We start from the raw sequence: 1,118,376 nt of genomic DNA, 5'->3' as shown, positions 1-1,118,376 counted from the left end.
GTTTGGGCCATTGGAGTAAATGAATGGTTTAAGGAGCAGTTCGTGCAGAAAAAAAAGGATTTTGGAGACAGATAGATTACAATTAAATATTAGCTCTGCCGCTTACTATATGTGTTATTTTAAACAAATTTTGAAATTCTTTTTCTAACACTTATTAGAATGGCAAACAAACAAACAGACCATACCAAAAACAGAGCAACTAGTACTAGGCATGCAAAATGGTATGGATACTTTGGGAAACAGATTAGCAGTTTCTTATAAAATGAAACATGCACTTATTATATGTCCCATCAATCCCACTGTTTACCCAAGAGAAATGCAAACTTATGTTTACACAAAAGCCTGTATGTGAATGACTATAAAGGCTTTCTTTGTAACTGCCCCAAACTGGAAATGCCCCAAGTATCCTTCAACTGGTGAGTGGATAAGCAACCCCAGGTGCAGCCATACAGTGGAATACTATGGTACTTGACAATGAAAAAGGAGCTGCTGATGAAGGCAACAATGAAGATGAATCTCCAATGCACCATTCTAAGTGAAAGAAGTCAGACTTGAAAGTCTACATATTATTTGATTCCGCTTATAGGTCACTTTGGAAAAGGCAAAGGTATAGGAAGACAGATTAGGGTGGGTGAGGGACAAGTGACTACAAAGCAGTAGCACGAGGTAACAGGAACTGTTTGATATCTTGATTGTGATGGTGGTTACAGGACTCTGTACATTGTCAAAACTCAAAACTGTATATCGAAGTGCATTTTACTGTATGTCAATAAATTTGTCTTTCAGGGGAGAGCGTGAACACAGTCCCTCCCAACCACAAATTATGCAGTCAGGTTTCCCACATTGAGGACATGGTGGGAGTCAGCACATCTGGAGTGCAATAGACAAGCCTCGCCTTGGGAAAACCACCTTCATGATCATGGTATCTCCCCTGCCAGGTAAGTACGTAAACACAAATTTTAAAGTAAATTAAAAGCCAGACATGAAAGGCCACATATTGTATCATCTCATTTATAAGAAAAGCCCAGAATAGGCAAATATATAGAGACAGAAAGTGGATTAGTGGCTGCCAGGAGCTGGAGGGAGGGAAGAATGGGAGTGACTGCTAACGGGTGTGGGGTTTCTTTGTAGGGCGATGAAAACGTCTTGGAATTAGTGGTGATGGTTGTATAACCTTGTGATTATTACAAATCATTGAACTGTGCCCTAGCTGGTTTGGCTCAGTGGATAGAGCATTGGCCTGTAGACTGAAGGTTCCCAGGTTCGATTCCGGCTAAGAGCACATGCCCAGATTGTGCGCTCCATCCCCAGTGTGGGGTGTGCAGGAGGCAGCCAGTCAATGATTCTCTCTCATCATTGATGTTTCTATCTCTCTCTCCCTCTCCCTTTCTCTCTAAAATCAATAAAAATATATGTTAAGAAATCATTGAACTGTACACTTTTAAATGGCAAATTTTGTGATATGTGAATTATATCTCAATTTTTTGAAGTAATTTTAAGATAACCTTTCTCAGCCAATTTTCCCACGAGATGCCTGGGGTCATCAGGCCCACCTCTGTACCTTGGAGCGGGTAGAACTGTTGCCTCCCTGCCTCACCCCAAGGTTGCTCTTTCTGGTACTTTGGTGCTTAGTCCTCCCAGTGGCTCCGGGCCAAGCTGCAGACGCACCTAAGGGAGAGGAAAGCGGTGCTGTGGATACAGCGCCAACCTGCCGGTAACCAGGTGGGGCTGGAGGCCTGCGCAGGGCCCTGGGGACCAGCCGAGAGGAGCAGGGTGGGGAGGGCATGCTCCCAGAAGTGCCCTGGGATGGATTGGGCAAGGGGGAGGCAATGCCTGGAGGCAGAGGGAGGCTTGGGGGAGTGAGTGGGCCTGGAACTACCACTCCTGTGACTGCCTCCCCGCCAACGTCCAGGCTTTCTCCTCAAGGTGGAGGCCCTGTTCACCTCTCTCCTTCCTGCCCTTGGTCCTGCTTGCCCGTTCGAGCCTGAGGCGGGAGAAGACAGGGGCTTAGGCGGGCAGGGAGGGAGGGTGGGGCTCTTTCAAACTGGAGAACCCACATGGCACCCTGGGGACTGAAAAGTACCCACAGCAGCCACTCCCCAGGCCAGGCAATGCAGTGACCAGGGTGGGGGTCTGGCCTGGTGGTCTGGGCCCACACTGGCAGCACCAGCACCCTGCATCCCCCTGCTTTCAGTTCCTGGGCAAGAGGCAAGGGTGGCTTGGGGTGAAGGCCAGGGCTTGCTGTGGCCATGACAATGTCAGGGCCTCCCAGGCCAGAGAAAAGTGAGGTTTGCACTTCGCTTACATTTTTCTTATGAGGCCAGGCTGGGAAGTAGTTGGAAATAAAAGTGATGGTGGGCAGCAGACTACCCTCAAAGACAGGCTCTTGTGCCACCTGTGCCCCTCGGGGTGAGCGGAAGGGCATCTCAGTGCAGAGGATGCTGTGGTCATGGGTGCAAGGAGGTGCAATAGTCTTGGCGTAGGTCTTTCCTGGATGGGTGACCCCCACCTGTGGTTCCACTCCACCTGCACCAACTCTCCATGACCCAGCCTCACCCTCACTGGAGATGCAAAAGCCCTGGAGGCCAGGGCTGGGACAAGGAGGGGAGAGGGGGAAGAGGCCTGGGGCTGGTCCTCAGGTATTGCTTCCTCCCATTGACCCCCATGGCTTGGACATGGCTGGCTGGCAGGGTGGGAGTGAGACCAGGGTTGGGGCTCCTCCTCCTGCAGGACCTCTGATCTCTCATCTTCGGGCTGTTCTTTCTCACCTGACCCCACCCACTCCCCAAGGGCACAGGTGGAGGAGCCCTTGCCTCCGAGGAGCCTTTGGGCAGCACCTGGCGATCCTTTTGGAGCTTTTCACGCCTTCTTTCTCCTGCCCTTCATGCTCCTTTCCAACCTTCTCTGACCCAGCTCCTGGCTGCTGCTCCAGGGCCCTTCTTCCCTAAATGTAGATTGCAGAGAGACTCCAGCCAGGAAGTGAGCTTGTGTGCTAGTCCCTGGGGCCTGGCTCCTCCCTCCTCAGATGCACACCAGCCTTTGCCCTCCTGGTACCTTAGCCCTGTTCCTCAGAGTGTCTGAGGGGGGAACTCCTGGTTGTCCCCTTTGCTCCCCCAGGTGACATTTTCTCCACATGTCACCTGCTCTGGCACCACTATCCCACCTGTCCCCCACTCCCCTGTGCCGTGGCTTCTTTGCTCGCGCCGCCAGAGCTGTTTATATTGTCCAGGGGCTTCTCTTCCCCAGCTAGTCTGTTGACTGATCCTCCATATCTACTGTGTGTTTGTGCTCTTGAGAACATGATTCCTTTTTCTACCAGTTTCTCTCTCCATTTCTTGCTTGAGAAGTATGTGTGTGCATGTTTAGGCCTCTGCAGGGTGTCTTTTCAAAGAGACAGAGCAGGCCCGCTGGATTCAGGGCAGAAGGAAGCTTTTGTGTTGGTGATGCCCTGAGGTTCCATTTGGCTCCTGGTGGCAGATAACAGGGCAAGGTGAGGCCCTGGCTCAGGTGAGGTTCACTATGGTGGGGAAAGCCCAGGGCCCAGGCAAGAGGAGGACAGGCTCCCAGCCCCGTCTCAGGGACCCCCTGAAGCTCCTCTCTCAAGCTTTCTGAGCTTTGGCTTCCTCACGTGTCACACGGAGATACCACACATGCTTTCCTGACCCAACCTGCAGGCTGTGGAGTGGAGATAATGCTCTACCTAGGATGGTCTGTTCACTGCCCCGGAAACGTCCTGGCTCACTCACTGGACCTCAGCACTGCTGCTCATGCTACATTCCCTCCTTGGAATGTCCCCTCCAGCCCCTCCCTTCCTAAATCCCAACTCCTTCAAAGACCCCGCCTATTCTTTCTCCTCTGTGAAACCTTCCCTGATTATCCCTGCTGACAGCTGTCGGTCTCTTCTCGCAGCTTCTGTAACTCTGAGTTAGCCTTACCCAGTCCCATGTGATTGCTTTATCTCAGGGGTTCTTCACCTCAGCACTATTGACCTTTTGAGCTGGATAAGTCTTTTTTTCTTTTTAATATATATTTTATTGATTTTTTACAGAGAGGAAGGGAGAAGGATATAGAGTTAAAAACATCAATGAGAGAGAAACATCAATCAGCTGCCTCCTGCACGCCCCCTACCAGGGATGTGCCCACAAACCAAGGTACATGCCATTGACCGGAATTGAACCCAGGACCCCTCAGTCCCCAGGCCGACACTCTATCCACCGAGCCAAACCGGTTAGAGCGAGCTGGATAAGTCTTTTTGTGAGTGGTTATCCTGTGAATTTTTGGAGTCAGCAGCATTCCTGGCATCTACCCACTAGATGTCAGCAGTACCCCCCAGTTATAATGACCAAAAATGCCTTCAGGTGTTGCTACAAAATCTTCCCAGTTGAGAACCATTACCTTCTTTACTACTTAGCTTCTTATTTTTAGGATATGTTTTTATTGATTTTAGAGAGAGAGAGAAAGGGAGAGGGAGAGAGAAAGATCAATTGGCTATCTCTCCCAAGCACCCTGACCAGGGATCGAGCCAGAAACCTGGGCATATGCCCTGACCGGGAAGCAAACTGGTAACCTTTACGTGCACGGGACAACATTCAGCCAACTGAGCGACATCAGCCAGGGCTAGCTTTTATTTTTTAAAAATATATTTTATTGATTTTTTACAGAGAGGAAGGGAGAGGGATAGAGAATTAGAAACATCGATGAGAGAGAAGCATCGATCAGCTGCCTCCTGCACACCCCGCACTGGGGATGTGTCCGCAACCAAGGCACATGCCCTAGACCAGAATCGAACCCGGGACCCCTGAGTCCGCAGGCCAACGCTCTAGCTCAGGGGTGGGCAAACTTTTTGACTCGAGGGCCACAGTGGGTTCTTAAACTGGACCGGAGGGCCGTAACAAAAGCATGGATGGAGTGTTTGTGTGAACTAATATAAATTCAAAGTAAACATCATTACATAAAAGGGCGTACGGTATTTTTTTTTTTTTTTTAGTTTTATTCATTTCAAACGGGCCGGATCCGGCCCGCGGGCCGTAGTTTGCCCACGGCTGCTCTAGCCACTGAGCCAAACCGGTCAGGGCAGGGCTAACTTTTAATATTTCATTTTCTGCCTGAGCAGTGTGGCTCAGTGGTTGAGCATCTACCTATGATGGTTCAGATTATTTTGTAATTCAGATTTTGATCTGAATAAGTGCCGGAAGCTGGTCCATCCTTGCTGCTTGACACAGTCGCTGCTGCAGGGAAGAAACATCTGCACAGCATCTGTTTCAAGGGACCTGACGTATATGGCATACTGTTCTTAATATGTTTGCTCCTCTTGGTGCTACGTGTTTTAACCAAGGTCACCTCTCTGAGAAAGGTTGTTTCCCCAGGTAGGGATTTTTCCCTGAAGTTAGGGAGGGAATAAAACCCCTTAACTAAATGCCAGGCGGGTAGTTAGTCACTTTAACTATGAACAATCACCCTTAAGCTACATAATCTTTACTCCCTGGAATGGAGATAAGAAACGCCCTAACCTTTGGAATAGAAATTGACAGGATTAAAATCAACTGGTATAAATACAGATGTAACAAGACAATAAAAGACAGAACTTGGCTGGAGATCCTGGCTAGAGATCCTGGCTAGGCTGCTGATCAACTGAACGCTGTCTCCGTGTCATTCCTTCTTCACCGACTCCATCCACACCTTTGGGGATCCCTGGACCTGCTGGAGTTGGACCCCAACATCTGGGGCCCGAACAGGGACCTGTAGGTAAGCCCCCCGCACTCGGGACGGATAGGACTGCACCATAGGGTGCTTCAGACCCCCCTATAGAGAATAAGTAGGGTAAGAGGGTGGATAGTACAGAACTTAGATTGACAAGATGGGTCATACTGAGTCTAAAGAAAAAAGACTCTGTATTGATCTTTTAACACATATGCTTGCTAGCAGAGGAGTTACGGTTACTCCCAGTCAGACAGAATGTTTTATACAAAAAGTATGTCCATGGCTTCCTGAGGAAGGAACTGTTAATTTAGAAACTTGGACTAAAGTAGGAGAGCAATTTAAGAATTATTACAGCTACCATGGATCTGAGAAGGTCCCGGCAGATACCCTTTCCCTCTGGAATTCAATTCGTGACACCTTGGCACCAGAGGCAGAAACGGTTGAACTTTCTCAAACTTTAAATAGTTCCTCGGCTCCACCTAGAGAGGACACATCATTATTGTCTCCAGCTCAATCTAAGAGCAATTTAGCTATGCCTATTGATCGGAAGGAGAATAAATATCATAAACATGACCCTTGGTCCTTTCCAGTCAGTAGAGAGGAGAGAGGCCCTCCCATTCAAAACAGGCTCCCTAAATTAGAAAGGAAGCCTAAACCAGGTCCTCTGGCTCCTATGAGCTCCATGTCTAAGTTTCAAAGGGCGATAAGAGAAGCTGAAGCTAATGGAGATCTTGAATTCTCACTCTGCTTCTGAGTTGCATATGAGAATGAGTTTGTTGAGGATGAAAACCCCACCTGGGAGTCTATACCTTACAAAATACTTAAAGAATTAAAATTGGCCTGCTCTGAATATGGACCTCTAGCTCCTTACGCACAAACCTTGGTAGAAGCCCTAGCCAGTAAATGGATGACTCCTTATGATTGGTCACAGGTTTGTAAAGCCTGTCTGTCAGGAGGCGATTACTTATTATGGAAAACTGAATATGATGATCTTGCTAAGAGAACTGTAGCCACTAGCAAAAATTCCAGAGGAGGAATAACCCTAGATATGATATTAGGAGAAGGTGATTTTTATCACAGCTCAGGAGCAAATGTATATGCCCAAAGAGGCACTTATTAAAGTAAACAGTTGTGCAGTAAATGCCTGGAAATCCCTACCTTGTACAGTAGGAAAAACAACCATCCTTACAGAGGTTAAACAGAAGGTTGAGGAACCGTATCAGGATTTCCTTTCTTGCCTCATGCAGGCAGTCAAGAGAGTAATCAATAACGAAGAGGCAGCCGATATCCTAATTAAACAACTGGCTTTTGAAAATGCTAGTAATACCTGTCAGGCTTTATTAAGGCCGATTCGCAGAACGGGAACTATAAATGATTTTATAAAACAGTGTGCTGATGTAAGTCCATCATTTATACAGGGTGTAGCTATAGCTGCAGCTCTCAAAGGGGAGACTTGCCCTCAATATGTACAGGGCATAGGACAAGCCAGCAATAATACAGGTAATAAAAGAAATATGTACTGCTACTCTTGTGGCTTATCTGGGCACTTTAGCAGAGAATGCCCAAATAAAAATAATAATACTCAGGCCAGATGGCAAGCTCATCGACAGCCTGGAAATACAACAGGAAATAATATTAACCCTCCAAAAACTGTTTGTCCCCGATGTCAGAAAGGATTCCATTGGGCAAAGGAATGTAGATCAAAATACCACAAAAATGGTCGGCCTTTAAATTCTACAAACTGCTCCCAAGGAGGCTCTATCCCATCACCTCAATGGGGAAACTTGAGAGGGGGCCAGCCCCAGGCCCCTGCAATAATAGGGGCATCTATACCTTACAAAATACTTAAAGAATTAAAATTGGCCTGCTCTGAATATGGACCTCTAGCTCCTTACACACAAACCTTGGTAGAAGCCCTAGCCAGTAAATGGATGACTCCTTATGATTGGTCACAGGTTTGTAAAGCCTGTCTGTCAGGAGGCGATTACTTATTATGGAAAACTGAATATGATACAAATTTCAATCAGTCAAATTTGCAAATTTCAATCAGTCAATGACCTCTTCAGTGCAACCCCAGGCAGTGCAGGATTGGACCTCCATTCAACCACCTACGCAATACTAACCCCAGACTCGCCAGTAGCAGCCATTCCTACAGGAGTGTCTGGGCCGCTGCCTGAGGGAACTGTAGGTTTAATATTAGGACGGAGCTCCACCTCGTTACAGGGGATCTTAGTCATCCCAGGAGTTGTTGATGCAGACTACACAGGAGAAATACAGATCTACTTTCCGCACCCACCACAACTATACAGATTCAGCCCAACCAGAGAATTGCCCAATTACTCCTGTTACCAATACATAAAATAGGGACAGCTGTTACCCAGGAAGCCAGAGGGGCCGGAGGCTTTGGATCTAGTGATGCAGCATTTTGGATACAAGAAATCCATGCTGCTAGACTTACAAAAATTTTACGAATTCAGGGAAAACCAATTGAAGGTCTATTGGATACAGGAGCAGATGTTTCCTACATAGCAGGGAAAGATTGGCCCTCTTCATGGCCCATGAACACCACCTCCACTTCCCTAGTAGGACTGGGCAAGGCATATAATGTAAAAAGGAGTTCTCAGATTTTAACTTGGGCTGATGAAGATCAACATTCAGGAACATTCTGTCCCTATGTAATTACAACTATCCCCTTTACATTATGGGGAAGAGATATCTTGTCTCAAATGGGAGTTCTATTATATAGCCCCAGCAGTGTTTGATTTACTCCTGTTACAAAATATTACAAGAAAATGAGTTTAAATATTCCTCTCCTCATCATGTTCTATATTTGTAATATACTAAATGTTCTATATTTGTAATATACTAAATAGACTCTATTTGTAATATACTAAATGTAGATTCTGAGGGAAATTCCCCGACGTACAGACATTGGAACCCTGATCTAACTAAGCCTAAAGTCCTCATCAAATGGAGAGACTTGCTTACAGGAGCCTGGAAGGGACCTGATGTACTTTTAACCTGGGAGAGAGGATATGCTTGTATATTTCCACAGGACGCAGACTCACCTGTGTGGATTCCACACCATCTAGTCCGACCTTATGTCTCACCGCCCTCCGTCTCCGCCTCACCCTAGCACACCTGACCAGTGCCCGTCTGCAGCAGATGTGCAGCCCTGAGCTGGAACAACCTGTCCATTGGGAGGATCACATGTGCCTCCTTTTTGTCTGTCCATATGTCCCAGCTTTGCCCCACATCTCCTTTCCTTTTTTTTTTTTTTTAATCTGACTACTTGTTTGCTGGTTCTTTGGCCTTTCTCCTTCTCTCCTGAACACAGCCTTTTCTAAAATCTCTCTACCCTACTGTTCCAGGAAGGGCACCTCCCTTTTCTGGGGGTGTCTGGTATATGCCCCATACGTAGAGTTGTCTTGTGCCAAGAGCCTGACATCCTGGGCTGAGAAAGCCCTGTCTTGGGACTCTCCTTTGTCCTGTATTGGCCCCTCTTGCCCTTGTGTCATGAGGGACCCCCTTCTCACAGTCCATTTGCCCACAGCTGTTGTCTGAGCTCTCTGTTCATGCTGAGGTCATGGTGGCTGGTACCATGGATCTGTCTCTCGCCCAATGGCATGAGCTGGGACCTCCCTGGAGAAGAAACCTGGGTTCTCCAAGATATGTGATCAAAGCCGGGGCCCTGCCAGCAGGCAAGGGGAGCCCAAGGCAGTTGCTGGGCGTGGAGGCCACAGGGGCATAGGCTACCAAGGAGACAGAACTGAACCTCACATCACCCTGCTTGGCCCCGGAGGATGGCTGGTTAGCCAGAGACGGGTAAGATTCCTCAGGGAAGGAACAACCTAAGACAGGCACAGTCGCAGAGGGGCCATCAGGAGACAACTTGGGGGTCAACAGAGGTGGGGCACACACCCTCACCCCCCCAACTTTGCAGAGGCCTGAACCCTCACCCCTTCTGAGGGAGGTCTCCTGCCCCCAAGGCTGCTTCGCTTCCCACGCCCAGCTCAGATCAGGACCCAGGTAAAGACAGAGACTGGCTGACAGCAGCTACCCTCTCACTGCAACAGGACTTGTTTCCCATTTCTACCTTGGACCACAGGGAAAGGGGCAGCTGAAGGAAAGGGCTGTGTCAGGATGCTGCCTTCTTCCCTTTCTTCTCCCTCTTTTTTCTAAACATTTCCATGCTTTATAGTTCTTTTGCTTTCTCTTCTTTTTCTCTCTACTACCCTCCATTTCTGCCTCATCTCCCTCTCCAGTATCATCCATATCGGCTGACCCAGAGGGCACAGCTAACTCCTCCCCGGACACGAACACCACCATCAAGCACGGCCCTAATGGACCCTTTGATGCAGCCCTTCAACTCGCTGACGCTTCAGGAAGCCCGTAGCCAATGACGCTGCCCGCTAGCCAGATCAACAAGGACAACCAAACCCCCAACTTGAGGACAGCTGAAATCTCTTGACTGAAGAGGCCAGCAACCTTCTACAGGAACAAGGCTCCTTGTGCACTCCATCCACTATGTTTATAGCTGTGCTCGCTATCATTGCTTGTCAGTCTTCTTCCGAGTCTTAAACAAACCAATCCCAGAGGTGGCTGCTGTTTTACATGCGCTATCATTTAAAAAATAAAAAAGGGCGAATTTGCTGGAAGCCGGTCCATCCTTGCTGCTTGACACAGTCGCTGCTGCAGGGAAGAAACATCTGCACAGCATCTGTTTCAAGGGACCTGGCGTATATGGCATACTGTTCTTAATATGTTTGCTCCTCTTGGTGCTACGTGTTTTAACCAAGGTCACCTCTCTGAGAAAGGTTGTTTCCCCAGGTAGGGATTTTTCCCTGAAGTTAGGGAGGGAATAAAACCCCTTAACTAAATGCCAGGCGGGTAGTTAGTCACTTTAACTATGAATAATCACCCTTAAGCTACATAATCTTTACTCCCTGGAATGGAGATAAGAAACGCCCTAACCTTTGGAATAGAAATTGACAGGATTAAAATCAACTGGTATAAATACAGATGTAACAAGACAATAAAAGACAGAACTTGGCTGGAGATCCTGGCTAGAGATCCTGGCTAGGCTGCTGATCAACTGAACGCTAGGCTGCTGATCAACTGAACGCTGTCTCCGTGTCATTCCTTCTTCACCGACTCTGTCCACACCTTTGGGAACCTCTGGACCTGCTGGAGCTGGACCCCAACAAATAAGTATCACTGGAAATATGTGGAGGTTAGCTTGGAAAATTTTTTGTTGCAGGTTCCATTTATTGTAACAAAATGTCTGCAGTAGATATAGCAAAGTTTCTTGCTAACAATCAATTGTTTCTAAGGTTTGATTTGTGGAGAGAGTGGACTGACCATTTAGGAGTAAATATGAATATCTCTACCCCATAAAAGTGTAACATAGGCCTAAAGTTAGCTATAATAATAACTTCGACTGGTATTTTTGTAACATTTGAAAAGCATGTATTGATGTATTCATCAGATATTTATGGAGCACATGACATTAATAACAGTGTGCCAGGCACATTAGGGCATACAAAAGAATCTAACCATAAAAAGGAAATATATTTTATTGATTTCAGAGAGGAAGGGAGAGGGAGAGAAACATCAATGATGAGAGAGAATTATTAATCAGCTGCCTTCTGCAAGCCCCCCACTAGGGATCGAGCCTGCAACCTGGGCATGTGCCCTGACCAGGAATTGAACCATGACCTCCTGGTTCATGGCCAGGTGGTTTCCATACATATTTGCACCTGAATTCCCAAAGTCTAGACTAACTTCCACCCCTCAATTTTATTTTTAAGAAATGTTTTATTTATTGATTTTTTTTTTTTGAGAGAGAGAAACATCAATTTGTTGTTTCACTTGTTTATGCATTCATTGGTTGCTTCTTGTATGTGCCCTGACCGGAGATCGAACCCACAACCTTGGCATATGGAGATAAAGTCCTAATCACTTGAGCTATCCGGCCAGCGCTACCACTCAATTTTATAGCCCCCATATTTATTGCATCCTAATCCTATACATGTATTGATTCACATACTTTGTTTCAAGCTGGAAAGGACGTTCCACAAGATCTAATCCAATACTCTTATTTCTCAGACCATGAAATAGGCCCAGTGAGGATACCTAGGTCTTTTATGTACAAAAACTGAAACAGTCCATTGTCCTGCCTGCTTTAGGAAGATTAGTTTTGCTTTAGTTCTGGCTTCTTCAAATCGTTCCTTTAGACCCGTTTCTCAGTCTCAGCACCATTGACATTTGGGACTGGATAACTCTTTATTGTGAAGGGCTGTCCTATGCACTGTAGGATATTTAGTGGCGTTTCTGGAGTCTACCCACTACATACCAGTAATATGCCCCCCTCCCCTTAGTCATGACCATAAGAAATGTCCCCAGACACTGCCAAATGTCCCCGTGAGAACCACTGCTCTAGACATTACTACAGGTAAGATCCCTTCATATGAAATGAAGCCCTTGGGTTATCCCATCAAAATGTGATTGTTTTAATGAATAGTTTGCTAGCAAATCTCATTTGTAGTCAACAAGCTCCAGAGAAAAGGCAGAGCCACTCTATCGTGAGCACCAGGTCCAATCAGGACTCAGGCCCACTCATTATGTGCCATTTATTTATCATATTCTGTCTACTTCCAGGGGCCTGACTCACTTCTTCCTCAGAACAGCTGCCCCACTTTGTGTGTTTCCCATGAGTCTGGGCTGTATGGAGGGTGCCCATCAGAGCCCTCCCCACATCGTCTTCTTTTTTTTAAAAAAAACATTTTTATTGATTTCAGAGAGGAAGGGAGAGGGAAAGAGAGAGAAACATCAATGATGAGAGAATTATTGATCGGCTGCCTCCTGTACACCTCCTACTGGGGACCAAGCCCACACCAGGCATGTGCCCTTGACTGGAATCGAATCCAGTACCAACCCTTCAGTTCGAAGGCCAATGCTCTATCCACTGAGCCAAACCAGCTAGGGCCCTGCATTGTCTTCTGAGTGCGTTTTTCTTTCTGCCCCAGTGGACTTTAAGGCCCATGACAGCAAAACAATAACCATCTTGTTCACCATTAAACTCCCAGCATCTAGGTGGCGCGTGGGAGGTATCCAACAAACATTTGTTGAATGAATATGCAATAGAAATTATAATACACTAGGGGCCCGGTGCACGAAATTCGTGCACTGGGTGGGGGGGGGGGGAAGTGTCCCTCAGCCCAGCCTGCCCCCTCTCACATACTGGGAGCCCTCAGGCATTGACCCCCATCACCCTCCGATCGCCTGATCGGCCCCTTGCCCAGGCCTGACGCCTCCGCCAGAGGTGTCAGGCTTGGACAGGGGACCCCCATCTCCCCCCGATCACTGGCTCTGGCCCCCGCCCAGGCCTGAGGCCTCTGGCCCAGGAATCATGCCTGGGCAGGGGACCCCCATCTCCCTCTGATCGCTTGCTCCACCCCCCGCCCAAGCCTGACGCCTCTGACCCAGGCTTCAGGCCTGGGCAAGGGGACCATCATATCCCCCCAATCCCTGGCTCCACCCCCCGCCCAGGCCTGATGCCTCGGCCAGAGGAGTTGACCCTCATCACCCTCCGATCACCAATCACCGGATCAGCCCCTTGACCAGGCCTGAGGCCTCCGGCAGAGGTGTCAGGCCTGGGCAGGGGACCCCCAGCTCCCCGCGGTTGCAGGCTCCGCCCCTGCCCAGGCCTGACGCCTCTGGCCTAGGCGTCCGGCCCAGGCAGCGGGGACCTGCAGTGGCAGCGGGGGGCGCCGCGATCGTGGGCTTCGCTTTAGGCCCAGGCAAGGGACCCCTAGCTCCCGGGACTGCCAGCTTCGACTGTGCCCAGCTCCCATTGCTGGCTCCACCCCTACTTCCTGCTATCACTGGCCAGGGCGGCAAAGGCGCCTGATTCTCCGATCATGGCTGCCCCCCAGCTCTTAGCTCCCCCCTGGGTTTCCGATCACTGTCAGTGGCAGGGAGCTTCTTCCTGCTTTCCCTTTCGCCTCCCTGCATTGTGCCTACATATGCAAATTAGCCGCCATCTTGTTGGCAGTTAACTGCCAATCTTAGTTGGCAGTTAACTGCCAATCTTAGTTGGCAGTTACTTTGCATATAGCCCTGATTAGCCAATGAAAACGGTATCGCCGTACGCCAATTACCATTTTTCTCTTTTATTAGTGTAGATTAGCTGTGGGTCAAAGGTGCAGAATTTAGCTACAGCTCACATAGTTTACAATAATCATTATCTGTTTATTAGGAGCCTACCACGAGGCAGGAACTTTGTGTTATCTTGCTAATAGCAAAGCAACCTTATGAGATAGCTATTATTAATCCCATTTGAAAGATGAGGAAACTGAAGCTCAGAGAGAGTTCATGACCCAGATTTGGATCTAGGCTCACGTAATTGCCAGTCCTAGTCCTCTCTGATAGGTTCTAGACCTCCCTTATTTAGTCTGAAACCTGTGTGTTGGTTCTTTCTGTGTCTAGAATGAGTGGTTCATGAATAGGGACCAGAAAAATGACTACCATTGTGTACAATTTAGATCTGTCCACCTCTACCTCTTTGAGATAACTGCAGGGATGTGGAAATAATCTTTTAAAAAATATATATATTTTATTGAATTTTTACAGAGAGGAAGGGAGAGGGATAGAGAGTTAGAAACATTGATCAGCTGCCTCCTGCATGCCCCCTACTGGGGGTGTGCCCACAACCCAGGTAGATGCCCTTGACTGGAATCGAATCTGGGGCCCTTCAGTCCGCAGGCTGAAGCTCTATCCACTGAGACAAACCGGTTAGGGCGGAAGTAATCTTGTTACACAAAATCGTCTTAGTCCATTCGGGCTGCTATCACAAAAATACCAACATTAAACAGCATTTACTTCTCACACTTCTGGAGGCTAGGATGTCCAGATCAAGGCACTGGCTGACTCAGTGTCTGGTTTTAGCTCAGTCTTGGTTCATAGATGCTGTCCTTGCAAGGGAGCTCTCTGAGGTCTCTTTTATAAGGGTACTCATCCCATTCACGAGGGCTCCATTCTTATGACCTAAGCACTTTCCAAAGGTCCCACCTCCAAATACCAGCACACTGGGAATTAGGTTTAACATAGAAATTGTGAAGGAACACAAACATTCCCTTTAATAGCAACTATCTTGTCTAGAGTGACAAGATTTCACATGAGGCCCATGCTCAGAGGAACTGTTTTAACCCTGAATCTGGAGAGTGGGTGCATACACATATAGGAAAAGGTACCAGGCAGGATAAAAGTTAAGATCTTGCCATTGGCCCTGGCCAGGTAGCTCAGTTGGATAGAGTGAGCGTCATCTCGATATGCCAAGATGTGCCCATACATCAGGGCACATACAAGAATCAAACTATGAATGCATAAAGAAGTGGAACAACAAATCTCTCTTCCTTCCCCTCTCTAAAAATCAATTTTAAAAACTTATCATTATATAAATTAATTTCCTTTGTTTTTTGAATATTAAAGTTTTTTATTTCCTCTCATCAATTTCCTTTGTGAAATAGTTGCTGACCCATAACTCTGCTTTTTAAAAGAATATTAAATCTTTATTGTTGACAGTATTGCATAAGCTCCCCCATTGATCCCTTCTATGCCCCTGTCCCCTGCCCCAGGCCTTCACCATCCTATTGTCTGTGCCCATGGGTTATGCACATATGCATACAAGTTCTTTGGCTGATCTCTTCTCACACACCACTGCCTTCCCTCTGAGATTCCACAGTCTGTTCCAGGCTTCCATGTCTCTGGATCTATTTTGTTCTGCTTGCTTTAAAAACAAACAAACATATATATATTTAAATTGATTTCAGAGAGGAAAGGAGAGGGAGAGAGATAGGAACATCAATGATGAGAGAAAATCATTGATCGGCTGCCTCCCGCATGCCCCACACTGGGGATCAAGCCCACAACCGGGGCATGTGCCCTGACAGGGAATAGAACCGTAACCTCCTGGTTCATAGGTCAGTGTTCAACCACTGAACCACGCTGGCCCAGCTGCTTTGTTTTTAAATCCTCACCTGAGGGTATTCCCCCCTTTTCCATTGATTTTCAGACAGAGTGGAAGGGAGGAAGGAGGGGGAGAGAGAGAGAAAAAAAACATCCACATGGGAGAGACACATTGATTGGTTTGCCTCCCACACATGCCCTGACTGGTGTTGGCTATCAAACCTGGTACGTGCCCCTGACCAGGAATCACCAGGAATCGAACCCTCGACCTTCAGTTGGAGGGCCAAAGCTCTAATGCTCTAATCACTGAGCAAAACTGGCCAGGACAACTCTACTTCTTTGAAATGCACCCAATGTCAGTATTTTTCTTTTATATCCTCACCTGAGGATATTTTTCCATTGATTTTTAGAGAAAGTGGAAGAGAGAGGGAAAGACAGAAATAGCAATGTGAGAGAAACAACATGAATTGGTTGCCTCCTGCATGTGCCCTGACCAGGGCCTGGGCCAGGGAGGACCCTGCAACCAAAGTTCCCGCCCTTGACCGGAATCGAACCTGGGACCCTTGGGTCCACAGGCCAATGCTCTATCCATTGGCCCACTGTCACTATGTTTGTTTGTTTTGTTGTGTTTTTGTTAATCCTCTCCTGAGGATATTTTTCCATTGACTTTTTTTATAGAGTGGAAGGGAGGGATCTAGGAAGGGAGTGGGGGAGAGAGAGATATCAATGTGAGAGAGACATTCATTGGCTGCCTCCCGAACTCGTGGATCCAGCCTGCAACCCAGATATCTGCCCTTGTAGGAATCAAACCTGGGACCCTTCAGTGTGCGGGCCAATGCTCTAGTCCAGGCGTGGGCAAACTACAGCCCGCGGGCCGGATCCGGCCCGTTTGAAATGAATAAAACTAAAAAAAAAAAAGACCGTACCCTTTTATCTAATGATGTTTACTTTGAATTTATATTAGTTCACACAAACACTCCATCCATGCTTTTGTTCTGGCCCTCTGGTCCAGTTTAAGAACCCATTGTGGCCCTCGAGTCAAAAAGTTTGCCCAGCCCTGCTCTAGTCACTGAGCCACACTGGCCAGGGCAGATTGTCAGTTTTTAAAAAGTATATGGTATAAATGTTACCAGAAAGGGGACCTGGCCCTGAACGGGTCTGCCTAGGGCTAGCTGGTAGTGTGTGGGTTCTTGACTTCATGCAGGAAAATTCTCGAAACATGAGTCCAGATTCATTCTAGAGGCATTTATTAAAGCTGGGGACAGAGAGACAAGAAAGGGCTGGGGAAATGAACATGGTCTGCTTTGGCTCACTAAGAACTCCAAGAAAAAGGGCTCTGGGGACAGTTCCAGGGGGTTGCCTGTTACTGGTAGGGGATGAACTACCATTGTCCGTTGCTGTCCTGATTGCAAGCCACGTGGGGACCCTTAGAGTTTAAGAGATTCGTGCCTGTCGGGAAGAAGAGGGAGGAGGCGCGGGCATGCACCCGGGAGGGAGAGCAGGAGCTGGACCTTTGATTTTTTTGTTTTTTCTTTCTGGACCTTTGTTTTGAGGGGTTATAAAGGCTGGGCCTTTAAGGAAGGTCTTGGCGGCAGGGGGGATCTCAATGGAATATTCATCAGTTTTATGCTGATGTGCCAAAATGAAATTTCTTCCCTTTACTTCGTCTGTCCAGCGGCTGGCCAATGGCACTAATTGGATTTCTAGTCTCCCTGAGTAGGGTGATTTAAGCATTTACCCTCTGGTTGGGGAGACGTGCAAACCATTTACTTGTAAGTGTCTCTGGTTTAGGGAAGATAGGATTTACTAGATGCCTGCAAACTGCTTGGCATCTAGATTTTCCATTGAACACTACTGCCTCAGTTTCCCTGTGGTCCTGGCTTATGGGCCTGTCTCCTAAGAATTGTTTATCTACTGTCTTCTCAAAGATATGGCCTGAGGGCAAGGACTCTTACCTCTCCTTGCCACCTTTGCTAGGTGCTCCACCAACCGTCAACAATGATAACAAAGATGACTTAGGAAAAGGTGTGCTTTCCAGCCAGCAGGTGAACAAGTTTGAGGCCCTGTGCGCTGAGCCCCCATCCCTGGTTGTGGGGTAACTCCAGGGAAGGCAGGCAAGGACTGTTCCTTAAGGCGCCTGCAGCCTTCTCTCTTCCTTCCTCAGGCAGGGGCAGGTAAGAACCGAGGAAAATCTACTTTCCTTCCGTCGGAGGAAGTCTGTTGAATAGGCAAAGAGGGCAGAGCGCAGGGAGGTGGGTGGTCCCCGCCTATTCTGTCCTGGCGAGGGAGGTCTGACCTAGTCCTAGCGCTCCAAAGTAGCGTGCTAACGTCGGTAACAGGCATTGGGACCGGCACAAGCCACGAAGAAAACCCCGGCCTCTAAAGACACTGCTCTCCTTTCCTCTTCTGGGTCCTCAGAAGGGACCAGGAGAACCTGGAAGGTCCGTAAGGCAGGCAAGGGGCAAGGGTCGCTTGCTGAATCCGGACGGTAGAGACTAGGGAGTCTGGGCGGCAGCGCGGAGGGCCTGGGAGGAGCGCTGCGCCAGGGCGGAGTCCAGAGGACTCCGGACCTTCCCTGCGTCCCGCCCCCCCGCCCAGCCCCGCCGCCCGAGATGCCCCGCCCCCGGCACACAAGCCCCGCCCCGGAGGTCCGGCTCCGTCCCAGGGATGCGGCTGGCTGCGCTCGCTCCCCAGCTGGGGCCCGGGGAGCCTCCGGACGGAGAGGCTCCCGCCCGCCCCGAACCGTAGGCTGCATGGAGGGGCCGCTCACTGTGCCACCCGGGTTGGGGCCACCGCAGGAAGGCGGAGCCGCCGCTGTTCCGGAGCTGGGACCCCGGCAGCACCCGGGACACGAGACGGCGGCGCAGCGGTACAGCGCCCGCCTGCTGCAGGCCGGCTGCGAGCCCGAGAGGTGACGCCCAGGGCAGAGCGCGCGGGGCGCATCCGGGGCGGGCGCGGCGGCGGCTCGGGGTACCTGGCGGCCCTGTGCGGGAGGGCAGGGGCAGACCCCACCCTCCTGACCCTCTTACCGCCTCCACCTCTAACTTCCTGAAAACGGGGGGCTCAGACGCCGAGCACCCAGCTTCGGTTGAGGCATGCAGGCAGGCACTGTGAAAAGGGTTCGGTGTTGCCGTGCACCGGGGAGTAAATCGGGAAGAAAAAAAAACGCTCCCTAAAATCTTAGCCCTGGATCAGACCTCCGAATACACACCCGACGACACCTGGCCCAAGTGGCTTCGACTACAGGGGTTCAAACAGTGCTTGTTGGAGAACCTACCCAACTGTGCTTCCTCCTCCTTAGCTTGTTTCCTCTTAGAGTCTTCTTACTGGCAGGTGTAGGTGTGCCGATGGGTGGCCTCAGAGCTGGTGAGGACGCTGTCCCCTCCTCGCTGCTCACTGAGGTCTGATGAGGCTGCCAGTGCAGCTCACATCAGGATCGCTCCTAAGATGCAGGACCCGCTCCTGCCCTTAGTCTGCTGGGGTCTGTAAGGGTCATTGGCGGAAGAGTGGGAGCGTTGAGCCGGGCCCCAGGGGACTGGCTGAAAAGGAGACAGTAGCTAATCTCTGGATTGTATCACAGCCTGAAATGCAGGCCCACTGTCCTTCCGGTCCAGAGGATTTGGACTTCTTTCTCTGCCCCATCTGTTGGTGCTCAGCAGCTTGGGGAGGTGACCGGGAAGCTGGGTTGGGGGGAGAGGGGGCGAGTCTGGGGGGAATTAGCCCTGCAGCTCTACCCAGGGCCTGGCTGATTACGTAAGAACTTCTAATCTAACCGCTTAAGGGGTGCTGGGTAAAGCCTGGCCTCTCCTGCCCCATAGGCTGCCTCTCTAGAATTGAGTCCGGTTTGGGCAACCCCATCCTTCCTCCTATCCTAGAAATCTTAACTACTGCGGCTCAGGGTCTGGGGTGATACAGAGAGGCCACAGGATGTGAGGGAGTGGGCTGGAACACCCCCGGCTTGATAGAGGCAATGACCTGACTAGAGCAGGTATTGAAAAGTCTATCAGAGCTCAGACCAGGCCCACCTAGGAGCACCCCTTCTTTGCACCAAGGGCCATCCCCACCCCACCCTAGGTTCCAAAGAGCCTGTGTAAAACCTGAGCCCCAGGCAGGTGGTGTAATGAGATTCAAAACCTGCTGGTTAGACCTCCACCTGCTGCTGCTGGCTGAGAGCTGTGGGAAGAGGACAGGGTTCTACGAGAAGCCCTGGGTTTTTTTTTTTTTTTAATTCTTTATTAGTTAAGGTATTACAAATGTGTCCTCATCCCCCTCCATTAAATTCCCATCCTCCCCCCCCACCCCCTCATGCTCTCATCTCCCTGTTGTCCATGTCCATTGGTTTGGCTTATATGCATGCATACAAATCCTTTGGTTGATCTCTTCCCCTTGCCCCCTCCCTCCCCTACTTTCCCTCTGGGGATTAATAGTCTGATCGCTGTTTCTCTGTCTTTGGATCTGTCCCTGTTCATCAGTCTATGTCAGGGGTGAGCAAACTTTTTGACTCAAGGGCCACAATGGGTTCTTAAACTGGACTGGAGCGCCGGAACAAAAGCATGGATGGAGTGTTTGTGTGAACTAATATAAATTCAAAGTAAACATCATAACATAAAAGGGTATGGTCTTTTTTTTTTTAGTTTTATTCATTTCAAACGGGCTGGATGCGGCCCGCGGGCCGTAGTTTGCACACGGCTGGTCTATGTTGTTCTCTATATTCCACAAATGAGTGAGATCATGAGGTATTTATCTTCCTTTGACTGGCTTATTTCACTTAGCATAATGCTCTCCAGTTCCATCCATGCTGTTGCAAAAGGCAAGAGTTCCTTCTTTTTTCCCCCCGCAGCGTAGAATTCCATTGTGTAAATGTACCACAGTTTTTTTAATCCACTCATCTGTTGATGGGCACTTAGGCTGTTTGCAAATCTTAGCTATGGTGAATCGTGCTGCTATGAACATAGGGGTGCATATAAGAGAAGCCCTGGGTTTGAGGTCAGGGTTATTGCTCTCTGGCTTGTTTTGGGGTAGCCATGTCTCCTGTCCCAGCTTAGCAATGCCAGTGTTGTTATTGCCCCCACCCCCCACAACTCACCCTAAAAATGTTTTGAAATCTTGCCCATTCAAACAGCCCAGGCCAGATAAAGACCTCAGGGCTGCCTGCATGGATCTTGATGCCCAGCTAGGACACCAGTCCCTCCCTCCACCCCGAGGAAAGGACTGGAAGGGACTTAGGCCCGCTATCCGGCCCTGCTGCCTTCACAGCTGCTAGGTGGGGAGCCTCAGGGGACCAACAGCCCTTCCTTGGCTGAGGAGGCCCACTGGTTGCCTGGTGTCTCCTCCCCATGGAGGAAGCAGCTAGGGGAGATCAGGAAGAGGGAGGAGAGAGGAGGGAGGGGGGAGGTGGATTAACAGTCTCTGGAAAAGGGCAGCCTAACCCAGGGCTGAGCCCAGCAGCTTAGAGTAATGAGGAGCCCTGACACAGGTCAAAGCAGGAGGAGGTGTGGGGCGACAGGAGAAGGGGAGTAGGGCTGTGCGGTCTGTTGTCACCAGGAAAGGGACCCTCTTCACAACTCAGTCTAGCAGCCTGCTCCCCTGGGTCTGAGCTGTAGATTGGGGCACATGTCACTAGAGATGGCAGAGCCCAGCTGCTATCCTGGACTTCCAGCCTGGTGGAACCCTAAATAGTACCCTAGCCACTTCTGACCCGTGCTTAGGGGATAGTGACCCAGGGCAGGTTCCTTAGAAACCCAGAGCGATCACATGGACAGCCTGTGCCCTCTGCCTGCAATGCCATTACCCAGGCTGCCATTACTCTGAATGGCCAGGGTGCTGTCTTTGCCTGGTCTCACTACTCTGCTTCCAGGTGACCACTAACAGGTCCTAGTGCTGGTCCCCTCAGGGTAACCCCCTTCCCCATAAGGCACATGTCCTCTAGATGAGTTTATAAGAGCTGAGAAATCGGAAGTGCTCCCAGGGCGTCCATGGCAAGCCTCAGCAGAGAACCCCAGCAGGCGGGCTTTCTTCCTGCCAATGCCAGAGGGCCTTCAGAGGCCCCCAACAGGAACTCTCCTTGGGGCTCCACTGGCAGGGAGGGTCTGTGATATTCCAGTCCTTCACAGGAAGAGGAAAGAGGACACTGCGGAAATCTGTGAGCTCCTCCAGCACTCCCAGCCTCATCGCCCTAGCTCTGTGAGAGGCCTCCCCTCCCCTCTGCACACAGATGGAACAGTCTGTGTTTTCCTGGTAGGTTCCCCGGGGGCGGGGGGGGGGGGGGCGGGAGGGGTGTCACTGGGGGGAGGCTGGGCATCTCAGGGAGACTCCCCTGGGCCTGGCTGTCACCACACTGCTGAGAGGTAAACAAACCCAGACTCCCAGAGTTGGGGAGGAATGGGGAGAGCACTACAGACAGCCACCTTGCCAGGGAGAGGACTGTGTCCCTGCCCAGCCTTTCTCTCACCTCACCACGAAGTGAGCTGTGGGGACCACCGGAAGAGAAGGGGGGGACCAGGCGGTTTGGGTGGGGGAATCCACTCTCTAGCTTTGCTCAGGAAGTAGCATTAACCGTGCTGATCACCCAATAGGAAAGGGTCTTCCCCCTGCCACACCATCCCCCTCCCGCCCTCCCCCCCCTCCCCGTGAACCAATTTGCTGCCGAATCTTTCTGCCCCCAAGTAGGAATCTTGATCTTGCCGGACCCATAGGACCTCCAGACTTCTGCTTTGGCTAATTCTCAGAACTTCTCTAGCCTTTGTCCCAATTTGCATGCATCCCTACCTGCCTAAGGCAGGCCTGTGATCCTCTCTTTTCTTCCCACCACACTACCCTCCCAAATGAAAACAAACTTCTCCCTCTGGTATCCCTACCACGTTCGGAGCTGGGGACAGGAGTCAGAGGCAGTACCCCCCACCCTTTTGCTTTCTGAACTGTGGGTTTTGCATCTGTAAAGTGGGGACACCTAATACTTGGCAATTTAATAGATTGTAGAGTGAATATGCTCATTGATGAAAAATGCCTTGTAAACTGCAGAGGGCTTGAAGGCCCCCCAAAGATCAGGGAGTGTCATTGGTAAGAATGCCCTCCCTCTAGGAATGAGGTCGGGATTGGGGAAGGTGGGATTTGAGGGAAGGTGCATCCTCAAACTCCTATGTGTTGGGGAGCTGTTGGCCCCGACGGGACTCCGGACTCCTGGTCACAGTTTGGGCCTTCGCCTTGGAAAGCCAAACCGTGTTAGAGGTCCCTGGGGGTGTGGAGGAGGCCAGGGGAGACCCATGCCGGTGGAGGCCAGGTGGACTGGGATGGGCCAGGCAGCGAGCGGGCCTGGGGGCGCGCTGCAGGGGGCCTAGGAGGCGGGACCGGGCGCGGCGGAGGGGGCGTGTCCCGGTTTGGCTCGCGGGGCGGGGGTGCACCCCCTGCCCCTTCCCGGTTCGCACCCGCTACCCCAGCCCAGGTCGTGCGTGTGTGCGCGCGCGCGCTGGGCTGGCTCCGCGGGGCCCTTTGTGCGGTGGCGCGGGGCGGAGGCGGTGGACTCCCGCGGGAGGGGCGGGAGGAGAGGGCGGCGCCCAGGGCCAGCCCGGCTGCCGCAGCCCCCGCCCCCGGCCGGCCCGGCCCGCGGTAGCGGCGTGGCCTGGGCGTCAGCAGCTGCGGGAGCAGCGGCGGGGCGGCCCGCGCGGGTGTTTATGTCGGGTCGCGGTGTGCCCCAGCAGCATGGCGGATTACCTGATCAGCGGCGGCACCGGCTACGTGCCCGACGATGGGCTCACAGCGCAGCAGCTCTTCGCCAACGCCGACGGGCTCACCTACAAGTAAGCGCGGGGGCCCCGGCCCCACCGGAGTGCGGGGACGAACGCGCCGCGGTCCCCCGGCTCGGGCCCTGCACGTGCGCCGCGTCTGCGGTGGCAGCCGCGATCCCGGCGGCTGGGAGCGATCGGGCGGGGAGGAGGAGGACGGGGGGCGGGGGGCTGAGCAAGGGAAGGAAGGCGGCCACTGCCGAGTGCAGATGGACGTGGCATAGCGACCTCGCGGCCCTAGGTGCCATGCCCCGTTTCTGGGTAGATCCGGGCCCGGCCTTGCCCCTCCCCCTCGCATGGGCATATTGGCTGCTTGAAGGGGCCTTGGGGTGTGTGGGAACCTGAGATGTAGGAGTTATGGAGACTTTGCCCAGACCTTGGTGCAGGACCTCCTCTCACTCACTCGTAGCGTCACTGGGAAGGCAGAGCGGGCCTGCAGCCCAACTGTGACAGCTGCTCGGGTGTTGCCCCCAGGAGAGGCCCAGCTGGACCGTGGGGGTGTCTGTCTCCCTGTTCCCATCGTCCAGTCCTCTTTACACTGCGCCTCTGTCGGCCCACAGGTTAGCACTAGTGCCCCCCTGGGAATGAGCATTGTGTGACTGCCACCCCCAAGGCCACCCCACATGGGATTTTGGAGGAGATCAAGACCTTTTTCTCTCTGCCTCTGGCTTTAGTTTGCTTTTCTGTGGGCCCTGGGCCAGTTGTCCTGCGGGCTGCAGGCCTGGCACTAGCTCTCCTTCTGGCTGCAGGACTGTGTCCATGCCAGGAAGGAGCATCAGAAGCTTGGGGCTGAGGCGGAGTGGGGCTGCTGGCCAGCCAAGAGCACCCCTGCCCAGTCTCCTGCCAGTCCCTGCCAGTCCCTGCCCTTGCCTGTAAGCGCTTCTGCTGGGCAGGCAGTTTCCCTAGACACCAGGTGTCTCCTGCCTGCCCATAGCTGGGATGTGGGCCAGGTGAGGGGTGCATAGATACCTAGGACACGTCAAGGGGCCCCGACTCTTGCATTTCTTCTCCAGCCTGAACGTGAGCCACAGAGCCTCTTTGCTATTCAGCAAGAAGGGCTGCCATGCGTCAGAGGCAGTTAAGATTCTCTTTCTTTGGCAGTCTTTTTCATTTTTTTATAATTTTTAAAATTTTTATTGATTTCAGAGAGGAAGGGAAAGGGAGAGCGATAGAAACATCGATGATGAGAGAAACTCATTGAAGGGCTGCCTCCTGCACGCCCCCTACTGGGGATAGAGCCCGCAACCCAGGCATGTGCCCTTGACCGGAATTGAACCCAGGACTCTTCAGACCTCAGGCCAACGCTCTATCCACTGAGCCAAACCGGCTAGGGCTCTTTGGCAGTCTTTGATGAGGGGGGAGAGAGTATCCCTTTGATATATTTTTCACTAGAGTCTGCCAAGGGAACTCCCTAGGGATATTGCTCTGAGTTGCTCTTGGCCTTGGGAGGTTAAAGACCCCACCCCTCCCATTCACCCTGTTGCTTTTCCTTCCTGTGCTCAGGTGCCAGCAGCTTTTCTTAGTCAAGTTGGGAGTGTTCCTGAAGTGTGGGGGCACTGAGCCATCGGGGCCCTGGGCCGTGTACTGTGCTTTGCCATACTTGTGCAGGCCTGTACCCCCTTCTGGGGTTTGCTGTGACCACGGCCCAGTCTAGTGTGTTACAGCTGCCATGCTTTGGCTGGGGCCCCAGGGTTCTGGTCCTAACCGGAAGGCCCCTTCCTCCCCTTTCCCATCGCAGGCCAGGCCTGTCGGTTGCTTCAGCCCAGCTGGGCAGGCAGCAGGGCCTGCTTTGTCAGAACATGCCCGGCCCCTGCTCAGCCCCCTGGGGTCCCTCGAGCTGTTCTGAAACCTGTGTGACTGAGCAGCCCTGACCCTTGGCTGTGTGCAGCTTGTCCTGTGCTGTGTGGTGCTCATATGCTGCACTTATAAATTGTTCTCAGGCCCCGCCGGCGCAGCTCAGTGGTTAAGCGTCGACCTATGAACCAGGAGGTCACGGTTCAATTCCCGGACAGGGCACATGCAGGCTTGATCCCCAGTGTGGGGCATACAGGAGGCAGCCGATCAATGATTCTCTCTCATCGTTGATATTTCTATCTCTCTCTCCCTCTCCCTTCCTCTCTGAAATAAATAAAAATATATTTAAAATTAATAAATAAGTTGTTCTCGGGTTCATTCCCTGTCATCTCCCTCTGTTAAGATAGAGACGCTTTCGAGGGCAGGCCATGTATCTGCCTTGTGTGGCACTGTGGGAACTTTTATGTTCCTTGGTGAACTCTGAGCCCTGGAGGCAACAGACATTTGAGCAACTGCCTTGGTGGCACCCCAGGTCCATAGACCTTCCACTGCCTTTGTGTGTAGCTCTCTGAGCTGAAATCAGCAAGATCCTAGTCCGGGGAACAAGACGGGTTCAGCCTGAAGGGACAGCAGGGACCAGAGGGCTCCAGGCGCTGCCCCTCTCCCTACCCCATGCTGCTTCCCCTGGCATGGCAGGCCCTGCCCCTTTTAAGTACCCCTTCTCATCCAGTAACACTCACTTTTCTCTCTTCCTAGCGACTTCCTGATTCTCCCAGGATTCATAGACTTCATAGCTGATGAGGTGGTGAGTACCTCTTCTGCTAACTCCAGGGAGAGAGGCTGTGCATATGGTGGAAGAGGCTGATTTCTTGCTCAAGGGCAGGAAGAGAAGAGGCTTTTCTTGGGAATGTGGTGGATGTAGCCTTTATTGCTGCCAGAGAAGCTGACACAGTGCAATGGGCTGTGCTTAATGTGGCAGAGGCAGCTGCAGGGACTCGCGGTATCCTGAGTGGTGGGCCTGGCCCAGGGCCAGAGGGCTCTCTGTCACTGACAGAGCCTGCCACGAGGTTCACAGGGAAGGGGGTGGGCGTGCATGTGGCTGTCTTTTTTTTTTTTTTTTTTTTTTTTTGTGGCTGTCTTTTTACTGTAAACTGGAAGGATCGGGTTTTTGTGTGAAATGCTGAGCAGGGACATGATAGAAGCCAATAAAATGATGCAGACTTTGAATGACATGGACAGACTTGTTCACAGATCCAGATATACAAGAATTGGCAAGAGGGTTTAAAGAAGTTAGATTTGCCTTGCTTGCCTGAAGGGTTCAGCTATAAGCCAAGTGAATGAGCAATATCTTTTACCTAATTAACATATGATGAACTCACAGAATCTAGGGGTGTAGTGCTGATAGAAGTAAGTTATTTCACAGAAAAGTTTGATTATTTGCTTGGCCGGCGTGGCTCAGTGATTGAGCGTCGACCTATGAACCAAGAGGTCATGGTTCAATTCCCAGTCAAGGCACATGCCCAGGTTGCAGGCTCAATCTCCAGTGTGGGGCGCGCCGGAGGCAGCCTGTCAATGATTCTCTCTCATCATTGATATTTCTATCTCTCCTTTCCTCTCTGATATCAATTAAAAAAATATTTTTTAAAAGTTAGATTATTTTTAAAAATATATATTTTTATTAATTTCAGAGAAGAAGGGAGAGGGAGAGAGAGATAGAAACATCAACGATGAGAGAGAGAATCATCGATTGGCTGCCTCCTGCATGCCCCCCACTGGGGACCGAGCCCACAACCCGGGCATGCGCCCTTGACCGGAATTGAACCTGGGACCCCTCCAGTCTGCAGGCCAATGCTCTATCCACTGAGCCAAACCAGCTAGGGCAAAAGTTAGATTATTTTAAGGTGAATTCATACATACTAAAAAACATTCCTCTTGTCGCTGTTATCAGTGATATTTACTGAGGTCTGATTCTCTTGAAAGGCCAGAGGGCCTAAGGGTGCCTGGCTCGCTTGACCCGGGGGAAGTGTTGGCCCAGCCCGTGTAGCCAGTGCTGACCCAGACAGATTTTTAGGGGGAAATTGGAGCTATTCTGGATATTTGCCTTACGACAGCAATAAGGAAGCCTTCATGGCTCAGCTGTTCAGTTGAACCAAGTTTACCCAGCACCTGGCTTTGTGCCAGACCCTGGGTAGGATTCTAGGAAGAGGGGGACAGAACAGATCCCTCCCGGCCATCGAGGGTCTCTGTCCTGTGGCCTCTGTCGCGAAGGCTGTGGCTCTTCGGTGGTGTGATGGGAGAGGAGAAGGAGGAGTTCTCTAGTCTATGGGTCCAGGGCTCTTAACCAGGGTCTATGAATGGACTTCAGGTGAATCTCCAGAAACTATATACCAAAGTCTGTGTCTGAGCATTTGGGGTCTAGGATCCATAGCTGTTGGCCCACACCTCATGATCTGGCCCTGCCTACCGTTCATAGGCAGATACCTCCCAGATCCGTACCCGCAGCCCTGACCTTTCCTTGAGCTGCAGTCCCTCAGTCATCTACTTCCCTGGATGCCGAAAGACGCCTTCCCATGCCTTCCCCGTCCCCGTCTGTACATCCTCTGCCCGGACCTGTCAGCGGTCTCTTTGCCGGTCCCTTTGCCCCAGGATTTGTCACCTAGAATCCATTCTCCATTCTCCACATTGGAGGCCGAGTGACCTCTTTAAAATAAGTCAAATGGTGCCTCTCTTCTGCTTGTGACCCCGGCAGTGGCTTTTCATCTCCGAATCTAAGCTGTCCCTGGCTTTCAAGGCTACACTTCCTTGCCCCTGCCAGCTACCTACCTCTCTCACTTCCCTCTACTCCACTGCCTTTTTCTTTCATAAATGCATCTCAGGAAGACTGGGAATCAGAGGCTGGAACCACAGTCCCTCAGACTTGGACTGGCTGCTACTTGTCGTCTCCTGAGAAAGAGGCTTTCCTGACCACCACACCCCTCTTCCCGTGGCCACTTTTCCTCTTGCTTTTCTTTGGAGCCTTCATCCTGGCTGAAATGATTTCGTGCATGTGTTGCATGCTTGTCTTCTACTTCCCAGTGGAGTTTAAACCATGGGAGCGATAGCAGGGGCCTCATCTGCCTTGTTCACTGCTGTATCCCCAGGCCCTTCCCGGTGCCGGGTACGTGCAGGAGCTCTGTGAATGTTTGCGGAGTGAATGATCACACTCTTCACCTGCACTGTGCCTTCATCCTCAGGACCTGACTTCAGCTCTGACTCGGAAGATCACGCTGAAGACGCCCCTGATCTCCTCCCCCATGGACACTGTGACCGAGGCTGACATGGCCATCGCTATGGCTGTGAGTTGGGCACCTGGGTTGGGAGTCCAGGGTTGAGGGGACGGAATAGGGTGGGCTGGCAGCAGGAGGAATTGGAGTCAGGGGTGGGGTTTTCAGAGTGAGGAGGGGTGGGCCCCTGGCTCTGACTGTGCTTCCCTCCCACCCCAGCTGATGGGCGGTATTGGTTTCATTCACCACAACTGCACTCCAGAGTTCCAGGCCAATGAGGTGCGGAAGGTGAAGGCAAGTACCAGGCCTACCCCCGGGAAGAAAATGCCACCTGGCGGCCCCCAACTCCCTGGCCAGCCCTGCAGGCTGGTGCATTCCCTAGTCGATTGCTGTGGGGTCTTGTCTGCCCTTCTCCACAGTGGGGGGCACAGGGCCCAGCCCTCATTTCCCACTGGCCCCTCACCCCACTCAGGGCCCTGGCCAGGGCACCTTCTCCCCCTTTGACCAGGCTGGACACCACCTCAGGCTTTCTTCCAGCCTTTCCTTTCCCCTGTCTCTGCCCACAGAAATTTGAGCAGGGCTTCATCACGGACCCTGTGGTGCTGAACCCCTCGCACACCGTGGGCGACGTGCTGGAGGCCAAGATTCGGCATGGCTTCTCTGGCATCCCCATCACGGAGACCGGCACCATGGGCAGCAAGCTAGTGGGCATTGTCACCTCCCGAGACATTGACTTTCTCGCAGAGAAGGACCACACCGTCTTCCTCAGCGAGGTACCTGTAGGGCAGGGAACGCGTGGCCGGGGCAGAGAGAGGACCTCAAGCTGTCTGTGACAGGGACCAGAGGGAGGTCTGGCTCCCTTCTCTCTCACCTGCCAACCTGCAGGCAAATGTTCCTGGCCCCACAGGTGATGACACCGCGGAATGAGCTGGTGGTGGCTCCAGCAGGTGTGACACTGAAAGAGGCAAATGAGATCCTGCAGCGCAGCAAGAAAGGTACCAGGGAGCAGGCAGAAAGCTCAAGACCCGCCCCAGCCGGGCTTCCTGTACCCTGGCTCCCCCTGCTCCTTCACAGCCGTGCAGGTTGTCCCAGTGAGCAGACGGGGCCTTGGGGAAGGCTTGAATGACCCCAGGCTGGAGCATGATTCCTGAGGTCCTTTTCTTGGCTTAGGAAAGCGTGCCCCTTGTTCAGCATCTTCACGGTATTGCTTTCCCCAAAAAAGTAGCCCTGAGAAATGTTCATCATGAAAAAAGGGCTCTGTGGGCTTATAAGTCGGAAAAATGCTCTTTTCTATATTCCCTATCAGTGCATAACAAATTGTACATTAGCTTATTAAAGGCTCCGAGAAGCCCTGGAATTAAATCTATTTGACATGGGATTGTTGACATAATATTCATTAGGTCCCTGGGAGACACTGGGACGTGCTTCCCTGGCCCACACTGGATTGTTCTCTGGGGGTGGAATTGTACAGGGCACATGTTTCTCCTGCAGGACAGCCTCACGTATGTGCCCTGGTTAGGAGTTTTTGACCACTGTGGCCCGTGGCCCAGCAGGTGAGAGGCTGCCAGTGCTCAGGGGCTGCCCACCCCAGCCTGGCCAGGCCCCAGGGCAGGAAGTGCTCCAGGAGCCCACTTGGCTTCAAGGTTTCTTTGCTTCCTGTTCCTGGGGAAGAGGTCCAGGTCCCTAGGAGGGCTTCCTGGGTGGTGCTGTCACCTAGCGGCTGGTTTGGGTATTTCAGTGGACTCTCTGGCGTGGTCCACCCCACTCCCAAGAGGACTCCAGAGGCGGCTCCTTCATCTCACTGCTGCATTCCTCCTCAGGGAAGCTGCCCATTGTCAATGATCGCGACGAGCTGGTGGCCATCATTGCCCGCACCGACCTGAAGAAGAACCGGGACTACCCTCTAGCCTCCAAGGATTCCCACAAGCAGCTGCTGTGCGGGGCAGCTGTGGGCACCCGCGAGGACGACAAATATCGCTTGGACCTGCTCACCCAGGCGGGCGCCGATGTCATAGTGCTGGTACGGGCACCCCCCTGGGAGCAGCGGGGCTCCGTACAGTAGAGGCTTAGGGAGATCCAGGTTCGCCTCTGGTTGAGCCTGGAGCCACAATCGGGAGGGTCAGTGGTACTGACAGCTAAGACCAACTGTGGGCCCCTCTGAGGGCCTCTGGGTGACTCAACGTTGACCTGATGGTTATAGCTCACATTCATGGGGAGCCTCCCACTTGTCAGGCCCTGCTCTAAGACCTCTGAGTCTCATTCAGCCTTCCCAACAGCCCCCCAGGTACAGTTTCCACACCCCTTGTCAGATGAAGAGAGGGAGGCTGAGGAGGTTGAGTTCTTCACTTGGTGAGTGAGTTGTAGGAACAGGACAGGCCCCAGGTGGCCTTGCTGTGAGGACCAGTCCATCAGTGGGTGTGAAACTATACATGAATGGTCTTAGCTTTTGGAGGAAAGCAGGCTCTTTTGAGAATCAGCTGTCAAGTATCTTCCCAGAAAAACTAAAAAAAAAAAAAAAAATTCTCAGAGCATTTTTGTACAATTTTAGGAGTTTGTCCACTCAGACCCCCCTCTCCCAGGGAGGATCCTCAGCCATCATAGCCTAAGCTGCCCTCTTCCCCTCCTCTCAGGACTCATCCCAAGGGAACTCTGACTATCAGATTGCCATGGTGCACTATATCAAGAAGAAGTACCCCCACCTCCAGCTGATTGGGGGGAATGGTGAGTGTAGAGCCCCCATCACCCCTGGTCCTTGCCCCCTCACCATGTAATTTCCTGTCCTTCCGCATCCTAAGGTGATGGCATATCTACATGGGAGCCTGGGGGCTGAATGAATGGGCTTTGGTCACTGTAGGTGGGGGTGGGGCTGGACTGGGGTCCCAGGGCAGGGCGAGGGCATCCCATCCTCATACTGTTCCTCTTTCCCTGGCACTCCCCACCTTCCCCCAGTGGTGACAGCAGCTCAGGCCAAGAATCTGATTGATGCTGGTGTGGACGGGCTACGTGTGGGCATGGGCTGTGGCTCCATCTGCATCACCCAAGAAGGTGGGTGTCGTAGGAGAAGAGTGACTGCCACTGAGAACACCCCACTGGCCCTCCAAGGGCCTGGGGCCTCACTCTTGTCCCATGGATACATGCCGAGTGGCTTGCTCTGCCAGGCTCCTTCCTGGGATGGGGGGTTCGGGAGGGACCCAGGCTCAGACTCTGCCCGTCTGGCTCAATGACTTGGGGGGAGGCAGGTGTGAGATGAGGTTACTGAGAGCTTTAGGTGTGTGCCAGCCTGCTTCTCAGCTTCTGGTCAAGGAGACCCAAGCTAGAGGCCCAAGGCTGTTGTGACTACTTCTCTGGCTGGTGCTTATGGGAGGCTTGCTCACAGTTTGGATTAGCTTCGTGACGAGGCAGATACCTAAGTCAGCGAGACGCCATGTCCTTAAATGTCTAAGGATGTATACTTTATCACCGTGTGCTGCTAGCGGGGGAGGGGTTCCACTCAGTCACAAAGCCCTTTTGCAGGGTAGATACCCAAACACGAAGAGGAGGGGAGTGGGACCCTGACCATGTGTCCCGCTGTGGTTGAGGGGTGTTCCCTGGAGGCTGGAGGCTGACGGGTGGGTCCTTGCTTGGCCTGAGGGGATGGACTGGCCCCTCTAGGGAGGGTCATTTCCCTAGAACACTGAGTGATCAATTTGGGGTTTTCTGCTCAAAACATCTCCCTTTCTGGCCTTCAGAGCCTCTGCTTTAAGTTTCTGCCCTGCACTTTAGCTGGCCACTGCGGTGAAACGTGGGCCTTCCACTCAGTCAGTCGACAAATATTGAGTACCTGTGTGTCAGGCATTGTCCTAAAAGTTGGGATTCAATAGGGATAAAACAAAAGACGCCCTGGAGAAGGCCTCTTCCCGGCTTTGTCGGGCCTTGCATCCATCCCTTCATACATGCTGGTTCCTTATTCCCACTTGGAACCTCACGCTTAAGGACCTTGGACAGTTAAACTTAAACAAATGCAAGGCAATAATATCCCGAAGGAGGTCATGATTACCCTAGTAGCAGGCTTTGCACACGGAGCCTCGAAGGGGAACTTGCATATGGAGACAGGTGAGGCTGGGGGCCACCAGGCCTGAGTGCGCCAGTGTAGGGGGTGCAGTACTCCGAAGGCCAGTACCAACCCCTCTCCTATCAGAATGCCCCATAGCGCTGTCGTGGATGGGGTGGTCCGGGTCTTTGGAGTGACAACCACCCTAGTGTTATTTGCTGCCACCCGTCTGTCCCTCAGAAGAAACATCGAGGCCGGCCTGTCCCTTTTCCTGAGTGGAGGTAGGGCACAGGGAGAAGGGGCCTGTCTCTGGCCCCTCTGTTGCTGTTGACATCTCTGTCTTGCGTCCCCTCCCACAGTGATGGCCTGTGGTCGGCCTCAGGGCACCGCCGTGTACAAGGTGGCGGAGTACGCCCGGCGCTTTGGGGTGCCAGTCATAGCTGACGGTGGCATCCAGACTGTGGGGCAGGTGGTCAAGGCCCTGGCTCTGGGAGCATCCACAGGTGAGGGGGTCTGCTGGGGATTGGGCAGGCCTGTGAGGGGCTGGGAGCTGGGCTAGAGGTACTGACCCTGCCCCCCCTCCCCCTGCAGTGATGATGGGCTCCCTGCTGGCCGCCACCACGGAGGCCCCTGGCGAGTACTTCTTCTCCGATGGGGTGAGGCTCAAGAAGTACCGGGGCATGGGCTCCTTGGATGCCATGGAGAAGAGCAGCAGCAGCCAGAAACGATACTTCAGGTGCCCTGCCCTGAGCCCTGGTCCCAGGCCGATCAGCCCGCAACCCTTCAAGGGTCCCCACATGCCTTTGACGTCCCGAATAGCACCGAGTCTCCATATTATATTTCTGGGATCTGAGTCACAGGGCACAAGGAGCGGACCTCCTGACTCGGAATCCATGCTTGCTTATGCTTTAGCCCGGGGTGTGGCTGCTTTGGGGGTTCTTCCGTTGGTGCCCTGGAGAGATGGGGTGAGGTCCCCTGAGCCATGGGCTGTCTGGCTCAGTCTCCCTGCCCTCCATACAGTGAGGGGGATAAGGTGAAGATCCCACAGGGCGTATCAGGTTCCATCCAGGACAAAGGCTCCATTCAGAAGTTCGTGCCCTACCTCATAGCAGGGATCCAGCATGGCTGCCAGGATATTGGTGCCCGGAGCCTCTCCGTCCTGCGGTGAGTGCTGTGACTGGGGGCAAGGGCGTGGCAGGTGGGTGGCACCTGGGAGGCTCTTGGCTCCCCCACCCCTGCTTCCTTCCTTTCCCTCCCTCTCCCTCCTCCCTCCCCTCTTCCCTTGGTGCCCTGACCTGCCCCAACAACCTGCCTGCAGGTCCATGATGTACTCGGGAGAGCTCAAGTTTGAGAAGCGGACCATGTCGGCTCAGATCGAGGGTGGTGTCCACGGCCTGCACTCGTAAGTCCAGTGGCCTCCTTGCCCCAGCTGCTGGCACTGGGTCGGGCAGGTGGGACCGTGGTTCAGAGGCTGAGCTGAGGTTTCAGGGCCCCCACGGACCATCTCCACCAGGGATGGTTATTGCTGCAGGGTGTCTCCATCACCCTCTCCTCCAGGGCCCAACCCACCCTGGAGCCCTGTCCTGGAGCCCTTAGGCAGACAGGCCCCTCCCCTCTCCTTGGGCCGCTCCTCCTAGGCTCCCATCCCTTGCTTCCTTACAAGCTTGGTGGCTGGTGGCTGGTGGCAGGAGCTGGCAGTGTTGGGCTTTTGCTGGTGGCAGCCCCAGGCCGGCAGGTATAGGCTAGGGACGAGTCCTCTGGCGGGAGAAGCAGAGAGACAGCTGCCAGGGCCAGCGCTGGGGCGACCATGGGGGGGGCAGTGCTGGTCAGCAGCAGTAGTAGCAGGCATGTGGCCCCGCCTGGTCGAGAGGGCCTGTCCCCCCAGGCATAGGCGGGCATCTAACCTCTGTCTCTTTCTGCCCCATCCTCCCGTAGCTATACCTTTCTGCCGTGTAAGTAACTGCGCTGCCCGGGCAAGCGTAGAGTAGAGCAGGGGCACTTTGGGTGGGACCTGGGCTCGGGGTGGGAGGGGGGCACTGCATTGGGGGCGGCCCTGGGGTGTAATCATGGGACATGGACCCTAGGACTAACACCGTGGGGAGGGCAGCCAGCAGTGGCCCCTCCTCCAGCAGAATCTGTAGTAGAGTGCGATGTCCCTGACCACAGGCCCGAGGCTGCCTGCCTTGGACTGGACCCAGTGACCACCAGGGGCCTGGGCCACCTGATGGGAAGGGCTGGGATGGAGACGTGGGCAGCAGAGGTTCAGTGTGGTCAGGGCCATGCCTTCCTGACGCTCCACCCCAGCACTGAGGACAGTCTGCTCCGCTCTGACGGTGGCCTGAAGGAGCATGGCCGTCTCTGGGCCTGAGGGCACAGAGGCACGGGCCGGCTCTCCCCCCGCCCCCATGGCCGAGAGGCGGGAGCTTCTGCAGTTCACTGCCTCTCTTTCATCTGGGGGGCTGCCTGGCACCCCCGGGCCTAGGCAGGGGCGTCTGGGAAGGGAGCAGGGTCCACAGGCCCACTTTCAGTGCCCCTCCTGCCTTGTCCCCACAGTTACGAGAAGCGGCTGTACTGAGGACGGTGGTGGAAGCTGTGGTGGAGGCCGAGGTGGCAGAGAGGGCACGCCCCAGGGTCCCCCGTTAGGCACAGCCTCCCTCCATAGCTGAGTGGTCCACAGATTTGCACTATGGGGCCCAGTTCCTTTCAAGGGAGAGACCAGGGGAGGCTCGGAGGGTCTGCGGGCCCTTGCTGGGCATCCCCTGCAGAGTCAGGATGCTCCTGGGGCCTGGCTGCCCTAGGAGCGCCCCCACCGGGTTCCCCTTCTTCAGCCCTCCCTCCCCCCGAGCCCACCAACCTGGGCTCTCAGGCCTTGCGCCTGCCTCAGGTTTTCTCACTGCAGTCTGCTCCGGCCTGGCTCCCTCCCCTGGGGCAGGTGGCCCCTCCTGGCTTCTCCTATAGGGTTCCTTCCTCCCCACCCCTCACCCCAGAAATGGTGCTCTCCTGGCCCTGCCTCTGGCTCCTTCCTGGGCTACTGCCCTCTCAGCCATGGGGTACTTCTGGGCTCCTAACCTAGGCCAGAGGGAGGTCTCTGCCCCCTTCCCCTGGCCCTAGGCCTCCTGCTCCTCAGGCCACTCTCTCTTCCCCTGCCCTGGGGAGGAGGCAGCCCATCATTTTTGACTCACCACCATCCCCAGGTGGACCAAGCCTGCCCTCTCCTCTCAGCTGCAGTTGAAGGCTTTAACTTTGCACACTTTGCGTCACAGTTATGTTGTATATTAAATAATCTGAATAAATCAAGAGGTTACAATGTCTCTGCTGTCCTGTCTTTGTCCCTTGTCCACTGAGCAGTTGACCCCCATCCTGCTGGTGAGCTGGAGCCCAGAGTCCCATCAGAGCCAGGCTCGGGGGGCCAGGCCCAGCCTCCCCAGGAAGGTGCTGAGGGTGCTGAGGTACTCCAGGGGGTGCGGTATAGGTGGGCCATAGTGGGAGGCCTCCCAGACCCGCTGCCAGCAGCTTGTGCAGGCAGGCAGTATTGCAGAGGGGAACCTCATCCGAGGCTGCCGGAAAGCACCCATCACAGCCTCGTAACGCCAAATGGTTCAGCCTGGCACAGGTGGGATTAGAACATGGCTGTGGCCCTGACCCCCAGGCCTAGGGCCTAGGTCTCATCAGCTGAGACACACCTGTGGGGACCAGGTGGAGGGGGTTAGCTCCCACTGTTCGTGTGCAGCTCATGACCCACCTCCCAGCCTCAAACCCCTTCTGGTGCGACAGCCCGACACATGGACTGCTGAGTATCCCTGGCTGTCCCGGGACAGTCACATGGTCTCCCTCTGACTCTGTTGTTACAGTTGGGCAATGGTCACACAGCTGCCCTCCCAAGGTACAGACACCATTCAGGACAGAAGCAAGGAAGGTGGCCTGGGGTACTCTTGTGTTGGGAATGAGCAGAGGGTGCAGAAGGCCCTTGTTCCTAGTGAGGACCCAGAAGCATTCCCATGCCTGTGTTGTAGGCAGCAGGAATGGCAGGGACGGCACCAGGTGTTAGACCCGTAGGATCAGACCAGACCTGGCTCAGCAACCTCGGTACTTGAGTTCTGGCTAGGAAAGAATTCAGAGCCAAGACCCAAACTCTAAGAGACCATTCATTTATAAAATATAGAAGTAGAAGAAGTAATTTGTAGAAGAAATGGGCTTAGGGAACAAGTTATAGAGCAAAGGAAGGGCCCGTGGAGCTTGGGAGTGAGGAAGGTGATGGTAATGCGCCTGGGAGGAGGGGAGAGGGAAGGAAAATGCGCTGGCGTGCTCCCACTGCGTCCTGGGGTCATCCATCAATGCGGCAGTCCTGACGTCAGCCATGGCACTGCTTGTCTGGTTTTGCTGCTTTTCTGGGCCTGGAGCTGAAATACCACTGAGGCCTCTATGGAGGGAAGGTCAGGGGGTCCAAACCGCAAGGCCAGCGATATGCTAGGGGAGGAAAGGTCGCCCTGGGGATGAGGTCCCACCCTACAAGTGTCCATTGCGAGGCACCCAGGTCTTTCTGCCCTGTGACCTTCTCTACCTGGCCCGTCATCCTTGCTCTGCTCGTGTCTGACTGCCTACCTCAGCTGCCTCCCGGCCACACTTGGCATGCCATGCCAGTACCTGCCCTCCCTCAGGCCCTTCCTGAAAGAGCCACTTGGTCTGGGGCCAGCCTTTCACTGTGGCACTTTCCAGCTTTGTGGCATCATCAGGGATGAGAAGGAAAAGGCTAGATGGCAGGACTGCTGGGTGGGGTCAGAGCTGGTTCAACCACTGTTCCAGGAGTTGTTGCAGAGTGACTGGCTCATTGAGTCCTCAGAGGCCTTGTGCCCTGGAGTCTGTGGCCTCCGTGAGCTTCTAGAGCCCAACATGACCCAGCCGGGTGGGAGAAGGATGCCTGGAGACCAGGGGATGGGAAAGGATAAGAGGGGGTGGACCAAAATGATACCATGTTTCATGGCTTGCCTTGCACGTTGGTTACCAAAACCATGCAGGAAGCAGCTTGACCAACAGCTGAGATGGAAGAGATCGAAGGGTTTTTAGAGAAATGCCATGTCACTCAGCATCAGGGATGCGAGTGATTCAAAGAGAGAATTCTCCTTTTGAACTAGACCTAATTGGCCAATTAGAGCCGGCCAATAGAATGGCTTGCCTTGCATTAATAGCCATCCAGTAACTTGAGGTATGTTAGCATTCATTCGGCCTTTCCAGAGGAAGTTTAAACATAGTGATCCTCAGACTTCGGTGTGTCCGATTCCCTTGGAGAGCCCAAACACACCCAGGGGCCCAGGCCCCCTGGAGCAGGGTGGGGTCTGGGCCTCGCAATTGTCCCTCGGCCTCAGGTGACTCTGATACATACCAAAGTTTGAGTATCACTCTTTTAGAGGACATTTGAACGTCCCGCTACATGAGACTCTTTCCAAAGCGTGTGCCCTAAGAAATGAATTTCAGATAACATAGCCCTCCCTCGTGGTGCATTGAGGGGATGATGGGAGAGAATGTATGGAAGGTCAGGGGCTCAGTCTCATCGTGTCCTGTTTGGCCTCCCCTTCCCCAGAGAACAGCTGCTGGAGATGAATACATGCCAGGCTGGACCCAGACAACACGCTTGTTCTGGGCTGTAAATTCAGCTGGAGTGGGGGAGGCCCAGGTGGAACAAAGGGTAAGGAGGGCACATCAGGTGGACATTCAGAGGCAGTCCAGAGCCACATTTGGGACAGATGCAGATCGCAGACCCCATGGTGAGCAGAATGTGTCCGCCTGGACTTCAGCCTGGCTTGTGTGGCCCAGGTGCCCGCTCACTCTCACCCCTGTCACTCTCACCCAGCACTGAGCCATCCAGATTGCCCATCACCAGGATGTTGAAGATGTGGCTCTGCAGGTGCCAGGCCACGCCCAGCTCCTGGCTCGTGAGCAGTGACATCTACGCAAAAGTGTAGCCACCCAGGGGGAGGGCGTGCAGCACCAGCAGGCAGCTAGCCAGTGCCCTCGGCTACAGCAACTCCAGCACCCGGCAGCCTGCCCCAGCAGTGGCTCAGCTCGTTCTCCACGCCAGCTCTCCATGCCAGCATGTCAGAGCCACCGGCCAGGTAAGCTACAGGTACTTGGCTTGCAGGAGCAGAAGGAGCAGCTTGGGATCCTGGGAGGCCGGGCTTGCAGTACCGGTGGGTGGGATGGGACAGGGCCAGGCTGTTGCACGCTGGAGGACAGACATAGGAGGAGCATCACTTCACTCCGGCCCCTTCTCCTTTCACATCCTTAGGCTGAGAACAGGGCCCTAGAGCGTACAACCGGGGAGATCAGGATGAGCCAGACTAGCCCATGAGGGCCCTTCCAGTTTCTTCCACCTTTACCCTGAGCTTTTTGTCCCTTCAGGATCTCTCCTGGCTTGTAAGGGCCAGAACCCCAACCCCAGACTCTCTGGGTGCCCTCCTACTTTACACACAGGCTTCCCTTATTAGGGGTTTGAGGGGCAATCCTATCCACCCCAATTTAACCCTAGCAGCCCTTCTGCCTTCAGCTGAGGAGACTGGAGGCAGGCCACCTGGTCAGAGGGTAATGCCAGCGTAGCCCGCTGTGACCTCTCAGGCCCTAGCCCCACAACCCTGCTCCCTACACCCACTGTCCTTGGGACAAGGCCCCTACCTGCAGGGTGTGGGAGTCACCACCAGGATCCTCCTTAGCTTCCTGTCAGCTCGGGAGGGAGGATAGGTGGGGTCAGGTACCCAGCAGACTTTGTTCCCCAGCTTCCTGCTCTACGACCTTTTAAACCAGTAGGTGGTGCCATTGGCTACAACAGCCACTGGGTACCCGGCCCCCAAGTCAGCTATGCCCCCACCCCCCGCCGCCCCCCTCCTCCCCCAGCCCAGCTGGAGTCGGGGAGGTAGCCCCCCAGCCCAGTTAGAACACGCAAAAAGTTGTAGTGCAGTAATAGCCTGGGGCAGACGGCCTTCCCTCTCCATGTGCCTCCGTTCTCCACCTGTGATCCTAACAGAGGGAAGAGGACAGCCCCCCACAGCACTGCCCCAACAGCTTCCTGTCTTTTTTTTAACCCTCACCCGAGGGTATGTTTCCATTGATTTTTAGAGAGAGTGGAAGGGAGGGGGAGAGACACACAGAGAGAAACATCAATAGGAGAGAGACATTGATCGGTTACCTCCTGCATGTACCAACCTGGGGCTGGGGATCGAGCCTGCAACTGAGGTATGTACCCTTGACTGGAATTGAACCCAGGACCCTTCAGTTGGCAGGCTGATGCTCTATCCACGGAGCCAAACTGTCTAGAGCAGCTTCCTTTCTATTTCAAAAATTGATTTTGAGAGAGTGAGGGCTAGAGAGATTGTTCCACTCATCCATTCATTCACTGGTTGCTTCCCATATGTGCCCTGACCTGGGATCAAACCCCACCACCTTGGTGTATCAGGGCAGACACTCTAAGCAACTGAGCTGCCCTGCCAGGGCCAGCTTCCTGGCTTTTGATCCCACACATCAGCTGCCCTGCTTCACCCTTCACCTGTCAGGGCTGGCTGAGCTCAGGGTGCCTCCGCAGCAATCCCACAGGAGACCTGTCCTCTCCCTACGCCGCCCCCCCCCACCCCCAAGAGCAGCTTTCTGCTTCTCCCCAGCATTCCCTTTGAGGCAGGCTGACCTGACAGGCTGTCAAGGTGTGTGGGAAGGTTCTCCCCCCAGAGAAGGAAAGGTGGGTCAGGACTAGGACACTGCCAGGGCAGAGCAGCTGGGAGGGGGGAGAGAGCTCAGAGGGGATGTTGTGTTAGGACCTTGCTGTGACCCCACATGACACCCCCACCCCCAACTTTAACCTTTGCCTCCCCACTGCTCCCTCCCTGTGGAAGGCGAGCTGGTGGGGAACGGAATGTGTGTCTGCACTGCGGACTCCGAGCTTCGGGAAATCAATGAAGGGGAAGGGATTTCTTCTGACCCCACACTCCCCGGAGTCCTGCTCCTCTGTCCTTGGTCCTTCCCTGGGGAAGGACGTGGCTCCCACCCTCCCTGTGGTCCGTGGTGCTTCCAATTCCTTTCTATGCTTCTGGTCTCTGGGAAAATCTCGGGACAAAGAATAGGAAGGATCTTTGATGATGGAGATGTTGGGGGGAGGACCGGCAGGGGCCCTGTAGGGTGTTGTTCCCTGCTCCAGGACATGGGACTTCCAGGTCTGGGTGCTTTAGGAGCAGTGTGACCCCGAATCCAGTAGGTGGTGCCAGGACCCAAGGACCCGTGGGGCCCCAGGGAACGGGTGTGGGGCAGTTTCCTAGGCAACAGACAGCCTTTCTGGAAGCCTGCCCTTGGCAACTATTCCCTGGTTGCTGGCGTCCGTAGTAAAATATGGCTTCTGAAGACAGGGGAGGCTTGGAGGTAAACTAGTCTAATCTCAGAGCGGAGGGAGGCGGGCTGGGGTGGGGAGAGGAGTCTGGAAGACCTGCTTCCTGCTGCCATGGATTACTGAGCACCAGTCGCTGGCAGGTGCATGCGGGCAGCCTCAGCGGCCCTGCAGCAGCACGTATTCCTATATTGTGGGGGGACGGGAGGCACAGAGAGGCACAGCTGCTAAGAGGCGGGCCCTGCGAGGACGCTGGGCCTGTCTACACGTCCTCCAAGCCGCCCAGGGGCAGAGGGCAAGGCCTATTGGGAGCCTCGGAGCTGCAGCCACGGATCAAGAGAGAGAAAAACTGAACCTCCCTTTTCCAGTCCGGCTCTCCTGCCTCCTCCACACACACCATCTCCGACCCACCGTGGGGCTTCTCTCTGTCGGAGGACCACTGAGTTGAGGGGAGTAAACTTAGGAATTCTGGAGGTTCTGTGAGCCCTAGAGAAACCCAGGACAGGAGAGCCCTCCAGGAAGGACGCGACTGCAGCACTGGTCGGGGAGCAGCAGGAAAGGATTCCATTTCAGCAGTTGTGAGGAGAAAGCCGGCTCAACTGGGTCAAGGGACAGAGCTTTGGAGGATTCAAATTCAGTTCAAAGATCTAATCTGCTCGCACTCCCTGCGATCACATCGCCTGGCTTCCTCCACATCCCCGCCAGGACCTCATGCTGGGCACAACCAACTCGGAACTCCTGCCTGCCTCTCCTAGTATGGGTTCTCCAGAGGAACCAAACCCACAGGAGACGCGTTATAAACATGTGAGCTCATGTGTATTATAGGAATATGTGGGGACCATCATCACCCTCATTTCGAGAGGAGAAGACAGCCTCGGAGATGCAAAGTGATTTGCCCAAGGCCGCCCGGCCACGCAGTCATGGAGAGGAGATAGTGACCCCATCACTCACTCTGTGGCCCCAAAATACCTCCTCTTCCCACTCTCCCCGGCAGCGCCTAGGGTTGGAGAGGGAAAAGGAAGAGAGGAAGGAAATGCTTCCCGCCCACCAGGATAGAGGTGGTGCAGGACTGAGCTGGCACCTTGCCAGCCCCCGCTGGCCTCCTCCCTCCATTCCTGTACCTCTGCAGCCCTGGGGTAACTGGGCTCCCGCCCCTGACACCAGCCTTCTTTGCCACACACCCACCCTTGCCTGGGGCCTGTCTGCGCAGGGATCCCTTTCTGGTCCAGTGAGGCATGTCACCCCGGGCTGACAGGCGACCGGATGCCAGGACAGCTGTCGCTGGCCAAGGGTGAGGTCACAGGCTGAACACCCCACACTGGCCTCTGTTCACAGGCTTACTCCTCGCCTGGCCTAGTTGCAAAAATTCCCCTCTCACCTCCCTCCTGCACCACAGCTTCACCCCAGTAGGCGCTGGCCTCCTCTGGCAAGGCCTAGCGTATTAGTTTCCTGTTGCTGCTGTAACAAATTACCACAAACGTAGAAGCTGGAAACAACACAGATTCACCATCTCGCAGTTCTGGAGGCCCTCCAAGCGCTGCCCCTTCTGGAGGCTCCAGAGGAGAATCCTTTATCGTGCTTTTCCCAGCTCCTAGAGGCGCCTGTGTTCTTTGGCTCGTGGCCCCTTCCTCCATCTTCAGATCTCCTGTCTTTCTGACCTCGGCTCCCATTTTCCCATCTGTTGTGATTCTGACCCTCCTGCCTCCCTCTAACAAGGACTCTTGTGATTCCATTGGGTCCACCCGGGGAATCCACAGTCATCTCCCCACCTCAACATCCTAACGTAGTCACATCTGCAAAGTCCCTTTTGCCGGATGAGGTCACATGCACAGGGTCTGGAGAGCGGGACGTGGACTTTTCTGGAGGGTATTATTCACCCTCTCGCACCTCGCTAGGATGCTCCCCTCCGTAGCTAGAGGGAGTATCTGAGGCGTGTTTATACCCATGGACATCGCACACCATCCCTAGGAGGTGGGCCAGAATCCCCACGGTAAGGATGAAGAGCCTGGCTGGCTCCAGAGCCCATGGACTCGCCGTGAACCCAAGGCTGACTCAGCCTGGAAATGAACCGCTCCCTCCTGGAAACCACACAGCCACCTCGGCTTTGGCTGTGAGTCCTTTGGGTTTACCTCTTGGTCTGGCCTGTAAGCTCCCCGAGGCCTGGGGCACAGAGGATAGGTACTTGAGCAGTGTCGGGCCCGAAGGAGAGAGAACTTCGTGCCTGGGGCTCAGGGATGGCCTCTGGAGGCTCGATGACTGCCTGCCATGTGGATGCAAGATTGTGTGTCCGTCCCCTTGTCTGGGCAGAGGGAGCCGAATTTCCACCAGATTCTCAGAAGGGGGATCCACCTCCAAGGATCAAGAAGCCCTGCTCTAGGGTCTGCCCTCACCCCCTTTCTGAGGCTCCCTTCTCTGAACTAGCCTTTTACCAGGTTCATTCAGCCCTGGGGACAAGGCCAGGGGGGCGCTGTGAGGAGGTGCTGGTCCATGAGGCTCCCTGTGAACTGTGTGGATCTAGAGATCCACCTCCGTCCCCTTCTCCCTTGTTCATTCAACGAGTGGGTATTTTTTGAGCTCTCGCCATATGTCACCCAAGCCCCCCAGACACTGGCTGCGAGGGCTGGGGCAGGAGCTGCACCCACTTTCCTTCTGTTGGCAGAGCCTGGTCCCCCAGGGAAGTGCACAGCCTTGCCCAGGGTGCCCCGATGAAGCAGTCTCCTCACCTCCGCTTCTCAATGTCGCCTCTGGGTCCCGGTAGTGCCGCCCAAGCTCCCCCTGAAGCTCCGGAGGTCCCCACCCCGCAGGCCCTTCCTGCCCTGCCCGCAGACATGACTTCACCTTCCTATCAGCAGCGGCCCAGCCCTGAGAGAAGGGGCAGGGCCTTCTGCACAGCCCTCCCAGGACAGGACCAGAACACAGTCCTCCCAAGTCACACGTCACACGAACTCAGACTCAGTGTTAGGATTTTGGAATTAGGGATGAGTTCGCTGAACGGCTTATTTCACCTTGTGAAACAAGAGGTGTTTTAAGTAATCTGCTCCAGTAGCAGAGTCTCTAGTATTTCCAGTTAGCCCCCTTCACCCCGGCCCTTCTTCCCGGAAAGGTTTTACAAAGGGGTTCCTCCAGCCCCGCTCCCACAGGCAACCCGATCAGGGGCTACACCTGTGGTGGGAGTAGGACGCCTGTCAACATAAGCTGCTTGTACCCACAACCGGCACGCGAGATATCACACTTCCCACTCAAGCCCAGGAGAGGAGGTGGGTGAGGGGGAGAGAAAGGACCGGAAGGCATCCAGAAGGGTTCCTGTCTTCTCACCAGCAGCCCCAGGCACGGAGCAGTCCCCTCCCTCATTTCCTGTGCAGCCCAGGCCCTCTGGTAGGTGAGGTGGTTGCGTGTCCCCAGCATCAACTTTACCATTTAGTAATTCTGACATTTACATAACGGAGGCCTCAGGTATCAGGCCGCGGGAGGAGGGCTGAGATGAGGACTAGAGATTGCTGCGAGATTCCTCCCAGCCCTTGCCACGGGGAGGCGGGAGGCCTGCACAGGTGAGCTGGGGAGCCCTCCCTGTGTTGGGCTGTTGGCTTAGAAGGAGAGGGGCGTGCCTTCCACCACCCACCACCGCCAGCCTGACCAGGCCTCCCGTGGATGATGCCCTGGCAACTCTGTTGTCGTCCTCCCCCAGCCCTGCAGGCCTCTCAGCTGCTCCTCTCTGTCCCCCAGGCACCTGAAGGATGGGGGCATTACCACGGGGTGGGGGGTGGGGGTGGGGGGTCAGAGCCAGAAGCATCTCGGGGCAGCAGGTCTCCATTCCCCTGCTGTGGAAACAGCCGACTTCCTCAGGCACTGTGGGAAGGCTTCAGGCTGTCCAAAGGCAAACCCCAGCTGAGGTTTGCTCCTACTCCAGTTTGTGTGGGAGGAGGGGCTTGGAGCAGAGCCCCCAGCGCAGCCACTGACCTATCACCCATCCCACCCCCAATCCCGTGCCTGGGTGGTCCTGGGCGGCAGCAGGATGGGAGGGGCAGATGAGGGGACCTCCGCTCTAGGAAGGGACTGTGCTTTTTCACCGGGATGTGAGAACCAGGACACGTTCCCCTGGGGCCTACTCTGCCCTATAAAACTTAAACAGATCAACTTTGCAGATGGCATCACAGCTCCTGCCAGCCACAATCTCGGTCCCTTTACCTGCTGGCTAGAGCGCACCTTGTAGGCCATTCCTGGTAGGAATCCTCTCCCAGCCACTTTCATCTCTTCCTTGTCCCCACCCTCTCCTGGTACCCCCATCCCCACCAACCTCTTCTACTCACTGTCCTCAAACTTCTCCTCCATTCCCCCCAGGGGGTTTATTTGTCACTCCTGGAACCATGGCACCATCTATAATAATAAAAGGGTAATATGCAAATCGGCCAAATGCCGAACAGCAGAAGACTGTCTGGAAGACCAAGCTATGACACGCACTGGCGCCAGGCCAGCCAAGACGGGTGCAATGCAATTGGTTGGGGGGCCTCCACCATTGCCCCATGATTGCCCCGCAGAGGGAGGCCCAGGCCACTGGCAAGCAGGGTGATCAAGGGGGGGAGGGCGGGGCTCCACAATCACCCCAAAGAGGGAGGCCCCAAAGAGGGCAGCACTGTGGTGGGTGGGCAGGGCCTACCTCTTTGGGGCCATCGATCGCAGGGCTCCTGGACTGTGAGAGGGCGCAGGCTGGGCTGAGGGACTCCCCCCAAGTGCATGAATTTTGTGCACCGGGCCCCTAGTAGTAATATAATAGCGAACATGTCCATAGTATTTTTATGTGCATTTCTATGTGTTCAAAACACTTCGTATACACTAATTCATTCAGTGCTCCTGGTGACTCTGTGAAGGAAGCACTATTACCGCCCCCACTTTGCAAATGAGGAGTCTGACACACTGGAAAACAGTAAGGGTGAGTTAAGTCTAAAGGCTGCAGAAACGAGGAGATGGAGGTCCATGAAATACACATTTGGAACAGCTGTCCTTGTCAAATGATTAAAGCATTGCTTTGTTTTTTTTAAATTACAGAGTAAAGCGTGCAGCAGACCTCCCTGACCCTTGCTCTATCCACCCCTAATCCCCAAGAACTAAAGACACAAAGAGATGAAACGCAAGGGACTCACTGGGAGGGAGGGACCCTCTGCCAGCTCCACATCCACCTCCCCCCAACCAAGGAGCCAGCCACAGGAGGGGAGGAGGGAGACCAGAGCAGGTAGGGCTCCTGGGCTCCCATCTCTGTTCCTCAAGCCTCCTTCCCCTCACCGCTCTGCTTCTCACTCGCCCCACTTTTCTTTACCTCTCTTGGAGAGAGCAGGCAGTCACCTGTAGGCACTGGCCTTCTGGGTGCTGGGAAGGTGTTCTGACCTCCTGGGAGGGGATAGCCCCACAGAGCTGGGCCCAGGAGCCCGCCCTGTGTCTTTTTTGCTGATTTTGCTGTGGCCCTTCTCCCTGTCATCCCCCTCCCTCTGCCTCTCAGGACCAAACCAAACGCCACTCTCAAATGGCGAATGCAAGCCTCATGCTGTTCCTGGTCCACTGTCCCCTCCTAGGAGTACCCTGGAATGTGCACCCCCTGTCCCGGGAGAAGGGGCAGAAAGCCTCTTAGCATGAATGGAGGGGATGTGAGAACCAGGATCCCCTGGAAGTGAGAGAACACTTGAGCCCTGGAAGACTAGACAGGGAAGTGACTGCAGGGACTATGTTAGCCAGGACACTGGGAGGAGGTGAGGGGGATCCTAGCATGGGATCCAGGAAGAGAACAGGATTCTTGGATGGTGGATGGGTTCAATGTGTTGATACACCCACCTGGGTGATGTGTGTTGTATTGATTAAGAAGTAATTCATAGCCCTGGTGGGGTAACTCAGTTGGTTAGGGCATCGTCCTGATATACCAAGGTTGCAAGTTCAATCCTGGTCAGGGCACATACAAGAAGCAACCAATGAATGCATAAATAAGTAGAAAAACAAAATAAAAAAAATTAAAAAAACAAAAATTTGCCCTAGCCTGTTTGGCTCAGTGGATAGAGCATCGGCTCGTGGACTGAAGGATCCTGAGTTTAATTCTGGTCAAGAGCAAGTACCTTGGTTGCAGGCTTGATCCACAGTGTGCAGGAGGCAGATAACCCATGTGTCCCTTTCACATCGAGGTTTCTCTCTCTCTGTCTCTACCCTCCCTTGCACTCTCTCTAAAAATCAATGAAAAAATATCCTCGGGTGAGGATTAACAAAAATATAAATTTATATAAATTAAAAAATTAAAATTTTAGCTCAGCCAGTGTGGATCATAGTTGAGTGTTGACCTATGAACCAGGAGGTCACGGTTCGATTCCTGGTCAGGACACATGCCCAGGTTGTGGGCTCGATCTCCAGTGTAGGGCGTGCAGGAGGGAGCCGATCAATGATTTCTCTCTCTCTCTCTCTCTCTCTCTCTCTCTCTCTCTCTCTGTCTTTTAAGATTTCCAGATTTTTATTCCTGGAACTGTACAGGTATTAAAGTACAATAAATACAAAATAATGCTAAAAAAGTCAGTGTTTATGTACAAATATTAAAATCAATGCAACAACAGCAATTTCCTCTTGAACATCTGTTAGATCTTAAGCAAAAGAAGCCAATTTGAAGAGGTACATAGTGTATGATTCCAATCAAATGGCATTCTGGAAAAGGCAAATCTATGGAGACAGTAAAAGGATCAGTAGTTGCCGGAGGCTGGGGAGAGGAAGCAGTAATCTAGGTGAGATGTTGTTGGTGATGGAGAGGTGAGGGGCATTGATGTGAGAAGGGTTTTGGATTTGCTGATGAATTAGATGTAACGGTGAGAGCAAGAGAGGAATGAGGCACAGCAGCTCTATTTTCTTCCAGTCAACAGAGTGGAGAAACGTAAAACTATTAAATAAAGTAGGAAAGAATGGGAGGCTGAGGAAAAAGATCTTTTGGTAATGGTGTGTGTGTGTGTGTGTGTGTGTGTGTGTGTGTGTGTGTGGAGAATGGTTGGGAAAAGAATTCTATTTTGGACGTGAAAAGTTGGCAGCACCTCTTAGCTAAGTAGAGGCGTCAGGGAGGTGGTTGAACAATATCAGTCTGGAACTTAGAGGTCAGAGTAGGTAGTTGAAGCCGTATTAGCAAGTGAGGTCACCTAGGCAAGAAGACTGGATGTGGAGGAGGCATAGGGGCAAAGGAGGAGAGCTGGGTAGGTGCAGTGTCTCCAGAATCAAGAAGAATGAGTGTGCAAGGAGAAGTGACCGATGGGTCTACTGTTTCAGGAAGGTCAAGGAAGATGATGATTATGGTCCATTGGACTTGGCCATCTAAAGGCCATGGTGACTTGACAAGAGCTGTTTCGGAAGCTGGACAGGAGGTAAGAAAGCAGAGATGATGGTGCAGACGACTCTGGAGAATTTCTGCTGTGAAGAGCAAAGAAACGGGGCAACAATTTGGTTAGTGCTTCTTCCCACTGCTTTGACCTTCCTATTGATTCTTGTGCCAGAATCACAGTTTTGTAAAAAACTATTGTAGCTCTGTAACATAGTTTAATATTTATGTAAATGATGTTTAAATCATTGCAACTTTGTAATTAGCTTAATATTTATGTAAATGAGTACATATTACCCAGGGGAGCAAGTTTTTGCCATACATCCTATTGGCCACTCTTCTTTTCCCAAAGGTTCTCCAGTTAGTCTATAGGTGAGCATTAGAATAATTATTTCAAATTTTAAAAATCTCATTGATATTTTATTTTAATTGGAATAGTACTCAGCATATAAATCAAGAATTGAATGACCTTATAAAATGTTGAGAGGTTGATCCAAAAACATTTATCAAGGTCTTTTCCTTTTCTTAAGCTTTATTGATGTATAGTTGACAAAATTATAATATAGTTAAACTGTATAATGTGATGATTTGATGTACATACACATTATGAAAGGATTTATTGAGGCCTCTTTTATATCTCTCAGTTAAGTTTTGTAGTTTCCTTCACATAGGTTCTTTTCATTTTGTAGAAAGTTTCTCTCTTTAAAGTATTTTGCCTATATAAAATGTGATTTTTCTTCCAATCCTTATGTAGAAAAGCTATTGATGGGAATATTTTGCTTTAATTTAATTATATTTTTTCTAATGTTTTCCAAATGTTTCACAATGTAATGATAGTTTGGCTTCTCCTTACTCTTTTCCAATATTTTACATTTATTTTTACTTCTCTCTTCTCCTTTCTCTATTTCTCTTCATCTTCCTCCTCCTTTTTCTTCTCACCTTTTTGCAATGGTAGCAATTTGCAAGTCAAAGTTAAATGTCAGCATTAATAGCAAGATTTCCATTTTTAATTTTAAGAAATTTTAAAATTTTCACTGTTAAGTATAGGGTTAGCTATTCTTTTGAAATAGAATTTTTATCAATTTAAGAAATATCCTTCCATTATGATTATAGTTTTCTTTTAAATATTTTTATTGATTTCAGAGAGGAAGGAAGAGGGATAGAGAGATAGAAACATCAATGATGAGAGAGAATCATTGATCAGCTGCCTCCCGCACACCCCCTACTGGGGATGTGCTCACAACCAAGGTACATGCCCTTGACAGGAATCAAACCTGGGACCCTTCAGTCCGCAGGCCAACGCTCTATCCACTGAGCCAAACCAGTTCAGCCTCTAAGGTTCTTATCTTTTCTGTCCTATATGTTCTATCCCTTAGTATGTATGCTTTACTTTCTAGGGAGATTTAATCAGCCTTATCCTCCTATCTTTCTGCAGGTGCTATTGCCTCTGCTGTTGTGATTTTATTTTTCAAGACATAATTGTTGCTGTTGCTATTCTCTGGATGTTCCTTTGTACAGCAAATTGTTCTTATTTCATGGATAGTATATCTTCTCTTGTCTCTCTAAGGCTACTAACAGTGGTCTTTTGGACACTTTCTTTTTCTGTATAACTTGTTTCCTCCAAGTTACTTTTCTGGTTGTTTGTTTTGTCGCTCTCTTCTGCATTAGAAAATCTCCTGGACATCTGGTGATCTTTGGCCATGAATAAGGTTCTGGGGGTGGGAGGGAAGCTAGTCAAGGATGGAGCTCACAGGCTGGGGTGGCCCTGCTGGGCAATTGAGCTGGACAAACGCCTATGTCAGTATCTTTCGGCCTTTCCTTTGGACTAGTGACATACCCCAGAGTAGAGTCTTCCAGCCTCCTGCCTAGATGCCAAAGGTCCTGCTCCCAGTGCTTTGGGGATTGAACCTACAGCCAATGGTGGGAGAAGAATCGGGCTCTCTGCACTCAGCATCTCACCTGACATGTGATCCTCTAGCTTTCACAATGTTCAGCATACTATCTCCATTCATAACCGTACTTGAAGCTTCTCCAACCCAATACCCTCCATTTTACCTTCTTCAGAGTAAATCCTCCAGCCTCGATGGGATAGAGGAGGGGCTGTTCCCCAGTGACTTGGAGTTCTAACTCCTTCACTTGTTGGTCCTTATATTAGCCACCTCTCCCACAGTTCCAGAGGTACCTTGGATTGCAAAGTTCTGTGCCTTCTGAGAACCTTGGACTGTAAGTCAGGTTGGCTCTGGATTCCCTCCACTACCAGCTGACACGTCTGTTTCTTCAGGGCTGATAAGTCAGTAACCACATGGGTGCCTGCCAACCTCCTGCAAAACTTTCGTGGCTGTTGTCTTTTTTTCCTGTTTGCCCCATCCTTGTAGGTTTATCTCTTGATTTAAAATTCTCTTTATTGACATTTTAGTGGGGGTTGGGGAGGGAGTGAAATTAGAAGTATTCATTCAACTGCCATCTTAACCCAGAGCCCTCATTCTCCTTTTCAATATATTTTTAAAAATATAATTCCTGGGAATAACCCTACTTGGTCATGGAGGATTGCTATTTTAATGTAGTGGGGTTTGTTTATGTCTGCCTTTCCATTTAGAAGTCATTAAGTGAACATGACTAGCAGGAAATGAGCCTTTCTGTGAGGAGGATTCAAGGAAAATGTCTCTAGCGAGATCATTTTTATTCAGTATATGAGAGAAAGCCAGCGGCTGGCTCCCAGTATGCAGCCTCCAGGCAGCCCCTAAAGGACCAGATGCGATGGTGAACTGTGAGGGGATGCCCTTTGCAATGTTTTGCCTAAGGACCCACCGTAAGTCTCAGGCTTCACTTGACATTCCCTGGAGAGGGGCTCAGTGGTGGTCTGATTTTATCTTATATCAGTTGGGAGGATTCTGTGATAAGAAACTGAGTCCTGGATTCCATTTTTATTTAAAACAATTTTTATTAAATGTATTGGGATGACACTGGTTAATAAAACTATGTAGATTTCAAGTGTATACTTCTATAATACATATTCTGTATTTTGCACCCAAAGTCAAATTGAATGCCTTTCTAACATGAAACCCAGTGCTCATTTGGTCCCCAGAATCATTCATTTGTTTGTTATGTAGGCATCTAATATTCACTGAGCAGGTACCACGGGCAAAGCGCTATGCCAGCTCTCTATACTCGAGACAGAACCTGTCCTAGGTAGCTCCCTAAGCACCCCCTGGAGAGCCTTGGAGAGCAGCCAGGGCGGGGTCAGGATCACATATAAAAGTGTAACATGGTGACAGTAACTTTTCTCTCTGTGTGGCTTGTGATGAGGAATAAGTGAGGGGACTCCTAAAGCATCCAGCATGGTTCCTGGCACACAGTAGGATGTCTGGATTTGAGGGACAGCTTTATGTGGTGCCCTCCCATGTTTTGTGTGTGTGTGTGTGTGTGTCTCACACACACACACACCCTTACACTTTTAAACACTAGCATTTTTGGAGGAACACCTGAAGGGATTTAGAGACTCAAGACAACATAAATGAGTCAGTCCTACTTAAATCACTCACGGTGACAGCATAACAAGGTCCATGAAGTATTCACAGTGACCACCCTGCTCTTGAGTCATCTTCACCCCCAGGCAGCCTTTGCCTGGGCTCTCGGATTCCTGAGGCTGCACACTTTCTTAGACTTCCCTGTTTTCCTCCTGCCCGGATTGGAAACACGTTGTAAGCTTAGCTAACCATTCTCTCTGGCCAACATTTCTGAAATTCTAAGTACTTTTGAGAAATCAGTTTTAACAACAACAACAACAACAACAACAACAACAAAAGAAATAATACACACATGAACTGACACTCGCCAGTCCACCTGTGCCTACGAGAGGCTCTCCGTGTAGCAGTACAACTGTTGAAAGCCCGCAGGTGGTGGAGAGGGCAGCCGAGAGACTGGGTTCAAGTCTCTGCCAACTGTGAAACTTGGACAAATGTGTTCATTTTCTGAGCCTTCATTTACCTATCTGTGAAATGGGATCACACACAGTCTTGTGGTGAGGACTCATGAGACAAAAGGTGTAGAAGTGAGTGCCTATTACACTTCTACTCACAGCGTAATGAACGCGGTGGGTCTTCTTCCATGGGGGTGACATTCTGGGGCCAGGTGTGTGTGTGTGTGTGTGTGTGTGTGTGTGTGTGTGTGTACACGAGTGCGCGCGTGCGCGCGGGGCTCAGGCCCGCGGGGGTGCTGCCCGGGGAAGGGGAAGGGAAGGCGTGCGTGAGGGTGGCTGTGTGTGATGGGCCGCCCCGGGAGTGCGTGGCTGCCCGCGCCGGGCTGAGAACGAGGCGCCCGCGCCCGCCGCGGCTGATCGGCAGCTCTGGGTGAATGAGCGCGCGTGGGGGAGACGGGCACGGACGTGCGCGCCCGCCGGCTGGCCAGGGTGGGGGGCGGACCCCGGGCCGCAGGAGGCTGGGAGGAGGCGGGGAGCGGGAGGGGGGCCGGGGCGAGGGAAAGGGGGTGGGAGGCGGTCCGACCGCGGTGCCGCGGAGCCGGGCGCGGGCGGGCGGGCGGGCGGGCGGCTGAGCCGGGAGCGGGGCTCGCAGCCAGGAGGCGGTGCCGCGGGGAGGCAGCGCGGAGCGGAGCGGGCCGGGCCGCCCGCCAGGGGGTAGCGCTGCGGGCCGCCGGCCGGGCCGGGCCAGACCCGGGGCAGCGCGCTGGCCAAGCCGCGGAGGCTGGGACCAGCCGAGGGGCGTCGGGCACGACCGAGAGAGAACCAGCGAGACTCCGCGGAGCATCGCCCAGCTGGGTGCCGGGGCCGCGACCTCCCTTCTCCGGGACTTGGCAGAGGAGACGCCTCCGGGAGGGAGCGCGAGGAGCAGGTCGGCCAGTCCGTGCAGGGGGAGTGTGTGTGTGCGTGCGCGTGTGTGTGTGTGAGTGTGTGTGTGTGTGTGCGTGTGCGTGTGAGTGTGTGTGTGTGCGTGTGTGTGTGTACGCGCCTGCAGGGTGCGTGTGGCGGGGATGATGTGTGCTGTGTGTCTGTAGGGAGTATGTGAATGTGTGTAGGGGTGTGTATCTCTCAGTGTGACTGTCTATTCTGTGTGTGTCTGTGAGGTAGGGGTGTGTGTGTGTTGGGGGGGGGGGGCTGAGAGCTCACATGAACCCATGTAGGAGGGAGGGTGCTCGGCAGGACTGAGGGTGTGTGTGTGTGAGCGCACTTGTGTGCAAGGCTGTGTGAAGGGTGAGTGGGTGAGTGTGTCATGGGTGCTAGGTGTGGCTGTGTGTGAAGTAAGGGTGCCGGGTGCACATGTGTCCCTGGCTCAGCCTCCCCTTCCCCATCAGATGTGCGTGCAGGGAGCGGTGCCTGGGGAGGGGGTAGGAGCCTCCTGCAGCAGCGCCTTGCCCAGCTTGCCTGCCTGGCCATCTTCCCCAGGAAACCAGAGATGGCCAAGCTGCCCCTCCCCCAAATACTCCGAGGGTTAAGGGGAAGGGAGCAGGCCAAGGGAGCAGGCCAAGCCCCAGAAAGAGGGGAAAGGCTGAAGGGACAGAGCTTCTGCCGGGCTGGGAGCTTGGCTGCCTTCTCCATCTCTGCCAGATCACTCAGCCGGCCTTGCCCCTCCCAGGGCCCTGTACTCCCGAGTCTGAGTTGGTGCAGGGCCAACCTAAGATGTTGTGGGGGTGGGCCTAGGTTGAGACTCATCTGTGAGGGTTCGCTTGCTCACAGTTGTATTACCAGAAGGGTGCTGGGCACACAGTAGCCTCAATTAATATTTGAGGTTGGAAGGGAGGATAGAAGAGAGGATGGGAAGGGATCTGAGTCTGGGAGTCAAGTCCATCCCATCTACTATCAGTCGGGGATGAGAGCAGCTGGTTGTGGTCTCACCCCAAACTGAGCAGGTGGGGGAGGCAGGGGTTTAGGGAGAGGAAGCCTCAGGGAAACTGAGGGGGAGAGATTTATGCTGGGCCCTGAGAGGAGGAAGGAGCTGGCACTCTGCTGGGCAGAACCCTTTGCATCCTGCCCCCTCTACCTGCTTCTCTGTGATCAAAAGCCTCTCTCTGGGGCCATTCACCCCAGGCAGCCAGGGCTCATGGTGCCTCTCCTTTCTCCAGGACCTTCGTGCTCAAAAGGTGCTGAAGAACAGAGGCCCTCACCCACTGAGGCTACCTGAGACCAAGTGGGGCCATGGCAGGGCATGGCTGTCTGGGGCTGGGGCTGTTCTGCTGGGTCCTCCTCGCTCTTCCTGTGGGCCCCCAGCCTGCTTCCTCCATCCCAGGCGCCTCTCTCACTACTCTGACCCCACCCCCTCAGAGTGAGGCCTCTATGCTGTCTCTCAATCTGGGACTTAACTTCAAATTCCACCTTCGGGGACCTGCTGCGGCCTGGGGGAGCCCTGTCACCGAGACCCACCCACTGTCTCCTGGACCGAGCCAGGAGCTGGAGGAAGAGGTGGCCAGTGGACTGAGGACTGACCCCCTTTGGGAACTGCTGGTGGGCTCCCTTGGGAACTACTCCCCAGAGTGGGGTTCTGCTGAAGGCAGTGCTGCGCCCTGGGCCTCCTCCCTGCCTCTAGAATCCACATCCCCCCTCTCTGGGCCCACCCACCGGCCGACGGCTCCCTATCAGCCCAGGATGGGGACGGTGACCTGGGACACGGCTCTGATGGCTACAGCCCCTCCCTCCAGTGCCCCCAAGCCCCACCAGACTGAGCTGGAACTGAAGTTTGACATGGCACTGAGAGCAGGCGCAGCCCCCACGCTCGGGCATCGAACTCTGCCCCTGCTGCCCAGCCTGCGGGCCAGCCTGGCAGAGATTGCTGGGCGCCTGGGACCGTTTGGTGAGTACCCACTCCACCCTGAAGAGAGAGCCCCTGCCGGCTGCCTGGCAGGCAGGAGGAAGCTTCAGCCGGGCTCCTTTTGCAGGGTTCTTTGGCACTACCCTGTCCCCACTCCGGAACTTCTCCGGCGTGAGCCCCCCAGGCCCAACGGCATCCCCAAGCTCTGCCTCCAGAGTCTCGGATTCGCCGGGTGAGTGATAGTCCAGCGGTTCTCAACCTGTGGGTCGCGACCCCTTTGGGGGTCGAACGACCCTTTCACAGGGGTCGCCTAAGACCATCGGAAAACACATATATAATTACGTATTGTTTTTGTGATTCATCACTATGCTTTAATGATGTTCAGTTTGTAACAATGAAATTGGGGGTCACCACAACATGAGGACCTGTATTAAAGGGTCGCGGCATTAGGAAGGTTGAGAACCACTGGTTTACTTCATTGCAACGAGCATTGACAGACGACCTCTGCATGCCAGGCCCTGTCCCAGAGGCCTATGCCGCACGCCCTGCCCTTTCTTCCTTGACTCAAGGGGAGGTCTGCATTGCTTCCTCCTGGCCCTGGGACGTGGGCCGCTGCTCCCAGGAGGAGATTCCTTCTTTGCCCTATTACGGTGGCTCTCTGAGGGCAAGTTCTGGGGAAAGACCGGCTTTTCACCAAAAGTCCAGAGGCCAAGGCTGGTAAGATGGCACTCAAACCCCGCGTGCTCCCTTTTGCAGGGTTCTTTGGCACCACTCTGTCCCCACCCCCATCCTCCCTGGAGAGAAAGCTCCCAGGCCCAGGCCCACTAGACCCAACTGCTTCCCTGAGCTCTGCCTCCATTGCAACAACATCACTAGGTAAGTGTCCTATTCATTTGAACTTGACAGTTATTTATTGAGCACTTACTACAGGCTAGCTGCTAATTGGTGTCCCGGGACCCTTTTGTTTCATTGTCATTATAATCATAATCACCATTCTCTTCATCATCACCATGGAGATACATATTAATGGTTTGAGAACAAGTGTTGCCGGGACCAGACCCACACAGAGTTAAGTAATGGTCCTATGGGAGTTTTGCAATCACAGGCAGAGCAGGATGTAGACAAATTATCAGGGGCAAACAGACACAGGAACTCCCTCATGAATTCCACAGCCTCAGTGCCAACCCCACCCTCCACTCCAGGCTGTCTGGCCTGACTCCCCATCCCAATCCTAAACTTGGGGCTCTCTCCTTTGCTGCCTGATCTGACGTGACATGCTGTCAGATAAGGGCAGGGCTGGGCCCCTCATCAGGAAGATCTTGAGCAGACAGGTGCCATCCTTGTTCAAGAAAACATGCAGACAAGCCGCTGGTGCGGAGGAAAGACCAGGGGCTCTGGAATCTTGAGCCTTGGCTTTGCATCCCAGTTACTAACTGGCTGGGTGACCATAAGGCAAGTTATTTCATGTCCCTGAGCCTAAATGTTCTCAAATATCTAGAGTTTAATAATAGTACCTATTCTGTTATTGTGAGTTTCTAGATAATGTAAGCTCCTGGCATGAGGATGGGCACAAAGTAAAAGCTCATTACATCGTAGCTGTTAACCTTGCTTCTCCCCCGGCTCATTGCAAAGACACTTCCCGACCCTTCCTCTGAGAGACTGCAGACCCTGGCCCCAAGATGTGATAGGAAAGCATATAACCCACAGGGCAGAAGGCACACTGGCTGGGGAGAGGTTCTGGTAGGTGAGGCCGAGGGAGCCATGGAGAGGGACTTCCAGGCCCAGCTTTGCTCTGCGAAGGGTTTCCTGCCGCTGTGAACCCTCTCAGCCACCCCACACTAGGAACCAGCTCAGCTTCTGGAAACCACTGGTCACCCGGCTTCTTGCAGCTCCAGACTCAACACACCCAACTCTGGCTCACTCCTGCTGCTCACTGCCCTCCGGGGCATGAGGGTCGGGAGGCTGCCCAGGATCTGCTATGAGGTTGGGGGCAGGCTCCGTGGCCTCAGGGGAAGGATGCTGCCTGGCAGCCTCTCAGCATTGGTGACAGCAGCGCTGCCAGGCAGGTTTAATGCGTCTGGACAGTATCAGGGGCAGCCCAGCTCGCCGGCCCCACCCTCCGTCCCCCTCCTCACTGATGGCTGCAGGAACCCCGCCTCTTCCTGAGTATTCCTCTTGGACAAACCCAAGAGAGCTACAGTCCCCTGGAGAGAAGGCCAAGGGGCCTAGCGGTGTGTGGGGGGAGTGGTGTCCATCAGGGGACAAAGGGAGTCTCTTTGTCTCCTCTAGGACCTCTACCTTAGGTGCAGTTACCCTGTGACACAGGGCTTCTGTGCCTCGCATTAGGCCCCTTCACCTAGGCCAGAGCTTGTATGCAGCCAGTACACACAGAAACAGTTGCTTTAGTTGTGAAAGGCTTTTATTTCATTTGATAAGTACCCACTGACCTTAGCCCCCTCCACTCCCCTCCACTCCCTGACCACCCTAGCTGGCACCTGTGCCATTTCCAGTTGTTAAATATTTCAAATGTCACTCTCACAAAAAGTATCAATCCTCCATAGCCTGGAGGTGGGGGTGGGGAGAGGGATGGGGCCAGGACACTGAACAGGCTGCCGATTCCAGCATCCACAGTGGAGCCTGCCCTTTGATCTGGGCAGCTGGTGGATAATCAGGCCTGACTTCTCCATAAATCCAGCGGTCTCCTCTCTGGGCTCCTCCCCAGCTAGCTCAGCCTCACCAATTACTCACATTGACATCCCATCTCCTCCCTCGTCCCCGAGGTCAAGAGGGGCCGCAGGGCCAGAGTGGGACCGTCTCGTAAGGGAGGCCTGCTCAGGAGAGGGATCCTAGGAAGTCACTCTCTTCTGGGGGAAACTGAGGGCTCCTCTGGGGAAGCCGCGAAAGGTGAGACGTGGGCTGAGGTCAAGTAGACCCTTTAGGCAGAAGCTGGGTCTTCTTCACCTGCCCCCACCCACGTGGCCCAGTGCTGGGTACACCGGGCATGCCGTGCCCCCTGGGAGCAGTGCATCTATTAGAACTCCCTCCTTTGACACCTGAGCTGTGCCTGTACTTTGCCTATTTTCTGGTTTTTATTCCTTTTCCGGCTTCTTAGGAATGTTGAAACTTGCTCTAGTTGCCATAGTGCTTTGGGACAGAGATGAGAGATGGGGTTTCCCATGGCCCTCGGGTGCGCAGACCTCTGAGAGCTGCCCTTGTCTGTACAGTGAGCAAGGAGGAGGCGTGCGGGTGGCAGGCTGGTGGGGCTCTGGGCACGGTCTTCCTGCCTTGCTGCAGAGCCCACCACGGCCAAGGAAAGACCAGGCAAACTCATCCACTTTGCAGAAGAAGTGGGTTGGGCAAGGGCATCTGAGGGGCCCAAGGAATGAGGGTGAGGGAGGGAGCATGTGGTGCCCACCCCTCATCACCAAGCTGTCCTTTCCAGCTATGTCTTTAACTCCTCATAGCTATGTCTTCATTAGGTGTCCAGGGACGGTCAGTCCCTCCAAACAGTGTTCTTCAAACAGGGTTTACAAAGTGCGAATGTCTTGATGTTCACTCATTTGAATAATCGTTGATTTTCTAAGCAAGTTTAGGATGTGCGGAGGGACAACAGTCTTTTGTTAGTTAAATTGAGAACTAGTTTGAGGCCAGAAATGGTCACACTCACACAATCACAAGCGGATGATTGGTGATCGACATTAGCCAATAACGATGACACCAACAACAGTCACATATTGAATGCTTATTATGTTCCAGGCGCTCCAAACAGCTTCGCACACATCAGCCATTTACCCTCGTAACAGCCTATGCAGTGGGTACTCTTCCCCGTTTCATGTTGCCATTTGCAGTCGGCAGTGAGCTGTGGAGATTTAATATTTTGGCTGCTCCCTCTTTGCCCTCCACAGTTGTTTGATTCTATCCTCCCGTCCTCTCTTTCCAAAGATGATTTCTGCCTCCTCACTCCTTTTCCTTGTTCTCAGGACTGCTCTGTTTCGCAAGTCCCCAGCAGGAGCTGGCACAGCCTGGGGCGGGGGTGCTCCTGGGGTCTTCCTGATTGTGCAGCTGAGGCGTGGGTGCTGGGCATGGCTGGGCAAGGCCAGGCAATTGGGGCAGGAGTCTGTTTGTCAGGAGACCCACCCCCATCATTTTACAGCTGCCTCCTGTGCACCTCCCCATCCGCATCAGGCTGTCCCCACCCTTCACCACCACCTTTCTCCCTCCACCCTAGCCTTCGGCTGCAGCTCTGCTGAGCCTGGTAGGTGGAGAAGGGAGAAGTTCCGCTTCCAGCGCCCTCCCTTGCTGCCCGACCATGGGGAGAATCCTTGGATCTAACTCTAAGTCATCTATTGCTCCAGGAGAGTAGAAATACAGATCTTACTCCTCACCTCTTATTTGACTTCCCTTTCTCTCAAGATGTGGGGAGGGTGTTGGAGCACAAGATGAGGTTGGGAGCCCGAGTTATCGAACCCCAGAGCATCCCTGAGGGGCTCACTCACTCGGCATTTTATCCCACTATGATCTCCCCAGGTGTTTCTTCCTGGAGTTCAAGGGTAGCCTCAAGCCCCAGTGAGTCCATTCTCAATGCCACCTTCTAGAAAATGGAGCTAGAACTAAAGAGGCATCTATATTAAGAGCCTTAGACCAATGACTTTGTGATTGAGTCAGGATGGGGATCACAGGCAAGGGGAGGCTGAGGGTGGGGGTGTAGCAAGCAGGGAGGCAAGTGGATAGGAAAGGTATTCTCCTCAGGGTGCTGGGTGGGGACAGGAATGTCTCACTTTTCCTCCTGCTGCATATGTGTGTAGGCGCCCCATGCACAAGAGTGTGTCTGTGTGCCTGCCTGTCTGCCTGTCTGTGTAGAGGCTTTTCCTGAAGAGATAGGGAAGCCGTTGAAAAAGGGCAGGGGAGCCTCTCCCAGCTCCAGGATGGGAGCGGGGAGTCAGAGGTGCAGAACAAGAGATAAGCAACTGGGACGAGGAAGAGGCTCTGGAATTCTGGAAAGGGGCTCCGCTGAGGCTCAGATATGGATCCCAGTGGCAGCTCTGTCATTGGTGACCTGGACAAGTCATTTTGCCTCTCAGCAGACCCTTAGTATCGTCACCTGGCAAGTAAGAGGATCCATTTATTCCGTGTATATCCTGTATTGTCCGGGATATCATTTACTCAACGCTAACTCTGTGCCAGGCACCATGTTAGGCTCAGGGATTCAGATGTGAGCAAAGCAAACAAAACTTCTTGTTCTTCTGAAGCTTCCCTTCAGGTGGGAGCATTGAACTAGAGGGGGCTTCCACCGTCCCTCTTCCAGTTGTAAAATTCTGGGACATTTTTTTTTTAAAATATATTTTATTGATTTTTTTACAGAGAGGAAGGGAGAGGGATAGAGAGTTAGAAACATCGATGAGAGAGAAGCATCGATCAGCTGCCTCCTGCACACCCCCTACTGAGGATGTGCCTGCAACCAAGGTACATGCCCTTGACCGGAATCGAACCTGGGACCCTTCGGCTCCCAGCCCGACGCTCTACCCACTGAGCCAAACCGGCTTGGGCAAATTCTGGGACTTCTTAAGAAAAACCCTTTGCAGTAGAATCACCACGTGAGGAAGGGAAAAGCACCGAGCAGGTGGCTGGGGGTGGATGGGGTGGGGTCTATGAGAGCTGGAATGACTGCAGGAGGACTTTGATGGGGGAGGGGAAGGTGAGAGGTCCAGTCTCATATTTAAGACGGGTGTCCTGGGTGCCATGAGGACTCTGACTGGCACACAGGCTACTGGCTGCGGGGAGAACAGGAGTGGCAGGGGAGGGCTGCACAACTGCTTCAGACAGATGTTCTTTGCCCACAGGCGCCACCATCCCGACCTCCGGGCCAGATGACCCCTCTCCTACCAGCCTCGGAAACCCTTCTGTGCAGCCAGAGTGCGGGCCAGAGTCCTGCAGCGCCGGAGAATTGCCTGAAGGCGAGGGGCAGCCTCCTGCAGCCCCGCTGTCCCTCTTTTTCCTGACCCTGGAGGCCGACTGGGCAGAGGCCAGGGCTCGCTGGGGGTTGGCCTGGGAGGCCCATGTGTACGGGGTAGGCACCCTCTTCGGCCTGGTAGCCCTGCTGGCGCTGCTGGCTCTGGCCCTCCTGCCCTGGCGCTGCCCGCCTGGCGCCCCCTGCCTGGCGCTGCTGGACGTGCTCCTGCTCTCGGCTGGGACCACGAGGGCCTTCCCGCTCTTCTACGACGCCTATGGGCATCGCGACCGGCTGCCCGCGCTCGCCTGGCTGCTGCTGCAGGACCTCCCGCTGCCTTGCCTGGCCGCCGGCCTGGGCCTGGCCTGCCTGCTGCTGGCCCGGCCGCGCCCGCCGCGGTGTCCCGCCGGCCTGGCCGCGCTGCTGCTGCTGGGCCTGGCGCTGGCGGCCGCCGCCGCGCTCGGGAGCGCCGCCCATCGCCCGCTCAGGCCCCTGCGGCTCGCCTCCCGCGGGCTGCACGCCTTCCTGGCCGCCCTCCTGTCCGGGCTGCTGCTGGCGCTGTCCTGCTGGGGGGGCCGGCGGCGGCGGGCAGGAGCGCCCCTGGGAGGGTCGGGCCTCAAGGGCGCCACGCCTCTCCCGCCGGCGCGCAGCCCCTTCGCCCCGCGCGATTCCTGGCGGCGCGCGGCGCGCACGGCCCCGGTGGCCGGCACCTTCGGGCTGCTGAGCGGAGCTCTGCAGGGCTACGAGGTGCTGCACGCCCTGGGCTACGGCGGCCAGCCGGGCCTGGCGGGGCCCTGGCCCTGGTGGGCCTTCCAGCTGGGCCTGCGCCTGGGCGAGGTGGGCGTCGCGCTGCCGTTGGCGCTGCTGGGCCTCTACCCCGCGCTCTGCAGCCCCCGCGTGCCGCCGCGCTGCTGGGCCAAACTCTTCCGCTTGTCCCCGGGCCACGCGGCGCCGCTGCTGCCCGCGCGCTGGGTGCCCGGGTCCCCGGACAAGGAGCCCCTGGGTAGCGCCATCGCGCGTGGCGACGCGGAGCTGCTGCAGCTGTGCGCCTTGGCAGGGCCGGGCCCCGACCTCCTGTTCCAGGGGGGCGCCTGTCGGGGCTTCGAGGGGTCAGCGGCCAACCCAGCCCCCTCCCTGGCCTCCTCCCCCTGCAGCGATTGCACCGTGGACTTCCGCCCGCCGTCCCCCATCAACCTGCGGCGCAGCATCGAGGAGGCCCTCTGCAGCGAGGCCCTGCTCGCGCCCGGTCTCTTCCAGGGCCCTGCCTTTGGGGAAGCCCTGCCTGGGCTCGGCCTCTACAGCACCGCCTCGCTGGGGGCAGTGGCCGGGGCTGGGCCCAGTGAGGGGTCCGAGGAGACCCCGGGCATCTCCGCGCCCCCAGGCCTTTCCTCTCCCGGGGCCTGGCCTGCGGGCAGTAGCGCATCTTCGGGCTCGCTGTGCGGACTCTCCCGGGACAGCTCGTCCATGCTGCTCTGCGCCAGCCCCGACCGGCCCCCGCGCTGCCCGCTGGTCTGCGTCCTCAGCCCCCCGCGGCCCTCGGGAAGCAGCCCCAACCTCCCAGCCTCAGGATCCTACCAGGCCCTGTCCCCGTCCTCCCGCGACTCCCCGGAGCCTGCTTGTGAGCTGCAGGCCGAAGAGGCCTTGCTGCAGGAGCAATTCCTGGACGCCTGCCGACAGATCGACGAGCTGAGCATGGGCAGCGACACCATCGACCTGTGAAGAGGAAGCCCCCTCGGTGCCGGCCACACGCCCCCTCCTGGCGGCAGCTCTGCCCGAGACCGGCACACTGTAACCCTCCCCCAGTCCGGCCTGGCTCAGATACCTCGCCCTGCTTCCTCCCCCATCCAGGGGCTCCTGGGTGGGCGGGTCAGCAGCCAGGCTCTGTTGATTGGGAATTAGTGCCACCTCCTCTGGAGCCCTGGGCGCTGATGCCCTCAGCTGCCATTCTAGGCTGGCAGGGGTCCCTCTTTCCTTGGCATTCACCAGCAATAAAGCTCCAAGGTGCTCCACCCCTGACCGCCGAGGCCCACTCTGGTATTGAGTGAGAGGGGCTATCCTCAGAAGACCTCGGGATGGTCCTCGGCCCCCATACCCACCTCTGCCATGCCCAGGAATCCCACCCCCGCGTGAGTGACACTCCCAGTTCTCCACATGACCCTTCCCTACAGAAGGGGTCCATGGCCCACCTAGGAGACTCGGCAGCTGTTGTGTGGGGTGAGCGCTATCAGAGTTAATTTATCAATAAAATATTTTCAGAGGAGAAAGATCTGACCTTCTTGGACAAGCTTAGATGAGACAACAGCATTAGTGGTTCTGCCAGAACTGGAAGAGAAGCAGCTTTGGGGTGGGGTGGGTCCATCTCAGACCCCAGGGACCTTTACTCCCAACTGCAAGGAGTTTTGTCCTGTGGCTGGAATGAGTGAGGGTCCTGGGAGCAGCCCCTTGAAGACCATTTGACTCTCCAGGAAATGGCTCCCCCCCCCCCCTTCGCCCCCAGGGATGGAACATGGCCCTTAGAGGTGAGGCAGAAACTACAGTCTTTGGTGGGACTGTCTGCATTCCTAGGAGCTTGGTCAGGTCCTGGTGTTCAGGGGGCTCGGGACTAATTCTTGGTAAAATCTTTGTGGAAATGTTGATACACATATCAAAGGCTTGGTCACCTTGAGCTGGGAGCCCAGCCATCTTCCTGTCACATTCTCAGCAGAATTCACACAGGCTCCACCTACCAACAGGCCCCTTCCAGGTTGGACTCCCAACCCTCTTCCCCTGTAGAGCACTTACCTCTGGAGGTGCAGATCCTTCCTGGAGAAAGCCTGTCTTCCCCAAACCCCCACCGTACCCTACCCACCAAAGCAGAACCCACAGTGCAGAGACATGGGGATACATCCAAACCACCAGCACCCTGTAATCCGTCCCTTGCCCAGAGCACTTGGCTGAGCTCTGTGGCGTGCATTTATCATTTGACTAAGATGCAGGAAGTTCAGTGGCACTAAAACAGAGTCATAAATTAGGTTTGAAAACGAAAACCTGGCAGTGTTTTGGCAGATGTCCTGCACATTACATGGGCCCACATCCTAGTCTTGAAGTGCAAAAACAGAACTAGGAGTGGTTTTTCCTTCCAACTCTGTCCATCAGCTGGTGGGGATTTGCGGAGGGAAGGGAGGGAGCCAAGAAGGAAGCAGGAGATCAGGTCCAGTGCCCTAGGGGGAGAATTAGAGCACTGCTCTCCTTGCCCATGGCCTGGGACCTCAGAAGCCAGAAGGAGTCCGTGATGTTTGTGGGAGGAGTGAGGGGTCATATTAGGGAAGAAAATGAGAGGAGGGTGGGGCAGGCATGGTTGAGGGATGGGGCTGGATTGGTTCTGACTGTGTCTCCTCCGTCACCTGGCTCAGCTGGGCTCAGAAATTCTTGCTGCATTGTCACTCTGGGCTGAGGCCCAGAGAACTGTCAGCCTCCTAATTGCAGGCATTTCTCACTGGTGTCCTGGTGGCTGTAGGGCCCCAGCATCAGAGCTGCTTTGTGACATGGAAGGAGCGCTTGCTGTTTGCCTCTGCCCACATTCAACTTCTCTCTGCCATCTCTTTCTCACCCTAATCCTCTTGCCATGCCAGCTGCTCATTCACTCTTCCCATCAAGGTTCTTCAGTTCATGCACACATCTCCCAACAAAGCAGTCCATGCCTTATATACCCCAGTCAGCAGCCTCTCTCTCTCCTTCTCCCTTTCTTTTTCTCCTCCTTCCCCCCCCCTGCCCCCCCCCCCCCCCCCCACACACAGCTTTTCTGTCTGGAAGCTCTGAATGGGGCTGATGAGATGGGGGTGGGGCGGGGCAAGGGACTACAGCTCCAATACTTTTTCCAAAGACTTACCTTTGACATTACAAAGAGGCTGAGATTTTGGCGAGACAACCCTTCCCTTTTGCCTCATAACTCAGCCCGTACCCAAAGCAGGTTTTCCAGAGGAGCCCAGGTAATCCTAATGCATGCACCCTTCTGTTCCAATTCTTAGTACTATAGGAGACTGAGACAAACTTACCTTCATTCATTCAATTTCTTTAAAACATGTTATTGAATGCTTACTATATGTACTAGGTGCTGGGGCCAGAGAAGTGAACAAGGTGATGCTAGCCCTGAACTTAAAAAGTTGAAGGTCTTTTGGTGAAGGCAGACATTAAAAAGTTACTCTTAGACTCTGGCTTGGCTCAGTGGATAGAGTGTCAGCCTGTGGTCTGAAGGGTTCCAGGTTTGATTCCGGTCAAGGGCACATGGCTGGGTTGCAGGCTTGATCCCCAGTGTGGGATGTGCAGGAGGCAGCCTATCAATGATTCTCTCTCGTCATTGATGTTTCCATCTCTCTCTCCCTCTCTCTTCTCCTATGAAATCAATAAAAACAAACAAACACCAATGACCATTGGGTGTCTGTTAACATTTTTTTTTTTAAAGTTACTCTTGCCAGTTTTCTCAGTGGTTAGAGTGTTGGCCCATGGAATGAAGGGTTGTGGGTTCCACTCCTGGTCAAAGGCACGTTGCAGGTTCGATCCTTGTCCAGTTACGCGCACATGTGAGGCAAGCAATCAATGTGTCTCTTTCATATTGATCTCTCTTTCTCTCTCTCCCTCCCGTCTCCCTCTCTCCCACTCTCTAAAAAAATCAATGGAAAAAATATCCTCGGATGAAGATTTTTTACAAAGTTGCTCTTATAAATAATTGCAATAGAACAAGTAACTAATAACAGTTGTGAGAAGTGCTAAGGACAAGAAGCACGCAGTGATGTGGGAGTGCAGCCAGAGGGAGGAGGCTTTGGGGGAGGCTGGCTGAGAACAGCCCAGGCCTCTGTACTCCCTTTCGTGACTCGTGCACAGTGATGGATGACAGAGAGGCCAGCGGTTTATTTCCCCTGGAAGCGGCGTTGCTGGTGTGGTGCAGGGTATCACGATGCCTGCTATTTAATAAAGAACGCTGCATGTGTCCTGGGTAGATGGATGAGCAAATATTCCTGATCAAAGAACCATGTGGTGTCCCTGATGTGAATGGGTAGGAGGGGCTGGGGCTGAGGCCGAGGCTGGGAGCCTGAGATGGGGAGCCAGGTCTGAAATGTAAGAAACGTAAAAAGCATCAGCTGCACTGCTATCCTCCACCAGAGCACAGAACTCCTTCACACTGTGGGCGGCTGCTGCCCCCTGATGGGCACAGGGACACAGTTTCATTTTGTCCTTTAAGGAGGGCTTGGGTCCTAGGTACTGAGAACTTAGCATTGTAGGGGGTGTCCCAAAGGAATGCTAGAAGAGCCTTCTTCTTCTGGTTCTTTCCCCTGTGCACACTGCAGCCAGGGCTGGGAAGGCCTCCCCATAGCTGTGGCCCTGAAACTTGCAATTGAATCTTTGGGGATGGAATTTTGATTCCTAGAGTGGTGAGGGGGCAAGAGAGGAGGAGAAAAAAAGGAAGGAATGTGGAATCTCAAATCAACTTTATTTGAATGACCCATCCCATTTCCTTTGTCGATTTGTCTCACTTTATCTTGGGTAGGATAAACCCCATAGCCTTAAAAATGTGTTCTCAAATAACTGTGGCATTTTCTTTTACGTATTTATTTATTACTTACTTGGAGCTAGGCCGGGCTTCATAAATCTGATGTTGTGTTTTCCCTTTTCCCCCATTACTATCAACCAGTTATCAATCCATCCAGAATTTATTGAAAGTAAATGGGGCTTGAGGAGAGAAGGAAACTTACTTTTCACTGTACTGTTTGTACTTTTGGAATTTTTACTACCATGTGTTCAGGTTATACCATCTGAAAGTAATTATTAAAAATGAGTCGGGTACTTTTTCAGCTGGATGTTGTGCAAGGTGCTGCAGTCTGGCACACAGGTCAGTTCCTGAGCCCAATGGGATGGCAAACATTCTTTGTGTTTCAGGATCCAGGGGCACCCAGATCCCCTGACCCGTGCTTGAGGTCCCCTTAGCTTGCATCTGTCTGATAAGCTGATCCGAGGGAAGATTTCCCTCCGTATCTGGGAGGGCCTAGGTCAGTGATGGTGAACCTTTTGAGCTCGGCGTGTCAGCATTTTGAAAAACCCTAACTTAACTCTGGTGCCGTGCCACATATAGAAATTTTTTGATATTTGCAACCATAGTAAAACAAAGATTTATATTTTTGATATTTATTTTATATATTTAAATGCCATTTAACAAAGAAAAACCAACCAAAAAAATGAGTTTGCGTGTCACCTCTGACACGCGTGTCATAGGTTCGCCATCACTGGTCTAGTTTATAGGTCTGTGTGTATAAGCTGGATGTTATGTCTGTTTTGGATGTGTTCTCATGTGATCGTGCAGTGTGCACATTGTGATTCATTTGTAAAACATTTTCTAATTAATGTCTGTCTACTTGCACTAATTGTATTCTCCATGAGGGCAGGGACCCTGTCTTTTCTCTCCCTCCCTCCCCCACCTCCTCTTTTTCTTTTTTTGGCCTAGCACACATAGTAGGAACCCAATAAATATTTATTTTGAAAGAATGATTGCACACATCTGTTTCTATGTGTGCTTTAGCAGCTATAATTTGTGAATCATCAGAGGCACAGTACACGGTTATCCGTTACAGTGCGACAGATGTCTCCCATCCTCTGAGAACAGGAAAATTGTTTGAATGATGTTTGTCATGTGCTGTCTCTCTGTGCACTCTGGCTGCATTTTATACACGCAATTTGGGAGTCTGTGGTGGCACTTCAGAAACTATTTATTGAACATCCATTGTATGGCAGACCTGGGTGAGGTCGCGAGCAAAACGACTTCTGCCTGCCCTGGCAAACTGGGATCCATCTCTTGGGAGTGAGCTTTCTTTGCAGGTGAGGAAGCCTCGGGTACGCATGTGGGGGTGGGTGGAGCCCGGTCCAGGAAGCTCCGCCCCCAGAGTCACCTTTTTTTTTTTCATTCCGGAACCTTTGTGCCCGTCCCACCGCGTTTCCTTCGGACTCTTTTCAGTACAGAGCACTTCCTGAGTCGCCCGGCTGCTTGGCGTGGTCTGCGTGCTGAAGCTTTGACTCGCGTGCGCCGGGCTCTTCCGCGGCCTCGCGCGCCGGTCCCCGGGCCTCATGGCAGGGCTGACCCTGTTTGTGGGCCGCCTCCCGCCCTCGGCCCGCAGCGAGCAGCTGGAGGAGCTGTTCAGTCAGGTGGGGCCGGTGAAGCAGTGCTTCGTGGTGACGGAGAAAGGTGAGGGGGCGGGGCGTCCGGGCGGGGGCCCGGGTTCCTGGGAGCGGGGAGCGGGGGAGGACCCTTCCCAAACTCCAGCGCGCCTGCGCTCTCCACCCGCCCCGAGGGAAGGGTCTGGGATTGAGTTTCTTTTTCAAACGGACTGAGTCCCTAGGGGTCTGTTTCTGACAGTCAAAGCATTCCCCGAAGTTCAAGTAGCGCTTTCCGGTTAGGATGCCCGCTCATGTACCATATCTCATTGGGTGATGGTGACGATAGCGACCTACCAAGAAAGCATCGCTAAGGCTTATTGAGAGTCAGCCATCGCCAGGTACGGTGCTGAGTTGCACACCGGTTACCTCATTTAATCTTCTCAGCATTCTTATTCGGTGGAGACTCTTTTTTAAAAAAAATATATTTTATTGATTTTTTACAGAGAGGAAGAGAGAGATAGAGAGTTAGAAACATCGATGAGAGAGAAACATCGATCAGCTGCCTCCTGCACATCTCCTACTGGGGATGTGCCCGCAACCCAGCTACATGCCCTTGACCGGAATCGAACCTGGGACCTTTCAGTCCGCAGGCCGACGCTCTATCCACTGAGCCAAACCGGTTTCGGCACTCATTTCATATTTATTGGATGTCTACTAAGGGCCAGGCGTGTTGTAGGTCCTGGGGATATGTCAGTGCACACAGCCTTCAAGATGGGAAGACAACCAACAAACAAATAAGCAAAATATACAGTGATAATGGTGGCAAATATTAAGGAGAAAAATAACTCCGGGAAGTAGGATAGGGAGTGTGTGGGTGTGTGTGTGGGTGTGTAAGGGCGTAGAGGGGTGCCGGTTACGGTTCGAGTAGCCAGGGAAGCCTGGAGGGGAGAGTGGACGTGTCTGTAGAGAGAGGAGCAGTCTAGGCAGAGGAAACGTCAAGCTCAAGGACCCTGAGGAGGGCTGTGCCTGGTGTATTGGAGGAATAGCAGGGAGCCCTGGGTGACTGGAGTGGAGTGAAAGGAAGGAATTAGGAGAGGAAATCGGGTTCCCAGATTATGTAGAAGCTCATAGGCCATGGCAAGGACTTTGGCTTCTCCCTGAGATGGGAAACTACTGGTTTTGAGCAGGGAGCAGTCAGTATGATCTGGCTTACATTTTGAAAGATTCTGTCAGGCTGTTGTGTTGAGAGTAGCTGTTGGAGAATAGAACAGAAGTAGGGAGACCTCTTGCAACAATCCAGGCGAGAGACCATGGTGTTGGACGAGGATGATAGCTATGGGTGGTAAAAAGTGATTGGAATATGGAGAAAAAAATATATATATATACATATATATGTGTGTGTGTGTGTATATATATATATATATACACACACACACACATACATACACACACTAATAAAAGAGAAACATGCAAATTGGTGTCACTCTGCTAAGCCCACCAGCCAATCGATGAGTATGCAAATTAACCCAACAAAGATGGCAGTTAATTTGCATATGCAGGTGTAGATTGAAGACTGAAGGTTCCAGCCGCCTGGACTGAAGACTGAAGAGGCTTGGCTTCTCCACCGCGGCTGGACCAAAGGCCTGGGCCCCGGGTGCAGGAGGAAAACCAGAGCCGGCAGCCAGGGGAAGGAAGGCCTATTGCGCGCATCTTCGTGCAACAGGCTTCTAGTGTATATATTAATGTATTGTAATTGATTTCAGAGAGGAAGGGAGAGGGAGAGAGAGATAGAAACATCAATGATAAAAGAGAATCACTGATCGGCTGCCTCCTGCACCCCCCCCCCCCGCCCCCCTCCCCCCCCCCTGGGATGGAGCCCATAACCCAGCATGTGACTTTGACTGGAATCAAACCTGGGACCCTTCAGTTCGCAGGCTGATGCTCTGTCTGCTGAGCCAAACTGGCTAAGGCAGAATATGGATATTTTCTAAGGTAAAGCTGAGAGGATTTACTGATGGATCAGATGTGGGGTATGAGAAAAAGAGGGGTCAAAGAGTCAAGTCTGAGTCCAAGGGTTTTGGCTTGAGCCACTGGACACATTTACTGACTTGTGGAGTACAGCCGTATGCTTCACATTCTGTCTGATGCTCATCACATCACTGTGAGGGAGGGGTGGCATGTATTAGCATGAGGGTGAATTGTAAGTGTTTTAATTGTGGAAGCATTCCTTCCTCTTACCTAGACTTTAGGGATACTCTAGACAGGCACCTGATGTTACCCAGACATACATTTGGTTTAGTTCCCTTCTAAGTCATCATTCTGTTACTCTAGTGGCTGGTTTAGGGCTCTTGACTGATGATGATCTCTCCTCCTTACTGTTCAGGGAGTAAGGCATGTCGAGGCTTCGGCTATGTCACTTTTTCTATGCGGGAAGATGTTCAGAGGGCCCTCAAGGAGATTACTACTTTTGAAGGCTGCAAGATCAACGTGAGTGTTGCCAAGAAAAAACTGAAGAACAAGTCCAAGGAAAAGGGGGGAAATGGTGAGTTTCTAGTAACTGAAGGGAGTTTCTTCCAGGGTGAAGAGGAAGTGGAATGGCAGGATGAGGGTGTGGGAATCTCCTAAATTTAGAGCTTCCTGAATTTCGTTTTTATATCCCAAATTATCCAATGTATTTTGTTAACTTCCAAGTCTGGGAAATCTGTGGTCCTGGGTGTTGTCATACCAGCCCCCGTGGTAAATGCCATCTGTTGCTAGTAGTTTTTTTCCTGTGCTGTCCTGGGCCTCAAGATGGATGGTTTTGCAGCACACTCATTGCATTCTCTGTTATTGTTTTTAGAAAATTCAGAGTCCCCAAAGAAGGAGCAGAAGCCTAAAAAGGCCAAAGTGGCAGATAAGAAAGCCCGATTAATTATCCGGAATCTGAGCTTTAAGGTGAGTGACAGAGAACACTAACACTGCCTATTCTGAAAGCTGTTGGTCACGGGTGGAACTCCTCACCCGATGGTAAATTGGGAATGAACCTTAGCCTTGCTGAATTCAGAAAATGGGCCTGTATAAACAAGGATTTAAGACAATAAGGGAAGATGCTTCCTGAGAAAGGGTGGGGAGGAAAAGCTCTCTGATATTTGTCCTTTTTGCTTCTTAGATATAGAGCAAGATGTCTTCTATTTAGAAATGTTTGTCCTAGTTTCAAAAGTAAAAAAGGAGTAAAAATATTCAAGTTCTTCCTAATGAACTAATCTAGTAATTAATGTTTCATGTTTACTTGCTGAGATAATCTCTCTTTTTCTTTCTTTACTTTTGTCTTCAGTGTTCAGAAGATGACTTGAAGACCATATTTGCTCAATATGGAGCCGTCTTAGAAGTTAACATCCCTAGGAAGCCAGGTAGTAGCAAACCTTCATTGGTATGGATTAGATTAATATTATTTAACATATGGTCTTTTTCTATATTACCCTTGAATTAAGCACCATTAGAACTAGAAATGCAAGGTTCATGTCATATTCTTTGTGAGCCCTAGATAATGTGATATGTATAAAGTATTAGGCACAGTAATAAAAACCCATGTATAGTGCTTTACATGAGTATTTAAGTTAGGTATTTTTAGTTTAGGTATCCCCTGAACTAGTTAGATTTTTAGTAGATCAGAACTAGTTTTAGAAGACAAGTTACAGTTTGAGAAAATGCATTGCTCCAAGCCCAAGTCAGGGTATACTCAATAGGAGGACATAAGTTTTGGGCAAGGGCCTGGCAGGTTGGCAGGATTTGGGCTATATATTCTAGCTATATATTCTTGGGTTTGTTGGCTTTCCACCTGCTGCTTCTAACATTTTTGTACATTTGCACACAGATGGAAAGATGCGTGGTTTTGCTTTTGTTCAGTTCAAAAACCTCCTAGAAGCAGGAAAAGCTCTTAAAAGCATGAACATGAAAGAGATAAAGGGTAAGTTTTCTCTATCCATACCATTGACCTAGATATTTCTGGTGTTTGGGTGAATTAGCATAGTAACGCACTTGCTACATCTTCAAAAGGTATTTGCATTGTTGAGAGTCTCACTGCTAATAAGAAGCTATTTTGGTGAAATATTCCTAACATTTGACCTTAGGTTAAACTCAAAAGAACCTATGTCATTATTCTCTTTTTTATTTGGTAATGAGTGTTCTTTTAAATCCCTAATAAAAAGATATCCCTGAAATAATCACTGATAGATGCAGGTCGTTGTCTAGGGGTTATGAGATTTGTAGGTTTTTCCCTCTTGGTTATAAGCATTATTCAGCATCTGTGGGCTAGTAAATTGACCATGAGGCTACTCTGGGTATTGATTTACCAGGTAGTAAAGAAGGATTGGCTTAGAGATTTCCTACCTTTTGATGCAAATGATTCTAAATATGGTGCAAATTATTCTAAAATGCCAGTTTTTCTTTTTTTTTTTTTTTTTTTTAATATATTTTATTGATTTTTTACAGAGAGGAAGGGAGAGAGATAGAGAGTTAGAAACATCGATGAGAGAGAAACATCGATCAGCTGCCTCCTGCACATCCCCCACTGGGGAAGTGCCTGCAACGCAGGTACATGCCCTTGACCGGAATCGAACCTGGGACCTTTCAGTCTGCAGGCCGACGCTCTATCCGCTGAGCCAAACTGGCTTTGGCAAGTTTTTCTTTTTAAAAAAAAATATATATTTTAATTGATTTCAGAGAGGAAGGGAGAGGGAGAGATAGAAACATCAGTGATGAGAGATGATCATTGATTGGTTACCTCCTGCACACCCCCTTCTGGGGATCGAGCCCGCAACCTGAGCATGTGCCCTTGACCGGAATCAAACCTGGGACCCTTCAGTCAGCAGACCGATGCTCTATCCACTGAGCCAAACTTGACAGGGCTGTTTTGCTTCTTGCTAACTGGAAACTTGTTGGTTTAACTGGAAGCAATGTTCTAATTATTTTTTTAAATTATATCTTATCCCAGGTGTGGTGGCTGTGTAGGAAGGCAGAATTTATGTTCATTGATTAAAAAAAAGGTTAAGGTTTAGAAAGAATAAACAGTTGTTAGGAGTTTTATTTTAGGACCACTATTCTTTGATGAATAAGAAGCCATTTATAGGAGATAGAAGTGTTAAAAAGATGTTACTTTTCTGTCTGACAGGTCGGACAGTAGCTGTGGATTGGGCTGTGGCAAAGGATAAATATAAAAATACACAGTCTGCCTCTGCCCCAGGTAAGATGTGGTGATGCTGCTTAGGAGGGGTTGTATGTTTTGGGGTGAGTGTGGAAGCAACTGTATAATAGAAGTATGTATAAGGGAACCTGCTTGTCAGGGAGAATATTGGGCTGGAGATACCAAAAGCACAGGATTGCCCCCAAAATGAGACTGAGTAGTAAGAAAAACTGAATACCTTCTGGCTCAGAAACCCAGAGCTGTTTGTCAATTCATATTGTCCCGTCTGGTGACCTGGTCACAAAACATAGGATCTTTTTTTGTTTGTTTGTTTGTTAATCTTTACCCGAGGATATTTTTCCATTGATTTTTAGAGAGAGGGAGGGGGAGAAACACACAGAGAGAGAAACATTGAAGTGTCTCTCACATCGGTTGCCTCCCACAGGGACCAGTGCGGGGATCGAGCCCACAACCAAGGTACATGTCTTTACTGGAATCGAACCCTCAACCCTTCAGCCTGCAGGCCAGCGCTCTATCCACTGAGCCAAACCAGCTGGGGTCCAAAACATTGGATCTTTTGAGTCTAAGCCCACTCCTGGGTGTGGAGTGAGTGGTGGGTTCCCTCTACTTGCTGTCCTTTTTCAGCCTTCATAGTAAGAAATGATGGAACATTGCCGTAAATAAAAATAGGGGAAGTTAAAACTTGCATTTTACTTAGAAAACAATTGGCTTTCAGGCTATCCAGAGCTCGCCGAGATTAAAGTTCATGGTTGGACTGAACCATGCTTTGTGCTGGCTGTGGTGCAGGATGGTGGGCTGTTTGTGAAGGCTCAGTTGCTGCTTCTCTCATTCTGAGCCAGGTAACCTTCAGGCTTTTGATGAATGAATGTGACAGCCTCCAAGGGAATCTCAGTGATGAGCTTTTTCTTTCTTTCTTCATACTTCATACAATAAGAAAAATACATGAGATTCTGTAAAACTAAAGGAACTAGGAACTTGATGGTATTATTTACTCTTAAAATAACCTTATTTTAGATACTGAATTAATTTCTAACTTTCTTTACTTCCTTGTTTAGGTGAGGAGAAGCAACCTGAACCTAAACATCAGAAATTAGATAAAGTGAATGGCAGGAAAGAAGAGGTTATGAGAGAGGAAGAGGATGATGATGGTGATATGGAAGAGGATGATGATGAAGATGGTGATGATGGTGATGATGAAGAGGAGGAGAAGAATAAAGAATCAAAGGTGACCAAGCGTGTGCACATTCACAAGAGGTAAGCCGCTTAGCTTGTTCTGAGACAACAGTGGAAAATTCAGGATGGTCTCTGTGGGGGAAAAACGGGTTTTCCTGTCCCCGTCATTGCGGAATTGACGTGTGTAATAGAGTTGGATAGTCCCCTCTGTCCGCCCAGGTCCTTAGATCTAAACTGTGCCATTGCAGAGCAGTCAAGAGACCAGTGCCCTCAGAAGGCAGTGAAGAGGACCATTCCGATGAGGACAGCGGCCAGGAGGACGGTGATAGTGTTGGTAGTGAAGAGGACCTGGCTCAGAGTGACACCCACACTGAAGAGCAGGAGGATGAAGGTTTGCTTGGAATTTTCAAATTTAAATTACTACTGAGAAATGTGCATCAGTGCAGTGCAGGCCTCTTTAAATAGGACCCTAAGGTGTTTTGTCAAATTTATGTTAAAACGCTGAAGATGAAAACTTTGTATTATTTTGGTTTTGTTTTTTAAATGAGTTTGGAGTGGTGTTTGAGGGTTAAGATTCCTAGGGAATTTAAAACGTAGCTTAATTCTGAGGCACTACCTCTCTCTCTTGATGATCTCTCTAATTATCCAGCCCCGAATAAAAATTGGATAAACAGGATATTGCATCTAAGACCACGGTGGATTTTAAACAACTCTTTTGAGTTGAGAGGAGGATAAAGGATTTCTTGGGGCATTTTGTAAAACTGTAACCAAATGCTGTTGCTATGTTTATCAGGAATGTTGGGTAAACTCAAAGCATTTATTGAGGGAAGTAGGTCCTTTAATTTGTCTGGATGGAGGTTTTTGTTTACGTATCAGGTCGTTCCCTTCTGCTTCCTTTTCTGTAAGGCTGGCATGCCGGTTGGACCATATAAGAAATCTGAAGGAAAAAGCTTTTTTCATGAGGAGAGAATAGTAGATACCTTAGAATCAAAGAAACTTTTATACTAAAGGGACTATGAGACCTTGCATTCTACAACCAGATTCAACTGTCTATTACCGTTCTTTCACTTGAAAAAATTATGGGACTAATACATAATAATGAGAGAACATTAATAAAAAATATACTGCAGAAGAGTATGGCATAGAAAGTAAAAGTTCCTCACCAATCCCTCAAGGTCCAAAGTAATCACTGTTGTTTCTTTTGTATCTTTCCAGAAATTTTGTGTTCCTATATAAGCATGTATATATATTCTTAGAAACAAACAGTGAGTCTCCCTTATTTCCAGATTCTCAGCCACGTAGGACCCTTCCCCAGAGACAACCAATGTTATATGTTTCTGGTATATCTAAAGGTAATTAATACCTTTATGGGTAAAAACATACACATATACAATATAGTGTACATTATATGTGTGAATATGTGTTATTTTTTTAAGTGTTCTATGTTTTATATTTCTAAAAAGTTTACATTTTCACAGTAGCTTATGGGACTCTATTTTTTCCCCATATCCTTACTACATTGGATTTTATCTGTCTTTTCGGTTTTTGCCCATCTGTTGGTAAAGAATTGTATCTAATTTCTTGTGCTGTTTTTCTTTAATTATGAGTGAGCCTGACAAATTTTTCATGTATATATTTGCATATCCTTTGTTCATTTTAAATTGATTTTTTTCCTTATTGATTTATGCAATATCTTTATATATTTAAGAAGTTAGCCCTTTGTTGTATGGCTTACACTAGTGTTTTTCAGATTGTTTTGTTTGTTTGTTTGTTTGTTTACTTTAGATGTACAAGTCTCAAAGAAAAAGAAGAGGAAATTACCCTCTGATGTGAATGAAGGGAAAACTGTTTTCATAAGGTATGCCTTTTTACTTTTAAGAACTGCTCTATTTGTGTTGCCATCATAGGTTTCTCTTACCTCCCTCTCTCCCTCCCTTTCTTTTCTCTTCTTCTTTTTTTCCTCTTTACTTTTTTGTACTAGTTCTATTAAATAGACCAGAAGTTTGATGCCTCTAAGACCATTAGCACATCTGGCTCTAGGAGCATAGCAAACAATGAGGAACATAGAATCAGAACCATATACAGAAGTATTTATGCAGAGGTTATCATATGTTGTCCTTTGTTATTTTTTTATTTTTAGAAATTTTTTTCCCATTGATTTCAGAAAGGGAGGGAGAGAGAGAGAGAAAACACCAATGATGAGAGAGAATCATTGATTGGCTGCCTCCTGCATGCCCCCCACTAGGGATCGAGCCAGCAACCCAGGCATATACCCTTGACCAGACTCGAACCTGGGACCCTCCAGTCTGCAGGTTGACACTCTACCACCGAGCCAAACCAGCTAGGGCCTTATTTAGATTTCATTCTTTGTAATTGGGGCGGCATCATTTGGAACAAATCAATTCTTCAACTATGAGAGATATCCTACTTGCTGGCCTTTGTTTTTGTTTTTTTGGTTGTTTTTTTTTTAATACATTTTTATTGATTTCACAGAGGAAGGGAGAGGGAGAGAGAAATAGAAACATCAATGATGAGAGAGAATCATTGATTGGCTGCCTTCTGCACACCCCCTACTGGGAATTGAGCCCAAAACCTGGGCATGTACCCAAACTGGGAACCAAACTATGACCTCCTTGTTCATAGGTCAATGCTCAACCAGTGAGCCACACCAGCTGGGCACTGGTGGCCTTTCTTTTAAGGGGAGTGTTAGAGAGGGGTGACACCACTTAACTCAAACAATTTCTTTCTTCATGCCTAACTTCTAAAGTAGTGTCCGTAATAAAGTAAGGCATCCCATCTGTTTCTAGGGAAACTGAGGGAGAGAGTTGGGTGGAGATGGGGTTTATTTCATGTTCCCATTGCTATTTTAATCCTGACTGCAATAGATTGGCATTTTCAGAAGGTTGGGATATCTTTACCACACCTCTAATATGCTTTCATGTTCTTTCTTAAGCACCAATGTGCAGGGCTATTTGAATCTTATTTGAGAGACTAGGGGCCCAGTGCATGAATTTGTGCACCTTGAAAGGAACTGTGGGCCACGAGGCTCTGGTGGGCACAGGGGCGGGTCTCAGCCCATCCTCCGCACTCCCCCCTTCCCCGGCCCCTCCTGCCGTGACCCCGCTCCCACCACCACTGCTCCCACAAGCTGACGGTGCTGGTCCCACCCGCACCCACTGATGGAGTGATTGGGACCGGTGCCAGCAGCAGGTGCAAGCGGGGCAGTGCTGTCAACAGGTGTGAGTGGCAGCTGCTGCCCCAATCGCCCTTTAGGAGCAGGGGGCAGTGGAGAAAGTCCTGAAGGGCAATTGGGGCCAGCAGCCGCTGCTCGTACCCACTGACGGCGTTGAGTGATCGGGGCCATCTCTGGGCGCCAGCAGCAGGTGCGAGCGGCGGCTCAGGCGGTAACAGCGGGTGCAAGCAGGGCTGGTGCTGGCAGCGGGTGTAAGCGCTGGGTGGGACTGTGGCATGCAGGAGCAAAGAATTTTCAGAAACCACCAGAGGCTCGCCCCGATGACAGTGACCAGCATCCTGCCTTGGTCTGGTAGCCCCCCTCACCTGCTCCACCATCCCACTGCTGCCAACGCCCGCCATGTTCTGTGCGCGCCCCCTGGTGGTCAGCGCACAGTTGTTCGGTGGTTCTGCAGTTCGGTCTATTTGCAGTTTAGGGTTTTATATATATACTAGAGGCCCGGTGCGCAAAAATTTGTGCACTCGAGGGGAAGGGGGAGTCCCTCAGCCCAGCCTGTGCCCTCTCGCAGTCTGGGACCCCTCAGAAGATAACGACCTGCTGGCTTAGGCCTGCTCCCGGGTGGCAGAGGGCAGGCCCAATCCCTAGGTGCATCCCCTGGTCAGGCTCAGAGCAGGGCCGATTGGGGAGTTGGGGCGCCGCCCCTGTCATGCACAGAGCAGGGTGGATTGGGAGGTTGCGATGCCACCCTCAGTCACGCTCAGGGTAGGGCCGATTGGGGGGTTGGGGCACCGCTCCCTGTCACACTCAAGGCAGGGTCGATGGGGAGGTTGCGGCACCACCCCCTGTCACGCACAGAGCAGGGCCCATCAGGGGGTTGGGGTGCTGCCCCCTGTCACTCACAGAGCAGGGCCCATCGGGGGTTGGGGCTCCGTACCCTGTCACACACAGAGCAGGGTCGATCAGGGGGTTGGGGAGCTCCCCCCTGTCACGCACAGAGCAGGGTCAATCAGGGGGTTGGGGAGCTCCCCCCTGTCATGCACAGAGCAGGGCCCATCAAGGAGTTGGGGCACTGCCCCCTGTCACACACAGAGCAGGGCGGATCAGGGGGTTGGGGTGCCGCACCTTGTCACACTCAGGGCAGGGCCAATGGGGAGGTTATGGCTTTACCCCGTCACACACAGAGGAGGGCCCGTGGTGGGTGGTTGGGGCGTCACCCTCTATCACCCCACAGAGCAGGGCCGATCAGGGGGTTGGGGCGCCGCCACTGTCACACTCAGGGCAGGGCCGATGGGGAGGTTATGGCTCTACCCCGTCACACAGAGCAGGGCCCATGGGGGTGGGGGGTTTGGGGCGCCGCATCCTGTCACACACAGCAGGGCTGATCAGGGGGTTGGGGCACCGCACCCTGTCACACACAGAACTGCAGGGCGATCAGGGGATTGGGGAGCTCCCCCCATCAGGCACAGAGCAGGGCTGATCAGGGGGTTTGGGCGCCTTCCCCTGTCATGAACAGAGCAGGGCCGATAGGGAGGTTGTGGCCCCGCCCCCTGTCACACACAGAGCCGCAGGGCGATCGGGGTTTGGGCGCTGCCCCTTGTCATGCTGATCCCGGTGCCGGGAGGCCTCGCGGCTCTGCTGATCCTGGTGCTGGGAGGCATATTACCCTTTTACTATATAGGGTAGAGGCCTGGTGCACGGGTGGTGGCCGGCTAGTTTGCCCTGAAGGGTGTCCTGGATCAGGGTGGGGGTCCCCACTGGGGTTCCTGGCCAGCCTGGGTGAGGGGATGATGGCTGTTTGCAGCTGGTCACACACCCTTCAGGGTGGGGATCCCCACTGGGGTGCCTGGCCAGTCTGGGTGAGGGGCTGAGGGCTGTTTTCAGGCTGGCGGGTGACGGAAGCTCCCAACCGCTCCTTTTTTTATTTTTTTTTTTATTCTGGGCCAGCTTTAGCTCTGAGGCTCCAGCTCTTAGGCCTCGGCTGCTGAAAGCAGGTATCTGGTTTGTTTGGGTTCTATAATCGAAATAATGTATAACTCCAGCTCTGAGATCCCCGCTCGCTGAAAGCAGGTTTCTGGGGTTTTGTTTAGCTTCTAAATTTGTTACAATGTTTCAAACTGCCGGCTCAGAGGCCGGCAAGGCAGGCGGGGAACGTTGGTTTCCTCTGACACTGAAGCAAGCAAGCCTCATGTTAGTTTCAAGCTGCCTGGCTGCCGGCCGTCATTTTAGCTGGCATTTAATTTGCATATCACCCTGATTAGCCAATGGGAAGGGTAGCGGTCATATGCTAATTACCATGTTTCTCTTTTATTAGATAGGATACCAGGTAGATGTGTATTTTATCCTCTTGCACAATCTTTTGAGATTGTTTTTATTATATAAGTAATTTATATTTAGGAAATGTGCAAAAAGACACAAAAACATTAACCTTAATCACTACTCAGAGAACACCCACACACATGCCCACATCATCGTAAATATTTACAAAGGTGTGTTTAGCCTATGCATGCTGCGCTATAACCCATTTTTTCTTTACAGCATGTCTCTCCATAACTTCTTTTTACTGTGTTATATGGAATTGCCATATAAATAATTTTGTACTCTCAGAGGATTTTAACAGGAAGGAAGAAACATCACACTTAGAAGCCTGTGATCTCAATACCAAGTATACTGTTTATACATCATTTAAATTAACAAAGAACTTAGGAAGGTAAAGGGATGAAAGAAAGAAAACTATGTACACGATGAGGCATATTAGAAGAAGTAATGTAGCTAGGATGTGTCTTATTAGAGAACTTTCTTTTGTTTTTTTTTATACATTTATTTATTTTAATTGATTTCAGAGAGAGGAAGGGAGAGGGATAGAAACATCAGTGATGAGAGAGAATCATTGACTGACTGCCTCCTGCATGCCCTCTACTGGGGATTGAGCCCGCAACCTGGGCATGTGCCCTTGACCGGAATTGAACCTGGGACCCTTCAGTCTGCAGGCCGACGCTCCATCCACTGAGCCAAACTGGGCTTACAATATTATTGATGATTATCCCTATGCTGTACTTTACATCCCCATGACTGTTTTGTAACTACCAATTTGTACTCTCTAATCTCTTCACTTGAAGGATTTTCTGACTTCTATAAAATTTTAACTGAAACCAAGATTTCACAGCAACACTGAGAAGAAAATGGCTAATAAGAGAGAGAGAGACACATTTGAGTGTTTTGTTTGTAATCAGGGAAAGTAATTTGGCCAATTTATTGAAAAAGCAGGTTTGTTGGATAAATGTTAGGTTGGCTCACAGAATGGTAGTTGTCAAAGAGCAAACCTTAAGAATGGGATGAGCCGAAACCGGTTTGGCTCAGTGGATAGAGCATCGGCCTGCGGACTGAGGGGTCCCGGGTTGGCTCAGTGGATAGAGCGTCAGCCTGCGGACTGAGGGGTCCCGGGTTCGATTCTGGTCAAGGGCATGTACCTGGGTTGCGGGCACATCCCCAGTGGGAGATGTGCAGGAGGCAGCTGATCGATGTTTCTCTCTCATCGATGTTTTTAACTCTCTATCTCTATCCCTTTCTCTCTGTAAAAAATCAATAAAATATATAAAAAAAATTATTAAAAAAAAAAAAGAATGGGATGAAACTCTGGACAGTTCTGGAACCTCTGCTGCAGGTGGCAATGGGTCTTTTCTCTGAGGATGCCCCACTATTTTTTAACTTATTTTTTTTAAATATATTTTTACTGATTTCAGAGAGGAAGGGAGAGGGAGAGAAAGAGAGAGAAACATCAGTGATGAGAGAGAGTCATTGATTAGCTGCCTCCTGCACAATTCCTATTGGGGATTGAGCTCGCAACCCAGGCATGTGCCCTGACCAGGAATCGAACCCAGGATCTTTCAGTCCACAGGCCGACACTCTATCCACTGAGCCAAACTGGCTAGGGCTATTTTTCTAACTTCTTAACACATTTTGTACCGCTCAGGAGTTTTCTCGTGTTTCGCGTGCCATCTGTTAAGGACCACTCACGAGTGTTCTCGTTTTTCACACCCATGGAAAAAGGAGTGAATCTAGACACTTATGTAAATTTTGTTTGGTCCCTCTTCATAGAGGAAAATGTTTTACGCAGTACCATATGTTAAAAAAGTACTAGGAACTTTAATTGCTTGTTTTTGTAAATAAAAATGTTATAATTATTGAAAAATAACACCTAAAGTGCATTATGATGGTTTAAATAACGTGCAGTTTGCCCAAAAACGTGTGGTCCCTGGCGTATGTCTTAGAGATTTCTATGCGGTACGCAGTGTGTTAAGGTGTAACAAATTCTGTAGGATGTATTAATGTAAATGTACAACTCAGTGAAATTTCTCATATTTATATACAAGGTTTGGCAAAACATGTATATGCTCATATACATTTACATATGTATATTTATATATATGAATGTATACATGTATCCGTGTAACCACCACCCAGATCAAGACATAAGTTTCCTTTGGGTGGGACACTGCTGTTTTGAAGTGAATCTGCATCTACAACTTCTGGTCTTTGTATAACTCTGTTCAAGTTTTAAATTCCTGGAGAGAGAATCTGATTGACAGAGGAAGGTCAAGGGGCACGGTCACATATCAGAAACCTGGCCATTGGAGGTCTCCCCTATTGGTGCTATTCCTCAACAAGGCAGAGTGGTCTTGAGCAAGGGAACCACTCCAGTTGGTGTCTAACTCGCTCATTTTGTAACCAGAACATGGGATCTTTTGTAATTGACCTTTCTTGTGATCTAATTGTCTTCCATAGAAACCTGTCCTTTGACTCAGAGGAAGAAGAACTTGGGGAGCTCCTCCAGCAATTTGGAGATCTTAAATATGTCTGCATTGTCTTACATCCAGACACAGAGCATTCTAAAGGTATTTGTTGTCAGCTGGTCAGGCCCTAGAAGAGTGAAACTACTGCCATGGGCACTGAGGGGTTCACATTTAGCCCAAGTTTCTATGGTCCATAGAAGCACCAAAGACATTTCTGAGGTTGTCCTCTATGAGGTCAAATTCATGCAGCATATTTCATGCACCTGCCAGCCATAATTTTGCCTAAGCTTTTTAAGCCCTTATTTACTTTAGGGTAATGAATTCCATTTGTTGTTCTTTGAATTTCAAATGTGATAACATCTCATGGGTATTAATTATTCCACATTGCTTGACATTACTGGGATCTTTTTAGTTGTGTTTCTTAGAGATGGAAGATGATAGAAACTTTGTCGCAGTGGTAACAGAAAGAAAGAAAACCTATGTAAGAAGGGTTCTGCTGTAGATTTTTTTTCTTAAAGCTATTTATTTGAGTTTCCAGGGTTGACCATTCCTCATTTCAGTATATTACTTTTCATAATCTTTGATTTCATCAATTACAGTCATTCTTCTAAAGCAATTCTTTTTTTAATGTGGTTTTTTTGTTGTTACTTCTCACCCAAGGATATTTTTGCATTGATTTTTTAAAATATATTTTTATTGATTTCATAGAGAAAGGGAGAGGGAGAGAGAGAAACATCAGTGATGAGAGAGAATCATTGATTGGCTGCCTTCTGCTGCCCCACACTGGGGATTGAGCCCGCAACCCGGGCATGTGCCCTTGGCCAGAATCGAACCTGGGACCCTTCAGTCCACAGGCCAACACTCTGTCCACTGAGTCAAACCGGCTAGGGCTCCATTGATTCTTAAAGAGAGGGGGAGAGACAGAGAGAGAGAGAAACATCGATATGAGAGATACATGGATTGGTTGCCTCCTGCACATGCCCCAACCAGGGCCTGAAACCAAGGTACATGTCATTGACTAGATTGGAACCCTGGACTCTTCATTCCATGGGCCAATGCTCTATCTGGCTAGGGCTCTCTCTCTTTTTTTCTTTTTAATCCTCACCTGAGGATTTTTTTCATTGATTTTTAGACAGAGTAGAAGGGAAGGGAGAGGGAGGGAAGAGAAAAGAAAGAGAGTGAGAAAGATTGGTTGGTTGCCTCCTGCACACATCCAGAACAGGGCTGAGTATTGAACCCACAAATGAGGGACATGTCCTTGATTGGAATCGAACCCATGACCCTTTGGTCCAAGGGCTGGTGCTCTAACCACTGAGAAAAACTGGCTAGGGCATTTAAAAAAAAATCCTATCTAATAATAGACAAACATGGTAATTAACCACACCTCCATTACGCTTCCCATTGGCTAATGAGGGTGATATGCAAATTAACTGCCAACCAAGATGGCGGCCAGCAGCCAGGCAGCTTGAAGCGAACATGAGGCTTGCTTGCTCTAGTGACAGAGGAAGCCAAGGTTCCCCGCCTGCCGCAGCCCAGCTCTGAGCTCCAGATGCAACAATGTTGCAATTATAGAAGCTAAACAAACCCAGAAACCTTCTTTCAGCTGCCAGCATGCCCAGAGCTTAGAGCGCCAGTGATGACAACAGAGTTTCAATTATAGAAGCTAAACAAACCCAGATACCGGCTTTCAGCCAGCCACGGCCTCAGAGCTGCAGCTGGCTCTCAGCTCCAGTGACAGCTATAGAAGGTAAATAAATCCCAGAATTAAAAAAAAAAAGAGGCTGGGAGCTTCAGTCACCCACCAGCCTGAAAACGGCCCTCAGCCCCTCACCCAGACTGGCCAGGCCCCCCCAGTGGGGACCCCCACCCTGAAGGGAGTGTGACTAGCTGCAGACAGCCATTGGACCGTCATCCAGGCTGGCCAGGCACCCAAGCGGGACCCTCACCCTCATGTGGATCACCCTTCAGGGCAAACCAGCTGGCCCCCACCCATGCACCAGGCCTCTATCCTATATAGTGAAAGGGTAATATGCAAACTGACCCTAACAGCAGAAAGACTGGGAATGACTAGTCACTATGACACACACTGACAACCAGGGGGCAGATGCTCAATGCAGGAGTTGCCCTCTGGTGGTCAGTAGCTCTCACAGCGGGGAGCTCTGCTCAGCCACAAGCCAGGCTGATGGCTGCCAGTACAGCGGTGATGGTGGGAGCCTCTCCTGCCTCCTCAGCAGCGCTAAGGATGTCCGACTGCAGTTTAGGCCTGCTCCCTGCTGGCAAGTGGGCATCCCCCGCAGGCTGCCGGACTGCCAGAGGGATGTCTGATTGCCAGCTTAGGCCCAATTACCCGGGGAGCAGGCCAAAGCCAGCAAGTGGTCACCCCCGAGGGGTCCCAGACTGTGAGAGGGCACAGGCCGGGCTGAGGGACCCCCTACCCTGAGTGCACAAATTTTTGTGCACCGGGCCTCTAGTATAGATAGATAGATAGATAGATAGATAGATAGATAGATAGATAGATATTATTGATTTCAGAAAAAAAGGGAGAGGGAGAGAGAGATAGAAACATCAATGATGAGAGAGAATCATCAATCAGCTTCCTCCTGCACGCCCCCTACTGGGGATTGAGCCTGCAACCAGGCATGTGAACTGTGACCTCCTGGTTCATAGGTCAATGATCAATAACAGCCACACTGGATGGGCAGTGAATTCTTAATTCATTCTGATTCTTGATTCCTTTGCATTCTACCAAAAGCTATGAACCATCTCCTCAGAAAAAGGCCACTTCTGAGAGTTTGTGGGCTCCCTGGAGCCTATCCATGGATTGTTAACCTACTTTTTAAATCATCTTATTTTCCAAACTGATGAGATCTGAGCATTTTTGGGTTTTACTTGGTTAAAAAAGACGTACACGAGGCCTTATGATGGAAAGAAAATGGAACTGCTTCCTGGAGATTCGGGATCTAATCCCAGCTAGATCATAGCCCAGCTGGGTGATTTTTGGCAAATCATTTAACCACTGTGGGCTTTTGTTTCTTATCTGTAAAATCAGTGTGTTCAGCTAGGGTAATCACTTAAGGTGCCTTAAGCTCTGATATTCAATTATACTTCTCCATTTCCAGTATGTTTTTGTAAAAATGAGCAACTGGAATTGCATAGAATGTTTCAAGTATGGTAAGATATTGCTTTAGTGTGATGTCTTTTGTCCCTTTTTGAGTGTGTGCTGTATTGGGTTGATATTTTCAGAATGTAGTCTACAATTGACTTGCCTCACTTTCTACCTTGGTCTGTTAATTTTAGTTGAGAGTTAATGATCTTAAGTATATTTTTCATTATTTTTTGTTAATGCATGTCTTTCCCTAGCTCATAATTAAATTTTTCTGTCGCTTTTTCTGCCTACTCACTCATACAGCCTTGGCCTCGTCCTCCAGTTTATCCCATCAGCAAGCCATTTCACTGCCCGGAAGAGCTGAATATTATCTGCAGACTTTTAGGGAAGTGTTAAGACTGAATTTAATACTGACCCTGGAAATTCCAATGATAAAATTCCTACCCATTCAGAGAGAAATACCCATTTTTTTCATATTGGACAAATAGGATAATCTGCCTATTAGAAACATTTCCTCCCCAAATTTCTTTTTTTTTTTAATGTATTTTATTGATTTTTTACAGAGAGGAGGGGAGAGGAATAGAGAGTCAGAAACATCGATGAGAGAGAAACATCGATGAGCTGCCTCCTGCACACCCCCTACTGGGGATGTGCCTGCAACCAAGGTACATGCCCTTGATGGGAATTGAACCTGGGACCCTTGAGTCCGCAGGCCGACCCTCTATCCACTGAGCCAAACCGGCCAGGGTTCCTCCCCATATTTCTGTATTTGTTTCTTTATATGGAGTATTTATTAATGCCGGGCATTATAGTAGTGCTAGGGATATGGGAACAGTCAAGAAACATGGCCCTTATTCCTCAAGCACCTAGTCTTTTTGTGAAGATGCCATCTGAATGGGGCTATAAATAGAGATGTGAGTGAAGGACCGGCAGGGTGGGACACTTGGCTCTGCCTGGAGGAGGCAGGAAAGATCTCACTAGATGGTGACACTTGGGTTGACCTGCCCATGTGTTCTCTCAGTGAGTCTGCTGCCATTAATTTTTTTTAAAAAAATTTATTTATTAAATTGATTGGGGAGACATGGTCAACACGAACACATAGGTTTCAGGTGTGGGTTTTTGTGTTACAAGATCTGTATATTGTACCATGTGCCCACCACCCAAAGTAAAATCTTGTCCTGTCACCTACATTAGGACACCCTTCTCCCATCAATGAGTGAAATCATCTAGCTTTTTCTGACTGACTTATTTCATTTAGCATAATATTCTCAAGGTCCATCCATGTTGTTGCAACTGGCGCTATTTCACCCTTTCTTATGCCATTTATTCTTATTGGGGACAAAACATCACTCCCCCAGTGGGGAATACTAACACAATATTATGAAACTTATATTTAAAATAAGGTTGTGGTTTTTTAAATGTCAATAACAGAAATTAGGATGGGCTAATTGGCCCTGTGTCTAACCAGTGAGAAATTCTGGACTGTGAGTTGAGAATTGAGCTCATGGGTTTCTGGTTCACTGCTGCATTCATTCGATAGAGGCCTGAGCCTTTTACTCCACGAGGCAGGTGTCCCCATATCTAATGCCTCCCAAGTAACAATGATGACAGTGAGATCTGTAATTAATTTCAGGGTTAAGTGGTCGCTGCCTCATTTTTTAAATCTTGTAATAGGCATGCAGTAAGTGATGCTGGATAAAATGTTAGGCTGGAATTTCTCCAGCATGTCTTGTGGATATTTGTTACTAAGGAGAGAGATGGTAAGACTAAAGTTCAAGGAGTATTGGAAAAGATGAAGGAAATAATAAAATTTCGTTGCGAACAGTTGTGCTATTTTTTCAGTACCTGACAGCGCCTGTCTCAACGGTATTTAACAAAAGGATGCTACCACCCCTTCCACTTGTGTCAGCCGCCCACCATTTGTGTGTTGTCTTTGGCCTCTTGGTGGTCCATGGGAGTTTAACATTCTCACTTGAATTTTGTCTCTCTGTACAGGTTGTGCATTTGCTCAGTTCATGACTCAAGAAGCAGCTCAGAAATGCCTTGCAGCTGCTTCTCCAGAGACCGAGGTAAGGAAGACATTTCCTTTACCCTGTAACCCAGGCAATAGTGGCTCCTAGAGGCAACACCTGCTGTTTATGCAAAGCATCATCATTATTATTATGTTGTCAATAATGCAGTAATAGTCAAGCTTACATTTATTGGGCACTTAGTGTCTCATAGGCACGCTCATTAGATAGGCACATGCATTTTCTTATTTAGTCCTTACATCAGCCCTATAGGGTTATATAAGGCTAGTATAATTGTATTGCCATTGTCTGTTAAATTTTCTTGAGTAGAGATAACACTACCATTTCATTAGCTTTCTTTAGATTACTAAAAATTTGCTTATTTACAGATCAGTTCCCTCAGTTTGAGCCTACTTTGGGCCTAATCATCTCCCATAAAATAAATTATTTAGTCCTGGCTGCCCTAAACACACACATGGCCTTTTGCACAGCTATAGTAAATACTGTTATCTGGGCCAAAATATATTGGGGTTGGGTTCCATAGCTTAATTGGTGACTGCTGTTTCCCTTTCTTTGCTGTTTCTTGTCAGTTCCTTAGTTTTTACTTGTTATGTGTTTTAAGAGACAGGGTTGCAATCTGTTACAGGGTGGCGGGCTGAAATTGGATGGCCGGCAACTCAAGGTTGACTTGGCAGTGACCCGTGATGAGGCTGCAAAGCTCCGGACAAAGAAGGTGAAGAAGCCGACCGGAACCCGGAACCTCTACCTGGCCCGAGAAGGCTGTGAGTAGTGGATGGGAGACGTAAACCAGGCCTCTGAGAAGCTGGCCCTGTGCTGTGACAGTGACCCAGCAATATTTATGTTTGAGGGCATGTTTCACATTAAAACCCCAAATGTCCTCATTAGCAGTGTTTTTTATTATTATTATTTTAATGTTTTTTGTTTCTGTTTTTAAATTTTTTTTTTTTTTTTTTTTTAATTTTAGAGAGGGAGGAGGGGAGAAAGAAAAAGAGAGAAACCAATGTAAGAGAGATACATTGATAGGTTGCCTCCTGTACGTACCCTGACTGGGGATTAAACCTACAACCTAGGTATGTGCCCTAACCAGGAATTGAACTGGTGACCTTCCGGTGCATGGGATGATGCTCCAACCAACTGAGCCACACTGGCCAGGGCATAAGTGTTATATTATTATTTCACTTTAGTAGATGTGGCTTTCTGTTTGGAAACCTTCACCCAGTTTGTAGATGAGCCAGTCTCGTCTTTTCTGCCTGCTGGCCTTTAGATCTTTTCATCGGAGATTGGCAGGGCAAAGAGGGAGGAAAAACTCAAATTACCTTTGCTTCTTGTCATCATTTCTTTTTTTAAACATGTATTTTTATTTATTTCAGAGAGGAAGGAAGAAGGAGAGAGAGAGAGAAGCATCAGTGATGAGAGAGAATCATTGATTAGTTGCCTTCTGCACACCCCACACTGGGGATCGAGCCCACAACCTGGGCATGTACCCTGACTGGGAATAGAACCGTGACCTCCTGGTTTATAGGTAGATGCTTAACCACTGAGGCACGCTGGCTGGGCGATTTATGTAATAAGAGGTTTTCTGAAAGAGTGAAAATTACAACTAAAATTATTCTTTGGATTTAAAATGTGTAGAGTGCCTTTCTCTTAGTGTCAAAAAGATAATCAGAAATTAACTTTAGTTAAAAAAAAAAAAGAGAATCCCTCCCTCTAGGTCATACAGTATTTGTCAGCCCACCTGCTGCACAACTGCCCAGCGAGGACTGGTAATGTTAGGTCATTAGCCTTCGATACGAGGCCTCTATATGGTGATTTGGCTGTTTTCTGGGCTGGCTTATTTCACCACTTAGTAATGATCCCCTAGTACATGAGCAGTGAAATTCCAAGGGCCAGGGTAATGGTGGAGCAGTTTTGCATCCAAATGCTTAAAATGTACTTATTTTCAGAACTTCCTTTATGCCTTTCCAGCTGGTGCTGGGCATGTAGGGGAGGGAAGGAGAAGAGGAACGAAATTACAAACTATTCAGAGCAGCAGTTGCCAACCGGTGGTCCGCGGACCACTGGTGGTCCGTGAGGTCTGAAAGGTTGGCAACCGCTGATTCAAAGTATTAGTCCTTGAGAGCAGCTCTGAGCTAAAAAGTTAGCCCTGTAGCCTATTTCTGGCCCTACCCAAATGCCTCTGTGTCCTGGCCAGCAGAGTCCTCTGGGCCCTGTACAAAGAGCTTGCATCATTCAAATCACATTCCTCTTGTTGCTCAGTGAACATTCCCTTGCTGATGTCTTGGCCTTTTTCCCTCTTTCTGCAGTGATTCGTGCTGGGACGAAGGCTGCAGAGGGTGTGAGCGCGGCTGATATGGCCAAAAGAGAACGGGTGAGTAGGTTAGGTACCACCCTTCGATTCGACATGATTTATTATAAATCAATAAGTAATAGTTATTGTATGGTAGAGGAGTTTATTCAAGAGCCAAGTTTTGGTAACAGGCCATACTTACACTGTTGTTAGAAAAAAGCACACAGGTGAAACAGCAAATAACCCAAAGTTATCATAACATTAGCTCACCATTATATGCATTAGAAGAACTGGATCTTATTCTTATTTTCCTAATGCTCAGCAGTAATGTCTGCTGAATAGTATGCTTAGAGATCATGGAGTAGACACTTAGAGGCCAGGGCTGTGTATAATTAGGTGTCAGTGTAAATGCAGGATAACGTAAGAAAGGCAGTTCCGAGTAGGCTGGAATCGGTAGGGAAGAAGGTAGATGTGGGTCTTGAGATAGTTAAGATGTCCGTTTTGGGGAGGAGGAGGAGGAGGCCTCCAGATTATACAGTCATTTTTGGAAAGCTCCATGTTATGAGAGTTTCTACTGCTGACTGATGCCCTTAAATCCCTCTGCTGCTTGGTAATGTTAGTTCCCAGGATCTTTTACCTTTGCCCACATAGCTTACTTTCAGAGAGCTAAGCCAACCTAGAATTAGCTGTGGAACCTGAAAGTGCAGCAGGTGATGGACAGAGATGAGAATATAACGACAGGAAGAGGTAGTGTGTCTTTTGTGTAGTTTCCTTTCTAGACTAGTGTTCTCAACCTTTTTTGTTAGTGAGCATCCGGAAATGATGGTATTTGATTGGCATTGTATACCCTTTTCTGATCACATTGCAGTAGTGACACATTTAATTTTCTCTTAGATGAATTTTTCTAGCAAAAAGCTCATAGAGTATATGCATTATAATTCACAGCAGGCACAGCTTTTCCTGGAAGAAAAATCAGACTTTTGAACTTGGGCCTCTTCAAATATCCCTTTACCGTTCATTTCCAGAGCATCCATTTATTTTGTGATTTGTTAGAACCTTTGCCAGATAAGGAGCAGCAGGAATGAGAAGACTTGAAAGAAAAAATGTAATTTGAACCTTTTTTCTGCTAATTTTTCTAATTTAAAAAAAAAATCAGGAGGAGAATGTCATCTTTCATCTTTGAGACAGGCTGCCCTGGGCCAGTGTTTTGTGCAGCATAGTAGAGGCTGATGCTCTAGAAGCAGAATTCATTTCTGTGGTCAGGGATATTCCTTTGCCTAAAGGTGGCAGAGTAGAGACAAGACAGCATTCTCTCAAGTATTCTTTAAAGAAATTCTATTATTTTTGGAAAGACTAATAGTTTGAGTTGGTGGGTAGATCAGGACTGGGCATAAATGTTAACTACAGCATTATTTATTATTTACTCTGGGCCAAGTTTTGAGGTCAAGATTTTATGTATATCTCCCCATTTTGGCCTTGCATCACTGCTGAGAAATTGACATTATACTAGTATTTTGATCTACAGTTCCACTTTGTAGGTGAAAATATTGTGGCTTAAAAAATTTCATGTAACTTCTCCAGTTAGGGCTGGATTTCGAATTCAGTCTGAGGCCATCCATGACTGTCCCATGTGCCCACCATCTTGTCTCCCGATCCTTTCTTTCCCTGTGCTGGGACCGTACAGCTGCAGGGCGGGTGATTTCCCTCCTTTTCTCTATGTGCATAGTTATTGGATGGGGTCGTGGTTCTTTCCTCTTGTAGAACTGTGAGCCTGCATTTTTAAAGGGTGGATTAGATTGTTAACAGTTTTTTGTTCTTTCAGTTTGAGCTACTGAAGCATCAGAAACTGAAGGACCAGAATATCTTTGTCTCCCGCACCAGGCTCTGCCTGCACAATCTCCCCAAGGCCGTGGATGACAAACAGCTCAGAAAGTTGCTGCTGAATGCCACTAGAGGGGAGAAGGGAGTGCGCATCAAGGAGGTGAGAGTTGGCCCTGCCCACTCAGAACTTTGGTCCTGGGTCAGATGGAGCATTTATTTTCTGGCTGTGGTGCTAGCAGATTGACACATTTTCTTCTGGACACATTGTCAGTAGACAGGGCGGACTTTGGCAGTTTTCGTGCCTTTTTTTTTTTTTTTTTTTGCCTTTTTTCTAAGAACTGCCTTTCACATCTGACCAGATTGCAGTAGAATGTGAGGAAGTCTCTGCCCTAGTGAAGTACTTTAGCAAGCACTTACTAAATGCCCGCTGTGTGCTCAGCATTATGCCAGGTGCTGTAATGTTAATTTTCTTGCAGAGAAAATCACCTGTGTGCTTTGCTCTTTAGAAGAGCATTTTGCTGTCCTTTAGGCTCCCAGCCCATGGTGAGAGTCCTCAGTGCCCTGTGATGAGCACAGGGAGCTGCACAGGTCTTCAGCAGCTGTGCTAGACAAACACTGTTCACACCGACACGGTTAGACACGGAGAACAGAAGCCTTTCTGCTTCCCGTTTCCCCCATGGCGGCCTGCATCCCTGTGTCATAGTGCTTACTATTACGCTGTCCTGCAATTGTTTATCAGTCATTTCTCCAACCAAACTGAGCTCTTTTAGGGCAGGTGTCATCTCATTGTTTCTAATGCTTGGCATAGCACCTGGCACATAGTAATCTGTCGATCAGTATTTCCTGAAAAAGTAACATAGCCAGTGTTATGAATCTTCTGTGCTGTTTCATCCCCATAACTTTTCCTAATCCCTGAGAGCTTCACCAAAATGTATGGTATTGGTATTTGGGGAATTACGTGAGAGAATGTGAACATGCCACTCTTGGTAAAACTGTTCAAAGTGTTACTGGTATAGGGGTCAGTTGTGTAATTCCTCATATCAACATCCACAACACTTAAGTGTCTGCACTTTTAAAACCTGTCATTTAGAGAAACTTATGTGTTTTACAATATCTGCATTGTATTGAGTTTTTTTCTTTAATTCTTTCATATGTGTGAGTATAGTGTCTCAGCAAGAGAGTAAGCTTCTTGAGGACAGGAACCTCATTCTATGCTTTTCTTGATTTCCCTATAGTGCACGGCACAGAGTAGATACTGGACATACACCAAACGAGCATCCAGGTGGTCCTAATGCCTAGACCTAATGCCCAGCTTCTACGAGTAATAGAATGTGAATGATCAGTTTTCCCAAGATTCCTTGCTGTATCTCAGTACCCCAGGATGCCTATTACATTCAGCTTAAGGATTTAGGGAAAGGCCACATCAGGGAGGATCTGAGTGCCCAGCAAAGACTGCTGAAGCTTCTTTTTGTATTTCTGAGACTGCATGTGGTGCAGGCTTCTCCCCATGCCTGAAATGCCTTATCTAAAGCCATCAGGCTTTCTTCCTTCCCTTCTTTAGTAATTTCTTTTCTTTTTTTAAAATATATTTTTATTGATTTCAGAGAGGAAGGGAGGGAGGGAGGGAGGGAGGGAGAGAGAGAGAGAGAGAGAGAGAGAGAGAGAGAGAGAGAGAGATTGATCGGCTGCCTCCTGCACACCTCCCACAGGGGATCGAATCCGCAACCCCGGCATGTGCCCTTGACCGGAATCGAACCCTGGACCCTTCAGTCCGCAGGCTGACGCTCTATCCACTGAGCCAAACCGGCCAGGGCAGTAATTTCTGAGTGGTTTCTACAATGATGAGCTCTAGCACTACATTTTATCCTCAGTGATAACTTAATATACAACTTCAGGTACCATGGACCTCTCAACTTGCATGTATTGTTAGTAGTTAGTTATTATAATTTCTTCTTGGAGAGTCGATTTTATATGCATGCTTATTTGTAGGTCAGTATCGATGTCTGTAAACCCCTAGAAAGCATGAAAATACCTATTTAATTTGCTTTGTGCTCTCAGTAGCTGTATTCTAATAAAACAGACAGTCACAGTGTTATTTTAGTACAACTCTTGTGGTGATCTAGCTGAAGAATCTGTCCCAAGAATTGAATCTGTTAAGGCCCTCCTCCTGTAATTACCGATTCTTTTTCTTGTTCTACTCATAGTGTAAGGTGATGCGAGACCTCAAAGGAGTTTATGGGAAAATTAAGGGTCAGTCCCTGGGCTACGCCTTTGCAGAGTTCCAGGAGCACGAGCATGCCCTGACTGCCCTACGCCACATCAACAACAACCCAGAAATCTATGGGCCTCAGAAGGTGAGCCTCATCCTGTGGGGAGAGCGGTTCCCCTGAGGACCTTTTACAGAAAACCACTCCTCTCCTTTGTGTCCAGTGCTCTCTCAGACATTTGAGTGATGGGAAAGAGTAGCAAGTCGATGGAGGCGATGAGCAGTGATTCAGGTAATAAGATGATTGGCAGGAACTCTAAATTGTGTAGACTACTTACACTACGGCCGCTTACCTGTAAGTAGAGTTAAGTGAGCAGCCACCTCTGCCTTGCAGAAAAGAGGGCAATGGTGGGAGACAACTCAGCTCATTGCACTCAGAGATTAAGAAATCGAATGAATGACATTCTGTCCTCTGACACAGAGACCAATAGTGGAGTTCTCTTTGGAAGATCGAAGGAAGCTTAAAATAAAGGAACTGAGGATCCAGCGCAGCCAGGTACAGAACTAAAATGTTTTTTCTGTTTTTGTTATTTTTTAATTGTTGTTCATAACACATAACATACAACCTGCTGTTTTTAAGTGTACACTTCAGTTAAAACAGTTTTTAAAGGCTATATCCAAACTTCTGTTTTGTTCGGTTTGTGATCTGCCCCCTTGAAATGGGACTCTACCTCAGTAGGTCCTGTGTTACTCTTTACTCACCGTCCCCCAGCACTCTAGGCTACCTCCTCTGCTGGCCTGTCTGTGAGAGCCCCACAGAAGGAGAGGAAGGAGAGAAGACTGTGTGCTGACCACGCACATGCGAGACAGCTTACATGTGTGAACTCATTTAATCCTCATCAGCCACGTCCGGTGGACATTATCAACCCCATCTTACAAACTAGGAAATGAAGCCGACAGAGGTAATAACCTGCCAAGGAACTCGGCAAGCAGCAGAGGCTGAGTATGGACATAAGTATTCATATGAAGCAGCCTGGTACACGCCCAGGCAGCGACTCGTGCAGTGCTTGGTGATGGTCCATGTCAGAATTAATGGCCACAATTAAAGTTGTGCACACCTGTAGATTTCAGCGGTCTCTTTCATAATTGATTTTTCTTCTTAGATAGCTCCAGAAATGTGATGCCTGATAGTTTTAGTACTGCTTTTAATCTAGTGTGGCATAGAGGAAAGAACAGGGACTTGGGGAACGGGAATACTTATTACGTTCATACTCAGCCTCTGCTGCTTGCCGAGTTCCTTGGCAGGTTATTACCTCTGTCGGCTTCATTTTCTAGTTTGTAAAATGGGGTTGATAATATCCACCGCACATGGCTGATGAGGATTAAATGAGTTAATAAATGTAAGTTGTCTCGCATGTGCGTGGTCAGCACACAGTCAGTACTCTCGTACCCATCCCCCCCAACATAGGATCAGACTATTCTTGATGCCAAAGCTCTTACAGTTGACCTCGCTGTTATACCCTAGCTGGCATATGTATCAGACATTTGCAGTTTTTGTGGTGGGTAGTGTGAGCATGACCAGTAGAGGAGTAGGTTCAGTGCTTGACACAATGCCCTGGGTTGAAAACCTGTGATCTGGTTCTTGTTCAAGGCAACTTTTTACTTCTAGGTTTATTTACTGCCTTAAGCCATTGTTTCAGGAGGTGATTCTGCAGCTACTTTAGTTGTGTCTCTTATCTCCATTAGGCTGTGAGTCCTGAAAGGTAGACACTATTCTTCCCATCTTTGTGTACCCTTACCTCTTAGAAGCAGAGATGGCATATAACATTATATAATAGATCTTTGTGTATCAATGTGCCTATCTCAACTTTTAAAGTGAAAGGACAAAACAATACAACATTGATTTCATGTGAAACTTCATTTTCTTTTTCCACTTTAGTGCAACATAAATATGTACCATATTTGATGCCTTACTTCTCATAGCATCTTTTTTTTAAGCATCTTTTTTAAATCTTGGTTTATTCCTTCTCTAATGTTTTTCCCTTTTTTTAAAAAAAAAATATTTTTATTGATTTCAGAGAGGAAGGCAGAGGGAGAGAGAGATAGAAACATAAATGATGAGAGAGACTCATTGATCGGCTGCCTCCTGCACACCCTACATAGGGGGGGGATCAAGTCCACAACCTAGGCATGTGCCTTGACCTGGAATTGAACTGTGACCTCCTGGTTCATAGGTTGATGTTCAACTACTGAGCCATACCGGCTGGGCTTTATTGATTTTTTAGAGGGAGAGAAACATTCATTAGTTGCCTCCCATATATACCCCGACCAGGTATTGAACTCACAACCTAGGTTATGTACCCTGACTGGGAATCGATCCCACAACCTTTTTGGTGTATGGGAAGATGCTCTAACCAACTGAGCCATCCAGCCAGGGCTGTCTAAGAAATTTCTTTATTTCTCCTTCTCTTTTGAGGGATAATTACACTGGATACAGAAGGTTAGTGCCTTCTCCCCCCCCCCCCCCCCCCCAAAAAAAAAGCCCCTTTAAATATTTTATGCTATTCTCTTCTTGTTTACATGGTTTCTGAAAAGAAATCCAATGTAATACTATCTTTGTTTCTCTGTAGGTAAGGGATCCCTCCTCCTTGGCTTCTTTTAAGAGTTTCCCTTTATCTTTGATTTTCTGCAGTTTGATATAATATGCCCAGGTGTAAATTTTGATATTTATCTTGTGTTATTTGTTGAGCTCCCTGGATCTGCGGTTTAGTGTCTGTCATTCATTTCAGAAAATTCTCGGCCCTTATTACTTCAAATATTTCTTCTGTTCCTTTCTTTCTTCTTCTGGTATTCCCATTATTTCACCTTTAGTAATTCTCTCATGTTACTAGCCTCCCTCCCACCCCCTCCCTCCACCCCACTGACTTTCGAGTCTTGTGCATGCATGTACTTTCCCTCTGTTTCTGCATATGGAAAGGAAAGTATTTATTTTGTGCCTCTACTCAGTAACCATTTGTTACTATATTAGGGCCTGTGAACCACTTGTATTCACTTTCCTGTAGTCTCTACCTTTTGGTTGGAAGAATTCCTCTCTCTTCACCAAGCTCACCTAAAATCTTCTTGTGCGGAGCGTTTCCAGCACATAACCTCATCCAGAAACCAGATGGTGGTCTCTTGTTTTGTGCAGCAAAAAATGAAATCCAAGTCCACAACTGGTGAGGCCCAACAGGAGCAACCAGAGCTTAGAGAAGGCCAGCAACAGAAAGCAGCTCAAAACCACACACGGGAGCAAAGCAAGGCCCCTCCGGGGCAGAAGGGGAAGGCGGGCTCTGTCTCCTGGGCAGGGTTCCAGACCAAGGCCGAAGTGGAGCAGGTGGAGCTGCCTGATGGGAAGAAGAGAAGAAAGGTCCTGGCGTTGCCCTCACACCGAGGACCCAAAGTGAGGTGAGATGCAGGGTGACGGCAGAGACCGTGGTGGCTTCTGAGCGGGTTTGTTTTTGCTTAGCTCTTTTCCTCTTCGCGGCTTTGGTTCGGATGCCAGGGATGCTTAGTGCTGTGCCCGTCCCAAAGCACAAGCAGAGGTGTCAGTCCTGGACCACATGGAAGCCGAACAGGACCTGCAGAGGGGGCCTCAGAGGAGCCTCGCAGGGCGGGCTTTCACGCCGTTTTCCTCCTTTCCTGCAGAGCTTCCTCCTGTCCAGCTGAGGCCCCCTGACTTGAGGTTCCCCTGCAGTTTCTGTTTGGGGCCACAGACTAGTGCTATGAACAGAAGTTAATTTTCAAAAAATATTTGTTAAATAAATGAAGTTTTTTTGGGATTCTCTTGAGGTTTTAAACCAAAACAAAAACCAAATGTACAAATGTTGAGCCTTAGGACATTCTGTTGCAATATCCCTTTTTAGAATGACTTGTCATGGGTTAGAAAAAGCCAGTGTAAGAAAGGCATTTTATCTTCCTGGCTGAGGGAACCTCAGGAGTGCCAATTAGAGGAAGAACTGGGGGTGACCCGTGACTGTATTGTTTCAGGCTGCGGGACAAAGGCAAAGTGAAGTCTCTCCCTCCCAAAAAGCCAAAGCCCCAGATAAACCAGTGGAAGCAAGAGAAGCAGAAATCACCTCCCAAGCAGGTGAGTGGGGCACGAGGCTTCGGCATGACATGCTCTGCTGGGCTGGCAGTTGCTTTGTACCTTGATTAGTTGGGCAAAAAACGGGCTTCTAAATTGCAGCTACATTCAGGACTGCAGCTTTTTAGTGGATATTGAGGCACACAGTCCTAAAAGTGGGGAGAATAGGAAAATAAACCCCCACATATCAGTTACTGTGCTTCAACAGTTATCCTTTCTTACCTGTCCTCCATACACGCTCCCTGCCCCAGTTCATGAAAGCAAACTCTACTTTACTTGTAAATGTGCCTCATGGGGAAATGTATATTGCTCAAAAAAATACTTCAGAATGCATCTCCAACTGATCAGGGGCCACACACACACACACACACACACACACACACACACACAGCTATGATCACATCCAATGAGTAACAAGAAGCGCTCAATGTCATCTAATACACAGCCCATATTAAAATGTCCCCAATTGCCTCAAAAATATCTTTTTATAGTTGGTTGGTATGAGTCAGCATTCAAAGTCTACATATTACATTTGGTTTTATATCTCTAGATTCTCCCCCTCCTCCCCCAATAATATCCCGTCTTCCTTGTCAGCCCTTTTTTCCATGCTCTCAGTTTGTTGGAGAAACCAGGTCATTTGCCTTTTAGAATGTGTTACATTTTAAGTTTAGCTGTTTTGCTTCCTTATGATGTCATTTAAATTGTTTCTATAAAACCCCATATTGTCGGTACACTAGGAGCCATATCTAGAGGTTTGATTAAATTCAAGTCAGTTTTCTTGGCAGAAGTATTTCTTAGGTAATGCAGTGTGCTTTCTGTTGCATCACATCATAAGGCATCTGATGTCTACTTGCCTCATTTTTGGTGATGCTCAAACTCATCAGTAGGTTTGGGGATTGTCTACCTTATCCCTCCATTTGCAGAGTCCCCCACCAACCTCTCACCTAATGGTTTTAGCACCATTGAGGATTGCTGTATAAATCCATTATTTCAATTTGGGTTCAGAATGGTGATTTTCTAGTTTTATCAATCCTTTGCTTTTTTTTTTTTTTTTTTTTTTTTTTTTTAGTATTCTAGAAAAAAAGAAACTTTTCTGAGGAGATGCAAGTGAGCATTGGGAGCGGCCTACGGAACACCTGAGCAGGGTGTTCTCTTTGCCAGTGGTTCCCAACCTCATTCTGGAGGATGAGGCCCAGAAATCAGGATTTTAAAAAGATTCCGAGGTGATTCTGATGTGCAGCCAAGGTTGAGAACCACTGGCTTATGCATTCCTGGCCTGATTGCTTACCAATGGGTGTTCTTTGAGGCTTTTTCTCTGCAAGGGTCACTCTGGAAGTCCCCTTCTTTTGGTGGACAAGATCTCTACACTTATTTTTTCTCGTAGGTGGCCTTCGGGTAAGCTGATATTTACTGCTTGAAATTGACTATCTTTTGTTTTCTTACCTTTCATTCCTAGGTGCCTAAGAAAAAAGCTAAGGGAAATAAGACAGAAATTCGCTTCAACCAGCTGGTCGAACAATATAAGCAGAAATTACTGGGATCTTCTAAAGGAGTGCCTCTCGCAAAGAGAAGCAAGTGGTTTGACAGTTGATGCCAGCGGGCTGGATAGAGGCTGGATTGTGCGTTTCTTGGTGAAGCTCCCAGGCTCTTCCCCACCCCAGTGTTGTTTCCTAAGGGGAAGAACCCCCCACACACTGCCACTTTGTTGGGGGGGCTTCCTGGGCTGTGCTCATCTGGACTTTGTTGGTTATTAACCATAAAGAGAAATATCAGAGAACATTGTGATGCTTCTTGCACATTAATTATCCAGATTATTATGTGAAGTTGTGTTTATAATTATTATCCATTTTAACTCTGTTTCTCAAATGGAAACAATTGTAAAATGCATTCTTAAGTGCTGAATTTTTAAGATGTATATTTTAAGTGTCTTCTCTAGATAAGATATTTTGTGGCTTTTTGAATAACAGACTCTTATTTCTGATATATGTGAATCCTTTATTATTTATGAACATTTTTAAAATCCCTCACTCTAATTCACTTAGAGTCCTACATACTGCAGGAATTGATTACAACAGAGCAGAGAAAAATGATTTCCAACCTAATCTCTGAGGATGGGAGAAACTTGGAAAGTAATTGAGGGCAATGGGTCTGGCAGAGAGCAAACATGTGATAATTATTTGCCAGATGAGTGGGTTATTGCTGGTAGTCGACAAAAAATCAGTTTGCAGTGGTCCACAGACACTGGCCTGGCTGGTGATAACCTGCATCTTCTATCATCACACGCCTCCGCCTGAGGACTTGAGAGGTAAGGGGTGGCAGACAGAGCAGTGAGCTCGAGGCCTAGCCTCTAGCCTGACCGGCCTTTACCTAATGGATGGCCTTAAGCCAGACAGACTCTGAGTCTTAGTTTCCTCATCTATCGAATGAGGAGTTCAACTAAAGGTTTTGTGTGATCCTTCCCAGCTCTAAACTCTTTTTCTAATTCATTCTTATGCATGTTCATATTCTTTCTCAATTTAACCTCAGTAAAGATAGAGATGACTTCCAATACTTTTCAGAATTTATGGTGTCACAAAAGCTGGGAGGGATAGTGAATATTAGAGGGTTGAGGTCCAAAAGGATCATAATAACCTGAAGAGATGAACTGAATCTGATAGGATGGAAATCACAGGCAACATCATAAATTCTCTCCCTTGGGTCCAAAAACCTTACTGCACAAGTTCTGGTGGGAGAGTGTGAGGCATTTGATTTTGCACTGGAGAAACAATGTGGCTACCACCATGTAACAGGACTGTTAGGCTGTATTAGTGGGAATGGGATGTCTCCGGTGAGTTGCTAGTTCTCAGACCAGACCACACCTGTAAGACATGTAATGAAGTTAGCCACGGAATTAAACATGTCAGATGGAAACTAAAGTGATCATGAGTTGGTTGTTATTGAAGTTGGTCATGGGTAAATAAAGATTTGTTATTCTATTCTCTCTGCTTTTGTGAACATTTGAAGTTTTCTGTAATAAAAAGTTAAAAGTCAGATTTGTAACTGGTACTGACCTGTTTGAGAATTCTTGCAGTGTATTAGCTGTTGGTAGAGCCTGGGAGGGTGTAAGTGGCAGATGAGTAAAAGTCACAAGGAATCAGATTTGGACTCAGTATCAGGAAGAACTGTAATGCAGGTGGGGCCTGCAATGGGGCATGAGTCCCCGCTCTGGAACAGCTAAGTGTGGGCGTAGAAAGTCTATGATGTTGTCCAGGGGATTTCAGTACCAGGCGACTGGGCTAAAGGAGGTGATAAGTATCAGTCAGCTCATTATTGTTTGGCCCCAAGATATGTCTCACCCCAATCCCCGAGGCCCCTTTCAAGAGAAAACCTGATCATTCTCTATGTCAGCGGTCGCCAACCTCTCAGACCTCATGGACCACCAGTGGGTGACTGCTGCTCTATGTAGTTTCCTTCATATAATTGGTCCTCATTAAGTCTGTGCCATGGTTGAGACGGCTTAGCTTCTGTTTAAACCCTCCAGTGGTTTTCATCTCACTTTTTAAAAAATTGAGGTGTAATTGACATACATTATTACATCCCCACTACTAATTTCTTTTATAACTGGAAGTTTGTATCTTTTTATTCACTTCACACATTTCATGCATCACCCTCCCCCCACAATTACTAATCTGTTCTCTATACCTATGAACTTGGGTTTTCTTGTTTATTTAAGATTCTACATATAAGTAAGATCATATTGTATTTGTTTTTCTCTGACTTATTTGACTTAGCAAGGTCCATCCTGTTGTCACAGATAGCAACATTTCATTCTTTTTCATGGATGAATATATACTAGAGGCCTGATGCATGAAATTCATGCAAGAGTAGGCCTTCCTTCCCTTGGCTGCTGGCACTGGCTTCCCTCTGGCACCCGGGACCCGGGCTTCATCTGGAAGGTCGTCCAGAAGGACGTCTGGTCTAATTAGCATATTACCTTTTATTATTATAGTTACACATCATATTTTCTTTATCCATTCATTTATTCTTGTGATTGAAATTTCAATTTTCCCCCAAAGCATGCAATGCCCTAGGTTCTCTAGCCTCTGTCCCCTCCCCTACCTCATTTTTATCCGCTCTTGACCTTATATTCATTTTTGGCCACACAGGCCTGCCTTCAGTTCATGTGACCTTTTCCCACCTCAGAGCCTTTATTTTCTTGGCCTGGGGAAATTTTCCTTTTTCATTTTTTTTTAAATTTTATTTTATTGTTTAAAGTATTACAAATAGTAATACATATATCTCCTCCCCCTCCCCCCCCCCCCCCATTGACCTTCCCCCAGCCTCCCCCACCGGCCTGGGGGAATTTTCATTCAGATCTTTTGCTTAATGGCTCAAATCTCCACTGAGCAGTCTCCGCCTCCTAGAGCTCTTCCCTGACTGGAGCTTTTCTCCCCTCCTCTCTGTGCTACCTGCACGGAACCCTATTATCCTGGTTATTACTATTTTTCTCGCACTCATCTCTACCTGAGAATACTTGTTTCCCCTGCTTGCTTACCTTAGAGCAGTGGTTCTCAACCTTCCTCATGCCGCGACCCTTTAATACAGTTCCTCATGTTGTGGTGACCCCCAACCATAAAATCATTTTCGTTGCTACTTCATAACTGTCATTTTGCTACTGTTATGAATCGTCATGTAAATATCTGATAGGCAGGATGTATTTTCATTGTTACAAATTGACCATAATTAAAGCACAGTGATTAATCACACAAACAATATGTAATTATATATGTGTTTTCCGCTGGTCTTAGGCGACCCCTGTGAAAGGGTCATTCGACCCCCAAAGGGGTCGCGACCCACAGGTTGAGAACCGCTGCTTTAGAGCCTGAAGTTTCATAAAATTGTGAGAGGAACTTGATCTCTCTTGTTCAGTCATGTAGACAGCACCTAGAATTGAGCCTGGCACATGGAAGGTATTGAGTAAACATTTTTTTTGAATGAAAAAATAAGGGGGGCAAAGGCAGAAACAGTACTCAGTAGGCCAGAGAAAGGGTTAAATATAGCCCAAGGTTCTTCATTCCTTGGTCCAGCCTGTGCTGTAATAAATGCTGCTTTCTTCAGAACTATTGCTGACCCAGGGATATGGCTCTTTCACTGCACTGCCTTGGGAAATGAATGAATGCTCCACAATGCCCTTAATTGGTTTAAAGATGGATACAACAGAGAACTAGACAGGGGCTTTATCTCCAGCCACCTTGAGACAGTGTGACCTGGGAGTTTGGACTGTTCCTGCAATAACTTGACAATACATCTTCCCAAGTCTGTCCACTGTGGAGAGAGTACGCTGCTTTGTTAAGGTTACACACGGAATTTTCACAACCTGCCTGCCAGCTGACCTGCTTTCCCTTGGCCAACTCTGCCTGCTCACCAGACACTTGCCCCCCAATATACAGATATCTATGAATCAACATTCAAAAACACATCTTAACATGTAGGATAGGTGAAAATCAGTGTTCGTGCAGATAACTTCACCAGGTTTTCTTAGATTTAGATATTTCTTCTGTCAGCTTTAGCAACCCAGGATGCTTGACACATTCAACTGCCTGGAAAGGGATTGCATAGTTCTTCTAAAATAATGACAGGAGGAATATACTGGGGAGAATATACTGGAGGAATATACTGGTTGATTGCTGGTCGTTCTGTATACCAAGAGGTTGCGGGTTCAACTCCTGGTCAGAGCACGTACGATACAGGAGGAACCGATGGATGTTTTTCTCTCTTTTCTCCCCCTTCCTCTCTAAAATCAATAAAAACATGCTCAGGTGAGGATTTTAAAAAAAGTGATAGGACAAATCATCCACCTGATCCTCAACAAACCAGGTTCCTTGTGTGGTATCCTCCTTTGGCACCCCTGGCTTTGTGTTATCTGGGCAGCTCCATTTACCTTGCCGGGAACACTAATGCAATGAGAGTTATGCTTGCTTACTTGCTTTAGAGCCATAAGTTTCATAAAATGGAGTTTTCTGAATTAAACATGAAGGTGGAGGTTCAGACTGGTTAAAAAACAACACCAGTAACAAACATTTTTGTTAGCATCCGAGACTGAAGGCCTTCAGAAAAAACTGTCAAGTTTCAGTAGTATTTTCCTGTTTGGTTACGCAGTAGCCTGGCTCAGGCATATTTTCTTTAAATAAAGAATCTTAAGGTTTGTGTGCTGGTTGTTGCTTTGCGGGGTGTTTTGTTTTTGTGTTTTTTGGCTACTAGGTCGTTTTGAAGAACTCCCTGCTCTCATTCAGGATGTACAGTTCCTTCCTTAGAGTTAGCCTGCAGCTATTCTTCAACTGTCTTCAAAGGCCTGCAGCTTCTTTGGTATTTTTTTGTTGCCTTGAAAAGAGGTTTTCCAACTAAAAATTCAGAGCGCAGAACCTCAAGGCTCCAGTGACCCCCTTCTCACCATGTATTTGGCCTTCAGTCATCTGAGGAAGTAAGGGTCAAGTACGCCACATTGAGAGCCGACCGCCCAGGATCTTATCCCTCCGGCCGACCCAAGTCCCAGTTCTCTGCTTAGCACCCCTGCGACTCACTTTTTGTGAAGCAACTGACAGGCATCGGCCGATTTTATCATGTAAATAGAAACTCTGCCCATGTACCTTGGAAGGTTCCTGAATGTCTCCGCAGGCTGCTCATGGCAGTAGCCACATCATTCGACATTCGGTAAGTTTGTATTTCAGTTCGTCCCAGGCTCCTGCTTTCTCCCCCTCGGCTCTAACTGGCGCTTTAAGGACCAGGATTAGGTTGCTTTGTTACCCTCAGGCCAAGCAAAGACTTCCTTTTGCCCTAGGACCTAGGGCCTAGGTTGACCAACTGAGAAGTCACCCACCCGTGTTGCTTTGTTTTGCTGCTTTTGTCCCGTCCACTTCCTTTCCAGAATTAATTGCAGAGTTAATTACGTCAGTGGCCCAGCCTCAGGTGATAGGTACATCTGCAATTACTTTGGCTTCTGATTCTGAACGTGTGTTTGGCCGCGGACAAGCCTCTGTGCTGGTGGAGGAATATACTGGGGAGAATGTGAAAGACGGGACTGACAGCCTGGAAACCAATTCTGAGAAGAAAACTGCAGAGTCACTGAAACGTCTTGGACCACCTCCAAGTGGAGCATCTTGATAGATGGTGAATCCAGATTTCTTGGACTGGTCCATGCTGCCCAGAGCCGCTGCCTTTTGTCAGACTGAAGAGTCACCTGGAATCTCCCTCACTGGCCACTGGACAGAGGAAACTCCGCTCTGTCCTTGAGGGCAGCGACTATATTTTATATTTTTCAACACACCTTGCAATACTTTGCAATGATTTACACATAGTAGGAGATCATTTAATTCCATTGAACTCACTGAAGGCCACCTGTCCCAGGACGGAGCTGGGCTTGGCAAAGACAACAGTCACTTCCTGAGGTAATGTATGTGGAAAGGGCCGCAAAATACAAAGTGATAGGAAAAAACCTGCTGGTCATGGTCCCTTGAACACACCACCTGTGCTCTTTCTGCACTGCCTGTCTGTATGGATGTGTCTGTCTCCACTCAAGTGCCATCCAGCATTCGAGTTCAGGCTCAAGGCCATTTCTCCATCGGGACCCTAATCATCCCAGGGCCATGAGATCCCTCTCTCGGTCCCTGACACACATTCTGGTTGGTATCCACTCAATTGATAGATAATGTGACTTTTCATCTCTTTAGTAGAGTTTGTCTCCCCAAGTAGACTGTGAGCCCCCTGATGGCATTATTCCCCGTAATGCCAGTCCCAGGCCTGGCACAGGGCCGTCCTAGTCATTGTTTACTGAGGAGGAGGAAGAGGAGAAGGAGGAGGAGGAGGAGAAGGAGGAGGAGGAGGAGGAGGAGGAGGAGGAGGAGGAGGAGGAGGAGACTAGACCATCGTCTGCTGCAGCGATCTCTCCCAACCTGTCATTTGATGTATTTTCACTTGCTCTTCTTTCTTACTCAGCCTCATTCCTCATAGTAGGAGCTCAATGTCGGTTCCCTCACTCTCCTTTTCATCTTCCCTGCACTGTCTGGGCCTCAGTCCACCAGCAACTTCCCTCCGATGTTGCTTAATCCTTCTTGTGGCCAGAGTCCATCCCGTCCTGGCCCAGCCCTGCTGCCCGAGGGACTCTGGGTGAGACCCAGCTGCACCTGAAGGCTGTGTGTGCAAAAAGCCTTCTTGTCAGAGGCTGATCCTCGAGTATCCCCTTCTCACGCTCAGCCTCTCTCCATTTGTCCTTCCCTTTCCTCTCTCCTGGGTTTGGCCTCTCTCCATTTGTCCTTCCCGTTCCTCTTCCTGGGTTTGGCCTCTCTCCATTTGTCCTTCCCGTTCCTCTCTCCTGGGTTTGGCGCTGCACTGCTCGCACTTTTCAACCGAATGGTGCTTAAGCATTGTGCTTGTGATGAGGTTTCCCTCCGGATGCTCCTGCCGGGAAAGTTGCTGGCTTTGCATTCTTCCAGCCCACGGTGGGGAAGGCTGGCACCTCAGATGGGGGTGAAGTCCAGAACATAGCTCCTGGACTATGTATAATGAGAGGGCGGGATTCAGGCACACCCTTCTAATAAGATAGTATATGATTTATAATAATAAACATACAGTATATTTGGTCTTTGCCAGGAGAACCAACCATGGAATTAGGAGATTGGAACTTTCAGTCCCACCCTCTGATGGGAGGAGAGAAGGTCTGGAGGTTGAACCAATCACCAATGGCCAAGGAGTGAACCAATCAGGCCTATGTAATAAGACCTCCATAAAACCCCAAAGGACTGGTTCGGAGAGCTTCCGGTTGATGAACAGGGGGAGACTGGGGGAGAGGATGGTGCCCCTGGAGAAGATGCGCCTTGCCCTATGCATCGCTTCCATCTGGCTGTTCCTGAGCTATAGCCTTTTACAAAAAGCCAGTGATCTAGTAAATAAAATGTTTGAGCTCTGTGAGCTGCGCTAGCAAATTAATCCAGCACAAGGAGCACAGGTGACAACCTGGATTTGCAATTGGCACTGAGGTGGGGCGGGGACAGTCTTGTAGGACTGAGCCCTTAACCTTTGGGTCCTGACCGTATCCCAGGTAGATAGCGCCAGAATTGAGTTGAATTGTAGGACACCCCGCTGGTGTGGGAGAATTGCTTAGTGTGTGGGGGAAAACCTACACATCGGAATTGGATGCAGAATTGTGGCTGATGTCAGAATGATAGATAATTTACTTTTAAAAGCATGCCAGCCCTGGCCGGTTTGACTCAGTGGATAGAGTGTCGGCCCAAGGACTGAAGGGTCCTGGGTTTGATTCTGGTCAAGGGAATGTGCCTTGGTTGTGGAGGCAACCAATGGATCTGTCTCTCTCACATTGGTGTTTCTCTCTGTGTCTCCCCCTCCCTCCCACTCTCTCTCTAAAAAATACACACCAAAAACAATGGAAAAATATCCTTGGGTGAGGACTAACAAAAATAAATAAACAAAAGCCCATCAAGAAACACCCCCTCCAGTAGCACAGTGACTGTCAGTTGCCAGCCCTCAACACCACCAGCTCCGCGACAGGGTTCTGGGAAGCAAAGCAGACTGGTGTTGCCTCGGAGGTGAGTAACGCCACCAATAAGATGATGGACAACTTAGAGGCAGAGCACTTGGGCCCCTTCCTGGTCACCTGAATTCTGAAAGCATCCTCTCTTCAAATCAGACCCTAGACCAGCGATGGCGATCCTTTTGAGCTTGGCGTGTCAGCATTTTGAAAAACAAAGACTTATATTTTTGATATTTATTTTCTATATTTAAATGCCATTTAACAAAGAAAAATCAACCAAAAAAATGAGTTCCCGTGTCACCTCTGACACGCGTGTCATAGGTTCGCCATCACTGCCCTAGACCCTCCTCAGGTGGTAGGCAGATCGATGACTACAATCTCCTGGTGAAATTGAGACCCAGGCAGGGAAGGAGCAGGGGTGGACCCACGTCTCCTAACTCCCAGGCCAGTGCTCTGTCCGCTTCTGATCTCAGCTGCCCCATGACCTTACGCCTCTGGGGCCTGCGTTTCTCCATTGGTACAAAGAGTTTCCTAAAGAAGCGTGGGCTTCCCTTGCCCTGCTTCTCACCAGCTCCTGGATGCTGTGGCCCAGAGGAGTCCATGGCTACTAGGAGCGGGCAGGGTCACAGCCACAGACTCTGGATCAAGAGTCAAGTCTGGATAAATTTAGGGCTTGGAGGCTGCCAATCAAGTTCAGCCTGGGACCCGGGCCTTTCTGAGGCAGTCCTGGCGCCCGGAGCCTCTCCATGCCTTGGGAGAGACTAAGGGAGTGGGTGGGGCAGGGGTGGCGGGCCCCTCCATGTCCCTCCTGGCTTTAAACTTTGTTCCAGGTGGGAGAGAGAGCCCAAAGAGAACCCTCTCCTTCCTCCGCATCCCCTTCCTGACCCTGCCCGGGCAGAGCGGGGCAGCCTGGCTGTGGAGAAGTGGACGCAGCTTGCCTGAGGAAAGCTGGTCTGGCTGTGACGGCTCAATCCACTTTTGCAGAGCGGTGATCATGCCGCCCATAACGGGTTGGAGCACTGCTCATTTCAGATGAAGACTGGCTGAGCAGGGCTTGTTCAAAGCCCTCTCCTACCCCTTCTCTCAGGTGATCTTGGCGACAATTCTGGCAATGGTGCCCACCCCCGTCTCACAGCTGATGGAAACAGAACATCACCCTCCTAAGAAGCCTCGGCTGCTTGGGTGAGGACCAGAGCAGGGCTCCAAGCTGGCCCAGAGCTCTGTCTCTGGGGCCTATTTAGGAACTATCTTGTATTTGAAAATACTTTTTCCAGCTACACCAAATGTTTTCAGGGTAAAAAATTGTTTCTTTCTCTTTTCACATTATGTGGTAAGAAAAGGAGGACATTTTTCTTCTCACACATTCTTTGGATGACAGTGAAGCCTTTTTTTTTTTTTAAAAAAATATGCTTTTATTGATGTCATAGAGGAAGGGAGAGGGAGAGATAGGAACATCAATGATGAGAGAGAATCATTGCTGACTGCCTCCTGCACACCCCCCACTGGCTGCAACCCAGGCATGTGCCCTGACGGGAATTGAGCTGTGACCTCCTGGTTCATAGGTCAACACTTAACCATTGAGCCACGCTGGCCAGGCGGCAGTGAAACCTTTCAAAACTTCCTGCATGTAATAGATGATGCAGAGTTTTTATAACGAATTATTAATGTAAAAATTAATTCCTTTCCTTCACCAGTTCTTTCCCTCCAACTCAAGGGCAAAGGAAACCGGTGATCACATATTTTTGTGCTGTTTTTTTTTCTCTCTGTCTCCCCTGTGCCATCAGTGCCCAGTTGTACCATATACATAACAATAGGTGAAAAGAGAGTTGAGCTGTGAATGCATTTATCTTGTGGCGTCCTTGGCAGTAGCCAGAGCTCCATACCTTGGCTTTGCGCTGGGATTGCCAATGCCCAGAGGCTGCTGGCTCTGGTTTCCTGGAATTTGCAGACATCCTCATTCCCTGGAGGTCAGATAATGGCTATTTATTTTCCATAGTTATGAAAACCTCCGGGGAGAGCTATGGCCATTTAACAAGGGCTGTTAAAGGGACATTAGGATTGAAGTGGCTGCTCAGGAAATCACATACCCTTGCTTCCCTGCCTGCGGGGACAGTGCCAGCTGGTGCCCACCCCCGTCTCACAGCTGCCCCCGCAGCCATCTGTATGTGGGTGCAGCTGGCCACCGAGGAGAACCCTTTGCCTCTGCTCTCCTAACTCCCGGGAGGATGGAGGCTGGGTGCTCTGCACGCAAATAGGAGTTCCTACAGCGGCTAACACGGCTGAGCACGCAGCATGTCGGGTGTGTGCTAAGGATCATCTCGTTAAGTAACATGTGTGCAACCCCTACCCCCACACCCGGGGGCCCAGATGAGGACGATGGAGGGAAAGCTGTATGGGAAGGCAAGAGGTCCCTTTCTCTCTGCTGGCAGACCTTCTGGGACAGGAAACTTACACCTACCAAAGCACCCCACCCATCTCACCAAGCTCACAACACACCGTTCATCAGGGATTTGGGCTAATTAACTGAGCTATCCCCTCTGCGCACCCAGAGCGCTATGGACCCCTCAGCAGCGCCGCTGAAAGTCTATTTCTGGTTTTTGCCCTTCCTCCTGGGGTACAAGCTGCAGGAGGTGGGTGGGGTGGGTTGTCGTTCTGTCTGCCCAGGGCATACTTGGGAAGGAAGCAGGCACTTAAATAAATACGAGAGTGGTCTTCATGCGGCCCCCCAGCAGCAGTGGAGGTACAGGGTGGGGTGGGGGTGAGGCTGCCTATACTTCCAGGAAGTGTAAACATCCCCGGGGGTTGAGGGCTGCACACCTGGGCCAGGGCAGGGCCTCTATGGCTCCCAGGGACTTACACAGGGCCACTGGGCTTGGGGCATCTCCATGAGATTTAGACAATTTAGAGCAGCGGTTCTCAACCTGTGGGTCGCGACCCCTTTGGGGGTCAAACGACCCTTTCACAGGGGTCGCCTAAGACCAGCGGAAAACACATATATAATTACATATTGTTTTTGTGATTAATCACTATGCTTTAATTATGGTCAATTTGTAACAATGAAAATACATCCTGCATATCAGATATTTACATTACGATTCATAACAGTAACAAAATTACAGTTATGAAGTAGCAACAAAAATGATTTTATGGTTGGGGGTCACCACAACATGAGGAACTGTATTAAAGGGTCGTGGCATTAGGAAGGTTGAGAACCACTGATTTAGAGTCTTAGCAAGGGCTTGGGGTCCCTTTCCCAAGGAGGCAGTGAACCATTTGAATCCTTTCACGTGGGTGAGGGACCCAAGGAGGAAAGCAAGAGAAAGGCCAGGTCTCCTCCCAAGAGATGTCAAGTTCTGGAGGGCAAGAAGCACCCAGATATATGCTACAACATGATGGATCTTGAAAACACTGTGCTAACCGTCTTAGTCCGTTCAAGCTGCTATACCAGAATAGCATTGACCGGGTGGCTTATAAACAATAGAAATGTATTTCTCACAGTTCTGGAGGCTGGGAAATCCACATCATGCCTCCAGCAGATTCGGTGTCTGGTGAGGACCAGCTTCCTCATCCGTAGCCATCATTTCCCTGTAACCTCCCCTGGCTGAGGAGCAAGGATCCACTGGGGTTTCTTTCACAAGGGCACTAATTTCATTCAGGAGGGCTCCACCCTCATGACCTAATCACCGCCCAAAGGACTCACCTTCTAACATCCTCACCTTGAGGTTAGGATTTCAACAAAGTAATTTGGGTGGGTGACATAAACATTCAGTCTATTGCACTAAGAGAAATAAGCCACAAAAGGAAAATGTATGATTCCACTGATAAAAGGTACCTAGAATAGGCAAATTCATAGAGACAAAAAGCAGAATACACGTTACCAGAGGCTGGAGGGAGGGGAAATGGGGAGTTATTGTTTAATAGGAATAGAGTTCCAGTTTGGGATGATGGACAAGTTCTTGAAATAGATAATAGTGATGCTTACGCAACATTGCGAATGTACTTAATGCCAGTGTATTATACATTTAAAAATGGTATATTTTATGTCACATATAGTTCCCCACAATACAAAAGAATTAAAGCCATCCATAAAATCATACTGCCCAGAAAAGATAAATGTTTTGGCTAATTTCAATCCTTTTCCTTCCCTGTAGGTATGTTTTATAAAATTTGGTTTAGAGCAACCATATAACAGCAAGCTTTTTAGTTTTACATTTTTACTGTGAATATTTTCCATGTCTTTAAATAGATTGAAATCACCACCTTTAATGGTTGCATAATTTAACATCACATGGTTGTGCAGCGATTCCTCTATTGTTGGACCCTGCAGTTGTTTCTAATTTGTCATTATTATAAATAATGCAGTGATGAACATCTTTGTACATAAATATTTGCCAATATTTTAATTGTTTCTCTAAGATATATTTTTAAGAGGTATGGCTTTTTTAAAGTCTCTTTATACCTAGCACCAGATTGCATTCTAAAAAATGTAGAAATTTGTATTTTGACAGTATTATGGAGGGGAAACAATTTTTACCGCACCCTTATGGGTATTAAGCACTATCAGATAAAATATCGTTAATCTGAAAAGCAAAAGTTATAGTTTATGAGGACTTGATTACTAATGAGATTAAACATTTTTTATGTTTACAGTCACATGCATTCTGTGAGTTGTCTGTTCCTGGTCTCCACCCATTTTTTTTCAGAGTTTTCCTTATATATTAAAAATAATGGTCACTTGTCATTTTGTAGCAATTACATCTCCCAGGTTGCTGTTTACTTTTAGTTTTGGGGAAGTGCCGGGAGCCGGTCCATCCTTGCTGTTTCAAGGGACCTGGCATATAATGGCATACTGTTCTTAAAATGTTTGCTCACCTTCTTGGCACTATGTGTTTTAACCAAGGTCTCTGAGAAAGGTTGCTTCCCCAGGTAGGGATTTTCCCCTGAAGTTAGGGAGGGAATAAAACCTCTTAACTAAGTGCCAGGAGGGTAATTAATCACTTTAACTACGAACAATCATGCTTAAGCTACATAATCTTTACTCCCTGGAATGGAGATAAGAAACGCCCGAACCTTTGAAATAGAGATTGATAGGATTGGAATCAACTGGTATAAATACAGATGTAAGAAGACAGAGAGAGAGACAGAAATTGGCACAGAACCTACACAGAACATTCTCTAGAGACAGAAGAACTTCGCTGGAGAGAACATGGCAAAAGATCCTGGACAGAAACTGGCCTCAGAACCTAGAGACAGAACCTAGCGAGAGAACATGGCAAAAGATCCTGGACTGAACCTGACTACAGAAATTGGCAAGAGAACCTGACTAGAACCTGGTGACTGAACCTGGCTGGAGAACCTAGCGAGGGAACATGGCTACAGAACCTGGCTGGAGAACCTGGAGAACCTGGCTGGAGAACCTAGCAAGAGACCATGGACACAGAACCTGGCTGGAGATCCTAAACAGAACTTCGCTGGAGATCCAGACCAGAACTTGGCTGGAGATCCTGGCTAGGCTGCTGATCAACTGAACGCTGTCTCCGTGTCATTCCTTCTTCGCCGACTCTGTCCACACCTTTGGGGACCCCTGGACCCGCTGGGGTTGGACCCCAGCAGGGAAGCAATTTTTAATGTAAGTTTAAGGTTTAAAAAACAAACAACAAACAAACCTGGAGGCTGGAAGTCTGGTGATAACTGGGCTGAAATCTGTAGGGGAGGAAGGACCCTTTCTTGCCTCTTCAAGCTTCTGGTGGCAGAAGGTCCTTGTCTAAAGCTCCCATCTGTCTTCACGTGCAGTCTTCTCCTCCTCCTCCTCCTCCTCCTCCTCCTCCTCCTCCTCCTCCTTCTTCTTCTTCTTCTTCTTCTTCTTCTTCTTCTTCTTCTTCTTAAAAAATATATATTTTTACTGATTTCAGAGAGGAAGGGAGAGGGAGAGATAAAAACATCAATGATGAGAGAGAACCATTGATGGGCTGCCTTCTGTATGCCCCCCACTGGGGATTGAGCCTGCAACCTGGGCATGTGCCCTTGACTGGAATCGAACCCAGGACCCTTCAGTCCTCAGGCTGACGCTCTATCCACTGAGCCAAACCAGCCAGGGCCATGTGCAGTCTTCTCATGAGGACACCAGTCACAGTGAGTTAGGGGCCTGCCCTACTCTAGTATGACCTTACCTTAATTCGTTATATCCACAAGAACCCTATTCCAAACAAGGTCACATTCTGAGGTGCTGGGGGCTAGGACATCAACATATCCCTCCCCTCAAAGGGTGTAACTCAACCCATAAAAACTCTTTCATCACCTGGAATCTATTTATTTGGATGGGTGTTGTGAGAGAAGGCATCATTCTTCTCTCCACTCCCCCATATGGTCAACAAATTGTCTCTATACCATTTCTTACATAATGTAGACTCTGACCGGAATTTGATGCCACCTTCTTTGGACACTGGATTCTTGCACAGTAACTTTCGCTTGTAAGTGTGACCCAGTAATGTGTCCGCCAGCTCTTGCACTAGGGCTGTACTGGTTTTGTTATTTTAGCTTTATTGTATATGCAACATCTGGTAGGGCAAAATTCCTCCTTATTTACCTTCAAATATTTTTCTTAGCTATTCTTATCGATGGATCTCTTCTGCTAAACTTCAGAATAACTGTAACAGGAAAATCAATGGGTCCGTGCTGCCTATGCGCCAATTAAGCAGAGACAGGGTTGAATCATACATGAGCGTTTGTTCCAATACTGTAAAGCCGTATGGGAGAGCAGCAGGTCATCCACAAAAATCTGCTCTGCCTCTCCCCATAAGCCAGCTGCTTATATTGGGTAGAAGGACAAAGATTACAAGGGGAAGTAGGCAAAGGGTAGGCCAAATGGGCAGTTTATAGTAACACAGGCCGGAGATTTGCAAAGGCTTATGGGTATGCAAAGGCTGGGGGTCTTCAAATGGCTTGTGATATGCAAAGGGCTGAGAGTCTTCAAAGGGCTCAGGTTTCTGCAATAAGGTTGTTAATCTTTCCGTGATAATAGGCAGCTCCCTGATGGGGAGGATGGGCTGCATTTCCAGGTGAGCTCCCAGGTCCCATGGGCAACTCCCAGCCAGGTTAGAATGTGCCTTCTTTAAATCAGAACAAAATGGTCACTGTTAACAGAGCATGAATAATATTTCTTACAATTATAGCTGGTCCCCAACATTCTATTTCTGTTCCTATCATAACTGGCATGCTTAACAACAACTTTGAACTTTTAATTGGACTGTGTTAAATCTACAGCTTAGCTTTGCAGCATGTTCAGTCTTTCTGTGGAGGAACATGGCATGCCTTTCCATCTAATTAATTATCCCATGTGTTCTGGAGAAGTTAACAAGTTCTTAAGATAGAGTTTGTCCATTTTCCACATTTGTTGGTAAAGCCAATTCTAGGTATTTTTGTTATTGTTGTTGCTATTGTGACTAAGTTCTGTGCTCCCCCATCCCACTCACCCTCATTATATTTCCTAATTGGTTATTTCTGGTTGATGAGGAAGCTATTGAATTTTGCATATAGCTGCTTTATTAAATTTGCCTGTTAGTTCTAATAGCTTTTCAATTTATTCTTATAGGTTCTCAGGAGCCTTTTGCTGAAACCAATTCAAATGAATAATTAACTCTCCAGCTGAATCAATGACCTTCCCAAAATCATGTCTCTTATAAATGTAGGAGTTTGGCTGAAGGAGACTGTGTGAATAGGGACCTTGGAAAGTTCTGGCAGCCTTCAAAAAGCTTATGTTCTTTAACTCATAGTTTCATTGCTCAAAATCTGTCCTAGAAAAAAGTGACCAGACTATGGACCAAAGAATTTAGGTGTCAAGATATATTGCAATGTTTTTTAATTTATAAAAATATTTAAAATAATAAGACTAAATTTTAAGAAAAAACAAAAAATAAAGAAAAATAAAACATCATCATCACCATCATCATCATCACTATAGCAGATAACTCTCTCTGAGTGTTTACTCTGGGCCAAGTGGCTCTAATTCCTTTTACATGTACTCGCTCATTGCCTCTTCACACTGGGAGCTGAGTTATGCCATTATCTCCTATGTTTGGTTTACAAAGGAGCAACTGGGAGCGCAGAGAGGCTCAGTCAACGGCCCAAGGCCTGTCAGTGGGCAAGCATCAGAGCCGAGATTCGGCCCCAGAGCCTGCTGCAGAGCCAGGGTACCTCGCATGATGCCACAGGCACTCAGTACGGTATTCTGAATAAACACATGGCTAGACATATAATAACACCTTAAAAAATTATATATTTTTAATTGATTTCAGAGAGGAAGGGAGAGGGAGACAGAGATAGAAACATGAATGATGCGAATCATTGGCTGCCTCCTGCACGCCGCCTGCTGGAGCTCAAGCCTGCAACCGAGGCATGTGCCCTGACAGGGAATCTAACTGTGACCTCCTGGCTCATAGGTTGATGCTCAACCACTGAGCATCACCGGCCAGGCATATGATACCACTTTTGTAGTAGCCACCATTCTCCAGAGGAGATTATTAATCTATTTATCAATCAGTTGATCAATTGAGATTTATTGTGAACAATTGGCTCATGTGAATGCGGAGGCTGAAAGCCCCATAGGCTGCCATGCGTCGGCTGGAGCCCAGGGAAGCCAGTTGTGTCATTCGGTTCAAGTCTAAAGGCCTGAGAACCTGGAACCAAAGGAGTGGATCTGGGCTGAGGGCGGAAGATGAGAGGTGTCCCAGCTCCTGCCTTTTGTTCGGCTCAGGCCCTCCGTGGCCTGGATGATGCCCACCCACACTGGGGAGCGCAGATTACTGAGTCCATGATTCACCTGGAAACACCCTCACAGACACCCATAGTCATGAGTGCAAGCAGGATACTCATGGCCGGTCAAGTTGACGTAGAAAATCAAATGAACCATCATCTACAGTCTTTGAAACCACGTTTGTAGGGAAAGGTTTATCCTCTACCATCCAGGAAAACACGCACTACACAGCGATAAAAAGTACAGTCTTATCTCAGCTATGTAAAGGAGAGGACTGGAGACAATATGGCCAGTTTCACTATTGGTTGCCTCTGGGTAATGGACCATTAGTAATTGTTTTCCAACTTCTTTATATTTTTCTGCACGTTTCCTATTTTCTACAACGAGTCTATATTTAAGCGAATAAACCCTGAGGGCTCGGGCAGTGCTGGAATCCTTGCTGCCAGAGGAGTCTGTGCAGGGAGTGCCTCTGGCCACCACCACCTGGATGGCCTCTTCCGGGAGACCCTCAGCTGGGACAGCGACCACATGCCCCTCCTCAGTGTGGACTAGCTCCCTCAAATGGGAGAATCCAGCTGCTGCAGGGCCAGAAGTCTTCCTGAGACTGAGGTACGAAGGGGTCCTATCGCGTTCCCCCAGCTATGACCCATCCCAGGAGTACTGGGCAAGATGAAAAGGAGGGTATGTTGGGAAGGGCAGGCCGTGAGAACGGGATCTTGGTGTCCTCTGCACCACCTCCCCTCTGCCCTTTTTCTCCGCCCACAGCTCCAGGTGCGTGCCAGGAGCTGGGAGGTCCCCCCTGTGACAGCCCCTGGGGAAACAGGGAGGAGGCACAACCCAGCCTCCTTCTCTTGGAGGCTGGGGGGGGGGGGGGCGGAGCAGGGGGGGGAGCGGGTGAGGGGTGGGGGGGAGCGGGTGGGGAGAGCAGAGGGAGGCTGATCAGCAGGGGAGGCCCTGCCACGCCCCTTCTGCTAGCAGGCTTAGCTCATGGTGAATTCTTGTGGCCCCCACAGTAGGGTCTGGGTTTCTTCGGCCTCCTGGACTGTCTCTGGATAGCCAGGGTGCGTTGCCAGGAAAAACCACTGGCGGCAGAACTCCCTGGCTCCCAGAAGCAAGGCCAACAGATAGAATCTAAATAAATACAACCCATACCCTCTTTCCCAAACCCCCAAACAGGGTTAAAAACCAAATACCTCTTGGCCACAAACATCTACCTTGACTAGAGAGAAGAAAAAGGTATGGGCAGTTTTCGAGTTTCCTGGTCCCCACTCTTATTTCACTGAGTAAGAGCAGAGGTGGTTTTGTGTGTGAAAGGGACAGCCAAATTGGAGAGAGATTTCACTCCCCCCTCGCCCCCCAAACTAGATTGTGGTGGCGTCAGTGCTGTGTGAGGTGAGGGTGAGGTCTTCTCTTGGCCCATTTCCAGCCCTGGGGCTGGGGCAGGTGAGCTGGTTTCCAGGCCTGGAGAGAGGGCTTGCACCCAAAGAGAGCACTGCAAGGCCTGTCCTGGGCCCAGAGGAGAGGGAGGCTTCAGGCCTCACTTAGACGTGATGAGTACCTTTCTCCCTTCCCCTCCCTATGGTCCCAGTCCGCCACCAGGCTATGGCCACCAGGATATGGCCACCAGGCTATGGCCACCAGGATATGGCCACCAGGCTATGGCATTGTCATTCCACCCTGGCTACCCAGACATCGGGGGCTATGGGTGAATTTAGGTCCAAGACTTTTTTTTTTTTAAACAAATATTAGTGGTCTTCCTAAGGCCCAGTTACTGAAGTCATAATACTAAGATGTCTGTCTGAGGGTAGGGTTTAGTCACTGCAGTATTAGTGCATGTAGTGTTAGTGCATGTAGTATGGAGTGCCTGTAGTATGTAGTGCCTGAGTGTTTAGTGCTTGTAGAGTTTGGTGTCTGGAGTATTGGTGCTATAGCGTTTAGTGCCTGTAAGTATTAGTGCTTGTGTTTAATATCTGTAGTATTTAGTGTCTGTAGCATTTAGTATCTGCAGAATTTAGTGCATGTAAGTGTTTAGTGCGTGTGTTTAATATCTGTAGTATTTAGTATCTGTAGCATTTAGTGCCTGTATTTAGCATTGGGAGTATTTAGTGTCTGTAATATTTATTTATATATCTATTTATTTACTTTAATTCTTTTTCAGCCTGAATTTATTTCTACTTAAAAATGCTCAAGAGACTTTAACAAGGCCCAAAGGTGTCCATGTTTAATTTAAGATCATGCTGAGATGTCCTCCGGTTTCTTCTTTTCTGAGGCATCAATTTAATCCTTGTTAATGAAACACCCGGAGCATTCTAGTTGGTTCTTGGCGATTTCCTGTGACTCGCAGTACCTGTCATAAATGGCCACCGGGTTAGGAGCAATGAGAAACGTAACACCAGAAACAATCGCGAAATGCCTGCAGATGCTACTGGAAGATCCTTTCTGCATTATTCTTCGCAACCAGGCCCAGTGATGATCCATTTTAGCAGCAGAAATCAAGGTGTGTGTCAGCTGCAAAGACTGGCATCACATGCAGCTCTTTCAGAACAGAAACCGGCAGACACCCTTCAAGGCACAACACCCGGAGTCCATAGTATTTAATATCTGTGATATTTAATGTCTAAGTATTTAGAGTCTTTAAGTATTTAGCGTCTGTAGTATTTAGTATCTGTAGCATTTGGTGTCTGTAGTATTTCGTATCTATAGTCTTCAGTGCCTGTATTTAGTGTCTGCAGTATTGGTGCCTATATTTAATATCTGTAGTATTTAGTGTCCATAATACTTAGCCTCTGTAGTATTTAGTGTCTGTAAGTATTTAGAGTCTTGAAGTATTTCGTGTCTATAGCATTTAGTGCCGGAGGACGTAGTGGCCACAGGACTTAGTGGCAGTTGTTTGGCATCCATCACTTTTAGAGGGCGTACTACTCAATGGCCCAGGGCTTCGGTGATCTTCCGGAATTCGGTGATTAAGACTGTGCTCTGAGCTTCCTTTGCTGCCTCTGAACAAACTGCCCTCCCAGCAGTTCTGCTGCTGCCCTGCCAGTTCAACCGCTCCCTGGGCCCACGTCCTCTGCTCACAAGCAGTTTTTCAGTCCCTTGGCACAGCTTCATTTAAAAATGCACGTCTCTGCAGCGCCCGAAAGGTTTCTCTGCCGTTTTTCAGAGTTCAGCTCTTTCTGAATCATTTCTTATATGTCTCTCCGCCTCCCCCGCCCTTGCCCCCACAGTGAAGTTCTTTTCCAAGTGGAATCTGTGGATTTTTCCATGCTCCGCCTCTACCTACAGAACAAGAATGTGATTTGGCACAAGCTTGGGGACCGGACAGAGCAGGTGTTTGTCCAAAGGGATCACTGGGGGGGGAGCTCTGGACGGTGAGAAGAGGGGGCTACTGGCTGTGACTTCAGTCCCAGGGGCTGGGGGGCTGGTGCAGAGTGAGGGCCTCAGGCTCCGAGGCCAGAAGGAAGGTTCGTGGCCCCCCCCCCCCCGCCCCCCCCCCCGGCCAGTGGGCTCCCCCAGGGACCTCTCTGAACACCAAGGGGGGAACAGTCCCTCCCTGCAGGGGCTGTGAGGAGGTGGAAGCGGGGTCGGCACAGTGCACGGCACTCTCTAGCTGCTGAGCTAGCCGAGAGCACTGACAGGCATGGCAGGAACTGACCGGTGGAGCTGCCTGTGCCCCTGGGGTAACCCAAGAAGCAAAGGGAAGGCTCTTCCCAACTTCTCTCCACCAACAAGAAAAGCTTCACTGAGACCTGGATGTCCACTATCAAGCCAGCTAATTGTGCCAATTTCTCCTTCTCTCTCCCATCTTACATTAAAATCTGGCCCGAAGGAGAACAGGTATAGGTCCCAACCCACTGGTTGCAACTCTCCTTTCCTTCCTTCCTTCCTTCCTTCCTTCCTTCCTTCCTTCCTTCCTTCCTTCCTTCCTTCCTTTCTCTCTCTCTCTCTCTCTCTCTCTCTCTCTCTCTCTCTCTTCTTTCTTTCTTTCTTTCTTTCTTTCTTTCTTCTTTCTTTTTTTGGCTTTCTTCCTGTCTTTCTTTCACTGATTTTGAGAGAGAGAGAGAGAGAGAAGCATCGATGTGGGAGAGAAACATCTATCAGTTGCCTCCTTCACACGCCCCGACAAGGGATTGAGCCCGAAACCCGGGTCTGTGCCCTGACCAGAACCAAACCTGCCGGGCTTCAGTGCACTAGGTGATGCTGTGACCAACTGAGCCTCACTGACCAGGGGTCTCTGTCTCTCTTTTAAAACAAATTCATCTAATTTTACAAACATTTTCAGAGCACCTACTGCCCTACTATATGCAAGACAATGCGCTCATATTTGAACAAGAAAGAGTTTTTGCAGCTTGAGAGAACTTCCACCATCCATTCACTCCCAGGGTTTGAGCAGGGGTTTCGGGGGTCCCTATTTGGGTCCTTCCAGGGAACATACTTGTCTAGTTGACATCTGTCCTGCTCCCCTGCCATCTGGTTGGCACCCCTTTTGCTTCTAGTTTTTTAAAATACATTTTTATTGATTTCGGAGAGGAAGGGAAAGGGAGAGAGAGATAGATATACCAATGATGAAAGAGGATTGTTGATTGGTTGCCTGCTGCACGGCTCCTATTGAGGATTGAGCCTGCAACCTGAACATGTGCCCTTGACCAGAATCGAACCCAGGACCCTTCAGTCCATAGGCAGACTCTCCACTGAGCCAAACCGGCTAGGGCCCCATTTTGCTTTTAAAGCTTCCTCCCTCAAACTAGCCCCGTAAGCAGCCACGCATGCCTGGTGCTGGGGTTGCTGCTGGCAGGGCTGGTCCCAGTGAACTGAAAAGACAGTCCGGCCCCTCGTCATTTTCTTGGGTTCCCTTTGTCCTATAATTTGGGATACACTCTGAAGTGTCTGAAAATTTCAGACGTTCATGACAATGTAAGAATTGCAAAGGCAGGAATTTAGCCTGGTCCCTGGGGTAATGTAGATTCTTAACCAAGCCCTTTAGCCTTTTGATTAAAATAGAGACATTTAGTATCATGAAATGAGGGCCCCAAACACTCTCCAGCTTTACACAGTCGTCTGTCTCCCTCAGTGCCATTTGCCTCAGTCACCGTGGCGCCGCCCTTCACACCCAGCAATCCCGGAGCTCGGCCCCTCCTGCCTCCTGTCTCTCGCTGGAATCCTGCTTTTCTCCTTTGCAGTCCCTGGCTCAGGTCCCCACGATCCCTCATCTGGATGATGGCAGCAGCCCCCTCACTGGTCTTTCTGTCCCTCATTCGCTGTATCCTTTTTGCTGCAGCCAGAGTGATCTTCTTAAAGTGCCAGCTGACCGCGTGACTCCTGGCTCCCGACCTTCCTCTGGCGTCAGATCCAGTCGATCTGAAGGTGGTCCTGCAGGACCTGGCCTGGCCCAACTCTAACTCTCCCTTTTGTCCTAAGTGAGCTTCATTCAGTTGTTTAGAGAGAGTGGAAGGGAGACGGAGAGGGGGAAAGGAAGAGAGGGGGAGAGGGAGGGGTGAGGAAGAGAGAGAGAGACATCTATGTGAAACACATGGATTGGTTGCCTCTCCACATGGGCCACACCTGGGGCTGGGGATCGAACCTGCAACCAGGTACATGTCCCTGACTTGGAATAGAACTGGTGACCCTTCAGTGCACGGGCTGATGCTCTAACTGTTGAGAAACACTGGCCAGGGCTCTGTAAATGTATCAGTTCTGAACACTTTATATAAATGGAATCACACAATGTGTGGCCTTTTGTGTCCGACAATTCCCCCCCCCCCCCTTACATAATGTTTTCACTGTTTCAGAACCTTTCTCTTGTCCTGGAAATTCCAAAAACAGTTATTCTACACCCCCCACCCCATGACCCTACACCTGGAGAATCCCTGCTCAGCCCTCAGATGTCAGCTCTTCTTTGGGGAGCCTTTTCTGACCCAGACCCGTGACTCCTGAGTTTGGCTGGGACCCCTGCTTCATGCCACTGCACTTAAAAAATATATGTATCTATTTAAAAATCCTCACCCAAGGACATGCTTACCGAGAGGGAGAGAGGGAGAGGGAGAGGGAGAGGGAGGGAGAGAGAGAGAGAAAGAGAGAGAGAGAGAGAGAGACATTGATTTGTACGTGCCCCCAAACCTACAACCCAGGTGTGTGCCATGACCAGGAATCAAACCAGCAACGCTTTGGTGCACAAGATGATGTCCAGCCAGCTGAGCCACTCTAGCGGGCAGGCTACGGCAACTTACCTCTCCCAGTACAACCATCACCACATTGTTTTACTAATCTAATGGTTAGTATGTGTGTCGCTTATTATCTCCCTTGCCATCGGGTTGCTATTACTTATCTACTTTGTTCTCCTGCTAGACTGTGAGCTCCATCAGGTCGAGGACCCACTGTCCTGTTTGCTCCTGTGTCCCTGGGGCCTGGCACATGAAAGCCCTCAGTGGACATGCGCTGTGTGGGAAAAAGTGGAGCAGACCATTTGGGTCTTTGGCAGCGTCCACTGGTAATTCAGCACAGACACCCCGAAGCTCGCCATGAAGCCTCTGGTTCTTTCCCTTTCTCCTCTCTGACGTCAGATGGAATTAGGGGTGTGGAGGGAAGGGCTTTGGACAAGACCCCATATCTCAGAGAACCTGGGACAGTGGAGGGGAACTGCCAGCCCAGAGACGTGGTGGGTTTTGTGCAGAGGCGTTCAGGAGAGGCGATGTGCGAAGGACCAGCTCTAAGCCCCGAAGGCCAGCCTGGCTGCCTTGGTCCTGTGTCCCGGCGCAGAGCTGGGAATAGTGCCCGGTGGGGGTCTGGTGAATGAAGGAATGGAGACATGCCTCAGCTTTGGGATTTTCAGCTAAAAGCACCTGGTCCTTCTGTGGGGCTGCAGTGCCAGGGTGAGGCTCTTCCCGGGGCCTGGCACACTGCACAGTCTGTCCTTCCTGTCCAGGTGGCAGCATGGGGCCTCATGGCTGTGACCCAGGAGGGGGCTCTGCCCCACGGGAGCTGTGCTGGAGCCCACGGAGGAGAGGACTGAATCCTAGAGATGGGGCTGGGCCTCCTGGAGTCCCCTGTCCAAAAGGCAGTCATCACCTTGGGGGTGTTTGTGGGATGCTGTCAACCCCAAGGGCTCCTGCCCTCTGAGTCAGCAAGTACAGCCAGGAGTGAGGGGGTGGTGGAGGAGGGACCTTGTTTCCAGAAGGTTCAGTTCTGCCGCCCACTTGCACCTTGATCATTGGCATTTAAAGCTCTATCAAATGTTCCCTGGGGGATATTTGTAACAGAGGTGTACATGCTGCCCAAGCAGCCCCCCAATTGGAGGGGGGCAGGCCGGAATGTGGAAGATCAGCGTGCATTACCCATTATTCATTGTGGAGGCATTTACCTTCTCTCTAACTCCCATGGCAGCGGGGTGCTCCGAGTGTTCATATCCCTGTTTTGCAGATGAGGAAATGGAGGCTCCGAATGTCTGGCGTTGTCTGAGCACAGGGGAGGGAGAGTATTCACCTGGGGGCCACATCCTCTCTAATCTCCTTTCACTGCTCTCCAGCCCCACTCCCTGCCCCCACCCCATGTTGGCTAGGAGGCCGACCCCCGTATCTCCCTGGGGCAAGCAAGAGGGTCTTGGGAAGAAGCTCAAGTTCCATGAAAGCCAGCTGGAGGGCTGGGCTCACCAGGCTTCCCCACAAGGGGTCTCCCTTGCAGCATCCTAGGGGACCATCTCTGGGGTAAGCTGCTCACCTGGGCGGAGGTGGGGTGGAGGCTGTGAACTTGGGAACTGGCCTCTGCACTGGGGGAGGAGGAAGAGATGCTGAGTGAGTGCACTGAGCAGAATGGAGCAGAAGCAGGGGCCGCCTGGGGCTCCCACAGTGAGCTCTGTGGCTGTGCCTGGACAGGGCATTGCTAGGCAGGCGAGGCCCCTCCACAGCCTCCGTGTAGCAAATAAAAACGCAGGGCGCCCAGCTGAGTTTGCATTTCAGACATACAATGGATCGTGTTTTAGTATACGTATGTGCCAGAGAAGCAACAGATGACTCTTTAGGGTCAGTATATCCCAAATATTGCTGGGAACGTAGTTGTCCTAAACACTCAAACTGGTAGATTGTTAGACCTGAATGTAGAATAGTCATTTTGTGGGCAGAGACCTTCCAAATACCCCTTCCAATCTTAATGCTCAGATGAAAAATGACTGGGTTGCTACGCTCTGATTATTATTTTATTACCATCGCTCGGTTTGGCAGCTGTCAGTAACCTTGTGGGATGAGGACAGGACCTGCTCACGGAACCGCAGGGAAGATGAAACGGGTTAGATGTTCAGCACTTATTAAAGGGCCCAAATGCTGGGGGTGGAGGGGCGTCTGTGCGATGGAGAGAAAGGAGCCTTTGTGGCGGAGGGAGCGCGGGCAGGGCGCCCACAGGACCACAGGTGACTGTCGCCCTTGGGATGCAGCGCCCAGCCCTCTCCAGCCGGTGTCCCTCGAGGGCTGGTATTCAGTTTCCCGGCCAGAAGCGCGGGTTCCCGCAGCGCGCAGCGCGGGGCTGGCCCGGGACGAGGCCACGGGACCTGGGGGCGCCCGGGGCACGTCTCTTCCCTTTCGCCCCCTCTGCTCCGCTGGGCTTGGCATTGCTGACTCCAGGCGGGGAGGAAAGGCAAAGTGGGGTGGGGAGGCTGGTGGTGGAAAGCCAACAGACAACCCTACAACACCGGGAAGTTTGCCGAGCGGGTGGGATTCTCTCCGCGCACCAGCAGGTCAGCGCGCGGCGCGGCGGGTGGGTCCGGGGCGCGCGGTAAACACCGAAGCAGGGGACCCCCCCCCCCGCCCCGCCCCGGCTCTTGCCTTGGACCTTCCTGATAAAAGGGCACAGGGTGGGCTCCACGAGGAGCAGGGCGGCCATCGCATAGGCACAGCCGAAAAGACAGCTCCTCCCAGAACTAAAGGAAAAGAAACCGCGGTTTTACGAGCCTTTGGGGGAGACCTGTCCTCTCCAGTGCGATTCGATCCCGTGAGATTCCTAGTTCCCTTTGGGCTTAACCCCAAACCAGTCTGTCTCCGGAGGGACCCAGGCGCGGCTTCCGATCCCTGCTCAGCGCCGCAGCCGCCGCCCCCACCTGAGCGGGCGCACGAAGTGACACCCGTTTCCTGTGCGAGGGGGGCGCGTGGGCGCGTGGGCGCGGAGGCGCGTGCCTGTGGCTGCCGGATGGTCTGACTGGTGCCCTGCCCGACCTGAGCGGTGATTCACGGAGTCACAGGACCGTGAATCCAGACCAGCCCGACGCCAGGGAGCCCAGCACCAGGGCTTTCCAGATGCGGAAACGGAGGCTCCAAGAAATGAACGCGTTTGTCCAGGGCCACCCGGCATCAGGGTTAGAATCCGGGGTCTGACGGCCCGGTGCCGGGGCCCCTTGTTCATCCGCCCACGTGGCTGCTGCCCCCGAGCCCAGCAGCTGGAACCCAGGGCCTCGGCCCCGCGACGCCGCTGCTCCTGGGTGGGACAGAGGCGGACACCCGAGGTGAAGTTGGGGTTCCCCAGCTCGCGAGGCTTGGAGGTGGAGGCTGGGCCTCCGAGGCCAAGCGCCGCCTGGCGGTGAGAATCGGGTGATGGCGTGAGGGATGGTGTCAGGGCGCAGCACCGTGGCCTTATTTGGAGGGGCGAGGATGGGCGGCCAGCCGTCAGCCTCTGGGACACATCCGCGGCCAAATCAGCTTAAAGGATTGGCAGCCAGGCATGGTCTGCGCCCCCCCACCCCCACGTACAGGTCCCAGGGCTACCTGGTTCCCGACTAAGCTGTTTAGAAGGCCTTGAAGCCGCCTTTTCAGACACGTGGCTCTTCTGGCTCAAGGTCATGTAGTGTGGCCGTCACAAAAGACCTCCTTACACACACACACACACACACACACACACACACACACACACACTTCAGGATAAGGGCCCTTTCTCTGCTGTTTACCCTCATTGAATATTGTATTATATCGACAGTGATTTATATATAAAGAAATGTGGCCCTAGCCGGCTTGGCTCAGTGGATAGAGCGTCAGCCTGCAGACTGTAGGGTCCCAGGTTCGATTCCAGCCAAGGGCACATGCCTGGGCTGCGGGCTCAATCCCCAGTAGGGGGCGTGCAGGAGGCAGCCGATCAATGATTCTCTCTCATCATTGATGTTTCTCTCTCCCCCCTCTCCCTTCCTCTCTGAAATCAATAAAGAAGTATATTAAAAAAAAAAAAAAAGAAATGTGAACAGTGATCCACTTGTCAGCAGCAAGCTCACAGCCAGGGATGTGGGAGGGGGGCACATCTGCACTGTGGGTGAGGACAGAGAGGCCCCCAGAAGTGGGACCTGCCAGTGGTGCCCCGTTCTGCACTGCCCCTTTCCTGTCCCACGCGTCCTTCATCTGAACAGCACAGAAACGCTGAGAGTAGACTGGAGAGCTCTGTGGCGTGCCCAGCCCCCACGGCCAGCGTGACAGGGCATGGGCCACACCCCAAACACCTGACCCTGGCCAGCTGTGATTTACTGAGAACCGCACCCCAAGTTCCTCCCCTCCCCGATCTGTTAGAATTCCTAAAACTGTGCCATTATAATCCCAGCCCCCTTTAGTATGGTAGGGTTTGTGGGGGCTTCAAAAATTTCCTCTTTAAAGAAATCATGCTAGAAGGAGCCTTTCATTAGTCACTATGACTGTACAAGGATTCTGGCACCTGCATGGGTGAGGGAGTGGGGGGGGGTATGGTAGGGGCACCAGGACCCCAAAGGTCACCTTTGTGTGTTTCCCACAGCTCTGAGGGCCTCCTCTCCCTTCTGTGCAGTAGTTTGCCTGCTGGTCTATGAGCTCCTCTATTTCTCCTAATGGCTTTTGTTTCTCCTGGGCCTAGCACAGTGCCTGGCAGAGTAGGCACTCAGGAAACATTTGCCAAACAGCTATCTTGACCACAACTCCTCATATGCCCGGATTTAATTGACCTGCCCCAGAACCTGCTGGGACGGGGCAAAGGGCTGCCCTCCCCTCATCCCCCCAGCCTCTGGTAGCCAAAGGTTGAGGATATTGATCAAGAAGGCCAGAGATTCCTCTAGAAATGTTTTTCAAAATCTAGGCTCCGGCAAGGGACTTGGGGATTCCTTAAACAGCCCATGTGCATTTGGGTGTAAACACTCGGCCAGCCACTCCCCAACATGCCTATTAAATGCATCCATCAGCCAGCCCTCCTGGCTGGCAGCTCTGGGCAGGGCGGCTCCTGACCTCCAAGATGCTGCACTGAGCTCCTTGGGGCTGCCTGGGGCTGCCTGTGCTGGGCCAGGGCCGCCTTCCCCTCCCCCAGGCCCCTTGCGGCCGCTTGTCTTCCCTCCTGGGCTGGGCCTGGGCTGGGCCTGGGCTGGGGACGCATCTGCATTTGGCGGCGGCCAGATTAATCTCTGTTACCTTCCCTGCTGACGGTGCAGGAGCTGGACATGTCTCTTCCCCCCCATTCCTCCCACCCCCTGGGAAAACAAAGCTGAATGTTCCCGAAGCCAATGTCCTCGCTAACCAAGGAGATTCTGGCTGGGTCGGGTTCTAGGAAGAGCAGGGCCAGAGTGTGTTCTTAGGAGGGCAGAGAGGCGCCGAGGGATCTCTTAGCTCCCCAAACAGGGCAAGTGGGGCAGGGCCGGGAGACCAAGTGATGCAATACCAACAAGCGGAGACGGGGAGAAGCCCAGAGAGAACGGGGTGAGGGAGGAGGAGGAAAGGCTCTTTTGCAGGAGATTTTATTTCCATTTATTAGCTTTGAAGTTAGAGCTGAAGTGGAATCCAGAGCAGAAAGGCAATAAAGAAGCAGGGGAGGGAAAACACGGAGCTGTCAGGCAGTTGGTGTGCGCTTCGGTGACCCGCAGGGGAACTTGCCCCAGGCTCAACCCCACGCCAAAGGCGGGATGCCAGGAGTCACCACCACTCCCCACTCCCCCCCCTCCGCCCCCTCAGAGGGACATACGAGAGGGGCTTCCCTGGCAGCATTTTTCTCAGAGACAATATCATTCTGGAGAGCAACCACCATGGCGTTCTGGCTCATTTCTGTATTATTATGCCTAGTCCAGAGCCTGGCATATTGTAATTATTCAATAAATAATGGCTGTGTGCTAGGAGCCACTCAAAACCCCCTGTTAACCCTTTCACGAGGAATTCAGATCGATTCTAGTACCTCCAGTTTACAGAAGTGCAAATGGAGGCGCAGAAAGGGTAGGCTACTTGCTTCAAGTCACAGTTAGAAAGCAGCTGATTGGGACTCAAGCCCATGCAGACTGATAGTTGAGAAAACTCGAGAACAAAAAGGAAAACAGATCTTAGGGAATCCAAAGAGACCCTGGATGTCATTTGAATCCAACTCTTTGTTTTATCAACCGAGGACTAGAGATGGGGAAGAGACTTCTCCAAGGCCCTTGGTACTAGCCAGCTCCAGGCAGAGTTAGGATTAGAATGCTGATCTCCTGCATTCCAGTTCCTGGAGCTTTCCGTTCCGGCAGCTCTTGGAGGTAACCCCCAGGGTTTGTAAACTGGCTTTTAAATAGCCTCAGTGTCTCCCAGGCTTGGGAAACCAGTGGAAACTGGACCCCTTTGTCTCTCTCCCCAGTCCTCTCCCGCCACCTTGCCTGGCCAGGTGGCTCTGAGGCAGGTCTGAGTTCCTCAGGCCTGGCCATGCAGCCCAGCAGGAAGACGAGGACGTTGCAGGTCCTGGGAGGCAGGCAGGAGGTGTTGCCGCCGAGGGAAGCTGCCCAGCTGGCCCTCAGCAACCAGGGCTCTGAGTCACCCAGTCCCCCGGGGCCCAGTCTGGGACATGTGAGTGGACTTTCTATGCTCCGATTACAGCATACATTCCCAGTTCTTTGGCAACCTGAATACTTAAAATTTTCAGGGTAATTTTTTTTATCCAAGGCATTTTTTTCTGGATCACTAATGTCTGGTCCATAAGATATTTTTGATTCAACAGATTTAAACCCACTCCCCTCTAGACAAGACAAACGGAATTTGTATCTTCCTTCAGGGGGCTTTCCAGAGAGCGTGGCGCTGGGCTGCGCTGGGTTCCCAGTGTGAGGTCATTTGGTCACTCCTGGCATTCTTTTTCCATTTGGGAGAAGCGGCTGGCTGCAGATAGTCCAGCTGGGAGAAGGAGTGATTGGAATAGGAGTCCTTTTGGATGGAAGTTTCTGGTATCTGCTGTTTTTCTCTGCCACCTGGCAGCACCTTGGAGAAGAGAAGCCGCCAGCAGCACCCACCTGATCACGCAGGGCAGCCTTCTCCCAGGCTGGGGAGGGCCGAGTGAGGTGATGGGTCCCTTTTCTGCTGGCCCATGCGGGCTTTGCCCAGCCCTGTCCCCTACACCTCACACATTGCTGGGAAGGCGCTCTCATCTCCCCAAACCCCAGCGAGAGGTCTGGGCCCAACACAGAGCAGGTTTCCCAGAGTGCTCTGGGGCTGGGTCACCTCCCCTTTGGCCAGTCTGTCCTGCTGAGCTCTCAGGGCTTCCACAGTGAGTGCCCGGGACAGGGTTGGAAGGGGGGTTCAGGGTGCCATTGGTAGAGGGTGCCCTTTACCTTGTCACCTTGCCTTTTGCTCAGGTCACAGGCAGAGTGTCTACATGAGGGAGGGTGGGGGGTAGGTTTCTAGGGGCAGGACCAGGACTGGGAGTTTGCCCCGTTCCCAGAGGCTCTTCCTCCCAGCGCAGCAGACACTGTCTCCTCTGGCCACCGAGCTCCCTCCTTCCCTTTGGTAACGAGCAGAAGTGGTGAGTGGCACAGAAACCAAGGAGGAGGCCGTGCTTCTCTGCCCAGGCTCTTTAGGTGGAAGACAGGCACAGAGGGAAAGGCGGGGCAGCGGGGGGGCGGGACAGCGGGGGGACAGGTGGAGGAGAAGAACATCCTTGGAAGGGAACCCCCAGTATATGAGGCTGGAGTGTCCACTCAGGCTTGAGATCTCCCCAAACTTGTTCCATTTCTCTCTGAGCAAAGCCCCAGTCCCATCCACGATCCAGTTACCAGCCCCTTTGAGGGGAGAAGGGGCAGGGTAGGGGTGGAAGAGCTCCAGAGCAGGGCTGAACCACCGAAATGGGGTGCTTGTCCGGAGCCACCAACTGCTCTGCAGGGGGCGGGCTGGGCTGTACCTCTTGGACCTGCTTGCGGGTGAGACCAAGTGCCCGCATGCTGGGCTGGGCTCCGCTCACGGCTGCCGGTGGCTCTGTGACCCCGTGTTTGTGTGTTGGTCCCTTGGAGCTACTGTGGTTTGTATCCCACAGACTAACTCCTGGGGCATGGGCCCTGATTAGTTTTGCAGCAATAAAGGCTCATCCTCTTCAGTAAAGCCTTGAATAAATACCCACCTATGACTTGCCAATGTGTTCCCACCACCCATGGCAGCATAGCTGTGTGACTTTCGGCCAGCCCCTAACCTCTGTGAGTCTACTTCCATATCGAAAAGGCATGAGTGTAATACTGCACTCTTCCACCCAGTTATCGTGGGGACCGGATACAAGCATGTGTGGGAACGCCCTTTCTGGAGGGCCCAGTGCTCCTCCACTGGGAAGGATCATGCTGGTCATCATGCTTACTCTAAAGCGCCCGGAACATCTCTGCCCTGCAATATGCAGTGTCAGCAGCATGTGCCTCCCTTACAAGGAGGGAAAAAGGAACCGGTTTTCCCAAAGGAAAGGAGGCGAAGCAGAGAGACCAATAACATAGTCCCAACAAGGGCAATGGCCATTTGGATGATTTCATATCAAGGCTCAATACACAATAATCCATAACAAAAACGTTTTCCATTCTTATCAGAAGAAGTTCTCAGAGCCAAGGACAATCACCTCACTTTCTTCTCAGCCTGAGGTCAAATGTCCTTTTTTTTTTAACCTAATGCTATGAGATTGAGGTTAAGAGCTAGTAGAAGCTGGTGCTGGTTCTTTGTACAAATAAGTGAAAGGGCAAAATGAGCTTCCTCTCGTTCTTCTCCTAGAAAGAAACCCAGACTGGAATGGTGCTGTAGAAACCAGAGAGGACAGGACAGAGAAGCTCAAAGCATTTCTGGCGGGGTCATCTGTTGTTGTTGTCTCCTCAGAATCCATTCCTTTCTCTTTTTTTAAAAAAAAATATTTTTATTGATTTCAGAGAGGAAGGGAGAGGGAGAGGGAGATAGAAACACCAATGATGAGAGAGAATCATTGATTGGCTGCCTCCAGCACGCCCACTACTGGGGATCGAGCCCGCAACAGGTGCATCCTCCCTCTTTTTGTAATAGAACCTTCTTTCCGTAGGGAAACTACCCTTCATACTCTCATTCTAAGTGGGATTGACCCCCTTCCCCAGTTTCTGGGATGACTCCTATCTGACCAGAGTACTGTATCCTTCTGGCCACAGTGATTGGTTCAGCAAGAGGCATGTGATCCAAGCCAGGCCAATGAGAGCTAGCCCTGGGACTTGTGCTGGAATAATTAGCAAGAGAAGTTGCCTTTTCTGGGGAGTTGCCCAGTGGAAGGCAGAAGCTGGGCATTTTTGGTGGTCACTCTTACTACCACCTGAGAATGAAGCCAGGTTGAAGGCAGCAGAGCTGAGGAATGGAGATGATTCCCTCTAATGGGGAGATATGGGGACGGGATGGCAAAGAAAAGATAGTTGGAAATCTGTATGTACACCTTTGGGGCAGGAATGGGGTGGATAGAAATATCTCTATCTATCTATTGCTATCTCTATCTCTGTCATTCTATCTATCTATCAATCATCTATCAATCATCTATCTATCTGGCACCTATCTATCTCCAGCCTGGGTACTGCAAGTTCAAAGGCTCAGGTTCTAATCCTCAGATGTGAGTCTTTGGGCACTGAGACCTCTAAGCCTTGTTTCCATCATCCAATACATGGGTTAAATAGTAAACACCCTCCATTGCTCCCCCAAATGTGGGGAGGTCATAGGTCCCTCCATCCTGAGTATGAAGAGGGTGGTTTTCTGGACTGTTGTCATGATCTCCAAATAATTACTGGGCTGTGAAGACCACTTTTAGATTTTGAGTCAGACACAAGGTCAAGCCCAAGTGAGGAAGGGATTGGTGGTTTCCACTTTCACGACCGTCTCAGGACTGGGGACCTGTGTGTGTGTGTGTGTGTGTGTGGGGGGGTGCTCCACTTCCTATGGTTCATGTGGCACCTGCTAGTTCTCACACAGGTAAATTCATTTTATCAACAGAAAAGGTGAAGCGGTGAGGACTGGCATTTCCTCAGGAAATACGGCCCTAAAAGGGTCGGACAGGTGAATATTGTATATTGTATTATTCAATACACAGCCTGCGGGTTGGTTTTCTGATCTGTGATGTATCTCAGGGACACCTGCCCAAGATGAAACACTCGCCTTGGACAGCAAGGCCATCTGAGGTTCAGCCGCATTCAGTACCGAGGGCCTGGCCCAGGCCCCAAGGAGAAGCCTAACACGCATCTGAACAGGCCCTTCAGCCTGCCCCGTTCTGTACCCTCTGAAATCCCTGGAGCTTAGGTAGAGGGTGCATGGGTTGGGGGCGGGGGGGGGGGCTTGGCTAGTGGTCTGCGCCTGCATTGGGAGGGGAATGGAGTAAGCCAGTGAGAAATGGGATGAGCCTGCGTGGCTGGCCCCAGGGACAACGTTTTTATTTTTTATTTTTTTATTGATTTTAGAAGGGAAGGGAGAGGGAGGGAGAGAGAGAGAGAGAAACATCAATGATGAGAGAGAACCATTGTCGGCTGCCTCCTGCATGACCCACACTGGGGATCGAGCCCATAACCCAGGCATGTGCCCCGACCAGGAATCGAACCATGACCTCTTGGTTCATAGATCGGTGCTCAACCACTGAGCCATGCCAGCCGGGCTGGGGAGAAGGTCTTGAAGATAGGGAAAGAGTATTTTAAAATATATTTTTTTTCTTACGATAACTAAGTGGGAAAAAGAGACAAAAATCCCGTTTTCCTTCCCAAATGGTCTGAGACTTCTCTTCCTGTGCAGGGTATTTAACATGGAGGGATAGCCGCTGTGGGGACACCATGGTTTCCCTTGGGGATGGAGAAGGGGCATGCAACGGCTTCCAGGGGCCCCCGGAGACCCAGCAGGGAAAGGACCGAGCTCAAGGCCCTTATTCTGCTTCTTGGGTCTTTTTTTTTTTTTAATGAGCATCAGGACTTGCCTTTCCGACGTCTTGCAGCTGGCTCTTGCCACTCTCTCCTTGTTTGATTTACTGAGTCTCTGTGTTAGTCGCTGTTTCACACCCACACTGACAGTCTGCCCTCCTCCCAAGCCCTGGGACAGCTGCCAGGCAGTGAAATCAAATGTGAAGTTAAATATAATTCAGCCATCGTCATGCTCCCAGTCTCCCTCCACCCCCCCGCCCCCCTTCCCCAGAGAGCAGGGCTCCCCGGCGGTGGTGCCGGGCGAGTGAGCCTTTCCAAAAAATGTTTACTCCAGAAACTTCACCCAGAAGTAGAGGAGAAGGCCTGGTATAATGAACTCCTATGTGCCTACCATCCAGCTTTAACACTTACCAACATTTTGGTTGATTTTGTTTATTTAATTTCATATATATATTCAATAAAATGCATATACATGTGTTTTCCTGAAGTATTTGAAGACAAGTTCCAGGTATCATCTCATTTCGCCCTAAACTGCTTCAGCCTGAATGTCTGATAAATAGGGAAGCATTTCAAAACAATTAGTCACTATGCCATCACCACAGCTAATAATCTGAAACAGAATCCCTATTCAAAGTTCTGGTGTAGTCTCAAAACTGTTTTATTTTTACAGTTGGTTTGGACGTATATCTTTGATCTCAAAAAGAAGTTTCCTGAGAAAATTAAGAGTGAGCAGAATTCTAATAAGAAGTTTCACCTTCAGGATTGTTTACAGACTTTTTGCAGAACTTGCTTACACGTGAATAATGGGCTTGTTGTACAAGTGTCTCCATTCCTTTGTCCAAATGAGAACAGGCCTGTGCTGTGCCAGACCCTCCAGCCAGGCACTGGGGGAGAGACCCTCCCGCAGAGCTCGCCGCCCTCCCGGGGCAGGAGGGCGAGGGGGTGAAAGCCTGCAGGATGGCTTCCTGGGAGTTCGTGCACAGGCAGGATGGGGCCATAGGAGCTCAGTGGAAGGAAGAGCTGCAACTTCAGGCCCTGTTGCTGTAAAAAAAAAAGACATTTCATGAGGAAAATATTGAGACTCCTTTAATTTAGCCTGTGTTTTTTTTCCAATCAGTTATCGTAAGATGATGCCGTAAATTGAATGTTTGTGTTCCCCGCAAATTCATATGTTAAATCCTAACGCCCAATGTGATAGAATTTGGGGGTGGGGCCTTCAGGCGGTAAATTGGTCATGGGTGTAGGGCAGCGGTTCTCAACCTGTGAGTCGCTACCCCTTTGGGTATTGAACGACCCTTTCACAGGGGTCGCCTAAGACCATCGGAAAACACATATATAATTACATATTGTTTACAGTAGCAAAATTACAGTTATGAAGTAGCAACGAAAATAATTTTATGGTTGGGGGTCCCACAACATGAGGAGCTGTATTAAAGGGTCGCAGCATTAGGAAGGTTGAGAACCACTGGTGTAGGGCCTCCATGAATGGGATGAGGGCCCTTATAAAAGGACCCCAGAGAGCTCCCTTGTCCCCTCCACCTTATGAGGACCCAGGGAAAGATGTGGTCTACGAAACAGGAAGTGAGTCCTCGTCAGACATGGAATCTGCTGGCGTCTTATCTTGGACATTCAGGCTCTGGAACCGAGAGAAATAAAGGTCTGTTGTTTATAAACTACCCAGGCTATGGTATTCCGTATAGCAGCCCAAACGCACTAAGACAGGTAATGTTCATTTTAACTTATATATACTAGTATTTCTTCTCTTTCATTTCCTCCCCTCCCTTCCTTCCTTCCTTCCTTCCTTCCTTCCTTCCTTCCTTCCTTCCTTCCCTCCTTCCTTCCTTCCTTCCTTCCTAATCTTGTAATTCTTCCATGTTAGTAGTTTCTCCTCCTGCTCTCTCCCATGCCTAGCTTTCCTGAAGTGGACTCCCTGTCTTCTTCACTCCCGTCGGCCACATTCCTTGGGATGACCCAGGGGTTCTCTGGGTTTTGGTGTGTGGCCCCTGCACCTCTCGGGACCTATTTCAGAGAGAGAGAGAGAGAGAGAGAGAGAGAGAGAGAGAGAGAGAGGGAGAAACATTGATTCATTGTTCCATTTATTTATGCAATTCACTGGTTAATTCTTTTTTTTCTTTATTGATTAAGGTATTACATATGTGTCCTTATCCCCCAGTTGCCCCCCCCCCCCCCCGCTCATGCCCTCACCCCCCTGGTGTCTGTGTCCATTGGTTAGGCTTATATGCATGCATACAAGTCCTTTGGTTGATCTGTTCCCCTCCCCACACCCTCCCCTATCTTCCCTCTGAGGTTTGAGCATCTGATCGATGTTTCTCTGTCTCTGGACCTGTTTTTGTTCATCAGTTTGTGTTGTTCATTATAATCCACAAATGAGTGAGAGCATGTGATATTTATCTTTCTCTGACTGACTTATTTCACTTAGCATAATGCTCTCCAGGTCCATCTGCGCTGTTGCAAATGGCAGGAGTTCCTTACTTTTTATAGCAGCATAGTATTCCATTGTGTAGATGTACCACAGTTTTCTAATCCATTCGTCTGAGGATGGGCACTTAGGCTGTTTCCAAATCTTAGCTATGGTGAATTGTGCTGCTATGAACATATGGGTGCATATATCCTTTCTGATTGGTGTTTCTAGTTTCTTGGGATATATTCCTAGAAGGGGGATCACTGGGTCAAATGGGAGTTCCATTTTTAGTTTTTTGAGGAAACTCCACAGTGGCTGCCCGAGTCTGCATTCCCACCTCCCTGATTGATTCTTGTATGTGCCCTGACCAGGGATCCAACCCACAATCTTGGCGTATGGGGACGATGCTCAAACCAACTGAGCTACTGGACGAGGGCTGCAACCTTGCTCCACAGTTCTCTCAGCGTCCAAATCCATCTCTTTTTGCTCTGCGGTTATCTTATTTTGGGTTCCCCCAAGAGCAGCACCTGAGACAAGGGTTCTGGTGCAGAAGGTGTTTGGGAGGTGACCCTAGGAAGCGGAAGTGAGGGTGGGGAGAGTGAGACAGGGAAGGAGGAGCCAATTAAGAGTGCTTCATTCATGTGGTGACTGGTGTGGGCACTGGGCTCAATCTGGGTACGATGCACCTCAGAATTGCCCCTGGGGAGGGCGGGAGGCTGGCGCATTTATCCACAGAGCCTCATCCCTACTGGTTGAGAGCCTCCTCCAGGGCCATCACTCTCCCTCTTAGGCTGGCCGTGTGGGCTGACAGGCCTTCCTTAGATGTCAAGGTGGCAAGATCCGAGGAGAGCTGTGCCAGGGAACTGCATGTCACAGCTGCAGCTGGCCTCAGGGGTGGCCAGGGCACCAGAGCCTGCTGAGCATCCCCATTCCTGCTGCTTCCCTGACTCATTGATACTAATAACAACATGATTTAGTAAGTGCTTTTTGTATATCAGTCACTGGGCTTCTATCTTCCCAAACATATTGTCACTGAATCTTTTGAAGGTCTATGAGGGAGGTTGTATTATTCTTCCCATGTACAGGTGACAAGTTGAGGGTAAGAGGTTACAGAGCTTGTCTAAGGGCTAGGCACCCTCTGGGCTGGGAGCTGGGGTTGAAGTGAGAGCTGGGCATGGGGGCTCTGTTACCTTCTTTACAGCCTTGTGCTCCCATCCTCAGGACAGAGACCATAAGTTCCCAGGGCCAGGACCCCTTGGGCTGAGGATGACAGTGTACCCGTGAACTTAACCCAGGTGGATTTGTGTAGTCGGGCATCCCTAGACTTAGATCCTGAGGTTGAAGCCTGGAATAAATTGCTCTGTCCTTTTGGAAAAAAGAAGTGTCATTTCTTTAAAATACGTTTTTATTGATTTCAGAGAGGAAGGGAGAGGGAGAGAGAGACAGAAACATCAACGATGAGAGAGAATCATTGATCGGCTGCCTCCTACACGCCCACACTGGGGATGGAGCCGGCATCGGAATCGATCCCCTTGTGCCCTTGACCGACTCGAACCCAGGACCCTTCCATCTGCAGGCTGACACGCTATCCCCTGAGCCAACCAGCTAAGGCTGTAATTCTTGGTTGTATGATGCTGTGAAGCAAGCATCTGGGGTCTTCTGAAAGGTCCTTCTGGCTTGATTTGATGCTTTTCTCACTAGACTCTGCAAAAATCCTGACTTTGGAGGTTGAACATGGCCAGGTGCTGTCCCCAGACTCTGCCAGCTGTGAGCTGCTGCCTCAGGGGAGTGCAAGAGAATGCCTGAGGGTGGAAAAGGATCTGGAAGGACAATCTAAGAAACACCCCCTTCCCTGTTGACCCCGGAAGTCACCTCACAGAGAAGGGAATGACTCTCCAGGCTTCTGCTCAGACACCCGCTGCTCTGGGCTGGCCTCCTGAGCCCCTGGGGCTGGGAGGAGCACAGGAGCTGCTCAGAAACAAGGCAGCTCAGACAGTCCCTGGAGGCCACCAAAGGGGCAAACACATCACCCCAAGTCTCTGTTACCCACCTCAGGCCTGCGGGGACTGGGCGGATCATGGCACTAGCACCTTCTAGCCCCTGGGGGTAAGTGCAAAGAGAGTGTTGTAAGACATGGGTCATGGCCTAGACTCCTCAGCAACACAGGCCAAAACATTCTCTCTTTCTTCCCCTCTCTTTTTTATTTCATTTAGTTTGCCTTGAGTTTCTCCCAAACACCTTCTGCTGGCAGCTAATGGAGTCTTGACTGATACAGCAGTCAGCCACTCCCCTCAGCTGCCACGTGACCCACTCAGGCTCTCCAGCCACACCTGACTGCCCTTCCGCCCCCACCTGAGCTAGTGCACAGGAAAGACTCGGCCTCCGTCATCTACACGGAGGTGAGTTTGTGTCCACGTGCTCCTGGTCCCAGATCCCTGGCGTTTAAAGCCTGTTGCTGATTGAGACGTGAAGGGAAGCAGATTCACTTACATCTACCTTGAACTAGACACTGTGCTTGGTCATTCTCTCATTAAATCTCCAGAGTAATCAGCCAGATGTTTTGGGGCATGGGGACCCTTGAACTCATCCATGGAAGTGACTCCCTTGGATGGGCCAGCCCTCGAGTCCACCCCGGGACTCGGGTTGAAACTCTCAAGTCCTCATGTTCTGCAGGGATGACTGCTCTGTGCCGGCAACCAGAACGGTCTTGTCTTTGCGAGCCTGCGTATCTGGTGGAGCCTGCTATGGAGCTGCATGTCTTTGTTTGCTGGGGTTTTATTCATTTATTCAAAAACTTGGTGCTTCTCAAGGCTGATGTGCAGACCCTCCCTGGCTCTGGGGCAGCATGTGCTCATGCTGTCAGTCCTGTGCTTCGGGGGTCCTTCAGCCCAAACAACTGGCGGCTGGCTGTGGCCAAGCCCCGGCAGAACTGACCTTCGGGAAGGTGGCTTGGAGGAGTGAGAAAGGGACTGGAGGCCTGGATCAACATGTCCACTCAGGCTCTCTCCAAGCCTTCAAGGCTTCAGCACCCAGGGCTGAAGTCCAGCTGCTGTAGCATGTCCTGCAGAGACCCCTGCAGCCTGCTGAGGACCACCACCTCTGTGGAGTAGAGGGAAGCTTCCAGGGCATCGTCCAGGCCCTCCAAGGTCTTCAGACTCCTGGTCCGGGGGAAGGGGCAGCTGTTGGAGGAGGCCAGCAGGTGGAGAAGGTCCCGGAGGTTCTCCAGGTCGTTAGATATTTGGAGCACGTTTCCGGAAGGCAGGCTGGTGAGGATCTGTTGGTAAACTGCCAGTGTCTGGTCCATCCTGGACAAACTCAGGATAGGGTGGAGCCCAGGAATGAAGTCCAAACCAGTGACCCTCTGTTTGGAGGAGACGGACCGCTGTGCAGGAGGAAGAGGGAGAAGGACAGCTCAGCAACGCAGGAGACAAGTCCCTTCTCTAAAGCCCTTGGCCTTTCATTGAGTATGGACGTTCATTTCCTAGGTTACTTCCTTTCCCTCTTCTGCACCATCCCGGCCTGGGCCCTGACTTCTTGTGCCCAGGTGGCTGCCAAACCTCTCAGCTGGCCTCCTGGACTTTTTGTCCTCCTGCCCTTCCCAAACCACCCTGCCCTCCACTTTCAGACCAACCTTCCCAGGTCGGTCGTGCCTTCTCTGAATGGCCTCTGCTTTAGAGCCAGTTGTGACTCCCATTCCGTACTGAGTTAAGTCTCTTCCCCAGGCACCGAGATCTTCCATAAGCGCTCCCTCCCAGCCGTCTTCACTCCCTTCCTTTCCCAGTAAATTCCTCCCTTCCTGTCAGATTCTCCATGGACCTCACCCCTGTAGGCTGCCCCCAGCGAGTGTCCCGCCTCTTGCCTCTGCTCCAATAACTCTGGTTACCAGGAGGGCTTCCCCTTCCCAACTGCCCACAGCTCCCCCTGCACCCACAACAGGGACACTCTGGACATTTCCCGTGCAGCCTTGTCAAATGACTATTTTGAAAGCAATGAAACTTAAGGGTTTCTCTCTGTAAAATGTCCAAGACTTTGTCTTGTTCCGAGCTGTCCCTGCTTCTGGCCACCTAACTTCTCCCTTCCCAAGGCCACTGTCAGATGCCCACAGTGACCAGGAGATGTGGAAGCCCATGCAGGGCAAAAAGCAGGCGTTTAAGGCTGGGGACTACAAAAACTACAACTGCAAACCTTTAATGAGGGCACACTCGGTTCTGGTCCTGCGGGGGTGGGGAGGGGTCACTTGCTTTCTTGAATTTAATCTCATAATGGCCTTATAAAGACTATATGACATGATACAGTCCCTTAGACATGAGTGCCATATCTAGATGATGAAACCAAGGCTTAAAGACATTGAGGAACTAGCTTAAGATTTTGCAGATAGAGAGCAGAGGTGTACAGAGAAGTGGGAAATGGCTGAAGGTCTAGGCCTGTGGATCCCAAAGCAAAGACCCAAGGGGCATTGGTAACTGTTTACAAATGCCCAGAAGTTGTATATGGAAGGGGGTAGACTTGCTCTTTAGCGTGGCCTTGGCCACAGGACTCGCATTAATGGGGAGACCTTCTAAGGGCCAGAGCTCAGCTGCAACTAGGAAAAACACCTACTGACCAGCACATTCTAGAGATACATGGAGATCCCAGAGGGGGGTCTGGTCACATGCCAATGGGGCCGAGGACCTTTATGGCTCCCTCTGGCCCTAGGCACTAGGATTCCAGTCAGGGAGGAAGAGAAGTAAGAAAGCAGGGACTGATGAGAGAAGGAGAGAAGAGGCAGCTGCTCGTACAGTAGGAGGAGTCAAGGCCACCAAAGCCCCTGCATGTTACTGCACAGGCCTTGGTTAACCTCTGAGGACTCAGTTTCCCCACGGGCTGGCCACATGTCTATTTTGTCTCCCCAGACCCTCCCTACCGTGTGTGAAATGTCATTGATCCTGGTGACAATCGTCTTGATGAGGGTTTTGGTGTCATCCTGGACTTTCTGGATGGGCGCAGCTTCTGCGTAGAACAAATAGGGCCAAAGCCACAGGAATCGGCACAGGAATCCACAGCGCATTTTCCCTCCTGGATGTGTGTCTTGGGCCTGGAAGCAAAGGGAACCACAAATTACATGTTACTGCTGTCTCTGAAAATACCATATGCCCTGTTACCAACCACCTTACCAGATGTGGATCAAAATGAGGTTAGCTTTCTGCCCTGGCTATCATCTCCTTAGGGTCAAAGACAATTCATTATCTAGAAATGCATTAATAAAAAGCATCTCCTCAGGGAGAGGCGAGGCCTGGTCAATAAAACCACGAGGAGGTGGGCTGTAGACCGCAGAGCAGGAAGCCACCACGAGCAAATGGACGCAGTGGTGATGATGTGACTTCATTGTGTGCTTCAAGGGAGAGAGTGGGCTCTTAAGGTCTGGTTTAAATCTAGCCATTTACCAGCTGTAAGACTTTAAGCAAATCACATAACTGCTAAAAACTCTACCTTTTATCCCCTGAAGTATTCCTATCTCCAAGCTTTCATACGAATCAAATTAGATAATGCATGTGAATGAGCTATAAAGGTATTGTGAAATGTACACAATTACTACCCCGTTGTTACAGATTATGTCACTTGTCCTCCCATTACTCTCATAGCAGCCACTGATGTGGCCATATGGCATTTATCATTGGCTTTATCGCTTTCCCGCTCTCCCACTGGGAACCTGAATCCAACCAGCACTTATGGAAGGACTGATAATATGTCACAGGCAGTTCTTGGCGCCAAGGATACAATAGTGAACCACAGGTGGTCTCTACCTTCAAGTTGCTTACAGTTTGGTAAGAGAGACAAATAGGTAAACAGACCATTCCAACTCAGGAAAAAAGAGCTTTGCAAGAAAGACAAGTACAAGATACCGCAGGGATCAGAGGGGGCTTCCTGGAAGAGGTGTCACCTGAGCTGGGTATTAAAGACTGAGCAGGGGTTAGGAAGAGTAGAAAGTGGTTGCCATAGTCACAAAGAAAGCAGCAGATACAGAGGCACAGAGGCAGGAGGGAAGATATAGTATGTCCCCCCAGAACGTTTGAAACTTTCAGCATCCTGGAACCATGAATTCTAAATTTAACAATATGCTGATCCTCGATGAAGCCACAAAGTTTTAATGAGATACATGAGGCAATGAAGCAAAAGGTAATAAAGTTAAATGTTTGTGAGTCTGTGGCCGATGACCCATGCTAAGTATATGTGGATGAGCCTGAAATAATAATTAAATGTAAATAAATTTTAGCGTGAAAGGTCTGAAGGTAGCAAAAATGTTAACCTCTGCTTTTGGGGTTCTGCCTCATCTGGATCCTGATAAAAACAGATAAAACACTTTCTGTCCATAGGTGACATTATTAACATAATTCCCATCCTGCCAATGTCATAGAAATCAACAGTCTGTTTATATACTATTTATAATGCCTGATCAAAGGCATGTTTCTTAAAATCTGTTTTATAGAAGGGGATAATGAGGCTCAAGGGGATGCATTCACTCACCCAAAGTCAAACAGGTAAGTGGCAGAGCCAGAATTCGCACTCAGAACTGCCTTCCCCAGAAAGCCTGGGCTCCCTTTACCCCATGCCCAGTTTCTCCCGTCCTCACGGGAAAGTCCAAACCATTAACCACTCCAATGCCAGCCAAGGGCGGCTGGCACTCGGGACCATGGCACTTGGGAAAGAATTCCCCACTCCAGGATGAAGCTATGAGATTGTACCCTCACAGCAACTTCAAATATGAAAAATACTCCGTCATTTGGCAGGGGGCACTTCAGATGTGTTTGTGATTGTTTGTTCTTTTAAAAAAGTTAAAACTCCTCCTGTTAGATTCTCGTTACCTGAAGAAACGTCTCCACCAAACCTTTGTGGGACAGAGTCAAATAACGCTAACCCCACAGTGTGATTCCACCAAACCTCAGCGACGGGAGCAGCGCCAAGCTGTCCCGGGCTTTAGCTGCGGTCTGCCCTTGCTAGCTGTGTCTCTGGGAAAGATACTTAAGTTCCCCAGAGCAGTGGTTCTCAACCTTGGCTGCACCTGGGAATCTTTTTAAAATCCTGATTTCTGGGCCTCATCCTCTGGAAATTCTGTTTCTTTGTTATGGGGTGGGGTCGGCAAACTCATTAGTCAACAGAGCCAAATATCAACAGTAGAACGATTGAAATTTCTTTTGAGAGCCAAATTTTTTAAACTTAAACTATATTGGTAGGTACATTGTTATTAACTTAATTAGGGGACTCCTAAGGCTTAGGAAGAGCCACACTCAAGGGGCCAAAGAGCCGAGTGTGGCTCGGGAGCCGGCCCTAGAGCATCTGCTCCCATCTATAAAATGGATCTGATAACTGATAACACCACCTGGCTCAAAGGGCAAATGACACGAACCTGTAAAGCCCTTGTTGGGGTGTGTGTGTGTGTGTGTGTGTGTGTGTGTGTGTGTGTGTGAGAGAGAGAGAGAGAGAGAGAGAGAGAGAGAGAGAGAGAGAGAGATGAAGGGTGGGGAGAATAAATGCCAGCTGTTTTGAATGGAGTAATTGCTGGGCAGGGCTTGAAATGCGTGGGCAACACTACCTGTAGCCAACCCTGAATCAAGCACGTGGCTGCTTGCCTCCCCTGGGCCATCTCAACAGGGTCCCTGGTGTTTCTGGGTCTTCCCCTTGTGCACAAGATTGAGTCCTATCCTTCCCCAGGATTTATGTGCTAATGACGCCCTCCTTCCCAAGAGAATTTATTACCAGATTAACTCTGGTTGTAGTTGCTCTCACATAATGGCCACCCTGTACTACCTTAACAGAGAAACAGTTTACAAGCCCTCTCTATCACCACTGCTCGTGCTCCAGTGGGCCAGGCATAGAGATGAAAGAGACAGGGAACCACAGGAAAGTGGGAGTCAGGAGTGGGGAGGGAGGAGGTGTCCTGGAGGGCTCCCAGGAAGCCCAGGGAGTATTTCATAGTGTTGTATGTTGTCAACTACTTACATGTATCATTTGAAGAACAGTTAATCAGATAACATGCCTTGGGTAACTCGGGAGGGAGTCATCCTGTTTACCATGCTGAGCCCTCGGGTTGGGCAGCACTGTGTTTGAGTTGGGAGTACAGGACCTTGGAAAACTTCATTAACCTCTCTGAGACTCAGTTTTCTTAGCTATAAAATGGGGATGTTATGAACCATAATTCCCACCTATGACCGTGATGTGGATGAAATGAGATAATACACATGGCCAACCAACCCCAATTCCCGTTAGTCATTATCACCATTATTTCCAGCTAAGAAATCAAGGAGGTGTCTTGGAGGAGGTGGCATTTGATTAGGGCCCTGAGAGGGAAGAAATTGGGTTGTGAAGGTGGAGGAGAGGGGCAGCCCCAGGAGTGGGCTCTGGAGATGGTGGCTGGCAGCTGGCATGGAGGTGTGATGAATGAGGAGGCAGGGAGGCGGGTGGGCATGAGTGGCATGGGGAGAAGCTCTTTTCTGTGGGAGTGGGGAGCTCTGATCACTCCCCAGCTAGTGTTGTTAGCCAGGTGACAAGGATGGGAGTTGGAAAAAGCATGCGGACAGGTCTAGAAGTGAGGGTGCGGGGCATGCTGACTTGCTGGGCCTGGCGGGACCGCAGGTGGGTCCGTCCCCCTGATGGTGGGACAGGGAGTCTCAGTTCAGAAACGAGGACTGTGGCAGTCGACCTAGGAGTGCGGGTTGGATGGTCACAGGAGGGAGTGGAGAGAGCTGAGGAGAGGAGGGGAGGAAGAAAAGCCTGGGCTGCAAAGCCTTTTTTCTCTAGAAGTTTCCAGGGCATTTTTGAACATTTAAGAGCTGTCATTTTTCTAAGATGAACTGCTGAAGTGTTGATACAACATCCTGTCTCTTTCATTTTCCTCTGATGGTTGTATAAGGAGAGCCTGGAGATAGAGGGGGCACCGCTGGGGGAGGGCAAGGCGGCCAAAGGGACCATTGCCTCTGAGCTCTCCTTCCACCCGGAGGCCCCCCACCCCCGCCTGTCTCTCCTCTGCTGTCCTTTAATTAAGACCCTGCCACTCCCCAGCCTCTCCACCATCATCCCCTGCCAGGAGAGCACTGAAGGAGAAAAGAGAAAAACCAGAAAATGGAGCCTTCAGGGCAGCGCGAGGTAATGAAATGTAATCACAGAAAATGGGCTCCAAGCCGGCGGGGAGAGGCTCAGGTAACCAGCCATGGACCCGACACAATTTCCCGCCCTCTGGCTTCACCTGGGTCCTGGGCACCGGCCCCACTTCTATCATCCTCAGCTGACACCCCCACCTCCGCTCCAGTCCCCACTTGGCAGGTCCACTGGGGCACCTCCCCACCTCTGCCCTCACTCTCCATAGACAAGCTGCCTCCTACTCACCTCCCCGCCCCGCCTGCCCCCGCAAATAACCCTCCAAACGTGAGCTCCCTCCCCTCCCCTCTGTGCTAGGGGGCCAGGCAGACCAAGTCGGGGCCTCTATGTCAGGGGAGAGGGTGCTGAGCCAAGACCTGCCCACAGCCTCTGATGACAGCAGTGAGGGGAAGATGGGGGTGGGGGGCTTGGGCTATCCAACGCTTCCCCTGTCTCCTGGTTAAAAGCTCTGGAGGTTAACACAGGACCCAGCACGCTCTTCCCTCCCCTTCTCCACCATCAGGCCGTCCCTCCGGTAACCCAGAGCATGCTGGGGGAATTCAGGTCAGGTAGTGTGGTGCTGGCTGTTAATCGAGAGGAAAAAGCTTTGGACGGTCTAAGGCCTCTCCCAGAGAAATTCTTCCTGTGGACCCCTCCACTCTTCCATCTCACCCTTCCCTCCTTCCTTCCTTCCTCCATAGCTCCCCCCATTTGGAAGTGATTTGGGGACGGGGAACAGACAAAGGAGGAATAGAAACTGGAAGATTGGATCCTGGTCCTTCAAGTTACTCAGAATCCAGCGGAACAGGCAGAATCTTACTAGTAAACAACGCATTTTAACACAACCTGGTGAAGGCTCTGAGGGAAGGGGCAGAGGAGTCGGGGAGTGAAGGAGAGGATGGGAGGCTCTGGGGAGGCGAGGACAGCTGTGCACAGAGGGCAGAATCTGAACTGAGACCTGAAGGACAGGAGTTCCCAGGGGAAAGAGGGCAGGAGGGCGTTCCAGGCCAAGGGACAGTGTGGAGCTGAGGAAAACTACGGTGCATTTGGGAGAATTCAGCACTATGGTGGAAGTGTGTGAGGCTGGAGTATAGGATGTAGGGGCTAGAATGTCCTGGGCCTGACTCCATGCATAGTGGGGACTTTGTAGGCCGGATATGCCATACTCAGGACACACACACACACACACACACACACACACACACACACACACACGAGTCCTGGTGACCACATGTGCATGACCAATGGTAGGCAAGAGACCCAGAATGCTCTTCTCTGCTCCATTTCCTTGTCTGTCCTCCTCCAGCTCCTGTGTCTGTGCCCTGATTGGATCAATTAGAGCCTCTCCCAGGAATGGACAGTCGGGCTTCGGAGAGTTTGTCTCTGCTGTGGGCTCAGAAGCGCGGGGGTAGCCGTGGCTGACCTCGCATGCATGGGGCAGACTAGGGAGACCAGTGTCCGTCCGCCAGTGACAGGCAGGCTGCAGGCACTGTCTGCACTCCTTCTCGGCCTTCTTTCTGGTGCCTGACCTTGCTGGTTCTGGGCCTTCATGAGGCTCGGCAGCCCTCCCTGTCCTCACTCCAGTATGCGATGCTCTTTCTACTCACTTGAGTAGCTTTCAACTTTCTTTTCTTTTTTTAAAATATATTTTATTGATTTTTTTACAGAGAGGAAGGGAGAGGGATAGAGAGTTGGAAACACCGATGAGAGAGAAACATCGATCAGCTGCCTCCTGCACACCCCCTACTGGGGATGTGGCCGCAACCAAGGTACATGCCCTTGACCGGAATCGAACCTGAGACCCTTCAGTCCGCAGGCCGATGCTCTATCCACTGAGCCAAACCGGTTAGGGCAGCTTTCAACTTTCTGAATGTATTTTTCAATAAGGAGACATAGAGATACCCAAGTAAGAGGAACAAAAGTCAAGAAATAAAATTCACCCTTATGATGGGCAATGCACTCTTGAAAATCTCCATTCTGGAGGTTTCTCCCCCTTAATCCTCACCCAAGGATATGTTTATTGATTCTAGTGAAAGAGGGAGAGAGAGAGAGAGAGAGAGAGAGAGAGAGAGAGAGAGAGAAAGGGAGAGAGAGAGAGAGAGAGAGAGAGAGAGAGAGAAAGGGAGAGAGAGAGAGAGAGAGAGAGAGAGAGAGAGAGAGAGAGAGAGAGATCTGAGAAACATTTATGGTTGCCTCCCATATCGTATCCATCAGGGATCGAGACCACAACTCAGGCATGTGCCCCAACCATGAATTGAACCCGCAACTTTTTTGATGTCCAGGATGATGCTCCAACCAACGGAGCCACCTGGCTGTGGCTATTCTGTTTTTTTATATGTTGGTGACAATAAATACAGGAGTTTGGAAAACAAGAAGTGACATGAGTGGTTTTCTCTTTTTTGCAATCAAGAGCTTCATTTGAGAAATCATGTTCACATACTTAACCAGCAGCCAGGGTTGGGGGTTGGGGGGGGGGTGTTATATAATTCCTGTTCATCAAAAATTACCCTTAGATCAGGGATCAGAAATAAGGTTCAATTTCTATGTCAACTCCAATCAATTGTTAGCGGGCTCCCTGGGGCGCTGTGTGAAGGAGGATCTGAAGCTCCACCCAGACTCGGGCGGAGAGGGGCCCATGATCAATTAGCAGCACCTGCCAGGCGCAGGAGTGGTGTGGGTGTCGCTCGTTCCAGCATCACCCAAGGGCCTGGCACAGAGCAGGTGATCATTAAATATTTATTAAGTAAGTAAATGAAACATTCCCTATCCCTGATCTTTGTTGTCTGACCAAGTTAAGCTACCTCTATGAGGGTTCATCTTTTTTTTAAAGCCTACGTGGAAGCTATTGGTCTTTATCGTATCTTTCAAAAATACGTTTTTATTCATTTTTAGAGAGAGAGGAAGGGAGAGGGAGAGAGAGAGAAACATCAATAAGAGAGAAATTTTGACCAGCTGCCTCCTGCACGCCCCCTACTGGGCATTGAGCCCACAACCTGGGCATGTGCCCTGACTAGAAATCCAACTGGCTGGGCACCTGCCCCCATCTTTTTTTTTTTTTTTTTTAATCCTCACCTGGGGATATTTTTTGATTTTTAGGGAGAATGGAAGAGAGAGGGAAAGACAAAGAAATATTGATGTGAGAGAAACACCTTGATTGGTTGCGTCCTGGAAACCAGACCAGGACCTGGGCCGGAGAGGAACCTGCAACTGAGGTATGTGCCCTTGACCAGAATCAAACCCGGGACCCTTTGGTCCACAGGCCGAGGCTCTATCCACTGAACCAAACCGGCTAGGGCACCTGCCCCCATTTTAATGTCACACCCCAGAATTCACTTTTGCCCAGCAGGAATTCCTAAAAGCTCTCCTTTTTAAAAAATATATTTTTATGGATTTCAGAAAGGAAAGGAGAGGGAGAGAGATAGAAACATCAATGAGGAGAGAGAATGATCTATTGAATACCTCCTGCACGCCCCCTACTGGGGATTGAGCCCAAAACCCGGTCATGTGCCCTGATGGGGAAATCAAACCGTGATCTCCTGGTTCATAGGTCGATGCCCAACCACTGAGCCACACCAGCCGGGCCTAACAGCTTGCTTAATGAAGGCAGGAAACGCTTCAGCATCCAGGTCTCCCTTTCACTGGGACCTTGGTCAGCTTCCTACCCCTCGTGTGTGTCCTCTAGAACCACGCTGACCCCAATTTCCTTCGGCTTCCTGGGTTGCGCTCCACCTTGACTTCCTCTCAGCACCCCTGCCTTGGTTCCATTCATCGGCCTGGCTCCTGCGCTCTGTGCCTCCTGCCCTTCTCAGAGACCTCTGCTTTGCCCCTCCTGTCTTCCCTGTGGCTTTCCCCCTCTCTCTTGGCACCCTCAGCCTGGGGCACCCCAGAGTACAAACGCAATGTGTGCACAGAAGGGGATGGCATAGTCTATGGGATGAGATGTTGGCATTGGCACCCATCACAGATTCACTTCCTAAGAGCTGGCAAACTGAGCAGGAAAGACTGTAAAATGCAGTTTGCTGAGAAGCAAGACATTTCTGTTGTCACACATGAAGTAAGTGCAAAGGATTCCATGGGCCCAGGCCTCAGGTGTGTTGTTTTTAAGCAGAAACAACCTCTCTTTCTATTTCTCTGAGACAACTGTGTAGACAAAGAAGAATTTCAAGGCTCTTGGCTGGCAGGCCAGAACAGAGCTGCTGCCACGGGAATCCTACCGGGGGTGGGGAGAGGGCCTACTGATCCAGTGATTGCAGGAGAATTTGGCTCGATTTTCCTTGAAATCACATGCGTGCTATTCAAGGATGCACACAACATGAGGACACTACCTCCCTGGACCCCTTCTCTCTCCTTGGCCACCACGTCCCCCGGGGCGGCATCGGGGCTGGAGTGGGGACAATGACTCGGGCTCTATGAGGAAAGCTCTCCCAAGTGGCCACCTCCGTACCCTGCATGGGCCACTCAGACACGACAGGCATCTGCCTGGGGCTGATGGGCCGAATTAATTGCAATTTCCCTGGCTCTGTCCTTGGTGCTTGGAGCCATTTCCTGGAACAGAGGGGGAGGAAAATATTTCCCCCAAATACCAAGAAGAGTTATTTTGAGCATAAGATGTACAAAATATGAGGACTCCTTTGGCCAACCTGGAAACGTTCCCCTCAGCCCAGTGTCCTCAGTTGCTTGAAAAGGAAAAAAAACCTAAAAACATCCACCATATTTCTCTTGCCTTCTCCTCCTACCAAATGAGAGAAACGGTCGGCATGGCTTTTCTGCTCATGAGGCCATTCGAATGGGAGCGACAAGGCTCTGAGGCCACCGAGGCTGAACCCCCTCTTTCCCACCAGTCCCAGCTGACCGCTGCCCACCCCAGAACTCTGCAGAACACACACAAGGGAGCGGACAGAGGTCACTCCTGCGAAGGGGCCTCATCGCACTCCTGCTCCCACCGCCGTGCCTTCACTTCCTGCCCTCTGGCCCACCTCCCCTGAAGACCATCCTTCCAGCAAAAAATAATCATCTTGTCTCTCCAGAGTGCCATTCTCTAATGACAACCAGGCCACTTGCCACCCTTGGGTCGAACTGTATTTAAGGAGTCACTTTTTGGAAGCGCTCCATCTTTCAGGGATAGACACTGGAGTGTGGAGGCGACCACACCCGGAGAAGAGGTAACAGTGAGCAGCAGGCCTCTCCCCGACCCTGGGTCCCGCTGCCCCGGAGAAAACCTCTCTTCTCGGCTCCGAAGAAGGCCACGAACACAGCTCCGAGGCCAGAGGCGGCGAGACCGCACGACTGCTCTGGGAGATCTGGTTTCTTCCTGACTCCTTTCCTCCCCCACCTCTGCTCCCTCCTGGTCCTGCTCCTAGGCCTCCACCTTACACCGCCCCTCATAGTCAGGGCTGGGGACCCCCCCCCCCCACTGGGAACTAATGCCTGAATCTTTTCCTCCCCACATAACAGTAGATGTTTTAATTGATTTGAAAGAGAGAGGAAGGGAGAGGGAGAGAGAGATAGAAACATCGAGAGGGAAACATCAATCAGCGGCCTCACGCAAGCCCCTGCCTGGGGATCAAGCCCGAACCCCGCCTGTGCCCTGACCAGGAATCCAAAGGTGACCTCTTGGTGCAGGGGTCGACGCTCAACCTCCGAGCCACACGCCGGGCATTGCCTTAATTCTTATCCACAGAACACGGCTATATCGAGTCCTCAGAAACTGAATACTCCAATTCATGTCCCTTAAACCCTCAACTTCATCCCTGACCCCCAGGTGGGAGCGAGGTGCCCTGATCTTGGAGGATGAATGCGCTCAAGGCAATTTCCAAAGCATTTCAGCGGCTGGGCTGGCGGCGGCGACCATTTCCCGGGACCCTGGCTGGTTCCCTGAGCTTAGATTCCTGCCCCGTGGGCCCAGCCCAGCCCCAAATCCAACGCTCCCCGGCTCCCAGCAGCCTTTCCTCTGGTTAGAACTGCGCAAATCTACCATGGTCCAGAACCAAGCCCCCCGCCCTGCCCTTGGCCCGCCTCAGTTTCCCCGGGCCGAGGCGGGGAGGGGAGATGCGGCCTGCCAAGAATTACCGGCGGAGAAGGAGAAAGGAGCGCCCAGGGCCTTACCTCGCAGCTGCTCCGCGATTCCTCCGGGCTCCATGCCTGCCCGCCCCTCTTATAGCCACCCAGGCACACCTTGCGCAACTGTCCGCAGCTGCCCGGAGCGCCGAGTGCCAGCTCCCGCCCCACCCCGTGGGCAGCGCTGGGCCCCGCGGCTCGGCCCGAGCCTCGAGGGAGGGACTCTGCGGCACTGGAAGCCACGCGCACACCCTCGGGTACCCCCGAAAGTTGGGGACTGCTGGCAGGAGCGGAAAATCCTCCAGGTCCCGGCTGGCAGCAGCAGGGGACTCCTCTGAGCCGGCTGAGGCACCCTTCCAGCCACCCCTCCCTCCCTCCAGCTGACCTGTTCCCCCTCCGAGCCTCGGCTGTGAGGGGAGAGTAGGGGCTGGTCCCCTTCGGTGCCAGGCACACGTGGGTGCCCAAGGGAAGTTTGCTGAACTGGACCCCAGGGGCACCGTGCACCACAGAGCTGGCTTTTAGAGGAAGGGGTGGGGGTGGGGGTGGGGGGAGAGAAACATCAATGATGAGAGAGAAACATCAATGATGAGAGAGAATCATTGATTGGCTGCCTCCTGCACGCCCCCTACTGGGGATCGGGCCTGCAACCTGGGCTTGTGGTGACCCGAATGGAACCTAGGACCCTTCAGTCCACAGGCCGACGGAGCTCTAGCCACTGAGCCAAACCAGCTAGGGCCACAGAGCTGGGTTTTTGACGTGAGGTATTAGTGAATCCTCCAGGCTCAAGGCCACCGAGAGGGTAGATTTTTAAAACCTGGGAAAACACACAGGCAGTGCTGATGGTGTGGAGGGGACCAGGGAGGCAGGGTCACACGGGACCTCACCAGTCGCCTTGCATCGGAGACTCCCTGGTGGGAGCGTGCCCCCTCGGCTGTGTGCTCCCCCAGGCGGCAGGGCCGGTCTGTTCACTGCTACACCCTCAGTTCACAGCCTGGTGCTTTGCACGAAGTGTTTCATTCTTACGACCTTTTTAAATGAAAATTTCAAGCATACAGATAAGTAGGCAATATATCCATTTAACAATGGATATAACAGTGAGTATTTTTCCATATTTAACAATGAGTATTTTTCCATATTTGCCTCATTTGTTTGTTGGCTAAAATATTTGAAAGCAAATTACAAACATCATGACACTTTATTCTTTTTTTTTTTTTTGACACTTTATTCTTAAATGTGTTCAGCACGTATCTCTAAAAGATAAGGAGGCATTTCTACAGAACTGCAAGACCATTCTCACACAACAGTAATTTCTTAACATCATGAAAGGTCTAATTTATACTTTCAAATTTCCCCAAATATCTTAAAAAAAAAAAAGTCTTTTAGAGTTGCTTTTTTTTTGAGCCTGGTTGATTTGCTCTTAATAAGTACTTATAGAAGAAAGGAAGGAAATTATGAAAGTCAGAAATTCTTAGCATTGACTATGATTTATAATTACACTTGACCCAAAAGGTGGGAAGCCAACTAAATGTCTGACTTGGTAAGATTATTGAAAACACACATGAGAGCAATATGCACACATTAAAAATTGTGTTGTAAGATAATATTTAGTGATGTAGGAAACACAGTTTTGAGGCCTGGAAAGAATCAAATTACAAAATGGTGTGTGTTTTTTAATCACACATGTGTCAACACACACATTCACACTGAAGATGTTGTCACTACATGGAGTGGGATTAGGAAAGGTTTTTAATGTCTTCTTTTGCCTGTCTGTTTTTAAAAAGTGTCTACGATGGAATTACATTTTAAGAGAAATTTTATAGTTTACACAGAAATGGTTTTTTTAAATATATGTTTTATTGATTTCAGAGAGAGGGAGAGAAATGAAAACATCAATCATGAAAGAGAATCATTGATCGGCTGCCTCCCGCACACCCCCTACTGGGGATTGAGCCTGAAACCCGGGCATGTGCCCTTGACTGGAATTAAACCGTGACCTCCTGGTTTATAGGTCTCACTCAACCGCTGAGCCACACCGGCTGGGCAGAAATGGTGTTTGTATTGTTTCTCATATACAGGCTGTAACACTTACTACAATGAAATTTTCTTTATCCCCAACGTCTTTGTAAATTGGTTCTAAATAGGGACTTCACTTATTTGCAGGGACCTTGGCAGCCTTAGGTGACGTGTCTCAGAATTGCCTTCTTTAGGGTCATGGGGTGGATTGGGACCAGCGTTCCGGTGTGAACATCAAGCAGCACTTGAGAACACATTGTGAGGACATGGCAATGTGGTCTGTCTGTCTACCTATTTTTTTGCATTTGCTTGATTAATAAATTATTATATAAATTATTTTTAAATAAAATATTATATAACAAAATATTTTATTTTTTAAAAAATTCAAAAGAGGTATGAAAACTCAGTTCCCATCTTCTCAACTTCTCTCTCTAGATGTAATGGTTGCTACCCATTTCTAGTGTGTCCTTTCATGGATATTCTTTTTCTACCCTTTATATATCTATAGGACATCCCTGAAAATGTATACATAACTTTAATAATTATTAATTCCAATGTGTTAAATCTGAAAAGAAAGAACTATCAATTGAGCTATCAGAAAAAAGTGTGTATACATTTTGGGGGGCATCCTGTATTTTCTTTAAAACACATAAATACACACACACACACACACACACACACAAATGATGTCATACTATTCACACTATTGTTCCTGCCCCTTGCTTTAAAATTTTTTATTTTGGAAAATTTCAAATTTCTGTAGTGCATTTACGAGAAAAAATGGCATAACAAATCTTTGTGTATGCATCAGCCAGCTTCAGCCGTTATTATTCTCTCACTTCTTTCACTTAATCCTATATAATAAAAGGCTAATATGCCAATTGTCCCCACAGGCGGGAGATCAACCAACTGGGAGTTAGATGTGCGCTGACCACCAGGGGGCAACATGGAACATGGCAAGCATCAGCAGCGTGGCGCTGGCAGCAGGCAGCAGTGGAGGTGCTGCTGGCCCTGATGGGCCCCAACGAGAGTGGGACGGTGGCAGGATGGTGGAGCAGGTGAACGGGCAGTGCCAGGCCCAGACAGATGTGAGTGGGGGCCCTGATTGCCCTCCAAGTCACCCCACAGTTCAGCCCTGATTGCTGGACAGGCCTAGGAACCCTACCCATGCACGAATTTCGTGTACCAGGCCTCTAGCATATCTATAATACAATTTCTTATTGACATGCAGAGAGTTGTGCCAAACTTTTAAAAGTCACCATATATTTCATTTTATGGATGCACTAGAATCAATGTAATGATATTGTTGCATGCAAATGTTGTAATTTATTTATTTAAATACACTTATTTTAGCACTGTGTGAGTATATCTGTGGTGAACAATTCTGATAAGTAGAATTGTTGAGTCAGAGGGTATTCACATTCAAAATGGAAATATATTGCCAAATTACATTCCTTAGAGATTGCACCAATTTGTAATTGGCTACAAGTAACAGTGACTTAAGCATTAACAGCATTTGGTTATCCAGAAGCCTGGAAGAAGGCAAGGGCAGTACTTGGTGACATAATTGAGAATCCTGCTCTTTCTGTTCTTTTGGTTTTCCCCCCATTGTGTCCTGTGCTTATTGCTTCACAGTTGCAAGGTGATGCTACCCCTTCAGGCATCATGTCCTCTCTTCTTGAAATTCTGCTTCAAGTTGGGGAAGTTAGATTTTCCCTTATTTTCATTGGCCAGAACTGGACATATGCTCATTCCTAGACCAATCACCGAGAAAAAGGGCATGTGATTCCATGACTGATTTAGACCAATCAGAATTCTTCCTCTGGGGCTGGGGTAGAGCAAGGTAGATGAAGCGAAGCTCTGTCTTTACCTGAAAGAATTGAGGTTCTGTGAGCTTGAAAGGAGAGAAAAGATGGCCATTGGATACACAACCAATAGTGCTTGCTGTAGTACTCAGCTCTGCTGTATTATCAAGCTTCTAACCAACTTGACTTCATATTAAATAGTCATACTTAAAAATCTTTTTTTTTTGTCTAAATACTGACAACTTTCACAATTTTTTAAAAAAGGTAATTCTAACACTTTGGCTTTTTCTTTCTCAAAGCCCTTTCATGATCTCATTTGACTTAACCCACAGAAAGAGGTGGAGTAGGTCTTAGTTCCATGTTACACAGGGAAGCCTAAGAATCAGAGCAGACAAGGGACTTGCCCAGCAAGTGACATCATTAGATGCTACAGTTCTCAGTTGAGGCGGCCCCTGTGGCTCTGCACTATGTCAGTGGAGAGTTTGACAACAGCCATGAGCTGTGGGCTCATGTGGGTTTGCTGGGTACAGAAGGTGGCCTCACAGAGCGTTGTGCTTTGAGGAGCAACTGGTGGTGTCCTGTTGAGGGAAAAGGAAGTCAGACAAAGGTTAAATCTCCATTTTGATTTTAGGTCATCCCACCCAAGCAGCTACTTTTGTGGGAAATATGCCTTTCAACTCACTTTGAGGAGAGGTCTACACAGACCTATAGATTGGACTAAAAAGCAACTGGATAATTCAGTTAAATAATGAGTCTATCATTTCCCCAAATGAAGTGTGTGTGTGTGTGTGTGTGTGTGTGTGTGTGTGTGTGTGTGTGTGTATTGGATTGGTTCTTTTGGTGTGTACATGGTCTCTAGCAGGTGTTCCATAAATGCCTGTCAGATTCATGAATGGTCTGAGTTCTTTCTGCTAATGACTGATGTTCTTTCTATTATTATCTGTCAGAGCACCCTGGGCATTTCTACATAGCATCAATAAAAAACTATAATCAATCAATTAGTTGATTTCAAACGTGTCTGCTCTTTGGTCTCCATCATGAGAACACAAGTTCCGTGAGGGTCAAAACTGGGTCTGCCAGCCTTGGGGCTGACACATAGTAAGGGCTCTGTAAACTGTTAAATGAAGCTTTGAACAAATGTTTATATTCTTAGTTTTTAGCAGTGCCTGGCACATGGTGGGCCCTCAATAACCGCCCATGGAATAAACACCTGACTAAATACAACAATGAATTCACGTGAGCTCACCTTTGACAGGCTGGGGTGAAGACTGCAGCTTGACAAAGTGGAGTCAGGACACCCAGGTGGACAGAGAGCCCACATGATGTCTGCTGGCTTCCATGAGACCACACTCACCAGGCAATTTCTCATCACTCTTGGGTCTCACCTATTCTCACTTCCTCTAGTTCTGCCTGATGAATTTGTTCATTAATAAATGATCCATTGGCCCTAGCTGGTTTGGCTCAGTGGATAGAGTGTCAGTCTGCGGATTGAAGGGTCCCAGGTTCGATTCTGGTCAAGGACACATGCCTGGGTTGTGGGCTTGATCCCCAGTAGGGGGCATGCAGGCGGCAGCCAATCAACGATTCTCATCATTGATGTTTCTATCTTTCTCTCCCTCTCCCTTCCTCTCTGAAATCAATAAAAATATGTTAAAAAATAAAAATAAATGATCCACTGTAATAATTCAACTCCTCAACTTTCACTATTTTGCTTCACGTTGGTGGTTCTGGCTCAGGCTGTGAGCTTCTGACAGGCCCTCTTATGAAGGGGGTTAGAGGTGGACCGACACAGCCACAACTAAACACTGACTCACTCATCCCTATTCCTTCTTAGCGGCGGCCTGCTTCTTGTATGGAGGACTCCAGGTAGCCTCACTTTCTAAAGGTGCAGCTAATAAAAACATAAGGTTACCAAACATGTTAGAGTTTGCTCCCCAGGGCCCAGGCAGTGTCTGCTTACCTGGTGAATAGAGCACCAGGCTAGCTAAGGAGGCCAGGGTCTGGTTGGGCCTCTGGATGGGTCAGTCAGCTATGCTGTGCATCCACAGACAATGACTGAATGCTGGGGTTGGTGGGCATTAGAAAAATGAAAAAGCCAGGGGCCTTTTCTTTAGGGTGTAGACAGCTACAGGCCATGCCCTGGCCAGTCTTACAAGAGGGACGTGTGCACATGTATTGGAGGAGACTTACTTGGACAAATGCTTCCAGCATCCTCCAGCCAGGCCACGCTTTTGGCTGGGTCCTGGGAAGACACTCCCCAGGAAGGATCCATGCTGGTTCTGTAGCATTGTTTTTCTTTTTCTCCTTTCCTCTCTGGTCTTTTCCTTGTCTTCTTTTCTCCTCCACTATGAACCTTCTTGAAAAAAAAAATAGACCAAAGATTTTAGAGTTTTTTCAACACGGCACCCCCCCCACCATCAGAATGTCTGCAGTTCTACCGAGGAAGTGTCAAAAGGTGGTCTGCATAGCACCCTTCCTCCAGTCAGCAGCCACAGTCTTACAGACTCAGCGAGCCACATGACACACTTAGTGACTTAAAGCAAACACCATTTATTTAGCTCATAATTCTGTGGGTGAACTGTTTGGGCTGGGTTCAGTCACTCTGAGGAAGCCACATGAAACAGGGCAGCTCGGAGCTTAGCAAGCTACAGAAGGTTGGGAAAGAGCCCTGCAAAGACTAGAGCAAGAACAGGGACTTCGCCTCTGTTGAATGATCTCATTGTCCAAATAATCATGTTCATTGCCGGGAACTAGAAAATGCAAAGAAGCAAAGCCATGACGAGTCATCCCCGACCCTACTACATGGAGACAACCCCTGTCGGCCTTTACATCTTGGGTTGGAATCCAGCCTGAAGACTCTGAAGAAAGAAATGATGGCCAAGAGGTCCACTCCCAGAGGCTCATCCTCCGGGCCGCATGCTCTTCCTCTCACCTCATCTCCCTGCTCTGTCGGAGGGGAAGGACTCAGGCCGTGATCCCAGGTCCATGGGGGCTGAACAGGTCTTTGGGAAGATGCTGTGGAGAAGCAGCAAGAAGCTTTCAATCCCACAGAAGGCTAAGCTCTAACACATCCTGGGGCTTCCAGAGTCTCCAGCCGCCCAGTGTTTTCCCCTAACAGGTGTTTTACCACAATCACCTACTGCCTGGAGTGGCTAGACTCTAGCTCAGCAGGACACACCCACTTCTCCTGCAGTTAGAGTGGTAAGGAGGGTGAGCCTCGGGTCCCTAGGCCTCCGGCCCCTGAGAAGGTGCTGTGTACCAGTACCGAGCTGGAGACCGTGTGGCGCTCTGCAAATGAAAGGCACAGCTCATACCCTCGAGGAATTCATAGTCTTCCAGGAAAATTCTGGGAACAACAAAATCACCATGGAAACATGACCGGAACATCAACTGCCTGCCAGACAGACTGTATGGCATGGCTCACAGAGCGCTGGCCCTGGGACCAAACCACCTGGGTTTGAATCCCAGCTCTGCCATATATTAGCATGTGATCTTGGATAAGTTGCTTCTGCTCTCTCTGGCTCAGTCTCCTCATTTGTAATGAGAGCATTACCAAACCACATCCCAGGGTTATTGTGAGGATAATCCGGGTTGTTACAAGTAAAGCGCTCAGTAGCCACCCGACCAATGTGAGTTATTGCTTAGGGCAAGGGCACTCAGGGCTCACAGCCTGGCGGCAGGGGGTGGTCTGGAGGACTCCCTGGAGAAGGCGCCTGGCTTGTGTCGGTGAGCACTTAGGGAGGGAAGCATTTCAAATGTGGCTGCTCAGCTTGGTGGGACACAGTGATCAGAAAATCCACTCATCCTGTTTTTATGCAACCCCAGGGCCTGAGTCTTGGCTCATCCATCATGGCCTGTGATGGGGCCGAGGAGTGGGAAGATCTGTATACCCAGGGTGGAAGCATGGGGCCGCCGAGGGCATTTCTCTGGCAGGCAGCACGTTGCATAAGTGGGGTTGCTGCGGGGCATCCTGAGTGGCGGAGCAGCGTGCCCCAGCCCCGGCCTGAGCTGGCTCACCTTCCAACAGTGTGGCTCCCAGCACCCAGCTCCGGCCTGGGCACGTCTCAGATGTCACTTAAAAAAAATTTTTTTTATTCTGATGATACAAATAATGAGCATTTCTTGTAGGAAACATCTGGAGAAGATCATTTAAATTTCTTGTAATTCCACTACCATGAAATTACTAGTTTTATTTTTGTACTTAACGTTTCTCTCTTTCTGTGTCTCTAGATATGTGTATATGTACTTTTTTTCTCTCACAAATAGGACCATACAGTACAAACTGTTTTTGCAATGTGATATTTTCAACTGCTGTCAAGCTTCTTTTCATGTCATTAAATATTCTTCCATGATGTAATTTATAAGACTGGCATTGGGTGATTATGCCATAAATTCCTTAACCAGTCCCTATGGCTGGAAATTCAGATAATTTTCAGTGATTTTTCTTTTTCTCATAAACAATGTTCTCATGCACAATCTTATAGATAAGTCTGCAAATTTCATGCTTCCTTCCTTAGGATCATGTTTTTCCTGCTTTCTTGTGTTTTGTATTATATTTCGTAGTTTTAAATTTTTTTATTGAATTTATTAGGGTGATATTGGTTAATAAAATGATTAGTAAGATGACTGGATGTACAGTTTTATAATCCATCACCTGCACATTATATTGTGTGTTCACCATCCCAAGTGAGGTCTCCTCCCATCACCATTTACCCTCCTTTACTCTTTCTACTTCCCCAGCCCCCTTTCCCTCTGGTAACCACCATTCTGTTGTCTGTGTCTGTGAGTTTTTGTTTTTTTTCTCTGCTTAATCCCTTCAGCTTTTCAACCAGCCACCACAGCTCCTCCCCTCTGACAGCTGTCCGTCTGTTTTGTATCTATGAGTCTGTTTCTGTTTTGTTTGTTAGTTTATTTTGTTTATTAGATTCCACATATATATGAAACCATATGGACTTACCTTTCTGTGACTGGCTTAATTCACTTAGCATAATAGTCTCCAGGTCCATCCATGTGTCACAAAAGGTAAAATGTCCTTTTTTTTTTTTTTTTAATACCCCGGTTGTATTCCATTGTGTAAATAGCACCACAGCTAATACACCACAGCTTTTTTAATTCACTCACCTACTGATGGGCACATGGGTTGCTCCAAATCTTGGCTACTTAGGACCACTTCTAAAAGCTGGGTCGCAGGTGTGTGTATCTTAAGGCCCTGGATGCCTCCTGCCAGGGCTTCCTGGATAAGCGCGCCCCCCCCCCCCCAAGTGCCAGCTTTCCTGCCTGCAGACCTGAGGAAGCTCTACTATACCATCTGCGGGGAGCTGGGCCGATGCCACCGCACACCTTGGAAATTCCCCCAGTGCGGAAGGACGGTGGCTGGGACAGGGACTTCAGCAGAAAGTGAACTGATGTGCAGCCAGGAAGCCCAGCTGTTACTTGGAGAACCTGGGAACTGAAGAGACCTGGGGCTGCCATGGAAATACCTTCGCAGAGGTGAGCCAGGTGCCTCAAAGCGGAAGAAACCAGAAAGGACAGACTCAGAAGCCTGCTCGCCTCCTTCAGAGAACCCAGGCCCGCCCCATCGCCGGGTGGACTGTCTCTCCCACCAGCCTGAGCATCTGTCCCAGGGCAGGAATGTGTCTGTTCGTCTCTGCACCCCCACACCCAGCCCGGTGACTAGGAAATATTAATTGCACGGACATGACAACAACCTCCACACCCACTCATAGCCCTTGCCCTTCTTCATCCCGCAACCTCAGGTCAAGGCTGCAGCCTGTGAAGTGTGTGTTGAAACATCCTTTAGGGAGGCCACTGAGCCATGTGTACCAAAGGCCTTCAAATATACACCCCTTTCCACTGGTGATCTCACCTCTAGGAATGCCCGAAAGTAATCCAGGCTGCCTGCCTGCCCTTCCCATCCATTTCCCACAGTCTCTCTCTTCCCCCGACGCAAACCACTTTTCTATTTGCATCCTGGGCTCCTTGGCATCCTCGCCACTGGGGCAGAGGCATTTCCTGCCTTGTTTCCTGAACTCTGCTTCTCCTCAAGGCACAGTCAAAGCACCATGTCCTCTAGAAAGCCTGCCTGGACCACTCGGGGCCTCGTTTCCTTGTGTGGTCAGTTAATGACATGCCTGACTTACCTGAACTTCCAGGCCACAGTCTGTGGAGGGCAGGCAGGCAGCATCCACTGCTGTTTTATCTTCATCCTCCCCCCCACCCCCCCACCTCCCCGGCAGAGTGCAGTGCCAACAGGATGAGAAGCGTTGGCGGCCGGGCACACTGGGGAAAAGGAGGCTCTTTCCATGCCTCTCAACCACACCCGGGGACACCGTGAAACCCCATCCTTCTGCCCCAGTTCCCGCGTCAGGCGCAGGTTAGGGAGTCACACGCCTTTCCCAGGAGCAGCAGCAGCGTGCTCAACACCATTTTTCAGAGCCTCAGTCTAAAATTCATGCGAGCAAATGGAGGCCAGCAGAGGTGAAGGGCGCTGGCCGAAGGCACACAAATAGGCCAGGACCCACGGGATCGGATTGTAGCTTGAGGCTCATTTCCTCAGCCAGCTAGTTGCTCAGGAAATGAGCCTCAAATGATCACATGCTGTGATACAAATGTGATCATTTCTAACGGGAAAGAATTCATTTCTTTACCATGGGATCTAGTATGCAGGACTTTAAATATATGCAAAGAGTTTCCCTGAGTTATAAATTACATCAGGGAGGGTTTAATTAAGTGAAATTTGAATCGAAAGTGCCAGTGCCCTGAACTGGGGTTTTATGAGATAAGAAACTGCTATCATGACCTTCCCCAGATGCTGGGAGGACAGGCAGGCCCTGGCATCTCCTTTTCCTCAGCCCCCAAAGCAGCACCTCTTTATTGATAAAAACGGAGTTTTTGTTGGTAGCACAGTTAATTATTGATAGTAAATTTTTGCACAGGGGAGTGATTGAGATATTTAACCCACCCATGTTGTCAACCCCACAGGGTGGGCAACACCCTTCCAGTGTTAGGAATGAGAAAGTTGAGGCTCAGAGAGGTTAATTAACCTGCTCAAAGTCACCCAGCAGAGCCCCAATTCTGGTCCTGGTCAATCTAAGAAGCGAGGGCTTTCTCCTGTCTGGTTGGTTATCACTCTGTGTAGACACCAGGGGTGCACACGTCTCAACCCAGCTTAATAAAATGAGAATCGCTGGACTTGGAGTTAGGCATCAGTCTTTTAAAAAATATATATTTTTATTGATTTCAGAGAGAAAGGGAGAAGGAGAGAGAGAAACATCAATGATGAGAGAGAATCATTGATCGGCTGCCTCCTGCACGCCCCCTACTGGGGATCAAGCCCACAACCCAGGCATGTGCCCTGACCGGGAATCAAACCGTGACCTCCTGGTTCATAGGTCGACACTCCACCACTGAGCCACGCTACCAGGTAGGCATCAGTCTTTGTAAAAAGCACCCCATGTGCTCTAATGAGTAATCTGGGCAGAGCATGCCTGACCTTTGCTGCGCTGCCTTCAGCCCTCACCCTGAGTGAGATTTCCTGGCTCCCAGGGAAGCCAGACAGAGGGCCAGAGGCTGCCACCCACTCACCTTAGAATCACCAGGAGCCTGTAAGCTGGGCACAGCCGCAGATAAATTAAGGCAGAAACTCCGGGGTGAAATGTGCACATTAGCACAAATACTTTTAAAGCTTCCAGGTGGTAAAAGTGCAGCCAGTGCTTAAATCAGACTCCAGAGGTTTGAACCAAATGGCCTCTTCAGGCCATGCCCTGGGCAGCTGATGCCCCAGCCTGACTAGGGCAGAGACCAGGTGACCGGGGCCTGTCTTCTGCTGGATTCTCAGCCAGCTGAGGGGAGTGGGGACAGAGGAGAAAGAGAACTACCACCCAACAATCCAGGTGCAAAGACATCGTTAAATGCTCAAAAAGAATGCCTGCTCTCAAGTCAATTATATGCTTCCCAGCAAATTCGTTGACGAATTTGCCATAATCTTTCTTCACCGAAAAAGCAAAGCGCTTTAGTCTTTGCCTAGAAAAGTGATGAAAACATTGTCATCAGTGGGGTCCAGATGAATGAGGAACGAAGGGGACTGGCCACAGAGGCGGGACCTGCACACGTCTGCTGTGCATCTGTTCTATGCGGGCTTTGCATGCAGAATGGAAAAGAACTGCTGAATAGGATGACTGTTCTAAAAGGAAAATAAAAGCAGTTTAACAACCAACGCCTGAGAGCAAGGTGAACCGAGGGCAAAGAGCCTGGTGAGGAGGGCGGGCTGGGGCTGGGGGGCACGGGCCAGCTGCCAGGTTACCCCCAGGTCCAGGGCGAAGTAGAGCGGTTTCTTCCAGGCGACAGCTGGCTCCGTTATCCCTGCAGGACCCGACCTGGCACATGGAATGCTCCACATCCCGCACCCCTCCCCACAGAGGAGCTGAGTAGGGCATTGCCCTGAACTCTTTTTAGGAGAGTGTGGACATTGCTAGGGAAATAGAATGTAAAACAAACTTCCTATTGAATGAGCGTGGCACCAGAATATGAAGCCCATTACAGGCAACCTGCTAAGAGGTTGCCAGGACTGAAAGGGACCGCCCCCTTGCCTGTAGACGGGCAGCTCTCACCCCTCAGGTGACAGAACTTGCCCATGTGTCATGCCAATCACCTTTATCAAAGAAAAACAAACTTCTCAACTCTTTATAACAAGAGCTAGTTCTGCAACTGGAGCCGCAGTTAGGGTCTTCCCCTCTTGCGGAAGCCGGGCGAAGGGCGAAGGGCGAAGGGCGAAGGGCACTGTCTGCCTGGATGATTACACTTCGAAGACATGGCTCTGGGTCCTGCCTGGGTCATAAAGCTGGCAAGAGGCTTGTTCCGCTTTGGAAAAGATTTACATACATTTCAAACTGACAGAGAAACACTTCCAATGGCAAGTTTTCTGAAGTAAGTGCTCTAAGACAAGGGAGTGGGGGCGGGGAGGTCTCTCCAGAATTAAGCCTCTTGTAAAAAAAATATATTTATTGCCGAAACCGGTTTGGCTCAGTGGATAGAGCGTCGGCCTGCGGACTGGAAGGTTCCAGGTTCAATTCCGGTCAAGGGCATGTACCTTGGTTGCGGGCACATTCCCGGTGGGAGATGTGCAGGAGGCAGCTGATTGATGTTTCTCTCTCATCGATGTTTCTAACTCTCTATCTCTCTCCCTTCCTCTCTGTAAAAAAATCAATAAAAAAATATAAAAAAATATATATATATATTTATTGATTTTAGAGAGAGATGAAGGGGTGGGGAGAGAAACATTGGTTTGTTGTTCCACTTAGTTATGCATTCATTGGTTGATTCTTGTGTGTGTCCTGACCAGGGATCGAACCCGCAACCTTGGTGTATGGGGACGACACTAACTGACGTGCCCAGGTGGGCCCTTGTCCTGAGAAAATCTCAGGAGTGGAGTAGACATAGGCTGCATTTGATCTTGTGACCTTGGAAAGAACAGGGTAGACGGTGCTCCTTTAAGAGCCTCCAGGGTTTGAGGAGCTGGTGGATTTGCTAGGATGTTAGCAATGATGGTGGTCACTGGAACCACAGAGCCTGACCTCTCTGCCTTCCTGGGCTCATCGGTGCCCAGTGTTACACCCCCACCACACACACACACACACACACACACACACACACACACACACACACACGCTCTGGGTGTTTCTCCGCTCCCTGCTGGAGAGGACGGGCTTGGGGACCCTGGCCCAGCGTGGCTTCTGCCCTCCCTCCCCCTCCCCAGCACAGCTCCTGGCTTCTGCTCCACTCCAATTAGACTCTAACCCACTGGAAGCAGCAGCCAATTCTGCGGAAAGTTCAAATCTTCAGGGACTTCATAAATTAGCCTTTCCTGCTAAGTGCTCTCCAGAAAAAGAAGAATTGGGGGAGTCGGGGGAGGTTTGCAAAGCACAGCACAGCGCTGCTTGCTCTTCCCAAATGACAGGCAGAGCCCTCCCGGATGGGGCTGTGGGGCTGGTGCCGGGGGGCTGACGGCTGAGGGGCCACTCTGGGGGGTGACGGGGTGCAGATGTGGAGGGAGGGGCAGTTCTGAGACAGGTGCTAGGACAGCACTAGTTTTGTGTTTAGCAAATTCTGAGCAGGGCCTTGCATTTTCAGGGCAGGACCCTCCATTTCTGCACGTGTGTGTGTGTGTGTGTGTCTGAGCATGTTTGCCTGTGTATATGTGACTGAGTGTCGCACGTGTGTGCATGTTTTTGCAGGTGGTACAGAGGGGAGAAGTGTTCATGGCTGTGGCTGGGGACAAGTCTTGCAATTTCTTGGTCCTGGGCAGTGTCAGCAGAGACGGGGGGACACTGCTAATGGGATAAGGTGTTGGCAGGGTCTGGTCCTCACAGAACCAGGGAGCAGGCTACACCTGCTCCCCTGATCCTCTGGGCCAGGGGTCGCCAACAGGTGGCCCGCGGGCCACTGCTGGTCCGTGAGGTCAGAAAGGTTGGCGACGGCTGCTGGGCTGTACCCATGTCCACTATTCCTCATTATCCTGGCCCCAAACTTGCCTGCTGGTGGTTGTGAGCCACAGCTCAAGCCGTGTAGACTCTCTCATGCCCTTGTGCCTCTGCACCTGTGGGTCCCTTTGCCTGGAACACCTTCCGCCTCTTTCTGTATCTGGCTACATTCTGCTCATCCTTCAGGGATGTCACCTCCTGCAGGGAGCTCTCCTCCACCCTCTGGGATGAGGAAGGCGTCCCTCTCCCGGTCTCATGCCTCTGTTATAGCACTCACCACGCCCTATTAGAATCCTGGCTTCGGTATCTGTCTCCCCCACCAGAAAGAGAAACCGAGAACAGATTTGTTTTCCATCCCCTCTCCACACTCGGGCCCAGGGATCCCCTCTCTTGGAGAATTCTCTCCTGTTTCTCTATTTATGCTTTCAGCTGATCAGACGAGGCCCACCCACGTTATGGAGGGCAATCTATTTTTCTCAGAGCCCACTGGTTTCATTGTTAACATCCTCCAAAACACCTTCACAGAAACACCCAGAATAGGATTTAATCAACTCTCTGGGCACCGTGGCCCCGCCCAGGGGACACCTCAAATCAACCATCACAGCAAAGGACAGCTGGGCTCCTTTCGGGCCTTTCAGGATGCAGGGAGGAAGAGGCAAACTGCTGAATCCCAGCAGTATTCTAGCAGTCTCAGCTCCCTTTCCAGTGAAACAGGAGCCATTGGGAGGGTGAGTGGCTCAGTGGGTAGATAGGTGAGTAGAGGGAGAAGCAGATAGGTACATAGATAGGGAGAGACGGACCCGTGTAGTGGTAACTGGTAACCTCTGAGTCAGTTTTAGGCTGAAATTTGAAAAAATACAAAACTAGGGAACGACAGAGCAAAATTGTCAACTTATCTAACTTTGCGTTTCCAGATGAGGAAAATGATACCCAGGGAAGATCAGTGACATCCTCAGGGCCCACAGGAGTAACTGGAAGGGGTTCTATGGCCTCTAGTCTGGGCATGTCGGGGCCAGCTCTTTCATGCTTTAGCCCAGAAGCAACACCCGTCGCTTCGGCTGGCAGCCACATGGCCCCTGATTGATCATGTGAGAGGCAGTTAGACAGACACAAGCAGAGCAAGGACCATGGGCCAGGTACGGAAGGTCACCAGGGCCCGGTGGTTGAGCGTCAACCCATGCATGGAGAGGTCACCGGTTTGATTCCCAGGCAGGGAACATGCCTGGGTTTCGGGCTCTATTCCCAGTGGGGGGTGCAGGAGGCAGCCTGCCAACCAATGCTGATGTTTCTCTCTCATAGATGTTTCTATTCCTCTCTCCCTCTCCCTTCCTCTCTCCCTGAAATCACTAATACATATAAAAGGTCACCAGGGGGGAAAGCCACGGGCCACACTAGGAAAACAAGGGCCTTGCCCTCGGGTAACCTTCCCTTCCTAGCATATGGCTGGTCAATCGCTTTAGACCCCCTGACTTTTCCCCCCTAAAGATAACGTCTAGGCCTTGGTGTATTTCAGCTCCAGGGCCAGAAGAGCAGCCCATGAGTTCCTCAGGACCAGCTGCAGTGGCTGAGGACACCCTGCCTGATGCCGGCCAGTCCGTGGAGACCACAACCCTGAAAGACCACACCTGGAAAACGGATGCATGTTCTGCTGAAACCGTCCCCTGAACCCTCCCCTAAGATTGCGGCCTGAAAGAAAGAAATAAAAACCCTCAGGACAAAGAACACAGCGTGTGCTCTCTCTCTGGGGAGCACGCCTGAGCCTTTCCCTTTCCCCCTCTTCTTCCCACACAGGCATGCGTCTCCTAAGCTCTCAGGCTCCTCAGGAGACTTGTAGCCAAGGGAGTTCTGGGCTACCCTGAACATGTCTCCAGGACCCCTCCCCCCCCTTTAAATTTATTTTTAGAAAGAGGAAGGGAGAAGGAGAGAGAGAAACATCAATGTGAGAGAGAAACATCCATCAGTTGCTTCTCATACACTCCCCCTGGGGATCGAACCCACAACCTTTTGGTGCACTGGATGATGCTCCAACCAACTGAGCCACACCAGCCAGGGCGAAGGCCCTGCCCCACCTCCCCCTCTGACTTCTCAGTGAGCCAGACCAGCCAGCCTAGGCGCTCCTGTTGCTTCTTCTCTGCTGAGCCCTTCCTTGTTCCACGGTCCCCCGCTTTACTAAATGTCCCAGCTGAGTGTGCTTTTGCTGCGGACAATAACTTCTTGCTTTGCTGTGCTTTGTCTCTTGCCCGAAACCCTTCCCTCAAGAAGATAACAACTGAGATCTCCCTGGTAGCAATAAGAGGCCTGGACGTGTGGGTACGTGCAGGGGTATTTGGTGAGAAGCAGGTGTTTCTGCCACAAGGCACTTGGCCACCTCTCTGTTGGGATCCCAATGTTTCCCTTTCTACCTCTCTGAGCAAGGAGTGGCCCCAGCACATCGCAGAACCCCAAGAACCTCCCTTGGGCTCTTGGAACCCCCAAGGGCTCTGACTTCACATAAACCCAGAATGCCTCTGCCTGTGCGATTGCAGAATTTGAAGTGCTTTGTGTGAGGATATTGGGAACATTCCTTTCATCCCTTCCATCGAAACAAATGCAGCCAGGGAGCAGGGTGGGGCAGACGTGCTGGGCCTCCCCCTGGCACTGCCTCAACCTTTTACTTACATTTTTGTCGAAAGCACAGCAGCACCTCCCCCAGGGAAACGTCGAGCCGATCCCCCTCTCAGTTTTTCACTCGTCGTCAGGATATTGGCTCTTGATACTTTCCGGGCTTTTAAACCTTGTCCTTCCAGGGTAGGCTTTATGACTAAGTATTGATCAAGCATTATGACAGTTACAAGAACTGTATAGGTTCCCATCGCTAACACCCCACACACATGGTTCCTCTGAGGCTCCTTGCCTGTGCTCAGAACAAACTGCCACCAGATGCTTAGCTGGGCTTGAATCGCTTGGTTCCCCAATGGCATTCATCACTGACGCGTGCTTTTCCGGTGGCATTGGTGTTCTTTTAAATACATAAATCAAAATAGAGCTCTTCATTCAAATAACCAAGAACAAAGGATTAAAAATATTAATTTAAAGTAGGATATGTAGTTGGCGTTAGATCCAAAGAAATGCAAGAACTTGGGCATAAACCTGTGTCTCCATTACTAGTGCCATTGTCCTTATTTGTCTCATCCTCCTTGGGCTCGGGGAGAATTAATTGACGCTGAAGCTTTCGAGCTTCTCAGGCGCGCTCCACGTCTGGCCGGATGTGTCAGGGTCCGGCTCTCCGGCCCCATCACTGATGTTTAATTAGGACCCCCCTCCTGATTCCTTCCAGCTTCTCAGAGGAAGTCTCTTTGTCTTAGTTTGTCTTTGGATTCTTTGCCTTAGCCCTGCTTCCTCGTAGTCTGTAGAGAGAAAGAGAAAATAATTATAGGGAGATGTAATGTTTCCAGGATGTTCCAAACTTGTGACTGCCCTTTTTTGAATCAGCAAGAGAATTTTCCTCACCTGAGTCCTTTTCTCGGGCTCAGCTCTTTGCTGAGTTTGTTATCATTAATTTCCATCGAAAGGTCCCTTGGGAACCAGCTCCTTGATAAGGTTAGATTGTAAACTCACCCCTAATGTCGCCTGACTGCAAAGCCTGCTCTCTTGTAGGTACAAAGCAGGGCATCCCAGAACATGACTTTAACCGCAGGTGACACGGGGAGACAAAGTGACTTCTACCTGAGCATCCTTGTGTGCTCAGCATGATCCCAGGGGAAGGGAGAATAGAAAAGTGCTGAAGGAGTTTGTAGTCACTTGAAGGGTGGGGCTGGAGAGTAGGATCCAAAGCACTACGCCGACTGTCCGGAGCTCATTGAGTTGGCCTCAGCCTGGCCAACGGCCCTGGCTCCAGACCACCTGTAAGTGGAGCTGGTCCTGCTGCTCAAGTCCCGGCTGCCAGTCTCTCTCTCTCCCGTCAGGGGCCAGGGCAGGTGCTGGCTTCTGTTCCTCCCAGGCCACAAGAGCTCTAGCTCATGGTGAAGGCCAGGAGAGCTGGAGGTGAGTGCTGCAGTTCAGTAAGGCCACAGAGCTGAGCCGATGGCCGCCCCCAGACGTGGCAAGGAGGACGGGACATCAGGAAGGTCCACTGCTGGGCTCTGCTTCGCCCTGGCGGGGGTCATTCTTGGCAGAGTTCAGCCTGTTCACTCTCCGATGTTTGGGAAGGAATTGGAGAAGCTCTCGGCATGAAGGGAGATTTTCCCCTTAGTAACACCGAACCAGGTTGGTTAATACCATTACTCAATACCATTCCCATTGGAAGGGTCTAAATCAGTGGTTCTCAACCTTCCTAATGCCGCGACCCTTTAATACAGTTCTTTATGTTGTGGTGACCCCCAACCATAAAATTATTTTCGTTGCTACTTCATAACTGTAATGTTGCTACTGTTATGAATCGTCATGTAAATATCTGATATGCAGGATGTATTTAGGCGACCCCTATGAAAGGGTCGTTCGACTCCCAAAGGGGGTCGCGACCCACAGGTTGAGAACCGCTGGCTCTAAATGATGCCTCAAAAGCCCTGGCCGCAGGTGCAGTGAGGGATGATGTGAACGTTGCTGTGTAGATAGAAACAGTGACTGTTTACCGGTGCTTGCTGAGCGCCGGGCTCGCTATGAAACCTTTCCTTCATTATCTTGTTTGTTCACATGGGGAGGAAGAGGGGCTCATCCAGTCTGGGGACAATCAGGAGAGAGATGAATTCAACTGAGGGCAGGCCTTGGTGCCAGGAGGAGCTGTCTTAGGAAGATGACGTAGTCCTCCACAGAGAAGGTCACGTGGAGAGGAAAGAACCTGCCTCTAGGCACCCTCTCCATCCGCTTGGCATCCTCCACCCACCCAGTGCTGGGCAGACAGCTTTGTCCCCACCCAGGCTGTGCGCAGACGGCCTTTGCTTGAGGGGGGAGCTCGCTGTGCGCTGTGCTATGTGCGTATCCTTACAGCATCTCATTTTCTCCTCACCAGACTCCGCTGAGGAAGGATGATATTTTTGCTCCCATTATACAGATGAGGACACTGAGGCACAGAGGGAATGAGGGCTTGGCTACAATCCCACAGCTAGGGGCTGACAGAGCCAAGTTCGCCCATGTTCGGTCTTAGTCTCCCCACTATGATGACCTGCCGAGGTTCTGATTCAGTCTCCGTGGGTTCTATCCATTGGCTTCCCTGTTGGGTGACTGGGACCACTGAGAATCTCAGGCAGGGTTAGGAGGGCCTGAAGGATTGTGGAAAGGAGTCTTATCCTGCAAAATTGATCAATAAACAGACAGAAAGAGAAAACAAGCCATCTGCATGGTAGATTGTATTAGTTGCGTGGCTAATTCATATTAGAATATGATTGGGTTTTTAAAAATATATTTTTATTTATTTCAGAGAGGAAGGGAGAGAGAGAGAGAGAGAGAGAGCGAGAGAGAGAGAGAGAGAGAGAGAGAGAGAGAGAGAAACATTAATGATGAAAGAGAATCATTGATTGGCTGCCTCCTGCATGCCCCCTACTGGGGATCGAGCCTGCAACCCTGCATGTGCCCTTGACTGGAATCAAACCCAGGACCCTTCAGTCCGCAGGCCAATGCTCTATCCACTGAGCCCAACCGAATAGGGCTATGGTTGTTCTTTTTTAAAACACTAATTTACTAGTATAACAGAATACCACAGACTGGGAGGCTTAAATAACAGAAATTGATATTCTCACAATTCTGGAGGCTGGAAGTTTGAGATCAAGGTGCCAGCAGGTTAGATTTCTGGTGAGAATTGCAGACGCTGCCTTCTCGCTGTGTCTCACATGCCCTTTTCTCCGTATGCACACCTCCTTGGTGTCCCTTCCTCTTATTATGAAGGCACCAGTCCTATTGAACTAGGGCCCCGCCTCTATGACCTTATATAACTTCAATTATTTCCTTCAAGGCCCTCCAAATATAGTCCTATTGGGGGTTGGGATTTCAACATGAATTGTGAGGGGACATATTTCAGTCTCAACATAGGTTATTCCAAGCTTTGTGTCCCTCCTACAGCAGCCCCACAGCATGGGGCACAGTCTGCTGAGTCCCAGGCGCCTCCCCCCTGCAGACTTGAGGGGCAGAGACTGCTACCTGGGAGCTGTATCGGTGAGAGACCCCTGCTCCACTGAGAATCCAGTAAAGGCTTTTTATGGAACATGGCTGCGCACTCCTACAGTGCTAACCCCCAGCATTTACATGTCATTTTCACCTCAGCTAAAGCTTTTACTATCTCAGCATAAGGATGAAAGCCACCGCCCCCTGTCTGGTAAAAGTTTCTATCAATATTGCACTTTTTAAAGCATACTTATGACTGTCTAAGGTTCCGGGGGGCTATGTTCTCCCCGTATACAAAACTGATTCCTTAGATTCTATCCCTGGAATAGTTTTTCCAATGAAAGAAATGGCTTTTCAAGAAGCCATGGGAAGCTAGGTAAAGTAGCTCTAAACACACACACACACACACACACACACACACACACACACGCCCTGATGTGTAGAGTTTGCCAAGTTCCATGGTGTAAATATCTCACTATAATAAAGTTCAAGCCACCCATTGTTTTACAGCTGGCTCACAGAGTTCCCGAATATTTTGACTCTCATGAGCCAGGATGCTTATCCCAATCATGGTCAAAGAAGCCATTTTGTAGATTTTAATCTGGATCAGGAGTACAATCTGAGCTCTTGATCAAAATGAGGTTGCTTGGCCCCTCCTGGACTCAACCCTACAGTCTTATTCCCATTCTTAGCAGACTGTAAACCCTTGAGCACCAATCCATGTACATCTAATACATACTTTTGTTAAACCTTCCTAACTTAGAAGAATCACTCTTTGCTGGAGATCAGCCATCCCACTGGTCATGGGAATTCTCCTGGGGCCATGGGCTATGGGAAAAGTTAAAAGTTAGTCAAGAGCAAGTCAGGGGCAGAAGAAACGGCTGCCCCGAGCATGTAGTGCTTTGTCTGGAACTGGACATATCCTGATTTTTCATTCAGCACAGGCTGTGGAGGTCGCAAGCAGCATTTCCTTCCTGATCTACCACGAATGACACTGGGTAGTCAAGTTCTCCTTGGGCCCCGAGTGGCTGTCTGCACTCCATGCATGTGAATATGATCAGGAAGTTTTCATCCCAGAGGCAGAATTGAGAAGCTCCATGGGGTGGCCCATTGAATGTTCATAATTCCAAGTTCATGGCCAAGATGTGGCATTTCAGAAAGAAACAGAGATCTGAGAGCAGACCTTGGAGAAAACTGGGCTTGGAGGTAACATGCTTCAGCAAATTAAATATAAGAGGGAATTGCAGCCAGCTTTGGCCCTGGAACGTGATGGTTTTCAGAGTTATCAGTGTGGGGAGAGAGGGATGGGACCCCCACTATCTTCCCTGTCCTCACCCCTGCTGCTCTAACAGGCCTGAATTGGTAGAGAGGGGAAGATGCAGTGGGGAGTGGGAGGAGGTAAAGGGTCCCCTCTATCATGCACCTCTCCCTTCTGTAGTTGCTCTCCAGATTGCTCCTGGTCCCAGCGAGCCAGCTGAAGTGGGTCTGAGTATACTAATAAGCTGATTTAAGAGGGGAGTTTAGCTCATTGGACCTTTGGGAAGACCTTGGCCAGCACTTTCCTTGGTAGGATAACAAGCTTCAGTGAAACTGCCCACTTCATTGCCATATTCCTATTTTATAAGCTGAAGGTATTGATGATCACTCCAATAAGTGGAATCTGCCTTTCCTGTAGCAACAGAAACACTAAATTGTAAATGCTCTCCTCAGGACTTCCTCTCTTTCTACAGCTTCTCTGAACTCAGGGAGGGTGGGCACATATGGCTTCACAGATGGACCCACTTAACCTTGGGACCCTGGCCAGGGTTCTCCTTAATGTATGATGTCATTTGAAACATCAATAATGAATTATTTGTTCTCTTCTGATCCCATGATCTCTATTTATTAATAGGCCTAGTTTAAGGACTAAATGGAATTAAAATAAGTACAATGGAACATCTACTATGTGCCAAATCTTATACTAGATATTTTGTAAATACTGTTTCCAAACCTAATAACAATATAATGAGATAAGAACCATAATTACCATTTTATAGATGAAGAAGCTGAGACCAGAAAAGTTATGAATTTGTTCAAGGTCAGTATGCATTAAGATTCCAGCCTAGGTCTTTTTGATCAAAAGCTCACATTTCCCCACCATACAAAACTTTGCACCAGTCAGCACAAAACTAAGTTGTGCTGCAGTAATGTGTGACCCCAAAATCTTAGTGGCTTATAACAACCAAGTTTTCTTTCATCCTCACATGGGATGTTATTTACAGGCATCACAGTTGGCTGGGGACTCTGCTTCATTGTCCCCCCCAAACTCAGACTGATGATGGAACAGCCAGTAGACTATTGCCAGTCCCCTAGTAGAGGGAGAGGGAATTCTGGGGGGCAGGGGGGGTCTAAAACTGGTAATTAAATGCCCTGACATTGGATTGGCACATGTTGCTATTACATGAATATTCTAAACCATGATGAGGAGAAAGTGGAACCTTACAGGACCTGACAAGTAGCATTCAAAGATGCCATGAGTGTCTGGACAGGACTAGACACCGGAGTGCTCAAAAAACACGATCTCATGCCCCCTCCTCTTCTCAACTATGAACCAATCAATGGTGAAATAATGCTTTTGGAATCAAGAGACGTTTACGATAAACAGACCCTTCATTTTGTACCCTGTTCAATACTTTCTTCATCAGCTTGTGGCTGGATCATAGGAGATTGGCAGCATTTCACATCTGGATCAGATGGTCCCTGGGCCGGAGTCTCCAGTGACTTGATGGCTGACCATGCGACCAGGGTCTCTGTCAGTCATCCTCAAATGACACATTGCAGGTAGTGGTTGATATTCACATACACAACTCCTGGCGGTCCGGGTTGGCTCGGGGTTACAGGCAATCCTGGCTGATGGCTGTAACTCCACGCTTCTTCTTCAGTACAGGGAAGCATATCGGAACACAGGGAGTGACGGGGCATACAACAGGGGTACACTGAGCCTGTTCTAACTGATAAAAAGTTTGTCAATCATTTGAAAACCTCCATAGTTTGTTATTATGAGCAAATTGCCTCTGACACACCTTATAAGTGTCCAGACATGCTGCCTGTCAGGACACCACCATGGCGGAGCTGCTGCTCAAGACGATGCCAGAGCATCCAGTTGTGAAATGAAAAATTGTGCCAATTAGCTGGCTGTTTTATTGATTGGAGGGAACATTTTGTCCACACCAACTGAATTGGCCAGTGGTCTTGGCATTGTGTAGACCCTCCCTGGGTATTAAGAATGTGAGCATAACATCAAATCACAGAATGTTAGACTGGAAGGAATTCCCAGAGACATTTTTCACACATTCCTGTCATGTTACCGATGAGGAAACTAAGGCACAGCCGGATCAACATATTTGCTCAGGGACACTTAACACAATTGTTAACTATTGTTTTAGAAAAAAGGCAAATGCGGGGACATCCTCATCCACAGCATTTTTGACATTTTCTGTAACTATTTCAGGATCAGGACGCTCAGCTGAATGGCATTGCATACTTTCTAAAAGTAGACAAGAATTTGAGAAACGCCCCGTGGTGCAATCGCTCGTTGCTTAAACTTGTTGCTGACTCATTTGCTTTCCACCGCTTCTGTACCAATATGGTCGTGGCATCCGGTCACTCACATTGGCTCTTTTCCCTAACTGGTCCCCAGTCCCAGCTGGGCTGGGAAAGTGCTGACGTCACCTCCTCGAATCCTCCTTGGCTGCTGGGTGGGGCTCAGAGGTGAGGCCTCTGTTGGGACAACCTTGGCACGTGTGTAGGCCTTTTGTCCTCTAGACAGAGGCAAGCTACCTGTTGTCCACGAGGGCAGACCATTCATTGTCAAAAAGAGGCTGTGGCTGGTGGGAATGCAGACCGGTGCAGCCACTATGGAAGACAGTATGGAGTTTCCTCAAAAAACTGAAAATGGAACTCCCATTTGACCCTGTGATCCCACTTCTAGGAATATATCCCAAGAAACCAGAAACACCAGTCAGAAAGGATATATGCACCCCTATGTTCATAGCAGCACAATTCACCATAGCTAAGATCTGGAAACAGCCTAAACGCCCATCAGTAGATGAATGGATTAGAAAACTGTGGTACATCTACACGATGGAATACTATGCTGCTCTAAAAAGGAAGGAACTCTTACCATTTGCAACGTCATGGATGGAACTGGAGAGCATTATGCTAAGTGAAATAAGCCAGTCAATGAAGGAAAAATACCACATGATCTCACTCATTCATGGATAATAGAGACCATTATAAACTTTTGAACAATAATAGATTCAGAGGCAGAGTTGCCTCAAACAGATTGTCAAACTGCAGCGGGAAGGCCGGGGAGGGTTGGGGGGCAGGAGGTAGGGGCGTAAGAGATCAACTAAAGGACTTGTATGCATGCATATAAGCATAACCAATGGACATAAGACACTGGGAGATAGGGGAGGCTAGGGGACTGTCTAGGGCTGGGGGATAAAATGGACACATATGTAATACCCTTTGTAATACTTTAAGCAATTAAAAAAAATTGTTTAAAAAAAAAAAAAGAGGCTGTGGAATAAGGAAGCCAAGGGTATTAGGTATCATGTTTTTGAGAAAGGACAAATACCCCCTACAAACAAACAACTCCTGTTAGCCATACTTCAGGTGTTGGAGGAAAAAAAGTCCCATCTAAAAATAGTCCAGGGAGCCCAGCCGGCGTGGCTCAGTGCTCGAGCATCGACCTATGAACCAGGAGGTCATGGTTCAATTCCCGGTCAGGGCACATGCCCAGGTTGCGGGCTTGATCCCCAGTGTGGGGCGTGCAGGAGGCTGCCAATCAATGATTCCTCTCATCATTGATGTTTCTATCTCTCTCTTCCTCCCCTTCCTCTCTAAAGTCAATTAAAAATATATTTAAAAAAACAAACAAACAAAAACCAAAAATAGTCCTGGGATCAGGGCCTTGCATGTTCCCATTTAACTGTGAACTGTACTTTTTCATTCACTGTGAGTTCCTGCCTCTTGAAATGATTTTAGTTGGAGGCTGTGATTTTATGGTGGTCCCTTTAATGTACCCCCCGATCTCAAGTCCACTTCAGAAGCCTGGAAGGCTTTCTGTGATAGGCCTCGGAAGGAAGGAACTCCAGGGCAGTTCTGTGTACCTCAGGGACAGTGGCCAGGATCTAGACTGTCCCCTGCACTGCCAGTCTAGGCTTTGGCACCTCTCCCAACCCCAAAGGCCCAGATGCAGGAGGCAGCCTTTGGCATGGACAGAGAGCTCTTAGACTCAAGGCCAAAAAGGCAGCCCTTTCCCCCACATGGAGCACATGAAACTGCCCCTCACCCCCAGGACACCTCTTTCCATCTCCCCTGGTTCGCGTGGCTTAGAGAAGTGTTTGGAGTTTGGTAGCGTAGGGAGACAGGAAGATAGGACAATAAGGTGACATTCTGGGACAATTCTCCCCGTAACCCACACCAAAGAAGAGAGGGGGAGGAAAGGGACTACAGCATGAGAGAAATTCTGGGTTGTGCTGGCTACCTGCCTCTCTCCTGGTTTTGCTGCATTGTTAAACAGACATTGCGGAAAGTCTTGCCTGTCCCAGTCCTTCTTGTTGGCTTCAGTACAAAGCTACAGACACAGAGTCACACACACACACACACACACACACACACACACACACACACCTCCATCTTATATCACACATACTGATCGTCCTTCCCTGACCACTAGGTTCAGATTTTGGAAAACCTGACTGGTGGAAGAATTCATGGCTGAAGAATTTAAGACTTTAGGGAAAAGTAGTTAGGAGACGAAAGGTCAGGAATGAACTAGAGAAAATCCTCATAACTGGTTTATATTCAGGAAAGAACACAGTCTAAAAGCATACTGAATAAAGGATACTTTAGGACTTATCATATCCACATGGTGGAAGTGTGACCTGGTTCAACCAAGCTAATGAGCAAGTTAGCAACATGGACCACATGAAGCTGCTCCATGTATGAAACTAGGAATGCAGTCTCCCAAGGATGAGCAGCCCTACTTCTGGCGTATGCTCTAGAGGAACAAGTTAAAAGATGTTCCCTGCAGAGTCATTTGTGACAGTGAAAAATTGGAAGCAGCATATATGTCATCATCAGTAGATGGATGGATAAATTGTGATCTATTTGTACAGTTTAATGTCATTCATCAGTTAAAATGAATGGACTAGATCTCTATCAGTCAACATGGGTATATCTTGGAAAGATAATGTCAGGAGAAAAGCAAGTTCCTGAATGATACTATTTATGTAAATTAAGAAGCACTTAAAACATTGCTGGTATATTTATGAGTAACTCATATGTGATGAAGTATGAACACATGCATGGGAAATAATATCCATCCATTTCAGTATAGCTGCTGAATTTTGTGGGGAGGAGAGGGGTACAAAGGGTGTCTGTAAGGTTTTGTTTAAAAATAAAAGTCTAAGGAGATCCAAGAGGCAGAGTAGGTGGATGTTATACTCACCTCCTTCCAGGGCCAAACTGGAATTACAATTAAAATATAGAGCAATCAAAGAATAACAAGAAAAGCCCAGAGTAAGTAGAAGGAAGGAAATAATAAAGATCAGAGAGGAAATAAATGACATAGAGACTAAAAACAAATATATAAAAGATCAACGAAACCAAGAGCTGGTTCTTTGAAAGAATAAACACAATTGATGAACCGTTAGCCAGACTCATCAAGAAACAAAAAGAGGACCCAAATAAGCAAAACAAAAAACGAAAGAGGTGAAGTAACAACTGACCCCACAGAAATACAAAGGATTAAAAAAATACTATGAACAGCTATGTTCCAACAAGCTGGACAACCTGGATGAAATGAACATGTTCCTAAAAAAATACAATCTTCCAAAACTCAATCAGGAAGAATCAGAAAACTTGAATAGGCCCATAACTATGGATGAACTTGAAGCAGTAATAAAAAATATTCCCAGCAAACAAAAGCCCTGGTCCAGATGGCTTCACAGGGGAGTTTTACCAAACATCCAAAGAAGAACACACACCTGTATTCCTCAAAATATTCCAAAAAAATTCAAGAGGAAGGAACACTTCCAAGCTTTTTTTTATGAGGCCAGTATTATCCTAATTCCAAAACTAGTAAAGACACTACAAAGGAAGAGAATTACAGGCCAATATCCCTGATGAATATAGATGCTAATATCCTCAACAAAATATTAGCATGTTGGATCCAGCAACATATTAAAAAGATCATACACCATGACCAAGTAGGACTTATTCCAGGGATGCAAGGCTGGTACAACATTCGCAAATCAGTAAACGTGATATGTCACATAAACCCAAATCAAAAGACAAAAATCATATGATCATATCAATAGATGCAGAAAAAGCATTGGACAAAATCCAACACCCATTTTTGATAAAAAAACAACAACACATACACAAAAAAAAACAAAAAAACAACTCTCAGCAAAGTGGGAATAGAGGGAGTATATCTCAACATGATAAAAGCCATATATGAAAAACCTACAGTGAACATCATACTCAATGGGCAAAAACTAAAACCATTTCCCCTAAGAACAGGAACAAGACAGGGATGTCTGCTTTCACCACTCCTATTCAACATAATACTGGAAGTCCTAGCCACAGTGACCAGATAAGAAGAAGAAATAAAAGGAACCAAAATTGGAAAGAAAGAAGTAAAACTGTCATTATTTGCAGATAACATGATACTGTATATGGAGAATCTTAAGATTCCACCAAAAAACTACTAGAACTGATACATGAATTCAGTAAAGTAGCAGGACACAAAAGAAATATCCAGAAATCAGATGTGTTTTTATACTAGTACACCAATAATGAACTATTAGAAAAGGAAACTAAGAAAAATAATCCCGTTCATAATTACTTCAAAAAGAATAAAATATATTGGAATAAATTTAAACAAGGATGCAAAAGACCTGTACTCAGAAAATTATAAGATACTGAAGAAAGAAACTGAAGAAGATACAAATAAGTGGAAGCCTATACAGTGTTCATGGATAGGAAGAATTAACATCATTAAGATGTCCATACTACTCAAAGCAATCTACAGATTTAACAATTCCTATCGAGATACCAATGGCATATTTCACAAAACTAGAACAAAGCTTCCAAAAATTTACATGGAACCACAAAAGACCTTGAGTAGCTACAGCAATCTTGAGAAAGAAGAACAAAGTTGGAAGACTAATGCTACCTGATATCAAACTATACTACAAGGTCATAAAACAGAATGGTACTGCCATAAAAACAGCGATATAGATCAATGGAACAGAATAGAGAGCCCAGAAGTAAACCCATGCCTTTATGGTCAATTAATACTTGACAATGGAGGCAAAAACAGACAATGGGGTAAAGACAGTCTATTCAATAAATGGTGTTGGGAAAATTGGACAGATACATGCAAAATAAATGAAACTAGATCACCTTCTAACACCATACACAAGAATAAACTCAAAATGGATTCAAGACTTAATGTTAGACTCAAAACCATAAAAATCCTAGCGGAAAACACAGGCAGTAAGATCTCAGACATTTCTTGTAGCAATATTTTTTCTGATATATCACCTCAGGCAAGGAAAACAAAAGAAAAAATGAACAAATGGGACCACATCAAACTAAAAAGGTTTTGCACAGCAAAAGAAACCATCAACAAAATGAAAAGACAACCAACTGAATGGGAAATGTACTTGCCAATGATACATCTGATAAGGGGTTAATATTAAAAAATTATAAAGAACTTATACAACTCAACACCAAATAACCAAGCAACCCAATTTAAAAATGAGCAAAGGACCTGAATAGACACTTCTCCAAAGAGGACATACAGATGGCCAGTAGGCATGTGAAAAGATCCCAACCTCACTAATCATCAGAGAAATGCAAATTAAAACCACAATGAGATACCACCTCACACCTGTCAGAATGGCTATCATCAATAAATCAACAAACATCAAGTGTTGATGAGGATGTGGAGAAAAGAGGACCCCTGTGCACTGTTGGTGGGACTGCAGACTGGTGCAGCCACTGTGGAAACAGTATGGAGTTTCCTTACAAAATTAAAAATGACCCAGTGATTCCACTTCTGGAAATATATCTAAAGAAACCCAAACACCAATTTGAAAGAATATATGCACCCTTATGCTAATTGCAGCATGATTTCACAATAGCCAAGATTTGGAAGCTGCCCAAATGCCCATCAGGAAATGAATGGATAAAAAACTGGGGTACATTTACATAATGGAATACTACGTGGGTGTAAAAAGAAGGAAATCTTACCTTTTGTGACAGCATGGATGGACCTGGAGAGTATTATGCTAAGTGAAATAAGCCAGTCAGAGAAAGACAAGTACCATATGATTTCACTTATATGTGGAATCTAATGAACAAGATAAACTAAAAGGCAAAAATAGAAACAGACTCCTAGATACAGAGAACAGATTGACAGCTGTCAGAGGGGAGAGGGTTGGGGGATTGGATGAAAAAGGTGAAGAGATTAAGCAGAGGAAAAAAAAACCTTATAGACACAGGTAATAGTATGGTGATTACCAGAGGGAAAGGGGGTTTAGGGAGGCAGAAAAGGTACAGGGAGGTAAATGGTGACGGAAGGAGACTTGACTTGGGATGGTGAACACACAATACAATATACCAGTGGTTCTCAACCTTCCTAATGCCGCGACCCTTTAATACAGTTCCTCATGTTGTGGTGACCCCCAACCATAAAATTATTTTTGTTGCTCCTTCATAATTGTCATTTTGCTACTGTTATGAATCGTAATGTAAATATCTGATATGCAGGATGTATTTTCATTGTTACAAATTGAACATAATTAAAGCATAGTGATTAATCACAAAAACAATATGTAATTATATATGTGTTTTCTGATGGTCTTAGGCGACCCCTGTGAAAGAATCGTTCGACCCCCAAAGGGGTCGCGATCCACAGGTTGAGAACCACTGCAATATACTGATGATATATTATAGAACTGTACACCTGCAACTTATATAATTTTATTAACCAACTAGAAGCTCGGTGCACAAAATTTGTGCAGGGGGGTCCCCTCAGCCCAGCAGTCTTCACCCTCTCCAATCCAGGACCCCTTGGGGGATGTCTGATTGCCAGTCGGACATTCCTCTCACAATCCTGGACCGCTGGCTCCTAATCACTTACCTGCCTGCCTGCCTGATCGCCCCCAACTGCCCCGTCCCTGCTGGACTGGTCATTCCTAACTGCCTCCCACCCCGCCATCCTGGTCACCCCTTACTGCCCCGCCCCTGCCAGCCTGGTCACCTCTTACTGCCCCCCCTGCCAGCATGGTCACCTCTTACTGCCCCCCCACCAGCCTAGTTGCCCCTCACTACCCACCCCTGCTGGCCTGGTCACCCTTCACAGCCCTCCCACCGGCCTGGTTGCCTCATGCAGCCTGCTGTTCAGTCGTTTGGTCATCTCTCACTAACCCCCCTGCCAGCCTGGTTGCCCCACACAGCTTGCTTGTTCAGTCGTTTGGTTGTCCCTCACTAACCCCCTTGCCAGCCTGGTTGTAGGCAGCCATCTTGTGAGGGCGTGAGGGTTAATTTGCATATTACTGCTTTATTATATTGGATGTCACCCCAATGAATTCAATAATAATGATAATGATAATATGACAAAAATGTTATCACTTGCTATTTCTGGTGGTGGATACAAAGCTTTTGTTATAGTTCCCCCTGTATTCTTCTGTATTTTTGAAATATTTCAAAATTGGACAAAGGAAAGAAAATTGCCATGGCATTTTGCACACATTTATGTGAATAGCAATAGGTATGAAACTGTGATTTTCCATTTTCACCTCATTCCTGAAAGAAACTTCTCAGGATTTTTTTTTCTTGTACCTCTAATAAAACTTGCTTTTTTTGTTACTGCAGAAACGTCATTGAAAAGGGTGTTTTTCTAACCAATTTTTCCATGCTCCCCGCCCCCGCACCCTCCTCTGCCCCATCTCATGACTCAGACTAATTGATTTCGTCTCTCTCCTCTAGATACCTGGAAGACCTAGAACCCTCCACGCAGGCTGCACCCCACCCCAGGCACCTCTTCCCAGCCCCTGGGCTGGAGTCTCACCTCCTAGTAGGAGGGCTTCCTGTCACAGCCTGGCTGCCTGGCTGCCCAGAGGGAAGGCCCAGGGTCTGGTTTACTTTCTCCTTTCTTTACCTTTCCCGAAGCTTTCTTGCAAAACCCTACTTCTTGGCCACCCTAACCTTTCCCTTTCTATCCAGAACTCTACAGGCCTTTCTCATGATGCCACGGGCGCTGACCCACCAGAACAGCGGCCCTTAAAGCTGAGTGTGTGTCAGCATCACGGACTGTTGGGCTCCACCCTCCCGCTCTGGAGGGGGCCTAGGGCTGTGCTGGAAAGTGTTCTCCAGAAGAAACATAAGCACTGATTTGTAGTGTTTGCCATTTCCATGGTGTAACTATTCCCTCCAGGGCTGACTTCAGGCCCCCAACCTGACTGTCACTACCTGCGGAGTTGGGGGGAGGGTGCAAACCATCTCAGCGCCCCCCTGGCACTGAAACCTGAGAATGTGCGTTTCTAATGAGACCCTCCTGACGCTGCAGGGGCTGGCCCAGTGACCACACTTCCAGCTCCAGTGTCCTAGGGAGCTGGGCACAGGGGTGTAGAGTTTGGGAAGGGATTCCTGGACTGTGTGAATGACCCTGCACCCTTGACCTTCAACCTCCCACCTCCTTCAAAGGACCCCCAGAAGGAGATTTCCTGCCCTAACAGCAAAGGCAGCTAGATAGCCCTAACCAGTTTGATTCCGTGGATGGAGCGTCAGCCTGCGGACTGAAGGGTCCCACGTTCGATTCCGGCCAAGGGCATGTACCTTGGTTGCGGGCACATCCCCAGTGGGAGGTGTGCAGGAGGCAGCTGATCGATGTTCCTTTCTCATCAATGTTTCTAACTCTCTATCTCTCTCCCCTCCTCTCTGTGAAAAATCAATAAAAAATATATTTTTTTAAAAAAGGCAGCTTTATGTCCTAAGGGCTGGCCCAGGGTCTACCCTAGGGTGCTGTGCTGGCCTGGGTGTCCTGCCTCCTCTCCTGAAAGCCCCCTGGCCACAGACCCCCCACTGTGCTGCCACCACCTCCTCTTCCTCCCGCCCCCTCCGCAGCCCCTCAGCTAAGGAACGTGGCCAGACAAGATGGGCGCACACTAGCAGCCGGGGCTCTTGAAGGAAAGAGCCGTGTCTGAAGTGTCCCTGGCAGAACAAGGCACAGACCCTGGGAAAGGGAGAAGGGAAGGAGGTGGGAAAGGAGAACTGAGAGCAGGACAGGAAGGGGGAGGACCCGGACCAGAGTGGCTCAGCAGTTCCAGGGACTTAGGTTGCACCCAGATTAGGCACTAATGGAAGTACCCAATGGCGCCTGCCCGTTCCCCTACTGGGGATCCGATAGCTTCCTTCTGGGGTGCTCTGGGCCTCCCACTGTTACTTCCTCAGGCTCTGCCCGGCCAGACCGCCTCTGGGAAGGACAGGGAAGGCTCCATAGGCTCTGCTGGGGAGGGAATGACACCCCGGGAGAAAGGCAGGATTCACTCACCGCAGTGTAGCCATACACACTCGTGAAATCACCAAGTTGGTATATAGGATTATGTGTCGTTAGCATCACAGGATGTAATAACTCCAGGTGCGCTTGACATTTCTATTCCGATTGTACTTTGGGGAAACCTATAGGTTCCCATTGCTGGTAATTTCTCTAATTCCTTCCTCCCAGAGCCTGGTATTCCCGCCTCAGCCTGCCTCCCCCGTGGCTGCTCTCAGCTCACATCCTCAAAGAGGCTGCCGAGGGCAGGGGAGGAAATGGAGCTGAGAGGAGGAATCCAACACATTCCTCTTATTTTACAGATGCAGAAGCCAGGGCCCAGGGAAGGTGCAAGGACATGCCATCAGCTCGGACCCCCGTGGGTCAGGAGGGACGCCTTGCCCAGGTGCTGCTGGGCACCTTGAACAGTCAGAGGGCAACATGAGCCCCCGGAGAGCTCCCCCCTTTGCCGTTCGCCCTCCCCCTCTTGCCTTTCTTTCTGGACGTCCCTTTGCTTCTGTGCCACCCTCCTTTCCCCTTCCTCCCCTGCCACTCGGGCTGTGCCCCTCCCAGCCTCCCCTCTTGCTCCAGGGCCTTCTCTGTTTGGGGGGCCGGTAGGGGGTATGGCTGAGTTCAGTCACACAACTCTGCCAAATGGGCACATGCACAAGTGCAGAAAGACACGGCCACACACAGGCAGCCAAGCAGATACCACCCAGAGCTGATGCCCCTGGACTTGGAGTCGGGGGCCTTCCTTTCTATGGTAGTGACCACTCCCTGAACTGACAGTGGCCACGCTCCACACCCCTGCAGGGGGACATCATCACCCCATTTTACAGGTGAGGACGCTGAGAACTTTCCCGAGGTCACACAGATGACGCAGGGAGGACCTGAGATCAGAATCCGACCTGATTGATTCTGATTGATTTTGAAGGTCAGGGCCTTTCTATTAACATGGGAAACGGGAGCCCTTCCTGAGTGATGCCCTCTCCCTCGTTCCCGTCTTTTCCTGGGAATGAGTCCCCTAGGGTGGCAGGGAGTTCAGGTGCTGCTTCAGGGGCTCAAGTGAAGGGCGAGGGACAGTCCAATGCCTGGGACTCCTAGAGCCTCACTTGGAAAGGAGTGGCCTGGGCTGCAGACACCCTCACTGAGTGGCAATCTCCCTCCAGCAGCTCTCCCTCCCCTCCCTCTCGCCCTGGAGCTCCCTCTCTCCTCTCCCTGTCCCGGGCTCTGTGCCCCTTAGACCCTGCTCTCCTAAAACAGAGTCCTGCTCAGAGTGGGGCTCAGCACTCCTGGCGCGACCTATGGATGGAGTTCTCTGGGTGCACTACCCCATTATGACCACACGATGCCACCCTGGAGTAGAGTATACTTTCCCCGACCGGCCTGAGGGTGCCCAGGTGGCCCCAAACCTGGGAAGCTGGGTGGGATTGGGAGGTCAGGGTAGCTGCAGGGGCAGGAGCTTCCATGGTCATGGGCACTCGTCAGCCCCTCAGACTTTGTCTATCAGCGTCTGGCCTCTCTGGCTGCTTCTGTCCGGCTGCGTTCAGGTGGGGGCTCAGTCATTGCTTCCACCCTCCTTCCTGAACCCCCACAGATGCTTCGGCACCTGTGAATTCCGCGTGGACCACACACCAGCGTCTTCTGCATGGGGCTGGGGCCCTCCCGCTGCCCGTGTGCTGCAGGCTGTGACCTGGCAGGGCCTGTAACAGGGAACCCGGTGCCCCCATCCAGGTCCAGTGGCGCGGGGTGGGGGTGGGGGTGGGGGTGGGGGTGGGGGGGAGGGTGGGGCTGGAGCCTGGCCTTCCCCAGACTGAGAGTCAGGGCGCTTGGGCCCTCTCCCTGTGGAAAAGAGGCAGACCTGTGTGCCACCCCTGACCTGCTGTGGCCTCGCTGCAGCGCCATCTCCAGGATCTCGGCATCTGGCACAAGGGGCAGTCACCCCACCACCACCCGCAGTTGTCAGGACCCACCCTCTTCCCCCTTCAGACAATGAGGGCCCTGTTACCTCAGATTTCTTTATATTACGTAGGTCCTTCTCTATCCTTCGCCCCAACGTTGTTCTCACCAATGGGAGCATTTCCTTGGGCCCTAACACAAGCCTTGTATGTGACCTCTGATCTCTGCTCTGTCCCCTGACACTGTGTGGGCCTCCCCCAAGGACGGTGCCTCAGAGCTTCCCCCAGGCCACACCCCCTTCCCAGGTGGAGCAAGTCCATCCCCTCTCGCCAGGGGGCTCTGTACGCGAGGCAAGGGCAGCAAAGGGTCTGCATCACTCAAGCCAGAAAGGGTTTTATTAGAAGGACTGGGTGGTTCACAAGGTGAAGAAGGCAGTTGGAGGTCCAGGCAATTCAGGGGATGCAGGTGGCACAGCTCACTGTCTTCTCGTGGGCACAGCTGCTAGGCTCAATCAGCACCCATCTTCCCCCCCCCCCCCCCCCATCTTCATCCCTCTGCACAGGACTCCAATTGTAGGAGTCCAAGGGCAGGGAAAGCCAGAAGTGCCTGCCGGGGAGGGGGCGGGGGGGGGAGGTAATTCCCCAAAAGCAGCCCGGAGGGAGGTTGTCTGCAGATCGGGGACAGAAGCCTGGAAGCCACCCACCAACGCAGGGCCCAGCACACCTTTAATGGAGCCACTCCTGTTTTTTCCTCAAACCCTTGTGGGATCTCCCACTAGTCATTGCTCACCAGGTCCTGATGAAAAGGCACGGACAGGTGCAGCGCTTGCCCTAAGGCAGCCAGCAGCTGGAAGGGAAGGCCGGGCTGATGGCTCCACTCCTCCTCCCTGGGTGTGGGGTGTGACTCACCCGGAGCCCTGGAGGCATCGCCCCTGTAGACCAGGCCTCCCGCAGATGCTTTTTGGGGTAAGGGCTTCCTGACTGCGGTTGAGAGGAACAGCAAGCCCAGACCGCAAAAAGATCCAAAGGAGACAGCAGCTTTGTGGGCAGGAGGGAAGCTGTGCCCCTCGGGGGCTGCCTTGCGGGGAGCAGGACCTAGAGAGGAGAGAGGGGAGGAGGGAGCCCCAGGAAACAGGTGGGCAGCAGGAAGCCAGTGTAACCCCTCCCTCCAGCCACCCCTCGTCCCAGAGTACTTCTTACCTGGTCCATTCCCTAAGGGAGGCCGGTGGAGCTGTGGGAAATGGTCGTGCACTCCCAGGCAAGGGGCTGATGGAACCTGCACGGCTCCCCTTCAGGGTCCATGGCTCCTGCATTCTCTCTGACCTGGGAGAATCTTAGTCTCCTGCTCCGCTTGGGACCCAGTCAGATCGTCTGGCCTGGTGTGTGTGTTGGGGGTGGGGGAGAGGAGAGGGGTGGTTCTTCATGAAGCTTCTGTGTTTGCTGGGGCAGGGCAGGCCCACAGGGACCTAAGCACCATCCCTGGTCCCACTGGAGGCTCTCCCACAGTCACAAAACACCAAGAGCCCCAAGAAGGTGTCACTGTTGGATGAGACCTCTGGAGACACACACCTTTGAACTTGCAGGTGAGGGCCTCTTGTCTGTCCTGACAATGCCTTCTGCCTTCAGCAGATGCAATTGTTACGGTGAAGGCTGGTGTCAAGTGCAAGGCTGGGCTTAGCCTGATGAAACCTCCCTGTGTCAAACGGGCCACTTCACAAAGGTGGCAGCTAAGCCCCCACGTCTCAGTGACTTGCTTCCACACCGAGGAAGGTTGGCAAAGCTTCCCAGATGTCCCTGACTAGCCTGGCCCAGGTCTTACCTGCCTTACCTGGAGGGCCCTCCAGGGGCCACGGCCCTGGGGAGTGAAGTCGCAGAGCGGTCAGCGCTGTAGGTGTGCGAAATGGGTGGCTCCGCCTGCCGTCCGGTGTGAGCTCAGGATGGGATGGTTTGTTCAGTGCTTTTCCTGAATGAGCAATGAGGTATCCGGGTCCTGCTGGAGAGAGATGGTCCTCCCCCTCCCCACTTCCTGCTCCCAACAAGGGCTTGTCAGCAGGTGCTGTCTGGAGACACTGGCTCTACTCTCTGGTCCAGGGAAGAGACCAGAATGAAGGGTTTGTGGCCACAGATGAGAGTGTGGCTACGGGGCAGGCTCCACGGGAGTTCATGGGGCGGCGAGGCTCTGAGGATGCCCGTGCTGGGCAGGCATCCACGCTGCCTCCTCATGGGGGGGCCTGGGCCTCACAGCAGCCAGGGGACTGAGCTTGCTCTCAGGAGGAAGAGGAGGAAGCCATTTTCTGCCCCGGGAGCAGGCCTCCCCTCTCTAGATGCTCAGCCCCTGGCCCGGGGAATCGGTACCTGGTGGTGACTCCAGGCGGCAGGCAGCTGCATCATGAGGACGGGACCTGCTGTGGTCAGAGTCTTCACAGGAGTGGAGAACCGCCTGTGGCCACCTTTGAGCTCTGCTGCTGCCGGGTCCCCCACCGGCCTGGTTCCCTCAGGATCTTCTGGGTCTCTAGTCCCACTGCCCCTCCTGCCCCCGTGCCCTGGCCGTGGCCTAGGCCAGAACCAGCCCCGACCACACTGATGGGGCTGGGGAGCTGCACTTGATGAGTCTGAGCTGAGCCACGCAGGCCTTGGTGCCTGGCCCCGGAGGCAGGGCTGGTGAGTGCCACCAGGGTCCTTCCTGCTTCACAGGCCCCACACCCACGCCCCAACCCCTGCTCTCTCGGTGGCATCACCGTGGCCTCCTTTGCCAAGGCTCCTCCCACTGCCTTCTGCATTCATCCAGTGCCCACTACAAGCCAGCTGCCTACTGGGTCCTCACAGACGCCACGGAGTTAGTAATAATAACATCTTTATCCAGGGGAGGAAGCCCCGGCAACCTAGACGATTGCTGAGGGCCCCTCTGCCCCTCCCGGGCTCTTGCCTTCTCCCACTCTCTGTCTGAGGGAGTTTCTGTTGCCTTCCAATCTCAGGCCAAGTTCTAGCGCCATTACCCAACCGTGGGTGCTAGGCCTCTCTATACCTCAGCTTCTTCATCTCTAACACGGGCATCTACCCTGTGTCTGGGTCAAATGGAAACATCATGTGTTCCTGCTGCCAAGTCTACCCACCTGCACCCACATGTACCCCTGATCGTCTCCCCTTCTGGGCCACAGTGAACTGTCCTGCTCTGATCTGAGGCCCACCCCTCCTCTGGGTCTAGATCCCAACCCCTCTGGCCACCTCATGGACATGAGCCAGCAAGCACCCATTCTCTCCTGAGTGGTCAGCCCTCCCCTCCCAGGTTACCCCACCCTAACAAAAGCCCTCCCCTGGCCACAAAGCTGGACAGGGCTCTAGTTGGTGCCTGTTTTACAGGCAAAACTGAGTGTGTTTGTTATTCCACTTACCTCTGTCCCACTCTCTCCTGAATCTCCCACAGTCACTTTGGTCCTGAAGACCATTCTGGTCAAGGTCACATGATGTCCATGCTGCTAAGTCCAATGGTTGATTTTAAAAAGTTTTTTAAAATTGATTTTTAGTGAGAGGAAGGGAGAGGGAGAGGAACATCACATCAATATGAGAGAGAAACATTGATCCACCAGGGGGATCGAGCCTGCAACCTGGGCACGTGCCCTGACTGGTAATTGAACCGGTGACCCTTTGGTACATAGGATGGACGATGCTCAATCAACTGAGCCACGCCGGCCAGGACCCAGGGTTGATTTTTAAAGCTCATTTCACTGGACCTGTCAGCAGCCTTGGATACAGTTGGCCACCTTGTGCTCCTGGAAATGCCTTCTTCCCTCAGCCCCAGAAACACAGGCTCCCCTCTGGCCCCTCCTCCCCACTGGCTGCTACTTCACTCTTTTGAGGGTCACATCTCCCAACCTCCAGTACCAGCCCGACCAGGTGCAGCCCTTGTGCCTCCTCCCTCTGAGCTCAGCCCTTTCTGATCTCATCCAAGTCAACTGTGACTCCCATTCCCCAACCCCATCCCCAGTCTGTCCCAGGTTCTGCCTCTAAAGGCCTCTCTGATTCCAATTTCCTGCCCCCGCGCCCCAGGATCGGCCCAGCTGTTGTGCCCTGGGTCCCTACCCCTCTGTCATTAAGCTGGGTATTTTGCTGAGATGCTCACCTTCAAGCATAAAAATATGAGATGGCGCATAAGAGGTCCTCTGCTGCCTCTTCCTTCTCCTGCTCAGTGGGCCGGTTCTTCAGGTCCCTCCCCTGCTGACGGGAAGGATGAGGGACCCAGCTAGCATCTCTGAGCTGGGGTGGGTACGGGGTGGGGAGGCTGGGGATCTCTCTGCTCCTGCCCCCTCCCCAGCTCATTTGCCTGGTACACTGTCTGCCCAGACAGGACCAACCCCACCAGACCCCAACACTGTCACTCATCCAAGCCCAACCCCAGACCCTCTGCTGGGCCCAAGGAGGCTGTCCCCTCCCCCCACCCCAGGATTCTCTCCTCTCCCAGCCCATCTTCATCGCCATCCTCCTCCCTTGCCCTGTCGGAACCCCTCCCTGCTCAATATCCATCCGTGGAATTCCTTAATTCCTGCAGCATGTCCCTCTGGACCATTCATTTGCCCTCAGTTGTTCACTTGGCAGATATCAACTGAGTGCCCACCACATGCCAAGCCCTGTGCGGGGTGCTGGGGGTGCAGAGATGAGCCCACATCGACACTTTCCTCCAGGAGCTTTCGGTGTAGAAGGGAGTATAGACATGGCCCCCTGGACACTTGGAGCCCCTCAGACCAGACCCCACCTTGCACTGAACTCATCAGCGTCCCCAGGGAGCCTGAGCTCCCTCCTGGGCCGCCTCTGCCAATGGCAGCAGCACAAACAAGGATGGGCAAGGTAAGCCACAGTGGGTGCTTGAGGGGTGCTGTGGGGGTGCCAGGATGGGGAGACTCTTCCAGACTGGGTGGGGTGAAGACGAGGAGGCCTGTGGGAGGGTTTGAACTTCTGGGCCTGGGCCTGGGCCTGGGCCTGGGGGTGGGGGGGGGGGGGAGAGAGAGAGAGAGAGAGAGAGAGAGAGAGAGAGAGAATAGCAGAACAAGTTTCAGTGGAAACCTGCTGGGGCAGAATGGGCGCTGGTGTGAGGAGCAGGATGGGGGGAGCTGAGAAAAGCTGAGTCCACAGCCAAAGCTTGGCCTCCGGGGCCAGGCTGGAGAGCCGGCGTTGCCTCCAGCAAGCAGTGGGCAGCCTCTGAAGATTTCTGAGCTGGAAACATTTGTGAAATTGACTGGAGGAGGAAGAGGCTGCCTGTTGGAGGGAAGTCAGAGGTTCTGCAACAATTCTGATGAGAGGTAATGAAGGACTTGACCCAGAAAGATGGGAGGAGGGGACTGATGCAGCCAATTTACACGAATAGAATAGACAGGAGGGGCAGCTTGCAGGTGGACAGGGAGGCCGGGAGAAGGGTCTGAGCGGCGACGACAGAGGGGCAAGTCCAGGGGGAAAGTGGAACGGTGGGGCCACACCACATGCAGTCCAATTTAGGAGCCAGCGGTGGAAGGCCCGCCGTGAGCAGGGGCGCGCTCCACTCTCCGGGTGTAGGATTTGACAGTGACCATGATATGTGACGGAAGAAGGGAAAGAGGGAGGCAGAAATAGGAGCTGGAGGCTGCCCAGGGAGGAGAAACAGAGCAGGAGGAAAGGGGGTGTGCCCGTGGACACTTCCACGGGCCCCAGGCTGGTGTGTGGAGGCCTCCCTGGCACCGTCCCGGCAGCCTTGGCTGGACAGCGAGGGGTCTGACGCAGGAGTGCGACCCTGCTGGCTGGGCTGGGGCTGGGCTGGGGCCGCCCTGTCCAGGAGGGAGGCACAGCCTGTGCAGGTGGGTGTCCTGAGACCTCAGGATCGTGACCCCAGGGCTAGAGGGAAGCAGCAGAGATTCCCTGACCAGCACCGCCCAGCGGTGACACCTGGTGCAGGTCGAGCCCCTGGGTTGCAGTCCCAGCTTTGCCAACTGGCTGAGTGGCCTTGGGAGCCTCGCTGCCTGCCCCTCTCTCGAAGGCCAGCGCTAACTCCCCTTCATGGTAGAACAGGAGGGTTTCAGACACACAAAGGAGAGGGAGCCCCACCTCAGAGAGGAGAGCCGCCATCCTCCTGGCTCCTCTGCCCAAAACCTAGAGGCCGCCTGGCGCACCTCCACTTCCTCACCCAGCATTGCCTCTAGATCTCAAGTTCAAAGTTCCAAAAGTGTTTGAACCCACCCACTTGCTCCTCCTACCCCACGGCCCCTGCCCTACAGGTCCCCCACCCCCACCCCCACCCCCACCCCTGCAGGGCAACCTTGTACCACAGGAGCCTCCTACCTGGTCACACCACATCCACTGGCCCCTCAGCAGCCACAATAATTTTTTAAAAATGCAAATCTGTTCATGTCCCTCCCCTGCTTGAAAAAAAAAAAATCCTCAAGTGACTTCTTAGCGCTTAAATTCAATCCATGCGCGCGGTCGCCTGCCCCTGCCGCGCTCCCTGGGCTCCTCCTGCATCAGTCATTCCTGGCCTGCCCAGGCTCCCGCCACACCGGCCTCCTTCCAGCTCTTCCATGTGCCAGGCTCGCCTCAGGGCCTTTGCCCTGCTGTCCCCTCTGCCAGGGCCACCTGGCTCCACCTGGATATGCCACCCTCAGCCTGCGGCCCAGCTTCAGTATCCCTGTCCCCGAGCCCCCAACTGAAACCCACTCGGGTAGTCTGTTGCATAGCGCCCCGGATGTCTTCCCAGCACTTAATCTCCTTTTGCAAACATAAATGTATTAGTATGTGTTTTTTTTTGTTTGCTTGTTCAATGTCTGCCTGTCTACTAGACGGCAAATCCATGTTAGCTGCTGTATGCCCAGCAGCCATAGTTAGTGTTGATGGGAGGAAGGATGGAAAGAAGGAAGGAAGGAAGGAAGGGAGGGAAGGAGGGAGGGAGGGAGGGAGGGAGGGAGGGAGGAAGGAAGGGAGGGAAGAAAGGGGGCATGTTTTCACAGTATAACTGTGATTACCCAAATGACCCTCCCTTCCCGGAGAGCTGGGGGGGTGGGGGGGCATGGCCCCTTCAGTGTGCCTGTGGAATAGAACCCCTGCAAATGCTGGGCATTGTACAACGTGACTTCGTCACTTGCTGAATCATCTTTTCTATCTTTCTTCATTTTAGCTTTATATTTCTTGATTTGTCATTATCTCTTGTGATTTTTTCTCCACCTAGTATTTATAACTTTCTTTTTCCTGTTAAAATAGAAATATTTCTTATTCAAGTTTTACTTTAATTTATAGACCATTCTTTTTTATCAGCCCAGTAATAATATTTTCCAGATGTATTGTACGCTCTTATTGTCCTCATAGTTTCTTTAACCATAAATGAAACTAAATAGAGTAACAGTTGTTTAACATCTGAATCTTATTCTTGTTCTGGAAATAATTTAGATAAAAATAACCATTGTATACCTTGAATGGTGTAGACTTTGGGATACTGCAGTTTATAGAATTTTATTCTATTAATAACCTTAGAGTTTCCAGACTGGTTTCTTCCTGATGCTAACAGGAATCCAGCCGCCCGCTCCCACTCCACCCGTCTGGACTCCCTGAACTCGCTGTCGGGCACTCGGGCTCTGAGGAGGGGCCTTGGCATCTGAAAGCTGCCCTGAGTCACCCGGCTCTCCTCTACGGGGTCTGACCTGGAGGAGAAAGAGCCTTTCCCAAAGGCCAGAGAGATCATGTGCAGGAGAACTCTCCTCCCATTTAAGGGGACTCAGGCCTCGAAGCATCACCCTTTGAACTTAGGGGGATCAAGAAGCAACACGAATGGCACGGTGGGCAGCATGTTGCATCCCAGGAGGGGCTCAGGACTGTGGGCAAAGGCCCATCCGAGTGTCTGGGAGCTGGCGCTCAGCAAGTGCAGGCAGAGGAGCTGATCTGAGGGAGTCTGAGGACAGACTTTGGGCTGGCTTTCCAGCGCTGTCAGGAGGCAGCCGGGGTCTTGAGGAAGGAGGGCAGGTGGCTACACTCACCTCCACCCCTGCCCCCCACTCCGTGACCTCACCCCAGGCTGCGGAGAAGTCCTCTGGTGACCAGCGCAGTGTCCTGGGCTGTGGTTCCTGACCCGGCCATGGGCAGCTGCTGGACAAAGTGTGTCAGACCCCGGAAAGTTAGCCCTGACCCTCTTCTTCCCACAGTCAAGAACTAAACCTGACTTCTCGACTACAAGTGAGTCCAGCCTCCAGGCCCTGGCACCACCCTGACAATGGATGGGAAGTCGTGGTCCTGCTGTGCAAAGTCATATCCAGGCGAGTGGCCCAAAGCACAGGCCCTGGGAAGCCCTGAAGAAAAGCCAGCCACTGTCCCCCGCCCCTTCCCTGCTAGCCGCTGCCCCTCCCTCGGGAGATCCCTTCCGTCACCACCTCTCTCTGTCCCTGTCTGTTTCCCCATCCAACCCACTTCCTGTGCAATTTGGTTTCCTTCTTCCTAGGGCGCCAAGGGAGAAAAAGTGAGAAGAGGAAGGGAAGGTGTTTGTCACCTCTCCCCGTTGGAAGCCTACCGCTCAGCGACCAGGGATACTCGGTTAGGCCAGGCGAGCGCACACCAGCCATTTGTTGAGAACCACAGTGTGACTAACACGCCAAGGTTGCGGGTTCAATCCCAGCCAGGGCACATACAAGAATCAACCAATGATCGCGCAAATAAGTGGAACAAATCCATGTTTCTCTGTGTCTCTCTCTCTAAAATCCGTCATTGGTTCCACCTCAGGAGCGGAATGGGAAGGAAAGCACAATAACGAGAAGATTGGACCGCAGGAAATTAGTGGCGGGATGCATCACGTGCACGTGGATCTATGAAAAAGTAGAGTAAAAATTCCATCATCCGTCTGGACGGGCATTAGCTGCGAGGACAAACAAAATCAGTTCAATGAGGAAATCTCTCTGTGCCTTTTTGTTTTCATTACTGTGTTTAATTATCTTTATCACAAACATTTCACATGCAACTATTTCAAAGCGTTAGTTTAATTAGGATCATCCCTTTGGAGTACATAAATGTGTTTATGAAAGTAAAAGAGGAACCTTGGAGTCACCTTGATTGTGTACTTCCAGGCTCTATAAGTCTGAGAAAGAAATTTCTGCTGTTTACGCCACTCAACCTGGGGTGCTTTGTTACAGCAGCCCCAGCAACCTAATACAAAAGCAAAGGGTTGGGCTGGAAGGAGGCTGTGGCCTCTACCAGGCTGCCAGGGCTGCTTGGATGAGGGCTGGGTTGGTAGGCACAGGGCAAGCCCGCGGTGTGGCTGCGTACAGCGAGCGCCACCACAGCTCCGTGGGTCTCAGTGACATAGTTCCAGTCCAGCCAACAGCAAGGAGGCGCCCGCTAGTACTTCAAGCACTCAGGAGCGGTCCCAGAAAACAGCACCTTACGAGTAACAACCATGCCTCTGAGTAAGTGCCAAACTCAAGGGAAAAAGACCCGGGGGGAAAAAACCACACAAAACAAAGAAAAAAATTAGTTTGCTAGGATCAAAATGATCCTTCTGTAATGTAATGTCTACCAGAACAAGACTCAACAGAGTAAGAAAGCAGAGGATGCATTCTGAGTGGTAAAAAATATAAATAAATAAATAAGTAAATAAATAAATAAAGTAAGTAAGAAAACACAAACTTGACTCCCTCTAATGTCGCTTCCGTGATGTGTGACACACAATAAAATTTTTTTAGATGTGAGAAGAAACAGGAAAGCGTGACCCATAATCCAGAAAAATAGACCCATGATTGTTTACTGTCAGCCAATAGATCCCACTAGGTCCCAATGTTAGAATTAGTAGACAGAAGCTTTTAAAACATTTTAATCCTCACCGGACGACGCGCTTAGGGTGAGGAAGAGAGGGGGAGGGAGGGAGGACCCAAGGGATGGAGGGAGAGAGAAATTCCCATGTGACAGGGAAACATCAATCAGTTACTTTCCATACCTGCTCCAACCGGGGCTTGAACCTGCCACCTAAGTATGTGCCCTCACCAGGAATCGAACCACGCAACCTTTTGGTGCACAAGACAATGCTCTAACTAACTGAGCCACAGCAGCCAGACAGTAGACAGAAGCTTTTAGACATCTGTCACAAATCTGCTCAGGGATTTGAAAGGAAAAGATATACATAATCAGTGCACAGATATGAAGAAATTTCAGCAAAAAAATGGGAACTATAAAAAAGATCCAGATGGGAAATTTGAAACTGAAAGCTACAAGATTTAAAGCAAAAAGTTCACTAGATACACTTAACATTAGATTGGAGTCTGCAAGAAAAATGGGCCATTGAACTTGAGAATTGATCAATAGAAATTATCCAACAGAGAAACATGATTAAAAAAAATAGAGACTCACTGACCCATGGGACAATATCAGGTAATTTAACACAAGAGGAATCAGAAGGAAAGGAGGCAGAGAATTTTCAGGAATAAAGGCTGAAAATTCCCCCAATTTGGTGAAATACGGTCTAAGAAGCTACAGATCTAAGAGCAGTGCCCTAACTGGGGGCTGGGGAGGATGAGGGGACTGGTAATCTGGGCATCCGAGTGGGAGCGTGCAATGGATGCCAGGCTGAGTTATGTGAGGGGAGAAAGGAGGAGGAGGGTAGGGGTGGAAGGAGTGGGAGAAAAGAGGAGGGGAGGGGGAAGGAGAGGAGAAGAGGGAGGGAGAGGATCAGCAGTGCCAGTCTGGGCTCAGAGCTCAGGATGGAGTTCTCTGAGGAAGGAAGAAGCAGCCATGCGGACCACAGAGAGCAGCTCAGGGAAATGAACCCTGCAGAGCTCCTCGTCCCCTTGAGGAATGGGTGGGGAAGGGGAGAGCAGGCAGGCAATGAGCCAGAGGTATTTTATTTTATTTTATTTTATTTTATTTTTTAGAAGTGTACTGGCCAGAGGAAGGGATGAAGAAAGACTGCAGCAGCTGAGGAGGGTGGTGGGTGAGGGGACCTGTTGCTGGTTATGGGTTGTGGGCAGCAGGCAGCGTAGGGGGAGGGGATTAAAGGGGGGGATGGGCCCAAGGACTCAGGTGAAGCCCTTTGAAAACACCAGCACATTTGGAGGAGGGACAGAGAACACAGTGAGTGATGTTTCAACTTGGTGAGAAAGGAGGCTGGTGTAGCTCAAATCTGAGAAGGTGTGGTGCAAGCCATGATTCATTCATGCAGTAGCTCACACTTGTACACTAGCAGACACAGTTCTAGACACATACACTTGTCCTGGCAGCTGCCTGTGACAGAGGGACTATTGTCTCCTCCCATTGTACAGTTGGTGAAACTGAGGCACAAGGGAGTGAAGTAAATCGCCCACGTTCCCCAGCTAGCCAGGGGCAGAGCCAGGATTTGAACCCAGGCAGTGAACCTGGCTTCAAAGCCTCTCCCTTAGCCATTACCCTGGCACCCAGGCAGGAATCGAGCTTGACCACGCCCAATTCTGTGACCTTGGGAAGCTGGATTTGCCTGGAGGAATGCAGTTCCCTACTCTGCCCACCACTCAGCATTGCTGTGAGGGCAGGATGGGCACGCCGTGAATGCTCGCATCTTCATCACATGGAACTTGGGGTTCTTACTGGTCAGGAGTTCCCTCAGGAGGCAGAGACCTGCTGAGGGCTCCAGCCTGCATGTGGGGGACCATGAATGGGAAGAACAGAGGGAGAGATCTGGCTGTGAGGCCCAGGGAGGGGAGCTCATGGATGGGCCTGGGTTTGACGCATCACCCACTGAGGCTCAGAAGTGCTAGGAAAGGCATACAAGAAAGGGAACACCTGATTGGATCTAAGGAAGAAAGTGGGTTTTGTTATGAATTACCTACTCTGTTCCACGCTCTGTGCAGGGCATTTCCCTAAACCAGTGGTCGGCAAACTGCGGCCCGCAAGCCATATGCGGCTCTTTGGCCCCTTGAGTGTGGCTCTTCCACAAAATACCACGTGCGGGCGCGCACGTACAGTGTGATTGAAACTCTGTGGCCCATGCACAGAAGTCGATATTTTGTGGAAGAGCCACACTCAAGGGGCCAAAGAGCCGCATATGGCTTGCGGGCCGCAGTTTGCCGACCACTGCCCTAAACCATCCCATTTAATCCATCTTCACAATGTAGCTATTGCGTAGGTATAATTATTTCCATTTCACAGGTGAGGAAGCTAAGGCTCTCAGAGGTCAGAAGACTTGCTCAAGGCCACGTAGATGGTGCGTGGCAATGGTCGGATTTAAATCCAGATGTTTAACCCCAAAGCCCACGCCCTTTCCAGGCTCCTGTGCAGGTAGCATGATTACAGGATTGGAGGAGGGGCTTCAGGGAAAGGATTCTACAGAGGCTTCCCAGACGGGACTCGCTGGGGAGAGGCAGACTGTGAAGTGGGAAGTAAAATCCCCTTTTCCACTTGGAATGTGACCCGAAAGTGATGGTTCCAAAACCTGGGGTCACAGGCCTTTTGGGGAAGCTGACAAAAACTAGACTCTCACCTCAGAAATGATGTCCAAAATTTTTCATGACATCAGGGGTTCACCCAAATCCCCGGACCCAGGCTGGGGCTGAGCCTGGCTCTGCTGGCCCACACTCTGGCCAGTCCACTCGGAGCCAAGCTTCTGCTCATCTGCTTGAAGTTGTGATGACAACAAGCCTAGTTTGATGAACGCGTTAGCGCACGTTGTAATGTGCAGACCAGACTTCCCTTTACAACTGAAGGACTTATTCTCCCCGCTGCCGGCAGTGCTGCCGGCCCCCATCCCTCTTCCGGAGCTGTCCTTGACTTGGAGGGGGGCACCTTGCCCAGTATGTCTCCTTGCCAAGGCAAACCGCATCAGGGAGTGACGGGACAGCTCTGAAGGGCTCCTCCCTCCCCAGGTGCTGATCTTGAGTACATTCCCTCAGAAACTTGCATATGCTCTCCCTTGGAGTCAGCTTCTCAGAGAACCCAACCAGTGAGACCTGGACTTGCTCCTTTAACCATAACAGCAACTGGCAAGGACCATATAGATTATAGATTATAGATTGTTATCCCCTTTTTATAGGTGAGAAATCTAAAATTCAGAGAGATGACCACTTGCCCAAGGTCACAGAGCTAGCATATTACAGTCATCTCACGGGTCTGAACCGAGTTCATCAGAAGCCAAACCCCATACTCACGATACCCCTCTTTCATCAGCGAGGGGCAGCCCAAAAAGAACAGGCCAGGAGGGGAAGACGGGGCTTGGGCCACTGAGAAATGGAGGCAGAATGCTTTGGTCCCAGAAGGGTGTTCCCTCCCCCTGCGCCCTGGCTTCAGGGGCACATTCAGGTTGGACTCTTTGCCAAGCCCCCCACAGGCTGCCTTCAGCAGGGAGGGCAGATGGAGGCCCCTGGGCTCTGACCACCCCCAGGATGGGGAAGCGGTGCCTACAGCTCCCATCCTCATCCGAAAGGCCCCCTGCTGTCCCTCAGGGAGCAGCAGACCTGGGTTGATATCCCGACTCTGCTGCTCATTGGCTGGGGCCTCTCCCAGGTCATTCCCCCCTCTGGGCCTCAGGAGGGCGTCCCAGGCTCAGTTCCCAGGCCCAGGGTGAGTCAGCATTCTCTCTCACTCTCATTGCAACTTTGAAAACACGCCTGTTCCTCCTCTGCAGGACCTACTTTCCAGCCACCATCTCCGCTCCCAGCGCTGTCTCCTCCCTGGACACTCCTCCACACCCACTGAGACTTGCTTCCCAGCTCACTGTCTCCCTATCCACTCCATGGTTTCATGAGGGGTGACCTCCAGATCCATATAGAAGGCTCATTCAACAGGCCAGCCTCCTGGCCTGGGGCCTCCTCATCTCCAGGCCGTCCACCTCCAGCTCCTTCGGGTGCCCATACCCCTGGCCCACTCCCAGCTGCCGCGTCCCGCAGTCCCCTTTCTCCTGGTCTATAAGGCCAGTGGCTTCCCTCCCCGGCCCAGCCTGGCCTGCGTGCCTGACCACCCGAACCACTCCCATGGATGCCCTAACAGCCCGTGTGGAGAGCAGGGGCTCAGGTGCCCCTTCCCCTCAAAACAGCCTCTCCCCCCACATCAGAACACGCTTCCGATGGTCCCACATAATGTCCAAACAGCACAGACTTTTGGTAACTGTTAAGAACATGGCAGAGCATGAAATCAGTTACATGCTATCTGGCTTAAGCCATGGCACATTCCATTTGTTTTGTGACAGGGCAACATGGAACATTTTGCCTCGAGGTGGAAATTATAACACAGACAAACTTGATAGCCGTCTCAGGGAGAGGCCTGCTGGGCCCCGTGTGTCTTCCCAGCTCCTCGCCCTCACCACTGCCTACAGGTAGGACCTGCTCAGCCTCTGGCTCCACCTCTGCCTTCCACACCCACCAGCAAAACCCAACCCAGCATCGCCCCACAGTCCTGCCCACTCCCACAATGCTCGAGCAGAAAGAATTACATAACCTTGCGAACTGATGCCTCGAAAAATCAAGGTCTTCCGCCTTAGCAGGACCTCAGCCTCCCATTTTTTGATTTGTCCCCATTTCTCTCAGCAACTGTTCCTAACTTCTACCACTTGCCTCAAGCCCCCACCCACCAAGCATGGAAGACAGCCTCTCTGCCTTGACTTCATGGCAACTGGGGCCTCCCGCGGTCACCTGCCCCAAGTGACGGCCCCCTCTTAGTGGCCTGTACTCTCCCGCCAGCCTCAGGGGTAATAAATTCGCCCTGAAGGTACCCTGTTTCAATGATTCTAGGGGTAATTTAACCATGTATAGTAGGGGCCTTTTTTATACTTACACTTTGACTCAACAATTCAATTTTTAAAGAATTTTTTTACATAGTCAAATAAGTTCACAAAGATATTATACATGTGTATTTATCGCATTATTATTTATAACAGTGAAACATTGGAAATGCCCCAAATTGATAGCTTAAATCTTCCATAAATCTGACCCTCTCCCTGCTCATGGCCGCCTGTGTGCAGATCCCACTGTCTGCTCTGTCACTGCACCTGTCCCATCAGTTTCACCCCCTTTCTCTTATATCCTCAAGTGCTTCCTGGCTCCGTCCCCAAAGCCTATTAGTGTTCTTAAATAATACTTCCTTAATTCCGAGTCTTTGAAAAGCTTTGGTTCTTTCTTTCCTCCCCTTCCCAGCTAAGCTTTTTGAAAATGTAATCTGAACTCAAATATATATATTTTAATGGGAAAAATAAAATATTACCAATAGAATCCAGCAGGATAATAATAAAAATAATAGTATAAATGACAAGGAAGTTTATTCTAGAAATTTGAACCATGTCAACATTAAGAACTCTATCAATGCAATTTATCTCATGAATAGATTAAAGGAGAACATCAAAGGATTCTTTGATAAATGCTCCAAAGGCATTTGATAAAATCTGACATACATTTTTTTTAAAAAAAAAACCCTCTTAGTAAACTAGGAATAGAGGGATAATTTTAAAATGGAATAAAGAATAAATCTAAGCCAGGAGCTAATGTCACGCTTAAAGATGAAACACTACCCTGAGACAGCACAAGGATGTCCTTGATTAGAGCTATCATAAAATATTCTGTGGAAGTAAGTCCTAGTTGATGCAATCATAAAATAAAACAAGTGATAGAATTATTGGAAAGGAAGAGTCAAAAATCTGACGCACTCCGTAAGAAAACCAAGAACCAAGTGAGAATTATTGTAATGAATAAGAGAGGTTAATAAGGTGGGTAGTTAGCCCAGCCTGTGTGGTACAGTGGTTGAGCGTTGACCCATGAACCAGGAGGTCACAGTTTGATTCCAGATCAGGGCACATGCCTGGATTGCAGGCTCAAACCCCAGTAGGGGGCGTGGAGGAGGCAGCCGATGAATGATTCTCATCATTGATGCTTCTCTTTCTCCCTCTCCCTGCCTCTCTCTGAAATCAATAAAAATATATTTTAAGAAATATGGCAGGTAGTTACAAAAGAAATATAGAAGAATTTATTAGCCTTCCTGTATAGTGGTAACAATCAGTTAGAAAGTATAATGGGAAAAGGGATTTCATTCACAATAGCAACCAAAATAGAGAAAATCAGGGGAGACTCTTAGCAAGAAGAATACAGATCTCATAAAGAAGAGCTCTCATGCTTTACTGAACAATTCGAGTAACCAGAGGGCCATACTTGCTCTCAAGATAAGAAGGCTTGATAATGGAAAAAAGTCCATTTCCCCAAATTTATCTCCACATCTTCCCATAATTTCAATCAAAATCTCAATTTAGTTTTTGAGTACAAGTTGGTAAAATAAATCTAACATTAATATGGATGAAAAAAATGTGAGGAAATATATAAGAGAATTTGGAGAAAAAAAGACTGAGTTAGAGCATCCCCTGACGCTTGTCATATCAAATATGAACAAATATATTTTACATCTATAGTAATTGCAGCAGTGGGAATCAGTGTCTGAGTAAAGAGACAGATCAAAGGAACAGAATAGAAAAAATCCAATAAGCATTTCTAGTCTGTGGGAGAAGGAACGTGCTACTCAAGAAACGGTGCTGGGATTTCATGAAGACTCTTCTGATTGGATGGGATTTCCCGAAACATTAAAAATGTCGACATGTCAAAGACATTATATAACAGATATTTCCAGATAAAATGATATGATGTCTGGGGTTTGCTTCAGAATACAAGGGAGAAGGTGGGAGGGATATAGATGAAACAAAATTGCTTTATGTCGATAATGGTTGAAGCTGAGAGATGGATGCCCAGAGGTTTATTCTACTCTTCTGCTTTTTAAAGAATAAATGTCTGAAATCTTCCATAATAAAAAGTTATAAACATTCCACAAATTAAAAATTCAAGCTAGGGAAATACTTGCAATATGACACACAAAGATAAATATCCTTAATATACAAATTGTTCTTAGAAAGCAATACAAATTCTGACTATCCCAATAGGAAAATAAGCAAAGTTTGTGAATTGATGATTATGTATAACTAGAAGCCCAATGCACAAAAATTCGTGCAAGAGTAGGCTTTCCTTCCCCCAGCTGCCAGCACCGGCTTCCCTCTGACACCCGGGACCTCTGATGGCCAGTCTAATTAGCATATTATCCTTTTATTATTTTAGATGATTTATAATTATGTAAATGATTAGTTACATAATCATTAAAGCTATGATTATGTAAAAAGATATTCAGTTTCACTAGTAGTCAAAGAAATTAAATTCTTTTTTTAGAAACAAGGTTTATTTTTCAGCCTATAAGAATAGCAAAAAATTTTACAAAGTGGTAATGCTTAGAGCAAGTGAAGGTGTGGGGAAATGGGCCCTCTCATATATGGGGTTGAGGGTAACCTGTTTCAATGATTCTAGGGGTAATTTAACCATGTATAGTAGGGGCCTTTCAAATATACTTACACTATGACTCAGCAATTCAATTTTTAAAGAATTTTTTTTTTTACATAGTCAAATAAGTTCACAAAGATATTATACATGTGTACTTATCACATTATTATTTATAACAGTGAAACATTGGAAATGCCCCAAATTGATAGCTTAAATGAATTATGATGCATTTACACATTTAAAATGATGGTGTAGCCCTAACCGGTTTGGCTCAGTGGATAGAGCGTCGGCCTGCGGACTCAAGGGTCCCAGGTTCGATTCCAGTCAAGGGCACGTACCTTCGTTGCGGGCACATACCCAGTAGGGAGTGTGCAGGAGGCAGCTGAATCAATGTTTCTCTCTATCCCTCTCCCTTCCTCTCTGTAAAAAAAATCAATAAAATATATATTTTTGAAAATAAATAAAAATAAAATAAAATGATGGTGTAGCCCTGCCCAGTGTGGCTCACTTGGTTGGGCATTCTCCCATGAACCAAAAGGTTGCCGGTTTGATTCCCAGTCAGGGCACATACCCAGGTTGTGGGTTCGATCCTGGTCAGGGTGTATGCAGGAGGCACTTGATCAATGTTTCTCTCTTGAATTGATGTTTCTCCCTCTCCCTTCCTTTCTCTATAAAATACATTTTAAAAAACCGAAACATATCCTCACATGAGGATTAAAAAAAAAGGTGGTGTAGATCTATATTTAATTATTGGAAAAAGATGCTGTTGAGTGAGAAAAATCAGATTTTATTGATTTCAGAGGCAGGATACTATTTCAAGAAAATGTATCAGGAAAAATATCCGGAAGAAGGCACACTAAAATATTAACAGTGTTTTTATTGATGAATGAAAATGACATCTCATTGTAATTTTAATTTGCTTTTCCCTCATTATTAGTGAGGTTGAACATCTTTTCATACATGTAAGAGCAAAGCATTTTTCTGTGAACTCTATTCACATCCTTCGCCTATTTTCAATTATTTCATTTTTTAAAATTGATTTTAGTGGCTTTCTACATAGAAAAAAGTAGGCATTTGTGTGCAATATATATTTGCAAATATCTTTTCACACTTTATCATTTGTTGTTTGATCTTGTTTACGTGTTTTTTCCAATGCAGATGTATGTTATTTTCATATAGTTGAAAATATATTTTCTTGTTATATGGGTTTATGAACAGGGTGCTCCCTTACTCTAAGATTTTATATATACAAATATAATTTATATCTGTAAATATTTTTATATAATTCTACATATAATTTATATAAAGTGTAATATATATATATATATATATATATATATATATATATATATATATATTAATGCTCCATGTTTTCTCCTAGTACTTTTATGGCTTCAGTTTAACTTTTGTGCACTTGCTCCATTAGTTTTATGTAAAGAATGAAGTAGAAATCAACTTTTCCCCCAGAATTGTCCTATTTATTGAACAATTTGTCTTTTCCCTTCTGATAGGAAAAGAAATCCATTTTCTGATACATTAAATTTCCTTTTATGACATACTAAACTTGGGCCTTTTTCTGAGCTCTCTATTCTGTTTATTGATCTGACTGAATACTCTTCAGTGCCTCTCTGTTTTAATCATTTTTTCACACAGGATAGAGCCGATCTCTTCTCATGACTTCTCTTTATAAGAAATATCTGCCTATTCCTGCATGTTTATTGTTTCATATGAACTTGAGAATAAGCTGGTCTGGTTTCAAAAAAATTTTTATCTAGTTTTTATGTAGATATTTAAGTGTAAAACATAACTTAAGAAGAATTAATATCTTTCTAATACTTAGGGTGAACATTTTCCAATCAAAGAAGGAGGTTTTTTGTCTCTGGTGCATTCTATTGTGTTCCTAAACAATGTTTCTATCTATTTTTTTTTTTATTGATTTCAGAGAGGAAGGGAGAGGGAGAGGGGGATAGAAACATCAATGATGAGGGAGAATCATTGATCGGCTGCCTCCTGCATGCCCCCTACAGGGGATCAAGTCCACAACCCTGGCATGTGTCCTGACCAGGAATCAAACCATGACTTCCTGGTTTATAGGTCAACATTCAACCACTGAGCCACGCTAGCCAGGCCTAAACAATGCTTTTAAATTCTTCATCTGGACCTTGCCCTTTATGGCTATTACAATTGCTTTTCCCTTCCATTGCATTTTAAACTTCTGGTTGTTTTATCTAAGTATGCTATTAATTGCCATATTCATTTGGCATCAGCAATTCTACAGCATTCTTACTATTTGCAATTTTCCCCATTGATTCTCTTACATTTTCAAGTTATACAATCACATTGTTTTACATTAATGACAATTTTATTTCCTATTGTCTGATTTGGTGCTTCATTTCTTCCTCATATTTAATTGCTTCAGATAATATTTCCTTTAACTGCTCCTTAGTCTGCTGGGAATCCTTCTATAGTTTTATTATTACACTAGGTGATGGATTTATTTTTAAATAGAAATAGAAAAATAATCTAAACACAAATAGGTATTCACAGAAGAAGAAATAAAAACAGCTCATCTATAATAATAAAAGATGATACGCTAATTAGGCCAGACGTCCTTCCGACCGGAGGGAAGCCTGGGTCCCAGGTGCCGGAGGAAAGCCAGTGCCAGCAGCTGGGGGAAGGAAGGCCTACTCTTGCACGAATTTCATGCATCGGGCCTCTAGTAAATACATAAAAAGATGCTCAAGAGCATTATTGGCCTGCCCTAAAATCCAGATTTTTGTTCTTTTGCCCTTGGTCCACAGCTTTCTCACTGGATGCTTCCTTTGGCCCATCACCCTACCGGCCAGCACAGGCTGATGTCTCCCAAGTCTACACTCCAGCACCCAGTGTGTATATTCACCAGCTTCCTAGACACCCCACTTGGGTTTCCTACAAGCCTCTCAACTCAACACGTTCAAAACTCGACCAATCATCTCGACCACCAAACCTCTGCCCCATCTTACGGAGAGGAGCCATCCTCTGCCCATTTTTCCCCAGTTAAGCCTTCTTCCTCTTCCTCAGCCACCCTTCAATCACATTAACCTTCAGAATATTTGTTTTGATTTGCTTTCCCCCAACCAAACCCATTGTCCTGGTTCAGGTTCTCATATCTTCCTCTCCTGCGTTATTGAAATGGCCTCCTAAATGGATTTTTCTTCTCCATTTCTGACTCTTTTAGATCCAGCTTCCAGAATTATTGCTGCCAAGGTTTATTTCCAAAGCACAAATTCTGTCTGCCTTTCTCAGCTTACCCTTCCATACTGCTGGATAGCATTGTTAGTAACTTTCTTAAATGGAGTGCTGCATCCTTACCTATCTGAAAAATGTCTTTGTTATATCCTAGAGCTTGATGATAATTTGTCTGGATGTTAAAATTCTGGGTTGAAATTACGTTTCCTCTGAACTTGAAGGTCTGCATTCGAGGGTCTTGTGTTGCCATTCAGAATTCTCATGCCACTGGGTTTTACATTTTCTCTTTGAATGTTTTTGTCCCACATATACTAGAATTTTAGGTTGACTTACACTGCTATGGGTCTATTTTTATTATTTATCCTGATGGACTCAGTGAACCCCATAAGGACGTCTGTACTTCAGGGTTGAGAATTTTCTGGTATTAATTGATTTGATTGTTTCCTCCCCTCCATGTTGCCTGTTCTCTCTTTCTGGAACGCTTAGTAGTCCAATGCGAACCTACCAAATAGAGTCTTTTAAAATTTCAATCATCTTTTCCATTGGTCTTGCTATTCTGCTTTCTGGGGAATTTCCTTACCTTCATCTTCTGGTTCTACTGAATGTTTATCTCCAGCCCTTTTTAAAAATGTTTTAATTTCCAAACAGCACTTTCTTGTCCTCTGGGTTTCCCTTTCGGTCCTGTCTCTGTGGACACTAATTAGAGATTGTGTTTGTTTTGTCTCAGTTCTCTTCCTTTTGTCATCCCCATGTCCCCAGGGGTCTTCTACTCTGTGTTTCCCCCAGTCTCACTATGTTGGAGACTCTCCTGGGGGTGGATTACCTTTGGCTATATCCATTCAGAATAAGACAGGGAAACGTCATGTGGGACCTCTGTGTCTGTGGATGGGGGTTTTCTCAGTGGCTGAGTTTGGCTTAGGGTTCTCAGTGGGAGCCGGTTGTTATGTCTGTTTCCTGGGACCACTCAGCTTTCCTGAGAAGAAACCATCAATTTCCAGGTCTCAGGGTAGAGCCCTGACTGTAAATTTTTTGTTTGGTGGTAGGGGTTGACTTTTATGTAAGTGAACTTTCAAATAATCTCTTCTTCTGGTACCAGATCTCATTCTCGCCTCTGCCACACGTGGCCCTTAGGGGACCAGTTCTCAGGGCTTCTCCAGGGGCAAATGAGCTCCTTCCCTCCCACCTCCCCTTCTCAGAGCACTAAGCTGATGCTTTCTCCACTCTCCACCTGACCATTTCATACCTCCACCTGCTCTTGGTTTCCTAGACTTTTGTGGAAACCTCTCATCTGCTGATGGCCTCTCCTCATCATTGTGTGTTAATGTTTTCTGTTTGTTTGTTTGCTTTAGATATAATCCCCTTCCTATAAACCTAGGAGAGTCTTGGGAGAGAAGGGAGATAGGAATATGCTATGTTCACCCTGCCATTTCAGGAGACTGTTTCACCACTGGCTGATCTCTCAGGGACAATGGTTTCTCAGTCATCTCTGTAACCCCAGAGCTGGCGTAGGCCAGCAGTCTGAAGACTATCAGTAAACAAATGGAACCTACTGCTCTCTCTCTGAATCCTTCATGCTTAACACAGTGCCTGCTAGGACAGGAAAGCAAAGGAGAACAAAAATCACACCACATACAGAATGGTGAGGACTCTTCAGACTTTCTGTCTAGAGAAGAGAAGAGTGTGTGTGTGTGTGTGTGTGTGTGTGTGTGTGTAAGGGGGGGTAGTGGGGGGGATGAAGGATATACATGGGGTTTCTGGCCACCTACAAATATCAGAGAGATCTCATGTCAAAGGACCCACACTTTTGATGTGGCCTCAGAGGATATGAATAGGACTATGAGAGGGTGAAAGATACTCAATGACAGTTTAGCTCCTTACATGCAATCACTTTCAGCCAGCTCCCTGATGATCAAACAGACTACCTGGAGAGGTAATGAGCTCCCTGCCCTGGAAATGTTCAAGCAGATCCAGACACCAGCTATTAGAGTTACTACAGAGAGAATTCAACTCACTGGTTGAAAGATTAGAGCAACTTCTCTTTTAACTTGACTATAGCTAATGTTCAATAATATCCTCTTTATTATCCTGAAATAAAATAAGAGAGTAATGCTTATAACACTTTTAAAAAAATACAATTCCCTAATCCTATCTAATAAAGAGGGAATATGCTAATTGACCCTTGAGACATCGCAAAGATGGTGGCACCCACAGCCAATAAGGAGGGAATATGCTAATTGACTGCCACGCCCTCAAAGATAGCAGCACCCACAACTACAAGATGGCAGTGCCTAGTCCCCTCAGCCCCCCAGCCACCCAGGGCCAGCCCAAGGCACAGGCAAGCCTCGGATGGTGGCTGCCCAGCCGCCCAGGGCCGCCCGAGGCTCAGGTAACCAGGGCCGGCTGAGGCTTGCGCTGCCAGCAGTGGCAGCAGCAGAGGTGTGATGGGGGTGTCGCCTTCCCCTGATTGCCAGGTCACCTCCTGCCCCTGAAGGCTCACAGATTGTAAGAGGGGGCAGGCTGGGATGAGGGACCCCCACCTCCAGAGCATGAATATTCATGCACCAGGCCTCTAGTGGATATATAAAAATAAAGATGACACGATTATACTATAGGAATATATGTTTCAACATATGAATGTTTGGGCATAATAATGCATAATGGAATGAAACGGTGAGATGGTTGAATCAGTGCGTAGAATCCACATGCATGCAGTGGTCTGATGCAGATACAGGTATGTTGTTTTAATTCTGTGGGGAGTTCTGCCTTCAGAGATGTGATTTTCCAAACTAACACACAACTCTTAGTGAAGTTCCGAAGTACAAGTTCCCCTTGATTTATATACAGAAACATTCCTAACAAATTCAATCCTGTCTCTATGTAAACCAGAGTTCAAAGACAATTATGAACAGGTTTCTAGTGCTTGGCAAGTATTTGAAAGCCAAGGGAGATATGGGACAAATTTTTCTGTGCAGGACTGTCCTGCATTGCAGGACAGGCATACATGGCCTCTACCTACTAAAGGTCAGTAGTGTTCCTCTAATCATTGTGACAATCAAAGTGCCCCCACGGGTCGCTGCTGCTGAACCACTGGACTAACTGGTCACTAAGGTTCTTTCCAACCCTAGGATCCTCCCAGGATCCCCAAGTGCTGGAGAGTCAGCAAGAGGATAGGCATCTGGCATTCCCCAATCTCTCGAGCCACTGGGCTGGTGGACACAGAGCAGCCACTGCTTCTGGCATCTGTGGTGGCTTCCTCTTTCCAAATAAATCCAGCTCAGCCGGGGCACCAGCAGCCCCATTTCCCCCGCCCGCATGAAGGCGGTTCATCAAATGGGTGTGATTGTCCCTGCACTTGAGCTTCCTGACAAGGGCAGAAAAGCTTGACCCTTAAAATGATGGCATCAGTGGTGTTCTCCACAGCACCCTGGGTGCCCTTCCTTCCTTGTCCTTCAGGCTAACCAACCCCCAAATCAGAAGGAAACAACCACCTTTGTTCTCCTCACTTCCTGAGCCACTGTGGCTGGAAAAAATAGGGGCCGCTGGGGCCACTGCAGATGTGGGTCTCCCCCCTGGCTGGCTGGCTCTCTTCTCTGAGGCTGCCCAGCCACTAGTTCCTTTGGGCTGTCAGCAGATGGCTTGCCCCTGGTCAGAGCACCACAGAGGACATTGGTGGGGACTCGTTTAGCATCCCTCTTCTCTCCAGGATGAATTCCTCTCTCTCTGTTCTGAATTGCATCTCCTCCCAGGGCCTCTGAGATCCACTCTGTAGCTATTTTCTCTCCCTCTACATCTTTAACCACTTTTAACTCTTTCCTCTCAACTCAGAAATAGGCTTATCTTCTCTAACCTAAAAAGAAAACAGAAACCTCTGTGTCCTACCTCCCCTTCAAACTACTGCGCCATCTCCCCTTCTCTCCTCCCGCCAATGTTGGAGAGTGATCTACACTTTCTGTGTCCTCTTTCGCAATAGCCCTGACCCGTTACAAGATGGTTCCTCTTCCCATCATGCCACTGCAACTACTGGGCCATGGATGACATAATTATCAAATCCTCTCCTCCGTTTTCATCTCCTAAATCCTCTGCAGGATTTTATTCCATGAACTATGCTTTTTCCTGAATGTTCTTTTTGCTTTTTCTGGGCTATTTTTTCCAGCCTGTCTTTGTTGGATCCTTCCCACTTCTTCACCCTCCCTCCCACTTCTTCACCCTCCCTCCCACTTCTTCACCCTCCCTCCCCACTTCTTCACCCTCCCTCCCCTACTTCCTTTCTCTTCCTCCCACTTCTTCACCCTCCCTCCCCACTTCTTCACCCTCCCTCCCCACTTCTTCACCCTCCCTCCCCTACTTCCTTTCTCTTCCTCCCACTTCTTCACCCTCCCTCCCCACTTCTTCACCCTCCCTCCCCACTTCTTCACCCTCCCTCCCACTTCTTCACCCTCCCTCCCCACTTCTTCACCCTCCCTCCCACTTCTTCACCCTCCCTCCCACTTCTTCACCCTCCCTCCCACTTCTTCACCCTCCCTCCCCACTTCTTCACCCTCCCTCCCCTACTTCCTTTCTCTTCCTCCCACTTCTTCACCCTCCCTCCCCACTTCTTCACCCTCCCTCCCCACTTCTTCACCCTCCCTCCCCTACTTCCTTTCTCTTCCTCCCACTTCTTCACCCTCCCTCCCCACTTCTTCACCCTCCCTCCCCACTTCTTCACCCTCCCTCCCACTTCTTCACCCTCCCTCCCACTTCTTCACCCTCCCTCCCACTTCTTCACCCTCCCTCCCCTACTTCCTTTCTCTTCCTCCCACTTCTTCACCCTCCCTCCCCACTTCTTCACCCTCCCTCCCCACTTCTTCACCCTCCCTCCCACTTCTTCACCCTCCCTCCCACTTCTTCACCCTCCCTCCCCACTTCTTCACCCTCCCTCCCCACTTCTTCACCTTCCCTCCCACTTCTTCACCCTCCCTCCCACTTCTTCACCCTCCCTTCCCACTTCTTCACCCTCCCTCCCACTTCTTCACCCTCCCTCCCACTTCTTCACCCTCCCTCCCACTTCTTCACCCTCCCTCCCACTTCTTCACCCTCCCTCCCCACTTCTTCACCCTCCCTCCCACTTCTTCACCCTCCCTCCCCTTCTTCCTTTCTCTTCCTCCAACCTCCCTTTAAGTAGTCAGGCCCCAGTGTTCTGTCTATCCCACACCTTTTCGTCTTTAAATGATGTCACCTACTCCTAGGGTATCAACAAGTCTTGGAGGTTGACTCCCAGACAAACAATCAGCTTCAAATCCCCTCCTTAGCCCTGGTCCCAAACACACATCACCTCTGAGTCTGTTCAGACTTCTCTGCCTCCTGGGTTCTTCATCCCATTGAATGGTGCCACCTCCACCTAAAAATCATGCTAAGCTTCTCTCCCTCCCACCCCATATGCATTCTGCCCCTGCACCCTGTGGATCTTCTCTCAGAACCTTCTCCTGAAGCTGGCCCTCCTGTCCGTCCCCTCTGCCATGCCCCTCATCATTAGGACTCTTTCTAAGAGTCCCAGTTGGTCTCCATGGCCACCAGGCTCTCTCTATCCCAATTCTTGCACTTCTGCAGTTCTCTTTGAAAGACCAACCTAAGTCATGACAGTCTTCCCCGCCTTACCTAAAGCCCCCACCGGCACCTCATTCCACAGCTACAGCCGAGGCTCCTTGGAAGGGCACACAACACCCTTCCCCATCCTCCCTTCCCATCTCTACAGCAGCCATCCTGAGCCTCTGTAACCCCTGAACACACCGGCAAGATGAGTCCTTTGCTCCCCAGACAGTGCAAGGCACCATTCCCTGCACCCTAGCACTTCTATAGGTGCCGGTCCTGCCCTTGGGTTCTGGCAGCTATGTTCCCACCTCACCTTTAGCCTGATCATCTCTGGGTAAGCAGTGCCGGGCGTAACGCTCGCGCACAGCAGTGCTTTGTGATGATCAGTACAATGACTAAATAAGTGAACGGATGAGCAGATGGAGTGACGGAAAAATTATGCCCTCATCTGCCTCTTCGTCACATCCTCCCCTAGGCCAAATGTGAATGTGCAAACGAATTACCTGGAAATCTCGTCAAAATGCAGATTCTGATTCAATAGGTCCAGGGTGGGGCCTGAGACTCTGCATTTCCAACAGGCTCCCAAGTGATCCTGAAGTCACTGGTCTGCAGACCACACGAGAAGAGCCAACGGTTTCCAAACTTTGCTGAGTATCAGAACCACCTGGGGAGCTTTACAACGTCCTGATTCCCAGGTGTGCTCCATACTACGTCAGAATGTCTGAGGGGAAGGAGCCAGGAGGCAGGCTTTTGAAAGATCCCCAGATGATTCCAGTGTGCAGTAAAGTTGGGGAACCCCTACCCTATGCCCTCTCTTCATCAGCAATGATACTCGGCCCTGGGTGCTCATTAGAACCACCTGGGGAGCTTTTAACACCTACTGATGCCTGGGCCCCACCCAGATCAATTAAATCAGAACCTCTGGGGTTTGGACCCACGGGTTTTAAAGCTCATGGGTGATCCTAATATGCAGCAAAGGCTGAGAGCTGTTATTTTCAGGCTCTACCTACAAGAAGTGGCCACAGATCTGAGAAATCATGAGTCTAGGATACAGAGCAGGTGTAGAGCCAGACTCCAGGCCTGGCTCTCCAGTTATGCACAGTACAATCTTAGAGAAGTGAATTTAGCCTCATTTCTAAAATGAGATTAAGAATACACGCCCTCATGATTCCAATTTTAGTGGAGTCTTCTGGAATAGAATTAGGAAAAGTGCCCGCCCAGGAGCCTGTTCTCACCTCTCTAATGTTGGTCCCCATTTGGGTTCCCACACACCAGCTTGGCTTCAGCTTCCCGTCACCGGGAGAAGTCTCCTTCATGCAGGAGCCCCCTGCTGCAGGCCCAGCTAGGGAGCAGCAGATGGTTCAGCAGCAGCCCCGGCCACCGGCGGGGAAGTCACCAGGACGTGCATTTGTAGGCAGACTGAACGGTGGAATCAAACACGGCCCCTGCCAAGCAGTCTGGCCTGCAGCCTGGATGCTGCATGGTGGGCTGGTCGGCCCTGAGCAGCGACAGGGCACACCCGCTGTTTTCTGCACACACCGCAGAGCTGCCACCTGACCCACAGCAAGGAGCCTGCAGGTTTGCACCAGACTTCTCTCTTATGAGCTGTCTCTGCAAATCTAGGCTGTGGGAAAGTCACAAAATGAATACAAAAACATAGATTCAAGCCTGGCCTGCCAACGCTGGCTGCATGAGCTGGGATTTGGTTTCTGTGGCTGCTGTTGTTATCCTTTTCTATTGTATTAGCATCATGTATACGTATAAAAAGTCCCTGGACCAGACTGGTCCACTCCTGTCCCCGGAGGCAGCAGAAACCCAGGGCCTCAGGCTGGGTCAGGTTCTGGGTCCTCAGTGCCAGGGAAATCTTGAGACATTTGTATTTAAAATTCTTCTTTACTTACCTGAAATTAAAATTTAACTGGGCACCCTGCAAAATTACTTGCTAGCTCAGCAGCCCTGCAGGAGGGGAAGGAGGGAGTGAAAAGGAGTGGCAAGTGCTCCTGTGGAAGCTGGGCCTGAGCTGTGGGCTTCAGGGATCCAAGATGAGAAAATCTTACAAACTTTTGTGTCTCATGAGCATCTTCTAGAACAGCCGTGGGCAAACTACGGCCTGCGGGCCGAATCTGGCCCATTTGAAATGAATAAAACTAAAAAAAAAAAAAAGACCGTACCCTTTTATGTAATGATGTTTACTTTGAATTTATATTAGTTCACACGAGCACTCCATCCATGCTTTTGTTCCGGCCCTCCGGTCCAGTTTAAGAACCCATTGTGGCCCTCTGGTCAAAAAGTTTGCCCACCCCTGTTCTAGAAACTTAGCAAGCAAAGCCCAGCCAATTCCTGAGGCAGACAAATAGACATGACTCTCCCCGACTCAACAGGAAAAAAATGACCTCCCTCCGCCTGCCCGCTAATGTCTCTACCTGCATGGATGAAGTTTTGTGCTCCAGTTAGAGTCCTCAGGGTTCACAGCATCACAGAGCAGAAAGAGCCTTACAGGCCGGCCAGCCCCTCCGGCCACTGCTGGGCAGTCCGAGCCCAGGGAAGGACAAGTGTGCCCAAAGCCACACAGGAGTAAGGAGCTGGGCTGAGATCCAGGTCTCCCACCAGCCTGGTCAGCTCAGCCCCATGACTTGTGCCACCCTCACCATCGGAATAGAAGTGCCCATGACTTCATATGCAAATCCACTCACCGGCTCCACAATCTAGGATCAAGAGGAGCCAAAGAGGTTCTCTCTGGTTGCAACCCAACTAGAAGCAAAGCGGCAGAGAATCTGCCCTGAGAAGGGAAATGGCCTTCCTGGGACGTCTGGGGATGGCCAGGTCGCCTGGGGGCAGCCTACTCACTGTGCCTGCGTCAAGAGGTAGCTGTGGCCTCTCAGTGTTCTCACTGACGCACAGCACAGAGGAAGCATGAGCTATGGAGTCAGGAGACCCCGGTGCAAAGCCTGACCTGATTGGTCTGGGCTAATTACCCAGCTCAGTCCCTCATGTGTGAAATGTGACTATTTCACAGGGGGTCATGAAGATGGAATGAGATCAGGCCCAGGACCCGAGGCATTGTATTATAAGGCCTAAATTTTCAAGTGCTGCCCTGACATCTTTGAATCCCAAAGGCCTAGCTGTTGAGTTGCCCTGCTCTCTCTAGATATGCCCCCACCCAACTGGACAGGCTCCCCACCTGGCTAGTTCCCCTAACTGCTCCCTAATGGGGTGCACCACCCTGCCAGCCCAATAACTTATTCAAAGAGCCAATCACAACCTCCCACAAGAATTGGGAGGAGGGCACCCCACCCTCTTGTCACTACGAAGCCTGCACTCCACAGCCCCTGCTGACTCACTCTGCTCCCAGGGCAGCCCCGGGAGCACAGCCCTCATGGGGCCCTGCATGGCAGCTGGTGTCCTCTCCCAGCCTGTGAGTGTACGTGGCCTATAAACTGCTACCAGTCTCATCTGTCCATTCTCAGGACTTGTATGTTTGACCACCTTGTACTATTTAGGACAAAGGAGCTCTCCTTCACCAACAGGGTGGCCAGAATAGAGGCCAGAATAGGGGTGTAATAAGATTGTGAACTCTGGTGCCCAAACACTCCCCTTCCACTGCTCCACGCCGCTGGGCAGGAGGGCCCACCTTGTATTCCTAAGTGGTGGTGCTGGGCTCCCACGCACAGGGAGAGGCTGAGACCTTGACAACAGAACTCAGCCAAACAGCATGTGGGGAGAGAGCATTCTGGGGTCTTCTCAGGCTCTTAGGGCCAATAGCCCCTCACCTCCTGACACACTTGTCTTCACTGTATCTTGTCAGACTACTGCCTGTGAGGGGTCATGACAGATGTTTTATATCTGTTTTCATGCTGTGCAGAGAAATGACTAGCCCAAGGTCACACAGATAGGAGAGATAGAGCTGGCTCAATCCCTGCCCCCAGCCCGCTGTCAGCACCCTGTGACCTTCTGGGAAGCAGAAGCACTGCTTATGAGGTGTTCCCCTATGCTGAGGTGACACTTTCCCAGAATCACCCATGTGAGGGCTGCAGACTGCAAATACTGGCCCTGGGACACGAGAGTGATGCCCCCTGGGAAGCTCTGCATGGGAAAGCGATCACAGTGACCTTGTCCCAGATCACTTGGATCTGTCTCAGTTCCTACTGGGCACAGGGCTCCCACTGATAGACAGCAAGGTGACCTGGAGGCCTCTACATGATTCCTTGCAGGCAGGAATACCCTGAACTTCTTGGTTCTAAAAGTAAATTTTATGACTATTTCCATTTAGCTCTCCTGTCCTTTGTTTGAGGGAATGGGAACTGACAGCAAAAGCCCTTAGCTGGGGGTTATAGCTGTGTTCCTTTGGCCAGCCCAAAGCTGTTCCTCACACACACTTCCCTTGGGTACCTCTTTAATAACAGCGAGTTCCTATTTCTTAGTGAGGCAACCTGGGCTTCCGTCTATAGGAAAAGTTGAGACCCTGGCCAGGAGGCAGTAAAGTTACCATGGATCTGGGGTCAGTCTTTCCCATGCCCCAAACTACCCCGAGTCTCTCAGAAACCCAGAGATGTTTTAGGAGCCAGCTCGCCTGGCCATCTCTGAGTTTCAGATGCTAATGCAAAGGTTAGGCGCCCTCAGAACAAGTTGACTCTCCAGCTATGGAAACAATCTCTGCTTCGGCCAATCCCCACTAAGAGGATGGAGAAAATGAGGATCATCTAGGGACTTGCTTAAGCAATCAGCATAGGGCCCAAGGGAGAATTTTCCCCCTTGTGCTGGGAATGGGTGCGGAGTCAGCCCAGCTCCCTGACCCAGCGGGGTGGAACCGGAAGCTTCTCTGGCCTATGATGCCTGTGGTCAGCCAAGCACAGCCTCAGATATCTGACCGGGGCCTCCCCCACGACCAGTGCAATGTCACGTGCAGGCTTCCTGCACGGCGGGGCCCCACATCTTTCCTGGTTCTCTTCCCCAGGTCCCAGCTCCTACCAACCAGGGAAGTCGGGCTCTACAGGGAAAACATCCCTCTGTCTGCCTGACCTTGGCCAACCTCCCCTTGAGGCCACAGACAGATGTTACCCAGATGAGCACAGAAGGAGGCCAGGGAACCAGGAAAGCTTGGAAAGTAGCCAGGAGTGGGACTAGGCAGATGGTGGCGGCTTTGCTGCTCCCAAAGGACCAGGTTCGGGCTGCAAAGACCCTGGGGGCCACTGTCCTCTGGTGGAAGGTACATCCCCTCGCTGCTTGCGTGTTTTGCCCACACTGTCACCTCTTTACCCAAGGAGTCACACACAGCTCTGTCGTGAAAATGAATTCCTTTGGGAGAAAAGCCATTTCCTAACTCCCCTTGAGACTCATGGGAACTCTGAGGCTGTCACAGGGTGAGAAGGAAGTGTCACCAGACTGTGGTGACTGTGTCTTTCCCTGGGAGCTTTTTCTCTCCTTTCTCTACTAGCTCAGCAGCAAGAAGAACAAAAAGCCATTTCCTGTTAACTTTTTGCATGCTTCACTCCAGGTCCTGGATCCCACTAGTGCCTTCTGAAGGCTGGCTTGCCTTTGGGGGAAGGGATATGGCTTTATTTACAATTATTTTAATAAACTGAGGTGGGAAAGGGGAGCTTATAGCAGGACTTAGCACCCTCTCTTTAGAGTCACCCCTTGAGGGAAGCCAGGCCCAAGGAGGCGATGCCTGCTGTTCCTATTCAGCTTCAGAGATTTCATAGGTTTTTTTGTTTGTTTGTTTTTTGCCACTTCAGTCTCCAGGCCACCCGACAGAAATTCTGGATGGGAAGGCAAGGACCACACTGTGTGTGTGTGTGTGTGTGTGTTGGGGGTGGGGGTGGGAAGGGTCTGGGTCTAGGGTCAAGTTCAGGAGTAAGAAGCCAGAAGCCAGGCCAGGAGGCCCAGGGCTGGCACGGAGCTGTCCAGACCCTAGTGCTGAAGAGGAAGGACAGGAAGGAGGACAGCGGAGCAGGCAGAGAGCAATCAGTGGAGCCCGAGCCTTTGCCCGGGGTGAGAGCGGGTGGATGGAAAGGGATTCCCTTCCCTTGAAGTTCCAGGGAGGGAAGGGCGCAGGTGAGTTGGGGCGAGAAGGCAGGTTGAGGTTTTGAAATGTGTGCAGCCGCCCGAAGCTGCGGCGAGTGTGGTGAAAGCGGGCCACCACCCAGCTGGGGGGAGGTTGCAATCTGGGCCAGCAGTGGGAGAGGAACAGGGAAAAGACCCCGGACCTGGGCTAGGATCCCGGCTACAGGTCAAGGAGGGGTATGGTGCGCGAGGTGTTCTCACCCCCACAGCAGACTTCTGTGAGTCCACACATGCACACCCCACGGACACACACACGGGGTACGCTCCCAGAACAGGCACACACCAAGCACATGCAAATAGTCCCATACACGCACTCCCCACACAGGCGCTGGTTCCCCCTCCAGGGTGCTGAGGCTCCCACTCCAGGCTTGCACGGCCAGTCAGGCCTGGCGTCCCTCCCATTTAGCTTCCCGGCCTCAGATGGCACCTCCAAAGGAGGCACAGACAGTGGGAAGCCCCAGCTCAAGGCTGCGACCCCGCCGCGAAGGTTCTGGAGAGGAGCAGACAGGCAGTTTCTACTCTCAGAAAAGATGGGGGGTGGGGGGGGGGCGAGGCAGAGGGGACAGATCTCAGACACAATATCTCCTTCACCCAAACTCCCAGTGATGGTGCCAGAATACGAAAGGAGAGTGGACAGGAGTGAGTGTGTCTCCTTCCCCCATGCTGGGGACACCCTGCGGACCTAAGCGTACCTGTGGGTGGGAGGCCCCGCGTGGAGCCCTCCTCAGCGCGTCCGGACCTGTTGGCTCCTGTGGCTTCCCCTGGATAAAGGTGGGAGTGGGGGTCACCCCGCTTGTCCTCCACTCCTCCTCATGGCCGTGGGCTACAGAGAAACTCCGTCCCGGGAGGCGGCAAGTTACCTGGGTTCGGGCTCTGGGAGGGGTGTCCTCTGGTCCCCGGGCCTTGCCGGGGTTCCAGCGCCCCTGTGCCCGCCGCCCCCGGCACCTCGCCCGCCCTCCCGCCAGCAGACTGCGCCGAGCCTGAAAGCCCGAGCCCGCCCGCCCTCCCGGAGAGTCTGCTGCTGACCTGCATTGACGTCATTGCGTCATTAGGTTTCCCCTGGAAACACTGGCGCGCCCGAAATAGTAACACATTAATTCAGGCCGGGGGAGCAGGGAGAGACGGTTTGTAACCCTGCAGCTAACTCGGCGCGCACGCCCGGGCGCAGCGGCCCCCGCCCCTTCCGAGGGCAGAGTGGATTTCGCTCGCCTACTATTTTGAGAACAAAGGAAGGCAAAATATAGAACCCGGGGAGAGAGTGCGGGGGACGCCGAGACCCTCTCGCCTCACACACACACACACACACACACACGCACGCTATGCACACCCTCGGGCAGACGTTCCCTGTATTTGGGCTCTTTCAGATCCCCAGGGCACACGGGCAGGTCCAGGTCAGGCCCTCCTGCTCTGCTGGAGTTGAAGGACGAACTCCCCCACACCCTACCCCGCCCCTCCGACCCCTCCCAGCAGACGGGCTGGGCGCCTTCCCTCCAAGCGCCTACCACCCCCCCCCCCCTTACCCCGACCCCTGCAGCCCTAGCGGGAAGGGCTCTTGTCCCAGGCGGCAGGCGCCAGCTCCCCGGGCCATCTCGTGTTGGGGGGGAGCCCTGCAGGGATGCACCCAGGCGGCGGCTGTCCCGAGCTGAGGGTGGGGGTGGGGTGGGGGTGAGGGCGGGGCAGGTCACACTTCGCCGCCGACTCTCTGATGCAGCCACAGACTCCAGAGCGGTTTGGGCTGGGGAGTGGCCGCCTTTTCGGAGCGCCACCTCGCTCCCGCTCTCCCTGGACACTGCACGCAGAAAGGAGACGTTGCTGGGGCGAGGGCACCGGCTTCGGAGCCTCTGTACTAACTCGCCCTCGCTAGACTGAGCCCTTCACTCAGCCTGTCGGAAGGTGAGGGCAATGCTCTCCGCTGGGCCGAAAGAGCAAGCGCTTCGCCTTGGGCTGTCCGAGGAGGCGGGGAGGTGGCCCGTGGAGCTCCGAGGGCGGAGAGGGATGCTGTGCAGGCTGGGCGAGCTGGCTCCACAGGGTCCTGCGCGCACGTGCGTGTAAGTGCGGGGAGCTGGGAGGGTCATTTGAGGGGGATCAGCCTTCCCCTTCCTTCCAGAGGCCGCTCAGAAGCCCAGCGAAGTCTCTCCTGCTTCATTCCACCCTGGGCTGGTCTCCCCTTTGCTCTCTCTGGCCAGGGAGGGGGCGTGCCTGGGATGTGGGAACCTGCCTCCTTGTGCTGTGCGCTGAGCTCTCACCCTGCATCCACTCCCGCAGCAAGGGGGAAGGACGGCCCGCACACAGCGCTCGCATCACAAGTATCCTCTTGGCTCTTGTTCCTGTTGACCACAGAGGTGAAGAACAGCAACCACGCCATACCCATGACGCAGGACCCGGGTCAAGGAGCCCTTTTGGAGAGAACGGGCTTGGCCTTGCCCCTTGCGAGCTGCGTGTTCTCCCTCGGCCGTGCTTTTCCCTCCCTGGACCGAGCCCCTGTGGACTCATCTGCGAAACCAGGTCATGGAGCCCGCTCCACCCGCTGTTGTGAAAATGACAAGAACTGGTACCTAGAACACGCTGGAGAAATGACATGCCCGAGGCCTGCTCCTGCCCCCCGTGGGTAGTTCTCTCAGCAGTGAATGAACACACATTTTGCAATATATACACACTCCCTAGTGACATCGTTGGGGAAAGCTGGTCAGGGATGCTGAAACAGTGATATAGAATGCCCCAGCCCCAAAGGGGTGGCATCTGTGCTCTGTCCTCCACATCATCAGCCTCTGATCTAATGCTTTCAAATTCAAGTTCAAGTGGTGGGTGGCAAGGGCCTGGGTCTGCCTCCTCTGTGGGCTTATTTCCCAGCACCAAGGCTTTATGACCTGGGCTCCCCTCACCCACAGCTCCTGTCCTACTGAGCTGCAGCCACCATCTACCTGTCTGTCTCCTCTCTGGACCATGGCAGGGACCAGGTGGCACTCTGTTCCACCAGCAACTTGGCACAGTGCCTGGCCTAACAGCTGACATTAATTGTTGGTAAACCAAAGACTGATAGCCCCTCTTATGGTAACCTCAGCCCCAGCTCCACTATTTCCACTTATCTCTCCATGCCACTGTGCGAGCAGGCCCCCGGTCCTGGGCCAGATGCTGACTCATCCACACAGGCCTCTCTGATTCCCAGGAGTATGAGCTCTCCCATCCTTAGTCCCAGGGAAAAGGGGTTCTTGGACTGGAACATGCAGTGCTCTCCTGGGCAGGATGGTTTCCGGGCTCTTTGTCCGGTGGAGCCGAAGAATGAATCCACGGACAGAAGATGGTATAGCAAAGGTGGAAATGTATTGAAAAACAAGTACAGATTCCCACGTGGGACAGACTCCCACATGGGGAGGGGGAAAGGGTCCCACAAAACTAACTCCCATGTGGGGAGGGGAAGAGTCCCACTGAGTTCCTTTCCCCTACTGTTTATAAAGGCTGTAGATCTTTGTGCCTTGATATCCCCTCTGATTGGTCACTATTCCCTTGGACTGGTTACTATAGTAACTCCTGAGCTCAAAGGTCTTCCGCCTCCTCCCTTATTGTTTTCCTATTCCCTTTGGGCTTTCTTCTTCTCCTTCTGGATGAAGGGCTTCCTTCCCTTTATTTTGTAAATATAGACCTTCTGTTTCCAGCTCCCTCATTCTATGGAAATATACCTTCTGCTGCTCTGCAGCCCTGTGTTTCTTCCATGGTCCCCTTCATTTCTAAAAGTTCCTAAACCTGTCTTTTTCACTCCCCAAAATTCCTGTTTCACCAGGATCACCTGGAAGAGCTTTCACGGAGTCGATCACATTCTGTCCTGAATTGCTGCTCTCTGTGTAAGGTGTGCATCTCCCTGCTGAGTTGTGACTTCTCAGAGCTGGAACTGGGTCTTGCCCATCTCCATGTGCCCCACATAGCTCAGCTGTGCCCAGCCCGGCACATAACAGATGTCAGGAGATGTTTCCTGAACGGAACTCTGCAGGTCTGCTCACCATTTCTCAGCTGAGGGCCTGGCGTGGATGCACCGTGATGCTGATGGTGCTATCTCTGCAGACCTGGGCTAAGAGAGAGACCTCAGCAATGTCAGTCGAGAGATCCCCACGCCACCCAGCCCCCAGGAGGGAAGCCCTAGGAAAGCACCCTTCCTATTTTTTTCTACTCTGCAGGAAAGTGCAGAGTGTGCCTGGCAGTCTGGGAGGATAAGGGGGATGTAAAGGAAGGAAGAGACCCATTAGGGTCAAAGCCAGAATCTGCCCAATCAGCTGTTTGGCAGGAAAGTCAGCATCTTACAGTTACAGAACAGGCCCTAGTCTCATCCTGGCCCACAGCAGCGTCTGTCGCTCAGTGAACCATGATAAACTGGAGCCTCAGAGCGAGGCAGGACTCTGCCCAGCCAGTGAAAATGTCAGCCACTGAGCCCCTCCACACACATGAAGACCTGTGACTCCTTGGCTCAGCCCATCCTGGTGGCATTGCTTCCCCAGACAGACCATCTCAGCTATGCATCCCAGACAGGTTAGCACATCTGTGTCAGCCTGGGAGTCCCCAGGGGCCTGCCGGATCCCCTGTCCTCAAAGTGGGGAGTTCTCTGTTCAGGAAGGGATGGAAGCACCCCACTTTGCTCTCCATGAGTGTGTCTTTGCTGCCGTTACAGGTACCATCACCTGCGTCATCAGCTTGCCAACCTCCAGATCTGCACAGCCTCAGGAAACCAGCTGTGCTGTGAGGAGATGCATGGGAACAAGGTAGGAAAGATATTCTGGGCATGTTCATATGGACATAGGATGAAGGGGGCCTGGAAGGCTTTTAGGGGCCCAGGGGCTCTGTGGACTGCCCGAGCTGTCTTGCAGCCATGAAACAGCAGGAGCTAAAAGGTCCCAGGTTGGGGGGTGCTGCCTCGAAGGCTGCTCAGTAACTCACTTGTCACTGCTTCTTTTTGGCTTTCCCCCCACAGCTCCAGTTCAAATGACTAAGAAGGGCAGAATCTGATGACCCAGCTAAGTACGAGGGTTCTTGGTTAGTCAGAGCCTCTGACCCAGGCCACCTGTTAATCCAGAGATATACAACCCTTGCTCAGACTTCCCCCACTGGCCCAGTCAGCTGGGCTGGAGTAGGACCCAGTTGGGGTGGGAAGTTGCCTGAAGGGAAGTGGTCCTGGCTCCCCTCAGCAGAGCTGTAAGAAGGGCAGGTTCCTTGGGAAGATTCCTTTCATGTGTTGAGTACCTGGACTGGCTCATCCAATGCAATCACACTCTGGAATAGACTTCGACCGCTCCCTTCACCCCCAGCCTGGGAAGATCAGGAGGCTGTTGATCATGTGGGCATCAGGTTTCATTACTGAGCTGATCTTCACCCCAGGCTTCCGATGGGGCCTAGAAGGCAGTGGCTGACCTCAGTGTGTGATGCTGAAGGTGATGGCACCAGAAAGGCAGTGAAGGAAGGAGGAGCCTGCCAGACTGTCTCCCTCATGGCTTCCCTGTGTCCCACTTAGTCCCACTTAGTTTGCAAGACCTGGGACCTCCTGCTAAACACAGATAGGCCAGGAGGAGAGCCCCCCTGACACACCCACTGGAGGTAGTGTTCTGACCCCTGCAAAGGAAAAGTGACTAACCTGGCAAGAGAGTCAAGAAGAAAGAGCCCTGGGCTGGGAATGAGCGACAACTGGCTCCTAATCCCAGCACTACCATTACGTCACCACCAACTCAAAACAACTGGCACCTTCCATTTTTACCATCTGCTTCATATAACAATGGGATGGCACAATAAAACAGGTGTGTCAGCCCAGACATGGAGACATGGCACCACCGTGACTTCAGTGGAAACTGGCTCACCCAATCGGAGTCTCATTACGCTTGACACCGGGGCTATAGGTGGGCAGGTGGCAGAGCGGACCGCTTTCTTGAGATTTGACCTCCGTCTGTCTGGGCCTCTGGTGGCTATAGGCCTTTTCCTCCCCAACAGGCCCTTCATCCTACACCTTCTCAGCCTCTCCTGTACCAAGCAGCCTTCTGTACCACGCAAGGGTGCCACAGCCCACTAAGTCCTTCCCAACTACACAGGTAAAGGTCCATTCATTTAGTCATTCAACAGACTCAATCGGTCCAGAGACGCTTTTGCTCAAATTGTCTTTTTGTTTTGTTTTGTTTTTTTAATATATTTTATTGATTTTTTACAGAGAGGAAAGGAGAGAGAGATAGTTAGAAACATCGATGGGAGAGAAACATCGATCAGCCGCCTCCTGCACATTTCCTACTGGGGATGTGCCCGCAACCCAGGTACATGCCCTTGACCGGAATCGAACCTGGGACCTTTCAGTCCGCAGGCCGACGCTCTATCCACTGAGCTAAACCGGTTTCGGCATGCTCAAATTGTTGACCACAAAATTTTATCCCAGCCTTCGCCCTGTCTTTGCTCTCAACATTTCCCAGGCAATGAGTCCAACCTGTCTTCTGCAGGTACCATCACCTCCATCGCCAGCTTGCCAACCTGCAGATCTGCATCTGAGAGTCCTCGTCCCCATTCCTCCTCTCCACTGCAGTGGTGGCTCACACCCTCCTGGCTCCCAATCCCTGGAGCACTGAGCCAAGGTTATGGCTTCGCAGGACCCCAAGTTCACATCTTTTTTCTGATCAAGGCACAATTGTGCTTTTTGCTCTTTTGGACAGAGGTGGAGGTAGCTGAGCAGCAAATGATTAAATTTGGAAAACCTGCCAAGGATCCAGTGGCATAAAGCCAAGAGAGAGAGTCCAACTAAGAGGTATGAGTGCGCCAACTCAGCTGGACAAGTTTTGCAAAAACATTCAGAAAAGGGAGCACTCAGACTGGAAAGACTGGCCAGCTCCACGAAAGGAGGTGACACTTGAACAGAACCCCAGAAGAGAGTAGCACCTAAAGTGGGGAGGGGGAATGAGAGGAAGACAGGTTGGTGGGAGCAGCTGTAATAAAGCAGTGAGTCTCAACCCCGGCTGTGGCTTAGAATCACTTTGGGATAAACCTGGGTTTAACCTAACGATGATATAAAGATAATCAGGCTCCACTTCCGAGAAACTGAGATTCCACTGGTCTAGGGCAGTGGTTCCCAACGTGAGGCCCATCCCCCACAGGGGGGGCAATTTGATTTTTAAGGGGGGCAATTCGAGAATGAGTTATTAACAGTGAATAGTTTGCATTTCTTATGGTTTAGGGGCCTCATATACAGTGTAGAAATATCTATTGTGACATATTTTGCATTTCAGTTCTCTATTATGTTCTGAAACTTTATTTGCTATTTTTTTCATATCACTTCATATTATTGTTATTTTTTTAAAACAATTTCTCAGTTCTTCCTCAGGACTCCAACTGTCCTTTTGTTCTTTTCTTTTTCTCTTTCATGGATGCCATGTTTGTAGGAAGCTTGTTTAGACCAAGTTAATGGCCTTTTAGGCTTCCCCCACACAACTAGGGGTTCACTTTTTGAATAATAAGAATTATATGTCGGGGGGGAGGGGGCATCAGGATTTTAGAGATGCTTAGGTGGGGCATGGGCAAAAGAAGGTTGGGAGCCACTGGTCTAGGGTGAGGACCGGGCACTTTATATTTTTAAAATTTTCATCTGTACTTGGTGATTTATTGACAATTAGTTGTGTGCCATGCCATCAGAAGTAATTTTTCATTTGTAATAATCTGTAATATTGTTCAAACTACTACATATCAGTAGTTTAGAAGGAAGCCCTCTGTGTTGGAACCTGGCTCACCATTCACTGGCCATTTGACTGAAAATGATGCCCTGAACTTCCATGTTTCTTGGTGACAATGACGGTACTTACATCACACAAAGTTGCTTTGTGGCTCACAGGAGATAATGCCTTTGTGTATTGAGCACCAACAGGCTCGGCACTGGTCATGTTCAATGGCTCCCGATGATTCTAACGTACAGGCAGGGCTGAGGATCTCTGGCATAAAGAGGACTCTCCTGGAAGCTGGAAAAGATCCACAGAGGGAGATGCTGGAAAGGTTCGGACTTCCTTATGGAACGGTTCAATGATGGTGAAATGTTGGGGCTTGATCCTATTAGGTAGAACAGGATCCCAGGTTTGGAGTTTGACATGATGAATGTGATACCTGGGGATCCGGGGGTTGGGCATTCTTGATTGGAGGGTGAGAGATGGAGTCAAGAGACTAGTCTGGGATCAGAACAGGCAGTGGAAATTGAAAAGAGGGGATGAGTGTGAAGTGAAGTGCAAAGGAAGAATCAACATGATTTAGGACCTTGGTGGATGTAAAAGCTTAGAGGGATTAAGGGAAGAAAAATAAATTTAAGCTTTCAAGTCTAGTGGGACCAAGGAACTAACCCCTGTTTGGGTTAGGATTATATTTAACTCTGAGTACCAGGCAGCACAAATCAATAATGGCTTAAACAAAATAGAAGTTTATTTTCTACCAGTCGCCAGTCCAGAGGTATGAAGTTCAAAGCTGGGATGGCAGCTCTGCTCCGTGGAGTCCTTGGGGAACCAGGCTCCTGGTAGCTCACTCATCTCCCATCCTGGGACGCGGTCTTTAATCTCAGCTGGTGACCCTTGCGTTCCAACATCCATCCGGAGAAAAGGAATGAAGAACTGGAAAAAGACAAGAGCCGCGATCTCCTGAAGGAGGTTCCTTGGGGCTGCCACTCATCACGCTCACTCAGACTCCATTGTCCAGAGATTAGTCTCATTGCCACGCCTATTTGCAAGGAAACTAAGAAGTGTGGCCTTTATTGCCTAAGAGGCCTTGTACTCAGCTAAAATTTCTACCATACTCCTTATGGTAGAAGTGGGTGGTGTTTGCAGGAAGCCGCCTGTTGTCTTCACTATCAGAGAAGTGCAAAAAAGGATCCCGGAATGCTGGTGAACCTTGAACCCGTGGCAAGGGCCGGAGTTATGCACCGATTGTCTAGTCCAGACAATGGGGGCTCAAGTTATTTCCTGATCAAATAGTCTCAGAGTAAATCCGTCTAATATTTACTGACCTTTAAGATAGTCGGTCTGTTACCGCAATTACCTGCCTGACAAGAGCTAGATGTGTATCCAGATTAAATAAAAGGCTGGCGAGGCCTGGGCACCAGTGGAAGTCCTTTCTCTTGCATTGGGCTTGCCCGCCTGGCCCCCAATGTTTCCAAATTATTATTTCTTGTCTCGTCTCTTTCATTTGCGTGCGGCCCCTCCTCCAGATCCTGAACCCTGAACCACGCAGGACGTGGGGAGCCTTCACAGGTATTTCTGTAAAAGAAGAGGAATTTGGATACTTGGGGAAGCGAACAGTCTCTGCCGTTGCTCCATTTCCTGAAAGGGTGACGTTGAAACATGGAGCCAGTTTGGGAAAACATTTGTTTTGGGGTATGTTGAGTTTGAAATAGGACAATAGGGTACAGACTTACAGGCTGTGGGAGGCAGACTTCTAAGGTGCCCAAGATTTCTGACCCTCTGGTGTACTCACCATGGAAGGGACTTGTGAATATGACAGAAGTTTTCAAGAGAAAGTTTCGAGTGGCATGAAGTCAAACGCTGGGAACTAAAGAAGGAAATGGCTGATGAGAAAGGGGAGGCGTTGTCAACTCTGAAAGGCCTTGGTTAGTACATCACACAAAATCCTTCCTGAACGGGCCACGGTCTCCCTCTCCAGAATCTTCTACCAACCTCTTCCTTTCAAGCCATTTCAGAGGATGACTGGCTCTCAGGCTTCTGACTGGAGAAACTAGGTGGACACGATAGAAAACACGGGCAAAAACAATGATTTGAGGAGAAAAACAAGAGGTTAGTTTGAGGTGTTCCTGAGAATACCAAATGGAGAGATCCCAGAAACAGCTGGAACATTCAGAGAGATGGGAAGAGACAAATGCTGATGGCCTTAAAGGACCATTTCCCTCTTCTTTTCTTTCTCTTTTGTTCTTTCTTTCTTTCTTTTATTTATTTTTTTGTAAATTAGCAGTTTGTTGCTCAGTAGGTCTGAATCAGCTCATGGGAAGACTGGCCCAGCCAGCGCTGAGCTTGAGGCGCCCTTCCTTGCCCGGGAAGCTGCCACGCTGCAGGCTGCACGGATCTGCCTGTCCTCCCCGTCTCTAAAAATAGGTAGTTAAGAGAACAGGGTCCCTCTGACCAAATGGTTCCAGGCTCATTTTTAGTTGTCGCCATCAATATCTGTGAAGCAGATTCTAGGAAAAAGACTAAAAAAGCGATCTTTATTTAGCTTGGGGAAGAGAAGGAGGGAAAGCGGTGATGTTGCTAGGAATAAACTGCTGCTTTTATATTTCTGTCTTCAAGGAGGCCAGAGGAGGTGGACTTGGGACACAGTTACAGAACTGATTCTTAAGGGGTTAGGGAATGGGGATTTTTCTCCCCCCCCAAAAAAAGACATTTGGTTATCATAATTGGGGGAGGGGGGGGGAGAACAGTGCTCCTGGCATCTAGTGGGTAAAGCCACAGATGGTGCTCACCATCCCCCAGTACACAGGGCAGCCCCTACCCCCCAAAAGGAAGTGTCTGGCCTCAAGTGCCAGGTTGAGAAATTCTGAATTAGAGGAATTTTAGCTACTTGTTCCTTTTGAAGCACAAAACAAATAGTCACTCAGTCCACCCTAAGGAAAAGAGTACTTTATTTGCTTGTTGCTTAAAGATATATATGCTTGGGAACTGCGATTAGAACAGGACAACTGTCAGGGACCACATAATGTCTCCGTTTCGTCTGTTTGCCTGCTCTCACCTCCTCTCACTGCTGATTGCTCAACACTTTAAAAATTCCAAGAGAGGCCACCTGGTAGACTTAGCCAACCATCACTGCTCCTTCAGAGACTCCACACAAGGCCACCTTCCTGGGCTCTGGGCAGCCTATGGATGGAGAATACCTTTGGCCAGTGGTTCACCCCCCGCCCCCCAATCAATTAGAGGCCACTCGTACACAAGGAACAATCTCGACAATTTCCCTGAATAGGAGATGTGAGCAGGCCAGTATGCATCAGAAGATACTGAAATTGAACACACCATGACTAACGTTTCTATGGGTTTTTCTGGCCCACTGCTATTTTTTTCTTGGTGTAGCAAAAATAGGGGATGGATACAGAGCTATGGTTTTCATTTTTACTCCAAAGCTGTGCTGTCCAAAATGGTAGCCACTAGCCACATGTGGCTGTTCAAATTTAAAGGATTTAAAATTAAAATAAAAAATCCAGAGCTTCGGTTGCATTAACCACGTTTCAAGTGTTCGGGAGCCACATGTGGCTGACGGCTACCCTATTGGGCAGCACAAATACAGAGCATGTCCGCCCCTGCAGGAAGTTCTGGTGGACAGCGCCGCCCCAAAGGAAGACTCTGACTGAAGTGGAAAGGTTGGCTATAAATGGAAAACACATCTTAGGGTCAGGCCCTAAAAGGAAATCTGAGTCGTTTTTTATGGATTCACTGTTCTGACTGCTAGGTATGCGTGAAGTACTGCGTGAATCACTGCGTGAATTACTGTGGTGCCGCTGTGCCCGCTGTGGAGTTCATGCCTCGGTTTGGTATGCCCCCCAGGGTTATATGCTTCTGCTCACTGAAGCAAGAGCATGGAGAATAAGTTCACCTGAGGAGGATTGCTGAAACTCACCCAATTGGAAAGGTGCTGTAAATGTTTAAGAAGAAGGGTTGAAGCGCTCTGAATGGTGCATAATCAGCTTTTCAAACACCGTGACAATAGATGGCAGAAGTTTACAGCCCAGGTGACAAGGGAGACCAGAGTTGTTCGGCTCACTGACACGCCTTGAGGAGGCTCTGATGTCTTGTTTTTTCAGCTCTGATTTTTCTTGTCCTTTCCTCTCCTGCCCTGGTCTTATTTAGCCTCTAAAGAGAACAAATTGCCTTCACCCCCATGTGGCTGCCATGGCTGCTGTTCATCGAATACTCCACCCCCTGTCTTCCAGCCGCAGGATAGGCTTGCACTTCCTGCGCATGGTGACTGGGGACTGAGCCCATGCGATGGTTCTGGCTGGTGAGGGGAAGTGCTCTGTGTCCTTTCCATCAGAGCACGGGAGCTCTCTTTCTGGCACAGCAACCAGCACCCTTCAAGTGGGCAGCTGCTCCCCCATCCTGGATCCCTGAGTTCCATGGTTCCTGTCAACCCACAATGGGGTGTAAGGTGAGCAGGACAGAACCCTGTGCTATTTTCAGACACTTGGATTGGGGGATTTTGTTATTGATAACCTAGTCAACCCGGCCTGGTCACTGTGCCTTCCATGTAGTCAGACCTCCAGCCTGTGTATGACATCTCAGTGTGCTGTGGTCATTGGCTGAGGTTGTCTCCTGTTACTTAGAAAAAGAAGTGATCTCAGGGGGAGGACAGAGGAGGAGGAGGAGGGTGGGTGGGCTGGGAAGTAATCAGCCAAAAACCTTGTATGCATATACTCATGGCCCTAGGCCACAGACACTGGGGCGGTAAGGGCCTGGGGGCGGGGGGAGGGTCAATGGGGGGGGGGGGAAGGGGGACATATGTAATAAAAATAAATAAATAAATAAACACTGTAAAGAGACATGCCTTTCTCCTCCGGACTGTGACTGATACAACAAAAAAATAATAAATTGCCCCCATAGTTAATGGAAAAAAAAAAAAGAAGTGAGTTGAAAATGTTTATATGTGTACTAATCACCAAACTGGTGTTTACAAGACTCTTCTTTTTACAGATTAGGGCTCTTTCGAGTGGCAGAGGGAACTTCTCCCACACCTGCTGAAAAAGGAAGACATTTCTTGCTTAAACTGGTTAAATGCCAGCAGTCTCCTTGCAGAATGACCTTAGGTTAACAACTTCTTTGGAAAAGAAACTCACCGCAGTTAATAACAGCAATGGGCCCAAGAGGAGAATACACTGAGGGGAGTTCATGGGAATGATCTCAACTCAGGAGATGGAAGTCCCCTTACAAGGGAGTTGGACACACAGCTCCTGGAACAAGAAAGGCCTCACGTTCATTCATTCACTCATTAGGGAATAATCATTGAGCTTCTAATATGTGCCTGCCCAGGTGAAGCTTATTCCCTGGTGGGGGTGATAGGAAATAAACAAGTAGACGACAGCGCAATGAAGGAAATAAACAGGAATGAGATGGAGTGGACAGGTGATCCTTGAGCTGAGACCTGGAGGAAAAGGAGTCAGTCATGGAAAGAGCAGAAGAGCATCCAGAGAAAGGGCAGTTCAGGGACCAAAGGAGGAAAGGGCTTCACGTACACGATAGCCTGCAGGAGAGGGGGACCCAAGGCAGTGTCGCTGGTGTGTGATGACCGTGAGAGATGAGTCAGAGAGGTGGGCAGGGGCCTTCGGGCCAGAGTAAGGACTTGGGATTCATTCTGAAAGGACAAGAAAGGCATGAGGAGACTGGAAAGGGGATGGTGTTGGCAAACTTTTTCTGTGAAGCCTGAAAGTCAATATTTTCTACTTTGTGGGCCATGTAATCTCTGTTGCAACTATTCAGCTCTGTAAAAGCAGCCACAGACAATACCTAGATGAATGAGCGTGGCTGCATTCCAATAAAACTACTTACGGGCAATAAAAGCTGAATTTCATGTGTCACAAAGTATTATCATTCAGATTTTTTACCATTTAATAATGTAAAAATCATCTTTAGCTTATGGACCGTACAAAGTCGGCAGCCTCCCAGAGTTGGTCTGCGGGCCAGTAGTTGGCCAACCCCTGGTGTTCATCACTCAGGCCGGACAACAGCTGAAGCAAGAAACCGTTTCAGAAGCTTTTGCAAAATAATCCATCAGGAGGTGATGAAGGCTTGACCTGGGAGGTCATGGTGGAGGTGATAAGAAGGATTCGAGAACTTATCAGGGGGATGGGGCTCAGGATGTGCTAATGTCCAAGATGTGAGGGTGAGAGAAAGACTGGTCAAGGATGATTCGGTGTTGCTTCCATTCACTCCGGGGCCCCCTGGGGAAGAGCAGGTCTGGACGCTGGAGTTTCGATTTGATTTCATTTCATATCTTGACGAACTCAGCCAGATTTGATTTGGGGCCTAGGGAGCAGAGTGTCTCCACAGCGGGATTTTTCCAGAGCTTTCTGCTTACAAGCCATGTGACCTTGGGCAAGTCACTTCCGTTCCATCTTTTTTCTTTTTTCTCAAGTATGAAGATAATATCTCCTGCCAGACCCTGTCTAGATAGTGGTGAGGATCAGCTGAGATTTCACTTGAACCGGATAAGGAATTCCTCCCCAATTCAGCACCTCAGCTGAACCCAACCCTATCCAACTCTACACAAATTGATAGGTAATCCTTTTTGTTTGTCCAAGGATATTTTCCCCATTGATTTCTAGATAGAGGGGAACATCGACGTGAGAGAGACACATCAATTGGTTGCCTCCTGCATGCACCCCAACCCTGCCTGGGATTGAGCCTGTAACCAAGGTACGTGCCCTTGACCAGGATTGAACCTGCGACCCTTCAGTCTCTGGGCCAATGCTCTAACCACTGCTCAACCAGCAGCTAGGGCGATGGGTGGCTCTTAGATTTTGTGGGGAAATGGAGCAGAGCGGTGGGATCACTCACTGCAATGAGAACTTTCTGAAAGTCTCTCTGACCTTTTCTGTTCTTCCCATGAAATCCCTCTTCCTCCCACTGCAGCTTCCAGGATGAAGAGGAAACACTCACTGTTTCCTCATTATTTCTGACACCAAATGTGAATTCCCCCCCCCCCACACACACACACACAATGACCAATCAATTCTCCAACTCTCTGGGTACCCACTGGGTGTTCTACAATTCAGTCTGACTCTGGCTACCTGGAGATAATGAAGACAATGCAAGCTAAGGGTTTGGTCCCGCGAGATGCTCCCACTTCAGAAGCCAGTCAAGTATCGGGTCCCCAGGTTACCCACACTTCTGTCCAACGTGGCTACAGATGGGAGGTTCCCACAACCCTTCCCTCCGGTTGGATACTTCATTGTAATGGTTCATAGGACTCATAGAAATACTGATTTGTGTTTACTGGCTTACATTACAAAGGATATTACAGAGGATATAGATGAAGTGTACATAGGGGAGGGGCCGAGGTGACCCAAGTGCAGGAGCTTCCTGGAATTGGGGTGCACCACCCTCCCAGCATGTGGATGTGCTCACCAACCTGGACACTCTCTGCACCTCGTACTTTAGGGGTTTTTATGGAGGCTGCATCAAATAGGTACGGCCATTATCTCAGTCTCCAGCTCCTCTCCCCTCCCCAGAAGGTGGAAGGTGCAGTTGAAAGTTCTAAGCTTCTAATCATGGTTTGGTTTTCTTATGAACAGTCCTCATCCAAGACCCCACCAAGAGTTGCCTCTTTAGAACAACAAAAAAAATGCTCCTATCACCCAGAAAATTCCAAGGAGTTTAGGAGCTCTGTGTTAGGAAATGGGGAAGAGATCAAATACATATTTCTTATTGTGTCACACGGGGTCTGGTTTCTTTTTCTTTTTTTCTCTCCTGAATTTGCCTTCCTTAATCTTTCATTCTATACATGCAAAAATCCCACCTGGAGTCATGGGAGAAGGGGATCCTCCCAGGGATGAAGCTGTCTGTCATGTAGCCTGACTGCGGTGATGGGCATCCAAACCTACCCATGTGATAAAGTCGTGTAGACCCCAACACACACACACACATGCACACACACACATGCACACACACATACAACTGAGGAAATCAGAATAAGATTGGTAGATTGCAACAGTGTCACTTCTGTGATGGTAATTTTGTACCATAGGGTAAGGGGCACACAGGTCTCTCTGTATCTTTTCATACAAGTGTATATCCGATATAATAAAAAGCTAATACGCAAATCGACCTAACAGCAGAACGATGGGTCGCTATGATGCGCACTGACCACCAGGGGGCAGACGCTCACAGGCACTGCCCCCTGGTGGTCAGTGTGGATCGCCGCTCAGCCAGAAGTCAGGCTTACTGCTGGTGAGCACAGTGATGGCAAGAGCCTCTCCTGCCTCCGCAGCAGTCAGACATCCCCCCCAAGGGCTCCCGGATGGTGAGAGAGTGCAGGCCAGGCTGAGGGACGACCCCACCCGCACCCCCAGTGCACACATTTCATGCACCGGGTATCTAGTAAATCTATAATTATCTCAAAATAAACTTTCATTGAAAAAGAAAACTTGCTTGCAACAAGAAAACCAAACTTACTCAACAAGTAAGAGGCTAACCCAGCCATGGGCAAACTACGGCCCACGGGCCAGATCCAGCCCATTTGAAATTAATAAAACTAAAAAAAAAAAAAAGACTGTACCCTTTTATGTAATGATGTTTACTTTGAGTTTATATTAGTTCACACAAACACTCCATCCATGCTTTTGTTCCAGCTCTCCGGTCCAGTTTAAGAACCCATTGTGGCCCTCGAGTCAAAAAGTTTGCCCACCCCTGGACCCAACCTTTCGAGCAAAATCCCCTCACTGGGTTCATGAAACAATTTTCTCCACCTTTTATCTATGTCTGAAAATTTTCATTTAATAAAAATTAACCAATATATTCCCTTACTGCTAAACACAATTACTCATGTTTCAAACCAGAGCAACTTTAATCTGTCTCACCCTAGAAATAAAAAAATGTTTTAAAAATATGCTTTTAAAAATAAAGCATTAAATTATGTTTAAAACAACATGTACTGAGCACCTGTGTTGCATGAGGCCCTGCATTTAAAAGCTAGATTCAGGGGGAGAATGCAAGGAGAACCCAGACCCTGGGTCGGGGGCACTCACATGGGTGGAGGGAGAGAGGCATGGGCTGAAGTTCTCCAGGTGATTAAAATATGGGACCACTGCCCTGTTCCCCACCCCCCTCCACAATTAGGAATTACTCATCTATCCCAAGAAGATGAAATTGGCTGCTTGGGCTTGGCGATGCGCCCACCCTCGGCCAGGGTCTTAAAGCCCAAGGCTTCATGAGACAAAGAATGATAAAAATTGCTGTCATCCCATTAAGTGCTCTAGTTCCAAAAGACACGTACACATGTTCCTTGAACAAGAGCCCCACAGTGCAGGAAGTTTAAGGAACTCTGTGCAGTCCTCCTCGTACATTTCTCTTTGGGAGCTCACAAGGTACCGTCCCATGTAAAGACTCAGACAAATCTCACAACAAACCTGTTGAACTTTGTTGAAATCAGCAATTCCCCAACTTAGTAGGTACCTATTAATATCACTGCTTCCCAGAGCTGGAGGGAAGCACTTTTGCTCTAACCCAGCGGGCACCTGCTTGCTGGGTGCCAGGCGTTGCTCGGCTCCTTTTGCTGCAGGCGTGAGAGTTCAGACTGGCTTCTCTTTGCCGTCCCTTTCTTTGCTGGTCTGGAAGGGTAGGAGGCTTCAGCTCTCCCAGAGAGAAAAGCAGTTTTAGCTTGACTCATGCTCTGGGTTAAGGAGCCATCCAGTGTTCTTATGAAATAAACTAGAGGCCCCGATGTACGAAATTTGTGCGGGGCGGGTGGGGTGGGGGGGGTCCCTCATCCCAGCCTGTACCCTCTCCAATCTGGGACCCTTCGGGAGATGTCTGACTGAGGCTAAACAGAAAGTCAGACATCCCTCTCACAATCTGGGACCACTGGCTCCAAACTGCTCACCTGCCTACCTGCCTGATCGCCCCTAACTGCCCCCCCCTGCTGGCCTGGTCACCCTCAACAGCCCTCCTGCTGGCCTGGTCGCCCCACACAGCCTGTTTAGTCATCCGTTTGATTGTTTTGGTTTTGACAGTCGCTTAGGCTTTTATATATATGTAGATGAGGAGGGGGAAGGGTTTATGATTGGACAGTCTCCTAAGAAGAGGAGGGTGTTTGCCTGAAAAGCTCTCAAGTGGTAGATGTGGCCACACTGCAAGGAGGGTTATTTGAAACCCCCGGCACCCAATGGAAGCCAAGTCACTGCCTAGGAGTGCCTGCCTCCATCCTAGCAGTCACCACCACCACTTCCACCCAGCCATCTTGTCACTGACCTTCCTGCCAGCGTCCAGCCGGGCCTGCTGACCGCAGCAGGGGCGATGCTTTGCGCAATCCACCTTTTGGCTTTCCATGGGAAACACAGCCCAACCTTTCCATACCCTTCAAGCCCCAGAAAGGAGGGGTGAGACCCCGAGCTCTCAATGAGGTAGGGGCTGGGGGCGTGGGGGTAGTTGGAGGACCGAACTAAACCAGTTCAAAGTCTGCAGAGCTGGATCAGTGATTACAAGCACCTTTGCAATTATCCCATTTCACAGGTGAGGAAACGGAGGCTCAGGCGGTTTAAGAGAGATAGATGCCTGACAGATTTCTATATATAGCTACTTGGAGGTAGAGTAAGGAATTGAACCCAAGTGGGTCTTCCTCAAGAGTTCAGGTTCTTGATTGCAGTCGACCCCACCCCCACCCCACTGAGGTGTCAGCACCCACCCTCACCCACACACCCAGGCCCACCTCCACAGCGCCACGGGGGACCACGTCTGCTCCACTGGACAGCAAACCTCTCCAAAGTTGTCACCGCTTCTCTGCCTCCAAAGCAACAAATACGTACTGAGCCTCTCTTATTATAGTGCTCTATTTAGTCCACGGGACAGTGTAAATGTAATACTTTCCTTGCTCTTCATAACCTTCCTGAATGGCACACAGGTAAAGTTTTAAAATAATATTAAAAAAATACAAGGATAAAGATGCCATTCTATGCTCTTGTCCCCAAGAAATAACCTCTGTATAACATTTTGGCATTTTTGCTTTTCTGCCTTGCATTTTATGTTTAGACGTTTTGAATGTATGTAAGTAATATATGTCCCTTACCAACAAAATTAGGCATAATGAATAATGCTAATGTCTCCCCTGACCTCCACCACCACCCCTCCCACCATCAGGGGAAACATTATAAATGCGGTGAGTGCCCTCCGATTGCTTAAAATGCAGTTTACGTACATAATCATGTCCACAGAAAATATAGACCTTTGTTTTGCAGTTTTTATTTACAGAAGCCCGTGTCATGCTGCACATATAATTCGGTGCCTTGCTTTTTTCACTCTGTTATTGTTTGAGATCCACCCATGTTGGTACATATTACGCTAACTCATTGCCGCTCTTATTTTTTTAGCCATGGAAGAAGTTTTTATAATCTCAAAGTGAAGAAGACCTTTGAAAGTACAAAACAAAATCTAGATGCCATTAAAAATTGATAAATTCGGCTATGTAGAAATAAAAAAGAAATGTCTGCGAAGCGAGAGCCACCATAAGCGGAGTCAGATGACAAATGAGTGTGCGCGTGTATTTGCATTTCTTATCATAGGAAAATGGGCAAGTTTCCTTTTTTAGCTTTATTGAGGTATCCTTGACCACACTGTAAGCTATTTAAATTGTAGATGGTGATGACTAGATACGCGTATTCATTGTGAAAGGATTCCTCCCTAGTTAATCCACACATCCATCACCTCACATACTTGTCCTTTGTATGTGTGAGAGAACATTTAAGTTCTACTCTCGCAGCAAATTGCAATTATACAATACAGTGCTATCAACCGTGGTCCTCAGAACTTACCTTAAAACTGAAAGTTTGTACCCTTTAACCAACATCTGGAGAAAGATGTCCTCTGCAGCATGAGGGAATGACTCAGCACAGGAAACCGGGGTGGCTGCTGTCCCAGCTCCAACCCCAGAGCCCCCAGTCCTGGCTCCTGCTCACACAGCTCCAGTCCACTCTGCCCTCCCTCTGCCAGAGCCAAGGTGAGTGGCTGCCCACAAAATTTTGTGTGTTGGCCCTTTAAGAAGGTGTCTGCATTTTCAGCTGTTTCTGGCTGGCAGACAGCAAGGCGGCTGTTTTTCAGAGCCAGATGTGACGTGGGCGCCTTTCTCAGTTCTGGTGCTTGGGCTGGGGAGCCCAGCTTGGGGTTTAGACCCCAGAGTTCTCAGTGGGGACCCTCCTCCCCGACAGCTGAGATATCCCAGAACTTGAGCTGGTGTCTGTGGGAGCCCAGCCAGCCCTTTCGCGCCTCCCCACTTCCCACCAGCTCTATGCGGTCTCCCTTTCCATCCTTGGTTATCAGGGGGCTCTCCAGCTAGTCTTAGCTGATTTTTCAGGGTGGGTTTTCTGTATTTTCGTTGCATTTCCAGTTCGGTCCTGGGAGAGTGTCAGTGTAGCTTCCACTTACTCTGCTGGCATTCCGGAATCTCTCTTGTCTTTTTGATGACAGCCATTCCAACGGGCCCGAGGCTACATGCTACTGTGGTTTTGATTTACACTCCCCGATGGTGCTGAGCACCTTTCCATGTACCTGTTGGCCGTTTGTACGTCTTCTTTGGGAAAATGTCTACTCAGTTCTTCTGCTCATTTTTAATTGGATTTTCTTTTCTTCTTCTTTTTTTTTTTGCTATTGAGTTTTATGAGTTCTTTACATATTTTGGATATTAACCCCTTGTCAGATATATGATTTGCAAATATTTTCTCCCATTCTGTAGATTGCCATGTTGGGTTGTTGTTTTTTTAATGGTTTCCTTTGCTGCTCTTTTTTTAAAAAAGCTTCTCAAGATTTCACGGCATCAATCTGGCAAAGCCCTAAGGCAGGCGTCATGGGAACCAGGCCAATGCTTTTCCTCGTCTACTTCTCCATCCTTCTTGGGGCGACACTGGGGTTGCTGCCACATGAGTGCTCTTGCACTGGTCTGCACAGGGATTGGACCCGCCGTGGAGCCACCACCAGACGGTCAACAAAGCCCTTGAACTGATTCACACCCAGGCCAGCACTGAGCAAGGGTGCCATTTCCCCACTTCAGTGACAACCCTTGACATTGTCAGACTTTTAAATCTTTACTTAGTCTCCGCTCCCCCCCCCACCCGCATTCATATAATTGTTCAAGACGAAACAAAACAAAGCAGCAACAAAACCACATTAACCAGGACAAATACCCACCGCCCCCCGCCCCGCCCATGCAGCCACCACCACCTCCCTCCCAGCACTGCAGAAGCCACCAGTGCATTCTGTGCCTTTCTAACCCACCCGCCGCACAGCTGTGGAGTGCTTTTAAAAAAAAGAAAAAAATGAAATATTTCAGAAGTTGAGACAAGAGGATAATATAATAAAGACCTATGTGCCCACTTTATCAAATACTTCGCTTTATCAATTTTTAACATTTTGTGGAATTTATTTCCCATCCATGTTTTTATGCGTTTCCTACAAATTTATCTGCAGTAACCATAACCATAAACAATCTATAGAATTGTTTTTCATATTTTGAAACTTTTTTTTTTTAAATGGCATCAGATAGCTGGCATCTTTCAGCAACTTTCTTGATTTAGACGCTGTGGCTTTTAGAGGCATCACTTTGATATATGCAGCTCCTGTTCATTTACACCAACTGCTGCGCTGCCTCCTGATACAGGAATACATTCCGAGTCATCCTTTGTCCTGTGATTCTGGGTTTCATTATTACAGACAGTGCTGGGTGAGCATTTCTGTTTATAGTCTCCTTAGGCGTAGGCATAATAATGCCCCTCAGGAATTTGCCTGTGAGTAGAATTGCTGGGTACAAGGATATGCCCCTCAGCTCCGCTAGATTTTTCCAAAGTGCTCTTACAGTGATTAGACCAGTTTACACGCCTAAAAGTGTAAACATGTGCTAATAGTAAATGCTTAATATCTGATAATGCCTTCATAAGTACCTCATGTGCAACTTCCTGATTCCTTTGGACAGCAAGCAGTTTTTCAGATTGGCTTACTGACCATTCGGTCCTCCACTTTGGTAAAATGCCTGTTTGCAACATTTGCCATTTTAAAAAATTGTGTCTTTCTAAAACAATGATTTGTAGGACCTTTTAATAGGTTCCAGATGCTAACTCATGGCTGGTTATTTGCATTGCAAACAGTTCCTTCAATCCGTGTCTTGCCTTTAACCATGTCCAATGTATTTATTGTTGTACGAAAGTTCTAAATTTTAATGAGGTCAAATTTATTAATTATTTTCTGTAATTGGAAGCTTTTGTGCCTCGTTTAAGAAATCCTTTCCCTCCCAACTCTACTCTATTGTATGTTCTTCTCAGTATTGTGAAGTTTTGCTTTTCATATTTGTCTTTAATCCACAGGGACTTGCTGTGGTATCTATAAAGATTAATTATACCGTAAAGATAATAATTTGTTCCAGCATCACTTATTAAATAGTTCTGCTTTCCCCCATTAATGTAATGCAACCTCTCTCTTATATCAAATTTCCAAATATGAGTGGGTTTATTTTTTGGACTGTAGCCTATTAATCCATGGGGCTACTTTTCTGTCTTTGTACAAATACCACACTGTCTTAGAGTAACTTTACAATAAATCTTCATATCTAGTATGGAAAGTCCCCTCTAACCCTTGTTATGCCTCTTCACCACTTTCTTAGCTCTTTTTTTCCTTCAACATTAATATTAGAATAAGCTTATCAAGTACCACAAAAAATTTTATAGGAATTTTCATTTGTATTATATTAGATTTATAGATTAAATTCAGAAGAGTTGATACTGTTATGATAGTATCTTCCAACCCATGAATATTACCCATGAACATTTAAAGTCCCCATTTATTCAGATTATTTTTATGTCCTTCAATAATATTTTGTGATTTTTCTCCATAAATATCTTTTGTAAGATTTATTCCAGTATCTTAAAATTTATTGCAATTGTGAATGGCATTTGTATATTATATTTTCTAATTGGTTATTATTTGTGTATGAAAATAGTATGGATTTTTTTATGTTGGCCTCTTTCAGCAATTTTGCTGAGTTCTCTTATTAGTTCTATTTGTTTTGCTGGATATTTTCATGGTAGAGAATTCTTGGCACGGCCACTTCTGGGAGTAGCAGCCTAGATGCTACGACAAGTCTTGTTCCTACAGTCGTGTCTCTCCTGCTCAAAACATGCCTCTTGGTGCACAGCTGAGATTGCAAGAAGTAAGCGAGATCTCCTGGGGACCAAGTGAGCTGGGACCGAGTGTGATACGATAAGCATACAGGAAAGATTGGGTTGTCCTGAGTGCAAAGGTCCATGAATACAGGTGCAGCAAGATAAATGTTGTCAGACCTTTGGGCTAGTAGCATGGAGGAGCTGAACTCCAAACCCCTGCAGTAGGTGGGACCCGGAAAGATGGCTGAAGTGGCCACAGCCCCAGGTGGATACATACCTTGGCATCCAAAAAAAAGCAAATGCAAATCTTCTCTGGAGAAAGTCATCTTCATTTAAGGCCCAAAGGTTAATATCTATTGATGTGAACTCACAATAAAAGAAGATCTCCAGCCCTAACAGGTTTGGCTCAGTGGATAGAGCGTCGGCCTGCAGACTGAAGGGTTCCAGGTTCGATTCTGGTCAAGGGCATGTGCCTTGGTTGCGGGCACATCCCCAGTGGCGGGTGTGCAGGCGGCGGCTGATCAATGTTTCTCTCTCATCGATGTTTCTAGCTCTCTATCCTTCTCCTTCCTCTCTGTAAAAAATCAATAAAATATATTTTTTAAAAAAGAAGAAGATCTCCAACGGAACAGGAAACAAACTCCCATGAGTGAGACTCAGGAGGAGCTACCAGGGACAGGGTTAGAACCTTGCCATGTTAGATACTGGAATTGATAGATAGAGAATAGAAAGGAGCTATGTCGGGAGTGAGAGACTGAACCACAAACGTGGGCTAGCAATGAAAGACTGTCAACATTGGGAGGAACTACAAAAACCGATAAGCATGTAGTATTTATAGATATGAAAAATACAATTTAAAAACAAAAAAGTCAGGTTTGATGTGAATAGCAGATTAGATCTAACTGAAGACTTTGGTGAAGAGAGAATTGGTGAACTGGAATATAAATATGAAGCTATTACTGGTAACTTAGTACTAATTAGAACACAGAAATTATGAAAAGGGTTAAAAGATATGAAATAACCTGGTATATGTCTGATAAGAGTCCAAGAGGAGAAAATAGAATAGAGGAGAATTGAAGAGACAATGGCTGAGAATTTTCTAAAATTGGTGAAATATATCAGCCACCATTCATCCCAAGCAGGATATACTAAAAAGAAAAATCCAACCTAATGTGGTAGGTAGACTATCCACGAATTCTTTGATGTTTCTCCCTTCAAAATGTAGAGCAATTCCCCTCCCGCTGCATGTGGATTTGACTTAATGATTTCCCTATCTCTGTTTTTAGTCTGTTTTTTGCCCTTCCCTTCTTCCTTCTTGAGGATTTTCAATCTGAACTCCCAATTCACTCCCCAGCCTATAATAATCCTATCTAGTCTGTTGTTTACTTAATTATTATATTTCCCAGATCTAGTATTATGTTTCAACGATTACATTTTTCACACCCAATGCTATGTTTCTGCTTGGTTCTTTTTAATGTTTCTTATTTTGTTTCATGTTTTTAATATCTTTTATCTTTCTATGTTTATGAGGCTAATTAGAACATTTTGGCCCATCTGTTCTAATATTTATGCGTCTGATGGAATCTGAAAGCTGATATGTTGTTTTTCTTTTGAAATATTTGTGCTCATTTTCCCTGGGCACTGGATACTCTGTCAGGCAATGTGGAGGGCCAGACTTCTGTGCTTGTTAGTCCAAATGAGCTTTGCCGGGTGGGGGTGGAGCCAATGAGACTTAGGGTGGAGAGCCCGAGGTATCAGGAAACATTGGTTCTCACCCCAGGGACACGCAGACACACACTCATCCCTCTCCCCCAGGAAAGCCAGCAGTAGGAGGTGATACTTCTTAGATCATAATTTACCAGCCCTGGGGGTTTATAAAGTTAGTGGTTGGGAATAGACTAATTATCCAAATAATTTTCTCAGCTCAACACAAATATAGATCTTCTGATTTTACTCCCACTGACCCCTGGTTTAGAGGTCGAGTCACAGCAACTGTGCCTCAAACAGGTACTCTTTATCCCAAAGCAATGGCAGGGAGAAGCAAGAGAAGACCTCCCATAGCAAGCATGTCAAACTCACCGCCCGCAGGCCGCCTGCGACCCACAATGAATATTTTTGCTGCCCAGCCAATATAACACTGTGAGCAGTTATTTACAATTACGAAAAGAAATAAGTCTCCTGTCAGATCCAGAATTACTGACACTTACCTTGGGTCAGTTTTAATAGTAATCACTGCGAACAAGATTTCCCCCGAAAGAGGAAAGGTAGTAGCAGAGAAGAGATGCCAAGTGTCAGGAAGAAACATTAATTTTATCATTGCTCTTGTTCATTTTTTTATACTATACTTTTCGAAATAAACCTACGTTTCTATGAAAATGGAAGCTTTTGCTTTTTTTGCGGCCCACATAAACGTAAGCCTTGTTTATTTGGCCCGTGTTAGCCTTTGAGTTTGACATGCTTGTCCTGTAGTTTCCAGGGGTTCTCCGGAGCTTTCTGGGTGTTCTCCTCACAGGGTTCCTTTTTAGAGAAGGAGTCAGAAGATGTGGCCGCTCAGCATGTTGGTAAGAAATGGAACTGCATCCTGTTCTCATTTCATGGATACAAAACTTCTCTTTTGCCTCTGAGGGTGTTGATGACAGCTCTGTTGTTTTTGTTTGTCTTCTTTTGCTTTTATGGTCTGTTTCTGCTGGCTGGCTTTTCATGTTAGAGCTTTTCTTCAGATGTTGATGACTCTTGCTTGTCTATTTATGACCACGTTTATGACCAAATGCAAGAAGCTACAATCTGTTTGGAAGCTCTGAACCCACCGGAGTGTGGGAGGTGGTGGAGTCGACTCTGAGTTTCTTTGTAGAGTCCTCTGGGTGGACTGTTTGGTGGAGTCCAGTGGTCGGCAAGCTCATTAGTCAACAGAGCCAAATATCAACAGTACAACGATTGAAATTCCTTTTGAGAGCCAAATTTTTTAAACTTCAACTATATAGGTAGGTACATTGTTATTAACTTAATTAGGGTCCTCCTAAGCTGGCCTTTGCTAAAATAATAATAAAGCCACCAACACAAAAGAATTACAATTCTTAAATTGATGACAAAAATATGTGTAGGATTTGCAGCTGGTTGGAAAAATACAGGTAACTTTACAAGTAGGTACTTTTGTCACCTGCGAGGGATTTGTGGACTTGACTAGCACTAACCATTGCACATCACGACTGCTGACTGACTGGCTCACTCAACTCGTGCATGAATCACGCGCATAACCTGGGGCCCGCCTACCCGATCGACAGACACCCTCCACTTCTTCTAACGCCATTTCTTCAAAACAGACTCGCCCAGGCCGAAAACCGACTTCTGCACATAGGCCACGAAGTTTCAATCGCACTGTACGTGCGCGCCCACACGTGGTATTTTGTTAAAGAGCCACACTCAAGGGGCCAAAGAGCTGCATGTGGCTGGTGAGCCGCGGTTTGCCGACCACTGGTGTAGTCCATTGTCAATACCATTAGGTCTTTCTTCTTGGAAATGTATGAGGAAAAGCGAGGCAATTCCAGCACTCATGAAGCATGTATTAACTTACTCTTCTTTGGGTGTAGCCTCATGCCTTTACAACTGGTTTCCGCAGCCCAGAAAATAATCCCCCAGGAGGGGGCATTGCTCAGTGTGGAGCAAGGTGAAGGTCCAACAGCTCCCTATACAACTGTCAACCAAATATTCCCCTTTATCCTTCCCCATCACACCAGTATCAGCAGAAACAGGACTCCCGGCTCCTGAGTCCTGTGGGCGTGGTGGGGAGCAGGGCAGGTCAGGGGGGGCCCCACCTAACCACAGTCAGTTTAGGGTATGGCTTTCTTGGCCCTGCTAAGTCAGCAATTTCTTTCCATCTGCTCCCTGGTTTCTGAAGTGTTATTGCTGTTAACTTCTCTTTTTCTTGTGGATTTATGTCTACTTTTAAAAAAATGCTTTTACCACAGTTTTAGTGGCATATCAGGAGGGAGAAAAATTATACTCATGTGCTCGATCCATCATCTTTACTGAAAGCCTAAATTTTTTAATGTAAAAAATCATTACATCTTTCAGTTCTTACACCTCTCATCCCTTCTCTGTCATTTCACACAGGCCCTCAGGTGCAATGCTGAAGCCAGATGCGGTAGTAGTAATCTTTGTCTTAGTTCTGGTTTTGTAGGAATCATTCTGAAATGCCTCCCCTGCTGTATCTGACATAAGTTTTTAAAAAAATTTTACTGAATTTATGGGGATGACACTGGTTAATAAAAGCATACAGGTTTCAAGTGTACAACTCAATAGGAGGTCATCTGTACACTGCATCGCGCACTCACCACCCAAAGTAAAGTCTCTTTCTGTTCCCGTTTATGCCCCCTCGGCCCCCTACCCCCTTTCCCTCCAGCTACCACTATATATGATTGTTGCTTTTCTTTATTTTTAAAATATTTTTTTATTGATTTCAGAGAGGAAGGGAGAGGGAGAGAGATAGGAGCATCAATGATGAAAGAGAATTATTGATCGGCTGCCTTCTGTATATGCCCCACTGGGGATCAAGCCTTCAACCGGGGCATGTGCCCTGACCAGGAATCAAACCATGACCTCCTGGTTCATAGGTCGATGCTCAACCACTGAGCCATGGCAGCTGGGCTCTATTGTTTTTTATTTTATTTAATCCCTTCATCTTTTTTTCACCCAGTCCCCCCAAACGCCCTCCCCTTTGACAGCTGTCCATCTGTTCTGTGTACCTATGCTTCTGTTTCTATTTTGGGGTTTTTTAACATATATTTTTATTTTTAAAAAATATGTTTTTATTGGTTTCAGAGAGGAAGGGAGAAGGAGAGAGAGAAAGAGATAGAAACATCAAGGATGAGAGAGAATCATTGATCCGATGCCTCCTGCACTCCTGGAGATTGAGGCCGCAACCTAGGCATGTGCCCTTGACTAGAATCAAACCCGGGGCCCTTCAGTCTGCAGGCTGATGCTCTATCCACTGAGCAAAACCGCTGGGGCTCTATGTTGTTTGTTAAATTATTTTCTTCACTAGAGGCCTGTTGCACAAAGAAATTCATGCAATAGGCCTTCCCTTCTCCTGGCTGCCGGCACTGGTTTTCCTCTGGCACCCGGGACCCAGGCCTTCGTTCTGGCGGGAGCTGCCTTCCGTCCTCTGTCTTTGCTGCCCCGGCCGGAGCCGCCTTCTGTCTTCGAGGCTCTGGCTCACCTTTAGTCTTCACTCCGCCACTTGGAGCCTACATATGCAAATTAACCGCCATCTTTATTAGCCAATGGGAGGCGCGTAGCGAAGGTACGGTCAATTACCCTGTTTGTCTATCATTAGATAGGATGTGATTTTGATAGCTCCCTTCTAGCAGTTTAAGGAAGGTTTCTTTATTGTACAGGATTATCTTTGACTATAAGCGACAGATACCACATACCACATAAAAGAGCAGCTTATACAGTTAAAAGGTTATTTTTCTGTCAGCAGTCCAAAGCTGGGGTGGACTCTCCAAAGTCCTTAGGGACCCAGGCTCCCTCCATTCCACCTCCGTCTCCAGCATGGCTCACATCTCATGGTCCAAACGGCCGCTCCTCTGGTTTAGACAGCAAGTCCACATTCCAGAAAGCAGGAAAGAGAAGAAGGGAAGGGCAGGCCCCTCCATTGAAGGACACTATGTTTGTACATCATTTCTATTTACATCCCATTGGGGCCATGCCTTGTTGAAAGGTCGTCTAGGAAAAGTAGTCCTTTATGCTGGACTTTTATGTGCTTGACTGATCGATCTGATGAGTGCTTAATCTCCCTGTATTTGTAGTAATACTAATACTATTTTAATTCTTAATATAACTTATGCCCTTTCTCTTATTTATCAACCAGTTATTTTATTGATTTCCTCTATTATTTTCTGTTTCCATTAATTTCCACTCTTTATCATCTCCCCTCCCATTTTTTTCCCCAGCTCTTTGAAATAAATGTCTATTTCAATTATTATTACTTTCTTGCTTCTTTGTAAAATTATTTAAGGCTATACATTTATCATTACGTACCATTTTAACTGCATCCCATATGTTTTGGTATGTTGTATATCATTGTTCTTCAATTTTAAATAGTTTGTACTTTCCATTTGATTCCCTCTCCTACAAGTTTTTTTTTGAAAGCATAGAAGTTTTCAAAAATATTCCTGTGTATCCCTATATATCGCACCAGCATCTTTCAAAAACATGAAGATGGTGTTTATTGGTTTGGTTTGGTTATTTTTACTACATTTCAAAGCATTTAAAATGTTTAATTGCCCTGTGGTCAGGGCAAATGCTCTACAGGATACCAATTTTGTGAAATTCACTTAAAAGGACTCCTGTGGGGTTTTTTTTAAAAAAGAATGTATATCTCTATATTTCCCTTTGCTTGGTGCAGAGTTCTAAAGATATTTGATTGATCCCCTATTTAATTTCATTATTTGATCTTGGTTAGAAATGAAATTGTACAAGAAATATGTGAAAGTCTCCCAATAGGATTATGGTGTCTTTAATTTCTCCTTGTTTCTGCTTTATATATAGTTAAGCTATGTTGCAAGGTGAATACAAGTATGTAAGTTTTATTTAATTTTTTGATTGATTTTACAGAGGGAGGGAGGGAGAGAGAGAGAGAGAGAGACATTGATTTGTTGTTCTGCTCATTGATACATTCATTGGTTGATTCTTGTATGTGCCCTGACTAGGGATCAAACCCACAACCTTGGCATATTGGGATGGTGCTCTAACCAACTGAGCTGCTTGGCCAGGGCCAAGTATGTGAATTTCAAATCTTTGTGGATCCTTCCTTTAGTATTATGTGATGTTCCTCTTTATCCTTATTAATAGGACTGCATTAAAATCTTTGTCTGATATTAGGGCTGCTATGCTGACTCTCTTTGGTTAGCATTTTTACAATATATCTTTTCCATATTGCACATTTCTATGGTTTTGTTTTAAATGTGTTTCTTATAAGCAGCATAGAGCTGGATTTTTTTTTTTTAAAGTTGATCCAGTCAGCTTAATCAGTATGTTTAATGTGAGTACTGATATATTTGAACTCATTTCTACCACCTTATTTTGTTATTTATGTCTACAGCTTTTTTTTCCCCCTCTGTCCTTGCCTTCTGTTAAACTGATCAAGCTCTCTACATTTCTTATGCTGATCTGGAAGATGTGTGGTGAACTGAATTGTATCCCACCAAAATCCGTGTGCTAACGCTCTAGCCTCCACCCTGACTGTGTTCGGAGACAGAACCATGAAGAAGGTAATGACGGTTAATGGTAATGGTAATGGTAATAAAGGTAACGGTCGTCAGGCCATCATCAGATGAGGAAGAGACAGCAGCGGTGTCTTTTTTTTCTGCCTGAGCCCAGAGGAAAGGCCACATGAGGACACAGCACAAAAACCGGTGTCGGAAATCCAAGGAGAGCGGTCTCTCCGGAACCCAAGTTCACTGGCACCTGGACCTTGGATTCTCAACCCCCAGAACTGTGAGAAAATAAACTTCTGTTGTTTCAGCCACCCCCAGGCTCTGGTATTTTGTTAGGCAGCGTGGGCAGATTAATACAATAAGGATTGTGTTGCTTTTCTTTTAATAATTACCTTTACATTTTTAATATGCATGCTTCACTAAAAATTATTCCAGCCATGTCAAACATTTAGTATTTCTATTCTCCTTCCAAACACAAGCCCATAGTTTACTTTAATCACCAAGTGAACACCACCCTCCCTATGTTCTTATGGTCTTTTTCGAGTTTATTTCACCTTTTTAAAGCTGGTAGTTGATTTGCTAACATTGTATCCATGTCAGTGCTCACCATTGTTTATTCCATGTCTTCTTTGTGGGTTTCTTTCTCTTCTTGCTGAATTACTTTTTCTTGTGGTGAACATCCGTGGGGGCTAAGTTCTGTGTGTCTTTGTATGTCTAAAAGTATCTTTATTTTGTTTTCGCACCTGCGTGATAATTTGCTGCATATAAACTCGGGGTTTTAAAGATATTACTCCATTGTCTTCTGGCAGATATTGTTGCTTATGGGAAGTCAGCTGACTATCTAAAGGACATGCCATTAGGCGTGTTTTATCCTTTCTTTTTAATATCTGCTATGGTCTGAATATTTGGATCCCCCTAAAATTCATATGTGGAAATTCTAACTCACAAAGGTGATGGTATTGAAGGTGAGGCTTTGGGGAGATAGGTAATTCATGAGAGCAGAACCTTCGTGAGTGGGATCAGTGTCCTTAGAAAAGAGACTCTACAGAGAGCCTTCGCTCCCTCCCACCATGTGAGGATATGACGAGGAGTCTGTGATGTGGAAGAGGGGCCTCACCCACCCATTCTGGCACCCTGACCTGAGACTTGCCACCTCCAGACTTCACACTTCCCAGTCTGAGAAATAAATGTCTGTTTTCCATGGCCGCCCAGTCTGTGGTTGTGTTACCGCTGCCCAAACTCACAAAGACAATAACTTTTCTGATTGTCTTGTTATCCTTCATGTTCTGCAGCTTTAGTACAGTGTGCCTAGGTGTAAGCTTATTTTTATGTACCTTGTCTGCACTTTGACTGCCCTTAGCGTAAAATCATTCCTGTCCTCTTCAATCTAGGAAATTCTCAGTTTTATCTCTCCAAACATTACTTCTCCATTCTCTTATTCAGAGACTCTTATTTTCATATGTTGGAGTCTCTTTCGATGATTCATGTGTCTTCATTAACCTTTATTTTAATCTCTTCATCTCTCTGTGCTATATTCTAGGCTAACTCTTTTGAACTATCTTTAAATTCACTAATATATTTTTTTGTTTCAGTTGTGGAATCTATCCTATCACATTTTTAAATGGGTCATTTTTTTTCTCATTTCCAAGTTATTTACTTCTTGGCTCATTTTTGCATATTCCTTTTTTAAAATTTTTATTCAATAGAAGTTATTTTTTCAGTCATCTCCTTGAGTCCCTTAAATACATTTATTTAAAAACATTTATCAAACTATCCAATAAAATTAATGCCATCTGCAATGACTTTGCCTTCTGAGTGGAGGTTTGTTGTCTTTCTCTGTATTAGAATTCCTTGTGTGCTTTCTAATTTTCAGTGAGAACTTTCATTGGTTTGGGGGTTTTTCCTCTCTTTTTCTCTTCGGCATTTTTTGTTGTTGTAGTCTCTACCTGGCACCCCCAGAATCCCCAGTCCAGAACAAAATATTTCAGTAAATTATTGTCCCTGTCTTTGTGGGACTTAAATGTTAATGGGGAAGGACGTACAATAAACAAATAAATCTAAAATACGTCAGGTGCAAGAAGTGCTGTGGAAACGCAGAGCAGGACGCGGGGACAGGACTGTAGAGGTGGGGGCTATTTGAGAGGGACCATATGCTCCCAGGATGGAGGCTGAAGCCAGGCTGGCGGGGTGCTGGGAAATGGGCTCCATTCCAAGGGGCTCTCAGCCCTAAGAAATAACCTCTGTGTAACATGTTGGCATTTTTGCTTTTCTGCCTTGCATTTTGTGTGTATACTTTAAAAAACTATAATAACATATGAAAATGGGGTTCCTTCCAAAAAAATGTAGGCATAATGAATAAAGCTAACCTCTCCCCTGACTCCATCACCCACCCTCTTCCCCTCCCACCACCAGGAGAAACGAGATTATGAATTTGGCTCGGCTCTCCACCCCACCCCATCTTGCAGCCCTCCCCACTCTGCACCAAACCTCTGGAGATACTGAGGCACGGACTTCCGCTGAGAGCCACGAGCACTTCCGAGTGCGCAGGTGCAGAAAACCAGGTCCTCCACAGGGCTCCCTTCAAGTGGGCAAGGGGTCAGCAGTGCAGCCTGGGCCAGGGGAGTGGGTGACAAGGGAGCAGCCCTCCTGGGTGTGGGTCCGCTGCTGGGACCATCTGCTTGTAGAGAGTGGGAGCTGCTAGCATGACTGGGACAGGAGGGCCTGGGGAGATAAGGAGCTGAGGGCTGCTGGCTGTGCGGATGGCTTGGGGCAGGGGGAGTGGGAGAGGACCTGCTCACCCCGAGGGCCTCAGCAGGGACCTGGAGCCTGGGGAGGAGGGGCTGGGAGGAGCTGTCAGCATGGGCCCAGGTAGGGCTCACCGCCTGCAGCAGGCACGTCCTGAGCCCAGGACAGGTGAATATAAACAGCCACTGCCCTTGAAGGGCTTACATCCACTGGGGAAGGAACAGTGACCTGCTTGCCTAGGAAGAAAAAAGTACTACAACAGTCACAGCTGAAGTCCATCAAGATGTATCGGGTTCTACTCTGGCTGGTTTGGCTCAGTGGATAGAGCGTCGGTCTGTGGACTGAAGGGTCCCAGGTTTGATTCCAGTCAAGGGCACATGCCCGGGTTGTAGGCTCGATCCCCAGTAGGGGGTATGCAGGAGGCAGCCGATCAATGATTCTCATCATTGATGTTTCTATCTCTCCCTCCCTCTCCCTTCCTCTCTGAAACCAATAAAAATATATTTTAAAAAATGTGTCAGGTCTAGTCTAAAGACTTAACAGCGTCTCATTTAATCCTCTCCACTACTCTTGAGGTAACTGCCTTAAGTAGTCCCATTAATCAGTGTAACTGGGAAGAAAAAGAAGGTTGGATTAAGTAATTTGCCCCAAATCATCCAGATTAAGTAATTTGCCCCAAATCATCCAGCTGATCAACAGGGATTTGAACTTGAGCCTGTAGAACTGCAAGCCCTGTACTGTCGTCAGTCACAACAGAGAGGCATCAGAGGGAGCAGGTTAAGCAGGCGTCCTGGAGAAGTGATGCCCACGATGACAGAGAGACGAGCAACCAGTAGGAGCCAGTGACTGAGCAAGGGAGGGTGGGGATGTGTCCTGGGAGAGGCGAGTCCCTGGGGGGGCATGAAACAATACACCCTGCCCAGACGCCAGCTCACCCAGCCTCTGGCCCTGAGGTGCTGTCCTTAAGCCGAGACACCTCCAGGAAGCTGGCGCAGGCAATGTGGACCCAGGGTGTGCAGTGCCCAGCTAGGGACCACAAAAAACGGAAGAGTAAGATTCCCTAGGGCCGGGGTTCGACCTCAGTGTGTCTTTGAGCAGGGTCCCTGGTATGGCTTCTCCCCACCCCACCCTCTAGTCATCTGTTCCCCAAACAGATGGCAAAAAACCACCTGGGTGTGCACTACACATTCATTCAGACTTTTTAAAGATGTAATTGACCAACAGAATAAGACCCGAAGCATGGAACAGACTGACATACCTCAATGTGGAGGTGGGGGAAGGAGGAGAGAGAATCCAAAGCACTTATTACATACTTATTACATAACCCATGGAAACAGACGGTAGGGACAACTGTAATACTGTCAACAATTTTAAAATATATATATAATCAGGCCAGAAAAAAATACATGCATATACATACAATGGAATATTATTCAGCCACAAAAAGGAAGGGATTTGTGATACTTGCTGCATGGATGGACCCTGAGGACATGCTGAGTGAAATAAGCCGCACACGAAGGACAAATATTGTGTGGTTCCACTTACAGGAGGCATCTAGAACAGGCAAACTCAGAGACGGAAAGCAGAATGCAGGTTATGAGGGGCCGGAAGGAGGGAGCATGGGGGGTTAGTGTTTAATGAGGGTGGAGTTTCTACTTGGGGATGATGAAAACGTTTTGGAAAGAATGATGACTGCACACACTATTAATGTACTTAATGCCGTTGAATTGTACATTTTAAATGCCAAGTGCTATGTTATACATATTTTACAACAATAATAAAAAGTTGTTGAAAAGATGTAATATCCGGGGATGGGCCAGGATGGGACAGAACGAGTTAAATTTTGACTTTCTCCGTGTAACTGGGTGGAGAGCGCATTCATTCAATCAAAAACCTGTTGCGGGCCTGCCAGCTTCCGATGTAAACCGCATTCCCCCAGGCGCGCTTTGCTGGGGAGCCACCGCGCTGGGGAACCAGGTCGCCTAAGCTAGCGCCCCCCCCCCCCGCCCCCATACCCCCCCCCCCACACACACACCCCTCGCCAGCCCCGCGCCCCGCAGAGCGCAGACGCTGAGCGCGCGCGCCCCCTCGTGGAGCCCGGCCGCAGCTCACCGATTGAGGCTGCCACCAGATCCCCATGGAGTCCTCCGTCCTCCATCCTCCGTGCCCCGTTGGTCCCCAAGACACTTTGCCACGCTTTAGACACCTCGTCCCCTAGGCCCACGCAGGAAGGGGGTGGCAAACGCAAGCTACCTGCGGACGGGCCCCTCTCCCTCCTTCATGCCTGGCCCCCAGCACGCTCTCCTGGTCGCTCTGTCCTGGGCTCCCCTTGAACTGGGCTCCCGTCAGTGCAGGCGGGAGGTGGACGCGGGGGTTGGGGGCGCGGGGAGGGGAGCACACCGTCCGTGGCCCACCCAGACCCCCCATTCCAGAATTAACATCTCACAGGTTCCATGAAGACAGAGACTTCCAACTATGACCCCAACAGCTTTCAGGGTCTCCCTTCCCCATTTCCTCCCTCCCTCCCTCTCCCCTCTTCCCACCCTACCCCCTGCCCAGTTAGGGACCACAGACAATGGGAAGAGTAATGAAGGACTGTGCTCAGTGGAGGCAGGGTTTCCCAGGAAAGGGGCCTATGGACCCGTCATCTGGCCTTTAGCACTTACAGGAAGGGGAACCAGGCATGCTGGTAGAGCCTTCCTTAGGAGGATGGTTCTTTACGTGGAAGAAATCCCTTTGGTAGATACCTACCCCCCCCCCATCCCCACCCCAGTATCTGTTGCACCCAGATTTACATGAGGAAAAAGGATAGAAGGAGCTGCCCCAGTGTCCTCATTCCAGCCTAAATGCCCAGCTGGATGCTTTATTTCCCATCATTTTCCCCTCGGCTCCATCAATCCAACTCCTATTCCTCAGGGTGGGAGTCCTTGAGTTGGAGATTAGAGAAAGTTTCACTTGTTAAACAATTCACATTAAACTATAATAATGGATGGACAAACCCTTCTCCTTTTATAGATTTTTAATTTTAAAGCAGACAAAATCTTATTAATGCAAATGAATGTCTAATACAATAGCAGAATTTCAGAAAAAGTGAAAAAGTAAAGTTTAAGCAGTGAAAAGAAAGGCTCTTTGACGGCAGATGGGGAGGGCAAGCAGATGCCGCCCACAAGACTGCGTGTGAAATCGATGAGAACAGGGAAGCCCTGCTTTGAAGGAAAGGAAAGAAGGCCTAAAAAAATGGTAGCACATTGTAGTCATTAATGGGAAGCCTTAACGTATGTATATGTATTTTATTAATCCTCACCTGAGGATATGTTTATTGACTTTAGAGAGAGAGAAAGGGAGAAAGAGAAACATTGATGTGAGAGAGAAACATCGACCAGTTGCTTCCGGTACATGCCCAGACCAGGAATTGATTCTGCAACCTGGGGATGTGCGCTGATGAGCAATCAAACTCATGAACTTTCAGTACATGGGACAACTCCAACCAACTGAGCCATACTGGCAAGGGCAGGGAAGACTTAATATTATTAATATAACAATATTCCTCAAGTGATCTACATATTTAATAAAATTCCTATCAAAATCTCAATGACCTCTTTTGCAGAAATGGAAAAGGTGATCCTACAATTCATATAGAATTGCAAGAGACCCCAAAGAGTCCTTGAAAAAGTACAAAAAAGTTGGAAGACTCAGACTTCTAATTTCAAAACTTACTACAAAGCTATAGGGATAAAAACAGTGTAATACTGGCATAAGGAGAGACATACAGTATAGACCAATGGAATAGAATTGAAAATCCAGAAATAAACCCATACATCTATGGTCAATTGATTTTTTTTGACAAAGGTGCCATGACCATTCAATGTAGAAGTAATAGTTTCTTCAGCAAATGGGAGAACTGAAAGTCCACATGCAAAAAGCTAAGTTTATCCTTACCTCATTCTATATGCAAAAATGAGATAAAAATTAATCAAAAACCTAAACATAAGAGCTAAAACTTTAAAGTTATTAGAAGAAAACATAAAGGTAAATGTTCATGACCTTGGGTTGGGCAATAATTTCTTAGATATGATACCAAAAGTACAAGCAACAACAACAAAGAGGTAAATTGAATTTCATCAACATTAAAAACTTTTATGCACCAAAGGATACTACCAACAAAGTAAAAAGAACCCACAGGATGGGAGAAAAGGTTTGCAAACCATATATCTGAAAAAGGTCTGATATACAAAATATACAAGAACTCTTATAATTCAACAACAGAAAGACAACCCAATTTAAACATGGGCAAAGGACTTGAAGAGATATTTGTGAAAAGGAGATATATTGGAAGCCAAAAACCACATGAGAAGATGCTCAAAGTCAGTAGTAATTAGGAAAACGCAAATCCAAGCCACAGTGAGATGCTATTTCATACCCACTAAAATGCCTATAATCAAAAAAGAAAGGAAGGAAGGAAAAATAAATAAAATGTTATTGAAGATGTGGAAAACTTGGAACTCTTATGCATAACTGGTGGGAATGTAAAATGGCATAGTCATTCACTATAAAAAACAATTTGGGCCCAGTCACTGTGGCTCAGTGGTTGAGCATTGACCTATGAACTAGGAGGCACAGTTCAATTACGGGTCAGGGCATATGCCTAGATTGCAGGCTTGATCCCCAGTAGGGGGCATGCAGGAGGCAGCCGATCAATGATTCTCTCTCATCATTGATATTTCTCTCTCTCTCCCTCTCCCTTCCTCTCTGAAATCAATAAATAGCCTATATAATAAGAACCTAATATGCTAAGTGTCTGGTCATCCAGTCAATCAGGCCTAAACTGGCAAACAGATATCCCCCAAGGGGTCCCGACTGTGAGAGGGTGCAGGCTGAGTTGAAGGACCCTCCCCCCTCCAGTGCACTAATTTCGTGCACCGGGTCTCTAGTAGCCTATATAATAAAAGCCTAATATGCTAAGTGTCCGGTCGTCTGTTCAATCAATCAAAGTGTAATATGCTAATGATATGCTAAGGCCGCTCAATCACTTCCTATGACATGCACTGACCACCAGGGGCAGACACTCCGACCGGTAGGTTAGCTTGCTGCTGGGTCTGGACAATCAGGACTGAGCGAGATGGGCCGAACATGCCCTGGAGCCCTCCTGTGGTCCCTCCCCAGATGGCCAACCTCCCGTGTCCCTCCCTGGCCCCGATCATGCACCAGTGGGGTTCCTCTGCCTGGCTTGCGCCCTCTCACAATCCGGGCTGAGGAACCCCTCCCCTTGAGTTCACGAATTTTGTGCACTGGGCCTCTAGTAAATAGATAAACACAAAACCAAAAACAATTTGGCAGTTCCTCAACTAGTTTTACATAGAATCATCATATGACCCACCAATTCTACCACCAGGCATATACCCAAGAAAATTGAAAACATATATCCGCACAAAAACTTGTACCTGAATGTTCACTGCAGCATTATTTATAAGATCCAAAAGAAGAAACAACCCAAATCCATCAATTGATGAATGAATAAGTGAAATGTGGTATACAATGGAGTATTATTCACCCATTACAAAGAATGAAGTCTAGCCCTAGCCAGTTTGGCTCAGTGGTTGGAGTGTTGGCCCTTGGACTGAAGGGTTCTGGGTTGGTGGGGCCACAACATTAGTAACAAAGAAACAGAATTTCCGGAGGATGAGGCCCAGAAACCAGGATTTTAAAAAGATTCCCAGGTGATTCTAATGTGCAGCCAAGGTTGAGAACCACTGATCTATATGAACTACCCAGAACAGGCAAATCCATAGCAACAGAAAGCATATTAATGGCTACCAGGAGCTGAGGGGAAGGCAAATGAGGAGGGAATGCTTAATGGTTTGGGGTTTCCTTTTGAGTAATGAAAATGTTCTGGGACTAGATAGGGGTGATAGCAGCGCAATATTGTTAACTGTCGCTGAACTGTTTACTAGCGTTAGAGAACATTAAAGAGCTGTGGGGCCAACAAGTAGAAAGTAGTGATTACCCCCAAGAATTAGTGAGCAACAGTGGAGATAAAACTGGAAGGAAGCGAAGTCTCCATAGCAACCCAATGGCAAAGACTCTGTAGTGAACTTTGATAAGCAACTCATAATCCAAGGATCTGGATATAAGGAGAGATCATCTTACAATAGAGGATAGGAGCACTCGCACACACAAATGTGTCAGCAGAAAATGAGTGACTCAGAACAATCCAGTCTGGAACAGACTAAGACAGTTCTCTTAGCCAAACTCGTTCAAGGTCTTCACCAATTTCAGTAAGTCAGACTTCAAAAATTGACGCCGGGCTTTTAGTTCAAGGCATCAGACACTCTACCCCCACCTACGTCCCGTTAACATGATGAAATGCTGATGAAAGAAATGAAAGAAGACCTACATACTTGGGGAGATATAATGTGTTCATAGATTGGAGGGCTCAACATAGTGAAATGTCAGTTCTCCCCAAACTGACCTCCCCAAATAGGTTTAATGCAATTTCTATTCAAATCCCAGCAAGATTTTTTTTTTTTTTGCGGAAACAGACAAGTTTATTCTAAAGTTTATATATGGAAATGCACAAGATCTAAAATAGCCAAAACAATCTTGAAAAAGAATAACAAAGTGGGAGGAATTGCCCTACTTGATATCAAGGCTTAGTATATAGCTAAAGTAATCAATATGTTGTGGTATTGCCAAAGGGATATATATATATCAATGGAACAGGATAGAGAACCCCAAATCGACCCAATGCAAAGATGCTAGACTGATTTTGAACAATCGGGCAAATGCAACTCAATGGAGGGAAGACTGCCTTTTCAACCAACAGTGCTGGGGCCACTGGACATCCATAGGCCAAAAAGTAAACCTTCAGCTGCCTCACACTTTATGCAAAAGTTAACTCAAGTGGATCACAGATCTGATTGTAAAATACAAACTATAAAACTTTTAGGAAAAACAAGGAGGAGAAAATCTTCAGGGTCTAGGTCTAGGCAAAACGCTCTTAGGCTTTTTGCCTGAGGAGGATCTGTAAGAGAGAAAATGGACAAATTGGATTTCATCAAAATCCAAAACTGTCTCTTTGCAGAAGACCCTGTCAAATGGATGGAAAGACAAGCTTCAGATTGGAACTATTTGCAGACCACATATATTTCGACCCTCAATAGGGGCTCCGTCATTCCTCTCACTCCTCGTTTCCTATGCAATTCACTCTCCACTCTCCCGAAGGAACAGTCCCTATCTTCTCTCCTTTTCGCAAATCTCCAGCACTTCCTCGCTCCTCGCTCTTCGGTGGTGGATGCCCTGCTTCTTGTTTTACTGAGGAAACACAGTCACCTGGGAGAGGCCCACGCTCCCACCAAGCATCCGGGGCCCCTGGCCGCAGCCCTGCGGTCTCTTTCCTCCCTGAGGAGACCTCGGGCAGCACTTCCGTGGTATCATCATGTTCCCTTCCCACTTGCCAACTCAAAGACTTTCATCTGCAGTTCTTCCTTCTCCACTGTGCATCACATTTCTCTCTCTAGCGAGTCCCTTCTGTTAGCATAGAAATATGCCATAATAACAGTCATTTTAAGAGAACAAATACTCCCTTGATCTCAGAGCCCATCTCCAGGCATGACCCCATTTCTTCAATCCGCAGCCGAACTCCTCAAAAGACCCATACAACTGTGGCTTTCTTCATTTCTTCTGCATTTAATGAAAAATGTCATATTCACCAAAGTGAGAGGATCGTATAATAAGCTCCCATATAGCTGTTATAAGTTGACTTGTGTGCCCCCCCCACCCCAAATCTATATGTTGAAGTTCTTACCCCCAATACCTCAAAATGTGATTGTATTTGGAGACAGAGGTGATTAAGGTAAAATAAGGTCCCTAATTCAACGTGACTGGTGGACTTTTATGGAAATTAGGGCACAGACAAAGTAGACCGAGGGGTGACCCCAGGAGGACACAGTGTGAGGCAGCCATCTGCAAGCCAAGGAGAGGCCTCAAAAGAAGCCAAACTTGCCGCCACCCTGATCTTGGACTTCCAGCCTCCAGAACAGTGAGATAACACATTCCTGTTGTGTGAGCCTGCAGTGTTTTGTTAGGGCAGCCTGAGCGCTCTAACGCAACACCCACCACCCAGCTTCAATAATTATCAAAGGCTTATCTCTACTGGATTGTCTATCCCCCTTTTCTGAAGTATTTTAAACCAAATCCCAGACCTCACGGTGGGGCAGGGAGCACATTTTCTTATATAATCACAATGGCTTTTTCATGCCTAGAATATTAGCAAGAATTACTTGTAATGGCCAATTCTCAGTTCTTATTCAGGTTTCCCTGATTGTTTTTTAAAGGTCTTTTCAGAAGTTGTTGTGGGAATCAGGATCCACACGGTCTACTGTGTCTCTTAAATCTATTTTGTCTAGATGTTCCCTGCCCCCACAGCCTGCCTTCTCACTTCTCATCTCACTGACATTGGAAGAAACCTAGCCAGTTGTCCTGCACAACGGCCCGCTTTCTGGATTGGCCTGTTGGCGTTCTCATCCGTGAATTCTTTCTTGTGTTTTATTTCTCATTTTGCCTTCAAATATTTCAAACTTACAGAAAATGTAAGAACAGTGTAAACACCTTTCTTTTTCTTGAACTGTTTGAACGTAAGTTGCGGGTATGATGCCCCATCACCCAAGAATACTGCCGTGTGCATTTCCTACAAACAGGGACAGTCTCCTCCCAGCAAAATGAGGAAATGAACACAGATCCATCACGACCACCTGATCTGTACACTCCATTTGAGTTTCACTGATTATCTCATTAATGTCTTTTCTATCAAAAGGATCCAAGCCAAGATCATGCATTTTACTATTTCACTTAGTTGCCATGTCTCCTTCAGTCAAGAATAGTTCCTCAGTCTTTTCTGGACCTACCTTGACAATTTTGAAGTCACAGCCCATTTATTTTGTCTGATGTTTCCTCGGGGTGAGATTCAGGTTGCGCATCTTTGGCAGAATCCCAGAACTGATGCTGCATTTTCCTCCGTGAGTCTTGGCAGGTGGTACAGGCTTTCAATCTGCCCCACCACTGCTGATGTTAACCTTGATTAGTGGACTGAGGCAGCGATGGACAGGTCTCGCCACTTACTCTTCAATAAGTATCTTGAAGCTCTGTGATATCCTGTTACTCTTCAAACTTTCATTCGCTAGTTTTAGCATCCATTGATGTTTCTTGCCTGAGTGCACTATTATTGAAGGTTGCCAAATTTTCTATTTTCATCATTCCTTCTGTATTTATCAGTTGGTATCTACACTAATAAAAGAGAAACATGCAAATTGGCGTCACTCTGCTACACCCACCAGCCAATCAGAGCGACTATGCAAATTAACCCAACAAAGATGAAGACTGAAGAGGCTTGGCTTCTCCGCTGCGGCCAGACCAAAGGCCTGGGTCCTGGGTGCCGGAGGAAAACCAGTGCCAGCAGCCAGGGGAAGGAAGGGCTGTTGCAAGAATCTTCGTGCAACGGGCTTCTAGTTCTTTTATTAAGAAAAGCTTTGAAGCTTTGTTATCTCATATCTCTCTCTCTCTCTCTCTCTCCCTCTCTCTCTCTCTGTATCGGTTTATGGATTCCTACGTTATTCACTGAATGATAATGTTTGTGTTATTTTTTAATTTGATGCTCAACTAGCCCCAGGTTTGACCAGTGAGAGCTCATGCAGGCTGGCTTCTGTGTCCCTTTGACATGCTTGGAGCACTTCCTTACCTTCTGGTACAAGATGGTCCGGGCTTACCATGTGCTTTTCTTGCCTTGGCCTTGGGATCCACCATTTCTCCAAGGAACCCTGGTTCCTTTAAGGGACAGTGGCATTTAGAAACCAAGACCTGGGCACTCAGTGTGCTCTTTGATTTCGGATGGTGCTGTTCCCTCTCAACAGATAGGGTTAGACAATCTCTCTGTCTACGCAAATTTTTATCTATATTTGTTTCTATATCTATCTATCTATCTATCTATCAATCATCTATCTATCATCTATCTATCTATCTATCTATCTATCTATCTATCTATCTATCTATCTAAAAAACCATTAGTAACCCCACTGGCGTGGCTCAGTGGTTGAGCATCAACCTATGAACCAGGAGGTCACAGTTCAATTCCCAGTGGGGGCACATGCGTGGGTTGCGGGCTTGATCCCCACTGTGGGGTGTGCAGGAGGCAGCCAATCAATGATTCTCTCTCATCATTGATGTTTCTATCTCTCTCTCTCCCTCTCCCTCTCTTACAGGATAAAAAACATGAGTTTATATCAGAATGTTTTGCATGTTATCCATAGTTGTTTTTTTTCATGGTTGTGTTTCATTGAGAGCAAACCATATCTGGTCCTCATGCCAGTAGTTTTCAATGAATCCTTTAGCTCACGAAAGGCTTGTTCCAGCTCTGCCCTTACAGAAGGGCTGGGCCTATAGGCTCCCAGTTGGACAGAGCCCGGGAGCAGGACCCTTACACACCATGATGTGACAGGGCATGCTGTACGAGGCTGCACAGCCTCCAGGGGACCTGCGGGCTGCTGACCTAAACTGTCCTGATTTCTACAGCTCATGTCCCTGGGTTCTCTCTGCCAAGTTTCACCAATGCTACCCGCTGTGCCTGGGTCCTCGTTTGCAAGTGTGGGAGCTGGAGGCCTGGCTGGAGGGTGGGATTCACATTCTCTGTCCTCTGGTTCCCATTACACAGCTGTCTGTTCTGCAACAAACACCCTACATCGGTGGCAGCTCCTGCCTGCTGCTGCTTCCACAGAGAGGGCGCCAGGCTGGGCCGGGGTGGACTGCACCATGTCCACCTTCGGGGGTGCTGGGCCTGCCTGGAGGCATCGGGCACCACGGAGCAGGCCTTAGAGGCTCATGGCTGCCTGGAGGCCCTGGAGGCCCTGGTAGTGGTTGTGCTGCCTGGTGGCAAGGCCCCTACCCCCTAGAGACCCTGTATCCCCAGAGCCTTTATAGCCAGGAGCACAGGCCACCACGTACCCTGTCCCATCTCATCCACGGTGCCCTCCCCATCCTCAGTTCTGGTACCCAAAGAGGAGCAAGGGGCTGGGAAAGGAGGAGGAAAGAAGAGAGCAAACGGGCAGGCAGGGGTGGGAGGTGGGGGAGGCAGGTGGTGGGAGGGAGGACCACGCCTGGACCACTCATTATCTCCAGCTCTGGGTACAGGCCCGACACACCCAAGATGTGTCTGTTGACTGATGAGATGAGGCAAAAAGGCATTTAGGAAGGGGTGCTCCACAGAGGGGCCCCCTCCCAGAATGAAAGGCGCAGGGAACAAGAGAAGCCCTGTTCTGTCTCTAGCTCCCAATCCTCCCCACTCCCTGGGGAGGTAAGCTGGGAGCAGGAGGCCTGTCCCTGAATGAGAATCACTCTGCCCATCTCTGTCTCCCTTGGGCGGCTCAGTCATGTGACCCTAGAGCTGGCAGACGCTGACCTCACCTGCCTACCCTCTCCTGTCTCCCCTACGGTGGACCCCAGACAGAGTCCTAGGAGGGTCCAGATCCAGCCCCCTTACCCTACCCTGCATCCCCCCACCCCATTCTCCCCCTTCCTCTTTGAGCCCATCCCTGACAGCCTTAATTAACTTCCTGGTGAAGGGAGCTATAAAACTGCAAAGTCTGATTAAAAATAATAATGAGAATGCCTATTGCCCATTAGCCTGTGCCTGAGCCCTTAATGAGGGTTAATTAATTAATCGGCCTCCTTGAAGCCTGGGAGAGGGCGAGAGTATCTTCACTCTCTGAGAAGTGGGGGGGGGGGGGGGGGGGGGGCAGGGAGCGGCTGATGGTAGTGCTGGGGAGAAGGCTTCTCTGGTCTCCCTGGACCTTCCCAGCTGCCGAGCCACCAGGAAAGAGTGGACTGGCCCTCAGGAATCACCCTCTAGGGCGGCCATTAGCTGTGTGGCTTGGGGAGTGGCTTCCCCTTCCCTGGGCTGCACGCACATTCCGCACGTGTGAGATTCAGAGAATGACATGATTATTTCCCAGGCTCCTTCCAGCCTTGATGCTGGGACGACCAGGTGGCCAAGGGCTGTCTCTGCCCCCATCTTCCCTCCCCCCGGGGAGCAGCGCAGGGTCTCCTTCAGCCTGGGCCCCTGCAGTGAGTCCTGCTTGATAGCCTCCCTGATGCTTGGTCTTCCTTCCTTCCTCCCTTCCTTCCTTCCTTCCTTCCTCCCTCCCTCCCTCCCTCCCTCCCTCCCTTCTCTCTCTCTCTCTCTCTCTCTCTCTCTCTCTCTCTCTCTCTTTCTGTCTTTCTTTCTAATTGTGGCAAAATATGCATGACATAAATGTTGACATCTTAAGCAGTTCAAAGTGGTATAAAGCCTTTCCCATTGTTGTGCCTTCCATTTCCAGAACTTGCAAACCTGAGAAGGTGTACCCACAAAACAGCAACTCTCCCTCCCCCGGTCCCCGCCCCAGCACCCACCAGTCTCCTTTCTGTGCCTATGAAATGGACACCTCCCATGACTGGCTCAGCCTGCGTCTGCCCGTGGGTGTCTGGCTTATTTCATTTCGCATAATGTCTTCCGTTGCATCGGGGCTGTAAATGCCCTTGGCTGTGATGTCAGGACTTGCCCACCTTCCAGGACTGCAGCCTGGGGTGGAGGTGGACCTGGCTGCGATGGAGGCTGATTCACACAGGGGCTGCCAGGCCTCCTGCCAGGGGCTCCGAGCATCCAGGATGAAGGACGCAGCCTCCGGGCATGTCAGACTTAGTCACTGGTAAATACCATAAAACATCACACATTAAAATAAACATGAATTCATTGCGAGAGGATGCAAAACGCACATGAATTTTTGACTCAAAACGGATTCTTTTCAGTTTCCCCCCCCCCCCCCCCCCGTTTCAAAAACTGCCTGTGGCAGACTTTCTTCCTCCCTCAGGCCCCCGGGGATTTGATGGGAAGCTGAAAAGGCACAGACCCTCACGCCAGGCCTCACCTGAGGGCAGCCTGGGAGGCCAGGGCAGCCAGGCCCATGCCCTGCGGAGCAGCTGGGCCCCCCACTCCCCCCTTCAGTCTAGGCCTTAGAAACCACAGGTCAAACTTACTGGGGACTGAGTAAGCCCACTGCTGTCAATCAGCCAGGCACCTCCTTGAGCCAAGGGACTGGGAGCTGGGGAGTCAGTGCCCGCCCCCCCCCCCCCACCTAAGGGGGGAAGAGGCCAGGGGAGGAGCAGAGGGCGCACCGCCAGCTCTGAGCCCCTGGCTTCCCGGCTCCTCCAGAACGGCCCCGCCAGGAGAAGCTGCCAGAAGCAGCGGAGTCTGGGCCCGGTGGGAGCTGAGGGCCACCTGCTCCGCAGGCCTCTGGAGGTGCCAGGAAGCACCAGTCGCCCGCCATCTCCTTCGCAAGCTGAGCGGCCCACAATCATTTGGGCTGAGAGATGAGTGCCGGAAAGTTGCCCCGTTGAATTTAATTTATTTCAATTTAATTTTAATTTAAGCTATTCCACATTTGCTCCCCAGCTATCTCCCCCCACCCCCGCCCGCCCGCTGCTGAGGTTGTTAAATTAATGTAACTCATGAAGAAAGGAAAGATGGAAAATGATCAGAGAGCCTAGAGACACCCAGTCCCAAACCAGACATACTCCCTCCCCCTGCAACACACACACAAACACCTGCCACAAATACCTCGTGTGTCCCCTCACAACCCTCAGGCCAGGATGAAGGGAAGTCAGGGGACTGCCCCATTATCGGGCCCAGCGTCCCCTAACCCACCCGAGTGGAAGCAGTAATAATGGTAACCATTTATTGGGCATCCGCTTTGTGCGAAGCCTCCCTTTCTTTCTTACCTCACCCTGCTGGGCAGTGGCGCATTATTCCCGGCTCTCAGAGGAGCAACCTGGGGCTCTGAGCCCGAGTCCTTGGGCAAAAGTCACAGCCAACAAGTGCAAAGAGCCGGGGGAGGAGGGACTGGCTGTGCGTCCTTGGGGGCTGGGCACTTCCCTCTCTGAACCTCAGGTCCCAACTTGCAAAATGGGGTGACAATGCTGGTTCCTAAAAGGGCTTCAAAGGTATCCTGGCCTCGAAAAATTAAATCAGCGCAAAGAGGTTGTCAGAAAGACTGGAGTTAAACTGTGGGAATGTTGGAAAGATGGCTCTGCTTGGATTAAAGCAACTTCCCTCTGGGCGGGTGGAGACCTGGACTCACCTTTAGGCCCGAAATGAGCCCTCAGGGAAGCCTTGTGTTTGTGTGGGTGGTTGGAGTGGGCAGCGCCTGCTGGCCTGAAGACCTAGCCCAGTGGTCAGCTAACTGTGGCTCGCGAGCCACATGCGGCTCTTTGGCCCCTTGAGTGTGGCTCTTCCACAAAATACCACGTGCGAGCACCCATGTACAGTGCGATGGAAACTTCGTGGCCCATGCGCCCAAGTCAGTTTTCGGCCTGGGCGAGTCTATTTTGAAGAAATGGCGTTAGAAGAAGTGGGGGTATGTTCGCTGAGGTCGACCCCTCAGACTGAGGACGTTTTTAGCAAAGGCCAGCTTAGGAGTACCCTAATTAAGTTAATAACAATGTACCTACCTACATAGTTTAAGTTTAAAAAATTTGGCTCTCAAAAAAAATTTCAGTAGTTGTACTGTTGTTGTTTTTTTAAATTAAATCTTTATTGTTCAGATTATTACATTTGTTCCTCTTTTTCCCCCCCCCCATAACTCCCCTCCTCCCAGTTCCCGCCCCATCCTCCGCCCTCACTCCCCACCCACTGTCCTCATCCAGAGGTGCACGATTTTTGTCCAGTCTCTTCCCGAATCTCCCACACCCCTTTTCCCCCCCAAGAATAGTCAGTCCATTCCCTTTCTATGTCCCTTATTCTATTATGATCACCCGATTATTTATTCACTTGATTCTTAGATTCACTTGTTGATAGATGCATGTTTGTTGTTCATAATTTGTATCTTTACCTTTTTCTTCTTCTTCCTCTTCTTAAAGGATACCTTTCAGCATTTCATATAATACTGGTTTGTTGGTGATGAACTTCTTTAGCTTTTCCTTATCTGTGAAGCTCTTTATCTGACCTTCAGTTCTGAATGATAGCTTTGCTGGATAAAGTAATCTTGGTTGTAGGTTCTTGGTATTCATCACTTTGAATATTTCTTGCCATTCCCTTCTGGCCTGCAAAGTTTCTGTTGAGAAATCAGCTGACAGTCGTATGGGTATTCCCTTGTAGGTAACTGAGTTTCTTTCTCTTGCTGCTCTTAAGATTCTCTCTTTGTCTTTTGCTCTTGGCATTTTAATTATGATGTGTCTTGGTGTGGTCCTCTTTGGATTCCTTTTGTTTGGGGTTCTCTGCGCTTCCTGGACCTGTAAGTCTATTTCTTTCACCAGGTGGGGGAAGTTTTCTGTCATTATTTCTTCAAATAGGTTTTCAATATCTTGCTCTCTCTCATCTTCTGGCACCCCTATAATTCTGATGTTGGTACGCTTGAAGCTGTCCCAGAGGCTCCTTACACTATCTTCGTATTTTCAGATTCTTTTTTCATTTTGCTTTTCCAGTTGGGTGTTTTTTGCTTCTTTGTGTTTTGAATCTTTGACTTGATTCTTGCACTCCTCTGGTCTGCTGTTGGGTGTCTGTATAATATTCTTTATTTCAGTCAGTGTATGCTTAATTTCTAGTTGGTTCTTTATCACAACATCGAGGGTCTCATTAGATTTCTTGTAGATCTCATTAAGTTTATCGGCAGTTTCTAGAAACTTATTGAAAGACCTTAAAAGTGTGGTTTTGCCAAAACCGGTTTGGCTCAGTGGATAGAGCGTCGGCCTTCGGACTGAAAGGTCCCAGGTTCGATTCCGGTCAAGGGCATGTACCTGGGTTGCAGGCACATCCCCAGTAGGAGATGTGCAGGAGGCAGCTGATCGATGTTTCTCTCTCATCGATGTTTCTAACTCTCTATCTCTCTCCCTTCCTCTCTGTAAAAAATCAATAAAATATATTTTTTTAAAAAAAGTGTGGTTTTGAGCTCTGTATCCTCCATTTCTGTCATGTTTCTTTGTCTCCGCATTTTTTATGCTTTCTTGGTGGACCCCCTTGTGGTCTTTGTGCGCAGTCTTGTTGTAGTTAAGCCTTGGTTGTTGTAGGTAATACTGGCGGGGATTTGACCTCCAGGCCAACTGGCTACGAGAATCAGCTGTGTCTGCAGTGGGAGAACTTCTGTGCTGGATCTCTAGGGCGGTGCTAATCTAGCCTTTGCCTGAGGCTATCCGGCAATGCCTCTGTGCAGGGCTTGGGCGGGGTGGAGCGAGCAGTTATGGCTGCTCTCAGTTCCGTCCCTAGGGGCTCTGCCTCACCGAGTCCCAGCAACCGCTGCAAACCTCGGAGAGAAAGCTGCCTTCGAGTTCCAACCGAAGCCAGACAGTCCCGCTTCTCCCGTTTGAGTCTGGGTCCCTAGAGACTCGCCCGGGATCTGGAGCTCAGAGTCTGAAACTCCCTCCCGATTGAAAACAACAACCGCGCCCTCCGCCGCCAGTTCGCTCCGCTCGCACTCTGCACCTGAGTATTTCACTTCAGCACTGCGCCTCCTCTGAGTCTGGGTATGATATTCTCTTTCCTCATAGTTGTAGAATTTCCACTCAGCCAGCCTTCCAGTGGTTCTGGATGATGTCCATTCCGTCTTTTAGGTGTAATTTGAATTGGTTGTTCGAGGCAGCAATCTCCGGCGTTAACCTATGCCGCCATCTTGGTTCTCCTCCAGTCGTTGTACTGTTGATATTTGGCTCTGTTGACTAATGAGTTTGCCGACCACTGGCCTAGCCCAAAGGCAGAAGCTTGGTCTAGGCCAGTGGTTCTCAACCTGTGGGTCGTGATCTCTCTGGGGGTCAAACTACCCTTTCACAGGGGTCGCCTATGACCATCGGAAAACACATATATAATTACATATTGTTTTTGTGATTAATCACTATGCTTTAATTATGTTCAATTTGTAACAATGAAATTGTGGGCCACCACAATATGAGGAACTGTATTAAAGGGTGGCAGCATTAGGAAGATTGAGAACCACTGGTCTAGGCTGTCCGGCCCTCCCTTTGCTCAGCTGTGGAAGCACCTGTGCTTGCAGAGGTAGAGTTGTGTTGTGTGTGTGTGTGTGTGTGTGTGCACGCATGTATGAATCTAAAACCTAAAAGCTTCTTTGTTTTTGTCCAAGACCTCGGGGCCTTTGCACTGACGGCTCCCCCTGCCCAGAACACCCTTCCCCAGAGAGTCACGTGGAGGCTCTGTCCTGCGCCTTGAGATTTGTTTAAATGTCATCTTCTGGGTGAGGCCTTCCCTGACCACCTTATTCAATCTCCGCTCCCCCTCCTTTCCCTGGGTTAGTATCCTGCCCCCGCCCCTCCCTTTGCACTTGGTACCTTCTCCATCCTGCATAATGTCTCTATGTGGTGTCTTGTGTGTTTCCCTCACTAGAATATAAGAGCCATGAGGGCAAAGATTTTGTCCGTTTGGTTTACTGCTGAATCGCCAGTGCCTGGAACGGCGCCTGGCACAGAATAGATGCTCCACAAATGTTGTAGGACTGAATGAAAGGAAAGTGTTGGTCGCAGGAGATGAGGAGCAGATTTGGGGATGAGGGACCCCAGGCAGGAACATAACTGTGTCCAAATGGCTCTGGAAGGACCCTGACAAGATGGTCTTGTCAGGACAGGGCCGACCACACCTTCTCAGGTTGCCCGAGAGGGAAGGGAACAAATACGAACACTGCTGATAGGGAAGACAGATGGGAAAGCCAGGCAGCGATATCCATGAGCACCCACATGCTGGGCACCCATACGCTCAGCACCCACAAGGCCTACCATCAGCCCCCCCCCCCCCCCCCGTGAAGCATTCTCCCCCATGTGTCCTATGGCCGAGAGAATTAGTAGGCTCTTTACTTCAAACATCCCAGATGCAAACTTCGACTAACTCTTACTGTGCAAAACACCTGAATACTCTAAATAAAGTACAGTTAGTTGCCATTTTTTGAAAGTCCGCTTTACACCACTTTGCTTTTGTGAAAGACCTATATTAGCACCTGTTTTCACTGAACTGAAAGAAATCCGAAAAGCGTTTTTGCTTCAGTGAAAAAGGGCCAAAACGTTCAGAGTTTGCTTGGCAGTTCAAGCGGCGCCGGGACAGCAGGAGTGGCACCGGCGGGCTCCCTCCCTGGAGCCCAGGCAGCGTCTCGTCTCCGCTTCTCGCTTCTCGCTTCTCGCTTCTCGCTTCTCGCATGGACCCACCGGAGCTGGGAGCTGCCTGAGCATCTGGGCTTCCTCACTTTGCTTTATGCGCCCTTAGCGAGATGCGGCTGTAATCGCCTCTTGCTCGCCGCCATTTCAGTTTACGAACCGTTTCATAGGAACGCTCTGCTTCCGGGAGCAGGGGACACCTGTTCCAAGGGGGTTTGCATCTTTAAAAACCTAATAGCTGCTCCGCAGGCTGAGTGGCGCCGGAGCCGGAGCCGCCTCTGCAGTCCGGCCAGCAAGCACGCACTGGCGACAAGTCTGCTGAGCCCCTTGCTCACCCTGACCGGGTCCTCCTGTCACGTTCAGTGGTTCAGTGACCAGGCTGTGGGCCCTGGCACCCAGGATCCCGCTGTGCTCCTGCCACCGCGGGCACCCAGTCTATGGGCGTTAACCACCCGCCTGTCCCTTGCCTCTCACTGTGTCTTCATTGATTCAATAAACCATGTAATTGGAGAATCTTCATCTGGCCAGTGAGCCTTTCGGTCCCGTGAACTCTGGGACAGCTGCCCTGGCTTCACAGAGACAATGTCCCACATGACAACGGGACATGGAGTATCTGTGGGACATTCCCTGCTCGACCTGGGGGGAGGGCTTTGGGGGAGTCAGGCCGTGATCATTTGGACGTGAGAGGGAGGGCTGCCTCATTCTGCGGGCACAGTCAGGCGTGGCAGGCGCCCTCCGGGTGGCTACAGTGCTAGCTCACATCCCAGACGCTCTTCTTACCAACTCGGGGAGTCCCTGTCCCCTGCCCTTGACCCCAGGTGCACCTTTGTGGCTGGCAAGGCCCGAGGGTGGTGCTGGGCTAGGATGTGGCAGTGGCGTGTGTGACGTCCAAGGCTAGGTCCTGCCTCACGGCTGCAGGGAGTTCTTGTTCTGGAAGCCACACACACAGTCTGAGTGCCCCGAGGCCGCCACGCGGTGAGGAAGCCCAAACTGCCCCACACACAGGCCACAGAGCGAGGCCAGGGTGCTCAGCCGAGAGCCCAGCCACAGCCAGCGTCAGCGCAGGCTCCAGGGAGCGAGCTCGGGGCCCCGGCCCCCAGCCCGGTCAGTCCGGGCGGCCAGCACACACTGGCTGAGAAGTGGCAGACGTGGCGTCTGGCCTGTCCCTGGGGCTGCCCTGCCCGCCCAGCACCGCAGGCACCAGAGGGGCGCTCACGTCCCCGGCCAGCAGCCCCTGCCGTCAGTGTTCCCGGCTGGAGCAGGGAGCAGTCTGGTCAGGACATGGCGCTTAGTGACACTTCAACACCATGAGCCCTGCCCCCGGCCTGTGTCCCCCCCCCCCACGCCCCCCAAAAAATTGGTGTCGCTGCAGTGAGAGCAAGGAGCTCCCCGAGTGAGCCAAGGAGAGGCCGCTGGGCCCTGCCTGGGGCCCATTAGCTGTTTCCTGTCCGTCCGCCTCTCCAGGGCCCTTCTCTTCAAAATCACCTCGAAGAGGCAGCTTCCAGCTTCATCTCCATCCTCGCATTTGCTCTTAGTTCCGCGTGCAGCTCTCAGTTCAGGCTATTTAGTTTGCCTCCAGGTGTCTCTCCTGTCCCTGTTCTCCACCCCCAGCCCCGCCCCGCCCCTGCTTCCAAGTCACTCCGGGGACACTGAGAAACCTGCGTCATGGCCACCCTGGGGGCCCTGCCCCATCTCATTTCTGGGCTAAAGAGTTGCTGAGGCGGTGCCCAGGCTTTACCGAGGAGCTCCAAGCCACAGAGGTCGGGAAGGGAAGGATTGTAAACCTGGCCAGGTCCGAATCTGACCTCACTGCTCACCAGCTGTGTGACCTTGGGCAAGTTACGCAACCTCTCTCTGCGTCTGCCTCCTCATCTGTAAAATGGGGTGTAATGTAACCTACCTCATAGGGCAAAGGAGCAAGCCCCTAGGAAGCACTTAGAGCAGGAGGCAGCACAGGTGAGGGCTTGTGTTTGCTGTTATGATGCAGGTCTCTTATTATTATGCTGCCAGGCGGGGGCCTACAGATGGGGCTACAGGGGTCTTGCTCCCCCTGGAAGGGGCTGTGTGCCTGGAATTCTTTCTAGAAGAGGAGGAAGGTACTCTGCCTGCATAAACATCCGCCCCAACCTCCCCCTCCATTGCATTTCCAACCCAAGCCTTTCTCTGTCATTGCTCCGACCCCCTGGGGAAAGGAAGGTGGTGGTCTCCCTCCTGGTTTGCACCGGCGCAGTGGGGGGCAGCGATGGGGCCATGGCCTGCTCCAGGCCACCAGTTCTGTGGGCTCAGGCCTCCTATTGCACCCTCTCGGCCCAACATTCTTCCAGCCCATCTTTCTGCCCCATCTCCTGCTATGGCTACAGTTGGGGGTTGGCATCTGGGGCCTGTGAGCCCTTCCATTGCCAGCACTGGAGCCTGGAGTCACCAGACGACAACAGGACTCGAATCCTCCCTGCCCCCTATTTCTGGTTTGGGGGTGCTGGGAGCCCTGAAAGATGGCTGCTCAGGGGGGCTCTCTGTTCAGAGACTATTGTCAGTCAAGCCTGGTAGAGCTGCTGGCGGGGCCTGGCCCTCCTGAGGGAGCTGGGGAGGGAGCAGCGGTGGCTTAGACGGTCCCGCTTCCCAGGGAGCAGGCCGTTGGAGAGGGGCGGCAGCGAGCTGGCAGCGAGCCCATGAGCCCAGGGTGCCCGGGGTGCCCCAGCCCTTCGTCTCCCCTCATCCAGCCCTCAGGCGTCCCCGGAAGATTCTGGATCCTCTGCGGGTGGCTTGGAGAGGCCTGTGGGTACATGATGATGGGACTTGCTCAGCTATTTCCTGTGTCCCGCTGGCCACCCCAGCCAGACTGGGAGCATCTGGAAGGCAGGGCCTGTGCCACCCCAGACTCGGAGTTCCCATGGTCCCTGGTCCTGGGGAGGTGGGAGAATGAGGTCTGCCGAGTGACCAGCAAGGAGGCGACCTGGAGACTGCAGGGCTCCTGTCCAGCTCCAGGAGCCGGGGTTCCTGCTGGTGGCCCCACGTGACTCGCAAGAGCCGGGAAGATAAAGTGGTCACCCAGTGCCACCCCATCCCTTGCTGTCGCCGAGCCCTGCCTTCTGCGCTGGGACTTCCTCTCTCTCCACGCTCCGTGACAGGAGCCGGAGCCACGCTGGTGCCCGGGGAAGACAGGGCGCAGGCTGCTGCCAGCCCCTCGTGGGACATCAAAGTTCCAGAGGAAGCAACAAAACACACAGAGGAGAACTGCCTCCCTCCTGGGCACTCCGCTCAGCGGCCAGGGAGCCGGCCCGCGGGACCAGCAAGGAGAGGCGGGGGGTGACCATTCATAGTTCGTCATGATCACAAACAGGGAACACGTGTGCGCAGGGCCCTCCCCGCACGCCAGGCCCTGGGCTGGGCATCGTCTCACAGGTTCCTCACAACAGCCTGCCAGTAATGGTCCATATTTCAGAGATGAGGAAAACGGATCACTTGTCCTGGAGACACAGACAGAGCGGCCAGTGGCAGAGCCAGGACATAAACTGGGGTGGTCTGAGGCTGCTAGCACAGTAAGAGCAACTGTATCCCACACCTAGTGCCAGCACTCACCCCTCCATGCCGTGGAATGGCGCTCTGCCGGGGCGGCCTGCTCAGGTCCATACCCCTAGTTCTGGAGCCCTTTGCTGCAGTCAGCTCTTAGCATAATGATGCTGTGTAACAAACCACCCTCACAAGTCTCCACAAAAGCACTTATACCATCATCGGTCTGCAGTCAGCTGCAGGGTGGCTGCGTTTATTAGATTCCTGTTATATGTTGGGCACAGTTCTCAGCCAGGCCCGAGGATCTAGCCACCCACCGGGGAGTCACACAAGACAGGAACTGTGATGAGGCACGCAGGCCTGGCGAGGGGACTGTCCAAAGGCACCAGGGCTGGAGAGACGACGTGTGTAGTTTGCTGAGAAGCAGGCAGGCGCAGGCGCAGGCATGTGAAGGACTAGGTCAGCCACAGGGAGGGAAGGATCACGCCAAGCATCTGAGGAGCCCTTGACATTTTTTTAAGCTGATGAGTGGACTTAAAGGGGACAGTGGGTTGAAGGCCGGAAGATGGTTGGAGGACTGGCTGTTCTCCAGGTAAGACATTTTGGAAACCTGGGGACCCCTGGGGCCCAGCAGGTGGGTAGGTGGGAGGTGGGTGTGCATGATCCCCAGGTAGGCGGGGCATGCAGGGTGTAACCAAAAAGCAATGCCAGGAGCCCTTGCCGGGTGGCTCAGCTGGTTGGAGCTTCGTCCTGTGCACCAAGAGGTTGTGGGTTCGGTTCCCTTTCAGGGCACGTGCCTCAGTTTCAGGTTTGATGCCCAGTAGGGGCATCTACAGGAGGTAACTGATCAATGTTTCTCTCTCTCCCTCCCTCCCTCTCTCTAAAAATCAATAAACAAATCCTTGAATAAGGATATTTTTGTTTTAAAAGCGCATATTTCTGGGAGGCTCAGTCCTCACTGGGTTTCCAAAGAGGCCTCACGGAAGCGCGTGTTTCAGCCGTGGCAGCGTCATCAGAGTAAATCCATGTCCCCTCCCAGCTCCAGGGATGCTGTGCAGAACCCTCACCCACCCACTTCCTACCACAGTGTTCATTCTGTTTGAAAATAAAAAAGCAAGGCGTTCTCTGAGAGGCACAGGTGTGCGCTGGGCCCCGCTAGAGGCGGACAGAAGAGCGAGCTGGCGGCCCAGGGCCCACCCGGGTCTCTTCTCTGTGGCTCGCTCACTGTGTCCAAGGGGAGCCAGCGCGGCCAGGGGTCTGCGTGAGCCTTCCTACCGAGCGCAGGCAGGGGGCCCCTCGCCTTTGTCCTTGGGTGCCCAGCTCTGACGCGGGGGCTCAGAACGTGTCCTTGCCCAGGGACAGCTGGACGCTCAGCCCTTCTCATTCCTCTGCCTGCCCCGCCCCCCCGCCCCCCCCCCCCCGCCAGCCTTGGCCCCCCAGTCAGGCCTGGGGCTGTGCAGCAAACAGACCCACCTGGCGATGGGCAGCCCTGTCACTCATCACTTGTGGCCACGCAGAGAAAAGGAGGGCAGCGGGGTGGGGGAGGGTGGGGGGGTGGGGGAGGGGGAGGGGGCTGCTTATTTTTAGCCACGTATTGGTGGGGCTTTGCAGACCAAGACGGCTCCTGCTCTAGCGGATGCTGTTGTTTCTCCCCACCAGGGCTGGGAATTGGTTTGTTTTCCAGGCAGCCACCTCAGCCTCCCCGCTGCGGCGCAGGCCCAGGGCAGTCTGTGTCTATTATTTTTGATTGCCCGTCTTATGGGGCATGAAATCGCCGCAGGGGACGCGGGCTTGGCAGTGCCCTCATCTCCCGGGGCAGGGCTGAGGGGCAGCAGCAGGGAGGTGCCAGCCAGGTGCCGCCCTCTGGCCCCGGAGGACATGGGAAAGGCTGGCGCCAAGAAGCAAAGGAAGGCATCAGCCCCCACCTCTGCCCTGGCTGGTGCTGCTGGGGCCAGCCCTTCCTGCCCAGGGAGAGCTGAGGGGGCTCAGTGCCTCAGTTTCCCTTTTCTGCCAAGTCTGCGGGGCCGTGCACCCTCGGGAAAAGCTCCAGGTGAGAAGTCCTTGCCTCTTCTCATATCTGGCTGCTTCTGAGGTTCCTGGCTTACAACTCCAATCTCTGCCAACCCACCCTGAAGGGTAGCAGAACACGCCACCCCAAACCATGCCGCTTTGTATATGGATTCTTAAACTAGGCGTGTAAACAGCCAATGGGAGAGAGGATTTCTCTGAGCTCCCTGGGACTTACCCACCACTGACCCTCACCCGGGGCAGGAGACTGTGAGCGACTCACACCCAGACCAGCCTCGTCACCCCATCAGGCCTCCCCCGCTTTTCCTAAGGGCCCGTCCACCCTTCCCAGCAACCATTTGGTCCCCGAAAGGGCCTCCCTCCCGCTCCCCTTCCCTATGAAGGGGCGTTTAACCCTGGCTCTAAGTCCCCTTGGGGAGCTTTCGTTCCCACCCTGGGGCTCGCCCATGTACACAGGAGGCATCCACGTTAATAAACTTCTGTTTGCTTTTCTCTTGTTAATCTTTGATCACCGGGGTCAGCTAAGAGCTCAACGGCCTTCTCTGATGCTCCGTCTCAAAGCTCCCTCCCCTTGGTCTCACAAGGACGGCAGTGGTTGGGTGAGGGCCCACCCCGTCCTTCCTTAACTTACTAGTAAGTGCCGAGTGAGTTACAGCCGCGAAGACCCATTTCCAGGTTAGGTCTCACCCACGGGCGCCAGGGGTAGGATTTGGACAGATCCTTGGGGGAGGGGACACTGTCCAGCCCGCCCCAGCAGGTGCTGGTGGTGTTTCTCCCTGGCCCCGAGCCGCAGTGCACCAGGGCCCGGGGACACCGGCTGCGAGGGGCTGTCCCGGGAGAGCTGCCGCTACGCCCGGCCTCCTGGCCCTGGTGCAATTGAGGCGACTGGTCAACATCTGAGTCCTGAGCAGAGTAAAGGCCTTTCCCTCCCCGCTGGCCGGTAAGCAAGGAAAATGGAAGAAATAGGAAGAAAGGGGATTGAGTCAAAGAAATCAGAGCCTTACCGAATGTGCCGCCCCCCCCCCCCTCCGGGGCAGAGGAGCGAGGGGATAGAGAGGAGGCAAACGCAGCACAAACAACCCCACTGAGGTGCTGGAGCCCCCGGCACACCCTTACCTGGGCCCGGAGCGGGGGAAGGGTCAAGTGGGAGCTGACACCTGGGGACCCTGGGCAGCTCCTGGCAGAACTCAGGCTCATCTTCACCTCTCCTGCCTCGATGGTGGACGCTTTCCAAAATGAGGTGCCCTCCCCAGAGAGCACAGGACCCCCCACCCTCCACAGTCACACACCCCAAGCTCCTGCTCCTTTCTCCCCTCAAGTGCCCCAGCACAGGGCTCCTTCCCCCAGGCCCTCCCTTCTCTTCCAGGGGAACAGGCCTCATCCTAGAAACAAATTCAAACCGACTTGGGAGTTAATGACTGAAACGCTAACAACAAAATGGGCTGGGGCGGGGAGGCGTGTTTTACATTTCCCTGGCGGAGAGGCTTTGAGTCCGAAAAGGAAGCCCTGTGGCCTGAGGCCTGATCTGGGGTGGAGGGGCTCTGGCCATCAGCCCACGCTCAGGGCTGGTGTCAGGCCGCCTCCAAGTGGCCCCCCTGCCCTGCCCTCTGAGGCCAGTGGCCTTTGTGGGGCCCCCAGGAGGTCTCCTTGGACCAGCCTCTGGTCCCGTGAACATGCTTCAGGATTAGTCCTAACTGTTTCCTTCTACCCTAGAGGCAGCTGCTGAGGCACACACAGGCCGCAGGGCACAGCTGCTCTGATCCGAGCCCAGGTGTTGTCTCCTGAGCCCCCGCCACCTTCTGCGCGGGATGCTGCTGCTAACCCCTTCAACGGCACCCCCTTCACTCCGTCTCCCTTAAGGGCCAACCATTCTCAAGTGTTTGGGTTCGGAGAAGCACTTGCAAAACGCCTGAGGTGTGCGCCTGCATGTTAACCTCATGCGGGTGCGCCCCGATGGTGGATCGCATTCCCCTCCTTGCTTTTTCTGCCCAGCACTGCTTTTGGGGCGCCCACGTTTGTGTGAACAGAGACCCTCTTGCCGCTGCAGGGGCCCACGGTTTGCTCCCGGAGTGTTTCACCGTCCATCCTCCCAGGGATGCTCCGCCCCCCGCTACCCCCCCCCCCCCCCCAACACACACACCTCAGCACAAGGAAAATTGCCATGGACGTCCTCGTACCTGTCCCCTTGAGATGTCAGGCTGTCTTTGGAGCATGTGCCAGGAGCAGAAAGGTGGGACCTCAGGGCAGGCAGAGCCGCACCTGCCATTTCACTCAGCAGAGTGGCCACGCTGGTCTGCAGCTCCTCTCCTCTGCCACATGGAATCCTTCCCACCGGTCACACGGGCCCCTGACCATGAAACAGCGAGGCGTGTCGGGTGGGACTGTCAAGGCCCATGAGGAGTCTAGGCTCTGGTGAACCAACAATGTGAGACGAGTGAAGCTACAAAGTGTCACGGTGTAGAAATGCTATTAATCGTCATTGATGAACTGTTATATTTTTGCCAAATTACCAGACCGTCCAGTAATAGCCAGTGGTGTCAGTGCTGGCTGCCTTCTGTTCCCACGTCCAGATCTACGCCACCTGGGCAGCCCCGCGGGCTCTCCTGGTCTGGGGCTCCTGGTGAGGGAGTGGCCACAGGGAGGCTCTGGCAGGGGGCCGGCAGGCGGAACAGGAGCGAAGTGGGGTTTCCTCCAGCTCCTACTCCCGCGGACCCTGCCTCACTCCCTTAGGCCGTCCTTCCTCCGCTTCTCAGGCCTAGAGGGGGCCAGCCCTGGGGTCCCACAGCATCTCTGGCTGATTTCCTGGACCTCTACCCACACATACGCCTTTACTGAGGGAATGTGTCGCCGGGACCCTGCCTGGGAGACAGTGTCTGAGAAGATGCAAATGCTGGGCTGGACCAGATGCTACTGAGGGAGGCAGTTTCAGCTCTAGCATTGAGGACAGCGCTGCCTCACACACCTGTCTGGGTGCCCCAATCAGAGACCTTGCAGTCCTCTTACCTGCACACCATCACCGCCTCATTGCCTCCCCTGGGCAGAGGCCTCAGGTCAGTGCATGCCCCACTCCACCCCACTCCAGGCTCTTCCTCTGGGTCCCTTCAGCTCCCAGGGTTTACCTGACCTAGCTTTCACCCCACCCCCACCCCCTCCCACCCCCCACCCCCTCCCACCCCCCACCCCCTACCGCCATGACTGTCTTAAGATAGCAAGCTCTCCACGGGCCCAGAGTCCCAGGCTCTCAGCACAGTGCCTGGCCGTAGCGAACACTCAGTGTCTGTGGAGTGCTTGCTGGCCTGTGGTGTTTTCCCTAAGCACTGGGATCCCCTCCGGCCCAACGGACACAGTGGTCAGCATCTGTCCGGCCCTCTACTATGCAGTCCTGGGCCCACGGCCTGTTCCTTTGGGAAGGAGCTGGGAGATGTGGTTGGGAGACCATGAGGGGCTGGAGGGCTGACACTTTAATTGCATAGTTATTTCCTCAACCCAGATGGTGGTGGGAAGATGCGGCCCGCAGCCCGCAGGATGGATGGTGTGTGGACGGGTGAGTTATGTTTTCCCAGATAAAAGCACTGATTGCCTATAAACTCTGATTCTGCCTGATGTAAAAGCCACTTTATTGCACATCTAGAAATTACTACCCGTATAAAAGCACATTATTGTGATGTAAAAATAGATTTTTATGTAATTTTCTCATGCTACCACCTTGTAATTCCTCATTTCCAAGCACCCCGAGATTGCACTGAGGTTTATTTTTCTCTTTTAATTGTTTGCCACGGCATGCCAATTTCTGGTGAGGTATTCTCCCCACCATCAGAGCAGGGCCCGGGCATAAATAACAGCCATCCCTTCACGGCAGGCAGGGTTCTGGGCACCCAAATGCCATCTAGCAACATCAGGCTCCATGTTATGCTACAGTTTGGAAGAGGGTGAGCCCACAGGAGCGCTTACTGCCCTCCCTGCAGAAAGCCCTGTCAGTCGAGAAGATTGTTAGATGTAAGGCTTAAAGCAGGTGTCCTCAAACTACGGCCCGCAGGCCACATGCAAATACAAATATTGTATTTGTTCCCGTTTTGTTTTTTTACTTCAAAATAAGATATGTGCAGTGTGCATAGGAATTTGTTGATAGTTTATTTTTAAACTATAGTCCGGCCCTCCAACGGTCTGAGGGACAGTGAACTGGTCCCCTGTTTAAAAAGTTTGAGGACCCCTGGCTTAAAGTTTCCTTTGCTGGGAAGCAAGCAAGCAGCGACAATCGGATAGACCCTCTCAAGGGCAGTTTAAATGTCTCTGATGAGGTCCTCAGTGCTCAGGTAAATTCTGTATGGCTCACACTACCTCAGTGGTTCTCAATAATTCTAAGTCAATGGAGAGGAGAAGAATGGAACATGAGTTTGGAAGAAAACTAGAAAAATTCAGGATCCAATTCAGTTTAAAGCTTAAAAATAAAACTTTAACCTTTCTAGATTCTACTGAAACACAGTTCCCCTCCCCCTAAAGTCACCCTCATTTTTATCAAAGATAGCCCAATCAAGACTATTCACTGCATTAAGCCCAGTTTCAATTTGGCCTCACTATTTGCATAAACACAACAAGAATAGTAATTGATTATATAGGTTCTCTTTAATCTGCTTTGCTGGAACCTCATAAGGAATCTCCAAATTGAGCTTTAATTAGCCCCTTAGGGAAATAAGCCAAACCACAGAGTTGCCATCAGGCTTTGCCTGCAATACCTATAGATTTGGGCAAATTCCTCAAGTTCTTGAGGTTCCCCAAAGTGTCTTGAGGTTCTTTCTTTGTCATCTCCCAGGAAACCAACCTTTGCTCTGTACCTGGAAAGACCGCCATGAACCGTGTGACTAAGCAAGGTACTAGACCATTTTTCTAAGGGGCTTTTATCGGCTTCAAGGTCAATCTTAATTCCTTAAAGCCTTCTGGTGACATCGAGAGTCTAGGCATATCTCTCTCAATCATGACATTCAGTCAAAGTCTTGGTTAATAAAGCCACAATTGTCCTATTATAAAGAGAACAGATTATTATTGGATTCATGCAAACAAATATATTGGCATGATAATAATAATACTCATTAAGAGTTCCAAATTCTAGAGGGAGAAAAATATAAATGCTTCAGTATTACTTATGAGGGTGTAATTGACCAAATTTCTCTAGGGAAAAAACCAAGTTTCTTTAATAACAAAAAGATTTAAAAGTCAGGACTATTTTAAACAAAGTCATAAGAATAATTATCCTTAGTTCATTCAGTCCCATATAACCAATTTTTGTTTATCTTGATTATTCACCAGAATTTCCATGAGTCCAGTTATTATTCCTTAGAGTTCTATAAATCTTCATCTAGTTCAAATATGACCTGCTTAGAAATATGTAATTTAGAGTAAGTTAGGGTAAAACAATGACTGTCTATAAATGACAAAACTTAAAATGACATGGTTATAGACCTGATTATAATGCAACTGATAAAGAACTTTGCTTTTCTGTAAGATATAGCATTCCAAGATAACAATTCAAATTACAAATGAAAGTATATCAGAACTTTGCAAACTCCTAATCTCTAGTACATCAATTTTAATAAAAAAATATGTATACAAATAAAACATTATTAATTTTTATTTTATTTGGCAAAGCTTCCCATGTAGTTTCAAGAATATTATATAGGCCTAATTAGTTTTTTTAAAAAAAAAACAAAAACCTCTTTCATAAGGAGAGAGAACAAATCCTTGAAATATTGCAGGGTCCATTGGAATAACTCAAAGCTATTTCTGGGTTTAAGAAAAAGCCTCTTAAAATTCAAACCTTGGGAAAGTTGTCAAACGTAGTTAACCAAAAGATTATAACATAAACTTTTTGCAAACCCAGGTAAATCAAATACATTTTATGGTAATAAATATAAAAGATGTCAACCAAACTTAAACAGTTTTAATATCAAATATCTTGTCCAGACCACAGGATCCTGCTTAGTTTATATAAGTATTTAATCTCTTCAGGTCAATAACATATTATGTCCTAGTTATGCTATTGGGAGGCAGAAAATGCACCACACATAATACAGACAAGCACACGTCACATAAAGACGATACAACTCTAGCCGGTTTGGCTCAACTAGGGGACTGGGGACGGAAGGGTCCCAGGTTTGATTCCGGTTGAGGGCACAGGCCCGGATTGCAGGCTCGACCCCCAGTGGCGGGCATGCAAGAGACAGATGATCCATGATTCTCTCTCATCATTGATGTTTCTATCTCTCTCTCCCTCTCCTTGCCTCTCTGAAATCAATAAAAATATTTTTTAAAAGACTGTATACATAAATACCATACGCATAATCCAAATTACTAATTTTTGTAGAGAAGGCACACGATTTTTTTCATTTGCTCTTGACAGCTTTCAAGGAGACTGGAAAGGTGAAGGAAAGGTCCTAATTACCCAGCAAGTTGAGACTCTCAAAAGCTTCAGCCCTAGCTGGTTTAGCTCTGTGGACAGAGTGTCGGCCTGTGGATCAAAGGGGGTTCGATTCCGGTCAAGGGCATGTACCCAGGCCCAGGCCCTGCCCGGGGCACGTGCAGGAGGCAAACAATTGATGTGTTTCTCTCACACTGATATTTCTCTCTGTCTTTCCCTTTCTCTAAAAATTAATGGAAAAATATCCCCGGATGAGGATTTAAAAAAACAAACGAACCAAAAACAGGTTCAAGGGCCGTGAGTGAGTGGTGGAAACAAAGTCTGGGCTCCAATCCGAGGCCTCAAACAGCAGGTGAGCGCCTAGGCAGGGCGGCGTCGGCTCTAGAACTGTTACAGGAAAGCAGGGAGGCTGGGGGCTGCTGCGGCTCCCTGCAGAGTCGGAACAAAAAGGAAGCCCAGTGACAGAAGATACTAAATGCTCCAGAGAGAGGACAGGGGTCACAGCACGAGTGGCCTGTGGACGTGTTTACCCGGTGCCCTGAGGGTGGCCTGATCAATGACCAGGACAGTAGATGCCCTGAGGATGGATTTACCCGATCAGACATCGATCAGACATCAGACGTAGGACTCAACTCCACGCCAGAGAAAGTGTGTCTGTCCTGTGGACGTGTTTACCCCATGCCCTGAGGGTGGCTGGCCAACGACCAGGGCAGTAGCCAGCTGCCATGGGGATGGGTTTACCCCACTCACACAGGGTGCTTAACTCCACACCAGACAGATGAGGGGGAATTAGGGTGATCGGGTCTCGACTCACGGGACCCCATCCCCCAGGTGTTACCTGGGAATGTGTGGGGGTGCCTCCATGTCCAGAGGGCAGGGTTACCTTCCCTCTCAGCATTGATGGGGCACGTTTTGACTAAGGACTTGCTCCTCAGCTGACTGGTAGGTTCACCCCCCCCACCCCCCACCCCCCCCAACCCCCAACATGAGAGGAGAGTGTCAAAGGTCCTGGAGCGGAATCAGCTGGGGGGAGGGCTGGCACCTGACTGAGGGTTTTCTCTTACACACTTTCTACAGCTTCCACAAGCCCTCTCACCCGTTCAGAATAACCATTTTTAGAACAGTGCACTTTCTTCTTTAAAAAGATTTATCTTGATTGTTGAAAGTATTACAGATGTCCGCTCTGTGTGTTTTTTCCTCATTGACCCCCTCCTCCCGCCCCCGCCCCTCCCACGCCTTTGCCACACTGAACAGCGCACTTCCGATCCTTGCTCTGGCTCTCCGGAGTGTTATAGGAAAGAAGCGAGCCTAGGCGGGCTGCTTCGGCTCACTGAGAAGTCAGAGAAAAGGGGGCCTCGGGGACAGGTTCAGGGGGTGAGCCTGGGAGGGGCTGCCACTGCCCACTGCTCCGCTGGGCGCAAGTCTTGTGGGGTCCCTGAGAGTTTAGGAGACGCACGCCTGTGGGGGAAGAAGAGGAGCGAGAGCACGGGTCCTGTGCTTTGAGGTTTTTTATGGGCTGAGAGTTTAGGGGAGGTCTTAGGGGAGATCTCAATAGAATATTCATCAGCTTTTCCAGCTGTGCCCTTTCACGGTCATGGTCTCCACTGATTGGTCAGCCCTAGGGTAGGGGTCATTGTAGCTGGTCCCGGCATTGCCCACCTGGTTTTGCTGCCTTTCTGGGCCTGGAGCTGAAATACAGCTGAGGCCTAGATGCTCCCTCCAGGGCGGCGACCTTCTGGATCTGACCGTAAATTGCTTGGCCAGTTTATCCAGCTGTCTCAGTTTCCCCAGCCCGCTTGCCTAGCTTCTGACTAGCCTGCCTCATTAGGAGACGTCAATAATTAATTACAGCTGACTTTCTAGTGTGACCTCAGAGCCCTTCCGCACACAGCACCCGAGGGAGCCACCATCCATTGGTCCCACATGGCACTGTGTGAGGTCTCTGCCCTGGAACTAACTGTCCGCTACAGACCAGGCCAGTCCGGCCGCAGTGACACCCACTGCTCCCACCTCACACTGCACTGCACAGGGGCTGTGCGGCACCGGCCGCTCCAGATGCTCACAGCTGGAGGGTGAAATGCAGCCCTGACCTGTCTTGTCCACGCAGGCCCCTCTCCCTAGGGGACGAGGTCACCTAAGTGGCTCACCGCGGTGGGCCTGTGTGGCTTTTGACACTCTCACACCGAGTGACTTCGAATCAGACACTGACCTCTCCTGGCGACCCCGTCAAACGGAAATGCCCCCACCAGTCATACACTATGTCCAGAGTGTGCCCCTGTCCCCAGGGTTCAGTGAACATGGAGCGGGGGGCGCCTAGGAAGCGTCACACGCCTGGGATGCCGGGTGTGGGGTGCTCAGCCTGCGCCCGGGGCTTCTGCACAGCCCTGCCCTGGCTCTGCTCCCCGACTTTCTCATGTCCCAGCCAGGGAAGCCCAGGCCCACGCAGCGGGCAGGCCTGCCGGGGCTCACGGGCACAGCAATTCCCATGGCAGTTCTGGGGCGGGAGTGGGGCTGTGACGGGCTGCTTGCCTGGCTGCTGAGGCGCCAGGAACCTCCAGCACCCGGCTCCCTGCTGGCGGTGGGACACGCTGCTCCACTTTCTAGCTGCAGCACCCGGCTCTCGAGCACGGCCCCCGCAGCCCACCCCACCCCACCCCACCCCACTCTCTGCCCCCGCCCCGCAGGCTTTCTTAGGAGCCACACCCACTCATGCGCATCAGTGGGGCAGGTTATCAGTTGGGCTGATCAGATGGCTGCTGAGACACCTACACACAGCCAAACCTCCCACCCCCTGTGCCTTCTGCCTGCTGGGCCCAGATGTTAGGTCCCAGGGGGTGTCCATGGGTACGTTCTGGCTGGGTGTGGCATCCCCCATGCCCGGCTGAGGAGGGCCACATGCCCTCCCTCACCATGGGGTCACGCTCTCTGAGCTCTCTGCTGCTGTATCGTCAGCACATTATAGGTGCTCAGTACACGTGGTCTGACCAGCTGCAGGCTTAGTCCCAGGCCACCCTGCTACCCACCTCTCACCACTCCACAACTGGGGCCTCCCGGGAGACGGCCAGGGACTCGGCAAGTGACCTCAGCCCCCTGCCCCTCCTGGTACCCTGGCTCCCATCTTGCCTGAGCCACACGATGCTCCCATGAGCAGGAGCAGGCCTCTGTGTCTCAGACTTTGGCAGCATTGTCGCTGGCTCCTTTCACTCAAACAGTTCTGGGCTGTCCAAACTCCCACCCGAGCAGCCAGCTGCTGGCCACCCAGACGCAGAGGGTTGCCTGCCGCGCGTCTGCCCTGAGCTGGAACAGTGACTGCCACGGAACGCTGAGTCGGCGCGAAGCCCTGCACAGAGAACTTTGTAAATACCCAGTGAATTCTGACATCAACGTTATTTTTATTAAATGGATTGGGGTGACATTGTCAGCATGAACATCCAGGTTTCAGGTGTGGGTTTCTATGCTGTAAGATCTGTACATTGCACCCTGTGCCCACCACCCAAGTCAAATCTCCTGTCACCTTATATTAGCTCCCTCTCCTCCCCCCACCCCTTCCCTCTGGTTTGTGCTCACGAGTTTCAGGTCTATATCCCTCGTATGAGTGAAATCATAGGGCTCTTAGCTTTTTCTGTCTGACATTTCACTTAGCATCATGTTCTCAAGGGCCATCTATGTCGCTGCAAATGGCGCTAGTTTATCCTTTCTTATGGCTGAGTAGTATTCCATTGTGAATAGGCGCCACATCTGTACCCGGTCCTCTATCGTGGGACACTGTGGTTGTTTCCATGACATCAACTTTAAAAGCAGGAACATTTACCTTTTCATCTTCAGTTTACAGACGGGAAAGCCTCTCAGAGGTTAATCAGCTTGCCCAGGGCACACAGCAAGGAGGCGGCAAACTGGGGCAGCCTCTCTGCTGTCAGCGCCATGACCTCAAACCTCCCTGCTGTCCTGACGCCTTGAGACCATCTCACTTCCAGGTTTTCTGCCAGCATCAACTCAGCCTGATAATGACTCATCTGGTTGACATCTATCTACTGACTCAGTCTCTGAACGCAGCCTAAAGCTCACCAAGAAGCTCTGTGAATCACCCACTGCAGGACAGGCTGGAGAGGGGCAGGGCCGCTGCCTGCAGCAGGCCGGCGGGGGGGGGGGGGGGGGGGGGGCGGGGCGCTGCTCCATCGATTCCATTTCCTCTTCCTCGAGCCTCTGAGGCAGACGCTGCTGACCACGGTGAGCTGTGCGTGTGAACAAGAACACATTGCAAAGCCCACGGAGGCCCCATTTAGATGAACTGCAGCCTCGGCCTCGTCTCCTTCCACACACAGCTGTGAACATGAAGTGCTAAAGCCACGGCTCCGCCCCTGGGCCGCACTCACCTGGTCTGGGCCAGCACTCGGTGGCTTTGCCCGAGCGGAGGAGGAGCTGGCCTGGCAGGCCAGGTCCCCAGGTGACTCCTATGGATGGAGGCTGGCTGCTCACTGACTGTGTCAGCGTCACCCGCTCCCACAGCCCAGAGGCTGAGCCCAGGGCGTAGAATAATGACTCCCTGACCTAGGATGATGGGTGTGAGCTGCCAGGGTGGCAGAAGCCAAAGCCCTCAGGCAGCGGGGACAGAGCCCTTTGCCGCCTGCTGGCCTTGCCCCAGGTCCTGAGGCCGCATGGGGTGGGCTCTGACACCATCCAGCTGAATGCCAATTCCAGCCCCAGGTTTAGGTGCCCCAGCAAAGGTCTCTGGGGCCTGTGCGGGCCCCTCACAACCCTGGGAATATTTTTGGGGGGAAAATGGCTTTTGAAAGACTCTGGCGCAAAGAACAGTCCAAACTTACGGCGACAGGTAAATCCCCTCGTTACCTCTGGTGGGAGGAGCCGTCAGGGAGCCTCTGGGATACTGATGTTCTCTTTGGATCTGAGTGAGTTCAGGGACGATTAGATTTGTAAACACCCACAAGCTGTACTCACAAGATCTGTGCATCTTTCAGTTTCACCTGAATTTGAAAAGTGTAACAGAAAGTGTGGGTGCAGGAACTGGAAGTCGTGTGGTGGGCAGGCCGTGTCAGCTTCTCCAGCCCCATGGCCTTTTCCTCACTGGTCAGCACCCAGGGCTGTGAGGACAGGCCTGTGTTTTGGTGTTTAGCTCTGTAGACCCTGGGCCCCAGGCAGGCAGCCTTGAGTCCCACCGGCCAGGAGAGGGCTTAGTTCAATGCTCCCTCAACCAGGCTGCTCTGCCTGGTACACGGGAGCTGTCCATAACTTCCTGGCAGAGGGAAGTGCTCCTGCGAGGATTCTCTGACCAGGACCCCACCTCACTCCCAGGAGAAATTAAGTTCTCTCTCTTTTGAGCTTTCATTCCATCTTGTTAATAACGTAATAAACACCAATGGACCCACCTCCCAGAGTGAGACCTGCACATTCCCATTAATTCCGTCTCCCCGACACCAGTCCTCTTCCTGCCCCCGGGGTCCCCTGCCCACCTGGAGGTGACCACCACCAAATGTCTGTATTTATCATCCCTTTGTTTTGATTTTGTGACATGTGTCAAAGGTGTTCAGGTATCCCCGTTTGCTAAAAAAAGTCCCAGTTTATGTTTGAGGTCCAAATGTAAGAATTTGTGTCCCTCTGCACTCTCAAAACCCCATAAACCACACGATCATTTAACATACACCTATTTTGGTAAAGTTAACTTGGTGTTCCTATCACCAGTACTGGCCGTCCTCAATGGACTGTGAGCTCCCCGAGGCCAGGGCTTCTCCTGGTTTTATCCCAGCCCTTAGACTAGAGCCTGGAACCAGTAGGAAGCTCAGTAAACGCTAAATGCCTGCATGCTCAGGGGTCGCTGGACGGCTCGGGCCGGCCATTCCTATTCTGAGCACGTGGCAGGGCAGTGCGACAGGGGCATTTTGCGCGTGCCAGTCTCTGCAGGAAGTGTGGGCGCTGCAAGCAATGCCGTGATCAGAAGTGTCCCCTTGCTGGAGGGGTTGCCTCCCTGCGCCTGGGCAAGGGCCCTCGCCCTCCATAACTGAGCCAGCCCCCAGCTCCCCCCTCAGGCCCACTGAGACCGACACCCACAAGGTGAAAGCCACATGTAGACAAAGCTCACAGGCCTGGGGCAGGGGACCTGTTTTCTATTTCTGGCCCTGCCGTTAATAAGCTGGGTGACCTTGGGCAAGTCACTCTGTCTCCTTCCTCATCTTGCAAAATGAGCTTGGACAGTGATAGCTAATCCTCCCACTAGAGAACTCATCAGAATCACCTAGGAAGCTTAAAAGTGCAAGTCCCAGGTGCTGGCCCACAGGAACTGAGAGAGGAAGCCTGGACTGGGAAGCGATATATGCATATTTACACGATAATAAAAAGGTAGTCAGAAATGCTTGCCTATGGTGAAAAAATTATTTCGTACACAGGGAATTATAAGCACTCCACACCCCATTTGTGCCATAGGCCACCACTTTTAATCACGTTTTATGTGGTTACTATCTTATTGCTAAATATAAGTTCTTATTTTATCAACTTCAAACATTATCCATTGCCTTCCTGCTATGCTAGCTGAGGGTTTAGCTCCCTCAACCCACCCCCATCCCCACTCCCCACACAGTCCTGGCACTATTTCTAGAAGCTGCATTTTAATGCAAACCCCAGGGGATTCTGAGGTAGCTGGTCGGCCAGCCACACAGAGAAACACTGATCGGTTGCTTCCTGGATGGGGACAGAGCCTACAACCTGGGTATGTGCCCTGACTGGGAATCGAACCCGCCACCTTCTGGTGTACGGGACGACGCTCCAACCAACTGAGCCACACTGGTCAGGGCCCTCAGACCATCTCTTAAGCCCATGGTTCTCCTGCTCGGCTTCTGGAGCCTTTTCCCACCTCGGGGAGCTCGGAAAGGCTGGGCATGGGAGCCATGCTGGCCACCACGTGTTCTGGGTTTGTGGTGGGTGAAACTGCCCTGCCCTGTCATCGTGTTACCTCTTCTCACAAAGTGTCACCTCCATGCCCCAGTTGGATAGTTAGGATGAGCAGATTTGTCCTTTAGGGACTGGCTCAAGCAGATTGCTGAGCATCTGACTTCTTTATAACCGCCAAGGAGTGGTGTATGCAGACAACAGCACATACAGAAACGAGAATGCACACACTATAGCTAATGCAACAAGGACGAGCTCACAGACGGGGAGTGAGAGAAGGCAGGCACAAAATACACATGCAGACTCCACCTGCGCCAAATTTACAACCAGGTCAAAATTTAAAACCAAAACACAAAACACCACAAAAATGCAACAAAACCGTCAAACTCATCTCCTGGGATAGAGGGGGTTACCTTTGGGGGTGATGGCCTGGTGATGTTCTCTGTGATCTGAGTAGCTACGCTGCACAGGTGTGTTCACTTTGTATACTTTCCTGAACGTACTTTTCCTTACAAGTGTTCCCAATATACACAAGAAACACCAAGCACCTTTCCGTCCTCTTGGTAAACAAGCCCTCCCTTAGGATGGGCCCAGGCAGACTGGCGAAGCCACAACAGGCCTGGTCTCTGTGGCCTGCAGTGGGGTGGGGGAGGGGTGCTGCCCAGACCCCTACCCTGCAGGTCACCATGTATTTCAGGGTTACAGTCTGGCGCCCCACAGAGCGCAGTGGCCTGCTGGGTCAGGGCAGTGGCGGGAAATGAGGCCTGGGAAGGGTGGCGAGACACTAGCCAACTAAGACTTGAGCGCCATCTTCTCCACCTGCCAGCAGCCAAGCTGTCCGGGGGAGGGTGGGCTCTGGCCCCCTGCCAGCCTCCCCAGGCTGCTGGCCAGCCCAGCGTAAATATTATTACCTCCCACGCATCTGAAGGACGTTAATTATTAAAACACATGCCACCCAGGGTAGTGCACTGTAATTAGGTTCAAATTAAATTAGCATCCTCTTGTAATTATGACATCAATAACCACTCTTGAGGCCCCAGTTCTCCAGTCCCTCCGTTATTTCCCAGCATGGGCTGATGCAAGAAAAGGGTCCACTGGCTCCCTGGGACGTGGAAATAATCAAACCAATAAATAAAGCGGAGGCAGCTACGCCAGCCTTTCCCTACTGCTCACTGGCAGGGAGGAGGGTGAGCAGGGCCACCAGGGAGGGCTCTCGCTCTCAGTACTTCCCTGGTGGCTCTGCTGCGTCAGCCTGCAGAGACCAGAAGTCCCAGCGCCTTCACAGACCAGCAGCGCTGCTTCCGGCCATCTGTTAGCCCTCCTCCGCCCTCCTCCTGGGCCGCCTCGCCGGCCAGGGCCGCAGCCCGTCTGGGTGCACTGCGCACAGCCGTGGCTTGTTCTAAATGCGTTGGCATCTGCTGCCTCCTCCACACCTAGACTGGACATGACCTTGGCACTCACTGAACCCAACACTGTGCTGGTGGCTGGATAGATGGATAAGTAAGTTGTGTTCAAAGAGATTTTGTTTTTCAACTGGGAAGGAGGATGGGGGAGCGGAGGTCCTGACACCGAGGAGCACGTCTGCAATCCCTGCTGGGGAAGGACCTCCGGAGAGTTCTGGGTGCTACGTGGGCAGGTGCTGATGCTAACGAGCTTCAACTATGGATGCACCTGCCCTCGGAGTGCCTCCTTAAGTCCTGCACCTTGGGGGTTTGGCTTGCCTCACCCCAGTCCCAGCCCTGCCCAGGATGGACCTAGGAACGCAACAAATGTGGCCGAGAGAGGCTCACGGGGCTGGGGCCAAAACCAGACCAGCGGCAGCAGCGCCCCCTGACCTTTTGTCTGAATCAGCCTGAGAGAAGAAAGGCAGGAAGGAGCGGGGAGGTTCAGGCATCATTCAATTGGAGAACCAGAGGGTTTATTTTGGTGCCGTTGTAACCAAGGCAACTGTTAAGATGGTGAGATGATTTCAGACCCTTTCACAAAAGAGTGGGTTGGCATCTTGCCCCCCGAAAATTGTGCTCAAGTGAATGCACACTGTGTGGCCCCACCAGGAGGTAGAGAAATGGGCGAGATGGGCATTCTCTTCTCCATGATGCCTAAAAATAAAGTGGGAGACCATGGCGAGAGGCGGCTTGCTGCTGGGGCAGGACCGCGTCTCCAGGAGTGGGGTCAGATGGAGAGTCGCACAATTCATCACCGAGCTGACTTCCTGGGCCCCACAAGGAGCTGGTGCCCTTGTTCTGACCCACCCAGAGGGGCTGCAGACAGAAACATCGAGTCTGCGCTGACTCAACACGCCCCCCTCCCGCCTCGGTCCTCCTCACTCTTGCTGCTCCCTTTTAACTAGAGTGCATCCCAAGTACTGGAAACATACATTAAATTTGTTGTTGTTGTTTTTTTGCCTAAAACAGGAGTCCTAGGGACACTCCAGGTGAACCCTGAGCCTGAACAAGTGGATGTAGGGGCAGAACTGCCAGGAGCCAGAATTTTCAGGGGCCCAGCTGGCATGGCTCAGTGGTTGAGCACCGACTGACCTAGGAACCACGAGGTCACAAGTTTGATTTCCAATGAGGGCACATGCCCAGGGTTGCTGGCTCGATCTCCAGTAGGGGGCGTGCAGGAGGCAGCCGATCAATGATGTTTCTCTCTCATTGGTGTTTCTATCTTTCTATCCCCCACCCTTCCTCTTGCTCTAAAAAAATCAAGAAAATATTTTAGAAAATGAAAATAAAAATGAGAGACGGCTAGCCAGGCCCCACCACCCACACGGACTTTCCCCAAGTCCAAGGATCAATTTCCATGGCAGCTGGCATCTCACCCAGATCAGAAGGTGGGGCGGCAAGTGGGCTGCCAGGAAGCAGCGCCAGCACGTCTCACCAGAGGACAGGCCTGGGAAGGGCAGGCCACACGATGAGGTCAGGAGTGGGGGTAGGGAGGACAGGCAGATCTCTAGACACTGTGGACGGCAGAGTGGTGACCACCCGTCACACACACACACATACACCCCTGCTTCCTCTCCCTGGCAGGCCCCTCACTACACCACAGTGGCTGCCCTCGGTTGCTCTGCTCCCCTGGGGGCTAGCAGTCCTGTTGTTTCTGAACTGCGCGGCCAGCTCTACCTTGACAGTGGGGGACACTGTCAAGTCAAACGGAGCAAGAGATAATCACCTGGGGACAGGCACTCCTCGGCCACGGCCTCTGGAGCACACTGACCTTCAGCTCCATCTCCAAAGAACGGACGGCGGAGGGAGCTGAGCAGGGACCAGGGCCCCGATCTTGCCCACACCATGCCAGCCTGTCTGGTGTTAGCTATGCCTCCTGCTGCCAGGAAGAGGAAAGTCGCCTCACGGCCCTCAGTGAGTCCCTTCTGGCCCTGGCAGGACTGAGCCTGGCCTGTCCTCTGTGGAAATTCCTGGGCACGGCTTGCCGAGCTGCTCCCATCTCTAAGGTCCTTGAGGGCAGCCACGTGCAATGTCCAGACTGATGAGTCAAAGGAGATCTGCAGACTTCTGCGCGTGGCCGAGGTGCCAGGTGATGCCCACCACACCCTAGGGGCTGCTCAGAACTCGGGAGGACTGCCCAGCTCCCACTGACAGGCATGCTCCTCTCCACGACCAGCCTCCACGATGAGCGAAAACAAAGGGAGAGACCGTGGTGAGAGCGGGCTTGCCTGTGGGGACAGGCAGCATCCCCAGGAGTGAGGAGACACGTCATCTACACTCCTGCTGACTTCTTGGCCTCTAGGGAGCTGGGCGCAGTCCTGGCGAGGTTCCTGGGAGTGTGGCTAGGCATGTGGTGACCACCTGGGAGCCACCAGTGCCCGGTCTCCTGGCTCTGGGCTCCACCACGACCAACAAGGGCTGCAGACAGCATGTACTATTTTATTGGGCCTCAAAAGCTTTAAATACAGAAAAGGAGAGGCGCGCTGGCATTTGAGAACGGACGTATCAGAGAAATCACATGATCAGCAGCTGGACAGAGCTGGGAAGAAAGGCAGTCTGGGATAGAAGTGGGGTGCTCTCTGGCAGCCGGCCTCCAGAGCCAGGATCACACCCCCATTAGCATGAAGTCTTTCATGTTTCTTCCTGATTTGAGGACAATTTTTAAAAAACCACAACCCCCCCATCCAAATAAAAACAGGAAGTCAGCTGGGAGAGACTGGACGGCAGTGCCCATCATCTCAGAAGACAGGCTCCTGAGAGCCTCAGGCTCCCTGCACCCCACCCCCAGCCCAGATGCTGCCCTGCAAGGCATTTCCACACTGAAGCAAAGCTGGACCCACTCTAGGCCCCGATCTGGGTCTGGAGCGGAAACACCCTCCTGGCAGAGGAAGAGGTACTGTGTGAGGGGTGCTGGGGCCGGACCCGATTCCCGCTTAGCGGCTGTAGCCAAACTCATCTGCGTCATCGGCTCGGAAGTCTCCGTAGCGCCACAGGTTCAACTGTGAGAACAGAAAATGGCTCGTCAGGGAGGTGGGGTCTGCTGGAACCCCGGGTGGTCAAGCCCCCTCTCTCAGCACCCCCCGGAGCTCCGGAGGGGAAAACTCACCCTGGCGCTCTTGGCTGACTCCTGGGCGTTCAGGTATTCTGTGATCTGGAGGGAGCGAAAAAGGGAGGGATCAAGATGAGGGTATTCACAATTGGGCAGCCAGAATGACCGTTGGGCGCCCAGGTCAGGGCCACGTCACCCCCTGCCCAGTGGATCCCTAGCTCCCTCAGAGTAAAAGCCAACGTGCATGCCAGCTGTCTCCCAGCTCCACACTGGCTGTCCCATCTGCCGAAAGCTCCCCCTCCGGCCCACCTGGCTACTATCCCGCCCTTTCAAGTCTGATAAAGGTACTGCCTTCTTAGTAGGGGAACGTGGCTGGGTGGGAAGTGATCAACCAAAGAACTAGCATGCACATATGCATGACCCATGGACACAGACAATAGGGTGGTAAAGGCCCGGGTGGGCGGTGGGGGTGGGCTAGAAGAGATTAATGGGGAGCAGGGGGGGGGGAGTGGGGAGGAAAAAAGGGGACATCTGTAATACTTTCACCAATAAAAATTTAAAAAAATGTATCCCCTTCTTGAGGCCTCCAATGACCCCATTTAAAATTATAACCAGCCCAGCCAGTGTGGTTCAGTGGTTGAGTGTCGACCTATGAACCAGGAGGTCATGGTTTGATTCCCTATCAGGGCACATGCCTGGGTTGTGGGCTGGATCCCCATTAAGGTGTGTGCAGGAGGCAGACAACCAAGAATTCTCTCATTGATGTTTCTCTCTCCCTCTCCCTCTCCCTCTCCCTTCCTCTCTGAAATCAATAAACATATAGTTAAAATAAATTATAACTAGCCCCTCCCACACACTTCTGATTCTCTTTACTTTAAAGTGAGAGCCTTTTATCTTATTTTCTTTTTAAAGGAATGGCTTTTATTATTTTTTAGTTGAATTTATTGAGGTGACATTGGTTCACAAAACTATACATGTTTCAAGCATACAACGCAACCAAACATAATCTGCACACTGCACCATCACCCAAAGCAAAGTCTCTTCCCATCTCCGATGCCCCCACTTTGCCCCCTCCACCTAGCCCCCCTTTCCCTCTGGCTATCACCACACTGTTGTCTGTGCTACGTGTTATATATATATATGTGTGTGTGTGTGTACTAGTACCTGTGATGGATTTTTGCTTAATCCCTCCACCTTCTTTCATCCAGTACCCCAAATGCCCTCCCCTCCACCCTGACAGCTGTCAGTCTGTTCCACGTGCCCATGCCTCTGGTTCCATTTTGTTCATTAGATTCCACATGTAAGCGAGATCATACTGTACTTGCCCTTTATTTGTATTTTCTCCTTTTCCATTGCATGTGTCTTCTAACATTCTATTTCCCTGACTTATTGTATCTATTTTTATTGCTCATCTCCTCATGCTTGAACGAGGCTCCACAGGGGAGGGATATTGTCTCTTGTTCACTGAGATATGCAGGCCCTCAATAAATGTTTGCTGAAAGACTGACTAGATGAATCAATGAGCACGTTAGGTGTTTATCTCAGGGCAAAGGAATTTTCTAGACACCAGAGACATATGGGTAGCTTCGCATGGGCGACACTAAGGTCTCTGGTTCTACAGGGAAACTTAAGCTGACGCCTCGGAGCAATCTCAGGACACTGGAGATTTCCAGGGGGAGGACTAGAACCAGGCCTCCTGTCCAGAGGAGACACAGGAGCATTTCACACGGGTCTTTCTCCAAATGAATTTTCACTCGCATAACCAGGGAGCCACACACCGCTGCAACACTGCGTGGGGAGCCGGGAAAGGCAGAGGGGCTGGGAGCTGGGAAAGCAAGGGGCACGTCAAGACAGAAGACAGGTTTCAACCCTGCCACCCTCACCCTTCCTCTCGGAGCCCATCCCTCGAGGCTGGTATGTCCGGGATCTCAGCTATGGCTTAGTGAGAGGCTGGGAGGACTCCGAGGAGCAGGGTCCTCAGTGGAAGGGGCCGCTAGTCCCCTGAACAAGATCGTAATGATCGACACCCGAACAGTGTAAGCCGGTCCCCCACGTGTCAGCCCCAGCCTCACGGCCCAGTCTGGGGAGCAGCAAGCTCTCATCTCACAAAAGGGAGACTCAGGCAGCTCCAGGCCCTGGGGGCTTTGCAAACAGGCTGGGGGGGGGGGGGCGGGGGTGTTGTGGCAGAGTCCCCTCGGACCCCTTGGCACTGCCACCTGGCTCTGGCAGCAGTGAGTGCCAGGAGCTGGTTGTGGACTTGGAAGTTGTATGTTAGAGAAAAGGAAGTGACAGGGGGTGAGAAAGCAAGACAGGCTTTGACCCTTTCCATGCCACCCCCGGCAAAGCTTTCCGGCCTGTCCTGGGGGTACATGCACAGGGAACTTTCCGCTCTAGTTTGCAGCTGCATTCTCAGCCAAACCTGCAGCCAATTAATTTGGGATGTAATTAGCTTTTTTTTTTAAGCCCCAACAAACCGAAATCCATTATCTTTCCCCAGCAGGAACAGCAGGATGGTGGGCTCCTGCTCCCTCCCTGGCTCTTGGCGCAGTCCCCGGTCCCCTCTGTGACGCCAGTTGGAGACACTAGGGGGCCTGCCCCCGCAGTGGTGCCCACCTCCGCGTCACATACCACTTTCTGGAACTGCTTCTCCTTGCGCACCTCCACCATGACCAGTCCCTCCTTCACCAAGCCCAGCCCCACGTCCCCCTTGGAGTCTGCAAACTGCAGGGTGACGTGGGGGCAGCTGGCGCTCAGGTGCTCCACGTTGAGCAGGCACTGGGTATTCTGGATGTCCCGCACCACGCTGTCCACGGCGTCTGTTCGAGCATCCTCCTGGAGCAGAAACACCCAGGGTCGGGGGAGAGGGGAGCCTGAGCAAAAGCTGGCCACCTGAACCCCAGGTCCTGGTCCTGGACCTCCAAGAAAGTCACCCGGTGGGCGCCTGCAGCTCACTGCCCACTCAGATCCTACCGAGGGTGGAGGCAGGCTCTGGACAGGAAGTGTCCCTCTCCTTTTGTCCCTTCCCCCCCGCCCCTCCAAGCCTATCTGCATGTCATCCCATCCTCTCCCCGACCCACCTGCCGTGTCTCGGAGGACACGTGGCTTTTCCACATGGCACACGAGCCTGCACCTGCTGCCCGGGCCCGACCACTCCCACCTTGGCTGGCCTTGCTCCGACAGTGACCTCCCGGCCCCCACCTCTCTGCCTTCACTGTGTCTCTTCACGCTCAGGCCTCCTCATCACCACAGACTGACTGCCCTGGATCTACTCTGTCAACACCTTTTCCTGCTGTTTCTCCTCAGCCCTGCAGTAATTTTGTAAAAAGGCAGAAAATCTTCTATGGTGCTGATCCTACCCTACATCTGCCTCTCAGCAGCCTGCATCTGGCGGCCGCTCCAACCATGCCTTTCCGTCGGCTCTCGCTCTGAGCCCCAGGGACCTGCTCCAATCATGCGTTCAGATGCCCCTCACTCTGAGCCCCAGGGACTCCTGGAGGCTGAGGCCAGGCCCCCCCTCCGCCTGCCCGGCCTCCCTGGGGCGCTGGAACTGCAGCTGGAGTGGTGCGCCTGCAGCCCTGAGCACAGTCTTCCTCTCAGGGGGCACAGCCACCTCAGGCTCGTCCTTAGGCTGTGGGGACGCAGGCTGTCCCCTCCCATCCCATGTCTACAGACCACGCTGTATACCCCCAGGTTTAAACTCAAATCCTCGACTGAGGCTCATCTCGCTGTCCATTTCCACACTGAACACTCGGCCGCCTGGAGCTCCCACAGCCTCTATTTGCCCCTCTCCCCTCCCTTATCTTGGCCAGCAGCAACAGACCCACATGTAAAACCCATCTTAGCCTCTGCCCCTCCCGCGCCCCACCTGCTCTGACGGTGCTCGGAGACCTGGCCTTTCTCCCCAGCCCCACTCGCACGGCCCTGGTTTGGTCACCGTTGTCCCTTGCCTGGATTTTCAATGCAGTTGTGTCCCAACAACTCCTTCCAGTCTCCTTCCCTGTTCTTTCAACAGGGAAGAAACTTTCAAAACCAGACCTGACCATATCACACTTCTGCTGACAATCCTGCCACACCCCTCCTGCCCATAATACACAGAATAAACTTGATCCCCAGGCCCTGACCTGCTTTTCCCTTTTCATTTCCTGACATTGACCGCAAGCCCTGAGGGCCCGGCTGTGGTGGACTAGTCTTTGCCCCTGTGCACCTGGCCATGTGCCTACCCATTCCTACGGACTAGCTCAAGTGCTCTGATGCCAACACCTCTGGCACCTTCCCTCAACTTGCTCAGTCACTCCCATGTTTTGAGTCCTGTTACTAAGAGACCACCCATTGTTCCCGCTCCTGTCAGCCTGTAAGGGCCGCAGGGGTGACTGAGTGTCACTGGACAGTCCCTTTCAGAAGGAGAGAAGATGCATCGACTCACATCTTGGGGCACCTGGATGAAGGCGAAGGCATACTCCGTGGCTTGAGCTGGCAGCACACGAGTGCTGAAGGCAGGCGGCAGGGCACCCAGGCGGGTGGACGGCAGGATCTCTCTCTGCAGAGGGCACACCAGGCCAATAGCATCACACACTTGATGACCCCTTGTTCCGAAAAGACAACTCCTGTGGCCAGGCCTCTGGGCGCTTTGATGGAGGGACTGTCTGCTAGCCCACGGCTCTAGTGGAGGGACTGCCCGCTGAGCCACTGCAGTGAGGTCTTGGGAGAGCATGGCCTGCTGGCACCTGCAGTGGGCAGCTGTGGCTCACATGCTGTTAACCTGGGCCTGGTGTGGGCACACTTGTTGGTTCCCACTAATGTAATTTGATAACTGGACTCTAGTCGCAGTTTTTCTTTCTTTCCAATGCCTTCCCTCTTCCACACCAGGGGCGCTCCGGCTGGGAGAGCTCACCAATATGAGGGTCCGGCAGCGTCCTGGCTGCCCATGGTGCTGGCCAAGCCTGGGAGGACCTCTCCTCTGGTGGATTCCCAGGTAGTAAATTGGGTGTATGGCCCAGTTCTGGGCTTTCTGCTAACTGACCCTCAACTCTAGTCCTTCTGGAAAGTGGGCAGCCACAGCCACAGCTCAGGAACCACACACCCTGAGCGACAGCGCTCTCCCAGGCACTCTGCCACCTCAGGAGTGTCCCTCCCAGCAAACCTCGGTGTGGGGATGTGCTGGACGTTAGCAGATGGGGACAAGCACCATGTTGAGCATGCGGACCAGGAACTGAGTGTGGAGGGCCTTCCTGGGCCCTCTCTTCGGAGGCAGGGCAGAAGAGGAAGCGTGGGCATGGCTGGGCACTCAGAGACCTATGGGTGCACACAGGCCTCTGCCAGAGATGCCAGTTTTGCCTGGTCACTCAGGGGTCATGGCCTGTCACACAAACAGTAGATGGCCCTGACCTAGGGGCTACTGTGTTGAATGGCCCTGGCAGCCACTTGGAGCCCCCCTCTTGTCCAGCTCCCGGCCCCCCACTCACGTTGCCGTAGTCAATGTAGAAGACGTGCACTTTGGCAGGAGACTCGACTTTCTCGACTCGGGCCCGGTACCTGCAATGGCATCATGGGCAGAGCTCAAGGGACAGCCCCGAGGAGTCAATCTCCTTGGAGCCTCAGTGATGGCAGGGGAGCGGGCATAGCACTTCCCTGTCCAGGAGTCGGAGAGCACACCCGTGGGTGTCACAGAGGACAGGCCTCAGACTCCATGGGGGCACTGTGGTCACCATTTAATGGAATCAGAGCATAGCTGGGAGCAGAGGGAGGGAGAGGGCAGCATGTGAAGCAGATTAATGTGTCCTTGGGGCATAAAGCAACAAGACTAATGACTAGATTGATGTCTGCTGCTGAAGCTCGGCACACTAAACAGCAGCTGTAATTAGCCGGCAGAAGTGTCTGGGAGGCCGCAGCGGGAACACATCCAAGTCACTTCGTCACCCTGGGAGGGCCATGGGCCCTGCCCTCGGTGGACCAGACGTAAGTGACCTTGCTGCCTGTGGGCAAGGCTGCTGCTGCTCATGTCCCAGACAGTTGGGGTGGAGGCGGGGTGGCTGGCCTGGGCTCACTGAGACATCATTTTTCCTGAGTGGGGTGACGGGTGTGTTCGAGAGACCCAAACAGCCAGGACTCCCCCAGCAGAGTGAGGGGAGAGAGGAGGAGCACACTTCTGTAGTCTGGAGGCTGGCTGGACTGCGGGAGAATCAAGGCCCACATGGGCTTTAGGCAATATAGAGGGCTACCCTGGGGAGGCGGCCAAGGTCAACAACACCCCGGTGGACACCAGGCTGCAGAGGCAAATGCCTGGTCTAGCCGGTGGCCTGAGGACAGACTGGCCCCGGCTCCTGCTGCACTGCTTGGGCCCCAGTGGCTTACCATTCTCCATCCACAAATTTGGCAATGCAGAATTCTCCCCGGCGCGGGGCGTAGGAGCCCTCGACAGGAGGGTGGCTGGCGATGTCATTTCGCATGTTCTCCATTAGCTTCTCCAGCTGGGTGCCTGATGGGGAGGAAAAGAGTGAGACCAGGGTGCCAGGTTCTTTGGAGGCTCATTCTGGCTGGGGAGGCAGATGAGCCTGGGCGTGGGTGGGTGAGGAATTCTGTAGAGCGTCTGCAGCACTGACTCGCCCCCATCCCCCAGGGAGGTCCTCCCTGCTCTCTGCTCAAGAGGTTTCATGCTGTTTGTCCTCAAAGGCAGGACGGTGACTTGCTGACTATGGAGCCCGTGGGAACACTCCTGGGCTTTGGGGAAGGAGGTGGAGAATGTGAGTGGACGTGGATCAAGGCCAAGGCCAACCAGCCTTCTCTAGGGTGGGAGCTGGCCAGCCTGCTGCCCATTCCTACAAGAGCTGGCCCTGGCTTGGGCCACAGAGGTGGTGACTGACAGCAGCCACTCTCTGCAATGTCTCCTATAAGCTAACGTGGAGATAAAGGATAAGCCCCATACAACCCCGGACACGGAAAGGCCTGGGAGTCTGAGTATAAAAGATGGAGAGCAATTCTGAGACACGGTGCAGCCTCAGTGTCTCAAACTTGTCCACTCTGACCAGTCACTGTGCAAGACACATGCTGAACTGAACTCCCAGTGCTGTCAGGTTAGGATTCTTCCCTCCCATCCCAGTTCAGTGCCCTCCTCAGCCGGACCGGGGGTGGGGGAAGCTCTCCTTCCCTGCTTGTCTTTCCTGAACACTCTGACCTTGGGGCTCTGTTGCTTGCCTGTCTTTTTGTTTTCTAGGTTTAGCAACACCCAGGATCTTCTCAAGTTCCCTTCCGGCTCCTTCTTTCTGCCTCCCACTTGCTAAGCCAGCATCAGTCCCCAGTGGCTTCTCCCTCACATCCCTCCTGGCCCTGACCCTAGGTCTGCATTAGACCAGTTGTGCCTGCTTTGCTCTCCGAGGTCAAGGTGCGGGGTGCCTGTGAATTCCTCTTTTCACCTTCAGGGCCCAAGGCGCCACTCACTATAACAGATGCCTAACACGTGTCGGCTGCTGGTACCCTTGTTGGTTGGCCTTACAAGTTCCTCGTCTGAGTGTATGTTCCTGCCATACGGCGAGCTCCTTCAGGGCACAGACCACAGCTCCCCTGGTTGTCACTCTTGCAAGGCCCAGGAGAAGCCCTGACGTGCAGGGCGCTTGCTAACTCGGCTGCATTGAGGGTGACCTCTGCACATGCACATGGGAGGTCTGTCCACTCTCGGGCCTCTGCACAGGCCACTGCCCCAGTGCTTCAGAACAGGGGCTTTAGGATGCAGTGCCCTTCCCCCACCCAGCGGTAAACACGACCATTCTCCTGAGATAATGTTCCTTGCCCAGACAGTAAAATTTCAGGGACTGAGGAGAAGCCTCTATAGAAGACAAGTTCCTCCTATACTTGGTTTATTTTTATTTTTTTGCTCCAAGGCAACAGAAAGCAGGCTTTGCCTCCTCAAACAGGCAAAGCCCTCTGGGAGGTGCTTACACAGACACCTGGTTGGTCATTTATAGCTAATGGAAACGCTTTCATCATTTCACCCGCTGCTTCCCCAAGGCAGGGTCTAATTAGGAGAAGGGAGAGAGGACATCCCCAAGAGGGGGTGACAAGTTGCAGAAGAGGGGCTGTGTGTGCTGAGGCTTATTTTCCTGGATTTCATGGAGCCACTGGGGGACAGGGTTTTCTCTGGAGCCCACCGCGACTCTCCAAACAATGTGCCATGAAGCACTCACTCCCTTCTCCAATGTTCTAAAAAGACGCGGTTTCCTCCTTCATTCTCTGTCTTTATTTTCTGCCTTGGCTACTGCTCGCTGCAGCGTCACGGCTCCCTAGGGCTGAGAGAGACAGTGGGCGGGCGGGGTACCGGCTGGTACATGAAGCCTCTGAGATTAGAGGCCGATGGGTCAAAGGCCTTGAACCCTCAAGCTCTGTCCCTGGGAGACTTTAGGGTCCTGTTCTTATTCAAGGGGAGTCCTCCCCAGCAGGACCGGAGGTGGGCGGAGCCCCTCTGGGAGCTGTGTATGCTGGGGGGGATCTAGCTGGTGTCTGCGCTCAGGAACACCACCCTGTAAGACTCCTTCCAGCACAAGCAGACCCGGAGGCTGCGTCTCTCGTGGCTTCATTCCCAAGGCAATGGCTGGTCCAGCTTCCACCAGGATGGCAGCTGACCTCAGAGAACCTGATCTAGCCCGGCCAGTATGCTCAATGGTTAGAGTGTCGGCCCATGAACCAAAGGGTTTCGAGTTCGATTTCCGGTCAAGGGCACATGCCCAGATTGCAGGTTCAACCCCTGCCCGGTTGGGAGGCAACCAATCATCGGTGTTGTTGCTGTCACATAGATGTTTCTCTCTCTCTCTAAAAACCAATGGGAAAAAATATCCTCTGGTGAGAATGAGCAACCAGAAAAGAGAACTTGATCCTGAAGGCTCATCAGCTCCATCCTTGCCTCTCCCAAGTATAGCTCAGGTACAGGACTCGAAACTGTCAAAATGACATTAGCACAAAAGCAGCTGCCTGGGAAATATCATTAGCGAGGAAGTGGCTGAGACGAAGCTGCTGGTGATCTGGAGTGGGCCTGGGTGGGCCGAGGGGGCGAGCAGAGCTGCATCCTGTCACCCAGGGGCCGCCCTGAGTGCCAGTGACATCTTCGGTCCTCTTGGCCTTGCAAGGATCAGGCTCCTGGGCCCTAGAGGCGGCTCTGAGAGCCCTTTCCTCTGCCCTGGCTGGCAATGAGAGGGAGGGCAGGTTACAGGGAGTGGAGGTGGGAGGCTGGGCTGAGGTTTCTGCCTCGGGGACCCTGGCCACAGGGCACAGCACTGGAGGGCAGGAAGGAGGAGGATGGAGGATGGGGAGAGTCCTTTAGAAAGACCACCTGGGGAGGACTTCCCCTGGTGTGCCTCCTGTTTCCATGGCAAATGGCTACCATTCAGGGCTGTGGTTACCTCTAGAGAAACCCCAGCAGAGACAAGCCCACACTCCCCTCCTCCACCTGCCTTCCCAGGAAGCTGACGGGGAGAGGGCTGAGAGATGCCAGTTCTTGCTTCCTGACCATAGAGACAATCTGTGCACTGCTTCCTGATAGGCTTTGAGGGCTACAAATCCTCATGCCCAGCTCAGCCAGGGGTGCCTGGAGCAAAACAATTACCTAAGAGTCTCAGAGCACCACCCAAACAAAACTGGTTACCTCACCAGTCCTCAGAGGACCTGCTCAGCCTGCCCACGCCAGGGCGCACTTGCAGGTCACGCAATGAGCAGTGCTGGGGCCTGGTGGCTGGGCAGTAGGGGAGGGCCCTGGGGGCGGCTGGAGGAGGCAGCGCTGCCTGGGCTGGGCCTGAGCACTCACCTGTCTCCACATCCTGCACGTAGAAGTGCAGGTCATCAGTGATCTCGGTCACAAACACTGGCTTATAGGCGGCTGAGCGCTCCTTCTCCTCCGGCACGGGTGGCACCTCGTCCACAGGCTGCTCCACGTAGTGTGCCCAGACCTGCGTGTGGCCAGCAGAGGGGAGGAGGGGAGGAAGAAGTGAAGTCAGAAAGGATACCAGGAACGGGACTTTGAGGCAAGTGGGTCACCCAGGGTGAGTGAATGTGGGAGTCACCACAGGCACTCACGTGGCCCTGGGCTGGCCCCTGGGACCCTCCTACTTCTGGGAGGTGTGGGGACGAGTGCTCTTAAGTGCTTCTGATCCAGTGGCTCTCAACTTCTGGCAGGCATCGGAGCAACTGGGGAGCTTATTAAAAATGCAGGTGCCTGGGTCCCACGGCATGCCTACCGAAGTAGGGTGTTCTAAAGGTCCCGAGAAAGTAACACAGTGAGGGCTCCGGCGATTCTCATGCCTGCCAGCAGGACCTCGGCCCTGGGGTGGTTCTGGCCCCCCCCTCCCCCATACCACTCTGCAGGGTCACTCTGACTGTCACAGGGCCACTGGCACTCCTGAGGCTCTGCAAGTGACAGCCCTGGGCCGGGGAGGGGAGGGCTCGTCCCTGTGCAAGAACGCCCCTTCTCAGCAGCTTCTCTGTCCTCATCTCAAGCAGGTCGCTCTGACCCCAGCTCAGAAGTGGGACCACTCCCTCCACCGTCCTCTTCCCTTCCTTCCCAGCCCTGAGCTGTCAGGGAAGCAGCAGCTCAGATGCTGATGCTACGTGACAGTGCGTCAGGTCCAATCCCACGGCCAGGAGGCTATCTTGCCAGTGCAGGGAAGGGAGGTGGCCTTCCAGCTGAGCAGGGGGAAGGCGGTGAGGGACTGTGGGGCCTGGACCACACGCGCCCCACAGGCAAACACACAGGAGCAGGGGTGATAAAAGAACTAGCCCCAAACTTACATGCTTCCTAGGTGCCAGGAGCCATTCTAAACGTTCTCCTCTCCAAGTATGAACTCATTTAATCCTCACAACCACCCTTTGAGGACCCGCTTTACAGAGGAAACTGAGGCACACGGGCTTGTAAGGAGCAGAACCAGGACTTGAACACAGGTAGGCTGGCTCAGGGCGCTTCCGGAGGCTTTTGGCTTTGACCGGGACTCTGGAGACAGCAGGCAGCACTGAGCAGTGGCCTTCATTGTGTCGTCTAACTTTGGTCAGAGGGGCCTTCTCTGAGTCTCCTTTGCTTCCCTGGGAAGGTGAGGCAGTCTGACACGCGACCACCCGCTGACATGCGGATTCCTGGGTGGCACCAGGAAGCAGCCGAGGACAGGAACGCCGGACTTACTGAGCCCCTTGGGTCACAGCCACTGAGGCCAGGCTCCAGCCTTTCATGTGGCACAAGTGCGTGTCCTCCCACTAGAGGCCTGGCATGAGCAACAGGAACCATCCAAGCCCAGGGTGGGGGAAGGAGTGGCTGCCAGTGAAAGGAATTCTAAGGACAAAATGAGGCAGGTTGAGGGGATAATGAGGGCCCACGGGGGAGGAGTGCATATGTGAAGGACAGAGGTGTCTCTGGCCTGAGCAATTAAAGCAATTATAAGGTAGATCAAAAGCAGCCCTGACCTGAGCAGTTTGGAGACACCGAAGTGCTTATCTTACTTGTACCAAGGATAGAAAAAGGCCACAGGATAACGGGTGGGGAGGGGGGTGAGGGGGGGTAGGGGACACACATACATTCACAGAGGATAAAAAAAAAGTCACAGGATGATGAAAGAAGGAAACACATTTTCAGAGAATGGAGGAATGTTGCAAGATAAGGGGGAGAGAAAGAGGCCTCACCACATGGACTTTGGCCTTTGAAACTGATATATGTAACAAAATAACCAGTGAGGAGAGCATGGGGGTCCTAAACCAATGAAAGGCCCCATTAGAAAGGGCCCGGCTCAAACAAAGAACTGCAGCATACATAAGCCCGAGACAAAGGGACACCAGCAGGGATTTTCCCATTAGAGAGAGAGAGCAGGCTTTTCCCACTTCGGGCCCCTGCCCAGGAGACACCTCTGCCCAGATGGAGTCTGTATATACTTCCAATAAACGTCTACATCAGGGGTCCTCAAACTACGGCCCGTGGGCCACATGCAAATGCAAATATTGTATTTGTTCCCGTTTTGTTTTTTTACTTCAAAATATGATATGTGCAGTGTGCATAGGAATTTGTTCATAGTTTTTTTTTTAAACTATAGTCCGGCCCTCCAACGGTCTGAGGGACAGTGAACTGGCCCCCTGTTTAAAAAGTTTGAGGACCCCCGGTCTACATTTTTATTGAAGAAATCTGTTAGTCCATGAATTTATTCTTCATTTCGTCGGACAGAAACCACGAGAAGTCTGTACCCAAATCCCATGTCTCACCAGGGAGTGGCTGAGGGAGACGGGAGAGACGTCCCTTGCGTCCAGTCCAAACCTCTGCCTCCCATACAGAGAGTGCCCTCCACCTTCTGAGGTTGAGCTCATGGGCCCCTGGTCCAGGGCTGGGCTCTACCCCAAACAGCTCCCGACCCCTCTCACTTTCCTCCAACACCTGTCCTACCAGCTCGGCCACCTCCCTCACCATAAGCACCGAGACACCTCTGCTCACTGGCCCAGGCCTGGCCACCACCGGAGAGGAGGGAGCAGAACTACTCAGCCAGGTCCGGGACTCGGGGCCTAACCTGTCCAGGCACCCTGCCCTATGAAAGGGGTCTCTGCACTTTCCTATGAAAGAGTCTCTCCAATCAGAGGCCTTGGCTCGGACCACTGAGAGCACTCGGGGGAGGGGGAGCAGCCCCAATTCCTCCCGTTCCAGGGGCTGCGTCCTGCTGAGGCTCAGACACTGAGAGCCTTGGGTTCTCAGTGAGGGGGTTGGGGGGTGAGAGGGACGACGACAACGACAACAAAGCCCCTATTCCTTCCGGTTCCGAGGCCTGCAGCTTGCCGAGGCTGAGCCTTCCCTTCTGCCCCCTCTCAGGGAAGTGACTGCTTAGCCAGCCACGCCTATCGGCCTCCAGGCTCCCCTGAGATCCCCGCAGCTCTGAGCATCATGGGGCTCTCACTGCCTCAGAGAGACAAGATGGGCTTGGAGTGGGCCCGAGCCTGGGAGAAGTTCTGGGCTCCCACCCGAACGCCACCCTGCTTTCTCCGCTGTGGGGGAAGGAGGTTCCACAGGAGAGTTGATGAATTGGGAACAGACTGACAAGGTGAGAGCAGAAACTGCTAATGACTCAAGTCAAAGAGCCTTAGGCGACAGCATCAGGTTTCCTCCGGGGAGAGTTTCTTCCTATAGGCTCGTGGCAGCAGCTGGAGGGCAGGCTCAGGGGGCAGCAGCTGGCGGGCATGGTGATACAAACAAAAGCCTGAGGATGGCTCTCAGCCCCCTTGCTCCCACATGGAGGGCAATAAAGGGGCCACTGGTCCTATGACAGGTCCCAGCTCATTGGGCCATAGGAAGGGAGCAGTGGGGTGCACATGCTGCCTCGGGAGGTGAGAAGACACTAGCAGCATGCAGTTGCCAAAGGATAGAAGAGGGAGAGTTGCACCTCAGCTAGAGGAACCCCACTTCTAAGTGAGGCTGGGTTCGCCCTCTGAATAGTAGAGCCCTGAAGGTTCCCTCTTTCCCGTGGGGAATGGAGGTAACCAGCCATTCCCTGGGGCTTGGCTGCCAGTGGCCCTCGGCAGGCTGGTAAATGCAGCCTGGCCGGGAGGGAAGCTTCTTGGTGGGAAGGAGTCAGTCAGCTGGGACAGGCTTGGCTGCCCATGTCCCCACCCTTAAACATGGGTTCATTTTGCCCATTTTGTCTTATGTTGCCCTTCTGTAGAACTGGGGCGGGGTGGGGGGGGGGGCAGACACAGTGGCGAGACACCTGCCAGACATGTGCCATTTTCCCACAACCACCCCGAGCCCTCTGATAGCTCAGATCCCTGACAAGAAAAACCCAAAGACCCCTTCCGGCAGGAACAGTAACTGTGCACACAGATACAGTCAGTGCCGTAAGGCTCTGCCCCAGGTTTGTAGCAGAAGGAAGAGCTGGGGAGGGACCTCAGGGCCAAGATGAAGGTCTGGGAGCTGTGAATGCTCTTGGCCTTTGGTAGAGACAAGCCGGGGTCAGGCCTGGGCAGCAGGGCCCGGGATGTGGAGAGGCCCCCTCATGCTACGGTTGAGGCCAGGATGGAGCTGTCCTGAGACAGGGCCCCTCTGCGACTCCTCCAGGGCCCTGGCTACAGACCCAGATGGAAAAGGGGCAAGAGCAGCACCTCCCTCCTTCCTCATCTGCTGTGTCGTACCAGTTCCGTCCTGCTTAAGTCCCCTCTACATTCTGGGGCTCCTAATTGTCCTGTGGCTGTGGCGCCCTAGGGAAGCAGCCCCCTTGGCCAGGCACAGGCAAGGCCAGCCCGGGAGCAGAGGCTGTCTCTCCTCCTGTCCTCACTGCTCCTGGGCCCCCTCCCCGCACTTCTTCCCCTGGGAGCCCCAGGTCCTCTTCGCCGCAGGAGAAGGGCAATGTGGACTGACGTGCCACTGGCTGGAGCCTTTCCTTTCTAAATCCTACTGAGTATTGCTGCTTAGGAGGCTGGGGAGCTGGCACGGGGCCAGGGTGGTGGGGGCCTTCAAGCCCTCGGTAGGGAAGCAAAGCTTAATAAAAGTCAATTAATGGCCAAACAACCCTGTCCAGGGTCCTGTCAGGGCACAAGTGGTGGGAGAAAGGGAGCAGTCTATGCAGCTGCCATTGGCGGCTCCCTCCTTGGTCCTCAGACCTGCCCAGAATCCCTGGAGAAGGAGGAGGAAATCCTGCATCAGCCTCCTGCAGAGGAAGGGGAGGCCGGGCCAGCCTCCTTATTAGGAGAGAAGTCCGAAGTGCACACGGAGGAGGAATGAGGCCTGGCAGGGAGGCAGCTAAGTTCTTGTGGCTGGGAAAGCAGCAGCCAGACAGACCTACTCACAATGCACACACACATAACACACTCGCTGAAGACTTCCGCATGCTCCTGGTCTCACACAACCTTTCAGTACTTCCTTTCCTTAGTTAGCTCACAGCTACCACCATGATCTCTGAACCCCAGGTGCCTGTCTCTCAACAGCCAAGGCAGCCACGATGGGGTCACAAGTGGAGAAGACTGGGGATCCTGGGGACACCTCAGATACGCAGGCATCTGAGCCCTGCCAACCCTGAAGGCTGCTGCAAAGCTCTGCCCACGCTGCTCCTGGGAACCAGCCGCCAGGGAGAGGCAAGCCCCGCTAGGTTCCCAGGAGTCTTGAAGAGAAAGAGATGAGCAGGAGAAGGGCCCAGGAGGAAGGCAGGCCCCGCTCTGAGAGTGGTGCACTGCATTTTAATTAGACAGAATAAAAACATGCAGCCTGCGTAAGTAATGAATCACTGGTAATTACTCCTCAGCATCATCCTGTGGCACCAGTGCCAAGATGACGGGCTCTTTCAGGCAAATCCATGTGTAGTGCATAGCGATGCGCCTGGCAAGGGACCCACCTCTCCATCTCAGGCCAGAGTCCCTGCTCTGTCCTCTCCTGGGTCCCTCTGGGGCCTCTACACTTAGCGGGCTGCCTAGATCGGAAGAGGTAGCTCCTAGGCCCCTGTGCTGAGTAGCAGGGGAGCAAAGACGCTTTCAGAATCTGGGCCCCAGAGGCTGGTGCTTGCCATGCTGACCCCCCAGTTGCTAACTCTTCAGTGAAGGTTCAGCCCTTTGTACACAAGCCCAGCACCAATCCCCTCCATTCCCTGCAGCAGGCAGAGGACACGGGGGTGGCAGCCTTAGGCTGAGCTGTCATAAACGGGAAACCCAAGAGGGAGCACTTGGCTGTAGGAGCGGAGGCTGCCTGCTCCCCATCCCTCCAGGAAGACAGGGTTTCTGTGGGTGGAACTGGGATGAGGAGGGTGGAGACCTCCTAGAGGCCTTCTGGTGGCCCCCTCCCCCAAAGTGTGCACAGTCCCTTTCATTTGTCCTAGCTTGTTGGGCGACATTCTACCCCCGCCCGCCCCCCCCCCCCCCCCCCCCCCAATCTCCAGAGATGGAAGCAAAGAGAGAGATCCAGGAGGGTGGCCCGAGGCCCAGTCCCTGGGAGAAGTGATGTGTGCTCTTGGAAGAAAGGTAGGAAGAGACTGACTGAGGAGATGGCTGCTCCAGGCTGGAGGAGAATGAGGGGTCTATGGGGCCCCTAAGCCCCCCATTCCTTTTGGCCGGTGACTGGGCCTTGGCTCTGGGAGGCGACTTGCAAGCCAGATGGTAGCCCCATGGGGAAGGCAACGTTTATTCTTGGAACAAATTTATGGCTCAGCATGGCCGTCCCATGAAATCCTCCTCAAGCTCAGGGAAGCTCTGACACATTGGTGGCCGGCTGATTTATCCCATTAGCAGGGCTGGGCTGTGAGTTAGTGGCAATGGGCTGGGGCTGGGGGTGGGGGGTGGAGGTGGTGCTAAGCCCAGCTCCCATCACTAAACCCACTGGGTTCCTTAATTGTCCATTTGTTTCCTAAAGCTGCTTTCCAACCCCCTCCCGCCCTCACCCCCCTCTCTTCTATGCACTGTCTGCAGAGACTGATGGGCTGTAAATCTGCTGTCCTAACAGCTTTATACATCTCCTGGGGCTGCTTCCAAAATGGGCTTCCCTGCAGGGCAATGTGAAGAGAACTGGGCTGTGGGCTGTGGGCTGTGGGAAGGGCTAGGAATGGGGAAGGAGCAGGAGCAACGCCCATCTCCTGCTCCAGGGGTTCCCCTCAGTTGTTTCTCACATTGATCCAAGTCACCTCCCTGACCCACAAGAGCAGGTCTGCAACAGGCTTATGGCTGAGACGCCTTGCTCTTGGTTCTTATGTGGTTCCTGATATGGGGTCTGAGACCAACCTGGGTGACTCAGTTGGGGAACGACAGAACCACTTCTGTCTGTCGTAGGAAGGCAATGGTGTTAATGGTGGTGAGAGAAAGTATGAGCCAGGGCCAAGGGGCACCCCTCCCACCGCCCACTCCCACACCATACCTTCTCCTTCTTCTGCTTGGCGGCCTCCTCGGCAGACAGCAGGGACTTGTAGTAGGAGCTGCGCTCCGCCGTGAAGTGGACCTTGGAGAGTGCGTGCTCCACCAGCAAGACGGACAGGTTGGCGCCGTCGATGTGCAGCCAGCCGATGAAGTTGCCGGCCTTGTCCATGCTCTCCACCTCCACCTCCACCTGGGGCACAGAGGAAGGGGGCACGGAGTCAGTGTGCAGGGGGTGGCCCTGAGTGTGCAGGGGGGAGAGCGGCGCTGAGGCCCAGTGCTCAGGCCCTGGGCGGCCGCCACCAGGTCCATTGCACGTGATAGGAGCGGCTGAAACTAGGAGAGGGAAAGGACGTGCTGAGAGCCCCTGCTCTGCCGCCCTCTGAGAACCCTTCGCTTCGGTTCTGTAAGTTGGCTCTATGCTTTTTAGCCTCTCACCCCCGAGAATCATCCTTGATAGATACATCACTGACAAAGCAACTTCAATTTTCCCCTTCCTTTGACAGAGAGCTGATAGGGTAAACTCCTCCTTAGCTTAAGCAAGGCAGTCAGTCCCTGTTAGCTGCGTGTGTGTGTGTGTGTGTGTGTGTGTGTGTGTGTGTGTAGCTGGGGGTCAGGAGTGAGATCAGAAGCAGTCAGCTCTCGGCACATGCCACTCTTCTCTTCCCTCCCCCAGCTCTGCTAGGAAGAGAGGCAGACTCTGGGAGCAGGGCAATCCCTGGGGAGAGGGGAGCCTGTGTTCTTTCTGGAAGAGCTGAATGAATTAATGCTTAATTTAACAAAGATAAAAAAAAACAAAACTGGCTGCATGAGAGTCGGGCGAGGACAGGAAGGATGGGACAAGTGGGCAGGAAGTGCACTACACCGAGGAAAAGTTGCGGGCCAACCCCAGCAGAAGGTTCTCCCCCGAGGAGGAGCAATTGCCATAAGCCCAGATCTTGAACTGTGTGCTGGCGCTGAGCTTCAGAACCCCCAGAGATCCCCACAAGGCGCCAGGCCTCTTAAGCCCCCCGTCCCTGTAAGACCCAGGACCCCAGAGCCAGAACTGCCTCTGCTCCTGCGAGACAGTGGCCTCACTGTCTTGGCCATAGTGGTGGCGGATCTGCTCCCACCTCAAGGAGGCAATGGCCCAGGAAATAGCCCTTCTTTGATTTTTTTCCCCTGCTTAAAGGGGACTGTAAAAGCCTTTGCTGCCAAATGTAAAAACTTGTATTAATTTAAATGGCTTCAAGCTCGATTAAGCAATAAAATGAATGTCTAAACACCTGAGAATTCTCTGAAGCCTGGGCCAGAGCCCGCGGTAGCAGCCTAGGGCAGAGGGTTGGAGGGGCAAAGTGGGGGAGCAGCCGCCTGCCTGGTGGGTTCTGCCTCAGCAGGGAGAGATGGCAGCGGGTATGACTCCTTTGGAGTAGACGAAGGAGACGAGATGGCACGGATGTGCAGAGGGCAGTGGAAGGAAAAGAGGGGGCAGGGCCAAGGAGGAAGGACCCTGGCCTTTTCCCATTCTTGGACACCCTCTTCCTGCTTGAGGTCCACAGGTCACTCACTCTTCAAGGGTAAATGCAAGTTCAACAGTGCCCCAAATTGAGATGTGGTACAGAAGAGGGTGTGCAGAGTTTATCAGAGCTACAGAAAAAGGTGCTGTACGTATAGATCCAAACCCAAGTTGATACTGTAGGTGGGGAAAGGAGGCACAGAGAAGGGAAGTGCAGCTAGTAAGGGCAGAGCTGAGAGCACCTCCTTCCCTCTTCTATAGCCCTGTTTCAGGAGCACTCTTTCCTCCAGTCACACCTCTCACCCCCCCTCCTTGCTTCCCACCAGGTAATGCCAGCTCCCTCCACGATCAACACCATGGGGCCTTGCACCTCACTGGCAGAGCCAGGGTGGGACTACCCAGCACCTGCACCACCCTGCTGAGGGGCTGAAGCGGGGAGAACCAGCATCTAATACCTGCAGATGTCAAAATATGTTCCTCCTGTCTAATTCTGGCAATTAACATACTGGGGGACCTGCACTTGTCGGGGAAAAGGGCAGGTGGGCAACATGGTGCTTTGATAAAAACAGGTGCCGCAAGAGCTCACCAGCTGGTAAGGCATCTAAATTCATTGAGGTGAGTAACGGGCTTCCTGAAGGGCCTTTTGCCACCCTGCAAATGCCCAGGACACTGGAGCCCCAGGAAGCTCTGCTGCGAGGCCACGGGGCACCCCTACGGTAAGAGGACCAAAGGCAGAGGAAGAGGCTGCCAGACTAAAACAGGGGTGGGCAAAATGAGAAATCAAAGGCACAAATTTCCAGTTGTAAAATAAATAAGTCACAGGGATGTTATGTACAACATAAAGAATACAGTCAATAATATTGTAATAACTTTGCTGTGGCCGTTGCTGCTACATGGTTAGAGCATTGGCCTATACACTGAAGAGTGGTGGGTGGGTTCAATTACCGGTCAAGGGGAGGCTGTAGGTTCGATTCGTGCATGCGGGAGGCAACCAATTGATGTGTCTCTCTCACATCAATGTTTCTCTTTCTCTCTTCCTCCTTCCCTCCCTGCCTTCCACTCTCTAAAAATCAATGGAAAAAATATCCTTGTGTGAGGATTAACAACAATAACAAAATACAGTAATAACTTTGTACGATGACAGATGGTTACCAGACTTATTGTGGTCATTTCATAAGCTATATGAATGTTGAATTACTATGTGTATACCTGAAACTAATATAATATTATATGCCAACTCTGTTTAAAAAAAATACATGGAAAAACCATCTCTTATCCTTCTTAATTTGCCAAGCTTTATCGAACATGCCAAGGCCAAGCAGCAGCAGGTCCCAGAAGAATTTTGGGAGGCAGAAGGAAGACAAGAGAGGCTGTGTGCCTTGTGTTTAGGAAGTCATGGGATAACAGGTAGAGTCCGGTGTGTGTGGATGCTGGCTTCCACCACTAAACCACTGCCCTCCTTGTATTTGGGGGCTCATGAGATACCTCCTGATGCCCAGCCAAAAGCAGCGAAGCTGACAGAGTTCCCAGGTTTGACCTCTTGCCTTCCACTGTTTTAGGAGCCAAGTGTCCTTTCCCTAATACTGAGGATGGCTGTTCGAGTAGCTTGTGGTGAGCCAGGGTGATTGTGACAGAAGCTTGATGGCCACCCGCCTCACTCCTCTTGGCGTTGGATTGCTGGAAATGAGTGCAAGAACCGCAGAGATGGGTGGCAGAGGCGACCGGGCAGGTAGCTTCCCTCTGTTCCTACAAGGTGCCCACACCGAGACCTCACTCCACGTGGCAGCCCCAAATTCACACCTCTCTCTCTGAGGCCACAAACCAGAGGCTGGCCTCTCAAGGGCTCACATCAGAGGGAGAGCCAAGCAACTAGCAGCCACACCTGGGCCCATGCTGCCGCGGAGCAGCAGGCTCTCTGGCGGGCGAGCACTGACAGCGCCGCTCACCCTGCAATCGATGCACTAACTTGGGCCTGACAGGTCCCTGGGCCCAGTGGGCCGCAGAGAAAGACACCTCTAGCCTTGGGCACTATGTGCCACTGAGTCCACTTGGGTTACGGAGGGAGATAAGGCTGTCGCCTGAGTCTCTGCTTCCCCTTCATTACAGCTACTACACCCACGGTCTTTCCTCAGTCAAGCAAAGGCACGCAGGATAGGTGGGCTGGCCTCAGAGAAGAGACGGGGCTGGGCAGTGGTCCTGCTGCTCCCAGTCTCTTGGCTTCCGGCCTCTCTGGCCAAGTCCTGTACTCGTGCCTATCTTTCTGGACATGCCCCAGTCTGGACAGTCACGTGGAATTCAGTCTGAAGATCAAAGTCTTAACTCTTCTCAAGCTCAGGGAGAGCTACAGGGGAGCAAGCAGAGGGTGAAGCAGGGCACGCCCAGGTAGATGTGTTCATCCTTCATTATATTTCTCTCTGATATTGACAGCCAAAAATTTGGGTCCATGGCTGTACAAGCTCTACTCCATTCAATTTAGAGACTCACATTTTTTATGTTCTTGGGCAGCCCCTACAATGGCACGTACCATCGGGAGCTCAGGCCTTGGGTGACGACCATGGGCTGCCAGAGGGCTTCATATTCATGTGGGCATTTGGTGTGTACATATGTGGGCTCTGGCCTGAGGGTACCAGAGTTAAGTGTATACATGGACATAGCATGTCAGCAAGGGACAGGTGGTGGGTCTTCTCGTCAATGCTTATGCTGAAGCTGAGAGCTAGGAAAACACAGAGCTGGTGCAGGAGGTGCGGGGTGTGGCGGGGAGAAGACTGCCCCGAGGGACAATGAGAAGGGGGGGTACCACCCTGAGGAAGTGCCTTGGTGGTAAGTCTGGTTAAGATAGAAGCGAGCAGCCTAGATGCCTGGTGGTCGGACCTGACCTCCAGGTGTTTAAGGATGCTGTGATGCTGCCTCACGGTGCACTCGGATGGTCCAGTCATGTGCCAGCATCTCTTGCCTTTAGCTCTTTTTAAAAAAAACATATTTTTATTGATATCAGAGAGGAAGGGAGAGGGAGACAGAAACATCAATGATGAGAGAGAATCACTGATTGGCTGCCTTCTGCACACCCCCTATTGGGGATCAAGCCCGCAACCCAGGCATGTGCCCTTGAGCGGAATTGAACCCGGGAAACTTCAGTCTGCAGGCTGACACTCTATCCACTGAGCCAAATCGGCTAGGGCTTGCCTTTAGCTCTTAATGCTGGTGGAGTGGGTAGGACTTTGCGACCCTGAACTAGCCCTGTGAAGGCTTCCCTGAGCCCTGGCTAGAGCGAAGCCCTCTCTGACACCTATGGGCTCGCCCTCCCTTTGGCATTCAGGGGACAGTACACAGCACAGAGGTTTGGAGCACAGACTCGGAAGCCAGACTACCCACCATCTGTAGGTCGTGTGGAGAGCCACTCAACTTCTTTGTGCCTGCTTACTATAACACTGGAACCGCAATAGTATCTCCCTCAAAGGGTGTTAGAGCTACTATAAATAAGTTAAGCACTTAGAAGAGTGAAGCACTCTGACACACGAACACTTCACCATCAATTATTACTTCCTGGGAGGGGCAGTTATTTCATTTCCAGAAGTCTTCACTCTCCAACCAGACTGTGCGCTCCCCGGGGGACGAAGCTTGTTCTATCCTCGGCAAGCTCCCCTCGGCCTGGGTGGACTGACCGGGCCAAGAGCTTGCAGGAAAAGCATAGATCCTGGGAGTCAGACAGACTTGGGTTCAAATCCTACCTCTAGCTGTGAAGTTTTGGGCAAGTCACATGACCTCCTCTAGCCTGCTTCCTTACTGCAAAAAGAATGGGCCCTGTGCATTAGAGAAGCTCCTGTAAACTGCTTCATCTCCCTTCAGCTGCTGCCAGCTGCCAGCAGCCTCAATGGTTACATCAGCAGCAACCCTGCTTGGCTGAGCTAGACCCGTGTTCTTCCCCCCGCCCCCCGAAAAGCTCTGGGGCTCTTACACCTTGGGGACCCCATGCAAAATACAGAGTGGGAGGTAAGGCGAGTGGGGGTTGATGGGAAGAGCCAATGTGTGACAGATGCCTTTCTGCTTAGCCGAGGGGGTCTTTCTCCACTACAGGGACAAAAGCGGGGCTGTCACCCAGCCAGCCATGCCCAGCTGCACACAACGGACCCAGCCTGTCTGTGGGCCGCGGCAGCCAGCGGGTCCTGCTGCCTCACAATGGGACACGTCCTCCTGCTCCCAAGCACATTAATGTGCCACTAATGAAATTGTTCTGGCTTATTTACCAAATTAATACAAACGGCACAGGCTGTTAATTTGCATGTCTCTTAATTACTGAGGAAGAGCTCCCAAGCCCAGCAACACACACACCTCAGTGCCCACCCAGCCGAGCTGCTGGTGGGTGAGGAAGGGGTGAGGGGGAGGAGGAAAGAGGAGAACTGGGCAGCCCCTAGCTCTCCATGGCTGGGAGCATATGAGGGAGGGAAGGCGGTGGTGGCCATGAATTTGTTGTTTCCCACAGTCCCTTTCTCAGCAGCTGCAGTGCCCTGGGCCTGCAGAAAAATATACTTAGTCCCCCATCCCTCCCACATTGTTCCCCTCCTTTAAAAAAATATTTTTTTGTTGATTTCAGAGAAGAAGGGAGAGGGAGTGATAGAAACATCAATGATGAGAGAGAATCATCGATTGGCTGCCTCCTGCACGCCCCACACTGGGGATCGAGCTGCAACCCAGGCATGTGTCCTGACTGGGAATCAAACCATGACCTCCTGGTTCATAAGTTGATGCTCAACCACTGAGCCACACCAGCTGGGCCTGTTCCCCTCCTTTCTCTTGTCTAGATTCTGTCCAGCTTCTCAACTCAGGAATTTCAATCAGACAGACAGTGGGGACAAAGCCACTCCGCTCTAAGCAGTGAGGCACATGCTCTGCCTGGGGTGCATGCAGGCCAGAAAGGTGCTGGGGTTTACTGAGAGGTGTGCAGGAAGGAAGAGAAGTGAAAGCCAGGCAGAGGCTATGCTCTTATAGAGCCTACAAGCCTCTCTCAGCTGGTCCTGCCCTGCCTAATCAGCCTTCAGGTTCAAAGAGAGAGAGAGAGAGAGAGAGAGAGAGAGAGAGAGAGAGAGAGATAGTCAAGAGTTCAGCTATAAGACCACAAAGGAAATTCTGACTGCCTTGGGGGATCATTTAGTTGTTTTTTCCTCTCCTGCTCCAGGAGCCTCCAGACCTAGTGGCTGTAAGTCTGGGACAAAACTGAAAGTCACAGGTAGTCTTCTTGGGGTCATGGTGAGGTGGGGGACATGCTCCATGTGGTGACTCAGGGTAGCCAAAGGAGGCATAGCACAGAGGGAATTCCTGGCAATGGGGGACGGGGGGTGGGGGTGGGGTGGGTCCCATACATGTGTACCCACCTTGCCTATTTATGTTCCAGGAGGCTGGAGAGGTAGATTCCTAAGTGCACTGGCCTTGCTTCTGTGCACAGTGCGTGAGGCAGCACAGGAAATTACCCAGCAACAGCCCACGCCAGCCCCATCGCTTGAGAGGCTGTGGAATGCCTGGAAAACAGCTGCGGGGAATGCTCCTGCCTCAAGGGAGGTGGGCTGCCGCAGGCAGGACAGGCAATGCCAGGTGCGTAGGCAGGAGCAGCAGCTCAGGACACCCCTGCCCTGAGGCATCTGAAAATGAAGACTTCCTGTCGGGGAGAGGGGTTGCTAGCCGTAAGATCCTCTAGGACCGCGGTCGCCAACCTTTCGGACCTCACGGACTACCAGTGGCCCGCGGACCACCGGTTGGTGCCCGCTGCTCCAGGGGGCAGAGCAGGAGCACGCACTACACCTGGGGAGGTGATGCTAGGGGCCCCATGACAGGGTTCCTAAATGGAAGCCTTTATCCTTTTCACATGCTGTCCTGCACACTCTGGCTTTAAATACCCCCAGAGCCATCAGCATGGAGAATAGCAGGAAGCCTGGAACTGAGAACAAGATAGAAATGAAGCTTGACTGGGGAGAAGGCATCAAGGAGCAAAGAAAAAGCCTTGGACCAGAACCGTGATCTAGGTACCAGCTCTGCCGCTTCTGGGCTCAGTGTCACTTGCTTTCCGGCTCAGTTTCTTCCTGTGTCAATGGGTTTTCGAGGCTCTCTCTGCTCAGACTTTTCTAAGGCTGGGGTGTGGGTGCTGGTGGTATGCCAGCATGACCAGAGCTGAGAGAAGGGCAAGTGGGGGTGCCCCACACGGCAATTGCCAAGGAGGCCTTGCAGAGAGGGGAGGGCGGGAAATGGAGAGTAAAAAGGCACTCCAGCCTTTTCCCAACCCAAGCCTCCCACCCAGAGCTTTCTGCAAGATTGTGAGTAGCAATCCAGAGCAACCAGAGTGCTACCGACACTCCCCTCCTGCCACAAAGCGGCAGCCACAGCATGGAGCCGGCGCCCCCCCCACCCCCCCAATGCTGCATGAAACTATAATGTGCTGCCACAGTGGAGCTGCAAACTTGAGGAGATACCTCACCTTAATAAAGTAGCAGCTTAACACAGCCAACGCGAGCCCTGCACTCCTGGCACGTGCAGGCACACCACCGTCTTTCAGAGTCAATGAACATCAACACCAAGCAATTAATAATGTAACTCGGGGAGGCGGTGCCTGTGAAATGCCTCCCGGGCCCCACAGGCAGCAGCTGGCTGTGGGGAGTGGGCAGGGGAGATTGGCAGCACAGGGCAATCTTCCCCGAGCCCCTGGGCAGCGGGGCACCAGTCCCCACCAGCGCCTCTGCTTCTAATCCCGCAGCACCTCCGGACCAGATGACTCGTAGGTCCAACCCACATAGGTGATCGTTCTCCAGAAAACCTCTTTTCTGACATCCATGTGCTGGCCCAGCCAAAGCCCTAGGAACGTCTGGAAACCAGGCCCAGGTCGGCAGTGGCAAGAGGAGCAAAGAAGCCCGGGAAACTGAGGGAAGGCCAGGTGGCTCAGGGCTTCTCCTTGAACGCCTCCCCTCGGGGATGAGGAGTGGATGACAGGCGGCCAGCTTCTGGTCCTGCCTGAGGCAGAGAGGCAGCCAAGGCATCAGCATCCTGAGCCTGCCGGGAAATGCAAACCTGCTGACTCCGGCCTTTGCAAGCGGTAACACAGTTTACAAAGTGACACAATCTGTTCCTTTGGTGCAGACAATAAGGAAGCAGACTGCTCGTCTCCCCAGGAAAAGCTGGGGCCGGAGGGAGATGAACCCTCTCCCCCCTGAGGTGGGAGCCCTCATTCTGCCCCAGCCCCTGTCCAGGGCACCACTGTTGGCGTCCTTTCCCACAGGGTTTCTGGACTCCCTTCTGAATGCGGAGCACACCTGCCCAGGGCCCCTCCTGTTCCCTAGCTGACGTGGGGAAGAGAAGGCCTAGCCAAAAAGAGCAGTGAGATGGCTTTCCGTCATGTGCGCCCAGACAGCATTCTTAGCCAGCCGCGCAGCTTAGGCCAGCTGCAGGGCGTTCTCCCAGAGCTTCCGGCTGTCCCGGGGCCCTGTAGGGACTGAGCGAGGGTGACAAGATGGCCGTTTTTATCAGGAGAAATCAGTGTGTGACCTATGGAGTAACTGCATGAGGTTATCAAATCTCTGACCTGGTCTGAAAGACCAAGCGTGCTCAGGCATGTGAGGCTGGAATGCCAGTTTCCCCTCCGCAGGCCCGTGTGTCTCCCTGACCCCAAGGCCCACTCTGGGGACCGGTGCATGCGGCACTGCCGACTCCACTCTCAGGCTTCTTTATCTGAATCGCGTGGGTTTCTATGGAGACCCACAGTCTGCCTTTAAAAAGCGCTTAATGCTGGCATCCATACCTACGTCCCCTCTACCACTCACCTGGCTCTAGATTACACCTTCTTTTGCTTCCTCGGGCACCTATTTCTATCAGTGATGAGATAGAGAACTTCTATTATCACCCCACCAATTTCCTCTTCCACCAGCGTCTACCCCTTTTGACAAATGCCCTAGAAACCTTGGTTTGACTTCACATCCCGCCCAGCTGACCTTTTCCTCTTTACTCTGAGTATTCTGCCCACCTCCCTCTCACGTCTCCATCCACTGCGCCGGTCGCCGCCCTTGATATTCCAATGTAACTGCCACGTCAAAGGTCACCCAAGACCTCTTAATTGCCATTTTAATAATTTCTTCTCAGATTTCATTATTTTTGACCTTTTGAATGGTCTGACAAAGCTAAGCACCCAATTTCCATTTTGAAACTTTCTTTTTAGGCCTCTGTGATTCCCAATCTTGACTTTTTCTCTTTGCTCTTAGTTTTAGTTATGAATTCCTTCCCAATAACGTGCCCCTTGAATATGGATATTCTCCAGGGGGTCATTTTAAGCTGTAGACAGTCTCTATATTTCACAGCTCTCTGAGATAAATGACACCACAACTTCTATTTCCAGTCCAAACCTCTCTTCAGAATTCTACTCCACCAGATAAATTTCAAATACAACATGTCTCTCTACTGTTCTCACTATAAAATCTGCTATTCCACCTGCATTTTTTATCCCAAGTGGTAGCTTGAAAAGCTTAGGAATCATCCTTGACTCCTTTGACATTCACAGTCAATCTCCAGGTCACCGATCTACTTCATAAATGTCTCTTCAATTCTTCCCCTCGTCTTTATCCTCAGTGCCACGCCCTGAGGAGTTCAGGTCCCAGCTTTGGGTAACTCTGGCACCCCTGCCACCAGTCTTGCCTCTTCCCAAAGGCCTCTCCACAATGTTCACACAGGCCCTGAGGCCAGACCACCTGGTTAAATCTTGCTCTACTACTTACTTCGATGAGTGGGTTATTTAATCTCTCTGGGTCTGCGATTTCCCTATTTGTCAAATGTGCATAATGGTAATCACCTCAAAGGGTTTATTGAAGGGAAAAAAAATGACTGATTAAGCTCAACACTTAAGAAGAATCTGACATAGTAAGTGCTCAATAAATGACGTGGTTACTTTCTAAAAAATCCAAATCTGATCCCCTTCTCTTCTATGGAAATCCTTTCCTTGTTCTCTGCTGAAGTTCCAATTCCTCAGCACAGTAGCGCATAAGCTCCTTATAACTGGGTTCTTCCTGGTCTCACTTTCTATCAGTTTGGTCCTCAGTATTTTGCTCTAGTTCTGCCAAACCACCTCCAGCTCCACACACATAACGCATTGTCCCAGGCCTCTGTGCATGTCATGTCCTTTGGCTAGAATGCTCCTTCCTACTGCATTGCCTTTAGATCTCCATCCAATCTTTCGATAAGATTCTGCACAGATGTGAATTCACTTGAACCATTCCCTTATCTACGCAGGTAATGCTTCCCCAAGCATTTTGCTTATACCACTTTTAATTACATTATTATAATGGCATTTATTAATGGTACCTTATTGATGGCACATGGCAGACAGTCAGTTGATGGTGAAAAGTAAAAGGTCCTCGATTCTCCCAATCACTGGCAGTGAACTTGGAGAAGGAAAGTTCCCGGGACAGAAAACTGTCTTTGGGGAAATCCCGTGGCACCCAAGTGACTGGAGAGGGCCTGTTTCGAGGTGTTACCTCTAAGGGACAAGGCTGTCCCACAGTTGCCCATGCCAGAGCAGGCTGGCTCTTAGGAGCCTAGAGGGGCAGAAACCAGCCTCCATCAGTGCAGCCAGCACGGATGACGGAGGCACCAGGCATCATGGGCAGAAGGGGCTGCTCTGCAGTTGGCTTTGCCTCTGCTGAACATAACTGGTGCGAGGATGGATTCCTCTATTTATACAGGCGTGAGTGCAGGCAGCAGCTGTGAATGCCTCTCTCTGGTCTCCTACACATCCACCACCTCCTGGCCCCACCCCTCGGCCAGGACAGGCGCCAGACCACTGTCAAGTGCTAACTCCTCCAAGCCAGGGGCTAGGTGTGCCGGCCAGGCCAGTCACCTGTGGGAACATCTGGGCACAGGGCTGCGAAAGCCTTAACCTACAAGTCACCTCCCGGTGCTGGAAGGTCTCCTTCTAGAATAGGGAAACCTCTTAGGAAAGGCAATTGCTGTTGAGTTTGAGGGAATCTGGGGCTCAGACTGGGAGGCCAACTCCTGGTTTAGTCACTTCAGAGTTCTCAAAACTGGGTTTCGGCCATAGGGGCCACTCGAAAGAGTCAGAAAGGGGCAAGAATGTCCTATGTTGGGGAAGAGGGGCCTGGAGACCCTTTTTCTCTTTCACTATCACCTCTTGGCAAAAAGGACATAGACACCAATCCCTGTTGAGGACACAAAATAGCATCAGAGAGAAGAACTTGAACAAATGAAAATTCTACCCCTGCAGCTAGGGACCAGCCAATTTACATGTCTTACTAAAGATAAGAAACAGCAAAAAATTTTAACACGTAAACATGGAAAGCCCATCCCTCCCAATTAACGTCAGAGTAACTGCATGATACACTGAAGGCAGCGAGACGATGATGAGCACTGTCACCAGAGGGGACGCCTCACCTCTCACCATCAGCCCAGCAATCTCCCCTGGGGTCCTCTTATTAAACCCACACCAGGTACTCACACATACCCTTTCCCGCCACCCTGCCTTCACTTGTCAAGCAGGAAGCCTGGGATGGGCCTGCTCTCCTCCCCAAGCTGTGCACTGTGCATGCTGTGCTTGACTCCAGACAGGGTGCCCTTTCCTGACCCACACGACGGCGATGTTGTAGACTGCCAGCAAACCTGCCTCTCCACATCCCGGGACAAGCCACCGGCAGACTCACCCCCTCTCCTCTCACTCCACTGCAGAGTTGCTCTCTTAGGTCGAGTGGAGAAGAGATCTGGGCACTGGGGGATAAAGGGGTTCAGAACAGGCCTAAGATGTGCTGCTTGGGTATGTGAATTTTTTTGAGCTTAAGGCAGTCAAGACCTTGCAGGCCCGCAGAAACTTTTACCTCTCCATTAAAGAATTTAAATTGGAGGTCTTGCCCATAATTAGAGTTACCACCAGAGACAACTTTTTATGACTGATCTATAGGGCAGGGCATTTAATTACTGAACATCTGCCCTTATCATCTTGGGAGTGACCTTCCTCCCCTTAGAGCAGCGGTTCTCAACCTGTGGGTCGCGACCCCTTTGGCGGTCGAATGACCCTTTCACAGGGATCGCCTAAGACCATCCTGCATATCAGATATTTACATTACGATTCATAACAGTAGCAACATTACAGTTATGAAGTAGCAACGAAAAGAATTTTATGGTTGGGTCACAACATGAGGAACTGTATTTAAAGGGCCAGAGGGTTGAGAACCACTGCCTTAGAAGCTGCAAGATGTCTTACCTCCTCCTTAGCTTGGACTGCCATATATACCTCACTTTACCTTGTCTCTGACTTCACATGGATGTGGGGTCTTGGGCTCTCTCGTGCATGTGGAATTCCCATATGTAATTAAGTTTGTTACTTCTCTTGTTAATCTAATCTGCCTCACATACATAGATTTAATTGCTAGACCAGCTGAAAGAACCTAGGAGAGTAGAGGAAAGCAAGCTTCTCTCTGCCCCACAGAGTCCCACAGGGGACTCTGCTCATGCCTGATGCACATTCCCAAACGCTGTTACAAACCTGTGCGAACACAATAAGAAACATAAAGAGCCCTTGGAGATGGTGCAGGGCCCCTGCAACAGTCTGAGTTCCAGTGATGTGAGTGGGTGAGGGCTGTGTGTGCTCACCCTCCTGCCGCTTGGGAAAAACTGGACGTTTGCTCCACGTGATCTGCGGGGCCAATGATCTCTCAGGCCACCATTATAAAGGTCTGAGCACGCAGAGCCGAAACTGGGATGAATGCAGCACACCTGAGGCTAGACTGGCCTGGGTCAAGGTCTTGTGATTTTTTATTTTATTACTAATGACAATTAAAATATGGCATTGCCCTGGCGGGTGTGGCTCAGTTGGTTGAATGTCATCCTGTGTACCAAAAGACTGCCAGTTCGATTCCTGGTCAGGGCACATGCCTGAGTTTCGGGCTTGATCCTGGTTAGGCAGTGTGCAGGAGGCAGCCAGTAGATGCTTTGTTCTCACAATGATGTTTCTCTCTCTCTCACTTGACCCACTGCCCATGGCACGGGCTCCTGATGGTACAGGGGTGTGGGTAACCAGCTCATGAAAGTTCTCAAAGTCACTAGAGTGAGATCACAGGCAAAAGAGGGAGAAATATTAGTGGTAGGAAAGGACATTATGTAGATGGGTCAGCAGCTTGGTTGCTGATGCAACTCTCTCTGCCCATCCCCTTGACAGGAGCCAGGGTTCCATTAATCACAATTATTTCTCTCATTCCCGTTTCAACCAAATGTCCCAAATACAATTCCGCTTAACGAGGCCCCAGGAGCCAGTGGGTAGCCAGCCCCTCAACTCTACTATTTGAGCAGGCTGGTTTTGCCCTGTTCTAGGCGGAGAGTAGCTGTCCTGTGTTCCCCCAAATGGGACCAGGTGGCCTTATCTGCCTTGTTCCACCTTCCAATTTGGTTGCAATAAGCGGAAATCCACGGACACCTGCCCGCTGCTCCACGTGGGGAGTGCTCCCCCAAGGTGGCATGTTCTGAAATGGTGATAGGAAATGAGATGCTCAGGGTCTCCGGCTGAGATTTCCCAGAAGCCACAATTAAGAGTCCTTTCGACTCTGGAGGAAGAACATGAGCCTGACCCTTGCCTAAGCCTGGCTGCCTGTTTAAGGCTCTTCTGACAGAGGCTAGCTTGGCTGCAACTACAGCTCCCCCACCATAAACTTCCTGCCACTGTGCCCTGTGCAAAAACCTTTGAGACTCCTGCCCTCACCCCACCATGCAGTGTAAATACCATTTAAGCAATTTGATTTAATTTAATGCTATTCGGAGGTGCTCTCAATTGCCTGCTGCTCCTGAGCTGCTGCCTGGAGCCCGTGGGAGGAAATCCAGCCTGGGAAGGGCAGAGGCAGCAAAAAGGAAGGAAAAGGCCAGCCTGTCCTCTCTGTTAAGCAGGTACTCACAGGGGCGCCGCAGGGTGGACAGAAGGAAAAAGAAGGGCTAAGAAAAGATTCTCAGCATCTTCTGTCTCCTCAAAGAGAAAGTATACGACATGGTGCTTATACCCCCATCTCGCCAACCTTATTTCCTCTAAGTCCCTTCAAGGGCCCTCTGGTCCAGCTGACGTGCTGGGTGTGAGCACCAACTCCCTTCCTGTAGCCCTGCCAGTCCCTGAGGTGACGACTGTGCACCACGGTAAAAGCCAGACAAGCAGCAGGCCCTGCTCTGTCAAGGGAGGCGCAGGTGGCAGAGCCCACTCAGACACGTCCGCCCAGTTGCCAGGAGAGGAGTGCTGAGCACCCCTCAGGATGCTGCTGCCCAGGAGTGCAGAACGAGAAGGTGGGAAGCTATTTGTAAGGGGCGGCTCCACACCATTTTATCCTGCAGGAAGCCTCCCGATTCATTATTCCTAACAAAGAACTCCACATCTTAGTGCTCATGTCTTGTCCTCAATCAACGAATCCACTCTGTTTAAGCTACGCCCTCCAAATGAGGCTGTTTGCTTATTTCTTTGATTCCACACCCCAGTCCCACAGCCTATGCACCAGCAGCAGGATTCTAGGCAGCACTGGAAGGCTGAGCCTGGGCTCCTGGGCGAGACTGTGAATGGCAGGGCTCTTTTGTTTCTGGGCAGCACCTTCCAGACGGCCATATTCCTGCTTGCTATCCAGAGCTTCCCTAACAAAGACAGCTTCCAAGGCCAGGCAGGCGGCAAAAAAAAAAATGCAGGTTCAAGTTATAATAGAGTAGCATGTGCCCTGCAAGGGGAGATCTTTGTGCTCAGCCTGGCATCTCGGAAAGATACAGCAGGGCGAGGGGACAGGGATGCCCAGTGGAGCTGATTAAAGAGCTGAGAAAATAAAAAAACGATTAGGATTCTTCAAGATGGGAAGACAAATGCTGAAAGAACTGAAATGTAGAAAAACCATCAGAATATGTAAGGAGACCTAGTTATTTGGCATCTATTAAGTAGAAAAGCTCGCTTTAGGCATTGTAGTAGATCCAAATGAAGAAAAAAACAACTTAATTGAGTTGAGAAGACATGATGAAACCACATCATGCCAACTAGTGACAAAATGCCATGTAGAACGCATGCCGCCGAGTGGCAGTACAGACAAGTACCGGAGGGTTCAAAGGAGAGAGCGACTCTGAGGGCTGGACTCCTTGGGGAGGGACCAGGCATTCATGGCTGGTGGGACATCACAGGTCAGGGGCAAGGCAAACATATCTAAGATATGGAATGGAATGACTTGGACCATGTTCTGGAAATAATGCATGACTGGGAGGGCAGGAGCAGAAACAAGGAGAGAATTTTAGGATATAAAGGGCTGAGTTCAGGAGAGAGAGAGAGAGAGAGAGAGAGAGAGAGAGAGAGAGAGAGAGAGAGAGAATATGAATGCAGGAGCGAGCAGAGGCTCAGAGGAGGTGCGAGTAGCTAGAAGGTCCAGAGGGCTGACCTTGAAGGACAGAGTGATAAGACAAGTCAGAGGCCGGTCCCCCTTCCAGACAGATCTGCGACAGATGAATCACGGGGTAGACTCTGTACATTCTCAAGAAGGCAGGAAGGCAAGAAGGATAGATAGGACCCTAAACAAGATGCACAAAAATCCTGTTAAAATCATGATGGTTGGGAGGCAGGAGTGGGAAGAAATAAAAAGTCACAGTGATAGCTTATCAATGGAGCATGCTGATGAGAGTGAGATGCACAGAGGGAGACAGGAGTCAGAAAGAGGAGAAAGGCTGACGGCCTAGCCTTTATGGAGCTTGGTCAGTAACTCGAGTTTTCATTCCTTCCCTGCATAAAAGACGGGCAAAATACTGTGTGTCTAGTCCTACCTTTATCCACCTGCCTTGATTCCAGCATTTTCTCCTGATGTGGGGGACGGCATTCATTAGCAGACTGCGCAGTGGTCACCAGTGACAGCGCTGGAGCCATACTACCTGGGTTCAAATTCAGCTTCTGCCATTTTAGTGACCCTGAGCGAGTTATTTTAAGTCTGTTCTTCAGTTTCTTCAAACTGTGACATGGGAGTAATAAAACTGAATACCTCCCTTAGAAGGAACATGTCAGGTTTAAATGAGTTATTATACATAAAGCTCTGAGAACATCTGGCACACAGCAGCATTCATTAAATGCTGGCTCTTCTTATTGGGATAAGAACATATAGTGAGAACAAAAACATATTTTGAGTATACCTAGGTCACAGAGTGACCAAACTCTGGCTCTTTTAAGGAAAAAGGATAGGCCTTTGGTCAATATACAGTCCAGCTTGCTTGGTTCTAGCCTTGGCAAGGCCTATGCAGCTTCTAGAACCACCTGGGAACTTTGCTTTGAGAAAGAAGAGGGTCTGAACTGGAGATGTTGAGCCTGACCAGCCTGGCCTGACCACTGGCAATTGCAGAGCTTCATCCCTAGGGGACATGTGGATCTTTCTCTAGTCTCATTTCCTACTACCCCCTCTCCCTCCTACACTAACTACATGGACTCTTCCACTGGGGCAGACTGAGCGATCTGTTGGTATCTCTCTCTGGAGCATACGTCCTCCTGCCCTTGACTTGGCTGATGCCTACTCATCCTTAAAAACTCGGCCCAAGAAGTACTTCTTCCAGGAAGTCTTTTCTTTTTCAAAATATATTTTTATTGATTTTAGAGAGAGCAAGGGAGAAGGACAGAGAGAGAAACATCAATCGGCTACCTCCTGCACGCCCCCTACTGGGCGAGCCTGTAACTTGGGCATGTGCACTGATTGGGAATCCTGGTTCATGGGCCGACGTTCAACCACTGAACCACACCAGGCCAGGAAGTCTTTTCTCAATCCCAGGTTGTGCTCCGAGAGAATCTTCAGAGTTAAGAGCACCTATCCCCTACACTCTAGTTGTTGATAGCTCTTGAGCCTACCAGCTCCTTGATGGTAGAAAACTTGACTTTCTTGACTTTGTGGTCCCAACTCCTAGCAGGGTGCCTAACGCACAGTAAAAGGTCAATACATGTTTGTTAAATGAACTGAATGAAAAGAAGCTGCTAATCACTGGCACTTATGTATTGATTTGTCTTTGCTTTTAAAAATGTTTGATTCAAAGAACATAAAAGGAAGATAATCTCAAAGAAACAAGGCCTTTCTACCTTTTATTACTGATCCAAACACAGTCCCTGACACACCGTATCTGGGACAACAACCTGCTCTGAAGGCCTACCACATGATTGCTATTGCCCTGAACACAGGTTTAGTCCGACAGCCAAGCGCACCGTGGATCACAAACACTCCACGTAAGAAGGCTCTGCAGTTTCCATTTCCACATCTCAAGGAAAGACCGATAGTTCCTATTATAGGGAAGAGGGAAGGGAATTCACATTTACTGAGTACCTGCTGGGTGCCACACACTGAATTAGGTTCACAGACCGCATATGGCCTGTTAACCTTCACATGCATTTGGTTTAGTGTTTATTTTTAGTCTCACTTTATTGATAAGGAAAGGAAGCTCAGCGAGGTCATTTAGTAAATAGAGAAGCCAGAATTTGAACACAGTCCTGCCTACTTGCAGAGACTAGGTCTTGTCACTAACAGTTTGGCAGAACAATTTGCTGACATCCGGAGAATCACACTCCCAGATGTCTACGAATTCTCTGCAGCTCTGACCCAGGGAGTGGGAGGCCATTAGGGGCTGGGACTGAGGCATGAGGCATGCTGAGAGGACAGGAAGTGGCCCTGGGGGAGGCATCTGTCTTCCTCCTGGCCCTGGCTGCTCTACTTTTGGGCCACGAGGTGATGTGTTGGTATAAAGGAAGCCATTAAGAAAGCTGCGATTCCCCTCCGCACAGATGTGCCTGAGCTGGCTTCCCCAATGATCCCTCACTGAGCACTCCAGTTAGCAGTGTTCTGGGCTCATTACCCTCTGGGGCTCATTGCATCTATTCTCTGTTGGCTGCTCAGCGTGAATGCAGCCCCAGGACCTTATCACCCCGACTGCCTGGGAAAGCCACCAGCTCCAACCCCTTCTCTTGGGCCCACACAGGGCCCTGGTCAGGCTAGGGTGTCCCCTTGGCATGAGGCCAGCAGATTTCGCCATTCCTATCTTGTTCTGTCCCTGCCTCCCTGGACTCTGCAGAGGTATGCTACAGCCAACGCCCAGAGAGGGACTCCTGCCTTTGAAGTTTAAAACTCTGGCGCTCCAGGGGCGCCTTTAGATCCCAGAGGCGGACACATCAGCCACACTGAGATGGCAAGAATCTGGGAAACTGTGGAGAGCTCCCACGGGAGGGGCACAGGCTGTGGAGAAGGCCGAGAACCCAGCCCACCTTCCTGCCTCCCAACCCCCTGTTCTGGATCTGTCTTTTTAATCCTCTCACCAAAACTACATCCTTCCGGCTTCCCTAACTGAAAACCAAGTTTATTATTGGAAAGCCCAGAGAATTTATCACTGTGGAAATGAGGATATTTAAAACTCATAACCATCTTGCCGGCCACAGATCAGGCAGATATCCATCCTATTAGAATAACTCAACACTGCAGAAGTTCATCTTATTAAACTAAAATAGTTAAGAAAGCCTTTCCCCACATCACAGAGATACTGTGTGTATGGTTTTCTGCTCACCTTTCTGACTACATTCATCAGTCCATTTTGTTTCCTGTGTTGAAACAGGCCTCAGAATTACAAATTGCTGAGCGGCAGCAGAAGTTTTAAATTAAGCATTCATGGGCGGAGGTGAGCTTGGGAAATGATGTAGGTCGCAAGGCAGGCAGGAAAGATTTAATGCCGCGTGTGCGGGGAAAGCTGAGGCTAATAGACGAGTCTGGATCAAGCTGGGGATGGAGGAGCCAGGGGGAGGGGGCGAAGGAAGAAGGCCAAAGAGGAAGAATTTAAAAGCTCTCTGGTCAAAGGGCCAGACATACCGCCTGACAAAACGAAAATTATTGGCGACCTGGAAGCCAGCTAATGCCAACCTCCACGCAAGGCACACATATCTGCTGTGCAGAAAAGTGTGTGTGCGGGTCGGGGGCCTCGGGAGGCCGTCAGCCAGCGGCTTGTGCCTCCCTCCACTTCTCTCTGGACACTGACAGGTCCAGACTCCACCTCTTCCAGCTCCTTCTGTGTGACAGGCGCGTCCCCCCAGGTATAAGAGAGCAGAGCTTACATTATAAAGGCTTGTCTTGAGGTAGTCCTGGGGCGAACTCATGTCCTCCCCCAGTTTGCCTCAGGAGGTGGTATCACCTCTCATGTCATTCCCTGTCCCTAGAGGGCTGTGGAAGGCCCCGAGGCCTGTGGAGCACTGAGCAAAGATGCCTGTGTATGCGCTGCTGCTACAACTGACCACCACGTGGGTCACTCGCTCAACCCCTGCGAGGAGGCCCGGGGGACCGAAGATGACTTACTGACAGCAGCCCTAACGGTGATCAGTGGCACAGGGAGACGGGCAGTGGCGGGCGCAGCTCTCTGGAGCCCACGCCCTGTACCAGCCATTCCATCTGCCTTGGCTTATTTTCTTTTATTGCAGAGCAGCTCCTGTATGTGGGCAATAAAGCTATGGCTGCTCTAGCCCACAGGCCTGGGGCGGGGAAGAATTCAGCTTGCTGATGTCGGACCGCCTGGGGCCAGGTGGCCCAAGCAGGGGGCTGGTTCCCCCAGGCACCCCCCCAGGGGCGCAGTATCAGAAAGTACCAGACAGTCCTTCCCAAGCTGGAAAGGCCCTCTGAGGACCCACAAAAGAAACAGCCACTCCCAAACTCTGCTTCTCCCTAGTCTCGCACTCATCCGGGATCTCCCTCCTCTGCTTGCTGGTTTTACACCCCCACCCCCAACTCATTTTTCTCAGCTTGCTATGCTCTACCCTCTTCTCCCGGGCTGGCCTCTTCCCTCCACCATCCAGACATCCACTTCTGTCTTTTGATCAATTTTATGTTCCACATCCTTCTAGCTAGTGGCAGAAAAATAGCACCTTCCACAGTGACTGGCCCCCTGTCACATTTTTGAAACCTGTGAGTCACTCAGACCCCTGATGGGAGGGCAGGCAAGAGGGAGAGAATTACCTGGCACAGTCTGAGGCGGGCAACAGGGTCGAGTTCTTTACTTAAGAGCCAGCAGCCTGGAGAAATGGGAGAGCTGAGTGGCTGAGGGTTAGAGAGGGTCTTCTGAAGATTCAGGTATAGGCTTGTATGGCATCAAAGAGGCTTTAGGGAGAGGAAAGGGAAACAGCTAGCTGGCTTACTGCCTAGGCCAGCCGTGGGCACACTACGGCCCGCGGGCCGGATCCGGCCCGTTTGAAATGAATAAAACTAAAAAAATAAAAAGACCGTACCCTTTTATGTAATGATGTTTACTTTGAATTTATATTAGTTGACACAAATACTCCATCCATGCTTTTGTTCCGGCCCTCCGGTCCAGTTTAAGAACCCATTGTGGCCCTCGAGTCAAAAAGTTTGCCCACCCCTGGTCTACACACATACAACCGTTGCCAAAATTTGTCCCTGTCAATTTGAAAGCATTAAAACCCTGTAATTACCTATCTAATGAGACCGTCTAAAGAGATCCTTCTCTGCCCTCTGCAAAACACTTATTTCATCTGGTCGCATCCTACCCAAAATACATTTGCAAAATTTTCAATTAATTCCTTCTGATTTATGTGCTATTTTACAGCAGTCAATTTAAAAAGGTGTGTGTCAATTCTGCATGCACTAAGCCAGCACTGTCCTTACAGCAGCCACTTGCTCTAACCTGGGAGTTCCTAAAGGGTAGGGGCTGGGATTGGTCTCTTCACATCATTCTACCGACCAGAATTCTCTGCCCTGGGGACCCATCAATGTAACACTGAAATCCCAGGGAGAATACTTTTCAAGGCACAAAAATAGGGTGGGATAGGAGAATGGCATTCCAGACACGCCCATCAGGCCAGGCTTTGGACAAGGAGATGGATTTCGTCTGATTTCCCTTGACAGACGAGTTGTGTTCAGCAAACAGCCTGGCAAGTGGCTGTCACTCTGATGCTGAGCTCTGACAGGCATTGGCCAGGCTGCAGCGTGAGCATGCAGGTTCCCACGCCGGCCTCGTCAACAGACTTGGCTCTGAAGACAGGATGGCAATGCCCCCTCAGTGGCTGCTGCCAGGAAGGAGACTGCACTGGTAGGGAAAAGGAGACAGTATGGCGTCTCCTCAAAATACCCCTTCCTGAGTGGGAGGACAAGCTGTGGCAACGAAGGGGAGTCAAAAAGGGGAGGCGGGCCAGATCCCATCTTGACAGACAGGCTGCCAGTTCAGTTCGAGAGCTTGTTCAAGGCAATGAGACGAGCAAATCGGGGCACTAGGCGAAGGCTGGCGTGAATGGCCTGTGATCTGTGAGCTGAGCAGAAGAAACAGCCATCAGCAGCTCTGTCTGCCCTCCCGGCCCAGCAGCTCTCCAGTGCCTGAGGCTGCCCCCAAAGCCTGAGGGAATTACAGAACACCCCATCTGAACCAAAGGTCATCCTGGCCCCCCGCCCCCCCGCCCCCCGTGAATGTCTTCCTCAGACCTCTGGGAGATGGCCAGCTTCTATCAAATATTCCACAACAGGGAGCTCTCTCCTTCAAGAGTCCATTTCGCTGTCACAGTCTTCTTTCAAGTTAAAACCCACTCCCCTGCACTTCCTTCTACCCCTCTAAGCTCCCTCTAAGTCGGGAGCAATTCGGACCCTTCTTATTTACCGGTGGTAACAGTGGGAAAGTTAGCTCCAAGGGCTGCTTTTGAGGATTACGTGAGAAAAGACTCTATGGGCGACGAACACGAACAGTGTTCATTCCCTGCCATTGCCCTCTATGTAATAGCCATTCATATTATTCATGTTTCCTCTGTCCTCTCTCTCCACCCCCATGGTTTCCATGACTCCCTGGACCTGGACCCACATTCTATACTACCCGTGTCCCTTCCTAAGAATGCTCCTCCCACTTACTCAAAACTCTAAAAACGCAATGCTCACAACTGAACACAATATCCCAGATGTTGCTCCAGCAGAGCAGAATAATTACCTCCTTCGATCTATACTATTGTTCTATTAATGTAATTTTTATCAGTCACTTCACACGGTTTGTTAGTGTACACTTTGTAGTAAACATACCCCCACCCCCCGGGTTATTTTCAAATGAACTGCTGTCAAACTAGGTCACCTTCATCTTGTAATTGTGTAGCTGATTTTTTTTTTTAACTTAAACACAGGACTTGGCATTTGTTACAACTGGTAAACCACATGTGTTGTAAGTTACAGCCTCCCTCCTTCTCTCCCTCCTTCCAACTATATTTTATTGATTTCAGAAAGGGAGGCAGAGGGAGAGATAGAAACATAAATGGCGAGAGAGAATCATTGATCAGCTGCCTCCTGCACGCCCCTCACTGGGAATCCAGCACGCAACCCAGGCATGACCAGGAATCGAACCGTGACCTCCTGGCTCATAGGTCCACACTCAACCACTGAGCCACGCTGGCTGGGTGCAGCCCATCTTCCTCCATGCTTGTAACAGAACACACTCTGTTCACTTCGAATGTGATAAGTATGCCTCTGGGCCTCTGCCTAAATCTTAGGAAGGGCAGACAAAACCAGGGCAGAAACTTAAATTTGTACTGTGGTTCCAAGGTAGAAAGGCCCCCTCCCTCCCTCCCTCCCTCCCTCCCTCCCTCTCTCTCTCCCTCCCTCCCTCCCAGTGGGAGCCTGTGGGAAGGTCTGGAGGCAGAGCACACAGGCCACAGCTGAGGACAAGGTCTGGATTTTACCCTATGGAAACCCAGACCCCTCCTTCATATTTCCTGGACTGGAGGCTTTTAGCTAAGTGAACCTACTGTCATTTCCATGGACAGGCATGGATTTGAGGGAAGAGACTATGTTAAAAATGGAGATTCGGCAGAGAAGACCTTAGAAGCATCTAGGAAATGATGTTCTTCCTCAGCACGGAGGCTGACTTGGCTCTGTCCCCTCCCAGAGCCCCTCATCTCGGCAGCTCTGCCTATCTTCTTGGAACAATGGTTCCCTCAAATAATTATAGAAACTCTTGGGGAAGGCTGGCTGGGTCAGAGGTAGGCGGCTGAGGGAATGCAGAGAAGGATCTTGGCAGCAGCACAGAAACTGGATTTGCAGGCAACATGATAAATGGAAGAGCGTTTGGGCTGAAAGACCATGGGAAAATGGTGTGAGGGAGGACAAAAAATCAGCAGGGATCTGAAGCCAAAGCGAGCTCTCTTCAGACTGCTCTGATGGCAAGACCTCTGGGCATCTGAGGGGCCCATGGGACTCGCTTGGGGCCCAGCTACCCCTGGGTTTTTGCCCGGCAACAAGGCCTCCTTCCGATGGCTCAGCAGTGATCTCACCGATCTGGGGCAGTGACTGACCTGCGCAAGTCAGTGAAGGCAGAGCTTGCAGAGGCTTCCTCTTTTGGCCTGAGAGCGGTGCTCGCTGGAAGGGTGGGTTTCTGGGGAAAGGGCTAAGGGGAACGGTGAGGAGTGGACTCTGTTGTACTTTTGAGGACCTGCTGGGTATCATGGACTCAATTTGTGTACAAATGACATAAAAATGGACTTAGGATTGCCAGAAAATAGTGGTTTTTGCAAAAATTCTTTGTTTGGAGCAAACAGAAGAATCAGCCACATGCAAAAAAGAGGAAGGAGAGAAAGGAAAGAGTGAACTGTATAAATATCTTCCTGTTAACTTTTCTCTTACACACATGCATATGTGCACATCAATTCCGGGTTCAACTTTCTTTTTTAAAAAAGTATATTTTTTATTGATTTCAGAGAGGAAGGGAGAGGGAGAGGGAGAGGGAGAGGGAGAGGGAGAGGGAGAGGGAGAGGGAGAGGGAGAGGGAGAGGGAGATGGAGAGGGAGAGAGAGAGAGAGAGAGAAACATCAATGATGAGAGAGAATCATTGATTGGCTACCTCCTGCATGCCCCCTACTGGGGATCGAGCCCGCAACCTGGGCATGTGCCCTTTACTGGAGTTGGACCTGGGACCCGTCAGAACACAGGCCGACGCTCTATCCACTGAGCCAAACCAGCCAGGGCCAGGGTTCAGCTTTCTTATGAAAAACAATCGCATGGTACCTGAGGTTATCTGCCTGGGATACAAAGTGTCCCTGAGATCAGTTCTTCTTGTACAGTGACTTCTGGGAAACCTTACCCATGTGTGTTCCTGGCCTAGTCAAGCTTTCATTTGATGAACCTGAGGCATCAGCTCAGAACCTCTTTTACATTCACATCACTTTCAGAGAGCGACTGTTCTCCTGACTCCACCATTCTATTCCTTCCTATAATGGGCTCTCTGGTGACATTTTTCCCATGACTCTACTTACGAGAATCATCCCCATTTTATGGATGAGGAAACTGAGGTTTAAAGAGTTAAGTGCCTGCCCTAACTGGTTTGGCTCAGTGGATAGAGAGTCAGCCTGCAGACTCAAGGGTCCCAGGTTCGATTCCAGTCAAGGGCATGTACCTTGGTTGTGGGCACATTCCCAGTAGGAGGCATGCAGGAGGCAGCTGATCGATGTTTCTCTCTCATCGGTGTTTCTAACTTTCTATCCCTCTCCCTTCCTCTCTGTAAAAAAATCAATAAAATATATTTAAAAAAGAAAAAAGAAAAAGAAAGAGTGAGGGCTGGGAGAGAGAAGCACAGAGCAGCCAGGCCTGGTTCCTTTTATCCAGAGGAGAAAGAGAAAACCTCTGGGGGACTTAGCAGAGAGAGAGATCAATCATGGAGCCCTCCACATTATTGTGAAACTCAGACCCGGATGGAAAGGGAAGAAAGAAACAATCTGGGCATTGAAATGATGCTGGTTTTGCTCCTGTAAGGGTGACAAAGAAAAAGGGGTGAAGAGCAGGACTGGGGAGGAGGCAGGGGGCTCTCCGAGGTAAAGGTTCTGGCCTCACAACTACCCCAAGAAAGTCTACAGGGCCAACATACCTGAGGCTGCTCAGAAGGAACTCTAAAAGGCTTTGCCACCCAGCTAACCTTCTCCGAAGGTCCTTTCTCTGACAGAGAAGGTCCTTTCTCTGACAGACATACAAATACTCATGTGAACAGCTGCAAGAAGGAACTGTCGACCAGAGAGCATTCTGTCTACCAACCCGAAGTGCAATAGAGTGGGGTGAGGTGTTACACGGCAGAGTGACTAATATTTTACTCGGGGAACTGATACACATACATTCTGCGTCGCTATATATTGCCCACCTCCTAATCGCTTCTGCTTTCTCGGCCCCCAAATGAAAACGGGTCCCACAGCTCTCTCCATGCAGTGGCCAGGCCGCCCCTGGAAGCTGTTTCCAGTGGCAACACATTCTTTCCCTCCCTCCCACCCAAGCGGTTCCCAAACAGGCATGCTTCCCTAGTTCAGTGGTCGGCAAACTGCGGCTCGCTGGCTCCTTGAGTGTGGCTCTTCCACAAAATACCACATGCGGGCGCGCACGTACAGTGCGATTGAAACTTCGTGGCCCATGCGCAGACGTCAGTATCTTGTGGAAGAGCCACACTCAAGGGGCCAAAGAGCCGCATGTGGCTCGCGAGCCGCAGTTTGCCGACCACTGCCTAGAGTTCATCCCAAGCAGTGCTAATTGAAGCACTTAACTTAAAGACAATAACATTCGCTGTTTCAAACCATTAGGGACGTTATGCATGAGGCCTGCTGGGAGACTGCAGTACACACTCAAGTACAAACATGCTCACAAGGCTCACTCAACAGGTAACATGCACACAACTAACAGCTCCAGGAGAGATTCTGCAAAAGCGTAGTCAGCAACTGTCAGCCTGTCTTTCTCAACAGGGTCTCCTCAATTAAAAAAAAAAAAAAAAATCAGCCCTGGCCAGGCAGCTTGGTCTGTTAGAGCATTGTCCCAATAAGTAAGGCTGTGAGTTCCATCTTCGGTCAGGGCACATACAGGAATCAACCAAAGAACGCATAAATAAGTGGAACGACAAGTGGATGTTTCTCTCTCTCTCCCTTCCTCTCCCTCTAAAATCAATAAAAACGAAACCATATTAACAAAAATCACTGCTAATCCTAATTCAGGGCCCGGAAATCACTGCTCTGGTCTCACCCTCCCCACCCTGAACTTCTGCCTCTTGTGTTCCGTGAGGTCCAGAAATGAACAGGAAGGAAGAGACGGACAGACCTCAGACCACCCACCCAATCTTTATGGGAGGAGGCAGGAGAGAGGGGAGAAAGGAGAAGCACTCCCCTCAAATGCTTTTGGAGTTCCTTCTCGGCTCCCCTGACATAAAGGGTGCCTGTATGCAACAGCACTGGATAAAGGAGAGGTCCATGGGGCACCAAGATTTGACATTCCCAAAAGAACACCCTTTCCCACAGCTTCCATACGAGCCCGAAAAACCCCCAAGAATGAGAGGAGAGGGATCATTCCTGTTGCTCCGCCCTCAGGGCCTTGGCGAGGAAAAGTGAGAGAAGAGAGACAGGGAGAAGAGGAAATGATGACAAGCGAGGAAAAGGAAAGAAGAGCAAAAGAGCAGGTGGCAGGGGAGTGACCCCAGCCCGGTTTTAAGCTGTAGGTGAATGAATGTATTTTTAGAGTGACTTAAGGGGAGTGGAAATAGCTCAGGGCAGGGGGCAGGCCTGGGTTCTAATCTTAGCTCTACCGCTACTTTATGCCAAGGTAATTTTAAGAGAAGCCACTTAACTTCTTTGGTGTTTTCTCATCCCTAGGTAGGGGATGGCACCGATTTCTGAGCTTCTTCTAGCTCCCCAGCCTCCCGAGTGCAATCCTGAAATTGCACCCTCAGTTCTATACCCTCCTGCATTTTTCTCTCCTGAAGGACCAGGGCCCAAACTGCTCCGGTTCAGTCCCCTGTCATCTGATCTTCAGGGTCTCTACTCATCCACTTCGCCTCTTTTTGAGCTTTGAGGCTGAGCCAAAAGGGGCTGCCTCTTCTGCCACGAGGTTTTCTAGATTGGTGCCTTCCCCCTTAGAGTCCCACTGAGTAACATCAAGCCATATCAATTAACGAATCATTGCTGGATCACAGAGGACAGAAGAGATGCTGTTAGAATCGAGACAGGCAAATGCTGGTCTGACCTTTAGAAAGTACAGAACAAAGAAAAGACAGTGAATTCCATGAGCCACAAGGTAAGAAAGTTGTCTGTCCTGGACCAAATCCCAGAATCAGCTGCTGAAACATAGTTCGTGAGCTCTCAGAAAGCAAGTGATTGTTATAAGATGATACATGTTCACAAAAAACAAGTTAGACTTAACCTAATTCCCTTTGTCGGTGGGGTCACTAGTCTGTAAGATGAGGAGTCTATCATAAACCTCTTCCCCTAAGGGACTGAATTATTTTAGGTGTGTCAATGATGGAGCACAAAATGACAACCACAACCGAGTTATTCCCTTTCAACTATTTTCAGCTCCTCTGATTAAGTTAAGGAGAAAGTCTGGGTTTACCGCGGATGTCTTTACCATTTCCTTTAATATGTTTTTTTAAAAAAATTGATTTCAGAGAGGGGAAGGGAGAGGAAGAGAGAGGTAGAAATATCAATGATGAGAGAGAATCACTGATTGGCTGCTTTCTGCACCCCTTCCACTGGCACTGTGCCCACAACCAGAAACCCAGGCATGTGCCTCAAACCATGACCTCCTGGCTCATAGGTCGACCCTCAATCACTGAACAACACTGGCCAGGCTCTTTACCATTTCTTTAACAAAAAAAGGGCAGACCTCAGACTCAGAGCCTTGCAGGCATATAAGATTTAGCCAGAATTTCTGAACACTATTCTGTATTCTCCATACTTATTTTTAAGGTTTCCTTTCATTTATGGTACATGATACATTTCCATTTTTATTTTTTTAAATATATTTTTATTGATTTCAGAGAGGAAGGGAGAGGGAGAGGGAAAGACAGATAGAAACATCAATGAGAGGGAATCACTGATTGGCTGCCTCCTGCATGTCCCACACTGAGGACCAAGCCTGCAACCTGAGCATGTGCCCTGACCGGGAATCGAACTGTGACCTACTGGTTCATAGGTCGATGCTCAACCACTGAGCCACGCCGGCCAGGCCATTTCCATTTTTATAAGTTTCTTTTGAAATAATTTATTTCAGAAAAAAAGAGTAATTTAAAGAAAAAAATTTAGGAAGTATAGTAGAGAGGGTACTTGGATTAGGCAGCAGACATAGATGGCATAGAATACCTGAAGTTTGGGAGACATGGCTGGAAATTACATGTAGCTGGCAATAGCAGTGAAGGAACCACTTGGAGGCAGTTAGGCTGTCTGAGCCTATGGGCATTCACTACAGAAAGGCCCACTGTTGCCCAGGCAATAGTCATTACTTCCCCTTCTCCCTGCTGGCAGGTCTCCATCATATTTGCTGGTGATATCTGTATGTGACTCAGGAAAATGCTCACCGGGCTAAGTTATTTTTTGTGCCATGACTCTCTGGCAATCAAGAGGAACCTATGGACCCCCTTCACAGAATAATACATATATATTATTACTGAGGCATAACTGACATAAATTATCTTGTTGTATGTTAATTATGTATGTCAATAATATAGACATACAATATTATTTTCAGGTATAAAACATAATTTAATATTTGTACATACTATATATTTTTTAATATATAAATTAAAATACATAAGATTGCAAAAGACATCAATTATACTGAAACACTGTTAAAATATTTTTAAAAACCCACCCAAATCAGCTGGGGGGGGGGGGCAGGAGCAGGGTGGAGGGAGTCAATGGGGAGGGGAAAAAGGGAGACATCTGTAATACCTTCAACAATAAAGATGAAATAATACACCATTCAAATAAGGAAACAGTTAATATATGCATTTCTTTATTAACATGCTAAAAACCAAGATGTAGCAATAGGTCTAACAACTACAATTTCACAGCAATGATAAGAGTAAACAATATTTTGGAATTCCTACAACTATTATAATGTAATATGAAAATGTTTGTGAGTCTTAGATATACTAGGTTTACTATGATTTGTTGCTTACATTCATATTCAAAGGGAACGCTAAAATTGAGTTAGAGAGTAATAAAAATAAAGATGTAATTTTTTTCTCCTCCCAATTCAAGGACCCTATGAATCCCTGGTATCAGCCAATCATTGGAGTGGGAGAGGAGAGTTCTCTTTCCTAGTCCCGTAAGGGAGTATCTTCCAAATCTGGGTGATAAAATGTAAGAGGAAGTCTGGTGAGAGGATTCTGGGAAAAGATTTTTTTATGCTTAAAAAAAAAATACACAAACAGATCTATCAGTGCTGATACAACCCCAATTCTTTATAAGAGATCCATTTTCTTCCCCCCCCCCCATTAGCCCACATGTGCTGCTAGTTTCCATTCTATCAATGTGCAAATTTCTCAATTCATAGACATAAATCTGATAGAAAACTTGGAGAAGATCAGCGACCCTATAATTATTACTAGTCCTGTAAGTGGAGGCTAAACCCAGGACACAAGTAGATTTGCTAAATAAGGATTTTAGAAACTCAAACGGCATTAGCAGGCCACACAGACAAATGCACACAATAACGGATGCGATCCATCAATACAAAAAGAGACACAGTCCTTCCACTCTGTATGAACTACATGGAAAAGGAAGGGCTGAACGGGAAAGTGTTATTCATACTTCTGAGGATGACAGCAAAGCCATTTCAAATTCCTCCTCAAAGGTTCTCTTGTCAGACAACAGTGTGGTGAAGGCCTGGGAGAGGGCGGCGGGAGCCAGATGGAGGAGGGCAATGAGGCGGTAATGGGGGACATCTGTAATACTCTATCAATAAAGATAAATAAATAAAAAGGTTCTCTTAAACTTTTAAGTTTTGGGGGCAAGCGTGAGAGGAGGAATAAAGGTGGGGAAGGGAGAAGGAGAAGACAAGCCTCTTTCTTTATTCTAAAGATTTTTTTTTTATTATCCCATTGTGGGAAAACAATGAATGCTTTCAGTCAGGCGAGGGAAGGAAGGATTTTTAAAATAAGCATTTTGGGTGCACAGGACACATGTAAAAAATTCCTTGGTGACCAGCTTTCAAACCACTGGTTTCAGAGTTTCTGCTCCTCTGACCTCCAGGGGACAAAGGTCTCTATGGAACAAGCGGGACTGCATTTGTCTACAAAGCCATTTTCTTCACGAGCCTGCCTGTCCCTTGTGGAAAAAATCCCACGCTCCCCCTCAGGGCTGCAAAGCTCCTTGACCGCACGGAATTGAGAGGTGAATCCCATGGAAACCACAGGTGCACTGACCCAAGGGTGGCAGTGGGCACTGGAGAGGGGAGGCGGGTCTGGGAAAAGCTTTCCTCTAGCCAAAGGGAAGTATTTCCCCTGGCTTTCTTCTCCGCCAAGTGTCTGTAGGTGGACAGCACCGAGTCTGGGGTAAATCCCTGAGTGGAGCAACAACTCTGTCCTTTTGGAGACCAAATAAACGCTCCTTAGGAAAAGCTGAACACAGGCCAGTGCAGGAGACCCCACTCTGCTAGCTTCCGGCCCCAGACACAGTCTCTCCTAAGCCCATAGTCCTTCCTAGATGGCTCCAAAATAAAATGGGGGTGGAGGGAAGTATTTGTCTGGTTACACTGTCCTACTGAATGAACACTCTTCAGAAAGTATTGCAATGCTTAGTACAGGTATATTTTTTATGATGGATTAAATATGGGCAACCATATGTTTTAAACATATTTTTGTTCAAAGAGTTGGACATTAATATATTCAAAACAATTAGAGCCAATGAGAGACAGAGGAGGTTTTAACCCAGGCAGAGGTGAAGCTGGTATGGGGACAGGTGTCACCTCCAAGAACATGGGCCACATTAAGACAAAATTCAGCCAACCTCTCCTCTCGGCTGCGCTCACAAAGAGATGCAGCCTCACATGGTGACTAAGACCCACCGCCTTCCTCGCCTGCCAGTGCGGCTCTCCTCTGGCTCAGGAGAGGCTTCAGAACCTTCTTCAACGCCTCCTCAATTCCTTCCTACAAAATAGCACTTATGAGAATGGTCTCGTTCACTTAAGCAAGAGAGTCAAGGTTATGTGTTTAGAAAATTCATCCTATATAATAAAAGGCTAATATGCAAATTGACCAAACAACAGAACGACTGGTCGCTATGATCGCACTGACCACCAGGAGGCAGACACTCAATGCAGGAACTGCCACTGCAGCTCAGTGTGTTCCCACAGGGGGCGTGCCGCTCAGCCAGAAGCCGGGCTCACAGCTGGCAAGTTCAGTGGCAGTGGTAGGAGCCTCTCCTGCCTCCATGGCTGTGCTAAGGTTGTCCAACTGCCTGCTTACGGGGAGCGGGCCTAAGCCATCAGTCAGACATCCCCCAAGGGCTCCCAGACTGTGAGAAGGTTCAGGCTGGGCTGAGGGGACCCCCACCACAGTGCATGAATTTCATGCACTGAGCCTCTAGTTAATTAATAATAAATAACATTCTTAAAGAGACAGACGCAGCCAGGAGCTGGCAGGGAGCCAACTCCTTAAGCGGCACGGAAAATGGGGCAGGGCTGCTGATGGTCGTGAAGGGCAGAAGTAGTCCTGGTTCCTATCACAATGTGAGCTCCTCTTGCTTTCAATTTGATAAGGAATTTTATGCTGCAGCTACCTGAAGTGCAGGACCAGGGAGTCTTATTTCTGTCCCTCTGCAGACAATAGTGGCAAAAGACAGCTTTCATTGGTTAGACCGTGGTCGGCAAACTGCGGCTCAAGAGCCACATGTGGCTCTTTGGCCCCCTGAGTGTGGCTCTTCCTAAGCCTTAGGAGTACCCTAATTAAGTTAATAATAATGTACCTACCTATATAGTTTAAGTTTAAAAAATTTGACTCTCAAAAGAAATTTCAATCGTTGTACTGTTGATACTTGGCTCTGTTGACTAATGAGTTTGCCGACCACTGGGTTAGGAAATCGACAAGGCTCAGGTGAGCAGTCCTGCTGGCTGAGAGACGGCCTCGTCCTCGGAGTGTTAAACGCAGGCTACATCTTTCTCTCCGAGGTTTCCGCTGGAGACTCAGAATGCCCCGTGTGTTGGTTGGCGGGTTGGTTTGTCCATGTTCACCTCTCTTTTTCACCTACTGTCTCACAGGCACACACACACCTTTTCTGAAGAGACCCCACGGACCGGCATTTGGAGACAGGCTGCCAGAAGCCAGGGCAGGAAGGATGGAGCTGAAGTTGCTCCCTGTGCCTGGGATCCAAAGAGGTTCGCCTCATGGGTAGGGATCCCCAAGGGCTCTGTGCCAGCTCCAAAACACCACCAAGTTGCTGGGCCAGAGAGGCCAGCTGAGGGGGCGAGGGGTGGGAGGCGGGGAGGGGGGGCAGCCCTTGTCCAGCCCACAGCCTGCTCACTCACATAAAGAATCTTTTCAGAGTTATTGGCTGGCAGCGCTCCTCAGACTTTTTTTCCCTAGTGCTGTGCACGGAATACAAATCAAGCAGCCTCCTGGCTGTTACACAAACTGGCTCGAGTCACCAAGAAAGTGATAGAGAATGAGGGCTCCTCTGCCCAGCTGCCAGTGTCCAGGCATCATGGTGGGAGACACCCAGATTTGCAGCTGGTAGCCCCACAAAAGCTGGGGCTTCAGCACCCCTCACCTGAAGCAGAGAGAGTTCAGTCTGGTGTCCCTCAGAGAAGTAGTTTAGAGTAGACCATCAGGTTCCTGAGAACGGACTCTTAGCATTCCTCTCTGGTAGGGAGGCAAAAACTGAGATGGGGATTCATGGACAGGGAGGTGGTGTTCTGGGGTAAAGGAGAATGAAGTTCAAAGCAGTCACACTCTCCTTGTGTAAAGACAAGTATTTACCGAGCAGTTCTGGCCAAATCCAGAACTGAGAGAGAGAGAGAGAGAGAGAGAGAGAGAGAGAGAGAGAGAGAGAGAATGAATATGAATCTGAAGATGAAAACCAAGAAATTGGGGGATTCTAATTCTTCTCTGATAGAGAAAGTCACATCTAAAAACAGGAGCAAGAGCAGGCGGAGGCCGGGTACATCTAACTCCTGAAGAGGCTCATATCATAATGAAAAAGGAACGCAGCATCCAGGAACCTGGGTGTCAGCCAACCTACCCATTGATGGTTAGATGACTCATGGGGAAGCCAGCAGTGGAGCTCCCGGCTGGCCTCCTGCTATTCCCAATGCTGCACTCCCCTCCACTTCTAAGGGTAGAGTCTGTCCTTTGGCTCAAGGATGAGTGGGGTGAGGATGCAACTACAAGACAAAATTCAAGCCCACATTTCCATTCTGGGTCCTCCAATTCTCCCTATGAAATTTCTTAGAGGAGACAAATGAATTCACAGTACTAGGCCAGTACTGAATGATGAACTGAGGCCACACCAACTGGAACTAGGAAAACTCTAGTCACTGCTGAAGCTGGCAGCACAGGCTGATCCACAGATCAAGAAGGCTGGTGGTGAGTAGGCAGTGACAACATGGCACCACTCGAGGGGATTAGTGGCTTGGAGGCCACAGAAGAGATGCAAGGAGAAACCTCAGAAAAGAACACAACAGGTTTCAAGACAACTGAGCAGATTAAAAACATGGAAAAAGTTCCAAGCTGAATATATGTCTTAAATTCATTCAGAGATTCCCTAGGGTAAGTATAAAAAGTATGTTCCCATCTTGTTCACACTTTCCAAACTGTAAGTTTTTCTCTGAAGCAGTGAGTTGCTCAGTAAGGAGCCCTAGAATATTTCCAGAACAGCCCTAAGCCATGTGACTATTTTTAAAAATATTCTGTGACACACCTATGGCTGAGAAAAATGGAGTCATAAACTGAAGAAACATCTTCCTCAAGGTAAAAGGGAAAGAAGGTCAATGACAAAGCTGGAGAAGGACCCAGGTGACCCGGGCTCTCCACACAGCTGTTTGTTTTGGCTCTCCCTGAACGTTTTCAATTAAGAATTCGTTGATGGAATTGTTTGTTCTTTAATCATGCAAATTTTGGGGACTGACAGCTAATAGAGAAGAGGACCATGGACAGAAGCTCTGTCTCCTCTCACTGCCCAGCCGGACTGTGCTATAGCTCAGGCACTCAGTGGGATATTTATAGCTGCCTTTAAATTTACCCAGCTCTCCATAAAGCGAGGTAATGGGGCGCCCTTTACTGCTGCTAGTGGTGATTGTCCTAACAGTGTTTAATTAGCAAAAAGCGTTGGCACAGCCACTTTCAGAGCACTTGATCTTACTGTCCTGGTGCTCCCTATTTCAGGCTCAATAGCCTCCACTCCCTTTGGAGAAAATGAACTTTAGCAAATCTGAAAATGACAGGCACATGCACACCTATACTCACTCTCGTCACCCTTCACATCCACAACTGCTAAGAACATGTGAGCCTTTATGATATCTCCATACAACTCTCATAAATCTGTCAGCAAGGGGCTAGCAATTCTAAAAACTGAGGACTACAGAAACCTAAAGGACACTAGGATCCTAATTTCCCAGCATTAAGGAAAAAAAAAAAAAAAAGCTGGTCTGGGGTAGGGGGCATGCTAGAAGGGGCCAATGGGGGAAGAAGGGAGACATATGTAATACTTTCAACAATAAAGGTTTATTTTAAAAGCTGGTAACTTTTAAAAATATATATTTTTATTGATTTCAGAGAGGAAGGGAGACAGAAACATCAATGATGAGAATCACTGATTGGCTGCCTCCTGCACGCCCCCTACTGGCAATGGAGCCCACAACCCAGGCATGTGTCCAGTCCAGGAATCGAACCCTGACTTGCTATTTCATAGGTTGACGTTCAACCACTGAGCCATGCCAGTTGGGCAAAAGTTGGTAATTTTTAACCTGTCTTTATAGATTTAAAGAGTAGGGCTGGCGCTAGCGATTCACCAACAGGGACACAAGATGGGAAGGGCTCTGCTTTCATGGGAGTGTACAATACATAAACAGTAAAGAAAGTAAGAAAACAAAGCTGGTGATGTGACTGACTAGTGGGGCTGCTTTAGAGAGGGTAGTCATGAAAAATCTCTCTCAAGAGACCTGCTCTAGAAGGAGCCCAGTACCTGAAGATGTGGGGGAAGAACATTCCAGGTAGAGGGGAGAGCAAAGGCCCTAATGTGGTGAACCAGCTTGAAAGTATTGTAAGGGAAACAAGTGCAGTATAGTTGAGGAGTAGGGAATAAAGAGGATGATGACAAAATACGAGGACATACATGTACAAGAAAGGCATGATGGCTTAGGGCCTGTGGTTCATGGTAAGCAATTTTTTAAAAAAATATATTTTTATTGATTTTTTACAGAGAGGAAGGGAGAGAGATAGAGAGTTAGAAACATCGATGAGAGAGAAACATTGATCAGCTGCCTCCTGCACAACCCCTACTGGGGATGTGCCTGCAACCAAGGTACATGCCCTTGACCGGAATTGAACCTGGGACCCTTCAGTCCGCAGGCCGATGCTCTATCCACTGAGCCAAACCAGTTAGGGCCATGGTAAGCAATTCTGTTATTATTTGAATTATGAACGGAAGATAATGGAGCATTTTAAGCAAACCAATAACATCACCTGATATAATATCACAAAGGTCACTTTGGTGGCTGTGGGGAATAGACTGGAGAGGGCAAAAGTAAAAAATACACGTCTTGAATAGGTTAATTTCTTAGTTTTTAATAAATGTTCTGTGGTTATATAAGATGTTAACATAGGGGAAGCTGGGTGAAAGGCACATGGGAACTATTTTAGAACTATCTAAAAGTCTAAAATTATCTCAAAATTAATTTTTAAATACAAACAACAAAAGACACCGATTCTTGAATGAAGAATTGAAAGGTCTAAATTAGGCGTAATATCAAGAGCAGATCAGTCCAAAAAAAAATAGTAAGAAAAAAATGGATTCTCTCAATAATTGACTTGGTATAAAATATTTCCTTTCTATACTAGTTTCCATATTAGACAGTAATTGCTACTACCACTGTTACTACTTGTTAAGATTGTGATTTTCATCACTTCTAGTCCAATAATACAATTAATCCCACTTTACACATGAACCTGAAGCTTAAAGTAACTTACATACACAGTATCCACGAGGCAGAACCAGGATTTGACCCAAGTTTCTCTGACTCCAGAATACTTTGCATACGCCACTATGGTATAATGCCCACCGGCATTCTCTCCCCACTCTGTAACATATTTTATTTTGTAGACTCAGTTTGGGGGAAAAAATATTTGGGCTTCCCCAAACCCAACCAAAATGAATAAATTTATACACACATTGTATATATGGACCCACGATTAAAGAACAGATTTATATTTATGTCGGAAATACTTTAAAAAGCATTCTTACTCATAACTCTCTGCATCTGCCGGGCTCTGATCTTGAGGTCTCTATTAATCTCCAATGAGCACGAAGCTCAACATTTCTGACTCAGTTACACTTGAGCCAAATTTTGCAGCAATGCCAAAGGTACCTCTAGTAGTATTACTGGTAAACGCTTATATGTCCCAAGATCTTTGGGATAAAATCTAGAGGCCATGTAAAGGAATAGTTAGAAAATTATACATCAAGAAAAGGAATCAAGAGAAGCAAAAATAAAGTAATAGGAGACAGATTTATAGAGTTTGTCTGGTCAGCCTGCCCCCTTCTCTTGGCTCATGTGATGTTTCCTAAGGCTGCGCTGACTGAGGGATACCATCCCTTCCCACTGGGAAGACTCTGTGACCATACAGCTCACACCTGGCTCCTCCACTCCTCAACAAGCACAAGGCTGTGGAGTCCCCTGCTGGTTGTCAGATGTACCCTTCCCTTCCTCTCCTTCTTAAGTGGCACATCACACATCATAGCCGTTTAGAATTTGGGCACTAGACAGATTTGAGATCGAAAACGGGCTTTGTCACTGCAGCTAGCTGAATGAGCAAAAGATATATCCACATCCTAATCCCAGAGACCCTTGGGAAAAGGGTCTCTGCAGATGTCATTGAGAATCTTGTGATGACATCATCCTGGAATATCCAGGTGGGCCCTAAATCTAACGACAAGTGTCCTTATAAGTCACCAAGAGGAAAGGACAGAAGAAAAGTCAAATGACCACGGAGGCAGAGATTGAAGTGGCCATAAGTCTAGGAATGATGACAGCCACCAAAAACTGGAGGAGGCAAAAGGCAAGGAACAATTCTCCCCTGGGGCCTGTGGAGAGAGTGTGGCCTTGCCAGGTTACAGCCACCAAACATGTGATAATCTGTTACAACAGCCTCAAGAAATTAATAGTCACTAGTTCTGGGGTCCTGAGAAAGTTTCTTCAGTTCATGTGCAAAATGGGGAACGTAACTGTATCTACCTCACAGAGCTGTCATGAGGAGCAAATATGTGTAAGGACACTTTTCTTACTGTTGGGGAGCTACCAACTCCCCAGTAAGTACTGCTTTAACATCACCATTGTTATTGCTATAAAAAAGCAATCATAGAGAAGGATAAACCACAAGGGCCTGTAATGGGCCAATGCACCTGCAGAGGAGAACATTCGAAAGGCCCGTGTGACCGTACAGGTCACTGTGGCTAGAACTGGCACCGAACTGTCTACCCCAAAAGAGGAGGCAGTGGGGGGATTGGGAGATTTCTCCCTCCAGTCAGGCCTGGCAGCCCACAAAGATTGTAAGCCCCAGGAAACTAGCTTCAGGGAAGAGGGAGAAGCCCTTCCATTCTATAGCTCTTTGCCATTCTCATTAAGCATCTTGTCTTTTCTTTGCCGAGGTTTTGAAATTACTCTCTGGATGGGACCTGTAGGGAGAGTGATTTTCTGTCTGCTTCTTCTGCCTTCCTTACAAAGTAGAGTCCTTAGGGGAAAAGAACAGCAGATTCTGAGGGCACTCATAAGAGTGAATACTTCCAGAACAGTTGTGTGGCCTTGAACCATCAGGTTCAAGGAAGAAAATCCATTCCCTTTGTGACTGTGGGTAGTAATGGCACAGCCACAGCCTCACTTTGGGATCACAGGCAAGAAAAATAACCTTAAAGAAGGTGACCTTGGAGGGGTATTCACATATGAGGAAGATGCAAAAACACACACACCCTCGATGTGTTCACTGCCTTGGATAAGAGAGGAGGTGACTATTTCCACACAGACCATTTCTTATACTGCTTTGTCATCAATCCACCAATCAATTGATATCTTTCCTTACCTTTGTGGAGAGCCATTCCCATACTATCTTTCTTCCTGGTTCCCAAGGTCCCTTTTCTATTTTGCTCTTTTCTCGTTCTTAACTAAAATGGCAGCACAGAGTATAAAATGGAAAAGGTTTGGCAGTCCAGCAAACAGGAACTGGAGTTTCAAGAAAAATGTGATCTTCCTGTCACTGGTGGGCCTACCTTAAGGGGCCTCAAAGCCTACTGGAGGCAAGACAGCACCCTCCCAAGATGGCACACGGAGCAAACCCTGTGAGACATTATGGACATCTAGTGGCTGCTCAGGATAGTGCCTCAGGGCTGCATGCCAAGGCTGGGAGTGGTCTAGCTCTGGGCTTTACCAAAAGCCCAACTATCAGGCTGGCGAGGCAATCCTCTTTGAGTCCGTCCCCGGCTAAACTTTTCTTCCATTTCTTCTTATGGGTCTGAAGTCACTTGGAATGGCTACAAAGACCCATCTTTATCCTAGTCCCGCAAAGTATAAGGATAGCACCTGCATACAAGCCCACACGAGACAGGCATTGGGAATATTTCCCAAGCCCAGGTTTAAATGCCAATTAGCCATACATTGTCATCTTGACTCAGGGGCTGAGCTCAGAAGGGACAGGCTCTGATATTAATTAGTCATGTGGCTTTAGGTAAGTCACTATGACTGATGTTCATTAATGCCAATTGTAAAATGAGAGATTAAGTTCAGATGATCTCCAAGGTCCCTCTCAGCTTTAACACTTGGTGATCTATAAGCCTTCTTAGTAGCTGGGAAACACTGATCTGCGTTGGCACTGTGGACGGCTAGATTGAACTAAAGGAAGCGGTGTCTTCCCAACTTCATGGCTCATTTCCAAGACTTGGCTACAATCCCAAAGGATCAACCTTTACAGGGCTACGTATCTGAGAAGGCGTAGAAATCACGGCCCCTGAGAACTGCAGGAACATTTTAGTCCATTTCTTTAATTTTACAAATTAAGAAACTATGGTTTAGAGCTGTTTTAAGATTTCTCACATGTCTAATCCGTGGCAGAAAGGGGACTAGAACTCAGGTATCTCAGTCTTTGCCCAATCACTGGCTGCCTTCTTCAGTTCCCCCTCTTTATCACAGCCATCTCTGTGTGAAACCAGAAAACATTTTTTCCGTCTCTTCATCTTAATTTAAGCCTTTTTCTTCTTTTTATTCCTTGGTGCCAACACTTCAAATCAAGGAAGTAGTCAGAACCAGGGGCTGAGGACAACAGGCAATGGCTAGATGATGCTGGGGTTACAGTGCCACTTTAAGTTCAGAAGGGCTGTGTGCTGCTATGGCCCTGCAGCCTCTTCGGTCCAGTTCGTAGCTTCTGTGATGCTCTCTCTGTCTCGTGGACGAGCCCGAGGACAAAGCAGCCCCATCTAGAACTCCATGGGCTGCACAGAGCTTGGGTATATTTATTCACGTTCATCCATTAGTTACAAATATTTACCAGGAGACAATCTGATGACTAAGTACTGGTTTGATCCAAGGTAGCCCACCCTTCCATCCATCTACACAGTTATGGGGCAGAACCTTTCATTTGCTGGGCCTGGAGCTGAACAGATGGAGCCTGAGTTTGCCTACACTGGCAGGAGACCAGCCCAGGCAGAGACCCTCTTTTGCCTGAGGAGGGTGAGGTAGCCATACTCCAGTGTGCTACCTGGATCCTGGCCAGGGTACCCTCTGGCACTCTGCCAGCTTGATGCCAGCTGTGACAAGGAGAGGAACCCGTAAGCAGCAAGCTTCTGATTCTCCTCCACAGACCTGTCGGGCTAGGTTTACCTTTCCTGGGTCTATAGGATGGTAGTGTCCTGCTGCTTTTAAAGAGCCCAGATGGATCTAACTATGACTATCAGGGTTAGACTTTCTTCCATTCTTTTTCTTGATCAGTTATTGTGAAAGAAACAAGTTAAATAAAAGATCTATTCTCTCATTCCTTCCTCTCCCACTCTTCATTCTATTTCTCCTCACTGAACTTTTTAAGTCTTTCCTACAATTTTACCTCCACTATTTACTCTATGCAGAGTAGACACATTGGGCATTTTTGTTATAGTGATGAAAACACTGGGCTCAGGATTTGAAGGCTGAATTGAAATGCTTGACTCTGTTGCTTTTGGGGTGTATGACCTTAAGCATAGTATTTGCCTGCCTCAGCCCAGTACTTTCATCTGTAAATGGAGACAACTATGGCAGTCACTTCACTGGGTAAGTGAAGAGTAAGCAAAAACACACCCCTCCCTAGCACCGTGGAGAGCATGAAACATCCCAGTCAATGCCTGTTAAAGTGGATGGATGAAACCTGAGTTCTCAACAGCAGGGAGACAACTCTGGGGAATCACTTCCTAGGCACCTGAGCTCTGCCAGAGCAAATCCTGGCTCCACCGCTTACTATGTGACCCTAGTAACAGCGACTGCAAATGCATAATAAAAACGTCTTGGTAAATAATGGGGAATCCAACTTGCCAGGACTTCAAGGATCCCTAGCATATATAAGGACGAGGCTCAGGCTACTGGCAGCAAACCATACTGAGATAACATGTAGAGCTGAGAAGTGCAGGACTTCCCCATTCTTAAGCCGATAGCCCACGTGCAGGTGATTCCACAAGCAAGCTTGCTGAGGTGAGGCGGTGTTGGGGGGGGGGGGGTGGTCTAGAGCCAGCCCTTGAGAAAAAGCAATGTGAAACCCAGGCCAAATTCTACCAGACTGGCTTCCAATGGCTTAGCCCCACCCTAACTAGGCAAAAATTAAGGGGTTACCTGTTGGGGGTCGGAAAACGGCTACAATGGTCTGTCTAGTGCCCCAGGGTCTCCTCTCACCCTGCAACTTGCTGCAGAGTTCTCTTCGGGAAGTCCCAACAAGGGAGAGGTGCTGGGGAAGCTCATGGGGCAGGTTTAAGACGCCCCCCTCCTCCCCAGCCCTCTAGGGCAGGGAGGATAAGGGGCTCACAGGGCTGTGAAGAGTGAGAAGCTGCGGCTCCAGGAATGAACTGATTGTGCCCTGGGTTCTGGGAGTTTTCACCTCGATCCTTCCTGCCAGCCTCGGGGCTGTCCCAGGTTGTCATTCCCCAGCTCCCCGCTCTCGGTCTTTCCCTCCGCTCTTGGCCTCCCCGCAGCCCTTTTCTAACTATCGTTTAAAGCCCCAGTTAAAGCCGAGGAGGGGTGAGGAAACCTGCAAGGGAGGGGCAGGACGGAGACGCCTGGGTGCAGCCGCTCAGGAGGCCGGTCTCCCGAACCCCCCACCCCCGCAGCCGCCCCCGCGTCCCCACGGTGCAGCTCCCAACTCTGCGTACGCGGCCCGAGCCGCGCGGCCAGGGGCGTCAACAGCCGGCGGGGGTGCGGATGACGCGGTCCGGGCGGGAGGCTGGCCAAGCAGCAGCCCCACCGCGGGCCGCCGCGCTCCGGGTCCTCGGCCCCCGAGCGCACCTCACCCGCCGCCGGGGGGTGTCCGGTGCCGGTGTGCGGGGCGGGGGCGGGCGGTCTCTCCCGCAGCAGCCCCGCTCCAGCCTATCAACAGCCACGCGGCGGCTCGGGCTCCCCGCGACCGACCAGACCAAAATAGCTGCGAACGCCCGCGACTCGCGCGCCGCTCACTAGACGCTCACACCGCTCGCCCGCCGCTCCCCTCGTCCAGAGGGGGCGGAGGAAGCGGGCCGGGGAGGGGGTGGCGGCGGGGGAGGGCCGGGAGGAAGCAGGGGAAGAAGGAGGGAAGGAGAGGGGAGGAGGAGGAAGTGGGACGGAGGCTGAGCGGGCTGCGCGGCGGCGCTGGAAGGCGCCGGGTTAACCCCTCGAGGGCGGCGGCGGCGGGGAGGCTGCTCCGACTCGGGAGCGCCGCATCACGCTCCTCTTCCCCAGAACAGGATGCGTCAGCAGTACATTCACGTTCCGACTGAAGGACAAAAGGATGAGAGAGCGGTCTGCGCGGCGGCCGCCTGCAACACCGCGAGCCCGGCGCCAGGACACGGTGCGCGCCGAGCGCAGGGGCCCCGCCGCCGCCGCCACTAGCGAGCGGAGAGCATGTCCCCGGGCTTCGGAGCGTTTCCCGCAGCCGCGACCCCCGCTGCTCACGCCGCCGCCGCAGTTCGCGGGCAGCGCAGCCGCTGAAGGCGCCGGGAGTCGCAGCCCCGAACTCGTTCGCTCCGCACGAAGCCACGGCCGGAGGCGCGCCCGGGGCCCGGCTGCGGCGGGCGGTGACGCGCTGCCCGGCGCTGCGGCCGGTGCCGGACCCGCGCTCGCCCCCGGACTCCCCGAAGGGGCCTGCGGCGCCCCGGCGCCCGCGCCTCTCCAGCGCCCGGACTCGGTCCCCGCGGGGCTGGACGGATGACCGCTCCCCGCGCAGCAGCCGGCGGACGGGAGGCAGCCCCGGCGGTGTCGCTTTAACCCGTGAGAGGCGAGGCGAGAAGGGGGTGTGTGTCTGGGGAGGGCACCGGAGCCGCGACGCCGCCTCTTAACTCTCGCCGCCCCGCGAGCTAACGACTGCACCAGTCGCCGCCGGAGCGGCCGCCCCGGGAGAGCGGGCAGCGCAGCGGCGGAGCGGCCTGAGGCTGGGCGCCCCCTCCTCCCGCCGGGGCTGCCCGGGAGCGGGCGGGGGGCGCCGGAGGCTCACTCCGGCGATGAAGCGGCTTCCCCCGCGGCGGGTGCGAGCCGGGGCCAGGGTCCAAGGACAAAGCCGGGAAGCGCGGTGGCGCCGCTCCTCCGGCTGAGGGGGGAGCATGCACCTGCATAGCCCGCCGGGCCTCCGCTCTCCCCGGCGCCTCAACTCCGCTGCTCCGGCGTAGCCGGCTCCGGGATTACTAGAAGCCATTTTGTCTCCCCCTCCCCTCGCCCCGCCACCCTCCCGCCCCCTCTCCTTCCCCCCTTTGTTAATGACAACTAAGAAGTCAGAATGGGAACGAGGCGGCCGGCTCTCGGGGAGACCGATTAAGGACACCACGCCAGTTCCTCCCTGCCTTCCTTCCGAGGTAGGTGACAGCGAATAACTGGGTGGGGATGGCTGCAGCGGGCGACCAAGTCTCAGTTTGGCGAGGGCTGGCTTTGAGGGGGGCTGGCAGCCGAGGGGCCGCTCTTGAGTTTGGCATGATATTTCTGGCCGATCCGCTCCGTCTCTAATCGCCCCTCCCCACCTCCTTCTCCAGATGGAAAGAGGCGCTCCTAGCTCACTTAAGCCGGGGTAGGGCTGGTTCTCCTTTCCGAGCCAAAATCCCAGGCGATGGTGAATTATGAACGTGCCACACCATGAAGCTCTTGTGGCAGGTAACTGTGCACCACACCTGGAATGCCGTCCTGCTCCCGGTCGCCTACCTCACAGCGCAAGTGTGGATTCTGTGTGCAGCCATCGCTGCCGCCGCCTCCGCTGGGCCCCAGAACTGCCCTTCTGTCTGCTCGTGCAGTAACCAGTTCAGCAAGGTGGTGTGCACCCGCAGGGGTCTCTCCGAGGTCCCGCAGGGAATTCCCTCCAACACCCGGTACCTCAACCTCATGGAAAACAATATCCAGATGATCCAGGCCGACACCTTCCGACATCTCCACCACCTGGAGGTCCTGCAGCTGGGCAGGAACTCCATCCGACAGATTGAGGTGGGGGCCTTCAATGGCCTAGCCAGCCTCAACACCCTGGAGCTGTTCGACAACTGGCTGACGGTCATCCCCAGCGGGGCCTTCGAGTACCTGTCCAAGTTGCGGGAGCTCTGGCTGCGAAACAACCCCATAGAAAGCATCCCCTCTTATGCCTTCAACCGTGTGCCCTCCCTCATGCGCCTGGACTTGGGGGAGCTCAAGAAGCTGGAGTACATCTCTGAGGGGGCTTTTGAGGGGCTATTCAACCTCAAGTACCTGAACTTGGGCATGTGTAACATTAAAGATATGCCCAATCTCACCCCCCTGGTCGGGCTGGAGGAGCTGGAGATGTCAGGGAACCACTTCCCTGCGATCAGGCCTGGCTCCTTCCATGGCCTAAGCTCCCTCAAGAAGCTCTGGGTCATGAACTCACAGGTCAGCTTGATTGAGCGGAATGCTTTTGATGGGCTGGCCTCACTTGTGGAACTCAACTTGGCCCACAACAACCTCTCTTCTCTGCCCCATGACCTCTTCACTCCACTGAGGTATCTGGTGGAGTTGCACCTGCACCACAATCCTTGGAACTGTGATTGTGACATTCTGTGGCTAGCATGGTGGCTTCGGGAGTATATACCCACCAATTCTACCTGCTGTGGCCGCTGTCATGCTCCCTTGCACATGCGAGGCCGCTACCTGGTGGAGGTGGACCAGGCCTCCTTTCAGTGTTCTGCCCCCTTTATCATGGATGCACCCCGGGACCTCAATATCTCCGAGGGTCGGATGGCGGAACTGAAGTGTCGGACTCCCCCTATGTCCTCTGTGAAGTGGTTGCTGCCCAATGGAACAGTGCTCAGCCATGCCTCCCGCCACCCCCGGATCTCTGTCCTCAACGATGGCACCTTGAACTTTTCCCACGTGCTACTCTCAGACACGGGGGTATACACATGCATGGTGACCAACGTGGCAGGCAACTCCAATGCCTCGGCCTACCTCAATGTGAGCACGGCCGAGCTCAACACCTCCAACTATAGCTTCTTCACCACGGTCACCGTGGAGACCACTGAGATATCACCTGAGGATACAACACGTAAATACAAGCTTGTTCCCACCACGTCCACTGGTTACCAGCCGGCATATACCACCTCGACCACGGTGCTCATTCAGACCACCCGTGTGCCCAAGCAGGTGGCAGTGCCCGCGACAGACACCAACGACAAGATGCAGACCAGCCTGGATGAAGTCATGAAGACCACCAAGATCATCATTGGCTGCTTCGTGGCAGTGACTCTGCTAGCTGCCGCCATGTTGATTGTCTTCTATAAACTCCGTAAGCGGCACCAGCAGAGGAGTACAGTCACAGCCGCCCGAACAGTTGAGATTATCCAAGTGGATGAAGACATCCCAGCAGCAGCATCCTCAGCGGCAACAGCAGCTCCATCCGGTGTATCAGGTGAGGGGGCAGTCGTGCTGCCCACAATTCATGACCATATTAACTACAACACCTACAAACCAGCACATGGGGCCCACTGGACAGAAAACAGCCTGGGGAACTCTCTGCACCCCACAGTCACCACTATCTCTGAACCTTATATAATTCAGACCCATACCAAGGACAAGGTACAGGAAACTCAAATATGACTCCCCTCTCCCCCAAAACTTATAAAATGCAATAGAATGCACACACACAAAAAGACAGCAACTTTTGTACAGAGTGGGGAGAGACTTTTTCTTGTATATGCTTATATATTAAATCTATGGGCTGGTAAAAGAAACAGATTATATTAAAATTTAAAAACAAAAAAATCAAAACTATTTTCTAACTTGTAAGTTCTATTTAAACAGGGAGTGGGGTTCTTGGGAATGTCGTGGGGGGGTAGAAGCCACGAGTCAACTTGCTATGCTGCCAGAAGGGCTTTCTGGTATAAGGTTGAAAGTGCTAAGCTAAAACAAAGTAAGACATCAACCAACATCCCTAAAGAGGTAGGGTGTGGGCTGCTGAAGGGTGGGGAGGTAGACTGAGTCTGTCATTTTTTAGAAGATGCTTCAAATGATACAGGAATATCCATTTCTTATAGACACCTTTCTTAAACTGAGAGCTGTCTTTGCAGATTTATCTTATTTAAAAAATACAAAAAGGCACCAAGAATTTGTACTGTGCTAAAATATTGAGAGGCAATACTTTTTTTTTCTTCAAAGGCCAAGGGGAAGATAGATCTGTAAATGTATTTTAAACAGGAAAACCACACAAATTCAAATGAATCCTTAAAGGGGCGGAGTCTTTATGTCTGTCCATGTGGGGAAGTCTCCTTGGTGTGTGCACTGGGACACACGTGTGCCCTGCCCGATAGAGGCTTCAGAAAGGAGCAGAGAAGGAAGGGAGCTGGCGCAGCTCTCAGCCCAGTGCCTCCACACTGCACCAGATTCCTGCAGTTGGGCTTAACCCAATCTGTTCAAGGCAAGTGTCTATTCAGGGTTTCCCATGAGAAGGAGGAGGCCCCTGAAGTGGGTGCGGCAACAGAGGGGGCGGGAAGGGAGAGCAGAAGCGGAGAGAGCGTATTCACAGGAGGCCATGAATTAGCATTGTGCCATGTCCACCTGTTGTTCCCAGTATCTGACAAATGATTGTAGACAATGATGGCATTTTATGATTTTTGAAAATGGTTTTGTTTTAAGGTGGAGAGGGAGGAGGCTGGGAGTGGGGAGCTTGGGGGAGTGGAAGCTTTTCTCATGCTTGTGATTTGGTGACTATTCTAAATGCTGATTCATTAGGGGTTATTACAGCTGATGTCAACTAGTCGTGATAGGGTGGGGGCAGAACACAAGTAGAGAAGAAAAAGGAGAGAGAACAAGGACACAGGCTCATTTAAAGTAAAATGAAGCCTTTCACAAAAAGATGTGAAATCCACAGGAAAAACAAGTGATACACATGTACATAAAAGTAAGTTCTGCATGGAGTCCTGCTGGATGCAGCACAAGGGGGGGAAGGCTTCCCTCTCCCAGGCCAACCTCAGGAGGAGGTGGGAGATAAAGGCTGGGCATGTGTGGGGAAGGCAGAGATCTCTGTTATTCTGGTCCATTTAATGCTGTAATTTCTTTCATTTATTATTTTAGCTTTAAAAAGGAAATAAAGGGTTCGGATTTGAAAGGGGGTGGGGTGGGTGGGGGGGAATGCCAACAACAGAACACTGATTGTAATGTGAGAAAAGTGTATTTTTGTATTTTAATAAATATTGTTCAATTTTTAATTCAATGTTCCCAAAGGGTTAACTTGAGTAAGACCCTGAACCTATAAATTCTTATGAGCATTGACAAGTCATTTCTATTTAAAGAAAAAAAAAAGGGAAGGGGAGGAGGGGAGAGGTAAGGTGGGAGGAGAAAACAATGTTACATTTTTTAAAGGATGGGGAAATGCTAAAGCTGTCAACAGCCTTTCCTTAGCTTAAATAAAAGCGCCCCAGTTCTAGTGCACCTTCCATGAGCTGAGCGTGTTAGTCCCTGGCTTTGTTGGGGGTAGAACCAAATTCTTCATGCCCTGGGAAGGCAGGGGAAATGGGTCAGCTCCAGCTGTTGGGACCCGGCCAAAAGGTAAACGCCACCTCAGCAGAAGCTGCTCAGGCAGCACCAGTCCTACCCCGGGGACCCCGGGGACCTGGATTTCAGAGGTCTGCAATAATGTCGTTTGGCTTGAATTTCCCACAGGCAGTGTTGCTTTGGTTCTGGACGTTAAATAGCCAAACGTGTATTGTGGTGGTGGGTGTCTGTCTCCTGATGCGTACTTAGGAATGACGTCCAGGGAGGCTGCCTGAGCGGGGACCCTGCGTCTCTTCAGCGCCAGTATTTATTCTAATGCAGGGAGTCGGGACTGAGTGGGTGTGATATCTCTGGCACAGAGCAGGGAGAGAGGCAGGCAGCACTTTGCAGCAGTTGGCTTAGAAATGCCTAAGAAAGGGCCAATTCTTAATCCTCTTGGGTGTATAGACACCGTTTCTGGGAATCAGGTTCTGTGGAAGCATATATGCCTGGGCACACAGAAACTGCCACTCACACTTCTAGGCTCCCCACCTCCAATAAGGAGAGAAAATGCGGCAGAGTAAAAGGCGGGACCTGGCCAGGCCCAGGTGAAAAAGCAAGAAATGGCCCCCTTGTGCCGCAAAGCTCACCTAGGCTGTTTAGAACAGTTCCAGAGGCAATTGTGGAAGCTGCTGCTTCAGGAATTTCCTAACACCCCTCCTTTTTTGACAGCTATTTGGGCGGTCAGGGAATTACAGTATCTCTGGAATAACAAAGGTCTGCTTGGAGAGGTAAGAAAATGGGCCTGAAACATCCCGGGGAAGAGCGCTAAGAACAAATGCATTTGTCGTGGGGGTGGAGCAAATGTAGGACTTGGAATCTGAGGAAGAAGTGCTTTTCAGAAAAACCTTCAAAGGAGTTGGGAGGGGGGGGGGTGCTAAGCTTATGGTTCCTGGAAGGCGGTAGGCAGTTCCTTTCCCCACTGGGCCTACTCCTCCACCTAAGCACCACTTCAGCTGTTGGAGCAGCAACCCTCCTTTGCAGCAGGTACTTGGGACAACTCTTCAGAGGAGTCCCACAAGCACTGAGAGCGCAGCTGTGTTAGCGCTCATCCGAGAGCTTGGTCCAACTGCAGTGTTTGTTACTGAGAATGGAACATGGGTGGGTAGCTCTTCAGGGGCAGAGTTTTAGCAACATGTTAGGAGAAAAGACTCGACTGCCGATGACATGCTGTGAGAGAACATTCATTATAGACTTTGTTAAAGGCCATGAGAAATCATTTTGTCTAATCCCTTCACATGTGACAGTCAAGGAAACGGAAGGATATATCCAAGGTCACAGTGCTAGTTAGTGGAAGAGGTGGGACTGAAACCCAGCTCTTCTGACTCCCAAGCCAGATGTGCTCTCACTTGGGCCCTTACTGGCTAGCAAGAACACATTTCTTTCCTGTCCAATATGCAGTGAGAATGGGACCTTCTTACAGATACCCCTGTGTTCTCCTTCCTCTTAGAGCTGCTCCATCTCTTTCAGAACTGGCTCTACTGTCCTCAAGGCCTGACCAGAACTCTGACCACAGGGGCCTGACAGCTGGCTCAAGACAACTCTGTGCTCACTAAGGAGCTAGGTTCTCAGAACTGCATGAAACAGCTTCCTGATTCTCAGGTTCAGGGGCAAACAGAAATTACAGGGGCCCACAGAGGGTAGCCGCTGCCAGGGAGAGTGAGTAGATAAGGTAGTGGGTTCACAGTGGAAAAGGTGGCTTGGCCTTCTCCCTGCCCTGGAACTTCGCAGAGTAGAGGATTGACAGAGGTTTTAAAGCACCCATCAGGTTAAGTTCTCCATAGAGGAGTGGTTTCTATTTGGCTCAGCAATCAGTCTCTTGGCAGGCTCCTTAACTCCTCTCCTCCATTGTACCTACCCCAGCCCCAGCTCTTTAAATGCCATGCTGTGTTGCTACTCCCATCATCTGCTCCAGGGCCTTTTCTTCAGTGTAATGCTGCATCCTATTTTCGGTGAAGGTAGAGTAGATAGGCTAGTTTCTAAGGCCTAGAGATATTAGCTTTATCATGGCTGTTTAACATGTACTGAGGCTAGCAACTTCTGGGTGCTAGGTGGAACAACATAACAAAGAAGTCCAGCGTCCATGGCCATTAGTAGTAGAGTTCTGGCTTCCTTCAGGGGAGATGGAATAGACTGGGAGAAGGCTGAGTGGGCCACTACCTCAGGGGGCCAGAGTGCATAATTAATGCTTCCGCATTTTGTTGCAGCAATGCAGCAGGGACTTAAAATTAGAGAAGAGGAAAGAGAAAGGGGGGGTGGGGGAGAGGAGAGAGAGAGAGAGAATATATATAGCCAAACATATGTCTGATTTTATCTCCTCTGCTAGCACTCAGCACTCTATGCCATCAGCTAATACAGGCACTGTTCATGCCATTTCTAAACCCTGCCTCAGCTAAACTGTAAGGCAGCCTTTGTCTCAAAGCACCTCTCTTGGTCTCCATCCATTCAGAAAGTACCCTTCCCCTCAGAGGGGAGAATGGTTTGGGCAGTAGATTAAGGCTGTTTTGTCTTTTCTTTAAATTAAAATGAAGTACACTGCTTCTTGGAGTAGGGATAAAGGCTCCAGGAACAGATCAGTGGAATATACGCATCTGCAAAGCAATATAGCAGAGCACTTTTAAGTATAGACCTGGAGCCAGTCTTCCTGCGTTGAATCCTTGCTCTATCACTTACTAGATGTGTGACTTTGGACAAATAATGTTTCTTCATCTGTAAAATGGACATAATGTTAGAATTTATCTTACTACTTCATAAGCTACTGTGAGAATTGAAATTATAGATATAAAATCACACTTATTACAGTGCCTGACATCACCTAGTAATGCTATATAGTTGGTAGTTATTTCATGATATATTTAAGGGGATAGGCCAACTGCCTAGCCCTCATCACCACGTTTATTCCTAAATCCCATCCACGCCTAAAGGGAGAGAAAAGGCCTACTGAGCTATTCCAGAGAGGTGATTATCCAGTGGTCAGGGACAGCAGGATAGCACCATCTATGAGCCTGAGCACTGTGGGAAAGTTAGGTTGTACTTTCCTTCCTAGAAGACACTGCCCTGTGCTCTGTTCCCTAATCCAGCTCTATAGTGGCCTGTGGCATTGTGTCTAGGAATAGATTATCTTTCCTTGTGGTGAGCAGGAAGAAAGGAAAGATGCTGTTGGTGCACAAGCTGAAGGGCTGGGATAGTACACACCTACCAAGGAAGCCTTGGTCCCTTACTAAGAGGGTAAGCTTTCTGGAGTATTCTCCACCTACCCCTGTTTCTCTGCCAGGTTGCCTTACCAAGGGTAGGGGTGGGGAGGGCAGAGGCACCAGGAGGCAGAAGAGAAAAGGGCTGTTGGGGCTTTAAAGCAGTTTGGAAAGCTTGGAGAAAAGAAAGGCAGGAAAAAATCACCATCATTTGAGCAAATGAGAGCAGAACAGAGCTATATGGCAGATACACAGGCTAAGGGTCTGCAGTGCAGTTAAAGAGGAACGCCAGGGAGATTCTTCTACCCTATCAAGAAAGAGGCTGGCTGGACCCTGGATGGGGGAGGACTGTTAGTGTGAAATTCATGGCATGGAACAGAGAAGAAAAGCAGGGAGGATCAACTTTCCAAGAGAAGCCTAAGAAAAAATGCATCTTTATTTCCTGATGAAGGCAGAATTAGCTTTTAGGATGATCACAGGTGTTATCTTCTGGTCCACGCCAGCTTTGCTATCAGTATTTGGGCCATATCACCTACCCACAACAGTCCTGTTCCTGAAACTGGAGGCTGTCCACTGTTTGGGGGAAGCAACCGGCCCTCAGGGCCATAATCTAACCCTGATGGGTTTATTCAGGGCTCCTGTGAACGCTCCCTCATTTCTATTAAGGCATAGCCAAGAAGGGTGAGGAGAGGGTGCAACTCCCTGTTTCATCTACAAAGAGAGTATTATTCCAGAGGGAGGGCGTTACATAAATCATGTTTTTCCATAAAAAATAATGATGACTGGGAGTTCAGTGTACATGGATCTGGCAGTGAGTCAGAGATTAGACCTAGGCCTGCAGGGGAAGCTCTCTGGTCAGTGTCAGCATTTGAAAGGATGGCATTGTCTTCTCTAGCTTACCCCATCAAGAAGATTTTGAACCTACAGCAGGGAAGCGTTGAGATGAGAGGCTACTCTAATGCCAGGTGTGGAGACTATGTGGACCAAAGTAGTACTTGGCCTTTCAAGTCCATGCCTTCTGCACCTAGGAACAATTCTGGAGCAATCACTGAAGTTTAGATTAATTGCTAAATAGCAAAGGAAGAGTCCCTGATCCACTTGTTTCTTTTTTACTCACCCACCTTCCTATACCCCCTAATAGAGAGCATAATCCAGTTAATCCCCTATCAGCTCCCCGGCCCCACTTACGTGCAATCGTCTGCCATGGGAGGACCTAGGCTATCCAGCAAGAGTACTCCATTCTAGAAGACTGATGGCTCTTTACGCCAACAGTTCTCATGCTGTTTCCTCTTCCAAGGCAAGTCCTTAATCTATAGTCTCTAACAGTTCCTTTAAGGTCTCAACCCTGATTTCCCCGAGTCTGTGCTGGTGTTGATTTATTCACTAGATAAGTCACTCTGCCTGCTCAATGAGTCAGCAAGGATGACTGAGAAGGGCTCTCACACACTAACTGTTTCCTGTGCAAAGTTTGGTTTCCTGGCCTCGGGCTACTTCTTCCTAGTCTTCAAGGCCCTGGCTTCTCCCCTTTACCTACCCACTCATCCCAGTTCATTAAAACCACTGAGACAGCTTCTCCCACTCGGATTGCACCCTGTAGGGGAACTGAATGAGTTATTGGCAGCTCTCTGCAGAGGCAGTTCCCTGGATAGTGCAGCCGTGTTTGTAGGAATGCTCAGCACATCCCTCACAATAGGCCCAGCACAGTCCCAAAAATGAGGCTGAGGCCTCAGACACTAACAGCCTGTTCCTGCAACCCACCGCTGCCGTGGTTACAGGTTATAATCTATTACCATTGCAAGAAGACTTAATTTCTGGACTTAAAGGAAGTCGGATAATACTTTATCCTATTAGTGTCTGCCTGTGTGAATTGACAATGGCTTCCTCCAGACATGACAGCATATTCTTCCAATTCATCTCTTTAAGGGGATGAATTGGGAAAGTCTGGAATAAGAAAGGAGGGAGTGCCAAGAAAGAGACTGCTTAGGGACCAGGGAAAGGGAAGACAACTTTTAAATTAGAAGTGGGGAGAGGAGACTTCGGGGGATATGGCCAGACTGAGATATCTGAAAGCATGTTTGCATTTCATTGTTTCTCTTATAAGGGAAGTAATTGCAATTACTGGGTATGCTGTATCTATGTGTGTGAGAGAAAAGGTCCTGAAGTCACAGAAATATGAACACAAGAAGAATAAGTCATTGGCCTATTCAATGTTCTTGTTTCAGCCACTGTGCCTACAGGGTAGCTTTCCCTTTCTTTAATCCCTCTCCCACATTCCTGTTTTCAGTCTGCAGCTGCTCTCCCAGTGGTATCAAGTCAGCTGAGGGCACCTTCACATCATGGGTGTGTTACCAAGGCTGGTCGACCTTGGGACAGCAATGGACACAGAGGAAAGAATGATGTTTTATGACATCTATCTTCAGAGATATGGAGACAGTGAAGGGAGCTTCGAAGTTAGTTCAGAAAATCTAGGTGAACCTCATTTTATTTATGAGGAAAATGAAGCCAAGGGAAGATGTGACGTTCCCAGTGTCACATCGCTGGTGACGCAGAGAACAGTCCCTGGTCTCTGAGTTATCAATCCAGCGCTATTACCAGCAGGTCCCACCATGATTTACAACTCCAGGGGGTGCCATTTACAGAAACTACAAAGTGATTAGTGCCCCCTGGAGTTTGCAATTTGGTGCAATCCCTTCCAGTTAGCTTCTAGAGAGAGGAAGAGAAGGGGAAGTCCTTCTATGCCAGCATTTTTCTGTGTTTAATGCTCTGAGACAGTTGGTGCCCACTCATGACTTTATTCAGACAGCTAGACCTGAGGAATAAGGCAACGTTTTCCTTCTCTCCTATCACAAGTGTTCTAGAGCATGGGAGCTCTTATGGCATCCCAAAACAGCTTATAAATTAAAAGGAGCATTTGTTGCTTACACTGCCCTTCCCTTCCCTACAAGAGTGAAGAGCTGTAAGGTAAAGATCATGAATTGCACGGCCCATGTGGCTCAGTGGATTGAGTGTTGTCCTATGAGCCAAGAGGTCCTGGGCTCGATTCCCGGTCAGGACACATGCCAGGGTTGAGGGCTCAATCCCTAGTAGGGGGTGTGCAGGAGACAGCCAATCTCATCAATGTTTCTATCTCTCCATCCCTCTCCCTTCCCCTCTCTAAAATCAATTTTAAAAAAAAACAACATTGAAAAAATACAAAGAACATGGCCCTAGCTGGTTTGGCTCAGTGGATAGAGCGTAGGCCTGCAGACTGAAGGGTCCCAGGTTCGATTCCAGTCAAGGGCACGGACCTTGGTTGCAGGCTTCTCCCTGGCCCTGGCCCTGGTCAGGGCTCATGCAGGAGGCAACCAGTTGATGTGTTTCTATGACATTGATATTTCTGTCTTTCCCTCTTTCCTCCACTTTCTTTTTTATATATATATATATATATATATATATATATATATATATATATATTTTATTGATTTTTCACAGAGAGGAAGGGAGAGAGATAGAGAGTTAGAAACATTGATGAGAGAGAAACATCGATCAGCTGCCTCCTGCACATCTCCTACTGGGGATGTGCCCGCAACCCAGGTACATGCCCTTGACCGGAATCGAACCTGGGACCTTTCAGTCCGCAGGCCGACGCTCTATCCACTGAGCCAAACCGGTTTCGGCCACTTTCTAAAAATCAATAGAAAAATATCCTGAGTGAGGATTAAAAAAAATAATAGGCCTAGTTGGTTTGGCTCAGTGGATAGAGCCTTGGCCTGCGGACGGGAGGATCCCAGGTTCGATTCTAGTCAAGGGCACATGCCCCAATTGTGGGCTTGACCCTCACCCCCGCCAGTAGGGGGTGTGCAGAAGGCAGCCAATCAATGATTTTCTCACATCATTTATGTTTCTCTCCCTCTCCCTTCCTCTCTGACATCAATAAAAATATATATATTTTTAAAAAAGAACATGTATCCCTGCGTGGGGAAGGCTTGCAGAAGCTAAATCATGTCAGGGGTCCCTTCAAGGTCAAGAGGACCGTTGGAGAAGCAGAGAAGTCAGGAGTCCTGCTTCCGGAACTCCCTTGCCTTCCCTGTCACTAGGAAGCTCTGAGGGCCCGAGCTTCAGAGGCCTGTTCTGAAACGGGTCTAAGAAGCTAGTGAACATTTCAACAGACCGTCTTGGGAAACAAAGTGGCCCTGGCTATAATTTTATCACGCACATTTAATTAGAATCTGTCCTGTCATCTTCACAATGGTTTCAAGAGAAGTCCCAACAGAAACATTTTAAAAGAACAGCTTCATTCAACCAAGGTTCTCTTTTAACCAAGTCAATTTAGCAGAAATTTGCCATCTTGGATTGGTGGAGTTACATCTCTTTTCAACTTCAAAGCCAGGAAGAGAAGGGAGGTGGGGAATGCAGAGAAATAAAGAGGAGGGCGGGGGGTTCAAGTAAATGAGTTTCCATCTATTAAGGAGCGGTAATTTCTGCTAGCGCCCCTAGAGACCAGTCCCCTCCAATAATGGTCTGACTCTAATGATTCCCACTCCTAAGCAACAGCCTGTGTTCTGCTGGTGCTGATACAAGCTGTGCCAGAGAAATTCCCTTTATCTCGGAGGTGCTGCTATCATTACGCAGGAGAGATCAGGCAGCCAGGAGGATGTGCTTTTGGTGGGGAGAGCTAACCAAAGAGAATGCTCTTCTCCACCAAGCATGGTCCTGCTGACCTCGGACATAAAAGGCTGAGACAGGTGAGAGGTAAGTGATAAGAAGACAGGGCAGACATTCTGGACAAGAGGGAGAAGACAAGAGAGAGTAAGAGTTGAGGTGCCTCCTGAGGAGTGGCTGAAAATGCAAGACAAGCGCTGGCTGTATGGGAGGCAAGCGGAGGCCTGTGGGGTGTGGAGTAAGGGTATGGATTGAGCACAGGCATAATGGACAACAACTGATGAGCATTTGTGATATAAAACATGGTAATAAGTTCTCTGGAAGCAAGAGTAGGGGAAATCAATTTCAAGTCCCTAAATAACTATCATTTTCAGGGCAGAAGTGACACTGAAATTGGGGTGATAACTGTTACTGAGGCTGCGGTATCAGTTGAGGGGTGCGGTCCTCTCATTCTGCCTCTCTCTTCCACACACTGAAATCAGTGGGGAGAGCTAATACTGTGGCTCTAGTTTTTGCCGAGGCTTTGCTGAGGCTGCTGCAAAATAAGGGATGGGGAGTCCCTGTGATGGAGACGGGCTGCTTCCAGAGGCTGCCGTGCCAGATGTGCCAGCAGTCATCCTGGCCAGAGAGCCTGCAGTGCAGACAGATGCCCTGGGCCATATTCAGGATGGCGAGACCTTTTACGGTACTGTGGCTCAGCTCTGGGGCAGTGCAGAGCGGCAGGGTAATGTTCCTTAGCCAGATTCATTTCCCCCCAAACATCTTCAAATATGTGGGCCACGGAGGGAGGCAAATCTAATTAAATTACTGTGTTGCAGGCCGCCCTTTCTGGGCAAGGGCTAAAAATGGGCTCATGCTGACATGCAGACCCGTCTGTGTACACAGAGCATGCGTGTCTTTGTGTTTGGCTGTCAGCTAGATGGGGTTGGCAGTGTCCAGTGCTGGACCCGGTGAGCTGGCCCCTTTGTCGCAGCAAGACTGAATCAACAAGAATCCAACCCAGGCCCCATGTGGCTCTGATGACCTTTTCCTTTCTACCTAAAAGATGACTGAGTGGCACTCCCGCTTCCTACATGAGTTCGTTTCTCCTCAAATGCCTCTCTTGCTGACACTCAGGACTTTCCCGGAAGGCGGTGCCCTGTGCTGAGCCAGGAAGGAGGAGTGAAGCTGGTGAAGTGTGATTCAGAACAGTGCAAGGGCAGGCTTTGTTTAGCTTGGCGGGAGATGGAGGGGTCTCCCTGGTGATTCTCTAGAGTGCTGCTTCAGTAGTTCCCCACTGGCGACTCCACGCTGTAGGTGCCGGAGTAAAGCAGCAAAGCTTTCTTTCCCCCGACCCTGCACAAAGGCCACTGGCTCGGAGCCTAACCATCACAGAGGCAGGGATGTCCGATGACAACTAGACCCACTTAGCATGTGGAAATCAACAACCACAACGAACGCTGGCTGTGCTGTTCCTGGGCTCCCCACAAGGTCATTCATTCCTTTCCAATCTGGCAGTTCAGGCCTCACTGCTCCAGTTTCAAAAATACGACCAGGGTAAAGACTTCGGAACCCCCTGTCCCACCCACCGAGCAGAACTGCGGCTCTAACTATAAGGAACAGGCTGAGGTGGAATCAGGCGTGTGGCATAGGAGACACTGAGGGGCCATGTGGTGAGCTTTTCCATTTGGAACTGAGACCCAGGAAGAGTCAGGTGGGGAATCTTTTCCCCACTGGTCTCCAGGGACCTCTTATGTCTAAAGCTTCAGTGAATGTAGAAGAGGTAGGCCTGTGCTGGGCGCTGAGAAGTACTTATGCAGCCTGGCACCAGCGGACACCCAGATGATGGAACAGCACAGGCAGCTCTGGTAGCGTGGCAGCCCTCTATAGGTCTCTAAAGCAGGTTTACAGGCAGTGCCGCAGTGAGCATAGAAGGCAGAACACAGGAGCTACACCTCCCCACCCCAGGCCAACCCTCTGAACTGCTCTGTTATGAGGGGCATGGCAGATGGGGAAGGCAGCAGCCTCCCTGACGCTCAGTGTCCTGTTGACACTGCTCTGAGTGTCCCACCTCCAGGGCCATTCTCTTTCTTAACTGGGGGTGGGGTAGTGTATCTGCTACAAGGTATTGCTAAGGCTTTTGGCTATAAATCTGACGTTTACTTTAAGAGTTAAGACAAGTACTGTCATTTCTGGTCCCTGGGACCCAACTCAGAACTGGACTGTGCCTGTGGTCACTCTCAGTCCAGCAGTTCTAAGTGACTGGAATCTGTGGATCAAAAACAAGAGCAGGCAGGTCACTAAAATGTGGTCAGACAGGAGGAGGAGAGAATGGAATCAATCGTGACTTTCCTGTGGTTAAAACTGTAGCAAGAAAAGAAAGCAACATGTAATACTAGACAAACCCAGGAGGGAAGGACCAGTCAGGAAGAACACAAAATTGACCAGTTTGGTGATATCTGTCATGTGGCTTGAGAGAAACAAAAAGGTTCCTGGGTACTTCACTAACATAAAGGACCTCCCTTCCTCACTTAGCAAATCAGACAGGAAAGAGTAGAGCCTACCCTAGGCTGTAGGTACCATGATGTTTGGAGTGGAAGGTCCCTAATTCCATTCATCCATTGGCCTCATGCTCACCAAATAACTGGCTTCAAATTGTAGGGATGAAAGCAGACACCTTTTATGGGAGCCTGTGTTTTCTTTCCTCAGTATATTATTGGTCCTTGGGCGCCAGTAAAGATATTTTGTCATTGTCCAGGATTAAAAATATTCTTATTCAGAAGAAAACAGCTCAAATTGGAGAGAGAGAGAGAGAGAGAGAGAGAGAGAGAGAGAGAGAGAGAGAGAGAGAAGAGGGAGAGAGAGAAAGAAATAATGTACCTCAGTTCTGCGATCTGCCTATGAGAAGGGCTGGCTTTGGGGGCTATGTTCCTCCCTGCTTAAGCAGCCTGAAACTGCTTTCTCCAGTGCAGAAGAAAGCCTTGAGATAACGTGTGTAACAGCTAACTAAGCCTCAGGGTGCATCATCTGAATATGGGTTTTGCTGTACCAATGGCATTCCAAGAGCTGCTAGGTAGGGTCCCTTAGATTTACAGACGACCTGCCCCCATGAGCCTACCCCGCACAGGTGGTAGAAGGAGACTGCCACAGAGCATCCCTGCCTGCTGCAGGCTGCTGCCAGAGGGGATGGCTGTGGTCTCGCTCAGGCAGGGCCTGCTAGCTGGGACACCTTGACTCCCGTGCCTTCTCTGCAGCTCAGCAGCAAGCTGGCAAGGGCAAAGGCAGAGTGAAGCCCTGTGGCTGCTGTGCCATATCTTTCTTGTGTACAAGGTCACGCACGACCCCTCTCACATTTGTTATCCAGCACTTCATTTCTCTTAGTGAGGGACAAGGAGAAGGGAAACTAATTGATTACAGTGGTGTATTACAGGGCACTACCTTTCAGTCCCTTGAATGGGACTGAGAGCCTAAAGAGCAGTAGTTTGAGAAGTTGCCAAGTCTGCATTAAAGGGAGGAAAGGATAGGCAAGAGGGAAAGGTGATTTCTGACACCTACTCTTGCCTCTGATTCTTTCTCAGCTCACCCTAATTCCAAGCAACACTTAGGAAGCAGCGTGGGTGGAACTAAGGCTATTTGCAAAAACAGATTAGCTCTGATGCAGGCTGGAAAGTGTTTTCTGCACAATGTGAACTTAGACCTGCTGTATCCTTGTCTTATGTGGTTCCGATAAAAAATTTTTTTATCACGTCATTTAGGCTAATATGCCAGAGTATAAACAAAGAGTAGCCTTCGTATTAGCCCCAGCTTCACCTATGGCAAGGCTTGGCCCAGCCCCTTCATCTCTGGGAAAGCAGGGCAGGGGAGGGATGGGAGTGGCAGATGTCGCTGGATACGGCTGCGGCCATCTGCACTACTGTGAATCAAGGTTGGCTCAGACAGAAGGCGCGAGGGAGGAGGTGCAGCTGCTGATGGCTCAGACAGCTTGGACCTGTCCAGGCAAACAAGCCGCTCAAGTGCAAGAACAGCCAGCCAAGTAGGCAGAGCACGAATAAGGACTTAAAGCTTGAAATATCTGACAAGATATGCAGGGAGGGTAGGAAGCTGTCTGGGATTTCAACTGGTATCTGGCCTTGCCTCTAACTGATAAGGCAGACGCTGCTACCGAAGGGTGGGGGGATGATGTTTGGGAGCTGATGGACTGTACCCAGGTGAGAGTCCTTGAAGTAGAATTTTTTAAAAATCTTCATCTTGCCAGGCCAGTGTGGCTAAGAGGCCAGTTCAATTCCTGGTCAGGGCACATGCTGGGTTGCGGGCTCAATCCCCAGTAGGGGGTGTGCAGGAGGTAGCCGATCAATGATGTTTCTACCTTTCTACTCCTCTCTGTTCCTCTCTCTCTAAAATATCAATAAAGACATTTAAGAAAACCTTCATCTTAAACTGCACACACAGTTCTGGACTGTTCTCCCTCACTAATGTCTTCCAAAACAAAATTCAACCTCTGTCCACCAATACCTATCTCCTCTCCCGTCACTTGCCCAAGGTTAAGAAGCTGGGGACTCGTCCTGGGTGGTTTGGCTCAGTGGGTAGAAGGGTCCCGGGTTCGATTCCAGTCATGGGTATTTACCTTGGTTGTAGGTTCAATCCCTGGCCCTGGTTGGGGTGCGTGTGGGAGGCAACCAATCGATGTGTCTCAGATCGATGTTTATCCCTCTGCCTCTCCCCCTCCTATTCTCTCTAAACCAAAAAATCAATGGAAAAATATCCTCAGGTGAGGATTTAAAAAAAAAAGCAGCCGTGGTGTGTGTGTGTGTGTGTGTGTGCAGACTGCACCATCAATCGCATAGTCTGGGAGTTGTATCTAAGAACTGGCTAAGGAAGGTGCCACAGGGATGCTCAGAAGAGGCAAACAAACACGTGCTCTCTTCTATTACCTTCCCTGAGGGGGAGGAGTGAGGTATGGGATGTTCAAGTGCTATCACAGTTCCTTCTAGGGAAGGCTCTTTGAGACAGTAGTCCTCAGTCCCAAGTACCAGCAGTGAGGAAGCTGTTAAAAAATACCAATGTTCAGACTCTAGATCAGCGATTTTCAACCAGTGTGCCGCAAGGTTTTTTTAAAACATGCAGTACCTACTGTTTGGTGAGGGACACTGACCTCTTTTCCTTTAGATTGTCAAATACAAAAATGACAACAGCCAGCACAACAATAGCCGTCCCGTGTAAATGAATCTAAATTATAACTTTTTTTTGTTAGGTCGGCAAAAAATATTTCTTGGTGTGCCACAGAATTTAGTAATTAGTATATGTGTGCCATGAAATAAAAAAAGGTTTAAAACTGCTGCTCTAGATCAAATTTAGTGGAATACTGCAGGGGGAGGAGGCAGGCAGGACTGCGATATTTAAAAAATATATCCAGGTGATTCCAGGGCACCCAGGAAGACAGTCTCTGCTCTGGAGCCTGTGAGAGCAGGGAGTAGACCAGGTGATCAGACCAGTAGGACAGTCCTGTCACTAACTCCACAAGTACTTCTTGCACGTGGTTTTACTTAAGCTGAGATAGGGTCCCTGAGGTTTCATTCAGGTTCAAGAGGAGTAACTTCTAAGAGAGTTGGCCAAGTAGCAACTGACTGACTGCCCTGGAGAAATAAAGAGGAACCATCCTACAAACATGCCACCCTCCTCAGAGACCCAGGTGAGGACAGATTGCTTACAGGCCCATGAATATCCAATGGGAGAAACCAAGGCACAGAGAATCTATTATTTATTTAAAAGAAAAGTGGGAAGAGAACCAAAGAGCATGTTTCTCTCTAGCTGTCACCAGCCAGAAACCTTCCCTAGTCATAGGCTGCTCTACAAGCGACCTCAGGCAGGGCTCAAGATCCCACACAGTTTAGGATCATAAGGCCCAAAGAATGAGGAACTACTGTTTAAAATGTTAGGTTTCTGACCCTTAGCCTAGTGGCTACGGTCCCTGCCACAGCCTTTCTTTGGTCCTTACTCATGTCATGTCTATTTAGAGCCAGTCCAGTGACTGGCACGGTGCCAGGTGCTGGGAAAACAATGGAGATGACAAACTTGGTCCTTGCCCTTGAGGAGCTCACTACAATGAGGGAAGCAATAGTGTAAGAGTGGTGATGGGAGGTATGTACTGGGGAGCATCACAGAGTTAGGGAAAGCGTCTGTCTCCTTCCATCCAGAGTCCTGTGAAGAAATACAGAACAGGCCCTATATCTTGAAGTTTAAAATTTAGTGCCTCTCAGGCCACTTGCTCTTTAGACTATGGAAGAAGCTCCCTGGTTTGGATTCTGGATGCAGGCACTGGGCAGTGGTAGGGCCAATACTCTCTCAGCCCCTGGCAGGAAAGACAGATGCTCTGGGCCCTCCTACAAAGGTGCAGGAGTGACTTCGGGACCTCTCTCAAGCTGGCATCTGCTGGAAAGGGCTGTCTCAGGCTTCCCCAGGGAGTGGGAAAGAGGGCACACCATGCTCTCAGTAAACACTGATGGTAGCAAAGCTCTGGGCTGGCTGGGTAACCTTGGGCAGTCCGTAGCCTTTCCTCTGCTTCAGCTTCTTTAAGCAACACAAAGATTCACTTAACATTTAGGTAAAAATCACGAAGTCCCCCGAACAACCAGGAGCCAACAGCTTGCCGCTGAATGCAGAGATGCTAAGCCAGGCTCCTAACAAGGCTGTGGTGTGTAAAAGTGGCATGGAAGCTTCCAGAGCTCTATTTGGTTTGGCTGTAGCAAGCTGCTATTTGCCATGAGCGAGCAGCCAGAGCAGAACACTGCTTGGGAGTTGGAAAAGGCACTGAGGACACAGAAGAGCCCTCACAGACTTGCACTCAGAGCTAGAAGAGCATGTGGACTCCTGCAAAGGAAGGGAACTACATGGTCAGCTCCTCCCCCACCCCCCAGCTTTAGCAAAACCCCACTTGGTAAAGTGTTGAGCACTGAGGAAATGAGGGCGCTCCTGTGGCATGTGCCTTCTATTTCCCTGATGTGGCAAGAGAGGTCCTCAGAGTGGTGTGTGAAGTGTTGGCAGGTGACAAGGCAGGTAAACTATAAGGCACAGCAGCTTTCAAGGATGGGTGATACTGAGGTCATTCAGTAAAAGTCAAAGCTGTCTAGTTGTCCACTCTGAATATAGATTCTAGACACAGGTCTAATTTGTGCCTATTCTGTTCTTCACCTCCCAAGAGTTTAGGGTCCTGATTACTCATGGGAACTTATTATCCTGAAAGGTCAGTCTTAGACCATACAAAGTCCAAAATCAAAGCTGATCTTCTAGGATGTAGAGGTCCAAACTCAGCCTCTGAAACCACTAGGTTTCAACCTTAGCTACACATTAGAATTACCTGGGTTGTTTTTAAATTTTTTTAGTTATGCCATTTATCCCCTATTTTCTTTTCTTTGCTGAAGTATTGTAAAACATATCCCAGACGTGATCTCATTTCACCCTTCCATACTTCAGTATTCATCTCTAAAAAATACAGCTATTTTCTTACATAACCACAATGCCTTTATCACTCCTAATACAATCAACAAAATTATTCCTTGGTATCACCTAATATAACCAGGGAATTTAAAAGACAGTACTTGCTGAAGCCAGAATCTCTGGAGAGAGGCCCAGGTATTAGTATCTTTCCTACGCTTCCCATACCCCATGATTCCAATGTGCAGCCAGGGTTGAGAACCGGTGGCCGGATCAATCCAGGATCCTGCTATGGGTCAGCTGTAAGCTCTGTGAAAGTTCTCTAGCCCTTGATCACATGGTACACAACAAAAACCACCACGGCAAAGGGGACAGGTCAGGGAACAGGATGAAGAAAAGGAAGCCACAGAAGTGAATCTCATATAATGAAGGCTGCCAAGTCCTTAGCAGCAAGGCCCACTCAATCAATCACAGATCCATCAGGTCTGTGAGGCCCAGGACAGCTGTTCCCAGGTGTTGCCCGGGCTGCTCCACGGCCCTCCGCACCTCACACCAGGCCAGTTGCATTATTCCTCTTATTTCCGGATCTTCTCTCTTTTGTACATGCTCTCTGGCTTAATATTCTGACAAAATCTGAGCCTTAGCACCTGGTATTAGGATTAATTAAGTCTGTGCTGGGCGTGGGGTGTGTTGCCAACACTTTTTGGGTGTGGGCACTGAGGGTTTGGGGCCAGTCTTCAATTTTATTTATTTCATTTAAAATAAGTAAACAAAACATTCTGCAAAAAGATGAGGCTGTATAATGGCAGCTAAAAATACCTCTACTGAGGACGTCCGCTCCCCCGCTCCCCAGCGAGATGCTACAGGGCCCTTTGTGAGCTGTGCAGCTCCACGGGGGCTCTGGGCGGCTGGGGACAACCCCTGGAGCAGTGACTAGGGACTGCCGACTGGAGGGGGGCTGGTGAACAACCAGCCAGTCAGCGTGGCGGTACACATCAAGGAACTTACGAACCCCTCTTTTGCTTTATGGCCCATGCCTTCTGCTAGGCCCAAATGCCATCTCTGAGGATGACCCAAAGTAACCAGGAACAGTTCCCAACTCCCTGAGATTCACATGAGTATGATAATAACCAGAGGAGGCAAGGCCACTCAGTCTGGCTCAGGGTGTGTTCGTGGTGCTGGACCAGCCGTGGGCAAACTACGGCCCGCGGGCCGGATCTGGCCCTTTTGAAATGAATAAAACTAAAAGAAGAAAATACCGTACCCTTTTATGTAATGACGTTTACTTTGAATTTATATTAGTTCACACAAACACTCCATCCATGCTTTTGTTCTGGCCCTCCGGTCCAGTTTAAGAACCCATTGTGGCCCTCGAGTCAAAAAGTTTGCCCACCCATGTGCTGGACAAATTCAAGTGTGGGTTAGTGGCAATTGGACACAGGTGAGGCCGATGGTGCCTCAGGGAGGGGTGCTTTAAATGTAGGCTTGACATATCAAGGGAGATCCTGGATGGAGGGATGGGGCTTCACGGCAATTAGGGCTGCTGGATCTCTTTTGTAGGTCCTCTCAGTGCCTGGGTCACTTAGTCCAACACACTCCTTTTTACTGGGGAAAATGAAGCCTCCGGGAGGTTAATGATTTTGTCCAGGCCACAGATTTATTGAATGGAGGAGCTAGGACTTAAACATGGTTATTTAGTAACAAGTGTAGTGCTTTGTCCCACTACACTATGCCACACCAATGAATGAATGGTTTCATTCCAAACATTCCACAGTGCTGAAATAACTATGGGAAAGGTTTTTCAATTCAGGTGCTAAAGGAACCAAAGAAATTCAGGTGAGTGTTCTCTGGATGAGCTGGGAATTCTGCAATCCCTGCAGATTCTGGGGAACTCAAGGGTCAAATCAGCAACTGAATCAGATGTACAGTGATGATATTGCAGATAGATCTGTGATCTTGGCCACAGATTGAAAGCCATTCCCTTCTTTTCTGCCCAGGAAACACCTGGTATTATAGCTTGACTCAGGGCTGTCAGGAAAAAAGGGAGCAAGGGTAAGGCCATGGCTGTCTGGTTTGATGCGGGCATTGATCTTGTTCATTTTTTGGCACTGTGTGTGACCCTTATGGAAGAATTTGGAAGCATAAGTCAACATCATGAGAGGACCAGGTCAAAAAAGCACTGAGGAACAACACTCAGAGGTATGGGGCAAGTTCAGATTACTGATTCAGGAAGAGTGCAAAGCAAATCAAACACATCCTGAGAGCTTAGCGTGGGGAAGGGAATGTCTGGAATCCTGTGCTGTCCAATATGGTGGCTACCAGCCACATGTGGCTATTTAAATTAAAATTACATTCATTAAAGATTCTGTGCCTCGGCTGTACTACACACATTTCAAGTGCTCAATATCCATGATGGCTAGTAGCCACTAACGTGGCCAGTGCAGGTAAAGAGCGTTTCCATCGCTGCAGAAAGTTCCATTGGACAGCACGGGTAGACTCTGTCTGGCTGTCTCCTCTCATCTCTTGCTGGCCACAATGAGTAGTTTTTGAGATCCCTTTGGGGAAGAACTGAACTTGGGAAAGCTAGAGGATACCATAAACTAACTCTCCAGCCAACTGACTAAACCTGGGATCTCAAAGAAGCTTAGGACAACTGTGAGCATAACCCCCCCCCCCCCCCCCCCCGCCACCCCTCCAGTGTACTAGGCTCAGCGGGCTCAATAACCTCTCTACCCCAGGGCCCTGTCTGCATGTTCACAGCCACTCTGACCTTTGCACATTTTATTCCATTTCTATTTTACACAGTTTTAAATGATGTTTAATATAGCTTAACTCTGCGTGGTGCTCCAAGCCCCTCACCAGGGGGCCGCTCACAGGCAGAAGCACAATTAATAGCATTCCCAAGAAAATTATGCCCTGTATCAAAGCTGTCATTGCACCATATAAATGCTTATTATTACTATTGAATTCTCCAGCCTGACACCTCCCTGTGTTTACTAGGTAGCAGATAAACCTCTGTGTGTGTGCCTTCCCTACTTTACCACACCATCAGGACTAAATATAGCCCTTGTGTGTATGTTTAGCTCTAGCTGTGCTTTGGAAAAGGGGGGGGGGGCAGAGAGAAAGTTAATAAAATTGAATTGCTGGAAAACGTTATTTGTTCCTCCCTCACTTGACAACCCCTTAAAAGACAGATGTCACTACTAACAAGATGGGTAACCAGCACAGCTCCAGGGTGGGGGTGAGACCCAGATCCCGACAATATGCCATTGCTTTTGGATCCTCCTGTGTGTGGAGGGAGCACGTCTAAGAGCACAGTATGCGGGGTATGTGTGTGTGTGTGTGTGTGTGTGTGGGGGGGGGGGGTTCCACCCTGTGCCCTGGCCAAATTGAGCTAGAGTCCTGTCCAAGGAGTCAAGGGCACTTTCAGCTAGGAAATTTCACCTGCTCCCCCCCCCCCCCCAGTCAATAAAAAAACAAAACATGAAGCAAAACAACAAAACTTGCCCCAACTCCAAAGAAACAGAAACAAAAACCCCTCAACTTAAGACAGCTCCCACTCTTTGGTTGTTCCTTTTGGGCTCCTTTGAAGCTTAGTTTTTGGCTTAAAAAGACAGCAGTTTTTCTATGATCACATGTCGGGAAAAGCAATGGAAAATTCCTGGTCTGTCAAGACACCTGGCCCCCTCCCTCTCTGGCACGCTTTCCCATCCTGTGCACAGCGCTCTCTGCGCCCGCGCCCGCGCCCACTTAAAGTCTTTAAGAATGCCGAGGCCCCAGAGAGTTCCTCCTCTGACTTAGCCTCCTGGCCTTTTCTCATTGAAATAATACAACTTAGAGAATGCACATGCTTACCTCTTCTGTCTGCCTCTGTCACACACAACCACTCCCTTTTACATGCCACCGAAGTCCACTTATGTCAGCAAGTGGATGGACAGGTGGTGGTGACTGTCGCCTGGGAGGGATGGAGAGGGTATGTGTAAGGCTGACACCATGGGAATGTGGAGACTTTAGCTCTCCCATGAATTACTATGCGAAGGTGCCCAAGTGATTACCTTCTTCATGCATCAGTTTTCTCAGCTACTGTGAACTGTTTGGATTGGACTGTATAATGCAGCGGTTCTCAACCTGTGGGTCGCGACCCCTTTGGCGGTCGAACGACCCTTTCACAGGGGTCGCCTAAGACCATCCTGCATATCAGATATTTACATTACGATTCATAACAGCAGCAGCATTACAGTTATGAAGTAGCAACGAAAATAATATTATGGTTGGGTCACAACATGAAGAACTGTATTTAAAGGGCCAGAAGGTTGAGAACCACTGGAATGTCTAGAGCCCTTAGAGCTGCAAAATGCTCCAACTCCGTATTCTGAAGGTTGTATGCTCAAGTCCTTGGAATCTGAATGGGTCATGCTTATTTCTATTTATAATCCATTTTTTATTTTTGCACTCAATGCTCTATGTACAAATGTAGATTTCTATTCTAAGTTTTTCTTAACAACAAAGGAAAAGCTCTATTTTAGTTTGTTTGACGGGGAAATGTTTCTAACTAGATTGAGTTTCCAATATTATATTTGCTTTGCTTTTTTCCATCTTTCCTAAAAAAAAGAAGTTTCTCCAAACCGGAAACGTTTTCTGTATTCAGGCATAGAAGGAATGAGGCTGCCTTGGCTGAAGGAAGAAGACGGTGTGACCACAGGCCCCAGGGGAGCAGGACTACCTGCCATCTGCTGCACTAGTTGCCTCACCTCCAAACTGGGCCTGGTCTGTAGTTTGCTGCAAATATTAAGAGCCAAGCCACCAGCACATCCCACCCATGGGAAGCCTTGAGCCATTTGCACTCTGGCTACCAAGACTATCTGAAAGCAGAGGGCCACTTTCCTGCTTAGGTGAAAAACTCGTGCATTAAAATGGAAAGAGATTATTGTCCTCCCCCCACCCCCCAGCTATTTTGAAAGCTTTAAACAGGAAGGGAGGAAGACCTGTCCGACCAAGCTGAGGAAGGGATGGAATTGTCAGAGGCTCCCCCACCCCATGTATGCAGGCCAGAATGGTTTATTAATGATCCGTGGTAAAAGAACCATCGTCCTGCTGGCAGCTTCACATGTAATTAACCGGCTTCGCCGAGAGCTGGCTGCCTTCTCCAGGTCTGGCATCTGTAGACTGCAGAGCTACCTGACATAGCAACGCTGGTATTCTAGCGAAATCTCCCCAGTGAGAGGGCATCCAAAACAGTGACCTCAACCTCAGGCACGCAGGACACACGCCTGCCATGGCAGTGCTCTTCTGCAGAAGCCTGGCTCTGTGCTCAGGACGACACGTAAGACCGCAAGCTCCCCGAGGGCAACCACCAGCTCCGGGAGCTGCTAGTGCCACTGGTCGCCGTGCACTGCCCCTCAGGTAAGTGGGCCCCTCTACTGAGTACAGAGGCCATGGAGCAGGGTCGGCTTCCCAGCAGCCCTCCAAGTGCTGCCTCCTCAGCCAAAACTCTACAGGCAGGAGTTTCTGGGGATCGGCTCATGCTCCTCAAGGCAACAGACTTCAGCCCTGTGAAAGGGGCTGAGGCTTACCGGCCTTGCTGGGTATGTGGACAATCGCTGCTTCTGTGTAAGTGTGTTGCTAGAGAACCAACAAAATTCAAATGATGGCACCCAAAGAGAAAAGAGACTGGGCTAAAGAAGCTTTGCCTTTATGGTAAGTGCTAACTTCTCTTTTCCGAGCCCTTGGTCATCCCATCAGGTGAGTGGAGTAGTAAGTATTTGCCATTTGAGAAGCAGTTTTAAAAATGAGCTCTTTAGTGTGTGGCACCTGAAGTGTCATAAAAGGGGTGTTGGTGGTGTCTCCATCACCTCTATCAAGTGAGAATTTGAGGGTGTTTCCATTGAGGGAGAATGGAGCAGCGAGTGTGCGCACGCACACATGCAAGCACACAAGCACGCACACATACACACTCCCCATGCTTTTTCTGGAGTCGACAAAGAAGCTGATAAGAACTGCCTCACTCTTCATCCCCTGGTGGATACAGACCTCTTCTCAGCACCTGAACCCTGACTCAACCTCTATCCCAGGCACCCCAGGTTCCTCAGTGAGCAAAAGCTACTATTGAAGGCTCTTGCAAGGAATACAAACCTTTGCACCTTCAGCAAAAACAGAGCCAGTTCACAGATGTCACTCACCACACTCAATTTATATTCTGTGGGAAAACAGATAATAGAAAAACAGAGTGGAGGGAAGTTCTGGGTAAGGCAGCATCGTCCATCAACTGATGCCAGGCTTCCCTTCTTGGAGCACAGCACATGCGGTGAACTCACCAATAAAGCCAGAGTCACAGCACAGGCTGCACAGTCATTTTCTTGCTCATTACCTGCAGTTTCCTTCCTCACCCACCTCTGATTATAGGAGCCAAGCACAGTGGTTCTCTCATTCCTATGAAAGCAGCCTAGCAACCAGAGTAACCCTGGCTGCAGATCAGCAACGTAGGAGGGAGACAGAGAGGCCACTGCTGGCCTGGGAGGAAATGGGTAGCTCATGATAAATGAATTGGTACTGCCTGCCGTTTTTACTTGCCGTCACTTTAATCAATAAGGGAAAAGGTGAATTGCTATTGATCCCTTCAACACCTCTCAACGATACTGTACAAATTACAGAAACACACAGGAGGGGGGAAGAATGAGAGAGGAAGGACAGATGAAAGAAGCCCGGGCAGTGTGAGAATGCCCTCTGTCCCTGGAGTCGGTCCTCCCGTCACTGGGTGTTAGGCACGCTCGGGTGCATGTGTGAATGTGTCACGAGGAGCCCTTCCTCACACCCTGAAGGGCTGGCCATGGAGAGCAGTCTCAGGGCCTCCCTCTGCACTTCCTGTGCTTGCTGTGCCTCATCAGGGCACCAGGGCATGAGAAGCCATAGGCCTTCCTTTGATGCAAGGCCAGAGGTCTGGAGGCCGATCCCAAGGGCTCATGATTTTTTGAAGTTGCCATACTTTCATGGTGGTTGGCTGGACTATCTCAACAGCTGACCATAATTCTGGACGGGAAAGCAAGAATTTAAAGCTTCAAGAGCAATCTCCTGCTCTGACGTACTAACCCCTACCCTGGGTCACCTGCCACAAAAAGTCAGACAGGCACCAGGTAAGGTGAAACTAACTATCTTGCATCATTCTTCATAATAACGAAGGCCACGCCTCTCTGGGTTCAAACCTGTCTTTGAAGCTCTCTAGTCTGAAGGACATGCCATGAAGATCAGAGGCCGAGATAAACATGTGAGAGGTCTGATCTGAATGCTAGGACAGGGACCCTGCACAGACAGGCCAGACGACATTTTCACTTTCAGAATCGATGCTCATGTGAATCTCTAGTCTTACCTAGAGAACCAGGAAATAGGACACACTATTGTGACAGATGGGCCTAACAACCACAACCAGAAGACACACATTTAGTGTCTGATTCTCAGGGCTTAGTCTAACCCCGTGGTCGGCAGACTGCGGCTCGCGAGCCACATGCGGCTCTTTGGCCCCTTGAGTGTGGCTCTTCCACAAAATACCATGTGCAGGCGCGCACGTACAGTGTGATTGAAACTTCATGGCCCATGCGCAGAAGTCGGTATTTTGTGGAAGAGCCACACTCAAGGGGCCAAAGAGCCGCATGTGGCTCGCGAGCCGCAGTCTGCCGAGCCGCAGTTTGCCGACCCCTGGTCTAACCTATTGGCTATAAGGAAGACTGAGAGAACCCTTCAGCACTCTGGGACAGCTTCTGGTTAGGGTACACTGCTTCTCAGAACCAACATGATGTCAAGAAAAGATTTTTGGCAGAAAAGGGGAAAATCAACCAAAGTTTAGCACAATGAGGTAAAGCGGTCACAGCTTGGGTTCCAGGACCAGCAGTTTTCCTGTTTCATTACTTGGGTCTAACGTTCAGACGCAGATGAGAAAATAAACTGGCCAGGTCCCTCTCCAGGCCACACAGTGCCGTCCGCGTGTGTGTGGTGTTCGTCATCTGGGGCCTGGCAACCCTTTCCTATGTAAGTAGGAATAACTGGAGGGATCCTCAGGAACTACCACCACCACAGCTTAGTCATCACTTTTCAGTATTCTCCAGGCAGAACAGGGCCCAATGCTCCCATTTTACAGACAGTGAAACCAAGGCAGGCAGTCAGTCACATATCAAAATGAAACCGAATCCAATCTTAAAAACCCACGTTTTTAAGGATGCGCTTGGCACTCTTGCTTCAATGATTCTCCAGAGACAATGACTCAGGGTGTCGCTGTGCAATTCTGAGATCAGCGACAACACAGTTCCCTAGTCTCCCATCCTCCTACCACAAATATACCTGAAGGGCCAAAATACAGAGCAAAATAAAATGCAGGTTACAAAGCTGCTGATGTGTTTCGAGTGCAAGTGCTGAGATTAGAAGGAGGAAGTGGTTAAGTATACCCTGGGCGTTTGGAAATGGCCACGTCTGCAGCCCTGTAAGCTGATGAAGGATGAGCTCTGGCTGTCTCTTGCAGGCAGACAGAGAGGTTGGCCCTACCATCTAGAAGTGGGGAGCATGGCTGTGAGGAGGCAAAAATATAAGAAACAACTATTTAGCAAATAGCAGTACCCTTCTACAAGGAATCTTCCAATTCCGAAAGTGACCCTATTCTAAAATTACCAAGTGGCAAGTGTCCAGGCCAAAAATCCATATCCAATCAGTGGTAATGGACTATTTGTTGCATTTCCTCATATAAGGTTGCAGCGCTGCTATAAAAATCCTGGGTCAGTAGTTTTAGATTTATTTAACTGGAGAGTAACAACACCCCCGCACTATAAGCACTGTAAAGAATTCTGAAGCAAAGTGGCACCCACAGCCTCTGGTCGAGGTGAAGAGACCTACTGGCCTAATTTGCATGATCTCCCACCTCTAGCTGGACATTCAATGCCAAGATCCTTTCCTGGTAACCATTAAATAGAAGCCTGCTGCATCAAGAGAAGGGAAAGGGAGAAGGGGGAGGCATTATGCTCGCCTGAAAAGAAAACGTGAAGCAGTTTCCAATTCAACTCTCCTGGCTCAATGGATAGCTTTTGTTCTTGCTGCAATTACTGTCCCAAAGGATTTGTCTTGGGGTCCTTTTCTTGTCCCTTTCAATCCTGCTTAACACATAGACATTTCTTTAGAGCTTCTGCCTGATGCTCCACTACCCTCCAACTCTCTAGTTTAATACAGATAAAAGATAAACCTATGGCAACTGTAGACTGCTGTGGTCATAAGGTGGTTTGGGGACAGAAAAGAGCACCGCTATTCCATTAGACCAGTGGTCGGCAAACTCAGTAGTCAACAGAGCCAAATATCAACAGAACAACAATTGAAATTTCTTTTGAGAGCCAAATTTTTTAAGCTTAAACTATATAGGTAGGTATACTGTTATTAACTTAATTAGAGTACTCCCTAAGCTAGCCTTTGCTAAAAACGTCCTCAATCTGATTGAGGTACGTTCGCTGAGGTCGACCCCTTCCAACTCTCCCATCTCGTCTTGTATACTTGTTTCGTCTATCACCTTTCGTTCATCCTCTCTATATGTCCAAACCGTCTCAACATACCTTTCTCAGTCCTCGACACTACATCTTCTTTCACTCCACGCTCCCTAAAATTAACTTAATAAACTTTACTTCAAGTTTTAAGTCAACTTCGCACTGTACGTGCACACCCGCATGTGTTATTTTGTGGAAGAGCCACACTCAAGGGGCCAAAGAGCCGCATGTGGCTCGCGAGCCGCAGTTTGCCGACCACTGCATTAGAGGATAGGAAGTCAGGACCTAGATAAGTCATCCCTATAACTCTCACTTTCAAGTCGCAGGACCAGTGGGAAGTGAACACGGTCAAACGCCCCGTGTAAATGGGGAAGCGTGGAGCCCTTGGTACCGGCAGATCACCTCCAAACACCCCCATGGCAGGTGAAGTGCACAACCAAGACACCCAAGCCATTACATCTTAGATGTCTATGAGGTATCTATAGAGTCCAGGCTTCCCCAGCTTGACAATGGTTGGCCCTATCTGTCCGTAGTCAAGTGTAGAAGAGGCTCTGTGCATAGGTTAGGACTCTTTGGCATTGCTTCCAGACCTTTGCTTTTCCACTTAACATTACACTGCCTAGAAAGAAGTGGTTCTAACCTGTAGGACCTTGCAGAAGCAGAGGCAAAGAGACTCTGACTTTTACTTAAACACTCCTTTGAGAACTTAGTCCAAGGATGGCAAATAGGTTATCAGTGCAAGTCCCGAATCCATTCAACTGGTAGTAGCTTTTAGGAGCCCTGTTTTGAGAAGTTCTAAGTCCCAAGCCAATGCAGTGCTGTAACTGATTGGAAATGTCATAGATACAAGACTGGACGGGGGTAGCATATATGTATTTTCCATCACTGGCTTTGGGGTGTGTCGAGCACTGGAGAATACTCACTGTTGTTCTTTGTCGATTCTAATATGAATGCTACTCCCAACACACATGCCTATGCCCAATCTACCTTCCTACTCTGGGGATAGTGGTTTGTCCACACTGAAGTTCTAATTCTAGGTTTTAGGTAAACCCTGAAAGAACTTTCATTCATAATAAAGATGGTGATGCAAGATGTTGCTCACTAAGTGATTCCTATATAGCAGACTCTAGTGCCTGGCACTTTACACAGGTACATTATTCCCACAGTATTGCTATGAAAAAGGTACCCTTGTTATAGGTGAGACAATTAGGTTTAGCAGGATTGCTGCACTGCACAACCCCAGGAGCACCATTCATACTGAATTCTATGAAGCCCGAGATTGGCCTGGTTTTAGAGAAGCTAGGAATCATGTCCAAGAGCACACAGTAAATGGTGAGGCTAGAATGAGAACCCAGATCTGACTGCACATATTACTAAACGAGTTTTTGTTAAGCGACCAAGAAGAGAAAGATGCTTTTAAATGTTCTGAAGATGGATCTAAGAATGAGCTTGTCCTTCTTGAATACGTGACACATGTTGTTCAGACCAGGTTAGGGTATCTCTGCTATTAATTCTAAAGCTTGCTCATAATCTTGTTTCATGCACTATAGCATTTCATAACAGACCAATGGTCACTTTCAATTTCAAAATCCATTTAAGTTCGCCTGACCAGAAACTGTCACGGGTGGAGTGGCAAATGGGAAGTTCATCAATAAAGCCTGGTTTGGCACACAGAGGATCTCATCCAGTCCTTGGCAACAGACACAAGGAGTAGCCATGATAATGACAGGAAGAGGGCAGGGTAAGGCTGGCTCATCAACCAGAACAGTCACTCCCGTGTCCTTGAGGGAGTCACATGTGGAACACCAGAATGTTAGTATTACCTGGAGAGCAAATGCAATCTACAATCTGCTTACTCTTTGCTGGCAGCGCAGGCAGCCCTGCTACTGTATATTAAGGGCTGTGTTCTAAAAAGATATCAGTTGAATTATATAATTCCAGGGGGAAATTATTAACAAAGGCAGTGGGAATGGCTGGGAATGGTCAGGACAGACAGAACAGGAAGGCATGAGGCCCTAAGACCCCCAAACATGCCAGCATGAAAGCTCACATGCAAGTCTACACGGGTGTCAAGGTCCTATGGGAAGTTCTGCAAACAGAATGGGCAAGTATGTATGAGGTCATCTTTTGTGTGACCTGCTAATCAGAAGCTATTAATGAAACACAGAACTATTTACCAAATTAGGCTTCCAGAAGGAAGTAGATTTCACAGTAAAGGATTTCACCTGAGAAACAAAAATTCGGAGTTGCTTTTCTAGAGAAAATTTTTTATTATATTAAGAATATTAGTTTCCTTGTTTTTTAAGTGCACACTGACCGAAGTTCAAGAGATGGTGAGTATTCAGTATGAGAGAAGCAGTTAAGAGACATGAGGAATTGTTGCCAGGGGCATCTAATACATCTAATTAAAATAAATGGAACCCAGCTCTCCTAGCACAATCCTCACCTCTAAAGAGCCCAGCAGTATCTTACTTCTGACAGCATTTCTCCATTTGTTCTGGGTCACAGGCTCTACATAACTCTATAGAAGGTAGACCAGGAGGCTAAATGTGACTGGGAATAGCTGTCTTCCACAGGGATGGCTCATAAAGAACATCATTTTAATCTCCAGGTGTGGAATATGATGAACAAAATAAGCTGACGAACAAAATAGAACCAGAAGCATGGATGTAAGGAACAGACTGACAGATGTCAAAGGGGAGGTGGGTGAGCAGGATTGGATGAAAGAAGGTGACGGGATTATCCAAAGAACATATATACATAGCTCATGGACATAGACAACAGTGTGGTGAAGGCCAGAGGGAGGAAGGGGTGGGACTGGGTGGAGGTGGGCAAAAGAGGGGCAAGGAGGAACATCTGTAATAGGGTCAACAATAAAAATAAAGTGAAAACAATAAAACAAATAAACCCCCTCCCCACCAAAAAAAAAGAATGGCCAATTTACAAATGTTTTTCTTGACCTACTATAGCAGCGGTTCTCAACCTGTGGGTTGCGACCCCTTTGGGGGTTGAACGACCCTTTCACAGGGGTCTCCTAAGACCATCGGAAAACACATATATAATTACATATTGTTTTTGTGATTAATCACTATGCTTTAATTACGTTCAATTTGTAACAATGAAAATATATGCAGAATCCCCCTGCATATCAGATATTTACATTACGATTCATAACAGTAGCAAAATTAGTTATGAAGTAGCAACGAAAATAATTTTATGGTTGGGGGTCACCACAACATGAGGAACTGTATTAAAAGGTCGCGGAATTAGGAAGGTTGAGAACCACTGTACTATAGGAACCATGCCTTTCGTACTTTTAACCAATTGGTTCAAGTACTTCACATTGCTTTATAACAGCTGCAATTCCTTCATGGCTGGAAAATAGAGTGCTTGGGTTATTATTACCTTAAAAATACAACAACATCATTTTATGACAGGTGGACAGAATCAAATACAATAGGTGTTCTGCTTAGCAAGGCTCTGTTTGAAGGATTTTCAAGACCTTGTGAAATCTTGTTCACTGATAATCTTGAAGTGAACCAGTAAATGCATTTTCCAATAGCTGCCCACTATACTTACTTTTAGGCCTCAATTTTTTTTTTGGGGGGGGGGGCTCAAATTTGATGAGGTTCAAAGTAAGTACTGTGGACCATTCTACTAGAAAGATACAAGAGAAAGTCATGTTTGGGACATTGCTGTGGGTGAGAACTAACGACAGAGCAGAAAAATCAGTGCCAGGGCCTCCATGGCACTGCTGAGGCTTCTACTTGTGGAGAAAATGGAATTTGTCAGGTCTATGGACTATCCCTTGTATTTCCTTTTACTGGTAGGAACTGTAAGAAAAACAAATTGGCACAGAAAACACAAAAGTCTCTCAAGAAAGAGTTTACAATAGTAGTGACCAACTGCCCAGGCAAAGGAAGAATCCCTCTCCTGAAAAGCATTTTCTTCCCTGGAATAGAATTACATCCTTGAGGCCTTCCTACATGTCAAAAGGAGGCCAAGTATCTTGAAGGCCTAAACCTTATTCCACCTATTTCTGCCCCAATCCCAACAGCCAGCTGGGATGTGAACACTAGCCTCTGGAGGGCAGTGAAGACTATCCAACTTATTGTATTCAGCTGTACCGACATAATTACAGGTAATAGGATCATGGCCAAGCCAATGAAAAATTAGGCCCAGCAGCTATTTCAGAAGAATGGATGCAATTCTATGCTTGACTGGCTATGAAAGTTCCAAGCAGAAGAACAGGGAAATAGACACCAGCCTAGCTGAGCCAGCAGCTTTGCAGAGCATAATCCCATTGGAGCCAGCACACTGTTGGCACCCACCAGCACCCACCAGCAAATGCTGCTGAGCTTGCTTGGGGAAGCTACTGGTGACTGGCTGAGTTTAAAAGCTGATAGCAGGGGGAAAAGCAATGCGACAGTATCCCCCATTCTTCATCTTAACCTCACCCCTTCTCATTGTGATACCATTTGCATTTAGGGGCTGGAATGGGATTAGGAGGACTTCCCTCTTCTAGGGCTTTTAGAGATACGAGGCAAGGGCCAGGAGCCCAGAAATGAAGGGGCTGTAAGTGGGCAGATAACAGCCTGCTATTCTCACGATGCTTACTGAACAGGAATCTGTTGACTTGAACTTCAAAATAAGCCTTTCACCTCGTTAATAGTTTGATCCACAAAAGCAGAGGATGGGAAACATACCAGGAGGGAAAGAAAGGAGCAGCTTAAATCAGGAGAGTGATGAATGGACACCAATGCTTTCTTTTCAAATATTTTCAAACACTCACATATTATTTCACTATCTTTAAGTATTCTGGTTGGACAGATGGGGAGACCCAGGGAGGTCAGCGTCCCATAGGACTTTTCCAGTGAGAAGTTGTTGAGTTGCAGCCTCAATACTCAAACTCCAAAGTCTTCCTCTTACAAATGCTGAGTTTAGAGTTTCCCCCAAGAACTATAAAGAACAAGAAAAGAACAGGCCTTCTTCCCAATCTCTAGAATTGGGTCACAGGGAATCAGTTGATTGAACCAATATGTATCTATCGAATATTTCTTATATACTAGGCAAAAATACAAAGAACACAAGAAAGAAGCAAGTTCCTGTCCTTGAGTTGCTTACAATCTAGTGGAGAGGTCCACACAGGTCCTTCAACATCGTTGGTCAGGACATGACAGGTGTGTGCAGGGGGTGCTGTGGGGACTGAAGGAAGGGCATCTTACCCAGACTGGGAGATGAAGAGAAGGCTTTCTTGAAAAGTAAGGTTATCTTAAAGGACAGGTAGGAATAAAAAGACAAAGTAGGGGGATGGCTGACATACTGGCTGGAGAGCTTAAGGTGACCTACGGGATGGGAGAGAGAAAATGGCAGGATATATAGGGGAACTGGGAGTAGAAGGCCAGTTCTGCTGACAAATTATGAAACGAGTAGTGGTGAGACATGAATTGGAGAGGTAATCAAGGATATGTGTAAACGAAGGAAATCAGACTTTACCCCAGAGGCAGTGGGAAGTTATATATTTATAACAATGTACTTACTTAGCCAGATTTGCCTTCTAAAACATTAGAAATAGGATTATAGGTATACATAGTCCCATTTCATATTGACCACATACATGATCAAACTGAAATGAAGCCAAACACGTTACAGAGGCATCATTACATGAAAAGTAAGGCCCACAAAGGTCAAACAACAGAGGCAGCAGGATTGAAGCAGCCAGAAGATATAAGGGCTGTGACAGGAGCAGAGTAAGTATTTTGAGGAGGCATGTCCATAGCAAACTCCTTAGGTCAGCGATTTTCAACCGGTATGCTGCAGAATTTTTAAAAATGCAATACCTGACTATTTAGTCAGGGACACTGACATTTTTCCCTTAAATCAAGCACGCGAATATTTTTGCGGCCCAGCCAATATAATGCTGTGAGCAGTTATTTACAGTTATGAAAGGAAATACGTCTCCTGTCAGATCCAGAATTACTGACATTCACCTTGGGTCAGTTTTGAAAGTAATCACTGTGAACAAGATTTCCCCCGAAATAGGAAAGATAGTAGCAGAGAAGAGATGCCAAGTGTCAGGAAGAAAACATTAATTTTATCATTGCTCTTGTTTTTTTCTGTTTTTTTTTTTATACTATACTTTTCAAAATAAACCTACATTTCTATGAAAATTAAAGCTTTTGTTTCTTTGTGGCCCACATAAACTTAAGCCTTGTTTAATTGGCCCGTGTTAGCCTGAGTTTGACATGCTTGCCTTAAATTGTCAAATAAAAATATGACAAGAGCCAACACAACAATAGCCAGCCAGTGTGAGCGAATCAAAATTATTCCTATTTTTTTGTGAGGTTGGTAAAAAAAATCTATTTTTTCATGTGCCACAGAATTTCAGTAACTAATTTCTATTCCATGAGATGAAAACGGTTGAAAATCGCTGATCTAAAGGAAAAGAGGTGAGTGCCCCTGACTAATTAGTCAGGTATTCCATGTTTTAAAAGTTCTTGCGGCACCAGCTGAGGATCGCTGCCTGAGATCCCTGTGCAGTCCTGTGAGCATCCAAAATCAGACCCGGTGGTTCCTTACTGGAGATGAACTCTCAGCCAGTGCTGGACCTTCAGGGAAGCCCTTTACTCATTAACTAGTTCCAGATACTTGAAGGTTGAGAAATGATAAAATTTGGCTAAAAGAATGATCACCTTCTAATGCAAAGTTGGTAAACTTTGGGGAAAAAAAGGATCTAATTTGAAATGCAGATATTTGGATTTTGGTACTTGTCCTACAACAAGCTCTGCGAATAAAGGCAGGCTGCCCTGCATCTCAGTTTCCTGAACAGTAAAACTGCGATATTTTTCTTATAGGTTTGCTGTGAGATTAAAATGAAATATCATAATGAAAGCACATTTATGCTAGAAAAAGCTATTTAAAATGAAAGTTTGATCACTATTAAGACAAAGGTCTTTACTGAGCCCCCTTCAAAGAAAACAGCCAGAATGGAAAAACATAAAAGACCACTGGTAGGTGATGAACTGTCGAAAGAGTGTGGGGAGGGGAGAAAAGCCTCCGCCCACAAAGCTTTCCACACCTTCTGGGACAAGAGCTGATGGAGAGCTGGCCTTTCTGCATCCCTTCTTCCCGGGCAATGGTAGAGATAACATAGAACAAGATATCTTTGTGCAAGTAAGTGGAAGATTGTGCGACAGCTGGCTTACTTTTTATCAGGCTACTCCTCACGACTCCGTGAGCGTTACCGAGGGGCATGGCACTCAGGGAGAGCTGGAGTTCAGTGTGCCGTGGGCCTCACCCGTACCAGGTGTCCCTCACCCTCAGATTTCCCTGTGGCTTGAACTGTCCTCATCACTTTGGCCATTGATCCTCCTCCTGTGTGTCTCCTGGACAGAGAAGGGCCTGCAGACCGGAAGGATGAGAGCATATACAATAGGGCTTGTGGGGAGATGTGGAGAAAGATAGGGGGCACGGAGTGGGAGGGGGGAGCACCGATTTAGAGAAAAGGCAAATCGCTTATGGAGTTATCTTTTTCAGACAAGAGCAGGACACTTGGTGCTAAAACAAAGGATATAGAAACACTTTCCTTTTATTCTAAGTTTTCTTTCCCAGGCAAATGCCCTTCCATTAATACATACCAGTATTCGCTGCTGAGTCCGTATTCCCAGAAACATAAGTACATGTTTTTCAAACAGCAACAGCTGCCTGTAATGCTTTCATGTACCTTTGTTTGTAAAAAAGCAGGGGTAGTGGGAGAGAGGGAATCCAGGACAGGGCTCTGGCTACTGCAGCCTGCGGAATGAGCTCCCCAGGGGGACATCCTCCCTTTTATGCCAGCAGGAAGAAGGGAAATAGGTCAGGGCAGCAGCCAGTTTGCAGCTCAGGCTGTCCAGCATGAGGACGTCATTTTCCAGGCAGCAGCAAAAGGCAATTTCTCAGATCTCAGAGAAGGACAAAGGGGTCATTGAGAAAGGCCCTGGACATGATCACCGAGCCTCTGTATCCTGCCCCGGCCCCAGGGCATTGCACCTCCTACAGCCTGCAAATGCGAAGAAGGTTAAACTGTGGTGTTGATCTCTTTAACACCAGCTCGCAGCCCCTTCTCTAACAGTGCAGGTTTTCCTGACAGTGACCCCAGTGCTGCTCAGGCAGCAGCTGGTCCGCGAGTGCCTGCTGGTTAGCTGGCCTTCTGGCAAGGTGTGAAGAGATCCCAAATGACTATTTTCCTCCTAAGAAGGGCTCCAAGCAGGGGTGGGGAACCTCTTCTTCTGCCAAGGGCCATTTGGATATTTATAACATTGAGGGCCATACAAAATCATCAACTTAAAAATTAGCCTGCTATTTTGGTCAAACATTTAACTCATCACCCCTAATGCCTTGGCAGGGCCAGACACTCCCACCCCTGCTCCAAAGGAAGAGGATGGCTTGGGACTGCTAGGTCAATGTTTTAGACAGGAACCCAAAGCAGGAAAGAATCACTCACTCAGGACCACATGATACTGGAGTGTGAAAACGTAACAGTCTGCACTTTTAAACCAGTTATCTACCCATTAGCTAATGCCGTCTCTCACCAGGACTTCGGGGAAGATGCTAGACACGGGCACAGTCCCACATCTGAGAAATGACACCAGATCTCCCGACCTGTGGCAGTGTGGCAGGGACTTGCCTGTAAGAGGCAGCTGTATTGGGGGAAGGGAGAAAGAGGGTGTCACCAAGCACATGCCGTTAGAAGGGCAATAGCACGCAGCTCTCAGTCAGCTACAGCAACAGACACAGTGATCTCACGCCTTTTGCTCCAGAAGCAGTCCAGCCTCAAGGGCAGGGGATGCAAGGGCTAACTCATATAAGCAGCCATTTAATCCAACTCTGCAGAGGGATCAGCAAACTTTTTTGATAAAGGGACAGACAGTAAGTGTTTTAGGCTCCGTGGGCCATAGAGTCTGTGGTAACCACTCAACTCTGATGTTACAGCACTAAAGCAGCCACAGAAAGTACACAGAACAATTAGTGTGCCAGTGTTTGCATAAAACTTTATTAATAAAGCGAGCAGTGGGCTGGATTTGCCCACCCCTGCTCTACACCAACGCAGTCAGCCTGGAATGAACTGTGGAGCTTATTCGATTTCCTTTGAGTAAAAATAAGTGAAATCCTTTGAGAGTTCCTTGGCTGCTTTGGCCTTCAAGGTCATAAAGAATCAGGTAAAAGGTCACAGGTGTCTAACCTTGGGGCAAGGGCACTAGGAAACCTAGATCACTGACCTGGAACAGTAATCACAGACACCCAACTCAAGAAAGGGAACACAAGCCAATGGCTGAGGAGAAGAACCGTGCAAAAAAAAAAAAAAAAAAAAAAAAAAAACAGGAGAAAAAAAAGAAATGCAATGAAAGGTGGCAGGGAGGCACTTAGAAATGGAGCTGAGTGATGGCTAGAAATGTCAATAACTCCGTGCTGACTGGTGTCATTATAAACACATTTAAGGAAAGTAGGGCTATCTGGTCTCAAGGTAATGTGGGTGGGGAGAATATCTGAAATATAAAGAAGAGACTTGTCTGAGACTGTGCAGGCTCCTCATGAGGAATGGATGAAAAGATTACAATTCTTTCTTCACTCAAAATAGAGAAAGACAGGCAGTAACTTCTGGGCTGGCTACCCATAGCCAAGATAATATACTTTATTCATAAATAGGGAGTCACTTTTCAGGACCAGGCACCCTGGCCCCCCCTTTCTGTCCCCTCCCTGGCAGAGAGCTGACCCAGGGGCAGTGTCCATTACAGTCCTGCCCCCACTGCATACCCTTCTCCAGTCAGTTTGCTCCATTTGTGGGAGTCCAACGGTGGCCAAGCCTCTGTGGGACCTGCACAGGGGGCCCAGGAGGTACTGTGAAATCAAGGTAGCTGTGTGCTTCTCTTTTCCTATATGACAATGAAGATTTATAGTAATTGGGGAAAGCATGTGGGGGGTAGAAAAATTCTGGCTCAAAATGAGATAAAAAAATTTCAGAGGGCGGGGTAGGGCAGGGTCAAGGACAATCACATCTTATAATACCTAATTACATACTGAGCTGAATCTGATTATCAAGGGAATAGGAGGAAGGTGCAAAACACCAGTTTAGCCCTGGCCAGTGCTGCAAAGTGGTTAGAGTGTGAGCCTGCATGCTGAGGTATCACGGGTTCGATTCCTGGTCAAGTGTACATACCTGGATTGCAGGTTCAATCCCCGCCCCAGTAGGGGTACGTGTGGGAGGCAACCAATCGATGTGTCTCTTTCACATCGATGTCCCTCCCTCCCTCCCTCCCACCCTCCCTCCCTCCCTCTCTCCCTCCCTCTCCCCCCCCTCCCCTAAAAAAATCAATGGGAAAAATATCCTCAGGTGAGAATTAACAAAAAAACCCAACCAACCAACCAAACAAAAAAAACACCAGTTCAACTGTGGCCATCACAGCAGCAGCTTGGCTCCAGAAGAGTTTCTGCAGTGGAACACGGCACAATGGAGACTGCCCTGAAGGTAAGAACTTCGGGAGGTGGGAGGCTGTAGGCCCACACTCAGGCATCCATGAAATTACGCTACAGTACTTTCTCCTGCAGGTGGGAAGGGCCTCTGCAGCCAGGAGTACCAGTGCATCATCACATTTTCAAAATAAATCCTTGAGGGGTGAGGGAAGGAGGGCAAAAACAAAAGTTCTACAGAAGAATTTAGGGGAAAAAAGTGAAGGTACTATATAGGTAAAAGCACATGAATAAACCTATAACAAAACAAACCTCTCTTCATTCCTACACTGTTCAGAAAACAGTTTTCATATGTTACATAAAGGAAAATGCCCAGAAGAACAGGATATAATTGGTTCCTTTAGTCAAAATTCCAACTTATCCTTAGTTTAGGCGATCCTTGTCTTTCCTCTATATAAAGACCTTTCAAAAGAGTCAGCCCAAGTAATCATATGAGCAGCTAAGAAAATGCAGAAAAGTTCTTTAGTAAGAGCCCCCCCCCCCCCCCCGACTTAGGGCTATGAAAGACTGGGATGCTACAAACAAGAAAGAGAAATATCAGCTTTGGATTAGACCAGTGATGGCGAACCTATGACACGTGTGTCAGAGGTGACACGCGAACTCATTATTTTGGTTGATTTTTCTTTGTTAAATGGCACTTAAATATATAAAATAAATATCAAAAATATAAATCTTTGTTTTACTATGGTTGCAAATATCAAAAAAATTCTATATGTGACACGGCACCAGAGTTAAGTTAGGGTTTTTCAAAATGCTGACACGCCGAGCTCAAAAGGTTCGCCATCACTGGATTAGACTAAGGATCTGCAAACTCACTCACATGCCTGGAGCATCAGAGAAGATGGAGGAAAATTTTACCTTTTTCAACAGTCAAGTATCAGCAAATATACAGACAAAGGTAAGTTCATAATAACCATGAGAGAGTAAAGAGCTTTGGGCTCTCACTCCTCTTGGTGATCAGTATTCTCTCTGACCCCCTTGTGCTTCTGAGTATCACCAGGGGGCCAGAAACATGATGGGGGGGGGGGGAAGCGGCTGGGGAAATAAGAGTTGAAAAAGAACAGGAAAGAAACTTTAGGAGATGAGAAAACACAGGAAGATGACTAAGGTAAAAAATGGGAGGCAAAACAATAGTGTGATTTAGATAGTAATTTATGAGGATGTTACTAGCAAACGTCTCAGGCAATCCAACACAGTGATTTCTTTCCTCTACCAAAGAACAACAAACAGACATCTGTTGTTCCTTCCTCTGCAATGTCTGTAAGTCATGACGTTGAATGGACTAACCTGCTTTCTCCAACATGCCACTGCTCTGTAGTGCCTTATCCAAAGGCCAAAATAGAGAAAAATTCTACAATGCTGGCCCCTTCTACCTAACCCCTGGGCCACTACAAAAATTGTAACAACTACTGATGGACAACTGGAGTGTTTGAATTCTTGAAAACTTCTCTAGCAGGGGGCTACCATTAACTGATAAAAATTCAGGCTACAGTGTGTAGTTACAAAATAGAGGGAGGGGAGGCACCATGTGTGGCAAGATACCGTCTTCACAAACATAAATACGTCTGACCAAATACAAAGTAGGGGGCAATGTGAAACTGATGCGACAACTGAGGGTTGAGCCCCGCCCCTCACTGTACAGATGGCTGGGAGATGTGAAGCAATACCAGGTGGTTGCAGCTGGTATTTGAGAACTGGAACCCATATCTCTCAGACTGAGAATTCAGAATTTCTGTTGCCATGCCACTTGCACAAAATGAGAAAGCAAGAGCTAGAGAATACCAAAGAGGTGGTAACCAATAGCAGAAAGTGGTGGTTTTCTTGAGGCCAGGCTAGTCTAATATAGGGTGTCCCAAAATTCACGCAAGAAGTAATTTTGATAGAAAACACAGGTTTATAATTAAAAATTGTAAATTTTTTATTGATTCATAAAGTATACAGTATAGGGTTATATGGAATAGCACATCAGGTAAATGGCCTCCACAGCTTTGCTGGCACATATGCAAAGCCGTGGTCTTCATTGTCCCTGCTCCTGGGCCATAACTGGTACTTGGTAATGCTTATCAAATTGAAGGGATTGAAATCAAAGGGCAACAGATATTAGAATCTGATTCAATAAACTAAGTAAAATTAGGCTTTTATTTTTTGTTGTTGTGGTTAATGCTCACACAAAATTCAAATCTTGCGTGAATTTTGGGACACACTATATAAGCATCTTGAGCTAGCCTGTTCTTCAGTACCTCTCACACCTAATATGTTCGCTGGTGATTCAAATCAAAATGAGAGATGCTGAAGCTTATAAATAGGTACTTGAATCACTTAAAATCCCAAAGGAGCCCACATGTCGGATCTGAAGGACCTAAAACAGCGGTTGCCAACCTTTCGGACCTCACGGACCACCGGTTGGCGACCGCTGATCTAAAAAGACTTTTCACTCCTTCAGGATAACCTTCAGGAGCCCATAACCTTTTAGCTCTGTGCATATTATGATATTATAATGGATTTGATTGTAAAATAAAAGAGGACAAAAGCAGATCTATAATCCTAAGTCTGAGCCCAGCACACTCCTCCCACTGTTCTTTTCTTGTGCCCACCTAGCAGGATTGATTTATGGCTGGCATAGTCCTGGAAAGAAGATGGATCTGTTGACTATGACTTCATAAAAATGAACAGGTAGATGGGCACCACAGCAGATGAGAAGCCTAACTCCTGCCTGTAAGAGCCAGCCCAACAGGCAGAAACAGAATACAATTAAATTAAGTCCGAAAACCTGCTATAGAAAATGCAATTACTAAAAGATACAAATAAATGTTCAAAGAAAATTGGCCCCTGACAGGGTTAGTCAAGCTTCTAAATCCAGCTGGAGGCAGACGGCTCAGGCTAATTCGCAAGCAGAAGGAGTGCAAAGCTGTCAGCTCTGCATCAGGATGCTGGCCTGGTGATCACCATGCATCCCAGGACACCAGTGGTGAGGAGCAATTTTGGGGCAGCTGGCCAATGATTCAGGGCTCCAGGAACTAGGATGTGGGCAGACACCAAAAGGATCATGGATGTGGAAGGCTGAGCACTGGAAAAAGTGACAGGCTGGTCTCTGACATGGCAGAGAAACATGAGACCGAGTGAACCCCACTTTCTCACCCTCTCATCCAGGAAGCAACTGGAAGAAGTCCTACCTCTCGCTGCAGCACCAGTTCCTTGGTGAAAAGCGTTGCTTCCTCACTGAAGGGCTCTCCCTCTTGCACCAAGCCGGGGAGGTTTCGGGCTCCTCTGGGGCATTCAATGCCTGTGTCAGGAGAAAAGGAGAATTTGTGATGAAAAGGGGCCACTAGGCGTAGTGTCCAGCAAGGACAGTCCCTTGATCACTTCTAATAAGGCAAGCATTAGATCAGAATGCCGTCATGTCTGAGACAAGGGAGAGTAGGAGAAGGGAATGAAGTCCGCCCCAGGTGGGAAAACCAACACCATCAGAGCAGCTACACGGGAGAGGAGCTCCAGCCACAGCATCGGGAACTGTCAGGAGGACCCAGTGAGCTCCAAGTTGGATGTGCAGGGAGCACACACCCACCCACATGTGGGATGAGTCCTCGTCTTTGACTCCTAGTCCTTATAGTCCTGGTCTCACTGCTTCGACCATCACTTACATGAATGGCTCTTACCTAGACTCACTGATAGTCCAGCCGTTCTGCATCCTGAGAACCATTCCGCTGACTCCTAGGCATTTCCTCTTTACTATCTGATTTTCCCATCAAATTCACGTGTTAACTCAGTGTTATTTTCCTCTTCAAATAAGCTTTCCCTTCTGTCCTCTGGTTATATTTTAGACAATAATATCTTCAGTTTTTCATTCAGAATCAGATGAAGTATCAGGTGTCTGGAGTTAGAGAGACCTAGATTCACATCCTAACTCTATCACTTAGCTTTGTGGCCTTGGCCAAGTTACTGTACCATTCAAAGCCTCCCCTGCCCTAACTGCAAAGCTTCACAATGGTGGTTGTGTGAACTAGGGATATGAAATAGTTAGCACAATGCCTGAAACAGAGAAAGGGTCAATACATTTTAGCTCTTATTAGTTGACCATTATTATCATTATTACTCTTAGCAGTTATCCAAGCTCAAAATCTTAGTCATCTTTTATTCCACAACTAGCCTGCAAGATCCGTGAGCGCAGAATCGCATCCTTCACACTTCTCTGTATCCAGAAACGTATTCATACAAAACAGGTGCTCAATATCTAACTCAGACTGCCTTTCTTCCTTGCTTTGGTTTAATAATTTACTTTGCAAATATATTTATCACTCACAGTGCTCATCTCTGACAGGCCATGAAATGGGTTGAGTTTTGATGTACAAATTAGACTTGTAAATATATTCCCCCAAATCAGACTGCAGTAAAAAGCTGAACTAATCTAGAGCCACCGGAAAAGAAAACAATCAAATTATGGGGAGGACACATTTAGGGCCCCTGTCTGATTCATTGCTGGTCACTCCTGCACCATAAGGCAGAATTGTGAGTTGTTCCCTCTCTCCTACAAGCAGCCTCAGTTGGGGAACAAGCGATGTGGCACAGGGAGGCAACGCAGCAGAGCACCCAGGCCACAGCAACACCTGCTGGGGAGCCTTGGGGAGAAAAGGAGCCACTGCAGGGGCAGAAGGTACCTCTCCTCAGGATGAAGCCAGGTGGCTGTCATGTTTCTGGCCACAGCACAGACTCAAGGTCATAAAGCTCAGAGGAAGAGGAATTGTTTATACCTTGGGTTTCCAGAAACTCAAGAAGAGACCTTTCTCTCCAAGCCTCAAAGCCTCACAAAAGGAGTAACATCAAATCAAACCAAATGCTAGACAGGGAGCGCACTGCAGCGGAGAGCCGCTTGAGCTGGTGGCCAGGGCTGTTCTCCCACCCAAGCTAAGATGGGACAGCTGAAGGTCCCATCCAATTGTCACACAGGTGAGAAGACCACCAGGGTCATGCCTGGCACTCAGTGCTAGGCTGCACAGGGAAGCAAAGCTTATTTTGTAAGACGATAATAAACTCATAGAGAGCCAAAGAGCCTGAGATTAACCTTGGGAGAGATGGGGCTGGAGTAAAATGGAATGAAAGATAGCCCATAGTTTTTACAATACCAACAGCCAAACACACTTCATTTTATATCTGCAAACTAAGCAAGAATAGAATTGTCAGAGAGAAAAATAAACAATTCTATTAAACTTTTTGGCCACATAACCATAGATAAAGCATTACTGCAGAAACAAGAATAATGCTAAAATAAGCATTTATTTCTACCCTCAGCAGCCATTTGGGTGGGCCGACTGGGGTGCTGCTGGTAAGGCTACTGTGAGCGGGGGCCTAGAATTGGGATGAGGCTAGGGCAACTCACCAGGCAGCAGGGACCAAGGGAAAGAACTACTAAAAGGGCACAAAAGATAACTGAGTCTCACTGGTTAGTAGATGTATACATCCTATTCCTCTGTCACTTTCTTGGTATTCTAAAATCGCAAAAGATCCCAGCAGCTCTCTCCGAATCCTGGGATTAAATCCAGAAAACAAGATGGCTCAATGAACCCAAGGAGTTAGACACGTCAAACTGAAATGTCCTCAAAACATCTTTCAGAAGAGAGTCCTCTGGGCCAGTGGTGACCAAAGCCCAGCCACTCCGTGCAGAGTAGATGGAAGGCCAGGGGCCTTTGCTATGCACTCCTCTGCTTTCCAACAGCTGAGCTCCAGCTGTGCAATAGGAGGAAGCCAACGCAGGCAGTTTTCCTGCCCTTTTTTAAGTAGAAAAAGTAAACGCACCCACGCATATCAATTCCTGTCAGGCAGGCAGGTAAGAGAAAGAAGAGGAAGAACAAAAGCTGCTTGAGAACAAGAGTATTATTATGTCTGCTTTTATCATTTACTTCTTTTCTTCTGGGTGGACTCTTTTCTGAGGTCTCCCCTTCCCAGTCAAAACCTGTCTCCCTGACACATCTCAGCTCAGGGTGCGATGTGGCTTAGCTGATGCTACTTATTAGGCCAGACAGACAGAAGATGCATCTTAAAAACAGACCCAGTGGAACAGGTACCAGAGTTACACCCAGGCATAGGTCTAGAAGAACAAAGGGGAAAAATCAACACTTGCCGAGTACCCACAAGTATCTAAGGTTTGGCATAAGGCCCTGGATCACAAAGGCAGTAAGTGGTCTACATGAACCTTAAACTGTCAGATGCTGACGCCATTGAGAAAAAGGACAGTTTTGGAGTTGAACCACACTGTCACCAGGGGGTGATATAGCCCACAATGGAGAGCAGGCAGGAGAGTCCAGGGCCCTGAGGCACTCCATTTCCTGTTGGGGAGGAGCCCAGGAACAGCTGGTGCTCAGTTGCGGAGAAGGGGCACTTGGCACCCAGGTGGTCACGGTGACTGAGTTTCAGGCACTGTCAGGCTGGAGCACAGAGGCCAGTTTCTAGCTCTGGGCGGGGGACTCCTACATACCAGGGAGGCCCGAGGCAGAACACCAAACCGGGACTCAGAAACATGGACTGGGCAGGGGGAGGCAGAATCTGTTATCAGCCCAGGGGCCAAAGACAGGGCCAGGATAGCAGGAGGGGTCTGGTGACATCGAATATTAGAAATCGATGCGCCAAGCTAATTTTGCACATGAAACATTGTGCAGACGAGAGGTTTTCAAACTTTAATTTTTATTATAACCCATATATACACATGTACATATGGGTATATACACTTTATATAACAAAGTTTCCACAAAATAATGGTTAATCTTGACTACATGTGCTGTGCTCTGTCTCTCTTCTGTTCTATTTCATTAAAGAAAAAAAAGAAAGATGGTTATGACATTGAACTGATTTAAGAGGGCAAGACCCTCAGCTTGACAAACACTGGTATAGACTGAGGCGAGGACACAGAAGGCCGGCAAGGACGGCCTCCTTGGAGAATTCAAAGGCTACCCTGAGTGCTTAGTAACCAGCTTCTGGACTTGCTTTTGTGTCCCTAGGGATCAGCGGACAGGGCAGGACATATGCTGCCCACTAAAGCCAAAAAGACAGGTCTCACCGCTGAGAACCAGGGAGGACCGAGCTGTCAGCAGGAAGAGTCCTACTGGCCCTCCTTCCCGAGAGCGGGGTCAGGAGGCGAACCCAGTCCGCGCTGCACCTTTACGCAAATGGCTGCAGTACTGGGCAGGGGACCCTGGTATGCAGCTCTGTTACCAATATAACACACTTTAAAAAAATAAAAACACCAAAGATCAAGGGAAAGAAAGCTGGGTCCTGAGGAAGCAAACCGGAGGCTGCAGTTGCTGAGCTGGGCAGGCCAACATGGAGCAATGGAGAGACCCCACGGTGGTAAATACAAAGTGAGCCCTGGCCGGGTGGCTCAGTTAGTTGGAGTGTCATCCTATACACCAAAAAGGTTGTAGGTTTGATCCCCAGTCGGGACAAGTCCAGGAACGAGGCAACTGATAGACTGATGTTTCTCTCATATCCCTCTCTCCCTTTCCTCCTCTCTGCCCTCCCTCCCTCTATCTCTCAAAAAAAAAAAAAATCAATAAAAACATATCCACGAGTGAGGATGAAAAACACACACAAAAGGAAAGGGAGCTATCAGTGGAGGTCCAGAAGCTGCCCCGCCAGGTGCGGAATGCCGTGATTCTGAGCGTGACTATTTCCACTAACAGCCGTCTTTGCAGATAAGGCGCCGTGCGGTGCAGTGCTCCCTGCTGATAAGGACGCGTTAACTGCTGTGCCTCACACACACAGGTGCAGGTCAACAGTCAAACTTCCCCGACACTTGCCAGCCATTCAAAAACCAAAAATATTTAAATATTATAAAAAAAACCCTGTATCTAAAAAACTCCCATTTTCCTTCCCTATTATGGGATGTACCAAAACGAAAAGAGACACCAGCCTGTGGGGCCCTCTCAGCTGACCTCACTCAGGCAGACACAGAAGAGCAAGGCAGACAACTCCACCCTCCTGGTCCACATGGCTCCAGGATGCTCTAGAGCCCTACAGACCGACCTGCCTATCGGTGAAACTCACCGTTATTCTCACCTTTTCTATGCTTTCTGGGTGTAATAGTTAAATAAGACTATTACAAAAAAACAACACAAGACAAAGCAAAATGAGGGTTTTCCTCAGCGTGTCTGGTTTAGGAAGAGAGAATTCGGCATCAGCTGTCAGCACAGGACCGTTAAGAGTTTCTGTTCTGCCACTGACCAAGTATAAGTCCTCTCCGGCCTCATGGCCTCTGTGAAAAGCAGGCACTCCAAAGCCTCCCCGGCCATAAAATCCTACAGTTTTGGTTATGCCCTTTCAAGATTCCTCACCCAAGGCCTGGCTTGTGGAGTACAGGGTGCCTCTTTTCAGTTTAAAATGCTGGGGTACAGAGCATTCTATTTTTTTAAAAAATTATATATTTAGAGACATTGACTAATGAGGTCAATTAACACAAATACTTTGGTCAGTCAGCTTTGGAAAAGAAGTACAAATTCTTGTTAGTGGTACAATAATGGCCATAGAAGAAATTCTATGTGTGAGAGTCATGTTTACATTGCATGTTGAGTTTTATGATAACTAAGCCTCTGGGCTCAAAGTGCATTTGCTTTTTCCTTTATTGGGAACTAAAGGGCAGTGTGGCAAACCTGCGATGCTAGAAGTGACAGTTTCCCAATGGTACCTTGTCCAGCAAACAAGACCGGGCGTTAGGCCAAGAAAACAAAAGTCTCGTGGAAACAGTAAGAATTGCGCTTGTTGCGTGTCTACCGTGTGCTCATTCCACATCGGACATTGCCCAGGGAAGGGCACAGGAGGGATGCAGACATAATCTTTGCCTTCTGCCTACTTCGGATACCTAAAATGCCACAGTTCACCTCTCAGACCTTCCCTCACTCCATATGTATCAGTACCTACTCTGGGCTAGGCACTGTGCTGGAAGATGAAAGCTCAATGATGAAAAAGAAAGACTCTGTGCCAATGAAGCTTAATTTCCATCATGAAAACATGACTTTCCTCTGCTGTTGTACAAGATGTTATTGGTGACTAAATTCACCATTCGCCTGTAGGTTGCAGAGCATTAAGAAATAACACGTGATAACTGGGTTATGCTAGGCACATGCATGTGTGTCTAGGGGACTGCTGGTAGATGGATCCGACAAGTCACTATGGGACTCACCGTGCCACATCCCTTGTTAAGTGCAGCCTCAAGCATCTTTGTTTTCTAGCACATGACCCTGGCCTCTGCCCTCACCACAGGTAGGGATGGAGGTCAGAACAGAAAGTGGACAATGACAGGGAGGGCGGAGAGTTGCTACTGCCCCGCCTGAAGGGTAGCCTGCAGCCGGGCTGCCAGTGACAGGGCGCTGGGGTGAGAGCTCTGTCCAAATAGAAGCGGGAGGTATCAGGTGAGAAAGGTGTTTTCTGGAATCTGAACTGGACTATGTATAAAACAAGGCCACCGGGAGCTAGAGGCAGGGAACCACCTTGCACCAACACTGGAGCACGAACACTGGATATCTACAGAAGTCCTGGAACAATCGCAGGCCCACAGTCACCCTCCGGGTTCCAGGATCTGTGAGATCTGACCTAACCTTGGAACCCGTTAAGTTTCATGGATCCTCCCATAAATCTGCTTTCTCCCCTCAGTGCTACCATGAGCAAGCCTATGTGAGAACAAAATAATCCAACTAAAACTAAGTTGCTTTGTAGGATGGGTACTGTATCAGATTCAGATTTTATTCTTTTTAGCATCCAACACACTGCCTAGCACACAGTGCCACTGTAGATCTTCAACAAATGTTGAGTGAGTATTAGTGAGAAATACTTTAGAAAAGAGGCAAATACAGAGAAGAAAATGGCTAATGAACTGTCAAGGTTGTAGACCTTAGGAGAGGGGCCCACAGAACCCATAACTACATACATCCCACTTTCCCATAGTTACACAGCACTTCAAGGAAGAAAAACAAACAAACAAAACACCTCCAGCGACACCCACTTACTTTAAATTAGCACGCTTGAGAAATGCAGGTTAAGTACAGAGAGGAGGTGGCCAACTCTGCCCAGCAGTGCCAGGGAGCCTGAGGCTGGAGCACTGCAAAGATGCTTGCTTTCCAATATAACAAAGGAGAGAACAATTCGCATTTCTGACCCTGTGTTTGGCTCTAGGAAGCTGTGTGGCCACATGGAAATGCAGAAAACGAGAGCACATTTAGAGAGAGCGACAGAAAATGACTCAGGGGTAGGAGGCCTAGCTTTAAAGGAAAGATAAAAGGTGCCAGATCTGTGCAGCTCGGTAAGCAGTGACTAAGGGTGACATGATAGTAATCTGCAAATATCTGAAAGGTGTAAACACAAAAAGGAGGGGAAATGCTTAGCCTGAAAACAGGGGGTGTAATTACAAGGAAATGAAAATCTGGACCAAATACTGGAAAAAGTTAGCATGGGGATGACTACTGGGTTATAAATAAGTTTCCCAATGAAAATGAAAATGCTATTTTTGATTCTAAAGCTGAAAGGTGGCTACTCAGCTTATGTGAAAGCAGCCCAGACCAGGGAGCTGTGATTTTATTTTCTATATTTAGGGAAAGACTTCTTTAATAATAGTTAAATGTAAATATCTCTGCTTTCAACATTGCTCCCTTAAACTTCAACACAATTTTTGTTGATCAAATCACAGAGGAGACAAAATGGCTTCCGATGGGACTTTGAAAACAAAAACAGGCTTTATCTGCTAGCATGTGCCACATGCTTGGCTAGCAGATAAAGTGGAGCTGAGTCTAGAGCAGGGGACAGACAGCTGGGAAAGGGGCAGTAGACTAGCTGATCTTATCTAGCAGGGCACCTTCATGCCTGGTCTCTAAGAACCCAGGTAACCTAGGTAGGAATGCTGGACTACGCTGTACGTTTCCCAGATCGGAAAGTATGGACACCTCTCCCATCTCTCTCTCCTCACGGTCCCTGGAGTAAACATCAAGGACCTGGGAAAGCACAGAACACCAAAATGAGCTCCTGCCACAACAACTGCACCCCATTGCCTTTGCCCGAGTGCCTGCTGCTGCAGCTACACAACCGATGATTCACAGACTCTCAGTGGAGATGTTTACCCCCACATTCAATGAGCTCCATCTTTATACTTTCCCTTGCCACCCTTCCCCCACCAAAACACAAAACAATTTTTTTAAAAAACCTCCTACACATACAGAGTAAGATACTTAAGTGCTGTATGTAGCCCAAGAAAAGAACACATTTATTTAACTATGTCCAGGTCAACTGAAAACGTTCTTTGACATTAAAAAATATTTAGACAGCTAATCCTTATCTAAGCATCAAGCACTAAGCCCAGAACTCAAACCATTGCTACACAATGCAGAGGAAGCCAGGCCTTCTGCCTGACTTTAAGAATGCGGTTATCACCTAAATATACAGGGAAAGCCAAATCAGTTCACATTGTTGGTTCTCAGAAATGTAACACACCTCACACACCGAAAGTTTGCTCCTACTTCTGTCTTATTCAACTTTTAAAGAGAAATAATCTGAAAGTCTCGAGTTGCAAATGCTGTTAATGAGATCAGTTAACAATTGAGAACTGCCACCTCCCCACTTTGGAGCAGTTTGTCCTCCATTTCCATGTTCTCAAAATAGCCCCGAAGAGCAAGGCAAACGGTAAACCAGTTGGCTCCTAAGAGTTCATTCTACATGGTATGAGGCCTCCATTTGTACTGGGACATTCAGAAATGAAACAAGGATGTTGCATTGTCTCGAATTCTTTATTCTTTCTCTTGTTCTCTAAGCCTGCTACTTTCTTACCTCAGGGGAGATGGGGTCTTATGGTTTCAGTGATCAGAATGACGGGATAAAAGAAGAATGAACAACTCCTAATGAAAGGGATCAAACTCCTCAGGTAACTGCAGTCAGGGAAGTCGGAACCAGTCAAGCGGTGAGACTGAGGCTGTTTTTAGTTTGTAGCTCTAGTTGTGTAGAAGACTTTTATTAGGCTCTGGTTTGGTAATGTTTGATGCATTCACTGAAAGACCAGAGACTGAAGTTAATTGGGAATAGAAGCAATAATACCCAGTCTTCAAAATGCAATGCAGGCCCCTGTGAAGAGAGGGAAGGGCGAAGGGGAGGCATCTGAAGAAAGGAGGTGGCTTTAAATGTCCCTTAGAATGTTCTGATCAGAGTGATCAATGGCATGACATAGGAGAGAGGTACCGTTCTCTAGTTGTTAGCCTATTAATGGAAGAACCCATTCTGCAGTAATTTGAGGTAACTTCTCTCAGTATCCCCAGTATCTGGCACATAATCTATATCTAATCTAATAAAAGAGAAACATGCAAATTGACTGCACCTCCTCTACACCCCAAGCCATGCCCACCAGCCAATCAGAGCGACTGCAAATTAACCCAACCAAGATGGCAGCTGGCAGCCATGGAGCTGGAGCAATCAGAAGGCTTGGTTGCCCTAGCGATGGAGGAAGCCAAGCTGTGGCCAGCCTGCCAACAGCCATCAGTCCCTCACTCAGGCTGGCCAGGCACTCCAGCGGGGACCCCCACCCTGACAGGGCTGTGGCAAGCCTGCAAACAGCCATCAGCCCCTCACCCAGGCTGGCCACACCCTCATGGGGTGAGGGTCCCTGCTGGGGGGATTGGCCAGACTGCAAACAGCCATCAGCCACTCACCCAGGCTGGACACACACTCATGGGGTGAGGGTCCCTGCTGGGGGGCTTGGCCAGCCTGTAAACAGCCATCAGCCCCTCACCCAGGCTGGCCAGGCACCCCAGTGGGGATCCCCACCCTGAAGGGGCTGTGGCTAGCCTGCAAACAGCCATCAGCCACTCACCCAGGCTGGCCAGGCCCCCCAGCAGGACCCCCCTCCCTGAAGGGGGTGTGCCAGCCTGAAAACAGCCCTCAGCTCCTCACCCAGGCTGGCCAGGCACCCCAGTGGGACCTCACCCTGATCCGGGACACCCTTCAGGGCAAACCAGCCGGCCCCCACACATGCAGCAGGCCTCTATCCTATATAATAAAAGGGTAATATGCAAATTGACCATAACAGCAGAATGACTGGGAATGACTGGTCATTATGACACACACTGACCACCAGGGGGCAGACACTCAATGCAGGAACTGCCCCCTGGTGGTCAGTGCACTCCCACAGGGGGAGCTCTGCTCAGCCACCAGCCAGGCTGATGGCTGCTAGCACAACGGTGGTGGTGGGAGCCTCTCCCGCCTCCTCAGCAGTGCTAAGGATGTCCAACTGCAGCTTAGGCCTGCTCCCCGCTGGCAAGTGGACATCTCTCGAGGGCTCCCAGGCTGCCAGAGGGATGCCTGACTGCCAGCTTAGGCCCAATCTCCCAGGGAGCAGACCTAAGCCAGCAGGTGGTCATCCCCTGAGGGGTCCCAAACTGCGAGAGGGCACAGGCCGGGCTGAGGGACTCCCCCGAGTGCACAAATTTTTGTGCACCGGGCCTCTAGTCTTATATATAAAAGGCTAAGAAACTGTCCAACCAGTCACTATGATGTGCAAGGACCACCAGGGGGTAGCTATGATGCACACTGACCACCAGGGGGCAGAGGCTCAACGCAGGGGCTGCTGAGCTGCAGAGAGAGGAGGGAGCCCGATTCCGGGATGCATCACCCGAGAACCGCCCTCTCGCATTCTGGGACCCTTGGGGGATGTCAGAGAGTTGGTTTTGGCCTGATTCCCGCAGGCCAGGCCAAAGGGTTCACTCAGCAGATACCCTTCAGGTACGGCCAGCTGGGGAGAGTATGCGGAAGGTTGGCTTCAGGGAGTGTCCGGCAGTCGCACCCCGCGCCACCGGCCACCTTCTAATTAATTTCCTTTCAATGTGCATGAATCCGTGCACCAGGGCACTAGTAGATAATAATTAGTTGCTAAATAAATGCCAGAGAGGAGAAAATCTAGCAGAGGTAGATACAGTAAACCCGTTCTAACAATGTCCTATTCTGAGTTCCAAAGGCATACTAGTTAACAACACTTGGTGAGTTCATGAGGCATTCTAGTAAACTCTTATTTCTAGGACCATGGTGAGTGAATGTTAAATGCTAAATCACCGACGGTTATCCAAGGAGATGAGGAAGAGAGGGCTCAGCAGACTTACTGTTTTTTTGGCTCAGTCTAGCCGGGCAGTGTGCAAAACTGGCTTCACCAACTTGATTTATCACTGGCTTTGGACACCAAAGAATCATTCCCAAAAGGGAGAAATGCGTTTGAGCTGTTTCAGATAACAACTGGGCCAGCATCAGAATAACCTCTTATAATTCTCCACATTGCAGATCAAGATCTGAAAACACTCCCTGATTAACGAGGCCTTTCCCTTCCCTGGCAACCCAAGAACACGGCCATAAACAATGGAGCCAGGCGATCTCTGGAGTGGGTTGGGGAGGGCGTTGGAGAGGGTAGGCAGGCTTCTGCGTCCCAATGCACATGTTCATTTTGGGGTTTGCTACAAGCAGCAGCTGTAATAATATTACCACCAACCAGGAGCAGAATGAAACAACTGGGCATGAGAAAGATCTATGCGCTCCAAAAATGTGTTCTCTTGGGTTTCTCTTCATTATCCTTATCGAAACAGCAACCTCCTATTTTTATTACATAGAAAACGAAGTATCTGAGGTCAAAAGCTAGGACAACAATGGTCATTCCAATGACAAGACCACTGCATGGCTCAAGCTTTTATGTAACATCCTGGCACCATGGAGACAGCACTTAACAAGCACAAACCCAAGACTGAGCCATGAGGGGGAGTTGGTTTCTATGAGAACCTCAACTTTTGCTTTCTCTGACTTATTTTAAACCTGTAACTTTATATTTGAATCAAATAACTCTTAGATTTATTTTCCACCTCTTTCATTTTTGGCACTGAAGAATTCTAATCATAGTCTTTTTAATTCCAAGTTAATGGATAAAGAGAAAAATCTGAATGTACTGTCCAGGCTGGTAGGGACTAACTATAGGGTGGCAAGAAAGCCACAGAAAAATACCCACTTGCATCTTACAAGTAAGTATAAGCTTCCAGAAGGTATTCTGACACACACCTGGCAGCCAAATGTAAAAGCTACGGACTTGCATAAATTTAGAGTGACTTTTTCTAAACCAAGCTGTGTTGTTATTTGAACAAATGGTTCTGAGATGTGTGGCGTGTACTTCCAAACTATTGGCTTTCTTGATTCCACTCTCAGAAAATTGCTCTGAGCTTCTCCTCCTGAGGCAAGTGAAATATAAATGTCTAGAGATGAGTATACTCAGCTAGTTGAACTGGAGAAGAAGAAATTGCTGGGGTCAGGAATATTAAGACCACAACCAAGGAGAATAAATACAACTCTGAGAGCTGAGAAACTCCTTAAGAGCCCTTTACCTCATTAACTTTACTAATAAATAAATAAAGACAGACAGACAGACATGCAAGGGCGGGAGCAGGGACAAACATGGAATTCTGAAAAGGCGAGGATCTTCAAGGGCGCAGGGTAATGTTGGACATATAAGTACATCTTATCCTGGAGAGTCACTTGAATTCTGGGCTGTGGATGAAGTACGGCAGTCTTTTTTTGATGCTGTTACCATAATATAAAGGGGTAAACAGACAACTTCTGCAGCCTAAATCCAGCCCGCAGCCTGTTTTTATACAACCCATGAGCGAAGAATGGTTTTTACATTTTAGAAAGGTAAAAAAAAAAATATTTTGTGACACGTGAAAATTGTGTGACATTCAAATTTCAGTTTCCATAAATAAAGTTTTATTGGAATACAGCCACGCTGTGTTGTCTATTTATGACAGAGAGTGTATGGCCCACAAAGCCTAAAAGATTCACTCTCTAGTCCTTGACAGGAGAAGTTTGCTGACTCTTGCTCTAAAGCATACTGTAGGCTGCTTTAAAAAAAATTTTTTTTCCAGGCAAGGCACTCAGTTTAAAACTTGCCAGAACTAGAACATCAGTACAGGTGACTGATGTCAGAATATCTTAAATAATAAAAACAATGCTAAAAAAGCTTACGGTCATATGATCTACAAGGTAAAAGGGAAGGACACATGGCTCAAGGAACAGCCTGAAGCAGCTAACACCCCATAAGCACAAACCTGGGCACTTCCAGAGTTGCCATTCTTTGTTCCTCACCCTTAACTGCTTCCCTCCGCTCCCTGGCAACAGACCTTCGCTCCTCTGATTTTCTACTCAGACTTTATCTTTCTACAAAATACCACCTGGAAATGCGCCCTCCTCACTGACAACTTTCATCTCTTCTCAGTGGGAGCCCTGCCAGGTCTCTATGGCATTCAACACTGTGCACCACCCTTTAGAGAAATTCTGTCCTCCCCTCGCTTGTCGTTAGTGGGGTCCTATTGCTCTGGGCTGCTGGTCTTGCCTACTGCTGTTGCCCTCAATTCTGTTCTGGGCCGTTTCCTTTAGACTCTGCACTGTCTCTTGGAAGCCCATCCATCTTCACAGCCTTCACCATGGTGAACAGGCAGAACCCACAGACATGTCATCTTTGTCCTCTAAGCTTTAGACACCAGTCCCAAATGTCTGATAGACATCTCCCCTTGGATGTCCTGCCAATACCGCCATTCAACATGTCTAAAACCAAACTCATCTTTCTAAATCTCCCTTTTCCTTTGCCACCATGGGATTTCAGCACTTTCAGCATATCCTCCTAATCTGAAAACTCACTTATCTTTGATTTGTCCCTACTTGATCCACATAACCCAATGACTGCTATATCTTATCAATTCCAGTTAATTTCACCTCCATAGTTTTTTTGTGTGGTCCATTGATGATTCCTCTCAATCTTCAATATAACTCAGTTTGCTCAGGCTCCTGTCATTTTTAGTCAAGAATCATCGTGTGTGTGTGTGTGTGTGTGTGTGTGTGTATTGATTTTAGAGAGAGAGGAAGGGAGAGGGAAACATAGATTGGCTGCCTCCTGCCCATCCCCCACTGGGGACTAAGCCTGCAACCCGGGCATGTGTCCTAACTGGGAATTGAACTCCTGACCTCTCCGTGCACTGGATGCTGCTCAACCAACCGAGCCATGCCAGCCAGGGCAAGAATCTGCTGATCTATCGCCTGACCCTTATTTCCCCTTATTCTTCCCACATATAGCTACCAGATTAATTATCCTAAAGAAAATATTCTGCTCAAAACTCTCCAGTGGCTTCCCGTAGTTTACCACATAAAATCAGAGCTCCACAGTTCGACATCTAGGCCTTCTAAGATTTGGTCCAGTTCCTTGGGAACGCAAAAAACATTCATTATCTACTTGACAGCCCTTCAAATATCTGAAGACAGTACAACATCTATTTCTTCTCATCCTCATGTCACTTTTTTCTCCAGGCTAAACATCCCCAGGTCCTCATAAGACATGGGTTTGATCTGCTATCATTCTACTGTTTTTCCACATTCAGCCTACATAACATGAAGAGAATCCTCACACTGGAAATGCCTTTCTAGTTGATTTAATTAAAATGCCTGATGCGGCGGTGGGTACATCCCTTCTCATGGCTTTGAGAGCCGCCTGTATTGGGTGAGTGGGGGAGGGCTGTAGAGAGACTGCACATGGTTCCTCCCTCCCTTGACCAGGCAGATGCTGCAGCAAAAGAGACAGCTCCATTAGTGCAGCAGGAATCGCCCGCTGAAGGAAGGGGAGCCCTGGCGGCCTGTGTGGGAGAGGCCGAGCATCCTGCCCAAGGCCCACTCCCATTCTCTCTCAGCAGCAGCCCAGGCACTGTGGGGAGCCTGGTGGTGTTGTGACAAGCAGTCTATTCATTTCCTTCTCTTATCCCCTGGGCTCTCAGGGATAACAAAGGTACAACAAATCCAAAACACTGCCTAGAATCTACCTAGCAGAATTCAGGAAAGAGTGTTCTATTGAAGTGATTCTTTTTCCTGTTTGCGAGACCGAAGGAGAGGAAAGGACTTCTGCACCCTTTACTTTCCACGGATGCAACACTGCGGAAACGGCTATTTCAGTCATCTCTGCAGTCAATGAAAGCACGACTTGCATTTAAAAAAAAAAAATTGAGGTTTTTTAGCTCCTATCACACTGTGCCAACAGGGTATCAAGCACCAAGATTTGAACTGTGACACTGGATGCAAAGCTTCAGTGGGAAGCAGGAGAGAAGGGAGGACAGCAAGGAGAAAACATTGTACCTGACGGACAAACTGCTGGTGTTTCTGCAGCCAAACGGGGTACTGGCCTGTCTCATCAGGCAGTGCTGTCTTCAGGGAAGTGGAAAGCCGCTCTAGTGTGTTTACGGCACAACTGAAGGACAACACTAGGCACAGAGCCCTGGAAGGAAAGCTTGCCAAAAATCCTGATTTCTAATACGGCGTGACAGGTGAGGAATTGGTGAGGGAAGGTTTAGGGAAGGTGGGAGCAGAGGCTTCCTGAACATATCCAGTGATCATGCACGTCGCCTGCTGATGCTGCTGGGGCCCGTGACAACCCAGGCCGTGCGCAGGTGCACTGAGTGTGCTCAGCAGCTCCAGGACAGAGGGCGAGGAAAGGGGAGGGAGGCAGGAAGGCTGACTGAGGACACTACCGTCTTGGAGCCCGAACTCACATGTCCACTCCTCTGGCAGAAGGCAGCAGCTACCCTCAAGGCCCAGATCAGAAACTGACATCTGTGGGAAGAATGATGCCAGGGTGGTGCCTACGTACTGATGGATGGGCACACATCCTCAGTCTCAGGGTCTGATGTGGCAGAGACCAGACTTGAGAATAAAGTTTCATCCCAGGGAAAATGGGGAGGAGCCACCCCTTCTTTTGCCTCACATGTTTCAGGTCTCTTCCAAAGCCCTAGGCTGTCCGCCAGTTCCCTTGCCCCACCCCAAGACAATGGCTGTTTATGGTTCCCTCTACATCGATCCTAGCCCTAGTCCCCAGCAGGCAGGTCCGTCGGAAGGAAACCACGTTAGCTAAAACCTTTGAGACTGTGGATGCTGGCTCCTCAGGAGTGCAGGTGGCAGAGAACTAAATGCCCCCTCTCCCCCCACCCCTCGCTCTCTCTCTCACACAAGCACCAACGCTGCTTCCCATGAAGTGTGCGCCCTTCCACATCTTCCTACTATGCCCAGGCTGGGGTATGTGAGGCTGTGACAAGGCACCTTAATTAAAAGAAAAATGTTGGGCGCATATCCTTGTAGGAATTTTGGGGACTCTGGAAAGCTGTACACTTTCTCACCGCCAGTTTTATATAACCATATTCTGTTTCCATAGTTTTATCATTAAAGTCATTGTACGCCCCCTAAAATTATAAAACAAGCAAAGCAAATGGACAGTCATGCACAGGGTTCTTTTTCTGTGCCCGCCCTCCGCAGCCTAGCAGTGCCTGATGTCCTCGGGCCCAAATGGATCCCTCGGGGTCAGAGGCAATTAGATCTCCTGGCACAAGGAACTCTTCGACTACACAACTACGGACCCAGGAGGTGGGGGTGGGGGTGGAGGGGTGGGTGGAGGAGGAAGGTCTTTTCCATGTCAGATAGCCATCCTAGAGAGACACCAGCTCATGGGTGGCAGAGATGACAGCTGTCAGCAAGAGGGTGGGGAGCGATGAGGCAAATTTCACAGCAAAGCAGCCAAGAGAGAAACAAAAACAAGAGAAGTGTTTTCTATGGAGCCGTCTCCCCTAATGTCACTAAACCGGAAAACCCTTTCTTCTGTGACTCATGCATCCCTAGTGGACAGCTGCTCAAGCTGAGTCAGGAGAGAAGGTGATGCTCTGGAAGGGGAAGGGGATTTCTGCTAGCTCAATCACCACAAAAAAGTGGGCTCACTTCTCTACTAGGAAACTCATTTGCTCTCCATATGGTGAATGAGAGAATAAGCAAACTGCAGCTCCAAAGGGAGCCGGGGCCAGCCCAGAAGGAACCCTGCAGGTCCCCTTCCAGCCTCAGGGCGGACAGGGTTAAACAAGTAAGGGGGAGACCAGAAGCACCAAGCTCAGTCCAAACCCCTGAAGCCACCTGTGCGCAGCGAGAAGACTGGCATTTACGACCTGACTTTCTTATTTCCCTGTTACCAATGTTCGGGCTGAGACACCGTAATGTATTAATCTTTGCAGATGAGTGATGTGGTTTAAAATACCGCAGGGTTTGGCTGCCATTCCCTCCCCTGGGGCCTCAAAATAACTCCACACAAATCATTTTTTGCTAAACACTCATCGGGCAGCTCTTCTCTGCCAGAACACACACACATTATGTAAGTGGAGGAGCCACCTAACTTGTTGGGAGAGGGCGTTCCCAGAGAGGGCAAAGCACACAGCTCCTGCGACTCTGAGATTAGGGTTTTCAGCCCATGACTGTCCCCTGCTGAAAAGCAAGCACACAACACAGCCTGGCCTGAGCACCCTCAAGCAAGAGAGCCCGGGAGAGTTAGGCAGCCAGAGCAGGGAAGGTCCTCTAACTCAGGGCTGCCTTAGTAACATGCAACCTGGACATTTAGGTACAACCTAAGCAACAGACACAGTGCCCTTCAAAAGGCGCAAACTAATCTTCAACTACTGTCCTCTGGCAGCCAGCATACCAGCCATATTAACCCGTTTGCCCTTCTAAAAAACGATGATTTTTCAAGACCCCCCTTTCCTTGGTGGTTACATGCTTTTTCTCCCTTCATGTACCTGGCATTTCTTGGAAAGAAGGCCCACAGCTTTCTAAGATGTGTAAAAAGGTTGGTGACGACCGCAAATAAGAAAAAAGCTGGTCTACAGGTGAAAGTGACATCTAAACAAGTCAGAGCTGAATTCCAGCAAAATAATCTGTTGGAAAAGGGTGGCTCGGGCTGGGCAGCTCAGCAAGACTGCTGCACGAACGAGGCTGAGCACTTGAAGCCCGTGTGGTCCTATGAAAATGATGAAGTGATGACAGTCCACATTTGGGCCTAATCAGGATGTTTATTAACAACTGGGATGAAGACACTGAAGACCTACCTACATAGTATCTATCAGATGAGAGAACAAACACAAAAAGATTCAAATAGGCAGGAATCAGGGGCCAAAGGTAATAAGATCACTTTGAAAAGGGATAATACCGGGGGATGCAGGAGGAGACTGGACAAAAATCGTGCACCTATGGATGAGGACAGTGGGGGGGTGGAGGGGAGCTATGGGGGGGAAAAAGAGGAACAATTGTAATAATCTGAACAATAAAGATTTAATTTAAAGAAAAGGGGATAATACCTAGTGCTCAACAGAAGATGAGGGATGGGTGACATGGTTTAATTCAAGTTAAAAACATGTGCATTTGCCTACAGTTCTATGACACACAGAACCTAAAGGGAAACTTGGGTAAGAAAAAAACACGACTGAGAGGTCAGTAACAGGGCTGTATAATATGATGCCCAGTGCCCTGGCCCATGGCAGTCTGTTATTGATGTCTCTTCCTGCATAGACAGATAACCCGATAGGCTATGCTGAACTCCTTAAAAACATATCAGGAAATAGATGGTATTTTCAGAGCTAGGTCTGTATGTACTCAAAAGTTTCCTGAAGTATATCAAGAGACAGGAGAGATTATCACAATGAAATCTGTTGAAGAATAACAGCTACTACAACTTGAATGCTATTTCTGTTGTTAGGCACTGGAGTTAGGTACTTTTTAAAATCATACTATTTAATACTTAGTGAATCCTTAATTTACAGATGAGAAAACTGAGGCAAAGATAGGTTAAATAACTTGTCCTAGATCAAAGTGTTTATAAATGGAGGATCCAGAATTTGAGCCTATTCCTGATTCTAAAACTTATATTTGTAATGAATATACTAAATTGTCTCCCCACCTAAAGGAATGTTTCACAGAATTTCCAAAGCTGGAGTAACAAAGAGGCCCTGGAGATAATCTTTGTCCACCTCTCTTATTATATACACTAGAGGCCCAGTGCACAAAATTCATGCACTGGGGGGTGGGGGGTGGGGGGTCGTCTCCCTCAGCCCAACCTGCACCCTCTCTAATCTGGAACCCCTTGGGGGATGTCCGACTGCCAGTTTAGTGGGATCGGGCCTAAGCTGGAAGTCAGAGATCCCTCTCACAATCCGGGACTGCTGGCTCCGAACTGCTTGCCTGCCTGACTGCCTGATTGCCCCCTAACCACTCACCTGCCAGCCTGATCGACATCTAACTGCTCCCCTGCTGGCCCGATTGCCCCCAACTGCCCTACCCTGCCTGGTCGCCCTCAACTGCCCTCCCCTGAAGGCCCGGTTGCCCCCAACTGCCCTCCCCTGCTGACTTGGTCGCCCCAACTGCCCTCCCCTGATGACCTGGCTGCTCCTAACTGCCCTCTCCTGGAGGCCATCTTGTGGCGGCCATCTTGTGTGAGGCGTGACAGTCAATTTGCCTCTTTATTATATAGGATTAGAGGCCTGGTGCACAAAAATTTGTGCACTAGGGGGGTGGGGGGGGGGGATTCCTCAGCCAGGCCTGTGTCCTCTCACAGTCTGGGGCCCCTCGGGGAATGACCACCTGCTGGCTTAGGCCTGCTCCCCAGGGGATTGGGCCTACGATGGCAATCAGACATCCCTCTGGCAGCCCTGCAGCCCTCAGGGGATGTCCACTTGCCAACTGCAGTCGGACATCCTTAGCACTGTTGAGGAGGCAGGAGAGGCTCCCACCACCACCACTGTACTGGCAGCCATCAGCCTGGCTTGTGGCTGAGCAGAGCTCCCCCATGTGGGAGTGCACTGACCACCAGAGGGCAGCTCCTTCATTGAGCGTCTGCCCCCTGGTGGTCAGTGTGTGTCATAGTGACCAGTCATTCCCAGTCTTTCTGCTGTTAGGGTCAATTTGCATATCACCCTTTTACTATATAGGATAGAGGCCTGGTGCATGGGTGGGGGCCAGCTGGTTTGCCCTGAAGGGTGTCCCAGATCAGTGTGGGGGTCCCGCTGGGGTGCCTGGCCACCCTGGGTGAGGGGCTGATGGCTGTTTTCAGGCTGGCCACACCCCCTTTAGGGTGGGAGTCCCCACTGGGGTGCCTGGCCAGTCTGGGTGAGGGGCTGAGGGCCATTTTCAGGCTGGCCGGCGACTGAAGTTCCCAGCCTCTCCTTTTTTTCTTTTTTTCTTTTTTATTCTGGGATTTATTTACCTTCTATAATTGAAACTTTGTTGCAGTCCTGCTTGCTCCAGCTCTGAGGCCATGGCCGGCTGAAAACAGGTATCTGGGATTTGTTTAGCTTTTATAATTGAAACACTGTTGCTTTCGGAGCTCAGAGCTGGGCCGCGGCAGGCGGGGAACCTTGGCTTCCTCCATCACTGGAGCAAGCAAGCCTCATGCTCACTTCAGCTGCGTGGCTGCCGGCCGCCACCTTTGTTGACAATTAATTTGCCTATCGCCCTGATTAGCCAATGGGAAGCGTAGCGGAGGTACGGTTAATTACCCTTTTTGTCTTTTATTAGATAGGACTAGAGGCTCGGTGCACAAAATTCATGCACGGGTAGGGTACCTAGGCCAGGGCCAATCTGTGGGGTGACCAGCAGGGCAATCTGGCCCCCCGTTCACACATGCCTTGGCCTGGCGCCACCCGCTTACCGATCGCCCCACAGATGGCGCCTGGTGGGGTGACCAGGGCCCTGCTCGCACCCAACTTGGCCTGGCTCTGCCTGCTCTCATTAGGGCCCAACAGGGCCGGCAGCGCCTCCACTGCCTCCTGCTGCCAGCGCCATGTTGCCAATGCCTGCCATGTTCCACGCCGTCCCCTGGTGGTCAGCGCACATCTAACTCCTGCCCATGGGTACAATTTGCATATTAGCCTTTTTTTATATAGGAAGGATGAGGGAGGTGAGACAGGCCAGGCAGTGAGTGCCCTGTCTGTGAAGCCATTTCTTTTTCCTCTACCACAATGCCACACAAGCGTGCAGGTTCTACCAGACATGTGGGAGAGCTCAGCATCCCCTTTCCTCCTCTGGTTTAAGGCACTCACAATGACTAATGAGAGAAAGGAACAGTCCATAATGATGCTCTTCCTCAGGATGCAAAGGTAGGATAGGTAAATCCCTAGACCACCCTTTACTGAATTTCTACCATGTTCCAAGTGTCAAAGCTCCATACAAAGAAATAGTTATAAGGATCATGCAATGGCAGAGGCAACAGAGGATATTTCGTGAACACAGAGTATGTACTCATTTAAAATACAGATGAGTATTTAAATACACAAATCCTACAGAGTCACCCTTGGCACTCAGTCTTAACGAATGAATAACTGGCCAGAGAAACACTGTTGAGCAGAGCTGTGGAGTAAGGTATTGATGCTTCCAGTGGCAGGGAGGGGGAGCAAGAACGAAGTATACACATGTGCCTGGGCAGGACATTCGAGTTCCTCTGAGAAGCACAGCCCAGGATAGATGAGAATTGATCCCTGGGAGAGCACAACACCAGGCCTTCCTACTACACTCCTAAGTCAGAAAAGGACCTGGCTTAGGAACACACAACTGCTTTCTTTATCCCCACAATTTATTTTTATAATTTCCCAGACGTTAGAGAAGGTAATAATATTCAAGCTGTGTGTATAACTACAATCTAAACACACCTTTTTGTTATCAGTCAAATTTCTTTTTAATTAAAATCAGGATCTATTTGAGAACCATTATCATAGCTTTCTTCTTCCCTCGGTCAATATCTAATCATCAAACCTCTGCTGAGAAATTCAAAGGGAACTGAAAGAATAAAGTTGAAGCATAATTCATCTGCACCTTACAAAAATCCTAAACTCCGTAGTACGCATATCATACATATGTAGTTAATACACATAAACCAGCAACAGGGACTGCAGATCTGCATTGCTGAGACAACATTCAAAAACAAGAGCACAGCCCCGGCTGGTGTGGCCCAGTCAGCTGGTTGGAGGATGGCCCCATTTGCACCCAAGGGTCACAGGTTTTATCTCTGATCGGGGCGCATTCTGAAGGCAGTTGATTGATGTTTCTTTCTCTCCCCACCCCCCTTCCTTCCTCTCTCTCTAAAATCAATTAAAAAAAATCCTCAGGTAAGGGTTAAAAAAATACACAAAACCAAGAGTACAGTGGATTAAAGGGAGACAGATATTTGACTGATGCGAGGTCACAATTAGTTGGCAGAAAAGAAAAGAACTTATCTCAATGAAAGATCAGAACTGAAACGCTTAAAATATTCTTTTAAAAAAAGACACATTGTTCTGACATCCAAAGAGGACAAACCAAATTGGCCTCTTCCCTCAGTCCCCTGAAAAGGAGAGGAAATGGTCGAGTATTAAGGGCCAGTTCCATCCTTAATTAAGCTGTGTGACCTTGTCCAAGAGACAGCTTCACTGAGTCTCAGTGTCTTCACTTGCTACGTGGCAATAACCACAGCCCCCTCACATCACAGCACTGTAGCAAAATGCAGGAGGAAAAAGTTTTTGAAAACACTATGAAAAGTATGTATTATTAAACGAAGGAATACTTTTAGAGCAGCGATTTCAATCTTTTCCTCTCATGGCACACATAAACTTATTACTAAAATTCTGCAGCACACCCAAAAATGTTTTTTGCCGATCTGACAAAAATAGGTATAATTGTTGTATTGGCTGTTGTCATTTATTTTTTTCAATGTAAGGGAAAAGAGGTCAACGCCCCTGACCAAATAGTCAGGTTTGAGGACAATCCTCCTATAAGTTTTAGTATATTTAAACAGGGTCTAAACCACCGCTTGAAAATGGTCACTGTGGTGACAAGAGAGACCTGTTAGACCTGAAGAAAATATTTTTAGAATATTTAAGATAAAAGGATACTAGGAGGAAAACTTACTATGGATAAATACAAGTCAAGAACACTGCTGATTCTAATGAGCATGTCAGGAGTGGGGACCAGCCAGGAGGGCTAGGGTGCTGGATAGCAAGAAAGGGCCTGCATCTCCCAGAACACGGCTCTGACTGAAGTTCATGAAGCACGAAGAGACAGCAGCTGGGATTTCAGGAAGGAAGTCAATCAAGCTGCTCTTATTCATGCTCCCGGAAAGCTATAGCATGGATGGCAACAAGAGACAGTTACATGAAAGGACAAATTGCATCCCTTACTGATCTTTTCCACTGTCATTCCAGCAATTTCTTCTCCCACCATCACCATGCCTGCCAATAATTTGTAAATAAGGCATCAGGGTGGCACGGGAGTTCTTTCTCTGGATGCCACTGTCAATAAATACTGATCCGGCCCTGGCTGGTGTCGCTCAGTGGTTAGAGAGTCGCCCCGTGCACCAAAGGGTCGAGGGTTCTACCCCCGGGCAAGGGCATGTACCTGGGTTGTAGATTCCATTCCTGGCCCTGGTCAAGGTGCATGTGGGAAGCAACCTATCGATGTGTCTCTCTCACATAAATGTTTCTATTTCTCTCTCTCCCTCTTTCCCACCTCCCAGCACCCCTTCTAAAAAATCAATGGGAAAAATATCCTTGGGTGAGGATTAACAATAAATAAATAAATAAATAAATAAATAAATAAATAAATACTGATCTTATCGAAAAAGAGACTGCCGGATCCTAAACCAGGAGGAAGACTTTTCACTAGTGTTTCCTCAGTTTCTACCTTCTGCCTTCTCCGATTCTGCTGCCAACCAACAAATAGATCTCTTACTCGGGGACCGTGCAGCTCCCCTCCCCCCAGGAGCATCTGAAGAACTGTGAGAGTGGTTTACTGATGCTCCCAGTGTTTCCAATGGCAGAGGTGCCATGGCATTTGGAAGAGGGAGCTAAGATGAGGAGGAATGTTCCCTCAAAATGCCACTATTGATTGCCCCTGTTGAGAAATGTGCAATGCAGTTTTACTTTCCAGACGCCCTCACCCGTCACCCACACTCATCCAAATCGAACAACCGCTGCACCCTGTACATGCTCTGCATTTCAGTTTCAAATCTAGCTGCCCCAATCTCCTTGTTCAGGTCAGAACACAATGATTGTGGCCTAAGGCTGTTGAACTACTTAAAGAAAAATAGATCAAATAGAATACAATCATCAGAATAAGTTATCAAGTAATTGTTGATTTGACTTGAGGTTCTAAAAAGCAAAATATATACTCCACTCCAAAGTTTTCTATAGACTCCAAGAGATCACGGTGTCATTTGAACTAGTGCTTTAAAGTAGCTTTGGCTCTGAGTGGAAGAGAATAGTTGAAAAGAGGTGAGTGAAGTTAAGCACACGTTATGCCAAGTGCAAGTTGTAGAGCTGAAAGGCATGGGATGAGGCCATATGTACTACCAAACAGTCTGTGACCATGATAATGCTGAAATGGAAAAATACTGCATTTCCTCGTGCCTGTCTCCTCCCCTGTACCATGAGAAGGTGGAGAGTTCTCAACACTTTTTCCAGGAAGGCGGTCTGAAGCCGCCTGCAGGATGGGGAGGAAGAATGAGCATACTAGGCTTGGTCATCATGACACACACCGTGACCTAACCTTCCAGGATTGATATGTGCTAGCCAGGACAGTGTTAAGAAATAAAACTCACATATTAAAAACAATAAATAAATAGACATAGGAAATGGGGGATCCATAAAGCTAGATAAACCATACAAATCCCACCTGCTGTTTGCCAATGGGCTTGTCTACATTTAATAAAGATGACTCTTTGCCATTTGGGGAAACCTGCTCTGCAGTTTTATGGATGGGTGATACCTTTTGCCAAAGACATCTGAGATCACAGGAGTGGATATGCAAGAACGCTTTGCACATGTCAAGAGAAATATACACATATGGGCAAAGAGTCTGGTTTTGTTCAGCCTCAACTAAGATCACGTATTCTTTAGCAAACGCTTTTCTGTTTGATCTGTAGTCAGTTTGCTTACACAACCCTATTTGGGTTTCAAGGCTTAATTTATTTGACTATATTCATTCCCTTTCCCCATCTTCCTTCTAGCACAGCAATTCCAAGTAGTGCGAGAATCCATCATACTCCTTTATGCAGCGAGTACTTCAGCTTTACATTAGAACTCTCTGGAATTACTTTTTCTTTTTAATAACAACGAGAAAAGGCATAAATTATGTGCACCAATGTAGTTATGCTACCTTTACACTCTCTTAATAATTTCTAAGAGCTATGCAAAATGATCTTAATATGCTCATAGGATCAGATCACTGCAACTCATAGGTTACGTGAGAATGGTCTGGCCCATCAGCTCTCAAATGGTAAGAGGCCCTCTGTCTCCAAAGGGCAGCACTGCTGTTGCAGAAGGTGGTCCTGTTTACTGAGTTCACCTCGCTGGTAAGTCATGTACCCGTTTTCTCCCAAGTACGTCTCAAAGGCCTGGCAAGGGAGAGGACACTGGCATTTGCGTTGATTTATTTTGATTGAGAATGGACACATAGGAAATGGTAGAGAAACTTGTTCCAACCCAGGCAATCTTCCTGCTTTCATAAGCCCATAACGATACTAAAAATGAAACATCAGAACAAACAGAAGCTGATGATGTCAATAGAAGAAAATGAGGCTGATTAGACAATTTCACATGGCAAAAGTGGTATTTAAATCTTGGTTGTTTTGGGTTTTGCTTTCTTCCCCCCCTTTCTTGAAAATAAGTGCTTCTGCACGTGTTTGGTACAGTGGCAAACACTCAATCAAAGAATTTAAGTTTGTTTTGCTATCATTCTAAGGTTTCTTCTATTCTTGTGTTTTAGCTTTCTTTGCGAGCAGCTCAAAATGAAGATGCCTCACCATGTAGCTCCACTTGTTTTTAAAAAAGAAAAAGAAACACTTGTAAGTAAAAAAACACATTTGTAGTTAATGGATAATAAAAATTACCATTGATTAACTATAACAAGATCATTAGGTAATATGTTAAAACTTCATGCTCCTTAATTACCTGAAAAGGTAATTTAATTCTGCAAAGCAGACACACACACACACACACACACACACACACACACTTTACATTATCTGCTCTCTGGATAAAAAGCTATGCCTGTAATAAAACCTCCAGAGACCCACATATGCACAGGTTGACATGGTCTGAAAGAATAGGGATGAATGTAATGAATGTCTTCTTTTGCCAGGAGAAGGAACGATTTTTTTTTTTTAAATATATTTTATTGATTTTTCACAGAGAGGAAGGGAGAGAGATAGAGAGTTAGAAACATCGATGAGAGAGAAACATCGATCAGCTGCCTCCAGCACATCTCCCACTGGGGATGTGCCCGCAACCCAGGTACATGCCCTTGACCGGAATCAAACCTGGGACCTTTCAGTCCGCAGGCCGACACTCTATCCACTGAGCCAAACCGGTTTTGGCAGAAGGAACGATTTTATGGTCTGGGGTACCTCTGCCAGGAACCTACCAATGCACCCCAAGCCCATCCGGGAAGGAGAGGACACACTTTCCATTAGAAAATCCCCCAAACCTGACTCCCACTGGGACTCCCATATGCTTCAGTCCAGGATGCTCCGGGAAGGCTGGTAGGCTAGTATCGAGTCTCTCAGAAGTTGAGCTCTCATTCCATTTTCTCTGTAACACTGTAGTATCTCATATAATCCCTTAAAGGTTCTAAGAATTTGGCCTTAATCTCCCTCCTAAAATATAACTCAGAGAAGATCTGAATATAGATGACAACCTGGTCCATTTTTCTGCACAGATCAACAGAGAAGGATTATGGGGAATACAGATTTAATGTCTATTTTCTCAGCAGCTGATGCCCCTGGGGCTCTAGAACATAGCTGAATGGAGTAAGTCATATAACCAAACTGATTTCACTTCATTATTAATTCATCTTTATTTAACCTCAGCTGGGGTGGCAAACAAACAAACAAAAATGATGTTATGCTGTTCAGCAGAACTTCTATAACGTATCCCATTTCCTAGACAACTGTAACAAAACATTTCTTTCTTCTTCTACTAAAGATCAGTGAATCTTAATCAGGGGCAGTATTCATCCCCAAAGGGAGTTTGAATATGTGGGGAACACTGTTGGTGGTTGCAATGGCTGGAAGGAGGGGTACTCCAAATGGCACTTTGTGAGCAAAGACCAGTAATGCTAATCTAGGCAGTCCTGCACAATGAACTTACGTCTGTCTTAGGTAGAGCCCATGTCTCCAGTATGCCTAGGAATCCATAATGGGGATCCATCCTAAAAAGTTGGGAAAAACAGTATTTCTGCCAGCAATTGTGATACTGGCCCAGTTATTGTCGTGTGGGACTGGGAATGGAGTAAGCAACAGAAGTAAAGGCACTGTTGGCCCTTATCTTCCCACCCAGTCAGGTCACGTGGGCCACAGCTAGAAGAGCAGAACTGTCTCTACCTCCCTCTCCACCTGAGTGAGAGCCGATAGTAGATGGGGAGGAACTCAAAGGAGAACATGACCGCACTCTTCTGCTGGTTGATGTTCGTCAAGTGCTAAGGATGAAATGCAAATCTGCACTCACAACCCACCTTCCATAGGGGAATACTGTGGCTATTCGTTAGATTCGTTCATTCAACAAGTATTTACCAAGCACATACTATGTGCCCAGCACAGTACATGTTGGGAGATACATACGTTGTGGAGGGGTAGGGAGGTACTTGTAGGCCACAATAAGAACTTAGGTTTTGAGTGAAATGGAAAGCCACTGACAGAACAGTATCTAGCTTTGACTACATATAGAGACAGCTACACGTGTAGGAATGTGTACACAAATATGATTGCAATGTAGTCTGCTGGGGAAAAACTCCCCATGACCGTGAAGATCTGGCTGGCACGATGCAGAGTCCCAAGGGCCACTGCCAGCTGATGTCTAGATATTGTTTATTCCACTTCCTCAGAGAAGAAAGACACAGGGCATGCAGCAATGCCTGGGGAAGTTCTGGAGGGAATCACTCCCACCTTCTCTGAACTCGTGGGCTGCTGCTGTTACAAATCACAACCATTCTAGGATGGTGTTAAATTAGCCAATTTAACAACAACAACAAAAGGCCCCACACAAATGTAGCTTCCAATGGTATATTCATTTTTATTAATTGGATAATTTAACACTGCCTTAGAGCTGTAATAAGAACTGCAGTCGGGAAATGCTGCATGCTCTCCTCATCGCTCTGCCCTCTCTCCTCTCTGGTCATATTCCCTGTGTGTGCAGAGAATCCAGGTGGCCAAGAAGTCCCTGTTTGAGCTTGGTACTCTCCCTGATGCCTTCTGAATGCTGAGCGTGTATGCTGCTCTGCACCACTCCCCGTCTGTGCATTCTGCACCAGCCGGGGAAAGGCAGGCGAGGCAATTGCTGCTGCGGGAAAGCCCCATTTGCCTCTTTCAAAGGGGAGCAGACACAGCCCCAGTGGAGAAGGAGCAGGCACTCTGCACACATACTAGACGAAACGAGGTAAAATGGTCAATCTAAGACAGTGTGCTATATTTTTCCAGCGGCTTGAACCTCTATGGGGAATCTGAACACTCGTCTTCATCAGACTCTGGCATTAACACGCCTGCCTTCCCTGACACTGGCTCTGCCTCTCAGGGCCACCATGCATGGTTATGCACTGCAAGCCCTGAGTGATTCCAGCAGTGCTGTGTACAGAGACGACCGGTCTCCCTCCTCATCTGGGAAACAGCGATAAAAATTTAAATGTCTTAGAGGGTTATTACAAGTATTCTTGTAATACTCGTAATAAGCATCTTGATGCTTGTAATAAGCATCTACCAGTGTTGGTGAATAGTTAGTGCCTATTGAAGTAATCCATAAGAGTTCATCATTTTGTCCTAAGCCTCTGGGCAACAAAGACCAGTGTGATTTGAGAGGAAGGAAGTGTCCAATAGGTGACCTGAATCTTGACTCTGGACTGGTCTCCCAGCGGGTTCAACTGGAGCCTGTTGGTACATAGTTCACCCTGTACCCTTGTGTCCCCCAGCCTTCAACGTGGATCCCTGCGCAGCTGAAGAAGCAGCTGAACACATGCTAATCACAACCCATTCCTGCAGCCATACTCGCATCACACAATTCTTAGTCTAAAGAATCCTGAGCAATTCTGCTCTGGAAAATGCAGAACCTCTACTGCACAGCCAAGGCTGGCAAGGATGGACCCACAATCCTGTTGCTGTTTAAAGGGTACACACAAAGTGGAATAGAAACAATAGCCTCCCAAGAAACTCGATAGTCAGAAACCCACTTAGCAGGTCATATTCTCGGTGCCTGTTTGGAATCAAGAAGGGATTGAATTTCAGTTCATCAAAGGCACTCTCACACTGACCTGGCCCCTCTGCTACCACCTATGCAGAACAGTGGCTCGGAGGATTGGGCTATCTACCTGGTCAAGTTTCAATTAGGATGCCGAGAACCTGGGCAGCAGAGGACATGAGTTAGTGTGTTACCCTGGCTCCAAACTTGATGCTATGGCCCCAACAACGTCACCTCTATTCCCTTGGCTCGGAGTAGCAGGGGCATGCTTGGATGTACTTTCTTGGGGAGCTGGGGATAGGACGATAGGACCATGCATTTTAGTACTTTTCAGTTCCCCCAGCCACAGTACAATGAGTAACAGGCTGGTAACGCTAGGGTGCTATACAGCCTCTCATAGAAACCTAGGCTACAGAAATTCTAGGAAATGATTTCCTTGTTTAGGGGAATGGTCCTTGTTGATTAAAGGCCCACTATGACTGAGACAATGTCCTGGGTGCTAGGCTTCACTCTATGGTAGTGAATGAAGCAGACCAGAATCACTCCCTTCATGGACCTTATATTCTGAATAGAAAAAAAGGTAACAAACAAGTACATTCTAAGTGTGATAGAAAGTGATGAGTAATATGGAGTAAAATAAAGAAAGTAAGGGACATAGAAAGTGCCAAGGAGAAGACAACAATAAAACGCACACACACACATACACACGTATCATCAAAGTGCCTGGCCTGAGTACTTAGGCCTAGAATGATGAGAGTTTGTCCTAAACTGTGGTTAGTTTCTGCCCTTGGGACCCAGAATAGGCCAGCAATAATCAGTGGCATACCAGGAAAGAGCCCCCAGACTCTAAATGAGGCTTCAGGCCCTCCACAGAGCTTCTCCTGGCCACTTTTTCTCGTATGAATTTCCACAGATGTTCTGTAACCTCACCCTCACTGCCTCACAATTTAATCTGATTGAATTGGTACACCGCCCTCCTCAACATGGACTTGTCACTCCTATGGATGCCATCTGATGAATCCTCCATAGTTGTAATTTACAATGGGGTAATCAAATCAATGGGGTACCTGGCCTCTGGATTTCAGGGCGCACACACAGTCATGGAGGAAGGGCATGGTGGCAGGGTCCTGGCAGGTGATTCCTGAATGGAAATCATTGTGCATGCTCCACTCACTCAGCATACAGGGCCTGCTCTGCTCCAGGCACTGGCAAAGGATTGGGCGTACAAAATGAACAAGGACACATGGACTAGTGGGAAGGACAAACATGTATACAGATAGTATGCTAATCCGAGGTTTCTCTGAGAGCACACACCTAAGCCAGGCTCGGGGTTTTGGCGGGGCGGGGGGGGGGGGGGGGGCAGGAGTGAGGGGTAGGTGAAGGGATGATGATGGAAGAAGAAAAGGGCCTGGCTACTCTAAGTTGAAAGAATAAAATATGTAAAATCCTCAGGTCTGCTCTGGAAGAGGCCTGGTGAGGGTGTCGAGTGGTGAAGCCATAACGATGAACAGGGCTCAGATCATGGAGGACCATAAACACCGTGATTTGAAGGCAATGGAACCACTGAGAAGTTATAAGCAGGTGAATGACAGGAGTACATGTGCATTTTATTTTTTTACTTCTTATCCTCACCCAAGGATGTTTTTATTGATTTTAGAGAGAGATGAAGGAGAAAGAGAAACATCAGTCAGTTGCCTCCCGTACGCACAGCAACCTGGGATAGAGCCTGCGACCTTGTGGTGTACGGATGACAGACCTTTCAACCGACTGAGCCACTTGGCCAGGGCCCACAAGCGCATTTTAGAAAAAGTCTTTCTGATTCATGAAAGGCAGACCAGAGGGTCATGAGAACAGAAGTGGGAAGGCTAATTAGGAGACTAAGGTTCTGTCTAGGAAAAAATATGAGGATAAACAGAGTCTACAAACATCATGAACACTGACAATACACCCATAAAATGGGTGGGTGTTGTTCCCTAAAAGGCTGGGTCTAGAAATTCAGAAGGGGCCCTAACTTTCTGCTCACCCACCAATTCCAAGGGCCAGTACCAAGGACATATAACAACAGAACCCAGCCTGTCTTTTATGCAGTTCTCTCTCTATTCACTTTTCTATTTATAATCTCCTTTAAATTTACCAGTCCTACATTTTAAGGGCAGAGGAACAGACAAGTCAATCCAAGGCACTGCGGGCTCTTGCTAAGATTTGCAGATCAAACCAGGTCTTTCTCGGCTCTCAGCGTGGCCAGGGAACAGGCTCAGGCTCAGAACCTAGTGATGGAGTAGAAGTGATTATTCATTTTTAATTTTTCTATTTCTACATATTCATTAATAACTATGTTTTTCTTTAAAACAATACTAAAACGGGCAGTGGGGGGTGGGGAGAGAAACCATTCAAAGTTTTCTTTTAAAAACAAATCTCTATAGTTAAAAAAAAGGGGGGGGGGTTCAGTAGGGCATGCCAAAAAGCAGGTCAAAACATGCCACCCTAAGGAGCGCTAATTAGAAGCTGCCTTTTCCTCTCTCCTGTTTTAAATCCTAGATGATTCTCCACTAAAGTCTCCCCGTATGTACAACCATGTGCCACCCTCCCCCACCCCGCACACAGGGGGTGAAGCGGCTCTGCACAGACAGTCCGGTGGCCAGGCAGCATGAGTTATGAGTGTGCTCTCATCATTCTCTCAAGTTGCGTAAGGCTCCCCACGGAAGGTGGGAGCAGATATATATCAGCGCCCTAATCAACAGAGATAAATGTCATAGCTCCAGCCCCTGCCCATAAATACACGGTGGCAAGAACAACCTTACTGAGTCCACTGTGCGCAGAAGCAGGATTTAGAAGGCCTCCTTACTTGCTCATGTGCTGAAAAGCGCTTTTAGGAGGATGTTAAATAGGCACATTACGCAAGCTCATGGACCAAAAATAAACAAGGCATTCTTGTTATGTGGACATCGCCCACATGGAGAGGCTGCGTGTGCCCTGCTCTACAAGAAAGGAGAGGGAGAGACTTTACAGAGCAACCACTTTGGAGCCAGTATCCTTGAAAATCAGAGCCAGCCTGGACAGCAGGAGGGCAGGGGAGATCCTTGATCAGCATGATCCGCTGAAAATACCAGGGGTGCTCATTCTGAACAGAGCACATGCTGCCTCTTCCCTGACCCCATGGCTTGTCACCTCCTGGAGATTTACGATTCCTTTAGTGTAACTGGCGGGCTCCTTCCTGGTGCAACACCCTTATGATGAATGGTGGTTTTACTTCACCCACTTCCCATCATCTGCTCCTGACTTTAAGTCCAGGCCATCGATTTAGCTTTTCATACAAAGCACTGCTCCTAAACAAGCACTGGGCTCATTTCTCCAAATCCTTGAAGCTCCCCGGCTCCCCGGAGAGGGATATATTAACTACCAATCATGCCTATTATTTTATAATGTAATGACTGTTGATTAATCTGTAAATATTGCTCTCCAGATCCTCACTTCTGCCAATATATACAACAAGCTCTCAGAGAGTGGTCACAAGGATGGAGAAAATTTCCAGAGGAAGAGAGGCAAAACTGAAGACTTAAGAGATGAAAGGTTGAGATGAAGCTTCCCCCAGCCTCTCTCCCTTGTTTTAGGCAGCCAGCAGAGCCACTGTTGGAACACTTAAAGAAGAAATCAAGCAGAAATGGGGGCAGGACTGACAATCTTACCTGAGTAGGTAATAACAACCGCTCCTGCTCTCAGGAGGCTCACATGATGATTGTGGGGAGTGAAGAGACATATTTCCACAAATCAAATCTTTCGTACACCCTCAGGGAAGGCAGGTAGGTTCTGCCAGACTCACTCCATTGAGAGGCACTCAGCTACTTTCTCGTCTACATCAATCAGCCAACCCTCTTCGCCCACAATACCAACAAGCACCTACAAGATAGTGAATTTTTAAAAGTCAATCCAATTTCCCAAACCTAATTGTCAGTTCTCACACTGCCTCATAATAATCTAATTAAAAATAAGTAGGAACATTTATTGCTTACACTTTATTTGCTTCCCCCCCGCCCCCCTTCTCTATGATGGAGTAAGAACAGTGAAAAGGCTAAGATAAGAGCAGCAGCAGGAAAGAGCAGAGAAGGAAGTGATAACTGCCAAATTGGATAAGCAGCCTCTGAATAAATGGAAGTTAACAAGACTTGTTTTCCAATAGTTCCAAATCTAACAGGAAAGAATTCACGGATGGGATGAAGAAAAAATTTCATTTGATTCAAAACATTAAAACTTTTTCCTTGATATTTCATTTACCGTCCCAAAGAGTATCATTATGACAATAAGTGAAATAAAGGGCAGCTTGAGAGAGTTAAGGGAGAAGTAAATGAGTAATCCATGTAAAAGCACCGAGCACAGGCACGGGTTCATAAGTCCCACAGGAGAAGTATTAATTTCCTGCCTGCTCTCCTTTCCTATCAGAGGCAACAGAAAGAGAGAAAAAAATTAGGGGAAGAAAAAAAAAAAGCTGGAATAAGTAAAGAAGAAATACAATTGTAACTACAAAAGATTAGAAGAGGAACTGAATGAGAGGAGTGTGTGTTGGTGAAGTTGGAGGGAGAAATTCAATGGGAGGCAAGAGAGCATTCTACCTCATGGCCCTCCACTCCCCTTGGCCAACCTCAGGGGTTAGGGGATGAGGAAATGTGGGAGTGAGTCAAACACCTTAGCACAGATGTTTTCTTTTAACTGTATGCTTTTCTTACTTACGTCACAGTCACCCACACCAGAAGAAAAGGTCAAGAGCATTTTGATAGATCTGTTTTACAGGAATCTACATAAACAAAGATGTTCTAATTAATTACTGACCTCAAAATATTGGGTTTCTGACACTTTCAATTTTGATAAGCAACTTCAGAAACAATTTGGATTGTTGTAGAATGTCATGTCAACAGTGAGTTACAAGTACGAAAAGCTCGAGCAAACAGCCATAAGATCTAACATAGCTGCTTCCCGTGGTGGTTGACAGATTTGCTCAGCAATCTCCAGAGGCTGCGAAGGCCATGGGGTTTGAAAAAATGAGGAAAGCTAAGAGTTCTTAATTTTTAGCCTAGAGCTAACAGTCTCAGTGAAGTGTGCTTTCTCCTGTTCCCAAGCCTATTCCATCAATCTGCACCCTCTGCAGAGGCTACTGCCTGCCCTTTGAAAATCAGTGATGATCTCTATTTATTTCCTAGAGGCCAAGTGCACAAATTCGTGCATGGGTGGGGTCCCTCAGCCTGGCCAGCGATCAGGACCCATGGAAGGACCGGGCTGGGGGAGGGACTGCAGGAGGTTGGCTGGCGGAGGGAGGTTGGCTGTGGGAGCACACTGACCACCAGGGGGCAGCTCCTGCATTGAGCGTCTGCCCCCTGGTGGTCAGTGCACATCATAGCAACCGGTCGACTGGTCAACCAGTTGCTCGGTTGCTTAAGCTTTTATATATATAGACTAGAGGCCCGGTGCACAAAAATTTGTGCACTCGGGGGGGGGGGAGGGGGGGCCCCTCAACCTGGCCTGTGCACTCTCGCAGTCTGGGACACCTCGGGAGATAACGCCCTGCTGGCTTAGGCCTGCTCCCGGGTGGCAGAGGGAAGGCCCAATCCCTAGGTGAAGCCCCTGGTTGGGCTCAGAGCAGGGCCGACTGGGGAGTTGGGGCGCCGCCCCCTGTCATTCACAGAGCAGGGAGGATCGGGAGGTTGCAATGCCACCCTCAGTCACGCACAGGGCAGGGCCGATCGGGGGGTTGGGGCACCGCCCCCTGTCACACTCAAGGCAGGGTCGATGGGGAGGTTGTGGCGCCACCCCCTGTCGCGCACAGAGCAGGGCCCATCAGGGGGGTTGGGGAGCTCCCCTGTCACACACAGAGCAGGGTTGATCAGGGGGTTGGGGGGCTCCCCCCTGTCACGCACAGAGCAGTGCCCATCAGGGGGTTGAGGAGCTCCCCGCTGTCACTCACAGAGTAGGGCCGATAGGGGAGTTGGGGCACCGCCCCCAGTCACACACAGAGCAGGGCGGATCAGGGGGTTGGGGCACTGCCCTCTATCACCCACAGAGCAGGGCCGATCAGGGGGTTGGGGCGCCGCTACTCTCACACTCAGGGCAGGGCCAATGGGGAGGTTATGGCTCTACCCTGTCACACACAGAGCAGGGCTGATCAGGGGGTTGGGGTGCCACACCCTGTCACACACAGAGCCGTAGGGCAATCAGGGGGTTGGGCAGCTCCCCCGTATCAGGCACAGAGCAGGGCTGATCAGGAGGTTGGGGCGCCTTCCGCTGTCACAAACAGTGCAGGGCGGATAGGGAGGTTGTGGCCCCGCCCCCTGTCACACATAGAGCCGCAGGGCGATCAGGGGGTTTGGGCGCTGCCCCCTGTCACGCTTATCCTGGTGCCGGGAGGCTGCTCAGCTCCGCTGATCCCAGTGCTGGGAGGCCTCGCGGCTCCGCTGATCCCGGTGCTGGGAGGCATATTACCCTTTTACTATATAGGATAGAGGCCTGGTGCATGGGTGGGGCTGGCTGGTTTGCCCTGAAGGGTGTCCTGGTCCAGGGTGGGGGTCCCCACTGGGGTGCCTGGCCAGTCTGGGTGAGGGGCTGAGGGATGTTTTCAGGCTCGCAGGTGACTGAAGCTCCCAACTGCTCCTTTTTTTCTTTTTTCTTTTTATTCTGGGCCAGCTTTAGCTCTGGCTCCAGCACTGAGGCCTCTGCTGCTGAAAACAGGTATCTGGTTTGTTTGGGTTCTATAATTGAAACAATGTATAACTCCAGCTCTGAGATCCCGGCTCGCTGAAAGCAGGTTTCTGGGGTTTTGTTTAGCTTCTATATTTATTACAATGTTTCAAACTGCAGGCTCAGAGGTCGGCAAAGCAGGCGGGGAACGCTGGTTTCCTCCTTCACTGAAGCACGCAAGCCTCATGTTAGTTTCAAGCTGCCTGGCTGCCGGCCGTCATCTTGGCTGGCAGTTAATTTGCATATCGCCCTGATTAGCCAATGGGAAGGGTAGCAGTCATACGCTAATTACCATGTTTCTCTTTTATTAGATAGGATAGTCCTGGTTCCTGGAAGTAGAATATAGTCTTAAGGGACACTTTGAAATGCATGTTGGTGCCACACAGACAACTATAGAACAAAAATCCATGAGTATCTCGGAGAGGATATCCAATAGAAATGAAGATCAAGAGCTGCTATATGATGAACTTGTACGTAAGGACGCACATAACTTTCTTGCTCCTATTTTTCACTGAAGAATACATGCATGACTCAGGAGTAAATGAAATTTCCACTTATTCCACATATTTACTGAGTGCCCCACTACGTGCCAGGGACTCTGCTAGGCACTGGGGATGCCAAGAGGGACCAGCAACACAAAGACTCTGGTAGTTTAGAGTCCACTGGAGAAGGCCTACGTTCAATAAGAAATAGAAAGAAGCATAAAGTAGGGAATTGTAGAAAACTTTAGAAACACATAATACGTAGGGGAAGGCTTACTCTAGTCCAGGAGTCAAAGCTCCCTGGGAAAAAGGGAGAAGCTGAGAAGTGAAGGATGAAAAGAAGCTAGCTACTTCAATGTGGCCAGTGAGGATTTCCAACATGCAGGCCGAAATAAGGCCAAATAAAGATGAAAGGACCCCTGCCAGAGGAAGTAGCCTTTGTTTTTTCAGTAATAGAAGGCAACACCTGAGGCCAATTGCTGAAGTTCCCATACTCTCTAGTAAGGGGGGACCAGAATCTATGAAAGGCCCTGTGGTCTCCTCTCGGACAAGTTCTTCAACCAGTTCAGCACCACACTTCCCCTCTTCCATTTTATTTTTCCTTTTTTTTTCTTTATTGATTAAGTTATTACATATGTGTCCTTAATCCCCCAATGCCCTCCCCCACCCTCTTCTATTTTTAACCATCATATTCTGTGCCAAACAAATTACCATTACTCCCTAGAAGGAATTCCTTTTCAGATGTAGCCTCTCTCTACTTTAGAAGTCTGTAACCTTACATACATCTGAGATTTAATTGGCAAGTACCATTGCTACTAAAAACATTGCTTGGGTACTCTTTGTGGTGGGCTACTAATTAACCTCACTTCGCTGTACCACCCAGAAGACCTGAGGACAGGGATCAAGACAGTGCATCCATTACAGCTCCCCAAGATGTGGCCACAAGGGCAGATGGGCCTAGGATACTCCACTAAGAACCCCACACCATTCAACAAGCAAAGGCTGATGTGAGCAGGAGGAAGGGGAACAGAAGAGTAAGAAATAATTCTAGTTTCACGGATGGAAGGGAAAGCCATGGACAGTGCTGGTTCAAGTATAGCACTGCCCTAAAATGTCATGAGGCTGAGGCCTGCCCAGATGATGGCATTTATACGGACAGGATTCAAGTCATGCATTAACTTAGGACTCAAAATCGCCGCTTAGAGTTTTGCTTGTCACTGGCAACTCACAGGGATGGTTTGCTGATCACAATAACACCATTCCACCCCCACTTTATGAATGGGGAAACAGAGTTTCACATATCTAGCAAGTGCAGCAGCCTAAACTCAGGTTACACAGGGACTGGCTCTAAAACCTGCTCTCTTAGCCACTAAGGCTTTGTGTGCGCACTGGATATTTCCTAATTTCCAAGCTAGGGAGCAATAAAAAGAGGGAAGATGGTGGTCGAGACTGTTTCCACTCAAAAGACTGGTCTGCAAATCAGCAGCACTGAATCTTGCTCTTAGATAAAGTAGCTTTTCTGGCCCTGCTCTAGACCTACTGAACAGGCTTGGGATCCAGCATGCTAGAACTCACCAGGACGGATAAGCTTTCAGAAAACACCTGACAGTGCCAGGGAACCATCCCACGACTCTAAGGAAACATCAATGCCCACAGGAGGCAGTCAGTACCAGACAGTTCACATCCGGTCCTGGTGACTATGGGCCCTGTAAAGCTTCTGATTCAAAATGCAAATCAAGAATTTCTGACCCAGCATTCCAATTTTGTTTTAAGGGCAGTGAGAGGAGGAGGAATGAGAGGGTCAGGGAGGGATAAGGTAAGCACTCTTTATCTTCTATTCAGCATAAAACCTGGCCCACCAAATAACAAGGGAAAAAACAACAAAGTGATAGAGCACCAAACACAGCTGGCCATTAGCGCTGACAAAGGCTGAGGGAAGCACCTTTTTCTTCTTTAGAGAATCTAACCCACACCTAACCCTGAACTGAGGCCGATCCTGAGCAGGGAGGGCGCTTGGTTTGGAACAGGAATTTCTTTCTCAGATGAAGTTCAAAACAAGTAACAGTGATTTCTGAGCTACCTGTATAAAGGGAGTTTTAAAAAAAATCAAGATTCCACACACAGGCACATGCTGTGGATGAGATGCTTTTTTGCCCCCCTCCCCCACCCAGACACATCAACAACAACAACAACAACAAAGAAATCCATGCAGTTTGTTTTGGGTTCTTAAATGCTGTGGGGCAGTGATTCCATTTTAAATGCAATCGTTAAGGCTGCAAACTTACTTTCGCACTGCGTATGCACATCTCATATCCTTCCAAACACTAAGAGATTAAAATCCATGGCTTCCAAACTTGGCTCATTAAAGGCAATCTTCCTGTTAAGTATTGAACTTGAACTGCTTTGAAACTTGATGAAAATAAAGGTCAAGCTGTTTTACTTCCTTCTTAAGGATTTGGTGAAAACAAACTTCTATGAGGACACAAGGTGGAAGAACTGAATGAGCGCTGAGAATTTACCATTCCAAGTGGTCCAAGAGAGAACAGAGTTTTCATTTATGTGCCAGCTCCCTGTCTTATCATCCCTTCCCCCTCCAAATCTCTTCACATTTGCATTGTTCATGTAAAATGAGTCAGGGAATGAAAAAGTTGAGGTTCTCATAGCAACTGTGAACAATCCCACACCGTACATAAGCAGTATTGACAATTCCTAATTGGCTGTTGTTAAAGGTGGTCCCTTAATATACCTCATGTGTGAAGTGGGTGAACCAGCATTCCAACAGAATTTTAAACTTATGTATTTCTCAAGTTATGTGCTTAATTCTATAACTTTAAAAAAAATGGGCATGTGGCCCTGATCGATGTGTCTCTCAAAATCAATGGAAAAAATATTGGGTAAAGATTAAAAAAACAACAGGGCACATGAAGAAGAGAAAACAACCCCAGATAAAGCCAATGTTTATTATAACAATGCATTTATAATCCTACCAAGAAGAGAATTAGGAACATAAGACAGTTGGGCCATGTAAGGACGCAGGTCCTACACGAACATCTGAAAGCCATCTGAGTAAAGGGGGCACCCCAAACAAGCAGCGTGCCCCAAAGAAGCTGGCAAGACAGTTCCACACAGCTTTTTGACTTCTCTCTGATGCTATCCCAGAAGCCCTTGGTCCTCATCTCATTAGGGCCTAAAATGCTCTTCTGAGAACTGGATCAATGGCATTACCATTAGCCCTTGGCTAGTTCACCTTTGAGCTCAGGTACTTTAAAATTCTGTCATCCAATTAGCCTGTTTATCTGATGAACTGAGGGAAGACACTGGCTGTCTTCTAAGCCAGCGGTCACCAACCGGTGGTCCGCAGACCACTGCTTGTCTGTGGGGTCCGAAAGGTTGGTGACCGCTGTTCTAGGCTGTCATCTGTTCATTCAGATCACATTCATGTCAGGGCAAAAATTCAATCAACTCAACTCATTGATCAGCTGACTTGATTTCAAACTCAAAATTTAAGAGTAAAAGAGAGTTCATAATAAGATCATGGCACTTTAGAACTTGAGAGAATGGTTGCTATCCGTTAATGTAATCTAAGGCCATATAGCTAGGACCATATTCCAGAATTAACAATTGACGGATAGAGCTTATAAAGTACAGAAGGAGCAGACACCTGTGTGAGCCTGGTCAGAGCCTCTATATGAGCAGAAGTCTGGTGAGAAACAAGGCCTTCTAATTTCTCATTCAGTGAACTTTCTATATTATCAACTTCCTTTAAAATATTTCTGATTCACCTTTCACCTATTTTATTCCCCTACAATTAGGCTTCCTATCCCAGCTCTCCTAAGCTGAATATTTCTGTTGCACTGAAAGGTTTCAATCTTGTTGAAGTTCTCTAAAGCAGCGGTCGCCAACCTTTCGGACTTCACGGACCACCAGTGGTCCACGGACAACCAGTTGGCGACTGCTGCTCCAAAGGTTTCCTTAAACCAGCGGTTGCCAACCTTTCAGACCTCGCAGACCACCAGTTGGAAACCGCTGCTCTAATGGATCATGGAAAGCAATGAGGGCCAAATGCTTGACTAAGAAGTACAAATGCTAATAATGGGGGTTATCATTAATTGTGACAATTCTTGACGTTATAAAATCAAAGCCACTCACCAACGAAGGGCCCTCCAATAAGTTGCCATGGTTTTTAGTTCGCACAGTGGGAAGCATCAGGCTTGAGAGTCTGCTTCCCCTGGTGCCCCATAGCTTACAGCAGGTGAGGATTCAGGTAAATTTAGAGTTCATTAAGAAACCACTGATATTCTCAGAGCACCTTTAATAAAGAGAACCCAAACATGCTTGGAGGTATATATAAATGAATCATTTTGCTTTAATCTGATCCATTATTTACTGAAATCTTAAAGGAAGTAAGATTATAAAGCCCCCAGCATTTCTAGGGGCAACACGAAAACCTCAGACAGCAAACATAAAGACAGACTGAGATGGGCATGTTCCCAGTGGCTTCCAAACAGGAGTGTAAACTACCTTGCAGAAGTGCTACCCTTGACCTGAAAGCTGAACAGAATACTTGAAAGAAGGAGTTTCCCTGGAAAGGCCAGGATGTTCACTGCCAGAGCTCATCTTCCAAACCAGAAGCTCACCAATACAATAATGGCTGCCAGGGACCAAATTTGGCAATCACACAAAAAATTTTTTAAGTATGTTCTATATGGAATGGAAAAATTATTTTATTCTGTTCACAGATGTGAGAAGCAATCTGGTAAAAATCTGATTCTAAAAATACATTGATAGCAAATGGGGCAGTATGTTAACAAGTCAATAAAGTAAATGAAAGATATTTACACTATTTCTGTAACATTCCTGTAAATTTGATATTATGCCAAAATAAAAAGTTATGAAAATTATTATTTTTTTAAGCCCCAACAATTTCTAATGCTTAAATGTTGGCTATCTGGGACATTTAATCACCATAATCATGATACCCTGAAAGGTGTATCAGATGCAACAGTCAGTCCAGGGAACCTTGCAGGCATTTCCTCAGAGGAAAGCCTGTGAATCTACAAAGTTAACATTTCAACACAGTTTTATGCATTATCTCTCAAAACTCTGCTCCTCAAGATGGGTTTAACCCTTTCAACTCCAATTTATAAAGGTTTCCCGGGTGGTCAGCAAATATTCTGCCCCTCTAACCTGTTCTCTCTAAGCTATAGTTAAATATCACCAAGACTAGGCAAGTTGCTTGGCCTTTTATTAATAAAGCAGCTGAATAATTTATAAGAGTTGCATAGGGCCCATTAGAAGTGCCAGAGCAGTAATAACTGGCTTAGGACATTGCTTATTCAGGGCTAAAGTTTAATTTATCCATAAATGCACCAGCTCATAAACCCATCCCACAGGTCTGACATGGTCTATCCTTCACAGTCACACGTCCTAGCCATGCTTTCATCTTAAAAGTCTTCCTACTGGTGTTATATGTGGGTCCAAAAACCAAATCCAAACTCCAAAACAACTAAAATCTCATAGGACATTACTACAATTCCTAAACGGGACCACTACCACTGTCCACTTCTTAAGCTTTGCTTTCAGTCATCCCAAAAGAAAAGCAGAACCTCGCTGGTTCTCAGCACTGAATGGAGAGGAGACTGGAGAAATAGACCTCGGGAACAACTTGTCCAATGTCAATTTGGGTATTGCATTTTAAATGATAGCACATATAAAATCAAGAAAATATACTTAGCTATTTATTTAGCAAGTTAATTAACCATCCTATACCTCAATTTCCTTATCTATAAAATGGGAATGGGGATCTACCTATAATAGGGCTGTGAGTTAAATGAGTTAATCACAGCATGTAATACTCATTACGTAAAAGCATTAGAGATTCAGGTTAAAAGCTATTATTATTAGATATTCAGAAAAACCCTAGAGAAACATAATTCAACCTTCTCTATGAAGAAATCCAAGGCTAAGAGAGGCTATGTGACTCAGGAATCATTGCAAGCTTTTTAAAAAATATACAATTTTGTAGATTTCAGAGAGGAAGGGGGAGGGAGAGGGAGAGATAGAAACATCAATGATGAGAGAGAATCATTGATCGGCTCCCTCCTGCACGCCCCCTACTGGGGATCGAGCCTGCACCCAAGCATGTGCTCTTGACAGGAATCAAACCTGGGACCCTTCAGTCACCAGGCCGACGCTCTATACACTGAGCAAAACTGGATATGGCTCATTGTAAGCTTTAATCCAGTTTGGCGCTCTTAGCCATTTTAGGGCTGCTGTGGCTCCAGCACTTTCTCCATGGGAACAGTGTTGTTATTTTGCTTTCTGAATTTTTAAAATAAGCTACCTAAGTGTTAGCCCAGAGCCATGTTCATTCATTCATCCAAGAACTAGCTAGTGAATGCTGACTATGGGTCAGGCACTATTCCAGGGTTTGGCAGTTACAAGAAAGACAAGGTTGCCTTCAAGCATCTTACATCCAGTCAATGAAAAGAATAAACAAAAATAAACTAGATCATTTCAGATAGTGGCAAATGCTATAAGGAAAATAAAAAGATGACAAGAGAGTGATGGTGGAGGAGGTTAGAGGTGGGAGAGTAGATATCTCCTAACAGAGGTTGTTCATGCCAGTTCTTCTGAAGTTTAAACTCTAGGAAGATGGCATTGTAACCGTGGTTTCAGCATATGCATATATAAATATGCATGACTGTATTTGATAGGAAGAAAGTACACAAAGAGGTATCACCCTCTAAAAATTTCACCTGGACAATCATATCAGAAATGAATGACTTTATCAGAATAGACCTAGCTTTCTAGTCTTTGCTTTTACCTCCCCAGCTAATCTGGTGCAGATGAGTGGGTTAAGGCAAAAGGACACTAGGGTTCATGTCACTCTTTTTTAGGTGAATCCATGTCTCTACCCTCTGGCGGCTGGATTCTTAGCCCTGGGCATCTGTGCTATGTGCCATGAAATTCCTGCCCTAACAACCAGTTCAGGGGATCAAAGAGCTATTATTAAGGTCTCCATTTAAGCCAATTGAGGGAGGGAATGGTGGTAGAGGCAGGCCACTCACCCCTCCATTTAGTCACCCTCCTCCACAATGGGGCCATTGAGCTGGCGCCACAATAGAGTGCTGAGAAGAAAAGGCCGAAGGAAAGCATACAGAGTCCCCTCGCACAGACTCGGTCATTCATCACTAGGCAAGTGCCAATATCTGGGAACAGCGATCTCAATTTCTGCAAATCCTCCAACCTGCAACAGCTGCTAGTGACTCTGGTGGACGGATCTGCTGCTTACTCATATTTCCAATCCCAAGCCCTGGCCCGGAGCCAAGTCGACATTACTTAGGTTAGAGGCACGCTGGCTGCAGCGAGCAGCAACAATGGACTTCACAGCTTATAAAGCAGCTTACAAAGGGCTCCCGTGTATTTCAAAACCACTTCAGATAGCTGGTGAGAGAAGCTATCTGCACAAACTCATTCAAGCAGTTTATTCCTAACGCACTTAATTCAAGGTTTCTGTCGGGAGCCAACGGCACAGCGGAGGAAGAAGCAAGGGGCGAGAAGGCCTGGCAGCTGAGGGAACGCAGTCAACCCATCTCTTCTCCTCTGGAGCAGCCCAGCAGGAAGAGGAATGACTGCAGTAATCAGCCCTTCACCTGCCTAACAAATGCCATGACAAAAGGAAAGAGAGTCTGTGGGATTCCTCAGCGCTCAATTTAGCGAAATGTCCATCTCATCTGCTTCCATTAGCATGGTTAGGTACTTACAGATGCCCCTGAAAGAGCACTCTGAGTGGCATCTAGATCCTGCCACAACACAACCCACATGCACCTTCATCTGACCACACAGGTGACGCCAGCCAACTGTAGGTCTAGCTCTGCCTCACCACTCTGAAGTCTCCGGTGCGGTGCCCAATCATCTCCTCCATGGTATCTATGCTTGACTTGTCAGCCACAACTTAGTTTCTGGAGAACAATTTTGCCAGGTAGCAGGCACAGAGACCAAATGAAGCTAGAGACCAGAAAGAAACAAAGACTCAGGCTCAAAGGCCTGCTTTTGAAGCATGGTGCTCACGGAAGCCACTAAAGGGCACGGCAAACACAGAGTGTGCCAAGCGCAGACCATCTCCATGGAAGGATGGACCACGGAGGGAGGTAGCAGTTCTTGCCCGTCAACTTTTCAGAGGAACTCCATGAGTGCTTCTGCTTATGGAAGACAAGCTAATGTAACGAGGTGAGGTAGAGCTATCCCTGAACTCTTAGATGCTTAAATGGAAGGATTCCTCCCAGGACTATGGGTCCCTCACAGGACTATAGACCCCATTTGGAGATCTGATTCCAAAGTTCGTAGTACTTGGTGTGGATTTCTTGAAAAACTGAATCCACAGATTTCAGGGCAAGAAATAATTACAAGATTATCAGAATCGTGTATCAAATGTGAAGTAGATATGAACTGTTCAAGTGATAGAATACTGAAGGAAAAAGGTTACTAACCCTCCAGCACTCACTCCAATGGGTAAGACCTCTTCACTAATGGGACAAGGAGACTGGGATATGGCAGGGTTTACTGTGAGGCCAATATCAGAAGGCCAGTGCTTCTGTAATGCATGAGATGGGTCAACATGAGAGAAGGCATAGAATGCCATTACCATGTCATTCCTTTTATTATTGTATGAAATGGCATGTGTGGCAATGACACACCTTAATGGTATCAGGTTCTAAACCAGTGATGGTGAACCTATGACACGTGTGTCAGAGGTGACATGCGAACTCATTTTTTTGGTTGATTTTTCTTTGTTAAATGGCATTTAAATATATAAAATAAATATCAAAAATATAAGTCTTTGTTTTACTATGGTTGCAAATATCAAAAAATTTCTTTATGTGACACGGCGCCAGAATTAAGTTAGGGTTTTTCAAAATGCTGACATGCTGAGCTCAAAAGGTTCGCTATCACTGCTCTAAACTAACATATTGTCTGTATTTGGATCATGAGCCTCAAATTCAACTTTTCATGTCTTGGTTATTCCAACAGCTAACCTGCAGAATGAGGACTGCAAGGGAGAAACCTTACTGAGAAGGGGTAAAATAAACATTGCTTATATCACTTGCAGAGTATTTGTTTGCTTACCCAGAATGCACATCTACAATTACTAGTGTGGCAACCTGGACTTTTCATATGTATTAAAAGTCAGAATTCACCCCGAGGAAGGGCCCCTGCAACAGGCTTCAGAGAACCAAAACTGGAGGTCACAAAGAAGAGCGCATGGGCACGAACACAGACCTATCTATCGGAGCTCTGCTTCCTGAGTCTGCTGCCAGGAACCAGCCGAAGATTAGCTTAGGCAGAGCTGGACACACCTACGCCTCGGAGGGCTCCATTCCCAGGTCCAGGGCCCACGACTGGGCATGTGACTTGGTTCTTGTGATCCAGGTGCTGAAGGTACCATTCACTAAGAGGAATAGTTCCCCTAAGAGAATTCACTGACAACTCGCACTTAAGAAGCCCCCCTCTAACCAGCCTTCCACTGCCATCTTTAAGTATGTGCTGTACTGTAGTGTAACTTAAATGTTTCTTGTTAAAAATAAGCTCCCTCAAAGCATACTCTATTTCTTTTTACCCCCGACACAACACCAGGAGATAGCAGGTATTAATAAATAACCACTGACTAATCAACTATAAAAAATTAAAGATGTGAGCCCTAGCTGGTTTGGCTCGGTGGATAGAGTGTCAGCCTGTGGACTGAAGGGTTCTGGGATCAATTCCGGTCAAGGGCACATGCCAGGGCTGAATCCCCAGTAGGGAGCGTGCAGGAGGCGATCGATTGATGATTCTCTTTCATCATTGATGTTTTTATCCCTCTCCCACACCTTCTCCCTTCCTCTCTGAAATCAATAAAAATATAATAAAAATTAATAATAATAAAGATGTGAGAACAAATACAAGCCAAAGCAAGTATCTGTTACCATGTCTCCCAACAACCAAACTGGACGAGAAAATTCCCACCTCTCTCATCAAAGCAGACTGCCTACCAGGAGCTCCACATGACAGGGGAAGATGGCCACTCTAAGTAATATGCCTATTTTGATGGGAAGGTCTGGTCTGTCATTAGCACTTCCCAATCAGGAGCACTCACAAATAGGTCTAAACTTGGAAAAGAATAAAAAAAAAAATTCCCTATCAAACAATGAGAATCAAGAGTAAAAAAGAAATGAAGACTAAAATACAACAGGGCTTAAGAGGAGTTATTTCTGTATTCCCTGCACATACAACATCATTCATGAAGGCGGCAATGGTACAAATATAGCATAAATGTCGTCTGCTCTGGTTGGTAATTTAAAATGCAAATGCTAATGAGCGAACTGGTATATCAGTGGAGTTAATAACCGCATGCCTAGCACAGGGGCTGCATCCAAAACACACAGAAGAGACAGACACCATGTTCCAATTTAAAAATAAAAACACCCAAATTAACCCTAGAAAAATCACTAGCAGATGTACAAGATCAGAAAAAGCAGGCATACCAGGGCAGGGAAATGGGAACTTCTCTCCCCATCATAGACTAACCAGTTTATTTAAATAGCTTCCTACATAGAGTGAAGGTCAGCATGGGAGTTGCTCTGGTTTATTCAGGACTGCTATTGTATAGGCACAGAGTGTAAGTATAATAAGTGAAAACTACAGGGAATCCAGAAAGCTTACACAGAGAGGTTCTCCAAACTTAGAAGCCGATAAGCCAACCTTGCAGGGAGCATATGTCCAGAAATCAAAGGCCACTGAAGAGAGGTATAGATCTCATTTATTTTATCACAGGCAAAGGGTGGTTTAAAAAAACCATACTTACAAGATCTGTATTAAGTGGGTAATTTAAATAGGAAAAAAAGTTCTAATCATGAAAAAGCATGACTGAGAGAGAATGTGGTTGTGCCCCAGAAGCCTTCCAAACATGAAAGGAACTGTGACCTGTTCTTGCTGCTACTAGGTCTGTAGCTGGCAGCCCTACATCAGCATCTTGGGCTTCCTCCGAGTCCCTCCCGCATGGGGCTGGAATGAGGAAGAGTCCTAAACATTTCCCTGCGTGAAAAACTGCAGTGCCCTCTTAAGGGCAATAGGACGGTGTGCTTGGGCTGGCTGTCCCCCGGACACCTAGTGTGTTCTAATTCCCATGTTAGTGCCATTTGCTCAAAATCTATACAAAAAGCCAAGAAGAGACTGGCAAATCCAGCCCATTAGTTTGGGGAAGCTCAAGAAAGCTTTCTGAAAGGAATCTAAGGTGAGCAAACACCTGGGGTTTGGTGCAAAGATATTTTTTCAATGATGAACTTTTTTTTTTTTTAAACAGAGAGAGGAAGGGAGTGGAAGAGAAAACATCAATGATGAGAGAGAATCATTGATCAGCTGCCTCCTGCATGCCCTTACTGGGGCTCAAGCCTGCAACCTGGGCATGTGCCCTAAGTGGGAATCGAACCCTGACCTCTGGGTTCATGGGTTGCTTAACCACTGAACCACACCAGCTGGGCAGAAACTATTTTTTTTAAAAAAATTCAGTTATAACGCTGTTTGAAAGCGGGATGTAAGAGGTAGTTCCCATAGTAACCAAGATTAGTCTTACAGGCATGTGCACTGCTCACCCCAGGGCTGCCCATTACACGATTTCAAAGCATTTCCTTTAGTTTCGTATTACCACACTGCTTACACTCCCTCTCCTGGTCCTGCCATCTTCTACCATTAGGCTGGTCAGACAGACACCCCCACAGGCAGAGGTAGCGGTGAGTAGCCCAATCCTGGAAGCTGCTGCTTGTTACCATCGCTACTAAATGGTTGCTGGGAAATGCCAACAGGTTGACAAGATGGCACTGAAATACCGACACTGAAATGTATATTACTGGGAAAACCACAAAAACAGGATTAGAACTGAAGTATCTGGGCACAACCAGGGACAGCTGCTGGTATTGGAAACACTCCAGCTAGAGGAGCCATCTAACTGCTGTGAGGTGCCCATTCCTCTCCCCCTGCCCACCAGGAGGAAGGCATCCTAGATAACCTTCCAGAGACTCAGAAAGAACCTTAAAATAGAGGGGAGGATAAGGAAAGGAAGAGGGACCCTCAAGGAAGAGCCCAGATGTCTCACCCTTCAAACCACACTCTCCTGGCTCTTATTAGCTCTACACAGAATAGGCCTGATCCTGTGAGGACAGTTTTCCCTTGTCTCATCTATATTAAACTCCAAAGCAAGAGTAAAAAGCAATGGTAAAAGGCAGAAGTCAAAGGACCTGGGAGGTGAGGATTCTTTCCACTAAACTTCGATCCATCCAGAGGCAATCAATGTACTGCAAAAGCTGGGGATAAATGATCATATTTCTTTTCTTGGCACAAAAAACCCAACTGAGATGGTGAGTGCTCAACATCCCAATTACAAGGCCACACCATCCTCAGACTTTCTCCATGGAAGGTGGTGCCACCAATAGGACTAGCTCTCCCCTAGTATCTAGACAGGCAGGTACAGAACTGCCACATGGGTCTTGCTGCCTCCCTCACCTCTAGGTCCCAGCATCACCCCAAGATATGCAGGCTGGTCTGATGGAAATGAACTAGGAAGCAGGAGAGCAGAATTTAAGTGTGATAGTTCCAAGGTCTGTGACTGCCATTAAACCAGACCGAACAAATATTATTTTCATTGATGTCTCTATTTCTTACCTCTATCTCAATCAGAAAAATATTCGAAATGGCTACTGAACAAGTCAAATCTCTGCCCCTTTCACCCTAAAATACTCCATTGTGTCCTGGAAGTGTCTTTTGATTCCTGCTGCCAGGCCTACTGGCATTTAGGTCTCTTACTATCCTGGTCACTCTCCTCTGAACCTTCTGCAGTATGCTGAGGTCTGTCCCTTCTACAGGGTGGTCCTCAGATGTAACCTCATACTCCATGCCTGCTCTGACCCAGGAGGAGCCCACACTCGGCTCTACCCCTCTCTGGATACTGTACTTCTGGGTTATGGACTAGGGCTGTAGACTTTCTGCCAGTATCACAATATTTACTGCTATCCTATCTAATAATAGACAAACATGGTAATTGACCATACCTTCACTACACCTCCTATTGGCTAATCAGCGTGATATGCAAATGAACTGCCAACAAAGATGGCGGCTAATTTGCATACTGCAGGCAAATCTCGCTGCGCCGCCCGGCCTGGGGCTGGCAGCAGTGCGATCCCCAGCCGCTGATTGCCCCAGCGGGCAATCGGGGCCTGCCATGTGTGGGGCAGGGTGGGTGGGGCAGGGCGGGTGGCAGCACAATCCCAGCGGCCGCCGGACCCAGCGCAGGATCCAGACCTGCCATCTGCGACCGGGGGAGACAGGGCAGGCACCGCAGGATCAGGCGTGCCATCTCCCACCAGGGGAGCGGGCCTAAGCCAGCAGGTGGTTATCTCCTGAGGGGTCCCAGACTGTAAGAGGGCACAGGTTGGGCTGAGGGACCCCCTCCACCTGCCAGTGCACAAATTTTTGTGCACCGGGCTTCTAGTTGTTTTATAAAAATCTGATTTTCCATTTGCATGGTATTTAAAACATGTTTCCCCTACTCTTACCTGTCTCAAAAATGTATGTTTTTCTTCATTCTTATATATTCTTTGCTTCAATAAAAACAACTACTTTGCTTGAAAGCTGGGAAAATATCTTATGCATTTCTATATTCCTAGCATAGTGCCTAGTGGAAATAAATTATTTAACAGCCATGCAATTGAATGACCCACAAGCATGATGAGGCTCATTCTGGGGATGATTCATGATCTAAAGATGGGAGATAATCAGGCTCTAATCCTAGGCTTGACTTTCATCCACCTGACCAGTGGGTGATGGTATGGTATGCCTGCACACTGGAAGCTGAGGGCAGAGCATGCGATACACAACAGCAGGAGAGCTGAGAAGAAGACTGACATTCCCATACAAGAGCAGAGAGAAAAATGATTGGTGAGTACACCCATTTCTTTTAGGCAACTCTTCCTCAGGATGAATAGAGGCTACGTTGTTTTTGCCCAGGCCCGTGGTCAGCAAACTGCGGCTCGTGAGCCACATGCGGCTCTTTGGCCCCTTGAGTGTGGCTCTTCCTAAGGCTTAGGAGTACCCTAATTAAGTTAATAACAATGTACCTACCTATATAGTTTAAGTTTAAAAAAGTTGGCTTTCAAAAGAAATTTCAATTGTTGTACTGTTGATATTTGGCTCTGTTGACTAATGAGTTTGCCAACCACTGGCCTAGGCTAATCACACCCAGCCTACCCAAGGAAAATGTTCCAGATCTTCTTGGATCCTCAAATGCCATCTCCCTTAGGAAGTCTTTTCCATTCCCCAATTAATTGTTCTTTTCTGTGCGCTCTCATGATGTTGCATATCCTTTTTACAACTCCTTTTCCCCCCCTTGTTCAAGTTTTCCGTATGGTTGTTGACACTACCCTAAAAGTTATTCAAGAAAGAAGAAGCTATCTCATTAATTTATACATCATCCATCATCTATCAAAGACTACCTTTCTTACAGCAGGGTTGCAAGAATCTTGGCCTCATTAAGAAAGGCTCTCCAAACCTGTTTACTGTGCTAATGCCTACAAGTGACACTCCAGGATCTCCTGATAAGAACATAATTTATACAATTCATGCAATGATATCTTTAATAGCAAAGAACTACAGCAGCCTCTGAAAAGTCTCATGTCAAGCTGCCCATTTCCAGTTATGGGGCCCACCTGAAAGCAAGTAGGTGGTGGAGACAGGCTCGAACCGGGAAGTCCCAAGAGAAAGAATACCCCATTTTACACAAATCCATTTAGTTGCAATTCAATTAAAGCATCTGAAAGAAATTCATAAGTATCAGCAGACCCTATAATTGCTTAATTAAGAATAGAAGCCCAGCAAACACAACCACAATAACAGCCTGATTCATTAGCACCTCTGTGATAGCAGAATGGGATTTCTCTCTTAAACATACATTGGCTTTAATTGTTTAATTTGTTTAGGCACTTGTAATCAATGGGGATCCACCATCCTGGGGTCAGGAGATGAGGAGAATATTTCTGTTCACGTTCCCTCTCCTCTCCCATTAGAAGTTTTTAGTTTATTGAAAGAGGTAGTTGATATACCTATAGGATGAGACGTTAAAGAGGAAGAAGTAAATGAAGTACTCTATTCAAAGGCATTCAGGGTGGAAGGACACACAATCAAACTTTTAGTTCACCATTCACATATTCACCACCAATATTTATCAAAGCCCAGATATCTAGAACCTTTTCTTGTTGCTTCCCTTGTCATAATGTAGCTCCAGAGGGGAGCTGTAATTAAAAAAAAAAAAAAAAAGTATTGGAAAATGCAAAAGGGCAGGCAGAGGGAAGTCTCATTTTCTAGTCTTGTTTCATATGACTAGGTAGCTGGTTAATCATAAGTCACCTGCTGTGATGCACATGGGACCCCCCTGCCAGGCAGCTGCTGCCCTCTAGGTAGTTTGTAGCATGAGTTTCAAGTAAGGTGACTGACTCCACTCTCCCCACCCCAAACCTGCCTCAGTCCATAATTCCTCATACATACTGCTGTCCCACCTCTATAACATGAAAATGCGAACAGGGTGGGCCCACTCAGTGAGTTAGCAGAAGACTCCAAATCTGATATAAGACTCCTTAGACTACTTTACATTGAAACCTCTATTCTTCTCTTCTATTTCAGGCATTTGGTTTATAGGCACTAACTTAATACCTGCTATGCTCAGCCAACAGGACAACTTTCCTGAACTGTGCCCTCGACATGACCCATATACCTCAGAGCTAAGAAAGTAATTCAAAATAAGGACATGTAAGATAAAGGTCATAGCAGTAGGACACACTCCATTCCCAATGGTGCTATTAAATAAAAATCAGAATCAAAAGCCAAACGATTTGCCAATATGTGCCTCAGTATCCCTTCAGACAAAAAACTAAGCAAAATGGACATACATGACAAGTGAAAGTAAACTAAAAATAAAGATGGCTGGTAAACTGTTTTTGTTCTACTGGAAGGGACTATATGGAGCTCACTAAATGCTAGGTGAGGAAAAAGAACACCTTTGAACAAATGCAAGCTGCCTGGGTTCTTGACTTCCTATCAACTCAGGACCAGAACGGACTGGCTGCCTCCAAGAATGCGGGAATGCGGTGAGTATGCACAGGAGGCGGCCAAAGCAGCAGGCGAAGGGACCTTGAACAGTCTCAGTTCTGACGGTGTAAGGTCACCTGCTCACCGACCAAACCTAAGCCAGGTGCTCAAAGGACTAAAGGGCAAGAGCCTTCAGGAGGCACTAACCTGTTAGCTACAGCTGACGCTGCCCAGCCCCACCTGCTATCCCATCTGACCAAGCAATCATCCCACGTACAGGGGTGCAGGAACCGTGACAGGGAGGCCAGCTGGCTTGGGCCAAATGCCACTCCCTATCAAGCTGTGGAGCCGTCTGCCTGAAAAGGCCACATAAAAATGGAAAGTGTCCACCTCGCCTTAAAGTCCAGAGGGCTCTCCAAAAGGCTGGGATTAATGAGAGCAGCACATATGGGCTGCCGAGCAATTATCTTGACTTTCCCCTTGAGAATCACAACCCCAACTTTCTCCTGGCTGCAGAGAAATCATTTCTAGCAGACCACCATTCTTACATGGTGCAGAGACCCCACAGAGAGCTGCAAAGCTGTGCCCGGAGGATCACTGAGTAGGTAGGTAGACAACTCCACAGCATGAATACCGTGCCGTGTGTCCACTCACTCTCAGAGTTGTAGGTGGTCTCAGAGAACCAGGGGCCCTTCTCTCTAAGGATACTCCCCCCACCCATGTCCTCCATACATCTTATTCATTCCATCTCTTCCAGGTGACTACTCTATTAGTCACTCCTCTACATTCTTTCTTAGTTCCTTCTCCTCAGAAATCAGACCAGTAGTTCTCATGTTGCCTATGATATTTTCTCCATCTTTTTAATATTCTCATTTGCCAAAAAGATTTTGTTGAGTTTTACATTCTGTAATTGGTATTATGAAAACAATAGGTATATTGAATAGCACTTCCAACTATACATGCCACATTCTGTTCCAATCTTGAATAAGAACTACAATTACAAAAGTACTCAGATGCTGACATCCTTAGAATGTTACCTTGACCCTTAGCTTTCACTTTTCTGCATTCCTTTTCCATTCTGTCAGATTTTTGTAAGAAGCAGTCTATTTTTAATTCTGTTCCTTATTTCCCACATTTATTCCCCAATTGCCTGTAATCTGCCTTTGACTGATTCAACTTTGATGTAACTGCACTGACAAAGGTCATCAGCAAGTGAAGTGATAAATTGAGTGAAGTGATAAATAAGAAAATAACTTCATAGTTTTTACCTACTTGATCTTTTAGGTAAAATCTCACACTGCTAACTCCTTGGAATTCTAACTGACCCCATTTCCAAAGACTACTCTCTTCCATCCTTTGACCATATTTTCTTCGACCATGTATGAACGCTTAGCCTACTCCTCACAGGTCAGAACTTTCTAGGGTGTTTACTCTTCCTACACCGGTCCTCCAGCCACTGCAACTGTTTTAGCTATTGCCTGTATGCTGATGGCTCCTCCACATGAATAATTTGCCTAGGCCCCTCTGCTGACCTCAAATATTACACGTCTAAAATCAAATCAACGATCTTTTCCTAACACCTGTTCTTACTTTCATGTTGCTTTTAGACATCACACTCTGCCCACTCAAATAATGCTTTATTTTCTCTCCCACATTTTAACATCATCTCCTATCCCCGATCAAAAAAATCCAGTTATTTCCCAAATTACCAAGTCTTCCTCCTCAATACTTTCCCAATCTCTTTTCTTTCCCACTGTCAGATTTCAGGCCTCCATCCCTCTTGCCTCTTAACTGCTCTCCCAACCCCCGGCCTCATTTAGTCCAATATATCCACCAAAATGAATTTTCTTAACCCAAGAAGACTAGCTCCGACAACAATTAAAAAAAAAAAAAAGACTAGCTCCTGTCTATATTTCCAACTTCAACCCACCACCCTTATCCTCATTGTTTATACTCCACTGATACCAAAGGCTTCATGGTTGCCTGGACTCATCAGGGTATCCGAGACCTCTACAGTTTTGCACATGCTGTAATCTCTACCTCGAGCCTTCCTCTCCACCTCCACCTCCACCTCCACACTCCTCCAACATTGCAAACTTCTATTTGTCCTTCCAAACACAGCTCAGCTATCAGATCCTCAAGGAGGCATTCTCTGATGCCTGGCTTAATAACCAATCATTTCCGTCTCTGTGCTACTTCTGTGCATTGTAAATGACTCTACTATCTCACCTAGTCCCCAACACTGCCATTTGTTTACAGGTCTGTCTACCCGCAGCGGTTCTCAACCTGTGGGTCGCGATCATCGGAAAACACAATATAGCATATCAGATATTTACATTACGATTCATAACAGTAGCAAAATTACAGTTATGAAGTAGCAACGAAAATAATTTTATGGTTGGGGGTCACCACAACATGAGGAACTGTATTAAAGGGTCGTGGCATTAGGAAGGTTGAGAACCACTGCGAGCTTCCTGAGACCTAGAACCTAGTCTTAGGAGGATGATGCAGAATTCCTTGCTCCAAAGTCTCACAGGAAAAGCCAGCTGCCTTCCGTTCAGTGAGCTCATCAGGCAGGAGGAGACTAGAATAGTGACTTTTCTTGAGTTATTTCCATCAGTAGGTAACTATGGCTCTACCATGGACACTATGACCTATGGCCATTACATATAAGAGTTAAGGAAAGCTCTAGGTATGAACTCACAAAGTCTTTGTGAGGGGATGAGGAAGGAAATATATGTACTGATGATCTGCTTTATGGCAGGCTTGTTCTGCACCCTTCTCTCATCTCATGGTACTTTCATAACAATCCTGAGGGGCATGATACTCTTTCTGGTTGACTGACATATAAACTGAGGCTTGAAGTGGGTAAGTAATCTCCCTAAGTCCCTGCCTGTGTAGACTAGAGCCATGATTCAAATAGAGATCTGCTTTCTCTGACGACTTCAATGTCCTGTATCCTTGCTGCGTTTCTAAAGAAACCAGAAGATGCATAACATACGCGCATATAGTATGGCAGGAGACAAATGTAAAAGCTTGTATTTTTATCACTCATTTGCTTGTATAATCTGTCTTTCAGAATGTAAGTGAACTCAGGCAATGCCTTCTGAATTGCTAAGCTTAGAATAACGCCAAGTCCACAGAAGAACTAGCTGGTGCCGGGTTGAGTGATCAGACTGCGGTGTTTAAGTAAGGTACAACCAGAAGGCTTCTGAAAAAAAACTCCCACCAAGATAGATCCAAGCTAAAAGCCAGCTCCATTCAGGCAGTTTTGAGTTTAGAAGCCAGAGCTACAATGTTTTCTTTCCCCTGCAGATCTGTGGCCAAGTTTCCCAGAAAAAAGAATAATACTGCTTTTCTTTCACACCTCTGGATGAAGCTCTACGATGCCAAAAAGAAGCTTTTGTTGTGCAGGTAGAGAGCAAAGGATGAGATAAATATACACCTCAAATGCTGTAACAGCAAGAAGTTACTGCTAAGAATTTCGCTACAGAAATCTTAAGGGCACAAATGGCTGCATGAGGGACTCGCGCACTGCTACACTCCCCCGCCGTTAACTCCAGCACACATTCGCAGGAATGAGGTGTGGATTTGTTGCGGCCTTTCTCGTTCATGGCTGCCTCTAAGCTTTGTGTCAGGCTTCAACTAGTCCCTCAGGAAGCCTGCAGCGCTGTGGAGAGGTCATTAACTAGAGTGTGCGAGAGCCTCAGCCAGAAGGGACGGTCCTGTGTTCAGGGAGGGCTTTATGTCATACAACAATCCATTTAGCTGGGGCCAAGGGAGACCCTGACAGAAAAGAAACTATCAGTGCCTTCTAGAAGAGGGAGGCTGAGGCAACATGGCAGGGACAACAAACAGGGCGCCCGTTTCGTGTCCCCCAAGGTCAATTCTATTCAAGAACACGAGAGAAGCAACGCTGAGGCAGCAGGACAGCCTCAGAAACACAGTGCGCATCGGGATAACACAGGAGAGTAAGTCCTTTGTGAGTGAGTGTTTTCGTATGTATGGGATGAGGAGCAGGGTATTGAAGTACAGAGGGGCCTTGACTTACGAGTTTAATTCGTTCCGTGACGGAGCTCGTAACTCAAATTACTTGCATGTCAAATCATAAAGTGAACGAGTGAGACACGTGATGCTGGGCTGATGTTGTGGCGTTCACTGTGGCGTTCGCTGCACCAACTAGTGGTGGGGTATCTGAAGCTGGCTCATAACCCGAATTTTAGCTCGCAACTCAAAGCAAAAAATCGGCTGAGAGACGGCTCGTATCTCGAAAAACTCGTTAGTCGGGACACTCGTAAGTCAAGGCCCCACTGTAAAATGACACTTTCTCTCTAAGTCTACAGTTTCTTAAAAGTCCTGACTGAACAAATGGCTGTTACTTACCAATAGGGAAGAAATGAAGAGATTTGCTCCATGAATGCATAAATACAAATTGTGCCAAGAGCACAATTTATACACAGTCTTGCTGGCTTATCAAATATGAAGTTACTAGAAAGGATAGGATAAGAAAGATGTAATTCAGTCAGCAAAGAAAGAAAGGCTTGCCATAGTATGCCAACCTCAGTGCAGGAGCCTGCGAAGGTATGTCATGTGGGGTTTCATCAAGGACTAGGATCCTAATGACATTTGAAAAGAATAAGAGAGAGACAATCGGCACTGCCTGGGGAGCTACAAGGCAGGTGTTCAGCTCCTCTGAGGCCTGCCCAGGACTAGCATGGCGGGGGCGGGCCCTATTCCAAATAGGAAATACCAACTGTGCGAATTCCATCAATAGTCGTTTTCTGTGCCTGGAGTTCCCTTCTCTCAGATTCTCTGAGGATTTGTGCTGTTGTTTAAACTACTCTACTCCTGCGTCCCAAAATTGGTGGAAATGAGGAACAGGAGAGGGACCAGTGACAGAGGACCAAATCTAGAAATGTTGTGCTCAAATCTCAGAGATGAAAGCACCCGACGGGCGCAGGGCTGTGTAAGACACAGGGAAAGAAGGCATGTGACCTCCGGAAATGACTTCTGAGCTCCAGGAAGAATTTCCACAGCAACACATAACACATAAAACATACCTGCAAGCAAGAAGGTGATAAGGCAAGTTTCCTTTGGCAAATATAGCTTGAGACGAGATCCACTGAAGACATATTCCACCACAGCTTCGGAACGACCTGCCCGCTGGAGAAAGGGCAGGAACTGCTTTGCTTTTTGGGTATCCTAGTGGAGAAAGGAAAAAAGAATCCTTAAACATGTAATGGGATTCAGGTTAATGTTCCTTTCGCTCTGGTATAGGACACAGTCTAGCAGACCATGGGAAGCTAGGCCAATAACTCTGTAAAACTAGACATTCCTAAAAACATGACATCGACTAGATATCCATGTGACTTCCATAGAAGAGATAAAATTAACCAGAAATTTTCAGAACATTCTCATTGACTCCTCTGCCTCCCTCTGTTCAGTTACTAAGTAATCAGTGGATGTACAATACAAGTGAGGAAGGTGCTTTAATGATAATCTCACTCCTTCTCTGGGACAGGAAAGAGCTCCTATTTCTTCTACATGAAACTGAGAGAAGATCAATACTAACCTTCTATGTAGTTTAATTTAACCTTTAATTTTCATTAAGAAACAATGTGACCCTCAGGCTGTGTGATATAGCCCCTAAGCCCTTTCCCAAGAAACCCAAAGCAGTTCATCTTCCATCTTCAATAGGTTATGTAGACCCAGGGGTCACTGTGTCTTATAGAAGAGAATAATGCAGCCTTATCTGGGCACCAGTACAACAAGCCCTGTTCTTGGAGCTTTTCAGGGATGAGCCAGGACCTGGGCACACTGCTCTGTTCCCAGTCTGGGAAATCTCTAACAGTAGGATGTGTCCTCAGGGACCAATCCCATAGAATAATTACAGTACAAATAATTATCTAATCTAATAAAAGAGAAACATGCAAATTGACCACACCGCGGCTATGCCCAAGCCACGCCCAACAGCCAATCAGAGCAACTATATGCAAATTAACTCAATCAAGATGGCGGCTGGCAGCCAGGGAGCTGGAGCAAGCAGGAGGCTTGGTTGCCCTGGCAATGGAGGAAGCCAAGCTTCCCATCAGTTCTGGCCAGCTGCAGCCTCCACTCAAGGCAACAAAGTTTCAATTATAGAAGATAAATAAATCCCAGATACCTGCTTCCAGCCAGCCTCCACTGGGATCTAGGGTGGCTGGGGGCTGTGGCCAGCCTGCAAACAGCCATCAGCCCCTCACCTAGGCTGGACACACACTCATGGGGTGAGGGTCCCCGCTGGGGGGCTTGGCCAGCCTACAAACAGCCATCAGCCCCTCACCCAGGCTGGCCAGGCACCCCAGTGGGGACCCCTACCCTGAAGGGGGTTTGGCCAGCCTGCAAATGGCCCTCAGCACCTCACCCAGGCTGGCCAGGAACCCCAGCAGGACCCCCACCGTGATCCAGGACATCCTTCAGGGTAAACCAGCCGGCCCCCACCCATGCTCCAGGCCTCTATCCTATATAATGAAAGGGTAATATGCAAATTGACCCTAACAGCAGAACCACTGGGAATGACTGGTCACTAGACACACACTGACCACCATGGGGCAGACGCTCAATGCAGGAGCTGCCCCCTGGTGGTCAGTGCGCTCCCACAGGGGGAGCTCTGCTCAGCCACAGCCAGGCTGATGGCTGCCAGCACAACGGTGGTGGCGGGACCTTCTCCCGCCTCCTCAGCAGTGCTAAGGATGTCCAACTGCAGCTTAAGCCTGCTCCCGCTGGCAAGTGGACATCCCCCGAGGGCTCCCAGGCTGCCAGAGGGATGTCTGACTGCCAGCTTAGACCCAATCCCCCGGGGAGCGGGCCTAAGCCAGCAGCTGGTCATCCCCTGAGGAGTCCCAGACTGCGAGAGGGCACAGGCCGGGCTGAGGGAACACCCCCGAGTGCACAAATTTTTGTGCACCGGGCCCCTAGTCTATATATATAAAAGGCTAACGTGCAAAGTGCACCCTCGGGAGTTCAACCAGGAGACCAGGAGTTTGGTTGCTCACTATGATGTGTGCTGACCACCAGGGGGCGGCGTGGAATGAAGGAAGGCCCCAGCCGGCAGCCAGCAGCCGGGAAAGGAAGGCCCCAGCCGGCAGCTGGAAGGCCCCGATTGGCCCTGATCACCGGTCAGGCCTAGGGACCCTACCAGTGCATGAATTTTGTGCACTGGGCCTCTAGTAGAAACAGTAAAACCATGAAACCACACAGCACTTTCTAAACTTTTCTCACACATCCACATGAAGTGAGTGCATGCATTCTACCCTCAAGAGTGCCAAATAATGGGCATTAGAACCCCAGAGCTCTCAGCTACAGAGGAGGTAGAGCCTTCCAATCCTTTCAGTCTCTCACGCTATTTCAATAGATGACAGAAAAAGCAAGGATCAAAATATCACATCACATGTGCTGGGGTAACAGTTCCTGGATGTCAGAATTTCTGTGGTTTGCAGACCAGCCAGCAGAACTGCATACTCCCTTTGAGGGCAGCAAAATCTGCACACTTTCCTAACGCCTGCAACATAAGCAGGCTAAGCTCTTCCTTGCTAACTCTGCTCCTAGCAACAGAGCTATTGTATCTAAATTAATGCACATTAGATAATGAAAATTTAAGAGGCCATCAAATATTTGAGAGTGTTCACAGCAGTCAAAGGGGTTCTGCTCATTCGGAAGCAGTGAGGTAGGCTGGGGTGAAAACAATATTTATAGTAATGAGATTCATCCTTCTCTTCAAACAGATTCTTAGAGAAAAGGAGAGACAGTCATCCATTCTCCGTGTCTCTAATGGCACATAGGAAAAAGGTAATGGCACAAGGAGCTTTAGTGGGTTGGAAACTCCTCTCAATGAACATTTAAGCAACACATACTCCACTCTACATATACAGTGGGAAAAGGCCTTTCTGGCAGTTGGCTGAAGTCCAGAACAGTCAAGCAAGACAAATGTTCCATGGGTAAGAAAGCACTACCTCATTAAAACCGTTTTGCCATACTTGTCTGAATATGGGACATTATTCATGAGTTGAGCCAGTAAGTCAACAACAATTATCAAACTGATTATTGCAAATAATGAGGCAACTTAATGTCTCTGAAGAGAAGGCCCTTTCCCTAAAGACTACAATAATCTATTATTTTTCAGAAAGAGACTTTTGCTCACCACCATCTTTTGGATGTATTTATCAGAAAAAAAGATGTGCACACATAATGTTAATACTAAAAAGGAAGTTGTACCAGGCTGGTCCTGAGGTCAAAGAGAAGGAAAGGTACCTTACACTTGGCCATGTAATAATAACATGAAAAAGAAAAAATACATGCTTCTGACTCCTCCTAAGTCTCCACCTACAACAGTCCTATTCCAGAAACAACACATGGGAAGACAGCAAAGAGAATCTGTCACACCATTGATTATGACAAAGATTAGAAGGGAAAGCCAACTATGTCAATTGAAGGCATAAAAGCAAATTTTAAAGACCTATCAGAATTGGTCATGTTTATTTCCAGCAGCAAAACTGTAAGACAACACATGGAGCTCCCCCATCCTCAACAGGCAAGTGTTCCGAAGGCTTGAAGAAGATGCTATATATACAGATCACCCATCTAGGGACAAGAAAGAAATTCCACCCAAGTTGATAGGCTTTTAGGAATAAAAAATTCTTACAAAGCCAACCAAAAGATGTCAGCTCTTTCAAATCTCAGTCACAGGCAGACAATAATGTCTCTTCAATCACTTCCTTTGATTGGCATGCACCTTTTCAATATAAAAATTCTTGAAACCTTTAATATTTACTTCAGTGGCACAAATGAAAAGGCCAGTAAGACCAACTGACAAATTTTGTCAGGTGATGTAGCCATAAATCATTCTCTGCTAATTTAGCTATGAAAATTACTCATATTAGGAGTTTGACTGTATTACTATAAAACTGACTAAATGTGGTCAAACGATTTGCCTTCCAAAGAGCCTGTGCAAGTAGAGCAATATGCTTCAGTCTCTATACTCATTTCTAAGGTTGCAATAAAAGGTAAATAAGAGAACACGATTACAAGAAACAATATAACAGAGACCAATTTAGGCCCTATTGAGGAATCAAAGATGCCACATGGATCTTACGGATGATGATGAAGTGAAAAAGTTCAAATGATGTCATTAACATGACATTTTAAATTCTCCTCCAATAATCCTGAAGAAGGACCTACACTGAGAGAGTTAGTGAAATTAAGGATTTCTTTTAACTTTAGAACTTTGAAATGTATTTTATTTTTTATACAGATAAAAAGATTTTATTATTTTTTATTTGTTTGAGGTTACATAATTTATTGAAGATCACAAAACACTAATATGCAGCACTTGAATTCAAATGTTTCCAATGCCATACAGTGTATAATTTTTATACTTGGGAACTACTATCAGGGACAACTTTAAGAGTTGTTTATTTGGGGGGTGGAGGGTGAGGGGTTACATGTTTATTCATTTTATATTTGTTTGTTTTTTTCCTGACAGAGACTGGGTAGATACTTTAATTTGGGAACTTTACTTCAGATGGTCTTCTTTCCCCTTCTAAATACAGTTTACATTCAATATTATTTTATATTAGTTTTGAGGTATAGTACATAGTAGTCAGATAATTATATGATGTACTAGAGGCCCGGTGCACGAAAATTCGTGCACTGGCGGGGGCAGGGGGTGTCCCTCAGCTCGGCCTGCCCCCTGACACAGTCTGGGAGCCCTCAGGGGATGTCCTTCTGACAGCTTAGGCCTGCCTAAGTCACAGTCTGGCCTCCCTCTGGGGGAGGCGACCGGGCCGATCAGGGGAAGGCACCGCCCCATCACACTGGTGCTGCTGCCACTGCTGGCCGCTGTGGCTACCAGCCCTCAGCCCTTGCTTCATAGCACTGGTCCTGGCCCCTGCCCACTGGTGGGTGGGGGGTGATCTGGGGCCAGGCCGGCTGGGGGAAGGGCTGTGGGAGGGTGAGGTACAGCAGGTTGCACCCTGTCCTGCCTCTGTGACTGCCTCTTCGGAAGGGGCAGCACTGGAACTGGGACCACGCAGCCCCCTCTCCCACTGCCTCTGCGGAAGGGGCCGTGATGCTGGACCGGCCCATGCCACCGCCTCTACCGGGCCACCGGCCCTCGGCCCTCTCAGCTGCTGTGGCTTTGTCCAGAAGGACGTCCAGAAGACGTCCGGTCTATCCAGTCTAGCATATTACCCTTTTATTAGTATAGATTTTTTAAAATAAAGTTAAAGGCCTCAGATTTTAAGAGGTAACACTGAGAGTTACAAGAGAATGCTGATTTCAGAGGAAGACTACTAAGCACCCAACATTTCTGCTTCCATATCTAGTGGCAGGGACTCTCGGCCCCCGGGTTCCTATGAGGTGGTTTATTTACAGGTCTGACAATCTACCTGACACAATTACCTGGTACTACATTGGCTCAGGCCTCGAGAATCTGAGTAAATTAGCCATAGTTTAATGCTTTCTCTACCAATATTCCCCTCCAACAGTGTAGCTAATCAAGAAGCAACTGTTTCTGAGCAAATAAGTCTGTTTGATTGCACTGCTAGTTTTCACATTACCTGTACTCCAAAACAAACCATATAAGTGTGTTCCTGTACTCTTAGAAAGGCTAATTTAAGGATACATTAGCTACATTTAACCTGCTATTGTGGATGGCATCTCTTTAAGGAATGTTTCTGCCTCCTCAATGCACCTTGAAATTGAGAAAAGTAATGATGCAACAAATGTGCCTGGGGTGACTTCATTTCAAAGGATGTTAATATCTATACCTCAAACTTCTAGGAGCAAGGTTCTGAATGACCCTGAAGACAGGCAGAATGGTCCTTAGAGAGAGAGAGAAAGGTTATAAAGACACTTTAATTATGCCCTCCTACTATCCCCTCACTTCTGGCCTGTCAGCCCAAACCTCTTCCAAATGTGGGTGCGTGTCAAGGACTGAAAGAAATCCCCTTCAGTAGACAGATTGCAACTTATCTTAACGAAGTATCTTGCTGCGTAAGCAGATACATGTTTACAATAACTTAGTACTGTGGATTATCAAGTCTGGGAGAGGGCGTAGGGGGAGAGGAGGGGAAGCAGGTTCCTTATTCGCAGGTACAGGACCGAGGTCCTGAGAACACCATGTAGACAAGTAGGTCATCTGCATCCTAGAAGAACAGAACTGACATAAATCAAGGTTCTGTGAATTCTGGAACCAGGTTTGAGGTTGTCAGTTTGTGCTCGATGTTAGCACAATGAGTTCTATGATTTTTCCACAGAAAATACCCATCACAGTGGGCATTAACACAGTTAACACTGGTAAGGGGAACATCACCGCACACACCAGACAGCACAGGGAAATGGCAATCAAAATAAACCTATTAGTTAACAATTAACCACTCAGGATTATCACATGCAAGTCTCAAATGGGAACTGTTAATAATGAAGCTCACTAATTAGTTCTCATCATCACAATCACTCTTTGATGAACATCATAGGAAAAAGAACTAAAAACAAATACATGCAAGAGCTTATTACGGTTCCATGGGGACACTCCACCAGCACCTGAGAAACTGAACGGGAAAGAGCATCAAACTCGATGAAGCTTCCTGGAGGTACAGCCACGTCCTATGCTGGCCACTCCAGCAGGACAGGAAGTGTCTCCCCAGCCAGGGCAGATAGCCTGTCCTTACAGGGCTGACTGGCCTGAGGCTAACGGACTCCAGAGCACTATGCTGTTTGGGACCAACCAATCTTAATAGTGAAGCAGCAAAATCTGTGTGTACAAGAGTCCAGGTGTACAGGAGACCCAGATGGAGATCAGAACCGAAGCCAAGGACACTGAAGCACACATACTGTCACTGCAGGTGCGTGGTGGTAACTCACTGCCGCAGTCATCTACTAGTGTCTGTGCAGGGCCTCCTGACCAGCTATCCGGAAGACAAATCGTAAGTATGTCCCCTACCCGCAAGGCAGAAACGTCACCCATCACTCCACACTCTCCCTCCCTCCACAGCCTAGGCTCCTACAGCCCAAATGACATTTTAATTCACAGAATGAGCTCATGAATCTCTGTAAGGAACCAGCTGGACACCAAGATAATCTCTCGGTATAAATGGAGCCCTGGCGGGGGGTGGGAGGGGCACACTTGGGAATCTTGTCCAGCTCCAATAATACCACAAAGCACTAAAAAATTTGAACCCAGTCTTGTCTGGCTGGCTATCAGTGTTTCATGGTGATGTGTGTGAGGAGACTGGGAGAGTGCACAAAATTCAGTGAGGTGCAAGTTTAACAGGAGTGAGTGAACACAGGAGAGAACCCTAGAGAAAAACACTGGCTGAAAAACAAATAAAATTATAAGAAAACAGAAAAGAAAGGTGCGGAAGCTAGGCCATCAATAACCTTTCATCCAGTGCTGTCTGCAGTTTGCAGTTCTCACACTGTGTCCTCAGTTGGCAGCTCGCTCAGGCTCAGGGCGGAGTGGAGCAGAGCCATGTTCCAGGCTCCGGGCGCCGCTCCTGGGAGCACGGATCCAGAGGACAGTTGTAGGAGCACTGAGCTGGAAGAAAGCCGAGCGTGGGAGGCTGGCATTCTAACCTGAGGCGTCCTCAACACACAACACAACTTTCCATTTTCTTTCCTAACTCTACTCCTTTACGAATTATTAAGGGAGGATGGCCGTTTCCAAGCTTGCAAGCTAAGGACAGACCGAAGGGCAGAAGGAGCTGGCATGGTCTGCTTCCCAAATGGGAAGGAAGCTGCAGAGCCTGCCAGTGGTAAGCGTAGCTTCATATCCCAAATGTGGGGGGGAAAATGTCTGCAATCAGACTTGCACAACCCTAAATCTTCCAACATTTGAAGAATATGCTTGCCCTCAGGAGTCCTGCAAAGAACAGGCATCTAAATATTTTCATTTGGTTGGTCTTGCTCACCATCTATTTCCTGTTCATGGGTACAATCCTGAGAAAAGAAACCAGGACTTGGCAAATGTTAAGGGAAGAGACAACCCTGTGTTTATCGTGAAAACACGCAGAGCAGCACTCTGACAATCATGGCAATCTCACTAAAAGAAAGTCAAATCATGTTACAGAAACAGATTCAGGACCCTAGAAAATGGCCTGAATTTACCTGCACTCACCCCAACCTGGAAATATCCTAAATCTCCCTCATCACAGAATGGACAAACTGTAGTACTCTCACACATTGAAATATTCCGCAATGAAAAGAATATAGGCAACAAGGGCGAATCTCAAATGCATAACTCCATTTACATGACATTTTTTCAAATTGTAAGGAAAGAAAACAGATCAGTGGTTGATTCCAAAGGGGACAGAAGAATTCTGGGGGATGATACAACAGTTCTACTATCTTTACTGTCGTGACAGTTCCATATGTCCATGCTCTCAAAATATCCATGTTTATCAAAACTCATAAAATTATATACTAAAAATTATATATTTTACTGTATATAAATTATGCCTACATTTTTAAAATAAATAAAAAATTGTCCTGGATAAGTAGACACTGCAATATTTTAATTTTTAGCTTAAGAAAACTTTTTTTTAGTCACCTAATTTATAAGCAGCTCAAAGAAAATAAGTTCAAAATTAAGCACTAAATAATCATGTTTTAGATAAACTATTCAATATATTAAAGTATTTTAAAAATTCAAGCAGAAAATAGTCTAGATGAGGAATCATGGGGTTACAAGAGCACAGAAAAAAATCTTATCATTTTCCTAAAAGCAGCATAAAAAAGTATCAATTCTTCAGTAATGGCTAAAGGAAAGCATGATCTTCAACTGGCTATATAGAGGGAATGCTCTGTTCAAAGGAAGGAAAAAGTATTACTGTGTACATATGCCTACTGACATTCCTTTTCTACCTGGAAATAAAATCATGTGATGTAGCTTAATGTGTATAAAATAATATCCAACTCTTAATCAAATGAAAATTCTACACAGGATCAAGATTATTCTTTTAGTAGAGGCCTGGTGCATGAAATCTGTGAATGGGTAGGGTCCCTAGGCCTGGCCGGAGAACAGGGCCGATCTGTGGGGTGACTGACAGTGCGATCGGGGGGCCCTGCTGGCACCTGCCTTGGCTGGCCTGGTGCCACCGCTGCCAGTTGCCTCCCTCTGTGGGGCAACTGGCGGGTGATTGGGCCCCCCCAAACCCCACCGCTGGCACCAGCCTTAGTCGGCCTGGCGTCACCTGCTTGCTGGCCCCGCCCCCCACCGCCACCACTGGTTGCTTCCTTCTGCAGGGCGACCAGCAGGGTGGTTGGGGGGCCCCTGCTGGCACCGGCCTTGACTGGCCTGGGGGCAGTTCCTGTGTTGAGCATCTGCTCCCTGGTGATTAGTGTGTGTCACAGCAACTGGTCGTTCTGCCGTTCTGTTGATCTGCATATTAGGCTTTTATTATATAGGATTAAATGACTTTTAGTATCCCAAATTTAACCAGCTAAAGTTATGCTGTGAGCACTATTCAATTTATTTTAGAAAAAAACTCATTGCATTTTAGTGGGAAAATCTGCATTTTTATCATCAACAGGAAACACAATGCCCAGTCTTACTTTATAAGACTTTTTTTGTACTCTTAAGATTAGCTTAGAAAGCATAGGGATGGTATATGTGTGCTTAATATAAAAAGGGCAGAAGTATGTACCTAGTTACAAGAAAGTATCAACTATACAAACTCGCTTGCTTCCTATATTCAATCGTCTTTCTCTAGAATTTGTTTGAGGTGTGTCGTCCACCAACACGGTGCAAAGGTCCTTCCTGAAGTCTGCCTATCCACAGAACTATCTGAAGGTTATGGCTCATAATTTGTGAGATCCAGAAAGGTTTCCACAAATAAACCACACCTCTTCCCATCCCCAACTTCACCCCAAGCAGTCCTTTCCCCATTTCTCCATACTCTAACTTCCCAGCAGATTATCATTGTTATAAAATTGATAGCCAGTGTTTATAAATTATGACTTTAAATTACAGCCTTCCCTGCCGAGCTCCCGTCCTCCTGCCGACTTCTGCATGGTGGCCTGTGAGGCCTGCTCACAACAGATGTCCTGGACCTTCCATTCACCGGGATCCTGGAAATTCCCTGCACATCCTATCTTGGATTACTTCCTAAGTCCATGCCTCCCACTTAGTTTACAACCTTTTCCTTTAAAAAAAAAAACAAACAGAAAACTATTCCTATTTCATGGAGAAAATGCTGGCTGGCTGGCTCAGTGGATAGAGTGGCGGACTGTGGACTGAGGTTCGAAGGGTCCCAGGTTCGATTCCCAGTCAAGGGCACATACCCGGGTTGTGGGCTCCATCCTCAATATGGGACCTGCAGGAAGCAGCAGATCAATGATTCTCTCTCATCACTGAGTTTCACTCTCTCTCTCTCTCATTCTCTCTCTCTCTCTCCCCCTCTCCCTCTCCCTCTCCCTCTCCCTCTCCCTCTACCTCTGAAATCAATAAAAATATATTTTAAAAAAGAAAAGAAAATGCTTTAACTTTTTGAGGTCAGGTAAGTAAATGTAAAATATAGACATCAGAGGTAGTGGTTCAAAAATACCAATTTATATGTGAAAAAGGTACTTCCATGAGATATAAATCTCTAAAAATGTGTAATGTATCCAAATTGTAGACATTATATTTATAGCAAATAAATCACTAAGTTGATAAGAAAATAGTTAAAGGTGACATTTCTGTTTAAACTGGTATGTCTAAACACAATCAATGATGATAGAAAGGGACCATTTTAACAACTATGTTGTTACTTTTCTAAGAATCAAATAATGAATCTTTACAGGAATACAGCGGGTGTTGCATAATGACGTTTTGGTCAACGATGGGCAGCATGTACAATAGTGGGAGCTGAAAAATTCCCACTGCCTAGTGACACAGTAGCTGTCTTAATGTTGCAAGGCATTACTCATGTGTTTGTGATGATGCTGGTGTAAACAAACCTACTGTACCCTCAGGTGTGTAAGAGTACAGCACTTACAATTATGTACAGTACATAATACTTGCTAATGATAATAAATGACCATGTTACTGGTTTACGTACTTACTATAGTACATTTTTATCATTATTTTAGAATGTACTCTGTGTACTTATTTGCTTAAAACAGTATGCTGTGTTATGCCAACAGTACCTCACATATCTTGTGCTTACTGTCTGTTGATTGCATCATTTTCTCTTGTGCCTGATTTAATCTTGTGTTGTATAAGTTTAGTGTAGTCCAAGTGTACAGTGTTTATAACGTCTACAGGAATGTACAGGAATGCTCTAGGCTTCACATTCACTCAACACTCGCTGACTCATCCAAAGCAACTTCTAACCTGCAAGCTCCATTCATGGTAAGTGCCCTATACAGGTGTACCATTTTTTATCCTTTATATTGTATTTTTACATTTTTATGTTTGTTTAGATACGGAAATACTTACCACTGCTACAATTGCCTACTATATTCCGTACAGTCACATGCTATACAGGCTTGTAGCTTAGGAGCAATTGGCTATCCCATGTAGCCTAGGCAAGTGTGTAATAGACTAGACTAGGGGTTCTCAACCTGTGGGTCGCGACCCCTTTGGCGGTCGAACGACCCTTTCACAGGGGTCGTCTAAGACCATCCTGCATATCACATATTTACATTACGATTCATAACAGTAGCAACATTACAGTTATGAAGTAGCAACGAAAATAATTTTATGGTTGGGTCACAACATGAGGAACTGTACTTAAAGGGCCAGAAGGTTGAGAACCACTGGGCTAGACCATCTGGGTCTGGTAAGTGCACTCCATAATATTCAAACAACGAGAAAATCGCCTAATGACACATTTCTCAGAATGTATCCCCACCATTAAGCAGCGCAGGACTCTACAACAATAAACATTTCTGGAAAAAAGACACAAGACTGGTGGAAAACACAGCTTATACAAGGTAAGCCACAGAAAGAACATGGAAGAAAGCACATCAAGAAGAGTCTACTGCTCTGGATTTCAATTACAAGGCCATGACTTAAAAATAACTAAAGATCTGAAATACTTTTTAAAAAAGTTTTAGGTCAAGTTTTATCACTTTCAAAGTCTCTATGGGCAAGAGGTAAGAATTTATTACAATAGCAGAAAATGGCTGGGGAGATAATTAAAATAATATGTTCAGAGTAAAGAATTTAAAAGATGATCTGATGAAGAACAGGTTTCATTTCATGGGTAAATCAAGAACTCAGAAGCAAGGAAATTGATGTCATGCTAAGCTCTGCCCCACCTGAGACAAGAATACAACTTTAGAAAAGGATGAAGAAAAAAGAAATCTGCAAGCAACTTGTGACATAAAAAATCAAAATAAATATTAAATAGGTTAGATGACTAAAATAATTTCAACATCCCCTAAAAATACTGTGAACATTCATTTCTTGCCTGCAGTCATATCAATTTAGGTCCAATAAATCTTAAATAAAAGTTTTATTATGTCTAATTGGTCTTTTTAAAGCCCTACATTTTTAAAGAGTTAATAAAAATAGATAATTACAAAATTTGGAAGAGAAAGTTCTCGTTTTTAAGATAGGAAGAAAAATGGCAACTATTACAGTAGAAATTTATTATTAATTAAGATAGAGGTGGTCAGTGTTTTAAAGAACACCAAATGCATCAAACTAAAAACCTAATAACTGTACTCAACAGAGGTACAGAATAATGACATTAAAAACTATATGCCATCCTTTAGCACACATTCCTAATTACTGACTATGAATTAGCTAAAGAAATCGATGTTGTTTATGAAAGAAAAACACAATCCAAACAACCAAAATAGCCAACAATAGGAATCTTTTTAAGTACGTTACAGTACATTAATAAGACAGAATACTAGGAAGACATTAAAAGTATGGTTCAAGAATTTTCATATGGAAAAATATAATTAAGAGAAAAAAGCAAATAAGCACCTACTATGTGTCAGATACTTTTCTGGCACTGATTGTATTAAGAATAAAATAGAAAGTTCCTGCACTGAATACAACTTGTATCACTTCAAAAGGGAGGGGGTGGGGGGAGAAAAATGAAGAAAAGAAAGAAAACCCTACATTTTGGTGAAAAGATGTATTTTTACTGAAACATTTCTACATTTCTGATGGTAGTAGTAGAGATGATTTTATTTTGAATTCAAACACAAAACTTCTGGTGAAAAAAACACTGGTAGTCAAAAAAAGTATGTTTTTCGCCCTGGTGGTATGGCTCATTGGTTAGAGCGCCAGCCCATGCACTGAAGGCAATTCCCAGTCAAGGGCACATAGCTAGGTTGCAGGTTTGATCCCTGCCCCATAACCAATCAATGTGTTTTCTCTGTTACATCGATATTGCTCTCTCGCTCCCCTTCCCTCTCTCCCTTCCACTCTCTCCAAAAATCAATGGAAAAAATATCCTCAGGTGAGGATTAACAAAACAAACAAAAAGTTTTTGTTTTTAAAAGAAGAAAACAGGTTAACATTCAGTGCATTCAGCTTTGCACAGATAAACTTACAAATTATTCAGTTGGGTAACTATCTCTCCAGTGTTTTAGAGCCAAATTCAACATTCTCTAGAGTAAATTAGTTCTTTATAATTGTTCTGTATGTTTCGAAAGAATAAATACTTCGGACACTGTAATAAAGTCTGTGAACTGATTTGGAAAACATCTTAATTTGAAACTGGATATGAAATTTGCTCCATGATTTCTTCAAAAACAGCATCTAAGCACAGTGCTTTATGGCAGTGATGACACCGAACTAAATAGCCCTTTTCCTAAGGAATAAAAATTTGACTAGGTAATTATGATTCAGAGCTAAAAAGAGTGTCGACAATAGGTAGAAAACAAAAATCACACAATAATTTGCATGATGTATGAATAAGAAAAATGCCTTCCTAGTAAAGCAAGCAGCATGATGTAAAGAGTTAGAATTATAGTATTTTGAGTATATTTGGAAATTCTGGTTCTTCCTAAGGAAAAGCATAGACTTCCCCCTTCCCCCACCTGGTGTGATTTTGTAACTATGGATGATGTAATTACATGTGAATACCGTATTGGGGTTCTCGAAGTGAAACTATCAATGAAAAACCCATATACCCCAGAATGCATGAATGATGGTAGAGAATTCAGACAAAAAGTTTTGGTCAAGGTAACAGAAGAAATTTGTTTTTCCAACCAAGGCTCTCAGATCACTGTCATTTCTTTCTCCTTCAGGGCACACGCAATTGTGAATGTTCTAAAGCTTCTCACTCACTGAAAACTACAAAGACACCATCATCACAGACATTTATCCATTCACTATTGTTAGAAAACTCCTAAAACGGAAGGTATAGAGATGTAAGCCTTGCTGGGGATAAGCCGGCTGGGAAGACATCTAGCTATCACTTTCCACCCCTTCATTCCAGAAACACTGCTCTAACTAAGGTCACCAGGAACCATGTTGCTAAACCCACTGGACACTTTTCAGTCTTCATCTGTCTCGACCTTGAAGCAGCAGAGTCAACTTTTATGTTTGAAGCTCTCTTTCCTCTTAGTTTCTTCCTTATTATTTTTTCCATTGATTTCTGACTGAACATGAAAAATGCATTTAAAAAACAAGCCAGAAAGCATATGTTAAATATTAAGTGAGACATAAAGAGGCAATAAAAGAACTCAGCAGAGGGAGGGATGTAATTTGAAATTTGAATAAAGTTTGAAATAAAAATACTTCATAGAGGACTTCTTATGTGCAAGGCAGAATGCTCAGCAATTTAATACTAATCACCAACACCCTGTGAACCACTGCTCTCTGTTGAGTTCTTATGTCAACTGTTATAAATACTTTGCATGTATTAACTCAATCATTCTACAAATCTAATGAGGTAAGGGCCATTATTATTAATTTTACAGATGGGAAGATTGTGGCACAGAGGTTAAATAACTTCCTCAAGGAGACAAAGTAATAAGTAATGTAGCAAACACTTGAACCAGGGTGATCTAATATTGGAGCCCATGCTACTATGACTCTATACTGCTACTGTATTCTAGAACAGTGATTTTCAACTGGTGGGCCACAAGATTTTTTAAAACATGCCATACCAGATTATTTGGTCAGGGGCATTGACCTCTTTTCCCTTAGATTGTCAAATAAAAAAATGACAACAGCCAACACAATAACTGGTATGAATGAATCAAAATTACACTTATTTTTATTGTCAGATTGGCAAAGCAATATAATATTTCTTGTGTATATATGTCATGAACTAAAAAAGGTTGAAAATAGCTGTTTTAGAAAGTATGCCTGTCCACTTCCAGTTACTACCAGCACAGTTAACCCTAGAGGGCCATATTTTTCCTAATAGTATCACACTAAGATCATCATCTGACAGATCAAATCTAAACTAGGCAATGAAGAGATACAAAAAAGATGCCCTTTTCTTTGTTTAGAAACTAGTGACGTGAACCACTGTACACATGTCAACTTGAGAACAGTTACCAATCAATACATAAACAAGCGCAAAATTATGGTAATGACCGATTATGTAAAATTGGTTAAGAAAGGCATGATCAGAAGACAATGAGGTCATGTTAAATTTATCTTTCTCCAACTGACTTATTTCGCTTAGTAAAATGCTCTCCAGGTCCATCCATGCTGTTGCAAATGGTAAGAGTTCCTTCCTTTTTACAGCAGCATAGTATTCCATTGTATAGATGTACCACAGTATTTTAATCCACTCATCTGCTGATGGGCACATAGGCTGTTTCCAAATCTTAGCTATGGTGAATTGTGCTGCTATGAACATAGGGATGCATATATCCTTTCTGACTGGTGTTTCTGGTGTCTTGGGATATATTCCTAGAAGTGGGATCACTGGGTCAAATGGGAGTTCCATTTTTAGTTTTTTGAGGAAACTCCATACTGTTCTCCACAATGGCTGCACCAGTCTGCATTCCCACCAGCAGTGCATGAGGGTTCCTTTTCCTCTGCATCCTCGCCAGTACTTGTCATTTGTTGATTTGTTGATGACAGCCATTCTGACAGGTGTGAGATGGTACCTCATTGTCGTTTTGATTTGCATCTCTGGATGATTAGTGACTTTGAGCATGTTTTCATATGTCTCATGGAGAAAGATAAATATCACATGATCTCACTCATTTATGGAATATAATGAACAACACTGATGAACAAAAACTGATCCAGAGACAGAAGCATCAATCAGACTGTCAAACCTCAGAAGGAAGGTAGGGGAGGGTGGGGGTAAGGGAGAAAGATCAACCAAAGGACTTGTATGCATGCATATAAGCCTAACCAACGGACACAGACACCAGAGGAGTGAGGGCATGTGCGGCGGAGGGGAGGTAATGGGGATATAAGGACAAATATGTAATACCTTAATAAATAAAATAAATAAAATAAAATAAAATAAAATAAAATAAAATAAAATAAAAAGAAACGAGCCCTAGCTGGTTTGGCTGGTTTAGATAGAGCATTGGCCTGTGGAAGGAAGAGTCCCAGGTTCGATTTCAGTCAAGGGCACATGCCTGGGTTGTGGGCTCGATCCCCAGTAGGGGGCGTGCAGGAAGCAGCTGATCAGTGATCTCTTTCATCACTGATATTTTTATCTCTCTCTCTCCCTCTCCCTTCCTCCCTGAAATCAATAAAAATGTTAAAAAAAAAAAAAAGAAGACAATGAGGATAAAAAGGGGAAATTGCCTAGAAGAAGAGTAATGCCCTGGACAAGGAGGAGGAGGAGGAGGAGGAGGAGGAGGAAGGTATGGTCAGGAGCCAAGAGGCATTGGCCATCCAAGAAGAAATACTGCTCAAAAGAAGCTAATTAACAACGTAGTCATTGGAACTGAGAACATGAACTGTTGGAATTCAACTGAGTAAGATATATAAAAATATAGTCTCCGCCATGGATGAAGCATCCGGCATGTTGCAATAATGGACTATCAATAGAACATAGGTTTTCCTCCAGAGTTAAACATTGATAATAATTTATATTCTCACACTCCTTCCAACTCTGATATTATGTTAGGAATTTTATCATTTCTTCCTGAGAACACCATTTCCTGAGAAACGGAGGCACTAGATAATTCCATGTTTACCCAGAGCTCCAATTCAAGGATATTTAGCTGGATATCAACACAGCTAGGAGTGTCTTTTTTTTTTTTTTTTTTTTTAACTAAAGAAAGCCTTAAAATACAAGTAAGCAGAATGTCTATGTTAGTAAAATGACTTACTTTGAGATGTTTATATAAGCAATAGCCACAGGACAAAATGAGTTCAATCTGAGACTAAGTAGTGTTATGATGGTGAAGTGGCGAGCAAAGCTGAGCTGGGCACAAATATTTCAAGTTTCATCACATCACTCAGTAGCCACAGAAGAGGTTAGACAACCCCATCAAATACCTGAACCTGGGCATAAGGAATTTTACCAACTGCCTTCAAAATACTCTAACATTCATTTAGCCACACCTGTACTGGGTTCATTTAATTAATTTGGATCTTTGAAACAAAATCACAGAACAATATCCACAGGCATCCAGAGAATGGGAAAGAGAGCTGAAGAGTATGGACCAGTGAAAGAAGAATCCATGCTGATAGAGGCAAGTCTCTTTGGAAAGAGATGCCCACTCTCACCCTCACCCTCACCCTCACCCTCAACTGCCACTTTGAAAAAAACTGATCGTGGACTCCCTCAATTTCCTTTTTTTTTTGAACAAAGGAAAAAAGTAAAAAATCATTATATCTCAGGACACTTAATTTGTATGTACTCCTGTGTGTGAAGTCATAGTTACACAAGGAATCAAAAAGAGGAATAGCTTGGCCAGTGTAGCTCAGTAGTTGAGCACTGACCCATTAACCAGGAGGTCTCGGTTTGCATCCCAGTCAGGGCACATGCCCGGGTTTTGGGCTCAATCCCCAGTAGGGGGTGTGCAGGAGGCAGCCAATCAATGATTCTCTCATCATTGATGTTTCTCTCCCTCTCCCTCTCCCTTCTTCTCTCTGAAATCAGTAAAAACATATTTTAAAAAAGGAAAAAGTAAACTAGAAAAATTTGTGGCAGAAAATGTCCTTGAAAACTAAATTTACTGCAGTGACATATCAAGTCTACTGATTATTTTGGGAAGATGTTTTATTGTAAGAAGCAACAATTCTGTATCCTTTACTTTTTTTTAAATTCTGTATCCTTTAAATAAAGAATCGCTGTCTCCAACAGCGATCCACCTCAGGCAGTCTCAGGATCCAGCATGTCTTCCGAGGTGTGAACTGCGGAGCTGGCACACTCATCAAGTGTCAGACATTGTGCCTGTCTTCAGTGTTCACTACCTCTCCCTCACACCGCTATGGTGCCTGAGTTTTTCAAAACAAGCCTGTCAGTGAGCAAAAGATCGACCAAGTAAGGCACAGGCATGGAGCCAGACATTCTGCAGGTGAGAGAGACAGACTCACTTTACAACTGTTTATTTTTTAAAGGTCTTTCACAACCAGATGACTCTTCATTTCCAGGTTCAGAGGAAACAATAAAAACAAGATTTTAAAAACACATAATTACATGATCTCTTCTTGTCTACTGTCATAAATGCTTTTGTATTTCCCTAGTTTCTGCAATTGCTTCCCCTCTTAAAGGCTACTTTTCAAAAAGTAAAACCATGATTTTTACTAGTATACAAATATGCACCAGTGGGGTCGCTCAGCCTGGCCTGCGGAGATCAGCCGGAAACTGGCTCTCCGGCATCCCCCGAGGGGTCCCGGATTGAGAGAGGGCGGTTCTCAGGTTATGCACCCCAAACTTGGGCTCTCTCCTCTCTGGGTCTGGGGTGCAGATGAAGCAGATTCAGGGACAACAGTGCCCCAGCAGCAACCTAACCCACAGCTGATTCCGCAGGAATCGGGCTCTCCTCTACTGGTTGGAGTGTCTGCCCCCTGGTGGTCATTGTGCATCATAGCTACCAGGTGAACAGTTGGTTGGATGGTCGCTTAGGCTTTTTTATATATACTAGAAGCCCGGTGCACAAAAATTTGTGCACTAGAGGGGTTGGGGGGGGGGGCCCTCAGCCCTGCCTGTGCCCTCTCGCAGTCTGGGACAACTCAGGGGATGACCACCTGCTGGCTTAGGCCCGCTCCCTGGGGGATTGGGCCTAAGATGGCAATCAGACATCCCTCTGGCAGCCCGGCAGCCCTCAGGGGATACCCACTTGCCAGCAGGGAGCAGACCTAAGCTGCAGTCAGACATCCTTAGGGCTGCTGAGGAGGCAGGAGAGGTTCCCACCACCACTGCTGTACTGGCAGCCATCAGCCTGGTTTGTGGCTGAGGAGAGCTCCTCCCATGTGAGAGCGCCCTGACTCCCAGAGGGCTGCTCCTGCATTGAGCGTCTGCCCCCTGGTGGTCAGTGTGTGTCATAGTGACTAGTCATTCCCAGTCTTTCTGCTATTAGGGTCAATTTGCATATTACCCTTTTACTACATAGGATAGAGGCCTGGTGCACGGGTGGGGGCTGGCTGGTTTGCCCTGAAGGGTGTCCCAGATCAGGGTAGGGGTCCCGCTGGGGTGCCTGGCCAGCCTGGATGAGGGGATAATGGCTGTTTGCAGCTGGTCACACTCCCTTCAAGGTGGGGGTCCCCACTGGGGTGCCTGGCCAGTCTGGGTGAGGGGCTGAGGGCCATTTACAGGCTGGCAGGTGACTGAAGCTCCCAGCCTCTCCTTTTTTTCTTTTTTTTTTTTTTAATTCTGGGATTTATTTACCTTCTATAGCTGTCACTGGAGCTGAGAGCCAGCCGACTCCAGCTCTGAGGCCGTTGCGGGCTGAAAGCAGGTATCTGGGTTTTTTTTAGCTTCTATAATTAAAACTCTGTTGCCATCACTGGTGCTCTAAGCTCTGAGCCCGCTAGCGGCTGAAAGCAGGTATCTGGGTTTTTTTAGCTTCTATAATTGCAACATTGTTGCATCTGGAGCTCAGAGCTGGGCTGCAGCAGATGGGGAGCCTTGGCTTCCTCCATCACTGGAGCAAGCAAGCCTCATGCTCACTTCAGCTGCGTGGCTGCCGGCCGCCATCTTTGTTGGCAGGTAATTTGCATATCCTGCTGATTAGCCAATGGGAAGGGTAGCGAAGTTATGGTTAATTACCACGTTTCTCTATTATTAGATAGGATACATCTATATGTATATGTATATGTATATGTATATGTATATGTATATGTATATATAAAATATATCACAAACACATGCCAAAAATTTTATTTTAACCACTAATTAATGTGGGAACCAGAAAGATATTACAACTGATTCAAAGGAGAATCTGAAGAACAGACATATACATATAGGCAACAAGGAATGCTGAAGTAAGTCTGCTAAAGATGCAATACTGTACACTAAAACCATAAAATGAAAATGTACCATTGGAAACCATTTCTTTTACAGGGCAGCAATCTATATGGGGTCACATCTGTACAAACAGGAATCACTGCACCAACCATCAGGACTATACAAATTAAATTCTCTCTCCAGAGAAGGGTAATCACCTGGTTAAAAACTAAGCAGCAGACCCCCATAAAATCAGTTAACCCCAAAGCATTTGCCAGGCAGTACCCAGCATTCCAATGAAAGGGTCCCCAATAACCTTACCCGTTCCAAAGTCTTTCACAATATCTCCTGATACCCCAACTAATAAATAAGAGAGGGGAGAGACTATATCCTAAGTTTAGTGCTTTACAGTGCAAACATTTAAAAAGAAACAGAACTCGGTTGAAAAGTGCATTAAAAGAGGGTGCCTGGACACTACCATTATAACTGTGGTAAATGCTGAAATACAATCTTTACAAAATTTCAGCATTTATTTCCCATACTCATTCAGAAACATGTTCGTCCTAATAGAGAACATGTCTCTCTTATTCCCATGGAAAGCCTAAGTGTTTTTAGGTTTCCCTCTAGAAGGAAAGATGGATATCTCTGCACTTAGTTCTGGGGAGTTTCGACAGGAGAGCCTAACAAACAAGAACTGGCCACACAGGACTCCTAAGTCTGAACAAACTATGAACAAAAGACAATAAAACAATGCACCCTAAGGAGAACCAAACTCCATGACACAATCTGGGTCTCCTTAACATTCACCTGTTTTTCAGAGGGAGAGGGGGAAAGGGACATGGGAGGAAAAGGGCTCAGGGAGGGGAGGGGATGGGTGGTGGGAAGATGAGGCGGGGGGGGGGGGGGGGCGTGGAGAAGGGAGAGGCTGAAAGAAAGGAAAAGGAGACATAAATAAAAGGAGGCTGGGAGACACTCTCACAGCAGCTGCCACTTGGGCACCACATGGCCTTGCACCAGAGGGCTGCAGTGCACGTTTCTGTGCTATGAGAATACAAGTCAGTGAGCTGCACATGCACACTGCAGTCCAGGAACCTTTGGCTGGGGGTGGAGGAAGAACAAGACAGAGAAAGAAATACCTCCCCCTAAATTGCCAAAAGCGAGCTGCTGACTGCAGGAGAGATGCAAGGAAACCACCCTGGGAACCCACCACTAGCACTAACCCTGGCCCCTCGCAAGGGGCCATCATATTCATGGAGCACATGATGCCTGCTCTAGAGAGCAAGGCCAGCAGACAGGGATGGGCTCTCACAGGGTTTCTGTGGGATTTCCCCAGGGCAGCAAACGCAAAGCCCCATCATGGGTCCAGAGGCTATGGTGTGAATGGAGCTCTAGAGCTAGGCAACCCTTCCAGGTCACAGAAAGCCACCAGGCAGAACCACGGGGGTTGACTTGGTGTGTTTGGCACAAAGGGGGCATTTAAATGTGATTTTAGGCTAAGGGAGAGCAAGAGACTGAAGTGCCATTAAATCAAACAAAACAACAATAAATAAATAAACAAGGATAATTTATGATATCCAGTTACTAAGGATTACAAAGAACTAGCTAAAAGGCTCTTTAGAATGATCATATATAATAAAAGGCTAATATGCAAATGGAATGACCAGTTGCTATGATGCACACTGACAACCAGGGGCAATGCAGGAGCTGCCCCCTGGTGGTCAGTGCGCTCGCACAGTGGGAGCACCGTTCAGCCATAAGCCTTGAGCCTGGCTCACAGCTGGCAAACGAAGTGATGGTGGAGGGAGCCTCTCCCACCTCCGCGGCAGTGCTAAAAATGTCCAACAGATGGCTTAGGCCCGCTGCTAAGCCACCAGTCGGACATCCCCCGAGGGCTCCGGGACTGCAAGAGGGTGCAGGCCAGGCTGAGGGGCCCCCCTCCCCACCGAGTGCAAGAATTTCATACTGGGCCTCTAGTAGGAAAATAAGAAGACAACCCTAGCCAAGTGGGCCAGAAGACACATAAAGGGGACTGCAACTGAACACAGACCTAACTTATAAAGCCACTGGGTGATTGTGCTGCTGCTTTTACGCTTTCTTCGGACTTACTGGGCAAACCACTTTTTACCTCTCTGTAGCCAAAAATAATATTTTTAAACTCTTCCACTGAGGCCCAACTCCATTAGTACTTACAGAACAATAACTTCTGTACAGGTCCCCAAGCCTCTTGTAGAAAGGACTGCTTCAAATACCCTGAGAAAAGAGGATGGTGCTATTCTAGCTCAAGAAGGCACTGAAAAACCAGGAACTGAAGGAAGAGATCAGGAGGAGATGCTAGAGAAAATCCTACCTATTTATTTACTTGTTTATTTTAAAGGAACACTTCCACCCTTTCTATTTGCAAATTTGAATCCCACTGATCAATTCTGTAAGTCTCCATTTCATGATGTGATGGAGTAAATGGTACCCATAAATCTGAGCCCTCACCCCCAGCGCTATCTAGGTTATGGTTTAAGCACATTCTTAATAATACTATGTATCTCCAATAAAATCAGTCATGGATAGAGGTTACAAAAAAGTTAGGTAACATGAGCAAAGAAAGCAATACAAAACAAAACAAAGACACTGGAACTTAGTGAAGGCAAGGAAGAAGAACAGAAGAGACAACAGTGAAATGAGCAGACAAGTTGTCAGGAGAAGTACGGCCCCATTCTAGTAATCTGGCCCATTCTGGGACTGAGAAATATGACTGGAGAGGACAGGATGCTGGTTTGGCTCTAACTTCTTGTAGTGCCGTGAACAAACAAACAAACATCCTAACTCCTCGTGCACCAGCGAGAAGAACAGACACAGCAGGGAATGGAGGAACATGAAATAGACACCATGACTCACCCAGCAGTGCTCACACACAACGGAAGAGAAGTGCAGGGCCGCACAGGAGGAAATCGGGTGTGCTGGCTGCAACCTGAGGAGTGGGAGCTCTTACCTCAGAACTGTAATTGATTTGTCTGATTTACCAGAACAACAGTAAGCCACGCACCAACCCATTTTATTGTCTGTTTTACACTCTATATCTGCAGGAAATTGTATTTATTACAGAGCAGGCTACAGCAAAAACAATAATAAATCCAAGATAAGCAACAGCCTTATATTCCACCGACATGCACATTCCAAATTTTTGTATGCTGGTGAAGGAGTGGAGACAGGATCAAGGAAAAACAGAACCCACTAATAATGAACCTGTGGGTGTCTGACATGAACCAGTCACCACAGAACCATCCTCCAAACCTTATCAGATGCCCTGCCAAGTGGGTCAAATTCTTAGTTGGCTTCACATTTCCAGGAATAACCTGGCCTGAAGGAAACCGGACGGACAACTAAGACAGGAAGCAATGACCAGGACTTGTAACACCTCACTTCCTTCACCTTGAAAAATTAGAACTAAAGGAAAATTCTAAAGGATTAGAACTAAAATTAGAAAAATTAGAACTAAAGGAAACTTCTTTAGGATTCAAATGACTAGGTTGGCACTATGTTTTCCCTGAGTGAAAACAGGTGCCGAAGATGCAGAAGAGCCAAGTTTAAAAAAGCCCTAGCCAAAAGGTAGGGTTCATTCAGTTGGCATTACACAGACGCTACATACCTTACGGAAAACACCCATTTACATTAGTGTCAAAAACCGTCTGTACTAACAGACAAACAGAAAACAAAACCACACGCTGGGAGCCATTGTAACGTTTTTGAAAAGTCACAAAACTGTACTGAGCTCTCAGTATGGAAAGGGACAAAACAGGCACACCTGGGACAGCAGAACCCAACGTCAGAAGGCACACTCGGCAGCCAAACGGCCCCGTCCGGCCCCAGGAAAGCTGATGAATGACAGGGCGAGCCGGCTTGTTTCCTTGCGCAGAGGCCAGGTCTCACTTGCCAAAACTGGCAGTCATCCTCTCACTCCTGTGCTTGGATGGCTGCCATAGGAAGCCAGCCAGGGAGGTCTTGCACTTGCTAAGTTCTTATGAGGCATTTTATGCACTCTGACCCTTATCCAGTAAAATCATTTTTAAAAATGCAAGAGAAGAGAGGCTCTGGTCTGGCCACGTAGCTCAGTTGACTGGTGCATAGAGGCGTTCAGACCCGTCAGGGCCAATGCAAGAGTCAACCAATGAATGCATGAATAAGTGGAACAATAGGTCAATCTCTCTCTCAACCTCTCAATCAATACATACATTTTAAAATAGGCAAGAGAACAGATATGGACAATAAGGTAGAAACTAAACTCTAAAAGCTGGAAGCCACTAAAATTAGAACATTACTGGTTGTCTCACAAACATGATAATCTCTTCTATACAGCACATTTCAGGAGCTTATATACAGGGTGGGGCAAAAGTAGGTTTACAGTTGTATCCATGCACTGGAAACAGAGTTAATTCTTGTATTATTATTTACTTACCAATTATTGTATGTGAAAGTGGACACCTACTTTGCCCCACACTGTGTGTCTCCACTTGTCCCCACGGATGTGCATTGGGGTGGGGAGAGGTAGTACACAGTTCATAGTCAATTATTTTGGCGGCAAATTGCATGTATACTGTCAGTTTAACAAAAACTTCCATTTACCATAACCTGTAACTAAGATGGGGGTCATGAAGGGGAAAGAATAACATAGTTAAAAGTTACAAAAAGATTGAGAAACTTCTATGAAGCCCTTATATGTGTGTATTCCAAGGCCTTTACTCTAGGTGTTTCTTCATCTAACTGTAAACTATTTGCCTGCCTGACCCCCACACGCCTACCTGCCCCTCAGACAGTAGCATCTAGCATACCCAGCATGCATCTCACTTCACCGGCACCAGGGCACCGAACACACATACACTCAACATGACGCTGTGACGGAAAGAAGGGAAGGTTGGAACGGGAAGAGAAAGCTCCTCTGTTTTAGTGGGCACCAAAAACAAAGAAAAAGAAAAGGAAAGGAAACCTTCAATCTGAGCTGAACAACAGTGGTAAGACAGACAAGGTCATTCTGACATGTATTTAAATGAAATACCTTTTCACTTTCACTTTCCCACTTGCTCAAGTTTTTCTCTTTTATGTGGTAACTGAGATATATTTAATTGGAATTTATTTTAAAATAACATAAAAGCAAACTAAACCTTCAATATCCAGACAGAAAGGAGAATAAAGACATACATGAAACTGAGCTACAGATGGGGGAAGAGGGTCAACAAACAAAACGAAGGAAGAATATGAAGACAAGTTTCCTAAGATCCTGAAAACAGGTGCAAAAAGATGCACAAGAGCCAAGTTTGCTACCAAAAACAAACAGACAGACAGACAAACAAACATAAGAAAACACCAAAACACACTAAAGCAGGAGGCAGCATAGATTCACAATGAACTCCACAGGCCCAAAGAGAGCACCTCCCGCCCCCTAGGTTTCAATCAGCCTCTAGAAGACCTAGAGTGTGAGCCTGCATACGCTTTTGACTGGGCATATTTGGCCCTAATGTAGATCACCATTGTGCTTCCCCAAATAGGTATTTATAACTCTCCCCATTCCCTGTAGTTGAACAACCAAAAAGTTATCCTTTGATTTCCCCCAACATCTTCACCAAAAGGATGATATTAAGGAAAATACTGAGAATGATATTAAGGAAAATATTGTTAAGAATGCCATAGCAGGTACATATAGAATATATATAAACGATAACTCAGCAAGGTAAGCCACAGAGAAAACAGGGCCAATAGCATCACACTGTTAACAATGAACAGATACAACTTAGTCACCTGTGGCTCTAAGGTCATTAGCAACAGGTTTGTGGGACTCTCTACTATGAAGAGTGCACATCAATGTACCTCACTCATTAAAGAGAGATACAACTTGTTGAGAGAAGTCCAATTACTGTAGGCAACAGTGTTTAGTCTGTAATCTGCAGTGACTGGCTACAGAGAAAGAAAAGCTCAACAGAATTGCAGTGCCTAATGGGAACAGGGTACCACTCCATCTAGGTAAGGGTGACATGGCCAGACAGACACATTCATGATATGCCATCACAAGGAACAAAAGGCAAAGCCTCAGCTAGACTTGGTCAGAGAACAGAACCAGAAGATAATACATTCTAATTCATCACTGCTGTGGGCTAGGCTGAGCTCTAGCAGCTTTTGTTTATAGTTGCTTTTACTTCTTGGTGCCCACGGCAAGCTTCCTGAGTGCCCAAGCTAAGATTTACTAGTCCTTCTTCTGTTTCCACCCTTGGGCGATGTGGTCCTCCCTACACATGACCTGAATCCCTTTTAAGCATCAATGACTATGGAAGCTGGAATGGATGGTGTGTCCTTGGAACTGAGGATGAATTGATGAACGAACAGGCCTTCCCTAGGCAGTTGATCAAAATCAACACCTCAGCTGCTCTCTATCCCCCTTGGTTGGTTTCATTTCTCTTTAGAGGAGTTGCCACTCCCTGACTTTGCTATTGTCTACCTTTCCCATGTGCATGTAGGGACTTGATCAGTTTTGTTCACTGTTATATTCTCAGTGCCTAGACCAGTGCTAGGCACAGCAGGCACTGAAATACCTGCTAAATAAATGAATAAACCCTCTCAACTAACAAAGGTATTTATTTAGCCAAGAGATCCTAATCGTGCAAGGATAGGGTCCTAATCACCGACCACTCATTTGGACACAGCCTTAAAAGTATCTCGTGTTCTATTCTTCTACAGCATCTACATCCATTAGCTCAAAGGATGCTCACACATTTCTCCCCCTTAGAGGCAACCCTAGAAAAAAGAAGTCATGAGGAAATGTCAATGCCTAAACTTGTCCTAAAACCTATACTTGACCTTTTCCCACTAAAGATTTCCTAGTCATAGTGAGAATTAAACAGGGATTTTTAAAAGAGGTAATTTTATTTTAATACAACTGGAAAGAAATACCTTCTAAGTCATAATAATTAAAAAACGAAAAAGCAACACAGTAATAGCTCAGGTGACAAGATAGGAGGTTAAATTTAAGCCCTAGTTGGAATTCTGCTTTTCTCAGAATTCTATCTAATAAAATAGTAATATGCAAATTAACCATCACCCCCTCACTCTGTCTCAAAGATGGCGGTGGCCACGGAGCTGGAGCGAGCAGGAGCTTTGAGTTGTCCCAGCAATGGGGGAAGCCAAGATTCCCACCTGTCCTGCCGGCCCTGAGTTCCACTCAAGGCTACAAAGTTTCAATTATAGAAGATAAATAAATCCCAGATACCTGCTTCCAGCCCGCCTGGCCTCGGCTGAAGGAGGGGCTGGGAACCAGAGGCAACCCAGGCTTCTAGCCGGACGAAGGCAACAAAGTTTCAATTATAAAAGATAAATAAATGCCAGATACTTGCTTCCAGCCCGCGGCATGGCCAGCCTGAAAACAGCCCTCAGCCCCTCACCCAGGCTGGCCACACTCCCATGGGGTGAGGGTCCCCACTGGGGGGCTTGACCAGCCTGCAAACAGCCATCAGCCCCTCACCCAGGATAGCCAGGCATCCCAGTAGGGACCCCAACCCTGAAGGGAGTGTGGCCAGCCTGAAAACAGCCCTCAGCCCCTCTGTTTGCAGGCTGGAGTGTGGCTATTTGCAGGCTGGCCATACCCCCATGGGGTGAGGGTCCCCACTGGGGGCTTGACCAGCCTGCAAACAGCCATCAGCCCCTCACCCAGGCTGGCCAGGCACCCCAGTAGGACTCCCACCCTGATCTGGGACACCCTTCAGGGCAAACCAGCCGGCCCCCACCCGTGCAGCTGGCCTCTATCCTATATAATAAAAGGGTAATATGCAAATTGACCCTAACAGCAGAAAGACTGGGAATGACTGGTCACTATGACACACACTGACCACCAGGGGGCAGATGCTCAATGCAGGACCTGCCCCCTGGTGGTCAGTGCACTCCCACAGGGGGAGCTCTGCTCAGCCACAGGCCAGGCTGATGGCTGCCAGCACAGCGGTGGTGGCAGGAGCTTCTCCCGCCTCCTCAGCATCACTAAGGATGTCCGACTGCAGCTTAGACCTGCTTCCCGCTGGTAAGTGGACACCCCCCGAGGGCTCCCAGGCTGCCAGAGGGATGTCTGACTGCCAGCTTAGGCCCAATCCCCCCAGGGAGCGGGCCTAAGCTAGCAGCTGGACATCCCCCGAGGGGTCCCAGACTGCGAGAGGGCACAGGCCGGGATGAGAGACCCCCGCCTCCCCACCCACCCGAGTGCACAAATTTTTGTGCACCAGGCCTCTAGTATAAAAAGAATCTCTATAGATGCATAGGTAGCTGCCCTGGAAAACTTCACATTCAGTGTCTGAAAATAAACAAGCTACAGAAAACACAGAGCTGAAGTCCTTTGGTGAATCAGCAGCCAAGCTCTTGGCACCTCTGAGCCACACAGCTCTATTCAGGGACACAACTCACCCCAGATATGTCTGCGACACGGTGGATAGGCACTTCCTTCTTGCTATGCAATCCTTTGCCATTCTTAATAGCTCTGTAGAAGAAAAAACCCAATTAAAATACAAATCACACTGGGAAGAGGAAGGAGAGTGGGAAAATGCTGGTGAGAAGAGAGGTTGTTCAAATGGAGGGGTCTATTACTCACTACACAAGTCACACTGCACACGGCTGAGTAGCCAGTGTCTGCAAGAGTACTTGGAAGAGGGAAATATAAGCCTGCTCTTCTAAACCCACTTATCAGTACTTGGCTGCTAGTTTCAGCTAATGGTGTGTCTGGTAATCAGAGAGCTCCCGGAACTCGTTTCCAAATTAGAGGCATTGTTCCAGGCACAAAAGAAGAATAGTTGGAAGAGTAGACTCCTAAGAAACACAAGTAATAATGTTTCTTTCTGTGTTTAATCACATGAAACATTTAAAATGCAAAATATGTAGCTAGTGTTCCAATTCTGATGGAAATAAGGTCCTCCCAAGTAAAAAGATAAGTTGCTCTGAATGAAGCAATACTGTATGGAAAAGCCATTTAACAGCAGAGAAGTGGTTAGCAGTGGCTGCATAACTGACATGAAGCCTCGTTTTTCATCAGTCTCAGGTTGTAGTAACAGCAGCTTTAGCAGGGGGCTCTGGGACTCTGCCACATCCGACTCCTGGCTGGTTTGCTCCAATCTCCCACCGTTCATCCCCTAATGCCGTGAATGGTAACAGGGACCGAAGCCTAAGCATCCCTGGGTACGATCACTGACGTAACACAATGAAGGGCTGGTGAATAAAAGCTGGTGCGTAAATAACTAAGTCACTGCACTAATAGGTCAGACCTTCCTGTGTTCTACCAGTCTGCAGACCCAAGCAGGGAACATTCCTGAGTTTAGAGTAGGGGTCCTCAAACTTTTTAAACAGGGGGCCAGTTCACTGTCCCTCAGACCGTTGGAGGGCCGGACTATAGTTTAAAAAAAAAAACTATGAACAAATTCCTATGCACACTGCACATATCTTATTTTGAAGTAAAAAAAACAAAACGGGAACAAATACGATATTTGTATTTGAATGTGGCCCGCGGGCCGTAGTTTGAGGACCCCTGGTTTAGAGAATGAGGAACAGAGATTCAGGGGTGCGCCCATTCTGTGGATTAGCCTTTTTAGAGTTTCTGAATTCCAGAGAAAAGGAAAACTGCCCAGACCAGGGTCAAATATGTCAAACCCTCACACTAGTAACCACACTTGTACATTCTTCTCACCCAGGCTCTCACGAAACGACCAGCAGGAGAGGACACTGCTCTGCAAGAGGTTCTTTTAGGCCCTGACTTTCTAAATCAAATTCACAGAAACCAAATGAGGTGAACGCTGCTCGACGCAACGTGGAACAGTCATATTTCTTACGTACGTGGGCCATTACCATCCATCCCTCGCCCCTTCCTCCATCACAGGGGATCTGTCTCTGACTCAACTGATTTAAATGCCTTCTGGTCAGAAACAACAAACAAATACTTTCCTTACTACCTAGTTCTCATTCCATGATGAGGTTAAGATATGAAAGCACAGTGTTAACCAGAAAAAAAAAAAATCACACACTCCCTCTGATCTGAACTGCTAACTGAAAGAAAGCATGTCTAAGTTCCTTGAGTACCATGGCTCCCTCCTGAACTTGAAGCAAGGGCTTCTTCAGCTTTAGAGATTGCAAACAGGTCAGATTCTTCCTTTTACAATGTAGTCCAAGGATTGATCATTCAGGGAGCCTGTTAATATCACGGACCAGGGCTGGTTCTCAAGGTCTGTCCCAGGCCTTTGGTTTATAAACTGGGATTTATAAACTCACGGGAGAGGACTAGAGGATGGTTTATATGGGAAACCACTGGCTGGAAGCCAACAACAGAGCTAACTCATCCTCTGCCACCAACAGGCTCTCCCTCTCCCCATTCAGCTACCTTAACCTTCACGGCGAGGCCCGCTAAGTTTTCTGCAGGTCCTCTGGGGGCACAAAATGCCTAGAGCCTTATCTCCTTCCAACAACAGGGACAACTGAAACAAATGGACCTGCCCTGGAAACAGACAGCTCATGTGAGAGCACTGCTGACCCCGCGGCCTTTCCTGGGGGCTGGAAAGCATTGCGTACAGTCTGAGAGAAGAGAACTGGGCCTGAGCAGTAAGTTAGAAAGCAGAGGTTCGAGGCAAAGATCCTTTCTGTGACCCAAAGTAGCTCTGCTCTGTGCCGTAAGCAGAAATCCAGGCCCTAGCCAAGATTAAGCATGCCACCCAAGGGAAAATAATACCCCAAGCAAAAAAGACATGGATAATAGTGTGCATAAGACATTTAAACACAAACAAACCGGAATTCTTTAAAATTAATTCTTAAAAAGAAACTTTATGCTCTACCTTGTTCCTAAAAAGGATATTATCATACTCTTATTTACATTCAGGCATTAATTTGGGAAAAACCTTCAAAAACTTAATTTTTTCATACTTATGACTGCTAAATTAGATCAATTTCAAGTACATTCAAGAGGCAGCAAGAATAAGCATAACCAATGGACATAAGACACTGGGGCATAGGGGAGGCTGGGGGACTGTCTAGGGCGGGGTGATAAAATGGACACATATGTAATACCCTTTATAATACTTTAAGCAATAAAAAAAAAAAAAAAAAGAGGCAGCAAGAAAGTAGTAGTATAACATCATATACAACCCAGCCATGGCTCAGTGGTTAAGCGTTGACCTATGAACCAGGAGGTGATGGTTTGATTCCCAGTCAGGGCACATGCCTGGGTTGCAGGTTGCAGGCTTGATCCCCAGTGGGGGACATGCAGGAAGCAGCCAATCAGTGATTCTCTCTCATAGATGTTTCTATCTCTCTCTCCCTTGCCCTTCTTCTCCCTTTTATGAGATCAATAAAAATATATTTTAAAAAAGTAACATCACATAGAAACTGAGAAACAGTTCTCACTGCTGTTAACAAACTAGAGGCCACACTGAGGGTTAATAATTCGTAAATACTAAATACAAATAATGCCCACCAACAGTGTGAGTGATACACTGGACTCAGGTTGCCAAATGAGAGGGCTTGGAGAAATGAGCTACATGGTTATGTAATTCTGCTTAGGTCTCCTTCCCTGTGCCGGGGTTGCCTTGGTTCTTGTCCCCATACTGCTGCAGAAATGAGCTGGTGAGCCAACCAGAAAACCGCCCTCAGCCTAACACAAGCCTAATAATGCCACAGCAGGAGAGTAACGGAGAAGTGCCCAGTGTCGGGTCTCAAAGAGGAAAGGAGCAAACACCAAGAGTGGCAGGCCTGCCACAGTCTTTCCAAAGAGAACATAATATACATCTCTGTTGAAGGACTATAAGGCTAAAGGACAGACTCCCCTAACAGCTGGCTAGATGGTAAATAAAGTCAAGACCCGCGCGTCTTACATAACCTAATTTCTTTGGGATGGGTTTGGGGAGCTCTGTCTTTGAAACATAGGAGGGGAGTCAGCTAGCAGGTTTGCTTCCACTGAAACCTGCTCCATAGAGCAAACACCAGCACCCCTCCCGCATTCCCTCTCCCCACAGGCTGCAACCACAGCTCAACATCCCTTTTCATTAGGCAAGGAATGAAACTCCTGACTCCTAAACTTCTCCTGCTGCGTCTGCTTAATAGCTGCTTTCTCACAAAGGCAGGCTGTGCTCAGGCCAGCCAGGAGAAAGGAAGCAGTGGGGCAGAGCACAGCTTGCTCCTCGCAGAACCTTAGTCTCCAAGAAGCAGCAGCGTGTAAAGATGGCAAAGACCAGCGATGTCGACAATGGAGAGAAATCATCACCAGCCAGGAAAGCTGAGTATACGTCCACATTCATGCAAAGGGGTAAAGATCAGAAGAGAAAAACTCAGCTTTCCAGGTTGCTTCTAGAAGCTACAGTGTGGGAGCAGAATCCCATTCCAATCATTAGAAACACTCCTCTTCCTTTAAACAGCCAAGTTTAAAATTCTCACACAAGATGCTCCTGCTTCCCCAATAGAAGATAAAACCATCAACTGTTAAAACAAGATTACCCCCACTGACTAAGCACAACAGGATTAGAATCTCAGCACATTTTATGCAATGACAGAGTTTGCTCTTAGGATCTGGGGTCCCTTACTCAGACAGAAAAACCTACAGACCAAGACCAGCCCTCTCCAAGGCCCCATTGACACTAACAGTTTGTAAGATCACAAAGAAAGTCAAAGACTCTGTGGTTAGATGCAACCTAACACCAACCGTAAAAGAGCTGTCACATTCGGAATTACTAACCTGGGGACATAAGTGAGCTGCACATTTAGCTGAAGTATCTACAAACTACCCTAAAATGGTAAAAGTATAGATCTGAATTTTTCTGGGGAATAGGAGCTTCCAACAGTTTCACAAAAAGAAATGCTTTCATACATAAAATCTATTTAAAGAAAATAAATGGTGGAGAGCAGAGCGGCCTACAACAGAGAAGGGGCAGGGAAACGATGTGGCAAGGGAAGCTGTAGAGCCGAAAGATATAAGGAGATCCTGAATTCTTAAACTCCCCTTAAACAATGCTTTCTTGGTAACTAGGAACCAAAATGTCCCATAATTCTGCTTCTGCTTCATCCACCATCCGAGACTTCCTTCCTAGATGTACGCACGTGGCCCTTTGGTCACCTATTAGGCCCGGCCCTCACCCATTCATTCCAAGGTAGTAATACTTCAACTAAATTCACTCAGTTCCTTTTGATACTGCACACTACTTTGATCCAGCATTGTGTTCCACGGTTGCATGGCTTCTCATAAAAATCTGTTTCATCATTTTGCTCCCTACTTCTACCCAAAACAAAGACCACCAGCCTGTGACATCAAGGGGAAATTAAAATTCTTAGCTTACTTGGGCCTCTACCATGCAGCCCCAGTTTATATCTTCACATGGTTTCTACATTACTCCTTCTAATACAATTAGGCCCATTTTCTCTAGGTCTCTACACAAAAGTTATTCATTATGTGTGCTCTCCCAGGTCCAAAGTATAGAATAAAAAGAGTTATAACTTAGAGCTGTAGGAACACAATTATCACATCAGGAATTCTTAACCCCGGGTCCTAGGAAAGCTGCAGTTTATATGCTGGGAGTAATTACAGATGACTTTGAAATGGTAGTGGAATTATATAAATATACATATGGGGGGGGGGGGGGAACAGGCTCAGTTCAGCAGGTAATTATAAACTGCAATATATTGCTTTCAAAGTACATCATGTGTTCATCTTTATTTCCACAGCTAGAATTCAGGCCTTTTGAGGGTCAGGATTCTGTCCTTGATGTTTGTTACCATATTTAACACAGAGCTATGTTCAAATAGTTATATAAACCCAGTACCATCTAGTTCAATTATTGTGTGTCTAGCAAAGCTGAACAAATGACTGGTGACTGACTAATGCAGAATGCTGAGAATATTTCAAACTGGAGACATGGATAATGCCAAAGTGACTGCAGGCTAAAGAGTGAGGTGCCTGGCTCTCCTACATACATTCAGGGCACGCTCCCATTCTTAGGCATATTGTTTTTACTACTTGGAATGGTACAGGGCAGAAGAGCTTAGAGCCTGGCCTCTGAGCAGAAGCAGAAGTGCACCAAGAACCAAGGCATCACATTCCCCTCAGCAAGTCTAGCAACCGTCTGAATGGCAGTGAGTAGGAGCAGAGCTCTGACCACCATAAACAATAAACAGTAAACCAGAACAAAGTGGCAGGATTGCATGAAACTCCTAACTAGATAATACAGGAAAGGCTGAAAAGCAGAACCAGGAGTGAGTAACTTCTAAAGTACCTCTCACTGTGTTTCAGGTCACATTGACGAATACAGTGTTTCAGCTTGAACCAAATACAGGTATCAATGAAACATAACAGCAATAAACAATTCCTTTAGCCTCTCTACTGGTTCCTTGGAGGAAGCAACAGGGTCCTGACACTAAGAAAATAAGATACAGAGCAGGCGCAGGTGCAGAATGGTACGGTGGGGGCACTAAGATTATGCGGCTACATTTTCAACACAATCAGAATTACTGATAAGAAAGACAGAAAAGATGGAGCAAATGCAGACTGGAAATGAGGAAATTGAGTCCTGCAGTCAAGGAGAAGTGGGAAGACTAGTGACTCTGTAGGTATTACAAGGCGGTGGAGCAAATAACAAAGAACTCTAGGCCATCATTTCATCTAAAATTAATATAAGGAGAAATGAAGACACATGCTATTGTGCCAGGCATGACAACTGACCTGCAGTGCTTAGTGAGAGAGAGGAGGAAAAACTGAGCCCTGCCCAAAGAACCACCAGAGAAAAGGCATCCCAGTGCTAAATTGATGGGAAATACAAGCAAACGAATTCTATGGCCCCATTAGGACCACAGGACTATTAGTCCTGATGGAAATGGTCGATAACAGTCTAAAGTCTGCTTGAGAGGACAAGGCCTCAGAAAGGTGAGATCAGATGCAAGGACCGCTTAAAACTGCCTTAATGACACTGGTTTCATAATTTTTCATGTCTTGATAACAAAGGCAATAGATGGCCATCAGAAAAAAGATTCGTGTAACAATAATTTATTCTAAGACAAAAGCATCATTACCATAATTTTTAAGTGCTTATATACACACTAGGGGCCGGGTGCACGAAGATTCGTGCACGGGGGGGGGGGTGGGGGGGGGGGTGGCCGGGGTTGTGTGTGTGTCACTCAGCCCGACCTGCACCCTCTCCAATCTGGGAGCCCTCAAGGGAGCTTTCTCCAATCTGGGAGTTTCTGTCTGTCTTTGCAATCATGTGAGCGAATTGTCTGAGACCCCAACCCAGTTTGGTTTTGTGCTCACAGAATAGTAGAGGTCTTTTTTTTTTTCATTGCTCCATTGGTGGAGATTTTCTAGAAGTTTTAGGATATCTTCCCTTTAATTTTTCCTCGACACTGACTTTACTTATGTCTCTCACCTTCGCTCTCCCTCCATCCCCCACCGCAACAGTAACTTGCCCCAGGCTCACTGTGCTCTAGTGTCTAGGACTGTGGTTCTCAACATTCCTAATGCCGCGACCCTTTAATACAGTTCCTCATGTTGTTGTGACCCCCAATTTCATTGTTACAAATTGAACATAATCACAAAAACAATATGTAATTATATATGTGTTTTCCAATGGTCTTAGGCGACCCCTGTGAAAGGGTCGTTCGACCCCCAAAGGGGTCGTGACCCACAGGTTGAGAACCGCTGGTCTAAGAGATCCCACAAAGCGCCTGCCACTAGAACTACAATTCCCAGCATTCCTGGTGCTCCACGCACTCTGGGCTTCCGCTTCTGGTCCAGGGGCTGCCACCAGAACTATGATTCCCAGAATTCCTGGTGCTCCCCGTGCACTTGGTTTTTTCACTGTCCCGCCCGTCCGCGCCCCCCCCCCCCCGCCGCTTGGCATTGCGAAGGGCATTCCTACTCTGCCCCCCCCACCCCCCTCCCCCATCTGCTCGGCGCCTGTGCACATAGGCCCGGATTGGCCGGGGGTCATTCTTGGAACCCTGACTGCTCCGGACCTACAGGCTCAGAGCAGCCTGGGTCCCAAAGACACCCATCCCTGGGACCCACACTGCTTGGTGCCGGTACGTGTGCAAGTGGCTGCCCTGCTCCCAGCCGCTTGGCGCCTGTGTATGCAAATTAACTTGCCACCTTTGTTGGGTTAATTTGCATACTCACTCCTGATTTGGCTGGTGGGGGGTTGTGAAGGTACAGTCAATTTGCATATTTCTCTTTTATTAGTGTAGATTCCCACCCACTCACACTTCCCCAAAAAAGTGGGAGAAAATTTTGCAATCTCTCCCCCGGCAAACAAAACTAAATGAACACTTCCCTATGTTAATTTTTTAACATTATTTTAATAGCTGCACATAAATCCATTATATGGGTACAAGTTCCATAATTTACTCAACTGTTTACTGTTAGATATTTATGTGAATATAATACTCCTAATATTATAAATAATGCCATGAGGAATAACTTTTAAATAAACTGTTGGGTGCCTCACTAATTACCCCTTAGGATAAATTCTCAGAAGTCCAAGTACTGTGTCACAGGACAGCAAAGCACTATTGTTTTCCGTTTCTAGATAGACAGAACATGCCTTGCCTCATGGATTCCATTTGTGGGTAACTCTTTAATTTAGGTGCTCCTTCCTCATGCCACTCAGATATCCACTTACATTTCCACTCTTACGCAACTATATTTGCAATTTTTCACTTGCTCCTTTCAAATCCCCATTAGACTATGTGTTGTTTTGTTTTTTTATCACAATGCACCTGGTAATGTATTTGTTACTGTAACAGAGAAAATGTTAATGCCTCTTTTTTACTGAGCGAAAAGCAGCAGGCTTTTTGGTTGGAAAATGGTTTTCCCAATGTGCGCTACATTTACTGGGACCTGCTGGGTAAGATTCAATGCCATCCACCTGAGAGCTAGATCTCTGAACTTGATGCAGACAGAGGCAAAATGAATGGGAAGTACTCCATCTCAACTTCTGGGCCCAGAGCTGCAGATGGGAGTTGGGGCAGCTTAGGATAAAACAGAAATGCAAGAAATGTAGATGCAAAAAATAATGCAATTCAAAGAAAGCTATGAAGCGGATTTCCCCTTCACCAGTAGCTATAAAATTCTGTTCATGCATTGATGTATCAGTGATTAATTGTTCAAACTATAGTCCTCCTGAGAGATTTCCAAGGCTTTGAGTAAAGCAGGATAGTGGCATTGTGATACTTAGCCTTCAGACCACTCAGCCACCTCACACTGCAAACTAGTCAAATCAAGCAAGCACAGCAACCCTCAAGCACTGGTAAAGGCTCCTCTAAAGGAACTGAAAAAAGCCATGAATGCAGAGTATGAGGAAGGGGACAGAGACAAGAGTCAAAGGGAATAAAGAGCTATTTGACTAACTTGGTGGGAACAGGATGCTGTAACTACAGGGAAGGCAAATCCAAAGCCTGCCATTCCATGCCTTGCTCTCTATTACTTACAAACATGATTACAATTCACATTGCAATAAGATCATTAAGTTGTCACAGAAGGACACATATTTTGATTTGTTTCATGGTAGTCAGGAATTGTTTAGGGCATTGGTTCTCAGATTTCACAGTGTACCAGGATCACCTGAAGGATGTGTTAAAAGAGACTGCTGGGACTCAAGTCCAGAATTTCTGGTTCAGTAAGTCTCGGGTGGGGGGAGTTTTGAAGGAACCTTAGAATTCGCATTTCTAACAAGTTCCAGGTGCCATTAACATTGCTAGTCTGAGGACCATACTTTGAGAATGACTTGGTTTAGGGAGTCAAGTTATAAGACATTCAAAAGAGTCAATAGTCAAGTGTTATCACTCCATTGTTACAAATTATTTTGGATTAAAATTATATTCCCAGTATGATCATCTTCAAATGTATTTTGAAATACACATTGAAACTTCAAATATTTAGGAGTTGTGTGAAAGAAGCAAGAGCCATTTAGCCAAGAGAACAGTGAGATGGAAGAGAATAGACAAACGGTTCTGGATAAATGATCACGGCTGACCTGGGATGGGATGGGGTGGAGGGAGGCTGACAAACCCAATTATCTAGGATGGATATTCTAGAATGACTTCCTCCAAGCTAACATAACAAGTTTGGATTAATGACTACAGAAAAGAGTGGACAGAGATATCTGTTTCTTACTATGAGTTCATTATTTGATCATAAGCTGACAGAACCACTCACAGCTTTGTATATAAAAAAGAAAAAAAACTAATAGGTTCCAACTTCATCCCAAATCCCTCACACTAGTCGTCAAGGTGAGTCTCACAGCTTGAGTTCTTTCAGCAGGAACTGGGGGTAGCACAGGAAGGGAAGGGTAACATGAAGAGTGAACAGATCCTCTGAATATCCTGAAGGAGAAAACTATTTGGAAATGGAGACATTATACAGCTCTCTAGAAGTGGCCATTTGTGCTGCCTTAAATGCAGATTGATTACTGCTATTTGGATGTTGAGTGCATCATCTTTTCTGAGGAAAGGGAAAAGCTCAATTTCCCCACATTCAGCTGTGTCGTCAAATCACTTCCCTACACCAGTTCTTTTAATGCATTTTCCTGTTATCACAGACTCTTGCAATAGTTTATCTACCCTACACCCCAACAGCGAAGCCCCACACACTGACACGTGCTGCATAACATTAGCAACCTCATGACCATGACACCTAACTGCAAGTTCAAAATGTAGTGGGGTGTGCACTCCTGGGTTAAAGAAGAAGGGAAGCCGTCAGGATATTGACGAGAAAGAACAGCCCCGTTAGTTTGCACTGGCTTCCAACGTGCACTGGCATGATGCAATGCTACTGCTGAACAGGACAGACGAACACTGGCCCAACTCCAGCTTTCGATGAAGCTTGGGCTAAAAATCCAACCGTTCCCTGGAGGAAGAGGAATCTGCGATTATGCAGAGGAGAGAGAAAAATTTCAATCCAAGCTCTGTTTTTAACAGTATTCGGTAGGATCTGGTTTGAAACAATAATAAATTTCATTTGTTGAGGTCATTAGATTGAAAGTGAGAACTCCTGGATTATTTAAAGCTGTGTCATTGAACTATTGAGAAGATGAGAACAGAGGCTGGATAGAAGAGCTGAATTTCAGAGACGTGCTCTCATGGGAAAATTTAATAAAAGAGATGAAATAAAAAAGATGTACAGCAGGCAGTATTATTAACACAGAGGGAGAAAGAGGAGGGGCTCAGAAAACAGGTAAGAAAATAGAAGAAATAGGAAAAATAGCAATATCTAGAGGCACTATTGAAGTTATTTAATGCCTGTCTCTCTGAGATTGCGTGCTTTGCAAGGCTTGAGTCCATTACCTTTTTTTTCACCACTATTATCCCCAATGCCTGGGCCCCAAGATACACTCATGGAAATGAGAAGAAAGAAAAGAAAAAAATGAAAAGCCATCACATGCAAAATAAACTAGCCTTGCACAACTGCTCCCCATAGAGGAATGATTTGTTTTCTTGGAGAACTGGTTAACTCCTGTAATCTATACACGGTGATAGGACAGATTAGATCTAAAATTTTAAAACACACTCAAATTCAACACCAGTTTCCTCACTGGATTGATATGCAGATGAAACTTACTTCTTATTAAGATATTTAACAAATCAGGACTGTCAAACCAGAAGTACCGAGCTCTTCCATTTTTCCATTTAAGTATCCTAAAGTCAAAGTTTTTAACTTTGCAACAGAAAGTGCGGGTGGAAGAAAGTCTTCACATTACATTCAAAACCGATACTGTAAATGTCAGTTAGATTACAGATACCGAGAGGGAGGATTCTATCAAAAAGTGTTGTACTTTTAAAGCACAGGGTGTGTGTGTTTTTTCCACCTATTGAAATTTTGAGGGAAAAATTTCTATAAATCAGAAAAAATGGGAGCTGCTGTGGCTAAATAAAGAATGGGAGGCCAAGAGCACTTCTTTCCCAGTGGTACTGAAAGCACTTCAGTGCAAATGCAACACACAGTCACAAGCCACTGCTACAAAGGCATGGAAATTACATCACCACAGGAGATTCTTACTTACAACAATTTGATAAGACTTTAATCAAGGACTGGTGTTGATGGGGTTTGGAGATGCAGAAGTCAGCAAGGCAGGAGCACTAGTTGGTTTTCATTTTTTAAAGAAAGGAGGTATTGCCCTAGCAGGTTCGGCTCAGTGGAGAGAATGTCGGCCTGCAGACTGGGTCCCAGCTTCAATTCCGATCAAGGGCACATGCCTGGGTTTTGGACAAGATCCCCACTGGGGGGTTTGCAGGAGGCAGCCAATCAATGATTCTCTCTCATCATTGATGTTTCTCTCTCTCTCTCCATTCCTCTCTGAAATCAATAAAAATATATTTTCCCCGAAAAAAAGAAAGGAGGTGTTGCAAGGTTTGCTCAATCAGAAAACAGCCCCTGGAGGGCGTAGGAGCCACGGCAGAGCTGAGAGGGGCAGGCTCATGCTTGCTTCTCAAAGATGGAAGACAACATCACAGTTTTCTTAATCTGCAGTATGCTGGGCCAGAAATAGAAAATACATGAGACAGAGTCTAGCCTGCCCTTTTCTCTTCTTAGGAGATAACCCTAGACTCATTATGCACATCCAGAATGAATGGAAATTCATTTAAATTGGCTCAGACAACAGACTGTTCAAAACAATTACTTTCCCACAGTCAAACCAGGGCATCATTTTCTGTTTTGAATATATATACACCGTATCTTAATATCACAAAATCTTAGCATTAAGAGGTGCCTTAAAGAAAGAAAGCCCCAGCCTTGGGCAGCTTGGCTCAGTCATTAGAGCGTCAGCCCGAGAAGGGTTCGATTCCTGGTCAAGGGCATGGACCTCGGTTACAGGTTCAAAACCTGTCCTGGTCAGGGCTCAAGCGTGAAGCAAACAATAGATGTGTCTCTCTCACATCAATGTTTCTCTCTCTCTCTCTCCACTCCCTTCCACTCTCTCTAAAAATAAATGGAAAAAATATCCTACTCCTCCGGTCAAGGTTACAAAAAAAAAGAAAGAAAGAAAGCCCTAGTCCTGGCTGGTGAGGCTCAGTTGGTCGGGCATCGTCGTGTGCATCAAAGGTTGCAGGTGTAATTCCTGGTCAGGGCACATGCCTGGGATGTGGGATCAATCCCTAGTAGGAGGTGTGCAAGAGGCAGCCGATAGGTGTTCCGCTCCCACACTGATGTTTCTTTCTCTCTCCCTCTCCCTCTCCCTTCCTCTCTCTCTAAATATCAATAATAAGTCTTAAAAATAAAATAAAGAAAACCCCAACTTCTGAACTAACAGAAACGTCTGGGTTTTGCTGCAATGGGTGGCAGAGGCTAACAGTCTCTAGGAGATCTTAAAGTATGATATTTTTAACACATTGTATGCGGGAAACGTATTTATACGTTTTACGTTGACTGGTAGTAGAGCGCAGGACACGTATTAATACTTTTTATAGACTAGTGGTAGAATGCGGGTAACGTATAAATACGTTTATTTTTATACTTTCTTATTGCTCTGAAGGGATGCTAACATGCAGATATACGAATTCCAAAGGACAAAATTTGGGTCTCTAGCATATACAATGGTGAATTATGTATGCACTTCCAGGTATAACGGTAATCAATCTATTCAATTGCAAAAATGGCCCGCGCCACCTGTTAGCGCTCGATAAAAACTACCTGCAAACAATGTGTTAAATACAGTTACTGGTAAAGAAGAATGCACACAGGTAAAATATTCTCCAGCTATGGATGTCCCAGGAAAACAAGGCACACAGCCAGGCTTTGATCTAATTCCAAGCATCACCAGCTCATCTTCAGTGTCCATAACAAGCTCAACAAAAGCCAACTTGGAAGACCTCTGGAATACTAAGGAAATTCACATTCTAGCCTGTTTAAAATCATATGGATGTGTTATACCAAGTATACAGGACAGAGTACATAAACACCTTAGAAAATAAGAAGGGCCCCAATAATGACTCAGTAGTTTGGAAATCCCTCAGAAGAATATGGAGATACTCTGAAGGAGTCAAAAGCTTGCCTTCAGTTGAGACCACTCATCAAGACTAGCAATGCAGCAGGCCAGCCGACTGAGACATACTGTAATTAACCGAGAATTGGAAATGTTGGAAAATCAATGTGGAGAATGAAAAATTAGCATGGTGCAGAATAGAAATGATGTGTCACACCACCAAAGGAGCCCAAATGATGTCCCCAAAAAGAAGCAGCAAGGTGAGGAGTATCACCAAGAAATGTGGATCAGCTTCTCCTCAATTCTTTCTATTAAAAATCAGAAGGACACACACTAGCGTTCTCAGAATCCTGGACAAAGTCAAGGGCTTTCAATGGAGCCCAGGAGAGTGCATACAAAAATGCCAAATCTTATCTTGCCAGAACACAGGTAATGAGGGAGGAGGTAGCTGATAACAGACAACTGAACTAGAAAAGAAGGTCTGCATGTTGCGAACTACGGGTTTATTTAGCCTTTAAACGAAAAAAGATGTGGCTTCCTCTAAACAGGCTAGAATGTGCATTTGAGGCACAATGAGGGTTTCCCAGAAGCAGACAGACATTTGTCTGAAGGAGCCTGGAAGGGTCAGCAAACTGAACAGAGCTGCGGAGGTGGTCTGAGTGTATTTCTGGCAGGCAGGTGAATATGCCTGAAAGCAGCAGGCAAGCTAGAAATTGGTATTCTTCTTCCTCTTTGGTTTCACCTGGTCTCCCAATGGGTGCATAAGGCAACACTCCCTGAGCTCCCATCAGATGATCTGAGAAAAGTTGGCAGATCACACCACCCCCCTCTGCAGAGGAAGCAGCAGCTGCAGAGCCCTGAGGAAGCTCATCAGCTCCTGGGCAGGCAGGTCCGTTGACTTGAGAAGTCAGACGAGTTAACAGGCTGCCCTTTCCCCATAGCGTACAATGTTTCTCTAAAAGGTCTAATGGCCAAGCAATGCTGTGGAAAGTAAAGTTAACAGAAGAGCTCTGTGCACCGTGCTGTTATCACTGGTGATATCCAGAGAGAAAAACAGGGATCCAGGAGTCAGAAACAACAAAACCTGTTGGAATTAACACCCTTGGGGGGAGGGCCTAACAAACCACTTTTTACTGAACGAATTCCAGGATGAACGATACGAACACAGCAGATGCTATTCATTTGGCCTCTGCTAACGCTTTAGACACAGTACCTCAAGAAATTTTACTTGGGAAATTAATTCAAATTAGCTTGGTTCAGCATGTAATCACTGAAGATTAAAAAGTGGCTGAAGGATGATAAACAAAAGACAGTTAAATGAGAGTCCACACACTGAGAGACTTGGGGTCAATCAACATCGAAGCCATTCTTGCCAGGGGTTCTACTCAAGGCCCGGGAAGACGTAAACAACTCTCAAGTGAGATCTGTAGAGGACGTTAAGCTGGGAACAGAAGCCCACTGACAGGGGCATAAAATTACAAGGCAGAGTTCAACTGAAAAAAAAAAAAATAGTTAATCTATCTTGGGGAAAACGACCCTACACTCCCATAATATTCCATAGACAGGCAGGGTAAGGGGCAAAGCAGCATGGAAAAAGAGCTCTGACATGCTGTAACATGACAGAAGCCAGTAAGAATGCTAAGGGAACACGAGGTGTGTGTCATGGAGAATGGAGCACTGCATACTGCAGGCAAACAAAAATAAAGCAGAGCATCAGAAAATAACTGATCTTGAAGTGAGGCCAACTTTATCATTTAAAAGGTGGAGGGGGGTGGGTACATTCTGCACTGAAGAAATGTTTTAATGGCTACAAAACCACCATTCTTATCTGGCAGGTGTTCCGGTCTTTCTCAGATCTTAAGTGATCTCCCTGGGGGTTAGTGTCAGAAGGTGGCTCTGGGCTGGCTGCTGTTCTGAGGCTCATTGACAATACTGCCTCAAAGGAAAACTCCCAGTTCAGGCTGGCCATTTCTCCTCAATCTTGACGAGGTCTGCACTGCCTTAGAGCAATGCCTCACAGGCTTGGGGAAGTAGTCAATTTCTCTCCGTTTACTCAACCTGCAATAGTGCACTGACCCTGAAGCCAGTTTTTCCACCATCCATCTGAAAGCAATGGCTCAACACAATTATCTCCAGGCAGCTCACTGCTTTAGCAGGCAGGCACCTTGTTACATTCCTTCAGCTCAAAATGGGTACTGGACTAAAGAGGCTCTTTTCTTCTTAAAACCTAAAACCTAAGAAATTCACTCTCTATGCAAACTCATTAAACATGACAGCACAACACAGCTACTTCAAACAGCATAGTAGGAGAGCTTGTGTGGCCTCACTTTCCAAAGCAGCTATGCAAAGGACTTTCATGCTCACCTGCTGATGAGAATTAAGTCTTCACTGTGGCAGAGTAAACCCGGGTAGAAAATAGGCTTCTCTGGGAATGCATAACCTGTTTTTCAAGTTACCACCAGACCAAGCTGAGCTCACCCAGCACAGATTCACCACCCCAAAACCCACCTTAACTATCTACAGTAATAAAAGAAACATGCAAATTGGTGTCACTCCACTATGCCCACCAGCCAATCAGGACAAGTATGCAAATTAACCCAACAAAGATGGTGGTTAATTTGCATATGCAGGCACAGAGCGAAGACTGAAGGCTCCGCCCAAGCGAAGACTGAAGATGAGTGAAGACTGAAGACGAGTGAAGACTGAAGAGGCTTGCCTTCTCTGCTATGGTCGGAGTGGAGAAGCCTCCAGGCTTGCCTTCTCCACTGCGGCTGGAGCGAAGGCCTGGGTCCCGGGTGCCGGAGGAAAACCGGTGCCGGCAGCCAGGGGAAGGAAGGCCTATTGCACGAATCACTTCATGCAACAGGCCTCTAGTAGTCTAATGATTGTCCATTTTCTAGAGTAACTAGATCATCAAATAGTACTTAAGAGATGTGAAGCCACATTTCCCATGATGGGTTCTTTCAGCCCAGCTGACTTAGTGATAACATGGGCAGGGAGAGAAAAATGAGGAAGCGAGGAAGAATGAGAGAAACGCCATTTATGGGTTCTCTATCATATTATTTTATAGCTGCCATTAATGAGCCTTAAATGAACAAAGATACTGGTATTTTCACTGAACTTTTTGTGCTCAAGAATCAGGTCCTAGACTGAGCCCACTGGGGAAAATCCACAAGAAATAATCCAAAAAGCTGCAGCAGTTTGACTGGCTGATTTCTGAGCTGACATTCTGTGTGACATTCTACAGATGCTCTATCCATCAGGATGTGACATGGTATGAGAGGTAAATATCACATATCAGGGCAACGTTCTGGGCCAAAGAGCAAGAGAAGTGATCTCAATGACAAAGTCTTAAGTATAAATAACAATGTGACCAAACTCACTCCTCCTCTAACTATAGAGCATGACCTGGCAATTACCAAACTTCTAAAACTAAAGTACAAGGCCTCAGAAAAATGGCCGAGTGAGGCAAGCACCTGCATCACTATTTGAAATAGTGGATGTATTTTGGTCGAGTCCAAGTAGGCTGCTGAGCTATCCAAGTCAGCTCAGCAATAGTAGCCCAGATCTTGCTCTGTTTCCTGGGAAGTCTGGGAATCACTCAACAACCAGCACCATCCAGTGACAGCCGTCTCAGCGAGTAAAAGCCTTGAAGGATGTCACTGGTAGGAAATATTGCTGAGCAGAATGCATGTCCTTGGGGCAACCAGCCACAGGGATGAAGGACAAAAGTAAAATGTCACAGGGCTTCTCAAATGCTCTCCTGCCAACTGTCAGAAGTGTGAAAGCAAAACTCATTTCCTAATAAATGTTTTCATTTCCTTTGTACATGACAAAAGGTCTGGAGGTGTTAATGGGAGGGGCTAGGGAACAGAGGCCTCTGGAGGTAAGAACCAGAGGCAAAGGCAAATGTCCTGCACACGTAAGCAGGGCTTCACTGTTAGTCCCGGGGAATGAAGACAGCACAGTGATGGCAACAGCATCTCATACAGTACTTGATCTCCACAGAAAGATTGTCTCTAATATATCTCTATTACACAGATTTAAAAAGCTGAGGTCCAAGTGTACTTAATCAAGATTAGACAGCAAGTTCGAAGTGTGCCCCTTTTCTTTTCATGGGGGAAAACTGGAATAAAAGAATATAGGCTTTCTCAGCATATTATTTCCCATAACATTCTGCCCAAGGTTAGGCAGGAAATTGGGAAAGAAAAAAGGGGCCATGGATCCCAATGCGTTTAATAATTATTCATCTCACCTGGCCTCGGCGGCAAGCAGCTCGTCATAGTGAGAGGATCTCTGATCGTCATCCTGCCGGTATCTGATCACCGTGGCTAGACCTTTGCTGACAAGGGCCTCGGCAATGTTTCTGCAACAGAAAAGATAGGTCAGTGAGCACCAGAGGTGCATATGGGGCTCAGTCAACAGAAATAATAACAGTTCGCACCTGGAGGTCTTAACATGTCCTGGCAGAAGGAGGAGAAGCTGGGGATTTTAAGACCAATGAGCTGCTAAGCTAGAAATCCAAATAAAAGATGGAATAAAGTTCCCCAGCTCAGCACTTTTTGGCTAGTACAGTCAGATGCTATATCAATCCGTACATAAACACAAGCAGAGGATATCTATAAGAAGCCCACATTAGGCCTGCCTCTCTACAGAATGTTATCAATAAGCTACTACCTTCAAGAAAAGTCTGCTTTAAAACATCAGATAAACAGATAAAAAATAAAAACACATAAAAGCATGACCTAAATTTCTCAAAATCTCTTCTCTAGCCTACCCTATAACTAGCAAATGTCTTATTCCAGTTTGGCAGTGTTAGAAACACTGGTCTAACATAACACTCGGTGCCTCCCTTCTCATCAGAACTCCTGACCGTGGCTCTCCCACCCACAGGGGCGTGCAGAAGGTGAGTCTATGAGTGAATTGGGGAGGGAAGGGGAGGAAGGTACTGGGATGGGATAAAAGTTCTTCATAGAAAATGGAATAAAATGGGGGAACAAATAAAATCTGAGATGACCAGCTGTGGAATAATATTCCGAGTAGTCCTTTCAGGACTAAAGAGCATGCAGATTAGAATCCTTCTTAAATCAATTCTCAATGGTGTTCAATCTTATTCCCTTTGCTAGAATTAGAAAGAGGTCCTACTCTTAGTGACTTATATCTACTAAGTAGAGAAGAGTGCACTGGACATGACTCTCAGACAACTAATGAAGCCTATCTGCATGGTTCCTCCCCTTGCTGGAAAGAACCTTGTGAAGCACTCACTCTACAAAAACAAATTTTCAAAAATTACCTGTAGCAAGTACTGGAATCCAAGAGGTATTAAGTTATTGGGGCAGACTGCTGGTTATGTCTTTCTTTGTGTCTGTCATAATTACATGAAAGGTCCCAATCAAACCATCTGGTGAGCTGCCCTTTAGGGAGGGGGTATGCTAAGCAATAGGCGACTGTACCATATGCTATGATTTAGTGTTGTCTGGAAATGTAGTTAACTCTTAACAAACTGATGTTCCTAGAGACTCAGATTTGGAGATGCTGGGAGCTGAACTAACCATTTTATGTGCATGTTTAATCCACTTAAAGAAGGATTCTCTTCATCAAAACCCAGGAAATTACTGTTTTAAAAGATGAAGAAAAAAATAGTATGTGCAGAAGGGAAAGGAAGAAAAGATGCTGTGGCCGATTCCCCTCTGCTGCCTGTTTATCTACTGCCAGCACGATATTAATATCTCCAAACCACCACGGAATTAGCACTTCTCAAATCCACTCCCACAAAGAGGCTGCTTTGCTGGCCACCCTGTCTCCTGAGTCACCGCATAAGCATGCTGGCAAACGCTGTCATTATCACAGAGTTGGGTTTGGCAGCATGGAGAATGCCAACAGCCCCAAGTCAACAGCTGTAGAGGTTGATATATGGTGAGAATTTAACTCAGGGTGTCACCATGAAGCCCCAAGTGGGCAGGAGAAGGGCTCCCCTTGTAACACGCTGAGAGGTCTGAGGATTGGAAATGCCAGAAGAACAAAGACGTATTTGTTACTGCATTTTGAATTGCTGCGCATTGACATTTTACAGTCAATACATGGGATCTGGAGGAGAGAGTTGGAATGACAAAGCAGGCAAGAAAAAATTCAACACAAACAAGCTTCTATCTGAAAAAGCGAGAGAGCACTAAGCAAAACAGCACAAATGTTTAATGATCCACTCCTGTGAATGCTGCTCAAATCAATTCACAGAATTACTGAGTACCTGCGTGGCCAGCGAGCACCAAGGGCACAAGCATTCCTTACGCCTGCTGCCCTCTGTATCCTGTCAGCAATGTCCACAAGTCGGCGAAGGCCTCAGAGTCCCAACTCCACACCCTGCCCACTAGCCTCCTCTTCTTTCTCTCGGAAGCCTAGAGTGTAAGCCGTATTCTCCTAGCTTCATGTCTCTAATTGCAGATTTCTCCTGGAGGAACAGTTGTGGTGCTGCTGCTTAGCAGTAAGGAGAGTAAAAACACATGAAATAATAATAACCACCATCATTACTGGGATGAGCCGGGCATGAGAATCATGTCACGTGTGTTTTCTTCTTGGTGTGTGCTCCCTTGCGATACTCCTCAGTGTCTATCTTCCTTCTAAATTATGAGGTCGGAGAGGGCAAGAGTCTCCTCGTTCTTGCTTAGTAACACAGGGACTAGACCACACTTGGCATGAAGGAGACAGTAAATATTTCTGGATGAAATCATTTAGCTTATTTAGGATCATTTTTCACTGTGGTAAAAATCACAGCACATTCTTATAATTTTATTTTAATACATCCTGAAACTCGAGATACTCTTGGAAATGTCAGAAAAATACCCAATCATTTCGGAGAGGCAGCACTGGAACATTATTTATTATCCTAAGCACATATTAGCCAAGCTTGCTGAGAACAGAATTAAGGACAAAAGCTTTCTACATATGCCTTACCAGCTTTTGTCTTTCTCCTCTCCATTATCTAGGACTTAGAATTAAAGGAATGAAAGGGAGAGAGGGAAAATGGAATTGGCCTAGTCCATGTACTTGACTCTCTCATTCATTTCTTTTGGCTGCTAATGAAAGGTCAGGAGATTCTGCCCCGCCCCGCCCCCAAAGATGGTTCAGAAACCGACACTGCTGTGTTGATCATTTGCCCAGAAAAGAGAACATTAAATTACGTGCCATGACATTATGTCGCTTTAGACAAATTTATAAGTTCTGCTTTCTTGAGTGTATCAGTAATTCTACTCCAATTACACATGTCTGGCTCAAATGGATAATTCACAATCAGCAAACAAAAAGGACACTACTAACAGCCTGAGAATTAGTGCTGGGATTGAGTTGCTTCTCCAAACTGAAAGAGAAATTTAGGTTCTATTAAAAGTGAACACTTTCCGTTAGACATGATCAGATATCCTTGATACAAACACAACCAACACACAGATTTTCTCCAAAGATCTGTACTAGTTGAAATCTTCCCCCCCCCCCACACACACTTGTTTCAACAGCAAGTAGGTTGTTTAATCAGCACATACTTTCCAATAATAAGATACCTCTGAAACCGTGGGGTCCTAATATTCTGCCAAAACGTGGAGAAAAGGTGTTCTATGTCCATACTTGAGAATACAGTTATTTAAATAGATTTCATTTACAGGAGATTATAATTGTTTTATCACATTTTTGCAGTCTTCTCCATCCACAATCCCCCCACCCCAATCAAAATTTACAGAAAAGTTGCACATACTGTATGAAGAACAGATCCTCCATCTTTGAACCATGTGAGAGTAAGTAACTGACCAGGTGTACCATCACCCCCAAATATTTTAGTGTTCATTTTCTACAAACTAGGATATTTTCCTATATAATAATAATAATAATAATAATAATAAACAACAATGAATAGAATAGGATATCAACAAGAACACAATATTATCATCTACAAACCCCACCCAAATTTTGCCAATTGTTCCAATAAAATACTTAGGGGGAAAAGGACCTAATTCAGAATCAGTGTTACATTTAGATGTCATGTCTCCTTAGTCTGGAACACTTCCTCAGTCTTTCTTACAATGCGTGGCTTGACACTTGGAAGAGCATAGGCCAATTACTTCTGTGTCCGATGCAGGTTATGCATCATTGGAGGCAACACACAGAAGGCATGCTGTACTGTTCCCTAAGCCCCCTATGAAATGATCTATAATTTACCACTGATGTCCACTTAATCACTTGATCAGGATGGTGTCTACCAGGCTTCTCCACTGTAGTTACTCCTTTTCCTCTTTTTAACTATAGGAGACACTTTAAACTATGGAATTTTCAGCCCTCAAACTCACAAGTTATTCATTTATTTATTTGAGCAGTATAAACTCATGGAATCTCATTTTATTCAAAGGGTTATAATCCACTACTATCATTATTTATTCGGATGCTGAAATTGTTCCCAATCTGGCCAGTGAAAACTGGCTCAAGTGGGCTTCTGTGCCCTTTGGACAGTCCCCCATCATTCTTTCATGTCCTGATTTCCAGGACAACAACATATCCGGGCTTATCTTGTGCTGTTTTCTGTAACTCTGAAATTAGCCAATTATCTAGTAGCCTACATTTACATCATTATTTCTAAATATTTATTTCCAATACTACTGGAAACCATGTGTGGCAGTCATGAAAATGTGCCTCTCAGATTTCTCACTGCAGGAAGCATTTCTCAGTGACAGTCCCAGCTGCTGTGCTCGGAACCAAGGCTATGCTTTCCACCAGCCATTACCAGCCAAAGACTGAGCACAGACAGCAGAGATACTAATGCAGGCCTATTGCTGAGACTTTGGACTCCTCTGATGGGCAACTCTGGCTTGCGGACTCCTTGTCAGCTTGGCAGAAACTCTTAGAATTAACTGCCCTACAGCTCAGATTTTTCCAGTTCGACCTTCCTTCCTTCCTTCCTTCCCTCCTCTCCACAGGGCTGAGGCCCACAGTGCAGTCTGATGGCTCTCCCAGCCTCATCCAGATCCCTGAGAACAGTCTTCCCCAATTAAACTCTCGCACTGCACATCTAGTCCCATCTTGGCATCAGCTTCTTAGAAAACCTGAAACAATATATCATGAATTAACACAGATATCTATAATCCCAATCCAATATTGCAGGACTCATTGTAGTTTTCTTCCTTTCCATATTTATACCTCCCTTCTCTGACTGTGAGAAACCTGGCTTGCATTACCCTTAATGTTTTACTTATAAGAAAAATCTCCCTTTATATACATATACACTTACTTGCTCACTCATACATACTGTGACTTCCTTGATTTAGTACCTAATAGAGCTAATTTAAGAGGAATACACTACTTAATAAAAAAAAGGACCTGGGTTAAATGGACAAGTATTTTAAAAGAGTGGGCATAGGGAATAATAACACACACACACACACACACACACACACACACATACACACACACACACCCTTCATTCTCCATCTGAATAAGGATAACAGGTAATTCTCAATGGTTCTGTCTCACAGATCTCTATCTAGCTGTTTGAACTTAACATTTGCCACTTAAAAACCATCTACATTTTATCAGTCACTGAGGTGTCCATGGAGATTATAAAAGCAGAATATTTTCCTTAAGGCAAGCATACGTGTGGGCACATATTCAGAACAAAGCAAGCCCATAAAAAAATGCCTCTACAATGTATTTTAGTCAAGGCTAAAGGAAAGGGGTGACAGATAATTAACAGCTCAATTCATTCATAACAGTTGCATTAGCAATAGCAGAGGTACATATCTCAGTATGTGCACAAAAATACACACACTCCTCATACAATTTCTCTACAGTAATTTCAAGGTCCTGTGGTCAAATTTCATAAACAGCAGAAAATGCATCCCATAGCTATTTATTATGAGATAACCCAGATCCAACAAGACATCAGGCACATAGCTTGGGCCTCCGTCATCTGTGAACCTCCAACTCCAGTATCTTGTGCTGGAAAACTGCCTTTTCATACGGCCTGTACCTTCCCCACAGGGACAGACTTTCTCACAAGTCCTGAGATGGAGACCACCAGCCGGCAGAGTTCCAGTACTGATTTCTAACCTACCAGGTGGCTCACCTCACTGCGCCTCAGCTTAACAGGGATGCTCTGCTATGGGCTGAGCCACAGGGGAGCTTCACTATGCTGACATCCTTCTCTGCCACCAGGTCAGAGACAAGCAAGGAGGAAGAGGTCGCCACAGGACTTGATAAGGAGGTAGAAAGCGAGGAAGACTAGAAAAGTAATTTCTTCAGAATATCAGGTCCACTTTTACTCATGTCTATGGAAAACATGGCCTTTCCGCTCTAACAGATACTAAAGAAGTGGGGAAATGACAGCCTACGGGCCCCAAAGCCTTCCTTCGCTACCGGCTCACAAGAAGACCTCTATACCCATGCTCTTTGAGGCAGGAACCGGACAATTTCAGGCTTGAGTTAGACTTGGCTTTGGTAAAGCCAGCAAAAGGAGAAAGTGAACTTCTAGATCAGTGGTTCTCAACCTTCCTAATGCCGCGATCCTTTAATACAGTTCCTCATGTTGTGGTGACCCCCAATTTCATTGTTACAAATTGAACATAATTAAAGCATAGTGATTAATCACAAAAACAATACATAATTATTTATGTGTTTTCCGATGGTCTTAGGCGATCCCTGTGAAAGGGTAGTTCGACCCCCAAAGGGGTCGCGACCCACAGGTTGAGAACCGCTGTTCTAGATGAAAGGGATCTGTAGCCAATGGGCAACAAACAAATATCTTTATTAAATTGCTGTTTTTCAAACAGGCCTCAAATTAGAAAAAAAGTCCTACAGAGCAACATGTAGCTTCCAAAAGCTTCTATGATGACACCTCTAGGGGTCACATGTGACCTCTCCCACTTAGTGTCTTTGTGCTCCAGTGACTGAATTCCCATGAATCTGAAAATGATGACTTACCCTTTTTTTTCTTAAAAAATATCAAGGAGGTGCTTCCCACATAACCAAGTGGCATATGTAGACCAGATTCTGTTTTAGAAGCATTAATAATTAGAAGCAGCTGAGGTAGCACAACATCCTTTATAGATTTACCAAATATCTTTCCTACTGTCTTCTCTATTTTTTCATTTCTCCCTTGAACTAATGTAAAATCCTATCTAATAAAAGAGAAACATGGTAATTAGCCATACATCTGCTACCCTTCCCATTGGCTAATCAGGGCGATATGCAAATTAACTGCCAGCCAAGATGACGGCCGGCAGCCAGGCAGCTTGAAGCAAACATGAGGCTTGCTTGCTTCAGTGACAGAGGACTCCAACGTTCCCCGCCTGCCGCTGCCAGCCTCTGAGCTTGCAGTTTGAAACATTGTTACAAATATAGAAGCCAAACAAAACCCCAGAAACCTGCTTTCAGCCAGCCGGGATCTCAGAGCTGGAGTTGAAACAGTGTTTCGATTATAGAACCCAAACAAACCAGATCCCTGTTTTAAGCAGCCGAGGCCTCAGAGCTGGAGCCAAGCCTCAGAGCTAAAGCTGGCCCAGAATAAAAAAAGAAAAAAAGGAGTGGTTGGGAGCTTTAGTCACCTGCCAGTCTGAAAACAGCCCTCAGCCCCTCACCCAGACTGGCCAGGCACCCCAGTGGGGACCCCCACTCTGAAGGGTGTGTGACCAGCTGCAAACAGCCATCATCCCCTCATCCAGGCTGGCCAGGCACCCCAGTGGGGGCCCCCACCCTGATCCAGGACACCCTTCAGGGCAAACCAGCTGGCCCCCACCCATGCACCAGGCCTCTATCCTATATAGTAAAAGGGTAATATGCCTCCCAGCACCGGGATCAGCGGAGCCGTGAGACCTCCCGGCACCGGGATCAGCGTGACAGGGGGCAGCGCCCAAACCCCCTGATCGCCCTGCGGCTCTGTGTGTGACAGGGGGCAGGGCCAAAACCTCCCTATCCACCCTGTTCTGTTTGTGACAGGGGAAGGCGCCCCAACCCGCTGATCACCCTGCTCTGTGCCTGATAGGGGGGAGCTCCCCAACCCCCTGATCACCCTGAGGCTCTGTGTGTGACAGGCTGCGGTGCCCCAACCCCCTGATGGGCCCTGCTCTGTGTGTGACAGGGTGCGGCGCCTCAACCCGCCCCCCCTCCCCCGACGGGCCCTGCTCTGTGTGTGACAGGGTAGAGCCATAACCTTCCCATCGGCCCTGCCCTGAGTAGGACAGTGGCGGCGCCCCAACCCCCTGATCGGCCCTGCTCTGTGGGTGACAGAGGGCGACGCCCCAACCGCCCCCCTCACACAGGCCCTGCTCTGTGTGTGACGGGGTAGAGCCATAACCTCCCCATCGGCCCTGCCCTGAGTGTGACAGGGCGCGGCGCCCCAACCCCCTGATGGGCCCTGCTCTGTGCGTGACAGGGGGGAGCTCCCCAATCCCCTGATGGGCCCTGCTCTGTGCGTGACCGGGGGCAGCGCCCCAACCCCCTGATCGGCCCTGCTCTGTGCGTGACAGGGGGTGGCGCCACAACCTCCCCATCGACTCTGCCTTGAGTGTGACAGGGGGCAGTGCCCCAACCCCCCAATCGGCCCTACCCTGACCGTGACTGAGGGTGGCATTGCAATCTCCTGATCTGCCCTTCTCTGTGCATGATGGGGGGTGGCGCCCCAACTCCCCAATCGGCCCAGCTCTGAGCCCGACCAGGGGCTGCACCTAGGGATTGGGCCTGCCCTCTGCCACCCCGGAGCAGGCCTAAGCCAGCAGGTCGTTATCTCCCGAGGGGTCCCAGACTGCGAGAGGGCACAGGCCGGGCTAAGGGACCCCCCCCCCCCCCGAGTGCACAAATTTTTGTGCACCGGGCCTCTAGTTCTAAAAATAACTAAAATAATTTTTGGGGGTCTTCTTACTCTTATCTGCTTCTTTATCTGTTTAGCAAGTCCCATCAACAGGACAGCCACCAGAGGATCTGCACAGTGGCTAGGGACTTTCCCAGAATGCATGACATTGAAAACAAAGAGGAAGATTCAAATGCCTAGATGTTCCGAGCCAGGCTCTAGAAACCGGAGGGCGGGGGGGGGGATATGATTATCAAGGACTGTATATAAGGCACATGCAGTCTTAGGGCAGCACATCCTTGTTCCAGGCTCTGAGAGCCAAAGGTAATTGCTTTTAACACTTTACCAACCCAGCTGTGGCAATACTAAACATAAGATATAGCATGACCTACGCAAAGCAGGACCACAGAAAGCCAGACTCAAGAATGGGCAAGTATGGAATGGGACTTAACTGAATGGCCTTAGAAGCAGATCAAGCAAAAAAGCACTCCTCAGAACAAAAATGTCTAATAAGTTTTAGTTCATGTTTAATCAGCACTTAAAATATGCACAACTCCTAAACACAACTGTTCTTTTCATGAGAGCATTTTCCAGAGACTAAAGTTGAGATATGAAAATCAAGAACTCTTGGGAACAAGACTCTAGCCTTTTTGTATTATAATGAATCCCAATCCTTCCTCCTGGCAGAGAGGGGGATGTGGAAAGAAAACAATTAAACTAATATGGACATAGTCTAAGCAACCCCAAAGGATGCATGGTTAGAATGGAACCCAAAGAGACCCATAAACAACCCTGGCAGAAAGGAAAGAAAGGAGGGAGGAAGAAAGAAACGGAGGAAAGGAGAAAGGGAAGAGAGAGAAAGGAAAGGAGAAGGAAAAGAAAGAAAAAATCATTCCATGAAAAAATTATTGTTTTGTACAAAGTTAAATCCTTGAACCCCTAGAGCAGCAGTCGCCAACCGGTGGTCCGTGAGGTCCGAAAGGTTGGCAACCGCTGCCCTAGAGCACATACTCCTCCAAACTTCACTATAAAGAATAGGCTTACTCCTGAGCACTGACAAAAACTTCTCTAGCTTCAGAGGCCATGTCCCACTGCGCACCAACAGTAACCTTCTGTTTGGAAGAAAAGAAATAAAACCAAAGATACCTTGGGACCAGGGTTTTAAAAGTGGGTGATGAAGAGATGTCACTTCATACTCAACCTGCCAAGAAAAGCTAATTCTCTACTCCAAGGCAGCTCTGGGCCATATCACACCCATTACCTTATTTCCACTCATGCCTACACAAGGATGTACCTACCACCCTTGATCTCCTGAAAGAAAAACTAACAGACAAGAAAATAAGACAGAAATATGGAGCCCCTCTTATCTGCAGGGGACATGTCCCAAGACCCCCAGTGGATACCTGAAACCAGGGACAGTACTGAAGCCTATATGCCCTTTTTTTCTTCCTCTACATAAATACCTGTCATCAAGTTTAAGTGATAAATTAGGCATAGTGCGTGGTTAACAACAATAACTAATGGCAAAACATAGTGATTATAACAATACACTATAACAAAAGTTACGTGAATGTGACGCGTTTCAGGGGCCCCTGGAGCTGTCTCCTGCAGTCTCAGTGCTTTCCGGCGCAGCACACAGCTATCAAGCAGAACCCGCTCGCTGGCCATGTCTCCCACCCATGGACTTAATGTCTTTCCCATTTTGACCAAGCATTCCTTTATCATGCACCATGGCCGTTAACTTTAGGAGGTGCAACAGCAAAACTAGCACAGATTTATTTTTCCTTCTTCACCCTTCTAGTAATAGAAGATTCGTTCTTACTGTTGATCTTAGCAAACTCAGCACACGATTTTTGTTTTCTTATTAAGTGAGAACTTTCACCTTTTCATTTAAAGAAAGCACTTTATGGCTTCTCTTTGCCATATCCAAATAGCTAGCATCACTACTCTTGCACTTTCGGGCCATTATTAAAAATAAATAAAAGTTACTTGAATACAAGCACAGTGGATCTGATAACCAAAATGGCTATTAGCTGGTCAACGTGCAGGTAGCAAACACAGCATGAAGATGCCAGACAAAAGGATGATTCATATCCCAGGAGGGATGGAGCAGGACAGCGTGTTATTTCACCAGGCTACTCACAACAGCCCCTAAGTTAAAACTTAGGAATTGTTAATATTTAAGGACCATTGTTGACAGGAGGTAACTGAAACGGAGGAAAGTGAAACTGTAAAAAAGGGGGACTACTGTACTTGTAGGAGGCAGAATTAAACTCACTTCATAACTCTAGCTAACGGAGAGAATGGTGTTGAAAATATGGGTCGAAGTGATTTAGAGAAGGAGGGGAGAGAAGCTTAACACCAAATAGCTCTATCAAACAGTTATGATTAGTAAATAGACAATTTTATTCTGCCCCTAGGATTTCTGCAGTACTGTAATCTTATTGCCACCTCTTATATGATATTTTCATTTATTCAGCAATATCATGGTGATGGCTTTATAAGACAAAGAAAACTGGAATTGTACTCTATTATGTCAGCTCCTCTCTGAGTATCACTGCATTTCCAAGTCAGCAAAATATCTGAGGAAGTTAGGACAATGATGAAGCTTGGCTATATATATGAGGGGCACATTAAATGTAAGTGGCAATAAAACAACATCACCTTCAAATACCTAATATTTTCCCCAATCTCCAATCTTCAAAGTAAGACAGAAGCAAAACAGTGAAAAAAAAGGTCTGTTTCATGGACAAACTACAAGGACTTATCTATCTGAATCTCCCTTATACAACAGGGATATGTACCCAAGTGACACTCCCTCTATTAGACAGACATCTTCCCAGAAGGAGACCAATAGATCTTTCAAAAACAATGAAGGCAATCAATTAAATACTGGCTCTAGCTTGAAGAAAGTAAACTGTTAGCCAAACTGGTCAACTCATTGCTAAATACGCCACACAGTTCCAGTTCCAACTATTTGCAGGGCATGTGAGTTTGTATGATTCATCATCATGTAAAACTTGGCATTTCAAAAATAAAACGGTTCTCTAGAATAAGCTTTTCTGAAGCCTACCAAATCAGCTCATTCTCCTAACATCTCTTGCTAGGACCAGCATACTCCCAGTCACCCAGACCTGATGTCTCTCTCACTCCCATATAAAATTAGTTGTCAAAACTTTGAATTCAAATCCCCCATATATGTTTCCTATTCCATTCCTTCTCTTTACGCCAGTGGTGGCTCCCACGAACGTTCACCTGTACCACGTACTGCAGCCTCCGTTATCTGCTTTCCTTGCAATGCTGACCAATCCCAAACACTGCCAGTTTAATCCTCATAAACCCCAGGTCTGACAAATATTCCTCATTCTCAAACCCACCATGGGCACAAAACACTTGTTAGAAAATTTCAATACAAAGACAACATGAAGTTATCAAATATGCAATGAAGATGGAGGGGAAGGAGAGGAGGAGGAGACAGAGGTGGAAAGAAGGAGAGAGGGAGGAAGAGAAGCAGAGAGGAGAGGTTTAGGGTTAGAAGGAAACGGACTAGGGAAAGGGAGGAAGATGAACATTTTTTTAGCAATATCCTAAATGCTTTACATTTATGAAACTATTTAATGGTCACAAAATCCTGATGAGCCCTAGCTGGTTTGGCTCAGTGGATACAGTGTTGGCCTGTGGACTGAAGGGTCCCGTATTCAATTCTGGTCAAGATTATATGCCCAGGTTGCAGGCTTGGTCCCCAGTAGGGGGTGTGCAGGAGGCAGTCAATCAGTGATTCTTCCTCATCATGGATGTTTCTATCTCTCTTTCCCTGTCCCTTCCTCTCTGAAATCAATAAAAATATATTTTTTTAAAATCCTGATGAAGTCAGGGTTTTTATCATTCCTGTTTTACAGATGAGAAAGCTGAGAAACAGATAGGTTACAAACCTTGTGACAGAACTATAACCAACAAGAAAGGCTATGCATAGAGACATGGCACTTCATCGATAAAAAGGATCATGTTAAAAATCCTATCCAACCCGTAAGCTGTAAACATCTGATAACAGAACTATTTTTTGATTTTCACTCAATAATTTCAGCTTTAATGAAGATCTACTGGGTGTCTACTATAGGACAGGCACTTTAGCACACATTAACCTAACCCTCCGAGCAATACAACAGTGGTAAGTATATGGTAATTCTATATAGTCACAAGAAAGAGTAAACAGTTTTAGATTTGCCTCGATTAGAAGCCAGTGGTTTTTTTTACTTCTAAGTCCATTTTTCTTGAGACTAAGTGACATAGATTACGGGGTAACAGACTATAAAAGGCATTCTACAATGGAACCTTCAGATGTCTCCCTAACTCTATTCCATTAAATGCCTTTCAATCTTCTGCTTCAGTCCAGCCAGTCAACTTAGCTACCAACCACGCCCTGCACTGTCCGCATCACTGTGCCTGCAGCGGCGCCACTCATCTGGCACTCACCTTGTAGTGCTGTACATGATTATCTTCCCTTGTGTACATAACCGTGTCTTCCCAACTAGATCATATTCCCTACTGGTCCACAAAGAGCCAAACACTTAGTAGGCAGGCACTCAGTAAATATTTATTGGCTAGCTGATTGATTTCACTCTCTGAGTTCCCAGGGGGTTCTATGGGCTGTTGGATGAAAACAAAGAAATGACCGAGTCATAGAATTTTTTCGCAGAAAGAGTCCACAGAGAGGAGATAATCCAAAACTTTCCACATACAAATGATGACAGGGAGAAACCCTGAAAGTTTTTACATGAGCCATCTAAAGAATACAGAGACTAACACCATCACAATGGGCATCTCAGATCCTCTGATTCTCATCCTATTTCTTGTTATTATGCTACTGTCCTTTTAAGAGTCTATAAAATAGGAATGCATTCTGCACATGAATCATCCAAGATGCCGCTAATACATTAAAAATTTATCAGCTCATTAAAAATAATCTGTCCATATCCTATTATAAATTTGATCACTCTAATACTAACAATGCTAGCTAAAATATATATTAAACATTTAATTATAATAATTTGCTTGCCTTCTGCGGATTCAGAGAACTTTTTCTGGGAGAGGGGGAAGAAATGATTTGAAAAAATCTGACTGCTTTTTCTCTCTATATTCTAATACAAGGTGGAAATCCTCACTGTGTTACAGAAGACCAGAGAAAAACCAAGCCACGCTTAGAGAAAGAGTTACATTTTAATTATGATTATGAACAGGCCCAGAGAAAAATATGTCTTTCAATTTCTCGGCCCCCCAACATGGAGGCAACCCTCATTATTTATACTTTTTCCAGTCTTTTGTCTCCCAAATTTGGAATGAGACTTCCGGACCTTCTGAGAAGGAAGGCTGCATGCTGGGAAGGGGCCATGAGACCATATTCCAAGGCCTGGCCTAGAGCCAGCACTGACAACTCTGTCTGGGGCATAGTTTACGGCTTCTCTGGAATGGGAGTAGTCTTATTTTCCTTAATATTTAAGCAAGCAAGCATTTACAGAAGCCAAAATAGCAGGGTTAAAATTTCAAACAGCAGTTTTTATATAAGATGGATACTTCAATTGTAGACATAAAGTATGTTTTCTTTGTTCCTTTGAGAAATCAACAATTTACAAAAGAGCAGTGTAAAGAGCATGGATTCTGGTATGAGGTGAGAACATCCTCACACATCCCTCCCTCAGTAATAGTGGAAGGAATGCACTGAAGCTGTAGTCAGTAGGGGGCTCTTTCCCTGACCTTCATCCCCAACGCCTCAATAAATTACTGACCTAGGAGAGTCACTGACTGCAGTCATTCCTTACTTTTGTACATCATGTGGTCTTTACATGTGTTTGAAAGCCAAATATTCACATGTTTTACAGTGACTGTAAGAGACAATTGCCACCCCCCTTTCTACCTGGGTAATTTCACATTGTTGGATATTTCTCATCTACACCGTGGATGCTGAAAATCATCAGATGCTCATCCTTGACCCTATCCCTGACAGTCAGTGCAGACACACTGACAGTGGCTCTGCCAATTAGATGCTCCTGCTCTCGGAGGGAAGCAAAGGAGGGCAGCAGTCAGAATTCATGTACAGTGGTGTCTCCCTGAGGCAGGGCTCATGCAGGTGATGGGGTCCTTAGGCTGTGCCTGGTAAAGACAATGATCCTGCTTCCTGCTTCTTGGCCCTTTGGAGCTGCCCTGGTCCCCATCTATTTTCCAAGTCTGATACTCTGTCCTTAGATCAGTTCTCTCATAACTTCCCAATCTATTTTCCTCTTTAGGACAATCAGGCTTGTTTATGTTCAAAACATCTTAAAGATTTATGAGGCTGTATTCTTAAAGTCCCTAAACATGGGTTACAGAGGTCACAGTTTCCTTTAAACCAGGAAACCTGGGAGCCCAGGCCTAGGGTGAGAGGTGGATGCCACAGTAAAGCTTCCAGAAGTATACAGGTCCAGCAAAGGCCATACAGAGTGTTCTCTTTCCAGAGTACCATTGTATTACCCAAATAGCACAGGGTCCAGGGCAGATGGTAGGAAAGCACTTAATCTTTAACCTTCTGCTTAGGAACTTGGAATAGAATAAGTGGGGAAAATTCTTTTCTTGCCCTATCACCTCACTACTAACCGAGTGAGGAATTATTACAGTGTGATCTCTGTCTAAACACCTGGTGCTCAATGAGGTTCCATAACCAACCTGTAACCCAATAGTTTCGGCCATCTTGCTAAGTGGAAGCAGAAGTGCAGAAGATGAACAGTGAAGTAGGAATGGCTTTGAGGATTTTGCCACTGGGTTAAGAGTAAGAGCCAGTTTAGGAATCTCCATGATCATATTAAAGTGTGGTATATATAAAGGGTGAATTATCTTAAAGTCAAGAAAACATGTATTTATGTTTTTACAAAGATCCTACTATATTCAGGTATAGGGATCAATTACAGGTGCTTATAAAAATGAATGAAAAGGTAAGTGTGAAGTAGGTTTATTAGTAGTAAAAGAGATTTTCCTAGTTATGTCATTTGAGTTTCTAAGCATAAATGATGCCCAACTACAGTATACTCATTACTGGAAAAAACAAACCAAAGGCAGTAAACTGCTTACCAGTTATAACAATTCCATATCTTAAGGTACAGAAATATAAAATAAAATTTTAGTTTAGTTTATTTTGTTTGGTGTTTGCTTTCCAAAATGCACATAAGAGGTAACCAATTTTCTTAAAATAAAAAAAGACAGTGTGGTTTTTAAAAAAAGAACAGTCTAATATTAAGACATTATCTCATACCAAAACTTTAATAGAGGGAAAATAATCTAAATTATAAAAAATGAGTAAGAGAACAATACAGTAAAACAGATGAATATGATAAAACAGAAATCTTAAGAATAAATGTTGATCAATTCTCCTTCATCCAACAAAAGAGAGAAGTTACAACAAAGCATTTATATTTATTCTTCAAAGGTGAAAGCCAGTTAATGTCCCCCACTTGTTCCAGCCCTTTGTGGCCACAGAGAGCAGTTATGAGCTCATCTCATAAAGAACTCATGGCACAGAGCAGTCATTCGGGCAGAGGATCTGGGTTCTTGCCCCAGCTCTCTAGTTCTTTCAACTCGTGTAAAGGCACTAAGCTGGTACCAGTTTCTGAATCTGTAAAATGAGGGGGTAGATCTAAATGCACTACAAAATATGTTCCACCTCACATATATTCTAATTTTTAAAATGAGCCAGCATATACTGATCAACAGTCAGTCATATTCAATATATCTTTATCCTTCTGTACATATCTTTATACAGCACTAGATGATAATGTTTGAGGCCATCTAGATTATGTATCATTTCAGTAAGTGTTAAACATACCCTAAGGTTTATACACATTTCTGGTGTGGTTTGCGGAGCACTGTGGCAGCAGTTACATTTCATCCAGTCCTTCCTCTAGGGACTATAGGTGCCCTATCCCCTCTGTGCACACACAATGGTGGCAAAGGGTGGGAGGCCAGGCTACTTGAAAAATTTATGAGAAAGTATTTATTCTCTTCAGCTCTTTAATGTCCACTATTTCTTTAAGATATAATGTATTACCCAAATGCTCTGGAGTATAAAAAAAAGAGGCTGGAGGGATGAGCAAATAAAGGATATACAGGACATTTTCTACCAGGGAAACTATTAATGTGCAAATTTTTTGATTCTTCACTGGCTAATTCCTTCTACTTTGGTTAAGTATTTTATTCAGTGACAAGAAACTGACTTATCTTATTAGTACAAATGTGTTTAAAGAACTAATTAAGTAGAATTGACATTTAACAGGAATTTACTACGTTTCTTATATTGTGGTTCACTAGATTATGTAAATTAGCAAGTTTACTTCTGTATGTGTCTTATCACTTAAAATAGTGAAAAATCAGATCCACCTTCACATTTACAGTTTGCCAAGTAATATTTTGGCCTATTAAGCTTATAGCTCATTCTTAAGAAGTACAGGTGGTAGCAATATGTCAATAAAACAGTTATGAGATGTTTCTTGGGTAGTCCTTATGAGACTATAAAAGATGACTACACAGTAAATATTCACAAAAGAGGTAGACTTCGTTACTACAGACAGGCCAAATCAGAAAAACTTCATTCATTATAATCAGAGTTTATATCTGAAAGAATCTTACTTTTCTACTCCAATTCCTTCATCTTACAAATGCCTAATCTGAGCTTCAGAGACATTAAAAACTAGTTAGTGACCGACCTGGAATAGAACTCAGATCTCAAGTTATAAAAGGCATCCTTCCACCAGGACAGCCTGCCCCCAGCCTTCACATACCGACTGGAAAAACAAATAATACACACAACACCTTAGATGGATCTCAAGGGAATTCCTCTAAGGTTCGCACACTGCATGGTTCCATTTATATAATATTCTTGTAATTACAAAATTATAGAGATAAAAACCAGATCACTAGTTGTTAAGGATGATGGGAGGGGAAAGACACAAGGGAGATCTTTATGATGACTGAATAGTTTTCTATCTTCATTGTGCTGATAGTTACAGGAACCCACACATGGGATAAAATGGCACAGACCTATTCACACACCTTCACATTTACATCAATGCCAAATTCCTGGTTTAGATACTGCACTGTAATTGTAAAATATAACCATTGGGGGGAACTGGAGGGAGGGTGCATGGGGTGAACCTATCTGTACTACCCTTGTAACTTCTTTGAATTTATAATTACTTTAAAATAAAGTTTTAAAAAATTCAATAGAATTTGAACTTACTAAGAAGAAAAACAACAAAGACTCTAAAGTCCATTCTCAATCTCAGCCAGAATAATCCTCAGACATCACTCCTCTGCTCAAAACTCTGCAATGGCTTCTGTCTCCCTCAAAGTAAAAGCCATATACTTGTTATGACTCACAAGAACTTCTATAGCTTGCTGGCCCCTCCCTACCTTGCTGACCTCGTCTCTCACCACCCCCACCCCACCTTTGCTCCCTCCGCTCCAGCCGCAATGCATTCTTTCTATCCAGCCACACTTGCACCAATAGGCCTTTGCCACTGGTATTCCCTTTGCCTTCCTACCACTTGATCCTTCACCTTTTACCACTGAAGTCTCCCTGACTATCTTACTGAAAATTTCCCTCCCCCCAACCCTAGAATACCTCCTCTGCCCTTCCTGACCTTTATATTCTCTATAGCACTTTGACCATCTACCTATTTCTACATGTTCTTTGTCTCTTTATCTATTTGCCACCACTACAATGTAAGCCGCACACCCCATCCCACCCCACCCCAAATAAGCTGGACAGACAAAAAACAAAAACCAGGGTAGGAAAGTAAAATAAAAATGTTATGTTCATGTGGCCTGAAGAAAGGGTGCAATTTGGAGAATAGATATATGAAGCTGGGTTTCATTTAGATTTGCAATCATGAGACCTTGGTTTCAATTCCGGCTTGAATTAGATGACACTTAAGACACATTTACCTTTTAAGTCCTACTTTTCTGTTTATCATAACAAAGGGAGGAAACGGAAGAACCTTTAGGGCCCCAGACAAAGCTGAAGTTCTAAATGGCTCCACATAGTACATCCACATTTCAAGTCTAACTCAAACGAGTCTAGAAATAAACCCATGGGAAGTCATGGAAGGTATTTCAGTATGTGTTAGGTCAAAGACCCTCTACATGGCAAAAACTATATTATGCACTGGGGATTTAAAAAACAAGATGTGGACCTCGTGCTGTGAATATTATTAGTAAGTAAGCATGGGGTGCTGAGGAAGCACATACACAGATGTCCATTAGGATCCCCTTCTTGCAGGGCACCTAAGGTAAAGCTTCCCTGACACAGGAACTGCTGCAGGATGAGTAGAAGCTACTAGGTGAAAATGTGTGTTCCAGGCAGAGAGAGCAGTCTGACTTCAACAGTAGTGAGGTTAAGTTGTGTTTTTTTTTTTTAACAGAAATGATGGATGAGAGCCAGGGAATGTTAAATATAAACATAGAAAGGTAGGCTAGGGCCAGAACATGAGTTTGTATTAATCCTAAAGGCTGTGGGATGATTAATGAAGAGTCTTAAGCAGGAGAATAACAATCAGATTTGTGTTTCAGAAAGTGAAATGGATCGGAAGAGAATAAGACGAGAATTAGAAGGTCAATAAGGAGACTGACAGCATAAACCAGGCAGTAAGAAGAAAAGCTGGATTCATTCCAGACAGAAATGAGGAGAGCAAGGACAATAGGTCAGGTACAGGAAGTCACCCGGGCTGAAAGCCCCAGGCACCTAGCAATAGGCAAAACTTGGAAAACAAGGACCTCACTTGCAGGGTCACCTTTCTTCTGCTAACGTATCACTGGTCATGCAGTTTTGACCCCCTGACCTTTTATATCACTGGTTATGCAGTTCAGACTCTCCACTGGCATGTTGCTAGTCATGCGGGTTAGACCACCTTAGCGGGAAACAAACAAGGGGGGCATACAATAGCCCTTAAGCATTAACCCCAAGACAATGAGGTTCTGACCCACAGTAAATACATCTAGGCCTCAGTTGTGTTGCAGCTCCAGGCCCAGAAAGCAGCAGAACCAGACAAGGGACAGCATGGATGGCTTCAGAACCAGCTGCCCTGACTAATGACTCACTGCCCTGGCACTGACCCATCAGTGGAGACCACAGGGACACATCTGTAAAGCTAATTAATATTCCATTGAAATCCTCCTCTGAGACCTCCAGATAAAACCCCTCAAGACTAAGTGATACTATTGTAATTAGTTAGTTATTTAATAATAAAAGGTGTCCCAAAATTCACACAAGATCTGAATTTTGCGTGAGCATTAACAACAACAAAAAATATTCTTTTGTAGTGGCCATGCCCATTCTGGCCAACCATCTCTGTCCCAAGGTGTGATTGACAGGCAAGTAAGTACCTTCTCTAGTCACCCCAACTTTAGTGAGCATGTGCCTATCTGCCCTTTGTTGGATCCTTTCCCTCCCCTGGGAATGTGATATTGCAGTTTCCTGGTGAAGCTGCCCAAATGACATGCCTATAATGTATGGCCTTTCCTTTGCTCCTGTCCTAAAGTGTGTCCCAAAATTCACGCAAGAAGTAATTTTGATAGAAAACACAGGTTTATAATTAAAAATTGTAAATTTTTTATTGATTCATAAAGTATACAGTATAGGGTCATGTATGGAAGAGTACATCGGGTAAATGGCCTCCACGGCTTTGCTGGCACATAATTCCAAATTATGAATATTTGGAAATACATAATCCCCTAACCAAAGAAGTTAACTCTCTTGGGACTCTTGTTGCTCAGGCGTGTTCTCTTGCTTCCCATACATTCCCCCCATGTGGCCCATGACCATGGGGACCCCACACGCAAGGGACTACTGGACTGCAGTGGGGAACACAAGCTAAGCTGGCCTGATGCGGGGTGCACCTGGCTCCAACTTGGAAAGGAAACTGGACACTGGCTCTGATTTTAGCTCTACTGAAACGCCAGCTACACTTCTATGACTGGACTAAGGGAAATGGGATTTTGGAAACCCAGGGGTGTAACGCCACAAAAATAAAGCTTTCTACTATATCGCATCCACAGGCCCTCTGAAAACCTTATTCCAGCAGCACTCCAAGATCCCATCTCCCATGAGCAACCGGGTGAGAAGAGCCCCTTTCCCCTTCTATGACATAAGGACCCAGTGTGGCTCTCTTTCTCTCCAGCACTCACACCTTTCCTCACCTCCTTTCCCCAGGAGCGTTTTCCCTGCCTCTTTCTTTCTCCTAAGCTCCAAGGGTCCTTCCTTTGCCTCTGTAACTTGTTCCCTGAGCTCCTTCTTCCACTGCTCACTTCTCCTATCTCTGTGACTTTCGAAATAGACTTTTGCTTGTGTTTGAATTATTGGCTCTGAATTATTTCTTAGCCAGAACTCAAGTACCGAGGTTGCTGAACGAAGGTTCAATCACAGGTAACAACTGGTGCCATTTTCCCCACCAACATTACCAGTAGATAATCAGGTTGGAGAGTGAGAGAGGAGGTAAAGATGACACTTCAACTTGTAGAATAAAAGACTAAGTAAATGGTGGTACCATCAATCAAAATGGGATCACAGAGTAAGCTCAGTTTTAGCCATATCGAGTTTTGGTACCTAAGAAGCGATGTACAGTCAGGAGTTGAATATACTGGTGGGGATCCTGGTAGGAAGAACTGGCCTAGAGACACAGATTTGGGAAAAGCAACATCTACATGAAAACTGAAGCAATGGGATAAATATGATCATGGAGATAAATGGGATAAATCACTCATGGAGATTGAACAGGGGGAAGAGGGACCAGAACAGAAGCCTAGGAAGCATAAATATTTAAGAAGCAATCAAGAGCTGAATGAGGAGAAATTATCAGAGTTGTAGAAAGAAATCCAGTCAAATATGCTTTACTGAAAAGAAAGGAGAAAAAAATTTCTCAAAAAAGACTGATAAATTTTAAATACTGCAGACAGATCAAGTCCACTTAAGGATTGAAAAGTGCCTTTGCGGGAAGCATTGGTCTTCTAGGTAAGCTCAGTTTCAACCATGTGGAAGGGTCAAAACCAGATGAGAAAGGAATGACTAGCAAATGGAGACCATTACAATTTCTTTTAACTCGCATATGTATAAGAAAAAGTAGTTTGGAAAGAAAGAGGCTGAAATCTTCCACAGAGATGGGAAAGCAGGAGATAATGCAAGCAGGAGAGAGACAAGTTTGGGCTCAGAGAAAAAGTTAAAGGCATTTTCCTGATAAGCCCATATTTTCTCCATAAAGTAGGACATGAGAATGTCTGCTGAGAGTGAGGAGAGAGAGAATAGAGTAGGAGACTTGATTGAAGATGGTTGTGAAAATCTAAAATAGCTGTTGTGGTGGTGAAATAACAGCATGAAAACAGCATTTATGGAAAATTAGTCCAGCAGCATTATGCAGGGAGAAATGGAGATGGGAAAACTGCAGTTACAAAAGGCACATCTAGAAGGCTCCTGAATTAATTTAGATCTGAATTGCTGAGCGCATGGAGTAGAGCGATGGCATAAGTGGTAGGAAAGAATAAATAAGGGAATTCTTTAACAAATAACTAACCCCTCACACCTAGCCAACTAGACTGCTTTCTCCCAACACCTCAAGGGTTGCCACGGCAGGATCAAACATCCTCAATTATTTCAGCTCCTGGTGTGAACTAAAGCTATGGCTAGTTTGCCCCCAACTTTTAAGCTTCCTGGTACAAAATGCTTGTACTACATCATGAAAGACGTTATGGACCCCTTAAAACTCAATGGTCTTGCTTATTTAAAGCACATCTGGAGTATACCCTGTATGAGCAGTGATCAATTCTGATATCTGCCCAGTCAACCTGGACAATTCTTCACAACGAACCTAGTCTAGAATCTTGGCTTCTCTTTAAGCTCACTACATCACAGACTGATATGACAAAGAATAGAATCACTTGAGAGAAGATTGTAATTTAGTGAATCTTACAAAAGTTGGGCCCACCACACTGTCTGGGAAGCTTTTTAATAAGTTACACAGGTGATTCTGGGCAACTTGAGTTTGAAAACCATTTTTTAGATCAGCATTCATGTTAAACACGTTGGCTTTGAAATGAGAGTAGGACATACAAAAGGAAATGGAAAGCAGGTATGTAGTAAGTTAGGAGTAGGGATATGCAAAAAGAAATAAAAAGTCAATAATCAGCAGGATACAGATAATAGGTGAAGCTATGAATTAACAAAATACCAAAAGGAAATCTTTTACAGAGAAAAATATAGCAGAATCAAGACTGACCCTTAGAGAATGTAAAGCCAAAGAACTTAATTATATCTTTTTTTTTTACGTTTGTTCTCCTTTATTTGGTTACTTTTACAAAATCTCATTTTGACTGGGCTCAGACATACAGGTAGATGTTTTCAGAGAGGACAGTCTTTGTCTCTTGGTAATCTGCCCCTGGCGTTTTTCTCTGGCCTCCTTCCTTCTCTTAGCCAAAAGCTTAGCATATTCTGTGGTCTCTTCTTTATTTTTCTTAGTATGTTGTTTCTTCAGAGCAATACCCTGGCCTTCGTGTTGCACGACAGGTGGAGTAACGAGACACTGGATCTTGGGTGCTTTAGTCCTAGTTTTCTTCCTTATTTGTTTAGAGGCTTTCTCACAACATATTGGCAGACATCATCTTCTTTTTTTAAAAAATATATTTATTGATTTTTTACAGAGAGGAAGGGAGAGGGATAGAGAGTTAGAAACACCTATGAGAGAGAAGCATCGATCAGCTGCCTCCTGCACACCTCCTACTGGGAATGTGCCGGCAACCAAGGTACATGCCCTTGACTGGAATCGAACCTGGGACCCTTCGGCTCCCAGCCCGACGCTCTATCCAGTGAGCCAAACCGGCTAGGGCCACACATCATCTTCTTTAGAGAGGTTGAAAAGTCTGCGGACTCTGCTAGCTCTTTTGGGCCCCAGATGACAAGGAGGCACAGTGTATCAGTGAGCCCAGGAATATCTTTCTCCCCCAAAGACCAAGAACACTGCACTCCAACCTGGAACAGATTTGCATCTTCTTTCTCCAGTTCCCCATAGTCTATAGCAGGAGTGCCCTTTACTCATTTTTTAAAATATAGATATTATAGTGAAGGCAAGGTATGGCACTTAAAAAAGGACATCTGATTTCCCACTCCTCATTTCAGCTCTAAAGTTCATTTCTAAAGACTAACAAGCAACAATATATTTTATATCTGTACAGCATCTTTCCTCTTAAGAATAAACAGTAATGCTTTTTGAGCCACATCTACCTAACCTACATCCAATCTTCACCTTCCTAAATTAACCAAATGGAGAGAAATCACTTCAAATTCTTTAAAGCTAGGAGCAAAGAGGTCTGATATCTTAGAGAGGGCCGTGGCCAAGAATATGTAAACTATAGAGAAATTCAAGAAACCCAGCATATGTGTAGGTTTTCTCAGAGGGACACACTAATGTAAGCACCAGTAGTGTTTATCTCTCAATGGAATTCCTGCCTGACTGCTGGGCTGGGTGCAAGCTAATTTCCCCCTGGGTGAATGGTGCTGCTGCAGAACTCACCACCATCTGTTAGCTAGAATTAGCATAATGACAAATTATCTAATCCCTTCCATTTAACAGATACAAGTGGCACTCTTATAACACCAGTTCAGTCACATCCTCATTCATGTGGTCTACCCCCACCCCATAAAATTTAGTCTTCCCATCCTGCTGGTGATGGACCCTTTCAGGGCTTTACCCCCAAGTTCCCCATCTTGCTGAAGAGTCCAGGTGCTTTACGATGAGAAGCTTTTCTGACTCCTTTTATTCAAACGTTGGAATACAGCTGTTATTCCAGATGCATCTGAAAAGGGGCATGCTGAACATAAAGAAAAGCTGTCTCTAGGAGACAAGCAAGTACAGTGCAGAGCAGTGCCTTCTTAAACTAGATCAGGTTGAAAATTTCAACAGGGTTAATACAAAGAAAAGGCATGTCAGTGCTGATCTGGTGAGAATGATAAAAAGGAGAAAGGGAAAAGAAAGAAATCAGGAAATTAAACAAGTAGTGAGTCATAAAATTCTAACAGGAAAAACTGCTGTTTTACAGTTTTAGATAGCAAGATATAGGTAGCATTAAACAAAAAGTAAGAATCAGCCCTAGCCAGTTTGGCTCAGCGGACAGAGCGTCCACCTGCAGACAAAAGGGTCCCCGGTTCCATTCCAGTCAAGGGCACGAATCCTGGTTACAGGCTCCTCCGGGGCCTGGGCCCTGGTCAGGGCTTATGCAGACGGCAACCAATCGATGTGTTTCTCTCACATCCATGTTTCTCTCTGTCTTTCCCTCTCTCCCACTCTCCCTAAAAATCAATGGAAAAATATCCTGGGGTGAGGATTAACCAACAAAAAATCCTATATAATAAAGAGCCAATATGCACATGGTCATCACGCCCTCACGCTATCATGCCCTAACAGCTCAGACACTCAACATTGGGGACCAGCCAGACACAAATGAGCTCCCGAGAGAGAAATGGGGACCAGCCAGGCACAAAGGAGTCCACGAGAGAGAAATGGGGACCAGCCAGGCAAGCCGCCCGCCCCACAGTACCGGGTGCCAGCGGCTGCGCCTGCTCCTGTGGCCCGGGAGGGGGACAATCCACATGCCCCAGGTCCCCACAGTCCCAGGCACCAGCGGCTGTGCCTGCGGCCCAGGAGAGGGACAAGCCGCCTGCCCCACGGTCCCTGGGAGAAAGACAAGCCGCCCACCCCGTTGTCCCCTGCGGCTGCGGCCAGCCTGGGCAAAGCCGGCCCAAGTCCTGAGTGCCTGCAGCTGGCCAGTGGGAGGGAAGCCCAGGGCCCGGGTGCCTGTGACCGGCCAGAGGAGGGAATCCTGGGTCCCAGGTGTGGGTTGAGGCAGAGGCAGTTAGGGGCAATCAGGCCAGCAGGGGAGCAGTTAGGGGCGAACAGGCAGGCAGGCAGAAGTGATTAGGGGCAATCAGGCAGGCAGAGGTGGTTAGAGGCAATCATCAGGCAGGCAGAGGGGTTAAGGGTGATCAGGCAGGCAGGCGAGCGGTTAGGAACCAGAGGTCCCAGAGGTCCCAGATTGAGAGAGGCAGTCGGACATCCCCCGAGGAGTCCCAGATTGGAGAGGGTGCAGGCCAGGCTGAGGGACCCTGCCACCCCCCCACCACCCCCCTCACCCACACACAACTTTTGTGCACCTGGCCTCTAGTAAAAGAATAAGACATCTAGAAAAACAAAAACATGCTCATCGGCTCAAATAACCAGAAGAGCACAATCAATAGAGGGATGGACGGCTACCTGTGGCAGCACGTGAAGAAGTGAACTGTTCTACCATCGGTGACCAGGACAGAGACAGTTCCATTAGAAGGAAGGGCAGAGTCGCATGTTATACTGAAAACAATTTCCAAAGTCAGCCGTTTCCTCATAAACTGAGCTTTTGGTAGAGGTCAAGAGAAGATATTATAAGAAAATATATTTGCATATAAAACGATTCTACATCCCCTATAAAAACATAAGTAGAGAGAATTTCTTGTTTATCTTGGGTAAATAACATTTTGGATATTTGTGAAATCATTAAATATTTATTACATTTATTCATCTAGATGTACTGTTTAAAGCACTACATTTCAGAAATATTTTTCTCTGTACAAATGTACTCCATCACAATGTGCATCACTAGAGCCACCTTTTGAGGCAGTTCTGTCTTCTCCATCATGACATTTTCAGACATAGCTCTTTTGAAATCTATGTATGACACTGCCATCAGAAATTCTTCCCTTAAATAACAAGGATCCATTTTCAAAACATTCAATTGCCTGGTTTTATCATTTGTCCTATAAGTATTTATTCATATCTCCACAGCGTAAGTCCCATAAGTCTGCAAACTCATTGCCTGTTTTGTAATTAAAGTTTTATTGGAGCACAGCCACACCCAGTTGTTTGCATATTATCTGTGCATGCTTTAGCATTGCAAAGGCAGAACTGAATGCTTGCAACACAGACCATATGGCTTTCAAAACGGAAATATTTCCTACCTAGGTCCTTTGCAGAAAAGGTTTGAGGCTATCTTTAAGGTGAGCTTTAAAAGGCCACTTCCTATGACACTTAGCACTGCAGTGCGTGTGTGTCTGGGGGGTGGGGGGAGGTCCACACTCACCATAATAATTGTTATATGTTTGTGTAAAAAAAATTGGCTGCTTGAAATGATTCTGCCACGTAACCTTCATATTGCCCTGAGGATGGCTGAGTCAGGCTAATTGATATGTTCAAAATAAATTAAGCGAGGAAGCACTTGTAACACAAGGGCCTCTGCAAAGACTCAAAGTAGAAGACTTCCTTTCTCCTGAGCAATAATTTTTTTTTTTGAGGGGATGGAGTGAGGGGAGAACCTGGCATTTTTTTCATGTTATTATTATCCTGCCACAAGACTCTACAGTAAATAAGCTAGCCCCTCTCTTCAAAAGAACATTGAAAATGCTTCCACTGAGAATAAGGAAGGCAAGTGACACTGTCATCTCTGCCGTCAGCGACAGCAGGACGTAGAGAGAAGCTGCCGGGAGCACTGCATTGCTGTGCGATACATGTCACCTCACGACACCGGTGTGAGAAAGAAACTAGGCTATTCTTAGGTTCTGCCTGGCACATAGTAAGCACTGTATGCATTGGTGATCATTCTTCTTGTTGATGTCCATTATCATTAACACGGGCCTAGCTGTGTTACTGCTCCTGGACTAAGCCACCTTGTTTATAAATGAGAGAGGTGGACTAGATAGTTTTGAACGTATCTTCCTACTATAAAAGTCCATAACTCTATAGAAGAAAAAATGTTTACAGTTTAGACATTAAGGTACTTGTTCTCAAAGAAAGCATCTTTTAGGAAATAGCTGAAAAGGTTGAACTTGACTTCACAAGTCCAGAGATTTGTCCAGTGGACGAAGCTGTCAGTGCAAATCCCCACTTCATATCCAGCTATCCTAGGAGGTCACCCTGTACTGATAAAGACGTCACGTTCACCTCCTCGGCGGCAGTGCATGGCTGGGGAGAGCACCCATCCTCCCGCAGCACTCAATCATACACGCCACTGCAGAGGCAAAATTCATGGCCCCAGCAACAGTCCAGTGTTATCCAATATGCATGAAATCGAAGTTTTCATCATTTCCAATGGTCAAAGGCCAGTGAGTGTTAAATCCCAGAATACCAGGATTAATGAAGGAGTCATTAAAAACCCAGCATTAAATCACTTCTGTAGCTAATGCTGAGAATGATGTCTGTAATACATTACAAGGCTGATTAGAAAGAAACAAGGTCCAATTTAGAAATGAATTACCTGACTTAAAAAAACCCACAACACTGTTATATGGCTATCAGCAATTTTGTTATTACAAGGGGAAAGGGTGGGAAACATATAAATTATGTCATAATGGGAAATTATCATTCTAAAATCACATGGAAAAGAATCAGGGTGAATAACTTCCTAAAGATATAAGAGGGAGCAGGGAGTCCTGACACCATGATCAGATTTTCCTTGGTTTTCTGTTTTGTTTTAAATTGGGCTGGAGGGAGGGAAGCGGGGGTAGCAAGTTTAATCTAGAAAAGTTTTAGAACAATCATAGTCTGATTAAAGTCCCACTATCCCTGCCAGATTCTTAGGAATGAGCTGAACTCATTCTTCAGCTCATGTTTTTGGAGATGCCATAAACAAAGAAGTACTGTACATTTTCCGGAAAACACACACACACACACACACACAAAGAAAAAAAAAAACTACTCAGCTATTAAAATTGAAAGTACACTATGGTGAGGGCTGAATAAGGGGGAGGAGGTGACGGTGAGCGCTAAAACCCTAATGAACTATCTTCTAATTCACAATGAGTAGTGTCTTATTGCCGAACGTAATCCATCCATGGGGAAAACAAAAGTCTTCAACAAATGCTCTGAAGATAAAGCATGGTGAAAAACATGGAAGGGCCCAACCATGCCAGGCTGTAACATACCAATACACTCCGATTTTCCTGAGTTTCTGAATGGAAAAATACAGCTGCCAGGGACTTCTACTTACTTTCTAAGGTCCTACCCTAAGTCAGTATGCTAGTTGGAAAAGCAAATGCCGCCAAGTAGATGCTCAGCCACAGAGAATCCCTTACAGGCAATGATTCTCACCCACATCCTCTCAACAGGCAAAGTTCATCTCCTCTCAATGCAGGGCAATGTGCAGAAAATAGTTCCAGTTCAAACAATGCAAACCAAAATAGAAATACTTCTTATTGACACTCCTTCTGTGTCAACTCACTATAAGGACAAGATTGGCACCTCTCCCTGAAAATGAGCCCTGAAGAGCAGGTGACATAACTCAAATTCCTGTGTATTATAATCGGGGGTGATATTCAAAATATTTAACATGATGGCACAGGTTAATTTGTTATACTCATGTATGCAAGCTGAATGTAAGCCCTGATTATAAGCAGAGATGTGGAGACAATAACAACAAAATAACCAACAGGGTCATAAATGGTGTTATATTTAAAAGGGCATCAACATAAAACAACAAATCACTTGAGGATATCAGTTTGGATTAGGCCCCAGGCATCAAAATACACATTAATTTCAGATGCATCAGTGTACACACAATAAACTATCAAAACACAATAAACTCTAGGGCTTCTTAGATATTTAATTATTGGCTTGAGTCTTTAATCTCCCCCCACAACTGGCATTTATTGAGTCTAACAAATGAATAAATTATACTTGAATTTCTTTGGTCCCCAAGAGTATTTAAAAGACAGTTTTGTTTAATTACCAGCACCAACCCCAACAACAAAAGACATTAAAACCTTTTACTGCCCACGAGTTCCTTTTAAGGAGGGCACTTTAAAACAATAAGACAACAGTTACCCAACAGACAAAATCTATAAACTTGATAATTAGAAATAAAATGAATATTAGATGTCTAAATTCAAAACTCTCTCCAACGTTGTCCATTGTTCTCTCAGGTAAACAATTTAACTCAAGGTCATGTCAGGGGCTAATGGCAATGAGTCAACTGGTAGTTATCACTACTGTTTGGGTAAAATCTGACTTTGAAAATCTACAGACATCCAAGTAAACCTAATGTTTAGGATCAAGAGTTTGAGGAGGAAGGGTTACACAAAAGGAAAAACCTATAGCTACAGTTTAAAACCAGTGGGGCCCTCACTCGCCGCCGACGGCCTGCCTCGCCGCCCGCACGCCCTGCCGCTGCCCCGCAGAAATGCTTCCATTACACACAGTCCTTCGCCAGATGAGGCCCGTGTCCAGGGCACGGGCTCCTCATCTCACTCGGGCTTATGCCAAAGATGTCAAATTCGGTGCAGAGGCTCGAGCCTTAATGCTTCAAGGTGTAGACCTTTTAGCCGATGCTGTAGCCGTTACTATGGGGCCAAAGGGAAGAACAGTGATTATTGAACAGAGCTGGGGAAGTCCCAAAGTCCAACAAAAGATGGTGTGACGGTTGCAAAGTCCATCGACTGAAAAGATAAATATAAAAATATTGGCGCTAAACTTGTTCAGGATGTTGCCAATAATACAAATGAAGAGGCTGGGGATGGCACCACTACGGCTACTGTGCTGGCACGCTCCATTGCCAAGGAAGGGTTTGAGAAGATCAGCAAAGGTGCTAATCCAGTGGAAATCAGGAGAGGTGTGATGTTAGCTGTCGATGCTGTAATTTCTGAACTTAAGAAGCAGTCTAGCCCTAACCGGTTTGGCTCAGTGGATAGAGCGTTGGCCTGCGGACTGAAAGGTCCCACGTTCGATTCCGGTCAAGGGCATGTACCCTGGTTGCGGGCACATCCCCAGTAGGAGGTATTGCAGGAGGCAGCTGACTGATTTTTCTCTCTCATCGATGTTTCTAACTCTCTATCCCTCTCCCTTCCTCTCTGTAAAAAATCAATAAAATATATATATATATATATATATAAAGAAGCAGTCTAAACCTGTGATAACCCCTGAGGAAATAGCTCAGGTTGCTACAATTTCTGCAAATGGAGACAAAGAAATTGGCAACATAATTTCTGACGCAATGAAAAAGGTTGGAAGGAAAGGCGTCATCACTGTAAAGGATAGAAAAACACTAAATGATGAATTAAAATTATTGAAGGCATGAAGTTTGATCGAGGTTATATTTCTCCAAACTTTATTAATACAGCAAAAGGTCAGAAATGTGAATTCCAAGATGCATACGTTTTGTTGAGTGAAAAGAAAATTTCTAGTGTTCAGTCCATCACACCTGCTCTTGAAATTGCCAATGCTCACCACAAGCCCCTGGTCATAACTGCTGAAGATGTTCAGGGAGAAGCTCTCAGTACACTGGTTTTGAATAGGCTAAAAGTTGGTCTTCAGGCTGTAGCAGTCAAAGCTCCAGGTTTTGGGGACAATAGGAAGAACCAGCTTAAAGACATGGCTGTTGCTACTGGTGGTGCTGTGTTTGGAGAAGAAGGATTGGCTCTCAACCTAGAAGACGTTCAGCCTCATGATTTAGGAAAAGTTGGAGAGGTCATTGTGACCAAAGATGATGCCATGCTCTTGAAGGGAAAAGGTGACAAGGCTCAGATTGAAAAACGTATTCAAGAAATCATTGAGCTAACAGTTAGATACCACAATTAGTGAATATGAAAAGGAAAAAACTAAATGAACGCCCGGCCAAACTCTCCGATGGGGTAGCTGTGCTGAAGAAGGTTGGTGGGACAAGTGATGCTGAAGTGAATGAAAAGAAAGACAGAGTCACAGATGCCCTCCAGGCCACCAGAGCTGCTGTGGAGGAAGCCATTGTTCTGGGAGGGGGCTGTGCCCTGCTTCAGAGCATTCCGGCCTTGGGCTCATTAACTCCAACTGATGAAGATCAAAAAATGGGTATAGAAATTATTAAGAAAGCACTCAAAATTCCTGCAATGACCATTGCTAAGAATGCAGGTGTTGAGGGATTGTCAATAGTTGAGAAAATTATGCAAAGTTCCTCAGAAATTGGTTATGATGCCATGCTTGGAGATTTTGTGAATATGGTGGAAAAAGGAATCATTGATCCACTAAGGTTGGAAGGACTGCTTTACTGGATGCTGCTGGCGTGACCTCTCTGTTAACAACAGCGGAAGTTGTGTCACAGAAACTCCCAAAGAGGAGAAGGACCCTGGGATGGGCGGGATGGGCGGCATGGGGGGAGGGATGGGAGGCGGCAGGTTCTAGCCCCGGAAGAGCGCTTTACCATCATCACTGAGGACTGAGAGGAAGCGCAGGGCATCTCCTCACCTGTAACTTCGGAGAAGTCAGTTGAAGGAAGTGACTGAAGAAAAGGCTGGCTGATGTTCAAGAAAATCACTCTAACCAGCAGTTACTGGTTTCAGTTGACAACATACAATGGTTTACTGCTGTCACTGTCCATGCCTACAGATAATGTATTTTGTATTTTTGAATAAAACTACATTTGTACAATCCTGATAAGTGCAGGAGCCATGTACCAATGTACTGCTTTCAATGTAAATCACTGAGGCATTTTTACTATTATTCTGTTAAAATCAGGATTTTAGTGCTTGCCATCACCCGATGAGAAGTGAAGAAGCAGCCGTTCTGTGGAGAGTAAGGATAATTTTGTACAAAGTAGAGAAATATCCAATTACGTGACCTTTGTGTAATAAAAATTTGTTTAAAGTTAAAAAAAATAAAAAATAAAAAAAACCAGTGGGAAACTTTTGGCTTCACTGCTACTCCTTTCATCCCCAAACAACACATTCCCTCTGACAGAACCTGAGAGCAGGTTGAAAGAAATTTTAGATTACTAAGCGATACATTAAGGAAACATAATATTAGCAGTACTGTTTATGCTACTTTCTCCTTCACAAAGGCCAGATAAGGGCCTTAGGAAAGGAGGGTGAATGACTTGTCAGGTCACCCTATAAGTTGGAGACAGAGCTAGAAATAACCATCACCCTATTATTACTCAAAACACCAATGCCAGGCCCTAACCGGTTTGGCTCAGTGGATAGAGTGTCGGCCTGCGGACTGAAGGGTCCCAGGTTTGATTCCGGTCAAGGGCATGTACCTTGGTTGTGGGCACATCCATGGTGGGGAGTGTGCAGGAGGCAGCTGAATCAATGTTTCTCTCTCACTGATGTTTCTAACTCTCTATCTCCCTCCCTTCCTCTCTGTAAAAAAATCAATAAAAAATATTTAAAAAATAAACAAACAAAAACAACAAAACACCAATGCCAGGCTAATAAAACCGGAAGTTCCGGGGGTGAAAATCAATACTTTAAAACACCGAACACTATACCTACATTTTAAATACAGGGTACCATTTTTTTAAAGTGCCCTAGGTGGGTCTTATCACATAATTTTGTGAAAAACTGCCCACACAGAAGAGTTCAACTAACACGTTCCTTCTTTTCCAGAATTTAAGGGCCCAAGATTGACCTAATGTAGCTTAAGGCCCCCAGAACCATAAATGTGTCAAAGAACCTGGCATTCCCCCAAAGACTAAGAACCTAAGAATTGTAGGTAGGGAATAAACCAAACTTTGGAACTGGTTCAGGATCAGCAAATTCAAACCTATTGGTTCTACCAGTATTTAGGTAGCAGGAAGACAAGAAATCGATTGTGGGAGCAACCAGAGGGAACATGCCTCATCTTTGTCTCTTCAGAATAGAACTGCGAGTTCCATGCTGCATTTTCTAGGCAGCTGTGATGACAAGAGCCCCCTCCAAGCTGTAGGCACCACTCGGGAGGGGGAGTTCTCCGCCTCCCAGGGGAATAAAGGACAAACAAGCAAACTCGTGGCCATGATGACAAAACTAGGCCTACGTATCCATTTTATTATTAGCCTGACATTAAACACCACTTAAAAACAAAACAAAACTACCCACCCACACAAAAACACACCCCAAGGCAGAAAATTATATAATGGCATCTGGAATGATCTGCTCTGACAGTGAAAGTAGAACCAGACGTATCAGAGAGGTCTGCAAAGACCAAAATGGGGGCGGGGTAGCCCCAGAGAGAGCCATGTTCACATATTCAATAGTTCATGCAAATGCTTTGTTTAGAGGAAGGAGCTCAAAATAATGCTCTGGATTCTGGAAGGCTGCCATTCTACTCTGAGAAATTCTGAGCCACTATCAACTGGAAGAATAACTCCATGTTCTTATACCAAGCCCAATCATTCTAGATAAATCAGAAGAAAATTGTTTTGGCACAGGTTGCTTCTTGGGGTGGAAACTGAAGATAAGTTTCTCATATGGTCAGAAAGGAAAAAGGGGCCCAGTAAGAAGAATTCCACCACCTGCCCCATTATAGTTTATGGACCACGACCAGCCAGCTGGCACCACAGGAACATAGCAAGCCGTGTTTTTGTTCCCCAGAATCCATTAGCAATTGGACCAAGACCAATGTCAGTGTGGCTAAGGTCTAGAATGTGGCAGCTACTTTAGATCTTCACTGCATAAACAAAGTATAGAACCTCTGCAGGTGAAAACACTAGACATGAGTCTCCACCTATAAAATTAAGTTTAAAAAAATATGTTTTCAGGTAGTCAACATTTTTCATAAGATTTAGAAGCCGTAATATTTTTCACTCAATGATTCATCGCTCGAATTTAGGCAACAAATGAGCCAAGTTAAAAAGATCAAGGGTTTTGTTATTTCTTATTCTCCACTTTCCTTTGTGTCAACTCTCACTCAATGGTCAGATCTCTCTCCACTGCCACAGGCTGTAGTAAGTGACACAAGAAGAAACCGTTTCAGAGGGAGGTTTTTGAGAAAGTGGTGACAAGAGTAAATGCTTTACATAGTTGTTTCTTCACTTAAAAAAGGGGAAAAAAAGGTGACTTTGCAATCGAAGTCAAGATTATTTTTTTTGGAAGGAGGAGGGATGACACAAGAACTGTAGTATAGCTGCCCTTGCTACTGAACTGATACGTAAAATCACAATTTTAACACAATGGAAGCTCACATTAAGGCAACAGCCTGGTGAATCACAGTTGATCTGTAAGCAGATGTATCAGAAAGCCTTACGGCTCCAGGTAAAATCCACACTGTAAACCTGATGGGAGGCAGTGCCAAGTTTCCTCTACCCTTTACGACAGTCATGCTATTAAACATCTCTGCATACTTGCATACATATTGACCTCCAAGGTCCAAAGAGTCCCTAAATCCCTCCAAGTTCCACTTGTTGTAAACACATTTTTACTGATAGCACAAAAATTCCCAAAGGCCTCACAACGAAAAGGGTTGTTCTCTACGTTCCATGGAGAATGATTTCAGTAAGACTTTAAGGTGGGGGCACAGAAGAGCACTTCCTAAGACTCTTACTTGAGTAGCGCTCTGCCTTTTCAGATATACAGACAGGAAGTAGAGAGGTAGAGATCACCAACTACAGCAAGTACATCCATGTAGGTTGCTTGCTACATACCTCTTGGTTTGAAAGATATTCAATATGTGGCTTTTAATGAGGGATAAATTGTGTGCCTATTCCGTGGTAAATGTGTGTTAAACTTCTTGAAACATTACAAATTACTCATGAAAATCTATTACTTCTACCTTTATGCAAGTACTTACCAATCACTACTGTGTTAACATAGTATACATTCAATATTTAGTGGAAAAATGGATGTAATTTAGCCATAATGACAATTTTAAAAGTGAGAAAAGAGATAAATCCAAACCAAAGTGCCTGCTATGAAACAATAAAAATGAACTACTACTACAAAAACTAAGCCATAATCCAATGGGGTATTTTTGTTTTGTTTTTTAATTAACCTCTGGACATTTCCTATATCTTATTTAAGCTAATACTTAGAACATTCTGTGAGGGAGCAGTATTATCAGTGGACGAATTTGGCCAGGGGATAGTGAGAAGAAAAAGAAGAGACTGGAATATAAAAATATTCAAGAAAAATTCTTACAAAAGGAAAAGGTTTGAGCAAAAAGAAGTAACTAAAGATGTTGAGGAGAGGACAAAGAGAAAGGACGGAAGTGACCACTGGATCTGAAATAGGTCAAAGGTGACCAGGCTGATTTCAGTACTTGGTTGATTTGTCTTAGTGACTGAAGCTAAACATTTAAGATGCATAGCACATTTTATCTTCACAACAGCTTGAGATTGTTATTTCTTACACAAGAAAAAAAAAGGCCCAAGATTACACAGCTATTTAGGAGTAGAGCTGAGGTTTTACCTCAGGTCTGCTCACCTCCAAATCCTACCTTAGAAAAAATCCACAGAATCTGAACATCCAAGAATAGCTTGCCTTAGACTTCACCTCAACCGTATGCCAAGTGGTTAGTGTTCTCATTCCTAAATTCGTAAAAAATAACCAGTCTTCAAAAAGAATACCCTCCAAATAATAGCTATTATATTAGCATGAATAGATAATGGGTAGTTCTACCCTATTTTCTAAGCTTTTAAAAATGTTACTCTAATTTCTATTATTCTTTTTAAAATTCACTCAGTATGAACTGGAGCAAATCCCTGTCAAGGAGCATCACTACTGGGAAACAGAAAAATCTATAAAAACACCAGTTTTATTTCCCTCTATCACTTGGTACTGTGCTGGCCACAGGAACTGTAAAGAGAAAGGGGCTGAGAAATGGCACAAAAAAGATAAAGAATTTTTGCTTACTAGTAACTACATCAAACGTCCCCTTTCCTTATCACATCAACTGCACTATCCAAAGGAATAAAGAAAGAACGCTCGAGGGAGGTAAGAATGGCAGACTGAGAATTTATGTCCACATGACATCCTTTACAAGGTCCTACTGAAATGACAGAAAAGAAAGATATGGACATGAATAAAAAGCCCTAATGGTGTTAAAAAACAAGAAAGTGTGTTAACAGCATATCAGAAAGTTTGCACAAATCCTGAAAGACAGAAAGCAGATGGTATGAGATTGGGGGGAGATTTAGGGGCACCTCAAGGACTTTTATCGAGAAATACAAAGCACCACAGTGAGTAGGCTTTGGGGACATCATCTGACCAATTGATCAGGAATACCATTCAGAAGAGCTGGGCTAGCCAGCCTCTCTCTGGTCCCTATGATGCCCACAGAGGTGCTAAGAGGGTTTTAGCAAAACGCCAAGAAATACTCTACCAGCAAGTACAGCACAGACATTTCTTCGATTGCATATGTTTCTATTTATTTAAAGGAGAAGGAGGGAGAGAAACATCAATGATTAGAGAGAATTATTGATTGGCTGCCTCGGGCATGCCCCCTACTGGAGATCAACCCTGAAACCGAGGCATGTGCCCTGACTAGGAATCGAACCCTGACCTCCAGGTTCACAGGTCAATGCTCAACCACTGAGCACACCGGCTGGGCAATTGCATTCTTTCTATGTGTGTTCCTGAATCGGTGACATTCACAAAAACAACAACAAAAACCCCTAAACAAACAGGACTTTAAAAAGAGCCGGGTCATGGAGAGATCACTTAAATGCTATGGAACTTTCTAGCCTAAGCACCAGCAAAATTAACCCCGGCTCAGTTAAATCTCCACTGGCAGAGTAGCCTTTACCCCTGGGGCTCTCACGCTTCCTCCTCCTTCCAGATGAGGTAGTAGAGGGCTTTGTTTCCAACAGAGACCATTTTAATTAAAACATAAAATCTGATCCAGGGTGTAGCCTTTCACCACTAATCCACTGTTTTAATACAGGAGGCGTGTCTTCACAGCTTTTTCTACTGCACCTGCAGGTTGCTAGTCAGCGTAACCGCAGAACACTACACAGCAAAAGCACAAAGGTTCTTGAAGCCATAAAGCAGTCATGAATTAAACCAAAGGAAGCTTCTGTGACAGATTTCTCAACTTCACATTTTCAGGTTTTTCTTCAGCCATTGCTAAAGCTTCTCCCTGTAAGTCTCTCACTGTTTCAATACTGTAGTGTATTTGGGAATTAAAACCAACATGACTTCAACTGTATACCAGTGAGATTCCCCAAATTCCCAATGTCATATGAGATGGTTATATGAGATACTTGAAAGCAATATATGTTATAGAACAGAGGGTAGGTGATTCATCTGGGGAAGGACCTTAGATGGAGTTTGTACCCTAAAAGAAAAGCAGAGCAATAGCTTTTGAGACAGAATTGGCCAAGTACTCACAGGTCCTTCCCCTGCCCCCCACGTCCTATGCCAACCCAGTGAGAGACACTAAAGCTCTCTACTGGCTGAGGAAACCCCCTGTGCGGTGACAATTTTAGTCAGGTCTGCAATTTGCCTGCTTCCTCCGTGTTCCAGGTCCAGACACTTTCAGGACTGAATAAGGAGACTGCCTTTGATATTTCCTGCTGCCAACTCAAATCTGGTCCTTCCTTCACAAAAATACTTGAGAACTTATGAATGAAAAGAAACATCAAACAAAGAACAATTGGTCATGGGGAAACAGATAATTCAATGGAAGAGGGTGGTGTGTTTTTTATTTTTAAAGAGTATTCTCAGAGGTATCAGAGAAAATACTGTGTTCAGGATGCTATTAAAACAGAACACTTAAAAAAGAAAAATTTTAAATATAAGTGCTGAAATTTTTTTAAAAATTTGAATGAGCAAGAGTAAGAGAACAGTCTCTATAAATTTCATGAGGGCACAAATCATTTCACTTTTAGTACTACCAATATATTTCTAATGCCTAACACAGTGCTTAGTACATACCAGACATTCTATAAATTACTTCATAAATGAACGAAGTAAATGAGTGAGTGAGATGAGAGACCAGGAATGCATGAAAATGAGTCAATACGCACGGCTGTCCGGCTAAGTGAGCAGGAAAATAATGCTGAAGGCATCTCCTTGATTGTAGAAGAAAAATGTAAAGGAGATCTTTAAAACAAATGGGAGAAAAGTTAGAGATATGAAGCATTAGATACAATATATTGATAGAATTTCCGGAGTCAGAGGCAAAAGCGAGAAAAAGAAAATAAAGCAAAAAAAGGGGGGGAAAAATCTCCTTGAGTTGAAGACATGGGTGTTGAGATTTAAAAAGCAAATTAAGTATAGGTTGTTTTTTTGTGTGTTTTTTTTTTGGGGGGGGGGGGGGCGGGGAGGGTAAATGTGGTGGAGTATGTGGATGTTGCATAGATACGCTCCCAGGAACAAAATGGAATTACAACTAAAATACAGAAAAACTTCCTGAATAATCAATGGAAAACTCACTAGAAAGAACCCGGATAACCAAGGACTGAAAGTGGAGACTGCATAGAGGCTGTAAAAATACAATCTGTCAGCCCTGACCGGTTTGGCTCAGTGGATAGAGTGTCGGCCTGCGAACTCAAGGGTCCCAGGTTCGATTTCGGTCAAAGGCATGTACCTTGGTTTTAGGCACATCCCTAGTAGGGGGTGTGCAGGAGGCGGCTGATCGATGTTTCTGACTCTCTATCCCTCTCCCTTCCTCTCTGTAAAAAAATCAATAAAATATATTTTTAAAAAAATACAATCTGTCAGAAAATGTGTCTTCTAATCATATTATGTAACACTGTTTTCATCTGAAATGGCTTTACTTTGATTTTTCAAACTAATAAACATTTTCAGTGTATTTAAAAAAAAAAGCCAATTGAGTATAAAAAAATAAACACTACCAAGAAATATTTTAACAAAATTTCAAGAAACAACAAATAAACAAAATTTCCAGAGCCAGAAAAGCTTTCAGAGTCAAAAAGAAAAATGATAGACATACAGAGAGAGACACACACACACACAAAGAGAATTAACATTTTATGGGGGTTTAACAACACAGCACTCTTTTCTAGAGGTTTAATCACTCTACCATACCTCTTGGTCCAACAGTAACACTCACACAATTAGAACTGCTATTGGGGTGGGTGTGGCTTAAATTTTCAGGACCAATTTATACGTAAAACTTGGAAGTCAATTATAGTGACAGTGGAGAGATGCAATAAATAATATAAATCTGGCAACAGTAAAACTATAACATTTTTAAAAGGAGGGGGGAAAGTGTAAGCATCGATTTCCTAATACTTTTGCTATAAAGTTAATCAAAAGCAGAATAACTGAAAATTATAAAATTCATTATAAAATAACAAAATTAGGGGATAAAGAGTGTAGGTAATAGTGTAAATACTCATCTTTAATATAAGCTAGTAAATAGATACTGTTTAGAGCAAAAAATTTAAAAATCAGTAGTGTCAGTTTATAAAGTTACAAGGATAATCATCGAAAAAAGTGAACGGCAGAGTGTTAGGAAGCTGGCGTCCGTGCCTCTGCCAGGTGAGGCAGGTGGACGTGGAGCAGGACGGGTGCCTCCGTGAACTGTCAGGGTTCACAGAGCTCTATCAACACTGAACGGCCCACGAGCTATCATGTGGGGTGGGAAAGGACAGATGGCTCCAGTGGGCAGTCACGTGAGCAATTTATTTTGTCTACTCAGAGGTTAAGTTACTGCCTCATAAGAAAAATAAAAATACGAGGAGGATTATCTTTCATTTATATTTTAACCTGTTTCTAAGCGGTAAAGTCTCTAAAAGTCCCTGCGAAAACCTGAAGAGAAAAGAACCTTTGCAGGCACTGTTTAAATAAAGTCACTTATGCTTCTTAGAGCAAAAAACAAACAAAAATCTACATAAACACGGCTCTGTGGGTGGCAAGGACAATGAATACCCACAGGACTCCTGAGCAAAGAAACGCTGAGAACTGCAGCCAGGAGAGCCTTGCCACTCAGACCATCTTTGTTCACTGCTATATTCCCAGGGGCTGGCACATAGTAGGTGAACAACGAGTATTTGTTGAATGAATAAACAGATAAGTGAATTGTTATAGTAGGCAGCTACAGAAGCAGCAACCTGTCCTTTGTCTGGGCCCAGTACTTCACTCAGCCACTCTGAGTGCTCACGGAAATCAGAATGAATGGACAGCATTTTTAGTTTTTCAAACAAGGCCTCTGAGATTATTTTGAATACACTTATCTGTATCTCTAAACATTCCAGAATGTTCCTCCCTTACGATAAGCTCCCTTTATCTGGGGAAAACCTTCACTTTCCCCCAGGCCCTCAATGTTATATACTTTGGGAAACTGATGAAAGGGAGCTTCTGAAGGATCAGCTCAGAAAATATTAAGCCACCCAACACCTGACACTATACTCAATTAATATTAAAAAAATAAAGAAAAAGGAAAGAAAGACGAGTACATGGTGCTCAGCAAAGGATTCTGCTGATTGGTATCTATGAACCGAACCAAGGGTTCCACTATGAAAAACTTAATTGAACTTCGATATAGACATGATGGCAATACAAGAATCTGAAACCAAGAGGTCTTTAAAGAAATAAGACTTGGCTGCATGGGTAGACAACCAAAAAATACTTGAATAAAAGAGAGCTCTGTATGAAACTAACTAGTGTTTCCCTGACTCCCACACCAAACCCTTAGCAAAAGCCATGTTCCTTCTCGTAGCACTTTATGGAACCAGTCTCTTCAAATGACAGCTATATACTAGCAGGAGATAGGTGACGTTATTCAACTAATTCCTTCCAGGGTATTCTAAACTAATTGCCACAGAGACTTGCAAAGGCTTCAACATGGTAGACATGCATACTTCTACCACTCACAACAGCCGAAGTAGCATAATTATATAAACCAAGCTGCCTATGACTTCCAGAAAACAACTTAAGGTGCTCCTTTTGGGTTTTGGGGGGGGCCGTGGTGATTATGATTTAAGGTGGGGACAGGCCTTATTCTGGAGTATTCTTTTTCTGTCTAAGTAGGGAAATATTCCGGGGGGGGGGCGGGGCGGGGGGGGGGGGGGGGCGCGGGCCGGGGTGGTGGTGGGGGAGGGCACTAAATTAGATTAAATGTAACCAATAAAGCTATAGAGAAAAGGGTTGGTTACTACCCAGATCCTACCTGTTGGCTGAGCCACTGGCATTAATATTGTCTCTATACTTCCTCAGGAGTCAAAAAAGTACTTTCAGTAAGAACACTAGGCCAGAAAATAGAGTTTCTTTTTATGTTTAGCTAGAATGTCAGATATTAGCATGTTTTAAAATTTGAAAACTCTGATAGGAGTTTTGGCCTGACAGTGAAAGCCTCAAAGCTAGGAACTCAGGACAGAAAAGTTGGGGAATGCACGACACATATTCCCATTGTGCTGAGAAAAGCCAAACTGGGATTATAAAAGAGTATCGTAGAAGGGCAAGACTTAACATCATGCTCAGTCACTAATATAACAGCTGAGGAAAGAAGTTATCACTGAAAACTAGAACCTGTGAAAAAGAAGCAGCAAAAGAAGTCATTTCCTTGTAAGTCTGGTTTATATAAATACTAGAGTCCAGGGCACAAAATTCATACTGGGGGGGGGGGGGGGGGGGGAATTCCCCTCAGCCTGGATTGCAAGAGGGCACAGGCCAGGCCAAGGGACCCCACTAGTGCACGATCGGGGCCTGGGAGGGAAGCGGAAGGTTGGCCAGCAGGGGAGGGACCGCGGGAGGGCTCCAGGGCGTGTCCAGCCAGTCTTGCTCAGTCCTGCTTGGCCAGACCCCAGCAGCAAGCTAACCTACTGGTTGGAGCATCTGCCCCCTGGTGGTCAGTGCACGTCATAGCTAGCAGTTGAGCACCCTTAGCATATCATTAGCATATTATCCTTTGATTGGTTGAATGGCCAACCAGATGACCAGACACTTAGCATATGAGGCTAGAGGCCCAATGCATGAAGATTCATGCAAGAATGGGCCTTCCTTCCCCTGGCTGCCTGCACCGCTTTCCCACGCTGCCCAGAGGCCCGGAGCGGCTGGGGCGGTGTGGAAGCCTGAGTTGTCGCCGTGGTGACAACACAAGCATCCCACCCCCAGCTGCTTGGCGCCTGCGAATGCAAATTAACCCACCATCTTTGTTGGGTTAATTTGCACACTCACTCCTGATTGGCTGGTGGGTGTCGCAAAGGTATGGTCAATTTGCATGTTCTCTTTTATTAGTGTAGATAATAAAGACAAGCTCTATCTATGAAGAACCCAAAGAGACACAAAGGAAATTCATAAAGATGGTTTTGAGTCTGCTGGAAGACAATCCTTAAATAAAGAGGGAACTAAGATGTCCAAGCCCGGTAGAGCTTTGACACCATCTCTGCTAGAAGTTCCCCACTCCAAGCAGCATCAAGGGGAACTGCAATCAGTGGCTTTTCATAGATAATGGGGAGTGGGGGGGAAAGGAAGCAGAAATGGGCAATGCAGGGGGCCAGTAGATTGAAATAATGTTTCCAGTAGCACTGTTAGAAAAAACAAATCACCTCTCAAAAAAACGTGACCTAGTGCAGAAAAACAAATGGGCATTTCCTAATTGTGCCTACTCCATAGTTCCATCTCTGGCATTCACTTTCTGAAAATGGGCCATGTCTATTATCTCCTACTATTGTGAAATGCTTCACGTAACGGAAAGCATTGGGGAAATACCTTAGTGACACTATATCTACTGGGTGTGTGACAATCTTCCAGGATAGGGGTTTGGGGTGGTGTTAATTATAAGTGTGTATGTGTGAGGCTTGACCCTAAGTTAAGGTGCCCCTTTATAAATGTGAACAAATTTTAACACTTTTCTTTGCAAATGTGATATGCAGAAAGACATGAGCAACCAGTTAACGGATCACATAGGTTTGCAAAATTGGAGCTCAAAGTAATTGAGAAGTCCAGCACAAGTAAAGGTCACCCCAGAAAAATCTCACTCTTCAAAAAGGCTCTGGCAATAACTAAAGAATGAGATTTTAATCACTGGAGCTAATTACATGGAAGACTAAATCACAAGAAGAGTTATTTAAGTGTCTTAAATACAATAAAAAGTAATTAACAGGAAGTGCCATCTTGACAGCTTCACATCACAAACGGCATAAAAGGATCAGCTAATTCCCAACCTGGGAGCCAGAGAATGAGGAACAACTCAAAGTTTGATCTTTTTACTTTTTTATTTAAACTGTTTTGATTAGCAAATAACAACTCTTGCCAACTCCACAGCGAAGTTATTTTAAAAAAATTTAATCTAGGAGAGGAATGATGAACCTCATTTTCATTGATTCCCCAGAGGGCAAGAGATGGGGAGTTGAAGACTATGTCACACCAGACTCCCTTCCAAACATCAAGAGGAAAAACAGAAGGATTAGACTGAACCCTATGGAGGATATAGGCCCGTGTCCGGCAAACTGCAGCTTGCAAGCCACATGCAGCTCTTTGGCCCCTTGAGTGTGGCTCTTCCTAAGCCTTAGGAATACCCTAATTAAGTTAATAACAATGTACCTACCTATATAGTTTAAGTTTAAAAAATTTGGCTCTCAAAAGAAATTTCAATCGTTGTACTGTTGATATTTGGCTCTGTTGACTAATGAATTTGCCGACCACTGATATAGGCAATTCACACACTTGGGCATCTGAAATACATTTAAAGATTTGCTTTGAAATAACCTGTTAAGAGTCTCCATCTCAGCTGCTTCATCTTTCTCATTCCCCTGGAATCAGCAGCTTGAGGGAAGCTCTTCCAGAGCCAGACAATCCCAGCTGATCTCTCAAATAACAGGAAAGCCACTAGAATCTAGTGACTAGATCTACAAAGTCCTATATGTAGGTGGGTAAGCCAACAGATGATGACAGACATAATTTAGATTGGCTTGCTTCTTAATTCTACAGCATTTCTACAAGCTTGGACAAAGCCTGTCTGTGAAAGAGGCAATGCATTACTACAAAAGCTCTCCTAACTAAACTTCCCTTAACTGACCTGGACTTTCTATCACTCACTAAATCTATTGGCTGATGACATCAGAGTGACTGAGGGCCACTCTAGCACACCCATGCACTTCTGTTCCAGTCTACTGTGTCATCTGTTTCTGTCTCCAAATTTATGTATACTGACTGTGTTTGTTATTTTAATTATGTCATTTATTAATTCTACATTAATAATTAATATAAATACAAAAAGGATGTCTATAAAAACAGATGAATACTTTTAAAAGGTTTAATAAGAAAAAATGGCTGCAAAATAAATATGAGCTGGCCAATTATAATAGAAGGGGAAGGCATATATCACAAAAATCTAGGGTTCCATGATTAGTGTTTTTAAGTCCTCATGCCAAAGAGGAAGTTATGCAGTTCACCAGAATATCACAGTAGATCGTGTTGCCATACATTAAAGATTTGTAAATACAAGTCTATTTCTGTGTTTAAAATTAAATTAAAACATTTGAAATAAAAATATTAAATCCCCTTCTCTAGCCAATGTCTTTAAATAACATTAAAGTCAGGTGGAATGTTTTTAGTATACCTTAATTCTGAATATAAGCCAAGTATTTGGACATTTTTATTAAATATACTACCTCACTTTTCTACACTATCAGGAATTGTATAAGTATAGAAAAATCAGGAAAAAAAGGTAAATAAAAACAAAATCAAGGCAAAGGGAAAGGAAAGAGAAGCTATGAGTAAGATTGGAATAGAGAGGCATGCTTCCAGGTACACTTTCTAGACATGTACGATCTTTGACACTGAGCTTCCAATAATGAAACAAAAGAGGAAAACTATCAGAACAAGTTTTTCAATATTGATCAGATAGAAACAAACCTGTTAACTCAAAAAAAGAAAAGAAACATCTAAGTACTCCCTGTTATGCTTCATAAAGGGACACTTTGCAATACAGTACACAAATCATTCACAAATTTATTGAACTCCTACCTTACACTGAATACTGAGACTACAGGAATAAAAAAGATGAAAATTACTATGTTCAAGGAGCTTAATGTCTAGTGAGGGCTGGTCTCAACAATATCACTAAATTTTGTATTTCTCCCAAATTTAGCTGAGTAGTTTATTCCCAAGTCTAGTTTAGTAAAAACAAACCTAAGAGAGAACTCTATGCTTCTTGGGTACCCTGCCAGGCTGGTCTAATTCAAGGTAAATCATTAAAAAAAAAAAAATACATTATTTCTTATAATATAACTGCAAGAACCAAGAAGTAGAAGGTCAAGGTTACCATTCTTGGCATGAACCTGAAGTGCATATACACAATGTTGTCAATTACGACTAATCAACTGTGATGTTAACTAGCCAAACTGATAAAAAGGTTGGTGTCTTCTTACCAAGAGCATTGGCTGGACCTAGTTACCCAGCCTCTGCAGAAAGAGGCTAGCCTGAAGGAGTAATCTTGGTCAAAGCTAAGATCAATGCAGTTGAAACCTCAAGGTCTCATAGCATGGCATGGCCAGAACACCCTACTGTGGAAAAATTTTAAACCAGTTGTCTCAAATTGTCTTTAAAACATCCTTATAGAACACTCCAAGAAAACAAAACCAAAAGGAAAAAAGCAACAACAAAAAAGAACACTCCCAGAATATCTAATTTTAAGCAGTGTAAATTTACTTTAAAAATATACCTCAGTGGTAACTAAATGGAAAAAAAAAAAAAAATCCACTCGAAAAGATTGTTAGGTAAACAGGAGAGAAAGCCATCTACCAAAAATAAAGATGTGAATTTTTACAGCAGTGATGTTGTTTTTACCAGTAAGTATGAGGAGCAGTTAACTACTGAAAGGATTCCTTATTTGTGACAGTAAAAATTTTAATATAGGAAATATTAACTTTCCAGCTCTCTATAGTAGGGAAGCTTGCATCAAGCTCCCCAAGAAGTGATAATGAATTGATAATAAATATTTCTAGTTATACAGATAGAAGAATGATCACAATATTTCCTATATTCTCCTATTTCAAAATTATTACCTAATTTGTCACGAAGCTGTTTCTAGCAAGCATGCTATCTGTGATGGTGTTGAAGTAATGACATCAAAAGCCTATATTAAGTTCCTCTCAGCAAAAATGAAGCCTCAGACTGTTATAGGAGTGGCAACTGTGGCTAAAAATACTTATTTCCAAATGTGGTGACGCGAGTGAAGGGAAAAGGTTCCTGTTTGGGGGGAGAGCTTCTGGAAGCAAATTAGCTGCAAGATCCTCTTTCCTTTCAGAGGCTTGCTGGAGCGTAGAGGTGTTTCTCCTAACGGGTTTCATTGTGCTTTCAATAAGACAATCCCTGCTTTAATGAGAACCCTATTCTTTTCTTCCCTTCTATCATGCTCCCTTTAAAAGAAAAATACCAGTTTGGTAACAAACAGCACTTAAGATTGTTAAATAGAGAAGGAAACAATTACCATGCTGGTATATTTTATGCAGTGTAAGAACTGCTACTAGGGACTGTTTTAATATTTATTGTGAAAGCAAGGCCCAGCAGGCTTCTTCCTTCCCCCATCAGATATCTCCCTCCATAGACTACTCATCAATCAAGCTCTCAAGAGACTTTGGAATATAACCAGGGGACAGCCAGCACAGTATAAGGGGAAGACCCTGTCATCTACTGATTACATACATCTACACAAAGAAAATGTCCAATTAATCTCTCTTCTTCTTCCCCCTGCTGTTTGTGGGGTCTTGTTTTTTCTTTTTTTTCTTTTTTTTGGGGGGGGGCGCGGAGGAGACAGGGGGGTGTCTATAAATGAACTTCCTAAACTAATATGCAGAATAGTCTTTTGAATAGTATCTAGGGCCTGACTGACACTCAATAAATGGCATTATTAATAGTAATAATGTGTGCTACATAGTGCCAAGTACACAGAGCCCAATAAATCTTAAAAAAACAATAATGATGAAGTAAATGATTAGCTAGTGAGTGATTAAAAAGTACTTTGCAAACATAAAGTGCTACACAGGCACACAACAATCATAAATCACTGTGCTAACAGCAACAGAAAGCAAATCAGGGTGAAAGGAAGGGGAGACGTGAATGAGGAGAGAACTCTTTGGTTATGGCTGGCTCAGCACTCACATTCCTCCAATGGTGACAGTGGCACAGGTACGCTCTGAAAAGGCAGGCACCGTCTCTGTGGCTGGGCTGGCTGCTCTAATGTAGTCCACAGTCACATTGACCTGAAAATAAAGAATCAAGGAAGTTAAGGTTGGGACCTTGCAACACAGCTACTCGTGTCCAGACAACTGTGAAATCTCACCTCATTCATAGTTTGATTTTCTGGACCTAAGATTTTAAATAACAACAACTGAAAGACAGCTGAGCCACACACTGGTCAAAAATATCTGCACAAAAACCTTAACTGATAGAGCACTGTCACCCCAAACCCTTAAATCTCAACTGTAAGAAAATTAACAACCCAATTTTAAAATGGGCAAAAGACCTGGACATCTCACCAAAAAAAGACTTAGAGAGGGCAAATATGTATATGAAAGACGCTCCACATTGTATGTCACTGGGGAAATGCAAATTAAAACTACTACACACCTATGCTGGTGAGGATGTGGACTAGGAATTCTCATTCATTGCAAGTGGGAATGCAAAATAGTGCAGCCACTTTGAGACACAGTTTGGCGGTTTCATACGAAATTAAACATACTTCTACCATACGTTCCAACAGCTGAAAACTTATATCTACACAAAAACCTACATATAGATGTTTATAGCAGCTTTATATATAAATGCCAAAACTTGGAAGCAACCGCCATGTCTTTCAGCAGCTGGACGGATAAATAAACTGTGGTTCACAAAGTCAAAGAAATGTTATGCAGCTCTAAAAAGAAATGAGCTAGCAAACCATGAAAAGACACAGAGGAAATACATAAGAGAAATAAGCCAATCAAAAACCTGCATACTGTTTAATTGCAACTATGACATTCTGGAAAAGGCAAAACTATGAAGAAAGTAAAAAGATCAGTTGCTGCCAGGGGCTAGGAGGACAAGACAGGGATGAACAGGCCCAGCAGAGGATCTTTTCGGCAGGGAAATTACTCTGTGTGCTCCTATAATGATGGATACATGTCGTTACACACTAGCCCAATCCCACAGAAAACACATCACTGAGAGTGAACCCTAACATAAGCTACGTGTTCCTCAATTATAACAAATGTACCACTCTGGTGGGGGCTGTGATAGTAGTGGGTGGGGGCATGGGGGCGGAGGAGGGCAACTCTACTTTCTGCTCAATTTTGCTGTGAACCTAAAGCTGCTCTAAAAAATATACTTGCTGTGCTTTTGTTTTGTTTTTTAAAAGTGACTAATACAAAAAAAAAAAAAAAGAGGCAAATGGCTGCACATGTAAGGCCCCACAGATATCATACTTGACAGAGCAGAGGCTGGCAGCGGCCCTACAGAACTCCTCCATATTACGGTAATGGAGTTCTTTAACCTTCAGACTTCTCTGAACCAGTTTTTAAAAAATATGGAATGCCTCTACAGAAAAGCTCCGCATAATTTCAGCTTGCCATAAATCTCAAGGACCAAGTGAAGAACTACCAAGAACAAACAAGAAGACAGCCCCAAAGATGCCTGGGGCTGGTTTCACAGTATGTGGATCCTAACAACACAGCTAACTACACCCAATACCAACAGAGCTGGAGTTAGGAAATTTTTAAAACAACAAGGACAGAATGGACTTGAAGAACCTTTACATTCTGAGTTAAGAAAGGATATGTATCCAAACAGTTTAGGAAGTTAGGAGCCTAAAATAGGAAAGCTGCCTAATCCCAGTATATATTAAATATATGGATTATGGACATACTGAGCAATGCATTTTCTCTGTGAAACCTTTTAAGATAAACATGTTTATGTATCAAAAGAAACAAGTATGTGACATCCCTTAGCAAACACACAGGGTTTTGTTTTATAATTAAGGTATATGGTTGGCTTGGGTCATGGCCAAGTTTCATACCTGTACAGAAGAGTCGCATTGGATCAAGCAGCCTGAAGCCACAGCCTTGAAAGTCCAGAATTCCATTTTCTAAACATGTCTTTAGTTCCCATTGATCAGGTTAAAGATAGCCTACAGCACAAGCATCAAGTTCAGCCACGCTGCTGGTGAGCACCATTAAAATCCTTTCAAACTGTCTATTCTTCAAAAACTCATTTTAAAATGAATATGAAATGTTTAAAAGGACAGCTGCCTCAAAACTCCGGCTGTCAGATCACGCTCTTGAACACTCCATCTAGTTACGTTTCAAAAGCAACAAGGGGCCATGCCAGAGAGAAAGCCAATTAAGAGCTAAGGGTAAAAAGTATTGTCATCATACAGCAACAAAGAAAAGAAGACAATATAAGGATGACTCCTACAGTCAGGTGTCTGCACTGAAATTATTGCTCAGTCTTATCAACTTTTCTAAAGCTAAAGAGATGGGTCTAGTGTGTGAGAAACATGATCAGACTGGGGTAGGAGTGAGGTTGAACAACTTATACCTCCAATGAAGAGGTTTCAGTAGTTTCCCTGTGTGCAGCTAACCAGAGTTAGTACAGGCCAAAGGCAGGGCAAGTAACAGAAGGTCTACACACAGAGCAGCATGGCTGACTCAAATCCTGCAGTGGGGAAGAAGGTCTCTCTATGCTGTCTACGTTGATACACCTGACTCTCCTCTGGCAAGGCCCTACAGCAAAGTTACAGAAACAGGCAGAGGGTCAGAAGTACACTTGGATCTCTGCTAGAGTTACGGAAAAATCACACAGGAAATCAGCAGTGTACAGAGCTCATTCAAGGGTACCCACCATGGAATGTAAAGTAACTCAGGGCCACATTTTAAAAGGGCCTAGCTAGTTAGGTTCAGTGGCTAGAGCGTCGGCCTGCAGACTGAAGGGTCTCGGGTTCAATTCCGGTGCAGGGAGCATGCCCGGGGTACGGGCTTGATTCCCCAGTGGGGGGCGTGCAGAAGGCAGCCAATCAATGATTCTCTCTCATCATTGATGCTTCTAACTCTCTTTCCCTCTCCCTTCCTCTCTGACATAAATAAAAATATATGTATTTTTAAAAGGGCATAGGCACATGAATGGTTTAACTGGGAGGCATTTGGTGGGAAATCAAAAAATATGTGGGGCTGGGGAAAGAGGTCCACATATCCTTTCACTCAATCCATCTAATAAGGTCAAGCCTTCAGTTCTATTACCATGGGAAACAAATTCATCCCTGCTTATATATAAACTAAGTGAATTTCAAGGTTACCTTGCACCTACCAATGCCAAGTCTCTTCCTCAGCAGACAGTGGGGGAGAGCAGCTCTTCAGTGCCAAATACACTGCACAAAGTCACAGGAGCTCTCCACCAGAAGGAATGCCTGCTCATCAAGAAGGACACTTGAGTGGTAGTGGTAACAATGGTGGGGGTAATGAGAACAAACAAATGAACACTGAGCATCTATCTTCCAATCCAAAGGCCAAAGGCATACCATCCCAAAGATGTCCCTCACGGAGCTCAGAAAGAGAAAAAGAAGTCTAATCTCTAACAACAAAAGAACCAAGAGCTATGTTTACCTGCCAATTAATTCTCTCCTATATCTAAACAGTGGTTCTCAACCTTCTGGCCCTTTAATACAGTTCCTCATGTTGTGACCCAACCATAAAATTATTTTCGTTGCTACTTCATCACTGTAATGTTGCCACTGTTATGAATCGTAATGTAAATATCTGATATGCAGGATGGTCTTAGGCGACCCCTGTGAAAGGGCCGTTCAACCGCCAAAGGGGTCACGACCCACAGGTTGAGAACCGCTGCTCTAAGAGGAAAAAGAATTGAAAATAAGTAGGAGATTAAAGAGCTCATTGGGGAGGCATCATATTAAAGAAAATCTCAAATACAAATGAGGCCCTGAGAATAGCCCACAGCTAAGACACAACCTGCAGGAGCTATAACAAATCAGGAATTAAAGTCAATGTGTAATTAGCATTTATGTCCCTCTCCTGTGGATTCTGAGATCTGTTCCCTACCTTGGAGTTTTTCATCTCTAGATACTCATCACTGACTTTTCAATCATTTGAAAAAGAAACACAGTTTAAACAGTTTCAATTAAAACAACTACAAATATTACAACACCTTCATCTGAATAAATAACTTGAACTTTGTGGTTGTGGGTAAGTACTTACGGAATGGCATGAGTTAAAGAAAAGAGGGGGGTTGGGGGGAGTCAAAGGGGCAAAGGGGGGACATCCTATATAATAAAAGGACAGAGACCGTAACGGCATCATGACCATAACAACCGTTAGACCAGAACCACCACGGCCCCTTGCAGGGCTGGCCCCATTCCCCAGCAAGCGGTTAGGGGTGATCAGGCAGGCAGGCAGGCAGAGTGGTTAGGGGCGATCAGGAAAGCAGGCAGGTGAGTGGTTAGGAGCCAGCGGTCCCGGATTGCGAAAGGGATGTCCGACTGCAGCTTTAGCCCCGATCCCTGCGGGACTAAAGTGGCAGTAGGACATCCCCCGAGGGGTCCTGGATTGGAGAGGGTGCAGACCAGACTAAGGGACACTCCCCCCACCCCCCAAAACCCCCCCTTCACGAATTTTATGCACCAGGCCTCTAGTCTGTAATACTTTCAACAATAAAGATGAATTTGTTTTTGAAGAGTAGTAATAGGAAAATGCAGGTGCGGTCCTCATTTTTCAAGCCAAGGTGCTTCTGGAATGTTTGGTATACAAAAATACACATTTTACACACACGACACAAAGCCGGGCCTGATCCCTCTTTACAGCAATAACTAGGACCCACAGGCTCTTGCTTGGTCATACCTGTCTTTCTCGTACAAATGAGTCCTATCACCTCTTTGTTCTCACTTTTTCTACACCTGGAAAGTGAGCACACTAGAACTTTAGAGTATCATTGAACTCTAGAATTGTAAAAGATAACTCAGCTAAAAATGGCGTACGACAGAGCGTTTTCTTGGACCTTTGTAATAATGAGACATGCTGAGCATCTCTTAAGATGGATGGAAATGCTCTTCAGTTATATCTTTTAGAGCCTCCCCTAGATAAGATTAAAGTTTCTCTTCAGGCACACTCCAAACCAATGCAGCTGTGCCAGTCCATGCCAGCCCATGGCGGAACCTGGAGAACAAAGAGATGCAATCTGTACCTGCACAGAGAAACCCAGCTCTGTAAAAACCAGACCTGAGTAGAGGTTCGGGGGGGCCAACCAGACCCGAGCAGCGGTTCGGGGAGCCACACTCTCTGTTAGGGTGCTCCCTTGATGCATCCAGCTCCCTCCCTTCTTTCTTTCCCTTCATCTTGTTTTCAGTAAATCTTCTTTTGAATCTACAGTGGGCCCTTGACTTACGAGTTTAATTCAAGTTTAATTCGTTCAGAGACCGAGCTCGTTAAGGAGCTCGTTAAGGAGCTCGTTAACTCAAATTACTCTATCAACTCAATGCAAAAAGTTGGCTGAGAGACAGCTGGTATCTCAAAAAACTCTTTAGTCTGGACACTCGTAAGTCAAGTGTATTTTGCCTGATTTCTATCCTGGGGGGCAGGGGCAGGGCAGAAGGGACAGCTAAGAACCCCTTCTCCAGGGACAATTCCTACCTTACATTTACTACCATAAACTGGAACACATAGCTTGTAAGCTCCATGACAGGGGAGACTATGTCTTTTATTCACTGAAATTGTTGGGTAGGGCCTATACAGTAGAAGGGAATGTAGGAAATATTTGTTTCATTAATGGACATATATAATCAGGAACCCTTTCAGATAAAATCCTGAAGGACACTTTTGAAATGAGGGGGTTAGGCATTTTGAAGACCTTTTTAACAAGCTACTGACCATTCTGCTGCTTTATATCACAAAAATATATTAATGTAAAGCATGGGGGGGGAATATTTTAAAACTGGGATAAAGCTGTAATCAAAGCCATTCCTATAAAAGAGTAAGCAAGCAAAATATATATAATTTCCCACATTATTTGTTCTTCAAAGAGGTTCTCAAACAAACAAAAAGGTAGCAGGCAATCTAATTCATCTTTGGTTCATTAGATGGTGAAGTTTTCCTTGAAGCAATTTCAAGGACCCTTCAGAGGAACTAAGATGAGAACTTAGGATTGAATTTATATCTCAATCTCTTATAAAGACTAAAGCAGTTTAATGCAAAAGAATAGTTTTGGGCCACACATAAGAAATTCTGAGGATCTATGAATATTCTTCATATACTAATCACTAGAACAGTGTCAACCCACCAAAGAACTTCAACTTTATGATGCTGATAACGAAATGACAATATCTGAACTACCTCTGCATAAAAGATAAGGTAGGAAGAAAAGCAATTTCATATCCACAACATTTCCAGGACACAGACTCAGTTTAGTTTTAATATAACTAGGGCTGTTATGTGAGGCTGTTTTGCACAATTGACATATAATCCCACCCAATATTCCACATGGCCAATCACCAGTTCACAAAGAGCTGTAATAAATACCCTGCCTATCAAAATAAGCTCTTATATGACCTGTCACTCTCAAGACAGGATTTCCAGGCCATCATGGAAAGCCTTCATGCACCCCAGGTACAGAAAAGACAGCACCATCCAGGCAAGTGTAGCTAATGCAGCCAGGAGACAAAGGCAAGCAAAATAAAATATTTTACACAGCATAAGTAAGAGCATGAACTCTGGAGCTGCTAAGCTGCAGGCTTGGTTCCTAGCAATTCTGCATATGAGCTGTGTGAACTTGAATAAGTTATTAAACCTCTCTGTGCTTCAGTACAACACAGACAACTCTGCATTAATATACATGAGGTATTTAGAGCATGTGCTGACTCATAGTAAGCTCTATGAGTCAGTTATTTTTAGATAAACATACACTGATTTTCTTAAAGGAGAGCCTAGAACAAAGTAAATGCTAAATAAGTATCCGCGAGATAAAGAAATAAAGATGCCTAGACACATATATGCATAAATAAGATGAATGTTGACATAAATCATTGGACGACTGAAATTATAAGGCAGAAAGACTCAATTAAATGTACTTTTCTCCTAAGGAGAAAACCAGAATATATGTCTCATACATATTCACTCCAACCTAGACATAAATAGGGCTTATCTGAAAGAATGCTATACTATTTAGTATTTATTTAGACATTTTCCAGATTAATTTTGCAGGTACCAGTTGTTGGAGATTTTATTTACTAAATATAATTGAAGCAGAGTGTAAAAAACCATCTCAATTAATAGGTTACGTAAAGATATTTTGGGAGGATACACTTTGCCTTACAAGATTAAGAAGATAATGAACAAAGAGAGACCAAGTTTCTATTTGCTTTGAATGTAACAGGACCTTCCATAATGCTCTTCATATTAATTTATGTATTCCCGCTTTTTCCCAGCTAAAAAGCATCTTATGTAATTATTCTAAAAATATGTTATCTATTTTTTAAAAATTTGAAATACATTTCAATCACCCATTCATCAGATGTAGGATGAGCTTCAAAACAATTTGCTAAAGCGGCTCATGGTCCTGTTTCTGGACACGCTCTCAGCTAAGCACCAAGCACTTGCAGGGCTGGCTACTCCACCCAAGAGGATGTCAAGCTTGCCTCCTCCTAGGCCTAGGCAGCACTGTAACGGGCTAGAAAGAAGCTAGGAAAATTCTGGGACAAGATGAATAGGGAAACAGAGGCAGGAAAATTAAACAAAGCCAAAAAAGCTTTGCAGGCTGCTTGTAGAGGACATTATCTTAAGAACAAAGGGTTAAAACCTCTCCTTTTCACAAAAGAATGCAGGAGAGGAGATGGGGAAAAGGGGGAGTGGAGGAGGAATCTTAATAACAGCTAAATCATCCAGAAACTACCTAAAAGGGAGGAGAGGGTGAAAGAAAAGAGCAGTCTATCTCATCTCACTGTTTAAACAGTGAAGCCAGCAGTCTTGGGTTTGTCAAAATAAAGTTGCCAGATGCTTCTCATAAATTGTGGAGAAGCTGTAACAAAGAAAGGAGGAGCCCTAATTTGTATGGCTCAGTGGATAGACCTTCGGCCTGCGTACTGAAGGGTCCCAGGTTCAATTCCAGTCAAGGGCAGGTACCTCAGTTGCAGGCTCCTCCCAGTAAGGCCCAGGTCCGGCTCGTGAAGGAGGCAACCAATCAAGTAAGGCAACCAATCGATGTGTTTTTCTCACATCACTGTTTCTCTGTCTTTCACTCTCTCTAAAAATCAATGGAAAAATATCCTCGGGTGAGGATTAAAAAAAAGAAAGAAAAATAAAAGAGACCTTCAGAGTTACTCTGTACCAGGATATCTAGTAGAGGATTTAAAACACAAACAAACCTACAGACAGGAAGGTATACAAAGCAGAAACTCCCCACCCCACTCACTCTTCAGATTAGCTGAGAGTCCATCTGCGCTTCATAAACTAGATGTACAGATTTGCTTACCTTGCTTCTTTAATAAATGTGCATGCTTTAACTTTTAAAAAATTGGCTTTATCACAATGCAATCATCGAAAGTGTCTCATTTAAATTCATTTATATGAGAAAATAAGAATTAAAGTTGGGGACAGTCCTCTCTCTCTGACTCAGGGGGCTGTCAGAATACACCTCTCTAGTGCCTGTGAGAGGTGGCTGCCACAGCATGGTGTCACAAAAAATAATGAGTCAAAAATGAGAGCAACATATGTACCTTTACATTTTCTAATAGCAACATTTAAAAATGAAAAATAATTAGATTGTTATTTCAAAAAATACTTATTTAGCTAAAATATGCAAAACGTTATCATATCAAGATATAAACAATAAAAACTAAGTATTGAGATTATTTTCTTTCTCTGATAGAAAGTCTCTGAAATCCAGTGTTTGTTTTGCAAATAAAACACATCTCAATCTGGATCAACCACATACCTAGGCTGTCTTTTCTAAGCCCCATTCCTCGATTATATGATCCTAGCTCTTGTGGTTCTTTATCTTCTCCTAGGAACTTTTGTTATCTTCTATTTTGTGAATCCTTGTAAACACTTTTAAACCATATATGAAAAACCATGGTATGTAAAACTAGGTATAAAATGTTCATCCTTCATTTTATTTAAAAAACCTATTACCTGACTAGACTAGAAAGATAGCCATTAATTTTTTCATTTCAAAAAAGAATTCCTCTAAAAATTTATAACTACCATTGTAAAGTATACTCTGTTCAACAGTTTAATGAACTACTTTTCAGGAACTTCTATCAATTCAATGGCTGGGGATCGAGCCTAAACCGGCAGTTGGACATCCCTCTCACAATCCTGGACCACTGGCTCCTGGATCGCTCGCCTGCCTGCCTGCCTGGTCACCCCTAACTGCCTCCAACTGCCCCCCGCCCCCCGCTAGCCTAGTCGCCCCTCCCTGCCCCCCTAGCCCCCTGGTCTCCCTCAACTGCCCGCCCCCCACCCCCTCCACCCCCCGCCGGCCTGGTCACCCCACACAGCCTGCTTGTTCAGTCGTCCCTCACTAACCCCCTGCCGGCCTGGTCGTAGGCAGCCATCTTGTGAGGGCATGAGGGTTAATTTGCATCACACACACACACACACACACACACACACACACACACATATATATGATAATTTGATAATTGAAAATATTTTAAATCTGATGGGAATCAGAGAAAAACAGAACACTATTTGAAAATAACCTTGCAGCTGCCAGAATTTTCATTAATCCTCTTGATTCTTAAATCCTTATAAACAAACCTACAATATATCTAAAAAGTGAAATGTGTTGGTGTTAATGCTCTGACCATTATCTTACTCATTACTATATCAATATATAACTCATCCCAATACCGAATTTTGATATAACACTGCTTGTCACTAAAAGGGAATGCCAGGGGGCCCAGAAGCATTACTGAAAACTGTCCGTGTGTCCCCGGCATGTCTCTTCTTACCCCTCCTGAGAGCTACCATCTCCTCCTGCCTTTCTCTAGGGATGGGAGTTGAGTGTGGTCTTTTTTCTCCTTTATAAAAGTGTCAATCACAGTCATCTGTGTTCATAGTGTCCAAGGTCAGCATCAGTCAAGAGAAATTAAATCTCTTCGTCCAGAACCTTCCCTGGAGGAGTTCCAGCCACACAAGCAGCACAAATATACAGACACACTTATGCCTTTGTGCAGAATATACACAATGTCACCCAGTCTTTAAAACAACACTAACAAAACTAAATATGAGGCTTACGGATACGAAGAAAGGGAATGTGCTTAATGACATCTAAGAAGAATTAGGGGGGAGGAAAAGGGATATTATTATGATATGGATAAAAACAAAGGTTACATTACATTTCCTATGCAAATGTATGCCAGTCTATGAAGAAAATGTCTCCATTCACCAACAGGCAAAACTGGGACACCTGAGCACTAAAAGTGGGGGCTGAAGTATTCACCTTGCCAAGAGTCCCAATTAATTCGATTGCTCTGGGGGCGAGGCATTGTCTATATTGACCAAAGTCAATATAGGAAAGTCATCTTTCATTCATTACAGTTCAAAACACACCCATTTCTCCAGCATGCCCATGAGCTGGCATTAAGAAATCATTCAAACAAAGGAAATATATATTCAGGTAAGATAACTAAAGGCTACACTTTAAATAGTGAATTGGACTAAAAGCAGCCTGTCATGACCTCAAAGGAGAATTATGAAGAAAAATATAATAATTCTTAAGAAATACCTGCCAATGACACAAAGAAAAATAGCTCAAGGATGCAGCTCTTTGATTATATAAAATATTTTCGGGTTTGTTGCTAAGAGAAGATTCCAAGATAGCAGGTGTTATCATCATAGGCCTTTCTTACTTTACACACACCAGCCTTTCCTTGTATTTCACAGAAGATAGAGGCCGACTAAATGAAACAAAGTTCTTTGATCAAAGGCACAGTGTGCATAGAGCAATAACAGCTTAGGTCAATGTCTGAAACTACACACAGACACTGATCAAAGACCAACCTGAATTCCATCTGTATCCACTTCCAAATTCAGGTCTCCTGACCTATAGCCACTGTTTTAAAAAACAGGCCACAAACTAATTACTTATTCAGAAACTAAGTGATTAGCATTGAATAATAAACATAGGTCAAATGCAGCGTTTGCATCCCAAACTGCCCAAATTCATGAAGTAAGCTAGGCTCTAGGCAGCTGTATAGACAAAGAAGCCTTTCCCCAGGCTCACAGTTCTCCAGTGTCCACTGCTAACTTATCAAGGACAACAAGAAAAATTATTGCTCAGGTTCTTAAAAATTTCAAAATAGAATTACCATAAGATCCAGCAATTCTACTTTTGGGTATATTCAATCCAAATGAATTGAAAGCAGTCTCAGAGATATTTGCACCCCATGTTCATAGAAGCATTATTCACAATAACCAAAAGGTGGAAACAACCCAAAAGTCCATCAAGGGATGAATGAATAAATATAATATACATAAAATGGAATATTACTCAACCATAAAAGGAAGGAAATTCTGACACATGCTCTGACTTGGATGGACCTGGAGGACATTAGGCTAATTTCAATAAGCAGTCACACACACAAAATGCTGTACAACGCCATTGAAATGAAACAAAGTAGAATGGTGGCGTCTTGGGGCTGGAGGAAGGAGGGAATGCGGGTTTTGTTTAATGGACACAGAATTTCAGCTTTGTAAGATGAAAACATTCTGGAGATTGGCTGAATGGCAATGTGAATATACTTACCTCTACTGAATTGTGTGTATACTTTAAATTGGCTAATATGATAAATTTTATGCAATGTGCATTTTACCACAATTAAATGTGTCTGCTTGGCAATTCTACCCACACATTCAATAAGACAATAAGTTACGTGAGCCAGACAGAGGCCAGACAACTGTGATCTCAAACCCAGGTGACAGCAAAATCTTTAGGAAATTCAAGAGAATACTTGTATCACATTCCCAGAAAAATAGATGGTCACCCAAAAGTAATAATAATTAGAATACATATCCAATAACCCATTAAAAAAGGAGGAAAAGTCTAAGGTAGGACAAATTATTCCATCTATCTTGGTCTATTTCTCTGCTTTCTAAAAAGAAGAGCCAACTCAAGGAATATGTGTAGGTACCACAAGTCTAACTACCTGTACCTGCTTCACCATTTCTCAGAGGCAGTTGCAGAATGAGATAGAGTAGTCTATAGCTCACTGACTTCCTATAAAATTGTCAAATAATTTTGCGTGTCTTAAAGAACACATTTCTTCTATGAAGAATAAATCTCCCTTGGAGATCTGTAAGTGTAGATCTACACATTTGGGGAATTCTCATTGTGTCCCACCATAATTTTCCCACCTATATCCAGTTTTCCAGTTGAATTTAATTACTGTTATCCATGGTTTTGTCTAAGGAACCTTCTTCCATTTTCATGTGTTTCTCTATGTGGTATTTTTCACTGCTGGCAGAAACCAAAATTGGTGCATCTTTGGAGGTCAAACTGGCAACTGTACTAACATTTAATATGTGGATGTCCTTTGACTCAGCTATTGCACATCTAGGAATTTAGTCTATAGAAGCATAGATATATGAACAAGCACTCTGTCCTTTGCATTCATGGTAGTTTAACATAAATGCATAATTATAAATTGTTATCTAACTCTACACTACCCATGAGCTCCATGTTGGCAGTGATCATGGCTATTTGTTTGCCACTAGTGTATTTCCAGCACCTCTCAAATAACTGCAGCTGTTGAAAACAAGGTGAAGCTATACATTCTACTATGGAAGCAGGCTCTGATGAAAAAAAGAAAAAGCACATGCACAATAGCATATGTCATCCTATTTGGTGGAGTAAGATTCCTGGACATGAATAGAAACAGAATCTGGAGGAACATACCAAACACCGGTAGAAGGGCTCACCTCCAAAGGTAAAATTAAAGGGTACTTTCACTTTTTCACTATCACCATAAATCTGAGATTAAATTTTTTCAATTATATTTGAAAGAGGGAAAAAGATTAATTTTTTAAAAAGCAAATGGTCAGTTGGAATAAAAGATATAAAGCTAACGGATGCTTTTATTAAAAAAAAAATGGGGGGCTCACAACCAGAAACTTCAGTGTTGCTATTTTATCACACTTCTTCCCAGGCTGAGGGCAGGGTCCCCACTAGGCAATGTCTGCCAACCAATAAGAATTTTGCAGGCAGGCTAACCACTGTTAGAAGGACACAATCATGAGGGTTTCCAGGTGCCCAGTGGTATACTGTTCCCATGGCAGGTGGGCATCAGTCTCTGCAAATGAACTGCCAGTCTCATTGTGAGCTGATAATGATGCTGCCACCACCACCTGCCTGCCATATGTTTTCTCTACTTGTCACGTAACAAGGAAGTACATTTTGGCATGCTGATCACTGACAAGTCTGATACTACTGGTTGATGCTTATATTCCTCACTGTAGCCCTACATATAGCTGAGGAATAGTGGATGAAGGATACAAAATAATACTCTGTTAACTGACCGTTCACTGAATCCCAACATTTTTTTTTTAATATATTCTTATTGATTTCAGAGAGGAAGGAAGAGGGAGAGAGGGACAGAAACATCAACGAGAGAGAATCGTTGATTGGCTGCCTCCTGCACATCCTCTACTGGGGATCAAGCCCGCAACCCTGGCAAGTGCCCTTTACTGGAATCGAAGGGGACCCGGGATCCTTCAGTCCACAGGCTGACACTCTATCCACTGAGCCAAACCAGCTAGGGCCCAACATTTTGCAGCTAACTAGCATGGCCAGTCTTCCTTTAGTTCTAAAGCCGGCAGCTAATGTCTGAAGGGCTGTACCCCATCCTCAATTCATGCCCTGTTATCCTGTTTCGCATCAGTACAGTGGACAGAGTGCTCCCCACTGCAGCAAAGTCAGTTCATTCTCTCCCCATAAATCACCACAGGACAGTCGATAAAAACTGATGTCAACCCCTGGAGTTGCCTTTTTTTACTCTAATGTAATATAGATTAGCAGAGAGTGTGACATCATGAGTCACTGTCTCAGAGCAGCAGATAATCTGAAGAAGATAGTAAAATACGGTAAAAGATGTTTGGGGTACCAATAAGCTGCCTTCATAGCCACTGCCCTGTTAACAGAACTCAGGACAAACACCATAGCCACTGCTAAAGATGCCACAAATAACAGATAAAAGCTATGGAAAAGTCTTCCAAAAAATACAATTCCCTATAGGCTTTACCTTCTCACTGGCTGCATTTGCTTCCAAGTTTCCTTGAACACACTTATTCAAGGTGAACTGAACTATAATTCAGGTTTCAAGGATTTTCACATCTTCATTATTTAGCCTGTCTTAATATATTCTTGGTATACACAGCAATGCAGCTCTCCCTGATGTGTCACATATGGTCATTTACATTGGGATGCTCTTCATGACCCAATTTCTCTCCTTTCTCCAGCTCTAAGAGTCCACAGTGGAAAAACCAATGGTGAACTTTTCTACAGTACACGTGTAAAGAAATAAATATAAAGACCCAATGAGCTCTCTTCCATAATTCACATGGAAATAATTTTTATTCTTGTGCTATTAAAGTCTCTACATCTTTTAGTACAAGATAATATCTCAAAAGTAGAAAAGTTAGTTTACTCATTAGATAACTTTTTGAGCTATAAACTTGTTAATGTGATCATCCAAAGATCAGTCTGGGAAGACAGTGATATTTACACTAAAAAATCAGCAACTGAGGTTTCTATAATTAGAGACAAGAGTTTATTGCAATCACTGGCCAAGAACTTCACGCAAACTACTTAAGGAGAAACTTTCAAATAACCTCAAAAGAAGCCCAGTCACTTAAAGAGTACATTCCAGAACAACCAGTAGGTACATAAAAATCGAACTTACTGCATAGAAAAAGAATAAGCAAAAATGCCATATTATATCTCACATAGAACAGTAATGTTTATAAATACACTAGAGTACACTGGGGGGTTCCCCTAGCCCGGCCTGTGCCCTCTTGCAGTCCGAGACCCCTTGGGGGATGCCCGCCTGCTGGCTTGTGGCTGGATGGCCTTCTGCTGCTGCACAGCCTGCTGCTTGAGCTTCAGCAGCTGCTGCACGTGCACGGGCTGGGCCACCACGGTCTGTCCTGTGAACACCGTCAAGTGGGTGAGTCAAGCGCAGAGGCAGGCTTACCCTGAGTTCCCTGTGATTCCCTGAGTCACTGAGTTGTTCAGACTGACTGCCTTCTACAAAGAAGGGCACCAAGATCAGGCCTAAGCCGGCAGTCAGACATCCCTCTCCCAGTCCGGGACCCCTCAGAGGATGTAGTAGTGCGGCAAGCGGCAGGCGGCCAGGGAGAAGCCAGAATCTGGGTCAGGAGCCACACCACTCGCACTCATCCTGGCCTACTGCGCCTGCTGTCACCGCTGGTACTGCTGCCATGGAGTCGGGAGAGGCTCCCGCCATAGCAGCTGTGCTTGCCAGCCATGAGCCTGGCTTCTGGCTGAGCGGCGCTCCCCCTGTGGGAGTGCACTGACCACCAGGGGGCAGCTCCTGTGTTGAGCGCCTGCCCCCTGGTAGTCAGTGCACATCATAGCGACCGGTTTTCCGCCTTAATGGTCGCTTAGGCTTTTATTGTATAGATTAAAAAAACAAGAATCAATCCATAACATAGTTTCTCTTTATTTTCTCTGTAAAAGATAAGCCAAATGTACAGGCATATTTATATTTATTCCTTTACAACAATACTGTAGAAAAGTTCACCATTGGTTTTTCCACTGTGGACTCATAGAGCTGGTTTAAAAATAGAACATGCAATAAGAAATAGTTATAACTGAAATAAGTTTATAAATTTAAATGTTGTACCTTATTTAGTGAGTATTCTGTTAGTGACATATGATAAAATTCCTGTAAGTAAACATCACAACATAAGAATATAGCAATTAAATCAAAAGAATACTCAGTAAGTATGGGGTTCAAAAGTATAGAGCCCTAGCCAGTTTGGCTCAGTGGATAGAGCACTGGTCTGCAGACCAAAGAGTCCCGTGTTCGATTCTGGTCAAGAGCATGCACCTTGGTTGCAGGTTCCCTGCCGCTCCCCCGGCCCAATCCCTGGTAAGGGCACATGCAGGAGGCAACCAATTAATATGTTTCTCTCACATCAATATTTCTCTCTGTCTTTCCCTCTCTCTTCCACTCTCTCTGAAAATCAGTGGGAAAATATCCTCGGATGAGGATTTAAAAAAAAAAGTCTAAGAAAACATCCTATAGTTGTTGGGAAATTGTAGGCATGACACTCTGACCAGGAACAAATAGAAAGAAAAGAGAAGAATTAACTGGTATTAAGCTAATAAAATCAATTCCCCAAACTGAAATGAACATAACCAATTTTTAACAATTCCACAATGTATCAATAACCAATCTTTATCTGAGAAGATTTTGTTTTGTTTTAACATCTTTGCATCTCCTAAACATTAAGAGGATATTTTTTTAGCTGCTTAGAGGTAGCTGGGCTATGGAGTAAAGGGAAGCCATATAAATAACTAAAAAACATCTAGAACAATAATAGTTACTTAGATAGGTTAGATAATCTGTCCAAAGATTATGTGAGAGGGGTCTTCTACAATACAAAAGGCAAAATCATACAATGTGGAATTAGGCTAGCTTACAAAGAGAAAAAATACATCTGTAAGTAACTTTTTTAAATGTTTAAGATTTAAATGCTTTGTGTATAATTAAAGATTTCTTTTTTAATCCAACTCTTAGTTAACTGAGCTTTTAAGGGATAAAGTAACATGAATGACTTTTATTTAAAATCAGAACAAAAGGGACCACATACCTAGGGCAAGCATGCACCACTATGTAAGAGAAAGCAGACTCAGTAGAATTATGTGAATTCCCTAAATTTAAATACCAATTCAATAAAAGTTATGACTAGATCCTATATCTCAGAGCAAATAAAATCTGAAAGTATAAAAATAGCAATCCACAGTAAAATCAAGTCATTTAATATGTTATATGCCCAAAGAGAATTCAAGTCTAGGAGGGTTAGCCCAAGGATATTCCAAGTCTGGGTCGTTTTAGAAGCTACCCTTAAAATAAATGGATGATACAATGAGGTGGCTAAACGTGCTGTTGGTGTGGCTAGGACTTCCAATACTCTGTTGAATAAGAGTGGTGAAAGGGGACATCCCTGTCTTGTTCCTGTTCTTAGGGGAAATGGTTTTAACTTTTGCCCATTGAGTATGACGTTCACTGTAGGTTTGTCAATTATTCAACAATATCAATTAATAAACATAAAAGCTTTTTTTGTCCTTAACACCTGTAAACTTTAGACCCTCCCAGATGTAGAAGTCTGATTTTGGATGCTTGATGAATCTAGTTGATTCTATTATACCCTATGTCTATTTATTAAAAAATAAAATGCCACCACACTACCATAGTTCAAAAAAATTAAGATGAACACATATGTGGTAAACTAAATCATCATATCATCAAGGAGTAAAATGACAAAGTCATTGAAATCATTATATTAAAAATGCATTTAATAATGTGGGAAAATATTCAGGTTATAGTGTCAACTGAAAAACTAAGGCCAAAACCGGTTTGGCTCAGTGGATGGAGCGTCGGCCTGCGGACTGAAGGGTCCCAGGTTCGATTCCGGTCAAGGGCATGTACCTGGGTTGCGGGCACATCCCCGGTGGGAGGTGTGCAGGAGGCAGCTGATCGATGTTTCTCTCTCATCGATGTTTCTAACTCTCTATCCCTCTCCCTTCCTCTCTGTGAAAAATCAATAAAATATATTAAAAAAAAGAAAAACTAAGAAAATATAGCCTAGCCAGTATGGCTCAATGGTTGAGTGTCGACCTATGAACCAGGAATTCACAGCGTGATTCCTGGTCAGGGCACACGCGTGGATTGTGGGTTCAGTCCCCAGTGGGGGTGTGCAGGAGGCAGCCAATCTGTGGAGGCAGCCTGAGACCCCTGCAACCTGCATTCGGATGCATGTGCTTGCTAGCCCCAACCCCCCGTCCACCTGTGTCCGAGCTAGCCTTGCAGAACCTGTTTATCTGCAGATAAACTCATTTCTATATGCTGCCAAAGCCCATATGCTAAACCACTATAAATAGCCAACAACAGGATATTGATTAAATATTCACTTGATATTAAATGATAAAAGTACCTCATGTAGAAGTCTATTTAATGACAAAAGAAACCATGATACTGAAGGTTACAAAACAGTAAGTACCATATAATTACTAGATAAGTTAAAAATTATGCAAATGCCCAAATGCATAAAAAGAAGATTGGAATAATATACACTGAAGTATTAACAGATGCTATCCCTGGGTGGTAGTTTCTTTTTGTTTTAACTTCTCCTTTTTTCCCCAAAAAATATTTTCTTAGAACGAACAAGCGATGCTTTTATGACTGATAAAATGAGAGAAAATGTTACTTAAAATAAAATAAACCCCAAATAGTTCATAAACAAGGACAGAATGGACAATATTATCCGTATTAGGAGAACTCATAGTTACATTTTCAAATAGGATAATTATGGCCACAGAAAAAACTAGGTTGGCATTTTCTCCGAGAATTGTGAGCTTTCCCTAAACTGTGCCGATCAACACCAACAACCCTTTGGTACTTTTAAGCACATAGAAATGAAAACCAAATACAAAGATACTATTTTTGGTTATACATACAAAAATTTGACTGTATTTATGATACTAACATTTGTGTAAGAAGAATATCCACCCACCCATGAACACATCTGCCTATTCAGGCCTAAAATATCTCTGGAAAGATTCCTAAGTAAACGGTAATACTGGCTTTTTCTGAGGAGGCAAACTGAATCAGTGAGGGACCAGGGTAGAAGGGAGCTCTTCAACTGTATACACTTTTCCTTACCATTTCCATTTTGAAGTGAATCAAAATCATTAAAATAAAAAGTGGCCCTGGCCGCGTGGCTTGGCTGGTTGGAGTGCTGTTCTGAACACCAAAAGGTTATGGGTTCAATTCCCCATCGGGGCGCATACAGGAGGCAGCCAATTGATGTTTTTCTCTCACATCAATGTTTCTCCCCCACCTTCCTTGCTTTACAAAATCAATAAAAATATACCCTCGGGTGAGGATTAAAAAAGTAAACACCACACCAAAAATAAAAAAAGTAAAGGAAAAGAACTTAATGGTATTGGCTTCCTAGTAAATAAAAATATCTAAAAGGTTGAATGACATGTTAACTAATTTAAATATCTGTCTATTTTTATATAATAGTTTGTCAAAAATATCCTGTTTCCATATTAGCTTTCGTGCCAAATGACTTCAAAATGTCTGTGTCAGCAAATGAAACAATCAAAGGCAGTTAGCTTCTTGATTTGACTTTGAAAATCTTTAGAGAAAAAATAAAAAATCACTGCTTCATCCATATATGTGCTTTCTAAAAATGTCTACATCTATTTTTAAAGTAAAACATGTTATGTTATTATATAAAACAAAAAATGTCTTAAATTACATCTTTCTGGCTGTTTAAAAATTAAACTTAAAAAAATCCCCTTTTTTTTTTTAAAGTATCTTTGCAAAGGGCAATCTCTGTAAGAAGAAGAAGAAACAAGGACTCAAAGACATCAACCCTGAACTTCTACACACTAACCTAGACCCGCAGGGTTGGAGGACGAGGATGACGACATGGAGTCAAGGAAGAAACAATTAAATCCGAATGTGAATTCCAGGAAGATAGGCATAATGTCCAAACACCAACATGGTGCTTGTGCTTGGGGCAGCATCAAGCTGTCGTGTCATTAGCAAGGACTCATCTACCCTGTTCCACCTAGAAACCCTCAGGGAAGGAAAATCCAGACTAAAGGAGGTGACTGACAATTTCTTCCTCATCCACGGTTTCCCTTTTCCAAAATCAGCAGGAAATGGCAGTTCCTAGGCAGAGGGTTTAAAATGTACCACAAAGTTACTGAGCATGGGAAATTGTATGTTCATCCAGGAGGACCCTAACTCAAGGAAAAACTGAAAACATTAAGCAAACTAAGTGGACCTGGTTTAGGGAGAAGCTGTCAACTTTGGTTCTGAACCAAGCTGCATGCTGCTGGAAGAACAGAAACAAGAAAAAATGACATTTAGCAAATCACTTTTTTCCTGTTAAGCCCAGAAAGGTCCCAGGGATCCTCTGCAACAGCCAAGTCAGATAGTGTGGCAGATGGGGTGTGTGTCCTGGAAAATGAGAGCTACTACAAGCTTCAAATTTTGAAGTTGTTCATATTGAGGACCTAAGCACCTTTGAGGAGGGGGCGGAAAATGGAAAGCAGAGAGATGGGAGGGGGGGGAAAAAGGATACAGTAAGAAGGAGGAAAGATAACAAGGAGGTTAGAGACAAAAGGAAAGGAAGGAGGGTGTTTGCATCTATAAAGAGGGATATAGCGACTACCCATACAATTGTCACTTTCTGAACAGTGAGAAAGACAAAATAAATCCTCTTAAACTTAGTGATCTTATTCCTTCAGAGAGCTATGATCCTTGACCACCAAACCAGAAATACTGAAGAGCAGCAACACCACTCATCTTTGGCTTTCATCTTCAAAAACTCTCAGGTGCTGGGGAGTTCAGGCTGCCTGCTGCTTTTCTTCTGTGCAGCCAGCAGCAGCCCTGGCAATGTGGGGGATCTAGTGGAAAATGTGAAAAGGCACCAGGCCAACGTCAAGGAGTCAATCATTCTGATGGATTTGGTTTCTAAAGCCATTATTTCAACATTTAGTGAACTGATGAATGATGGAGAGAAGGAAACACCAGCCCTCAAATGGAAAAAAATCATCTGAAGACAAACGTAAGTCCTAGAATGGGGAGGAAAGAAGTCCTGGATTCAGTGGTAAACTGGATTGTAACCTCAACCATACAACCTAAATATTTCAAATAAACAGATATATCAGTAACATAAGCAGAAGTGCGAACGAATGGGTTCAATCTCCTAGCCTTCTCTTGTGGTGGGAGGAGGCTGGTGGGTAAAAGATAACTAAGCCATCCACAGAGGTGGTAGAGATTTATACTGTAGCTCTCTCAACAAACAGGCCACTACATTCAGTGCTCAGAGAAAGTATAAAGCATCACCCAGTGGTCACAGGACGCAGGGGTGTGTGTGTGTCTCACACTGACACACACCCCTCAAACTTTGTCATTTCGTCTACCACACGAAAACAAATCTTTGGTGTGAAAAGACTAAACTTTAATAACTGTAACAGGTCAAGTAGGTCAATCAGTGTAAACAAGGCAAAAATCTTCACTACAGGGTTTAGTTTTTTAAAAATATATACTTTTATTGATTTCACAGAGGAAGGCAAAGGGAGAGAGAGGTAGAAACATCAATGATGAAGAGAGAGTCACTGATTGGCTGCCTCCAGCACATCCCCATACTGAGGATCGAGTCCACAACCCGGGCATGTGCCCTGACTGGGAATTGAACCGTGACCTCCTGGTTCATAGGTTGATGCTCAACCACTGAGTTACGTGAGCCAGGCATGACCACGGAGTTTAGGAATAGATCTTTGGCAACTGCTAGTCCATTCCCCTTCTACAGATAAGGAAACTAAGAACTCACACTGTAAAAGGATGCATCCAAGGCCATGGAGTTAGGTGAAAAACAAGAACTGCACTTCAGGTGTGAAGCTCCATATTTTCTTCAATTCCAGCCCACCCTGTGAGGTGGAGCCTGTGCCAGAGGATGGAAACTGCTTGGTCTTTCTTTTTAAAAAATATTTTTTTATTGATTTCAGAAAGGAAGGGAGAGGGAGAGATAGAAACATCAATGTTGAGAGAGAACCACTGATCAGCTGCCTCCTACACGCCCCCACAATGGGGATCGAGCCCGCAAACGGGGCATATGCCCCTTCGGCAATCTAACTGTGACCTTCCAGTTCATAGGCCGATGTTGAACCACTAAACCACGCTGGCTGGGCCAGTCTGCCTCTTTATACTGGCCCTCTCCAGACTCACTACTATGAGTACTACATACTGATCAGTAAATGCTGTTACATCAGAGTGATTAGAGATACCAGGAAGACTAATTGAGCCTTTCTGGATTCTTTAGTAAGAGTATGTTTTAAGAAGATAGAAAATGTGTTCATTCTTTTATATATCATGCACATATATGTTTTTATTGATCTCAGAGAGGAATGAAAGGGGAGAGATAGAAACATCGATGTGAAAAACATCAATCAGTTGTGTCTTCCTGTATACTCCCCAACCCGGATGAAACCCACAACCTAGGTATGTTCTCGGACCACGTATCAAACCCACAACCTTTTTATTCTTTTTTTCTTTTCTTTTTGGTGCACAGGACAATGCTCTAACCAACTGAGCCATAAGGCCAGGGCTGTTCCTTTACATTTTATAAATTAAGGAAATAAGGTAGTAAACTCAGAAAAAGATAAACGTATCGAAGTGTAAGACTTTGGACATACACAATTTTAAGGTGTACATCTTGCTGCCTCTGAGGTCACAGAAATGACCTCTCCTCTTCGCTGCAATGTGGTCTGACAAATTGTGGACAAGGCTGCAGGTCTGTATTTAAGGTGCTAGTTGCTATTGCCATCCTGAAAAAATTAATCTGTTCCACCCTTTCTTCCCTGCCCCAAAATTACACCTAATGCAGGGTCTGCTTCCATTCCCTCCCTGTACCAGCACAACCAAAGGAATCATGGCTGCCTAAATACTATCACTATTTTACAAATAAACAGAGGCTTCATGAATGCACCGACCACCCATGTAGGATTTTAGTTCTCCGCTCTTAAGATTCAACTACAAAAAGAAGCCTCCCCAGCTCTCCAGCTACATGCAGTACCACTTCGAGAAAAGATGCTTACCTAATTTCTAATTAGTGCCTAGGTCACTTCTGTGATTTTCTTCCTGTCTTCATTCTTCACAGTCCAGTCCCTTCCCTTCTCATTTCCTTTTTCTTTCTTTCTCTTTCTTTCTTTCCTTCTTTTCTTTCTTTCTTTCTTTCTTTCTTTTTCTTTCTTTTTTTTTTATTTAATAAAGAAAGGTCAGAAGTTACAGGTGGCAGAAAGCGGGCCTCATGAGGAAAAATCGGATGCTAACCAGTTTCTCTTTCTCAGGACTCTACCATGAATCAAAGTCTTGCACTACAGGCTCTGAGGAGTTGGGCTCAGCAGCAACCTGTCAGGCTTTGAAAAGGTGCCCCATACATTGCAGAAATGGCAAAGTGGAACAAGTCACGGACTTATTTCCTCCCGATTCATTTGGACTACTATTGAAAAACAGGGACATTATGAACCCCAAGTCAGGGGGAAATGGGAGCAGCAGGGAGCAGTCAGGGTCCATCAAGCTCCTGTCACTTGGAGCTTTAAAATAATAATGAAAGATTTCAGACAAAAAAATATTAACTTACTGCCTCCTAGTTGAGCAAATCCCCTGTCAAATCATTTTTTAAAAGAACAAATTACAAGTGCTGTACTTTCTCGATTATGAAGACACAGAATTCTCCCCAAACCAGACCTCCAGCTCTAAGGAGTGGCTGCTCAGGCTGCCTCATAAGACAGCAGAGGCACGATTACAGGAAGCACCCAGCATGAGGCCACCAATCAGGTGGAGCGGCAATAACCAGAATTCATATACAGACATTCAAAAGAGAAACATACTCATTCTCCCTATTTTTAAAGTCTTGTTTTGTGTTTTAGTCAGATGGCTATGCCTAAAGTCTTGATGAGGTGGGCTCAAAGTCTACATTAGCATGAGGAAATTAAGGAAGGCAAGGTGACAAGAAAACCATATGCCCAGCTTAGAGCTAAAGAATGAGCTTTCGCATCTCCTCTCTATACCCCCGAGCCTTTTTAAGACTTTCTAGGTAGAAGGTAAATCCCACCTCTTCTGTAAAGACTTCCTGGGGCCCAGCCAGCGTGGCTCAGTGGTTGAGCATCGACCTATGAACCAAGAGGTCACAGTTCAATTCCTAGTCAGGGCACATGCCCGGGTTGTGGGCTCGGTCCCTAGTGGGACCGATCAATGATTCTCTCTCAATCATTGATGTTTCCATCTCTCTCCCTCTCTGAAATCAATATACATATATGTTTATTTAAAAAAAAAAAAAAAGACCTCCTGGGGACCCTAACCTGATTGCTGACATCAGGCACTGGGAGCTGAAGAAAAAGTAACACAGGCAGTGTCACCCTTCAGCAATGGGGAGGGAGGTCAGACCCGGCAAACTGCTACTGCAGAAATGGACACAGCAGTATACTATGAGGTCAGAGAACCCCAGACTTCACATGGGGAGACAGAATATAGGATAGTGGTAAGATTCTTATAGAAAAACAAGTATTAAGGCAAGAAGCTGTGAAAGGTCTCGGCATGTCCATGGAATAGTGAGAAGTTCTTGTGACATACAGTATGGAAGGTAGAGTAGTGAAGTTAAGACTGGAGATAGAAGCAAGATCCGTAAGTGATATTATGATTTCTTTTATATACAACGGCCTTTCCTTTGCCTTTTATTTTTTACGTCCATTTAAGGAATTAGATGATTTTCTGCAGCAACTGTACAAATTATTAACTCACACCCCGCAGTTTGTGAAATGATCATGACTGTGCATATAAAAAGCAATGCTGACAGCAATGTGAAAGAAGGCACAGAGTAGAAGGAGCAGGACAACTACTTAAGATAGAATTGCAACAATTAAAATGAGAGATAAGGAGTACACAGACTAAATGCCATAGAAATACTGTGAAAAGTAATTTGAAAAATATAACTGTGGCAGAATTGAGTGGACTTGGGATGGGCAGACTGCTAATTCTGAAGTTCAGGACAATGGGTGGGTGATGACATTATATAAGATCAACAACAAAGGTAGCCAAGGCAGTTTGTATGCAGGGAAGAAAGTCCTATGAAAGCAGCAAACTATATTTTGGACAGAACAGATGTGAACTAGCTACTGAAATCTGGGTATCCAGTAGTCAGCAGCTGGAAACAGATGTGTAGGCAGAGAAGAAGTGAGGAGTGGTAGATGAAGCCATTAAGTGCATAAGGTCACACAGCAGGTGAGACCGCTCCTTGTCTCTAAAAGACAACTATGACCGGCTCTATTCACATGAATATTTGATCCGATAACGCCAAGAGACACATTTCTTTTTTTTTTTAAATATATTTTATTGATTTTTTACAGAGAGGAAGGGAGAGGGATAGAGAGTTAGAAACATCGATGAGAGAGAAATATCGATCAGCTGCCTCCTGCACACTCCCCACTGGGGATGCACCCGCAACTAAGGTACATGCCCTTGACCGGAATCGAACCTGGGACCCTTGAGTCCGCAGGCCGACGCTCTATCCGCTGAGCCAAACCGGCTAGGGCATGAGACACATTTCTATTATCTCACCAGTTATTCAAATCTGTTCTTCAACTTCACACTTTCTGATGTAATCTTACCCAGCCAGCCTATAAACAACTTATGAGATATTTTATTCATATTTCACCTCTAAAAAGGTACCCAACAACCATACTAGTATGTGCCCTTTCTAAAATATTAGCCTCATGAAAATAGGTATTTGTTAAGTCTCTATTTCCAATGCTTAGAACAAGGTATGGTACCGACTAGTTGCTCCAAAAATAATTGCTAAAAAATTAAAATAAATTTATTTCACTTGGCTGCACCCTAACTTTCTTAACATATCAGGTGATGAGGCATGATCACAGCAGTGGGGACTGAGTCCCGAAAGAGAATAAAACTACTCAACCTTTGTCGTCAGAAGAAGACCGCCTGCTCATCAATGCAGCTCAGCCAGGCCAAACACTTTGTGAAGCCAGAAGAGATGAGAAGGCAAAGCTGCAGAAAAAAATACCTTGAAAACAAAACCTGAACTTGCTATAGTCACAGAAGAAAATTCATTCACAGCTCCACACAGCGTACACTCTAAGCAGGCAAAATATTAGGCATATTCTCCAGAACACAGGCTGGTGTTAATATTCCTGAAATTCCATTCATCACTCTTGAATGGGATGGGCATGGTTCATCAAAAACTACTGCCAGAAATCACTTCTTCCAGGGTGTGCCATATTTCAAAATGCTGCCCCTCATCAAAGTAGAAGCGATGGAGGCCCTCTGACTATGGCAACCTTCTCAAGTGGACACCAGCACCCATCCTTCAAGGTACAAACTCAGAAACGGAACTCCAGCAGAGAGTCAGTGACCAGAGAGAGGAAAATGCCAACCTACTTTCCTAGGTTGCTGTAACAAAGTACTATACACTGGTTGGCTTAAAACAACAGAAACTTACTCTCAAGTTTGAAATCTAGGTGTCAACAGGGCCATATTCCCTCAGGATGCTCTAGGAAAGAGTCCATCCTTGCCTCTTCCTCACTTCTTGTAGCTCCTGGCAATCCTTGGCTTATAGCTGCATCACTTTAAAATCCATCTTCAGCTTCACGTGGCCTTTTTCTATTTATGTCCGTGTCCTATCCTTTTTTTATGAAGGCACCAAATCTTTTGTTTAGAGCCCATTCTAATACAGCATGATCTCATTTTAACTTAACTAATCACAACTGTGAAGACCCTATTTCCAAATGAGGCCACATTCTGATGTTCCAGGGGACATAAATTCTTAGGGAACACTATGCTCATGACCATGAAAACTCCAGCAAAGACTGTCCAAGCCAGAAATCCTCATGGGATAGAATTGCAGCATTCAAGGGATACCTAAAAATTTGCCAGAGAAAAAGTAATCAGCAAAGTCAATGCAAGAAGGCAACTCCCGATATTAATAAAAAACTTGATTCAAATAAGAACAAAAAGCTTCACTGAGATTTTAAACACATTAAAACAAGGAGCTCCTATTTTCTGAGCTCATAACTACATGACCCCAATTATGAAGATGTGGCCCTAAAACACCACTTCTGTCACCCAGTGGCAAAGAATGGACGGAACTTCCACCTTAGACCCAACAGACACTTATGCATACTACCCTCTTGTACACACGCAAATTATTCATTCCCTCAGGAAAGAAATACTCAAGCACTGGAGGTATTAGATTAACTCTAAAAACAGAGTTGGCACAGGAAGAAACCCTGAAAAACTGGTGCTTAAAAATCAGACTCTCTACTTCTGAATAATGTGTAATTTTCTTACTAGAAAAGTTATATATAACATCCCTGTCTACACCCTTATTAGAAGATAAAAACCAGTGGAGGGGGAAAAAATGTAAGACAAGAGCAGTTTCCTTCGTAATTGAGCACATCTGTACACAGTCTCATTTACACTCTTCTACAACACAAAATATTCTATACACGATTATTGAGCCCAAGCTGAAAAGAATCTATTCTCTGTAAACCAGGAGGTATAGGAAGTTACAAGAGTTGCAATTCAGCACATTTTATAGGATTTTTGGCACATGCGGGTTATTTTTAAAGTGGGGAAAAAGCCTGTCCTCTCCCTATACCCAAACACAGCTGAGCTGATTCAGCACAAATCTCCCCCTAAAATAAAATCCCAGTTTGCAGAGAGTAAGCATGGAAAGTTCCAGCCCCAAGGACAACATTGCACAACCCCAGCTGAAAAGATCATGAGTGGGTGGCTTAAGACAAGTTGACCACTAAGCATGTCATATACGCAAGAACCTTCATCAGAAAACAATGAGCAACTTGGGAGTCCAGGGAAGAAAGCCGTTCATAAGCAAAGTAATATGAGAGTATTACCAAGATTTGAGAATCTCAAGGATTCTGGTAGCTCATAAATCATTTCCCACAGGTGAGCATACAGAAGAAATTTCCAGGAATGCAGATGAATGTTCTAGTTTCTTCATTTAACTTAGAGAGGCTTTCTAGAGAGGATATTACAATATACATCATACAAATACCACACTTTACCCAAGAGCTATGTGCTCAGCTCAACAGCCAGTAGTCCCTAAAGTACAGAGGCACTTTTCACAATCCGCAAATTAAAAAAACAAGAACTAACATTTAGGTGGCAGCAGGCGGAAAGCTACCCTGCTGAGAATAACGGTTTCCAGGAACTTGCAGTTCTATAATAAATTCTGTCAATTATTCACTAAACAAGGGAGCCAATAAGTCAAGGATCATTCCCAAACACAAAGGGTAACGGATATCTAAAATGGCCCTTGGTCTCCAAGCACATTCCCATCATGTCTAAGGGGGAGAAGTCTTACTAGAAAACAGCATGGTCAGAAATTTTAAGTCCTTCAAAACATCTCACGATTTGGTGAACATCTTCAGTCATTTATTCAAAATATTGACAGCAATGCTGACGGTAACAGCTAAGAAGGTGAGGACAAGCAACCTGTCAATTTAAATCACAATGCATTCACAACCTTAGGGCCTGTGCTAATCATTAATGTTAAGAACTTTTGCACAGCGTGAATGAATCCAATTAATACGAAGTGAAAAATGTGGAGATGACAAAGGAAAGGTTTGTAAAACTCAAAACTAAAATACATCAGAGGTAATTAAGAACAAAAATCCCCGACTGCCAGCTTTGCACTTAACACAGCTGATTCAGTAACACACGGCAAAAGAAAGAATTTGCAAGTATTTTTCAAGGAAAAGGACTACCCTGTTAAATAGCCAGAAAAAAGAGTGAAGGAGTCCGCCTCAAAAACGCTTCAAGACCTCTCAGAAGCAGAGCTCTCCAAGGAGCTGTCCCTGCACATGGGAAGGAGTGTTGAGATTGGGCCTCAATCTCTCCTTGGCCCTGGGCCAAGGGCCTGTCCTTCCCTTCTTCCCAGAAGTCTCACCTATGCCAAGAGATTGAAGAGAAGGGGAAAGCAGGCTTCAACATTGGGTTTGCAAAGTTACCTATGACCTCATGTTTGTAACTAGAAGAACATGTAATCTGACACTGCTTTCTCTGAAGAACAATTTGATGAAATGTCACTTCACGGGGACATCTCAAAGACTAATGAGATAATGTCTAGTGGGCTGAAAGCATTCAGAGGGCTGATCTATGGTGTCATTACCACCTGCTGATATCAGTCCAGTAGGATAATGCAGCTGAAGAGAATGAATATTTTTGTAGCATGGAGTAGTGTGTTCTATACAAGAGCTGACATTATTCCAAAAAGGGCTGTGACCCTTGCAATGGACCAATGATTCAGCACACACAATGGGAAGCAGGCCTTTCTAGATGGCCTCTAATTTAGCATAGCAATTACCGCATAGACACCTGGGTAAAATACTTTATTTCTACGAGCTTCCAATTCTTTACCTGTAAAAATAGGAATGATATACACATCTTGCAGGGTGGGGGTGGAAATTAAATAAAGATGAAAATATTCAGAGTTTACTCTAAAAAAATTCAATAAATGACAGCCCTGGCCCCTTTAAGCTGGAATGAGCATTATACAAATTGCCTTAAGAAATCTGTCTAGCTCACAGTACAAACTGGAATGGCATAAAGATCATACAAAGGTATTCACCAAATTACAAATGAGCCACATCCTCTAGAGTTGGACTTCAACACTCAGGATATTTTACCCCAAGAAACAAGACTATTCAAAGAGTAGGATTGCCAACATTAGTCATTTCCAAACTGACTTGGGAGTTCTGAAATGAAGAGGCAATCTCAACCTACTTACTGCACACAGGGCTAATCCTTTGGCAAATCAAGTGGGCCCTGTTTCTACCTCTCTATATGTATTTTTTTCTTTTTGTAATTTCCAGAGAGAGAAGAAGGGCGAGGGAAAGAAAAACATCGATGTGAGAGCAAAATGTTGATAGGCTGCCTCCTGTACATACCCCACTGGGGATCGAGCCCACATCCTGGCATGTGCCCTGACTGGGACTTGAACCAGCAACCCTTCAGTGCACTGGACGACATCCAACCAACTGAGCCACACAGGCCAGGGCCCTTTATGTATTCTTATCTGGATCCACAGTCTTCAGTCCAGTGTCTCTCTGATCCCCTCAAGTTAATTAATTTTGTAGAAATTTATTGAGCACCTACTCTACACCATACACTGTACGTACTGGGCCCTTTACTGGTGAGCAAAACAGATGTGGGCCCTAGTCTGCCCAATATAATAAATCTAACAAGAGAGATGGATAGTAACACATAATTTCTCAAATACATTAAGACTTGAAAAATGATGTACAGATTACTATGTTGGAAGTGCGGTTGCTCAGGGCGCTTTTCTCATTTACTTTGAAGTATAATCATGAGATAAATAGCAGAGGAAAAGCTAGGACAAGAGGGCATTCCCAACAAAAGAAACGGCAAGTGCAAAAGCCCTGAGGTGACAGGGAGCATAATGCACTTCAGAAACCTACCAAGGCCAGAAAGGTAGCTAGGAGGTGGGTGAGAAAAGGGGTTGAAGGTTATATCCGAGAAGCAGGCCAACCTCAACCTCTTTTTCAGGATTTTCTAATAAAACGAGCAAGAGAGAAGTTTTTAGCACTCTGAGGCTTTTCCACCCTGTGGCTAGAGATTGTCTTGGAACCAGATTATGCCAAGCTTTGTCCACCACAGGAAGCAATGCAAAACCAATAGTCTTTGGCAAAGAAGGAACATAATGTAATTGTCATTTGTGAGGCTCCCTTTAGCTGCAGGTGCAGAAGGGACTAGACTTGGAAAGAAAGGCTGTGGAAAAACCAGTAAAAAGACTACAGAAGTCCAGGTGAGAGCAGTTATAAGACAAGGCCGGGGCAGTGCAATGAAAAGAGGAGGAAACATTCATGCATACACCCAGCAGGAGTTGGTGAGAGTCTGGACTAGGAGACATATGGGACGAGAGGGTGTCAAAGATGTCTCCCACAGCAACCGATAGTGGTGTGACTCCCAGAACATGGAGGGGACCAGATTTTCTGACAGGATATCATGAGTTCAGTTTTGAACACGCTGGATTTATTATAAGTCTGATCTCCCTAGATCAGTGATGGCGAATCTTTTGAGCTCAGCGTGCCAGCATTTTGAAAAACCCTAACAGTTTAACTCTGGTGCCATGTCACATATAGAAATTTTTTGATATTTGCAACCATAGTAAAACAAAGATTTATATTTTTGATATTTATTTTATATATTTAAATGCCATTTAACAAAGAAAAATCAACCAAAAAAATGAGTTCGTGTGTCACCTCTGACACGCTTGTCATAGGTTCGCCATCACTGCCCTAGATCATTCCCATCCATCCCCAAAGAACTCCATGCTCCCATAAGTATGGGCCTCAGGAAAGACAGGTTTCGAAAAGAGAACAATCTAAAGCAACATGAATCCTATATAATAAAAGCCTAATATGCAAATCAACCAAACAGTGGACCCATCAGTCACTATGATGCCACCAGGGGGCAGACACTCAACACAGGAGCTGCCCCCAGTCCCCAGGCCAGCCAAGACAGGTGGCAGTGGGAGCCCACAATTGCCCAGTAGAGGGAAGCAACCAGCGGCAACAGCAGGGGGCAGGGCTGGCGAGCAGGCAGCATCAGGCCAGCCAAGAAGGGTGCCAGTAGGGACCCCCTGATCGCCCCACAGATTGGCCTTGATCACCCGCCATACCTAGGGACCCTACCCATGCACTGGGCCTCCAGTTTGAAATAATTGTCTAAGTTATTGTCAGCCTCATAACTTCCCAAATGTCTGCATTTATCAGGAAATATACTCAATTTTTAAGTGCCTAAAAAAGAGTCAGCCTAGTTCACAAATTTTCAATGGCATGAAAACCATACAATATCATCTGTTTACAAATAAGCCTCATCGTCAAATTTTGCTTATTCAATAGAACCAGTGGCAAAAACCAGTAAGGAATAGACATGTATTTGGGGACAGAGGTTACTGGAGACAGGAGATCCTGGACTGAGCATCTAACACTAGGGCAGATGCTTCAATGCACTCTAGCTTTATGCAATTCCATCTCTTCCAGCATTTCTGACCCTTTAATTGTCTAAACAAGCTCCAACTCTGAACACAGTGGTTCCCGTGGTGATAACTGCAATTATGTCATTTGTAAATGCTATATTACACAGATTAGAAATACTGAGATTCTACTTTAGAGATTCTCGGAAACAGGCGGGGAAAATTCCCAATGAAGGTGCAGTTATTATTACCTTACTAGAGGCCTGGTGCACAAAATTCATGCATAGCGGGGGGGGGGGGGGTGGGGGGGGTGTCCTCAGCCTGGCCTGTGCCCTCTCACAGTCCAGGAGCCCTGTGATCGATCACCCCAAAGAGGTAGGCCCTGCCCACCTGGCCTGGGCTCCGTGATGGATCACCCTCACAAAGGGAGGCTCCACCCACACGCCATAGCCCACTGGTTGGTGGCCTGGGCCTCCTCTTTGAGGGTGATTGTGGAGCCCCGATTGCTCGATCACCCCACCAACCAGTAGCCTGGGCCTCCCTCTGTAGGGCAATCATGGGGCAATGGCCGGGCCCCTGACCAATCACATCAAACCGGCCTTGGCTGGCCTGGCGCCAGTGGGTGTCATGGTGTAGTCGTCTGGAAGGTCGCCTGGACGGTCGTTCTGCTGTTCAGTTGATTTGCATATTACACTTTTATTATTATAGATTCCACAGGCTGACTTGTCTAAGCATTAAGAAAAACACATGTATACAGAGAAACTGTTGTGCTGTAAGAATAGAACTAGAGCCCTGGTTCCTCTTTTAGGGAGGTATCAATCTCACCATCTTAAATAACTGGGAAAACATTCTTAAAAACTAAAAGGCATGTTGAAATTACCATGGATTCCATTTCTCTACTTTTCTAGGGCCATGAAGAACCCAGACAGTGAAGACTATGCATATTCCTCAGTCAAGATTCTAGTGAAAGCAAGCATATGGTAAACATGGGATGGGGAGGGCGTCTACCAGCACTAGAGCAATTCCTGCAGCTTCTGAAACCCTTCTAGCATACATTTGTATCCTACCTCTCCCTCAAACCAGAGAAAACATGCACACTCACACACTCTAGCATGAGTGGATACTCATTTTGTGGAAGCTGGAACCCTGGAGACACATCTAACCAAGTACCTTACAAATCTGTATAATGGATTGATGGTCAAATTAATTGCACGCTGACTTACATATCATGAACCCAGAGCCAGTAAAAAAAAAAGTCATAACCGAAAAAGTAAAGCTATGCTGGATTCTATACAAAAGCAAAAGTAGCATTATTAAAACAAAAAAACATTATCTTACTGGCATCTGGAAGGACTAGCATCATCCTAGATTCTCATAACAACCTCATGAGAGGGGGAAAGGCAACTAATATTCCCAATTCACAAGTGATAAAGCCAAGGCCAGGGAGGTGCCTAGTTACTTTAATTAAGGCATTCAGCCAGAGTTAAATCTTAGAGGTGAATCAAAGTGAATTTCCATAACAAAGCACATCAGCAGTTTACCTTCAATCTTATTCCTCTGCATTCTAGAAATTATTCAAAATTGTCATATTATAGACTCTCTAGGATGGTCAAACAATGTCTGGACGGAGAAGGTGATTTTACCTCCATTCTCTTGCTTAAGCTGTGACAGGTTGCCCTAACCAGCTTTGGTGCACATGGGCACATAGGCACACATGCTCCCTCTCGGTGCCTCTTAATCACCATGTGCCATGCTCAACAGCTGCACCGATCTGAAGGGAATTGGCAGGAATGTGTGGTGATGTGGTAGCCACCCCCCTGAGGCAGCGACTGCCCTGACTGCTCCCAGACTCAAGAGCACATGGGTGTTCACTGTCATATCTGATGGCCCCAGAAGACAGGCAAGTGGTTTCAGGTGGTGAGTCAGGAAAAGCAGTCCACATCAGGAATATTCCAGCCCAGCAGAGCTGAGCTGCATCCTACTCCCCACACAGGCATACAGCATTTATCATTTATACAGTGTCACTGTGGGGGACAAAACGAGCTCAGCACAAATAGAAAGCCATCAGCTATGATACAGAGGAACCAGTAAACGAGGCTTCTCTCACCAAGAAAAGAGCCTAATTGCTTAAGAACTGCCACCATATCTGACACTTGAGGTCAGTCCCCTGATCCTGAGACAGAGGACTTTACAAAGGCCTGTCACATGGGTGTTTGAGAGCCAAGCCCTGAGCCACTTGTAGGACCTTTCAGCAGCTGCTGCAATAAACTGTGATTTGTGTTCCCAGGGATGAAAGCGAATGCGGAAGGGCAATCTTCAAAGAAACCAGGTGGAGGCCATAACACATGCCACACAACGGGCTGCTCATGAATCAAATACGATATGCGCTGCCACTCCTTTCAACGTGATTTGGGATGAATTTCAATAAAATCCACACGTGTGAAGGAATTCCTTACTTGTCTCTATGCTATTGTTTATGAGCCAGTAAATAAGTGATATGATATCAACTTGGTGAAATAGAGATGTTGGACATTAGATCGGATAACCGGAGACCTAGAAATTGAAAGAGTCTTACAGCCATCATTCGCACCACACTTCATGAATGAATGCAGCATTCTGTCAGGTTTATATGATGACAAATGAGCCTGCGCTTTGCAGGAACCTGAGAAGATTTAACACTCATTTTAGTGAATCCAGTTTGCTTTCTCAAAATTAGCAATGTCACCTTATGCCCAACTTCAAAATCCCTTGCTAAAATTTATCATTCTAGTGACTATGGTATATAATAAAATATAATAAAAGTACATTTATTATACACTATTTGGGCACTAGTTTAAACCAATAGTTTAAAAAATCTACATTTTAGGTAAAAAATGTTAATATGGCTTCAATGTGTTAAGGCCATTCATATAGTGAAAATGACCTAACCTTTCTGAAGATACAATAAAAACTCGCCCAAAACATGACCTAGTTTGCAGGAATCCCCACCGAATCCAGGTAAGAAAAAGACCATCACAGTCCTTCCCTGAACAGATTTCCCTCCATCATCAAAGGGACAATCCCATTCACTTCCTGTGTTTATATGGGGCACAAAAAGCTAACTGCACAAGACACTTAGGGTGGGAAGGTCAGGAAAAATAAGAGGAACTCAGAAACTCATTACTAGCTTCCCAGAATGGCAAGTTCTACAGCTGGTCCTAGAATATTATGCTCTAAGAACACAAGGACATGCACTCTTCAGGCCTCTGAGCTGCTCACTAGACTAGAAAGTCGATGTGCTCCCCAAAAGGCTCCCAGGACACCGCGTGCTCACTCCCTGCTCACAGATGCACGCTCCTACTCCAGCAGAGCCCCGCTTCTCCCAATAGCCAGCCTATCCCTGCGAAGTACGGGAGGCAGGAAACAGTGCGAGCCTTCCCTCACTACAAATCCACTGCACCAGCTTTCAGAGGAGGTGGCTGGAGGGAACAGAGCCCAGTGATGGAGCTCAGGGCAATATGCAATTATTACACTGGAATTGAGCCTGAACCCTGGAAAGAAGGTGTCGTGAGACTTTTGGCAATCACACTTTGGTCAGGGCCCCAATTTTAAACTTCTCCCAAGGGATACCACTTCCTGATACAAAGGCATGCCCCTCTACATATCAGAGCAATTCCGCTTGACTCGATGGAGAAGTGTCATCTGCTGGTCTCCGAGTTTCCATCACAAGGGCCCAGCCTAAAATAATCCCCAACCACTGGCAAATAGTTTGTCATCACTTACCTTTTTCCCAATAAGCTTCTTTCGAAGAAATTCCCGGGCTTCAAACATGTAGGGAATGTCATACAAAGGACGTAGTTTCTTGTTCTTATCCTAAAAGCAAAATAAAATAGCACATCAGGAATGAAAAGAATACACATAAAATAACCCAAAACACAAATGAACATGGCCAATGGCACAAGACACTAGGATGCAGTGAAATATGCTCCCTACTTCTTAGTATCACAAATATTAAATAATTGCTAGATACATAGTAAATGGTTACTTTGTTTGAAATGCTTTAAAAGGAATAAGATTACCTTTTTCATGCAATAGGCTGAAAAGCAAGCAATGGAATGTTCCTAATTACTCAAACTAGAAACAACCTGAAAGTCCAATCAACAGGGAAATACCAACATAAACTATGATATAGAAGAAGCTCAGTAAGTGTTAGGACCCTTCAAATATTTATAGATACACTATAAATCAAAGTCTACGATTCCACAAGCCTTTACTAAGCATCTACCAACTATTAGTCCCATACAACACACTCTGTAGTTATAATCATGGACTCAAAATTCTTGTAACCTAAGAGAATAACAGAAGAAAGCCTACAGGTATGAAATAGCAACAAAATCAGTTTTGAATAAGTGCTCAATTATATGATACTAGAAGCCCGGTGCATGAAAATTCATGCACTGGGGAGCGGGGGAGTCCCCTCAGCCCAGCCTGCCCCCTATCACAGTTCGGGAGCCCTCAGGGGATGTCCTACTGACAGATTAGGCCCACTCTCCGTGAAGAGCAGGCCTAAGCCACAGTCTGGCCTCCCTCTGTGGGAGGCAACCGGCCAATCAGGGGAAGGCACCACCCCCATCACGCCGCTGTTGCTGCCACTGCCGGCCACTGCAGCCTGAGCCTTGGCCCTCGCAGCCACCACGGCTGCCAGAGCCTCGGCCGGCCCTCGTAGCAGCAGCCACCATCTGCTGCTGCGGCTTTGTCCAGAAGACGTCTGGTCTAATTAGCATATTACCCTTTTATTAGTATAGATAAACTAGGGACTAAGTGCTACAAAAATTCAGGTCAGTGGAAAGAAGTAATCTGGAAAGGTTTCATGGACAAGGTGGGATTTCATGTGAGTTTGCAGAATAGGAAAAAACTAGGAAGAAAATTCAAATTAAAAACAAAAAACAAAAACAGAACAGCTCTAGCCAGTTCGGCTCAGTAGGTAGAGTGTCAGCCAGTGGACTGAAGGGTCTCAGGTTCATTTCTGGTCAAGGGCATGTACATTGGTTATAGGCTTAATCCCTGGCCAGGGCCTCTCTCTCTCTCTCTCTCTCTCTCTCTCTCTCTCTCTCTCTCTCTAAAAAAAAAAATGAAAGAAAGAAAGAAAAAGAAAAACAAACCTCAGGTGAGGATTAAAAAAACAAACAAAAAACAAAACAAAAAAAAGGAAGAGAGGCAAAAATAAATAGATAGTATTCCAACATATACACAAAAATCTAAATACGCTATTACTTCATCATCTCACAGGCCCCAGACTTCTCCAAAAATAGGTAACAGCTCTACACAATGTAACTTTCAGAATATGAAAGAGAGTCTAAACCAGCGGTTCTCAACCTGTGGGTCGCGACCCCTTTGGCGGTCGAACGACCCTTTCACAGGAGTCACCTAAGACCATCCTGCATATCAGATATTTACATTACAATTCGTAACAGTAGCAACATTACAGTTACGAAGTAGCAACAAAAACAATTTTATGGTTGGGTCACAACATGAAGAACTGTGTTTACAGGGCCAGAAGGCTGAGAACCACTGGTCTAAACAAGGATGAAAGAACTGGAAATGGATAGGAGTTTAAGAGATATGAGAACCATTTTTTAGGAAATGAATAAACAGAAATTAACTACAAAATAGATAGAGGGGAAAAAAGAGGAAGAAGCCAATATTTTGAGTCCTGATGAAAGGCATTTGAAGTCAATAGGAATTTGCCTTTAAAAATAAGAGAACGGTTAGAGCATGTGTTTAGAAGTAGAAAGATGCTGACTAGGCCAGTTTGTGGAATTACTGTGTTGGCTCTCTCCCACTCGGCTCCTAAATCCCATGAGAACAGAGGCCCTATGCATTTCTGCTACTCCCTGTGACCTCAGAGCCAAGTACACTACCTCCCCCATAGCACCTACCTTAGAAAAGCCTAAGCAACCCTCCAACTATTTGACCAGTAGCTATGACGTGCACTGACCACCAGGGGGCAGATGCTCCAACTGGTAGCTATGACACGCACTGACCACCAGGGGACGATGCTCAACACAGGTTCTCGGGTGACGCACCTGGAACCAGAGAGGAGGGAGCCTGATTCCGGGGTGCATCACCTGAGAATCACCCTCGCACAATCCAGAACCCCTTGGGGGATGTTGGAGAGCCAGTTTCAGCCAGATCCCTGCAAGCCAAGCCAAGGAACCCCACTGGTGCATGAATCCGTGCACAGGCCTCTAGTATACTCATAAATAGCTGTACAAATTTGTGAACCCCAAGGACACAGGTAATAATTGAAAAAATTTCACAAAACACGGGAAGGAGAAAATCAAGTACTAATTCCTAACCTAGATGCAGGCTGCTGCTTCCCCACATGCTGTATGGTGAGTCCACCCAGCCGCGCCTTTGCCATCTAACAAAACAAGATTATCTCTGTACAACCCATTCTATATTCATAAAGTATTTAAATTGTTTTCTTAAATAGCCAACGATTCCCAAACAATTCATCTTTCTCATTCTAATACCCTATAAAACTAGTCCTAATAAAAATATTGAGATCAAAGGAATCAAAATAAATGTTTCCCCCTAGATCCGAACTAGTCCTCGGAGTCCAAGATATACCATTTAAACATTTCAATTCATGGGTATCACCAAAAAGTATCTTATCAGAATGTAGATAATTCTTTGAGTTTGAGCTTAACATTCATCATCATCCAATTGTCTCCTATTTCTGGTTTACAAAACAACAACAACAACAAAACAGCAGCAGCAGCATTTCAATGCCCCTTTAGGAAGTTAGCATGCCTTCAAAATGAAGCTGTCTCTATTCCTTCTCCCAAATGATGTGTGTAAGCCCACATACTCTACCCAGAAACAACTGGAATAGCCAAACACTGACCAAGGTCCTTGGGTATCATAGTCGTTGTCTAATAAGTAAGGTATGACCCTAAATATGAAAATCTTTACTAATATAACACTTGGGTTTTCTTACAGAAATTAATAAGGACAATGGGACAGATGAGAGTTGCCTGGCTAGAGGGAGTGTTGTGTGACACAAGGACAGATGTATAGGATTACGGGTATTTTTATAAACATGGGTCACTACTGAGGAGCTAAGTATGATACCTAAACCATAAAACAGAGCTTAGGATGACACTCTATGCTATAGTAAGAATGCTTGCTAGACAGAAGATGTTAGGCACCAGTAATGAACGGGATTTTTAATAAAAACAAAATCAAAGGTTATCAGAATCAGCCCTCAGAAATAAAGAAGTGCCAATGTACTCCTATTCACCAAGAGAAAGAGGACAATTTATTTACAGAGAGTAGCTGTGTGATTTCACTAGCCTAAGTGAATATTTTTAAAAAATAAATCAAACAAAATATCGACATTTACTTTACGTAGCCTTTGACTGCCACAGAATCTGAGTATCTGAAACCTTATCCTACTTATTCTGAAACACCAGCAATACACGAAAGGTAAGAAATGCAGTCCTAACAAGAATCCAAATGCAGATTGTGGGATGAGGTACATGAAATGTGTGAAAATGGCTGTCTGAACAAGAATCCTTCCCTTGAGGCACTCCACAGGACTGGGCCAAGCCAAAATACCCTCAAAAGAATGCAAGAAAACAAATAGTACACCAACAAGCATCCCAATGAAAGACAGAGCAACACTGGAGTCCAATCACATGCCTCCCGTGAAGCTAGGAAAGAACTAATAGCACAAACTGAAAACGAGACATCATAAGTGAAAACAGAATTATCTCATTACTCTAACCCTTCAGAGCTAGCGGCTATTGGCATCTGCAAAAACCTTACAAGAGAGATATTAGAAGTCCCTAAGAAACTATAAAATAAAAGCAATTCCTCCAAATAAAAGCATTTAAAATCTCTAAGAGGCAACTGAAGTAGGGAATGCATTCTGGAAAAAAAAACAAAAAAAAAAAACACCACAGGACTTAGCTAAATCTTGCCTGCTAAAAAGAAATGTCTAGTTTAGATTCTAATTTACATGAGAATATTTTTAAAAAATAAAAATAGAAAAGAATGTTTGCTTTATCTGGTGGATGGACAACACACAAACCAGTCTGTGCTGTAATCACTGTACATTCTGAGAAACGACACTGTATGTAGGCCCTGCAATGACTCACGTTAGAGATAAATTCAGTCTTCCGTAGCTCTCAGGGTGTGGAGGCCCAATGCCCATATCCAGAATCTAAAGACAGGCTAGGCATTTTTATAGGAAGATTATTTTTTGGCTGGTTTCCTAAATGAGAACAATGGTCAATGCTCGTTTGGAGGGACTGGAAGGAACCTCCAATCAAGGCCTTACTCTCAACCCCCATTCAGGCCTAATTTTTTTCTAGCCCATGTAGTATCCAAAGGAACTGTATACAAATAATCTAATGACCTTGGGATACTGCGAGGTTCCTTAAGCAAGGCTGAACAAACACAAACTACTATGAAAAAAGGAGATGGATAAATGTGGCTCCACTAAAATGTAAGAAATTCTTTACTGAAAAAGCACATCATGAATAAAGTGACAGGTTAAACTTAGTAGCTGGTAAGTGAAATGCATGAAGAAATGGCAGAGCAGAATGAGAGGGAATGGGTGCAGGGCCACGGTTGTAATCAGCTTGGTAAGGCTCACCCTGATCACATTACTCAACGGAGGTATGAGATGTCATCATCTGGAAAAAGACAGAGAGAACAACCAATGCAAAGGCCTTGAGTTGGGAGCATGCCTGGTGAGTCCAAGGACCAGCAAAGACACCACTGGGGCTACAGGGGGACAGCTGAAGAAGACAAATCACAGGTCTGACTTAACATTTGAAAGACTACACTGGCCACTACGTGAGAATTGACATTGTAGCAAAGGAAGGGTAAAGCAAAGGGAGACCAATTATGAGATTATGACAATAATCTGGGAAGGAAATGAGGTAGCAGTGAGGGAAATACGATATCAGAATCTGGATATATTTCGAACATAGACAGAATGTAGTGTGAGAGAAAGGGAGGAGTCAAGAGTGTTTGTTCTGAGCAAATGGAAAGGGTAGGGTGGGGGGCAGTGGCATCAAATGAGATGGGAACACCACAGGCAGAGTAGACTAGAGAAAGTGGAGGAAGATCAGCAGTGCAGTAACGGACATTCTAAACTTCCAAGTGAAGATGTTGGGCAGGCATTGGATATGCAACCATGGGGTTTAGAAGAAAGGCCTGAACTGGTGATATACCATTCATTTGGGAGTTGTTAGCATATAGGTGGTATTTTAAAAGCTAAGAGATTAAAAAGGACAGAGAATGAGTCCTGGGGCATGATAACATTAAGAGGTAAAGAATAAGGTAAGAAATCTGCAAAAGGAGAATGAGAAAGAGCAACAGTGAGCTGAGTAGGATGAAATGACGAGAGTGTGTTATGTCCTAGAAGCCAAGGAAAGGAAGAGAATTCAGGAGGGAATGAATTACTATGTCAAATGCAGCAAGGCAAATGAGATGAGCACGAAGATTTGCACGTTGGATTAAGCTAAGTGCGGGTAACTTGACAAGAATAATTCTGGTGGAGCAGCAGGGGCAAAAGCTTAATTAGAATTAAAAGTAGGAATGAGAAGAGAAGAACTGGAGAAAGCAAGTACATGCAACACTTTTGGAATTTGTGCCACAAAGGAGTACGAAGGGATTATGGGGCAGCTGGCAAAGGAAACAGGTTGAAGAGAAGGTGCTTTTGTTTTTTATTTTAGATGAAGAAATAGCAGGCAATGGTCCAGGAAAGAGCAAATAAGTGATAAAGTAGGGCAGAAAAGTGCTAAAGCAAGGAGAGGGCTGGCCTACATAGGAGTACCAATCGTTCATATTTAGGTGCGTGGATGCAGACACTGTTAGGTATGTAGATGTAGGAGTGAGTCGCTGAAGTTCTCTTCTGATTACTTCAATTTACTCAGTAAAGAAAGGAAGAACTAGAAAAAAGAGAAACAATCCAATAGAACAGTGGTTATCAACCTTCCTAATGCCTCGACCCTTTAATACAGTTCCTCATGTTGTGGTGACCCCCAACCATAAAATTATTTTCGTTGCTACTTCATAACTGTAATTTTGCTACTGTTATGAATCGTAATGTGAATATCTGATATGCAGGATGTATTTTCAATGTAACAAATTGAACATAATTAAAGCATAGTGATTAATCACAAAAACAATATGTAATTATATATGTGTTTTCCGATGGTCTTAGGCGACCCCTGTGAAAGGGTCATTCGACCGCCAAAGGGGTCGCGACCCACAGGTTGAGAACCGCTGCAATAGAAGAATTGGCGAAAGGTATGAACTGGCATGTCACAAAAGAACTCCAACTGGACATTGCATAAGACAAAAAGGTATAACTTCATTAATAATTAGGGAAAGGCACATTGAGATACACCACAATATCCATTATATTTGCAAACATTTTTAAGGTGAGAATGTAGAATAATGGGAGTGCCCTTTAACTACTGATGAGATTACAAAATGATTCAACTACTGTGGCATCTTGCCATGGAGCTACTTGTATCATTTGTGAAAGTTAAGATCTGCACGCCTCGAATTAAGAAATTCTACTTACAGGTAGACTTATACCCCCCAAAAGTCTCACATGTGCAGAAAAGTCTAGCAGTGTTCATGTTAACACTTTTTACAGTAAAGTCACAGAGTAGAATACCACAGAGCAGTTAAGCTGAATTAGAGCAACACAACAAATAAACACATCTGAAAAAAAATAGAAAAAGACAAGTTGTAGAATGATATAGTAAAAGTCCATTTGAATACAGACTAAAAACACTCACAGAGCTAAATAAGCAGCAAGAAGACAACCATGTTGGAATATAGAATGAACGGTAATGGTTAATGATGTACCATGGGCAGTGAAAGGAAGAAAAGGAAAGCTACAGAAAATGGGGTTGAGGATGAGTATACAGGGGCTTTCAACTCTAACTGTACTGTTTTATCTCTTTGAAAGAGGATCTGAAGCAAATGTGGTATAACACCATGGTTGAAAAGAAAATGTTTGTTATTATATAACATTGAATAAACAAAAAGTGTTTAGGGATAGAAAACCCCAAACTTTGGGCAACTTTTTAAATTTTAAAATACTCCTCTGCAACAGAATAACTGGCCATCTATTGACTTCAGAGAGGAAAGGGGAGGGAGAGAGAGCTAGAAACATCAATGATGAGAGAGAATCACTGATCTGCTGCCTCCTGCACGCCCCCTACTGGTTCATAGGTCAATGCTCAACCACTGAACCACACCGGCCGGGTGTAACTGGCCATTCTTTTCCCCATAAAAAATGCATTAGATTCCTGTTTTCCTCAAAAAAAAAAAAAAGTTTGTACATAGATGTATGCTTCCATGAGGCAGAGGGAATAATTTATCTACAAACGTTCTCTCAAATAACCAGGGTCAAAAACAAGTATGATTTTTGTTTTTAAAAGAGCTTGAACTGTAACATATTAAAGTAGCTGCACGTAATCTATGAAGATCTTAAAACTGACTGTTGAATTAAAATAAGAGCAGACGTGATCAGACTAAATGGAGAAAATTTCAAACAGTAAATAATGGGCCAGTCCCGGTTGCCCTACCATACATGCCATTTTAATAAACAAAGGCTGTGATTTCCACTTGAATTATAGACTTAAAAATAGGAACATTTCAACATGCATGCCCTGTGAATATTTACAATCAAGGACCTTTCAATTCCCTTGGCAGCCAGGAAACAGAATCCACAAAAGGTAGGTGGATAACTTAGAAAGTTATCAGCAGCAGCTGGGAAAAGGTTCAAAATCATAACCACCTTGGCCAAATGAAAGATACCTAGCACCTCTATATGTAAAGGACCATACAAAGAAGATTCATATATCCAAACATTTTCAAAGGAATTGTTTATTTCCGGATTAACTCTATTTCATTCTCCCAACAAATAAACCCCTTAGAGCAGCCGTGGGCAAACTACGGCCCGCGGGCCGGCCCGTTTGAAATTAATAAAACTAAAAAAAAAAAAAAGACCGTACCCTTTTATGTAATGATGTTTACTTGGAATTTATATTAGTTCACACAAACACTCCATCCATGCTTTTGTTCCGGCCCTCCGGTCCAGTTTAAGAACCCATTATGGCCCTCGAGTCAAAAAGTTTGCCCACCCCTGCCTTGGAGGGTCTATTAAAGAACAAGGTCTAGGTATATCATAAATTCATAACAATTCAATACAATTTAATTATACCTCCAGAGAGCAAAGAAGAAATAGTAAATAATAAAAACTGAAATCAAATTAAGACATCAAATTAAATAAACATTAAAAGGTGCTTATAAAATTTCACAGGTGTGCCCGGCCAGTGTAGCTCAGTAGTTGAGCCTTGGCCTATGAACCAGGCAGGAGGTCACTGTTCGATTCCCAATCAGGGCACTTGCCCGAGTTGCAGGCTCAATCCCCAGTGTGGGGCATGCAGGAGGCAGCAGATAAATGATTCTCTCTCATCAATGATGTGCCTATCTCTCTCTCCTTCTCCCTTCCTCTCTGAATTAATAAAAATGTATTTTTTAAAAACTCCACGGGTCTGAGAATGGAAGGAGGTTGAACTTTCAACTCCACAATTATGCCAGATACCAGACCCCAAAGTGCGTTTCACTGCCTTTATAAGACCCTCAAATTTCTAGATTTTCCTGACAAACCAATTTGATCTTGCTGATCCCATGTTTAAGAATCTAATAAAACATGTGAAAACACTGGAATTTAAGGTATTACAATAATAATTGCTATTGTTAGGTAGGGTCCAAGCTGAAGGAGTTTTAGAAAATGACAGAAGCAGAAGGTCATTGTGACCTTCCTCCTACCTTCTCCCCTGCAATAAGTCATATAATAACCCTCTTGTGAGAGGTGCCCTCCCTATACCTACAGAAAAGGACCAGTCTTACTTCCAAAGATTAAGGGACACCATGAAGAATCCAAATCGACAGGCCTTGTTAAGTTTCCCCAAGTCTACTACATTCCCCTTATACTCTTGAACCTATCTTATTTCTACAGGACTGCCTACACTTTGTCAGACCTAGCATGAAATACTCAGGTCTGTTTCTTCCCGTCTCCATTTCCTAATGGAGGTTCCTATATCACAGAAAACTTATATGAAATACATATGTATGTTTCCCTCTTAGTAATCTTTGTCAGTTTAGTTTTCAGACCCAGACAGGGACTCTATGAGGCGAGGAAAACTTTCCTCTCCTACAATAACAACCCTTTCAAAGTAGGCTTAATCAGACAGCAATCCTCCCTGAGTGATCCCCTTCTACAACAAGGGGAGTGAGGCTTAAAGGCTAAGTGACAGGCCTTGTGTCAGGTAACCAGTAATGGCAGAGCAAGGATCTGATCGCAGCTCTCCTGGAGGCGAGGCTCCTGGCCGGTGAGCCGACACTGTACTCACTCTCTTGCTGCCAGGAGGCAATCAGCCCCTGCCAGTGGTTGTCAGGTTGTGGTGTGCCTAAGGATCACCTGGGAGCGTGTAAACATGCAGCCTGCCAGGCTCACACCAGTTATTCTGACTCAGGAGAGAGCTGGTGTGATTTCCTCAGTTCTGTATTTTTAACAGGTAGCAAGGAGAGCTGTGGGCCACCCGTTGAGAAATGCTGCTGAGCACCATTTCAGCACCTGGCCCTTAAACCAACAGAAATAAAAGGGAGTTCAAAGGTTTGAAAAGTCACAAAGCAACAATGAGGAGCTTGATTAATGCCCAAATGGTTAAATAAAAAACAAAAAATAAACAAGTAACAACTAGGGAATGCAGGCTTATCTCTGCATAGGTAGCGGGGGCGGGCAGTAGTTCAAGTCCTCCCTGAACTTCTATTACAGAGAAGACAACTTGAAACATTCAAGAACAAGATTTCCAAATATTCCTTAGGTCCAACCACAGGAAGACAATGTGGAATCTGAGAATCAAGAGAGAAAATCAACCCGCCCGTGCCAGGGCACAGCAGAAGGCATATCCTCTCTGCCGCCCACAGGCATCCAGTGCTCTAGGCCATCGATTTTCAACCCTTTCATTTCATGGCACACATAAAACTAATTACTAAAATTCTGTGGCACCCCAAAAAATATATTTTCTTGCCAATCTGACAAAAACTTAAGTAAAAAGAAATTCCTAATCATTCAAACGGGACAGCTATTGTTGTGCTGGCTGCTGTCATTTTTTTTTCTTTTTCTTTTTTCTTTTTGCTTGCCGTCATTTTTTTATTTGACAATCTAACGGAAAAGAGGTCAGTGTTTTAAGAATTTTCACACTGGTTGAAAATCGCTGCTCTAGACCTAGACTGGCCAGAAGAAAAGAAGTGGCAAGTCCAAGAATCAGCCACTGTTACAATGTCTCCTGGCAACCTGCCAGGAGGAGAAGAATTTCACGGCATCCAAACGGGGAAAGGAGCAAATCCGGGTTAGGCAGCCTTGTGTCCTTGAAGGGACTCGCCTGTCATCTGCTCTGCACCGCATATGGTTACGTTCCGCAGGAACTTGCACATTCCCAAATTAAAGTACCATTTTCAAGGCCATCATGTAAAGGGGGGAAATCTGCCTCTGGAGACTGCTCTTCTACTCAATTACATTAGCCAACCAAGAGCATTTCCAGAAATACTTGCTACTTATTGCTCAGATGCAGTAAGAAGGATGGGGGAGAGAAAGGAGACCAAATACCAGGTCTTCCCCCCAAACCCAAGACTTGTCAAGAGTTAAAAGATTCCAAGACGAAATTCTTTAAAGGCTCTAAGGGCTCCAAAACCACGACCCAAGCAGGCGAAGACGAAGAGTGAAATAAAACAACAGCACTCTCCCTCACAGATCTCAAGGCCAAACTAAGAGAAGGCTCACAAGCATTCTATTGATCATTGCTGCTGATCAACAGAATAGAAGCCTGGGCTCTAAACAATTATCCTGGCAGCTGGCTGGTCTCAGTTTCCTCCTTGAGAATCAGCAATCTAACAATTATCTGGCTTAATATAATTTATATGCAAAACTACTCACTCACTTCACACAAGATGTACTACAGCACTAATCACTTTCTGCCTTGTATTACCATAATTTAATTACTTTATATAGCTCTTATCTTCATCTAAATAGTCCTCACTTTGCACCTAACGTCAGTCACACCTAATAACACAGCTCAAATTCCACTCTTTATCTAAGACTTTCCATCTTTTTTTTTTCTAGTTTGCTAATTTTGGTCATCATCATAAATGGATACTGAATTCTAGCAAACATATTTTTGACATCTTTGAGATCGTGTGCTTTTTAAAAATATATGTATTTTTTTATTGGTTTGAGAGAGGGAGAGGGAGAGAGGCAGAAACAACAGCGATGAGAGAGAATCACTGATTGTTGCCTCCTGCATGCTCCCTACTGGGGATTGAGCCCACAAACTGGGCATGTGCCCTGACCGAGAATCGATCCGTGACCTCCTGGTTCATAGGTCCATGCTCAACCACTGAGCCACACTGGCCGGGCTGAGATCATGTGCTTTTTATCTTTAGTCTGTTAAGGTTGTAAATTTCATTTATTGATACTTAAATGTCAAACCAGGTTTGCTTTATTGGAATAAATTTAATTTCATGGTTACATTTTTTTAACCTGGCATTATATATGGCTTTGCTATAAAAACCAAGCAAAATTATTTCAAAACATTGTAAAAATCAGAAAAGGACTAAATATACTGGTACAAATTAAGGCAACTCTAAGTTCACATTTCCGTAACATTTTAGGTAATATAAATGCCATGAGAAAAACCAACTACACTTTCTTTGAGTGTTACTAAGAAGCAAAGCTACTTATCTGAGTTAAGTTTTACAACATCTAACATGGATATTAATAAGAGCTAAAATGTCAGGAGACAGAGGACATAAGCCAAAGCACTAATCACTTTCTGCCTTGTATTACCGTAATTTAATTACTTTTATAGCGCTTATCTTTATCTTTCCTACCAGACCACAAGAGGGAATATCTGAGAGGAAGAGGATCTTTATAATACCTAGAAAGCACCTAGCATAGTGCCATATTCCTTTAGAATAAAATGAGGAACACAAAAAGGCCTATCTGAAAGATTTTTAAAACCCAAACTACACTTACTGTGATTTTGGAAATAAATGGAACTGGTTAGTAAATACAAAAGTAAATCAAAACAAAGGTAGGGGAGGGAAAATGACTGTCGGTCCATCCCACTGTTAGCAAAATCGTCTAATGAATGCCACTTACATAGCACTAGTTGAATTTGAACTATTTTTAATGTGTCAACAACCTTCCTGCTACTATTGTCAGATATCATTCTATACTACACAAAAATACGTACTATTACTGAAAAATAATTAAAAGATTCTGGACTAGGCATCTCACTGTACAAGTGTAACATCTAGGCTATATGTAAGCAGTGATGCAAAAATAGTACTCTTGGTATTTTTCACTGTGTAATGTCAGAAAATTTACAAAATCCAAATAATCACTGTGTTCTCTTCTGACCTGTATAAGACTTTAAAGCAATTTCTGCTCCCTACTGCTCTGTCTATGAATAAATAAAATAATAAATTCTGTTACTTACAATCTTTGAAAAAACACACCCTCAATCTATCATTAGCTAATAGTTATCAGGAATTCTTACAGAACACATATAATACCATTCAGAGTTTAAGCTGAACCAATCATTCTAAAAATATCAAATGTGACAGTTTCACACTAAAATAAATGATGGTATAAGCTACAATAAAAAGGCGGATAATTTCCTAATGTGCAATCAAAAGTACCAACCTCCCCCAAAACACTTATGAAGTTGAGATTAAACTAAGCCTTAGAAAGGACATTTGATATTATTGTGGTTAAGATGGAAGCGTGGTGAACGACTGCAGAGCCTGCCTTCATTCTGGGAAGGCTCATGTCAAACAACACTAAGAGGTGGAAGTTCTGCTGGACTAGAGCACTCTTCACGTGCTGTTCCAATGAGGAAACGGAGCTAAAAAGAAATAAAAAAATAATTAGTGTCTCTCTAGCCTCTTTCTACCAAGCTTAGTAGTTCTGAAGATCAATTGCAAACATGAATCAATGTTAACATGGAAACTGCCTTCACTGGAAAGAACTCAGAAAAAAATCTCCAAATAAGAAACGAGAGTTTTAATGTGGGAGGGGTAAAGGAGCAGGTAGACGGAAGCTTCAAGGACAGAGCAGGCCTGGGGGTCTGCGAGGAAAGGGAACCAGCAGGGACCAGTATATCACAACTGGCTCTGCCCTTCACAGCTTCTTTCCTCTTCACTGGAAGCTCGTAATTAACCAGTTGGCCCCGAATCATGTTTTCTAGTAAATGGGGAAATCTTCTCCCACATTTTTACCCTTCGTCCCCAGGCTAAAAATGGAGAGCCACTGCCCTCAGAAGAGGCAAGCCGGCTACTTCAAGTACAGGCTTCAAGCCAGATGAAACCCATCCAGCAGGGTGACGTGCCACCAGCCCTCCCACAGTTCTAGAAGAGGAGGAAGGAACAAGAGGAAAAGAAAATAAATCTCTTACAATAGGAAACCAATTTTCTCTGCAACACACAGCAGGATCGGGTGAGCCCATTCAGAAGATAATATCATTTTCTTAAAGAAATGCTTCTTTGTAAATGCCTTCCCTTCTTTACCATATTAAAAAATAATTATTATTATTAAAGTTTCTTCCTGGAACAACACAGAAGGGAAAATGATGCTGGATATGACACCATTATTTAGCTGGTGCCAGTGGAACCTTCAATTGAGCCAGATTTCCAGTCAAATTTGTGCAATAAATTGTGGTGCATTTCCAAAAATGAGACTGAATTATGTAAGTGCACGACAGAGAGGGCTCCCTTCGGACACCTAGTTTCTGCCTTGCCAGCTGCATCACTCCACGGTCTGAGTCAGGCTGCAAGGCCTAGTGTCACATATTTTATCCACCTATTCAAAGTACTCTGAGCCTGGATTTAAAATTTCAATAAAATGAGGTGTGTACCTTTTCAGGACAGATATCATTCTAACCCTACAGAGCAAAGATGACTCTCCTGTACTGTATAGTCTCCTCTGCCATCAATCAGAAAATTACAACATTTATCACCCACCACGATGGAGAAAGATGGGCAACTGAAGTAATCAGAACGATGAGCAGCTCAGACACTCAGATACAGCTCCCAGCTGGCAAGGCAATTTCTTCACATACACACGATATGCCTTGTCCGGCTGCAGAAAGGGACACTGACAAGTCTGAAGCCACACCTGCTGGAGGCAGCTTCTGGGAAAAAGACCGTCCCTTCACCCAATCTGAAATAAACATACGCAGAATGTTCTGGAGTTATTTTTGTGCCAGCTGTTTGCACCTAGCGAATAAGCAGGCACATAACCAGATCCCCAGGTCAGGGGAGAGTGGAGGACGGGGGGCCTGAGTGGGGAACGTCTCACTCGGCAGCAGTGGTCGTCATCCACCGCTGTCTGCGACCTTGGGGAATGACAGGAGACCTAGATGGGTGTCTAGGTCTGTGAGAGTGAAGCTTAGCTCCTGCATTATGTTATGTCACTCTGAACCCCCTTGCTCTTCTAGCCATGAAAGAAACTAAGTGTGCCTATTTAACAACATTTTTATGTCAATCACATCACCATCTCACTGAGACAACCACACACTTCTCTGTCCTATTTGCTGGCTTCCAACTCCCTCCCTTAACACAAAGGGTTGGCCCTACTCCTGATTTCTACAACACTTCATTAAAACGCAAAATAAACATCACTACCATTTCAGTGCCTACTATGTGCATTTCACACATATTATTTCTAATCCCAACCACAACCAATAAAGCTGAAGTTATTAGCTGTACTCAACTGAGAAGGTAGGTGCCCAATGAAAAGACATGCCCAAGATAACACATGCCAGAGCAAATATAAAAAATAAAATTTAAAAAAATCCCAAAAAAGATCTGCCTGGTCCTAGAGCCCATGCTAGTTTCCCTCTATCATCTGCCTCAATACTATTAAGGTAGCAAGAAGTGACAGAATGTCCACTGGCTTTCCACTCACATCTGGTTCCACACTCAGTCCCTTACAAACCGGGAAAGGTCAATTAATTTCAACATGTAATGCACGCCCACCACAGCCACTAATCCTGGGAAACTCACCAAGATTAACTAAGTTGGATGCTGTATTTGTGCCAGTTACGAAGCTATTGTCACTCAGTTTCAGACCTAACCTTTTTTAAATTCCAGTTTGTAATGCTGGGGTGGGAAAACTGCCAACTTTGTTTCTGCTTTGCCAGCTGGTTCCCTGTTAGGCTCTGCCAATAGAGGATGTTAGAGGGAGAACGGACAGGAAGAAGAGACAAACGCTTCTCCAGAGCAATCCTGCTTCCTCCCCAGTATTGGCAACTGATTCCAGCTTGCGGTTCTCCCAACACTCCCCAGAAAAGTCTCCTCACACCGCCTCAGATCACCAGTACCAATCACCTGGCAGCCCCTCCTGTGAGGTCTGGGTTCCAGCTCCAAAAATTACTCCTCCACGCTTAGAGACACACACATCAACTCAAAGCGGGTCTCAAACCCACTTCCAATGGGTCCATCCTCCCATCACTGAGGCAGATGATGGTCAAAACCTCCATTAGGGTTCTCTTTTGGGCTTTTTACTATTCCCATACCTGATTAATAATTCCTTATATTAAATTGTCTCTTAAAATACCAGGTGTGGTTTCTTCTCCTTATACAGTGGCCAAAGCACCCTGTTTATGTAACTGGACAGATAAATTTTCAACCATCAGATAGTCCAACTCTTGATAACCAACGGTCTCTTCAGAGAATATTGCCCTTTACTGTTCCAGACTACCCCACCCAGCTAGTTTCCATATAGCAGGACCACCTACAATGTAAAAGTGAGCACCAAGAGCCAAGAAAAACAGACGGAGTGCACATGAAGAGCTAGAAAATCTAACAACTTGTAACACATACATTACACTAGAGTAAACAAATGACTTTCAAGCCAATATAAGTCTAATCTATAAAGTCCACAACATATAAAGTTAAACAATAAAAGAACAATGTACCCTCCAGGTCTTTTCTACCTCATACACTGTTTAACTCTGAGGCATGAATTATTTTGTGATCTTAGAGTCCAACCATAAGGAGGCTACATTCATGGTTTCCGAAGTTATGATCATGGTAAAAATGGAAAAGTAAAAACCTAATATGTGTCAAGGTGGTTACTATACTGCATAAAGAGGGATGTAAATAATTTGAAGGTTAGTAGGGATGGCCAAGAATATCACAGGAGTCCTAGAATATCAACAAAATACCATTTTTCTCCCACAGCAAGATGGAAAAATTAGAAAACTTACACCAGATTTTGCCACCACATATTTTATCATGCAATGTCACTAAATGAAGCCTGGAAACTTCGTCAAAAATTTTTGATGGAGCTCAATGATGGAGCACACCTGGAACTTAGGGGAAGGAACTTTCATGGAGAGACAGCTTCATTTATATGCAAGATGAAAAAGCTCTGGCGCTCTGTCTCACAACAATGGGAACATTCTTAATAAAAAAAAATAGTTCAGACTAAAATTTATTTAACCTTACCACAAACGAAGGGAGGGGGGTCATTCAAGATAATATTCTGATTTCTTTCATCTGGGAGAGGCACAAGCATGCTATCAAATTCAAAATGCATGTTAACGTGAGAATTTTCAAATATGAATCCTAATCTTCGGTTGACTACAAAAGGAGATTAGTCAGTCACTAGTTACAAATATAACCAAATATGCTAGCTCAGTTCTGGTCCCAACAACTATGTTCCAAGCTGTTTCCTTCCTCAATAAGCCTCAGACTGAACCTTCTACTCTTCTTTTTACATCATTCCCATGCCTAGATGTGACTGCTACCTCAGTGCTCACTCAACACTTTGCTTATTAAAAGCCAAACACTCTGCAAGGCCAAGGCCAAATCCCACAAACCCCTGAGAAAACTGTTCTCTGAGCTCTCTAATCAAATACTCTCTTTTCATATGGCACACTGGGCCCAAGTCACTATATATACTTCTTACATCCCATAGGTGATTAGAGGCTATCTGAGGTTCAAAACAGCATTGTTTCTCTTAAAATCCCACTATACTCATTTAATTCTCAAAACAATTCAACAGAATAAGCAAATACTATATTTATGCAGATGAAGGAAAAGAGGCTCAGTGTAACGTTTTTTAAGAATTAAAACTGATGTTTGGAGAGTGAGAAGGAAGAGAAAGAGAGAGAGAGAAACATTGATGTGAGAGCAGAACATTGACCAGCTGCCACCTGCATGCACCTTACAGGGGCTATAACCCACAACCCAGGCATGTGCCTTGACTGGGAATTGAACCAGCAACCTTTTGGTGCATGGGACTATGCCCAACCAACTGAGCAACACTGGCCAGGGCTCAGTGTCATTTAGGTCCTGGGCCACACCAGTAGGAAATAGTAGGGGCAACCCAGCTGGGTTGGAGCATCAGCCTGTACTCCAAAAGCTTGAGGGTTCAATTCCTGGCCAGAGCACATGTGTGGGTTGCCAGTTTGATCCCACATCCGGGTGTGTACAGGAGGCAGCCAATCAATGTTTCTCTTGCACACTGATGATTCATTCCCTCCCTCCCTCCCTCCCCCAGTTCCTTCCTCACTCTCTCCTCCTTTATTCCCCTCTTTCCAAAATCAGTAAAAATATCCTCAGGTGAGGTTTTAAAAAAGAAAGAAAATGGCAGGGGTAAAAGTTGAACTCTAATTTAACTGATTCCAAAATTCATGGCCACTGAATTCATTTTTTCCCCCCAAATTCCCAAGGTTGAACATTTATTTGTCGGATATTTATTTATTTATTTATTAGCTGTTTGTTTGTATGACCTTAAACTCAGTGGGGATTGGGGCCGCCCCAGTAATTAGTAATTACACATTAATATTTCTGCAGTGAAATCTATGCATAGTCATACAAAATGGGATAAATGAGTAAAATTAATCTGTCCGTTGGATCAAGTTTTGCTACCAACTTGGTTTTAATGACAAACATTTAAGAAAGGAAACAAAATAAAATCAACTCTTGGTTTTCAGAGCTTTTTGGATTTCAGAAATCTAGAAATGGAATCATGGGCCCATACTTGGATATAGGGCCTACCTAGCCTTCTCATCATAATGCAATTTTAAAAATGCGACAAGTTTTCTATGCCTTATTTTCTTCTTCTATGTTACCTCTTTTGTTCAGTATTTTATTATTGAGATAACTAATGGCTGGGAATAATCCTCTGGGTTGGCACTTGTAAATTATTAAAGAGTCTGGAGACGAAACATAATTTTGGAAGGCATTTTGGGGAGCCAAAGGAGTTGGCTATAGGAACCAAGTCTCCTGACTCTCTGGACCCCTTGCTCTTTATTAACACAAACTGTCCTAAAGCAAGGTAGATACACATATCAAAGGCAAGGCTTATACAGAATCCATTGTCAGACTGGGGGAACTGCCTACTGCTGTTCAGATGTTTGGCCAGTAGGAGGCAATAACATGTAGATTGAAATGCCCTCACTGTCTGGAAGTAAGCAATCATCTATGCCAGCGGTTCTCAACCTGTGGGTTGTGACCCTTTTGGGGGTCGAACGACCCTTTCACAGGGGTCACCTAAGACCATCGGAAAACACATATATAATTACATATTGTTTTTGTGATTAATCACTATGCTTTAATTATGTTCAGTTTGTAACAATGAAAATACATCCTGCATATCAGATATTTACATTACAATTCATAACAGTAGCAAAATTACAGTTATGAAGTAGCAACGAAAATAATTTTATGGTTGGGGGTCACCACAACATGAGGAACTGTATTAAAGGGTCGTGGCATTAGGAAGGTTGAGAACCACTGATGCAAATTTTTAGGTGTGGGGAAATGCCCTTTGCCATTTCCCGCAGGCAGTCCTCAAGGTTCCATCAACCTTTTGATGAAACTTCTTGCATTTATGACATGCTGGAATTAGCTTCCAGCAAAATATACCTGAATTCTATTACAAGGTGCCCAAGGACCCTCTGATACCCTCCAATAACTTACAGCAAAAGACTCATTTTCCTTCTTCCAAGCACTAAGCTCTTTGACCTACAGGAGCAGAGTTCCTACGGGAAAAGCAACCCCCTGGGGAGATGTGCACAAAGTGACCTTCTCACCCAGAACCTCAGTGCAGGCTCACCGCTAGATGACAGGAATGCTAGGTGGCTCCTAACAAATGGTGCTGAATGCAAGAAAACTAGCCAGGGTCACTGCTGATGCGAAGCCAGAGCATCTTGCCACTTAACTAGACTGTCCACCTAATGAATCTTACAGATCTGAACTCAACCCAAAACCAGGAGGTTACAGGGTGGGGTGCTGGGGTCCAGCCCCAGCGGGTCCAGGGGTCCCCAAAGGTGTGGACGGAGTCGGCGAAGAAGGAAGGACACGGAGACTGTGTTCAGTTGATCAGCAGCCTAGCCAGGATCTCCAGCCAAGTTCTGGTCTGGATCTCCAGAGAGGTTCTGGTTAGGATCTCCAGGTTCTCCAGCCAGGTTCTGTAGCCATGTTCCCTCGCTAGGTTCTCCAGCCAGGTTCTGTCCAGGTTCCCCAGACAGGTTCAGTCACCAGGTTCTAGTCAGGTTCTCTTGCCAATTTCTGTAGTCAGGTTCAGTCCAGGATCTTTTGCCATGTTCTCCTGCTAGGTTCTGTCTCTAGGTTCTGAGACCAGTTTCTGTCCAGGATCTTTTGCCATGTTCTCTTCAGCGAAGTTCTTCTGTCTCTAGAGAACGTTCTGTGTAGGTTCTGTGCCTAGGTTCTGTCTCTCTCTGTCTCTTGCTGTCTTGTTACAATTGTATTTATACCAGTTGATTCAAATCCTATCAATCTCTATTACAAAGGTTAGGGCGTTTCTTATCTCCATTCCAGGGAGTAAAGATTATGTAGCTTAAGCATGATTGTTCGTAGTTAAAGTGATTAACTACCCACCTGGCACTTAGTTAAGGGATTTCATCCCCTCCCTGACTTCAGGGAAAAATTCCTACCTGGGGAAACAACCTTTCTAGGAGAGGCATCCCCTCCCTGACTTCAGGGAAAAATTCCTACCTGGGGAAACAACCAACCTTTCTCGGAGAGGTGACCTTGGTTAAAACACACAGCGCTAAGAAGGTGAGCAAACATATTAAGAACAGTATGCCATACATGCCAGGTCCCTTGAAACAGCAAGCATGGACCGGCTCCCGGCAAATTCCCCCTTTTTTATTTTTTTAAAAGCGGGCATTAAAAAGAAAAACCCGAAATGCTCTCTTGTATCCATTTTAAGAGTAGGATTGGCGCTTTCCGCTATTACCTGAGGCCTGATCTATCACCCCAGGGAGAGCTTGCCAATCCTGCACTTTCCCAGGGTGGAAAGGCTGCAGTGGGGTTAAGGATAAGGCTTCTTGGGCCTACCTTCTCCCATGCCTCTACATTTACCTTTCGGGCACCTTTCCTTCCTCAGAAAAGCATGGATGTATTTCTTGTATAAAATGTTCCATCTGACTGGGAGTAACCTTAATTCCTCTGCTAGCAAGCATATGTGTTAAAAGATCAATACAGAGTCTTATTTCTTTAGACTCAGTATGGCACATCTTCTTAATCTAAGAATCAATACAGAGTCTTCTTTCTTTGGACTCAGTATGGCACATCTTCTCAATCTGAGTTCTGTACTATCCACCTTCTTACCCTACTTATCCTCTGTAGGGGGGTCTGCAGTACCCTGGTGGAGTCCTATCCGTCCCGAGTGTGGGGTTCTCAATGGGGGGGGGCTTACCTAGGGGAATCCTGTTCCAGGGGTTCCCAAAGGTGTGGACGGAGTCGGCGAAGACTATCCACCCTCTTCCTACGGTGGAGTCCTATCCGTCCCGAGTGTGGGGCGCTTACCTAGGTGTCCCTGTTCGGGCGCCATATGCCGGGGTCCAGCCCCAGCGGGTCCAGGGGTCCCCAAAGGTGTGGACGGAGTCGGCGAAGAAGGAAGGACACGGAGACTGTGTTCAGTTGATCAGCAGCCTAGCCAGGATCTCCAGCCAAGTTCTGGTCTGGATCTCCAGAGAGGTTCTGGTTAGGATCTCCAGGTTCTCCAGCCAGGTTCTGTAGCCATGTTCCCTCGCTAGGTTCTCCAGCCAGGTTCTGTCCAGGTTCCCCAGACAGGTTCAGTCACCAGGTTCTAGTCAGGTTCTCTTGCCAATTTCTGTAGTCAGGTTCAGTCCAGGATCTTTTGCCATGTTCTCCTGCTAGGTTCTGTCTCTAGGTTCTGAGACCAGTTTCTGTCCAGGATCTTTTGCCATGTTCTCTTCAGCGAAGTTCTTCTGTCTCTAGAGAACGTTCTGTGTAGGTTCTGTGCCTAGGTTCTGTCTCTCTCTGTCTCTTGCTGTCTTGTTACAATTGTATTTATACCAGTTGATTCAAATCCTATCAATCTCTATTACAAAGGTTAGGGCGTTTCTTATCTCCATTCCAGGGAGTAAAGATTATGTAGCTTAAGCATGATTGTTCGTAGTTAAAGTGATTAACTACCCACCTGGCACTTAGTTAAGGGATTTCATCCCCTCCCTGACTTCAGGGAAAAATTCCTACCTGGGGAAACAACCTTTCTAGGAGAGGCATCCCCTCCCTGACTTCAGGGAAAAATTCCTACCTGGGGAAACAACCAACCTTTCTCGGAGAGGTGACCTTGGTTAAAACACACAGCGCTAAGAAGGTGAGCAAACATATTAAGAACAGTATGCCATACATGCCAGGTCCCTTGAAACAGCAAGCATGGACCGGCTCCCGGCAGTGGGGGAGACAAAAATTCAGAACCACTCCACATCGCCACCTCCATATTCCCAGAAAATAAGGTGTAGCCCAGACAGGGTTTTTATCAATACTAGTCAGAAAATTTTTCAAGAAGCTACTAGTATAAGTAAAAATAAACAAAAAACACCTATTTCCTTCTGATCGGTTTAATTGTAACATATGGTCACTGACACTACTAAGGAAATTCTTGTTTTTATCTTTATTGATCTAATTTAATCAAGGACAAATGGACAGCAAAGGATGAAGGGTCAGCAAACCAAACGAAATGGGGAAACAAGAGAAAAACATTCTGGCTAAGCAAACGGATCAGCTTCATAAAATATATATACAGTGGACAAAAGGGGCCACATGCTGACCTGACAAGCTCAGGGAAGGTCTGCATGGCAGTCTTGCAAACTCACAGACCTAAAGTAACACATAGGATGATCTGAAATTAAACTTTAACTAAAAGCAGTTATGGTGAGTAGTTAACATCCTAGGCCCATCTCTTCGCCATGGCCCTATATCAAGGCACTGGAGAAGAACAATCTGCACACGTTTTTTGTTTTTGTTTTTTACTTCAGCACACAATATTTCTTTAAAGGCAGAAACTATCTTTTGCAGGCTGGGGTGCTGCCTAGCACATCTAAACTGCAAATGCTTAGGTTGTAATTAAGTATGAAAACATACCATTATGTAGGATGTTCACTACCATAGTGAGAAATGGAAAATAACCTTAATTTAGCTGTAAAAAAAAAATTCAGTTATTTGTCTCACACTAGTTATGAACTAAGATTTAATCAGACGGGGATGGGCTCAGGTTTACACATGTATAATTTATGAATTTTTAAAAAGGGCCTGCCAATCGATTTGTGTGTAACTAAGGGTTATGTTTAAGCTTCTTAACTGAGTTAATATACTGACAATTGATTGAACTATAAATCTACCTCTAACAGTGAAGCACCACAGAGTGTTTCCTTGCAGCAGTGCACTAGCCTGGCTCACAGAACGCAGCTGAGAGCTGGAGAGAGAAACAAAGGGATGGATTGGGGGGGGGGGGGGGGGGGGGCCTGAGGTAGCCAGAAGTTTTCTGGGTTAAACTACATTTAAAAAACACTCTCATGTGCCAGTTGCTGGAGAAAATTGTCCCTGCTCTCAAGACAAGGAGAAGCTTGATGGACAGAACACCGAAGCACAGTGTTACGTACATGCAAGGTGCTATGAGAAGAGCAGAGAGGTGAAGTGCCTAAAATCCTGACAAGGTCAGAAAGGTCAGATATGCTTCATGAGGAGATGCTATTTTAGCTAAGTCTTGCTTGAAGGATGATCGATTGCTACAAAGATGTAAAAATGGATGGCCCATTTTCTTAGGGGCAGAAAGAGAATATTGGGGACTAGCTAGTTGTTATAAGAAATGAAATAAGAATTACTAACCATGCTCTGTTTACCATGATTGTTTTGTTCTGATTAAAGAAAGCACATTCTTACCTGGCTGGGAGTTGTACACCCCCTGGATCTGGGAGTCAACCTTGGAATGCGGTCCATCCCCACCCAAGAACTGCCTACTATCATGGAAAGATTAACAACCTTGTTGCCCAAACAATGGAGTCCCGTCGTCCACCACCCCTCCCAACCCCCCAACCCCCAAAAGTCCACCTTGCCTACTTCCCCATGCCTGTGATTCCTGCTTCCCCATGTAATCTTTGTCTTACCATATATAAGCAGCTGGCTTATGGGGGAGGAGGGGAAGGGGAGGTTAGAGAGCAGATTTTGGCAGTATTGGAATAAACACTCATATATGACTCAACGCTGTCTTTACTTAATCGCCTCAAATAGTAACAGGCAACCCAGACTTACTGATTGTCCGGTTACAATTTGGGGAAGAAGAAGTAGCTGAAACTCTAAGGCAGTGGTTCTCAACCCTCTGGCCCTTTAAATACAGTTCCTCATGTTGTGGTGACCCCCAAGCATAAAATTATTTTCGTTGCTACTTCATAACTGTAATGTTGCTACTGTTATGAATCGTAATGTAAATATATGATATGCAGGGTGGTCTTAGGCGACCGCTGTGAAAGGGTCGTTAGACTGCCAAAGGGGTCGCGACCCACAGGTTGAGAACCGCTGCTCTAAGGAAGAGTAAAAGGAAAAAGAAAAAGAGGTAGGGGAATAAGGACACCAATGATCCAGTTTTAAGAGCCATGACAACAGAGTCAACACATTCAAGCAGTCACAATAAGGACTGAAATGAGCCCAGCAGAGGTGGCAATAACTTCAGCAAGAGCCATTCTGAACAGTTTTTAGTGGCTGAATGAACAGTTGATAAAACCTAGCTGATGGTATACACTCATCTTCCAAGAAAGAGTGTTAGGCAAAAGAAATATTGAAGTCAATAGATTTTGTTCTTAAAGCAAGCAAATAAGTGAAAATTGTTGCTATTGAATGGTTTAATAAATTAAAGGTTGGGAAATGGACAGAAAGGTGACATAATTTTTGTCCTATTAATATAGAAAGATTTAATTATGAGTGATTCATAAATATTCTACTTCCTGACCTGCTAATTACAAACTGTGTGATCTGAGAACTCTGTATTTATCTCTAACAGGAACTTAAGCTTATTCATCTCTGTAGCCCCCAGCACCTCATACTGAATCTGACATATGTGCACAGTCAATTAATGTTTGTTGAATAAAATTACTTAATCTCTCTGGGCTTCCATTTCTTCCTTGGTTAACAAAACAAAAAAAGGAAGAAAGAAAAAAGTGGCTGTTCCTTCTAGCTCTAAATGCCCACCAGTCTGTAAGTATTACATAAAATGGGTCAATTCCCTATGATTCCTTGAAAATGTGCCATATGTCACATTCAAGCATGAGCACTGAGACCATCGAAGCTGCACCCATTCATCTAATAATGAGACTGTGTGGTATTCTTGAGATTATTCTTTGAGGCGGAAATATCTTCATTAACTCACAGAAGGAAACAGAAGCTACATCTCTTGAGAAAATGTTTTGATGCATGTAATTCTTCTGCCCTCCCTTTCCCCAATGTAATTGTCAGTCTGCACAGATATGGGTACTACTTGGAAATCTTAAAAATGTAAAAGAAACCTTTAAAGTTCATTTTTAAGAATTCAAAGGCAATAAATCTGCAATTGTGTAAATGTCTTATGTCTTCTAGGCCTAAGCTGTTTAAGTTTTAATCCAAATTGGGAACTAGGGACGCAGGAAGAACAGAGAGAAAAGAAACAAAGAGCCAAATTTCAGAAGTAGACATTAAAACATCAACACTAATCAACAGTTACTCAAAGTACTCAAATGAATAAACAATTTCCACTATCAAGAAAGCCACATACTCATAAAAATCAGAAGGTGACTGTCCAATATTACTGTGAAAAAACAAAAAGCCAGGAGGAAAGTACAGACTCTGATGAGGCACTGACATGAAACTGTGCCCCTCCTCACTCCCATCACCACCCCTCCACCACCACCACCCCTACAACCCTAGTACCTCCACTTGGCCCCTTAAATCTTCCCAGCCTTTTCTAGACCTCCTAGTCTACCTACAAAATCAAAATTTAAATATAAAATAATAGGTCCCCATCAACATGCATTTTGAGCAGATGGGGCATATAATTTAATCTATCTTAATCTACAGGGTGTACTAGTATATAACTGGCAAGTTTTAGCAGTGAACTTTTTTTTTTTTGGCCTGGGATCATTTTCAAAGAACATAGATTTAATCCCCAAATGATGATGTGTTCACACTTGGTAAATTACATCACTTTGTCTATTTTCTATACTGATCCACAAACATTTAGTTGATCCAAACTGAAATGAAGTAGCGCTGTTTAAAATTTATTGCAGAAAAAAAACTGAAAAAATATTATGATTATTTGTGTTATAAAAAGATTCTCCTCTCTACATGGGAACTATGACCACAGGATGTAGGGATGAAGAAAACAATGATGGCTTTGCTTCCTTTTCATCTCATTTTTTCAACAGCTTTATTCAGTGTTTTCAATGATAACATATTATCTCTCCCCATTCCACAATGAGGTTGTAACTTAAGAATTATGAGTGGCAGCAGCAGAAGAGTTAGTAGACAGTGTTCCAATGAGCAGATGGATGCATGACAATGAGGGGAAGCTTACACTGAGTACCAGAGGCGCACCCTCACAAAATTATGGTGGAAAAATAAAAGCAAATATGCAAATTTGGGTCTATCCTAAAGGGGCTTCTTAATCAGACAACCCATATGGGTTATGTATATAACATTATATCCACTGAGTCATTCCAAAATTCCTGTAGCTTAACTCAGATGCTCACACTTTTTTTTAATGTATTTTTTTTAATTGATTTCAGAGAGGAAGGGAGAGGAAGAGAGAGAGAAACATGAATGATAAGAGAGAATCACTGATCCGCTGCCTCCTACACGCCCCTAATGGGGATTGAGCTCCCAACCCAGGCATGTTCCCTGCCCCAGAATCAAAGCGTGACCTTGTTCATAGGTTGAAGGTCAACCAATGAGCCCTGCCGGCCGGGCAGATGCTCACACTTTTCTAAGAAAAAATAAGTTGCTAAGAAACCTACAGCAAAGGATAAAAGTAAAAGCAAAAAAAGGTACAAGGAAAAGCAGGAAGCAAAGAGAGCCATAGTCCTTGTATTGAGGAGGGGGCTGTTACTCCAAACCCAGGTCTCCAGTTTAACTCTTGGGCAAGTTCCAGTACTATAAACCAGCAGGATCTAAGGTTAACCTAAAGGGTGGACAGAGAAACTGTTCCAAATGAGATTTTAAGTGAGTCATGCTCAGTAACCCAGACAATTACATTTACTTATCTAACAGAACAATGTATTTTATCAAAGGAGCTATTAAGAAGACATTGCATATTCCTAAAATTCAGTGATCAATTTAAAATGCAACACCAAACAATAGGGAATGAATCAGAACATCCTTTACAGCTGTAGATTTACCAACTTTAGGCTCAAAATTTTATGTTGGAATGTAGCAAAACCTTAGGTCTTGAAGTGTAATCAAAGAAAGAAAACAGAGAAGCAAAAAACAAATGATGTCCACAAATCACACAAAATTGGTGTGCTCCAGGCTTCAGGCAGCGTCCTGAAAATGTCCCTCGCTTTTTTTTAGACACCTTTCCTAATGCAAGTAGATGTGAAGGTAGAAACCAAAATTGTTTTATTTTCTTCTGTACATGCTTAGAAAGCAAAAGGCACTGAAAGGTCCTGGGACTAAATAAACATGCCGCACAGCTTGGGCTATTAAGGCAGCCAGATCTTCTGCAATCTCATACAACTTAAATTCAATGATCTGTGCCAAGAGTCAGATAATAGGAAAATTTAAGTATCCAATACATATTGTCCTTAAACACTATCCTGTCAACCACCATTAAGTACCATTTTGCTAGCCTGTAAAATTGATATTTCATATCTAGGGAGTGCACAATAGATAACTCTGGGAAAGCATTAAAGCTTTGGACACACATTTGAGGTTTTGCAAATAAACATTAAAAATCAATTCAACAGCAAGAATGCTAACTAAATTTTATAACTATCGAACATCTAGCAATTACAGTCACCCAGAACGATACTGAATTGTTAAATTACTTTTAGGCCAAAAGGCTCGAGTTTCCCGGTGGCTACCACAGATGATGTTTCTTGAAGAATGTTATCGCACCCCCTACCAAACTTGTATAAAGAATTCTTTCTTTCCTCTTTGAATAGCATGCATCAGAATTCACAGGATGAACCAATATAATTTCTGTCTCTGCGTAATGAGGAATCCACTCACACAACTCAAGCAGTCAAACAATCTTGGAGGAGGGCTTCAGGTCTCACCTTTTTCCTCTGTGCTGTTCATCTTCCAATTAATTTCTACTTTGACTAACCCTTTCCCCTCTCCACGGGTCAATCAAAATGCTGTTCCTTAAGTCAGCACCCTTTTCATGATTACCAAGTTTCTCTGGTTCTTTCTGCTCTCACACTGGTCTTGCCTTTCTCTACAAACGACTCTTCCAATATTCCACATCTCCATAACATCCCCAGCCTCTCCGTCCATTTCACTACTACACAAGAGTTCAAAACACAAGTCTGCGAACTAGGGCCGGCCTGTGGTGAAGCTGTCCCAGTTTTCACAAAATGAAAAAAGGGAGAGAATGTGGCAAGTCTGGGCTTGAATAAACGTCCTGTAAATTCTTTCTAGATTGAAGGACTACCATTATTCTTAAATTATATATATTATATGTAAGTGTATTATATAATACATATTATATATGTGTGTATATACACACGCATACTTTTTTTTAACTTTTGGGGGATTCGCTGTTTACTCTTTTACAAAATAAATAATGAGTTCAAAAGTAGGAGAGGCACTGATATCACATTTTCAAACGTGAACGACAAGCTCGAGCTTGGCAGAGGGAGGACAAGCGACAGGCAGGTGAAAAGAGTGCAGAGTTCAAAGGGACAGGGAGCCAGGGAAGCTGGTCAAGGGCCCAGTGCAGTTTGCCAGGCAGAGATGTTAACCTGTAGAATGCAGAAACCAAGAAAACTTTTGGGTAAAGGGATTGGTGTGATCTGAATTTGACAGACAAAGGAGCAACAGTGCGAAACGACAGACCGGACAGAGCGATGTGTGGAACAGGGAGCTAAAGACCTAGTGCAATAAATGAACAGAAAAATAAAATAAAATAAAAAAATAAAAAAAATAAATGAGACAAAAGATGAAGGTTTCAAGAGTGTATGTTGGGGGAGGGGGGAGATTTGGAGGTAATTTTTTGAAGCTTAAATCAGTTAATTCATATAAGGCAGCTGAGTCACCACAATATGACCCACCTTTATTTTTTCACTTTGTTTTCTTTCTACCTAGGAATACCCATCAAGATCAGTTGCATTAAACCAGAACATTCCCAAGAACACAAAGGTTTCAACTCAGTGTTTCCTATCAGTACAACAAAAACGTCAAAATAAAATAACTGAGCACTAACTATCCAAACCCCAATTATAATATTTTATAATGAACGAAAGTCATAACCAAACCATAGAAAATTTAAGAAGTCTTCAAGGCAGAGCAGAAAAAGATCTAGGTATATAGCAGGTTTACTCAACAAATACTTGATGACTGAAGGGAAATTTCTCTCATGAAATGTCACCTGACGGAAAAGGCTCAGGCTAAAGTCCAAGTACAAATGGTCCCTGACTTAAACTGTTCAACTTAAATTTTCTCAACTTTACAATGATGAGAACACTATAGGCGTTCAGTAAAAACTGTGCTTTGAATTTTTATCTTTTCCAAGCTAACAATATATATGAATACCCTCATGATGCTGGGTATTATAATTTAGGCTTTGTGTTAGATGATTTGCCCAACTGCGGGCTAATGTAAGTGTTCTGAGCACGTGTAAGGCAGGATAGACTAAGCTATGATGTTTGGTTGATCAGGTGTATTAAGTGCATTTTCACCTTACAACATTTTCAACTTGTGATGCGTGACAGGATGTAACCGCACTGGAAGTCGAGAAGCATCGGTAGAGCTGCTACGAGAGTTCCCAGAAACATGCAAGTATACTTGGCCTATCACCACCATTCCCTTTAGTTTTGGCACTTTTAATTATCAACGTGTAAAGAGCACCCAAACTCTCTACTAATAAGCATAAGCATCTAAAAGCTAAAAATGGAAGGAAATCCATTCTCCTATAACACCATATAACTGTTACATTACAAAGCTGTTGTTAGTCTGCTAACACAAATATTCACTAGGGCAAAGTAAGACTTAACAGCACTCTGCTAATCACTGCTGACCAGTGTCTGTCAATCACTGGGGAAAGAAAGCCTGTTCCTTTGAGCAAAAATTGTTCATATGTAATAAGGTTTCAAAAATCTAAAAAGGCTGAAATAGATAGAATAAGGATATTAAAGAGGTTAAGTAACAGCTGTCAGCTTCACTTCTGTAACAGCAGAAACATCTGGTTCACCGTCTGCTGGGAACAGAAGCAAAGCTCTATATACCCCAATGAAAAGGGGTGCCACACTGAAAAGTGACTCATGCATGCCCCAGAAGGAAATATATTCAGAATTGACTTCCTTCCCCAATTTTCTATGGCCATATGCTTACCACAAGCCCCCAAACTCCTACAATATCTTCGTTGAATTAAAGAGGAATTCCCTGACCATGTACATTACTACACTATCCCAATAGGTCTCCTGGCTATTTAGCACAATAGGAAAGCCTAAGGTCAAGAGGAAGATAATGCCTCATCTGCTGGGCAGTTCTAGTTCTCTCCATTTCCATAGCAAATAAATACACAGCAGCTGAAAACTCAGTCCAGGACACGGAACGTGGTCGCAGGCACTTCTCTGAGGTGGGGCAGACACCGCCGCCTCTCCCATCCCCCCCAGCTACAGAGAATGATCAGATGCACCAGTGTGCACAATCCAATCACACTCAGAAGTCTATAGATCTGGTTTGCAAAGGAGCAGTGTTCCAAATGAGGTTTCAGTTACTTTTTTCTAGCTGCTATACAATCTTAAAGACCTAATAGGCTGATTGAATTATGACTCTCTTGCCAAATTAAAAATTATTACTTTGTACAGTAACCAATTAAGTTCTATTTCAGCAAACCAACAACCCATATCTGCCCCCAAAGGATTGTAACCTACGACAGAATGAGGTTTAAATAGAAAAATATGCTCTCTGAGTGGTTTAAAAATGACTTAACCTCAAAGAAACTGAATATCTATCTCATATAAAGACCAGTATCTTCTCAGAGTCCCTGACAAGAGAGTATAGGCTGATGTCAGAATGCAGGACCCCAGGATTGGCTTCCAAACCACTATTCTGTTTAAATTCTTCTTCATTTAACTCCCCCTTCCCCCTGGAAAACAATGAGTCCTCAATGGCAGTCATCCTCAACAACCACAAATGAAGTCGGTGTGTCTGAATTCCTCTCCCTGGCCTGGGAAAGGCAATTATGAAACAACAGGAAATGGGACAGGTAACTAAGGGAGTGGACTAGGAATAGTTACTGAGGATCCTGCCAGACAGGGCATAAAACTATTCTCTGCCTTCTTTGTAAGAGATTCGTAGCCTTAAAGATAGCGCCACTTGATGCCAAAGATACGAACCTGTAAGGAACTGGACACTGGCTATATAAGACAACCAGAGTATAACCCACGTAAAAGTTTTGTAGGAACCTGCCTTAAGTTGAAAAATAAAATCTGGACTACGTCCTGCAAATAACTGCCCAAGTTCAGTATCGTGGGTTTCCCCTCTATGAAATGATTATTATAAATAATCCAGGTAATCATTCTCGTGTATTTTATGAGATTACAAATCTGAGCATGTTCCAGAATAGTTTCTTTTATTATTGGAATGACATTCCACTATGACTGCTTTTACTTTAATTTTTAATAAGAGAAAGAAAAGCTCTATCAAGTATATAAGCATCTGGCTAATTTGCTCTAACGCTAGTAAAAACTCATTCCAATAAAAAGTAAGACTTACAAATCAAACCATGAAATAGGGTTCAGACACTGATTTTTATTCCAAATGAAAGAGCAAGAGCAAAAAAAATTTAAGCGCTGCTATTATCTCTGTCCCCATAACTTGGCATAGCTGGAATGAGTTACAACTGTAAAGGAAATTCAGTATCATAGGCAATAAACCAGTTTCCAATTTTCCCAAGGAATCCTATAGTTCAATCATATCAATTAATATAATGAAGGAGAAAAAAAGGCAGGGTCATTGCTGCATGGTGTAGGCAAGCTTCAGCAAGAACCAGCTACTTCACTTGTAATGAATGCATAGGGGGTAAAAAAATCAGTGCAAATGTATTATACCTCTGGTGAGTTAATCGGTCTCATTATTTTCATGAGTTATTAACCACAGAATCATAGGGTCTGTGGGTTGGATGGAAACTTAAAAGTCTACATCTAGCCTCCTATGTACTGTCAAATCCCCTTCGCAACATTCCTACCACATGGTTATTTGGTGAAAGGAAATTATAACTTCCTGGGGCAGCCCACTCTCTCACGCAACACCTTTCTTAGACAGTTTTTTTTCTCATATGAAGTTGAAATATGTTTGCCCATAATTTGTATTAGTTTTACTTTTTGATGTCAAATGGAAAAAAACTAGTAAACTTTCTCACTGACTAGGCAATATTACAGTTTCTCTGCATTGCAGCCTAAAACAGAGGTAATAAAACTTGGGTAATTCCATAGCTCAGTGGGAATCTAAATGCTGCAGAGTCATGAAGAACTCACTTTTCAGCCACAGGGCACAGCCTGGGCGACTGAATCCCAGTGCACTCTGGAACCAGACTACCTGTTGCTCTGTCCTTCCAAAAAGACCAAACTGAGTAAAAGGGGGCCTACAACTGCGGATGTCTTCTCCTCTTTGTCTAATCTGCCAGTTAAGGCATTGAAACAATTCTAACAAAAGAGATAAGAAAGACGAATGGTGTCATATGATTAGTGAAATAAACCTCAAACAAAATAGAGAACACTGGGACAGGCGTTCGTTATGTCAAGAAAAACTGAAGAGGCAGGTGATTCTAAGTACAAATTTGAGATGTGAAAGAAAAACACAACAATGCTGAAATTATTTCCATTGGGATTCATATTGTTGCTTTGGACAGGTTAGTCTCACTGGGCCCCAAGTGACATTTTTAACATCAAGAGACTGGACCCATGCTCTTTAAAAGCGTAAAAATTTTGCTACTCCATTATCCTAACTTGTGAAAAGAATTCTGACTCTGGTAACCATCCCTACTGCTGCCTCCTAAGAATATGATCTACTCCCCACTGTTTCACATCTTGGCTAGATTTTACCTGTAGAAGCTACCACACGTTAGTCAGTGTTATCTGAAAGTAACTATAAAATATATGAGAAACCAAAACTACCGTGATTCAACCCCTTTACTGAAGATTTTCAAGTGTCTGTACTATGTGCTGTTGGGTTGGCTCTGACTCTTGATGCCCATATGAATGAGTGGTGTCCACAATGTCCTGTCCTCAACAGCCCTGCTCAGGTCCTGCAGACTCATGCCTACGGCTTCTTTTACGAAGTCAGTCTATCTCGTATTTAGTCTTCCTCTTTCCCTGTGGCCTTCTATTTTTCCCAACATCATTGTCTTTTCTAAAGACCCCTGCCTCCTTATGATGTGCGAAGTAAGACAGCTTCTGGCAGGGATGCCTCAGGCTTAATTCGCTCTGGGACCCACCTATTTATCTTTCTGAAGGTCCAGGGTGCCCATAGAGCCCTCCTCCAAGACCACACTTCAAGTGAATCATATTTTTTTCCTATCGGCCTTATTCACTGTTCAACTTTCACATCCATACATAGTAACTGGAATAAGAGGGTGTGGATGATCTTAGCTTGGGTCTCCCATGACACTTCTTTGCTCATGATGATTTTTCCTAAGTGTTCCATTGCTGCCTTTTCAAGTCTCAGCCTTCTGTTGATGTCTTGGCTATAGTCTCCATTGGAATTGATGACTGAATCAAGGTAAACAAAATCTTACCTTATAATTTCAATATCTTTGTTGTCTATGTTAAAGTTGTATACTGCTTCTGCAGTCATGGTTTTTGTCTTTTTTTCAAAAATAATTTTTTAATGTTTTTATTGATTTTGAGAGAAAGAGGGAGGGAGAACTATAGAGAGATAGAAACATCAATCAGGGAGGAACATCATCAATTGGCTGCCTCTTGCACAGCTGGGGATCAAGCCCACAACCCAGGCAGATACCCTGACCAGGAACCGAATTGGTGACTTCATGGTTGCTAGGTCGATGTTCAACCACTGAGCCACACCACACCAGCTGGGCGATTTTGTCTTCTTTATGTTCAAATGCAGTCCTGCCTTGGCTCTTTCTTCTTTCACTTTCATCAAAAGTCATCTCAAATCATTGCTACATTTTGCCAGTAAGAATGGTGTCATCTGAGTTAAGTTATTGGTGTTTCTTCCACCGATTTTCACCCCTCATTCTTTTTAGTTTAGCCCAGTTTTTCGTAAAATATGCTCTACATATGGATTAAACAAATACAGAGGTAAAATGCACTTTTGTCTGACACCTCTGCCTAGAGAGAACCATTCTGTCTCCATATTCTGTCCTGATACTGATTTCCTGTAAACAACACAGGTTACGCATCAGGACAATCAAGTGCTGAGCAACCCATTTCCTTTCAGAGCAACCCATAGCTTTTTATAATCCACACAGTCAATGGCTTTACTGTAGTTTATAAAACATTGACTAGACTTTTTCTGAAATTCTTTGGAGCATGCACTTCAGTATCAAAAAATGTTTTCAATAAGATCTTGAGTGGCTCTTCTATTTCTGAATCTAGTATTTTCAAATAGCTAGCAGCAATTCCTGAACTTGCCATTGCATCAACGCAGAAACAAATGTCTTCATCCATTCAAATAGAGCAAGTGACCGACAAGGAACCATGCTGCATACTCTGGGGATATAAACATGATGCAAATATGAAATCTACCTTCAAAGGAGCTAAAAGTCTAGTACCTCAAAGGAACTGCACATCTCATCTAAAGATGAGTAGCTTCTCAGAGTCCCTGGCAAGAAAGTTCAGGCCAATGTCAAAATGCAGGACCCCAGGATTGGTTTCCAAAGTCATACACATATACTACAGAAACCACTATTCTGATTAAGTATGGAAGCTTAGGCCACTGAGATGAGCCATGTGCCTACAATGCAAAATAGAAAATGGTACCACAAAAATATATGGATAAAGTGTTATGACAGATGATCACTTTGACACAAAGGATCTGAGGAAGCTTCATGGAGATGGTCCTATTTACCCAAATATTAAGAGTGGGTAACACATGTACACACATAAGGACAAAGAATAATCCAAGCTGAGGCAGATTTTTAAAAAGTATCAAGAAAGCATGAAGCATCTATGAAAAACCACTGCCAATTCGTTGAAGTTGTGCTGTCCTGCTCAATGGGTGCACCACTGCCATCCTGGATAGGTCACATCTTCCGCAGGCAAGACTGTTCCATCTGGCACTTTTGGCCTCTGCCCACTACTATAAATGTTCCCAGTGACATACACACACAAAAGTCCACACACATTTCCAATCCTCCTCCCCCTTCAGAACCACTCTAAAAGCAAATACAGAATATTATAGCAAATAAGTCTGAAAGCTTAGGCCATATCACAGGGCCTTAGATGTCTGCCACTTTTCTCTAGGAAATTGTAAGCTTTAAAAGTGATAAGTGGCAGCCCTAACTGGTTTGGCTCAGTGGATAGAGGGTCGGCCTGCCGACTGAAGGGTCCTGGGTTTGATTCCGGTCAAAGACACATGCCTGGGTTGCGGGCTCGATCCACAGTTGGGGGCATGCAGGAGGCAGCCGATAGATGATTCTCTCTCATCACTGATGTTTCTATCTCTCCCACTATCTTCCTCTCTAAAATCAATAAAAATATATATTTTTAAAAGTGCTAAGTGGCAGAATCAGTGGTATATTTTAGAACGATTCATCTAGCAGCCATATATAGCTCTGGATTAGAGGTGGAGGGCAACTGGAGATAAGGAGGCCAGTTAGGAGGCTATTACAAAAGTAAAGGAAAGCCCTAATTAGGGCCAGAACTATTTAAAAGGTGTTCTATTCAATATAGCACCGTATCCAAATCAATTTTAAATGACTCCAACAAGCATGCTGTCCCTAGCTTTCATGATTTACTCTAGTGTAATGTCACTACCTTTCATGTCAGAAAAAGAACAGATTTCTTTATGTGCTGCAGCAATCCCCTGCTCCCCCACAGTGTAAAGCTGAGCTAAGGAAATTGTGAATGCAAGTACACAGGTGGGTACCCAGCCTTATTACATATGGACTAATTAGGAAGCACATTATTTGTTAAGACATTAGCATAACGAATTAACTTAAAATGATACTTAGCAATAGGCCATTCAAAATGAAAGCCAAGATCATTCGTACAGATAAGTCTTTCAACAGGAAAAACCCAGCAGACCTACGGGAAGCAGCCAGTGCTCTCAGCTAGGAGAGGTGGATGTACTAGCAAATGAAAAGCCAGGTGCTCTGTAACTTCCATGAACTTTTTTAGACTGTTCTTCACCTTGGACAAATGTCTAGTTTCCTAGATATCCATCCTACATTGTAATTCTATACTACAGTCTAACACAAATGGATATAATGTCAGAAAATTAAAAAAAATTTTTCTTTAAACTTTGGCTACTTACCAGCAATATTACCTTAGGTAAGTTTACTGAACTATCAGTTTCCTCATCTGTAACTGGACACAAATTTTTTCAGTCACATACTGTTAGTAGAATTTAAACCTGTAATATATGTCAAGTACTTAGAAGCAGTACCTGGCATCTTGGGAACCATCAACAAATATATGTTATTGTTATTCAAACCTAAGCCACTTGTGAGTTCTAAGGAAGTAGCATCTTGAGGAAATACATAGGCACACTGTGCCTATAAATTCACATACAAACTACATAAATTAGCAATGGAAACATCATACAGGTGCATTCCAGCCAGATCTTTCACACTTCATGGAATACCTACCAACGTCCAGGTTAAAGCAGATTTTCATTTTCGGAAATGATTAAACTTCTGCACTAAAACAACACAAGTGTTTTGCCACGGGGGAGTTCTTGATGAACAGTAGGCTTCTAGAATATCTATATGACTATTTCAAAGAAACAGTCTGTTAAATAAGCAGGTTTAAAGGGATGATATGAGCTGGGCTGGAATGAGTTGGTATACCAATCAGGAGAGCTGGTTTCTAATAAGAACTTGTTTCACTGGGTATTAATGTAACCTTCCAGTTGCATGCCATAATTAAGCATCAAACAAATAAATGAGGGACAGAATGAAAAAAGACAGATTTAAGAAAGATTCAAGCCTAGCTGTGAAAAGACAATTTATGACATAAAATGTTCTAGAATAAAAAAATAAAGTTTAAGAAAATTTATTTTAAAAATCCATAAATAAAAAAGAAATGGTGCACTCCATCTGAAAGCTACACAAGAAAGATACAAATATATATAGCCAATAAAATAAATCTCCTATTTTAAAAGTAATTAGAGATGAATAGTTTACAAAAAGAAAAAAATGTGGTAAATTACATGAAACATGTACATCCTTAAGAGCAATACTATACACAAATGAAAATAACCCTGTTAATCTAAGAAATGACTAAAAATAAGACAAAACAAAACTGGATTGTATGTAGAAAAGTTTAAATATTTATGGATGCAGTATAAAAATTAGCTTAATACCCTTTGTTCTACATATCCACTTTGAGGATACAGCTCTAAAACATATAATCTCAAATAGGAAAGAAGTACGTTTTTAATGCTATTAGGAGAAACTGAAATCTGGAACAATGGAAAAATTAGGAAATATATATTAGCATACTAGAATATATATGTGTGTGTGTTTAAAATAAAAAGTGCCATAATTGAAGAAAAATGTGGACTTCCATTTCCAACCAAGATGGAACAAGGACCAAATCTACCCTTCTGCCTAAAACATGCAAAAATGTTTTGTTTTTTGAAAGATGGATTGCAAGATGCTAAATAACAGACAATAAAGGACAATGATCCCTAAGAGACAGGACCAAGTAAGCCCCACAATTGCCCCAGCTTACTACCTTGAAAGAATTTCTAGAGGGAATGGACAGGGTCTGGGGAGACCAAGGTAGTTAGAGTTCCAAGGAGAAGAGGGCACACAGAGAGAGGAAACCTCTGAGATCAGCGCAAGGCTCCCCTCGGGCAGAGTGCGGATCCGAGCAGGGCGTGTGCTGAAAACATCAAGCACTTGAGGCCAAGGGAAGAACCATGGGAAAGCATTAGAAGGAACAGTGCCTACCCCTACTCTCAGGACCCAGCCTTCCCACTCCACGATATTTACCCGTGAAAAAAAAAATTACATGCTCATACAAAGTTGTACAGAAATGCTCATAGAAGCTTCATATGTAAATAGTCAAAAACTGGAAGCACCAAAAAACCACACAAATGACCACCAACAGGGAAATGAATAAACAAACCATGTATGTATAGTCATACAATGGAATATTACTCAGCAATAAAAAGGAGTGAACTACTGACATACACTATAACATGGACAAATCTCTAAATAATTATGTTGACATGAAAAAAAGCCAGATTAAAAAGAGTCCATATTCTATATATGATCCCATTTAGATGAACCTCTAGAAAACGCAAATTAATCCATAGCGACAGAAAGCAGATCAGTGGTTGGCGGGTGAGTGGAAAGGGAAGAAAGAAAGGTATATACAAAGGGCACAAGGAAACGTTGGGAGCAACAAATATGTTTGCTATCTCGACTGTAGTGATGATTTCATGTGTATACACATATTTCAGAGCTTACCAAATCTTACACTTTAAACATGTACAGTATCCTGCATATCCGTTATGTCCCACCCAATAAAGCTGTTTGTGAAAATAGAAATAAAGAGTGGTTGCATGAACAATTTCAAGTATCAGAATACAAAGTAAGGTATACATTAACCACAATCATCAGAAGTTTAAAGAGATCTATATAAATACTAGTTTATTAAGGTCTTTAGAGTTTTAGTTTAATTACCTTCTTTAAAAATTTATCCCAAGTTAATTTAATCTAAAGGGCCATTCTTACTCTCTAGAAACAAGAGCTGAGTAACAATTTGCTCATAATATGAAAAGGTCACATGCAAGAAATAGAGACCGTGCAACTCATAAGATGCCCCTATCTCTGCTCATTCATTCCTCAAATAAGCTTCATGGGGCCAACATGAGAGGATACATCTAGAATAACAAGATGCTTGGAAAGCAGCTGTTTCAGAGGAGCTGGAGGCAGAGAAACCAGATAAATGTTCCTAATTTCACTAGGGCAGTTAGGCTATTCCCAGGGGTGAAGCATGAAGGGAAACCTTGTACAGAGGAGAGATAATGTTTGGAAATTAGCCCAGTCTCATTATTTCCAGAAATGCCAGTTCTTTTAAGATTGATTGAAGTATTCAAAGTAACATTTTGAAAATCCATATTAACATGCCTTGCCAGAAATGATGTTCACTTAAAACACTGTGAGTGTGGGTGAAGTCATTTTTCATCACAAGGTGTAAAATGTAAACAGGAGAGGGGCCACACACAGGCATTAGCTTCCTAGCGCTACCATAAAAATACCACAAACTGGTGTTTCTCTCACAGTTCAGAGCCCAAGGTCCAGATCAAGCTGTCGGCGGGGCGATGCTCTCTCTGAAGGCTCCAGGGAAGAATCTCCCCTGCCCCTTCCTAGTTTCTAGTGGTTGCCAGGGGTCCTTGGCAATGCCTGGCTTGCAGCTATGGTTTGCTTCACTTCTGTCTGTGCCCTTCCCTCTTCTTAGGAGGGCACCTAGGAGGGCACCAATCATTGGATTTAGGGCCCAGATCATCTGGAATGACCTCATCTTAACTTGATTACATTCCCAAAGGCCTGGTTTCCTAATAATGTCATAGTCACAGTACTTGGCATTGGAACTTTAAAATATCTTTTTTTTAAGGGGGGGGGGGGGAGGGAGACGGGGGGGACAAAATTCAAACCACAATAGGGGGCAAATATCTAACAGTAAAATTCTCATCAAGGAGGCAGTTATGAGGGAGACTGAGATTACAGTGAATGTAGCAAAAAAGATCTTCACTTCTAAATATAACTTGTGATCATTTCATCTTACTTCAAAATAACTAGCAAAAAAGCAAAAAATGCAGAGAAAAAGGAACACTCGTGCACTGCTGGTGGGAATGCAGACTGGTGCAGCCAGTATGGAAGACAATATGGAGTTTCCTCAAAAAGTTAAAAATGGAACTCCCATTTGACCCAGTGATCCCACGTCTAGGAATATATCCTAAGAAGCTAGAAACACCAATCAGAAAGGATATATGCATCTCTATGATCATAGCAGCATAATTTACCATAGCTAAGATTTGGAAACAGCCTAAGTGCCCATCAGCAGATGAATGGATTAGAAAACTGTGGTACATGTACACAATGGAATGCTATGCTGCTGTAAAAAAGAAGGAATTCTTACCATTTGCAACAGCATGGGTGGAACTGGAGAGCATTATGCTAAGTGAAATAAGCCAGTCAATGAAAGAAAAATGCCACATGATCTCACTCATTTATGGATAATAAAGACCATTATAAACTGATGAACAAAAATAGATACAGAGGCAGAGCAGCATCAAACAGACTGTCAAACTACAGCGGGAAGGCCTGGGAGGGTTGGGGGGGTGGGGGGGTAAGAGATCAACCGAAGGACTTGTATGCATGCAAATAAGCATAACCAATGGGAAAAACTTAGAAATAGGAGAAACCAAGATGGCGGCATAGGTAAACACCGGAAATTGCTGCCTCCCACAACAACTTCAAAAATACAACGAAAAGACAAAACGGACATCATCCAGAACTACAGGAAGGCTGGCTGAGTGGAAATTCTACAACTAGAAGGAAAGAGAAAAGCACACAGACCCAGAGGAGCTGCGGAAGTAAAGTGCAGAGGTACGGAGGCTCGAGCGCACGGAAAGGGGCTGGCACGACTATCTTTTTGAATCGGGAGGGGGTCACAAGCTCCCGACTGCTCTGAACTCCGGTTCTGGGAAGTCTCTGGGGACCCAGGACTCATAGGGGAGAAACTGGACTATCTGGCAGCGGGGAGAACTCGTAACTTGAAGGTGGCTTTCCCTCAGAGGTGCTTGCAGCAATTACGGGGACACTGAGATGCAGGGCCCCTTAGGGCAGGGCTGAGGATCCGCCATAGCTGCTTGCACCACCCTTTGATTCCCTGAGACCCCACCCCACCCAGGCTGCAGCAGAGGCTTTTGCATATGAATGCCCTGGACCATTGCAACCTGAAAAATTACCTAACAAATTGCAGATGGGCCAGACAGACCCAGAACTTCCAAGAGAAGGCCCAAGGCCCCACAGCAGCCTGCACTGCTTCACAGCTGGGCCTCATCTGGGCACCTCCAAACTCCAAAAAAGGAAGGGGAATCTGCAGTTCTCTTCGTAGCTCCTGCTGGGTAACCTCAGGCAGAGGCTAAATTAGTACCTCCTTAGATCCAAGAGCCAGTGTACCCAGTGGTCAGAGTGGGACCATCCAGATTACAACTCCTCAGATCCATAAGGGACACACTCAGTGGGCAGACCCAGTGAGCACCAAAGCCCCACAGAAGCAAGTCTTGCCCCAGAAGGGTGTCTTCAGCCTAGAAGTTCTCCCACTGCAGACACAGCTGATTCTCACTGCCAATTGGCCTGGAGGTCAATTCCTCCCAGTGATCCTACAACAATCAAGGCATAATTACAACAAGACTGTGCACAAAGCTCACAAGGGGGTGCACCAAGAGTGTCCACCTCAGGTAACTGGGGAGGCTGAGCCACTGGGCCCTATAGGACACCTAGCACACAAAACCACTCTACCAACACAGAGAAGCATAAAAATGCGGAGACAAAGAAACAGGTCACAAATGACAGAAATGGAGGAAAGCAAACAACTGGATATAGAGTTCAAGACCACGTTTATAAGGTTTTTCAAGAATTTTATGGAAACCGCTGATAAATTTAGTGAGACCCTGGAGGATATGAAAAAAGACCAACTAGAAATTAAGCATATACTGACTAAAATAAAGAATAATATACGGCGATCCAACAGCAGACAAGAGGATCCCAAGAATCAAGTCAAAGATTTGAAATACGAAGAAACAAAAAATACCCAACCGAAAAATAAAAAAGGAAAAGGATCCAAAAAATATGAAGATAGTGTAAGGACCCTCTGGGACAACTTCAAGTGTACCAACATCAGAATTATAGAGGTACCAGAAGAAGAGAGAGGGCAAGATATTGAAAACCTATTTGAAGAAATAATGACAGAAAACTTCCCCTATCTGGTGAAAGAAATAGACTTACAAGTCCAGGAAGCACAGAGAACCCCAAACAAAAGGAATCCAAAGAGGACCACACCAAGACACATCATAATTAAAATGCCAAGAGCAAAAGACAAAGAGAGAATCTTAAAAGCAGCAAGAGAAGACAGTCAGTTACCTACAAGGGAGTACCCATATGACTGTCAGCTGATTTCTCAACAGAAACCATGCAGGCCAGAAGAGAGTGGCAAGAAATATTCAAAGTGATGAACAGCAAGAACCTACAACCAAGATTACTTTATCCAGCAAAGCTATCATTCAGAATTGAAGGTCAGATAAAGAGCTTCACGGATAAGAAAAAGCTAAAGGAATTAATCACCACCAAACCAGCATTATATGAAATGCTGAAAGGTATTCTTTAAGAAGAGGAAGAAGGCCGAAACCGGTTTGGCTCAGTGGATAGAGCGTCGGCCTGTGGACTGAAAGGTCCCAGGTTCGATTCCGGTCAAGGGCATGTACCTGGGTTGCGGGCACATCCCCGGTAGGAGATGTGCAGGAGGCAGCTGATCGATGTTTCTCTCTCATCGATGTTTCTAGCTCTCTATCTCTCTCCCTTCCTCTCTGTAAAAAAATCAATAAAATATATTTTTAAAAAAAAGACTTTAAAAAAAAAAAAAGAGGAAGAAGAAAAAGGAACTCTTACTATTTACCACAGCATGGATGGAACTGGAGAGCATTATGCTAAGTGAAATAAGCCAGTCGGAGAAGGATAAACACCACATGATCTCACTCATTTGTGGAATATAATGAACAACATAAACTGATGAACAAGGACTGATCCAGAGACGGAGAGGCATTGATTGGACTGTCAGGCCTTGGAGGGAAGGTAGGGGAGGGTGGGGGTAAGGGGGAAAGATCAACCAAAGGACTTATATGCAAACCTATAGGCCTAACCAATAGACACAGACAACGGAGGGGTGAGGACATGAGCGGGGGTGGGGGGGGGGGTAACATGGGGATAAGGACACATATGTAATATCTTAATAAATAAAAAATATATTTTAATATCCCAAGAAACCAGAAACACCAATCAGAAAGGATATATGCACCCCTATGTTCATAGCAGCACAATTCACCATAGCTAAGATCTGGAAACAGCCTAAGTGCCCATCAGTAGATGAATGGATTAGAAAACTGTGGTACATCTACACGATGGAATACTATGCTGCTCTAAAAAGGAAGGAACTCTTACCATTTGCAATGGCATGGATGGAACTGGAGAGCATTATGCTAAGTGAAATAAGCCAGTCAATGAAGGAAAAATACCACATGATCTCACTCATTCATGGATAATAGAGACCATTATAAACTTTTGAACAATAATAGATACAGAGGCAGAGCTGCCTCAAACAGATTGTCAAACTGCAGCAGGAAGGCCGGAGAGGGTTGGGGGGCAGGAGGTAGGGGAGTAAGAGATCAACCAAAGGACTTGTATGCATGCAATATAAGCATAACCAATGGACATAAGACACTGAGGGATAAGGGAGGCTAGGGGACTGTCTAGGGCGAGGGGATAAAATGGACACATATGTAATACCCTTTGTAATACTTTAAGCAGTAAATAAAAAATAAAAAATAAATAAATAAATAAAATAAAAATTTAAAAAAATATATATATTTTAAAAAAAGCATAACCAATGGACATAAGACACTGGGGGGTAGGGGAGGTCAGGGGAAGGTCAAGGGGGGAAAAAAGAGAGATATTTAATACTCTTTGTAATACTTTAAGCAATAAAAAAATGCAAAATATTTAAATACAAGAAATAAATAAAAAATTAAAAAAGATGTCAAAGTTTTGAAAAAAAAATAAAACGGTTTCCTTTTTGTTTCTAATTTCAAAATTATGTCTGCAATATACATCCCTGACTGTTATTCCACCCATAACTTCCTTTGTTAAATAAATTAGAATTCTCATTCTCAAATATACTGCTTGAGCCCTGGTCTGTGTGGCTCAGTTGGTTGGAGCAACATCCAATACACCAAAAGGTGGTAGGTTTGACCACCGGTCACAGGGCATCTGCGGGAGGCAGGTGATCGATGTCTCGATGTTACACTCTCTCTCTCTCTCTCTCTCTCTCTCTCTCTCCTCTCTCTCTCTCTCATCAATAAAATACATTGCTTGAATTCTGGAGGCTGAGACACTACTTTTATAACCAGAAAAGAAAATAAATATTTTTTTAGTCAGAAGTGAATTTGCTTCTTCTAAGAGGGTACCAATCTTGTAGAGTTTTTTTTTAAGCCATCATCATTAGAAAGGTGTTTTATGATCTTATATGTTAAATTATATGTTTACATACACACTCATTTACACATATGCACAACACTACTATTATAATGTACTCTTAGTCCAGGGCAAAGTGTCTAATGTGTACCAATCAAATAAGCTTAGCATAATTCAGAACATAAAAATATGACTCCTAACCCCTAGATTTTCAAACGGAGAAAGTTTCATTGTTAAATAATGAAATATATGTATTAACTGAAAGTAATTAGACCTATTATTTCATTAAGGAAGAAACTAAAGACATAAATTGTCCGAGATTCAACTTGACCTCTCAGAGATGGGACAAATGACTGAGGGTTCATTCTGTTCTCAAAGCAAATGTAGCAAACAAATGTCTCTGGTTCATATGATTTGCTCACCAGACAGTGCTTGGAGATGTCTGTTTAGTATATTACTTGGTAATTTAAAACACGGAAACTATTTGTTCCATAATTTATTTCTAGGCAGCATATAAACAACAGCGTCAAAATGGCCCTCTAACATGCCCTTTTTACATTTGTCAACAATGTGGCAGCACAAATGAGAAAATGGGGCATTGTTTTTCTTATAATTTTTAATAATGAATAAAATATGGTTAATGTTTTAGGAGTGAATCTAGAGCTGGTATAAACAGACACCAGATCTAATATAGTCCATTTCTTCCAATTTTAAAATTACCATATATACTTTAAACATGATGCAATGTTTTGCCCCATTACATATGGGGGGGGGGGTAAAGATGCATCTCTAGAACTGAGGGCACAAAGCCCACGATCTACAGGGAAGGTTTTGCAAGCATATGAAAATAAAAAATGGGTGAGGAAATACTAAACCTTTGTTCACATGGAAAGGATCATTCATCTGAGGCCCTTGAATCTAATTTTGACTGGTGAGAAACGACACATCCTCCCATAGTCCCCTCCAGGTCTAAGTCTCCAAGATTCAAGGGCACGGCTACTGCTCTTTCTTTATCTTGTGAAAGTAAACAGCATTAAATCTAAATGAGTTTTCACTGAAATATGTGCTCCACTCCCCTCCTCTAATGTCTCTCTGCATTATTATATTTATGCAGATTATGCTCCCCATGCATTTAAAATGGCATATTTTCCATCATCTACAATTCGCAAACGTCACTTAAACTCTGAAGTGTTAAATAAATTCTTCCAAGTGTACAATGGCAGACAGTGAGTAACAGTGTTAGTAAATGGCCAGGCCAGAACCAAAGGAACTGAGATGTTCCAAATTTACCAATTTACCTAGTTGGTAGAAATAGAGATGACCCAGTGGGGGTTGGAACCAAATAAGAATACATTATAGAGTTATCGTATATAGTCATTTGTAAAAGGCACGATTATTTTATATGTCACTAAAAAATAAAGCTGTAAGTTATGAGTAAGTTTCATCCTGAAATCAGAGATGTTAAAATGTGGGCATAGGGAGAAATATACCTTTTGAGAATTAAAGAAATGTGGTATTATTTTCAATAAAGTCCAGAAGGCAGGATACATTTCATAAATGCAAAGCTTGATTTTTCATTTATCACAGCTGAAAATACTTATTGGCAAATATTCCTTTATAGCTATTTCCACCCCTTACTTTGTTTCATTCATATCAAGCATAATCACTCCACCTGCAAGTGGACCACAAATAGTTAAGACTAGATTGTGCCAACCGCAAGGACGCGCATGAACAGAAATGGCATCTAAGTAGCTTACAGCTTGGCGAAGCATTGCCCATCCAAATCACTTACGCAATCCAGGAAAAATACAGAAACTTAAATTTGGTCCTTTGGGAAACCAATAGTATGTGTAGACCAACAATTAGCCTGTGGTCCCCAAGCTGATCATTTTCTTTGCATTAACTCAGGGTGAATAATGATCAGAAGGCAATTGGCAGAGACACAGAGCCCCCAGCTCTGTTTGATGTATGATCCTGTGACAACATGATTAGCAAGAACCATTTCTCTTACACGAAAATACTGAGCCCAGATGTCAACCTGGTGCCTGGTAAAGATGCCGCACAGTGACAGCTGTTGATGTTTCCACGCTAAATAGCTGCATTCTGACCAGACACACACTTGAACCAAATGAAGTATCAGTGCATTCATAAAGAAAACATTACCAAAACCAACCAAACAAAACCCTCTGGCCACCAAAAATAAAAATTAGCACATTCTCTTCCCTTTTCTATCTGCTTAAGTCATAATAAATAAGGGGCAATTTTGCTGAAGGATGCTAAAAGGACTACCGCATTTTATGTAATTAAGCAATAATCATATAGAAGCAATTTAGTGTATAGCATGAAATAGCAATAAGTATTCAGCACAACACAAATTACTCAACACATTCATTTCACCACACTTTTTTTAATTGAAAGAATTGGTGACCTATATAAAGCACTGAATTAAAAACCAAGAGAATTTAAGCAGTAAGATGTAGTGGTTACAAGTATAGCCTGTGAGCCAGTTCTGACTCTATCCCCAGGGCTCTACTTACTGTTTGACCTTACATTGGTAACTTAACCTTTCCAAGCTTCAGTTTCCTGACATGCAAAATAAAGCTAATGAAATCTTTACCTGATGGGGCTTTGGCATTGTGTGGAATCAATTACAGAGTGCAGGAAAACTCTTACCCAGTGCCTGGCACAGGGTAAATATGCAAAATGGTGTGTGCTAACTACCACTGCATTCCCTAACCCTCAAACAACTTTCTTGCCCTGACTTTCATCGGTGTTCTGGGTTTTGTGCCTATCCTAAAATACTGTTATTATACTTTTATTGGCTTTATTTTTTTATCTTGATTCATCCACTCCCCCCAAAACCCCATCTACTTTCAGAAACATCTTAGTACCACCTCAGTAACTAATAAAACCTGAAAAATATTTAAGATCTACAGAGTATGCTAGAGAAATATCTAGGCAACAAATGAAGCCTGAATGAACATAATTCTATGGGTTTATAACTTGGTATTCACCGCCTGGCATCCTGCACCCTGGGGAAGGTTAGTGGCACGTAGCTAGAAGTCCAGGCAGGCCAAGAAGTCCTAAAGCATTTCCATTTCCCTCCATTCAGCAGGGTGCCTCTACATAAATTGCTTCAACTCAGAGGAGACACTAATGTGCTTCTGTGGAATTCTGCCAGCCCAATCCATAAATATCCTTATCAGGAAGAGTCCAAAACTATTTAATTCATTACAGGCTGAGGGTTTGAGAACCAAGAGAGAATTAAGCAATGTACAATCCAGTAGTGGGTTACAAAAGGGCGCTGTTCCAGTTAATACAGCTGTCGCTATAATAAAAAAGGAACAGAGACGATACAAGGCAATACCTACTATAAAACTTCACATGAAAATATATATAAATATATACCCCCCAAATACCAATTTTTAAAAAATAATCTGCCAACATTATATAGGAAAAGACAGAACACTTTGAAGAACCCTATTCAGGAACAAGGTACATAGTAGAATAAACAGAACTAGACAAGGAATATAAATAAACTGGTCATTAATAAACCTAACAAAAAAGATACCAGAGAGGATTGCCAGAAAAGGAAGTAATCAGAATTAACTGGACATATTGGTAGAGAGATACCAAAACAGCCCTCAGAATTCAGCAAAAACTCAGAAATCTAGGTATGAAGTCACACTGTATGGCACATCAGAGCTGGGCAAGGATGCTTACATCCTACCCTCGGTGAAGAAAAGCATATGCCTGCTTGACCTGTGGACAGACAGCCTAGGCTTCTGGCCAGTCACCATCCTGAGAAAGCAGAGTTTAGCTGTGCAGCACTGCCAATTCTTAAAATAATTGTGTGACTGCAGCTGACATTTTCACTGGCAGTATCAAGATATTGTCTATTGGCCCTGGCCAGATAGCTCAGTTGGTTAGAGTGTCATACCAATATGCCAGATTGTGGGTTCAACCCCCCAGTCAGGCAACATATAAGAATCAACCAATGAATGCATAAAGTGGAACAACAAATCTCAATCTTTCTCTCTTCCTCTCTCTCTCTCATCAATAATTTTTAAAAAAAGAGAGAGGCCTTGTATATCCCCTTCAATCTCTTATTACCTACATGAGTCTTATGGGTTTTACTTCTCCAGATGCAGTTCCTTATAAATTCCAGAGGTACAATGAAGACAAAGAATTTGCCTCACACACATATTAAACTTATTGGAATAAAACTCTATTTTTCAAAGAGAAAGACTAAAGATGAAGGAATGAGGGGTAGAGACTTAAATATTATTAGCTGTCTATCCATTCCAGATTCACTCAGAAAAAAAATTAATTTTAAACTGTTCCTAGTGCTAGACAAGGCATCTGACCACACTGAAGCATCAGTTTGAGCAAAATGACAATGAAGTGATTGTTAAGGATAATTTTCACTATATATACTTTTTATCTCATACTCTGAACCTCATACTCTAGTCCCCAATAAGATAGAATTTTACTGTAATTTGTGATTCTGATCCTATATAATAAAGCAGTAATATGCAAATGAACCCTCACGCCCTCACAAGATGGCTGCCTATGACCAGGCTGGCTGGCAGTGCGTTAGTGAGGGACGACCAAATGACTGAACAAGCAGGCTGCGTGGGGCGACCAGGTTGGCAGGGGAGTTAATGAGGGACGACCAAACAATTGAACAGCAGGCTGCATGGGGTAACCAGGCCGGCAGGGGTGGGGCGGGGGTTAGTGAGGGTCAACCAAACAACTGAACAAGTAGGTTGCGTGGGGCAACCAGTCCGGCAGGGGGGACAGTAAGGGGTGACCAGGCCGGAAGCGGTGGGGGCGGGGGGTGGGGGGCAGTTGGGGGTGACTTGGCCAGCAGCGAGGGGCAGTTAGGGACAACCAGGCCGGCAGAGCGGGGGCAGTTAGGGGTGATCAGGCCGGCACGCAGAGGCAGTGAGGGGCGATCAGGCCGGCGGGGGTGGGCAGGGCAGTTGGGGGCATTAGGCCGGCAGGCAGGTGAGTGTTTAGGAGCCAGAGTCCAGGATTGTGAGAGGGATGTCTGATTCCCGGGATCGGGCCTGAACCGGCAGTCGGACATCCCCTGAGGGGTCCCAGATTGGAGAGGTGCAGGTTGGGCTGAGAGAGCCCACCCCCCCCCCCATGCACAAATTTCGTGCACTGGGCCTTTAGTATTTAAATAAAAAACCACAACAGAGATTTATCTCCTGTAAATTTTGTTTTATCCTTTCGTTTAAAAATACTTCTCAATTATCCAGAACACCTCCTTGTTCTGTAATAGTCCCCCTAATTATTATATTCAGATGGCTACATTGACGGACAAGGCCACAATCATAAGACAAGAGATTATGGACTGTATATCAAGAGATCCCTGGTTCAAATCCGGGAACCTTGTCCAAATAGGAAGGAAGGGAGGAAGGGAGCGAGAAAAGGAGGAAAGATTATGAAACTAAATGACTAAGTAAAAATTGGATGACCATGGTGAGCCATTGAACATACCCAGGACAGTTACTTGCATCTCTAATGCCTTTATAATCTTCTCAAACTAGAGGCGAGGCTGTGTCTCACAAGCTTGTTAAGGGAAAAGTGATCTGAAACAAAGGCTAAGGCCCTTTGAGAATGTGCAATGAACAAGGTAGAAAAATCAGAGAACTTTTATTAAAATCAGAGAACACAAGCATTGACCATGGAGGTGAGAGACTGTTAATGAGGTGCTGAAAGATAAACAGGGCAGCTCATCTCAGACAACTATTCTAGCTCAATATATATCCCAGGCTATACTAAAGCATATTCACCTTTACTGGAAAATCATCTTCCCTGTTTTGTTACTTGGGGCTACATATGGAATAAAGGGGAAGATGAACTATCTAGAAATTAGGTCTTAGATAGTGCCTAGATTGCAGTTACTTCTGTGGCTGTGTTTATTCTGAACTTCCCCTTTACACATCAAAACCAATGCTTCTAAGCCTATAAACTGCAGATTTTTAGTGCATTTAAAAACATAAATACTGATGAATTATATATGTATAACTTTATTTTGACCAAGGATATGTCCAAATCGTATAATTAAGGAAAGCAAATACGAACTGCTATTGATTCCTTAGAATGTGGGAGAAAAGGAAGTGGTTGGCATTAAGAACCCTATATGCCACTTTCACCCAGAAACTTGCCTTCTGAGTCTCCAGCATTGATCACCAAAGATAGCAAATACATTGTTAGTCATTATTAGAACTTAAGAGTTATCAGACCCTCATTAACAGAGTCCAATTACAGAGAAAAAGCCCAGCTATTTTGGCTGAACATTCATCCCAATGGAAAAAAAATAAGAGCCTTCTTAATCACTTTCATTATCAAAACAGACTCCCTGCTGGAGCCTTTTAATTGGAAGCCTACCATGTTAAAGACATTTACATTTTATCAAACTATATTGACAGGGGTAATAGAAATAACTTCTAGCTTCTGGCTTCACATCTCCCAGATATGTGATGACATCTGTAGTGACCCACTGAGGGAGGGAAACAAAACACAGAAAGATCAGGATAGGAAGCTGGGCCCCTAGGACACAAGCATCCAGTTGGAAATCTCACCAAGCTGAGAATCAGCCCTTCTCCTCTTCATCTCTGCTATGTTAAGAGGGAGAAAGGAAACGGCATCACACCTAGCTCCTACTATGAAATGCCCCAAAGATAAAGGGGTGTCATTTACTAACAAATGAAGAGATATCAGAAAAGTTATTGATGTGAGAAAATGAATAGCTTTGCATGCTAGATGATTTGTGCCCAAGATATCTCTCTCTCTCCCCTTTCTCCCCCGCTCCCTCCCTCCCTCCCTCCCTCTCCCTGCCTTTCTCTCACACACACACTCTCAACGTGTAGGATGCCACAGTGTTATAGCCATGAGCCATATTTTGTTATACATAGAGGCTACAAAAGTACACAGCACTTTACAAACCACAGAACATAGGCAACAGAGCCTGGGGGAATTCAGCCTAAATTACACATGGACAGGGTGGTGAGGGGAAAAAGGAAAATATTTAGTTGCACAAATTCTTGGCAAGAATAATTTTGAGAGGCAGTAGGGAAGGGACTATTAAGCCCTGATCTGTAGAAGAAGAGCTCATGCAAACCAGAATCAACCCATCAGTAATCCAAAGCCTTAACTCCTGAAGGCCAAGAGTGGTATCATCACAGCAATTCTCTGGCAATTTCCACCTCTGGCTTTAAACATGATTTGGTTTTCTAATCATATGATGGCAAGTTCATTCGTAATATTAAAATGAAAATACTGAATACACACCCACATGCTTAGGAAAGAAAAGAAAAATGAAGCAAAAGTAGCCCTAGCTGGTTTGGCTCAGTGGATAGAGCATCAGCCTGTGGAGTGAAGGGTCCCAGATTTGATTCTGGTCCAGGGCACATGCCTGGGTTGCGGGCTTAATCCCCAGTTAGGGGGCTTGCAGGAGTCAGCCAATCAATGACTCTCTCTCGTTGTTGTTTCTATCTCTCTTTCCCTCTCCCTTCCTCTCTGAAATTTTAAAAATGTAATTAAAAAAAAAAAAAAAAAGGAATCTTATTGGTGCCAGATGGGTACTATACTTACTAGGCAGTTTGTAAGGTATATAAATATCTAAGCACTATGTTGTACACCTGAAACTAATATAGTATTGTCAACTGTAATTGAAAATTTAAAAATTTTAATGGTCAAGCTCACTTTTTTTAAAAAGTGATCTTATAATGGGCCTAGGAGAGCTGCAAACCTAAATTATATTAAGTTCAGCCATTACAAGCTATGATTACATAATCCTCATCAACTAAGGGAGCCATCCATTCTTTTATCCTCCTATATCAGGGGTGGGGGGCATCTGGTCCATAGGCCTTATCCTTTGGTCTGGTCCTGCCAAGGCAACTGCAGGCAGGATTCGAAATTCAATAAATCTAGGAGCTTTTTCACAGCAACACAATTTTTAAGTTGATAATTTTGTATGGCCCTTGACAGAAAAAAGGTTCCCCACCCCTCTCCTAGATAAACAAAAGATTTGAGCTCCTAAAAGGTACGCAAGAGTTCCCAAGAGACAGAGAACCACAAGAAATTCTCTCCATTGAGAGAACACATAAAAAGTTTGTTCCCAGACATATACAGTGTACCCCACACCAACTCAATGAGCCATGGCTCAGAAAGTCCTTAACTTTGAATCAATTTTTAAGCGAGGTCCTTAATTTAGTGCTCTCTGCACTTATCAGAGATTCAGCACAATGGACAAAACAGGAGCTGTCAGCATTGAGTTTTATCGATTATGAAAGTCATGATGTGTCACACTATTTTGTAATGTATCATTATTCCCATTTTGCAGAGAGCTCAAGGGACTCTTCTCAACTATACGGTAGGTGTCTGGGAAGGACATAAGCCAGGTCATCAGAACACCCATCACAAATACTTTCCTGATGACCTCTATTTTAATGTAATACATTAATAGTCAAAACCAGTCAGGTTCATTTTTCAACATGCAAATCAAAAGTGCTCAGGAGTTGACTGAAGTAGAAACAGAAATTACCTGTGGAATCCCATGACCTCTGAGCTCACCAAGGGTAGACACAACAAAGTTTTTTGGTGCTACTTTTCTATAATATAAACTACTAGACAGTCCAATGTTTTCAGCATGTATTACTAGTAGATATCATTTATAGCCAATATTGAAAAAAATCGCCTGATTCTGATGGGCTTTTCATAAGTTTTTCTTGAGTCTCCCAAAAAGCAAGATACCAATTCACTGCAAAATCAGGTTTAATCTCCTCCCATTCATCAATAGTGACACCAACCCCCTCTTCTCTATTCAAAGGGGAAACCATCTGCAATAGTTCTACCCAAGTTCCCCAGGAATTTTAGCTTCGACAGGCTGGTTTCTGAACCCTCAGCAATGGGAGCAATTTAACTCGATCAACTTCACCAGTCACTGTTGCAATTTAGCTAAGACATTTCCCAGGGGCCCATTAGAAAAGGTTCCAATTTGAAAAACGCACATCTGATCCTACAAACCAGTCCAGGCAACATCATTTGGTACCAACTTACAATTTTTTTCTTCTGATCCCAAATCCTTCACTTTGACACACAAATGCAGAAAGGAAATTTCAATAGACAGCATTTTGAAAATGTTGCTCAAATATACAAACATTAAAGGATATTATGATAAAAATCATAGCCTGCTACATGCATGGGTTCTGATTGGTTTTGTTTTGTTATTCATCTCTATTATAAGCAAACTGAAGATGGTGGCCCAGGGTAGAAAAAGCCTTCAACAGCATCTGCAATACGGCAACATCAGAAACCTAATGAAAATGTGAAGTTCCTTCCAGGGTTAAGGACCATGAAAAGCCAAAATAGCACTATAAAAGTACTTTACACATGCACACACATTGCACCTCCTCAATGGAATGAATGAGCCAAAAGAAATGTGAAAGTACATGTTATGTAGGAATGGGCAAAAGGGTGGGAGAGAGCTCTTCCAGCAAAAGAAATGAAACACTTTTATAATATCAATAGGAAAAACTCAGTTACAACCTTCAGATTACTGTTGTGAAAGCCAAAATATTCAGATTGGAATTCACTGCTATCCCATAAATAATTACACCTTACTTCATTAGACTTAATAGGCTTTACCAATATGTTTCAGTGGGTCTCAGTCTGCTTTTCTAGAACACTGGTACTTCTGAAATGGAATGTAGAAAATGTGTCACTAACATCATCCTCAACCAGGAAAAACTAAAGGCGCTTTCCCTTAAGATCAGGAACAAGACAGGATGTCTGCTTTCACCACTCTTATTCAACATAGTACTGGAAGTTCTAACCACAGCAATCAGACAAGAAGAAGAAATAAAAGGCATTCAAATTGAAAAGAAAGAAGTTAAGACTGTCATTATTTGCAGATGACATAATACTGTATATAGAGAACTCTAAAGTTTCCACCAAAAAACTACTAGAACTGATTAGCAAATTAGTAAAGTAACAGGATACAAAGTAAATATTCATAAATCAGTTGCATTTTTATACACCAATAATGAACTATCAGAAAGAGAAACTATCAGAACTAAGAAAGCAAACAATCCCATTTACAACTGCATCAAAAACAAAATGAAATAAAATAGCTAGGAATGAATTTAACCAAGAAGGTAAAAGATCTGTATTTGGAAAATTATGACACTGAAGAAAGAAGCTGAAGAAGACAAAAATAAATAAAGTATATACTGTGCTCATGGATAGGAAGAATTAACACCATAAAATGTACATACAATAGATTCAATAAAATTCCTATCAAAATACCAATGGCATTTTTCACAAAACTAGAATAAATAATCCAAAAAATTTATATGGAATTACAAAAGACCCCTAAAAGCCACAGCAATCTTACAAAGAACAAAGTTAGGGGGGGAAAGTATCAGCATCATGTAAAATAATGTTACCAAAAATTAAGTTAGAAAACTGAATAGTCTCAGTTTAGAAACTTTGTCCATAAGTTTTTCTTTAATAAAGAAGAGTATTTGTTATCAAGTGTCAAATGTCAATAAATCAATGAACCAATAACAAGTTCCTCTAATTATGATATACTAGAGGCTTGGTGCACAAAAATTTTTGCACTGGGGGGGGAGGGATCCCTCAGCCTGGCCTGTGCCCTCTCGCAGTCTGGGACCCCTGGGGGGATGTCCACCTACTGGCTTAGTCAGACATCCCTCTGACAGCCCGAGAGCCCTCAGGGGATGTTCACTTGCCAGCAGGAAGCAAGCCTAAGCTGGCAGCCGTCAGCCTGGCTTGTGGCTGAGCAGAGCTCCCCCTGTGGGAGTGCACTGACCACCAGGGGGCAGCTCCTGCATTGAGCATCTGCCCTCTAATGGTCAGTGTGTGTCATAGTGACCAGTCATTCCTAGCAGTTCTGTTGTTAGGGTCAATTTGCATATTACCCTTTTATTATATAGGATTACTACTAGAGGCCCTGTGCACGAATTTGTACACTGGTGGTATCCCTCCACCTGACCTGCGGACATCCCCCGAAGGGTCCCAGGTTGCGAGAGGGCACAGACCAGGCCAATGGACCCCACTGGTGCATGACTGGGGCCAGGGACAAACCACGGGAGGATTCCGGGGCATGTCCAGCCCATCTCTCCCACTCCCGAGCGGGGCAATTGGGGCCGTCTCACCCAGTCCTCATTGGGGCCAATTGGGGCTGGTCAACCAGGGAGGGACCGTGGGAGGTTGGCCGGCCAGGGAGGTACTGTGGGAGGGCTCCAGGGCGTGTCTGGCCCATCTCACCCAGTCCTGATTGGCCAGACCCCAACAGCAAGCTAACCTACCGGTTGGAGAGTCTGCCCCCCGGTGGTCAGTGCACATCATAGCGACTGGTTGAACTAACAGTCTGACACTTAGCATATTAGGCTTTTATTATATAGGATTAATAGAATGAATATTTTGGTGCACACATATACTTCATTTTATGTAATTTACATATATTTTCTAGCTGGAGAATTATCCCAAATTAACATGACAGAATTAAATATTTTTATGTACCATGTACATTCTAGGAGTTTTGCCACCTCAACATGTTTGGGAGCCAATGCTATTATTTATCAAATTTAATGGTGGCAGAGTACCAAATGTTCAGAAAAACAACTCACATTACATATTCAACCAGGGACACATAGGATACACAATTCTAGATGCAGTATTTCTGCTCTCTGACAAGTGTAGCTTAAAAATTCCAGTGATTTTTTTTATCTTCCCTATGTATAAAGAGAGCATATTTGCTCTTTCAGGCTAGTACTTTCACCTAAGTCTCAACTGTAAGAGAACAAAATAAGTGGACTGTCAGAAGATATTGATTTATAGATGGTAACTTCACTTTATCAACAGTACCACCTACAATCTACAGCCACACATACTGCAAGTCAAGATTTCTACAGGGTTGGAGTAGTACTAGTTATATTCAATGTGGTTCACAATGTCACACAGGAAATACCGCTGTTTTACAGTAGCTTTTCTCAAAACATAGGCGAAAGACCCCTGCTTCTCTCTTTTCCTTCCTTTCCAACTACTATATTTGTGTGAAGCTAAAATTTCTTCAAATTTTTCAACCAAAGTATCATAAAACAAACAAAAAATGCAAAGCAGATACAGGATTCCAACTGTCTTCTACTAAGCCATATATCAAACAGATTTGCCAAAATAAAGTAATGTCATCCTTCATTTTTTTTAAATAGTTATTTTTCATGAAAACTTATTTGTATTAACATATAAACAGGCTTGTTATTTTTTTAAATTAAATACTATACAATTCTCAGTTTTAGTCCTAATAGAGTATATACTAATACATAATTATTCCACATTAACAAAAGCTCTTTGGGTCCTCAATAATTTTTAGTAATATGCAGGAATCCTCAAACCAAAAAGTTTGAGAACCACTATTTTAGAGGAACTCAATAGATATACTATAGTTACAGTATAAGGGAGGCCCAATGCAGGAGAGCCTTAATGTGAAGATTCCTGATCAAAAATCATCTTTTTAAGTAGGAGGGTCATTAATATTAACAAATCTGGTTAAAAAAAAGAAAAAGGAAAGGAAATGAAATGAAAATTTAAAAATTCATTCTAATATTTATTCAAACACAATTGTTTAATCCTGCTCTAAAAACATTTCCCTATCGGTCTTACTCTATGCTCATGTTTTTGTGCAATTATAATTATGATACAAATAGAATGAACTTTGACATTTTGTTCACTTAACAATGTAACCAAAATAAGTGTCCCAGCAGACATATAATCTTTCTAATTTTTGTAGATACAAAATTGGAGTGCATAGCTATATATAACTAAAAATTCAAACTGTACACTCAATACTTCTACACTGTTCTAAAAGTGAAAACTCAATTTTTTAAAAATCTTAAAAGACCACAGATATTCCAAAATTTATTTAACCTAGTCCCAATTTCTGACTATTTAGACCAGCCGTGGGCAAACTACGGCCCGTGGGCCGGAACCGGCCCGTTTGAAATGAATAAAACTAAAAAAAAAAAGACTGTATCCTTTTATGTAATGATGTTTACTTTGAATTTACATTAGTTCACACAAACACTCCATCCATGCTTTTGTTCCAGCCCTCCGGTCCAGTTTAAGAACTCATTGTGGCCCTCGAGTCAAAAAGTTTGCCCACCCCTGATTTAGACTATTTCTATTTTTTCTGAGCTTGTGCTAGTTAAAAAAATGGAGAAGTTAGCTAGTTTACCTGTTTTTACTTATGTAGACATGCTTGTGTAATTAAAATTAAGTATGTCTGAAAAGTTTAACTTCACAAAAGTTTTCTGAATGTATTACTGTAATTTAAAATTTATACTAAACTAGAGGCCCAGTGCACAGATTCATAAGGAAGGGAGGGAGGGGATCCCTTAGCCTGGCCTGTGCCCTCTCGCAATCCGGGACCCCTCGGGGGATGTAGCAGTGCACCAAGTGGCAGGTGGCCAGGGAGGAGCCAAGCCGGGGCTGGGTGCCACGCTGTTCATGTTCATCCTGGCCAGCTGTGCCTGCTGTCACCACTGCTCAGTAGCGCTGCCGCGGAGCCGGGAGAGGCTCCCAACGCTGCAGCTGCGCTAGCCAGTCATGAGCCCAGCTTCTGGCTGAGCGGCGCTCCCCCTGTGGGAGCACACTGACCACCATGGGGCAGCTCCTGTGTTGAGCATCATCTTTTCCCCTGGTGGTCAGTGCATATCATAACGACTGGTAATTCCGGTTGTTCCGGTCGCTTGGTCATAACGGTCGCTTAGGCTTTTAATATATACAGATAGGTCTAGTAAATGTGTGCGTTCACCAGTCACTGTGAATAACCAAGTGCACACGGCTGGAACGTCTGCCCGCATGTGGTAAAACTGCTGCAAAAAGTCACGCCACGCAACAACAGAACCAATTATCTCATGCAATGCAGTGTGATCATGTGCTAATCATTCACCAAGCACTGTTTAAAAACAGTGACTCTTGGGTTTAAATATGTAGACTACAGTTGAGATATGCAATACTTATTTATGTTGGTGAGATTACTATAGTGTTTTTTCTAACATACGGCCCATTCACTAAAATTTGTTAAAAAAATAACAATGAATTAACAACAAAAATAACCTGTTAATTCATTTACAAATAAATCTTGATTAAAAGAATTTTAAAATTAACAGGGTGTTAGTGTTCACATTTTACATATGGCCTAGAAATTTTGTCCATTAAATTGAGGTCCCGAATATCAATGATTTACTGTACTCTGATAAAGATCATACACAAATTACGAAGACACCCATCTTTTAGCCAGTAAGACTGCATGGACCCAACAGCAAAGAATAGGATAGCGCTACAGATCTAATTTCTCTCACAATTATTCTTTGAAAATAAAATGAAGAGACATTTACAAATGTGAAATAGCTATGAGTTCAACTTATAAGTTAGTTAAGAGTGCTGGTCCTTCATCAGATTAGTCAGTGCCATGTGTCAGGCCTAACTTGGGGATCGGTCATAGTAGTAGACATAAAGCCTATGGCAAAGTCTTCTCTGCCAAACTAAGCTGCTTGATACATGTAGGTTACTGTTATGCACTCAATTGTGTCTCCCAAATTCATGTTGAACCTCAGAATTTGACTCTATGTGAAGATAGAACCTTTTAAGAGGTGATTAAGTTAAAATGAGGACAGTAGGGTGGACCCTCATGTGATTGGTAAGGCATCCTTATAAGAAGAGGAGGTTAGAAGGACACCATGGTCACACAGGTACAGAGAAGGATGACTATGTGAAGAGGAATCAGAGAGTTGTGACCTACAAGCCAAGGAGAGAAGCCTCAGAAAAACCAAACCCAACACCACCTTAATCTTGGACTTCTAGCCTCCAGAATGCTAGAGCTGTGCAAGTTGGCGCTAGTTTGCTAGGGCTACCATTATAATGTAGCACAGTTACCAATCTGACACCAGAGGATATTTTCGTGCTCTTCCCAATCTAGTCCAAACCCTTCCATGTACAGATAATGAAATCAAGCTCTGTGAGGTTAAAGTTTTCACTTGTGACTGAAAAACAAGTAACTAGAAGATCAAGGGAAAGAATCTAGATCTCTCACACCAAAGCTCTTTCTACCATATTACAAGAATAATGATAAATGAGAATCCAGATATTTCTGAGCATCAATAGCAAAGACCTACAATTTAATCTTAAAACAATTAATTTATGGAACACAATTCTTGAGGATGCTCAATAATAGCCAGTAGTTTTAAACAACAATATATTGAGGTATAAACCTTTGAAGAATACTATAACAATTTTACCTGCTATACAAGAAATGTGTCCTCAAGCAAACAAACTAACAAAAAACCTGAAACAGGATCATTTAAAAAGACACAGGCTGCCCTACCTGGTTTAGTTCAGTGGATAGAGCGTTGTCCTGCAGACTGAAGGGTCCCAGGTTCAATTCTGGTCAAGGGCACATACCTTGGCTGCGACTCGACACCGGCCCCAGTCAGGGCACCTGGGGGAGGCAAACCATCCACGTACTCTCTCACATCAATGTTTCTCTCTCCTCCACTCTCTTCAACTCTGTCTAAAATTTAAAAAAATCAATAGAAAAAATATATATATCCTCAGGTAAGGATTAACTAAAAAGACACAAGGCCTTTGAACAAATAAAAGGAAAGAAGAAGCTAAATGTAACAGCTTTAAGGAAAAATGGCTGTTAAGAATGAGATCAAATGACCAGGAAGACCAGACAAATGCTAGCTTTTGACTGTGGATGAAGAAAATTAATTAGAAACTAGAACTTTCAGGTTATCAAAGCTGAAGACCTACAGAGGGTGGACAAGATTGTTGGGTATTATAGAACAGTTTAAATATGACTATGTGTTTATTTTAAATGCCTGTCTCTGTAAATATTCTGTTCTTGGCATGTTAAGTGTTTTTTGGCTTAGCTTTCCTCCCTTAATTGAAACTTTCTCAGTTAATCAATGAGATCAACTATCCCAAAATATACTAAATAAGACGGTGGCCACAGCTTTTCCACCTTGAAATTAAAAAATAATCCACAAGGCATTCTCCCTCTAAGGAGCATGCCCATGCCATTCCCCACCCCATCCCCCAGGCACATATCCCCTAACCTCTAAGGAACCCCATTTGACTTGAAACCAGGGAAGGAATGGGCAGAGACCTATCTCCAAGTCTCTTTTTTCCCCCTTTTCTCTAACTACCCACTGAGCCAAAGCAGCCCAGCCTCAGCTCTCCTGTGCTTCTTCTATGCCCTTCCTTGTTTCCCGGCCCTAAGTATGTTTCTGCTACAGCCAATAAATTCTTGCTTGCTTTTCTACATTTTGTCTCGATTGAAATCTTTCCATTGAGAAGATAAGAACCGAGGTCTCTTCATCTCCTCAGTACCATCTGTTTTTGTTTAAACCCTATAACCCAGGAGCTCAGGGCCATTGTCTCTCACAAGTGGCCTGCTCCTCCCTTATCTTCAATAAGTCCCACTTTGCTTTACTTTCATAAATAAATAATCCACAAAACTGCAGCCGGTCAAATGATCACCATGGACAGCGCTAGTTCTGAAGCCCTCAGATCTAGGGATTTGCTTTAATAAAGAAATTTACAGCCCTAGCTGGTCCGGCTCAGTGGACAGAGCATCAGCCTGTGGACTAAAGGGTCCTGGGTTCAATTCTGGTCAAGGGCACATGCCCGGGTTGCAGGCTCAATCCCCAGTGTGTGTTGGTGGTCGGGGGGGAGGAGGGAGTAGATAAATACAGAAGGCAGATGATCGATGATTCTCTCTCATCATTGATGTTTCTATCTCTCCCTTCCTCTATAAAATCATATTTAAAAAAGGAATTTACAAATAACCGTTAGAAGTACTTTCCGTCCCTACACCTTCAACTTTTACAAAAAAAAAAAAAAAAAAGAAATATGTTTGGGTTTGGAGATAGTTAAAACTTAGTTGAAGCAAAGGAAGCTGAATTATAATTAGAGGCAGGCAAAATAGTCACAGTTCTTCAGCATGCTAATCTTATACTTGATGGCCAAAATGGTAGTGGTAGGTGGCCTAGAAAACCATATGGAGATATGATGAAAACAGTGATTTCCAGAAGTCCTAGTTAAGGTATATATGGAGAGCAATAAACCACTTGAAATCTATTTTTGAAATCTTTTTGTACTTTAAAATGTGCTCTAAAAATTATTGTGCTATAAAAGGAAATTCCAATGACGTACAAATATGTTCAGAATACGGTTTGCAATTGTAATGCAGGTTCTAGTTCAAGTCCATACTGTTACAATACCAGCAATTAGTAAATGCCTGGACACACAGAATGGTCTCAATTCTTGAAGGTATGAAGAAACAACTAAAGAAGGGGGAAGCTATAAAACAAAAAGCTAGCACTTCAAATAACTACTGAATATAGAAATAAGGTAAAAAGAGTTTTTTTACAGACTTGTCCCTTAATAATGACAAAGAGAAGATGGAATGACAAATCATAGAAGAAAGGTACCTTTTGAGGCTCTTACAAAGGTATACATTAACCTCTTGATGAATTTTTCTTATTGTCAAGTATGCACATAGCTGACTGTCCTTGGCAAAGCTAGGAGAGTTTAAAATGAATTGTTGAAGTCAATCAAATACTTTCCCTTTAATTAACTATGAGCAGTTGATTACATTTCTCTAGAAAGAAAAAAACATAGGAATGTTTGTTAAATGTACCCTATGTGTTATTTTATTCAACCTCATTTACTACAAAAAAACCAAGAAAAGTCATAATGCCCATTTTACAAATTTAAAATCAGGTTTAAATTTAGTTATCCTCTTAGTATCTCAAAACTAGTGGTAGGCTGGTTTCAGGCATAAACTAGCCAAATCCTTTAAAGTTCATTCCTTTCCCATTCATTATGAGGCGTCTCAAGTAATAAATAAGCAGGACAGATTAATAAAACTGTAAAGTTTAAAAAAAAATCCATCCACATTCACCTGCCCTATGACCCAACCAACACCAATCCTAGGCATACTATTTCTCCCAGGTGAAAAAACATACATGTCCACTGAAAGGCATTAGCATCATAATAGATCCAAGCTGGTAACAACCTAAATGTCTATTAATAAGAAAATGGCTACACAAAAAGTTGTTTATTCATACAATGGAATAGTATACACAGGAGAAAAGAACCACTACTGCTACACAGAACAGCAAGGATAAATCTCACAGGCATAACATTGCATGAAAAAAGCCAGATACAAAAGGGTACCCAATGTATTCCATTCAATGAGGCTCAAGAATAGGCACAACTAATCAATGATGATAGATATCAGAAGTGTGGCTACCATAAGGCATCAAGTCTGTGAATGGGTAACTTGTGGGATGTTGAAATATTCTATGTCGATCTGGTTGGTAGATAAAGGGCATATACATACCTAAAAATTCACCAAGGTGAATACTTAAGATTACTGTACCTTATACACATGACTAGGTGTTTAACTTCAATAAAAAAAAGTTTCTTTAAAAAAAGCTTTCATAAAGTGACAAAGCAGAGTAATAGCATTTACATTTAAACGAAGAATAACTTTTATTAGTATCTACATATATAAAAGCCTAAGTGACCATTACGACCACACGACTGGAATGACCGGTCGACCGGTCGCTATGACACGCACTGACCACCAGGGGTCAGACGCCTGACACAGGAGCTGACCCCTGGTGGTCAGTGTGCTCCCACAGAGGGAGCGCTGCTCAGCCAGGAGCCAGGCTCACGGCTGGCAAGCGCAGCTGCAGCGGCAGGAGCCTCTCCTGACCCTGCGGCAGTGCTGCCAAGCAGCAGCGGCAGGCACAGCAAGCTGGGATGAGCACAAGTGGCGCTGTGCCCAGTCCCAGCTCGGGCTCAGGCTCCTCCTTGGCCACCTGCTGCTTGGCACACTGCTACATCCCTCAGGGGATGTCCGACTGCTGGTTTAAGCCCTGGCCTGTGGGGATCGGGCCTAAACCGGTAGTAGGACATCCCCCAAGGGGTCCCAGATTGTGAGAGGGTGTAGGCCAGGCTGAAGGAACCCCCCCAACCACCACCATGTCCAAATCCATGCACCGGGCCTCTAGTTGGGAGCATAACCTGGAAAGTACTTGAAATTTGTACCACTATGTAAATATATTGTTATTTCTGGTAGCAGCTGGCAATTCTACCTCTTAAAAGAAGAATCAAGACAAAATGGAAAACATATCAGCAACTATTCTCTAGTTTATGACTCTTTTTCAATTATACAAAATGCACTTACAGAACTTACCTGCAGAACACACCATGCCCCCCAATCTGCTTTAAAACAACACACAGGTCTGAAGTATATCAGTTGCTACTAAAGCAGATGTGAGTGAGGTATCAGGGAGAGGAAAAAGGAGAGCTAACAGGCAGCAACATCATAATTGCTGGGATGCAAACAGTGAATGATCCCAAAACATGATACATAAAGTCGACACTACTAAGGCAAAAGCCCCACTTGCCGTTTTAGATTTACTAAGATTTTTTAAGTGACTTTTTTTATGCCACTGCCCTAAATTCTTGAATGCTTGCTGCATTAACTTGGCACAGTTTATAGCCTGCGCTTTCTAAATGCCTGCATGTTGGTGGATACACAAGTGATAAGAACCTACTACATTGCTACGGTCCTTACCCAAGAGCCTGAAAGAAGCAGCCCATTGTTACTGCCTTTGAAGCTCTGAAATCTAACCACTCTTGCTGAAATTATCCCAACATCTATGTGCTCTTACAGATTCTGAAACTCCCTGGGGTTCTTATGCTGAATCATTTTCCACGCTGGGAGCACCTCTCTCAGAACCCAGAATCAGATTACACAGCGTTCATAGGAAACCTCTTTCTTATCTAACTGGATTAACCTAGTTTCTCTTGGGTGATGAATTCTTCCCATAAACACAGTTAATAAATTTAAGTTAATCAAGATTCAACTATATCAAATTGTCAAGCTCATATATAAGGACATGAAATTTTGAAATAAAAACTGATCAGAGACCATAAAAATATAATCCATCTCCTCATAGGCCCCAGCACTCTCCCAACGGAAGGCAGAACTCTAGAGAGATTTAAGACAAAAGCTCCTTTAGTTGTAATTGGTTTGTAAAAACCAAAAGTTTATCTACTGCCCACTGGCATTTATCAGCACTAACACTTCAAAGGCTGATGCAATGGCTCATTTCATTTGAGCTTCAAAAATCCCTGAGCATTCCTAAGTATTTTTCAATTCAAATCCAAATGAATAGAGGACAAATGGAAATACCAAACATTGTTTCTTGAAAAATAATCTATTCTCATTGCCAAACCCAGAATGCAAGTCTTTGTGGGGTAGCATACTCCTGTATTTGTGTGTAATACTTTTACATTCATACCACACTGCAATCCCATTAGCAGCAGGCTTAAATTAATAAAATTGTTTGTCTTGTCAGCTTGTGTTACACGTTGTACAAACTTGTTAGATAATCAGCGAAGGCATGACAATTCATTATCCTACAGGGAGCCGGTCTAAACCAGCAGCTTCCGCTTTCTGACAGAGCCACCACGTCAAATGACAGCAGCATTTGCAGCTGCTTGATGCACACTCTGAAGGGCACAAACACAGCAACTCAGCATATATCTTACTGTTCACCGGCAGCAAGAGAGATTTTATATTTCACCCCAGATACAAAGTGCCTACGGCTGCCGGGCATCAGCAGGACTATATTTCGAGAAGCCTCTTAAACAAGACAGACTGAACATTTTTTTCCTGGCCCTCAGATTGGCTGGCAAGGGTAAAAGATGTGGTCAGTGGATTTTAACATCAGCACCTGGCTCATATCAAACCACCCAATGGTTTTCTTCTCCAGCAAGGATGAGAAAAGGGAGGAAGAGCAATGTCCCCTTCCTGAACAGCAGAACTCCCTTTTGGTTCAGCTTCAATCAGATGCCTCCACACTACAACTACACGGAGGTAGGCATTTCGTTGTCACTCCACCGGCTGTGGAAAAGCGAGCTGTTACTCCTCTTGGGCTCCATGCTACCCAATATAAGCAATACTGCACAGCATTATGTTAGCATAAATCTAATCAGGTATTTCAAGTAATAGGAAGTAAATGTCAGTTACAAAACATACTTCTTGGCATCACTTACCCAAAATACAAATTGGTGGCAGATGGAAGACCATATTCCAATTGTTTTTTTGTAGGTTACAGAGATCACCCCTACCACTCAGCCCCAGAACTAAGTACAGCTATGCAAAGCAGAACAAGTCCATGCACCAAGAGGATTTATTCAGGTCGAAAAGAAATTAAGCTTTTGGAGAAAGTGAAGATGTTCAGGAAAATGAGACCTACAACTTATATACTATATTCCCTTGGGGTTTTAATGCTTATGGCTATTGATCCAACAGACCTATGACATTTTTACAGGCCAAAAGTAGTTTTCAACTTGTCTCCCCAAAATAAATGAATATGGTTCCCCATTTGTGTCTGGATAAATCTGGCCATCCATCAAGTCTACGGTATTGTTACAAAATATTCTGTCTCTCTCTCTGCGAAAGGCTAGTAATCTCCAGCTCACTGTAGACTTGGCCAAGTGGTTTACAGAGCCCTTTCCTGAGAAAGGTTTATACATCCCTGTCCTGGCGAGTTTGGGAGTGGCCAGGGAAATCAGTCAGTCAGTCAGTCAGCTCTTGGCGCCATGTCTGTTTCCTCCACTGTGATAGTGGTAAGATCCCAGGTAATGAATGATGGATCAGCCCGAGTCCCAAAGAGAAAACAGCCTGAGGCAGAGCCATAGCCTACCTACGACGGATACAGGAGAGAGAAACGAACTACTATTGTTAAAAGACACTGAGCTTTTCTTTAAGTGGATTATCCAGTTAACTGCCATGATATTTTGAATTTGATTTAAAAAGGTCCGCCACTTGTGTCTACAGACACTTATGGCGTACAAATGGTTAAATAAAGGCTATAGGAAATCTGGTCCCGGCAAGGATACTGATACTACAGTGAAAAGCAACAAAACATCCAATACGAGAAGCAGGACGGGATCTTCCGAAGAACGATGGCTCACTTTAGGAAAGCAAAATTCTTTTCCTCTACCTGATCTCCTCAACCCAAGACCCATTTTCACTCCAAGAACATAATCTATAAAATGACATCAGTAAAATCATTTTCTATTCTCAATACAGAAAGTACCATGGCGCAAAAGGACACACCATATTCAGAGGCTAGTACCTGTTCCACCTTTCTCTGCTTTCTATCTTGCCATTGGATCTAATCCACTTCTAGTTGATAATCTACTTTGGCCTAACATGAATAAATGGGCTCTAATTGTTCAAGGGGGTTCTACTGAAAGCTAATGTTTAGGAAGATGTTGTTTTTGGCTCTTCAGGAGTCAACATTTTACTTTCTCACTGTGATCTGGATATGTGAAGTATGACAAAGGGAAGTAACCATTTTAGCAGGAATCAATTGTTACAAAATTGTATTGGCTGTGCAGGATTCAATACATAAGACATAATGAGAGCTGAAGCACATTTCAGTGTCAAAAGATATTCTTCAGAGTCCTAAGAAGGCAGGACACAACAAATTGTACCTTAATGAACATAATGGGAGAAGGAAACTACACAGACCAGCCTGTTCCAACTAGGTTTGTTTATTCTTCATGAATCTTCGTGAAATAATCAGAAGATTTTCAGAAATGAGGTGCACTATTTTCAGAAGTGAGGTGCATCTAGGCACCCTAGGGGTTTTTCTTGTCCTACCCTTGGCTCAGCCAAGGGGCAGGCGAGAAGGAACTTTTTCAACTAAAAATAAAATAAGTTTAGCCTGCCCGTGTGGCTCAGTGGTTGAGCATCAACCTATGAACCAGGTGGTCACTGTTTGATTCCCAGTCAGTGCACATGCCCGGGTTTCAGCTCAGTCCCCAGTAGGGGGCGTGCAGGAGGCAACCGATCAGTGATTCTCTCTCATCACTGATGTTTCTATCTCTCTCTCCCTCTCCCTCTCCCGTCCTCTCTCTGAAATCAATGAAACTATTTTTTTTTTAAGTTTAAGAAAAATCAGCATCTCCATTTTCACGCCTAATGCGCCTACAAAGATCTAGCTCCCAGTATCCAAGGCTCCAACGAGCCTGTTGGACACGACCTCTGCTCTTCAAGAGATTCAAGTTCATTATTTTCTAGTATCATTATGGCTTTTAGTAAAAATATCCACTCAGATTACCCTACCAAAAGCACAAAGTACTCCAGGAAGAATTTTAAAACATGCCGTTCCGAATCCAGTCTCTACTACATCAAACTACACCAAACTCTGAGTTAAGACACTTGACAGGAATTCATTATCCAGGAGCAGGCACTGAACCTTTGGCTCTCTGCGACCCTAAAGGGGGATGCTATTTGTCCCTTAAAAAGCTGGGAGTGAGTTAAGATCACTGGGTCAATACCATGTTTGTCTCCAAGCTGCCAAATCACACATACAAGAGTTCAGGAAAAATCTAAAACCCTCAGCACCTGATCAATGCTAAGCACGCTGCCTTTGAAGAGACAATCCTGAAGCGGCAACAGAACAAACGGAGGACAGTCAGATAGAGGCCAATGCGCGACACTTTATGCCAGGGGACAGTCAACTTCTGCCCACCAGCCAAATCTCTCTTGCCACCCGATTTGGAAATCACAAGGAAAAACAGATTGAAAGCCACTCTTTCAACCTATATGGAGACAAGGGTGACCATCTATCCCCGGGTGTGGACAAAAAGGAGAAAATGAGGAGAGGTTAAAATGCTACACCTAACAGCATGGCTAGCTCAGCTGGATCCCAGCCAACACCCGGCCACATCAATCAGACCTTCAGAGCAGCAAGTAGAAAGGAAGGGGAGCAAGGCCAGCACCAGCGTGACCCTCAGATGCTACTTGTGATTCAGGCGACAGCTGCACACTGGGTAATGCTCTGCGAGCAGTCAGCTGGGGAAGCGCTGGGCCTCATCCTCACTAAGCTCCAGCTGCAAACTCGCGCACGCTATTTGGACAGCCAATTGCCCACGACCAGGCCAGTGTCCAGAGGGTGCTGAGGAACCAGGGACTGCAACACAGTCATTTGTTCATAACGTTCCTGGAAAACTGAAAGGCCACTCCTTGTTTTTGAAATCCTGCCCGAGCCAAGGGTTTGCCAGAGCAGGGATGTTGCTGAGTCACACAGAACCACACATGATTATCTTTCTCAAACAAATGAGGACACAGAGGCCAGTCTCTCTAGAAAGAATGTCCCTAGGCCAAATGAAGTCTGTAACCTAAGGTTCTCTCTGCCAAGTCCCTTTTTTTAAAAACCAGTAAATTAGTCTGCCTGGGAAAATCTTCCCCATTCTAACATACCCCTCAAATCATCCTATCTAATAAAAGAGAAACATAGTAATTAGCATACGACCGCTACCCTTCCCATTGGCTAATCAGGGCGATATGCAAATTAACTGCCAGCCAAGATGGTGGCCGGCAGCCAGGCAGCTTGAAACTAACATGAGGCTTGCTTGCTTCAGTGACAGAGGAAACCAGCGTTCCCCGCCTGCCTTGCAGGGCCCATCAGGGGGTTGGGGAGCTCCCAACTTGCAGTTTGAAACATTGTAACAAATATAGAAGCTAAACAAAACCCCAGAAACCTGATTGCAGTTTGAAACATTGTAACAAATATAGAAGCTAAACAAAACCCCAGAAACCTGCTTTCAGCGAGCCGGGATCTCAGAGCTGGAGTTATACATTCTTCCGATTATAGAACCCAAACAAACCAGATACCTGCTTTCAGCAGCAGAGGCCTTAGAGCTGGAGCCAGAGCTAAAGCTGGCCCAGAATAAAAAAAGAAAAAAAAAAGAAAAAAGGAGCAGTTGGGAGATTCAGTCACCCGCCAGCCTGAAAACAGCCCTCAGCCCCTCACCCAGACTGGCCAGGCACCCCAGTGGGGACCCCCACCCTGATCCAAGACACCCTTCAGGGCAAACCAGCCAGCCCCCCCATGCACCAGGCCTCTATCCTATATAGTAAAAGGGTAGTATGCCTCCCAGCACTGGGATCAGCAGAGCCGAGAGGCCTCCCGGCGCCGGGATCAGCGTAACAGGGGGCAGCGCCCAAACCCCCTGATCACCCTGCGGCTCTGTATGTGACAGGGTGTGGGGCCACAACTTCCCTATCCACTCTGCTCTGTTCGTGACAGGGGAAGGCGCCCCAACCTCCTGATCAGCCCTGGTCTGTGCCTGATACGGGGGGAGCTCCCCAACCCCCTGATCGCCCTGCGGCTCTGTGTGTGACAGGGTGCAGCGCCCCAACGCCCTCCCCCCCCCCACGGGCCCTGCTCTGTGTGTGACAGGGTAGAGCCATAACCTCCCCATCAGCCCTGCCCTGAGTGTGACAGTGGCGGTGCCCCAACCCCCTGATCGGCCCTGCTCTGTGCGTGAAAGGGGGGAGCTCCCCAAACCCCTGATGGCCCTGCTCTGTGCGTGACGGGAGGAGCTCCCCAACCCCCTGATGGGCCCTGCTCTGGGAGTGACAGGGGGCAGCGCCCCAACCCCCTGACTGGCCCTGCTCTGTGCGTGACAGGGGGTGGCGCCGCAACCTCCCCATTGACCCTGCCTTGAGTGTGATAGGGGCCGGTGCCCCAACCCCCCAATCGGCCCTACACTGAGCGTGACTGAGGGTGGCATCACAACCTCCCGATCCACCCTGCTCTGTGCATGACAGGGGGCGGCGCCCCAACTCCCCAATCGGCCCTGCTCTGAGCCCGACCAGGGGCTGCACCTAGGGATTGGGCCCGCCCTCTGCCACCCGGGAGCAGGCCTAAGCCAGGAGGGCGTTATCTCCCGAGGGGTCCCAGACTGCGAGAGGGTACAGGCCAGGCTGAGGGACCCCCCCCTTCCCACCCGAGTGCACAAATTTTTGTGCACTGGGCCTCTAGTTCTAACTCTATGCTTGAATACTCCCACCTGTAGGTTGTACCAACTTGTCTGAAGCTGAACTTCTGTGGTTACCCAGTCTCCCAAAGCCAGCTCCACTTCTACTTATTTATTTTTATTAACTAAATTCTTACTCGCTGGATCAAAATCTTAAATTTCTATTGACAAATACATATCCACTAGTCTACAGCTTACCCATCCCCTCCCAAATTTAATTGATCTAGAAACTTTGCTCACTCTTCCTGGCATGAACATTCTTGCATCCTTTCCTTGTCCATGTCCACTACCTGAATTCAGACTCTACATACCTCCCGTGTATGCCTTGTACCTTTCACTCACCCGCCCTTCCAGTCTTGCTAAAATGCCGTTTCTTCTCCTAAACCAACCTGTTCCACCCCATCTTGAAACACTTTCTCCTGCCTCTCAATAACTAGAGTGATTTCTAACAATGAGCTCACACAGTCTTATGAAATTATATTCTACTGAAGAAGTAATGTTTTATAAGACACATCTTTTTTTAAATTTTTTGTGTCTTTAAGATTGTTGCTCAATTAGATAATTTAGAGGAAGAAGACATTTAAACTGTTTTCTATTCTCACCAGGTACTTTGCTTAATTCTCACACATACTATTAGGGTGTATTTTAAAAACTTGTAAATTGATTTCAAATTACTTCTGCTATATATCAGAGACTTAACAGACTTCGTGGCTACCACTTCTAACATAACTGCCAGCACACACCTGGCTGGTATGGCTATAGCTCAGTACCCAAAGAGGGTGGCAGTGCTCTGGAAGTATAGTGTCATGCGCACCTGCTTTGCTCACAGGGAACATTCTAAGAAAAAGTACAAAACTAGTCAGAGTATTATGGTCTGTTTGCATGGATTTAGAAGGCAGGACAAGACACCAACATGGACATATAGGCAGTCAAGACAAGAGAGTGAGGGATGGGAGTGGGAGGGTCATAGACACAGTTCAATCAAGACTGAATGACTCTTACGAGTACCAGATTCTCACTTCAATATCCTGTGTTCATGCAAGCCTGTGTTTCCACTGGCCCAAAACAAGGGCAAAGAAATAGGCTAGTACAACACTGACTTGGGCAGTTGATAATCAAACATATAAGAAAGATATAAAAAAGCCCGCGATGTTTCCTAATCCAAAGCTATAAAACGCATAAACACAATAAAACCATAGAGAGAAAGGAGTATGGAGGGGGGGCAATAATTACATTGGGGCCATCATACAAAAACATATTAATTCTATAATTATCAAGAAACACTGTCCACCCCTGCTGTCTTATAACACACAGTTCTTCCCATATTAATCAAATAAAAGGAAATGAAAAGGAGAGAAAGCCCAAGTAAGTGACAATACAACACAGTGACATTGATAATGGAAAGGCATCAGTCGCCTTTAGCTAAAGCACTGCTAAAAATTATTACAGTGGCATGTCCTAAAAAATTAGTCCTTGTAAGAAAACACCATGCTGTGGGCCTATACAAGCAGGAGTCATTTCCTCAAACCACTGATGCTCACTATTGTCAAATATGTCAACCAGGCTCTGATAACTGCTGTCAGCTGGGAAAAATTTTTTTTCTAAGGATCTTCCAGGCTGAACACTGAAGTTTTTGGATTGTCTGACTCTAATTTCCAAGACTGTAGTGAGAGAAACCATTTGTACCCAGAGAATGCATTCTCCCAGAACTGTCCCTCGACACCCAATGCCAATTCCTTGGAACACCCTGGGAGCCTGGAACAGCAACAATGAATGGTGGTTACAAGTGTTGGTGATCTACATGAGTGAAAAACAGAAGAACAATTATATCAAGTCCATGACTGCTCTGAGAGACAAGGGCAGGAACTGCCATTGGCAATCCTACATTGAACAGAGTCCTATCTACAGCCACATGTGCTATTTATATTCAAAGCATAGGATACAGGGCTTTTGACAGTTCATTTCATGATAGGGCACACCAGCATATCTGTAATTTTCAAAGGAACAGAGATATTTGTCACTTTGAAAAACTTGGCCAATCTGGAAAGCTGCCCTGCAAATCACTTTTTCCCTTCATTTCTATATTTAAACTCTAACTCCCCCACCCAAGCTACATCCTCCACATACATAGACAATCAAGACACCTTATGTATACCTAATGCAGTCATTCAAGTATTTATTTAATTATTCCAAATGAATTTTTTATAAGTTACTTTAATACCAAAGAAAATATAGAACAAAATGTGCTGACAAGGTACAGCACTTTGCCTCCAAGTCATACGGACTGTCTACAGTTAAACATTCCTACTACTAGCACAGGCTGACAAACTCGTTACTCAGATGGAATATTAGCAGCATTTATTAGCCATTTCTGCAACTCACTGACCACAGGCTCAAAGTGGCCAGTCATTGCCATGGACTGAAGGTGAAGAGACACCAGACATCAATAAAGCCACATAAGCCAGGGCATAAGTTGTCTGTCCTGAAACACCACCACACTCAAAGGATAATGTTCACACAATGGAAGGAATAGTATGGGAAGGCCAGCCACATAAAGCAATCTGAACCATCTCCCAATGAAATAAGGTACAGAAAACTGGGAAAGAGACTTTCACTGTCCCAGCAAGATGTCTGTGTTTCCCTTCCATCTCTCCTGCCTTCCTCTGATGAGTCTATGACATTACAAACAGATTTCTCATTTAGGTATTCATTGGTTCCTGCTATTCATTCCAACTTCAAATCACAATCCCTAGCCTTTGAGGCACAACAATCCTTTGTTATGAAAATGAATGTAAGGCATAAGGGCTAAGGCTCAAAAGCTAGTTTAGAGGACAAGAAAGAGCTGAATAAAATGTGTAAGAAAATTAAATTAAGACCTCTGCCTGATTCTGTAAGACAGTGAGTGATATGGCCAAAACTATATGTATTTTAAAAGTACTTCTAAAATTACAATGCATCACAATGGCTATGAATGAAGCAAAGAAAAAGGTATTTCTACAGATGCACGATTCTCTACTATGACCATTCCCTTGGGGTACTCCCTAGTATTTCCCCACAGGTGCGTATAACATCCATACACAAAGGCGTGCACACAATCACAGCCTCCTCGGCAGGTAAGAGTGGAGTACTCCAAAAAGGCCTCATAGCCTTCTCAGGAACTGAGTACACAGAGACCAGACATACAGGAGCTAAAGTTAGGGGCTGTGTTGGAGGCCCCTTGGCCAGATACAGCCCTCAAACATTAAGATCCTTAGAGGGTTCAGACCGTCCAGGGCTATCACTGATAGCATTCTATCAGGCTACACAAGGTTGCATGAGTTGGAAAGGTTATGACAGACTAACTATGTCTATGATGGAGCCACATAGTGAGCAAAAGACAAAATCACTTTTAGGTAAGTTAATGGTAGGCCACACAGAAGGAAGTTTGCATCAAGCATAACTTAAAGGTAGTCAAAGATACCCAATCTGAACTTACTTGACCCTGTGCTAAGATCACCCTGAGCACACTGCAATAGGTATATTACTCAGAGATGATTCTGGTAACCAAAGTAGCAAAATTCTGAAAATAAGACATCGCAACATTTTTACAGCTACCTTCCTCCCCCCCAAAAAACCCAACGCTAAGTCCCTACAGGGAATATTAAGTCCTTTATTCCATCTTTTCCCCAAATCTTCACAGTTGAGTGAGGAATTTTTACCTACATGGGATGAGTGTCTTTCTACTTATCAAGTACATTTAAAAATTTAATTGTACTATTTTTTAATTACTTTAAGGCTCTTGGAATTGATCTTCCTAAATATCAGTTTATGAATATAATAGTTGAACAAAAGAAATGCTGCTTAGCATTACATAATTTGCAAGATACAAATGAGACAACACTTAGAGACAAATCAGGTGAACCTTAGAATTTACTCCAAGGGGCCATTTAAGAATTCGGGGAAGTTACAGATATGTTGTTATAAATAGGAGTATTTAGTATCTCTCCAAACTCTCTCTTCCCACTATGTATTTTGCACTTATAAGAAACCATTTTTCCTTCTGTATCTATACTTCTGAATTTATAGGAATGGGACCAAAATTAAGCTATCATCTGACAAAGTACTTTATCAAATACAGTCTTGGACACAAGAATGGGAAGAGATAATCAGAGGTGATTCCTTTGAGAGAAAACATAAGATAGCTAAGGAGAAATTAGCACATCATCATTTACATACTCACATGGACACCTAAATGGTCCAGTCCAAAATGTTTCTTGTGCAGGACAGGCCGAGAAACATAGAGAAAGGTACCTTATCAGGCAATAATATTTACTTCATGCTCACTGTACATGGAGCAAAAACTGACTTAATTAGCAAATGAATGTTTTATCATAAAAGTACACTGCTTTTTAAAAATATCATAATTTCAATACACAAAAGGAAGCAAACATATGTAGAGAATGCCACCAAAAGGAACATAACGAATTAAAACATGGAAGAAATTGTGGAGAAGCACGGGACTTGGTTGGAAAGTCTGTAAGGAGAATTCTCCTAAAGGTCGGGGGTCTCTAGGGGAACCTTGCCGAAGGCAGCAGCCCCTGCTTGACTTTTCTAAACAAGTCCGAGCCCCTGGGTGTTTTACTGGAATCTCTGTTTAGTCTTCAAACCTGACCTTGTAGAAGCATGTGCTTTCTCAAGATTACTTACCCTGCTGATTGCATCCAGAGCAGTGGTTCTCAACCTTCTGGCCCTTTAGCTACAGTTCCTCATGTTGTGACCCAACCAAAACATTATTTTCATTGCTACTTCATAACTGTAATGTTGCTACTGTTATGAATCGTAATGTAAATATCTGATATGCAGGATGGTCTTAGGCGACCCCTGTGAAAGGGTCGTTCAACCGCCAAAGGGGTCGTGACCCACAGGTTGAGAACTGCTGATCTAGAGGTTAATTTTAGTTCAAGCTGTTGTTACAATAAAAACCTAAGGAGGCAGGCAATCAGGGCTGTTTTGGTGCCTCCTGCCAACCAACCCCTTAGCCTCTCTTTCACAGAAACATGTGTCAGAGTAATTTATTCATCCATCGCTCAGGGTCTGCTGGTCAGTCTCGACAAGAAATATGAAAGAACAGGAGCCTAAGTATATTTAGCATGCCTTCAATATCTATTAATTATATAGATTATCCCCAAATCAGTGTTAATTGCAAAGGGAATATTCATGATCACTTTGCTAAATAAACAGATGTTTGACAAACTTACAACTGATCACCATCATGAAAGATATGCCATAATCAACGATCATTAAAAATCACCACACACAAACTTATGGGTTTTTATGGCAAACCTTAAGTTCTTCATTAGAACCAGCATCACTGCACATTTGAAAAATATTTGTTATGTATGTGCACTTTACATGCCTGTTGATAAAAGACAGGTGTAAGGCCTGGGAAATGAAAAAGGACCTAATATCAGGTGAGAATTCTACCACTAAAACCACCATGATTGCCTTGGCCAATTTCAATAAGAAAACTACTCGAAATTATAATATGCTCAACCTTTGAAATCCAAGAATAAGAAAACATGGTTTAAAATAAAAAACACCCTCCCTTTAAAAAAAAAAAAAGTCAATATTACTTTCTTCCAAGAGCCAGAAACCATAAATCATGAAACTTTCTTTTGAGGAATAAAGTGACTGTCTCCAGCTCCTGTCAACACTAGAACCTTTAGACTTAACTCAAACCATTCTCTCTAAAATATGGCTCTAGTGCCTTCTATACACACACACACACACACACACACACACAGCTTTCAGAAGGGACAGGCTAAAAAGATGACAGTGAGGACAGAGGAGACAAGAGAAGGAAAGAGAGGGTGCTGACCTTTAGATGTAGAGCCACCAAAAGGCCAGGGGCTATTTTGCTAGAAAGTAAAAACATCACCTTCCTCCCTGGCATCAGGGTAGTGACAGTAAATGCTTGCTGACATTCAGCAAAACGACAAGGGCTGCCTGAGGAGTGGCCTTCACAAAATAACTAGGGAAACAGCAGAGCTTCAAGGAAAAACACCTTGCAGGTCCTTGCACACTGCAAAGGCAGCTCTCCAAACTGCAGCCATACAACTAGCAAGCAGTATCTTGCAGATTCATGGGGCTCTAGATCAACTTACAATTCAGCTCCACCCTTAGTAGCAAGCTGTCCATCATTCTTTCAGATCTATCTTCTTCCTTTCTCTTTTCCCAAAGAGGAAAGTCAAACTGTTGTATCCATATGAGTTTGGCTCCTGCAACATTGGATTTGACTGAAGGGATTTAAACAACAACAAAAAGAGACAAATCCCTGAAGGAAGAATACAGTTTGGGGATGGGGGATTACACATGCATTTCCTCCACAGCCCTACCCAGTGATAGTCTCTGAATGGCTTGTGTCTGTCTGGGTTTCTATCTCACGAGAGATACCAACAGGAAGACTGCCAGAATCCAAGCAGTAAAACACAAGTCAAATGTGATTTCTCTCTCCTTTGAAGCCCCACAGCATTGGGTTGTATCCCTTCCGGCATGTAGCATATGCTGCCTTGTTTAACATGTGCTCGAGTCAGTCACACTACCAGACTGAACTTCTGATGGTGGGGGCTTCATCTTCCACGTCTTTGTAGCCCCGTCCTCCTCACTCCCAACACGATACAACATTCAAGTAAAGGCTAAGTGACCACCTGAAGAACTAACTGTATTGCCAGAAAATGACTCGACACAGAAAACGTTCCTATGACCCACTTTCACACAAGAAAAAAATACATGGTGCTTGCCACACTCCCTCAGCCACCCCCAATACCTTCTACTCTTTTAAGTATGTCAGACAGGAAGAAGTTAACATGAATTTATTTTTACTGGTTTGTTTGTTTGTTGTTGTTATTAAAAAAGAACTGCAGGAAAAACAAAGATGAGTAGGAGTAGGTTTCAGTGCACCTGGAATAATAATTCTCCTAAGAAGTCCTGCAGAGAAGTTTCTTGCCTCTTCAGATTATAAAATGCTGAGTTATTACCCCTAGTGACCCTTAGGGAGTGTGACAGTTCCAGAAGCTCAAAGCTACAAAAAATGACACTAATTCCACCCTTTGGTGACACCACAATGGAGAAAGGAAAATACCCTTTAATTTTATGCAATTTAAACATCAGCTAAAGAAACATCTTAGTTGTTCATGTTGTCCTCTGGTCTCATTGGTCTGCCTTAGATCAGTCCAGTTCATACACTAATCTTCAAAGGCTACCCAGCCCATCAAGTAGATTTCTACACCAAAGATTAGAAAGAATATCCTTCTGAAGTAGTTACAGGACTTATGCTTCAGATAAAGAAAAGCCAGGTGGTGAATCTTACTGCTCAGCTTACCCAGAAGGGCAATCTGGGAACCTGTTCAACCTCGTAGGTGTAAGAGGCAAGTTGGGAACAAGACAGCAGAGCCTAGCAATTTCAGGGTATTCGATTTAACAATAAGGAATCCCTTACCTGACTCTAGTGAAACACTGCGGGGACTATTAAAAAGATCTGAGCCCAAAAGAACGCTAAATAAGCACAGTGCTATATTGAAAGCAAAGTTCCAAAGTGGAGGAATCTACTGTGTTCCACTCTAAAAAGGGGACCTTATAAAGTCACCTGCAGAAGAGAAACAATTAGGTCTTGCTCTCTCAAGGGCCATAACAGATACTCAGTTGAAGGCACTGTTAGAAACAGTGAAGAACAGAGGCTGGGGACTGATCAAGAAGCAGACCACCAAGCAATACTTGAACACAGTGGTTTGCAATCCTGAGAATTAGAATCACCTGTGGTATAACACTGCCTGACCTCCACTCCCTGAGTCTTTGAGTAATTATCATGGCTGAGACCTGGGCATTGGTTTTATTTTGTTTGTTTTTAAGTTCCACAGGTAATTTTAAGGTAATGCTATAACATTAAACAATGTTAAAAACAAAGAACAAGCAAACAATAAATAGGTAAAGGATAAAAGGAAAAGGGCATTTCAAGGGCATCTTGTAAAAGAGGAAGCAAAAAAATAAAATAAGATGGCATTCAATATTTAAGAGTCATGTTAATTTTTATTCTTGAGAAAGTTAATTACATAGACAAGTCTGGGATGAAACAATCACCTCAGTACCTGTATAGATTACAGGCATGCCTAAGAGAGAATGAAAGTTTTCCACACAAGCTTCACAAATCAGGCCACATACAGCTTTTCAGGCAACCACTGGCCCAAATCATACGACAGAAAACTCAGACACTATTACTATTAATTACTTTAATACCAACTCTAAAGTGGGGGCAAGGAAGTGTCCCCATACCACCAAGCAACTCTCCAACACCAACTGGGTGTTCTACAATTTAAGTCAATTCCGACATTTTCTACCTGGAGAAAGCTTCAGATATCACAGTTCCTCCAAAACTGCCCACCGCATTCAGATGCCAACTGAAAGCCCAGGTTGTCACCTGTGCTTCTGGCTCTATTGGAGGTTCCAACAGCCTCCTCCTTGGATTTGATTAATTTGCTGCAGAGGCTCACAGAACTCAGAAAAACATTTTAGTCAATGGCTTACTGACTTATTATAAAAGGGTATAACACAGGAACAGATGGAAGAGATGCCGAAGGCAAGGTAAGAGGAAAGGGCTTCCATGCCCTCTCTAAGTGTACCATTCTACCCCAAACTCCACCTGTTCACCAACCCAGAAGGTCTCCAAACGCAGTCCTTTGGGGTTTTTACAGAGGCCTGATTACATAGGCCTGATTGATTGAAACATTGGCCACTGGTGATTAGTTCAACCTTCTGCCCTTCTTTCCCCTCTTCTCCTCTCCTCCCCTCTCCCCCACCCCCAAAATGCCAATCCTCAAATCACCAATTTGGTTCTCCTGGCAAGCAGCCCCAATCTCAGGCGCTTTCCAAAAGTGGCCTCCTTAACATAACAAAAGACAACTTTGTCCCCTCATCAAGTAGGAAAGTTCAAGGGTTTTAGGATTTAGGAGCTCTGTTCCAGAAACAGGGATGAAGACCAAATATATATTTATTATTATAAATCACAGCACCACCACTACAATAATGATTTTCTGTCCCCACTACCACCTCCAGAAGAGGCAGACAATGGAAAACCAGAGGGGCAATATTTAAACTCATTTAAGAAATGAGTGGCTATGACATCCTTATTATGGAAGACCTAAAATTCCCCAAAGTGTAAAAGAACAGGATTACTTCAAACAATTCTTAAGGCAGCTTAACAAGACTTACATCTACAGTATTTTATTTGGGTTAGACACCATCACTTTTAATCGTAAGATACCCTCCAGATTCAATCCCACCAGATCTCCACTTCTACCATAGCCACCCAGGTGGTTCTCAACCCTAGTTGCACCTCCTAGAAGCATCTGAGGAGCTTTCAGAGAGGGGAGGAAAAAAGGGAAAGCTTTGTGGGACCCACACAGAATTTTTAAGAGATCCCTAGGTGATTCCTATGTGCAGCCAAGGGCTGAGACCCTCTGCATAAAAGCATCAACATCTAACATTTTCACTCCACATTGTCCTGCTGATTGAGCCATGTTGCGACCAGTCAGACCCGAAGCAGGCAATAATCGGTGCTATTCTGTGACACACAAATGAGTTACTGTGACTCTTCAGGGCTGTAATTCAGAGGAGTTGAGACACTGATGAGTTCATGGCTTTGTTTCTCATTAATCTTTTATCATGTTCCAAGTTGTGTGTGCTTTTTCATTCCATGGTTCCAAATCAACACATAAAAAATAAATGTTTGAAAATTATCAAGTTCCTTTCTTTTTTTGGTAGACTTTCACATTCAAAGATGCTTGATGAATAAAAGATACACCCCCCACACACACATACACACAGGCATTATCCATTACAAATGCAGCCAGTTACCCTTAGAGCAGGAAAGATATAACCTGTTTTTCCCTGAATCTTAAAAACACCCAAGATCTGTGTTTGCAGGCAACAATGAGAATTTATGGAAGATTATCTGAGCACAAACTAACCAAGGAGGGATCTGCCAGCTCGGGTGGGTAAGTGTTTTATGCTGGCAAATAAGAAGGGACTGGGGGCATGTGCATTGTGTAATGTGCATCTCCCTACTCAGAGGCTCTCCTCTGAACAGTCTTTTCCCATTGAGATTTTAGGACTGGGACCCCAAGACCTGTTATCTATTTCCAGACATCTCAGACACCATTCTCATTAGCAATGGCCTAACTCCCAGACAGGTGCTTACAAACTTCTGGATCACCTTGGCCAGCAAATTAACCCTGGCTGAAACCCTCAGACCTAGGCCAAGACAGGTTCCCAGATCCAGAAGTCAAGTTCAATTTGACATGTGGCATTTTCACTTCTACATCTCTTCCAGGCTTGTTCTTGGAACGTGTCTGAGGGTCAGGATGCTCAGTCCTACCCACTGATCTGCTACATACGCTACACTGAGTTATACGATCTCTTGTTGGGGGCATTTTAAGTAGATTTATTACCACCCGCCCAGAGGGAGGAACAGCTAGAGGCTTCATTAAAGTCAGGAAGCCGAAAAGCAGTCCCTTGAGGATGCAGGCCGGGGGAGGACAGATGATTATACCAAAGAAATCATGGCGGTGTCGGGCCTGAGTACCCAGCATTAGGGAGAAGCAAGTTATTAAAAAGGACAATAAAACAAATAAATCTGCCTTCTGGGTTCACATAAATATTTTGCTAATCAGTTAAATGATAGTAAAAGGAATATAGAAAGAGTGCCTACCTTTTAATGGAATTTAGGTAAAATATTACATTTTCCAAAAGTTACTCAAGTGTGGCAGGGAGTCTATGAGCTAAAATTATTTTTCAAGTGACCAATATACTAATTTCTTCTTCAGAACCACAGGGAAGGTCCCATACAAACAATACCATATCAGAGAATGATCACCAGCCCTGAACCCATTCTTCCCTTCCTGAAATTTCAGGATCATTTCAGCACTAACCCACCGCACTGGGTTTCATCAGAATCAAACCAGAGGGAGCCAATGTCGCTCAAAGCTACACACCTGTACACAAATTAAAATATCTCCACTTACACTTCCTCTGCATCAGACACAACTAACCCTGGAAGTGTCCTTCCAGAGGCAGTCGATTGGAACCGGAAGAATGTTTACCAAAGGGCAACAGGAAGGTTTGGGGGATGGGGGATGGGGGGGGGGGGGGCCAAGACCACCTCTGAAGTCATACATGTCACCTCCTACAGACAGGCAGAGACTGGTGACTCAGCTCATACCCCTCATCCTCCCCTGGACCATGATTATCTGAAGAGATGAGCATCTCTGAAAGATGGAGATAAAAAACAATAGTAAATAGATCTATTTAGGACCCTCTCACCTCTGGCTGATGGGATTCTCCCAGATAAGCAGCTGAACCTAAAGAAACAGAATTCAGTGCGGCCAGACTGCCAGCGGCTGAGAAAATGCCCTGGGAGTAGGCAATGTGCCTGCCACTCCTGGGGGGGAGGGACAAAGTGGGGAGGAGGATGAGACTGACAGCATTAAGTACTGACCCTTAGAGAAAAGACACATGAAGAATGCAAAACTGTCCATGTGAACAATTTTGAGGATCTGTGAATGTCTTCTAATTGTACCATGCAGATGTTATCCACAGAAAGTTGCAGCAACTTCTGGGTTGGTATAGAATAATATGCTCTATGCTTCCAAGACAACATACCAGAGTTTTTAGCCAGTATAGAATGCAACAGTTCAACATGAAGACAGTACACTGTACCTGCATTTGTCAATGGCTAGCTGCCTTTTGCTTGAATGTATTTGAGAGGCTGCCTCTAAGTTATAGGACTCTCAATGATTTGAGCCTTAACTCCCTGTAAATACCACACCACTTCTTGAGATCAAACAAGACTATGTGGCCAGTGTTCAGATAACACATACAGAGGGACAGATAGCTGTGGAGAACTTGCATTGGTCGCATTTCTTGCCAACCCCCATACACTATGGGGGCATAGTATATTCCTTCAAATTAGCAATAGTAATTCTAACATCTACTGGTCACCAATGCTATTGTACTTTAAGTGAATATAACCCCTTTATATACACTAACTTGGAGGAATCGTTTTATCACAATAGGGTGCAATATAATTGTGCCAATACAAGTGCATGGCACTGTGGAAGTCACTGACAGAGCAACACATGGGACGAAACCAATAAATACTGCAGGCTGCACTCACATGCTGCCGCCGGAGCCTTTGTGCTCCCATTAAAGTGCCTCACCATCCCAGCCAGGGCAACAGAAAAGAGCAGTGGCCCCGGGAGGGAGATGATTTAGCATCTACCCTACCCTTTATTTCAGAAGCAGCAAGTTCAGCTGCTGGGGGGAGGGAGCCATCCTGGCAACAAAACACAAAGGGCCTGGATCACAGCCTGCTTCTAAATAACACAAACAGATAAGGAATTAGGTGATTAGAGAAAGTACTGCCAGCGGGTCTAAATATCAGCCCCTCGGGGAACATGGATCTGTGGTAAGAACTTCTTACACTGTCCTCCAGCGCTGCCCGAGAGCTATCTCAGTTCTGAATGGAGCTTTTCATACTTCCTACTTCAAGGCTAATTTTCTCATTTGAAAATGAAGGTCTAATAAAAAAATTTGGAAATAATTTATATATACAAAACTCACTAGAAACTTGTTAAATAAATTATGGTATGTCTACATTCTTAACAACTGCACAATTGTTAAAAATCATATTTTATAAAATTATTTAAAAGCCAAGGGCAATGCTCAGTTATAAACCATGAACACAGAGAGGCAGGTGAAGACCATGCAATATTAACAGTGGTGACGTTGCCTCTTTTCTTTAAATTTTCCAAAATTTATAAAATGAATGTTTCATTAATTATAAGGGAAAAGTGTCTAGGGTAGAGAATGTATGTGAAGATGAAACCATAAGTATAAGACATATACCTAATGGGGTCAATGTATGAAAATAATTAATGAAAATTAAAGTGATAATGAAGTGCCTTGAAGCAGATGCTCACAGGGCTCAGAGACTGTGCAAATATGACTACTATTGAGACTCTTTATTAAAAATAGAGAATTTCATATACCTGAACCTAAACATAATAATGTATACTAACTATACTTAAACGAAAATTTAAAAGGAAGTGGGGGGGAGGGGAAGAGAATACTGCATATTCAAAGAATTGGCCTGATGGTTCTCAACAGTGAGGTTATTGGCAGAAAAACTTGATACAGGAGACAAGACTATTAGGAGAAACAGTTCACCTACTTTTCTGATGTTAAGCCACCATTAGAAACATAAATTAAAATCCCTCTTAATATAAATTACTAGAGGCCCAGTGCACAAAATTCGTGCGCGGGGGGTGGGGGGGGTGGGGGGGAGGGGGAGGGGTGTCCTTTTGCCCGGCCTACACCCTCTCACAATCTGAAATACTGGCTCCTAACCGCTCGCCTGCCTGCCTGCCTGCCTGCCTGCCTGCCTGATTGCCCCTAACCACTCGCCAGCCTGCCTGATCGCCCCTAACTGCTCGCCTGCCTGCCTGCCTAATCACTCCTAACGACCTCTGCCTCAGCCCCTGCCACAGTGGCTTCGTCCAGAATGACCTCCAGAAGGTCGTTCAGTTGTCCAGTCTAATTAGCATATTAAGCTTTTATTATTATAGATGGTGCCTCCAAAATGGCTGCAGGAAATATTTTAATTTGCAAAATTACACTGAAAGAAGAAAGCTTGTGTTACCATAACAAAGACAACCAGCTGCAGCTTCTCGTAGATGGCAGAAATTCCGAAAAACAGGAGCTTGAAGAAGTCCATCCAACCATGTGTAAGGGGGACAATCAACAGCCCGCTCAGCTCAGGTGACAGTCCATGTGGCACATTTGCAGACAAGTAAAACAGATCTCAGTTTTGACCCTGGCTCCTCCATTGCGCAGAAAAGGAGCCTTGAGCAAGTTACCCATCTTCCCACTCCTCCATTTCCTCATCTGTCTAACAGGGAGGGGGTGGAGAGAGCACATGCCCAGTACCTCCCACTCTGCCTGACACAGGCACCCAGGGCCAGGAGGCCTCCCTCGGTATCCAGCAACCTCCTCAACTCTGATTCTGTAAATAATACGCCAACTTCCTCCACAAGAAAGAGATTGCCCCTCAGAACATTCTGCTCTGTTTGGCAGTTGGACTCACCTCATAAGATTAATAAATCCACAGACAGACTTTTAGATCCCATCTTTGTGAGCGAGCGTATTTGCATAAATCAGTTAACCAGTCTAACAGCATTTCTCAGCCTATAAATTTGAGCTCAAAGCTGAGCCCTAAAAAGCAGAGCAGCTGAGCAGACCCTTTCTATAAGGCCTTAAAAATGGACAAGCTTCCCTCATCATCAGACTTTATACAGAGCTGTCACCCAACATTAAACCTACACAATGTTCTTTTGTGGGCCTGCCACGACTCAGAAGTCACTTTAGGATTTTTGCTGTGCTGTATCCTGAACCATGACCACGCTCCTGGCTCCTCTGTATATGCCATAAAGCTCCTGTATTTTTTTCCAACCATTCGAGGCTGCTTGCAGATGCCGTAGGCAAGCAGATGCTTTATCCTACACCTTTTTCTCTGCCTTACCAAGTTCAGTTAATATAATGGCACATGAGGTGTGAACCTAGATGTAACAAGGCACTACTTCATAAACCTTTTCACTTTTTATTATAAAGTGAAATTCACCCTGAAAATGTTCTGGGGCCCCACCTAAACTAAACATAAATAGTATGTTATAAATCCCCCAAAATTCCACTGTTCCCCTAGAGACCCTGTTCTCTAAAGCAGACAAATTTCCTCTCCTATCTCCTTTTACTGGAATCCTGAGGAGATGTTTAAGCTAAGAAGAAATATGTCTGGTTAGCAGTTGGTTGAGAGAGCTGGGGGGAGAAAAAAAGCTCATCCAGGAAACAGAAAGCTCATACGGAAACAGCAGAGATATTCCTGTGTCTAAGTCTGGCTCAAGAAAGAAAAGTGGTGCCTGGTCAGCGTGGCTCAGTGGTTGAACGTCAACCTATGAACCAGGAGGTCAGGGTTCGATCCCCAGTCAGGGCACATGCCTGGGTTGCGGGCTGGGTCCCCAGTGTGAAGCATGCTGGAGGCAGCTAATCAATGATTCTCTCTCATCATTGCTGTTTCCATCTCTCTCTCCTTTTCCCTTCCTCTCTATAATCAATGAAAATATATTTATAATAAAAATTTTTTAAAAAGAAAAGTGGTGTTGTCAGAGACCAAAATCATGGACCGCCAGCCTTAGCAAAGCCCCACTTCTCCATTGCTGGAAGCAAACATCTAACAGTAGTTCTCAAGCTGCAGTGCCAAAAGAAACACCTTGAAATTGTGAAAAATGAAGAGTCCAGGCTCTAGTCAGAGATTCTATCGCCAGTAACTTTTACACTGCACTGTGAAAACACCTGACCTGGCCTCTTCCCTGGGGGAAAGACTCTCACCTGGTTTTCACGGTGAGAGCCAACAGGGCATATACCTTTATATCTGAGCTTGGGCTTAGAGGGAATTAGGGACACCATGACGAGAAGGGCAGGCCCCTAAATATATACTGTTCACTCAAAGACATGGCATCAACAGAGATCCGCTTGACCTTTGCCCTCAGAGCAATCCTGTGCAAATGAGAAGTGATAATGTTGACAGCCATACCTGCAGTGAATTTAACAGTTAACCATCAAATGGTCTGTCCCTGCAGAACTTCCCATCGGGGAAACCAGAGGACTGTACGTACGAACAGCATTTTCCCAGCAGGGAAGGGGACAGGTGGAAGGGAGGTGCACCAAAGTCAAACAGCATTCCGAAATACCGAAGGGCCCTGCTCCCAAGCTTGTGAACTCCACCACCTCAGCAACACCATGGTGCTATCAGACTCACAAGGATGAGGGTGGCAAAGGCAAAACTGCTTCCTTAGATTTCATGTCTTCAAGTCTCCCGCTATGCTAGGGGCTTTACAACCCTGAATTAGCCATGGCAGTGGGTTTTAATTGGGCAGAAAAGACATAATTAGAGTCAATGTGGACTTAAGGTAAAGGGAGAAAAAGGAAAATATGCCTCTCTTCTTACTGTTACACCCTCTTCATCCTGACCACCACCAAAGACAGTAATGATGAGGACCATGCTAGGAAGGGGGACAAGAGAGGGAAAGGGGCAAAGATGGTAATGAAAGAGGGAACAACAAAGAGACTGGGAAAAGTATCCTGAAGCTGCAATTGTCCCACAGGCACCACAGAAGTGAATCTTACAGCCTCTAAAAAACTGGAGTTCTGAAACCTTCTACAACTAATTACAAACACCATGGGTAAAGCTGATATCACAAAAGTCAAAGATTCTCTGCTCAACTCAGGTTCCTCTGAACTCTCTCTTAACTAGGTCCTGAGCTTTGGGTACCAGGTATATCCCTGCATTATCCAGTTGAGCAAGAATCCTGCAAAGGCAGTTTAGTCAAAATCTCCCGCCTCCAATTTCTCATCATCCTTCCTGGTTCCTCATCCTCTACCATCTCCAATCCCACCCTGCTCCTTGATTGTAAATTCCCACTTTTTCTATTTGGAGTTGAATCCAATCTCTCTTCCCCACTGGAAGAAACCCCAGTGCAGTGGTCCCTACGCCTATCACAATGGTCCTAAGTCAAGTCTACCTTATTCCACTTTAACAAGTGTTATGAGTAACTTTTTATTGAACACAAACAAGACAGGAGGAGGAAAACCCTGCCCTCAACCCCCACACACACACTGAACAGGCTCAAACACCTGATTAAAGACAAAGACTCTACTGGAATCAGAGATATGCCCTCTTCGAATCAGCTATAGATTTAGAGACTTGACCAATTAAAATATCAATTTATGAGAATTCTGGGAGTAGAAGGATACAGACCAGGCTTAAATTGTGCAAATGTAGTTTAAATGTGGATCTCCAAGAAAACTAGAATAATCAAGTTTGGTTGCTGACAATGTTATAAGTAGTGAATTCAGGTCAAATGATGCCACTCCTTCTGGCTGAACCCAAAGCAAGACAGCTAAAAGGCAACAGTAAACTTCAACAATGCTAAACATTTTATTTGTGGACTCATATAGCATCTAACACATAGCGCAGAAAATTTAAGAACACTCAAGATGAAGGGGACAGCCACAAGTTCTTTTGCAAGGTCTGCAGTAACAAGTAAGAGAATGACCAAATTGTGTGGGCCAGGAGTGACCTCATCATTTCAATGAACGTTTACAACCTCCCTTTCTGCACCACAGGAGGGAGGTAGTGGGAGGGAAAGGGAGAAGTCACAGTGGGTATGGGAGAGTAGCTGAAAGAAATCCAAATGAAAACTGAAGTCACAGGAGCAGAAATCTATACTCTTACCACTCAGATACTTTCAGAAATATTCCCAAGTCAAAACACAAAAGCAAACCAAAGAACAGGCACCAACTTGTATTAGAACTTCTGAGAACCCTGAGGTGGGGAAGATAATGAGCTTGGGGGAAAGGAGCAGAATCGGGCGACAAGAGTCCAAAGCTGCCAGCTCTGGGGTGGCAGGAGAGCAAGGAGAGAGCATGTTCTCACTTGAGCACATTCGATTATATTCCTAGACAGACAGACAAGACAAAGATATTAAACACTCATAGCTTCTGCCCTTGGAATTCATTTCTTGCTGGGTGATGATGGTGAGAGACGAAAGGCTGTAGGATTGTATTACACTGAATTTTCAGTTTGTCAGGTTCCATCAACTACCTCAGGTACCCTGCGACTAATCTGTATCTTTCAGGATGGAGATCTATCTCTATCAGCGCCCCAATGACCATTCTCTCTACTTTATGGATATATAATAATATCAATTGGCCCAAATGGTTGTTACAAACTAAAGCGGCTTAATGGATCCTCAGTTGAAAAGCGTACATTGCCCTGGACTCTGATATTACTGCACCCAAGCATCTCCAGAATAACTATAACCTGTTATGCAAACAGCAATGTCTAGACTGAAAGAACCATTCACTCCTCTGAGAGAAGAGGACTGGGAGGGGGTGAGGGAAGAAGGGGTGAAGCCAAAAAGCTTTAAAAGCAAGGAGGCGGGTCCACAGAGCAATCTGTGAAGACCCAACAGAGCCTGGTTCAAATCGCAGGGTGGAACCTGGACATTTTCCTGAAGAAAATGCTGAGCTGTTCGTTTAATACACACTGAAGGGAACAGCAAAGGGCTGGGATAACTTCTTTCCCCTTTAGAAGAAATAAATAAGCCTGCTTTGAGGGATGTCACGTCTCTCTCCTCTTAAAGCACACAATGGCCTAATGATCCTGGCCGTCCCAATGGCCAAAATCAACAAATGGAGCTGTCTGCCAACTCGCTCGTGCAGAACATAGGGCCCTCGCTTACAACAGCTGCACAGAGAGGTAAAGAGGAAACAGGGTTCAGTAAGAATAGGGTGGACAGTACAGGCTGCACCCCCACCCATAGGGACCAGCCTCCAGCCAGGGCCTGAGGGAGCAGGCAGGCTGGAAAGGGCGCCCTGCGCATGCAGCACATGGCAGCCCCTCGGCAAAGATCCACCTACAGCTTCTAAAACAAGCCCCTCCAGCTGGATAAGCAGATACTAAAGGCAGCTCCATGTGAGTAAGAATGTGGCTTCCTCCTCATCCCAGATCACCTGACAAAAGAGAACAGCACAACCTTCCTTCCAGCCTCCCCAGGAATAAGGAAAACTGTCCTAGGAGAGAAAGAGTGGTCGACTCAGAAAGTCAAGTGTCAGTACTCTGCCTACCCCTCCCCAAATGATGAAGAGTGAGGAAAGCCCACCAATGAGCATGGAATGAGACATTATACTATGAACATGAGTGTCAATTATGTGCTGGGCAGTGACCTAGCAAGAGATGTGAAGAAATGAGAAATCTACTTTACCCAGAAAAATCAAACTGAGTAAGTAGGGAAGGGGAGGAGGCATTTTAAGGGAGAAACAGAAACTACAGGCATCCATTATACGGTTTACCCAGAATCAGCAGGACGGAGAAGCACCCAAATTCTGGGATCATTGTCTGAACAAAAGGTGCAGATGTGCACATAATGGGGATGCTTCTGCACAGCCTCACGAAGGGCCAAATACGGTGACACAAGGATGAAGGAGTCTACATCAGCTGATTTCCCGAAGAGAGATGAAAAGGTCAGGCACACAAAGGCCTTCAGAGCTCAGCTGAAGAAACCCTCCTGGGAAACAGCAACATGCCCAGGTGGCCGCCAACACACACAACCCTGAATCCGGCAAAGGGATTTGCAGCCAAAAACAGACTGACAGCATAGTAGATGATGAGATTAACGCAAACAACCCAGAAACTGGCCGCAGATTTTCAAAGGAGTGCTGAAATGAAGTGGCATCAAAAATATGCCTATGCAACAGGCCTGTCATTTGCTAGGGGAAAAAAGCAAGCATCTGTGTCCTTCAGCTTCCCTCTAGTCCCAATTCTGAAAAGCTTTTTCCGAAACAGTGACATGAACTGATGCTGCTTCATCCAGAATATATCATCCAGTCTAAAGTTTACCCTATGACCACAATACACACACTTGGCAAGATTAGAGGTTTAGTTTCTAAGATTATAGACACCTTACTAATAAAAATAATTCCCCAGATCCATAGTGCTATGAGATATGAGGAACTTAAATGTCTGGATTTTGAAATGAACAAAATTTTCCCAGGACAGAGCTAATTAGCCCACCAAGAAGTGAAACCTATAGCATGGCCTACAGAAGTGCAAGGCACTGGAGGACTGCACTAAACTTGCTTTGAATATAAAATAATATTAAAAAAAAAGGTAATTTATCTAAACACAGTGTATGTAGCTCTGCAATCAGTACCTCATAAATAGAGAAAGATGAAGGAAAAGCATTATAATTGATTTTAAAATTAGTTCCAAGCAAAGAAATAATCTGACAACCAACAAGGTCGACAACAGTAAAAAATATATAGCCCTCAGGGAAAACATGCACTTAAAAACGTCAATGAATCAAGACACCTAAACTGCTCTGAAAGAAGAATATTTGGGAAAGCCCGAGTAAGAGTAGAGGTGTTAAAAGAATGTCAATTGGGGACCAAGCTGCAAAAGCACTTAAAATCCTGACATTAACCCCTCTGCTAGACTGCAGCCACTCTGCACTATGCTTATGGAATACCACTAGGAAGAAAGCTACCTCCCAGAGAGGCAGGGCTGGCCAACCCAATGGCAGCAACCGGACAAACTAGGAGTGAGGAAAGGAAGTGTCTATAGAAAACTAAGCCACGTGACCTGGCCATCAGAACACGTAATCCAATTAGGAAATAGGAAAATGGGAGTGGAAGTTGACACACTGGCTCAAGTTGGAACGGCTACCTATCAGAAGCAGTTAAGGAGATTAGCAATAAATTGATAGTCAGATGCCACTCAAAAGCAATATATGGATTTGGTCTTGAGCCTCAGCAGATATTTAGATTTGAACATTAAATACTTGCTGTGTTTACATCACTCTGCAAGATTCTGAAAAAGAAAGGATATGAAGCTGAGAAAACCATGCCGTTCCAGCCCTCAGAGTAGTTTAGGCCTCACAGTGGAAAGCAGGCCCCGACATTAATGAGTAGTACAGGCTGACAAGGAGGTGGGAAGTACTGTGTGTACGGAAATCTTGGAGCAAAAGGCACCTTCAAGAACCAGCACAAGAAAAAGGGTTACCTGAGCACAGAACTATGTTAAATGGTCACAGGACAGTAAATATGATGCGACTGTCAATGTAAGAAACAACAGAGAATTACTGTGGCTCACAGGATTGAAAAGAGGCAAGAAATATGAACACACCAGAAAGTTTTAGATAAATTGAAAATAGAGAACTGTGTAAAGGCGATGATTAAATGAAGAGAGAAGAGAGAGAGAAAGAGATGGATTGCAAGAGGTAAATGTACATGGTTCAGGGAAAGATTAATGCCCAAGAACCACTAGAAGATGATAAAATCCCACAAAAAGTATTTAGAGGGAACAGGCAAGATCATGGGAAAGGGAATGCATTAACTAAAGGAAACAAAAGAAAATATAATTTGTAATAGGGAGAAGAAAGCAAATCAAAGGGAAATAGGATAGATTCTTGCTGCCTTCTCCAGGTCACAATTCACTATAAAGATCAATGAATGTACATTTTAGGAACTCTGCACTCTACCCAAATACCAAATGTCTTTACCTCCCCCTTGATTCAGGCCTACCCCAGTGACCTCTCCAGCCAAAAAGCAGGTTGTACCTACATACGAGTGTTTTTGCAAATGATAGGGTGTATATATATATATATATATATATATATATATATATATACACACACATATATCCTGAAATCTTAAAAAGATGAGCTAAGACCCACCCATAGTCTTCTCATAATTTTTCCAGTCCTCTAACAAAGACAGTTTCAAGCGTTCTTCTCAGAAATGCCCAGATCAAACAAATCTGAGGCATACAGAATGCCTGCCAGCGCTCTGGTATAGTCTCAGTCTGTCTTTTGATCACACCGCTGCAGTCCCCAAATCTCCCCATTGGAAACCGGTGAAATGCTATATCCATTTCAAAGAGCTTTTGCTTCTCTCCAAGGTCCGTAATGCCAAGCTGGAGTCCCTCTCTAATTCACTATTTGCCTTATGCTCCGTCACAAGTGGGAGATCACAGTCAGTGAGTTTATTGGTTCGCCCGCTTCACTTAGGAACGCAGCCCCACAGCTTTCTGTTGGTGTGCATCTAAGTGGCAGCATCATTTGCTTTAGGGTCCGGAGGGACCAGTCATCTTGCTTTCAGAAATCTAAACTGGAGGGAATAGGTTGAGAACCGCTTTTAATCGTGTCTAAATGGCAAAGGACCCTGGGGCCCTGTGCAACAAATGGAGTTATTAGCACCTAAAACTGCTCTGCTTCTGAATCCCAGGGCATCACTCATAATATGCCTACCTGCAGCTCCGTCTACTGTCAACTGCCTACACAGAAGACCCAGTGGGTTGAGGCTTGGAAACAGCTTCCCCATCCAAAGGCAGCAAGGGCACTGGAAGATCAGGCAGATTGCAGCTTTAATAAAACTGACTTTTTAGTGCCCAGGTCTGAATATTTAAAGACCCTGCTATAAAAGAACATTTATAAGTTCTGGTAAATAAGTTCACAGGGAAGAGGCTGAAAGAGAGGGTGATGAAAATGAGTACAAGGTGAAAGCATAGGACTAGGAGATGAGAGGCTCCACCTTTCCATACTTACCAAGGTTCAAGCAGAAGGGGTATAGATCGGGGTGTAGGTAGGGATAGGGGTGTAGGTAGGTGTGTGTGTGTGAGTGTGTGTGCGCGTGTGGGGGGGGGAGGGAGGGGGAGGGAGGGAGAGAGAGAGAGAGAGAGAGAGAGAGAGAGAGAGAGAGAGAGAGAGAGAGAGAGGCAGGCTAAGGAAAGAAGTTTAAGAGAAAAGCCCTGCAAATGAAAGCACACTTTGTACACTTAACACCTGGGGGTAGAGTAAATGATGTGCCTGTTTTCAAGGTTAATTTCAGCTCCTATATCCTGGTTCACTACAATAGCACTGCATGAGCAGGCTTCATGGAGGAGTAAGTCAGCACCTTGATCGGATGCCAAGGGTATGTATTTCCATTGTCATTAACACCGCAAGTGTAACACAAAGCTCACGGCAGCCCTGGGCAATAGAGCACTGGGTTTTCCAGTTTCACATCAAAGCCACTTGCTCTCTAGGAAGTCCTGAGACTGCACAATGTGTTATCTCCTCTAAGGCAGTAAGTCAGAAACCCAGAGCCTTTCTCCAAGACTTCGCACTTGTTTCTTTGTAGCAAACAAATGGATAAAATCAACTATACAGTCTGCCCTCTGTAACAGTGAGTTCAACATCATGTGGGTTCAACCAACCACGAATCAAAAATATTTAGGAAAAGAAAAATGTTATGTTTTTGCTGACACGTACTATATAGTCTGCCCTACAATGTTTACATTTGTATTGAGCATGTATAGACTTTTGTTCTTGCCATTATTCTCTAAACATAGCAACTGATTTACAGAGCTTTTACATTGTACTAGATATTATAAATACTCTAGAAATAATTTAAAGTATATGGGAGGATGTGCTTAGGTTATATGCAAACACTACACCATTTTATTTTTTTTTAAATATATTTTATTGATTTTTTACAGAGAGGAAGGAAGAGGGATAGAGAGTTAGAAACATCGATGAGAGAGAAACATTGATCAGCTGCCTCCTGCACACCTCCTACTGGGGATGTGCCCACAGCCAAGGTACACGCCCTTGACCGGAATCGAACCTGGGACCCTTCAGTCCGCAGGCCAACGCTCTATCCACTGAGCCAAACCGGTTAGGGCATTACACCATTTTACATAAGGTACTTTAGCATCTACAGATTTTGGTATCCACAGCGGGCCCTGGAACCAACCCCCCCGGGATCCCAACGTAGACTGTACCGCAGGAACACCACAGCATCCAAAATGGCTCTCAACCTGAAGGAGTTAACATCTCTAAAGAGTCAACTCTGGATTCATACTGAATAATCCAAAAGCACTGCGCCACAGAATCAGCATCAGCAGCATCAGCCATCCAATTGTACTCTTTCTGAGGAAGCTATTACACACCCTTGCTTTTAACTCCTGTCATACTTCGAAGCAACAAATCAGGTTCTAACCAAAATCTGAAGAATGAAATACAGGGTACTATTGGAAAGCAATTGCCTAGGGTGAAAACAGTTCCTTTGATTGTGCTGTTTTGTCCAGAGCCCTTTCTCTGGCTGCAATTAGAAAGTAATCAAAAGAGGGAAGTAGTAGTATACAGTTAGCCTAGGGCAAAACCTTCTTGCTTCTATGTATAATTCAAGAGAAATGAACTAGTCTCTGGACAAAAAAAGGAAAATCTAATTTGCCTGACTATCCCCACAATATATAGATGTCTCAGTAGATCTATATTAGTTGATGACATGTTATTAGAGGCTTTAGGGTTTGGGGAAGATAAACATTCAAAGAAATCTCTCCTTCCTTACTTGAAGGGCAAGCCCCATTGGGTCATCATCTGGGAGCTGGTAGGGAGTCACTGCACGCCATCTGCCTGCCCTTGAGGAAGCTAGACTTGCCCTCCTTACCTACCCCTCCAGATTCTTAACCTGCACCTTCTCCCACTCTGCTCAGAACAAGCTCCAATACCATAATCTGTCAGGGTATCTTTTCCTCCATTTTAAAGCCAGTGTCCTCCAGAAAGTGTCCAAAAATTAGATGGAAGGTAATCTCCTGAGTGTTATTCAACACCCTCCACAGTCCATCCGTAGTCTCCAAATAGGCCTCAAGCACTCTGTGTTTCTGCCACTACAAGATCACCCCCCAATTCCTAAACAACCCTCAACATTCTCATTGGAGAGTCTACCGGCCTTGTTCTAACTGGGATAGCCACATATTCTTGGGCACTCTGTGCCTTGCTCAAGGGCACCTGGCCAAGGGGACAAGGGCAAATGGGAGCTGAAATTCAGCCTCCCTTGTTTGTCAAACCGTGTGCCCTGACATGAGGCTGCCAGGAGGAAGGAATAACCTTCTCTTATTTGTTACAAGGGTGCCATATGGGCTAACAGTTCTGGCACCAATATCTACATCTTGAGTACTCAACTGGTCTTCCCTTGGATAATAACAGTTGGTATATAATAAAGAATACTAGAAACCAAAGACCCCAAGGAGTTGGATGCCTGTTTTCCTTGTCATTACAGACATAATTATATCCTCACCAGGATCTCCAGGTGATTTTTATTCTTACATGAATATTATACATCCGCTAGAGGCCCGGTGCACAAATTCGTGCACTGGGGTGGGGGTGTGTCCCTCAGCCCAGCCTGCACCCTCTCCAATCTGGGACCCCTCGGGGGATGTCCGACTGCCGGTTTAGGCCCTATCCCACATACGGGGATCGGGCCTAAACCAGCAGTTGGACATCCCTCTCACAATCAAAGGGATCGCGACCCACAGATTGAAAACTGCTGCTCTAAAGGAATTGAATGAACAAAGAAGGGAAATCATTCTTCATGTCAATCAAAAGCCATATGTTGTAGACTCTTAGAGATAAGCCTTACTTAGAACTTTCGGAAAATGGACTAAGGTTCTCAGGAGCAAAATTAAAGGAGACAGAGGAGGGGGGGTAGGGGGGGAGAGAACACACCTACCTTGGGGTAAAGAACAAGGAATTCTAAAGCATAAACTAGTACATATATTCCAACAACTTCTCATTATCCATTGAAGCTAGGGGAAATCTATCCAATTATACCCTGAAGAGTTCAAAAGGATCCTGGAAAAAACTAAAACCCTCAGTAATAGTTCACTTCTTACTCCAGAAAACCTGCTGTCATCTTACCTAAGCTATAACACTCCTACCCCCAAAAGCTGCTTAAAATTCAGCTACATAGCCTACATTAACATAATGCATTTGGCTGATGATGCAGGCACAAAAATTAACGTTCAAGAATTTCAAAGTTGTGGTTGCTGTGGGAACCTTAATTCCAACTGCATGGCACAGATGCAGAATTGTGGACTACTCCCAATACTGATCAAATTGGAGATATTTATTTACTCTGTGCAATGAAGCAGAGTTACAGTTACTAAGAGAAACTTATTTTGGCATATCTTAGGCTTTCATGCATTTAAATTCTCCATGTTACCACAATACTGTTTGCTGCATTAAATTGCCTCCTCCATGGGGGAAAACGGGAGAGAATGAATTGATTGGCCAGACATTCAAAGAACCCATCCTGTATGTGTTTCTTATGCATAATCTGATTCAAAAGACAATCATGATATTTTCATTTTACTCTTATGGGCTGTCTGTAAACTCTCATGCAAATGAAAACAAGGCATGAATTTCAACTTGTAAGTGTACCAAGTCATGTGGACCTACAAAACAACAAAAAAGCAAATTTCACGTCTTTAGAACTATAAAGTAGATAAATTTTAAAAGCAGAGAGCACAATTCCAGCCACACCGTTTAATTTATGAAAACTGTCCAAACACTTGCCTGTGTCACTGGCTCTCACTGAGAACCCAGCTCTGCGACCAATCAACACAGTTGCACACTTCAGTTATTGGAGGACAAAAATAGGAGATATAAATGTATCTGTAACAACAACACATAGGCAGACAAAAAAAATTCGACCTCAATCCCTATTCCCAACCTCTCATAACTCTAACAATGGGAAGAAAATGGCCTCAAAATTTAAAACAAAACTGTCTGAAGACTACCAATTCATACAGTTTTTATCCTAAGCACTAGAGGCCCAATGCACGAGATTCGTGCAAGGGGCTTGGCCCTCGCAGCCCCAGCTTCGTCCGAAAGGTCATCTGAAAGGACGTCTGGAAGGTCAAGGTCGTTTGGGTGTCCGGTCTAATTAGCATATTATGCTTTTATTATTATAGATAATTTCTCAAAATCACCCACACTGGTTAGGTAAGCACCTATGCTGCCAGAAGATCCAACAAATAACACAAAACAGTGTAACTAATAATTATAGTTACCACTTGCAAAAGATGAATAGGTGACCTCAGAGAATATATATAGCAAGATTCATTTCTTCCTAGAGCAAAAACAAATGGGCCTATCTCATCAAAATGAACAGCAGAAATGGGACGCACTACAACACATGTCAGATGCGGACCTTCCCTCTCCTTATTCTCAGAGAAACAAGATCTCACTAATAAAACACACCTACCATCTCACATATCCCAACCGTAACTCCTCTCAAGGGAAGAAAGCCAGCAGTGCCCATCCATAATAAAGCAGAGCAGTGAGTATGAGTCAGGACAAACTGAGGTCTGCCCAATAACAGCTAGGCTTCAGATATTATGAAATACTTTGGAGATTTAAAATACTTTTCCTCTGGAATTCTCAGACATATGTATCACATTTAACTAATTCTCCAGCTCCTTCTATTTGGTTTTTGAAGAGAAGCTTCACTGCTTCCCTACCTGCTTCCCTACTGTTTTCTTACCTGTGTGTTCTCCCCCTCCAGCCTCGGTGGTCGGATGCTGGACAGGTGGATGGTCTTGTAGTCACCGGAGTTCAGCTTCACAACAATGGCATCAGCATTCAGCACCTGCATCACCTGTGGACATGAAGGCAAACTGCTTAAACCTGCTTCAATGGCCCAGATAATCGTAGCACACATGCTATGGAACAAGGCTTTCGCCAGTCACAAGGAAAAAAAGTGAGATCAATAGTCATTGAGGCAGATCTAATATCATCCGTCATGAGGCAACAATGTTCGAAAAACTATGCTACAATAGCCAGGCCCCAAAGACCTGATTATGATTTCTCCAAGAGCGGAGCCTATAGTATTCACAAAGATAGTCAATCTTTTTTATCTTGTCCCTGACCAAGACATTGTGGTTAACTACAGAGCTTACGAACTGGAAATCCGGTCTCTACATGTTATTGAAGATTTTCCTGGAAACAGGATCTAAACTAAAATCAATCCCTGTATCTCAATGTGAATCTAGGAAAAGAGGCAAGAGCTGGATGAGAAGAAGGTACCAGCCCTAGATGAGAAAGAAGCAAAGTAGGATGCCCAAAGAGAGAGCAGAAAAATAAAAAACAAGTGAAGGGAAAAAAAGAATTGTCATCTCAGCGTGGAAAAGATGTTAATCTCAGAGGGAGAAACATTAAATTGCTAAGACATTACTTCGGCTACTCTAAAAGCCACGTTCTCAGAGCACTACTATGTTTTAGAGCCCCAAATCAGTGCCACTGGACCCCACTCTCAGCTGAAAATGATAAACTTCCAGTCTGAGATAATTTGCAAGGATAACTATTTGAAGGGCAAAAGTACAAATATTCCTCTGTGGAGGTTATCAGGATACCCCACTAATGTGCACAGGATAAAAGTCCATTGAAACCAGGCTAGGTTTCAAGTAAAACCCACAATTCAGCCAGCAGTCTATAATTCACCCAATTATACTCAGAGCCTGTTGTTACTGGGCTGTTTCCTCCTTTGTGCAAACAACACTTTGCTGCAAGGTAGCTCCTGATTACAAAACAGGTCACCATCCACCTCATAGGCAGAATCAAAACCACCCCTTCCAGGCTTCAGTCAGGTCCCATCAGGATCTAACAGACAGCGAAGCAAACTCCAGGGTCAGCTGCCACTGCATTTTGAGGGGAGAACTTCCCAAATGAAACAAAAAGAGCTAGACTCTCCTTTGCTATGGATAAAAGAGCCCTTGTTAACTATTCAGATCTTTGAAAACAAATATACCCATTTACTCGCACACTCCTCCAAAACGGCTATCTTTTACCTTTTGCCAAAGAACCAGCCACACACACCAAAAAGAGTGATTTAAAGGACAACCTGAAGAGCAAAAAACAAAAACAAGCAAGAAATGATACATAAGAGGAAACAGCAGGAGGAAAGTGCCATCAAACAGAGTGAATGGAAAAAGATGATAGTTAGAAACGAGCCGTAAATCCATGGAAGACTGGTAGGGCTGCCGGATGGAGACATCCGTGGTTTTACGACCGCAGGTAACAGAAATCATGTACAGAAAACCAGATCACCGACTGGACAAGTAATGAAAGTCTAAATACCTAAGTAGATTGGGCAGGAAAGGGGTGGGAGTGGGAAATTATATATTTGTAAAATTATATGTATTGGGTAACAATGGTTGATAACATTATATAAATTTCAGATGTACATTATAATACAACATCTGTATATACTCAATGTGTGCTCACCACCCAAAGTCTAGTTTCCTTCTGTTACCATATATTTGACTCCCTTTATCCTCCCCCCATTATACCTAAGATTAACTTGCAACCCTGAAAGCAGCAAAAAGCCACAGATCTGATCATCACAAAGGCTGACCACTCAAAACCAAACAGCCAGAACCTATAACTCAACTGGTCAGAAAAACCTGGTGAGGTCCAAGGGTAATCAAAACCATGGTCTTTGTCGCACCAGGACCAAGTCAAGGTCAGGGTTGATTACCTATGTATGGGTGGTACCAAAGGGCATAGGACCCTCCAAATCAAATCAAAGAGCCCCTTATGCCAGCCCAATCACAAAAACATGTCCATGAAAACTTAAAAATGTTGTGGCCCCACCCCATAACAAAGAAACAGAATGTCCCGAGGATGAGGCCCAGAAATCAGGATTTTAAAAAGATTTCCAGGTGATTCTAATGTGCAGCCAAGGTTGAGAACCACTGGCTTAAAGGATAATAGAGTAATTAGGCATCTCAAATGAACACACATTTCCTAAATCTCAATGATGAACAGAGCGACACATTCCTCTCGCACCAAAACTAACTCATTAAATTGTCAATTGCCAAAAACATTGAGAAATTCGTATAATCAAGACATGAGAAATATCTAGACATTCTCCTAGTCATGCTCAGAGAGGAATAAAACCAGGGAAAGTATCACAGTGTTCACACCTTCACCCCCGGATTATAGAATGTGAAGATCCAAGCCTGCCCCTATGACAAGTTACTGGTGCTCGTCACCCCCTGTACTGCGTTAGCAGTAGCAGCAGCAGCAGCAGCAGCAGCGGCGGCAGCAGCGAATGAATTCCTGAAGCTGTAAATTTCCGGCCTCAGCAGCACACTCTCTCTGCTTGGCATCTCCCTGATTAGAAACCTCCTCTTCAAGACCTGCACACTCTGACGCTGCCAGCTAAATGAGGTTTGGCTTTCTGGTGAAGGGGTGAATGGGGAGTGCATGTGTGTGTCCATGTGTGTGTATTTAAGGGGGATTTATGACTTATTATTCCTCTGTAAATGGTGTCATTAGTGTCCGGAGAACAAGCAGCTCCAGAGCTGAGGCATGGAAGAGGCAATAAGAGCGGCTCTGGTCACATACTGTGCAATCGGTAAAATGCAGGGCAGTTACTACCCAAAGCCTGCACATCAGCACCGTGACAGAGCACATTTACAACAGTGAGGTTTCTTTCGTGCTTTTCATCAGGATAATCTAAATATTCCCGCATCGCTCACTTTCCCCACAGCTACAGATTCCTACTTAGTCTACCCACACATCCACCACCATACCACACACTCTAGGGCAGTGATGGCGAACCTTTTGAGCTCGGCGTGTCAGCATTTTGAAAAACCCTAACTTAACTCTGGTGCCGTGTCACATATAGAATTTTTTTGATATCTGCAACCATAATAAAACAAAGACTTATATTTTTGATATTTATTTTATATATTTAAATGCCATTTAACAAAGAAAAATCAACCAAAAAAAATGAGTTCATAGGTTCGCCATCACTGCGGAGATAACCTAAGGCACAGGAGCAGAAATCTACACTGAAAAAGTCACTAACTGGACTCAAAATACATGCCCTAAATCTGAATCCCTCACCATTTCTTGAAGCCCAATCATAGATGGAAAAAGGAGTGGTTTAATAATGACGACTGTAGGCTAAGGGCTGCCACAAGTCAAGAGAAGTGCAGAGTGCTGTCAGGGGCAAGGAAGGGACATCCATTCCCAGCTCTGGCCTCCTGCCACTCTCCCATCTGCAGAGCCCATCCACAGTGATCACTGGGTGGTGAAGAGCTATTCAGCTTCTTAAAATCCTGCAGTGCATATAAAATGAACAAAAAGAGCCGACAATAGCCTCCTGAGCTACAGAGACACTCAGCATAACTCCCCAGACACAACTTCTGGTATTCCCAAAGCTAACTAAATTATCAGTGCCAGATAGGAATAAAAGGACCAGCAGCCCAAAAAGGGCTTTCTATAGGCACCAGCAGGGAATACCCTTTCTACTTGAAATCATGGCATCCAGCTGCATCTCCTGGTCCCAAGGCATGTATGCTATGTCTATTCTCCCCAAAGCGAATCCTGTATATACTACTGAAGCAACACCAAACGTGGGTGAAACAAGGAATACCCCACAACTATTATAGCAATGGCCTGGAGCCCTACATAGCCCCGTCTCCATCCCCCAGAAGAGGACAGCTGCTACCCTGTGTCCTTGACAAAATGAATACTAAGCACACAATCTCCTGATGCAAATACCTCTAGGCACCTAAGCATGATGAAACGGACTGGACACTGTAACAAGTACTTCAAAGGAAACCAGACATCAGACACATTCCCACAGAAGGGCATCCTACAAAACACCCAACCAGGACTCCTCACTGCCAAGGTCATCAAATGCAAAGAAAGTCTGAGAAACTGCCATGCCCAAGAGGACAGCTCAATTCAGTGTGCTATCGTGGATGGGATGCTGGAACACAAAACAGACATTAGAGAAAATCTAAGGAAATATGGCTCAGGCATGGACTTCCATGGAAAATAACATAATATTGGTGTACCGCTTGTAACTGATGTGCCATATTCATGTCAGATAATAGTAGGGGGAACTGGAGGGGGGTAGGGTAATGCGGAACTCTGTGTACTATCTGCCCATTTTTTCTGTAAATCTAAAACTATTCCAAAAAATAAAGTCCCAAATTAAAAAGCCAGGTAAATATTTTTTTTACAAATCTTTTCTAATTCAACCATTTTCTTTTCTTATCAGTAATCAGTTTGCTAACTTAAGCTATAAACCAAGTCTTTTTTTTTTAAGACACACTTTATTAAAATACTCAAGTATATTACCTAGCATCATCATTTTAGCATTGATTCTAACTTCATGGTTGTAGTTATTCTGCAGTCTGACGATAAGAGCACATCTCATCTCAGAGCTGTTTTTCATTTTGCTTTTGTGGTATACACCAACTCTTGATCTCCTTTGGCATAACAGAGACCACCTTCCCAACCAGGTCCTCAACACAACTTCATCTAAAAGCCCTACGACAAAAAGTCAAGGAAGTAGCTAGTATTTTTTTGTTCCCTCCACATTACCAAATGGCAATATAATGGAAAAGTCTAGATAATGCCAAAAATATTAACAAGTATCCCTGCTTAAGAACCATCTTAGAGAGACATAATAATGAATTCCTTTCAAAGCTATGCCTGGACACACAGCAAAAAATAATCAGGACCAAAACAAGTAAGTACCAGAATCCACCACATCCAGGGATAGCTTATAATTTCACCTCCAAAATTGGGCATGGCCACCAATACCAGACAGTTCACTACGTAGGGCAATCTCCCAGTCAGAGCCCCAAAGGGTAAACTCCTTGAAAGCAGAAACCACTTCCCTCAAAGCACCGCTTCCAGGGCTCCGTGTTTTTAAGTAATCAATTGGTTCAGAGAACCAAACCAGAGGCCCCTCACAAGGCAGGAGAGTGAGAAGATTCACCTCCTGAGGACACGCTGCCACTCCTCACCACTGCCGCTCCACCCACCCCTTTGCCTTATTCAGGACTGTGAAATCTGCAAGACCTAAGCATACAGCAGAAGGGACAGGGAAGCCAGGCCACGTGCTCAGGGGACCATATGGCTACAAACAGCACAGATCAGCTAAAACGCCACAGGGAAGGCAGGCAGGAAATTGGCAAGCCACGACAGGCACAAAAGTCTCAAGCAGGCTCAGCTAATCACTGTGAAGTGAACATGCTTCTCTGCTAACCTGGAGAGACAAGAAGAGCCCTCCCTTGCATTTCCTTCCTTAAGCAGTGAAGCTGCTTGAGCAGAGAATGGAAACCAGGCTTTCAGTAGGCCACATGTATCAAGAGAATACTTGGCTGAGTTTCAAATTTCTCAGAAGTGAGACTCTTGGTCAACAGTCTGACCTACAGTGTTGCATCAGTTCCAGAAATCACCTATAGTGTCCCAGAGGCATTCAGTTAAAGAGTTCATAGGTCACCTTTCTTGGGCTTTTCAGGCTATTTTGCTGTTCTCTGAGCAAATAATTCCTAGGAGACAGGGTGACTGCTAAAGAGAGAACCTCTAATTGTTCAGGCCTTATAGTCACCTCAAAGCAGAATCATTCAACAAAAAGTAGGTCTGTCAGACTATGTTCTTGAAGGCCCCTGGCATCTCAGGACCTTTTTAGGTTTTCTCGGTATTAACAGACATTTTAAATCAGGTAAAATGACTAGAAAACTGCGGTTGGGCTCTAGGTTTGAAAAGAAATACAGATCATTTTTTTCCTTTTACATTTACTGCTGCTATCCCATGTTCTATAACAGGGGTTGGCAAACTATGGTCCAAGGGCCATCCAGCCCACTGCCTACTGTTTAAATAAAGTTTTTTATTGGAACACAGCCACACACAGTCATTCACACATGATATGTCTATAGCTGTTTTCTTGCTACGGTGGCAGCATTGATTAGCTACAATAGAGACTATATGGCCCTTAACCCCTAAAATATTTATTATATGGCCCTTTAAGAAGTTGTTCGACCTCTGTTCTAGAACGTATTAGGAAATGAACATACAGAGGGGTATACACTTGTTAACATTGCTAAAGAGCTATTTGGCAAATATGCTCCAAAATATTCCTGAGGAAATAACTGTCCTTTACACAGAGATTTATTCCATTTTCTAAATAATGGAAAAATGATAAACTATATGAATATCAACCTATTGGAGACTGGTTAAATAAATTATGATGTGGCCTCACAATGGCAAGGAGAATTACAAACTGAAGCAAGCTCAAACATTTACTTTGGTTCCTTCCTTAAATACCTCTAAAAATATAAAGAAATTTTATTTTATTTTATTTCCATAAGCTCAAAAAGACAAAAATTAATGGGAGAAAAGAATACAGCAACAAAACTCTGAAAGCTGGAATGCAGATGTATGGATAGAAACAGTTGTGACAAACACAATAGCAATCTGATTTATACTGCAGACTTCCCCCAATCATCAAGACTAGGATTGGTTTAAAGCTTATTTAAGAAGCACCTGGGCCTCGCCAGTGTGACTCAGTTGGTTGAGCATTATCCCATGCACTTAGAGGACAAAGGTTCAATTCCTGGTCAGGGCACATGCCCAGGTTGTAGACTTAGTCCCCAGTAGGAGGTGTGCAGCAGGCAGCCAATTAATGTTTCTCTCTCATCGACGTTTCTATCACTCTCTCTCTCCCTTCCTCTCTCTGAAATCAATAAAAACATATTGGGGGGAGGGGGGTGCTAGGAGGGTAGAAGCACCCATACATAAGTCCACTGCTTCTGACCCAGTGTTCAATATCTTATTCTTAAATAAGAGAAATCCTCTTATTTAAGAAAGCCTTTAAAAAAAAAAAAAAAGAAAAAGAAAGAAAGCCTCTAATATGAAAATATAAGGGACCAAAATAACCAAAGAGAATTAAAAACAACTTGGAGAACATAGACTATGCAAGAAGAAATTTTTCAAAAGATTATAATAATTTACTCAGAAAGCTAATATGATATTCATTTCTGAAACAAGTAGTAGATGTTGTTTTTAAAATAGTAATAAGAAAAACATTCAGAGAATTTTTAAAAAGCTCTGTTCACACATAAACAAAATGCATCACTGAAATTTCAGGGGAAAAAAGGATTTGCTAAGATCCTGCAGAAAGAAAAAAATCATACAAAGACAGGGAATCAGAATGACTTTTTAAACCTCTAAAAAACAAGAAAACAAAAATTCTCTAATAGCTAAATGACAGTGAAGCAATGTCTTCATAATTCCAAAGGAAAATAACTTCTAACAAAATTCTATACCCAGATGAACTATCAAATTGTAATTATAGAATAGACATGAAATGTCCCAAAATATTTACCTATCAAGCACTTTTTCCCGAGAAGGTAGAGAATATGTGCCACCAAAATAAAGTATTAAATGGTAAAAAAGAAGCCATGGAGCCTGGCCAAGTGGCTCAGTTGGTTGGAGGGTTGTCCCACACACCAAAAGTTGCAGGTTCAATTCCTGACCAGGACACATACCTAGGTTGTGGGTTCAATCCCTAGTCAAGGCACGTATGGGAGGCAACTGTTCCATGTTTCTCTCTCACATCGATGTCTCTCTCTCTCTCTCTCTCTCTCTCTCTCTCTCTCTGTCTCTCTCTCTCTCTTCCCTTCCCCACCCCCCCGCCCTCACCCCTTCTTCTTTCTATAAAATAAAACAAACAAACATATTTTTGGGTGAGAATTAACATAAAAAAAAAAAGCAGTATAAGCCATGGAATTCAGCAAAACATAGTTTCGACCCACGGATAAGGCAAAACAACAACAAAAACCACACCCCAGGATAATGGTGAAGAAATCCAATGATGACAGCTCTGTATCAGGGAAAAAGAACTAGTCCAGATTGGTACGGGTCATAAGGCTCCTGAAAAGTACTGTTGAAAAGATAAAATTAACAGACTAAATCAATCTCTTCAGAGGTTTAGACAAGTAGACTCTGAGGGTTAAATTAATCCGTATGTACAAAATACACCTACATTTTAAAATTATTAACTCTAGTTAAAACAAAGAATTGTGCAGGAAATGAAAAGTAGTCATAATATGCTATGTGGCTCAATGGTGATTAGTATTTCCCTACCAAACTTTGAATATTAAGTGAACCAGAATTATGATAAAGTCCTAATGGAAGGATTAGGTAAAACTACACGCACACCCGTGAATATGTATGCATGAGTGAAAAAACTAAATCCTCATCTTTCACGGTGTGAAGAGAAGAAGTTATATCTAACACTGAAAAACTTAAAAAAGAACAATATAAACATTCTATTCAGAGATCTGGATTGCCAAGAGTTAAAATGGCTGCCTTAAGGGAGAGGAAAACTGGACTAGCTAATTTCTTAATAAGACAGAGTTCTTTAAAGTCTTATTAAAATAAAAACTTACAAACATAAAAATTATATACAAGAGATTACAGATCAGTACTACTCAAAAGTGGCTACCAGTCTGCAATGATATAAGAAGCTTGTACCACAACATAAATCAACTACATCGCTGAGAACACTGCTGACATTTTTTCTGTAGCAAGCTTTTCTTGATGAAAAGAAGCAATGCTTTGATTTACATTCTGGCTCAAGTTCCTAATATCAAGGCACTTTGAGCAGGTCAAGTATAGATGAAGGGTCAACAAACTTTTCTGTAAAGGGTCAGAAAGCAAATATTTTAAGTCTTACAAGCCATATGGTTTCACAACCGGTCACCTCTGCCACTGTATCATGAAGACAGCTACAGACAACATGTAAACAGACAGATATGGCTACATTCCAATTTATTCATGACTCTGAATTTTTATTGCATCTAACTTTCATGTGCTACAAATCACTTTTTTTTCTATGTAAAATCCTTTCTTAGCTTGCAAACATACAGAAACAAGTGGTGGGACAAACTCGGCCCTCGGGCCATAGTTTGTCAACCCCTGTGGTAGACAGTCAACTTTGCTAAAAAGAAAAAAACTGTCATAGTAGTTTCTTCTAATATAAGTGTCTTTTCATTTCTTTTTTATGCTTTTTCTTGTTTTAAAAACAAAAATAGCCCTAACCGGTTTGGCTCAGTGGATAGAGCGTCAGCCTGTGGACTCAAGGGTCCCGGGTTCGATTCCGGTCAAGGGCATGTACCTTGGTTGCAGGCACATCCCCAGTAGGGGGTGTGCAGGAGGCAGCTGATCGATGTTTCTCTCTCATCGATGTTTCTAACTCTCTATCCCTCTCCCTTCCTCTCTGTAAAAAATCAATAAAATATATATTTTTAAAAAAACACACAGAAATAATGCTGAAATTTTTTTAAAATCAAAAAAGTTTTAAAACTATTTATCTACCTACAAACACATTTTCTCTCTATTCTCTAAGCAGGCCTATACCCAAATGACCTAAATTTAAGATATTCCAGGAAAATGATTATTCATCATAATCCTCAATTAAATAGTTAATAGAAGCAATCTCCTGTATCCTGGCACTGTAATGAATAAAACTTGATGGTAATGAAAAAGGCCTCACCATGTTTTAAAACTAAACAGAAAAGACCAAAAACACAAAACGAATCCTGGGATCCTGGATTTTTAAAATGGAGAAAATGTTTCTAAAGCCAGCTCTCCCTTTCCTAGTTACCAATAAAGTCAGGTTTAAGATCAATACAAAGCTACTGACTCAGTCACCTAATATTTTGAATTTCTTCAGCAATGCCTTAGTTCCCCAACTATCAACGGTCCAAAACCTCAAAATCTTCTAGGTTTCTCTACAACTGAGAAGGGGGCTGGTAGGGACAATACATGGTAACGGGACCTTCATCTGCATTACTAATATCACAAGCCCTCGAAGTGATGATGGTGAAAACGAAACGCCTGCCTCCCTTGTGGAGTGAATAATCATCCTTTCACTGTGTGGTTACAGTCTTCAAATAGAAGAGATTACAGGAAACATAAGCATAACCAAGTAAGTTCTAATTAGGTGGAGCAGCCACCCATGTCTAGGTTTCTATGCCAGCACAGCCCTCACACAGCAAGAAAGCCAAGACCCATCCTAGTCTGGTCAGAGTGGGAAAATGCATAGGGAGTATCCAACCAGGAACTACTCCCACTGATGTCCACTAAAAGGTGCAATTGTGGTTAACCTGACCACTGCTTGGAAACCATATACTAGAAAACGGAAAGGGACCACATGAGCACTGTGACCTATTCCTTTGAGCATCATAAAAAAAGAAAGTGAAGAAATTCAGCCAATTCCTCAGAGACTTTGTTAAAATTTTACTGTTCTAAGATAAATCGTTTCAGGATTTTTCAGGCTGACAGTGCCACCTAGTGGCTTTCCATATTAAACTGTTAGGCGACATTTGGGACAGCCACCTCTCAGTTAGAGGATATGAGTATTTAACCACTTTTAGTCCATAAAGACAAAGTGTCCGGCATTTCTTGCCAAAAGTAAAAATAGGATGGAAAACATTACAGCATTTGAGGAAAATGAGAATAGGACTGCCCCACCAAGGTACCAAAGCCTGTAACTAAGAAAAACACTTTATGATTTTTAGAGGGAGGGAGTGAGAGAGGGAGACATCGACTGGCTGCCTCCCAAATGCACTGCAGCTGAGGCTGAGGATCTAACCTGCAACCCAGGTACTTGACCAAGAATCGAACCCTCAATCCTTTGGTGCATGGGCCAACGCTCTAACCAGTGGGCTCACCAGCCAGGGCAAGAAAAAAACATTTATAGCACCACTACTGGAACCAAATAATCTATTTAGTAGGTCTAGTTCCCATCAAAGAAACCCATTCCAGGACACAGCAGTGGAGAGCTCTCAAAAAAAAAAAAAAGAATCACATTAAAAAAATCCAAAACCAAGAGAGTTCTAAAACAAAAGAGAAACTTGAGGTCATACACAATCTGGGCATAGGAAATCTAAGAGAATGCATTTTCTAAGCAGACAAAAACAACCCCTAAAATATAAGTGATATTTCAAAATGGCAATGTCCACAACTTTAACACCTGAACTTCTAATGAAGTTATGCAAATTTACAAAAAGTAATTTTAAAGTTCCTATGGTGTCTAAGTCCCCTACCATAAACACACATGTGCGATCATGCATACACCTGTACACACCACTGGCTTGCCTTGAAATAAAAATGCTTCAGCTTTTGATTGATTGTTCAAATTTCTGTATTATCAATAGCCTGACAACAATCACTATGCATCTCAAGATGCTGAGAATGACTCACCTTGGCAACAAACTGCTTGTCCTTTTGGTCCAAGTTAGCAGTGGGAGCCACATAGTCTCTCCATATCCGCAGCCTGCGTTCCTTAGCAAACCTGACAACAAAGCAAGGATGCAAATCATTCAGAAAGATTAGGTTAGCAAAGGGAATCCACCATCACCATGGAATCAAACAGTACATAATCCTACCACCGACAAGGCACCCAGGAGAAAGGCCATCAGTCAAATTAGATTAAAGTGTGACAACAGCCACAAGAAAAAGTGTATATGCAGCTATCCAAGATGAATATATAAACCACAAACCCATCAATGGTAGATTAGATCTAAATATGCAATTTTTTGAACATGGACAATTCAAGTCCACCTTGATAATTAGCTCTCTGGCTTATCCAGCATCTTCTGAGTGACTACTATGTGCTAGGCACTGGAATGACAAACAGAGCAAATGTTCTTTTAAATGGGAAGAACACATATATTAAACAAACAAATATACAGGGTGGGGCAAAAGTAGGTTCACAGTTGTTCCTATGGAAAATACATTAATAATTAATAAATAATACAAGAATAAACTGTGTTTCGTGTACTGTAAACCTACTTTTGCCCCATACTATATTTTTTTAAATAAACAGGCCTGCTCAATTTCCATTTGAATTATGAAAAGGTTATCAGCTACCCAAATCTTAAATGGAAAACAAACAAAATTGTCACTGTGTGCATCTAAAGAATAAGAAAAATGGACAAGCCCTAGCCGGTTTGGCTCAGTGGATAGAGTGTCGGCCTTGAGACTGAAGGGTCCCAGGTTCGATTCCGGTCACAGGAATGTACCTTGGTTGCAGGCACATCCCCAGTCGGGGGTATTCAGGAGGCAGCTGATCGATATTTCTCTCTCATTGATGTTTCTATCTCTCTCTCTCCCTTCCTCTCTGTAAAAAAAATCAATAAATTTTTAAAAGTTTAAAGAAAAGAAAAGAAAAAAAAAATGGAAAACTACAATAGAAGTTCACGAACAAAAAGTTTTTAAAAATCACCCTGGGGAGAAACCAAGATGGTGGCATAGGTAAACACCGGAAATGGCTGCCTCCCACAACAACTTCAAAAATACAACGAAAAGGCAAAACAGACATCATCCAGAACCACAGGAAGGCTGGCTGAGTGGAAATTCTACAACTAGAAGGAAAGAGAAAAGCACACTGAGACTCAGAGGAGGCGCGGAAGTAAAGTGCAGAGGTACAGAGGCGCACCCAGCAAGGACTGGCAACTGAGGACTCGGCTGTCTTTTTTAATCTTTTTGAATCGGGAGGGAGTCACAAGCCCCTGACTGCTCTGAACTCCAGTTCCGGGAAGTCTCCGGGGACCCAGACTCATACAAAGAGAAACTAGACTGTCTGGCAGCAGGCAGAACTCAGAACTCGAGGGCGGCTTTCTCTCAGAGGTGCTTGCAGAGACTACCGGAACACTGAGACCGGGACACTGAGACCGGGGCCCCTTAGGGCAGGGCTGAGGATCAGCCATAGCTGTTTGCTCCGCCCTGTTGATTCTTTGAGACCCTGCCCCACCCAAGCTACCGACAGAGGCTTTTGCATATGAAAGGCCTGGCCCTTTGCAACCTGAAAATTACCTAACAAATTGCAGCTGGGCCAGACAGACCCAAAACTCCCAAGAGAAGGCCCAAGGCCCCACAGCAGCTTGCATTACTTCACAGCTGGGCCTCATCTAGGCCCCTCCAAACCGGAAACAAGGAAGGGGAATCTGCAGATCTCTTCGTAGCTCCTGCTGGGTAGCCTCAGGCAGAGGCTAAATTAGCACCTCCTTAGATCCAAGAGCCAGTGTACCCAGTGGTCAGAGTGGGACCATCCAGATTACAACTACTCAGATCCATAAGGGACACACTCAGGGCGCAGACTCAGTGAGCACCAAAGCCCCACTGAAGCAAGTCTTGCCCCAGAAGGGTGTCTTCAGCACAGAAGTTCTCCCACCGTAGACACAGCTGATTCTCACAGACAATTGGCCTGGAAGTCAATTCCTCCCAGTGATACCTACAAAATCAAGACTTAACTACAACAAGACTATGCACAAAGCCCTCTAAGGGGTGCACCAAGAGTGTCCACCTCAGGTAACTGGGGAGGCTGAGCCACTGAGCCCTACAGGACACCTAGCACACAAAACCACTCTACCAACACAGGGAAGCATAAAAAATGCAGAGACAAAGAAACAGGTCACAAATGACAGAGGAAAGCAAATAACTGGATATAGAGTTCAAAACCACGGTTATAAGGTTTTTCAAGAATTTTCTAGAAACTGCCGATAAATTTAGTGAGACCCTGGAGGATATGAAAAAAGACCAACTAGAAATTAAGCATACACTGACTGAAATAAAGAATAATATACAGAGATCCAACAGCAGACAAGAGGATCCCAAGAATCAAGTCAAAGATTTGAAATACGAAGAAACAAAAAATACCCAACCAGAAAAGCAAAAAGAAAAAAGAATCTAAAAATATGAAGATAGTGTAAGGAGCCTCTGGGACAACTTCAAGCAAGTCTTCAAGGACAACTTCAAGGATTTACCAACATCCAAATTATAGGGGTGCCAGAAGAACGAGAGCAAGATATTGAAAACCTATTTGAAGAAATAATGACAGAAAACTTCTCCTATCTGGTGAAAGAAATAGACTTACAAGTCCAAGATGCACAGAGAACCCCAAATAAAAGGAATCTAAAGAGGACCACACCAAGACACATCATAATTAAAATGCCAAGGGCAAAAGACAAAGAGAGAATCTTAAAAGCAGCAAGAGAAAAACAGTCAGTTACCTACAAGAGCGTACCCATACGACTGTCAGCTGATTTCTCAACAGAAACTATGCAGGCCAGAAGGGAGTGGCAAGAAATATTCAAAGTGATGAATAGCAAGATTACTTTATCCAGCAAAGCTATCATTCAGAATTGAAGGTCAGATAAAGAGCTTCACAGATAAGAAAAAGCTAAAGGAGTTCATCACCACCAAACCAGGATTACATGAAGTGCTGAAAGGTATTCTTTAAGAAGAGGAAGAAAAAAAGGTAAAGATAAAAATTATGAACAGCAAATACATATCTATCAACAAGTGAATCTAAAAATCAAGTGAATAAAAAATCTGATGAACAGAGTAAACTGGTGAATATAATAGAACCAGGGGCATAGAAAGGGAGTGGACTGACAATTCTTGGGGGAAAGGGGTGTGGGGGTGCAGGAAGAGACTGGACAAAAATTGTACACCTATGGATGAGGACAGTGGGAGGGGTAAGGGCAGAGGGTGGGGTGGAAACTGAATGGAGGAGAGCTATGGGGGGGGGAACAACTGTAATAATCTGAACAATAAAGATTTAATTAAAAAAAAAATCACCCTGGCCAGTGGCTCAGTGGTTAGAGCATCAGCCCACAAACTGAAAGGTCACGGGTTTAATTCCCAGTCAAGGGCACATACCTGGGTTGCAAGTTCAATCACCAGCCCAGGTTGGGGCATGTTAGGGAGGCAGCCAATCAATGTGTCTCTCTCACATCAATGTTTCTCCCATTCTCTCTCTCTCCCCCTCCATCCCTCCCTCTAAAAATTATCCTTGGGAGAGGATTAACAACAACAAAGTAAAGAAATCATGTTGGCAGAAAAATTTTTCAAGTACTAAGCCCAGTAGATATTCTTTGAGTCAGACTGAGAGAGGTAAGTGGAATATGTGCAAAGCTTTAAAAAAATAAATGAATGAGCAGCTGTTTCAAGTATTTACAAATCAATGGATACATGTGCAGGGGAAAGGAACTATATTCCAAAAACAGTATTGCAACTGTTTTTAAAGAAATGGCAAAATGAGAAAAAATACAAAGCCACATTGTAGTAGTTTAAAAATACATGAAGTACTTTGATAGAGATTTACCAACAACACAACCAAGTCAAATACAGCATGCAAAACAGCAGGCAAGTAATCACGTCATCTAAATATAATTTGTATTCCTTGATCTAAACCTCTTTTATAATGATAAGAACTCTGAAAAATCTATAAAATCTCCCAGAGATGTTATAAAACATGTAGATACTACTGTCATTATACTCACTTTCTTCAGAGAGGCAGAAACTTAAAGAATGCAATAACCATTATGAACCAAAGTAATAATTTAGAATAACAGACAGGATTTTCTGAACAAAAAAAAAAAAAAAACCTGAGCATTACAGATTAATCAGAGATATTTGGAATGCTGTACTTGATAAAGAGTACTGCATCTCTGAATTGAATGTAATTGTGTAACATTAAAGACTAATACCACTTTAATATAATAATTCTTTTTCTTAATCTACTTTTGTCAGACATACCATATCAAATGCCCAAGATTAAAACCTATTTTAATAAAAGGTTGCCAAGTATTCCTGCTTACAGGTGTAGAAGGATATAAAAGACCTAAGAGAAGGGAAGGAAATTATAGGCATTCAATTCTTGTTCTTGCACATCTCTCAGCTGTGTGCCTCAAAGGCAAAAATGTGAAGTTATCAAGACCAGTATCCTATCTAATAAAGAGATAATATGCAAATTGACAATCACTCCAACACACAAGATGGCCGCCCCCATATGGTCAAAGATGGCCAGCAGGGGAAGGCAGTTAGGGGTGACCAGGCCGGCAGGGGAGAGCAGTTGGGGGTGACCAGGCCTGCAGGGGAGGGCAGTTGGGAGTGACCAGGCCTGCAGGGGAGGGCAGTTGGGAGTGACCAGGCCTGCAGGGGAGGGCAGTTGGGGGTGACCAGGCCTGAAGGGGAGGGCAGTTGGGGGTGACCAGGCCTGCAGGGGAGGGCAGTTGGGGGTGACCAGGCCTGCAAGGGAGGGCAGTTGGGGGTGACCAGGCCTGAAGGGGAGGGCAGGTGGGGGTGACCAGGCCTGAAGGGGAGGGCAGTTGGGTGTGACCAGGCCTGAAGGGGAGGGCAGTTGGGGGTGACCAGTCCAGCAGGGTAGGACAGTTGGGGGCAACCAGGTCTGCAGGGGAGGGCAGTTGGAGGCAATCAGGCCTGCAGGGGAGGGCAGTTAGGGGAAATAGGGCCGGCAGGGGAGAACAGTTGGGAGCAATTGGGCTGGCAGGGGAGCAGTTAGGCATCAATCAGGCTGGCAGGGGAGTGGTTAGGGGAAATCAGGCAGGCAGGCAGGCAAGTGGTTGGAAGCCAGCAGTCCTGGATTGTGAGAGAGATCCCAGATTGGAGAGGGTGCTGGCTGGGCTGAGGGACACACACCCCCATGCACAAACTTTGTGCGCCAGGCCTCTAGTAATTTTATAATTGTGAAATGAGCCATATGAGCCTGGAGAGTGGAACATCGTCAGCAGTGGTCAGTAGTCTTTGCTACATGTATCCTGCATGGTGGTGTAATTTCCCTAATCCTTTACTGAAATAAAACAGACACTGGCGTAGATGAGTGAGGGATCACTAGATTTCTTTCCCCAAAGATCCTTAACAAGATCTTTGGCTGGAAGGTTTCCCTGACAGACCTTACCTCTCAGCTGCCCTCAGCTTCTCCGCCCCCCGAGTGTACACTGCAATCGACCAATCCACACAGCGTGCAAAACCTTCCTTCAGGAGGAGCTCTGTGATGTTGCCATTCTGAAAAACAAAGCACATGAGAAAGCAGGCACAGATTAAATTCGATGGCAAGTGAATAATTTCTCTAGTCCTCTGACACAATTAACATAGTCACAATCTAATCTGCAGTTCATTTAAATAACAACAATCCCGAAAATAAAACCGTAGAGCCAGTTTCCTCATTAAGAAACCAGCCCTAACCAAAAAAAGAAAGAAAGAAAGAAACCAGCCCTAAGACTGACAAGCTACTCTGTGACTCCTCTCCACAAACCTGGCTTCATGTCCTCACAACACCAGCATAGTAACTCTGACCTAATAGGAACAGGATAAATGTTAGTGGCATTGAATGGAATTGACATTTCAATAGCTCTTCTTGTGGGCAGAGGAGGATGTTAATCTTTAGTGGAGATTACACCTTATTATTTCCTTCGCTAAGATCAGCACTTACTCCCCTTTTCATAAGGGGAGAGCTGAAGAACGAGCTGAGTAAGGGAATAACTTAAGGTACATTTCGCCCAATGAATTACAGTTCACATTCTGCTATGACACAGAGCCATCTGGCAGGGCATGGGCAGACAGCTCGCACTCCAGAAGAAACAGACATGACCTTGGCATATTCCAAAGCAAGCCTCCCAGCCTTCACAACTGCCATGAACGAAGAATTCTCCAGCCAAATTATAAGTAACAGTAGTCTACTCTGTATTGGTTATAATAATGAAAATCCACTTAAACTTGGGTGTTAAAAAACAAGGTCATTTTCTGTCCAAGAATTAACCCAACTATCAAAGTATACAATAAGGTACAATTCACCAACAGTCAGAACATAAAGAATCTATTTCCTGCTCAGTAGCCAAGTTAGGGAGAAACTGGATAAGGCCTGGCATACACAGAAAAATTTTTCCATAAAGATTTCCTCACCATAGTTCTACAGATACTCCAAATAGGTAACTTCTAGACCTACATGCAAACTCGCAATCCTATCGTGCAAGTTTCAGTGCCCCTTCTAATTGATGTGGCAACCTCCCACCTTTCCTGTGCACAACCTCGACGACCAACACTTGGAAAAATAAGTGATAGCATTGTTCCTCTTCCGCTTGTAAATTCAGTCACATTTGAGATTAATTTCCTAAAAGTGAGAAGTTGCACAGATCTGCCCAATTCTATCCGATAAGTGACATCTCACTTGCAAATGCTGCAAAAACCAGTAGATGAAACAAACCCATACAGTCCAGCCGGCATGGAACACTCACTGGATGAAGGATGGTACCCAGAACATTCTGGTTATGGCAGCTCTCCAGAATGATCTGAACATCTCTCTGAAGCAGTCGAGACTCGGTGAAAAATTTGGCTTCTGCGGCAAAAGGCTCTGGTGTTTCACTGCCATCTGCTTCCCGTCGAAAAGTTGGGCACTACAGCAAAAGTAAGGTGAGTGAGTAACACAGCCTAACCTGAGTGCTCAACACACACCACACCGAGCCGCCCAGAAAGCACAATCCAACAAGGCTACACGGGGAAAGTCTCAGGGCAGGGCTTCCAACACTTTTCAAAACATTCTGGGGAAAAGTAACTGGAAATAACATCATCTCAGACTTCATGGTAAGCCAAATAGAGCTCATGTTATCATGGGGAAAATAACTTTAATCAGTTGGAAATGACCCCTTGCCAAGAAAAAAACTCATCAATGTCTGGCATTAAAGCCTTGGCATTTTTTTTTCCAATCAAAATGTGTATTTCACATTAAGATAAGCCAAACTCAGCAAACTTCAGAGCCTCCCATCCTCCACTGCTACATTTCAACAATCTCTCTGCACAGCCCATTCCAAATAGACCCTGAGTGCTTAAAAGTTTAAAAAATATTAATTAGATTTGTGCCACTGCAAAGTTTAAAGTACTCTAGCCAAAGCTCATGGCCCATTCTAGGAAGAAACAGCAGATCCAAAGCCCACAAGTAGAAAAATCTACCTATGACTGAACACTTCAACAAACCCTAAACCCACCCCATAGTCCAGTGGTCTGACCTTGATCCCTGACAGCATGACGGTAACCAGGTAGTAATCTGGGAGGAGCAGGGCCCTGACCACACTGCCGTCTCGCACGTGTTCGATGATAGCTACATGACAAAATAAATAGCTTAAGTCATTAGCAAAACTCACACCAGAGATAAACAATGCCCAATCAAACCGCATTGAACACAGTTCCTCTCCCCAACACCCTCTGGAAAGCCTCCCTCTGAAAAATGATGAAGCGCTGGCAGATCATGAGTATTCACACAACAGACCCTTCCACAACTTTTCCTGGGGAACACAGATGAGGAGTGCCTTCCATGTCTTCTGAACCCTCTGGGGCCTCATGGCTCATACCTAAGTTTTGTTATCACTAAGGTAAGTTGCTCATCTTAGTAGGACATGCCCAGTGAAAACTAATTAACAACAATTCAGGATTGGCAATAATTTTATTTTACTGAGTCAGTGTTAACAAGGTCTCAAAGTAGGGCCAGAACTATATTGTGTGTGCGTGTGTTTAGATGTATAAAGAATATACATTTCTACCTTGGTTACAAGGATGGTATTTAAGTAGCCATCTTTTAGAAAACAGGAAGATCTCCAATGTGCAAAAATACCCGCCATTTGCCACCCTATACCAGCAAAGACTAACCCCTGCAAAGCATGTCTGATGTGACCCATGTGAACTGGATCAAGTTTTCTTCCAAAATACCACTGTGTCATTTTACCCTTAACAATTCCCCTTGGATAGTAAATAAGCAAAATAGGCTTTATAAATCTCAGGCAGCTTGAGAGCAAATAGAAAGAAATCGCCCCGAGTCACATCTGTCTTTGCCCGCCAGCCTCACCGTTAACAGGCTTCTGGTGGTGTGAGTCCACAAAGTGCCTTGGGTTCTCAATGGTATACTTGAGGTCCCGGATAGTATGTGAACCATTCCCGTCACTCCACATCCCTTTCTTAGCTGCCTTCGCTTGTTCCTCACACTCCGAAAGCCGGTTCTGCTCAGGACTGGGACATGAAAAATAAACATGTGTGGTTAGTGAGCTCACAACAGAAATGCCAGGGTCTCCTTTGAAGAGACCAAAACATTTATTTCAGATCAATAGTTTCAGACCCAAGCCTATAAGCAGAAAAACACCATGAGTGCAACTTCAGGATCACAGATTTGTTTCAACAACAGATTCAAATGTAAGAGCATTTAATGAGAAGATCCAAAAAACACATATCTCAGCACTGCCACCATCAGTGATTACAAGAGAACAAGTTGGTGGCTCAGAGGGAAGCTGCTCCAGGGGGTACAGCTTCATTTAACTATCCAGATTCCGGAACTGAAATCCAGGCAGAGCCCAGCAGGACACAGTGCAGAGAAAGTGACTAAGAACCACCCTTACTCCCTGTTGTCCACGGAACAGGGCTGGAGAATGCAGAGCAAATACTGTTATTGCAGATATTACCCCAAAACTACATACATATTCACTAAGGCCAGCTAAGCAACGGCAGTTTGAAATGAAAGACGACTCCTTCATCAGGCAGGAAACCACACTACATACAAGAGCAGCCAGAAAGTCAGCAGACAAACAAACAAAATCAGAAATGGCTCTGCTCTTCACTCTCACACATGTGCGAGCAACCTGCATGGCCTTTCCACAGCCTGGATGCCAGGGTCCATCGGTGGCTGCAGGCATAAATGGACTCTCCCCTCGGTCAGTAGGAATAGCTAAGGAGGGACCCCTGCCTATGATTTCTCAAACCAGAAGTCTTAACTACCTTTCTAACCCCACCCAAAAAGACAATCATATCCTCAGGGAACCAAAATCACATCCAGAATTCAATGAAAAAAGAAAAAAATGTAGCTTAAGAGACAGAAGCAAGCCTTAAAACCGAGAAAAAGAGGTTTTAAGTCAAGACAACTTTGAAGAGCTCAGCAGGCGTGGCTCGATTCCCGGTTAGGGCACATGCTCAGCAGTGTGGGGCATGCAGGAGGCAGCCGATCAACAATTCCCTCTCATCACTGATGTTTCCATCTCTCTCCCTTCTTCTCTGAAATCAATAAAAATATATTTAAAAAATAAAAAGACAACTTTGAAGAAAAAAAGGATTGGTACACCAGTGGAGATTTATTTGTTGAGATCCTATAATCCTACTATGAGCTTTTTAAAAATTCTTCATCCCGGTAGCAAATTGCAAATTGGATTCCTAAAATCTTTTGAGATGGATGGATATTACTCTGGAACTGAATACCTACGGCAGGGGTGGGGAACGTCCTAAAATCATGCCAGCAACTGTCCTTAAGATACAACTTCAGCATGCTTCCAAAACACCACCTAAGACAAATGTTTTAATTCAACAAATTCCCAGCAAATGATTCTATGATGTCAGAAAGGACACAGAAGTTTATGGTGAACGACTGGGCTCCAAGACCAAGAAGACGGGAAGAATGCAAAAAGTGCATTTTTGCCTTTGCTCATCCCCATCATTAGTACAGTCCTTGCAAATATTTATCCAAAGCCACTCTACAGTGACAACAGTCATATAATACAGCACTTAATGATTTAAACACCATCTTTAGCCTCCAAATTACTGATGTAGCTTATCACTTTTCAGAGACTAAAGTGTTAAAGTCAGCTGCAATTCATCCTACTGAGCGCCAACACTGGTGAAGTACAACATGACATGTGCTATACAGCCTCCATATATTATACTCATTTCTAATAAGTTCACAATGCCATTAGCTAAACAAATCCATTTTTACCTACTACTAATTAAGTATCTATAGATCCATTTACCAAAACAGACTTCAAAGGCTTTGGAAAGAGAGAAAATTTCCCTTACTTTAAAAAAAAACACCCATTGAGCCCTTAGTTTAAATTCTAAGCAGATTTTGCTTTGAATTCTATTTATTCTCTCCACTTTATTTTTCACTGCACTTATTCCTTGCACATGATATCTATTTGTTCATTTGTTTATTGTCTCTCCATTAAAATGTTAGCAGAAGCTAAGTATGTTTTGCTCATGGCTCTATTCTCAGTGTCTAGAACAGAACCTGGCACATAGTAAGTACTCAATGAATCTTTGAGGTGGATGGATATTCTGGAGCTGAATATCTATGGCAGAGGTGGGGACATCTAGCCCACAGGCCACATAAGGCCCTCGAAATCATTTGGTTTGGTCCTGCCAAAGCATTAAATGTTTGACCAAAGCAGGCTAATTTTTAAGTTGATAATTTTGTATGGCCCTCGAATGATGTTATAAATATCTAAATGGCCTTTGGCAGAACAAAGGTTCCCCTCCCCTGATGTATGGTTTAAGACATAGCCTATTGAGTCTTATGATATAAAGACTAAAGCTGCCTTGTATCAAAGCCCGTTTTTTAAAGGAGTTACACACATCAAATGGTGAATGACCTGCTGGCTCAGAATAATCCACACCTGGGCAGGAATGTCCTAAAAGCCAGAGAGCACCAGAGCTTACCCAGTTAATGTCAGGAGAGAGCAATGAAAATGCAGCAAAGCCAATGTAGAGTTGACAACCCAACCTCCCTTGAGCAACCCCAGCTCTCACAGTGGAGTAGAAGGAAGGCAGAGGGTCAGAGAGTAATGAAGACTTACTTATTAGCTCTCATGCCTTCTCTCCGGGTGGCCAAGCCCTCTGCAACCAGAGACTCTGCAATGTTTTCCCCATTGGTATCTGAGGAGAAAAAAAGAAAATTAAACACAAGATTCAAATGTGCTCAAATGAAACCCACTTTCACCCTCAGCTCTTCAAGGAGAAGGATGTTGCCAGAGAATTGGACAAGGCAGCAATGCAGTGTTGTGTTTTTCAGAAAAACTTTTCTCCCAAAATCTCTAATCTCGAAGGCCCAAAGGTCTATAAAGCTTTTTCTCAGGGCTTGTTTCTAAGTTTCTTGTGTCTCTCCCAGGCCAAAGGCAATCTCAATAGCTACTGGAGGTTGACAAGAAAGCAAGACGCACGCGGCACCCAAGGAGGGTACACAGAGCACTGCCTGAGGAGGAAGGCCTGGAGCTGAATACACCTTCTGCCATGTAGTATCTTAGACAGGGTCTCTCAGCATTAATCTACTCCTCTATAAAATGAGAAGAGTCCCTGCCTAGCTGGGTTCTGTGAGAATTAAACAATAATGTCCGTAAATATCCAAGTACATAGGAATTAAAAACATACTATACATACAATTAGACAGATTTGCTCAGGATTATCTATTACATTTTACACCAGAAAGTCCAGTTCCTCTCAGGGTGTCCTTTCATTTGTTCCAACAGGACACCAAGACAAGCTATGCAGTTTGACAAAGATGCACAGGGGACAGTGTCTAGATTTCTAACCTCTCAAACAGCAGCCTTCAGAGCAGGCAAGAAAAATAAAGGTAAACATAAACCCAACCCGATTAGGTTTTACCTGGGCACTTGAACCATTAATTGCATTTCCATGCTACTGAAAAAGCTTTTAGGTTCTGTGTGTTCTCTTAAATCTCTGCTTGTCAGCCAAAACGATAAAGGAAGCCATCTATGAGGGAATCACCACATAAAAATGTTTAATGTGGCAGAAAACAAGCTCCTCGATAAACTGAAACACAGTAGTCTGGCTGATAGGTAATGTCAGCACAGAATAAAGTTCTGTGAGATTTATATTCATAGGTCTTCTGCAAGCAAACAAGTATACACACCACCCCCAAGCCCAACCTAAATGCCTTGCCATTAGCATGCCCCAATTTCTTCAAGGCAAATTGTGAGCCTCTTTTCTTACCAAGAAAAGTTAAGATGAATGATATTTACACAAAAGAGACTCAGGTTTTCAGGCTGAGCATGGATCACAAGAACCTTTGCACTGAGGTAACTGCTGAGGCCAGACACACACAGCTATCTGACATTAGTAAATATTACATTGGTTCTTTCAAAACAACAGAAATACAAAGAATGAAAAGTCAAAAGGAAGGTTTCAACAAATAAGGGAAAAGTTGAACAGTTTCATCCCCGGCCAAGAGGTTGGGGATGAAAAGAACAGAGCTGGGGTACAAACAAGGTGATTGGCCATAAAACCAGACCAATCAACAGCACACCAAACAGATACTTTTTTAAGTACAGAGCACTCTGATAATGCCTGTCAGCAGCCCCACTTCTAAAAATTTAGTTCTGATTGCTCCTTCGAAGGGAGAAAAATACATTTCTCTGGGCCAATCTCCCAAGGAAGGCAATAAAATGGGGTAGAGAGAATACTGAAAACAGGAAATCTGTAGAGCACGTATCTGCTTTTCTTATTACCCACCAACTTATGAATCTGATCAAGTCACAATTGAGGATGGCATGAAGAGTAGGTGGGTAACTATATTTTCTCCAAAAGTTGGAAGACTAATCATCTCTTTTTTTAGTAAGTTCTAGGTTAACTACAATTTCTTAAATTCTACCGTTCTCCCCTATCATAAAAAAAGTGAGTAGCACCCTAACTGATTTGGCTCAGTGGACTGAAGGGTCCCAGGTTCAATTCTGGTCAAGGGCACGTACCTCAGTTGCAGGCTCAATCCGTGACCCTGGTTGGGGCACAGGAGGCAACCAATCTATGTGTTTCCCTCACACAGATGTTTCTCTCTCTCCGTCTCTCCCCCTCCTTTCCACTCTTTCTCTAAAAATCAAAGGGAAAATATCCTCGGGTGAGGATTAACAAAACAAAACAAAAAAAGAGTGAGTGGTCACAAACTAGGATAAATATATGAATACTAATTAATTATCTAAGCCACTGTTTCCTTTCATGAGAATGGCATTGAGAGTTGGCTAAAGTATCTGAGTGAAAATATTAAACTTTAAGCCATTTAATAAACCTTTAAAACTCAGATGTAGGTAATTTTGAACAATTCTTTCAGTACATATTTATTGATCAAATCCTATGTGCCATGTTTTATTCTAAACATTAATGTATTAACTACTAAATTATATCCAGTTTATAATTTGGGTCAATTTAAAAAATAAACTTTTAAAAAATAACATTAAAGATTATTTTAAGTGTCAGAGTCTCTTAACATAAACAATTTGACCATTTCAGATGAAGACCAAGGTTATTTAAATGAACTCTTAGATCTATCTGTGCCCACAGTGAGGTCTCTTTCAGAATAACAGAAGATTGACCAGCTGTTTTTAAACTAAAATTATTTTAGGTATGAGATCCTTGAACAACTGCATATTGAAAACAGTGTACTTCTACTTGTGTTGCATTCTTTCTAACCAGTAGCCATCCAACAATGATGCTTATGTGTTTTATTTCCTACTAGAGGCTCGGTGCACAAAAATTTGTGCACTCGGGGGGGAGGGGGGTCCCTCAGCCAAGCCTGTGCCCTCTCGCAGTCTGGGACCCCTTGGGAGATAACGACCTGCTGGCTTAGGCCTGCTCTCGGGTGGCAGAGGGCAGGCCCAATCCCTAGGTGCAGCCCCTGGTCGGGCTCAGAGCAGGGCCGATTGGGGAGTTGGGGCACCGCCCCCCATCATGCACAGAGAAGGGCAGATCAGGAGACTGCAATGCCACCCTCAGTCACGCTCAGGGTAGGGCCGATTGGGGGGTTGGGGCACTGCCCCCTGTCACACTCAAGGCAGTCGATGGGGAGGTTGTGGCACCACCCCCTGTCACGCACAGAGCACGGCCAATCAGGGGGTTGGGGCGCTGCCCCCTGTCACGCACAGAGCAGGGCCGATCAGGGGGTTGGGGAGCTCCCCCCACCCGTCATGCACAGAGCAGGGCCGATCAGGGGGTTGGGGAGCTCCCCCCTGTCACGCACAGAGCAGGGCCCATCAGGGGGTTGAGGAGCTCCCCCCTGTCACTCACAGAGTAGGGCCGATAAGGGAGTTGGCACACCGCCCCCTGTCACACACAGAGCAGGGCGGATCAGGGGGTTGGGGCGCCGCCCTCTATCACCCACAGAGCAGGGCCGATCAGGGGATTGGGGCGCCTTCACCTGTCACGAACAGGGCAGGGCCGATAGGGAGGTTGTGGCCCTGCCTCCTGTCACACACAGAGCCGCAGGGCAATCAGGGGGTTTGGGCGCTGCCCCCTGTCACACTGATCCCGGTGCTGGGAGGCCTCTCCGCTCCGCTGATCCCAGTGCTGGAAGGCATATTACCCTTTTACTATATAGAATAGAAGCTTGGTGCACGGGTGGGGGCCGGCTGGTTTGCCCTGAAGGGTGTCCTGGATCAGGGTGGGGGTCCCCACTGGGGTGCCTGGACAGTCTGGGTAAGGGGCTGAGGGCTGTTTTCAGGCTGGGACTGAAGCTCCCAACTGCTCCTTTTTTTCTTTTTTTTCTTTTTTATTCTGGGCCAGCTTTAGCTCTGAGGCTCCAGCTCTTAGGCCTCCGCTCCTGAAAGCAGGTATCTGGTTTGTTTCGGTTCTCGAAACTCTGTATCACCTCCAGCTGAGATCCCAGCTGGCTGAAAGCTGGTTTCTGGGGTTTTGTTTAGCATCTATATTTGTTACAATGTTTGAAACTGCAGGCTCAGAGGCCTGCAGCAGCGGCGGAGAATGTTGGAGTCCTCCGTCACTGAAGCAAGCAAGCCTCATGTTAGTTTCAAGCTGCCTGGCTGCCGGCCGCCATCTTGGCTGGCAGTTAATTTGCATATTGCCCTGATTAGCCAATGGGAAGGGTAGCGGTCGTACACCAATTACCATGTTTCTGTTTTATTAGTGTAGACTAGAGGCCCGGTGCACAAAAATTTGTGCACTCGCGGGGGGGAGGGGGTCTCTCAGCCCGGCCTGTGCCCTCTTGCAGTCTGGGACCCCTTGGGAGATAACAACCTGCTGGCTTAGGCCTGCTCCCGGGTGGCAGAGGGCAGGCCCAATCCCTAGGTGCAGCCCCTGGTCGGGCTCAGAGCAGGGCCGATTGGGGAGTTGGGGCACCGCCCCGTCATGCACAGAGCAGGGCAGATTGGGAGGTTGTGATGCCACCCTCAGTCACGCTCAGGGTAGGGCCAATTGGGGGGTGGGGCACCGCCCCCTGTCACACTCAAGGCAGGGTCGATTGGGAGGTTGCGGCGCCACCCCCTGTCACGCACAGAGCAGGGCCAATCAGGGGATTGGGGCGCTGCCCCCGTCACACACAGAGCAGGGCCCATCAGGGGGTTGGGGAGCTGCCCCCGTCACATACAGAGCAGGGCTGCTCAGGGGGTTGGGGCCCCACCCCCTGTCACACACAGAGCCGCAGGGCAATCAGGGGGTTTGGGCGCTGCCCCCTGTCACGCTGATCCGGGTGCCGGGAGGCATATTACCCTTTTACTATATAGGGTAGAGGCCTGGTGCATGGGTGGGGCCCGCTGATTTGCCCTGAAGGGTGTCCTGGATCAGGGTGGGGGTCCCCACTGGGGTGCCTGGCCAGTCTGGGTGAGGGGCTGAGGGCTGTTTTCAGTCTGGGAGTGACTGAAGTTCCCAACCGCTCCTTTTTTTCTTTTTATTCTGGGCCAGCTTTACCTTGAGGCTTGGCTCCAGCTCTTAAGCCTCTGTGGCTGAAAGTAGGTTTCTGGCCTTTGCTTACAATGTTGCGAATCTGCTGGCTGACGTCTGGCGGTATTTGTTACAATGTTTCTTAAACTGCCCGCTCAGAGGCCTGCAGCCGCAGGCGGGGAACGTTGGTTTCCTCCAATGATCCTCCCTCACTGAGGCAAGCAAGCCTCATGTTAGTTTCAAGCTGCCTGGCTGCTGGCCGCCATCTTGGCTGACAGTTAATTTGCATATCTCGCTGATTAGCCAATGAAAAGAGTAGCAGTCGTACGCCAATTACCATGTTTCTCTTTTATTAGTGTAGATTAGTGTAGATTGTATTACTTGAATTATGTGTAAAAGGCAAATCTATTTCTCTTTTTGAAAAGATTCCATATCTATAATAATAAAAGCATAATATGTTAATTAGACCGGACGTCCTTCTGGACAACCTTCCAGATGAGGCTGGGGCTGCGAGGGAAGCCCGGGTTCTGGGTGCTGGAGGGAAGCTTGGGTCCCGGGTACCAGAGGGAAGCCGGTGCCAGCAGCTGGGGGAAGGAAGGCCTACTCTTGCACGAATTTTGTGCATCGGGCCTCTAGTATTACTATAACTTCCCATCCAATCAAGAAGCAGATAGCCATTTGTCTGAGGCTGGAAAAGGTGGTGTTCCTCTACTGGGTAAATTCAACAAGACACCTCCAAGGTCATGCCCAACTCGCTTTTCTAATATCCTACAATTAAAAGCAGAATCTTCAGAGGATGTTATTAGCCTTGTCATTCTACCCTGCTTGCTTACTCTAGCACTGACTACCGAAGTCAAATAGATTATGTAAAGCAGCTCAATTGGAAGGTTGTTTTATCAAATAATCACAGGAAACAAAAATACCTAAAATAATTTCAGATGAACACAACTGCTTTAAGCTTTACAGAGAACATTCTACCAAGTATTTCAATGGCCTATTTCTGTTCAAACTCTATTCCACAATCTTTCTCTCCCTCCACCTAATCCAAAAGACCAGAACATCTAATATCCCATGAGCCATCTGATCTAGCTATGTGTGCACATACACAAATGTATTTATTGAGCACATACTCTGTTCCAGAGATAGGTACTTTACATATACTATCTCTTTAAATTCTCTCAATAACTTACAAATGAAGTAACTAGGACTTAGAAAACTTAAGGTTAAGTAAGGGTCCATGAGAGGAGAGCCAGGATTCTAACCCACATGTACACAACTCCAAAGCCTATGTTCTTCCCACTGCAAAACATGTGGCTTACAAAAACCACAAGCCACAAACAAATCTTCCTTTACTAAAGAGAGTCCCTATGCGCAGAAGAAAACCCACAAGATAGATAAAGGGAATAGAAGATATAACTGGAAATCTATAGGAATTTAATTAGCACTGTGGCCTAGAAGCACACAGCCACTGCGTTCTACGGGCTGAGGGCCTAAATACAGGGAAGGATGCTATGCTGTACAACAAGTATGTCCAACTCAAAGGCTAACACAGGCCAAATAAACAAGGTTTAAGTTTATGGGGGCCGCAAAAAAAACAAAGCTTCAATTTCCATTGAAATGTAGATTTCAATAGAGACATTCTGAATACAAAGGGCTGAAATAAATGAGTAATCACTGACATAAAATAATAGAACATTTTAATAAAAATTAATGTTTTTTCTTGAACATTAACTTACCAGACACTGAATAACTGCACAAATTAATAAGCGTAACGTAAATAAACCTATTTTTCTTGTTCTCCAAAAGTGAAATATTTCCTGTTGCACACACCAAAGAAGTCATACAAGACTAATGACGTGGCAATCAGCTGCTAAAATATTCACTTCTAGTTGTAGTAGAGAGAAATGGTGCGCCAGTGCATAAGGTAAATGAATGTAACACAATTATAGTAATCAGTCATTAGCAAATGTTGTAGTTCGTTATTAATAATTATGTATAACAGGATATTGTAAAAATGAAGTTATGAAATTTTTATTAAGACGTTTTTTACATACCATTATACTATGGGCTGCAAAAATGTCCGTTGTGGCCGCATGCGACCACGGGCTGCGAGTTTGACATGCTTGCTGTACAACATACACCTAAACCAAGCCAGGAAAGCAGACACAGGAGCCAACAGGACACCGGAATATCAGGGAACTCCTCTGCACCTATGTGCCATGAACTCACACTTCCAAGTACACCAATAGCCAACTGTCCTAGAGCTACCTCCACCAACACTCACACTGGCCTTCCACCCTGTGAAAACTGACCGGAGGAACCTGAGACTCGGAGGAGAGAGATGAGTCGTTTCCGCCTTGCTACTCACCTTTTCCAAGGTAGATCATGCCATACTCGCGTCCCTGGGGAGTCTTGTTTTCTATCGTGAAACAGACTTCCTTCCCAATAAGCTTCTTCCGAAGGAACTCTCGAGCAGGAAATGCCCAGGGCTGAGAGACAAAACAAATGTGTCACATGAGAACTACCGAGTTCCCCACCACAATCATCATTCAGGTTCATTTCTTCAATATCCTGGCCCTGCATTAGGCCCTGAGAAGAATATAAAAATGAAATGCGCACACTGCACACTTAGGGAGCTCATAAAAAAGGAGGGTCTAGCAGTGGGTTTAACTAGCACAGCCTTGAAAACAAGCCTCACAGTTTCCCAGTCACTGGCAGGAGTACTTTTTCCCACATCACTGTCTATTCTGAGCTATAGCTTACTTTGTGAATAATAATTGCCCATAATTTTACAGCACTTAACACATACCAGCCACTACTCTAAATGCTTTTTATTTATCAGCCCACTTCTGGGCGGGAAGTCCAGATTCCAGGAACTTACCTAGCCAAAGGGAAGTTATAAATAACAACTACGACCTCCATTTGGTCGCCTCTATCCAGTTTATGAAGCACTTTCACCAAATATTAAACTGTCCTGAAACCAGTGCAAGGCACAGTCAAAGCAGAGACAAGGTTCTAGTGCTATTCTTATTTCAGAGTGAGTCCCCTACTCAAGGAAGAGCCTTGCTTATATCATTTCCTCCACCTTTTTTAAGAACAGCCAACAGAGTTGAGAATGGCAAGAATTATTCTCCCCAAAATGTCTCCCCTCTTCTACTGCTCTAGTCTGAAGCTACAGTAGTGGGAATCTCCCAGGATCTTGGGGAGGACACCAATAACAGGCTCTGGTCACCTTGACAATGACACAAGGAGTGAGCCACACATCTACACAACAGGAAGTAGTCTCCATGTGATCTCAAGATACTGTGCAAAGGGATGGTTTAGTCCCATCCACAGCCCATCACTTCTAGGATGGCTGTCTCCTCTGAAGCAGCTCTGTCAGTCAGTGGCCACAGGCCCTTGAATTTACAGTAGCTCAGTGCCCCAAGTTCCCTTAGAACAAAAATGAGGAAGAAGGGGGTAAGAGTTCAAGGAGCATATGATCAGCAGGAGCTCATGTGCAGAAAAAAATGCAAAGCATAGAAGGGAAGAGTGGTATATGATAAGCAGGCACTGTCTATTAAAATCTCATAGAACCACAAAACTTGGGCCACCCACCCTAAAGCAGGGGTGGGGAACGTCTGGTCCGCAGGACATGTAAGGTCCGAGAAATCATTTGGACTGGTCCTGCCAAGGCATTAGAGGCAAGTTAATTAAATGTTTGACTATAGCGGGCTAATTTTTAAGTTGATAATTTTGTATGACCCCCCAATTATGTTATAAATATCCAAATGGGCCCTGGCAGAAAAAAGGTTCCCCATCCCTGCAAGGAACAACAGTATATACATGACCTGAAAAGAAACCCGCTGCTGACCTTTTCAGCCCATGAGGATTGTTACACAGGTTATCCAAAAAGCTCTTCTACAAGAAAAACATCCGTATGACTTCCCAGAAACCAGAAGCCATGCAGCCAGTTGGGCTAGTATTCACAATACCAGTCCTGTTATATAAATCAACTGCAGATGGTTCTAGGAAGAACTGATCCTGAGTAAGTGCTCTCCAAGACACAAACTCTTACACTCAATCATCTAATGCTCTCTCCTCAAAGCATCAACAAGCAAAAGAAACAATCACTCAATGACTATATATATATATATATATATATATATATATATATATATATATATATATTATGTCCCATTTGTACCCGTTACCCCACTCCTAAAAATTAAAAATAGTACCTGTATCAGAGTCTGATGACTGATAAATTAGCCCAATTATCAACCAATCACAAAAACACTACTGAATCTAGTAACACAGGCTCCTACCATTTTTATTAACTTAGTGATCCACTTACTCTAAAAATATCTTCAACTATAGATATAATGCTTAGGATCTAGTTCTGAGTGCCATGTTAACATCTAAAATTCAGTAACACACTGCCTTCCTAAACATTTGGGAAAATTCTGATAAGACAAGTCCTCCTAAAGGAGGCCAAGACTTTGGTAAAAATTCATTTATCAAGGGTCAGTTCACAAGGAACTTTCTAGCCCCTATGGGGAAACCTGCAATATCTACCAACTAGGCAGAATGACTAAAAGCTCTTAAAGCTTGCTGAAGGAGCATCCTTCTCCAAGGACAGTCCATTTTACACCTGGTCAACCACTGGCCATGGGAGAAAGTCACACTGGAGGGCTTGAAAAAGACATAGACCTAATCCTGTAAGAAAAAATAATAAATCTAGTTTTTCTAACATCCCTTTCTTAAACCAGCCTTCTCAAGTTGTGTTTCACTCAAGGCTGGGCAAATTCATTAACTGGGCATGATATTATATGAAGAAAGGCAACTGGGAGAATCAGGAAAGAGACTAACCACCTCACTCCTCACACGGGCAACAAGGAACTCCAGGAGAGAATCTTTGTAAAAGTGTCCACACAGATGACAGCCAGCAGAAAACTACCTGATGGAGAAGGCTATCCCAACAGAGCCTCCTAGAACAACTCTTAAGAGACAAGTATAGGGAAATTTGCTCAAAGCATTTATCAAATAAGGTCCAACAGGACCAACAGGAAGAGTACTGTGGTCTTGTTCAAATGATGCTCCAGGGCTCCATCTAAGAAGCAAATGGCCATTAAGTAGTTGGGACTCAAAATTCCCTCTTCCCTTTAGAATGCCCAACAGTAGGCAATCTGGCAGCTTGCTCTCCACTCCTAGACTCAAGCAAGGTACTGATGTTTACCATGATAAAATTAAAAATTCCAATCATTTCTTTGGACCAGACAGACTTCTGAACTACTGAAACAAGACGAAATCCCATAGCAATGTAAAACCTTAAAGCTACCAACTTTTGTACCTGGCCCAATGTTTAATACTTCTTGTAACTAATCTTCTCTTCTAATCATCCCACTGTACCACCTGTATGTGTAACTAATCCCTGTCTGCCCCGACCACCCCACACCCCAATTCTCAAAAGTGCCACTGAGCACAGGACTATGACATTCATTTCTATATTCCTCATGAAACCAACAGAACTTCACACATAACAGGAGCTCAGTAAATCTGCAGGAAATAAATATATAATTTCCACAGTGCCATCAATACAGTATCTAGGTTGCCTAGAAGCAGTGAGGTAACAATGGGGATTAGCCTGCAACAGCACAGTGACGGCTGGGGACACGCTATGGAGTTGCTTTTATTGCCACAGGACTTAGGAGAGAGAGCTGAGTTTCTTTGAAAGAAGATATCATGAGGGAAAGCAGAACATAATCAAGTGAATGATATTTGGGATAGTACAACAAAGGGAAGTAAATGAGCAATAATGTCCTTGAGTCTATTAGAATGTGAAAATATTAGACAACATATTCTAAAACAATTAAAAGTCAGAAACAAGGGTAGTGCCACATTGCACAATCCACTGATCCCCCAAAAAGAGAAACACAGGTTCTTTTCCTCATTATTCATGTAAATGTGCACTCACTGTGCCCTGCTTCACATCAGGCAATGACTAGGCATGTGATGAGAGATAAGGTCCCTCCTCTCAAGGAGCTCTGTAGAGCAGGATATATAAACATGCAATAAAATGTTATGAATGCTAGGACAGCACAAAAATAGGACAACAAAAGGAAATGTCAGGAGTGACTTCTCAGGAGGCTGAAATCTTCAGAGATAGAAGGTGTTCACCAGGACCAATGGAGAAGGAGCTCCTGATGGAGGGAGCAGCATGAGCCAAGGCACAAGCAGGCAAATCTTAAGTGGCTCTTAATCTTTCAGCATGGCTGGAACTTAGCATCCGGAACAGGGTCAGTAAGAAACTAAAAGTCAAACCACAAATGGGCTTGAATCCCAGGCTAAGGCATTTAAATTTCTCACAGAGGTAATGGGGAATCACTGAAGTCTGGAAATGACACTGAGCAAGGAAATAAAAGTGCATTTCAAAAAGATCTGGTAGCATATAGAGAAAGGATTGGAAGGAGAAAGAAGGTAAAGAGACTATTATGTTAATACTAGAGGCCTGGTGCACAAAATTCATGCACTGGGCATGGGGGGGGGGGGCCCCTCAGCTCGGCCTGCACCCTCTCACAGTCCAGGACCCCTCAGGGGATGTCCACCTGCCATGAGCCCAGCTTCTGTCTGAGTGGGGAGAGGGAGGGGAGAGCACCACTCAACCAGAAGCTAGCTTGCTGCTCCTTAGGAGCTGGCCCCACCCCCCACCCACTGGTTGTTCAGGAAGGTCATTCTTGCTTTGGCCCTCTCAGCCCCGGCTTCATGTGGACATTCGGCTGCTCAGTCTAATTAGCATATTAGCTCTTTATTATATAGGATTCCAGGACTCCAGTCAAGATGGTGGCGTAGGAAAACACAGTACTGCCTCCTCCCACAGCCACATCAAAATTACAACTAAAATACAGAACTGCCATCATTCAGATCAGCCTGAAACCTGGCTCAATAGAAGTCCTACTAGGAGGTAAAGAAGAAACCACATGGTGACTGGTAGGAGGGGCAGAGACGTGGAAAGGACTGGTCCCACACCCATGTGCAGTGGAGTGTGGCGGATAAAAACTGGGAGGGAATACCACCGATAAGGGTTTAATTTCCAACATTTACAGGGATCTCATGAAACTTAACAAAAGGAAGATAAACAATCCAATAAAAAAATGGGCAACGGACCTAGATAGACACTTTTCGAAAGAGGACATACAGAAGGCAGAAAGACATATGAAAACCTGCTCAAAGTCACTAATTATACGAGAGATGCAAATCAAAACGACAATGCGTTATCATCTCGCACCTGTCAGAATGGCTATCATCAACAAATCAACAAACAACAAGTGTTGGAGAGGATGTGGAGAAAAAGGAACCCTTCTGCACTGCTGGTGGGAATGCAGACTGGTGCAGCCACTGTGGAGAACAGTATGGAGCTACCTCAGAAGACTAAAAATGGAACTCCCATTTGACCCAGTGATCCCACTACTAGGAATATATCCCAAGAAACCAGAAACGCCAATTAGAAAGAACATATGCACCCCTATGTTCATAGCAGCACAATTCACCATAGCTAAGATTTGGAAACAGCCTAAGTGCCCATCAGCAGATGAGTGGATTAGAAAACTGTGGTACATATACACAATGGAATACTATGCTGCGGTAAAAAAAAAGGAACTCTTGCCTTTTGCAACAGCATGGATGGAACTGGAGAGCATTATGCTAAGTGAAATAAGCCAGTCAGAGAAAGATAAATACCACATGATCTCACTCATTTGTGGATTATAGAGAACAACATAGACTGATGAAAAGGGACAGACCCAAAGACTGAGAAACAGCGATCAGGCTATCAATCCCCAGAAGGAAAGTAGGGGAGGGCAGGGGTAAGGGGAAGAGATCAACCGAAGGACTTGTATACATGTATATAAGCCAAACCAATGGACATGGACAACGGGGGGATGGGAGCATGAGTTTGTGTGTGGGGGGGGAGGTTGGGGGTTAATGGGGGGGATGAGGACACATTTGTAATACCTTAACTAATAATAAAAAAATAAAAAAAAAGAAAAAAAAAAAACTGGGAGGGAGCCTATGTTCACAGCAGAAAGAGACATATGCTATACTTTCAACAATAAAGATTTAAATATATACATAAATAATAAATAAGATTTTAAAAATAATTAAAATAAAATTGCTTCACTGCCTTTTTTTTAAAATATATTTTTATTGATTTCAGAGAGGAAGGGAGAGGTAGATAGAAACACCAATGATGAGCATCATTAATCGGCTGCATCCTGCACGCCCCCTATTGGGGATCGAGCCCACAACCCAGGCATGTGCCCTTGACTGGAATCGAACCCGGGACCCTTCAGTCTGCAGACCAACGCTCTATCCACTGAGCCAAACCAGCTAGGGCCTTCACTGCCTTCTTTTTTTTTTTTTTTTTTTAATTTTTTTTTTTAAATATATTTTATTGATTTTTTACAGAGAGGAAGGGAGAGAGATAGAGAGTTAGAAACATCGATGAGAGAGAAACATCGATCAGCTGCCTCCTGCACACCTCCTACTGGGGATGTGCCCGCAACCCAGGTACATGCCCTTGACCGGAATCGAACCTGGGACCTTTCAGTCTGCAAGCCGACGCTCTATCCACTGAGCCAAACCGGTTTCAGCTTCACTGCCTTCTTAATTCAAACAAAATACTCTATTATAGATGAAAAAAAACTAAACATTTTCCCTCAATAAAAGATCCCCATGAACTGGTATGTCAGGAAAATAGCAGAAAACAGCTGAGGTACCAACTTGTCCAACCTCATTAAGTTGGAACAAAGAAAAAATAATTGGAATCCAGAAATTTCATTTTTGAAAACCAAAGCACAACTAAAGGAGAGACAAGAGCTGATGTTTGAAATTATAGGAACCAAGAAGACTAAACAATATCAAATTAGGACTTGCAGCAGCTGCCTGGAGAGGTAAGACCTGAAGGAGCCCAAGGCAGACCACAGGGAAGGCTAGGTAGTTAGGCGTTAGTGAGGGGGGGAAAGGGGATAAGGAGGGGATGGTGGAGCAAAAGCTCAGAAGTTTCTCAAATCACCATAACACAATGGTTCTTAACTAGTATTGAGCCACAGTTGCTTTGAAAAACTGATAAAAGCTCCCTTCCTTAAAAATTCATGTTTACACAAAATTTTGCAAACTTCATAGAGTTCCAATGCCTTTATGGATCCCAGATTAAGAATCTGTAGTAAAGCACAGATCTAGTGTTTATAGTATGCTGCCATTAGAAAAATGAGAGCACTTGCACAGGCAATAAATTTCCCTGGAAGAAGACACAAAATACTAGTAACGTCAATAGTCCTCAGGGAGAAGAACTTGATTTTTCACTGAATACCCTTCTAAATTTTGAATGTGAGTGGAGAATTCAAACATAAATTAATAAAAGAGCTCTGCCAAAACCAACGCCAACCTCAAATGGCCGAGACTACCTGGGAAATGTTCTAACCTATTCCAAGAGATGGAGGAGGAAAACAGACAAACCTGAAAAGGGAAAAGGTCCCTCAAGGGCAATGAACGTATACAAACCAAACCGATGCAAGACACTGTGGGTATGTCCAGGGTCATCATTCCTGTGATATAAAAACAATCAAAATATACAGAAAAGAAAGTGCAGATCAACCTTCCATCGGTCAAGACTGGGCTCCCCTCTGGGTCCACAGCCTCAGGGAGGCCTCAGGAAGAACCTACCTCATCAGGCGTATCTTTTGCATCTGGTTGTGCTGCAGCCGCCCGGCGGGCAAGGTTTCCAGCTCGAATGTTGCTAAGGTTGATCTGTCTCTCAGGAGGAGGCCCACCACGAGGCTGCCCTCGGACAATGATGGCACACCCTGACAGGACCTGAGGGTGAGGAGGAAAATAAAAGAAAATTAGTGATCTGGAGGCAACAGCGCCATAATACAGACTGTTCAGGACTGTACCCGCAACATGTAGAACAGTATTTGACACCTTGAAGGCACTTAAGTATTTGTTGAGTAAATGAATGAGATTATTTTTTTACTCTTCATCTGATTTGAGAGAGAGAGAGAGAGAGAGAGAGAGAGAGAGAGAGAGAGATACATTAATTTGAGAGAGAAACATCAATTTGAGAGAGAAACATTGATTGGTGCCTCTCGTATGCACCCTGCACCCTGACCAGGGATCAAACACACAACGTAGGTATGTGCCCTAATGGGAATCAAACCCACAGCCTGTGGAATGGCGCTCCAACCAACTGAGCCATTTGGCGAGGCCGAACAAGATTATTTTTAATTTTATAAGAGAAACACCCACTCTGAAATAATCTCACCCAGAAATACAAATAGGAATTTAGCAAATGCTACAGAAGTCATAAAACAGACTGATCAGGGTGAAGAGGTAAGTCAGACGGAGGTTAATGACCTTTATAATTTAATCCCTGCAAGCACCACCACCTGTGTTCTTTTCAACTCTTAGGAAGTTAATGTCTCCATCCATACATTCCATTCCAGCGCAGAAGACATGGAAGACCCACAAAAAGGCAAACTGGAGGAAGAAGCCCCTACACACCATCAGAAGAAGCTGAGTAAGAGCAGTGCAACCAGAGCCCAGTGCTCTTACTTCCATTGGACGCAGCACTCAGAGTCTAGGCTACGAGAGAAAAAATACAGAAGTAATCTAGAAAGCCCATGTTCTAGATGACTGAAGCAGAAAAATCTAAGAAGCACCTTAAAGCTCCTAAGCACAGCGACTCCTTTTATCTCTCTAATCAAAGACACCAGGCATAGAATCCCCTTGCAACTGTGAAAAGAGCTCTGAAGCTCACTGGTATTTAACTTTTAAACATTTGCAGGGGAGAAGAAAGGAGGATTTCAAGTGGGAGAAGAGAAGAAAAGGAGTAAAGAAAAAATGATATTACCCCACTATTCAAGTTGTCTTTGCTCAGTGAGACATGACTTAATGAACAGTTGGGCTCAAGAACTGGCTTCACTAGATCTGAAAGACTCTCATTTCCAAGCTTCAAAACCAGAAGAGCTGCTGACAAGTTCATAGAACAAGATTGTGGAGTTCTGCCAACGTGGCATTCTCAGTAAAGGAACAGTCCTTGGAAAAGGAAGTTGAATCAAAGGAAGAAGGGAAGGAGTACAAAGGGCAGCCTCTCCTATACACATCTGCTTAGCTGACAATTCCCCTTCACCTCTCCACCTTAACTCACACTTTAAGTTATAAAATATTAATATAAATATGAAAGTACATTGAAACATAAATGTACATGTTAAATAATAAGGTAAACAAATAACTGAGTAACCACCGCCCAAGTTAAGAACGAGAACATGGCGGAAAACTAAGATGGCGGCATAGATAAACACCGGGAAATAGTCGCCCCCACACAACAATTGAAAATTAGCCCAAAGGACGGAGCAAACATCGTCCAAAACAACAGGAAGGCTGGCTGAGTGTAATTTCTACAACTAGAAGAAAAGAAAAGCACGCTGAGAGCCAGAGGAGCTGCGGAGGCTGAGTGCAGAGGTACGCGGCGGCTCGCGCGCGCGGAAAGGGGGTGGCACCTGAGGACGCGGCTGTCTTTTTGAATCACAAGCTCCCGACTGCTCTGATCTCCGGCTCCGGGGAAGTCTCTGGGGACCCAGGACTCATACGGGCAGAGGCTGCTCTCTCAGGCGGCAGCGGGCGAACTTGGGGGCAGATTTCCCTCGGAGGTGCTTGCAGCCATTGCCGGGACACTGAGACGCGCGACTCCGGGCGCGGAGAATCAGCCATAGCTTCTTTCCCCGCCCTTTTGACTCCCTGAGACCCCGCCCCACCCGGGCTGCGGCAGAGGCTTTTGCATGTGAATGCCCCAGAACTTTGCAACCTGATAATTACCTAACTGCAGCCGGGCCAGCCAGACCCGGAACTTCCAAGAGAAGGCCCAAGGCCCCGCAGCGGCTTGCATTGCTTCACAGCTGAGCCTCTTCGTAGTTCCTGCTGTGTGGCCTCAGGCAGGGGCTGAATTAGCACCTCCTTAGATCCAGGAGCCACTGTACCCAGTGGTCAGAGGGGGTCCATTCTCCCACTTCAGACACAGCTGCTTCCCACAGCCAATTGGCCTGGAGGTCAATTCCTCCCAGTGATCCTACAACAAGCGAGGCACCAAGAGTGCACCAAGAGTGTCCACCCCAGGTAACTGGGGAGGCTGAGCCACTGGGCCCTACAGGACACCTGGCACGCAGGCCACTCTATCAACACAGGGAAGCAGCCAAAATGCGGAGACAAAGAAACAGGTCACAATTGGCAGAAACGGAGGAGGACAGACGACTGGATATAGAGTTCAAGGCCACGTTTATAAGGTTTGTCAAGAATTTTATGGAAACCACCGATAAATTTAATGAATCCCTCAAGGAGTATGGTGAGACCATGGAGGTCATGAAAAAGGACCAATTAGAAATTATGCATACACTGACTGAAATAAAGAATACTTTACAGAGCTCCAACAGCAGACAAGAGGATCCCAAGAATCAAGTCAAAGATTTGAAATGCAAAGAAACAAAAAATACCCAACCGAAAAAGAAAAAAGAAAAGAGATTCAAAAAATATGAAGATAGTGTAAGGAACCTCTGGGACAACTTCAAGCGTACCAACATCAGAATTATAGGGGTACCAGAAGGAGAGAGAGGGCAAGATATTGAAAACCTTTTTGAAGAAATAATGACAGAAAACTTCCCCCACCTGGTGAAAGAAATGGACTTACAAGTCCAGGAAGCGCAGAGAACCCCAAACAAAAGGAATCCAAAGAGGACCACACCAAGACACATCATAATTAAAATGCCAAGAGCAAAAGATAAAGAGAGAATCTTAAAAGCAGCAAGAGAAAGACAGTCAGTTACCTACAAGGGAGTACCCATCCGACTGTCAGCTGATTTCTCAACAGAAACCATGCAGGCCAGAAGAGAGTGGCAAGAAATATTCAAAGAGATGAATAGCAAGAACCTGCAACCAAGATTACTTTATCCAGCAAAGCTATCATTCAGAATGGAAGGTCAGATAAAGAGCTTCACGGATAAGAAAAAGCTAAAGGAGTTCATCACCACCAAACCAGCATTACATGAAATGCTGAAAGGTATTCTTTAAGAAGAGGAAGAAGAAAAAGGAACTCTTACCATTTGCCACAGCATGGATGGAACTGGAGAGCAGATAAATACCACAAGATCTCACTTATTTGTGGAATATAATGAACAACATAAACTGATGAACAAGGACTGGTCCAGAGACGGAGAGGCATTGATTGGACTGTCGGGCCTTGGAGGGAAGGTAGGGGAGGGTGGGGGCAAGGGGGAAAGATCAACCAAAGGACTTATATGCAAGCATATAGGCCTAACCAATGGACACGGACAACGGGGGGGTGAGGGGGTGAGCGGGGAGGGGGGGGGGGGTAGAGGGTACACATATGTAATATCTTAATCAATAAAAAATATTAAAAAAAAAAAAAGAACGAGAACATGGCCAGAACCTCGGATCCTCTCCATGTCCCTGTCTACTTGAGCCCCTCCCTTCTCCCCATCACCACGATCCTGGCCGTTGTGATGATCCCTCCCTTGCTCTGCTGTACTAGTACAGTTTTGCCATCTAAGTACATATCACTAAGCAATGTGGTTTCATTTTGCCTATTTCTGAACTCTATATAAATTGAGTCTACTGCATGTACCCATCAGTAACTTACTTCTCTTGCTCACTGTTTTTTGTAAAACTAATTCATAATCATGTGAAACACTAATTTATTCACTTTCATAGCTGTATAGTATTTATTCCATTGTATAACTTTACCACAATTCATTTATCCATTCTACTACTTTTTATAGAAATTCTGTCCAACAAATACACATATTCAAACGTCTTAAAAAAATAGTGTTCTAGCCCTATCCGGTTTGGCTCGGTGGGTAGAGCGTCGGCCTGCGGACTGGAAGATCCCAGGTTCGATTCCGGCCAAGGGCATGTGCCTTGGTTTCGGGCACATCCCCAGTGGGAGGTGTGCAGGAGGCAGCTGATCGATGTTCCTCTCTAATCGATCTTTCTCTCTATCCCTCTCCCTTCCGCTCTGTGAAAAATCAACAAAATATATAAAAAAAAAATAGTGTTCTAATCAATGTCTAAATATCCCCAATACCTTTAGCACATAGACCAGGGGTGGGCAAACTTTTTGACTCGAGGGCCACAATGGGTTCTTAAACTGGACCGGAGGGCCGGAACAAAAGCATGGATGGAGTGTTTATGTGAACTAATATAAATTCAAAGTAAACATCATTATATAAAAGGGTACGGTCTTTTTTTTTTTTTAGTTTTATTCATTTCAAATGGGCCGGATCCGGCCCGCAGGCCGTAGTTTGCCCACAGCTGACATAGACCTTGGTCTTAATGGCTCCTCCCTAGATGACTGAAGCTACACCATGACACACACAATAAAGACTGTCTCCTTACCAGTTACAAGTCATGTTCTTCATTTTTATCCTTTCTGATTAGATGTGACCAGGGATTAAACTTTACAGCTTCCAGCCAAACAGCCTTCCACAGCCTTTCCTGAGAACTCATGCCCTGGATATAATCCTAGGGAACTGACATGCTAATAAGACACACTCTCAAACAAAGCAAAACCAGGGAAAAATATGTCTACTAGGGCAGAGGCTGCTTCATGTTCTGGAAATGAGAAGAACCAAAGAAAAGAAAAAGAGAATTGCTCTTTTATAGTTAATTCATTTATAGTTAATTCCTCACAAGTGGCAGGAACAAGAATAGCACATGCTAGAATACCTACACTTGAAATCATTCATGCCAAAATTTCAAACAGGAGGAGAGCCCAGCTACATACAGCAGAAAAGTCAGAGCATCTGTCCCCAATGCCTGCTCCTCAGTTTTAGTCAAGATTTCACAAAAAGTAATACAGCACTCCCAGAGAGCCAGTACCTCTTGGTAAGCCCAGTTAACAGCTAAGGCCCATTTACAAGAAAACTCACCTTGGCTAACAAAGTAAACTCTGATAAATGAGCACTAACCCAGGCTAGGATACAGTCCTTATTTCTCAAGCCTGACAAAGGTCACTGAAAAGCTCAAGAACAGAATGAATGATGAGAAGAGTCCCCCCCTTTCCCCTAAATATATCAGAAAGGTATTATCTCTAATGCCTCTACCTAGTACACTAAGTTCCTGGGGAACAGTGGGTCTATAACTATTATCCTGGTTCCATTGAGGCCTTTGGCAGACAACTTGTGCATAGGAATTTTGCAAAGCTACCTTTGTATAACCTCCACTCTCCAGGAATGTTATTCTAAAAAATGCTATCAGAACTTTTTATACTACTCCAAATAATGCCATTCAGACAATAGTCAATGCCTGAATTAATACTGCAGAGAGATGACTTTTATTTTAGAGGCTGCTCTACAACTTTTATACTAATCCTATCAATCCTATATAATAAAGAGGTAATATGCAAATTAACCCTCACGCCCTCACAAGATGGCTGCCTACAACCAGGCCGGCAGGGGGGTTAGTGAGGAATGACCAAACGACTGAACAGCAGGCTGTGTGGAGCAACCAGGCCGGTGGGGGGGCAGGCAGTTGGGGGCAACCAGGCCAGCAGGGGGGGGGGGGCAGTTAGGGGCAACCAGGCCTGCAGGGGGGGAAGTAAGAGGTGACCAGGCCGGCGGGGGGTGGTCAGTAAGGGGTAACCAGGCCAGTGGGGGGGGGGGGGGGGGGGGAGTTGGCGGCGACCTGGCCGGCAGCAGGAGGCAGTTCAGGGCAACCAGACTGGTAGCGGGGGCAGTGAGAGGCAATCAGGCCAGCACACAGAGGCAGTGAGAGACAATCAGGCAGGCAGGCAGACAGGTGAGCAATTAGGAGCCAGAGGTCCAGGATTATGAAAGAGATGTCTGACTGCCGGTTTAGGCTCAATCCCCGGGATCAGGCCTAAACTAGCAGTCAGACATCACCCGAGGGGTCCTAGATTGGAGAGGGTGCAGGCTGGGCTGAGAGGATCCCCCCCCCCCCTCCACCTGTGCACAAACTTCATGCACTGGGCCTCTAGTATAATAAAAGGGGGTAATATGCAAATTAACCCTCACACTGTCACAAGATGGCTGCGCCCGCAGTGGAGGCAGGGTTCCCGCAGGGATCAGCAGGGACCTGAGGCTGCGCCCCCAGCCCAGCATGTGCGGGGGACCTGAGGCTGTGCCCCTGCCTGGCAGGGCTTGACAGGGACCCTGAAGCTGCACCTCCCACCCGGCGGGACTTGATGGGGGGACCTGAGGCTGCACCCCTCACCCAGCAAGGCTTGATGGAGTGAGGCCAGCCGGGTCTGGATCTCGCCCAATAAGGGTGGGCCCGGCTGGGTCTGGATCTCACGTGATTTCAAGGCGTACGCACGTGGGCAGGAACTTGACTCTGGGTCCTGCCGCATGCCCCAGACTCTGACAGGAGGAAGATTTTCATATACATTTTACTAATTTTCTTTCACCTCTGACATTTCTATTATAGAGAAAGGGCAAACAGCAATATTAAAATATTTCCTCTAATTAATTCCCTTTTAATGTACACGAATTTTGTGCACCAGGCCACTAGTGTATACATAATATCAAGCAGCAGTCAACAATTCTACTTCCTATGCCACAAGAATACTCATATGGCAGACGCTGCTATTCCTATGCCCCCAGGAGAAAAGAACTGACTCGTGTACATCTGTCCTCTGTAACTCTCTCCCCTCTTTTGACCATAGCCTTGGCAGAGAGGCAGGAAGAAACTCTCTGCAGACCATCACAGAAGGAAGAGAGACAGGTCTATAAGGGAAGAACTAGTCTCCTTCCTAGTATTTATAGGAACCAAAGTAGCAGAAAGGAGGTCTAGTTTGTTTGGAACTATCTCCATTTCATCTTCCATGTACTGTTAAACTCCCTCCACCTGCCTCACTGGTCAACAGTCTTCACCCAAGTTCCTCCTCAATAAAAATACTTCAATGACCTTCTCTTACCTAAGGTTCTCCACCAAATAAAGCCAAGGAGAAATAGCTTCTAGGGAGGGAAAAAATACTTAAAATGTCTTGAAGTAAAATATGAAAAAGAACCAGGGTCTATATACCAAACAATTTTTGTCTCATGTGACATCAAAACAAGTCATTTTTCCTCTGTGAAAGATCTGACATCTAAGTTGATTATTTTCATAGTTTTTGACATTGACTGATTAATTTATTCTTTATTAACTCAATAGAAATGTATGAATTCCTACTATGTGGCAAATGGTTCACTTCAGTGAAATAAAACAGACAAAAATGTCTATTCCTGGAAAGCTGACATTCTACTGGGGGAAGATAGACAAACAATAAACATAAGTAAAATATATCGCTTATCGAAATTTTAATTTCAGAGAAATATTAAGATTGAGAGGAAACTGTCATGCGTAATTGTTCTGCCAAAGCTATACTGATTCATGTTGCAAACTTTCATGGATGCGGTAATTATCCTTAATTGCTAATTTATAAGGCAGAGAAAGCAAGTCATATGGTAACTGCTTTATCATATTACATTAATAAAGTGACATTCTAGAAAAATGATCTTGGTCCTACCTGACACATTAGGAGGTTTGTGAAAATAGCTGTCACAATGAGTCAGTTTGATTGAGGTTATGGATTAGACATTTCTCAGCTCTGCCAAGAAAGATTGCAGAGGGACTCAGCGTGGTTCAGAGGAACTGGCTTCAGGGCACACACCGGATGGTGACAAAGGCTGAAATAAGCCAGCTGAGAAGGAAAATGGAGACTCAAACTGTTCAAACCCACTTACAGGTTGGCTAGGAGATTTACACTTCATGGGTAGCCGCTAAAATGTTGCTCAGCAACAGGAACGCCACAATAGATCTTCATTAGATCCTGATAAACTATTTGGTGCATTTAACTCTTAAACCTCCAGACCACAGACACCAGAAAATAGAATAATTCTTAAAAACCTAACCACACTATACTTAGGGCAAAGAAGGCAATGGTACAGAAATCCTTACGCATGTCAATGAAGCCAGTATTTTTTTCACAGCCCAAAGCAAAAATCATCTTGGTCAGAGAACGGAATCTAATAGCTGAGAGCATCTCACTAGCTCTACAAGGATTGGCTTAACAGGTCTACCAACATCTTAAGATATAATGGTTCTTATGTCAACCTGTTAAAATATAACAGGTATACCTTAGCAATATTTGCCAATATGAAGAATAATGACAGCTATCTAATGAATACTAAAATGTTACCCAAAAACAGGCCCAAAATAAACCCACACATTTTTAGTCAGTTAAACTTCAACTAGGGTGACAAGATAATTTAATGGGACAAGAATCCTTTCAACAAAAAATGAAAACTGGGTATCCATGTGCAAAATAATGATGTTAACTTTTGTTTTGTGAGGTAGAGGTTTTGCTCAGAAAGTGAAACAAAGAGTTACCATATCACCCAGCAATTACCATAATTATAACCAATAAGATGTAAGAAACCTAAATGTAAGAGTTAAATGATAAAACTCTTAGAAGAAAAGTGTAAATCTTCATGGCCTTGGATTAAGCAATAATTTCTTAGGTATGATATCACCTGAAAAAGCACAAGAAACGCCCCCCCCCAAAAAAAAGATAAATTGAACATCATCAAAATTAAAAACATTGTTCTTGTTTAAGAAAATGAAAAGAAAAACATGTATTGGATAAAAGTCTAGAATCTAGAATAAAGAACTACCATAACCCAACAATAAAGGCAACCCAATTAAAAATGGACAAAGGATTTGAAAAGACATGTAACCAAAGAAGATATACAAATGGCCAACAGCACATGAAAAAATGCTCAACATCATTAGTGATGAGGGAAATGCAAATCAAAACCACTATGACATCACTTCACAACAATTACCATAACTATAATCAATAAGAAAGACCATAACAAGTATTGGCAAGAATGTGGAGAAATCCGAAGCTGCATAGATTGTTGATGATGCAGTCACTACGGAGAACAGTCTGGCAGCCCCTCAAAAGTTAAGCAATGAGTTACCATATCACCCAGCAAGTTCATATATACCTAAGAAAAATAAAACATGTCCCACAAAAACTTGTATAAAATATTTATTGCAATACTGTTCATAATAGCCAAAAGGAGTGGAAACAACCCAGATGTCCAACTTATGAATAGAGAAATAAAATGTGGTTTACCCATAATATGTTATTATTCAGAAATTAAAAAGGAATGAAGTCCTGCCTGGCCGACGTGGCTCGATGGTTGAATGTCTACTTATGAACCCAGAGGTTGTGGTTCAATTCCCAGTCAGGGCACATGCCCCGGTCGCAGGCTCGATCCCTAGTGGGGGGCATGCAGGAGGCAGCCTATCAGTGATTCTCTCTCATCACTGATGTGTCTCTCTCCCTCTCCCTTCCTACCTGAAATCAATAAAAATAAAAAAACAAAAAGAAACGAAGTCCTGATTGATGCTACAACATGGACGAATCTTGAAAACATTATGCTAAGTGAAAGAAGCCAAACAGAAAAAGCCACATATTGAATGACTCCACATATATGAAATGTCTACAATAGGCAAATCTATATAGACAGAAAGTAGATTAGTGGTTCCCAAAGGCTGAAGGGAGGGAAAAACAGGAAGTAACTGTTAATGGGTACAGGTTTTCTTTTTCTTTTGCCTTATCAATGAAAATGTTGTGGAATTAGACAGTGGTGCCAGTTGTGTAAATACGGTAAAAACCACTGAACTGTATGTATACTTTAAGAAGGTGAATTTTATGGTATGTGTATTTATTTCAATGTTTAAAAAATTTAAGGTCCAATATAGAAGTATAAAAGCATGGGGACATAAAAATGTATATCAGCCGAAACCGGTTTGGCTCAGTGGATAGAGCGTCGGCCTGCGGACTGAAGGGTCCCAGGTTCGATTCCGGCCAAGGGCATGTGCCTGGGTTGCGGGCACATCCCCAGTAGGAGATGTGCAGGAGGCAGCTGATCGATGTTTCTCTCTCATCGATGTTTCTAACTCTCTATCTCTCTCCCTTCCTCTCTGTAAAAAATCAATAAAATATATTTTAAAAAAAAATGTATATCAGTCCTACAGAGGATTTCCATATCTTATAGGAACATTAGATGCTTAGCTGAACAACACTAACATTTTTTTAAAGGCAGCCCTGTCCTGGACAGGGGTTAGAACATCTGCCTACACACTGAAGGGTTGGATTTCCAGTCAAAGGCATGTACCTGGGTTGCAGTTTGATCCTGGGCCAGGGTCAGGGGTGTGTGCAGGAAGCAACCAATCAATGTGTCTCTCTCGCACTGATGTTTCTCTCCCTCGCTCCCTCCCTCCCTTCCTTCCACTCACTCTAAAAATCAATGGAAAAAATATCCTTGGGTGAGGACTAACAAAAAATAAAATAAAAATAAAAAGGCAACTGACTCAGAACCTAAAGTCAGACATGGTGATTCACTACAGAATGGAAGGCTACTATAAACTTTCAAGTCCTCTAGAGATAACAAGATAGAAGTCACAGGGAGGAAGCAAAACTGCAGTGAAATCTACAAAGCTCTTAAAAGGTGAAAAAGACTGAAAACAATGCAAGCTTCCTGAGAACAATACGGTAAGTACAATGAAGTCCTTTCCCTATGTGACACAGAAAAGAGAACCAGAAAGTTGGGCTGAAAGGTACAGAGTGCCCTCAGGGAGGCCACAACTGCCACAACCTAAAGGCTGCGGGTGTAAGGGCTGCCAGACAAAGCAGCAAGCCAGGGAGGACCCTTCCCTGGACAAGGCATTTTCTCCACCTAAAAATACCATCAGAGGAGAAAGAAGGAATTGTTGAGGCTAAGAACAATTTATCACATACACTTTAATGAAGCAGAAAAATTCTAAAGAAACAGAATTAAAGCAAGAATAACTAAAAAGAAACTAAATTAGAGAAAAATTCAGAAAGTCTATCAGGAAAAAGCTTCCTATCAGCCAGAGCTATTGCCTCCACGGGAAGAATCATCTCTTGAAAATTAAAAAGTCATTTAGACAAAGAGCAAGCAATCCCAAAAGAACATAAGCTGTGTGGTCTGGGAGGTCTTTCCCAGGATACCTGCCAACACAGCCAGCTTCTTGGGCCAGCTCTTCTTTCTTTTTCTGGCAAGAGCAAGAAGCAAACCTAGATTAAGAGAGCCTGGCATTCACATAATGAACTAGAAGCCCATGGCCTCGTGGCGTGCCATTTCACTCGCTCTGGGTGAACTAGCACATTCAGCAGAGACAAGCTTAAGTGGCTGCTCCCAGGCCAGCTATACCACAAGTTGGGCCTCAGTTTGGAAATAAGGGAGTTTAAATCTCAGGAAGACTATAAAGATCTACAAAGAAAGGACAAATGCAGAGAGCATCTAATCAGAGCCCTTTGATTTTACAGATGAAAAAGCAAGCAAGACAGGTAAAGTGACTTTTGCTTAAAATAAAGTATTGATGGCAGAGCAAGGACTAGAGCTGAAATCCCCCAATCCTAATGTCCCACTAGCCACATGTAGAAACAAGCATTTGGGGAGCTGTCTGGTAGAACGGTCTGAGATTACCTGCTGATTATAGGTTTTTGCCAATTAAAATCTCCATTTCTACGTGCCAGCAGAGCAGATGTCAGAGACTAAAACATTCAGCAAGTGAAGCTTCCATGAGCTGGTTGCCCCAAATCAAACCAACATTTATTAAACACTACCATATGCAAGGCATAATGATTTGCTGTTTGGGGTTGTTGCCAAAAATAAAAATGCCCCTTGGTATTCAAGACTATAATGCAACAGAATTTCCTTCTTCTGTTAAGGAAATCCAAGAAAAAAGTATTCCTGGTGACAAGCAGGCTTTTCCTCCTTCCTGTAGGGGCAAATGGAGGTGAAGCAGGGGTGGCCTCGGCAGGTTGGAAAGCCTGAGATTACGTTGCAGGGGCTACTCAGTCGGTTCTGTATGTCCAGACCCTCTCCCCCTAAACTTCGACACCTCCTCCCCAATTCCAATGCTCAGAGGAAGGAGAGAAGCTCAGCCCCCTTCCTGATCCAGGGAGGGGGAGAAAGCAGCTATTCCTACCTACAATGTCTGTAGCTGCTGTCATCTCTTATCTCTCCTCCTCATAGCACTGCCATCACTGTGCCCTGAGCAAAATGTACACTGTACAAAAATCAAATCATAACCCAATGACAAAAAGGGGGTAGGAGGTGGGGGAGGGTGGGCGGGTGGGAAGAGATCACCCAAAGAACTTGTATGCATATATGCATATCCATAGACACAGACAATGGGGTGGTGAAGGCCTGAGGTGGGGTAGGGGATGGGCTAGAAGAGATCAATGGGGAGAAAAGGAGGTAAATACTTTCAACAATAAACATTTAATTTTTAAAAAGGGGGTAGGATAGGAGGCTTGGGTATCAGATACAGATAAATGAAAGTATACCGGCCCTGTGGCTCAGTGGTTGAACGTCAACCCATGAACCAGGAGGTCAAGGTGCAGATTCCCAATCAGGGCACATATCTAGGTTGCAGACTCAGTCCCCAGTAGGGAGCTTGTGAGGCAGGATCCATGATTCTCTCTCATCATTGATGTTTCTATCTCTCTTTCTCTCTCCTTTCCTCTCTCTGAAATCAATTTTTAAAAAAAATAAAAACACACATATATTTTTAAAAAGGATACCTGAAATATCCCAGAGAAATGAAAATTTGTGGCATTCACTATTCCTCAAATTTGCTTCTGTAAAGTCATGCACATATTTTTAGAACCTACAGCAATACAAAAACTAAATTATTAAGCATAATACTCAATACTATTTAGAGTTGATCATCTCTAAAGAATATCTAATACATTTATTTTGGTTTATATGCAGAACTGACTGTAGAACTTAAAGTAATTCAAATTCTATGCTACCCATGAAAAGCATTAAATTTCTGGTTTTATTTTCCAAGCCTGTTTGGAAACTCTTCCTATTTGAAATGTTGACAGTCAATATTAGATGTCAAAATAAAGAAGTACAAATCACAAATTTACCATAAACATTTCAGAGTCCTTTATTGCTAAATTAAGGCACCATCCCAGAATCTCATCATTAAAAGCAGAGGGAGACAGTCATAAAGGAAAAATTGCCAAACAAGTCATTCCTTCCCCACTATATGCTGGTGCCCCAGCGCACCCTACCCTCCTTCAGAACTTTACACCTCCTCAAGAAGTTAAACAAAAGGCTATCTGGCCTGGAACGTGCTGTGTTATCTTCACTGCTTATTCTTCTCTACATTGGCTTTCAGGTTCTCCTGCTGATAATCAAAGAAATACATTTTCTTCTGAATCAAGAGTAGTAGAGAAACTTTCATTCAGAGCCCATACAGGACCTCGTAAGAATTTAATGGAACCAAGCAGTCTGGCTAGCAGCCCTACACTGCGTGCTAGGTAGGAAAGTTATTCTTCTAGAGCTAGGCTCACAATGACTAACAAGGGCAGGGCAGGGTTAAAAGCGAGCTGGGCCTGTGCTCCACAGAGAGGCTGCGGGAGGTCTCAGGAGATTCTAAAGCTCTCACTGGAGAGGAGTTTAACAAGATAACTGGGCTTTTAAGTAATAGAGGCGGCCTCCAGGCCTCGAGGCTGTGAAAGGGCTCACCTGCCAAGAGTAATAACACAAGCAATTACCGCACACAGAATAATAGAGCTCAGCCAGATTCAGGGACCCAGGTCCCAGAGTTTCCTCTCCCTTAAGACAGTGGAAAGGGAGGAACGGACCACACCACTTTCATGAAGACCCGCGAGAGTCCTGGTAGGTAAGCAGATAAATTACACTTGGCATGATGATCCACTGTTCGGGGTTGTTGCCAGAAATAAAAATGCCCCTTGGTATTCAAAGCTATAATACAAAGGAATTTCCCTCCTGGAACAGAATTCATAAGGTTTAAAAGTTCACTACCATCACGTCAGTGTATTTCACAGACTAGAAACAGAAACTCAGAAGCCTTATTTATTGTTCCTTTCTCTCCTCCAAACTTCCAGGACCGCAGTCACTTCAGGCAAGCTGCCTTCACCTTGCACATGGAATACAGATTGCTCACAGCTGCTTTTATGAACATCTGAGTATTCCCACATGTACCTACCCATGTCTCCTAACTTCTATCTCACCCATTTTATTCCTTTACCTCTATCAAGTCCTGTCGCTTTCACCATCTCCCCAGAAGAGATTTTTAAGACCAAAAACAGATCTTGTATGCATATGACTTATCCAACCCATTCTCCAAGAAAATTAAGTAAACTTCTGAGTCCCCCTTTTCACCATGAAACAAAGCTACTTGCCTCAAGTGAGCAGCTTTATCCAGAACCAAGCGTATAGCCTGGGGTCGTGCTCGCTTCGGCAGCACATATACTAAAATTGTATAGCCTGGGGTCTCAAGCCTAGGCTGCCTACTCTCCACAAAATGCTTCCTTCTCAGCCACAAGTCCCTCCTCCTCCCAGGCATCTTACAAGCTAGGCTTACAGAACCATCCACCTACCTTCTGTTTATATTGGTCTGTGAACTGTGCCACCCCACACTCGTCTTCCTAGACTTAACTGTTCTTACTAAGCCCACTAATATACTGTATATTTTATCACTCAAATCAGGACCCTTTGAGAGTGAAAAGGGGTATCCTATATTATTAAAAGGACTTTTAAGTAATATGCCGTATATGCAAACTGGTAATATGCAAACTGATCATCACTCCAACACACAAGATGGCCGCCCCCATGTGGACACAAGATGGCCTGCAGGGGAGGGAAGTTGTGGGCGATAAGGCCAGCAGGGGAGGGCAGTTGGGGGTGACCAGGCCAGCAAGGGAGGGCAGTTGGGGTGACTGGGCCAGCAGGGGAGGGCAGTTGGGGGTGACCAGGCCTGCAAGGGAGGGCAGTTGGGGTGACTGGGCCGGCAGGGTAGAGCAGTTAGGGGTGATCAGGCCAGCAGGGGAGGGCAGTTGGGGGCGGCCAGGCCTGCAGGGGAGGGCAGTTAGGGGCAACCAGGCCTGCAGGGGAGGGCAGTTACGGGGTGATCAGGCTGGCAGGCAGAAACGGTTAGGGGCAATCAGGCAGGCAGGTAGACAAGCGGTTGGGAGCCAGCAGTCCTGGATTGTGAGAGGGATGTCCGACAGCCTGTTTAGGCCCGATCCCAGTGGGCAGTCGGACATCCCTCAAGGGGTCCCAGATTGGAGAGGGTGCAGGCTGGGCTGAGGGCACACACCATCACCCCTCCTCCCCCACCACACAAATTTTGTGCACCGGGCCTCTAGTTACTGATAATTATGCCAAGACAACAGATGTAACCGAAACATCCCTGGGCAGACTGGGATGTAAGTCACCTGCCCTTACAAAGGTTTCAAGGCCAGGTAAGGGGCTAAGGCTGTTCTTCCCTGTGGTTTTGGGGAATTGGCAAAGAGGACCAGAAAACCCCAAAGAAATCTGGATTACCCAGTCCCCCTTAGGGCAAAGAAAATAAAAAATGTTTTACATTATAGTGAAAATTTTGTTCTAAATGTATCAACTTCAAGTTTTGATAAGTGTTTTTTGGGGATATTGAGGGTGGGTGGAGGCAGTTGGAGGAGGGAGATGAAATGCAAACTGAACCTAAAGTACCAGAGGCTAGAGCAGCTGTGGGTAAACTACGGCCCGCGGGCCGGATCCAGCCCATTTGAAATGAATAAAACTATTGAAAAAAAAGACCGTACCCTTTTATGTAATGATGTTTACTTTGAATTTATATTAGTTCATACAAACACTCCATCCATGCTTTTGTTCCAGCCCTCCGGTCCAGTTTAAGAACCCATTGTGGCCCTCGAGTCAAAAAGTTTGCCCACCCCTGGAATAGAGGGCTGCTGGGAGGACGGGGGCAGGAGCCAAAGGAAGCCAGAACTTTGCCTGCTATATTTTTGCCTAACTAGCCACACCTGTGCCAATGAATACACCTATTACTCCCACAATTGCCCTTTTCCCCAATTTACTTGGATTTGTTTCATCGCTCCTAAAGAGCAGTACAATGGATGACACCTCTGAAGTTCAGAAGAGTTCCCCGCCTGCCAGTGCACAGGGTTCTGCCATGCCAATGGCTCCCCGACTCAAGTTTCAGACCAGTCAGGTTGCCCCCACCCCTCAAAAATAGGGACTGACATGTTATACACTTTTTATTTTGCCAAGGACATTAAGTGAAGCAAGTACCATCACACTGTTTATAAAATAAAGGACACCCTAGCCGGTTTGGCTCACTCGATAGAGCATCGGCCTGCGGACTGAAAAGGCCCAGGTTAGATTCAGGTCAAGGGTACATGCCCGGGTTTCGAGCTCAAGCCCCAGTAGGAGGCATGCAGGAGGCAGCCGATCAATGTTCTCTCTTATCATTGATGTTTCTATCTCCCTCTCCCTCTCCCTTCCTCTCTGAAATCAATAAAAAATATTTTTTAAAAAAAAGAAAGGACATTTTAGACCCCTCCCAAAATAGTAAAAATATAACCTCAAACTGAACAACTTTAAACTCACAAAACTTATCAAGTGTCCTTGTATCAGCGGTTCTCAACCTGTGGGTCGCGACCCCTTCACAGGGGTCACCTAAGACCATCAGAAAACACATATATCATTACATATTGTTTTTGTGATTAATCACTATGCTTTAATTATGTTCAATTTGTAACAGTGAAATTGGGGGTCACCACAACATGAGGAACTGTATTAAAGGGTCGCGGCATTAGGAAGGTTGAGAACCACTGCCTTATATGCTAACATAAGAATACATCGTGAAAAACCAAAAACATATCAACAGAAAAGACTGCATGAGTAAGTGCACCGAACTATGGGCTACTTCTCAATCTTAAAGAATGAGATGGGCCCTGGCTGGTTTGGCTCAGCAGATAGAGCGTCAGCCTGCGGACTCAGGGGTCCCAGGTTCGATTCCAGTCAAGAACATGTACCTGGGTTGCGGGCACATCCCCAGTGGGGGGTGTGCAAGGGGCAGCTGAATAGATGTTTCTCTCTCATCGATGTTTCTAACTCACTATCCCTCTCCCTTCCTCTCTGTAAAAAAAAAAGAAAATCAATAAAATATATTTTTAAAAAAAAAAGAATGAGATGGACCTATAATTATAATTGTCAGTCGTGACAAATAATTTAAAAAGAAAACTCCAGGACACATACAGTATGACCCCATTTTGTTTCTTAAAAAAAAAAAAAAAGGAGGGGGTGTACTAGTATATATCTGCATGAAAGAAGGTTTAGAAGCACATTTACTTAGGGGAATGAGAATGAATGATAGAGCAATGAGGGGTAAAAAGGGCACAGGGAGAGATTTTTGTATTTCACTTTACATCTATACTGTTTAAAATAGTAAGTCCAAATTTTAAATATCAGGCATGCTCTCCCTCCTGGGAGCATGCCTGTGCCTTTCCCTTCACCCACTTCTTCCCCCACAGGCGTGCTGCTCCTAAACTCTAAAGCAGTGGTTCTCAACCTGTGGGTCACGACCCCTTTGGCGGTCGAACGACCCTTTCACAGGGGTCTCCTAAGACCATCCTGCATATCAGATATTTACATTACGATTCATAACAGCAGCAACATTACAGTTATGAAGTAGCAACAAAAATAATTTTATGGTTGGGTCACAACATGAGGAACTGTATTTAAAGGGCCAGAAGGTTGAGAACCACTGCTCTAAAGGTTCCACAAGACTTGCAACTAGGGAAGCAATGGACATGGGCAGCTCATCCCAGGCTAACCCCCTGAACATGCCCCCAGACCCCCTTTTCTCCGATTTCTAAGTGAGCCAAAGCAGCCCAGCCTAGGCTCTCTCCTGTAGCTTCTTCTGTCCTAAGTCCTTCCTTGTCTCACTGTCCCCAGCTTTAATAAACATGTTCTCAAAATAAAAAAATAAATTTAATTAAAATATAAATAACCATTAAATTACTAATTTTGGATGGTATTCACCTGAGCATTCTGAAGGAATTCAGGGATGAACCACAAAACTGCTGGTCAGAATGAGGAAAGGCCACCAAGGGAACTGCAAATGTGCCCCCTAATCCAAAGACTTTGAAGACTTGCAAATTACAAGAAACTTTTATTGCCGTATTAGACAAGTTAGTGGAATAAAAAGTAAAGACGAAAACCACCAAGGAGGTCATTTTAGGCTTTACTGTTGTTGTTAAAGAATGGGGCTGATAAACAAACAGAATAGATACACACTGTCAAACCAAAAGGCCCAAGCGTGCTGCCTTTTCTACAAAAGCAGAAAGTGAGGAACACAGAATCTTCATGTTTGCAGATAACACTAAAGACTTCCATAGTAATAATGTGCTAAGTTATTAGTGCCAAATTATTCGAAGATCTTGGGAATCTATGCGAATAGAAAGAAAACTGGCAAATGAGTGTTAAACTGGGCATATGTCTGGCCCTGGCTGGCATGACTCAGTGGTTAGAGCAGTGGTTCTCAACCTTCCTAATGCCACGACCCTTTAATACAGTTCCTCATGTTGTGACCCAACCATAAAATTATTTTCGTTGCTACTTCATAACTGTAATTTTGCTACTGTTACGAATCGTAATGTAACTATCTGATATGCAGGATGCATTTTCATTGTTACAAATTGAACATAATTAAAGCATAGTGATTAATCACAAAAACAGTATGTAATTATATATGTGTTTTCCGATGGTCTTAGGCGACCCCTGTGAAAGGGTCGTTTGACCCCCAAAGGAGTCGCGACCCACAGGTTGAGAACCGCTGGGTTAGAGCATCAACCAGAGCACTAAGAGGTAGTGAGTTCAATTCTCAGTCAACGGCACATACCTGAGTTGCATGTTTGACCCCCGGTCCCAGTTGGGGCATGTGTGGGAGGCAACCAATCCAAGTGTCTCCCTCACATCAATATTTCTCCCTCCCTCCTTTCCACTCTCTCTGAAAAGCAAGGGTAATAACATTTTTTTTAAATGAGCATACTGATATGTCCTAAGTTAGGCATATAAAACAACTTCTCAGCTCTCAGTCATGATCCAGGAATGGATCCCAGAGTCACCATAAAAGGACCCTAAGGATATCAGCCCAATATTGAACTACAGATTAAAAGCAATGCAAAGTGTCCGGGAACCATCAAGACAAGTGCTAAGAGGAGACAACCTACTACCCTCTCCTCATATAAATTCTGGTGTACCTGCCCCAACATACACTTTTTATCATCTGTGTCCTGCCCCTTCAACTACATACAATACAGAGGTTTTAAAAGGTAAGTTGGTCTCAAATGCCAGCCCCTGGATCAATCCCAAACCAACCCTTTCAGAACCATCCAGAGTTTTTTTTTCAAAATACAGATTCTCTGGCTACCCTGGCAGAGATTCTAATTCAATGCCTCTGAAACACCTCTAGGTGGTCCTAAAAAAATGACTGTTTAGGAAATCAATGAGTTCCTTCTTTCTCGCTAAATCTACTCCCCAAAAGGACTTAAGAAGTCCTACAATAAAAAAATAAACTCAAAAAAGAAACCATGTGAGGAACTACCAAAAATAGAATAACATGGTTGCTATACTTGCACGTTAAATGGAAGTGGAAAAGATCTGCAAAAGACCATTAGAATGATCTAAAGCAGTGGTTCTCAACCCTGGCTGCACATTAGAATCACCTGGGAATCTTTAAAATCCTGATTTCTGGGCCTCATCCTCTGGAAATTCTGTTTCTTTGTTACTAATGTTGTGGCCCCACCCCATAACAAAGAAACAGAATTTCCGGAGGATGAGGCCCAGAAATCAGAATTTTAAAGATTCCCAGGTGGTTCTAATGTGCAGCCAAGGTTGAGAACCATTGATCTAAAGGATGATGCTCTGGCCTCAAAGTGTGAAAAGCAGAGCTCAGCCCTCTATTGCAGCGGTTCTCAACCTGTGGGTTGCAACCCCTGTGGCGGTCAAATGACCCTTTCACAGGGGTCGCCTAAGACCATCCTGCATATCAGATATTTACATTACGATTCATAACAGTAGCAACATTACAGTTATGAAGTAGCAACGAAAATAATTTTATGGCCCTAACCCAGGGGTGGGCAAAGTTTTTGACTCGAGGGCCACAATGGGTTCTTAAACTGGACCGGAGGGCCGGAACAAAAGCATGGATGGAGTGTTTGTGTGAACTAATATAAATTCAAAGTAAACATCATTAAATAAAAGGGTACGGTCTTTTTTTTTTTTTTTAGTTTTTTTCATTTCAAACGGGCCGTAGTTTGCCCACAGCTGCCCTAACCAGTTTGGCTCAGCAGAGAGCGTCGGCCTGCGGACTAAAGGGTCCCAAGTTCGATTCCGGTCAAGGGCATGTACCTTGGTTGCAGGCACATCCTCAGTGGGGGGTGTGCAGGAAGCAGCTGATTGATGTTTCTCTCCTATCAATGTTTCTCTCTATCCCTCTCCCTTCCTCTCTGTAAAAAATCAATAAAACATATTTTTTTAAAAAATAATAATTTTATGGTTGGGTCACAACATGAGGAACTGTATTTAAAGGGCCAGAAGGTTGAGAACCACTGCTCTATTGTGTCCCACACTCCCACCATACTCCCCCAATCAAGAGCAGGGCCAGTACAAACTCTCCCCATGAGCTACAGGTTCCCAGAGTAGCTCATGGGAGCTACTCATCCCCACCCTTCTCAAATCAAGACCGACTGCACCAGGAGGTCAAGGTGTTCTGCAGGAGAGGCAAGACGAGGTGAGGAAAACCCACTGCCGTCACGTTCCTCCAGGTCTCAAACAACCACTCCCACTAGTGGTAGTCTCTATCCTAATACCGGCGCTGAAGTCAGAAGCCGGCCTGGCTCACTTCTGTCCACTCACTCCGCCTGTCCAGTCACTTCAGCCTGCCACACTAGAAAACTGTATGTCAACCAATTCACCTTCCCGCCCCCCTCAAAAAAAGCAAGCAATAGAAACAGAAAACATATCTCATGCAGAATAAGCAGCAATTGAAAGTGAAGCCCACCATTAAGGTGTGAGATTTCTCAGTTTTGATTCATCATGCCTAAGAGACATGTAATATAGGGTTTCTTATTCAATCCAGACTTTTGGGACTGGAAGGAGCTTAGAGATAATTAATCCATCTGCCTCATTTAAGCAAAAAGTCAAGTCTGACAGGTGGAATCTTACCCCACATCACCAGATGGAGAACAGCAGCATCTGGACTAGAACTTGTCTCCCCTGAATCTCAGGCCAATGATCTCTCTTCTCTGCCAGACTGCTTCCCAGGAACAGTGTTAATAAACTAGATTTATTAACCTTAAGCACAGATTCCCCAAATCTCCGCAATTCCTCCTATTACCCGTGGATTTGGTGTTATAAGACCATCCCAAGCAGGCTACTTCCCACTTAAAGTACCTCAAAATGTGTTAAGGCATAAAGAGAGAGAAGAGATGGTGCCTTAAGTCGCTCATCATAAGCATATAAATGGAGAAAACGTGTCAAGCCCAGTTTATATAACAGATTGAACATCTCAAAAATGATATCTGAAAATGTCATCTAAATTTCCATTAGGTTTATTTTTTCTGTAATTTCCTAATGTAAAAAAAAAAAAAGCCAACTTAATCGAAAAATAAAATTTTTTTAAAATGCCAACTGAAACCACTGTTCTTTTTTTCCCTAAACATTAGAACTAAGTGAGAAAAACATAACATTAATGTATCATATTGCGTCTCATTGAAAACAGTGAAATCCCACAACACTCCATCTGCATCAAATGTTCACAACCTGTGATTCTGTAAAAATTTCTGCTGTTAAAACAATAAGCATATGTCTGTCAGTCTCCCAAGAGAGGGAGCAGCAACAGAACCAGGGTGTGTATCCATCTCCCAACAAGAAATAAGAGAAAAAGCTACATAAGCCCAGTAAGAGTTGACTCCTTGTACTTCATTCCTTGTCCCTGACAAGGCAAAGAATTTCCTACAATTTTTATGTCTTCCTTGGAGACATAAAATAAAAGCAAAGACCAGATCCCAAAGGATACCTACTGCAACACTGCTAGAACCACACCTGTAAGGTGAAGAGCCAGCCCATGCCAAGAAGTGAGTGCACCACCTTCTTACCTGCATTCAAAAACCCGGCCAATTTTCTCTTTTGAAATTACAAAAGGAAACTAAAATTTTCACTTAGTTCCCAAATTCCACTCTCCAAGTAATAGAAGTATGAACACTGATGAGTTCTACGTGCTATTTAACTCTGAACCTGCTCTTGGCATTTATCTTCTCACCCAGGTCCCCTCCACTGGAGGACAGGCTTCCCCTACTATCGGAAAGTATTATGGTCCCATGAAACCTTATGTAAGCCGAAATGAGGTCAAGTGAAGAAGCAGTTACCATTAACTTACATGGAAAAATTTCTGAGTGTCCCGAGACCCAAAAGTCAATACATACAATGTCTTTTTTTGTTGTTGTTCACCACAGTGAAAATGCTTAATTACGTCCAGTTTTACACTAAGCATAGAGCTCTCAGGCTTTTCTGATACTTTAGGACACATCTTGCTACGGGATGCACAGAATAAATTAAGGTGAAATACAGATGCTCAAAGACACAGTTAAAGCTATGGGAGCTTGATGCTGAGATGCTGAGTGTGGTTTCTGGGGAAGGAGTCTGGCACTGCCACACTTGCTGCTCAAGGTACATGCTGCCTCCACAAGAGCTTGCTACACAACAAATGCTGAATGCCATTCTTACTTTTCACCTTTTTTCATAAAAGCAAAAATTCTCTTTAGATTGCTTTCAGTTAGCAAAAACCACTACTAATGTAGGTCTTTCCTAAAAGCTAAGTAGCATAATACAAACTTCCAAAAAGCAGGGGATACCTGAAGTGACTTTAGGAATATGTAGGAGTGGCTAATGGGATGTCAAAAACCTTAGCCGTGCCCTGTCAGTGGATAGAGCATCAGCTGGGGGCTGAAGGGTCCCAGTTTCGATTGCAGTCAAGGGCACATGCCGGGTTGCAGGCTCGATCCCCAGTAGGAGGCATGCAGGAGGCAGCCAATCAATGATTCTCTCTCATCATTGATGTTTCTCTCTCTCTCTCTTTCTCTCTCTTCCTTTCTCTCTGAAATCAATAAAAATATATTTAAAAAAAAAACTTAGCCTTGTCCCTGTAAAAAAGATGAATATGAACAAGAGCAGGTCTGTTTTTACCAGGCTGCCAGTTTACATTTATTCAGTGGATTTAATGTCAGCTATTAAACTCATCAGAGTATCAGAACAATGACCACCTCCACTGCTTTTCTGCCTTTTATCACTATCAAACACAAATATTAATAACTGAGACTAAACCCATACCATCTAAGTGGAACATGGAACTTGGAAGAAATTTAAGAGCTACTATAAAAACACTAAAGATAATCATCAATGACGACGCTAGAGCCTTTGCACTTGCTGTTCAGTGTGCCCGGAACACACTTCCTCTACGGTTGGTTCTTTGATGTCCATCATATCTCAGTGCAAATGGTGAAAGAAGCCCTTGCTACCTAAACAAGCCACCCCTTCCCTGTTTCCCAGCCACTCTGCCCAATCCCCCTACCTGAAATCACTATTTATATTTACTTGTTTATTGTCTCTGTCTCCTCCTTGAACCTTAATGGAAGGATTCGGATCTACTTTTTTAACTCCAACATCCAGACAGAGCCTGACAGAGCAGATGATCAAAAAATATGTGTTCAAGAAAGAAAGAAAATACGATTGCTCATCAATCTATATAATTAGTTAGCACACAGCAGAAGCCACTATTAGCATAACTAGAGCCAGACAGATGCTTCTTTTCACACAGAAAAAGTGACAGAAAGCCTTGAAGATATAGTAAAAACAATCTTACTTACAATCTTGATTGAAAGTTACCATGTTACCTGCTGGGAAGTGGGCAATTTTAAGACTACTGGGAAAAGTCTTCCATCATATTCTACCTACTTCTTTGCAAATGGCTCTATAAAGTATCGTTATTCAACTCCCTTGTTTGCCCTTTGAGCAGAATAAGGGTACTTTCAGTAGCTTAGGAAAGGTTTTCTTTTCTTTCACAGCCTGCATGAGGTAAGGGCACAAAGGAAGGAGCATGTTAGCACACTACTACTCTCTGTCCATACTACACTCTGGGAAGACACATACTTCTTAGTTCAGAAACCTAAGAGAACTTAGCTAAAATTATGTAAATTACTAGAGGCCCGGTACATGACATTCATGCACTGTGGGAGAGGGGGGGTGTCCCTCCCCTCAACCCGGCCTGTGTCCTGGAGCAGTCTGGGACCCCCTCGGGGGATGTCCGACTGCCGGCTTAGCCCGATGGGGGAGCGGGCCTAGGCCAGTAGTTGGACATCCCCGATGGATCCTTAGCGCTGCTGCGCTCGCCCTGTGGGAGCACACTGACCACCAGGGGGCAGCTCCTGCACTCAGCGGCTGTCACCTGGTGGTCAGTGCATGTCATAGCAACCGGTCGTTCTGCCGTTCAGTTGATTTGCATGTTAGCCTTTTATTATATAGGATAGGTAACATTTCCTACGGGTTGTAGGAAATTTCCTACGGAAGAAATTTCTACTAAGCTGCTCACCAAAGTCTAACTCCCACTTTAGAACAACTTGGCAGTACAATTCGTGTTGAAGGGAAAAACTGTGGCCACCTCCTTCCTCCTTTAGGTGGGCCTCTGCCACAGTCACCTAGTGAGAATCATGGTTCTTAGCATAAAGCCAAAGACTGGCGGAGGGATTTATTTCCCCTTTGGAGGCAATTAAATGAAGTAGGGTAAAATGGGAACTGGGATTTGGCACTGGCCTTCCTTTGGCCTTCCACCCATAAGCAAGATAAGATATGCAGCTTCCAAGGCCACTTCTGATAAGCACAGGAAATTCAAGAACTGTGGCCGATTCATTCTGCTGTTGCGAAAGCAGCCGTGGGCTCCAGACTGAAAAGAAGACATGCAGACATACCAAGTTAGATGGGAAAGATAGATGAAAAGACAGAGAGAAGGGCTCTATCCTCACAACAGAAAGTAACGTAGGTCAGTACAACCAGAGAAAACAGCCATCTCTGTGTAGCTGGTAGGTGGTGTAACTAAATTTTATACACTAAGTATCCCAAGACTTCTCCCAATCTTATCCGTTTAGCATGTGCTGACAATACTCTGTTGCAGCTAAAGACTATCCAGCAAATTATTCAAAGAAACCCAGTTAGACTCTTTTAGGGTTTTGAGAAAGTAGTAACTGATCTGACAGACACACTTACCTTTCCAGGTTATATTTTGTCTGCCCACACACTTGCCAGTCTCATCTCAACTCTGAAAATATAAATCCACCTTCAGTTTCTCCATCATCCTTACTGCCTTTTCAGTAACCGAACAGCTCCAAAATACTTGTGTGAACCTACTGCCCACTTCCTCCTTAAACACATCCCAGAACCAACTCGGTCCCCCTTTGCTTCCACTCAAATAGCAAACACATCCTCTACCATCACCATCATTTTAAAAAACTGGTCAAATGTAAAGATTTTTTTCACTATTTGATTCCCAAGTTCTTTCTTCTTTAACCTTAAAAAGGTAACAGAGGACTGCCTGGCCAGAGTGGTTCAGTTAGTTGAGTATCGTCCTGTGCACCGAAGGGTTCCCAGTTCGATTCCGGGTCGGAGAACATACTTGGGTTGTGGGTTCGATTGTCAGGGCATGTGAGGAAGGCAACCAATGATATTTATCTCTCACATCTCTCTCTCCCCGCCCCTTCCTCTCTCTAAACATGTTCTCCGGTGAGGATTAAAAAAAAACGTAGCACAGGACTTACTAGGAGTACAAGGCAGAGACTGGAAATACTTGGACCTTTCATGGTCCTATCATCTATTCTTTTGACCGAAAAAAGAAAGGATTATTCCTCTTCGCTGCAGCAAACCTCAAGCCTAGACTTTTCAGACTTTCAGCTCTGCCTGAGTCCAGACAAATCCAGAGGACTCACCTGAAAAGCTTGCTCTGGTTAGTCTGTGTTCCAGTTTCTGTCCCTCTCCCCAAAGGCAGAAAAGCAGTGATTACAGTTTTCCTATTCATCAAACTACTTCCTTCTCACTTTCCTCTGTCCTCCTTTGGAGACTTCTTACAAAGCAGTTCCTAGTACCACTGGAAACGATTACTCTCCAGGAATATACAACTTTGCTTAGCAAAAGAGCTTCACACAGAGCAATTTGCCAGTGGTTGAGTTTTCATTCCCGATAAGGCTCTAAGCCTGGCACAAACTGCCTGTCCCTCAGCAACTCACCCAGCTTCCCTCCCCTAATCTCTGCCTGGAACTCACTCACCCATCCCCTGCATTTGGTCACAGAAAAACAGCAATGACTACTCAATCACTGCATTTTAAAAGCCTCTTCTCAGACTCAAACATGTCTTCCACTTCACACTGCTATGCACATAACGAACAGAAGCACCAAATGAAGTCACTCACCACAATAGCAGCTCCCAGATAAGACAAGGATAAAACATCTAATCTTCCCCCAGCTCAATTACAGTCAGCTTCACTTTCCTGCAATTTTACAGTCATGCATCACTGGCCCCACCCTTATAAACTCATGCCCTTAAGTCAGAAGCATCATACCACCATGCTGAAGAACATGTGCTTTGGCAGACAGGCCTGGTTCGAATCCCAGGTCTGCCTCTTATTAAAAATAAAAACTGCCTGCCCTTCAGTAAACTATTTTTTCTCTCTAAACCTCAGGTTACACATCTGTAATATGTATCAAATAATCCTATCTACTTTAAATGAGGTAGTGTAAACAAAATACTCAGCACAATATAAGACCTCTAATAAACAAGTGATTGTTGATAGTCAATATCCATGTAATCTGTGAACAGGCATAGGGACCTCATAGACAGCAGATGCCCTGGAAGCTTCCAGAATTGGCAGAAGCAAAAATATGTTCGGCCTCATTCCACTCCCACCCCACAAATGAGAGGGGCCTTAGCAAAGGAAAAAACTCAGAGATCCATCCAGTGTTGCCAATCCTACCACCGGACCATCAAGCCATGCTTTGCTTCTACACTAAAGGTAAAGATCAGTGCAAATGAAAAATCTAATGAAAGAGGAGCCCCTTCCTGGGTCAGGTCAATATTCCAACAAAGGGAAAATATGTGCACCTTGGAAAGTCCCTTCTCATTCAGTTTCTGGTAAATTCTGACTCTCCATTTATGTACAAATAAAGGGGGAAAACAATCCTGAAAACCCTACGGATCTCAACTGGTGGCAGAATATTACCTAAGAAACAAATACATGAGAATTAGGGGGAAAGGGAAATCTTGAAATCTAATTTACACACACACAAGCTGTAAAGCATTTTAATCCTTGTGAAAGACAATAAGCCAAGAAAATAGAATGTTTTTTCAACTTTCTACCACAGCAAAAAACTGTGGAGCTTTGGGGGGAAAGTGTCATAAAGGGTATTACTTTTGCTGTTCCAAATGGAAAAGTCAGAAATTAATCTGAAACAAAAATCTGTAAGTTAACCGTCGTCACAACCAGAAAATCTGGTAACAACTAAGACATGTCAGTGAGGGTTGGGGGATGGACAACAGAGGGGAAGTGGTAAAGAGAATTTATTCTAAAATTATCATGGAGCTTAAGTTTTCTAGTTTAAATGAACTTTACAGGGTTTTGAATTCAAAATCCAAGAATGCAGGGAGTGAGGGGATATAAACTCTCTAGTGTTAAAGCCGGTAGACTGGGAATCAGAACACTTGGGCTCCAGTCCTGGCTCCAAACCAAACCACATGTGACTTAGGCAGGCAAGTCACTGTAAGGGGCGGGAGAACAATGATCGCTAAGAATCCTCCCGGCCTAGCATCTTAAGGGTCAAAAAGAGGGGGGAGCACGAATACCAGGAGCTCCCAGGACTTACAGACCTGACACAGGAGGCGGAGAGGAAAAGAAGGGAAGTGAGGGCCACAGAGCAAGAAAACTTGGAGTAACTGAACGTCAGAGGAAACAGAAAAGCTTCAAGATGGCCAAGCACTCCTAGAGTTCCAGGGAAGAGCGGATGTCAGGATCTCAAAAAACTGCCAACTGCTCAGCAAATGTCAAAACGGACAGAAGGACGGAGGGGCGGGAGTGGGGCAGGGGGGGAGGGGTGTAAGACAGATAGCAACCAATTATCTCCGTTAATCAATCAATATTCGGTCTGTCCCAGGTAAACAGCCAGGAGATCTGAGTGCCGCGACCACGGAAATCTCTGTGACCCCTGATGCCAGGGTGTCCAGGAGGCACAGAGAAAGGGGAGTCCGTGTCGGGGTCCTTCTTAGAGAGGGGATTCTGAGAATGGATGAAAAGTGAAGACGGGGGGCAGAGAAAAGGGGACCTGGGAGACTCTGCTGCCTGGCGGGAGGGGAAGAGAAGCCAGCGCCAGGCTCCCGCCCGGAGACAGACAGTGTTGTGGGCATCTGGGGCCCTGTTCTCACCATCTTGACAATGCCCCGCTGCACGGTGGGGACCAGGGGTCCCCCGGAGGAGCCGCCGCTCTGCACGGAGGAAGCCATGTGTAGAGATGGAAAGACAGCGAGAGAGCCGGCTCGGAGGTGTCAATGTGGATGTCGGCGCTGGTGAGAGGCCGCTGAGCGAGGAGCGAGCTGGCGGCGAGTTGCAGACGAGGAACGGGACCGACGCGCCGGACGCTCGCAGGAGCAGGAGCAGGAGCAGCAGCAGCAGCAGCAGCGGGACTGGGATCGAAAAAGGAGACGCGATCTCCGCCGCCGCCACACGTTCTACTCGCCGCGCAAGCGTGCCAGAGCGCCCCCGCCCTCCGGCCAATGAGCACCCAGAGCCTGCCCGACCTCCAGCCAATAGGCACCCACCTCGCGAAGCCCCGCCCCTTTATCCCAAAAGTGGAGGCGAACTCCAGGAAGCGCTGAAAGAGCTGATTTGCGGTGACGGCCTAAATCTGGGGCGGGACTTCCGGGGCAGCCTAGAAGGTAGTGTCGGGAGGTGTAGTGAGACGGGAAGGACACGTCAGCATCTGGCCGCGGGGCGCGGGGGTCCTTGGGAGCCCCAGGGGTAGGGCCAGCTTCGCCCACCGGCCTGGCCCCGCCCATTGCGCCCCGCCCTGCGGACCGGGGAGCCCACGTGGACCCCGGCGTTCCTGGAGGGCACCTCGGGATGAGGCGTGCCGACCGGGGACCGGGAACCAGAGGCCAAGTCGTGGAGGGCTCTCAGCACTGGCTGCACACCGACTTCCGACATTTTAGCTCAACTGAAAGTATGGGGAGAACTTGGAAAAGTCTGAGCCTCGTGAAACCTGCTCCCCGCCTTGGCCCTGCCGCGGGACGCGGTCGCGCTTCCTTCCTGTAGTCCCGGGTGTGTGTCGCTCGCACTTGGGTCCCCGGTGTCTGGCGCTGGTAAAGCGCCCGGTTCGTGTTTGCGGATGGAAAGAATCTTGTCGGGGTGACGTGTCTTTACGGTTAGAAGAGCGACCCTCGCCCTTCGCGCCCTTGCCAGCTGCGCCAGGGAAGTCAGGACGAGCCTGCTGCAAGCTGCCTGAGCCAAGGGCGGGCAGTCCCCAGCCCGATGTGCGGAGCCCTGCGGGCCTCCCACCACCCATTCCCATCCCCTCCCCAGCCCTAGTCTCTTTTGAATAAAGCAGTGATTCTCAACCTTCCCCATGCCGCGACCCTTTAATACAGTTCCTCATGTTGTGGTGACCCCCAACCATGAAATTATTTTCGTTGCTACTTCATAACTGTAATTTTGCTACTGTTATGAATCGTCATGTAAAGATCTGATCTGCAGGATGTATTGTCATTGTTACAAATTGAACATAATTAAAGCATAGTGATTAATCACAAAAACAATATGTAATTATATATGTGTTTTCCGATGGTCTTAGGCGACCCCTGTGAAAGGGTCGTTTGATCCCCAAAGGGGTTGCGACCCACAGGTTGAGAACCGCTGGAATAAAAAGATTGCTGAAGGGGAGTGGGAGAGGTGGGAGGGGGGGCAGGGCATACAAATATTTAAATTATCGTTTAGAGACAACTAATATTCGTCGAGTGCCCACTATGTGGAGCCAAGGACCTTAGGAATCATGGCATTTAATGTTAATCTGTAAAACCTGATTCTGCGCCAAGGACACCACTTAATCCTGTAGTTCTTTTGAGAAGAGGTTGCTAATTCCCCCACACTTCACACATCCCGGGCTCAAATGTTGGAGTCAGCATCTCCATAGCACAGCTCACAGTATGGTAGCTGGTTCCCATCAGAGCAAACAAGTGAGAGAGCAAGAGTGGACAAGCAAGACAGAGGCTTTTATCATCTAACCTCAGAAGTAACATCCCATCACTTCGCTATATTCTCTTCATTAGAAGAGTCCAGACCACACTCCAGGAGAGGGTGACACGGGATAAATACCAGGAACAGGATCACTGGTGATCACTTTAGAGGTTGCCTACATCACACACTGTTCTTTAACTTTAAGTAGAATTCAAAGTCCCTGAACCTCTCCATCCTCTTTGTATCTGTTCCCTTTACTGAGAATTTCTTCTGTTAACCCAGTCAAGTTCTCCAACTCCATTGGGTCTGGGTTGTTAGTTTGTTTCACTAAGTCTTTTTTTTTTTAAGAGCAGCTTTAGGTTCACAGCAATATTGAGAGGAAGATAACACAGATTTCCCCTATACTTCCTGCCCATACACTTGCATAGCGTTTCCCGTTATCAACATCCCCCGCCAGAGTGGTACATTTGAACTCACATTGACACATCATAATCACCCAAAGTCCACAGTTTACATTAGGGTCCACTTTTGGTGTTGCACATTTTCTGGGTTTGTACACAAGTATACTGACATGTATCCATCATTATGGTATCATACAGAGTATTTTCACTGCCCTAAAAAATCACTGGTCCTGTTTAAAACCTATTTTCCTCTTAAGTCCAACTCCACTGTCTCCCACACTCTCAGTGATTAAGGCCTCCAACTTCAGAGAGATAATAAAAGAATTCCTTCCATTTCCCACCACCAAATCTAAAAACTTATCTTTCTTCTCACATTCCTCTCTTTCCCTCCCTTGTTACAAAGAAAAAACTGATACTGTTTACCTAAACTCTGTGTTCTGGATCTACCCCTTCCATCTACTGAAGGACTCTTCCCACCCACCCCCGACCCCCCCCTCACCTCCCCAGAGAGGAAGTGAGAGGGAGAGAGAGAGAAATATCAATGATGAGAGAGAATCATTGACCTGCTGCCTTCTGCACTCCACACTGGGGATCAAGCTCGCAACCCAGGTGTGTGCCCTGACCATAATTTCCTGGTTCATAGATTGAAGTTCAACCACTGAACCACACAGCCTGGGCTACTCAGGACTCTCTTAAGAGATAATTCCCTCTTCTGTTTTTATAGCCTCTCAGTTTATCCTAGATTCTTCTCATTGGCATTTAAACCTCAAATTTCTTGCATAGCAAAAATAAATCTTTACTCTGCATTCTTCAGATAGCTCTCCTCCCTTCACAAACCCTCTTGGTGAAATTCTTTGGTTTTTTGCTCCCACATCCTTAATCTTGCATTCAATCCTCCGCCCACTGAACTCTATTCTTATCAATTTACTGAACCTGTTCTCTCCAACGTCACTAATGACCACCTTGTGACTCCATTCAATGGACATTTTTCACACTTCACTTTGCCATAGCATTTAACACTATTTGCTCTTTGAAGAGTCTTTTTCCTTCCCACACTCCATGTATTCCTCCCATATCTCTAGCAGCTCCTCATCTCCATTGTGAATGACTCTTCTGTTGCCTGCCTCTTAATATTGATGTTCTTCTGGGCTCTTCTCAAAGCATCTTCTTTTCTAATTTGAAACGTTCTTTCAAGACATCCATTCCCATGGCTGCATGCTAAGGATTCACAAATATATAGAGCCTGTTCAAATCTCTCTCTTGAGTTCTAAACATGTATATCCAGTGACACTCTAGATATCTGCCTGTGGCTGTCACCTTGGAAATTCAAGTTGAACGTGTCTCACAAGGAACTTAATATCTTTCCTCCCCAATCTGCTCTTCTCTAGTATGTGTCTGAACCCAAATAATGACACCCGAAGCTATCCAGTTGCAAGCCAGAAATCTCAAGATCATCAGTAACTCTCCCCTTACCCCTCATTCCTCATTTCTTAGTAAACCTCTGAAATCTGTGAGATATACAGCAGCACAGTCAAGTACACAGGCCCTGCAACCAGACTGCCTGGCTTCACATACAATCACTGCATAACCATGAGCAGGTCATGTAGTACCTCTACCCCCTGGATTTCTCCTCTGTAAAATAAAGATAATAATAGGACCTACCTCCAACGGTGGTATTAAGGATTAAATGAATCAGTATATGCTAAACACAGAACAATGCCTGGATCTATGTGTTAACTTTGTTATGATTATTAAATATCTCCTGTTGCTTCAACCGAGCATATTTTCACCTGGACTGTTGCAGCAGGCCTGTAAGGGGGCTCCCTACCACCAGTGCTCCTTACGTACACCCCATCCATTCCTACGTCAACCGAAGTGATACTTCTAAACTGCAGATCCGAATGCGCCTCTCTACTCCCCAAATCTCGCCTGTGATTTCTCAGCCAGCTCTTTTCTCACAGCTCTACCTCTCATCCTGCACAGGCCAAGTGAATGTGGTCTTTCAAGGCGCCGTGTATTGGTTTTGCTAGGGGCAGACGTACATTATTGGGAACCAGCTATCATTGTAAGAAATACTAACCGTGCTCTGTGAACCGTGATGGTTTGGTTCTGATCAAAAAAAGCACGTGGGACCTGGGAGCTCACCTGGAAATGCAGCCCATGCTCCCCATTTGGAGCTGCCTGGGTGCAGAAACCAGCATCGCTAGCCCTTTGAAGACCCACAGGCCTTTGCAAACCTCCAGACCAGTAAACTGCCCATTTGGCATACCTTTTGCCTACTTTCCCATGTTATCTCTGTCCTTCTACCCAATATAAACAGCTGGCTTAAGGTGGGGGGCAGAGCAGATTTTCGTGGATGCCCTGCTGCTCTCCCGTACTGCCGGCACTATTGGAATAAATACTCAGATATGATTTAACCATGTCTCTGCTTAATTGGCTCAAGGAGTGATGGGCAGCACCAACCCATTCATTGTCCAGTTATAATTTCATATTATTTTTTTTTTATTTTTTTCATTTCAGAGAGGAAGGGAGAAGGAGAGAGAGAAACATCAATGCTGAGAGAAAATCATTGATCGGCTGCCTCCTGCACGTTCCCCACTGGGGATCGAGCCTGCAACCTGGGCATGTGCCCTTGGACTGGAATCGAACCCAGGACCCTTCAGTCCTCAGGCCAACACTCTACCCACTGAGCCAATCCAGCTAGGGCAGTTTCATATTATTTCAAATATGAACTTGTTTATGATCATGACAAAAAAAGAGTTGTTTTTAGAAGTAAAGTTGTTTTGATGTAAGAATGAAGTACAGGAAGTCATGCCAGGATGTCAGCAATGCGTGGTGATAAACCACTCAGAGGCCCCTTGAAAAAGACCGGCCTGCCTACCAATGCTGGTGCTTTGTTTCCTAGCGATGTGCTCTAGCGACAGGAAATTTTCACTTTTGCTCTGGCAGCCGAAAATCAGCTCTGAGTTGGATGCTCTCTCTCTCGTTGTATAAAAGAATACACCTCTTAAATGTTTACTTTATTCCTTCACCTCCCCTTGCATGGAAAAACAGTATGATTGATCTGTCATTCGTTTGGGGTAGGTTATTTCATTATATGGCTTATTGAAAAAAAACATATATGCTACTAGCTTATAAAATTATTACAATTCCCAGAGTAAACATGTGCTAAATAAATTGCTGGTAAAGACAAAAATCAGTCTCTGAGTATAACTTTTGCTGCCTCCCCATCCCCACTCACTTCATGGGACTACTACTTCCTCATCCTTCAACTCCTCACTGAGAAGTCAGAATGCCTCCCTGAGAAGGCATTGAGGAGATTGCCTTCCCTCAGGACAGGATAAGTTATCTTTCCTCCTATTTTTGGTCTATCAGAACACTTATCAGACTAATAGAATTGTCTCTGCCCACTAAAATGTTATCAGATTGTCTGATTTATTGACAATTGAATTCTCAGCACAATGCCTGCCACAGACAGCTGCTCAGTAAATATTTGTGAATAAATGCATGAGATAAAAATATTATATTCTTTTTACTTATAAGGAGTTAGAGACTCGTATAGAATGTCTGTTGAAGGTCATAGAGCTAGTAAGTGGTAGAGTAAGGATTTGACACCAGTTCAAGTGACTAAAGTTCATGATCACTGTGCTTTTACAGGAGGAAAGAGACTATGATCATCCTTGGAAGTAGATTCTGTGCCTGGGCAGCATCAGACCAGAGGGGGTGAACTGAGTGTTGAGCAGGTGTGGAGGTGAGAAAGCCTCACCTTCTCTCAAGAAAGCTGATACAGGAACATTTGCTAGTTTGGAAGCATGGTGGGGATGGCATTTTTTGCTTCTCTCAATGGAAATGCCATCTACTTGCTATAAGATGTCTCTAGATGGCCATGTCCCAGGACAAGGGTCAGGCATTTTATATCAAGGGTGCTCTGAACATATTTTTTTTTAAAGGAACTATGTGAATTTTAGGTATACTGGCAAGCTTTTCAAAATGTATTTAATTTGGTAATATTTACCAATGATTTATTTACAAGCTATTTACTCAAATAAATGAAGCTGCTTAAGAGAGAGAGAGAGATACTTTAAAATCTTTAAAGGTGATAGTCCTGTGTGATGGAGAACACAAGCACACGCAACTGAGAAATGCACAAGATTCATTTAAACAAATACCCTATTTCCTGTACTCCTTTCAGAGTTGCTGGGGTCCAACCCCAGCAGGTCCAGGGGTTCCCAAAGGTGTAGACGGAGTCGGTGAGGAAGGAATGACACGGAGACAGCGTTCAGTTGATCAGCAGCCTAGCCAGGATCTCTAGCCAGGATCTCCAGCCAAGTTCTGGTCTGGATCTCCAGCCAAGTTCTGTTCAGGATCTCCAGCGAAGTTCTGGTCAGGATCTCCAGCGAAGTTCTGTCTAGGTTCTCTTGCCATGTTCTCTCACTAGGTTCTCCATCCAGGTTCTGTTGCCAGTTTCTGTCCAGGTTCTCCTGCCGTGTTCTGTCTAGATTCTCCAGCCAATTTCTGTAGCCAGGTTCTGTCTCTAGGTTCTTCAGCCATGTTCTCTCGCTAGGTTCTGTCTCTAGGTTCTGTGGCCAGTTTCTCTCCAGGATCTTTTGCCATGTTCTCTCGCTAGGTTCTGTCTCTAGGTTCTGTGGCCAGTTTCTGTCCAGGATCTTTTGCCATGTTCTCTCGCTAGGTTCTGTCTCTAGGTTCTGTCTCCAGTTTCTGTCCAGGATCTTTTGCCATGTTCTCTCCAGCGAAGTTCTTCTGTCTCTAGGTTCTGTGTAGGTTCTATGTCTAGGTTCTGTGTCCTGTTGTCTTGTTACATCTGTATCTATACCAGTTGATTCCAATCCTATCAATCTCTATTCCAAAGGTTAGGGCGTTTCTTATCTCCATTCCAGGGAGTAAAGATTATGTAGCTTAAGCGTGATTGTTCATAGTTAAAGTGATTAACTACCCACCTGGCACTTAGTTAAGGGGTTTTATTCCCTCCCTAACTTCAGGGGAAAATCCCTACCTGCGAAAACAACCTTTCTCAGAGAGGTGACCTTGGTTAAAACACATAGTGCCAAGAAGGTGAGCAAACATATTAAGAACAGTATGCCATATATGCCAGGTCCCTTGAAACAGCAAGGATGGACCGGCTCCCGGCAGAGAGTAAGTGTAGGAAATATACCCCTGGCAGTAATAATGGTCAAAGTATACTGAGCACAAAACATATACACTAAACAGACTGAGCCAAATGCTTTTACTTGCACTAATAATTTAATCCTTAGAACAATTCTTTACAGGGAGAAGAGAGCCTATGATCCTCATAGTAGATGTAATGTCCTCTACAGAAGAGGACGTTAATGCTAAGAAAAGGTAAGCAACCAACTGTAAGTCAACAGCTAATCAGGGGTGGAGTCAACATTTGAACCCAGAACTTTCTGACCATAGTCTAAACTGCTTCTAAGGTGGCCAAACTTGCCCCTCCCACCCCATCCTAGACCTGCATTAGTAGAATCCAGAGGCTTGGCAAAGAAAGAATTCTCAACTCTCCAGTAAGTTTCCTTTGGGGAACAGAAGAAAACAACACTAGAGTGACTTCTGTCTCCATTCTCACGGGCCTATCTCTGACTTCAACCCATCCTCCATATTGTTAACCTGGCGTTCTTTCTGAAATGCAAATCTCAATCACATAGACTCCCTCCTTAATATTGCAGTGGCTTCCCTTCTGTGTTAGGATAAAGTTTCAGTTCCTTAGCATAGAACATGAGGCCCTCTACATCTGGCTCTGACGTACTTTCCTTCCCTCTCCTCCTTTCTTGTACTCCCCAAAATTCGTATGTTGAAAACCACACCCCTATTTTTGGAGACAGGGCCGTTATGGAGGGAATTAAGGTTAAATGAAGTCATAAATGCGGGGCCATAATCTGATAGGATTGGTGTTCTTATAAGAAGAGGAGGAGGGACCAAATATCTATCTACCTCTCTACACTTCACCTCTACCCCCCTCCCCTTTGCAGGTGCACAGAGGAAAGGCTATGTGAGGAAACAGCAAAAAGGTGGTGTCTGCAAGCCTTTAGAGACCTCACTGAAAACCAACCCTGGCACCTCGATCTTGGACTTGTAGCCTCCATAAGTTTCTGTTTTCTAGACCACCTAATCTGTGGTCTCTTGCTATGGCAGCCCAACCTGACTGACACAGAGTTTCACTGAATGTTTATAGAAGAGAAGGCTCACAAAGCTGTCTTGATCAGCCCTGTCCGAAAGCACTGTCTTCAGTGATGGAAATGTTCTATATATGCTCTGTCGAACACAGTAGCCACCAGACACGTGGTTTAGTACAACCGGGGAACTGACTGTTTAAATTAATAGTTCAATTTTAATGAATTTAAATTAAGTTGAAATAACCACAAGAGGCTAGTGACTAATGTATTACATAGCACTGGTCTAGGTGATTAAACTTGAATCTTGCTATCATATCTGATACCATAATCTTCTATGTAGATTTTTAAATTAAGTTATTTCTATATGCTTTATGTAGTCCAAACTTGTTTAAAAGGCACGATAGCTAGCATAAGGCATTATTTTTTTAAATCTTAAGAAACAACAAAAAATTGTATAACATTAGAAGTGGAACTCAAATTCTGTTTAAAAAAACAACAACAATTTATCCTGTGCCTGTGACTTAGACATTATTTCTCAATTTTGTTCTTCACAGCAGAACAAAATTCATATTAACCTTAAGAAAGATAATGAGCCGAAACCGGTTTGGCTCAGTGGATAGAGCATCGGCCTGCAGAGTGAAGGGTCCCAGGTTCGATTCCAGTCAAGGGCATGTACCTTGGTTGTGGGCACATCCCCAGTAGGAGATGTGCAGGAGGCAGCTGATCGATGTTTCTCTCTCATCGATGTTTCTAACTCTCTATCTCTCTCCCTTCCTCTCTGTAAAAAAAAATCAATTAAAAAAAAATATATATATATGAAAGATAATGAGCTCTTCCCAATTTGCTATATTTGTATAGTAAGTCAATGTAAAGGATTTATTTATACAACAATGTGACTTGAGTAGTGGTTAAAAAACTTTTAGTTAATGGATCAGCTTTGTACCCTATGCTGTTGTCATGTAATAGCAAGACCAACCTTCATTTCATTCTCCTAAATGCCATTAATCAATGGCTCTGGCTTCTTAGTAGCCTTAGATAATTATATATTGATTTGCTCCTGCTACAGCTATTGGCTTTAACCACTGTCAAGTTTTGTCACCGTGGACCCTGCCTGTCATACTCAAGTCTCTAAAAAAAAGCCATAAGGAAATCTCCAGCCAGAGGTACCACCTTTATTACAAGGTAGCATGTTGTTCTGAATCTCTATCTCCTCTTTGCAAACAGGTGATCAAGCTAGGTAGGAACCTGAGGCTTCCTTTTTCTCTATCCCCAGAATCCTGAAGTCAGTGGCTAGCAAACTCAATTAGGAATGTATCAGCAAGTGATAGCAATCTAGATTCCCGTGAGATGAGCATATTTTTCTTTCACAGACCAAGAGGTTGGAGGTATTTGTTTAAAGGCTCAACCACCGCAGGGCAGACATCTCTGCAATTTTCTTGGTTTTCCCCTTGTAGTTGCAAAATAGTTGCTTCAGTTCTAGACATCTTTTTTTTTTTTTAATATATTTTATTGATTTTTTTACAGAGAGGAAGGGAGAGAGACAGAGAGTCAGAAACATCGATAGGAGAGAAACATCAATCAGCTGCCCCCTGCACACCTTCTACTGGGGATGTGCCCGCAACCAAGGCACATGCCCCCCGACCGACAGACCGAATCAAACCTGGGACCTCCCAGTCCGCAGGCCGATGCTCTATCCACTGAGCCAAACCGGTTAGGGCAGTTCTAGACATCTTAAGAAGAAGAAGGAAGAAGAAGAGGCAAAAGACCAGTACAGGAAATTTCTGCCCATTCTTATCAGAAAAACAAAAACCTTCTTAGAAGTCCTGAGCACTGGGCCTCTTCTTTGCTTCTGATCTCATTCTGCCCTTCCTAGAACTTTGGCCTATTTCAAAGTCTCATTCCTTCTCTCAATGAAGAATCCTGTGCCCTCATTCTCTCCAGACTAAAACAAACAAACAAACAAACAAACAAACAAACAAAAAAGCAGTGAGCCTATGTTTTATCTCTGCTGCCTCTGGTCTAGGGCCCCCATTACAATCTCTTCTCCTAAAGGCCCTGTCTCCATGGAATGGAGTTAACACAGGCTTCCTCCATGTCTCCACCTTCTCCTACCTGTGGAAAGGACCCTGTCCACTGGAGGACTGAATCTGGACTTATATTGCCCTGTGCTACTCATTGTGGTCCCAGCAGCTCTAGCCACATGAGAAAATTCACCTAAATACACCCAGAGCTCCCTGTCCCTGAGTTTTTGCTCTTCCAATTCCCTCTACTTAGAATGATCTTGAATTCAGTGCAGATACAGCTTTTCCTGTACAATCTTCTGATATACCTGTGATCAGAAATGATACCCCTGTATCCCCAGGCCCCTTGGCTTATACCTTTCCAATGGTATGCAATACACTGTCCCTGTATCATAGTTATTTCTATAACAGTTGAACTGTCTGTGAGGTTTTTGGTAACAAGCTCCTATGAGTCTCATTAATTTTTGTGCTCCCTATATGCCTGATATTGCCTTGTACAGACTAAGCATTGAAGGAGTATATTTGGAATTAAACTGTAAGTATTCAGTCTGTTCGAATGAGTGAGATGACTTATTTACCTTCTCTTTCTTCCCCTATACCCATCACATATCATTTGAGTTTTCTGAAAATTGAAACTGAGAATATTGTTGGTGTCTAGGGTAGAAGTTGGGAATTATAGTGGGAATCATTATCATTGATAGATCCAGACATAGGATAGTTCATTGAAAAATGAATTTTATTTAACTTCTACCAACAACTCTCTGTGTCTTCACCTCTTCTTGAATCCTGGAAACCACACATATTTAACATTAACTTGCCCCTTGTATTAGATAGGGTAGGTCTGCTGCAGAAATAACATTTTTTAGTGTCTTAAATAATACAGAGTGTTTCTCTCTCACATAACAACCTGGGATGTGACTCTTCTCAAGTAATCATCCAAAGACCTAGGTTGGTGGCTGCTCTCCCATCCATTACAGAAATTCTAATAGAACAGCCTTCCTTTAAAATCAAGAGCTAAGGAAGGAGGATCATGTAATGATGCAGAAACATTTTGAGGAAGAGAAGAAAGACATTGAAATGGTCACATTGGACCTTCTCAATCTTCTACACTTCGTAGCAGGACTCAGGAGACAGAAGACAGGGTGAGTGTCTAAGGAAGCAGTGACCCCACAATTGAAGATAAGGCACTTTCCGAGGTAGACAGGGTCCTGGAATAGCTGGGAGTTAAGGTCAAACTAAGGCTGGGATTCTGCAATGTGTTGTCATGGTCCAGCCAGGACAGCCAGTGTCATTATCAGAGCTGAGGGGCCAGAGCAGTAAAGAGGAAACAAAGCAAGAAGTCAGGATGTGGGTGAGCGGTGATGATGGGGAATGTACAGGCAAGGGGAGGAGTGGGGAGCTGCACTGTGTGGGGATGGAGGCACCAGCGTTAAAGGACCAGAGCCCAGACAGACAGGACATTTGCCGGGAGGGAAAGGGCAGGGGTGGAGTTAAGAGGCCAGGGTTCAGGTGGAAGTTTGAAGGGGCACCCGGTTCTCTCACAGTGGACTTCAGGATGAGCCATACATTTTTTTCTGGATCTCCTCCAGCTTAATTCATCCAAAGAAGAGCTCTTTCTTTCTTTCTTTCTTTCTTTCTTTCTTCCTTTCTTTTAATGTTTTTTATTGATTTCAGAGAGTAAGGGAGAGGGAGAGATAGAAACATCAATGATGAGAGAGAATTATGTTTGGCTGCCTCCTGCATGGCCACCTACTGGGGATCGAGCCTCCAACCAGGGCTTGTGCCCTGACCAGGAATAGAACCCTGACCTCCTAGTTCAGAGGTCCATGCTCAACCACTGAGCCACACTGGCTGGGCAAGAAGAGCTATTTCAAGCGGAAGAACACCTTATTTCTGCTACATCATATTAACACCACAGAGACATTTTAACGTCAGAAAATACCTCTTTTTCCTCTTCACCCCAAGTCTTTGTTTCATGTATTTGTGAGTGGCATAAATTCCGATAAGAAATGATCTTATGAAAAGGTCAGTCTAAAATTACACCACAACCTGTTGTTCAGTGGAGAGCAGTTAGCATAGTTTGCTCTCTTAAGAGTGCTTCAGAGAATAGGATGCTGCTTTATGCTGCAACTGAAACAGGCCAAACAGCCATCCAGTGATGTGATATTTACATCCTTTTTTTTTTTTCCAAAGAAAAGCTCTTTCCCAACACAGGGCCTTTGAGCTGTTTCCCTCTGCCTTCAGCTCTGTCCCTACAACAAGGAACAAAATGGACAACAAGGAGCAAAGATGGCCACAGAAATATCTCTCAACACACGTGTTCTTTTTGCAAAGTAACCTCAAAATTCCTCCATTAAGAGGTGGAATCTATGGGTGCTCTGCCTCTCAGGAGTCCACCAGCGCCTTTCCCTGCCCACTCTGCTTCCCTCCAGGCACATTACCCTTACCTTCCTCTCTCCTACGCTCCAAGGGCCCTTCTGCCTCCGTAACTTGCTGTAGCTGGCTCACTTCTACTACCTCTGTAACTTTTGAAATAACTTTCTCTTATAACTTGAAAAAAGGAAAAGAGGTGGAATCTATGTTCCCACCCTTTGAACCTAGGTGGGCCTCTATAAGAGAATCCCAAAGTATAATCCCATACTTTGGGATCATAGCCATTTACATGCTAATCTACTCCAAAGTGAGGTAGGAGAGTGAGGGAGGTTCTAATGTTGGAATATTCTCCTGGTCTCAAGGCTTAGAAGTTCTTAGTTGTAAAACAAGTGATAAAATATTTTTAAAAATCCTAAGGCCTTAGAAGAGTAAGACTCTTTTTCTTCAATCCGTCTAATCCAAGTAAATCATCTGGGACCCAGCCTCTATAGAAGAGGTGACCCACACACACGCTGTTCTCCCTCCTCAGGGGTCCCCTCCTTTCTCATTATGAAAACCAAACAAACACGCACAAACGTGCCCACTCCCATCCTGTGTTTGTGACGAGGACAGGGTTCCGGTTTAAATGCACTGACAGCCTGCGTTTGGCCCTACATCTGAGTTCACAGGACACTTCTCTTCACCACCTTACCCGTCGGAAGGGGAACTGGTGCCTCGGCGCCCTCCGCGCACTCGCAGCTGCTTGTCTGTCCCAAGCCTGCGTCCCCTTGGCTCCCGTTAACCGGGCGCTGGCTCCCCTGCCCCTCACTGCTCGGGCTCCGCGGGGGCATGCAAGGAAGGGACGTTTAAATGTTAGGGCCGCGCAGAGCACTGAGCGGACTGCAGGGGGAGCCCGCGCGCAGGCTCCGCGGGGCCGCCTTGCTCTGTCAAGCTCCAGGCGGCTGAGGTCAAGTAACTTCAACCAGCTTTCTTTCCAAACATCGCTGGGTTGAAACAATTAAATTGTACATTAAATTACAAGGCACGTGAAGAAAACTAAGAAAAAGAATTCAAAGTATCAGGAGACTGAAGAGAAACCGGTATAGTGAGTGGAGACAGGGCTGCAGTGAATGGTCAACGCTGGAGCGTGGGAGAAGAGAATCAGAGTAAATACGTAGAGAAGTCCCCTAAACCAGTGATGGCGAACCTCTGACATGCGAACTCATTTTTTAGGTTGATTTTTCTTTGTTAAATGGAATTTAAATATATAAAATAAATATATAAATCTTTGTTTTACTATGGTTGCAAAATATCAAAAAATTTCTATATGTGGCACGGCACCAGAGTTAAGTTAGGGTTTTTCAAAATGCTGACACGCCGAGCTCAAAAGGTTCGCCATCGCTGCCCTAAACTTTAGTGTTGTGTTGCCTTCCAGAAACAAAAGAGAAATGTAGAGCAGTCCAGAGTAGGCTAAAATCATTGATTTCAGGCAGTGGAGTCTTGAGAGAGGAAGAGTGGTTTTTTAAAAAAATACTTTTCTATTTTTATTGATTTCAGAGAGGAAGGGAGAGGGAAAGATAGGAACATCAATGATGAAAGAGAATCATTGGCTGTAACCGGTTTGGCTCAGGGGATAGAGTGTCAGCCTGCGGACTGAAAGGTCCCAGGTTTGATTCCGGTCAAGGGCATGTACCTGGGCTGCGGGCACATCCCCAGTAGGAGGTGTGCAGGAGGCAGCTGATCGATGTTTCTAACTCTCTATCTCTCTCCCTTCCTCTCTGTAAAAAATCAATAAAAAATATATTTAAAAAAAAAGAAAGAAAGAGAATCATTGATTGGCTGCCTCCTGCATGCCTCCTACTGGGGATCAAGTCCCCAACCGGGTGTGACCAGAATCGAACCCAGAGCCGTTCAGTCTGCAGGCCAATCAATGCTCTATCCACTGAGCCAAACCAACTAGGGCAGGAAGAGCGGTTTGATGCAGAACCAAGAAGTGGACCCCAGGACCAGTAAAGAGGAAAGAAGTGAGCTGAGGATTGGTGATGAAGGGGTTGCCACTGGGCTGATAATGAAACTGGAACAATGGACCCTTCAAAGTCTGCTTATTGTGTTTTTGGTGCCAAGCCAGAGACAGTAATGAGACTTCATATATAATTACCTATCTTTTTTTAAGTATATTTTTATTGATTTCAGAGAGGAAGGGAGAGGGAGAGATAGAAACATCAATGATGAGAGAGAATCATTGATCAGTTGCCTCCTGCATGCCGTTTACTGGGGATTGAGCTAGCAACCTGGGCATGTGCCCTTGACTGGAATCGAACCCAGGACCCTTCAGTCCACAGGCCGATGCTCTATCCACTGAACAAAACTGGCTAGGACTATAATGACCTATCTTTCCATAGCTTGCCGTCTGGGTAGTGTGGTGACTTCTGCTGGGCTGAACAGGTGCTGCTTTGGGGGCTCCTGTGAGTGCAGTGAAGATAAATGGCTCTGGATTCCTGGGACGGAGGTAAGTCAGATCCTTACCCTTAGTGAGAGCGTTTTCCACCCCTTGCCTTTGCATCTTGCGGAGCAGTGGAAAGTTACCGAAGTTGGAGCACTGAGCCCTCCTACGTGAGACCTGCTACAGACTTGTTTTCAGTTATGGCTAAGTTAAATTAATACAGCCCCCTCTCGCTCTAACCTAGGCCAGGCCAAGACCACACAACCTTTAGAAAGCATACAAGCAAAGACCTTGGTTCATCAGTGATTTATTACTCCTCACCCCTCCCCTTTAAAAATTGCAAAATGTTGGTATATCTTTAAGGCAGCACAAAGAGAGCCAGTCAACTATCTCTCAAGTAAGGTAACTCTAGGTCAGAGAAGGAATGTCATGTAAGAGGCTTCGTGAGCCTGGAGAGCAAGAGGGTCAACTGGAGGAGCAGAGAAACAGGAAAAACACGAATGCGGAGTTAGGGCAGCAAGGGTGGGGCTGGAAATATCCTACAACAGAACTATTGAACTCATGCAATAAATAATCATGCTACCTATCGGCACATGATAGTAGTAATAATAGTAACAACAACAATAATATTATACTTACATAGAATGCTCTTTACCTATATTAACTTATCTAATACAATAATCCTATCAGGGAGGGATGTGCTATTATAGTCCCATTTTATTCATTGGGAAAATTGAAGCACAGAAAGTTTTAAAATGTTAGCCTTTAAAGAAAAGTAAGCTCTAAGAGGGCTGGGCTTGTCTTTTCTACTCACTGCTGCTATCTCAGTGTCTGGCACATAGAAAGTATGCATTCAATAATGATTTGTTAACTTAATAGTTGAATGGCCCAAGATCATGCAGATGGCATGGCAAGGCTGGGATAAGAACTGGGGTTTGGTGGCTCTGAAGGTCCCACTGTTAATCACTGAGTCATACTACCCTGGATACTATTACAGAAGATGAGCTTCATGTGTCTTTCAGCCTCAGTTACAGCTGCATGGTAAACCTTGCCCTCACTCTTAAAGCTGGCTATCTGAGGGAACACGTCTTAACTCCTTTTATGAGACCAGCATCACCCTAAAACCAAAAGAGATAAAGACATTACAAAAGAGGAAAACTGAATCAATATGTCTCATAGATGAAAAAAATCCTCAACAAAACATTAGCAAATTCAATCTAACAATGTATTAAAGGAATTATACACCATGACCAAGTGATTCTGTTCTAGGTAAGCAAAATTGGCTCATTATTTAAAAACCAATCAATGTAATCCACCACATCAACAAGCTTAAGAAGAAAAAAATCATATCAATTGATGTAGGGAAAGCATTGAACAAAACTGAATCCCCAGTCATGATAAAAAATAATAAACAAGGCCACCTCTCAGCAAACCAGGAATAGAGAGGAGCTTCCTCACTTTGATGAAGAACATCTACAAAATCTACATCAGTTGCATAAAGGAAAGAGAAAATGAGGGAAGTTATGCATGTGTGAGGTAGGGGCTACATGGGAAATCTATACACTTTCCTTTCATGAGCCTAAAACTGCTCTAAAAAAATAAAGTCTAGCCCAGCCAGTGTGGCTCAGCAGTTGAGCATCAACTTATGAACCAGGTCAGGTTCAATTCCCGGTCAGGGCACATGTCAGGGATGCAGCAGATCAGTGATTCTCTCTCATCATTCATGTTTCCATCTCTCTCTCCCTCTCCTTTCCTCTCTGAATATATATACCAGGTATATATGTATTTTCTTTCACCCATTTCACCCACCCTTCACCCTCCACCCCCGTCTCTGGCAACCACGTGTCTGTTCTGAATATCTCTGAACTTGGTAAAATCAATAAAAATACATTAAAAAATAAAATCTATGGGTATGGTGATTTTTTTTAGATACAATGACTAAGGTATGACTCATGAAAGAAATAGTTAATAAGCTGGACTTCATTACAGTTAAAAACATCTGCTCTTTAAAAGACAACATCAAGAGAACTAGACAAGTCACATATATACAAAGAACTCTTAAAACTCAACAATAAGAAAGCAAACAACCTCATTTTAAAATGGATCAAAACCCTTAATAGACACCTCACCAAAGAAGATACACAAATGGCAAATAAGCATATGATACAATGCCCCACATCTTATGTCATTGGGGAAATGCAAATTAAAACTACACTCCTATTAGAATTTCTAAGACCTAAAACACTGACAACACCAAATGCTGGCAAGGAGGTGGAGCAACAAGAACTCTCATACATTGAGGGAATGCAAAATCAATAAAAATATATTTTTAAAAAATATTCTCGTACTATATGATCCAGCAATCATGCTTTTTGTTATTTACCCAAAGGAGTTGAAAATGTATATCCACACACAAAAAAACAAAAACAGGTACACGGATGTTTATAGCAGCTTTAGTCATAATTGCCAAAACTTGGAAGCCACCAAGGTATTCTTCAGTAGGTGAATGGATAAACTGCGGAACATCTGGACAATGGAATATTATTCAGCACCAAAAAGAAATGAGCTATCAAGCCATGACAATATGTGGAGGAACATTAACTGTTTATTACTAAGCGAAGGAAGCCAGTCTGAAAAGGTTACACACTGTTTGATTTTATTATATGACATTCTGGAAAAGGCAAGACTATAGTGGTAGTAAAAAGATCAGTGCTGGGGCATGGGTGAAGCACTGGGGATTTCTTAGAGTGGTGAAACTCTTTTTTAAAAAAAAATATATTTTATTGATTTTCTACAGAGAGGAAGGGAGAGGGATAGAGTTAGAAACATCAATGAGAGAGAAACATTGATCAGTTGCCTCCTGCACACTCCCCACTGGGGATGTGCCCGCAACCAAGGCACATGCCCTTGACCGGAATTGAACCCGGGACCCTTGATTCTGCAGGCCGACGCTCCATCCACTGAGCCAAACTGGCCAGGGCGAGTGATGAAACTCTTATGTATAATACTGTACTTGTGGAGACATAACATTATTAAGAGTGAATCTTAATGTATGCAAATTTTTAAAAATTATGTAGAGGTCAGGGGATCCTAAGAGAAAATGCAGAATGTGGCAAAACAATCTAACTGCATTACAAATGTATGAAACAAACCTCAGTGAAGGGCATGGGAGAAAAGGTGCTGATTTAAGTAACTTTTGGAAATGAGTGGAGTCTGTAAGACTAAAGCTAAAATAAATTGTTCATAAGTATTGTACAAAATTTACAGATAAGCAAGGGGAAAAACTAGAATGATCCATGTAGTAATGGATTAGAACTAAAGACATCAGAATGAACTCTAGTTAAAATGATTAACATAGATAAAAAGGATTACATATAGAACTATTTATAGAGTTGTCTATATACATGGGTTAGAACACATATATTTCTTTGCTCTGTCAGCTGAGAGAACATAGAACCTCTGACACCCCAGTGGCAAGTACACCTAGCCCCAATTTTTAACATATGTTTTTATTGATTTTTTAGAGAGAGAGGAAGAAGGGGGAGAGAGAAACATTGATTGGCTGCCTCCTGCATGCACCCTACTGAGGATCGGGCCCACAATCCAGGCATGTGCCCTTACCAGGAACCAAACAGTGACGTCTTGGTGCATGGGCCGATGCTCAACCACGAGGCACACCGACCGGTCTTGCCCAGATTTTTGATTCTTGTACCGTTCTCCAACAAACGGTACCAGGGCTCCTTTTGGAAAATGGAAAATGGCTAATTCTATGACTCAAGCAGGAAATATACAGGGTAAGCCTGAAACATGTAGAACCAGAAAGTAAGGAAGTTCACACACATAAAAAACCAAAGCACACAATAATCGGGGTATGCCACAGGGACACAGGAGACAACTGAAAGAGCTCCCAATCGCCAAAGCTGAGCATAAAAAGAAATAAAGTAATATATTGGATTATAATCCAAATGATAAAACAGGTATCCATAAATCCATATTGATATAATAAATTATTGAATACATAAATAAAAGAGAAGGGAGAAATCCCCTGGGCAGAAGAAACCCAGGTGATTCTGTAGCTACTCTGCCCTTGAGCAGGTGAAACATGGTTCCCACCCCTTAAGTGTAGTTGTGCCTAATAAGGACTCTCTTGTATGGGAAGCGGAAGGGGGAAGGGGGGGAGGGGGGGGCAGTAGCTTCAGTGGAGAAACCCAATAAGCACCACTTTAGAGATGATCAGGCTCAACACCAACAGAGATAAGCCATGCTGACAGCGTGCACACTTCATGCACCTCACCTGTATCCTTTATTTGGTCTTCTTCCCCCAAACCCAGAAGCCCAGTCTAATCATGAGACAATCCCAATTGTCTACAAAATACCTGACTCCTCAAAATTGTCCAAGTTATCAACAACAAGGAGAGTCTGAGAAAGTGTCACAGCCAAGAGGACCCTAAGAAGACATGATGACTACATGCCACCTGGTGCCCTGACTGGGATCCTGGGACAGAAAGAGGGCAAGAGGACGTTAGGGCAAAGCGGAGGAAACCTGAAAAGGTGTGCACTTTAGTTAATAGCAATATCAATATTGGTTTATTAACTACAACAGATGTACAATTCTACTGTCAGATGTTAATAATAGGGGAACCTGGGTGGAGGGTGTATGAGAACTCTCTACTGTCTTTGAAATTTCTCTCTACATCTAAGACTGCCAGGGAAAAATAAAGGTTATCAAAATAAAGTATGTTTTCAACATGGACTGCTATCCGTTCCTCAGATCCTCCACCCCATGCAAAGTGGGGTAGGGCGTCGGGAAAGCCTTGGGGAGCGCAGAGCTGGCAGTCCCCAGGGAAAAGATTAAACTTCAGGCTTCCCTTACTGGTTGGGTCTGAAAACACCAGCTAGGACTCATCACCGTCCTCACACTGGCAGGGCTGGTGCGCACGCAGACCCAAGGAGGCCCTCGCCACAGGTGGCTTACGGAGCCCGGTCTGACCGCCCTGGTCCGCTGTGCTCCGAGGCACGCAGTGCGCAGTGCCGGTCCTGGCGGCTGTGGGCTGGGCTCTGCCCACCCTGCCCTCCCCATCACCATGGGTTTCTTCTCCAGGTCTCCTTGGGCCCTCTGGCTCTGACCGCTGCCTTTCGCAGCTCTGCTGGGGGTTGTCCATGGGAGTGCAGCCTCACCACCCCACCCGCAAAGGGAAACACGGGGCAGGGTTGAGCTCAGAGGTGAGGGGCTCATGGGGAAAGAGAGGGGGGAATGGGGAGCTTTTCCTGAGCTCCCAGTTCAAAGCCACAGATGGAAGGACTTGCTCTTTACTCCTTCCCTGGCGCGTTCAGAGGGAGCTGGCAGCCAGCGTTATAGAAGCTGAGCCGAAAAGCGCAGCGATTTGCTGGTGTTAGACAGGGGCCGGGCTGGGAGAGTGGGCTGTCTGCATAAAGCAATGGGGGTGGGGGTTGCAACTTCAGCGCCAAGTTTAGAAATACCCAGGGGCACTGGAGACTCCCCATGTTTTTGTAGCAAGGAAACGAATATGCCTTTAAACTGGGAGGCACGTGCTGCCGCAGAGTGGTTTTGGAGACGGGCGTGGTGCGCTCTGGAAAGCAGAGGACGGGCGTGAGATGAGAGCTCTCTGGAGAGAGGGAGGCTGGGAGCTGGGGCACACAGCCTGCTAAGAGGCACCAGAGGAAGGGGTAGAAATAGCCTGAGACTTGTGTCACCTCCCCTAGTGAGTATCCAAAGTCCGAGGTGAGGTGTCAGACAAAGCCGGCAGGGTCCCCGCGCCGGCTGCGCCCTGCTCTCTCCAGCTTTACGCATGGGCTTGCCTTGTCTTCTGGCCCCAGGAGGAGGACTGGGGAACTCCAGCCGCCTCTCCTGAGGGCACTTCTTTTACCACAGCCAAGGGGCTTTATACTAGAGGCTCCCAAAGGCAGAAGAAGCCAGCAGTCAGGGCTCTACCTCAGGGTGAAGGACAGGCTGGAATGGCCATGGCTGCCCCAGAGAGGGGCGCACAGCCTGGCTGGCGCTTGGCAAGGCCTCTGAGTTAATGTATAATTGTGAGCAGATGGCGGGGGCTGGCGGCAGCCTGGGGCCTGGGCCCAGCTAATGAGGGACAATTAGCCCCAAACGTGGTGGGGGCGGTTGAGAGGATCAGACAGTGAAAGCAGATATTTGCTCCTCAAACAGTCTGGCGCACTGGGCAGAGGGCTGAGTGGCTGAGCATTTGGGCTGGCTAGGCCCCCCTGCCAGGGCCCTTCCTCTCTTTCCCCTCCCCTCCATCACCTCTGGGTGGAAAGCCTCTGTTTGTTCAGACCCAAGAGTGCATTGTAAAGGCGGGGGGAGAGGGTAGTTTGTGGGGGAAATCGCTGCCACCACCATCTGCCAGGGCTTGTCCCTTCTCCCCCTGACACCCCTCTCTCCACCCTCATGCAGCTGTCTGTGGGAATAGCAGGTCAGGACAGGGAGCCTTGTACCCCCAGAGGCAGGGGCAGATGGAGGGGAGAGAGATGAGGCAGGAAAGGAAGACTCAGAGCAGGCTGCCATGTGCTTCCTTGGGGCCCCCTCTCACCCAGAATGGCTGAGTGGAGCGACCAGCAGTCCCAGCCACCCTGGGACTGAAGGGGCTCCACAGGCAGGAGGCATGCGCTGTCTGCCCATGGTGCTGAAACCACTGGTGCAGTCTCCGTGCCCCAGGGCTCCGGACCAGCCTGAGGAGGCTGGAGGAGGCTGGAAGAGGAGGGGAGTCCCCGTAGGGGTAAGGCAGAAAATCCACTTCTGTGATACCTTTGGCCTTGCTTTGAGTTGTATGAGTTCTTCATATATTTTGGATATTATAGGAACCCCTCGTCAGAGCTGTTGTTTGCAAATATCTTCTCCCACTCTGTTGGTTGTCTTTCTGTTTTGTTGGTGGTTGGCCTTGCTTTGATCCCAGCCTTAGGATCAAGCTGAATTTACAACATCCAATCCCCCCCCTCCCAAACCAAAGCATTTACCAGTGAAATCCATTTTCCCCACAGGGTCTGAGTCTTACTGCCTCACACCCTGCCTCCTCTCAACCTGACTTTTGGGAGGGTTTCACAGAACCCAAGGTGTGGCACGGACCCAAATGGCTTTCCATGTTGGTTCTTCACAAGTGACCTGCCCAAGCTTTGTTGTGATGGCAGCAAAGCTCCCATGCACTGGGGGCTGTTTCACTACCAGCCTCCCACTCCACAGGGACCACCAGCTACTGGGTGCCTCCACCCCAACAATGATCCAGGCAACCTGTGGTGTTCTCTTTGGGAACAGGAGAGTCATTCGTAACTTGGAGTCTAAAAGCACCAAATCCCTAGTGGAATGGAGCCTGATTACACCTGGAAATGGAAGAATGAAAACCAGGCTGCACACCTGCTCATACCCCCACCACCACCACACCCCACATCCTAACTACCTTCAGAGGCTCAGTCCCAGCCCCACCACTGCTGCCAGTGTTCTGAAGTCCAGGATCCCTCTATTTCCAGGCAAGAACTCACCCATGGTGTCACCTCAGTCAAGGAGCCAATTGGAGAATTGACGAGGACACTCTGGGGAGATAACTGGTGCCATGTGACACACACTCTTCTCCAAGCACCCCCGTTCTCCCAAAGGTTTAGGAGCCCACTTGGCCAGTGTTTAGGCATCAGTCTCTGTACCCATTTGTATTTTATACTAATACACACAAAGACCCAGGAGTTGACCCAAACATCCAGGTATGTGCATTCTAGCTGGGAAGACGTGTCTTTGTAGTTTTGGAAGTAACTTTGGGCTTCTGTGCATTCGAAGCCTTGGAGACACGGTCTGAAATTCCCCATATTCCATATTTCCCAGTCCCTTCAGGAGTCCTGGCCCCTGAGTGGGTGCACTCAGAGTCCGGGTTCCTGCCTGAGAGCGGCTCTGGACCTGCTTCAGGCTGGCAGCAGGACACAAAGTAGGCTCTGATGGCTCCCACGGAAGGACACAATGGGTCCCTGGCTGTCGTTTGCCCTGCCTCAGGGCTGGTGTCAGTCAGCCCCATGCACACCTCCCTCCTCCTCTGCTCATGGCCCTGTGACATCACTGGCTGCTCCCAGAAGGCTGCCCTCTGCTCCTGAGCACCGGCTCTCTGTACCTCTGGACCCCTGGCAGGGCTGACTCAGCAGCAGAGTGGAGGCTGTCACCTGGACCAGACCACCACCACCCCTGCAGCCTGCGGGGTCTCGGGCGCCTGCACAGGAGACTGAGAACCTCCCACTGAAGCTCCCACCTCATTGCCACCCGCAGGTAGCTCCCTGCAGGCTCATTGTCTGCTCTGCCTCCCATGCTGTCTCCATGTCTTTGTGTGGCCAAGTCAACTTCTCTCCTCCTCTGTCTTTACACACCCAGCCTCCTGCCCCTTCAACCCCCGACCCTGCTTTCCCATCTGGTAAGCTCCAGTTCTTTCATCAGACAGTTAATGTGAATGCTGGGATGTGTGGTGTGGCTGCTGGGAATGGAGTTTCTGGGAGTTTGGGCATGATGCTTTTAGGTGTGGATATTGAACCTGAGTCCCCACAGCTCCTCTGAGCTCTGGTCACTTAGGGAGGACACAATCCTATCAAGGATTCGGGGTTTGGCTGGTATTCTGAGCTCCTACCCCCCAATCCTGGCAGAGCCCTTCACACTCCCAGCTTAGCTCTCCTCTCTCCATTGTGTTGGTAGCAATTACACAGACATGAAGCAGGTATGGGGGGCAGAGAAGGAGCTGGGAATTTCAGCTTTGGGTGAGGAACTGGCTTCCAAACCTTCTTGAATTTAACTCCCTGGGTAGCTCCTGACTTGTGGGAACCTCAGTTTTATTTTTGGAAAAGCTTTTGCCTTCCTCCCTGACTTTCTGAAAATATGAGTTTGAAGGGGAATGTGTCTCTTCCCAGAGAGGAGTGAGTAAAAGCCAACTTAGTTACTGAAATTTAAAAGTAGCTCCGATTCCATACCCTCCGCAAGCGCATTGTTTCACCCGCGCTCGTCCCCTCCTTCAGTTGCATTGTAATCTCTTGGGGGGCAAAAACATTGCCCCTTTTCTTTTGATTCCCTTCATCCTGAACAACCAGCAACATGCTCGTGATTAACACCTTGTTCAGTACATAATTGCAGATTAGTTAACTGACCCAAGATGGCGTGGTTATTACAGGAAAGTTGTAAGCCAAGGCTATTCTCTGCAGTGACCGCCATCCCTGCCAGGGTTCCAGGCATGAAAGGAGGTGGCTTCCACTCCAGTTGCTTGCTCATAAAAGCAAGAAAGACGTGGGGCCCATGCCCTGTGTTCCTTGCTTGTGCTCCTATGTTGGTAGCAAACTGTTCTCTCCTGCTTCTCACTCCCTCCCTTCTACATGCCTTCGGTACGTGTTAGTGGAGTGAATGAGTGTCTGATCCCAGAGTTGGTCTCTGAAGAGTGAAGCTTCACTATGGGATCTAGAACTCCCCAGGGTTAACAGGAACCAGCAATTCCAGCAAATTAGAAACCGCCAAGAGATGTGTCTTCCAGAAGAAGCCAGGACTTGGGGCTTATTTATCTCTGTTTCCAACATGTGAGACCAGAACCTCAATCCTGGGGGTAGAGCTAGCCCCATGCTTCCCAGATCTCCCTGGAGAGTATGACAAACAGGAGCAAGACCTGCCCTAAAGTGTCCTGAAGGAAGCTTTCTGGCTGGTGGTTTGGGGGAACCTAACTTCAGGAGCTGCCCGAAAGAAAGCGAAGGCAGAGCCTTGAACCTGGTCTCCAGCCTCAGATATTTGGCAGCTGGGATCTTGGGTCACTGAGGCCCTCTTCTGGCTGGGCAGAGTATCCTAAGTTTGGATCGGGCCCAAGTGCATCACCCAGAGCTGAGAAGGCTAGTGAGGGGTCAGAGATGACAGTTGTCTATTTGGAAAAAGAGAAGCCTGAAAATTTGCAGGCATTGTCCCTTTCCACCTCCCTGTACATGGACATGTGAGAAATGAGAGCCCCCCTCCCTCCCAGACCCTTAGCAGGACATCCAGAAAAACTCAGTCCTCTGCTGGCCCTGTGATGCTTTACTTCATCACAGAGGGGTTTAAGTAAAGAAAATTTGAATTTGCTTAGCTAACCTACTGGCAAATTTTAGAAACCTGACCCCTTATCACAATATACTCGATCCTAAGACCATTCTAAGCAAGAGACTTCACCCCAAATCACCCCCGATTATTGCAGGCCCAGCCCCAAGACCAAGGAAGGAGGTCCCCGGAGGAACTCCCCTCCCCAGTCTTCCCCCTTCCTGCCCTCTGTGAAGAGGTCAGCCTGGAGCATGCCACAGGACGGTAAAACGCCTGGGAGAAGTGGGAAGAACAGGGTGGCGTAAGGAGGGAAGGGATATCTACGGGTTCTGCTTCCATCCACGTGGTTTCACCTGCCCTTGGCCAGTGTGCAGGGGAAGCTTTGTCCACTTACTCCCTCCCTGCTCCACCCTGTTTCCCTTAGATCATGGGGGTCACAGAGCAAAGTCTCACCCATGAGCCAGCTCCCAAGAAAGAGGCATGTTTGGGGGACCCCAGGAGCAGAAGGGGAGCAATCCCCTGGGGGGAAGACTGTCTCTATGGTGGAAAGCCAGGCTGGAGGGCCCTTCATGCCACAGGGTGGGCTGGAGAGAGGGGAGACGTGGTTTGTGGATGCCTCCTTCTCATGCCCAGGGATCAGCAGTGTGAATCAGCTGGGGGGCCTCTTTGTGAACGGCCGGCCCCTGCCCCTGGACACCCGACAGCAGATCGTGCATCTGGCAGTGAGTGGGATGCGGCCCTGTGACATCTCACGGAGCCTTAAGGTAGTGGGCTAAAGCTTTCACCCAGGGATGGGGACAGTACGCAGGAGAAGGGGTCCCCCTTAAGGCAAGTCTGGAGCTATTACAGACTCTGAGGGCCTTTGGGCCTTCCTAGAACAGTGGTTCTCAACCTTCCTAATGCCACGACCCTTTAATACAGTTCCTCATGTTGTGGTGACCCCCAACCATAAAATTATTTTCGTTGCTACTTCATAACTGTAATTTTGCTACTGTTATGAATCGTCATGTAAAGATCTGATATGCAGGATGTATTTTCATTGTTACAAATTGAACATAATTAAAGCATAATGATTAATCACAAAAACAATATGTAATTATATGTGTGTTTTCCGATGGTCTTAGGTGACCCCTGTGAAAGGGTCGTTCGACCCCCAAAGGGGTCGCGACCCACAGGTTGAGAACCGCTGTCCTAGAAGCTCCTCTTAGGGGCTGGGATGGGGAACTTCAGGCTCTCAAAGATGAGGCTGGCCTCTCAACTCTATGGCCTGGTCCCATAGGTTTCACTTTGCCTTGTAGCCTCCTCTGTCCCAAGTAGAATCACCTCCTGCCCATTATGCCTTAGCTGTTCCTGCTTCTCACCTGACCCAGGTATCTAACGGCTGTGTGAGCAAGATCCTACGGCGTTACTACCGTACAGGTGTCTTGGAGCCCAAGGGAATTGGTGGTAGCAAGCCACGTCTGGCCACACCCGCTGTGGTGGCTCGAATTGCCCAGCTGAAGGGTGAGTGCCCGGCCCTCTTTGCCTGGGAGATCCAACGCCAGCTCTGTGCTGAAGGGCTTTGCACCCAGGACAAGACTCCCAGTGTAAGTGCCTTCCTCTCCCCACACTGGGGCTGGCAAACAGGTCATCTGGGGAGAAGATCCCTTCTTATTTTGCAATGAGGCCATCCTAGGCTGGGGGTCAGGCTCCTGGGCTCTCTTCTGAAAATTAGTGAGACAGGTGAGAAGAAACCTTGGGGGAGAGAAAAGGGTGCCCTTAGGAACTGTGTGGGCCGGGACAAAGGAGAGAAAGGATACTGGGGAAATATCCTTAGGATGCAAGCCTGGGACTGTGTACCATCTCGCCACTCAACACCCTGACACCTCCAGGTCTCCTCTATCAACCGAGTCCTGCGGACACTACAGGAGGACCAGAGACTGCCCTGGGCACAGCTGAGATCACCAGGTGGGTCTTTGCGCTGCCCCCAGGGATGATCAGAACCAAACCTAAGCAGTTTACAGTTCCTTATAGTCTCATTCCCTCCTGGCAAAAGAACATTGAGGCTCAGAGAAGGGAAATGACTTCCCCAAGGTCACCAGCTAGTTGTTGGCAGGTCCTAGAACAAAACCCAGGTCCCTAGCCTTAGGTTCACAGGCTCTGCTGATGAAGAGGCAGGACTGGCCCTTCTAACCCTCCCTCTGCCCCATGCACAGCTTTTAATAGCACCTTTCATGACCTGTGGGGTTATGCAAACCTGGACCAACCTTGCTGCTGTTTCCCCACAAACCCCAAGCATGCACCCTCCTGTGGCACTGAGAATGCCTCCTACCAAGTGCCTCTGCAGTGACCTCCAAGTGTGAATGCCCCACCAGTGCAGCTCTGCTCTTATACCCATGCTGTCTCCTGTCCATAGCCCCAGGGCCCTGGGGACCCAATCTGACCAGAAGAATCACCATCACAAACTACCACAAGCCATTGCCCCCCTTTTCAGCTGTTTTGGCTCCAGTTCCTCGCACTCCCCATAGTGGCTCTGAGGCTCCTCGGGGTCCCCACCGGAATCGGACTATCTTCTCCCCAGGCCAAGCTGAGGCGCTGGAGAAAGGTGCTGGGCCGGGATGGACAGTGGGTCAGAGGTTGCTCAGTGTGACATATGGAGGCAATGTCCCTGAGGCCTGTGGGCAAAGGTTGAGAGGTGGAGGCTGTGGTGGTCCTATAGGGTCATTCAGAATTGTAGCAGGTGGGGAGTGGGGCCTGCGGGGGAGACCCATGCCTTGCTTCTCTCCCCATGCCCTTGCCATGAGCCCCGATTTCTGCAGAGTTCCAGCGTGGGCAGTATCCTGATTCAGTGGCCCGTGGAAAGCTGGCTGCTTCTACCTCTCTGCCCGAGGACACGGTGAGGGTGCGTGAGCTCTGCCACATAATGTGCAGAAACCACAAGGATACAGTGTGTTCTGGGAAGGCTTTGGGTTCGGGTGAGGTGGAGAAGGGGGCAATAAGGTGGAAACAAATTTGTTTGGAGCAGAAATGAGAGACAAGGCCCTCCTTGTTCTCCTCTCCTTCCCCACGTCCAGCCTTTGAGTTGAGAAGGGGCAGAGAGCAAAGGCCAGAGCAGGCAGGGAAGATGTCAGGTTTCAGGAAAGGTCTGTGCTCTGAGCCAGGTCAGGACCAGGTGAGAGCCGTAGGTGCCAGTCAGTGGAGGGCACAGCCAGCTATGTTGTTTCTGCCCGTTCTCAGGTCTGGTTTTCCAACCGACGAGCCAAATGGCGCCGACAAGAGAAGCTCAAGTGGGAAATGCAGCTTCCAGGTAATTTCTCTGCCCATCCATCCATCCATCCATCCACTCACTTATCCTTCCTTTCCTTCCTTCCTTCCTTCCTCCCTTCCTTCCTTCCTTCCTTCCTTCCCCTACCCAGCCTTGCTTGCTTTCTTCCACCCATCCACCCATCCATCCATCCACCCATCCATCCATCCGCCCATCCATCCACCTGACATTTACTTGGCCCTCCCATGTACCAGGCCCTGTGTTAGATGCTGGACAGTCCCTGCTCTTCAGGGCTGCAGTGTCTTCATTTTACCATCCCTGGAATTTAATCCTTCTTCCCTAGTCTCCCAAGGCTCTGCCAGTTGAGGGTTGTAGCATCCACCTCTCTCAACCCTGCCAGAAGTTGCTCCCTTTCCCAGAACCTTCTTGCCTCTCACTGCCACGCCCCCCTCCCTAGAGCCTGGTTTCTCCCTCTGAGTGGATCCACCCTCACTTTGTAGGTGCTTCTCAGGGACTGGCTGTACCGAGTGCTTCCCCAGGGATCATCTCTGCACAGGTATCCAAGAAAGAGGGGAGTTTATGAACATGGAAGACTGGAGGGCTCACTGCTTCTCCCATTCCCAGTGAAGGCCTGAGCCAGATTTCAGGACTCCCCTGGGGTCCCCACAGCCCACACTTCCAGAAAGTGCCATCTTCACAGTCTACTGTATGAATGGCACCATCTGGAGTTGCATAGTGTGCATTCCCGGGGGTGGGCAGCCCTGGGGTCCCAGTCCTGCTAAACAGAAGGTATCACTGGCAGCTGAGGGTGTTCTCTTGCTTTTTTCTAGCAGTCCCTTGGCAGTGTGACCACAGTGGCCCTGCCTGTTCCAGAATCCCTGGGTCCCTCCTGCTATCAGCTGTGCTGGGGGACAGCACCAGACAGGTGCCTGAGTGACACCTCACCCCAAGCCTGTCTCAGGCCCTGCTGGGGTAAGAATACAGGCCATGCCTCACTCCTGCAGGGTGTGGGGAGGGCTAGCTGACTCCGCAGGAGGGCATGGATCTCTGGTCAAGATCAAAGGAAACTCGATAGAGCTTTTCTCCTTGCTTGCATGGCCCACAAAGCTGGGGAGACTAGTATCCCCTGAGTCTATAGTACCACCGACAGCCATAGCAGGAAAAGGGGGTGGGATTGGGATTTGAGTGTTTCTCTTCAGGGTAAAGAACCAACGTCTGTGCCTCTCCTCATCAGTGATTTGTTGGGGGGGGGGGGGGGACGGGCAGGGCAGCAACAATCTCAAGCTCACCCTCTCTCTGTCCCTGCAGGCTACCTGCCCCCCACAGCCGAGCCCCCTGCATTGAGTACTGTCCGGCCATCCTTGCCTTTCCTTCCACTGCCCCTGCCGCCGTCAGTCTTGGTGCCCCGCACGCCTTGCTCTGGTTTGGCTCCCCAGTACTGCAAGGCCTGCGATGAGGGAGGAGGGCCAGAATGCAAAGGAGATGCGGTGCAGAGGGTCTAATGCTGGCCTGCTCAAGCACACCATTGCTCCTTCCTCCTTCCTGCATCTCTTCCTCGCTGGTGGACCTTGCCTGGTCCTGCCCCCCTGCCCCTCGATCCTGCCACCCGATTTGAGGGACTGGAGAAGCCATGCTGACCCACTTCTCTTAGTGGCCTCAAAAGGCCTCCACTTGGCAATAATAAAAACATTTTTTTAACTTAGCAGTAGTTCCTATGTCCTTCATGTTTTCCCATGAGCACTCATACTCCCACCCTTACATTTAACAATTATAAACAGTTTGCCCTATCATCTGTTATCTATCTATCTATCTATCTATCACCTGTCTATCTAATCTATCTATGAATGTGTGCATGTATGTATCATCTATCTAGCTAATGTGCATATGGGTTTGTGTAACTATGTATGTATATAGTATGCATCTATCTAGCTATATACCTATCTATATATGCATGTATGTATATACCTATCTTGGTATTTGAGTGCTCATATACCCACATATGCTCACACACACACACACACACACACACACACACACACTCTGATAGTACATCATAGCGCATCACCCCTAAGTCCTCCAGCATGCATCTCCAAAAAATAAGAAACTTTTTATATAACTGCAAAACCATGACCACATGAGAAAATTTTCAATAATTCCTTAATCTAAAAAAATAGGCATTAATTAATTGCCTCTCTCTCTCTCTCTCTCTCTCTCTCTCTCTCTCTCTCTCTATATATATATATATATATATATATATATATATCTTTATACATATATATCATGGTAGCAAGCAATAGAAATGTCGTTTTTCACATTCTACTTGTCTCTTTATACTCCTGGGGTATGTTTGCTTGCTGCTTCCTGGCAGCAAGTTCCCAATCTGCTCAATTTTGTTCCCTGAAGAGAAATCTCTAGGCTCCTCTTGGGAAGCCTTGGAATGTAGGGAAAAAGAAAAATATGGGGAAAAGGGGGTGAAGAAGAGGGTGTTTGGGATGGGGAATGGGCTCATCCCCCCAAATTCTTCACCTTTTGAAAAGCAGGGATGGAATGACAACGCAAAAGGATGGGGAATTGGGGACATATTTGCCTATTCTAGGTACTGGTCCAGAAGTTGTTTTTCAAGAGAACTCTTTATCATCAAACTCTAGAATTATGCTGTTCAATAAGTAGCCACCAACCACATGTGGCTATTAAAATTAAATACAGTGAATAATCCGGCTCCTCACCCATACCAGCCATATATCAAATGCCCAATAGTCACATATGGCCTGAGGCCACTGTATTGGACATTAGACATTTCCATCAGCACAGGAAGTTCTACGGGGCAGCACAGCTCTAGCATGAAATTCCAAGGGTACCAAAGCCTGCCCCTGCCCTGCCTTCAATACACTCAAGCTGGAGGCCTGCTGGACAGACTGCCCAGGGAGATGGGTGAAGCTTTGTAGGGTGACAATCTGCCTAGCACCATCTGAGAATAAGCCATTCACTTCAGCGACAGGACTGACATCAGCAATGGGAGAAGAGACCCATGGCTGAGCACAGTCAAGTGGAGAATGGATAGCCACTTGTGGGAAACAGGGCACGAGAGAGAAAGTATGTGTGTGTGTGTCCCCATGCACAAGCATGCCCGCTCATATGAGTGTGGATGTGTATTTCGGAATGCTGAGAGATTCTGCATTAAATGACCTCCAAGGTCCTATCTCTCTGAAGAATGTGTTCCACTCCGTATCTGTGGCCTGTTCTTCATGTTCTCTAGGAAAGGAGGTGTCCTGGCCTCTCGTGTTCTCAAGCTTCATTTATTGGATAACATTTTAACAAAATTCTTTCATATCTCTTGAGGAGAAACATACTTACAAAGAAACCCTGAGGTCATTTTTCTCAATTCAAACAGAATATCTCTCACGTTCCAGTTTCAGCAGCTCTTCTAAATGGGCTAAAAAATCAAGCACTCGTTATGGTACGGTGCAGTTTTCCCAAAGTGGGGGTCAGTCATCATTGTTGGTATCTGAAAACATTTTAGGAGGTGTGTGAATGCTGCTTTAAATAATATTGAGTCAGGGGTAAATGGGGGACATATGTAAGACTTTCAACAATAAATAATTATTTAAAAGATATTGAGTCAGAAATGAAAATATGACTCCCTTTCTATTCTGATTATGTCAAAGGGAAAGTCTTCATTTTGGCCCTAGTTTTTAGTGCCTCTGTAACAGTTGCTATTTTTTTAAAAATATATTTTATTGATTTTTTACAGAGAGGAAGGGAGAGAGATAGTTAGAAACATTGATGAGAGAGAAACATCGATCAGCTGCCTCCTGCACATCTCCTACTGGGGATGTGACTGCAACCAAGGTACATGCCCTTGACCGGAATCGGACCTGGGACCTTTCAGTCCGCAGGCCGACGCTCTATCCACTGAGCCAAACCAGTTTCGGCTATTTTTTTTTTTTTTTTTTTTAAACACAGGGACAGGGTACCTCAGGCTCTGAGCCTTGGCAGGGAAGGGAAAAATCTAACTAGGGTTGATAACACCACTTTATTTTCATTGTATTTACTTTTATGACCATTTTCTATTTATGGCAAGTGATTCCGGCCTTCCATTTTATGATAGTGATTAAAACGATCCTTTCTACATAAATATAGTTGAGTCTTTGTCAATAAAAACATGAATAGGGCAGATGGCAAGTAGATAAACATCAAAGTTTTGAAGACAGTGCAAGAATGACAGTCACCTTGGAAGCCCTGTTTTGATGGAAAGAGTAGTGGCCATTAGCGTCCACTTTAATTGAAGAATTGAGCCAGTGGTCCCAGTCATGGGGCCTTGGGCAAATTACTCCAGCTTCCTGCAAAAGGTAGGCAGTGATGGGGAAAGTACCTGTTGTGCCCAACTGACTGGACCGAAGGACCAAGATAGGATGAATGGTTAACTTCAGGGGTGATGGGGTGATGGTGAAAGGGTGGGCTATATAGGCATAAGCTATTATTATCATTACCCTGTGCCCATAGGATTAATGAGCCTTCATTCTTTCTAAACCAACGGACATTTAGTCATATCTGGATTCTGAGTCCTTCAGGGCAAGGCTGACTCCTTATGGTATCACTGGGGAAAGTCTGGAGTTTCTGGTGGGGATGGGGAGGATCGATGGAAGATCTATTGATCTTCTAGGTCTCATTTGGGCTCCTCTCCACTGGCTAGGACTTGGAGTGATGTGGGGCCTCAGTATCAACCTACCCCCTCCTCCAGACCCCTACTCTGTACTGAGTAAGATGCACACCAGGGTCTTGGGGGTGGCCTTTTGTGATGTATTGTTGCTCAAAACAGATGTTTTGCTGAACTGGGTAGGAAAAGTTGTGTAAACAGATATTCTTCTTGTGGATCTTGACTCTGGGGTTTCTGTTCTGTTTAGTGTCGTAGTTTCTCCTGGAGGAATTGAATTTCCATAGGTGGCAGCCCATTGACCTGGGAAGTGAAGAGGAAATAGAAACCGTCAATCAGTCATTTGCTGATCTCTGGTTTTTAGGGAAAAAACCTGCAAGATCCTGTGGGAAGAGAGAGGGTAAAGTGATTTGTCCCGTTCTTGATGAGGGACCACATGGGCATGGAAAGTTAATTTATAGAAAAAGGCAGTAGAAATTATTTTTTAATCAAATGAATGGTGCAGAAATACCATCAGAGTTCTTAGGGAGACTGCAGTCAATAGGTAAAATTTACTAAGTGAGAGTGTCCTAGGGGCCAAGCTGTTTACTAAGCATTATACAATCATTATTCATGTAACACAACAATCCCATGAGATAAATACTATATTCCCATTTCACTGGTGAGAAGCAGACTTTAAGAAGTTTATTTGTTCAAGTTCAAACAGGTTTAACTGATAAAAATCTAATTACAACCCAGTTCTGTGTCCAGAAGTGAGCTCTTAACCGCTACAATTCACTGTCTCCTAGAATGTCAGGCCTGGAAGGAGCCTGAGAAATTTAGCCCAAGCCAACCCCTTCATGAATAGATCAGAAAACACGTCCAGTGGGATTTTGTTTTATTTATTTTTTTCCAGTTTGGCCATAGTAAAAGGTTTGCATAAAAAAACTGGTAGAAAAATGGAGGAAAGGAGCGAACACATATTGGGGGGGGGGGGTGTCTATATCTAGATTCATATTGTCATTTAACCTTCACACCACCCTATCAATTAGATATTATTCCCATTTTACAGATAAGGAAACCAAGGCCTAGAAGTGTTAAAGCAATTTCCCCAAGGACCAAGCCTTATTAACTCTTGGTTTCAGATCTATATGATGCCAAACTGCTTACTACAACATCACCATTTTCCAAGGCAGGCAAGAGAGGTGGATTGTGACGGGTCAGGTCTAAGAGCAGGGAGGTGTTTGTCCTCAGAGCTGTGAACAGGGAACGATGGCATGGAGGCAGGATTTGAGGAAAGGGAACTAGGTGTGGAGAACAGATTATGTGGGATTGGACCTGGCGAGTGCTACTAGGGAGCCCTTGTTACAGTGCAGGCTTTTGAAATTTTAATAGCTTCCTTCCTTGGAGATGTGTGAATTTATTTAACCCTCATAATAATCCTGTGAAGAAGGCAGATTGGATATCACCTCCACTGAAGACGGAGACAAGGAAACCGAGGCTCAAAGATGCAGTTTGCCCAAATGATACGACGATTCAGTGACTCAGCAAGTATACAACCCAAATCTTCTGACCCCATTCCAGGGCTCATTCCAACATATCCCAGCTCCCTTGAAAGCATCTCTGACTTGCAATAAGCTGGCAGGAGGGCTGCTTATCTCACCTGGTCGTAATAACAATTAAGGAGGAGCAAGCAGCCCTGACCAGTGTGGCTCAGTTGGTTGGAGCATCTTCCTATATGCCAAAAGGTTGTGGGTTCAATTCCTGGTCAGGACACAAACAGAAGGCAACCAATTGATTCTCTCCCACACCCTCCCACTCACCTTCTCTCCCCTCTCTAAAATCAATAAAATCAATAAGTGTATCCTCAGGTGAGGATTTTTTTTTTTTTTTTTTAAAGAAGGAGCAAGCACTGAAGAGGCCTTGTTAAGAAAGAAGCCAAGAATTTCGGGGGGGGGGGTGCGCGGGGATGGGGGGACAAAAGGGAGGAAGGAGAGATGGAGCTGAGGTCTTGAGCCTGAGCCATCTGGGAGGACGGCAATGCCCTAGATGGCCATGGGGAGGGGAGGATGAGGAGGCTGATTTTGAAGGGGTGGCAGGATGAAGTCAAGTCAACTGTCAATCAGGAAGTTAGAGATGAGATTAGAGTTCAGGAGAAGGGTCAAGGCTGCAAATAAATATCTGGGAGCCATGAGCACCCCAGAGATCCAGGAGTAAGGATAGCAAGTGCACAGGGCAGAAAGCACATCTCCAGTCACTCTTTTTGAAAAAAATGGGAAAACTCTGCATCTAATAAAGATAAACAGATACACAGGCATGCCTCACCCTTTCCCCTGCAGGCTTGCTTGCAAGTGCTGTTATGTGTGGCATAATAGTGAGGAACCTAGACCCGATTTCTCCTCTCTCCAGGATGTCTAAGACTAGGAACCCCGAGAGGAGAGGCGCGGGTTTGGCACACATGTCTGGAGTTGATAGAGTTGTAGGACAGAAGTCAGCCCTTGGTACGTTTCGGTCTTACTCTCACCTGCCACCCCTCCACCTCCCTTCTCCTCCTGCCCCCGGTTCCTGTTCCCCTCCGCCAGGTTCTTTTTTTTTTTTTTTTTTAATTGATTTTGGGTTTTTTTTTACAGAGAGGAAGAGAGAGGGAGAGAGAGAGAGAGTTAGAAACATCGATGAGAGAGAAACATCGATCAGCTGCCTCCTGCACACTCCCTACTGGGGATGTGCCCCCAACCAAGGTACATGCCCTTGACTGGAATCGAACCTGAGACCCTTCAGTCCGCAGGCCGACGCTCCGTCCACCGAGCCAAACCGGCCAGGGCTCCGCCAGGTTCTTACCCGCTGTCCCTTACCTAAAATTCCCAAATACACTCTTTGGTAATGTCCTCGCTGTCTGCCAACAGGGTGCCGCTTCGGTCGGATCGCATGTAGAAGCCGTTGGGCGCCAGCACTGTGAGCAAGTTGCTCCCCTGAAGCTCGATACAGAAGTTGAGGGCAAACTTTCCCCAAGGGCGAAAGGTGCCGAAAGATGTTATTGACCAGAAGGATCCACCCTGTGCTGGGAGGGGAGAGCTCAGGTCAGTGGGCCATTTGGGAGGGGAGCCTCCTGCAGTGCTGCCTCTGAGGGGGCTCCCAGGACAGATGCCACCCTCCCTGCGCTGGCAGACCCCTCCATGGGAATGCAGGAGGGCTGGCTTCTGTTCTGCCAACCCACTCTGGAGGCCTAGAAGTGTGAAAACTGAAAGACACTCTGGTTTCCCCTTTATGATGAACAGGTCTTGAGTGGCAAACCCTGAGGTCTGAGTTGGGGCTGAGGCAGGGCTAGACTGTGAGCTGAGGGTGAGGAGCTACTCACCCTGAAAATGGTAAATGCCCTGGCGGCAGGGCAGCAGGTGAATGCAGTCGGGCTGGTCCATGTTGCACTGCATGAGGTCATGTCCTGATGAGATGCCCACATACCCATACCGGCCTCGCAATGCAAGGAAGGGGCGGTTGGCTAATCGAATCCCAAATTCCTCACTTGGGCCTGAAAGAAATTAGGCAGGCATTATTTGGGTGGGCTGCCTCTAGATCAGTGGTTCTCAACCTTCTGGCCCTTTAAATACAGTTCCTCATGTTGTGACCCAACCATAAAATTATTTTCCTTGCTACTTCATAACTGTAATGTTGCTAATGTTATGAATTGTAATGTAAATATCTGATATGCAGGATGGTCTTAGGCGACCACTGTGAAAGGGTCATTTGACCGCCAAAGGGGTTGTGACCCACAGGTTGAGAACCGCTGCTCTAGATGCTTTGTCAGATGGAAGCAGGAATGGGGGAACACTAATTGCAGAAGGCTATTGTCTATATTTTAACATTTAGTGAACACCTACTGTGTGCCAGGTACTAGTGTGAAATGTTTGTGAAAGCACTTAGAAATTTTTATATTCTTCCTTCCTTTGAGACGTGTGACTCTCTCCAACCCTCATGCTAACCCTGTGAGGCAGGCAGATTGGATATCACCTGCATTAAAAATGGCTCAAAGAGGTGGTTTGCCCACATGATGGCAAAAATTCAGACTCAGCAAGTATATAGACCCAAATCTTCTGACCGCGCCCCCTCCCCATTCCAGTGCTCATTCCAATATGTCCCAGCTCCCTTGAAAGCATCTCAGACTTGGAATAAGCTGGCAGGAGGGCTGCTTAGCTCACCTGGAATGGTGGCATTGGCTATCAGCAGGCTGTTGGGTGCGATGCCCAAGAAGCGTCCATTGGGAGACTGCAGGATGATCCTGCCACAATTCCAGTGCATACGCAAGAAGGTGTCACACTCCTGCCGGTGCCCATTCGCCAGCACTGTCCTATGGCGCCTCTGGAGATTATAATGAGAACAGAAAAAGAACGCAAGGGATGAAAATAGCTTTCTTCCCATCATTTTTATTCCTAAACCTTCTTTCCTACATCCCACCCACTAGCCTTTGTCATTCTCCCAGGGGTCGCTTTATACTTGCATCTCCTTTTTGGAAAACATGTTGTGTGTGACCTCAGCCCTCTCACTTGCCCAGTCTGTGCTGTATCCCAGAGCCCCAGTATCAAAAAGGGGCCTGGATATCCATGTGGAGAGAAATAAACCTTGGCCCAGACTCCAAAATAGTTTCAAAATGGATCATAGAGGTAAAAGTGAAACCTACATTACAAAACATCTAAAAGAGAACAGAGGAGAAATTCTTTGCAATTTGGGGGTAGGCAATGATTTCTTGGGATCAGAAAAAAAACAAACACTAATCATTTATAAAATGTAGAAATTGGACTTCATTAAATTTAAAACTTGTTACTCAAAAGACACTGGTAAGCAAATGAAAAAGCAAGCCACAGATTGGGAGAAAACATTTACAATACATGCATTTGGCAAAGGACTTGACTTCAGAACATACAGAGAACCTTCATAATTCAATAATAAGGCAAACAATCCAATAACAAATGGGCAAAAAATTTGAAGAGAGAAAATATACAAATGCTCAATAAGTACATGCAAAGATACTCATACATTATCAATTATAAGGGAAATGCAAATTAAAACCATAATAAAATGTCATTACACACCCATTATGTTGGCTAAAATGAAAAAGACAATACCAAGTGTTGAGGAGGATATGGGACAATTCAAATTTTTATGCATGACTGGTGAGAATGTAAAATGGTACAGTCACTTTAGAAATCTATTTTACATTTTCTTTAAAAGTTAAGCACATATTTTATCAGTAGTTACAATGCTGGGTATGTGCCCAAAATAATTGAAAAAATAAGCCCACAAAAAGATGTATACACGAATGTTTATAGCAACTTTATTCATAATAGCCAGACTAGGAACAACTGAAGTTATTAACAAGTGAATGGGTAAACAAATTATTTTTGTGATTTTTCAATTTGTTTTTCATTGACTTTTTTAGAGATAAAGGGAGAGGGAGAGAGAAACATCAATGCAGGACATCTATCAACCACCTCCTACCTGGGATGGCGCCCACACCTGGGTCCCTGCCCTGACTGGAACCTGCAACCTTTCTGTGTACAGGATGATGCCCAACCAACCGAGCCACACTGGCCAGGGCTGTTCGTGTTTTTGAGTAGTGAAATACTACTCAGAAATAGAAAGGAATCAACTTCTGATACATGCAACATCATGGAAAATTCAAACAGTATGCTGAGTAAAAGAAGCACACATACTGTAATATGGTATGACTCCATTAAATGAAACTAGAAGCCCGGTACACAGAATTTGTGCACGGGTAGGGTCCCTAGGCCTGGCCGGCAATCAGGGCCAATCTGTGGGGCAACCAGCGGGACGATCGGGCCCCCCTGCTGGCACCCACTTTGGCTGGCCTGGGGCCTGCGGACTGGGGGCAGCTCCTGCATTAAGCATCTGCCCTCTGGTGGTCAGTGTGCATCATAGCGACTGGTCGTTCCGCTGGTAGTTCCACCATTCGGTGGATTTGCATATTAGACTTTTATTATATAGGATTCTGAAGTAGGGAAATCTAAATGTAACCCACAGTGGCAGAATACATATCAGCAGTAGTGAGAAGACCAAGGGTGAATGGAACTGACTGGAAAGGGGCAAGAGGGAATTTCTGTTGTGGTGAAAATAGTCTCTAACTTGTTAAATGGCTGTGGCATGGTTGCACAAGTGTGTATACATTTGTCAAAATGTATTGAACTGCACACTTAGAATGGGTGTATTTTATTGTATGTGAGTTATGCCTCAATAAAATTGATATGTATATATATTTTTTAAAAAGGCTCCCTTGGCCCTAATGCAGTGATGGCGAACCTTTTGAGCTCGGCGTGTCAGCATTTTGAAAAACCCTAACTTAACTCTGGCGCCGTGTCACATATAGAAACTTTTTGATATTTGCAACCAGAGTAAAACAAAGACTTATATTTTTGATATTTATTTTATATATTTAAATGCCATTTAACAAAGAAAAATCAACCAAAAAAATGAGTTCGCGTGTCACCTCTGACACGCGTGTCATAGGTTCGCCATCACTGGCCTAGTGGGTTGGCTAAGTGGTTAGAGCATTGGCCCCTGGACTAAAGGGTCGATGAGGGCTGGATTCTGGTCAAGGACACATACCTCAGTTGCAGGCTTGAATCCCACCTCCGGTTGGGGCGCATGTGGGAGGCAACCAATCAATGTGTCTCTTCCACGTGGGTGTTTCTCTTTCTCTTTTTCTCTCCCCCTCTCTCCTCCATTCTCTCTAAAATGTCAATGAAAAAAGTATCCTTGGATGAGGATTAACAATAAGAAAAAAGAGGCCTCATTGGGTGAATATTGGCCCATTGGGTGAAAATGAATGTTTATTGACAAGGGCCACCATGGTTCACTCTACCATCTGGTCATCTGCCTTGAAAAAGGATAAAGTGTGTCTAGAGAGAAAGAATTTAGGGCTGAAAGGTTATCTTGCCCAGAAAGCCAAGTCTTACCTGGGCTAGGTAGCAACCATTGGCTGAACGAAGCTGCAAAATGGATCTGTCATTGTCACTTTCAAACTGGAACAACGACATTGGGGTTAAGTGTTCAGAGGCAGCATATACCTCATCATCTGCAGAAGAAGAATATGTCATAATAAGCCCGAGTCTGGTCTCATCCTCAGTTTCAGCCCCTTCTCTATGCTTTATGACTGGGGTTCCCTCTGCTTTCCCTCCTTGTCCTTCATCACCTTCTATTGGGCCCTAGAAGCCTGGAGAAGACCCAGGACCCTTTCCCCTAAAACCCACACCCCTGCTTTATTGCCCTTCTCCATGGCACAGAGATCTTGGGACCCCTAGATAGTCCTTATGAGTAGGTTCAAAACTCCTCACTGATCCCAAACACATTTTCCTCTTTTCAGTAGCTAGCCCTCCCTTCCTCCATGGCTGCATCGGACCCAGGACTTGCCATAGACGACAGAGAGGAACTTCCGAGTCTTTGCCCTGAGGCTGACCCAGGTGGGGCAATGCTGTAGGATGAACCACTCCTCGCCCCTACGGGGATTGGAGCCCAGGCCCAGGAGCAGGCGTGGGCCCTGTGCATACAACATGCCCCCTTCTCCATCACTCAGTGCCACGACTCCTCCAGGCCGCACTTGCATGTGAAAAGCAGTCTGTGATGAGGGTTGGGAGACCAGTTGGTCTAAGTGGGACAAGAAACAGTGTGTAGATGTCTCCAGGTGGTAGCATCCATCTTGGAAATGCAACAGGAATCCACATTCCCCCAGGCAGGGAACTGGTGCGTCCACCCAGACACGACCCGCAGTAGAGTCGGCCCTGGCATAGCAGTGGTTGAAGGGGCTGTAGAGGACCACGTGGGCATGCAGGGCTGGCCGGGGCGTCCACATATGGTAAGCTGAGAGGACCCGGGAGTTGCAGAACACATCGTGGCCATCGGACTCCAGATAACGACCACTGATTATGCACTGGAGGGTCCACTTGCCATTGCGGTGGAAACGGAGTAGGAAGCATCCGTGGTGGCTTGTCCTTGGCCGGTTATAGCGCAGAGAGCCGTCTGCCTCACACAGAAGGTAGAGGCCCTGCAAGCTCCTTAGCCGTACCACAGCCTGTGTCTCATGCTCATTGCCGACCAGAATCTCCCAGGTCTGGAAGCATTGGGAGGGAGGAGAGGGAAGTCAGTACTGCAAGTGGCTAGACCAAGGAGTCCTACAACCATCACCTCGGGAACCACCCTAGAACCTTCCTCAAGATCAACCAACTTCCCCTCCACATCAGTCTCCTTGATGTTGGTTTCTTTACTCTCTCATCCAACAGTAATCAAAAGATCTCAGGACACCTCCCGCACTGGAGCCATAGGGCTTCTCAGGATCCCAAGAGAAGTTCTGGATGCCCACCTCCAGCTAATGGGAGGTAAACCTCCCTCTCTGCCTTGACCACTTTCTCATTACCTAGTTTTTAAAGAAATGTTTTGGTTTAAGTCTTACTTCTCTCTTCCTCACTGTTGCCCCTGAAGAGCATACTCAGCCAACACTTTCATCTCCAAAGAACACCTCCTGAACATGGCAGGAGATAGCAACACCTCTTACAGCCAGGCCTGGCCTCAGGGATGAGTCAGGAAGCACAGATAGTTTAGATGAAATTGCTTGCTTTAGCTGCGATCAACCCTGTTATAAGCGAGAGGATCTCGCTACTGCTTCAATCTTAGTACCATCTCAGAGGGACCTACATCGCCCTCTAAAATGAGAACCAACTCTCCTAGGGCTTCTAGAGTACCCCATTTCCAAACTACAGCCAGGACAAAAACATAGTCTTGCAGTATCCACTGATTTAACTGTTGGATCCCCCAAATTCTGCCTTTCAGCCTGAGCTCTCCACCTCTCCTCTTTGCGATGACACGACCACTCTGTGCTGGAATGCAGGGTAGGGGACATACAGAGCTAGACAAAATAGCGAGGCCAGGGCTGAGCGTCACCTCCTGGAACAGGTTTATAGAGACAGCGAGATGGAGCAATAGAGACCTGTGGGCAGGAGCCTGGGGTAGAAGGGTCTTGAGCTAGCAATGGCAGAGGCCAGGAGAGTAATTAGGTAGAGTGCACTCTCCTCCTCCCCTCTTCCCCCCACGTGAGAGCTTAGTCACTGGGGACAATGGTTCTAGTACAGGTTTACTCTGTTACCTGTCTCCGGCCCAGACCTTTTGCAGTAGTAGTGACCATATTCTTATATGGCTCATAAGTGAGGTAGGATCCTGCCCAGCTGATGAGCCCAACCCTTAGGTCTTCCGGATTGGGTCGTCTTTGCATCCATTCCACCTCCTCCATGGGGCCGGCACCACAGCGGATGACTCCTTCCGGCCCAGCCTTCCCCCCAGTGGTGAGGTTCCACAGGCCATAGGGCCTGGAATCAGGCCCAAAGTAGCCACCGGAAGACGTTCCCAGAGGGAACTTTCCAGGCAGAGGCTGACTAGGGCTCAGCACCTCTGTGACCCGGGCGCATTGTGACTGAGAGCTGCCCCACAGCCCACCACAGTGGGGAAAGGGCCCTGGCTCAGCATTAATCCGTGACCCAGACGAAGTGGGCCCAGGCTCGGGCATGAGCCTCTCCACACCACTCCAGGCATTGATGTGGCTGAGTTAAGACTGAGAATCAGAATTTCAGCTTGTGCCAGGGACCACCTGTGACTTCAGGTAAGTCCCTCTTCTTCTTCACTTCTGTTTCTCTTTTTAATCACAGGGAAAAAAATCAACCCTTTTTCTCCTAGAAAGTGGGTTCTACCTGATTCCCTTGGGGCTTACAGTGTTTTGGGACTTCATAATATCCAAGAAAAATCTGTTAACTTTTATGGCCCTTGGTAGGATGAGGCTAAAATGTCAGGGAGGGTGAGGATACCCTAGATAGATAACCAGCAAGGATCAAATGACTCATTTTAATCAGGAAAGGCTGGCTTAGGAGCAGGGGAAGAGAATAGCCCGGGAGGGGAGAGTCCCAAGCACCCATCATAATCCCCAGCTACACTGCTGCTGCACAGACAACCAGTGCTGCCTCTAATACCAGCCCAGACCCCCAGAGTCTCTGTTAGCCTTTACCTCCGGGACTCACTTCCTACAAAGCTCATGGAGAAAATAGCCCACAACCTGGAGAAACTGACATGAAAGAAGGGAGGACAGCAAATAAAATAAAATACTAGGAAACGGGTGGCAATGGTAGGTTTTAAGCTTTGCTGGGTTGCTAAGGGAAACGGGCAGAGTGAGTCACGCTTGGAGAGTAGCCCACAGCCCTGGTCCTACTCCCCATTGGCGGGGTTGTCTACCCAGGTAGAGAGTCCCAGTGGTGCACAGTAAGGAACTGTAATCCCTAGGCCCTACCAATGTTTCACAAAATAAGGCGAATAGACCACAGAATCGGCTGCGTGACTTTAAAGATGCATATTCATGTTTTCTCCAGTGTACCTCAGGACTCGTGTGTGTTTTTTTAAATATGGAACGCTTCACGAATTTGCGTGTCATCCTTGCGCAGGGGCCATGCTAATCTTCTCTGTATCGTTCCAATTTTAGTATATGTGCTGCCGAAGTGAGCACAGGACTCTTGTTTTTAACGAATGTTCCCTCCCCCTCAAATTTCAATGTGATAGTAATCATTAAGAACCACAGCTAGTTCTTAATAGGAGAGTTATGCGGTTTACAGAAGCAAGAAGTTAGATCCTATTACCCCCAGCAAAGGCCCCTTGGAATTGGGATGAAATAGGATTTCCTCCACTGGAACCCCTGCAGTACCTCAATAAGGAGGGAGCTGCTGAGCTCCATGAAGGCAGCAATGTATGTGTGTGTGCTTGGGGGGTGGGGGTTTGGGCCTGCAGCCTTAGCTGCTTTGAACCTCCCCCATATTGTCTCGTTGCATCCAATAACCCAGCCCCCACTACTAGGCTACAGACCACATCATGTACAAACCACAGCAAATTTATTACTCAATATCCAGTGCCATATCTTAGCACCACCCGGAGTCCCCCCTCCCCTCCCACCTGGCCCCAAGGGTATGCCCAAAATGGAACAAACAAAAGTAAACCCAGGTCCCTGCTCCTCCTCTGGAAGAAAGGGTCTCGGTCCTGGAATCCCCTTCCACAGGTCCCAGCAGGCAGGAGAGTGGACCCCTCTGTGCCCGGAGAGCAAGGCTCCAGGCTCCAACAACAGAGAGAACATGCAGGCGGGAGGGGCAGGAGCAGAGGCCTGTGTCTGTGGGAGGAGGAGCAGGAGGGCAGGGCACTGCCTGAGGAGTCCGGGAGTCTGGTGATCCCGGGGATGCACGCGGGGGCTCCGGGCAGCAGGGGCCGGCCCCTGGTTGGTTAGCGCTTAGACAGCTCATGGGACAGCCAGTCCAGCCCATCATATAGGCCTGTGCCTTGGGTGGCACAGGTGGCCTGGACGTACCACTGGGGGGAGAAGGAAAGAAAGAGGTTAGTATCAGGGAAGAAAAAGGGGGATGCCTTCACTTCCTGCTCAGCCTGTGGCTCCCTTGGGAGAGGCAGGACCCTCACCGTGCGACTGCGCAAGTGCTGCAGGCCCAGCTTGTCGGTCAGCTCGCTCACGGGCATGGCGTTGGGCATGTCCTGCTTGTTGGCAAAGACCAGCAGCACCGCATCCCGCAGCTCGTCCTCCTGCAGCTGAGAGAGGCCAAGGGGGTGGAATCTGGGGTCCTTTGGGGTCCCCAGGCTCCCTCTTCCCTGTTGTGTAGGGAAGCCCTCCTTTCCTTCTTCTAGCATACTTGTGGGAAAAACAAAATATTGTGTAGTCTACTGCTGAACACAAGACACACAGTTATAATTCACTGGAGGCCATCCTGGCCTTAAGTCTAGAAAGAGCCTTTTCCTAATTTGAGTAATTGCCCTAATCAAAATGACAAAATTTCAAAATGGAAAAGCAAGAACGTAAGATGATGTTCCTCTCCACCACATATTCCCCTCTTCCCACTCACTCCTCAGACTCAGAGGTGAGGATGTGAAAATTCATGTCCTATACTTGTTACCTGACCCAAATTCAAAACAGGGTGAGCGTCTCCTTGTGTCTGTGTCCACAAAGAGACACACACATTCAAGACCCGAGAGGCATTTCCTGACTGCGCACCACGACAGAGCCCTGTCTCCACGCCGAGGGCTCAGACCCAGGCCCCTGGCGCTCACCATCTTCTGAAGTTCATCAGCCGACTCCTGGACCCGCTCCCGGTCATTACTGTCCACCACGAAGATGAGACCCTGGGCAGAAAGGAAGGTGGAGCAATCACTCCCGTCTAGAACATACTTTAGTCTGGCTCTTTCTCTCTTTAATTGTCTCTAAAAACTTCCACTAAGGCTCGGCAGATGTCCTGGCACAAAGTGGAGGCACCCTGCAAAGGATACAGCTTCTGCCCTCAGGCAAGCAATCTAGCTAAAAGACATAGGTGGGAACAGGGAGAGAGGTGATGAGAGCTAGAACAGGCAGCCTGGACCCTGGGCCCCAACCCTGCTTCTCAGAACACCCCTAAGGTGGCTGGGTCTCAGAAGACTAACGCCAGTTCTGAAGGATGATGAGAAGCTAGCTTACAAAAGGGGGAGGGGGTGAAGGGAGCAGGGCTTTAACCTGGCCTGGGGGCCCAGACTAGCCAGCATCTCCGTCTTCCTAACCCTAACACCCCCTCCCCGGGGTTGGGGAGACATCCCTGCCCCCACCTGAGTGTTCTGAAAGTAGTGCCTCCACAGAGGCCGAATCTTGTCCTGGCCTCCCACGTCCCAGACTGTGAAACAGATGTTCTTGTATTCCACTGTTTCCACGTTGAAGCCTGCAGATAATTGGGGAAAAAAAGAGAAAAAGTCCTGAAAGTAAGGAACTCACTAAAACTAGGTGAATTCAGCAGGGACACAAAACCAGAGGGCAATGGTCAAGGCCCAAGAGATCAGAAGCCCAGAGACCAGCAGCCCACAAATGGGGCGGGGTTAGGGCACATCCAGCCCTCCTGGGCCCCATCCAACACGTAAAGATACCGTGACCCACTTCTCAGGTAGCTGTATCTGGTGTCAGCTCCCAGCACTGGGGTGCAGAGTGGGGGGTAGACCCCGAGGAGGTCAGCCGCGGCGCGCTCCCGCTCCTCCAACCTGGCCTCCGGACTCACCTATGGTGGGAATGGTGGTGACAATCTCCCCCAACTTCAGTTTGTACAGGATTGTGGTCTTGCCAGCTGCATCCAAGCCAACTGCAAAGGAGAGGGGCCTGGCGATAGAGATAGGAGCGAGGGAGCCCCCTAGAGACCAGGGAAGGGGAAAGGCCAGGACAGCTGATGGTGATGATGGTGATGGGGCGAGGGGCCGAGAGCCCAGCGCCTGCAGGTGAGCGCTGTGGTCCACCTTCCGGGCCTGGAGGGCAGTCTGGGTGGCGAGCGAGCGCCAACTCCTGAACCCAAAGCCGGAGAGGAGGGTCGGGAGAGGACTCGGGGTGGAAGGTCACGGAGGAGAGTCCCGCTCCTTTGAAAAGTCGTCTCCAAGGGCGGAATCCTCCCTTCTCACCAGCCGGGCTGGGGCGGAGGGCGCTTCACCCCACCCAGGCCCGCAGCTCCCGGTCTCAGGGCCCGGGGTCGGCGCTGCAGACCGCGACCCGCCCGAGAGCAGTGGCCCGCGGGGTGGGGGAGTGGGAGACTCAGGGTCAGGGGTCGGATGAGCTGGGCTGGAGGGACCGGGGGCGGGAGGGCTGCGCGGGGGCCGGCGCTCCCGTCCGGGCCGCGCGCTCGATCTGCCTCACCCATGAGGATCCGCATCTGCTTCTTCCCGAAGATCCGAGAAAAGAGCGCGGACACGGTGAGGCCCATGGCGGGGCCCGGGGGAGGGGGCACGGGCACGGACACGGGGGTGCAGGCTGGAACCGGCCGGTCGCGGGGGGGATGGGGCTCGGCAGCAGCAGGAGGAGGAGGTGCCGCCACCGCCTCCGCGCGTCCCGGCCCGCCCGACGTCACTGCAGCCCCGCCCCCGCCGGGCCGGCCCCCCGCCCCGCCCCGCCCCGCCCCGCGGCTCCGGCTCCGGCTCCGGAGACACTGAAGCTGACCGCGTCTCCGCTGCCCGGCTGCGCGCCGCGCCAGCTTGAAGGAGGAAAGGGTCAGGTTTCCCCGCCTGGTTCTAGCGCGCCCGTCACATCTGCGGCTGCCGAGCCGGCCTCCGAGCGGCTCCCCTCTGCACCGTGGCCCCCTCCTCCATCACCCGTGGCGGCCGCAGGGCTTTGGTTTGCAGCGTTCAGCCCACTCCGGGCTCCGGCTTAGCTTTCGGTAACTAGCAGCACGGACTGGGGGCACCACCCTCTCAGGGATGCGGGAGCTCCGGGCTGAGGGCTTAGTCCTCCCTTTTGCCCCCTCAGCTCCTGGAGCGAGGGCATGACTTTACTCTTCAGTCATAGGCTTGCATTCCTAAGCAGGCTTTTTATTTTTATTTTTATTTTTTAACAAGGCCAAAGAGTACATTTAAAAGAGTCCCAGCGTAATAACACACGAATGGTGAACAATCAGATCAGTTCTGGATCTTTAGCTCTGTTATTAACCTCTTTCTTCTCATCCCTGTTGTCACTGCCCTATTTCACTACCATCTCTTCTGATTGAATTAGCCTCTTCACAGGTCTCCTGCCCCTTGGTATCGCCACCCAGTCATACAAGTTTGATGATGCCACTCTTGCAATTAAAATTTAGTGTATTACCACCCAGGACAAAATCTAAATGCCTTAATTTGGGTCCATACGCCAGCCCCATCTGTTGCCGCCTCCTTCACATACCCTAAACTACTGCCTTGAGATGACTCTCCACGCTTTCCAGGTGAGCCAGGCTCCCTGAAGCCCTAGGAGCCCTTGCAATCGTTTCCCTCTGCCTGGAATGCTTGTTTCCGTCATCTCTAGTTATATGGGCAACCACTACTCATCCTTCAAATCCCAAAGTGTTCTCCTTGACAGCCTTCTCTGCTGCCCCTAGATAGGCCTCCCTCCTAATTTCCATTTCACATTAAATATACTTATACACGCTGGTATGATGGCAGGACTTGTATTTGCAGGCCTGGTTCCTCACTAGATGTGAGCTCCTTGAAAGCAGGACCTTGTCTCTCCAGGGTGATTATCTGGCATGGCATCTGATATGTTGAGAGTGGGACTGATCTGCAGAGGATTCCTAAACTTACTGTGTGACCCTGGGCATGCTACTTAACCTCTCTGTGCTTCCTGTTTCCCTATCTGTAAAACAGTGCTAAAGATACCCACGGAGCAGAATTATGGTATGACTACATAGCAAAGCTCTTGTGAAGCTTCTGGCATATAGTTGTTGGCACTTGGGAAAGACGTTTTGGCTGTAGGGTGCCCTCTACAAACACTTGTTGAATCAGCTCAGCAGATTCAGAAGGGGTGCTAATACTTATTATACTATACACCTACTAGGTGCCAAAGGCTGGCCTAGAAAGGGTTGCTGTTTTCGTGGTCTAAACGGGAGTCTTCATTGTTGCTCTTCAGGTACAAAGGTACACTGAGCCCTCAAATAGTGGGGACCTCGCTCACCCGCATGTTTGCTAAGGACAGTGCGACGTCGCCTGGTCCCTTGCGGATCGCAGCCTGAGGGCAAGCTCAGGCGAACCTCCCGCAACCACCGGCACCGCGTGCCCTCAACTTGCGCTTGCTCTGCTCTTCGAGACAGCGGTCCACCTGCAGCCCCGCTAGATTCTCAACAGGCGGCTCCCACGCAGGGGCTGCAGTAGCCCCGCCCACTCCGTGCCCTGGGGGCGGGGCCTGTGGCGTCGTGCTGTCGTCACTTCCAGCGGACCCGGAAGCGCCCCCGGCGGGCCGCTGCAAGTAGGAAGTCGTGGTGGGGCTGCTGCGCTCAGCTCAAACCCTTGCGGACCGTGGGCCCGGGCCCGGCCGGCCGGGGCTCCTGAAGCCCCGGCGAGCGAGGAGCCGGAGCGGCCGCTGGGACGGGGCGGGCGAGGCCTGGAAGTGCGCTCCTATTGTGCTGGCGTCGCCCCGCCTCTCGGGTAGGACCCGCCCCCGCCCTCGGTGCTGGGACCCGGGGTCGCGCTGCTAGGCTGCCCCGCCGCCCCGCTTCGGTCTCGGAAGCTGGGAGGAGCGGCTATGCGGCCTCGGGGACAACATCATCTGCCAGCGTCTTCGTGACCCTCTACCGGGCTGTCCAAACGCTGACGTGGAACGTGACCAGTTCTGAATCCTCATGGAGAAGTTTGGGATGAATTTCGGGGGTGGCCCGAGCAGGAGGGACCTGCTGGAGATCATTGAGAGCCAGAAGCAGCAGCTCAGCCAGTACCAGACAAGGCTCAAGGATGTGGTCCGCGCCTATAAAAGCCTCCTGAAAGAGAAAGAGGCTCTGGAGGCCAGCATCAAGGTCCTGTCGGTATCCCACGAGGCGGACGTGGGCCTCGCAGGTGTCCAGCCTCCAGGCCACACCTCTCCGGACTGCGTGGATGACCGATGCTCCACGCACAGCGAGGATAGCTCTGGGACCGCCACCAGCTTGGATACCACGGCCAGTCTCGCTAGCACCAAGGGTGAACTTGGGGCAGAAGATGACAGACTGGCCCGTGGACCACCACCTCCAAAGTCCGAAGAGGCTAGTGGGTCAGAGAGCGGTGTCAGCAGCAGCAGCGGGGATGGACAGTCTGCGGGTGGGGAGCTGGACAAACGACTGCACCAGCTGAAGACTCAGTTGGCCACTCTGACTAGCTCTTTGGCCACGGTCACCCAGGAGAAGTCCCGCATGGAAGCTTCTTACCTGGCTGACAAGAAGAAGATGAAACAGGACTTAGAGGATGCCAGCAAAAAGGCAGAGGAGGAGAGGGAGCGTCTGGAGGGAGAATTGAAGGAGCTGCAGGAGCAGATAGCAGAAACCAAAGCCCGCCTTATCACACAGCAGCACGATCGGGCCCAAGAGCAGAGCGACCATGCCTTGATGCTGCGTGAGCTCCAGAAGCTGCTGCAGGAGGAGAGAACCCAGCGCCAAGACTTGGAGCTTCGCTTAGAAGAGGCCCGAGAAGCCCTGGCTGGGCGGGCATATGCTGCTGGTCAGGTGGAAGGGTTTGAACTGCAGGCGAAACAGCTGACCCGGGAGGTGGAGGAGCTCAAAGGTGAGCTGCAGGCTCTTCGAGATGAGAAGAATCGGCCAGACCCCCGGCTGCAGGAGCTTCAGGAAGAGGCCGCCTGCCTTAAGAGCCATTTCCAGGCCCAGTTGCAGCAGGAAATGAGGAAGGTAATGATCTTCATCTCCTTCAATCATTTAGCCTGAAGTGGGAAATATTAAGGCTTTTTTTCTCCTTTGATAGTGGCTGTACTTTCAGTTTTTGATGCTGTTGGAGAAGTTTTATTTGCGGGTCCTGGGAATTCCTGTCCTGTGTGGTGTTGACAGTGTCCACAGAGTGTGCTTCCAACAGGATGTGGATGGAGCTTCTGAGTGTCAGCTGGGTTGGAGCCAGACAGCTCTGAATTTCTGGGCATTGGCATCTTACCAGCTGTGCTCTGTGAAGCGTATCGTAGCAGCTGTGCAATGAAAGGTAGTATATGCCTATGTGTAGGTAGCAGTATATGCTTACAGGGAGGGTGGCTGAAGGGGGCAACGGGAATTTTCTTTGAAGAAATAACCTCTTGTAATTGCTTTCAGTCAAGATTTGCCTTTAAAGACTTGCCTTTACAGTGCCTCTGTTCAGTGTGGAGAGAGATCCAACGCAGTTTTGAACCTCCCAGGAATATTGAAGAGGAAAAAAATGTCCCCTGATTTCTTTTTTTTAATATATTTTTATCCATTTCAGAAAGGAAGGGAGAAGGAGAGAGAGATAGAAGCATCAATGATGAGAGAGAATCATTGATCGGCTGCCTCCTGCATGCCCCCTTCCCTCTACTGGGGATCGAGCCCGCAACCCGGGCATATGCCCTTGACCAGAATGGAACCCTGGACCCTTTAGTCTGCAGGCTGATGCTCTACCCACTGAACCAACTGGCCAGGGCATCACCTGATTTCTTAATAGGATTTGGGGACGTACATGATAGACAAGGATAACATACTGAATATGTGAGTTCAGTGTGTAATGGGAGAGAGTGGAAGCACTACAGCAGAATAAGGACTGATATACAAAGGTTCTTTATATTGTTTGGTATAACTTGTGATTGGGAGCAGAACCGTAGCAGGTTACAGGATCTTTTGTGAGCTCCCAAATCAACAGAAAAATCCCCAGTTCCCATTCCTGTCAGGTCAGTCCCCGACCTCTTGCTCCCCTATCTTGCTTTCTCAAAGTTTGCCATAGAGCTTTGTGGCTTTTCTGGATGGATTTCTTATCTGTTCCCTTGTTTTACAGACAGCCCTTGCAGAGGATCAACTACGCCAGCAATCTCAGCTGGAAGAGCAGAGGGTGGCAGCCCTGGAGAACCAAATATCCGAGGTGTCGGAGCTGCTGGGCACCTATGAGAAAGCCAAGCAGAAGGACCAGCTGGCCATCCAGAAGCTGAAGGAGCGCATTCTGCAGCTGGACCTGGAGAACAAGACGCTGGCTCTTGCAGTCTCTAGCCGGTCCCCTCTAGACAGCCATGCAGAAGAGTCCAGTCTGGATGTCAATGTCCTGAAGGACAAGATGGAGAAGCTGAAGAGGCTACTGCAGGTGGCGGCCAGGAAAAGCCAGGTGACCTTGGATGTAGAGAAGCTCTGCAACCTGGAGATAATGCCCAGCTCTGAGGCTGCCGATGGGGAGAAGGCTACTGCGCTCTACTACCAGCAGGAGCTGAAACAGCTGAAGGAAGAGTTTGAGAGGTACAAGATGAGGGCCCAGGTCGTCCTCAAGAGCAAGACCACCAAAGACGGTAACCTGGCCAAGGAGCTGGAGGAATCCCAGGAGCAGCTTGCGGAGCTGAAGGAGAAGTATATCTCCCTGCGGCTGTCCTGCGAGGAGCTCGAGCGCCAGCACCAGCAGGAGGCCGAGGACTGGAAGCAGGAGCTGGCCCGGCTGCAGCATCACCACCGGCAAGAGCTGGAGCGGAGCCAGCTGGACTTCAGGGACCGCACGCTGAAACTGGAGGAGGAGCTGCACAAGCAGCGGGACCGTGCCCTGGCTGTGCTGGCCGAGAAGGACTTGGAGCTGGAGCAGCTGAGGTCTGTGGCTTTGTCTTCTGTGCTGCCAGGACGCAGAAGCCCCGTAGGTGGCGGGGATCCTGAGGACCCGGCTGACACAGCTTCCCCTGATAACCTGACCCAAGCACTTCAGCTCGCTGCGGCCAACGAGCCCACTTTCTTCCTGTACGCTGAGCAGTTGGCCCGCAAGGAGGTGGAGATCACATTCCTGAGGAAGCAGAAACACAGGCTGGAGGTGGAGGTGCATCAGCTGCAGGAGCGGCTGCTGGAGGAGGGGGAGCGGCACCGAGAGGAGGCTGGAGTCCTGCAGAGCCGCATTGAGAAGAACACCAGGGACCAGAGTCGGGAGGGAGCCAATCTGGAGTACCTCAAAAACATCATTTACCGCTTCCTGACCTTGCCTGACAGCCTGGGCCGCCAGCAGACACTCACAGCCATCCTGACTATCTTGCATTTCAGTCCAGAGGAGAAACAAGTGATAATGCACCTCCCACCCAGTGGTGGCTGGTGGCCTTCAGGCAAGAGATGACGTCATCTTCACGGACTCCTAAAATTTCCATGCCTCTTTCGTGAGAAGAGACAGGCTCTGGTTTCTACACCCGCTTCTCTTACCTTATCATTTTTTTCTTCAGTGTTGAACTTGGAGGAGTCTTCAAAGTGGGGTGGGGTATTCTGCCAAATGCCATTAATGCTGCTTATCCATGGGCCCTAGAGATAGTGGAATGTTGACAACATCTTCTGGTGGTGGTGTGTGTGAATGAGGAGGAGAGGGGGGGAGAGGTTAAGATTGAGAGGTACAAAAGTTGGTGAAATGGTAGGAAAATATTGGAAAATAAGACTTTTTTTTTCTTTTGACATTGTTCTCCTAGCGCAGAGCTAGGAATAAATGTGACTCCAAAGGGAGTTCAGGCAATTTCTAAACACACACAGGACTGGCTATTTTCTCCATCATCACAATCTGAGCCTGGTCCACTGCTGCCCCAATTATCTGGGGACATAAATCCAGGCTGGAGAGGGGCCATGAAGTTTGAAATCGTGACAGGTGTCCACTAGTCCAGAAGGCCAAGGAATAGTTCATCCTGGAACTGGGAAGCTTGGTCTAGTTAGGGCTGGGTACAATCTAATCCATCTGCACAAAACACACTTTTGATCACCCCAGAGAAAACCCTGAGCACCAGTTTGATCTTAGGGATTTCCTGAGTGACCTGCTTTCGGCCTGGATAGGATTATAATAGACCTTTCACACTTGTCCCTCCTTTAACCAGCCTGCCTATGGTTGACCTGCGATTTGTGAGTAAATACTATCTTTTCTTCAATGTTGAACTTGCATTAAGAAAAAAATCTGCCCATCCAGTGTGGTTCAGTGGTTTTGCTTTGACCCATGAGCCAGGAGGTCTCAGTTCAATTCCTGGCCAGGGCACTTGCCTGGATTTTGGTTTCAATCCCCAGTAGGGGGAGTACAGGAGGCAGCGGATTGATGATTCTTTCTCATCATTGATGTCCCTATCTCTCCTTCTCCTTTCTCTCTCAAATCAGTAAAAAAAAGAAAAAGAAAAAAAGAATCCTAGTTTCTTGCAGAGAGGGGCCCTATTGGGAAGCTCTGATCCTACCTAGCTGTAAGGAATTAGCTCAGAGGTTTATAGGGAAGAGGAAGAAGATTGCTGGGACCCTCACAAGAAAGTGGCGTAAGTTCAGCCGAGGCCAGACTGGGGTTCTTGCTGCTCCGTGGACAGCATTCTGGCTAAGGTGTTCATGGTTACTGTCACCAGGGTATTTTGCCCACTCACTTAGGGAGCTAATAGAGTTTCAGCTCACAGTTCTCATCTTCCCACATGTGTTACTATAACGTTTCATTCTCCTGCGGGGTTTCTTACATTAGAAGTTGCATAAGTAGATTCATTCTGCACTTAAGGAAAGGAGGCTTATTTTTCAGGCAGTCTGGGAAGAAGGGACTCAGAAAAGGGGGGTTCAAACAGTGTCAGTTCCCCTATTTGTTTTTTTCCCTGCTCTTGCCGGGTATAGAGATCTTTGGACCCTAAAGACCAATGCTTTGCCACTCATGACTAATCTGTATCTTCATTATTTCATCATAGAGCTGTTTTGTGAGGGTTGGAGGTGTAAAGGAATTTGATTAAAATGTTCTGCTTGGGAGGCTGGGTGACCTGGACTATCTACAAACTACAAACAGTGCATGGACTTAATGGGACAGAAGTGATATGTTCAAGTGTTAATAACAAACCGTGGAATCATTAAACCTGAACAACTTGACGTATGTGCTTCCATAATGGTATATATTTATCTGGACACAAATAGAGTGCGAGTGAAAATGGTAAATGAAAAGGATGGAAATATTTCATTATATTGATCTATGAGCTTGAATCTAGGGATGGATACCTCTGCTTTAACTGCCTCCCTCACAACACTAATGCTTTTTAGCCTGGGGTTTATGCGTATGTGTTTGTGTGTAGGCAGCTATACTGGGAAAAGATGTTCTCAAGGGTTTAGTGAGTGGGCTCGGAACTTTCAGTTACTGCTTCAAACTTTAGAAGTAATCTGTGAATGCTTTATTATGCTTCAAATCAGGGTTTATGGTGTCCTGGAAAAGTTTCTCGGGATCTAAAGCTAAAGTAAATCATCATCATCTCTTACTTTATTACCTGATCTCTTTGCATGTAGGATATACTGTATTATTGTTGTTATTTCTAGGTGGTTTTGAACAGAATGGAAAGATCCATAATGATTGTTGCTTTCCTGGGACTAAATATTCCTGTACTTTTGACTTTTGAGATGATACCAAACAGGCAAAGAAGCAAGTCAGTTTCTGATGAGTAATTTTAAGTATCCATACACATAAGGCTGTGAATGCTCTCAACTGACATGAAAAAACTTGGTCCCTTCCTGCCCTTAACGACACACACGTTTCTTCTCTCCCAGCCCCTCACCCCCAAATAAGCTTTTCAGTTGTTTGACTGGTGTGCCTCTGCTAGGTACTCATAGAAAAGAAAGGGTGAGAAAGAGAAAGAATTGAAATCAGACTCAGAGAAAAATAAGTTGTCCTTGGGCTCCGGTCTCAGAATATCAGTGCACGAGTTGTGTCAATAAGGTAAGGAGACTGACCCTTACCCGTTTAACTATTACCACATAAATCAGAGAAGAATCCCTGAGAAGAGGTGGGTGGAGAGAGCGGCAGGAAGGCAGATTGACAACTCTAAAGGCTTTCTGCTTTTCCCCTCTCCTCTCTCCTGTTGGGCACCTGTAATCTGGGGAATAAATGTGCATCTGTCATGCCCTTTATGAGGCAAGGTGATAGGAATTGCCCAAGGCACAGACTCAGGCTCATCCGTTACCCAGAACCCTAAGGCTCTTGACCTTGTCCTGAGAAGCTGCCATGACAGGGTTGTTTCACTAGCTCTTGTGGAATGTGACAACACCATGTTGAGCTGTAATTTACACCCATGTATCATTCTCTCCTCACAGGTGTCAGTATCGCCCATTTTATAGATGAGGAAGCAGAGACCCATGTTAAATTTGCCCATCCATGATCATGCAACTAATAGAGGTCCAAACCTGGTCTGATTAACACCAAACCTGCTTCATCTGGGTGTGCTCTTGTCTCCTTGGGACTTGAGGGTCAGGGCCTGTCTCCATAGATGATTTCTAGGGATGGAGAGACTGATTGATATCTAAGCTGAACTGGGCTGGTTCAAATGGAGAGTAGGTCTCCAGCTATAAATTGTAATCAAGCAAAGCTGCTACACTACAGAGTTGAACAAGCAACATTGATTCTTCATAAGAGCCCTAGAGCTACTCTGTCCCCCAAGTTCTAGGTGGCTGCTAATTTTAATATATTGCCTTTTTTTTTAGAGGCGAGAGAGAGAGAGAGAGAGAGAGAGAGAAACATTGATTTGTTGCTCCCCCTCTCCATGCATTCATTGGCTGACCCGGGATTGAAACCACAACCTTGCTGTATCGGGCTGATGCTCTAACCAACTGAGCTAACTGGCCAGAGCTGCATGACTGCTAATTTTAAAACCTGTATCATTCTAACTAAAGGAGGACTGGGTAACAGCTATTGTTATACTGTGCTCCAAGTATAGCCTCTAATAAAGCTGGGGAAACATGTGGGGAATTGGAAATAGAGCACTAGTGAATGGGTCACTTTACCCAATCTTCAATCACTTTTACCCCCTCCCCTGCTTCTCCCAAGCAGCCTGGTTATTGATGATTTTTGGAGCAAGAAAATGGATTCAGACTTTCTGGGTTGAAATCTCAGTCCAATCTCCGGCCAGCTGTGTTACCTTGATAAACTAATCTCTCTGAACTCAATTTTCTTGTAATGGGGGATAATAATACCTATTATCTTCAGAACAAAGAAAAACGGTATAAAGAACCAGCACAGCACCCGAAGCAAAGTAGGTGGTAAACCGAGCCCCCCCCCCCCCCCCCCCCCCGCCCCGAATGTTAAGTGGCAGAATTGGAAGTTAGGCTGAGCTCTTCTGGATTTAAGTCCTGTGTTTCTAACCACAAATGCTGCTGTAAACTAAAGGAAACAGAACAGCTGATGGCTTGCATTGCCTCCCATAATTTACTGATTCTCACAGCAGTTTTGTGAAGCATATCTGTTTTGCAGGTGAGATGGACTGCCCAAGGCCCAGAGCCCCCAATGGCAGAACCAGAATTCAAACACGATCTCAACCATGGCCCGTGCACTTCCTGCTGTCTGTGCTGTCTTCCAGCAGAGGGCAACGTAGGCTACTGATGCGTGGCCCTGAGAACCATAGGGGCTGTCTTCTGGCCTGGCCTGGAGGAGGAAGGGCCTTGTCCAGGTAGTCCTCCAGTGGCAGCTGACGGCCTTGTAATTTCCCAGAAGCCTCATTCTTTCCTAGCAGCGGAGCACTTTCACTCTGAAAATTATGACATGAACTCTGTTACGAGTCAGTTTTATGTGAGTGTGACAAGTGCCCGTTTTCCCTGGGACCCAGATCTCCTGGATAACCTAAATATCAACGATCCTGACCAGGCTGCAATCCAGGGAGCCCAGAAAAGCGAAGGCCACTTGGAGGCCAGTGGCCCGCGTAAGGCCAATGACCCCGTGCCTTGACTTCAGCCAGGAGACCATCTCTGGCTTAGTGTAAACTTGGCCATCCCTATGGGCGACCACTGAGGGACTAAATATTTTCTTTCATATCTGGAAGAGTGAATTCGAAGGCTGATAATGATTTTATGTGAATAGGAGTTACTATTTTTTTTATATATATATTTTATTGATTTTTTACAGAGAGGAAGGGAGAGAGATAGAGAGCTAGAAACATCGATGAGAGAGAAACATCGATCAGCTGCCTCCTGCACATCTCCTACTGGGGATATGCCCGCAACCCAGGCACATGCCCCTGACCGGAATCGAACCTGGGACCCTTCAGTCTGCAGGCTGACGCTCTATCCACTGAGCCAAACCGGTTTCGGCAACTATTTTTTAATCTATTGATTTTTTTATAATAAAGAGAAACCTTGACTTGTTGTTCCACTTATTCATGCATTCATTGGTTGATTCTTGTATATGCCCTGACTAGGGATGGAACCTGAGTGATTTTGCGTACTTCCATTTTTAAATTTACTTCTCTGTCTCCTTGACTGTCTTATAAATCTCTCAAGGTCATGTCCCTTGGCTCCATTCATCTTTGTGCTATCAGGACTTTTTATAAGCTGGCACATACTAAGTGCTCTATAGGTAGCTGAATGAAGGAACAACAGACTGAAAATACCAATTTTGTATAATTTTATAATACAATCCACCATCTGGATTCTTATTTGTCACTTAACACTATGCTTTATGGTATCCCCACCCCAGCCCCCCCAATATAGGATCCTGTCTAGGATCACACATGGCATTTAGTTATCACATCGATTGGTTGCCTCCTGCTTGTGCCACAACCGGGGCTGGGGATTGAACTTGCAACTGAGGTATGTGCCCTTGACCAGGAATCAAACCTGTGACCCTTCGGTCCTCGTGCTGACACTCTAACCACTGAGCAAACTGCCCAGAGCTATTGATATTCTATTGCTGCCATAACAAATTACTACAGACAGTGACTTTAAGACAACATAAATTTACCTTACAGTTTTGGAGGTCAAAAGTCTAAAAGGGCCCCAGCCAGTTTGGCTCAGTGGATAGAGCGTCGGCCTGCGGGCTCAAGGGTCCCAGGTTCGATTCCGGCCAGGGGCATGTATCTTGGTTGCGGGCACATCCCCAGTACGGGGTGTGCAAGAGGCAGCTGATCGATGTTTCTCTCTCATGGATTTTCTTTTTTTTTTTTCTTTTTTTTTATTGCTTAAAGTATTACAAAGGGTATTACATATGTGTCCATTTTATCCCCCTGCCCTAGACAGTCCCCTAGCCTTCCCTATCCCCCAGTGTCTTATGTCCATTGGTTATGCTTATATGCATGCATACAAGTCCTTTAGTTGATCTCTTACCCCCCTACCTCCTGCCCCCCAACCCTCCCCGGCCTTCCCGCTGCAGTTTGACAATCTGTTTGAGGCAGCTCTGCCTCTGTATCTATTATTGTTCAAAAGTTTATAGTGGTCTCTATTATCCATCTCATGGATTTTCTAACTCTCTATCCCTCTCCCTTCCTCTCTGTAAAAAAATCAATAAAATAAAGTCTGAAAGGTGTCTCACTGGGCGAAATCCAGGTCCCAGCAGGGCTGTATTTCCTTCTGGAGGCTTAAGGAGAAAATTCTGTTTTCTTGTCTACCAGCTTCTAGCAGCTGCTTACTCCACGTCTCCTGGTCCCCTTCCTCCATCTTCAAAGCCATCAATGTTACATCTCTCTCGTAGTCACATCTTTTTCTAACTCTCTTCCTTCTTAAGGACCCTTGTGATTACATTAGACCAGGGGTGGGCAACCTTTTTGTGAGTGCGTGCCAAAACCAGCAAAATCTCTGACTCAAAATTCTTCTGTGTGCCAACCCTAATTTTTTGAGAACGTGTTATGCCTACTTGATATCTCTTAGGTGTACATATGTGAAGAACCTTGAAGAAATGATAAAATTCATTCGAGCGACAAAAACACAGTATATGATGATAAAAATACATTTATTTTTTAATGTATACATGTACACTGATATTCCGACAGAAAATTTTATGACTCCATTTGATATTATCAGTGGGACTTTTGCTGCTGCATCACTGATGATAGAGATTTTACATCAGGTTTATATTTTGTGACCTTCAGAGATATGCACGAGCTACTACTTTCATCCGTCAGGCTACTCCTATTACGAGACTTAACAAAATTCATCAGTGAGAACAAAGATTCACAAGCGTATGTGGATGAAACCAAAACACTGGTTGGATCTAGGAAGGCAGGGAGAGTTAAGGCAGAGGCATAGAAATTGCTCTTCCCTTCTCTCGTCAATCCATGCCTATGGTCTTTAAGAAAACTTGTTAAGTAAAATTATTTATTTATCTAAGATGCACCTACACTGAATTTATCTGAAAAATAAAAAGTTGATCTTAAGAAAAAAATTGTAAATGGAAGATTATAAGAGAGGGTTTCGCGTGCCAGCAAAAGTTACTGGCGTGCCATGTTTGGCACGTGTGCCAGGGGTTGCCCACCTCTGCATTGGACCCACCAGATAATCCAGGATAATCTTTCTGTTTTCAAGTTAGCTGTTAACTCCCTTCTGCTGTACAACATGACAAGTTCTAGAGACTAGGACATGAGCATATGTACTGGGGTATTATGCTGCCTGCCGCCATATATATTTTGAAAATATTCTATCTGGAAAGGACTTTGGTAAAAGTGAAAAATGGAAAATCAGAATTCTTCCTCACTCCTTGAAACAAAGGTTTATGGTACTACTGGATAATTCCTAGCAATATTTTTTTCCTGGGAAAGCAGCAACACCTAGTGTCTCTCCATATAAATTTCAACAATAAACATAAAATGTCCTGTAATTAAAAAGGTAAACCAGAAGATGTAGCTCAGTGACTGTGGTGTAGAAATGACATTCTCTCTACTCACAGAGAGCGAGGGATGTTGATTCTCTGTATGTTCTTTAGACTTACTGTGAGCCCCCACATCCATGCAAATATCCAGAAGTACTTTAAGTAATTCTGTTTGGGGCATGCCACCACACTTGGTTCTCTGATAGATGCAGAATGATAAGAACATCCTCAAGTTGGTTCCAGTCTTATTGGGCAGATGAGAAACACCTGGCAATTAAAGCATATGTACCCAGCATGGCCAGCATGTCTCAGTGGTTGAGTGTTGATCTATGAACCAGGAGATCATGGTTCGATTCCTGGTCAGGGCACATGCCTGGGTTGGGGGCTTGATCCCCAGTGTGGGGCATTCAGGAGGCAGCCGATCAATGATTTTCTCTCACCATTGATGTTTCTATCTCTCTATCTCTCTCTCTTCCTCTCTGAAATCAATAAAAAATATTTTAAAAATCTTAAAGCATATGTACCCATTTCCAAAATACTGAGGACTGATAATAACGCTTAGTTGTACATACATCAAAATTCAAAAGAACACTGATTGAAGCAGCAGAGATGTTTAGTTTTTGCTCATGTGAAAGAATTGGTGCAGCCACAGTCTGCAGTTCCTCAAAAAGTTAAACATAGCCCTAGCTGGTTTGGCTCGATGGATAGAGTGTCGGCCTATGGACTGAAGAGTCCCAGGTTTGATTCTGGTCAAGGGCACATGCCCTGGTTGCAGGCTCGAACCACAGCCGATCAGTAATTCTCTTCATTGATGTTTCTATCTTTCTCTCTCCCTTCCTCTCTGAAATCAATAAAAATATATTTTTTAAAAAAGATTACCCTCCGTTATTATTTTTTAAAGTGAAACATAGAGTTACCATATGACCCAGCATTTCTGCTCCTAGGTAGATTTACAAGAGAATTGAAAACATAATTCCATACATAACGTGTACACATAATTCCATACATAATGTTTATAATAGTATCTAAATATATAAAGAGCCAGGGGCCATCGCAACCGAATGGACAACTGAACAGGCTGTGCGGGGTGACCAGGCCAGCAGGGGGGTAGTGAGGAATGACCAAATGACTGAACAGCAGGCTGTGTGGGGTGATCAGGCCGGCAGGGAGGGCAGTGAGGGGCGATCAGGACAGCAAAGGGGGGCGATCAGGACAGCAAAGGGGGGCAATGAGGGGTGACCAGGCCAGCAGGGGGCACAGTGTGCAGCAACCAGGCCAATAGAGGGGGGTAGTGAAGGGCGACCAGGCTGGCAGGGGGGCAGTTGGGGGTGACCAGGCCTGCAGGCGGGTCAGAATGGGGTGACCAGACTGGCGGGGGGGGGGGGCAGTTAGGGGCGACCAGGCTGGCAGGCAGGGCAATTGGGGGCAACCAGGTTGGCAGGGGGCCAGTTGGGGCAACCAGTCTAGCAGGCAGAGGCAGTTAGGGGTGATAAGGCTGGCAGGGGGGACAATAGGGGCGATCAGGCAGGCAGGCAGGTGAGCAGTTAGGAGCCAGTGGTCCCAGATTGTGAGAGGAATGTCCAACTCTCAGTTTAGGCCCCTCAGTTTAGGATCGGGCCTAAACCAGCAGTCGGACATCCTCTGAAGGGTCCTGGATTGGAGAGGGTGCAGGCTGGGCTGAGGGGAATACCCCCCCCCCCCCCCCGCCGCGCACGAATTTCGTGCGCCGGGCCTCTAGTCTATATAATAAAAGCTTAAGTGATTATTACAGCGCAATGACCAGAATGACCAGTTGCTATGATGTGCACTGACCACCAGGGGGCAGATGCTCAATGCAGGAGCTGCCCCATGGTGGTCAGTGTGCTCCCACAGGGGGAGTGCTGCTCAGCCAGCAGCTGGACTTAGGGCTGGTGAGTGCAGCAGCGGTGGCAGGAGCCTCCATGGCAGTGATAAGGAGCAGTGAGCAGGCGGATGGGAAGGAGCAAGGGCTCCCGGACTATGAGAGGGTGTAGACCTGGCTGAGGGACCCCCTCCTCCCCCAGTGCATGAATTTTGTGCATCAGGCCTCTAGTCTATAATAATAAAAGGGTAATATGCTAATTAGACCAGACATCTTCTGGACATCCTTCCTGATGAAACCAGGGCCGGAAGGAAGCAGCCCGGGTCCTGGGTGCCTGTTGGTGGCTGGAGGAGGGAAGCCTGGGTCCCGGGTGCTGGAGAGAAGCCAGTGCCAGGAGCCAGGGGAAGGGAGGTTTACTCTTGCATGAATTTTCATGCATTGGGCCTCTAGTTTTTTATAATAGTGAAATTGTGGAAACAACCCAAATGTCCACCAACTGATAAATGGATAAACAAAATATGGTATATCTGTGCAGTGGAATATTATTGAACCATAAAAGTACTAATACATGCTGTAACATGGAAACACCTAGAAAACATTGTGCTATGTGAAAAAATAACAACCAGACACAAAAGGCAACATATTGTATGATTCTATTTATATGAAATATTTAGAATAGGTCAATCCATACAGACAGAAAGCAGATGAGTAGTTGCTAGGGGCTGGGGAGGTAAGAATGGGATTGACTGCTAATGAGTACAGGGTTTATTTTAGGGGTGATGAAATGCTCTGGAATTAGTGATGATGGTTGAACAGCTTTGTGAATATATCCAAGACCTTAAAAACCATTCCAATGTACACTTTAAATGAACAAATTATTGTGTATGTGAATAATCCTATCTAATAAAAGCCTAGGTGGCATCATGCCCTCACACAATGTCATCACAAGTTGGCTGCCACAAGATGGCCACCCTCACGTCATCACAACATGGATGCCACAAGATGGTCAGCAGGGGAGGGCAGTTGTGGGCAATCAGGCTGGCAGGGGAGGGGAGGTGGAGGCAAACAGGCCAGCAGGGGAGAGCAGTTGGGAGTGACCAGGCCTGCAGGGGAGGGCAGTTGGGGGTGATCAGGCTGGCAGGGGAGCACTTAGGTGTCAATCAGGCTGGCAGGCAGAAGTGGTTAGGGACAATCAGGCAGGCAGGCAGGTGAGCAGTTAGGAGCCAGCAGTCCTGGATTGTGAGAGGGATGTCTGACTGCTGGTTTAGGCCCATATTGGAGAGGGTGCAGGCCAGACTGAAGGATACCCCCCTCCCATGCACGGATTTCGTGCACCGGGTTTCTAGTATCTCAATAATGTTACTGAAAAATACTAGAACTAAGGAGGCAAAAATGGATGATGAATAAGCAGAGGGCATGAAGCAGAGATTGGAAAAGTACCTTCTATTAGTTTGTTTGTATTTTTTTCCCTTCTATTAGTTTTTGAACTCCCCACCCCACCAGTTCCATCTCCAGGCCCCAGAGCTATCACCCCTTTCTTTCTCACGTATTAGGTCTCTTTCCTCTCCCCTTTCCCTACTACAATAAGCAGATTGCTCACTACGTGAGGCTGATTTGGCCCCAGACAAGGAGCGAGCTGGTGGTTATGATCCTTATGGAGATAAAATGGAGAACATACTGATGGCCCTTGGGCTAGTCACCTTCCCTCCTTCTCCTCATTAACACACGTTCTGATGTCTCCCTCACACCACGGGGCTTTATGCTTTTTTTTTGTTTGTTTGTTTGTTTATTTGTTTTGTTTTGTTTTCTTTCTTATGATTTCCTTTATTATTTTTAAATTATAGCTGACATTCAATATTATATTTTTTCATTATGATTTTCCTAACATTTTCTTTTCTCTAGCTTATTTCATTATAATACAGTAAATAATACTTATAAGATACAAAATATGTGTTAATAGGCTGTTTACAGTATATTATTGGTAAGGGTTCTGGTCAACAGTAGGCTATTAGTAGCTAAATTCTGGGAGAAAACAAAAGTTATATGCAAATTTATTTTATTGTTTTGCCTCAAAAAGTGACATTTATTCAAAGGAAAAGAAAAGAAAATGACAAGATAGCCATCCCTTGACTCCATTCCCTCTCCCCTCCTGCTCCTCCTCAGCCTGCCAAGGACTGAGAACCCTGACTGGGATAAGGTAGCAGGCCAGCCCCTCTGAGATGAGGTCAGCAACATTGAGGGGCATCTCCTCAATGGAGGTGTTGTAGAGTCCTCTTGCCCTAGCTGGTTTGGCTCAGTGGATAGAGCATCGGCCTGTGGACTGAAGGGTCCTGGGTTCAATTCCCAAGAGCATGTACCTTGGTTGCAGGCACAATCCCCAGCACTGGTCAGGGCGTGTATGGAGGCAACCAATCGACATGTCTCTCTCTCTGTCTCTCCCCAATTCTCCCACTCTCTTTAAAAATGGAAAAATATCCTCCAGTGAGGATTAACAACAACAAAAAGTCCTCTTGTTTTCTTCCGTTACCATATTAATAGCCACACCCTTATGGCCAAAAGGTCCACCCCAACTGATTCTGTGGATATAGTTTTCCCTGTTGGTGGGAAGGTCATAGTTGATGACTAAAGAATCCTGCTGCACATCAATGTCTCTGGCCATCAGGTGTGAAGTAATCCATACTCTGCTAGAGTGGAACTCCCTCATTATTACAATTCATTCCTTTTGGTCCATATATCCATGCATAGCAGAGACAGTGAAGTCTCAGGTGTGCATCTTCTCAGTGAGCCAATCAACTTTTCTTCCAGTGTTGATAAAGATGACTGCCTGGGCGATGGTGAGGGTTTCATACACGTCACACAACGTGTGCAGCTTCCACTCTCCTTTCACACTGATGAAGAATCGGCAGATACCCTCCACAGTCAACTCTTCCTTCTTGACGAGAATCCGAACGGGGTCCCTCATGAACTTCTTGGTCACCTCAAGCACATCGGAAGGCACTGTAGCTGACAGTGATTCCACCTGGGTGCTGCTGTTGAGCTTTTGGAATATGTCATAGATCTGGTCCTTGAACCCATGGCTTAACATTTCATCAGCTTCATCTGGTACAAACCTCTTGATGTATTTGGGAGACAGGTATCTGTGGTTAAGCATATCAAACACATGGCCTGGGGTGCCCACAATGATAGGGGGAGCTTCCATCTGCAGCTTCTGCAACTCAGCACACACACTGGTCCCCCCAAGGCAGGCAGGAGGCCACCATGTAATCTCTTAAAGCCATGACTACCTTCTGTATCTGCTGTGTCAATTCTCTAGTGGCTGCCAGGGCCAAGACCTGGGGGGCCTTTAGATCCAATCCAGTCTGTTGCAGAATCCATATGGGAAAAGTGACTATTTTCCCATCCCAGACTGGGCTTGAGCGATCACATCATAACCCTGTTCATAATTTACACGTTGAATTTCTGAAATTTCTTTTGGCTTTGCTTCAAGCATGTAATCTCCTAAATGTTCCATCAGCTGTTCAGCAGTTATGATTTCCGTCATCGGTGGAAGTTTCACCTTCCAGGCCAGAAGCAAAACACTGAGGATGGCCAGCAAAGGGCAGGGTCCGTTCTCATTCTGGGTGATGATGGGTGTGTGCTCTTCCTTCCACTGGATCCACTTGATGTGATGGACAGATTGTCCCGGGAAGCGTTCCTTGGAGGCCGCGAGCACCTGAGCTGCCTCCTCCTCCTCCTCCTCCTCCTCCTCCTCCTCCTCCTCCTCCTCCTCCTCCTCCCGGACCCTGCTCTCAGCTCCTTCCTCACTATTGAACTCGGAGCTCCTGGGGAAAGAATGGAGGTTAGAGAACGACTCCCGGGAGTCCAGGCTCGGCGATTCCCCGGCGGGCTCGGGTCGCTGCAACTGCTGCTGAGGCCGCCGGCGCAGCTGGGCTCCTCGGAGCCCGAGGCCGCTACCTGGGGCCGGGCCGGCAGGTGCCTGCGGGATCAGCCGGCGCCCGCGTCTCCGGCGGCACCCAACCCCTGGCCCGCTCGGCCTCGGCTGTCTCCGGGGAGGCGGTCACCTTGCGCTGCCCTCTCAGAGGCACCTTCTGGGCAGCGGGACTCTCCAAATCGCTCTCTTGCAAATCCAAGCCCCGGAAAGAGCTGCAGGGTCCGGGAACCCGAGAAGACCTGGCGGGAGAAACCGTGTCCGGGAGGCTCCTCCGGCGCCCGCCGCGCCCTGCCCATTCCCGCCGCCCACACTTGGGGACCATCCCCGCAGCGAGCCTGGTCTCCGGGCGCCCTTCCTGCGCAGACGCTGTCTCCGGCGCTGGCCCGGTGGCCACCCCGTGTTCTAGCGGTTGCAGGCTCTCGGGCCGCTCTCCAAACCCAGCCGCCCGCCCCTCGCTCTAAAGAGACCGCGGCGGGTTCTCCTCACCCAGCGCCTCCGACGCCATGACAGCGACTTTGTTGTTGTTGTTGTTGTTAAATCCTCACCCAAAGATATTTTTCCATTGGTTTTTAGAGAGAAGAGAAGGGAGACAGAGAGAAACATCGATGTGAGAGAAGCACATGGATTGGTTGCCTCCCTCAGGCGCCCCGACCAGGGCCAGAAATGGAGCCTGCAACCGAGGTACGTGCCCTTGACCAGAACCAAACCCAGGATCCTTCAGCCCGCAGGCCAGTGCTCTATCCATTGAGCCAAACTGGCTAGGGCACCCGGCTTTATTCTTGATCTGTTTCCTGTTCTTCTAGTGCTGTATAGACCAAGGTACTTTTTTTTTTTTCTTACAGGACAAGACACTACTCCTCGTACCACTGTAACAGTTATTTCACTTGTAATAGAACTTTATCGACAGTGCAGGTTGGATCAGGCTCCATGCCTTCCCCTCTGACTGTCCTTCCCATGTACATGGATTCCTAGGTGGTGCAGAGATGCGTGGCGGCTGCCTGAGATGGCAGAGTCATTGTACAGGATAGTGTCCCAACTGTCACAGCCAGAAGAAGTGGAAAGAGACGTGACAACTAAATGTCATATGGCATCCTGGCTGGGATCCTGGAGCAGAAAAAGGACATTGGGTAAAACGAAGAAAACATAAATAAAATACAGACTTCAGCTAATAAGAATGTATCAATATTGGTTTATTAATTGTGACAAATGTGCCATACTAACGTAAGATGCTCATCACAGGGAAAACTGGGTTTGGAGTACAAGAGAACTCTTACTGTTTCTGACATTTTTCTATAATTGTAAAATTATTCTAAAATTGAAACTTTTTTAACCTCCCCACCCCCCACGTATAGTGTCCCCACCACCATCAGAGCGGACCCTTTTAAAAGAGTGTCATCTAATATGCTTGCTTTGAAGGGTGGTTATGGACACCACCTGTATCCTCAGGGCAGCCTGGGAAAGTCCCCTTTGCCCTCTCTCTATAAAAGATAGAGTTTTAGAGCTTGGGGGAGTGGATGGGAAGATGAGGGCCCTGGAGCAGCAGCGCACATTCTGGTCCTAGGGTGAGCAAGGCCTTCAAGCACAGTGAGTGACAGTGAGCGAGTCTGTGCGACCCTGGCCCGTGTCCAAAAGGCTAACAGGGAAAAGTCAGTCCGTGAAGGGAGTTGAGGTAATTTTGCTTCTGGGGCAGAGCCCAAAGGCAGGAGCTGACAGCGTAGCCAGCCTTTGTGCTGAACTTGAGATTTTGTCTGAGAACAAGCAGGGGCTGAGGGCGTATACACCACGCAACTGGTTGGATCAGGCCCTGGGGTCCCCGGCCTCTGACTGTGCACAACGGGCCAGCACACATCTCCTGACAGACTGCTAAAGGCGGACAGACAGCCTGGCCAGACAAGCTGCTTCTGGAACTACTGCCTTCAAGCCAGGCTGACCCCTTTGAAGTACTAGTAGTCTTTTCCTGTCTCTACCCTCCACCCTGCAGCTGAGTTCTGCCCTCCCTTTCTGCAATGACACCCTCCTGGCCTAGCTCTGGCTTCGCTCCAGCAGGCTGATGAGCCTACAACCTCCCATCGACCCACATCCGGAGTCCTGTGCCTTGAGGCCCTCAGGCTTCCACCCCACCCCCTCCCTGCTCACAGTAACTGCCTTGGGCCAGAGTCCAGGCCAGCAAACACCTTTCTAAAATTATAAGAAAGATAAAAGTCAACAGGGGTCCAGGGGCTTTTTTTTTTTTTTTTAATTTAAAATGTTTATAGATCCAGAAGTGGGCTGGGGAGTCGAGAAGGAGGATGAGAAGCCACACAATATTTATTCTCAAATGTGGCATGAAGTTTTCTAATTTCAGCATCATATTGCTAATGATCTTCAAGTCCTGACACTAGAGGCTCAGTAGTGTCCCGATGAAGATGCTTGGATGGATAAAACCCGCTGTTTCCCCTGGAAAGTGATGCCCAGTTTGTTCTTGAGACATCCAGTGATGATTAGCAGTATCCCCCCAAGCAGCTCTAGGCTCAGCTCTGGCACTCACATCTTAATTAGGTGGGTTTTTAGTTATCCATGTTTTTCTTAACAGAGTGTTTGGTTATTTTATGCAATTAGAAGGAGGCAGCTCACAACAATCATCACATGGCAGAAGAGACAGGACAGAAAAGATCATTAACTCTACCTTACTGTACAAGTCCCAGCAGTAATTAAGAATGTACAGAAACAGCACAGCTTCAAGTATTGAGTTGACAATCTCTAATAACAACACCAGCAGTGTGGTGCGCTTCATAAGAGTAAAAGTGATTAGCTTGTTATATAACCTAATCATTGTAAAAATGTAATTCTCATAACAACATTTGCTATTACTGTCTTGTAAATTTTTTAAGATATATTTTTATTGACTTCAGAGAGGAAGGGAGAGATAGAAACATCAATGATGGGAGAGAATCATTGATTGGCTGCCTCTTGCACGCCCCCTATTGGGGATCGAGCCCACAACCTGGGCATGTGCCTTTGACCCGAATGGGATCCGGGACCCTTCAGTCCGCAGGCCGACGCTCTATCCATTGAGCCAAACCGGCTAGGGCTGTCTTGTAAATTTTGATACATCAAATTGTGATGCAGCACAGAAGCCAAAATAAGTGTTTCCTCCGTGCAGTCCGTCCTCTGGCAGCAGGTGGTGCGGGTGGAGTGGGGCAGAACCCAATTTTCAGTAAGTTCTTATTTTTTCATTACCTGGATGAATTCTAGGAATAAATGCTGCAGAAGCTAATTCTTTCAGGAGAGGAGTGGTTCTAGAAAGATGATTAAGATTCCCATGAGGTATTAAGGGGGATTTTAAAATTTCCATTTATCAAAAAATTCAACTTAAACATTTTTCGGGCTACTTGAATGTGTGAGGACGTGGGCCAGATGCTAGATACAAAGGTAGTGCGACAAGGTTTCTGCCTCAGGAGCTGCTTCTAACCCTGGATCACCAGTCACTGATGTCCCTCCCCCCGGGCACTTGGTCACTGGCTAGAGCAGCCGTGGGCAAACTACGGCCTGCGGGCCAGATCCGACCCGTTTGAAATGAATAAAACAAACAAAAAAAAAGACCGTACCCTTTTATGTAATGATGCTTACTTTGAATTTATATTAGTTCACACAAACACTCCATCCATGCTTTTGTTCCGGCCCTCCGGTCCAGTTTAAGAACCCATTGTGGCCCTCGAGTCAAAAAGTTTGCCCACCCCTGGGCTAGAGGTTAGGCGTGGTCATGTCTCTTATGTTGACCTATAGGAACTTGTGTGAGTCCTTGACTTCCCCATCCTCCTCCCAACAAGTGACCAGTGAGTTTTCTTTTCTTTTTTATAAAGAAAGCCATTTTATTATTTAAAAAAAACACATTTTTTTTTTTTTTAATTTCAGAGAAGAGGGAGAGGGAGAGAGAGATAGAAACATCAATGGTGAGAGAGAATCGTTGATCAACTGCCTCCTGCACGCCCCCTACTGGGGATCGAGCCCGCAAAACAAGCATGTGCCCTTGGCCAGAATCGAACCTGGGACCCTTCAGTCTGCAGGCTGACGCTCTATCCACTGAGCCAAACCTGCTAGGGCGAGTGAGTTTTCTTTTTAACTGCATCAAATTTAGCCCATCCTGCCTGTTATAGAAAGTAAGTTAGACTTGCCACCACCCCTGGTGATGGACTGTCCGCAAGATGACATACGCAAAGGCACAGTGGTTGGCATGCAATAGGCCTCAGTGAAAGGTACTTTTTTCTCCCTTTCCCATTTAGAATCTCATGAAAAATGGGAATTCTTATTTATCAAAATAAAGCCGAATCCATGTGTATTTTCACTATAGTAACATCGAGAACTTTTTACACAAGCGATTTCTTCGTTTGAGAATTGGATAATAGCAGGGACGATTTCATAGTTACCACTGGAGCCTGCCAATTGACTCCCAATATCTATTCTCCTCCCTCAGGAATAGCATCTCAGTATTCAGGTGGGCAGTATTGTGCCACAAACTAAAAGACATTTGCCAAATTCCCTTGCAGCTATGCAAAACCATTGACTACTAGATAGTAAGATACTAAAAGGAAGTGTGACCTCCTGGCAATGGGCAAGGAGACACCTGATGGGTGGTGTTGCTCTTATATCAATCAGGGCCAAAGCAGACATGCAGTCCTTAGTTCATCCTAGCTTGATGCCTATCTTGGTGGCCAGAGCTGTTTGTTGCATACCTTAGGAACATTAAAAAAAAAAAAAAAAAGAAAGAAAGAAAGAAAGAAAAGGAAAAAGTGTGTGATTTTTGTAAAGGCTGTTTTTAAGGAATGGAGCATCCTTATTTTTCCTTTGCTCCATTCTGCTACCTGGGATATAGATGCCGTGGCTGAAGCTCTAGCACAGCGGTTCTCAACCTGTGGGTCACGACCCCTTTGGCGGTCGAATGACCCTTTCACAGGGATCGCCTAAAACCATCCTGCATATCAGATATTTACATTATGATTCATAACAGTAGCAACATTACAGTGATGAAGTAGCAACGAAAATAATTTTATGGTTGGGTCACAACATGAGGAACTGTATTTAAAGGGCCAGAAGGTTGAGAACCACTGCTCTAGCAGACCCTGTTGGACCATGCGGATGAGTGCCCCATTCTAGGGACGGTGGAGAGTGAGCTGGAAGGCACTTGGGTCCGTGGTCATGACTGTCTATTTCTGGATGTCTTCTAGGTGAAAGAAAATAAATTTTTAATTTGTTTAAGCCACTGGCTTTTTAATTTTAATTTTAACTAATTAATTTTTTTTCTTTTTTTTTTTTTTGGTGCCGTGACTCGGATCCGAACCTATTTTATTTTTAATTGTGGTAAAAATAATATAAATTTAACCATTTTTAAATGTATAGTTCAGGAGTGTTACTTATCTTCATATAAACTACTGTTGTTTTAAATTTTTTTTAAAAGTGTGAATTCAAACCTAATCTTAACAGAAGTTCTGTAACTGACCTCCAATGAACGAACTGGTTAAATTTACAACACTCTTCGTTTCTTCAGTCATTGCCCCATCACATGAATGCTCTGGCTACTTAACTATTCTCTAAGACAGTGGTTCTCAAACTTGCAGGTGCATCAGAATCACCTGGTGATTTCTGGACTCCGCTCCCAGAGTTTCTGATTCGGGAGGTCTGGAGGAGGGCCTGGGAGTGTGCATTTCTCACCCGTTTCCAGGGGCTGCCGGGGTGCTCACTTTGAGAACTGCCCGTCTAAGTAAGAACACCAGTCTTCTGTTTCTACCAGCGAGCTGAATGTTACCCATTGTGTTTGTTCTCAAATCTGTTGACATGTGTTATACTTCTGAATGTCTTTAGAATTGTAATGATGTAAACTTGTTTACGTGTCACCCTGTTTATATGTAATGTACTTGTAGATTTTAATTTAAATCCTATATAATAGAAGGCTAATATGCAAATCGACCAAACGACATAATGACCAGTTGCTATGATGTGCACTGACCACCAGGAGGCAGAGACTCAATGCAGGAGCTTCCCCCTGGTGGTCAGTGCACTCCCACAGGGGGAATACTGCTCATCCAGAAGCTGGGCTCACGGCTGGTGAGCGCAGCGGTGATAGCAGGAGCCTCTCCCGCCTCCTCAGCAACACTGAGGGCCCCTTGGGGGATGTCCACCTGCTGGCTTAGGCCAGCTCCTCACAAGGGGTCCCAGACTGGGAGAGGGCATAGGCCAGGCTGAGAGGACCCCTCTCCTCACAGTGTATGAATGTCGTGCACCGGGCCTTTAGTGTTACATAAGGTTATGAAAAAGCCGTTGAAAAAAGAATTGTTACTCTGAAACTAAGCTGAGTGCTTTGGAACTACGTACTATAGGTACTCACTAAAATAATGCCAATAAGTTAAGTTTGGTAGGGTAACTGTTAAAGATCAGAAAAAAAGATCTATAAAAACTTAGAGGAATCATAAACTCAAGTTGCTCTAAAAGGGTTTTTTATTATTGCTTTATTTTAAACAAATCAAGTCTATAAATTGTAAATGATGTAGGATGGCTGTGATGTAGTCAATAGAGACAAAACAGAAATTCAATCAGGGCATCCAGTCTTTACAAACAAAAACAAAAACTTTTGGAAAGTTGGCAAACAAATGTTTGTTTAAACATTGTAAATTAAAATACAAGTGGAGCTATTTTGTTACGTAGAGAGCACATAACATAAGATACTTATTTTAGAAGGGCTATATTATTATTATTATCTGTATTCTTCGGAAAAATGCTCTGATCACTTTTTGATGTTACTTCTGAGATGGCCCTTGGCAATCATCTCGTTTAGCTTTCTTATTTGATAGATGAGGAGAATAAGGTCTGGAGAGGGAAAGTGACTAGCCCAAGGTCATTTTGTTGGTTAGAGTCAGAGCCAGAACCACACAAAGAGTCTGGACTTTTACAATACACCATGACACTTTTTCCTGCCCCCCTAAAAAGCAAAGCAAAAAACCCCCAAAAAACCCTCCAAGGATTTGCCTTAAACAATGTCCTCAGTGCCTGGTGGGATCTTCGGGGGCCTTTGAATTCTGACAGTGGTGGTAACAATGAAGGAGCTGATCTTCCTCTCTTATTTTGCTTGTAAGATTCTTGACTCATCATCAATCAAATATTTACCATCAAAGGGAAGTAATTGTATTTTTAGAAATTATTTTTATTTGTTTCAGAGCAGAAGGGCGAGGGAGAGAGAGAAACATCAATGATGAGAGAGAATCACTGATTGGCTGCCTTCTGCATGCCCCACACTGGGGATCGAGCTGGCAACCTGGGCATATAGCCTGACCAGGAATCAAACCGTGACCTCCTGGTTCATAGGTCGACGCTCAACCACGGAGCCACGCCAGCCAGACCATATTTAGAGCTCCAGTGAGACCTACATAATAAGTCACAGGAAACATTCCCATCTCAGTTAAGAGTCTATTGAAATTCTATTAGAAATAAATGACTGTGGGTAAGTTTTCGCACAGTGACATAGTTTGTTCCATAATGAATCAATAGGTGTAGTTGTCGTTCCCCTATCCTTGACAGGTGTAGATTTGCAGAATTACTGAAAGTTTTTACAGATATCAAAGCAAAAAGAAAAAACACTTTAACTTTTAACTTGATACTGTTAAAAGTTAGGACCATCAGGAAAAAACAAACACAGAACTCCAAATAATTTGTTTAGAAGACCTGGGGGAAAATTGAAAGTTTTCCTTCACTAAAAACAATCCGATTTTATATTTCCTCTCCTGTATATTCACTTCTCTCCTTGTCTTTCTGACTCCAGGGGTGGCAGGTGGGGTAACATTAGCAATTTGCCGTGTTTTATTCGTATTTGTTTTCTCTAGATGGCCCTGAGGATTTGGTTGTTGGGGGTGGCGAACACCTGTGTGCAATGTGAATAACTTATTAGCCCCGTGCATTTCTAGCTAAGCACGTGACTCAGAAGTTCAGGACCAGCGTTTTATGGTAAGTGCGCCCCTTCTAAACATCATCCGTGACGTGATGAGAGCAGCATGACGTTCTTTTGTTTTCCCAGTGGGTTTAAGGAACAGCAGCCCAGGCCTCTGAGCTCATCCCCTCCCGGAGGCAAAGACGGAAACAACCCGCTGAACTCGTCCCTGGTGCCTCCCTCCTGCAAATGACTTCGATATTTGTTGCAGCTGCCTGGGTTTTCAGCGCCCTCCTGGCCCCCTTGGTCCCTGAAGAGGCCTTTGCACTTCGTGCCGCACATGTCCAGGAGCCCTACCTTCGTGCAGCTGTTTGCTGAGGAGTAGCATGTTCTCGGCGCACAAAAGCAGCCGCTGAAAGGACAGCTTCGGGCAGAGGGAGGGAGCTGGCCGCGCAGCGCCGGCCGCACCAGCTCCAGCGGAAACACAAGCTGCTCGCCCTGCCCAGGAAACCAATGGAGCGTCCCTAGGAAACCCAAACTCCAGCTTGGCTCGCCCCAGCTCTCTCCCCCGCCTCCAGACCCCCAGGTGAGACTAAACCAAACCAACACACCCCTAGACAGCCCAGTCAGCCTGCCTGGGCCGCCTGGCACCATCCAGAATTTGACCTGAATCTTAGCGTGTGTTATTTTGTGCCAAGAAATGCGGTCACTACTGTTCTCTTTTGTTTTCCAGCAATTTATTTGTTTTTTGTAGTAACTTAAAACATTTCCTTTGGGAACGCGGTGAAAAAGGTCGAGGTAAATGTTGACAAGTGCAAACTCCTTTGGCTTAATTTAGGGTTTGAGAGTTCAGAAATGCCTACCGCTGCTGACCAGGTTGCCCTCCCCAGGCTCTCCACGGCCTCCTGAGAATGGTGGCCCAGGGCCAAGGCTACGCATGTGATGCTGCCGTTTGTGGGGTCTGTTTCAGCATTTATATTTAAATATATTTCCCTCTAAGAATTTTTAATTGGAGATTTCGCCTCGAGGTGCTCACGCAAATCAGAGAAGGCGCCAAACCTAGTTATTTCGCTTCGCAACCAAGCTTTCTGTCAGGGCTTTCTTTCCCCTGCGGTTCTTGCCCCAAAGCGATCTGTAAAGCAACCCACTCTGATACAGTTTGAAAAGTGCATTTTGTACTTGGCTCTTTCTTTGATCGAATTAATCTGGGCCTTTTTGTAGTTCTAAATGAGGCCTATGGGCTGACAATGTAGCTGTTTAAAGGGGATTTTAGGGGACAATAGCCAATGCAAATAGTGCCATGAGAATGGCAACTTGCTTTTGCACTTTCAATCACATAATAACAGCAAAGAAAGCTTTTAAAATGAATTGAAATTTTGTGGCTTGCCATCTGGGATTATTTGGGGAAACAGTTCTGAAAACTGCAGTTGGGCAAAAGAATGGTAGTTGGGTCTGCTCTTAAGCTGACATGTTTCAGATGGCAACCTTATGCTAACTGGTGCGGCGTTGGCTAGCATTTTTTTCTTTAAAAAAAAACATTTATTATTTTCCTTCTCTTGGATTATCTGCAAAAATTCTCTTTGATTGCTGGTATTTGGGTCTGAAAAACTTTTCTATTGTTGAAGAATTCAATTCAACCGCTTGCAGCTGCTGATCCCCTCATTGTTCCACTGGTGATGTGTACGCGTCTCAGATGAATGTAGCCAAGCCTTTTAGTGCCTTAATAGGTGTCTACATAAAGGTCATTTATTCGGCGGTACTTGTTTTAACAAAAGTTTATACACAAACAACAACCACAGCTAAAACATTCACATTAATCAATTTCCTCCTGGTGCAGAACTCGAAAACTGCCTCAAGACATGGAGCAGGCACGAAAAATGTTTTCTGTGGATGATGTTGTAAAGAAGCAAATAGATTTAGCTATTTCATCAAGGGCAAACCATAATGGTTTCAACACAGTTTCTAGCTGAGGTCTCCCATTCTGCTGTTTCTGTGTCTATGTAGCTATGTCCTGCTGAGGATGGAGTGAGTTTTAGCTCTTCCCTTGATGTTCACCCTGGTTTGGGAGCTGTTCTGGTGGCTGTCAGCTATTGCCTCTGCAGGAAAGGATGCGTAGGTGATGCCAGAATCTGGAGAAAATTGCATAAAGGGGTACAATCAGGTACCTAGAATGCGCAAAAAATAAATCATTTCTTTGCAGCTGTTAAGTTTCCTTGCTATACAAAAGGAAAGGCACAGCCACCCCTTTACACCTGAAAACCCCATAGAAGGCCATTTTTAGGATGAAGTAAATGATGAAAATCAGCGATGCAAATGCTGATGAGGATGCTGACATGCTAACTAAACTTCTGGGGGTTCTGGGGGTTGGGGAGGCAAACAAGGGTTTCTATGGGATCTTGGTGCTTCCTTTTGGTGCTGAGAGGGGATTGCCCAGCACAGTGGACGTCATGTGGGAATAACCAAACTCTGGCCACATGGGGGAGTGGGGATGCCCACCCACCGTTTCCCTCAGCCACCGGGTAATTCAGAGACAGGGCCCCATTCTTCCATCCATCTCAGGATGCTGGTACCTGTTTATGGCCCTGTCTTCACCCAGATTATTGAGGAAGTAAAAGTAAATGATTGACTGGTATCGCTAGGTTATTCTCCTGGGCTGAGTTGGTTTGCCTGCTCGTTCATCTTTCAAGCTCAAGGCTTACATTTGAGAAGTTGAGGATTCAAGTCTTAGCTGCTTGTGGGGGTCTTGTGAAGGTCACGAAGCTCTGTGATCTGTCCTCTGGGTGTGGTTCCACCCCTTCCCCCAACCTCATCTGAGAGTCTCTTCCCTGGCCACACTCTCCCAGGCGGAGGCCCCTACCCGTGGAGCCAGCTGATTCTGTCCCAGAACTTCCCAGCCTTTTGGGTTGGACAGGTGCTTCTCAAACTTTATTGAGCATGAGAATGACCTGGGATCTTGTTAAAATGCACATTCTAATTCTGTTGTTCTGCGATTGGGCTGAACATCTGCATTCTATAAAGCTCCCTGGTGATGCTGATGTTGTTAGGGGCTCTAAATTCTAACTTGCCTGGAGATGAGGTATCGCTCTTATTCTTCCGGAGCCAAACTATTTATCAGTCACCTGAGGAGTTTTAAGAATGCCCATCAGTGCTATCAGGGATTTCCTGACTCTTCAACTCCAGTAGCTTTTTCAGAGATTGGTCAGGGAGTTTTGGGGAGGCTTATCTTTCGATTTATCTTGCACCTGACTTGATTCTTCATTTCCTAGCAGGAGGAGACACAGAGTAAATGATACCTGGTCCCAATCTTTGATCATTTCAATATTTGTCACTCATTTTTAAAATTACCAAATAGCTATCAGATGCCTCTGTATGCAGGCACTGTGCTAGGTGCTGTAGGCACAGTGGTGGCAAACGGATCTCATCTCTGTTCTAAAGGAGTTTACCTTCTATGTCAGTAGTTCTCAACCTTGGCTGCACATTAGAATCACCTGGGAATCTTTTTAAAATCCTGATTTCTGGGCCCCATCCTCCGGAAATTCTGTTTCTTTGTTATGGGGTGGGGCCACAACATTAGTAACAGAGAGATAGAATTTCCAGAGGATGAGGCCCAGAAATCAGGATTTTAAAAAGATTCCCAGGTGATTCTAATGTGCAGCCAAGGTTGAGAACCACTGTTCTAGGACAGTGGTCGGCAAACTCATTAGTCAACAGAGCCAAATATTAACAGTACAACGATTGAAATTTCTTTTGAGAGCCAAATTTTTTTAAACTTAAACTATATAGGTAGGTACATTGTTATTAACTTAATTAGGGTACTCCTAAGGCTTAGGAAGAGCCACACTCAAGGAGCCAAAGAGCCGCATGTGGTTCACGAGCAGCAGTTTGCCGACCACTGTTAGGAGGTCTCAACCCTGGCTGCCCATTGAAATCACCTGAGGAGTTTTTACAACCAATAGATACCTGGCCTCACGGTCTCTCTCCCAGAGGGTCACACTGAACTGGCCTGGGGTGGGGCCTGGTCACCAACGTTTGGAAGCACTCCTCAGGGGAATCCCCATGTTCCTAGCAGCGTTATTTACAATAGCAAAGATCCAGGACTGAGGACCCCTGGCCTGAACTAAAAGGATGTGAGAACTGTGAGAATTGCTACCTCGGGTACAGACGCCAGAGCTTGAAGAGGACAGTGGGATGACCGTGTAAGTGGAACTGTTCCTGGCAGCCTTCCTTCCTAGCATCATGCCTGTCACAGTAAGAGAATGGCAGTTAGCAGGTGTGCCCGTCAGAACTTCGTAGGATCACAACTACTCATATGTCTGTGACATCATGTCCTGATTCTGTGTCATAGGCTGTGGTATTTCTCTGACACTAGACCCTCTACTGTGCAGCTGAGGCTGCTTTGGAGCAAAAAAAGACTCAACTCCATTGTTCAGGTCAGGGTGACCAACTGTCCTGGTTTGTCGGGGACTGAGGGGTTTCCCAGGATGCGGGACTTTCTAAAGCTAGAACCAGGAAAGCCCTGGACAAATCTGAGAGAGTTGATCAGCCTAGTCCTAGTGCAATGACCCCTGCTGCAGGTTCTCAAACGGACACAAAAGGCAGGACGCATAAAAGGTAAATTTGAGAAATTGAACTTCACCAAATTAAAAATTTTTGCTTTATGAAAGATTATGAGAAGAGGATGAGAAGATAAGCTACACAGAGAAAATATTTTTGAACCACACATCTGATAAAGTATTAGTGTCTAGAATAAATAAAGAATTTGAAAATGTGCTAAGCAAAACAAGTCAGGCAAAATGTTAAGAACCATATGATTTCATTCATACATGGGATATAAAACTGAAAGCAACAAATGAACAAACAAGAGACACAAACAAAAACTCATAGACACAGACAACAGTATGGTGGTTACCAGAGGGAGGAAGGAGTAGTAGGGGGTCAAATATATGACGATGGACGATGATTTGACTTTGGGTGGTGCGCACACAATGCAATCTGAAGATCATGCATTACAGCAGTGGTTCTCAACCTTCTGGCCCTTTAAATACAGTTCCTCATATTGTGACCCAACCATAAAATTATTTTCGTTGTTACTTCGTAACTGTAATGTTGCTATTGTTATGAATCTTAATGTAAATATCTGATATGCAAGATGGTCTTAGGCGACCCCGTGAAAGGATCGTTCGACCGCCAAAGGGCTCGCAACCCACAGGTTGAGAACCCCTGCATTATAGGATTGTACACTTGAAACCTACATAATCTTATTAACTAATGTCACCCCAATAAATTTAATAAAAAGAAATTTTTTTTTTCAAAACTCAACAGTAAAAAACAAACAGCGGAGTTAGGAAATGGGCAAAAGACATGAACAGACAGTTCTTCACTGAAGAGGATATACAGGTGGCAAATAAGCACATGAAAAGATGGACAGTATCAAACACCAATCAGAAAGAATGTATGCACCCCTATATTTATAGCAGCATTATTCACAATAGCTAAGATCTAGAAGCAGCTCAAGTGCCCATCAGTAGATGAGTGGATGAAAAAGCTGTGGTACATTTACACCATGGAATACAGTGGGGCCTTGACTTACGAGTTTAATTCATTCCAAGCTCGTTAAGGAGCTCGTTAACTCAAATTACTCTATCAACTCAATGCAAAAAATCAGCGGAGAGACAGCTGGTATCTCAAAAAACTCGTTAGTCGGGATACTTGTAAGTCAAGGCCCCACTGTACTGTGCAGCTATAAAAAAGAAGGATCTCTTACCCTTTGCAACACCTGGAGAGAATTATGATACGTGAAATAAGCCCGTCAGAGAAAGACAAGTATCACATGATCTCACTCATGTGTGGAATCTAACGAATAAAATAAACTAACAAAATAGGTCCAGAGGCATGGATGCATGGAACAGACTGACAGATCTCAGAGGGGAGCAGGATAGGAGATAGGGAAGAGATAAACCAGAGAACTTATATGCATAGCCCATGGACACAGACAATAGTGTGGTCAAGATCTGGAGTGGGATGGGAGCTGGGCGGGGGAGAAATGGGGGAAAATATGGGATATCTGTAATAATATCAACAATAAAAATAAACTTAAAACAAGATGTACAACATCAATAGTCATTAGAAATATGCAAATTGAAGTCACATGAGATATTACTACATATCTATTAGAATGGCTACAATGAAACGTAATGACAGCATCAAATGTGGGTGAGGATATGGATAAAATGGACCACTCATACATTGCTGGTAGGAATGTAAAATGGTACAGCCACCCTGGAAAATAGTTTGAAAGCCTTTTTGTAATTTTATTTTTATTTGTATAAAACTAAACATGTAACTACCACATGCCCAAGCAGCTGTGCTGTTGGGCACTTATTCCAGAGAAACAAAAACTTATATTCACACAAAAACCTGTACACAGATGTTCAGAGCAGCATTATTTGTAATACCTAAAAACTGGAAACAACCTAGTAGCCTTCAACAAGTAAATGAACAGCCAATAATTATATTTCAGTGGATAAAATTTTTCAAGACATGATTGGGGGAGAAAGAAAACAAAAGAAGTTCTTAGAGGTGAAAATGTTGGAAATTACCATTGCAGTGCTTACTAGGTTTGGATATTTGATTTTGGGGTGCTGCATCAGAGAGTAGTTAGCCTATGTGGTATGATGGGAGATATACATTCTCACAGAATAAAAGGACACAGTGAAGTTCTCATTGCCCAGAGTCCAAGCAACTAAGAAATCAAAAAAGTAGAAAGAGCCCTGACCAGCCTGGCTCAGTGGATAGAGCATTGGTCCACGCACCAAAGGGTCTCGGGTTCGATTCCTGGCCAAGGGCACTTACCTGGGTTGCAAGTTAGTTCGCTGGGATGTGTGAGGGAGGCAACCAGGCAACCAATTGATGTGTCTCTTTCAATTGATGTTTCTCTTTCTCTCTCTCTCTCTCTCTCTCTCTCTCTCTCTCTCTCTCTCTCCTGTGTCTCTGTCCCCCTCCTTCCCTCCTTCTCACTCTCTCTGAAAAGCAATGGAAAAAAAATATCCTCTGGTAAGGATTAACAACAACATCAACAAAAAGTAGAAAGACACCAAGTAGTAAGCATATTCATATTAAGGATATTTAGTAACATAAAAAAATACTACTTCTAGGATATAATTGATGTAAGTTCCTCATTATTCTTCTATGTCTGTACCTCTACAGTATAGTGATAATGAATGCTCATAATAGTGATTCTGAAATATTACTGGATCTTGAAGTACTCTCTGAATGATAAAATATGATCTATAAATGCTATTATTGGTAGACTCGACTGTATCACAATTTTCTGCAACATGGTAATACATGAGTGGTCTCCTTATTGCATCTCTTAATTAATGTTTGCTGGTCAGAGCATGGTTTTTCCATCCTTTGTATGTTCAGAAGTTGAAGGTACCTGGACACAAGAGAACTCATGAGCTCCTCCTTACTTGTTTTTTACAGAAAGGAAGAGAGAGGGATAGAGAGTTAGAAACATCAATGAGAGAGAAAAATCGATCAGCTGCCTCCTGCACACCTCCTACTGGGGATATGCCCACAACCAAGGTACATGTCCTTGACCGGAATTGAACCTGGGACCTTTCAGTTTGCAGGCTGACGCTCTATCCATTGAGCCAAACCAGTTAGGGCATCCTCCTTACTTGTTAATTAAAGGGCTCATCTGTTGGTCCAGATCATTAGCCAGGTTGAATTTTGAGTCCAAGCACCCAGAAGTGCCAAGCCAAGGGTCTCATTTTGTGTTGGTCATGCTAAAATGGCACCTACTGGGACCCTTACCTCTAGTACCATAGGAATAATGACAAGTGACTCCAATATAGTACTTCCCATGCGCCAGATTCTGTTCTGTTTTATACACATTAACTCAATTCTCCTTACAACCCACGAGATACACACTATACCTATTCCCATTTTACTGATGAAAAAAGTGAGGCACAGAGAATTAAGCTGCCTGAGGTCATGTAGCTTAGCAGAACAGAAGATCAAACCCAGGTCATCTGACTCTAGAATGTATTCCCTTTCAAAACAGTATGCAAATACATAGGCTTCCTAATAAGTCACCTATCTGAATATTTTAATTGCAAAATGCCCCAAATTTTCTAGAATTTCTTTTCGTTTCCTTTTCTGAATCAATTTATCCACTAAGTGGCTATGTCACAAAGTGGACACACATGCAATATTCCAGTTCGACAAAATGGTAAATCATGGCAGAGTGCATTCATTGTGGGGCCTCACAGATTGCGAAACAAGACCAGATTAAAGTTCTCCTCAATGTCCTTGTGCATGTCACCTGTTTTGATGATGCCCGCATAATATACCAGTTACTGGTGCTCTAGGATAATTTGTTGAATGGTAGTATTTTCATTTATTTAAGGCTGTGATTCAAACATAATGTGTCACTTGTTTGTCTTCATGGGTTGTTATTTCCCATGGGTGCCTTTGAAGATGAAGGACAAGCTTGCTGTAGAAGCACTAATAAGTTTTAGAGAAATTATTTCTGAAGTTTATCTCTGCTCTCCCAAATTTGCCGCAGATGGGTTGAGCTATGAACACCAGAACGTTTTTTATTTTATGGTATGTTCACAGGCTAAGAGGGATTTGAATGGCTCTAGATTTAATCACAGGCTGCTGTTTCTTAATGTAGCATTGTGTTCATTTAAAAAATGAAATGAGACCACATTATCTTGCAACTAGGTCGAAGGGGTTTCTCTGTCAGGAATTTGTTATTGTTATCATTACGGACATTTTCCTTTAGTATTATTTCTGTTTCTCGAGTTTCTGAGAAAAATCAGTGGCTGCACCAGATATATTATTGTGTGATTTTCTCATTTTCTTCACTTTCAACTTAGACTGCTGGGCTAGTTCCGTGGGGGGAATGAGTGGTAGGTAATTAACTTTTAGATAAATTATTGCTGGAATCAAAGAGAAGACACCTTGAGCGCCAGAAGTCAGTCTATCAAAACAGTTGGTGGAGATGTCCCTGTAATTTTATCATTTTGCAAATGATGCCAGTAATGTTTGCTTTGCAATCTAAGAAGTAGCATCTCAAGCACCCAGGCATCGGGATTAGTAAGAAAAAACCCCTAGGGCCCTAAGCCATCACCCAAGTGTCTTCTCTCTGACTGAGAACATAAGGGGTCAGAAAGAACAGCATGTGTCACTGTGGCTTACCGTAGACTCATCCATCCCCTGTGTGACCTGCTAGAGCAATCTTAAGTACGATTACAAAGTCGTGGCCCAGAATCCAGCTAGATTATGCAAAGAAAATGTTTGTGTATTCAGGAACAACTTTACCACATCAACCTACTGGACACTATTTTATTTGATAAATCAGACAACTGGCAGAAGATGGGGAAAAGCCTTTCAGTACATGCTGCCGTAATGGAAGTGCCTGTGTAGAATGATAAGAGGACTTCAACTTATCCTTGCTTTAAACTCTATGTCAAGTCACCTTAAGCTATAATTTTGTGTTGTTTTTTTAAAAAGTATATTTTATTGATTTTTTACAGAGAGGAAGGGAGAGGGACAGAGAGTCAGAAACATCGATGAGAGAGAAACATCGATTAGCTGCCTCCTGCACACCTCCCACTGGGGATGTGCCCGCAACCAAGGCACATGCCCTTGGCGGGAATCGAACCTGGACCCTTCAGTCCACAGGCTGACACTCCATCCACTGAGCCAAACTGGTCAGGGCTATAATTTTGTGTTTATTACTATTTTTCTTATATATACTACTTAATTGCAATTCTAATAGATATCTCAGAGAATTTTAGAACTGGAACAGGCCTTTGAGCTAATAATGGCTGAAATTACCCTGTCAAGGACCAGAATAAATGCTACGTACATAGTTTCATTCATATATATATATATATATATATATATATATATATATAATATATATTTTATTGATTTTTTACAGAGAGGAAGGGAGAGGGATAGAGAGTTAGAAACATCGATGAGAGAGAAACATTGACCAGCTGCTTCCTGCACACCCCCTAACTGGGGAATGTGCCCACAACTAAGGTACATGATGCCCTTGACCGGAATCGAACCCGGGACCCTTCAGTCCACAGGCCGACGCTCTATCCACTGAGCCAAACCAGCTAGGGCCATAGTTTCATTCTTCTTCTTCTTTTTTAAATATATTTTATTGAGTTTTTATAGAGAGGAAGGGAGAGAGATAGAGAGTTAGAAACATCGATGGGAGAGAAACATCGATCAGCTGCCTCCTGCACATCTCCTACTGGGGATGTGCCCGCAACCCAGGTACATGCCCTTGACCAGAATCGAACCTGGGACCCTTCAGTCTGCAGGCTGACGCTCCATCTGCCGAGCCAAACCTGTCAGGGCTGTTTCTATTTTTTGGTTATCATAAATTGTGCTGCCGTGAACATTTATTTGCATGTAAGTATTTGTGTGAATGTATGTTTTCACATTTTTTGGTTATGGACCCCCATAAAAGGAGTGGAATTACTAGGTTATATATTAACTCTATACTTAACTTTGAGAAACTGCCAACCTGTTTTCCAAAGTGGCTCCTCCGTTTTACTTTCCCACCAGCAATGTTGAGGGTTCCAATTTCTCCATATCTTGCCAACACTTGTTATTGTCTGTCATTTGATTGTAGCAATCCTAGTGGGTCTAAAGTGGTATCTCCAAATGGGTTTGATTTGTATTTCCTTAAGAGTAATAATGTTGAGCATCTTTTCATGTGCTTACTGATCCTTTGTGTATCATTTTCGGCAAATTGCTATACAATTCCTTTGCCTTTTTTAACTGGGTTGTTAAATGAGTTCATTATATATTCTGGATACTAGACCCTTATCAGACATATAACTTGCAAATATTTCTCCCATTCTGTGGGTTTTTTTCCCTTTCTTGATGGTGTCCTTTAAAGCATAATGTTTTTCATATTGATGATGTGCAATTTATTTATTTATTCTTTTGTCACTTGTGTTTTTTATCTTCTAAGACTTTTGTAGGTCTATAATCTTAGGTCTATATTCCATTTTGAGTTTTTGCATGAAGTATGAGGTAATAAGCATTTATTTATTTATTTATTTTAATCTTCACCCAAGAATATATTTTTATTGATTTTAGAGAGGAAAGGAGAGAGAAAGAGAGAGAAACATTGATGCGAGAGAGAAACCTCAATCAGTTGTCTCCTGTACACCTAGGTATATGCCCAGACTGGGAATTGAACTTGCAACCTTTTTGGTGTACAGGACGATGCTCCAACCAACTGAGTTGCCTGGCAGATATCACTTTGATTACTAAGCTGATATATATTAGGATAGCATAGTCACTTACTTGAAATTATGTTAACCTATTCATTGATTATGAAGAAATATTAGAATTTTGGTTGCAAATTTATGATTGGTTCTAACCCTGTATTTCCTAACTTTAATTTCGCTAATGCTAATAATAGTAAATATTATGATTCTTTAATTCATATATGTTAAGCTATTATACTGGGGAGGGGAAGTAATTTTCTATTGAGGAACTTTTGCTAACTTCTAGAAAAAAAAGCAATTCACGAGCCACAGAAGTAAAATGTAACGTTAATTATTATTTTAAAGAAAGTAATAAGATTTAAAAAATGCCGGGAGCCGGTCCATCCTTGCTGTTTCAAAGGACCTGGCATATATGGCATACTGTTCTTAAAATGTTTGCTCACCTTCTTGGCACTATGTGTTTTTAACCAAGGTCTCCTCTCTGAGAAAGATTGTTTCCCCAGGTAGGGATTTTCCCCTGAAGTTAGGGAGGGAATAAAACCTCTTAACTAAGTGCCAGACGGGTAATTAATCACTTTAACTATGAACAATCATGCTTAAGCTACATAATCTTTACTCCCTGGAATGGAGATAGAAACGCCCTAACCTTTGTAATAGAGATTGATAGGATTGAATCAACTGGTATAAATACAGATGTAACAAGACAGCAAGAGAGACAGAGAGAGACAGAACCTAGGCACAGAACCTACACAGAACGTTCTCTAGAGACAGAAGAACTTTGCTGGAGAGAACATGGCAAAAGATCCTGGACAGAAACTGGCCTCAGAACCTAGAGAACATGGCAAAAGATCCTGGACTGAACCTGACTACAGAAATTGGCAAGAAAACCTGACTAGAACCTGGTGACTGAACCTGGCTGGAGAACCTAGCGAGGGAACATGGCTACCGAACCTGGCTAGGGAACCTGGAGAACCTGGGACCTGGCAGGAGAACCTAGCAAGAGAACATGGACACAGAACCTGGCTGGAGATCCTAACCAGAACTTGGCTGGAGATCCAGAGCAGAACCTCTCTGGAGATCCAGACCAGAACTTGGCTGGAGATCCTGGCTGGAGATCCTGGATGGGCTGCTGATCAACTGAACGCTGTCCCTGTGTCATTCCTTCTTCGCCGACTCCGTCCACACCTTTGGGGACCCCTGGACCCGCTGGGGTTGGACCCCGGCAAAAAAAGAGTCCACGAATATGGTTCTTGCATTAGGACAGGCAACTGAAAGTAATATTTAAGCACATAAATATTGAGTATTTAAGAACACTGCAGTTCTATACCTTGGACCACTACAGAGGAAGAGAAAAAAGATAAGTGGGATTGGGAGGGAAAAGCAGAGAGAGGGACAATCAGGAAAGCCACACCAGAGGCAGGTGTGGTCTGGCAGTTCCCATGGGGTGTGAGGAACAGGGACTGGGGAATTGTGGCAAAGCAGAGACACACCCAGACAATGGCACTCAGGTACAAACACGTAAAGCTTCCTGTGCTAGTAAACATACAGGTAGACAGAAAAAAGAGGAAAGAAAGAGACCAAACAGGAATTGTTTACAGTCACGAAGAGAAAAACGGGTTTCATGAAGTAATACGCATGTTGGGAGACCGGGATTAAGTCATTTTAAAGGAGGCGGGGGCCTTTTATACAATCAAAAGCGTAACAAAAAGTATCCTGTCTTGCTACAGTCACCCTGGGTAGAACGACATTAGCTAAGAGGCAGGTGCAGCTCCAAAGCCACATGGTTTATTCTGAAAGGCTGTCTCCTGCATCACAGCTGGACCACGGTGCAGAAGATAGAATTTCTTCTAGTGAGTTCATGGGCATCATTGTCGTACATTATTCTGCTTATTTAATATATTTCATGCAGCCTTAGCACACCAGGAAGTTGTCAAGATCAAATATAAGTGACTCCCCCACCTTTTGTTTTGTTTTGTTTTTGTTTTCAAGCAACTCACAGCTATAATGCAAGCCAGTAGGCAAAAGATTCTAGGTCTTCAACACAGCACCAATCATGTACTATTACTATTGCAAATTCTAATTCAGGTTGTAAACTTACTGGAATTCAGTTGTACTGAGCCAACATGAGCTATAGGCTCTGAAACTTGATCAAGGGGTTTGAAATAATTAAAACAAAATGTTGATAAATAGCCAACAATGTGAGACTCGATCAGTGTGCGATAAGTTTTTAATTTAAGCACATTACATTCTTTTGTATCAAGTCCTTGAATAATATTAATTTTCGAGAACATTAAATTTGGTCTAGTGTACTGAAGCTGGTAATTATAATGCATAAAATTAGCTGAATAACCAGGGTAGTGCCAATTACTCTGTCACTCGTGAGTAATCAATTATTTTTGTGCAGCACAATGTATATGATGCCTGCACATAAAATGATAATGTACAGCACATAAATGAAAGATAATTTTTCCAAAGCATGGTGAGGCATGCCTAAAAGCTTTAACAAATTTACATGAGAGCTAGGTTATGTCTCTTTGAAGAGTGCTAAAGTGAATGGTTTGGAAAGATTTTGGTCCTGGGCTGACCTGTGTGCTAGCATCCCAGGAATACTGGACACATAGCTCCCATGTGCTTATGACGACCCATGAGCCTGGCCAGCGTGGCTCAGTGTTTGAAAGTTGACCCATGAACCAGGAGGTCACGGCTCAAATCCCGGTCAAGGCACATGCCTGGGTTGTGGCCTCAATCCCCAGTAGGGCGTGTGCAGGAGGCAGCCAATCAATGATTCTCTCTCATCACTGATGTTTCTATCTCTCCCTCCCCTTTCTTTCTCTAAAATGTTAAAAAACATTTAATCCAGTGGTTCTCAACCTTCCTAATGCCGCAACCTTTTACTACAGTTCCTCACGTTGTGGTGACCCCCAATTTCATTGTTACAAATTGAACATAATGAAAGCATAGTGATTAATCACAAAAACAATATGTAATGATATATGTGTTTTCCGATGGTCTTAGGTGACCCCTGTGAAAGGGTCGTTCGACCCCCAAAGGGGTCGTGACCCACAGGTTGAGAACCACTGATTTAATATGTTAGGAAACATATTAAAAAAGAAAAGATGACCAATGACAACTGGCAAACCAGATGTCAGGCATCGGCGTGTGGACGGTGTGATGGGTGAGTGCACAGAATGGGTGGACTACAGTGGCAATCATAGTGTATCAGCAATAGGCATTGCACCGCCAGGATTTTCTGTAACTTCCTAGCAGCCGCCCTATGAAATCAGGAGTCTTCTCTGAGGCTGATCACCCCCGTGGCTTCTTCTTCAGTTATATTCTGACCCCCACACTGAGTCCCTTGTCGTTTGGAAGCCCTCAGCAGGGAGCTTTTCCAGTGTCTCAAGTAGCGCCCCCTTCCTCAGCTATGGACTCCTTCAAGAAAGGAAGCTGAGCCCCAACCGGTTTGGCTCAGTGGATAGAGCGTCGGCCTGCAGACTCAAAGGTCCCAGGTTTGATTCCAGTCAAGGGCATGTACCTTGGTTGCGGGCACAGCAGCTGATCAATGTTTCTCTCTCATCGATGTTTCTAACTCTCTATCCCTCTCCCTTTCTCTCTGTAAAAAATCAATAAAATATATTTTTTTAAAAAGAAAGGAAGCTGATAAAAGTCAGAAACAACATGAAGATCACTTTATAGGGTTGTTAGGATTAAATGAGATGTTTATAGAGCATTTACTATGTGCCAGCCACAGATTTAATAGATAGGAAATTATTATTACTACTCATTGTAATTACTAATAATTATACTTTGAACCTAATTGCTTATTTCTTTTTAAAATATTATTTTTATTGATTTCAGAGAGGAAGGGAGAGGGAGAGATAGATAGAAACATCAATGATGAGAGAGAATCATTGATTGGCTGCCTCCTGTACACCCCACACTGGGGATTGAGCATGCAACCTGGGCATGTGCCCTGACTTGGAATCAAACTGTGAACTCCTGATTCATAGGCCCATGCTCAACCATCTGAGCCACACCAGCTGGGCTTAATTGCTTTTTTCATACTTTATCAATTTATTTCTTCTTTCTGAGAAACCACATAGTCCCAGAGGAGGTAATAGTTTTTTCTTTGTAGATGCTGCGTTTCGCTTTAGAGCTATGTATAATTCCCATTAAAATCCTGAATTTGAAGTATGAGAAAAAAAAGATTGGACCCAGAGGCATCACCTGAAGATCCTAGGTAGCGTATTATTCCGAGCAAGTTATATTGGATTCAGCAGGTGGCATTTATTGAGCATCCACCGAGGAGCTCTGTACATGAGCAAACCTCAATTCTTCCCTCAGGGGCTGTAATACAGCATGGGAGATGAGAAAGAATACATGCCTGACACAGGGTTTATGGCAAATGCCAGCAGGAGTCTTGGACAAGGTGCATAAAAGAGTGGGGTAACTAAATATTAGAATGATCAGTCCTCGATGAAGTCAGAGAAAAATACACAGAACCTGAGCTATAAAGCAACTTGAAAGGGTGCAAGCCTTGGTGGGAAGGAATAGGAGGGGTGGATTGGGAGGGTTTCGTCAGCATGAGGACTGGAAGGAGGGCTCAAGTCAGCTCTTGGGGTGTGCGTGCGTGTGTGCGTGTGTGTGTGTGTGTGTGTGTGTGTGTGTGTGTGTACACATTGGGATAAGAGGTAGAGAGAGGGGCATTAAGTAATAAAAACCAAGAGAGGAGAATATGAGCTGGGGAGTAATTGGGAGGACAGGAAGCTAGTCATTTTCATTGCATTCCAGGCACTGTGCGTGCTATGGGACGGGGCTACGCTGTGAACAAGCGGAGTCAGCCTCTGCCTTCATGGCGCTTACAATCTGGAGGAGGATTCAGACAAGACTAAAGAGACAGAGATCCGCTGTGAGTCACCTGCAGTCATCTGGAGGAGAAATGATGCTGGCCTGAATTAGGCGATGTTGGAGAGTGCTGCTTTAGTTATTGTATGTGTCATACAATAGTCATGCTGTGTCACAGCCCAATATGAATATTCCTGGTGGGCAGCCTTGCAGGTGCTCATTCAGAAACCGAGGCTCCTTCTATCTCATGGCCCATCATCCTCTGGAGCTAAGGGTCCCACTCCCTTCATCTGGTGGATAAGGAAAGAGCCTTGGGAATGTCCACCTGCTTCATAAATACTAAGTTGCACAAGTAATATCAATTTATATTCCACAGATAAGAGCTAATCATATGCCCCTTTTCCTACCCCAGATGCTAGGAGCTTAGAAAACATAGTTTCTTGAGAAAAAAGAAAAGAAAAAGAAAAATCATAGCTGTTACTATCATATGGCTAGCCAGCTGGTGTTGCTCAGTGGTTGAGTGTCTGACCCATGAACCAGGAGGTCAGGGTTCAATTCCGGGTCAGGGCACATGCCCTGGTTGGAGGCTCGATCCCCAGTAGGGGGTGTGCAGGAGGCAGCCGATCAATGGTTCTCTCACATTGATGTTTCTATCCCCCTCTCCCTTTCCCTTCATCTCTGAAATCAGTACAAATTATATTTTAAAAGGTCATATAGCTAGATGTTGCTGAGATCATTTTGAGGTATACAACATTTTGTTGTTGAAACTCAATTTCATGACATCATACGGATTTCTTGTTTTGGCACTTGCTCAACTTGGAAGGTATAATGTCTTCAACAGGATAAAGTAATTGCTTGAATTATTGGCAGTTTTCTCATTGGCAAGCTCCCCAAGATGATGACTTATTTGCATAACTTTGATGTTAAATCTTTCTTTTATGTTTGTTTTGTTTGCTAAGCAATTAATAGATTGATTTGGTAGGAAAATTTTAAAAAATATTTTAAAAGTATACTATTAAAAAAAGAAAACATAGTTTCTATCTGGACAGCTGTTTTTCCTATGACAATTCCACACTATGGAAGGGGAGCATAGCTCTTGGGTGGTCAGGTAGTGGTTTCTGCTACAGTCGGGTTAATGCAGTGATCGGCAAACCGCGGCTCGCGAGCCACATGCGGCTCTTTGGCCCCTTGAGTGTGGCTCTTCCACAAAATACCACGTGCAGGTGCGCACGTACAGTGTGAAGTTGACTTAAAACTTTAAGTAAAGTTTATTAAGTTAATTTTAGGGAACGTTGTGGAGTGAAAGAAGATGTAGTGTTGAGGACTGAGAAAGGTATGTTGAGATGGTTTGGGCATATAGAGAGGATGAACGAAAGGTGATAGACGAAACAAGTATACAAGACGAGTGTGGATGGGAGAGTTGGAAGGGGTCGACCTCAGCGAATGTACCTCAATCAGATTGAGGACGTTTTTAGCAAAGGCCCGCTTAGGAGTACCCTAATTAAGTTAATAACAATGTACCTACTTATATAGTTTAAGTTTAAAAAATTTGGCTCTCAAAAGAAATTTCAATCGTTGTCCTGTTGATATTTGGCTCTGTTGACTAATGAGTTTGCCAACCACTGGGTTAATGAGATATCCTATATAATAAAAGCCTAATATGCTAAGTGTCCAATCGTCTGGTCATCCATTCAACCAGTCAAAGTGTAATATGCTAATGATATGCTAAGGCCACTCAACCACTTGCTATGATGTGCACTGACCACCAGGGGGCAGACAGTAGACCGGTCAACCAGTTGCAATTACGTTCACTGACCACCAGGGGGGCAGATGCTCTGACCTGTAGGTTAGCTTGCTGCTGGGGTCTGGCCAATCAGGACTGAGAGAGATGTGCTGGACATGCCCTGGAGCCCTCCTGCATCCCTCCCTGGCTGGCCAACCTCCTGCATACCTCCCCAGCCCTGATCATGCACTGGTGGGATCCCTTGGCCTGGCCTGCGCCCTCTTGCAATCCGGGACCCCTCAGGAGCTGGTTTTGGCCTGATCCTGCTCAATGCAGGAGCTGGCCCCTGGTGGTCAGTGCATCCCCACAGGGGGAGTGCCACTCAGCCAGAAGCCAGCTCATGGCTGGTGAGTGCAGCAGCAGTGGTGGGAGCCCCTCCTGCCTCCACAGCAGTGCTAAGGATGTCTGACTGACAGTGGGGAGCAGGCCTAAGCTGTCAGTCGGACATCCCCCAAGGGCTCCTGGACTGCGAGAGGGCACAGGCCGGGCTGAGGGACCGCCCCCCACAAGTGCATGAATTTCATGCACTGAGCCTCTAGTGAGTGATATAAACAGTGACCCAGGAAATGAAATCAACAGGCAAGTTAATTAAGCTTCTATAATTGATTGAGTATGATAGCTGAAGGTCAGGCAGGAGTTGTGGATGACTCCCAGGTTTTTGGTTTGGACAATAAAGTCAGTGGTCTGTTTAGAGATAAGGAACAGAGGAGGGAGAGGCGGCTTTAGGGGAGAAAAGAAAAAAATATAAATTTGATGTTGGATATGCAGAGTTCCAGGTAACTTGGAATATCCAAGTGAAGATGACCAATTATGGGCTATATGGATTATGTGAGTTTGAAATTTAGGGGAGTAATTGGTGTCATGGAAAAAGATGAACCTTCTGTTGTCTTTGTCCAGGGGAGGGGCAGTAGGATCAGGGATCAGGACTCCTGCTACAGAAATAGATAGGGAATGTTGGTGGGGAGAAGAAGAGAGAGGAGCCAGCCATAGCACCACATCCAGTTGAAAGTAAGGGGCTGGAAGGACAGGGCTGCATTTGATGGAAATGGGGGAGTTGGAATCGGGTGATGATTCAGAAGGGAGGACAATAGCTCAGTTTTTTTTTTTAAATATATTTTATTGATTTTTTACAGAGAGGAAGGGAGAGAGATAGATAGTCAGAAACATCGATGAGAGAGGAACATCGATCAGCCGCCTCCTGCACATCCCCCACCAGGGATGTGCTCGCAACCCAGGGTACATGCCCTTGACCGGAATCGAACCTGGGACCTTTCAGTCCGCAGGCCGACGCTCTATCCACTGAGCCAAACCGGTTTCGGCAACTCAGTTTTTATAATGTTAAAGCTATGCTATGGATAGGGTCTATAATTATAGTATTAAAGAAGGGATTTTGGAGGTGATACCTCTTATTCTAAGTTATTGAAATCTCAGGAGATACAGGTGAGGACAGGTCAGGGAGTTCTTGTTCTATGGCCTGTACTTACAGTGCCCTGATACCGAGTGTTAGGAGAAGTACCTTTGAGGGACTGGGAAGATCCTTATAGAGGAAGAGAAAGAGGAGTATAGATCCCAGAGAAGAGAACACTGTGGTTAAGAAAGGAGAGTTAAAAAGGACAGTCAAGGAAAAGAGACTAGTTAGCAGGGTGAATGGCAGGAAGCATTTACTAGTATGTGGGGGGCATGAGATGTGTCAATAAATGTTTGTACTCTTCCTCATAATTTTTAAAAATTGACTTCAGAGAGGAAGGGAGAGGGAGAGAGAGAGACAGAAACATCAACGATGAGAGAGAATTGTTGACTGGCTGTCTCCTGCACACCCACTACTGGGAACCGAGGCCACAACCCAGGCATGTGCCCTTGACCGGAATCGAACCGGAGACCCTTCAGTCCACAGGCTGATGCTGTACCCACCGAGCCAAACCGGCGAGGGCTCTTTCTCATAATTAACATTTCAAAATTGTATCAGTAGGATGACAGTTTTTATTCCTGGAGCTTGTGCTTGGATTCACAGGGCTATTGCATACACAGATGTCTGGTTTTTTTGTTTTAGAAAAGAAATAAAATGGCATATAGTCTTGTTTCACAGGAGAGCTGAAGGTGAACACGAGGAACCACCACGAACTTGATTTTGCCATCTATTAGGAATGAAGGAGGTAGCAAACCTAAATGGTTCTGGGCCAGTTAAGAGATTTGGTTTAGAAGGAGCTGCTCTGGGCTAAGGAGAAGGGAGGGACTAGAGTAGATTCAGTGCACGTGTAGCCAACAGATGTCAGTGTTGTGATGCGATACACGACAGAGTTTTGGATTCTCCTCTCGTGTCACACTTAAGGCTCTGATTTAATGGAAGAGTATTGTCAGCTACCTCTCCCCCTTTAAAAAAATGCTAGCAAAAGTCAATGGTCTGTTTACTGGGGAAAGCTTTCCTCTACACAGAGAACTGCTTCTCACACCTGGCCGGTTCATCTGATTGTGAGAAGGGATGAGACTTGGTATCATTTCAATGTATCTCTGCAGCAAACAGCAAAACGAGAGCCTTTGAGTGAGGCTGTAGCTGATGGTGAATGTCTTGGCAAGGACAGGAGGAGCACTCCATGGTGAGGAATATATTGGCTAAGTGTTAATACAGGTCTTTTTGGCCACAGAGTCACTGGCTCTGTAGAGTGTCATAGTTATTCTGTCACCAGGCTCCACTGCATCCTTTGAGAAATAAGCAACAGCTCTATAGTATGTTCAGTCCTTCTCCCTTCATGCCTATGTGTCACAGGGGTCCAGTTCTTCTGTGGGGGTCTGAGCGATCCTGAGAGAGTAAGAGTGGGGTCCACAGTTGATTCCTTCTTGTTCTTTGGAGAGCCTGATACTGTGACCAAAAGCTCATGTTGTTAGAGGCTGAGCAGAGCAACGGATCTCACCAGGCAGCTGTTGTTTAAACCATAGAGTGGTAGCTTGGATATTTAATTTTTAATTGCATAGGGATAAGTTTGCAGAATGAGTTCTTTTTGGCTTAGTCTAATTATTTTTTTCTCTGTGCATGCCACAGAGTTGATGACAGTGTAAGCTGTTGCTGAGTTGTATTCTTTTATAACACATTGGCGACTTAGTGAGTACATTGGTTTCCTTAGTTCTCTGAGCTGCACCAGCAAATTAGTTGAACCCAAGGAGGGGGTCATGGGAACCTCTGATTTGCAGCATAGCCAATTGGTCAGAAGTATAGTGACAACCTGGACTTTCAACTGGAGTCTAAAGCACAAGGAGGGTGTTTTGGGAATCTCCAATCTGTAGCCCGTTGGTCAGAAGCAAAGGTAACAACTTGGGCTTGTAACTGGTGTCTGAAATGGGGGAAAAGGGAGAAGCATCTCGTGAAACTGAACCCGCAACCTGTGGAATTGGGTGCTATCTCTGGGTAGATAGTGTCAGGATTGAGTTGAATTATAGACCTTCAGCTGGTGGCCTGAGAATTGTTTGTTGCTGTGGGGACACTCCACCACCCCCGACACACACACACACACACACACACACACCACACACACACACACACACACCACACACACACTACACACACACACACACTCCACCACCCCGACACACACACACACACACACACACACTACACACACACACTATACACACACACACACACTACACACACACACACTACACACACACACACACTCCACACACACACTACACACACACACACACACACACATACACTTGTGTCCAGGAACCTGAAGAGAAGGACTTGTACATGGTAGTGACTTAGCCATGATGATTATAAAATTGCTTCATATAGTAGGTGGATTCAACCGTAGAGTGTAAGGAAACGAATTCTACTAGCACAGAGTGGATGCTAATGGCACCTTAGTGCATTCTGAGACATTTTACTGAGTTGTGGCACTGTCTTGTTAATGAGTGAAGCTAAGACAGAAACCAGAAATCTGGCTGCTAGATGCTGAGGATAGATCTTAAACTTATTGTACATGTACGACATCAGAAATTTTTCTGGGATAATGCTAGAGAGTCCAGTGACTCGCCAGAAGTGGTGGGAGAAAGGCCCAAATTCTGATTATGGCTCAGAAAGCCAACACCAGGAGACACAAAGTAAAAGGCCAGCTGTGCGAGGCAAAGCTATCGCTATTGCTCTGTTCCCCTTGGAGCAGTAGCCAGCAACTGGGATGGGGTTGTTCTGGGAAGCAGATGTGGCGTAATCAAAGTCTGTATATCATGAAGCTAAGAGGGAGATTTGGGGAAAAACTGACAACCTTTTGCTCTTGTGTTTTTGAGGGTCATGTCGAGGTTCGGGTCACAGTTAATGACTGTTGTGCCTGCCTGAGCACCACAGCCATTGAATTCAACCCATCAAATTTCTGTTGATTTAAACAATGACCAGGGTCATTATTTGGGCAGAAAAAGTTGGGGGCCAATTCCATCCCAAGAGAACAGCGTGAGTAAAGGGGCCCTGGAGGTGCATGGCCTGTGTGGGAGAAGGCAGGTTGTCTAGCCTGGGAAGGTGTATGAAAGGGCAAAGTAGAAGACAAGGCTCAAAGGGTACTTTGGGCTCATGTCAGAGAGCTTTGATATTTATACTAAGAAATCTAGGCTTGGCCAGGGGTGGTAGGAAGTCAGGAGTCTTTCCAGCAGGGAGATGATGTGAACAGATCTGTTTTTCAGAAACCTGGGCAGCAGAGTCTGATTATAAGGAGAAGCTTGATGCAGAAGCTCCAGTTTAAAAGGAGGTCATTTAAGCCAGTGGTTCTCAACCTTCCTAATGCCGTGACCCTTTAACACAGTTCCTCATGTTGTGGTGACCCCCAACCATAAAATTATTTTTGTTGCTACTTCATAACTGTAATTTTGCCACTGTTATGAATCGTAATGTAAATATCTGATATGCAGGATGTATTTAGGCGACCCCTGTGAAAGGGTCGTTCGACCCCCAGGTTGAGAACCGCTGATTTAGGCAGTAACGTAGGGTCTGGACTTGGGCAGTGGAAGTTAGCTGTAGAAGATACTTTAGGGTAAAATTAGGGTTGGATTAAGGATTTTAGAGACGTTAGGCACTGATAAGCTAATGGTATCCCCCTTAGCCCTCCTATATTGCTTAAAATAAAAACAGCACTAGATTATAAAATACATTTAAGAAAATCCAATAAAGTTCTACATTTCCTATACTAACTGCTTTGATAATTTTATAGAAACATCAAATATCTACTTTTAAATTTTGTTTTCATGCTTTTGGAGCCCTTGATTCATTGATGTCCCAAGAAGTTGCTTAATGTTCGTATAGGGTTATTGTAACCATGGGTGAAATGGATAGTATTAAAAAACTGGTTTGAAATAGGAACTGAGGGAGAGAATGGATTTCTGGCATGGTGAGTAAGGAGGAAAGAGAAGCCAGAAACAAAGAACACGGATGGTCCCCAGTGTGAGGCACTGACAAGGTGCTGTAGGGCGCAGCGAAGAGCATGAAGGCACTGCCCCAACCCTTGGTGAACATGAGAGATATCCAGGCTGCTGACCTAGCCGATTGGAATATTTATTGACTCATAATATTGCAAAAAAAATCATCCCTCTTTATTTCTACTTTCAGAGTTATATTCTTTTAGTATCCATAATATACAAAGAATTTTTACAACTCAAAAAAACCCAGATAAACCAATTAAAAAATGGGCAAAAGACTTGGATAGACATTTCTCCAAAGATGATATTCAAATGACTGACAAGCATATAAAAAGATGCTCTATATCAATAATCATAAGAGATATACAAATCAAGACCACATGAGATATCACCTCATAACCATTAGGATGGCTACTATAAAAACACACACAGAAAATAATGAGTGTTGGTGTCAGTGTGAGAAATTAGAACCTTTTTGCACTATTGATGTGATAGTAAAATGGTGCAATCACTGTGGAAAACAGTATGGCATTTTCTCAAAAAGTTAAAAATAGCCCGACCGGTTTGGTCAGTGGATAGAGCGTCGGCCTGCAGACTAAAGGGTCCCAGGTTCGATTCCAGTCAAGGGCATGTACCTTGGTTGTGGGCACATCCCCAGTAGGGGGTGTGCAGGAGGCAGCTGATTGATGTTTCTAACTCTCTATCCCTCTCCCTTCCTCTCTGTAAAAAAATCAATAAAATATATTTAAAAAAGAAATTATATAAAAAAAGTTAAAGATAGAAAGAACTACAATGTGATTTAGCAATCTCACTTTTGGGTATATGTTCAAAAGACTTCAAAGCAGGGTCTTGAATAGCTAATTAAATGCCCATATTCATAGCAGTAATATTCACAGTAGCCAATAGGTGGAAGCAATCCAAATGTCCATCAATTGATGAATGGTTAAAGAAAACATGTCACACACACACACACACACACATGTACACACACACAGGATGAGGCAAAAATAGGTTTAAGAGTATTCAAAACACAGTTTATTCTCATATTATTTATTAATTATTGTATTATTTTCCACACAAACAGCTATAAATCTACTTTTGTTCGTGTGTGTGTGTGTGTAGTAGAAAATTATTCAGCCTCAGTAAGAAAGAGCCCTAGCTGGTTTGGCTCAGTAGATAGACTGTTGGCCTGTGGACTCAAGGGTCCCAGGTTCAATTCTGGTCAAGAGCACATGCCTGGGTTGTGGGCTTGATCCTCAGTAGGGAGCATGCAGAAGGCAGCCAATCAATGATTTTCTCTCATCATTGATGTTTCTATCTCTCTCCCTTCCTCTCTGAAATCAATAAAAAATATATATGAAAAAAAGAAAGAAACACAGGGATGAACCTTGCAGACGTTATGTTAAGTGAAATAAACCAGTCACAAAAAGACAAATACTATGTGATTCCATTATATGAGGAATCAGTCAAATTTAGAAACAGAAAAAAGAGTGGATGCCAGGGACTGGGGGGAAGGGAAGCAAATAGGTATAGAGTTTTAGTTTTGGCAAGATAGAAAACTGGATATCTGTTGCTCAGCAATGTGAATGAGTATGGTTGACACTACTGAACTGTACACTGAAAATGATGAACATGGTAAATTTTATATTTTTTAACCACAACTTTAAAAAGTTACAACCTTTTCTGTTATTACATACTATCAAAAAACAAAATTCAACCGAGTAAATTTGAAGGTCTAATTGGCTTTATTAAGCGATTCATGAATTAGACAACATCCCATCTAGCAACTAGAAGGTGCTCCAAGGGGTTGTACAAAATGGAAGGTTTTTATGGGAAGAAGGTGGGGCAAGGGAGCTGCCTGCAAAAGAAAAGAAATAATTGTTTTAGGCCAGGGCCTCTTTTCTGGGTCAGGGAAGAACCTCTTCTTCTTTTGGGAGGGGGAGACACCCCACCTGACAGATTGCCTTATGGGTGCTTGAGCAACACATTTCAGACTGGTTGATGGAGATGACACTTCCGGTGAAGGTCTAAACCGCATTTAAGTCAGGTATTAACTCCAGGTTTGGTATCATGGACTTTAGCCCACGTGATGCCATTCTGGGTCTGTGGTTTTCTCTTTAAGACCTAATTTGGTAAGACCTAAATCAAATTAAGTCAAAGAAATATGGAACATAATCTGCTAATACTTGGAGATGCCCTGAATTCAATACAATGGAAGAGATTAGTTTGTATCAAGTGAGTGTGGGAACATGCGAATCAAGAGAAGAAGGGAGAGAGCAAAGTGGGTTTTTCGCAGAGAGCATGAAGATCTCATTTGGCTTGCAGCCAAAGGTCTCTTTTCGATGGATGCTTCCCCATCATGGAATGCTCTGCACTCTATGGTTTTCCCACTTAGGTTGTGGATCCTGTCTGTGTGCAATCACAGCATATACCCTGATGGGGGTAAAATGACACAAATAATGGTATGTAACAGGTATTGAGTGCTTACTCTGTGTAAGACTGTGTCGTCTTTATATGCACACATTAACTCCTTTAATTATCACTGATGTGGTAGGGAGTTAGGCAGCCATGAGCAGAGCAAGGATGATGGGCCAGCTACAGAAGGTCACCAGCGCAGAAGCCCGGGTGCCTGGCAATGGGCAAAACTGGGAAAACAAGGAACCGCACCCCCAGGGCAATTTCTTCTCTCCTAGTCCTGCGGTTCAGATCCTCCGCCTTTTCATATCCTGGATACGTGGTTCGGACCCTTCCCTGTCTTTTCCTCTCCTGCCATGTTGCTAGTCATGCAGGTTAGATCCCCTTAGAGGGGGAGAAGAAGGGGGCCGGAGAATAGCCCTTAAAAGTTAAGCCCCCAGGACAATGACGTTCTGACCTCTGTCAAATACATCTAGGTCTCAGTTGTATTTCAGCTCCCGGCCCAGAAAAGCAGCAAAACCAGACAAGTGACACCACAGCTGACCTCACGACCAGCCGCACTGACTAATGACCCCCTGCCCTGGCACCGACCCGCAATGGAGACCACAACCCTGAAAGGACACACCGGGAAACTGATGACTATTCTATTGAGATCCTCCCCTGAGACCTCCCCTGAAATCTCCACCCTTAAAGCCCTTAGGATGGAGGGCCCCTGGGGCCTTTCCCCCTCCCCTCCCCAACCCTCCCGCCCCCAGCCCTGTTACCTTTACCTTCCTCTCTCCTAATCTCCAAGGGCCTTTCTTTCGCCTCCGTAACTTGTTTCCTGCGCCCATTTCTTCTACTTCTGTGGCTTTCTAAATAAACTTTCTCTTATAGTTTGTGTCTTGGCTCTGAGTTCCTTCTTAGCCAGAACTCAAGTACTGAGGTTGCTGAATCAAGTTCCGGTCTGCCTCTACAGGTATCGAACCTGCTGCTGTTTTCGCTGTTGCCAGCACTATGACCCTTTTAGGTATTATTAGTTTCCACTCCATTTCTCAGGAGAGGAACCTGAATCATAGAGAATTTAAGGAAACATAAATCATAAACAGTGAATCTTGGATTTGACCCAGTTTATCTCATTTTAGACCCCGAGGCCTTAATTACCATTCTACTGGAGGTAGTAGATGTGAAGGGTTTAGCAGAGTAGGGCATTCATTTCTGAATGGTAGGAATAAAAGCAAATATTTAGAGTTTTTTGAATCATATCTGACTTAAGAGTAGTTTTTCTCTATGACCAAAAATTTATATATATATGTAATAGATATAAAAGTAGTTTTATTCAGATGTGAATAATATTTTGTTGTATGGGGGACACAAAATGCCTATCAAAGAGGAAGATGTTATTTTAGTATGCTGGTATTAAATAAGTGCACTTTAAAATTAAAATTTTATTGAGATAATTGTAGATTCACATGCAGTTGCAAGAAATAATACAGAGAAACCCCATGTACCATTTCCTCACTTTTCCCCAGAAGTTCTCAATTTGATGAAGTCCAATTTATCAAGTTTTCCTTTTATGCATTATGTCAAGTCTAAGGACTTTTGTGCTCTCCCTAGACCCAAAGTGTCTGTCTTATTTTTTTTTGTTTGTAAAAGGTTTACAGTTTTATGTTTTACATTTAAGTTCATAATCCATTTTGAGTTCATTTGTGTAAAAGGAATAAATGTGTTGAATAAAAAAAGGTTGGGTGTTATGAGCTAATTTCAGGGTCTTTTGGCTCCTGAAGTTTGTATTCAATAAGACTATCAGTTGGTGCCAAAATAAACATCTCCTTTGCAGATAAACTGTAATGTTTCTGATTCCTGAGGGCAGAGCCCTGGCCTGTGCGCGTGTGTGCGTGTTTGTGTGTGTGTGTGCGCGCGCATGTGCGTGTGCGTGTTTGTGTGTGTGTGTGTATAAAAGGAATACCATGTTTTGTACTTCTTTTCCAAAGAAAAATAATGAAAAAACGACATCTTGCTCAATTTATTTTGCTATGGGCTTGAGTAATTTTAACCGATGCCTTATTAGAAAAGAGCTTTGTGAGCTGGTTTAATTTTCTCAGTATTGGTTGTTTTATTACCTATTCTTCTAGTTTTGGAAGTGGGAAGTTCCATGTTATATTGTTAGACTATGACTAGAGTGTACAACTGAGGCAATTAGTAGAGTGAATTTTGGAGAAGGATTAGGAATTCATTTATAAAAGCTTAAAACCAGAATCTTGAGGGATGGGACAAAAACAAGGGTTATTAGTATTATTGCTGAATGGCAATAAGAAAATGGTGAGGGTTTTTATTACACCCTTGTTTATATACTAAAGAAGGAAATATAAACTTGCACCATCCTCTGAAATATTGCGTGTTCAGATAAATCTTTGTTCAGTTATCAGTTCAGATAAATCTTTGTTCTAGCAATTTTATATTACAAATTTCATGATGGATTTTATATTCTGCCTGTGGGAGGAACAAATTCAATAGAATATATTGTATGTACTCTGAGTTTCAAAAAGTCAGTGTGGAAAGTGAAGTGGATTTTGTAATAAATATAGCAACTGGATTGGTAAAGATAATTATGGAGTAATTCTATCCTTGGCCCTTGAAGATAGATTCCACTGAAATCGATGAAATTACATGCATGGATCAAAGATAGAATGTTGATTAATTTTCACATGTCAAATTAAATCAGTTCACAAACTAGTTGCTACACGTTCTAGAAGAGTTATTTTAGAATCAGATATTTATATGATTGCAAAAATTATTAGTTTTAAAGAAAATATTTTATACATGCTATTTTGTTGTCAAAAATGCAATAAAATAATATGAATATTATTATGGCATGCATATCTTGAAAATGATGACTGTATAACTCCAAGGACCTTGGTGATATATCTGATCTCTACAATTGTAGCTTGATTGTAGATCATCAAATGAAGGGAATAAGCCTTCCAAAATCAAGACAGCACTATCATAATTAGTTTTTTTTCTTTCAAAAGCAATTAGGGAAGTGAAAATAAACAGAAACCCTTGGTCTTCTTGGGCTAACAGTATAGTCTCCTACTTGGGCTCAACTCAGATGCTTCAAATGATGATATTTTCTGACCTTGCCTCATTCTCTTCTGCTTATAGACAACTCAGTATTAGGTATACCTTATTTTATTTCTGTATGGCTCGTGAAAACATTGGTGTGAATGAAGTGGGACTGAGCTCCGGGGCAATGACTGAGTGTGACAAATATTAACTTCAGGGTCGCTCTTGAGCCACTTTCATGGCTTTAGTTGGCCCTATGGCTAAGGGTTGGGTTTGCTTTCTCTGGTTCCTCTTTGCAGAAGCCATAACTCCCTTTTGTGAATTTCCTCAGTACTCTGTCTGAGTCTATATTAGAGAATTCCTGAATTTATATTGATATCATAATTACCTATGCACCAGTTATATCTCACAATAGACTGGCAGCCTTTGGAGGGCTCAGGTGGTGTCACAACTACCTTTGTGGTTTCCCATGGCATCTGTTGGGGCCTGGAACAGAATGGGCACAGGATGGTAGTGGACATACTGAAGGCTGAGTGAGCCATATCATGATACTTAGCTGAGTCATATATGCTGTAACATTTAATGACAAGCATTTTTAGCCTGGATTATAGATTTTAGATCAGTGGGTCTGCTGTTCTTATGCCCAAATTTTCTGCATTTCTGTCTTTACAAAGAGAAGTGGCTATCTCCTCTCTTTGCTCCTTGATTTTCTCTCCTAGGATGTGAAACATGCTTTCACATGCACTTCGTGCTGCTAACCACTACTTTATGACTAATCATCGAGGACCTTAAATTTAGAAGAAAATGTAAAATTCATGCCCTGAATTTGTTTTTTGAGGGAGCCACTGGGGTATTTTCCTCAAAAAAGAAAATCACAGTCTTAATCCTCTTGTTATTAATATTAGATGATTCTTAGAATTAACACATTATATAGTGAGCATGAAGAAACAACATGATACTCTTACAGCGGAATTTTCTTACATAAAAGAATGCCTTTGGTTTTCCTACAGAAGTGTTGCATAAATCCAAAATACAATTATTATTATTTTATATTTTTAATTATTATTAAAAGTGGGTTTGTAAAGCCAGGAAGATATATGTTTTCCAAGAAAGTAGGAAACAAGTTTGGTTTTACTAATCATATTTAGTAGAAAGCTATTAATTTTCTTCCAAGAATAAAATAGGATTGCAAGTGGGCATTTAAAGAATGCATTAAAATGGCAATGTGCACATAATTTAAATGAGCTAAGAGCTGCTAATTATTCTGGCATGTGTTCCGTTACTTTTGTACTATTTCTCCTCTAATGTAAATAAGAGAAATCCTCTTAATTGTCACAAATAGCTTTTATTAGGGGTTGCTTTTTTCTATTTTTTTTTTTTTTGCTGTTCTTTTTATATAGTGTGTATATTTAAGAGCTAAGTGTGATTATTTAAAATATTTTTTTAAAAAACAAATCCCTATTACTTATATTTTTCAGCTCTTAAAATCAAATTAAAGAGCTAATTAAGCTATTTATTTACTAGAGCGGAAAATAATTATGCAATGTGTATTTGGAGGAATAAATGGCTTCATGTGCATCCAAATGAGGTAAAAGTGGGCTGAGACATACTCATGTAACAGGGTACATGGAGCACAATGCATAATGAAGAAGGCAGTGTAGTATTCTTGATCATTATTCTCCAGAAATGACATTGATCTGTGGGCGTGACTACACTATTTTTCACGGCTGAGGGCCTTCGGCGTATGACTAAACACTGCAGCCTTATTTTAAAGACATTTTATCACACATTTACAAAATTTAAATGAGTTAATTGAGTTTATTAGAATATGCTTCTGCTTCCTCCAGTATGGAGGACTAAGTACTCAAGCTAGTTCCTGGATAAAGCATACTGATTGATGAGTAACAAGATGTGGGACTGAAATTCATCCATGAGTTTTGACTGAAACATGAATATGATAGATACCAAAGAGAGAGTGAAAATCCCGAGAACCATGTCCATGAGGTTGTAGATCAAGGATATGATCTACAAAGGGTTATACTATGAGAGAGGAATGGATCAGTGAGGAGGATATTTTTGGAGAAAACTGTGTGATAAATCCCACTGCTCCCCCCCCACCCCCCCCCCTCCCCCCCCCACACACACAGGGGTAGATACTTTCTCAGGCCAGTGAGGAGAGCATCCATGGCACCACCTGGAAAGCTTTAATGTGTGTAGACTGGATAGAGTCAGATTCTGGAATCAGATTCTAGACAAGTTAGATACTTGTCTAGAAGACAAGAGAAGAGGTGACTGACTACTCTTGTGGCAGACATTAGGGGCAAATGGCATTGAGCTTTTCTGCCTCATCCTCCTCCATCTTCTTTTTGCAAATGCTGTCTCATTGTTTCAAAGAGACTTGGGAGAAAGAGCTGGTGTGATTTCTCTTAGAGCCTGCCACCTGCAAGGGGTGGGAAGTGTTATGCCTAGATTTCAAGATCCCCAACAGGCCACGCGAGGGAGCCAGCCGTGTCCGATGCAAAAGCAAAGAGTCCTTTATTTGAACTAGTTCGGCTCCCCGACCACACTCACTGATGCAACGGTAAGCCCAGTGGCAGAGAGAGACCTAGCCCGATGGGAAGAGGAGTTTTATAGGGGGGGTGGAGTAAGGGCAGGAGGGGGACTGTGGGCCCCGCCGATTGGCCAGGTGCAAGTCGGTGTCTCATTTGTGGTCATATTGATGGTGTGCACTTCCCTTGATTATCATTGGTTAGTCCAGAGAAATCCTGGGTGTGGCTAGCAGAGGCTTGGGCTTCCGGGAAGAAGCCTTGCCGAGCACATGGCTCTGCCCAAAAATGGAGGACCCAGGGTAAGATGGAGGGCGTAGTCCTCGCCCTTTCAGGAAGAACTCAAGACAGAGGCTGGTTATGTACCACTGGTGTACAAAGACAGGAATTATGAAAGACCACTCAGGGATGCATCAACCTGGGGCTAGAAGTTGCAAGAGAAGGATGTGCACTGATAGTAAGCTCTCAGATGGTGAGGCCAGCAGTTCAGGTAAGAACCTTTGTCCCACTCCTCTTTCTCATCCTCCTACTTTAACCCCGAGGGCATCAAAACATTAACTCTGGAGAAGGAAGAGGAAGGAGAAGAAAAGAAGCCAGAGGCAGTGAACTAGGGAAGAAGTCAGTCATTCTCTTTTTCTCATTGTAGCTTTTAGCCTGAAGCAGAAGCAAGCTGGGAGCAGAGATTGGCTAAGTGAAGCCCAGAGTTATAATTGTTATACAGAATTGGACATTCTAGTTTCTGAATCAAGACCGTTTTCCATACAGGTGTGGGGAAACATTATCTCTCCTAAATAAGGCCTATTGGAATAGTGGGAGGCAAAAAGTTGTGTTCTGATTACATTATGATATATATGTGCTTGAGTAACATGACAATTTCAAATGCTGTGCTAGGTTTGAAGAAAATGAGGGAAATATCCAACGGTATAAAAAGAATAGTTTGTTGAAATTTGAGCAGCAAGCAAATCAGATCAGGAGACTAGCTTTGCGCCCAATGATCGGAACCTGAGAATACTGTTAGTTCAGACGCTGGAAGGGGAATACGGCAGCTCTAGATAGAGCACTCTCTGGCCCGCAGCAGAAGCAAGGGAAAACCTGCTTTGGATGAAGGCAATCTCAGTTGGCCCCAAGGATTCCTATGGAATAAGGTCTAAAATCACCAAAATAACAAGAAAAAGCCTGCTTCGCCAGAGAGGCAGCAGAAACAATAAATGATTTAGAGTCCTAATGAATTCAGATTTTGGAATTACAGGTGTAAAATATCAAATGATTATATATCAAATGTTTAAAGAAATAACCTGGTATCTCACAGAAATGAGAAAGCAATAAGGAACTACCCAAAATAAGCAGGAAGATTTGAAAAGCAAACATAGAAATTTCAAAATGGAAAAATATTGTTGAAATTTTAAAAAATCAATGAGCTACTTAGATATCAAATTTAATAATTGAAGAGGGAATTATTGCTAGACTGAAAGAAATTACCCAGAATGCAGTACAGAAAGACAAGGAAATGGAAAATATGAGAGTTTATCACTAATGGGCCCCCAATAAAGGAACTCTAAATGTTTTAGTATCACAACCTCCTTACATTCTTGAAAATTATGTAAATGAAGATCCAAAAGAGCTTTTGTATATGTGAGTTATATCTATTGATATATACCATATTAGAGGCCCAGTGCATGAAAATTCATGCACTGGAGGGGTGTCCCTCAGCCCGGTCTGTCCCCTCGCACAGTCTGTGAGCCCTCAGGGGCGGGAGGTGACCCAGCGATCAGGGGAAGGCAACGCCCCCATCACACCACTGCTGCTGCCACTGCTGGCAGCACAAGCCTCGGCCGGCCCGGGTTACCTGAGCCTCGGTTGGCCCTGGGCGGCTGGGAGGCTGAGGGGTCTGGGTACTCTGGAGGCAGGTGTGCAGAGCCCGCTGCCCGGCATGGTTGCTGCCATCTTGTGGCTATGGGTGCCGCTATCTTTGAGGGTGTGGCAGTCAATTAGCATATTCCCTCTTTATTGGCTGTGGGTGCCACCATGTTGTGAGGGTGTGGTGGTCAATTAGTGTATTCCCTCTTTATTAGATAGTATTATAGGTTAAAACAAAAATTTAAATATTTTTTATTAATTTAATAAAAAATAAAATCATTTGATGTTACCATAAATAACACATATTTTTTAAAAAGTTTATTTTTTCAAAACAAAAATATTATTGAGAAACTGTTTTTATTTTTGAAAATCTCTTTATTGTCTGGGTAAATAGAAGACAGCTAGATTCTCACATCTGCTTCTGCATTCATTCTGTTCCCATAAGCCGTTTTGGTTGAAATGTATGAAGAAAATCTGGCCTCACACACATAGGTAGCTGAAAAAGGGGGAAGTATTTTACTAGCCTTTTTCAGATAATGATGGATATTATTTTTTATTCTACACCCTAACTCAACCACTGGTAGTTTCCTAATGGCTAGTTGCAATGTGGAATTTGAAAGCCATATCAATAAACTTTTTTTATATTCTGTACATTAAAATTCATTTGCCTATCTTAAACCTTAAATGGATTTTTACCTATGAATAATATTGTAACAGCATGGACTAGTGATTTGGAAAATGTTGGTTCACTGAGTAATGCAGGTCTTCCAAACATTGATGCTAAAATCACATTCATTAATGTTACCACTAATCTCATTAGAAAAAATCTGTGTACTGAGAAGCTGTCAAACTCCAGGTGGAAAATACACATTTTCTAAAATTCAAATTTTTGCCTGAAACTTGAATTTTATTATTGGCAAGAAATTCTACCAGGTTGTTTCCCTTGAAGTAACAGGCTCACTTTGTTCCATTTTGAGAAAATGTCTGCCATTTACCCAAGTCTGAATAGCCATAGTTCATCTGTCAGTCATTCTTCTAAGTAAAGATAGTGTTCCATGGAAAGCTGGTTACGTCAGCTTGCACCTCAGTCACACAAGCGTTTTTCCTGGAGACAACCTGCATGCTTGGTATTCAGCAAAAGTGCTTTTTGTGCTTCTATTGGGTCACAGAGAATATTAAAAAGACATTGCTTAAGGGTCAAGATTTAATACAATTAATATATTTTTTTCTGCTTCGCCACACACACTTTTAAGTGCAACTGGCATTTTAGAAAATTGCCCGTGAGTGGGTGACAGTGAAAAACACAGTGATTTCCAGCACCGTGTGGTGCTGCTGTCTTGATTTGTGCTGAGGCATCAGCATCTTTACCTCCGTTGCTTCTGCACCATTAGTGTATGTGTCAACAATAAGAAACACACAGTAACACCTTAGGATTATTATAAAAGTAGTTTTGACCTTGTGGACTCCTAACAGGGTTTCGGGGACCCTATAGGTCCATAAATCCCCCTTTGAGACTGCTATTCTAAGGGAAAGGGAAAAATGTCTCCAGAAATAAGTTCTAAAATAGAAGAAGGTCTGGTTAGCAAAGAAACTGGTAATCTGTGAAATCTTAACCGTGTAAAAGAATAATGTTTTATTTGTGGGGATTAAAATATTAGCGTTAACTTCATAGGCAACAGCAGCATGTAAGTCGGAAGGGGCGAAAATAGCATGAAACTTGGGGAGGGCGTTCAGAAAGGAGGGTTATGGTAGTGAATAACTTTAGAATTTAACTGAAATATGAAGGAAACATTTTAAGGCTGGAGAATGTCGAGTTAATGATGATGGATTACACGTATGCATTTATTTTCACTCCATTTCCCAACCACAAGCATGACAATAAATGGATGTTTTTAAATCCATAAACCTATAGGAAGAAATGTGGAGACAAAGCAGCTGAGTTGAGGAAGGTGGAAAGCAGGTGGATGCGTGGTATCTGTCTTAGGCAACCTGGGAAAGCCGAGCTCCAAGCTTCAGGAGTCAGCAGTAACAATAAAAAACGATTTTGATTCCCAAGGACTTCAGCTGTTCGAGCAGTGATGGTGAACCTTTTGAGCTCGGCGTGCCAGCATTTTGAAAAACCCTAACTTAACTCTGGTGCCGTGTCACATATAGAAATTTTTTGATGTTTGCAACCATAGTAAAACAAACACTTATATTTTTGATATTTATTTTATATATTTAAATGCCACTTAACAAAGAAAAATCAACCAAAAAAATGAGTTCGCGTGTCACCTCTGACACGCGTGTCATAGGTTCGCCATCACTGTGTTAGAGTTACCAGATGAAGACTATAAGCGAATTCCATATGAAAATGCTTACAGAAATACATGTGTACTCACATAAAAAAAAAAAAAAGCAACAAGAAACTATCAGAAATTCCTGGTACCTGGAAGAAAGACATGGCACCTGGGGTATCCAGATGGAGAAAGCTGAGGAGTAACTTATTATCTCTGCTGAGGAAGCCTCAGAGGCCAGGAGCTGCTGTCATTAGGTTCTTCCTGGAACTGGAGCTAAGGTGAGGCTACGAAGCAGGAGTGATGGAAAGGTTTCCTACGAAGCGACCAGCTTCCCAGCTCCCCTTCCCACCCTGAAGATTTCCTGTGGATAGGATAATTCCTGTGGCTTCTGGGTGGGGAGTGCAGGGCAAGGATGGGAGTGTAGCTAAACTGCAGATACTGAAGTGTAGGTACTGAATGTGTGCAAAGCAGCAGCTGCTATCTACAATTCAAAGAACTACATTGTGGGGATTACAGGATGGCTTTTATGTATACAGCAGTCCCCCCTTATCTCCGGGGTATATGTTCAAAACCCCCAATGAAGGCCTGAAACCTCAGGTGGTACTGAACCCTGCATATAGTCGGCTCTCCATATCAGCGGTTTCTTGCTCATCTGTGCTCAGTCTTGGTTCTCCGTGTCGTTGGGGGAGGAGATGGCAGATGTGTATGCGGTAGAGATATAGACATAGAGACAAAGAGAATTTTCCAAACGTGTTTCAATCATCAGAAGCAGCCTCCAACCCCGAAGCGTCATCAAAGTTTTATAGAAGCTGTCCACACCACACAATACCCAATTTTAAACTCCTGCCTTTCTTGCCTCCTACTTGCTTTCTACGTAATTAACAGCCAAATGACCACAAATTGAGCACTGGTGTGGAGGAGGTGGAGGACCAGGGTTCAAGGTAATAGTCTGGCCCCAGGTTATGAAATCAAGGAGAATTCAGTGTTATGATATTGATGTGCACTATGTAAATGTTTAGAAAGTGGAGGAATTTTGTAATTCTATGGTTCTACCTGTGATTTAGTGTGACATTTCTTTCTTAAACTGCGAGGTCCCAGTAAATGTCAAGGCACAGCAGGCTGAAAATTAGTACACACTTTATAAGCGACCTTTTGTGGGTTCTACTCCGGGTGATGTGGTTTTCTCATCTGACCACACATTTGACAGAGAGAAACTCTGAGATGGAGCAAGAGCATGACATGGGGGTGACAAATAGCAATGCTATTAAAGGAGCCTTCTGAAAAAAAAAATAAATAAAGGAGCCTTCTGATTAAAGTTAGAGCTCTAAGGTTTGAATAAATCTCATTTCTAGAAGAGGCTGCTTTTACAATGTTCAATGGCACCAGAAATATAGGAAATGGGCTCTGGGGCAAGGGAAAACCAGGGGAAGGAGAGTCTGGGGTGCATGTCCGCAGGAGGCATAGCGCTGCAAGCCAGATGTTTGAGAATATAATGGACGAAATCTAGGTCTCAGCTGTCTAAGTCCATGAAATCTAGAATCTCTCCCCAGGACAGGGAATGGAAGCTGCCACAGGGCCCATCGCGTTTTTATCAGTTTGATGATCTGGACAGAATGGTAGGGCTTTAGGTGTTCGGAGCCTCATCTGAGTTCCCCCACAAGTACAACAACAAAGTCCTTCCCAGTCTCTCTGTGGCTTGGAGAGTACGACCTGTGTGAGGTTTCCTTGTTTTTGAGATTTCTACTCTTGGGAAGCAGCTGCTCAGTGAGCTATGGCTCAGTTCAGGCTGAGATAATGTTTGATTCAAAACTTGTGATAACTTTGAATGATAACTGAATTTCCAACAATTAAAGGGAGAAATATAAGTCATATGAGAATAAGTGGAAAATTTTAAGAGAAAGACTATACATCTGCAAAAAATCTTTATGGAGCATTGAAATATTTAATAATTTCTTCCTATATTCGTTTATGGAGTCCTTCAGTGCTCCTCAGCCTCTTTCCCATGTCATTCATTTCTAAGCTCTGTAGAGTGCATGCTAGTGGTCTTAGGGAGCACTGTCAGTTTACTACACCTTTGCTGTGTTGAGGAATTTATGCACTCATTGTTTTATGCACCAGCTTACATGGATAAATTGTATTTACATATCTTTGCCCTGATATCTTATATTCTCTGCAGAGCAAGGATTCTGGATCTCTAAAAGACATTTCTGTGGGCATAACATTCTGTTAAATAAAATAAACAGGCTACATTGCCTTTTCCCATCAAAGTAAATGGCATCTCCAGGCCCTCTGCGCTTCACACTCATCCCATTGTAGAACTTTTAATTGACTACATCTACATCTAGTTCCTCAAATTGGACTGTACTATCTACTACTGTAGCCGCTAGCCATATGTGGTTAAATTTATATGAATTAAAATGAATACAATTAAAATTTCAGTTTCCCAAGCCCACTAACCGTATTTCAAATGTCCATAGCCATATGTGGCTAGTGGCTATTGAATTGAACAGGGAAGACAAAGAACATTCCATCATTGAACAAAATTCTTTAGTCTTTGCTGGTCTAAGACATTTTTCATTTTTTCTACAAACTAACCTGGGCAACACACACAGTATGCTTAGGCTTTTACAACACTTTATGGCCTCCTCTCTCCATTTCTCCATCCTTGCGATCTACTTCCATGAATCACGCGGAATCTCAGGGTCACACCTGGGCCTTGCATCTCTCTGCCTCAGACACTTACGTCTAAGCACTAGTTTTCAGGTGCTTTGCTCTCTAATACCCATCAGACCTCTTCTTCAGTTATACTGAGACCTCCAGTTCCTGTTCTCGCTTGGCTCCTCTGTCTTTCTTATCCGGCCTGTATACATTCCCTTGCCATTATCCTAGAATCAATGAACCTTTATCCTTCTAATGCAGTGGTCGGCAAACTGCAGCTCGCGAGCCACATGTGGCTCTTTGGCCCCTTGAGTGTGGCTCTTCCACAAATACCACGTGCAGGCGCGCACGTACAGTGCGATTGAAACTGATTGAAACTTCGTGGCCCATGTGCAGAAGTCGGTATTTTGTGGAAGAGCCACACTCAAGGGGCCAAAGAGCCGCATGTGGCTCACGAGCCGCAGTTTGCCAACCACTGTTCTAATGCATCTTCCTTAACATCTCTGCTTCCATATCAGGTAAGTGGAACAGGAAAACTGACAAAATGCATTGAAGTTAGGTGCTCTATACTAGTGTTTTCAAACCTTGGGCCACAATACATTGATGGATTGAGAAGGAGCTTAATCTAGTGTTTTTTGTTTGTTTGTTTTTTAGGTTAAATGGGATAGAGTAGAAAATATTCATCTCAGAAAGTAAGAGCAAGTTTGTTTTCATGAATCTTTTGTGTTAGTTATATACATATGTATGTATGTGTGTGTTGGGCCATAATATAAAATATATTTCTTTTTTAATGATAATTTTTTTTTATTTTTTTTTCAATTAGATTTTACATTCAGTATTATTTTGTATTAGTTTAAGGTGTACAGCATAGCGGTTAGACAATCCTATACTTTATTTTTTTTTTTTTTTTTTTTTTTTTTTTTTTTTAATTAAATCTTTATTGTTCAGATTATTACATTTGTTCCTCTTTTTTCCCCCCCATAACTCCCCTCCTCCCAGTTCCCGCCCCACCCTCCGCCCTCACTCCCCACCCACTGTCCTCATCCATAGGTGCACGATTTTTGTCCAGTCTCTTCCCGCATCTCCCACACCCCTTTCCCCCCCAAGAATAGTCAGTCCATTCCCTTTCTATGTCCCTGATTCTATTATAATCAACAGTTCATTCTGTTCATCGGATTATTTATTCACTTGATTCTTAGATTCACTTGTTGATAGATGCATATTTGTTGTTCATAATTTGTATCTTTACCTTTTTCTTCCTCTTCCTCTTCTTAAAGGATACCTTTCAGCATTTCATATAATCCTGGTTTGGTGGTGATGAACTCCTTTAGCTTTTCCTTATCTGTGAAGCTCTTTATCTGACCTTCAATTCTGAATGATAGCTTTGCTGGATAAAGTAATCTTGGTTGTAGGTTCTTGGTGTTCATCACTTTGAATATTTCTTGCCACTCCCTTCTGGCCTGCAAAGTTTCTGTTGAGAAATCAGCTGACAGTCGTATGGGTATTCCCTTGTAGGTAACTGAGTTTCTTTCTCTTGCTGTTTTTAAGATTCTCTCTTTGTCTTTTGCTCTTGGCATTTTAATTATGATGTGTCTTGGTGTGGTCCTCTTTGGATTCCTTTTGTTTGGGGTTCTCCGCCCTTCTTGGACCTGTAAGTCCATTTCTTTCACCAGGTGAGGGAAGTTTTCTGTCATTATTTCTTCAAATAGGTTTTCAATATCTTGCTCTCTCTCATCTTCTGGCACCCCTATAATTCTGATGTTGGTACGCTTGAAGCTGTCCCAGAGGCTCCTTACACTATCCTCGCATTTTTGGATTCTTTTTTCATTTTGCTTTTCCGGTTGGGTGTTTTTTGCTTCCTCGCATTTCAAATCATTGACTTGATTCTTGCGCTCCTCTGTTCTGCTGCCGGGAGTCTGTATAATATTCTTTATTTCAGTCAGTGTATGCTTAATTTCTAGTTGGTTCCCCAATATAACATCGAGGGTCTCATTAGTTTTCTTGTAGCTCTCATTAAGTTTATCGGCGGCTTCTAAACAGTTCTTGAGAGACCTTAAAAGTGTGGTTCTGAACTCTAGATCTTCCATTGACAATTTTGTCCTGTTTCTTTGTCTCTGCATTTTGTTATGCTTCCTTGGTGCACCCCCTAGTGGCCTTTGTGTGCAGGCTTGTAGCTAATTCCAGGGAGGGTTTGACCTCCAGGCCAAGTGGCTATGAGAATCAGCTGTGTCAGCAGTGAGAGAACTTCTGTCCTCTAGGGAGGTGCTAATCTGGCGTTTGCCTGAGGCTATCCGGCAAATGCCTCTGTGCAGGGCTTGGGCGGGGCTGGTCGCACAGGATCAACAGGGTGGGCCAGAGAGAGCAGTTATGGCCGCTCTCAGTCCTGTCCCCAGGGGCTCTGCCTCTCTGAGTCCCAGCAATGGCTGCAAAGCTCGGAGGGAAAGCTGCACTCGCTCTGACCAAAGCCAGGCAGTCCCGCTTCTCCCGTTTGAGTCTGGGTCCCTAAAGACTCGCCCGGATCTGGAGCTCAGAGTCTGCGACTCCCTCCCGATTGAAAACGCCCACTGCGCCCTCCGCCGCCAGCCCGCTCCGCGCGCGCACTCCGCACCTCAGAATTTGACTTCAGCACTGCGCCTCCTCTGAGTGTCCGTATGCGTTTCTCTTTCCTCCTAGTTGTAGGACTTCCACTCAGCCAGCGTTCCAGTGGTTCTGGGTGATGTCCCTCTGTCTTTTAGTTTCACTTTTGAAGTAGTTGTTCAAAGCAGCAAACTCCGGCGTTAACCTATGCCGCCATCTTGGTTCTATCCTCGACAATCCTATACTTTAGTGTCCCTTTGGTATTTCCAATCTCACTTGGCACCACACATAGTTATTACAATATTATTGACTATATTTCCTATGCTGATAAAATGTATTTCTTAATGTAGAATGAAAATAGTTGCCAGCTATTGCTCTATGCTGTCTAGTAATTCTTCAGTGTCTTCAGTTGCTAGTAGTTCCCCATCAAAAATCATTTGTGTACCCAACCTGTGTGGCTCCGTAGTTAAGCGTTGACCTATGAATGAAGAGGTCTCAGTTCAATTCCCTGTTCAGGGCAAACGCCTGGGTTGTGGGCTCAATACCCAGCATGGGGAGTGCAGGAGGCAGTGATCAATGATTCTCTCTCATCACTGATGTTTCTATCTCTCCCTCCCTCGCCGTTCCTCTCTGAAATCAATAAAAATATATTTAAAAATAATTTGCATGTTTTTGGTAGTTAACTTCTCTCTAGATAAAGGAAGTTTCTATTCCTACATCATAAATGTTTTATAAAATTTAGAATGGGATTTTATTTCAAAAAGCCTGCTATTTTCTATCCAATGCATTTTTATATGCATCAAAATGGAGATATTCTCTCCTTTGTTAATAAAATTTCCTAATGTTGAATCATCCTTGCATTCCTGCATTGAGCCTTATCTGGTCATGATATATATTTCTTTTAATATACTGCTGTATTTGATTTGCTAATGTTTGGTTTAGGATTTTTGTATCTACAGTTTCTTAATAATTTTGCCAACTATCTTATTTAGCATTCATTTTATGTCCAATATTGAAAACATGGTTATATTTAATTTGTAAAATGAAGTGAAAAAACTTTCTACCTTTCTGTCCGTGATCTGAAATTGTTGGTCTAAAATAGAAATCACTTTTTTTCTTTAAATGTTTTCTGGAACTCACTTGTAAAACCATCTTCTTGATGCATTTTCAGGAACAGATTTTTTTAAATTACATTTTTATTTCCTTCAATGGTTATTATTATTTTTTAAACATTTGATTTTTTTAAAGTTCTTTTTAAAAAATATGTTTTTATTGATTTCAGAGAGAGGAAAAGTGAGGGAGAGAGGGGTAGAAACATGAATGACCAGAGAGAATCATTGATCGATTGCCTCCTGCAAGCCCCCCACTGGGGATCGAGCCTACAACCAACCAAGAATTGAACTGTGACCCCCAGGCTCAACCACTGAGCCATGCGGGGCTGGGCCCCTCTCTTCCTCTTTACCTTCCTTTCTCCCTCCCTTCCCTCTTCTTTCCCTTCCTCCCTCCTCTACCCAACATGTAAATCTCTCTTTTAAAGGGAGAATTTAAGGAGAAATTATCCTTTGCAGAAAGTGCAATAGTGTAAAAACTCATTAGTACCAGTCTCCCCAAAATAAAGGGAGAATTGAACACATTTGTATTTATTATGATTATAGGTATGGTTGGTTATATTCCTACTACTTTATCTTATATTTTGGTGTTTTTTTCCTTTTGGATCTTTTGTTAGGTTTATTACATTTTCTTTAATTTTTATTTCTCTATTCCTAATCATTATCCTTTTTATTCTGTATATTTAAACGTAAATTTGATTTCAACCTCCAGAGCAGCACTATCCAATAGAAATTTCTGTGATGTGGCCATGTCCTATATCTCTAACACTGTCTCAGAGAGTAGCCACTAGCTAGATGTGGCTATTAAGTCGTTGAAATGTGGCTAGTCACATGTAGCTGTTAATGGAGAATTGCATGGATTGCCTTTCTCCTTTGCTAGTGGGAGTGGGGTTCTTGGGGCGTCGCTGGAATATGAATTTCCGGAGGCTCCCACAGGAGGATGAAATACGGTGGAAAGTTTTATTTGTGTGGCGTTACATCCCTGGCTTTCAAAAGCCCCATTTCCCTTAAAGGAGCTCTGGAAAATGTGCAGCAGGGCCTTTAGCAGAGCTAAAAGCAAAGCCAGTGTCCAGAATTTTCGTTCCATGGTGGAGCTGGGTCCAGCACAGCATCAGACTTGCTCCGGTCCATCAGCCCACCGTGTGTAGGGTCCACATGGCTTTGTGCCTTGTGGGTGAGTGTAGAGCGTGAGAGCCCCGCAGCCAGGAGTCAGGCTGGAGTAGCAAGAAGGCAAGAGGGGGAACTCCTCTGTTCAGGAGCTTATGTATTTCAGGTTTCATGCCCTTGCAGTGGCCACTCCCATCCTTGCTAGTGACCTGCTCCCAGGTGTGACCAACAGGCAACCACTCTCTCTACATCATCCAGCCTTTACTGGGCAGGCCTCTCATACTCGGCCTTCCCTCTGTTCCTTTCCAGTCAATTAATTACTGGGTTAAACACAACGAAATCATCACCAGCAAGTATTATTGTGTTAGTTTGCTAGGGCTGCCATAACAGAATACCACAGACTGCTGGATTAAAATATAGAACTATATTTTCTCACAGTTCTGGAGGTTGGAAGTCCAAGATCAAGGCGGTGCTAGGTCTGGCTTCCCCTGAGGCTTCTGGTTTCTCCCTGGCTTGCAGGTGGCTGTCTTCTTGTTGTGTGCTCACATAGTCTTTCCTCTCTAGGACACATCCCTGGGGTTACTTTTGTGTCCATATGTCCTCTTTTCACAAGGACATTGGTCACATTGGACTAGGACCCACCCCAACGGCCTCATTTGAACTTAAGCAAATCTTTATCTCCAAATACAATCACATTTTGAGGGACCAAAGGTTAGGCCTTCAACATATGAATTTTGCAGGGATACCATTCAGCCTATAACAACCATTTTGGAGAGAACAGATAAGAGCTAATCTGTAGTTATTTTTTTCTTTTAATATATTTTTATTGATTTCAGAGAGGAAGGGAGAGGGAGAGAGAGATAGAAACATCAATGATGAGAGAGAATCATTGATAGCCTGACTCCTGCATGCCCCACAGAGGATTGAGCCTGCAACCTGAGCATGTGCCCTGATTGAGAATTGAACCATGACCTCCTGGTTCGTAGGTCGGTGCTCAACCACTGAGCCATGCCAGCTGGGCTGTACTTATTTCTTCCTTTCCTCATACCCTGCTCCTCACTGTAGAATACTTTGATTTTTTTACACTACCATCTGCCACATGGTAATCACCTGCAATTCTACTTCCAATTTTCTCTTTCATTCTGCATTAGCAATTATTACTAGAATTAACTAGAAATTTCACATACTTCTTTATCATTTTTTTTCTTGTATACCATGCATTTCTCTTTCTTGAACTTCTTTGCCTATTGCCACAACAATGCTCTCAAGCAATTCTTTCACAAAGGGGCTGGAAGTCTAGGTATAGGATTCTAAGTTCAAAATTAATTTCCGTACTAATTTGAAGACCTTGTTTATACTTCTGGTGTCCCACTGAGATCCTGTTAGCAGACTAAGGCACCCATCCCTCAGCTGCCATGAGCATCAGCTACTAACAGCTCACTCCTGCCTGCTTGTCTGAAGACTGCCCTTTGCTTCCTGGGGCCAACTCCTTCAGGCAATGACTCCTCCACTTTCCCTGGGGGCAGCCTCCAGCCAATTGCTGCCTCATAGGGGAGGACAAAAGGCTTTTCTCACTGCCCCTAGGTGGGACCACTTCTGTGGGGAATATTCCTGCTCCAGGGCTCACCAGGGAATCAAGCTGAAGCCGGATTCCTGCTGACACCACCACATCTTAGCTTAGCTCCTTCCCCAGCCCTATTCTGTTTCTCTTATTTTCTTTGCACCTAGAGTACTCCCTTGTCAATCATGTGTGCCAAATCCCTGTCTCAGGCTCCGCTTCTAGGGACCTGATCCACGGCACGTTGTTTCAGTATTCCCTATCGTTCCATGGCCACCTGCTTAGTCCAGGACCCAAGGCCAACTAGACGTTCAGAAAACGGTCACCCAGTGAACAAGGGAAGGGATCTCCATTGGGCTGCTTGCAGGTCACATTATACTTTCTTTCCAAACCCAGCTTCTAATCATGAAAGTCAAATTTCTGAATTTGGCTTTAAAGCCGTATTCTAGTGGCTTGCTCACAGGAAGCCCATCTGCCTTTATTTGTTAGTCTATATGGATTTTTTTTTTTTCCTGCTTTTATGATCCCAAACATATTATTTGACACCTGAATTGTATACAGCCTCACATTGCTCGTGCCGTGTGTCAGGTATCTGATTTCCTCAGCTGGAGCACAGTTTTATGGACTTTGTGTTCCTCCGTGTCACTTAGGACCTAGCAGCTTGCTCCATAAGTAGTGATCGATTCATAATTGCATGATGTTTATATGACAACTTAGTTCAAGGGATTATATTTGAATACAAATTTTCTCTTAGAAGATACCTTTTTTCTTTATTTATTGCTCCTGGATCATTTAATCCCCTTTTGGAAACTCTATTTCCATAGAAACAGGTTATCATAAAAGGAAGAGCATAGCATGGCCTTTACTTTGAACAACTAGAAAGAGAAGGATTATGAGAAGAAAAGCTGTAATTGCAAAATTATAAATAAAATGAATGAATGAAGCAGAGGGAAGCAGATAGTACAAAAAAGGATGAATCATTTCTAACAGCATCTATAATAGTGCTGTACTTCAAGATGATTAAAACAGCCAGCAGAATCCAGGGGCTCAAACATTAGCAATGTGATAAACTTCCGAAGCTGCAAGCAGAAAGCATTCGGTCAGTCCCAGGGACCCTCACTGCCTGCGAAAGTAACGCTCTCTATTTGATCAGTGAGGGCAGAGGCACAGAACCTAAGCTCTTTAATGATTTGCAGTATCATCAAGGATCTAATAAGCCTGTATTTGAGAGTTGCCTGAGGTGACTTTCTCTTTAATTTGCAGAAAGTGTTCAATAGCCAAGTAGGGACAAATTGAATCTGGTCCACAAAGAGGAGAGAAAAATGTTGGGACACAAAACAAGCTTCTCTTGAGAACCTAAAGCAGTGGCTCTCAACCTTCCTCATGCTGCGACTCTTTAATACAGTTCCTCATGTTGTGGTGACCCCCAACCATAAAATTATTTTCGTTGCTACTCCATAACTGTAATTTTGCTACTGTTATGAATCGTCATGTAAATATCTGATATGCAGGATGTATTTAGGCGACCCCTAAAGGGGTTGCGACCCACAGGTTGAGAACCGCTGACCTAAAGGGAATTCAGAACAAACACCAGTGGCTGGAATCCAGTGAGGAATTCTTTGGCTTTACATGGCAAGATATTTTAGAATCTACTGAGGGGATATTGCCATCAATCAGACTCTCGTCATTGAGCATGCTCGACTGTTCTCTCCTCTCTCTCTCTCTCTCTCTCTCTCTCTCTCTCTCTCTCTCTCTCTCTCTCTCATTTAAATTCTTTATTGTTGAAAGTATTACATAGCTCACCTGTTCTTGAGGTAAAGAATCTTTAGTTGGAACAAAGCAGAGATGAGACCACACCTTGAGTTCAACACTCTGCCAATCTCGGTCCTCTTCTGAACCAACGCAGAGATGCAGAAGAGGAAGCAATGTGGTGGAAGGCCCTGGACGTGCTACACAGCCAGTCCCTGGCCCTCTGGGTCTTGGTGACTTCACCTTTGAAATAGGGGATTAAACAGGTAGGATGATGATCGCTAAGGGTCACTGAGTCAGCAGCTCCACAGTTCTAAATAAAAACAAAAGCTATACTAGTCCTTTGATGGTTATATATTGTGCAAACATTTTCTCCTACACTGTGGCTTGTCTTTTCACTTTATTATGGGGTCTTTTGATGAACACAGTTTTTATTTAAGTTGTATATACCTTATCAACCTTTACTGTTACAGTTTATTTTTTATGTCTTGTTTCAGAAATACTTTTCTACTCTGAGAAAACTACAGGAAAGTTAGTTTATAGTTAAGAATTTGGGGGAAAAGTCCCACTCTCTTCAAGGTTAAATTTTGGGATAGGCAATTTTGCTTTCAGTTTCTTGGGTGGCAGATTTTTTTTTTTACTTGACACTGAAAGTGTGGCTCTCTGCAGTCACAGTTTTATAAAGGGGAATCTCCTATTAGCCCTTCTACCTTGGGTGAATCCTAGGTTTTGAATTCTCTTCTCTGTGGCTTTATAGATATCAGGATAACAAAAAAGCAGTTCATTCAGTTTGGCAAATGCCCCCCAAGACAAAACATGGCTTCACTTCTCTGATTACTTCTATGGGCTCCTCCGTTCACTGAGTTCCCCTTACTCAATAGCCAGATAACTGATGTATTAAAAATATTTTTGTTGTATTTTATCCAATATTTTGTTTTCTTAAAAATGTTTTTTTTTATTTTTAAATTACAATTGACATACAATAATAGATTAGCTTCAAGTGTACAGCTGTTCTGTTTTCTTTAGGAGGTCCAAGCAGGTACTTTGTTAATAGAAGTCCAGATAGCAATTTGAAGTTATATTGGAAAAACAACTTTCCTAATACTGTCAAGTAGATAGCATTTGACAATCAAAAAGGAAGTGTATGGGACCAATAATTCACATTAAAAAAAATGAAATGTATGATGCCGAAACCGGTTTGGCTCAGTGGATAGAGCGTCGGCCTGCGGACTGAGGGGTCCCAGGTTCGATTCCGGTCAAGGGCATGTACCTGGGTTGCGGGCACATCCCCAGTGGGAGATGTGCAGGAGGCAGCTGATCGATGTTTCTCTCCCATCGATGTTTCTAACTCTCTATCTCTCTTCCTTCCTCTCTGTAAAAAATCAATAAAATATATTAAAAAAAAAGAAATGTATGACAATAGGTTTTTTACAGAAAGCTAATAAGTCTAGCAAGTTTTAATATTATAAACACATAAGTAAAATAATAAAGCAGTATTTGATCAGGATTTTAATCAAAATGTACGTTAGATTTCATCACTTAATACATTATTTATGTTAATGATTGTGTAATAGAAAGAGCTAGGTTTTTTTTTGGGGGGGGGTGCAAACACTGTATTTTCCTGCCTTTCACTCTCAAAGAGCCTCTAATATCCTGAATCAAGGCTCTTCAAAATAAGAAGACCTACTTTTGCTTTATCTTTTTATCCCACCCCTTGTAGAGACTGAACTCCACCCAGATTTCACCACCAGTGGACCCCCACCAGGATCTGTGCTTTGCCACCTCAAAGACTTTGCACTTGTCCTTCCTCCTTCTCCCACCCATGCCTCGGTTTGAGGAATATAATGCACCTTTTCTATTTCTATTTCCACTCAGGTTTATTTAGAAAGCCTCCTTTTATTTAGAAAGCAACCTCAGTTTGATTAGACACCATCTCTTTACTAGCCAGAGACTTTTAAACCTTCCTTAAAGTTCTTCTGTTCTGCCATGTCTTATCATTTTGCTTTTTCTTCCCTTCTTTGTTAGAATGTAGGCTTCTTGGATGCAGAGATTCTTACTCATAAATGTGTTCCCCCAAATGCCAAAAGCAGTGTCAAACACATGTGGTATAGGTACAAGAAAAGCACCAGATGTAATAAAATAAAAACATATCTATTTAATTGAATGAAATAGACTGGCTTAAATACAGTGCACTCTTCTTCCAGTGTTAGTGCATGTGAAATTATGCATGGAAATAACAAAATGCTATGAAACAAATGTGTGGCTGGTAGGTAAACAGCATTTGGAACCATTGTACTAGGCAGCAGAAAGGCAATCATAATTCAGAAAGTAGGTAAAAAATGATTTATTTATTATTATTAAACTTGTGCATAAGTCTTTGTAAGTGGATTTAAGTTAAATGTTACAAGATTACTGTCATGCATGATATTTGAAGGAAATTTTTCGAGGATATAATTAAACATGGTCTAAATGCAAATTGCATAGCTTGAAGTCACCCAAGGGTAGCTTAAATTCAACATGACACGTTTTCAAAATACCATTTTCTTGTGTAAGAACCCCAAAATAGACACAATCTTTTTTTTTCTTCTTTTTCAAGCAGCATATCTTTATTTCTGCTCCCTGTTAGGTCTTTTGTGTTTTAAATGCCTTTGTTCTCGTGTGAGAGAATCACCAGCAGCCTCGTGGCTGGGTGATGGGATCGCTGCCGCTACGTCACAGGGATTCTGCCTTTTTCTGCTCTTCAGCCCTTTGAACTTCCTCAAAGCATGCGTACGTCCTTCATGCTTGCAACTCTGTGGAGCAGGAAGCGTGAGTTTTCCTACTCACCTTTTGCAGGCGAGAACAACGCGCCACAGAGAGGTTAAGCGATGGGCTGAAGGCAGCACACCTCCCTGCCGGCCCACGCTGCTTTCCCTTCCTGTGTGAAGTTATGTGGGCACAGACGTTCTGCTGGCGTAAACACAAGCCAGGCTGCACCTGTGTGATTGCTCACTCCATCGTGTGGGCAGATCGCTGCGGGAAAATGAATCTGTCCTGAGGAAGCTTGTTTATGAGTTCACATGTTTTATCTGCTCTGTTGTTCAAACCCTGTAGATGAGCCAGTTTTCATAATGACCTCATATCATCACACTAAGAGTTATTCATCAAATGATTTGGAGAGCAGTTCACTTAATTTATGCCAGATGCTGTCTTACTGTTTTATCGTCATCTGCAAAGCAACATTCAGATGTGAAAATTTTGGGTTTAAGATTAAGTTTTTGGCTCACAAGCCCCAAACTCAGAAGACTGGTTAACTTGCCTTTTGTTAGTAGCAAAGTAAACACACCTCTCGTTGAGAAGCAGGGGCATATTTTGAATTATTTGCTTCATCTGGAACTGAATCTGTGAATCAGTCCCATGGGCGTGATGGTGCTATTGAAGAATTTGGGGAAGAAATGAAGGACAAACCTGTTCACATCTTCTTACTCTTTCAGTAACTTTTGTATAAACTTCTCCAAAGGTGAGATTTTTTTTTCATAATACATTTGTCAGAGCCTTATTTACCCCAAGATTTCCATTTTTAAAATTGTGGTCAGTTTTGTGACACACTTTCAATTTTGTCATTTAAATGCATTTCATTCTTCAGTTTTGCATTAAAGAATGAATATAACTATAATGCTCTGTATGAATAAGATCTTTGATTCCAACATCTGTTTTTCACTAACGACTTTTTCAATCCTTAGATAATTCTTATTTTTCCCCTCCAGACCAGGTAAATTTGTTTCTGTTTTTCTCCATTATGATGACGTAACTCAGGACTGCAGACCAGAACCTTTGCTTTGCATGTAGAGTAGACCCCATCTTTTAACGCGTCCACTAGCTATATTCAAGTGGTTCCCTAAAAATAATTCCTCTTTTGCAGGATGAAAGTTACAAGTGAGGTCACCAGCCTGCCAAGAGGGAGCAAGGACAACTCTTATCCTCAGTAAAGGGGTGCTGGAAGTTGGTGGCTAGGCCAGCAAATGAGGTCTGGGGACCACTAGGGTTTTTATGGCTTTTCACTTGTTGAATGGAGATTGTGTAGATGCAGCTTAGTGTGGTGCAAAGTGCTGAACATGGAGACAGCGTGAAGTTCTCGGTCCTCTTCTGCTGCTCTCCAGCTCTAAGACCTCGAGTAAATTACCCAATCTCTCTGAACTTCACATTCGTAACTTATGACATGGGAACAATAATATCTCCTAGGGTAATTCTGTGTATCAGTTATCTGTTGCTAAATAGCACACTATCTCAAACTGGGTGGCTTAAAACACAATGATTTATTTGCTTACCGTTTGAGCTGGGTTCAGCTGGTTGGTTCTTCTGTTGGTCTTTCCTGAGGTCAGTGCCAGTCCCAGATTTCTTACATGGCAGTGACACTGATTCCAAGAAGGCAAGTCCCAATATGCAAGAACTTACTAAGTCTCTGCTGTCACATTGCTAAATGTTTTTTTTTGTTTGTTTTTAGCTCAAGCAAGTCACATGACCAAGGCCAGGGTCAGCGAGGGAGAGTGCTATGCACAGTGTAGAGGCTTTAGGTGGGACAATTAGTGTAACAGTCTACACATTCTGGCAGTCAAATGTGACAGTGCATGGGAAATGGGTTTTTTAAAAGTGTTATTTTAGTCTAAGTTGTGTGTGGTGTACACGTGTGTATGAGTGGTGGTGGTGGTGATGGGGAAAAGATATGAAAACCTTAATACAAATTGATTCACAGATCTGAAAATAATCATTCAGTGGTATCCCTCATTTCCATTATTAAATTAAAAATATTTCCTTTAGGTGGCCTCAGAGGTGTTAGTATGCTGGAATGTGGGTAATGTGGTCAGTATGTGAAGCTTAGAGAAATGGACTCAGCTACAGAGAATTGGCAATCCAAGGCTCAGTGTTTCGGGGTTATATCAAATGTATGGATAAATTAGTCATTAATCAGAACCTGCAGGTGCATTCTAAGTGAGTTTAACTTGAAAGTCAATAGGGTAGTGGCCAATGTCATGAGCGCTCTACATAAACCCTGACTATGGATGGAGATTGTGAAGATGAGGATTCATCCGAGACAGACTGGTTGGAACTAAGAAGGCACCTTCCCTACAGCCAGAGTGGATAAGGGGAAGGGCGGGGACCAAGGAGGCAGAAACCAAGGCAAATGGCTACTTCTCTGGACTAGACAAAAATACACAGGGAAAGAGGGCAAATAGCCTATGAAGTTGGGAGCACTGTGACTCAGGGCAGAGTCAGGCAGGTGCATAAAGTTTGCACGTCATGAGTGCTCTTAAAATTGATCTGAAGGAATCTTGGGATGCAGAGACAAGATACGGAAGCCCAGCAACAACTGGGTCCTGAGCCACTGGATCCTAGGTATAAAGACAGGGCTGACCATGGGGCTGAAACTTTTAACTCCCTAAGTCAGGACCAGCTCAGGAACTGATGAGAAAGTGGCAGGCATCAGGGGACCCAGAGGAAAAGATGTGGAAGGCTGACACAAATACCCGGTAGGCTGGTGGGTCTCACATGTCAGTGAGCACCGGAATTTCCTGCTTAAAAGTGCACATCCTGGACTCATCCCGGAGCTTGTGACTCAGTGCACCTGGCGTGTGCCCAGGAATTGGCATTCAGGAAAGAGCTTTATGCTGGTAACATAACCGGCGCTGTCCAATATGGTACATGTGTGGCTTTTTAAATTTAAATTATTCAAAATAAAACAGAAATGCACTCATCTACTAAGTACACTTCAAGTGCCCAATAGCCACATAGAGCTAATGGCTACTGTATTGAACAGTACTGAATTAGAACATTACCATCATTGCAAAGAGTTCTACTGGACAGTGCTGGTTATGCTATCTACTCCATGCTCCCTTTTCTTTGGACCACCTCTGGTTCTGCTAGGCCAGTGATGGCGAACCTTTTGAGCTCGGCGTGTCAGCATTTTGAAAAACCCTAACTTAACTCTGGTGCCATGTCACATATAGAAATTTTTTGATATTTGCAACCATAGTAACACAAAGACTTATATTTTTGATATTTATTTTATATATTTAAATGCCATTTAACAAAGAAAAAATCAACCAAAAAATGAGTTCACGTGTCACCTCTGACACGCGTGTCATAGGTTCGCCATCAGCGGGCTAGGCCTTCCTCATTTTGTGCCCCATCTCATGTTCCTAAGTACACTTCCTACTTCCCAGAGGAGTACTCCTAGCACGCTGATGGTTCAGGACCATGGACAACAGCACATATGTTATCCCTCTCCTCAACTAGTTTTAGTCACCCTGTACTTAAGTCTAATCAGGCGAGAAGCCAGGATAAAGAAAGAGAGACTAAAGTAAGGAATTCAAGCCATACTGAAAACTTCAGCCCATAGGCCCATCATCGCTCAGTGACAGTGACTGTGGCTTCTGATCAAATCAGCTTTTTTCAAGGAGTAAGGGCAAGGGGGTCTTGAGCTGCTATTTAGAATGTACTACTAACAAGCACCATGCATACTGATGTAGTACAGTGAGGCAGGAGACCAGCACAGGAAGAGTCAATCAGAATTACATTCTGAGCAGTTACTTATTTGTGGTGAAATGATGGGAATGTAACTTAACCTCTCTGAATCTTAGTTTTCCAATCTGTAAAATGGCTATAATAATATTAATGTCATTAGGTGATAAAATACCTGTAATGTGCCTAGCGTAAGGCCTAGCACATAGGTATCCAATACATATTAGTTCTGTTTCCCCTCTTGGTAAGTTGAACTGTGTACTTTCTAATGTGACAGCTTTTAACTTATGGTACAGAATCTCTGCTTTCTGGGAGCAGTGTCTAAGTTTGGGATAGAGGTGACTTTTTGTTCAGATCTTTTATTCATTAAATGAAAGTGGGTTGTCCATATTGTTATTGTTGACCTTTTCATTCTGGACACCAGTTTCTTATCAGGTGAAGGTATTATGAATATTTTTTCAAACCTGTGGCTTACTTTTTCACTTATCTAACAGTGATTTTAAAAAACATATTTTAAAAACATTTTTATTGATTTTAGAGAGGAAGGGAGAGGGAGAGATAGAAACATCAATGATGACAGAGAATCATTGATTGGCTGCCTCCTGCACACCCACACTGGGGATTGAGCCTGCAACTCAAGCATGTGCCCTGACCAGAATTGAACCTGGGACCCTTCAGACTGCAGGCCGGCACTCTATCCACTGAGTCAAACCAGCCAGGGACACCTGACAGTGATTTTTGAAGAGAAAAAGTTTTTAATTTTGATGAAGTCCAATTTATCATTATTTTATTTTAGAATTTGTGTTTTTATGCCCTATTAAAAATTATTTGCCTAACCCAGGCTCACTAAGATTTTCACCTATGTTTTCTTCTAGAAGTTTTATAGTTTTAGTGTTTACATTTAGATCTATAATCCATTTGGAGCTATTACTTGTATATTATATGAAGTAAGAGTTCAGATTCATTTTATTTTAGTACTATAGGCCCAGTGCATGGATTTGTGCACCGGTGGGGTCCCTCGGCCTGGCCTGCGGAGATCGGACTGAAACCGGCTCTCTGACATCCCTGGAGGGATCCTGGTTTGGGAGAGGGCAGTTCTCAGGTGACATACCCCAGAATCAGGCTCCCTCCTCTCTGGTTCTGGATGCATCACCCGAGAACCACAGCTGCCAAGTCACCACAGCTTGGCAGCTCCTGTGTTGAGTGTCTACCCCCTGGTGGTCAGTGCGCATCATAGCTACCGGCCAGTTGGCCGGTTGGCTGGTTGGCTGGTCAGCCGGTCACTTAGGCTTTTATATATGTAGATATGGGTATGCAATTTTTACAGCATCATTTTTGAAAAGTTTACCATTTCCCTATTTGGTTGTCTTGGCACCTTTGATTAAAATCAACCATTATGTGTGTGTCTGTTTCTGAATTCTTCATTCTCTTTCATTGTCTGTCTTTATTGTCTATATTGTCATGTCTATCTTTAGTCAATACCACACTAGCTTTACAGTGAAATATGTGAATATTCAGAAAAAATCTTGCTAGCATTTTTATTGAAATTGCATTAAATCTATAAATCAATTTGGGAGCAATGACAGTCATCTTGAAGACTGTCATCACCAACTTGTTGCTGTAATTCTACTATCTTTTTTGAAAATGAAAAAGAATGATTGGGGAGTCTGTTTAAATTTCATATCTGTACTTGGTGTATCTTGACGAAGTGCTAGTAACCTCCAGCTTTCCTTAATAAGACAGGTGGGATGTCTTCAGAAGTTTATAAGGGCAGCTGCCAAAATTTGTATGTATGCAAATGTTATTCAATCATGAATTCTAAAATATTTATTAAGGGCATACTATGTGCCAGGTGCTGGGGCTATAGTATTTAACAAAGCAGACAAATATCCCTGCTCTACTATAAAAGAGCCAAACTTCTAGCTTTGTGGAGAACCACCACTCTATAGGATTGATGAGAAGTAGAACCTTAAAATTTATACTATCTCTTAATCTAGTACTATATTTTCTAAGAATTTATCTTAAAAAAATCAGAGATGTTGTAAAAAAAATTATGTAAAAATGTTCATTGCAGCATTGATGATAGTAAACTCCAGAAAAAAACCCCTACGTATTTACTAATAGAGGAATGATATATACATTTATAATAATTAAAAATGGAAATTGTAGAAGACCACAGGATAATTTAAAATGCCAACTCAGCCCTGCTGGTGTGGCTCAGTGGTTGAGCTTTGACTTATGAACCAGGAGGTCATGATTCAGTTCCTGGTCGGGGCACATGTCTGGGTTGTGGGCTCAATCCCCAGTGAGGGGCATGCAGGAGGCAGCTGATTGATGATTCTCTCTCATCATAGATGTTTCTCTCTCTCTCTCCCTCTCCCTTCTACCCTGAAATCAATAAAAAGAATTTTTAAAAAGCCAAATCATTTTCTATTAGATTAAGCCAAGTTATGTCTACCAGCAGTATTTGAGAGTACTCATCTACTTTCACCTTACTGTAGTGAGTACTTTGAAAAAAAAAAAAAAAAGAGTCTTGCCCAGCTGCCATGGCTCATCCACCTATGAGTTAGGAGGTCATGGTTTGATTCCTGGACGGGGCACATGCCCGGGTGGTGGGCTTGGTCCCCAGTGTGGGCATGTAAGAGGTAGCGATCGGTGATTCTCTCTCATCACTGTTGTTTCTGTCTTTCTCTCCCTCTCCCTTCCTCTCTGAAATCCATTAAAAAAAAAAAAGAAAAAGAGTTTTAAATGTGTGTGTGTGTTATGTAATTATCCAAAAAAGTCAATTTGGATGGCAAAAGTGGTCACTCATTTTCATTTACAATTCTTTGATTAATAGTGACAGGATATTTGCTCATCTGTTTTTGTATTTCTTTTGTGAACTGCTTCTCTTTAAAAAAAAAAATTTGGGTAAATTCTTTGAGCCAACAAAGAATTTGTTGAGAAGGCACCTGGTTAGGGAATTTTTAATCATTTTATTGAGAAATCTATGTGTTGTGCTACAATGTGGCTCACAGCAGCTATTTTAAAATTTAAAGTATCCTTTAGGATTATTGGGAAAGTCAGTAACTTAATAGTACTTTAAATTGGAAAAATCTTACACCCAGCTAATTTGAGCAATAAGTATTCATCATTCTTTTCCCATATGTCTTTGCTGTTTAAAAAGCTTATTTGGGCCCTAGCTGGTTTGATTCAGTGGATAGAGCGTCGACCTGCCACTGAAGGGTCCAGGGTTCCATTTCAGTCAAGGGCACATGCTCAGGTTGCAGGCTCGATCCCCAGTAGGGGGCGTGCAGGAGGCAGTGATCGGTGTTTCTCTCTCATCATTGATGTTTCTATCTCTCTCTCCCTCTCCCTTCTTCTCTGGAATCAATAAAAAAATGTATATATATTTAAAATAAAAAGCTTATTAGGTAGTGCATAACTTGTGCTGTTAATATTGCTTATTGTTTTAGATATTTAAAAATATGTATTTCTTGCATATTTGAGCACTATATATTTCACTGCTCCATTCTTCCTGTTTTCGGAAGCATCCGCTTCTATAACTTCTGACATTAAAATTTCCATTTGAGAAATAAAAAATAAAACTAATGTTAGGGCCAAAAGTAAAATGTACACTAAGAAATGGAAAGCATTTACCATCTGCCACAAAATTGCTTTCCTAAAATATAATGAGAAGATGTAGAAAAATGTTACATCACTGTGTTCAAGCAAATGCAATGCTCTGGGAGACAGCATGACCCGTGTAGAAGACAGGAAAGATGGCTCGCAGGTAGATGGGTGTTAGTGTTAAAGAAAGGCGAGGAAAAGCTGAGTGGACAAGGTGGGACCAGATCACAGGAACCACAGACACCATGCTGAGGAGTTTGAAATTCTTTCTGCAGATAATTGGTGGTAATGAAGGATACAGTCTAGAAAAGTGACATGAGAATAATACAAAACCTTTTGTTGGTAGTCTTGAGTCTATTCATAGCCAGGCTGTAAAGGAAGGCTCCTTATCTTCGTGTTTAAGGTACTCCTTTCCCTCCAGTCCACTTCTGTTTGCTCCAATGAGTTTGACCAAAGCAAACAGAATTACACCATCAACACTCACTTAAGCAAAAGGACACTTAACACTTTTAACAAAAATGCTACAGCTCAGATAGTAGAGGCCAAAGATGGGTTCGAGTTTTGGTGGCTTCAGTGAACTGTCCATGTCTGGGCCTTCACCACTCCAGCTGTGTCACAGCTGCATGACCCTCGGTGGACTGGTATGCATTCCCAGTGTTTATCCAAGGAAGGACTCAGAAGAGCCCTCTGATGATGGGATGACAGGTGTGATTCTGAGTTTCTTTGGATCAATAAAATTAGAATCTGTCGAGCGAGAGGACTCTCACTTGAAATAACAAAAGGCTCCAACCATGTGTATAACTGTCCCTTGAAAGGCAAGCAAGGAGGGACCACTGAAGTCCAGTGTAGTTTAGGCAGCAGGGAGAGGTTCAGGATGAGCTATTCCTTGCTGTGTGATTAGCAGCTTCTCTGTGAATAGGAGGGAGAGAGTCAAGATGAAAGATTGGAGGGGATATAGGTGATCTTGCTGCTTGTGCTTGGCTGAGATATTTTTTAATATTTCACTGGACTGAAAACCAGGGTCATTTCCCTCATTTCAAAAGGCCACACTTAAACCAGATGGAATATATGCCCAGAAAGATAAAAATTTGAGTGTATGTGAATGCTCTTCAATCATTCATTCGACCAATATTCATTAAGGTTATATATGTACCAGGTACTGCTTTAGGATTGCAGTATTCAATAAAACGGATAAAACCCACTGCTTTATTAAAAGCCTATATTCCAGCTCCTATGTGCATTAAAAGCCTTGTATAGGACACAATTATATAGGAGCAGTTAAAAGGAGAAAAAGAGAGAGAGGAAACCAAAGAAACCAGTGGTACAATTTACCAGCTTCTATTCCTGACTGCCAGCTCTCTTAGCTCTATACTCTGTCTGTACAGTGTCACAATTCTTGCATCGTCCTATGTATATGATACATGATTTGACTAAGCTGTGAAGACTTGTGGGGTAGGTTTTGCCTAGAATATTTTAATCAGGTGAATTCTGTAATCAGTACAGCATCCAGCACGTCTTTGCGCACCATGCTAGGAGTTCCCGGATTTTGCTGCATGTCGGACGCCGCTGACTGATGCTTAGCTCCACTTGCAGATATGCGGCTAAACAGGTATGAGATGCAGTGTGAATTCTGCAGACGGTCTTCACGTGCAGCAAACTGGGCACCACTGCACGGTGTCAGTATTTCAGGACTCTTAGCTTAAGCCACTCCCTAATGAAAAGGGAAGTGTTAACCCGTACAAGGAGACTGACTATTAAATTAAGCAGTAGCATGTAAGGGCAAGAAGTAAGAGATGTTCTAATGACACCATTTAAACAATTTTTATTACAATTTTCTTAGTTCTTAATTTTATTTAATGATGTTATTATTAGCTCTAGGCTACATGCTTTCTTTTTCGTTTTGGCATTAATACCTTTTACATGGTTTTGTAACTTTATCTCTACATTCTGTCATCTCTTGGCAGGTTCTGCATATTTCATTTTTTGCTTTTATTATTTTTTTGATGAATGAATCCCTGAAGGCTCCTACGTACATGCTTTGCTAGACCTACTGTTCACAGGTCTCTTGTGTCCCCAGTTGGAACGTTATGTGGGACTAGAGTCCCAGGGGTGGGCAAACTTTTTGACTCGAGGGCCACAATGGGTTCTTAAACTGGACCGGAGGGCCGGAACAAAAGCATGGATGGAGTGTTTGTGTGAACTAATATAAATTCAAAATAAACATCATTACATAAAAGGGTACGGCCTTTTTGTTTTTAGTTTTATTCATTTCAAACGGGCCGGATTTGGCCCACGGGCCGTAGTTTGCCCACGGCTGGTCTAGACAGTCCCGGCTGAGTAGGGAGGAAAGGCCATCTTTCCTGGCTGCCTCGTTCAAGTCAACACTGACCTGTTTTCACTTACGTCATTGGACACGAATCTCTAATGTGTTTCCCATTATCATTCCAAGATCTCTTCCCATTTCTCTGCTACTATTCCCCCTTGCCATTTGTTTCTTTCCAGGCTTCTCTATTATTAAAGAACTATGCGGAAAAGAATTCCTCCAGAGGTACGGGGTTAAATATGTTCAAGATTTAAAAAATGTCCTCGTTTATTAATGAAGTGTGTGGGCAGTGTGATGAACTGGGTTGGCCTGTTTTCGTAACCCTCCCTATACTTTGCCAGGATACTATTTGAAATATGACTTAATATGCCTTGAACTCCTTTTGGAAACTATTAATAAATGAAATAACATCAGAACATCAATAGCCCACATCACAATGGCCTTAAATGGATAGGTTTACAACTTATTTTTTTCACACACAATTCGATTTAATGCCTGCTTTTATTTTACTCACGTTTTCTGAGTATAAGAATAATATGTGATAATTAAGAGAAAATTTGAAATGACAGAATATCCATTTTTTTAATTGATAGGGAAATCATCTATAATTAAGCTGACACAACCACTGCCAATATTTTGTTATATTTCCTCTCAGTCTTTTTTCCTTTATATTGAGTGTAGTCTTTCTTCAAGCTTTTATGATACAGATTTCAAAGCTATAGAAAAAAAAAAATGAGACTAGCGCAAGGAATACCCATATACTTACTCATCGTGCAAGAAATGCTTGTTGATAACGGTGATTTCATGATATTTTCACTTCCTGTGGCAAACGTAGTAGCCTTAAAGTGATTAGGCTTATGTCTAAAGGAAGGCTCACTTACGTCTGTTCCTGCCACTAGCAGTCTCCATCACTTTGTGTTTGAAATATGAGATTGAGGAGGGTGCTGTTAATGTGTTTCCTCAGTTACTCCCAGGCCCTGGATAAGACACTGTTAGCTTGGTGCTGTGATTGTTTATTTTAGCACAAAATCTACCGCATGCTCTATGCTATGCTGCTGAGAGGTCTCAGGCCTGCACCAGTCAGTGAGTAATGTGGCTGGATGACCCTCTCCATAGTGTGGCAGTATCTTTCCTTGTGAACATTCCCTTGACACACGAGTCTGCATCTGAGAAGTAAACATTTATCTTGGGACAGCCTTGGTAGGGGACATAAAACCTTTATCGCCTACAGTGATTATTATTTATTTGGAATTGCTAGATATCAGTAATGCCTCCCAAACAGCTGCTTGATAATGGCTTATTTTCATAAAATGACAGCTTATCAATGACAAACTTGTTCTTCGAACATTCATTGGTTTTATTTCAGTTAAATTAAAGTTGATATTGAATTGAACATTAATACTTATAATCTAGTCCAGAGTCTTTCTTATTGAATAGATTATAAGTATTAATGTTCACGGTAAAAAAAATTTTTTTTTTTTAGTTTGAAACACTTTATATTCAGGAATGTTCAGACCTGGAAGTATGATTTGTTTTTTAAACAAACACTAGCAGATGTACAGAATTATTCTTCTCTACAAGCAAACTATATCTCTTGTATAGACCACAGAATAAATTGTGAAATGTATATTTTTCTTTTTTACTGTTTTAAAATGGGATAACGTTTCTTTAATAGAGTTTATCAACATTGAGGACAGGAATCATGTCTTATTAATGAAATTGAATCTCTAGAACCAATATAGTATATAATTGGTATTCAATAAATTTTTCTTGAGTCTAAGAATGAATTTTTCCCTGTTGCTCTTGGTAGGGCCTAATCAAAGAACAAATAAAGTAGTTCTACTAGTCTGAATAACATCACACCCTTTGTTCTAGGAATAACTCCTTTAGCTAAAAATAAAGGAGTACTTTCATCTCTGTCTTTTGGGCCAACAAAGTGGATATTGTCGTTTTTCTTTTCAAGGTTTTTTGTTTGTTTGTTTGTTTGTTTTTTACAAAAAACACAAGCACTAACCATGAAAAAACATATCAAAATTAATGAATTAAAGTACCTTCAGTGCTTTATAAATGTTAGTCCATTCACCATTATAACATCCTTATAAAATAAGTATTACTATCTTCTGCATAGAGTTGGGTAAATTGAGGGGCCATGTCTGCAGTGAATGTGTTGAGTCATTTAGTGTCATAAGAGTTTTCTCTTTTTAATTAATTAACTAATTAATTAATTAAGTTAGTTAATCCTCACCTGAGGATATTTTTTCCATTGATTTTTAGAGAGAGTGGAAGGGAGGGGGAGAGACACAGAAAGAGAAACATCGTTGTGAGAAAGATACATTGATTGGTTGCCCTCCCAATCCGCGCCCCCCCCCTCCACCCGCGCGCCACCCCCCGCTACCAGGCTGCGATCTGGCCTGCAACTGAGGTGCTCTTCATCAGAATCAAACCCATGACCTTCCGTCTGTGGGCCAGCGCTCTATCCACTGAGCCAAATGGGCTAGGACAAGAGTTTTCTCATTATTTTTTTAAAAACATTTTAAAATTGATTTTAGAAAGAGAGGACGGGAGAGAAATAGTGAGACAGAAACATCAAAGAGAGTGGAGCAGCATGTGCCCTGACTGGGAATTGAACTGGGTCGACACTCAACTGCTGAGCCACACTGGCTAGGCAGTTTTTTGTGTGTGTGCTTTTTTTTTTTAAAAAAATATATTTTATTGATTTTTTACAGAGAGGAAGGGAGAGAGATAGAGAGCTAGAAACATCGATGAGAGAGAAACATCGATCAGCTGCCTCCTGCACATCTCCCACTGGGGATGTGTCCGCAACCCAGGCACACGCCCCCGACCGGAATCGAACCTGGGACCTTCCAGTCCGCAGGCCGACGCTCTATCCACTGAGCCAAACCGGTTTCGGCTTGTGTGTGCTTTTTTAATTCTTATGTTAGGTACACAGAATCCATTTGTTCTTTTGATGGAATGCTATTTTCCATTATTATTAATTGTGTTAGTACAAAATAATTTCTTAATTCTTAGAAATATAATAAGATATTTAAAAAAGATAATAAAGCATCCTCTAATGGACAGCGTTTTTTTAATTAGCAGAGCAAAAAACAGTGAAATAAGAGAGACTACAGTGAATTGCAGTCCTTCCTGTATTTGTACTTAACCCCCGATTCCCCTGTTACTTCAAATTCCCATCCTAGTGGCCTAGAGCTATTGCTTGTGTTCTCTTGTCTAGTTATCCTAAGACTGACCTCCCTACACATATGTTCCTGTCGGCTTGTCTAGCTCCTAGAAGCTGTTCTGGAATTGTCTTTCATCCATTTCACAAACTCAATCTGTTCCTCACCCTTCCAGTCCTCCATTTACCCTGTGAACGTAAGTGACTCTGTATAGCTAGCCGAACACCTGCATAGCCACCCCGCTCTTTTATCCCTATGACAGAATCCCTCTCTGTCCCCAAACTGGCTTGAGGGGAGCTCATGCCCCTCATTTCTGGTGGGAAACTGTAAAGGTTGAACAGATAGTTGAAGTGCTAGGGGAATGTTTCGATTTTGTGTCCTTCTGGGTTTTTTATTTTTTAACCACCAGCCTCTAGGCTAACCCCATCCTAGGAACTCTTTCAGTGGAGAAACTCCCCCCAGGCTGGTTACAAACCTCCTGAAGCAAACAGCTGAAAAAGGCATGCAGTGTGTAAGGGAAGGGTGGGTACGTAACAGAGAAAATGAGACAAGGACAAGCCCTAGGCTCAGTTCTGAAGACAGATTTTAATTCATGTGAATTATACTCTTTCTGTGCCCTTCTTTAGTTATTTCATACTACCTGGGGCAGTTGAGTCAGGACAGAAAACAGTAAAAGTAATTATTCTAAAATTTCATTGTCTCACTTATTACACTATTTTATAACCCTGTGATGTAGCTGATGCTCCCATTTTATAGCTGATAAAAGCAGAGTTCAACGAAGTTAAATGATTCATAGAAGCAGGAAGGGGCAGAAATTACACTTAATCCAGGCATTTTGACTCTAACTCTGTGCCTTCTTTACGAAACCATAATGCAAAGGAGTATACGGGAGATGACAAAAATGAACATAAAAAAAGACCTTATTTAGGATTTTAAAAAGTTAGTCTAACGGCATTACACACACTCATTATTTGGGTAGGAAATTGTAGAGAAATAGGATGCCAATTTTTCTTCTAGCTCAGTAGATTGGTACAAGTCAATCCTGCAAAAGGCTATGCTTCATTGATTTCAGAAATGACAACTACAACAATAATAAGAATGGAGGCCCATAAATGAAAAACATTTAACAATGAAAACAATAGATCTATGTTAAGGAAAACACATCTTAAGAATGAAAATGGGGAAAATAAAAAATTTCAATCTCGGTTGCTGCAATATAAACTGAGCAGCTGAAATATGAATCCCTTTTCATTACAGCATAACTGCCCATCAACCACAGAGAGTAACAGCCCATGGATCTGAGAACCATTCAGCATGACAAGGGGTTTTATAGAGTGACTCCATGTATTGTAAAAAGGATTTCTCTGTAGATTCCAAAGCATATTTTTTGTTTAGGAAACATTTAAAAAACTCTCTTACAATTAGACTAAACCTATTTGCACGTGTTTCCTAGAATAATTTCTGTCTAATTCTCATGTAACATAGTCAGTCCATCTATGACATGTAAGAAGAAAAGCAATGGGGAAAACGTCTCTGTTCAATCTTGTTTACTGAAAATGCATCCTATGTCAAATTATAAAAAAATATTTCTTCACCTATCAGTAATGGATCTGGCTGTAGTCATTCTGAACAATGGATTTCTCCTGGGTTTAATGGAACCTTCTATGCTTATCTAACCTTACCTTAATATTTAAAATAATTAATTCAAATAAGTAAAGAAAAGAATAGAAATTTGTCTATAATTCTTCTGCCCAGAGATAACCACTGCTAACGTTTTGGTGTGTTTCTTATTTGGATCTTAAAATGCTAAATGGACTAGGTCATACCTCAGAAGGGTATTTTCATAGGAATGACATTTTAAAAAGAGAATAGAAAATCAATACTGTCAAAAAAATTAAAGTGCTAATTATCTGTAATTATGTAATTATTTAATCAGGAAATTGTTCTTTCTCAATGCTCACAGACTCTAGGTGTTAATAGGTACCCAAGAGGCTAAATACAGGGATCACCTCAATAGGTGGTGTTGAATCTTTGACAGAACATCTATACTAATAAAAGGGTAATATGCTAATTAGACCGGGAGACCTTCTGGATGTCCTTCTGGACAAAGCAATGGTGGCGGAGCTGAGGCAGAGGTGGTTAGGGGTGATCAGGCCAGCAGTGGGGGCAGTTGGGGGCGAGCAGGCCAGCAGTGGGGGGCAGTTGGGGGAGAGCATGCTGGCAGGCAGAGTAGTTAGGGGCGATCAGGCAGGCAGGCAGGTGAGCGCTTAGGAGCCAGCGGTCCCGGATTGCGGATTGCGAGAGGGATGTCCAATTGCTGGTTTAAACCAGCAGTCGGACATCCCCCGAGGGGTCCCAGATTGGAGAGGGTGCAGTCTGGGCTGAGGGACACCCCCCCCCCCCACCATGAATTTCATGCTCCGGGCCACTAGTGACTTAATAATTGGCTTGGATCATTCTGACAACTTTCCCTTTTAAATCATTTCCTTATTAAAGATTTTGGAGTTCCATGTTTAAAGACTTTTTTAAAAATTAAAAGATATTTATTATAAAGCAGTGGTTCTAAAACATATGTATACATCAAAATCACCTGGAGGGCTTATTAAAACATACATTGCCAAGTTTCCTATTCAATACTATGCCTGGGGTAAGTCTTCAGATTTTGCACCGTTAACAAGACTCACCCCAGATGACATTAGTGCTGCTGGCTTGGGGACCTCACTTTGAGAATCCCTGATATAGGGTATACTTACAAGAACACAGCTGAGAAGAGGCCATTCCCCCTAACACTACAGAAATACTTCCATGCTTACAACTTAGCATCTTCTACTGGGGATATTTCACACTACAGGGATGGGCTCTGGGTTTTATTTAGGATTTTTAAAGTGCAGTTTTATAGTCTGATTTTAGTGAGACTGTCAGGAACAGGCTTGAGTATAAACTATAGGACTTCAACCTAACAGCTCTGTAAGCCTAAGAGAAGAAAATCAATTCCTTCACAAGAAAACCTCCTGAATGGCAGGAGGTTTTTATGTGAAGACGGTCTAGAAGAGCATTTAGACAGCGGTTCTCAGCCTGTGGGTCGCGACCCCTTTGGTGGTCGAATGACCCTTTCACAGGGGTCGCCTAAGACCATCCTGCATATCAGATATTTACATTACAATTCATAACAGTAGCAACATTACAGTTATGAAGTAGCAACAAAAATAATTTTATGGTTGGGTCACAACATGAGGAACTGTATAAAAGGGCCAGAAGGTTGAGAACCACTGATTTAGGATGTGTGCCAGCTTATGAATTGGTATGTATGGTGAAAACGTCAGTTTCTCATGTTCCAAACCCCTGCTATTTGAGTTTTCCTCTTCAAACCCTAAACCTCATCAGCATAGCCTCTTGCCCTTCTCTGCCCCATGACCAATGTCCAGCTACTCTCACAGGTATTCCTGGTCCAGAAGCCTTGCACATTGCCTAAAGTACTCAAATCCTCTGACACTTTATAAAATATTTGCAGAGCATGAGACACAAATAAGAGTTCCAGTGGGTCTCAGAACTTTCCCAGCCAACCATGCACACGAACTCTACATAGCTTTGTATTTAAAAATGTTTTTGTAATAATTGAGGCAGGATAGTGGTTTGGGAGTCAGGTGACCTCTATTTCACCTCTAGTTCTGCTGTGACTCAGTTGTTCACTTCAGGCAAATGTCTTCCTGTGTAACGTTCAAGCGTTCAGGATCTTGAAATGCATCAATTTCTTAAAAACTACTTTTGTAAGAAAAAAAAACACACATTCAGGACTTTGGTGTCAAGCAGATCTGGGTTTGAGTCCTAGTTTCTGGTAATGACTGGCTCTGGGATCTGTAAAACTGGGGATGATAACAAACACACAGAGCAGGGTTGATATAAATATCAGGATATACGTGTGTGTGTGTGTGTGTGTGTGTGTGTGTGTGTATCCCACGTTCAAAGGCTGTTAAATCGAGTTGTTTACCCATATCTTCAGCGGAAAAAAATCACTTCTACTGTCGTGGTAAACAACCTGCTTCCCTATTTATAATGGTCTGGCCCTCTAGCAACTTCAGTGCGAAATTATAGCTAATTTGCCTACAAACGTCAGGTGGTCATAATAATCTGGCCGCTCAGTGTGTATGCCCCACACATAGGCATTCAATACTGCTAGTTGTTATTACTATACATAAAATGATAGGGTTGGGCTGGATAGTTGGTGGGCGCTTTCCAGCTCTACATTGCCATGATTTTAAGTGAAATATATAGTTAAAAATAATGATAGCTGTATCAGGCTGCTAGGGCTGTCATAACAAAGTATTGCATGCCAGGTGACTTAAACAAAAGAAGTTTATTTTCTCAGTTCTGGAGGCCACAAGTCCAAGATCCCGGTGCTGGCAGGATGGGTTTCTCCTGAGGCCTCTCTCTCTGTCTTGCAGGTGGCTGTCTTCTCCCTGCGTCTTCGCATGGTTTTCACTGTGTGTGTTTGTACTCAATTTTTTTCTTGATTTAAGGAAACCAGTCACATTAGATTAGGGCCCACACTAATGACCGCATTTTAACTTAATTGCTTCTAGAAAGACACTATCTCCAAATACAGTCACATTCTCAGGTACGAGGGGGTGAGGACTTTAACATAGGAATTTTTTTTTTAAAATATATTTTATTGATTTTCTACAGAGAGGAAGGGAGAGAGATAGAGAGTTAGAAACATCGATGAGAGAGAAACATCGATTAGCTGCCTCCTGCACATCTCCCACTGGGGATATGCCCGCAACCCAGGTACATGCCCTTGACCGGAATCGAACCTGGGACCTTTCAGTCCGCAGGCCGACGCTCTATCCACTGAGCCAAACCGGTTTCGGCTTAACATAGGAATTTTGAGGGGACACAATTCAGCCCATAACAATGGCTAAGCATGCTATTTGGGCCTTTTTACTTCTACTGCTTTGATAAAGAATTATGATCATTTATCCTTAATTTTGGGTTTTCAGTTTCTGTTTCAGTGAGTCATTTCACGGTGAACCTTTGGCTAGCCAGAAACAAAAATCAAAAGAAACCAAAAGCACCACCACCATCCCCACCATCAAACCCAGGAAAAAAAGCAGTGGTATATAATGTCAAACAAAATAATTCTAAAGCACCATTTGACATTAGAATGTATGTTTTAAATGCCAACAGATTTCCCTAATCATGTCTGGTTCTCTAAAAATTACTGGCATCATTCCATAAGATCTGGCTTTTTCATGAGTTAATAATAGTTGTGACTTTGTTTTTGGTATTGATGTATGTCTCAGAACCGATGTCCTCACTTTCTGCAAATGAAAATTGATCATCCACAAATTACATACAAGGTGACAAGAAACAGGTTTCACCTCCCATGTTTTCTGCTGTACGACCCGTCATTAATCAACAAGTTAAGGCCTTCGTGGCAGTTTCCTGCACAGCTCTGAGAGGCACTGGACCCCTTCTTTCTGCCTCGTGCTCCTAATTCATGACACACTAATGAGTGCCTGGTCAGGGAGTGTGCTTGTTAAGATGTATTTAAACATATTTGAAAACTAAATTTTTGCCATTGGAGTTGGAAAGAATACACCAGCTTGCGTTGGCTAGGGAACTATTTCATCAAGGAAGCACTCCTAGGTGTGAAAGAGGTAACATTTAAGTAAGTGGTAAACTTAGTGCTTGGGAAGTACCTGGTGCTCCATGAATGTCAATTTATTATTCATTCTACCAAAAAGTCTGTTCATTGTGGGTATAAGTATAAAATGATTTTACCATCTCAAGTTAAGCTCTGCTTCTGGGTAATGGGCTCCTTTGAGATACTGCAGTGCATTACCATGACTTTAGAGACATGTAGTTATTAAAATAGTTTCTTGGCCATGTTTTAAGACTCAGTACTATTCACTTCCAAATATTAAACTCATACTTAGACCAAATCTCTACCCACACCCCTCACCATACAGGTAAGACCTTTGGTACAGGTAGTGATGGTGGTGGTGATGGTGGTGGTAAGTTTGGGGGTGGGGTGATGATAGTGGTGATGGTGGCTAAGATGGTGGTTAGAGGAATGATGGTAGTGGTTGTTATTGGTGGTGGTTATGGTAGTGGTGGTGGTTGGGAGCTGCTTAGTGGCTCAGATGGGAGCACTGTGTCCTGGCTGCCTGGAGTGGGCGGAGGCCACACAGTGTACACTATCTGAGGCAACTTCTCTCGTACCTACCTTCTCACTGCTTCCGCCATGGTGCTGGGGTGGGAACCAAGTAGGAAAGGCAGAGGCCACAGTTTCCTTATAGGATGGCTCCTGGAGACACAATTACTATTCTGTTGATTGTGACTGGTGCTTATACATTTGCATTTTGCAGGAGTAACAAATGCTGATTCTCTCTGAGTGTAATTGTTGATTCTTTGAAGGATGCTGATAGGGACATCCTCTTTGCAGAGTCCCTAGCATGGGAGATCTGACTTGGATTTCACTGGTACCATGGCCAAAGCGCTGCCACAGGTAGTACACTTCACTTGGGGTCCCATCAACTGTTGGGTGATTCTTCAGTGCAGTCAAAGCAAGATGGCTCAGGCTCAGGCTCCTTCAGCAGTGTCGTCTTGACCCACAGACATTCAAGAATCTTTCTTTCTCCAAACAGTAGAAATTCAGGTTGCCTCTCCCAGACAAACCCTCTCTCAGATCTGTCATGGTTCTCTGAAGCAGTATCAGGCATGTGGCTAATCTAGGCCTTGATCTACTTTTAGACAAGATACTAATCTCTATTTCCCCCCACATCCACCCCCCACCCCCCACCCCACCCCTCATGAGCTGAGGGAGAGAGTTTAGTAACCCTCTATCTTTCTGATTGCCCTCTTCTGGTTTTCAGGAGGTAAAGATAATCATCTCGTTTCAATAAACTTGTAGCCTCCCAAATTGTGACCTCGTCTTTTCCAGTTTTTCCCTACTTAGTTCTTCCATAATGGCAACTCTACACAAGCTCTGTAGTATGGTGGCTTGCCCTCAATACTAACACCTGTGGCTTTGAGTGAGAATGTGGGGATTTTCTGGACCTTTTCTTTCAGCTCTGGGAGTTAGTGGCCAGTTCAGTCATTCAGAATCTGAAGACATACTATTGCTCTCGCTTTGATCTTCTAAGCAGAAATAGAAAATAAACCAGTTAGATTAGATGGTCTTGAGCATCTCATATCTATGAGATATGATAAAGAAGGGGACTGCATTTCAAGAAATAGTTTTGCTAAGGAACGTGTGATACTACATTTTATTTACTGCAAATGCATTAGATAACGTTCCAAACATCAACAGAGTAGGTGACTACTTAAAGAACAGTTCTTCATTTACTGTGTACTCGAAGCTAATATTTACAGTCTCCTCTCTTCATATTGTATGGAGAGCATTATCAATTCTATACCTTCTATGGATGAAGAGATTGAAGTTTAGAGCAGTTAAGTGGTTGTGCAAATGATGAAACCTTACAAAGTAACAGTGTCAGAACTTGAACATGAGTATTCTAATTTCAACATTTGCATTATGTTTCATAGTTAACAAAATGCCTTTACTAAATGTGTTAAAACACATTGTATGCGGGAAACGTATTTATACGTTTTACGTATTTATACGTTCTACCAGTGTAGTAGAGCGTGGGACACGTATTAATACGTTTTTTATAGACTAGTGGTAGAATGCGGGTAACGTATAAATACGTAAACTAAAGTTATCGTAATTTTACTGAACGTTGCCATTTGCACAAAAAATTAGCAAAAATGGCCCGCGCCACCTGTTAGAGCGTGATAAAAACTACCCGCAAACAATGTGTTAAAGTAGTCTTAGCTGTGGTAGTAACAAATGGAACCAAGTCTGGACCCAACACAAAGTTTGTTTCTCTCTAAAATAACAGCGCTGGACAGTCGTTCAGGTCAGTGGGCGACTCTCCTGCATGTCTTCACGCAGGCCCCTTCCATTGGTGATTCTGTTATCCCCTAGTAGGGTCTTCTTTTAAAAGTCATGTTTGTTTACACATAGTGGAATTCTCCCTTTTTAGGCGAACAGCCCAATGAGTTTGGCAATATATACAGTTGTGTGAACACCATGACGTTGGAGACATAGAACATTTCCTTTGCTCCAGAGAAGTACCCTGGTGCCCCTTGGCAGTCAGTCTCCTTCCTTCCCCCACTGATTTCTGTCCTTATGACTTCTCTCTTCCAGAATGTCATATTGATGGGGTCACGTAGTAAATAGCCTTTTGTATCTAGATTTTTTTTCTTCTCCTTAACATAATCTTTCCGGGGGCCCCAAACTTTTTGTGTCTGATTGAGTCTATAAACTTTTTTTTGAATAATGTTTATAAATGCATAAAGTTGAAATATAGACATAAAAGATCTGAAAGAGCTAATTTGTGATATAATAATATGTGTGCTTTTATTAATACATTAAATAATAAGACCTAGCAGTGGTTCTAATAACTACTATAATATCAAAGTAGTAATGAGCATACATTGCATTTTGAGATGTCTGTAATACTATAATAAAACATGACAATATTGGGATTTCTATTGATAAAAGAATCAATAATTGCTCATAGTACTGTGCTTTGTTGCCTACATTAATAACGAATGGAAAAGCAATGTTTCAAATAGAAGTTAATGAAAAGAAAAATTTAAAGGTTTTCCTCATCTAAGTCTCCCTAAATGATATCTACAGATCCTTGGGGCTTCGTCTACAGCAGGTTAAGAATTCCCATTTCTAGGGCCGCATCATCATTCACAACCAGCCTGCAGAATGGGAAGGGAATAGAGAAGCAGCTGCGGGAGATTCTTCTGGGCCTGGCCTGGGAGGGGCACATGTCCCTTCTGCTCACATTCTGCTGCAGAGGACTTAGTCATATGGCTCCACCTATCTGTAAGAAAGACAAGGAAACATAGTCTGGCTCTGTACCCAAAGACGGAATGGGTGGATTTTAGCGGCTAGCTTGTAGCTTGTACCACAGCTAGCCTTATTTAATATAACCCCTACAGAACACCACCTCATATGATACCACCACAAACAATAAAGCATGGTTTAATCACTGTATAAAGTTTAATATCATTTAGCAAGTTAGAAACTCAGGACACAAATCTGGATCTTCTGGTTCCAAATCCTATCACTGCGCCATGTCTCGGTGTCCTTATGATGCCATGTGATTGAAGGACCCATACAAAGATCTACTTGCATGAAAATATTACTTCCTTTTCTATGGCTCGTCATTGCACTTGGGGTTTAATGCTCTTGTGGCTACTGTCTTGAAGCAACAATCTTATCTTTGAAGTTGTATTTTGTAAGTAAAGTCTGGTGAGACATTGGAGCATGCGCTGAAGATTTGTAGACCTGGCTCACATGCAGTACAATAAAACTCAATAGAAGGGACTAATTTGGGCAAGGGAGTGTCTGTTCAAGTCGAAAGTTTGTTTTATAAAAAAGCAGGTTTCCCCAATGTGTATGTTAAAAAATTTACAAATTAGTTTACATGTTCTTACTTATGTAGACACATTTGTGTAGTTAAAATTAAGTATGTATGAAAAGTTTAACTTCACAGAAAAGTCTTCTATATGTATTATTGTAATTTTAAATTTATTCTAAATAGGTCTAGTAAATGCGTGCATTCACCAGTCACCTCACGTAAACACTCACAGCTGGGGCGTGGCTTAGCAGAGATGGGAACATCAGCCAGTGAGTGTTAAAACTGCTGCAGAGCCCAGCTGGTGTGGCTCAGTGGTTGAGCATAGATGTATGAACCAGGAGGTCGTGGTTTGATTCCCCGTCAGGACACATGCCCAGGTTGCAGGCTGTTCCCCTGTAGGGGGCGTGCATGAGGCAGTCCATCCAGGATGTTTCTCTCCTATCATTGATGTTTTTCTCTCTCTCCCTCTCCTTTCCTCTCTGAAGTAAATTTAAAAAAAAAAAACTTTAAAAAACCATAAGCTGCTCCAGAAAGTCACGCCACTCGTTACTGCACATGATGCAGTGTGATCACATGCTAATCAGTCCCGAGACATTGTTTGTGAGTGGTGACTCTGGATTTAAATATGTAGACTGTAGTTGTCCATATGTAATATTTACTTATGTAGGCAAAATTACTAGTGTTTTCTCTGACATATGCCCTATTCACTAAAATTTATTAAAAATAACAGTGAATTAATAACAAAAAATAACCTGTTATTTTAATTATTAGAAAATCTTGCTTAAAAGTATTTTAAAATTAACAGGGTGTTAATTTTCACATAGGACATACGGAACAGAAATTTTGTCGTTGAATCTGAAGTCCGTTAAATCGAGGTCCACAACATCGAAGGTTTACTGTACTGCCTGCCGCTCCTTCCCTCCCCCTGCACCACCAGACAGGTTCCTGGCTGCCTGCTCGCTGCCCCCACCAGCTTGCCTCCTCCTCCCCACTCCCATCCCATGACTACCTGGCCCAGCACCCAAGTCTCCTCAGCAGCAGAGGGGGGTTGGGGGGAGGCGTATGCATTCTGTTGTCCCCTCTGCCCTAGTGGCAGCCTGGGTTCAGGTGCAAGGAGGGTCCGAGTTAGCACCACGGCCCCTTTGTCAGGTGACTCAGAGGGGCCCGCTTGAGCATCCCTAATTCAAGCACTGACTATGCATTGCTGTTGAGGTCGCAGTCCTCGGGGGTTGCCTGTGCCTGTGGCTTGTGGCCTTGCACTTTCACTTGGCACTAGACCTTGCCGTTATGTAGCTATCCCTGTCTGAGAATCCCAATGAAAGCCACCATGCTGAATTACACAACGGAGGCATCCACTGTTGTCTAAGAAGTTCTTTTTTTAAACACAGGTTTACCCAGAAGGGATGGAAAGTCCCTTTGTCTGTCTCCCACTACCACATTGTCATGGATAAAGCTTCTTAGTTTCGAAAATTGTGATACCAGATGGTGTCGTAGAGAGCCTGATGTGGAGGAGCTCCAGAATAGCAGATTTCTGCAGGAAAGTTCATACCAAACCCTGAACTGCGGTAGCAGAATGGGCCAAACGGCGAGGGTGGCAGGCCCAGGTAGAATGTCTGCAGGACCCCAGAGGATCCTGGCCAGGAAAGGCATTTGCACACAGTCAAGTGTCTGAGGGAAGCTGTGCAAAGGGAGGGAGCAAGGGAAGGAAGAGAAGAGAATAGCTAGAAGGGCAATACTCCTTTACTTAATATAATTTTGCTTGGGATGGGTTTGGCTTTGAAGATTTTCAAACTCGAAAGTGGCAGCAAGAAGCTGAGGGGCAGTGCGTGTCATCATGTTTTATATGAGCAGATCTAAAAGTAGCAATTTATTGGCATATTGAAGCTTTGCTGATAATTTCGCATATTTTTCTATGACTGGTAGTTGTATCTCTATTGGTATTGTCTCTCTTGTAAAAACACTCAGAGTGACTCATGGATGCTTAGAATTGTCCAAGAGTTCTGATATTTTACTTCCTTAAAATCAAGAAGAAATATAAGTAGGAGGGCTTAGAAATTGAAACTAGAAGTCGTGGTTGCCATACCACTATTCAAAACCACTATTTTACTTCCTTTCCCACAGCTGTAATTTCATAGACAAAGCATATTGCTTTAAGCAAAAAGGTAAATGTTACAGGTTGAATTGTGTTCCCCCCACCAATTTATATGTTGAAATCCTAACCCCCAGTGCCTCTGAATGTGAACTGACTTGGAAAGAGGGTTGTTGTAGAGTAAGTGGTTAAGATGAGGTCCTACTGGAATAGGGAGGATCCCTAATCCAACATGTCCTATAGAAAGAGGAAATTTGGACACAGAGACACGTACACAGGGAGAACACATAAGAAGATGGCTTAATGAATATTTCCCATGAGCCAAAGAACTACCAGAAACTTGGAGAAAGGCTGAAACAGACCCTTCTTCCCTAGTGCCTTCAGAGGGTGCATGGGCCTGCTGGCACCTTCATCTTGTATTTCTAGCTTCCAGAACGGAGACAATAAATTTCTGTGTTTTTTTTAGAGCCACTCAGCTTGTGGTATTTGTATGGCAGAAATGAATACAGTAAGCAACAGGATTGCTGCATCTGTATGATAAGGTCACATTTTATAAAGTTTCTCTATTTTATTCTAAATATATTTTTATTGATTTCAGAGAAGAAGAGAGAAGGAGAGAGAGAGAGATAGAAACATGAATGATGAGAGAGAATCATTGATTGGCTGCCTCATGCACGTCCCACACTCGGGATGGAGCCTGCAACCAGGGCATCTGCCCTGACTGGGAATCGAACTGTGACTTCCTGGTTCATAGGTCGATGCTCAATCAATGAGTCACGCCGGCTGGGCCTCTGTTTTATTAATAAGTGATTGATCAGGCCCTGGCCGGGTAGCTCAGTTGGTTAGAGCATCTTCCTGATAAGCCAAGGTTGCAGATTTGATCTCCAGTCAGGGCACATACAAGAATCAACCAGTGACTGCATGAATAAGTGGAACAACAAAGCTCTTTCTCTCTCTCTCTCCCTCCCTCCCTCCTTCCCTCCCTCCCCCCCTCAAAAAAAAAGTAAAAAAAAATAAAATAAAAGTTACTAGTCAAAAAAGAGGAAAGATACAGAAAGCATGTGTTACTAAGGTACACTGAATAAACCAGCAATTTGAATCAAGGAGTTGGCCAGCAAATGACACCCCCCTTCAAAACCTCATTTGATTGTAGTTATAATTCTTTTTTTTTTTAAAAAAAAACATATTTTATTGATTTTTTACAGAGAGGAAGGGAGAGGGATAGAGAGTTAGAAACATCGATGAGAGAGAAACATGGATCAGCTGCCTCCTGCACACCCCCTACTGGGGATGTGCCTGCAACCAAGGTACATGCCCTTGAACGGAATTGAACCCGGGACCCTTCAGTCCACAGGCTGACGCTCTATCCACTGAGCCAAACCGGTTAGGGCAATTGTAGTTATAATTCTTAATGAATCACAGAACCTTCTGTTTGAAAAGAACAAAGAAATCCAGTTCATCCAGTCTTCTCTCTCTAATTTCCAATAGATAGATATTTTTCTTAATGAATATTTCCCATAAAAAGAATCTATGGTCCTGCTCAGGAATGTCTTGTTGGCCATCTTGGTTTAGGTCTTCCATCCTATCCAATTTATGCCCACATCCTCCCCAAAATAATTTGAGGCAGTTGATGACCCTTTCCTTCCATCCAGTCTGAAATGCCATGGCCATATTGGTGGCTGGCTCAATAATACAATATTCATTAAACAATTCACATGGATCAATGTTACTCTTGCTGATATAATACCATGTGTTAATTATGGGCGATGTCTTGATATTGGACTTAATTCAACTTCCTCAAATAATATATTAAAACTAAAATATAATGGGAGGATTCAGATTGAGAAAGCAATAATGCATAGCGCCTCCATATTTTCCTGTTCATGCAGACTCACATTCCAACACCTTATTAGCTAGAAGCTGTTGAGACCCAGACCACAGCTGAGCAACTATATTACTTAAAGAGAGTCAATACATAAAATTAGAATATAAAGGAATTAGATTCTTAAGATCAGTAAGCCACTCCCCAATTATGTTTCATTTCTTCGTAAATTATACTATTATGCTGTTAATCTCTGAAGATCCCAGGTGATTTTTAATGATAAAAGATTAATTTAATGATACTTGAAACCATAAGGGAGCATGGGGAAATACTGGCCACATTTGCACTAGATTTCAGAGAAAACCAGAAAGGCTGTTGTGTTTCTCTTGAGTCCATACATGAGCCTCTCACAGTCAGTTATCTACACAGTAGCTGGAGATTGTAGCACCCAAATATGATTAAGGGACCCCCCTCTCGATCCTTCTTAAAATATTTATAGTTATCAATAATTAAAATAACACATTTTTATTTGTCCTTTAAATTATGAGTTTTATCATCTACATTTGAAGCTGAGCCTTGAGGGTTACTGCTCTGGGGTTGAGAGGGAAGTTACCTAACTTCTTTCATCCTGAAACTAGGCTTGGGTTAGGGATGATTACCTAATTCCTTTGGCGTATCAAGAACCAACCCTACTCACTTGAGATTATAGCACCTGCATTGTGTAGAAAAGATAGCCCTTCCTCCTGTAATCACCAGGCCATGACACTTGCTGTGCTGCAGGGAATAGGATATGACGTAGAGCCATGGTTCTCAATGGTATGAGAGCCAAGGTTCCATTTTCATAGCTAATGTTTTGTAATGCTTCTTTTATTATCCTGAAATGAAAGTCATAGATAATATAATTTATCTTCACATATAATTCCAGGAAATCAATATAATAGCCTAAGCCTAATATAATGGAAAAGTAATTTATTATAAAATAAGTTTTGCAATGTGTAAATGCCTGGACATGTCTAGACTAGAAGATATAATGACGGGGTCAGGTGCTTGAGTCTGGTTATAAAGAAAAAGTTTGAATTTAAGAGAAGTAACAAAGTGAGCTGTACAAGAAATACAGGAAAAGGAAAGAGGAGAAGTACAAATGGAAATGAAAATATACACTAGAATTAGGATATATAATACCAGATCAGACTTATTTGTATATGATAAGAGAAAGAGAAAAACAACCATAATTGAAATGTGGGTAATAGCCAGGACAAATTACAGACAGTGTAATGAAGAAAGTGCGGAAGTATGACATTTGTACAAATGCATTGTATCTTATTTGTTAGTACAGTGTAGAATAATTCCCTTTATTATAACAGCAGATAGGCAGTGATAAGGTATCACACACATACACACACACACACACACACACACACACACACACACACACACACACCATATCTCCTGTCTTAAAATCCCTATGTATCCAATCTTTGGTATTTATTTATATTTTTAAAAATATATTTTATTGATTTTTTACAGAGAGGAAGGGAGAGGGATAGAAAGCCAGAAACATCCTTGAGGGAGAAACATCGATCAGCTGCCTCCTGCACACCCCGCACTGGGGTTGTGCCCTCAACCAAGGTACATGCCCTTGACTGGAATCAAACCTGGGACTCCCCAGTCCACAGGCCGACGCTCCAGCCACTGAGCCAAACTGGTTAGGGCCAATCTTTGGTATTTAAAAAGGCCTTGAATACTGGTGTCTTTAGATAAAAAGGATGCAAGCACATTGGAAAACAAAACTCTCAGAAGAGGCTACCAAGAGGGTTGTTTCACAGGCTTCTGGGAACAGAATCAAAGTAAGATTGAAAAACAACAGACCATTACAAATTATATAATTTTAATATTGTAATTTTAAAAAATTTTATCCTTATTGTTGAAAATACTACATGTCTCTTCCCCCCTCCATCATTGACCCTGTCCTCACCATTCCAGGCCTTTATCACACTATTGTCAGTGTCCGTGGGTTATGCATATATGCATATAAGTTCTTTGGTTAGTCTCCCTAAGGATCATCAGTCTGTTGCATGCTTCCATGTCTTTGGATTTATTTTGCTTGTCAGTTTCTTTTGTTCATTAGATTCCACATATAAGTGAGATCATGTGATATTTGTCTTGCTCTGACTGGCCTACTTTGCTTAACATAATAATCTTTTTAAAAAATTCTTTATTGTTTAAAGTATTATATATGTCTCCTTTACCCCCCATTGACCTCTCCCCAGCCCCTCCTACCCCCTAGCACATGCCCTCACCCCTCCATATGCATGCATACAAGTCCTTTGGTTGGTCTCTCCCCCCTCCCCCTAACACCCCCATCCCCAGCACCGTCTTCCCTTTGAGGTTTGACAGTTTGTTCGATGCTTCTCTGTCTCTGGATCTATTTTTGCTCATCAGTATATGTTGTTTGTTATATTCTACAAATGAGTGAGATCATGTGATATTTATTTTTCTCCAACTGACTTATTTAGCTAGCATAATGCTCTCCATGTCCATACATGCTGTTGCAAAATGGTAAGCGTTCTTTCTTTTTTACAGCATCGTAGTATTGCATTGTGTAGATGTACCACAGTTTTTAAAAATATATATTTTATTGATTTTTTTACAGAGAGGAAGGGAGAGGGATAGAGAGTTAGAAACATCAATGAGAGAGAAACATCGATCAGCTGCCTCCTGCACACCCCCTACTGGGGATGTGCCCGCAACCAAGGTACATGCCCTTGACTGGAATCGAACCTGGGACCCTTCAGTCCGCAGGCCGACGCTCTATCCACTGAGCCAAACTGGTTAGGGCTCTACCACAGTTTTTTAATCCACTCATCTGCTGATGGGCACTTGCACTGTTTCCAGATCTTAGCTATTGTAAATAATGTGGCTATGAACATAGGGGTGCATATTTTCTTTCTGGTTGGTGTTTCAGACTGCTTAGGATTTATTCCTAGAAGTGGGATGACTGGGTCAAATGGAAGTTCCATTTTTAATTTTTTTGAGAAAACTTTACACTGTTTTCCATAGTGGTTGTACCAGTCTTCATTCCCACCAGTATAGCCATATTGGTGGCTATATCAATAATATAATGTTCATTGTATTATTGTTTAAAATATTTATAGTTATCAATAATTTAAAATAACACATAAATAATTCATGTTGTCCCAAAACTCCCTTACACTCTCCTCCTGCTTTTTAATTTTTTTCCCCAATTGCTGCAAAGAATGAGTGCTTTTTTCTCTACTTTGTCTTCTAATTTGCTGAGTTGGTCCTCTGCTTCTTCTGGTCTACTGTTTATTCCTCCCAGGATAGTCTTTATTTCAGCTGTCATTCTTCATTTCCAGTTGATTCTTATTCCTGGTTTCTACCTCTTTTTTTCATGTTGGTGTAGTTCTCATTAAGTTGTTTGTAGTTCTCACAAGGTTGTTTGAGCATCATTACTAGAATAACCATTACTTTGAATTCCTTATCTGACAAATTGCTTGCCTTCATTTCATTTAGTTCCTTTTCTGGCGATTCCTCCTTTTATTTCATTTGGGGGTTGTTTCTTTGTCTCCCCATTTTGGCTGTCCCTTTGTATTTGTTTCTATGTATTAGATCAAACTGCTATGCATCCCAGTCTTCGTGGTGTGGCCTTATGTAGTAAGTGTTTTGTGGGACCCAGTGGTGCAATCTCTTAGATCTCCTGACTGGGTACTCTAGGAAAGTCCCTTGTATGAGTTATTTGTGCTCTCCTGTTGTAACTGGGTCTTGAATGTTGTTGTCCCATTCATGGGTGGAATCTCTTCTCAGGCTGGCTGACTATAAGGCTCACCCCTGACTACATCATGCGAGCTCTTGTGCAGGTGCTGACAGAACAAAACAAAACTCAACAAAACAAACAAACAAAAAAATACTTAGGACCCCCTACAACAACAACAAAGCAACCACAAAATAAGAGAGAATTAGTAAAAAGAAAAGAGAACAAGAATGATAGAAGAAAAGAAAGAAAAAATATAAGGAGAAAAAACAGGGGAAGAAAAGGGAATATGAAAAGGCAGAGATGAAATAAAGAAAATAAAAATATAGAAAAGGGGGAGAAAAATATAAAAGAAAAGAGTTAGAAAAAGTTTGAAAAGGAAAATAGAGAGAAAGCAGATAGACCAAAAATAAGAAAAGGAAAAAAGATAAGGAAACAGGCAAAAGAAGAAAAAGAAAGAAAAAAATAGAGTAAGCAAAGGGAAGAGAAAAATTAGATATATAAAAGAAAAATAGCCAAAACCGGTTTGGCTCAGTGGATAGAGCGTCGGCCTGCGGACTGAGGGGTCCCGGGTTCGATTCCGGTCAAGGGCATGTACCTGGGTTGCGGGCATATCCCCAGTGGGAGATGTGCAGGAGGCAGCTGATCGATGTTTCTCTCTCATTGATGTTTTTAACTCTCTATCTCTCTCCCTTCCTCTCTGTAAAAAATCAATAAAATATATTTTTAAAAGAAAAATAGAGACTAAAATAATAACAGATCAATAAAGAAGATAATGAATATAAAGAAAAACACAAAAACAAAGAAAAAGAGAGCCCAGCTGGCATGGCTCAGTGGTTGAGCATTGACCTATGAACCAGGAGGCCATCTTTTGATTCCCTGTCATAGCACATGCCCAGGTTGTGGGCTTGATCCCCAGGAGGCAGCTGATCAATGATTCTCTCTCATCATTGACGTTTCTATCTCTCTCTCTCCTTCCTCTTTGAAATGAATAAAATATTAAAAAGAAAAAGAGAAAAATAGTGGCGCTCTTCACTTCATAACTGTGATTTTGCTACTGTTATGAATCGTAATGTAAATATCTGATATGCAGGATGTATTTTCATTGTTACAAATTGAACATAAAGCATAATGATTAATCACAAATTCAATATGTAATTATATATGTGTTTTCTGATGGTCTTAGGCAACCGCTGTGTAAGGGTTGTTTGACCCCCAAAGGGGTCGCGACCCACAGGTTGAGAACCGCTGCTCTAAGGCCAGTTGGCTAGGAGCCAGGGAGGGGTCAGCCAACTTCTCTAGGTTCCCCAGCCTCCTCCTCCTCCTGAGCCCCGCCTTTGCCTGCCAGCCAGCTGTCAATCTTAATCACTCAAAAGTCTGTTTCTGAAAGGGCTTTAGGCAGAATCAGGAGTATAGACCTCTGGGTCTCCCAGGAGGGGGAGGTGCTGTTCAAATTTCAGGGAAAGTGGTGGGCATGTTTCCCTGTCCCAGAGCTACTCCTGAGAGCATCTCAGAATACACTTACCTGCCATCAGCTGGATGGAGATCCTATATGCAGTTGAGTGGGATTAGTTGGATACCAGGAGTTTCTATCAGTTCTCCCGTGAGGGGGAGGCACCAGTCAGTTTCCTGGGATAGTGGGATGTACTGCCCACCCCCAAGCCAGTCACTTATGCTCCCTGAGACTGTGCAAACCCGTAAACTTGGCCTCTGCTGTAGTCTCCTCTGCAGAGTTTGAGATGCAGGGTGTGGCAGGCAGGGCTCCTGAGGGCGGGCTGTATCACCTGGGCGGGGGGGAGGGGGGGATTTCCTTTTCCTGAGCTGCAGCTTCTGAGAGGGGTCAGCACCTCTCAGGAAAAATGGCCCTTTTGATTTGGGGGATATGACTGCACGCAGGTCTCCTGGCGGCCTCTTTTCCATGTCTCCCCACCCCAGTCTCTCCTTAGGCACCTCGAATCTGCACCACCACCCCTCCACCAAAGCCTTGGGTAAGGAGCTGCAAATGAAAATCTTGTGCTCTCGTTTAAAAAACAAACAAAAAACCCCGAGGCTTTACCTTCAAAGGATCCAGACCCTCTAGCGGCCAGAAGCCCTGCTGGTTTTCACAGTTGGGTGCTACATGGGCTGCTGGGCTTTGTTGCTCCAGGCTGTGCAGCCCAGCCTGGGTTCTGAGCCTGGATCTTGTCTGGGAAATAATCCTCCTGTAGCTGAGAGATCCCTCCTCACCTTCAGCCTGCTGGCCATGGGAGCTGGGTTAGCCCCTCTCTCGATCTCGCCCTTCCCACCAGTCTCTGGAGGGTTTCTGTTCTTCCTTGACATGTCTCCTCCTCAATTGGACCTCAGTTGGTAATTCCGGGTGAATGTTCCCCAGTTTAGTTTTATTTTCAGTCTGGCCCTGGGAAGAGGTGCATGAAAGGTTTGCCTATTCAGCTGCCATCTTCTCTCTCTCTCTCTTTTAAAAAATATATTTTTATTGATTCTAGAGAGGAAGGGAGACTTTAAGAGAGAAGTTGACAGCAATACAATCATAGTAGGGACTTTAACACCCCGCCCTGACTTCACTGGATAGATATTCCAGACAAACAATCAACAAGAAAATAGTGACTCTAAATGACACACTGGATCAGATGGATTTAATTGACATCTGTACAACATTTCACCCCAAAGTTGCAGAATATACATTCTTCTCTAGTGCAGATGGGTCATTCTCAAAGATAGACCACATGTTAGGACACAAAACAAGTCTCTACAAGTTCAAGAAGATTGCAATCATATCTTCTCAGATGACAATGGAATGTAATTAGAAATCAACTACAGTAAAAACACTCAAACACATTTAAACGCATGGAGGCTAAATAGCCTGTTATTAAAATATAAATGTATTACCAATGAGCTCAAGCAAGAAAGAAAAAACTTCCTGGAAACAAATAAAAATGAACACTCAAAAACCTCAACTCTCTGGGACTCAGAGGACACAGTCCTAAGAGGGAAGTTCCTAGCACTACAGGCCTACCTCAAAAAACACGAAAAATAAATAATGAACTATTTAACCCTACAACTTAAAAAAATTGGAAAGAGAACAAGAAAAGCCCAGAGTAAGTAGAAGGAAGAAAAGACTAAAGATTAGGGCAGAAATACATGACATAAAGGCTAAAAAAAATAATAATACAAAAAAATCAATGAAGCCCAGATGGCGTGGCTCAATGGTTGAGTGTCAACCTGTGAACCAGGAGGTCATGGTTTGATTCCCGGTCAGGGCATATGCCTGAGTTGTAGTCTCAGTTCCCAGTGGGAGATATGCAGGAGGCAGCCAATCAATGATTTTCTCTCATCTTTGATGTTTCTATCTCTCTCCCTCACCCTTCCTCTCTGAAATCAATAAAATTGTATTTAAAAAAATAAATGAAACCAAGAGTAGGTTCTTTGAAAAGATAAGCAAGATTGAGGAACCGTTAGCCAGACTCATCAAGAAACAAAGAGAGGCCGAAACCGGTTTGGCTCAGTGGTTAGAGCGTCGGCCTGGGGACTGAAGGGTCCCGGGTTCGATTCCGGTCAAGGGCATGTACCTTGGTTGCGGGCACATCCCCAGTGGGAGATGTGCAGGAGGCGGCTGATCAATGTTTCTCTCCCATCGATGTTTCTAACTCTCTATCTCTCTCTCCCTCTCTGTAAAAAATCAATAAAAATATATTTAAAAAAAAAAAAAAAGAAACAAAGAGAGAGGACCTAAATAATAAAATCAGAAATGAAAGGGGTGACGTAATTACTGACATCACAGAAATCCAAAGGATTGTAAGAAAATACTATGAACAACTATATGCCAACAAGCTGGACAATGTGGGTGAAATGGACAAATTCCTAGAAAAATACAATCTGCTGAAACTGAATCAGAAAACCTGAATAGGCCAATAGCAACTGATGAAATAGAAGCATTAACAATAATAAAAAAAACTCCAAGCAAACAAAAGCCCTTGTCCAGATAGCTTCACAGGGAGGTTTTATCAAACATTCAAAGAAGACTAACACCTATCCTCCTCAAACTATTCAAAAAAAATCCAAGATGAAGGAACACTTTCAAGCTCTTTTTATGAGGCCAACATTATCCTAATTCCAAAACCAGATAAAGACACTATGAAGAAAGAGAATTACAGGCCAATATCCCTGATGAGCATAGGTGCTAAATCCTCAACAAAATATTAGCAAATCAGATCCAGCAATATATTAAAAAGATCATACACCATGACCAAGTGAGATTTATTCCAGGGATGTAAGGTTGGTACAATATTTGCAAGTCAATAAACATAACTCATCACATAAACAAATTGAAAGACAAAAATCACATAATCATATCAATCAACACAGAAAAAGCATTTGACAAAATCCAACACCCATTTTTGATGAAAACTCTCAGCAAAGTGGGAATAGAGAGATCATACCTCAACACAATAAAGGCCATATATGACAAACCTAAAGCCAACATCATACTCAATAGGCAAAAACTGAAACCATTTCCCCTAAGAATAGGAACAAGATAGGGATGTCTGCTTTCTTTACTGTTATTTAACACTAGAGGCCTGGTGCATGAATTTGTGCATGGGTGGGGTTCCTTGGCCTGGCTGGGGAACGGGGCCAATTGGGCCCATCTCACCCAGTCCCAATCAGGCCAATTGGGGCCGGCTAGCTGGGAGGAGGGGTGTGAGGGGGAAAGGGGCTGAGGGAGGTTGGCTGGCCAGGGGGAGGGGCCGTGGGAGGTTGGCTGTGGGAGCACACTGACCACCAGGGGGCAGCTCCTGTGTTGAGCATCTGCCCCCTGGTAGTCAGTGCGTGTCATAGCAACCAGTCAACCGGTCATAATGGTCGCATAGGCTTTTACATATATAAAGAGACAGTACTGGAAGCGCTAGCCACAGGGATCAGATAATAAGAAAACATGAAAGACAAATATTACATGATCTCACTTATTTGTGAAATCTAATGAACAAAAGGAATTGACAACAAAATAAGACCTGAAGCAGGAAGCATGGAAGAGACTGACATACCTCAATGTGGGATTGGGGGGATAAGAAGAGATAAACCAAAGAACTTTTATGCTTATATACATAGCCCATGGACACAGGCAATGGGGTGGAAAGACCTAGGGGTGGGTTGGTAGAGCCTGGGAGGAGTGGGGGGTGGGGGGGAAGAGGCAGAAAATGGGATATATCTGTAATACTATCAACAATAAAAAATATATTTTAGCCGAAACCGGTTTGGCTCAGTGGATAGAGCGTCGGTCTGCGGACTGAAAGGTCCCAGGTTCGATTCCGGTCAAGGGCATGTACCTTGGTTGCGGGCACATCCCCAGTAGGAGATGTGCAGGAGGCAGCTGATCGATGTTTCTCTCTCATCGATGTTTCTAACTCTCTATCTCTCTCCCTTCCTCTCTGTAAAAAATCAATAAAATATATTTAAATATATATATATTTTTTTTTAAAAAAAAATGAGCAAAGGACCTAAAAAGACACTTCTCTAAAGCAGACATACAAATGGCCAAGAGACATACGAAAAAATGCTTAATGTCACTGATCATCAGAGAGATGCAAATTACAACGACAATGAGGTAGCACCTTACAACTGTCAGAATAGCTACCATCAACAAATCAACAAATGACAAGTGCTGGAGAGGGTGCAGAGAAAAGGGAACACTCGTGCACTGCTGGTGGGAATGCAGACTGGTGTAGCCACTATGGAAGACAGTATGGAGTTTCCTCAAAAAATTAAAAATGGAACTTACAGTTGACCCAGTGATCCCACTTCTAGGAATATATCCTAAGAAACCTGAAATAGCAATCAGAAAAAAAGTTATGCCCCACTGTTGATAGTGGAACAATTTGCAATAGCTACTAGTAAGATCTGGAAACAGCACAGTGACCATCAGTAGAGGAGTGGATAAAAAAGCAGTGGTATGCCTTAGCTGACTTGGCTCAGTGGATAGAGTGTTGGCCTACAGGCTGAAGGGTTCTGGGTTCAATTCCAGTCAAGGGCACATGCCCAGGTTGCAAGCTCCCCCCCCCTCCCCCGGCCCCCGCCAGCCCGGGGCCTGGTGTGGGGAGGGCGTACAGAAGGCAACCAATCGATGTGTTTCTCTTACATTGTTATTTCTCTCTGTCTTTCCCTCTCTCTTCCACTCTCTCTAAAAATCAATGGAAAATTATTCTCAGGTGAGGATTAAAAAAGAAAGGCTGTGGTACATTTACACCATGGAATACTATGCAGCAGTAAAAAAGAAGGCTCTTTTACCCTTTGAGACAGCATGGAGAGACTTGGAAAGTATTATGCTAAGTGAAATAAGCCATTCAGTTAAAGACAAGTATCACATGATCTCACTCATATGTGGATTCTAATGAACAAAATTAACTAATGAACAAAATAGATCCAGAGACATAGAAGCATGGAACAGACTGATGAATTTCAGAGGGAAGGTGGGGTGGGTGGGAAGAATTCAACCAGAACTTGTATGCATATATGCATAACCCATGGGCACAGCCAAAGGGTGGTGAAGGCCTGCGGCAGGGGTGGTGGCGGGATAGAAGGGGTAAATGGGGTAGCAAGGGGACATATATAATACTTTCAAAAATAAAGATTAAAAAACACATGCCCACATGAAAACTTGTATATGAATGTTCTAGCAGCACTATTATGGAAACAACCCAAATATCCATCAACTGATGAATAGGTAAGTGAAATGTGGTATACCTGTACAATAGAATATTATTTGGCAATGAAAAGAAATGAAGTACTGATACATGGCACAACATGGGTGAACCTTAAATACATGCTGAGTGAAAGAAGTCAGACAAAGGACCACATATTGTACTTGTTTAGTGATATAAAATGTTCAGAATAAGCAAATTCATAGAGACAAAAAGTAGTTTGTGGTTGCTTAGGGATAGGTAGTTGAGGTAAAATGGGGAGTGATTGCTAATGGGTATAGGATTTCTTTATGGGGTGATGAAATGCATTCTAAGATTGATTGTGTGATGGTTGCACAACTCAGAATATACTAGAAACCATTGAATACTACTTTAAATATGTGAATTTTATAGTATTAAATTTTATCTCAATAAAGATGTTATTTAAAAACATCAGGCAGAGTGTTGCATATGGTGAGACATCTGGTATCCTCAATCCAGCTCAACTAAATGCTAGTTTTACCTCCTAATCATTGTGACAACCAATAATTCCTCCTCAGAGTTTCAAAATATCCCCTAGTGAGAATCACTGAAGTATGGAAGAAGTAAAATAAAGTCCACCCATTTTGGTGGACTAGAAGGGTGAAGACAGAATTGAGGGTGGGAAGATTTTTGCACAAATTCTCATCTCTTTATTCTGAGGTCCTGAAACAGGAGAGGAGACGAGCTATGCTGGCCTTCTCCCAGCCTCAACAATTGTATATTTGATCAGTTGGGAGGAATACCAAGAGAAGATGAATTATTCCTCGACTCACTGTTTTTGAACCTGGGAGTAAACTACAATTACGAAGGCAGTGGTCATTTCCCTACAAAAAATTCTAGAACAAATACTCCAAAAATTTATTTGGAACCAAGAAAAAACCCCGAATAGCTGCAGCAATACTAGGCCTGCAAGAATATAGGAATTCATCTCCTCATAACGTAGCTGTGTATATGGCAGGGACTTTAGGCTTCATAGCCTTTCCCTTTGGGGTTTTCAAACTATTCAGTCAACTATATCATGTAACTTAATCCTGAAAGTTTTTTCTAGTTCCTAACCTAATCCTACTACCAAACTTCCTGCTCAACTGTAAATTTAATTTTGTAGTAATTCTATTTGGATATGTAAGAACTACACTTACCAAAAAGGTTTCATTCAAATACTGATCTAGTCTGCACTATCCACCTGAAAACTGCAAAAAAAATCAGCTAATTAATTTTCAAAAATGATTTTAAATTATTCAAGTAATTGTTTTAATGAATCATGCAAATTCATTTGTCCATATAAATTAATCATAGCAAAGAACATCCTTACATATTATCTATATTTACTAACTCTATAAGTATAAGCACTTATACTTGTGCATTTTTGGTAGACATATGGTTTCTCAAATTATGTAAATTGAGTCCTACGTTGATAATCATGATTTTTTCTGCTGAATATTTAATAGAAGACATTTTTTTTGGCATTTTTAATCAGAAAGTAAAGTAATGAAAGCATATGCATGAAAATGGTAAACTTCATATAATCTGTAGGGAGACAATTGTACTAGACTGTAAACTTCATGAGGATTTTTGTTCATCATTATATCTCCCATGCCAACTCCTAGCATATAGTAAGTGCTCAATATATACTGTTACTGGCATATAGTAAGTGCTCAATATATAATTGTTCCATTAATGAATCAAAATACTCTAATCCAGTCTTGATATTTGTAGAGGGAAACTAACGATGCCTGACTAGTGTTGTCATTAAAAGATCAAGTTGTTGGCTCATGTCTCAGTTTAGGAAAGAAACCAGTGAGTAAAATTCAGTGAGTAAAATTGAATTAGGAGGGGCAAGAAAAGTCTAATTTCCTATTGCATGGTTCATATAAGAAAAGTGTGTTCTGATTTACTGACTTTCAGACTATATGAGTTCAGAGGTACATGAACATTGGTTCAATGACCAGTCATTTTTGCACGATGTCAAGGTTGGCAATAACTTCAAAGTCATCTTTTTCAAACCAACCTAACATCTAAAGCTTGATTCTCCTTTACAATATTTCTTCCAAGGGCCTAGCCAAAGAGGGAACTTACCACCTCCAGATCAGTCCCTTCCATGTAGGACAGTTTGGTGAGAAAAGTCTTCATTCTATTGCATCCAAATTGGCCTTCCTGAGCTTCTCACACCAAGCAAGGATGGGTAGAACACATATACTTCCTCTTCTATCAGCACCCCCTATGGATTTGAGGCCTTCGTTGGCTAGGTGTAATTTCCCGCTTTGTACAAACCCTCCAAACTAGGATATGATTCCTTTTTCTGGTCACTCTCCCAGTGAATGGGCCTCTGTTTATATCTCTTTTAAAGTGTAGTTCAGACAGAACCCAGTATTTTAGCTGTGTTTATGTGCAACAACTGTGTTCCTGCCAAATATTGAATTTGTAGATAGCCAGGAGCGTCCCAGACATGTTTTCCTGGGAGTGTAGTGGCAATTCCTATGACTCTGCAACAACCTTTCTGTCTCTCATATCAGAGGTAGAGCTTTAAGGTTGGAGAAAATGATTCTTTCCTAGGTCACAGAAAAAAACAACAAAGAGAACATGCATTTCTTTCATGTCCATGGTCAGGAAACACATGAAGGCTAACATAAAGCTGTTTAATGGTTTTGCTTTGCTAATAAGTTAGCTAATGAATGTAAAGTGGATAGCCTGGTGTCTGGTTTAGAGTAGTGATTCAACAAATATTAGTTACTTTTTCCTTTCCTCTTGCCACCTTTTAGAATTTTTTTGGAATTTCCCCCCACTTTTAAACACAAGGATGATGCAGGGATGAACGAACAGACTATAAAATATTTTAGTAGACTCTTTTTTAATTCCAAGAAGATGTGAGTTTTGTTTTCTTTAAGTAAAATCCGAAGTGACAGATAAGATACAAATATCTCAGATGTTTTCCAAATAAAACATAGCACTTAAGTTGAACATTCATTTTATTAATCTAGTTGACTTGTGCATTATTTTGCATCTTCATTCATCTAGCTGGGTTGTGTGTTTAAAACGATCTTCCTAAGACTAGAAATACAAGAATTTAAAAGTGAGAAGTTTCAATTAGATCCTCTCTCGCCTTATTGTATTATAGTTCTCAGTTTCACAAGTGATTAAGAAAAGAGAACTAACATTGATGGGGGAATTTTTGAATATACTATAGCAACTGTTTCTTTAAAAACATTTTCTGAGAAATGTAAAGTAACCTTGTTCCCATAAACGAACCTGCTGTTCCTGACAGTGTGGGCACACCGTCTCTTCTAGCAATAAGAAACACACTGAACTTTGACTCGCTTTTTTTATGAAGCCATTTGTTTTAGAAAAAGAGTGACACTAGATTAGGTATTCCTCCACAAGGTACTAAGAAGAAAGTGTCATACTATGGCATTAAAAACAGTGCGAGCATCAAGGTGTCAGCTGACGATTTACTACTGCCTAGCAAAACAGGTCTTGCCAAGAATCTCAACACTCTGGAATCTGTGGGGCTTTCTCTACTGATGTGCTTTTTCAAAAATGTTACCACATCTCTTTCCTTACTAAATGACGATTACAACACTGAAATTGCTTTATAAACAGTCTGTTTAGGATTAATATCTGATGAAATACCCAGCAAGGTTCCTGAATTTATATAAAACCCATCCTAACTTTCATATGCTCTAATTCTAGAGACTTCTCATATTCAAGATATACAACTGCTATTTGAAAAATGTGGAAAGTTTGAATGGAAAAAAATGTATCTCTATATTCATTGCAGCATTATTTATTTATTTATCCATCTATTTATTTAAAATATCTGGTCTTAGCAGTCAAATTCTTGTGTTGGATAGGAACTTGGTAGTGGGAGGTGGGGTGTGGGAATAAAAGAAGATGATGAGAGGCAAATGTAACCTGAAGAAAGGAAGTTGATCCATCATGAAGGCAATAGAGGTAAATAGAGATAAATGCCCCTGGCTCCTTATAGAGTAGGACTCGTCCCACCAACAGGCTAGAGATATCAAATAAGAAAAAGAGCGATCAGGACATGGATTTAAATAACTACCTTCTCACTCTCTACACTGCAGCATTATTTACAATAGCCAAGACATGGAAGCAACATAAGTGTCCATCAATGGATGACTGGATAATGTAATATATAGTGTGTCCCAAAAATGTATACACACACTTCGAATAATTATACAGGCAGTGTTTATTAAAATACATTTCATTTTCAAAATTGGGCTATCAGCTGTTAAAGTGTGTGTATATTTTTTTGGGGGGGGGACCCTGTATATAAAATACTAGTAAAATATTATTCATCCATTAAAAGAAGGATATCTTGCCATTTGAGACAACATGTATGGACCTGGAAGATATTACACTAAGTGAAATAAGTCAGACAAAGACAAATACCATAGAATATTTTTGTCTCACTTACATGTGAAATCTAAAAAAAAACACCCCAAACCCCCAAATTAAACAAAACAGAGCTCATAGACACAGGCAGCAGATTGGTGGTTGCCACAGACAGGGGGTGAGATTGGGTGAAATGGGTGAATGAGGTAAAAATATACAAAATTCTGGCTATAAAATAAATCAATCCTGGGATATAATATACAACATGGTGACTATAGTTATTAATATTTGATTGTATATTTGGAAGTTGCTAAGTTTGTAATATATACAAATATTAAAACAGTATGTTTTGTATCTGAATATAATATAATGTTATATGTCAATTATACCTCAATAAAATATTAATAACAAATATTACATGTCTCTTGATGTCATATCCTAAGGAAAACATCACATTACTTATATTGCATTCCATTAAAAGCATGTAAGCCCTAACTGGTTTGGCTCAGTGGGTAGAGCGTCGGCCTGCAGACTGAAGGGTCCGAGGTTCGATTCTAGTCAAGGGCATGTACCTGGGTTGCGGGCACAGCCCCAGTAGGGGGTGTGCAGGAGGCAGCTGATGGATGTTTCTCTCTCATCGATGTTTCTAACTCTCTATCCCTCTCCCTTCCTCTCTGTAAAAAAATCAATAAAATATACTTTTTAAAGAACCATGTAAAACATCAATGTAATCATGAAGAAACATTAGGCAAATCCAAATGAACTCATTCTACAAAACAACTGGCCTGTATTAATCAAAATGTCATTGTCAGCCCTGATCGGTTTGGCTCAGTGGATAGAGCCTCGGCCTGGGGACGGAAGGGTCCCAGGTTCGATTCCAGTCACGGGCACGTGCCTTGGTTGCGGGCACATCCCCAGTGGGGGGGGGGGGGGGGTGCAGGAGGCAGCTGATCGGTGTTTCTCTCTCATCGATGTTTCTGACTCTGTCCCTTTCCCTTCCTCTCTGTGAAAAAAATCAATTAAAAAATATTTTAAAAAATGTCATTGTCATGAAAGACAATGGAAGGCTAAAGAATGATTCCAGGTTAAACAAAAGTAGAGAGACATGACAACTAAATGCAATATGTGGTACTGCATTGGGTCTTAAATTGGATAAAAAAAATTCATAACAGGCATTATCAGTATAACTGACAAAATTTTAATATAGACTGAAGGTTAAACAAAAATATTCTATCAATGTTAAATTTCTTTTTTTATTGTTAATCCTCACCTGAGGATATTTTTCCATTGCTTTTTAGAGAGAGTGGGAGGGGGAGAGACAGAGAGAAAGAAATATTGATGTGAGAGAAACACATCAGTTGGTTGCCTCCTGCATGCACCCCAACCAGGGCCTGGGATAGGTCCTGCAACTGAGGTACCTGCTCTTGAACAGAATCTAACCCAGGACACTTAAGTCCATAGGTCACTACTCCATCCACTGAGCCAAATTGGCTAGGGCAAAGTTCTTGGATTTGATAACTATACTGTTCTTATGTAAGAACTAGAGGCCCAGTGCATGAAAATTCATGCACTGGAGGGGGGTGGGCCCTCAGCCCGGCCTGCCCCCTCTCACAGTCTGGGAGCCCTCAGGGGCAGGAGGTGACCTGGCGATCAGGCGAAGGTGATGCTCCCATCACACCTCTGCTGCTGCCACTGCTGGCAGCACAAGCCTCGGGCAGCCCTGGGGCTTGCCTGTGCCTTGGGTGGCCCTGGATGGCTGGGGGGGCTGAGGGGACTGGGGGACTCTGGAGGCAGACACCTTGGCGGGGCAGAGGGGACTAGGCGCCGCCATCTTGTGGCTGTGGGTGCCACCATCTTTGAGGGTGTGACAGTCAATTAGCATATTTCCTCCTTATTGGCTGTGGGTGCTGCCATCTTTGAGGGTGTGGCAGTCAATTAGAATATTCCCTCCTTATTGGCTGTGGGCGCCACCATCTTTGCAACAGCATGAGGGTCAATTAGCCTATTCCCTCTTTATTAGATAGGATAATGTCATTGCTTTCAGAAAATACACACTGAAGTAATTAGGGATAAAGGGGCATGATATATGCAACCCATTCTCAGATGGTTCAAAAAATCATAAACGTATTTGGACTTGGAGAAAGAAAGATGTGAGAGAGAGAGAGAGAGAGAGAGGGAACAGGTATGCAAATCTGACAAAATGTAAAAAAAAATTGGTGAATCTGGGTAGAGTATGGAAATTACTTGTATTCTTGCAAGTTGTTATTAAATTTGAAATTATTTCAGAATTGAAAGTTAAAGAAAACCAATCAAACAAAAAAACCAACTTCATACAAACAAAAACAAAATCATGATGAATGGTTTTACATGATGGATGATTAGTAGTTTTAACTGTCCATTTATAGTATATGTTGTATAGTATTAGCAATTCTATACAACAGTCGTTCCTTTTATTGTCCTTGTTGGTTGTTCTCTACATAGAAAATGAATGTTTTAATTAGGCCAAGGGCCCAACTAAACCAAGCCACTAGAACTGACTTTTCCTACACATTTTCTTATTACGTTCATTGCAAGAATGAATGTTGTCAATATTTCTTCCAGCTCAATTTTTAAAAAAATATATTTTATTGATTTTTTAACAGAGAGGAAGGGAGAGGGATAGAGAGTTGGAAACATCGATGAGAGAGAAACATCGATCAGCTGCCTCCTGCACACCCCCCACTGGGGATGTGCCCACAACCAAGGTACATGCCCTTGACCGGAATCGAACCTGGGACCCTTCAGTCCACAGGCTGATGCTCTATCCACTGAGCCAAACCGGCTAGGGCTCTTCTAGCCCAATTAAAATGAAAATGTATGGATTATATGCATAACTTTTAATGGTTGCATATTATGTGCCAGGTTGTGTGCTAGATGATGATAAAACAAAGAGGAATAAATTATGGTCTGTTTCTTGATAACTTCACACTAATGGGAGAGTCAGACATTTAATCAGGATGATGTACAACAGGAGCAGGAAGATGGAGCAGTTATTTATCTGTGGAAACTAGTTTCACAGAAGTGACATCTGAAATGGGTCTTGAAGGATGAGTATGAGTATTCCAGGTGGAGGGGCAGGATATTTCCAGGCATGAGGAGTAGCATATGCAAAGCCTCGAACAGTTCAACAGTCATATCTAATTGTATGCTAGATTTAGTTCAGAGGCATTGAAGCCTAGGTTAGCTACTTTAAAAATATTTTTATTGTAAAATATGCAGATTCATAAAAGTGCATAACTATCAGCTTATTCAATTATTACAAAGCAAATAAATATGCAATGACAATTGATGTCAAGATCTATAAAATGGCCAGTAACCCAACGTTGGCACTCCTCTTCAGTACACTTCCCAACCCTCTGATTCCTTCAAAGGTAGTCACTATTCTATTCTTTTAATAGTTGCTTTAACAAATGGACACACCCACATAACTAACACTCTATCATCTCTACTTAAAGTTCCCTTGCATCCCATACTCCCTTCCCATACAATGTAACTACTGTTTGCTTTGTGGATTTCTGCAAAGGATGAGAAATCAGTGTGTTTGGTGCATCAAGTTGTGAAGTTGTGGGAGGGCCGGATATCATTATTATTATTCCCTAAACTGTGCTCTAGGTTCTTTTGGATGCTTTATTCATTCATTGATTTCTCACGACACTGAAAGTAGCATGCAGCTGAAGCAATGGAGGCTCGGAAGGTTCTCACAGAACTCATGAGTGATGGAGATAGGACTAACACCCAAATTCTTTGGACTCACAACAAAACACATGCTCCTTTTACTAATGCTTCTTAAGATTTGACTTCTTCATGTAGAAAATTGGTCAACAAGGATTTTAAATTGGAGAGTAGTAGTATTTGATTTGTTTGGATTATTATTCTGTTGATAGTGTGGAATAATGGAGTGAAGAAGAGACTGGTCTTAGGGACACTATAGAAGTATTTATTGTAATGAGGTTTTGGACTAGAAGATTGATGGTGTATATGGAGAGAGGAAATTGTATTTCCTAGACTTTTCCGAGGTCTAACCAAATATTTATGGTGATAGGTTAGGCTGGGATAAGTGAGATGAGAAACCTTGTACACAGTAACTTGCATTACTTTGCATCTTTGCATATGCTCCTCTCTGACTCCTGAATAGACAGCAACTGATTAGATTTTGGAAGAGGAAGAACAGGTTTGGGGAGAAGATAAGTCCAGTTTGGGTCCAGCTAATTATGTGATGCTGAAGAAATTCAGATGGTCTGTCTCATGGGTAGTTAGAAATAGAGCTTAGAGGCACCAGGGACAGGTCTGAGCTGGAGATAAAATTTTAGGAATAATCAGAATATATACAACTTAAGGCAAAAGATCTGCATTCAGACAGACCTGCATTTAAATTTTATCCCAGACACTAATGATCTGTTTCCCTATTTGCAAAATGGAATATCTAACACAGAATCTTTGTAAAGATTCAGTGAAAACTAGAAAGCACTTAGCACATTGTCTGAGTTCAACAACAAAATTATAATTAGCTATTATCAGATTATAGTACAGATTTACTTACAAATTCTACTACAATAAAAAATCTTTTTCATTTATTTCATTATTTTTTCCATCACCATTTATCCCTATACCTTCTTCTAACTTCCCCACCCCCAAAGTCACCACGAGTTCTTTTTTTTTCTATTTTGCTCAATCCCTTCACCATCCCCACCCCCACCCCCACCAGAGCTGTTTACCTGAAAAGCATTTTTTTATGGAATTCATTTAAATGCTATCTGAAATGCATCTGAATGGAAAATCTGTAAGGTTTGCTCACATGTCAGCGTGGTGCATGCATTGTGTAACCTGGCTCCCAAGACCTAAGTGTGTGTGCCTTTAGCACCAGGAATGGAAGACACAAGTCCATGTCAGGGTTGACTAGTAGGCAACATATCTCCAGGGAGCAACCCAGGGGCAACTACTCCCTACCCTCTTAAAAATAAGCATTTTAGGGAAATATTCTCTTCTTTTTCTTATCATGTTATTTGCGCACTGTTGGGTGTTAAGTTCTAAATAGTTGATAATAGATCAACAGTATAATGTTTGTCCTTTTAAATAAAAATTTCCATGACTCCTTTTAAACTGTCAGTCTCTTGTGGCCCATAATTCAGTGATGGCAAAACTTTTGAGCTTGGCGTGTCAGCGTTTTGAAAAACCCTAACTTAACTCTGGTGCCGTGTCACATATAGAAATTTTTTGATCTTTGCAACCATAGTAAAACAAAGATTTATATTTTTGATATTTATTTTATATATTTAAATGCCATTTAACAAAGAAAAATCAACCAAAAAAATGAGTTCGTGTGTCACCTCTGACACGCGTGTCATAGGTTCGCCATCACTGCCATAATTTAATTTGTACATAATTATGAATTTAATTGTGTTGTAAAATACCACATTATAATCAAAGGTAGCAAAATCTGAACCAAAGTATATATGTCCTTTAGGAACAAGAATTGCTTCAACTTCATTTTTTTAATGCTGTTTTAGTGGAATCTGTTTAGAACAAGTAGGAAAAGCTTAAAGAAAGGAAAAAAAATGATGATAAAAAGGCATCTAGTGATTAAAGTTAAGGAATCACAAAAGTTTATCCACACAAGGCTACCAAATTGAGCTTAGTTTAAAGAATAAGTTTGACTAGCATTTCCTTGTTTTGATGTTCCTAATGGCATAAGCAAACATTTAAAAAAAAATCAGTAGCTTTAATTAGCTACTATTGTTCTTGAAGTAATTATATATTGTAATAAGCTGTATGCAGCAATTCTTCCCATTCTTATGTGCCCATATCCCTTTGAAATATGAGTTTTGCTGTTCTTCCTATCAAGAAGGGGGATCTGTCTCTCCAGTTCTTGAATCTGTGCTGGCCTTTTGATTTACTTTGACTAATAAAATGTGGTGGAAGTGATGCCACTCATGTAGCTCTGCCAGTCCAAATCATGGATCTATAGCAGCGGTTCTCAACCCGTGGGTCGAGACCCCTTTGGGAGTTGAACGACCCTTTCACAGGGGTTGCCTAAGACCATCAGAAAACACATATATAATTACACATTGTTTTTGTGATTAATCACTATGCTTTAATTATGTTCAGTTTGTAACAATGAAATTGGGGGTTACCACAACATGAGGAACTGTATTAAAGGGCTGTGGCATTAGGAAGGTTGAGAACCACTGATCTATAGACTTGGGAGCACATAAAATGGCTCTAAGACGCTAATTCTAGGGTAATTTGTTATGCAGTAATAGTGTGTGTGTTTTATAATTCTCTTATCTTGAAGATGAGAGGATAATTTTAAACTGTAAGAGAGTCTTAGGTTAATCAATCATTGGGATGTACTTCTAGACTATTAAGGATCAAAAAAGTTCCTCAAAGCTGCAATGTGTCCCAATGGTTGCTGCAGTGCATAATGAAAAGGAAGGACAGATGATTTTTCTGGGATGGTTCGTGCTCAGTGTTTTCAGAGGTAGGGCAATATTCTAGATAATGGTCAAAGTCTCTGTAAACTCTAAAGTCCTGCAAAATTCAAATAAAATTCTTGTGATTTTAGCAACTCCATTTTCACATCATGAACTTCTACACAGCATTTTTAATGTTTTTGTAAAAATTGATGGAGAAACATCAATGTGAGAGAAACATTAGGTATGTGCCCTGACAAGAATTGCACCTTTTAGTGCACTGGATGATGCTCCAACCACCTGAGCCACCTGGCTAGGGCTGAACATAGCATATTCATACCTTCCAAACCGGCAGGATCTACTGGCTCATCTTACCACACAGTGTGATAAAAAAACAGCTATGGCATAGGGTAGACAACACAGGACACAAAATATAGCATAATGGCTAAGGCCAGGGGTTCCAGAGCCATAATACTTGGGTTCAAGTGTGTGCTCAGCTACTTATCAGCTGTAGGTAGCCTTGATAAGTTATTTTGTCTCAGTTTCCCCACTTATAGAATGAAGGACAAAAAAATCTTATTGAATTGTTGATAGGATCAAATGGGTTAATGTTTAAGCTTAAGCTATATTAATATATATATCCGATAGTAGTATTGGTATGTTAAAAGAATAATCTAGATCCTAGACATGGATCTGTTTCAGTGTGACCTTTGGCAAATCACTTAACCTCTCTGGGTTTTGGTTTTCTCACCTATAAAGTAAGGCTTACTAGATAATTTCCATGGTTTCTTTTCCTCTTTAAAATTCTATGATTCAACATTTATGTACAATTATGTGCTGGACACTGTACAAATATTATCTTTGTTAATCCTAAATCATTGAAGTCCAGGAACTAGAAATTAATATTATCCCCATTTTCCAGATGAGGACGCCATGGTCCAGAAAGAATAAGATCCCATCACCAATGAGAGGAGTTTGTATTTAACCCTACATCTATTTCATTCTAGAACCGGAGCATCTAACTGCTATGCTATACTGCCATGAACGTGGGCTTTATCTTTGGTTGACTTAGTGCTATTTGTGTCTAGCCAACAGCTCTAAATTTTTTTTCTCTACTGTCCAAAATAAATAATTCCTCTAAAAAATAAAATTCTATGATTCAGCATTCAATATCTGTTTTACCCACATGCACATTCCAATCTTATCTAAATTTTCAAAGATTGTTGAAAACTTTATTAGCAAGCAATCTGGAGGACTCTTTCATCAGGTCTACTGAGAAAGTAAAAATAACACTGCATTTACTCAGGAAACAACATTTTTATTTCTAACTAGCAAACATTAATAAGTCACATATCTGAAGCAATGCCTTTTTAGGTTTATGGAAAGTTAAACCTGTACATTTTAACTTGTGATAAATATGCTTATTAAGGTAGGAAAAAAAATCCTCCAGAAATGAAGAAAATAGTTCACTTCAAATTTTACCAAAGATCTCCAATGTTAAATAAAAATCACTTATAATTCCAGTTATCACATGAAACTTTTTAATTATTTTTTGCTTAAGCATATTGCATACAATTAAATATTACACAAAATGTGATTTTTACTGGCTGTATAACCAACATCTCCATATGGACATTTCATAATTTATTTTACATTAATTTATAGATTGACATTTCATTACATTCTAGTTTGATGTGTGATGTTTCTTGACAGTGGAACAGAAAAAAACAATCGCCGTGGCCGCTGTGGCTGAGTTGGTTGAGTGCCAGCCCATGCCCCGAGGGTCATGGGCTGGGTGGGTTCCATTCCCGGTCGGTCGGGGCGTGCGCCAGGCTGCAGGCTCAATCCCCCAGTAGGGGGCACGCAGGAGGCAAACAGTCAATGATGTTTCTCTTTTTCATGGATTTTCTCTCTCATGGATGTTTCTCTCTTACTCTCAATTCAATAAAAACATTTTTTAAAAAAACACGAAAAAATCTAACATATTATCTACGTGACTGGTTAATGTGTGTAGAATGAACAGTACGTGGACTTCCTTTTAAAAAAGTTAGATTTTCCTGTCCTTTTCCTGTCACCCCACAATCAAGCTGCGACAACCCCCCCCCCCAAGGCGTATGCAAATGCTCCATTCAACATTTTTACAACAAATTGATCAATTACTGGGCCTGCTACAAGCTTTCCCTTGAATTTTGGCAGCGGCCTTTAGCCACGCGTCTACTCTTCCAGCACGCACAGCGGGCCCCTCTACTCAGCCCTGCTTTTTCCAGGACCCCGAGAGCTGTCGGCTGAGACAGGTGGAAAGGTTTGCCATGGGTCTCGAGGGCGCGCAGAAGCGAAGTGCACGGACTCGCTCGCCCTCCAGGTCTCCCGGCACACATTGCCTGAAGATTTCCAGCCCAGGAGCTGGCGGACGGCGGAGGAGGGGGCTCTCCCGCTCCCAGGAGGCGGCCCACGGGTTTGCGCCCTTTGACAGCCGGGGACAGCGACGGCGATCGCGGTCCCTCCGGGGCTTGTCCAGGCGGGATGCGGGCGCCGCGGAGGGAAGGGTGCGCGCTGCCCACGTGACGCGACTCCACTCTCAGGTTCCAGAGCGCAGCGCCGCCGGAATCCACACCCATCTCCCGCCACCGGCCTGTTCCCCACCCCAGGACCCGACAGAACCCCTAAGGCGTGGGAGGCACACGACGAAAACTACTGGCGGGGGCCGGTCTGCGCTGACCATCCCTCAAGGCACCGACCGCCTTCTCGGCGTCGGCGCCCCTCCCTCAGTTTCCGTTCCACTCCCGGGAGAACGGCGACAGCAACAGTTTGGTGGCTGCGCAGCCCATCTCCCGGGCGCCAAGGAGGCCTCGTCCTCTCCGCGCGCGCAGCCTCCGCGCGTTCGGCTCTCAGGCGGGGGCCGCGGGAGGACGCGCCGGCGAATGGCCGGTCCGAGTCCCCGGCCGCGACGCGGCCCCCGGCGCCCCCCGCCGCGGGTCCCTCCCCGGCCGGGCCCGGCCCGGCCACCTGGCTCCGCCGCCCCGCAGCCGGGGGGCCTCGGGCGGGCGCATGCGCGCGGCGCTCCCGGGCGTGCCGGCCACACTCCCCCCACCCACTCGGAGAGCTTGTCACTTCCTGCCCTCGCCCCATCTCCGTCCGGGGTCAGTCAGTCGCTCCCCGTCGCCGCCGGAGAGTCTCTGCTTCCCCTTCGGATCCGCGCCGCGGCGGTCGCCCCGGCTCTCCGGGGAGGGGGAGACGGAGACAGAGAGACCGACTCCATAAAGTTTCCAGAAACCACCGCTCAGAAAGGCCCACGGTGCGGGAGGCTCCCCGTCTTCCCCGCCCCTCTCCAAAGCCTGCGGGACCGTTGCAGGTGGAGCGGTGTCGGGGAGCCGGCTTCGCGGCAGCCGTTGCCCCGGTGAGGCGCTCCTCGGGTCCTGCCCGCTCCGGTTCCGGCTCCGGCTCCTTCGGTGGCGGCGGCTGCCGCTGCGGGGCGGTTCCTCCTGTCAACTGTCTGCGCCCGCGCGCCGCCCGCCAAGCCGCGCAGCGCGGAGGGACGCCGTGAGCCGCCGCCGCCGCCGCGGGCCGCGGAGGACGTGGTGAGCTGTGGCGCTTCCGCGTCGGCGCCGGCGGGGACTCTTTGGAAGCGCGTCGGGCCCGCACCGCGGGTCCCTTCGCGCGGTCCGCGGAGGCCGCGCCAGGTGGGGCCGAAGCCGCCTCCCACGCCGGGCTGTCCCCGCGGCCGCCCGGCCGGCCTGGCTTCCTTCCGCCTGCCCGCCGGCCCGCCCTCGGAGTTGAGTAAGTTGGGCGCACTGGGTGGTGGGGACGGGGGGCTCCGCCGGGGCGACCCCGAGGCACGTGCGAGGCGGGAGGCCGTGGGCCGGCCGCGGCGGAGCAGCCCCCGGGCCGCCCCTGCCGCCGCGCCCCCCGCCCGGCCGCCCGCGGGCCCCGGCGCCGGCCGTGCCACCGCGCTCCGCGCCTTGTCCCCGCGCGCGCCCGCCGGGGCCGGCGAGGCCGCCGCCGCCCGCGCAGCCTGAGTCCAGGCCCGAGTCCTGCGTCCTGCGTTGCGCGCCCGGGGCTGCGTTTCCGGGTCGGGCGAGGAACCTGTGCGGCGGTTCGGCCCCGGGAAGCCCTTCGTGCGTTTTCCATTTTTTTTTTTTCCCGGTTCCAGGAGAAGGAGCGGGCCCGCGGAGGCACCGCGGAGGGCGGGCGCAGGGGACGCGCCTGGAAAAGGCCCCCCAGGAAGTTCAGGGCCAGTGACTGGTTTGTGCTTCTTCCCGCAGCCAAGCCGCGATGAAGAGCTGCTCACAGTGAAAGGAAAGTAGGTCGCGCCCACTGAAAATGCCTTTAAGGGACAAATACTGTCAGACTGACCACCATCATCACGGATGCTGTGAACCAGGTACCGACCCCGTTCTCCTCCCGTCACTTTGTCCTTCCCCGGGGCCGCTGCGCCTGCGGCTTGCCTCCAGCTCGCTTTCCCTCCTGCCCAAGCAGCCGTGCCCAAGGAAGCAGGCTACAATTTCCTCCCAGCCCAGCATAGAGCTAGTGGCGAAGCTAACTGCTCGCGCAAACAGGAGGTCTCCCCTCCGGTCCCCTGAAAAAGGCACGGCGGGTGTCACCTTAGATCTTTTCCACAAGATCAGTTACCCCCGTTTCTTTCAAGGCAGCCTCCAGTTAGTGTACCCTGTGCTCTGTAAATGTTTAGGATGGAAGAGGAAGGGGGGGGGGAATAGTAGCACACTAGTATTTATCTTCATGGAGGTTGTTTTATTTCAACTTGAAAAAATTAAGTTTCGTAGGCATTTTTGATCAGAGACTAGCGCTTTAAAGCCTACACATGAGTTCAGTTTGAGCGAGAAAAAGTTGGTTGAACTCAGCTTGTTGGGAGAACCAGGCTTTGCCAGATGCAACCTTTTAAAAATTTTCCTGGACAGAACATACTGTATTGCAGAAAAATAGAAATAAAAACCCGGTTATTTGCATAGGATGCATGAGTATTTTTAGGACATTTGATTCAGTGGAACTTTCAAAAGTGGGATTTGTGAAGTGAGCACTTTGGTTTTTGTAGTCTCGTGAAGGATACTTAGAAAATTTTAATTTGATAAATGTGATCTGTAAACTATTGGTAGTTTTTCAACTTAGAAGTTTGATGTGCTTTGTCATAAACAGGCACAACTTAAAAGGAATCATTGAATACACACCACCTCCACACCCAATAAATGCTAACTTATTCTAGTTAAAGACAGGTGTTATTATTTTTGACCTAAAAGTTACTAGGACACTATACTTTTGCTTGCTTTTTGCTGGAGAATTTTAACTGTCCTAATGTACTCAGTTTTATCACAGTAGAGTTTAGAGTACTCTTTTGCTTAATGGGAAAAATTGGCCATGGTAAAGGGGAAGAACTTCCACTTTCAGAAAACCTTGGTACACTGGAGAATAAAATGTGTGCAATGGCGCTATCCCCACTGATTTGCTGAAAATCAGTAACACCTCTGCTAATACAACAGTTAATCCCATGACGGGATCCAGTTTCTATTCGCCTGTCCCCTTACCTATCGTAACTCTCAGCACCCTTTCACACTGCATATTTTGTGTATTATTTGAAGTGAAGATATGTTTTAGCAAGTGTTGAATGGAATTTACTAGTTTTGAAGTAGAAGGCTGTGAATGCCTTGTATCCCACTGACCTTTTATTTATTTTTTTTAAGAGTACTTCAAGTCATTTAGGTTGAACTAATAAATGAAATAATCTTATTCAAAAAGAAGTTCATTGATTCATTTTCTTGACAGGTTGTTATTAAGCACCAGCTAGGTGGCTAGACACTTTCCAGGCAATGGGAATAGAAGTGATGAACAAAACAGATAAGGTCATTCCCTTATAGGACTTTTGAGTGGAAAGAGGTAGACAGATAAAAGATGACCATATCTTATTTAGTGTATTCTGGTAATTAGAGTTTTCTAGAGACCTTAATGTAATTTTAAAGATGCTTTCCAAAGTTGAACTTTTTTTGTTAATCGTCACCCAAAGTTATTTTTTTCTGTTGTTTTTTTAGAGAGTGGAAGAGAGAGAGGGGACACACACACACACACACACACACACACACACACACAGAGAGAGAGAGAGAGAGAGAGAGAGAGAGAGAGAGAGAAACAAACATCGATGTGAGAGAGACACATTGATTGGTTGCCTCTGGCATGAGGCCTGACCTGGCCTGGGATCAAACCTGCAACCCAGGTATGTGCCCTTGGGCGGGCAGATGCTCTAACCACTGTACTGTGCCAGCCAGGGCTCTGGAGTTGAACTTTTAAATCTGTATTAGAACTTTTGTGATTCTTTTTCCCCCCCGTATTAACAAGAAATGAGATAAGTTGAGTTAATTAAAAAATTTCAACTTTCTTTTACCCTAAGCTTTCTATGCAGTTTTTGTTTCAGACTAGTAGGTCAAAAGTAGTTGGTATTTCTTTGCTTTCTTAGTTATAGTAATTAAACACTTTTTGAGCATTTAGTTCAGTGGAAGCTAGAAGTTTGTTAGCTTAGAGAGTAGTTAATTGACATTATTTCAGAGGAAAGTAGGTGCTGAGTGGGAGGATGTTTCCAGCACTGAGGGGAATATATTATGATAAAAGATGACATGATGTTTGAAACATTCTTTTAATTGGCTCTCCTGAGAAGTCTGTCCTGGTTTGGATTATGAATAGTGGGTAAGTTCCTTGGATGAGAGCAGTGGTTTCTGAGGAGGCCTTGATAGGATGGGTCAATTTGTAGTGAAAGGTGGTATTATAAGCCTGTCAGTGTATGTATTTTCTTAGTTATTTAAAATAAATATATATATTTCAGAGAGGAAGGGAGAAGGAAAGAGAGAAACATTTATGATGAGAGAGAATCATTGATCAGCTGCCTCCTGCTCGTACCCCACTGGGAGACTGACTGGGAATTGAACTGTGACCTGGTTCATAGGTTGACGCTCAACCACTGAGTCACACCTACTGGGCAGTTATTATTACTTTTTTAATTAAAATTTTTTAAAAATCCTCACTTGAGGATATGTTTATTGATTTTAGAGAGTTGAAAGGAGAGGGAGAGGGAGAGAGAGAGAGAAACAGATTGGTCATTTCCCGTATGCACACGACCAGGGATGGAACCCACACCTGGTTATGTGCCCTGACTGGGAATCGAACTGCCACCTTTTGGTGTACAGGACTGTGCTCCAATCAACTGAGCCACACTGGCCAGGGCCTTAGTTATATTTTAACCATGTTTTTTTTTTTTTTTGCTATAGAAAATTTTAAACATTCAATTGTAGAGGGAATGGTATAAGGAACCTGATATAACCATTGCACAACTCCCATCAGTTATCAATATATGGGCAATCTCTTTTCATGTCTATTCTCCCCTCCCCATGATTTCCTTCTTTACCTTACCCTCCAACTGCTCCAACACCCTCTATTATTTTTTTTTAAAATATATTTTATTGATTTTTTACAGAGAGGAAGGGAGAGAGATAGAGAGTTAGAAACATCCATGAGAGAGAAACATCGATCAGCTGCCTCTTGCACGCCCCCTACTGGGGATATGCCCGCAACCCAGGTACATGCCCTTGACCTGAATCGAACCTGGGACCCTTCAGTCCGCAGGCCGACGCTTTATCCACTGAGCCAAACCGGTTTCGGCACCCTCTATTATTTGAAAGCAACTCCCAGACATGATTAGTAGAAGGATCTTTTAAGGGGCTTGTTTTAAGGTAGGAGACAATACTCTATTTTTATTTTTATTCTGAAAGTGTGTTCTTGGAAGGATGTAAAGAAAGATGCTAATTTCTGAGGGTTTGGGTTTTTGGTTGGAGGGAGATGATGCTTGTTTTGTTTTTCCTAAATGGTTATATAACCTGATCTTGGGAGGGGATGACAGGATATGTAAAAAAATTTTATGAAAATATTAATAAAGTTTTTGTATTAATGAAGAACGACTAGTTTCTTAAATGGGAACTACACAGATGTGTATACAAGTGGATGCGTCCTTGCGTAACTAAGCTAATCCTGGGGTTATTTTGAATGGTATCTTAAAAGGTATATGTGTTCTGGTGATAGCAGTGTTCAAAGGTGATGGGTAACAAAATTTAGTTTAGCTTTAAAGTCAGATGTTGTCACATGGAATGGAAGTTGATGTATTATAGAAAGTTTTCTGGAGCTTGTACCTAGATGAGAGGGGGCTCTAAGGAGAAGTTTCCATTTTTTTCTTTATCCTTCCCTTATTTATTGCTGTTTTTTCATTCTCCCTTTCTAGAATTCTTGCCACAGAGCCAGACCTTGAAGCTTTTGGTTCTTTACAATTGTACCATTTTTACCTTGTGTAGTTATTACTCTTTTTAAAAACAGTTATGAGTTATAAAGTACAAGTACTGGAAAGAGATCTATCTAATCCAAATAAATGGTATTACCAGTCTATTTACAAACTTCTGATATTGGTTCTCTAAGGGTTGAATTCTACTTCTCTTGGATTTTGGAAAAGATTTCAGTTTTTGGTGTCAGGAAAGCAATTGATTTTGCACATGGTGGTGGTGATGATGGGGATAGAACATTTATTGAGCACTAAGTATATTCCAGGCTCTTTTTTGATCAGTTTACCGCTATTAGCTAATTTGATTCTCATACAATCCCCATTTTAGAGATGAGAAAAGAGTGGTCAGAGATTTTCATTTTCCTTGGTTGTATCTAGTAAATGGCAGAAAGAGAATTTCAACACAGTCCAGGTCTGGAGTCTTAATCAGTGCAGTTAGTGACAGTGTCAGATGTTCTCATGAGTTGTATTTGTGGCCCTAGCTGGTTTGGCTCAGCTGATAGAGCGGCGGCCTGTGGACTGAAGGGTCCCAGGTTTGATTCCGGTCAAGGGCACATGCCCAGGTTGCAGGCTCCATTCTCAGTGGGGGATGTGCAGGAGGCAGCCAATCAATGATTCTCTCTCATCATTGTTTCTATCTCTCCCTCTTCCTTCCTTTCTGAAATCAATGAGAAAAAAAAAAAGAGTTGTATTTGTGTATGTTCTGAATTCATTTAAAATACCCCTCTACTGTCTCTTAAAACTAGGAAAATTTTGCTTAATGAAATGGCTTGGTTTTGAGACATCGTTCCTCCCATTTGTGTACACTGAACATAAGCCTAAAAGAGAATCTAAGGCTGCAGAGTTTATATTCATAGGACTGCAGGCTTTAGCCCCTTATCAGAGCGCTAAATGCTGTCTGAGCCCAGGCCCTGAAGTAGTAGCAGCACACATGACTGAAGTAACCTTCCGTATCTCCCCACGCTGAGCAGATGATCCTGCATGAACATGGTAATTAATAGTTGAGTAAAACATTATAACATTAAAAAAAGAGGTAATTAAAGTGGCTGGTTTTCTCCAACATAACCTCCTCTCTTCATTGGATATCTGATAGAAAATTCAGTTTTCCTTTTCATTACCTTGTTTCATATTAACATCATCTAATTTATTGCATATTTATACAGCTAATCTGAGAATTTTGGAAAGCAGGGATCATCTAAACCTCTTTATATGAAAAAAAAATTAATTTTTAAAATGGGCATATTCTTACAAAAAATGTATACTTTCTCAAATGCACACGTATAAAAGCCCAGACTCTGAAGTACAAGTGAAGTGTGAGGCAGAAAGTGAAAATTGCCACCTTAACAGAATCTTTAAGTTTTGTTGGTAACCCGTCAGACCTTTTGTGTTTATATATACATGTATATGTTAAATTTATTTCTTTGTGTATGTATTGAAATATATATTAATATAAATGAGATGTTCTATAACCTGTTTTTTGTTGCTTAATCTATTATTGACATCCTTTGTTGTCAGTATATGTAGATCTAGCTCATGCTTTCTAACAGTAATCAGATTCTGCTGTATGGATGTTTATTAGTTTACTTAGTCGGGTTCTTTTTGAGACTCTTAGGTTGTTTGAAATTTTTCTCAGTTATTTACAGTGCTGCAGTGAATTCTTTTTAAATAAATAATTGTTGGAAGTATTACATATGCGCCCCCCCCCCCCCCCCGTGATCCCCATACAAGGTTTTTGGTTGATTACCTTCTACCCACCCACCCTCCCCCGCCTTCCCTCTGAGATTCTGCACTCTGTTCCATGCTTCAGGTCTCTGGATCTACTCTGTGCATCAGTTTATTTTGTTAGATTCCACATGTGAGGGATCATGTGATACTTGTCTTTCTCTGACTGACTTATTTCACTTAGCATGATATTCTCCAGGTCCCTCCATAGTGTCTCAAAGGGTAAGAGATTCTTCTTTTTTACTGCTGTATAGTATTCCATGGTATAAATGCACCACAGTTTTTTTATCACTCATCTTGCAGTGAACATTCTTGTACATCTATCATTGTGACCAGTTCTTTCCTTAGGCCAATGATGGCGAACCTATGACACGTGTGTCAGAGGTGACACGCGAACTCATTATTTTGGTTGATTTTTCTTTGTTAAGTGGCATTTAAATATATAAAATAAATATCAAAAATATAAGTCTTTGTTTCACTATGGTTGCAAATATAAAAAAATTTCTATATGTGACACGGCATCAGAGTTAAGTTAGGGTTTTTCAAAATGCTGACACGCCGAGCTCAAACGGTTCGCCATCACTGCCTTAGGCAGTGGTCTTTGAATTTTGCTCTCACAGTTGCCCAGAGAGCTGTACTAAATTGTCCAGAGGGTTTTGGAATGGTTTATGAGGTGTGGTTAGGCCATCATTGTCCTAAAACTTTGGTTAAATATAGTGGTTCCTCTCAAGGACAATAAAAAGGCAAACATGCCAAATATGTATTAAATAATACCAGGATAGGACAATCTTTGCATTTAAACTTATTATCTAGCTTTAAGTAGTCTTATTTTAGCCTTGAATTGAGAATGATTTTAGTTATTTTTCCCCATTATTTCATTTTGTCTTACAAAGATGGTGGTGAAATATATACAAGTGTGATTGTCTTTTACATGATTATAGCAAACCATTGTTTTTCTTCCATAGTAAGTGATTTAAATAACCCTTTTTTGTGGGGGTTGGGGGGGGTGTTTGTCTTCCATATAGTTTATATCCTGGAACCTGGAGATGCTCCTTTGTTACAGCAGCCACTACAGACATCCAAATCTGGTATTCAACAAATAATTGAGTGCTTTCGATCAGGTATGAATGATTTAGTATGTATTTTTTCAATCTTCACATAGTAGTTAAAAACTACCTAGAAATCTTTAGAAATAATTTTTTTAAAATTAAAATGTACACACTGTTTTAAAATATATTTTCAATGTATATTTAAAAAGTGGATGAATTAATATGTGATCTAGAGATTCTTTTTCAGTACTATATATTATATATTGGTTTTAAAAATAAACTTATTTACTATGGTTTAAAGAAATATATTATGTGGTATATCTGCTGATAAAGTGCCTCTTCCTCTTAAAGATTCATTGTTATTTTTTGACATATTCTTTATAAACTCTCAAAGGGCAGTAGTAAATTATATTGGGTTTTTATAAGTTTTAGAAGAGTGGGTTATTTACTCATGATGTCTCAGATGTCACTTGTCCTAGATTAATTACTTTATCATCTCTGTGACTCACCTTCTTCTGCTTAACCCTGGAGTTTATAGAGTTTTAATATCTATAATAGAGCACAAGATGGCTAAAATAAGTCAGCTACATTTGTTTAGTGTTTCTTTCCATTAGATTATTATAATAGATATATAAGTGTATTTGTGTAGTTGTAATTCATTGCTTTAAGGAGATGTTGCTTACTATATATAAATGATTGAGAGCTATTTATCAGTAAGATCTTAAGTTGCTGTGATTCTTATGATTCACTTGTTCACTTCAAGTGGATTTGGCTTCTCTGACATTGTAGACTATTGAGTCAAATATGAACAAGCAAACTGATGGACACCTAAAGGATTATCTTTTGTTATTTTATTTATCTTAATGAAATTATTAAGGTAAATACTAACTTATGTTAATATTTATCTTAATGAAAATATACTGAGATTCAAAAAAAAGATAATTTATGTGCAACCACATGCTCTGTATTGATGAGAACTTTTTTGATGTGCTTGTTTTTAAAACATTGTTAAGAAAAAACATATTAATTTATTTTAGGATTCTAAGAAATAAATTGTTTCTTAATCTAAAAAGTTTTTTTCTTTGACTCTTTAAGATCCATTATACTTTTCATCTATAGTCCTCATGGTATTGCTTTTATGTATATTTAATTTAGTAAATATTGTGTATATACCATATATCTGTGCTCAGGTTGGTTAGTGGTATAACCTAGGTGTTTCTTGTTGTTTTTTACTTTTGATAATTACCCTTTGCTAACAGTAATAATTGATAGACTAAATTCTCCTATGGTAAATACAATTAAAATTTTAGTTATTAGGGACTGTATTTAAATATATTTCTGGCATAACAGAATGGTTAATTTCTGTTTGTAGTAAGAGTTTCTGTTAGCTACTTTTAGTATAGCAATAAAATTTCTTTTTGTTCTTATATCATGGAAATGAAGGTAATAGCTTTTCACACTCAGTAATATTCCTTGCTTTTTAAAAATTCATAATATGGAATTAATAAGGTTACTTTCTACTACTTCAGTTTTATAGTGTTATTTGATTAAGAAGTTAGAATTGGTTCATTCATAAATGCTTTGTCTTATAAAAAATACCTTTTCAGCAAGATCCTATACTCAAAAAGTATATATTTTTTAATTTTTTGAAAGATGAATATAAATGAAATTATTTGTTCCTTGTTGAACTGTGGTCATATCTGTTTTCTGTGTTTGGCATTTCTTTATTGTCTAAGCCAGTGGTTTCCAATGTGGGGCACATGACCCACTGGGGGCAATTTGATTTTTAAGGGGGGCAATTCGAGAATGAGTTAGTAACAGTGAAATTTTTGCATTTCTTATGGTTCTAGGGGCCTCATAACACAGTATGTAAATATATATTGTGACATATTTATGCATTTCCATTCTCTATTATATGTTTTGAAACTTTATTTGCTATTTTTCATATCACTTCCTGTTTTTACTATTTTTTTAAACAATTTCTTAGTGATTTCTTCCTCAGTACTTCAGCTGTCCTTTCATTCTTTTATTTTTCTCTTTCATGGATGCCATGTTCTTTGGAAGCTGGTTGACACCAAGTTAATGGCCTTTTAGGCTTCTTTCACGTGAATAGGAGTTCACTTTTTGAATAATAATGATGTGTCACAGGGGGGCATCAGGATGTTAGAGATGCTTAGGTGGGGCGTGGCCAAATAAAGGTTGGGAACCACTGGTTTAAGCTAAAGAAAAGTGACTGAAATTTGTAGTATGTTCCTTTTAAAATGTCCCCAGCAGCCTGGCTGGTGTGGCTCAGTGATTGAGCATCAACCTATGAAATAGGAGATCACAGTTTGATTCCTGGTCAGAGCACATGCCCCTGTTGGGGGCTCAAGCACCAGTGTGGGCATGCAGGAGGCAGCCGATGAATGACTTTTCTCTCATCATTGATGTTCTATTTCTCTCCCTCCCTCTCCCTTTCTGAAATCAATAAAAATATATATAAAAATAAAATATCCCCAACAGATTTGCCTTCTCAGTTATTTTTTATTTAGGCAAATTGTGAAAATACTATAATTTTAATTCTTTAAGTACCCAATAATTTAAATTAGAGGTGATTTAGAAATATGCTGACTGATATAAGGAAACTAATTATGGATTTAAAAAGGAATTTCTTAGCCCTGGCTGGTTTGGCTCAGTGGATAGAGCGTCAGCCTGCAGACTGAAGGGTCCCAGGTTTGATTCTGGTCAAGGGCACATGCCTGGGCTGGGGGCTCGATCCCCAATAGGGGGCGTGCAGGAAGCAGCCAATCAATGGTTCTCTTTCATCACTGATCTTTCTCTCTCTCCCTCTCCCTTCCTCTCTGAAATCAATAAAAACGAACTTTTTACTTTATTAATGTATCTCATAGCTAAGCATTTTTAATTTCTTCAAGATAATCTCTTACATATCTGGATAATCTAAAGTCTATGGAGGTAGCTCTTCTTTAGCACTGAGGTGTTCAAGCTGTGCCTGACTAAAACCTTGGGAGGGTAAGATGGAAGTTTGGAGGGATTGAGATCTCTTCCCAACCTGAGATTTGCAGGTTCCTCCCAGTTCCTCTACTCCCAAGCCCGCCTTGAGTAACTCATCTCTTTCTAGGTTCTTTCCAATAAGCTGGGTCACACACATTGCATTTAAAGAACTATCATGGTGGTGTTATATATCTGACAGATATTTGAAGGTAAAACTCTGAAGTCCTTGCTTTTGTTCTTGTTAACCCTAGAGGCTAAGTCAGGTTGGTAGTAGTCATATTAGGATATCTACCTTTATCTTCAAGCTCAGGTAATTGTCTGCAGCTATGGTATCATCTCTATTTAAGTGACTCACCTTCTCCTGCCTACACTGGGCTGTTTGTGACCTGGTATTAATTCCTATCCAAGCTGGAAGTTCATAAAAGGCTGAAGGAGTTGACTCATTTTTAGGTCCACCCAACCCCATGTGTGCTGTACTACTGACTGCATGGCCAACTTTGACCCATTCTCTTTGCCTCACACTTCAGCTTTGCTCTAGCCTATGTTTCTGGCTTTAAATTACAAATCCTTCTTTACCTTTGGCTTTTTATTTCAGTGTGCTTGACTTGTAAATTAATTTGAATAGATTTTTCTTTTTTGGAATTGTGCTTGTGGCTTAAAAAAAATAAAGAAGTACAAAACAATATATAAAAATAAGTTTCTTTTTTCTCGGGCAACCACTGCTACATGGTTTGTGTCTTCTTCCAGAGACCTTCTGTGCATATACAAACATAAATTCCTCATTTTCTTCATAATATAAATGGTAGCCAAGTGTGCATATTATATATCTTTGCTTTATTAATAATACAATCCACTATTGTTTGACCTCCATAGATCTCTCTCTCTCTCTCTCTCTCTTTTTTTTTTTTTTTTAGAAAACTGTCTGTTTTGCTTCAATGTACAGATTTTCTACTCTGACATCCCTGATGGTTGGGTGATTGGAGACATGTCATTTGCTCTGAATCCCTGACTTGTGGTACCACCTTTACTGTACCCTGCTCTTTGCTGGAGCCTTGCCTTGGCTGTTATCCTCTAGGACAGGGGTGGGCAAACTTTTTGACTCGAGGGCCACAATGGGTTCTTAAACTGGACCGGAGGGCCGGAACAAAAGCATGGATGGAGTGTTTGTGTGAACTAATATAAACGGCCTGTGGGCCGTAGTTTGCCCACAGCTGCTCTAGGATCACTTCTGTAACTTGCTGTCTTCAAATTTCCCTCCTTTCTATTCACACTTGTATTTTAGCTTCCTTCCTTCCTGAGCTTTCTCCCTAAACTGAAATAAATATTTAAATAAAAATATTTATACTTTCATGAGACATTTATTAAAATGGATTTAATATTCTTTCTTAGTCTTTTAGTCTTATGGTAGAGGGAAAGCTATGTGTTATCTTAAGGTTAGAAATAGAAAAATAGGGAGAAAGGGAAGGATAATAACTTTGTCCAGTATTTAAAACTGCTTTAATATGAAGTTGACAACTTTTTAAATTCTTGAAATATATAATACTGTAAAGAGATAATGTATATTATAGGAAAAAGATTCTGCCTACAGAATACAATACAGCTATGTACAAGGCACAACATCTTTTTTGAATTTTAAGGAGGAATAAATCGTAGTGAAAATGAGAATTAGCTTTGTATATTTGCTATTGTCATTTTCCTTCTTTGAAGGTTTTTTTTTTCCTACTTAAAGCAACATTAATGTCAGTTTAGTATAAGATGTGACTGGGTGATGACGCCTCAGTCCTGTCTCTGTAAGCAAAGGAATTGTGATTTATCAGAGATATATAAGGGAGTGCCTTTTTTGTTTGTTGTTACATAGCAATTTTAGGAAATTTGCAATCTAGATATTTTAAAGATCAAATAGTTTTTGGATGAATAAAAAAATAGATTTGTTTGATTTGGTTTTTTTTGAATTCATCTTCAAAGCATGTTATTTGGGGCTACATTCCTAGGAGAGCAGCCATTATATTAGTCTGGGAATTTCTCAGGGGCATAGATCATACCCTTCACTTTCATGTCTCCAGTGAATTGTACTTGGTATTTAATAGGTGTTCAATAAATACCTGTTAAATTAAACTAAAAGATTCATCAATTAGGCACTAAAATAATTTTATTGTATTTATAAATTTATTGTATGTGGCAGTGTTCCACAATTACCCTTGTGATTTTTTAATTTTTATTTATTTTTTACATATTGTTAAAATATATTTTTATTGATTTCAGAGAGGAAGGGAGAAGGAGAGATAGAAACAATAGTGATGAGAGAGAATCATTGATTGGCTGCCCCCTGCAAACCCCCCAACTGGGGATTGAGGCCGCAACCTGGGCATGTACCCTGACCAGGAATCAAACTGTGACCTCCTGGTTCATAGGTTGACGCTCAACGACTGAGCCATGCCAGTTGGGTACCCTCGTGAGTTTTTTTAACCAAGCCTTGTAAGTGGTAGTTTTAAGATAACAATTTTAATTTTCTTAAGTTTTTCTACTTTTTATCTTTAAGTTCTTCTGTTAAGGCATGATTAGTTACAAATTTCTTTGATGCTTGTCTTGGAACTCAGAAGGTTTGGCAGGAGTTACAGATTTGCTTGCAATGCTGGGATGATATTCTGAAGACGGAGCTCATGTGTGAGTCAACAGTAAAGCCAGCAGTATACCATTTTATTTTGCCAGTTTATACAATGTATTTGGCATTAAGGAATAGCACCAGATAAACCCTTGATGAGATTTAATTAATTTTTATTACACACCTATTATGTGAGAATCTGAAATATACACTAATTAGTTAATTTCTAGGCATCAAAAACCATACCTTTTGGAGGACTGGTGTTTTGAAAAATACTGATTGGTGATCTGTGTAAGTAGTGTATAGTGATTTCTAAGATAATTAGGGTAAGAAAGAGGGAGGAAAAGGAATAATTAGGAGGAAGGCACCATGGCTTTCTCTTTTCCGGGATCAAGAGCTGTGGAAGAACTTTATGGTGCTGTCTAGATGACCATGTCTGTTGTCTCAGGTTTTAGCTATTTACGAAGGCACAATGGTTGGCTGTGTCTGATTATTAGCAGAGCAATTAGAAAATGGTAGCTGATTAAAATAAAGTTATTATACCCCCATGGGAAAAAAACAAAAAACCTTAAATGGCTACTGAAACTAACTTTGGGGAAAACGTGTTTTGTTTTGTTTTTGTCTGTATTTATGGAATTAAAAATTAAAAGTATTTTTCTCATTGGTAAAAAATGTTTAAATAGAATTAGAAAATCTTTTAGGTCCCTTTTTTGGATTTTTAGTCCACTCTACATAGGCTAGAAAAATCTTATTTATAGAGACTAGTGGCCCGGTGCATGAAATTTGTGCACATTAAAAGGGAATTAATTAGCGGAATTATTTTAACCCTTTTCGGTTCAACCTCGAGGCTGACTCGACAGACCAGGCGCTAGGAGCAGGTCCAATATCGAGCAATAAGAACATTAAAAAGTTCAACATTCAATCCCTTCAATTAATTTGGACCAGACTGTTTGAATTCCAAAAATAACATTGGACCGCAAAGGGTTAATATTGTTATTTGCCCTTTCTCTATAATAGAAGTGTGGGAGATGAAAGAAAATTAGTAAAATGTCTATGAAAATAATATAAATTTATTAATAAATAAACAGTAACAAAAGGATATAACAACAGGCATGATATAAAAACAATAAAAACATGAAAACAATAAAAACATGATATAACAACAACAGTGATGCAAACAATGACTGATAAAGTGATTAAACTTATTCTAATATCTCCCTGTACACCACATTAAGAGTGAAAACACTTTCAGAGTGCTTGACTAATTTCCCTTGTGATGAAGTATTTAGAACTTTAACGTCACATGCTCTTCAAACTCGAGAGAAAGCAACATATAACTGACCATGTGCAAAAATGGGTTCAGGTAGGAATATTCCTACTCTGTCTAGAGTTTGTCCTTGTGATTTATTAATAGTCATCACAAATGCTGGCATCACGGGAAACTGTCTTTGAATCAATTTAAATGGGAGGCTAGTGTCAGATGGGGACAAATTAATTCTTGGAATCAGAACAACCTCTCCCTCTGCAGATCCTGTTAATACTTCAGCTTCAATAATGTTAGGTCGTAATCTTTTTTTTTTTTTTAATATATTTTATCGATTTTTTACAGAGAGGAAGGGAGAGAGAGAGAGAGTTAGAAACATCGATGAGCGAGAAACACCAATCACCTGCCTCCTGCACATCTCCCACTGGGGATGTGCCCGCAACCCAGGTACATGCCCTTGACCGGAATCGAACCTGGGACCCTTCAGTCCGCAGGCCAATGCTCTATCCACTGAGCCAAACCGGTTTCAGCGGTCGTAATCTTTTGATAATAAATCTGGTACCATTACAAAGACCCCATTTACTATTGAGATTTCTCAATAGCATGATGATTGCACCCACTTTCAATTTTAATTTATGACATGGCATTCCCGAAGGAGTAATACTATTAAGAAATTCGATGGGAAAATTTTCCTTGTCAGCATCATCTGTTGAATCAATGGAATCATCACTCAAATATGTGTGAAAATCTCCATCGAGTATATCCAAAATTTTTTCATTTAATTTTTGAATATGCTCATTTTTTGGACAAAGAATTGCATATTTAGATGTATTTTTAATATTATCTGTAGGTACAGTATTTCCAAAGGTAGCTTCAATAATAGATCCATTACAAATCATTTCACAGGGGATTTCAATAATATCCATTCCTAAATGAAAACTGTTATCAAGTTTGCCATCTCCAAGTTTTACTAACCATCCACTATAAGCAGACTCCTCTGATCTAATATTTGTTGTAAGAGACAACTTTCTGAAACATCCCCAAACATTGCAATACTTTAAACTCATTTGTACTATGGCCGATTGCATATCATGCCGTACAATACTGAGACATTGTGGAAAATCCCCTCCAAGAAGAACTTTACCACCAAATACAACATTCAAATTCATAATTTCTCTTAGTAATCTGTCTATGGCGTTTATAGCATGACTTGATGCCATAGTGTATTCATCAATAATGAGAAGTTGGGCCTTTTAAATAGTTTTAGCAACTTCACTGTTTATATCGAGTCTAAAAATTGAAATTTCATTTATGGAATGGGTAATTTATATTGGGAATGAAAGGTCCTTCCACCAAGAAGTAAATTTGCAGCAATTCCTGTAGATGCTGTGGGTAAAACAGTACCACCATGACCTCTAATATAATGTATTAAAACTTTATAAAGATATGCCTCCACACTCTGAGGGCTGGTTCCTGCCTCAGACCTCGCCCTCCTCGCCAGCCTTGGCAAGGCGACCCAGGACTCAGTGCGTCCATGCTCTGAGGGCCAGTTCCTGCCTCAAACCTCGCCCTTACCGGAAGCAGCTCAGGGAGGGCACAGCTGTTGCTAGGAGGACCCAGGACTCAGTTGCGTCCACACGCTGAGGGCGGGTTCCTGCCTGAAACCTCACCCTTGCGGGAAACAGCTCAGGGAGGGCACAACTGTTTCCAAGATGACCCCTGCAGGACTGACTTCCTTCCGGTTGGTTGAGCTTCGGATGTGAGGCGTTACACCCAGGGTTTTTATATAAATAGATGGTTTTCTTAAACATATAAAGAAAGCTCTTCAACTGGGAATATATTGGTGAGCATTAAAGATCTCTTCTCTGTTCTTTTAGAGCTTCCAGGTAAATGGGGATACAGAAAAGTAATTAACTATAAGGTAGGGGGCTAATAATATCGATGTATAGGATACTATGAGGGTATAGATGAAAAATTCTTCACAAAAGTAATAGGAGGGGTCAAAGAGGTTTCCTGGAGAATGTGACATATAACCTGAGATCTGAAGGATTACAAGTGAGTCAGACCAGGGAAATGGAAGAATTCATAAGAGAGAGAAAAAAAGGTGAAGGGCTGAAAAGTAAGAGAGATAGAATTTGGTATATCCGTCAACCTGAAAGACATTTAGTATGCCTGGATCAACACAACTGTTTTGTATGTGTGAGTGTGCAGAGGTGGGGGGAGGTGGGAGTAGGGGAGCCTTTGTGATCAATAATTAAGGTTGATTAATTAGAGCCAAATACTTTTCTGGTTTTGGATGCTTATTGGGCACTCTAAACTGAGTATTACTCTATAACTAGAAATATATGAGAAATTGGTATTGGTTTTTTTAATGGTCGATTGAGAGCCTGGTAGACAGTGATATGTCTGATTTACTAGTAGGAATGCAGTCTTGTATTTTTACAAGTAGCTTTTTAAAAATGTATAACCTCATGCTGTACTTTTTATGTAACTCTTCAGTTGAATTCTTATGTTAACCTAGTTCAGGTTATTTTTGTGTTCCTCTTCAGCCCTTTTTGACGATCGTTACAGGCAGAGTTGGATCTTTAGTGTAGGTCTTTTTTTTTTTTCTTTCTTTTAAAAAAAAATATTTTATTGATTTTTTTACAGAGAGGAAGGGAGAGAGATAGAGAGTTGGAAACATCGATGAGAGAGAAACATCAATCAGCTGCCTCCTGCACACCTCCCACTGGGGATGTGCCCGTACCAAGGTACATGCCCTTGACCGGAATCGAACCCGGGACCCTTCAGTCTGCAGGCCGACACTCTATTCACTGAGCCAAACCGGTTTCGGCTTTAGTGTAGGTCTTGAAGGTCTGACACTCTATTCATTGAGCCAGACCGGTTTCGGCTTTAGTGTAGGTCTTGAAGGTCTTTTAATTAGAATTAAGCTGCAAAAAGTTTTTATGTGTTCTTCCTACTGGTACTACACTCAGCAATACTTCCTGAGAACTTTATGTAGATTAGTAGAGAAGTTTATATAAAGTACTTTTTTTAGTCTACCACTTATATTTTGTCAGCCACTTAGGAGTTTAACTGTGAACTAGAAATAGAGTAGCAGTTTATTGCCAATATATTTTGTAATGTGAAATGGACTATGCAAATAAGTGTGTATGTATGTACATACACACACACACATATGAGTTTACTTTTTTATAAAGAATAATACCCAGGCTATCTTCTGAATCTTTTTAAATTTATGTTTTCTGATTTTGTGATAATATGGTCTAGTACAGTGGTTCTCAACCTTCCTAATGCTGCAACCCTTTGATACAGTTCCTCATGTTGTGGTGACCCCCAATTTCATTGTTACAAATTGACCATAATTAAAGCATAGTGATTAATCACCAAAACAATATGTAATTATATATGTGTTTTCCGATGGTCTTAGGCGACCCCTGTGGAAGGGTCGTTCAAGCCCCAAAGGGGTCACGACCCACAGGTTGAGAACCGCTGGTCTAGTAGAATAAACATTAATTTATATTTGGGAAGGGGTAGAAATTATTTCATCTATAATAATAAAAGAGTAATATGCTAATTAGACTGGCTGTCCTTCCAGATGTCCTTCTGGACGACCTTTCAGACAAAGCTGGGACTTCGAGGGAAGCTTGGGTCCCGGGTGCCAGAGGGAAGCCAGTACTGGCAGCTAGGGAAAGGGAGGCCTACTCATGCATGAATTTCGTGCATTTTGCCTCTAGTTATTTTTATTTATATATATATATATATATATATATATATATATATATATATATATATATATATATTTTTTTTTTTTTTCCAATAGAAACCCAAATGTATAATTTGGGGTGGATTTAGGTTCATATCTGCTTTAATAATTTCTCCAAGATAGGTTTGGTTTGTTCATTTTAAATATGGATGAGTCAAAGTGCAAAGATTATACAGCTCTTTAAGGTCACATGACTATCAAAATTGGAACCTCTAAAGACAGTAAAGTTCTGATAATCTGCTAATCCAGTGGTTCTCAACCTTGGCTGCACATTAGAATCACCTGGGAATCTTTTTAACATCCTGATTTCTCGGCCTTATCCTCTGGAAATTCTGTCTCTTTGTTACTAATGTTGTGGCCCCACCCCATAACAAAGAAACAGAATTTCCAGAGGATGAGGCCCAGAAATCAGGATTTTAAAAAGATTCCCAGGTGATTCTAATGTGCAGCCAAGGTTGAGAACCACTGTGCTAATCAATCTTTTTTCAGTAGAATTTTGACAGTTGGTCTATTTTCAAAATGATGATAAAATACAAAATTATGATATGAAAATTAAATGTAAACAGATTGCAAAGATTAAATCAGAAATATTTTTATGGACCCGCCAATATTAATTATATTAGTAAGATTGTGTTTACTCTTTAGTAGTTCCAGAGCTTACACAGAGAGTCAAATAGTTGTTGAATGAAAGAACACTTTACACCTAGATGGTCTTAAAGGTATTTCTCAGGACACTTTTGTTTTTAATTTAAATCAATATTATCATTTCCTTTTATTTGAGAAAACTGAAGGCTCGTTAATTAGTAAAGCATTGTAGGTCAATTTTTTCAATTTATCTATGGCAATGACCTGTAGGAAGTAGTGACAGAAGACCTTCCAGTTGTGTTTTATTCCTGGTGGTTGTTTTTATTTTAAAGATTAGATGCTTGCTGCCATTTATTTTTTCTCTGCCTTTTGATATTTTGACACAATGGTTAGAATCCATAGATCACTGTCACTTCTTTAACGAATATTTATTGAGCACTATTAGAGCTGAATACTTTGTAGTTATCAGTAAGACATACTTGGTCTTGGCTGATTTGGAGTTTATAATCTTAGTGGAGAAAGGCAGGCTTTAAACTAGTATGTCAATATTGAATTAATTGCAATTGGGGTAACTTTTTGAGGGGAAAAAGGTTTTGAGTAAATTTATAGTGGTGTCAAGAGGCTTAAACAAAATTCAAAATTATGGACAAGATCTACTCTCACATTAAATGGCCATAGTCCTTTGTTGGCCCAGAATCTGAAGTAATTTGAGCTGATTTAAAAAAGAAAAGTCACAGACAATCCTGTGACACAGTTTTGACTTTTTTTCTTTTCTTTTTTTTTTAAAATTTTGATTTCAGAGAGGAAGGGAGAGGAAGTGAGAGATAAAAACAATGAGAGAGAATCATTGATCCGCTGCCTCCTGCAAGTCCCACATTGGGGATTGAGTCTGCAACCTGGGCATTTGCCCTGACTGGGAATCAAACCTGCGACCTTCTGGTTCATAGATCAATGCTCAACCACTGAGCCATGCTGGCTGGGCAGTTTTGATTTTCTTTAAGGAATCGGGAAAATGTGTTACAAAACTCCATGTTCACTTCCTAATGCCGAAGTACGCTTGAAGAACCAGAGCAAAACTTTGGCAGAGAGTGGGAGGGGATGGGGACATTTAATTTTTCTGTCCCACTCCAGATCTATAGAATCAGAATTTCTGAGGGTGGATCACATGCATCTTTATTCCCAGGTCATTTTGCTGATCAAACAAGTAGATGTTGGGACCACTGTTGGGATATCCCAAGAATTGATTGACTTCAGAATTAGAAAAATAGCATCAATTTTAGTTGTCCTTATATCCAAACTAGTGGCCCAGTGCATGAAATTCGTGCACATTAAAAGGGGATTGATTATAGGAAATATTTTAATATTGCTATTTGCCCTTTCTCTATAATAGAAGTGTCAGAAAAAGAAAATAAGTAAAATGTATATGAAAATCTTCCTCCTGTCAGAGTCTGGGGAGTGCTGCGGGACTCAGAGTTAAGTCCCCGCACACTCGCGGAGCCTCAAAATCGCACAATACCCAGACCCAACTGGCCCCACCCTCACTGGGTGAGATCCAGACCCAGCTGGCTCCACCCTTGTCAAGCCCTGCTGGGTGGGGGACGCAGCCTCAGGTCCCCTGTCAAGCCCTGCCGGGTGGGGGGCGCAGGCTCAGGTCCCCCAGCGCACCCTCAGGTCCCCTGGCCTGGTGCCGGGGCGAGGGGAGCGGCCTGAGGTCCCCCGTCAAGCCCCTCCAGGTGGGGGGTGCAGCCTCAGGTCACCCAGGCTAGCATGGGGGGTGTGCCTTGAAGTCCCTGTCAAGCCCCATGGGTAAGGGGTGCAGCCTGAGGTCCCCTGTCAAGCCCCGCCAGGCGGGGGGCGCGGCCTCAGGTCCCACGGCCCCACACCGGGGCATGGGGTGCGGCCTGAGGTCCCCTGGCCCAGCACTGGGGTGAGGGGCATGGCCTGAGGTTCCCCCAGCCTGGCACCAACATGGAGGGCGCTGCCTGAGGTCCCCCAGCCTGGTGCCAGGGCCAGGGGCGGGGGTCATGGCCTGAGGTCTCTTGTCAAGCCCCACCTGGCGAGGGGCACAGCCTCAGGTCCCTGCTGATTGCTCATTAAGGCTCATTGCTGGAACTCGGCCTCCGCTGTGAGCGCAGCGTCTTGTGTTATGGAATCTTTGCCTCTCTGGGTGCAGCCATCTTGACGGTTATGGCCTGATGGTCAATTTGAATATTCCCTCTTTATTAGAAAAGATTGAAGGATTTTTGAATAAAACTTAGTTTATAAATAAATTGTGAATAATACACTGTGGTAATAATTGGAAATGTCTATATAACATTTTTAACAAGTAAAACTGCACTTTTGGATTCTCAACAATGGTTGTTCAGTTTAAAAGTACATATTGAAGTTACCTTTTGTGTAAAGTTTTCTTTTTTTCCCCCCTCCTTAGGAACTAAACAACTGAAACACATTTTATTAAAAGATGTGGACACTATCTTTGAATGTAAATTATGCCGAAGTCTCTTCAGAGGATTACCAAATTTAATTACCCACAAAAAATTCTACTGCCCACCAAGTCTCCAGATGGATGACAGTAAGTTTCAGTCATTTATTCACTTATGCATTTTACAATTAAGTATTCTTATATTATAACTACGTTTGTGTTAAATTATGGATATCCATTTATGGATAATTTAATGATAGAGAATAAAATTAAATACATGACTCAGTGTATATTTAGTTTCTTAGATATGGACTTTTATACTTGTGCTTTTCACTTGAATTTTCCTATAGATATATGAGGTTAGATTTATGAGTATATTTATTTGTATTAAAATAGTGAATATTGTTTTTGAATGTTCATATGGATCATATAGTTTATAGTCAGGATTTATGTAAATTATAATACTAATTCTTGAAGGGAATATTGGTATTTTTCTTCTTTAACATCTTGTTACCAGATATGACTGATAATTTACTAAGATTCCTCTTTAGTAATGAGAAGGTTGGGAATAGAGCAAAGAAAGAATGAGTAAATGATTTCATGGGAGTGTTAATCTTTCTACTGTTTTCTGGGTCTTGATTTGAAGATCAATTTTGTTCTCCGTGAAATTTATTTAGATCAGTCATTTTACCAGAAATTAGATTGTGTTATGGGCTAACTTGAGATCTGAAATAGCTTAATGTGAGGAATGCAGATAGTAGGCCAATAAAGTGTTTGTGGAACCAAATGTTTGTTGAATTAAGTGTATTGCCCCTGTATAATTAGGTTGCTGTAATGGTGTTATTTTCTTGCTTTAAAGAACTCATGTAAATTCCTTAAAATATTTTAGTAATAGCTTACTTTCATAATTTTTGTTCAGGGATTTAACTCTTTGTGGGTTTACAAAATATAGAACTTGTTTTGCCAGTGTGATACTATATTGCATTATGGATTTTGTGCGTTTTTCAACTTAAACTTTTTGGGATGGGATTGAAATACAAACTTCAAATATCAGCATGAGACTGATTTAAAGCATTATAAGACATAAGTGAAATAAAAATTTCATATTTGGATACTGCTGTTAGAGCTACATACTATTTTTTAATTGAGACATAAATGAAAAGATTATAAAAAGATATCATTGAGATATAAATGAAAAGTCTATAAATACTAGTTTCAAATCTAACTTTTTAATTAAAGTACCATTAAAAATAAATTAATCCCTAACTGGTTTGGCTCGGTGGATAGAGTATCGGCCTGCGGACTGAAGGGTCCCAGGTTTGATTCCGGTCAAGGGCATGTGCCTTGGTTGTGGGCATGTCCCCAGTGGAGGGTGTGCAGGAGGCAGCTGATTGATGTTTCTCTCATTGATGTTTCTGGCTCTCTATCCCTCTCCCTTCCTCTCTGTAGAAAATCAGTGAAATATATTTAAAAATAGATTAATTTTCTGGTAGTTAATCCTTTTTATTTTTTAGTATGACTTAGGGAAATACAGGGTGTGGCAAAATTAGGTTTACAGTTGCAAGTATGTGAAATGAGTTTATTCTTATATTATTATTTATTAATTATTGTATTATTTCCATACAAACAACTTTTGCCCAAATGCTGTAGGTAAATGGATTTACAGGATTATTGTGCTCTCTTCTTGGCAATACTCATTCTAGAGATACTGTTGTGAAAGTGTTATTCTTCTTGTAGACACTTCATCCATTTTATAAAGGAAGTACATGAGAAGAGCTATATTGAATCATATCTTGTTTTCTAAACCGATAATTTGATGCTATATTTAATAAGTAACAGCTAGAATTTAGAGTTGTATGTGGAAACCTAACTAGTGTTAAGACAACTCTGTTCCAATAGTAATATTTAGTTGCCTATAGAGGGTGTAATTATTGTACAAGTAAATAAAACTAACTGTTTTTGGAATAAATCTATAGTTTTTAATCATTTGTTTTAATAGAATTGTTTCATGTTAAGGAGACACATAATAGGACTGGGTTTAGCAAATACTTCTATATATCATGTTACTCATGTTTTTATATTTTCCTACAAATTTTCTTTTTCCTTTCCATAAGTATGTCTCCATGCAACTAGAATAGTTAATTTGTTATGGATAAGTTTAATGCTGTTATATTTTCTAAAAAAATTATTTTTATATGTAGTAACATACTTTATTATGTTTTATCCATTTTGGGTAATGAGAACTTTGATTGCCTAAAAATATGAAATATTTTATTGTTTAGGATGCCCATGTGCTTATATATTTTATATTAAGGGCACTTAAAAGTGGAAGTAGCTCGTCTGTTGCATCTATTTCTTATCATTTGCATACTATGCTGAGGTCTTAAAGCAAATTTTTGTTTAATACTAGTTTTTATCTTCATAAAATACTGAAAAGAGATATTGCTGTAATGAAAATGAACATGAACCAGAAATATAAATTTTAAGATAGCCATTCATAATACATTAAAAAATATTAGAAGGCTATTTATAGCAGGCTAATTATTCCAGATTAAAATGTTGTTATTTTTTCTTAACAGACCTTCCTGATGTAAATGATAAACAAAGCCAAGCCATAAATGATCTCCTAGAAGCCATATATCCAAATGTGGACAAGCGAGAATATATTATTAAGCTAGAACCCATAGAAACTAATCAAAATGCAGTGTTTCAGTATATTTCAAGGACTGATAATCCTACTGAAGTCACAGAGTCAAGCAGTACTACTCCTGAACAAACTGAAGTTCAAATACCAGAAAGTGACACTGAACCTTCTAAAACAGTACCAGTTACAGTTACAGAGGTGGAAACTGTAGAGCCCCCTCCTGTTGAGATGGTTACAGATGAAGTTGCACCCACATCTGATGAACAACCTCAGGAATCACAGGCTGACTTAGAAACTTCTGACAATTCTGATTTTGGTCACCAGTTGATATGTTGTCTTTGTAGAAAAGAATTTAATTCCAGACGAGGTGTTCGTCGTCACATTCGAAAAGTACATAAGAAAAAGATGGAAGAATTAAAAAAGTACATTGAGACACGAAAGAATCCAAACCAAACCTCTAAAGGACGCAGTAAGAATGTTCTAGTTCCATTAAGTAGGAGTTGTCCAGTATGTTGTAAATCATTTGCTACAAAAGCGAATGTAAGGAGGCATTTTGATGAAGTTCATAGAGGACTAAGGAGGGATTCAATTACTCCTGATATAGCAACAAAGCCTGGGCAACCTTTGTTCCTGGATTCTGTTTCTCCTAAAAAATCTTTTAAGACTCGAAAACAAAAGTCGTCTTCAAAGGCTGAATACAATTTAACCGCATGCAAATGCCTCCTTTGCAAGAGGAAATATAGTTCACAAATAATGCTTAAAAGACATATGCAAATGGCCCACAAGATTACTCTTTCTGGGACAAACTCTAAAAGAGAGAAAGGCCCTAATAATACTGCCAACAGTTCAGAAATAAAAGTTAAAGTTGAACCAGCAGATTCTGTAGAATCTTCACCCCCTTCCATTACCCATTCTCCACAGAATGAATTAAAGGGAACAAATCATTCAAATGAAAAAAAGAACACACCGGCAGCACAGAAAAATACAGTTAAACAAGACTCTGAAAGCCCTAAATCAGCCAGTCCGTCTGCTGCAGGTGGCCAGCAAAAAACCAGGAAACCAAAACTTTCAGCTGGCTTTGACTTTAAGCAACTTTACTGTAAACTTTGTAAACGTCAGTTTACTTCCAAACAGAACTTGACTAAACACATTGAGTTGCACACAGATGGGAATAACATTTATGTTAAATTCTACAAGTGCCCTCTTTGCACTTATGAAACTCGTCGGAAGCGCGATGTGATACGACATATAACTGTGGTTCATAAAAAGTCATCCCGCTACCTTGGGAAAATAACAGCCAGTTTGGAGATCAGAGCTATAAAAAAGCCCATTGATTTTGTTCTAAATAAAGTGGCAAAAAGAGGCCCTTCGAGGGATGAAGCAAAACATAGCGATTCAAAACATGATGGCACTTCTAACTCTCCTAGTAAAAAGTATGAAGTAGCTGACGTTGGTATTGAAGTAAAAGTCACAAAAAACTTTTCTCTTCACAGATGCAATAAATGTGGAAAGGCATTTGCCAAAAAGACTTATCTTGAACATCATAAGAAAACTCATAAGGCAAATGCTTCCAATTCACCTGAAGGAAACAAAACCAAAGGCCGAAGTACAAGATCTAAGGCTCTTGTCTGGTGAGGAACAGTTAACAGAGTTTTGCTTTTTTCTCCCCATCGAACTAAAAAAATCATTTGACCATAATTTATAGGTGATTCCATTTTAACACATTTGCTTCCATATATCTTATGGCAATGGGAACTGCAAGAGTGATGCACATATTGCATTTCCTCTTCAGTGACCTTTATTCCAGTGGCTTGGGAACAAAAGTTAACTTCAGAACTTATCGTCCACAGGACAATGCAATATAGTTAATAGGTAGATGGCACAGGGTCAGTGCTTTCCTCTCTGTGTTGTAAAATAATACATTTATATTGGCTTATGTTTACAGTAGAAGTCTTCTGTTCAACTTTGCACAGGTTTAATTTGATTCAGTGACTTAGTCTACTAATAAATGCATTGTAGAAAAGTTAAATATATTAGAATGAATTTGTGAAGGCGATAATTATAGGAAAAAAGTCCTTTGAGGCACTGTAATGTAAAAATTAATCTGTGACAGCTAAATAAAGTGCTGCACTCAGAAAAAAACTCCCCAAATTGAATTTAAAATGATTAGCATTATTATTTACATTTAACATAGTGCTTCTAGGCAAAGGGGGAAACGATAAAAGTTTGGAATTCCTTTTTCCTTCTCCTTGGGAGTATGTGTCAGTTACCATTTTTAAGTTTGATCTATGAGAAGAATGATTACTTAGATCCCAAATCCTCTTATTTTTCCCTTTTTGCTTAAATAACCTTTTTGGTGATCAGTTAAAAAATATAGTTAATATTATTAAATAGGGATTAAAAAAATTTTTTTTGTGTGTGTGGTTGTGCGTTGCAAGAAAAGTGAAATCCCTGTTGGGAAGAAAGAAAAAATAATACTTAGGAGGTTTTGAAACAAATGTAGATTTTTAAAATGGCAATATAAAATAAGGAGTAGATTCCCTATCCTTGTTTTTTCAAGTCTCTTTATATTTTTAATTTAAAGTTTACCTTCAGTACCTGTGTCCCCTGAGTTAAGGCAATTAATATATTTAATTAGTATTAAATTAGTTTTGGATTCAGGTTATAAAGAGCGCTGAGTAGGTTAAATGTTGTGGTTTGATTATAACATTTTTCTATTTTTGTGGAAAACTTGTGATGAAACCATTCTTTAGAAGTCATTTACTATTGTATAATTTTAAAAACAAGCTTTGATTGGTGAACTCAAAAGTGTTCATTTATTCCATTTCTCCTCAGATAACTTCAAGTGATGTACGAAAAGGTTTGGAGTTCATATTTGTGGAAAGACTTTAAATTGGTGTTAGAACCACTAAACGTCTTCAAATGGTACTATGAGAAAAAAAAAAAAAGAAAAACATTTTCATAAATATTTGACTGTAACTGCTGTTTTCTCACTAAAAGGATAATTATCTAACCACTGTTTCAAAGGCACTGCCTTTCCCAGCACTTTCAAGTAGCTGTGATATTTACATATTGTCATTACAGTACATCAGCTAACCAGTGTCTACAAAAATGTTGCAAATTTTGTTTTTCAAACAATTTGTTGATTAAAGCGATCAACAGCCTGAAGAAAATAATCACCACTGGTGATTTTTAATTGACAAAGACTTGATATCTTAGTGATTTTAGTTTTGTTCCACTTTATTTGGCAAAATTGTCATCTGGATTGTACAGATACCTGGTTTCCTAGTGAGTGGATGTTAAGACCAAAAGACAAATTAGTACCAACACATACATATTTAGCTTACTAATTATCGGTAATTATTTTTACATTCATTTATTTCCAACTCGTTCTCCAGCACTTAAATGTTTGGAAGTTTCATTCAAAAATATATACTTACAGGAAAGTTCCAGTTCATTTTCACCCATGATCATTACATTTTTCATTTGTAAACATCTGAAGTTTTTATGAAAATTTAACATTCCCCTATTTTTCTTTAAATTTTATACAAAGCACTTTAATGATAGATGCAACTTAATTTTTCAGTTTCTATTTTTTTAAAAGACCACACATATACTAATGTTAATATGAAGGTAGTAAATAGCTTACCGATATTTTATGGATGCAGACAATCCATGCACAACCACTTCTTATGATACGAGTTTATTTCTTTAAATATTGCTAAAAAAGGCAGGTGGGGGTGTAAACCCTGACTTTTTTCTCCCAAGTAAAATCTGAAATGACCACTTTAGATATTTGATTCCTACTGTAAAATTTGGAAAATAATGAATTCTTGTTCATTTTTATAATCAAGATTTTAGGAAAAACAGAAGTACACCTATCTTTATGAAATTTTGGACAGGTTTTGTGTATCAATCTTTTGTACTTTTTAGGGAATATTTTATTTTTTAGTAATTTTTGTCAAATTATAATTTTAAAAGGTACAGCAGAGAATATACCATGTTTTTATATAGGTTCATACCTGTACTTAGGAGGGACCCTGTCCATCTGTATACTTTTTGTATAAAATTTTAAAATGTTGAAGATCCACAAGGTCGTAATCAAATACTTGTATAGCTAGAGAAGCATTTACCCTCCCAGTGCTTTGCACTGACACACTGTGAAAGGGAACTAGAAAGACTGTAACCGTTGCTGGAAATGTTCGGTGCTGAATGTACGCGCTCTTGTTGGAAATGTGCTCTGTGACGGAAATAAACCAGACCTGGAGTGATTTCAGCTAAATGTGCTTCCACAAAGGTGCATTGGTTGAAACTTAACTGTTTTATTATCAAATTTAAATTTATTCAGTGACTATGAGCAGCTACACTTGAATTATATCTTGATAGTTTTATTTTTAAAAATTAGAGTTATAATTTCTCTTTAATTTAAATACAGATTTACTTTTCCACATATGGAAAACTTGTACTTATAGGTCTAACTTTAATGATTAATAGTGTAATATATTTAGGGAACTAAATGTGTAGGTGGTATTTCATTTATAAACCATCTTCATTAGTTGCACATTATTAAACATGTATGTTTGACTTTTGCAAAGTGTTATCTTTTATGCATTCCTACACACAAGACATATTCCAAAGATATTTTCCAGACTTAAGTACCTATAATCAGTGAAAAGATAAGAGAATTCTTAAAAAGGTTGGGCTAGCTCTTTACTACAGCCTTTCATCTGTATGTCAGTCTTTTCTCTGCTTTTCTTCTTAAATAGTGTATGGAAGAAAGGGGGGAGCCCAATTGCTGGAATTTTCTTATTTCACTCACCTGTTTCCACATGTTTTCTCTGTCATAACTCTAGGGCTACACAGCAGGAATTTAAAAGGAAAGACAGAGGGTTCAAGGACTGTCAAAAATATGTGGGTCATTGAGAAAAAAATAGAACTTTGTCAGGACTGGTTTACATTAGAAGGGCCTAGAGAGATTAGGAATATTTATTGTAATAGCCAAACTAACAGATCATGGCAAACATAGAAGTTAGTGGCTAAACTGGGACCAGTTTAAAAAGGTAGAATGAACAAGTAAGAAGTGATTTAAAACTCTTTGTTCTTCCTATTCCCTTCTGGTGTTCATTCTTACTTTATGGTTTTATTTTGAATCTTGAACTCTGTCATCTCAGAGGCTTAGGGTTGAGCCTCTTGAGAAGAAGCCTAGGACATTGGTGCTGGAAGCCATTTTGCATGTATGCTATATAAACAAATATTGATAGCACTTTTTGTTCTTGGTGTAGGGAGGTAAAAGAACCATCAGAAACTGCTTATAGTATATTAAGACGTATCTCTGGCTACAGATAATAACCACCTTTGCTGCTATTTGCTCAAGAGTTTTTCTCTAGAATTTAACTCATCTTTCTTCCTGAAGATACGGTCCTCTCCTAAGTGTGATGAAAAGTAGAAACAAAAGATATGGCTTACACTTCAGTTTCCTAAGTTTGAATAGTACAAGTGAGGGCTGGGTGAGGTATGGCCGACACTGGGCGGGTATTCACTGCAGATGTACCTTGAATACACAATGACTTGGTTCATGTCTCTTATTTTTTCTTCTTTATTCCCTATTTCAAGAGACCTTCTTGAAGAATATATACATATTCTTGAAAAATATATAAATTACCCATATTTAATTTTTAGCTTGGTTTTGTATATATGAGTCAAGTTTTCTGTTGACACAGATTGCTTGCATTGTTTAAAAGTACCTTAACATTTTTTAGGAGTATGTTTGTTATGTTGTTTTATGATCAATAGGCTGTTCTCATTTTGTTTTAAAGAGCCTGTGGATGCAGTAGCTGGGGGAAGGGTTTGTTCCTTTGCTATGGCTTGAGGCTGGGGGTATAGAAAGAGGAGTTTCCCAGTAGTTGTTGTGACAATTAGTTATGGAGATAGAGAGGCATAAGTGGATATCATTTACTGTTGTGAAGTTGTAAAAGATCTCTTCAAATAGCATGACCACTGAAGATGAGATAGAAATACTTCTAAAACTTTGGAAATGAGGTTTCCAGGTTTATTGCAGTGGCCTGTGGAAGTATTCCAGATCCTTAGGAGTTTTAGAAGTTACTTATCTAATAGACTCCATAGTTTACCAGAATTATGATTTAGCCATGGTTCTGTTAGTTGATCTGAAACCATGCTGTAGGACAGCGGTTCTCAACCTGTGGGTCGCGACCCCTTTGGCAGTTGAACGACCCTTTCGCAGGGGTCACCTAAGACCATCCTGCATATCAGATATTTACATTACGATTCATAACAGTAGCAACATTACAGTTATGAAGTAGCAACGAAAAGAATTTTATGGTTGGGTCACAACATGAGGAACTGTATTTAAAGGGCCAGAAGGTTGAGAGCCACTGCTGTAGGATATGTGTAGCGTGCTGTTGGCTGTGCTGTTAGACAAAATCCTTCACTTCTCTGTTATTCTTTTCCTCTTCTCTTACTTTAAGAGCTAATGGAAACCTCAGGATTGAAGAGGAGTAGGGATCAGCAGTCTAAGAACTGTTGTTAGTTGTTTGGTTTCTAAGTTATCAGGCCCATGATAGAATGCAGAATAAAACATGTTTCACTTAAACTCACAATTATTTTGCCTTTTTAACTTTCCAGATTTATTTCTCCTCTCTTATAATATGTTTCTGTAGACTTTTCCTTTGACTCATGTTTTGAGATTCCACCTCATCTTTCCTATTTTCTCTTCTGGTTAACAAGAGATCTTAGAACCAAGATAGCTAAAATATGTTCTGAGAAGGTAAGAGGTGTGAAGTCAGCTCATTTCCTCCTAAATCTTAATGTTCTACATTCTATTTGTCAGGTTTATTATTTAATTTTAGACTTCTTCCTCTGCATATATTCACCACTAGTGCACCACAAACAGGGGAACACAGGTGCATCTGGTTGGGAAAATGCCCAAAGTTGGAGGTTTTGCTGTTGGTGCCCACTCAACAGGATTAATTTGATTGATTGTGTATTCTTGAAGTCAGAGTCTATGTCTTGATAATTTTGTTTAGTGTGTAGCATATTTGATGTATATGAGGCTATTTAAATAAATGTTTGATAATGATATTAAAGTAAGCAGTAGCCTTTTCCATCTCAAAACCATGCTGTCATATACCATTGATGGCGAACCTTTTGAGCTCGGCATGTCAGCATTTTGAAAAACCCTATCTTAACTCTGGTGCCGTGTCACATATAGAAATTTTTTGATATTTGCAACCATAGTAAAACAAAGATTTATATTTTTGATATTTATTTTATATATTTAAATGCCATTTAACAAAGAAAAAACAACCAAAAATAATGAGTTTGTGTGTCACCTCTGACACACGTGTCATCAGTTTGCCATCACTGTCATATACTTTGACACTTTGGGTCTTAAGTTCATAAATTTTTACTATCTCAGTATTGATAGATTTCACTTATTTTAGAAAATATCACCAGTACTAAAATGAGAGTTTATGATAATAAAGAGAATTCTTAGCTAATAATAATGAATGCTCATGGAGTGCTTATTGTATGCCAAGCACTCTGCTAATCCTTTACATGCATAGTGCCCCGAATTCACCAACAGCCCTCTGAAGTAAGAATGGTTATTTCATTTTCTCATTTTATAGAACAGAAAATTGAAACTTAGAGAAGTTCGGTGACTTATTCAAGTTCACATCGGTAGTATATTACAGAATTGAGACTTGACACTAAGTCTGACTACAATGCATGTGCCCTTGATCAGTACACCTAACATTTGCACCTTTTACCATTTGCAAAGCACATTCACAACATTACCTGATTGGCAGTTTAGTGTAATGCTTTGGAGCCAGATTAGTTGGTGAAATTTCTGGATGCACAAATTATTTTTTGTGTGACATTGTGCAAGTTACTTAACCATTTTGTGCCCTAATTACCTCACCTATAAAATAGGGGTCCCAGTACTTCTTAACCTCATAAGTTGTGGTGAGGATAAAATGAAAAACACATTTAAAATACTTAGAACAGTGCATGGCATGTTATAATAAATGTTAGGATTACTATAAGTGATCAAAATGTGGGAATTTTTTTATTACCTCTTAAGTTTAGAAAGTTTTTTAAAAATATATTTTATTGATTTTTTTTTTTTTACAGAGAGGAAGGGAGAGGGATAGAGAGTTAGAAACATCAATGAGAGAGAAACATCGATCAGCTGCCTCCTGCACACCCCCCCCCCCCCCACTGGGGATGTACCTGCAACCAAGGTACACGCCCTTGACCGGAATCGAACCTGGGACCTTTCAGTCCGCAGGCCAAGGCTCTATCCACTGAGCCAAACCGGTTAGGGCAAGTTTAGAAAGTTTTAGAGAAAACTTTATTGCTACACATCATATTTTAACTCCTGCTTTTATTTGAGACAATGAAGATAACTATATAATTTTCTATCAGTTCTTTTCTAATCAGATATTACTAGTTTATTATTCTTACTCATAAGTGTTTATCTTGCAAAAGGTTAAGCACATTCATTGTAAGTTGTAAGCACATTCATTGTAAGTTACACTTTATTTTTATGGTTACTCCCCAGAGTAACCTGTCTTAAAATTTTCATTATATGTTTTCTGTCACACAAATATTTTATTCTTGGTCATGTGTAAAATATTGATACGGAATACAAATTAACATAGCTGGAATATTTCTGTAAAACAAAAGTAGATATGTATTATTTGAGAGAAAGCATTCAATTATGGAAAGTATGGATTCTTCAGAAGAGCACGATTTAGGCTAAGTCAGGAGTTTCTTTGACGAATGTGTCATGAAAAGATAAGAAGAAATGACACTTTTCAACAGTCTTGCCAATGGTAGTCATTAGTGGCAGTACTCCAAATTTCAACTGAGGCCCAAGTACTGTTAAATTATCTGCTGAGAGAGTTTACCCACACACCTGACTGTTATTGATTTAGCTTTTTTTTTTTTTTTTTTTTTTTTTTTAATCCTCTCCTGAGGATACATTTTTTTAGGGAGAGGAATGGAGAGAGAGAGAGAGAGCACGCGATTGGTTGCCTTCCATACAAGCCCTCACTGGGGAGCGAACCTGTGATCTAGGTACATGCCCTGACTAGGAATCAAACCCACGACCCTTTGGTGCATAGAACGACACTCCAACCAACTGAACCACCCAGCCAGGGTTGATCTTGCCTTTTTAACAATAAGATGATGATTTTTAGAAATTTTAGTGTTTAGGGACTGGTATAATTTGCAACACTGGAGAACCTTGTTTCTAGGTTTGGATGAACCTTCATATCCTGAACTTCAGATCAAGTGTGTGGCTTCTTAATAATTCTGATATTCAACTACTTGTGTCTGGTGTTTGGAGCATATTTCTGGCACACGGAATATTGTAATGTTTAAGCAATAGAATGGTGTGGTTGAAAAAATGGCCAGACCAAAATAAAAAGTCCCCATTTGGAATACTTGAGCAATAATAACTTGCAATGTATTTGGGTGCCCTGCTCTACATAATCTGGTAACACTTTCACTACAAAAGTATGTAATGATGATATTCAGAGGAGAAATTACATCAAAATGAACCTTAAGTGCATATAACTCATATTACAACCCAGGTTTTTAATCCCTTCTATCTGTGGGATTATCCTAAAAGTAAATTAGTTCTGAGAAGTGGAACTGTGACTGTATTCAAACTTTCTAAGCTGTACAAAATTTGTGTTTTTTTTTAAACCTGAGGCTGTTTTGGGTGCTTTGGTAGATCTGAACCCCAAAGTACCTGCTAGTTGTGACTGGTAGCTTTTATTTTGGATGGGAACAAAAAAGAAGAAATACTTTTCTAAGAAAAAACAGGGAAGCACTAGGAATATTGTGTGCTCAAGTGACTGAATGATATGGAAAAAATTAACTTAGGGAAAGGATTTTTATGTAGTTTCTTTGAATTTTTGAGAGATAATTTGTTAGGGTTGTTTTATATAAGCTGTAGGAGAGTGTTTATGTCATTTTCATGCCTTTTGATCATTAGATGTTTATTGAGTTCCAACCAGTTAACTAGATCTAAGTAGCACAGTATCTTTAAACCACAGATGCTACAAGATGGAAGTACTAGTAAAACTCACAGTGGCTTGGATCACCAGCCACCAAACAATTTGCCAAGTCTTCTAATTGCAGGTGTGTGGCTGCATATGCATTCATGTATACAAACTCTGGGCTAGGTTGTTGATGTGTTTTTTTGTTTTGTTTGTTTGTTGTTTTTTTTGGTTGCAAACAACAGAGTTACTTGGTCTGTAGCTTGTAAGGAGGGATTTATTGGAAGGTTTTATGTGGGGAAATAAGGGAGATAGAAGTGGCCAGGCCTTATAGGAATCTAGGAGTATTAGTTCAAACTGGCTTCACCATGTAGATTTCATAGACCGGGGAAAAAATGCAGTTCTAGTGATTGGATGTCGACCTTTTAGCAGCAGCAGTAGTATTGCTTCTCTGCTGCTGTTGGCCCTTTTCAGACTCTGCTTTTACTTTTCTTTAAAAAACAATTACCATATTCTATGCATTCTCAATATGGTTATTACTGCCTCATTACTTCTGCTGCATATCTTCTCTGTGTCTTTCAGCTACTTTCCCTCCCCATAGAGCTTGAGTTCAGACTCCTGTAAGAGAAAGTATGATTGGTTCAGTTAGGTTGGGCAAAGCTCCTATGCCAGGCCTCTCTATAGACTGCTAGTCATAGGCTGTTTTTCATTGATTGGCTGCTCTTGAAACAGGTGCTCTTCGTTGGTTCTGTCATTGATGATCATGGTGGTAGAGTCAGTGGAGTAAAACATGGCCCTGGGCCCAATAAAAGGAGTCCTTTAAAAAAATATATATTATTGATTTCAGAGAGGAAGGGAGAGGGAGAGATTGAAACATCAGTGAAGAGAGAGAATCATTGATTGGCTCCCTCCTGCACGTCCCCTACTGAGGACTGAACCCACAGCCCTGGCATGTACCTGACGGAATCTAACCGTGTCCTCCTGGTTCATAGGTTGAGCTCAACCAGTAGCAACTGGCCGGGCAAAGGAACCTTTCAGTGGGAATCTTTTACAGAAGGACTCTGGATAGTCTTGAAATAATCTTTCTAGTACATGTCTTTCTTCCATTTTAAAGGTGATAGAATTAAAGGTAACCTGTGGGCTTGACTTTAATATCAATGCATCACCAACAATCCTTTCCATGCTGAGAAAATGTGAGAAAAAGTTTGCTGATCAGCACCTGCAGCTCCTTTCCTGAACTGCCTGATGCCGTTTCCATCTTTGGCTTTGCAGATTCATGGACAGCCTGAAGTTTTCACTGAGAAAAAGCCATTACATTTCCTGTAACAACATATTAGGCCATTCTGTCAGTTGCTGCTATTTTCCAGACATCCACAGTTATGCTGCACAGTTTGAGTTGGCGATTTAGTGAATCCTTAAAATACTGCTTCTGCTTTTCTACATGTACTTTCCACATTTAGGCTTACTCTGCAATAGCTACTTTATATCTCAGTTCCTTCAACAACAGACACTATTGAGTGTCCTTCATGTACCTGGCACTATTTCATTCTTTTGGGGATACAGAATCCTACTGTGGTTAAAGCGTGGTGTTTTAAGTATCGGACTCCTTTACTTACTGTCTGTGTAGTTTGGGCAAGTAAATTATTTTTTCTAAGCTTTACATTTCTTGTCTGTAAAATGATATTAGAAACTACCTTATAGGTATGTTTGTTGTGGGAATTTATAAAAGTTTAAGTATATATTGTATATGATATACTTAGCACAATGCCTGGCTTAAGTAAGAGCTCAATAAATATGTATTACAGTTGTAGTGATCACTAAAATTGTTGTCACTTTGCTGCTGAAATACTTTTTAGAACTTAGTTTCTGGTTATCTTGCTTTGCCATTTAATGTTCGTTGCCTTTTTGTTGGCATTAATCCAAATGTTTAATGAAAAGTCAGATGTAACATCTGTGATAAAGCCAAGATATACACAGTTTATTAAGTTAAAACATTTTATGGGTCTTCACTATGTTGCCATTTTTTTTTTTTTTTGCAGCACCTTTGACTAATTACAGAAGGATTTGTTGAACTTTTTGATATAATTTTGCTTTTTTGTGGTTAATGTCTCATAGAACAATGCATAGTTTAGGTAGTGAAATTCAGAGCACTTTTTTTTTTTTAATAAACATTAGGCTATGGGTACATGAACATATTCTGAGCTTACAAGCAAGAATTATGTCTTCTCATTGTCTCATCAGTGCCTTGCAGTATACCTGGCATATAACAGGTGCTAAGAGCATGTTGAAGGAAGGAAAGAAGGAAGACAGGAACATTAACATCAATTATCTTATTATTAAGGCTTATCATTAGTCCACAATATGTTTTTGCTTTTAAGCTTCTTTTCCCAGTACCTCATCATCTAATATACAGGGTATCCACCAAAAAAGTATACACACTTTAACAGCCAATAGCTCAAAAAATTTTCATATGTTTTTATTGATTTCAGAGGGAGGAAGGGAGAGGTAGAGGGAGATAGAAACATTAATGATGAGAATCACTGATAGGCTGCCTCCTGCACACCCCCTACTGGGGATGGAGCCCGCAACCCGGGCATGTGCCCTGATCAGAATCGAACCGTGATCTTATGGTTCATGGGTTGACACTCATCCACTGAGCTATACCGCCCAGGCTGATAGCTCAATTTTGAAAATGAAATGTACTTCAATAAACACTGCCTTTATAATTGTTCAAAGTGTGTGTACACACTTTTTTCGGGGACACTCTATATGTTGCTTCTCTATCTGCAAGCTCCTCTTTGTTTCTGTTACTGATGGCTTCTGTTACCTGCCTTCATGGCTACTACTAAGCACCGGTGACAGGTTCAAACTCATGGGAGGGCCGTATTGCCTGTATCCCCTGATAACTAGTCCACAGTCAATTATACACTATATGGGTATATACTTAGTGATTTTTTAATAATTATTTTAAAGATTTCTTTTTAGGAGATCTGTGTCTTGATCACTGTTGATTCCCCAGGGCCTAGGATAGTTCCCAGTTCATAGTTCATAGGCACTCAGTAAATATTCGTTGAATGAATGAACAATATAGGCCATGTTTATACCATTCACTTGTGAACCATCTGCAATTGTTTTCTATCGACATTTGTATTGAAAGTTCCTGTGAAGGGCATTGCTGACCATGTAAATGCTCAATCTGATGGCTTCTTGCTTTTCATCATGTTTGACCTTTCTACAACCATTAATGCTTGCAAATATACCTTTCCCAGGTTTTCATGCTCACTTATAACTGGGTCATCTTGGGCCAGTCTCAACATGGTATTACATCCAAAAAAAACAGACAGGCTCAAAAATCTTTGGAAAATAATGAATGTTTTTACTGTTAACAGAAATCTTCTAAGGTGGTCCAAAAGTACAATTACATAAAACTTAAGCAAACGTCATATAAGTTCTCTTTATTCATCTCTCCTCCCAAATTCTCATATAGTTTGGCAGCTTCCTCCAATCTCTCTTCTGTAACCTTTTCCCCCAAACCTGTAAATTTTCTACAAAAAACCCCTTGTCCACTTTTTTCATCTTCTGGTCCCTTATTTTCTTCCAAGAGTAACTCACTCTTTGCAGTTTAAATCCCTTTAGTTTCTTCCAGGTTTTTGTTTGTTTTGCTTCCCCACCTCCCATTCTCCTGCTCAGTATTCCAGAAGTCTGGGAATCTCCTCTTGATTCATCTGGTTTGCCTGGACCAACTTTCTTTGTATGACTTCAATCAATCTTAAAGCCTTATATGAGACACTATGTCCTCCAGTGTGTATTTCTTGAACTTTTGGGTTCAGCTGGGTTTCCCCCTGGTGTGTTTCTGGAGTGCCCCATCTATAGCAATATTGAAATGATCTATTTGTGTCCCTCCTCTAGGCTAGAAGCATCTTAAGGGGTAGAGCTCCTGTTATTTACTTATATACCTAGTATCTAGCATCATATCTGGAATGTAGTGGATGTTGATAAATATTTATTGAACTCATGCTCCTGTGAACTCTGATTCTTCCTCTCTTGCCACTGGCTTATATTTTATTACTAGGTTTTTAAACATGGATCAAAGTTTTCTTAGTCCTTTTCTTATTTTGTACTCTCTCAGTGATTCATCCACTCCCAGAACATCACTTACCACTTCTGTGAAGATACCCCAGACTTATTTTTCTGATTCTAAGACCTTTTTAAAAAAAGAGCACTTGTTTTTAAAGTTGCATGTCAGGCATGGATATTTCTCCAATATCTTAAATGCAACAGAAACTCAATAAAATGACTAATTATCTTCCCTTTATGGTTGTTTCCTGTCTTTTTGTTGTTGTTTTTGTTTCCTGTCTTAATTATTCACATTTCTACCCTCCTACATACCTAGGCTAATTAGGATCCTAGGAAATACTTTGACTTCTCTCTCTCTCTCACACACTCTTACCTAATCAGTGATCCGTGCCTGTCCATTTTACCTTTGGTTTTTCACATTTGGCTCCTCCCTTGCCATCTCCACTTTTAGTAGTTTAGTTTGGACTCTTATCTCTTTCCTACACCATTGCAATAGTCTCTTTACTGACCCTCTTTCTAATCTGGCTTCCAAGCTGCTGTCAGAACTATCTTCCTAAAACAGATCTATCATTACTGTATGTTCATCGCTTTTGTTCATCACTTGACTAAACTTACTCATTCTCAGGTCTCAGCTTAAATGTCACTTCTAAAGAAAGACAATTTAAACTACATCTCCCCTGTAGTTTTCATGTTTCTTTATTGTCATCCAACATAGTTTGTAATTATGCTTATATCTGTGCATTGTTTTCTTCAATGTCTCGTCCCACTGGAGAGATTTATGTAAGAGACTGGGAGGAGGAAAAAAAAAGACCAGGGAGAGTTATGTAGCCCTTGTGTGTACCACAATGCTTGGGACATAGTTACGCTTAAAAACATGTGCTGAGTGAGTGGATAGGTGATAGATAGCTTATCAGTATAGGCAAGCAGGAGATAGCAAAGGCAGAGAGAGAAGTTGCAGGGTCCTGGAATCTTCCTACATTCTCAGAGTCTTGGTTTGTGTTCTAGCTATTCTGAAATAGTAATCAGCTCTCCCTTCTGCATTTTGCATTTATTTCCATGAGGATGGAAGCCAAAAACTGTATTACCCCACACTCATGCTTATGCTGATGTAACCAGCTGATTAGGGGGCCTTGGTGGTGGCAGTTAGCTTTGTTTATCTGTTAAATTAATGCATAGGTGGTACCATAGACATGCCACCAAACAGGTACTAGCTAGGTTGCATTAACCCAGATTCCTTTAGTCTCTAGAGTGATGCAAGCCCTTGTACTATATGCTAATTAAAGTGTTTATTACTTGTAGGACAAGTTGTGTTTGAAATGAGGTATTTATTCGCCTTTTAAGGATTGAAGATTTCATCTTAACAAACTTTTATTGCTAGAAGATGAAATAAGTTGTTAAAAATATCTAGGGACAGATTTATAATAATAAGCAAATTACCCCCCCTCCCCCCCCCCATTGAGCCTGCTCAGGTGTCAAAAATCTAAGAATTTCATGAGTATTTTTCAGATTTCACTGTTTTAGGCTGACTTGCTTCATCCATTCAGTAGACATGTCGAGCTTCTAGTTTGTACAGGACAGAATTAGGAGCTAGGGTTACAGAGGTAAGACATGCAGTTCCTCCTCTCAAGTTTGGTGGAAAAGACACATTATAAGATACACAGCAGTGGAATGTTAATTATGAAAAGCTTTCCCTGACACTGACGGAAGGCTTCTCATGATTCCTAAATTCATTCTTGAGTCAAGTTTCACTTTAGCTGGGCAGAAAAACTTTCCAAGTAGGTTCAGAGACATGAGACCACGTGTAGACCAAGGGGAGGAATATAAGGCAAGGCAAGGGCCAAATCAAGAAAGAGCTTATGTACCAAGTAGTAGTTTGAATTATATTTCCAAGATTAGGGGTAGCTGTTGTAGGGTTTTAAGCAGGGATATCAGATAGCATTGAGGAGACTGAATTGGAGTGGAGGCAGAGGGTGATATTTGTGGTGGGGAAATAAAATGGAAGCCAGTTTCCAAAATCTTAAGTGATAGCAGCCTAAATGTAGGTAATGCCAATGCAACTATGGAGATGGATACAGAAACTGTACTATATTTCAGAAGTGGAATTTCCCAGACTGGAGATGAAGAAGGAATTTAGTGTGATTTTCAGGGTTGGGCATTTTATTTGGGCAGGTGAGTGGTACCATTCTTTAAGGTAGGAAACGGGAGGAGGAACACTTTCTAGGGGGAAATAATGAATTAAAGTTTAGATGTGTTGAAGGTGAGGTGCTTGTGGGGCATCTAATTGGAGATGCTTAGTAGGAGTAGGCTATACAGACTAGAGGTCAGGAGAGATTGCGTGGGGCTGGAGATTTAGGAGTCATTTTTGTCCATGTGGTTGTTGCAGCCATAGGTTTCGAAGACATTACCGGGAAGAATAAATAGAAACAACATAACCTAGCACTTCTCACATTCTTTTAGGTTATGTAATTTAGTTCAGTGTCTTCCTATTTTAGTTTTTCATTTTGAAAATGATGTTTGGCTAGCACTGGGTTTCTCTGTCTCCTTCCCCACTCTACCTCCCACCCTCTGCACCCACCACATGTATAAAATCTATAATATAACATATATTGATAATAGTGTAAGACAGTGGTTCTCAACCTTCCTAATGCCGCGACCCTTTAATAGTTCCTCATGTTGTGGTGACCCCCAACCATAAAATTATTTTCGTTGCTACTTCATAACTGTAATTTTGCTACTGCTATGAATTGTAATGTAAATATCTGATATGCTATATGTGTTTTCCGATTGTCGCGACCCACAGGTTGAGAACCGCTGGTCTAAGACATCCTAGATAGTTAAGTTATAATAATGTGGGCCAGTCTATGTGTTGATTTTAGAGGGCTTTTAAAAAGACTAAGACCTATTTTAAAAGATTATTTATTTAAAAAGGAAATATCTAATTTTCAAAGATAAAACAATCTATTAGTTTTCTTGGATTGGCAAGATTTGTTGAATCCCATAGCTGTGATCTGTCCAGGAATTGTTTGTGACTTTTTCCCTATGCCTCTGACCAAGGCAGAGACTATTTCTGAAAAGTAGAAGAAAGCCATCTGGGTAAATTAATAGAATCTGACAATATATATGATAAATTTAAGTAATTTAGTATCCATTGCCTGATTCTGTAGGAAAAACAGTATGCTATTAAACATTGAACAGATGATTGAAATATATTAATTTTACTTTGTCAAGCTGCACTTTTTGGACTAGTGCATATTTAAAATAACAGTAAATAAAAACTAGGTTCTGCATTGTCATACATGTTTCTGTGACCCTCCCAATTTCTTTTTTTCTTTTTATTGAATTTATTGGGGTGACACTGGTTAACAAAATTATACAGGTTGCAGGTGCACAATTCTACAACACACCATCTGTACACAGTATTGCGTGTTCCCCACCCCAGGTCAAGTATCCTTCCATCACCACTTACCCCCCCCCTCCCCGTACCTCCACTGACAGCTGCCAACCTGCTCTCTGTCTATGAATCTGTCTCTATTTTGCTTGTTTGTTCATTAGATTCTACATATGGGTGAAATAATATGGTATTTGTCTTTCTCTGACTGGGTTATTTCACTTAGTATAATGCTCTCCAGGTTTATCCATGCTGTTGCAAAGAGTAAGATTTCCTTCTTTTTTATGGCCAAATAGTTGTGTAAACGTACTACAGCTTTTTTATCCATCCATCTACTGATGGACACTTGGGCTGCTACCAAATCTTGGCTATTGTAAATAATGCTGCAGTGAACATAGGGGTGCATATATTCTTTTGAATTAGTGTTTCGGGTTTCTTTGGATAAATTCCCAGAAATGAAATTGCGTTCTTTCACCTCCTTTTTGAAGGAAGAACCTAACAATAAAACTAGATTTTTGCCATCTAGATAACCACCAGAGTTCAAGTGGAGATTTTTGTCAACTTTGAAACTGAAATGAAGCAGCCTATTTACCCTGCCCGGGCCAAGGGATACTTAAAAGGGTATGCAAAATGACTTTTAAGAAGTCAGCCCTGTTCAGGATACAAACCATTAATTTAATACTGAAAGCATAGGTCTGTATCCCATCCGAGCTGTCCAACTTTTGATTAACTTAAAATATGCCTTTAAAGGGAAGATAATCCAAGGAGACTGTCAAATTTCTATAGAGTAAATTATATGGGTACCTTATGACCCTTGAAAACTGAAGTCAATAATAGAAGTGCTGACAGACTTGAACTAGAAGAGAATAGCAATAATAAAACAACATTTTATTATAATGTACAGTAAAATGAGGAAAAACGTTTAAAGTTTTCTGTTTGCTTTGAAAATGGTTTCCTTTTGTTTTTTTGAACTTCAAAGTAATAATAGGCATTAGCATAAACCTCATATCTATGTCAAAATAACACAAGGCGCATTGCTGTAGCACAGAATCATTTTAAAAATATATTTTATTGATTTTCTACAGAGAAGAAGGGAGAGGGATAGAGAGTTAGAAACATTGATGAGAGAGAAACATCAACCAGCTGCCTCCTGCACGCCCCCCAGTGGGGATGTGCCCGCAACCAAGGTACATGCCCTTGACCAGAATCGAACCCGGGACACTTGAGTCCGCAGGCCGATGCTCTAGCCACTGAGCCAAACCGGTTTGGCGAGAATCATTTTAAATCAAAACTTAACTGATACCTGTATCAAATACTTCTTTTTAAATAATTTGTTTTTAAACATTGATTTTTTTTCTAACAAGCCTCTTTATACCCATTTTTACCTCAGTAAATCACTAAGAGGTTATTGAATAAAGGTAATGTCTATATTTAGGTTTTTCAAGGATTGTAACATAAATGAACAGTGGAATGTGTTTAGAATATATACTTTCCACATTGAGGACTTCATTTGCTTAATAGCTTCCTTTATATTTGTTAATATTCTTTCTCCTCCTATGCCAACATTTTACAGGTAAATTTTATTTAGAAATCTCTTCCAAGATTTATCAGTGTTATAATGAAACACAAACACAATTTTTATAAGATAATGAATTCCCTTATATTGCATACAAGATCACTAGATCACTGAGGGATAGAGGATAGTTTTCTTTGTTCTGATTTGACTTGTGGGTTTTTTGTACAGCGCAATCCATAGCACTCTATTTCATTAGCCAGACCCAATTCCAGACTTAATCAATGGAAAAGTAAAACTGGCACCTCTTGAATGAAAAATTACATCTAGATGCATATTGATCTTGTATTTGAGCCTGTTCAATCACTTTTGATATATTACTAGCATGTCATCATCACTCCTTTGTATTCTGTGAAGAACATTTGGCAACCCAGTATTTAAAAAATATTTCTAACACTTTTGCCAAGTTACTATTTAAAATCAAACTGTGTCTAAATTTATCATCCTGCTACCAGAACTGACTCCCTTGCTGACTTTGTTTTGTCCATGCTGTCATTGTCATTTTGCTTATCACAGATTTTAAAGTTCTGTTTCTCCTATGAATATGTACTTGACTGCTCCAAACCATGCTGACCTCTTCCTCTGATAAACTTAAAACACTTACCATTTATTTTTCGCTTTCATTTTTTGTTATTATAGCATTATTGTGTAATCACAGTGTCCCCGTTTTTAGACTAAAGCCTTTTGAGACCCAAGACTGACAGTTTTACTCTGTAGCATTAGGTTATGAATGAGGGGGTCCCAGGCCTGTCTGTCCCCATTCTCTGTTCCTGAGGAGTCAGTCATTTGGTTTCTTTTCAGTGTCCTCCTCATGTCCTACTTTTATTGGTCTAAACTTCATATTGCTCAACTTTTGGCTACTGTGATTCTGTTAGTATCTTGTGTTTATGAAGATTATGGATGATTTTTGGAGATTCTTGGGGTAATTTTATGGGAATACAGGGGAGATTTTTTTTTTTTTTTTAGCTTTTTTCTACCTCGGGATTCATTTTTAAACTCTACCACAACATTTCTTACCTCTTTATAATTCCTTCTAATAATATTTATTCATTTCTCAAAATATGTTTTGACAGTCTATATATCTTAGAAGCAATTGTCTGGATATATAAAAAAGGAGGATTAACCAGACTTTTACTTTTGGTACAGAATAAAAAGAAGAGAAACTATCAATTTCATAAAAATACATTTTCTTCCCATACTCTCTTGCTTACTATGTTGTTTTTATAGCCTGATGGGAACAGAGCAGGCAGAAATGTAAATAATTATAATATCATATTATATATGTCACTACAAAGTAAAGCTTATTTATTTAGCCACCTGCCATTTTGTATATACCTTCTTTTGAGCCATAATTCTGTTGAATTGTAGATGGGACTCTAGAGATTTAGTATAATCTCATTTTAAAACGGAGAAAATTGAGGTAAGTGATTGCACAAGGTCACACATGTAGTTAATGAAGAAGTCAGGAATAGAGGCCACCTATCTCTTAAAGATTACTTCAGTAGGTGATAACATGTACATGTAAAAAAATAAACAGTACAAAAAGGTGTACTGTGAAAGGTAAGTCTTCATCCTACCCCATCTCCCACTCCTCTCATTCTCTTCCCCAGGGTCAAGAACTTACCCGTTTCTTGGGCTTTCAAGAGCTGTTTTATGTATATGTACCCATATAAATGTCATTCCTCGTCACGCAAATGCTGGCATATTGTACACACTTTTCTGTACCTCGTTTTTTATCTTGTTTTAACAATATGTCTGAAAATTGTAGAAACCAGGTATTTTTATTCCTTGGTCCATGAACTTTCCATTTTTTACTATATTGCCTATCATTCAGACATCCAGTTTTTGCTAGTGGAAATAAAGTGTTAAATTGTTCTTTGTTTCCAGCATATCAATTTGAATACCACATGTGCAATATAATGTGTTCCACATTTTTATCAGAAAGAGATCATGGTCATTGATTTATATGATTAAGGTTGAAGTTAAAAAATCATAAGTGAAATATATATAATAATTACTGCTAGTTACAAAACATAGCTGATTGGAATATTTGCTATTCCATTAGATAAAGAAATGGCAGTGAAGTTTTTAGGGAAGTAATTTACCTTTAGACTTGTGTAAAAACCTGTGTGCTATGTGCAAAAACAGTTTAATATCTCAGTGCCAGTGAAAAGCAATGATTTTATAAATATCAAACCACAAATGTTTACCTTCTAAATTTTAAAATCTTCACCTTCATATAAAAAAATCACAGAAATAAATTTTTATTTGTTAATTGAATCAGTTTTTAACTATTTTTTAATGTTCTTGGTAAGATTAATAATCTGTATAAAAATATATCCTCAATTTTGATCATTTTGGATTTATTTTGGCCAACTTACCTATCAATGCAATTGCTTTATTTTTCAGAGTTATTGATACCTATTAGAACTCCTTGATTTTAGCACTCTTGCATCAAACTGTATAAAAAATGACAAATTCTTTTTTAAAAAGTGTCCCATGCCAAATGTCCATGATAGGATTCATAGAGTAGAGATTATTTATATTTGGGCTAAATAATTTAATTATTCAGTAACTCAGCATTCTCCCTAAAAATTTACTGAGTATTTCTCTCTGAAAAATAGTATCAATTATAACTTTATTACTGATTAGAAAAAGTTAATCAGATTAAAAGTATTTTTTAATAATACTGTCACAATAGTTAAAATTTAGTAGTAGAACAAGTAAGATTGTATCCTTGAGGTTCCTAGCATTAGTGCAGCTTTTGTGTGTGTTATCCTCAGCTCTTGACATGAGGTCCTATTGGTTCTTACTGTACTCTGACTTTGGAATTCTTGGTGTAAGATTGTAAGATTGTGACCTAAAATCTTGTCAAGAATTGTGATAAGTTATGCTAGGACCTGGCTGTACTTATAGGTCTCTCTCCTATGGAGATATTATCAGAAAACAAACAATGACAAGCAAAACACTCCAAATAGGATAAAACAAAACAAAACACCCTAAGTAACTGCATATTGTGTATATTTATGGACATGGGAAATGTCTTGATATATATTTTTTTAAATATATTTTATTGATTTTTTAAAAAAAAAAATGTTTTATTGATTTTTTACAGAGAGGAAGGGAGAAGGATAGAGAGTTAGAAACATCGATGAGAGAGAAACATCGATCAGCTGCCTCCTGCACACCCCCCACTGGGGATGTGCCTGCAACCAAGATTCATGCCCTTGACCGGAATCTAACCTGGGACCCTTGAGTCCGCAGGCCGATGCTCTAGCCACTGAGCCAAACCGGTCAGGGCTTGATATTTTTTTTTTTTACAGAGAGGAAGGGAGAAGGAGAGGGATAGAGAGTTAGAAACATCGATCAGCTGCCTCCTGCACACCCCCTACTGGGGATGTGCCCGCAGCCAAGGTACATGCCCTTGACAGGAATCGAACCTGGGACCCTTCAGTCACAGGCCGATGCTCTATCCACTGAGCCAAACCGGTCAGGGCGGAAATGTCTTGATATTTATTCTTTAGTAAAAGTTTATATGTCCAAGTTCTACTTGAACTTTTTGTTTAGGTGACTAATCCTTTTGATAAGTGAAACAAATACTTATCTGTGCCATTAAAAAACATATTCAACTTCTCTGAACACTATGTTTTGTTCCTCCTTTTCCCATCATTTCCATTTCTAATGAAATGGTTCTATTGTGCATGTGTGTATGTGCACGTGAGTGGGTGTGCATATTTGCAGTCACATAGCCATGTAGTTTGAGGATGGTGAGCAGGAAGACCCTCCGGAGGGCAGGCTTGCCTCCCTGCCAGGCCTCACAGGTAACTTCGACATGGCTACTTTCTAAGGCTGGCCCTGATTATTCACCTGGTGGGTGATTGGGTGGGAGAGGACTGTCACTCTAGCCTCGTAGATACTGGGGTATAAATACCACAATGCTAGTTTTTAAAATTTGCAATGAGAAGTATTAGGCACATTCACTCCTCATATTTATGGTTCAATGTATTTTCTTAGTGGGCAAATCTACATGGAAAACTAAATTACATTCATAAGGTTGCTTGATGAGCATTGGGTCAGCTCTCTGATCAATATCAGGAAGCTCTGGTAGTGTGATAACGTTCATCTTTTCCATAGGAAGATAGAGGGTGGGGCAAAAGTAGGTTTACAATTGTTAGTATAGACTATAATATAGTAAATAATATAAGAATAAACTCTTTTGTGTACTCACAACTATAAGCCTACTATTGTCCCATCCTGTACTTGCCACTCAGACCAGATATTTTTCAATTTTTAGAGTTATCCTTTCTATTAGACCAGGGTGCAGGCACATGGCCAGTTTTTACTTTTTTGGTTTTATTTCTTACAGAGTTACTGTAGACCAGGGGTCCTCAAACTACGGCCCGCAGGCCACATGCAAATACAAATATTGTATTTGTTCCCGTTTTGTTTTTTTACTTCAAAATAAGATTTGTGCAGTGTGCATAGGAATTTGTTCATAGTTGTTTTTTTTGTTTGTTTTTTTTTTAGCTATAGTCCGGCCCTCCAACGGTCTGAGGGACAGTGAACTGGCCCCCTGTTTAAAAAGTTTGAGGATCCCTGCTGTAGACTATCTCCTTTAGTACTTTTTCCCATTAGAGTTTATTAAAATTGCGCTAATGTATGTAAAACACTTAACCTAATTCCTGGCATATCAGTAAATAAATGATAACCAATATTAATAAGTGCAACTGGTGTTGAATTCAGGTCATCTTGATACTTGTAATGTCAAAGACAGTCTTTTATGCCATTTCTATAGATGATTGATCTATCTCATCTTTTACATTTTTTTATCCTTTAATTCTTTTTAACTCCTTAATGTCATTTACTCTTAATATTGAATCCATAAGCTAATTAGGACAGTCAGTTTTGGCTCTGCATGATTTTGCTGCTATTTTGTTTTTGACATTTTGCTTTTTTCAGAATTTTAGTTTCTTGTTTCAAAATACTCTGTTCCCCATAGTTCCCCTATCTGTAATGTGAATTTAATGAAAGAGATGACATTCAAGTTACTGCTCCGCCCTAGGGGAAAAATATACCTTTATATCTTAGTAAGTGATGTCAGTTGTAGTCCTTTCCGTCTACTCAAGCTTACCTCCATTCCAGGCTCTGCTTGCATTCTTTCTCACAGAGTGTGAAGGTATTTAGAAAGTGGTGGCAGCAGCTGAAGCCTCAGCACAGGGGGATGGCCATGGAACTGGGAGGCAATGGGTGAGAAACGGGTGGACGTTTGATGATGGCGAATTCAGCAGCCAACAGTGACATTACAGATCTGACAAATACACAGTTGACAAATCAAACCTTTTTGTGTGCGAATGAGAACAGAAAGGAATAATTGAGATGAGTCCGTGGATCACTCCAGCAACAATAAGCCTTGTCAGCCTGCCCCTCTCCATGATGTGGCGATTACTTATTCTTCTAAGAGTGGCAAAGGAGATTTGTGAGAACAGTGGGAAAATTGCCAGAGCTCCTTCTGGTCTTTGTAAAAATACAGATTATAGTGCATTTTTGAAGCTGGTGGTCTCAGAACCACACTCTGAGAACAGTCTTAGCAAACATTGTGGACGTTCAGAAAATGGATACATCATTTCAGACTGCAGTATTCAGGGAAAGCTTATCAGAATGGCTTTGGTCTGGGTCTTGAGGGATGGACATCATTTGACTAGATGACAGGAGGGAAAAGACATTTTCTTGATGGGTGAAATGCCAAGAACAAAGGATCAGGTGGGAAAAAATAGTGTATGTAGGGAGAGGGGAGAGTCAAGTAATTTGGTGCAAAGGTTCTTAAATACAGTCCATGAAGGAGAATTACGGCAGTGCCTCTATTAAGTCATTTCACTCCAGAGTTGGAAAAAGTGGGCGCTATGCCATTGTTGGTCAGCACATGACTGGATGAAACTAGTATTGATGCCTCTCCGTGCACCAAGCTTCATGTTTTCATGTGCTCTCTGATGTCATCAAAGAATTCCATTTCATGATGTTTTTTGGAAATGGGAAAGAGTGTCAACATCTTTAAAATTCTCTTGTTTTTCTCTCAATAAATATTCAAACAGGAGAAAAAATGATGGCACTTTGGGGGCAGATGTATACCTGGTGATGTTCATTAAGGACACATCATGGTGTTCCTGCTTTGGTGAGGAAAGGATAGCCGCTCGTCATTGTGTCTTTTTATTTTCCATATAAGCAGCTGTCACCAGAGGTATTACCAAGAGGTATTACCAAGAAATAGGAACAGAATATGATATTTTTCTCTCCCAGACAGAAATTTGCTGCCTTTTCAGAAGTCTTAATTGACCTTGAAGGCAGAGGAAAAAATGTGACTTTAACTTGAGAGTCTTGGGGGAATGTAGTGTTCCGTATAGAGGCTACCGTAACCTGACAAAGCATGCTGTGGAATTCTGCATTTGTTCTATGTACCTTTGAGTCAAGGATTTCAACACTTGTTGCCACGGAAAAAAATGTTACGCTTGATTATCAGAAATGATGTATGCGTTGCTGTCTCAAAGACCATATCATAATTTCAACTCAGTGGGCCAAAATTCACTGGAATTTACTACTGGGCAGTTAGAAGTATTTTTAATTATTTTTTTCAGGAAGTCACCTCTATTTTTCATGGAAAATGTGAGGGAGGCATAATCCTTTGTAAATAATGTTTTTATTTATTTCTTATGTTCAGGAAGTCAGTTTCCAGTGCAGTAAAATAAAGTACATTGTGTATGCATTTCTGTGCTTGGGATGAATTTGAGCAAAGGAATGACAGGAAATTAGCTCATCTGAAGAATATGGTGGAAAGGGGAGCTTTGGCAGGACTCGGGTGGGATGGTTTAGGGAGTCAGGTTAGCCCCTGTATCTGAGTTATTCTAATAATCTGAAGGTAATTTTCTAGATTGAGCTCGTGTGTGTGTGTGTTTAAATGTCTGCGACAATAGGCACTCAAAATGTCAAACAAATTGCTGTATGGATAGAAAGTTGGGCGATAGCCCCCCAAATAAATACTCTTCTGTTTCAAACCTGTTATGATAAATCATTTGGTGATAAGGTTTTAGGGGAGAAAATGCTTTTTAAAGAAGTTCATACAGCTTTCTTTTTGTTCAGGAGCAGTGGGTTAACACAAACCTTTGGCCTCTTAGGATTTTATCTTCATAAATTATATTTCTGATAATTTTTTTTTACTAAAGGTATGCCTTTAGACATGATAACTTTTATTCAGTACCTTCAGAGGGAAGGAAACTTGCAGGATGGTGTGGTTTAAGTCACATTCCAATCAACATCGGAGTTTAGATTTGTTCATCATTAAGTTAAACCAACCTGACAACTCTGAGGTCACTTTGGCTTGAAATGTCACTGGAACTTGTGATGGATCTTCTGTCAATTCAATAACAGCCCTGGAACCCTGCCCCCATGTCATATTAGTGTAATTTTATTTTCATCCTGTGTATTTTCCTGGAATATAGGTTAGCTAAACAGATTCCCTGCCCCAAATTTTTAATGTGTTATGTTTGGAAGACCAAGATGTTTAAATTCAGACTCTAGTTCATTGTAATATTTTAGTTTTGCTCCTACTAAGTTCTTTCAAGTTAAAGAGAAAAATTATTGAATACATTGTTAAAACATTGGTATTATCTAAATATTTCTAAAATATGGTAATTTTTTTGTTTTTAGCAAACGTTGTGTTCCCAGGTCTGTGGAGATAACAATCAAATTAAGTGTGTTAGAAACCCAGAAAGCATTCCCTCCCCTCTCCCCAAAGTAGAAATGTTTAATAAAGGTGAGGTAGAACTTCAAAAAAGATGGTTTTGATAACTGTAATGGTTAAGGGATAAGTTGCTCTGTAATATTGTGATTACTTAGAACCTTTGAGGAGATAAACTAGTTCTGTAGGCCATTCATTAATCCTTAAAATCTTTTGATTTCCATCACTTTGCTACACAACATGAAATAATTATTTTAATAAATTTGAATTGGGAGAAAGAATGAGTATATAAGAATAGAGAAAAATTCCTTTGAATTATCCTGTGTTTAAAATTTATTTGTTACTTTAATATTTTTTTATTTCTCAGAGTTGAGGTACAGCATAAGCCTGTATTTTTATTATAAAAATAAAATATGCTTATTGTTTACAATTTGGGCAATAAAGGTTACCTGCGGCCTCATCACCGGAGATAAGCAGTTAACATCTTGGAGTCTTTCTCTCCATTATTTTATACTGGTGTGGTGTGTTGTGTATGTATACACGTGGACACACAAGCATACACACACCACAATTGGGGATGAAACTTTTTTTTTTTATTCCATGTGGTACACTTTCCCAGATGATTGGGTATCATTTTTCATCACTATAGATTGTGCACCAAATACCCCGGGTGAAAATTTTGTATGCATTCATAATTATTATTGAAGGGAAATCCTGAATTGGAATTTCTAGGGCAAAGGGCACTAACAAATGCGAGGGCGCGGATACACGTTCCTAACGGGCTGGAACACGCCGCCTGCGACTCGGTCCCGACGGCACAGGTGCACCTCCGGGGCCGGCACAGGTGCACCTCCGGGCCCGGCACAGGTGCACCTCCGGGCCCGGCACAGGTGCACCTCCGGGGCCGGCACAGGTGCACCTCGGGGCCGGCACAGGTGCACCTCGGGGCCGGCACAGGTGCACCTCCGGGGCCGGCACAGGTGCACCTCCGGGCCGGAGTGGCAGCCGGACCGCCTGTTGGGCGCGAGTGGCGCGCGGAGCTGGGGTCGCGGCTCTGGTGGCGGGAGGCGCCGGCGTTGCCCGTTTCTAACCGGCGTGTCTTTGTCTCTCTCCCTGGGGACCGCTAACGCCTGGCCGAAGCCTCGGGAAGCCGTCGCCCCGCAGCGCCGCCCCGCGCCCCGCCGCCCCGGGGAGCCGCTGCCCGTCGGCGGCCGTCACCACGCGCCAGGCCGCCGCCAGCTGCCGCGCGAAGCTCCGCGGGGGCGCCGCCCGGGAGCGCCAGCTCGCCGCCCGCGGCCTCCGCAAGCCCGCGCCCCCGTGAGCCAGCGCCGCCGCCGGCCGGCGGGACGACGCCAGCCCCGAGCACAGCTCCGATACCTCAGGCGCCTCGCCGCGTCCCGCCCTCCAGGCCCCCCTCCTCCTCCGCGAGCTCGGCGGCCGCGCTCGCGGACCCACCCCCGCCCCGACGGCCCGGGCTCCCCCGGGAGCACCTGTGCCTTAGGGCGGCGGGGGAGGAGGCCTCGCCGCCGGTGCCGCTCGCCGAGCAGGACTTCCTCCTCCCGTCTGCCCACCCCTGGCTTTGAGAACCCTGCCCCGGGCGCTGCCATCCTCCCCCTCCTCCACGTAATTTATCGACTCCTAGCAGTTCTTCTCGTTAGTTCTTCAAAGCCTAGGCCCCGCGTTAGTCCTCGCCACCGCCAGCCCTGCCCGGAGCCCGACGATGGTGTCCATGGTGTGCACACCGCCAGGGCCCCGGCGATCGGCACGGTCTGCAGCTAAGGATGCTTCGCTGCGGTGGGCCTCGAACTCCTGCTGGGAACCTCCTCTCCAGTGGCCATTTCCCGCTCCGAGTCAGCCCCGGCTCCCTCCCGCACCTGCCCGCTGCCCTCGGGGAGTGCACTGCGCGGGGGTGGCCGAGGGTGCTGCCCGGCCCGTCCCCGCCGAGGCTGAGCGCGGCCAGGTGTCCAGGACGGCCCTTCGCCCTCCGGTGAGACGCGGGGCCCCGCCAGCAGCGCCCTGGGCGGGGCCGCAGCAGCCCGGCCGGACTCGCTTGGAACCGCTGCGCGGAGGCTAAAGCCCTTCCTGCCCGTCCCTGTCTCCTTCATGCGTCGGACTCGCATTCTGGTGTGAAGGCCGCCCCTCCCTGCTTCTCATTCCTTCCCTTACCCTTCACTGATGTTACCTCAATAAAACTCTTGCAAGCCGAACCCTGCCTCGGTGTCTGATTCTAGGAGGACCTGAGCGGACACCTTATCAGACATTCCACCCTGATCACCATTGTCCTATCCTGCCGGACCCTTGGTCCACTGACAGCTAATTCACAGACTTCATTTTTCCACTCCTATGAGCCCCTTCCTGGATTTCCTCCCTCCCTTCCTAGCCGAGATCCCACGGTCCATCACTGTCATCACCTCCTTGAACTACAATGGTTTCAGCAGTCTTGCACCTGAATTCCTTCCAATCTACTTTTCTGTCAAATCCCAACCCTGACTGGGGCAATGGAACATTTTCTTCAAGAAAAGCACACAATGCCGCCAGCCAGTACTGCTTTCAATCTGTTACCTCAACCCCCAGATCGGTGCCACTGTTCCTACTGCAGCGGCAGTTTCCTCTAAAACGGCTCTTTACACCTCTTAATCTCCTCAACGTTTTCTGACCCCCTCCTCCCGGTTTACTCCAATTTCCCTTGGAAAATAGAAGACACTACATACGAACTTCCTCATCTTTTCACCGCAAGACCCCGCCTCCAACCCATCTACCTCGGTAACCATCTTCTTTCTGTGGCTCGGGAGAAGGCTTCGCAGGCCAGCTCCTCCTCCTGAGCTCTGGTCCTATCCCCTCTTGCGGTTCCGAGAACTTACCCCTTTCTCTCTTCTGCATCATCAATCTCTGCCTCGAATGAATCCTTACCAGAGTGCAGAGATGCCCCAGCGACCCTCATCTTAACCAAACCTTCCCTTGTGCACATCTTCTCATCAATGAGCCATGTTCTCAGCTGTCCTTCCTAACCAAATTCCTTGATGGGATTATCCTTATACCTATATTGTTTTTGTTTTCTAATCTTCTATTCACTTTAAAATCCACAATGTGACTTCCCCATCACCAGCACTGAAAGTGTCCATGTGAAGGTCACAGTCACTTCCATATTACCCTACCCCCAAAAGAGTATTTTCCTGTCCCCGCCTTGATCACTCACTGCTTCGTTAAATCTTCTCTCTTCATATCTAAGGCACTATTCTCTCCTGGTTTTCTTCTTGCTTCACTGATCGCTCCTCAGTGTTATGCTACATCTCCTGACTAACTTGGAAAAGTTGAGGTTTCTCACGTCCATTTGGGCCCTTCTTTTCTTTCCATGTTCTTTCCCAGGGTGATCATATCAATTTCTAGAGATTTAAGTGTATGTTTTAGATGTATGTTTCCCACCTTGACCTTTCCTTAAGTTCTAGACTCAAATGTCTAATTGCTTGCTCAATATCTTTCTTTGGATGATACAGATCTCCCAAACTTAACGTGTCCAAAATCTAATTCCTCATTCTCACCCCAAACTTATTTCCTTCATTTCCCCCTATTATAATAAACTAGAGGCTCAGTGCACAAAATTTGTGCATGGTTAGGGTCCCTAGGCCTGGCCAGCGATCAGGGCCGATCGGGCCTTCTGACTGCTGGCTTGGGCCTTCCTTCGTTCTGCGCCGCCCCCTGGTGGTCAGCGCAAGTCATAGCAAGCGATCGAACTCCTGGTCTCCTGGTTGAACTCCCAAGGGGTCACTTTGCGTATTGGCCTTTTATATATATAGATAGCACCACCATCTGACCAATTGCTGAAGCTAGAAACCTAGGCATCATCTTTGATTCTTTTCATGACCTCTCTATTACATCAAATAGACCATCATAAGCTATCAGTTTAATCCTCAAAAGATATCTTTAATCTGTCTGCTTCTTTCCATTTTCAATGCCATCAGTTAATCCTGATGAATATTTTTTTCTTAACTGACAGCCAGTCCTTCCTGGTCTCTCTGCTTCCACTCTTGACCCAAGACCCACTTCTCAATAGAATGGCAACAATGTTCTTACTCATAAATTGAGTAAAATGTTCTCATTAGATAACATCTAAACTCCTTCAGTGATCATAGAACCTGCACAATCTGGCCCTTACCTATATCTCGAACCCCATGTACGCTCCTCTGTTTATTGCCCATGATGCAGCTACACTGGTTCCTCCAACATGCCGAGATTGTTTCTGCACCTCAGGGGCTTAGTAAATGCTGTATCTCTGCTTAAGCTGCTCTTCTTGGCTATCCTCTTCCCCCATCCCAACCTTGTCCTTTAGGTAGGTTAAATACAACATCCTTTTGTTTGTTTGTTTGTTAATCTTCACATAAGAATATTTTCCCATTGATTTTTAGAGAGAGTGGAAGGAAGAGAGATTGAGACACATTAATTGGTTGCCTCCTGCAAGCACCCTGACCAGGGCTGGGGATCGAGCCTGCAAATGAGGCAGGTGCCCTTGACCGGAATCGAACCAGGGACTCTTCAATCCATGGGCTGACACTTTATCCATTGAGCCAAACTGGCTAGAGTTAAATACAACATCTTAAGAAAGGCCTGCCCAGAGCATTGATTGAAAGCAGTCTCTCTCCTGCCCTTCGTTCAGTTCTTTACTCAAATTCCTTATCTCAATTTGGAACATTATTTATTTTATTTACTCTGTGTGTGTGTGTGTGTGTGTGTGTGTGTGTGTGTGTGTGGTTAGCAGTTTGCCATACTGGAATGAATGAGGAAAGAGACTATGTCTGGATGTCTAGATTCTTCAGCAATGTTTTCCCAGCTCCTAAAACAAAACTGGGCACATATTAGGTGCATAATAAGTAACTGTTGAAGGAATGAATAAACACATTTGCTAATTTTTCTTTTGGGAGTTCACTTTTTATTGATTTGTAAGAGCTCTTTATATATTAAAATCACTAACCATTTGTTCTATATGCTACAGACATTTTGCCCCTATCATATATGTACCAATTTAATTCATACTGTCTTTGATATACAGAAATATTACATTTTTGATTTAGATAAATTTATCTTTTCTTTCATGATTTCTGCTTTTGGTGATGTGTTTTTAAAAGTCTTCTCCATCTCAATGTTATATAAATATTTGTCTATTTTCTTAAAAAATGTTTAAATTTAAATCTTTAAATGAAATTTATTTTTCATATAGATGTGACTAAGGCTCTAAATATTTATTTAGTTCTTGCATCATCAATTATTGAAAACTCTCACTGTTTTGAAAATTTCATGTTTATCAAATATTAGATTCTTATATATGCTTGGAGTGCTTCTGGATTTTATTTGTTTGTTTTTTGATACCCTTCTCTATTCCTGAATCATGCTGTCATTTTATACTGTGATTTTATAATTTGCTTTATTGTGTGATTACCTCTATAATGGGGTAAACATTATTCTTCTTTTTCAAAATATTTTTAGCTATATATGTACATTTATATTTCAAGATAAACATTAGTTATATTTTCATCAAGTTTCAAAAGAAATTCTACTGACATTTTGTTTAGATTTGCTTTAATGTTATAGATTAATTGGGGGTAGAATTGCAATCTTTGTAATATTAATTTTTCCATTCAGGTAATCGTCACATGTCAAGGTTATTGAAGGCTTTTTATATATTCCTCAGTAATTTGTAGACCCTGCATATTTCTTATTAATATTATTAGGTATTTCATATCTTTGTTGGGATTATTTTCTCATTATGTTTTATAACTGGTCACTCCTTACAGGGTCAACGTATTGATTTTTGTATTTGGCAACTTTTGTGAACTCTTTCATTAATCTTGCTAGTTGACTCTCCTTTAGGTAGACTATCATTTGAAGTGTAACTAATGATAATTTTCTCTCTTCCTTTACAATATTTATACCGCATATATTAAATAAATGATGGTATTAATTTTCCTCTTTTCCTGACTTTTAAGAAATGCCATTAATATTTCATCAGTTTCTAATGTTAGCTGTTGGAGTAAAATAGAGGTCTTTACCAGGTGAAGGAGGTGGTTTCCTGGTTCAAGTATGCTAAACATTTATTGAAAATTTTTGTTGAATTATATTAAACATATTCTTGGAAACTAGAAATTATCGCATGGTTTTATTCCCTGGACCTATTATTACAATAAATTATTTTAATAGATTTTTCAATATTGGATAATTTCTCCATGAGATGCATCCTCTTTCATCATGGCAAGTTGTTTTTTTTCTCTCTTTCAGTATAATAATATTGAATTCAGTTTTTTACATTTAATTTAATTTAATTTATTTTAAATTTTATTTATGGTAATTAGATTTATATTCATGAATAAGATTTGACTATAGTTTACATTTTTATATTCTTCTTTTATCAGATTCCAAAATATGTCCTATCCTCTAGATTGGTATAGAGTATAGAAATTTCCTATTATTTGAAAGTTTGGAGGAACTCACCCATAGTATTGTTTAGGGCCCAACCTATTTTTAAGGGCAGAAGATAAATTTCTGAAAACAGATCATATTGAAGATAAATTTCTAGACAGGTTAATTACTAATGCTTTATAAATTTAAAAAATAATGTTTAAAGAAAATTATGCATTTTTACAGAATTTGAAAGTTTATTAGATTTCTATATGTAATTAAAATATTTTGTCTATATTTGTAGTTATAATTTTTTTTTCATTTCCAATCTTTTTAGGTGCATTTTTTAAAAAATTTAGTCTTGCCAGTCTTTTAAAGGAGCCAACACTTAGCTATTTTAGAAATTACATTTTTTTAAAATATTTTCAACATCATTAATGTAACTTTTACTCTTTATTAATTTCTTCTTTATTATTTTTTAAAAATATATTTTATTGATTTTTTACAGAGAGGAAGGGAGAGAGATAGAGAGCTAGAAACATTGATGAGAGAGAAACATCGATCAGCTGCCTCCTGCACATCTCCTACTGGGGATATGCCCGCAACCCAGGTACATGCCCTTGACCGGAATTGAACCTGGGACCTTTCAGTACGCAGGCCGACACTCTATCCACTGAGCCAAACCGGTTTCGGCTTTATTATTTTCTTAAGTTTATTTTGTTGTTTTCTGAATGTTTCTTTGTAATTAATGACTTAGTTCATTTATTTTAATTTTTTATTTAGTAATAGGACACATAAGACTATAAATTTGCCTCTCAACACAGCTTTGCATCTCAAAAGTTTTGGTATGTAGTCTCTTAATTGTTGCTATTTAAAACAATGGATTATAATTACTGTTTTTATTTCATTTTTGATCGGTTTTATTTAGGTAGTATTGGGAGGTTTTTGTTATTAATTCTGATTCCTTTTTAATAAAGAATAAATTTATTAATATTTATGTTGCTATTTTAATAAAGAACTAATTATGTTTGGAAAAAGTGAAGTTATCTGTGAAGTGGTCTTATCTGAACTTATAAGCAAGCAGTACCTAGAGTTCCTTGTTACAAGAGCCAATTAAATGTGCCAACTAGTGGTGATATACTAATTCCTGACAATTTACTGGAATTATAATTTACTGGAATTGTGATTTCTATATAATGTCCTAGTTACTTAAGTAAAAGACAAGAAAGAGCTTTAAAAATGTTTATTGCCCCCAGCCAGGATGGCTCAGTGGTTGAGCATTGACCTATGAACTGGGGAGGTCATGGTTTGATTCATGGTCAGGGCATATACCTGGAGTTGTGGCTCAATCCCCAGTGTGGGGCGTGCAGGAGGCAGTCAATCGATGATTCTCTCTCATCATTGATGTTTCTCTCCCTCTCCCTTACTCTCTGAAATCAATAAAAATATTTTTTAAAATGTTTTTTGCATCAAAAACCCCGGTGATATAGAATTAAATAATCATCTAATAATTAGAAAAACTCATTATCAAAGTTTATTGACTCAGGCCGGTGTGACTTAGTGGTTGAGTGTTGACCTATGAACCAAGAGATCGTAGTTCGATTCCCAGTCGGGACACATGCCCGAGCTGCAAGTTCCATTCCCAGTAGGGGGTGGGCAGGAGGTAGCTGATTAATGATTCTCTTTGATCATTGATGTTTCTATCCTCCTTTCCCTCTCCCTGAAATCAATAAAAACATATTTTTTTAAAAGTTTATCAACTCAGGAAGTATTTGAAAATTGTGAACATGGACTTAGTCAGAAAATTTTGGCATTAGAACACTTTTCTTTTAGACTTGACAAAGGTAGTTTTAAAAATATTTAATTTTATGCCGAAACCGGTTTGGCTCAGTGGATAGAGCGTCGGCCTGCGGACTGAAAGGTCCCAGGTTCGATTCCGGTCAAGGGCATGTACCTGGGTTGTGGGCACATCCCCAGTGGGAGATGTGCAGGAGGCAGCTGATCGATGTTTCTCTCTCATCGATGTTTCTAGCTCTCTATCTCTCTCCCTTCCTCTCTGTAAAAAATCAATAAAATATATTTAAAAAAATATTTAATTTTATAATTACAAATGTAATTCATGCACATAAATAAAATTAAAAAATTACTTATTACTCTACCATCCAGAAAAACACACACTTAACATTTTGTTGTATTTCCTTCTAGTACTGTTTTGGTACAATATTCTTTCTTTTTGATAAAATTGGGCTCATATTCTTTTGCACCATGGTTTTGTTTTGTTACAGACTATTTGCGAGTATTTCCCTATTATGTAAGGAAGTAGAGATGTTTGGGAATTGGTTTATTTCAGTATCAGTAACATTAGCATTGGGCTGTTTGTGTTGTGGTTTCTATGCGGAGACTGCTTGCTTTCAGGTCTGGTCCTTGAAGACTCCCCTGATACTCATCCATTTAACTCCTTTGTTCCTTAAACTAGTTATAGTTTTTGTCACTTGTACTCAATTATGACTGCTATAGTAACTTTGTTTTATTTGATAGTATTTTCAGAATTCTTGTGCCAAGAGACATACTATGCATGTGTGTGCAGGCACATACCACACCCTCTCCCCCAGTACATGTTTGGGAAATATCACCCATTTTATTTGCCTATTTGGAGATTCATAGACCATACTCTTTTTTTCAAAGCATTTTATTTTTTTTAAAATACATATTTTATATTTTTATTGATGTCAGAGAGGAAGGGAGAGGGGGAGAGAGAGAGAGAAACATCAATGATGAGAGAGAATCATTGATTGACTGCCTCCTGCATGCCCCCAACTGGGGATCGATCCTGCAACCCTTGACTGGAATTGAATCCAGGACCCTTCAGTCTGCAGGCCAACACTCTATCCACTGAACAAAACCGGCTAGGGCAACCATATCCTTATATTAAAGTCTCTGAGAAGTTCTCCATTAAAGAAAAAAGTTTGCCTTAAAATATGTGTTTGAAATATTTCATTAGAGAAAACTTTTCTTTTAATAGAGACTGGTAATATGTTTTTTAAATAAAACTTCAGGAAACATTGATTTGTTTATTAGCTTAGCAATATCCTACGGCCCTTTTGCCTGGCTTCCACGCCTCAGTATTATGTCATTGAATTGGTATTGATAGTATAACTTTGAATTGACTTAACATCTAGAATAAATTGGTGTTCTGGTGCCTCTTATCATTGCGTACTGAGAAGTTGGTCCCAGCATGGCTGAGGATCTGATCTCAGGATTACCCTCAGGCCAGTGAGGAGAGGCCCCTCCTTTGGCCACTCTTGCTTTGCCAGGGTGAAGAGTCAGAGGAGCCACGGGACTATGCCCACCTGGACCCTGCGTCCTGTTATGTAGTCTACATTCTGGGTGCCCGGGACCCAGAATTCTCAATCCAAACAGCTTTCTGGAGCCTCTTCAGGTCCATTTATTATGCCATCCGTTGAGCACTCCTAGGCCCCGAGGGTGGCCAAAGGATGGCCCGGGCTGTGGACAGTCTTCTTCCCCTTCCCTGGCTTAGTGCTCCCACCCTCCCCTAGCTTGCCAAATCTGGGGTTGGAACATGAGGTAGGAGGAGGGCGAGGGGTCCGGAAAGTTCTTAATGGACTGATAGTGCCCAGCGTTGGTGAGGAAGTCACTGGCCTGGGAGGTGTTCACAGTTAGTGCTGGCTGCTTGGGTGTTCCTGGAGGACCTTCCGCCTGGAATTCCCTTCTGTGAGCCATGCCTTCTCCCCTAGCTCGGGGTTTCTTGAAAAACAATCGTGGTGAAGAACCAGGTTTGTTTGCGTGGGCATTAAGGAAAGAGAAAGAGAAAGGAAACAGTCATTTTTCAGTGTTTTCCGATCTGCCATGGACCGATTGATAGTTTTGAAAATAGACAATAAAATGAATTTCTAGTAAAATGAAATAAAAGAAGGCAAACAAAATATAAACACCATATAAATGATCACATCCTACGGACATAAAGTTACTCTGTCAAACTGCTATAAAATGTTCTAAAAGCTTACTTTCGATAGCTGTTTACAGTTAACAAACAGCCCGTGGAGCAGAGCCAGTCCTCACACTGAAGAGCTCATTGCTGGCTCCTTCGGTGCCTGAAGAGGGCTCCATTTGCCCACCTCTGAGGCCTGTCTGCCCCTGGCACTGCCTGGGGCTCCCTTCTCTCTTACTCAGATTGCCCACATCATTTGCTCCATTGAAAACACCAAAGCAGCCTTTACTCTGACATGGTTTGGAGCACTGATTGCCCAATGGGGCTGTGTCTTCTGGCTCACCTCCCAGGTGCCAGCCAGCAGCTACCCCTCAGGTGTGTCTGGCAAAATAATGAGCCCTTGAACCTGACAGATGCCACACCCAATCCCTAGAACCTACCAACGTTTTACTTTACAAAAAGGACCATGTAAAAGGGATCTTAAATGGGGAGGTGATCTCGGGTTCTCCAGGCCCAATGTAATCAGAGAGGCCCTTACAAATAGAAGAGGCAGGAGAGCCAGAGAAGATGTGATGATAGAAGCAGAGGTCGGAGTGATGCACCAAAGAATGTGGGCAGCCTAGACGCTGGAAAAGAAAAGAAAAGGACGTTGATTCTCCTTGACAGCCTCCAGAAGGAACACAGCCCTGCTGGTACCTAGAATTTAGACGAATGAGCCTTCTGACCTCCAGAACAGTAAGATAATCATTTGCATTGTTTTAAGCCACTAAGCTTGTGTTTTTTGTTGCAGTAGCAACAGGAAACTAGGGCAAGTAAGAGTCAGACCCCAGCTCACTGTAGCCCCAAATTTGTAGGGACATATAATAACTGGGTGGTCTCTTTAAAGCCCCTCTACTTTGACTTGTCACAAGTCAGATTTCACTTTTATTTATTATTATTCCATCCTCACCTGAGGATACATTTTTATTGATTTTAGAGAGAGAGGAGAAGGAGAAAGAGAGAGAGAAACGTCGAACAGTTGTCTTCTGTATGCACCCTGACCAGGGATTCAACCCAAAACCTAGGTATGTGCCCTGACCAGGAATCAAACCTTTTGTTGTATGGGACAAAACTCCAACCAACTGAGCCACCTGGCTAGGGCTCAGTTTTATTTTTAAACAACATGATGCTTAGATGCTTGACGTAACTCCCTTCGAAGCAGTTTCATTGCTTGTTTGGGGCCAGGGCGAGAAATGAAAGCCTTGATTTTAACTGGCAGTGCTTAATGACCGGTTTATCAATTTTGAGCTGAGTGAAAATTATTCCCCAAATTACAAACCTTAAATTTGCAATTTTACTTTTATGTCATTCTTTAACAGCATTCATTGTTTCTAAGTAAAAGGGATATGCAATCAGCAATTTATTTGATTGCTTTGATAATTTTCTCTGACACTTTCTTTCATCCAAATACTATAAAGTGCTTTGTAGAAATTAGATTTCATGCAAATAATATAATTAATCCTCCTTTGTAGGCTTTTGTTTTAGCATTAGCAGAAATCTGAAAATGATATATGCAAACTCAAGTTTCCTAGGATAAAACAACACTTAAAGGCAGTTGGCTATTGTTGTACTTACCTGACTTTCACTATTCTGTGGTATATGATTATTTATCGTTGTGCATAATGAATCAAACACAATGGCCTGATGCTAATTTTCTGGAAATACTTCAGCTGTTATATAGCTCTATTTAAGTCAATAGAAATTCTGCATTTAGTAAATGTAGGCTGAGTTTCAGGAAGAAAGAACAGTAAGGGCAAGAGAAAGTTCACAGCCCTCGGAAATGTTTCTGTTCATACTGCAGAATGTAGACATTCACTGACTATTTAAAATGTAAGACAGCACAATAAATTCAACAGGATGTCAGAAATTATTTCTCTTGATTAATTGCCCAGGAAATATCTCTAAGTAATTGGGTGATCAGCCTCTGGAATATACTATTTCCAGTAGTTGCCCACATCAACACTATATCATCTACATAAAAATCAAAGGGATCAAATGAAGAACTAGAGATATGTACCTAGAGAAAATCCATTTTAAAAGGATTGATTTTCTGGCTGAAGCAGATGCTATAAAATAATTGATCTTCTAAAAATGTCATGCTTTCTTTAAATGTTTTTCTTTTCGTCCTCTGGGTTCTCATGTAAGTTGAAAAGATGATGATAAAGGCACTAAGAGGAGAAATGGTTTGCTTTTGAGCGGTCACTCTTCTGGGCGCCCCATCAAAGACACTCAGTTCACTTTGTTCGAATAAGTTAATAGAAGTGAATGAAGAGAATTGAATTGAAGGATAGCTGAAAAGAAAGTGTGGTTTAATAGGACATGCAAAAGATTGAGTCATGAATCTTGACATCTTATAGTTTGGGCCACAAACACTAATTTTGGCTTTTGGTGCAGACTTCTTGGTTATAAATAAAGTGGAATCTGTGGAACTCATTTAACTCCGTGTTCTTGGAAAACATGTTAATAAAAGTGAACACTCGGACAACATAACGAGGCATAGAAACTTCAACTACATTACATATTATTTTTAAAGTTGGAAAGAAGGCTCTTGACAATTGGGAAAAGCAAAATGAAACCTTGAATTCATCAGTTAGGGTACTGTTCATACTTCTAGTTTCAAGACTAATCTTTTAGTTTAGGCAATATTTTTCCTTTTAATTACTTATAAACCTGGAGTAATTGATAATAAGTTTAAATATCTATAGCAGATTCAAATTTCTCATCTTTGTTTTGCAGAAATGCAAGTCATCAGTAGTTTTCCAGGCTGCCACCAGAAAGCACATTTCAAGTAGCCCCTTAACAAATGCATTCTCAACAGCAGAATAAAGTCTAAATAGGACTCACTATTATTTCAAGCAATGTATATTGGTATTAGTCTTTCAGTGTCAATCTATAGGGTGCCCCCCCCCAAATGTATACACACTTTTTTCTGATAGGTCAATTGATGTTTTGTTCTTTCCAGATTTAATCCATTGGGATTAATAATTATTCAAAGCATACATACCTTTTTGGGACACCCTGTATATTAAATTTATTCCCATTTTAGCTGTAAAATAGGAAAAAGGGAATTTTAAAGATGATTTTCACTGATGGATAAAAATCCCTGAAATGATGGTTGACAGCACTCTTTTCAGAGAGTTTGCAGACTTGGAGGAGATAAGCTACTTCCTCAAATCAGGGCTGTTCCTGACCATGTTCGTCCATTTCTAGGCAAGGCTTTCGTGAACACCCTGACATTGTTGGCCATGGCGCTGCAGTGTCACTGGTGTTGCAGCACAAACGTGACCATTGCTCTTCAAACAGTCCTGGCATGTGATGTACGTGGTTGGCTCTACACATTGAGTTTACTTCAAACAGAAGACATTTCCCATCAGACTGTCAATCCCCAGAGGGAAAGCAGGGGAGGGAGGGGGCAAGGGGAAGAGATCAACCAAAGGACTTGTATGCATGCATATAAGCCAAACCAATGGACACGGACAACGGGGGGATGAGAACAGGAGTGGTGGGGGAGGGGGGGTGGGGAGGATTGGGGTTAATGGGGGGGGGGGATGAGGACATATTTGTAATTCCTTAACTAATAAAGAATTTAAAGATAAAAAAAAAGACATTTCCCTTTGTAGCATAGTATCAAGCTATGGAAATGGAAAGGTCTTTACAGTTGTCAAGAGATACCAGTTGAAGTTTAGAAGAAGGAGGAGGAGAAAGAATGGCCCCCATCCTTAGGGCACTTGTAATCCATGAAGGCGTACATGTCACCCAAATGCAGGAGGACAGTTTGTGGTTCCAGTGGAGGCCGACTTTCAGTTTGCTTCTGCTCACAGACTCCCCAAGCAGGGGCGGCTGGCTTCTAAGCCAGGCTGCAGGAGAGGGCTCAGGAGTGGGCGTGGCCTGTGAAGGCCAAGTGAAGCGCAGGTGCTGGAGAGGAATGCAGTGTGGAAAGGCCTGGTAGTCAGCTCTGCCTTCGTGTGCTGGGCAGATGTGGGCCTTGCCAGACCACCGCTGAGAGCAAAATTTTTGAGACTGAGGCAGCTCAGGATGTGGGGTGTCCCATCCCTCACAGGTACCAAGTGATTTTCTGGTTACGATACAGAAGACAATAAATTCCACACGTGGAAGTACATGGTCAATATATTATGGGCGATGCTTTTATTTTAATACTAAAAGTAAAACATAACTGCGGGCCTGTTGGAAGAGGTGTATTAGAAAGTGTATGCTGCTACACGAGAGAACTCTAACAAGAAATCTAGATTTTAAAAGAAAAGGTGGACGTGTCCTAAAATCTCTCTCAACTAACCAACACAATCTCAATTCTCCACGGCGATCTTTTTTTAAGCCAAGAAATTTACTGATTAAAAAATAGTCTTCAAAAACATTACTCTATGATTCAGCATTGAAAGTTACAATCTAATAAAGAAAGGCATAGAAACAGAACAATATAGCATACGTTTTATATTAGTGAAGCAGATCGTCACTGTTGGAGGAATAATTGTAATTCTATACTTTCTTGTACAGCAAAACCAAGTGTGTTCTAAGGTACCTAACACAGGAAGTCCCCTCATGCAAATGAAGCTATGGTATGTTTCTTCCTGAGACGTGTGCAAAAGCACTCCGCATCGCAGGCCACGCCAAAATCCTAACTGGTCACATCCCTCAGAAGAGGTGATAGAATTTGAAAGCAATGAGAGAGGCTGGTGGGGTCCGCCGTGCCTAAGGCAGGTCTGTGGGTAAGGCATCAAATGTGTGTTTATGAGAAACTTTTTGCCGCCTTTGAGTAGAAACTCCTTAATTTCCAGTAACGTGATTTTGTTGAGGGAGAAAAGTTAGACTATGAGTGGAAGCAAAGTGGCAATAAGAATAAAACTTAGGCGTTCTTTGATGTGTCTTGAGATTATACTGTCAATGCAATGGAAAGGTCAAGATCAGGGGAGCAAATGTTGTTGACGCCTTTAAGTACAAAAATAATTCTTTTAATAAGTATAAAATAAGAATTGCAAGTAATAAGAAAGCAGTGCTTTCTATTTCTTAGTAGTACATGAAAGAGTGGCACCTTAGAGTTTGTGAAATTCGTTCATTTTTCTGGAACCCTGAGTCCAGCACAGCATCAGGCACCCTTGGGTGGAAGGGAACGGCCCACTAAAGAGTAATTGGCCGATTGGGTCAATGAATGGCACAGTGACAGATCTGTGGCTCTGTGGGTTCCTACGAGGTTTGGAGTTTGCTCTAGTTATTCCACACTATCCAAGGCCACTTTTCGATGAATGTGTGTCAATGTGTGCTTGATGGGGTTACACACGGTAGCATCTGTTTTCTTCCTCTAGGAATTGGAATATGTGATCTATTCCACAAAGGACATGGGCTGGTCCATTGGCTTTGTAGCGTGGAAAGGATGCCAGTCTGAAAGGGAGGAGGCCTGATTTCTCCCCCTGCTTTTTCTTCCACTAACTCTAGCCCTACAACCCTGGATGAATCACTTGCACTTCAGATCTCAGCCCCATAATCTCTAAAATGAGGGATTGGATTAGAGATCATGTACAATTGCTTCAATCCTAAAATTCTGAGTCCAGTTGTTTAGATTTGGGCTCAAACCCTACTTTACCACGTATTCATCATGTGAACTTAGGCAAATTCTATTTTTTGAAGCCTTAGTTTTATTATCTGCAAAATGGGAATAATAATAATAACAACAATAATTACTTACCTCTTAAAAATTTCCCTAAGGATTAAATTAAATAGAGCATGTACAGACCGCAAGGTCCGACACCTAGTAAGCACTCCCATGCTAGCTGCCACCACTGTCACTGCTATTGTTACTATTGTCCTCTCCTCCTCCTTCCACTGGGGGAGACCAGAAAGCTACCATGAATACATTTAGCTGCAAAACTCCTCCAAAGTCTTCATGTTTCTTGTTCTCTTTTGTAGAGAATGTTATCATTTAAACCTCAATAGTTTTTCTCTGATTTAGATTTGCTAGCTGTATTTGCAGTAAATTTAGGGGGAAGCTGCTCTTTTATATTTTTCGCCATACTAATTTTTCAGGAAGAATATCATATTAAAAATAAGGATTCATTTTAATTTCACATTCTCTTCATGATCTTCTAAAGGCAAAGATCTTCATATTCTTTCTTCTGTGAATCATGAGGACTAAACGGAAAAATCAATTCTTCCTAAGAAAGGAGAAAATGAACTATTATTAAGAAGTAACTAGGAGTCTGAGGATGGTGTGAACAGATCAATGGAACCATCGGAGATATTTTCTTACTTTAGTTTCTTACTAAAAACTGGACAATCACCTCAGGCTGTTGATGATGAATGTCCATCCCCATCGAATCAATCCACAGAAATGTAGGCAAGTCCCCATCAGCCTCAGCTCTCAGGATAGGATCTCTTTTAGTTTTCACTCTTTAAATATATATATATATATATATATATATATATATATATATATATATATATAATTTCAGAGAGGAAGGGAGAGGGAGAGATAGAAACATCAATGATGAGAGAGAATCATTGATCGGCTGCCTCCTGCACACACTCTACTGGGGACTGAACCTGCAACCCAGGATCCTTCAGTCCACAGGCCGATGCTCTATCCACGAGCCAAACCAGCTAGGGCAAGTTTTCAGTCTTAAAAAACAACAACTGAGAATATTAATCTAGTTAGAGAAATGCAATTAAAAATAAATCAGAACGTGTCCAGAGCTGTGCGAATATCAGCATTAGCTGCAACCCTTCTCTCAGTGCCACATGAGATTGTCTCAGAATCTAGCAGCCTGGCATGAACTGCTTTCCAGCTACCCAATAGTCTATACTAATTAGACATATTTAACTAGGACTTTTAGAAGCCAGAGAGTACAATTTTATCCCAACGGATGAATTATATTTATAGCATAAATAATAACCAATTTTCCAGAATGCGAGGGACCTAAAACATGAGTGAAAATAAGATACTAGTAGTATTTGATCAGAATCCCTGATATAGATAAACTTTGTCTTGAAGCAATTCAAGGAACTTGTGGGAAACATGGGCACAGGGGCAGAAGTCTGCCAGTGTGCACCCGTTATGACTTTGGTGCCCAGACCTCCCAGTGCAGGATTCCACCGGAGCCATAAGAGGCAGCTGTGCATCTAGTACCGGGACAGGCAGAAAGACAATTCTTTCCCTGAAGCTCACTTCCAAGTCTCAGGTCTCACCACCAAGGCCAAAGAACGCCACTTTAGAGCAGGCCAGCCACTGGGTCCTTCGCGAGGCCTTGTCAGGCTGGTGCGGAAGCTCCTTGGCTGGGAGGTAGGTTGTGTTTCAACTTGGGAGGTATGGCGACTCCAAGTCCCCCCAGAACACTAGCTGTAGTTGGAAGAAAAGAGAGCATGGGGTTGGGGGTGGAGATAGGGATGGTTCGTTCGCAAGAGCCCTGCAGCTGTAGCGAGGCTGCTGGATTCGGAGTGAGACAATCTCATGCCCCAGTGAGAGAGAGGGGTTGCCGCTAATGCTGATATTAACACAGCTCTGCACACTTTCTGAGTTTACAGCTGGCGGCTCTCGGTGGTGCAGCTGTGGGAACAGGCAGCAGAGAGCGTGAGGCGGGGTCAGTCCATCCCAACCACCTCTTCGCTTTCTAAAAAAATTCCAATGCCTCGGCCAGGAACTTGAAAGTGACCCCATTTTGAAAGGGACCCCAACAAGAGCCTCATGGAAAACACTGTAGAACTTCTCTGGTGATCAGTCTGAGGTGGCGTTCATTCCTTTGTCAGCCAAAGACCACACTGACATTACAAGGCTAAAACAAGGCCACCTTAGTTACATGACTACCATTGCTAGGGCGTCAGATTGGGAATATTAATTTGACACAGGTGCAATTTATATAGGTTTACAAAAGGAACAAATATAAATTTTTTTTCATTTATAAAAGATTCAGTATAGAGTGTCTTTCAGAAACAAACTACCAAAGTGCAGTTTAAAATTTGAGTCATAATAAACTTTTACGCTAAAGTAAAAAAGAAAAGAAAAAAAATTTGAGTCAGTTTACACTCAACTTTTCAGTAATAAATGTATATCACATATGGCAAAAATTATCCCTAGGAGATACTTGTTTTGCAAGCAGGCTTTAGGCCTTGGTTAAAACTACAACAACGAAAGCCCCCAAATCTACCAACAAATCAAAATTACCACCAGTTATAAATGAGAAGGTTTGTCTTAGCTCCAAAGACCGGTGACAGCACAATTCCCCTATTATTCCTAAAAGTCAAGTCAATAATTTTTTATTTGTTCCCTGCACTCTGCCTATTGTACTAGGGCAGTGGTTCTCAACCTTGGCTGCACATTAGAATCACCTGGGACTCTTTTTAAAATCCTGATTCCGGAGGATGATATGGGGACCCCAAGTCCCCCAGAACACTAGCTGCAGTTGGAAGAAAAGAAAGCATGGGGCTGTGGGTGGAGATAAAATCCCAGAAATCAGGATTTTAAAAAGATTCCCAGGTGATTCTAATGTGCAGCCAAGGTTGAGAACCACTGTGCTAGGGAGTAGGGATAAAAGACAATTCCTAAAACTTTTATAGAGTATTAACAACCAGCTTAAATATGAGACTAGTGTGATTTCGAGATGAGCTCTGAACTCACCAGCTGACTGGCCTTATTTAACCTGTCTATGCCTCAGTTGTCCCATCTATAAATTGGGATTAATAATGGCAGTTGTCCCATAGAGTTGCCAGAATTAAATGAACTAATTTATATAGAGTCTACAGACTAGTTCCTGCCATAAGAAATGCTCAATAAGTGTTAGCAAATACTATTACTATTAAAACAACCCCACAGAGCATTGTGATGTCAGTGCCAGGTTATGTGAAAGGAGAAAGGTAATACAAAAGGCTCTGAATTTTGTTAAAGCCACTGCTCGGGTAGAGCAGGGAGTTAAACTACTAATTTGCAGGAAGAATCTACATTTTGAAGTGTTAAGATTAAATATCTATATACATAAAAGCCTACGTGACCGAACACCCTGTTGGCTGTTCACTATAACGCACACTGACCACCAGGGGGCAGACACTCAATGCAGGAGCTGCCCCCTGGTGGTCAGTGTGCTCCCACAGCCGGAGTGCCGCTCAGCTGACCAACGGGTGCCAGATGCAGGGATCACGGCTGGCCACCGCAGTCCAGAGTCTGCAGCAGAGTGGCAGTGAGCCTACAGAGCAGCGGTGGCAGGTGCAGCAGCAGCAGGGCCAGGATGAGCAGGAGTGGCAGGTGTTGTTGGACTGCCGGTTTCAGCCTGATCCCCGCAGGCTATGCCCGGGGACCCCACCGTGCACAAATGCGTGTACCAGGCCTCTAGTAAACCCATAAAATGAAACATTTCTTATTTTGTTCCTTAAAGAACACACACTGTGGACTCCATACTTTACCCAAATCACTCTCACCTTGGGAGAGGACATGCGGTCGAGGAGAACTTGGTCCTTCCATCACTACGATCTCCAGGGTCAACCCTCCAGGACGATTGTGATGAAGTAGTCTTCTCTCGAACACTGGCCACGCCCTCACCATCACGCTGGACATACATGGCTGGTAACTGGTTCTCCGTCACCTGCTGCAGATCAGGAACACAACTTGGTTACTAATCCCTTTTATGTCCACTTCCTAAACAACCACATGTGACTAGGTTTTTCTAAAAAAATATACTACTCGTTACTCTATGAGAACAGACTGAGTAAAAGAAATAGGAAACGTCCACAGTTAAAAAGCAAAAGTCTGAAGTCTTTCAAGGTTAAATGTCCCTGATTATGGAATTCCGAGCTTGCGGCTGAAAGAGAGGTGAGAAACGGGGAAGAGACACCTGAGAAATACATAATGAGCATTTGGTTTGTGGTAAGCATGATATTCACATGCTTACAGAATTCAAGCGTAAAAAGAAATCTAGTGGTTTTCAGAAAAAAAAAAAATCAACAAGGCAAAGGTAATCTTGCCAATTCAAGGTAATGCAATCAATAAATAGAGACCTCTTCCTCCGCTCCTCCCCTTCTCCCTGGCTGTGATCCCCAGGGGGCAATGGTCCTGGCATCCGAGGGTGGCATCTGGGTTGTCTTGCTCCTGTGTGCGCACGCACATTTTCATTGGCTTTTGCACAGAGTGTATGAGCTGCTGTGCAGGTGCTGCCCACATGAAGCGGACTTTGCCTCAGCAGGATCTGGTGCCTGCTGAGGTCTCCCTCTGGATATGCCAGTTGTGAAGCTAATTGGATGCTGCTCTCCTGTCTGAAGCTGGTGAGTGGTTCTGGGGGTCTTGGGACAGACTCTAGTGCCAATGTCAAACACTACCTGTGACTTCCGGTAGGAAATCTGTTTGGAGCTACAAACTGATCCACAGTGTTGGGCCTGAGTGTGCTCTTGAAGGACCAAGCTGTACACCAAGGCCAGCTTTTACCAGCACCAGGCCCATGGGCAGGTTGGCAAAAGTCCTAAGGTGCCACACCAGCACGGCCAAGGGTGACCCTGAGTGGGGGTGGTGAAGGATTTAGAAAAGACAGACAAGAGACTAAAGCTGGGTCTGGGTGGGACGCTGCCCTCTCTGATGGAGAGACAGCGCCACGGACTACCAGCCGTGTCTTTATTTTATAGCCAGATTCCACGAGGCAAAGTAAGGGCGTGGTCAAGATGTTTACAACATTCTCGTGGGTTTCGATCCTACTCATTTACATGCACCTGAACATTATCAAAGCCACATCACTCAGGCACGTGGGGCCACGTGTTCCAACCATAGGTTCAAGCTTACAACTACAGCTGTTGGCTATAATTGTGCTGGGAGGGCCCTGCCCTCCAAGCCGGGACTTGCACGTGGCAATGAGAGAACTGTGCCCTCTCATTGGTCCGAGGCTTGAACCTGTCCGAACACTGTAGCTGCTCTCCACACTAAGGAACCCCAAGATCTGCCTCTGCCTGCCTGCTGCCTGCTAGACTCCGTCACTGAAGGAGTCTGGTGGTACTCAATTTGTATGAGGTAGGTTCTCAGCGAGTCAACAGGTAGGGGCGAATGGTATTCACCAGGTTGATTCAGGTTTCAAGTCTTTGCCAGTGCTGCATCTGAGGCCACTCAACAAATGTCCCAGGGTATTCCAGGACTAGCTGCCACCTGCCTGGTTCCCGCACACCTTTGTGGTGGGGCGGATTCTCAGGAGTATCAGGGTGAGGCCAGCAGGGTTAATCAGGTGCCCAAACTGACCAAGATTTGGCCTTGTGAAGGGTGGGTTCTGCACTGTTTGGGTGTGCAAACAGAACTCAGTTTGTCTAAGATTCTGCCAGGAGCCTGAGCTCAACAGTGTGGGTTCACCAGGAGCCAGGAGTATTAGGCTAGTTTGCCGTGGTTGGCAAACTGCGGCTTGAGAGCCACATGCAGCTCTCTGGCCCCTTGAGTGTGGCTCTTCCTAAGCCTTAGGAGTACCCTAATTAAGGTAATAACAGTGTACTTACCTATATAGTTTAAGTTTAAAAAATCTGGCTCTCAAAAGAAATTTCAATCGTTGTACTGTTGATCTTTGGCTCTGTTGACTAATGAGTTTGCTGGCCACTGGCCTATGCTCAACCACCGAGCCACACCAGCTGGGCCATTTTTGATTTTTTGAGGAAACTCCACACTGTTTTCCATAGTGGCTGCACCAGTCTGCATCCCACCAGCAGTGCACGAGGGTTCCCTTTCTGCACATCCTTGCCAGCACTTGTCGTTTGTTGATTTGTTGATGATAGTCATTCTGACAGGTGTGAGGTGACACCTCATTGCCATTTTAATTTGAATCTTTCAGATGATTAGTGACTTTGAGCATTTTTTCATAGTCTCTTGGCTTTCTGTATGTCCACTTTAGAGAAACGTCTATTTAGGTCCTTTGCTCATTTTTGTAATTGGATTGGTTGTCTTTTGTTGAGTTGTATGAGTATTTTATATATTTTGGATATTAACCCCTTATTGGATGTATCATTGGCAAATATGATCTCCCCTGTAGTGGGCTCTCTTTTCATTTCGCTGACGGATTCTTTTGCTGTGCAGAAGCTTTTTATTTTTATGGAGTCCCATTTGTTTATTTTCTCTTTAGTTTCTTCTGCCCTAGAAGATGTATTGGTAAAAATATTGCTAATGAGAGATGTCTGAGATTTTGCTGCCTATGGTTTCTTCTAAGATTTTTATGGTTTCATGACTTACATTTAAATAAAAAAGGTAAGAATTATTATAGCATTATATGGCTATTCATACTTTGTAAAGACTTGCTTTAGTTTTCCAAGTTCCTTCTAATGGATATCAGTATTATGGTAGAGGCATTCTGTGAGAAGGAGCTTGAGACTTTTGGCATTTAAAAGGGGTCAGAGATTTTTTAAGGTGAAAGGAAGCAAAAAGATATGCTAAAAGGAGGGAAAGAAGAAAAGACATTTCAAAGAGGAAAATCTAACATCTATTCAGGGTCAAAAGTCATATTTGTTTTTATCAGGGCTGGAAGTAGAGAACACAGTCTCAATTTTTGATTAAACTATGTAGCAAAGGCAGTGGTATGGCCTGGTGGGGGTAGAATTGGGCTCTGAAATTAGACAGACCTGAGTGTAGTTCTAGCTCCACATTCGTGAGCTGTGTGACCTTAGAAAAGTTCCCAAACTTTCACGAGGCTTAAGTAAAATGGCAATGTTTGTAGTACCAAATTGGATAATACTCTTAAGTCAGTGGTTCTCAACCTTGGTTGCACATTAGAATCACCTGGGAATCTTTTTAAAATCCTGATTTCTGGGCCTCATCCTCTGGAAATTCTGTTTCTTTGTTATGGGGTGGGGCCACAACATTAGTAACAAACAGAATTTCCAGAGGATGAGGCCCAGAAATCAGGATTTTAAAAAGATTCCCAGGTGATTCTAATGTGCAGCCAAGGTTGAGAACCACTGTCTTAAGTAGAGTAGGCCATAATACTCCCCCCTTCCCCCACACACCCTGTATGCATGAGCTATTACCATGACCTGAGACCAAACAACTGGGCAGTCATTTAATTACACATTTAATATCAGTCTGAGGCTCTTATAATGGAAGTGATGCCAATGAAAATGATCAATAGTTTTGTGGTTTCACAGAAACATGGACCAGGCTCCATTTACATACATAAATGAATCTGAGACTTTAAAAGCTGCCTGCCTGGGGCCTTCTAGGATCCTGCCTCTCATATATCAAAATTAATTCAGTTGTAACCACTGGGCTGAATCTGTGGGTTCATTAGTGTCTGAAAAGCTGACATTTAAAACACGTGTATGGAGAGGATCAGAAGGTGGAAGGACCCGGATTGCGGTCGAGTACAGCTGTCGAGGAAAATGTGTTACCTTTTCTCACACAAAGTCTGATCAGTTGAAGTTCAAATGAACGTGGGTTGATTTAAAATGCCTGGTGGTGTCCTTTAGCCGTTGCTTACAAAGGCTTTGAAGACTGGACTTGAAGCTGTAACATTAGAGCCTGTGGAGCCAAACAGATGCTTTTGGGGACTCAGTGTGAGTAATATCCCCTGCAGCCTGGGTCATCACTCATCAAATATTGCTCTTGTGGCCTGGAAGAGGCAATCTATCTCTGCAAACGCACGGAGGATGTACGGAATGCCGGAGGATCTGGTTCAGTGACCAAAAACATATTTAGAGCTTAAGAGGAAAATCCCAATGGGAAAGCTTTGATTTAAATACATTTCTAGAGGTCTCTCTTCAGATCGGCGAACCACCAGCTCCCAAGGTGTGGATGCCATTTATACTCAGAACAAAGTTCTTGTGGGAACACACTGATCACTGATCTTAATTTTTCTGTGAAGCCATTAACATCATTGCTCGGATAGTAGCAGTAGCAGCTGACTCCTGTTGGTGTGAGTTGTTTTTGTGCAGGTGCTTAAAGCACACCTGTTTTAGTGTATTTTTGCATTTTTCCATGAGTTGCCTCAACTAATTAGTTTAGCAGGATATTGCCTTGGCTAAAGTTTAACGGCTCTCACGATTACCAGAAATATTTGAAGCATGGGACAGCCATGGCCAGCCTAGTTACTGTTCTCCCCACAGAACGGTCAGACTAGTAGTTCAATTGAGAGAAATGCTAACTTAAAAAAATTTTTTTAAAAAATTCTCATCCGAGGATATATTTTTTTTTACTGATTTAAAAATATATATTTGTATTGGTTTCAGAGAGGAAGGGAGAGAGATAGAAACATCAATGATGAAGGAGAATCATTGATTGGCTTCCTCTTGCATGCCCCCCACTGGGCACTGAGCCCACAACCTTGGCATGTGCTCTGACTAGGAATCGAACCTGCGGTCTTTTGGTGTATGAGACACGGCTCCAGCCAACTGAGCTACCCAGCTAACTTTTTAACTCACAATTTTTCCACTATATATACCCGATAACAGGACTCGGGGTTACTACCTGAGGGGAAAGACAAAGTGGAAGACTAATACTTGACTTTGAACTTCCAACACAGAAGATGTTCTGCTGGAGCACAGCGGAGCAGGCCAGCAGAGAGCAGAGCTGCTTACCCAGAGAGGGGCCTGGCTCCAGGGCTGCTTCCCTCGAGCTATTCTGCACTGAATTGTTTGCTTCTTCACCGCACCCCACATTGGGGATTCATGTTGGCGTTGAATTGGCACCCATGACAGTGGTGGACAGTGGTGGACAGTGGTATGGTTCTAGGAGCAGGATATCCCGTCCCAGCCCCCAGGAAGCACCAGCAACAGTAACACTATCCAACACGTCTAGGACTTTCTACTGCCAAGCATCATTCTAAGCGCATTACATATTTTAATTCACGGATCCTGCCAACAGCCTTATGAGATCCCATTTTGCAGATGAGAAGCCTGAAGCACAGAGGGGCAGGTGACGGGCCCAAAGTCACACAGTTAGTAAGTGGCAGAGCCGGTGTTTGAACACAGAGAGTTTGGCTCTAGAGCAGTGATGGCGAACCTATGACACGCGTGTCAGAGGTGACACGCGAACTCACTTTTTTGGTTGATTTTTCTTTGTTAAATGGCATTTAAATATATAAAATAAATATAAAAAATATAAGTCTCTGTTTTACTATGGTTGCAAATATCAAAAAATTTCTATATGTGACAGGGCACCAGAGTTAAGTTAGGGTTTTTCAAAATGCTGACACGCCGAGCTCAAAAGGTTTTGCCATCACTGCTCTAGAATCCTCCTGGGTTGGCAGTGCCCAAACCCCGGTGAGGAGGACAGGGAGCTCAGCTTGCTTTGGGGGGGTTCCAAGAGCAGGGGAGATCTGTGCCTTGCTTCCTGGGTGAAGCCTGAGTGTGCAGCAAACCTCCCGGACACACTGGAGCAACCAAGCAGGGATGGCAGCTGGCCGGTCTAAGCAAGAAGGATCTGACCGTGTTGAGTGTCCTGCAGCCCTGACAAGAGCTCACAAGATCTTTCACTGTCCCTGAGAGGGTTGTGGACATGACTGAGAGGCTGTGATGAGGATTCACAGTTAGCAGGAGCAGCATGGAAAAGCCAGAGGCCATAGTGGACCCACACACAAGAGCAGGTGAAACACTGTGGACATAGAGACCAATGTCCAATGACCAGTTGGTGGAGGTGCCCTGATCAGATGCCTCCCTAGTGCTACGACACCGTCCCACCCCCACCCCACCCCTGCCCCACAGCATTTCGCTGCCATCTCAAGACAATACAGGGGAAGGGTGAGCCCTAATTTATCTGATTTTATCCATGAAATGACTGAAGAATCACTAGTTTGAATTAAATTAGGAAGATTAACTTTCCTGCTACACAGAAGATTGAGAGCTTGAGATAGAAGCTAAGTTCACTTACAGGAAGGTAAAGGTTATACTTTTGTACCCCTGACTATTGGTTTGTAAAAACTTTATTTAGTATGTAATTCTGTTGCAATTATATAAATTCAACACAAGGAGCTGCCTTAGGAGCTTTCTGTCATGTTTTCAAATAGAAAGAGCTCAGTCTTGGGCCTGGTTTGATGAGATGGGCTCTCAGTCCCTCACTTCACATTTCTAGTGTGGACACAACCCCTTGAAAAGCAATTTCCACTCAATTGCATTTGTTTTTCCGCGGGTCGGAAGCAGTTAAGGGAAATGAAGGACATTTCAGTGCCAATGTTGTGCTGGTTACTGACACCAAGTTGTTTCTGGAGTAGGAATGCTGTGGTTCATGATGTGGCAGTAAAAATACTTTACACCCCGTCTGTGGATGAGGCTAATGTGTCAGTTTATAGATCTCATATTCCCTAGAGAGCCTGGTAAGTCTGTGACTTGTTCCCAGGTGCTCTATTTTGCATGTGGATCCCTGAGAGAGCTGGAAAATCAAATGGATGAACACACACATGCAAAGAAGTACCTGGTTAATTATGTGTCACAGAAACAAGACATGCTCCATTTCTTTTTTGTTTCTTTCATAAGTAGGTTTCTTTTTTGCTTGAATTTTTGTCAGAGAAACAACAGGGGCTTCTATTTTCTGACTAGAGGTGAACAGAATACTTCAATAAGAACTTATTGGCTTTGAGCTAGGCCAGTGTAGCTCAGTGGTTGAGCATTGACCTATGAACCAGGAGGTCATGGTTTGATTCCTGGTCAGGGCACATGCCTGGGTTATGGGCTGGGTCCCAGTAGGGGGCATGTAGGAGGCAGCTGATCAATGGCTCTCGCTCATCATTGATGTTCCTATTTCTCTCTCCCTCTCTCTTCCTCTCTGAAATCAATTTTATTTATATATATATATATATTATATATATATATATATATATATAATTTTTTTAAAATAAACTTAGAAGAAGAGTAAATGGCCAAAGGGGTTTTGGAATGGGCTCCTAAGCATAGAATAACCAGATTCTTGTTGTTGCTGCAATAATGTAATATTTACTGAGAATCACCAATACAAATTCTGTTATACATTTAACACAATTAATGATGTTTTTGTCTTCTTGCTGGTAAGTAAGCACGTTTGAGGTCTTTTCTGTCCAAATGCTCTTCACTAAACTTATATGCATGGTCCTTTGCCAAATCCACCTGCTACCTGGGAGCAAGGCTAGGCTCCAAGTTGCTCTATGACTCTATGCTTCCATTGCTTTCTCGTTGCTAAAATGGAGATCTCTACAGCACACACATGTTGCAGAGGTGTTAGGGCAATTTGTGAGTTATTACCTGAAAAGGATCTTGAAAGATATTAGGAGAAAAGAATCATAAAATGTAGACCATCATTGCTTTCACACTGCCAACTAGGAGAGCTTTCACCACCAAACAGGAATAGCCACTTAGCATAGGAAGTAGAGAGTCATAGATCTCTGAACATACCTCATAGCTTTCACTGTCTCTTCACCCTAAAGCATGGAGCTGCAGGACCCAGGAGGGGCAGGCCCTCAGCCTGTGACATAATCTCCATGTTCTAGTTCTCTGGTCTGTCAATTTAGAAAATGCAATTCACAGAATTGCCATATGGAGTAAGTAACCAGGACAACTGTGAAGCCCTTTGCAAATAAAATAGTATTACATGTAAGTGAAGAATAGCATTCAAGCACATGCATTCTGAATGCAGAGATATGGGTATTTGTCTGTTCAATCCTTTATTCGCAGGAAATGAGTATGTTGGCTGCACTAAAGCTGTCTGCAGCTTTTAAGATGACAGCTGTGAGATACTTGAAAGCATATGCTCCTCCACATTTTGTCTGCTTGACACTGCTGCCAGATTGAAGATTTATACTGGGCTTCAAAGACTTCCCATGGTATTGCATGTTTGGAAGCCTTTTTCATGAAGGACACAATTATTAACAGTTTACTTTGCCAAGCCACCTCTAGGATATGCCTGCCATGGAAAATTCTACCAAAAGAACAGTAGTGACTAGAGGTTCCTGGACATGTAAGGACTCCTTCAGTCTATAGCAGTGTCCACTGTCATACCAGCTCAGCAACAGGCCCCAGCCAGCAGCACAAATATGAACATTGTTATTTGGTAGACCATGGTTCCTTTTACCCTTTATTGTGTTATAAAAACAATATTCTTACTCTAGACAGTTTGGCTCAGTGGATAGAGCATTGGCCTGCAGCCCAAAGGATCCCGGGTTTGATTCCGGTTAAGGGCACGTACTTTGGTTGTAGGCTCCTCCCTGCCCCAGGCCCTGGTCAGGGCAACCAATCAATGTGTTTCTCTCACATAGATATTTCTCTGTCTTTCCCTCTCTCTTCCACTCTCCCTAAACAAAACAAAACAAAACAAAACAAACAAAAAACCCAAATATTTTCCCATTGTTTTTCTGAAGAGTTGGGATCACACACTGACTGCATTCTGGACAGCTAGTCAATGCTTAATGTTATGGTTGCCTAGTGAACTAACTCTAAGGAGCACCCACCATGATAGAGAGCGGGCACAAACAGGCATTTCTTTCCTTTTGCACTTTCCAAATTCCCCTCAAGTAAAGCCTATGTCATTGATGAAGATATTTTTATTCCCTAACTGAATTAGGAATGTGTGTGACACATCACCGGACTTCCAGAAGAGTTATTGTTGTTATTTTGGTTAGCAGTAGGTGGAGATTCCCTGGTGGTAGACTCTGGGGAGTCAAAGGCCTTCCTGGAAGGCCCAGGCTATTCCTGCCAGGGTTGTCCTTGTTGGAGAGCTACAGCCCTGAGCCCAGGGGAAAAGTTACTAATCGTAGTCATGGCAACATTAAGCCAGCAGGGAATAAAGGGAATGAAGTGGTGAATGAGGAAACAGAGGGGCAGGTAAACTGGGGTGCCAGAACTGGCATCAAGGTGTGGTCAGATGGGAGGATGGGGAGAAGGCCCCGGGGACTGGGTGCTGAGATTGGGAGGAGGTATGGACACAGAGTAGGAGTGGTCCCATTAAAGAAATAGATACAAAATACATTAGAAACATGGCCAGTGGTGGGAGAGGGAGATGGAAACAGGAATAGGGAATAGGGATTAAAGTCAAAAGTAAAATAAAGGATAGGCCTTTCCTGGAGTCAAGGAAAACAATGTGCCATGAACTATGGAGTAGGATGGACTCAGTCCTCTGCTCTGAGGTTCAACAAAGGAGAGCAATAAAACAACCCTGAGAATGTGAGAGCCTGGTCCCTGCATCCTTTGTATATGCAGCTACGAGTGTTCCCCACGAATGGGGACTTAGCATTCTAGATTCCCCTGATACACGCAAGGAGGAAGCAAGCTGTCTGGGATGGGGTCTTATGTGCCACTTCTAAGATAAGATGGCCTCAAAATAGTTATTTTCTTCTGTTCCATTAAATATTCTACACTTGATACTCAACAAAATGGCAAGACTTGTTCTACTAAATGCAACTCTATAACTGAACCAAATGGGTAAGATTTAGACAAAAAAGTGTAAGTTTTAAAGTAAATGATTAATTATTAGAGTAATATTTCTATTATTTTTGAACTTTGAAATGTTGTTCCCCCCCTTTTAAATCCTCAACCAAGGATATGGTTTTTCAAAAATTGATTTTTAGAGAGAGAGAAAGAACGAGAGAGAGAGAGAATGAGTGTGAGAAGGAAAGCGAGAGAAACATTGATGTGCGAGAGATACATCGACCAGTTGCTTCCTGTACTCAGCCCAATTGGGGATGGAACATGCAACCTAGGTATGTGCCTTGATGGGGAATCAAATCCACAACCTTTTGGTGTATGGGATGACACTTCAACCAACTGAGCCCACCTGGCCAGAGCTTAAACGGTACCCATTTTGAAGCTGCCTCAGACACGGGAATGAAGGTGCAAACATTAATAAGTATATAAAACCAGAACGAGCAACTCTGTTAAGGGGGTTTCAAATGGCAGCCAAAGGCCCATTAAATAACATTAATAGGAGTGAGCACAGAGAGAACGCCTGAATTGGAGCCGAAGCATGGGATTCCATCCTGCCATCTCATTTGAGGGTCAGAATCCTTTTCCTTAATATTTTGTGTCTTCCAAGATTCTTGAAGGACAGCTGTATCCACACCACCCCCTCTTTTTTTCTTTCACCGTTTTCTGTTGTCACAGAATAGTTTTCCCTAGAACAGTTTGGGTCATGGACAGAGGTGAATAGGAATCACCTAATTTGACTTTCTCCGCCCCCCGCCCCCCCATTTCTTTCCATTGCAAAAAATTTTTGAGAAGAAAAAAGAAAACAATGAAAATCATCGAAGTGGCACCTGTACAATTTTATTTTATTTTACTTGAGTGCTGGCCTTTCCATTTTCAGTTTTTATTCCATGAGCAAGAGATATTTTAATACCAAGTGATATTTCCTCCCACTCTGTCTACAACTGGGAAAAAAGGTACCTTTTTGCAAGTAGTTTGATATCCAAGATTTTTATGAAAAGATATTGTATCTAACACAGCCACAAATTTAGGGTATATATCCATGGTAAACGCAGCAATGTTTGAAATCAAACATTTAATTATAGAAACAGTGATTCATAATTTCAGTCCTGGGAAGATGGGATGAGATGTTTTAAGACCACCAGAGCACCCAATGAGGCTCAGGGTGAGTCTGGACCTAACGCTTGTCTTTCTGAAGGCAGGCTGCCTGGCAGGTTCAGATTGGCTGCTACAGAGCCCACCTTGGTGCCAGAGTGGGATGAGATAAGTTATTTGTGCCTAATTTCTATCATCTTTGTCTTATTAGATAGAAAACTTAACAAACTTGTCCCCCCGTTCTGAATTTCTGATGAAGAGCCAAAGACATAGTTGAATTGGCTTTTTTTTTTAAAGTCACGGTGAGAGGGGTTTGTGGAGCCACAGTGAGTCTCCAGTGGGAGCAGAAGGCTTGCTCCCCCCAGTTCCATGAGAGGAAGGGAGCTGTGATGTGGGTCAGGGCTAAGACGCAGAGATTGATTAGTGAGAGGAGTATGTCCTCAATGTAACCAAGATGTCCCAGGCTCGTTCGTCATGAGGGTCCGTCTATGACAGCTGAAGCCGCCCACCTGCCTGAACACGTGGCCACTCAAGCTCAGTTGTGTTATTTCTGGGCACTGCCCTTACCATGGCTTTAGCCATACGTTCCGACTAGCCTGGTAGTCACCTCGCCTTCCATTTGGATCTTCGCTATTAGTTCCCTAGTAGGAACTCCCCTATGTTTCTCCTGCTTCTGGGGCTCAGGTGTTCCGATTTCCTAAAGGGGCTGAGATAATGGCCCCCATTACTCTGCACTTTGTCTCCTGGGCCATGAAAGTAGCTCTGTTGGTCTGGAGCTGCACCAAGCCTCTGTTGAACTCTCCCATCAGTTTCTGGCTTTATCTCCCTCTGAGCATGGAGGGGAGGAGTGAGAGGCAGAGACAGAATAAATACTTGACCCTTTGCTCCTTTCTCTTCTTTTTTAAAAAAATATATTTTTTATTGATTTCAGAGAGAGAGAGAAACATCAATGATGAGAGGGAATCATTGATCAGCTGCCTCCTGCATGGCCCACATTGGGACTGAGCCCAAGACCCGGGCATGTGCCCTGACCGGGAATTGAACTGTGACCTCCCGGCTCAACCACCGAGCCACGCTGTCTGGGCCTTTCTCTTCTCTTTTCAATTTTTCTCCCCTTTCATCACTCCCATTCTGCCTTATCTGGATAGAAAACATTAATGCTATGCATAATGCATATGAGTGGATAGAAACAAGTATTGGGCTGGGTAGACAGTTTAGGAGGAGAGTGGAGGTGTTGGCTGCACCCAGTATTGGAGGCTCCACTCAGCCAGGTGAGAATATTGTTGAAATTAATTGGCTTGTAGATGGAATATCGCTGGATTCCGTCATTCTTCTCTTTCTGCTTCTTCTGATTTTATCTCCTCTGCCCTCTGTGTTGTGATGGGCCTGCAGGTGCCCATGGCTTTGGGGGGCTGGGGGAAACACCAGGGAAAAATCTCTGGCTGACAGATTTCTTTATCTCCTCACTAGAGCTGAGGAAAGAAGGTCCATCTGTGTCTGCTGCACTTCGGCCCAGGTCTTGAGTGAGGGGAGAGTGTCTGAGGATCTCACCCAGGCCAGGGCAGCCCAACAGGCAGATTCAGAACTTGGGCCTTTGAGAAGAACAGACGTTTGTCTTTGGGTCTTTCCAGCACCTCCCCCAGAGGCTGGTGACTGCCATCATGTCCAAAATACCTTGATGAGATCTGGCAGGCACAAGTAATACTTCAGAGAGGCTGTTGGAACTACTTAAATAAACTTCTCTGGCATCCAAGAAATGCTCATTTGCAGAAAGTCAATAGGCTAATTATTCTTAGCCATTTATAGAAAGACTCCCAAGGGCAGAGATCTACTTGACATCATTTTTTTTTTTTGATTATTGCATTTACTTAAATGGTAAGGAAGCAACATTTCTTCTAAAATATCTTAGAATTTTAATCGTCCTTCCCTCAGTGAGAGAAAAACTGTGTAGCTGAAATGAACAGCTATATCGACGTCTGCAGAGCTGTACAGTTGGCAAAGCACTTTCCAATTTACCATCTAATTTAATTTTTACAGCAGCCCTGTTTGATGATGAAACACAGGGCTGCTAGGGGTTTGCCCAGGGTCACACAGCCAGCAGGGAGCAGAGAAGGATCACCAGTTTTTAATATTTCGTGGTTCTTTGGTGCAACTTAAACTTGGAGTGAACTTGAACAAGGTGAATGCAAAGTCCCTTAGCTCTTCCCAGCGTCCTTAAGCCATCTCAAATACAAACTAGGGCAGCTTTAACCCCTGCAGCGGCCTTTTCCTTTTCTCCAGGAAACCCCCCAACATCTTTCCCTCCCATTTTTTCTCTCTATTTTTTTCTGTAAGAATTTTGAGAGATTTCTATGATTTTGTTCTTGAGTTTTTTGGCTATGAATAACTCACTTAACTTCAAAATTGGCAGTAATGTCTTAGCAAGCACAGTAGATAAACACTCAGGTATTCCTACAAGTGAGAAAATTTTTTCCTACAAGTTGTTTTTAGATATAATTAAGATTTAGAAACATTAGATTCAATAATTAATAGAAACTATGGAATGCTATATATGGTAGTCATTTTATTAAGGATTTGTTTTTATTTTGCAGTTTTCTTTTCATATCTTTGAAGGAGTCACATATTTTTATAGGTCTTTATATGCACACTTTCAGTTTTCTCATCCATAAATTACATGTACTATTACCTGTCTCATAGGGTTGTTATGTAGATTAAATCCATGTCAATTAATAAACTTGAGGCTCTCAGAAAAGTACCTCGCACATGATACTCAATAATGATTAGCTATTATTATTAATCTTATTAGACAAAAGAGTTTTCATTATACTTTTCATAACAGAATGAATTTGTAGAGTGTCAGTAATTTGACAATTTACAAGCCATGACTACTAGTTTATGCTCAATACTCAAATAACTTTAGAATATAGATCTTAAGAAATGACACAGTTTAAGAGAAGAGATCGTATAAGGTAATTACAGTAAAATATAGTGAGATGAATGTTTTGATGAGAGGTGAACATCAGCTCTTTCCAGTAGAGTAGACTAGAGTAAGATGATCAAGAGCATGAATGTCCCTTTTAAAAGCTTGGCTTTGAGTTTACTTTCTGTGTGATCTTGGGTAAGTTATTTGAGCCCTCAAAGCATCCATTCCTTCATTTATAAAATGGAGGTATAAATAGTGTGTACAATGACGGTCAGGGGAGGGTTAGATAAGATGGTGCCAGAGTGCTTAGCCTAGAGCCTAGCACAGAGTGATGGTCAAAATATTGGCTCTTAGAGCTATGATTATGAGCTCAGGGCAGGAGCCCAAACAGAGACATACTTACTTACTTACTTATTTATTTATTATAGATCCTCACTTGAGGATATTTTTTTTCCCATTGATTTTTAGAGAGAGTGAAAGGGACGGCGAGGGACATATAGAGAAACATCCATGTGAAAGAGACACATTGATTGGTTGCCTCCTGCACACGCCCTTACCAGGGCTGGGGATCCAGCCTGCAACTGAGGTACATGCCCTTGACTGGAATTGAACCTGGAACCCTTCAGTCCATAGGCCAATGCTCTATCCACTGAGCAAACGAGCTAGGGAAGAGACGGGTCACTTCTTTAGCCCAAACAGCCCCAATATTCATTCACACTCTTATTATCTCCCCTATGCCAATATTGCTCAACCCTTTAAAATCCTCCTTCACCACAGTTGGTGATAAAAAATTTGCATATTTTTCTCCCTTTATTCTGAGATTCTGATACCCCTCCCATGAGTGAACCTCCATTTGAAAAACAAGTGTATTTTGCATATTTCTTCCATCTAAGAAAATGTTGTCAGGCATTGGTTTGCTTTCTATAGTTTCTACTTTGAAAAATATATGCACATATATTTATATATGAACTAGAGGCCCAGTGCACAAGATTTGTGCATTGGAGGGGGTTGTCCCTCAGCCCGGCCTGTGCCCTCTTGCAGTACAGGAGCCCTTGAGGGATGTCCAAGTGCTGGCTTAGGCCTGCTCCCTGGCAGTTGGACATCCTTAGCGCTGCCACTGAGGTGGGAGAGGCTCCTGCCACTGCTGCTGCGCTCCCCAGCTGTGAGCCCGGCTTCTGGCCGAGCAGTGCTCTCCCTGTGGGAGCGCACTGACCACCAGGGGGAAGCTCCTGCGTTGAGCATCTGCCCCCTGGTGGTCAGTGCATGTCATAGCGACCAGTTGTTCTGCCGTTCGGTTGATTTGCATATTACCCTTTTATTATATAGGATGATATATATCTAGTTTCTGTAATATAAAAATATAATATTGACTAGATTTTTAAAAATTACAGTTACATTTTCTGATATCTCTATCTAGTTTGTCTGAAAGAAGCCTACCTGTAGTTAGAGAAAAAGTGCAAAGGATACTCTTCATTTCAGTTGGCCATGGGTTGGGGAAAAAACCCTAAGTTTTCCAAGGCAATTTACTACTTGTGTGTGAAAAAATTTTTCATATTTAAATGCATAACTAATATTGTCATAAGTCACTTTTTTGAATACTTTTGTCAAAAGTAATCTATTTTCCTTTTAAGAAAAATGTACCTGCCCTTGATCATTAAACTTCTATTAAGTACTTTTCTTTTTTCCTTGTGTAATAGTTTTCTACTTCATCCCCAACTTCTTTTATTTAAATGTAAAATTTGTGAGTCAAATATGGCAAGCACTATAAAATACAAAATTATCTCTAATCCATTACTCTATAGTTTTATTCGTTTGCGTAATAGGCTTCAAGGTGGGAAAGTATTGACTTTAAAAGTCAGTTAATTTAGGAATAATTCCTATTTCCAAGACAAAGCACTGGTCCTAACCTATTCTGTGGTTCATTACTTTTAAGCATGGGCAACCCTGAAAGAAATTTTGTAAAAGTTGAAAATCTGAAAATGGGGATGAAAGAAACAGGGAGAGCTCCAGCCGGGTGGCTCAGTTGGTTGGAGTAGCATCCTGAACATCATAAGGTTTTGGGTTCAATTCCTGGTCGGGGCACATATCTGGTTGCATGTTCAATCTCTGGTTGGGGCATGTATGGGAGGCAACCAATTGATGTTTCTCGCTCACATCAAAGTTTCTCTTTCACTCTTTCTCTCTTCCCTCCTCTCTCTCTCTCTCTCTCTCTCTAAAAATAATAATAAAAAAATCAAAAACCATATCCTTTGGTGAGAATTGAAAAAAAATAGGTAGAGATCTGTAGTGGGTAGAGATTGATATAGCACACTGCCCCTCCCCTTGCCCCCCAAAGGAGGATAAGACAAGTAAAAGAAAGTGTCCTGGAAAGGAAGAAAGGGGGCAGTCATGGCTTCATGCAATTGAGTGGGTAGCAAATAAGGAATGTTGCAATCAGAGGCCCAAACAGCGCAATTAGATCTGAATCACGTAGAACAACGAGATTTTTTATCCATGTCAGTAGTTTCAGGAAATGATCAAAGGTTAAAAGTAGTTCATTGGTTCTAAGAAGTCTTCTGTGCTTAAAAATTCATTTTCACACTGATGTTAAATATAAAAATACCCACAGGTCAACACAGGTGTGTCTCCGAGTCTCTCCCCAATATGTCCTAAACCCTAGAAAGGTTATGTGCTCATGGGCGTATCTACAGGTTTTATATTTAATTGCTTTGCACAGCAAACAGTTTTCTGAAAACGGAGTTGCAAAATAAATTCTTATAGACAAAAAGATGATAAAGACTGTCTTTTTAGCTTTATGCCTTTTTGGCTAGCACTGTTTGGCTTTGTGAAGAGAAAGTTCATTCATTCATCTATGTTTAGCTGTCTATCACTCTATCTTGTGACAGCCTTTGTTCTGGGCATTAGGTCGACTATAGAAGACCTTTCTTTCTTTAAAAAAATACATATGTTTTTATTGATTTTTAGAGAGAGAGAGGAAGGGAGAGGGATACAGAGATAGAAACACTGATGAAAAACATCATCGATCACGCCCCCACTGGGGATCATGCCCTGACTGAAATCGAACCGGTGACCTCTTGGCTCCTGGGTTGATGCTCAACCACTGAGCCATCCCAGCCAGGCAGAAGACCCTTCTGAGGAAGTAATATGTGAGCTGGATTAGATTGTGCCAGATAGAGGAAGGGGGCCGAGAACCCCCAGGAGGGAAAGGACAAACCATTTTTCAGTGAGTGGCCACCATGTGTGTCTCTAGAGCACATGTGTACCTGCACATCCTTCTGACTTCGGTCCATTTCAACAGTGACCCACACCTCTGGGAATGGCAGGACTGACACTCTGCCAGGGTGCCAGAGAGTGGTGGGCCTGTAACGCCATTTCATATATATATTTTATATTGATTTTTTACAGAGAGGAAGGGAGAGGGATAGAGAGTTAGAAACATTGATGAGAGAGAAACATCGATTCAGCTGCCTCCTGCACACTCCCTACTGGGGATGTGCCTGCAACCAAAGTACATGCCCTTGACCAGAATCTAACCCGGGACACTTCAGTCCACAGACCGATGCTCTATCAACTGAGTCAGACTGGTCAGGGCTGTAACGCCATTTCTAACTCTATTTCTCAGACCCCCAGGGTCTGCCACTCTGTATAGCCCCCACAGACACCACAGATAACACCTGGGAAGGGGCATATTAAGTTTCCTTTCACCCCAATAAATTTAATAAAATTTTTAAAAAATCTTAAGTTTTTTTAAAACTTAAAGATCGGAAAGCAACTCACGGAAATGTAGCAATAAGACAATTAGTTAGAAGTTTTAAGAGGTTATGTTGTAGTAAAAGTTTGGGGTACCTGAGAGATGGGTCAAACACAACAGGGTCTTCAGAGTGAGTACATATAACTTCAGCTCAGAAGACAGTAACCTAAATAGATATAATCAGGACAAAACTATTTCTAAGCTGGAGACACCTCACTCAGCAATTAATATTAACCTAAATCAAATGTCGTCTTAGCGTCAGCTTCTTTTCTCACTTTAAGTCTGTGCTCACCAGCAGCATTCGTAGCAACAGCAGCCATAGCATCCGAGAACAGACTAGCCATCCAACGACCTGGACCAGGTGGCCCTTCCAGTGCAATGAAGTAAACTGGGATTTCCGTTTATTAATAAAGCATCCTATGAATCCAGCTTGATTTAATCAGCCCAAGGCACATTAAGCTTCATGAAGTGACAAATTTAATTTCATAAATTTAAAAAAGTGAGGATGTCACCCTGGGATAAACTGACATAATTCCAAAGGTGCAACCCATGAAGTTCTACCTAAAGCCGCCAGCCAGCCACAGCCTTACCTGCCGCGCGAGTGCATGTGGGAGGCTTGAACCAAAATTTACCTGTAAACAGGAAAATACTATGAACAAGCTCATTGTTGAGGCTTCTTTTAATGACGTGTTTGTTGAGGCACAGCTCCCAACTGTATGGTGACAATGAAAATATTTCAAGGAAAAAAAAAGGATTTTTCTATACAGTGAAAGGCACTGATTCAATGCTTCCGCCCCTCTAGACCTCATAAGCTGCGGAACTTGGGAGAGCAGACTAGGGATAGGGACGCTTAAGACATTAACATTTAAACTTAACGACAGTAGTGAGAATAACTGCTGCATTTCATTTATAGAGAGCTCTTCAAGGGAGGTTGAAGAGCACTTGCATTTCAAGGTATGAATATTTTCAGAAGGTGCGTGGCACCCAAGAGCTGCGCCTTTCAATCACCATCTCTGTCAGGAGGTTCCAGTCACTAACCAGCCAAATGGCAAAGGCTCCTTAGAGAGCAGTTAAGCCAATTTGAATGTCTTAATATGACAGAATCCTCCATTTTCTAGAGAAAGAGATGAAAATTGAAGTATTGAATATTTTAGGGATTTGACAAGTGTCTAAAGTCATTTTTTCACTTATAAACCTTAGGGACAGATTTCTGGCTGTGTTCTCTGGATCACCCACTTTGACACCACAGAGAGCTTGTTGAGAATGCAGATTTTTGGGCCAACAGGTTTCCTAGCCCAGTGCTTCTGAAGTTGGGCCTGTGAATCTGAATTCTTAATACACTTCCCAGCAAGTTCTAAGCCTACTTAGGTTTGAGATACAGTATCATCAGACATGTTGGGTGAATAGGAACCTAAACATTAAAACCAAACTGAGCGCCGAATCATTCACTACAGATCCTTTCGACCTACATCTACTGACACTCTCTCCTTCTCTAAGTTAGTTTTTACATGTAAATTCAAGAATGCTGTAATTCAGTTTTTGGGGATCATCGTGTCCCTCTGATCCTCAAATTCACCCCTCAAGACCTTAAAACTGCATAAAAAATCATATTCAAGCTTAGAATCACACACAAAAAAACACACACCCGTAAGCCTCTCTCTATTTGTATAGGGTTCCCTTCATCATATCATGATAAACCATAACTCAGTCTGTTTTTATCAACTATAATCCCACGTCAGAGGATATAATGCTGGCACCGAAGAAAGCACAGTGGCTTTGGTGACCGGCAGACCTGTCACTAATCCCGTCGCTGGCTCTTGGTAACTCCTTTTATTTGGACAAGATAATCTCTCTGAGCTCCAGTTTCCTCATCTAGAAAGTGTGAATTATGGTGCTTGGGACTGTTAAGAGGACTAAAGATCATGTCAGTGATGTATTGTTCAATTAGTTCATTCATACATTCAACAAATATTTCCTGAGCACCAACTGTGCACCTAGCACTCCTTCTAGGCCCTTGATGGGTTCTCATGGAACCTGCAATTTTAGAAAAAGGAGCTAAATAGTAAACAAATAAAGTTAATAAGTAACTTATAGCATAGGGTAGAAATGCTAAATAAAATGTGTGTGTTTGCGGGGGGGGGGGGGGGGCGGTGGGGGCAGCAAAGGCAGGGTAAATAGGATCAGAATTGCAGGAGTGGGAAGCAGGTCAAGGTAGGCTTCTTTGAGAAAGTGAGGTGTGAGCTGAATTGATGGAGGGAAGGGCGTGAGCCAGAGGAAGAATGTTCCAGGAGGAAATGGCTGGAGCAAAGTCTACTCAGGGTGAAAGGCAGAGTGGCCGCAGGGTGTTGAACAAAGGAATGACATGAGATCATATTCCTAACCGATCACTAGAGGTGATGCACTTCAATTACACTAGTACATCTAAGAGAATGTAATAGATGAGTCCTTTTCAATGGGAATAGATTCTGCTTGGGTTTATAGTGATTATTCTTTATAACAGAGCTTTAAACACAGGACCAGATTTGCCAAGGGATTCTCCCACAGTTGCATAATAATCTTTAAACATGATATCTCTGGAGATGAGTGTGTGTGTTGTGTGTACGTATGTGCATGGATATGTGCGTGTGTGTGCACATGCTAATACCTAAATCAGTGGTTCTCAACCTGTGGGTCGCGACCCCTGAGAATACATCCTGCATATCAGATATTTACATTACGATTCATAACAGTAGCAAAATTACAGTTATGAAGTAGCAACAAAAAGAATTTTATGGTTGGGGGTCACCACAACATGAGGAACTGTATTAAAGGGTCGCGGCATGAGGAAGGTTGAGAACCACTGGCCTAAATGCTACTGCCAGCCCTACCTGGATCCCAGGCAAGTCCCACCCTCTGCTGTATTTAGGTGCAAACCTATGTTCCTAGACGTAGAGCGGGGTCTGAAGAAAAAGCAACGGTCCTAAACCTCTGGTCATGAGCCATTATTCCTGTGCAAGACAGGAAAATTCAGCTCTAGGCACAGCTCAGGCCACTTGACATTCTAGTGAAAGATTTTATAAATTATGCATTTTCTCAGTTCTGCATAGTTAAATGAGAGGTGATGCAATGTTAGATCTGTGCGTGAGGGAAATAGGCAGGCCTTTAGGAGAAACCACACAATCTTCAATCGATTCAAAAACAGCAAGGGCAAAAGGGTATCTTTTATTTTTATTTTTATTTTTTTTTACTTTTCCACCAAAGCCCTGTCACGGAGCATCACACATTTCAAATAAATGTTACTACTAGGACTTTGTGATACATTTTAGGGATCTTAGCGGCAAGAGTATTAACTTTCCATATTTTACCTCATTTCTGATCTCTTTATCGAAAGTTAATGTTTCTTTACAGAGCATTGTACTTGCTAATATTGTATGAGTAAAGTGTAATGGTGCAATAAAATAAAATTTGTCCCTTGAGACAGATAAATGCCAGGCTATTGAAGGGGGACCTTGAGCTATCCACCTTCGGTTTGCTGTTGCATTACAACTGCATGCTGATCTTCATAGGTGCTTTAACTGTTAAAACTTTATATGCCACAATGACAAAATTGCACGATTTTAACATGTTTTTCTAATAAGAGATGAGTTCACTATAATAGTTCCCTGTGTTAATTTCCGTTTTTTTATTTGTCTGGAAAATTGAATTAAGCCAGGTCAAATATTCTAATTGACTTCCCTTTCTATGTTCCTTCTAATTGTAATTTAATCTTCATTGGCACTCACTATTATTAAATTATTTGTATCAGTGTTCAAATAGGATGGAAATCCTTGAGATGACAGATGTGGAAGTTTAAATGTATTCTTTGCCGATATAGTCAATAAGGGCATGGACTCTGGGCCAATGTGCCTGCGTTTGAAACCCAGCCCTGTGCTCACTAGCTGTGTGCTCAAGGGCAAGTTATCTAACCTCTGTGTGACTCAGTTTCACTGCAAGTGAAGGGAGAGGGATAGAGAGTTAGAAACATCGATCAGCTGCCTCCTGCACACCCACTGGGGATATGCCTGTAACCAAGATACATGCCCTTGACTGGAATCGAACCCAGGACCCCTCAGTCCACAGGCCAATGCTCTATCCACTGAGCTAAACCGGTTAGGGCTAGAAAATGATATTTTAGTGGGATTTTTTTTGCACTACCTGGGAAGGGAAGGCTGTGATTCCCACAAGCACTGGAACATAGTCATGATTTCTTCTCTACCCATTCTTCTTAGACCAGCTTGGCCGTATCTTCTCAAAACCTCCCAAAATTCCTACAGCACCCCATTCTGAACTATATATCATTTAGCTGTCAGTGGTTTATTTCCTGCATTTTATCAATTTTATTACAAAGGCTGGACTATATAATTGTCTGATGTAGTGGCTGTGCCTTTACTTCATTTCCTGGGTCAAGTAAGTAATCATGAGTTACTTGATTATTAATCTTGGAAAGAATCAAATAGCTCATCTGGACTCAATATTGATTTCATACGCATCTGTATACCTGGCCAGTTGATGACAAGTAGCAAAACCAACCAACGTAAACTGTCACTGGAAGGCTCATGAACTCACGCTCTTTTCTGTCAAGATCATCACAAGAAGCTTTTGTTATGAATTTAAGCCCATATGAGATGTAACACAAATTGTTTCCTGGACAATAGGAACTAGTTGCTAACACTTACATTCTTTCTACTTGCTAAACACTGTTTTAAGTATTTTTTTCTATAAGAACACAGGTTTCTGAGATTTAGATTTAAAAATCTAACAAATAATTAAAGAGTAAGGTGTAAAAACTATTTAATATTAAAGAACTGAAATATATAAATCAAAGTCACATTAGGGCTTGAGTTGCACACAGCAATTTTTACAAAGTAATTAATAAATATATATATTAAGCTTTCTCTAGTGCAGCGGTTCTTAACCTGTGGGTCGTGACCCCTTTGGGGGTCGAACGGCCCTTTCACAGGGGTCGCCTAAGACCATCGGAAAACACATATATAATTACATATTGTTTTTGTGATTAATCACTATGCTTTAATTATGTTCAATTTGTAACAATGAAATTGGGGGTCACCACAACATGAGGAACTGTATTAAAGGGTCGCGGCATTAGGAAGGTTGAGAACCACTACTCTAGTGTTATCTTTTAGCCTTGGAGGGAGCTAAGTTGTGTGTGTGAGGGTTGGTAATGGAGGTTGGGGCTATTTGATTCTTTCTAAGGTGAACAGTCAAGTCACTGAGGATTACTTACTATAGATGCCCAGGAACCCAGATGAAGCCATTGCTACTAAAACATAAGACAGTCCAGTCCAGCTTGATGGATGTGCAGTAAGAGAGAAGATGTAAGAATATAAACAACCAATAGCTCAGTTGTGTAGGTCATGTTAGGGTGCTCTAAAGTTTGGGAAGGGTTTTGAGGAAAAGATGGGGCTGAGCTGGTCTAGGAAGGATGGGTAGAGAAGAAATAATGAGTATATTGCAGTGCGAGGAAGCATAATTTCTTCTTTCCAGGTAGCTAGTTCAAAAGAATATACATACATATATCTATGAACTTGAAATAGGTCATATAAAAAAAAAGTGAAAAGCAAGTATTCTCTCATCAGTATAGTCTCCTGGGTTGAAGATGTCTCTGGTCCCAGCAAGTGGCTATCAGGGAGGAGGCAAACACCACAGGGATGTGGAGAACTGCATTATCTTTTCCTTCTCTTGGGCCAGGCTATGCCGGATATAGGGAGGGTTGGGTTTCAGAAGGCATGGCCATGGCCCTGTGCCTCTGGGTGCATAAATGCTGCTAAGCACGGGTATGTATGTGCATATGGGAGGCTGGAATTGCTGGAAAATTAACCACCATCCATAAGCAGTTCTTACCAACTGAAAGCAGTGGGTGTCTAGATATCTCAGCTCCCTCACCCCTAGGTTGGGGCAACTCTGTGGTGTGCTCTACCCTGGCTTCCCGAGTGAGTTCTCCACTGGGGTTAAGCTCTGGGTGCCCACAGCTGACTTGATAGTACACTCTTTATTGGCTCACTTCCCCATCCGACTACTGGGGCTTTCTTCACCTTTAAGATAAACTACCTGTTCTTGAATTCTTGTCTCAGGCTCTACTTCTGGGAGAACCCAAACAAAACTGAAACAGGAATTTTGGGGGGTGAAAAAGACAGGTTTTAGGAAATTTTAGAAATTAAGGGGACCATGGTGGAAGCACAGGTCTGCAGAGCAGCAGAAGGTATATTTCCATAGAATAGGGGAAGCTGAAAAGCTGCAACAGGTACATTTCCATAGAATGAGGGAGCTGGGAACAGCAAAAGGTCTATTGTTACAAAATAAAGAGAAAGAAGTCCTTCATCTAGAAGGAGAAAAAGAAAGCCCGAAGGGAATAGGAAAACAATAAGGAAGGAGGTGGGGAGAGCCTCACATATCCCATGTGAGGTTTGACCTTCGAGCCCAGGAGTTACTGTAGTAACCAGTCCAAGGGAATAGTGACCAATCAGAGGGGATATCAAGGCACCAGGATCTGCAGCCTTTATAAGCCATAGGGAAAAGGAACTCAGTGGGACTCTTTTCCCCTCCCTACTTGGGAGTCCATTCTGTGGGACTCTTTCCCTCTCCCCATGTGGGAGTCTGTACTTGTTCTTCAATACATCTCCACCTTTGCTCTACCACTTTCTGTCCATGGATTCATTCTTCGATTCTGGCGGACAAAGAATCGGGTTTCCAGTCTAAAAAGTCTGTATCAAAACCAGCGGGAATGCATGTACACTGTGCCATATGTTCCCTTTCAGGAAATCCTTCCCATGACTCCTGCATATAGAAGTGTGAGCTGGGGGTGAGTGGCACAGTGCTGTCATGAACCCATTGGTCCTGTCTGTCAGTGTCATATGTCCACTCTTGCGTTCAGTAGTAGCCAGTGCCTTAATAAACTGAGCAAAACCCACATGGTACACTTACCACCACTTACAGATGGCTTAGCAACAAAAATCTTGTCTTATTTTGCAAACAAAACAAATCCCATTCCCACTTTCCCCTGTCAGCTTTGCTCCATGTGGGAGCTTCATGCTGTCAGTATTCCCCGTGTGTGAGTAGCCTTCAAAAGTTCTGAGTCTTAACGATTACCCCAAAGCAGAAATTGTGGCATAAATTTCCATGTGTGAAGTACATATAACAGCTTGAGTTAAACGGACCCTAAACATATGGCATTGTTTTCTGTATTTTCTAACACATGGGCAGCTTCTCACATTTCAAGTCAACTGAATATGAGAAGACTATAGGCAAATCTTCTTGGAGGATTAACCACCAGGAAATATATTTGGTTTGTATAAATATTTGGGGTGGGATGGATGATGAGGTTAGACACCTTTCAAAGCTACACTGCATATTGCGGTGTGGTAGGCCAAGGAGAGACCTGGTGGAGGATTCTGGGTTCACCTGTATCTGGACTGGCTGAGCTTCAGACCCTCTCCTCTGACACAGGCTGCAGCAGAGAGGGCAAGCAGAGCCGTAAGACTAGAGCTGGAGGAGTAGGTGTTGGCCAGCCTGGTGCCTTTCTCATGTGTGACTGACAGGGACCAATGAGACACGAAAACATCTCTCTTTCTATGCCCTGATGCTGCTATCATTCTGGATGGATTGTATCCTGTGTATAAGCTTATGCCACTTGCTCAAGGGCCACCAGGTAAAGTCCTTGGAAACAGTCCAGAATATATCAAATGGATCTAGTCCCTAGTGACCAGATTCCATGTAGGAGTGGGGTGAGGCCCCATTCTGTGGTTCAAGAGTTAAAGATGATGCAAAACCAAACATCAGAATTATACTCTCCCTAGGAGAGATCAATTCTACTCACCTCTCAGGGAGCTGCACTGGAAGAGGCAGTGATGCACCTGTAGTTCTCTTCAGGTGATGATTGACAGGGAAAGGAAAAACGGAGGCTTGATAGCCATCTCTCCCCTGAGCAGCTCACTTAGCTTTGTCAGGCCTCCCCAGCCACAACCAGCTCTGCTGTCCTCATTACTGAAATGAGCCCACCAGAGTGCCAGAGTGCTGCCCTCCCTGCTCACCCTGGGGAAAAGCTACAATCCCAGGGAAGAAGGGTGCACGGGGTTTGGAAGCCAGGCAGTTCTGATTTCTGACACATTCCAGCTGTGTCTCAAACACAGAGTTGGTGTGAGAACCAACCAAAAAGTTGGTCATCAATGCATCCTTTGGATTCATTGATGACCAAAAGGGGGAAGTGTGGACCAAAAAAAAAAAAAAAAGCCAAATGCTAACCTGACTAGCTCAGGGAAGGCCTGCATGGCAGTTTTGCAAACTCAAAGATCTAAAGTAACCACAAAGGATGGTCTGAAATTAAAACTTTAACTAAAAGCAGTTTATAGTGGGTAGTCATGTCCTAGGCCAGTATCTTCCCTGATAAAGGTCAATCTTTATCTTAACTGAACCTATTGTCTTTTTGCATCTGAGATAACATCCTTGTGAAATGTCAGGGTAACTTGTAACTTCCCTTTTTCCAGACCCTGCAGGGCACAACCAAATACATCTGGGCTCCTGGACAGAGACCACAAATTCCCTCATTGTTATTGTTATAATGTTAAGTGTTGACTGTTAACTATCCTGCCTCTGTCCACCTAAGTCAAAGAAGTATGTGTCTATCATTTTACTTTTTATCCAATCCCAGAGGTTTCCCCTCTTTGATTTCTCCCGCTTCCCTAATCTATCACCAATGGATTTCCTTTAACCCACTTAGGTCTCCTCCTTTGATTGTAATGTACAAAACAAGGTGAAGAACTGCCGTTCTCCAGAGCATTATCCCAGTCCAATGAGATTCTGCTTCCTGGCAGTTGTCAACAGTTTGGCTCAAATGAACTCACAAAAATTCCCCCCCCCCCTTTTTTTTTTTTAAGAAAAAAAGCCCAAACAGGAGAAGCAGTGTACAGGATAGTGCAAGATACTGCTGTGAGGCTTTACGAAGTTCATGATGCTTAGGCAGTTGAAGTTCATTGCAGAGATGCCGAAAGGGGAAAGAGGACTTGCCTTGCGAGGGGTCTGTCTTCCCTTCTCCATCCGCTCTGTCTCCCCAGGGCTGTCCCTGTCTCCCCGCGCGCTCCCACTCCATCTCGGTGGAGGGGAGAGGCGTCGCGGGGTCCCGGGCTCGCCCCGCGCCGCTGCAGTTGCGCGCGGCCGCCTCTAGATGGAACTTTCTCACCAACACAAGGCCCGGCCACGGCTGCCCCGGCGCCAGGAGGCGGGGCGCTCTGGCTCTCCCCGGGGCAGGTACGGGTTGCCTGGGCTGTAACTCGCGGGGAGGGCTGCGGAATGATTCTACAGTCAAAAGCCCGGAGGGTTTCCATTAGCTGGAGGCGAAGGGAATCCCGAGGTTTCCCTCAGGCTCGGAGCGCGAGTCCGCAGCAGGTCCTGCGCGCGCCTGCGGCTCCTTGATCAGCTCAATGCAAGCCGGTCACCACGACCGACTGCGCGCACCCCTGCGTGCCCTGCCCGAGCGGGACCGCCTCGGGTCCACCCCGAGTGCCGGGAGCTCGGTGAAAGGGTCCCCCCGAGTCTCGATGTCGAGGGTGGGGAGACTCGGACCAATGGCCGAACCGCGGGCGCGGCGGGGACCAACTTTGCAGGGCACCGCGCGACCGGCGGCCTCTACTGGGAACATCCCCGGAAAGTAAACGGGTGGCGGGACCCTTGCCCTCCGCTATGTCTTCTTCACGGGGACCCTTTCGGAGCTGGGCTCGCGGCCTCGACAGCGCGCTCCGGGTGGGTGGCCTCGCGCGGCGCCTGCCCGCGTGGGTCCGGGCTCAGCTCCTTCCCAGCCACGCTGCTCCTCCCCGCCCCCTCCCCGCCACTCCTTCCCCTCCCGCCGCCTTTGGGTCCTCCCTTTTCCGTAGGCGGGTGGGGTGATTTTAAAATCAGAACTGTTGACATTTCTGGTCCCCACGTCGCCGAGGGCTGAGCGATGTAGCGCGGAGGGGACTCCGCCGGGGCGAGCGTCCGCCTCCCTGCCGCGCCGGGGCAGCGCGGTGACCCCGAAATCCGGGGCCTCCCGCCCCTCGGGGTGCCTCCTCCTGCTCCCGAGGTGACTGGTTGGCGCGAAGCGATTGGCGACTCGGGGCGCGATTCTGGCCGCGGCTCCGCGCGCCGCACCGGGTGAATGGCCGCGGGCGGAGGACTGGAGGCGCCGCGCGCAGACCAATCGCGGCCGCGGGTGGGAGGATTTGTTATTCACATGGAAGAGACTTGGCGCCCGGCGGCCCCGCGCAGCCCTGCAGCCCCAGACCAGCCACAAGTGCGCCGCGGTGCTCGCCTCGAGCGGCGGTGGCGGCGGCGCGGACATGGAGCTGCGGCCCCCCGCCCGCTTCCGCACCGCGCCCTCTGCGGGGAGCAGGGTAAGACTCGCCGAGCGGCAGAGCCAGGGAGAGAGGAGAGCAAGTGCCGAACCACAGGGGCAAAGCTCCCACCCCAGCTGCCCCGCAACGCGGTGCTGGAGGAAAAAGGAGACCCCCGCCCCCCGAATTCACCCCTCTCTCCGTTTTCCTCTCTCAAACCGCTCCGTGGACGGCCGGCCAGGCGCACGGTCCCCGCTCAGACCACTTTAGAGAGGCGCTTTCCTGGGCACAGCCCCCTGGCCTGCGCGCCCGGAGTCCGGGGGAGAGCTGGCGGGCAGAGGTGATGGAATGGGGGGCGCGGGGGCGGAGGCAGCGGGGGGCGAGGGCTGGCCGGGCATTGGAGCTTGATTGGGTGTCTGTTGATCCTACGTTGCGAAGAGCCAGGCAGCCACCCCTCTTGTCTTCCCGTGATGACATTCCAGTGGAGAGGTTCAGAAAAGGGGGAGGCTTAGCTCGGAACTCCCACGGCTTGGAGAGGTGATCCCCCAAAAGTTTCGCCGGCGACTGGGAGCCTGAAGGGCGAGGGGCGGGGGCCGCGCCCGGGCTGCTCGGCCGGAGAGTGGGGCGGCGTTTCAGGCGCCCTTACTCCGCGGGCGCGCCCGGCGACCTCCTGGACCGGCCCTGGCGGAACCGGACCCGCCCGCGGGGATGCTGAGGTACCTCCGTTCCGTGAATCTAGCGGGTGGTATTCCTAAAGTTAGAGGCTGCTGGGATGCGTGGGGATGCGTGGGGGTAGCCCTGGTCTCCGGAGTGTGGGGCTGGGCGATGAATGCCTCCCCGGGACCCAGGGCAGGTGGGGGTCGCGGGACGAGCCCGGCGGCTTGGGGGCCCTGGAGACCCCCGCGTCCCCGCACGGCGTCTGCCTGCCAGGAGTTTGCGTTCTCCGAGGGAGCGCGGCGGGGCTGGGATTTCCGCGCCCCCCTTTTGAGGCTTTCCGGAAAACACTGGAGTTCCCTGTCCTGTTGGGGGAGGGGAGGGGAGGGATGGTTTTGAGGATCTCGAGTTTAAGAAACAAAGGCAGATGCTCGCGACAGCTCCCCGGGAGCACCTGCGGCCGGCGGCCCGTGTCGGGCAGATGCGTGGGGCGTGGGCGCGCGGGGAGGCCAGGTGCCGGCTTCCGGGCGCGCCCGGGGACCAGGCGGCGTGGGAAAGGCAGGAGTCGCCCGGGACTTCTCCCGAGACCCCGGAGGGGCTGCGAAGAAGAAGAAGGCAGGTGCAGCAGGGAGGAGGGGAGCGGGGCCGGGTGAGTGGCTGCGGGCTCAGAGGGAGGTAGAGATAGGGAACCTTCGGAGCCTGCCCAGAGCCGGTCCATCTGCTCAGCCAAGACCCGAGATTCCCTGGAGGTTCGTACAGTTGTCGAAAATGTAACACCGGGGCGAGGGTTGGCCCCTCCCCCTTCTCTCTCTATTTCTCTCTCTCTATTTCTCTCTCTCTATTTCTCTCTCTCTATTTCTCTCTCTCTATTTCTCTCTCTCTCTCTCTCTCTCTCTCTCTCTCTCTCTCTCTCTCTTTCTCTCTCTCTCTCTCTCCCCTCCCGCCGCCCTCCTCCCTCCCTCTCACACTCACCCCAAAACCGTCCATCTGACAGGTCCCTTTAGTCCAAATGAAATACAGAGGGACCTGCGACTCACCCAGGTGCGCAAGGCGGCACCCCACTCTTCATGGAATTGTTTTCCTCGGGGCCCAAACTGCAGAGCCGGGTCAGAGGGTGCCTGCGCACCCAGGATGCGGGGTGAAAATAGTCCCACCCGACAACCGCAGAAACCCAAACCTAGTCCTCGCAGCCCGTCCCGCCCGGGGTGGCCGGTGGGACTGGCCTGTTTGCTATTTGGGGGTGATCCTTTCCCACCGGCCTGGCGGCGTGGGAGTCTCACCATACCCAAGAATATGTTACGGTCTCCACCACTTACCCGGGCCCAATGCAAGTCCTGCCAACGAACAGAGTTGGAAAGCAGGGTTGGTGGTGGAAATACTGACAAGGAAAAATCATAAACCGGAGAACTACATTCCGATGATAGCTTGTATTTTGCTTGAAAGAAAAGAGAAAAAGAGCCACCAGCAGGTAGATCTTGGATAAACAGCTTATTGCACTTGACTGTAATTTCCATTTTCCGGTATGAAATTGTTTGTCAATAATTGCAAATGGCTACAGAAACCACTTCAGGTCCCCTCGGTCCCTTGCTTGTGAGCAATGTCCTGGAAGATCGCCGGAGGAGACTGAACTAGCTGGGTGACGCTCATTGCCTGCTTTTTGAAAATAGGTGGTTTGATAATTTTGAAGAGAAAAGCCATCCCCATCGGGGAAAACGAGTTAAGGTTTTTAAATGTCACTTTCTCATTTCAGATTCAACTACCTGAGATAGAGACAGAGGATTCTTGCCTTTAAACCAGGGAGTCGGGGAGGAACAGCCGAGGGAGGGGAGGCTCTCTGGGAGAGGATTTGCCCAGAATAAGGAAAAAGATGCTGAGAACACAGTTGCATTGTTCTGTGTGGGCTTGATTTGGTCGATTTGGTTTGTTAGCTAGCTCTGCCCTTCCCTGCTTCCGCTGTAAATGATGACGACTTGAGTAATTCCAAAAACTTCTAAATTTGAAAGGAACAGATAAAAGCATCAAGGAGTGCAGGAGAAAGTTAGAGGTCTGGAGCTGTGTGCTCTTTTCAGAGTTGGCTGCGCAGATTGGCGCTGTTACAGAGCTGGTGTAATTGGTATTTATGCAGCAAACAACCAGCTGACGTTCATGTTGGCAGTATCACATGCCAATCTTTGTGGGAAAATGTTCCATTGTCTTCAGGGCATGAGGCACAGAACACTGTACACACACACACACACACACACACACACACACACACACACATTCCTGGCAGCAGTGATGTTTCTCCTTCTGAGTTTCCTTCCCAACGTCTTCCTCCTGTAGTTAGAGTGCCCGAAGTGAAGGGGACCTTGCTGTAGTCTGAGGAGTGGAGTTACTCTGTCCCAGTATCTTAAGAAGATGCTGCCTGGATTTGTCTCTTAACTGGACTCACAGCAAAGACCTGGCTATGTCTGTACCTTTTGAACAGGCTTCCCAAGGTTCAGGAAGCTGTTACTGTTTTCCTGATAGAACCCAGGGAGTTTGTATCACCAGATACACACATGTAGTTTGCTCAGAGGGACAGTCACTCCATGTTGTTCCAGGAGAGGGTGTGAACAGAGAGCCAGTTGGATCCTATTGTTTTTATCCCAAGAGGGGGTTTTCTGTCTGCTAGGAAGTTAGATCCCTCCCTCCCTCCCTCCCTCCCTTCCTCCTTCCCCCCTTCTCCCTCCCTCTCTCCTTCCCTCTCTCCTTTCTTCTTTCCTTTTTACTTGGCTCTGAGAGGAGTTTTCTTTGATTTTCATTTCTACTTGCTGTTTTGACAACTTGTGACAAACTCATTCACTGACGAAGGACCTTGAGCATGATGCATTCTCATCCCAGGACCCGCTGATTTCAGGGCCGCTGTGAAGAGGCCCCTGACTCATGGTGATTCCCAGCTTTGGCTTGTTACATTGCAAGTCTTTATCATTATTAGAGACTTTTATTTGGTAAAGAAATGATGGATCTCCTGGAAAATATCTTACCAATGCAGATGTTCTAACTGGGGAAGATATTAATGCATCTGCTGGTTTTGATACCTGTTAGTGAATCTATTCTCTCCCTAGGCAGGGCCAGGGGAATGAGAGAACCTGGTCTTCAGATCATGACTTGTAGGACACATTAGCACTGAGGGAGGGAGGAGATCCACCTGGGGGAGGAAGGAACAGGTGAGCAGAAGTGGACGATGTGGGACAGGCCAAGAAGAGTTCATGGAGATTATTGAGCACCTGCGTTGCCACTTGCATGCTTTTTCAGACAAGGTTATGCCTAAAGATAGAAATCTGCTGGCTGCTTATTGACTAACGCTTCCAGTGGTAATGACCCTTAGTGGTAGACGCCCTGCATTGTATTCTGCATATGACTTAGGAGGGTTTCTTGTTGTCTCTTCTCACTGTGGAAGAATACCTTGTCACCACCTCCTTCAGCATAGACATTGGATGCTCTAAGTGTCCATGACCCCAGCTGTCCAGGTCAGGTATTGCAATTCTATTGACTTTATTTTCTTGTGTCCTTTCCAGTTTTCCTTCAATTTCCTTTGATTTCTTGGACACATGACTTGTTAAGATCTCATTAGCCCTGAGTGTGATGGGAAAGGGACTTTTTTAGCTATTCCAAGCACAATGCACCTGCAAAATATGTGAGTTCTAGGAATGATTGCTTAAAAAAAAATAGTACCCCAATACATTCTGAAAGTATCTGCATACTTTTACATACATTTTATCATTTTATTTCACAACCCTGGGAGGCAGCCAGAAATCATTCCTCAGTTCAGAGAAGAAGAAATTGATCCCAGGTGAAGTGACTTGCCCAGTGCCATGTAGTGAGTACTGGGGTGGGTGAGTTTGGAATTGGGGACTTCGCAGATCCCAGTGTGCCACACTCATAGTCCACATTATCAAATCAGGGTTGGCCCCATATCCGTCAATGCTGTCCTGCACACAGGACATGGAGTAAAGACCCACTGATGAAGGGAAAGAACACAGCAGCACTTTTGCGTTTGAATTTTGGCTCAAGATTTGAGACACATTCATATAACATTTCTGTTTTTAGCTTCCTTGTATCCCAAAACGAAGGCCCGATACCAACCTCATATGTGTATTTTGTGAAGGAAATGAGGTAATGTGTGTGAGGCTCCGGGCACACTGTGGGCATTCAATAGATGTTGGTTTTTACCCCTTTTCCCTTTTCTTATCTGATACACACTATAAAAATGGCTTCTCATTACTTTAAATATGGTCTTTTTAGGCAATAGCTGTAATATTGAAGAAAAAAAAAACCCTGTGAAAATTGAATTCTACTAAATCAGATTATATTTTAAGTGCACAGGGGTTTTAGCTATTTATAGGGGAATCTATGGTGAATTCCGTTGTAATGCACATAATCACTTTCTCCTTTATCTGTTTAGTAAGTTGAGCGTCTCATGTATCAGATTTTCTTAATATGAGGCTTGCTGGTACAGAAGAGCTTTCCGAACCCCCTCTCACTGATGGAAAAGTCACTCAGTTTGCAAACAAAATCAGTCATTGTGTTCATTTGGCAAAGCCTTGCTGTAGTGTTTGAGCATAACCTCATATTCCTTTATTATTAAATAATAGATTCTCAGAATGGGAAACTGGAAGACACCTTAGAGATCCCATCACAGGGTCCATCTCTCTCATTTCCCGACGAGGAACTAGAAGCACATTGAGGTAAGGTGTCATGTCCAGTGACGCCAGCCAGTGACTGTCAGGCAAGGATGCACTTCCAGACCGCTGTTGCCAGTCCTCACGCTCTGTCTGGCCTGTCCTCACGCTGCCCCCTCCAAGATCCCAGGGCCATGCACACACGTTTTGGTGTAGGAGATGATAGACGAATATGATGCATTTTCTAAAACAACCAAAGGAGCTGCAAATGTGGGCAGTTTCAAGGGAAACTGCTGGATTTGCAGTTTTGTGAGTTGATGACAATATACAGCTTAACCTTTTCGTTAAAGAGCTGAGTGGAATCCAGTATAGAGATGCTGCTTGGCCCATTATGAGAAAATAAATTACAATTCTTGGCTAATGTTATTCCTCAGTGAGGATTTTACCATATCATGTCTTAAAAGCAGGTGCCAAGTGCAACGACAGACCCTGATAGATCCTCCATGGTTTGAAGGCTTTCTTCTCACTGGCATTAGGCAGGCCAGGAAACTTGATTTGAACCAAGTTTAGACAAACTGTATTTGATAGTCTCAATTTTTTGAGAGATTCATAAATCACCCTGCCCTTGGGGGTGGGGGGTGGGTGGGAGGTAATCAACCAAGGACCTTATATGCATATACTAGTATGCATGGCCCATGGACACAGACAATAGGGTGCTGAAGGCCTGGGGTGGGGGGCGGGGAGGGGTGATTTGGGGAGGCTCAATAGGGGAAAATAGGGGACCTATGTAATACTTTTAACAATAAAGAATTATTTAATAAATAAATCACCCTGCCCTGGAAATGCCTTCTGCCCGCCCAGATTGTCTAGTGTACTCTTAATTAGTACATAATTATTCTTAAAGAGCTAACCATGGAAGATATACACATTTCTGGAAGATTTCAGTGGGCAAGCAGGGCCTTTATTCTCCATGTGAACTGTCATAACCAGCCTCTGCAGCCCTGGGGACTTTCTCAGTCCTTGGACTGCGGTGCCACTTACTAGCTCAGGACCTTGGGCTATATTCAACCTTTCTGAGCCTTCTTATTTATACAAAAGCTAATCTGTGAATGAAAATTCAATAAGATACTCTCTTAGGCACTTGGGACCTTGGTACAGAGAAGGTACGTGGAAAATAAAAAGCAGAATTCAAGGCCCTGGCCCTTGAGAAGCTGTTCTTACCACTGGCCTTTCAGGGAAGTTGTTAGGGAGCCACAGAATCAAGTTCCAGTGTGTGTGCAGGGGGCGTGGAGGAGCTGCTCCCCAGCAGACCCAGGTCTGAGAGAATTGCTGGAAGTGCGAATGACATATGATGTACCTGTACTGAGGCTGGGGCGGGAGGGAGTGACCAGGAAGGCTCCAGGGTGGGGTTAAGCCTCCTCCAGGGTTGGGAAGCACCTCTTGGGGGCTCAGAAATAGTGCAGGGCATCTCCTCTCCCCACGGGTAGGTTTCTGGAGTGTAGACCTCACACCTCCTTGAACGAGTCCATCAGCAAAGGTGAGGTTTGTAGCAAACCCCTAGAGGAAGGTCAGTTTGGGAGGAAAACTATCTTATTTTAAGCCAAGCACGGAACAGGAAGTAGAGCTATTTGCTTTTGTAGCACAACATGGTCATTATTTCTTTAAAACTCACCAACTCCTTAACTAGGACGAGTTCAGATCGAAGCTCATGAGAATTGCCTGAGAGCAAGGTTAGGCAGCATAAGATTATACAATAAAGCTGAATTTATGTAGGTTTTTTTTTTTTGTTTTTTTTTTTTTTACAAACTTTCAAGTATATTTTTTTCTTAGAATTTAAAAGGGAAACTAAAGGTTCTAGCTGTCAAGAGTCTGTGATTTTTATAACAATGTATCAGATTGTGAAAGGAGCTCGATATCTGATACGTAGCTCTGATTTTAATTTTAAAGTGAGTGAATTCAGGGAACACCTCACCGAATGGGCAAATATGGAAAGAGTTGCTCTGCTTCAGTGGAAAATGAGCTGCAGACTAGATTAGCACTAGTAGCTCCACTCACCCTGTGCCAGGTACTGTGCTTTCTGGCAGGTTCCCTCGACCCTTTACAGATAAGAAGACCGAGCTTTATTTAGAGAGATTATGTGCCATTAGTTCCATGCTGCAGAGGAGGGAGCTTAGGCAAAACTTCAAGTGAGCTGTCCAATAAATAATAAGCAAAATGAACCTCTTGTTTTCCATTTAAGGGCATTCATCTAATATAACTCATTCCTCTCTCACTGCTATTTATCCTTCAACCTTTCCTTAAAGCTCTAAACAGACCTATGAGAAGCTAGAGAGACTGAACATGATTGTAAAGACGAATACTTTGAAAAGAAACTCAATTTTATTTCTTCAGGACTGTATAGCAAAGGCACTAGGTTAATGCCATGTGAGTATGTAAGGATGATTTGTAATTAACAGATGGACCGTCTTTATGTTCGCCTATAATTGGAAATCGTTTATTCTCTGAAGTGGTTTAAGTACTTGGGAGGCAGCCCCATGAAATGAAGAAAGACTGGTCTTTGGAGAACAATAGGCCCACTTCCTTTCCCCCATAAAGATCCCTCCTTCACGTATTCTTTTATTCTGTGCTCTGCCAGAAAGGATATGCAAAGGGTCAGCCCAGCCATGTGGACTTGGTCTCAGGTTCTGAATTAGTGATCCGAGTTAATAAGGTTTTACTATCTTATAACTGGTCTTCCTTGTGAAACTGTAAAACACAATTCTACTTCCCTGTGGTCGGTGCAATTTATGGTCCATCGCTTACATGATTTCAGCCAGAAAGTCAAGTTGACTTTCTAAGTGTTTCCTTTTGTGGACTGCCTGAGGTCAAGCTGTTGTTGAATTACAGATTTTCTGAAGAAGAAGCAGCTGCCAGGAGAATTGCATGCGAGAAACATCAGGAAAGGACTAAGTAGATTGGGGTAGAATAGAGGAAATCTAGGGTTTAGCATATGCCAGGAGGCAGGGAATGCCTGTCGTAGGCAGAATAGAACTATCTCAGCTGAGTGGCTGCGTGTCTGAATACCCTCCAGGTGTCCACTCGGAAATCCAGGCCAGTGGGCTGTGATGGGCCCCCCGTTCTAATCTGAAAGTGGAGAAAGTGCAGATTTCTCCGAAGGCTCTTGGACATATGTTCCATTGTCCTATAGGGAGGCACCTTCCTTTCCTTTGGGACAGGAAGGATGGAATGAAAATTTTATGAACTGGAAATTGAACATATGAATGGAAAATACAAGCAGATGTTGGTTGTCTAGGGTAGAGGAAAATTGTTACAATTTCAGGTTTCAAATCTCTCCTTGCAAGTAGGTTAGAAATGAGCATTAGCTTAACCATCCTGCCAAAATAAGTCGGTGCTATTTATTCTCTCAATTGCGTGTGTTTCAAATATCTGATTCCCTTATGTTAGGTCAGTTCTAGTTTTCAGGTAAAGCTCCTCAAAAGTCCTTTGAAAGAATCTCATGGAATTCTTTAAGAGCCAAGGTCCTAGAATAAACTTTATTTTGAATTGATTTGATTGTAGATGTTTTCACTCCAGCTTATTTCTCAGTCTTGATGAAATAACTGTTTTCCCCACGGAGTCAGATGAAATTAAGAAGCTCTTCAATTGATCTCCAGATCTGATTTGCTCCTAGTGATTCTAGGATCAAGGAATGTTTACTTTAGGACTGTAAACATGCCCATTGCTTCCACCCTGACACATTCTATTGGAAACTCCCACAGTGGTAATAGGAATATCTTCACCCATAACCCTCCCTATGTGCTTAATTTTCAAGTCTTTGTTTTGTTATCACAGAACAATAAGATAATTTATATGAAATAACTGACATTGTATGGGAAATCTTTTCAAAAGCTATGAAACTTACACACTGTGGGTTTCTGGAGTGGATTTCTTCCGTGTGTGTGTGATTGAATAATCACTTTTTATTCTACTGGGAAATCTGAGGCACCAAAAAAATGTCATTAACAGACAACTGGCTTGTTGAATACATCACAGAAAAGAACCTTTCATGATGATTTTGTGGTCAAAATTTAAATGCTAAATTCAGACAGCTATAAAAACTACAAACAGATTTGAAAAGAAAGAATGCCATCAATCACAGGATTTTTACCTTCTCGGAAATTAGATTTATTGAAATATACTGGTAAATAAAAATACTTTCTGGCTTGGGAGAATCAACCTAGTTTCTGATTACCCCCCCCCCCCCTCCAAAAGTATCATCAATCTCTCTGTTTAGATGCAGTGCAGCCAGGTGTGCAGAATCATAGGGGGACAAAAAGAATTAGCTTCTTGCTGAATAGGGGAAGTTAAGCCCCCCCCCCCAAAAAGCTGGTGTAACAGGGCTTAAAACTGTGAAAAATGTAGACCCATTAAACTGAACCCCCTTTTCCCTTCTCCTGCCCCCAGGAATAATTCTGCTGCAGGGCTGATTTCAAGGACATGGATTGTTGACCTCATCCCAACACCAGAACCTCAGCGGTTATTCTGACTTTTGCACCATTCCAGGCAAGTTGACTTTATATGGAAATAAAATTGAACCTTAGAGGTCTGATGGAAATTCACTGTGACATTCCAACCAGGAAAACTTGCTGAAGCCCACAGAGCCTTTCTCAGGGGGCCTGATGGTAGCCTCCAGAAGGTGCGGCCTCAGGTGGTCCCCCTTCTTCTGTGGCAAGAATAAACTTTGGGTCTTGGATTGCAACACCACCTGTGGAGAAAATGGTATGCGAGGGAAAGCGCTCAGCCTCTTGCCCGTGTTTCTTCCTCCTGACCGCCAAGTTCTACTGGATCCTCACGATGATGCAAAGAACTCACAGCCAGGAGTATGCCCACTCCATACGCGTGGATGGGGACATCATTTTGGGGGGTCTCTTCCCTGTCCACGCAAAGGGAGAGAGAGGGGTGCCTTGTGGGGAGCTGAAGAAGGAAAAGGGGATCCACAGACTGGAGGCCATGCTTTATGCCATCGACCAGATTAATAAGGACCCTGACCTCCTCTCGAATATCACTCTGGGTGTCCGGATCCTTGACACATGCTCCAGGGACACCTACGCTCTGGAGCAGTCCCTCACGTTTGTGCAGGCGCTGATAGAGAAAGACGCTTCGGATGTGAAGTGTGCGAATGGAGACCCACCCATTTTCACCAAGCCCGACAAGATATCTGGAGTCATAGGTGCTGCAGCCAGCTCCGTGTCCATCATGGTTGCTAACATTTTAAGACTTTTTAAGGTAGGTAAAGGCATTGTCTTTCTGACGATTCTGAAAGAATAATAAATTGTTCTGACACCAACGGCAGGTTTAAGAAGCAAGTGAAGATGATGAAAGTGCTCATTGATCCGCCTTCAGGGTCACTGGGTTTCCCAAATAGAGGATTCTGTGTCTGGGTTTCTGCACGTGTTAATGTAGTTCCATTATTTAGAACTAATCATGACTGTTCTTTTTCTGAACAAACAGAAAGATGGTAATTTCTGTGACATGTTGAGTCTTCAACATCCTGGAATATCTTCTTTACTGAGGCTCATTTAAAATCAAAGCAAGTATTTTTAGAGAGTATAATGAACTCTTCACACATTTAGCATAGGAAGCATTGCTATGGTATTTGAGATATTAGATAATTTACTTGGTGAAAGTTCTTTAAAGTGGGATCCTCTGTTATGACAAAAGTTCCTGTGTGAAGAAACAGTATTTATTACTAATGTGTAGATGGGAGTGACACTCTGGGCTAAGGTGGCCATAAAATTGTCAGGTTTATTATGGCTACAGAAGAGCAGAACCTCATTAATTCAGACTGCCCTGATACAGCCTTGGGATAATTATATATAATTCTTATTGAGTTAAAAGTTCAACTTTAGCAAGATAATTCAATACTTTTTGACTTAGATTTCTATTCAGATGATCTATTACCTATAAATTACATTTACGTATTGAATAAAATTGGCAAAATAAAATGATGTGTGTAACAACACCTTGAGAGTATAAAGTGCCATAAAAATAGTTATTGTAACTCACTATCTTTCATTAACTTTCTCATTTTATTTGTTAATGTCCATTATGTAGTCTTTTGTAATGACAATTTTTAAAATTGAAAATACTTTTCATTCTGATTTCCTACTCTGGAACATGCCTTTTCCAACTTACTCTGAACTAATGAGGCTTTGCTTGGTATTGAGAAACTGTTCCTATGCATATTACATTTAAACATATTAAAAGAATATGGAGAATTAGGTGACAGATCTAGTGACAAAAGTGAGCAAAGTGATGGAAAACCTGCTTCACAATAAAGATAAAAGGAATTGAATCGAAGGCTTTCTGGTTGGGAAGATATCTTGGAGGACCATCTCGTGTGGTTCACTTCATGCGCTGTAATCATCTCTGTAACACCCTTCACCCCCAAAGGGGCTGTCCAGCTTCTGAATGAATTCCCTTAGTTTGGAGAAGAGAATGCTAAGAGGCAGCTTAATGAGTCTTTTCAGGTGGATGACATTTTCTCAAATGAGGATGCTGCTGAGCAGAAGCAGCTCTGTGTCTGAGGAGGTGCAAACAGGCTTTAGGGAATTCTGACACTTTTGAGCAGGACATTAGGAAGAGACCCATGCCTGGAGGAGGACACCGAGTAAAACAGGCCGCCAAGGGCTCTCTAATTCTTCATCTCTGGAAACTTTCACGGCAAACTGGCAAGTTGTTAATAATTTATCCTGGGCTTAGCTGACCCCTTGTCCAGAGGCAAGATGCAGAAGCAGGACTCTGCAGGGTTCCCTCACATCCCGGGCCCTAGGACTTCTCCCAGCAGTCCCCACTCCGAGCCACAGGGCATTTTCTGCTCTGGGTGATGTCCCACTCCAGCCACCTCCCCACTTGTCTGACTTGATCTCCTTCCCTGCTTTCTCCAGAGCATCTCTTTCTGTTCCCAACTCAGCAACTATGGCCCAACAACGATCACTTTTAGAGAAGAGGAAAACCTTCATGAAGATTTTCTCCCTTCCTTCTGTTACCTTCCCCTAATGGGCTAATTCTGGTTCCCATCCATCCCACCAGAAATACTCTGAATCCTTCTTCTTCCTGTAGTCTTGTGCCCCGTTAGGCAAGGATTTGAGCATGGGGTGGAAGCGGTTAGGTGCTTATTTGAGATTCTCAGAGCTTGTTTACATCAATTGTGGCACAGAATCAGCTTATCTGTAAAATGGGGATATTAACATTGTGTTAGGTTTTTGGATGGATTTAATGAGAAAATGCAGGTGAAGGGTTCTATAGGATCTGGCCATGTCCTTTGCCTCCTTGGACCGCCAAAGGGAACCCGGGCACCTCCTCCGGCCACCTGAAGGGCGGGTTTTGCTTTTATGCAGTCTGGACCTGGCTTCTTTTCTGCTCTGTTCTTCCCCTATGGACTGGCCGCTTCTCTCCTTGCTCTTTTGGGTAACCCAGTGGGAGAATTCCCATGGACCCTCTGGGCAGAGCCCAAGGCTCCAGCCAATTTCTGAGACGTGGTCCGCGCATAAAGGGGCAAGAGCACAGGAGTGAAGGGCTTTTCGCCTGGAGGGGACAGTGGTTATGGTAAACGTCGTAACGAAGATCAGTACTCTGGCACCGAGAGACCATTTAATTTATAGAAGTGAATGTATTTATCAATCAAATTTCCAGGCTTGAAAGATTTGTGTCTTTTAAAAGTAAGGGAGAGGATATAGGTGCTCAGCCCATCTTTCAGCTCAGCATGAAGCCACATGAATGTGAAAATTACAACTTGTTGTGTTACTTTGGTTTACTTTGATGATTTCTATGAGACCTCCAGGCAGCACTTCACAATAATATTAATTATGAAATGATGATGATCACTTTAGAATTAGAAAATGTTTCCATTAATGTATACATATGTCCTGTTTAAACACACAGATGCTGGGGCTGACATGAAATATTCGAATAGCTATTAAAGTTATAATTATAAAATTAACACTTTGGGATTGGCCTATAGTTCCATTTTAAAAATTAATAATTTTATTAAGTCAAGTGCTCTGACTTGAATACAGGTCAACATTTAGGACAGTTTTATGGAGCTTGGGCTCCTCCAGGACAACGTAAGACCCACAGAATCTACAGTGATGAATGGGTATCAGTATATTGCCACTTATTCCTGGATTGATGAAGTTAAAGAAGGTAGAGCATCTTGGTTTGAAAATATACAAATATTTAACCCTGACGATAAGGGATGTGAGCAAGGTCTTGATTAATACATTTACTCTCTATCCTGCTCAACAATAAATGTTACTTGGGGGTTTTTAGAATGCAGCTGGGATCTGTTTAAAACTGTATAGAAAATATTTGGGCTAAAATTGTAAGTAATCTCCAGATTTCTCAGTTCCCTTTTTTTTTAAGACAGTCTGGTAAAGGCATGCAGTAATTTAGTGTGGGCTCACTTGTGAAGGAGTCAATCTGCTGGCCTCTCCATCTTCCCGTCCTTCAGTCTTTCCCCTCCTGTGGCAGCCTGTCCTTGTATCCCTCTATGTTCTCTTAATTGAAGTCTGGTTTCCGGAAAGGTTATCAGTCATCTGCATATGGTATGTCTGTGTTGAAGTCAGAGGAGGATTCTATCTTCTGCAGGATCACTAAATATTGAATGAAATAATTTGTGTTTGTAAAGCGGATCCAGGCATCAGTGGGGGGAGGTTCATTTAGCTCCCAGGACTGCACCTGGAGGACAGTTGGGCAGGGGGGTAGAGCCGGACACCTCTGGGTGCAGAAGCTGCCCTGCGGTCTGCGCCCACAGGACTCTCCTCATGCCCCAGGTGGTGTGTGTGGCGTAGCAAATGACAGGACCCAGTGAGTGAGTGCCTGCCTCTAAGGCCCTCTCTAGGAACCATTTTAATGATTGAAGTGTCTCACATTTCCCAGGTGAGTTGGGAGAGAAAACAAATTTGAGAGTTACAGAACAAGACTTTAATGAACTGAATCTTTGAGAAATACGACTGTGTCTCCATACACACACACACACATGCACACACACTCACTCACACACCCTTTATATATAGCTTAACATGGGGGCAGAGTGGTCACCTGGGTGATTGTTTAATCTCTATAGCAAGTTAATGGTTTCAGATAATAGTACTATCAATTATGATAATGTGACATGTAACTGCAGAACCGCAAAACCAGAACTGCTCCATCCCACACAGAGGGGAAATGCCAGCGTGGTGGCTCCTGGATTGCAGGGAGATGGAGGAAAAAAGGAAGCCGCTCTCAGAGCTGGTGCAGTTTGAAAAGAATTAAAAGAAAAATAATGAGAAGGCCTTCTGGAAATGTTGACGGGGAAGCCCATAATTTAAATTTGTCTCATTAAGTCGTTTGGAGGAATTTGCGTATGTTTTATAAGGAGCTCAGATTTTTTTCCCATTTTCTAGAACATTTCCACCTCTCTCCTTCAAATTAGAGCAAATCTGTTCCTCAAAACACCTTTCTGACTTTGAGCAAAGATCGAACATTCCATGTTAAAAATAGCTCATCGGTGCTTGGAGGTGATGCACATTAATGTCTACATAGATGCATTGGGGTTATAAAAAGACAGTGTCAGGTTTAATTTCCTTCGCTCATGTTTTCCTAGTCAACTTTACCCAGGGAGTTAATTTTCTACTCTTGAAGGATAAGAGTTACATAGTCTGTAGTGTATACTTCCCAGAGCAATCAAGTGAGTCTTTCAAATAGAAGTCTGCCTGTGGGTGGGTTAGAAAATTTCTTCCTACGTGGCAGTGTCCTGGTTATAACTGGCTAACACTGACCTTTGTGTAAGTAAATGAGGCACTGAGGCACCCCGTTACCCTGGTGGAAGCCTTTGCCTGCCTGGCTATGTTTACAAAGATGTATTTTCTTCCAAGAGACTCTGCTAATTGTAGCAACCACTTCCATAAAGCCAAACGTTTTGTGAGTTATTTATTGCATACAATGGGCTTTATTAACTGTAAACCCTGAAAAGGTAAATCTTCCATAGCCAAGCTCATCTAGTGAGATGGACAGATAAATGAGCCCAGTCAATAAACTCAGCAGGAGGTAACATTTGATGTCAAATCTTACTTGATGGCACATAGATAAATGGGAAATTGAAAGATAGACCCCTTCGGTCAATTCTTTGCTACTGCAGCAAGCTCTAAATTAACTTTGTAAAGCAGACTTGGTAAAGTCACTCCCCTTCTTAGAACTCTGATAATGGCTACCATCACCTCCAGAATGAAGGTCCATCTGTACTCTGGGAAGCCCTTTTTCACTTCTCTGGACAGATTAACTGTCTTTGTTAATGTAACAAAACTCAACAAGGGCAGCATGATCGCCAGGATCTCCACGAGGGCAGGTATAGCTTGTTTGTTGTATTTCCAGCACTTAGTGTCGACCTGTCTGGGAACCTTCCAAAATGTCTGTTAAATGAATGAATGAAGAAATGAACGAATGAACCATATTTCTCCTATCCCAAGTACTGGAAATAATAGGCTTTGGGCAGGTAGGAAAGAAGTGGAACTTTGTGTATTTTACTTTTATACTCAGAAAAAGAGGAATACTAGTAGAAGGAGGGAAAAGGGGAAAAAGGAAACATAATATATTTTGGAAGTTCCCATTTTCATGTGTTTCCTCACTTTTAAAAAAACCAATTCACATTTTCTCTAAACAGATTTTTAACTTTATAAGTTAAATAAGTTAAAAATAAGCACATTTTCATTTTTAAAATGATAAGCAATGAATAAGTAAATAGTGTAAAATGAGAAGAAACTACATATCTGTTAATAAAATCACACACACACATATACAAACAGAATTTTATTAATAGATATGTGTCTTATGATTTTCTGTCCATGTAACAATATGTCTGGGAGAGATTTCCATGGTGGTTAATATAGATCTACCTCAGCAATTCTCAACCCTGGAGGCACATCAGCCTCATGTGGATAGTTTTTTGTTTTTTTTTAAAGTGCGGATGCCCAAACCCTATCCAAGACCAACAAAATTGGGTTGGAGCCCTGGCATTGGTATATTTTAAATAATCACCAGGTTATTCTGACATTTGTCCAGGATTGAGAACTATAAAGCTTAATTTTTAACAGCTGCTTGTTTTTTAATTATAAGAATAGACCAGTGATGGCGAACCTATGACACACGTGTCAGAGGTGACACGTGAACTCATTTTTTGGTTGATTTTTCTTTGTTAAATGGCATTTAAATATATAAGATAAATATCAAAAATATAAGTCTTTGTTTTACTATGGTTGCAAATATCAAAAAATTTCTATACGTGACATGGCACCAGAGTTAAGTTAGGGTTTTTCAAAATGCTGACACGCCGAGATCAAAAGGTTCGCCATCACTGGAATAGACCTTAATTTATTCAATAATTCCCTTACTGATAGCTTACTTCCCTTTCATTTCTTAAGATCATTTATCATTTGAAAAAAAGTGGAGCCCTAACCGGTTTGGCTCAGTGGATAGAGCGTAGGCCTGCAGACTCAAAGGTCCCAGGTTCAAGGGCATGTACCTTGGTTGCAGGCACATCCCCAGTAGGGGGTGTGCAGGAGGCAGCTGATCAATGTTTCTTTCTCATTGATGTTTCTAACTCTCTATCCCTCTCCCTTCCTCTCTGTAAAAGAAAAAAAAAATCAATAAAATATATTTAAAAAAAGTGGAAACAATGCTAGAAGCTCTTTCAAGCACTATTTGCTCTGAATTTTGCGATGGTAGAGCCGTTTCTTGGGCCAGCAAAGGGGCTGAATTAATGAATTACCACTAACACCTTGCTATAAGGCTGACTCACAACACAGGCTGTGGCTCCTCATGCCATGTAGTAACTTGGAATCAGTGTAGTGATCATATGCTCAGACTGCTAAAGGAGCATCGCAACTCTCATTGGGTGGAGGAGGAACAAATTTTTAACTAGGTGAATTGAAATTGAATCTTTCTTTTCCCTTGAAAGGTCTGAAATCCTACAGTGAATACTGGAGACATCTCAAGAGCTTACTTAGTGATTAATGCCTACCTTGTGGGTGTTTTAAGTAATGAAGTTGTTTAAATAATGAGGAGTCTTCCCAAGAGTGACTGGATGCTATATATATATATTTTTTAAGAAGTTGTCTGAAAACCTTTCTAGAGGAAATCTGGGTGTAGGTAAATAAAGAAAGAAACAAATTCGCATCAGGAAAGTCATGTGCTCTTCTACTCATTCACCCTAAAGACTGCAGTGGTTTAAAAAAGATTTTATAGACTTAATTTTCTTAGAGAAAGTTTTAAGTCTACAAAAAATTGAAGATTGCAATGGTTTTATTTGGTTTCAGGACAGGTTTCCTCCCAGAGTCTCCTGAAGATAGTGTTTTGCAACCGAAGGTCGTACCTTCCTAGGAAGTCTTACAGTCTGAAGGTTGCCCCTGGGCTCCCGCCCAGCAGTTCTCAAACTTTAGCATGAATCAGAATCACCCAGAGGACTCGTGAAAACACAGATTGCTGAGCCCACCTTCAGAGTTTCTGAGTCAGTAGGTCTGCTTGGGGTCTGAGACTGCATTTCCAACAGTTCCCAGGTGATGCCGACACTGCTGTTTTGCAGACCACACTTTGAGAACCCCTGCTCCCTGCAAATCGCTCGCTGGCTGACTTTGCAAGTCAAAGGACACAAAGCAAAAATGAGATTGAACCATGTTCGGTCTGGCACAGTCTTTCTTCTTTTGACTCATGCCTGGTTGGATTTCTGTTTGTATTGGTCATAATCACAGCAGCTGCTGTCTGGACCTATTTTTAATTGTGTGCCCTTTTGGAAGTTGTGTTTCTTACTAAATAATGCATGGCTCAGGAATAATGGTCAGTGTGATGGTTACGTGAACACAATTTCTAAAGCAGAGTCACTCAGATGACCATTTTGACTACCTGTGACTGTAGAGCTGACTGATTTAAGAAACCTAGACCGTAAGGTCCACATTAGCTGGAAAGTGAGAACAGTCAGAGACGGAAGAGGCTATGATTTGTCTCAGCTTCCAGCAATTTGTCTTCAGAAACCATGACAGCTACCTCCTGATTTCCATTATGCAACGAGATTGCAAATGGCATTCCACAGCAGTCTTCATCAATAAAGGGTCACAAGAGGCGCTGCTTTCCCCACAGTGGGGAAAACGGCCTATTTACCCATTTAATTGAAGAAACACATTCTCTGGCAAAAGAGAGACATCTCTTTTAGCTGTAATTAGGCACTTTTCCTCTCTTTAAGCACTCTGAATAACCTAAAAATATACGTGTCATCTCTATGTATTTTAAATGCATAATGAGCACAAGGCTGGTGGGGTGGGAAGGGGTCCAGGCATAGCATTGTTCAAAGCCACCTTTATGTGTTTCCAGAATGAGGCCAGTCTCTGCTGCTTTACTCCGTTAGGCCCAGCAAGCTAATAGGCATGTGTCCTCAATCTTGGCCATCCGTCTTCCAAAACTCCCCCAGCCTCCCTCCGAGCTTGGGGAGGCTGGCTTCCTTGGCATAATGTAGCCTCAGATCTATGATTTACTCCCCGCTTTGGAGAAGTCATGGATCTGTCTCTGTGTCCCACATAGTGACACTCTGGGCTCCCTAGAGATGTGAAGATGGTGACATATTCTTGCTCCAGCATCTCACCTTGCTTCCTTTCACGTGGATGGAGTGTGACCTCTAGCTTTGATTAGTGCTTGTACTGTTTCTTACCCTTTAAGGGTTTACATTGTAACAATTCTGTACATTAGAGTTCTCAAAATTATTTCTCATCTCAGTTCTGAGAATATTTGCATTTATATTGCTTATAGAACAAATGGCATGTCATCCTTATGCAGATGTGTTGCATAGACATTTGTGGCCTATCGATATTTATCATCAGGTGCTATCTATTAAAATTATAGATTATTATAATATACTTATCTGGTGGTGCTGGTTTTCTTTTGAATAAAACAGATGAATATGAGTTATATGAAGTAGGTCAGGCTCTGTAGTCAGACTGCCTACAGATTTTGATGGAATGCTTATTAGCTATATTACCTTAATCACACTAGTTCATCTGTCTCTATCTTAGCTTGCTTATCTGAAGAGTGGATGATAACAGCACCTCCTTCATAAGATTTTAAATATCTTTTTAAATAAAGATAAGACAAATTGCATGAAGTCCTAAGCAAGGTCCCTGGCACATAGCCCCGTGTTTGTTCTGATGATGAGAACGAGGAGGAGGAGGTTGATGGTCACCATCAGTAGGATATTCATTTGGAGTTATACCTCTCCCGTTTCTCAACATCCTTAGCGAATTGCTTTATTTTATGGACAATGGCAGATTAGCATGAAAGGTGTAGTCATTGGCCAAGAAACAGCGCAACTGATAGGTCCAAATAGGCTCTGGCAGGGAGCAAGGGTATCTTGTTTGTCCGAAGGCCAGACATGAGCCTGGCACCTCACGAACTCCATGTTCCAGCCAGCTGAGCTAAGAAAGTCATGTACCGCTGTTCTTTTGAAATCCCTGTTGTTCGGTGCTCAGAGTTTTCTGAAAGAACGGATGACCCAAAGATAAGCTGTGCTAAATTTCAGTGCTGTTCCAACACCCAAACAAAAGTGCCAATAGAATTCAGTTTTGAAACAACAACAAAAAATTCTGGCTCCTGTGGATTCTGTCCCAGGACCCCAGTTTGATGGTAGAAGAGGTCGAGTTGTGAATGAGGATAAGCAGCCGCCTCACCCCAAGTGTGGATGGCAGCCTTTACGTTCGTCTTTTGGGTTGGAATTCCCTTTCTTCGCTGTGTTTGGTACAATGACCTAACACAGGCCCCCTCTGGACAAAGAACACTATCCTTGTATTGAGGGAATAATTTTCCTCTCTCCCAGGGATCGACCACATAACACTTACACCTGTCACCTTCTGGTATAGATGTCAGAATGTAAGCTCTAAAATAATTCAGAAGTCACATTCATTTTCAGACAACTAGAAAAATATAGGGTGTCCCCCCAAAAGTATACACACTTTGATTAATGATAAAGGCAGTATTTATTAAAATACATTTCATTTTCAAAATTGAGCTGTCAGCTATTAAAATGTATACACATTTTTTGGGGATACCTAAATATTCAATTTTGACTCACACTGGGACTGATCTTGCTCTATCTGTTTGTAATTATGTCCCATTAAATTTTCACTGTAATCAACTATGGATAATGTACTCAGTGTAAAAGGACTTCACAGGGAAAGAGAAATGATATTTTCACAACGTAGAATTCTGTGGTCTGGTTAGGAAGTGCAGAACCCTATCAGAGTGTTGTGAGATAATGCTAAACAATTCCTGGGATAGTCTTTAAGCTCAGTAAGTATTAAATCTCTTTTTTATTTTCCACCAAGAGAAGCAGAATAAGATGAAAAAATGCCAGCATACGATCCACTTACTCTCCTTCGTTACTTAGATAGGTAATAATCAATTCCCCAGTAGGTATGTAGTCAGCATCCATGAGCATATGCGTCGTGTTTGACACTCTAGGCAGCGGTTCTCAACCTGTGGGTCGCGACCCCTTTGGGGGTCGAACGACCCTTTCACAGGGGTCGTCTAAATACATCCTGCATATCAGATATTTACATTACAATTCATAACAGTAGCAAAATTACAGTCATGAAGTAGCAACGAAAACAAATTTATGGTTGGGTCACAACATGAGGAACTGTATTTAAAGGGTGGCGGCATTAGGAAGATTGAGAACCACTGCAGGGGATAATTATGAAGGAAGTAGAAGATTCTAAGCCTTCACATCCAAGCTCAGAATCTAGTTGGGGAGAAACCATGAACACCTATACAATAACAATGAACAATATCAAAACCATGTAAGGCTACAGTGTGGGGCCAGGCTGTAGAAGACCAGCTTCACCTCAGGAAGCTGCAGTGATCAGGGAAGGCTTTGTGCGGTAATGTGGGATGGGGCTTGGCCTAGATGGGCAGCAGGGTATAAACCGAGAGGCCAGGATAGGAGAAGGACTCTTCCAGGTGTAAGGAAATCCCTGCGTCCTGGACCTGAGGATGTGAACATGGAAGTAAGTGGAAACCTCATTTCTCCCTCATGGCATCTCTCCTATGACAAAACTTGAAAGGATCACTTTCAGTGTCTCCTAGGAGAATTCAAAAGGAAGGTTGGAAGGCTATGTCCCCAGCTGTCACTGAATACAAAACTCAAGGCCTCAGTTAAAATCCAAGCAAGTGGGTACAGAGCATCCAAAGGGCAGAATGCTACGCCCTCCCATTCAGGGGCAGGAATGGATAAAGGAGGTGAATTGCTGTGGGATTCAAGGAAGGAGCTAGGCAGCGGTTCTCAACCTGTGGGTTGCAACCCCTTTAGGGGTCGAGCAACCCTTTCACAGGGGTCACCTAAGACCATCGGAAAACACATATATAATTACATATTGTTTTTGTGATGAATCACTATGCTTTAATTATGTTCAATTTGTAACAATGAAATTGGGGGTCACCACAACATGAGGAACTGTATTAAAGGGTGGCGGCATTAGGAAGGTTGAGAACCACTGAAGAGGATCCAGGAGAAGCCCTCCAGCTCCCCATGCTTTGCACTTTGGAAATCGAGTAGCTTCAGATAAAAAAGAAACATTTCTCATTTGCCACATGCATATCTTGCATATCCTGTTTTTTTTATTCTCTTCTCATTAAACATGGATACACAATTTAATTGCCGAGAGAGAAATTAAATGCACGATCAGTGAATCGATTTTATTTGCTTTATTCCAATAAGAAAAGCCAACGTCTTTGAGGGGCTCACCCTTGCTTCCTTCTGTCTTCCTGACCCTGGAGTAAACTGGGAGCAATCACATGTGCACTTTCTCTGTCTGACGAAGTGGTCGGAGATCTCAGTAAGGGAAAGACTTGGAGGCTCTATCATATTCTAAATATGAAGTGTTTTGGGAGATTTGGAAATAGGTTTTGTATTGTAAATAGCATAAGTGATTATTTTTCTTAATGCTGTGGCCCTTGAACTTGGAATTTCTACTCTCATAACCCGCAATTTAAGTGGGAGTTTGATGTGATGTATTTTCTTGTCTTTGAAACCACTGGGATGAAATTTTAAATCCTTGGAATTTTTTCCATTGTGCCTGAGGAAAGAAGATACTAGAAATTCCATTTTTTTTTTGTTTGGATTACTTTATTTTGTTTTTATGCAGCTAAAGTACCTAGTTAAGTTTTGTGTATTTATACATTAATATTTACAGGTGACACCTTGCTGAAAATAAAATAGATTAAGTAGAGGATATTTTCCCCACAGCTTCCTTATCTAACAAAAATAAAATAACTCAGCATCACTCCTTAGCTGAATGCCCCACTGGTCACCTCCATCCTGATTGTGCCAACACTGTCCGGGGGCTGGGGGTAGCGTGGGGGTCAAGGGTCTGCATGTGAAACAGGGTGGGTTTAAGCACATGCTGGGAGACTTGGGATTTTAAGCGTCACACCTATATTTACCCTTAAGTATTTTTCTGAATTATGAGGAACTACAATGAAAACCAGTATTTTTGGCCCATAATTACAGTTAAATTTCAGCCATAACATGTGATAAAAAAATAGATATTTAATCAAGTGATTTAAAATATTGTAGTGGTCCAAGCTTGATGAATAAATATTATTTTAACATCTTATTTTAAAAATTTCATGATGTTTAAACTAATAGCATTAATATTTCATTCTAGTGAAGTGGTACAAATTTAGGGTTTGAAGTATAATAAGTGTAAAACATATAAATAATGCTGACCACATCTACATGATGAGAATTACCCTTAAATAATCTATCTTCAGTTAGAAAATGGTTTTTTATGAGAAAAAAATGCTGTTTTCCATTGTACTTTGTTTTATATTAACTCAATTAAATTCAGTAGCAGACTTCCACTGTTTTTACTATTTTTATTTGTTTTTTTCTTTGTGCTTTCTTTTATTTATTTTTAAATTACATTTTATTTTTTAAATAGTTCTTTATTGTTGAAAGTATTACACATGTGCCCTTTTTTTACCCCATTGGCCCCCTCCAGCCCGCCTCCCCCACCCCCCAGGCCCTCACTGCCCCATTGTCTGTGGCCAAGGGCCAGGCATATATATATGCATACAAGGTTCTTGGTTAATTACCCCCCCTCCACCCTCCCCACCCAGGTTCCATACTCTGTTCCATACTCCCACGTCTCTGGATCCACTCCATTCATCAGTTTATTTTGTTAATTAGATTAAGCATGTGTGAGATCATGTGATACCTGTCCACTGTTTTTAAATATCATAAACACAAAATGTTTTAGGAAGTTTGGCACAAAGTAGTTACTTCTTTAAAAAGTTGTTTTTTCTAATTCTCCCAATACTGGGCATTATGGAAACTTAGAGATGGAAAGAATTGTTGAGATCTTCTATGATAGCCTTTCATCCAAAGCAAAATCTAACCTATTAAAACCCTTGATCTATAGTGATTCAGTGCTGCCTTTGTTCCTCTTACTTGTGTTAAACGTATGTCTTCACCCAACCCCAGCCTAGAGCACAATGCTCTTGAAGGCAAGAAACATATCTTACTCATCTCCATGTCCCCGAGAGTCCCATAATTGGTACCAAATGAATGCATCCAGGACTGATTCATTTAAACATTGTCAGAGATGGGGTGCCAGTAACCTCACAAACTGGCCTCTTCATTTTGTAATGGCATTCATTTTTCTTCTTCATTCTGACCTGAAATATTCATCCCCCTTGAAGTTTTAGGAATGTCTTTAATTCCAGAAAGGGTGGGGAAGCTCCCTCAGCCAGCTGGACCCGAGGAAGCAATGCTGGTGCTCAAGAGGGGACCAGGTGCTGTGGTCAGTCGCTTCCACCCATTGGTCCTGCTCCTGTCTCTGATGCATCTCTTGTTCATGAGACTGTCCTTCACACGTTTGAAAGATCCCAGTTGTTGGTGAGTCTTGAGTGTTCCAGGCTAAAGGTTCTATTGGATTACCTTCTCCTAATAGTAACAGCACAAGAGCTAACATTTATTAAGCGCGTCCTATAGGCCAGGAGTTTTGCTAAGCTTACACTTAGCATGTCTGCTCTGGTTTGATCCTCACAGTTTCACCAGATGGCTTTCAGATGAGGAAATGAGGCTTAACTAAAGTTTCTTAGAGAACTTACTAAGTGGCCAAGCCAGGTTCAAATCTTGGTCTGACAGATGCTAGAGCTTATGCTTACAGCGCCTGCTTTGTACAGCCTTTCATACAGTATGATTTCAAATCCTCTGTCTTATGGCGTCCGTCCCCTGAACACACTCCTACTGTTAATTTAACTCTGTTCTAAGCAAATCCATTTTTCCTTGCCATTCTGAAAGATTGCCTTTGAGCAGGCAAGTCAACACCGAGGGCTTCAGCTCTGTAAGCTGCACATCTCAGTGTCGAAGTGGCTGTAATGGTAAATGGCTAGCCTGATACCAAGATCAAGTCTGTGTGCCCATGACCCCATGCACTGTCCCTGTGGAGTGGCCACATGTCTCCCTGGGAAATGTTGGGAACATGTATATCCCTTTAGCAGAGTTGATGGGAGTTTCCTATTGTTCCAGATGTTTTTTTGAGGCGTATATTCGGTGGGAAGAATTTGTATGATTACAGATGGCCAGAGCAGTTTATGTATCAGGAAGTTTTCCATGGAAGGACTAATGTATCCAAAATTATCCTCTGAGGTTAATGGCAGGATGTGGTGAAATTACTCAGGAAAACACTGAGAACATCAAAATAAATATATGTGGTTTGCAGCTACTCCTTTCCCACACTGAAACATGATCCATGACAGCCTTTCCTCAACACATGGGATCAAGTTCTAGATCAAGCGGTGTTACGATAAAATGAACATATTTATAGTAAGGGTTTTTTTTTCTCAAATTTGAAGAATGGTTGATATACAATATTATATTAGTTTCAGGTGTACAATATAGTGATTCAACATTTACATACCTTTTGACATGATCACCATGATAAGTCTATAACCATCTGTTCCCACACAGAGTTACACTGTTATTGACTGTATTCCCTATCCTGTACCTTACATCCCGGTGACTTATTTATCTTATAACTGGAAGCTTATACCTCTTAACCCTCTTCACCTATGTGTCTCCCCACCCCCACTCCCATCTCCCTTCCCTCTGGCACTCATCAGTTTGTTCTCTATGTCTATGGGTCTGATTCAGTGTTGTTTTTTTTCCCATTTTTTTTAAATTTTAGATTCCACATATAAGTGAAAGTATACACTGAGTGGTCAGATTATTCTGACCACCCCATCAGTACAATGAAGTGAATTAGTTATGCAAATTATAATAATAAAACCTTGAGAGTATTTGCTTGGGAAGTTTTCAATATTCAGTATTTTTGGAAGTGTCAATGAAGTACTGATGGGGTGGTCAGAATAATCTGGCCGGTCATAATGTATGTATTTGTCTTTCTCTGTCTGACTTATTTCAATAAGCATAAAACCTTCTACAGCTGTCCAAGTTATCGCAAATGACAAGATTTCATTCTTTTTTTATGACTGATTAGCATTCATTTTATATGTCACATCTTCTTTATCCATTCATCTATTCATAACACCTAGGTTGCTTCCATATTTTGGCTATTGTAAATCGTGCTGCAATGAACATAGGGGTGAATATATATTTTCAAATTAGTGTTTTTTTTATTTCTTTGGGTAAATATCCAGAAGTGGAATTGCTAGATTGTATGATAGTCCTATTTTTAATTCTTTGAGGAACCTTCATGCTGTTTTCCATGGTGGCCACACCAATTTGCAATCACACCAGCAGTGCGCAAGGGTTCCCTTTCCTCCATGTTCTTGCCAGCACTTGTTTGTTGTCTTTTTGATAATAGCTAATCCAGGAGGTGTGAAGTAATATCTCATTGTGGTTTTGACTTGTATTTCCCTGATGATTAGTGATGTTGAGCATCTTTTCATGTGTCTCTTGGCCATCTCTTTTTCTTCTTTGGAAAAATGTCTATTCAGGTCCTCTGCTTATTTTTTAATTGGATTGTTCATTTTTTTAATACTGAGTTGTATGAGGTTTTTATGTATTTGGATATTAGCCCTTATTAGATCTATCATTTGCTAATATCTTCTTCCATTCAGTAGGTTGCTTTTTCATTTTGTTGATGATTTCCTTTTCTGTGCAAAATCTTTTTTAGTTTGATGTAGCCTCATTTGTTTAGTTTAGCTTTTGTTGTCCTTGCCCAAGGAGACCGATCCCGCGCCCCACCTCCCCCCTCCAATATTGCTAAGACTGATGTCAAAGAGTTTACTGCCTATGTTTTCTTCTAGGAAGTTTATGGTTTTAGGTCTTACATTAAAGTCTTTAATTAATTTTGAGTTTATTTTTGTGTATGGTGAAAAAAAAGTGGTCCAGTTTTATTTTTTTTTGCATGTAGCTGTCCCAATGCCATTTATTGAAAACAGTGTCTTTTTTCTATTGTATATTCTTGCCTCCTTTGCTGAAGATTGATCATATAAGTGTGAGTTTATTTCTGGGCTCTGTATTCTGTTCCATTGATCTAGATGTCTGTTTCTGTACCAGTACTATGCTGTTTTGATTACTATAGCTTTGCAGTATCATTGGAAATCAGGAAGCATACTACATCCAGCCTTGTTTTCCTTTCTCAGTATTGCTTTGGCTATTTAGGGTCTTTTGTGGCTCGATACAAATTTTAGAGATATTTTTTTCTAGTTGTGTGAAAATTGCCTTAATATTTTGATAGGGATTTCATTGAATCTGCAGATTGCTTTGGGTAGTATGGACATTTTAACAATATTAATTCTTAGCATCTATACCATGGTATATGTTTCCATTTATTTGTGTGACTTTCAATATCTTTAATCAGTGTCTTATAGTTTTTGGAGTACAGGTCTTTTGCTTCCTTGGTTAAATTTATACCTAGGTATTTTATTCTTTTTTGCCACAATTATAAATGGGGTTGTTTTCTTAATTTCTTTTTTTCTGGTAGTTTGTTATTAGTGTATAGACATGCAACAAATTCTGTATGTTAATTTTGTATCCTACAACTTTAATGAATTCATTTATTAGTTCTAATAGTTTTTTGGTATAGTCTTTAAAGTTTTCTTGATGTAATATCTTCCTTTCCAATTTGGATGACTTTTATTTCTTTTTCTTGCCTGATTGCTGTGGCTATGGCTCTCAATACTATGTTGAATGAAAATGTTGAGAGTGGGAATCCTTGTCTTGTTCCTGATCTTAGAGGAAAAGCTTTTAGCTTTTTACCATTGAGTATTATGTTAGCTGAGGATTCGTTGTATGTGGCCTTTATTATGTTGAAGTGTATGCCCTGCACTATGTTCAGTATTTTTCTTTTATAATAAACTAGAGGCCCGGTGCACAAAAATTTGTGCACTCGGGGGGGAAGGGGGGTCCCTCAGCCCGGCCTGTGCCCTCTCTCAGTCTGGGACCCCTCGGGAAATAACGACCTGCTTAGGCCTGCTCCCGGGTGGCAGAAGGCAGGCCCAATCCCTAGGTGCAACCCCTGGTTGGGTTCAGAGCAGGGCCGATTGGGGAGTTGGGGCGCCACCCCCTGTCATGCACAGAGCAGGGTGGATCGGGAGGTTGCGATGCCACCCTTGGTCACGCTCAGGGTAGGGCCGATTGGGGGGTTGGGACACTGCCTCCTGCTGCCCCCTGTCACACTCAAGGCAGGGTCGATGGGGAGGTTGTGGCGCCACCCCCTGTCACACACAGAGCAGGGCCAAATCAGGGGGTTGGGGCACTGCCCCCTGTCACTCACAGAGCAGGGCCCATCAGGGCGGTTGGGGCTCCGTACCCTATCACGCACAGAGCAGGGTCAATCAGGGGGTTGGGGACCTCCCCCCTGTCATGCACAGAGTAGGGCCCATAGGGGAGTTGGGGCACCGCCCCCTGTCACACAAAGAGCAGGGCAGATTGGGGGTTGGGGCTCCGCCCTCTATCACCCACAGAGCAGGGCCGATCAGGGGGTTGGGGTGCCGCCACTGTCACACTCAGGGCAGGGCCGATGGGGAGGTTATGGCTCTACCCCGTCACACACAGAGCAGGGCCCGTGGTGTTGGGGGGGGGGGTGTTGGGGCGCCGCTCCCTGTAACCCACAGAGCAGGGCTGATCAGGGGGTTGGGGCACCGCACCCTGTCACACACAGAGCTGCAGGGCGATCAGGGGGTTGGGGAGCTCCCCCCTATCAGGCACAGAGCAGGGTTGATCAGGGGGTTGGGGCGCCTTCCCCTGTCACAAACAGAGCAGGGCGGATAGGGAGGTTGTGGCCCCGGCAACTGTCACAGAGCCACAGGGAGATCAGGGTTTTGGGCGCTGCCCCTTGTCACGCTGATCCTGGTGCCAGGAGGCATATTACCCTTTTACTATATAGGATAGAGGCCTGGTGCACGGGTGGGGGCCGGCTGGTTTTCCCTGAAGGGTGTCCTGGATCAGGGTGGGGGTCCCCACTGGGGTGCCTGGCCAGTCTGGGTGAGGGGCTGAGGGCTGTTTTCAGGCTGGCGGGTGACTGAAGCTCCCAACTGCTCCTTTTTTCTTTCTTTTTTTAATTCTGGGCCAGCTTTAGCTCTGGCTCCAGCTCTGAGTCCTCTGCTGCTGAAAGCAGGTATCTGGTTTGTTTGGGTTCTATAATTGAAACACTGTATCAACTCCAGCTCTGAGATCCCGGCTGGCTGAAAGCAGGTTTCTGGGGTTTTGTTTAGCGTCTGTATTTGTAAGAATGTTTCAAACTGCAAGCTCAGAGGCTGGCAAGGCAGGCGGGGAACGTTGGTTTCCTCTGTCACGAAGCAAGCAAGCCTCATGTTAGCTTCAAGCTGCCTGGCTGCCGGCCGCCATCTTAGCTGGCAGTTAATTTGCATATAGCCCTGATTAGCCAATAGGAAGGGTAGCGGACGTATGGCTAATTACCATGTTTCTCTTTTATTAGATAGGATGGCTATTGCATTTTGTCAGATGCTATTTCTGCTTCTATTGAGATGATCATGTGATTTTTGTCTCTGGGTGTTTAATGTGGTGTATCATATTGATGGATTTGCAGATATTGAACATCCTTTCACCCCTGGAATAAATCCCACTGATTTAATGTATATTTTAATTCAGCTTGCTAATATTTTTTTGAGGATTTTGCTTCTTTGTTCATCAGGAATATTTTCTTTCTTTTTTTAAAAATATATTTTATTGATTTTTACAGAGAGGAAGGGAGAGGGATAGAGAGTTAGGAACATCGATGAGAGAGAAACATCGATCAGCTGCTTCCTGCACACTCCCTACTGGGGATGTGCCCACAACCAAGGTACAGGCCCTTGACCGGAATTGAACCTGGGACCCTTGAGTCCTCAGGCCGATGCTCTATCCACTGAGCCAAACCATTTAGGGCAGGAATATTTTCTTTTTTTATATTGTCTTTGTCTGGTTTGGTAGGTTAATACTAGCCTCATAGAATGAGCTTGCAAGCTTTCCCTTCTCTTCCCTTTTTTATGATAGTTTGTTTTAATGTTTGGTAGAATTTACCTGTGAATCAATTTTTTTGTATTTTCAAAGAATCAACTCATCTGAGGATATATTTATCAATTTTAGAGAGAAAGGGAGGGAGGAAGAGAGGAAGAGAGAGAGAGAGGGAGAGGGAGAGGGAGGGAGAGAGAGAGAGAGAGAGAGAGAGAGAGAGAGAGAGAGAGAGAGAGAAAGAGAAAGATACATCAATATGAGAGAAAATCGATCTGCTGCCTCCCTCACATGCCCTGACCTGGGATTGAACCGATAACCTAGGTAAGTACCCTGACTTGGAATCAAATTAAACCCGCAACCCTTTTTGGTGTACTGACAGCGCATCAACCAATGGAGCCACCCAGGCTGGGTTCAAAGAATCAACTCTTAATTTCATTGATTTTTTTTTTTTAGTCTCTATTTCATTTATTTCACTCTGATCTTAATTATTTTCTTTTTTATACTGATTCTTGGCTTTGTTTGTTCTTCTTTTTCCAATTCCTTTAAGTGTAAGGTTAGATTATTTATTTGAAGTTTTTTTTTGTTTCCTAAGGTAGGCCTGTATTGCTTATAAACGTCCTTATTGTAGTTGCTATAGATTTTGGAACATTGTGTTTTCATTTTCATTTGTGATAAGGTTTTTCCTCTTTTATTTTTCTGATGATCCATTGATTGCTTAGTAGCATGTTGTTTAGCCTCCATATATTGTGATTTTTCCAGTTTTCTTCTGTAATTAATTTCTACTTTCATCCCATTGTGGTTAGAAAAGAAATTTGCTATGATTCCAGACATTTTAAGTTTATTGAGGCTTGTTTTGTGGACTAACAAATGATGTGTCCTGAAAAATGTCCCATGTGTACTTGAAGAATGTGTATTCTGCTTTTTATGGATGGTATGTTCTGCATACAGTCATGTGCCACATAACGACATGTTGGTCAATGACAGACCACATATTATGGTGGCCTCATAGGATTAAGATGGAGCTGAAAAATTCCTATCGCAAGTGATGTTGTAGCTGTTGTAAATGTGATAGCACATTGCTTTACTCTTGTGTTTGTGATGATGCTGATGTAAACAACTTACTGTGCTGCCAGTCATATAAAAGTATAGTGAATATAATTATGTACAATACGTAATACTTGATAATGATAATAAATAATGATGTTTCCACTTTATGTAGTTACTAGAGGCCCGGTGCACAAAAATTTGTGCACTGGGGGTGGGGGGGGTGGGGTCCCTCAGCCCAGCCTGTGCTCTCTCGCAGTCTGGCACCCCTCAGGGGATGACCACCTGCTGGCTTAGGCCTGCTCCCCGGGGGATTGGGCCTAAGATGGAAATCGGACATCCCTCTGGCAGCCCGGCAGCCCTCGGGGGATGTCCACTTGCCAGCGGGGAGCAGACCTAAGCTGCAGTAGGACATCCTTAGTGCTGCTGAGGAGGCAGGAGAGGCTCCCACCACCACCCCTGTACTGGCAGCCATCAGCCTGGCTTGTGGCTGAGCAGAGCTCCCCCATGTGAGAGTGCACTGACCACCAGAGGGCAGCTCCTGCATTGAGCATCTGCCCTCTGGTGGTCAGTGTGTGTCATAGTGACCAGTCATTCCCAGTCTTTCTGCTGTTAGGGTCAGTTTGCATATTACCCTTTTACTATATAGGATAGAGGCCTAGTGCACGGGTGGGGGCCGGCTGGTTTTCCCTGAAGGGTGTCCCAGATCAGGGTGGGGGTCCCGCTGGGGTGCCTGGCCAGCCTGGGTGAGGGGCTGATGGCTGTTTGCATCTGGTCACACCCCCTTCAGGGTGGGGGTCCCCACTGGGGTGCCTGGCCAGTCTGGGTGAGGGGATGAGGGTCGTTTTCAGGCTGGCCTGCGACTGAAGCTCCCAGCCTCTCCTTTTTTTCTTTTTTCTTTTTTCTGGGATTTATTTACCTTCTATCAGTGAAACTCTGTTGCCTTCACTGGTGGTCCCAGCTCTGAGGCCGCGGCTAGCTGAAAGCAGGTATCTGGGGTTTGTTTGGGTTCTATAATTGAAACTTTGTTGCTTTCGGAGTTCAGAGCCGGGCCGCGGCAGGTGGGGAACCTTGGCTTCCTCCATCACTGGAGCAAGCAAGCCTCCTGCTCGCTTCAGCTGCGTGGCTGCCGGCCGCCATCTTTTTTGGCAGTTAATTTACATATCTCGCGGATTAGCCAATGGGAAGCATAGCGGAGGTATGGTTAATTACCCTTTTTGTCTTTTATTGGATAGGATTAGATGCTATATTTTTTCTCATTTTAGAGTCTACTCTTTCTACACTTACAAAATAAGTTTGCTATAAAACAGTATGCTGTGTTATGCTGGCAGCGGCTTCATATATCTCGTGTTTACTGCATCTCTTGATTGTATCCTTTTCTCTTGTGCTTGATTTAATCTTGTTTTGTTCATCATGGCTCCATAAGCATAAAAAATCCAGTGCTAATGTTGCCAGTAAGAGGCCACATTGAGTGATCGACCTGGAAATGAAATTAAAATGATTAAGGACTACAAATGTGGAAAATTAGTGATGTTATTGCTTGCCAGTCAGGCATGTCCCATTCCACCATCGCTGCAATCTTGAAGAACAAGAACCAAGAGATGGAAGCTGTTAAAGGACTTGCTTCATTGCAGGCAAAGAGACTAACCAAATCTGAGAAGGGCTATATCAGACCTGGGGAAACTTCTGATGACCTGGATTGAAGGCCAGACCAGAACTGTATCCCTCTCAGCACCATGACAATCATGGCCAAAACAAAAAGTTTGTTGTTTTTTTTTGTCCATTCTTTCTCTGTTAACTTTCCTCGTTATTTCAGTCGAAGGCTTCTTTAACTTAAGCTGGAATGTATTTTGTTATATCTTTACTTTACAAACACTTCTGATCTTTTTAGAGTCCCTTTAGGTTTTCCTATTAGATAAAAGCAGCTTTTATACCTTTGTTTCCATGGTAATGGATTCCAGGTCTACTTTAGAAAACCACTAGCTTTGTATACCAGTGAAAGTTGGAGCGTTATGAACTAACACAATAAACATCCTACCTGTTCGGGGAGAGCAAGCCTGATAGAAACACTTCAGAACCATGGTCATGAAGTGATGAGAAGATATATAAAATTACATTTAGATTTATATATATATATATAATTTATTGCAATCAGCAAAATTTAGAAAGTGAGTCCCGCAGGCAAATGGTTTGGGAACATTAGCATGAAATTTGGTGTTCACTAATCAGCTCAAGGCAGAGAGAGCCAAATTCACTTGAGGCATTAATTTCAAATTTAGTAGTATATAAGAAGCCACGGATCCCTGTTTCTGAATTTCCAGCAATCTTCATGATTTTTTTTCAAGTGCCAAGAAATAAAAGATGGAGGAGAAAGGAGGTGGATGAGAGCCTTCCTTGGGCTATTTGCCTTTTAGTGGAAGAAAGGTTGTTTCCCAAAGCTCAAGGGAATCTACTCGGTATTGTCTGCAAATACACCTTTTCAGAATCTGGGGTACAGAACAGAACTCAATAGAGAAATCTATTAGAGTTGGCTAAAGACAGGGCAGACATAAAAGCAGAGATTTTCTGGGAGAAATAGAACTACTTTTATAAAAAGCCTTGGGTTTCTGAGTAAGTGGAAGGAGAGGGAGTAATCAGATTTTGGGGGTCAACCCTGACTCTGCCCCTACTACCCTGTTCTTTGTTATCTCATAAGGGAGCAGAGCAAGAGGAGAGAGAAGACAGAAGGAAGGGAACAGGAAAGGGCACTGGGGAGGAAGCTTGCAGTCGTGTGCCTAGTGGATTGTGTTTATTTGGAAGCAGAAAATGAATCAAATTCTCCTTTTCCCAAATGTGGATGTTAATGTTTAAAATTACCAGTGCCGTTATTGAGGATATTAAGATGCTTTTATGTTGAACTGATTAAAATTACATTTAGAGTAATGAATGACGTGTAATGTATAAATACCCTACCTAGATAGCTTTTTGCTCTTTTTAAGGCATAAAAATTATGAACAACTGTAATGGAAAGTTTTCAGAAGCATTCTTCTAAGAGACAGGGTTGGGGGCCAGAAACGCAGGGCCATCAGGTCCTATGAAATGGTTTAATATATGATTCCCCATATGCTTGGAAGTATTCAGGGCTCTTGCCTTTAATAAAATTAAAAGGAGGTGAAACTACTCTGGAAATCAGCATTCGTTTCCTTCTTAATCTTTCTAAGACTGAAGATGCCTGCTAAAATAGGTTTTTATATCTGGTAGGGAGAGCTTACCAAGGCTGACTGACTTTAAACTCAGCTCATTTCTTGAAGTATTTGGGATCATGCTTGCTCCTTCCCCTTGACTGAACTGCATCAGACCTTCATCAAAGGCATCTTAGTTCTATTTTCCTGGAAGTAGAGAATGCACAGGAAAGGAGGCTTTGGACTCTTGTAATTGGAATGTAAATGTACCGTCCCCCCTCTGGATGTAGTCTCCACTGTGCTGAAGATTAGCTGCCATCCAAGTCTTGGCAAGGAGCCCATGGGGCATGCAGGCAGGTCAGGCCAGTGCAAACATTCACCAACTCTGTAATTCCTGTGGCAAAGCTCTGTGGAACTGCCTGGGGGTTCCTCCGCTGTCCCCTTCCCAACAAATAGATGGTGCTCCCTATGAAAAGGGTCTAGTTAGCTCTAGAGTGACCCTGGCATAGCGGTGGAGATGCCCACCCCCACTCTCTTCTTTTCAGTCTCTCCTGTTTTCTGTGGGTTGCTTGAACATTTCATAGAATACCATTTTGATTTATCTATTGTGTTGTAGCGTGTATCTCTTTATACAGCATTTTTATTATTTTCTTTAGGTATTATATTTATACTAGAGGCCCAGTGCACGAAATTTGTGCACTTGTGGGGCGGGGGGGTCCCTCAGCCTGGCCTGCACCCTCTCGCAGTCCGGGAGCCCTTGGGTGATGTCCGAGTGCTGTTAGGACCTGTGGGGAGCAGGTCTAAGCCAGCAATCAGACATTCATAGTGTTGCCATGGAGGTGGGAGAGGCTGCCGCCACCGTTGCTGCACTCGCTAGCTGTGAGCCTGGCTTCTGGCTGAGCGGCGCTCCCCCTATGGGAGTGCACTGACCACCAGCGGGTAGCTTCTGCATTGAGCCTCTGCCCCCTGGTGGTCAGTGCTCGTCATAGCGACCAGTCGTTCTGCTATTTGGTTGATTTGCATATTAGCCTTTTATTATATAGGATAATGTATCACAGTCTACTGGTATTAACATTTTACCAGTTCCGTTGAAGAGTAGAAACCTCGCATTACCCCCTCCTTTTATGGTTGTTTTAAATATTTTCCCTACATACCTTGAGAACTATAGGAGACAGTGTTATGGTTTTTGCTTTAATCACCAACCTATTTAGAAAACTAAAGAGAGGAAGTAAAGTCTGTTGTATTTATTCATATTTTTGTTCTTTTCTGATGTTCCAAGGTTCCATCTTTTACTTTTCCCTTTCTGTTTAAAAACCTTCCTCTAGCCATTCTTTTAGGGTAGGTCTGTTAGCAGCAATAGATTTTCTTAGTTTTCTTTCATCTGAGAATGTCATTTCTGAAGAATATTTTCTCTGGACATAGAATCCTGGGTTGACAGTTCTGTTCTTTCAGCACTTGAAAAATATTGTACCACTTCCTTCCGGCCTCCTTAATTTGTTATGAGAAATCTATCACCGAATTTGTCATTCCCTATAGTTAATGCATCATTTGTCTGGCTACTCTCAAGATTTTGTCTTCATCTTTGGTTTTCACAGGTGTGGCTATGATGTTTCTTGATGTGGATTTCTGGGTTTATCCTGTTTGGCATTTGCTGAGATTCTTAAAACTGTCTTTTGCCAAGTTTGGAAAGTTTTCAGCCATTATTTCTTTAAATACTTTTTTCAGCACCAGCTTCTTTTCCCTCTTCTCCTGGGGGATCAGATGACTTAAGCTTTTATAATCTTTTGTTCAATCCCACAATTCTCTGCTGCTGAACCCATCCATTGAGTTGCCATTGTTTTTTAAATTTCAGTAATGGTATACTTTAGTTCCAGAATTTTCACTTTTCTTTTTTAACATCGTCTCTTTCTTTGCGAAGAATTCCTACTTCTTTGCTAAACCTTCCTAGTTTTTCATTTGTTTTAAGAATGTTTGTAATCGATCATTGAAGCTGGCACTACTCCGGCTATGAGAAGGAAGGGTGCCTTGATGACGCTACCCTGTGGTCTCCACTGACTTTTGGGGATTGACACTGCTGAGTGGTGATGGTGAACTCTGGACTCTCCTAGGCTTGTCCAATACCAGAAACCCCACCTAGTCCTCTCAGAACCATCCTGGTGGGGGTGTTGGGAAACCTCATTATAGTCTAGGTTTTCTACCAGGCCTTTGCTGTTGAGATGAGAGTGGGACTGCAGTCCCCCCACCCACCTGCAGTATTTCACTGGAATAGAATGGTTATTATCTAAAAATTTTCTATCTGAAAGGGGCTAGGCTGTCCCTTTCTTGGTTCTTTGGATAGAGAGTGGAGTTTTTATTTTTTGTCTATGCCTATTGTCTATTTCTTTAGTATTTAGTCTGGAATACATGAGGAGAAAAGAAAATCTAGGAACTCACCACCATGTCATTTTTTGGGTCCTGCGGTCTGTAATGTTCCTTACTTTTCTCTACCCTTCAGAGTTTTCTTGTGTTTGTTTTAGCTATCTTGTGGGGGGAATAGGAGCCAATATATTTACTGCATCTTTCTGTGAAAGCCTCTTTGATGCTTATCATTATCTACACTAGACACTGTTTATGTTGCTTTACTCTCTAAAGGTCAGAACAGGAGAACAGGGTGCATCTTCAAGAACATCCAATGATTCTGAAGGAGGCTTAGCTTGGACCAGCAACCGCTGCAGGGTAGAGCCAGCCTTAAGCGCTGGAGCAATGGCAAGGAGAGTGTGAGGAAGTGGCCCAATCCTATGTTTTGTAGTTGGATGGACTTCGGTTCAAATCCTATTTCTACCACAAAATTGTTACAGAACATTGATGTCATCTAACCTCCCAGAGCTCGTCAGTCCTATCTGTTGTGAAGATTAGATGTGGCATATTTCTGGTAACTGGCACATAATCAAGTTCTATAAAAGAATAGCTGTTATTTTTATAAAGCAGATTACAGATTCTCTAGCTATGTTGTCAATAATATGACCTTTGCCAGGAAAGAAACAAAGTAAGGGGGCCTGTTTTATATAAGGAAGTTATAGTTAAATAATAAGCCCCAGAAATGATGTCTTTCTATCCCAAATACTACATCCCAATAAGAATATCATTTAGGACATGGAGCAAGCATGGAGATTCCGCTAAGGAAGTGAGGCACAGTCAAACAATGGGTGGCTTGCTGTTAATATTAATGGTGTGATGAGGCCCTATTCTTTCTTTTTTATTTTAATATATTTTATTGAATTTTTGCAGAGAGGAAGGGAGAGGGATAGAGAGTTAGAAACATCAATGAGAGAGAAACATCGATCAGCTGCCTCCTGCACACTCCCTACTGGGGATGTGCCTGCAAACAAGGTATATGCCCTTGACTGGAATTGAACCTGGGACCCTTCAGTCCGCAGGCTGACGCTCTATCCACTGAGCCAAACCGGTTAGGGCCCTATTCTTTCTTTAAAATATTTCACACTGCACGAAGCAAATTAAGGGATCTGGGGGATTCTCTGCTCCCTAAAGAAAACAGGGAGAGTGAATCATTGACGGTATTTTAGGCAATGCTCTGCTGCTCCTAACCTCAGCTTGATTGCTCACTGACTTCAAGATATGTCTGTCAGCTCCTGACTACAAGTCAGGTGAAAGCTGCGAGGGCAGGAGGAGGGACTCCGTGCTTTTCCCAGAAGGAAGGGTGGGCTTCTAAGCTAGAAGGGACCAGGGGCTATTCCTGGTTGTCTGAGTCGCTGGATCTGGATGGATCTGGATGAAGATATTTCACAGAGGCCTTTTGACCACTGTGGGGGCTGAGCCAATATGTCAGTTTGGAACAGTTGTGGAGAAGCACAGGATTAGGTCTGCTTCCCTGGACAGGGGGCTCCTACACAAGCGATTAAAAAGAGTCCTCAGGAGAAATAATGTGGTTTCAGGTGAAGTCTAGTGTCAACCTGATCCTGTGAAATACCTTATGGCATCCATTGCATCAGAGCCTGTTCTGTCTAGAACAGTAGTTCTCAACCTTCCTAATACAGTTCCTCATGTTGTGGTGACCTCCAATTTCGTTGTTACAAATTGAACATAATTAAAGCATAGTGATTAATCACAAAAACAATATGTAATTATATATGTGTTTTCCGATGGTCTTAGGCGACCCCTGTGAAAGGGTCGTTCAACCCCCAAAGGGGTCGCGACCCACAGGTTGAGAACCGCTTGTCTAGAGGCAAAGAAGTGAAGGCTTTGGACCCTCGCATCAATCAGTCCTTAGCTAGGGATAGTCCGGGCCTAAATCAGGGGTAATTCCCAGGCACATTTGGGCAATATGGCTCTGTCACCCAAGGGCAATTCTTCAGACAAGGTTAGAGGTGGGAGGTTAGCAGTGACACTGTCAGTAGCTGGAAGAAGGATCCTTGGGAATATAGGCAGGGCTCCAGAGCCCCTATAGCTCCAGGCTTTATCATTAACGCCAAGTGAAAACCGTTGGCTTGGCTTCTCCCTAATTTGCTATGTGACCTTGAGCAAGTTATTCAACCTCTCTGCCTTACCTGTAAAAAAAGAATTGGCACCCATGGACTCTTAGGCCTGGTTGACTCAGGTAAGTTAATTGAGAATAGTGGTTTTAGTAAGACCTGGCCTCCTGCTCTATGGACTATGGGGACCTTCCAGACAGCAAAGGAGACAATTGCAAGGTTATTGCCGCATGGCCTGAAGCCCAGGGAGGCATCTTTACTTTCAGGGCTGAGGACTAGAATTAGACCTGCAGAAGCCTAAGACCACGGACAGAAGGTCTGTGTGGCTTGGCGACCAAGAGGACAGCAAGAAAGTCCTTAACAGGGACTTAGTCTACAAAGCAGATTCTGGGAGGAACCAAGGGTCCTTGTTCCTTGTCTGAGTGATTGCAATGGGATTCTGGTAAGTTTGGGTAAATGTGTTCAGCATCTGGACTTCAGCTCATTGAATTCTATAGACTTTTTCTTGCTTTTAATTTCGTCCACCTAATAAGAGCCCTTTTTGTGAATTGGTTGCATTATTAGTAATTTTTTGCAACATTCTTTGGCTCATAACTGTAGCTTGTGCCTAGTCAGGGGAAAAGGCAGAAGTTTATGCATGTTCATATGTGCTCAGATGCAGGAACTGGACAGCTGTTGGCAGTGGTAGAGCAGGTGAAATTAGGAGAATGAAGTGAAAACCTCAGTAATGTCAGTCCTTGGACTCTCAGGATAGTGGAGCTTGTCCCTCTAATGCAAACTGTGTCTTTCTCTAGAGTAGAAGTTTCTAATGAGAATATTTCATTGTTGTATGATATAGTGGTTAATGTTTCGCTTAGTTACTCTTGCAGAAATAGTGGCATATTCACTTGATCTCCGAAACTTGTTTGGATGTTGACTTGTTTGAGCACAGGTTAACACCCATCAACATAAACTTCTGAGGAGGCTCCTTCTTTCATGCAGGCCTTTGATTGCAAACCTCTGACCCCTCAAACTTTAGCTCTTCCCGGAACCCTCCCAGGCTGGAAACAATGTCACAGGGGAGATGATTCTTAAGCCAAATGGCTTCAGAGTAGGCTAGGGAAGGAACCCTGAGCAGGCTTTTTCTTTGGTCACTGTTAACCTATGTTGGCTTTTGGTGAAAGCCAAGCATTTACTTAGAGTTGGATGTTTTAAAGTTTTCCATCTTGATTATTTCTTATTAAAATGACTGGGTTCTTATGGGACCAGTGTCTTTTTCTCATTTTTCTAAGGGCTCTTCAGTCCCTTTCAGAGGGAGGAAGGTCTCCGCTTGGTTTAACAAAAGGAAATCCTGCCAAGGGTTTGCCTCTTTGTGTGGGTCTTGCCCCATTTGGGTGTTGCTTAGTAGACTGACTTTTTCAAAGGAGGAGGAGTTAGTTTGCTGCGTGGTTGGCAGATTCTTGTTGTGCTGGGATTTTGTGCATCTCCCATGCCTTGTTTCCCTGGGCGGAGCTTTGGGGAGGACGTGGACGCTCACAGGCACATCACTGGACCTATATGAGGATAGTGTGGTAAGGCTGCTTTTTCTGCTGACTCTGGGTGCTTGAAATACTTTCGGTCATAAATAGTGGCTTATTTGAAATTCCATGCATGACTGTAAAATATTTTTATTTAGAAAGGAAAATGAATAATTTAAAGTACCTTCGTGGGAGATTTAGTAAAAACATGACTTACGGGATAATTTTTCCCACGGAAGAAAAACGTCTTCACTCTATTCCGTATTTCAGTCTTGCTGTAGCTGACATTCTAAGGATGAAGCTTTCTTCCTTGACGGAGATGTCACCCGGACAGATACCACCGTTTGCTACTAATGATGATTGATGGCAGTCAAAAAAGTTCTATGTCAAGAGGGCACTTGGAAGGCAGGTTGGAAAGAGCACCTCTCGCCATCCGAAAGCATTTGTTATCGCTCACGCTTTGATGCAGCAACACATTGCAGTTCCTGGCATAATGACAGTCAGGCTTCATGAGTTACCACGGCCACCAACTCTTACTTGCCAAACTATAAAGACAAACTATTTTGAGGATTAAAGGATGGAATCCCTTTGTGCTTTGTGGAAGCAGAACGGAAGGGTTCATAATGACAGACAGAACCATTAGGAGGCATGAAAGAAAGACAAGCAGCAAGGCTGAAAGCGTTCCGCGCCAGCGAGGAATTGGCGCCCTTTGAACATTTAAGTTCAAATAATGCGAGGTCCTTGATCTCCAAAGATCACACTACTGACCCACTGTCGGGGGAGCGTGTGCTCCGATGGGTTGTTTTTCAGCAGACGGTATAGATTTTTTTTTCAGATCTGTCTCCCCAGGCTTGCCAGCGATCTCCTTTGGGACAGTGACAAGCACCGAGAAGCCTGCAGGCTGGAGAGAGTGGAGGCTGGATTGTAATGGCTAATGCCTACTGAGCGCTTGTGATACGCCAGGCTCCTTTCTAAACACTTCATATCAATCACCTCTGTTCGTTTTCACACCCGATGAGGTAGAACGGTGACTAGTCCCACCTTATTACAAAAAGAACTTGCCCAAGGGTACACAGCTATTAAATGGTGCAGCTGGGATTTGAACTCATCGCGGGTGATGCCAGGGTGGCAGCTCTTAAGCATCTTATCCAGCCATAGTTTAGTTAGCAGTTGAGAACCTGGACTGTGGGGTCAGGAAAGCAGGACTCAGGTCCCGACTTCCCCTCCAACTGTGTGAACTTGGGTAAGTTATATATCACTGTTGGGGCAAGAAAGGAGGTCAGTCGGAGAAGCCTGCTACAGTTCATGGCATAATACGCCCTCAATAGGTGCTAGTCGCTGTTATTGTTAATGTCTTGTTTTTGTCACAGAACAGAGTGAACCTAGGAGGGCTGGTGTTCTACCTGAGGGTGCATAAGAAGGAATTACCAGGGTTTTCCTTACTAACAGCGCCGAGTTCTGGGCCCCACTCAGATGCTAGTTCTGTTGGGTCTGGGGGCATGGTGGCTGGTTGCATTTTTAACAAGGACTGTAGGTGATAGAAAAGGGTGGTCTGCAGAGCCCACATTGAGAAGCTCTGTGGTGTGGGAATCACGGGTCTGAGTCAGCCTCCTGGCCCTGTTCCCCTCCTGGCAAGGCTGGCAGGCCACAGGCGGTGTGCAAAAGCCTAGAATTTACCAAAATCCAGAGCTGCAGTTCGCAATGTATTTATGCATTGAGCCATAATCAAGCAGTGGAGTGAAACCCATTCTGTAGACTCTCTCTTAATCATTACACAACAACAACAACAACAACAACAACAAAACCCAGCAAAAAACTAACCAGCGAAAGAAATGTATGTTTTACTTTAGTATCGGCAGTTTCAGAATGTGTTGGAGCAGACACAGGACTAAGAGACTTTTAGGGCGGGAAGGGATCTCAGAGATCCCCGAGTCACATGCTGGTTCTATAGATGCTGAAAGTGAGGACTGGAGGGGTGACATAAGTGGCTTAAAAACCAGGCGATTACTGGGCAGCAAAGGTCACAAAGGGCTTTGATGGTGGGTACCCTGGCCACCTCTGGACAAGGGGCCAAACCTGAACCCTCTGGGAAGGTGGACATTCTCTGGAGTTAGGGTGACAGCATAAAGCAGCGGTTCTCAACCTGTGGGTCGCGACCCCTTTGGGGGTCAAACGACCCTTTCACAGGGGTCGCCTAAGACCATCGGAAAACACATATATAATTACATATTGTTTTTGTGATTAATCACTATCCTTTAATTATGTTCAGTTTGTAACAATGAAAATACATCCTGCATATCAGATATTTACATTATGATTCATAACAGTAGCAAAATTACAGTTATGAAGTAGCAACGAAAATAATTTTTTATGGTTGGGAGTCACCACAACATGAGGAACGGTATTAAAGGGTCGCGGCATTAGGAAGGTTGAGAACCACTGGCATAAAGGAAGCCGGAGTCTCTCACCACCTGCTCTGCTTTCTCTGTCCCGTGGCTTTTCTCCGCCATGTCTGGCCACTCACTGCCACTCATTCTTTAAGGTCTTTTGGAAGCTGCCTTTTCTGGGACAGTTTCTCTGCCTGTTTTCCATAATTGCTCCCAATAGAGTTCATTATTTCCTCTTTAGCCACTACTGAGCCTTCTGGCATTTATTGCACTTAATTAAAACTTTCTGCTGCTTATTTCCTGGGGTGCAATCAGGTGACACAAGTTAACGCCACTCTCTTATTTTTCACTCTTGTAGGGCATCATTGGCCATTCATTCATTTATTCTCATATGTGAATGGAGCACCCATTATATATACCAGGTTCATTAAGAGGACACGGAAAAATGCAAAGTATGGCTTTAATAAATGAGAAAATACACAAAAACTAGGTAATGTAAAATACTGATATGCACTATGAAGAAAACTGAAAAAAAAAACACGAAACAGGGTGATATGATAGATAAATACGTTGGTGGGACTCCTTTCCTTTTGACTGGTGGTCAGGGAAGGATCCTCTCAAAGGGTTTCTTGTTTGAGCTGAGACCCAGAAGATGAGACATAGGATCCATATAAAGATGTGAGAGAAAAGTGTTCTAGATGAAAGGAAGAGTGTGTACTAATGAGCTAAAATGAGCAGGTGAACACTGGGAGACAGGCAGGATCATATCTTTGGGGCTTTGGAGACCACCAAGAGTTTGAATTAAGGTTTAGGGGCAATGGGAAGCTGTGAGAGGTGCTGGAGCAGGAACGTGGCCTGGTAAAACTCCCATTTTTAATCACTTTTATCTATTGAACTTTGCCTCGTCCTCATATTTTTAGCACAATACACCAGGCAATCTTTCCTTATTGATCAGTTTGTACTTAGGAAAATAAACTATTTTTTAGGCATTCTTGCTAAACTCCTTGAGGGACAAGTTCATGTTTTAATTACGCTTTTCTGCCGAGAACTTTGTACTGTGCCTGGTAAAGAGTAGTCTCTTGGTGAATATTTGTTTGATGAGTAAATGGCTTCTCAATTATTTTGTCCTTTGGAATAAAGAAGTCGCATGGTTCTCTCTGTAAGGTGATTTTTTTTTTTTAGCAAGTCCCCTAAAAGGTAGGTGGTAGCACATCCTGGGAATTAATTGGTTGATATTCCAGCTTATCTCCGCTCACTTCAAACATTTTTTAGTTCCTTGAAATTCAGGCAGAGCCAAGCTGGGAGGTGACAGAGTGGAGCCCCTCCAAAGCCTCTGAAGTTAAGCTATGTTGTCTCACTAGCCTTGCAGCCTCAGATAGGGAAGGCCTGGCGGACTTCTCACTCTGGCATCATGAAAGGCTGAGTAATTTGAGAAACTCTTCTAATCACACACACTGAGAAATACAGGATATCATACAAAAATGTGTAGCTTAGCTCGTTAAAATGGAAGGTATATCCACAGGGGCAGAAAATGAACAGAGAGCTGACATTAGGGTGTGAGTGGGCACCTAAGCTATGGGCTGCCTTGGGAGGGTGTCTGAAGGTAACAGAATCCTGGACCTTGGTATTTATCTGCCACACAACTGGAGGTGAGAGTGGGTTGTGAAATGGGAGAAAAGGTCTTGGGAACTACAAGGTGGGGAGTCAAGACTGATTAAGAGACAGCAGAAACCAGGAGTCTTGAAGATCTATACCCTTAGTGAAAAGATGGACTAGAAAAATCTATCTGGCAAAGTTGCTTTGAAAAGTTGTTAAGGGGAAATAAAAAAAATTCTCTTGAGAATTCTGACCTCATGAATATTTGGGGTTTAAATATACATTACCTACCTATGCTGTCCAGGATCCATCAAGTGAAAGAATTACGTTAAGATGCGTCTAGTGTGAGGGAGACTCAGAGTGCACGACAAAATCGATGAGAATCCTCTTTGGAGGAATGTACCCACAGCTGAGGCCCTTAGGATTCCCACAGACTGAGGTCAGCCACATGAGCTCACAATAAAACAATTACCAATTACACACAGCACAGAGCCAAAAATCAAAACAAAATCTAAAGTTAGACTTCCCTCAGACTTCAATATAAGAATTATCAGAGTATAATATAAATTATGTATCCTTAAATGTTTACTGAAATAAAAGATAGCATTTAAAACACGAGCAAGGAATAAAAGGCTATTAAAAATGACTAGGTAGAATTTGAAAAAGCATAAAATTGAAATCCTGGAAATAAAGACTATTATATTTGAAATTAGAAACTCAAAGAGAAAAAAATGTGTAACCATCAAATATATATTTTTGAAAATCTGATAAAGGTTTTGAATTTAGAATATTGTTAAAAGAATCTTACATATAGAAAAGGGAAAAGTCATTAGTATATAACCCGATGAATTTTTCACAAATTAAATGTGCTATGTAACTAGTATTCAGTTTAAGAAGCAGAACATTATCAGATCTCAGAAACCCACTTCATGTGCTCTTCCAGATAATCTCCCCACTCCAAGAACAACCACTATCCTGAATTCTAATACTATAGCTAGCTTGCCTTTTTTTAAAAAAAAACTTATATACTATATAAATTAGCTTATATAGAATAATAAATTAATTTATATAGTATATACTCTTGTATATGACCTTTTCCTCAACATATGAAAATGATAAAAATATAAAATTCATTCATATATTTCTAGCCTATCTAATAAAAGAGAAATATGCAAATTGACCATAACTCCAACACCCTTCCCATCGGCTAATCAGCATATCCTTATGCAAATTAACTGCCAACCAAGATGGCGGCCATCAGCCAGGCACTGAAGCGAACAGGAGGCTTGCTTGCTCCAGTGATGGAGGAAGCCAAGGTTCCCTGCCTGCCGCTGCTGGCCCCTGAGCTTGCACTCTAAGAAACAATGTTGCAAGTATAAAAGCTAAACAAACTCCAGAAACCTGCTTTCAGCCAGCAGGGCTTCAGCCAGCAGGACTGCAACAGTGTTTCAATTATAGAACCCAAACAAACCCAGTACCTGCTTTTCAGCAGCCGAGGTCTCAGAGCTGCAGCGGAGACTCAGAGCTAAAGCTGGCTCTCAGCTTCAGTGACAGCCATAGAAGGTAAATAAATCCCAGAATAAAAGAAAAAAGATAAAAAGGAGAGGTTGGGAGCTTCAGTAGCCCGCCAGCCTGAAAACGGCCCTCAGCTCCTCACCCAGACGGCCAGGCACCCCAGTGGGGACCCCCTCCCTGAAGGGGGTGTGACCAGCTGCAAACAGCTATCATCCCCTCATCCAGACTGGCCAGGCACCCCAGTGGGGACCCGCACCCTGAAGCAACAAGATGGCGACTAATTTGTATACTGAAGGTGGGCGGCAGTGGACAAGGCTGTCCGCAGTCCCGGGACCCGGATCTGTGACCCTGCCAGGCAGGGGGCAGTGCTTGAGGCTGTCCGCAGCCTGGGACCGGATCTGTGACCCTGCGGAGCTGTTATCTGTTAAAAGTGTGGGCACAAACAGGTAGTTGGACATTCCCTAAGGGGTCTCAGATTAGAGAGGGTGAAGGCCAGACTGAGGGGCCCCTTTCCCCCCTACCCCAGTGCACGAATTTCATGCACCGGGCTACTAGTATAGTTATAATTTGTTTCTTATTTAATACTAGGGTGCATGAAATTCATGCATTTGGGGTGGGTCCCTCAGACCAGCCTGCCCCTTCTCACATACTGGGAGCCCTCAGGGGATGTCCTATTGACAGCTTAGGCCTGCTCCCTGCTCCCCTTTGAGCTGGCTCCATCCCTGCACCCTCTGATCGCTGACTCTGCCCCTTGGCCTGCCCCCCTCCCCCACCTCCCCCGCCATCTGCCTGGCCAGCAGGCCTGCACACTTCAGCGGCGGGGCTGAGGGGACTGGGCTCCGCCATCTTGTGGCTATGGGTGCTGCCATCTTTGTGACGGAGTGATAGTTAATTTGCATATTACTATTTTATTAGATAGGATAGTATGTCATTGTGTAAATACACCACAATCTATTTATCCATCCCACTATTGATGGGCATTTGGGTAGTTTTTGGCTGTTATCTGTTTGTTTACACCTAACAGGGGAATTGCTAGGTCATAGAATATGCACGTGCCCGACATTTGTAGAAACTATAACAGTTTCCAAAACTTTTCTAATCCAGGTGAAATCTTGAGTGGAAATTCAACAAATAAGAAAGACCGTACTCAAAATAATGGTCAGAATAAACATACAAAATCTAATGGAATGGATGGATTAACAACAGGTTAGACCAGGGGTGGGCAAACTTTTTGACTCGAGGGCCACAATGGGTTCTTAAACTGGACTCAGAAGAAGGAGCTGCGGCCGTGTTTCCCGACGTTGCCATGTTAACACTGCTGCTGGTGAAGGAGCAGAGGGGAGAGCAAGAGAACCCTCCGCTCTTTCGGCTCCGCGGGCCGGATAAAACAGCCGAACGGGCCGGATCCAGCCCGCGGGCCGTAGTTTGCTCACGGCTGGGTTAGACCTAACAAAGAAAAAAAGATCAGTGATTTGGAAGATAAAATGAGAAATTACCCATAATGCAGCACAGAAAGACAAAAGGGTTGAAAAAAAGAGATTAAGAGACAAAGGATAAAATTAGAAGACTCCGCTTATGTCTAAGTGAAGGAGGCTCAGTGGAACTGAGTCAGAGAAAGATAGCCTAAAAGTATCTAACATTGTCCGGTAGAGAAATATAACGTGAGCCACACATAGACATTTAAAATTTCCTGTCTATATGTTTTGTTCAACCCTATATATATCCCAAACATCCTTATTTCGACAGATAATCAATATAAAATTATTGAGATATTTTAACATTACTTTTTCATACTAAGTCTTCAAATTCTGGTGTGTAATTTTACACTTAGCATCTCAATTTAGACTCACCACATCTCAAGTGCTCACATATGACTATCACACTAGACAGTGAAGATTTAACTAATGAGGGTGTACAGGGAAGAGAAATTGACTGAAGGTCACTAGATCTCTGGAGAAGTGAGCTAGTTGAAGCAGAGGGCTGTGTTGTGAGGAGGAATGTGGGTTAGTGTAACACCACAGGGGTGGCATCAGCTTTGAATTTACACACATTCCTATCCCTCTGTATACTTTTATACCCTTCAACACCCACTGAATTGCAACAGGACAGCTGTTGAGTAGTTCGGAGCAATAGTAAACAATAGCTTAGTACAAGAAGAAAAATATATCTGTTAAATTTAGAGAGGGGATTTGGAAAGTCAGAATTTAATCACCCTCATGCAAGTTTGACCAGACGCTTAAAGTGAGCATGTCTGACATTTACATCAAAGTTCACCGTGTGTATTAATAGAAGCAGGCAGGTTGGAAGTGGTTTTCATTTCTTTGGCTGTAATGATATAAAAACTTGAAAATGAACACAAGTAGGTTGTTACCTTGGTTTTTATGTCTCAGTTAAAAGATAGCACCATGTCCTCTTGTGCTCATACAACAAAAACGCTATATTAGCGGGCTCTGAATAAAAAACCGTATGCACTTGACCCACATAACCTCAGACGTCCTGGGGAAGTCTGTGTTTGGGTGAGATACATGACTGTGGTCAGTTGGGTTCACTACTGCAACAGCTTCAAAAGCAGTGAGGCAAGGTGCTTGGAAACCCTGTAGCCTCTGCTGTTTGAAGAGCAGTAATAAAATTGAAAACATATTTTTATCCTTTAAAACACCTTTGAAGTGATGTATTTATTTGTGTAATGATAACACCTTTTATGCCAGCCCTGCTAGTCTAAAAATAGGGTCGGGGGGCGGGGGGTGACTATTATGCAAGGAAGAGCATTATGTAAGGTTGTGATCTTTATGATAAAAAAATTCTTGTTTTTCCCATAGTCAAAGTATGAGACTATGGGAAAAATAAGTGCCGTCATTATGTTTGATTATAAAGCTAGCAGTGGAATTATTAGTTTAATCCAGTTATGCCAAATATTGGAATATAGTGTTCTAGAATGTATTAACTTTGAGATATTCTTTATATTGGCTTTCAGAAGTTTATGAAACAGTCTCAGTCAAATGTTGAACCTACATTAAACTGATCATCTTGCACAATATGTGGAAACATCTATCAGATGTTGAGCCTCTTATTTGTGGCCATTATCTTTTTTTAGGGCAATGCCAGTTTCCTCCTGCAAACTCATGGGGTTGAGTTGACTGGTGATCATCTGGTAGAAAGTATGCTAGGAGTTGGCGTGTCTGTCTACTTGGGTGACGAGGGGAAAGTCACTAATCCCTTTATTTTTGGGTGCTTTTGCCATGAAAAAGATTCCTCATATACATTAGGATTGAAAGAAATCTTAGGGGTCCTTTAGTCTCACCTCATACCCAAATCACTAGAACTCTCTAAAGCAGCGGTTCTCAACTTGTGGGTCGCGACCCCTGTGGCAGCCAAATGACCCTTTCACAAGGGTCGCCTAAGACCATCCTGCATATCAGATATTTACATGACGATTCATAACAGTAGCAACATTACAGTTATGAAGCAGCGACGAAAATAATTTTATGGTTGGGTCACAACATGAGGAACTGTATTTAAAGGGCCAGAAGGTTGAGAACCACTGCTGCTCTAAAGCATCTATGACATATGACCAACCAGGTCTGGTTTGTATGCTTGACCACAGGTTACTACACAGATTGCTCCATTGCTTGGTATTTCACGGGGGTAGAGCATTCTCTTTTGGACTGAGGCAAACCTTTTCAGCCAATGCCAACTCCTAAGGGGCCAAGTAAAATATCATGAATATGAAAGTATTTTTTAAAAAATATATTTTATTGATTTTTTACAGAGAGGAAGGGAGAAGGAGTGGGAGAGGGATAGAGAGTTAGAAACTTCGATCAGCTGCCTCCTGCACACCCTCCACTGGGGATGTGCCCGCAACCAAGGTACATGCCCTTGACCGGAATCGAACCTGGGACCCTTCAGTCCGCAGGCCGACACTCTAATCCACTGAGCCAAACCGGTTAGGGCTGAAAGTATTTTTTAAACAAAGCAGAAGGATAGTATGTAAATCCGTATCACTGTTTTACTGATGTTAAACTATATGGGTGGATCTACTCTAATTTGTAATGCCCAAATTCTTGCTTTCCTTTCAGCACCTCCCCAAACTGAAAGAATCAACATCTTTGTGGTGTGGCTTCATAATCCAGGCACTGAGCTACGTGGGTTGGCCTTGAAAGTAGGAAAAAGAATTTTGCCTCTCTAGGTTGACCAGGAGCCCTCACATTTCTAAAAGCTGGTTCCATTCTAATCCTCAGAGTCTAACATTCAAACTCTGAACAGGGTTAGGAATGATCCTACTTTTAATGGGCTGCTTGCTTGCCTGGACTTGAGAGCCTTGTAGCTTTCTAGGGGGTGGAGATAGGGGGTGAATTACATGTGTGGGAATGCCACTGGTCAATGGGATCCTACAACCATAGTGTGTCCCTGACTTGCTGCCCTGTTTATATAGAATAGTCACTCATTATTCAGCTCGTATTTGTTGAGAGTTCAGGGTTAGTGCTTAGCACCGTTTTTCTTAGGAAGCCCTTAATATCCTGTTCATTCTGATGTGTCATGGCAGAGGACCCTCAGTGAAGATGCAGCTATTCCAGGCTAGTTGCAGAGGTCCAGGTGACCTGGACCTGGACTTCAATGGGATTTCCCCTTGGGCGGATTAGAATTCCTAGAGGACTCCCTTCACCATCTTCCCTAATCCCCCACGCTGGTCAGTGTCTCTACAAGAGCCATTGTGCAGGATGCTGGAACCCCCTTGGCTCACCGTAACTGCTGCCACCCTGGAAGCTGAATCCAGCTCTCAAGGTTTGGAATTTAGACCTAGGCAGGGAGGAGTGTGGCAAATAGAGCAGAAGAGTCAGGCAGAGGCTGCAGAATTCTCAGGGTTTCTGGGGGTGGGCTCCCTTCTGTTACCTCAGCGTTTCTCACTGAACACCCAACAGCTGAGAGCTTGGCTAAGTTTCATACTGGACAGCATGTTGTTGACTTTGGCGGGGTTTTAATGAGCTTCCTTTCTGATTTAGCACTTGGCCCTGTTTCTAGGGTAATTTCTCCCCAACAGCTGCTATGTGCCCCTGCTCCTTCTCTAGTGAAGTCTCCAGGTGAGTTCACTCCCTCCATAGTATCGGAATGCAAACGGAAGGTGCAGTGTTTTGTTCTAGGCGCTAAATCTTTTGGGGGTAGAGCCAGGGGAGAAACCTGAGCTGTATTTAGAAGAGCACATTTAGTCCCTGGGCTCATGGTTGGCTGGCTCTTGCTCTCTCCCAGCCGCACAGCAGCACCGAGCAGAACCTCTATTTTAAGTATTTGTATCCCTGATGTTGAAACAAACACACACTATTAGACCCTCCCGGGTAAAACTTCTGTGGGAAATAGAATTGGGGACTAGATATCCCCCAGGCATTCAAGGCAAAAACTCAAGTAACAGGAAAAAGAAACAGAAATTCAGGCAAGCTGGAAAACTCAATGTCGCTCTCTAATGAAATGACCGAAAACAAGTGATTGCGACAATTACAGGCGGAGAGAGGGGCGGAGAGGCCGGTAATCACAGGTCATGTCAGGTGCATAAATCAAGAGGTACAGGCCTGGAGAATGGCAGGTCTGGGAGATGTAAGGTGAACAGGCATGGTGATCATTATAAAAGCTTTATGATTATTTACTTATACTCTGCCTCCTGAAGGGATCCTGGGTCCCTTGAGGGACATGGGCACAGCAGAGACTGGCTCTGGAGTCTCCGTATTGGGTACAAATCCTGGCTCCTGGCTCATTATCCAAGTTACACACATGCTGCTCTCTCAGTTTCATCATCTAAATGACAGCCATTGCAGTAGCACCTTCCTCACAGGGTCATGGTAGGGATCACTAATGGCAGATCAAATGCTCAGCACGATGGCTGGTACTTCTTACCTGTTAGATATTATGATTATCATCTGTTTCTATAGCCCAGAGTGGTACTTGGCTCTGGTTGACATTCAATAAATGTTTGTTGAATAAATAAGTGAGCATTTATGATCAGTGATTTAATGAAAGTTTTATTTTTATTTAATTCTTCCCGCCCTTACTGGTTAATAGAGTTGATGTCCTATTAAGACATACAAGACTTTGGAGTTATGAAAATAGTGAAGGATCTAACGCATAGATAGTAAATACAAATATTTTTTCTTAATGAAGAATATAATAAGCATTTTATAAAAATATATTCCCTTCCATATGCTTCATTTTGCAAATACAATAGAGTAGTGTGCAATTAGTCATATTTCTCTCCAGCTCTGCTCCTCTTCCTGTGCGTAATGAAAAGTGGCAGCGTTCTCTCCAACATCTAAGCCAGAAACTGGGGAGTCATCATTGCCTCCTCTCTTTCCCTCACTCCCCACACCCGTTCATGCTCATGGACACACAAGTCATGTCCATTTCACTTCCTGATTAACTTTTGAATCTGTTCTTTGTGTCCATCTCTGCTATTATTGCCTTAGTCCAGCTACTGTCATCTCTTGTCTAAATTAATGTCATAGTGCCCTGACTGAAATTAAGGCAAAGTCTTTAGGAATGTCCAAGGCAACCAATGCTTGAACTTCCTGCTGGCAATCTCTCCAGTGTCATGCAATAGGAGTTCTGAAAGATTTAAGCAGCTTGGATTTCTATGGGTTTGAAGAATGTTGGAGATGCTTGCTTTCTATCCTACTGAATTACGTGTAAGAATACTGCTGCTGAAGCTAGTGGGACATGCATTTGAGGTGCACACGTCTTGAAGTTTTTCTGAAGTTTGCTATTATGGAGGCATATTAATTCCAAGGCAATAAGATTTCTCAGGGTTACAGGAGATCTACCTGTGGAAAAATTCACTAAGTTGGGATATCATTTTTATGTCTATTAAAGAAACATAACTTATTTAATCCAAATTTATTTAGCAAGCCCACATGCCCTCCCTTAGGCAGGAATAGTCACTTAGAACAATAGAACCAGTCTTTCAGAATTCAGAGGTTAAAAGTTTCTATATTGATTAGGAAAACCCATGTTAAATGGATTAATAGTCTCAAATCAGCTGTTCTAAGAGATGACTTAAGCACATTTGGCAAGATTATCGACAGCCTGACTAGAATGGGAATCCAGCTTTGTAAGGAATTTTAAAGCACACTGGTGTAGCCAGGTGCCTGCACCTCACCCATGAGATCCAATTATTCTAAGTCTACAGGTGGAGGTGGGGGAAGATGCTATATCCAGTGGCTGGGTGGCAAAGTACATTTGTCAGGAAATTGAATGGAGTGGTTTAAAGACTGGTTCTGGTGCTGGTGCCCTTGATGCCATGGCTCTCAGTTCTCCTGTCCATCATGTCTGGCAGGGCTTCCTAATGGGATCCAACATGGATTGTGGTTTTCTGAACATCACGACAGTCACTCTTGTGGGAATATAGTTGTGTGTGATGATTGTCGCAAACACTTCCGTTTGACAGAAAAGGAGGGACCTGTTTTGTGCATAGTGCCTGGAGAGAGGTGGGGCTGGAGGTGCTAATTAAGGGGAATATATAGAGTCTAACCAGAGAGAGTTAAAGCTCAGAAGAGAAAGGAGGAGCGTTTGTGAAAGACCATGTGAAAGTTGGGCAGGAAGGAGCTGTTGGTGACCAACGGTAACATGAGCAAGAGGGTGAGCCTCTGTCTTTCTCTCCTCACCTGCCATAGACCCCAGGGAAGACTGACACCCTGGATGCTTCTGGTGCCCCGAGCTGAGCACACTGGAGCGATGGAGAGCAGCAGTGCAGAGGGCGACTCCTGAGAGGCAGTGAGCTCATGGCAGCTCTGGAGACATGGCCACCCACCGGATCTCTCACCTGGCTCAGGAGGACAAGAGTAGATAAAAGGCCAGAGTGGAGGGACATAAGTGTTTAGTTTGTGCTTATTGAATGTGAAGCCACATCTGATAGTGACCCCACATAATTGAGGGGGACTTTAGAGGAAGCCCGAAGCCAAGTAGTGTGGGCATTAATGAAAATGTGACTACATTTGTAGTCAGGGGCTGGTGAAACTTGCAATATTTGGAATATATACGTTGCCCTTGATTCTAAAATGCTATGGTAATATTCTATTTAATAGCATTCATATGTGAGACAAAAAATTACTTAGCACTTGTTTATGTACAAATGAATGACAGAATTGTTAGCCCAAGAAGGAACTTGAGGAATACTCTACGTCAACCCCCATGCTTTACAAATTAAAGTCAGAACAAAAGTCAGGAAATGACTAGGCTCTGTGATGCTGGGCCTGTTGGTGGCAGACTTTAGGCTGTATCTGGAACTCTTGGGCCCTAGATTTAACCACTCCAGAGCAAAAAGGAAGAGGAAGAGGTGAGATAGAAAAAAATAATTTGAGACTTGGTTTCATAGCAAGTTAAAATTGTACATAATTACATTTTAACTATAGTTTTGCACCAAATACATTAGCAGTTCTACTGGTGTATATAGTTCTCTGAATAATCTTCTAATAATCTAATCTAATAAAAGAGAAACATGGTAATTGGCGTACGACTGCTACCCTTCCCATTGGCTAATCAGGGAGATATGCAAATTAACTGCCAGCCAAGATGGCAGCTGGCAGCCAGGCAGCTTGAAACTAACATGAGGCTTGGTTGCTTCAGTGACGGAGGACTCCAACGTTCCCCGCCTGCCTTGCCAGCCTCTGAGCCTGCAGTTTGAAACATTTTAACAGCTGGGATCTCAGAGCTGGACTCAGAGCTGGAGTTATACATTGTTTCGATTACCTACTTTCAGCAGCGGAGGCCTAAGAGCTGGAGCCTCAGAGCTAAAGCTGGCCCAGAATTCAAAAAAAGAAAGAAAGAAAGGAGCGGTTGGGAGCTTCCGTCACCTGCCAGCCTGAAAACAGCCCTCAGCCCCTCACCCAGACTGGCCAGGCACCCCAGTGGCGACCCCACCCTGAAGGGTGTGTGACCAGCTGCAAACAGCCCTCAGCCCCTCACCCAGGCTGGCCAGGCACCCCAGTGGGGACCCCTACCCTGAGTGGTGTGTGACCGGCTGCAAACAGCCATCATCCCCTCACCCAGGCTGGCCAGGCACCCCAGTGGGGACACCCACCCTGATCCAGAACACCCTTCAGGGCAAACCAGCCAGCCCCACCCATGCACCAGGCCTCTACCCTATATAGTAAAAGGGTAATATGCCTCCCAGCACCGGGATCAGCATGACTGGGGGCAGCGCCCAAACCCCCTGATCACCCTGCAGCTCTGTGTGTGACAGGGGGCGGGGCCACAACCTCCCTATCCGCCCTACTCTGTTCATGACAGGGGAAGGTGCCCCAACCTCCTGATCAGCCCTGCTCTGTGCCTGATACGGGGGAGCTCCCCAACCTCTGATCGCCCTGCAGCTCCGTGTGTGACAGTGTGCGGCGCCCCAACCCCCTGATCGGCCCTGCTCTGTGTGTGGCAGGGTGCGGCGCCCCAACCCTCTCCCCCCCGCCCCCCCCACGGGCCCTGCTCTGTGTGTGACAGGGTAGAGCCATAACCTCCCCATAGGCCCTGCCCTGAGTGTGAGAGTGGCAGCATCCCAACCCCCTGATCGGCCCTGCTCTGTGGGTGCTAGAGGGCGGCGCCACAACCCCCACCCCCCACGGGCCCTGCTCTGTGTGTGATGGGGTAGAGCCATAACCTCCCCATCGGCCCTGCCCTGAGTGTGACAGTGGTGGCATCCCAACCCCCTGATCGGCCCTGCTCTGTGTGTGACAGGGGGCGGTGCCCCAACTCCCCTATCGGCCCTACTCTCTCAGTGACAGCGGGGAGCTCCTTAACCCCCTGATGGGCCCTGCTCTGTGCGTGACAGGGGGCGGCGCCCCAACTTCCCAATTGGCCCTGTTCTGAGCCCGACCAGGGGCTGCACCTAGGGATTGGGCCTGCCCTCTGCCACCCGGGAGCAGGCCTAAGCCATCAGGGCGTTATCTCCCGAGGGGTCCCAGACTGCAAGAGGGCACAGGCCAGGCTGAGGGGGCCCTCCTTCCCCCCGAGTGCACAAATTTTTGTGCACCGGGCCTCTAGTCCTATATAATAAAAAACCTAATATGCTAAGTGTCCAATTGTTCATTCTACCGTTTGACCAGTCGCTATGACACGCACTGACCACCAGGGGGCAGACGCTCCAATCAGTAGGTTAGCTTGCTGCTTGGGTCTGGCTGATTGGGATTGGGTGAGACAGGCCGGACATGCCCTGGAGCCCTCCTGCGGTCTCTCCCCAGCCCCAATCATGCACCGGTGGGGTCCCTCAGCCTGGCCTGCACCCTCTTGCAATCTGGGATCCCTCAAGCGATGTCAGAGAGCCGGTTTTGGCCCGATCCCTGCAGGCCAGGCCAATGGACCCCACCAGTGCACAAATCCGTGCACAGGGCTTCTAGTAGTGTATATTTAAAGAAAGTTCTGAAATTTCAGTTCTATGATTAGATATCAACGTAAATTGTGTCTTTGATTACTCCATCTTTGGCATTTCCTCTGATAATGAGAGGAATTGAGTGGCGGTTTTGTTGTGGGACTCAAACACAGGCCTCAGAGGAGCCAGCTCACTCTCATCTCAGAGCATTGCTCTGACTGGTGCCTGTACTGTAACCACCCTTCTTCCAAATCATCCTGAAACTGTCTTCTCATCTTTTATGTCTTAGCTCAAGTCACCTCTCCTGCAAGACTGTCACTCATCCCTCTTCCCTCCCCAGGCTGGTCTATCCCACTGGCACGTAACCGAGGGTGATTTTACCCCCAGGGAACATTTGCCAATGTCTGGGGACATTTTTGACTGTTACGACTGGGATGCCGGGGTGCTAGTGGACAGAGGCCAGTGATGATGCTAAATATCCTGTAATGCACAAAACAGCTCCCCGCAACAAAGAGTTACCTGGTCAAGCCTTAGCTATGTTTTTGCCAAGGTTGTACCACAGTCTTATTTATTTGTTTACATATTTTTCGGTTTCCTGTCATCCCACCCCCTTGAATGAAAGCTCTACAAGGCCAGGAACCGGGTTTTGTTCATTGTTATATAAGTAACTAGAAAATTATGCAGCACATAGTAGATGCTCCATAAATATGAATGGAATTGATTAACTCTCTCTTCATGACTGAAAATATAACATATAGGCCAGCTATACTGTGGTGCAGCATTTTCACCGATGAAATCCATGGTAAAATCCAATATTTTTTTGTTTGGTCTCATACAATCAGGATCAGCACAATTTTGTCTTTCACAAAACCAACAAGTGAAGAAAGGCGAAGGTTATTGACAGTGAGTGGGTACTGCCTGTGTGGCAGCTGTCAGTGTGATCCTGTAGCTCCTGTAACAGGGGCTGTCCAACCACAGACTGCAAAGAGGAATGGAAATGAAGCCATTTGTACATAAGCTACATTTGCCAAAGAGTAACAACTTATTGATTCAGGCTGTCCAGGAAGGCCATGTTTCTTCTTCATGTCTTTTCATTCTTGGTGTGGGTTGAATTGAGAACACAAATTCTATTCAAATGGATGAACAGCCTTCTAGTGCAAGCCATTGGTCATGAAGAAATAAAAATAATTATTTGAAGCACCCCAGAAGGCCAGAGCTTCAAGCTGGTTTATTTTACCTGATATATTATTTTTAAAAAGGAAGAGCAGCCTGCATTAATGCCAAGTCAGAGATGCATCAGTACCGTTTTCTCAATAGAACGGAAAAATGTATTAGTGAGCACATCTACCTAGCAAATGTGATCAGGGGCATCAAGGAAATAAAGACTGAAAAGTGTCTTAACAGCTTTAAAACCCACAGATGGCAAATCAAGTAAAAGATCTGTTTATCACCTTCCAGACTCTCTAAAACGCACATCCGAGGGCTAGGAGGTTTCTAATGGCAACTGCTGCACTTTTGGAAACCTCAGTGGGGCCCCTGGCCCTTCTATGCCTTGCTGTGGAACTGGGAAGCTGCTTTCCCGACCACACTGCTTTGCATGATAAAACTGCGAAGCTATCGCGCTTTGTTGGGAGTGTCTGAGGCAGAGATGAGAGTCAGATATGTGTAATAATGCATTGGAGACTGTTATGCCATGTACTGCGTTTCATAAAGTCTTGCATAAACAGCTTGACAAAGAATATTACGAAATAGTAAAAGCTGCTTTATAGTGTTTATGCTCTTTCTGTTTACAATTCAGGGGATGTTACGTACATTAACTGCATGGCTTGGCTACCACATTCTCTTACGCCAGGAAAATGTCAATGAATGAATGAAGTGCACAATCAGTTAGAACTCTAATACGTTCTTTTTTTTTTCCAAACTACTCTTTTTTATTGTTTTTTTTTTTTTTTTAGTATTTTTTTTTTTATTGCTCAAAGTATTACAAAGGGTATTACATATGTGTCCATTTTATCCCCCCGCCCTAGACAGTCCCCCAGCCTCCCCTATCCCCCAGTGTCTTATGTCCATTGGTTATACTTATATGCATGCATACAAGTCCTTTAGTTGATCTCTTACCCTCCTACCTCCTGCCCCCCAACCCTCCCCGGCCTTCCCGCTGCAGTTTGACAGTCTGAGGCAGCTTTGCCTCTGTATCTATTATTGTTCAAAAGTTTATAATGTTCTCTATTATCCATGAATGAGTGAGATCATGTGGTATGTTTCCTTCATTGACTGGCTTATTTCACTTAGCATAATGCTCTCCAGTTCCATCCATGACGTTGCAAATGGTAAGAGTTCCTTCCTTTTTAGAGCAGCATAGTATTCCATCGTGTAGATGTACCACAGTTTTCTAATCCATTCATCTACTGATGGACACTTAGGCTGTTTCCAGATCTTAGCTATGGTGAATTGTGCTGCTATGAACATAGGGGTGCATATATCTTTTCTGATTGGTGTTTCTGGTTTCTTGGGATATATTCCTAGAAGTGGGATCACAGGGTCAAATGGGAGTTCCATTTTCAGTTTTTTAAGGAAACTCCATACTGTCTTCCATAGTGGCTGCACCAGTCTGCATTCCCACCAGCAGTGCACAAGTGTTCCTTTTTCTCCACATCCTCTCCAGCACTTGTCGTTTGTTGATTTGTTGATGATAGCCATTCTGACAGGTGTGAGATGGTACCTCATTGTTGTTTTGATTTGCATCTCTCGGATGATTAGTGACTTTGAGCATGTTTTCATATGTCTCTTGGCTTTCTGAATGTCCTCTTTTGAAAGGTGTCTATTTAGATCCTTTGCCCATTTTCGATTGGATTGTTTATCTTCCTTTTGTTAAGTTGTATGAGTTCCCTATAAATTTTGGAGATTAGGCCCTTATCTGATATGACATTGGCAAATATGTTTTCCCACACAGTGGGCTTTCTTGTTGTTTTGTTGATGGTTTCTTTTGCTGTGCAGAAGCTTTTTATTTTGATGTAGTCCCATTTGTTCATTTTCTCTTTAGTTTCAAGTGCCCTAGGAGCTGTATCAGTGAAGAAATTGCTTCGGCATATGTCTGAGATTTTGTTGCCTTTGGATTCTTCTAGAATTTTTATGGTTTCCTGTCGTACATTTAAGTCCTTTATCCATTTTGAGTTTATTTTTGTGTATGGTGTAAGTTGGTGGTCTAGTTTCATTTTCTTGCATATATCTGTCCAATTTTCCCAACACCATTTATTGAAGAGACTATCTTGGCTCCATTGTATGTTCTTGCCTCCTTTGTCAAATATTAATTGAGCTTATTGGTTCGGGCCGATTTCTGGGCTCTCTATTCTATTCCATTGATCTATATGCCTATTCTTGTGCCAGTACCAGGCAGTTTTGAGAACAGTGGCTTTGTAATACAACTTGATATCTGGTATTGAGATCCCACCTAATTTGTTCTTTTTCAGGATTGCTGCAGCTATTCGGGGTCTTTTTTTATTCCAGATGAATTTTTGGAGAGTTCGTTCTAGATCTCTGAAGTATGCCGTTGGTATTTTAATGGGAAGTGCGTTGAATTTATAGATTGCTTTGGGTAGTATGGACATTTTAATGATGTTGATTCTACCAATCCATGAACACGGTATGTTCTTCCATCTGTTTATGTCTTCCTCTATATCTTTTTTCAACGTTCTGTAGTTTTCTGAGTAGAGGTCTTTTACCTCTTTAGTTAAGATTATTCCTAGGTAGCTTAGTTTTTTTGGTGCGATGGTAAACGGGATTGTTTTTATAATCTCTCTTTCTGAAAGTTCACTATTGGTGTATAGAAATGCCTCAGATTTCTTCGGGTTAATTTTGTATCCTGCTACATTGCCAAATTCATGTATTAAGTCTAGTAGCTTTTTGATGGAGTCTCTAGGGTTTTGTATGTATAATATCATGTTGTCTGCAAATAAGGACAGTTTTACTTCCTCTTTTCCAATTTGGATGCCTTTTATTTCTTCTTCTTGCCGAATTGCAATGGCTAACACTTCCAGTACTATGTTGAACAGGAGTGGTGAGAGGGGGCATCCCTGTCTTGTTCCTGTTCTTAGGGGAAATGGTGTAAGTTTTTGTCCATTGAGTATGATGTTGGCTGTGGGCCTGTCATATATGGCTTTTATTATGTTGAGGTATGATCCTTCTACTCCCACCTTGCTGAGAGTTTTTATCAAAAATGGGTGTTGAATTTTGTCAAATGCTTTTTCTGCATCAATTGATATGACCATGTGGTTTTTTTCTTTCAATTTGTTTATGTGATGTATCACGTTTATTGATTTGCGGATATTGTACCATCCTTGCATCCCTGGGATAAATCCTACTTGGTCATGGTGTATGATCTTTCTGATGTACTGCTGAATCTGATTTGCTAAGATTTTGTTGAGGATTTTGGCATCTATGTTCATGAGGGATATTGGCCTGTAATTCTCTTTCATTGTGTTGTCTTTACCTGGTTTTGGTATTAGGGTGATGCTGGCTTCATAGAATGAGCTTGGAAGTGTTCCTTCCTCTTGAATTTTTTGTAGTAGTCTGAGGAGGATAGGTTTTAGTTCTTCCTTGAATGTTTGGTAAAACTCCCCTGTGAAGCCGTCTGGTCCTGGGCTTTTGTTTGCTGGAAGCTTTTTGATGACTGCTTCAATTTCTTCCATAGTCATTGGCCTGTTGAGATTTTTAGATTCTTCCTGATTGAATTTTGGAATGTTGTATTTTTCAAGGAATTTGTCCATTTCCTCCAGGTTGTCTAGTTTATTGGAGTAGAGCTGTCCATAGTATTTTTTAACAATCATTTGTATTTCTGTGGGGTCTGTTGTTATTTCGCCTCTATCATTTCTGATTTTGTTTATTTGGGTCCTCTCTCTTTGCTTCTTGGTGAGTCTGGCTAGAGGTTTGTCAATCTTGTTTATCCTTTCGAAGAACCAGCTCTTGGTTTCATTGATTTTCTGTATTATTTTTTTGGTCTCTATGTTATTTATTTCTGCTCTAATCTTTATTATCTCCTTCCTTCTGCTCACTCTGGGGTTTTCTTGTTGCTCTCTTTCTAATTCTTTGAGTTGTAGGGTTAGCTGATTTACTACCATTTTTTCTTGTTTTTTGAGATAGGCCTGTAGAGCTATAAACTTCCCTCTCAGGACTGCTTTCATTGTGTCCCATAGGTTTTGGATTGTTGTGTTTTCATTGTCATTCGTTTCCAGGATGTTTTGAATTTCTTCTTTGATTTCATTGGTAACCCAATCAATATTTAATAGCATGCTATTCAGCTTCCAGGTGTTTGAGTATTTTGGGTTGTTTTTATTGTAGTTTATTTCTAATATTATGCCATCGTGGTCTGCGAAGATGCTTTTTATGATTTCAATCTTCTTGAATTTGGGGATACTTTGCTTGTGACCCAATATATGGTCTATTTTTGAATATGTGTCATGAGCACTTGAGTAGAATGTATATTCCGTGGCACTGGGGTGAAGTGTTCTGAAGATGTCTATTAAGTCCATCTGATCTAGTGAGTCATTTAGTATTGCTGTATCTTTGCTGATTGTTTGTCTAGAGGACTTATCCAGTGATGACAGTGGTGTATTAAAGTCCCCTACTATGATTGTATTGTTGTCGATCTCTCCTTTGATATCTTCCAGAAGATTTTTTATGTATTTGGGTGCTCCTGCATTGGGTGCATATATGTTTATCAGGGTTATATCTTCTTGTTGTATTGATCCTTTTAGTATTATGAAGTGGCCTTCCGTATCTCTTGTTATGGCCTTCACTTTGAGGTCTATTTTGTCCGATATAAGTATTGCTACCCCAGCTTTCTTTTCTTTTCCATTAGCCTGAAAGATATTTTTCCATCCCTTCACTTTCAGTCTGTGTGAGTCCTTTCTAATGAGGTGGGTCTCTTGTAGACAGCAAATGTATGGGTCATGATTTTTTATCCATTCAGCCACTCGATATCTTTTGGTTGGAGCATTTAGCCCGTTTACATTTAAAGTTATTATTGAAAGGTACTTGTTTGTAGCCATTTCTTTTTTTGTGTGGCTGTTTTCTTTCTGGGATTTTTATTTCTTCTTTTTACACCAGTCCCTTTAGCATTTCTTGCATTGCTTGCTTGGTGGTGATAAACTCCCTTAGCCTTTTTTTGTCTGTGAAGCTTCTTATTTCCCCTTCAATTTTGAATGATAGCCTTGCTGGATAGAGTATTCTTGGATTCAGTCCTTTGCTTTGCATCACTTTGTAAATTTCCGTCCATTCTCTTCTGGCCTGATGTGTTTCTGTTGAGAAATCATTTGATAATCTAATGGGAGATCCCTTGTATGTAACTTTCCGTCTCTCTCTTGCAGCCTGTAAGATTCTCTCTTTGTCCTGAATATTTGCCATGGTAATTATGATATGTCTTGGTGTGGGTCTTTTCGGGTTCACCTTGCTTGGGACTCTCTGGGCTTGTGTGACTTTTTTCTTCCCCACCTCAGGGAAGTTTTCTGATATTATTTCTTCCAATAGGTTTTCTAATCCTTGTTCCTCTTTCTGTTGTTCTGGCACCCCTATTATTCGTATGTTGTTTCGTTTCATGTTGTCCCAAAGCTCCCTTAGGCTCTCCTCCTGTCTTTTAATTTTTTTCTCCAACTGAAGTACAGTTTGGGTGTGTTTTGCTTCCCTGTCTTCTAATTCACTAATTCGGTCTTCCGCTTCTCCTAGTCTACTGTTGATACTTTCAATGGTGTTCTTTATTGCAGCTATATCGCACTTCATTTCTTCTTGGGTCTTACTTAAGTTGTCGATTTTTTCATCTGTTTCTTCTTGCTTCTTGGATAAGTTGTCGATTTTTTCCTCCATCCGGTGTATGCACTCTAGGACCCTTATTCTGAATTCTTTTTCTGTCATGTTGTATGCCTCTGTATCACTTAGCTGCTTTTCTGGTGAGTCTTCCTTTTCTTTCCTTTGGGGATTTCTTTGTCTACCCATGTTTGATCTCACTGACGTATATAGATATTGAGTCGTTCAGTGGCTGCTCCCTAGGTGGCAGTGGCTCCTCGGGCTGTGGTTGCTCCTTGGGCAGTTGTGGTAGCAGCTGCTCCTCTGTTGTTAGCGGGTCTTCTGATGGGTGCTGTTCACAGCTGTTGTGGCTCTTCTGGCTGGTGGAGGGAGGCTTCACCCACAGCAGCTGTTCCTCAGACAGAGCGTGTGGAGATCAGGAGGCCACTGTTGCTTGGATCTGCTTTCTGTGGGGAGAAGCAGAGTTCCTCTGAGTTCATGTAGTCGCGCTGCTTGAGAGCCGTTGTTGCCGGGTTAGTAGCTGGTCTCTGGATGCCGGTGACAGTCACCCAAGATGGCACGGTCTCCGCGGCTGTGCCGGCGCACCTGGAGAGGTTTCAGCCTCAGCCTCTAACCGTTCCCTTTATCTAGGATTTCTCTGTCTTTCCTGGCTGCAGACTGTCTCAGCTGAATCTCCTCTGCTTATTCGGGCTGTATGCTACCCGTTTCCAGCTGCCCGCCCTTATCTGCTCCGGGACAAGGCACCAACACGTCTGTCTAAACCTCCGCCATTTTCTTCCTCTCTAATACGTTCTTGACCACGACGCATATTTAGCGTGTTATATTTTAAAAAGCATTCCATTTAATCTCCCTCTATTTGAATTACATACATTTAAATAATTTTATAAAAATAAACATTTAAAAATTATACAACTGGGACATTCCTTTTCTAGTTATGATTAGTGTTCTCCTCCTCCTCCTCCTTTCTTCTTGCACTCTTTTGTTTCAACCTCATGCACAGTTTCAACCTTTAAAATTCCAAGCTTAATCACTTGCTTTCTTAAATATTCATTATTTAATACAAAAATGTAGAACTATACTTGATAATATTTACCTATCAATAGAATAAATATAATTTCAGTGGTAACATGAATCTCTATTAGATGTCCAGCTATAATATGGATTTGAAACCATGTCTCTGAAATGTAATTTATGGTGAAAATGTGATATGTAACATTTGGCTTCTAAGACAAGTCTTAGATCTGTCTTCTAACTGGATGTGAGGAAATCGTCAAAATAGTATAGGCTCGAAAGCTCTGGCTTCACTGAGCTAAAAAGAAAAATGTATTCTGAAGATAAGGATTCTTGACCCTCTGTGTGTTAATCACTGGTAGGTCAGAGGGAATCTCAAAAGGAGAGGATGGCTGATTAATTTTTAAGAAGGCAAGGATGAAACGGGGCATACTTGAAGAGGTTCACAAATTACATCAATGAATGAGTGAACGTCTTACTTGTGTGCAGGCAGGCTTCGGAGTTATGTGAACTTAAGTCCAAATGCTGGCTCATCTGATTTACTAGGCCTTGAATGTCTAACTAGTTAAACTTCTCGGAGTCTATATTGGTAAAATGGGGGGATTAGTAACAAGTACCTTTTAGGATTATTGTAAGGAATAGGAATATATACGGTAAGTGCTTTTTTTCTTTTTGGTACTCAGTAGGCATTAAAAGATGGTTGCCATTAGCCACATTTATTTGTAAACAAGTAAATTGTGCATTAAGAAGCTGGAGAATTCTGTTTCTGTAGTCATGTTTATAATATGTATGAGAGAGAAATGATGATTAAGTGTAATATACACACACAACACACACAGACACACATTTTCTCTGCCACTTTGTTCCTGAGACATCAGATTCAGGATGTCATCTTTTGACAATGGATTTTGGATGTTGCTTTAGCTTGAAAAGAAAGACTTTTAAAATAAAGTAAGAGATCTTAGACTTTACTGTAATCCTGCTGCAAGTGGAAATTAAATCTGACATCTACATGTAATAGCTCACAAAATATTGATTATTTTGGGAAATCCACCAAAGAAATTGGGATGAACTCTGAGTTGGGGCAAAGCTTTGAGCTTCCAGTGAGTCAGCCCTACCCAAGTGCTAAACAGGTAAACTTACACAGACGAGAAAGGGTGGGGGATCGGGGAGAGGGAGTCTAATGAAACTTGATAGGGAGACTCTCATAATGAAATTATTCTTTTCAAAAAATTAAAATCATATTGGGTGTTCTGACGATGGCCACATAACTGATCTGAAATTTCTATTTTGCCTCCCAAACAAGTTTGGGCTATCAGATAGGCTGCAGAAGGCAGGGAAATTGGGCAAGTTTAGCCTATGACTGTGTTAGCATTTGTAGGGAGGGATTTTATTTTTTTCTTGGCGCACCCCCCTTAAACCAAGTGTAGGGCCTCCCCCAGGCCTCTGGGGAACATTGGTTGAGTCGATGTGTGGTTGGATGTAGGGGATTGTGTTGATACCTTCTGTGGGAATTACACCACAACATCTCAATTACTGCTCAGTCTGAGTTCAATGTAGAAGACCAAAGTAATGCACAGGCGTTGGTGAGGTTTCAGTCCGTGTAGTCTTCCCATGTTTCTCCAAGCTCAGGCTCGCAGGCTGTGGTTAGTTGGTAGCAAAGCTGTTTCTTTCTTTTCACTAAGAAAAATGGGCACATGATGGATATCAATTCCACATGTAACTTAAAGTACCCCTGGGTCATTGACCCACACCCACAAAAAAGCAAAGCTGACGTTAAATATTCTTAAAATCAATAGTATAACAAACTGAATAGTATTATGTCTGAAACCTGCCCCCACCCCCTCGATTTAGAGGATCTTTCAGCCTGACATAGGCACCCACCCCATTGTCATTGTGTTCCTCTGGCTAATTTAGATCTTGTGCAATGCTTGGACTTGGGAAAACAAGGGATAGTTTGCACTTTTCTAAATGGAGGCACAGTTTGCATCGTCTTTAACAATAGGCAGCGTGGTTTCAGGCAAGGGTGCTGAACGAGGGAGGGATGGTTTGAGGACAGAGTGGGAAGCAGTCCTGTCCTCATGTGCCTCTTCTCTCATAATGTGGCAACAGATTTTAAAACCCAAGACCTGGAACTGCTGTGGCTGCAGCCTGAAGGGAGGATCGCCATCCAAACCAGCAGAATTGGACTTTTATCACATGTGACATCTGCTAGGGCAGAGGAGGCCTTGCTTCTCATGTTCCATAGAGCTTTACACCTGTAAGAGAAGGGACCAGCTGCTAGCAGGGTTTTCACTGTTACTCTGTCATGTATGTAAACGTGGAATAGGCCTGACTTTCTTCATCTATTCTATGGCATGTTTTCATTTTATTTGAAAGTAATTTTACTTTCTACTCGATTGAACATGTTATCCATTAACTATCTTTAATCAGGATTGAGTAGAAAATCCAGCAGAGAATATGAAATGAAAAATAGCATACTTCTTTAGTACCAGACAATATAAATAAAAGGTTAAATCCTAGAATAGGATAGTGGACCAAAAAAATTCTATATAGTATCTCAGCGAGAAAAACAGTAATGGTTGCTAGCATTTATTTTTATTTTTTAAATATATTTTTATTGATTTCAGAGAGGAAAGGAGAGGGAGAGAGAAATAGAAACATCAATGATGGGAGAGAATCATTGATCGGCTGCCTCTTACATGCTCCTTACTGGGGATTGAGCCCGCAACCTGGGCATGTGCCCTTGACTGGAATCAAACCCAGGACCCTTCAGTCTGCAGGCTGATGCTTTATCCACTGAGTCAAACAAGGTAGGGCGCTAGCATTTATTATAGGCTTACTAGGCACCGGCTGCTTTACATGAATTAGCTCATTTAATCTTCTCAGAAGATATACAAAGACACATACCACAATTGCAACTTTCACTTTTTAGGAAATTGCTGCTCAAGTTGGTTCAGAGAAGATACAGGTTTCAAATTCAGCACCGACTGCACATACTTGTGCTCACTGTGACATAAAGACCTATTGATTTTTGTCCAGTTTGCATGCATCATGTTGTGATCTGTTTCTGAAATAGTATAAATGTTGCATAACCAAATGAACTATTTGTTAGTCAAGCGTCAAGGAAAACCTCATAATGCCCAGATAAGCACAAACATCTCTTCTGGTGATTCTACATGTAGAAATCAAAACACATGTAGTATGCATTGGATTTCAAATGTTTTCTGCGAAAGTAATGGTCCTGAGCCTACATGTATTATTGTCCAGAGGAAATACATTTACTGAGTAAAAATGTTTAATTTGCCCACTTTCTGTGCCCCTAATCTTGAGTGGAAATTCAACAAATAAGGCCATATTGGTTGATGAGAGAGAGAGAGAGAGAGAGAGAGAGAGAGAGAGAGAGAGAGAGAGAGAAAGAGAGAAAGAGAGAAACGTCAATTTGTTGTTCTACTTATTTATGCATTCATTGTTGTTCTACTTATTTATGCATTAATTGGTTGATTCTTGTATGTGTCTTGACTGGGTATTGAACCCACAACCTAGATGTATTGGGACAATACTCTAATCAACTGAGATACCCTGCCAGGGCTATGCCCCAAAGCTTTTGTGTGTGTTTTTTCCAATTCTCATCCCAAGGAAATGCTTAGAGAGTGGAAGGAAGAGAGATAGAGCGAGAGAAACATGGATGTGAGAGAGAAACATCAAACATCGATCGGTTGCCTTTCATACCCTCCCTGACTGGGTATTGAACTGGCAACCTTTTGGTGCATGGAACAGTGCTCAACCACCTGAGCCACTCTGTCCAGACACCCAAATCTTTTAATATTAGATGCCTCTAAATAAGAACAATGACAAATAATGTCCCTTTTAGTTATGCCAACTCATTCCATTCTGCCTTTCCACAAATAAATGGGCAGTATCAGGAAGTTCCTGGCATGTTTTCGTACTTCCCTTCCTATTTGCACCTTTCTCTGAATGATGCTTTCCCTTTGCTATTTTCCCTTTTTTCTTTCTCTGACAAACATCTTTCCTTTCTCATCGAGGAAATAAAGGAAACTTTTTGTTTAGTGAGAGCAAAAAACAACAACAAAAACACCTAACAAAGCACAACAAATACATACATAAATTAACGATTTTGAGTTGTGAAGCATGTTAGGAGGTAAGTACTATAAATAAGTACTATTGTTTCTTTGGTTACAACTATCTCTCTCTCTCTCTCTCTCTCTCTCTCTCTCTCTCTCTCTCTCTCATGTCCATAGAGATGGTTGATTAATGATTCCTTTGAGATAAAAAGCTTAAAATAAAAACCAATGTTTTGGGTTCATCCAATTTCTATGACAATTGTCTGTCTACACAGTTTTTTGAGGTTTTGAGAAAAAAGCTTCTTAAAGAGTGATTTCTAAGTAAGTATATAAAATTAAGTAACTTTGCATTTGATTATTTGAAATTGAATTAGAAGCCCTTTTGGAAATGGGCTAGATATTCTGGGAATTTGTTCTAAGGAAGTAATCCTATTGAAGCAAAACCAACCAATGAATCAGATAAATATCCTCAAGTCCTTATGCCTCAAAGTGCTCCTGTGAAATAGGTAAACTATCTAGAAGCCATCTAAATGACCAATAATAGTCATGAATCAGAATAATAATTATTATAAAGCAAATACTTAGAATGCTTCCCATATAGCAAACACTGCTCTAATCACTTTATATGATCTCATTTACTCTTTACCCAAACCTTATAAAATGGGTACTATTGTTATCCTTCCTATGTTGCACATGAGGAAGCTGAGGCACAAAGAAGTGAAGTGACTTGTCCAATGTCAAACAGCTACAAAATGATAGAATTAAGATTCCAAACCAGGCAGTCTTGCTTGAAGCTGTGCTCTTAAGCATTCACTTTACTGCTTTCCAATTACGATGAATTAGATTGGTTATTAGATAACACTAATGTCAATTGTGAAGTAAGTGTGATAATGTGGATCATATACAACACATGTACTGTGTTAATAGCCAAACATACTTGGCTGTTAAGTACATACATAAGGTGTTGATACACAATATTTGTAGGTACAGGGATTGAAAAGCATTATGCAATAACAAAGTGGTAGTATCAGGAGATGGGAATTCCCTCTCCCCCCCCAAATTAAATGCCATGTTATTTCTTCATCAATAAATTAAAGCAGATTAAATTCTATTAAAGCACTCATTCTTTATATTTTTAATTTATTTTGCTGCTGGTACTGTAGGTGATGTCATTGCATACGTTAATTAAGAATTTATAATGTAAAGAGAGACTTAACAAATGCAGGTGTTTTTTAATTGAAAGGTATTTTTTGTTATTTATTTGCCATCCACTCATTTATTTATCCAGCACTTATTGAATGTTGGGTTTTTTTGTACTATGTCCTATTTAGGTACTGGGGAAGACAGAGGTGTATAAAAAAACCCAAATATCTTTTTGTCAGTTACTTTGTTAATTAGATTCCACATATAAGTGAGATCATATGGTATTTGTCTGTCTTCGACTAGCTTATTACGCTTAGCATAGTAATCTCCAGGTCCAACCATGCTGTGGTAAAGGGTAAGAGATCCTCCTTTAAAATAGAACCAAAGGCTTGGATACATGCAACAGACTGACAGATGTCAGAGGGGAGGGGGTAAAAGGGGACAGGATGAAAGACGGTGAAGGGATTAGCCAAAGAACATATATGCATAGCCTATGGTCACGGACAAGCAGTATGGTGAAGGCCAGGGCGGTGGTGGGGGCTGGGTGGAGGTGGGCAAAGGGGGGATGTTGGGGGACATCTGTAATAGTGTGAACAATAAAACATAAAGCAAACAGAGCTGGGGTAAAGCTCCGTTTTTGACTGAGCGTCCTTGGAGGAACTCGGAGCTTGTGGGCCTGCTGGTGGTCAAAGCTGGTCTTGCTCCTCCCGGATGCCGTCACACCAGTGGGGGCTGCTCATCTTTGAGATGGGGGCTCACATGTCTTTCTGGTGCTTGATGTTCTGACAGGGATGGATGTTAATACTAATGGTATTTTAACTAAGTTGTATTCTTTCTCTGTTTGCTTTCTGATAACTTGCATCAGTGATGGAAATGTTTCCTGAAAACAGATATTGCAGAGCAAGCTTTTCAGATGGGTTAGGCTCTGGACTTTTAGAGACGCAGAAGCTTATAGAAGCAGCCCCCTAGACTACGTTCCCCCCAATCTTCTCTGCAGGGATGTAGTATTTGAGAAGGTGATGATGAGGGTAGGTTCTGTCACCACTGTTTCTTACCCAGGGCATGAAAAGCTACCCTTAGTTTTGAAGTCTCAGGAAGACGTGGAGCCTCTTGGAATGCCCTGGGAGCGTGGCTTCAAATACGGGGACTTATTTCATCTCACATTCGCTTTGAAGTTTTGTCCTGTGGTGTTAACCCACTTAGGGATCCACTCCTTGAAGGGAAATTAGGTTTTGGTTGAATTGGGCCTTTCAACAGATGAGATGAAAATTTCAAACCACTATAGCCTGAAACACCTGCCAGCATCCAGGGTATAAACTTTTCCTCTTCCACTAATTAACTTAAGGCTCTTGAATGGACATGGATGGAAGTTATGGCTTTTACATTCACATTTATAGTTGAAGTCGTATGTCCGGATGACACTGTGTTATTTTTGTAAGAAGAAAAATATTAAAAAACAAAATATAAAAAATCTTAAAAGCATAAACAACAAATGCGTGTTATGCATTTACCTTGAAGAAGGCTCAACGTGCAACCTATGAGGGAAACTGTAAATATTTACGTAAGTCATAGGTTAGATATTTGGATGGAAGACAACATTAAAAGCTGGCATTCCTCTAAAGCAGTGGTTCTCAACCTTCCTAATGCCGCGACCGTTTAATACAGTTCCTCATGTTGTGGTGACCCCCAGTTTCATTGTTACAAATTGAACGTAATTAAAGCATAGTGATTAATCACAAAACAGTATGTAATGATATGTGTGTTTTCCGATGGTCTTAAGCGACCCGTTTGGGGGTCGCGACCCCCAGGTTGAGAACCGCTGCTCTAACGGGAGAGGATTGACTTAGGATCAGAGTATTCAGGGAAGGTCAGAGGTGGGAAATGAGTTGGACCTTAAAATGTGGGTAAAGTTTAGGCGTGAGAGGCTTGAACGTAGGAAACCCAAGATACATTCAAGGACTGTGTGGGCCAGTATGGACAGAGTAGGTCAGAGTGGTGAGTGTTCCCAGGGGACGGGGGAGTGCGAGCAGGAGGTAAGTACAAGCCTGTGTCCCAGCCTGATGCCTTGTCTCCAACACAGGCTTTGGGAAACTTCATGTATGATTAGACATTGTTTTAACCACATGAAGGATGTGAGGACGACAACCCTGTCCCTGTCCCTATGCAGACCATGACCTTCACTTTCAGGAGTTCCAGGGGGTTCTTATGGCACATACACTAAATTGCTCCCTGGCTTGTTGTCAAGTATTTTTTTATGCCTCTCAGACTGCCTTTCCTTTGTAGGCCCTGCTGGGCTCTCTGAGACCAATGATCAAGTGCAGACCCAGGGGGTGAATGCAGGGATGTCACATTAGCGTCTAGGAGTATGAAGCTTTGTTCAGAGCAGTCTGCAGTCTGAGATCATGGTTTGCAGTGTCTCCCAGAAACAGATTGTCAAGTTCAGCTCCCTAAAGAGGCCATTCTCCTAAACCCACATCTTGGGAATTTTAAAAAAACTACAAACGGCCTAAAATTTAAACGGAGCTTTAGTACCTACAACACACTTTGGTTAGCTACTCACAATAATGATGCATCATTTGGTAGCATAAAACATATGCTCCTCTTTTAGGCATTTGACCTATTTACGTCCTTCATGTTTTTATCTGAAAACGCACTTCACGTATATTCTGTGCCCCAGGTAGCATTTCCCAATCAGAATCTTCTGCAGATATTTTCATGTTGAGTTTACTTGCAGTGTGGTAATTCATTAATGATAGCAGCAGTTGTTCAGCACTATTTTACAAGAGAGGAGAAACGTGTTTCATCACTTTGTTACCACAAATTGAAAAATACGTGAAAACCCGTGACTTTTAATAAATGTGACATAAGTTAACAGAGCATGGAAGACAGAAGAATGAAAGATGGTGTCCCTAAATAAATTTAATGTGGTAACAATCCCAAACAAACAAGAGATTGAGCTTCTTTACCAAAACACACTAGAAACACAAAGGTTGTAGAGAATTGTTATCATATATTCTTCATAAAATTGCAGAGGAGATAATGCAACAGAATTAAGTACAAAGTCAGTTATGAGAAATTTGTCCTCTTGGAAGCTAATGTTGAGAATATTATTTATATTAATAGGCAAAATAGGCTGGCAATCCACAAGCAATTATCTAAATTTAATGAATGTGGTTCTACCCATGAATCTGGATAATGATGGCATATCTCTTATGGGACTACATTAATTTATGGGTTACCATAATTGTATTGAATCAAGGGAATGTCCACTTCAAGATTGAGGCATCAGAGTACAAGCTACCAGCTGATAGATAGACAGGTGAAAAGGCCCTTGTCTTCCACAGCAAAAGAAACTTTCCAATTAACTATAAACGAATGTGGTGTGAACACAGACTCCTTTTATATTCATTATATTCTCTAGAACTGCTTCATTGCTAGAAGGTTAAGGGATGTGAAATTAAAGTAGTCTCTTTTTCACATGATAAAAACAATGTAGGTAGTTAAACTGTCAAATGCAGTGAACCCAGAAATAGAGATTCTGATTTCTGCAGAGATGCAATTTCATTGTAACCTTCTTTTATCTGAAGCTTCTTCTGATATAGCAGAGTGACTTAGTCTTGGGCCTGATGTGAATGACTTGACATTTCCAAAATATAAACTTATCTAGTTGAATCAGATGAGAAATACAAATCTAAGAATCAGATTTTGCATTTGTTTTGTCAAACAGTTAGATGAAAGTATTTATTAAATTTAAATACTAAATGTCTTATTTATTCATAATCTTTGTTATATCAGATGAGATATTTCATTTCTCCTCTCTAAAAATTAGAAAAATTTGCCCTTCTCATAGACTTAAAAAAATGTTTAAAGCTTTTATTAGCTCATAAAAATGTTTGACCAGGCTACTGGAATAAAGAATACCTGTAGAAGAAAGAAATCAATTAATTCTCAGAATAAATGTTGCCTACCCCAAGCTAATATTTAACTGATTATAATTCAATAAGAATGGAGTTAAAAAATAATGTTTGAATTCTATATTTATTAGAAAAATTAAGCACCTTCTTTCAGATAAGTTTCCTAGTTTAGTACTTGTAAATATGCCTGGGTTCCATTTCTGAATTAAAAGTACCATAGTTTTTATTTTTAGGTGAATATATTTATGGTGGTCTGCATCATTGGTCTCAATTCTCCACCTCTCCCTATATCACTCCCTTTGCCATTGAACCTTACAGTCCATTTCCACTGAGACAGGACATACTTCCCTGTCTCTGGTTTCAGCCACAAACTTGCTTTGGCCAATAGAGTTGAGGTAGAGGTGATACCTGAACTCTGAGCTTAGGTCTTGGTCCTTGTTATTCTGATGGCAAGCTCCCCTTCTATTGCCATGAACCCACAACTGGCAGAGTCTGCAGGAGGATCCGAGACCTAGGATCAGAGCTGAGTAATCCCAGTTGCCCTGGCCAAGGCCAGCTGGTTTCACCTACAGTCCGTGGCTCACATACATGTGAGCAACCTTGACCAAGACTAGCAGAGCCATCTAGTCAAGCCTCTGCTGACCCAGACATAAGCAGTACATACTTATTGCTGAATGCTACTGAGGTTTTTGAAGCTGTTTGGCTGCTATTATGTCAGTAGATAGTTGAGATATTATGAATGCTGATCTACCTTCAGAGGTCAAAATATGTTGACAAACCTGTAAGGTTCAGTGGCTCATGAACCAGACAGAGATGTAGTTAATGACCTTGATTGTTTTTCATTTGCAATTACCAACTTTAATGTTATTTTTAAAAATTTAAATATATTTTAATTGATTTCAGAGAGGAAGGAAGAGGGTGAGAGAGATAGAAACATCAATGATGAGAGAGAATCATTGATCGGCTGCCTCCTGCATACCCCCCACTGGGAGTCGAGCCCGCAACCTGGGCATATGCCCTTGACCAGAATCGAACCTGGGACCCTTAAGTTTGCAGGCCAACGCTCTATCCACTGCGCCAAACCGGCTAGGGCTGCAGTTACCAACTTTACCTACCTTCCTTCTTGCTTCTATTTTTCCCTTTGTCTGTATTGCTCAGTAAATATTAATGAAACATTTATTGACTGTCTCCTATATGTTAGTTATTGTGGGGTCACACAAACTAGACTGAGGGGGGATTTGCAAAGTGTACTTTGTTTGAACCAATTAAGAAGAAATAGTTCAGGTAAATGATCCATTTGGGGGTATTTGCTTAATATGTAGGATGCAAGTCTTATGGGAAAAGGAATAAACTAGACCTGCTAAACAAGGCAAAGCAGAGAATTCTGCAGATCCTCTATCAAATGGAATACAGGGATGCCCCTCCTCCCCTGGCCAGTTCTAAATAAAGCCACTTCTCTGCGCGGAGATGAATCACTGCATTCATGATAAGGCACTTGAGAATTACTGTTGTTTACAGAAAGCAGCACCAGCGGCAGGGCTTAAGAATCCTCCACAGTTAAAACACAACATTTACAGTGATGAGTGATGAAAAGTAGTCTTCCTGACAAACCCCGGGCACTAGTGTTGGCTGGTAGGGGAGGAAATTCCACCACTGGAAAGAGAACATTGAGGGTAGACATTTGACCACAATCCAAATTCCCCTAAAGGTGCTTTTGAGGCTTCTAACTATTATGACAGTTTTGGATTTACAATATAATCTTAATGCCTGGGCAATGGAAACCATGAGAAAATAAAAGTTACTTTCACTGTTTTGGAGGCTCAGTGTTTATATTATCATTTAAGACAAGATAAAAGTCAACGGGCTAGGAGTGTGGCATACTGATTGGAGAAATGTTGTCAACTTTGTCCTCGTGGATTGATGGGGAGGCTTTGCCAGGTCAAGGTGAGCCATCTTCCTCGGACGGGTCTGGATGGCTTCGGTTTGACTCCCTGGATAAAATGAATTTTTTGATTTATTAACAAACTTTGCTTGCTATTTGATATGCACTGTACCAGGCTTGGCTGGAGGTGCCCTTGAAAGATTGGTTGGGGAGATTATACATGGCAATGAGAACAAGCTATAAAAAAATGATGTCAGATGTAGCATTTCTACAAACTAACAATCTCATTATGTACAAAATAATAAAGCACAGATAGGAGTTAATTCATTGAAGATGGCCCTTCAGAGGTGAGTGTTGGGCCTTTGCACAGTGCTTGAGGTGGAAATGACTTGACTAAAAGTATGTGATGACAATTCCAGATGGGACCAAGACATTGACATGGGGTGGGGTGAAAAGCATCTTAGAACTCATGTAGTCCCTCATCTGGGAAATCTTAACAGAGCTAAGATCTTCCTGTTTGGTGTTTTATTCATATCTTTAAACTAGTAGCCCAGTACACGAAATTCATGCACATTAAAAGGGAATTAATTAGAAGAAATATTTTAATATTGCTATTTGCCCTTTATAATAGAAATGTCAGAGATGAAAGAAAATTAGTAAAATGTATATGAAAATCTTCCTCCTGTCAGAGTCTGGGGTGCGCCACAGGACCCAGAGTTAAGTCCCCGCTCAAGCACACGTGCCTTGGAATCACATGAGACCCAGACCTGGCTGGCCCCACCCACATTGGGCAAGATCCAGACCTGTCAAGTCCTGCCAGGTGTGGGGGGGCGCAGCTTCAGGTCCCCTGTCAAGCCCCGTCAGGTGGGGGGGATGCAGCCTCAGGTCCCCCGTCAAGCCCTGCCAGATGGGGGCGCACCCTCAGGTGCCCCAGCCCAGCGCTGGGGTTGGGGGCATGGCCTGAGGTCCCCTGTCAAGTCCTGCTGGGCAGGGGGAGAGGGGGGGTGCATCCTCAAGTCCCCTGCCGTGGCCCAGCACCATGCAGCCTTAGGTCCCTGCTGATTGCTCGTTAAGGCTCAGTACGGGAACTCGGCCTCTAATGTGGGTGCAGCCATGGTTCTGACAGTGTGATGGTCAATTTGCATATTCCCTCTTTATTAGATAGTATAAGAACTACTCAGTATTACTACTGAAGCCCAACTACCTAGGTTTGATCTTGGTTCTGCCACTTACTAGTTACATGACTTGGGCCATATTATTATTAACTGTTGTGTCTCAGTTTTTTCATCTGTAAAATGGGGTCAATCAATAGTGCCTTGTCATACCGTTGATATGAAGATACAGTGAGCCCTGTTTAAAGATCCCAGATATAAGTGCTCAGAAGTGGTAACTGCTTTACATATCGAGGGCAGGAACACTTTTTGTATTCCTAGCACCTAGCACTCTGCTCTTCTCATTGCAGACCCTCAGTAAGTGTTGCTAGATGACTGTGTGAAGAATGGCTGACACCAGGGGGCCAAACACGCAGAGGATTATTACATGAGATCAGAGGAGTGCAGGGAGGAATAATAAGATCAGGGCTAAAAGAGCCTATTGATACTGCTTAGTTTTAACCTATTCTCATTTTGCAGATGAGACAACAGGTTGGAGTACTCATGTTGATCTGAGCCAGTTGAACTTGGCAGACAGGGGAACGAGATGAACATGTTGTGTTGGAGAAAAAATGGGCTTGAGTGTGAATGTGAAAGGAGCCAGGAAACTGAGGGCAGAAGCTGTGGGCTGCAAGGCCTGTGGCAGGGAGACCTGACTGAAAGGGGCTGTGAAGGAGGGACATGCACAAGATCACGAAGAGGAAGGTCCAGGAGTTCAGGATTCAGAATAGAACACTGAATGCAGATTTATGACAAGGGAGTTGGTGCCAGTTCCGGTCCATTAGCTGATGGCTTTGGAGGTCATCTGGGTGCACTCCTGTTTGCTATTCATATAGAAAACCCTAAGTGTCATGTTCTGACTTCACAGGCTCTCAGCTCACTTTGATTTTACAGATAGACTTGCAGTTCTTCTTTGATGAAAAAGAACCACTCCTGCTTGCTTTGACATGAACATTTTCTTAAAAAACAAAAACCAAAAACAAAAATCCTCTCTCAAAATAGTTTGTCGTGGCAATAAAAAAAACCCCACAAGTGTCTACATAACATCTCAAGGTACATTATGTTGGGGTTATTGTAAACTAGATATTTTGATATTAAATCTTTTAAACAACTTGTACTTGTCAGGAAATACAACTTGGCAGGTACTTTTGAGTTCATTAATAAACGCTGATGTGTCCTTATTGTGTAGTCACAATTACAGTAGGAGACCAACAGATGCTTATTGAGCAGTGGGCTAGAACTGGGATTAAAAAAGGTGATGCAGACTCCCCTCTTGATCGCCCTATCTGACTGACAGTGCAGATGTACTGGAAGAGGCCTCACTGAAGTGTGCAATGCTTGATACCTCTCGGTTGTGTACAAATGTGGAAGCCAACTGTCGGACTTCACGGGTTCCTGTACTTTTCAGATCCCTTACTTAAGAAAGGTCTCCCCATATGTGGCCCACTACAATTCCACAATAATTATACACTAAGTATAAAGAGCAAGGAAGCCCTAGCCAGCTTGGCTCAGTGGACGGAGCATCGGTCCTAGGACTGAAGGGTCCCAGGTTCGATTCTGCTCAAGGGCATGTACCTTGGTTGCAGGCTTGATCCCCGGCCCTGGTTGGGGCACCTGTGGGAGTCAACCAATTGATGTGTCTCTCTCACATCGATGTTTCTCTCTTTGTCTCTCCCCCTCCTTTCCACTCTCTAAAAATCAATGGCAAAATATCTTTCGGTGAGGATTAGCAAACAAAAAACAACAACAACAACAAAGCAAGGAGAACATAGAGTCATAACCAACGCTTGGGATTGAGAGCTCCATAGAGGAGGCAAATCCTAGTTACACTACTTTTGTGTAAGTAATATCTATTTCATTAAAACTGAAAAGTCCTTGTCAGCAAGTCATTATATTTTATAGTATCTTTGTGTGTACATATTTTATACCTGTACCAATCAACCTAGGCAGGTAATAGATAGGGAGAAGTAAACAAAGGGACTGTTTCAAAGATGTGGACAGGGTAAGGGAAGCCAATAAGAAATGACTCAAAGCCATAGAATTGTACCACCTTGGGGCAGGGGACTGTAGGAGATGGTGGTCTGCCAGGAGCTGTGGCCTTTGGTAGAGGAATGTGGCCATTTCCCACCCACAGCACAGCAGAGAGGGGGCTAAGGAAAGAACTGTTTTTGTCTCACTCTCCTCCTGCCTTCTGTGAAGACATAGTGCGGGCACCTCTTAGTGGAGACCATAAAGGTCAGCCAGCTGGGGCAGGGTGGAGAAGGTTGGAGAGTGTATTGAAAATATCTAGCATGACACCTGTTGCATTTCTTGGTTTGAACGTTCATCTGTGGCCTTGTGAATTGAAAATATAGGGCCATTCCCCCCTCCCCCAAGATAATACTAACTCAGCGTATTTCTGATTTACAGCTTATCTAATTAAATTTTCTTGCCCAGATATGTCTCCCACTCATCTCTGTAGCCATTGTTTACATGATTTTGATGTCTCCGTTGCCCAGGTTACCCCCTTCACTTGTCCGGCCCAGAGCTGTTTGTTTTATGCTGCTACAGCATATCTATCATGATACTATATTCTCCATAATACAAATATATACACAAGGGATTTCTTTAGCTCTTTTCCCCTTAAGGCTCAAATCAGTACATATTATTAATTAAACCTCAAAATACGGCAGTGAGGTAGATAGTAATGCATACATAATGAGAAAGATGATAAGAGACAAATATTTATTAAGATGATTAAATGGATAAAAATTTTCATGTGTGGAAGAGTGAAAGATTAAAATACCTACACCTACAATCTCTGTGAATCATTAAGCGATACACTACATAAACAAAATAAAGGATGAAAACACATGATCATGTCAGTAGGGGCAGAAAAAGCATTTGATAAAATCCAGTACTCATTTATGATAAAAACTCTCAGCAAATTGGAAATAGAGGGAACATATCTCAACGTAATTAAGGCCATATATGGCAGACCCACAGCCAATATATACTCAACAGGCAAAAACTCCAAGTGTTTTCCTTAAGAATAGGACAAGACAGGGCTATCTGTTTTCATCACTCTTATTTAACACTAGAGGCCCCGGGCATGGAATTCGAGCATGGGTAGGATCCCTAGGCCTGGCGGGCACTCAGGGCCAATCTGTGGGGCGACCAGTGGGGCGATGGTGGGGAGGGGTAGCCCCCTGCTGACACCCACCTTGGCCAGCCTGGCGCTGCCTGCTGGCTGGCCCTGACCCCACCACCATCGCTGGGCGCCTCCCTCTGCAGAGTGACTGGTGGGGTAATCGGGGGCCCCCACTAGCACCCGCCTTGGCTGTCCTGGGGCCTACCAGCTGGGGGAAGCTCCTGCATTGAGCATTTTCCCCCTGGTGGTCAGTGCATGTCATAGCGACCAGTAGTTCCGCCAGTCGTTCCACCGTTCCATCTACAGTGGGGCCTTGACTTACGAGTTTAATTCGTTCCGAGACTGAGCTTGTTAAGGAGCTCATTAACTCAAATTACTCTGTCAACTCAATGCAAAAAATCGGCAGAAAGATAGCTGGTATCTCAAAAAACTTGTTAGTGAAGGCCCCACTGTATTTGCATATTAGGCTTTTATTATATAGGATAGTACTGGAAGTCCTAGACACAGCAATCAGACAAGAAGAAGAAATAAAAGGCATCCAAATTGGAAAGGAAGAAGTGGAGGTGGTTGGGTGGTCTGAAACTGGCCACTGGGTGTATTGGTTCCTGGGCTTTTTTTTGGGGGGGGGGGGAGGGTTCTGGTGCAGGCCAAAGCTCTGTGCCTTGGGGCCACCTGGCATGAGCTACAAAGTGATCTGCAGATGGCGCTGCTTGAGCTGGGCTTGGATGGACCTGGTAGGGGCTAAGCTGTAATCCAAATTGGCTGCCACTAGTGCCGTACTTGGGCCACTTAGTAAGATGTTTGGGGCATGCCGAGGACAGAGTGCTTGTTTGGGGTATCTGAACTTTTAATAGATTTTAGTAAAGCCCACAGCAGGAGCCAAGACAGGCTGTTTGTATAGAGAAGCCACTGGCAGTGACTTAGGAGGGCCTGCATGTTGGATGGGGTGCTTGGTTTCGGGAATTACCAGGGCAGGGGGAACTGTTAGCCAGGTCGATGGAGATGAAGACTTGGCGCCTGCCTGTGCCTGCAGGCTTGTTGTGGGAGGCCGCAACAAAGGAATGGTGGCCTCTGCCAGAACCTCTGTGAGGGAGGAAGCGGCCCCTCCAGCCCTCGCCCTGAAGCCAGGCCATTCAGGTCCTGCTCCATATGTCCCTGGCACGTCTTTTGCTTTCCCACCTGCCTCCCCAGCACTGGAGTTCAGCCTGAGTCTGTCAGAGTGCTTGGGCTTTTTAAGAGGAACACAGAGTCTCCAGCAGCCCTCTGTCTCGCTCAGCCACAATCCCCACTGGTTTTCACAGCTAGATTTGATGGGGACTTCTTTTCCTGGCACTGAAACCCCGGGCTGGGGGGCCTGGTGTGGGGCTAGGATTCCTCACTCCTCAGGGAGGACCCCTGCAGGGGAGATATTTCACATCTCTCCCCATGTTCTGTTGTTGTTATTGTTAATCTTCACTTGAAGATACTTTTTAAGAGAGAGTGAAAGGAAGGGAGGGCGGGAGTAGGGGGGGAGAGAGGGGGAGAGAGAGAGGAGAGAGAGAGAGAGAGAGAGAGAGAGAGAGAGAGAGAGAGAGAAATGTTACTGTCAGAGAGACACATTGACTGGTTGCCTCCTGCATGTGTCCTGACCTGGGGCAGGGAATGAAGTTGCAACTCAGATATGTGCCCTTGATGGGCAATTGAAACTGTGACCCTTTGGTGCGCAGGCGGACACTGTAACCACTGGACTACACCCACCAGGGCTCTCCTGATTTTTAATGGCCACATGTGGGTGTGGGGCCAGCCCTTTCCTTGTCTCTCTTCCTCCTACCGGTCTCCAAGTGGCTTGTTTATATCTTTAGTTATAGGGGCTCTGGTTAGCTAGCTTTCAAGTGGTTCCCTATGACAGTTGTTCTACAGTTTGGTTATAATTTTGTTCTATAGTTTTGGTCATGGGAGGAGGTGAGCAGGGTGCTCACCTACTTCACCATCTTGACCAGATGTCAGCAATCACTCTTGTGTGTATTGATTTTACATTCTAATAGTCAACTCTTTTTGCATAATCTTTGCCCCATGTTAATGATGTTACGTCACTGGCGTTTGGGTGGGGAAACTTTGTGGGTGGTGGCGTCAAGGCAAGCTTTCTAGTGTCCTTAAATTACGTCCAGTAGGGAGTTGCCATTTCCTTCTCATGAGACTCGCTGGGGTAGAAGCCATCAAGAGTGAAAAAGAGGCTCATACATTACGCTCAGTACAAAGCTCCCTGGGTGTCCATAGCTGACTGTCCTAAGGGAAAGAAGGCATTTGTAATGCAACCATTCCAATCTGGGTTTCTGTAGTACACACCAGCTCAGAGCTGTGAGTGCTGGCAAGACGCTTGGTGTTAGCAAACATCAGAGAAAACTTTTAAACAGCCTTTTCTACAGTGTCAGGAAATAGTATTTTTTGGAATGTTCGTTCAATCTTGACCTCAAATTCAACTTCCAGTGGGACGTGTGGGTAAAAAGCGGTACCCATCTTGATTCTTTCCATTTCGCTTCTGCCAGTGCTACTACTTACAGACAAGTAGTTGAGAAGTGAAAAGCCTTGCAGGGAGACAGAGAAATGCTAAGAAATTTTACTGAAAAGAAGATCTAAGCAGAATAAATGTAACAATAGTCTTTAAAAAACCGGGTTCAGGCACCAGGAGGCTCAATTAGCCTACAAAGAAGCATCCTTTATTCCCTTCCCTGTGGGTGAGTGTCAGGGGCAAGGAGGGGCACACCTAATTCTCACCTCCTTCAAGTCTTTGATCAAAAGGCATGTTACCAGTGACCCCCCATTAAAACTACAACCTCCTGGCATTCCTGACCTCTTACAACATGCTGCCTTTATTCTTTCCTCCATCGCACTTCTCACCTTCTAACATACTATGTAATTTACGTGTTCATTATGTTTGTTATTGGTCGGTGTTTTCTCATTGTGATGTAAGTTCTCAGGGGCGTGTCTGATCCCAGCCTGTAGTCTTAGTGCCAAAACCATTGTTGGCACAATGCTGGATGCTTTCTCGCTCTTTATTGAATGCACAAAGGAGTAATCCATGAATGCATATCATCATTTTCTCTCTTTTCTATCCCTCCCTAGGAGTGATTTTCTTCTAACAATCTTAGACTCCAGAACCTCAGGCCAGTTCACAATTTTGATGCAAAATTGTGTTAGAACCTAGACTCAGATGAAAGTTAGAAAGTCATAAAGAATCTAAGAAAACCCCAGAAAACCAGCGCTGTGCACAGCACGCTTGCACTCAGAGCAGACCATTTTTTCTAACCCTCTTCTCCACTGTGTGACAAAATTATCTCCAAAATTACTTCATATGAAATTAAATGTGTGATAATAATTGCCATAAAAGAAATGCAGATGATAGAAATATTTTTATTGGACTTTATACATATAATTATGCCCGTAAAAAGTGAACAATGGAATATAAAATAAGTGTTATTTACACAAAGGAGAAAAATAATGCACTGTTACACCTTAAAGTATTAATATAAATTTTTGAAAAAAGGGTAAAGATTTATTCATTGGTCTATGGCAATAATGAATACTAATAGAGTTTAATATCAATCAAGTGACAGATAAGGATAATTGAAAATAATGTTTCAATTTTAAAGCTATTATTGCAATTCAGTAAAATAATTTGTCTGTAAATTAAAATTTGTACTTTCCAATTAAAAATACAATATCTCACATTAGCCCTCTTTCATGGTTTTATATTTTGACACAAATAAAAATTCAGTGATCACATGGGATGATGATTCAAATGAACACTTTTTATATAATTAATATCCTGTTACTGTTTATTTCAAGTGTATTGTTTAAATTTAAGAATAGAATATCAGCAGGGTTGGAGACACAAACTGTACCCCAAGTGAGCTGGAATGATTCCTGAGTCTTCATGAACTTATGGAATGAACATTTGTATTGAGACTGCATATGTGTGGTGTTAGCTCATACTGCGGGTTCTCTGAATTAATTTACTTGTAGCCTATAGTATATATTAAAAAATTAGTAGTAAAATCTGCTTATTTCAAGTTTATGCACATATATTCAAATCCAACTATAACCATAGCAATTGTTAGGACATATACAACTATATATATTACTAGAGGCCTGATGCATGAAATTCGTGCAAGGGTCTCAGCCCTGTGGCCCCTGCCCACTGCCCACTGGTCATTCCGGAAGGTCGTTCTACTGTCTGGTCTAATTAGCATATTAGCTCTTTATTATATAGGATTTTATTATTATTTTTTCTACGGAGTAGTATTTTGTCACTTACATTATTTTGAATTGCTGGCATGTGTGATAAGAAAAAAAGAAACCGTTTTTTAGTCAATTTAGTTATTATTCTAAAATTTCCTACAGACACCGCTGTCAAACTGGCCCCTTCAGGATGCTGCTGGAAACACCAGAACTCTTTTTGAAAATTTCAGATTTTAAAAGGATGTTTCCAAGTAATGAGTTTCTTCTTTTAGTAAATTCTCAGTGTTGTTCAACTCATGCCTATAGTTTTTAATCCAAACACAAAAGACGGAGAAAACCCTTTCCTTTGATCAGGGTCAAGCATTGTCGGAAAGATGAAAGTGGGTCACACCAGAGGCCGCTTGAAGGTGAAGCAACATACATTTTTAACATGTCATTTAAGAAGAATTATAAAAATCCTTAAACCATTAAATTAGGACAATGCAGGATATTTTCATGAGGGAAATCTGCGTGTAAGGATGTGAGAGAGCAAAAGGCTGGGCCTTCAGTATCTTTTCTTCTCTGTGAGTTTAACTTGAGAGATAATGAAACTGTATTTTGATTATCACTGAAAAGCAGGCCGTGTTTCCTGACATGATCATTGTTTTTCGTATGTAGAACAGTCAGTGCTGCCCGTGCTAGAGTGCTGCCCACACAGACGGTGCCAGTCTCCTTCCCTGGTACCGGGGATGTTGTGGGCATGAGCCACTCTCCGCACAGTGGCCCCGATCCGATCCCAGCACTCACGGGGAACATGCAACAGCGTGGAAAACAGGCGGCTTTGTGTGGCTCATTTATCACAACTTCAGAGAGCTCCTGGAGAGGGAAGGCTCTACATTCTTGTGGTCTCCATGAATTCCTTAGAAGTCAGTCTGAAGAATTTAATTTTTTAGCTTCTTAAGCTTTCTGTTTTTGAATGACTTGGGGCCCTATGTAGGGAAGGAGGGGCAAATCACAGCAAAGGAGCAGGAGGGAAAGAAGGATTTTCAGACAGTTATGTGCCTGCGATTATTGCTTCAGTGGGAAAAGCCCGGGGACTCAGGCTTCCACTGTCCACTGTTACTTTGTGTAGCTAGAAATAGTTTAAAAAATAATTCCATTAACCCACTTCCAAAGAACTCATCAGGAGACAATTTTCATTTCACTTTTTCCCCCTTGGTGGGCATCAGCATCATATTTATCTACCTGAATCTCCTGACACTTTCTAATACAAATCCTTATTTTATTAATTCTCAGACCTGAAATTGTCAGGAAAAGGATGATGGATCTCTCTAATGATGCTACCTTGTCCCACCTACATCTAATTTCTCTGAATCCTCTTCTTCCACCAGTGTAACCTTTCACCTCTCTCTCCCTCCAACACCCCCCACCCACACCTCTCCCTCCCTCCAACCCCTTCACCCATTCCTCTCTCTCCTTCCAATACCCCCCACTCACACTCAGGGTTGGCAGCTTCTTTTGGAATCTCCTCTCCCTTTGGCTAAATATAGGAGTGAAGAGAATAAAGAAGAGAGAGTAAAAAAGTAGGAGAGGAAAGAATTTGTGACAGTGACTTTGATATAAAAGGAAAACAGATGAATGGTAGCATGAAAGCATTGGAAATTCCCAAACTTATCTGTTTATGTGTTTATTATCTGTCTCTGCTGTAATTCAGATTAAAGGCCATTTCTTCGGCAACGATTAAAGGTGAAGAAATTAAAAGGCCAAGTCTGTGAAATAGCAGCAAGAGAAGAATCTGTCAACAGGGTGAAAAACTTGTGATGACAAAGCCCTGTGTTTGAAAAATTAGGTCAGTATAAAAAAGACAACACAGGAAGTTGATAACATTTAACAGCAATGAAATACAGCGTGGGAAATGGATACTAGGTCTATCTCGTGAATTTGTCCATTGAAAAGTCTACCATGCCAAAACCGGTTTGGCTCAGTGGATAGAGCATCGGCCTGCGGAGTGAAGGGTCCCGGGTTCGATTCCGGTCAAGGGCATGTACCTTGGTTGTGGGCACATCCCCAGTGGGGAGTGTGCAGGAGGCAGCTGGTCGATGTTTCTCTCTCATCGATGTTTCTATCTCTCTATCTCTCGCCTTTCCTCTCTGTAAAAACTCAATAAAATATATTTAAAAAAAAAAGAAAAAAAGAAAAGTCTACCAATCCAGGTCGGGATTCTGGATTATCATTACTACTTAGTTGGGAAACATATAGTGCCAAAATATTTGCAGTTTTTTGATATTTTCCTAAGAGTTTTTCTTAGGCAGTGATACTGACTTAATAACTAATTTCCTTATGTGCCTTTTCATCAAAATATCCCCTGCTTAGAGAGGCCATTCCAGATCACCTCATCTATATATATAAAAGCCTAAGCGGCCATTCGACCGGTCCACCGTTTGATTGGTAGCTATGATGTTCACTGACCACCAGGGTGCAGATACTCAATGCACAGGCATAGAAACATGGAACAGATTGATGAATCTCAGAGGGAAGGGGGGAGGGAGGAGGGCGGGAAGAGATTAACCAAAAATCTTATATGCATACTAGAGGCCCGGTGCACGGCACCTGTGGGATCCCTAGGCCTAGCCTGTGGGGATCGGGCCAAAACTGGCAGTCCAACATTCCCCAAGGGTCCCAGATTGCAAGAGGGCACAGGCCAGGCCGAGGGACCCCACCAGTACACAAATCCATGCACTGGGTCTCTAAGTCTAATAATAATATCTTCTACCATTTTTACTCTGTTTTAGTTTCTTCATAGCACTTAGCATTATTGGAAACCCTAAAATTTATCTGTTTAGGTGCTTATTATCTGTTTCTGCTGTATAAAGGAAATTTCATGAGGGCAGGGGCTTAAGTTTGTTATTTGTATCCTCAGGACACAAATAACTCAGAAAAAAACATTAGGCACATAGTGGAAGCTCAATAGACGTTTATTGAATAAATGATAGGTAGTAGCTAACATTAATTGAATGCTTAGTATCAGCCAATCCCCAAAAGATGCCCTTAATATTCATATAAATCCTAGTAAGTGCAAACTGTTAGAGCTCCATTTTACAGATGACAAAACGGAGGCATGGAGAGGTTATGTACTTGCCCGAAGTCACTCAGTGACTGATGAGGCAGAAATAGTAATCCCTAAGAAGCAGAGTTCATTTTGGCCAATATGGTCAAGGCAGTCTTTAAAGGCGTTAAAACAAGTTGAATTTTGAGAAGAATGAGCTATGAAGTGAAGAGAAGAGGGTCAGGAACCCTATGTTACTGTGAGGGAAGCATATCTAATGTGGCTATAAAAGAACTTTCCCATAAAGATTTGCAGAAAGGTGCATTGTGAGATAAGATTGGAGAGTGCATGGAGGCCAGCCTGAGGTTGTAAGTAAATAAATTACTCAATTAGAAATAAAATTTCTTAATAGCTCTTTTCTGAGTTAGATGGAATAGTTCTCCTAATTAAGGTGAATTAGTGAGGCTTTACTGAATATTCCCAGTTTAGAAAGGATCACAAACACATTATTTGGAACCTTTACTTTTGGGGGATAGTTCATGGCAAAATTGTATAATGAGCCATGTTTGACTTGCTAATGTTCTCTAGTCCTTCCTCCTCTATTCCTGTATCAGTCCAGGTCCCCATGGGAAACTGATACCTTACCCAACAGTGGTGATTAAAAGTTTATTTTCCATTAAAACCTTTTTTCAATGGAAAAATTCAAACATCTGCAAAAATAGAAAATTTTAAATAAGTCCCATATATCCATCTGCCAGTCTCTTAGCTTCAAACGGTGATCAACTTGTGGCCAAAGATGCTTCATTGAAATATCTTTATCTCTAAGTTTTTTTAGGATGTATCTCTCAAAGAGAAAAATTCTTTAAAAAATAATCATAATATTATCATTACTTTCAAAGAAATGAATAGTTCTGAAGAAAGTTGTGATTGGAGGGCCTATGTGCAAAAGGTTATGGGTTGAGGGAATTCAACAAGGGCTGGTGAGGTAGCCGAAGGTTAACTACAGTGGGAAGCCACCACCACCTTTCTCTGGGCTTGAAGAGATCGCTGAAACCCACAGGGACTGGAGCTGCAGGCGAGTTCTATCTGACAGGAGCTGTGGCTGTGGGCAGAGAAACAGCCACCGCCAACCCAGCTTTACTCTGTGTCTACCTTTCCATCCCCGGCAAGTCCTTGCCGTCCACTAAACTCAATAGGAAGCCAGAGGGCAAGGGCAGGCTGGTATGGTTCATAGAAGTCAACCTTCCAGGCACACAGCAGGATGGAGGAGGTCAGAGAATGGGGTTGGAACTGCAATTGATCCCTACTTAGCGATGCCTGTCTCCCTCTATGCCACACACCTTCTTCCAAAGATGCTTTTGAGGCTTGCTGTACCCAGACCCTGGATCTGTTACCTTGGACCCTACCCACTGCCCAGATAACTAAGGAATATCATCTATGCTGTCAACACTGATGCGCCAGTGAGGTCTGATATTTTGACAAAGAAAGTCCTTTCCCTTTTCCCTTCCAAAAGCTTTCCTATTTTCAGCCGATCTTGATGCGGTAAAACAGGAGCTATATTTCCACACAGCAGCCCCAGACGGTGATAGATCAAGGCCCAAGGAAGCTACTCTAACTGCTTTTTGAACTTGCTTTGCTTTGCTGTATTCCAATTAGGTTTAAAATATTTAGATGAGAAAAATAGTTCTGGTCCATTTAAGACAAGCCTCCAGTAAGAGACAGTTTGGAATTGGCTGTTGGAAACTGGCAGGGGTTATAAAACACAGAGTCTGGTTAAATAAATCCTTTTACTACTAACTCCCTAGTAAGACAGGAGGGAGGAATCAGAAGAATGGTTAGTCTAACACACACACACACACACACACACACACACACACACACACACGAGAGAGAGAGAGAGAGAGAGAGAGAGAGAGAGAGAGAGAGAGAGAGAGACCCCTCTCGTGCGCAGGAATTACTTCCTGTTAATACTCGGTTACCAAGGCAACCATTCCCTGACTGGAAGAAAGCCATCCAGGAGTCTGGATTAGATGCAAGAAAGGGACCTTGAGAGTCCTCCTTTCTGCATCCCTCTCTTCTGGCCTGGGAGACAAGGGCCCAGGAAGTAGCTAACGGGCCAGAGCAGCTGGGGACCAGCCTGGAATGGAGGTGTGGATGAAGGAGGGGCGGTGGCTGAGGGGCGGTGGCTGCCTTTTCCCTGCTGCCTCCCTGGAGGAGCTGACCTTGAGGGAGCTCAGAAGTCTCGGAGACACCGGAGGCTCTCTGAGCAGCAAAACCCACCCAGAGCGCCTGCTCCTCACAGCCTGAAAGGCCTCAGGGCCCCAGAGAACCTTAATTTGGGGAGAAACTCAGAGATCCGGAACCATAGAATTTTTACAATGCAAAGGAATCTTACCAATGATACCAAGGATAAAAGTCCAACTCATTGCTGTAGCTGCAGAACAGACCAGGAGGACCAAGAGCTCTGTCAAGATTCACGCAACTGATGCTGGTGTGTGAGGGCTGACTGATACTGCATTTCGTCTACTCTAAGATACCCCTCTGAGCATCCCTGTGCTCAGAACTGTCCTGCAGTGGATGTGATAAGAAGGGATTGAGTTACAGTTTAGCGGATAACATTTTTTCTTACATTGTGGCACATAAAATAATGGCGCCTCATTTAATCAGTGATCCATTGAAAGATGATGACAAGCGGCCAACAGTGACAGAACATCATTCTGCTGTACTCCCTTTAAATCTGCTCATCATCATGGTTATTACCCCCCCCCCCCCCCGCCCCCCATCATGGTTCTTGTTTGTTCACATCTCACAGAGATTAGTTTTTAAATTTGAATTATTAACATACATTTTTTTTGGTCTAAAAAGTACACTCCAGTAAAGAACTGTATGTTTTCTTTCAGATAGTGGCCTTTCATGCTTGGAACAAGTCTGTCTGCTCTGCATAAACAGCACCATGTGCGCGCGCGCACACACACACACACACACACACACACACACACACACGTTTCACAGCAACCTAATTCTCGCTCAGCCCCCTTGCATTGCTGCCCTGGCCACAGGTGACTGGACCCGGATGTCAGGGCTTGGTGCTGACTGGGGTAATGGAAGAGTCACGTGGAGGCGCGTGGGCTGGGAGGGAAGAGCTAGGACCAGCTGGCGGACCTCATCGCCCCCAACTGCTCTAGGAAGGGCCTCCCTCTCCATGCCTCACAGATCAATTTCCTCCTTTGCTTTTCTCGTTTGTTTTTTTCCCCCCCTGAATCTTGATATTTGCCTCCTCTTTCCTCTTCTCTCAAAGATCAAAGTACCAAATGGGCTGGGTTTATTTGATAAAGATGGGAACATTATACGGTTTGTTATATTCTCAGGTTCCTGGTTCTTAAAAATTTGTGGTGAGATAAATACCACAGTCACATTTCTTGCTTTCATTATTATTATTTTTTTTAAACCTGTTTCTGTCTTATACAAAAACTTCAAGTTCATTATAAAGACTAAGCAAATCAGAACAGTATAGAGAAGAAAGTAAAAACCACCTCAATCCCAGCATTCATGTATGAGACCTGCTTATTTCCACTAAGAAAAGACAGCTCAGGCTTTTTTTTTTTGGGGGGGGGGGGGTTGAATCCACTTTATTAATCCCTGAGAACGTGGCAGGGGGCAGGCAGGCTCAGCGGAGTGGACGCAGTGGTTAGATTGTCTGGATTCCACTCTCGCTTCTGAGCGAGGTGATGCTAAATGTCTACCTGGTTGGGGGGTGAGCTCCAATCCCAAGAGAGGTGTCTCCACGTGCTTAAGGTCCTTCCCCGGTTTGGCTTGGGGTCCGGAGGCGTCCTTTTCCCTGAGAACTGCAGGTCCTCTCCCAGCAGCCTTTCTCCAGCTCCCCGGAGGGCAAAAAGGGGCAGCCCACTCAGCTTGCCATTCCCCAGATTTGTTATCGATGCGAGGCCTCAGGATTTTGCAGCTCCCCAGTGTAACGTGTGAGGGCCGTGTGGAAGTGTGTATGTGGGGTGTGTGTGTGTGTGTGTGTGTGTGTGTGTGTGTGAAACTCCTTACACAGTGATACTTTGCTCCACCCCTGAATCTTCTTTCTTTCCTCACTATTTTCTGAAGTAACAACCTTAGGTTGTAGACTTTTCTTTGTTTGCCATGTGCTGATCAATTTCTGTTTTACTTTTTTTTTTTTAAAGGAGTTTTTGTATCATTAAGTTTGGGTAGAGGGAAATGACATGAGCCAGTTTATTCTGTTATTCAAACTTGGACATTCCATTGGCAGGTTTCCATGCCAGGTTAGTGGGAGTTTGGAAAATTCACTACCCATCCTTTTCCTGCCAGAATGAGCTGAAAGTATCGGAGAATGTACTGTGTTGGCTGGGGAAGGGTATATATGCTACTTCTTTGCTATAGTATTAGATTAGTGTTTTCTTGAAAGAGATCTATGTTAGTAGGCTTTAAAATACCATTTTCTAGTTTTCATATGCTTAGCCAATGCTTTTATAAAATCTCTCTATTACATATGCTGTTCTCTTATATTCCATTAGAGTATTTGTTCTTTAGTATAGCTTTGTTTTCCAGCTGTGGAAGTAAAATCAATTTTTCATAATCATCTTTTATTTGCCAAAATAATAAAGCCGTGTGCTTTAGCCTTTCAAGCATGTTTTAACGCACCGATGTGCAATACCAGTCCTTCAGGGGAATCCAGCATTTGGGTTATTTTGTTGAAGTTTTAGAATGCTCTAATTTAAGAAAAGGCAAGCCTTCTTTACCTTTGATCTATTTGCCATTCAATACCATTAACTCTCATTAACAAAACAAAATGAAACAAAAAAACAGTGGAAAGATCAGTGACTCCACACACAGGTACAGTGGGGGGCGGGGAGTGGGGGGACCCATGGCAAAATGATTACAATCTGATTTACTAAATGAGGACTAGGGTAGGAGATACATACAGATTAATAATTACTGAAAGAATATTTTTACAGTCACTTTTCAGTCCTATTCTCCCCCCACCCCAGTGACTTACATGGTCCTCTATTCTCATGTATTCATCCTGACGTGTTTGACAACTGTGCTAAAACCATGCCATAAGCGTTTGTAGAACGGCTCCAGCAATGCCATACACTTAAAACTGCTGGTGGGTTTGTCTTAAAGCTATGCCTGGGTTTCTTTTCTCCCCATATTCTATGTAACAACTAATTAGGTCATCTTTAAAAATAGCTTCTGGTGGCTAAACTCAGCATCCACTCAGATGGTGTTTCCTTCCCATTAGTTTTCTGTGTTCACAAGTACTTTATTGTGCTTCTTATGATCAAACAGTGGCTCAAAGACTTAACGTAGATAAGTAATTTTAGACAAGGGAACCTGTATGCAGATCAGATCTGTTATTATTCGTTCACAAAAAATTGCCTTGAAGAATGCCCAGGAGAGCCAGAGCACGGCCTTCCCTTCCCTTCTCCGTGGTCTGCTCCAGCGAAGCAGCTCTTCGCACTTGCCCACAGTCCAGTGTTTACTGCTGCCAAACCCGACTGCACGAAAGCATGTGTCAGCATGATTTCCGTATGACCTTTCTACTGTGAAGCATGCTTTATGGCATGTTTGGGACCCAGAGGGCTTGGAGAGTTCGGATTGCTGTCACTCTAGTTGGGGTAAGGCCCTTCAGGGAGGCTGCAGCACAGATACAGAAAGCAGCAGAAGGGAGGATGCCAACCAGGTGTTTATTACCACTGCCTACCGCTAGGGGGCAGTGAAAAGACTAGGAGAGTACAGTCCGCCTATTTGGGTATGGATGCGATGTCCTGTCTGTACCCAAATGTCTGGACAACCACTGGATTCCTGAGTCTGCCCTGGGTTCCACCGGCAAGAAAATAAACATATATCTGAGCATATATCTGAGCTGGAAAAGACAAACTGTAACTAGCCTTTCAGAGGCCAGTTCTGAGTACTGTCCCGTGTCCTTTACTCTATCAGGCTATTGATTATCTCTGACCTGGCCTAAATGTTATACTCTATTGAGATGGGGTAAAACAACAACCTTAGGACTATTCGACCTGACAAGGTCTGTGTTTATTTGTACAAGCTCTTTAGTTGCTTTCTTACTTTTTTTTCTATTTATTATAATACATGCCAATTATCTCTTACTTTCAGCCTCCAATCATCTGTAATGGTGTTTGTTTTAATCAGATTTCAGGTAAAGAGAAATAAGGTAAATTTTTTCCCCCTCAGGCATAGTGAGAAGCATTTATTCAGGAAAAAATAAAGGCGCTGAGTGAAACATTCCTGAACCATGAATAACTAAAAATATTAGATCAGATAAAATGTTGAAATATGCATCTGAATAATAAAATGGTTTGTATTTAAAGGGTTAATACCACCTAAAACTACTGAAGCTGATATCTGATAAAATCTCAGGCTGTAGCATCTTAGCAGAAAAGTTAAGTAATACAATATACCACAAGGATCAGTCCTGTAATCTCCTGCTCCAAAGATTTATTTTATTTGTTTTTAAAAATGTTACTGGGGGAGAGAAAATGGCGGAGGTTTAGACAGACGTGTCGGTGCCTTGTCCCGGAGCAGATAAGGGCGGGCAGCTGAAACGGGTAGCATACAGCCCGAATAAGCAGAGGAGATTCAGCTGAGACAGTCTGCAGCCAGGAAAGACAGAGAAATCCTAGATAAAGGGAACGGTTAGAGGCTGAGGCTGAAACCTCTCCAGGTGCGCCGGCACAGCCGCGGAGACCGTGCCATCTTGGGTGACTGTCGCCGGCATCCAGAGACCAGCTACTAACCCGGCAACAACGGCTCTCAAGCAGCGCGACTACGTGAACTCAGAGGAACTCGGCTTCTCCCCACAGAAAGGTTAGACTTTCCCCAAAGGTGTGGTTTGCAGTTTAGGTTGGAGAGTGGAACGCGCGCAGGGGGGTGGGGGCTCTGCGCCCCACAAAGACCGCGGCCGTTGGAGCCAGCGTGACCCACGAGTGTGGAAGGGCACCCCCAGGGCTGCTGGCAGAAGGGAACGCTATAAATAAGCCCACAGTTGGACGGGACACAAACGGGCAGCCTCAGATTACGCCAGTTTGCCGGCTACTCGGTGCCAGGAGCCAGAGTGCGCGCAGAGACTTCGCGCAGATTTGGAAGGTGAAGCGTTGCGAGTTCGCACAACTTCCCAGGCTCTTAAATCTGTGCGTTTGATTGTTGAACCCAGTGCAAGGGACTACCCAGTTGGGGTCAGTCACAGAGCTTGTAAGGGAAGGCTGTTTTGGGGGAGCCTGGGAAACAGAGCGGGGAGTGACTACTGGAAAACCAGCTCTGGGCGGAGGACATTCCCAAACCAGCTTCTGGTACAATAGAGAACACCTGGTCAGAGAGGTCCTATACCCTCGGAGGTCAATCCCGACGCACTGCCACCCAGAGGCAGAGCCATGAACTGACTCTTCTGTAAATACAGATAAGGGCTGTCTGGGAAACCAATGTAGCCTGCCTTAAAATCAGGACTGTGGCTTACAACACAGAGGAACAGTGTATCAGAGGAAAATTCAACATTCTCCTGAATACCTGGTGTGCCAAAAAGAGGAGCATAAGATCTGAAGCACCTTCATTACAGCCCATTTTTTTTTTAATTATTTTTTTTTAATTATTGTTTCACCTTTTAACTAAGAAACCATTTATTTTCTTTTTTCATCACCTGATATTACCCTTTTAATTACTACATTTTTATTTTTAACCAGTATTATTACTGCTGCCATTTTACCATTTTTTTTTTAAAGTGTCATTTTATTTTCTCTTTATTTTATTTTGGGACTAAGGTTCTCCATTCTATTTTCATCGTTCCTTTAGCATCATTTTCCTCTACCTCAATTGTGCTGCTGTGCTAAAACTCTCTTCCCCACTTTTCCCCTTTTGCTGTCCTGTTTCTCTTACCCTATTCCTGCTTTAGATTTTTCCTATTCTTCATACGCCCTGTCTAAATTTCACCCTACTTATATATCCCTTTTCCAATCACCTGCTCTAAATCCTTATCCACCTCTCCCTTATCTTTCTTCACTATCCAAATTTTTTATTCTCTCCTTTTCTCTATTGTTCTGTTGTTGCTTGCTCGATTGTTGAGTATATTGTGTTGTTTTTTTTTTCTTTTCTTTAAGGATTGTATGTGAGGTTGTTCTGCTTTTTCTTTTTCTTTTTCTGTCTCCCATTCCCCCTCCCCACCCCACCCCCGGCCAGTTATTTTTGTGCTTCTGCTTTCCCTTGCCTCACTTGATATTATTGGCTGTTTGTAGTTTGTATTCACTCCAGAGATCCGTTGCTGGAATTTGTTGGGATTAGTGGCGGTTCTATCGGAGTTTTCTCCTCATATGAATAGTCTCCTCCCCTCTTCTACTTCATTCTATTTTTCTTTTTTTTTCTTTTTCTTCTTCTTTTTTTTTTCTCTTTTTTCTGTTTTTCTCTCTATCTTTTTCTCTTCTTTCTTCCTTACCCCCCAACTCTCTTAGCTTGGGTGGCCATCTTTATTTGGGGTTATTAATACCGTAATTCATTTGTGTTCAGTGCCTGGTACGTTGTGCCTTGTTGTGTTGTATTTTGTGCCTTTAAATCAACGCAGCAGATCCAAGCAACAGCGGCCTCCTGATCTCCACACGCTCTGTCTGAGGAACAGCTGCTGTGGGTGAAGCCTCCCTCCACCAGCCAGAAGAGCCACAACAGCTGTGAACAGCACCCATCAGAAGACCCGCTAACAACAGAGGAGCAGCTGCTACCACAACCGCCCAAGGAGCAACCACAGCCCGAGGAGCCACTGCCAGCTAGGGAGCAGCCACTGAACGACTCAATATCTATATACGTCAGTGAGATCAAACATGGGTAGACAAAGAAATCCCCAAAGGAAAGAAAAGGAGGACTCACCAGAAAAGCAGCTAAGTGATACAGAGGCATACAACATGACAGAAAAAGAATTCAGAATAAGGGTCCTAGAGTGCATACACCGGATGGAGGAAAAAATCGACAACTTATCCAAGAAGCAAGAGGAAACAGATGAAAAAATCGACAACTTAACTAAGACCCAAGAAGAAATGAAGTGCGATATAGCTGCAATAAAGAACACCATTGAAAGTATCAACAGTAGACTAGGAGAAGCGGAAGACCGAATTAGTGAATTAGAAGACAGGGAAGCAAAACACACCCAAACTGTACTTCAGTTGGAGAAAAAAATTAAAAGACAGGAGGAGAGCCTAAGGGAGCTTTGGGACAACATGAAACGAAACAACATACGAATAATAGGGGTGCCAGAACAACAGAAAGAGGAACAAGGATTAGAAAACCTATTGGAAGAAATAATATCAGAAAACTTCCCTGAGGTGGGGAAGAAAAAAGTCACACAAGCCCAGAGAGTCCCAAGCAAGGTGAACCCGAAAAGACCCACACCAAGACACATCATAATTACCATGGCAAATGTTCAGGACAAAGAGAGAATCTTACAGGCTGCAAGAGAGAGACGGAAAGTTACATACAAGGGATCTCCCATTAGATTATCAAATGATTTCTCAACAGAAACACATCAGGCCAGAAAAGAATGGACGGAAATTTACAAAGTGATGCAAAGCAAAGGACTGAATCCAAGAATACTCTATCCAGCAAGGCTATCATTCAAAATTGAAGGGGAAATAAGAAGCTTCACAGACAAAAAAAGGCTAAGGGAGTTTATCACCACCAAGCCAGCAATGCAAGAAATGCTAAAGGGACTGGTGTAAAAAGAAGAAATAAAAATCCCAGAAAGAAAACAGCCACACACACAAAAAAAGAAATGGCTACAAACAAGTACCTTTCAATAATAACTTTAAATGTAAACGGGCTAAATGCTCCAACCAAAAGATATCGAGTGGCTGAATGGATAAAAAATCATGACCCATACATTTGCTGTCTACAAGAGACCCACCTCATTAGAAAGGACTCACACAGACTGAAAGTGAAGGGATGGAAAACTATCTTTCAGGCTAATGGAAAAGAAAAGAAAGCTGGGGTAGCAATACTTATATCGGACAAAATAGACCTCAAAGTGAAGGCCATAACAAGAGATACGGAAGGCCACTTCATAATACTAAAAGGATCAATACAACAAGAAGATATAACCCTGATAAACATATATGCACCCAATGCAGGAGCACCCAAATACATAAAAAATCTTCTGGAAGATATCAAAGGAGAGATCGACAACAATACAATCATAGTAGGGGACTTTAATACACCACTGTCATCACTGGATAAGTCCTCTAGACAAACAATCAGCAAAGATACAGCAATACTAAATGACTCACTAGATCAGATGGACTTAATAGACATCTTCAGAACACTTCACCCCAGTGCCACGGAATATACATTCTACTCAAGTGCTCATGACACATATTCAAAAATAGACCATATATTGGGTCACAAGCAAAGTATCCCCAAATTCAAGAAGATTGAAATCATAAAAAGCGTCTTCGCAGACCACGATGGCATAATATTAGAAATAAACTGCAATAAAAACAACCCAAAATACTCAAACACCTGGAAGCTGAATAGCATGCTATTAAATATTGATTGGGTTACCAATGAAATCAAAGAAGAAATTCAAAACATCCTGGAAACTAATGACAATGAAAACACAACAATCCAAAACCTATGGGACACAATGAAAGCAGTCCTGAGAGGGAAGTTTATAGCTCTACAGGCCTATCTCAAAAAACAAGAAAAAATGGTAGTAAATCAGCTAACTCTACAACTCAAAGAATTAGAAAGAGAGCAACAAGAAAACCCCAGAGTGAGCAGAAGGAAGGAGATAATAAAGATTAGAGCAGAAATAAATAACATAGAGACCAAAAAAATAATACAGAAAATCAATGAAACCAAGAGCTGGTTCTTCGAAAGGATAAACAAGATTGACAAACCTCTAGCCAGACTCACCAAGAAGCAAAGAGAGAGGACCCAAATAAACAAAATCAGAAATGAAAGAGGTGAAATAACAACAGACCCCACAGAAATACAAATGATTGTTAAAAAATACTATGGACAGCTCTACTCCAACAAACTAGACAACCTGGAGGAAATGGACAAATTCCTAGAAAAATACAACATTCCAAAACTCAATCAGGAAGAATCTAAAAATCTCAACAGGCCAATAACTATGGAAGAAATTGAAGCAGTCATCAAAAAGCTTCCAGCAAACAAAAGCCCAGGACCAGACGGCTTCACAGGGGAGTTTTACCAAACATTCAAGGAAGAACTAAAACCTATCCTCCTCAGACTACTACAAAAAATTCAAGAGGAAGGAACACTTCCAAGCTCATTCTATGAAGCCAGCATCACCCTAATACCAAAACCAGGTAAAGACAACACAATGAAAGAGAATTACAGGCCAATATCCCTCATGAACATAGATGCCAAAATCCTCAACAAAATCTTAGCAAATCGGATCCAGCAGTACATCAGAAAGATCATACACCATGACCAAGTAGGATTTATCCCAGGGATGCAAGGATGGTACAATATCCGCAAATCAATAAACGTGATACATCACATAAACAAATTGAAAGAAAAAAACCACATGGTCATATCAATTGATGCAGAAAAAGCATTTGACAAAATTCAACACCCATTTTTGATAAAAACTCTCAGCAAGGTGGGAGTAGGAGGATCATACCTCAACATAATAAAAGCCATATATGACAGGCCCACAGCCAACATCATTCTCAATGGACAAAAACTTACACCATTTCCCCTAAGAACAGGAACAAGACAGGGATGCCCCCTCTCACCACTCCTGTTCAACATAGTACTGGAAGTGTTAGCCATTGCAATTCGGCAAGAAGAAGAAATAAAAGGCATCCAAATTGGAAAAGAGGAAGTAAAACTGTCCTTATTTGCAGACGACATGATATTATACATACAAAACCCTAGAGACTCCATCAAAAAGCTACTAGACTTAATACATGAATTTGGCAATGTAGCAGGATACAAAATTAACCCCAAGAAATCTGAGGCATTTCTATACACCAATAGTGAACTTTCAGAAAGAGAGATTATAAAAACAATCCCGTTTACCATCGCACCAAAAAAACTAAGCTACCTAGGAATAATCTTAACTAAAGAGGTAAAAGACCTCTACTCAGAAAACTACAGGACGTTGAAAAAAGATATAGAGGAAGACATAAACAGATGGAAGAACATACCGTGTTCATGGATTGGTAGAATCAACATCATTAAAATGTCCATACTACCCAAAGCAATCTATAAATTCAATGCACTTCCCATTAAAATACCAACGGCATATTTCACAGGCCTAGAACGAACTCTCCAAAAATTCATCTGGAATAAAAAAAGACCCCGAATAGCTGCAGCAATCCTGAAAAAGAACAAAGTAGGTGGGATCTCAATACCAGATATCAAGTTGTATTACAAAGCCACTGTTCTCAAAACTGCCTGGTACTGGCACAAGAATAGGCATATAGATCAATGGAATAGAATAGAGAGCCCAGAAATCGGCCCGAACCAATATGCTCAATTAATATTTGACAAAGGAGGCAAGAACATACAATGGAGCCAAGATAGTCTCTTCAATAAATGGTGTTGGGAAAATTGGACAGATATATGCAAGAATATGAAACTAGACCACCAACTTACACCATACACAAAAATAAACTCAAAATGGATAAAGGACTTAAATGTACGACAGGAAACCATAAAAATTCTAGAAGAATCCAAAGGCAACAAAATCTCAGACATATGCCGAAGCAATTTCTTCACTGATACAGCTCCTAGGGCACTTGAAACTAAAGAGAAAATGAACAAATGGGACTACATCAAAATAAAAAGCTTCTGCACAGCAAAAGAAACCATCAACAAAACAACGAGAAAACCCACTGTGTGGGAAAACATATTTGCCAATGTCATATCTGATAAGGGCCTAATCTCCAAAATCTATAGGGAACTCATACAACTTAACAAAAGGAAGATAAACAATCCAATCAAAAAATGGGCAAAGGACCTAAATAGACACCTTTCAAAAGAGGACATTCAGAAAGCCAAGAGACATATGAAAACATGCTCAAAGTCACTAATCATCCGAGAGATGCAAATCAAAACAACAATGAGGTACCATCTCACACCTGTCAGACTGGCTATCATCAACAAATCAGCAAACGACAAGTGCTGGAGAGGATGTGGAGAAAAAGGAACACTTGTGCACTGCTGGTGGGAATGCAGAATGGTGCAGCCACTATGGAAGACAGTATGGAGTTTCCTTAAAAAACTGAAAATGGAACTCCCATTTGACCCAGTGATCCCACTTCTAGGAATATATCCCAAGAAACCAGAAACACCAATCAGAAAAGATATATGCACCCCTATGTTCATAGCAGCACAATTCACCATAGCTAAGATTTGGAAACAGCCTAAGTGCCCATCAGTAGATGAATGGATTAGAAAACTGTGGTACATCTACACGATGGAATACTATGCTGCTCTAAAAAGGAAGGAACTCTTACCATTTGCAACGTCATGGATGGAACTGGAGAGCATTATGCTAAGTGAAATAAGCCAGTCAATGAAGGAAAAATACCACATGATCTCACTCATTCATGGATAATAGAGACCATTATAAACTTTTGAACAATAATAGATTCAGAGGCAGAGCTGCCTCAAACAGATTGTCAAACTGCAGCGGGAAGGCCGGGGAGGGTTGGGGGGCAGGAGGTAGGGGGGTAAGAGATCAACTAAAGGACTTGTATGCATGCGTATAAGCATAACCAATGGACATAAGACACTGGGGGATAGGGGAGGCTGGGGGACTGTCTAGGGCGGGGGGATAAAATGGACACATATGTAATACCCTTTGTAATACTTTAAGCAATAAAAAAATTAAAAAAAAAAATGTTACTGAATTTATTGGGGTGACTGACACTGGTTAATAAAATTATATAGGTTTCAGGTGTATAATTCTATAATACCTCAGGTATATTGTATTGTGTGTTCACCACCCAAAGTCTGGTCTCCTTCCATCACCATTTATCCTTCCTTTACCCTCTTCTACCTTCCCCAATCCCCTTTCCCTCTAGTAATCACCATACTGTTGTCTGTGTCTAAGAGTGTTTTATTTTTTATGTTTGCTTAACCCCTTCACCATTTTCTCCCAATTCCCCAATCCACCTTCCCTCCAACAACTGTCAGCCTGTTCTCTGTATCTATGAGTCTGTTTCTATTTTGTTTGTTTATTTTATTCGTTAGATTCCACATATAAGTTAAATCATGTGGTCCTTGTCTTGATACGTGAAATCACTGGCTTATTTTACTTAGCGTAATGCTCTCCATGTCCATCCATGCTGTCGCAAAGGGTAAGACTTCCTTCTTTTTTATGCTTTAGTTCATCATGCATCATCATCAATGATTAGTGCAAAGAACTCTTGTTTTATTTTCTTTCTCTTTCATCTTCTCTGATCACTGCCCCAATTCCTTCCTCTCCCTTAGCATTCTCTCTGGTGTCTTAAATGTATGGTGACTGAAATATGTGTGCATCCCTGTTAAGTCTGCGGTGTTGTTTTGCATGTGAATGTGTTTTTAATTTTCATCAGTGACATTGTACTAGAACTCTTGCTCTGTGTTCCACTTTTATTATTCAGCTCCATCCATGTAGTTGTATGTATCATTAATGTTTGCTTAGGCTGCAGTTACAACCAATTGCTTAAGCTCCAGTGTCAGCGACAGCACAGGTTTTCTTATTCATGCTACATGCTTGTTGTAGGTTGGCTGTGGCTCAGTTAGAAAACTACCGTAGTTATTAGACCTTCCACTAAATCTTGTTATAATCATCAATAAAGGAGAACATATTACTAACCCATGTCAGTTCCTAGGTTGTGTCATCCTGGTGGGTTTAAGGAGGGAGGTTGTGCCCTGACTGGTTTGGCTCAGTGGATAGAGCGTCGGCCTTCGGACTGAAGGGTCCCAGGTCAAGGGCATGTACCTTGGTTGCGGGCACATCCCTAGTAGGGGGTGTGCAGGAGGCAGCTGATGTTTCTCTCTCATCGATGTTTCTAACTCTCTGTCCCTCTCCCTTCTTCTCTGTAAAAAATCAATAAAATATATTTTTTAAAAAAGGAGGGAGGTTGACAAGGTGCCTTAGAATAAGAGTTCATGGCAAAAGCTTGAACTTGCACTTCACATTTGCTCCACCTCACTAGGAAACTGGCTGGGTGAACTTCTC

The 1,118,376-nt window shown here is 45.2% G+C and overlaps 12 protein-coding genes and 2 pseudogenes across 22 annotated transcripts in view; 9 read left to right on the top strand and 5 right to left on the bottom strand.

The window, feature by feature from the left end:
• Positions 1–18,422: 18,422 nt before the first annotated feature.
• Positions 18,423–35,848, top strand: IMPDH1 (inosine monophosphate dehydrogenase 1; the record flags this gene model as incomplete). Of its 5 annotated transcripts, XM_081102394.1 has the most annotated exons (16): positions 18,423–18,580; positions 23,364–23,465; positions 26,001–26,049; positions 28,478–28,579; positions 28,727–28,801; positions 29,074–29,280; positions 29,415–29,502; positions 30,328–30,527; positions 31,138–31,228; positions 31,457–31,552; positions 32,897–33,040; positions 33,129–33,273; positions 33,558–33,701; positions 33,856–33,939; positions 34,473–34,489; positions 35,091–35,842. In XM_081102394.1, the coding sequence occupies 16 exons, from the start codon at positions 18,423–18,425 to the stop codon at positions 35,201–35,203; spliced, it is 1,815 nt and encodes a 604-aa protein (XP_080958520.1). In that variant the 3' UTR covers positions 35,204–35,842. The 5 variants fall into 5 exon arrangements, with proteins under 5 accessions (XP_080958520.1, XP_080958521.1, XP_080958518.1 ...); XM_081102395.1 differs by lacking the exon at positions 34,473–34,489 and having other exon boundaries at positions 35,091–35,848; XM_081102391.1 differs by lacking the exon at positions 18,423–18,580 and having other exon boundaries at positions 23,285–23,465.
• Positions 35,849–54,303: 18,455 nt separating this feature from the next.
• On the top strand, positions 54,304–63,180 carry PRRT4 (proline rich transmembrane protein 4). 4 transcript variants are annotated; one of them, XM_081102216.1, is made up of 5 exons: positions 54,304–55,020; positions 55,106–55,210; positions 55,735–55,854; positions 60,819–61,045; positions 62,080–62,390. In XM_081102216.1, the coding sequence occupies exons 1-5, from the start codon at positions 54,369–54,371 to the stop codon at positions 62,266–62,268; spliced, it is 1,293 nt and encodes a 430-aa protein (XP_080958342.1). In that variant the 5' UTR covers positions 54,304–54,368; the 3' UTR covers positions 62,269–62,390. The 4 variants fall into 4 exon arrangements, with proteins under 4 accessions (XP_080958342.1, XP_080958341.1, XP_080958340.1 ...); XM_081102215.1 differs by lacking the exon at positions 60,819–61,045 and having other exon boundaries at positions 62,080–63,180; XM_081102214.1 differs by having other exon boundaries at positions 60,819–63,180.
• Positions 63,181–67,905: 4,725 nt separating this feature from the next.
• RBM28 (RNA binding motif protein 28) lies at positions 67,906–100,997 on the top strand. Its single transcript, XM_081102189.1, has 19 exons — positions 67,906–68,135; positions 70,431–70,589; positions 70,887–70,981; positions 71,361–71,436; positions 71,901–71,993; positions 73,197–73,268; positions 74,285–74,483; positions 74,651–74,793; positions 76,188–76,260; positions 82,378–82,487; positions 87,487–87,560; positions 88,147–88,282; positions 89,825–89,889; positions 91,631–91,789; positions 93,834–93,983; positions 94,317–94,391; positions 97,023–97,279; positions 97,862–97,961; positions 99,415–100,997. Exons 1-19 carry the CDS (start codon positions 68,018–68,020, stop codon positions 99,547–99,549), a joined length of 2,289 nt encoding a protein of 762 aa, XP_080958315.1. The 5' UTR covers positions 67,906–68,017; the 3' UTR covers positions 99,550–100,997.
• Positions 100,998–138,748: 37,751 nt separating this feature from the next.
• On the bottom strand, positions 138,749–140,779 carry LEP (leptin; the record flags this gene model as incomplete). The annotated part of the gene is made up of 2 exons (XM_081102369.1): positions 140,630–140,779; positions 138,749–139,108 (listed from the first exon to the last, which is right to left on the bottom strand). The coding sequence occupies exons 1-2, from the start codon at positions 140,771–140,773 to the stop codon at positions 138,749–138,751; spliced, it is 504 nt and encodes a 167-aa protein (XP_080958495.1). The 5' UTR covers positions 140,774–140,779.
• A 150,763-nt stretch (positions 140,780–291,542) lies between these two features.
• On the bottom strand, positions 291,543–745,163 carry SND1 (staphylococcal nuclease and tudor domain containing 1). Its single transcript, XM_081102419.1, has 24 exons — positions 744,828–745,163; positions 716,103–716,252; positions 708,769–708,889; positions 701,576–701,654; positions 698,815–698,975; positions 697,982–698,073; positions 697,214–697,372; positions 695,878–695,984; positions 690,375–690,465; positions 678,841–678,954; positions 581,613–581,702; positions 546,175–546,275; positions 498,795–498,905; positions 481,017–481,089; positions 452,349–452,490; positions 395,078–395,187; positions 308,994–309,182; positions 301,956–302,097; positions 298,520–298,643; positions 297,631–297,700; positions 296,592–296,705; positions 294,797–295,000; positions 292,226–292,270; positions 291,543–292,118 (listed from the first exon to the last, which is right to left on the bottom strand). The coding sequence occupies exons 1-24, from the start codon at positions 744,903–744,905 to the stop codon at positions 292,053–292,055; spliced, it is 2,733 nt and encodes a 910-aa protein (XP_080958545.1). The 5' UTR covers positions 744,906–745,163; the 3' UTR covers positions 291,543–292,052.
• Positions 352,754–356,396, top strand: LRRC4 (leucine rich repeat containing 4). Its single transcript, XM_081102420.1, has one exon. The coding sequence runs from the start codon at positions 352,757–352,759 to the stop codon at positions 354,713–354,715; it is 1,959 nt and encodes a 652-aa protein (XP_080958546.1). The 5' UTR covers positions 352,754–352,756; the 3' UTR covers positions 354,716–356,396.
• On the top strand, positions 528,621–530,590 carry LOC308526933 (60 kDa heat shock protein, mitochondrial-like; annotated as a pseudogene). The gene is made up of 2 exons: positions 528,621–529,096; positions 529,338–530,590. The product of its transcript is annotated as a 60 kDa heat shock protein, mitochondrial-like (transcript).
• PAX4 (paired box 4) lies at positions 744,914–774,782 on the top strand (the record flags this gene model as incomplete). Its single annotated transcript, XM_081102638.1, has 10 exons — positions 744,914–745,337; positions 770,670–770,800; positions 771,407–771,622; positions 771,908–771,983; positions 772,510–772,620; positions 772,835–772,917; positions 773,253–773,322; positions 773,781–773,836; positions 774,111–774,252; positions 774,589–774,782. The coding sequence occupies 10 exons, from the start codon at positions 744,914–744,916 to the stop codon at positions 774,780–774,782; spliced, it is 1,503 nt and encodes a 500-aa protein (XP_080958764.1).
• Positions 774,783–780,688: 5,906 nt separating this feature from the next.
• FSCN3 (fascin actin-bundling protein 3) lies at positions 780,689–787,202 on the bottom strand (the record flags this gene model as incomplete). The annotated part of the gene is made up of 6 exons (XM_081102212.1): positions 780,689–780,971; positions 781,269–781,439; positions 782,107–782,266; positions 784,879–784,997; positions 785,333–786,029; positions 787,059–787,202. The coding sequence occupies 6 exons, from the start codon at positions 787,200–787,202 to the stop codon at positions 780,766–780,768; spliced, it is 1,497 nt and encodes a 498-aa protein (XP_080958338.1). The 3' UTR covers positions 780,689–780,765.
• Positions 787,203–788,816: 1,614 nt separating this feature from the next.
• Positions 788,817–791,867, bottom strand: ARF5 (ARF GTPase 5). Its single transcript, XM_081102230.1, has 6 exons — positions 791,643–791,867; positions 791,020–791,100; positions 790,580–790,689; positions 790,055–790,126; positions 789,413–789,538; positions 788,817–789,307 (listed from the first exon to the last, which is right to left on the bottom strand). Exons 1-6 carry the CDS (start codon positions 791,707–791,709, stop codon positions 789,221–789,223), a joined length of 543 nt encoding a protein of 180 aa, XP_080958356.1. The 5' UTR covers positions 791,710–791,867; the 3' UTR covers positions 788,817–789,220.
• Positions 791,868–793,694: 1,827 nt separating this feature from the next.
• On the top strand, positions 793,695–799,251 carry GCC1 (GRIP and coiled-coil domain containing 1). The gene is made up of 2 exons (XM_081102229.1): positions 793,695–795,117; positions 796,217–799,251. The coding sequence occupies exons 1-2, from the start codon at positions 794,086–794,088 to the stop codon at positions 797,510–797,512; spliced, it is 2,328 nt and encodes a 775-aa protein (XP_080958355.1). The 5' UTR covers positions 793,695–794,085; the 3' UTR covers positions 797,513–799,251.
• An 8,452-nt stretch (positions 799,252–807,703) lies between these two features.
• LOC308527260 (eukaryotic initiation factor 4A-I-like) lies at positions 807,704–810,315 on the bottom strand (annotated as a pseudogene). The gene is made up of 3 exons: positions 809,274–810,315; positions 808,963–809,057; positions 807,704–807,727 (listed from the first exon to the last, which is right to left on the bottom strand). The product of its transcript is annotated as a eukaryotic initiation factor 4A-I-like (transcript).
• A 107,858-nt stretch (positions 810,316–918,173) lies between these two features.
• On the top strand, positions 918,174–971,414 carry ZNF800 (zinc finger protein 800). 2 transcript variants are annotated; one of them, XM_081102071.1, is made up of 6 exons: positions 918,174–918,821; positions 919,307–919,425; positions 926,115–926,210; positions 939,775–939,918; positions 942,348–944,043; positions 970,348–971,414. In XM_081102071.1, the coding sequence occupies exons 2-6, from the start codon at positions 919,365–919,367 to the stop codon at positions 970,526–970,528; spliced, it is 2,178 nt and encodes a 725-aa protein (XP_080958197.1). In that variant the 5' UTR covers positions 918,174–918,821; positions 919,307–919,364; the 3' UTR covers positions 970,529–971,414. The 2 variants fall into 2 exon arrangements, with proteins under 2 accessions (XP_080958197.1, XP_080958198.1); XM_081102072.1 differs by lacking the exon at positions 970,348–971,414 and adding an exon at positions 945,248–949,537.
• A 45,158-nt stretch (positions 971,415–1,016,572) lies between these two features.
• GRM8 (glutamate metabotropic receptor 8) overlaps positions 1,016,573–1,118,376 on the top strand; it is a 742,523-nt gene continuing 640,719 nt past the window's right edge. The window contains exons 1-2 of the mRNA XM_081102565.1: positions 1,016,573–1,017,074; positions 1,026,755–1,027,576. Coding sequence (XP_080958691.1) covers positions 1,027,067–1,027,576 — 510 coding nt within the window. The 5' untranslated portion in view covers positions 1,016,573–1,017,074; positions 1,026,755–1,027,066. The remainder of the gene's footprint in view (positions 1,017,075–1,026,754; positions 1,027,577–1,118,376) is intronic.

Source organism: Myotis nattereri (assembly GCF_964212035.1).
Source record: "Myotis nattereri genome assembly, chromosome: 11".
Classification (NCBI taxonomy): domain Eukaryota; kingdom Metazoa; phylum Chordata; class Mammalia; order Chiroptera; family Vespertilionidae; genus Myotis; species Myotis nattereri.
This window is presented reverse-complemented; position numbering and strand designations above follow the sequence as displayed.

Coding starts and splice junctions, on each gene's coding strand:
- PRRT4 (XM_081102213.1), top strand. CDS start 54,369: ATGGCAGGGCATGGCTGTCTGGGGCTGGGGCTGTTCTGCTGGGTCCTC. Junction 55,021..55,105: donor TGGGCGCCTGGGACCGTTTG/GTGAGTACCCAC, acceptor CTCCTTTTGCAG/GGTTCTTTGGCACTACCCTG. Junction 55,211..55,734: donor CAGAGTCTCGGATTCGCCGG/GTGAGTGATAGT, acceptor TCCCTTTTGCAG/GGTTCTTTGGCACCACTCTG.
- RBM28 (XM_081102189.1), top strand. CDS start 68,018: ATGGCAGGGCTGACCCTGTTTGTGGGCCGCCTCCCGCCCTCGGCCCGC. Junction 68,136..70,430: donor CTTCGTGGTGACGGAGAAAG/GTGAGGGGGCGG, acceptor CTTACTGTTCAG/GGAGTAAGGCATGTCGAGGC. Junction 71,437..71,900: donor TAACATCCCTAGGAAGCCAG/GTAGTAGCAAAC, acceptor ATTTGCACACAG/ATGGAAAGATGCGTGGTTTT.
- LRRC4 (XM_081102420.1), top strand. CDS start 352,757: ATGAAGCTCTTGTGGCAGGTAACTGTGCACCACACCTGGAATGCCGTC.
- SND1 (XM_081102419.1), bottom strand. CDS start 744,905: ATGGCTTCCTCCGTGCAGAGCGGCGGCTCCTCCGGGGGACCCCTGGTC. Junction 309,183..395,077: donor AACTGGTGCTGCAGCGAGAG/GTAGGACTTCTT, acceptor TCTGTGCCCCAG/GTGGAGGTGGAGGTGGAGAG. Junction 292,119..292,225: donor AGTCAGCCAAGAGCGCCAGG/GTGAGTTTTCCC, acceptor CTGTTCTCACAG/TTGAACCTGTGGCGCTACGG.
- ARF5 (XM_081102230.1), bottom strand. CDS start 791,709: ATGGGCCTCACCGTGTCCGCGCTCTTTTCTCGGATCTTCGGGAAGAAG. Junction 791,101..791,642: donor GCAGATGCGGATCCTCATGG/GTGAGGCAGATC, acceptor TCTCCTTTGCAG/TTGGCTTGGATGCAGCTGGC. Junction 790,127..790,579: donor ACTACTTTCAGAACACTCAG/GTGGGGGCAGGG, acceptor CTTTCTGCCCAG/GGTCTCATCTTCGTGGTGGA.
- GCC1 (XM_081102229.1), top strand. CDS start 794,086: ATGGAGAAGTTTGGGATGAATTTCGGGGGTGGCCCGAGCAGGAGGGAC. Junction 795,118..796,216: donor TGCAGCAGGAAATGAGGAAG/GTAATGATCTTC, acceptor CTTGTTTTACAG/ACAGCCCTTGCAGAGGATCA.
- ZNF800 (XM_081102071.1), top strand. CDS start 919,365: ATGCCTTTAAGGGACAAATACTGTCAGACTGACCACCATCATCACGGA. Junction 926,211..939,774: donor AATTGAGTGCTTTCGATCAG/GTATGAATGATT, acceptor CCCCCTCCTTAG/GAACTAAACAACTGAAACAC. Junction 944,044..970,347: donor AGATCTAAGGCTCTTGTCTG/GTGAGGAACAGT, acceptor GCCTGGCCGAAG/CCTCGGGAAGCCGTCGCCCC.